General features: G+C 39.2%; 4 protein-coding genes, 1 non-coding gene and 2 pseudogenes across 6 annotated transcripts; 1 reads left to right on the top strand and 6 right to left on the bottom strand.

Annotated features, from left to right (window-relative positions):
- Positions 1 to 42,159: 42,159 nt before the first annotated feature.
- BMP3 (bone morphogenetic protein 3) lies at positions 42,160 to 69,645 on the bottom strand. The gene is made up of 3 exons (XM_068974780.1): positions 69,324 to 69,645; positions 50,276 to 51,189; positions 42,160 to 42,351 (listed from the first exon to the last, which is right to left on the bottom strand). Exons 1-3 carry the CDS (start codon positions 69,643 to 69,645, stop codon positions 42,160 to 42,162), a joined length of 1,428 nt encoding a protein of 475 aa, XP_068830881.1.
- Positions 69,646 to 144,130: 74,485 nt separating this feature from the next.
- On the bottom strand, positions 144,131 to 841,922 carry CFAP299 (cilia and flagella associated protein 299). Of its 2 annotated transcripts, XM_068975708.1 has the most exons (7): positions 841,812 to 841,922; positions 825,839 to 825,969; positions 567,622 to 567,712; positions 528,115 to 528,186; positions 257,664 to 257,806; positions 173,272 to 173,401; positions 144,131 to 144,226 (listed from the first exon to the last, which is right to left on the bottom strand). In XM_068975708.1, the coding sequence occupies exons 1-7, from the start codon at positions 841,920 to 841,922 to the stop codon at positions 144,131 to 144,133; spliced, it is 774 nt and encodes a 257-aa protein (XP_068831809.1). The 2 variants fall into 2 exon arrangements, with proteins under 2 accessions (XP_068831809.1, XP_068831810.1); XM_068975709.1 differs by lacking the exon at positions 528,115 to 528,186.
- Positions 522,733 to 523,419, bottom strand: LOC138082221 (SIN3-HDAC complex-associated factor pseudogene; annotated as a pseudogene).
- Positions 651,656 to 652,454, bottom strand: LOC138082274 (lys-63-specific deubiquitinase BRCC36 pseudogene; annotated as a pseudogene).
- A 50,351-nt stretch (positions 841,923 to 892,273) lies between the features above and the next one.
- Positions 892,274 to 913,096, bottom strand: FGF5 (fibroblast growth factor 5). The gene is made up of 3 exons (XM_068975584.1): positions 912,736 to 913,096; positions 904,840 to 904,943; positions 892,274 to 892,621 (listed from the first exon to the last, which is right to left on the bottom strand). Exons 1-3 carry the CDS (start codon positions 913,094 to 913,096, stop codon positions 892,274 to 892,276), a joined length of 813 nt encoding a protein of 270 aa, XP_068831685.1.
- Positions 913,097 to 977,190: 64,094 nt separating this feature from the next.
- PRDM8 (PR/SET domain 8) lies at positions 977,191 to 983,057 on the bottom strand. The gene is made up of 4 exons (XM_068975627.1): positions 983,022 to 983,057; positions 980,528 to 980,748; positions 979,185 to 979,416; positions 977,191 to 978,791 (listed from the first exon to the last, which is right to left on the bottom strand). Exons 2-4 carry the CDS (start codon positions 980,744 to 980,746, stop codon positions 977,191 to 977,193), a joined length of 2,052 nt encoding a protein of 683 aa, XP_068831728.1. The 5' UTR covers positions 980,747 to 980,748; positions 983,022 to 983,057.
- A 29,315-nt stretch (positions 983,058 to 1,012,372) lies between these two features.
- TRNAR-CCG (transfer RNA arginine (anticodon CCG)) lies at positions 1,012,373 to 1,012,444 on the top strand. Its single transcript has one exon. It is a non-coding gene; the product is annotated as a tRNA-Arg (tRNA).
- Positions 1,012,445 to 1,067,470: the final 55,026 nt, after the last annotated feature.

Below are 1,067,470 nucleotides of genomic sequence, written 5' to 3'. Positions count from 1 at the left end.
TGTTTTTCTCAAATGTTGAAGGCTGTCTTAGTCCCCTCTTCGAAGTCAGAACCATTTTTGTTAAAGGGACATTATCTTCTCTGAAATCTATTGCTCCGTCCTTATCATTCTTGTCTCATTTAAGTCCTAGTAAGGTTTAAAAAATGTCTTGTCCTTGAACAACTAAGTCATTCAAATAGAAAGAAGAACAAGGGTTAATTTTTGAAAATTTCCCTTTCCCAACAATTTCACATAAGCATCATGGCATCTTGAAATTGGGGTTTGCAGGAAACTTGGTAGTCAATAGCAATTCTTGGTTTTCACCTGCATTCAACCTAGAAATAAATTAATATGCTTCTGAAAGTAGTCTGGGGAAAGGCAAATTTGAATATTAGTCCTTGGTACCACTTCCTAACATAAATGAGTTAATTCTTCCTTCCAGGTAATTATATTGTATTGGAGAACTTAGAAAAAATAAACAAAGCAAAAAATATTTTTTATTTTCCTGTGACCAGCTGTGGTACCTCAGAGACTTTGCAAAAGTCTTGTGAGAGGTGGTTGTAACGTGTGGTTAATTGAGGGGTCTTTGGAAAAGTTTTATCTTACATATTAAATACTTTCACAATCAACTTAGAAAACATGCAGAAACTAGATTGTGAAGGCTTTTCCTTCCCCTTACCTGTGGAGGAGAAAAACTTCCAAAAGGTCAAAATGTTGACTCTTTGAGACTCTGAGATATTTTGACCAGTTCTGTGACTGTTGCTATTAATAAACCAAGAGTACAGAATAAACACAGTTAATTTTTAATGAAAATCCCATTGGCAAATATTGAAGCAAACCAAAATCACTGTTGCATTAATAATTTTTTAAAAAGATGTGTGAGTCATGGGACTATTTATAATTTTAGATATTTAAGGCAGGCCAGCTGCTCGAGAAGTAATGCCCAGTAACAAGGACACCCGACATCAAGTCCCTTCCTGTCTCCTCTGTAGTCTTCCAAACGATGGGTAGATTTGTTTCAATAGCGTTGGATGCCAGTGCCTAAGAACTTTGCTAGTAGAATGTTTTTATGTATCAATCATGATTATTCTCTCACCCTCCTTTCCAAATGGATAAGAAGCCGACTTCCCACCTTTCTGATCTAGCAGAGTAAAAATAACGTTATTTCTGCATTAAAAAGTTCCATTAATGAAGCCTCTGCATTATTCAAGCTCCTGGTTATATTTCCATATGCTGATGTTCTATAGGAAAAGCAACCTGTACCCACACTCCACCCATATTTTCAGCATTCAGAGAATCAGTTATCTGCTTTCTGAAGTGTTAAAACAGATGAGTCAGGCCCCACCCAAGAAGGTGCATCCTTAACAAATTATATTTCCACATTTAGAATCTTTTTGCTGAACCAAAGAATTTTTGTTTCCTGGAGTAGTATTTTTAAAGTTGTACATAGATGAAGCATTTTTAATAGGATTGACGTAACCCACTTAATGAATTTCTAAGATTTTTTAAAGAGTTTTATTTGCATTTGGTTTGTAAGCACTGTATGTTTTTCCATGTATATATTTTTCAATTACTCACTTATAAATGTAGGAAATCCATGTATTAGGTTAATATTAGAACTGTACAGTTATATTAGCAATGGTATTCTCAAAGGTGATCAGTAGTTATAATTCAAAAACAACTTACATATATACAAATAAAAACTAACTTAGAGTACTACAAGTTTACTTTGGCTATGACTGGCCATGTCATTATATAATCTCCATATGTGATTTTATTGGGTTTCCTTTAGAGTACTTTATAAAGATGAAGAAATGAGAGACCTTACCATAATACAATCCCAATTCTGTTTTGTAGCTGGATGACCGTGGGAAAATGACTTCACTTTTTTGAGTACTAGCTTTCTCACTTGTAGAAAAAGGCACAGTAAAATAATGCCTACTTTAGGGGACTGTTTTGGGGAGTAAGTTGATAGATAGAGAGTCCTTTACCAATTTCAATGGAATAATCAATGCTGCATAGATGGAAAGTACTGTTACTATCTCTGTTAGAATTAAAGGGGCCTTAATAACTATTTAGTCCTGAACTCTGTGTATCATTGGTATCTGTATGCATAACTGTATCAATACAATGTCAATCTTTTCTTTTTCTTTTAAATCATGAAGTAAAGATGGTTAAGGTTTAGTGCATATGAAGAGTTAATCCTCACCAAAATGAAGTGCTTATTAAGAGCTCACTGCTCACCTAAGTTTCTAAATTTTAACTTTTTATAAATTAGATATATAGGTATTCTTAGAAAATATAGAAAATTATTCCCCTCTATACAGATCCTTCATATTCCTAATCATTAAATCATTCTTTATCTGTCTTTTCTGGGTACAAAGTTGATTTTTCATTCTTGAGCCTCTTCTCTGTGGGGTCAGCTTTTTGCAATGGTAATTTCCTATTTTCTCTAAATATTAAAATATCTGGGGTGAGGAGAATGTTGTGATGAAAAGGAAAATATTTGGAGTAAAATACTATGGGTTTGAATTCCTGCTCTTCCTAGATATGTGTGACCTTGGATAACAAACCATATATTTATTCATTTATAACTTAGGGGTGGTACATGTAAAGTTTTGGAACATTGGGCCAGAATATTATTACTTGTAGGTCATTGATAATAACCATTTGGAAATAAATATATACATATATATCTTTTGGTATAATAATAAACTCTTGTTTTTTATTGCCAAGTATTATGCTAGGAGTATTTACATCATTATTTCATTCACACAAGATTCTAAAATAATTATAAAAACACTGATTATTAACTGCCTTGAAAGCTAAATATTGGCCTCAAATATACCTTTCATTTTCAGTTTAGCTGTGATGGTTTTTCATGGCTTAGTTCCAGTTGCTATAACAATATAACAAATTCACCCACAACTTCTTAGTTGAGCTTCCCTGGTGGCTCAGACAGCAAAGAATCCACCTGCAATGTGGGAGACCTGTGTTCAGTCCCTGGGTTAGGTAGATCCCCTGGGGAAGAGAATGGCCACCTACTCCAGAATTCTGGTCTGGAGAATTCCATGGACAGAGGAGCCTGGCAGGCTACAGTCTATGGGGTCTCAAAGAGTTGGACATGACTGAGTGACTTCCACTCACTCACCTCTTAGTTGCTTGGATTCTTCTTCTAGATTCGGTGGGTCAGGAATTTGGACAGCACGTGACAAAGATGGCTTGTCTCTGCACCACAGTATCTGGGACATCAGGTGGAAAGATTCAAAGACTGGGGCGACTCAGTGGCTGAGAGCTGTAATTACCTGAAGCCTTGTTCACTCATGTGTCTGGAGCCCGAACTGGGACTACTCAAAGACTAGGACTGCTGTCCAGCATGCCTACACACATCCTCCACATGGTTTGAATTCCTCACGTTATGACGTCATTAGAGTAGTCAGACTCCTTTTGTGTGCCTTTGAGAGCAAGAGTTCCAGTCAACAAGGAGAAGCACCACTAAACTTTATGAACCAGCACTGCAGTCACACCTCATCACTTCTGCCATATTCTACGGGTGGAAGCAAAACCAAGATTCTACAAGGTGGAGCCAAAAGCTATGGCAAACAGCTCACAGGGAGTGGGACTGAGCCCTAAGCAGTGAAATGGTAACCTGCATCAGACTAAATTTCAGAATTCTATGGAAGGCTTTGTGCCTCTAATTTTCTCCCTCTTGGAATGCAAGGATCTGTGGGGAGGGAACAGAGGCTACCTGATTTGTGGGGAGGGAACAGAGGCTCCATTTCTTAATGAGAGTTTCAAAGAATTTGCAAGAAAGTTTTAAAACCACCACAACCCACTGTCTGGCCAGAGACTACTTATATTACTACCTTGTGCAAAATAAATTCATTCCCTCGCTCTGTAAAAAGATCATCTCATAATATCAGACTCAAACTCAAGGTCTGGGATCTTGTCATCTAAGTTCCATTCAGGTGTGGATGAAGACACATCAGATGTGATTCCTTGGATATATTCTTTTAGGTCAAAATGCCTGTGACCTAAGTTAACAAGACATCTATTCTCACACTCACAGCACTGAATGGTGAGACAACCAAAGGATAACCACAACAGATCCTTGCATTCCAAGAGGGAGAAAATTAGAGGCACAAAGCCTTCCATAGAATTCTGAAATTTAGTCTGATGCAGGTTACCATTTCACTGCTTAGGGCTCAGTCCCACTCCCTGTGAGCTGTTTGCCATAGCTTTTGGCTCCACCTTGTAGAATCTTGGTTTTGCCCCTGAATTTCCCGCCCCCCACCTTTTTCTTTTTTTTTCTGTAAGATATGGCTAGTATTTGCCACTGAGCAGACTTCTTAGCCTGTTTCCTGACTACATGTTTGATGGTAGAGATGCTTTTTTCAATTTGTCTCTCTTTCTTTACTCCAAGCTGATATATTTTCTTTAAAAACTTGGTGAGTTTCCTATGTGTGAATTCTTGATCCACTCCATTAGGCAAAAGCTACATGCACAAATCTTTTCTGTGAGGACGTTATGGAAAAAATAATGCTTAGAAGTTCTATTTTTTTTTTATTTTTATTTTTTAATTTTAAAATCTTTAATTTTTACATGTGTTCCCAAACATGAACCCCCCTCCCACCTCCCTCCCCATAACATCTCTGTGGGTCATCCCCATGCACCAGCCCCAAGCATGCTGTATCCTGCGTCAGACATAGACTGGCGATTCAATTCTTACATGATAGTATACATGATAGAATGCCATTCTCCAAAATCATCCCACCCTCTCCCTCTCCCTCTGAGTCCAAAAGTCTGTTATACACAGCTGTGTCTATTTTCCTGTCTTGCATACTGTTTATAATAACCAGGACATGGAAACAACCTAGAAGTTCTATTTTTAAGAAATAGAAGATGTGTATAGCACATGCTTAAGATATTTAGAAAGCCTTTTGGCTGTTTGAAAGGCTTGGTAGTCAACCTCAAAGATGCTTTCCAGGGACCTCCCTGGTGATCCAGTGGCTGAGACTCAGTGCTCGCAATGCTGGTGGCCCAGGTTTGATATGTGGTCAGGGAACTAGATCCCACAACCGCAACTAACAGATATCACATGTCACAGGGAAGACTGCATATCTTGTGTGCCACAACTAAGACACAAATGAATAAATAAATATTTAAAAACAACAATAGAAAAAGAAGGATGCCTTTCAATGAATCCAGCTTATGGTGTTCATGCCCTTCTATAATCACCTTCCCTTGATTGTTGACTGAATCTAGTTACGTCCTTCTACAAATAGATAGAATAAAAGTGATGGGAAGTCGCTTCTGAGGTTATGAATGAACCTGCTTCTATCTTGCCTGCCTTCACTTTCTCTCTCATTTGCTTGCTCCGATGGAAGCCAGCTGCCGTGACATGAACTTCTCTATGGAGGAACTCGTGGCAAATAACGAAGGAAACCACTGGCCAACAGCCAATAAGGAAATGAGGCCCCCAGTCCCACAACCTGTGATGAACCGAATCCTGCCAACAATTGCAAGTAGATCCTCCTTTGGTTGAGCCTCCGGATTAAAATATAACCTTAGCCAGTACTTGGTCAAAGCCTACTGAGAGTCCATGAGCCAAAGGAGCCAGATAAGCAACTCCCAGATTTGGGACCTGTAGAAATGGTGAGATAAGAAATGTGTGTGTGGAGTTAAATCACTAGATTGGGAAGGAAAGACAGACATGAAGTAAGAGAGACAAGAACAGAGTGAACATGGGAAGACAAACTGGCAAACCAGAACTCATAAAGACAAATGAGAATCTATGTCTCTTTCAAGGTTGCCAACTTTGGCCACACGGGTGGCTTGTAGGATAAGCTGACACTTTTATACACCTGGCTCAGCACTGGCAGATGCCAAAGGAGCAGTCTGGCTGGAGTTGGAGGAACCACAAGCCTGGCTACTGCCCTTCACCACCAGTGTGAGCCAGTATATCAACAGAAATGTGCACGAGGTGCAACTGTGCTTGGCCTTTGCACTGACCTCCAGAATATAAACATGGCTGCTACTCATGGACATTTGAGGTGTCTCACAGATACAGGCAGATGTCTTTCGTGGCAAAGCCAGACTCAGAATTGCCTAGAGAAGGGGAATCTGGGGAATATATTTCTGGCTTAGCTAAATTAACACTGTACAAAGTCACTCCATTCAAACCTATATATATCATTATTCTTATGTAACTTATTTAGAATCGTTAACTAATGAGATTTGCTTCCTGTCTTTCTACCCATTTTCACTTATCAGCGTACGCAGAGCACAGGCCACATGACCCACCTGAAACCAGCAATATCAATTTGTCTCAGGTGGTTTACAGACAAGCTCTACACTGAGTTCAACCTGGAGCATTTTCAGTTTTGGAAAGCATAAAACCAAAACATTTTTGTTTATTTAGTTGTTATGAATTTAAAATGGTATAATAAAAAAACAAGAAATTTTTTTTTGCTAAGTGTTAACTTCCTCAGGAAAAAAACAGGTGGACATGCATTAAGAAAAAAAGAAGCAGGACTTCCCTGGTGGTCCAGCGGTTAAGAATCCACCTGCCAATGCAGGGGACAAGAGTTTGATCCCTGGTCTGGGAAGATTCCACATGCCACAGGATGACTAAGCCTGTGTACCGAAACTGCTGAAGACCCTGCCTAGAGCCCACGCTCTGCAACAAGAGAAGCTATCAAAATGAGAAGCCCTTACACTGCAGCTAGAGAGTAGATCCCACTCACAGCAACCAGAGAAAGCCCGTGTGCAGCAACAAAGACCCAGTTCAGCCAAAAATAAATGAATAAATGAACTTATCTAAAAAAAAAAAGGAAAAGAAAATAAAAAGCAGAAGAAAATATGATGAGCTCAAGGAAGGCACTGGCAATGTATCAATCCTGGAAACCAAGTAGACCAAACAGGGTAAGAAGAGTGAAAATATTAAGGTGTAACTAGAAATACTTAAAAATTCGATCCATGAATCAAGACCAAAGAAAGTAAAGAAAAGCTAATAAAAATATTCATATGTATATATATGTATATATTCTTGATCAAAGGGATTAAGAGGAACCCTCTTATACTCAGGCATAGTGAATATGAAGAAAAATATTTAAAGTGCTTCTTAATTGATTCATTCAACAGTTATTAAGTACTGTTCCAGGCACTCTACCAGGCACTGAGGGCACAGCAGGAGGACCAAATTCACAGTCTTAATCTATATTCATATTTATTGGATGACCTGGTAAGTGAACAGTGATGATCTCAAGGCAGTGTGATCATAGATATTTTTATCTATTGCTACATTTTATACACTGAACTTCTATTTTATGATCAAGAATGTTTACTTTAAAACGTACACTTGAAACAGAGAGCTAGGCTAGATACTAGAAAAATCACTGAAAAAAAGAAAGGACTGCTGCTGCTGCTGCTAAGTCGCTTCAGTCGTGTCCGACTCTGTGCGACCCCATAGACGGCAGCCTACCAGGCTCCCCCGTCCCTGGGATTCTCCAGGCAAGAACAGTGGAGTGGGTTGCCATTTCCTTCTCCAATGCATGAAAATGAAAAGTGAAAGTGAAGTCTCTCAGTCGTGTCCGACTCTTAGCGACCCCATGGACTGCAGCCCACCAGGCTCCTCCGTCCACTGGATTTTCTAAGCAAGTGTACTGGAGTGGGGTGCCATTGCCTTCTCCGAAAGAAAGAACTGGGGAACATCAAATACAAAGTCTACTCCATCAAATCACTCTAAAGGCAGGGGACTGACATACCTTATCAGGCTTGTCCAGCATTAAGCTTTTACTTAAATCTTTGCCTCAAACTTTTACAGATGCAAGTTAAGGCTTTTGCTTGTTATCAGCAGGTGATTTACTTTACTGGGTGTTTTTAGCTATTTTTAGATAATATCTAGTTATGCGTCTGCCAGACTTTCTGAGTCTTATCCCCCCAACCTTTTAAATCATCCTCAGGCAGAGTATCTTCTGACACCAAATTCTCTCCACTAAGTACATATGCATAAATTACTTAACGAGTTAATGAATCAACTGATTGAAGGATTCTTTCAACACATATTTGTGTGTCTTCTCTGTACCAGACCTGGTGATTACCAGTGGTCAACATAGACCAGACTACTTCCATCATGAAGCATATATTCTAATTGTAAGAGGATGACTGTAAATTGTTAAACAGATGGAAGGCATTACAAAATGTAATTCAACATAAAATCTGGATATTCATAGAAAAAATATAAACTGAAAAGCTGTATCTGCAGCTTATGCCCTTTGGGCTTCCACATACTAATTAGTGAGAGGACATGAAAAGTCTCATCTAGTTTAAAGTTAATCCAATGAAATAATTTCTACAGTCCTTTTAGGGCAGTGGTTCTCAAATTTTGATTGATATCAGCATTTGATGGGGACTCATACAAGTATCATGGCCTAGGCCCCATTCCACCTGAAGGAGTCTGGACCTCTGTGGGATTTATTAGCTCTCCAGGAGGTTTACCTGGCGTCTCAGACAGTGAAGAGTCCACCTGCAATGCAGGAGACCTGGGTTCAATCCCTGGGTTGGGAAGATTCTATGGGGAAGGGAGTGGCTACCCAATCCAGGACTCTTGCCTGGAGAATTCCATGGACAGAGGAGTCTGTTGGGGCTTCAGTCCATGGAGTTGCAAAGAGTCAGACACAATGGAGGGACTTAAAAACAGGGGGTTCTAGGGGATTCCCTGTTGGCTCAGTGGGTAAAGAATCTGCCTGCAATGCAGGAGACACGAGTTTGATCCCTGGGATGGGGACATCCCCTGGAGTAGGAAATGGCAACCCAATCCAGTATTCTTGCCTGAAAAATCCCATAGACAGAGGAGCCTGGTGGGCTCCAATCCAAAGTGTTGTAAAGAGCTGGACAGAGTGACTAAGCCCAACACAAGAAAGAAATTCTGGTAAATTACAGAGTTTGAGAAAACATTTAGTCTCTCTTAAACAAAATGGCTCAGATTCTCATTTAGCCTCTCTTCTAATTATGTCCCTGACCAAGATGGAGAGTGAGACAAGGCTCTAAGTTCAGATACCCACGTGGTTGCCATGTGTTTGACTGATGTTCATGGCAGAAGTCTTTGGCTGGAAAAGCCCGTCATTTGTTCTCTCTAGGCTGAGACAAGGCCCAAGCCTTCCCTCAGTGACTCAGCTTCCTTGTGGTTACTGCTGGCACCGAAGACCTTTAGGGATTGACTGTGGTCCCTTCCAGCTTTACTTGACCTGCTCACTTACAAAGCCACCTACTAAGGTGATGCTCTCTGAAGAGCAACCTAGCAGACCTTCAGAATTATAGGTTTTGTTTTCACAATGCAGAAACCATATGGACCTAGGACAAACTAGCTCAGAGTCTTGGCTTCCCAGGTGTCTCAGTGGTAAAGAATTTGCCTGCCAATTCAGGAGACACGGCTTCTATCCCTGGCTTGGGAAGATCCCCTGGAGTAGGAAATGGCATGCCACTCCCAGTGTTTTTGCCTGGGAAGTCCCATGGACAGAGGAGCCTGGCAAGCTAGAGTCCATGGGGTCGCAAAGAGTCAGTTGCGACTGAGCACACTGCACTTGTACTGCAGGCCACGCTGTGTCCCCAAAGTTACTATGCTGACATTTATTCTAGAACAGCTTGTCTTGAGTCCCAAACATGGGAGGAAGGGTGTCCTCTCCTCCTTCCTTCCTTTCACAGTTCCCTCTGGCTAGAAAAGGGTAGGCTTTTCCCTATTTCTTTTTTTCCCTTGACTTTCCTTACATGCTCAAAATTCTCTGGTCTCTTAACAAGGCCCGATCCTTTATAAGCTAAAGGAGATAGAAGAATTTAGATAATCCTTTTTCAGGATCAAAGCTTGGCTTTTGACTTTCAGAAGCTTAACGTCAGCTGAGACTTTGCTACTCTACTGGAACTCACCCTAATAGGCAGGTGGATGCTTCTAGAAAAGAACCAAGATTTATTCTCAGGAAGGCAAAAACAAAATCATGTTAGTAATTTAAAAGGAGAATTACTTACTCTGCAAAAATAAACAAATACAGTTTTTCATCACAGTGATAAACTCTATTAATACAGTTAAACAGGCTAATGTGACAGACTGAGCCTGAGGAGAGGTGAGAATGGCTTTGAATAACTGGTAAGGAAATGCTTTCCTGAGTAAGTGACATCTGAGATGAGATTTGAATGCTAAAAGGGAAACAACCTTGACACAGTCTAGGAAGAAGTGTTCCATGCAAAAAAAAAAAAAAAAAAAGCAAAAACTGTTGGGGGTATTAATGAATTTGGCATGTTGGGGAAACAGGAAGAAGTCTTGTAAGTTTCCAGAAAACTTCCTATACCACATAAAGTGCTTGGGTTTATCCCAAAAGAAATATGAAGCCACTTGATTTCTTTTTTTCCTTTAGAACAGGAGAGTGACTTGAGCTGATTTATGTTTTCAAAAGATCATACTGGTGACTGTGTTCTGAAGGAGCATAGATAGGGGAGTGAAGGAAGCAGACAGACCAGTCAGCAGGATGTTGAATTATTTAATTCAAGGGAAAACTAATGGGAACTGGTTCAGACTAGAATGTCAGATGGGTCACATAAAAGGAGTGATGGGTAGATTGAGGCTGTGTTTTGGAAAGTAACAGGTGACAAGCTTGGATGGGAAGAATGAGATTAAGAGAAGAAGAAATAAGAACAATTCTTGAGATTTTTCAAGGTTCTAGGTGAGTATATAGTTGTATATAGGTATGTGTATAGGTGTGTACATATGTACCTGTAAGTATATATATATGTGTGTGAGTATGAATAATATAATTTTAAAATAATCCTCTTCTAAGAACAGCGTGTGGTCTCAGTAATTTTTCAGATGAGTTTGCCAGATATTGGTGATTACATTGTTCAAGATTAAAATAAAAGGAAAAGGATTAACATCTTAATCACTTATTGACAGGCAGTGTGCTAAGTACATTATTAATGTCATCTCAGGGCTTCTCTTGTGGCTCAGTGGTAAAGAATCTGCCTGCTAAGGCAGGAGACACAGGTTTGATCCCTGGTCTGGGAAGATCCCACATGCCGCGGAGCAGCTAAGCCCGCATGCCACAGCTACTGAACCTTTGCTCCTCAACAAGGGAAGACACCACACGGAGAAGCCCAAGCACCACAGCTGGTGGGTAGCCCCTGCTCGTCACAGCTAGAGACAAGCCTGAGCAGTAACGAAGACCCAGCAAAGCCAAAAATAGATAAATAAGATTATAAAAATAAGGCAAAAAATAAATGTTATCTCAGTTGAACTTGATGCCTCAATTTTATAAAGCAATTGTTTCTACTACTTAATAGATGAGGAAAATTTACCCCGGAGGGAAAAGAAACTAAGACACTTCAGACATGTATTCAGCCAACATTTTTAAAGGACTTTCGGTGTGCGTTATAGTCATAGTTGAAGGTCAGCATGGATTTTAAAAAACTGGAAAAAACAGTTCTAGATCCTACACATTGTATGGTGTATTTTCTGGGTGCAAAACTAGTTAAGAGACCGTGCCTTTCATGGACTAATTTAAACCAGACATAACAGTAGTGCTCAAAAATATCCTCAAGCATATGTTGCTCCAGGTGTCAGTCAAAATATGTACATCATATAAAAGTAATGTTGTAGCAGTTTTAGATGGTGGAGTATTTTAGCTTTAATCCTTCTTCATGCTAAGTTCAATTTCTGCTACTGTTTTAGCTTTTTTTTTTTTTTTTTTGGAATGAAGCGGAGTTGGGATACCAGCTGCTCTAGAAATCGTCTTCACTTCCTAGACATATCACATCTTTCCTTTGCAAGAGTCTGCATAGCCCTCTATGGAATAGACCCAATCTACAGACCACAGGGAGGCTTTCCTAGCCCTCTGTGGTTAGTTTGCTTTACTTTTTTTCCAACTCAAACTGAATTCTGCTTATTCCTAGCGGGATTGTGCCATCAAATTTATCTTATGGTTTTCACATAAGTCTTACTGGTTTATTTTTGCTTCTAATGACTTGCATTCATGCAAATGAATGCATACTTGCAAGTATGCAAATATGAAGATAAGTGAACAAGGTTATTTTTAGTGGGAAGAAGTATATAGTCAAAATGTTGTTGACTACTCAGGGAAGTTACCTGTAGAATCATGTTATGAACCAATTTATCCTTTATTCCAACTTCTCTCTAGATGGACAGGGTAACCTAAGGATATATGGAAACACATCAGAAATCCATTTAAGCCAAGTGTGAAAATATAGACTAAGAGAAACAATAAGCAATACCGTTTGGGCTCAAAATAATGTGTTGCTATCAAGAGAAAAAATGTAGTTTCTTGTAAACTAGTGCTTGTGTGCATACTAAGTCGTTTCAGTTGTGTTCGACTAGTTGCAACCCCATGGATTGTAGCCCACCAGGCTCCTCTGTCCATGAGATTCTCCAGGCAAGAATACTGGAGTGGGTTGCCATTTCCTACTCTAGGGGATCTTCCTGACACAGGGATTAAACCAGTGTCTCTAACGTCTCCTGCATTGGCAGGTGGGTTCTTTACCACTAGTGCCACCCAAACTAGGGGAATGCCAATATTTTTGGAGTGTGTAGCCTCCCAAGTAAATGGTTTCAGGCCTGGAGTAAAATTCTTATTTGCTTGCTAAATACTGGGTCACCATTCTACTCACACCTTCCTCTTCCACTTGCCAGATTGCATTCTTCTTTTAATTTATTACCTGAATTAGAGCTCACAGCACTTCTACTCTTATTCAAACTCTGGGCATTTATATTTTCAACTTCTACTATGGTAGATTTTTTGTACTTGTTGCAAGCATGTCTGAAAGACAACTCCTCATCTTTCATCCCCCAAATCCTGCTCTTCTCACCAGTTCTCTAACAAGAAGTTCTAAGAGTGCCAAACTTGGCCTCCATGGCATAACAGGCCAACTAACCTATGTGAAGATACAACTATCAATTCAACACTTTGGGCTTAATTCTCTATTTAGGACTTTGGTATTCACTCTGTCTTCATTTTTCACAACTGCTCTCTATCTAATCAAACTTTCACCAGTTTTCTCATTTCCTTTGGCCCATCACTCCTTACAGATGACTCCACCTCCTTTATACTTATTATTTTTACTATTACCTGTGTAACTATAACTCCAAGTTCTGATCTCCATACCAGACCTTACTGCTAAGCTGCAGGCCAACAGGTTTCTGATCGCATCCACCTGAATTTTCTAGTGACCACAAACTCAGTTCAAAACATAATTCCTCATTCTGCATCTCTTGTCTCTGTTCAGGATAACGTCATCTCTTGCTGGGTTTATCTGAGCTCTTTAGAATTGTTCTTCTTGTTTCCACTCTATGTCTCTATCAGTTACCACTTGTACTTCTGCTAGTGTTTATTTATTTATTTTTCCAAAACACAAATTTAATGACAGAAAATTGTCAAATTCATTTCACTTAAAACACTTCATCCAAATTAAAATTGTTATATGTTAAATTAAATTTTGCAGAAAGGGTTTTTAGATTTGTCAAAGAGGTACTTGGTGCACTAAAAAGTAGATTGGAAAAAATAACCAAGTATGCAGTGCAATAAAACTGGAACCAATAATAGAACCAAACAACTATTCAGTAGGAAATTACATTTTTTTTCCAAATGACTCTGAGTTTTAAAGATGACTTTAAAACATTAAGTTTCGAGGTAGAAATTAACTTTTAAAAATGAGCAATGCATTTCAAAAACCTGTGGGATATAGTTAAATAGTACTCAGAGGAAAATGGTTATTCTTACATGAGCTTGCTAAAACACTGTAAGAATTTAAAATAAGTGAACTCCAACTGAGCTTGCCAGGTGGCTCAGTGGTAAAGAATCTACCTGTCAGTGCAGGAGACACAAGAGACACAATTATACTCAGTCATGTCCAGCTCTTTGTGACGCCATGGACTGCAGCCCACCAGACTCCTCTATCCATGGAATTATCCAGGCAAGAAGATTGGAGTGGGTTGCCGTTTCCTTCTTCAGGGGATCTTCCCAGACCAGGGACAGAACCTGTGTTCTGGCATCTCCGGCACTGGGAGGTGGATTCTTTAGCACTGCACCGCCTGGGAAGATATATATATATATATATATATATATATATATATATATATATATGTATGCCAAAAAGATTTTGTTTTGACCTAAAAATCTTTCTCTGTCTTGTAAGTCATGGTACTCTACTACCATGTGGTCAGATGGTTGATTATTTTCCTAAGCCTCCTTTAAATGTCTCCATCATTCTCAAGCTAAGTAATGTGAAGGTGGGTGCAGGGGAACTCTGCCACATCTGTTACCAACCTGAGCTGTTTAGAGGTGAACAATGTTACACATATTACCGTATATAAGATCCTATTTTCTGTATTTTGAACCAAGGATTAAGTTAACTGATGGTTAGCCCTCCAGGGAAGCTGGGGCAATTTGTTTTTATACAAGTGAAGTGGAATGATTTTGAATTTTAAAGAGCTCTAGTGCTTAGAGTATGAACTGCCATTCTGGGTTTTGTTTGCCCTACTTTCAGGCGCATCTGATCTGTGTTTCTATTTGATAGGTCAGGGAAATGCATGGTAATGACTGTTAAAAATTGTGCAGATTTAATAAGTATTCAAAGCATAGAAAAAGATGGCATTTGCAAAATTTGCCACATTCTCTGGGAAAACTGATCAGATAATAATGTGACAAAAGGTACTCCTGAATATCATTTCCTGAAAAAGTTTTAATTGAATATGTGTGATCAAGAGGAATTCCACTGTAGATCCATTTGGCATTTAAATAAAAAGGTGAAACTATTTCTTGATTTTTTTTTTGTTATTATTTTAGAGCAGCAATAGTCTCTCACCAGGCAAATCTAATAGCTCATAATACTTTTTAACGATTCATTTTTATTGGAGTAGAGTTGCTTTACAAAACAAAGTAGAAGTAAAAACATAGACTAGAAAACAAATGTATGGATACTAAGGGGAAAGAGGGGACAGGAGGAATTGGGAGACTGGGACTGAGACATATATGCTATTGAGACTAGGCATAAAATAGATTCAAAAATAAGAACATACTATGTAACACAGGGGACTCTACTTAATGCACTGTGGTGACCTGAATGGAAACTCAGAATGCTTTGGGGGCAGAAATATCTGACCGAGAGATGCACAGACCACTCTTTCTCTTTAAAAACAATAAAGGTAAAGGAGAGAGAGGGCGTAAGAGAGGCAGAGAAAGTAGGAGTCCTTCCGTGTTCAGTCGTGTCTAACTCTTTGTGACCCCATGGACTGTGGCCCGCCAGGCTCCTCTGTCTATGAGATTTCCCAGGGAAGAATGCTGGAGTGCGTTGCCATTTCCTCCCCCTCCAGGGGATCATCCCAACCCAGCGATGGAACACATGTCTCCAGCGTCGCCTACATTGGCAGGCACACTCCGCCACCTGGGAAGCCCTGGGATGAGCATCTGGGATTCACAGAATACTCTTTCTCTTTAAGAACAATCAAAGTAAAGGAGAGAGTTAGGAGGAGGAGAGGAAGTAGGGGTCTAGGAACATTTAAATGCAGCCTCTTTGAAATTCCACTGAAGAGCCTCACAAAAGGATACTTTGCTCACAACAAAGAAAAAGACAAAACCCTTTGATCTTCAGGGTTGTCTAGAATTGTCCCCTTTGGAAGCAAGGGCTGTCCGAGAACTTGTGCACGATGGCCAGTCACACTCTGGGTAACCGTGGAAGCTGGGATGCCCTTCAACAAGCAGTGTTGGCGCTTCAGACTAATAACTGGACTCCATCTAGTGGTCATAATAACACACCGGGCTTTAGCTGCTTCCAGAAAGAGACCTCACACCAAAGCAAATCAACCAGCCCTGTTCGTGAGATTCAACTTGCTGCTGTGGTCAGAGGGGGCTGAAAGGACCAAATAAAACAAAGCAACAACACACGGAATCTCAGGCACTCTGCTACCCTCCTTTTGCAGGTAGGAGCCTGTGTGGCTGAGACCCTGTTGGTCCTATGGTACTTTTCTCACTGGGATGGTTTGTGTAATGTGTTTTATTATCATGTGAAACAAGAGAGGATGGTGGGCGCAGTACTGAGTGAAGCCTCAGGAGCATCATCTCTGCTGTGTGACTTCTGGCAGGTCCTGGGGCTAAACCTCTGAGGGACCAAGTCGGCGTGTCTAAGATGAGAAGGTGAGATGCAAAGGTTTTCACCACTTGTCTATTTAATACCTGCCAGACCCTCTGTCGAGTGCTTTGTGAAACTCAAGGACTTTAAAGTTCAAGAAAGAGATAAATGTTTAAAGGGTAAATATCTAAAATACTTTCTGAAAGTTACTAAATTTCACACCCGAGCATCACAAGAGTTCCTTGGAGATGTCTGAGGGTTAGATAATTACTCATAGGTGTAGGAATGAGGAGGTGACAAGAAGATTAAACTGTCCCTATGTCTGTGACTGTCCACGGCTGTATTCTTGTCTACATCTATTCTTTCTGTATGAACACTTATGTAAATATATACATATAAATATATACACCCATACCTCATAATCAATTTTAAAAATTCACAATCCGCAAAAGACAGATGACCACTCGGGGAAAACCTTGGGAACGGGAGTAACAGATAAAAATTTTATATCTTTAATGTATCAAGAATTCTTACAAATGAATAATTTAAAACAAGATTCCTTAGAGATAAAATGAGCAAAGGACATAAACAGGTCATTCTCAGAAAAGAATTACAGAGAATCAAAGGTCTGTTAAACACATATTTAAGCTTACCAGCAAAGAGATATGTTAAATTAATTTTTAAGCAATGAAATTAGTTTTAATTACTCTTTAATTATGTAATTATCTAAAGTTAATTGTTAGTGACAGTAAATTTTAAAAGTCTTGTCAGAGGAGCAAAGTGATCACTAATACTGAGTGCACCATGATGTCCTTCCATACAGGAGTGATGGGAGTGTGTACTGGCTGACCTATCTAAATAAAGCCTGACTATATGAATCAAAATGGAAAAGATTCCACTTCTAGTATATTTAAAAGAAACAACTGGATGGACAGCTACACAGAAAGGCATTTGTAATAATCTTTGTTGTAGCATTTTGTATAGTAGTAAAGGAAAGAGCAAATAACCAACAATAAGCTACCAACTCTAAATATTTTACTATTTAGGAATGGTTAAGTAATTGGGATAGAGCCACATATTAGACTACTATTGTACTACAATGAAAAAATTTTTATAGATTTACATGTATAACATATTTACAGTTCCCTAAGGAGATTGAGCTTAGAAAAGAATAAATATAGTATGTCACAATTTTACTGTTAGTAATACAATGAATAGTATATGCATGTGAATTACCACAGAAAAATTTTCAGAAAGATATAAATTAAAACTTTGTATTTTAACAAAAGTTTAATGAGAGCTTCCATGGTGGCTCAAACGATGAAGAGTCTGCCTGCAATGCAGGAGAGCGGGGTTTGACCCCTGGGTTGGGAAGATCCCCTGGAGAAGGAAATGGCCACCCACTCCTGGACTCTTGTCAGGAGAATTCCAAGGACAGAGGGTCCTGGCAAGCCCTAGTCCATGGGGTTGCAAAGAGTTGGAGATGACTGAGTGACTAACATTTCATCTCATTTCATTACCACGGAAAAATACCCAGAAAGATAAATTAAAACAGTACTGTAGTTTCTTGGTGATGAAATTACAATTTTCACTTTGTTTTTATATCTTTCTTGGTTGTCTGTATTTCCCATAATCATGATAAATTGCTTTATTATCAGATAAGCCAATTAAGCAACATTTATTGAAGACTGGAATAAAGTTGGAGCAACTGGGGCAAATTTCCACAAAAATCTCTAGCTACATCTTCCACAATGTTTCCTAGTCTGAACGTGTAATTTCCTGCTTTGGTTTATTGCACTATAGAGGTAATAAAGGAACTAACAAAAGAGATGCATCTTTCACAGACAATAAAAGTTCCATTTCACTGTTAAAAAAAAAATTTCCCTTTTCATATCCCTTAGGCATGATAATATGCAAGGAGATAAAAAGGAAACTTGCAAAGACACAAAGGAGGTCTCTGAAGAGAACTGGGTAACAGAGAGTTTGCATGGTCTGGACACATCCCCTTTGTTCGACTTTTTGCGACCCCTTGGAGTGTAGCCTGCCAGGCTCCTCTATCCATGGGGATTCTCCAGGCAAGAATACTGGAGTGGGTTGACATGCCCTCTTCCAGGAGATCTTCTTGACCCAGGGATCAAACCCAGGTCTCTCGCATTGCAGGCAGATTCTTTACTGTCTGAGTCACTAGGGAAGCCTTGAGCTTCTCTAGGGATAGTCTTCTTTAGTCCTTAATATTGTTGTCAGAATTACTCAACTAGATGCTATGAAGATCCCAAATCCTAGCATTACCGTTTCATATCTATGTGATGCTTGGGCAAGTAACTGAATTCCCTAAAATTTCATTTCCCTCATCTGAAGAGCAGGAGTAATATCATCGCCTCTAATTCTCATGCAGGGTGTGGTGGCGACAGCACCTAGCCCTATGCTTGCATAAGTCATGTGTTCCAGAAATGAAAATCAAGCTAGGTACTGTATATTAAAGCGAAGCAAGTATTAACCTCCATTAGACACAAGTTAGGTGACCACATCACTCATCAAACAAACGAGACTGATTTTGAGGGTACAAGGAGGTGCTTCATTAAGCCAATGCAAGATTAATTTGGGAACTGACCAGGGCAAGTTAAGATGGATGGTCATTCTGGTTATAAATTTCTTAATCTGATTTCCTCGAACTGTGCAACATTCACAATCGCTGGTGTTTTATTATCAGCACGACATCTGGATGGTTTCCTTATGGGACGTGGGTTGGGAGAATGCGCTGTTACCCTGAGGACAAGTCTATGCTGCATTCCTATCATTGGCTTACACCTCAGTGTCCCCTCGAAGTGCCGTGTGACTTTACATCCTTGGTGCCTAGCATATTGTACATGTTCAGTAAATGATTATAGAATTTATGACCAGATGCCTTGGAACAATTAGTCTCAGATGCCAGGAAATGGCTCTCGCATTTTCTGGGTGGTTCCTGGCTGTAAGCCCAGCTTTCTAGCAGTTGCATAATTGTACTGTGATGGTCAGCCTGAGGCAGCAACAATCAATTCTTTTGCCTGTTGGGTCCAGAATAGAGGTTGCTGACTGCTGCTCTCTGTATGATGTGCTGGGAATGTTTGAGACGGTAGGACACCACCTGGTCTTCTTGGCATCTTGGCCTGTCCCTTTGCCTTGCCTGCTGAATCACCTGCCCACTAGACTGTGAGCACTTTGAGAGCAAGCACCAGAATGAGCTTGTTTAAGCTTTTATTCCCAGCTTTGACAGAATGCCTGGCACAGTGCTCCGTAAGTAATTGTGGGATGGATACATAAAAATAGCACCAATGAAATAATTATGAAATAAAAGAATCAAAAAATGAAAGAATATTGTAATTTGCTGTCTAAATTTAGAAAATATACTTATCATCTTTGGGTCTCATTTTCAGTATTCATAAAATTGGAATAACAAAATTTCACAGAATGGCATCCTTTTTGTCAGTTGTCATAAGCTGTAAGCACCATTTATAGAGTGAATCTGTCAGTCATAATGGTTATGCTGTTCTAAGTCAGATTTGAATCAGAATTCAGATGGAGTCTATCTACCTTTTGTTAACTTTTAGATCTTTAACATTTACTTAACTTTTCCAAGGCTTGGGTTCTGCTGTTGTAAAGATTAAACTAATTGTTGTTAAAAGAAATTAGTATTGTCCATTGCTTAGCAAATATAATATATTTTTAGCATTAGTATTCGTATTGAAGATCTTGGAATTTTATGACTTTTGTTTCTATTATCTACATAATACCTGTAAAATAAGACTATCATTAACATTCTTATTCACAATTAGAAAACCATGAAGATTTATTGGATTTGGATTACTGGGAATTGAGAATGAATTTATAGATACAATGCATAGAAACCAATAGCATTAATAAGTAAAAGGTGTATAGTATTTTACAGTGCACAAAATATTTCCACAACAAGAAGATTCACAATGCTGGAATAAGCTATAGGCTGTCAGTAGGTTTCTATGCATTACTGTGGATTGCATTTATTCCTTACAATATTATTTTGGAGTTCCCATGAACACTAAAAGCCATGTGTAACTCATTTACCTGGCTGATTTAAGAGGCGTTTGATAGTTTCCAAAAGTTTCCACTCTCTCTTTCCTAGCCAGAAAATCAGAATGCAGGTGCATCAGAGAGATGGGAGGGAGTTTAATGTAGATTTGTTTGGCGGGGGAGAGTATTTGGAAAAGCACTTTGTGTAAACTGTGTGTGGGGGGGTGTGTATGTGTGCATGAACACATAGGCATCTCTGTCTATTCACCACACACGAGAGTTCTTCTGCATCCAGTGAGAGGAAAACTGGGATAAGGAGAAGCGTAACCATTTGTTCTGAGCCACGGAAGGATTCCAAACCAAGTGCTTGCAATTCTTCACTCTCCAGTCTTTATAGGATTTTTGTTTAAATCTACAAGCTTTCTAAGTAAACAAGTCTACGTATTTACGGATTTCTCAATCAGAATTTATGAACACTTCTCAACCTTAATACCAGATGTATCCACGTTATCATCTTGATTACCTTTCATTGCTCAGTTTGTGCTTCAAAAATCTTACTTCAGTTATGAACTTCTCTAAACTGACTTGTAAGCAAGAATGAAAAAATATCCACAAGTTTATGTTTTAGTATGGGAAATAGCTGCTTTTCTGACATAATTATTTTTAAATAATTGTTTTAAGTGCTCATTTTCATTTATCCATTCATCTCTGTAGATGGGATACTGAGTAAAAAAATCCTAGAGCTACCTACACATTTCAAATACGTAACTAAGACTATATTTCACACACATGACCTCATCCTTAGTCTAGAGACATTAGCACCTCCACTCAGTTGACACAGGCTTGTGTACTCTGGAAAGTTAAAAACAATCTTTTAAAAGGGTTTTAGAGGGACACAAGTCCTTCAAAGAGCTTTCCTGGTTACTCAGAGGTAAAGAATCTGCCTGCCAGTGCAGGAGATGTGGGTTCAATATCTGGTCCAGAGAAAGAGCCTCTGGGGAAGACAACATTAATCCTTTCCAGGATACTTACCCAGGAAATCTGGTGGACAGAGGAGCCTGACTGGCTACAATACATGGGGTTGCAAAGAGTCAGACACAACTTAGCAACTGAACAACAACAAAAGTCCTTCAGAAAACAAAAAGCAAGTATATTCTCTCTAGGTTATAGAGATTGACAATTTCCCTTCAGCTTCTCTGGGCAAAGACCCACATCACACAGAGTAGCGACTGGAGAGTTGGAACCTGATTGCTTTTGTCTAGTTTATACCAACTTTCTATTTTAGCCTTGAAAATGGCTACCCTTCTGACATAATTATTTAAAAATATTTATTACTTATTTTAATAGCAATCAATCTATATCTCAAAGGAACAAGGAGGGACAAGAAATTTGGAGAACCGTTTCACCTCTTTGTAAGATATAAGTATGTAATATAATTTCTCTTTCCTGTAACAGTTTACATGGTGGTAATAAATGCTTTTCATTCGTCAAGTCATTCCCTTATAGAAAAATGAATGAACAGAGCTATCATAAAGGAACTGAGGGACTTCTCTGGTCGTCCAGGAGTTTAAGCTTCACCTTCCAGTGGGAAGATCCCCTGGAGAAGGAAATGGCAATCCACTCCAGCACTCTTGCCTGGAAAATCCCATGGACAGAGGAGCCTGATAGGCTACAGTCCGTGGGGTCGCAAAGAGTCTGACACGACTGAGTGACTTCACTCACTCTTCCAGTGCAGAAGGTCAGGTTTAATCCCTGGTCAGGGAACTAAGATCCCGCATGCCTTGCAGCCAAAAAACCCAAAGCATAAAATGGAAGCAATATTATAATATTCAATAAAGACTTGAAAAAATGGTCCACATCAAAAAAAATCTTAAAAAGGAATTCAGGTAACTGTTGATGAAAAACAGCGTGAAATGGTTGAACAGTTTTTAACTTATCTATCATCCCTGTGTGTGTGTGTGTGTGTGTGTGTGTGTGTGTGTGTGTGTGCACATATTCCAAATGTTCAAAAAGAGCTAAAGGCTAATTTCTTGCAAAAGTGGACTGAATGGATTGGAAATAACTGGGGACAAATTTAATGTTATCATACAAGGTTGTTTCGAATCTAGGGAAAGGTGTTGGGTGCTCTCTGTGGGAAGTCACGTAAGGCCTGAAAGAGCAGCACAGCTGGGTCTGGTAATTAACATGTGTATCATAAACAGTAGATGAGGAAAAACTGGATCCAGTGCCAGGAGGAATGATCTGAGGCAGATTTTAGGGTAGGGTGATTAACACGTTAAATAAAGTATGAAAAATAAATCGGGGTTAATAAACTACACTTGTAGTTATTTTTTAATTTTAGTATCCAGGAGGACTCTGCGTCTTTTAGAGCCTGCATATTGACCAAGGATCTCAGGTAAATGTTATATCTTTATATATTTTATATAAATATACGTGAAAAGCCGACTCATTAGAAGACCCTAATGCCGAGAAAGATTGAAGGGGCAGGAGGAGAAGGGGATGACAGAGGATAAGATGGCTGGATGGCATCAACACATCACCAACTCAATGGACGTGAGTTTGAGCAAACTCCGGGTGAAGGACAAGGATGCCTGGCACACTCCAGTCCATGGTGTTGCAAAGAGTCAGCACAATTAAGTGACTGGACAACAACAACAAAAATTATATATATATATATATATAGAAAAGGCAGAGGAACCAGAGATCAAATTGCCAACATCTGCTGAATCATTGAAAAAGCAAGAGAGTTCCAGAAAAACATCTATTTCTGCTTTATTGACTATGCCAAAGCCTTTGACTGTGTGGATCACAATAAACTGTGGAAAATTCTGAAAGAGATGGGAATACCAGACCACCTGACCTGCCTCTTGAGAAACCTGTATGCAGGTCAGGAAGCAACAGTTAGAACTGGAGATGGAACAACAGACTGGTTCCAAATAGGAAAAGGAGTACGTCCAGGCTGTATATTGTCACCCTGCTTATTTAACTTCTATGCAGACTACATCATGAGAAATGCTGGACTGGAAGAAACACAAGCTGGAATCAAGATTGCCGGGAGAAATCTCAATAACCTCAGATATTCAGATGACACCACCCTTATGGCAGAAAGTGAAGAGGAACTAAAAAGCCTCTTGATGAAAGTGAAGGAGGAGAGTGAAAAAGTTGGCTTAAAGCTCAACATTCAGAAAACTAAGATCATGGCATCTGGTCCCATCACTTCATGGGAAGTACATGGGGAAACAGTGGAAACAGTGTCAGATTCTATTTTTTGGGGCTCCAAAATCACTGCAGATGGTGATTGCAGCCATGAAAGTAAAAGACGCTTATTCCTTGGAAGAAAAGTTATGACCAACCTAGATAGCATATTCAAAAGCAGAGACATTACTTTGCCGACTAAGGTCCATCTAGTCAAGGCTATGGTTTTTCCAGTGGTCATGTATGGATGTGAGAGTTGGACTGTGAAGAAGGCTGAGTGCCGAAGAATTGATGCTTTTGAACTGTGGTGTTTGAGAAGACTCTTGAGAGTCCCTTGGACTACAAGGAGATCCAACCAGTCCATTCTGAAGGAGATCAGCCCTGGGATTTCTTTGGAAGGAATGATGCTAAAGCTGAAACTCCAGTACTTTGGCCACCTCATGCGAAGAGTTGACTCATTGGAAAAGACTCTGATGCTGGGAGGGATTGGGGGCAGGAGGAGAAGGGGACGACCGAGGATGAAATGGCTGGATGGCATCACGGACTCGATGGATGTGAGTCTGGGAGAACTCCGGGAGTTGGTGATGGACAGGGAGGCCTGGCATGCTGTGATTCATGGGGTCACAAAGAGTCGGATACGACTGAGCGACTGAACTGAACTGAATACACACACATTTCTATTTTGGGGCTTCCCTGGTGGTGCTAGTGGTAAAGGACCTTGCTGCCAATGAAGGAGATGCAAGAAACTCGGGTTTGATCCCTGGGTTAGGAAGATCCCCTGGAGAAGTAAATGGCAGCCCACTCCAATGTTCTTGCCTGGAGAATCCCATGGACAGAGGAGCCTGGTGGGCCACAGTGCATGGGATCACAGAGAGTCAGGCACGACTGAAGGGACTTAGCACACACGTAGGCATGAACATCTTTCTATTTTATATGTAATATTTTTTCTTTATATCTTTGACAGTGTACCACATCCAGATGAGGGACATAAAATGGAAAACATTTTTCTAAAGATTCAAAGTAAAACTACTTCCGGTTTATCCCTTAGATCATCCCTGTCCAAGAGAACTTTCTGTGACGATGTAATATTCTATGTCTGTGCTGTTCAGTAAGGTAGCCACTAGACAGATGTGGCTATTCGGTACTTGAAATGTGGTTTGTTGGGTAAAGGAACTGAATTTTTAATTTTATTCCATTTTAATATTTGAAAAGATTTTCTTTGATGTGGACCATTTTTAGAAGTCTTTATTGAATTTGTTGCAATATTACTTCTGTTTATGTTTTGGTTTTTTGGCTACAAGGCATGTCAGATCTTAGTTTCCCAACTGGGGATCAAACTCTCACCCCCTGCATTGGATGTGAAGTCTTAACCACTGGTGCTGTGCTGTACTTAGTTGCTCAGTCGTGTCTGACTCTTTGTGACCCCATGGACTACAGCCTGCCAGGCTCCTCTGTCCATGGGGATTCTCCAGGCAAGAATACTGGAGTGGGTTGCCATACCCTCCTTCAGGGGATCTTCCCAACCCAAGGATTGAACCTAGGTCTCCTGCATCGCAGGCCGATTTTTTACCCTCTGAGCCACCAGGGAAGCCCTAACTACTGGACAACAAGGCAAGTCTCTATTCTGTTTTAATTAACTTGAAATTAAATAGCCACATATGGCTAGTGACCACTGTATTTGTGCAGGCTTAGACCCAAGCTCTCCTAACTCTTAGGTCCACTGAAAGAATTTTTCTGATGGTTTAGTATCAGATGCTAGACCTTTAAAACTTGGGCCAAAACTCAAACTTAAGTTGCCTGTCATTCAAACTACTGAGGAGCCTCTTATTTAGGGGTTCCTTCACTTTTAGCCACTACTGTTTATATCAGTTAATTAATAAATTACTACTTCCCTGGTGGCTCAGAGGTTAAAGCGTCTGCCTCCAATGCGGGAGACCCGGGTTCGATCCCTGGGTTGGGACGATCCCCTGGAGAAGGAAATGGCGACCCACTCCAGTATCCTTGCCTGGAGAATCCCATGGACTGAGGAGCCTGGTGGGCTGCAGTCCACGGGGTCACAAAGAGTCAGACACGACTGAGTGACTTTACTTACTTACTTACTCAGGACCTCTTGTAATTGATCATCTAACATTATTCAAATCTTTGGTGGTTCAAAACAGACATTTTCTTTTCATTTCTTGAGTAGGTAGCTTTTTAAGCAAAATAATTATTTTTTATCAGTCATTAATGTCTAAGACTTGACTGTCATTTTCCTAGAAATTCAATAAATGCAAAGAAAATTCTTTCAGTCATTAAATATTGAATGTGTATTTTCAGTCATTCCATTTTACACTTATTTTTTCTTTGTATCCTAATTAATGTTTGTAGACCATCATCTATATGTCCTTGATAGCAATTCTTGGGCTACTGAGCTTTCTCACAGATTCAGATTTATTCCAGAAAGCTGCAAGAGATCTAACAAAGAATAATAGACTCCAATATTTTTTAAGATTTTTAAAAATATAAATAAAATATAACATTTTAATTTAAATCAACATACTCATGTTTGGGTGATTTGACCCTTGTTCTCTCACCATGGGGTCATTTTCTTATGTCAAGGCAGAATGCAGTAGAGGAATCTGCCTTCTACAAGACAGAAATATCTCATCTTTATGATGAGTTCTAGATCTTAATTCTGTAACTAGTTGGAGTGGAATAAAATTTAGAAATAACTCCTATACATAATAGTTTGCATCTGCTAATGCCAAACTCCCAATATGGGTTGGATAAACAAGGGCTTTCTGCATAGCATGGGGCTTCCCAGGTGGCTCAGTGGTGAAAGAATCCACCTACCAATTCAGGACAGGCAGGTTCAACCCCTGGGCCAGGAAGACCTCCTGAAGGAGGAACTGGCAATCCATTCCAGCATTCTTGTCAGGGAAATCTCATGAACAGAGGAGCCTGGTGGGCTAGAGTCTGCAAAGACTTGGACACAACTGAATGCCTGAGCACTCGTGCGCTGTATGGCACAGGGAACTGTATTTAATATCTTGTGATAAACCATAATGGAAAAGGCTATAAAAAAGAGTGTATATCTGTGTATAACTGATGCATTTTGCTGTGCAGCAGAAATTAACACAACACCGTATTGGGTTGGCTAAAACACTTCATGTGGCTTTTTCTGTTACATCTTATGGAAAAACCCAAACGAAGTTTTTTAGCCAACCCAATAAATCAACTATATTTTAATAAAAAGAAAACAAAACCCGAAACCTCCTATACGACTCTGCTAGAGGAAATAACTACTGATGACCTGAGAGGCAATGAGCAACTTCTAAGTGTTTTTAGCCTAACCCATCCACCCTAAACTTCTCTTTGTGATATGTCGTCCCTTGGAAGTGTTACAAAGTGAGCTTCAGATCAAAGGAAATAAAAAGCACAGCCCCACAGGGCTCAGATATCTCTTGGGGCATCTTCCCCTGCCAGGCAGGCCATCCACCTCTACATTATAAAATTACCCAAACGTGACCAACAGCTCCAAGTTTCCCCAACTCGTGTGATTGACACCAGAGTATGGGCTCCAGTTTCCATAGAGTGTTTGTCAATGTGACTGTTTCAACTGCCAACATTTCGATATTGTGTCATTAATTTCTCCCATTTCTAACAAATAAGATGACTTAATGAAATTACATATGCTGGACCCAATTTTAAAAGTCCGTGTTTGTTCATATGTATGTATGTCAGTGTTTATAGTGATGGAAAATCTCCAGAAAGCAGAGCTGAAGTCCTATAAACACCAAAATGTTTCTCTTAAATAAGTCCATTTTGGGAAAAGCTCTGTCACATGGTTCTTGCACATAATTGCCTCACCTCTGAACTGCTGCACTCACATCTGGCCTGAGCCCCTGTGAGCTGGGGGTTGGTTTTGCCTGGAACCTGATGGCAGTCTGCCTGTGTTTTGAGTCTGAAAATGCAGTTGGCTAATATTTTGAGTCAAGAAGTTGAAATATAGCCATATAACTGCCTCCCTGCTTCAGTGACACTGCAGCGGACCTAGCATCTGTGTGTGCATGTGAAACAGAGCGAACATAAGAGATATCGGGTATGGAGCTGGGATGAAGGAAATGTGGGGGAAGGGAAACACCTGCTGCTCCCCAGTCTCACTTTCTCTAGGACTGGATTTCTTACTGCCCTCACAGCAGAGTTTCGGTGCCCCAGGTGAAAAAGCGGACAAAATGAAAACCAAAGTTGTCAAAAACAAGTTGTCACAAACCAAAATTAGTACCCTTAAGTAAGCTCCCTATTCTAACCGTGTAAATTATCAGCAGCCTCCCATTTTTTCATGAGACGGACTTCTCCCTTCCTACAGGCTCCTGCTCAAATACCCAGACAACCTTGAGGCAAATCAAACTTGATTCTTTTCCCCCCACATCGTTCACAGGGTCTGGAGAAAATAGGTATAGTAAACAGGGCAGCAGAACAATTCAAAGCAAATCCCAACAGCTACCTGTCATGATTACTGTATATTGTGTTTGTCCCTTTTAGATCAATAATAAATGCTCTCTATGATTTCAAAAGTGATAGCAGGCAGTTCAGATCAAAATTTATGTTGGAGAAGTCACTTTACCCCATTCCTCACCTTTCTTCAGTGGGGCTTTACTGCTACCCCATTTGCCAAGAGGGTGTCAACTACAGATCGGCACTTGCCAAGGGGATTTGCCATCTGCCTCTGCGAAGATTGAATCCTGTGTTGCTGCAGCTGTTGAACTTCCACATGGCCAGAAGGGAGTTCAGGGTGGAGAGTGAGGCACTCTGTGCTCCAGAGAAACTGGTGGAACAGGTCTTTATATACTTAGATATTTTTAGGAACTGATTTCATGATCCCAATACTTGCATCTCCTCATATCTAGAAAAGTACTAAACCCCTTCATGGTGACATCTGTTCCTCGAGACTAGCAGAAAAAAAAGTCTTGTAAAATAAGTGCTTGATTTCATTTCACACCCCCGTCACCAAAATCACATATATTGACCTACCTCTACTACCTCTAGGTCCACAGAGTCAAAGGTATAGATTTTCTGGTAGTCATGTATGGATCTGAGAGTTGGACCATAAGAAGCCTGAGTGCTAAAGCACGGATGCTTTTAAACTGCGGTGCTGAAGAAAACTCTTTAGAGTCCCTTGGTCAGCAAGGAGATCGAACCAGTCAATCCTAAAGGAAATCAACCCTGAATATTCATTGGAAGGACTGGTGCTGAAACTGAAGCTCCAGTACTTTGGCTACTAGATGTGAACAGCTGACTCATTGGAAAAGACCCTGATTCTGGGAAAGATTGAGGGCAGGGGGAGAATGGGGCGACAGAGGATGAGATGGTTGGATGGCATCACTGACTCAATGGGCGTGAGTTTGAGCAAACTCAAGGAGATAGTGAAGGGCAGGGAAGCCTGCCGTGTCTTGCAGTTCATGGGGTCGCAAAGTGTCGGATGTGACTTAGCAACTGAACAACAACAACAACCACCACTACCTCTTTGGAGCAGTGTCTCAGAGCCATCTGAGGTTCTGTCTCCCTTTTGTACCCAAATGAAACAACTTGCAACTCTCTCACTGTGTATCTGTTTTTAGTCGACAAGGGAACATGATGGAAGACAAGTCCCGGGGGAGGAGTGGCCTCGCCAGGGGAAGAGGAACAAAGATCCCAGTGGTGACGGAGTCAGAACCAGCCATTCACTAATTGCTCCCTAGTTCTCAGTGGGGGCATGTTAAGAGTGAAGATTACAGTCGCTCGTGCTCTTGGCCTCTTCGTTTCTCTGAGCTGAATGGGAGGTAGTGGATGTGTGCTTCATTTTCCCATGTGACAACATGGGAGGGATTGGAGGCGTCTCTGAGTTACACCCTAATTCACGATTCCCACACAGGGAGCAACCAGTCCTTCGCTTTCTCTGTAAAGGAACAGTGTGGGAGCAATGTATTTATTTCCTGTCTCCATCTTTCCTTTTTAAAAGAAGCAACTGATCTGATTGATGATGTGTGCTGTCCAGTCCCATGGACTACAGCACACCAGGCTTCCCTGCCCTTCACTATCTCTCTGAGTTTGCTCAAACTCATGTCCACTGAGTCAGTGATGTCATCCAACCATCTCATCCTCTGCTGCCCCCATCTTCTCCTGCCCTCAATCTTTCTCAGCATCAGAGTCTTTTCCAATAAGTCAGGTCTTCATAGCAGGTGGCCAAAGTACCATAGCTTCAGCATCAGTCCTTTCAATGAATTGAATTCAAGGTTGATTTCCTTTAGGATTGACTGGTTTGATCTCCTTGCTCTCCAAGGGACTCTCAAGAGTCTTCTCCAGCACATTTCAAAAGCATCAGTGGAAACTGAAAGGGCACAATTCAGCCCCTCTCTGACTTTTCCCTTTTCAGAATTATCTATTCAAAACACACATTTTGCCATCTTGCAGGACCTCAGCTCACAGGACAATCTCTATACCACATGGAGATGGGTAGGGAAGTTCAGCTCCAGGGGAAAGGCTGCAGATCTGAACACTGATCAAGTGGTGCCTTTGTTTATCTCCTCCAAATTTTTCAGAACTCGGAGAGAATACATATCTCTGATGGCTTTCTATAAGTTCAGTTCAGTTGCTCAGTTGTGTCTGACTTTTTGCGACCCCATGGACTGTAGCACGGTAGGCCTCCCTGTCCATCACCAACTCCCAGAGTTTACCCAGACTCATGTCCGTTGAGTCGGTGATGCCATCCAACCATCTCATCCTCTGTTGTCCCCTTGTTCTCCTGCCTCCAATCTTTCCAAACATCAGGGTCTTTTCAAATGAGTCAGCTCTTCATATCAGGTGGCCAAAGTATTGGAGTTTCAGCTTCAATATCGGTCCTTCCAGTGAATACCCAGGACTGATCTCCTTTAGGATGGACTGGTTGGATCTCCTTGCAGTCCAAGGGACTCTCAATAGTTTTCTCCAACACTACAGTTCAAAGGTATCAATTCTTCAGCACTCAGCTTTCTTTATAGTCCAAGTCTCACATCCATACATAACTACTGGAAAAATCATAGCCTTCACTAGATGGACCTTTGTTGACAAAATGATGTCTCTGCTTTTTAATATGCTGTCTAGGTTGGTCATAACTTTTCTCCCAAGGAATAAGAGTCTTTTCATGGCTGCAGTCACCATCTGCAGTGATTTTGGAGCCTAGAAAAATAAAGTTTCTCACTGTTTCCACTGTTTCTCCATCTATTTGCCATGAGATGATGGGACTGGATGCCATGATCTTAGTTTTCTGAATGTTGAGCTTTAAGCCAACTTTTTCATGCTCTTCTTTCAGTTTCATCAAGAGGCTCTTCAGTTCTTCTTCACTTTCTGCCATAAGGTGGTGTCATCTGCATATCTGAGGTTATTGACATTTCTCCCGGCAATCTTCATTCCACCTTGTGCTTCTTCCAGCCCAGAATTTCTCATGATGTACTCTGCATTTAAGTTAAATAAGCACGGTGACAATATACAGCCTTGACATACTCCTTTTCCTATTTGGAACCAGTTTCATGTCCAGTTCTAACTGTTGCTTCCTGACCTGCATACAGGTTTCTCAAGAGGCAGGTCAGGTGGTGTGGTTTTCCCATCTCTTTCAGAATTTTCCACAGTTTATTGTGATCCACACAGTCAAAGGCTTTGGCATAGTCAATAAAGCAGAAATAGATGTTTTTCTGGAACTCTCTTGCTTTTTCCATGATCCAGCGGATGTTGGCAATTTGATCTCTGGTTCCTCTGCCTTTTCGAAAACCAGCTTGAACATCAGGAAGTCCGTGGTTCATGTATTGCTGAAGCCTGGCTTGGAGAATTTTGAGCATTACTTTGCTAGCGTGTGAAATGAATGCAATTGTGTGGTAGTTTGAGCATTCTTTGGCATTGCCTTTCTTTGGGACGGGAATGAAAACTGACCTTTTCCAGACATCTGAAGCAGAGTAGAAAAGAAAAGGACAATTAGGGTGAGTCTCCTGTGATTTGAATCTCAGTTCTGACACTAGCATTGCTCTAACCTCAGTTAAACCAGTGATTCTCCCTGATCGGTAAAATGAGGATAATCCCTGAGACTCTCCCTCTCAGGATCAGGTGAAGAATCATTCATGGAAATGTATAAAATGCACTAAATACATCAAAATGCTAACGTTCCAGAACATTTATTTTGTGCTATAGACAATTCTAAGTGTTGCAAATAATCCTCACAACTCTGTAAGATAGACTGTGCATTTCACTCTTGTCTTGCACATGAAGACATGGAAGCACAGAGGGGGTTAATAACTTGCCCCAGGTCACACAGCTAATAAGAGACAGAGTTGGGATTCTAATTCTAGTTTGGCTTCAAGTCTGAGCCCCTAACTCCACTTCTATGCTCTCTAACTAATGACAGATGAATCTAGTTTTAAAGAATTATTTTCCTATTAAAATGAGACAATGAATTTGTGTATGCTCAATTGTGTTCAATTTTTGTGCCCCCATGGACTATAGTCTGCCAGGCTTCTCTGTCCATGGAATTTTCCAGGCAGGAATACTGGAGTGGATTGCCGTTTCCTCCTTCAGGGGATCTTCCCACCTCAGGATTGAACCTGCCTGTGTTTCCTGCATTGGCAAGTGGATTCTTTATCACTGGGTCACCTGGAAAGGTGACAGGCATGAAAGGTGGAGGATTCTCAAAAACACCATCACATGAGGGAAGTGAGAATCTCAGATCGTCTCAGTTGAGGGTGGATTGAGCCATTCTCCTTGTCCTTTCTCACCTGCTGCTCACTCTCCCTTTCATCAATACTTCTGTTGCTTTTCCCTAAGACATGAACAGGACAAAAAATGCCTGTGAGTTGTGGTTTAGTAAGAGTGTTTGGATCATAGAATCTGGTACAGTTGAGAAGGAAAGGCTTTTAAAGATCATTGAAAGAGAAAACTGAGGGCACCAGGAGCTGAAGGAACATATAGTAAAGTGCACAAGCTCAGAGGTTAGCAAGGCCAGGGCTAGAAGATATCGAATACAACTGAAGCAATGAACTGTTGCTATTGTTCAGTTGCTAAGTTGTATTTGACTCTTTGTGACCCCATGGACTGCAGTACACCAGGCTTCCCTCTCCTACACTGTCTCCCGGAGTTTGTTCAAATTCATGAATATTATAACCAAAATTATAAAAAATGAACATTATAACCAAAACTTAAATTAATAAACCCACACCACGAGAATATCCCCTTTTTTTTTGTGAACATACGTGTATGAAGAAAAAACTTGTGGATTCTTAAATTTTGTGTGTTGTGGATCTAAAGGCACAACCCTGGGGCACTGGAGAATTGTGGTTTTCCCCACAGTGGTTTCCCATTGTGGTTTCACCCACAGTGATAATGTTTTAGTATTACTTGCTGATATACACTTTATAATGGGCTTCCCAGTTGGCACTAGTGGTAAATAACTTGCTTGCCAATGCAGGAGACATAAGGGATGTGGGTTTGATCCCTGGGTGGGGAAAATCCCTTGGAGGAGGGCATGGCAACTTACTCCAGTATTCTTGCCTAGAGAATCCCATGGACAGAGGAGCCCAAGGGGCTCCAGTCCATAGGGTTACATAGAGTTGGACATGACTATAGTGACTTACCACATACACATCCTTTTTATATTAGTTATATATACCTAATCCAATTCTGAGACTGTGGAAAATGTAGATATTGATGTTCTGAATCATCAAGTACATCTCCACTAACTAAGGTAGGGTTTTGCACAATGCAAACAATCTTGAGTATAAGCATGACTTGTTTTCACACTTCATAGATACTATATTTTTACAAATTGAAATTTTGTGACAACTGTGTCAAGAAAGACTGTTGGCACCAGTTTTCCAACAGCATCTGTTTACTCTGTGTCTCAGTGCCACCTTTTAGTAATTCTCACAATATTTAAAAAATTTTCATTATTATTGTATTTGTTGTGATGATCTGGGATCAGCCAAGTTTGATATTGTTATTGCAAAAAGATCACACTTCACTGAAGGCTCAGATGATGGTTAGCATTTTTAGCAATAAAGTATCTTTAATTAAGATCTGCATTTTTTTTTTTTAGAAATAATGGTATTGCACACTTAATTTTATTTTTGTTCAGTCCCTAAGTGGTGTCCGACTCTTTGAGACTCCTTGGACTGCAGTGTACAGGCTTCCCTATCCTTCATTATCTCCCGGGGTTTGCTCCAATTTATGTCCATTGATTGAGTCAGTGATGCTATCTAACAGTCCTTTCAGTGAAAATTCAAGGTTGATTTCCTTTAGGATTGACTGGTTTGCTCTCCAAGTCCAAGGGACTCTTAAGAGTATTAATAGACTATGATACAGTGTAAACATAATTTTCAAACAGACTTGAAACCCAAAAACTATGTGACTCACTTTATTGCAATATTTGCTTTATTGTGGTGGTCTAGAAACAGCCCCACAAAATCCCCAAGATGTGCGTGTTCTAACTGATTTACAGGATTATTTGGATTTGTCCTGAGTTCTTCTTCTTAACCCTAACCTCTATCATATCTTCTGATAGCTACAAAGTCCTATCCTAAGAGATATTTCAAGGTAATTCCTCTGACAGGAGAACTGAATCAACGAACTACAACAGCGACTCTTTTGGAAGTCTTCAAGAGTCACAGATTCGATGAAAGTAAAAGAGGACAGTGAAAAAGTTGGCTTAAAGCTCAACATTCAGAAAACAAAGATCATGGCATCCAGTCCCATCTGCTGCTGCTAAGTCACTTCGTTCGTATCTGACTCTGTGTGACCCCATAAATGACAGCCCACCAGGCTCCCCCATCCCTGGGATTCTCCAGGCAAGAATACTGAAATGGGTTGCCATTTCCTTCTCCAATGCATGAAAGTGAAAAGTGAAAGTGAAGTTGCTCAGTCATGTCCGACTCTTAGCGACCCCATGGATTGCAGCCCACCAGGCTCTTCCACCCATGGGATTTTCCAGGCAAGAGTACTGGAGTGGGGTGCCATTGCCTTCTCCATCCAGTCCCATCACTTCATGGCAAATAGATGGGGAAGCAGTGGAAACAGCGGCTAACTTTATTTTGGGGGGGCTCCAAAATCACTGCAGATGATAACTGCAGCCATGAAATTAAGACATTTACTCCTTGGGAGAAAAGTTATGACCAATCTAGACACCATATTAAAAAGCAGAGACGTTACTTTGCCAACAAAGGTCCATCTAGTGAAGGCTATGGTTTTTCCAGTAGTCATGTATGGATGTGAGAGTTGGACTATAAAAAAAGTTGAGTGCTGGAGAATTGATGCTTTTGAAATGTGGTGATGGAGAAGACTCTTGAGAGTCCCTTGGACTGCAAGGAGATCAAACCAACACATCCTAAAGGAAACCAGTCCTGAATATTCATCGGAAGGACTGATGCTGAAGCTGAAACTCCAATACTTTGTCCACCTGATGCGAAAAGCTGACTCATTTGAAAAGACTCTGATGCTGGGAAAGATTGAAAGCAGGAGGAGAAGGGACGACAGAGGATGAGATGGTTGGATGGCATCACCGACTCAATGGGCATGAGTTTGAGTAAATTCCAGGAGTTGGTGATGGACAGGGAGGCCTGGTGCACTGCAGTCCATGAGGTTGCAAACAGTTGGACACGACTGAGCGATTGAACTGACTAAAGAGTCACAGAACTGACCACACTGATGGAATGAAGAGCCAGTTGTGACTCGTCAAGGGCACATGTCATCCTGGTGGTAACAGGCAGTGCTGGGATTCTAACCCAAGGCTTTTTAATCTCAAAGGCATTGCTGTCTCCATGATGTTATGAAAGATTCTAATACCAGTTTTGTCAGTAGTTTGTCATATGGCACCAGGCATACTCGATAACTCAGTATGTCATATTCAAAATTCTTTTGGTTGCCATTTACAGACATGTGCTCAAACACTGCTTAAGGAATAGTGAGCACATTATTGAGTTTGCAGGGAAATCTTATGTCATCCAAGGACAGGAAGTGCAGTGCCTCTCAGACAGGAGCAGAAACTGGAATATCTTGAGGAACAGGGTAGCTAACCTCCTTACTTTGCAAGAAGTAAGATATAACACTGAGCCTTTCATTCTTCTCTTACTGAACTGTCAGGGGCTCATCTTTGTTAGTGTCAAGGAACCTATCACTGTTGGTGGAAGCCGGTTTTCAGAGGATGGCATGGCAAGTAGACACCCAAACAGATGCAAGCCACAGCATGTATACAGTTCCTCATTTGGAAAATGGGGAGACTGGCTTAGATAATAATAGCAGTTGATAATAACTGAGTCTTCATTCTGTTTCAGGTGCTTGGCAACGTAGTATATGTGTGAAAGTGAAAAGTGAAAGTTGCTCAGTCAAGTCCAACTCTTTGTGACCCCGTAGTCTATACAGTCCATGGAATTCTCCAGGCCAGAATACTGGAGTATTCTGGGTATACTGGGCAGCCTTTCCCTTTTCCAGGGGATCTTCCCAACCCAGAAATAGAACCCAGGTCTCCCGCATTGCAAGCAGATTATTTACCAGCTGAGCCACAAGGGAAGCCCAAGAATACTGGAGTGGGTAGCCAATCCCTTCTCCAGGGGATCTTCCTGACCCAGGAATCAAACCAGGATCTCCTGCATTGCAGGCAGATTCTTACCAGCTGAGTTATCAGGGAAGCCCAAAATTTATGTGTTTATCTCATTAAACCTTGTACATTCCTATGAGGCAAGAACTTTATTGCCCCATTTCATAGATGAGATAAGTGAGGCACAGAGAGGTTAAGGAATTTATTCAACGTAATCTTTAAAGGGCCTGGTAGGTCCAAAATGCTATGGTTTTAGTTTCAAAATGCTATGATTCTTAAGTAAACACAGTCTGAATAGATTGATTAAATGAGGGACAATAATAAGAAAGCATATTTTATTTCTTAACCTGAGGTCAGTTTTCTTATAGAGAGAAAGGTATAGCCTAGACAAAATGGTGAAATACATCTCAATGATCAGATGAGTTAAATAGGTGTTTATCATCCTAAAATGTGTACATGAACATGTTAACAATGACAGTTTCTGTCAAAACAGTGATATGGGCGTTCACACAAAGTATCTGCAAGTGGAGTGTGTGGTTAAAGAAGAAATCCCTGAGAGGGAGGGAGAGAGAGAGAAAAGGAAAAATGAAACGATTCAAGCTGAATTTCTGATATTCCCCTTATGGGTATATATATATACATATATATATATGTATATATATATATATACATATATACATATACAGGTATATATGTATGAAATAGATGGGAAAACAGTGGAAACAGTGTCAGACTTTATTTTGGGGGGCTCCAAAATCACTGCAGATGGTGATTGCTGCCATGAAATTAAAAGACACTTATTCCTTGGAAGGAAAGTTATGACCAACCTAGATAGTATATTGAAAAGCAGAGATATTACTTTGCCAACAAAGGTCCGTCTAGTCAAGGCTATGGTTTTTCCAGTGGTCATGTATGGATGTGAGAGTTGGACTGTGAAGAAAGCTGAGCACTGAAGAATTGATGCTTTTGAAGAAGGAGATCCAACCAGTCCATCCTAAAGGCGATCAGTCCTGGGTGTTCATTGGAAGGACTGATGTTAAAGCTGAAACTCCAATACTTTGGCCACCTCATGCGAAGAGTTGACTCAGTGGAAAAAACTCTGATGCTGGGAGGGATTGGGGGCAGGAGAAGGGGACAACAGAGGATGAGATGGCTGGATGGCATCACTGACTCAATGGACATGAGTTTGAGTGAACTCCAGGAGCTGGTGATGGGACAGGGAGTCCTGGCGTGCTGCGATTCATGGGGTCGCAAAGAGTTGGACACCACTGAGCGACTGAACTGTACTGAAACATATATATATATGCTAAGTCCCTTCAGTCGTGTCCAACTGTGCGACCCCATAGACGGCAGCCCACCAGGCTCCCCCGTCCCTGGGATTCTCTAGGCAAGAATACTGGAGTGGGTTGCCATTTCCTTCTCCAATGCATTAAAGTGAAAAGTCAAAGTGAAGTCGCTCAGTTGTGTCCGACTCTTCGCAACCCCATGGACTGCAGCCTACCAGGCTCTTCCATCCATGGGATTTTCCAGGCAAGAGTACTGGAGTGGGGTGCCATTGCCTTCTCCAAGATATAGGCCTGCTGCTGCTGCTGCTGCTGAGTCTCTTCAGTCGTGTCCAACTCTGTGCGACCCCATAGACGACAGCCCACTAGGCTCCTCTGTCCCTGGAATTCTCCAGGCAAGAACACTGGAGTGGGTTGCCATTTCCTCCTAGAGGATGCCAATTGGATATCAGAACCCAAGGCAGGGGGCGCCCAAGAGTAAGGCGGCCAGAAAAAAATACCCAACGTCCAATCAAATTTCAATTTCAGATAAATTAGGAATTGTTAAAAACTAAATATGTTCCATACAATATTTGGGACATATCTATACTACTGACTCGATGGACGTGAGTCTGAGTGAACTCCGGGAGTTGGTGCTGGACAGGGAGGCCGGGCGTGCTGCGATTCATGGGGTCGCAAAGAGACGGACACGACTGAGTGACTGAATTGAACTGAACTGATACTAAAAAAGTATTTGTTTATCTAGTTAAAATTCAAGTTTAACTAGACGCCCTGCATTTTTATTTGCCAGATCCAACAACTCCACTTGGAACACCGCCTCTCCTAAACTACTATATATATATATGTTTCGTGTTATGTTGTTAATAGGTCATGATGCTTCATTCATGATACTGTTTGAAAATGTTCGACTCTGTGCCTAAGTTTTGTTATCTCTTTTCAGATGCGGCAGTTTTTCAACTTTCTCAAGTTTTGAAAATGCAGTCTTTCCCAATGATAAGTAGAAGAGAACGGGGAAGTGTTCAATTAAGCAATTTTATTTCCATACTGTATAGAAAAAAGCTCTCATTACTGGAGGAAAGTGATACAAAGCCAGCAAAGCTTACACATCAGTAGTGAAGCGTCCTTCACAGTTTCACTGCAGTACGCTCCTTTAGTAACTGTACTAGAGAACCAGTTGTCATTCTGCCTCTAGTAACTAGTAAAAAGAACTTTTTCTTACCATCTAAATATGAAAATTATACCATTATAGATAGGAAGGCAACAGTCATTAAATAAATTAAAAGCATCTTTAAAGTTTTTCCATATACATATATAATATATATTTTTAAAATTGCCATCAACTGTACAAGCATTCAGTTCTCAACTAGAACATTTACAGAAACTATTGTGGAAAGCTGAAGGGAAGGCTTGGTTTTTGGGAAAAGGGGATCATTTAAGCACTATAACTACATTAAAATACAATTCCCAAGGGAAAAAAAGATATACAGAGAAGTCAGACTTATCCAAGATATCTTATTTAATCTCGTATTTAATCTTACACATAAGGTGTGCAAAACTATTTTTTGACCTAACCTTGATTCAACCAAGTCGATATCCAGACATTACTTACTTGTTAGCACAGAGAAAAGTAAGACTAAAGTGAATAATGTAATTATATATAAAAAAATCTTTGTAAGCCAGATTGATAATAGCATTATACACATATGATTGCCTATGAAAATAATAAATGGGCAAAAAGGTTTTTTTCTTCTGAAATGTTAAGGTTAAAAAAAATCCTAGCTTAATGAATAAATGATCATCAGTTAATATATAGCTAGGTGAGTGTCAGAATTGATCGGGAATATTATAGTCCTGAGATCTACAGAGTCAAATCTTTCAGTTTAAATTCTACAACCCCAAATCCTGTAAATGGTATATTATTTACACAGGTTACAACAAAATACTTTGATAATACTATATCAGCAGCCCTTGAATTTGAATTCAACAGAACAGTTATTGAAAAAAAAATTATTTTCAACTAACTGTGTGTGTGTGTGTCTCATATGGGGGTGGTAGGGTGGTTGCAAGAGAGAGAGGAAAAGAAAGATGCATGATTGAGAAAATGGCATTATTAATATAAATGCAATTTCTCTTCTCATTAATATCACTTTAAATCAGGAGATTTATAAAAAATTTATACAGTAATTATATAGACATTAGTACCTAACAAATTGTGACATAGTCACTCAATTTTCCAACTATTTCATGTAAAATTTTATTACTTAAAATATCAACTCATTTACTTCAAACTTTGCTTCAACCCCCTAAAAAGTAATTTTCCTTTATTTGGGGGAACCAAACTTTTTCCCATTTATACCATAATATGGCTTCAATGCAGGAGATAATTAAAATGGTTACAAGCTTGCTGAAAAATAACTACTAGTCAAAAGCTATTTTGATTGCTAAAAGTCAACCCAATGACTTTTATTATGTTCTAATTTCGTCATATCAATTGCTTCAAATTTGGAAATAGTATTTAGAGATTTTTTTGGCCATTATAGAATTTAATTTATAACAAGTGAGCATCAATTTAAATTTAAAGGTAACTGACAGACTTCTGGAGAGAAGAAGGCTGAGAAATAAAACTGGGAATTGTTAAGAAATTTTGGTAGATACATCTCTAGAAAAAACTAAATTAAGAATTTCACCCAATCTACCAATGAAATAAAAGTTATATTTATGGAAAGATCATGACCAGGGTAGAGCAGCCACACACAGGGTCACTTGTATTATATAACTGTGTTTTAAATTTTTGATAAAATTTAGTAGAAAATAATTTCATCCCTTATCTCATTTTGAATCTGTATGCTACCAGAACAAAAAATGAACTAGAAGAAACCATAGCAACTCAGGTACCAGAGTTTCACTCATCATTTAGAACAGGTGTTTCTCATTCATGGAGTCAACACACATTCCAAAAGTGTCAAAGAGAGTCTTTTCATGGTACTTTTTTAATGGGTTTCCAATAAGACAGAAATACTATTTAAATGGCAGGGGATGCCATATCGGCAAACACAGAAGAACAAGATGTTTCTGCCTTTGGCTTATGAACAGCCATACTTGCAGGTTTTTAGCTCTATCGTTACCATCCGTTCAAGGAAGATATGTGTGACATAACAACTAGTGTAAACCCAAACTTTTGGTGGCAGAGGGACCTTCCAGCTTAACTAGTCTGCCTCTTTATTTTTACCAGTGAAGACACTTAACACATGTCTTTCACAAAGTAGATGCTCTGCTGCTGCTGCTAAGTCGCTTCAGTCGTGTTCCACTCTGTGCGACCCCATAGACGGCAGCCCACCAGGCTCCCCCGTCCCTGGGATTCTCCAGGCAAGAACACTGGAGTGGGTTGCCATTTCCTTCTCCAATGCATGAAAGTGAAAAGTGAAAGGGAAGTCACTCAGTCATGTCCAACTCTTAGCGACCCCATGGTCTGCAGCCTACCAGGTTCCTCTGTCCATGGGATTTTCCAGGCAAGAGTACTGGAGTGGGGTGCCATTTAACGTTAAATTATGGGCTACCACAGATAACTATAGGCAGAGACAGAACAAACTCCATGCCTTCTGTGTCTTCTGATAACTTCACAGCCTCTGAAATGGCTTAGTTGACTCTAATCAGGTCAGCCTGAACTTAGATACCAATTAACCATAGAGAGAACATCAACAACAATCCATGGTCTGAAAACATTTCTGTCACACACATAAACAGAGCGAGGAAAAGATTTTTGAAACAATTTCTCAAGGGCAAAAGTGTGAGAGGAGATATTTATGACAAATGGAAATAGGGGAAAAAAAATAAGTGTATAGATTCAATTCCCTTTCTTGCTGGATAATTTATAGTAAGCTTTACTAAAGAATAGATTCCCTGTCTGAACCAAAAGCCAAGATCAATGTGAAAAAGTGTCTGGACGTGGACATAGTAGGTGAACAAGGATGTGGACTTGTGATTGTGATTAGATCGGTCACTTAAAGAAATCTCCAATAGTCCATCCACTGAGCCTTGGTATCTATTGATAATTTTATAGGAAGCAAAGGTATATAAAGAGAATTAACTGCATGTTTAAGGTCAATTTAAAGAACAAATAAAAGCACTTGTGGAATAGAGATACAGAAGAATAATTAGATCTGGGTTTTTGAAAACTGGGTTGCTGGTTGCCCTTCTTGTGAGGGCTGTGCAATGAAAACATTGGTATTTCCATATAAATGGCTGAGGAAAGTGGTAACTCTTGCATACCCTCTTGGACCACTCTATCCATTTTGGTAAACTTCTCATAACTGAATGACGCTTGTCTGAACATGAAATGAAAAAAAAACAAGAATCCCAGGCAGACTGAATTATAAAATCATGCTAAGCCAATCTTCCAAAGGAGGGCACACGTCCCTGGGAAATGTGTTCACATCCATACACACTGACACTCAGCACACATCCTCCACTCAGCTAGTCACACAAGGATCTGTAAAGAAGAACACAGGTAAACAATAGTCTCCACAAATTTAAGATAAACATCAAAGCTGACTGAATTATTTAGCACTTGCTAAGTTGCTCAGGAATCTAAGGCAAGAAGCCTGCTTTAAAGTATGAAATTATTCTATTTCTGTGAGCAGAGATCAATGATAAGCTATTGTTTGTTTCCAATCTATTTTCAAAGCCCATTACAAAAATAAATCAGTGTGTTCTCCAACAGTTCTAAAAACAGTTTGCGTGACTGTTTGTCTTGTGTAATTATTATTTTTTTAAAGAAAAAGATTTCCATATTTAATCTTGCTTTGAGTTACATTCAGAAACAAATACAGTCCAGTTCTCCTCGGTGGAAATCATCAGTCTATTTGCTCATTCGCCTTTGACTACTGAAAAATCTTTTGAAATGAAATGCATTGGCAGTGCAAAAAAAGTCCACAAAAATAAACTAACGATTGAGTTAAGCATCCAGATGAGCTCTTCACCAGGTTATCTGCAAGCACAAGACTCTACTGTCATGTTTGGATATACTTTAAGTACCACATTCTTATTTTCATCAAAGAACAGGATGCTGAGTGAGGACATCTTTTCTGGCACACAGCAAGGCTCGGGAATTCCAGGAACGACCCCCACGGCTCTCACTATACTCTGGATGGTAGCATGATTGGATGGCTTCAAAGACTAGGAACGAAAAGGGAGAACACAGGTTACGTAGAATGGCTTTTCCCCTCTCCAGCCCCCACTAAAAAAAAAATATATATATATATGATGGATTTGGTTCAACAAATTAATAAAGCCCTGGCATCATCACACATTCAGCCCAATCTCGAATATCACCATGACCAAAATGGTTGTCATCGACTAAGTACCTATTCAGACTGATTGGTAAAGAATTCGCCTGCGATGCAGGATGAGCTCGATCTCTAGGTCGGGAAGATCCCCTGGAGAAGGGAATGGCACACCACTCCAGTATTCTTGCCTGGAGAATTCCATGGACAGAGGAGCCTGGTGGGCTACAGTTCATGGGGTTGCAAAGAGTCAGACACGACTGAGTGACTAACACTTCCACTTTTTTTCAGGTGCTAGGCATGTTCTGTGTAGTATTTCTAATCCTTACCACATAACCACCATTTCTTACATTTTATAGATAGAGAAATAGACTCAAAAAGCTTAAATGACACATTTAAACTCATACAGACATGGAGAGTGAGAACTTGAATCCGGTTTTCTAAGCAGGAATCATTTAATTAAAAATGATTTAGTCCTCAAACAGGGAATTAGTACACCCTAGGGTGTTTTCAGGGCTTCCTTGGTGGCTCAGACGGTAAAGCGTCTGCCTACAATGCAGGAGACCCGGGTTCGATCCCTGGGTCTGGAAGATCCCCTGGAGAAGGAAATGGCAACCAACTCCAGTACTCTTGCCTGGAAAATCCCATGGACCGAGGAGCCTGGTAGGCTACAGTCCATGGAGTCGCAAAGAGTCGGACATGACTGAGTGACTTCAAGTCAGGTCAGGGTGTTTTCAGACCAGTCAATCCTAAAGAAAATCAGTCCTGAATATTCATTGGAAGGACTGATGCTGAAGCTCCAGTACTTTGGCCACCTGATGTGAAGAACTGACCCACTGGAAGAGACTCTGATGCTGGGAAGATTGAAGGCAGGGACGACAGAGGATGAGATAGTTGGATGGCATCACCAACTCAATGGACATGAGTTTGAGCAGGCTCTAGGAGTTGGTAATGGACAGGGAAGCCTGGCATGCTGCCGTCCATGGGGTCGCAAAGAGTTGGGCACAACTGGGTGACTGAATGAAGGGTGTTTTCGATAACAGTATTGCAAAAGGAACAATTTGATCCTGAGCTAGTCACAAAGAACACTTAACAAGCACCAACTTAATATAGATTTTTGCCACGGCTATAGTGACATTTATACTTTGTTTTGAAAATAACACAAACATGTCAAGTGCATGCTAAGTCAGTTCAGGCTTGTCCAGCTCTTTGGGACCCTATGGACTATAGCTTGCCAGGCTCCTCTGTCCAAAGGATTCTTCATGCAAGATCCTCCTCACCCAGGGATCAAACCCATCCCTCTTTATGTCTCCTGCATTGGCATGCAGGTTCTTTACCACTAGCACCACTTGGGAGGTCCCCACTGTCAAGAGGCATTGATTTATTTAATAGTTACCACCTGGATGAATGGACGGAGAAGGCAATGCAACCCACTCCAGTACTCTTGCCTGGAAAATCCCATGGATGGAGGAGCCTGGGAGGCTGCAGTCCATAGAGTTGCTAAACGACTGAGCAACTTCACTTGATGAATGGATGCTGATTAAGAGGACCACACTGTTGGCCACTGGGGGTCACTGTTGCTCCATGGGTACAGACATTAATGCTGCAGCATTTTTGTCTTCTAAACCTGGGGCGTGTCCTCTAGGAAGAATTCAGGGGGCCTGAGATTATTTTATGGCTGTCAGAAGTTTGACCAAAGAAGTCTGAGTAAAATCTGTTCCCAAGCAATGCCAAGTGGGACCGTTACCATACACGGGAGACGTTTCGTTTTATCTAGAGAGCCCTATCCAGCTCATCTCAGCATTGAAGAACGGTCACTTTTCCAAGCCCAGAATGTTTAGGTATTGCCAGTGTGGTAAGACCTTCTTCCTGAGCAATGCCACACTTTTCAACATCAGTTCTCCCTGATGTCTCTTTTAAGCAGATGAAATCCATTAGAAAGAATTTAGAAACAGGTCTTTGGTAACTTGCCAGAGATCACATGTCAATTCAGGAGTGGGATTTAAGCCAAAATGCTGGCTTTTTAACGTCAAGATTTTGAGCCACGTTTCAGAGGCACCTCAGCCCCCAGTGAACTGGTATTCTAACTTTATACACCTAAAACTCCCAGGATGGGAAACTGAAACATATTGAAAGGTTAAGAGTACACATAAGCCAAAGGAGAAGCAAATGAGTAGAAAGTTGGCACACTGTTAAAAAATAAGATTTTGGTGGGGGAGGTGCAGGAAAAGGGCAAATCTGATTTGTCTCATCTTTCAATTTTAGTGAAAAAAATTATCTGTGCATTAGACTTCAACATGATTGCTAACAGGCACAAATTACCTTAAAGTTAGTATTGATGATGGCCAGCTCCTTTATCTACTCTTTTCCCAGAAGAGTAGTTAACCCACAATTAAGTAACTTTGCAAAGAAAGGTGTTTTCTTCCCTTAAGGATAAGAAGTCTCTGTTGTTCTATTCTGCATCTCCTGTGTCCTGTGGCATCAACACTATGCATGTAATTGACAAACTACAATTGTACTATAGCCATTGTACTAATGGCCACTGTTTGCTATTTCATTAGAATCAGGTGTTTTCTTAAGAAAACTTTTGCACCCATCCACTTTTCTCTATTGATTTATTTTTAAGTTCAGTCATCCAAACAGCATATGATAACACCCCAAAGGATTTTTTCAAAAGCCATAGATTTTCTGACAATATTTTGTTACTGTTAATGTTTTACCGACTCCTATACAATTTAATTTTCATATATTTAAGTAGACAAGGAATTGATTCATAAATCCAGCTGTGCACTGCTTGTCCTCGGTGCTTGGAGCAGAGCAGGCTCTCTAGGCACTGGATAAATACTTGCCGAATAGATGAAATACTTATAAATAATAACATACCCTCCGTTGCACCTATTTCTGTGGAAATAATTCCCATCAACAAAAATAAAAGGTTCTGAGCTAATGACCCAGCACAGATATGGAAAATATTCATGGGTGTTCCCTAGGAAAATTCCTGTCCTTTTTAAAAGCTCTAACTCACAAATGAGCAGTTTCTGGTGGGCTCACTGGAATCCAGCAAGCCCTTGATTGTCGGCTGTGTGTTTTATCAGGAACCTCTCCGTTTTCTAGGGAGTTGTCCCCTTTCTTTCTCACTGTGAAGTCCAGCTGCCATGACCAGGAATAATTAAGCCACACACAAAAGATCCACGTGGTCCTTTGCTCGTGGGGAACATTTGCCAGTCTATCATTGTCATTCGTTTTGGGGTTCCGATTGCGTTTCTCAGGTCTCTCTTCATAGCAGCTTAAGAAACCCAGTGATAACAAATGCAAACCTGTGGTTTTTCTCCCGGTGCACACTCAATTGCTCAGTCCTGTCCGACTCTTTGCAACCCCTTGGACTGTAGTCCAGCAGGCTCCTCTGTCCATGTGATTTTCCAGGCAAAAATACTGGAGTGGGTTGCCATTTCCTCCTCCAGGGGATCCTCCTGACCGGAGGGATTGAACCTATGTCTCCTCTGTCTCTTGCATTAGCAAGCAGATTCTTTACCACTGAGCCACCTGGGAAGCCCTCTTCCTCCCCAGTCTCACTTTTTAATGTGGGTGAAACAGGACATCGGTATCTATCTAGGTTTTTTTTTTTTTCTTTTTTTGCTTAGATAACTCAATACATCAAGATTGAGGATTTTTAGAGTTCATCTTCATGATCAGAGATTGAAATTGGGAACCTCAGGACATTAATTGAGGCTGCATCATTTTGAACTCATTCCATGTGAATTTCTTGTTTAGAGAAGATGCTTGGTTCAAAGTGCTTAGCTTCTTTGCTCCATAATTCTTTGTCTTTGCTGTTCCCAACCTTTGTACCACGTCATGCAAAAATACCTTCACTCCTCCAATCCTTGATTGGTTCCCTTGGACCTCTTGTCAGCAACAATGGCTCAATCATTTTCATTTGAAATCTCTGTTTTCCATCTCTGCTTTGGTGGTGAGGGGAGGCCAAGGCCTAAGACTTGGCTACAGCTATATGGGTATTTTTCATCTCATGGCAAAATGCCAGGGGTCTCTCCCTGGGGGAACAGATTGGCTGTAAGGGCTAGAAATCAGAAAATTCCAAGCTGCCGCGTCTGTGAATGAAATCTGCCGTGCTCCAGTCCTCACCTGCCAAGCTGCGGGTGATGTCCTCGAGTTGAATTCGATTACAAGTGCATTAGCAGGGGAGAGAATGTCATCAGCTCTGAGCCTTCATTCCTGACTCAGGCCATGGGGCTTTGCTCCATGCTCTCCCAGTCCAACCCACATGGGTGTGATAGCCCAGAAACTATCTAATTGGAATCAGGGAAAGGGCAAAGCCTGGAATTTGGGAAAGGCAGAGCACAGCTGTTCTGAATTACAGACAGGTTGTCGACTTTTGCAGATGAAGAGCCCGGCTCTAGAGAGCAGGCTTTCACTAGGGAGGCCAGAAGGAAGGAGGGCCAGCCGAGGAGTCTAGCCTGGGAGAACTTTTCTCTGGGGCAGAATGTATATGTACAGCCTGAAAGGCTTTGGCGCCTCACTTATTCCACATGGATTTGTAGTGATCTGGTCAGAGGCTTTATTTTCCTCTGTGGTTCAAAAACTATATTTTTGTTTAAATAGTTGACTCTGGTTACCATGCTGGACACTGGGCTGATAACAGCAACAGTGATTAATTACCCCTGATGTCACAGCTTCATACCGCTTCAAGCTTCCCATCATTTTGGTGACTGTACCACTTGAGAGACACAAAGCCTGGAAGGCTTACAGAGAATCAGTAGAAAGCTTCAAAAGTTAAGCAGGTCCACACAAGGTGATGAAAGACTGAGATGTCCACGTCACAGCCAGACTTCCACTCGAAACTTGGCAAAAGGAAATCTCCAGCTTGCAGAGAAGACTCCACCCTTATCCCTATTACATGACATCTCCCTGTAGTTTGGATGCCATTCCAAGGTTTGACAAACACTATCATGGGCTTCCCTGCTGGCTCAGATGGTAAAGAATCTGCCTGTAATGCGGGAGACCTGGGTTTGATCCCTGGGTTGCGAAGATCCCCTGGAGGAGGGCATGGCAACTCCAGTATTTTTGCCTGGAGAATCCCATGGACAGAGCAGCCTGGTGGGCTACAGTCCATGGGGTCACATAAAGAGTCAGATAACGACTGAGTGATTAAGCACAGCATGTGTTCAGTTGCTATAATGGATGCTTTCTTGATTCTACCCACCAAAGAGCTTATGAACTATTGGGCTGAAGGGAGAATCCTATTTAAAGCCTTGTGACATTTAAAAAGGGATAAGAAACATTTACAAAACTTATCCTTGTCTTACACCTATTATTCTTTTTTAATATTTTATCTCATGTTATTTATTTGATCGTGCTGCACAGCGTGTGGGATCTTAGTTCCTCAAGGAGGAACTGAACTCACACCCCCTGCATTGAAAGCACAGAGTCTTAACCACTGGATCACCAGGGAAGTCCCACAATTTTTATTCTTTTGATCCCTACGTCTGTGTGTGTGTGTGTTTTTTTCCCCAGTTCCCTACATTGGATTTTCTATTCTCCTCAGTCTCAGCCATGGCCATTAATAATGGCAAAAATTCACTGAGTGCCTACTCAGCACAAGGTGCTCGATGATCTCATTTCCCCATCGTTTTTATAATGCAGATACTGTGATATTTTTATTTACCCTAGTACCTGTTTCAAAGATGAGAACACTAACATATAGAAATTTAGAGGAACTTCCCCACCTCAAAACCACAGCAGGTAAGAAGTGGAGCCAAGTTTTAAGCCAAAAGGATTCAATGACTCAAAGGATGGTTTGCAGACCAACAGCATCAGTAACATCTAGAGGCTTATTAGATACACCGAATCTTGGGCTTTGCCCTTGAAACCACTGGATCAAAATCTACAGATTAAGAAGATCCCCAGGCAATTTGCAGGTACCTTAAGGTTAAGAAATCCAGCTATGATCAAGCATGTACCCTTTAATCATCCTGTTACACTAACATACTTCTTTCCTTAAATTTATCTCTTCTATTCTTAACTTATCCCTCATGCATTTTTTAATTATTATTCTTTAGATCACCGAGGACTATGGTGAGGATCTATGGAAACAACAGCAAGGTTTTGAACAGGAAAAACAAGCAGAGCCATTACAGATGGGAGAGGCAAATTGGGGCAATTATGGAGACCAACCCAGGTCAGCTAACTGACTGAATATGTCCACGTGATCATAGCTTTCTGGGTCCTAAAATCTGGAATCAAGAGGAAAGAGGAAAACTTCCTCAGGCAATCTAGAAAAAAAAAAAATCACAGTTTAGGAGAGAGAGAGGAATTATTTGCAAAACTCAGAGACCCACTTAAAATCAGTCCTCCCAGGTTTAGAGATATTTTGAATCCATTTCTGCCTCTCAGTGCCACAAAGCAATCCACACTGTAGAATAAAGATTCATTACTGCCTGTGATACTTGGCATTTTTGTTGGTGTGTTTTAAATGCTATCCCAGTTTGATCAAGTTTCTATTGATCAATAAAATGTCCTTGATAATCTTTAGACAAGATAAGGCTGTTTATATCATTATAAATGTCTACAATCCCTACTTTGTATTTGGGTTGACAAAACCTGGAATCCACAAGGTCTAGAAAATGTAGCAAGCTTGTTCTTCTGAGAGATCCTAACAGGAAAATGGGATTTCAATAAAGTTCTTGGCCCTGAGGCTGATCTGGCCTTGCTTAGTCGGCCTTCTGCTTTATGTGTGTGTTACCCTTAGCATTCCAGTGACCATAGGCCTGTAACATGAACATGCTCCTTTAAAGACCTATAAGCACAAGTTGGTCACTTTTCGAGACAAAGGGTTTTTCTCCATTAACATACAATAACAGAAGTTGACCCATGTCAAGTTTTGCAAAAAACTAAAACAAAGCAAAACAAAAAAAGCCACTCCTATTTATCCTCTGAATTCTATTGCCAGGATCACTTTTCACTGTACAACAGACTCAAATTGTTATGCGCTAAGAATGGAAGTGTGGCAGTAAGCTTAACTGAAGGCCAGGGGGGCACCAATATGTTTTATTAATTCTAAATTCAGAGTACAGTCACTTGGACTTGCTGTGGAAGACAGAGGTGGGGTTGGGGAGGCTTCTGAGAATATATTTGTCAGGATACTGAGTACTGATAAGCTAAAGGTTCAGTCCCTATCGATTTTAGAAGAGACATGGATTAGCTCTAAATAGTTAAAATGAGTCTTAGAAGTCAACAGAGTCATTGTGCCCTATTCTGACTGCAATTTTGATATTTATCAGGGAAGTAAATGAAATAAGCATCTGGTGGATTTCATGAGGCAAGTTTTCCTAGCCCAACCCTGATCCTAACCCTCGTGACGACAATTCATCTCACAAGAGACTATCAAAAATGCTCTGTATCAGGGCATCACTCCAATTAGTCCTTCCTTTTGCTCTCATGACACTCACTCATTCCCTAAATACCCCCTCAAAGGTCAGCCTCCTACCACTGGGGGCTTCCTTGTTGTGGACAGGCATAAATTCACATGTGATCATGTAGCTGAATACGCACCGTGTTTCGAAGCAGTGCAAAAATCATGTTTTACGCATACACTGTTTTCTCATATCCTCCTTCATACCAATATTGACTTCATATTACTTTAACAACCAGTAAAGAAAAAACAAACATAACCATGTTACCTATTACACTTTAGAATGCAATAAATAAAGGTCCAGATGGATTTTGTAAATGAAAACACACATTCAATTTGGGTCTTTCCAGACTATGGAAACGGGAAGGACAGGACAAAAAACAATGGCTACCTTTGGCATGGGGAACTGGCACGCTCCGGAGCAGTAATAGGCATCGAAGGACTTGGGGGAGATAATCCATTCGCTCCAGCCAATATCTGCGAAGTCCACTCTAAGGTACCGTCTGGCACAATTCCGGGGTTCAATCCATTGCTTTCTTCTTGCCTTCTTCAGGGTCTGTTCATCAAACTGGAGCGTCTGGCTCTTCTGTTGAGGCCCCTTCCTCTGTTTCTTTTTGCTCTTACTCTTGTCAGGGGGCTGAGTCTGAAGAGTCTTGTAAGGCTTCCTCTCCTCCCATACTCTATCCTCCTTGTACTGATATTCTGCCCCAGGAAGCTCATTGTTCTGCAGAGGCAGAAGGACCCCCGTAGAGCGCTTCCTCCTCCTCCGTTCCATAGAAAGGGCAGCCCTACTGTGGCTGTCCAGTTTGGGCACAGCTCCAGTGGGGAAATTCCGGTGTCCTTGTAAGCTTGACACCACACTCTCCGGCTCAGAAATGGCGGCATCATTGGCATACACCAAGATATAAGGCTCAGGACTGGGTGTCATCTTCTTTGGCAGCTGGTGTCCTTTGGTAGTAATGTTAAATCCTATGAGAAACTCCTCATTTTCCTTGGCTTTCCTCAAAAGTTGGGTGATGTCTTTTGACAGCCAGGACACAAAGTCTCCATGAGGTTTCCCTCCATCTACCGAAAGATGACCCAGGAGTTGACTTTGGTTTCCACTGGATTTGAGGATCCACGCAGAGAGGTCAATCTGAATGTGTTTCCTCTGGCTATGATGTGAGCATTCCTGGGACACAGGACAACTTAGGCTTATATTTATCAGCTCTCTGATATAGAAATACAGTGTGGCAGATAAAATATTTTCTGACTTTGTTAAAGAAGTCAGGTTAAAAATATGCAGTTCCTTGTTTTCAAGCATTCCTAGGAAGGAAAAAAAAAAGGAAGTAAACAGGAGTAAACAGGACTCTCTACTTCACATCATATACAAAGATTAACTCAAAATGAATGAATGACCTAAATATAAGCACTAAAATAATAAAATTCTTAGAAAAAAACATAGGAGTAAAATCTTCATGGTTTGGGATTTGACAGTCGGTTCTTACATATGACACTCAAAGTGGAAGTAAAAAAATAAGAGAAAAAATAGATAAATTGATAAAATAGATAGACTGGATAAAAGTCATCAAAATCTCAAATTATGTGCAACAAAAGATGTTATCAAGAAAGTTTGTACAACCTGCAGAATGGAGAAAATATTTTCAAATCATATATAATATATAATAAATCCTAGGATCCAGGATGGGCTTTCCTGATAGGTCAGCTGGTAAAGAATCTGCCTGTATGCAGGAGACCTGGGTTCGATCCCTGGGTTGGGAAGATCCCCTGAAGGAGGGCATGCAACTCACTCCTGTATTCTTGCCTGGAGAATCCTTATGGACAGAGAGGCCTGGCAGGCTACAGTCCATGGGGCTGCAGAGTTGGATGTGACTGAGTGACTAAGCACAGCATAGCACAGGATTCAGAATATAAAAATAACTCTTATACCTCAACAACAAATAGACAAACAAACCAATTTAAAAAGTGACCAAAGGATTCAAACAGACATTTCTCCAAAGAAGACATACCAATAGCCAGCAAGCACAGGAAAAGATGCTCAATATCATTAGTCATCAGAAAAATGTATATCAAAACCTCCATGAGGTACCATTTGACACACATTTGACATTTATAATAATAAACAACAAAATAGTAAGTGTTAGGATGTGGAGAAATTGGAACACTTTCACATTGCTGGTTGGAATGTAAAATGGTTCAGCTGTTGTGGGAAACAGTTTGACAATTTCTCAAAAAGTTCAACATAGAAATGGTATATGACCCCACAATATTCCAGGTAAAAACCCCAAAGAACTGAAAACAGGTTTTCAAATAAGTACATGTACACTCATGTTTATAACAGCACTACTCTCCACAATAGCCAAAAGGCAGAAAACAATCAATGCCCATCAATGGATTAATGGATAAATAAATGTGATATTATCTGCAAGGAAATCCAACCAGTCCATCCTAAAGGAAATCAGTCCAGAATATTCATCGGAAGGACTGATGTTGAAGCTGAAACTCCAATACCTTAGCCACCTGATGTGAAGAGCTGACCCATTTGAAAAGCCCCTGATGCTGGGAAAGATTGAAGGCAGGAGGAGAAGGGAATGACGGAGGATGAGATGGTTGGATGGCATCACTGACTCAATGGGCATGAATTTGAGTAAACTCCAGGAGTTGGTGATGGACAGGCAGGTCTGGTGTGCTGCAGTCCATGGGGTCGCAAAGAGTCGGACACGACTGAAAAACTGAACTGAACTGAACTGTGATATAGTCATACAATGGAATATTATTCAGCCATGAAGAGGAATAAGGGGTTGATACATCATACAGTGTTGATGAACCTTGAAAATATTAACCTTGTGCTAAATGAGAGAAGTCAGACATGTTGTATGATTCAATTTACATGAAATATCCCTAAAAGGTAAATCCAATGAGACAGAATGCAGACTGGTGTTTGCCAGGGGCTGAGGGGAGGGAGTAATGTGGAGAAAGTGCCTGATGGGTAGGGGGTCTTTCTTTGGGATAATAGAAATATTTTAGAACTAGATAAACTTGGTGATTGCCTAACACTGTGAAACTACCAAATGTTCCTGAGCTGTTTACTTAAAAATAGCTATGTTTAAATTATGTAATTTCCACTTCAGCTAAACAAAAGATAACAGGAGTGATTTTAGAAACTGGATAAAGATGAAAGCAAGGATCAGCGATATTTACTAATATTCTCTTTTCTTTACTGAAATGCAAATCATAAACTTAGTGGTATGAGAGCTGAGAGCTCTGACCTTTCTTAATGAGACTACCAAAAACTATTCCTATAAATTTGGTACAGTGTCATAACAGTGTCTTATCTGAAGCAGTGTCTAGCCTCCTGGTTACAAGCATCAGTGGAAGTAAATTCACATTGATTCAAGTTATGGCTCAGCCACTTATTATCTATGTAACTTGGAAAAGTTAGTGTTCTCATTCATTAAATGGAATAATAGTCCTGTCATCAGAATTAAGGGCTTCCTAGGTGGCATGAGTGGTAAAGAACTTGCTTGCCAAAGCAGGAGTCATAAGAGACGTAGGTTCAATCCCTGGGTTGGGAAGATACCCTGGAAGAGGGCATGGCAACCCACTCCAATATCCTTGCCTGGAGAATTCCTTGGACAGAGACGTCTGGTGGGCTACAGTCCATAGGGTTGCAGAAGAGTCACAAGCGACTGAATCAGCTTAGCACGCACTCAATCAGAATTAAGTGAGATGTGTGTAAATCAAATCACAAAGGGTCCAGTAAGTGTTTCTTAAGTATAAATTATTATTATTATTATAAGTGCTGATATGAACCATAAATTGGGGATTATACTTTCTACCTGCCTTACAAAATTAAGGGTGCAGGATGAGAGTGGGTAAGCAAGACCATATAGCTCTATCTTCAGATAATGTATCTGAAAAAAACTGAGTCACGCATTTGAAAGTGTTGTGAAGATAATGCGTTTGTGGAGCTTGTCTGTAGTTTATGGGATTAGGGGTTTCCCTGGTGGTCCAGTGGTTAAGAATCTACCTTGCAATGCAGGGGAGGTGGGTTCATTCCCTTGTCAGGGAACTAAGATCCCACATGCCCTGGAGCAACTAAGCCTGCTCTCTGTTAACTTCTGAGCAGCCTGTGCTCTGGAGCCCTAGCGCTGCAAGGCAAGATCCTACGTGATACAATGAAGATCCTTCGAGCTCAACTAAGACCTGATGCAGCCAAATACATAAATAAATTTTAATACAACAAAAAAACAAAGCTTATGATTTCACATGAATTTAAGAGGGGAATTCCTTCTCTAGAGCTTGATGAAATTATTGAAACTAGGCAACTGTATTTCCAATTTCCCAGATGCAGAAATGAGGAGTAACAGAATGGGTGACTGATTAGCAGGGGCAGAAACTGGTTCCTGCTCTTGAGATTGTCTCACGAGCTAATAGTAAGGCTGACGTTACACTCAAGAATCCCCAGTCCTGGGATGGGGCACCAGAGCTTGAACCCTCTTCCACACACTGGTTTCATATATAGATTTGTTCTGGAAACAAACACGCAATTTTGAAATTATGTTATTGATCAGAAACATATTTCAGTAAAAACAAAACATTTTAGCGAGATTGGAAACTTAAAATGAGTTCACTGAGTCCCCAAGTACAGGGGAAGTTCATTTGGGACACATATTTCACTCCTTTCTAACACTGTGTGAAGGAAAAGGGGGAAACTGCCATTTGTGAAGGTTTGTATAGTCCATGAAAAAGTTGAAAGTTGAAAGTGAAGTTGTTCAGTTGTGTCCAACTCTTTGGGACCCCATGGAGTGTAGCCTACGAGACTCCTCCATCCATGGGATTTTCCAGGCAAGAATACTGGAGTGGGTTGCCATTTCTTTCTTCAGTGACACCAGGATAATATTTTATAGACTTTTATTAGAAAGCCACAGCATCAGCCTTGTTCAGATTCTAGCTCTGATTCATACCAGTTACCAGAGCCTATACTTTTACCCAAATGGAAATTAAAATGGAAGGAAAAGTATGTGGCAATCGGATGGCTGCCAAAGGAACACAATGGAGTGTGGAAATGAACTTCGAGGGATGTGGGTGGTGGTATCTTACTGGGGAAACCAGTCCTGCTTCTTTCCCCTACATTTGGCTTCAAACTATTTCCTTCTTACAAACACTTTGCGTCCTGCTGTTAACCAGTCTCCACCTTGGGTCTAACCTTTGATAAAATCTCATGAGTGTCTTATAATCTACCATGTACCTCTTCTGAAGGCTTTAATTTTAATTGATTGCCTTCCTTTGAAGTCAAAGCCCGATGGCCCAGGCTCAGCTCTACCACAGTGGCTCAGTAGGTAAAGAAACCGCCTGCCAAGGAAGGAGACAATGGTTTGACCCCTGGATCGGGAAGATCTCTTGGAAAAGGAAACGGCAACCCACTCCAGTATTTTTGCTTGAAAAATCCCATGGACAGAGGAGCCTGGTGGGTTACAGTTCATGGGGTCATAAGAGTCAGACACGACTTAGTGATTAATCCACCACCCGCACCACCATGCCCAATAGCTGTTCTCAGGCAAATTATCTAAACTCTTCAAGTCTTAGTTTACTTACCCATAAAGTGAGCCCAATACTATCAGCAGAGTTGCTCTGGGAATTAATTGAAAGAATACAGGTAATGTACACAGCACATAGGACAAAATTCAATGAATGTTAGCTAACTAGAACAGCAATGTCCAAGTAGGCACTTAAGTTTGAATTCAGATGTGCTGTAAGTATAAAACACAGTTTGAAGCCTTAGCACAAAAATGAGTATAAAATATCAAATGAATATTTTATATTGATTATGTGTTGAAATCATATCATTTGAAAACACTGGACTAAATATTGTGATTATTGTGATTTATACCAAGAAATATATATTTGGTCTTTATCTCTCTTTCAGGGCCAGAATTCCTAAAACCTTTGGAATTGTCTAAGTGATGAGAGCCATAAAGTGTCCTTTCTATGCTAATGGAGTGGTTTTGGAGGCCAGATAATTTTGGCTTCCCAGGTAACTCAGTGGTAAAGAATCTGCCTGCCAGTGCAGGTGACAGGGATTCCTGCATTGGGAAGATCCCCTGGAGAAGGAAATGGCAACACACTTTGTATGAAATGCCATGAACAGAGGCTTGGTGGGCTGCAGTCCATGGGGTCCCAAAGAGTTGGATACAACTGAGCAACTGAGCACCCACAAAGAATGGGGGCTGGTTGTCTGGGAACTTAACCCTCTGATTAGGGGTTTGGCATTTGCAGTCTCACTCTTAAGCCCAGATGTCTGGGTGGGGAAAGGAGCTGGAAATTAAATTAGTCACCAATGGCCAATGATTTAATCAGCCACGACTACATAATGAGGCCTCCATACAAATTAAAAAAAAAAAAAATCTAAAACACAAGGTTTGGAGAGCTTGGGGGTTGGTGAATATGTGGAGACTGGGGAAAGTGATGCTCCTGGTGCCAGCAAGGAATCCCCAAGCCTTCCCCTACCTTGCCCTGAGCATCTTTTACCTGGCTGTTCCTGAGTTGTATCCTAAAGTAGGAATGTAATGAGTAACTGCATTTCCTGAGTTATGTGAACCACTCCAGCAAATTAATCAAACCCAAGGAAGAGGTTGTGGGAACCTCCAATCTGTAGCCATAAGCACAGGTAGGTCATAAGCACAGGAAACAATCTGGGTTTGGGACTGGCATCTGAGGTGGAGTACAGTCTTGTAGGACTATTCCCTGTCTCTACGGAATGTGGATGCTCTCTTTAGGTAGATAGTGTCAGAATTCGGTTGAATTCTCAGACACCCTGTTGGTGTTTGAGTATTGCTTGCTGGTGTGGGTGCAGAACATTTAAAATATAACATATTATTGAAACTAATCTCACCCTTTGCTTCTCACGTTTTTAATGAGGCTACTAAAATTTTTAAATTGCATACATGGCTCACATTTGTGGTTCAAAGTAACTTTCTCCTGGACAGTGGAATGACCACCATTTTTGTGGTCATGTGGTCCAAAAGGAAAGAAAAAAGGCATTTTTTTTTTTTCCCCAAACGCAGGGAAGAATTAGGAATTTGCTAAACATGAACATGCAAACCAAAATGCAAGTTGGGCAAGAGATTATTTTCTTGGAAAGCAACACACCTTCCTTTATTAAGGACATATTTCTGTGCTTAGTCGCTCAGTCTTGTCCCATTCTTTGCGACCCCATGGACTGCAGCCTGGCAGGTTCCTCTGTCCAAGGGAATTTCCAGGCAAGAACATTGGAGTGGGTTGCCATTTTCTTCTCCAGGGATCTCCCCAACCCAGAGATCAAACTGTCTCTCCTGCGTTGGCAGGCAGATTCTTTACCACTAAGGCATGCTGCTGCTGCTGCTAAATCGCTTCAGTCATGTCCTACTCTGTGCGACCCCATAGATGGCAGCCCACCAGGCTCCCATCCCTGGGATTCTCCAGGCAAGAACACTGGAGTGGGTTGCAATTTCCTTCTCCAATGCATGAAAGTGAAAAGTGAAAGTGAAGTCGCTCAGTCGTTTCCAACTCTTCGAGACCCCATGGACTGCAGCCCACCAGGCTCCTCCATCCATGGGACTTTCCAGGCAAGAATACTGGAGTGGGTTGCCTTTGCCTTCTCCAGCTAAGGCACCGGGAAGCCGAAATCAACTATACTTCAGTGAAAAAGAAGAAAAGAATGAGGGTAAAAGGGATTGTTGGGGGGGGCGATAAGAGGAGCACACTGTAGTTGTCAGTGGTGCTGGATATCTGCAAGCCTTTGCATAAGCAATATTTCCAATGTTTTAAATGGAGATTTATAAAAAAAAATCCCAAATTAACCTAGTTATTCAAAGTACTTACAGATATCTCAGCTGCCTAAATTCAGAAAAGGAATAGACAGGGACTTCCCTGGTGATCCAATGGTTAAGAATTTGCCTTCCTTTAAAAAAAAAAAGAAAGAACACTCTGCCTTTCAATGCAGGAGACGTGGGTTCGATCCCTGGTAGGGGCACTACCACACGCTGCAGGGAAACTAAAGCTTCATACCGCTAGAGACCTCCTGTGCAATTACAGAAAGTCTGTGTGCCATAACGAAGACTCAGAACAGCCAGAAAAAAAATTTAAAAATAATTAAAAAAAATTTTTTTAATAATAAAAAAAAATTTTTTTTAAAGAAAAGGAATGGCCAATTGACATTTAGCTCTTAACTAATAGCATTATATGACCCCTGGTACTCAAAGCCTTTGCCATTCCCACCCAGGTGAAGGAATACATTACCTCTGCCTGTCCTGGGTTTCCCTCCTTCCCACCTTTTTAAAACAATAAATCTCCACCATTTCACAAACTATTCCTTGCTTTCTTTAACCCATACTTTATTTTTGTCTTCCCTGAATTGAAAGCATTTCATTTCCATACAAGTCAATGTTCTCTTCCCCAAAACAAGTCAACAAATACTTTCCTGCAGGTTGAAATATATGCTAATAATATCTGCTCCATTATTCTCATGTTTTTTTTTTTGATTTTATATTAATTTAACTGTTCTAAAAAGTATCTTTTCCTATACTTAAGAGCAGGAGTTTTTCAATAGTGTTCTCTCTCTTCTTCGTGCAAAGCATAGATTTGTCTGTGAAAAAGATATCTATGTTGGCATATCAGTGAATGGAAAATGCTTTCCTGTTCACTTTTTCCATTCTTCTGAAATATTCTGCTATTCACCTATTTGGAATCAATGAATCCGAAAATGGAGGCATACTTTCTGATTAATAAGAGCAAAATATAATAATAATATTATTAAAACCAATGGCAAGTGTTATCATGTTACAGAACAATGGTTTATGTATTTTCAGGATGCACTTTGTAGTCTTCAGGTACTAGAGAACATTAACTGTGTACCACACAATTCAATCATATCTACAATTGCATGCTTATTCTGTGTGCTCTAACTTTAACTAGTTTATTAAAATAAAAGAAAGCAGCTAGGAAAGTAATCTAGATGTTGCTCTTAAAGTTATTTCTTACATATTTGAGTTACAGAATACCTGCTCTGGAGGAAAGAAAAAAACAAACGAACAAACAAACCACGTTAACCAATGACTTAAGAATTGTTTACAAATACTCGAGGGGCCATAGAGAGATCAGGATTTTTCTTGTCAGTGTCAAAGATGAGAATTAGGTCTAAAGGTGATAGCTAAATGGAGGCAGAATCCAGGTCAAGGTAAATAATGACTGTCTAAGTGTGTAGCCTGATGGTGAGACGCTTCTATGGGGCCAGGCAGACAAAAGAGAGACGACCATAATTCAAGACTTACTGAAGGATCTCTCTATAGTAGGGAAGGTGTGAAAGGTGAACTAGATAACCTCTCAGATCCCCTGCAAGGAACTACAACAGGCTTTAATTTCAGCTCTTTCCAAGGTCCTGTTTTTAGATGTCAAAATATAACTACCAATAGGTGGTGCTGTTTTCTTACTGTTTGCTAAGCACTAGCATAAGCTTGCGGAGAAGGCAATGGCACCCCACTCCAGTACTCTTGCCTGGAAAATCCCACGGACGGAGGAGCCTGGTAGGCTGCAGTCCATGGGGTCGCTAAGAGTCGGGCATGACTGAGCGACTTCTCTTTCACTTTTCACTTTCATGTATTGGAGAAGGAAATGGCAACCCACTCCAGTATTCTTGCCTGGAGAATCCCAGAGACAGAGGAGCCTTGTGGGCTGCCGTCTATGGATGGGGTCGCCGTCTATGGGGTCGCACAGAGTCAGACAAGACTGAAATGACTTAGCAGCAGCAGCAGCAGCAGCATAAGCTTGGCTTTTCCTTGCTGAACATACTTCTCCTATGGTCTGCTTAGTATGTGCCACTGGCATTATAATATTCTGAATTTTCTAGAGTCATCATACCCGTGAATTGGAAAGGGGCTTAGAAGTCAGGTGAGTTTTAGAACCAGCCATACTTTTTTTTTGGACACCTGTTAGGACTTTGCCACTTCTCCCTGAAATGCCTTCATCCAGCCTAGTTCTCCTTAATGATCCAGATTCCATTTTTAAGGCAAAGCAGAGGCAAGCTTTTTACAACCCACTTCTTTCATTTAGACCCTGTCCCTATCACTATTTTCATCATATTGTTATTCCTTCCTAAGACCCTAAGTTCCTTAAAGCATAGTGTTAGTCGCTCGTCCTGTCCGACTCTTTGCGACCCTATGGACTGCAGCCCATCAGGCTCCTCTGTCCAACTCTTAAGTAGTGCTCAGTAAATACTTCTATGAATAAACAGAGTTAGTCCAACGTATTCACTGTAGAGGGCTTCCCCTGAGGCTCAGCAGTAAAGAATCTGCCTGCAGTGTAGGAGATGCAGGAGACTCGGGTTCAATCCCTGGATCGAGAGATCTCCTGGAGGAGGGCATAGCAACCCACTTCAGTATTCTTGCCTGGAAAATCCCATGGACAGAGGAGCCTGGCGGGTTGGACATAACTGAAGCGACTTAGCATGTACGCATACACATTCATTGTAGAAATATGAAAATGAAGGACCATAAAAGTCAGCCAGCCAGTGAGCATTGATTTTGGAGAGGAATCCGGGTCTTCTATTACCTCTATTAAAAAAATGGGGGGTGAGGGGTCTGGTTATCAGATAAAGGCAGAATATCTATTTGTTTTCATCTGAAAAGAAAGCACCTGCTCCTCAAGAACCCCCGGACTCTGCAAAGAAACAGACCTGGGACCAGCCGTACTATTGTGACAGTTCAGTTCCTCTCAGGGAGGAGTCAAGGCGGTGCCTGGGGAGCGGGAAGTGGGAGGTCACCTTCGTGCTGGCCCACACAGAGCGTTTTCAAAGGGAAATAGAAGGCACAACGGAAAGCTTTCTATGTAAAGTCTGATTTTAAAACAAATAGACTAAATGAAATCTTGATGATTAGTTAAGTCCCCAGGAAGCAGCGAAAACATTTTAGTCATACAGAAAATATGTAACTAAGAACAACTCATTTTTTTCCATCCCTTTCTCCAAACAAAGCACAGCTGCTAGAAATGCCGGGGTGCCTAGGACAGGGCCGTATATGCTCATAGTCACGGGCTGAATACTCTCTGCTGATTATGGCGCCAAGGCTACATTTCCTCTATGCCACCTTCAGTTTCCCGGCATCAAGAGATGGAGAGATTCTAAATAGAACACAGTTAGAATGTTGTTTTTCTTGCAGACTTCCAGTCAAATGACTGAGTTTTATGGGATCTCAAAACAACCACCCTCTATGTCCAAAGTAAAACGCGGCCAAAGATGATATAATGTATGTTTTTCTAGAACAGCAAAATGTTCACTAATCAAGTTTATCTACTCTCAGCCTCCACCCAAGGGCATTCCTAGACTGTGAGCTCTCAGAGGGTAGACCCATGTCCAGATAAATCTTTGAACTCCTAGCACTTTGCGTGGTCTGGAGCATTGATATCCTGAAAAATATTTTAAAATATTTAACAATGAATGAGCCACTGTTCAAACTTAGCAGATTCTTGAGTGTTTCCTACTTCACAACAAAGTGAAAAAAAATTTAAGCTCCCAAAGCAAAAAGCCTTCTGGGTGATAAGTATCCTATGGAGTTTCATTTCATCAGGAGAAAAGCATTACTAGAACAGTGTGTAAAGTAGAATGGCTTTGTTCCACATCTTCATGGTAAAATGTCTTAGGGGAAACTCTTAAACTGAAATTTCTTTCAATTATTTTTAAAGCATCTGTTGCCTGGCTGATAGCTTTTCTAATATCTTCTGTTACCTAGTCCCCTGAACACCTAATTCAGCTCAACTGAATTATTTCCCGAGCACCTACTGTGTGGCCACCTATGCCAGGCCATCAAAATATAAGCTTGAAATGAAATATGCTATTTGCCCTCCAGAAACTTGATCCCTGCCCCATCACCCATTTTCTAGCAAACCTATTAGGCCCCAAACTCTGCAGCTGGGAAAGAAGGCTTAGACGTCTTTATTAATTTACTTTTGAACTCCTCCCCAGGGTAAACCTGTCATAAAAACATTAATATACCATCCAAAGTGAAAGAAACTTACCCTTATATAAATTAACAAACCATTTGTCCAGGGAAAGACCCACTAAAACGGCCAGATGAGACCAGAACTCAGAGGTTAATCAATCCTGAATTTCAGACACCGGTTATAAGATCGTCAAAACTCCAAGGATGTTGAGTTTAGAGCAGTGTCTCGGGCATCAGAATCACCCTACTGGCTTGTGAAAACCGAGGCTTCTGTGCCCACCCTCAGAGTGTGATTCAGATGGTTTGGGTGGGCTGGAGGATTTCTAACAAGTTCTCTGGGTGATGTTGATGCTGCTAACTCAGGGATCATACTTGGAGAAAAACTAAGTTCAAGAAATCACTATAAAGAAGTGTACCTCTGCTCCATGCAGCCACCAAGGTCAGGACAGAAACAGTAATTTCTTGAATGGAAATTTGGCATAGATTGTATTACAAGAGGACTATGACCTCTTCATGCTTCCATTGCTATCCAGATATATCCTTTGTGCCACGAACAGCTGCATGGTATTACTGTGTTAGATATGTTTAAGGTTTTGTGGGGAGCGAGAGAAAGACTGTATCTCAAAGTATTAAGACTATCTCATTTACATGGGACTTCCAAATGCATTTTCGCATTCAATTTTTCAACTACATTTCACCATCTTTCTGTGAGACTAGCACCGTAGGTATGACTTAACCCATTTGATAGATGACGAAATTAGGCCTGGAAATACTAGATGACCTTATTAATTAGCAATGCAGCCAAGATTACCATTTAGATCTCTTAATGCTCTTAATCCTAGATTCTCTAGGAACCTCATCTCTTCTTGAAAACCATATATTTTAACCCATACCTAAGTGCAGCAATTATACTCCATCCAGTCTTTAGATTAATTCCATGCAATTAAATTAAAATTTTCTTGGCCGAAAAAGCAAATAAGATCATGTTGGGCCTCAGTAGTTTTAACTTTAAATCAGAGGACTGGGCAGAGACTCTGTCATTACTAAAGCTATTGGATACAATTATTTTATAAAGGGAACATTAAACATTTACTCACTATAATATTTAAAGTCATATTTAATATTTACTCCCTCAGGAAAGTAAGAACATACTGAGGGAAATATAGTAGGATCAGTTAGTCCAAACACTTCATTCATAATGCCCAAGCAAAACCAAGGCATTGCATTACTGTGGTTCTACTGCCAAGAAACAATAGATCGTAAAGGAAGGCAGATCACTGAAGGATTCAATAAAACACGTGGTCAATTGGCTTTATGACTTACATGTGGACGTTTTAGACAAATGAAGAGACTTCTATGCCTTTAATAATATCATCTCTGAAAATGTGTGTTACCAAGAGTGCTTTAGGTAACAATATTCTAGGACACAACCACTACTAACATATTACTGGATGGCTTTATGGATTTATAAGAATATTCCATAGGTGAAGGCTCTTCGGTCACAATGCCATGGTTTACTATGGTCCAAAGTGGATAGTACCTTGGTAAACTTGTGTCACTTGATTAATACTATGTCACTGTGTCCATTAAAAAACTATTTTCATGGGTTAGGAACATAATCATAAAAATTCACTCTGAATTGAAACTTGGCATAGGAAAGTTCAAGTAGAAACTATTTATGCAGCCAAACTTCTTTCCATCATACCACTGAAATAAAGTTATCAAGATACTGATTACTGTGCTGTGCTGTGCTAAATCGCTTCAGTCGTGTCTGAGATTTTGTGTGACCCCATGGATTATAGCCTGACAGGCGCCTGTGCTGGTGGGATTCTCCAGGTAAGAATACTGGAGTGGGCTGCCATGCCTTTCTCCAGGGCATCTTCCAGACCCAAGGACTGAAACTGAGGCTCTCCTGTCTCCTGTTTGGCAGGTGGCTTCCCTGGTAGCTCAGATGGTAAAGCGTCTGCCTACAATGTGGGATACCCAGTTCGATCCCTGGGTTGGGAAGATCCCCTGGAGAAGGAAATGGCAACCCACTCCAGTATTCTTGCCTGGAAAATTCCATGAACTGAGGAGTCTTGTGGGCTGCAGTCCATGGGGTTGCAAAGAGTCAGACACAACTGAGCGACTTCCCTTTCACTTTTCACTTTCATGCATTGGAGAAGGAAATGGCAACCCACTCCAGTGTTCTTGCCTGGAGAATCCCAGGGACTGGGGAGCCTGGTGGGCTGTCATCTATGGGGTCACACAGAGTCGGACATGACTGAAGTGACTTAGCAGCAGCAGCCACGCCATCTGGGAAGCCTAGGATATACAAATTTAATGGATGTGAAAACATTCAAAATTTTAGGAGAAAAGTTCTGATGTTGGGGCAGAAAAATCCTGAATAGCATATACAAAATTGCTCAATAATTTTCATTAGGCTTCTTGATAGGTATGAGTTTTATTATATCTAATAAATACAACAAACAATGGGATTATATAAGGGTTTTGACAGGTATCTATAACCAAGGGATTGATGATGATAAAACATTAACAAAGTGATGAGTATGATCTCTAGTGAGGTTTTCAACAAATAAAGAAGGCTTTCTTTTAAAAGAATAACACCAGATTGATATAAAATAATAAATACTAATCCTATAGAAGAAAATAATGGAGAATTCATAAAAACAGGCAAAATAAAATTTAATTACAGAGGCTCTAAAATTACATTCAGAGAAATTTAAAACATGAAATCAGGAAGATAGTCCAGTTGGCCCTTGTTATTCTCAGAGAACTGGTTGCAGGACCCCTGCAGATACCAAAATCCACAGAGGTTTAAGTCCCTAAAATTAAATGGCACTGTATCTGCATATAATCTTCAACATGCTCCTGTATACTTTAAATCATCTCTAGAGTATTTATTATTCAGCAAAATCAAGTTCTGCTTTTGGGAAATTTCTGAAGTTTTTCCCTGTGAATATTTTCAATCTGTAGTTGGATTCCTGGTACCCAGGGATACGGAGGGCTAACTGTACAATGCCAACTGGACTCAAGTCCAAAAACTAACAGTGTAAGTAAATATCCTGAGTAAACAAATGAGAAATTAGATAGTGTTCAGTCATAATATTCACTTGAATTTTGCGTATCTTCTTTCTTGAGAAATTAGGAAGAATCTGAACCAGTGTTTCCCCAGATAGATGTCTCAGAACCGCAGTTCTCTAAAGTGCTCTCATGAGGAGAAAGTGATCCACTCTTAAGAGAGTACATGAGCATTTTAAAGGCCCTGAAAGGTCCCAAAGTAAACTGATAACTTTTCTCAAACTTACTTGATCATGGAATGCAATTTTATATAACATCTTTCAATAACTTTTAAATACCCTCTTTTACAAAATCTTCTCCTAGAAAATCAGATAAGATGATTAGAAATTTTGAGATGAGCTCAGTATGTTTGAAAACTTGTCTGGCAAATATATCATGATGTCCATTTCTTCTCCATTTAAATAAAGGGTTGGACTTGCTTTCTTTATAGCCTCTTTCAAACATGAAATTGTGTAATTCCAAAACATTTAAGATCAGTTCTGACATTCACGTCTCTAGCTAATTTTTTGGAAAACCTGAACTGGGTCAATCAAATGCTTATAAACTTCTACCACTTAGATAAAATGTCTGTAACCCTTTTAATATATTCTCAATTATGTACATAGTTTTAATGTACAAATATTCCCTGAGTGAATTATCTACTTAGGGGACTTTTTTCATTGACCCTCATGTTCTCCTGGTCTCTCTGAGTGTGTCTAACCATACTAAAGAGATAAATTTAAATTATTTTTAATGTAACAGCCTTTTTCTTTTCCATTAGCATAGATAATCTAGAATTCATGGCGTTATGGATTTTTAAATGTCAGAGATTGTAAAGCTGTCTTGATTGTTACAGTAAAAACTTCATTAAGGGCTATCATGTATTCAAAGTAGAGTGTAATTCAAAGCAGCTGCACATCCAGTTCCCCCTCTCCAGATGTACTATTGTCCTCTGAATAAAAACATCAGATAATCTAAGTATTCTTTAATTTCTAGGGGCCAGAAATTTCTAGGTAACTCTGTTTTAATAATGTTGTAATAGCCCCTTGCCATCAAACCCACCAAAAACGATGCTTCCCCCCTGCCCCAGCCCATGCATTTTACAAAACTGCTCCTATTAGAATGATTGTTCAGCCCTTCACTACATCCTTTCTAAAGCCTTATATTTTAGCCTTGCACTTCAGAAACATGTCACATTGTAATTCTTCATTTTTAAAGATTTTTGGTTACAGTAGGAAAGACTCTCTTCTTTCTCATTGAAGGAAAATATTCACTTTGGGGTCTGACTTTTCTCAACTTTCTTTTCTTTCTGTCTATAAAGTCTGTGTCATTTTTCTTTAAAGGTGACATAAATCCATTGAAATGCAATCTTTGGTAGTTATATGTCATAAATTAAAATAATGATAGTTTCCTAATAAGAACAGCTGTGCATTAATCGCTTTCCCTAAAGAGGTTAAATTTATGATTAAAAAAATAAGATTAAGTGACTATGGAAATGATGAGAAACTAATGAACACAAAGTATGTATCTTCAAGGATCAAGCCAGGAGAAAACCTCATGCAAAATATTCTTCTTTCATTACATAGAAGCCAAGGACAACTTAAACTAAGATGAAAATAAAAGCTGATTTCATGTCCCTCTTGTCTTCCTTCGAGATGGTGTGTTTTTCTAAAGCCGAACTTCTCTGTCATCAATAATTTTGTAAATCACCTTTTACAAAGGGAAAGATAAAACCTATCTTTATATAAACACTTACACACCACAAAAAGACGTATGAGTGCTCCAAACTTACGGTTTTGGCACACCAACTGCATAGCACTGAGGGAGGAGAAAGGGGTTAGCAGAAAGTGTATTTAGGATGAATGCCACCCACCATCAAGTAATGGTTTAAGTAGAAGGTAATCAGAGGGAGACCACAGCAGCTAAATTTCAACCAAAGATATTCTAGGTTTAGAACAATAAATAATTTTAATCAGGTATGTTCCAAGGAGCAAAGAGGGCTCTAAGGCTATAACTCAGCCTGAATAAGCACGGGAAAGTCTGCCGAATCAGCAGCCACTCCATAGACAACAGCACACACCTGACCTTCTACTAAAATCTGTGACATCGTTGGTCCAGAGAAGCCCATATGTTTGTGAAACCTCAACACTGTGAACTGGAAAACATATCTAATTTATTAAAGCAGACAGCATCTTTCAACTACATCAGAACACATGTCACAAGATGATGGGTGTTAGGGAAATGCTGATACGTATAAAGGAGAGAGACACACGAAAGCCTTAGCACCTTCCTGGAGTTCTGCCTTATTAAAGCCAGAACTGCTTTTAATAAGGTCTTTTTAGTGTGTTAGTAACTAAACACTCTTGGAAGGAGTCCAACACGAGCCACCTCTCCAGGAGTTTCCCGTGTAGTAACAGGACACTTCAGCTTCCACAAAAACCAGTGTCTACATTTGATAAATAAGTCATTAAGACAGTCTCTAGGATGCTAAAGGAATTACTTTTCTTATCAGGGTGCATAGCCTTGTATATATGCTTTCAGCTGCAACTCATCATTTCAAGGGAACTTCTGGCCTCCGTATCAGAGTTTATCATTTGATGGTCTAAGACTACAGAGAGGCTGATAAGGGACACTCTGAAATTATAATGCATAGAGTGAGCTGAAGCCAAAGAGTAAACGGGGCCTGAGATATTCAAATCCTTATCCATCTCTCACTCATGGTTCCCTCAGTCTAAAACAAACATACAAAAACACTATAGAATAGGTGTGAATGAAACAAACTCACATGTCATCTCCAAACTTTGTGATTCATACTAAAAATTTGTGATTCCAAAAATACTATTCATCTCTTGGGTGCCTTGGAGACTCCCTAGGAATATTACCAAGAAATGCATATAGAGGTAAGTATGATCAGATTATCTTCACTATTGCCACCTGCCTTGCCCGCCCAACTTCTCTGGTTTCTTCCACACTGTTTTTTCATGGGGCTCTGCCCTTGGAGTTGCACTGAACAGGCCAGTCACTGGTGTGGTCAGCTGTCAGGACGGCCTTCTCAAGTGGCTGACACACTGTGAGCGACCAAGAGCAGGCTTCTCTTTCCTTAGCAGAGGCCACCTCCTTATAGACCATGCTCGTGGTTTTCAGAAGAAAGCGAAATCTGATTCAGCTCAGGCTCCAGCTAAAGACTTCTGTATTAGAAAGCATAATTCACATTTATTGTAAATGTCATCAAGCCTAGGTGCTCTAGAGTGTATTTACACTGTCAGCCTAGGGCTTTCCTTGATGGATGCTTTCGTGGTGTTCCTCTTTTCCAGGAGTCCTACATTTATTTCAAAGCTTTGGGAGATGTCTTTCTAGTGATTCTGACAGAATTGAGAGCATGAGGCATGGCCTCCTAACTTGAAGATTCTTGGCTATTTTTCAACAGTTCACTGAGGACAAGCTTTGCAGTTACATTTCCCTTCATCGTGAACGCAGTGAACAAAAAAGCCGGGTGCATCCTCAAAGCATATAAACCGAGTTAGCGTCCAGGAAACTTTCCCTCGAGCTGTTAGCACAGGGGAGGCAGGCTGTTAGCATAAGTTATTCGCTTCACCACAGGGGCCAGGGGAAACCTTGTTAAGCCATGAATTTCAGTCCACAGTGATCTGTGTGTTGAAAATGGGATGAGCAAATTTTCATCCAAGAGGTGTTTACATCCACCGGCTGCTCCCCTCCGTCCCAACTCCTCCCAGGGTGGGTGGTACAGTCCCCTGTTGCCCAGATGGATTTTAAATAATCGAAACACCCGAGCACCTGGTTTAGTCTGCGTTGTTTGCCACCAAGGGACTATCAAGTAGAAAGTGTCAAATATAAACACAGAGCACGCCAGTTAAGAGAAGGTGGAAGGTCTGGAGAAGCGACTGTCTAAAGGGCTAAGTGGGAAGGCGTCTAATTCAAGTGTGATTTTTCTCTCTGGTGCCCTGGGGTTGGCATAAAACAACATCTGCCTCTAGGTAAACACGGCTATAGCCCTGTCCAAGGGAATTTCCGCTGACCGACTTAAGAAACATCGGCATAGGTTGCCCCAGGGGAGCTCCAGATACCCAGGGCAAGAGGACCCCGCTGGACAGGGTTGGGGGCAGCCCCTTTCCCGGTTTCCTGCGCTTCCTTCTTCCAGCCGACCCGGTTCAGGTCTCAGCGCCCTTCTCTCCCACTTCTCCCTCTCAGTTCGGACTCTAGAATTGGGATGATTCTTAGGTCACGGGTGGAATGCGGGATGTGACGGCACCGAGGGGCTGCGGGGAGGGTGAGCTGCAGGGCGAGGGAGCGTCTCTAGGTAACGCGGGGGGCAGACGAGGAAGCCGTGAGGGTGTCCCGGGAGACCCCTGGGACGGGATCGCGGAAAGGGGGCGCCCCGGCACTCACCTGCGGCTCCGGCTCGAAAGCTGCGAACCGTGTTGCCCTCGCGCAGCGGCTGGGGGCGCAAAGACGGCGAGCCCCGCTCCGAGTTCCCGGGCGTCCGCGCCTCCTCGGCTCGGCCGCCGCTGTACCTGTCGTAGAGCCGCAGCATGTGCTCCGACAGCTGGTCGAGGGGCTGCAGCGGGGATTCGGGGCCGCCACCTGCCGCGCGGTCGGCCGGCACAGCCACGCGGAGCTCCGGGAAGGGCTGCCTGAGTCTCTGTCCCTGCGCCAGGCTCACACACAAGCAGCTCAGCCACAGATGGAGCAGCCCGCGCGCCCCGGCCATCGCGAGGTCCGCTCCGCTGCTGCGTCCTGGGAGGAGGGGGGGAGGTCCCTCCGAGGCGCGGACCGGGTGCCTCCGAGGTCCCTCCGGAGGCAGAGCCGAGGGTGGAAACCCAACTAGCTGGGGCGAGGGCGCCCGGAGCCCGGACGCTGCCCGAGCAGGACCACGATGGGCCCCACTCTTGGCGCCGGCCGATCGCGGGCCGGCAGGTGGGCTCTTCCCCGGCGGCCGCGCGGACCTCACCGGCGTAGGGCGCTGCCGGCGCCGTCTCCCCTCGGACTCCCAGCCAGAGCTGAAGTCGCGGCGTGTGTGGCCGGCGTGTTTTCTGATCTGTCTGTACCCTCCCTCCCCGCTTTATTCTCGGGAACACCCGGCCGAAGCGGGCGCGCGGGACACCAGGACTTAGCGCTGCTTCGGGCGCGGAGCCGCAGCCGGGTGAGCGGAGCGCGGACGGGAGGGCGCTCGCTCGCCTTTTGCAAGGATTGGAGCAGCCGCGTTGCGGCCGGTCCGAGTTTTGAGTGTTTGCGTGTGTGTGTGTGTGTGTGTGTGTGTGTGTACGTGTGCGCGTGTGCGTGTGTGTGGTGTGCAACAGAAGGAGGGGGGAAGAGGTGGAGAGAGAGGGAGAGAGAGACAGACTCGGTTCCCTGGCTGATCTGTACCGTCCGCAGCCAATCTCCCTCTCTCCCTCGCCCTAGAAGGCAGCAGGGACCGCGCTCTACCCCCGAGAGAAGGGAAGGGGGAAGTAGACAGTTAGCCAGCAGGGGGAGGGCGAGAAGAGGAAGTGGAGGTGGGGGTGGTAGAGGGGAGGAAGTGGGGGAAGGAGAAGGTCCAGGAAGAAAGAAAGGGTAGGAGGCACGGGGTATTATTATTAGTTTTTAATCTCTTCAGGAACATTGGCTATGTCCCGGCCAGCAAGAAGGGAGAGGAAAAATAAACTTCTTTGTGGATTCTTTCTCCTCTGATGACAATCAAAATCAAGACGTGAACAGCGAACACCAGCCTCAGTTCCTTTCCTGGGCCTCTGGGGATCAGGTGGCGGACCAGGCACCTGCACCTGTGCCGGGCTGCCAGCTTCCCCAGTCTCCCCGAGAGCTTGCCCATCAAAGCTCCTTCTCTTCTGCATCTTCCCTTTGCATCTCCTCCACTCTCCACCCAGTCCCCCGGTTCCCAGGAAATAAATATGCGCCAAATCGACTCAATCCCGTCTTAAAACAAATGAACAAGCAAGCACCCTGCAAACAACCACCCACCCCCACATTCCCCCTCAAGAGGATTCTCTGCAGGGTTGTGGGTGGTGGTGAAACAGATTTCAGGGAGAGGCTGAAATCCAGAGCGGACTTTCAGAGTATGCCTTAGCTACTCACTGTTCTTTTGATAGCAAGTGTGCTATCCTGAAACAACTTTTGCAATAAAGCCCGTTTTATAGACGAGGAAATTGAGGCAAAGACTCTCCTAGATGGCAGAGCTGAGCTCCTAACTCAGGAAATCTGATTCCTGAGCTCAAGCCTTTAATCATCTCATTATCCCTAATGAAGCTAGCATTTAAAGTGAAGCTTCAGTGTGACAATTCATGTAAATATTCTTAGCAGAGGCTTCCCAGGTGGTGCTAGCTGAAGAGAACCTGGCTGCCAATGCAGGAGACATAAACGACTTGGGTTTGATCCCTGGAATCTGGAAGATCCTCTGGAAGAGGGGACAGCAACCCACTCCAGTATTCTTGTCTGGAGAATCCCATGGAGAATCCCATGGAGCCTGGCAGGCTACAGGCTTGCAGAGAATCATACTTGATTGACTTGAAAGGCTGGCACATTTTTAGCAAAGTGCCTGGCCTGGTGCAGTAAAGACTTCAGTAAATGTCAGTTGCAACTTATCTGTTCCCTCAATGGGAGCAGAGTGGAGTTTATGAAAAAGAATATAGGCTGTAGTATCACAGTGGGCTTCCAAATCTCCATTTCTTCTTTGAAGGTGAATAAGGACACGTCCCTTTCAGAGTTTTGCTTGGATGACAATAGAAGACAGGGGTAAAGTGACTGGCACCCTGGCTAGCTTTCAGTGGAGACTCAATCTCTTTTTATCCCAAATTCATCCCAAATGCAGACGACATTCTCCCCATTCAGTCACTTCTCAACCCACTGTGGTTTGGATTTTGCCCTTGGCCACCCCCGGAACTGTTCTGCAGATAATAACACATACTTTAGGGGTGGTTGTGAGGATTAAGTGAGATCATGTGTGTGATCTTTGCTTGGCATCAAGAACATAATAGCTTTTGTGATTAATAATGAAGACCCAATTGCAAAATTCAATAGGCCCTGGAAATTCTCTCCATTTTTGGTTTTTCCCTATGAATCTTTGGTTCCTTCCCTCAGCTTTTTGCTCTCTCTCTGTTCTGTGAGCTGTCTCCTCTTTCTTGGCCTGCCTTCAGTGTTTCTCACATCTTTATAACCTACCCAGGGGGGATACCTAATGAAGAAAAAAATCTGCTTTGGTGATCTCCTCTGAGCTTTGAATATGTAGTTCTGGGTCTCTCCCAGCTCCAGTTTGCATTGCTGAAATTTCGCCTTCCAGCCTTTTGAAACCATCCCCAAGACTTCCCTTCTTTTAGCTCTGGTGCATAGCTCCATAGGGCTTCCCTGGTGGCTCAGATGGTAAGGAGTCTGCATAGCTCCATTGCTACTTTTGCTGCTTTATACTTGACACAGTTCTTCATTCGTAGAAGCTGTGCTATGACTGCTAGGGTTGACCATATATCTTCAATGCCTATCATTACTTCTTCCTAGATGTACTTTCTCTTCTTCATGCTTCCATTTTCTTATTAGAGTCATAAGTATAAACTAATAGTTCCTGTCAACAGGATTGTTGTTAAAAAAAAAAAAAATCATGTGACAGTCCATGTCAAGAGTTGGTACAGTGCCTGAAAGTGAAGAAAGTGAAGTTGCTCAGTTGGGTCCGACTCTTTGTGACCCCATGGACTGTAGCCTGCCAGGCTCTTCCATCCATGGGATTTTCCAGGCAAGAGTACTGGAGTGGGTTGCAATTTCTTGCCTGCACTATAAGCAGACAATTTACTGTCTGAGCCACCAGGAAAGTGCAGTGCCTAGCACATAAGAAATGTTTTAGAAGAGTCCGCTATAAGCTAAGAGAATTGCTTGTGTGTTTTTCTTTAACACAGAGGCCAGGCCATACCTATTTTTATATTTTAGTGACCAACCATGACATTCAGAATAAATGAGATGACAAGATGTTAAGTGGATAGAATGATCCCTAGCTGGACTCTCACCTGTAATTGCAAGAGTTGATAAAAGAAAAAATGTGAATGGAATCTAGCAAGCTGAAGAACATTTGTAGCAGCCAGCTTGTGAACCAAAAGTGGCTCATTTGCAACTAAACTACTCCCCAGAAGATGGAGCAAGCGATGAAACAGATGAAGTCAGCAGCATCACATTCATCAATAACAAAGAAACGACACATGTCAGACACTCTGAGTACTTCCTGGGGAACTGAATTAAAAGCAAACTGAGGGACTTCCCTAGTGGTCTAGTGGTTAAGACTCTGAACTTTCAATGCAGGGGCCACAGGTTTGATCCCTGGTCAGGGAACTAGATCCCACATGCTTTGTGAAGTGGCCAAGCACACATACATACACACACACACACACACACACACACACACACACACACACACTCCATTTATTTAAAAAAATCAAATTGAATTGGGAGTGGTACTTCCCTCATCACAATACCATGAAATGCCATCTTATCCCTGGTGGTTAAGATGGTAAAGAATCTCCCTGCAATGCGGGAGACCTGGGTTCGATCCCTGGGTTGAAAAGATCCCCTGGAGGAGGGCATGGCAACCCCCTTCAGTATTGTTGCCTACAGAATCCCATGGACAGAGGAGCCTGGCAGGGTCCATGGGGTCACAAAGAGTCAGACACTGCTGAGTGGCACAGCATAGCATCAGAATACCTTGAGATGCCATCTTATGATACTTGAAAACTATAGGCCAATGTTTCTTTTATCAAAGTTCACAGATCTGGATGGATGAAGCTATCACAGAGTGCTGGCATCTTTAGATGCCTTCTCCCAAAGTGAGACAAATAATAGGATTCATGATTCTGGCTGAGCTTCTGGCTTACTTGACGCGTGAAAGATTCGCAGCTATGCAAACAAGGAACTTCCGAGGTGAATACAGTGGTAGTACATGGTTGGGTTTCTTATTGGGTCTGGTCGGCTAAAATTTGTCTTAAATTTTAATAATAGGAATTCCTATTTTTATCTTAGAGAGTAACTGTTATAGTCAACCACTGAATCAGACAGAGGACACTTATCGGTCTCTTTTCCTAAATACAAGGAGAATTGAAGGGAGACATTTCTATAACTTAAAATAACAGCAGAAAGATGGTATGGGGAGGGAGATGGGAGGGGGGTTCAGGATTGGGAACACGTGTACACCTGTGGCAGATTCATGTTGATGTATGGCAAAACCAATACAGTATTGTAAAGTAAAATAAAGTAAAAAAATAATAAGAAAATAAAATAAATCTGAATTTTAACAGTTAAAAAAAATAAAAGCAAACACAAATTTGCAATTTTAGTGGCTTCTGTTGAGTTCAATTCTACTTTTGACCACAAAATCATGTCTGTGTGTAAGTGCGTTGTGTATGTATGTATGTATGTATGTATATATATATATAGAGAGAGAGAGAGTGAGGGAGCAAATGAGTGATCCCAACCCAAGGATCGAACCCAGGTCTTCCACATTTCAGGCAGATTCTTTACTGTCTGAGCCAGCAGGGAAGCCTATACATATGCATGTATACATGTCCTCTTATTAGCTCTCTTAAGCAATATGTACATTTATTTTCTTAAAATGTCCCATTGGCACTTATCATTGAATGCTTACAGAAGGCTGCAGTAGCAGTTGTGGGAAAAACATGTAAAAAGAATGTGTCTTAGGCTTGGCGCATTTTAACCTTCTAGTAAGTGAATCAAGGAAACCCACATGAGATAATCAACAAATATTGGGAGAAGTAGTATTCAACCATAGACTTAATAATTTGCTGTGTCAGTCAAAAGGAGGAAATCAATTGGAAATGGAGTAGCCAGAGAAGATTTCCTGGAAAAGAAGAGGCTTTATTTAGCCTTGAAAAATGAGTAGGACCTTAGACAAGTCAAACATAAAGGACTTGCAATTTAGAAAAGAATATCTGTAACAGATAAGTTGCAAAAAGTAAGAATGAGTTTGCCATGTTAGTAAGGCTGTGTCTGTTGGGACAAAGGTTGATCTGATTTGAAAAGAGCATATATGCTGGAGAATGCAGGAAATAGAAATGGATTGTAGGCTAGAATGCGTTTATGGAGGACCTTGAATGCCAGATCAAGGAGAAAGTAGGGAACTATAGAATGTTTTTGAGAAGAGCAAGCCAATGGTCTAACTCTCTAATGGTCCAAACTCTCTAAAATGGTCTGGAAAGTTTTAATAGCTAATCAATTTCCTGCCTTTGGAAGTAGGTAAACAACTTGGAGAAATTTTAGAACTAACTCAAATGCTGAAAGGTTGATTAAAGATATTTAAAGCTTTATTAATTGTAAACTTACTTGGCTACAAGGATACATATATATAGGTTTGATTCACAGTGGCTTAAACATAGGGGTTTATTTTTCCTCTTGTTGCAAGAAGTCTGCAGTTAAGAAGCTGTTGGTATTTGTTCAGTGACTTGATAATGTCATTACTAATGTTTTTGAGACTCATCTTTTCTCTCTTTTTTGCTGCTTCAGGGTCACCGCATGGCTGCTGCAACTCCAGCCATTGAGCCCTTGCTCAAGGAAGAAAGGAGGAGGAAAGGAAAGCACCAATCATACCTTTTTCCGTTTCATCGAGAGAGGCAAAATCTCTCTCAGAGTCCTGACAGAGATCTATTAAATCTCATTGGTCTAAACCGTTTTTCATGGCCATTCTTGCCTATAAGCATTCAAGATATGAATGAGTGAAAGTGAAAGTGAAGTCACTCAGTTGTATCTGACTCTTTATGACTTCAGGGACTATAGCCTGCCAGGCTCCTCCAGGCAAGAATACTGAAGTGGGTTACCACTTTTTTCTCCAGGGGATCTTCCCAACCCAGGGATGGAACCGGGTCTCCCACACTGCAGGCAGACTCTCTACCATCTGAGCCACCAGGGAAGCCCATATCTGAATGAGGGGGACTGGAAAATTAAGTATGTTTTCTGGCCTGGGAACATTGCCACTTTAAAATGGATCTGAATTCAGATATCAAGGAAGAAGGGAGAATGGAAAATGTAAAGTTACTGACAAGGAATGTTATAAGGACCCTCCCAATGTTGAGAGTCTATGAATCTTCAATCCATTTATTATTTTCTACCCTTTCTGTAAACTTGTTTAGTTTTTCTACACTCTAAAAACAAAAACAAACATCAAAACTCTTTTTCTTATCTATTTCACAAACTATCATCCTATTTCCTTCTTTAATCTCTGAACTTATTTAAAAAGCAGTCTATACCTAATATCTCACTTTTTCATTACCTATAATCACATCGCTTCATTTTATTTCTTATCGTCTGGAATAGAATCTTTGCACTCTACTGACACTGTCCTTGTATTAGGCACTAAACTTCTATCAGCAATCCAATCGCCACCATCCCTAGCTCCCCACCCCCACCCTCTCCCCCTTAAAGTTTCATTCTCATTTATCTTTAAGGGTTTGACACTATTTACCACCCTCTCCTGGAAACTCTCTTGCTTTTTTTTTATCTTATCTATTCTGGTTTCTTCCTATCTCTTTGATTACACATATCTTTGTTTCATTCATTCAACAGATGCTTAGTGTCTGTTGTGTTCCTGATGCTTCATTTGGTATTGATAATAGAGATGAAATGAAATGGTCCCTATGCTCTGGAAACCTAGTCTGCTGGGGAGACAGGAATATTATCACTTAAGAAACCTTAAAATAATTTTGAATGGCTGAATAGAGCAGCAAGTGCTACATAGAGGAGATGACACTTCAGTTGGGATTTGAAGGTTAAATAGGTGGCTTTCCAGGACAATTTTACATAGGATTTTCCAGGCAGAGGAAGTAACAAGAACACAGAGGTAGGAGAAGGCTTTCTTCTGGGACCCTCTTACAACTTCATACCCATCTCTTTCTCCAACTAGTTCCTCACTTAACTCACTTTAGCTATGTACTTTTATTTACTTACCAGAAAGTCCCCCGAATGCCTTTCCTACGCTAAACTTCCCTATAGAATATAAGACTCCATCTTTTATAAGTATTGTTGACATCGTAAATTCTGTGCCTCTGTAATGAAACTGAACCCCCAATCCACCTTCTTATTCTTGATTTCCACATTCTCCCGTGAATGACATCCTTATCCTTCTAGTCATCTAGGTCCCAGCTCTTAGAGTCACACTTGCCTCTCTCTCTTTCTGACCGCCATATCTAATCATTGCTAAGTCACATGAAGCTATCTTTTTTGGTACCTCTGCCATCCTTCCTTTTTATTTTTATTGCCATCTCTTTCATTTAGTTGCTAATTTATTCTGATCTAGAAGAGTCATAGTCTCCCAACTGTATTTGATGTCCTCCTTATTCCAACTGTATTTAATTTCTATTGCTGCATAAGAAATACAAACTCAGAGGCATTCCACAACACCCATTTATTTATGTTACAGTTCTGTAGGTCGATCCAGGTGGGCTCATCTGGGTTTCTGCTCAGGGTCTCAGACTGAAGGTACTGAACGTGTGGTGTTCTTATCTGAAAGTTCTGAGTAAGGATCTTCTTCCAAGCTCATTCATGTGTTGACAGAATCTAGTTCCGTACAGTTGTAGTACTGGAGTCTAATCTTGTTGGCTATTACCAGATTCTGTTATCAGCTCCCAGAAGCCATCTGCCATTTCTATCACGTGGTCCTCTCCATCGCCAAACCAGTACAGGAGAACTTCCTGCATGTTAAATAACTTCTAATCTCTCCAGAAAGAGTCCTTATCCTTCTAAAGGACTTGCTGAGGTCAGGCTCACCAGAGATAACCTTCCTTTTGTAAACTCAATTTTGCCATATAGTATAAGGGAATCACCAAAGGGATATCCCATCATATCCATAGCTTTCTCTTACACTGACAATGGAAATTATACAAATGACTGGGAATCAATTTAGAACTCCGCTTACCATTGTAACCACCTAAACGCTGCTACTAGATTTATTCTCCTACAACTTGGTTCGGTAACAATATTGCATGCGTGTGTATGCTCAGTCCTATTCGACTCTTTGTGCTCCCATGGACTGTAGCCCACCAGGCCCCTCTGTCCATGGAATTCTCCAGGCAAGAGTACTGGAGTGGGTTGCCATTTCCTTCTCCAGGGGATCTTCCCAACCCAGGGATTGAACCCTCACATCTGCATGTGCAGCATTGACAGGAAGATTCTTTACCACTAATCTCCCTCGGAAGCTGGTCAGTAACAGTATAAACTTTCTCAAAAATCTATAAGTAGTTGCCCATTAGGAACTAAATGCAAACAAAACAAAATAAATCCTCAGTTTGGTACTCATAAGCTTTCCACAATTTGTCCTCAACTTAATTTGCTGGTGTGTCTCTGTTCTCTCCCACATAGCCCCTGTGCTCCAGCCATAATAGATGGTTCTTTTCCAGTTTTTTCACTTGCAGCCTTCCTTTGCCTGGTTTGTGCTACTTAGGACCCATCTGAAGATTCTACCTTTTCTGTGCAGTGATTCCTAATCAGTCCAATGGCTTGTAAGCTCTTAATCCTTTAAATCTTCATAGCATTTAGTACCTCTCATAACACTTAAGAGAGTCTGTCATATGCTGCTTTTGTTTACTTTTATAAAGGAATAGCTGCTTCTCTAATAAAAACCAGCTCCCTCAGGGTTGGCAGCAATGGGAGAATATCCACCTGGGGAAGAAGTGGCTGGACTTCTCATCTGACTCGTCATTCCCAGAGATTTTCCATCTGCCCCATATTTCTCTGACTGATTCCTATTTTTACTCCTGCACTGCACTAAGGGATTCTGATACACCCTTCTGTCACGTTCTGGCTAAGCTTGAACACACAACTAATTTAATTTTGATTTTTGACACACAATTGACGCAAGCCTGGAAGTTGCAGACAATAATTGACTAAAGGCAATGGCAACCCACTCCAGTACTCTTGCCTGGCAAATCCCCTGGACAGAGGAGCCTGGTGGGCTGCAGTCCATGGGGTCGCTAGGAGTCAGACACGACTGAGCGACTTCACTTTCACTTTTCACTTTCATGCATTGGACAAAGAAATGGCAACCCACTCCAGTGTTCTTGCCTGGGGAATCCCAGGGATGGGGGAGCCTGGTGGGCTGCCATCTCTGGGGTCGCACAGAGTCAGACATGACTGAAGCAACTTAGCAGCAGCAGTAGCATGGAAATAAACACACAGAGATCAATATACAACTCCATGATCTGACTTACACCACATTTTGATTTTCTGTTTTGGGGATCTTTTTCTTCCTGGCTACTGTCCTACCATCGTTTTAGCTAACAATTGTTTAGCTGAAGTGATGAAATTAAAAGACCTTGCTCCTTGAAAGAAAAGCTATGACAAACTTGGACAGTGTATTAAAAGGCAGAGACATCACTTTGCCAATGAAGTTCCATATAGTCAAAGCTGAGGTTTTCCAGTAGTCATGTACAAATGTGGGAGTTGGCCCATAAAGATGGCTGAGCGATAAAGAATTATGCTTTAGAATTATGGTGCTGGAGAAGATTCTTGAGAGTCCCTTGGACAGCAAGGAGATAAATCCTAAAGAAAATCAACCTTGCACATTCATTGGAAGGATCAATGCCAAAGCTGGAGTTCCAGTACTTTGGTCACCTGATGCAAAGAGCCGGCTTGATGGAAAGACCCCGATGCTGGGAAAGACTGAAGGCAAAAGGAGAATGGGGCAGCAGAGGATGAGGTGCATCACCAACTCAATGGACATGAATTTGAACAAACTTCAGGGGATAGTGAAGGACAGGGAAGCCTGGCATGCTTCAATCCATGGGGTTGCAAAGAGTTGGGTACGACTTAGTGACTGAACAACAACAATATTTACCTGAACATCCACCATGTATCAGAAATCCCTCTAAGAGCTGGAGATGTAGTGGGAATAAACTGATTGCTTACTTTTTTTTTTTTTTTTTAAATTTAGGGTCAAGATAGCAAGACCCAGAGAGACAGAGGCAGGTGCTTCCTCATTTGTTCATAAATATTTATTGAGCATACATTATGAGCTATATGCTGTTCTAAAAGTTGGGGATATAGCCATATAAAAGACCTTTGAAATCTTATCCTCACGGAGTTTTCATTTCAAGAGAAATGGACAATAAAACCAAAGAATTAACAATTTCATAGAAGCACCATGAAGATAATAAAACAATAATACAACAATGCAATAAGCCCCAGAATAGTGCGTATGCGTATATGTGGAAGGGGGTGCTGGGGACGTTGGGGTGTTCCAGAATGGTAAGGTGGTCAGGAGACATCTCTCTGAGGACCCAGCATTTGAACTGAGACCTGAGAGAAGGGAAATTTATTCATAATGATTGAAGGAGAATCTGCTAAAGGGTTTCCAAAGACTGAGGATCTTACATTTTCTTAATGATCTACAGTGAGACTATTCAGTCACTCAGAGGACTTCTCCCAAAGGCTCACTCCTATTTTCTGTCCTAACTAAGAAAATCAGATAAGAATCCAGGCATAGACTTGGCGTTGGAGAGAGATGGAAGTGTCATTACATCGATCTGACATCTTGTTAGATAAAAGGCCTTGAAGGCAGGGAGAGTCGTTCATCGTTTAGCTCCACTGCCTTCCTCTAATTTCCTTACATTTCATCACATGCTTATTATAATATGCTTAATATAATATTTGTGGAACAGAATCCAATTGAATAGTGATAAGCTGAAGGGGTGTTACACCAGATATCTTCAACCAAACACATTTGTTTTCTTGTCTAACTATATAGAATAAAAAATGTTTATCTTCCTATAATGTATAATAATTTGATTTTAGATTTTGCTTATTTCCTTTTTTCCCCTGAATTCATTTCAACTGCTTTTCAACTAAGACAGTCCTTAAAATTTGAATGATATGAAAATTAAAGATGACTAAACCAATATAATAAGGAAAATGAATTAGTCAGATCCTTGAGGGCAGAAACAGTATTTTATATATTTTCACATCACCCATCATCATAGGACCCAAACAAAACCAAAATTAGCATCTTGGGGTATAACTTCTCAAATTTTCCTTTTTCTATGCCTAAGGCATAGAATATATCTCTGTGTTAATTGTATCTTTAGAATCACACAGTATTTTGACTTTTTTCTGCTTAATAAAAAATTAGAGAAGTTATACTCTGAAGGGATTGCACCCTTTTTTAATGCTTACCTATGTTGATTCTGCTTCGTAAAGAACATATCAGAACAACATGCTCACTAAAGTTTTATAACTAATTGACATGCCTGGTCATATTTCTCCTTGTATTTTCAACTCCACCTATACTGATCATTTCAACTGATAATGATGCTTTGAAAATATGCCCTTACATCTCCCCCTCCCTCAAGAAAAAGAAAATAATTTTCTTTATTTTTAAAAATTAAAAAAAAACTTTTGTATTTTTTTCTTTCTTTCTTTTGTTCTTTTTAAGAATTTTACTTGTAACAATGGCTATTCTCCCCTTGGTAGAATGCTTAGTGTCATGCTTGAATGACACCATGAGAAACTTGGCAAGCCCGTCTTGAAGCCCTCCTTCCCGATTGCTCATTCAGTCTTTTGTGGTTTGGCAGTTGGCGTGTCTCCTCGGGTGCCTAGCCCATTGTTTTCCACATGTTGTCTATGGGATTTGCTTGTGGAACTCTACCCGCCATCCTGATCAGTTTCTTCCTGCAGGCAGTTCAGGTGGCATCCTTCTGCTGTAATTTGTGTTTCAATCCTTATAGTCTCTTAAAGACCTTTTTACTTCATATATCTGTCTCTTGGACTTCGCTGTTTCTATACATGGCAGTTTGCTAGTTTTATTCTTTGGGGAAAAGCTGTTACATTAAAACAAATGAACAATCTCTCTTAGAATTCATCTCTCGATTCTCACTCATCCTTTTGGGGACTGGTTCTTAAACTGAGTTTCTAAAAGTATAATACTTACAGTGTTTTGTGCCCTGGAAGTGGTTCCATATGCAATTCAGTGAACATTTCCATTCATATTTTCATAGTGCTCTCCCAGGGAACTATGCCTCTAAGCCTCCAACAGTGAGGATTAGCTGGCAATGCAGAAATACAAGTGGCTGTCTCATTCCTCTTCTGCCTTCAAGCTCACCACCCACCTCTACCTTTTCCCACTCTCTTCTTATTTTATTTTATTTATTTATGTCTGCAGTGGGTCTCCATTGCCGCATGTGAGCTTTCTCTAGTTGTGGAGAGCGGACTTCTCTTTTCATGGAGCATGAGCTCTTGAGCATGGTCTCAATAGTTGTGGGGCATGGGCTTAGTTGCTTTGCAGTATGTGGGATCTTCTTGGACCAAAGATTAAACTCGTGTTCCTTGCATTGGCATGTTCTTAACACTTGGATCATCAGGGAAATCCTCTCACTCTCTTAACTTTACCTCCGTTTGTCCCTCCTCTTTCCCACTGGTCCTACCTGCATGCAGTCCTTGAGAAGGTTGGCAATAGGACTGTGGATTAAAGAAGTTTCTGACCCTCCAGTCCCTGGAGGGAGGTGATCTCATTTTTCACTTCAGCAACCCAGGGATACAGTCATTGGCACGCTGTAACCATCTGCCTTTTCACCCTGCACATAAATTTCTAGGTGTAACTGCTCAGATGATCCATGTAAAAACCTTAACAGGATCAATTAAAGTTGCTTAGGTATGGTGTGGTGATGGTGGTTTAGTCACTAAGTTGTGTCCAATTCTTGTGACACCACAGACTGTAGCATGCCAGGCTCCACTGCCCATGGTAATTCTCAGGCAAGAATACTGGAGTGGGTTGCCATTCCCTTCTCCAGGGTATCTTCCCGACCCAGGGATCAAACCTGTGTTTCCTACATTGCAGGCAGATTTTTTACCACTGAGCCACCAGGGAAGCTCCTTAGTTATGGTGAAGAATATTTTAAAAATAGAGACAGATAGAGGGTATAGATGTGATAAATATCACCACTGGGAACTAAGTTTATTCTCTACTTTCACTTCAGGACTTCCAGGTGTTTTTCTGTTGTTTCTTCCTTGAGGGAAGTCATTTCAAACTGCCCCTGGATATCTGCCCACAGAAAAGCAAACAGCTTTCTTTGACCACAAGTGATTACTACCACCAACTCCTCCACCCTGTTTTTCAATTTTTGAACTCTGGGGTAAATTCTTACCTTATAAAATGAAGATCTAGATAACTCTGGCAAGGAGCCAGCCTCTGCAAACCCGTCTTTTACTAGGCAATGAAGAGTGATTGCACAAACGCTGTATAAATACTTCAGGTATCCACGTCCTCAGTCCTGGTAACTATTGCTGAGCTGTAAACAGAGCAGGAGGGTCTGGCTAGCGCTGGGCAAGCTGAGTAGGATTTGGCTGAACTGGAATTAACACTGAATGGAAACCGACAGATCCTGAGCTCAGCAAGACCAAAGCCTGCTTTTTTTCCATTTTGATTATCCTCCACCTATACTAAGTATGCAACACATTAATTATTGCAACCCATGTTTTGAAGGAAGGGTAAATAATTAAAAAGGGATTCATGATTATCTTTGTAGCTAGTTCAGCATATATTTTTGAATTCTAAGGAGTTGACAAGGAATGCCCTCAAGCAATCTGATGCTGTTCTGTGGCAGCTGTACTTTTTATAAAATAAACTTCTTTATATTGGAGTATAGGCTTCCCTGGTGGCTCAGATGGTAAAGAATCTATCTGCAATGCAGGAGACCTGGTTTTGATCCCTGGGTCGGGAAGATCCCTTGGAGAAAGGAAATGGCTACCCACTCCAGTATTCTTGCCTGGTGAATTCCATGGGCAGTAGAGTCTGGCAGGCTATAATCCATGGGGTCACAAAGAGTCAGACACAACTGAGTGACTAACACACACACACACATATTGGAATATAACCAATTAACAATGCTGTGATAGTTTCAAGGAACAAAAAAGGGACTCAACCATACGTATATATGTATCTGTGTATATGTGTGTGTGCATGCTAAGTTGTTTTGGTTGTGTCCGACTCTTTTCGACCTATGGATGTGGTCCACCAGGCTCCTCTGTCCATGGGATTCTCTAGGCAAGAAGACTTTAGTAGATTGCCATGCCCTCTGCCAGGGGATCTTCCCAACCCAGGGACTGAACCTCTCTCCTGCATTGCAAGGTGATTTCTTTACCACTGAGCCACTAGGGAAGCCCCAAATATTATCCATTTCCCCCCAAACTCCGCTCCTATCCATCCTGCTGTGGCAGCTTTTCTTGCTTTAAAACTCTAGTGCAAATTTCCTCCTACTGTGAAACCCAACCCAAACCAAGAAGTGAATCCTCTCCGGATCAGCACAGTTTAGATTTTTTTTTCCCCCAATAAAGTCTTTCTGGATGACTCCAGGCCATTATTATATCTAATATATAATATGGGAAGCTAACTGACCATACAAAATGAGCATTTGTGTACATTTGCATCTCTATTTAGAATGCAATTTCTGAGGACAAGAATCACGGGCAAGGGCTTTGCCTCCATTAAATACCCTTTAGAAAAGCAGTTGAAATAACATGAATGCCTGCTCAATCGCTCAGTCATGTCAGACTCTTTGAGACCCCGTTGACTATGGCCTGCCAGGCTCCTCTGTCCTTGGGATTTCCAAGGAAATAATTCCGGTTGCCATTTCCTTCTCCGGGTGATCTTCCCAACCCAGGGATCAAAGCCGGGTTTCCTGCATTATGAGCAGATTCTTTACCTCTGAGCCACCAAGGAAGCCCCTAACACTGAGGCACAAATAGTGATATTCTAATTCTGCCCCCTAAGATGACATGAAGCTGAAAAAGAGAAGCTTTCTGTTTTTCAACTCGAGATGGTCTATTATCTCTCAAGCCTCAACAGGGCTGTAAATAGAGGAAGTTCAGGTTGATAGCAGAAAAAAATTTCCTTTTTAAAGAAAAGCAGTACTACTTCTCGTCCAGTGATAAAAAAGATGGGGAGAAAAATGTTATTTTCCCCCATAGTTTTCTCTGTGTGTTCAGCACTTGTACATAATGTAAGTGTAACTGCCTTCTCCAATACTTTTAAATGATGCATATCATAAAAGATGTGTCAATGTTCATACAGTAAACCTCAGCCCCTAGTCCCATTAAACTTAAAGTTTCACTTTCCTTTTGAATCATGTGTAACAGACCATTCAAAATTGCTTTAGGAAATCAGATATAAGTTTCAACAAGGGGCGATGGCAGGCTACAGTCCACAGGGTCGCAAGAGTCGGACACAGCTTAGCGATTAAACAACAACAAAGGGCAATGGACAACCAGGTATTTTTCTAGTGGTTTCAAACTGTTTCATTTCCTCCCATTTCGGTAGAAGGAGGTCTTAAGTGCTGTTGATCTTGGAACTTCTTTGGGAAATGTCTGTCCTGCTAGTTGAAAGAGATCCCACCTGGTGGCAGTGTTTGGATTGTATTTCCAGCCCATGTCAAGAAAGAATTCACTCACTAACAATATTTGGGCGTGGAGAATGGAGCAATAAAGTATTTTCAGGGATCCTGCTGCCTAATACAACCAGATGGGTCCTGATGTCAGAAAATTCTTGACACAAAGATAATTCTTTTCTTTCCATTTCTGCGGTCAAGCCAAAGCACCACCTCGAGGTACATGGGCTGATGTAGTAGGATAAGAGCTTTCTCTCTGGAGACAGTCTCCAGGGTGGCAGGGGGTGAATGGTTCCCTGGGTTGTACACTGTGAGTGATGAGAAGGAAACAAACTTCCTTTTCTTTTGCTTTCAAACTTTTGATTTTGTATTGAGATATAGCTGATTAACAAACAATGTTGTGATAGTTTCAGGTGAACAGCAAAAGGACCCGGCCATACATCTACATGTCTGCATTCTCTCCCAAGACCCCTCCCATCCAGGTTGCCATACAACATTGAGCAGAGTTCCATGTGCTCTACAGTAGGTCCTTGTTGACTCTTCATTTAAAATATAACAGTGGTTGATCCCAACCACCCTAGCTATCCCTTCCCCCCATCCTTCCCTCCGGCAACCGTAAGCTTGTTCAAGTCTGCGAGTCTGTTTCTATTTTGTAAGAAAGTTCATTTGTATCATCTTTTTAGGTTCCACATTTAAGGGATGTCATATGATATTTCTTCTCTATCTGACTTACTTCACTCGGTATGACGCTATCTAGGTCCATCCATGATACTGCAAATGGCATTGTTTCATTTTTCATGGCTGAGTAGTATTCCATTGCATATATGTCCCATATCCTCTGTATCCATTCCTCCTGATGGACATTTAGGCTGCTTCCACTTAGGTTGATACTGTAAACAGTGCTGCAATGATCACTGGGGTGCATGTATCCTTTTGGATCATGTTTCTCTCTGGATGTATGCCCAGGAGTGGGATTGCAGGGTCATATGGTAGCTCTATTTTGGGTTTTTTTAAAGGAAACTCCATACTATTCTTCATAGTGGCTGTACCAGTTTACATTCACACCAACAGTGTAGGAGGGTGGAGAAGGGAACGAACTTTCCATCAGCAGTTCAAAGAGCTTCTTTCCTTAGTTTTTGAAATCTAGCCAGGCTTCAAGAGCTCCCTAATAAAAGGTAGATATCCTTGGGAAGGCTAACACCTTAAGCATTATCAATTGGTATCAGTTAACACCTTGAGGGAAACTTAGGAGAGTTGCCAGAAATTGGTAGAAAAAGAAAGGGGAAATAGAAACAGTCCCTGGGATCAAGTATCAACCCTTTGGGCCAGAATGGGCCCCACTTAATCTCCAGAACAAGTGGATTTCCGTCTTGCATAAGTGGCCTTGGGTAAGTCATTCAGCTAAGCTAGTTTCTGGCTTTTCTGTTATTAGGGGAGAGTAATTATTCTTTATCTCATGAAGGGTGTTGGGAGAATTTATGGTCTATAAAACATTTGAGATTTTCAGTGGGAGGCAGTTCATAAGTACAAAGTGTTATTAGTGGCTTTATTACAGGACTGTAAACATGATCTACGTAGCATCATAATGGTAAGATTTTGTGGAAGTACTTATCTCTAGCTCAGTAGAGAGGTGGACCTGTTTGTATCTCCCTGCCAGGCCATGGTAGAAGTCCTACGAACCACTGATGAATAAAGATGAAGTCCTGATAGGAAGGGGATGTTGTTGACTTTTATTACCTAACACAGGTGTTTTATAGTATTTCTTATCAGAGAGTGATATCCGAATGCGTAGCTAAGCACCATTCAAAGCAGTTTGGATAGATTTTTTTTTTTAATCCCAAGAAAAAGCAGAAGTTTTTATTTTCCATGACTACAGTCAATTATTATCCTCCTGCTCTTCCACTGTGGCCACCCTTGTCTTCGTGCCAGACGAGAAGAACTGCTTCCTGATGTCCCCTGTCTTGGTCCACACAGAAACAGGACAAGAAAAACCAAGGCTCTGACTTACACTGACTTCATTTTCATTTTCCCATAAACTCAGTACATCCAATCATTTTGCCACTAGTGACTGATACTCTGTGTCCATGCTGTGACTCTGAGGTCAGTTAGAGCCTCGTTATTGTGAAAAGCATCTGGTTCATAGTAGCTGTTTAATAAACAGTTGTCAAATTCATGAATAAATGATTTAGAACTCAATACACTTGTCCTCATTCTCATAATCTGCGTTGTTGAGTTCCTTCAGGCAGCATTTTATTTTTTTTCTCTAATCCTTTTATTTTATTTTATTTATTTTTTTAAAATATAAATTTATTTATTTTAATTGCAGCATTTTAATTCACTGTGAGATATTTGCCAGAATAGGCAAACCCACAGAGGGACAAAACAGATTTGTGGTTTCCAGGAGTTGAGGAGAGTGACTGTTTAATGGATATGAGATTCTGTTTGGGGTGATGCAAAAATTCTGCAAGTAGCTAGTGGTGATGATTGCACATTGGTGTGTACCTTTATAATGGTTTACAAGGTAAATTTTGTATTATGTGTACTTTACCATACACCCACACAAGATAGTGCAGTGCTAAGTTAATATAGTCTGACCTGTGATTGGCTAGATAACTTGTGCCAACAATAATTGGAAAGATCCTGCAAATTTGTGTAACACTAATATTTCTTTTCCTCCTGTGATTTGCTGCAGGGAAGATAAACTTTAAGGTAGCATGACCAACTTGTCTTGATTTGTCCAAGTCTGTCCTGGCATAGGATGGAAAAGTCCATGTCCCACTTAATCTATCCTGGGCAAACAAAAACAGCTGGTCACTGGATTAGTCAGGGTTCTTCCGCTCTCAACACTTGCAACTGAGGACTTTCCTGGTGGTCCAGTGGCTAAGACTCCATGTTCCCAGTGCAAGGGGTCCATCCATGTTCGATCCCTGATCAGGGAACTAGATCCCACATGCCGCAACTAAAGATCTCACATGCAGCAACTAAAGATCCCACATGCCGCAACTAAAAGGACACACATGCCAAAGCTAAGACCCAGCACAGCCAAATAAATACATTTCTTTATAGGACCTTCAACTAAATGGATGAGGCCCACCCCCCCTCTGGAAAATAATCTTAAATTCAACTGATTGTAAACGTTGATCACATGCACAAATATCTTCACAGCCATATCTAGACTAGTCTTTGATGAAACCGGCACCATAGCCTAGCCAAATGGATACATAAAATTAGTCATTGTGGTCATATTACTTTAAATGCCTCTTGAAAAATCTGGTGTCTACAGTATTACAGTGTTGAGGAAGCGATGGAATATTTCAAACCAAATGGTTTTAAAATATTTCAAAAACAGTGATCCTACGTGCATGGCAGCAAAGGAGGCACAGACATAAAGAGCAGGCTTTTGGACTCAGTGGGAGAAGGCCAGGGTGGGGTGATTTGAGAGAATAGCACTGAAACATGTACATTGTTATATGTAAAATAGATGACCAGTGCAAGTTTGATGCATGAAGCAGGACATCCAAAACTGGTGCTCTGAGACAACCCAGAGGGACGGGGGTGGGAAGGGAGGTGGGAGTGGGGTTCAAGATGTGAGGGACGCATGTATACCTGTGGCCAATTCATGCTGATGTATGGCAAAAACCATCAGAATATTGTGAAGCAATTATCCTCCGATTAAAATAAATAAATAAAGAAGTCTAGGAAAAAATATGGCTATTGACTGTATGGGATAGGCTACCCACTCCAGTATTCTTGGGCTTTGCTGGTGGCTCAGATGGTAAAGAATCCACCTGCAATGCGGGAAATATGGGTTAGATCCCTGGGTTAGAAAGATCCCCTGGAGGAGGGCATGGCAACTCACTCTGGTATTCTTGCCTGGAGAATCTCTATGGATAGAAGAGCCTGGCAGACTACAGTCCATGGGGTTGCAGAGAGTCGACTGAGCAACTAATAGGACACAAAACATGAAGACGAGCTTTTTTAAAATAATAAAATTGGCATAGAATTGTAAAGAATATTTCAGGGTGATGAAATAGTTTCATTTTCAATTAAAGAATTTCAAATTGACCTGAAATAATATCTAGAAGCACAGAGCAGATGGAAGAGGAGAGTATATTATGTTATGGTGCATGTCATCCCAAGGAAGTAATTGTTCTTCAAATACAAATCCTGCGGTGATGGACCGAGAGGCAGCGGGAGGATGTGTTAAGAAGACATTGGCTGGAGTCAAAGAGTTAAAATCAAATCTTGGTTTCTCTACTAATGAATTTTAGGGGACTTGAAAAATTTTTTCATAAGATTGTTGGAAAGAGTATACAAATACTATGTTCCTATTTCAAGATTTGACTCTGTTGATGGTCAGTATATGGCAACAATAGAAAGTGTAATACAGTGCTTATGGTTTTTCCAGTAGTCATGTATGGATGTGAGAGTTGGACTATGAAGAAAGCTGAGCACCGAAGAATTGATGCTTTTGAACAGCGGTGTTGGAGAAGACTCTTGGGAGTCCCTTAGACAACAAGAAGATCCAACCAGTCCATCCTAAAGGAAATCAGTCCTGAATATTCATTGGAAGGATTGATGCTGAAGCTGAAATGCCAATCCTTTGGCCACCTGATGCAAAGAACTGACTCATTGGAAAAGACCCTGATGCTGGGAAAGATTGAAGTTGGGAGGAGAAGGGGACGACAGAGGATGAGCTGGTTGGATGGCATCACCAACTCAATGGACATGAGTTTGGGTAAACTCTGGAAGTTGGTGATGGACAGGGAGGCCTGGCATGCTGCAGTCCATGGGGTTGCAAAGAGTGGGACACAACTGAGCGACTGAACTGAACTGAACCAAACTGAAGCCTTTAACAGTCGCTGAGCACTTTCAGAAGCTAAGAGCTGTGCTGGTCATTTCGCAGGTATTCTTTGTTTAATCCTCACAATCACCTGATTCTGTACTGATCACTATCATCCCCATTTTACCAGTGAGGTAATCAGGCTTGGAGGGGTTCCAGATTGCCAAGGCCAAACACATAGTAAATGGTGAAAGTAGGATTTGAACCCAGCCACTCAGTTTCAGGACCTATGTTCTTAAACCTTCTGGCACATTGACTATTTGAAAAAAAAAATTAAAGTCCCTACATGAGGCTAAGTTTGAGTAATTTTTATAGTCAGTTATTTCCTAGTCAGTTATTTCTGGATGTCCTCAGGCAAATTATTTAAGCTCTCTACATTTTTAGTACTCTATTAAATAGGAGTAATAATAATTACAGTCAGTCTTCATTATTTGCAGATTCTGTCATTGCAAGTTCACCTACTCGCTAATATTTATTTGTATTCTCAAAATCAATACTTGGCACTTTTGCAGGCATTCATGAACATATGCAGGGTGGTGAAAAAGGTGAATTGCCCACTCTGCACAAGCCCAGCTGAAGCTGAACAACATGTCACCATCTTATTTCAGCTCTCATACTAAAACGATATCCTTTTTACAGTCTAGCTGATGCCATGTATTTCACATTTTTGTTCTTTTTCTTGGTGATTTTGCCTCCAGTATGGCCCCAAGCATAGTGTTCAAGTGTGTCTAGTGTTCCTTAGCACAACGCTGTGATGTGCTTTATGGGAAAAATCCGTGAGTTATATAAACTTCACTCAGGCAGGAGTTATAGCTAAATGCTGGCCATGAGTTCAGTGTTAATAAATCAACAATATATATTAGATAAGGTGTCTTTAAACAGAAACACACGTAAAAAGAAGCTATGTATTGATTGGTTGATGAAAATATTATGACCAGAGGCTCCCAGGAATATAACCCACTATTTCTCCAGGAACAACGGCTCCAAAGCCATTAATGCAGTGTTTGTGGTGACTTTGTAGAGGTCGCTACTGTGAAGAACAAGAATTAACTCTATTTCTCAAGGGTGTTATATGGATTGGATATGATAAAGTGGGCTTTCCAGGTGGCGCTAGAGGTAAAGAACCTGCCTGACAGTGCAGGCAAACTAAGAGACACGGGTTTGATCCCTGGGTTGGGAAGATCCCCTGGAGGAGGGCATGGCAACCCACTCTAGTATTCTTGCCTGGAGAATTCCCATGGACAGAGGAGCCTGGTGGGCTACAGTCCATGAGGTTGCAAAGAGTCAGACATGACTGAAGTGACTGAGCACTATAAGGGAATGTAATGTCCTTGGCACAAAGTAGAAACTCAGTCAATTATAGCTAGATTTTTTTTTCCCCTTTCAAAATCCTATATCACTTCATTCTAGATTATTAAGTGAAAATTTTGAAGTGTTTGTCCAATGCATCATTTCTAAAAATTACCTTTAAAAACATATATTATAACCCACATCTCAAAGAAACAAGGGAAAACATTTTTGGAATGTTACAGCTGGAGGCAAAAACTGTTGCCTGTTAGACCTACTGTGAATCTTCATGTGTGGATACATGGGCGTTATGGAATAATTGTTTCAAAAGACAAATTCTTATGGCCTTAATTTTCTCAGTCATAAATATTAAACATTGATTTAAAAATCAGGAAGCTTCTATAAATGCTCATACAATTGAACAGAATCCTTGGTGGGGGATTTTTTGTGTGTGTGTTTTACTAAGGTCATTAAGTTCTTTTCAGTAGAACAAAGAATGAAATACAGAGAAATATCTGTAAGAACTTTGTAAACATATTGAATAAATGTTACTATTTAAAAATATTTTTATCTTTGTCAGATCATATGGGAGTATTAATCTTGCTCAACTGTTTTTGAGACTTTAAAATTTCTTAATTCCTCTCAAAGAGGATAATTTCTTTACGTTCTATGAATCTCTGCTCAAAAGAAAATGTATTTTTCTCCTGAAAGGAAAACTTCTTAAGTTTTAAATTTACGAGACTGGTTTCAAAATATAACATTTAAATGTCAATACAATGGTTTTAGTTTTCTGATCCTTAGTCAGCTCTTCCTAGTAGGAATGTCATCCACAGTGGGTACAGGTGGCAAATACTTGTTCATCCCTTGAGAGAGTTCAGATTTTACTTTTTTCATGAAGACTCTCCACAGCCAAAGGGGGCTTTACAGTCCAGCCTGGAAGCACTCCCAATACTGTGTTGTCGTGTGACCCACTACTGCTGTTGAGTCTCTAAGTCATGTCAGGCTCTTCTGTGACCCCATGGACTGTAGCCCACCAGGCTCCTCTGTCCACGGAATTCTCCAGCCAAGAGTTCCTGAAGAGTTCTCCAGTCAGGGTTGCCATTTTCTTCTCCAGGGAATCTTCCCGACTCAGGGATCGAACCCATGTCTCCTGCCTCGGCAGGCGGATTCTTTACCACTGAGTCACCTGGGAAGCCCAGTTTCACCATTAGTACCGTATCATTCCTTTTCTGGCAGCCCCCAGTGTAGTGAACTGTGCCTAGCACAAATAGGCTGTCAGTAAAAGCTTGTTGAACAAATAAACGAATGAATGCCACCAACTTCCCAGATTTGTGTGTTTGTGTGTGTGGGGTGTGTGTATTTAGCTACAGTGTGTTTGTTGCTTTTCTTATCCAAGACACATAGCTACTAAGTGGCAGGGCAGAGTTAGGGAGAGAAAAAAGTTCTTCCTGATCCAATGTTCTTTACACTTCATCCTTAATCTTTACCTTCTAATTTTAAATGTGGGATCCTTGAGACCTAGTGTATTCTGACAAGATCTACTGGTCTCTGAAAGGAGCCGAGTTGATAAAGCCATATCCTTAAGCATAAATAAGAGGTCATTCTCAAACGTGTTTTTCTTCCTCCGACACTTACCTTTTTTTGGCGTAATGAAGGATATCTCCACCAACTCTAAAACAAACTTAGCTCTAATGCAACATATGTTAACATTAAGGATCTCACTGATGAATTTAAGATAAGAAACCTAGAAATCTAAGAACCACTCTTGACCCCAGTGCCTGGAGAGCTGTGAGTATTCTGACATATCTTATCAGTTACGAGCAGCTTAAGGAAAACGTACTAATTTCTTGGTTTTCTATCGTCCTTAGAATTACTTAGGTCATTTATATTAGGGAATTATTCTCTATCCTGTGGACTTTCTCAACCAAAAACTTCTCATCATTTTGTAATCTTTCCTTCTTCCACTTTTACTCTCTGTCTTTAATTGTTCCCAAGTTTTGCCAGAGCTTCTGGTAAAGATCTGATTCTTTTAAAAATATTCTCACCGACACCACTTGATTTCACATTTCCTTGTCCCAGGTACTGTTATGCAGTAAACTTCGGACACAGTTTTCCAGTTTTCAAATCCTTGATTCTCCTTCCTGTTTATCTGTTTTGCATACAAGTAGTATCATCTTTCTGCAGTATAAATTGATTCTGCCTTTTTTTTTTTCTGATTAAAAACACATCTAATGGTTGGTCTCTTGTTGTCCAGCTGATTAAGGATAAAAAATCTGGGTAACTTAGGGCATGAACTTAGGGTAGTTCATTATCACTCTTTCATCTCTGTGATCTGGACATGAAGTTTATGTGCTATGCCCACCTCTGTTTCTGTTGTTCAGTCACTAAGTCGTATCCCACTCTTTTTGACCCCATAGACTACAGCCCACCAGGCTCCTCTGACCGTGGGATTTCTCAGCCAAAATACTGGAGTGGGTTGCCATTTCCTTCTCTAATGCCCAACTCTGCTCACAGCTCTATCCCAGGACTCAGCAGGGTGTGTGGCATATAGGAAGGACTCATCATAATTTTTTAAAATATATACATGTTTTATTTGTCTGCACAGGCTGTTAGTTGCAGCACGCAGGATCTTTAGCTACGGCATGTAGAATCTAGTTATTTGTCCAGGGGTGGAACCCAGGACCCTCCATTTGGAGCACAGAGTCTAAGCAAAGTTGCTCATCAAAATTTTTGATTGAACAAATCAATTCAAAAACTGATATTTAAATACCATTTGGCTTGAGTTCAGCCTCTAAATGGAATGTGTGGTTCTGCGACATTTCATATTAACATTCGTGGAAGCACACACAAAGGCATTTGGAGTCTATAGGAGACACAGAAGTATGAATTTCGTTCTTGTTCTTGCTTCCCAGCCCACCTGTATGCATTCAAGTTTCCTTAGCATTTTGCCTTTACATAGTAAATTATCCAGAAACAGCAACGGTTCATGAATGATTGTGTCTAAGTTTGTTATTGTTCAGTCACTAAGTTTTGTAGGTGTTGTTTTTAGCTGCTCTTTTTATTCATATTCAAGTATGGCTTAAAGTGGGAAAGTGATGAAACAATCAGAGTTTGATTATGTGGTTTTTCCCTCTTTCTTCCAGGCCCATTCCTAGTAAGTCTTCAATTTTCCTCTCGTGTCCCCAGTCAGTGGGTAAGGAAGATTAGTGGGAAACCTCTCCAACCAAATATTACATAGATATGACCTTTTCTGCCTCTTCTCTATTTCATCTCTAGTGATACTGCTATTCTGCTCCATATCTGGGTTCTCTAAGGCTGCACTATTTCCAAGTCAGCTTTTACTTTATGGGGAGGGGATATATATCATTTCACATGATAAAGGCAGGAAGATCATCTTGACTATGTAGGGTTCTATTGGGGAAAGTCTTTCCATTCTCAATAGTTGACCATTCCACCCATAAATCTTGGGATGCTTTTCTTGGATTGTGACAAAGGCTGAGCTCAGCCTTTTAATCAGCTCTCTTGGGATGTCCACACTGGTTTTTTCTACTTCTTCCTTTCCCAGCCCCTCCTCCTTTCTTCCTGTCCTCTCTGCCTGTTCTTGCTCTTACCCAACATCTGCCCTTAGCCCAGGGGGCAATTTCCAGCTCTGGGTATTGTCTATTTTTTTTTTTTTCTTCTTATTTTACAATATCTCCTTCAGGGCAATAAACACACATTTGCATTTCAATAGCAACTCCTGGCTATATTTAAAAAATACCACCCACAAATAATTAATATTTTAACACAGGAAACCCTCATTCCTCTTTATGATGTGTCTCCCCTCTGCTTTCAGAAGCAGGGGCAAGGGGCTAAACTTTTCACATATTGCTTGCTTTGAGTGCAAGTGAAACTTAAAATAGTAGTGCTTGACTAATTTTGCTTTTCACACTTTGAACCTGTGATGACTGTTCTTCCATTTATGGTTGTAACTGCTATCTCTCACCTTTTTCCTCAGGGACTTACACACCTTGTTTCCTATAAACCATCCAGCACTTGACTTACAGAGGGAAGCAATGGTGACTCCCTTCTCTCATTCACCCCTTCTGCAGACAATCCCTCTAAACCATCGCAAAGATGATCGAAGACTCTCCAACTTTCTTCTGTACCAATGCTCCCACCCTATTTTCCACTCTACCCCACACCTCTAGATAATGTACAGGTAGGTTGAAAGGGTTGAGATCTGTACAAACGTAGCAGGGGCTTTTCACTTTTTCTAAGGAAGTGATATAAAAATTACTTAATTACATAGAGCATTTGTAAATTCTAGTGCTGTCATTTGAAAGTTACAATAACCCTTTGGGGTAGGAAGGATTCTTAAATTATAACATTATGATTCTTATTATTCTGTACGATAGTATGGAAAAACTGGAACAAATATTTTGGCCAATCCAACATATAAAAGACGCTTGCTCCTAGGAAAAAAAGCTATGACCAACCTAGACAGCGTATTCAAAAGCAGAGACATTACTTTTCCAGCAAAGGTCCATCTAGTCAAAGCAATGGTTTTTCCAATAGTCATATATAGATGTGAGAGTTGGACTATAAAGAAAGCTGAGTGCCAGAAAATTGATGCTTTTGAACTGTGTTGTTGGAGAAGATTCTTGAGAGTCCCTTGGACTGCAAGGAGATCAAATCAGTCCATCCTAAAGCAAATCAGTCCTGAATATTCATTGGAAGGTCTGATGCTGAAGCTGGAACTCCAATCCTTTGGCCACCTGATGCGAAGAACTGACTCACTGGAAAAGATCCTGATGATGGGAAAGACTGAAGGCAAAAGAAAGGGACAATATAGGATGAGATGGTTGGATGGCATCACCGAATCGATGGACATGAGTTTGAGCAAGCTCCAGGAGTTGGTAATGGACAGGGAGGCCTGGTGTGCGGCAGTCCATGGGATTGCAAAGAGTCGGACACGACTGAGCAGCTGAACTGAAATGAACATATATACATCTTCCTAAAGAAGAAGCTACTTTAAAATGGGAAGTTAATTGATCACCATTCTGCCAAAAGCCAAACACATGAAAGAAAAATAAAACAAAGCCACAACACATTAGTCTGCATTTTCTATCCTCTTACAGTTCAGGATCAAGTTCATTTATGTATTTATCTATCCAGCTAACATTTCTTGAATTCCTACTATGAGTGAGGCTGTGTCAACTGCAAGGTTGGGAGGTATTTATATTAGATTATGCGGCTTAAAGTTGTTGTTGTTGTTGTTTAGTCATTCAGTCATGTCCAACTCTTTTGCAATAAATAAATCTCCTCCCACTTCCCCATCCCCTCCGCTCACCCCTTGGTGCTTTGACTCTACTTAAGCACTACAAGGGCTTTCCTGTGGCTCAGCTGGTAAAGAATCCTCTTGCAATGCAGGAGACCTGGGTCTGATCCCTGGCTTGGAAAGATCCCCTGGAGAAGGGAAAGGCTACCCATTCCAGTATTCTGGCCTGGGGAATTCCATGGACTGCATAGTCCATGGGGTCGCAAAGAGTTGGACATGACTGAATCACTTTCAACACTACATAGTTGGTTCTTGCATATTATGCCATCCATCCTTTCCATAGCAGATCCATGAGAACTGGTTTTCTGCAAGCATCAGTTATAACTTCCGTAATTGTTTATTGTAACATTTACTTTTCAAGAATGAATGGATTCTTATTTGTTTCCTTAGATTATCTTGCTTATGTGCCTTTTAGGATTATTACTTTTATATAGATTGTTTTTGGAGGGGGGTGAATAAAAGGTCATGTTTAAATAGTTCTTATCCCTGGTACAAAAAATGCCATATAGATATTACATGTGATAACCTTTCATTAGACATTGAAAATAAGATATATGATTTTAAAAATAGGTATCATTGCTTAATAATATACAAACCAGAAAAGAAAATAGCAAAGGAGTTTATCTTTGATGCAATACTTGAAATAATTTGGGCCTGGGGTAATAGGCAGTTCCATTTATTTGAAAATGTATGGAGGCAGGTAAGGAGCAAAAGGTGCTCCTGCCATTCTAAAGGGTCTTTAGTGCGCAATTAAGGTAATAACCTGGGGCTTCCCAGGTGGTGCTAGTGGTAAACAATCCACCTGCCAATGCAAGGGACTCAGGAAACACAGGTTTGATCCCTGGGTCAGAGAAAATCCCCTGGAGAAGGAAATGACAACCCACTCCAGTATTCTTGCCTGGGAAATCTCATGGATAGAGGACGCTAGTGGGCTACAGTCCATGGGGTCACAAAGAGTCAGACACGATTGAGCAAGGTGATAACTTACTGGTACTAAGAAATAGACAAAAATATTTGTATAGGTACTTATACAAAAATACAGTAGTTACACATTGTAAATTAAGTGCAAGATATTAATGGATGGTGAGACAATTTTCTAGAAATGGGTTAAATTACATCAACAAATATGTTGCACTAATTCTATACCCTTCTTTTCATATGTACCGAGCCATTTTTGAGGTGAAATGGTAATATACTTGTACTGGCCTCATCTGATTTTCAATTAAATTAATTAGTAGCTTAGATAAAATACTGAGTTAACATTTATTGAGAATGTAGTATGTGCTAAAGGACTTTATCTTCATTATTTTATTAAATTATCTTAACCCAATGGAATGCACACTCTTATTGGTCACATTGTAGATGAGGAAACTAAAGCTCCGTGGGATTAAGTTACAGTCCCTGGTTCACACAAGTAAGTAAAAAATGGGGACTGTGCTATGAACACAAGCAATCTGATTTCAAAAATATGAACTCCTAAAATTAACTCATTTTAGTCCAGGTTCTATCCAACACATTTTAAAAGGCCACCCTCCTAAAGCCTATTGATGACAGAGAAAATAAAATTATTTTCTGACCATATTTTCCAAATAAAAATTTAGGATGTGTAGTTTGAGGAAGATTAAGCTGGCTTAAAGTTCAACATTCAGAAAACAAAGATCATGGCATCCAGTCCCATCACATCATGGCAAATAAATGGAGAAACAGTAGAAACAGTGGCAGACTTTATCTTTTGGGGCTCCAAAATCACTCACTGCAGATGGTGATTACAGCCATGAAATTAAAAGATGCTTACTCCTTGGGAGAAAAGTTATGACCAATCTGCTGCTGCTGCTGCTAAGTCTCTTCAGTTGTATCTGACTCTGTGCGACCCCATAGATGGCAGCCCACCAGGCTCCTGTCCCTGGGATTCTCCAGGCAAGAACACTGGAGTGGGTTGCCACAACAAACCTAGACAGCATATTAAAAAACAGAGACATTACTTTGACAACAAAGGTCCATCTATTCAAAGCTATAGTTTTCTCAGTCATCATGTATGGATGTGAGAATTGGACTATAAAGAAAGCTGAGTGCCGAAGAATTGATGCTTTTGAACTATGGTGTTGGAAAAGACTCTTGAGAGTCACTTGGACTGCAAGGAGATCCAACCAGTCCATCCTAAAGGAAATCACTTGTGAATATTCACTGGACTGATGTTGAAGCTGAAACTTCAATACTTTGGCCACCTGATGCGAAGAGCTGACTCATAAAAGACCCTAATGCTGGGAAAGATTGAATGCTGGAGGAGAAGGGGATAACATAGGATGAGACGGTTGGACGGCATCACTGACTCAATGGACATGAGTTTGAGTAAATCCTTGGGAGATTTGATATTGTATACATGTTTTTTAAGTGGCTAACCATAGATCTTATGCAGAAGGTGAATATTTGATATTCTTCCTTTAGAATGAAAGACAAGTTGATATTTTTTTTCAAGGCCTGTTGGTATCCATCTAGTCATTCACTTAGAATGGAATCATTTCATCTTTCACTGACTGGTTGTAATATTCTATCCTTGGTAATTCATGTATTGATTGAATACTTGAGTTACTTGGTAAAGCCCGAAGTCTAAAATAAAATTCTTTGTATTATTTATAATTAACTTTAACATAGGCTTGATGCAACATTATAGTATTTTTTGCCTGTTCAATTGGGAAAAGTTTGCTAGGATTTTCCTTAAATGAAATATTTTAAAATGGTCCCTATTTAGCAACCAAACATAAAATCAAAGCAAGGGAAGAGGAGGGGGAAAGACAGAAATTCTTGGTCCTTTAATTTGTTTATTAAAAAAAAAAACATTTTAAGAAGAACCATTGTCCAGTTCCAGACTCTAATAGAGGTTACAGCTTCCTGAATCACTTCTTTGGAAAATACCAAAAATCCTGTCTCTCTATCTGACAGAAACCCAGCAGCTACATTGGTGAGTACAGAGTGGAAATTTTAGGATGTTGAAAGTCAGGTCTTTACATGAAAGAGAGGAAACAGTAGAAACAGGGCTTGTGTCTGGCCTGTTATCATTCCTGCAGACCCTCACCTCCTGATGCCATGGAGCTTCAAAGGAATCTTCCAAATGTAAATATTAAAAGGATGAATTAGTTCAGCTGACCTAGAAGACAAAGATGTGGTAAGGATAGTATTATGAAAGAGAAGGTGTAATTAACTTCTTATGGCCATGATGCAATCTCTTAGTAAAAACATCCAGACACACATAGGAAGGCTGATATAGCCAGAGGAAAGAAATGGTACATTATTTACATCACAATGCTTCATCCCGTTGGTTTTATATTCCCCATGACAATTGGTGTGTAGAATTTACATTAGGCAGTTTTAAGACAATCCCTGAATGGGGATGGATGCTACGCTTATGGAAAGATAACAAGTGGATATTATAAAGACAACTGAGTTCCTTTAGGTATTCTTCTCTGTGTGGAGAAGGAAATGGCAACCCACTCCAGTCTTCTTGCCTAGAAAATTCCATGGACAGAGAAGCCTGGTAGGCTACAGTCCATGGGGTCACAAAGAGTTGGACATGACTGAGCGACTTCACGTTCACTTTTTCTCTGTGTGTGACATATAATGCTGAGTCATTTGTACCTTTAATGGTTATATTCATAATATTTTCTTCAAAGTGTCAGCTGAATGTGAAGGTTTTGTCATCATCAAAGAATAAAAATGGCAAAAATTAGCATATTAAATATTCTTAGAAAAATTCAGGGTGGATAAGAGAAATAACTGGGGCTCAGCTCTATGCTTAGAGTTGTGTGACCCTCAGAAATTTGCCTGACCTCTCTGTGTCTTGGTTTCTGCATCTGTAAAATGAGGACAATTAATAGTAATGACTTCAGAGGGTTGCTTAATAAATTAAGATTAATGAAGACAACACGAGTGATGTCCTTAGAGCAGGGTGTATAACTGCTAGCTATTTAAATTAACTGCAAAACCATTCCCTACTGAAGAAAGAGTTGGCAGAAGTGCAATCAGGAAAGTGGGGCTGCCCTGGTGGCTCAGTGGTAAAGAACCTGCCTGCCAATGGAGCAGATGCAGGTTTGATCCCTGGATCTGGAAGTTCCCCTGGAGAAGAAAATGACAACCCACTCCAGTATTCTTGCCTGGAAAAGTCTATGGACAGAGGATCCTGGTGAGTTACAGTCCCTGGTGTCGCAAAAGAGTGGAGCACGACTTAGCGACTAAACGGTAGCAACGATCAGGAAAGCATCCCATTGTAACTGAGGTATGTAAGAGGCTTCTTCAGAAGATGAAAACAAGAGCCACAGCCTCGTCAACGTTGTTGCACACCAACTGGTGGCATGCATCAAAGGGAGACTGGAAATGGTCAGGGAAGACACGGAGCAAGGATTTATCAGTGCAGATTAGATCTGGCCAACACCGAGGTGCCCCTGTGGATCCAGACATGATGATGTTTTTCTTGACTTAATCCAAACCCATTTGCACCTATTTCATGCTTGCTTACCAGGCCTCTTCTGAGAGGAGTTTAGTTTCTCCTGTGCCGGGGACCGAATAGACCCAGCCAAACTGAACAGTACAACAGTATAATTTCTTGTTATAATTCTCGCTCTAATTGCATTTGAGGCCATATCAGATTCTGTAAGTTCACTTAGGCAATGCAGTATTGTGTGCACATGTGCGTTCATGTCCAGCACTCTGCCACCCCATGAACTGTAGCCCACCAAACTCCTCTGACCGTGGGGTTCTCCAGGCAAGAATACTGGACTGGGTTGCCATTTCTTCCTCCAGGGAATCTTCTCGACCCAGGGATCGAACCTTTGTCTCTTGCATCTCCTGAATTGACAGGTGGATTCTTTACCACTGAGCCACCTAGGAAGCCCCACTGAGGCTGTAGTGAGTATGTTCTAAAATACATACTGTGGAAAAAGTGTTTTCCAGGGTCCCATGTGACAGTTATCATTACCTCATCAATGTGAGGCAATTTTTTAGACTCTATTCATCTCAAAGAGAAGTGAAATATCTATTAATATGCTCCAAACCATACATTGGATGACACCACTGACTCAATGGATGTGAATCTGAGCAAACTCCAGGAGATGGTAAAGGACAGGGAAGCCTGGTGTGCTGCAGTTTATGGAGTTGCAAAGAGTCAGACATGACTTAGCAACTGAAAAACAACAAACCATGAATGCTCAGGACTAGACCACAGAGGATGGTGATGCCACCAAGATGCTACTTTCTTGGAATACTTACTTCAAGCATCTAACCACTGTGGTGCTAACTGGATTTCCCACTATTTCTCTCCTGCATAGACAGATAGCACCCCTTCTTGGGCTCTTTCACTTATGTATCCCTCATTTCAGAATGTCCAGGATGACCAAGCCAAGTTCCAAAGCACACATGAGTAAGTCTCACTTTGTCCACTTGGGACAGATACCCCTAAAGTTAAAATATTTCACTTGTAGAATCCTCAAACTTTATCTAGCAGTTGAAAAAGTAAACTACAGCCTAGCGATGCCTTTATTTGTGCTACAGAGATTTAAAGCTGGAAGCAAGTCTGGTCCAGATGTTGTCTCACGTAAAGATGAAGAAACTGAGGCCTGGAGATGCTCAGAGCCAGGTCTCAGTTCCTGTTTCTTGTCCCTTCGGCTCCTTCAGTTTTTAACGGTCCTTAGGTAGGTGTGTCACGGCTACTCAGAGAGCTCTGTTGCATGAGCGCGGTTTGCGGCGGGGGGCGGGCTTCTCCAAGGCTGGGTTCTGGTCATTGTAAGGAGGTGGCTCTGCGAGTGACTTTAGACAGCTTTGCTTTGCTTCCCAGATGAGAATCTGACAAAGTCCAGGCACTCTGGAGACTGCTGTGTGTTGACAAATGGCTTGACAAATGGGAGACGTGAAGAGGGTGCTGGTGGGCAGGAGAGGGGCTGATTCTCCCCTTGGGAATAAATACTTCAGACCAAAAGCCAAGGGCTACAGAGTGATTCCTGAGTGTGTGACTTTTTAAAAGCATCATTTGGTTTAACTGGAAGGCTTCTTTTCTTCATGAGTTGTTTTGAATTTCACTTGATACACCATGTCAACGATCAGAGAATTGGTCCTTGTTGTTAAGTTAGAAATTCATTTTAGTGTTAAACAGTGTATCAGGTGGGTTCATTATGGAAATAAAAGGAAGTGCACTTTGTGTATTCTTTACAGCTCTATAATCTATTTTTTTTAAGATATGAAGATCTGAAAGTTTTATACACAAACATTTAGACTTTAACCTTTGTACATGCTTTTGTATTTGTGTCTGACTTTTTGTGACCCCACAGACTGTAGCCCACCAGGCTCCTCTGTCCGTGGGAATCTCCAAGCAAGAGCACTGGAGTGAATTGCTATTTCCAGAAATTTCTGGAAAAATTACTATTTACCAGAAATTTCTCCTCTGTTGAAATCTTTTACTGTAGACTTGACCACTGTGTGACTATTCTTTTGTGTTTGGCTTCTCTACTCCTGGGAGAAGCATCAAGCAACTGAGAAATGCTCCATGTGTTCCATGTCCTTATGCCATCACTTGTTGATGCTGTCTAGACAGTGTGCTCTAGCAGGGGAGAGTGGGATTTGTAATCTCATGTACCAGATTGAAAGCACACGCCTTCCATATATCTACAAGGTGGTCTTGGACAAGTTACAAACCCTCTCTGACCCTCAGTTTCCTCATCTGCTTAACTTTTTGAGAGGTGTGCTGGAGGGGGCTTATACCGGCTCCTAAGAGACCGGACTGTTATAAGAAAACTGAGCACCAAAGAACTGATACTTTTGAACTGTGGTGTTGGAGAAGACTCTTGAGAGTCCCCTGGACAGCAAGGAGATCCAACCAGTCCATCCTAAAGCAAATCAGTTATGAATATTCATTGAAAGGACTGATGCTGAAGCTGAAGCTCCAATACTTTGGCCACCTGATGCAAAGAACTGACTCACTGGAAAATTTTGACCCTGCTGCTGGGAAAGATTGAAGGTGGGAGGAGAAGGGGATGACAATTGGATGGCATCACCGACTCAATGGACATGAGTTTGAGTAAGCTCCAGGAGTTGATGATGGACAAGGAAGCCTGGCATGCTGCAGTCCATGGGATCGCAAGCAAAAAGTCAGACATGACTGAACAACTGAACTGAACTGAATAATAACTGGTCTACATAATTCTTCTAACTCTGTGACAGGAGATGTCACATTAGCAGTTAGAAACTGAAACAGTAGTTGTAGAAATATTTGCACTAAGTAAGTTGGCAAAGACTACAAATCAAGGCCCCTTTTTATTTCAGAAAGGCTTTTTAGCATTCATCGGTACATCTCTGCTTATGTATACAATGATATTATAAAATGAAATAATGAATAGGTTTCATCAATTGTAATGATGCAATATGAATTTTCCTTCACCTGAGCCATCTTCACAGAATACAAGTGTCTGAACATCTTTGATTTTAACATCTCTAGACAAATTCAAATGATAAGAAATTCTTACTTGGAAGCTTACTTTCATATTGTATTATGTGACTCAGCTCTCTACTTTCTGTTTCTCTTTCAGCCTAGCTCAGAAGAGATCAGAAATGTAACTTCTTTTCTCTAATTCTCCTTAGTGTTGAAAGTGTTAGTTGCTCAGTCGTGTTGTGACTCCAGGGCCTATAGCCCACCAGGCTCCTCTGTCTGTGGGATTCTCTCAGCAAGAATACTGGAGTGAGCTGTCATTTCCTTCTGCAAGGGATCTTCCTGACCCAGGGATCGAGCCAGGGTCTCCTGCATTGCAGGTGGATTCTTTACCGTCTGAGCCCCAGGGAAGCCCCTAATTCTTCTTACGTGATATTTAATACAGTGTCCCATGGAGATCATTATAATATTGTGTCACGGTAATGATTTTCAGTGCATGCATAGATAGTTCAAAATCGTCTTTAATGGACTGAGAGGCACTAAGTTTAACATGATAAGAGTTATGTAGCACATATTAAAGATAGGGAAAAAGCTTTCATCAGTGACTTGATACTTGTGCTGATCTGCAAAACATGGTAGGATTTCCCTGGTAGAAGGGCAAACAGAAAGGGTAAGACAAGGAAGGGAGGGAAGTCTTAGTTGTATGAGGAATAGTTTACATAGGTTAGGATGAGACTACCTCTTAAAAAGCAGATGGAGTAGTTTGTAATTCCTTGACTAGGTCAGGGAAGGGCAGTGGTGTATGAAATAGAATTTTAACAAAGATAAATGAGGTCATGTGAAAGATGAAGTGAGGAGGAGAGATTAGACAGTTGTGGAAGAGTGTCAGCTCCATTTCCTTGCCCGCCGAGTGTGAACAGCCGTGTTCTCATCTAGGGGCTATGACGATGATCAGATGAAGCTTTGTCTACAGATGACAGACAGGTACATGGCATAGGGTAGGTATCAAGAGGACCCTTCTCTCTTTTCAAATTCCTCTTCTTAGAGCTGACTTGCAATTCCCCGAATAACAGCACGTTTCAGACAGAACTGGGAGCTGATAACATACAACTGGATGGAAGAGATGCCAGGAATCTGTATAGAAACAGATGTAAATTGTTTTCCTTAAAAAGACTGCAGGCAAGAGAAAGATGTGTGGGAGGCAGACGGGCTATAGAAAAACCCTGCTAGTGTGGAGTCTGACTCTCAGCATTCACATAATTAGCACATCTTGACAGGGTGAGAGCAGCCACCCAGACTCTCCCTTTGAAGGGCCAGAGGTCATTGACAGCTGCTGCCTGGGCCTTTGTTGGGGGGTGGGGGGAGTGTGCTGCTTGAGACCAGCTGGGGGAAACAGATCCCCAGGAAGAGCGGTCACTCAATGATGAGAGCTCCGTTCCTGTTCTTGTAAACAGTGAACACCCTTGAAGGCCCATCTGCACTGTTCCAATACATTCTGCACCTGGGTTTTTGTTTTCTTTGCTGGAAAACAGTGGCCTGGTATGCATCAGGACTTCCCATCTGTCTCACAGAGAGTCATGGAGCTCTTGACGGTGGGTGCGTTTTATCTGAGAATGAGTGACTCGATTCATCCCCACTCCAAAACAACATCTCATCCTGGGCCCAGATCTCAGTATTATGAATATTTCAGTGTCAGGATGGGATCGTAACATGAAATGCAACATTATAGGCCAACACGAGGCTTAGGAGTGATAGACTTCTTGCCTGGTCTTTACATGAAAGTCTCATTCTCCTCAGACTTCAACTTCAGAATTTTTGGCAAACTGCAGTGTCTGCAAAAATACTGTTTCTCTGAAAATTCCCAAACACTTTATATTTGTCATTTGGTGAGGAATACTGAAATGTGTATTTTTATACGCTAAAAAAGCAGGAAACCAAGAGGAAAATACTTGCTAATACCCTTGTTGAAAGTCAGAGAAACAAAAGGGCACTTAATTTAAGAATCCAGAAGCAGCCAAATTCTAGTTCAGTGGACTGAATTCTTTGTCCAATCTCTTTGCAGTTTGCTCCTGTGTTTGTTTGTTTTTTTTTTTTTTTTTGCATATGGAGTGTTATGCCCCTCTCACAGGAAGCACCATTGATTAGGGGGTGCACTTTCACCTTTTCCTTGAAGAAGGGAGAGCCGAAGGGGTTTCTTGTCATCCCTAGAATTTCTGTCTGTTGGTTTATCATCATGTAAATGTGTCTGCATTTCTCATTGGAGGTAGCTGAGCATAGCTGACCCTTATCTAGAGCTAAGAAAAATACAATTTTGAAGAAAACTATGGTCTTCAGTTCAGTTCAGTTCAGTTCAGTTACTCAGTCGTGTCTGACTCTTTGCGACCCCATGAATTGCAGCACGCCAGGCCTCCCTGTCCATCACCATCTCCCAGAGTTCACTCAGACTCACATCCATCGAGTCAGTGATGCCATCCAGCCATCTCATCCTCGGTCGTCCCCTTCTCCTACTGCCCCCAATCCCTCCCAGCATCAGAGTCTTTTCCAATGAGTCAACTCTTCCTGTGAGGTGGCCAAAGTACTGGAGCTCTTGACTGTGGGTGCGTTTTATCTGAGAATGACATCCCAGGGCTGATCTCCTTCAGAATGGACTGGTTGGATCTCCTTGCAGTCCAAGGGACTCTCAAGAGTCTTCTCCAACACCACAGTTCAAAAGCATCAATTCTTCAGCGCTCAGCCTTCTTCACAGTCCAACTCTCACATCCATACATGATCACTGGAAAAACCATAGCCTTGACTAGACGGACCTTAGTCGGCAAAGTAATGTCTCTGCTTTTGAATATGCTATCTAGGTTGGTCATAACTTTCCTTCCAAGGAGTAAGCGTCTTTTAATGTCATGGCTGCAATCACCATCTGCAGTGATTTTGGAGCCCAGAAAAATAAAGTCTGACACTGTTTCCACTGCTTCCCCATCTATTTCCCATGAAGTGATGGGACTGGATGCCATGATCTTCGTTTTCTGAATGTTGAACTTTAAGCCAACTTTTTCACTCTCCACTTTCACTTTCATCAAGAGGCTTTTTAGTTCCTCTTCCCTTTCTGCCATAAGGGTGGTGTCATCTGCATATCTGAGGTTATTAGTAAACAACAAAAAGTTTTGCTAAACTTCACCACTAGGTGGCAGATCCTCTGGATAGGAGTAGGATTTCTGTTCCATCTTCCAAGTTCTGGTGGCCCAAATGGTAAAGGATCTGCCTGCAAAGCAGAAGACCCAGGTTCGATCCACGGGAAAAGAAGATCCCTTGGAGAAAGGAATGGAAACCCACTCCAGTATTCTCGCCTAGAGAATTCCATGGACGGAGGAGCCTGGTGGGCTACTGTCCATAGGGTCACAGAGAGTCAGATGCCACCAAACACTTTAACTTTTTCGGGGTTCTCTTGAACTGTGTTTTCTGTGTGATGTGCAAATCTAGTGGAGCCCCCTCAGCCAAGACACAGTGACTCCAAAGTGCCTTTTTACAGTGAAGGCGTGACATTGACAAACAGTTGAAAACAGGCTTTGACATTGCCTGCCCAAATGCTTAGATGAGCAAATTAATTCCACAAAGATATGGATGACAGAACACCTATGCGTGCGTTTGACAGAATTTGACTTGGTTTGTCTCAGGCCAAACTCTCTGGCAGTGTTGTCTTGACAGTTAGATGAAATAACCCTTGAAAGGTTATCTGGCACATACTAGTTTCTTTATAAATATTTGTTCAAAGAGTGGTTGAATTAATCAACAAGCAAAATAGAAGTAGATCGTTTTCCTAAAATGTCTTGAATTAAATGTGGCCGTGTCCAAAGAGAAAGGAAACTTTAAAACAAAATTTCTTACAAGAAAACAAAGTAGACAAAATCTTTCATGTATAGATACACACACACACACACCCTTCCAAAAAATTTCTGCTAAAAAGTGGCCCACCATCTGGAAATACTATGAGAAAAGAGTGGATCGTCACTCTAGATCCTAGATGAGGGTCTATTGTAAATGGAGGGATCATGGTAATTTACTGTATATGTTTTCCTGTAAGTTGCTAGATTTTTTGAGCATTCTGTAGTTGTGAAAAACAAAGTGTAGGCTGCTCAATATTTTTTGGATTAAAAAAATTGTAGACAATAATATAAATCCATGTCTAAGTATTTTGAACAATTAAATGAGTCCATTCTATGCTTAAGAAGTGTCCCAGATTCACATGGTAAGAAGGTTTCTTTCTATCTTTAACAAGCTATACAAATGGAAAGAGTAAAATATGATGAATATATAGTCTTAAAAAGTTTTTTTCCAAACCCTGTCAGTCATGTTCAACTACTTAGACATTTTTCTAACAAAATCTATTAAAAACAAAATAATTTTCTGCACAATACAGCCCCAACTATCTCAGCGCTGCACTCTGATTCATTTTGTAAAGGCACAACTGAGGTATAACTTTCTATGTATTTCAAAACAAAGTCTCCTAAAACACCTCCCAAATGAGTCAAATTATATCTTTTTTTTTTCAGGATTATTTGTTCCTTTGATGATAAGATTGCTTTTATTTGACTTACTCTTCATTTTCTATACTACTTTCACTACATTTCTCCTTTTAACATTCCTGTAAGTTAAGCTCATTATGAAAATGAAGACTCTTAGACGCCAAGAGGTTATTTATTTTCAGCCACACGGCTATTATTGCTCAGCAAAATCACAATTTGAATCCAGATCTTCTGATTACAAGCTTAGGGCTCACACACTTATCAAGACTTGTAGGTTTCTGTGTGGTTTTAGGAAACTGACTTCAAATATGAATCAAGTGAGTTTTAGCTTTAAAGAGAACTGTTGCTCAAGCCCAATGTCAGTTCCAAATGCAGAGAGACTAAAGGGTCTAATACTAGGTAGGTTGGGACAAGGAGGAAAAAAAAGAAAAATATTTGGAATAAGGCAAAATAGAGAATAAACTAGAGGAGAAAATGAAAGAAGCGAGGGAGAAGAAAAGCTACACATGAGCTTTCAGAGACTTCCTCAGGGTTTGCTCCCTTCCACACCCACAGATCTCCGGACACAGGTAGTTGCTTCTGCCACATACTTCCACAGAACACTGTGCCACTCAATTATTACCATATCAACTTATATTATTGGGCTTCCTGGATGGCTCAGTTGGTAAAGAATCTGTCTACAATGCAGGAGACCCCAGTTCAATTCCTGGGTCGGGAAGATCCGCTGGAGAAGGGATAGGTTACCCACTCCAGTATTCTTGGGCTTCCCTTGTAGGCCAGCTGGTAAAGAATCCAGATGCAATGCAGGAAACCTGGGTTTGATGCCTGGGTTGGGAAGATCCCCTGGAGAAGGGAAAGGCTACCCACTCTAGTATTCTGGCCTGGAGAATTCCATGGACTGTATAGTCTCAGTCAGTCAGTCAGTTCAGTTGCTCAGTCGTGTCCGACTCTTTGCGACCCCATGAATCGCAGCATGCCAGGCATCCCTGTCCATCACCAACTCCCGGAGTTCACTCAGACTCACGTCCATTGAGTCAGTGATACCATCCAGCCATCTCATCCTCAGTCGTCCCCTTCTTCTCCTGCCCCCAATCCCTCCCACTATCAGAGTCTTTTCCAATGAGTCAACTCTTCGCATGAGGTGGTCAAAGTACTGGAGTTTCAGCTTTAGCATCATTCCTTCCAAAGAAATCCCAGGGCTGATCTCCTTCAGAATGGACTGGTTGGACCTCCTTGCAGTCCAAGGGACCCTCAAGAGTCTTCTCCAACACCACAGTTCAAATGCATCAATTCTTCGGCACTCAGCCTTCTTCACAGTCCAACTCTCACATCCATACATGATCACTGGAAAAACCATAGCCTTGACTAGACGGACCTTAGTCGGCAGAGTAATGTCTCTGCTTTTGAATATACTATCTAGGTTGGTCATAACTTTCCTTCCAAGGAGTAAGCGTCTTTTAATGTCATGGCTGCAGTCACCATCTGCAGTGATTTTGGAGCCCCCCAAAAATAAATTCTGACACTGTTTCTACTGTTTCTCCATCTATTTCCCACGGAGTGATGGGACCAGATGCCATAATCTTCGTTTTCTGAATGTTGAGCTTTAAGCCAACTTTTTCACTCTCCTCTTTTACTTTCATCAAGAGGCTTTTTAGTTCCTCTTCACTTTCTGCCATAAGGGTGATGTCATCTGCATATCTGAGGTTACTGATATTTCTCCCGGCAATCTTGATTCCAGCTTGTGTTTCTGTATAGTCTATGGGGTTGCAAGGAGTCCGACACAACTGAGTCATTTTCACTTAAATTATGTTACTTAGTTAACCATTTCTTTGCTATTTAGTAAGCCCCATAGAGGCAGGTGATATGTTTTACACCTTTGAGACTGGTAGATTGTACTCATTCACTAGATGTATCTTGAATGCATTCTTACACAGGTAGTTACTGCTAGTTGATCAGTCATGTCTGACTCTTTGCAATCCCAGCGACTATAGCCCTCCAGGCTTCTCTGTCCATGTAATTCTCCAGGCAAGAATACTGGAGTGGGTAGCCCCTCCCTTCTGCAGGGGATCTTCCCAACCCAGGGATTGAACTCAGGTCTCCCACATTGCAGGCAGATTCTTTACAAACTGAGCCACAAGTGGCAAAGAACCCACCTCCTGCAAATACAGGTTAGATCACTGGGTCAGGAAGATCCCCTGGAGGAGTGCATGGTAATCCATTCCAGTATTTTTGCTTGGAGAATCCCATGGATAGAGTCCCATGGATAGAGAGCCCTGCCAGGCTTCGGCCCATGGGGTCACATAAAGTCGGATGTGACTGAGAGTCTAACACTTTCACTTGGATGCCACTAAATTTTGCCCACATATATTCTATAGAAGCGGGAATGTTCGCTTGAAAGTGGCTCACAGGGCTTCCCTGGTGGCTGAGTGGTAAAGACTCCACCTACCAATGCAAGAGGCAATGGTTCAATCATTGATCCCGGAATATCCCACATGTGCCAGAGCAACTAAGCCCATGTGCCCCAACTATTGAGCCTGTGCTCTGGAGCCCATGAGCCACAACTACTGAGCCCATGTAGTTCAAGTACTGAAACCTACACTCCCTAGAGTCCATGCTCTGGGACCCAAGTGTAGCCCCCGCTCAAGGCAACTAGGGAAAAGCCGGAGCAGCAACCAAGACCCAGTACAGCCAATAAATGAATAGATAAATAAAATTATATATATACATACATATATCAATATGTAAAGAAAGTGGATTGCAAATTGTTGGCTCTTTAAGGAGCTACCATTTGGACTGACTAAATATTTGTCATTGTTCAGAAAATGAAAAGGTTATTGAACATTTTAAAAAACTGAAAGAACAAGTTCTTTATTGAATTTTGGATTATTTTCTGAAAGATTGCTGCTACTTTTTGGTAGAGTTTTCAAATTACATAATTGGCTATGAGTCACGTTATACTCATATTAGAAAGTGAATTTATTCCATAATACTGAATATCATACTTTGGCAGTGGAAAGTTTATTTCTTTTTCTTTACTAATTTGATTAGGAAGCCCCTGTTTCATTCTCTTATAATAATCATGGTGATAATGCTTTTGATCTGTGCCTGAGGTCATTTGTACCTCAAGAGCCTTTATGCATCTTTTCTATGTTGTTTCACTTCCTGAATTTTAAGACTATCTCTATTAAAATGGAAATTAAATAATAGATAAGACTGAGCTCCTAGCAACCATAATTAACAATTTTCCCAAATGGCGGACATATTTCCAAGGACACAGAGTTAAGGCTACAATGCCTATTGACTTTTTCCCATGTGGAAATTATTTTGTGTTGTTAACTTTGAAAAACCTTAGTTTATATTCAGGAAATAAAGAAAACAGCCCCATAATTGGGTACTGAGCTAATAGTTGGGAAGTAGCTAAAGAAGATGAAAGGAAGGTCCCAATCTTATGGAGTTTGAAATAATAATCAAAATGTAAATATGTGAATCCTATGTTAGACTTTACAAAGCACTTCAACACATATATACCATACTTTTGTCATTATTATATGATTGTCATCTTCTTCATTTTGCAGATGAAGAGATCAGTTGCTAAAGTCTCTGGCTCAGCCTGGGTGACAGAGGTGGGACAGACAGATTTTGTTTCTCTTTTTTTACTACTTTACTTTTTTTTTTTAAACCTTTTATTGGCATTTTTTAAGTGCAACATTCATTCTTACAAGATAGAGCACTGATCTTCAGAAGGGGTCGTTTAAGTAGAATTTTATATTATTCCCCTTGATTGGTGTCAGTAAAACTGGATCCTTTCCCTCCAACCCTGATTTTTACATTTATCAATTTTGTGGTGTAAATACTCCCACAGTGGCCAACATGAAGCTGCCAAAACTTTAGCAACTAGCATGAAAAGTCTCTGAAGAGTAGACAGATTTAAAACTAAACTGATCTGTACATCTGTGTCTCTTTTGCTGTCTCACATACAGGGTTATCATTACCATCTTTCTAAATTCCATATATATGTGTTAGTATACTGCATTGGTGTTTTTCTTTCTGGCTTTGGAGAATGGCATTGAAACATGCATAATATCACTATAAGAAATGAATCACCAGTCTAGGTTTGATGCAGGATACAGGATGCTTGGGGCTGGTGCACTGGGATAACCCAGAGGGATGGTATGGGGAGGGAGGTGGGAGGAGGGTTCAGGAGTGGGAACTTATGTACACCCGTGGTGGATTCATGTTGATGTATGGTAAAACCAATACAGTATTGTAAAGTAAAAATAAAAAAAAAAATTAAAAAAAACTAAATTGAATTGATGCAAGCTAGTTGAGATGGGTTTTGAATAAGCAGAGAAGTGAAAAGCTATAGGATAAGTTTTGTCTGATGGAATCTTGGGTGGAGAGTTGGTGTGAGCAAGCCAGTAGTCCAACAGAATCAGATTAGCAATGAATGTGAGAAGGAATTACATGTCTGTATGAGGGTTCTCCAGAGAAACAGACTAGCAGTCTGTCTATTTATTCATCTATCTATTGGCTAAAAAACAGTTATGAAGGCTGAGAGGTCCTGTGACCTGCAGTCACCAGGACAGAGACCCTGGACAGTCCAAGCCCAGGTGAAAACCTGGAGAGCTAAAAATAAGTTTCAATCCAAGTCAGAAGACAAGAGAAAACCCATGTCTCAGCTTGAAAGCAATCATGCAGAGAGAGAGAGAATTCTTCCTTACTCAACCTCTTTGTTCTATTCAGTCCTTCAATGGATAGGATTGACGTCCACCCACATTGGGGAAGGGCAATCTGCTTTTTGTCTACTGATTCTAACGTCAATCTCATCCAAAATCACTCTCTGGGACACACCAGAAATAATGCTTAATCAAATATCTGGGGACTCCATGGCTATTCAGGTAGATACATAAAATTAACCATCATAATATTTTTATTATTGAACTCAGCTCATTGAGTTTAAATACTTTTGGAACAGAGTTAAGATGGATCAGGAAGTTAAGATGACTTCCTGAATATGGGCTAAAGCTGAGAGTTGAAAACATTCTAAGATAAACATTCCCCTATTCTAAAGAGAATTATTAAATTTATCTCCCCTTTTTGCATGGTGAATGAGCTGATCTCTTAACTATCTATCTTTCCTCTATCTCCAGCATATAGCAAAGAAAATTGCCATTTGGAAAGATCAGTTTCTTAAAGAAATGTATCAGAGTGGGAAATACTTTGACCTTTCTCTTCTGAGAGAAAAGCAGGGAATACTTCTTTTTTTTCCAGCCAAAGAAACATATAAGGAGATTGGGTAGGCATGCACCAGATATTGACTGGGCTTAGGTACAGCCATGGTAATGGACCAAAGGACCAGGTATGATCTTAATGCATGTTCCCTCAGGGATAAGGATTAGTGGTTGCTTCCCTCCTGGAGAATTCTGAAAGTGGGAAGCCAGCAGGGTAAGGAAAGAAGGCCACAGGTGGGTAAGCTGCCCATTGGCAGGGGAATGAAGCATGTCATTTCCTGAAGATCAAGGGGCATTTAGGATGGTGGTTAGGTTTGCACTGTCTTGAAAGGAGGCTTCCCTAGGGTGCTGTCTGCTGGGCCATGGCACCCAACAAAAGGAGCTATCTCATCATTTCTAATAACATATATGAGTGTGCCATGCGTGAAGATGTTGAGTCATTAGAGCTAGGATGTAGCTTAGAATATGTATTTTTAAAAGACTTGCCAATTATTGAGCCAAGTTTAAGATCCACTGGATTTTTAGATGACGACCTCTGTGAACATCCCTCCACAACCACATGCCTATTTCATTATTGCCTGTCTACAAGTGTAATAAACAGTCTAGAAATGGTATACATTGAAGCTTTTTAAAAACTGCATATATAACATATAAATAGGAATGCACATACAATTAGAAAGATAACGTTTTACTTCCCTTATGGCTTAAATGAATGCATATTCTCTTACTTATAAACAGAATACTTTTCTTTCGCCTACTTCTGTTATGTTGCTGTAAACTCAGAAACTGATGATCAGCTACTCAGAGAAGATATAATTATCCCCAATTCTACCCTGTTTTAGAAATTAGAGGGATTGAAATCCAATACAATTGATTTGCTTTCTGATATTTTCTTTTTAAGCTTAGGGCAATTTTGATCTCATATTTCAGCATCTTCTATATATTTCAGCCATCTCAGTTAAACTCACACAGAAATCATATTATACGGCTGAAGACAAAACTTAAATGGTACACACACATCATATGCTTTTCTCATGGGAACAACTTTTTGCAGCTAGTGCCTTTTGTTTTAAAGTATAATATTTTCCCCAGTGTTTCATAACATCACTTGCACTATAAAGAGAATGGCAGAGGAGTTTAGGAGAGCAAGCTGTGATAGATGAGAATAAATCCCATCTGACCCGAGTACACATCTGCTCCTGAAGCAGGTTCAGCTCTGACAGGCATTCCCGAGAGCTGAGCTTCACCAGGTGCTTTTGGTTGAATGTAATTCCTAATACTACTTTTTCTTATTACCATTTTGAGATACTGCCCAGGGAAATGGCCAAAACCTGTGCTTTTATGACACATGGCTGGCTTCAGGAATTTATTCATTAGCTTTGATTTCTAATCTATCATTAAGGTCTAGCTCTGAAACGTTACAGGAATTGGGGGAACTTTCCTAGAGGTTGGCCTGTGAACCAGCAAGGGACCTGACATATGACTTTCTGAAATTGTACAAGTCTGGATGCAGGTCACATAAGTGAGCCTCTCAAAACAAACAAACGGAAAACATCAAAATACACCCAGCTCCACATTTCTTCTCTTGGACAGGGGAAGTCATACATGCACAAATAATTCAGAGAATGAGCCCATTCTTCTCATCTTCACACACCACCCTTCTCCTTTTATCTTAATACCAAATTTAAGCCAACTGACACTCTTCTCATATCTCCCACCTCACATTTTTAATTTGAGACCCTATGGATTGTAGCCCTCCAGGCTCCTCCATCCATGGGATTCTCTAGGCATGAACACTGGAGTGGGTTGCCATGTCCTTCTCTAGAATCTGGTGTTATGCTGTCCCAAAGACATCCATATGATAAAAAATTCCACAGACTCCCCAGTTTGGGGGACAGTGAAACATACTCACACCCAAACCACACCCCTTTCAGAATATGCTCATCAGATGTGAATGCTGCAAAATTCTTGAAGCTCACATTTGACAACGAGGCAGAAATTATTTGAATGTGTTCAACTCCTTAATTTCACTATGAGAAAACTTAGCTCTTGGGCTCCTGGAGTTAATTTATCACGTGTATTGTTTCCATCATTCAGGATAATATGATTGACCTGTTGCAAGCATTTGGCTGGACTGACTGGCACTTTAGCCAAATTAGTTTTTCTCTTCCCTATTGGCAAAAACATCATGCAAGGCTCAGAAAGCCGGAGACTGAATAGGATTTCAGAAGCTTTATTATATAAGCCCTGTGTAAGACTGTCCCCAACACAGGGAAGTGGACTAGCCTATTCAAAATATTGCCATCCAGTGTTCAAAGGATATATTACAATTTTAACCTCTCACACACCATGAGACCAAATGGATTACCACCCTACCAAAGATGTACAAAGCTAAGTGCTCTCAAAAGATAAAGTATTACTCTGTATATGGCCTATCTTTGTGCTCAGAAAAGAACATTTGTCGGTCTGAGGCCTTGGGCCCAGAGAACCAGTAACTTACAAACCTAAAGTTTAGGCTATCTTCGGAGATGACTACCATTTCCTGAACTTTCTTGGACATCATTTACTTCAACTTTTGTGAGCGTTAGAGGATATAATATTCAGAAATAGTCTAAAACAGCGCCTGCATAAAATAGGCATTTGCCAAACATTAATGCTTTTTCCTTTGGCCAAGTAAAAACATACAGAAATAATTCTAAGAGAGTGGCATAAAAGTCAGGGCTTCCCTGATAGCTCAGTTGGTAAAGCATCCACCTGTAATGCAGAAGACCCTGGTTTGATTCCTGGTTGGGACTCAATCCGCTAGAGAAGGGATAGGCTACCCACTCCAGTATTCTTGGCCTTCCTTTGTGGCTCAGCTGGTAAAGAATCCGTCTGCAATGAGGGAGACCTGGGTTTGATCCCTGGGTTGGGAAGACCCCCTGGAGAAGGGAAAGGCTACCCACTCCAGTATTCTGGTCTGGAGAATTCCATGGACTTGTATAGATCACAGGGTCACAAACAGTCAGTTTCACGCATCTCATTTATGTATTAGTGACATATCTGGGCAACATTTTAGAAATGAAAAATCATACTAAGTTATACACTTTTAGCTCTTGGGTAACTTTCAGCTACTCCATGAAGATGCTGAGCAAATACATGCAAGTCAACATAATAAACAGAGCAAATAGGACTTTCCTGGTTGTCCAATGGTTACGACTACATCTTCTAATGCAAGGAGTGGAAGGGAGCCAAGATTCCACCTGCCTCATGGCCAAAATAAATAAATAAAGCGAGCTTTTCTCCCACCTCCACGATGAACTCCGTGCCACTTCCGCTGGGTTTAATGCCATCATCACTTTGCCTGTTTCCCAGGCTGGAGATCACTAGGGCATCTTGCCATGTCTTCCTCCCTCATAGCCAATAAGTCTATAAATCACATGAACACTACTTCCCCCATACTTCTCACATCTTTGTTCTTCTTTCTGGAGTTCTATCACTGTCAGATGATTCCGCCATGCCTCCTAAGTGACCCTCTTGTCTCTTATCTCTCCAGCTCCATGTTTCCATTACACCAAACGATCCAGTCACATGCCTATGGAAGCTCAAGAACTAACCAAGCCTCTTCTTTTCTCTCTTCAATCACATGTCATCTAATCTATAAAGTGCCCCTTCTTCCATTTTGTCTTACCTCCATCCTATTGGTAGTTCAGCTTTCTCTGTCTAGTTTTCTCAGGTTTGTCAAAACAATATACAAATGCCTGGGTGCTATGCATGGGAACCTTCATGGTCTGGCTGTCGTTTATCTCTCCCTCATGTCCCACAGGGCACACCCTGCTGCAGACACTTTGCTCCTGCCCTCCTCGTCTACGCAGAGCTCCTTAAATGCTTTGTGTTCTCATTCTAAATCTCTTATTGTAGATGTCTCTCCCTTGGCTGGTTCTTTCCCTCTCCTTCTTCAGGACAAATCTTAGGTATCACCTCATCCAGAAAGCTGTCTTGGTGCGTTCAACTACCAGATAATCTTTCGAAAACGTCTGTCATACTCTATCCCATTTAATATAAATCATCTGATTGTCTGTTCTCACTACTATGTTCTCAGTTCTCAGAAATTCTTAGAAGTTCTCAGGAGCGGGTCAATTCACCACAGGTTGAATCACAGAAAATAAGCCGTGGAAATCCCTTTGGCCTCCTCGTGAATTAAACAAGTATGAAGTGGCTGAGAATTTAAGCTTCTTGAAGGCAAAGCCTTATAATATCAATTTTGGTGTGCCCAATTCTTAGTCTAGTGTCCAGCAGAGCAGGTATTCAGGACACAGTGTCCCCAGTATCAGTGAATGACTTCTCCCTTTATGTCTCCTAAATGTTATTCTCCTAAATCCAGCAGTACTGATTTTCTTGTTTTTTAGAAATATTTTCAAAAAGTCCCCTTTTAGAAGCAGAGTGAATATGAAATGGAGCAGGACCCTATGGTCCTTGCTCCCCATGTCTTCACCCTGCCTTTTGTCTGTGGAAAAAGTTTACCCAAAGAATAAGTTTCATTAGAGAATTGAGAGCATGCAGAAACACAGGAAAACGAAGGAGATTAAGCATTAAGCATAGTCAGGATCTTTTAAGAATCCCAGGGACAGGGAAGCCTGGTGGGTTGCCGTCTATGGAGTCGCACAGAGTCGGACACGACTGAAGTGACTTAGCAGCGCAGCAGCAGCAGCAGCAGCAGCAGCAGCAGCAGCAGCAGCAGCAGCAGCAGCAGCAGCAAGGGCTATGGACAATATTCTGAGCCATATCCTGTCATATCCTTCATAGATACTGAAACCTCCACCAGGTGGAAGAAGTTAACTACATAATGACCAGACTGTAGCCATGACATAAGCTTTCACAGTCCCATGAAATGTCCTCAAGGAAATGGGAACAAACTGACCCCGGAACTGAATATTAACGACTTAAAACAATCAAGGTGATGCTGATAAAGCCAATGACCAATTTCAAGATGACTATCAGAGCTGACTGTGCTGTTTTCCCATGTAACCCCCTCTCTCTGGCTGTAAAAGCCATTGTCCACTTATTAGGGAGGAGGATTTGGTCTTTGGATAGGAGTCTGCCCTTCCCCCTGATGGCTGGCATCCAAAATAAAGCCAACTTTCCTTTGCACCAACCTGGCCTCTATATTGGCTTTCGAGTGACAAGAACTTGGACCCCAATTTCAGTTACAAATATTCTGTAGGAATATTGAAGTTATTTTGTATGTCAAGAAGGTGATTCTCTTTTCTGAAAATACTGAACTACTTTTCTTACCCCTCTGTATGACTCCCACTTCAGGCCATATAATTTGCAAGAAATTTGGTAAAAAAAAAAAATCCCAAAGCTAAGGAGGACATTCTTAACACTTTTATGTGGTTATCATTTCTGGGAAACTATTCCCCTGTCATCCATATGTTTGGCACATTTGTCTCACTCTGTCTGCCTAGGGCTCTGGGCTGACATTGTTTAGAGACAACAACATTGTCATTTTCAAAATATGGAAGAATAAGCAAATCAGAGAATGGAGAAATAAACATTGGAACATCATTAAAGAATCATATCAACTGTAGGGAAATTGTTCAGAGTACAAGAATGCTTATGGTCTAAAGATTATCTACAATGTTAATTGCATTGTGTGTTATAGAGAGACCCAGATGATATTGATGTATCAAAAGATTTTTATTATGACTATCTTCTAAAACCATATTCTGATATTTATTCTCTAGTACTAAGGGTTTAATTCAATAAAATCCATTAAAAAATTTAAAGTGTTCCTTTTAAAGCAGACTGGAGATGTTACACCAGTTCTTTAAACAAGTCATGAGGAAGTTTTATAAATGTGTGCATTTTCTACACATTTTTTTGTTCATTCTTTTTGTTCAACAAAAATTTCCTTGAGTATTCATTTACGATGACCTGAACTCTTTTGGGGTTCAAAGATAAAAGTCAAGATAATCATTCTTGAAAAGCTCTTAGATTTATTAAGGACAAAACAACATTTATGTATTAGGAAGTTTGAAGGAAATAAAACAATATTAAGAGACATGAACAGTGATGAAGGAAGCCCAGAAGAGAGAAATTATTCATTTCTTGCTAGAGAAATTAGAAAAGGCCACTTGGATTTGCTGAACTTAATGTGCCAGTGAATCATTCGGACAGAGAAATTAAGGCAGTTGGTAAAATACATCTGAGTTTTGGGAGACAAGCTGAGGCATAGAAATATTATAGTAAAAATATATGTTCCTGCATCAATGGACTACACGTACCCCTATTGACAATGTGGTATATCAACTTAGATAAAACATCCTTATATAATGCTCATTAAAAAAATAAAAAACAGACTGCATCTTGTCAAATGAACACAATTAATGGAGCAAAATTGGTAGTCCCCAAATTGAATTCTAATTTATAATATTTTCTATTTTATGTTGTCAGATTTCAGACTGAAGAGCAAGCATTTGACTTGACATTTAATATTTCCACCCTCAAACTTCATTATGTGTAGTAAATTTTTTGGCATTTTTTTTAAAGTGGTTGCATTCATTTCAAAGAAACATATGAAAATATCAAGCTTTGGAATCTCAGTCTAATATCAGGGTATTGAGGTTTGTGCCTCAAAATGCTAAGAGTTGAGATGGGATCATCTGTATTTAATTTGGGGTTTAGCCACCTCTTTCCTGGCCCTGAGCCTGTGTCACTCTGCGTTGCCTACTGATGCTCTGCTAAAATTAACAGAACATCGGGATGCATTTTACATTAGGCAAGAGGAAGAATTCTATACTTTTGTGTATTTTTGAATTATTCAGTAATCATAAGGGACAATTAAAAGAAGACATAGTGCTGGAAAAGAATGTGCTGTTGAAGACAACTTTAACCTTATAAATAAATATTTTTTCTTTTTCAATATTTTATTGCAAGAGGTTGTTTCAGCCTTATATCGGTTAATTCTAACAAAACATGTTTATGATGATTCCTTTTTTCTTCATGTGAGGAAACAGGATCAGAAATTAAAATCTGTCATTTACTTAAAATGATTCAGCTAAAAGGTGAATAAACTGAAACAGACACTGATGTAGAGAACAAGCATAGGGACACCAAGGGGGGAAAGGGAAGGTGGGATGAATTGGGAAACTGGGTTTGACACGCATACTCGATTATGTATAAAATAGATTACTGATGAGAATCTACTGTAGAGCACAGGGAACCCTATCCAGTGCTGTGTGGTGACCTAAATGGGAAGGAAATCCATCAAAGAGGGGATGTATGTATACATACAGCCGATTCATTTTGGTGTACAATAGAAACTAACACAACATTGTAAAGAAACTATACTCCAATACAAATTAATTAAAAACAAAGAAAAAAGAATAAACTGGCACACAAGTGCAGGTCTCTTGCGTCCAAGATCATTGCTGTTTATCTCACGCTACAGTTGTTTCTCAATCTTAGAAGCATAGTTTAAGTTATAGAACAAAGCTATTCTTGTTTTTTTTTTGTCTTTTGTCTCTGGGGAGTAAGATCCCTTGGATCAAAGACGTTGACTATATTATTTACTGCTTTAGTCCTGGGGCTTAGAAGATTGCCTGGCACCTAGTAGGTGCTTAGTAAGTAATTGTATGGATTAGTAAAGGAATACACACTTTAACAACGTCATTGCTTAGGTAGTGAATGTTCATATTTCTAGGCACTTCACAGTCTATGACGGTTTCAGATGCAGGCCTTCAGGTTGATGTTATGAGTTGCAGGTGGACTGTTATTAGAGGATAACTGGAAGAGTGCTCACAAACTAGTCCTAAACCCAGATGAGGGGGCTTCATATGGGTCCTAAAGCCGGTATTCCAGATCGTGTTTGGCTGCAGTCAAGGAATTAAGGCAGGTGAGAGCTGCACAGCTAAGATGGGCCCAGAGCAGTTAAAGAACTTATTCAAGTAAATTGCAGGGGGTAGAATATCAGAAAATGAACTCGAATCTTCTAAGCCTAAGGCTGGTGAAGGCTTCTGGGTTGTGTTGGTATCTATGACATGGGAGAAATGAAGAAAGAAGACATGTGGTACCTTATTTGCATTACACGTATGGCTTGGTGGAGTTACAGTCAACAACAACAGTTGCAGAATTTGGCAAATGTGAATTCGGGTGTAGCAATTCCACATCCATAGGCTTTTATCACTTACATTTCCAGGAGATTCTTGAAGGCTTTTATTTGTTTGATTCTACCCTTACCTGCCGCCCAACCATTTGGATCTGATTTTCAAGTTTTCAACTTTCTTTGAACACTTTCAGACCAAGACTGGAATTTCTCATCATTATAATAGTTAACTCTTCTTACAGTGATAATTTGAAAGAAACAATGATGAATTTAAAAATAACTGGCAAGTTACAAACTAAAAATTTGATTTATAAGATCACTTATCTTTTAACTTTGACACCTGATTATAACTTGCATAGTAAGTACATTTTTCCCCATTAGCACATGCCAGCTATGGAATTAATAAACTGCCAAGAGAAAGCAGAAATTATTTTTCAACTTTAAATATTGCTTATTACATAATCATATTAGCAAACACCTACTTATTTGATTTCCTAAAAGAAATAAACACAACGCATTACTGGCTGAATGCTCATATTTTTTTGGAGGAAATATGCCTGAGAAAAGGAAAATTTTCAAATAATGTTCTTTTTTAAGTATGAGCCATTTGAAAATGAAATAAATATTATTTTCCTTCAAAATTGACAGTTGTGATCTTTAAAAACAGATATTATAAAATAAGAATCATTGCTGGCTAGGACTGGGAGGACCAAAAGGAAGATTTGAAAGCTGGTAGTGTTTCCAAAGTGCAAGCACAGAGGAAGTGAAATGTCAGAGAAATCAAGGTGGTTAAGTGAAAAAAAATGAAAGTAAAGCAAAGACTTATTCAAGGTATCAGTTACCAGGGACCAATTCTTATGCATGTTTTCATGGGCTACTGGAGGCTGAAACCCACTAATGAGAAAACATTGTTTGATTTATGTTTATTCGCTGTTCATCATTAACTAATCATTTTCTTATGACTATGACAGTAACTTACAATTTAAAGTCTTCAAGAAGGCTGGTGTTAAATGCTATTACATTGGAGGACTCAATATGTACTAAATAACTTCAGTTGTGTCTGACTCTTTGCAACACTATGGACTGCAGCCCGTCAGGCTCCTCTGTCCTAACAATATAAACAGTCAGTTACCAAATCTAATAGAGCCCGGTGGGCCTTAGGAAGCATCACTACGAACAAAGCTAGTGGAGGTGAGGGAATTCCAGCTGAACTATTTCAAATCCTAAAAGATGATGCTGTGAAAGTGCTTCACTAAATTTGCCAGTAAATTTGGAAAACTCAGCAGTGGCCACAGGACTGGAAAAGGTCAGTTTTCATTCCAGTCCCAAAGAAAGGCAATGACAAATAATGCTCAAACTATTGCACAATTGAGCTCATTTCACATGCTAGCAAAGTTAATGCTCAGAAATTCTCCAAGCTAGGCTTCAATAGTACGTGAACCATGAACTTCCAATTGTTCAAACTGGATTTAGAAAAGGTAGCCAGTCAGTCTACATCGCTCAGTCGTGTCCGACTCTTTGCGACCCCATGGACTGTAGCCTAGCAGGCTCCTCCCTCCATGGCATTCTCCAGGCAAGAGTACTGGAGTGGGTTAAAGGAACCAGAAATCAAATTGCCAACATCTGTTGGATCATCAAAAAAGCAAGAGAGTTCCAGAAAAAACATCTATTTCTACTTTATTGACTATGCCAAAGCCTTTGACAATGTGGATCACAACAAACTGTGGAAAATAGTTCAAGAGATGGGAATACTAGACCACCTGACCTGCCTCCTGAGAAATCTTTATGCAAGTCAAGAAGCAACAGTTAGAACTGGACCTGACTGAGTGACTGAACTGGAGCCTGGAGGAAAAGTCTATTAACTAAAGTCTGATAGAATGGATTGAAAAACATAACTTGTTATCAAGAGCAAACTTGTCAAACTGAAGGAAGATACAAGGTGCTTCATGCACCCGCTGAAACTGCCTCACGATGCCAAGGCATAATCTATACCTGTGGTTTTCAACGTGGGACGGTTTTGCCAACCATGCGATTTTTAGCAATGTCCACAGATTTTTTCTTCTGTTATAATTGTGTGAGGATTGCTACTAGCTAGAGGCCAGAGCTGTTGCTTTACACCCTATAGCTCACAGAATATTCCACCTGCAAGGAAGAAGCATGTAGTCCCCAGAATAAATAATCTTGATGCTAAGAAACCCTGGTCTATACTAATAGGGAGTTGGATAGGAGTCTCTCTGTTCCCTTGTTCTCCCCTCCCAAACCTTTATTTTAAAAATAATTTCATTGGGGACTTCCCTACTGGTCCAGTGGTGCAGACTCCCTGCTTCCAATGCAAGAGACCCAAGTTCAATCCCTGGTCAGGAACTTGATCCTACATGCTGCAACTAAGAATTTGCACACTGCAACTAAAGATCCTGTGTGCTGCAACTAAGACCTGACACAGCCAGACAAATAAATAAACACAAAATTTTTTTTTCCATCATTTGGCTCAATGAAGTATTTCTTGAAACATAAAGAAGAACTGTTGTGGCTGAAAATACACAGGAGTCTTGGAGTTCCATTAGCTCTGCTTTCTATGACCCTTTGAAATGGTCTTATGGCTTTTAAGGCTGCAGGGCTCTGAAGAATATAACTAAAAAGAGTCACTCTGGAGAACAGTATGGAGGTTTATTAAGAATCTAAAAGTAGAGCTACCACATGACCCAGCAATACCACTCCTAGGTATATACCCAGAGAAAACCATACTTTGAAAGGATACATGCACCTCCAGTGTTCACTGCAGCTCTATTTACAATAGTCAGGACATGGAAGCAACCTAAATGTCCATCAATAGAGGAATGGATAAAGAAGATGTGTACATATACACGTTATATTGGTTGGTGGTAATTTAGTTGCCAAGTCATCTCTGATTCTTGAGACCCCATGACTGTAGCCTGCCAGGCTCCTCTGCCCATGTGGTTTCCCAGGCAAGAATACTGGAGTGGGTTGTGTTTCCTCCTCTAGGGATCTTTCTGACCCAGGAATCAGATCCGAGTCTCCTGTGTTACAGGCAGATTCTTTACTGCTGAGCCAACCAGGGAAGCCCATACATCATATTATTCAGGAATAGAAAAGAACAAAAAGAACAAAACAATGCCATTTGCAGCAACATAGATGGGCCTCCAGGTTTTCATACTAAGTGAAGTAGGTTGGACAGAAAAAAGCAAATATCATAGGATATCACTTATATATGGAATCCAAAAAAAAAAAGGTACAAATGAACTTATTTACCAAACAGAAGTAGAGTCATGGATGTAGGAAACAAACTTATGGTTACCAGGGGATAAGCTGGGAGATCGGGACTGACATATATATACACTACTGTATAAATATATAATAGATAACTAATAAGAACTGAGCACAGGGAACTCTACTCAGTACTCTGTATTGGCCTATAAGAGAAATTAATCTTTAAAAAAGTGTGAATACATGTATATGTATAACTGATTCACTTTGTAGCATACCTGAAACTAACACAACATTGTAAATCAATTATATTCCAATAAAAATAAAAAAAAATTAAAAGCATTGCTCTCTGGCATGGGTACTGGAGCATGCCAGGCCTCTCTGTCCAAGGGATTCTCCAAGCAAGGATATTGGAGTTAGCTGCTGTTTCCTTCTCCAGGGGAGCTTCCTGACCAGGGATCAAACCCAAGTTTCTTTATGTCTCCTGCATTGGCAGGCAGGTTCTTTACTACTAGTGCAACCTGGGAAGCCCCACCATTACTTTACCACTCTTAAAATAACTGGACAAGAAGAAGAGAGAATCCTTGCAGTAGTGTGTATATATGCCCCAGGTACAAGACCCTTGGACATATAGGAAGAATCTTGGTAAAAGTGCATACTAGGAGAAACAATTAATTGTCCCAATAATTTTTGGTGCTTTGTTCAATAAGCATAGGAGAAAGTCCTAACAGCCCTGGAGAGCTCCACAATAAAAGTAACTTCTAATGACAGCTGCATACATTCTGCTTTGGTTGAGGAATATATGAGAGTAGAGAATTCAAGCAACATCCAAGTGCAGAGTGAATGGAGACAATGGAAATGTCACCATCTTGTCAAGGTCTAGAAATAACTTACTTCATTGGACAATTAATTTAAGTGGCTAAAATTTTTAAGTATTTACTATGTGACAGGTGTTATTCTAAATGCATATAGCCCTTATATGCTCTTTTGGAATTTGAAAAATGATATTAAAGACAATGTAAAAAATTGTTGTGTCAACTATAAAAAATGTAATGAAGATAAGCTTGCTTTAAAGGACGTTAAAAGCAATTACAAGAAAAAAAGAAATTAAAGCATGCAATAGCCCAGCAATACATTAGATAATGATACTAGAAATAAACAAAAAGAAGGGTGAATTTATTGTGATAAACTTGGGGTTTTTAAATTAGTGAAGAAAAAATGAATTATTTTGAAAAATACAGGGACAAATTAATAGCTATTTGAGAAAAACATTATATTTAATTTTCTGCATCATCCTTTATATCAAAATAAATCACAAATGTACAATGTACATCTAAACAACAATAAAAGTATCAGAAGAAAATTTTAAATGTTATTATCATCTTGGAGTGGGCAAGTCTTCCTGCCATGAAATATGAAAGCTAAGCACAATTGAGATTGACTATTAAAAAATTAAATCCTTTTGCACACCAAATGTTACCACAGAAAACTTTTTAAGAAGTTAGAAAAACATTTGCATTGTGTATTTCAGAAAAAAAATAATTCTTCATATAGCCCAAAGTTTCACAAATAAACTAGAAAATAAAGAACATAAAAATAAAAAGTAGTCAAAAATGCAAAAACACATAAAAGTATTCCATAAATACATAAAAATATGTTTAAACTCACCCATGATTAAAGAAATACAACTTAAAATTACAATGGAAAAAAAAAATTTGCCTTTTAGAGAGGCAAATAATGAAAAGATTGCTAAGATACACTATCCGTGCATCTTACTCTTCATCTACGCTTTAGGGTGATGAATTAGAGTAACATTAGGGGGTGGCAATTTGATATTACCTATCAATGATTAGACACACCTTTTGACTCAGCAGTTATATGTTCAGGAATTTCTCCTACAGGTATATTCACTTCATGACAGAAAAATGCATGAAAAAGGATGTTAACAAAAGTATAGTTTGTGACAACAAATACTTAAATGTCATCAGTACCAGGCTGGTTAAACCCATTATGGCGCACCCATACAATGAAGTAACATGCAGTACTTAGGAAGACTGAGCATGCTCACGTCCATTCGGTCTTTGTGCTGTGTAAACGCCTGGAACAGGCTTCCCTGGTGGCTCAGAGATAAAGAACATGCCAGCCAATGCAGGAGACTAGAGCTCAATCCCCGGGTCAGGAAGACCTCCTGGAGAAGGAAATGGCAGCCCACTCCGGTATTCCTGTCTGGTAAATCCCGTGGGCAGAGGAGCCTGGCAGGCTAGAGTCCATGGGTTGCAAAGAGCTGGACATGAACTTAGCGACTAAACAAGAAGAAGAGCAACAAAATGCCTAGAACAGTAGGTGTTTTAGTTAATATTTATTGAAGTGAGTGGGTGACCCTCATTCTAAGTGTGAAGCAATGAGGAGTGGTCTAGCAATGATCCTAAGTATCAATATTTAGGAAAACACACACGGGTACATATACATGCAACCACAAATGCTTTCCTGGAAAGAGTGACAGGAAAACATCAGCAGTGGTGTCTTCTCTGTGCTGCAGTGGATATAAGAAAACAGGGTCAGATCTGGGTGAGGTGAATGAGGCACCTACACCACAGGTTGAAGGAAGCACCCTGAGATTAAGTATCTCTTTAAATTTTGAGCCCAGGCATCTAGCTCACTTCACCCTGAAAGTGAAAGTATCAGTCCCTTAGTCGTAGTGTCCAGCTCTTTGCGACCCCATGGACAGTAACCCACCAGTCTCCTCCATCCACGGAATTCTCCAGGTAAGAATTCAGTGGAATTCTCCACTGAAGTGGGTAGCCATTCCCTTCTCCAGGGGATTTTCATGACTCAGGGATTGAACCTGGGTCTCCTGTTTTGCACGCAGATTCTTTACCATCTGAGGCCCCAAGGAAGATTTACCCCTGATCTGTGAGGTGACTTGACTTCCAGTTTTCTACTTTTCAGTTTCCTTGCTATAAGAAAATAATTTTGAAATAAAAACATTAAATTAGTTAATAATATTATAATTTAAGACTAGAGATTTTATCTTATAAAGGGACTGAAGCATTATAAAGGGACACTCAAGCACCTTAAGAACGAAATAGAGAATATCTATCATAAATATTGCTACAAAACTGATTCTAAGTTTGAAAGAGAAACTATATTACAATGATAATAGTAAGGGCCCGCAGGTGGTGCTAGTGGTAAAGAACCAACCTGCCAATGTAGGAGACATAAGAGACATGGGTTCGATCCCTGGGTTGGGAAGATCCCCTGGAGAAGGGAATGGGAACCCACTCCAGTATTCTTGCCTGCAGAAACCTATGGACAGAGAAGCCTGGCGGGATACAGTCCATGGGGTCTCAAAGAGTCAGACACGTCTGAAGTAACTTAACAAACAGCATGGTATAGGCTTATACCTTCAGAATGCATACAGAATACATACAAAAGGATGAAAAATGTTGAGAGTAGTAATCAACTGGAGTCTTATTTATCAGACAAATCAATACAGATATAAAGTAGGGTTGATAGTTTACATTTCAGGAAAAAAAATAAAGTTTGGGTGAAAAAAACAGGAAAATGAAGGTTCTTTTCTTTTAGTAAAGATGTAATCCATGCTGACAACCAAATGAAGAGTAGCAAAGGAAGACTTTCAAAATTAAGCAAAAACATTTAGATTTAAAAGGAATAATGAACACTATTTTTAGTAGACAGCTTGGTTATATCTCTGTTAGCCTGTGATGGGCCAAAATATATATATTCATATATAAATATTGATATATACATATACAGAGATACAGATAAAACAAGAACTATAGGTACTTGGTAATACACTAATAAAGTTTAAATATGTATTAAAACAATTCTCAGTTTTTTCAGCCATCTGTGGAGCACTAAACCAAAAAAAAATAAAACTGCTGCTGCTAAGTCACTTCAGTCGTGTCCGATTCTGTGTGACCCCATAGACGGTAGCCCACCAGGCTCCCCCGTCCCTGGGATTCTCCAGGCAAGAACAGTGGAATGGGTTGCCATTTCCTTCTCCAATGCATGAAAGTGAAAAGTGAAAGTGAAGTCGCTCAGTCGTGTCTGACTCTTAGCGACCCCATGGATTGCAGCCCACCAGGCTCCAACAACCATGGGATTTTCACTAAAAAAAAAAAAAAACAACAAACTGATTGTAAGCTAAGTTGCAAATAAAATATCAATAAAATCTCCCAAGTAGGAACTATAAAGGGAAGGTTCTTCAACAACAGTGCAATAAAATGACAAATTGTGTTCACAACCTTAGATACAAATAATTAGGTTTACTATGAAATTTAAAAAGAATCCCATAAAAATTTTAGGCTAAAGGCAAGTACGAATCTACAAGTACGGAGTACTTAGAAAAAAAAAAAAAAGAGAACATGAATACTCAAATTTTTTTGATTGTGGCCAAAGCAGAAGGAAAGATTTTGTGTTAAAAGCATTTATTATTAAAAAAAAAAAAGAAAGAAAAAATGACTAAGAGCAACTCAAAGAGTTTGGATAAAAACAGATCACTTGTAAAATGGCATAAAGAAGAATGTGATGAAGAATAAAAATAAAATTAATCAACATCACAATCAATTAAAAAATAACATGGTAGTCCTTTAAAACCAAATAGCTTATAAATACAATTAACAGAAAAGTTAAAACACAAATTAAAAAAATAGGAATTAGGTATTTGATAACACAAAAACGTACAGAGGAAATAAACTGCAAAGACATTATATACTATTCTATGAAAATATGTTAGGAAATTTCAATGGAGTAGATTACTTCTGAGACAAATTTAACATTCAAGTTGGTTCAAGAAATAAAAAACAGAGGGAGGTGGGAGGGGGGTTCATGTTTGGGAACACACGTAAGAATTAAAGATTTTAAAATTAAAAAAAATAAATAAACAAAAACAACCCAATATCTATTTAAAAAAAAAAAGAAATAAAAAACATTATTTTCTCTTATTTCTCTTATAAGAAATAATCAATTTTTTTCTTCTGAAAAGCTTTGAGCCATGTGGTTTTATTGTTGAGAATTATGTCAAACTTAAAAAAAAGATAATCCAAATTCTACATAAAACTTTTTCTCAAATATGGAAAAGGCCAGCTTTGATTTTTAAAGTCTTTTAAATATAGTTGAAAAAAACTATCCTATATACTTTAAGAGAATGAAAAGAAAAGCCACAAAATAAACAAAGAACACTTAAAACGCAGCAATAAGAAAACAGCCTCATTAAAAAACAGACAAAATATTTGAACAAATATTTCACCAAAGAAGATATACAGATGGAAAATAAGCATATGAAAAGGTGCTCAACATCATACATTATTAGAAAATTGCAAATTAAAGCAACAATGAGATACTATTACATTACTGCATGTAAACACAGTCATGTCTGACTCTTTGCGACCCTATGGACTGTAACTCGCCAGGCTTCTCTGTCCATGAGACTCTCCAGGCAAGAATACTGGAGTGGGTTGGCAAGCACCCCTCCAGGGGATCTTCCTGACCTAAGGATTGAACCTGCATCTCCTGTGTCTCCTGCATTGCAGATGGATTCTTTACCCACTGAGCCATCTGTACCTGCTAGAAAGGCTAAAATCCAAACACTGACAACGCCAAATGCTGACAATGATATAGAACAATAGGCACTGTCATTCAGTGCTGCTGGCACAGTCACTTTGGTAGACAGTTTGAGAGTTTCCTACAAAGCTAAACAAAGTCAATGATCCAGAAATCACAGTCCCAGACATATACTCAAATGGGGTGAAAGCCTATGTCCACACAAAAACCTGCACACGGATATCAATGGCAGCTTTATGTCATAACTGCCAAAACTTGGAAGCTACCAAGATATCCTTCAAGAGGTGAGTGGATAAATAAACTATGGTACAGCCAGACAATGCTCTATTACTCAGCACTGAAAAGAAATGAACTCTCAAGCCATGGAAGAGACATGGAGGAAAATGAGATGCAAATTGCTAAGCAAAATAAGTCAATCTGAAAAGCTATGATCTCAATGATATGATATTCTGGAAAAGGCAAAACTATAGATACAGTAAAAAGATGAGTGGTTGCCAGAGGTTAGATGGGGAGGGGTGAGTTAGGTGAAGCACAGGGACTGTGTTGTTGTTTAGTCATCAAGTCTTGTCTGACTCTTTTGGAACCCCATGGACTGTAGCCCAGACTTCCCTGGTGGCTCAGTGATAAAGAATGCAGGAAACATGGGTTTTATCCCTGGATTAGGAAGATCCCTTGGGGAAGGAAATGGCACTCCAGTATTCTTGGGGGGAAAATTCCATGCACAGAGGAGCCTGGGGGGTTACAGTCTTTAGGGTCACAACAGAGTCGACACAGTGGAGCTACTGAGCATGCACACATGGATTATAATCCACCAGGCTCCTCTGTCCATGGAATTTTCCAGGCAAGAATACTGGAGTGGGTTGCCATTCCCTACTGAGGGATTCAACCCACATTTCCTGCATTGGCAGATGGATTCTTTGCCACTGGGAAAGCCAGGGAAGCCCAGGGAATATTTAAGGCTTGATATTTGGATATTTGCTTTGGTAACTGTTATGATGGATACAAAAACAGTATACATTTGTCAAAACCCACAGAATTGAACAACAGGACAAAGAGTGATCTCTAATATAAACTATGGACTTAGTAATTTTTCAATTTGATTTATTAATTGTAACAAATATAGCACATTAATGTGAGATGTTAATAATAAGGGAAATTGTGTAAGTATGAAGAGAAGAGATGGAAACTATACTTTGTCCTCAATTTTTTGTAAACCTCAAACCAATCCAATAAAATAAATTCTATTAATTAAAATATTACATATAATTCAATATTCAGTGCCCATAAATAAAGAGTTATTGGCAAGGAGGAAAATAAAACTGTATACACAGAAACACTCTCATAAAGAGAGTTGCAAAAATCTCAATAATATATGAGCAAAGCAATTTGGATAGTCTGCTGAAGAAATAATTCAAGAAGCATTTTTACCTGGAAAGCATCTCAAAATTTACATATACATAGCACACTGTATAACAATTTTATTTATAATAATTTCAATTGATGGCAAAACTGCATTTGGAAGGAAATATTGACATCCATTTCTGGTTAAGTCTCAAAGCAATATTAGGAATAGGAGTATATTTCTTCCCATTTAAAATATTCATTAAATCAAGTCAGCATCATATGAATGGTTTTTAACAATGCGTGCTTCTCATTTCAAGAGATTTCATAATAGACGTTTCTTGGGTGTCTTCCAAACTCATGATAATCTCCCTCTCTCTAGAAACAGCCCTTGAGACTCAGGGATGAAGCTCCAGGTAGTAAGTCTACCATCTGACCTTTACCATTGCTGACTGATGTGGCAGACACCCAGCCCTCTGATGGCTGATCAGGCTTCATCTCCTGAGAATCTGAAATTTAGGGTTGACAGACAGAGACTGGGGAGTAGTTGGAGCTCTGCTTTATTTACTGACAGTGTTTGACAGAGAGGCTTCCAGAATTCTCTATTCTTTCCTGAGTTTTGGCTTTCAACTGTTCCTTGGATTCTAGTATACTCCTATTTCCACTTAAATGTGTGAGCTTTGTTTATGTGGCTTCCAAACAACAACAGAAAATCTCAAGTAACTCAGATGCTAATACGTGTTTGATGGTGAAAATGGAGGGATGTTGATCAGTAGACAATTTGTGTGGGAACTTAAACAAACTTACAGAGCTCTCTTTATTTTGGAACTTCTCAGAGTTAATAACATGTCACATTGTAAGTCTTGAGGAGAAATCTGTGGTATGCAATTTCACAGCCTTATTTGACCACAGAATATTTTTTGTTTTGGAAGATACTTTAAAAAGATTGGTGTGCTACAGAACATACTTTGGGAAACAGTTCCCTAGTGGTACTCTCAATAAACCAGCATCTTCATCCTCTTGACTTAATTGGTTCTAGAAAGTCTTGGCCAATTCGTGTCATATCTACAACAATCTTTTGGTAGCTGTAATGAGGAGGAAATTAATTCATAATAGCAGTAGTATCAGCAGCAAAAATAAAAACAGAAGGTGCCTGAGATTCCTTTTTAATCCAAGTTAATGAATTTCTTGAGGAAGCACTTATTCACTATTGTGTCCCTGGAAGAGTATCTGGCTCACAAGAAGCAAAAAAACAAAAAACAAAAAACAAACAACAAGTATGTGTGTGTGTGTGTGTGTGTTAGTCGCTCAGCCATGTCCGACTCTATGCAACCCTATGGACTCTAGCCTCCCAGGCTTCCCTGTCCTTGGAATTCTCCAAGCAAGAATACTGGAGGGGATCTTCCTAATCCGGGGATCAAACCCAGGTCTCCTACATTGTGTCCTTCATAATTAAATAAGCAGAAAGTGAAAGTGAAATTGTGCAGTCATGTCTGACTCTTTGCGACCCCATGGACTGTAGCTTAGTAGGCTCCTCCGTCCATGGAATTTTCCAGGCAAGAGTGCTGGAGTGAGTTGCCATTTCCTTCTCCAAGGGATCTTCCCGACCTAGTGATCGAACCCAGGTCTCTTGCACTTCAGGCAGACGCTTTACCTTCTGAGCCACTAGGGAAGCCCTAAATAAGTAGATATTTTCTTTCAGTTTCCTTGAGATTAAGATAGTTTCTGGCTATTGTTCACTGTTTAAATCATACTATTCTGGGAGATACAATAACATTTGAGGATGCTGGTCAAAGATCAGGTAGTTCTAAGTGATATACTTTCTTCTCTTACAAAAACTGTAGTATAGAATAGGAATGGCACGGAAAGAGTCTTCATCCAGTCACACTGTCACTGCTGCTTTCTCTCCTTTTGTCACCACCAGTAAAAGAGGAAGAATGAATTGCTGCTCCAATGACTGAGTACCTTGGTGGTGGTTTGGTTGCTAAGTCATGTCCTACTCTTGTGACCCCATGGACCGTAGCCTGACAGGCTCCTCTGTCCATGGGATTCTCTAGGCAAGAATACTGGAGTGCGAAGCCATTTCCTTCTCCAGGAGATTTTCCTGACCTAGGAGTCAAACCCGGGTCTCCTGCATTGCAGGCAGATTCTTTATCTGTCTGTGCCTCAGATCTATGAGGGACGATTGAATACTTTAGTATTCCCAGACTTCTCCCTTTATTCTCTCCTACTCGCACTCTGTACTCCATTGAACTGGATGCATTGTTTAGTCAGAACTATGTGCTTTTCTCAAGATTCTCATTCATTCATAAGACTGTCATAGTTGTTGTAATTAAAGTGTGTTAGTTGCTCAGTTGTTTTCGACTCTTTGTGACCCCATGGACTGTAGCCCACCAGGCTTTTCTGGCCATGGAATTTTCCAGGCAAGAATACTGGAGTGAGTAGCCATTCCTGTCTCTGGGGGATTTTCCCAACCTGGGGATCAAACCCAGGTCTCCTGTATTGCAGGCAGATTCTTTACCATCTGAGCCACCAGGGAAGCCCAAAGGAGGATAAATCTGCATAGCCTGACCTTCCTAGATTTTAAATTTTAGTGGTGCTGGGCTCCTGGTTGATGCTGAGTCAAGTTTCCCTTCTCTGGGATTTTGGACTTGGGTAAAAAGAGAAGGGGGGAGGGAAGGAAAGAAAGAGGGAGGAAGAGAGAGAGAAAGAGAGAGTAAGAGGTGTTCACCTGCAGAAACAGAGAGGCTGTTCTGTTGGAAGAGAATATGATGCACAGAGAACGACACAGTATTGGAATAGAGCAGAACTTCTGACAGCGTATGATGATGAGTATTCCTGTGATGCAGACATATTCCTTTCTTTAATCCTAGGAGACAGCTCAGTGTTTTTACAAGAAAGCTTCAGATCAGATAGCCATCACTTGCAACCCATCTTGGACAATGCCTTTAAACTATCACTTGGAGAAAATTATGCTTAACTTGCAAGGCTATTCTGTTCAGCTGAGGGAATCTATAAATAGATTAGAAAAACAGCAAGGAGAAATCATAGATGTTTTGGATTTTGAAGAGACCTTCAAGAGCCAAAGTCTGGAGAGATAAAGTGATTTGGACAATTACCAACATCAGCTTGCCAAACAGTCTGGTTCTTAATGCTCTTTACTCTTTATTGCATTGCTCAATTTCTGGTTTCATTTCCTTTCTGTCGGCTAGTTCATTCTTTGGTCCTGTGTCTTTGGCTCACCATTCTTCTGCTGAGGCTCATATACATTTCACATATTCCCTTTCCTTGGCCCTGCATTTGGCCATTAGCTTCAGGTTAAAAGTACTTTCTTCATGAACTCTGGACTCATGTGTAACAGCTCTCTAATCGCTGTCTCTTCTTTCCTGGGTAAAACTCAGTTCAATGAACTTCAATGGAAGGAGTTTCCAATTCCCAGTAGTTGCATTAGTTTGACCTTAGTACTGTGATCACAGAGCAAGGTAAGATGTGAGAGATAAGCTCAACACAAGGCATGTCATTTAAAACATTTATAGGAGTTGTAGCTCTGTTGATATAAAGTCTATATAAATACGGGCTTCCCACGTGGCTCAATGGTAAAGAATCCACCTACTAATGCAGAAGATGCATGAGATGTGGGTTTCATCCCTGGGTCGAGAAGATCCCCTGGAGGAAGAAATGGCAACCCACTCTAGTGTTCTTGCCTGGAAAATTCCATGAACAGAGGAGCCTGGTGGACTATATGGTCCACGGGGCCACAAAGAGTCAGACACAATTGAGCAACAGAGCACGAATGAAATCTTGCATAGATTCATTGAATATCAATCAGCCTGGGTGGGTGCTGCAAACTTAAATCAGGCTACAAAATCAGGCAACATGACATCTGAATCCAAGGCCAGCTCCATTTAAAAGACATGATATTGGGTCTCTCAGAAGTCTAGTCTTGGCTTTGCACTGGCCCAGAGGTTCTAATCCTGAGAATGTCCTGGGTATTTGTGGTCCACATCCCACATTATGGGCTGAACTGTGCTCACATTCAATATCTAAAATTCTGTTCCTCCCTCCCCCTACCCCGGTACCTCAGAATGTGATTGCACTTTGAGAAACAGCTTTGAAGTGGTAACCATGGTAAAATGATGCCATTGCAGTGGACTCTAATCTAATCTGACTGATGTTCTCACAAGAATAAGAAATTTTGACACATGGAGAGACACCAGGGATGCCTGCACAGAGGAAAGACTGAGTGAAGAAACAGCAAGAAGCATGCCATATGCAAGCCAAGGAGAGAGGTCTCAGAAGAAACCAAACTTTCTGACACCTCGATCCTGGGCTTACAGTCTCTAGAAGTGTCAGAACATAAAATTCTCATTGTTTAAGCCACCCAGTCTGTGGTATTTTGTTATGGCAGCCCCAGCAAACAAATACTCTGTTGAGTATTTACTATCAGTACATTCAGTTCAGTTCAGTTGCTCAGTCATGTCTGACTCTGTGCAACCCTATGAACTGCAGCACGCCAGGCCTCCCTGTCCATCACTAACTCCCGGAGTCCACCCAAAGCCATGTCCATTAAGTTGGTGATGCCATCCAACCATCTCATATTCTGTCGTCCCCTTCTACTGCCTTCAGTCTTTCCCGGTATCGGGGTCTTTTCAAATGAATCAGCTCTTCGCATCAGATGTATTGGAGTTTCAGCTTCAACATCAGTCCTTCCAATGAACACCCAGGACTGATCTCTTTTAGGAGGGACTGGTTGGATCTCCATGCAGTCTGAGGGACTCTCAAGAGTCTTCTCCAACACCACAGTTCGTTCAGTTCATTAAATTCAGTCTCTGCGCTGCGGGCGGGATGCAGATTACGTGCCCTGAGTTCCCGCTAGCATTTCTACCTGCTAACTGGGGGATGCTCAGGTGCATGTGGCTTCTTAGCGCCTGGAGCTTAGGCCCCGAGCACTTCGCTCCTTCTCAGTCGCTCTTCTCGAGTCTTCTGCTGTCTATGTGGGCCTCAAAAGTGGACGAAGGAGAGGAAGAACATGGAATCCATCTCTCTAGCTGGACAACAATTGTACTGGCAGTAACTGTTGAAGATATTGACTAGAGGGGCACAGCAACCCACTCAGTATTCTTGCCTGGAGAATCCCTTGGATAGAGGAGCCTGGTGGGCGGTAGTTTATGGGGTTGCAAAGAGTTGGACACTACTGAAGCTACTAACACACCACACACATTCAATTTAGAAGGTAATGTAAAAATTACTTTTGATGACATAATTAATTTTTGTGTCTTAAATGTTGGGACTAAATATAGAAACAATCTAAATATATGATATTAAATATTAAATATTTGAAATAGCTATACTTAAAAATATTTAAAAGAACTAAAACTTTTAAGAAACACTGGCATATTAGGGATAGATGATCTAATTTGTGTGTGTGTGTGTGTGTGTGTGTGCTTACTTGCTTAGTCGTGTCTGACTCTTCATGATCCCATGGACTGTAACCCACTAGACTCCTCTGTCCATGAAATTTTCCAGGCAAGAATACTAGAGTGGGTTGTCATTTCCTACTCCAGGGGATCTTCTGAACTCAAGGATCAATCTGCATCTTTTGCATTTCCTTCATTGACACATGCAGTCTGGGAAGCCCAGATTATTTAATAGGTAACACCGACTCAATTGACATGAGCAAACTCCAGAAGGTGGATGAGCAAACTCCAGGAGATGGTGAAGGACTGGGAAGCCTGGCATGCTGCAGTCTGCTGCTGCTGCTGCTGCTAAGTCGCTTCAGTCGTGTCCGACTCTGTGCGACCCCACAGACGGCAGTCCGCCAGGCTCCCCCGTCCCTGGGATTCTCCAGGCAAGAACACTGGAGTGGGTTGCCATTTCCTTCTCCAATGCATGAAAGTGAAAAGTCAAAGTGAAGTCGCTCAGACACAGTCTATGGGGTTGCAAAGAGTCGGACATGAACAATAAGAAGTGACTGAACAATAAGAAGCATTATTATTCTAATTTAAAATGTATACAAAACCAGAGAGACTTACATAGAAAACAGGTTTATGGTTACAAAGGGGAAAGGGACAGGCAGAGGGATAAACTATGAGTATGGGGTTAACAAATACAAACTACTATACATAAACTAGATAGTCAACAGTATTTACTAAGTAGCACAGGGAACTGTATTCAATATATCATAATAACCTATAATGGAAAATAATATGAAAAATCTATAACTGAATCACTTTTCTATACACCTGAAACTAACACAATATTGTAAGTCAAATGTACTTCAATTAAAAAAAAAGTCTAAATTATACCCACCTGGGAGGCAGCTCCTAAAAACAAAGGGATTAAGAGAAAATTAATTCTGGATAAAAGTTATTTTTTAAAAAATAAAATACGAAATCTTATAAATTGAAATTGAAATCTTTTAAATTGAAATCTTATAAATTTATGAACTATATTGAAACTTTTATGAGAACGTGAATCATTATAAGTTTAATTTATTAAATTTATGACAGTTACTTAAATCTGTAGGAAAGCTTGTTAGTTGGAAATTTGAAATCATTAGAAACTTGAATGTAATGAAGCTCATAAATAAAATTTAAAATGTTTAAAGGATTTTAGTTAACTACACTACAGAATTCATAAAAATAATTGCTAAAATTTCACCAAATCTATGGATAGAAAAATAATTTGTATACATATTTAAAATATAAGTTGTTTCGTTGTTCTGTCACTCAGCCATGTCCAACTCTTTGCAGCCCCATGGACTGCAGCAGGCCAGGCTCCCCTGTCCTTTATCATCTCTTGGAGTTTGCTCAAACTCATGTCCATCGAGGCGATGATGCCATCCAACCATCTCATCCTCTGTTGCCCTCTTCTCCTCCTGCCCTCAATCTTTTCTAGCATCAGGTTCTTTCCCAATGTATCAGCTCATCGCATTTGGTGGCCAAAGTATTGGAACTTAAGCTTCAGTATTATCCTTCCAATGAATCTTCAGGGTTGATTTCCTTTAGGATTGACTGGTTTGATCTCCTTGAAGTCCATGGGACTTTCAAGAATCTTCTCCTGCACCACAATTCAAAAGCATCAATTCTTCAGCACTCAGCCTTCTTAATGGTCCGACTCTCACATGACTACTGGAAAAACTATAGTTTGAAAAAGTGATATCTTTGCAAAGTGATATCTGTGCTTTTTAATACACTGTCTAGGTTTGTCATAGCTTTTCTTCCAAAGAGCAAGTGTCTTTTAATTTCATGACTGCAGTCACCATCTGCAGTGATTTTGGAGCCCAAGAAAATAAAGCCTGTCGCTGTTTCCATTGTTTCCTCATCTATTTGCCATAAAGTGATGGGACCAGAGGCCATGATCTTCATTTTTCAAACGCTGAGTTTTAAGCCAGATTTTTCACTCTCCTCTTTTACTTTCATCAAGAGGCTCTTTAGTTCCTCTCTGCTTTCTGCCATAAGCATGGTTCATCTGCATATCTGAGGTTAATGATATTTCTACCGGCAATCTTGATTCCAGCTTGTGCTTCATCCAGCCTGGCATTTTGCATGATGTACTCTGCATATAAGTTAAATAAGTAGGGTGACTATAAATATCCTTGATGTACTCCTATCTCAATTTTGAACCACTCTGTTGTTCCATGTCTGGTTCTAACTGTTTCTTCTTAACCTGCATACAGATTTCTCATGAGGCAGGTCAGGTGGTCTGGTATTCCCATCTCTTTAAGAATTTCCCACAGTTTGTGTGATCCACACAGTCAAATGCTTTAGGGCAGTCAGTGAAGCAGAAGTAGATGTTTTGAATTTGTAAATGTAAGAAGTCAAGCATTTATCCTATTTCAAAAACAATCCCAGCTTTACAGAAATGTTGCAAATTCAGAACAAAGATTTTTTTTTCCCCATGAAATATTTATAATTTCCTGACATGATGCCTTTTGACTCCCAAATACTTTAGTATAACTTCCTGCAATCAAGGACATTTTTGAATATAACCACAGCATAACCATCAAAATCAGGACATAAATATTTTTACATTACTACCATCTAATCTTTAGAAATCATTCAATTTTCACCAATTGTCCCCAAATTCCCTTTAGAAGATACGGATAAAACTCAGAATCTTGTGTTGCATTTCTTTCTCTTTTTTTTTTTTTTGTCCCTATCACGTGGCTTGTGGTATTTCAGCTCCTCCACCAAGGATGGAACCTGGATCCTTGGCAATGAAAGCACCACGTGTTAATCACTGAACTACTAGGGAATTTCCCATGTTGAATTTGAATATTATGTCTCTCTAGTCTCACTCAACCTGGGATAATTTCTCAGTCTTCTACTCTGATAATCTTGACACTTTTGAAGATGTCAGGCCAGTCAGTTACCTTGTAGAATGCTCCTGGATTTGGATTTGTCTGTGTTTTCTCTTGATTAAATACTAGCTATGCAACTTTGGCAGGATTTCTACAAAAGGGATGCAGAGTTCTTCTATTGCACCTTAATTAGGTGAGGAACAAACTCAGTTCACCTCTTTACTAGTCACATTCTCTTTGATCATTTACTAAAAGTGGTGTATGCCAAGCTCCCGCATTGTTCCGCCCGTAATAAGTATTTTGTGGGAGATAACCATGTAAATATTCTGTTCCTCATCAAACTTTCCATGTATTCATTTAAGTAGATCTGTATAGACTCATGGTTTCCTGTTTATACCTGCTGTTTTCATTATTTGATGTCCAACCTGTACCACATTTGGCCAGTGAGAACCCTTTTAAGGCGGAGTCTGTGTTCCTTTGATAAGTTTGTTTCATTTTTCTGGACTGTCTTTGCTTTTCGGCACGGAAAGGGATTCCAGACTCTTTAACTCTCCCTGCCTTAGTCCTAGAATCAGTTATTTTTCTACAGATCCCTTCTTCCCTTTGGCAGAAAACAGTGTTGAGGAACTAAGATCTGGGTGCAAGGCGTGCTCACTTACATTGGGTGTTGCTGCTCTGAGGTTGTCTCAGTGGACAGAGTGTTGGAATATGTATGCATACACACAGAGATGTATATTCTGTATCTGTTGTATTTACTGAAAATGAAGAGATCACACCAATACATCCAATTCTTTTTTTAACCATTTATCATTTATTTATTATAATTATTATTATTTTACTTTACAATATTGTATTGATTTTGCCATACATAAACATGAATCCACCATGGGTGTACACGTGTTCCACATCCTGAACCCCTCTCCCACTTCCCGTACCATCCCCCTGGGTCATCCCAGTGCACCAGCCCCAGGCATCCTGTATTCTGCATCGAACCTGGACTGGCGATTCATTTCTTATATGATATTATACATGTTTCAATGCCATTCTCCCAAGTCATCCCACCCTCTCCCTCTCCCACAGAGTTCAAAAGACTGTTCTGTACATCTGTGTCTCTTTTGCTCTCTCGCATACAGGGTTATTTTTACCATATTTCTAAATTCCATATATGTGCGTTAGCATACTGTATTGGTGTTTTTCTTTCTGGCTTACTTCACTCTGTATAATCGGCTCCAGTTTCATCCACCTCATTAGAACTGATTCAAATGTATTCTTTTTAATGGCTGAGTAATACTCCATTGTGTATATGTACCACAGCTTTCTTATCCATTCATCTGCCGATGGACATCTAGGTTGCTTCCATGTCCTGGCTATTATAAACAGTGCTGAGATGAACATTGGGGTACACGTGTCTCTTTCAATTCTGGTTTCCTTGGTGTGTATGCCCAGCAGTGGGATTGCTGGGTCATATGGCAGTTCTATTTCCAGTTTTTTAAGGAATCTCCACACTGTTCTCCATAGTGGCTGTACTAGTTTGCATTCCCACCAACAGTGTAAGAGGGTTCCCTTTTCTCCACATCCTCCTATGGATACCTTATCTTTGACAAAGGAGGCAAGAATATACAATGGAGTAAAGACAATCACTTTAACAAGTGGTGCTGGGAAAACTGGTCAACCACTTGTAAAAGAATGAAACTAGAACATTTTCTAACACTATACACAAGAATAAACTCAAAATTGATTAATGATCTAAGTGTAAGACCAGAAACTATGAAATTCCTAGAGGATAACATAGGGAAAACACTCTCCAACATAAATCACAGCCAGATCCTCTATGACCCACCTCCCAGAACATTGGAAATAAAAGCAAAAATAAACAAATGGGACCTAATTAAAATTAAAAGCTTCTGCACAACAAAGGAAACTATAAGCAAGGTGGAAAGACAGCCTTCCGAATGGGAGAAAATAATAGCAAATGAAGCAACTGACAAACAACTAATCTCAAAAATATACAAGCAACTCCTGCAGCTCAATTCCAGAAAAATAAATGACCCAATCAAAAAATAGAAAGAACTAAATAGACATTTCTCCAAAGAAGACATACAGATGGCTACCAAATACAAGAAAAGATGCTCAACATCACTCATGATCAGAGAAATGCGAATGAAAACCACAATGAGGTACCATTTCACACCAGTCAGAATGGCTGCGATCCAAAAGCCTACAAGCAATAAATACATCCAATTCTAATTTCACACCACTCTACTATTCCACACTGGGATCTGACACCTTGGGCCAGACTATCACTTCCTCCATGAATACATCCTGCTCACTGCATTGGAACTTGGGACACCATACTCTGGGCTCCCCCACCCCAACCCTGACACTGAGCCTTGCTTGGCTCCACCTAATTGCCTTAGAACTGGATTGCTTAGAAAGGGAAGGAAGGCAATGGGAAGGAGACGAAGTAGCATGTGTGCTTAGGCACGTCTGACTCTTTGTGACCACATGGGCTATATAGCCCCCCAGGCTTCTCTGACATGGAATTTTCCAGGCAGGGAGACTGGAGTGAGTTGCCATCTCCTACTCCAGGGATCTTCCTGACCCAGGGATTGAACCCACATTTCCTGCATCTCCTGCATTGGCAAGAGGATTCTTTATCACTGTGCTACCTGGGAAGCCCCAGAAGGGGAGCCAAATATCAATCTAAAATCACAAATGGCCTCTGAATATCTTTTCTGCCCAAAAGTCACCTGCAGGGGCATATGAGGTCCTCATTTCTCTAAAATCTCTGTTTTCCTTTAGATTTCATTTTCTCAGCTTTATTGTCATGAAGTTTATATTGTCTAGGCACATGAACATATTAAACACTTCGATCATTTTACACATCAACTCATAAGATAGTTAAGATTATATTTATTCATGTGTGTGTGTTAGTCACTCAGTTGTGTCTGACTTTTTGTGACCCCATGGATTGTAGCCCGCCAGGCTCCTCTGTCCATGAGATTCTCCAGGTAAGAATACTGGAGTGGGTTGCCATTTCCTTCTCCAATTTACTCATGTAGTGCTAATGAAAACCTTAAAACCTTTTGGACAGTCTTCCAACCTCTTATGTCAGATGGTAAAGAATCTGCCTGCAATGTAGGAGACCTGGGTTTCATCCCTGGGTCAGGAAGATTCCTGGAGAAGGGAATGGCTACCCACCCCAGTATTCTCGCCTGGAAAATTCCATGGACAGAGGAGCCCAGCGGGCTACAGTCCATGAGGACATAGCTGAGTAACTAACAGCAAATTCAATGATTTTAGGAGATAGCACTGCCATGCAGCTTAAGGCTTTGCCTAACTCTGGCCATATGAAGACCTAGAACATTTTTGGACATTTGGAAACGTGGAAAATCTGAGGTACAATATAAGTCACTAATTACTTTATCTTTGAAGAAGCAATAAGATTTTCTCCCATGAATTACTGCAATCAGCTTCAGTGTTTAGGGGGAAAAAATTAGAAAAACCTCAAAGCAGATTAAGACAATATTAGTACCACAGAAAGACAGTCAAGATCATGATTTCCTCTCTAATTTTTTTATCAACTTTTATTATTCTGATTTGCCTTATAGCTACTGGACTCACTTATTATTCTGATTTGCTTCTGGTTATAGGAGTCATTTACCTTTAGCAAACCATTAGGGAGGGAACTATCTACCATGTTTGTAGTTAAGTCTTTCTTCTGGAAACGTGGTCAAAAATGACAGCTTGTGTGTAGAGCTCTGTTCCGATCAGGCTTCTAGTAGAGTTGTCACCAGGTTGAGCCTAAAATACACAATCATATTGTTAGTCAGGTCAGTCCATGCACATAATTCACATTAAATGAATTTTCTTCTTGCTTCAGTGTTGTAGCAAATAGAACTAAGAAAGTTGTATCCATGGAAACATATCCAAGTTTCCCCCCAGATTCTTTTCCCAGGAGTGGTGATAATTCCAATCAGGAGCTCTGAGGCCCTGGTGGTGACATTACTGAAAATATCTAGGATCAAAGCAGTGTCGCAGGTTCATACTTGTCTAGATTCCGCTGAACCCCACGGGTCACTAACTCTGCAGAGTTCCCACGGAAGGGCTCTGCACACACAGGTGATTGCAGGGGAGTAAGTTCAAAAGAACCCTATCTTGATTTCAAGTTTGTTAAATAAAAATGTCTCAGATTTGGAATTGGTTCAGACTCGTGGAACAAACTACATGTCCATGGTGGGTTTCATGAATAGCTCCTTACTCGTTTGATAGCTATTTGATTTACATTTTTCCCCCTTTACATTATAATCCGTGAAAAAAAGATTTGGTCCTTTTACTTTTATACAGATATTTTGCCATACTTATAAGGCCCCCAGAGAGACCCTTTGGGAGAAAGTATTCACTAATGTGGTACTGGTAAGAGAGACGACAGATCCGAAAAGAGCCAGATAGTATCCAATATTAGTCATTGGGCCTTTCCTGTATTTGATGTACCAAAGAATGCATGATGTTACTTGCTCTCTCTCCTTCTCTTGTAAGAAGAGATGATAAGAATTTAGATCAGGGACTAGAGAGAAGCTTTGATATTACCTTTTCCCCCCGGTATTCAATTTCTTGTGCTAGTGAGAAAGAATATATCAGACCCATCTTCTGTTGAAAGAATGAGTAAAATTGTAAAGATTTTGAAATGGGGAAAACAAAAAGAGTGTCTTGAGTGGTTTACCCATCCACGTTTTATACTATGTGTGTGCTATTTTATAACTCATTAAGTTGGAGAAAACTGATAATAATGCAAAATATTCTCTACAAAGATGCAAACTAATTGTGCTCAGTGGCACACCACTGGTTATTGCTTCATCTTGAGACCTGTTTTACATTAATTTGTAAATTAATTTCAATCTTTTTTTCTGTTTATGTGTTCTGAGTTTTGACTTCTTCAGTGAACTGCTTACAACATCTCACTTGTGCATTGCATAATTTATGAATAAACAAAAGTTCTGACACATTCATTTTACATCAGTATGAGAGTCACAATTATATCCTTTTTAGAAACACTATCTTGTCAATATTTTGGAGATTCCAGTTTGATGCACAGAGGATTCACCTGACAGTCGAATAGCTTGAGTAGCTGCAGTGTGTCTCTCTTGGGCGACTTAAACTCTTTATTTCTTGGTTTCCATTGGTAAATCCCTGGTAGCAGCAGAGCTTTACCTTTGTTGATCCTCTGTTTCTTCACATATTTCCCCTTTTACTATGTTTGTATTTTGTTTTTGCTTTTGGAACTTTCACAGTGAGTGAATTATTCCCCCTTGGTGATAACTGTGATTTGGAACTTGATTTTATGGCTTAACCTTTGCGCTTTCTATAAATAGATGCATAGATTACTGAGATTTATTCTTTTTTTTGAGTAAGAAACAACAGAAAATCTGATTTGTTATTATTATTTTTTCTTTATTTGTCTACTTGTCTTCTTCGAAGAAATTAAGAATCTCATGCCCATTAGGAAAGAGGACAACTTTTTTTATATTTTGAGTTGTGGTTATATTTAGACTTGAAGCTACAAGATCCCTATGTGTCTGTGTGTATATATGTTTAGAATTCAGAAAGACCTTTGCATCTTTATGTATGAGTACATAGTATTTTTCTATCTCTGGAGGGTATTAATAAATTAGATTAAGAAATCTCCTAAATTAAAGAAACTCTGTTCTGATTGTCCTGTAGAGCTCTTATGTAAATAAGTTCTTATGTAAGTCAAATATTTATAAAATTCCAGGAAAATGTGGAAATTAAAGTTTTGATACTTTTTTTTTCTGTTTGTTCATGCACCATGAGAAATTTTTTACCCCAACCAGGGATCAAACCTATGTCCCCTGTGTTGGGAGTGCAGAATCTTAACCACTGGACTGCCAGGGAAATCCAGAGTTTGGATAATTTTAATGTGCTTTGATTAAAGAATATTCTCATAGAAATGATTTAAAATTTTAAGGTCATACAATTGAGATAAATATTTGGAAAATCAGAGTAGTGTAATAATTTTTGTTTAACACAAATAGCTTTTCCTCTGATTTATCGATGTTAGGTATAACATAAACATATACTTTATTCTACTGTACTTGTGTTTGCTTTTCTTAAGCTTATTGATGCATACTAATAAAATAAGCTAACACTATTCTGATACAATCTGTAATATAATAAGAAATCCATATTCAACAAAATCATTATTCTGACAACTTTCTTTCACCAGTAATTTTGTTTTTTACTGTCAACTTGAATATAATTACTCAGATCTTTAGGTAACATAAAAACTTAGATAGCTATTAGATTAAATAGCATAAAGAAAATTCATGTGATATCCAGACAGCTTCTAATCATGATAGAATACTGAAAATTTGATGCCTAATTATTAAACTTAACTTTAAGTTTATATACTTTTGCTTATAGCCAATGAAAAGTTCCTATTTTGGGTCATGTTAGTGAACATGTTCATTTTTTCTCGTTAAAAAGATATGTATGTGGCTATACAAAGATGCAAAGAAGGCAATGGCCACCCACTCCAGTACTCTTGCCTGGAGAATCCCATGGGCGGAGGAGCCTGGTGGGCTACAGTCCATGGGGTCCTGAAGAGTCAGACACGACTGAGCGACTTCACTTTCACTTTTCACTTTCATGCACTGGAAAAGAAAATGACAACCCACTCTAGTATTTTTGCCTGAAGAATCCCAGGGATGGAGGAGCCTTGGTGGACTGCCGTCTATGGGGTCACACAGAGTTGGACACGACTGACATGACTTAGCAGCAGCAGCACACAAAGATGCAACATAAACTTCTCTTGTCTGTTAAAATGCCTTTGGAAGAAAGGAATTCTTAGTTATCTACCTCTAATTTTCTCCATGAAATAGAGTTACTTTGGTTGAAAAATCATAATTAATATGAATGGTTGAGAAGACATCATCATAAGCAATGTTGTTATTGTTTAGTCACTGAGTCTTGTCCGACTATTTTGCAATCTTGTGAACTATAGCCCACTAGGCTCCTCTGTCCATGGGATTTCTCAGTCAAGAATACTGGAGTAGGATGCCATTTCATTTTCCAGAGGATTTTCTCTACCCAGGGATTGAATTCGCATCTCCTGCATTGGCAGGTGGATTCTTTACCACTGAGCCAACTGGGAAGCCCCATCACAAGCAACAGGGATAGGCTAATACCACAGTCTCTTTGCTTTGTGTTTCAAAGAGAAGATAGTCTTATCCTAGAGTGGTGTATTTTTTTCAATTAATTCTCATTGGAATATGGCTGCTTTAAAATTCTGTGTTAGTTTCTTGCTGTACAGCAAAGTGAATCAGTCATACATGTACATATGGATACATATATATCCACTCCCTTTTAGATTTCCTTTCCATTTATAGTGGAGGTTTTATAACAGTATATGTAGCAGTATATATCTATATATAGGTATATATATTAATATATTACTAGATAGTAGTAATTATATATATAGTATATAGGGCCTTCTCTGGTAGCTCTGGCTTCCCTTGTGGCTCAGCTGGTAAAGAATCTGCCTGCAATGCGGAAGACATGGGTTCGATCCCTGGGTTGGGAAGATCCCATGGAGAAGGGAAAGGCTACCCACTCCAGTATTCTGGCCTGGAGAATTCCATGAACTATACGGTTCATGGGGTCACAAAGAGTCGGACACGACTGAGCGATTTACACTCACTCACTCGCTCACTCACTGGTAGCTCAGCTGGTAAAGAATCCGCCTACAATGTAGGAAGTCCCGGCTCAGTTCTGGGGTTGGGAAGATCCTCTGGAGGAGGGCACAGCAACCCACTCCAGTATTCTTGCCTGCAGAATCCCCATGGACAGAGGAGCATGGAGGGCTAAGTCCAGGGGGTTGCAAAGACTCAGACACAACTGAGCAACTAAGCACAGCACAGTACAGTAATTATATATATAGTATTGGGCTTCCTGGGTGGTGCTAGTGGTAAAGAACTCACCTGCCAATGCAGGAGGCATGAGGATCCCTGGGTCAGGAAGATCTTCTGGAGAAGGAAATGGCAACCCACTACAGTACTCTTGGCTGGAGAACCCCATGGACAGAGGAGCCTAGAGAGCTACAGTTCATAGGGTCACAAAATGTTGGACAAGACTGAAAGTGATTTAGCACACATATATATAGTATTAATTGTATATATAATTTTATATATAATTTATAGACTTATGTAGCTATCATGTCAGAGAAGGCAATGGCACCCCACTCCAGTATCCTTGCCTGGAAAATCCTATGGGTGGAGGAGCCTGGTAGGCTGCAGTCCGTGGGATCGCGAACAGTCGGACACGACTGAGTGACTTCACTTTCACTTTTCACTTTCATGCACTGGAGAAGGAAATGGCAACCCACTCCGGTGTTCTTGCCTGGAGAATCCCAGGGACAGAGGAGCCTGGTGGGCTGCCGTCTATGGGGTCGAACAGAGTCGGACATGACTGAAGCGACTTAGCAGCAGCTATCATGTATATATTTATAAATATAATTTATACAGTTTCTATATATTTATAACTTGTATATGGTTATATAATTACACTATATACTGATATAATTATATATAATAACTAGATAATATACTGATATAATTATATATAAATAACTAGATAATATACTGATATAATTATATATAAATAACTAGATAATACATATGCAAGAGTAGTGCTTTCCAGGCTTTTTTCCTCTTCTGTTATATCTCAGAACTCCTGTAAAATCTCAAGAATTACTGAGAACCACAAAGAATTTTTATGTGAGTTATAACTGTCAATATTTACTATATTGGAAGTGGAAATTGAGAAAATTTAAAATAGTGATTCATTTGACCATAGCTATGATGAATACATATTGAAATGTTAACAGAAATAACATCTTAGTGTGTATATATATATATATATATATATATATATATATATATATATAAATTATTTTGAGTTCATGGATCTCCTGAGAATTGCTGTGACATGACAAAGGAAAACGAAGGACAAAATTTGGAAGTAAATTTTACTTGCTTTGGTTTATAGTACTTGATTCTGAAAAGAGTAATGGCATGCTAAAATTTCAGTTAAGTTTGCCCTATCTTGATGGGCTTGCTTACTGGTTAATTTCTTTACCTAATATATAAAAGGTATTTTTTTTTAACCATCTGTGTAACTGTCTAGGTAGTAAATATTTCAAGTCTTACAAGAATAATTTTTTTGTGCTTTATGTTGAATTTGTTACATTCTTAATTGTTTAAGAAAAAGAAAAATAAGAAACAAAAGCAAGGAACAAAAATTCCTAATTTATAAAGAGCTAAGGTTCTTTATAGTCATTTAATGTTGTATTGTTTTAAATGTTTAAACAGTTAACTTGGTGTTGTTTTTGCAGTATCCTGATCCTATCTTAATCAAGTGTTCAAATATCCTCTGACATTTTTTAAAATTGATTTTTGCCTTCCTATAATTGAATCCTAAGTAGAGAAAAAATTAAACTTTCCAGGTATATTTTACACCTGAAACTATCTTTGAGATTTCCCACAGGGCGTGGAAAAAAAATCATAAAGATTTATTTTTCCACCTTTGAAGAGAGCTGCCAGAAAGAGCTAAAATTTTCTGTAGAATTCTGTGGGCAGATTTGCTATTAATAAATCAGAAGGGGTGTTCGGCCTTGCTGAGGTAGACTTGTATAGGTATAACGTTATTAACATAAATATTTCAAAAATTTTTGGGGAAGTCCCTGGAGTTATGTCATTGAACTTGCTGTCTTCTAATATGGCTTTACCCTCAGGGAGAACACTGATTCCAATGCTTAGGAATATTACTACCAGATTTTCCTTTATATAGCAGAGTTCTGGTGGTGCTGAGCTTGATGATAGACAATAATAGCATAATGTTATGTGTCATCATTTCAACTATTGGTTTTAAAGATACAATTGTTTAGGTCTTACTGCAGACCTTACTAAGCCACTTGCTTGATGTTCCTGGTACAAACAATTGTATCAGGATTATTTATGTCATATCTCAATATTTTTTCTTTTATAAAATTTTTATTCACATTTCTGAATCAATTATAGCATTCACAAACTCCTTCTGAAATAAATTTAATCATTATCCTTAGACGGTTTATCGTATTTCTTTATTTGGGGTTGGAGAGGAGGCAGGGAATTTGTTTTGAATGCCACAGAGAGAAGTAACCTTTTTTGTTTTCTGCATTATTCTTATTCTGAACTCTCATAAGACTGCTCGCATTTGAAAATTACTAGCAATAAATTGGAGAAGGCAATGGCACCCTACTCTAGTACTCTTGCCTGGAAAATCCCATGAATGGAGGAGCCTGGTGGGCTGCAGTCCATGGGGTCGCTAAGAGTCGGATACGACTGAGTGACTTCACTTTCACTTTCCACTTTCATGCATCGGAGAAGGAAATGGCAACCCACTCCAGTGTTCTTGCCTGGAGAATCCCAGGGACGGCGGAGCCTGGTGGGCTGCCATCTATGGGGTCGCACAGAGTTGGACACAACTGAAGTGACTTAGCAGCAGCAGCAGCAGTAATAAATCACTCACCTATTTTAAGTCCCTCTTATCTACAGATAGTATTGTTTTGCTCTGATGCTTCCCGGAAGTGTCTCTTATAGTTACAGGTGAGAATCTATGTCTTCAACTAAGAAAAGCCTCAAAATATTGTAGAAAAGAACTCTGTACATCAGTTACTGACACTTCAAAGCTGAGCTAACATAGATTAGACGGCTTTCAATCTGCACCACCAATGGACTGAGTCAGGATTTCCAGGTTCTGCTTTGGCCGAAAGAGAGGACGGCATAGGACAGCTAACCAAAGATCCACTGGAGCAGGAATCAGTTATAACTGGGCTGAATGAACCCTTAAGAGAAATTTTGCTGTGGCTATTTGTCTGGAATATTGTTGATATTATTTAATGTTCTATTTTCAGATATCTAAGAATCACCCTATCTCCTTTTCATTAAGTAATATGTAACACATACAATTTAGTAAAGTCTGTTTTTATAAAATGAAGCCAAACATTTTTAAATGATTTTAAAATGATAGCTGATTCCCACTTATTCCTCAGTCGTGTCTGACTCTTTGCAACCCCATGGACTATAGAGTCCATGGAATTCTCCAGGCCAGAATACTGGAGTGGGTAGCTTTTTCCTTCTCCAGGAGATATTCCCGACCCACGGATTGAGCCCGCGTCTCTTTTGTCTCCTGCATAAGCAGGCAGAATTTTTACCACTGGTGAAGTGAAAGTCACTCAGTTGCTTCCAACTCTTTGCCACCCATGGATTATACAGTCCATGGAATTCCCTGGGCCAGAATACTGGAGTGGGTAGCCTTTCCCTTCTCCAGGGATCGAAACCAGGTCTTTCGCATTGCAGGTGGATTCTTTATCAGCTGAGCCATGAAGGAAGCCCATTACCACTAGTGCCAGCTGGGAAACACACTCTATGTAAGTAACTTTAAAATATTTGGGAGACCTAGTGAACAGAGGTGGAGAAGGAAATGGCAACCCACCCCAGTATTCTTGCCTGAAGAATGCTGTGGACAGAGGAGCCTGGTGGGCTGCTGTCCACGGGGTTGCACGGGGTTGCACAGGGTTGGACACGACTGAAGGGACTTAGCATGCATGCATGCACTGGAGAAGGAAATGGCAACCCACTCCAGTGTTCTTGCCTGGAGAATCCCAGGGACGGAGGAGCCTGGTGGGCTGCCATCTATGGGGTCGCAGAGAGTCGGACATGACTGAAGTGACTTAGCAGCAGCAGCAGCAGCAGCAGTGAAGAGTTTACGCAAATTTATAGGTATTTCAGGTGAAATATGGTGGAGAGCATTCCTTGGGCTTGGTTTCCTAGCCTCAGGTCAATAAATAATAGAGGATTTTAAAAATCCAATTTGAGATTTCCTGTGAAAATTTCCAAACCCAATTTAATTTAGTTTTTGTTCAAAATTATATGGATTTAGAGTTTACATGGGCAGCTTAAGGTGTCCAAAATGGTAAAATAAACCTTTTGTTGCATCTATGTAAAAAATCAGACAAATCTAATGAGAGCAGCTTTAACTTATAAGAATAATCTTTCTTTGAAATTATTATGATAAAGAGGAGAGGAGGCTCTCAGGGAAAATTGTAAGAGGCTTTGAGAGTTACACGTCAAATAGTGGCTATCTTGAATGCTCATTTAGATTTTCTCATCTTTGATATTACAACTCTGTAAGTTCTCAAAGTCACATAATGATTTAAATACTTGCATCTGTATAAATGCAAGACAGTTGTACTTGGTAGACTGCAACTAACTTTTGCATTGATTTTAGACCAATTGTGCATCTAGTTGTAAAGTCATTTCAGAATTTCTTATTCCCATTATATGCCTCTGTGGTGAATTTTTCTTGGCGTCAACATTAATAGCTACCAGTTTGTCATTAATCAATGAGTTAAAAGTCTTTGACACATTCAGTTTAGTAAAATACATACACATTCTACCTGAGAATCATGATTCTACTTTCTTTTAAAAATTGTTCGTTAACAGTAGATAACATGAGTGCTAGAAATAATCTCATATATACAGCAACAACAACAAACATTGCAGTTGGCTGAGGAAATGTACCACTTAGAAAACTGAATTCAAATTCACAGCATGTAAGGAATTGCTATTAATAAAAGACTTCTGCCTGAAGTCACTACTAGGTCCTAGGAGAGATGGGACTCCAAGCCAAATATAAATACAAGTAAAACAAGATATTGGGATAAGATCACCTATTAAAAATTACTGAAAAAGAATAATTGACTAAACAAAGTAAAAAGACTCTAACCTTATTCTATAAAACCTGATAAAAATTGTAGATTTTAATGTGTAAAGGAAACCAAAAACTTTGTATAAAAGAAACTATCAGTAAAATATTGCCCAGTCTTAGTATGGGAATCTTTTTGAACATAGTAACAATGGGAAGAAATCAGAATGGGACAATAGTTTGGACTATACAGAAATTTAAAATTTATATGCCAAAAACATTATAAATGTTAAGATAGACATCTAAATTGTAATGCATCTTTAAAATATGACAGCCAAAGGTTTTCTACCTTTTATATATAGAATACTTTAAATTTAATTTTAAAAAACTGCTCAAACTCCATAGAAAGTTGTGTAGAGGGCAATAACTAATACAGGAGAAGAAATATAGTATACTAACATGCATGTGAAAGAAACGTTCACTCCTGACAACAATCTGAAGTGAAAATTAAAGTGACCTCTAATAAAGTTTCTATAAGATTAACAAAGTTTCAAAAGTATGCAAAATAGAGCATGGTTTTTGGCAGTTTTAAACAGTTCAGGTATAACTGTAAATTGATACGGTCTAACTGCAAAGTGATTTGACAATATCTTTCTAAAGTTTTACAATGTATGTATCTTTTGACTAAGCAATTTCCTTTTTAGGAGTCCATCTTAAAGAAAAAAATCAGAAACCTGGTTATAGAGAGTTGTTGTTTAAACCTAGGTAGAAAAACAGAAACCAACCTAAGTGTCCATGAGTGGGAAATTCTTATATAAAAGACCAGTGCTTTATAGAATGGAGTGAAGTGTTAGTTGCTCAGTCGTGTCTGACTCTTTGCACCCTGAGGACTGTAGCCCACCAGGCTCCTCTGTCCATGAAATTTTCCAGGCAAGAATACTGGAGTGGGTAGCCTTTCCCTTCTCCAGGGAATCTTCTCAACCCAGGGATCAAACCTGGATCTCCCGAATTGCAGGCAGATTATTTACCTCTGAGTCAGCAGTGAAGCCCCTATAGGATAGAACGTTATTTACACTGTTTCACGGCTTGATTTTTCCTTTTGATATTGTAAACAGACATCTATCCACACTAACACAACAAATTCAGTACACATAGCTTTAACTCATTTTTAGCTAGGTCTTCCCTGGTGGCTCAGCTGGTAAAGAATCTGTCTGCAATGCGGGAGGTCTAGGTTTGATCCCTTGGTTGGGAAGATCCCATGGAGAAGGGAAAGTCTACCCACTCCAGTATTTTGGCCCAGAGAATTCCATGGACTGCATAGTTCACAGGGTGGCAAAGAGTTGGATATGACTGAGTGACTTTCACTTTCCTTGGTGGGTCAGTGGTAAAGAATCTGCCTACCATTGCAGGAGATGCAAGTTTGATTCTTGTGTTGGGAAGATCCCCTGGGGGAAGAAATGGCAACCCACTCCAGTACTTCTACCTGGGAAATCCCATGGACAGAGGAGCCTGGTGGGTTACAGTCCATGGGTCACAAAACAGTTGGACATGACTTAGTGACTAAACAACAATAACAACAATATTACTTCACTGCTATGATGTATCATAAATTATTTAATTATTGCTGTCAGTCATGGACATAGGGATTATTTCCACTTTTTATCTACTGAAATTAGCTTTTTACTTTTTAACAACTACTACTTTTACTAGTTTTAACAATAACTACTTTTTAACAACCTTCACTTTTCTAAGTTGGTACAACACCAGGAAGCAATATCTGTTTACCCAGCCCAATTCAGTAGCACATTAAACACATTCTCTCATTTAATCATCACAACAACCTTGTGTAAAATAGTTTTTTTTTAATAGATTTAACAGATGAGAAAACGGAGGTAGAGAAGTGGCCCAGAGGAGTTAAGGAATTTACCCTAATCACAAAGCTGATAAAAGTTTAACTCCAACTCATTTTCCCTATTGCCCCTCTTAAACAGCTTTTCTCTGCCTGAGTCCTAGGAGGTGTTCTCCAGCCTTTCCCACTTGTCCTGTTCTTTTCTAGATCATTTGAACTGCTCTTGGGCATTTTGGAGAGTCCTAGGTCCTCAGGTTTCAAGTGGAATTCATTAAAAGGCTTAGGCAGGTTTCTGAATATCCTAAAATATTTTTATGTTACTCTGTGTATGCCAGCACTTGTGCATTTTCTTTTCTGAGCAAATCTATAAAATGTGTCAGAGTTTTAAAATAAGGGGCTAAAATAAGTTGTGTTTCCTAAAAGGTTAAGAGTCTAGTCTCTGGAGCAGCCTCATGTGCTTGTGAGGTAGTGTTCTGGGTTACCAAGTTGGGGGCTGCCATTTATTTCTTTGTCTTATCATGATTTTTTTACTCTTGCTCCAGCTTTTGGAGGCAATATACATTATCAAGGCCACTAATATGTATGCTGAAGCTCTCCCAACTAGCAATAACCATTTAGAGGTTATCAGCATGGGATTTTTCTCCCTTGCCAGGAGGCTTGATCACCGTTCATGCTATCGTGTTCCATGTTCCAACATATTTCAGTATCCCTCAACCTGCTTTGGGATTTCAGTGCCTCAGAAACTGTAGGCATCTAATGGGGTGGCGAATTGTTAAATAGTCATGAGCCTTGACTACTTGTTTAGCTGTTAAGACTGAGAAGAAATCATGCTCTCTTTGAATAAACAGTAATTCCTTAACTGTGGTCTTGACCAACAGAGACTATGCCTGACTCCTGTGTTTCTAGCACCTGCCTCTCTGACATTAGTTATCAGGTCTTTGAAACCATGAAGGAAACAACTATTTTGTACCTATTTAAATCTTTTCATTCAGCTAGGAAAGGAAATATTCCATTCTTTCCCATAGTCCTTGTACTGATTTGTAACACATTTTGTTAAAAAAGTGAGCACGAACTGGGGCTAAAGCAGTCTTCCTCAAATTTCTCCATTCTCACTTCTCTTTTGGTTTTATTTTTGGCTCATTTGAAGAGGCCCTGATGCTGGGAAAGATTGAGGGCAGGAGATGAAGGGGACGACAGAGGATGAGATGGTTGGATGGCATCACTGACTCAATGGACATGGGTTTTGGTGGACTCTGGGAGTTGGTGATGGACAGGGAGGCCTGGAGTGCTGAGGTTCATGGGGTCGCAGAGAACTGGACATGACTGAGCAACTGAACTGAACTGACTTTTGGCATAATGTTTGATTAGGCTGTTCTTCTAATCAGAAGCTTAACACAGCAAATTTTCTTTGTCACGTATGTTTTATTATATACTTTCTTTCCACTGCAGTATAAATATATACTTTTATTTTCACTGAAGATAATAAAACTTGGATGGTGAAGGGTTGTCATTCACACTTTCATTACTAAGCATTGATATATATATATATATACATATAATTTTAAATTACATATTTAATTTTTTTCTTTGTTCCAGCTCACCTTTTCTGTGCCACACCTTGTATATGAGTTCATTCATATATTGGACTTAACAACAATGTACTTATCTCTAGGGGTTGTTTCATAATACTGCATATAAAATTAAAATCAGTTTTCCAGGTCAGAAAGAGGGCATAGCATTTAAGTTTTAAGAGTTTTAATTCATAAAAGCTAATCTCTGTTGTGTAATTTTTAATGTATTCCTCAAGGCCATTGATTTTAGCAGCAGTTTGTTAAGTAAATACTTAATTTCAATGTGGTAGACTTTCAGTTCAGGTATACCAGGTGATTGCCCAAGGGGAGAAAACATTTAAAAGCTTCTGAGTATGTGGGTGTTTTAGGGCTATAATCAACCAAACATTCAGTAATTTGGGCAGCAAAACCAGAAAACTGGCAAGGCCTCAGCTTTACTTAATAACTGCGACTGTGCCACAGTTAAAAAGCAGTACTTACAAGAGGCCTCTGAGGAAAACCCAGAAGCCAAAAAAGTGGTGCTGGTGACTCAGTAAGTGTCCCCTGCCCCATTAATTCAAGGTTGTGTGGAGGTGAGGGAACGCTGCTGGAGACTTGCAAGAAGGAAGTCATGGCTTCTCTTAAGCCTGTTCTGCTCAGTGTGGGTTTTTCTTAAAAATGTCCGATAGGAAATATACCTGAGCCCTGTAAAAAGACAACCTGTAAAATTGAGGACCTTCGCTGGGAGGGTGGAGCTTCAAGACAATAAATGCAAACCATCTGCAGAAAGGATGTAGGAACGTTAGGGGCCCCCATTTTGAGAAGAGAATTTTCCAGCCTATGACAGGCTCCATCTGATTTTAACATAGTCAGTGAATTGGGAGGCAGCATTAGGAGGCAATTAACACCTTTCCTACTAATATAGCAAGTGTTTGGGTGGAGGGTGGCTTGGGAGGAGTGGAGCAGAGGGACAGGAACTGTAAGGAGGTGTTGCGGCAATGCTCCTCTAAATTAAGCAAACAAACAAGTCACTCCCCCGCAAAACAAAAACATATGTTGTCATTGGAAGTAATTTTAAATTTTAAACCTCGTTCACCTAGCTTTTCTTTCGCTTGTAGAAAAACAAAGTAAAATTTGACTTTCTGTTTTTTGTGTTTTTTGGCATCTGTATCAGACAATAATGACTATACATATACTTTTTAAACATAATAAAATACCAAGTACCTAACACCTTGCCCTTGCCCTGGACACCTAGAATCAGCACTCCAAAGCAGGAAAGGACCCCAGGGTTAACTCACCTACCAAGGAGAGAAAAGTACCAGAGTCAATTACTCAGGCCATTTTCAACTCAAAATAGCATTAGCACTACATATGTTTCTAGTCTCTAAGATCCTAAAATATTTTAAAGTTAACCTCAAAAGTTTCCAGGATTATTGTTGGCCTTCCTATTCTTTAGCAAATATTTAATATTCAGTTTATTCATTCCACAGATGTTTACTAAGCACCTACCATACACTAGCACTGGAAATACAATGGCAAATCGACCACAAATGACTTCCGCCCACGTTTCTGTGTATGGTTCATAAGTCTTTGTCACATATGTTTCTTGTGAGCCTCTGGACTGACCTGCCTGACAAAATGATTCTTGGTGAGGCCATGATAGCAAGAATGGGTATCATCAACCTCATTCTATCATGATCCAAGTAAGGAAGGAAAAATAGCTGCAATTTACCAATGGCAGTATCTATTGAGGTCATTGGTATTGTGGTGGGAGTTAATCCAGAAGCCTTTGGTGTGTGGTCTGTACTCTCTAGTTGGTTCACACAATCTCAGAAATGTGTAATTTAGACTACATAAAATTAAGACTATTGACTTATAGCTTGCTTTAGAAGAATGAAGTTTGATTACCTTATGGGCATACGAAAAGGTGTGTGCATGCTAAGCTGCTTCAGTTGTGTCCAACTCTTTGTGACCCCATGGGCTTGCCTCCTCCAGGGGATCTTCCCAACACAAGGACTGAACCTGTGTCTCTTATGTTCCCTGCATAGTGAAACAATGAGTTCAGTCGAGTTCAGTTGCTCAGTCGTGTTTGACTATTTGTGACCCCATGGACTGCACCACAGCACCAGGCCTCCCTGTCCATCACCAACAATTGGAGTTTACTCAAACTCATGACCATTGAGTCAGTGATGCCATCCAGCCATCTCATCCTCTGTCGTCCCCTTCTCTTCCCACTGTCAATCTTTCCCAGCATCAGGGTCTTTTCCAGTGAGTCAGTTCTTCACATTAGGTGGCCAAAGTATTGGATTTTCAGCTTTAGCATCCTTCCTTCCAAAGAACACCCAGGACTGACCTCCTTTAGGATGAACTGGTTGGATCTCCTTGCAGTCCAAGGGACTCACAAGAGTCTTCTCCAACACCACATTTCAAAAGCATCAATTCTTCGGCACTCAGCATTCTTTATAGTCCAACTCTCACATCCATACATGCTAAAAATCATGGTTTTGACTAAATGGACCTTTGTTGGCAAAGTAATGTCTCTGCTTTTTAATATGCTGTCTAGGTTGGTCATAACTTTTCTTCCAAGGAGCAGGTGTCTTTTAATTTCATGGCTGCACTCACCATCTACAGTGATTTTGGAACCTCAAAAAATAGTCTGTCACTGTTTCCATTGTTTCTCCTTCTATTTGCCATGAAGTGATGGGACCAGATGCCATGATCTTAGTTTTCTGAATGCTGAGTTTTAAGCCAACTTTTTCACTCTCCTCTTTCACTTTCATCAAGAGGCCCTTTAGCTTTTCTTCACTCTCTGCCATAAGGGTGGTGTCATCTGCATATTTGAGGTTATTGATATTTTTCCTGGCAATCTTGATTCTAGCTTGTGCTTCATCCAGTCCAGCATTTCTCATGATGTCCTCTGCATATAAGTTAAATAAGCAGGGTGACAATATACAACCTTGACGTACTCCTATCCTGATGTGAAACCAGTCTGTTGTTCCGTGTCCAGTTCTAACTGATGCTTCTTGACCTGCATAAAGATTTCTCAGGAGGCAGGTAAAGTGGTCTGGTATTCCCATTTCTTGAAGAATTTTCCACAGTTCGTTGTGATCCACACAGTCAAAGTCTTTAATAGTCAATAAAGCAGAAGTAGATATTTTTCTAGAAGTCTCTCACATTTTCAATGATCCAACGGATGTTGGCAATTTGATCTCTGGTTCCTCTGCCTTTTCTAAATTCAGCTTGAACATCTGGAAGTTCACAGTTCACATACTGTTGAAGCCTGACTTGGAGAATTTTGAGCATTACTTTGCCAGTGTGTGAGATGAGGGCAATTGTGTGGTACTTTGAGCATTCTTTGGCATTGTCTTTGTTTGGGATTGGAATGAAAACTGACCTTTTCCAGTCCTGTGGCCACTGCTGCGTTTTCCAAATTTGCTGGCACTGAAACAATAGCTAATAAAATATCAGTTTGCTAAAGAGCTTCTATCAAATCAGCTAATCTTTAAGCTCACCAGAAGAGACATTTGAAAATACTCTTGGGCATATATCTGGAAAAACTGTAACTGGAAAAGGTATATGTACCCTAATGTTCATTGCAGCACTATTTACAACAGTTAAGACATGGAAGCAAGTTTAATATCCAGAAGATGTGGTACGTATATCAGTCAGTTCAGTCATGTCCCTCTCTTTGTGACCCCATGGACTGCAGCACACCAGGCCTCCCTGTCCATCATCAACTGTCCAGCTTGCTCAAACTCATGTCCATCAAGTTGGTGATGACATCTAACCATCTCATCCTCTGTTGTTCCCTTCTCCTCCTGCCTTCAGTCTTTCCCAGCATCAGGGTCTTTTTCAATGAGTCAGTTCTTCGCAACAGGTGGCCAAAGTATATATATATTGTATACATATATATACAATATATATGTTGTATATACATATATACAATAGAATATTACTTGGCCATAAAAATAATGAAATATTGACATTTGCAGCAACATGAATGTACCTAGTGATTATAACATTAAGTGAAGTAAGTCAGACAAAGACAAATATATCACTTATATGTGAAATATAAAACAACAAAAAAGACACAAACGTATTTATTTACAAAACAGAAATAGACTCACAGACATATAAAACAAACCTTTGGCTACCAAAGAGGAAAGGTCGGGTGGGGGATAAACTAGGAATTTGGGAGTAACAGATATGCACATATTATATACAAAATAGATAAACAACAAGGACATATTGTATAGCCAAGGGAATTATATTCAGTGTTTTGAAATAACCTGTATAGGAAAAGAATGTGAAAAAGAAAAAACTATATATATTTGTGTGACTGAATCACTTTTTTATATACCCTAAACTAATACAACATTGTAAATCAACCATGCTTCAGTAAAATAATTTTTTTTTTAATGGGGATTCCTGGGCCTTGCCACAGACAGATGCAGTTTGAATCCCTAGGAGGCTGAGGCCTAGGGCTCTCCTGACTGGCTGGTGTGAGGAAAGAGGAAGGGGAAACGCTATCTGGAAGTCGAGGAAATTGCTGCTAAACCAGTCTTCGTGGACTGGATGTAGATGAAGAGCTCTTGTGACAAGAGTTTGCATTCCAGCATAGCTCATTTTTATGTTTGAACAGTTGTGATTTTCCAAGAGAGGAGACTGGATTGGGGAGCTCCTGGTGCATAGCGAAGAGTAGCGATATGTAAAGAGACAAGAAATACATCTGCTAAATCAGTGCAGTCTGCGTTACACTAGACTTCCAAGTTCAGTGACACTTAGGGTGAACCAGAAAGGTTTATGATACAATAGTGTCTTTTATTTCTATTTACTATGTCTAACTTGGGGTGCCTCAGTGGGAAAAGAACTTACCTGCACTGCAGGAAACACAGGAGACATGGGTTTGGTCCCTGTGTTGGAAAGATCGCCTGGAGGAGGAAATGGCACCCAACTCCAGCATTCTTGCCTACAGAATTCCATGGACAGAGGAGCCTGGCAGGTTACAGTCCATGGGGTCTCAAGGAGTCAGACACGAGTGAGCGACTAAGCATACAAACACACACGTCTAATAAAAACCACACATCTTTAAGATCGTTTAACGTATTTTTTTGTTTATTTACTTTTTTTGTTATTAACCATTTTATCAAGCAACTATATTTAAATACACTCTATTAGACATAAAATGAAAAGTGACAGAAAGGAGCCTTGTGACATGCCGTGCTGAGTGCCTTCAGTCGTGTCCAACCTTTTGTGACCCCATAGTTTGTAGCACACATGGCTCCTGTGTCCATGTGATTCTCCAGGCAGGAATATTGCAGTGGATTGCCATTTCCTTCTGCAGAGGATCTTCCTGACCCAGGGACTGAAGCCGTGTCTCTTCAGGCTCCTGCATTGGCAAGTGTGTCCTTTTCCACTAGCACCTCCTGGGAAGACCTAATTTCCTATTTTTCATACAATTGATTTTCTTTTTTTTTTTTTTTGCACACCATTGGAATTTAGCCAGTGGAAAAATAATCTCCTTTCAGGATGGCTTAATCATTTTCATACTCAGAAATTTTGATTATAAGTCTTGACACAAATGGTACAGATTTTTATTGAACTGTGCAGAACAGCAAAAACTCACTAGATTTGGCTTCCACTCTTGGACTTCAAGTTTCTCCCAAAATTTCTCTGCTATTTCTCTCCTTCCTTCACCTTGGTCTCAACCCTGCTTGCACTTAAGACTTACCTGGGAACTTTTAAAAAGAAAAGATGTCCAGGCAGACCTTCCACCCACACCAATTAAGCTACAGTTTTTGCTGATGAGGCCAGGCATCAAACACTATAAAACATTCTGGGTGATTCTAATGTCTGGTCAATGCTGAGAATGACTCTTGCCAAAAGGAGCTCCTCTCCCTTCTCACGCAGCCTCATGCCCTGTGCTTCCACACCTTTCTATGTGAAGTTCCTGCCTACTAGAACACCCTTTCTGCTCTTGTTCTCATGTTTTCATCACATCCATCTTTCAAAATCTGGTTCAGATGCCATTTCTTTCACTAACTTGTTTTTGAATGTCTTGTGAAGTGAAAGTCACTCAGTTGTGTCTGACTCTCTGCAACCCCATGGACTATACAGTGCATGGAATTCTCCAGGCCAGAATATTAGTGGGTAGCCTTTCCCTTTTTCAGGGGATCTTCCCAACCCAGGAATCGAACCCAGGTCTCCCACAATCCAGGGAGATTCTTTACTAGCTGAACCATAAAGGAAGCCCTTTGAATGCTTTAGGTCGAAAGTAATCTCTGCCTCCTTTGTGTTCTTAGAGCATTTTTTTCCCTCTCAGGTCACTTTCCAGCTGGCATTTCTGTGCACATTAAATTTTTGCACCCACCCACCAGTTAACCTGTAAGCTTTTTTAGGGAAAGAAAGCCAACTTTCTGATTCACTTTTTATACCTTACAGTGGCAGTAAACACAGGAAGAGGAGGATGGAAGGAAGCATAAAGAGGTGACAGAATGACTTAAATGACATCCACCCAGCTTATCTTTTTCTCTATTCTTATCCAGCATTAAAACTCTCTCTCTCTTTCTCTTTCCTAAGTGTTGGAGTAAAGTGACATTTCTCAACCACTTTTTCTACATTGATATATTCTTTAAGTTTTTTCTTTTCTTGGATGATCAGATAGTTGCAGTATAGAAAGCATAACTCAGAAACATTCTAACTACAGTGCATCCCCTAGTTCTAGTTCTCTCTGATTGTTATAGTCTCATCTTCTCCAGTCTTTCTCCCTAGTCTATCCTAATTTACACTCTCTAATCTCCTTAAAACATACTTGCATCCTGTTATTTCCCTGCACAAGAGCCTGGGCATATTTCCCTATTTCCCATCAAGTGTGGTCTAAGGTAGCTCATCTCGGCCACTGCCCCTGACTTCAGATGTGGGATAGCTCCTCTCAGCCACCGCCCCAAGTCTGAGGTCAGGGGCGGCGGCCGGGAGGAGCAACCCTAAGTCCAAGGTCAGGGGCAGCGCCGGAGAGGAGCAACCCCATGTCTGACATGAGAGGTGGCGGCCGAGAGGAGCTACCCCACATCCAAGGAGCGGTGGCTGCGCGGGTGCAGGAGGGCTGAGAGGAGCTACTCCATGTTCAAGGTCAAGAGGGGTGACTCTTTCAAGGCAAGGAGCAGCAGCTTCACTTTGCTGGAGCATCCGTGAAGAGATACCCCAAGTCCAAGGTAAGAGACACCTAGGTAAGACAGTAGGTGTTGCGAGAGGGCATCAGAGGGCAGACACACTGAAACCATAATCACAGAAACCGAGTGAGTCTGATCACATGGACCACAACCTTGTCTAACTCAATGAAACTAACCGTGTGGGGCCACCCAAGACAGACGGGTCATGGTGGAGAGGTCTGACAGAATGTGGTCCACTGGAAAATGGAATGGCAAACCACTTCAGTATTCTTGCCTTGAGAACCCTATGAACAGTATGAAAAGGCAAAATGATAGGATACTGAAAGAGGAATTCCCCAGGTCGTTAAGTGCCCGATATGCTACTAGAGATCAGTGGAGAAATAACTCCAGAAAGAATGAAGGGATGGAGCCAAAGCAACAATACCCAGTTGAGGATGTGACTGGTGATAGAAGCAAGGTCTGATGCTGTAAAGAGCAATATTGCAGAGGAACCTGGAATGTTAGGTCCATGAATCAGGGCAAATCAGAAGTGATCAAACAGGAGACGGCAAGAGTGAATGTTGACGTTCTAGGAATCAGTGAACTAAAATGGACTGGAATGGGTGAATTTAACTCAGATGACCATTATATCTACTACTGTGGGCAGGAATCTTAGAAGAAATGGAGTGGCCATTATAGTTAACAAAAGAGCCCAAAATGCAGTATTTGGATAAAATCTTAAAAACAACAGAATGATCTCTGTTCGTTTCCAAGGCTAACCATTCAATATCACGGTAATCCAAGTCTATGCCCCAACCAGTAATGCTGAAGAAGCTGAAGTTGAATGGTTCTATGAAGACATACAAGACCTTTTAGAACTAACATCCCTAAAAGATGTCCTTTTCATTATAGGGGACTGGAATGCAAAAGTAGGAAGTTAAGAAACAGCTGGAGTAACAGGCAAATTTGGTCTTGGAGTACAGAATACAGCAGGGCAAAGGGTAATAGAGTTTTGCCAAGAGAGCACACTGGTCATAGCAAACACCCTCTTTCAACAACACAAGACAAGACTCTACACATGGACAACACCAGATGGTCAACACTAAAATCAGATTCATTATATTCTTTGCAGCCAAATATGGAGAAGCTCTATACAGTCAAAAAAAACAAGACCAGGAGCTGACTGTGGCTCAGATCATGAAATTCTTATTACCAAATTCAGACTTAAATTGAAGAAAGTAGGGAAAACCACTAGACCATTCAGGTATGCCCTAAATCAAATCTCTTATGATAATACAGTGGAAGTGAGAAATAGATTTAAGGGACTAGATCTGATAGACAGAGTGCCTGATGAACTATGGACAGAGGTTCATGACATTATACAGGAGACAGGGATCAAGACCATCCGCATGGAAAAGAAATGAAAAAAGCAAAATGGCTGTCTGAGGAGGCCTTACAAACAGCTGTGAAAAGAAGAGAAGCAAAAAGCAAAGAAGAAAAGGAAAGATATAAACATCTCAATGCAGAATTCCAAAGAATAGCAAGGAGAGATAAGAAAGCCTTTCTCAGCGATCAATGCAAAGAAATCGAGGGAAACAACAGAATGGGAAAGACTAGAGATCTCGTCAAGAAAATTAGAGATACCAGGGGAATATTTCATGCAAAAATGGGCTTGATAAAGGACAGAAATTGTATGCACCTAACAAAAGTGGTGTTGGAGAAGACTCTTGAGAGTCTCTTGGACTGCAAGGAGATCCAACCAGTCCATTCTGAATGAGATCAGCCCTGGGATTTCTTTGAAAGGAATGATGCTAAAGCTGAAACTCCAGTACTTTGGCCACCTCATGTGAAGAGTTGACTCATTGGAAAAGACTCTGATGCTGGGAGGGATTGGGGGTAGGAGGAGAAGGGGACAACGGAGAATGAGATGGCTGGATGGCATCACTGACTTGATGGACATGACTCTGAGTGAACTCCGGGAGTTGGTGATGGACAGGGAGGCCTGGTGTGCTGTGATTCATGGGGTTGCAAAGAGTCAGACATGACTGAGCGACTGAACTGAACTGAACTGAACTGAACAAAAGCAGTCTAGTCAAGGCTATGGTTTTTCCAGTGGTCATATATGGACTGTGAGGAAAGCTGAGCACCGAAGAATTGATGCTTTTGAACTGTGTTGTTGGAGAAGACTCTCGACAGTCCCTTGGACTGCAGGGAGGTCCAACCAGTCCATCCTAAAGATCAGTCCTGGGTGTTCATTGGAAGGACTGATGCTGAAGCTGAAACTCCAATACTTTGGCCACCTCGTGCGAAGAACTGACTTATTGGAAAAGACCCTGATGCTGGGAGGGATTGGGGGCAGGAAGAGAAGGGGACAACAGAGGATGAGATGGCTGGATGGCATCACCAACTCGATGGACATGAGTTTGAGTGAACTCCGGGAGTTGGTGATGGACAGGGAGGCCTGGTGTGCTGCGATTCATGGGGTCGCAAGGAGTCTGACATGACTGAGTAACTGAACTGAATAGAAGCAGAAAATATTAAGGAGAGGTGGCAAGAATACACAGAACTGTGCAAAAAAGATCTTCATGACCAAGAAAATCACAATGGTGTGATCACTCACCCAGAGCCAGACATCTTGGAATGTGAAGTCAAGTGGGCCTTAGAAAGCATCACTACGAACAAAGCTAGCAAAGGTGATGGAATTCCAGTTGAGCTATTTCAAATCCTGAAAGATGATGCTGTGAAAGTGCTCTACTCAATATGCCAACAAATTTGAAAAACTCAGCAGTGGCCACAGGACTGGAAAAGATCAGTTTTCATTCCAGTCCCAAAGAAAGGCAACGCCAAAGAATGCTCAAACTACTGCACAATTGCACTCATCTCACACTCTAGTAAAGTAATCCTCAAAATTCTCCAAGCTAGGCTTCAGCAGTACGTGAACCATGAACTTCCAGATGTTCAAGCTGGTTTTAGAAAAGGCAGAGGAACCAGAGATCGAATTGCCAACATCCACTGGATCATTGAAAAAGCAAGAGAGTTCCATAAAAACATCTATTTCTGCTTTATTGACTATGCCAAAGCCTCTGACTGTGTGGATCACAATAAACTGTGGAAAATTCTGAAAGAAATGGGAGTACAAGACCACCTGACCTGCCTCTTGAGAAACCTATATGCAGGTCAGGAGGGAACAGTTAGAATTGGACATGGAACAACAGACAGGTTCCAAATAGGAAAAGGAGTACGTCAAGGCTGTATATTGTCACCCTGCTTATTTAACTTATATGTAGAATACATCATGAGAAACGCTGCGCTGGAAGAAGCACAAGCTGGAATCCAGATTGCTGTGAGAAATATCAATAACCCCAGATATGCAGATGACACCACCCTTATGGCAGAAAGTGAAGAGGAACTAAAAAACCTCTTGATGAAAGTGAAAGAGGAGAGCGAAAAAGTTGGCTTAAGGCTCAACATTCAGAAAATGAAGATCATGGCGTCTGGTCCCATTCATGGGAAATAGATGGGGAAACAGTGGAAACAGTGTCAGACTTTACTTTTTTTGGCCTCCAAAATCACTGCAGATGGTGATTGCAGCCATGAAATTAAAAGATGCTTACTCCTTGGAAGGAAGTTATGACCAACCTAGATAGTATATTCAAAAGCAGAGACATTACTTTGCCAACAAAGGTCCGTCTAGTCAAGGCTATGGTTTTTCCAGCAGTCATGTGTGGATGTGAGAGTTAGACTATGAAGAAAGCTGAGCGCTGAAGAATTGATGCTTTTGAACTGTGGTGTTGGAGAAGACTCTTGAGAGTCCCTTGGACTGCAAGGAGATCCAACCAGTTCATCCTAAAGGAGGTCAATCCTGGGTGTTCTTTGGAAGGAATGATGCTAAAGCTTAAAATCCAATATTTTTGCCACCTCATGTGAATAGTTGACTCATTGGAAAAGACCCTGATGCTCGGAGGGATTTGGGGCAGGAGAAGGGAATGACAGACAATGAGATGTCTGGATGGCATTACACACTTGATGGACATGAGTTTGGGTAAACTCCGGGAGTTGGTGACGGACAGGGAGGCCTGGTGTGCTGCGATTCATGGGGTCACAAAGAGTTGGACAAGACTGAGCGACTGAACTGAACTAGTCCGAGGTCCTCACCAGTTCTGAACTCAAGGCTTTTCTTGATCTTTTCTTGCTTAATTCCCATTCCACTCATTCTCCAGAGCAATTCAACAGCTAGCTTTAAATATTTAGGTCTTCCTCTCCTTTGTTTACACTCCTCAACCTTATCTTTGCTAATAGGTTCCATTCTTGGTATCATCTCCATCTCTCTGAGTTCAATTCCTAATCATTCTTTCATTTCAATTTAAAGATTATCTCCTCCATTATTCCTTAACCATCTCAAATGCTCTGCCTGCCTTAGATCGAAAGTCATCTCTCGACTGAATCCCAAAGCATTTCTATTGTTTTGTAACATATATCACTTTCCTCCTTAGGTTGCCCTTATATTCTTTCCATGCCTGTTTTCTTAAAAGTCCTGCAAGCACTTAAAGGGCAAGTGTTGAACTCATACACTCATCTTTATGCTCCCTATGGTATCTCATATTTAAGTTTAAGTTTCACCACTAGTTTCTACTAAGAACGAAGTCTGTGACCCTGAGCAAGTCATTTAACCTGTTTGTGTCAATTTGTTAGTAAATCAAAAACATATTCTAACAGTCTGAATTTGAGATGGCTTAAATTACATATTCCTGGGACTGCACAAGAACACTTGGAAGCACATACTAAAATAAAGATTCCTGCATAACTTCAACAAAGCCTAAAATTATGGCCACACTACTAGCTGTTTCCACCAATAAGTTCCTATAATTATTTTTTCTGACTTACTTGGATCAATACAGAGTGGTGTGACTGTGCCCTTTTTGACTGTGACTGCTACCTCAAGCATCAGTGACATAATATACGCCTCACCTTTTTGTTAATATATAGCATTGCATTTGTGTTTGGAGGGAATCATGCATTCAATCATTTATGCCATAAATATTTATTGAGTATCTATTAACCAGACATTTTTCCAGGTGATGGGTTCTGTTCTCACATTAGTAAATAGAAGAGGGGAGGGGGAAGGGAAAAAAAAAGGAGTAATTATGAAAGTTTTTTCCTATTTTAACTATTCTAAACAATCTCTCATTAGTAGATTATGAAACTTTTAGACCACCTATGTTAGGCTAAGACTCAAAGCAAACTCTTTCATGGTTAATGTTTCCTAAAAGCAAAAGGAAAATTCCTTTTTTTTTTTTTTTTCATTTGTGCAGATGATGCAGAGGAGTGAGTACAAAGTTTGTCCACTCAATCCTTCTAAAGATAATACACTGGAAACATTTTGGTGGGTGTGAATCACTCAGACAAGCATTCTTCACTCAGAAATAGAAACTAGCCTTATTTGTTCCAGATGTTATACAGCTGCAGGGAAGTTAAAGCCAGTGGTCCTGTTTTCAATGCAACCAAACTCTTATTGCATTTGGAATTTCTTAACCAATGAACTCATGTTACTTGTTCTAAGACCTGCACAATTTTCTTTTTTCCACTCTTTCCATTTACAAACAACTCTGCTTCAAGGGAACCACACTTCAGAATTAATGAGTCTACATCTGTGTTGTACAAAGGAAACACATCCTGTTTACCACTGTCTCCACCTTTCATTTATCTCAACCTCTTTAATATCAGGCGTAAAATATCTCAAAGAGAGTGCTTGAAGGAAAGGAAGAGGAGAGTTGAGTTGTATGGTTCTTAATATTTTATAGCTCTTTAAAGATGGAATTATGATATGTTCATCTTAGGAAGAATTTCAAGCAGAATTGTTAGGGAGGATATTGAGTATAAAGATGTAACTCAAATTGTTTGTAGTTTAAAAAACTTGACTTATTAGCTTATTTCTTGACTTGCCTGTAGGTCTGTAAGAGCTGCTGTGTTGATGCATGAAATATAAAATGATTATGGCTCTTTGAAGAGGGTAAATAAGTTAAGAAATTAAGTAGGTGATATACATGCTAATTTTATATCGAGTCCATAAAAATGAAAATATATGTGTTCTATTTTTTTTGAGAACACTTGTGTCTGGGACACAGAGTACCAGATCTTGAGATTATTGTTTTTATAAAGAAGACTTTTTCAAATTGTGGTTCATGGACAATCTACAGCAGAATCACACTGGTAGCTCCATGAAAATATGTACTTCGAGGTCCAGTTGAGTTAGAATCTCTGCAAATTGGGCCTGGGGAGCTAGAGAGACTCCAGAGATCAGAAAACAACAACAAAGTCTCATCTTCCAGCTGTGAACAGCAAAGTCTAGAGAAATTAAGTGAATTTCTCAAAACCATGAAACCAGTTAATAATAAAGTAAAGGCCTAGAATTTTGTTTATTAATGCTAAGACCAACATTCTGTTGTTAGTTTTTATCCTTCAAAAAGATTTTAAAAAATTTAAAGGAACATAAGTACCCAAATAGGGGCTTCCTAAGTGTCTCGGTGGTAAAGAATCCACCTGCCAAAGCAGGGGACACAGGAGATTGGAGTTCGATCCCAGGGTCAGGAAGATCCCCTGGAAGAGAAAATGGCAACCCACTACAGTATTTTTGCCTGAAAAATTCCATGGACAGAGGAGCCTGGTGGGCTATAGTCCTTAGAGTTGCAAAGATTGGGTACTACTGAGCAACTGAGCAAGTACCCAAATATCACTGTATGTCTCACTTAACAATTCTTTTATATAATATATTTTATGAAAGTGTTAGTTGCTCAGCTGTGCCCAACTCTTTGCCACTCCATGAACTGCAGCCTGCCAGGGTCCTCTGTCCAAGGAATTCTCCAGGTAAGAATATTGGAGTGGGTAGCCATTCCCTTCTCCAGGGGATCTTCCCAACCCAGGGATTGAACCCAGGTCTTCTGAATTGCAGGCAGATTCTTTTACTATCTGAGACACCAGGAAGACCAATATACTTTATACATGTATAATATAATATACAATAATATACTTCTATCATTAATTATCCAAATCCTTGTTCTCCAAGATTTTGGAAGTACCTTTCCTTCAGACTCACCATGAATCTTTTGAGTTATAATTAAAATCTTCCAGGAAAAAGAGGAACACGTTATGTTTCATGGATTATTGATTAAGTCTTTGAAATTTCATGATTGATTATTGTGGAAATGAGTGCTTATTAATTAAAGCTATTCAAACCATTCAAATAGTAGTTTGGATTCAGTAATGATTCTTCAAAGACATACACAAAAGCTATAATTGATGGCATACATTCTTGGTATATGTATATGGCATAGGTTAAAATGGAGCCTTAAAATAATCTGTGTGATGTCATTCAAAACTGATTCAAAAACTTGTTCCACACATGTTAATAATGCTATTAATCATTTTATATGTTTTCTTATGTATGTAGTTTAGCCTACAAAAAAGGAAAAGACTCTGTAAATGCTATTTATTAAGTTTTCTATAATTTGCCTCAAGTGATAGTGTGCTGACACTCATTTGGAGCTTCCCTGGTGGCTCACTGGTAAAGAATCTTCCTGCAATGTGGGAGACCCGGGTTCAGTCCTTGGGCTGGGAAGATCCCCTGGAGAAGGGAATGGATTCCCACTCCAGTATTCTTGCCTGGAGAATCCTATGGACAGAGGAGCCTGGCAGGTTACAGTCCATGGGGTGGCAAAGAGTCAGACACGACTGAGCAATTTTCATTTTCCCTTTCTGACACCCACTTATGAGTAAAGAGGCACTATCAGAGACAAGATGTGCACCTATACTTCTCTGCTGTTCGCAAGTGAACACCCATAAATGCATTAAAGACAATAGTGCTTTCAGTGTTAGTCACATATAAAAAAGGGATATTAGAATTCTGGGTATGTATGTGAGATGGGAGCCTCTCTTCTGTAAATGACTCATCACCAAATTCAGTGACTAGACTCCACAGAATCAGAGCAAGAAATGGATGTAAAGTCTACTGGTTCTCTGACCTAAGTCTGCTGCCAGACAAAGAGGAGTCTTCTCACATGTGAGTTCCATTTATTTATTTTTTTTCTTAATCTATCTACTTTAAAGCATTTTAATAACAATGTTGAAGACAATGTAATAGAATCACAGACTATTTTGGAATATATTTTCTTATATTAAAAAGTTTCAAAAACAAATTGGGGATGAAATTATATAACTTCACCCTACTCAGCTTTATTCAGTTGATCAGTCTACTTTTGGGTGCCTGTTACCTAACAATCTACAATTTGAGGAACTTAGAAGGCAAATAAACATAGTTCTTATTTTTAATAGCCTAAGATTTTCCATTAGTCAAATAGACAAATTTAATTCCGGGTCCAATGACACTAATGACTCTTAAAAGATGTTTTTAAGTGACCCTCCTTTAGGGTTTAGACCCTTTGCCTTATCAGACAAGATGTAACCCTCACATTATAAAGCGTCCATAGTGAACAATAGAATCTTCCTTGGTGGCTCAGACGGTAAAAGCGTCTGCCTACAATGCGGTCGACCCGGGTTCAATCCCTGTGTCGGGAAGATCCCCTGGAGAAGGAAGTGGCAACCCGCTCCAGTACCCTTGCCTGGAAAAGCCGATGGACGGAGAAGCCTGGTAGGCTACAGTCCATGGAGTCACACAGAGTTGGACACAACTGAGCAACTTCACTTACTCATTCAGTGAACAATAAGAAAAATTTTAAGTCTGCTACTACTAATGTAATGAAAATATTATGATTCAAAACACTTGTTGAACCTGGGAGTTTGAGATATAAATCCTGGTTCTGCCACTTCCCTCAGGTACCTCCCATACCCTATCTAATCTCACTTTTTTGATCTGTAAATGAAGACATGTAATGGTGCCTGTGTCGGGTGGTTCTGAAGACAAAATGAAGCAACACCTTATAGGAGCTTAGCACAGAACTTGATACATTACAGTCATCCCTTAGTAACCTCTGGGGACTGGTTCCATGACCACCTGTAGGTATCAAAATCCTCTCTTGTTAAGTCCCTCATAAAAGTGCAAACACGTGGACTCCCTCTCAGCAGTTTCTGCCTCTAAGGATATGGAGAGCTGAGTATTTAGAGTATGTATTACTCAAATGATTTAAAGTTAATAAAAGGGAGAGTCCAGAGGAATCTTTTTTCATGGTGTTTCAACTGATTTTTATCAAGGTGCACAGATGCTTTGCTTGTAGCCTTAAGTTGTCTACTTGGTGTCCCCTTGAAATAAGCATTTCCCCTCAAATTCTTCCCTGTTGGTTTCTGATAATTTATTAAGTTTTGAAGTTTTTTTCTTTCTTTTTTTAAAATATAAATTTATTTATTTTAATTGGAGGCTAATTACTTTACAATATTGTATTGGTTTTGCCATACATCACGCTTGTTTCCACATAGCTTTTCATTTATAAATTAAAAAAAAAACTTAAGGCCAATTACTTAATAATTTTTGAGTGATAGTAGAGATACAATAAAATATAATGAGATTCATAAATGTAAAAGCAGATGTACCTTAGGGTCCACATTGAGAATTTTTCTGTCTCTTTTGTATTTGAAAAGTAAGCCTTCTGGATTATCGGCAATCACTTGGTAGTTGGGGGTTGAATTCCAAACAGCAATATGACTGTCCCAGTTGTAAAAACTATAAAAATAAATATTTATTAGGAATTAATATGCATAATGAATTAAATGGACAAATATATTCCAGACAGTATTTGGGGCAGGTCAGCTTCAAGATAAATGGATAAGATCACTGTCTATAGAACCATGCAGACCACAGGTGTGATTAAAATTCTTGCAGAAAAGATTAGACTATGACTATTTTGCATGATTTCCTGGTTTGGACACTCAAAGATCTAGGGCCTATTCCAGTATTATATTCCCAGGAAGAAGAAAATTGATGTAATTTAAGGCTATTTCTTCTAGCTAAGACTCTTCAGGTTATTGAATATTCAGGGAATTAAATAAGAGACTGTTTACTGGAAGGAAAAGTAGGCTAAGTCACCTCTTTTCATTCAAAACCAATTAATTCGTTTATTTAAGGCTCCATTTTTTCAATGATACGTTTCCCAGGCAGGAAGAAAACTACTTGTGTTTGAGAGGTGACCATAGGCCAGGCATGATGTGATGTATTCTACAACAACATCCATATGAAACTGCTCTTACTTTGCAGACAAGGCAAAGATATCAGAGGAGTTCAACTAGTATGGTTAACATTCTAAATCTAATATTTCAACCCAGATCTGTGTGTTTCAAAGCATACACACGCTCTTTCTTCCACTCAGCAATGCCTGTTCAACTCTTTCTTTGGATGATCTTCTATGGAAACTTTGTATTTTTTCCATGTCTTATTTTATATCTATTTGTCAATACAAATATAATGCTGTTATGTGTTAGAAGCATCCTCAACATACTTATTTTTACACATCTCATTTCCATTAACACATTTCTAATATTATGTTTGCTTTTAAAATGACAGCTGTAGAGACAAGACATGTATAGCTCACAGCCCAGTATGCCTCTCAAATATTTTTAATATTTATTTTTAATCATTTCCCCCTTATCCTATTTCTGGGTTGTTTGGCCTTCTATGACTGCTCTTCTTCATTTTGAAAGAGTAGATTTCATTGATTAAAATCACCCTGAATTACATTGTTTTCTGAGGCATCAACTTTTTGCTATTACCTGAAAATGCGATATGTTTACCTTCAAATATTTTAATATTCAAAACCTGATTTTATAGATCATATATCTTCAGTGGTGCATATGAGTGAGAACTAGTGTCTCTCTTCGCCTCTTACTTCTTCTATGCTCAAGGCATAATAACATCTGCCCTTTCTGAGGAGTAGAGTTAGAAAAAGTTTTCCAACCACCTCTATCTGTTTTGTCAACCCTTCCCAAGAAAGCAGGAATGACTATCTGATTAACAAATTGAGGGCAGGAGCTGAACATTCATGCTTTCTAGGTCCTCACTTTAGTCAGCTTTTGGCAGGCTCAGTGCCCCATAGGTGGATGATAGGAGAGCTGCCAATAGTACTGGTGGTAAATTCAATCCAGTAGAAAAAAATCACAAGACAATTTGACTTCACACTCAAAATTCAGCTTAATTCATAATAAGGAAGATAAATTGACCTCCATCCTCCTGGGTGTTCAGTTAAGAGACTGACAAACTGGAATAAGGGACATGGGTGTGATTCTCAACCTTATGTGTCTGTGTATTTCTGAGATATATAGATAGAGACAATCTCACTAAAATGCTTGAGTCATAGTTATGCTCTGAGCGGCATGGTTTATATCACACATTCCTATCTTATTGCTCAGACTTCAAATGAAAAGCCTCATTGAAGTTCAGGCAGATTTTTTTGAATATATATTAATATGTATATACACACACTCTTTATGTAAGAAAGTCAATTTGTCTAGCACATGGTACTTTTGATGAAGTGGCTTGGATTTTTTGTCAATACTTTTTGTTCTCCTATTCAGGGAAGGGTAATAAGCTTCATTTCAAATGCCAATTCTAATAGCTAATTATTATTATTATTTAATAATGATAACTAACACATTTAATAAGCATCATGTACTGGGTAATGTTTTGAGACTAAGGAATCTATTAAATCATTAATCTTATTGTCAACCCCATGAAGTAGGCAGAAAGCTATCCCATTTTATACACAGAGCCCAGGTGATCGTGAAGTGTGTCTGTGGATGAAAATGAGGAACTGGATTTAATAACATACTGAAAAGTGGATTTAATGGTTATGAGAAAAATGTCAATGAAATAAGAGTCTAGATTACTCTCAGATTTCTGATTTGAATACCGAAGTGGATAGAATTATTAATGTTTCAGTTCAGTTCAGTTCAGTCACTCAGTTGTGTCCGACTCTTTGCGACCCCATGAATCGCAGCACACCAGGCCTCCCTGTCTATCACCAACTCCTGGAGTTCACTCAGACTCATGTCCATCGAGTCCGTGATGCCATTCAGACATCTCATCCTCGGTCGTCCCCTTCTTCTCCTGCCCCCAGTCCCTCCCAGCATCAAAGTCTTTTCCAATGAGTCAACTCTCTGCATGAGGTGGCCAAAGTACTGGAGTTTCAGCTTTAGCATCATTCCTTCCAAAGAAATCCCAGGGCTGATCTCCTTCAGAATGGACTGGTTGGACCTCCTTGCAGTCCAAGGGACTCACAAGAGTCTTCTCCAACACCACAGTTCAAAAGCATCAGTTCTTCGGTGCTCAGCCTTCTTCACAGTCCAACTCTCACATCCATACATGACTACTGGAAAAACCATAGACTTGACCAGACGGACCTTACTCGGCAGAGTAATGTCTCTGTTTTTGAATATACTATCTATGTTGGTCATAACTTTCCTTCCAAGGAGTAAGCGTCTTTTAATTTCATGGCTGCAGTCACCATCTGCAGTGATTTTGGAGCCCCCCAAAATAAAGTCTGACACTGTTTCCACTGTTTCTCTATCTATTATTAATATTTACTAGGAAATAAAACACAAGGTAGGGAACAGATTGCAGGAAATAGAAGGGATTATTTCAGTTTTAGATGTGTTCAACTTGAAATCCTCAGGAAATATTCAAGAAAATGAAAGCAAAGGTCTTGGTTTGTGCTGTTTACTGCCATATTTCCAATTCCTTTTTGCAGCCCATGCCTGACACATGGTAGATACTAAATGTATATTAACAGAATAAATAGGATGGATAAATTTCTAAATTTAGAGTTTTCTTAGATGGAGAAGGGGCTTCCCCAGTAACTCAGTGGAAAAAATCTGCCTGCAATGCAGGAGATGTGGGTTCTATCTCTGAGATGGGAAAAATCCCCTGGAGGAGGAAATGGCAACCCACTCCAGTATTCTTGCTGGGATAATCCTATGGATGGAGGAGCCTGGCCCGCTACAGTCTGTGGGGTTGCAAAGAGCTGAATGTGACTGAGTGGCTGAGCATGCTTAGATGGAGTATCAGCAGTACCAGCAGTATTTAAATTCCAACAGGTGACTGAGATAGACAAAGGAGAAAATGTGAATAAGAATGAAATCTGGGGGACTTCCCTGGTGGTTCAGTGGTGAAGACTTCACCTTCCAGTGCAGGGGATGAGGGTTTGATCCCAGATTGGGGAACTAAGATCCCATGTGCCTTGCAGACAAAAAACCAAAACATAAAACAGAAGCAATAGTGTAACGTATTCAATAAACATGTTAAAAATGGTTCACATAAAAAAACTTAAATACAATATTTAAAAAAAGAGTGAAACCTGGGGATGTCAATTTTATAGGAAAAGAAGAGGAATCAGTAAAGGAAATTAAAAAATAGTGATCTGAAGCATCAGGAAGAACCAGGAGAGTTATTTTATTGCAAAATCTGAAGAGAGGAGAATATATAAAGAAACAGTACTTTAGGAAAGATTATAGTGCCAAACGCTTTACAATTCAGATAATGTATGAAAAGAGTTCATCCGAAATTTCACTTGGAAGGATATTACAAAAAAACAGTTGCAGGAAAATGGTGGGAGCAAAATTCAGTTATAGAGAATTTAAGAGAAGATGAGAAAAGATCATTGAATAAAAAATTCCTCTATTAATTTAGTTATGAAGGAAACAAGAAAACTAGGACAGCACTGAAAAAGATATAAAGAATTAAAGGTCATTTTTTTTTAGGATGAACTATTCTTGAATTTGTTTCCATGATGTGAAGAGGGAAAAGTAGAGAAAGCAGGATCCTAAAGCGGCAGGAAGTATAAAAAGGCTTTATCATAAAAAAATTATATATGAGATGATATATTTAATATTATATATATATCTTCTATGGAGATTAACTTGATTTTAGTAAGAATCCTGCATACTGTTTATTTCTATTCCTATTATATAGATGAAGGCACTGGAGCTAAGGGGCTTCCCAGGTGGCTCTAGGTGTAAAGAAGATGCTTGCCAATGCAGGAAATGAAAGAGATGTGGGTTTGACCCCTGGATCAGGAAGGTCCCCTGGAGTAGGAAATGGCAACCCACTTCAGTATTCTTGCCTGAAAAATTCCATGGACAGAGGAGCCTGCTGGCCTACAGTCCATGGGGTCACAAAGAGTTGGACACGACTGAGCAACTTCATTTGTTGAAAGCAGAGGCATCACTTTGCCAACAAAGGTCTGTATAATCAGAGACATCACTTTGCCAACAAAGGTTTTTCCAGTAGTCATGTATGGATGTGAGAGTTGGACCATAAAGAAGGCTAAGCACCTAAGAATTTATGCTTTTAACTGTGGTGCTGAAAGAAGACTCTTTTAAGAGTCTGTTGGATAGAAAGGAGATCAAACCAGTCAATCCTATAGGAAATCAATCCTGAATATTCATTAGAAGGACTGATGCTGAAGCCCCAATTCTCTGGCTTCCTGATGGCTCACTGGCTTTCCAATGAGCCAACTCATTGGAAAAGACCCTGATGCTGGGAAAGATTGAGGGCAAGAGGAGAAGAGGGCAGAGGATGAGATGGTTGGATGACATCACTGACTCAATGGACACGAGTTTGAGCAAACTCTAGGTGATAGTGAAGGACAGGGAAGTCTGGTGTGCTGCAGTCCTTGGGTCACAGAGAGTTGGGCACAACCAAGCAACTGAACAACAACAAGCTTTTTGGATTTGGATATCCATTTCTTTTCTCAGATTTTGGAAGTTTTCAGTTATTTCTTTGAGTAAATTTTCTGGTCTTTTATTTCTCTCTTCTCATTCTGGGAATCCTATACTGCTTGTATCGGTTTCTTGAAGGTATCCCATAGCTCATTTAAGCTTTCTTCACTTTTCTTCATTGTTTTCTTTTTGCTCCTCTGACCTAATTATTTCCAGTGACTGGTCTTTAAATTCACCAGTGTTTTATTTTGCTTGCTCTAGTTTGATGTTGAAACACTTTGGTGGGTTTTGTTTAAGTTTGATTATTGCCTTTAGCTCCATGATTTGTTTTGTACTTTTTAATATTTTCTCTTTGTTCAATTTCCCCTTTTGTTCATGCATTGTGTTCCTGACCTCAGTGAGCACCTTTCTGAAAGTTATTTTCAACTCTCTTTCAGGTATATATATTAGATTACTACTTTTCTTTGGAGAAGGAAATGGCAACCCACTCCAGTATTCTTGCCTGGAGAATTCCATGGGCAGAGAAACCTGGTGGGCTACAGTCCATGGGGTCACCAAGAGTCAGACACGACTGAGTGACTAATACTAACACACTTCTACCTTTCTTTAGGGTCAGTATCTGGAGGTTCATTTCATTCCTTTTTTGGGGGAACATTCTTGCCTTATTATTGATTTTCCTTGACTTTATGTGTTGCTGCCTGCATATTAGACAAAGTAGATGCCTCTCCCAGTCTTCATGAACTGACTTTTTACAGGAGAAGGCCACCAACTTGGATAGAGATTCATTGGCCCATTCTAACTTTTTCCCTCCCCAGGAAGAAGCAGGCAGCTGTGGATGTTGTCCCTTGCTCTGTGATGAACAGTGAGTGGGATGTATGATGTCTACCAGCCCAAGATGCTGTAACCATTTCCCTCCAGTTGCATAGAATGTACCTGACCCAACAGAAGTCCAGGACTGGCAAAATGGAAATTAGTTCCCTGGGGAGCCCCACTTAGAAGAGCTGGGAATTTGGGTACAGAAACCAACCCTGCTTCCCCTGGGAGAAGGTGAGAGCTAGAGGGTTTCTTTTTCAATGTATGATGCTAAACTGGCAAAAGGTAATCCAGTAAGAGGGTGTCTCAAATCTCCATTGGCTTTGTTAAGGCTGGTTTTCATTCGACTGGGGGGTACACGGACCTTTCAGTTGTTTCTGGATTTCTTACAAAGGGAATTTGTCTAGGAATAGTTACTTAATCTGTGTATTTGTGGGGGGAAAGAAGAGTCCAGGGCTTTCTACTCTGCTATCTTGTTGATGTCGCCAACCCAAACATTCTTCTTAATCTGCTGTTTATTGATTTCTTTAAAGTGGCCAAGTAATTGTCAATGCAGAATGTGTTAAACTATATTTAAACCTTAATTCCACTCCTTTTAAGCCATCTATATCCAACTCCATATTCTAGATATTATTATAACTCATAATTCTATTTGAATTTTTATTGTCTATTAGTATTCTTGGATAGTTCTTCTACAGTACTGTTTTGCATTTATTGAGGCCTTGGGTACCCCAGATCACCCTTTTGATTCTCATTCATAACAAATAATTTCTTAACTTCTCTCCTTCTTGAGACACTTGCCAATAATCACAACTATCTAGCTCAATAGACCCTCTTGGTATTCATAAGTATCAGCTCTTGGTCAGTTCAAATGTTTGCCTTCTCTGTTCTTGCATATAGTCTTCTGACAATTCTTGCTGAAAACAACAGACTGTACCATAGATGTAATTCTAAATTTCAAATCTGAACCTCCAATTCTAGATCCTACAGAGTAACTTTTTACATATTCTAGTTCTCTTTATCTTTCATTGTGTTATTCATGCATCTTATTCCTCTACTTCCTTCTTTACTATCAGAAAATGACCTTACTTCTTAGTTTATTAGTAAAAAAGGACACTAACTGGGAATATGATCAAGATCCTATCCCTTCACTTGCAAATTTATTCATATTGACAGTGTTCTCTAACCTCCCTTCAGCTCAGAATTAATGCCTCTCTTCTTTTCCAAGATTAAAAAAAAAAAAACACCTCTATTTGTTTTCTGAATTCCATTCCTTATTGTCTTCTTTGTTACTTCAATAGATACTCAACATTTCTCTAATATAATCAAACTCATCTCCCTATACAATTTTTCTCAAAACTAACACACACATATAAATTTCAGCTAAACAAGGAAAAGAAAGACAGACAGAGAGAAAGAAGTAAAAAAAAAAAAAAAAAGGAAAGAAGAGGGATTAAAAAAAAGAGAAAGGAAAAAGGAGAAAAGAGATTTAAAAACTTCCTCAAACTCATATTCTCCTAATGCATTATAATGAAGACTATCTTCTCTATGCCAGCTTACCCCAAACCATGTTCCATCTCAGTTCTCTCACCCGAATTGCTGATCCACATCACCTGCTCAACTGTATTTACTGGGATAAACCACAAGCATCTCAATCTCAGCATAAGTGTTACTTGCTCAGTCATGTCTGACTCTTTGTGACCACATGGACTGTAGCCCACCAGGCTCCTCTGTCCATGGAATTTTCCAGACAAGAATACTGGACTGGGTAGCCATTTCCTTCTCCAGGGGATCTTCCCAACTCAAGGATTGAACCTGGGTCTCCTTCTTTGCAGGCAGATTGTTTATAGTCTGAGCCACCACAGAAGCCCCAATGTCAACATATCAAAAAGTAATTTTTTCTTTCCCATCTTCCAAATCTGTTTATTCTACCCTTGCTACACTGTTTCTATCAACAAGTAGCACTCAATAAATATTCATAAACTAAATTAATGATACAATGCCAATATTTATTTTCATTCATCATTCAATTGATTATATTATTTTCAACTACTACAGAACTAAAACAAGGAAATAGCAAGAAAATTATTTTTAAAAGGTAATTAAGAGAATTCATCTAGAACATTGATCTGGGACTTAAAATCTGATTTCTGAAGTAACTGTTTAAATTTTCTCTATCTAAAATTTAGAGGTTGACCTATATATTGTAAAGGCTCTTCACAATGGAAATAGTCTATTATTATGAAAGCCTCCTTTGATTCAGTGAATTATTGCATGTTATTTTAATTTATGTATAAATGTTCAGATCTAGAAATTAATTGTAGAAAAGTTCAAATGTACTGTATGTAAAGTTGAAGGACATAAAGGGATGATTTGTGTGAAATTGACTAAGGTTTTGGAGTAACAGAGCAAATTACCATTTGCTACCCATGATAAACATCCTAGTAATTGGGCATTTTATTATATAAAAGCATACTTATACACAACTTATATAAATAAGTTAGAATAATGAGTTGAGATAAATATGTGTAAAATTTGTTCATTTAGTGACAATGGGTTCTTATGCATATTTTTGTAAACAATTACTCTTTTGTCATCTATTTTACATGATGTCTCCTAGTATCAGAAAAAAATATTTTTTATTACATCACAGGGAAAAAGGGCTTTGGACCGCCAGGGGGAGTAAAGTTCAAAGCCATTGTCTCCAAAATGCTTTGTCCTAATTTTGTTCAATATCTTCCTTCAAGTGGCATATTTAGGAAAACTATGGAAGCACAATGGACAATGCTGTCAAAGGTTAGAAAATATTGCACATAAAAATACATTTAAGGCAAGCCAACATCTTAAAGGTGAATCCAGAATAAAAATAATGACTATAACAATTGTAGTCTCCACTACCTAAAGCATAGGGAAAAAAATAAGATCATTATCATGTGAACAGGAAATTTGACATCACAGAGAACACATTACTGAAAGAGAACCTATTAGCACCTAAGAGATTTTCCCTATGAGTATAACCAACAGTTTATAATGAATAGCAGGGAGTTTTTATTTAAGTCTCCACTAATAATGGAATCTTTCTGGGTTTTAAAGAGTTGGAAGTGAAGTAAAGTTGCTCAGTCGTGCCTGACTCTTTGTGACCCCATGGACAGTAGCCTGTACCAAGCTCCTCCGTCCATGGGATTTTCCAGGCAAGAGTCCTGGAGTGGGTTGCCGTTTATAGTACCTAATACTTGAATATGCTTATAAAGTTAAACACATTTCATTTGAGAGAAAAATAAAGAATATTTATAAGATAAAATTTTTAGGAAGAGAGATAATCATATTTAAAGGAAATTTGTAAAAACAGAAATAAACTTGAAAACTTACAAAAACAGTTTTTGTGAAATCAAAAGATTTCATTGAAAAATGAAAATTCAGGGGGTTTTATCTGAGTCATGGGGACATTTAGGCATTAAACATTATTGTCTCCTTTTTAATCTCTGTGTAGACAGTCTGTAAGTAGGATGGCTACAGTTCTACTGTCCAAACTAGGATCTTACTGAGAAAAAAAGAAGCTGCTGACAATTGTGCCAAGACAATAAGAGTAAGCTCAGACAATGCCAGGAAAACTGAGGTGTGTGGTCGCCACACCTACAGACCATTTAAACGCTGCTGTTTCAGAGCTGATTTATCCAATGTTTGTCTAAACTGTTTCCAAAGGTTTGCCAGAGATTTGCCAAAACTATGATAAAGATGTTTAAAAAATGCTAAAACATGTTTTCTTATGGTTGATCCTTTTTATTTTATTGCTGTGGAAAAATCATATGAAATTGCAATTGTGGTAAAGAGACATGAAATTTAATCTAGAATAATAAACAGTCTCGTTCTTTTTCTATTTTTCAAATAATATCAAAGCAGTAAAACATTCTATAACAAACTAATTTCCTGAAATATCATATTCCCTGTAAAAATATAGGTTTGATCAGTTATTTTGGTTGGTGGAATCTAAAGTTTAGTGTTTCCAAAAGTTAGTTAACTTGGCTCCTATTCATGGCTATATAATGTATCTCTAACTCAATCAGCTATTTAACGAATGCACATTCCAGTTGGGAAAATATAGATAACTGTTGACCAACCGATTGAAACTATTAAAATAATTGAAAACATTAAGTGTCCTAGTGACAGGTGGTCAGAAGTGTCAGTCATTCAATTCAATTCAACACATCAAAAATAAAAAAGAAGGATTATAATACAGCCTGAGAAATGATACAATAGATATTTGTGTAAGGTATTTTGGGACTGTTCGGTCAAAAAAGAATATGTATCTTGATAAGATATGTTTCTAATGAGATTTTCCTTATGGAAAGAGACAGGGCCAAGCATTCTAGGTAGAAAGGACATTAAAAGTTAGAGAAGAACTGAAAAGTTTGTATGCTGTCATATTTGACTCTTGCAGGCTCCTCTGTCCATGGGATTCTGCCAGCAAAAAATACTAGAATGGGTGGCCTTTTCCTTCTCCAGGGGATCTTCCCAACCCAAGGGTCAAACCTGAGTCTTTCAGGTCTCCTGCATTGGCAGGCAGATTCTTTACCATTAGTGCCACCTGGGGAGCCTGAAAAATGAGTATATATCAATTAGTGTTAACCTTTACAAGAGATTCTCAGTAGTCTCATACTAATGAGGCAGAAAATAAATTGCTGTGGATAGAGAATCAAATATGGACTGGTCTCCCACCAAAATGCAGAGAACTTTGGGTGTGCCTTCTCTTCAGGGAGAGCAAAGGAAGCAAGGAGAACTGGCAAAGTTGGCTCTCCTCTCCCTTGAAGGCATGTGGATAAAAGGGAGCGTTCATTGCCAGGAGGCCACTGAGTCAGAAGATAGATGGGCACCTGTCTGGCATGTTCACTGTGTTACCTGCTCTAAATCCAAAGTGCAATGTCAAGTATATGGACTGGTTATGGAAGGTGTTAAGGGTAAGATGCATGTTATAATATTTGAGATACTTGAATATTTGTGATAAGTCCCCTAGGGTAAAGAATAATGTAACACTTGATCAGAGGAATCCTTCTTATAGAAAGAGATTCAGAGGAAGTATTCCAAATCTGCTTCCATACTCCCATGCTGACCTCCTCAGTGTGGATTCCAGCCTTCTGGCAAGGTGTCTGGAATGTTTCATTGCTACCCACATGTAATAGGAAAGGAGTAGGTGATAATAACATATCTACTCATTACCATATCTCCCCAGTGTAAGGAAAGAGAGTTACACAAAGCCCTTTCTGATTTCTCAAAGGGAGCAAATATTAGAAACATCCTGGAATACCTCTAAGTTCCAAATCACAGAGTGAGAATCTCAAGGTCAAGAAAGAATGGCACTGTTTAGTCCTATAGTAAATTAGGCTATCCAGCCATTCCTCATGAAGAAGCTGAAGAGAAAGTACTTTCCTAAGGCAGAAACCCTAGGGAAGGGTGAATGTATGGGCTGGGTGTCACAGAGACTCCTACCTTAATTTCATTCTCTTTCTGATATTATTATTGAAACAACTGTCAATAATGTTAGTTTGCATTGATGTAGTGCTTTGTCATTTACCAAGAACCTTTATACTGTTGTTCAATGTCCAGAATAATGATGTGTTAGGTAGGGCATTTATTTATAAGTCATTTCAAGATATTGGATATAATTCCTTGTGCCATACTGTAAATCCTTGTTGTTTAATTTATGCATAGTCATTTGTGTCTGTATTAATCCTATATTCTTATTTTGTTCCTTCTTCTCTCCCTCTTTTCTTTGGTAAATATAAGCTTGTTTTCTATGTCTATGACTCTATTTCTGTTTTGTTAAATACATTTGTTTAATGTATTTTGTTTTATTCTTTAGACTTTGCATTTCTCGGTCTAACTTACTCCACTAAGCATAATAACTTCTAGTCCCATTATGTTGCTGAAAATGTCATCATTTCATTCTTTTGGCCAGATGTTCAAACTGGTTTTAGAAAAGGCAGAGGAACCAGAGATCAAACTGCCAACATCTACTGGATCATAGAAAAGGCAAGAGAGTTCCAGAAAAAGATCCATTTCTGCTTTATTGACTTTTTTGACTTTTGATGCCAAAGCCTTTGACTGTGTGGATCACAATGAACTGTGGCAAATTCTGAAAGAGATGGGAATACCAGACCACCTGACCTGCCTCTTGAGAAACCTATATGCAGGTCAGGAAGCAACAGTTAGAACTGGACATGGAACAACAGACTGGTTCCAAATAGGAAAAGGAGTACATCAAGGCTGTATATTGTCACCCTGCTTATTTAACTTCTATGCAGAGTACATCATGAGAAACACTGGGCTGGAAGAAGCACAAGTTGGAATCAAGATTGCCAGGAGAAATATCAATAATCTCAGATATGCAGATGATACCACCCTTATGGCAGAAAGTGAAGAAGAACTAAAAAGCCTCTTGATGAAAGTGAAAAAGGAGAGCGAAAAAGTTAGCTTAAAGCTTAGTTTTTAGAAAACGAAGATCATGGCATCCGGTCCCATCACTTCATGGAAAACAGATGGGGAAACAGTGGAAACAGTGTCAGACTTTATTTTTTGGGGTTCCAAAATCAGTGCAGATGATGACTGCAGCCATGAAAGTAAAAGACGCTTACTCCTTGGAAGGAAAGTTATGACCAACCTAGATAGCATATTCAAAAGCAGAGACATTACTTTGCCAACAAAGGTCCATCTAGTCAAGGCTATGGTTTTTCCAGTGGTCATGTATGGATGTGAAAGTTGGACTGTGAAGAAAGCTTAGCACTGAAGAATTGATGCTTTTGAACTGTGGTGTTGGAGAAGACTCGAGAGTCCCTTGGACTGCAAGGAGATCCAACCAGTCCATCCTAAAGGAAATCAGTCCTGGGTGTTCATTGGAAGGACTGATGCTAATGCTGAAATTCCAATATTTTGTCTACCTCATGCGAAGAGTTGACTCATTGGAAAAGACTCTGATGCTGGGAGGGATTGGGGGCAGGAGAATGGGATGACCGAGGATGAGATGGCTGGATGGCATCACTGACTCGATGGACGTGAGTTTGGATGAACTCCGGGAGTTGGTGATGGATAGGGAGGCCTGGCGTGCTGCAATTCATGGGGTCACAAAGAATTGGACACAACTGAGCGACTGAACTGAACTGAACTGAATAGTCCATTGTATATATATATTGACTCTTCTTTATCCATTCATCTCCTGATGGGCACTTGAGTTGCTCCCAATTCTTGGCCACTGTCAATAGTGCTTCTATGAACACTGGGGTGGAAGTAGCGTTTTTAATTAGTGTTTTCATTATTTTTTTATATCCATACCCATCTGTGGAATTATTAGATCATATGGAAGTTTTATTTTTTGGGGGGGAACCTCCATAATGTTTTTCAGAGTGGCTACATCAATTTACATTCCCACTAACAGTGTACAAGTGGTCCCTTTTCTCTACATTCTCACTAGAATTTGTTATTTATGGACACATTTTATGTTTCTGATGTCACAATTTACATTTGGTATACATAAGAGAAGAATGTGAGAAGGAGACAGAGAAATTTCATATAAATGTAAGAGGAGTAAGACAGTGGCATGAGAACCAAAAGGAACAGATGGTATAAAAAAATAACGAGGACAACCAATCCCTTGTCAAATGCAAGAAAGAAATGAGAAAATGACCCAAATTTGATGGCTATTATTGGTAACTGTTCTCTTAGGGGCTAGTGTGCATTTATCTTAGGCTAAGGAGACTGCATTTTCCAGTAATCATGTCTGGATATGAGCATAAAGAAGGTTTAGCACTGAAGAATGGATGCTTTCAAACTGTGGTGCTGGAGAAGATTCTTGAGAGTCCCTTGGACAGCAAGGAGATCAAACCAGTCAATCCTCAAGGAAATCAACCCTGAATATTCATTAGAAGGACTGATGTTGAAGCTGAAGTTCCAATACTTTGGGCCACCTGATGAGAAGAGCCTACTCATTAGAAAAGATCCTGATGCTGGGGAAGACTGAAGGCAAAAGGAGAAGAGGATGGCAGAGGCTGGGATGGTTAGATGACATCATTGACTCAATGGACATGAGTTTGAGCAAACTCCGGGAGAGAGTGAAGGACAGGGAAGCCTGGTGTACTGAAGTCTATAGGGTCCCAAAGAGTTGGACATGACTTAATGACTGAACAACAACAAGGAGATTGTATAGATAAGTTATCTCTGTTACTTCTAAGGAAATTATAAGATTAAAGTTCTCTTATTTAAAGATAATAAACATTCTTTGGTTTAATATACTCTTTCTATTGGAAGGTCTTGAAAATTCGAATTTTGTGAATATGAAATTATTTGGAACTATTGTAACAGCAACATCACCTTCATTTTTATACTATGCATATTGAGATGTTCTTTAGGTTTACTGATCTTTCTATAAGTAGAAAGATTCAGGCCTGTAATCAACATTGTTTTCCTTCATATCTATGGATATATTTCCAGAATCATAATTTTTTAGTCATGACTATGTGACAAGGTAAGGCACTTTAATAAAGAAATGTCAGTATATTAGGGAGAGGAAATTATGGTGGGTCTTGGGTCCTAGAGACTAGAGAATGAAAGCAAATGTGAAAACTGGATTGTAGGTATGTTGTGAGGAAGACTGGATAGCCTTCAGGCTCAGGCACTATAATTGTGCCTTGAGGTGAAATGGCTCTGAATTTGTTAAAAAAGACATGCAATTTAGAACTATATTTTAGGTGAGTGTTATGATACAACATTTAGGCAACATGAAGCTATGGTGGAGGAACGTAAAACTGGAGAAGAGACTGCCTTCTCTGCTGCTATACCTGGAGGGACACTACCCAGATTAGAAGTGAAATCCCAAGTCACTGAAGTACTCAGGCAGATGCATTAACTGCCTGTTAAAACTCATGGTATGGTACATTTGTCTGGGAAATGGGATCATTTGGCAGTACAAGTAAGATGATCTCAAGAAGGCTGGAGTTTCTGTGCTTGAATCACAATCCTCTAGGAAAGGAAGACACCCAAACTGCTAGGTGGCTTGGTTTCAACAGAAACGACTTATTGAAAGGGGGTTCTGTGCCTAATGAAAATGGTTTTGTGAGTTTGTGTCCTTCAAAAGATAGTAATAAAGACTTAACCACTTTGGAACAGGTAGACTTGAAAGGCAGAATTCAAAATATCTTCTGCGATCTCTATGCTTTGGTGGTATACCCACAATATTGTATGTGGCTTGGCAAAAGGGGCTTTACTAATTGTTTGACCTTAATATAGGGAAAATATTCTGGATTATCTGGATGGGCACAATGCTTTTGTTGTTGCTGTTTTAGTTGCTTACCTGTGTCTAACTCTTCTGGGACCCCATGGACTGTAACTGGTCAGGTTCTTCTGTCCATGGGATTTCCCAGACAAGAATACTGGAGTGGGTTGCCATTTCTTTCTCCAAGGGATATTCCTGACCCTGGGCTTGAACCCATGTCTCCTGCATTGGCTGAGTCACCAGGAAAGCCTGGTAACACTATCATTAAGAGTCCTTAAAAAACAGAAAAGAAAGCCAGAAGTCACAGAAATTCAAAGTATGAGAAGGATTTGGTGCAGTGTTGCTGGCTTTAAGATGGAGGGGCCATGGGGACCTCAGCTGTATAAGTAGATGGAACTGAAATCTGCCAACAATCTAAATGGACTTGGGAGTGTGTTCTTCCCCAGAGCATGAAAAAAGGAATGCAGTTTTACCTTCATGTCAGTCTTGTGAGACCCTGAACTGAGAATCCAGCCATCCCATGCTGACCTATGGATGATGACATGTGTGTTATTCTAAGCTGCTAAATTTGTGGTAATTTGTTACTTGGCATTAAAAAGCTAAGACATCAGGCGTTTGCAAGGGCCTTAGGATTAACTTAAGGAAGTATGTTGAGGAGGAAATAAACATTTTATCACAGTTGGGAGGCTGGGATGGACCTGAGGCTCAGCATTTATTTTGAATGTTAAAAGGAATGTGACCTCATTTTGTACTCCCGATTGGTAAAGCAAGAATATAAGTTATAATTAGAATGTGATCAGGGAGAAATAACAAAAATACCACTGAAACAACAAAGACTAAAGCAATGAGAAGCCACATAGCAGGAAAACAACCTTAGGCAGAAAGGGGAGCCAAACACTTCATAGCCTTTGACTTTTCATTGGGCAGTTTTGTTTTATTTCTGTAGATGCTATGGAAAACTGTCTTAAAAAAAAAAAGTCTGTCTGCTCAACTGTGCCGAGCTAAGCCAGGAAAAGATGTGCTGGCTCTTCTGGGATAGAATGAAAATGGAAGCTGCTATTCTCTGGGGCCCATCATGGTGATGGGAGTAAGAACTGAGGAGAAAAACATGAAGTGGAAAGAATCAGAGCTGCTCATCCAGCTCTCCTTCCTCATCTGACATATCTCCTTTGAAGGCCTTCTTCATTCAAATAATTAGGTTTTCAGTGTTTTATTTTCACAAGTGAAACCATTGCCTTATACTGACTTTGTGCCAGAACTCTTTTCATGACCCTACCTGCTACTCATCTTTTTCCTGCAATGATTCTCCTTCTCTTTCCTTTGCTAATTTTAATACTGAAACAGAAGAAGCAATGTCTTATCATGTTTATGAGTCATGACTGCATGAATATGAGTCATCAGTAAGTGTTACCGCTACCCACCCAGTCACCCAGTCTAGAAATGTGGGTTCCTGCAGGCTTTTCCCACTTCCTCCTCTACATCCTCTCTCATCAAGTCTTATAGATTGTATCTCTTTAACCTCTAACGTCCATCCTCTTCTCTCCAAATGCTGCATCATACATCAGTTCCCACCTGAGTTAATACAATTCCTTCATAACCAGCCTCTCAGGTTTGTCTGCATCCCCTATCATCCTTGAAATCACAGGCATCTTTCAGGATAGCACATCAGATAGGACATCCCTGATAAAAATACTTTTCTGACACCCTTGGCTTTCTAACCACACTCTAGAGTGTAGCACACAAACTCTCCAAAACCTGGAAGCTGCCTCTTTGGCCACCCCACCTACTCCCAACCCCAGATTTCTCTTAAGCTTTTTCCACGATGCATTTCTTTCAACATGCCATTCCGTGCCCTGCCAGTGCCTCTCTCCCATCAGGCATGCTGTTTTCTTTGCCTGGATTGCCCTCTCTGCATTTCTTTTTCTTATCTTGTCAAGTGCTACTCTTTCTCTAAATCTCTTATCACATGATCCCTCCTCCAGTCCCTGCACTGAATAGACACTCTACTTATAAATATTTATTTATTTGGCTGTGCCAGGTCTTTGTTGCAGCATGCAGGATCTTTAGGTGTAGCAGGCAGGATCTTTTTAGATATGGCATGTAAGATCTAGTTCCCTGTTCAGGGATAGAACCCGGGGCCCCTGCATCAGGAGCGTGGAGTCTTAGCCACTGGACCACCTGGGAAATCCTGATACTCTTCTTTAAGGAACATTAAAGTTCTGTCTTGTAACAGTTGATTTACTCTTCTGTCTCTCAGCAGTAAAGAATCTGCCTGCAATGCAAGAGACACAGGTTTGATCCCTGGGTCAGAAAGATCCCCTAGAGGAGATGGCAGCCCACCCCAGTATTCTTGCCTGAAAAATCCCATGGACAGAGAAGCCTGACAGGCTGCAGTCCATAGGGTTGCAAAAGAGTTGGGTATGACTTAGTGACTAAACCACCAAACCATCACCTTCTCAATTAGCCTGTGAGCCCCATAAGGATATTCATGCCTGGAAAATTCCATGGACGGGGAGCCTGGTGGGCTGCAGTCCATGGGATAGCAGAGTCGGGCACGACTGATCATGCATGCAGGCTCATAAGGGTAGGAACCAGGTTTTATTTGACTACTCCCAGAGCTTCTTGCAGCACCTGGGACTTGGTTATTTCCAACAAATGTTTAACTTTTCCCTTTGCTACCATGAGACTGCCGTCAATTTAAAATTGACTTTCTTCTTCAGCATGAGTTTCTCTTTCTCTCTTGGGTCTACTGTTACCTTCTTTCTCCTTTGGTCTTCATCTGCCCTGCTAAGAGCTTTGGGTCAGGACATTATGAGATACTTATACATTAGCACAGAAGAATTGTGTCTTCTTTCATTTGCTGGTGTCATGGATTGACACTGTGGGAGTGTATGCTCTGTCACTTTTAAGATAACACATTTTTGAATTGGAGGCGAGGCTGTTTACTGACACTCCTTCAACTACATCACACACTCAGCACCTCCTTTGTTTGCACAAAGCATAAACTCTCTTGTCGGTATGACTAGAGCACCAGACATTTCCACTGAAAATGGAATGGCAGAGATTTTTATAGTTGGGCAAAACACTGCATTGAAAAACCTGTGGTTTAACGCTTGAGAAGCTGGTAAGATATGTTTTTGGCAAGCATTTGAACTTGATAATAATGACAAAACATAAAAAGGTAAATGAGCAATATTTTGCTTAGTAAAGACAGAATACGAAGATTGAGAGAGAATACACATTGAATGTTACAAAGCCTCCAAGGGAAATGAAAGGGAGGATATGTGAGCTACTGTTTATTTGATTGGCACATACTGAGGGATTTCCTAAGCTTAAAAGTAATGGAAGGAATCCTAAAGGAAAAGATAGACCAATTTAACTTCATAACAATTTAAAATATTTTTATGTCAAGAGAAGTCATAAAAATAGAGGCAGTAAATATGGAAAAATGTGTGCCATAAATATTCTGAAATTATAATACTCTCTTACAACATAATTTAAAAATTTTCAAGGATCCTAACTTTAAAATTTGGAAGAGACCAGGGACTTCCCTGGCCATCTAGTGGGTAGACTTCCACTCCCAATGCAGGGTGCTGCAGGTCTGATCTTTAGTCAGGGAACTAGATGCCACATGCTAAGAGTTCACATGCCACAACAAAGATCATGAGAGCCACAGCTAAGCCCCAGTGCAGCCAAATAAAGCAAATAAATTAATTAAGTAAATATTTAATAAATAAATACACCAGTCCTTTTGAAAAAATGTTGGGTGAGACCAAGGATAGATAGATCACAGAAAATAAAATAATGGCCAGCAAATAATTAAAATGAGCACTGCTAAAAGAAAAAATAAATGTTTTTGACTTTTAAAATGGAGAATAATAAAGAAGTGTGTAATACTACCAACTAGCAAGGGTATCATGAGACAAGCACACACACACTGATAGCTTGTGAGAGTGCAAATTATTACATTTTTGGAACGGGATTTGGCGATGTGCAAAATAAGCTTTGTAAGAATTTATATCACTTGACCCAGCAATTCTACCTCTAGGAACCATAGACAGATACATAAAGTACATAAAGACTCTCTACAGTATTATTTATAACAACGATGGTTTGAAATCAGCCTACGGGGTCCAAATTCCTAGGCTAGGCAGTCAGAGGGCCAAATTCTTACTTAAACTGGGTCTGTGGCTTCCCTGATAGCTCAATTGGTAAAGAATCTGTCTGCAATGCAGGAGAGGGGAAGATCTGCTGGAGAAGGGATAGGCTACTCACTCCTGTATTCTTGGGCTTATCTTGTGGCTCAGCTGGTAAAGAATCTGCCTGCACAGTGTAGGAGGCCCGGATTCAATCTCTGAGTTGGGAAGAGCCCCAGGAGAAGGGAAAGGCTACCCACTCCAGTATTCTGGCCTGGAGAATTCCATAGACTGTATAGGCCATGGGGTCGCGAAGAGTTGGACACGACTGAGAGACTTTCACCTTTCAACTAGCAGTAGCAATGAAAAAGGCAGACTGGGAGGCAGAGCATGGAGAGAGAATAGTGGTTTTTAAACAGCAAATACTGTGATTCTTTTTTGAACTCCAAAATGAGTTTGCTGGGCCACAGCCAGAGTGAAAATCCAGAATGGTATAGAAAAGAGTAGAAAATATCAGAGGACACTTCATTGGGTAAAGTTTTAAAAAATCTTTACCTAGAATATTTATTGAGAGACTCAAGTAATCTCTTGTTCCTCTTTAAAAAAATGTTTAGTGAAAGGTTTCAAACACACCTAATAGAGTGATTAGGTAACAAATCCCCATGTACCCATTATCCAGCATCAATAATTATCTACAAAGAGTCCTTCAGTTTCTTTTTTATATATAAATTTATTTATTTTCATTGGAGGCTAATTACTTTACAATATTGTATTGGTTTTGCCATACATCAACATGAATCCGCCATGGGTGTACACATGTTCCCCATCCTGAACCCCCCTCCCACCTCATTCCTCATACTATCCCTCTGGGTCATCCCAGTGAGCATCCTGTATCATGCATTGAACCTGGACTGGTGATTCATTTCACATATGATATTATGCATGTTTCAATGCCATTCTCCCAAGTCATCCCACCCTCTCCCTCTCCCACGGAGTCCAAAAGACTCTTCTATACATCTGTGTCTCTTTTGCTGTCTCACATAGAGGGTTATCATTACCATCTTTCTAAATTCCATATATATGTGTTAGTATACTGTATTGGTGTTTTTCTTTCTGGCTTACTTCACTCTGTATAATCGGCTCCAGTTTCATCCACCTCATTAGAACTGATTCAAATGTATTCTTTTTAATGGCTGAGTAATACTCATTGTGTATATGTAACACAGCTTTCTTATCCATTCATCTGCTGATGGACATCTAGGTTGTTTCCATGTCCTGGCTATTATAAACAGTGCTGTGATGAACATTGGGGTACATGTCTCTTTCAATTCTGGTTTCCTCGGTTGTGTATGCCCAGCAGTGGGATTGCTGGGTCATAAGGTAGTTCTATTTCCAGTTTTTTAAGGAATCTCCAGACTGTTCTCCATAGTGGCTGTACTAGTTTGCATTCCCATCAACAGTGTAAGAGGGTTCCCTTTTCTCCACACCCTCTCCAGCATTTATTGCTTGTAGACTTTTGGATAGCAGCCATTCTGACCGGTGTGAAACGGTACCTCATTGTGGTTTTGATTTGCATTTCTCTGATAATGAGTGATGTTGAGCATCTTTTCATGTGTTTGGTAGCCATCTGTATGTCTTCTTTGGAGAAATGTCTGTTTAGTTCTTTAGCCCATTTTTGATTGGGTCGTTTATTTTTCTGGAATTGAGCTGCAGGAGTTGCTTGTATATTTTTGAGATTAATTCTTTGTCAGTTGCTTCATTTGCTATTATTTTCTCCCATTCGGAAGGCTGTCTTTTCACCTTGCTTATAGTTTCCTTTGTTGTGCAGAAGCTTTTAATTTTAATTAGGTCCCATTTGTTTATTTTTGCTTTTATTTCCAATATTCTGGGAGGTGGGTCATAGAGGATCCTGCTGTGATTTATGTCAGAGAGCGTTTTGTCTATATTCTCCTCTAGGAGTCTCATAGTTTCTGGTCTTACATTTAGATCTTTAATCCATTTTGAGTTTATTTTTGTGTATGGTGTTAGAAAGTGTTCTAGTTTCATTCTTTTATAAGTGGTTGACCAGTTTTCCCAGCACCACTTGTTAAAGAGATTGTCTTTTCTTCATTGTATATTCTTGTCTCTTTTGTCGAAGATAAGGTGTCCATAGGTGCGTGGATTTATCTCTGGGCTTTCTATTTTGTTTCACTGATATATTTCTGTCTTTGTGCCAGTACCATATTGTCCTGATGACTGTGCTTTGTAGTAGAGCCTGAAGTCAGGCAAGTTGATTCCTCCAGTTCCATTCTTCTTCCTCAAGATTGCTTTGGCTATTCGAGGTTTTTTGTATTTCCCTACAAATTGTGAAATTATTTGTTCTAGCTCTGTGAAAAATACTGTTGGTAGCTTGATAGGGATTGCATTGAATCTATAAATTGCTTTGGGTAGTATACTCATTATCACTATATTGATTCTTCCGATCCATGAACACGGTATATTTCTCCATTTATTAATGTCCTCTCTGATTTCTTTCACCAGAGTTTTATGGTTTTCTATATATAGGTATTTTGTTTCTTTAGGTCGATATATTCCTAAGTATTTTATTCTTTTCGTTGCAATGGTGAATGGAATTGTTTCCTTAATTTCTATTTCTGTTTTCTCATTATTAGCGTACAGGAATGCAAGGGATTTCTCTGTGTTAGCTTTATATCCTGCAACTTTACTGTGTTCATTGATTAAATCTAGTAATTTTCTGGTGGAGTCTTTAGGGTTTTCTATGTAGAGGATTATGTCATCTGCAAACAGTGAGAGTTTTACTTCTTCTTTTCCAATTTGGATTCCTTTTATTTCTTTTTCTGCTCTGATTGCTGTGGCCAAAACTTCCAGAACTATGTTGAACAGTAGCGGTGAAAGTGGGCACCCTTGTCTTGTTCCTGACTTTAGGGGAAATGCTTTCAATTTTTCACCATTGAGGATAATGTTTGCTGTGGGTTTGTCATATATGGCTTTTATTATGTTGAGGTATGTTCCTTCTATTCCTGCTTCCTGGAGAGTTTTTTTTATCATAAATGGATGTTGAATTTTGTCAAAGGCCTTCTCTGCATCTATTGAGATAATCATATGGCTTTTATTTTTCAATTTGTTAATGTGGTGTATTACACTGATTGATTTACAGATATTGAAGAATCCTTGCATCCCTGGGATAAAGCCCACTTGGTCATGGTGTATGATCTTTTTAATGTGTTGTTGGATTCTGATTGCTAGAATTTTGTTAAGGATTTTTGCATCTATGTTCCTCAGTGATATCGGCCTGCAGTTTTCTTTTTTTGTGACGTCTTTGTCACGTTTTGGTATTAGGGTGATGGTGGCCTCATAGAATGAGTTTGGAAGTTTACCTTCCTCTGCAATTTTCTGGAAGAGTTTGAAAAGGATAGGTGTTAGCTCGTCTCTAAATTTTTGGTAGAATTCAGCTGTGAAGCCTTCTGGACCTGGGTTTCTGTTTGCTGGAAGATTTCTGATTATATTTTCAATTTCTGTGCTTGTGATGGATCTGTTAAGAGTTTCTATTTCTTCCTGGTTCAATTTTGGAAAGTTATACTATTCTAAGAAGTTGTCCCTTTCTTCCAAGTTGTCCATTTTATTGGCATGTAATTGCTGATAGTAGTCTCTTATGATCCTTTGTATTTTTGTGTTGTCTGTTGTGATCTCTCCAGTTTCATTTCTAATTTTATTGATTTAATTTTTCTCCCTTTGTTTCTTGATGAGTCTTGCTAGTGGTTTGTCAATTTTACTTATTCTATCAAAAAACCAGCTTTTGACTTTGTTGATTTTTGCTATGGTCTCTTTTGTTTCCTTTGCATTTATTTCTGCCCTAATTTTTAAGATTTATTTCTTTCTACTAACCCTGGGGATCTTCATTTCTTCCTTTTCTATTTGCTTTAGGTGTAGAGTTAGGTTGTTTATTTGACTTTTTTCTTGTTTCTTGAGGTATGCCTGTATTGCTATGAACCTTCCCCTTAGCACTACTTTTACAGTGTCCCATAGGTTTTTGGGTTGTTGTGTTTTCATTTTCATTTGTTTCTATGCATATTTTGATTTCTTTTTTGATTTCTTCTGCGATTTGTTGGTTATTCAGCAGTGTGTTGTTCAGCCTCCATATGCTGGAATTTTTAATAGTTTTTCTCCTGTAATTGAGGTCTAACCTTACTGCAGTGTGGTCAGAAAAGATGCTTGGAATGATTTCAATTTTTTTTGAATTTGCCAAGGGTAGATTTATGGCCCAGGATGTGATCTAACCTGGAGAAGGTTCCATGTGTGCTTGAGAAAAGGGGTGAAATTCATTGTTTTGGGGTGAAATGTCCTATAGATATCAGTTAGGTCTAACTGGTCTATTGTATCATTTAAAGTTTGTGTTTCCTTTTTAATTTTTTGTTTAGTTGATCTATCCATAGGTGTGAGTAGGGTATTAAAGTCTCCCACTATTATTGTGTTATTGTTAATTTCCCCTTTCAAACTTGTTAGCATTTTTCTTAGATATTGTGGTGCTCCTATGTTGGGTGCATATATATTTATAATTGTTATATCTTCTTCTTGGATTGATCCTCTGATCATTATGTAGTGCTTTCTTTGTCTCTTTTCACAGTCTTTGTTTTAAAGTCTATTTTATCTGATATGAGTATTGCTACTCCTGGTTTCTTTTGGTCTCTATTTGTGTGGAATATCTTTTTCCAGCCCTTCATTTTCAGTCTGTATGTGTCCCTTGTTTTGAGGTGGGTCTCTTGTAGACAACATATATCGGGGTCTTGTTTTTGTATCCATTCAGCCAGTCTTTGTCTTTTGGTTGGGGCATTCAATCCATTTACTTTGAAGGTAATTATTGATAAGTATGACCCCATTGCCATTTACTTTATTGTTTGGGGTTCGAGTTTATACACCCTTTTTGTGTTTCGTGCCTAGAGAAGATCCTTTAGCATTTGTTGGAGAGCTGGTTTGGTGGTGCTGAATTCTCCCAGCTTTTCCTTGTCTGTAAAGCTTTTGATTTCTCCTTTATATTTGAATGGGATCCTTGTTGGGTACAGTAATCTGGGCTGTAGGTTATTTTCTTTCATCACTTTAAGTATGTCCTGCCATTCCTTCCTGGCCTGAAGAGTTTCTATTGAAAGAGCAGCTGTTATCCTTATGGGAATCCCTTGCGTGTTATTTGTTGGTTTTCCCTTGCTGCTTTTAATATTTGTTCTTTGTGTTTGATATTTGTTAATTTGATTAATATGTGCCTTGGGGTGTTTCACCTTGAGTTTATTCTGTTGGGGACTCTCTGGGTTTCTTGGACGTGGGTGATTATTTCCTTCCCCATTTTAGAGAAGTTTTCAACTATTATCTCCTCAAGTATTTTCTCATGGTCTTTCTTTTTGTCTTCTGGGACTCCTATGATTCAAATGTTGGGGCATTTAATATTGTCCCAGAGGTCTCTGAGATTGTCCTCATTTCTTTTAATTCCTTTTTTTCCCCTCTCTGATTCATTTATTTCTACCATTCTATCTTCTATCTCACTAATCCTATCTTCTGCCTCAGTTATTCTACTATTTGTTCCTTCCAGAGTGTTTCTGATCTCATTTATTGCATTATTCATTATATATTGACTCCTTTTTATTTCTTCTAGGTCTTTGCTAAACCTTTCTTGCATCTTCTCAATCCTTGTCTCCAGGTTATTTATCTATGATTTCATCTTGTTTTCAATATTTTGTATCATTTTCACTACCATTATTTGGAATTCTTTATCAGGTAGATTCCCTATCTCTTCCTCTTTTGTTTGGTTTGGTGGGGATTTATCCTGTTCCTTTACCTGCTGGGTATTCCTCTGTCTCTTCATCTTGTTTATATTGCTGTATTTGGGGTGGTGTTTCTGTATTCTGGCAGTTTGTGGAGTTCTCTTTATTGTGGAGCTCCCTCACTGTGGGTGGGGTTGTACGGGTGGCTTGTCAAGGTTTCCTGGTTAGGGAAGCTTGCGTCAGTGTTCTGGTAGGTGGAGCTGGATTTCTTCTCTCTGGAGTGCAATGAAGTGTTCATTAATGAGTTATGAGATGTCAGTGGGTTTGGAGTGATTCTGGGCAGCCTGTATATTGAAGCTCAGGGCTATGTTCCTGTGTTGCTGGAGAATTTGCATGGTATGTCTTGCTCTGGAACTTGTTGGCCCTTGGGTGGTGCTTGGTTTTAGTGTAGCTATGGAGGGGTTTGAAGAGCTCCTGTCGATTAATGTTCCCTGGAGTCAGGAGTTCTCTGGTGTTCTCAGGATTTGGAATTAAGTCTCCTGCTTCTGGTTTTTAGTCTTATTTTTACAGTAGCCTCAAGACTTCTCCATCTATACAGCACCATTGATATAACATCTAGGTTAAAGATGAAAAGTTTCTCCTCAGTGAGGGACACCCAGAGTGGTTCACAGAGTTACATGGAGAAGAGAAGAGGGAGAAGGGAGATAGAGGTGACCAGGATGAGATGAAGTGGAATCAAAAGAGGAGAGAGCAAGCTAGCCAGTAATCACTTCATTATGTGCACTCCACAGTCTGGACCACTCAGAAATGTTCACAGAGTTTTACAGAGAAGAGAAGAGGGAGGAAGGAGACAGAGGTGGCCAGGAGGATAAAGGGGGGAATCAAAAGGAGAGAGACAGATCCAGCCACTAATCAGTTTCCTAAGTGTTCTCCACAGCCTGGAATACACAAAAAGATTCAGAGATTTGGGTAGAGAAGAGAAGGGGGAGGGAGGAGATAGAGCCGACCTGGTGGAGAAAAAGGAGAGTCCAAAGGGAGATAGAGCAATCCAGCCAGTAATCTAGCTCCCAAGTAAAAATGGGTACTGAAGATTGGGTTCTTAAAGGTACAAAATTGGTAACAAATACCAAAAATCAAAAATTAAAAATCTAGAGTAGAGGTTGGATTTTCAAAAGTACAATATTAAAGAAAAAAAAAGTCACAAAAATTATAAAATATATACATATATATGAAGTTTGCTTTAAAAAGTAAGGTCTCTTTTTTTTGCAAAGTGATGATAGGTTATGAAAATGAAAATTAAAGGAATCATAGAGGACCTCCTTTCGAAGACAATGGGCTGCTTTTCTGGGTGCCTGGTGTTCTCTGCCAGCATTCAGAAGTTGTTTTGTGGAATTTACTCAACATTCAAATATTCTTTTGTTGAATTTTTGGGTAAAAAAGTGGTCTCCCCATCCTATTCCTCTGCCATCTTAGGACCGCCCCCCATCCTTCTCTCTCACAAACTCACTCTTACCAAACAGATTAGCAAGTTCTGAACTTTATATAATTTTATCTGAAAAAATTTCAGTATGATTTCTGTGACATTGTGATATAATAAGAATTACGGTTTGGTCTTCCAAACCCTTGTAACTTCTTGAGTAGTAGGGGTGAGTGGAGGATGCTCTATTATGCATCTTAAGCCCCGTTCAACCATCTCTAACTGTATGCTAATGAGAAGACTCTTGGTGGGAGCCTAGATAGATTCAGGATGGGGGTTGGTTGCCAGAGGAACCATCCTTGTGATTAGAGGATTAGTACTTTCAGCTGCACCCTCAGACCTCAAGGGAGGGGAGACATGCTAGCTGGAGGTGCCAGAGATTGAGTTGATCACCAGTGGCCAATGATTTAACCATTTATACCTATATATAAGTGGAAACAGTGACATATTTTCTTGGGCTCCAAAATCACTGCAGACAGTGACTGCAGCCATGAAATTAAAAAGCGCTTGCTCCTTGGAAGATAAGACATGACAAATCTAGTCAGTCACTTCACTCACTCAGTCATATCTGACTCTTTGCAACACCATGGACTGCAGCACACCAGGCTTCTCTGTCCATCACCAACTTCTGGAGCTTGCTCAAACTCATGTCCATCGTGTCGGTGATGCCATCCAACCATCTCATCCTCTGTCGTCCCCTTCTCCTTCTGCCTTCAATCTTTCCCAGCATCAGGGTCTTTTCCAGTGATTCAGTTCTTCGCATCAGGTAGCCAAAGTATTGGAGTTTCAGCTTCAGCATCAGTCCTTCCAATGACTATTCAAAACTGATTTCCTTTAGGATAGACTGGTTGGATCTTCTTGCAGTCCAAGGGACTCTCAAGAGTCTTCTCCAACACCAAAGTTCAAAAGCATCAGTTCTTCAGTGCTCAGCTTTCTTTATATGGTCAACTCTCACATCCGTACATAACTACTGGAAAAACCATAGCTTTGATTAGATGGACCTTTGTCGACAAAGCAATGTCTCTGCTTTTTAATATGCTGTCTAGGTTGGTCATAGCCTTTCTTCCAAGGAGCAAGCATCTTTTAATTTCATGGCTGCAGTCACCATCTGCAGTGATTCTGGAGCCCAAGAAGATGAAGTCTGTCACTGTTTCCATTGTTTCTCCATCTATTTGCCATGAAGTTATGGGACCCAATGCCATGATATATATTTGATTTTTGAATGTTGACTTTTAAAATCTGGACAGAGTATTAAAAAGCAGACACATCACTTTGCCAACAAAAGTCCGTCTACTCCAAACTATGGTTTTTCCAGTAGTCATGTATGGATGTGAGAGTTGAACCATAAAGAAGGCTGAACACCAAAGAATTGATGTTTTTGAATTGTGGTGCTGGAGAATACTTTTGAGAGTCACTTGGGCAGCAAGGAGATCAAACCAGTCAATCCTAAAAGAAATTAATGCTGTATATCCACTAGAAGGACTGATGCTGAAGCTGAAGCTCTAACATTTTGGCCACCAGATGCAAAGAGCCTACTCATTGGAAAAGACCCTGATGCTGAGAACGATTGAAGGCAGGAGGAGAAGGGGATGACTGAGGATGAGATGGTTGGATGGCATCACAGACTCAATGGGCATGAGTTTGAGCAAACTCCAGGAAATAGTGAAGGATATGGAAGCCAGTTGTGCTGCAGTCCATGGGGTGGCAAAGAGTCGGACATGACTGAGTGACTGAACAACAACAATATGAAGAACGACTTTCTTGGATAATTTCGTCTTTGCTCAAGATGTATGAGTTACCACTTATATTTTAAAAATTCCACATCCATTTCTCTGTTTACACATCTCAAAGATTCAGAAATACACTGGCACTTTATTTCACTTTTGTTTATTTACCTTTGACTGCATTTGGTTTTCACTGCTGTATGGGGGCTTTCTCTAGTTCTGGTGTGAGGGCTTCCAATTGCAGTCGCTTCTCTAATTATGGAGCACAGGCTCTAGTATGGCAGTCTCAATAGTTTGTGGCTAACAGGCTTAGTTGCCCCCCGGCATGTGAGATCTTAGTTCCTGGACCAGTGATCAAACCAGTGTCCCCTGCATTGGCAGGTGGATTCTTAACCTCTGGACCACCAGGGAAGCCCCTCTAGTGGCACTTTAAATGCAATATATACAATACGGAGTGCTTGATCTTCCCTTTGAATTTCTGTTATCCTGGATTTTCCTTCTTACATTAATTGGTACCTCTGTTGACTGAGACATTCATGTTTTAGACTTAGAATTGTGCTTGACTCTCCCCTCTCTGGACTTAGCCAGTGGTTCAGCAATAAATAATCTGCCTGCAGTGCAGTAGCTTCAGGAGACACAGGTTTGATCCCTGGGTTTGAAAAATTGCCTGGAGGAGGGCATAGCAATCCACTCCAGGATTCTTGCCTGGAGAATCCCATGGACAGAAGAGTCTGCCGGGCTACTGTTCATGGAGTCACAGAGTCGAACACGACTGAAGTTGACTTCACTCGCATGCACTCCCCTCTCCATACAGCCTGTTTCTACTCAGTTCTGCCAGTTTCCCTCTGTAAATATTTCTCCTACTGGTCTCCTTGTCACCCTGCCCCCCTCCACCATCACCCTAATCCAGTTCTTTAGTGTGTTTATTGTCTCCTTGCCTTCTGTCTTATATCTATTTAATCCATCTTCAACATTGCCTGCAGGGTGTTCTCATACTCAAGATTTAACCATGTTGCCTCCCGATGCAAATCCCTTTCAATGACTCACCATCACCTATAGCATAAATTCCAAGCTTCTTAATTTGGGTTTCAAGGCCCTTCATGTCTTATTGCTCCCAGTTTGAGCTTTATGCTGTAGCAACCTTGAATGACAAATAGGTTTTCTTTCCTGTATTATGTTGTTTTTCTGCTTTACAACCTTGTTCATGCCTTTCCCTCAGCCAAAATGCCATTTCCCCATCTTCCATGAATGGAAACGCCTATGCATTCCTTAAAAAGGAGTTTTGTGGGGACCTACTCTATGAAGCCTTGTCTTCCCCACGCCCCCACCCAGTGAATTCATTCGATATTTTCCTCTATAATTAGATATACCTTGGGCATATTTCTATCACTCTATTTCCAAATCACTTTATAATTGTCTATGTCTAACTTTTTATTAGATGATGTGTTCCTTGAGGGAAGGAACTGTATATTATTTCCCTTTTGGAAATCCAAAAGATAGTAAAGGATCTGCCTGCAGTGCAGGAGACCTGGGTCCCATCCCTGAGTCGGGAAGATCCCCTGGAGAAGGGAATGGTACCTACTGCAGTATTCTTGCTTGGAGAATTCCATGGACAGAGGAGCCTGGAGGGTTATAGTCCATAGGGTTGCAAAGAGCTGGACATGATTGAGTGACTAACACTTTCACTTTCACTATATATAGAGAGAGTTGATTTGCTTCACTGTACAGCAGAAATTAATACAACATTGTAAAGTAACCATCTTATTTAAAAATAAGATAAAATCACTTAATACTGCCCAATGTATAGCAGGTTCATAGATAGAATTTAGAAAATAAAATAATAAATGATGTGTCAGAGGATAAACTAAACTGCTCTCCTCAAACCTGGGGATTAAGAATATGAGAATTGGGCTTGGTGCTTGGATTTGTCAGTTAATGTGGGGAAAACGGTGTCATGAAAATTTAGACTGGAATGAGACATGTGTGCAAATTAATAAATGAGAAAATGGTTATTTAATCCATGAGAAATAGGGTAAAAGTCAAATTACGCCAGAAAGAGAAAAACAAATATGATATATTAATGCATATATGTGGAATCTAGAAAAATAGTACAGATGAACCTACCTGCAAAGCAGAAGTAGAGGCACAGACTTGGAGAACAAACATATGGATGCCAAGGAAGGCATGTGGATGAATTGGGAGATTGGGACTGACATAAATCCACTACTGATACTATGTATAAAATAGATAACTAATGAGAATCTACTGTATAGCACAGAGAACTCCATTCGGTGCTCTGTGGTGATAAAGAAGGGATATATATATATATATATATATGTAAAGGCTGAGTGCCAAAGAATTGATGCTTTCAAATTGCAATACTGGAGAAAACTCTTGAGAGTCCCTTGGACCGCAAGGAGATCAAACCACTCAATCCTAAAGGAAATCAACAGTCATTCCAGTATTTATTGGAAGCTGAAGTGCCATATTTTGGCTACCTGATGTGAAGAGCTGACTCATTAGAAAAGATGCTGATGCCGGGAAAAACTGAAGGTACGAGGAGAAGGGGACAAGAGAGAATGAGATGGTTGGGTGGCATCTCTGACTCAATGAACATGAATTTAAGCAAACTCTGGGAAATAGTGAAAGACAGGGAAAACTGTCTTGCTGCAGTCCATGGGGTCACAAAGAGCCAGATATGACTTAACTACTGAACAATAACAACAGTTGATTCACTTTGCTGTACAACAGAAACTAACACAGCATTTTGAAGCAACTAAACTCCAATTTAAAAAAAAGTCAGGGAATTCTATTCTCTTTATTTTTCACTCTGTGTACTATATAGAAAAAGTAGGTGTTGCACGGTAGCTGCAAATCTATTTGCACTGGCCACCCCTCCTTTTTCTTTCTGAGATAGTATGACGGATCCAACCCCCACTGAAAGATGAAGTTCTCTATGTGGTTCTGGATTCCATTCTTTCTTATCTTCTTCAGGACCTTGTTCAAATGATTATTTTGTTTCTCCTCCCTTTAACCTTTGCTATCATTTTCAGCATTCATACATGCTTTTTGAGTCATCCTTTAAGAGAATAGGGCTTCCCTGGTAGCTCATATGGTAAAGAATCTGTCTGCAATGCAGGAGACCTGGGTTCAATCCCTGGGCTGGGACGATCCCCTGGAGAAAGAAATGGTGACTCGCTAGGTATTCTTGCCTGGAAAACCCTGTGGGCAGAGGAGGAGCCTGGTAGGTTGCAGTCCATGGGATTGCAAAGAGTTGGACAAAACTGAGTGACTAACATTTCCATTTTTAAGAGAAAAAAAAGAAGCAATCAATCATACTTTTCCTTGAACTCGCCTCTCTTTTTGTAATGCTCTTTGTAACCAAGATTCTTAGAAAAGCTGTCTCCATATGACTTCCCTATCTCATCCCTTCTTTCCTCTTATTAGACTTCTGCGAACTCTTACCTAACCTCCTCTCACTGAGATCATTATAGATTCTATGTTGTTAAACCCAGTTGATTATTTTAAGTCATCAAAATACTTAATCTCTTGTTAATATGTTGGATAATGTCCTGTTTTTGGAATAGTCTCTTTCCTTGGTTTCCTTGATACTACACTACCCTGAGTTTGCCCTTGCCTTTCTGGCCATTCCTTTTTATTTTTTATTAAATTTTAAAATCTTTAATTCTTACATGTGTTCCCAAACATGAAACCCCCTCCCACCTCCCTCCCCATAACATCTCTGTGGGTGATCCCCATGCACCAGCCCCAATCATGCTGTATCCTGCATCAGACATAGACTGGCGATTCAATTCTTACATGATAGTATACATGATAGAATGCCATTCTCCCAAATCATCCCGCCCTCTCCCTCTCTCTCTGAGTCCAAAAGTCCGTTATACACAGCTGTGTCTTTTTTCCTGTCTTGCATACAGGGTCGTCATTGCCATCTTTCTAAATTCCATATATATGTGTTAGTATACTGTATTGGTGTTTTTCTTTCTGGCTTACTTCACTCTGTATAATCGGTTCCAGTTTCATCCATCTCATCAGAACTGATTCAAATGAATTCTTTTTAACGGCTGAGTAATACTCCATCGTGTATATGTACCAAAGCTTCCTTATCCATTCATCTGCTGATGGACATCTAGGTTGTTTCCATGTCCTGGCTATTATAAACAGTGCTGCGATGAACATTGGGGTACATGTGTCTCTTTCAATTCTGGTTTCCTCGGTGTGTATACCCAGCAGTGGGATTGCTGGGTCATAAGGTAGTTCTATTTGCAATTTTTTAAGGAATCTCCACACTGTTCTCCATAGTGGCTGTACTAGTTTGCATTCCCACCAACAGTGTAGGAGGGTTCCCTTTTCTCCACACCCTCTCCAGCATTTGTTGCTTGCAGATTTTTGGATCGCAGCCATTCTGACTGGTGTGAAGTGGTACCTCATTGTGGTTTTGATTTGCATTTCTCTGATAATGAGTGATGTTGAGCATCTTTTCATGTGTTTGTTAGCCATCCGTATGTCTTCTTTGGAGAAATGTCTATTTAGTTCTTTGGCCCATTTTTTGATTGGGTCGTTTATTTTTCTGGAATTGAGCTGCATAAGTTGCTTGTATATTTTTGAGATTAGTTGTTTGTCAGTTGCTTCATTTGCTATTATTTTCTCCCATTCAGAAGGCTGTCTTTTCACCTTGCTTATAGTTTCCTTTGTTGTGCAGAAGCTTTTAATTTTAATTAGATCCCATTTGTTTATTTTTGCTTTTATTTCCAGAATTCTGGGAGGTGGATCATAGAGGATCCTGCTGTGATTTATGTCTGAGAGTGTTTTGCCTATATTCTCCTCCAGGAGTTTTATAGTTTCTGGTCTTACATTTAGATCTTTAATCCATTTTGAGTTTATTTTTGTGTGCGGTGTTAGAAAGTGATCTAGTTTCATTCTTTTACAGGTGGTTGACCAGTTTTCCCAGCACCACTTGTTAAAGAGATTGTCTTTACTCCATTGTATATTCTTGCCTCCTTTGTCAAAGATAAGGTGTCCATATGTGTGTGGATTTATCTCTGGGCTTTCTATTTTGTTCCATTGATCTATAATTCCCTGGCTGTCCAGTGGTTAGGACTCTGTACTCTCACTGCTGAGGAACTAAAATTCCACAGGCTGCAGGGCAAGGCCAAAAGAAAAAAAAGTATCTATGTAAAAAGTAGACAATAGAGATTTGAAATGATTAGAGAATGCTAACAGGAAATAATCTTTGTCAGTTTCAAAGGCCCAGATTAAATGAAAGATAACTTAGAAGATGAGTGATTTTCTCCAATAATTCTTAGTTGCAACAATATGGGCATGGAGAAATCTGTTAGTCGAGTTTTTCCACAGCTGGAATTTTGCCAGGGAGTAGAGCACAACCACCCCCCCCCCCCCAAAAAAAAAAAAAAAAAAAAAAAAAGAAGCAAAGCTAATGAAGAATTTCCTAGACAGTGATTATAATGAAGAATGAACTTTAAGTTGGAAACAAAGAGAACAGGAAGAGAAAGCACAGTCAATATGATTTAATAAACCTATGTTTGAAAATTTGTTACTTAAAATTTTTAATTATTACATAAGGTTATGAACAGCTTTGCAAAAAAATCATTATTAAAAATTTTGATCATTTCACATAGATTCCTAAATGAAGTCCCTGGGTCAAAATTAATAAACACTTTAGGAGTCTTAGTACATACAGACAAATTAGTTTCTTTGAAGAGTATATATAACCAAAAAAAAAAAAAAAAAAAAAAAAAAGTCAGGTTCACAGAAGGAATTTGTGGGTTTTATAAGGATTAGGTTGGTTGAGTAACTCTTAATAGGAAAATAACATTTTATTGATAAACTGGGTTTAATATAAGTTACTTAAAAAACAGAAAAGTCAGCCACAACCCAGAATAGAAGTTCTTATCCTTACCTTAACTGTTCCTTTCCCAATTCCCCATGTACACCCCTCAAAAGCACTAGAAAGTAAAGCTAGGGTTCTCTGCTTCCTGTTACAGAAAGAAGTCATGGACTTTCAAGGGACTTCTGCACATTATTAATAAGCAACAAAAAGTGCCTGCAGGCTGAGGCATCAGTATTTTGTAGTAAAAGGGCACATATTTTAGTGCAGGTTAGGTCGGAGACACTGCATAGAAAGGAGCTAAAAGGAAGATGCATTATAGGAAGGGAAAGTAGGAGAAGGGGCTAGAATTAGAGACTAAGAGGTCACCCATGTGGCATACTCTCTTGAGACCTAAGGACATCGAGTGAAGACTTAAGTCATGAACACTGGCCTCTTCTGTGGTCCAGGGGGCAGGTTAGGTACACAAACCTACAATTTGTATCATATACTATATGACCCACCACCATTGATTGGCTTAGCGTTGACTCCATTTGGTTTAGCTAGGAAATACTACCTTCATCTTCAGTGGGATCCAGTGTGTATTTAATATAGGAGAGACATGAGTCACATTCAGAATGAGGAGCTAGTAGTCCAGCTCCATATTTGTCTGACAGATACTGACAAATTCTACTTACGAACTGATTTGCCAGGAAGGAATTTTGTCCAGGATTATTTGTCTTGATCTTCAAGTTTGAAAGGGGATGCATAGTGTAGTTAACTTCAGTGAATGATCCTGGGGTAGGGTTGGAGATGGGGAAGTGCATCATATGAGAGTAGTATGTTTCATGGAGGAGGTTATGCAAGTCCAAATTTTTACTAAAACTTAAAAAAAACCAAACAGGTCAGATAATCCTTTAAAGAGAGAAGTTGTGTTTGTGTGGCTGACATTGTGGAGCTAGATGGGGTATCCTAGAAGGCGCATATATACTGCTGCTGCTGCTGCTGCTAAGTCGCTTCAGTCATACTGGTGCATGTCAAATCCCACCTATGCAAATGATCTGGGAGGCATCCTACATTTGACACCTAAGGGACTTAGGTTCACATAAGAAAATTATAGCTCCCTTGATTTTATCTGGAAGACAATCTTTGCAATAGTCTTAGCTAACTTTGGCCTGGAATTAATAGACACTTAATAATTTTTCCTTCAATGAACTTGATGTCCTGATTCTACATGAACCAGATAAATTTGGACCAAAACAATAGAAAACTATGCCCACCTAGGAGTGAAATGATCCAAACATATTGAATCTGTGAGTCACGGATTTGACTCAGAGGGAAAATAGTTTCTCATGTAGCTTGGAAAAAGAGAAAGCTGCTTAAGTTTAAGTAATGGATAATTCAACTTCACCTGAGGACCTCATGCTAATAGTTGAAGATGGAAAACATTGCAACAGCCTCAAACCATAATATAATATTCTGCCTACTTGAATTATAATGTGCTGAGAACTGCAGATGACTGCACTTCTGTCTTAGACATGATTGTGACCAGAGGCTAAATTCTTGAACTTCATGTACCTCATTTGTCCAATAACTTGAATTAGAGGGTTGCATGGTAATTCAACATGGTTATTAAAACATATGAAGGTTAAATACTGATATAATACACTGGATTATAACCTGAACTGTGGAATCTGGAAACCATTCTAAGTAGGAATATTCTGTTTTGTAATTTGCTCCTTGTAGCATGCTTTAGGAACTAATTATTGAGAACTAAAAGTGTATTTACTGAAATAGTAAGAAGAAAGTAAATGCAAGTCCTTAAGATTTTGGGTTCAGTACCAGATTATGAAAACTACAGATCCTCCCTGGCTTTTGCTCACACAATTTACAACCAATAGTTACACAAGCTATTGTGTGTATTTTCCTTTACCCTCCTAATTGACAGGGAGGCTTGTGCTGCTGCTGGACAACTCAGCCATCATCACAGTCTACAGATCTTTTACTTCCTCTTAGTTTCCTTACAGACAGACACTGGAAATAGAACTTTCATGCTCAGAAACCAGTTCCCTAAACCTAGAGCTTACCCTGATTTCAGTTCAGTTCAGTTTAGTCGCTCAGCCGTGTCCAACTCTTTGTGACCCCATGAATCGCAGCACGCCAGGCCTCCCTGTCCATCACCAACTCCCGGAGTTCACTCAGACTCACGTCCATCGAGTCAGTGATGCCATCCAGCCATCTCATCCTATGTCGTCCCCTTCTCCTCCTGCCCCCAATCCCTCCCAGCATCAGAGTCTTTTCCAATGAGTCAACTCTTTGCATGAGGTAGCCAAAGTACTGGAGTTTCAGCTTCAGCATTATTCCCTCCAAAGAAATCCCAGGGCTGATCTCTTTCAGAATGGACTGGTTGGATCTCCTTGCAGCCCAAGGGACTCTCAGGAGTTTTCTCCAACACCACAGTTCAAAAGCATCAATTCTTCAGCGCTCAGTCTTTTTCACAGTTCTTCCCTGGTGGTGCAGAGGTTAAAGCATCTGCCTGCAATGTGGGAGACCTGGGTTCAATCCCTGGGTCGGACATGACTATTGGAAAAACCATAGCCTTGACTAGACAGACCTTTGCTGGCAAAGTAATGTCTCTGCTTTTCAATATGCTATCTAGGTTGGTCATAATTTTTCTTCCAAGAGTTGCTATTGAAGCAACCTAAACACTGCCTGTAAAATTCCATCAGCCTCTCTTCCTTCCCTCCCCTGGTGCTACAGTTGTGAAGCCTGTGCCTGAGCAGGGTAGGAAAGTTTACCTTTAGTGTGGGGAAAACTATGCTATTGAATATTATCTTGTTGTTCAGTTCAGTTCAGTCGTTTAGTCATGTCCAAATCTTTGTGGCACCATGGACTGCAGCACACCATGCTTCTATCCATCACCAACTCCCAGAGCTTGCTCAAACTCATGTCCATCAAGTCAGTGATGCCATCCAACCATCTCATCCTCTGTCGTCCCCTTCTCCTCCTGCCTTTAATCTTTCCCAGCATCAGGGTCTTTCCAGTGAGTCAGTTCTTCACATCAGGTGGCCAAAGTACTGGAGTTTCAGCTTCAGCATCAGTCCTTCCAATGACTATTCAAAACTGATTTACTTTAGGATGGACTGGTTGGATCTTCTTGCAGTCCAAAGGGACTCTCAAGAGTCTTCTTCAGCACCACAGTTCAAAAGCATCTTCAGCACTCAACTTTCTTTATGGTCCAGCTCTCATATCCATACATGACTACTGGAAAAGCCATGGCTTTGACTAGACAGACATTTTTCAGCAAAGTAATTTTGTTGCTGTTTAGTTGCTACATTTTGTCTGACTATTTTGCATCCCCATAGTCTAGCCCACCAGTCTCCTCTGTCCAAGGGATTTCTCAGGCAAGAATACTGGAATGGGCTGCCATCTCTTTCTGCAGGGCATCTGCCTAGCCCAGGGATTGAACCCATGTCTCCTGCATTGGTAGGCAGATTCCTTACCACTGACCCAGCAGGGAAGCCCATACTATGTTAGATATTATATATAAATATTAGAACTTGTAAAAAAGTTTTTTTTTTACATAAACCACTTATTGTAAATAAAAGATAGTTATCAGTTTGCCATTAAAAGTTTACAGGCATGCACACACAAACCCACTATCAAAGTAATAATATTGAACAGATCTGACTTTGATACATAACATTGTTGGGAAAATGCAATAAATGTTTCTAATAGTCTGCAAACTTTTGGAAAATAAATCATTGGTAAATTGAGGTCTACAAGAATATGCTAGATACGATTAGTCATAAATCAAATTCTATCATTTGTTAGCTTTCCCCACCATTTTAAAGTGGGGAGAAAACTGACTTTGTTGTTCATAGCCATGGAAACTAGAAATTTATCTCATAATTAGAGTCAAGGCATGTAGTAACAAAAGAGATATGGCAAAACACTAGTTTTAGATGTGTTGTGAAATCAACTGAGTCATTGTAGGCCTTCTGGAGATAACCTGGTACTACCTAGTTGCTTATGAATGTAACAGAAAACTAAGGCAACACAAGGTACTGATATTTAAGGTGAATAGATCAAAGAAATCATGCTTGATTGGCATCTTCCCATGATAAGAGAGACTTCAAAATTATTTGCAAAGAGCAAAGCTAACGGTACAACATGTGGCACTGAGCAGACATCTTTTTAAATTCTAGTTCTAACTTCATCATTAATCTGGACAGGAAAGTGTACCATTTCTTACTGACAATTTCTGCATCTATACAATAAAGCATCTGGAGTTGGTGATTTCTAAGGTCCCCTGGAATGCTGTAATTTATGTTTTTGTCTAATGATTAATTTAGACCAACTGTGGTGAATGAATTGGTACTCCAGGAAATTGTACAGCACAGAAAATTGTATGCTGTGTTCTGGAAGTTGTCTGTACCACAAAATGAGCAAAAAAACCCATCCATTGTGTTTCTAGAGCCTATTTATGCTGTATGAAATCTTTCCTCAAAGCACAAAAGGCTCAGATTCTTTGGGAAATGTGCCATGGAAAGGAAATGAAAGAATTAGCCTGGCAACTGCTGGTGGTGACTATTGAACAATTTGGAGGCTTGTTTATCTGAAGGTTGGCCAAAATTCTGGTAAAGAATATGGGCTGGAGTTCCCTCAAACACAACATTTTATGCGAGGCTTCCAATACTTGTGTAAGTAATTACACAGAAGAATAGCTTTCCTTGCATTATTATGATATTTCTAATTCCTTTTTCAAGTCTAGAAACCAAAAAGCATTCAAAATCTAAAACAGAGAAAATGTTATTATTTAGTTTTTCTTTTTACCAAAGTAAGATTGACGTTAGGATAGAATCTTGAAGAGTAATACATTTGAAAAGTGACTAAACTCATCCATATTGACCATGGCATTTTTTGTCCAGACTTAGGTCTCCTGACTGAATATATGATCTGTAAAATAGTATGTCGTCTTTCAATAGCCTCCAGGACGTGGTTACTTGGATATGCCACCTTCATCACAAAATACAAGTCTAAAACTTGCTCATCTGCTCCTCTTGGAAGCTGTTTTTCCTTGCCCATTTCTTTCAGTATCACCCTGGCTAGAAATCTTGGAGTCAGCTTTGACTTTTCCCTTTCCATGCCTAATATCATTATATCCAGTTTGTTACCAGGCCTTTCCTCTCAGATAATTTTATCCTTCCAAATGTTGCTCATATTAACCATTTTCTCTGCTGTTCCACATTCATCACTGTTGGGAAACACTGTATTACTTAATTGCCCCCCATGGTCTCTCTATTTCAAGACTTTCTTTTCTTCAATGTACACCATAAATTGGTTCACCCCAGACTTTATTCCTTTGTATTTATCAGTTACCTTTTGAAAAATCAATAATAGTTCCATCTTTGCTACTATTGTTGTTCAGGCACTCGCTTGTGTCTGACTCTTTGCAACTCCAGGGACTGCAGCACACCAGGCTTTCCTGTCCTTCACTGTCTCTTGGAGTTTGCTCAAATTCATATTCCATTTTTACTCTTGCACTAAGTTGTAACTTGGCTACTTGGCTAGACTTTTAGTGTCTTTTATAACTTATTTACTCCTAATTACATAATCCCAGCAACCATTATTTGCTTTTTGTTAGAATTTTCTGGAACCTGCCCTGGCTGAATTGACAAATAAGGAATTTATTAAAGTGTCAGAGGAAGAGTTCCCAGAACTCACACAAGAGATGAAAGTAGTTCATGTTCCCTTCAGCTGGACCGTAGATCTCATAATATCTGGGTTATTGGGCAGAGTCAGTGCTCTGAATCTGCCCAAGCATAGCTTGAAAACTAATGTCAGAAGGATCTACCTGATTTCATGTAACTTAATTACATTTCAGCACAAAGTGCTACATTATTTAAATCAATACAAAAATATCCACCATCCCCAAATCTAAAATCTACAATGTTGTTTAATCAGTAAGTTGTATTCAACTCTTTTGGCATCCTGTGGACTCTAGCCCACCAGGCTCCTTTGTCCATGGGATTTCCCAGGCAAGAATACTGGAGTGGGTTACCATTTCCTTTTCCAGGGGAACTTCCTAGGGATCAAACCATGTCTCCTGCATTGGCAGGTGGATTCTTTATTGCTGAGCCACCAGGGAGGTTCCCAGCTCTAACCTATATGCTAGATATACAAAGAAGTCATTGGAAAAGACTCTGATGCTGGGAGGGATTGGGGCAGGAGGAGAAGGGGATGACAGAGGATGAGATGGCTGGATGGCATCACTGACTTAATGGACGTGAGTCTGAGTGAACTCCGGGAGTTGGTGATGGACAGGGAGGCCTGGCGTGCTGTGATTCATGGGGTGGCAAAGAATTGGACATGACTGAGCGACTGAACTGAACTGAACTGAACTGAAGAACATACGATCCCAGCCAGGAGAAAACATCAGCTAATGACAATAGACTCAGAGCGACAAAGATGATGGGACTAGTTCATAATACAGTCAGTAAATAACCTTCAAATATGCTTTAAAATGTACGTGGAAAAGAGAGGACTTGGGATGTATGAAAATGATCCAAATGAAGTTTTAGAGAAAAAATATAATACTGGAAAGACAAAATAAATTTGATAGGATTAAGAGCAGATTAGACATTTTAGAAAAAAAAAAAAAAACAATACCAGTGAACTTGAAGACATAGTAACAGAAGGTATACAAAAAAACTTAATAGAAATTCAGTGAGCTAACGTATGTGTAATTGGAGTCCTCAAAGGAGAGCAGGAGAGGGAAGGAGGATGCAGAGGGCACAGTAAAGAGGGAAGTCAGAAAAAAATAATTGAAAAAATAGAGTTCTAAATTTTCCAAACTTAGTAAGCTCTATAAGCCTGCAGTAGTAAGAGGCTCAGTGAACTTCAAGTAGAAGACACATTAAAAAAATGCACCAAGGGAGCAATACACCAAAACTTGTGGAAAATATACCAATTGTAGAAAATAAGTGACAAAAAGAGAAATCTTAAAAAACAGAGAAAAAGATACTCTATGCGCAGCTTAAAAAGGGATAAGAATGTTCAAGCTGGTTTCAGAAAAGGCAGAGGAACCAGAGATCAAATTGCCAACATTCGCTGGATCATCAAAAAAGAGTTCCAGAAAAACATCTATTTCTGCTTTATTGACTATGCCAAAGCCTTTGACTCTGTGGATCACAATAAACTGTGGAAAATTCTGAAAGAGGTGGGAATACCAGACCACCTGACCTGCCTCTTGAGAAATCTGTATGCAGGTCAGGAAGCAACAGTTAGAACTGGACATGGAACAACAGACAGGTTCCAAATAGGAAAAGGAGTATGTCAAGGCTGTATATTGTCACCCTGCTTATTTAACTTCTATGCAGAGTACATCATGAGAAACACTGGGCTGGAAGAAGCATAAGCTGGAATCAAGATGGCCAGGAGAAATAGCAATAACCTCAGATATGCAGATGACAGCACCCTTTGGCAGAAAGAAGAAGAACTAAAGAGCTTCTTGATGAAAGTGAAAGAGGAGAGTGAAAAAGTTGGCTTAAAGCTCAACATTCAGAAAATGAAGATCATGGCATCTGGTCCCATCACTTCATGGAAAATAGATGGAGAAACAGTGGAAACAGTGGCAGACTTTATTTTAGAGGGGCTCCAAAATCACTGCAGATGGTGACTGCAGCCATGAAATTAAAAGATGGTTGCTCCTTGGAAGGAAAAAGCAGAAATGTTACTTTGCCAACAAAGGTCTGTCTAGTCAAGGCTATGGTCTTTCCAGTAGTCATGTATGGATATGAGAGTTGGACTATAAAGAAAGCGGAGTGCCAAAGAATTGATGCTTTTGAACTGTGGTGTTGGAGAAGACTCTTGAGGGTCCCTTGGACTGCAAGGAGATCCAACCAGTTCATCCTAAAGGAAATCAGACCTGAATATTCATTGGAAGGACTGATGTTGAAACTGAAACTCCAATACTTTGGCCACCTGATGTAAATAACTGACTCACATGAAACCACTACATTAGTGGTTCACAATGAAAAGGTGATCATTCGCCCCCAGTGACATCTGGCAACGTTTGGAGACAATTTTGGTTGTTAAAACTAGAGGGTTGTTACTGGCATCTAGTGGGTAGAGGACAGGCATATTTCTAAATATCCTACAGTAAACAGAAGAAAAAATTATCTGGTCTTAAATATCAACGGTGCCGAGCTTAACAAACTGAAACTACATACACAATAGAATAGCCAAAATTAAAAAAGACTCATAATACCAATGTTAACAAAGATGTGGAGCAAAAGGAACTCATAAAATGTTGGTAGAAGTGAAAAATACTCCAGAATCTTTGGAAAACTGTTTGGCATTTTCTCAAAATGTTAAACATGAGCTTATTGTATCCAATAATCCACAGAAAGACTTGTTCATTGTCATGGTCATTTTAAGGGCTTTCTGGGTGGTGCTAGTGGTTAAGAACCCACCTGCCAATGCAGGAGACATAAGAGAATCAGGTTTGATACCTGGGTCAGAAAGATTCCCCTGGAGGAGGGCATGGCAACCCACTCCAGTATTCTAGCCTGAAGAATCCCATTGACAGAGAAGCCTGGCGGGCTACAATCTATAGGGGAGCAAAGAGTTGGACATAACTGAAGTGACTTAGTGAACAGTCATTTTATTCCTAGAAACAAACTGCAAAGAACTCAAATATCTGTCAGCTTGTTCATGGATCAACAGATTGTGGCATATGTAATACTCAACAATAGAGAACACCATTGATGCCTGCAACAGCATGGATAAATCTCAAAAGCATTAGTCTAAGTGAAATACATCATACTTCAAACCTTACATGCTGTTTAATTCCATTTTTATGACATTCAGGAAAGAAAAAACATACTGTGATACCAAAAAGCAGATCACTTGAGCTGGAGTGGGAGTAGGAGATTGACTGCAAAGGGGCAAAAGTTGTATTTTAGTGGGTGATGAAAATATTCTATATCTTGACTATGGTGGTATTTGCATAACTGTATATATTTGCTGAAACGCACAGGCTGTACATTTTAAAATTAGAAAGTTTTACTGTCTGTAGCTTGTATCTCAAAATAAGCTGAAAAGGGGGAAATAAAGAAATTGCATGTCAAATGAAGGAAACCCTCCTATAACTGGGCTTCCCCTGTGGCTCAGAGGATAAAGAATCCGCCTGCAATGTGGGAGACCTGGGTTTGATCCCTGGGTTAGGAAGATCCGCTGGAGGAGGGCATGACAACCCACTATAGTATTCTTGTCTGGAGAATTCCCATCGACAGAGGAGCCTGGTGGGCTATAGTCCATGGGGTTGCAGAGTCAGACGCAATTGAGTAAGCACACATCACACCCTTCTATAACTGTGGGTTTCAGAACCACACAGCCTCTGTGAACACTGGGACGCTCCCTGCCCAAGTAAGAAGCTGCCTCAGTTCCACCCCAGTCATAGTTCACACTCCCAGGCTGGATGCTGACCATCCATCTCCCTCTCCATAACAACTGTCCAAATTGAGTCAGGGAGACCTATTCCTTGTTCAGAATCCTAGGTCTGCCGGAGTCTGAGCAATGTGATTTTTAGCTCCAGATTTCAAAGTATATTAAGGCATTTTAAATGAAAGTTAGTAACAAAAACAAATAGCCAGCCCAAGGTGTCCACCACAGCTCACCTTCAAGTAGTCACTGGCAAGTTTGTTCCCTGCTTATACATGTAACTTGTTTTCTTCTTTCTCACTTGGACTCTCTCTGTTGCTATCTCCCAAACTTTCTCTTTTGCTTACTGTCAAGTCCTTCTTCTTGTGTGGACCCTTACTATCTATCCAAGACTAGGTCCAGCCATTCTTTCTGCCAGTACTGCTTCTAGGCCCAGGGAAGCAGGGCTTCCATCAGGGTCCCCATTGTTGGGAGTCCATTTCTAAAAGAATGTCAAAGTACCCTTGCAGTGGTACTTAGTGGTGGAGATCAACTATGGAAGGCAGGGCTATATGGGTGGAGAATCAGAACACACCAAGACCTATGTTTTCCCTGGTCTCCATTTTCCCCCTCAAGGTCCTCTCTGACCCTTCTTTATCCCTGACTCATTCTTTTATTATCTGTCAGAAGACTCAAGGAGCTCCAGGACACATATTTTTGGAGTCTTCCCGGTCTCATTAGCTGGATCCTATAGCATGTGATCACAGGAGATTGTGCTGCTTAGAATAGGGCTGAGGTTGATTTTGAGTGAGTCTCACTTATGTTCTGACACAGGAAGTGCTCAGGACACGAGGTTAACCCCGGTGCATGTGTCAACTTTGTCCATTAGGATTTCATCCCTGCTCAGGTCTATAGCATCCCATGGCCTCCAAAGGTCCCACACACTGAAGAAGGCAGGTTCCAGGGCTGGCCATGTCTATCTTTCCCAAGAGCTTATGACACTATTGCTCAGTGTTGCCAGTTAGTTCTTCTAACTGATGTTATCTTTCGACTCTGACTGATATGGGGACATTGTGTACACCTGGGTCTGCCTTAGGCTGTTTGGTCTAGGACTGTACCTTTTTCTTGCCCTCTGATCACGGGCCCCTCACCTGGTGCCTGGTAAAGACAGGTATGTGGTGATAATCTGATACCCAAGTATTCTCTAACTGCAGCCTAAATGTTAACTTTGCTGTGGAGATAGAATAAGTTCATGGAGAAAAGACACTGCATTTTACATATCATCTGTTGCATTTTCACTGCATCTAGCTCTTACTTTTGTTGTTCAAGTCGCTAATTTGTGTCCAGCTCTCTGAGACCTCCATGGACTTACCATGCCAGGCCTTTCTGTCCCTCACAAAATCTCCCAGAGTTTGCCCAAGTTCATGTCCATTGAATCGGTGATGCTATCCAACCCTCTCATCCTCTGCTGCCCTTTTCTCCATTTGCTTTCAATCTTTCCCAGCAGCAGAATCTTTTCCAGTGAGTTTGCTGGTTGTGTCAGATGGCCAAAGTATTGGAACTTCAGCATCAGTCCTTCCAGTGAGTTTTCAGGGTTGATTTCCTTTAGGACTGACTGATTGGATCTCCTTGCAGTCCAAGGGACTCTCAAGAGTCTTCTCTATCACCACAATTCAAAGGCATCAATTCTTCAGCGCTCAGCCTTCTTTATGGTCCAGCTCTCACATTTGTACTTGGCTACTGGTAAGACTGTAGCTCTTATTAGCACATGATTATTGCTGTTCATTTTTTCTCTGGCAGATTAGCTGTAAGGTCCACAGAATACTCACTCTTCTCAATAAATCAAACATTTCATTCAGGGGGCCAGATGCCTAATATTTTCTCTCTGAAAAAAGAAGCTATTAAATAATGTTGGTTTGCTGCTTTGAGGTCAGCATGCCTTAACTTAAAAAAGTAAAATACACATTTTTTTTATTTGAACAACTCTGGAAAAATTCTGCTTTTGAAATACAGTTGTAAGTCAGTTACAATGTCAGAGACTAAACCATTTTTGCATGGTATAAAAAAGACCAAGTAAATGGACACAGGTTTCTTGAATGTAAAACAAATGTCTCTTCCTTTTGTTATAGATCATTCTCCCTTTCAAGAAATTCTTATTTCATTATGTTGATCCTGACGGAAGCAATTCTGATTTCCTTCCTCTGGTATGTGGTATAATTTTAAAGGTTGCTGTGATGTACTTTGGTATGACATGAAACTTTTCATGAGATTTACAGAATCAGCCAAATCTTACTGTAGCCAGATATTTTCCTAACAACCTAAGCCTGACATCAATTTGGATGATGAATGTACTCAACTTAAATTCCTTTTAGGATACAGACAAATAAGTGGTGGAAAAAAAAAGAAAAATCTACCATTTGGAATAGATACCTGGTTCCAAATCTATCTAACACCTGCCGTAGTTATGAAATTAAACAAACAAACAAAAAAGTTTGGTTCTCTTTCTTCTTTTTAAAAATATTTTAATTAATTAATCTTAATTGGAGGATAATTACTTTAGAATATTGTGATGGTTTTTGCTCACTAGTATATTTGATGTGAAAATTCTTATAAAATCTATTTGTATTTATGTCAGAATAATGTCTCCAAATGTGAATTGGCAGAATAGAATAGGAAGAGTGTGACTGTAGTAGAAAAAAATATTTTATATAAAAGGTGGCTTAAAAAAAAACAAAATCAAATAAAAACAAGCAAAAATTTTGAAATAGTGGGTCAGATGAGAGACAAAGTAACCAGAAAAGGACAAACCATCTATTCTTTGTTATATTTAAACACTCTGAAGTGCTCAATTGTAAATTGTAAATACCTTAGATAAAATACTTAAAACTAAAATGTTAAGTTTGGAATGAGTCAAAAAGCTAAAAGCCAAGGATTAGAAAAAGTTTCTAGGATAAAGTGTTACTGAACATTTATTGAATTATACAAACTGCTTTTATTTTTTTTTTAATTTGGAAGCACTTCTAGTAATTTAACTTGAGAATTAGAGAAAATGGCACAAATCTTGTAGAGAACTCTGAGTTTACATTTCCTAGACTATCCTACTTTTAAAGTAGAAAATGATAACATTGACCCATTTTGATGAAGTCAATAATTTATGTAAAATACATTTTCTATTTGGAGATAAATTTCAAATATAAATTTTGGTGTGCTAATCTGCTAGGCTAAGAGAAATTTTTATAATCAAATATATATTTAGTTATTCTGAACCTTTTCCTTGATTATTTAATTTAGATGTAAATATCAATTTGTGGACTTTTTAAAGCATGAGTCAATTCAAGCAATTTTTATTAAACACACAGTTAATAGTAAGTTGATTGAACTCCATTTATAGTTTTTAAAAAGTCAATTATTTCACTAAATTGAACCATTTAGAAATCTGTTACCATTGCAAGCTTACTTCAGAAAAATACTGAGACTGAATAGAAGAATTTAAAGTATACTTTTCTTTTCTAAGTTTTACATGAGCCATTTGTTTCTTTAAAAATCACATAGATTTTGTTTATTGTTTTGGAATATTGAAATGAACTTGTAAAAGTGAGTAAGAACTTAAAAAATTTGGTAAATTCTCTTTCCACTTGAAGTTTAAGAAACACAAGGCATAACAAAAAAAAGCTTTCTCAGAATGAAAAATTTAGAATGGCAAATCATAGATTGCATATCAAATTTAAATGTTTTTGGGGACTCTAAAATACATATTATCAGTATGTATTCCTTTGGAATTCATTAGACCATTATATAATAGATTCACTTCCTATATCTGCACATTCAGTCACCAAGTTGTGTCCAACTCTTTGCGACCCTATGGACTGCAGCATGCCAGGCCTCCCTGTCTTTTACTATCTTCCAGAATTTGCTCAAATTCATGTCCACTGAGTTGGTGATACCATCCAACTATCTCATCACAAACCTATACAGTATACTGAAAAATAGAGACATTACTCTGCCAACAAAGGTCTCTATAGTCAAAGCTATAGTTTTTCCAGTAGTCATATGGTGGCTCAGATGGTAAAGAGTCTGCCTGCAGTACGAGAGAACCAGGTTCGATCCCTGGATCAGGAAGATCCCCTGGAGAAGGAAATGGCAACCCACTCCAGTATTCTTGTCTGAAAAATCCCATGGGCGGAACAGCCTGGTCAGCTACAGTCTGTGGGGTTGCAAAGAGTTGGACATGACTGAACGACCTCTCTTTCTTTCTTTCTCTTTCTATACGGATGTGAGAGTTGGACCATAAGGAAGGCTGAGTGCCAAAGAATTGACACTTTCAAATTGTGGTGCTGGAGAAGACTCTTGAGAGTCCCTTGGACTGCAAGGAGATCAACCAGTCAATTGGAAAGGAAACCAACTCCGAATATTCATTGGAAGGACTGATGCTGAAGCTGAAGCTCCAATACTTTGGCCACCTGATGCTGAAGCTGAAGCTCCAACACTTTGGCCACCTGATGCGAAGAACTGATTCACTGGAAAAGACCCTGATGCTAGGAAAGATCGAGGGACTTGAGGAAAAGGGGGTGACAGAGGATGAGATATCTGTTTAGGATAGCTAATTATGAATTTATTATTAAGATTATCACTATTAAATTACAATTTTTAATATGGTATCAAAACTGGAAGGAAGCTCAGTCTTGTAACAAATATCCAGATAATTTCTGGAAAATTCTGAAGCCTTTTATACTGCAAGCATGAACTATGCTAGGCATTACCAAAGGTTGGTGCCTACTGAACAAAATACAGTTCAGTTCAGTTCAGTTCAGTTCAGTCACTCAGTCGTGTCCGACTCTTGGCGACCCCTTGAATCGCAGCACACCAGGCCTCCCTGTCCATCACCAACTCCCGGAGTTCACTCAGATTCACGTCCATCGAGTCCGTGATGCCATCCAGCCATCTCATCCTCTGTTGTCCCCCTCTCCTCCTGCCCCCAATCCCTCCCAGCATCAGAGTCTTTTCCAATGAGTCAACTCTTCGCATGAGGTGGCCAAAGTACTGGAGTTTCAGCTTTAGCATCATTCTTTCCAAAGAAATCCCAGGGCTGATCTCTTTCAGAATAGACTGGTTGGATCTCCTTGCATTCCAAGCGACTCTCAAGAGTCTGCTCCAACACCACAGTTCAAAAGCATCAATTCTTCGGCACTCAGCCTTCTTCACAGTCCAACTCACATCTATACATGACCACTGGAAAAACCATAGCCTTGACTAGATGGACCTTTGTTGGCAAAGTAATGTCTCTGCTTTTGAATATGCTGTCTAGGTTGGTCATAACTTTTCTTCCAAGGAGTAAGTGTCTTTTAATTTCATGGCCGCAGTCACCATCTGCAGTGATTTTGGAGCCCCCCAAAATAAAGTCTGACACTGTTTCCACTGTTTCCCCATCTATTTCCCATGAAGTGATGGGACCAGATGCCATGATCTTAGTTTTTTGAATGTTGAGCTTTAAGCCAAGTTTTTCACTCTCCTCTTCCACTTTCATCAAGAGGCTTTTTAGTTCCTCTTCCTTTGTTAGTATTCAATTAGTAAAAAAGCTAAAGGCAAATGGAGAAACTGATTTGGATTTAAATCCAATGAAACACCTCTCTAGATGTATGTTCTAAGTAGGCATTTGGAAAGTTTTGCATTTGGAAAACTGGGGAGAATTGTGAGAATGATCAAACTTGCATATACATTTGGTAGAGTAAAAAGCCTTTACCCTGTTATGAGACTTTCCCAAAGTTTGAGTCATAATGTCAACATCAGAGCATGACTTGTCATCTGAGGGCTCAAATCAGGTGGGACTAAGGCAGAATGTGAGTTCATATATGCGTCTGTGTGCATACATACACGTGAATGTGTGTTTAAAATGCATTTTAAAACCTTTGCATTCAATCCAGAGATATGCTTTTGGTACAGATCATGCACCAGAGTAAAGCGGAGATGAAAGAGGTGAGCATTAGCACCTAAAGATCACTTCAGTGAACTTGCAAACTGCTTTAGCAAATATGTCAATTGACAACTTGAACCATCTTAGCAATATTACCTGAGGTGTAGTACACCGGTGACAACAAGGCAATCTGGCTTGCACAGTTACTTCCAAAGGACATTTTCATCTGGAGATGTAAAGAGAAGCAGCACTTAAAGTAGTATTTTCTCTCTCCCGATTCTAATGTGTAGGAGCAGGTGCATCACCAAAGCAAAGTTTGGAAGAATAAAATCCTGGCATGGGAACGACTCTAGTGTGAATCATTTCTCCACTAATTTTTCCCAAACCTTGTTACTTAAGCAGGTAGGAATGTCATGCTCAACCCATAGTCTCAAAATATGAAACAAAGATATGGGGGAAAAAAACAAAACCTGAACTCAAAAAAGTATTCTTAAAGCTTAAACTCTGTGGGACATCCTATCAGCAAAATAAATCAAGCATACTTTGTATTTCATGGGTGGTTGATTTCACAGTGCTGATGAATGTAACCCACAGGATTCATACACTATCGGCAGTCAGGTCATCATCGTATATGAACATAAAGTGTCTCAACTGCAACACAACAGTTTATTACACACTCATTAACAGTGACTACTGGGGACCACCGAAAAAGTGGAAGAAGGGTTTGTGAGAGTGAGAAATTTCAGTACTGATGAACAAGGCACTGCGGGCTCGCTGAGCAAAGTTTTGAAACCATTTTTGCATTTGCCTGTTAATCTCAAAATGAAAAAGCATGATAAAAAATTGCAGGGATGGGCCCTTTGCCACAGAGTAAAGGGACTGAAAGCCAAAGGTAACTAAAAGAATGGTTTCTCCACAGAAACAAGGCGATGGGGCATGGGCACCCTTAAGCTTTCTGAAAGGTTTCTCCTGGTGGGCTTGATGCTTTCTTGGCAACCGTTCTGGGTGAGGGAGATTCAGAGTGAAAACACTGTCAATATATTTTCTTGAGTCCTAAGAATATTACTGCCATGTCCAGCCAAGTCTTTAGAATTCTAGTCATTTTTAAAGGATAAAGTTTCTGATTAAAAACAATTTTAGGGATTAGAAGGAACAATGGAAATCAACCCAGTGGTGCCAGTTGAGGAGCAGGAATTAGCTGGCAGTCCTTATTTATGGGCAAACTCACTAGTAAGTTTGGTTTAGGAGCTCATGGTGGCTCAGATGGTAGAGAATCTGCCTGCCATGCAGGAGACCTGAGTTCAGTCCATGGGTCAGGAAGAAGGAAAAGGAAATTGCAACCCACTCCAGTATTCTTGCCTGGAAAAATCCCTTGGACAGAGGAGCCTGGTGGGTTACAGTCCATGGGGTTGCAAAAAAGTTGGACAGGATTGAGTGACTAACACTTTTCTTTTTTCCTGGCTTTTTTCACTGAATGACCAGATTCAAATACAGTGACCATGAATTTGATGGGTTGAAATGATCAAATGATTGAAATGATGAAAGTTAGCCAGCTAGTAGTACACAGGTTTGCACTGTAACCAAAAGAGTGTTCTTTTAGATCATACATCATGACCAAGTGGGCTTTATCCCAGGGATGCAAGGATTCTTCAATATCCATAAATCAATCAATGTAATTCACCACATTAACAAATTGAAAAATAAAAGCCATATGATTATCTCAATAGATGCAGAGAAGGCCTTTGACAAAATTCAACATCCATTTATGATAAAAAAAACTCTCCAGGAAGCAGGAATAGAAGGAACATACCTCAACATAATAAAAGCCATATATGACAAACCCACAGCAAACATTATCCTCAATGGTGAAAAATTGAAAGCATTTCGTCTAAAGTCAGGAACAAGACAAGGGTGCCCACTTTCACTGCTACTATTCAACATAGTTCTGGAAGTCTTGGCCACAGCAATCAGAGCAGAAAAAGAAATAAAAGAATCCAAACTGGAAAAGAAGAAGTAAAACTCACTGTTTGCAGATGACATGATCCTCTACATAGAAAACCCTAAAGACTCCACCAGAAAATTACTAGAGCTAATCAATGAATATAGTAACATTGCAGGATATAAAATCAACACACAGAAATCCCTTGCATTCCTATACACTAATAATGAGAAAACAGAAATAGAAATTAAGGAAACAATTCCATTCACCATTGCAACGAAAAGAATAAAATACTTAGGAATATACCTACCTAAAGAAACTAAAGACCTATATATAGAAAATTATAAAACACTGATGAAAGAAATCAAAGAGGACACTAATAGATGGAGAAATATACTGTGTTCATGGATTGGAAGAATCAATATAGTGAAAATGAGTATACTACCCAAAGCAATCTACAGATTCAATGCAATCCCTATCAACCTACCAACAGTATTTTTCACAGAGCTAGAACAAATAATTTCACAATTTGTATGGAAATACAAAAAACCTCAAATAGCCAAAGCAATCTTGAGAAAGAAGAATGGAACTGGAGGAATCAACCTGCCTGACTTCAGGCTCTACTACAAAGCCACAGTCATCAAGACAGTATGGTACTGGCATAAAGACAGAAATATAGATCAATGGAACAAAATAGAAAGCCCAGAGATAAATCCATACACCTATGGACATCTTATCTTCGACAAAGGAGGCAAGAATATACAATGGAGAAAGGATGATCTCTTTAACAAGTGGTGCTGGGAGAACTGTAAAAGAATGAAACTAGATGACTTTCTAACACCATACACAAAAATAAACTCAAAATGGATTAAAGATCTAAACGTAAGATCAAAAACTATAAAACTCCTAGAGGAGAACATAGGCAAAACACTCTCTGACATAAATCACAGCAGGATCCTCTATGACCCACCTCCCAGAATATTGGAAATAAAAGCAAAAATAAACAAATGGGATCTAATTAAAATTAAAAGCTTCTGCACAACAAAGGAAACTATAAGCAAGGTGAAAAGACAGCCTTCTGAATGGGAGGAAATAATAGCAAATGAAGCAACTGACAAACAACTAATCTCAAAAATATACAAGCAACTCATGCAGCTCAAGTCCAGAAAAATAAATGACCCAATCAAAAAATGGGCCAAAGAACTAAACAGACATTTCTCCAAAGAAGACATACAGATGGCTAACAAATGCATGAAAAGATGCTCAACATCACTCATTATCAGAGAAATGCAAATCAAAACCACAATGAGGTACCATTTCACACCAGTCAGAATGGCAGCAATCCAAAAGTCTACAAGCAATAAATGCTGGAGAGGGTGTGGAGAAAAGGGAACCCTCTTACACTGTTGATGGGAATGCAAACTAGTACAGCCACTATGGAGAACAGTATGGAGATTCCTTAAAAAATTGCAAATAGAACTGCCATATGACCCAGCAGTCCCACTGCTGGGTATACACACCGAGGAAACCAGAACTGAAAGAGACACGTGTACCCCAATGTTATTGCAGCACTGTTTATAATAGCCAGGACATAGAAACAACCTAGATATCCATCAGCAGATGAATGGATAAGAAAGCTGTGGTACATATACACAATGGATTATTACTCAGCCATTAAAAAGAATACATTTGAATCAGTTCTAATGAGGTGGATGAAACTGGAGCCGATTATACAGAGTGAAGTAAGCCAGAAAGAAAAACACCAATACAGTATACTAACACATATATATGGAATTTAGAAAGATGGTAATGATAACCCTCTATGCGAGACAGCAAAAGAGACACAGATGTATAGAATGGACTTTTGGACTCTGTGGGAGAGGGAGATGGTGGGATGATTTGGGAGAATGGCACTGAAACATGTATACTATCAGGTAAGAAACGAATCACCAGTCTATGTTCGATATAGGATACAGGATGTTGGGGCTGGTGCACAGGGATGATCCAGAGAGATGATATGAGGTGGAAGGTGGGAGGGGGGTTCAGGATTGGGAACTCATGTACACCCGTGGCTGATTCATGTCAATATATGGCAAAACCAATACAGTATTATAAAGCAAACTAAAGTAAAAATAAAAATTAAAAAAAAAGACTGTTCTTTTAGTTTATTTCCAGTTTTCCTCAGTCTCAAGAAATGGGGACCTTTACAAAGTATACTGAGTGGGAGTACTGTTTCTTTTAAAAATTGTGTTAACTTATAAAATTTGGATCATGTTTTATTACAAACTTGTCTCATGTAGAATTTCATTATCTGACACATACTTTTAAATATCATAAAGTTGGATATTAGATCAATGGCTTCTCATATTGCAAAACCATTTTCTATTTATCTCCCACCATACAATGCTTTTTCCCTCATATATAGCACATGGTTTTTATTGCCTGTAATAAAGGCTTAAGGTACTTATGTTTGCTTCTTATGACACATATCACCTGTTCCCTAAGGGTCAATATCTGTTTTACTGCACATCAAAAGAGTCACTTCTTCTCACTAAGATGTATACATCGATGATTTTTATTATTAGGCTTTTGTCCCAAATTCCAGTGTGTTCTCCCGAGAACTAGATTGAACCATGGATGGCTTTTCTTGGATGAGGTTGACTTAAGGCCTATAAAAAATACACTGAACAACTTGCTTGTCCCTTTTATCTTGGCCTGGTCCATCCAGATATTACCACATCAATTGTGAAGAAAGTCAAACCCCAGGAAAAAGTCCTTCAAGGAAAATGAGGAAAAGAGCATTCCCTTCTCTAGGATATGAAACAGAAAGATGAAATTATCCAACTTAGGGGCTTCCCTGGTGGCTCAGAGGTAAATAAACCACCGCCAATGCAGAAGATGCCAGGGATGTGAATTCAATCCCTGGATCGGGAAGATTTCCTGGAGAAGGAAATGGCAACCCATTCCAATATTCTTGCCTGGAGAAACCCATGGACGGAGGAACCTGGAGGGCTATAGTCCTTGGGGTTGCAAAGGAGTGGGACATGACTTAACAACAATAACAAGGCAATTTAGAGCTTCTGAAATGGTTCCCCATAGAATCTAAGCAAAAGGTCCCCATCTGCCAATCTGACCAGGCCCTAAGGGTGGAATGGGGTAGAGAAAGGCAAGTGTCTTTATGTCTTTACTGCAGCAGGTCTCACTCAGACTTGCTGATATGGACTACACAACTCTAAGAAGATTGAAGCTGTTTCCAGCCTGACTCTGAACCATTTTTTGAGATGCACTGCTTGAATTCAGCACTCCTCAGACCAAACATATTCATTCCTCTAACTGAATTGCTGGATTAAACCGGATAACAATTAGCATCATATTTGACAGAAAGCAATGAAGGCAATAATTTCAAAAACAATACACTTGAAACTGGAAAACTTCCAATTTTACTTTAAATTCATAGGTAATTAACTAACTGTACTGCATGTTTATTTCTCTAAGCAGAATCTAAAATATGAAAGTATTAATACATTGTAAGAATTATGTGACCCTTTGGACTGCAGCCTGCCAGGCTCCTCTGGCCACAGGCTTTTTCAGCCAAGAATACTGGAGTGGGTTGCTATTTTCCTCTCCAGGGGATCTTCCCCATCTAAGGGATCGAACTCATGTCTCTCATGCCTCCTGCATTGGCAGACAAATTCTTTACCCACTGAGACATTGAGGAAGCCCCTTTTAAAATATAAATAAATAAATAACATTACCTCTATTATGTGTATGCCAAGTGAAAACTGATAGATTTTCTACTCAGTATATATGTCTTTGGGCAATTCAGAAAATGTTTCTCTGTGTTCCTGATCAAGGACAAATTTATTTTTCTATGAATCCCAATGTAAGTGCAGGGAATAATAAAAAATCTCTTGAGATAAATGACTCTGAGTTACACCACTGTGAATGCTATAGGTAATCACAATTATTTAATGGGTTTCACTGAATTGATTGACATATTCCTTTAAATGTATATTTCAGGAACTTCCTTACAACAACTTAATGATGCTTTACAATTCTTCAACTTTAGGATGCTGTGCATGCATCATAAATGTGAAAGCATTCAGCTGAAACTGGACTTTGAATTCTGATTTTGGATCTGTTCTCCGGCTGGTGCAGTACAATACTCTCTTGCGGTGGCAGTGGCAGTAGCCACAGCTCCCAGTCAGCCATGTGGTCATGAAGGAAAACAATCATTCTGTGCCCATACAACCATTGTTTTTCTCTTGAAGTATAGGATTCGATAAATTATGTGAGATATTTGACACTCTATTATAAAAGAGGCTCTTTGTTGGATGATTTGCGCAACTGTAGGCTACTGTTGGAGAAGGAAATGGCAACCCACTCCGGTGTTCTTGCCTGGAGAATCCCAGGGATGGGGGAGCCTGGTGGGCTGCCATCTATGGGGTTGCACAGAGTCGGACATGACTGAAGTGACTTAGCAGCAGGCTACTGTTAAGTGTTTTGAGCATGTTTAAGGTAGGCTATGCTAAACCATGATGTTTGGTAGGTTAGGTGTTTTAAATGCATTTTCTATAAGCATGTTAAAGGTAGGCTAGGCTAAACTATGATGTTTGGTAGGTTAGGGGTATTAAATGCATTTTCAATTATGATATTTTCAATTTATTGATTGGTTTATGGTGACATAACCTCATTGTAAGTTGAGCAAGATGTGTGCTCTAAAAAAGACTTTCTAAGAGTAGTTGAAATCATCTTGCATGACAGCATGATAGAATTTTGAAAAAAAGAGCTGTATCAGGATCTATACATATACAGCTATACATATAGGATCTGTACATATCCATTAGGAACTATACACACACATATAGAGCTTGCAAGGTAGCTTGGTTTCCCTTGTGGCTCAGATGGTAGTGTGGTTCTGCTTGCAATGCAGGAGACCTGGGTTTGATCCCTGGGTCGGGAATATCCCCTGGAAGAGGGCATGGCAATCCACTCCAGTATTCTTGCCTGGAGATACCCATGGACAGAGAAGCCTGCTGGGCTACAGTCCTTGGGGTCTCACAGAGTCAGACACAACTGAGCGACTAACACACACAGGTGGCTCAGTGGCAAAGTGTCTGCCTGCCAAATAGGAGAACATGGGCTCGATCCCTAGGTCGGGAAAATTCCCTAGAGAAGTAAATGGCAACACACTCCAGTATATTTATCTGGGAAATCCCATGGACAGAGGAGCCTGGCGGGCTACAGTTCATGGGGTTGCAAAAGAGTCAGAGTCAGACATGACTTAGCAACTAAACACCACCAACAAAAATACCTACCTGTACCTGCTTTGATAGCCTCACCAACTTGATGGACATGAATTTAAGCAAACTCTGGGAGATAGTGGAGGACAGAGGAGCCTGGTGTGCTACAAACCATGGGGCCACAAAAAGTGAGACATGACTTAGCAAATGAAGAGCAACAACAACAATACTGATAATCAATTTTGCTGTTGCTAACTATGTATCTTCATACAAAGTAATACTAGAGAGAAATACATTAGAATAATTGTAATATCTTAGAGTGATAAAATTATAGATGATTTTAATTTTCTCTATACTTTTGTGTGCTATTTGTCATCACTAAAGGTAAGTTATCTTTAGAATTACAACCAAAATACGTTATGATAAAAATAATTTCCTATGAAAAATTTTTTACATTTGATTTCAATCTTTATCTATGTAACTGTGATAGAACTAGAAATCTGCCTTCTGGATGATAAGCAGAGGTAAAATGTCTCCATTTTCCATTCCCTAATTGCTTTGGAATTTAGGTTCCTTGCTGGACCACTCGTTAAAAATCTCTTCTTGGACCATGCAGACAATGATACATAGATATGGAAAACAGCAACACTGAGGGTTTCTTATTCCAGACACATCTGCAAACAGACATGTGATTTGACTTCTGAGGTCAGGGTGTCCTAGTGGGGCAACCGCTGTCAAAACAAAAGATGCTTTGTAATATTCCACACCCTCTTCTAACCAAAAAGGTAGTAACCTTCCAATATCATCTCACCAAAGATTAGGCTTTCCCACTTTCTTTTTGCCAATAAATTCATTAAAAGACTTATCTTCATTGAAAATTTCTAAATATAATAACCTTGTTAGGCTGTAACGCTTTATATGCAGTTATACTAACATACTGAAATAATCTCAGTTTCTTTGAAGCATAATGATATTCATTGATGATTTATTCTACGTATGCACACGTGGCATGCTGCTGCTGCTGCTAAGTCGCTTCAGTCGTATCCGACTCTGTGCGACCCCAAAGACGGCAGCCCACCAGGCTTCTCCATCCCTGGGATTCTCCAGGCAAGAATACTGGAGTGAGTTGCCATTTCCTTCTCCAACACACACGGCATATTTATGTGTAAACATACAGCTCAGACAGTAAAGAATTGCCTGCAATGCAGAAGACCTGGGTTCCATCCTGGGGTCAGGAAGATTCCCAGGAGAAGGGAATGGCTACCCGCTCCAGTATTCTTGCCTGGAGAATCCCATGGACAGAGAAGCCTGGCAGGCTACAGTCCATGGGATCAAAAAAGAGTCAGACACGACTGAGCGACTAATACGTTCACTTTCACTTCACACACGCTTCAATAAACCACTGTCATAATGTCCTATATACAAGCATAGCTCAGAGGAATTTAAAGTTTGATTCCAGACCACCTAAATAAAGTGACTATCACAATAAAGCAAGTCACACAATTTTTTTGATTTCCCAGTGCATATTAAAGTTAGTCAACTGAGCAACTTCACTTTCACTTTTCACTTTCATACATTGGAGAAGGAAATGGCAGCCCACTCCAGTGTTCTTGCCTGGAGAATCCCAGGGACAGGGGAGCCTGGTGGGCTGCCGTCTATGGGGTCGCACAGAGTCGGACACGACTGAAGTGACTTAGCAGTATTCTATTAAGTGTGCAATAGCATTATGTCTTCAAAAACAATGTACACACCTTAATTTAAAAATACTTTTTGCTAAATGCTCATAGCAGCACTATTTATAACAGCCAAAACATGGAAACAATCCAAGTGCTCATCAACAGATGACTGGCTTAAGATGTGGTATATATATTTATACATGATGGGCTATTACTCAATGGACCAATGGAATATTGTTCAATGAACGTGAATTTGAGTAAACTCTGGGAGATAGTGGAGGACAGAGGAACCAGGTATTTTGCAGTCCATGGGGTTGCAAAGAATTGGGCATGACTTAGTGATTGAACGACAACAATATTACTCAATCATTAAAGAGAATGAAATATTTCCATTTGCAGCAACATGGATAGTCCTAGAGAATATTTTACTTATTGAAATAAGTCAGAGAAATACAAATACTATGTGATATAATTTAAATCTATAAGAATGATAAAAATTAATCTACATACAAAACAGAAACAGATTCACATACATAGAAAATAAGCTTACAGTTACCAAAGAGGAGAGGGAGAGGAGAGGAGCAAATTAGGACTATGAGATTAACAGATACAAGCTACTATATGTAAAAAAGATGAGCAATAAGAATTTATTGTATAAAACAGGGAACTATATTTGTTATCTTATAATAGCCTATAATGGAATATAATTAGAAAAAAAATAACTGAATTACTACACTGTACACCTGAAAGTAATGCAACATTGTAAATCAACTATACTTCAATAAAAATAAAGTAATATGATATTCTTAAAAATACTTTTTTTTTTGCCAAAAAATGCAATCATCCATCCAAGCCTTCAGCGAGTCACAATCTTTTTACAATAACATCCAAAACCACTGACCACAGATCACCATAACAAATAAAATAATAATGAAAAAGTTTGACATATTGTGAGAATTATCAAAAATATGACACAGAGACACAAAGTGAGCAAATGCTGTTGGAAAAAATGGTACTAATTGGCTTAGTGGATGGAGTGAAAAGTGTTAGTCACTCAGTCTTGTTTGACTCTTTGTGACCCCATAGACTGTAGCCTGCCAGGCTCTTCTGTCCATGGAATTCTCCAGGCAGGAATACTGAGAATTCATTTCTCCAGGGGATCTTCCCAACCCAAGGATCGAACCCAGGTCTCCTGCACTGTGGTCGAGTCTTTACCATCTGAGCCACCAGGGAAGCCCACTTAATGGATGTAGAGTTGCTATAAACCTTATATTTGTAGAAACAAACAAACAAAAAAACCCTGCAATATCTGTAAAGCACAATAAAATGAGATATGTCTGTATACCATTTTACTCTGGTAAAATAATTTATTCTTGTATTTGAACAGTTATAAAATCTAGTTGAAGGTAAAATGTTGTTTATCAACTTCTTTAAAAATTACTTCTAGCAGTGTGCATTTATAGAAAGTGATGTTCTCTTGAAACTGTTCCTTCTGTGTTGGCAAACCAACCAACTTCTCTTAAAAAAAAGGCTGATGATATACTGTCATCCTTCAGTATCCACATCCTGGAGATAACAAAATCTACTCAAGCTCAAGTCCTTTATATAAGATGTAGTGGAGTTATTTGCATGTAAACTATGCACATTCTCCTGTATATTTTAAATCATCTAGGTTACTTATAGTACTTAATATAATGCAAATGTTGTGTAAATAGTTGTAAATACAATTTAAATACTATGTCAAGAGTTGCCAGAGGATGAAAATTTTAAGTTTGCTTTTTGGAGCTTTCTGGTATTTCTTTTCCTGAATATTTTTGATCCATAGATTTAACTAAATGTGGATTGAAAATATTCAGGAAAAAAAAATCTAGAAAGTTCCCCAAAGCAAAACTTGAATGTTTCATATTCTGGCAACTCTTTGTTGTTGTTCAGTTGCCAAGTCATGTCTGACTATTCATGATCCCATGGACTGCAGCATGCCAGGCTTCCCTGTCCCTCACCATCTCCCAGAATTTACCCAAGTTGATGTCCATTGAATTGGTGATGTCATCCAACCATCTCATCCTCTGTTGGCCTCTTCTCTTTCTGCCTTCATTCTCTCCCAGCATCAGAGTCTTTTTCAATGAGTCAGCTCTTTACATAGCATTTATTTATTAATTTTATAAATGGTATCTACAACTAATTACATTACATTTCTATTTCTTGGTGGTTCAGCTGGTAAAGAATCCTCCTGCAATGAGAGACCTGGATCTGATCCCTGGATTGGGGAGTTCCCCTTGAGAAGGAAATGGCTACCCACTCCCGTATTCTTGCTTGGAGAATTCCATGGACAGAGGAGCTTGGCAGACTACAATCCATGGGGTTGCAAAGAGTTGGACATGACTGAGCCACTTTCACTCACTCACTCACTCACTCAGGCATTATAAGTAACCCAGATGATTTAAGTTATTGAAGGCTTCCCAGGTGGCTCAGTGGTAAAGAATCTGTCTGCCAACACAGGAGATGCAGGAAACATGGGTTTGATCCCTGGGTCGGGATTCCCTGGAGGAAGAAATGGCAACCCACTCCAGTATTCTTGCCTGGAAAATTCCATGGACACAGGAGCGGGGTGGGGGGGGGGGTGAGGGCTACAGTCCATGGGGTCGCAAAGAGTTGGACACAACTTAGCGACTGAACAACAAATGGGTTAAATGTTCTGCAACTTCTTTTCCTTAAGGAAAATGTTCAAACTTTTCGTACAAAGAAATGTAACTTCAGGGCATGTCACACTGAGAAAGAGGGAGGCACTACATTCAGATGAAAAACATCATATTTTATTATTTAAAAGTGCCACTGGAGAAGGCAATGGCAACCCACTCCAGTACTCTTGCCTGGAAAATCCCATGGACGAAGGAGCCTGGTAGGCTGCAGTCCATGGGGTCACTAAGAGTTGGGCACGACTGAGTGACTTCACTTTCACTTTTCACTTTCATGCATTGGAGAAGGAAATGGCAACCCACTCCAGTGTTCTTTCCTGGAGAATCCCAGGGACAGCGGAGCCTGGTGGGCTGCTGTCTATGGGGTCGAACAGAGTCGGACACGACTGAAGCAACTTAGCAAAAGTGCCACTCTTGAATGTTTCACTGTTTTTCAGAAAGGATATATACTATATACATATATATGTGTGTGTATGTATATATGCAATTGTGTGTAGTTTTAGAAATGAAGGGATTAGAGTATGGAGAGAGAGAAAGCAAACATTAGCCTAAGCCAAAAATTAGCTGGCCAACTCAGGAAGAAAGGGGAGAATTCAACTGGCAATCTTTGAGAAGGAAAAATGAAAACAATTCTAAAACTTTAAAAGAAGATTCAATTTAAAGTCTCTTTGTAAACTGTAGGCTTGATAATCCTCTAGTCATATTTAAGCTAAACTATGTATGCATTTATCTGAAAGAAATGAGAGCGATGACAGTGGCTGAGCCAAGAGGATAAAATACTAATAATTACTAAATCTGTAGTCCAGAAACCTGTCATTCTAGACAGTGGAATAAGATGAAAATTCAGATGGTGAACTAATGTCAGTGGGTTTTAAAGTTCTAAGCAGACAAAATGAACTGTCATATCCCCTTGGCAATACCTAAGGATCATGAGCATCTTAGAAGTGACCAAGTGAAGCCAAATAAGCAATTATACTCCAATAGAAAATAAGATAAAAATTAGAAAAAAAATTTTTTTAAGTTTACTATGATGTATAATATGGAAGCAAGTGATTTTTGTCATTTTATTTTTAGAAAGATCCAGAATGTTTAATTAGACTATCTTGTAACATCCAGTGCAACATTATACTGCTTCATCCAAAGGGGAAGAGAATGTCTCCAGTGGATCCTGAGAGCTACTAAAAAATTCAGGATCAGCCCTTTGATAAAGCAATGGATTTCAAAAATTAAAATTGCTTACTATGTATTATGTTCAAGCGTGTGTATGTGCGCATGTTCTAGTTTACGCTACAGATTCTATACCCGGAACTGTTTTATTCTGTACTGGGTATATTTTGTTTATCCCTACACATCCCTCCTCTACCCATTCATGCCCCAAGGAGAGTCCTGCCTTGATAGGCAACTTTGCTATCTGATTTTGCATAATTTCTACCTATGGTGGCGAATTGTGATTTTACTCACTCTATTTCACAGCTGTCCATTTTCCAGTTTTAGAACCAAAATTATTCTAGTGCTTCATATATTTTTCTCCAAGTATAGTTAACATGATAGATACTGAATGAAATTTTACATTTTTATGGACCTTCATAAATTCCTTTAGATTCTATGCTTAATTTACCAACTTATTACTCATTGATACTCAACACTTAATGAAGTGATTAACAATACCTTAATAGATTAAACATACACTATGGGATAGTTTTCATACTAGGTAATTTACATGCAATATCATATTGATCATACCTCTATCATTTGAGGAAGATATTATTTATCAACTTGTATAAGATATAGAAACTAAGGGTCATAAAAGTCAAAATACTTGCCCAAGATGATAGAACCAGAATTAGAAATGAAGGTTGAGTGATCCCAAAGTCCAGCCTCTTTAAATATAAGGTATATAACTTGATAATGTCATTGCTATTTTAATATTTTTGCTATTATATTCATTGTGTAATTATAAGATAGTAAAAGAAAAACATAAAAGAATTGATTTAGAATGCTGTAGGATGGCTGGATGGCATCAGCAATGCAATGAATATGAACTTTGGCAAACTCCAGGAGATGGTGAGGGCAAGGGAGGCCTGGCATGCTACAGTCCATGGGGTCACAAATCATTGGACACAACTGGGCTACTGAATAACAACAACAAAGGATGGGATGATTTAAATGTTTTTCCTTTCCTTTTTGCTCTTTTGTCCTAAAGAACTTTCTTCATTCTCATGTCTCTCTTCCATGATTGACTGCTGTTATCATCTGCTGCTACCAATATGCACATAGAATTTCTTCCCCTTTCATTTTCTGTTTCTCATCAAACTTCTAGAGTTTTCTACTCATGCTATTTCTCTTTCTCCACCTCAAAGTTATTTCAATCTGCTACAATATAGTTTTACCAATACAACCACCACATAACTGAACCTGTTCTTATAAAGGTCACTAATATTCAATTCTAAAGGAAATCAACCTTGAACATTCATGGAAGGACTGTTGCCAAAGCTAAAGGTCCAATATTTTGGCTACCTGAAGCAAAGTGAAAGAAAGTGAAGTCATTCAGTCGTGTCCGACTCTTTGTGACCCCATGGACTGTAGCCTACCAGGCTCCTCAGTCCATGGAATTTTCCAGGCAAGAATACTGGAGTCGGTTGCTATTTCCTTCTCCAGGGGATATTCCCAACCCAGGGATTGAACCCGAGTCTCCCACACTGCAGGCAGGCACTTTACCATCTGAGACACCAGGGAAGCCACCTGAAGCAAATTGCCAACTAATTGGCAAGACCCTGATGGTGGGAAAGACTGAAAGCAAAAGCAGAAGAGGGCAGCGGAGGAAGAGATGATTAAATAGCATCACTGACTCAATGGACATGATTCTGAGGGAATTCCAGGAGACAGTGGAGGACAGAGGAGCCTGGAATGCTAGAGTCCATGGAGCTGCAAACAATCGGACATGACTTAGAGACTGAAGGAAATGGCAGCCCACTCCAGTACTATTGCCTGGAAAATCCCATGGACAGAGGAGCCTGGTAGGCTACAGCACACGGGGTCACAAAGAGTCAGACACTACTGAGCGACTCCACTTTTCCACTTAGAGATTGAAGAACACCAACAATATTCTCCACATTTCCAGACACAATGGACATTTTTTAAACCCTCATCTTAATCAACAGATGTACTTCTTCTTTCTGTTTTCCATAGCTCAGTAATGAGCTATATACATATAACATTGTATAAGTTTAAGGTGTACATTGTGTTGATTGGATACACTTATATATTGCAAAATGATTAGCCCCACATTGTTTAGCTCACACGTGAATCACATCAGATAATTAATACTTTGTCTTTGTGGTAATGACTTTTAACCTCCACTCTCTTAGCAACTTTCAGGTACATGAGAAAGTATTATTCACTATAATCTCTATGCTGTACATTAGATCCACATGGCTTATTCATAGCTAAAAATTTGCACCCTTTGATCAAAATTTCCCTTTACCTGCTCCAGCCCCTGGTAACCATCATTTCGTGTCTATTTCTATGCATTCATCATTTTAAACTTTACATATCAATGATATAAGTCTGTTTGTCTTTATCTGTATGATTTATTTCACTTAGTATAATGCCTCTAGGGTACATTCATGTTGTTGCAAATGGAAGCAATTCCTTCTTCCTCATGTATGAATAATTTTATATATATAGTAATTCTCTCTCTCTATATATATATATAATAACATATTCAACATCTTCTTTATTTGAACAACATTCAGATGTAGATAACTTTTTGATATCCTCTTTTCATTTCCTTTGGATACGCACCCAGAAGTGGGATTTCTGGATGACATTGTCATTCTATTTAGTTTTTAATTTCTTGAGGTGGTTACATACTGTTTTCCATCACTTCTTCACTCCTGAAATACTTTTCTCTCTTGAATTCCATGCTATGATTGTCCTCTGCTTTTCCTCCCATGTCACTGTACCTGCATTCTCAGTTTTCATTACCTGGTCCCTTTCCCAGGATCTAAAATTTGGCATTTATACATTACATCGCTTCTCTTCTTGTCTGTAGTTAGGAATATTCCTTCCCAGAGATTTAAGTACTAATTATCTGTTGAATCACTTTCAAATTTGTTTCTCTAGACTTCTCAGTTCTAGACTTATCTCATAGATAACTCAAACTTAACATGTTGGAAAAGATAAAAATACCCCCCCCCTTTTCTTTCACTGTACATATTATGTGCCAGTCACTTTTATAAGTGCTTTATACACACTAAATCCTCACAGTAACCTTCTTAGGTAGTATTACTATCTTTGTTTTATAAACAAGGATAATAAAATAGAGAATTTGAATAATTTGCCCATGATTATAAAGTAAGCAAGGGGGAGTATCAGGTTTTAACTCAGCTTAGTTCTAGAGATCTCACTGTACTCTACTACTACCCTCTATAAAATCTCTTTCCCTAAACTCACCTTTCCTCACTCTTTATAGGGAAAGTTAGGAAGCACTCTCCTCTTTTACAAATGATCCTATGTTTTACCTACTCAGAAAAGCAATCCTTACTCCTGCTTGCTTGTTCTTAGCATTAGCCATTTTTTTTTTTGAAATTAGTTATTTAAAAATGTAAGTCATGCAATTTACTCATCACTTTTGTCAGATACCATGGATTGTTCCACTCAGTATCCACTGTAATCCCTTTCTGGTGTGCCTTCCTGTACTGCAGAAGTGAGAGAGCTAAAATCTACCTTCCTAAGATAACACTGCAGCTGAGTTTTTCCAGGTGATTCAGTTTCTACCAACTACAAGCTCTCACAGGAGTAATTAATATGAAACTTAAGTGATGCGGGGAGAGAAACAGGACAGAAAGAATAATTTTTCTCAAACAGATTTTGGTAGAAAAGGCATGGTTCTAGAACTGCCAGGTGTGGCAGAAGATTCACTGCAGCTCCTGATCGCTGCACAAGCAGCATGTTTTTGGAGCTGTCAACAGTGGTAGAGGCTTCTTGATCATGTAGTTTCCTGATGGCGGTAGAAGCTGTAACTTTTTATCAGTTCAGTTCTGCAGTGTGACTCAAGTGTAGAAACTCAGTCTGGAGTCTGTTTCTTTTCTCCTCCAAATGATTTTGTGAATTATTTATATTCTTATTAAATCTCTTGTGCTTAAGCCAACTTTAGTAGACTCTACTGTCTGCAACTAAGATGCTTGGTCATTACATCTAGTAAGTTTTGTTTCTGTCTGCCAGAATATAAGTACTTCAAGAGAAGCTAGACCTTTACTGTTGCTTGTTGAATTAAAACTGTCAAATAGAGTTTATCTCATAGCAGGTGTTAACATATAATTATTGAATTTCATTACAAAATTTTATAAAATGTTTAATTTCTTCTGCAGTTATAGAAACTGCTTTGGAATACCATCTGAAAAAAAAAATTTTCCTTGCCAGTCCACCTTCTTCTTTCTTTATGTGTATTATATATTTCATTTCAGTTTGGTCCTAGACTATGCTATAGCAAGGAGACCAAGACTGCTGAATTGTTGTGCAGTCACTCAGTTTTGTCCAATTCTTTGCAATCCCATGGTCTGCAGCATGCCAGGTTTCCCTGTTCTTCACTGTCTTCTGGAATTTGCTCAATCTCATGTCAACTGAGTCAGTGATGCCATCCAACCATCTTGCCCTCTGTCTTCCCCTTCTCCTCCTGCCCTCAATCTTTCCCAGAATCAGGGTCTTTTCCAATGAGTCAGCTCTTTGCATCAGGTGGCAAAGTATTGGAGTTTTTTTTTTTTTTTTAATTTACAGTATTGGAGTTTTGAAGTTTCAGCTTCAGCAACTTCAGATTGCTCAATAGGTATCAGTTACTCACTATTTCTAAAATCTGTCAAACATTCTCTTGCTCTTGCTCATGTTTGGAACATCCTGTCCTTCACTTTTCTGCTACTTGTTTTTTCAAGGAAATTTGAAATTATTTTCTTGCAGAAGCCTTTCCTGTACTTTCACAAATGATTAATTAATTGTACCTTAATCTGTAATACTCTGTAGATATTTCATTGTAGCATGTATAGAATAATAACATTTGAGTCATTGTGTAATAATTACTAGGTGAAATAAAATGTATGGGTGAAGAACATTAAAATGACAAAGTGTGAAAATATGCTAAAACCTCATAAATGTAAATTATCTTTATTATTACATGGAGAAGTAAAGTTATTGCTCAATTTCATTTACTTCTCTTCCAATGTTGGTAGACCCCCAATTTATTCCACTTGTCTTCTTTTTTTGGACTGACTTACATATGACCTTACTTTTGGACGCCCTACGAAGAGGAGCCAGGAAGCCTTTGGTAGCCAAATGTCAATGTGTTTGGCTGACTTGAAGAGTAGAAGGCTCCCTCAGAGTAATTCCTCAGAAAATTAAGAAATAATTCAGTTTGAAGCTAGTTCATTACTGCATACAAACATTATAATACTGTCCTCAAAAAAATTAATACTAACGAAACATTTTTACTTCTTTTCCTTTTAAATGATTTATGATCACTTTCAAAATCGTACTGTACTACAAGTATACCAAAGAGACTAGTCTTCTGGCCATTCTGAGAATTTTCACAGTATTTAATATATTAGATGACTCATATTCAAACAATAAAAATGTTTGCTATTTTCCAATATTTTCACTTTTCTTCTTTAGTGGCTTTTGGCAACACATGTGAGAGAACAGGTATCATATTGTATTTTGAATATTTTATTTTAAATATTTACCACTTGTAATATTAATACATCTCTCCACTGAATTTTATTTTATTTTTGTTAATAAACAAAAATTTACATCAAAAATAAAATTAAAAAAATCAAAGCAGTGATATTTACAATATTAAACATAAGCCAGATGTGGAAACATGCTTTTCCAGATTAAACATTTACTGAGTTGGCATAAAAAGACTTTCTTCCTCATTCACCCAAGTTAAGTTTTGTTTGAATGGATTCTAATTTCTTATTCCTTTACCCTTTTCACCATCTTTCTGTTGCTTTGTTTACCGAATCATGGTTTGTTCTTACCACTGCTTTCCACAGTTCTGCACAGCTGCTTCCCAGATGAGCTAAATAGTTCATTTTCATCTTTATACAAGTGTAAACTATGGGTTAATCCTATATGGCTTTCATAGACACAGTGACTAAAATCTCTTCATGACAGTTCCTATATATATATATATACATATATATATATACATATACATATATATATACATTTTCTGCAAGTATTCAATTAAACTTGACTATAGAAAACCACAAAACATCATTATCTGGTTCTGCATCCTTCAAATCTTATGTATTCTTCGAAAACTAGTGGAGACAAGGCCCTGATTTACAAAGAACATAAAGTATGCATTTGAAAAATTTTAAGAAAGACCTTCCCAGCAAGTTGAGAAAGTTTCAAATATTGTCCCTTCCTACTAAAGGTTGATTAACCAGTTTCTACAGAGTATTTTACCCAATGCCTTTAAAGTGGCTACAATCAACATGAGCTGAAAAACCAAAGCAATAATTTTCTCTCCTTCCCTTTCTTTGCTGCGTTCATTTCTGCACTTTCTTGACAGTACATCACTGATGAAGGACTTAAGCACACAGCATAATTCCCACTTTAAAACCCCAAAGGTCTGACATGCAGACATCTATTCAGGTGGATGATAATCGGTAGAACTATGGGAACTAACAAGAAGGCATGTTGGCATTCCCATTGTTCCCAATGATTTGCCTTTTCATGTTGGACTTTTTTATTGCTTTCCTTATTTGAAGGTAAGAGAGGGAAATGAGAGGTTGAATTCTGGGTTCTGACTAAAGAAGTTAAACCATTTAAAGTGCCATTATTCCATTTCATTAAATTTTGGCTTGGAAGTGCGTGCACATGTTCCTGGATTGTAAGGTGTGTTCATAAATCAGAATGACACAGCTTGAGGGCTTATCTGATTCACAGTCTTAAAAAATGGTTATGTAAAAAATAAGTAAAAATAAAATATAAATGTTGATATAAAGTAAACATGATGAGAGTTACAGGAATAAAAATGTTGGTAAGGGGTTTTTAGACCCATGTCATCAACATGTTAACTTCCCTTCTTTTTGCCTTTACAAATTTATGGGTGATGGAGCATAAATGACAGAATATTAATGTGTTAATAAGTCTTTACAATATTTGTGTGTACATGAGAGTTTGAATATATACATTGTACTGCTGTTTCCATAGCTAAATAATATATAATTGAGCTAATGTGGGACAGTCAGGAAATCAAAAAATTACATTAATCATTCCTGAATTCCAGTGCTCAGGCAAACTGCAATTGGGTTTTCCTTCTCAACTGAGTGTGCTTAGGACTATATGAGAAACTTTGGTATGTTTCTGGATCTTCTTATAAAAATAGACAAAGTTAAAGCATAATTGTATCTGGATTTTGGTTTCATTCTTTGCATTTGTTTATGAATACAAATTGAGAAGCCATCAAAGTAAACTGAATTATTTAGTTCTTTTAAAATGACTGTTTTTACTCCTAAAAGTAGGGGTAGGGAAAATTTAAAAAACAAACAAATAACACACAGATTGTTCCCTTGACAACAAAATCCTTTTATGTCTGTAACACTTGCCTTGTATATTGAGATGCTCCTATGTTGGACGCATACATATGTACAACTGTTATATTGTCTTCTTGGATTGATCTTTGCACCATTATGTAGTGTTTGTCTTTTGTAACAGACTTTAATTTAAAGTCTATTTTGTCTGATATAAATACTTCAGTTCTGGCTTTACTTTCATTTCTTTTGTGTGGAATATCTTTTCCACCCCCTTGCTTTCAGTTTGTATGTGTCTCTAGATCTGAAATGAGTCTCTTATAGGCAGCAAATCTACGGGTCTTGTTTTTGTATTCATTCAGTCTTTGTCTTTTGTTTGGAGTATTTTGTCCATTTACATGTAACGTAATAATGGTTATGTCTGTCCTATGGTCATTTTGTTAATTGTTTTGGATTTGTTTTTGTAGGGTTTTTTTCCTCTTTCTTCTTTTGTTCTCCTCTCTTGTGATGTGATGACTAAATTTAGTATTATGTTTGGGTTCCTTTTTCATATTATCTATTATAGATTTTTGTTTGTGGTTATCATGAGATTTTTGTATAGGAATCTATATTTATTCATGTTTAAGTTGCTGATCTCTTAATTTCAAATGTATTTTGGATATCTTGCATTTGTAGTCTCCTCACCTCACAATTACTGTTTTTGGCTTTATATTCTCCATTTAATTGTTTTGAGTATCCCTTAGCTGCTTATTGTGAATACAAACGATTTTACCTTTTTTGTCTTTTAACCTCCCCATTAGATTTGTCTGTGGAAGATTTCTTACCTTTATTGTACGTTGCCTTTATCCATGAGCTTTTCCATTTTATAATTTCCTTGTTTCAAGTTGTGGCTTTTTCTTCTGCCTGAGAAGATCCTTTAGCATCCGTTGTAAAGCTGGTTTGGTAGTGCGGAATTCTTTTAGCTTTTGCTTATTTGTACAGCTTTTGATTTTATAGCCATCAAATTTAATGAGTACCTAGCTGGGTAGAATATTCTTGGTTGTAGATTTTTCTGTTTTATCACTTTAAGTACATATCATGCCACTTCCTTCTGACCTGCAGAGTTTCTAATGGAAATCAACTGATAGCCTTATGGGAGTTCCTTTGTAGGCTATTTGTTGCTTTTCTCTTGTTATTTTTAATATTCTCTTTACCTTTAATTTTTGCATTTTGATTATAATGCATCATGGTGTATTCCTTTCTGGGTTAATACTGTATGAGCGACTCTCTGTGTTTCTTGTACTTGCATGTTTCCTTCCCCAGGTTAAGGATGTTTTCAGGTCTTATATCTTCAAATATTTTCTCAGGCCCTTTCTCTTTTCTTTTTCTGGGACTTCTGTAATGTGAATATTAGCATGTTTGATATCGTCCTAGAGATTTTTTAAACTGTCCGTGGTCCTTTTCATTGCTTTGTTTTTCTCTGTTTGGTAGCAGTGACTTCCATTACGTTGTCTTCTGGCTCACTGATCTGGTCATGTGCTTCATTTAGTCTACTGTTGATTCCTTGCAGTGTATTTTTCATTTCGGTGATTGTATTCTGTAATTCTATTTGGTGGTTCTTTATATTTTATAATTATTTGTTAAAAACTTCTAATTTCTCATTCTTTGCATCTATTGCCATCACTTTTTTAACATAGTTTTGTAAGTCTTAGCTACAACCACCAAAGAAGAAAAATAAATAATAAAAGGAATCCAAATTGAAAAACAAAAAGTAAAACTGTCACTGTTTGCTATGCAAAACCAGCTTTCCTTCAGGCAGCCCTGATTTCTAGCATTAATGAAGGAGGTAGAGGCATCCTCTGGACCAGCGGTTCTTAAAGTATAGTCCCTGGATTAAGTAGCCTCAGCATTGCTTGAGGATTTGCTAGTAATACAAATTCTCAGGTCCTACTTCAATTTTACTAAGTTAAAAACTCTGAGAGTAGGACCCAGAAATCTTGTTTTAACAAGCACTCTATGTGATTAAGGTGTATGCTAAAGTTTAAAACCCAAGATTAGATCATCTTTATCAGAAAATCCAGTGTTTGGACTGCCATCGAGCAAGTTGACATTTTAGATCCCATAGCTTCTGCTTTCCCTGCTTCTGTCTTTGTTTTCTCCATAGTTTCCTCTAAATCCTATAGACAGCATGACCGTGTAAAAATTTAATCCACATCAGTACTGTTACCTCTATCCTTTTGTGCTTATGCAAGTCATTAGTTGACGTTCTCTTGTGGCTCAGCAGTAAAGAATCCACCTGCCAATGCAGGAGATGCAGCTTTGATCCCTAGGTTGGGAAGATACTCTGGAGAGAGAAATGGCAACCCATGCCTGGGAAATCCCATGGTCAGAGGAGTTTGGTGGGCTATAGTCCATGGGATTGCGAAAGAGTCAGACACAACTTTGTAACTAAACAACAACAAAGTCATTAATCCTCTTCTCATCTGTGAGATTTACACTTAAGCATCCATTCTTAGATATTTAGGTTTTCAGTCATCACTAGATTTATAGTGTTCCCTAAGTTATGAATGTTGAACTTTTGAACAGAATCTACCCAGAATGTATTGATGTGTATGTATTCAAACAGGATTAGATTTTGCTCGCTATTCTAGAGAGCAAGATGTGTTCCCTGAAATGTATTATCTTACTTTTTTGATTCCATGATGGTCACAGCTGTTATCTAAAGGAAGATGATCATAGTGTGTTCCTATTTATTCAATTAGCCCAAATGAAATGGTCACCATATGCCTGAGGCAGGGAACTTTCAGGAGACTGGAGACATTTATTTGATGTCATTACGTTTCTTCTTGCTACATACAACAAAATTAATTTTTCAATAGAAATAATGGGTTTGGCATTTTGTGAGGTGACCTAGGAAATGGATGGATAGTTTCTTTAAGAAAATGGTTCTGAGCTGCAAGTGATAAACAAGTGCAATTTTGGTGCACAGTTTATCTGCATATTGGAAATTGTTTATAATTTCTGATAGCTCTTCAGTATAAATTTTTAAAAGTATTTTTGAAGTTTTTATTGAATTTGTTACAATACTGTTTCTGTTTTATGTTTTGATTTTTTTGGCCATGAGACATGCGGTATTTTACCTCCTGGACCAGGGATTGAACCCACACCCCCTGCACTGAAAGGCAAAGGCTTAAACACTAGACTGCCAAGGAAGTCCTTCTACATATAATTTTAACTCTATTTGATTTATGTTATAACAAATACTGTCTTTGATTCTACTTTAGACAATTTTTTAAAAAGATCTCTGTATATCAAGGTTAACTTGCTACTAATAGTCTTTCTTTTAACCAATGTAGATTTTTGAATAGGAAATAGGCACATATATAAATGTTCATACTAGTTTAGTTACCATAAAATTTTTCCAAGGGAAATAAAACATATTTTTTCACAATAAATAGTTAATCATTTTTCATTAACTAAGGGGTGAGACTCAGCATCACTAACAACAGGACAACTTGACTTAAGTGCCTTCTCATATGATGCAATACATAGTCCTCACCAATAGAGAATTCTTACTGAAAAAATATTTACAGTTAATACAATCAAGCTTTTAGAATTATCTCCCATCCCAGTTTAAAAAAATACAGAAATGAGAGAAACAAATAATACTACAAAGTAACAATCAGACAAGTCGAGAATGTAGGATAACATAAAAGGCAACCGGCCTTATCTCTTTAAAAAAACAATTTCATGACTATATATATATATATATCTTGTTGGAAACTGAGGGAGAAGGTGCTATCTTAGGGTAAAAGAGAGTCAAGATACATAAACAATGGAATTTTTGTACATCATTTGAATGATAGTTCACAAAACTAGTTAGAAAACAGATTTTTAAACAACTAGGAAAATTTGAATATGAGATGGATATTAGCTGATAGTAGGAAATATTTATTAATTTTCTTATATTGATAATAGTAATGCTATAAAGGAGAAAGTTTTCATTCTTAGGAGATGAATAGTGAAAAAATATTTAGGGATTAAATCTGTAAGCTACTTTAAAATGGCACACACGCACATACCAATGTACTAAAAAGAGTTAAAGCATATTTGGAAAAATGTTAACAGTTGTTTAGTTTAGGTTGTGAGTATACTGGCATTTATTGTGCTTTTCTTCCAATGTTTCAAAATTTTTTTAAAAATTTTATAATAAAAGCTGGAAGAGTTACACAATTTGAATATACTTAATATCACTGGAGAGTACACTTAAAATGATTAGAATGGTAAATTTTATGCTATGTATATTTTACCAATATTTTTAAATATTGGAAAAATCTTGTATAAAGAATAATACTGTCATAACCACAGTAATGTTGTCAATGAACTAGAGGTTATCTCAGATCTCTAATTATTCACTTAAGGTTTACCCAGAGACATAATCTTCAGGGAAGTACATTCTAAACAATTAAATATACTACCAGATAATTGTTCTGGGGTTCTGACTTTTTTAAAAAGCAATGAGCCAAAGAGCCTGGATAAAATTCTACCATATAATGATGCAGACAAATATTTCAGTAGAAATTTGATAAGAATTGTTCGAATATATTTGGGTTTTATAGACCAACAGGAGGAGGTCCATCTATCAGATCTCCCTTATCCACACTTGTGCCTTCCATGAGAGATAATACTAAATGTTTAACTTAGGATAGGGAAAAAAAAATTCAAATGAGTTAAGTATTGGAAAATTAAATTTATTTGTAAAAGAATTCCAAGTAAATATTACAAAAATTATGTGAGCCACAGTTCAGAGGATATGAATAGATTCTAAAAGTATCCTGGGATATAACTGAGGTTCAACACGTCAGGGCCAATTTTTCCCTAAAGATTTTTAGGCTGCAGCCACAATTAAAGGCCACTTTTAGTTCTGTCCAGAGCTCTTCCACACACAAAGCTGTGGGACACTGTAATTTTTACTCACACAGACTGAAAATAAAGGCCTGGTTAAGTACAAAGGGTTGTTTTCTGCCAAGCTCAATGAAAGGAGGAAGTGGCAAGGGTGGGTACGGGATGGCTGAAATTCCCGTCTTAACCGTAGATAGCAGGATTGCTTAAAGTTCTGAAAAACAACCTCAAATTAGGTCTTGTCAAGTCAGATACACATCTGCAAAGAAATATATGGCCTGACAATTAGTAGGATATGGATATGAGACCAAAGAGAAAAATATCTTTTCATGACAAAATCCTTAAGTAGAATCATATAGTATTGATTAAGCAAAAAACATGGCATCTGGAGTTTCACAGGTATCTTATTTGGTCCTGGATTGTGAGTACTATTATCTATGTGTAATTTTGGTTAAGCCAATTAATATCACTATGATGCATGTTCTTTGAGGTTAAAATGTAAAAAACATTCCTAACCCATAAGGTTGTTGTAAGGTGTAAGTGAAATGACGTATATAGATCATTTAATACAGAGCGTTATGCATGCTAAGTGCTCAGTTAATTTTTATCAGCAATATAGTAATCTTAGACTCAGCCTAGTCCCAGTGTTTATGAACTGTGGTGTTGGAGAAGACTCTTGAGAGTCCCTTGGACTGCAAGGAGATCCAACCAGTCCATTCTGAAGGAGATCAGCCCTGGGATTTCTTTGGAAGGAATGATGCTAAAGCTGCAACTCCAGTACTTTGGCCACCTCATGCGAAGAGTTGACTCATTGGAAAAGGCTCTGATGCTGGGAGGGATTGGGGGCAGGAGGAGAAGGGGACGACAGAGGATGAGATGGCTGGATGGCGTCACCGACACGATGGACGTGAGTCTGAGTGAACTCCAGGAGTTGGCGATGGACAGGGAGGCCTGGTGTGCTGCAATTCATGGGGTTGCAAAGAGTTGGACACGACTTAGCAACTGAACTGAACTGAACTGAACTGAGTCCCAGTGCTATGGGACAACCTGAGAGAGCCCAAAGACTGAAGTTAAACCCAACCAAAGGGATTGAGCAAAGGAGTCATAACCAGACTAATCCTGTCTGACTCTTTGTGACACAGGCCACAATATTGCAGTGGGTAGCCTTTCTCTTCTCCAGGGGATCTTCTCAACCCTGGGATTGAACCCAGGTCTCCTGCATTGCAGGTGGATTCTTTACCAGCTCAGCCACAAGGAAAGCCCTTGAAAACATTAGGTAGTAATTTAGACTGGAGGTCACGAACTCCAATGTCTAGAAGAATCTCATAGGTGTTATGAATGAGTAACTTAAGGATGACACTGCAGATACCAGTAAGTATGAGTGGTCATGAAGTAAAAGTGAATGTTAGTCGCTTAGCTGTGTCCAGCTTTCTACAACCCCATGGACTATAGCCTGCCAGGCTCCTCTGTCCATGGAATTCTCCAGGCAAGAATACTGGAGTGGGTGACCATTCCCTCTCCAGGGGACCTTCCTGACCCAGGGATCAACCCAGGTCTCCTGCACTGCAGGCAGATTATTTTTATTTATGGTCTAAACCACAGCCAAGTCTCTGTCAATGTGGTGAGAACATACCCCTTCTTAAGTAGCAGCTGCTTTTTGATTCAAGATCAGGGCTGGGATGAGAGCATGCAGGCTCAGTGTGGGAAGACCTTATCAGTTTTTAGAGAATCTGCAACTCAAAAATATTTTATGTGACATTTCCTGTTTCTAGGATATTGACCCAACTTTTAAATATATTGTGCAGGCCCAAATAAAACATGTCTGCAGCCAGATTACTACTAACTGGTCATTTCTGGTCTATGACTTCTTATTAATGTAGCACATCTACCTAACACCAGTACTGGTCCTAACGATCTGGATGGGAGTGAATCTCTGGGCTGGGGACCAGTAGACAGACCAGTGCTATGTGTATGTATGTGTATGTGTGTGTGTATGTATACACATACGTTGTTGTCGTTGAGCTAAGTCATATCTGACTCTTTCTGTGACCCCATAGACTGTAACCAACCAGGTTCCTCTGTCCACCATGGTATTTTAAGGGCAAAAATACTGGAATGAGTTGCCATTTCCTTCTCCAGGGTATCTTCCTGACCCAGGGACTGAACCCACATCTTCTATTGAGCAGGCGAATTCTTTAAATGTGTGTGTGTGTGTGTGTGTGTGTGTGTGTGTGTGTGTGAAAGAGAAAGTGAAATTGTTAGTCATTCAGTGGTGTCCAACTCTTTGTGACCCCATGTACTGTATGTATCCCACCAGGCTCTTCTGTCTATGGGACTCCCCAGGCAAGAATACTGGAGTGGGTAGCCATTTCCTTCTCCAGGGGATCCTCCCAACCCAGGGATTGAACCTAGGCCTCCAGCATTGCCGGCAGATTCTTTACTATCTGACCCACTGGGATGTGTGTGTATACACACACACACACACACATATATATATGTATATATATACATATAATGTGAGCCATAACACAAAGAGGCATGTGTGTCGTTTTGAATTTTCTAGTAGCCATACTGAAAAAGGTAAAAAGAAATAGGTGAAAATAGTTTTAAATATATTTAATTAACCCAATACATCCAGCATATCACTATTTTAACATATAATAAATGTAGATTTATGGTAAGATATTTTATATTTTTATAACATCTTCAAAATCAGGTGTGTATTTTACCCGCGTAGCACATCTTAATTCTGGGTTAGTCAGTGTGATTAAAGTGAAAGTACTCAATACTTGCATATGAATAGTGGTGACCCTCCTGTATAGCACAGGTCTAGAGTATGCTTCTCAAACTTAAACATGCATATTGAAAGGCAGAAAGTGAAATGTGAAAGTGTTAGTTGCTCAGTCACGTGTGTATTCTTTCCAACACTATCGACTATAGCCCTCCAGGCTCCTCTGTCCATAGGATTCACAGGCAAGAAATCTGGAGTGGGTAGCCATTCCCTTCTCCAGGGGATATTCCTGACCCAGGGATGGAAGCTGGGTTTCCTGCATTGCAGGCAGATTCTGTACCATCTGAGCCACCGTGTGGGGGATCATATTAAAAGGCCAGTTCTGCTTTGCTGGTTGGGACAGAGCCTGAGATACTTCACTTCTTCCTGGCTCTCAGGTGGTCACTGCTCCTTGTCCATGGACCACACACTTTCAATATCTAGGAGCTGGGTGTTTGTGGCAGGTCTCCCTCAATCAGTATTTTTACTCCCAAAGCATTTCCTCCCCTTCCAAATTCAGTGAATATTTGTTGAAGAGGCTAAAATGATATTCTAATGGCGAGTCACCATATTCAGATGTGGGAGAATATTAATAATTTCAAAATAAACACTATTTTATAGATCACTTGTGGAAGCACTGAGTCATTTACTCCTTTTGTTTTAAACTTGAGAACTTGCCAACAGGTTACCAGATGCTTTCATGAGAATGAGCTTAAGCACAGGATAAGCACAACTTTATAATTCTAACTTCAGAGATTTGGCAAGTTCAACATTTTAATAAAACAGACAATGGGACTGCAAGGGAAATTTGACAATAATACTTCTCAAAGCTTTAGTATTTAGGGGCATTCCTCGGTCAAGGGTATGAATATTTCATGGACTCTCTAAAAAGAAACACAAAAAAAGAACATTTTAATTTCCTCATGACAATTCTATTTGAGGCATGAGTAGAGCTCGACAGGAGACATTACATCTTTGTTCAACAATACATAAATATGGAAATTTAAATAGCTCAATGTGGGGGGTGGGGGGCAGAATATAACTCAAGGGTTCTACACAGTGCATTGTCTTCAAGACACAAACACTTTTACACCCAGAAGAGAGTTCTGGAAGTGAACAGTGAATTCCTAAGAACTTGTTCTCACTTATCACTGTTTGACTTGTGAACTTTAGCAACTGATTTATCTTCTTTTATCCTCTCTTGGATGTTAAGAATAATGCTTGTTGAGCTTATTTCACAAAGTTGTTGTAGGGCAGTGTAAAAGGAACTTGGTAAACTGTAGCATGGCATTTGCTTATAGGTTGTTCACAGTCATGCCCAGAGGAAAGGACTGAATCGAAAACACATGATCAAGATGACGTCTGAGCTGACAAGATCATCAAGTTTTCAGCCCTTTCTACTGCTGCAGTTCATAATAGTTGCAGCTGTCTGCTGATATTTATGTTTTCCACAGTAAAAGTGCAAGACAGGATTCTAATCACAGAACTACTGTCTCTTCCTACATAGAATAAAATAGCATGTCAAAAGATAAATAGAAAGGAACCTTTGGAAAGTTTTAATTTTTAAGTCTTTGTTTTAGTTCAGAATCAAACTGACCATGGAACTATGGATACCAAAGATATTTTTTCCCTAGTAACAACTGTTTAAGTCATTTACTGGCATGAGATCTCTTGAGTGAAAAAATCTGAAGTCTGGTTCTGATAGATGGTTTAAACTCAATGTGTTAAAAGTTGTAAAGTGCAGTCTTTGTAATATAGCTAATTTTGCTTGAAAGTTCAGAAATTATCTGGCACTGAGGAGGAAAAAAAACCTCAAGATGATAAAACCCTATAATTGAGAAATTTACAAAATATTATGAAAAGACATTAAAGAGGACATAAATAAGTGTAAATAAATAACTGAAAGACCTAATGTCATCAAGATGCCAATCAACAGTACATTTAAGCATAACACGAAAGCAACTGCAATAAAAATTACACCATTTTTTGTGTGTGGACATTACAAGTTGACTAAAATTTATATGGGAGAGTAAAGGGCAAGAATAGACTAGATATTCCTGAAAAAGAAAAACCAGAAAGAAATTGCCTTTTTTATATCAAGAATTATTATGAACATATAACAAATGAGTAAGATTCTATTATTTTAAGTAATGGCCAATAAAACAAAAGAGTGAGCCCAGGAGCAACCTATCACATGCAGAATCAACTTTTGAAACAAACTGTATTGTGTATGTGGGGGAAGAGATAGTGGACTTTTCAATAAATATTGCTAGGACAAATTATTAGTAATACAGAAAACAAAAAGTGGACTCTTCACAAGGCACTGAGCTGAGTTCCCTGTGCTATACAGCAGGTTCCCACTAGCTATCTATTTTACACATGATGACCTTGCTTATTTAACTTATATGCAGAGTATATCATGTGAAATGCTGGGCTGGATGAATTCCAAGCTGGAATCAAGATTGCTGGGAGAAATATCAATAACCTCAGATATGCAGATTATACTAGCCTAGTGGCAGAAAGCAAAGAGGAGCTAAAGAGCCTCTTGATGAGTTTCAAAAGAGGAGAGTGAAAAAGCTGGCATAAAACTCAACATTCAAAAATGAAGATCACAGCATCTGGTCCCATCATGTTATGGCAAATTGATGGGGAAAAAATGGAAACAGTGACAGACTTTATTTTCTGGGGCTCCAAAATCACTGTGGATGGTGACTGTAGCCATGAAAGAAAAAGCTTTTTAAAGTAAGACCTTTGCTTCTTGGAAGAAAAGCTATCACAAATCCAGGCAGCATATTAAAAAGCAAGAGGCATCACTTTGCTGACAAAGGTCCATATAGTCAAAGCTATGGTCTTTCCAATAGACATGTATGGATGTAAGAGTTGGACCATAAAGAAGGCTGAGCACCCAAGGATTGATAGTCTTTGAACAGTTGTTCTAGAGAAGACTCTTAAGAGTCCTTTGGAGAGCAAGGAGGTCCAACCAGTCAATCCTAAAGGAAGTCAACCCTGAATATTCATTGGAAGGACTGATGCTGAAGCTGAAACTCCAATACTTTGGCCACCTGATGTGCAGAGCCAACTGATTGGAAAAGACCCTGATGCTGGTAAAGATTGTAGGCAGGAGAAGAAGGAGAAGACAGAGGGTGAAATGATTGGATGGCATCACCAACTCAATAGACATGAGTTTGAGCAAACTCTGGGAGATAGTGAAGGACAGGGAAGCTTGGCGTGCTGTAGGTCATGGGGTCTCAAACAGTCGGACACGATTTAGTGACTGAACAAAAGGTGTGTACATGTCAATTCCAATCTTCCATTTTCCCTCCTGTTCCATAAGGCCGTTCTCTAGAAGGGCAGTATAGGAGGGTGGGAGGGAGGTCTAAGAGAGAGGGGATATATGTAAACATACAGTTGATTCCTTTTGCTCTACAGCAGAAACTAACGCAGTATTGTGAACCAATTATGCTCCAATTTAAAAAAGTGGACCCTTACCAACTACCATATACAGTACTAAATTCTGGTAGGTTAAAGATATAAGCCTTTGACTGTGTGGATCACAATGAACTGTGGAAAATTCTGCAAGAGATGGGAATACCAGACCACCTGACCTGCCTCTTGAGAAATCTGTATGCAGGTCAGGAAGCAACAGTTAGAATTGCACATGGAACAACAGACTGGTTCCAAATAGGAAAGGAGTACGTCAAGGCTGTATATTGTCACCCTGCTTATTTAATTTCTATGCGGTGTACATCATGAGAAATGCTGGGCTGGAAGAAACACAAGCTGGAATCAAGATTGCCGGGAGAAATATCAATCACCTCAGATACGCAGATGACACCACCCTTATGGTAGAAAGTAAAGGGGAACTAAAAAGCCTCATGAGGAAAATGAAAGAGGAGAGTGAAAAAGTTGGCTTAAAACTCAACATTCAGAAAATGAAGATCATGGGATCTGGCCCCATCACTTCATGGGAAATAGATGGGGAAACAGTGGAAACAGTGTCAGACTTTATTTTTGGGGGCTCCAAAATCACTGCAGATGGTGATTGCAGCCATGAAATTAAAAGACACTTACTCCTTGGAAGGAAAGTTATGACCAACCTAGATAGCATATTCAAAAGCAGAGACATTACTTTGCCAACAAAGGTCCGTCTAGTCAAGGCTATGGTTTTCCCAGCAGTCATGCATGGATGTGGGAGTTGGACTGTGAATAAAACTGAGCACTGAAAAATTGATGCTTTTGAACTGTGGTGTTGGAGAAGACTCTTGAGAGTCCCTTGGAGTGCAAAGAGATCCAACCAGTCCATCCTAAAGGAAATCAGTCCTGAATATTCATTGGAAGCACTGATGCTGAAGCTGAAACTCCAATACTTTGGCATTTCAAAGAACTGACTCATTGGAAAAGAGCCTGATGCTGGGAAAGATTAAAGGCAGGAGGAGAAGGGGACGACAGAGTGTGGGATGGTTGGATGGCTTCACCAATGCGATGGACATGAGTTTTAGTAAGCACCATGTGTTGGTGATGGACAAGAAAGACTGTCATGCTGAAGTCCATGGGGTCACAAAGAATCAGACACAACTGAGTGACTGAACTGAACTGTGATATTCAGAAGGTTCTCAAGTAAGTAGCAGGATAATTGAGTCTTAAATAAAGAAATCTATTCTACTTTCAAAGACAACTCCACTCCAGAAAAGTGATCAAATCACCCACATGGTATGAGAGAAGTCCAAGAATGAACTCTGGTGATTACCATCATGCATGAAACAAACAAGGGGAGGATTCAATGAGGGATTCTGATATAAAATGTTAGAGTATTTGAATAGATTTGAGAAGAAGGAATTAGCATACTGATTAAGCAATGGTAATCAAATGATGTAGAGAAGTTAAATAGGATGAGAACTGAAAACAGCACATAGAAGTTTGAAATTGGCAGTCACTCATAATTTTCGAAGGAGTTGTTTCATTTGAATAATAGTGGCAGAGGGCTAATAACAATGGGTTATCACCTCCATGAGAAGTGAGAATTGAAGATACTTGTTATTTTGAAGAGTTTAGCTGGAAAGTTTAAGAGCGGTAGGTCAACAGTTGGAATTCAAAAAGGATTTCCTTAACATAGAAATAGCTTCAGCATGTCTAGAGGTGAGATAAAGGAGCCAGCTGATAGCATCAGTATGAGAAAGCACGAAAAAAAGAGAACAGTAGATGAAGCATGGCTTCACTAGAAATAGGGGTGAAAGGATTAAAAAAAAAAAACAAGTTGAATAAATTAGCTCTAACCAAGTCAAGGAGTTCTTTTTTTTTCTGCATCTGGGAAAATGTGGTTAGAATAAATGCGTGTATTTCACTTAATAAAAATGAACTTTTTTTTTTTAAGAAAAAAACAATTTTCTTCCTTGGTGTTCCAGTGGTTAAGAATCTGCCTTGCAATGCAGAAAATGTGGGTTCAATTCTTGGTCAGGGAACTAAGATCCCACAAGCTGTGGAGCAGCTAAGTCCATGTGCCACTACCAGTGAGCCCATGTGCCACAACTAGAGTCTGTGGGCTGCAAACAAAAGGGTCACATGACACAGTGACGATTCTATATGTTTCAGCGAAGACTTGATGCAGCCAAATAAATAAATATATTAAAAATAAAAGCAAGTACAAGTACTTGTGGTCGGACATTTTATTTCAGAAATGTCTCCAGAAAACCCTGAGTCACTGTTAGGGCACACATTCCCTCATAGTGCTCGGGAAATCCTAAGCCTTGCTGTGTTGGGGAAATGCAAACAAGTTTGCAGCAGACTGAATGTCTGAGAGGTTGGATGAGGGAAAGAAGGCATGGCAGTGTTCTGAGAGTTAGGGATGGATGTGTTTTGCATGTAGATGGTAAGCCCAGGAGCCAGTAGTGGCCAGAATGGAACTGTGACTGGGAATAATCAGAAGAACACTCTGAGGGGGCTACCTGCTAATGGGGAAGCTGATTTGGGTTGAGAGAGAGCCAGATTAGGCAGTGGTTTCTCTGTTTGGACCCAATGTTCTCTGTGAAATGTGAGGCAAATCATATATGGAGAGGAGTCAGGGTCAGAGTCGAGAACAATGGTTTTGAGAAAGTGATGAAGCTTCAGACTATTTGGGGGCGGTGGGAAGAATGATGAAATTAAGAACTGAGAAAAAACATACAGATGGATGGCTGAGGGCCACAAAGGGCCTGGCTGACTTTGGAGGCCATAAATTATTGATAGCAGCCAACCACACCTTTTTGAAATATCCTAAAATTTCCTTCAACATTTCCCAGGGATCTTGCTGACAAGAGGATGACTGGCTCAATCACCCTGAGGGTTAGCAGGATAGATACCATCAAAGCACAAAAAAGTCATGGGCAGCAGGGATTAGTGCAAGAGGTAAATTAAATGATTTTGCTCTGCATCAAGGTTGGATAGGGAAAGGAGTGTGTCTGTGAAATGGGGATGGGTTAGGAAGTCTAGATGACAGCAAGTAGGATGTCAGAGATGTCAGAGGAAGAGTGTTGTTACAAGTGTCAAAACATAATCTGGATACAGCAGTGAAGAGATAAAGCAGAATGCTGCTGCAACTATTGTGTTCTAGCGTAAGTGAGAGGTGTAGAATAAAAGTTTGGCTCCCGAGCTACTCAGAAGGTGGGAGAAGGATCAGGATCTGTACATGGATTGACTTGGTTGAGTAGATCATATGTTATGGGATGAGGGCATCGGAAGAAAGGGTAGGGGTTAGTAAAAACAACCATGAGTAGAAGAAATATCCAAATAGGCCAGTGGTGAAAATAAAGGAGTGTGAGCGACTCAGAAGCCTGGACTTTGGTTGAAACCAAAAAAAAAAAAAAAGTGGGAGGAAATTGTATTTCCTGGACTGCTCTTGAGGCTTCTAGACAGGCAAAGTCTCAAGTGGTGCAAGATCCTTGTGAGATTAGCAATTTTTAGGTTCTACTTATCATTTAAAAGGAATGCCACTGAGAATTTGCTTATCTCATCTCTGAAGAGTTCCCTTCATTGGCCTGTTAGTGGAAAATATGCATCTATGTTCAGTCCCCATTTTAAAATTTACTTATTTTTTTATTCCAACCACTCTTACTACATTCCTATTATATATACATTGGAGTTCCAGAATATAAATAACCTTTATCTTTACTCTTGAGAAGCTTGTTCTCTTATTGAAGGTGTGAGAAATGTGTTACACTTTACCTCATATCTGTGGGTCTTGGAAGAAGTCGTTTCTTTCCACTAAAGTAGACTTCGAAATCTTCAGTCTTCAGCCTGTGGGCATAGTCAATGTATCCTGACACCTCCTGCCCATGAGAATTTTTGTCACGAATAAAAATCACGGACTAGTAACACAGAAAAACAGAGAATGGAGAGAAAGTGAATGAAAGTCATTTGAGTAAAATTTACATAATAATAAAATCTACAGTTATTGAGTGATACCTGTGTTATAGCTTATTCTAAGGGCTTTATGTTTCATCCTTACAATGAGCCTATAGGTATTATTACTTTCTCCTGACAATGAAGAAATTCATGAAAAGTTAACTGAATATGCATATAATGTTCATTTCCAGCAATTGAGGTCTTCCCTTGTGGCTCAGACAGTAGAGAATCTGCCTGCAGTGGGGGAGAGCCAGATTTGATCCCTGGTTTGGGAAGATTCCATGGACAAAGGCATGGTTACCCACTCCAGTATTCTTGACTGGAGATTTCACAGACAGAGGAGCTTGGAAAGCAACGTCCATGGGATTGCAAAGAGTCGGACATGACTGAGCAACTAATACTAATTAACTTACAGTAATTGTATATAACAATTTCAATAAATAACTTTAGAAGTATTCCTAAGGACAGACATTATTTTAAGTGTTTGTATTATATTATTTTCAGTTTTTATAATACATTTATTAATTTATTTAATACATTAACTGATTCCTAATGACAGACATTATTTTAAGTGTTTGTAATGTCTTTTTCCAATCCTATTGTCTTTTCTTTGTCATCATCTCATTAATTTAAAAACTGAGAAACAAAGAAGTTGAGTTCCTTATACAGCTAGTAAGTTGAAAAACTCAGATTAAACCCAGGCTCATGTGTCTGTCCTTCTGATTAGAAAAGAATCACTACATTCTTTTTCCATTTCAGCACCTATACATTTTCTGTTACAAAAATAGAAATGGGGTCTCTTCTCTTTACTATAACAGTCAAAAATTGAAATCTCTTTACAAAATGAATTCCATAGGTCAAAAATGTACAGAAAGTACATATTTCTCCTTTACCTTAATTCCTTCACAAATATCATTGCATGGCTACAACATGTTAGACATTATTGAATGTGCCATGGATACAGTGATAAACAAAACAGCAAAGGTCTGATCTCTTGGAACTTATGTTGAAGTAAGCAGAAGTAGACAATCGGCATGAAAGGAAAACAATACTTACAGTGAGTGATAAGTGTCATACAGAAAATAAAGAAGATGATAGGCTAGAGAAGTTCATAGTGTTAAAGGCTACTTTAGGAAGAGTGATCAAGAAAGACCTTGAAAAGATCTTTATGCCAAGACTTGAAGGCTGAGAAGAGGTAAGCCATGTAGAGATCTAGAATAGGAGCCTATAAATCAAAGGGAACAGTTGATAGAAAGGCCCTAAAGTGGGAACAGGATAACAGAAATGGAAGAAGTGTAGTCTTTTCTCTGTCAAGCCAAAACACATAGATCTCAAGTTCTATGGTGGGGGTGGGGGATGGGGAGAAAAAAAAAAAAAACCTCTAAATGTAATTGGAAAAGCTCATAATGTATTCACTTCCACATCTAGATCAAAGTGTAGAGCTTCGTGGTGAAGTTCTATATTTGGAGGAATCTGTAAATAAGATTTCCTTTTCCTCTTGAGCAATTACTGGATGGTTGCTTGTTGGGTCTTTGTACAGTCAATTATAGGGAGCGCTCACAGGGGTTACCTTAGATAGCAGAGTTTCCAAAAGGGTGAAGTTAGAAAGTTGAAATAATTCTTTTCTCTGCAACACTTATGAAAATATGTTGTTAACAGCATGCCAACTTAAAAATGGAAGAACAGAGATATAATTTACACTTATTTGTTACTCTGCTGATGTTTTGTCTTTCAGCCTACTCTGGTATGGCATTGGGTGCTGAGAATACTGTGCTAAGAAGAATCCTGAGGCCCTTTCTTAGCACAAGAGGAAGGAATATTGTGCTGGATTAGCGATGTTTCCCTCAGAAATGACTGGATGAACAAACATTCACTACTATTAATGTGGTCAAATTAGACTCAATCCTTAGTCCCTCTCACTACCCCTGCATAACTCTCAGTTAAATTTAGATAGATTTCTCCATGCTTTTAGTCACTTAGCTTTTAGTTTATACAACACAAAATCCAAAAGGTGAGTAACTCAGAAGACTTCCTGAAACTTTCACACTACTAACGCAATAACTAGTGTTATCCCAACTTAAATGAGGCCATGGGTTATTAATATCTCATATGCTGCTTGAAAGGACTTATAATCTTTATTCCATCATGGCTGTTCCTGATGTTAGCAAGTCATGCAGGGACATGGAGATGGAAAAAAGCCCCAGAATAAGTCCTCTACTTTCAAAATGGAACTCTATTAACAATAACAACGAAAAGCTCTTCTGTTTCTCTCTGTTTTTGTCTCTGTCTTTCAAAGTGAGAGATTTTGGAATCAAGATTTCTTGGAGATATATCAATAACCTCAGATATGCAGATGACACCACCCTTATGGCAGACAGTGAAGAAGAACTAAAGGGCCTCTTGATGAAAGTGAAAGAGGAGAGTGAAAAAGTTGGCTGAAAACTCAACATTCAGAAAACTAAGGTCATGGCATCTGGTCCCATCACGCCATGGCAAATAGATGGGGAAACAATGGAAACAGTGACAGACTACTTTCTTGGGCTCCAAAATCACTGCAGATGGTGACTGCAGCCATGAAATTAAAAGTCGCTTGCTCTTTGGTAGAAAAGGTATGACCAACCTAGACAGCATATTCAAAAGCAGAGACGTTACTTTACCAACAAAGGTCTGTCTGGTCAAAGCTATGGTTTTTCCAGTAGTCACGTATGGATGTGAGAATTGGACTATAAAGAAAGCTGAGCACCAAAGAATTGATGCTTTTGAACTGTGGTGTTGAAGAAGACTCTTGAGAGTCCCTTGGACTGCAAGGAAATCCAACCAATCTATCCTAAAGGAGAGCAGTCCTGAATTATCATTGTAAGGACTGATGCTGAAGCTGAAACTCCAATACTTGGCCACCTGATGTGAAGAATGAACTTATTTGAAAAGACTCTAATTCAGGAAAAATTGAAGGCAGGAGGAGAAGGGGATGACAGAGGATGACATGGTTGGATGGCATCACCAACCTGATGGACATGAGTTTGAGTAGGCTCTGGGAGTTGGTGATGGACAGGGAAGCTTGGCCTGCTGCAGTCCATGGGGTCGCAGAGTCAGACACGACTGAGCAACTGAACTGAACTCATTGTTTCCATAGGATTTAGAAAATGTTATAAATAATTGTTTTAAATTTCTCTACTAACCTTTTTGTTTCAACAAATATAATAGCTTTATTGAGGTACAGTTTACATAACATAAAATTCATACCAAAGTTTTAAGTGTAAAATTCAATAGTTTTAAGTATATTTGTAGAGCAGTGTAACACAATCTAGCTTTAGAAAATTTTCATCACCCAGAAAAGATCCCCCGTGCCCATTTGCATTCATCCCTGTTCCCATCCCCAGGTCCCAGGCAACCACTAATCTACTCTGTATCTCTATAGACTTGCCTTGTCTGAATTTTTTCATATAAATGGAATCACACAGTATATGGTTTTATTCACTCTAATAACTTTTTAATCACAGTTAATTTCCCAAAAGACACATGAAAACTATACTTCATATACTGAAGAGCTCTTCTAAATGATGATGTTATATTTATAAAAGAAAAATTTCCAAAATGTTCATTGTCCTTAGATATGGCCCTTTAATCCTTTTTAGAATAAGATGCTTTACTGTTTAAGCCTGAATAAGTCAAGTTATAACCAATGCAAGTATTTCAGGAAATCAAATGATATTCATTTGAATGCATGACTCAGTTCACTTCAGTTCAGTCACTCAGTCATGTCCAACTCTTTGCGACCCCATGGACTGCAGCATGCCAGGCCTCCCTGTCAATCACCAACTCCTGGAGCCCACTCAACCTCATGTCCACTGAGTCAGTGATGCCATCCAACCATCTCATCCTCTGTTGTCCCCTTCTCCTCCTGCCTTCAATCTTTCCGAGCATCAGGGTCTTTTCCAATGAGTCAATTCTTCATAGCAGGTGGCCAAAGTATTGAAGTTTCAGCTTCAGCATCAGTCCTTCCAATGAGTATTCAGGACTGATTTCCTCTAGGATGGATCGGTTGGATCTCCTTGCAGTCCAAGGAACTCCCAAGAGTCTTCAACACCACAGTTCAAAAGCATCAATTCTTCAGCACTCAGCTTTCTTTATAGTCCAACTCTCACATCTATACATGACTACTGGAAAAACCGTAGCTTTGACTCGATGGACCTTTGTTGGCAAAGTCCAAAATTCTACATTTATTTGCAACCTAAACAAAAGATGGATCGTATTACTGGTAAAGAATCTCCCTGCCAATGCAGGAGATGCAAGAGATGCAGCTTCAACCCCTGGGTTGGAAGGATCCCCTGGAGAAGGAAATGGCAACCCACTTCAGTGTTCTTGCTGGGAGACTCCCATGTACAGAGAAGCCTGGTGAGTTACAGACTATGTGTCGCAAAGAGTCAGACATGACAGAACATCTGAGCAAGTAAGGAAGCAAAAGACACGAATTTCTAAGCAACAAAAATGATAGCAATGAAAAACATAAGAAGAAGAGATCGATAAATATTGACACAAGCATTCTTGAAATTGAAGTGGGAGCTCAGATGCTAAAAAGGATGTGGAAACTGAGACTTTACTGAGATGGTCTGTGACCTCAAGTGTGAACCAAAAAACTTATGGAATGCTGAGTTAGGTCCTCATTACATCTCATGTGTTGGGAGAAGATGAATTAAAGCACAATTTAGACCATTAATATATCATTTGGATCTTTGGCTGCTTGTCTTTTTCCCAGAAGTGGATTAAAATACAAATTCATAAAGTTGTTATGGGCTGAGTACATATGTTGCCTGATTTTTCTTGCCAAATACTAATGAGGAGACATAAACCTGATACACTGAAATGGGACTTTTCAACAGTGAAGCCAAAGTCACTTGTAAAAAAGCATATTAAGCAGTATGCTGCTGCATAAAATCTGAACCATCCGTTTCAGGGCATGAAAGCTGTCCGACAAGCTAAGTTCTGGTAATTCCCTTCTGAGACTGTCAGCATGCCCCCTGATAAAGACAAATGAAGAAAGAATCTTTATTTCTTAGAATTTTAAGATCCTGGAATGCTTTTATGAATCATTAGCTTTAGGGAATCATTTTGGTTTGGAAGAGACATGATTTTGCTAAATGAAGTCTCAGTTTTGACAAACAATTGTTTTCTAACATTTTAAAATTTTCGTTATAAATTTCTCTGATATAAATTGTTTTCTGATTTCTTTATGCTGATAATTATTTCAAACTTCTACATCTTTATTCATTTGCAGTTAGATATCTCTTTTCACTGTTCACACAGTTCTCAGGGTTATAGGGGAAGATGGTTCTTTGTCTTTCCCGTTAAAGGCTTATTCTAAGACCAGCAAGCTTTTACTTCCACATTCTGTTGCCCAGGGCAATTTCTGGTGGTTCAGTGGTAAAGAATCTGCCTGCAACACAGGAGACCATGGTTCGATCCCTGGGTTGGGAAGATCCCCTGGACAAGGAAATGCAACCCATTCTTACCTGTGAAATCCATGGACAGAAGAGCCTGGTGGGCTAAAGTCCATGGGGTCACAAGAGCTGGACACGACTGAGTGACTAGACCACCATCACCACATGTTGCCCCAAGCAGGTCACAAAGCAGCTCAGTTTCAAGAGGCAGGCAGACTGACTTCTCTTGATGCTAGCAGTTGCAAAGTATCATTGCAAAGGGACATGGATAAAGGACAAAGTGGAGAATGGTAGCCATTATTTTGCAATTTAAGTATTTATCATATAGAACCTAAGAATTTTGCTTATTTTTTAACAATTAGAGATTTTATTTCTGAGGGGAATTATTGACTTTACTATTTTTACTCTTTTAGATTATAAAAATATCCATATTTTAAAAAGGTTCTTTTTTGCATCACTAATGAGGTTAAGAGTAACTTAGGAATGCCTGATCTCACTGTAGTATCCAAAATGTTCTGGAAATTTTAGTGAATGAAAGTAATATCAGTGCTTTGTGGTGACCTACCTAAATGGAAAGGAAGTCTAAAAAGGAAGCGATGAATGTATATTTAGTTGATTCATTTAGCTGTACAGTAGAAATTAACACAACGTTGTAAAGCACCTATACCTCAGTAAAAATTAATTAAAAAACAATAGCAAGAAAAACCCAAAAACGTATATATTATGCATGCTAAGTTGCGTCAGTCCTGTCCAACCCTTTGCAATCCTATGGACTGCAGCCTGTCAGGCTCCTCTGCCCAAGGGATTCTCCAACCAAGAATACTGGAGAGGGTTGCCATTTACTTTTCCAGGGGATCTTCCTGACTCAGGGAGGGAATCCGAGTCTCTTTACATCTCCTATATTGGCAGGCAGGTTCTTTACCACTAGTGCCACATGGAAACCCCAAAACATGTGCCTCAAGAAATAGCCAAGTTAAAACTAGAGAGGTCCGTTGGAATATATTATAGAAGCTTTAAGTACTGGAAAAAAGAAAAATTATTTTATTTGTATATGAACTGATAAGTTACTTAGAAAATCAGAGACAGTTAACTGAAACCAATACAAAATATCTATACAAAAAATATGGTAATAGCTAGACAGCAAAAACTAACAAAATATTGTAAAGCAATTATACTCCAATTTTTAAAAAATAGCTTGGTCTTGCATTGGCAATAACCTATTAGAATATTTCACATGCAACCTTTATTTGCATTCTGCTTTTTTAAAATTATAACTCCCCTCCAAACATTTTTTATGAAAAACTTTTCTAAAATAACATAAACTAACATAAAAATCATGACGTTACATTGCTGAAGGAAATGTATTATTACAAAAGAAATGTATTAAAAATTTAAGCAAAATACCAGTGGGTTAATTTTGATTCTTTGAAATTTTACCTTAAATATAAAGGTTAACATTCAACTGGTAAAGAATCTGCCTGCAATGCGGGAGATTCCGGTTCAATTTCTGGGGTGGGAAGTTTCCCTGGAGAAGGGAATGGCTGCCCACTCCAGTATTCTTGGGCTTCCCTGGTGACTCAGATGGTAAAGAATCCACCTGCAGTGGGGACACCTGGGTTCAATCCCTGTGTTGGGAAGATCACCTGGAGAAGGGAACGGCTACTCACTCCAGGATTCTTGCCTGGAGAATTCCACGGACAGAGGAGCCTGGCAGGCTCCAGTCCATGAGGTCAGAAAGCGTTCGACATGACTGAGTGACTTTCACTTCATTTCACATTAGCCAAGATAATTTTGAAGAGGAAAAATAAACAGCAGAACTTGCATTATTAGATATAAAGTTGCAATAATTAAATCTTATATCATTGCTACAGTGATGCATAATGAAAAGTAATAACTTCAGAAACACACCCTTACACAAATGTGTATACTGCACATAGTATATTTTCTAAATTTTCTACAATGGGTGTCTATATTTTGTTTTTCTTTTAGTTTTTGGGTTTTTTTTATGGAACATTTTAAAAGTTGTTGTTGAATTTGTTACAGTATTGCATTTGTTTTATGTTTTTGTTTTTTGGCTGCAAGACATGTGAGACTTAGCTCCCTAACCAGGGATTGAACCCACATCCTCTGCATTGGAAGGCAAAGTCTTAACCACTGGACCACCAGGGAAGTCTCATGTCTACACTTGCTTTAACTACATGATTCCATAATTTTCTGTGAAAACATACATCCCTCTGACCTGTGCCTCCTATCTTTCTAGGTCACAGATGCTGGCACCCTCTCAGATCTTTGAGCTGCTGATTCATTGAACCACCATGTTTCATCACTATTTACTATCCTGTTTATATAGTAAGTTCTGTCTTTATCCAGCTAAGAGTCCATGGTGCATTCAGTATCATAATTGTTCACTTGCATACCTTTTCAAATTTCTTGCACACATCCTGTCACACTCATGAAAAAAAATCCAACGTGGTTTCAACCCAACATTCCTTTTATTGTTTTTTCCTAAGCAATGACTGATTTTGGCTTGAGAAAAAGAAAACTAGAATGACTGGACTCAAAAAAACAAATGACTACAAACTCCCTTGTACCTATGTAGCACTTACATAATAATTGTCTATGATAGCTCTTCCTCTCTCCCACACTCTCATTCTTTCTCATATCTTCTGTCCTCAAACTTTCAACAATACCCCCTTTCTCATATTCAAAGATTTTTTTCTCTGAAAGTAGAAGCATGTGGGGAATATCCTCTGCTTGTCACCAAAATTTAAAAAATATATATTTTTCTCTGTGCACTTCCTATTTTATATTGTAGTATTTGAAGTCCTTTCAGGCTGGGCTTCATATCTTTATCTAACTTTTATGCTTAATATGATATCTCAAAGGTATATAACCAGCACAGTTTTGTATTTGAGGTGATTAAACAAAGTCTAGCAATAAAATCTGCCAAAGTTCAATTTACTCAATCATGCTTCACAGAAAGTGTCACCCTGTAACAAAATAATATTAGTGATAAGATCTAACTTCTAAAGAGTATTTAAAAAATAAATAAAGAGTATTTACTATGTGTCTAATCTTCTCTCATTTAATCCTAACAGGAGTCTCACAATGTAGGTAACATTAATAATCCTAATTTATGATAAGAAAACCAAAGCAGGAAGTGCTAGGGCACAGGCTTACATGGTTAACATGTCAGAATTCCAACAGAAAATAATGGCAAATATTTGTTTATTATGCAGGGATTAATGGATGGTATGAAGGGGCACCAGAAGGGATACTGCCTGAAGCCAGGGCTATGAGTACTGATGCTGACACTATTCCTGCCACAAACCTCTCTTCACCCCCAAGTAGCAGAATTTATCACGACCCAAGAAGGAGAGAGAGATGCACAGACTGAAAACATTCTGGAGAAGAGCAGACACTTGATGTCAAGGGGAGAGAGAGAGCTGTAAGTAGGAGGATCAAGGGGATAAACACCTTACTGCTGGAGCCTCATACTGACTATATCTAACTGGGGCCAAGGCCCTGATACCATGCATGTAGTCACCAGCCTTCTTAGGCAGAGAGGAGGGTGCAGAGAAGAATGGAAGAGGCTCTGAAGAAATAAAACCAAGGTATGAGGAATAGTTACTGATAATGCTGGGATCTGTACCCACGCCGTTGACTATATATACCTAACTTGGGCTTCTCAGGTGACTCAGTGATAAAGAATCCATCTGCCAATACAGTGGATGTGGGTTTGATCCCTGGGTTGGGAAGATCCCCTGGAGAAGGAAGAGGCTACCCAGTCCAGTATTCTTGCCTGGAGAATCCCATGGACAGAGGAGCTTGGTAGGTTATAGTCCATGGGGTCACAAAGAGTTGGACATAACTGAGCCGCTAAAGAACAACAACTTGACTATGAAGCCTCTGCTAGGCTTGTGGGGTGGCAGGCGGGGAGGGAGGTTTTGTTTTCAATTCAGATTCCAAAAACAAAGTGATTCTTATCAACAGGGGACTTTTATTTCCTTTCCACCATTAACATTGATGGAACATTCATCTTATAGGCCTAATACAATTGCCTAGGAGAATAAGGGACCATCTGGGAATAAGAGAAAAATGACTACAATGGTGCGTATGGACTCTCTTTAGCAAGCTTATAGGCACTTAGAATTTTGCAGGGTGTTATTGGTTTGGATCAAAGGGCTTCAGCTACCTTAGAAGACTAAGAAACCAGAAATAAGAGAGGCTGACAGTGAGGTCATCCCAGTGGAATAACTGCATCCTGACAATGAGGATATGACAAAGCCAGAACACAGTCTCATCAATTAACAAGACTAATTATGGGTTAAAACCACTTCCTTAGTGAGAAGAAACTATAAATTGATATCTGAACTCACTATATAGTGAGGTTCTATAATTCATTGAATATGAATGTATAATAAATTATTTATCATTCTCATTATAGACTGGATTCTGTCAACTTCAAAAAATCTTTTCATTGCCTCCATATGATCCTAAGTTAGAAAACTCATCTATATTTTTAAATATAGGCTTCTGAATACAGTTAATCACTTAATACTATGCTTTGGAGGAACTCATTCAAATATATTTAATGGGAGATGAGGGTGTTCTGGGTGCTGTCCTAGGTGCTGGAATAATACTGACCAAAGTAAGAACCTGACCTCATGCAGTTCACAGTCTAATGAAGAAGACAGACAACTCCATCCAGAAATCTGGAATGAACTTCTCCTTTATAATCTGTGCATTTCCTTTTATTCTTTGACCTCACCTTCTTGGAGGATTTTGTGGACCTTCTGGAGAAAACAAAGACTTACCCAAGGGTTTAGTAAGTGTCCACCTCTTCCTCCTCAGACCCCAAAGAGAAGTGATGGCACCCCACCCAGCAGTCAGTAAGCAAATGAACAAAAGAAGTCCATGTAGCATTACCTAGAATGTGAAAGGCAGGGTGACCACATGGAAAGTTATAAGGATTAGGTAAAATATAACTATTATAAAAGTAGAAAAGTCCTAAATATTGCTATTCAATGCTGAACACATTTCGGACATATGGGAACGGGAATCGGTAAGAGACCAGTGTATTAAAGGAAAATTTCAAGACATTCACTCATTTTCATATTTAATGAATATTTATTGGGAACCTATAAGCAAATCACTGTTCTAGGCACTGACAGTGAGTCGTAAATAAGATAAGGTCCCTGCTCTCAGTATGCTTTTCAGTAAAGCAAGAAGAATCATAAATATGTAAACAAATGAGAACAATGGAGTGGCTATTAATTGGAAAGAACCTAGGTACTTTAGACAGGGAGGTAGAATCAGGCGTCTCGGAGAAGGAAATGTTTTAATTGAAACTTGACTAATGAGAAAGCCAGGGGAAGATGCTAGGGAATAACATTCCAGGCAGAAGGAATAGCAAATCCAAAGGCCTTCTTACAGGAAATCAACTGGCTTGTCCTAAAAGTAGAAAGGTCATTGTGTCCAGATTATAGTGAGACTAGAGAAGGGGGCAGGGAAAGGAGGACATGAGATACATTTTAGGATTAAGTAGGACCCAAATTCTGTAGACTAAGCAGGCTCTAAGAATAACTTTCAATTTGACTTAAATGCAATAGGAAGTCACTGAGTAGTTTCATGTAAGAGAGTACCATGAATTTTAATTTAAAGATATCACTTAGGAATTTCAAAGCTCTTTCCTAGAAGAAAGTGTGGAGCTGGAGCAGACTATGCTATAATATGAATGGAGGACCGAGCAGAAAAAACAACTGAGACATATAAGACTTTGCCCTAACCTTCAGGACTAGAGGGCTGCTGCAAACCAACCCCAACATGAGCCCAACAGACACAGATTCTATTTAGACATGTTTTAGCTTACCAGGTGGCGCTATCAGTAAAGAACCCGCCTGCCAATGCGGCAGACATAAGAGACGCAGATTTGATCCCTGGTTTGGGAAGATCTCTTGAAGAAGGGAAAGGCAACCCACTCCAGTATTCTTTCCTGCAGAATGCCATGGGCAGAGGAGCCTGGCAGACTATAGTCCATAGGGTGGCAAAAAGTAAAAAAAGCCTCAGCAACTAACACTTTCATTTTTAGTCACGTTTTAGGCAGCAAATTGGCATCTGACTTACATTATGGTTGAAGAAATGGTCATAAGATTGGATTTAGTAAGAATACTCCAGACCCTCAAATCCTATCCACCACCCACTCCTGCAAAGAGTCTTAAGGAAATGAAAACTCAAGGTGAGTTAAGTTCATGATTCCTTGGGGGTTTTGTTGGCAATACCTGGTGTCATAGCCTAAGGACTTAGGCTGAATCACGTGAAAGAGCAACAGTTTTTTAGATGCCCAAGGTGACCCTGAGTCTAAGATCACAGGTGGTTGAAAGGCCTCCTCTTCCCACATCTCATTTAAGCTCATACTCAAGCTTCAGCTATTGGTATTAAAATCCAGTGTTTGTTAAACAATCAGACTGAGTCAAGCACTCTGCAGATTGGGGCATGCACTGTGCTAAACACTTCACATGGATTTCATTTCTCACATGCAAGTGTTTCCATGCACATGCAAACACTTCACATAAACATCTCACCTAGTACTTGCAGTGAACTTACTAAATAAGCACACAGATTGCCTCCTCTTTACTGATTAGAAAACTGTGATTTGAGAGAAGTAATTTCCCCAAGTTACAGCCATATGTGACAGAGCTAGAATTAGAAACCTAATTTGTCTGATTCCTGAGTCTATTTTCATCCCTGTTATGATCAGCCTCCCCTCTACCACCCTGATGGTGAGGAAAGGACAAAGAAATTAGCTAGAGATTTGAAAATGTGATAAGAGGTGCCAACCATTTCCTAGTGTCCAGGATAGAACTGGTTAATAACTTGGCCAAGTTCACCCATACTGTAGGTGGTGGAGACAGGATTAGGATTCAGTAGCCCATGGATATTGCCCAATAACATGCTGCAGCCTCTTCTATGTGTAATTTGTTTTTTCTGTCCAGAGGAAGATTCAGACAAAGTATGGATCTTCTCCCTCATACCAGCCCCAAGGAGAAGGGATGAGTCAGGCTCCAGGATGTGTCTAGCAGAGGGGCTAGGGGCATGCAGTCTCTTTTCCTTGCTGACACACTGAGAAAAACTGGGAACAGATTAGGTAGTTTCCTCTTGGCCTTAGAAAGAGATTCTGGCCTGTTTTCTTGCCAATGCTTTATAAAGATTTATAGAAGAGGGTCTGGGTGAAAAGGAGACAAGAAGTTCTTCTCAGTCTATTTCAAGTATTTTGAGTCACTTAGGACAAAATGTAGTACAGACAAAAAGGCATCCTTCTCATTTAGTTTCACTCATCATCAGATTTGGGACAAAAGCCTCATTTCAAAAGAGGTACCTGTTTGCTTGGATTATTGTCTTAGCATCCAGTTAGCTAAAGTTTTAGTTGTCACACAAGTTTTAGTTGCCTGAGGATCAAATATAATTTTTTGGATTTAGTTTGAAATATAGGTGGCTTGGAGGGTAAAAAGTCTGCCTGCAAAGTGAGAGACCTGGGTTCGATCCCTGAGTTGGGAAGATCCCCTGGAGGAGGGAATGGCACCACTCCAGTATTCTTGCCTAGAGAATCCCAAGGACAGAAGAACCTGGCAGGCTACAGTCTATAGGGTTGCAGAGTTAGACATGACTGAGTGACTTCACTTTCACTTTATAATTGTAACACTACCTTAGATGTAACTTACATTGTGTGCTCAGACACTGTTGTATTCAACTCTTTGGAACCCCATGGACTGTAGCCTGCCAGGCTTCTCTGTTCATGGGATTTTTGAGGCAAGACTACTGGAGTGGGTTGTCATTTCCTTCTCCAGGGGATCTTCCTGACCCAGGGATTGAACCAGCATCTCTTGTGTCTCCTGCACTGGCAGGAGGATTTTTTACCACAGTGCCACCTGGAAAGTCCATAACTTATATTATCCAGCGTAATCTTATTTTAATTACTTCCTTGGTTTCTAAAAACCATGTTTAAGGAGTATATGGTGAAGGGAATTTTTAAGCCTGTGTGGACTGTCTGCTTATCTGGGCAGAACAATACAGTCAGGACTGGGTTGGGACATCAACTTAGGTGGGGGTTGTAAAATGTCCTTTGCTCACGGACCTTTGCGTGGTCACTTTGAGCATTAAGATCTTTAAGACCAGTGCTCTAGAGGTATTTCCTTTTAGATAAAAAGAGTTTGTGGCCTTTATTGACAATGAAACCACAAAAGTGAGGCTAATTGAACAGCTAGGCTTGAATTAATATGCCTACCTCAGTCAAAGGTGATGCACTGATTCCAATGCCATGTGAAAATGAGCACCAGTCAGCAGTTCCACTATTCAGTATGTAAAGTGTTTATTGCTATTGTGTGCTAGGCACATGGATAAATAAGACAACATCTTTGCCCTCAGTCTTCCTATATTCTAATGTATTGTGCAAGGAACTCTATCCAATACTCTGTGGTGACCTGAATGGGAGGAGAACATAAAAAAGAGGAGATATATGTATCTATGGGCTTCCCAGATGGCACTAGTAGTAAAGAACCTGAATGCCAATACAGGAGGCATAAGTGACGTGGGTTTGATCCCTGGGTTGGGAATATCCCCTGGAGGAGGGGGTGGCAACCCACTCCACTATTCTTGCCTGGAGAATCCCAGGACACAGGAGATTCGTGGGCTATAGTCCATAGGGTTGCAAAGAGTCAGACACAACTGAAACAACTTGACGTATTTATCCTTCTTGGAAAGATTTAGTTGTTATGAGTGGCAGTTTGAGACAGTAGAAAGAGTCTAGCCTGAGTAGGAAGGATAACATCAGGGGCTAGTCTCAGTTCTGCCTTTAACCAGCTATATGACCAGAGATAAGCAACTTAAGCTTTTGCAACTCATTTTCCTCACGCATAAAAAAAAAGTGGCAGGAATGTTTAAACATCTGAATCTAAAAATCTAAGAAGTAAACACATTTTTGGGGAGGCTATTTTAGTTTGGTGTTTTCCAAAAATTCTGGAATAACTTGTGTGCTTAATAAATATTAAATAAAAATAAGATCATCTTGATCCTCTTCTTCCTTGCTCATAAGTCCAGAGGATCTTTAAAGAACCTAAAACTCTTATGTATCATGCTAGGGAAAAAAAAATAAAAACAAACTCTGAGAATAAGCATTAGATAAAAAGAACTGCCCTTAATCCTAAACTCTCTGAAATTCAAAACATGCAGGATGTGGTTTAAGGGTAATGTGCAGATACAACATTGTGATCTCAAGATTACAAAAATAATAAATGTGTGTTTATCTTTGTTATCTACCCATTTAAAATACCTTTCCTCTTAACCATGATAATTATGTTCAAACAACCCAGTAGCATTTACCTTTAAGACAAAATAACTTGTCTACTTATATTGACAGCAATTTAAAATATCAAGTCATCCAAGTCCTTTCTGCCTGTATGACTTGTTTAGGCACTTTAAGCCTATGATAACTATTACTGATAGGCACAGCCACAGAAACAGCTGATGCTATACCTTATTAATTGGTGCTTTCCAGGAAGCTCAGTGGTAAAGAATCTGCCTGCAGTGCCAGAGATGCAGGAGACAAGGTTTTAATGCCTGAGTAGGGAAGATCCCCTGGAAGAGGGCATGGCAACCCACTCCAGTATTCTTGCCTGGAGAATCCCACGAACAGAGGAGACTTGAGGGCTACAGTCCAAAAGAGTTGGACACGACTGAAGTGATGGAGCACGCTCTCACATACTTTGTTAATTAATGAAGATTAGAACATAACATATACCATCTAGTTGAAACCACATATTTTGATGATGAGAAACATGAATTTGAATGTGGGTCATTCAAACCCGAAATGTCAAACTCGTGAATTTTTCATAAACAGATACTTATTTACATTAGCAAAGCAGATAGATTAATAGATGAATGCACCGAATTTTCCTGAGTTAAGCACCTAAAAGTGATGTCTTTGCAAGATAGTTTTCACAAAAGTTAACTCATTTGCAGTTCACAACCATCCTGAAAGGCAATTTCATCATCTGTAGAGTGAATGCAATCTGTAGAGTAGGTACAACAATAACACGTTAGATAAATTAAGCTTCAGCATTGACTGGGGTCTTCCTTCCTGGGACTTTGATCATTTCTTGGACATTTCCAGAAACTTCAAGTTCTCAGAAGTAAGGAAGACAAGTAAATTGCTCTAGGTTCACACCACAAACAGAGAGGGGGCTTTTATTACCTTAAAACACATTCAGGGATTTTTAAAAATGGGTATTCCATAGAAAATGTCTTATTTTTCTTTTTCACTTTTTTAAAAAAAATTGGGGTATAGTTGCTTTGGGGGCTTCCCCAGTGGCTCAGTGGTAAAGAATCTCCCTACAATGCAAGAGACACAAGAGACACGGTTCAATCCTTGGGTTAGGAAGATCCCCTGGAGGAAGAAATAACAACCCATTTCAGCATTCTTGCCTGGAAAAAAATCCCATGGACAGAGAAGCTTGGCAGGCCTCAGTCCATGGGGTCGCAGAGTTTGACATGAGTGAGTGACTTAGCACACACACACACACACACAGCTGCTTTACAATGCTGTGTTAGTTTCTGCTGTTTGATGAAGTGAATATGTATACATATAGCCCCGCCCTCTTGGACCTCTTTTTCCCACCCCCACCCCCATCCGACACATCTAGGTCACCACAAAGAAGACATACAGATGGCCAACAGGCATGTGAAAAGATCCCCACTATCACTAATTATTAGAGAAATGCAGATCAAAACTACAATGAGGAATCACTCCACACTGCTCTGAATGGCCATCATCAAAAATATCTGCAAACAATAAATGCTGGAGAAGGTTGGCGGAAAGAGTATAGAGAAAAGGGGACCCTCTTCACTGTTGGTGGGAATGTAAATAGATAGAGCCACCATGGAGAACAACGTGGAGGTTCCTTAAAAAACTGAAAGTAGAGCTATTATATGACCCAGCAATCCCACTCCTGGGCCAATATCCTGGGAAATCCAAGGTGTTTAAAAAACCATTTAGTCCCTTGGGAATTTCTATTTGAGAATGTGAGTTTCCAATGACAGTGACTGAGAAATTGGCTTTTATGAGGCATTTACCTTATTAAAGTGAATTATCTTCTATTTTTAAAATATATCTACAGTATATCCTGGTTTAATACATAGGGAAGAAATCGCTAGAGGGGCTGTTTTCCAGGATGAGGAAACAGCACAATGGCCAGGATGACTTAGGTTGTCTAGAGTTAATCTGTTAGTGAAGACCTGAAGGAGTAGGAGGCAGATTTCCTGATTTTTTTTTAATCCCTTAAAATGTTTATTAGATCACACTGCCTTTTTGTGCTTATAACTGACCTATGAATCCACCACTAAAAAACAGCATTTCCTTTTCTATGTTGTTTAGTTGCTCAGTAGTGTCTGACTCCTTGAGACCCATGGACTGCAGCATGCCAGGCTTCCTTGTCCTTCACTATCTCCTGGAGCTTGTTCAAACTCATGTCCATTGAATCAGTGATGCCATCCGATCCTTCTCATTCTCTGTTTCCCTCTTCTCTTCCTGCCTTCAATCTTTTTTTTTTAATATAAATTTATTTTAATTGGAGGCTAATTACTTTACAATATTGTATTGGTTTTGCCATACATCAACATGAATCTGCCACAGGTATACATATGTTCCCCATCCTGAACTCCCCTCCCACCTCCCTCCCCGTACCATTCCTCTGGGTCGTCTCAGTCTTTCCCAGCATCAGGGTCTTTTCTAATAAGGCGCATCAAATGGCCAAAGTGTTAGAGCTTCAGTTTCAGCATCAGTCCTTCTAATGAGTATTCAGGACTGATTTCCTTTAGGATTGACTGGTTTCCTGTGTATGATGCAAGAAAAACATATGTTAAGCATTTCTGAGGACATTCTTTGCTGTTGCAGACAACAACTTGTCATTTTCTCAGTAAATGCTGACTGACGATGCTGATAATGATGATGAGGATGGGAATGTGATACTGCTGGCCCATCAGCAAATGTACTATAATTACCTACAATAGGCAGAACAGTATGATAAGCATGAGAGGAATATGAAGAAATATAATGAACATCATTTGCACCAAGTAGCTCACAATTCATTTGAAAGAATGTTTATGCATATAAAGAGTCATGCATAATTCAAGGCAGCTCACATGTACCAAATAAACAATATACCAAAGAAAGTCTAAACCTTTGGAAGAATCATATCACTGTGTGCTGGTAATTTCAGGAAAGACTCATTGGAAGAGAGGAATAGAAATAGAATTTTAATGAATCTGTGGATTTGAGACAGGCAGAAATGTCCAGATTTTAGTGCTGAAAATCAATAGATTTTAGTACTAAATCAACAGATAAAATCAACTTATTTCTGCTAGTTTTCTCTAACATTTAGGCAACACATGTGTTAGAAAAATGCAGTGAATCAATAACTTCATTATTACAGAATTTAAAGAATCACAAAAAGGATTTAGATAAAATATTTTTGACCTCTTATTTTAGCTCTTTTTTTCCATTTTGATATCTACTGGTATAACCAATTTCTCCATCTCAGTTTGCCGACTTTTAAAAATAGGATAATTCTTATTATTCACTTCAAGAGAGATCATCTAGCAGGTCACTAAACAACATTTTTAAATAGGACAACTAAAATTATTATATATCCTTAACTCAGGAAAAATAGTAATTCCAGTATAAAAATTACTCTCACACTGTGGTGGTGATGGTGGTTTAGTTGCTAAGTCTTGTCGACTCTTGTGACCCCATGACTACTGCTCACCCGGCCCCTCTGCCCATGGGATTTTCCAGGCAAGCGTGTTGGAGTGGGTTGCCTTTTCCTCCTCCAGGGGGTTTTCCCAACCCAGGGACTGAACCCATGTCACCTGTCTTGCAGGTGGTCTTCTGCACTATAGGTGGATTAGTTTACTGCTGAGCCACCAGGGAAGCCACTCTAACAATAATGATTCTGGAAATGGCTGAAAGCCGAGAATTATATTTTGCAGCACTATACAAAGGGAAAATATTTGAATAAGTAATATTTTAAATAAGTATTTTATTTAAAGTGAGTGACTTCAAAAAATAGTTAAGATTTTAAACAATCAAAAAGACTCATTTTCTAAAAGCTGTATGAAATATTAAAATCTCTTGCCGCTGCTGCTGCTAAGTCACTTCAGTCGTTTCCGACTCTGTGTGACCCTATAGATGGCAGCCCACCAGGCTCCCCCATCCCTGGGATTCTCCAGGCAAGAACACAGGAGTGGGTTACCATTTCCTTCTCCAATGTATGAAAGTGGAAAGTGAAAGGGAAGTCGCTCAGTCATGTCTGACTCTTAGCGACCCCATGGACCGCAGCCCACCAGGCTCCTACATCATCATAATTAGGTTGTAGAACTAGAAAGACATGGACCCTAAGGATGCCCATGTCTTAATCTCTGGAACCAGTGAATAGGTTGCTTTACATGGCAAAGGGACTCTGAATATGTAATTGAGGTTAAGAACCTAGAGAAGGAGAGATTATCCTGGATTATTTGGGTCAACCCAATATATTCATGAGGGTCCTTAAAAAGGGGAAAACGTTTTCCAGCTGTGAACAAGGAGGAGATGTGACTCTTGAAGAAGGGTCAGATATATGCAACACAGTTGCACTGAGCATAGAGGAAGAGGGCCATGGGCCAAAGAAAGTGGGCAAACTCTAGAAGCTAGGTAAGAAAACTAATTCTCTCCATAAATTCTATAGAAAGGAACTCAGCACTGCTGCCTCTTTGACCTTAGCCCGATAAAACCTATGTCAGACTTCTGAACTACAGAACTGTAAAATAGGAAATTGTGTTGTTTTAAGCTTCCTACTTTGTGGTAATTTGTTGCAAATTGCAGAGAAAACAATGTAGCAAGAAGTTTAGCTTATCTGCATTGGAAGGAGTTATTTAAATATTAGCTCCAACCCAGGGTCATTTAGAAAACTCAAATCACAACATTAATTATAGTCAGGCTTAGGCCAGAAGTGCTGAATCAATTTAAGAACTGTCATAGTTAAAGAATTAAGTAAATGGGCCCAGTATCTCAGTAATTGAGAGGCAGAAATTTCTCAGTACTAAATATGTAATCATATCTAACACTGAAAAGCAAAATGGACAAAATTAGCAAGTGATGTTATGCAGTAACATGAAGATAACAGACAAGGGAATTGTCGCTCATTTCCTTCAGGTTGCCTAAAAAGAGTTCTCAGAAAAGTATGTTAAGTCTTAATGGCACCAAAAGAAGAGAGATACTTCATTTAAAAATAATAATAATTAAAGATGGTGTATTTGTTTCCTTTTGCTACTAGGAAAATTATCACAGACTTGGGGACTGAAAGCAACAGTTGTTTATTCTGTTTCAATTCCAAAGGCTGTAAATCCCCAATTAAAGGTGGAGGTATTGTTTCACTTCTGGAGGCTCCAGGAGTAGCATCTGTTATCTCTTTAAATTTCTTGTGGTTGCATTCCTTGGCTTGTGGCTACATCCCTTCATTCTAATCTGTCTCTGTGCTCACATGGCCTTCTTTATGTATGTTTAATCTCTTTCTATCTTTCTTTTATAACATTTGTGATGGCATTTGAAGCCTGCTTGCATAATCCAGGATAATTTTTTTATTTCAAGGATCTACAGAAGTTTCTTTTTCATTTCAATATCTACAAAAATTTTACAATATATGGTAACACTCACAGGTTTCCAGGACTAGGATCTGATAACTTTGGAATCACCATCCAACTCACTGCAATGTATTAATAGAGTGCTGGTAATAATCTGTTTTGTTTTTTTAATCCAGATGCTATACTCAGTCACATTTTGTTTATAGAATAAATTTTACTGAAATCTGCATTGTAACAAAATCCTCAAGTCATTTATATGCACATTAAAATTTGAGAAGCACTATTTAAGAAGTGGTTGAAGGTAACTATTGTGAGAACTTGAAGAATGATTGACTGGCAGTGAAAAAATAAATAAATAAGAAGGAAACATATAGGACTTGAGTCAAGCTTTTATATTTTAAGGGAATAAAGTTTTTGGCTAAAGGAACAAAGGTTTTTGGTTCTGCAGAACACATTTCCAAAATAAGAGGAGGCTGGCAGAGATATTTGGAGTCAGTATGTCACTGAAGTCTCTGACTCATTCTCTGTAAGTTGATGCCCATTGTCTAGAGGTGCAAGTCTCTCCTTTATGTACTAATAACAACCTCCGGACTCATCCAAAATATCCCATAGCCAACATCATACTCAGTGAGAAAAAGCTGAAACCATTTCTTCTAAGATCAGGAACAAGATAAAGATGCCCACTCTCACCACTTTTATTCAATATAGTTTTGGAAGTTATAGCTACAGCAATCAGAGGAAAAAAGAAATAAAAGGAATCTAAATTGGAAAAGAAGAAGTAAAACTGTCACTGTTTGCAGATGACACAGTTGTGTCTGACTCTTTGTGATCCCATGGACTGTAGCCCACCAGGCTCCTCTGCCCATGGAATTCTCCAGGCAAGAATACTGGAGTGAGTAGCCATACCCCTTTCGAAGAGATTTTCCCAAACTATGGATCAAACCTGGGTTTCCCACACTGCAGGCAGATTCTATACATAGAAAATCCTTAAAAAACCATCAGAAAACTACTCAGTTCAGTCACTTAGTCGTGTCCAACACTTTGTGACCCCATGGATTGCACATGCCAGGCTTCTGTGTCCACCACCAACTCCTGGAGCTTACTCAAACTCATGTCCATTGAGTTGGTGATGCCATCCAACCATCTCATCCTCTGTCATCCCCTTCTCCTCCTGCTTTCAATATTTCCCAGTATCAGGGTCTTTTGCAATGAATCAGTTCTTTGCATCAGGTGGCCAAAGTACTGGCGTTTCAGCTTTAGCATCAGTCCTTCCAATGAATAGTCAGGACCAATTTCCTTTAGGATAGACTGGTTGGATCTCCTTGCAGTCCAAGGGACTCTCAAGAGTCTTCTCCAGCACCACAGTTCAAAAGCATCAATTCTTCAGCATTCAGCTTTCTTTATAGTCCAACTCTTACATCCACACATGACTACTGGAAAAACCACAGCTTTGATTAGATGGACTTCTGTTGGCAAAGTAACGTCTCTGCTTTTTAATATGTTGTCTAGATTGGTCATAGCTCTTCTTCCAAGGAGCAAGAGTTTTTTAATTTCATGGCTGCACTCACCATCTGCAGTGACTTCGGAGCCCTCCAAAATAAAGTTTGTTAGTTTCCATTGTTTCTGCATTTATTTGCTATGAAGTGATGGGACCTGATGCCATGATCTTAGTTTTCTGAATGTTGAGTTTTTTTTAAAAATAAATTTATTTATTTTAACTGGAGGTTAATTACTTTACAATATTGTATTGGTTTTGCCATATATCAACATGTATCTGCCACAGGTATACACGTTTTCCCCATCCTGAACCCCCCTCCCTCCTCCCTCCCTGTACCATCCCTCTGGGTCATCCCAGTACACCAGCCCAAAGCATCCAGTATCATGCATTGAACTTGGGCTGGCAACTCGTTTCATATATGATATTATACATGTTTCAATGCCATTCTCCCAAATCATCCCACCCTCTCCCTCTCCCACAGAGTCCAAAAGACTGTTCTATACATCTGTGTCTCTTTTGCTGTCTCGCATACAGGGTTATCGTTTCCATCTTTCTAAATTTCGTATATATGCGTTAGTATACTGTATTGGTGTTTTTCTTTCTGGCTTACTTCACTCTGTATAATAGGCTCCAGTTTCATCCATCTCATTAGAACTGATTCAAATGTATTCTTTTTAATGGCTGAGTAATACTCCATTGTGTATATGTACCACAGCTTTCTTATGAATGTTGAGTTTTAAGCCAGATTTTTCACTCTCCTTTTTGACTTTCATCAAGAGGCTCTTCAGTTCCTCTTCACTTTCTGCCATAAGAGTGGTGTCATCTGCATATCTGAGGTTACTGATATTTCTCCCAGCAATCTTGATTCCAGATTGTGCTTCATCCAGCCCAGCATTCCACATGATGTACCCTGCATAGAAGTTAAATAAGCAGGGTGACAATATACAGACTTGACATACTCCATGGCTGGTTCTAACTGTTCCTTCTTGACCTGCATACAGATTTCTCAGGGGACACATCAGGTGGTGTAGAAGTCCCACCTCTAAGGTTTTCCCACAGTTTGCTGTGATCCAAATAGTAAAAGGCTTTGGCATAGTCAATAAGCAGAAGTAGATGTTTTTCTGGAACTCTCTTGCTTTTTTGATGATCCAGTGTATGTTGGCAATTTGATCTCTGGTTCCTCTGCCTTTTCTAAATCCAGCTTGAACATCTGGAAGTTCTCAGTTCACGTACTGTTGAAGACTCACATGAAAAATTTTGATCATCACTTTGCTAGCACATGTAGAGGTAATCAATAATCAGTAGTTGCAGGATGCAAAATTAATATACAGAAATTGTTGCATTTTTATAATATATGCTAACAACAAACTATCAGAGAAATTAAGGAAATAATCTCATTTACCAGGGCAACAACAACAACAAAATACCTATAAATAAAACCTACCTAAGACTTCCCAGGTAGTACAGTGGTAAAGAATTTGCTTGCCAATGCAGGAGATGCAGGTTTGATCCCTGGCTTGGGGAAGAGTTTTATGGTCTCAGATAATGTTCACAGCAACCCATGAGATGGGGAGGCACTTCACAAATTAGGGGACTATAGCCTTTCCTGCACACCTGGCCCCTGGTCACTTCAGGATGCCTGTAGCTTGCTTGGTATCATTCAGTGTCTTTAATCACTAGTGCAGACTCGAAATACTCACTTGTTCATCCATTCAGAAAATATTGAATGCTAGGTCATGTGAATGAACTGGAGATATATGAGTGCTTTGAGGAAAAACAAAGACAAACCAGAAAACAAAGGAAAAGAATTGAGTATATTGCTTTTTCAGATGTATATACGGTTAGAGAACAGGCTTCCCCAATAGCTGAGAGGGTAAAGAATCTGTCTGTGATGCAGGAGACCCAGGAGACAGGGGTTTGATCCCTGGGTCAGGAAGATCCCCTGGAAGAGGAAAATGGAAGCCCACTCCAATATTCTTGCCTGAAAAATTCCACAGACAGAGGAGCTTGACAGACTACTCACTCACACAGAGTTAGGGAACAGCAAATATTTCCTGACTGAAATGACTAAAACTTTATCACTTTACTCTTCTTACCGATACATTTGCAAATTTATCACTTTCATTTAGTTTCTAATACACCACTGATTTGGGGCATTTTCAGCGGGCTTCCATTTCTCTACTCTGGGCCAAAAATTCATCCCTGAATTTCATTGAAAAGGTTGATGTGGGGTTGTCTTGTGTATCATTGTTGGAGCAATGTTAATGTTAAAGAGATCAAATGTGATTTCACATCTACAAAGGAAATTTTTTTCCTTCATTAGAACAGGTATACTCTGGTAGACAGTTTTCCATACATCCACTGTTCACTTGAAAGTTATTTATTCATGAAAATATCTCCAATAACTAACCAGTCATGCTACTGAGGGAGAATCAGAATAGATGTATGAAATATAGAGAAAAATCCTTAAACATGCTTTTAATAAATAATATCATGTATTTCCTTATTAAGCTTATTACCACTGCCTAGGTTGAGATGGCTGGATGGCATCACTGACTCAATGGACCTGAGTTTGAGTGAACTCCAGGAGTTGGTGATGGACAGGGAGGCCTGGTGTGCTGTGATTCATGGGGTCGCAAAGAGCTGGACACGACTGAGTGGCTGAACTCAACTGAACTGAACTGAGGGGCATCATAATTGTCTCATTCATGTTTTGCCTCTTCTCCTTCCCTCCTGATTTGGTAAAAACTCCTGTCTCACACACTGTGTGGCCCACAGTAGGTCTAGTACATGGTATTTCTCTCTTAACAGAACTGTTGATAATGCTATCAATTATAATGAAGCAGGTACCTGGGCAGGGCCAGATTAGTGTTAGGGAGGTCTCATGGGTTTTTAGTTCCCAAGTAAGCAAGTGTTGATATGAACTATCCATATACAATATATTTTCATGTTCAAGAAGCTGAATATATTTGTCTTCACTACAGCACGCTGAAGTTAAATGGGTAGTACCTCATAAAATAGGTTTATGGGCTTGTAATTTATGCCTTTTATTATCCAAAATATTTGACCCATTTTTGACTACTGCTGCTAAGCTGCTTAAGTCACTGCAGTCGCGTCTGACTCTGTGCGACCCCATAGATGGCAGCCCACCAGGCTCCCCCATCCCTGGGATTCTCCAGGCAAGAACACTGGAGTGGGTTGCCATGTCCTTCTCCAATGCATGAAAGTGAAAAGTGAAAGTGAAGTCGCTCAGTCGTGTCCGACCCTCAGCGACCCCATGGACTGCAGCCTAGCAGGCTCCTCCATCCATGGGATTTTCCAGGCAAGAGTACTGGAGTGGGCTGCCATTGCCTTCTCCTTTTGGTTACTATGTTTGGCCACCTCATGGGAAGAGTTGACTCATTGGAAAAGACTCTGATGCTGGGAGGGATTGGGGGCAGGAGGAGAAGGGGACGACAGAGGATGAAATGGCTGGATGGCATCACTGACTCGATGGACGTGAGTCTGAATGAACTCCGGGAGTTGGTTATGGACAGGGAGGCCTGGTGTGCTGCGATTCATGGGGTCACAAAGAATTGGACATGACTGAGCGACTGAACTGAACTGAACTTTGGTTACTATGCTTAGTAAATACTGCAAAATCTATTTTGCATAATCCCATGTTAATTGAGTAAAGTAAAATGTATGGTCAAGAAAATATAATTACTATAAACTCACAAAAGTTAAATATAATACTCTCCCCCAGCAATGAATATTTCACAATTAGACTCTTTTATAATATTTGGGTTTAGAAGATTAGAAAAGCAAAACAAATCAAGAGTAAAAGAGAAATATCTGATTATTTTTAAGAATAAGTTTTTTTAAAAACTACATATCTCTATATGTTAACAATTGTCAAATTTCTTGAAATTTTGAGACATCTATCATAAATGTAAAGTGAAAAGTTTTACATTAGAATCTTTGATAAAATATTTACTAAATCATTATATTTTTGCAATTAAAAAGAACACATTCTCTAAGTGGTTTTGTGATAACAAACACTGTTACTTCAAGAATGAATTAAAAAGGATTTTATTGTTTACTTAAACAGTCAAGATTAAAATAAATAATGTTAAATCTTTACATTTTAAATTAAAATCAAATTAGGGAAAAATCAGAACTTCATATTTTCTTTAAAATCTATTATTTTTGAAAATTACATGAACTTCTTTTTGTGACTAGCTTCCATAGGTTTTCTTTTTTAATATAATTTTAGAACCAAATTATCAATGATAATTATATCAATTATCTTTGGTGAGTACATGTCTTGCTTGTCTTTTATTTACTAACGTGCCTTCAAGTTAGTTTGGTCAATAATGTGCATGTATCATTTCAGGTAAAGGACATATTCCCCAATGTGATATCATAGAAAATAGTAAAATAAGGTAATTTAGAATTTAAAAATTCCTTTGGGATTTAATTATTACCTCTGAGGGTTGGCACCATGTTGCATATAATATGCATGGTGCCCCCTGGAATTGTGCAGTACATGGCTTGCATGACCACACCTGACAGTCCTAATAGATACATGGGAGGCCAATTCTCAGGGAGACTCAAAGTCCATGAGCATTAAGCAAATATTTTAAAGCATCAGAGAAGTGAAAATCCATTCATATTGCACTCATTGTTTTGATACAGAAAAACAAACCTGACACATGTTTTCTGTGGAAGCTTAGTTTGGAAACAGCTCCTGTAAACTTGCCATGGCCTGGCTTTATTATGAATGGGAATGGTACAGTTCTGACATGCAAAATTATTTGGAACACCATTATGAAGTACCAGTTCCTACTGATCCAAAGGTTTGCATTCTGTAACACAGTAGTGATTGATTTGGGAGTGATAGGAAATGGAGTATTATATTTTTAAATAGTAAACAAAAAGGAACAGAAAATTATTATATGCTAAAATGGTATGTTCTCTATATATAATGTCAGTATTACATATTTGGAAAATTAATGATATAGTTTTTATTATTAAAATGTCTTTATAGTATGAATGCAGATAAAAACCACATACTAATAGTTGCCAAATGCAGTGCCAAAAGATTCTACTTAGAAGCGTGGGAGGGGAATTAGGATTTGCATTTTTTATAAGTACTCCTGAATTCCTATTGCCAGCAGTCTTGTTCTCCGGTTTTGAAAAACACTGCCGTAAACTATATATCATGGTGGCTCTTAGCCCTGGCGACTCTGAGAAGTTTAGAAAAATACAGATACCTCTTTATACGTTTACTCCATGGGGATAGTCCAGACATGCCTTGATTTTAAAAATTCTAAAGGTGATTCTGACTTGCAGCTAGGCTGACAAACATTGGGGTACTATGTTAGCCTTTGCCCTACTTCATTTTGTACTCCATGGCCAAATTTGCCTGTTATTCCAGGTATCTCTTGACTTCCTATTTTTTCATTCTAGTCCCCTGTGATGAAAAATACATCTTTTTTTTTTTTTTTTTTGATGTTAGTTCTAGAAGGTCTTGGAAGTCTTCATAGAACCATTCAACTTCAACTTCTTTGGCATTAGTGGTTGGGGTATAGACTTGGATTACTGTGATATTGAATGGTTTGCCTTGGAAATCAACAGAGATCACTCTGTCATTTTTGAGATTGCACCCAACTACTGCATTTCAGACACTTTTGTTGACTATGAGGGTCACTTCATTTTTCTAAGGGATTCTTGCTCATAGAAGTAGATATAATGGTCATCTGAGTTAAATTCACCCATTCTGATCCATTTTAGTTCACTGATTCCTAAAATGTCAATGTTCACTCTTGCCACCTCCTGTTTGTTATAATTTGGCCTCAGGCCAAACTATAAGCAGGGAACACAGCCCCACCCTTCAACAGAAAATTGGATTAAAGATTTACTGAGCATGGCCCCACCTATCAGAGCAAGACTCAGATTCCCCAAAGGCAGTCATTCCCATCAGGAAGCTTCCACAAGCCTCTTATCTTTATTAATCAGAGGGCATACAGAATGTATACCACAATCACACAAAACTAATCAAACTGATCACATGGACCACAGACTTGTCTAAGTCAGTGAAACTATGAGCCATGCTGCGTAGGGCCACCCAAGACAGACGGGTCATGGTGGAGAGTTGTGACAAAACGTGGTCCACTGGAGAAGGGATGGCAAACCACTTCAGTATTCTTACCTTGAGAGGCTCCCATGATAGCTCAATTGGTAAAGAATTTGCCTGCAATGCAGGAGAACCCAGTTCAATTCCGGGTAGGGAAGATCCAGAAGGGAAAGGCTACCCACTCCAATATTCTGGCCTGGAGAATTCCTGCCAGTATTCCTGTATTCCAGTATTCCTTTCTTGAGAACCCCATGAACAGTAGAGCGGTGTTACATTCATATTGGTATGTAGCCATTGCCATCATCCAGCTCCAGAAATCTTTTCATCTTGCAAAATTTAAACTCTATGCCTATTAACAACTCGCTATTCCCTCCAGCCTCTGGTAATCACCACCATACTTTCTGTCTCTATGGTTTTTTACTACTTTAGGTACCTCATATAAAAGGAATTACATGATATTTGTCTTTGTGATTGAATTATTTCAGTAAGCATGTCTTCAAATTTCATCCAAGTTATAATATGTCAGAATTTCCCTCCTTTTCAAGGATAATAATATTCCATTGTATATATATATATATATGTATGCTAAGTCACTTCAGTCGTGTCTGACTCTGTGCAACCCCATAGACGGCAGCCCACCAGGCTCCCCCATCCCTGGGACTCTCCAGGTAAGAACACTGGAGTGGGTTGCCATTTCCTTCTCCAATGCATGAAAGTGAAAAGTGAAAGTGAAGTCGCTCAGTCCTGTCCAACTCTTAGCGACCCCATGGACTGCAGCCTACCAGGCTCCTCCACCCATGGGATTTTCCAGGCAAGAGAACTGGAGTGGGCTGCCATTGCCTTCTCATATATATATATATATATGTGTATATATATATATATATATATGTATATGTATGTGTATATATATATATGCAATATTTACATATTCATTCATACATCAATGGATACTTGGGTTACATCAACATTTTAACTGTTGTGAAAAATGCTGCTATGATCATGGGTATACAAATATATTTTCTTTGATACTCTACTTGTTCTTTTAGGTATATTTTCAGAAGTGGCATTGCTAGATCATTGGGCTTTCTCGGTGGCACAGTGTTAAAGAATCTGCTTGTCAATGCAGGAGACTCAAGCTCAATCCCTGGGTTGGAAGGTCCCCTGGAGTAGGAAATGGCAACCTACTCCAGTATTCTTGACTCAAAAATTCCACCAACAGTGAAGCCTGGTGAGTTACACTCCATGGAGTCACAAAGAATTGAACATGACTGAGTGACTGAGCACATACGCAGGTGGCAATTCTATTTTTAAAAAACTTAGGAAGTGCCCTATCATTTTCTACAGAAGCTATGCTACTTAATTTCCATCAACAGTGCACATGGTTCCAATTTCACTACATCCTTCTCAGCATTTGTTTTCTGTTTTTTTGTTTTTGATACTATAGTGAAGTGAAATGAAGTCGCCCAGTCATGTCCGACTCCTTGCGACCCCATGGACTGTAGCCTACAAGGCTCCTCTGTCCATGGAATTTTCCAGGCAAGAGTACTGGAGTGGGTTGCCATTTCCTTCTCCAGGGGATCCTCCCCACCCAGGGATCAAACCCTGGTCTCCCGCATTGCAGGCAGACTCTTTACCATCGGAGCCACCAGGGAAGCCCTAATTGTGTGAGGTGATATCTCCCTGCAGATTTGATTTGTATCTGCCTAATGGTTAGCCATGTACGGATGTGAGAGTTGGACTGTGAAGAAGGCTGAGCACCGAAGAATTGATACTTTTGAACTGTGGTGTTGAGAAGACTCTTGAGAGTCCCTTGGACTGCAAGGAGATCCAACCAGTCCATTCTGAAGGAGATCAGCCCTGGGATTTCTTTGGAAGGAATGATGCTAAGCTGAAACTCCAGTACTTTGGCCACCTCATGCGAAGAGTTGACTCATTAGAAAAGACTCTGATGCTGGGAGGGATTGGGGGCAGGAGGAGAAGGGGACGACAGAGGATGAAATGGCTTGATGGCATCACTGACTCGATGGACGTGAGTCTGAATGAACTCCGGGAGTTGGTGATGGACAGGGAGGCCTGGCTTGCTGCGATTCATGGGGTCGCAAAGAGTCGGATACGACTGAACTGAACTGAACTGAAAGGTTAGAATGTTGAGCGTTTTTTAATGTGTTTGTTGGCCATTTTTAATCTTCTTTGGAGAAATGTCTATCCTTTTGTTGATTTTTGAATCTGGTTGTTTTCGTTTTGTTGTTTAGTTTTAGGAGCTCTCTATATATTTTGGATATTAATCCCTTATTAAATACATGAATTGCAAATACTTCCTCTCATTCTGTGGGTCACCTTTTAAATTCTGTTGATAGAATCTTTTGATGAACAAAGTTTTTAAATTTTCATGATACATAATTTTAAATTTTTCATGAAATCTAATTCATCTATGTTTTTCTTTTGTTGCCTGTGTCTTTATGGTCACACCCAAAAAACCACTGCTGCTGGCAGCCCACCAGGCTCCCCCATCCCTGGGATTCACCAGATCTAATGTCACAAAGCTTTTGTCCTGTTTTCATCTGAGAGTTTTAAAGTTTCACTTTTTACCTTTAGGTTTTTAATCTATTTTGAGGTGGTTTTTGTATATGGTGATAGGTAAGGGTCTGCTTTCGTTCTTTTGCGTGTCTAAATCCAGTTTCAACAGTACAATTTACGGAACAGACTATCCTTTTCCCCATTGAATGGTCTTGGCATCCTTGTTGAAAATCATTTGACCTTATAAGTGAAGCTTATTTCTGGGCTCTTTATGCCATTCTATTGAACTATATGACTGTTTTTGTACTATTATGTTTTGATTACTAGAGTTTTGTAGCAAGTTTTGAAATCAGAGTTTTCCTCTGATTTCAAGAGCTTTGGTCTTTTTCAAGATTGTTTTGGCTATGTGAGGTTCCTTGTGATTCCATATGAATTTTAGGATGGATTTTTCTATTTCTTTAAAAACTTCATTGGAATTTTTATGAGGGATGCATAATACCTGTAGATCACTCTGAGTAGTATGGGCATTTTAACAATATTAATTCTTCTAATCCATGAAGATGGAATGTGCTTCCACTTACTTATGGCTAATTTCTTTTAGCAATGTTTTACAGTTTTCAGTGTAGTTTTTTTTTTTTTTTTACTTTCTTAAGTTTATGTCTGAGTATTTTATTCTTTGTGATGCTATTATAAATGAAACTGTTTTCTTAGCTTCCTTTTCAGATTGTTTGATATTAGCATATAGAAATGTGCTTTGAATCTTGTCTTTTTCTAAAATAATTTGTTAGTTCAAGAGTTTTTTAATGAAATCTTTAGGGTTCTCTACATATAAGATATTATCTGTGAACAGACATAATTTTATTTCCTATTTTCCAATATGGGTGCCTTTTATTTCTTATTATTGTTCTCAGTTGAATTTCCAGTACTGAACAAGGGTGGTGAGAGAGGGCAATGTTACTTTTTTCCAGTTATTAGAGGAAAAGCTTTCCATTTTTCACCTTGACTGTGATGTTCATATATGGGTTTTTATACATGGATTTTAGCATGTTGATGCTGTTTCTATACATTCTTGGTTTCTTAAATCTTTTTATAATGAATGAACGTTGAATTTTGTCAAATGCTTTTTCTGCAATGACTGAAATAATCATGTAGCTTTTCCCCTCTCCATTCTGTTAACATGGTGTATTATATTAATCAATTTTCATATGTTAAACTATCCTTGCATTTGATAGTCCCAGTTTTTCATGATGTATAATTCTTTTACTATGCTGCTGAATTCAGTTAGATGGGATTTTGTGAAGATTTTATCATCAGTGTCTATGATTACCCTTACTGAGATTTTTATTTCTTCATATGGCTTCAGATTACTGGCTAGCATCTTTTCATTTTAACTTGCAGGATGCCTAAGCATTTCTTGCAGGCAGATCTAGTGGTAATGAACTTCCTCAGCTTTGTTTATCTGGGAGTGTCTTAATTTTGCATTAGTGTTCATAATGTGGCTCCAAATGAATATCAAATGAGTCACGATATGACATATCAATGAAAGCTTCATGGAAATGAAAATAAAAGTGATTTTACTCCTGACATTTTATTATTAAACATGCAGAGAAGGTGAAAGAATTACACAGTGAACCCTCATATACTTGGTGCCTAGATCCTATAATTAACATTTTTGAAAGTGATTCTATTCAAATATTAATTCTATAACTTCGCAGGGTAACCTTGGGCAAGTTGCTTAACCTCTTTGAACTTCAGTTGCCTTATCTAGAAAAGGGGAATAATGATAGTACTTACTTTATGCATTACTGCAAGTTTAAATGTTATGATCTATGCATAATAGATCAGGCACAAAAGAGATATATGAAGTTAGTGAAAGCTATAGTAACTAATATTTGTTGAATACATGAATGAATGAATAAACAAAGGCATAATAAATTTCCTGAGTCTTCTAAAGGAACTTTAATATCTATATTTCAGCTGCTAGATGTACAAAAGTGGTATATCTATTTAAGAATAAGCATTAGGAAAAATATGAAAATGGAAAGGGTTTTTTGAATTTTTTAATAGCTGAAATAATGTACATATATAAGCATTGTACCAGCCCAGGTGGTACAAATAATAAATAAATTTATTATTTAAATTGTTCTTGTTACATGCAATGAAAGAAGGTGTCCTTGGATTTCTTTCATAAAAACAATAAAAGGGCAATATGAAGGAATTGCTACAGTTTCTGATTTATTAATATGTAGCAGCGACTGACTACTGGCTATACTGAGTTTCAATTGTCTGTAGGAGCGAAAGGAGAGGTATATGGGAAGCAGGAAATAGAAGGGCCTTGGAACAATCTTGCCAACACAAACTAAGACTAAGCCTCTTTCTCTCTCCAGGTTTCATTCTTATCCCTGTGGAGTCCAAGGGCATGTGTTTAGGGTTAGGGTAAGGGAGGAGGTGCTAAGTAGGTCCAGGTGGAATTTTTTAAGGCAAACTGGCTTTTCTCCAGCTTCAGGTTTTGCTCACATACTTTCTACAGCTGCATTGCTGCTTAAACCACAGCTGGTGTGTTCTCTCTTGTCCAAGAATGGTTTGGACTATTCCTAAGATTGATGTAAGTGATTTTAAAGACCATCAGACAGATGCACTTCGTTAATGAGAAAAAAATGAGAGAAAACCAAATGATTTCAACTTGCTAGAATCTCTAAATTTTAAAGATAGTACACAATTGTTTACTCATTTTTCTTACAGAAAATTACTGTACCATTGATGAATAATGAAATAAGATGAGCACAGGATAGGCTGTACAATATTCTAGAAAGAGCATTTTGTATTAGAGGTTCAAAGTCTAGTTTCCATGCTCTATCTCTCTCATGTGGCCCTCGGTAATGATATCAATAAATATATCTTTGGATTCAATAATTTTCTATTCTTATGCCCTCTCATAAAGCTTACCCAGTTCAAAAATATTGTAAGTGAATTGAATCTTAGGCTTTGGAAGCCACACAGTTGCAAAAATCAGCTTTCCTTTATTTCTCCTGTCATGAATCCATATTAATTAAAAGCATTGAGTGTATTGAATATTTCAAATACCAAGCAGGCTCCTTAAAGATGTTAATTATTGTATTTGAATATATTTGAAATGTTTCTTTTATAACATCATGAGTGTTACTACATATATTCCTATTGATTCATCACCAACTTAAATCATATTTTCTGAATTATTTAGAAAAATATTTCAAACTTGAATTCATAGAAGAAAAAAAAGGCCTTTGTTGTCAATTCCAAGAAACCCAGTTCTGAAAAGTTTTCAAATGTTAGCGAAGGCTTTTCAGGTTACTTGAAGGCACCTGCTTGATCAGACCTTCAACAAAGTATTTTCATTGGCAAATATGTAATTTATGAATAAATAAGGAGTTGGAGCCCGAGAAAGTGGAATAATAAGCTCCATGCCTTCCAGTCTTTGTGCAGATGCTTGCATGCAATTTCTACCAAACTTTTGCAAAACTAATTTCAGCAAGTCCGAGTGCTTGGGATACAAGGGGATGACTGCACACAGAGGCCTTTTCACACATTGCTCTCCACAGTCAGCGGTGCTTTTCTGTTAGTTCTCTTGGCAGTTCAGCAGGCCCTCAGGAGGGTCCTTGGTAAACTTCTTTCAGGCGAGTGTGTGTGTGTGTGTGTGTGTGTGTGTGTACTGAGTCTGCGGATGGCTACCCATCCACCCCCTGGTCCAAATGCCCCCCCTTGGATGAACAATCCTGCACTGTGAGTGTTCTGCAGGTGTCTCTGGGTGTCAGCTGGCCTCTGTTTATTATTGGTGTGCTGTGTACAGGGGAGGCCTAGCGAGCCATCAGTAACAACTCTCGGTAAATGGGTCAAGGAAATGAAAATAAAGCCTGTGCAGCAGGGACGTTTAGGGCCTGGGGTTTTGCTGGCCAGCTTTGCCCGAGTTCCTCTTTAGGTGCTACTTTAAAATCGCTACTTGTTTGACTTGGATGAGACTTCACATGGCAAGGCCGTGTGAGATATGTGAAGGGGGGAACTGGCTGAGAGCAGGTGTGCTGCGTTTCCAATTTAGCTTTTACCAGAACACATCCTCTGCTTGGTTCTGAGGCAGTTCTCTTCTTCAGAAGTTTGTTTGTGTACTTTGGTTTCCAAAAGTGAGGGAGGGGGGCTACTATTAAAGGAGCTGAGAACCGTTCACATGATTTTGAACTATTCTGTTTGTCAAATCTATTATTACTCACAGTTGAATAAAAAGAAATAAACATCTTTTAAAAATGGGAAATCCTTTGCTCCTCAATTTACATTTTTAGAGACCAAAAGAACAAGAATGGTGCCTCTTATCAAGGTTGCTTGGTGATGAATTTCCAAATATACCTTCATACAAGGTTACTGGGAAGGTTACTGGTTTCCTTACTAGGCTCACTCAAAGTAAAGCATATCAGGTTTAATATCTTAATTGCAATATTCAAAAAACATTTTTCTGCTGAAGGAATTGCCAATTTGTAGAAATTACTTAGCATCCTTGTTTTATGATAATTCAGCTCTGTGATCATCTTTGCTATCTTTCCCCATGACTGAAAAAAAAAAGTGTTAGTCGCTCAGTTGTGTCTGACTCTTTGTGACCCCATAGACTGTAGCCTGACTGGCTCTTCTGTCCCTGTAGTTTTCCAAGTAAGAATACTGGAGTGGGTAGCCCTTCCTCTTAACTACTCTAATAATACTGTGGACACTAGTCATTACATTTAAAGGCATGTGGTCAAGCGAGGCTCCCTCAGTGGTTCAGTGGTAAAGAATCTGCCTGCAGTGGAGAAGACGCTGGTTCAATCTCTGGGTCAAAGGAGGAAATGGCAACCCACTCCAGTATTCTTGCCTGGAGAATTCCATGGACAGAGCCTGGCGGGCTACAGTCCTTGTGGTTGCAAAGAGTCGGACATGACTGAGCAACTAACACTTAGTTATATCTTTATTATCTCCATGGTATTTATCTCTTGATCTGATTCTGTTCTCACTAACCTCTAGCTTTGATTCCTGAGGTCAGAGCTTTTGCGGTTTTCTTCTTGTATGCCCTGGGTCTGGAACAGCCCTTCCTACAGTAGAATTTCAATAAATATTTGTTCAATGACTGAATGAATCCATCACTACCTCGTCCCTAGTCTTCTTAGAAAGGGTGTGTGTGTGTGTCTAACTCTTTGTGACCCCATGGACTGTAACCCACCAGGATCCTCTGTCCATGGGATTCTCCAGGCAAGAATACTGGAGTGGGTTGCCATTTCTTTCTCCAGAGGAACTTCCCAACCCAGGGCTCAAACCTATGTCTTTTGCGTTGCAGGTGGATTTTGTACTGTCTGAGCCACCAGGAAGGCCCAAGATATGTGAATAAATAACCCTAATATTTGTGTATGCTAAGTCGCTTCAGTCATGTCCAACTGTTTGAGACCCTACGGACAGCAGCCTGCAGGCTCTTCTGTCCACGGGATGCTCCAGGCAAGAATACTGGAGTGGGTTGCCATTTTCTCCTCCAGGGGATCTTCCCAACCCAGGGATGGAACCATGCCTCTTTTGTCTCCAGTACTGGCAGGCTGTTCTCCACTTCGGAAGCCCAAATAACCCTAATATATCACCATAAATCTTTGATGTTATGGTATAAGATGTTACAGTGATTGTTTACTTGTTATATTTCTTATAATGTAAATTTACTAAGGTATAAATCCACATGCTATTAAATGAGTGTTTAGAAGTCAAGGAAATCATCATTTGTTTCAAGCTTTATTATATTACTAATATTTCTTCTGGCTACTCTGATACAGCCATTTTCATGTGTAATTCTCCCATCACTTGTAAAATTTTTGGAGGCAAAAAAGAAATAAAGGAAAAATAGGAAGGAAAGAAAGAAAGGAGGCAGGGTGGGAGGGAGAGAAGAAGAAAGGAAGATAGGAAGGGAGGAAGAAAGAAAGAAAGAAAAGTTATTTCCGAAAATTTTCAGCGGTTCTCAAGAAGTTTACCTAGTTAGTCTTTGAATTGGGAAAACTCGTCAGGCTTTGACTGTCCATGAGAATGGGGCCTTTTTAAAGGGCTCTAAAATAGTAGGAGCCTGGTGTTGACAACTCTGTTGTATTTGTTTTTGTGAGTTTTATATTAAGACTCTCACAGTACTTACTCAAGCTAAAAGCTGTTTTGGATTTTATGAGTTGGGATGTTTCCCGATGGATTTTTTCAGTTTAGGTAAATAGAAATGATTAAGGTCAGTGTTCATAGAGATCGTTCCTGTAGCCTGGAAATAAATACTTCTGTGGCTCTCTTACTTACTCTTGTTGAGACCGTAAGTTACAGCAATTTCCTCCTCTACACCAATTAGCTGTTTTTTATTTTTATTTTTATTTGTTTAGACATCAAGTTAATTTTGACCACTTCCCTGGATTTTCTGACCTGAAAGCTTGTTTCTTGTGGATTTGCTTGGCTCATTAGTGCAGCTTTTGTGTGAAGTCATTCTCTTGATCATCTCCAAAATCTACCAGGTGACTTGATCTCTCCTGTTCAGCTAACACACTTTTAATAATGCTAACCATAAGTCTTAGGTCTCCTGTACTCCCTGATGAAGCTTGAATTTAGTCAGCGTTTTTATACCTAGGCTGTTATAAAAAACCTCCTGTGACGTCTGAAGTCCACAGACAGTTCGTTTTCACTCGCTGAAATTTCTGTTGCCTACTTGAAGTCCTTATAAATCCCACACAGCTTCTTCTCCTAATTGAAGACTGACTGCTCACATTATCATTTTCAACTTTCTGTTGCCATGCACGAAATCAATTTTATATACAATGACTTCCCAATATACCCAAGTCAAAGAAAATCATATTCTTTCAGTTCTTGTATTGCAGGTATCCATCAAGTCTGCTAAGCAGCCATTTGTCCCACTACGAGTTACATGTATATAATTTACAAACCTTATTTGTAACACTTTGAAGTATTTTTGTTCCCCTTGTGGGCCATTTCCTGTTGAGTTTACCTCCCCTTCAGTGAACTTCAGTAATTTAAGATGTTTCTTTTCTTTTATTTTTTAAAAAGATTTTTAATGAGTTTTATTTAATTCAATTGAATCATACCATAATGACTTAATAATCAAAAATACTAAAGTCTGCTTAAAAAGATAGCATTTCAAAGTAGGCAATATGAAGCCTGGGGGAGGAGGAGAAGCAGAGAAGGGTTGGTTCACCAGTCATCATTTGTCTGGACAGTATATAATCTTTTTTAATTTGGTGGAAAAGGTTTTTATTGGGCTTTCTTGGTGGCTCAGACAATAAAGAATCTGCCTGTAATGCAAGAAACCTGAGTTCGACCCATGAGTCAGGAAGATCTCCCGGAGGCGGGCATGGCAAACCCCTCCAGTATTCTGATGACAATAGCATCACATTTTAATGTGAAACATTGTTTTCTAATTCTTTGCATCGAAACTGTTACCAAGACTCTCCGAATCTCTATTCTAATACCTTTCTTTGATTTGCTTTTTCCAATTTCAGCAAATTATTATATATCTAGATTCCTTTTTTTTTTTCGTGGGTGAAGGTGGCTTGATGCAACTTTTCCTTTTATATCCTTGAAAGAATGTAAGAGAATCTAATATGTTAAACAGAAGAGCGGAGAAGCATTTACAGTTGAACTTTAATATTCTATTACCTGCTAAAATGTTGTCAGAGCAATTGAACCAAATATAGGAGACATAAGTATTAACACATATTAAATAATTTAGTATATGAAAAAGGAGTGTTTCAAAATACTGGTGAAAGAATAGTTTATTCAAAAAAAAAGCTATTGGAAAAAAATTGACCAACTAAGAAAAGTTTAAAAAATCACTTTCCAAGGTGACACTAGTGTTAAAGAACCTGCCTCCCAATGCAGGAGACATGAGAGGTGTGCTGGACCCCTGGGTCAGGAAGATCCCTGGAAGCGGGGCGTAGCAACCCACCCTAGTATTACTGCTTGGAGAATCCCGGGGACAGAGGAGCCTGGCAGGCTACAGTCCATAGGGTCGCAAAGAGTTAGATATGACTGAAGGGACTTAGCATGGATGCAAAAATTATTAAAATATAAAAGGGAAACTATGTGAATCTGAGTGAACTCCAGGAGTTGGTGATGGACAGGGAGGCCTGGCGTGCTGCGATTCATGGGGTCGCAAAGAGTCGGACACGACTGAGCAACTGAACTGAACTGAACTGAAAAAAGCACTAGAAGAAAATAATAGATTTAGAAGAAGGTTGGGATGATGATGATGAACATACCAAACTTTCCACCAAAGCCATAAATTTTAAAAAATGATTAAATGATAAAATTATTTTTATAAAACCTTGATTTAAAAACACAAAATTAAGAGGCAAAGAAAAGCTGGGAACAAATATTTAGACCTACCCAAAAACTGCTTTTGAAGAAGAAATAATTCTAATTGCATACCATGGTATCAGGTATGTTCTAAATGTGAATCATTGATGGGCCCTTTCTCTCATAAAGTTTTAAATCTAGTGAAATTAAAGTTATTTTATTTTATTAACAAATATCTACATGGGTTAATATACAGGTAGAATCCATAATAAAATTTGTGAAGAAAAGTTGCATGATGGTATAAAACAATAAGCCAATCTAATTTGTATTTTGCAGTCAAGAAGACCACATTAAGGTAGTTGGGTTTGTAATGCAATTTTAGTATACTAAAATTTATATTTCAATATTTTCATACTAATATTATTAAGCAATTAATTTTAATTTATTCATATATAAGTACTTACAAAATATATGCTGTGAAAGTGTTAGTCGATCAGTCATGTATGACCCTTTGTGACCCCATGGACTGTAGCCCATCGGGCTCCTATGTCCATGGGATTCTCCATGGAGTGGGCAGCCATTCCCTTCTCCAGGGGATCTTCCTGAGCCAGGGATAGAAGCCAGGTGTCCTGTATTGCAGGCAGATTGTTTACCATCTGAGCCACCAGGGAAGCCGCTAAAAAATACATAAACTGTGAATATTTACATGTAAATGATATTATTATAATTTACTTATCAGTCTGTATATTAATATATTATGTTTTATAGCCCATGTATTTTCACCCCCATGAATGAATTCACATTAATACAATTCATAAGAATTATATATATTTATGTAAACACATAAACTCCAGTTTATTAAGTTTTACTGAGTATATATAACTGACATGAAGGCCAAAATATTTGTGTTCACTGACAGCTGAGAAAAAAATCTCCTTGTGAAAACAAATTGAAACCAGAAAGTTTTTGATTTGCATTGTGTCAGGGAAAAAATGTGATGGTACTAAAAGATACTTATTTTCAAACTGATATAGTCCCATTATGCAATTTTCTATATTTGAAGGATGCATGGCACCCCACTCCAGTATTCTTGCCTGGAGAATCCCAGAGGAGCCTAGTGGGCTGCCGTCTATGGGGTCGCACAGAGTCGGACACGACTGAAGCGATTTAGCAGCAGCAGCAGCAGCAGCATTTCACTTTACTGCTGAATGTACACTGATAAATTTTTTCTTATTTTTTCCATACTTAATGTAGATTCTACATTCTATTTTATCTTTCTTATAATTTACATATTGGTTCTAAATTTGGAAGAATCTTATTTACAACCATTCACAAATCATTCAGTTCAGTTCAGTTCAGTTCAGTCATTCAGTCGTGTCCGACTCTGCGATCCCATGAATTGCAGCACGCCAGGCCTCCTTGTCCATCATCAACTCCCGGAGTTCACTCAAACTCATGTCCATCGAGTCGGTGATGACATCCAGCCCATCTCATCCTCTGTCGTCCCCTTCTGCTCCTGCCCCCAATCCCTCCCAGCATCAGAGTCTTTTCCAATGAGTCAACTCTTCACATGAGGTGGCCAAAGTATTGGAGTTTCAGCTTTAGCATCATTCCTTCCAGTGAACACCCAGGACTGATCTCCTTTAGAATGGACTGGTTGGATCTCCTTGCAGTCCAAGGGACTTTCAAGAGTCTTCTCCAACACCACAGTAAAAAAGCATCAATTCTTCGGCGCTCAGCCTTCTTCACAGTCCATCTGTCATGTCCATACATGACCACTGGAAAAACCTTGTTGTCCAAGTAATGTCTCTGCTTTTCAATATGCTGTCTAGGTTGGTCATAATTTTCCTTCCAAGGAGTAAACGTCTTTTAATTTCATGGCTGTGATCATCATTGATACTGATTTTGGAGCCCCCAAAAATAAAGTCTGACACTGTTTCCACTGTTTCCCCATCTATTTCCCATGAAGTGATGGGACCAGATGCCATGATCTTCGTTTTCTAAATGTTGAGCTTTAAGCCAACGTTTTCACTCTCCTCTTTCACTTTCATCAAGAGGCTTTTTAGTTCCTCTTCACTTTCTGCCATAAGGGTGGTGTAATCTGCATATCTGAAAGTGAAGTGAAGTCGCTCAGTCATGTCCAACTCTTTGCGACCCGTGGACTGTAGCCCACCAAGCTCCTCTGTCCATGGGATTCTCCAGGCAAGAATACTGGAGTGGGTTGCCATTTCCTTCTCCAGGGGATCTTCCAATCCTAGGAATCAAACCCAAGTCGCCCACATTGCAGGCAGACGCTTTAACCTCTGCACCACCAGGGAAGCTGTTGATATTTCTCCCAGCAATTTTGCTTCCAGCTTGTGTTTCTTCCAGCCCAGCGTTTCTCATGATGTACTCTGCATATAAGTTAAATAAGCAGGGTGACAATATACAGCCTGGACGTACTCCTTTTACTATTTGGAACCAGTCTGTTGTTCCATGTCCAGTTCTGTTGCTTCCTGACCTGCATATAGGTTTCTCAAGAAACAGATCAGGTGGTCTGGTATTCCCACCTCTTTCATGATTTTCCACAGTTTATTGTGATCCACACAGTCAAAGGCTTTGGCATAGTCAATAAAGCAGAAATAGATGTTTTTCTGGAACTCTCTTGCTTTATCCATGATCCAGCAGATGTTGGCAATTTGATCTCTGGTTCTTCTGTCTTTTCTAAACCAGCTTGAACATCTAGAAGTTCACGATTCACATATTGTTGAAGCCTGGCGTGGAGAATTTTGAGCATTACTTTACTAGCCTGTGAGATGAATGCAATTGTGCAGTCGTTTGAGCATTCTTTGGCATTGCCTTTCTTTGGAATTGGAATGAAAACGGACCTTTTCCAGTCCTGTGGCCACTGCTGAGTTTTCCAAATTTGCTGGCATATTGAGTGCAGCACTTTCACAGCATCATCTTTCAGGATTTGAAATAGCTCCACTGGAATTCCATCACCTCCACTAGCTTTGTTCATAGTGATGCTTTCTAAGGCCCACCTGACTTCACATTCCAGGATGTCTATCTCTAGGTGAGTGATCACACCATCGTGATTATCTTGGTCGTGAAGATCTTTTTTGAATGGTTCTTCTGTGTATTCTTGCCACCTCTTCTTAATATCTTCTGCTTCTGTTAGGTCCATACCATTTCTCTCCTTTATCGAGCCCATCTTTGCATGAAATGTTCCCTTGGTGTCTCTAATTTACTTGAAGAGATCTCTAGTCTTTCCCATTCTGTTCTTTTCCTCTATTTCTTTGCATTGATGACTGAGGATGCCTTTCTTATCTCTCCTTGCGATTCTTTGGAATTCTGCATTGAGATGCTTATATCTTTCCTTTTCTCCCTTGCTTTTCATTTCTCTTCTTTTCATAGCTATTTGTTAGGCCTCTCCAGACAGCCATTTTGCTTTTTTTGCATTTCTTTTCCATGGGGATGGTCTTGATCCCTGTCTCCTGTACAGTGTCACAAACCTCAGTCCATAGTTCATCAGGCACTCCATCTATCAGATCAGGTCCCTTAAATCTATTTCTCACTTCCATTGCATAATGATAAGGGATTTGATTTAGGTCATGCCTGAATGGTCTAGTGGTTTTCCCTACTTCAATTTAAGTCTGCATTTGGCAATAAGGTGTTCACTATCTGAGCCACAGTCAGCTCCTGGTCTTGTTTTTGTTGACTATATAAAGCTTCTCCATCTTTGGCTGCAAAGAATATAATCAATCTGATTTCGGTGTTGACCATCCTGTGGTGATGTTTTGCATGTGTTTTCTATGAATTATTATCCTAAAGAAAGTGTCTTTTTAAAAAATCTTCTTCTGTAATTCTGACATACCCTACTAATTCATTGACTTTATAGGTGGTTTGTAGAAACTGTCTGTCAGGAGCTTTGCGATTATGTATGCATGTATGTATAATGATTTATTTAATACAAAATGTTTTTCATCGATAGGATTTTTTTTTAAGTAGGAAAATATTTCTTCTTTTAATGTGACAAATATTGTACAGCTATTTCATTGGTGAAAAATATTCACTGCAGTTTTCCATCCCCACTCCCAATTCAATTCCTATTCAGAGTGAAACATTGTTAAAAATTTGATGAGAAGAGCAGAAGGGATAAATTGGGAGATTTGGATTGACATATACACACTACTATATAAAAATAGATAACTTATAAGGACCTACTGTACAGCACAGGGAACTCAATACTCTGTGATGGCCTCTATGTGAAAAGAATCTAAAAAGAGTGGATATATGTATGACCGAGGATGAGATGGCTGGATGGCATCACGGACTCAATGGACGTGAGTCTGAGTGAACTCCGGGAGATGGTGATGGACAGGGAGGCCTGGCGTGCTGCGATTCATGGTGTTGCAAAGAGTCAGACACGACTGAGCGACTGAACTGAACTGAACTGATTCAAGTTGCTGTACACCTGAAATCAACTCAACATTGTAAATCAACTCTAACAAAAACTTTTTAAAAATTGATGTATACCATTGATGCTTTTGAACTGTGGTTTTGGAGAAGACTCTTGAGAGTATCTTGGACTGCAAGGAGATCAACCCAGTCAATTCTAAAGGAAATCAACCCTGAATTTAATTGGAAGGGCTGCTACTGAAGCTGAAGCTTCAATACTGTGGCCACCTGATCAGAAGAGCTGAATCATTAGAAAAGACCCTGATGCTGGGAAAGACTGAAGGCAGGAGGAGAAGGGGATGACAGACGATGAGATAGCTGGATGGCATCACCAACTCAATGGACATAAGTTTCAGCAAGTTCCAGGAGATGGTAAAGGACAGGGAAGCCTGGCATGCTGCAGTCCATGGGGTCGCAAACAGTAGGACATGACTGAGCAACTGAACATTCTAACCCTTTACCTATGCATTCACGTTTAAACATATGTACTGTAAACAATGTTCAAACACAATTGTGATCATGATTAACACACTGCTTTGCTACATACTATATTTTGTTTTTATGATTGACTTAGAGAACATTTTAGGGCTCCACAGTGTGCTTATAACAAATTGATCGATACAGTACCTATTTTAATAAATGTGTTACTAATTGTTTATTTTGATTAGCAATTTTTGCTACCTTATTGTTGCTGTCATCTTATTAATTTTTAACAAATACCTCATCATTCAATATCTGTTTATTTTGATGTATTCCTCTTTTTTGAGTGTATTCACATTTATTATTTCAATCTTCTTACATATTAATTATAATTAGAACAGAAATGGTCTGTAGTTATTGACTTCTTGAGACCTGACTCTGAAAAATATTTTCAATATTGGGGATTTCTTTTATTCTTTGTTCTGTGAGCAAAGTCCCCTACAGAACCCGAGAGGGAAACGAGTTTGAGAAATACAGAATTCCTAGTCTCTAGCACGCAATAGGGTATGTTACAAAGGGGTCAGAACAGAGTTGAGAGGAAACCTGCCACATTTGACACGTCATAGTTTATTTCTTCTGCATTTTCTTAGTCCTATCCTTCTAGAATCCCTGTTAGACAAGTAGTGGAAATCATAACTATACCTTTTGTGCTTTGGCTTTTCTTTCATATTTTCCACCTCTAGGTCTTCTGGTGTTAAATTTTAGAGACGACTTTAGTTTGATCTTCCAACTCATTAATTCAATCTTCAAAATATATCTATTTTGTGCTTCAACTCATATATATCAAGCTGCATTATTTAGATGATCACATATATCAATCACAGTTTCAATCAATCTGGCTAGATTAGGTAGAAAATTTTTAATAGATTAAATTCAGTTCAGTTCAGTTCAGTCACTCAGTCGTGTCTGACTCTTTGTGACCCCATGAATCGGAGCACGCCAGGCCTCCCTGTCCATCACCAACTCCTGAGTTCACTCAAACTCGTGTCCATCGAGTCAGTGATGACATCCAACCATCTCATCCTCTGTCGTCCCCTTCTCCTCCTGCTCCCAATCCCTCCTAGCATCAGAGTCTTTTCCAATGAGTCAACTCTTCACATGAGGTGGCCAAAGTACTGGAGTTTCAGCTTTAGCATCATTCCTTCCAAAGAAATCCCAGGGCTGATCTCCTTTAGAATGAACTGGTTGGATCTCCTTGCAGTCCAAGGGTTAGATTAAATTAGATGTTTACAAAATCATCTGAAGATCAGGAGGAGCAGTCTGTAATTGGGAAGTGCTGGAACAACTTCCAGAACATGATGGAACTGGCCAGCCTGGGGACTGCTAAAGCCAGAGGGTAGACACTTGGAACTTGGCGAGAGCTGCCTCAGAAAAGCCAAGTGCATCCCTGACTGTACTTGCCAGCAGACACAACAAGACCAACTCAAGTGTGGCCTCCACCCTGGCATGTTCTCCTCTGCCCTCCAAACCTCACACACAACATTCTCCTTTTGAGAAGTGAGCAAAAAGTCCCCCACAGAACCCGAGAGGGAAAGGAGTTTGAGAAATACAGACTTCCTAGTCTCTAGCACACACTAGGGTATGGTACAAAGGGGTTAGAACAGAGTTGAGAGGAAACCTGCCACATTTGACACTTTATAGTTTTACTTCTGAGGCTTCCTTGGTGGGCCCAGATGGTAAAGAATCTGTCTGCAATGCGGGAGACTGAGTTAGACCCCTGGGTCAGAAAGATCCCCTGGAGAAGGAAGTAGCAACCCACTCCAGTATTTTTAATTTCAGGCTTCCCAGTCGGCTCTAGTGGTAAAGAATACACTTGCCAATGTAGGAAATGCAAGAGATTAGAGTTCGATCCTTGGGTCAGGAAGATCCCCTGGAGTAGGAAATGGCAACCCTCTTCAGTATTCTTGCCCAGAAAATTCCACGGACAGAGGAGCTTGGTAGGCTACAGTCCATGGGGCAGCAAAGAGTTGGACACGACTGAGCACACACACATTTTTAATTTTATGGGTTTATTTCTCTTTCTTAGGAGCTTAATTTTATTTTATAGATGCAATATCTTCTCAACTCTAAGTACATTAAATGCCAATTTTAAAGTTTGGTTTTCATCAAATGTGTGGCAAGTTTGGTTTATTTGTTCATATTTGTACTTGATCATTCCAATTTGCCTTTGGGCAAGGTAGGTGCTGATTGCATGGGTGAACTTACTTCTGACTTGTGCATGTGCACGTGTGTTTGTGTGTGTGCATGTGCACAGAATATGTATAATTTGAGATATATGAGTGGCGTGTTTTTAGAGTCTATATGTCTTGGAGCACTATCCTGATACCTAGGTCAGAATTTTCCATGCAGACTTTACCCTAGGAGCAAATCTTAGTTCTTAGTTGTTTTTTTTTTTTTTTTTTTTTTCCCCTCCCTCAACTGTCACTATGGCTTTGCCCTGCTTATTTTTCTAGTGTCAGTATTCACTAGGGACTTCCTTTCAGCCGAACTCTTTAATTTGTTAAAAAGAAAGTGAAGATGTTTTAATCTTTGTTTAACATGAATAGTTGAAGGCAAAAAGAACTAATTTTGCTAAATACTCCAAGGAAGTATTTTAAATCATGTTTATAGAGCTTAAACTATTTGGAGACATTAACAGGACTCCCAAATTACAAAGAATCTTAGAAAAAAATCATATGAACACAAAACTCACTGGGGAGTTGATTTCTTGCATACTTTTCCATGGAATGTATGTTCTGGTTCAAATATTCCCCCTTTGTTGAAATTATCTAAAGGCCTTCAAAAATGTCTCTCTATGGGTTTACTAATGACATGATGACACTCCTGTCCATCTGGGTTTGATACCAAATGCCAACATCAAGTACATTTCCAGAACATAAAGTGAGCACGTGCTTTTAACAAGTTTGGGGGTTGCTGAGGAACATGTGTGGATGTCTCAACAACATTTTAAAAGGGAAAAAACCATCATTAGCTCACTTGTTTAAGAGAAGTGATGAAGTGTAATTGAATTCAACTTGTTCAAACACACTTTACAAAGCTTTGGGCAGCAGAAGTCTGCTTCTAAGAGTTTTGGGATAGAGAAATGATAGAAGACAGAAAAAGAAGAATTATTTTGCTAAACAAAACTTTCCAGTTCTCTGGAGGGCTGGCTAACCTATAAGCAGTCACAGCAGACTGGAATATGTAAAATAAGGGTCCCTGACTTTTAAAGACATAATTAATTAGGAAAGAGAAAATAAACAAGATCAAATGCAGTCTATTCTTACCTAGTAATAACAATAACTTCAGACAAATGGGCTACATTGATTTTACAATAAGTTGAGGATTTTTCAAATACTCCTTCAAATTTTCTTTTTATTCTGGGTAAGAAATTATACCAAATTTTTGGCTACATCAAGTTTGGCTTCATATCTATGCTTATACTTCAGACAGTGATTTTTGTCAGAGTGATGATGTTATTTTAATTTGTTTATTGGTTAGTCTTATAAACCCATTATGGCTACTCCATATGCCCCCTCCCTACTCAACAGATGTTTAAATGAACTCCAGTTTTCTAAACTTCTGAATTCTATGTCAATAAAATCAGTCTTGATTCATATAAATTGTCTCATTTGGTACAGATTTAATTGATGAGCCATTTATATGTTTTATTGACAAATCAAGATTTATTGTTTGAAAAAGACACCTACTTCCAAAAAATGTATTGGGATAAAAAAAGATGTCCTTCCTATAAACACAGAGAACTACTTTGGCCATTTCTTGCTATCCTATACACAATGCTCTTTGATTTTCAAAAAAAAAGAATCCTTTGGAAAGTTTAATATAGCTTTAAGAATAAACCTCTAAACTCCAGAAAAATTCCTTTGTTCATGGAAACCTGCCTTTCATAAATCTAGCTGTTGAGTGACAGAAAATTGCTTCTCAGTTTATGATGTCAAAGACTTGATATAATGATTTTTGTCATCTATTTAATGTAAACTTTGGAAATATAAACTTTTTCCACTTGTGTTAAGTGGAATTTCATCATGTAGATTTTCACATGGATATCAACATTTGTGCATACAGGTCAAGTAAACATTTATATAGATCCTACAATTTAATATGTGATGATAGGTTTTCGCATTTGTCTTGTATAATGAAGTGTTAAGATTAAAATATTTTAAAATTTTAAAACAACAGTTTTCTCCTCTAATTTAATATATTCTGAAAGTTAAGAGAACAATAGAATATAAAATAACACTTCACATGGATTGTCAATAATCTCTTAAAGAAATGTCTGCCGACTTTAATGAGTAGCTTATAAATAAACAAGTTAGTGATACTGTTAGACCCAAATGTGAAATATGAAACCAATATACATTGTAATGATTAGTAAAAACAATCATATTTTAGTCAGTCTTTAGAATAAGGTGATCTGAAAGTTATTTCTGTAAATAATGATTGACCAAAGTGATTCCTCCATAGCCATTCCAATACTAGGTGAATGTTTCATCTATTTGAAAATAATGGAATAACTATTTCTGCTAATTTGACCATATTGGTTCTTTGCACTGGATTGCAAGATCCAGATCAGATTGGAAAGCTCTAAAGGGGTATCAAGCTCTTCGTAGGGCCATGAAAATAGTGGGTGACTCAGTAAGTTGAAATTGAAAGTGTTAGTCACTCAACTGTGTCCATCTCTTGCAACTTCATGGACTGTAGCCCGCCAGGCTCCTCTGTCCATGGAATTCTGCAGGCAAGATTACTGGAGTGGATTGTCATTTTCTTCTCCAGGTGGTCTTCCCAACCTAGGGATCAAATCTGGATCTCCCACATTGCAGGTGGATGCTTTACCATCTGAGTCACCAGTGGAAGAAATGGAAGCTACTTTTCATGACAAATTTTAGTGCTTCCACCACTTTTAGAGCCTCCTTCAGTTTAAGTGCCATCTCATCCGAGACACTTTCCTTGCTCAATTCCAAAGGAGGTGACTCTTTTCTGTAATATATAATCTCCCAACATACAAATTTCTATCAAAACATTTGTCACCTGTATATCAATAACCTTAGACATGCAGATGACACCACGCTTATGGCAGAAAGTGAAGAGGAGCTAAAAAGCCTCTTGATGAAAGTGAAAGAGGAGAGCGAAAAAGTTGGCCTAAAGCTCAACATTCAGAAAACGAAGATCATGGCATCCAGTCCCATCATTTCATGGGAAATAGATGGGGAAACAGTGGAAACAGTGTCAGACTTTATTTTTTTGGGCTCCAGAATCACTGCAGATGGTGACTGCAGCCATGAAATTAAAAGACGTTTACTCCTTGGAAGGAAAGTTATGACCAACCTAGATAGCATATTCAAAAGCAGAGACATTACTTTGCCGACTAAGGTCTGTCTAGTCAAGGCTATGGTTTTTCCTGTGGTCATGTATGGATGTGAGAGTTGGACTGTGAAGAAGGCTGAGCACCGAAGAATTGATGCTTTTGAACTATGGTGTTGGAGAAGACTCTTGAGAGTCCCTTGGACTGCAAGGAGATCCAACCAGTCCATTCTGAAGGAGATCAGCCCTGGGTGTTCTTTGGAAGGAATGATGCTAAAGCTGAAACTCCAGTACTGTGGCCACCTCCTGAGAAGAGTTGACTCATTGGAAAAAAACTCTGACGCTGGGAGGGATTGGGGGCAGGAGGAGAAGGGGACGGCAGAGGGTGAGATGACTGGATGGCATCACGGACTCGATGGACGTGAGTCTGAGTGAACTCCGGGAGATGGTGATGAACAGGGAGGCCTGGCGTGCTGTGATTCATGGGGTCGCAAAGAGTCAGACACGACTGAGCGACTGAACTGAACTGAACTGACCTTAATAGTGTCAATACATCCAACCACAAGAGGCAATCTTGTGGGATGTAGGGACTATGTGTGCAGAGAAGCTTATGGTACCTAACAGGTGGTCAATAAATGTTGAAGCAAAAAAAAAAAAACAAAAAACCAAGGCAATCAGAAAACAGTTCCTTCCAGCTATGACTCAGTGGTTGACTCATCTTACTGGGTACATGATAGACACATATTAGTCACTATTTTTACAAGCTTAATTTTTGGAAATTTGGAATGTAAAAAGAGACTTTATCTCCCACTGTTGAAACTATGTGGCTGCTACTGTAATCCCCTTTCATATAACCTTTTTGTTTTTCAGCCACTTCATATATTGCATTTTCATGGATTTATTACTTCCCGTGTGTGTGTGTGTGCATGCAAGTTGCTTCAGTCGTGTCTGACTCTGTGCGACACTATGATCATAGCCTTCCCAGCTCCTCCATCCAAGAAATTCTCTAGGCAAGTATCCTAGAGTGGGTTGTCATGCCCCCTTCCAGGGGATCTTCCATGACTCAGGGATCGAATCCAGGATCTCTTATGTCTCCTGAATTCTCAGGTGTGTTCTTTACTGCTAACATGACCTGCAAAGCTCATTACCTCCCATAATCCTGCCTTATTCTAAGCTTTCTTTTTTAAGCTCTTTTTTTTTTTTTTTTAATGATTCCCGTTTTTCCAAATTTCTGTCTTTGTGTTTTGTTCTGCTTTTACACCTACTCTCCTTTATATCAATTTTCTGGCTCTGGGTCTTCAGTTTACACCAAAATTAACTTCTCACGTCTAAAATGCCAAATGCCCTATCTTCAATCTTAGAAGCCATTTATATCCAGCTCTCCAGTAATACAGCGTCTCAACTCACTGCCTTTTCAACTATCCCAGGATTGACAGATCGCTTCTCTTAATGACCACAGATTTATGAGTCAGCCAGCTGTGGCAAAGGGGATAGCCTGTAGCTGCAAAACTAACCAGGCCATAAGGAGATCAAATCCATGGCCTTAGTCATGGTCTTTGAAGAAATAAATATTAACAAGTTGGTGCAACAGTCACTAACACATCTGTTATTTTAACTTATACAGCTAATTTGGATTACATGTTTTCAAGCATGCAAACATTTTCATCTACATTTTCCATGATAAACAAATTATTATCATAGCTGAACACTATATATAATTAAGTCATGTGTTAAAGAATAGCTTCACTATGACAGCAATATAATTATATGTAATTACTATATTTGTTTGGGGGAATATATCATACTTTTGCAATTGATGTTAGATACAGATGTTTCTGGCTATTCAGGTGACATGTCTCACTAAAAAGGTATTTAAATGTACAATTTGCATATTTTAAATATTTAATTTGTTGTTATATCATTCAGTCACTCAGTTGTGTCCTATTCTTTGCGACCTCATGGACTGTAGCATGCCAGGCTTCCCTGTCCTTCACTATCTCCCAGAGTTTGCTCAATGGACTCTTGTCCACTGAGTCAGTGATGCCAGCCAACCATCTCATCCTCTGTCACCCCCTTCGCCTCCTGCTCTCAATCTTTTCCAGCATCAGCGTCTTTTCTAATGAGTCAGCTCTTTGCATCAGGTGGCTAACATATTGGAGTTTCAGCTTCAGCATCAGTCCTTCCAATGAATATCCAGGGTTGATTTCCTTTAGGATTGATTGGTTGGATCTCCTTGCAGTCCAAGGAAGTTTCAGGAGTCTAACAATATCTTGACAAAAGATGATTGCCATCTAAGTGAATTGGTTTTATGGCAGATTTTTCAATAAATTTACAGAATCTTATTATTCAAAACATTCAGAGGTGATTAGGACCAATTAATATTAATCACATCCTACAGTGTTAAAACCTTTGACTGTGTGGATCACAATAAACTGTGGAAAATTCTGAAAGAGATGGGAATACCAGACCACCTGACCTGCCTCTTGAGAAACCTGTATGCAGGGCAGGAAGCAACAGTTAGAACTGGACGTGGAACAACAGACAGGAAAAGGAGTAAGTCAAGGCTGTATACTGTCACCCTGCTTATTTAACTTTTATGCAGAGTACATCATGAGAAACGCTGGGCTGGAAGAAGCACAAGCTGGAAGCAAGATTGCCGGGAGGAATATCAATAAACTCAGATACGCAGATGACACCACCCTTATGGCAGAAAGTTAAGAGGAACTAAAAAGCCTCTTGATGAAAGTGAAAGAGGAGAGTGAAAATGTTGGCTTAAAGCTCAACATTCAGAAAACGAAGATCATGGCATCTGGTCCCATCACTTCATGGGAAATAGATGGGGAAACAGTGGCAGACTTCATTTTTGGGGGCTCCAAAATCAGTGCAGATGGTGACTGCAGCCATGAAATTAAAAGATGCTTACTCCTTGGAAGGAAAGTTATGACCAACCTAGATAGCATATTGAAAAGCAGAGACATTACTTTGCCAACAAAGGTCCGTCTAGTCAAGGCTATGGTTTTTCCTGTGGTCATGTATGGATGTAAGAGTTGGACTGTGAAGAAAGCTGAGTGCCGAAGAATTGATGGTTTTGAACTGTGGTGTTGGAGAAGACTCTTGAGAGTCCCTTGGACTACAAGGAGATCCAACCAATCCATTCTAAAGGAGATCAGCCCTGGGTGTTCTTTGGAAGGAATGATGCTAAAGCTGAAACTCCAGTGCTTTGGCCACCTCATGCAAAGAGTTGACTCATTGGAAAAGACTCTGATGCTGGAAGGGATTGAGGGCAGGAGGAGAAGGGGATGACATGGGATGAGATGGATGGATGGCATCACCGACTCGATAGATGTAAGTCTGAGTGAACTCTGGGAGTTGATGATGGACAGGGAGGCCTGGTGTGCTGCAATTCATGAGTTTGCAAAGAGTCGGACACGACTGAGTGACTGAACTGAACTGAACATCATTAATATTGCTCTCAGGGTATAAAAATGTGTGGGAATCAGATTTCAGCCTTAGAAAGTTTACAGTCCTTCTGTGGAACTGAGGTATATACATGCACAAAGGCGAAAATTGAAGACAAGATATGAATTTTGTGAGGATACCATTCAACCCGCTATAGATGGCTAACTAGTGCTCGCAGTGGTAAAGGGCTCTGATTAAATTTCTTCAAGGACTTTGTAAGTCACAAGTGAGTTACTAGATATTGAGATCTGTCTAAAAACTGGGCAAGTTCAAAAAATAATTTGAACATGGATTGCCAGATAATATACTTCTAGAAGAAAGATTAGCCAGAGGATCTCTAGTGTGTGTGCTCCAATAAACAACAACATCAATAAAACAGCTCTGAATTTATGAGTGCTTAGGATATGCCAGGCAGTCTACAAGTGTTTGACATGTTCATTAGTATTTGAAAATTTCACCAAGACCCTAAAATGTGGATGAAATTATTAGAGCCACTTAGATGAAGATATTGCATCTTAAACTTGTTACACCACTGGCCCCCAGTCATACAACTGGTGAGTAATGTGACTGGACTTGAAACCTGGACAATCTAAATTCACTAGGCCCTGTGCATTTCCAAGTACAATACTGATGTTAGGAAGGCATACACCAAGAAGAGGAGTTTAAGGACAGCTTTGGAAATTTGTGAAAGCCAGGTATAGGAATCTGATCTCTAATCTGTAAGGAATGGGGTCACTGAAGTTTTATAGAGGATGTGTTACATGATAGAAACATGGAAATGGGGAGATTGCACCAATGGTTAGTGTCCAGAAGAATGAGGGATCTTTTTTTTTTTTTTAATTGGAGATTGGAGTATAATTGTTTTACAATGCTATGTTAGTTTCTACTGTACAATAAAATGAATCAGCTATATGTGCATATATGTATATATATATTCAGTTCAGTCGCTCAGTCATGTCCAACTCTTTGTTACCCCATGAATCACAGCATGCCAGGCCTCCCTGTCCATCACCAACTCCTGGACCTTACCTAAACTCATGTCCATCGAGTCAGTGATGCCATCCAACCATCTCATCCTCTGTTGACCCCTTCTCCCACCTTCAACCTTTCTAGTGTCAGGGCCTTTTCCAGTGAGTCTGTTCTTCACATCAGGTGGCCAAAGTATTGGAGTTTCAGCTTCAGCATCAGCCCTTCCAATGAATATGCAGGACTGATCCCCTCCCTCTTGAGCCTCGCTCTCATGGTCATCACAGAGCACTGAGATGAGCTCCCTGCACTATATATTATAGCAGGTTCCCACTAGCTATCTATGTTACACATAGTAGTGAATACATGTCAATCCTAATCTCCCAATTTTTCCCACCCTTCCCTTTACCCTCTGGGCCCATATGTCTGTTCTCTATGCCTGTCTGTATCTCTGTTCCTGTCCTGCAAATAGACTCTTCCGTACCATTCCACATATATGTTAATCTATGATATTTGTTTTTCTCTTTCTTTCTTATGAGGATCTTGTTGCAATCTGTTAAGCAGACATTTGCATGAAGAATCTTTGCAGTCAATAATATCTTGCAGTCAAGAATCGGTAACTTCTTGAATCAGGACAGAGGTAATTATGATTCATTTCAAACATACTCTTGGAGGGAATCATCCTGGCTGTGCAGAGATCCCTCTTTCCCGTCTCTCTTTCTCTTTCATAGAACATAAAGAGTCTCTGTATGCAGTTAAGAAAACGTACGAGACACTATCATAAAATAATGGCGTGGTTTACTCTGTGGACAATTTTACTTCCTTAAAAGTTGTACTTTTTGTCACCTAGATGGAAATAATGCAGTCCTCCCATTCCCACCGAAAGGATTTAGCTGTAATACACTACCAACAAAATCATGAGTGATCCCTTCCCATATAATTACAGGGTGTGCCAAGGTACAGATGTCTCGGTGCAAAGCAAGGGTAGCCTGCAATTAGCCAGAAGAATTCTGCAGCAAATGTGGTTAGAGGCAAAAGGTTTACTCTAAATTTGACAGCTTGAGCTATAGTTAAAAATAGTTTGTTGGGTTATTTTTTTTTCTTTTGGTCTTTGTCAGGACATTTTTGCTTCATCTGAGCGTTTTCTGCAATATATTGAGTGTTACAGCCATGGATGCCATATGTAAAAGCTGTTTTTGCTTTGGATTGGTTCCCCCCCATCCCCCACTCAAAATGGTCTGAATAATCCATTATGAAAATATCTCTGCATTTTCCCTGCATCTGGAAGGTATGCGTATGAATTTATAATGCTTATGTGAGGCATAAGTCAGTGGCTAATCCATCTGATTGTAAATCATGGGACTATGTACCATGACCACATTAAAACTTAACCACAAATAAAAAGGGAGAATAAGTTCTAACCTATAATTGTGGCTCTTAGAATCAAGGCTCTCGCAAGCCTCTAGTCCTAAATGTGTCACATGTAAGAGATGCTTATCATATAAGTTAATGTCTAACATGTGCAATGCATGAAGTGGCAGGTTAGCAGCATTTGAGATGCTTATTTTATGGAAAGACAGGAAAGGATCACTACATACTCGATGCAAAAGCATTAGCGCTGACTGCATAACGTATACTGAAATCAAAGATCTTTACTTCACAAAACTCAATAAATTTCCTGCATGTCAGAATCAGCAATGTATTTTAGAACACTGTGGAGTATACATTTGAATTCAATATTAAGTTGAACTTCTTTCTTTTTTTTTTTTTCATGAGATTAAGGTGCTTTTCTGTAGGAAAATAATTTAAAATACAGGCTGACAAACATATCACCATGTTTGGTATTTCAGGTTAAACTAATGCTTCCACCGTTAGGCATGCAAATACCTTCACAAAGGTCATCCAGGGTAGCAGCATATTAGGATCTATGAGTGCCAAATTCCTTCTTCAAATAGAATTCTGATTGGTAACCATTGAATATGGTTTTGTCATAATGGTGAACATATGGATCCTAGGAAATTTTAATGGCCAAATTAGTTGGTTTGACTCAATACTTCAGCATTTCAGTATCAAAATGAAAATACTGGAATGCAGTCTTATGAACTTTTCAAAATTTACATACAGAAAACTTTAATAGATGCATACAGTTTTTTAAAGTTCCATATTATAGAACAAAGTGCCAATTTCCCCCTTTGTTTTCTTTGCTCCTGACTGACAGTGTTTAAATTCCTTGCAATCCACGGGCAGTTTCTCTTCCTGGGTTTTCGTTTTTGACATCTGCATGAAAATTTTTGAAATAGGATAATCCCTACCAATGAGGTTCCCCCTACTACATCGCACCCTCAACCCTGACTTTTAATTGTGATGCAGTGAAATGGGATATATTTTCATTTTAATCCAAGATGTATCATTACTGAACTGAGGCTCCCTGGTATGTAAGCTTTGAAACATCTGAAAAAAATCTCATTAGTGAATTCCTTAGTATTTTCACATTATATTTGATTCAGTATCTTACTGCCATAGGAAGTTCTTCAAGGACATTTTCACAACGCCAGACCCTGATACAGGGTCTGCTACAAAGAAAATGTTCAATAAATACCTAATAGATTGAAGTTAAGTGACATGGTTTTAGAAAGCAAGCAAAGAGTCTTTTTCTGATAATATAAACAGAGGCATAAGATGAAGAATTATGAATTAATTTCAACAGGACTTGATGCTAAATAATATCATGGGCAGTGTGCTAACCAACGACTGTGTGCTAATGACTGACACATAGAATGTATTCAATAAATAGTCATTTTCAATCGTTAAATCAATCAGCATGATTTGACTTGCCTCATTTTTAAGAATACACAGACAGAAGTGAGTGCACAACCTCCTGGAGTTGCTATTTGGTGTTTTACTGTTCTGGCATTTAAGACTTCCTTCATATATCTGATTTATGATTATTTTACATGTTATTAATTACTACAGTTCTCCCCAAGAATGTTATGTAATTCTTGAGTGCAGAGATTATTATATTTGTCTGTATTCTCATAGCTTTTAGCACATTACTATCCACTGAATAGGTATTCAAAGATTATTTCCTAAAGGTAATTCTGCTTTACTTTAAAATCATTTATTTTATGAATTAAAGATATTTAGTCCTTGCTTTCACGAAGTATTATAATTCAATGGAAAGACCTTATTTATATCACTTTTGCTCTGAAGGTTTGTGGTTTTTTTTTTTTTTCTTTTTTAAAATGTGTGGTGACCAAAATTGCACTCTGGTAAGAGAGTTACAAGGAGCATAGTGAAGACATGTAAATGTAATTTTTCTGTCTCTTAATATCTTCTATAATGGATCCCACTCTTAAGATGTCTTTAATATATACAACCTACATATTATACCCTGAAATTTCTATTTGTGCTCTCAAAATGAAAAATTTTAATAATGCCAATGAAAAGTTTAGCTGTTCTGTATTTTAGTTACTTGTCTCTATAAAACGGAAATGATCATAATGGGATGACTGGAAAGATTAAGTGATAAGATAATAAATTCTCAAACAAGGCAGCTCTCATTTCTTTACATCATATTTTCTGTGAGTTTGACTGTTCTCAGTTTTTCAAGGTTATCTGGAATATAATAATACTCTAAAATAGTATTGTTCCTTGAAAATGTCTAGAGACCAATTATATAAATAAAGGAGATAAGGAGCATGTGTAATAATAGCAAATCAATAGAAATATTGTTGAAACAGGGGAGAAGAAAGAAATTAATAAATAGTTAAATGTTTAAATTTATGTAGTATCTTAATGAAAATTTCACAAACCACAACGGAAGTCTATAACTATATGGATAAGAACAAAGTAATCTTTCTTAAGTTCAGTCATATTTGCTAATATACTGACAATATATATGCCTCCATTAGGCTCACAAATTGATTAGCAACGTCACTTAAAGGTATTTTTCCTAATATTTGTAATGAGTCTGCTGTTAGATATACAGGTAAAAAGCAGATCAGCAAACTCTCATTTATCTAGCCAAGCTATGAGTACTCTAGTTAATTGAATATTTTGGTTATAAGAGTGTTATTGCCTCACAATTTATACATAAATGATCAATGTTCAAGAGATTATAGCTGACACTCATAAAATTAAAGAACATGCTAAGCACTACTCTAAAGGCTTTACATTTATTAACTCCACTAACCTTCAGTTTTACAGAACGGAAAAGTAAAGCACAGAGAGTTTAAGTAACTTGTCCAAAGACTCACTACTGGTAAGTGTTAGAGACAGGATTTACACCAAAGACAGACTTCAGAATCACTGCTCTTAACCCATACATTATGTTGCACGGAGTCAAGCATAAAATACTTAGGGTAAGAAGACAGTCAACCAATACATTAAAAAAAAATGTTTTATTGGAATATAGTTGCTTTACACTGCTGTGTCAGTTTCTGCTGTACAGAGGAGATGTATGTATACATAAAGTGAATAAGCCATATGTATACGTATATTGAAAAGCAGAGACATTACTTTGCCGACTAAGGTCCGTCTAGTCAAGGCTATGGTTTTTCCAGTGGTCGTTTATGGATGTGAGAGTTGGACTGTGAAGAAAGCTGAGCACCAAAGAATTGATGCTTTTGAACTATGGTGTTGGAGAAGACTCTTGAGAGTCCCTTGGACTGCAAGGAGATCCAACCAGTCCATTCTAAAGGAGATCAGTCCTGGATGTTCTTTGGAAGGACTGATGATAAAGCTGAAACTCCAGTACTTTGGCCACCTTTTCCATTGGAAAAGACCTTGATGCTGGGAGGGATTGGGGGCAGGAGGAGAAGGGGACGACAGAGGATGAGATGGCTGGATGGCATCACCGATTTGATGGACGTGAGTCTGAGTGAGCTCCGGGAGTTGGTGATGGACAGGGAGGCCTGGCGTGCTGCAATTCATGGGGTTGCAAAGAGTCGGACATGACTGAGTGACTGAACTGTACTGAACTGATACATATATACCCTCTTTTTTGAATTTCCTTCCCATTTAGGTCCCACAGAGCACTGAGTGTATAGAGTTCCCTGTGTCACATGGTAAGCTCTCATTAGTTATCAATGTATACCTGTGTGTGTGCTAAGTAACTCAGTCGTGTCCGACTGCGACTCCATGGACTGCAGCCCGCCAGGCTCCTCTCTCCATGGGATAATACCAGCCAGAATACTGGAGTAGGGTGCCATTTACTCCTCCAGGGGATCCTCCTGACCCAGGGATTGAACTCCCATCTTCTGTGACTTCTTCACTGACATGTGAATTCTTTACCACCCAGCCACCTGGGAATTCCCAGTATATACATAGTAAGTAGTGTATATACGTCAGTCCCAACCTCCCAATCCATCCCACCCCTGCTTTTCCCCCATAAGTATCCATATATTTGTTTTCTACATTTGTGGCTCTATTTCTGCTTTGCAAATAAGATCATCTATATCATTTTTCTTGATTCCACATATATGGGTCAATATACCATATATTTTTTTTCCTTTTGCTGACTTACTTCACTCTGTACAACAGTCTCTCGATCCATCCATGTCTCTGAAAATGACACAATTTCATTCTTTTTTCAGTGCAGTTCAGCCACTCAATTGTGTCCAACTCTTTGTGACCCCGGACTGCAGCACGCCAGGTTTCCCTGTCCATCACCAACTCCTGGAGCTTGTCCAAACTCATGTCCATCAAGTCGATGATTCCATCCAACCATCTCATCCTCTGTCGTCCCTTTCTCCTCCTGCTTTCAATCTTTCCCAGCATCAGGGTCTTTTCCAAAGAGTTGGCTCTTTGCATCAAGTGGCCAAAGTATTGGAGTTTCAGCTTCAGCTTCAGTGCTTCCAATGAATATTCAGGATGGATTTCCTTTAGGATTGACTGGTTGGATCTCCTTGCGGTCTAAGGGACTCTCAAGAGTCTTCTCTCACACCACAGTTCAAAAGCATCAGTTCTTTGGTGCTCAGCTTTCTTCACAGTCCAACTCTCACATCCATACATGACCACAGGAAAAACCATAGCCTTGACTAGATGGACCTTTGTTGACAAAGTAATGTCTCTGCTTTTTAATATGCTCTCTAGGTTGGTCATAATTTTTCTTCCAAGGAGTAAGCGTCTTTTAATTTCATGGCTGCAGTCGCCATCTACACTGATTTTGGAGCCCAGAAAAATAAAGTCTGACACTGTTTCCACTGTTTCCCCATCTATTTACCATGAAATGATGGGACCAGATGCCATGATCTTCGTTTTCTGAATGTTGAGCCTTAAGCCAACTTTTTCACTCTCCTCTTTCACTTTCATCAAGAGGCTTTTTATTTCCTCTTCACTTTCTGCCATAAGGGTGGTGTCATCTGCATATCTGAGGTTATTGATATTTCTTCCAGCAATCTTGATTCCTGCTTGTGCTTCCTCCAGCCCAGAGTTTCTCATTATGTACTCTGCATATGTTAAATAAGCAGGGTGACAATATACAGCTTTAACATACTCCTTTTCCTATTTGGAACCAGTCTGTTGTTCCATGTCCAGTTCTAACTGTTGCTTCCTGACCTGCATATAGGTTTCTCAAGAGGCAGGTCAGGTGGTCTGGTATTCCCATCTGTTTCAGAATTTTCCACCGTTTATTGTGATCCACATAGTCAAAGGCTTTGGCATAGTCAATAAAGCAGAAATAGATGTTTTTCTGCAACTCTCTTGCTTTTTCCATGATCCAGTGGATGTTGGCAATTTGATCTCTGGTTCCTCTGCCTTTTCGAAAACCAGCTTGAACATCTGGAAGTTCACGATTCACGTATTGCTGAAGCCTGGCTTGGAGAATTTTGAGCATTACTTTACTAACATGTGAGGTGAATGCAATTGTGTGGTAGTTTGAGCATTCTTTGGCATTGCCTTTCTTTGGGATTGGAATGAAAACTGACCTTTTCCAGTCCTGTGGCCACTGCTGAGTTTTCCAAATTTGCTGGCATATTAAATGCAGCAATTTCACAGCATCATCGTTCAGGATTTGAAATAGCTCAACTGGAATTCCATCGCCTCCACTAGCTTTGTCCGTAGCATTACTTCCTAAGGCCCACTTGACTTCACATTCCAGGATGTCTATCTCTAGGTGAGTGATCACACCATCGTGATTATCTTGGTCATGAAGATCTTTTTTGTATAGTTCTTCTGTGTATTCTTGCCACCTCTTCTTAATATCTTCTGCTTCTTTTAGGTCCATACCATTTCTGTCCTTTATTGAGCCCATCTTTGCATGAAATGTTCCCTTGGTATCTCTAATTTCCTTGAAGAGATCTCTAGTCTTTCCCATTCTGTTGTTTTCTTCTATTTCTTTGCATTGATCACTGAGGAAGGGTTTCTTATCTCTTCTCGCTATTCTTTGGAACCTTGCATTCAGATGCTTATATCTTTCCTTTTCTCCTTTGCTTTTCACTTCTCTTCATTTCACAGCTATTTGTAAGGCCTCCCCAGATAGCCATTTTGCTTTTTTGCATTTCTTTTTCTTGGGGATGGTCTTGATCCCTTTCTCCTGTACAGTGTCATGAGCCTCCATCCATAGTTCATCAGGCACTCCGTCTATCAGCTCTAGTCCCTCAAGTCTATTTCTCACTTCCACTGTATACATGTACCACACGATAAATTAAGAAAAATCTGCAGAGTAAGCTCAAGCTCATATCCATTGAATTGGTGATGCCATCCAACCATCTCATCCTGTCATCCCCTTCTCCTCTTCCCTTTAATTTTTCCCAGCATCAGGGTCTTTTCCAATGAGTTGACTCTTCACATGAGGTGGGCAAAGTATTGGAGCTTCCACTTGGGCATCAGGCCTTCCAATGAATATTCAAGATTTATTTCCTTTAGGGTTGACTGATTTGATCTCCTTGCATGTATTAGAGAACCCATAATTCTGTTATTCTTATAAAATGAAATATGATAGAATGAGAATAAGAAATGGAAAATAAACAATACCACAGTCATATATACCACAACTCAAAGCACTCACCCACTTCTAAAAACACATTTCTTGAGCAAAGCCAGGCCTCAAAACAGATACACTTGTGTTTTAGAACCTCTGTTCCATTGCATTCAAAATTCATTTAAAATTAGTTATTTACTCCCTCTTTCCATTTCTACATCCTAGCATCTAGTGTTCACTTGTTAAATAAACAAGGTGTTGGAGATAAAAATGTTTTCAAATTCTTTAATTAATATGATGAATAAAACAATCTTGTTTTGAAAAGTCTTAGGCTAATTCCTTTTGAATATTTAAATCATTTTGAAAAATACAGTGCTTTGTTCTTTAGGTTAATTTGTGACTTCCTGCTTCAGCAAAAAGAAGGCTTCATAGAGAGACACAACATGTTTCTCTGACATCAAAAAGTGCTTGCAAAACATTGTTGTGCTGAATTAGTTGAAAATGAATCAGAAACATAAGGATTGCATTTCTACTGAATGTCACAGGAGCTTGAATGTGAGAACACAAAGAGTGCTTTGGGAAGAATGGTTTTGAGATTTTACTTAATCCATTCTTGTGAGAGTTAGGGGCATCTTTTTATGCACAAAGTTTTGCCTGTTTCAATTTGGTGGACAACTAACTTGCTTGTCCTTCTCCCCAGTTGATGCTATAACTCTACAGAACTTGAGAAGAATCTGAAAACAACCCACCAGTGATAGGTGGAGCATGACTGATACCGCTTCATGATTTCTCTGTTAACTTGGAAAAGGCAAGATTCTGACTTAATAATTCACAAAACTGATTTGGAACATATGCTTTAAAATGCAGCCTTTATTCTCTTGTATGTATGTAAATTTGATGAACAGCCTGTCAACTTCTTGTCAATCACTTTCTTAGGTAATGACCGACAGTGCAGTTTTTTCCTCTTTATTTGAATTTCACTCAATAGAAGACTTGATTAAACTTTTTAAAGTCATAAAAGATGCCCCACTTTATTGATTAAAAAATTGGTACACTTCAACATTTGTATTGGTATTCATGAGTTTTATTTCATAAACTTTTGTGGGGGAGGAATAACTATCATAGGTTAAAAAGTCTCAAAACCATTTTTTCAAAAAGTAATCATTTAATAGCATAAAGAAAGTGCTTTTTAAATCTCAAAATTCATTGTCTTTATTGTTGCATAAGACATGTGTCCTACAATTACATGGTCAGAAAATAAACAAGCTGGATATCATTAGATCCCTTGTTGATTTTAGTCACTAAATCATGTCAGACTCTGCGACCCCATGGGTTTTAACCTGCCAGACTTCACTGTCCATGGGATTTCCCAGGCAAGAATACTGGAGTGGGTAGCCATTTCCCTCTCTAGGGGATCTTCCTGACCCAAGGATCAAACCCATGTCTCCTGCACTGGCAGGTGAATTCTTTACCACTGAGCCACCAGAGAAGTCTTGTTAGATCCCTACTTTTAGATAAACATTATGGGAAGAGCTAGCTCAGAATCTCCCTTTGAGTCAAGAGCTAAATACACCCAAAATATTGGGTGACAAAGTTTTCAGTTAGACCTAAGAGTTGTACATGGATATATGTAGATTTTCCAAAATTCAAATTGCCTACACAAACTGGGTTATGGAAAGAATAAATGTAGAAAACCTATCTGAACAAACGTTTCAAAATACTGATTATGTAGGGATATAAAGAAAAGAAACTCCAAGTGTGGTTAACTTAACCTTTGACTAGTTGTCTAACAATACTGTCTCAAACCTATAGCCACCAAATAAAATAACATTTTCATGATTAAATCAATGACATTATGCTTAAAATTCATAACCACTATAATGACAGCATCAAATACCAGCACTACAATTTACCCAGAATTTCTAGATTTCTAATGCACTTCTACCTTCTCTAAATGTTGTTTAATTCACAGTCACTAGGATGCATTTTTGTACTCACTCATCTAGTGATAGTTTAGGAATTTAACCCAATAGAATACTAAATCCCACTGCAACTCAGTCAGAAAACTCAACTTTTGTATGGAATGAAATCAACCCAGATATAATTTTGCTGTATAGTTCTACCAGGCTCATATGAGCATGCTCTGTTTGCTTCACTTGTGTCTGATTCTTGGAGACTGAGTGGATTGTAGCCCACCAGGCTTCTCTGTCCATCAGACTTTCCAGGCAAGAATACTGGAGTGGGTTGTCATTTCCTCCTCCAAGAGATCTGCCTGACCCAGGGATGGAACCCACATCTCCTGAGTCTGCTGCATGTAGGTGGATTCTTTACCACTGAGCCACTGAGGAAGTCCATGGTTCTGCCAGTTGCCTACAAAAGCTTTAGTAAGTCAGTAGAGTGAAACGGAGATCATAGTCTCATTTTTTTTTGTTGTTACTGAAGAACCAACTCAGTGCCACTGAGGCTCCATTTTTTAATTTAATTTCAAATAAATATTAATTTTAATATTCACAAGTAGTAGATGGCCACATTAGAAAATTATTGCCTGATAAAAATTTAAAGCCACATACATAAAAATACATATAGTAATCTGATAACTACACCATGGAAATTTTCAGATAAAATTTATTGTGACTTCAAGTAATGAGTTTCAAAAGATTTGGTGTGCTTTCTGTTTAGTAGCTCTTGGTCAAAGTTATTTCTATTTGATAATCCTGCTCTTTAATGCCATCTGCCATTCTTTTAAGAACATGTGGATAATCAAGATTTTATGCATTTTAAACATATATCTATCAATATTTCATTCTGAGGGGGAATATGGTCTCAATTTCCTTTTTTGGTGAGCTTCTATAGCTTATATGGATCATTTATGCAGGCAACAATATGACTTAACTCTGAAATTCCTAGTCACTGGCAATTACCCCCAGACTTATTTTCTTTCTAAAGTCAGCTTGCATGTATTTAAGGGTTTGCAAAGGTGCAGTAAAGCATGTATTATTTTAGTTTGTTTTCATCAATAACATATTCATTCCCTGATTTCAAAGTTAGGTTCTAATATGAGTGGAGGGTTTATTTTTAACTTATCAAAGCATGTACTATATCTCAGTAATTGCTGTAACTACTAAGACATTTTAAAGCCTCGCTATGTGCAAGAATGGAACTAAATATTTTCTGTGGATTATCTCACTTAATCTTCACTACTGCTCTTAAAAGTAGGTATCATTATCTCCATGGATATCCCCATGACTAAGAATCAACGAGGTTAAATATTTGTCCAAGTTCACACAGTTAGGAGACAATAGAGCTAGGAATCAAATCCAGCCTGTCTGACATTTAAAGTTGGCGTATTTAAACAGTTTTTTTTTTCCTCCTAAATTCTTCATGTATAACGGAAATTTTATCTTTTATATTCATGAAACAAAAGGAGACTTGCTAAGTAACATATTTCCTTTCTCTAAAATAATAGCAAAAATTGCAACATCAGAAAATTCAACTACAGACTTTGTTCATTTTTTTAGGCAGTTAAGACCTAGTCATTGAAAATTTAAGAGGTTTGTTTCCTCTCCCTGCCCTCCGAGGGAGGAGGCATGTATGTTTGGCATTATACAATTAGAAATTGCAAAGCCTCACTTACATAATTCATGGTTTAAGATGTATTCAAATATAAGTGTTCCACTAGAATTTTAGCATGAGAACCATTTCTGCTATTTAGGCTTTTAGGTGAAACATTACTAATCTCATGCATGCTCAGTCTCTCAGTCCTGTCCGACTCTGCAGCCCCATGGACTGTAGCCTGCCAGACTCCTCTGTCCATGGAATTTTCCAGGCAAGAATACTGGAGTGGGTTGCCATTTCCTTTGCTAATCTCATTGCCATTACTAATTTCATCCTTAATTAAATGTTCTTTGCTCATATCTGATGGTTGTGATAGCTCTAACAAGGAAATCTAGTTTATCATGAGTATGGAACCTGGTGGGCTGCAGTCCATAGGGTCACAAACGGTCAGACATGACTAAAGCAACTTAGCATGCACACACTCATGTGCTGATGGTGGTTCAAGATGAGTTCCACTGTCTATGAAAAAGAAAATCATATTGTGACAATTAAGACAAATCTGTGTGCAAAGTGGTGGTGTGAACTAGAAAACAGTGGAGAACACTCTTTGGCCACAGGTAAATTCATATTTCAAGGAAATCTGTGCATCTAATGGAAACTGGTGGTTTTCAAACTCTTAAATAGCTTCAATAAAAATAACACTTGATCTTATTTTATGCAATAAAGAACAGGAATCTGCATGGAAATGCAAAAAAAAAAATGGATATGTGGGGAGAGTATATAGTGATATAGACTCCGAATTATTTGTTGGATAATCCTGAGCAAGTCTCCTACTGATTTATACTAAGGAAATAAAATACTAGTATATTAGTACCTGGGCTTCCCCAGTGGCTCAGTGGTAAAGAATCCACCTGCAATGCAGGAGCTGCAGGAGACTCGGGTTCAATACCAGAGTCAGGAAGATCACCTGTAGGAGAGCATCCAACCCACTCCAGTATTCTTGCCTGGTAAATCCCATGGACAAAGGAGCCTGGTAGGCTGCAGTTGCAAGGAGTCAGATATGATTGAAGTGACTTAGCATGCATGCGTGCATGATAGCACCTGGGCTTCTCATGTGGCGTTAGTGGTAAAGAATCCACCTGCCAATGCAGGAAATGCAAGAGCCACAGTTTTGATCTCTGGGTCTGGAAGGTCCCCTGGAATAGGAAATTACAACCTGCTCCAGTATTCTTGCCTGGAAAATCCCATGGAGAGAGGAACCTGGTGGACTACAATCTATGGGGCCACAAAGAGTCAGACACGGACACGGCTGAGTGACTAAAAATATTAGTGCCTACCTTTACCTAGTCATGACAAGTTGAATATGTAAGGGTAGAAGGCACAATTTCAGTTTTTTAAAAGCAAGTTAACTTTTAAGTGAGTGGTCTATAATCAGTAAAATAATTGAAGAGCTAACATATAGAGAAAGTTAATGCAATTTTAAAATATGTGAACAGGTGAATAGATTTTCATTCTTGATAAGGAGGATTTAGTTGAAATGTATTAAATTCTAGACTTGAAATCAGGAACTGGTCCCAGGTCTGCTTACTAGGTGTTATTTTCTTGGGCAAATCTCTGTCTCTCTCTCTCTTTTTTTAATTGGAGTATAATTTCTTTATAATGTTGTGTTAGTTTCTGCTATACAACAAAGTGAATCAGCTATATGTACAAATATATCCCCTCCTTTTTGAGCCTCCCTCCCACCCACCCCTCGTCCCACCCCTCTAGGTCATCACAGAGCAATGTCTCTTATTCAGAGCTTCTATTTTCTCATCTCTAGGGCAGTGATAAACATCAGCCATGTAAAGAATAAACTCATGTCCAAGAGCTTAAATACAGTACACACTTAGCAACGTTTGGTTTTTCATTTGCAGATGGTGTAAGTAATTGAGTGTTGATTTATAAGGATGTTTAGGACAGAATGATTTAGCAGAATTTTAACAAACTCGTCATCTAATAATTCTATATCAGGTAACTTTCTATCAGTACTAACTTCTACCGAAGTTAATGAGACGATTTAAAGGAAGCGTAGATTAGATTCTAACTGGAATCAACTGTCCTTTCCTAAAATTCATTCTGCTTTCCTCCTAACCACCCCCTGCAGCCCCACCCTAAGCATACTAAGAAATCAGTTTGGCATTTAAATCACTCCAACATAGGAGCAAGATACTTCTCAGTTTTCAGGATTTGGATGGTAAGAATAGCTTCAGTGACATCTCTAAGATCTGACAGATTGAAGCACCTTTTTTCCTGCCCAACACAAGTTAGAAGAGGACAGTTGTATATTTCAATCAGATAATAGCTATTCACCTATACTTCCTAGAATCTGAGATTGTCTCTTAGTCAGAATCCCTCAGGGTTTAAGTGTACACACATGTAAAATCTCCAGATGGAAAACTAACCTCACGCTATATGTTAATCATTACTCAAGAACTGTATTTCAGCAACTCTCCAGTGACTTGGCGGTATTCCAAGGAGAGCAGATATAGGAGATGAAGAAAGTATTAGATGTTTATGTTAAGTTAACCACATTTAATTTGAAGACTTATCCATTCCAATGAAAACCAAAGCTTTGAAAATTCAAGAACATATTGTCTAACCCTAAACCACTTTTAATAAACAAGGACTTTCCAGTTACCACAGCAAATCATGTTTCAGAGACCTACCATGTGTCTTCCAGTTCTGTATAGAATAACTTTGTTCTTCCTTTTGCTTCCACTGCCCAGTCCCATGCCTCCATAGAAGCTGACCAGCACAAGTTGTGCAGTCAATGTGGTTAGTAGCCAGAAGAAAGACTTTTCAACCAAGTTTATGCATAATTCTAATAAGAAACCACTTACTAAGTACTTAAGATGCACTAACAGTGAGCTTATCATTATACACACACACACACACACCAAAACCAGTAGAGAGAATTATATCAAACATATATTTATACATGTAATGTGTCAATGCATGCATGCATGCTAAGTCACTTCAGTAGAGTCCAACTCTTTGAGACCCTGTGGACTACAGCCCACCAGGCTACCCTGTCCATGGGCTTCTCCAGGCAAGAATACTGGAGTGGGTTGCCATGCCCCCTGCTCCCCACCAGGGGATCTTAATGACCCAGGGATTGAACCCACATCTCTTACATCTCCTGTGTTGGCAGGCAGGTTCTTTACCACCAACACCACCTGGGAAGCCCAACATATGTCAATAATTTAATTTAATAAAATAAGCAGATAAGGTGTGTACTAGTTTTTAATCCTTAAGTATAGATGAGGAAACTGAAGACTTGACAGCTAAAGTTAGATACCCAAGTCCCTGAACAGCTAGTTTAGCTAGTTATTGGTACAACAAAATGCATTTCAGCCTGCCTCCCAATTCTCTAATCTTTTATTTGTCAGCATCATTGATGGGCTTCCCTGGCGGCTCAGATGGTAAAGAATCTGCCTACAGTGCGGGAGACCCAGGCTGAATCTCCAGGTTAGGAAGATGCCCTGGAGAAGGGAATGGAAACCCACACCACTATTCTTGCCTGGAGAACTCCATGGACAGAGGAACCTGGTGGGCTACAGTCTAAGGGATTGCAAAGAGACAGACATGACTGACTAACACTTTCACTTTCTTCACTTTTCATTAATGGCTTAGAGTGTCAGGCATCATGCTCAAGTACTGAAAAGACAACTGGATTGTTGTCCTTCAGCATCCACAGGGTAATTGGTTTCAGGACCCCCTCAGACACCAAACTCCCTGGGTGCTCAAGTCCCTAATATAGAATGTCACTGTACAATGGGCCCTCCACATTCATGGGCTCTGCATCCATGGGTTTCAGACCAAGTCCTTTGCCTTCAAAGGGTTCACAGTTGACTTGGGGAAATTCTACATAGTCTTATAATTTTTCCATGTTTGATTAGAACTTGGAACAGTAAGTTTTGAAGTGTATCCCTACATTACGAGCACCAACTTCCCCTAGAGACTAGTTAGACATTCAAAATCCCAGGCTGCATTTCAGATCCACTGAAACAGAAGCTCAGGAATCTATACTGCAACAAGTCCTCTAGGTTGTTGCAGTGCACACTGAAGTTTGAGGGCCTAAACACACAGGGATTACAAAGAAACACACAGGAGAGAAAAGGTTGGTACAGCCAGTATGGAGAACAGATGGCATTTCCTTTAAAACTAAAAAATAAGAGTTATAATCATATGATCCAGAAATCCCACTCTTTGGCATCAAATATCCAGACAAAACTATGATTCAAAGGATACAGGTACCCCAATGTTCATAGAAACACTATTTTCACAATAGCTAAGATATATAAACAACATAAATGTCCCATTAATGGATGAATGAATGAAAAAGATGTGGTGTGTATATATATGTGTATACACACACACACACACACACACACACACAAATGGAATATTACTCAGTCATAAAAAGAGAACAAAGCAATGCCATTCTCAGCAACATGAATGGACCTAGAGATTATCATACTAGCTGAAGCAAGTCAGATAGAGAGTCAAATACCATATGGTATCACTTATATGTGAAATCTAAAATGTGGCACAAATGAACTTATCTATGAAACAGAAGCAGACTCACAGATGTAGAGACCAGACTTGTGGTTGTCAGGATAGGAGGTAGGGAAGGGATGGACTGGGAGTTTGGGATCATCAGATGCAAACTGTTGCACCTAGGATGGATTAACAACAATGTCCTACTGTATGGCACAGGGAACTATATTCAATATCTGGTGGTAAAATATTATGGAAAAGAATATGAAAAAGGATGTGTATCTGAAGTACAGCAGAAATTAACACAATATTTTAAATCAGCTATACTTCAATAAAATAAATTTTAAAAAAGAAACCCACAGGTTAACTAAGATTTGGGAGAAGGCTTCCTGGAGGAACTAACACTGGAGTTGTGGGGAGGATTTATAAATGTTTTTTCCAGGCAGAATGGACAACATTAACACAAGCAGAGAGGGAAGAACGTCACTGGTGGAAATTGAAAGTAAGAGACAGGGGATGAGAATGGATAAAGTGGAATTAATTAGAGTCTGTGTGTATGCCTTAAATATTGCAGGTCTTGTCTCATATGCTGCTTGATATAAGGGCTGAGGCAAATAACTTAAGGGACCCACTGTGAAAAGGACCTGGAATTGATGTAAAATTTGGGTTTCTTTTTGGCTACTGTTAGTTTTCTAGCGCTTCCTCAGGATGTTCTTAGACAGTGTGAGGGAGACACTTTGCTGTCCAGTGATGGCAGAGAAGGCGAGAACTGTAAGAAGGGAGTCCTGAGACTCAGGTGCTTCCAGATAGTTGTAGCTCAGGAACCCAGCTAGGCTGGATACACAAAAGCAAAGGCGACTGAGATGGAGTAAACAGAGGGAGGAAGAGGGGTGGAAGGACAGTAAAAAATTATTTTAACTAAAGTTCGAGTTAGCTTTCTTCTAAATAAAACATATATACACATACACACAACAATAACAAAACACAGCATGGGGGAAAACCAAACCAATGTGGAGGCGGGAACCTCCGGGGTGGATGATGGCTGAAGCAGAAGGATCAACTATAGAAGTGCACCAAAGGAAAAAAGCCAAAGTCTTCAGAAAATAAAGAATCTGTCAAAGAAGAGAAAAGCAAAGATACTCCAATTCCTGAAAGAGCTCCGAAACATAACAAGAATCACAAAAGAGAATATTACTAGAGTACCTTGGTTACTTGGTGGCTCAGTGCTAAAGAATCATCGTGACAATGGAGGAGACACAGGTTTGATCCCTGGGTTGGGAAGATCCCCTGGAGAAGGAAATGGCAACCCACTCCAGTATTCTGGCCTGGGAAATCCCATGGACAGAGGAGACTGGTGGGCTATAGACTATAGGGTCCAAAGAGTTGGACATGGCTGAAGTGACACCACACACATATGGATAGATCATAGAACAGAAAACAGGAAATAGTACTTTATCAGCAGAATTATTAATAACCTCAGATATGCATATGAAACCACCCTTATGGCAGAAAGCAAAGGGTAACTAAAGAGCCTTTCGATGAAGGCGAAACAAGGGAGTGAAAAAACTGACTTAAGATTCAACATTCAAAAAACAAAAATCATGGCATCTGGTCCCAACACTTCATGATGAGGAAACAATGGAAACAGTGAGAGACTATATTCTTGGGCTCCAAAATCACTGCAGATGGTGACTGCAGTCATGAAATTAAAAGATGCTTGCTCCTTGGAAGAAAAGCTACGAAAAATCTAGATAGTGTATTAAAAAGCAGAGACATTACTTTGCCAACAAAGGTCCATCTAGTCAAACCTCTGGTTTTTCCAGCAGTCATGTATGGATGTGAGAGTTGGACCATAAGGAAGGCTGAATGCTGGAGAATTGATGCTTTTCAGCTGTGGTGTTGGAGAATACTCTTGATAGTCCCTTGGACAGCAAGGAGATCCAACTAGTCAATTCTAAAGCAAATCAGTCCTGAATATTCACTAGAAGAACTGATGCTGAAACTTCAATACTTTGGACACCTGATGCAAGGAGCCAACCCATTGGGAAAGATCCTGATGGTGGGGAAAATTGAAGGCAGGAGGAGAAGGGTGTGACAAAGGATGAGATGGTTGGTTGGCATCATGGAACCAATGGACATGAGTTTGAGCAAGCTCTGGGAGATAGTGAAAGACAGGGAAGTCTGATGTGCTGTAGTCCATGGGGTCACAAAGAGTCAGACATGTCTGAGTGACTGAACAATAGCAACAACTTCATCGTTATCTATGAAACTACTGATAATGAGAGGGTTAAGCATGAGCTCTGCACACTCATTTATTCCTTTCTGTTGCTCTCCAGAAATTTGTTATTTTCGAGTTGGGGAGTATTATTTTATAATCATCAAACCCATTTCATAGGGACAACCTCTGAATATATTACCTGCCCATTTTATTGATTATGTCAGAAGGACACGATTCTTAACAAAAATGGTATAAACATCTTGAGCAGTGAGGTAATATTCATTTTAAAGGTAAAATGAATATTTGTTTTTTTGATGTGGAGCTCCATGAACTGTTTGTATACTTTGGAGATTAATCCTCTGTTTGCAAATATTTCTTCCCATTCTGAGGGTTGTCTTTCTGCCTTTTTAATGGTTTCCTTTACTGTGCACAAGTGCTCCATGTTGACCTGGGGGAAGTGGGATGAGGGGAGGGTGGGAGGTAGGTCCAAGAAGGAGAGGATATGTGTATGCATGTGGCTGATTTACTTCATTGTACAGCAGAAACTAACATAACATCCTAAAGCAGTTACATTCCAAAAAATTTTTTTTTAAATTTAATAAGTGAATATTTTGTATCAATTACTGGGGAATCTGAGTGACAGAATGTGGCCAACTTCGATAATGGGTAGCACTGTAGCAACCAAAAAAACACTTTCCCACTCTGGGGCCTCCAGTGGCTGAGGCACAGCTACATTTAGCATTCCCTCATTTTAAGCATTCCAAAATATTTTCGTGATTGTCTTGATAGGATTCCAGTAAAAAACAGCTGTCAAAATGTATCATATATTTGCAAACCTCCTACACAGCACTGTTACTATAACTGGTTGAGGTTTGCTTTTTTTTTTTTTTTACTCTAAAAAGATTGTGGAAAGCATAATTTAGATTTGGTCAAACTTTTATTAATGTTCATTGGAGGACTATAGCCCATAATTAGACCAGTTTTTAAGTATTTCATATTTGAAAAGTAAGCAAGCATATAGGTGGCAGTTTTTCTCTACAGCTTCATCAATCTGAAAGTCAACAACTCTTGGACTGTAGTATGTACACAGTACTGCAAATCACCACTTTTTAATCTGATGTATCTGCCCCATCAAAGAGCCAAAGTAATTTGGTCAGCAGTGTTTTCATTGGTTTTAATATCTCCTCCACGTCCTTTCCACTCCAAACTATGACTTAATTGCACTAGCATTATCCATTTAAAGCCATAACATTAAAATAGTCTGGAGGACTGCAGTTCTTTCTGCAGAAACCATAGTCCACTCACTAAACAGAGGGTTATTTTCACCAGCCACACATCTATCACGAGTGTCTTAGAATTTAGGTTAACTAGTTTACTGTTAAATCAGAGCCAAAGACAATAGCAATTCCAAATTGCAAGTGTTCTAGAAAGCATGTGGAGGTCCTCACTGACACCAAAAGAAAAAATAAAAAGACTTACGAGGTTTTCATTATTATTATTATTATGTTCTGCTTGGCCCTGAACATTGTGTTTTATTACCTGACTCGAGAAGGGTACCTCAAAAATATTATTTTAGTGCTCTGAGTTACTTTAACTATGTTTTGAAGCTAGGCACTTTCCTACATTGATCAAACCAATTATAGACTCCGTCAGTTTAAAAAAAAAGTTGCACTGTGAAAAATATTGGCTCCAGTAATCACTAGGAAAAATATCTATTCATATGGCTTCCACTTTAAAAAAAAAGTGTTGTGAACAATCACTCAATTGTGTCTGACTCTTTGCAATCCAATAGACTGTAGCCCATCAGGTTCCTCTGTCCATGGGATTATCCCCCCAAGAATACTGGAGTGCATAGCCATTCACTTCTCCAGGAGATCATGACCCAGGTATTGAACCTAGGTCTCCTGCATTGCAGGCAGATTCTTTACCATCTGACCCACCATAATCACTGGCAAAATATCTATTCATATGGCTTCCATAGGCAACTCTGTATACGTCAAAGGTCAGAATTTCTATCCTGACATTTTATGCTCCATGCCCTCTAAGGAATCTTACTATTATTGCTATGTCATCATTATCCAAAAGAAGTGTGTTTATATAAGATTCCATAATTTCATATTTTCATTTTACTAAATAAATGTTTGGGGCATTTAATGCATGAGCCCAGCAGAGACTTATCAAGGTACTTAGACTATGGACTGAAATTTTAACTATGGAAACAGAAAGAAAATGTTGTCCTAGAGATGACCTGCAAGAAAAATTACAGACATAATGCCATTAGCTCAAGGACAGAGGTAAGTGGATTACCATTGGTATATGTGGAAAGTAGGGTGCCATATACAGAAAGTATAACCATATGTTTTGTCATAAAATAAGAACCCAGGTGGCACAGTGGAAAAGAATATGCCTGCCAATGCAGGAGACACAAGAAATGCTGGTTCTATTCCTGGGTGGGGAAGATTCCCCTGGAGGAGGAAATGGCAACCCACTCTAGTATTCTTGCCTGGAAAATCCCATGAACAGAGAGCCTGATGGCCTACAGTACTTAGTGTTGCAAAGAGTTGGACACTATTGAGCACAAAACACACAGAAAATAAGAATCTTTAAATAAATACTAAATAAATGAAGATAAGAGAATGATGAAGTGCCAAAACCACAATGATGAGAAAAACACTTAAAGAGTTTTCTTTTTGTCATCCAGTTCAGTTCAGTTCAGTCACTCAGTCATGTCCAACTCTTTGAAACCCTATGAATTGCAGCACGCCAGACCTCCCTGTCCATTACCAACTCCCGGAGTCCACCCAAACCCAAGTCCATTAAGTTGGTAATGCCATCCAACCATCTCATTCTCTGTTGTCCCCTTCTCCTCCTGCCCTCAATCTTTCCCAGCATCGGGGTCTTTTCAAATGAGTCAACTCCTTGCATCAGGTGGCCAAAGTATTGGAGTTTCAGCTTCAACATCAGTCCTTCCAATGAACACCCAGGACTGATCTCCTTTAGGATGGACTGGTTGGATCTCCTTGCAGTCCAAGGGACTCTCAAGAGTCTTCTCCAACACCACAGTTCAAAAGCATCAATTCTTCAGCACTCAGCTTTCTTTATAGTCCAACTCTCACATCCATATATGACCAATGGAAAAACCATAGCCTTGACTATATGGATCTTTGTTGGCAAAGTAACGTCTCTGCCTTTTAAAATGCTGTCTAGGTTGGTCATAACTTTCCTTCCAAGGAGTAAGCGTCTTTTAATGTCATGGCTGCAGTCACCATCTGCAGTGATTTTGGAGCCCAAGAAAATAAAGTCAGCCACTGTTTCCACTGTTTCCCCATCTATTTAACATGAAATTATGGGACAGGATGCCATGATCTTAGTTTTCTGAATGTTGAGTTTTAAGTCAACATTTTCACTCTCCTCTTTCACTTTCATCTTGAGGCTTTTTAGTTCTTCTTCACTTTTTGCCGTAAGGGTGGTTTCATCTGCATATTTGAGGTTATTGATATTTCTCCCAAACATCTTGATTCCAGCTTGTGATTCATCCAGCCCAGCATTTTGCATGATGTACTATGCAAAGAAGTTAAATGGGCAGGGTGACAATACACAGCCTTGATGTACTTCTTTCCCGATTTGGAACCAGTCTGTTGTTCCATGTCCAGTTCTCACTGTTGCTTCCTGACCTGCATACAGGTTTCTCAGGAGGCAGGTCAGGTGGTCTCATACTCCCGTCTCTTAAACAATTTTCCACAGTTTGTTGTGATCCACACAAAGACTATGGCGTAGTCAATAAAGCAGAAGTAGATGTTTTCCTGGAACTCTTGCATTTTCAATGATCTAGCAGATGTTGCCAATTTGATCTCTAGTCCCTCTGCCTTTTCTAAATCCAGCTTGAACATCTGGAATTTCATGGTTCATGTACTGTTGAAGCCTGGCTTGGAGAATTTGGGGCATTACTTTGCTAGCCTGTGAGATGAGTGCAATTATGCAGTAGTTTGAACGTTCTTTGGCATTGCCTTTCTTTGGGATTGGAATGAAAACTGACCTTTTCCAGTCCTGTGGCCACTGCTGAGTTTTCCAAAATTTGCTGGCATATTAAGTATCAATACTATTTTCCTCTATTTCTTTGCATTGATGACTGAGGATGCCTTTCTTATCTCTCCTTGCTATTCTTTGGAACTCTGCATTCAGATGCTTATATCTTTCCTTTTCTCCTTTGCTTTTTGCTTCTCTTCTTTTCACAGCTATTTGTTAGGCCTCCCCAGACAGCCATTTTGCTTTTTTGCATTTCTTTTCCATGGGGATGGTCTTGATCCCTGTCTCCTGTACAATGTCACGAACCTCCGTCCATAGTTCATCAGGCACTCTATCTATCAGATCTAGTCCCTTAAATCTATTTCTCACTTCCACTGTATAATCATAAGGGATTTGATTTAGGTCATACCTGAATGGTCTAGTGGTTTTCCCTACTTTCTTCAATTTAAGTCTGAATTTGTCAATAAGGAGTTCATGATCTGAGCCACAGTCAGCTCCTGGTCTTGTTTTTGTTGACTGTATAGAGCTTCTCCATCTTTGGCTGCAAAGAATATAATCAATCTGATTTCGGTGTTGACCATCTGGTGATGTCCATGTGTAGAGTCTTCTCTTGTTTTGTTGGAAGAGGGTGTTTGCTATGACCAGTGAATTTTCTTGGCAAAACTCTATTAGTCTTTGCCCTGCTTCATTCCGCATTCCAAGGCCAAATTTGCCTGTTACATCAGGTGTTTCTTGACTTCCTACTTTTGCATTCCAGTCCCCTATAATGAAAAGGACATCTTTTTTGGGTGTTAGTTCTAAATGGTCTTGTAGGTCCTCATAGAACCGTCCAACTTCAGCTTCTTCAGTGTTACTGGTTGGGGCATAGGCTTGCATTACTGTGATATTGAGTAGTTTGTCTTGGAGATGAACAGAGATCATTCTGTCATTTTTGATATTGCATCCAAGTACTGCATTTTGGACTCTTTTGTTTACTATGATGGCTACTCCATTTCTTCTGAGGGATTCCTGCCCATAGTAGTAGATATAATGGTCATCTGAGTTAAACTCATCCATTCCAGTCCATTTTAGTTTGCTGATTCCTTAAATGTTGATGTTGACTCTTGCTATCTCCTGTTTGAGCACTTCCAATTTGCCTTGATTCATGGATCTACCCTTCCAGGTTACTATGTAATATTGCTCTTTACAGCATCGGACTTTATTTCTATTACCAGTCATATCCACCAATGGGTGCTGTTTTTGCTTTATCTCTGTCTCATTATTCTTTTTGGAGTTACTTCTCCACTGATCTCCCAAAGCATACTATGTTGCCACCTACCAACCTGGGGAGTTCCTCTTTCAGTGTCCTATCATTTTGCCTTTTCATACTGTTCATGGTGGCTGCGTGGGCGCCAGAGGGCCTAGAGGAGCTATTCCACATTCAAGGTCGGGAGGGGCAGCGGTGAGGAGATACCCCTCATCAAGGTAAGGAGCAGCAGCTGCGCTTTGCTGGAGCAGCCATGAAGAGATACTCCACGTTCAAGGTAAGAGAAACCCAAGTAAGATGGTAGGTGTTGCAAGAGGGCAGACACACTGAAACCATAATCACAGAAAACTAGTCAATCTAATCACACTAGGACCACAGCCTTGTCTAACTCAATGAAACTAAGCCATGCCCTGTGGGGCCACCCAAGATGGGTGGGCATGGTGGAGAAGTCTGACACAATGTGGTCCACTGGAGAAGGGAATGGCAAACCACTTCAGTATTCTTGCCTTGAGAACCCCATGAACATTATAAAAAGGCAAAATGATAGGATTCTGAAAGAGGAACTCCCCAGGTCAGTAGGTGCCCAATATGCTACTGGAGATCAGTGGAGAATGAAAGAATCCAGAAAGAATGAAGGGATGGAGCCAAAGCAAAAACAATACCCAGTTGTGGATGTGACTGGGGATAGAAGCAAGGTCCGATGCTGTAAAGAGCAATATTGCATAGGAAACTGGAATGTAGGTCCATGAATCAAGGCAAATTGGAAGTGCTCAAACAGGAGACGGCAAGAGTGAATGTTGACATTCTAGGAATCAGCAAAGTAAAATGGACTGGAATGGGTGAATTTAACCAAAAGCTTGGTAGGCTGCAGTCCATGGGGTCACTAAGACTCGGACGTGACTGGGCGACTTCACTTTCACTTTTCACTTTCATGCATTGGAGAAGGAAAGGGCAACCCACTCCAGTGTTCTTGCCTGGAGACTCCCAGGGACCGGGGAGCCTAGTGGGCTGCCGTCTATGGGGTCGCACAGAGTCGGACACGACTGAAGTGCCTTAGCAGCAGCAGTGCTCTGATGGATAAGGAAAAGAGGCTTATGGAAGCTTCCTAATAGGAGAGACTGACTGAGAGGAAACTGGGTCTTATTCTGATGGGCGGGGCCATGCTCAGTAAATCTTTAATCCAATTTTCTGTGGATGGCTGGGGCTGTGTTCCCTCTCTGTTATTTTACCTGAGGCAAAACTATGGTGGAGGCAATGAACGTAATGGGGACCTCCTTCAAAAGGTCCTATGCATACACTGCCACACTCAGTGCCCCCAACCCTGGCAGCAGGCCACCGTCGACCCACGCCTCCACTGGAGACTCCTGGACACTCATGGGCAAGTCTGGATCAGTCTCTTTTGGGGTCACTGTTCCTTTCTTCTGGGTCCTGGTGTGCACAAGGTTCTGTTTGTGCCCTCCAAGAGTCTGTTTCCCCAGTCATGTGTAAGTTCTGGTGGCTCTATGGTAGGGTTAAAGGTGACCTCCTCCAAGAGGGCTTAAGCTATACCCAGGTCTGCTGCACCCAGAGCCCTGTCCCTGCAGAAGGCCACTGCTGACCTGTACCTTTGCAGGAGACACTCAAACACAATTCTAGCTCAGTCTCTGTGGGGTCTCTGGGTCCTGGTGCACACAAGGTATGTTTGAGCCCTCTGGGCATCTCTGGCGGGTAAGGGATTTGATTCTAAACGTGATTTTACCCCTCCTACCATCTTGCTGGGGCTTCTCCTTTGCCCTTGGATGTGGGGTATCTTTTTTTGGTGGGATCCAACATTCTCCAGTCGATGGTTTTTCAGCAGTGACTTGTAATTTTGGAGTTCTCACAAGAGAAGATGTGCTCTGGATGGGGCTAATTTTTCACTTTACTTATAAATCACTTATTTCCAAGTAAGCTATTTGCTAATTAAAGGTGTAGGGATCTGGGCTCCTAATTCTCTTGTTCTGTGGAACTTCTTTGCCTATTTCTGCCTGGCTCTATGCTCTGAAGGCTAACCCTGAGAAGTGCACTCAAGGCTCCCCAAACGGGCTTGTTTCTGATTGGGTTTAGCCAATGGAGACACCAGGGTAGTTGTTCCAAATGCTTTAACATACATGAAATCTTTTGAAATAGACTTTTGCAAGGATATGCTGTCTTAAGCCTTCTGATACATGTTTCAATATTAAAATGATAGAGATAGACATTAAGTTTTATATTATATATTCTTACATTCACTTATGAAGGCAAATGAGTTGCTGGATACATGATAAGTAATAAAAGATAACTTCTACTGAGACAGTTAACCAGAAAGCACTGCATTGTGATTAAGAGAGTAGGTCCTGGAAAAAAAGACTAGCTAAGTCCCCAGTCATGTCCCATCACTGAACAGCTATTGACTTTGGACAAATTATTTATTTCAAGTCTTAGTTTTCTCATATTTAAAACAGAGGTAATGACATACTCTGTGTGGTTAGCCAGTCCCCAACAGTCCCTGCCTCCTGTATTCACATCCTTATTTAGCCCGTCCCTACACTAAACAGGGATAACTTCTGTAAGCAACAGGATGATATGTAAGTGACAGAGTGCCACTTCTAGTACTCAATCATGAAAGACAGTGAAGCTTCTGCCTCTATAGGATCACTTATTTTTCTGTCTTCAAAGTGGATCCTCCAGCCCCAGTCAAGTCTTCAGATATTTGCAATCCCAAAAGATATTTCAACTGAAAGCTCTTGTTAAGACTATGAGTCAGACCAAGATCAAATAAGCTGATCCCTGTAAGCTCCTGACTTACTGAAACAATGAATGTTAAGCTTTGGTGTAATTTATTATGCCACAATAGGTAAAATAAAATACCTGCCTAATAGATTGTAAGGATCACATGATATAATTGTGTGACGCCAACAGAACAAGAACAGTATCTAGAATATAATGAACACACAGAAATGTTACGTTCCTGAGCACCAGTGTGCATTTTTCCTATCCTCTATCCTAGTTTATATATATATATTCTCATGTAAACCTCATCTGGTTAGCATTCTTTATACTTCAGGGGTCAGAAGACCCAACTTAGACTGGCTTAAACTCAACCCTCCCACTCCCCTTGTGCAATAAGGAATTTTGCAGTTCAAGTAACTAAAAGTAAAAGGCAAGCTTCTTTCACAAACTGCTGGATTAGGGGGCTTAAACAATTTCTGCCTGGTCTAACTCCATGCTTAGGCTCCACCTTCCTCCCGTGTTATTTTAGTTCTCAAGTTCTTCCCCCTCCCCGAGATGGCTCATAGCAGTTTCAGACTCACATTCTTCTAGATTCCAGTCTAGTGGCAAAGAAAATGTCCCTCTCTCCCTAAAATCCTAGAAAAATTCTCTCTGTATCTCTGTTGTTCTCACTGGACAATGTAAATGTCTCTGACCCAATGATAAATTGAAATTGAAATTGAAGTTGCTCAGTCGTGTCCGACTCTTTGCAACCCCGTGGACTGTAGCCCACCAGGCTCCTCCGTCCATGGGATTCTCCAGGCAAGAATACTGGAGTGGTTTGCCATTTCCTTCTCCAGGGGATCTTCCCAACCCTGGGATAGAACCCAGGTCTCCCGCATTGCAGGCAGACACTTTAAACTCTGAGCTACCAGCAAAGCCCAATCATAGAGCCAGGTTAAATCACATGCTTTCTGTTATGAACACAGGTTAAAAGTGGGAAAGGGGTGGCTTACCAGAGGAAAACTGAGATACTAAGGACTCATGATTAGAAGAAGGGTGAAATGAATACTGGGCAAAAAGAATAGATCTCTCCCCTGACTCAACGATTATATGACCTAGTTGGTATGATTATCACATTCCACAGAGGACACTAAAGCACAGTGCTTGAGTGGCTTGCTTAGAATTGCATAGGTACACCTGGAAGGGCCAGTCAGATTCCAGACTTCACGTGCTACACCATGTCATTATATTACCTCTCTAAGTGATGCTATGAATTCTTATTTGCTGTGGCTTAGTGATTTGGGCTAATTTAGACACTACATCTGTTCCACTTCCTCTTTTGAAATTATGTGCCTGTCCTGTATAACCAGCCCAATTACTTCAACTGTCCTATCTACCCAACTACGAAACCTCAGTGTTTGCATCGTGGGCTGGGCCAAAGAAAATCAATGTATAGTATGTTAACTTAAGCTGTCCTTACAGTTACTGGATGAACAACAAAAGTCTCAGTCATTTCCCCTTCAAGTCTTGCAAATGATCTTATTCTTGTTTCCAACAGACTAGATCAAGGGTGGTGACAGGCAAGTTCTTGTTGGCTATCCTTTCTGTACTTTATGGAATGTAGCCCTTGAAGATTAAATTTCTGAAATAATCTACTATTGTAGAATATTATACAGAGATATAGGTGCTTACCTATTCCTCACCAAATTGGTGCATAAAGCACACTCTGTACACTCTGTAGAGGTGGTTTGTGATTTCCTATTGCACTTCAGCTAAGAAGTCTTGTACAGTGCCTACAGCACAAATTTGAAAGAAGAATTTTTCTTTCTGGCCAAATTGTGCAGCTTGCAGGATTTTAGCTCCCTGACTGGGGATGAACTCAGGTCCAGAACAATTGAAGCATGAGCCTTTTTTTTTTTCCCAATGGGGGAGGCTTGATTGATTTAATCATTGATCATCTGCTTGAACTCATATCAAATCTCTGCCCTTTCATTCCTCAAGGTTAGGCTTGCTCCAAGCCCCAAGCCTCTTGGTTGGTCTTTCTGGTGCCCAGCTCCCATCCTGAGTCAGTTCATCTCTTAGCATAAACTGAAGGGTGATCCAAGGAGCTCATGAATATATAAGACACTCCTATTACTCAGGAAATTTCAAGGATTTAGAAGCTTCCTTCCAGGAACCAGAAAGATTCTTATACAGCAGTGATGCATACAAATAGTGTATCTTTGAAATGATGATGTATTAATGTTAGACAAAGGATGTACAGAAATTTTAAAACACAACGTTTTATGTTTATATTCTTGGTATAAGTTAACCTAGGAAGTGAAAGCCTGAGTCTTAATAGTCGGACTGCCAGGGAGTTCCCAGAAGAAACAAAAAACATGATCCTGAGTCACTATTAAAAATTGCAACTTTGGAATCTAGAACTGTTGCTTTGACTTTTTAAGTGTTTCTGAGGAAATACCTGGGACTTAGGTGTAGTAAAACAATTCCGCAGATACGCCTTTTAAAATGTGAATAGCAAGCTCATTTTGTTCAACTCAAAGAGCTAAAAGCTATTTTTAGCTATTTCTTTCTTTTTATGATTTTGGCTTTTTATTACAGAAAGGCTCTAAAAATACAAATATGGTAGTACATTTCCTGTATTCATCGACAGCTTCAAAAATTATCAACGTGGAAAATCTTGTTTACCCATTTAGTTACACCTCCACTGAATTATATTAAAGGAAATAATAAATATCATATTGTTATCTGTGTTCAGTTTGGTACATATCTCTAAGAGTTAAGGGCTTTTAAAAATATGTTCATTAAAGAGGGAGGGGCTATATGATATATATAGCTGATACACATTGTCGTATGGCAGAAACCAACACAATATTGTAAAGCAATTATCCTCCAATTAAAAATAAATTTAAACAAAAAATAGGATTATCACACCTACACTTCCCCAGCTGTTTCACAAATGTCTTTTCTGAGTTTATCGAAATAGGATACGTGCAAATCTCCAACAACGCATAAGGTTAATATGCATTTCAAGATAATTTCTCCTCCTCCGCTCCCTCTTCTTCCTCCCCCTCCCCCTCGCATTCCTCTCCCTCTTTTCCTTCTTCTTCCTTCTCTTCATCCTCCTCTTTCTACCGTTCTACAGTAAGTCCCCTACATACTAACCTTCAAGTTGCAAACTTTCAAAGATGCAAACCTGTGTCTTCCTGTCCCATCACTTAAGTTAGTTCATGTGTCTGGCATACATTGTCACGTGCGTGCATCCTCTACAAGTGGTTGTGCTTTTGTGTACTTTACTGGGTAGTACAGTAGTACAGGGTCTTCATTTCAAGCCCAAGATGTCCAGAAACAAGTGTAAAAGCAGCAGTGACAGGTATTATTAACCTGTTGGTACAGTACTATATGTGTACTGAGGCTAATTTTGTTGGACTTTTGAGCCAGTTGGACTTCTGAACAGGCTCCTGGAACAGAACTCATTCATGTGTAGGGAACTCACTGTGCCCTTCTCTCACTCCCCCGTGCCCCTCTCCTCCCCTCTCCCCATCTCCTCCCCGCCTCCTCCTCCTCTTCCTACATTTCTCCTCTCCCCCTCCACTCTTCTCCTTCTCCTCTTTCTTCTTGACCTTCTGGATTGGGCTGTCTTTCAACCTGGTGATGGGGCTTCCCCAGTGGCTCAGCAGTAAAGAATCTGCCTACAATGTGGGAGCCGCAGTAGACATGAGTTCAATCCCTGGGTCAGGAAGATCCCCTGGAGGAGGGCATGGCAACCCACTCCAGTATTCTTGCCTGGAGAATCCCATGGATATAGGAGCCTGGCAGGCTACGGTCCATAGGGTTGCAAAGAATTGGACATAACTAAAATGACTTAGCAAGCACAGCATGGCTGACCTGATGACATTTAATATCATCCTGTGGCTTTTGTAGTTATATATTTAGAACTTTGATCAGATTCTTCAAGTTTCCATAGTTCAAGTTAATAGGTGTCAGTCTTACTGTAGCTTCATTGAGGGAAATGCAGTTTGTTTTTTTTTTTTTTCCTTTCTATCTCTGGCTATTTTTACAGTTTTCTCCAGCTTTAAATTTTCAGAAGATATATGAAAATGTAGAAAGTATAGCTTCTTTTCACTCATCCTCTTTAGGATTACTAAAGCTTTATTAACTTATGACTTGATATCTTTAGTTTATAATATATTTTTTAAACTAGTATCTCTTCAAATTGTGTTTCCACCTCATTCTCTCTCTCCTCTGTATTAGAGCCCATATGACAGGCATTTAGGCTTTTCACTGGGACCCATGTCTGTTACCCTTCCTTGTATGTCTTCCATCTTTTTTTTTATTGCTTTAGTCTAGTTGTTATCTGCTTGCATCCCCAATGGCTCAACAATAAAGAATCCACCTGCAGTGCAGGACATTCAGGACACATGGGTTGAATCCCTGGTTTGGGTTGGAAAGATCCCCAGAGGAGGAAATGACAATGCACTCTAGCATTCTTGCCTAGAAAATCCCATGGATAGCGGAGCCTGGCAGGCTACAGTCAATGGGGTCACAAAGAGTCAGACATGACTTAGCGACTGAATACACAAGCATATCTATTGTGCTCTTGCTTTCTTTATATTTTTTAACACCAGAAATATTTTGTATTAGGGTATAGCCAATTAATAATGTTGTGACAGTTTCAGGTGAATGGTGAAGGGACTCAGCCATACATATACATGGATCTATTCTCTCCCAAATCCCCTACTTTCATTAATGGTATTTTTCACTTTTAAAAATTTTAATTTGTGCCTTATTATGGTTCTGTGGTGAGTTACCAATACTGTCATTTATTTTCTTGTATATGTTGCTCAGTTATTGTAACTGGTAACAGTTATTGTAACTGGTATCAGTTATTGTAACTGGTAACTTCACTATCTTGACACTTTCAGGTTCCCTTTTTATTATGTATTTGTTTTCCTTTTGCTTTTCACTTGTGCTGTCTCCTGATATTTCTGGTAGTTATTAACTACATGTCAGGCACTGATTATGGAAAGTTGTAGAAGTTCTGGATAAAGTTGTATTCTTTCAGAGAAGATTAATTACTCTTCAGTTTGTTAAGAAGAGTTGGTTTATTTTATTTTATTTTTTTTTTAAATTTTAAAATCTTTAATTCTTACATGTGTTCCCAAACATGAACCCCCCTCCCACCTCCCTCCCCATAACATCTCAGTTGGTTTAAATCAAGGACTTCGATCCATTCAAGGACTGAGAGGAAGCAAAGTTGGGTGTTGCGTTTTGTGGAGTCTATTTTGAATTTGGTTTTAGTCACAGTATAGCTTTTCAGAGGTCTCAACTGAAAGACGTGTTTTCCAGCACTCTTTGACGCTGTGATATTCCCTTTCTATTACATCACTGTCACTGTTGTTGTTCAGTTGCTAAGTCATATTCGACTCTTTGGTACCACATGCAGTGTAGCCTGCCAGGTTCCTCTGTCCATGGGATTGCCCAGGCAAGAATACTGCAGTGGGTTGCCATTTTCTTCTTCATGGGATCTTCCTGGATCAGCGATTCAACCCAATGAGCAGCCCTAAAATCCAGGATTTTTCCTTCTAGTTCTATGAAAGAAACATAAAGACATGTCTGATTTACAAGCTAGGTAGTCTGATAAATCCTTTCAGCTCTGCCATTGACCTCCAGAAGCAGCCACAGACATTATGTAACCCAATGAGCATGGTGTGCACAACAGACCAGATCTGGCTCTCGGGTAGCAGTTTATTGACCCCTACTTTAGGTTATTGCTTTCTGCTTCACCTTAGTGCTGTGTCTGAAATTTGACTAATATCCTATGGGGAAAACTGGCAGAAAGAGTTGAGTCACCTAAATTTCTTTCTGAAATGTGACGCTCTCAAATGCTGGCCACCTTGGTAATTCATTGATTAACTTTAACACATTTTATTTATTTATCCAATTTCTTTTATCCTGCCTTTATAATAATATTCAATAAAAGGGATGGCTTGATACAGATTACTCCATAATAGCCAGAAACAGACATTGCATCTACGTATCCTTCTTCTTTTTGATTATGAAACTGTCTTCCATACAACCCTGGTCTTGTTTGAGAGCTTCCATGATTTCTAGCATGTCAGGATATTCAAGGTTTATCTCCTGTGTTTGGAGGAGGGCAAGTGCTACAAAGTTAACAGGCTGGCTTCACTTGAAAAATAAAGACATGAAGTAAGAGATAAGAAATACTTCTTTAATTGGAGGGAAGGGGGAGGGAAGCAGGGAGTGATTCAGATAAAGTGAACAGCAAATCAAAAGCTTTGAAATGGGAGTTTGTGTGGAATGTTTTAGAAACATAAGAAAGCCAACATAGCTAAAGCTGAAGAAAAAGGACAGTGTGGGGTGTGAGGCAGTAGGAGGAGAATATGTTAAAGAGTAGAGCCATGCATATGGTATGAGGCCTAGAATTCACTAAGCGTTCACTAAGCATTCCTCAGTCTTCTATAGGTATATAATATAATAAAAATACTAACACTGTTAAGAATTGAATGTAGAAAGGGGAAAGAATAAAGTTAATCTAAAAAAATGTATAGACAATCTTCTCATTCTTATAATGCTATGAATTGGATATTAATATTTCCACTTTATAGATGAAGAATGCTTTGATGTTCTGAAATGTCAACTAAACTATTCAAGATCATACAACTATTTTTAATAATAAGAGAAAGAACTAAGAATCAAACGTCAGTGTTTTACATCTATCTGTATGACTTGTATTTCTCTACATGCTATCCTGGGAAATTTGGGAGGAAATAAGATCAGCAGACAGACAACTTTGCCTGCTCTGAATGAAAAGTCAAAGCAAGCACATGAGTGACTTGACAGAAGGTGAGGCTAAACAATCAAATGTCCTAGTCAAAGAAAAGAGAAAATAACGTAGGTGGGGGAGCTGGAGTAAGAATGAAAGTGAAAGTGAAAGTTGTTCAGTCATGTTCGACTCTTTATGACCCTGTGGACTATACAATCCATGGAATTCTCTAGGTCAGAATACTGGACTGGGTAGCCTTTCCCTTCTCCAGGGGATCTTCCCAACCCAGGGATCGAACCCAGGTCTCTCAGGGAATGCATAATTTCAGCTTCCTTTATGGAATTAAGCAAATATTACATCTGAACACATAAAAAGTTATTTGATATTCAAAGAGGAGAAACATTTGTTATGGCTCCCTCCAAAAGGTAAGTGAAAGTGAAGTCGCTCAGTCGTGTCCAACTCTTTGCGACCCCATGGACTGTAGCCCACCAGGCTCCTCCCTCCATGGGATTCTCCAGGCAACAACACTGGAGTGGGTTGCCATTTCCCTCTCTAATGCATGAAAGTGGAAAGTGAAAAGTGAAAGTGAAGTCGCTCAGTCATGTCCGACTCTTTGTGACCCTGTGGACTGCAGCCCACCAGTCTCCTCCCTCCATGGGATTCTCCAGGCAACAACACTGGAGTGGGTTGCCATTTCCTTCTCCAGGGGATCTTCCTGACCCAGGGATCGAACCCTGGTCTCCTGCATTCCAGGCAGACACTTTAACCTCTGAGCCATTTCTCTATTAATATAAGATGAGTGAACAGAATACGAGGAGAATTAATCCTCCTTGTTGTGTGTGTGGCTAGGATAACACCTGAAATTTGCATAGATGGAACCACACTTCAAGAAGCAATAATGATCAAAGTGGAGTATGTATAAAAAAGCATGGCCATGGTGATGGGGCAAAAAGCTGTCAGTAAGGAAACACTTAAGAAAATGAGAATGTTTAGACTGAAAGAGATTTTAGGAGTAAATAGTGAAGCGACTTAGCAGCAGTAGTAGTGAATTAGTTGTTCTATTGAAAGGGTTATAAACAGATCAAGTGACTAGACTTCTTCTATTTTGTTTCAGAATTTATATATGTATGTATGTGTATATATAAATATATATAAAACCCAGTTTTTCAATTACTCAATCTGCTTGAAAAATGTAATCAGCTACCTCTGAAGTGATTTTTAATATTTTGAGGGTGCTGACGTTTTTGGGAATTAAGACATGAAAACTAACACAGGAATCAAAAAATGTGGATGTAACTTCAAGGTGTTATCTGATCCCTAAAGCTCAATTAGACACTCCTATGGTATCTGTGGGGCTTTCCTGGTGGCTCAGACAGTAATGAATCTGCCTGCATGCTGGAGACTTGGGTTCAATCCCTGGATGAGCAAGATTCCCTGGAGAAGGGAATGGCAACCCACTCCAGTGTTCTGGCCTGGAGAATTCCATGGGCAGAGGAGCCTGGCGAGCTAGAGTCCATGGGATCACAAAGACCAGGACACAGCTGAGTGACTAACACACACACACACACACACACATACACACACACACACACACACACACACAGAGTATCTGTGATCCCCAGTTGAGAACCTGGGAGAGACTGAGATTTCTCTGTTCTAGAAACATTTAAGTAGAGGTTGAGCAACCTCTATGGCCTGAGATTATAGTTGTTGTTGTTCAGTCACTCAGTTGTGTCTGACTCTGCGACGCCATAGACTGCAGCATGCCAGGCTTTTCTGTCCTTCACCATCTCCCAGAGTTTGCTCAAACATTGTAGCGAAGCACACTTTGATGAGCTTTTGGCTATGGTCCTAAAATAAGCGTGAAAATTGCCAAATTAGCATGATATATCTGTATGTTCCCTCTCTTGATCACCTGTACAAGGGTATCCTTGTATCCTAAACAGTTATAAAAGCCTCATTACCTTGAAGCATTTCATGCATTGCACCTTTTAAATTATTTCCATGGTGTTAGAGTTGGCAAGAGAATACTTTGAACCTGGTGGCAACGATCTCCATCCAGAAGAGAAAAAAAAAAAAGAAAAAGAAAAAGAGATGCACCCCAAGCCAGAACCATGATCTACTCTGCAAGACAATTTCTTTTATAAAATGCCAATATCCTCAAATGGCATCAAATTGTCATATTTATTTTGTTGACTCAGTTGGTTCCTAAATTGCAATTCAAATCACTTACTGGAATATTTCAACGTGTTAAAAATAATATCGAAGCAAACAAAGACTCATGCCTTTCTCACTTCATATAACCATTTTGTTTATGAATTTACATCCCACACAAACTTGTTTTATTTGGATAGCCAGTTTTTCAAAAATATTCTCCAAAATTCTCACAACTTTTGTACAAACATATTTGCACTGATTTCTTTTTCTTCACTTTTAGTGTTCTGGTGCTTCTTTTAGTTAATTTTCAAATTATTTCTTATTTTGCAATGTAGTCTCAGGCAAAGAATGCTTGGTTGGAATTTGGAAGAATGTGTTTTCTTTTCATTCCCCAAATTTATTAACCAGATGATCTAAAAATATATCAACTAAACAGAGCCAAATCACAGAAAGATAAACACAATATGTGAAAGATGGAAGAGGTGTAGTGGATAAAATGAATGAATGAACAATTATATAAAATTCAATATCCATTATTTGTATGATTAAATGTTAAATCATTTATTATTTATAATTATTAAGATAATGTATGACCATTGAGGAAGACCTGGATATGGAGATATTTATAAGTAAAACACATTTTAAAATCTGTAACTCTAGCACCCTGAGATGCTAAAACTATGATATAATAGTTTCTAGTCTTCTTTTATGCTTACAAATATATATCTCCATATTACATATTCATTTTGATTAGAAGCATATTTATACATAGGCTTATTGCTCAGCTTTCCACTAAGCAATATTCTCATGCAGTTGTTCTGAAAATGAAGTTTTTAATAGCTACATCATATATAGTTTACCAAATGAAGACAGCCTTTTAATGAGCCCTTTCTTTGGACATTTAGTTTTATTCAATTTTTAAAATAAGTATGATGGTGATGAATCAGCTTCCCAGGTGGTGTTAGTGGTAAAGAACCTGCCTGCCAATGAAGGAGACTTTAAGAGTTGGGAAGATCTGCTGGAGTAAGAAATGGGAACCCACTCCAGTATTCTCGCCTGCAGAATCCCTTTGACAGAGGAGCCTGGCAGGCTATGGTCCACAGGGTCACAAATAGTTGGACATGACTGAAGTGACTTAGTATGCACACACATGATGAATATCTTTGTCCATAAATATTTAGAAACAGCAAATAGATAAAAGAATGTGAATGTTCTAAGCTATTTGATGTATGCCACCAAAGTATCTGCCAGAAAGTTTGCCTATTTTTCAAACTAATTCTAGCAGGCCACCATTACCCTGATACCAAAACCATAAAAGACACTACAGGTGAAAAATTACAGGTCAATATCTTTGATGAATACAGATGTAAAAATCCTCAAGAACATATTAGCAAACTGAATTTAGCAATATATAAAAAGTATCATACACCATGATCAAATGGGATTTATTCTAGGGATGTAGAGATGGTTGATTATCTGCAGTCAATTACTGTGATATGCCACATTAACCAAAAAAAGAATGAAAGTCATATGATCACCTCATTAGACACAGAAATAGCATTTGATAAAACTCCATATCCATTCATGATAAGAACCCTCATCAAAGTTGGTATAGAGGGAACACAACTCAATAAAATAAAGGCCATTTATGATATCTAATAGAGAAAAGAAAGCATTTCTTTTAAAATCAGAGACAAGGATGCCCATTCTTGCCACTTTTATCTAACATAGTACTGGAAGTCCTAATCACAGCAATCAGACAAGAAAAAGAATATGCAATGGAGAAAAGATAGTCTCTTCAATGAGTGGTGCTGGGAAAACTGGCCAGCTACATGTAACAGAATGACTGCCACATTTTTTCTCACTATATATAAAAGTAAACTCAAAATTGATAAAGGCCTAAATATTAGACCGAAAACCATAAAATTCTTAGGAAAGAACATAGGCAGAATACTCTTAGAAATAAATGATAGCAATATTTTTTGATCCATCTCATAAGACAATAGGAACAAAAACAAAAATAAACAAATGGGATCTAATCAAACTTAAAAGCTTTTGCACTGCAAAGGAAACTGTCACTAAAGTGAAAAGACAACCTACTGCGTGGGGGAAAATATTCACAAGTGATATGACTAATAAGGGGATAATGTCCAAAATATATAAATGGTTCATACAAATCAATAAAAAAAATCAAATTAAAGGATTGGCAGAAGATATAAATAGACATTTTTCCAAAGAAGACATACAGATAGATGGCCAACAGGCACATGAAAAGATGTTCAAAATCACTAATCATCAGGAAAATGCAAATCAAATCCAAAATAAGATAGTACTGCTGCTGCTGCTAAGTCGCTTCAGTCGTGTCTGACTCTGTGTGACGCCATAGATGGTAGTCCACCAAAGCTCCCCCGTCCCTGGGATTCTCCAGGCAAGAACACTGGAGTGAGTTGCCATTTCCTTCTCCAATGCATGAAAGTGAAAAGTGAAAGTGAAAGTGAAGTCGCTCAGTCGTGTCCGACTCTTTGCGACCCCATGGACTGCAGCCTATCAGGCTCCTCCGCCCATGGGATTTTCACTTCACATCTGTTAAAATAGCTATCATCAAAAAGACCACAAATAAAAAATGTTGGTAAAGATATGGAGCAAAGAGGACCCAAGTACACTTCTGGTGGGAATGTTATTGGGGCAGCCACTATGGAAACAGTAGGGACTTTCCTCAAAAAACTAAAAAATAGAACTAACCAGGAATACATGAAATAACAATGAAACTGTTAGTTGCTCAGCTGTGTCCGACTCTTTGCAGTCCAATGGACGGTAGCTTACCAGGCTACATTGTCCATGAAATTCTTCAGGATAGGATACTGGAGTGGGTAGCCATTCCCTTATCCAGGGGATCTTCCCCACCCAGGGATAGAATCCCAGTCTCTCACTTTGTAGGCAGATTCTTTACTATCTGAGCCACCAGGGATAGTATGGTCCAGCAATTCCACTCCTGGGTGCATATTTGAGGAAACTGAAAACATTAATTTGAAAAGACATGCACCTCAATGTTCATGGTAGCATTATTTATAATTTTAAAAAAAGTGAAAATTAGCCATTTGCAACAACATGGATGGACCTGAAGGGTAATGGGACTTCCCAGGTGGCACTAGTGGTGAAGGATTTGCTTGCCAATGCATGAGCCATAAGAGATGTGGGTTCAATCTCTGGGTTGCGAGTATCCCCTGGAGAAGAAAATGGCAACCCACTAGTATTCTTCCCTGGAGAATCCCATGGACAGAGGAGCCTGGCAGGCTATGGTCCCTAGAGTCACAAAGAGTCAGACACAAACGAAGTGACTTGCACACATGCACGCAGGGTAATAAGCCTAGTAAAATAAATTAGAGAAAGACAAATACTGTTTTCACTTATATGTGAAGTCTAAAAAATAAGACAAATGAATGAATATAACAAAATAACAAAAATAGAAATGGATCACAAATATAAAGAATATTTGTGACTTGCTGTGAACCAAATGCATTTTCTTTTTCCACGGGACTACCCAAGAGCATGTGTGTTGGAGAGGGGCAGACATATGCCCCTAACTCCACCACCATCCCCTGTGCCCTGTGCAGTGTGAGTACTGCCACACGACTTTCAGGCTGCTTAGTATCCAGCTTGTTCCCCTCTGCCAGTCATAATGCACAGTACTGCTAGGTAGTGTCCTCTTTGAGGCTGGGAAACAGCCAGGGTTTGGTTATTGGAAATGATCATTCTGCAGACTGACTCACCACATCAGGTGACTCTGGATAAGGGGAAATCTTTAGAGTGGTAAACTCAAAGATTGCAGTTAAGTCAGGCAGCAAAGGCAAAAATCAGCATAATTAAAAGCCTCAGGAAGTGAGAAGAGAATACTGCCTCCCAGCCTCAACTGCTGATGTGTTATTGGAGACAAGATTTTTAACAGTGCTATTTCCCAGTAAACTTTGGTTAAAATACAAGTAGACAAGGAGAAAGGTAACTCAGGAAATATTGCTATATTGCTGGTATAGTATCTATATCAATATATGTATACACACAGAGCCATAGAGAACTTGTAGAGTTGTTTAGATCATTTGGGGTGTTCTTTGCTGAATAAAGTTCTTAAGAAAGTTAAAATAAATAAATAAATAAATAAAGAATAAAATAATGTTCATCAGTGGGGAGAGAAAAATGGAGAGGGACAATATAGGTGTAAAGAATTAAGAAGCACAAACTAGTAAATACAAAATAAATAAGCTATAAGGATATATTGTATAACACAGGGAATACAGCCAATATCTTATAATAACTTAAAATGGAATATACTCTATAAAAATATTGAATTACTATGTTGTACACTGAAATTAATACAAGTTATAAATCAACTATACTTCAATAAAAATCTTTGTCCAAAGAAGTATTTTTGCAAAAGAAAAAAGAGAAAATAGACTTTAACTATAATACTTATAAATCTATGTATTTATTGTATGTATGTAGAAAAAGTGTGAAAGGATTTATGCCACTTGCAATTTTAATACTTCTCATGTTTTAAAGTGTGGTGCTAGGTAAGACTCTTGAAGAGAGTCCCCTGGACTGCAAGGAGAGCAAACCCATCAATCCTAAAGAAAATCAACCCTGAATATCCATTGGAAAGACTGATACTGAAGCTGAAGTTCCAATACTTTGACCACTTGATGCAAAGATCTGACTCATTGGAAAAGATCCTGATGCTGGGAAATATTGAGGGAAGGAGGAGAAGGAGACAGCAGAGGAAAAGATGGTTGGATGGTATCACCAACACAATGGATATTAGTTTGAGCAAACTCTGGGAGATAGTGAAGGACAGGGAATCCTGGTGTGCTGCGCTGTAGTCCATGGGGGTCACAAACAGTGGGACACGTCCTAGAGACTGAACCACAGCAATCTACCAAGGAAAAAATAAAATTGGGATCACCATATTTTGCTGAGTGAAAGAGAAAATAAACTGCCGACATCCAGATGGACTTTTCCCTTGCCAGTGAGGGACACATTGGGCCACTGGTTACTATAACAATCATGGATTCAAGTCTTACCTGGTATTGGCTAAGAGCACCAACTCAGGTCTCTCAATTCAGAAAACTTAAGCAGAAAATATCTTCTGTCTGGTTTGTCACACCCTACTCACTTTCCTACTTACTAGAATTCCATGTATCTCTGCTCCATACTATTCTGAATTTGTTTCATATTCTAACAGTATGCCAGGCCACAATTCTTAAATAATATTTAAATGATACTTGATTATATCCCATATATGAGAGCTATGCTGATTCTGTGGTTATATCACTAAAATCATAATAATGATAGTTATAAACAATTCATATTAGGAAAATGTACTTTCTCAAATGGTTTAGAGAAATATTAATCTAATTGTATGTGAGATTTAGTTTAATGACTTATGTAGAGTCACTGTTTTATCCAGCCTAGGGAATGAGTTCCCTGAAATGGAGCATCATCTGAATAAAAGCTAAATGAAATTAACAGCACTTATTCCCCCAAACAATTATGCTCCATGTCTTTATATGTCAGTCATATCCTCTTTTCTTCACATCCTCTGAAGCAATCGGAGGCTTGCACCACAATTTTTCTGGCAACTTTTGACATTTTTGTCACTAGTCTCCATTGATGCTTATAATGTCCTTTGTAAAGAAAAACTTTCCACTAATATCTTAATGACTGCTGATTGCCATTATCTGTTTATTTGGTTATCTTAAACGTGTTTCCCTGCCTGCCACATCTGTAAAACGTTAGATTTTCATATCCTATATGATTTGCCTGCCTTTGATTAGCCAGAAATGATAGGTCAAGACCTGTCAAAATAACCCGAATTACTGGCCCACAACACTAAGGACAGCAATTACAAAAATGTGGCAGTCATAACTAACAGTCCTCTAATCATTTTTTTCTTTTTTCTACAATAATAAAAATGTCAGCTGAATCCGTCTTTATTCATCAAAGACTAAATTTCTTAGAGTCCCTTGCAGCTAGGAATGGCCATTTGACTAGGCTTTCTGAAAAAACTGGGATGTGAGAGGAAGCAACTTCTAGTCATTCTCTTAAATAGCAGAATGTGGTCCACTGGAGAAGAGAATGGCAAACCACTTCAGTATTCTTGACTTGAGAACCCCATGAACAGTATGAAAAGGTAAAATGATAGGATACTGAACGAGGAACTCCCCAGGTCAGTAGGTGCCCAATATGCTACTGGAGATCAGTGGAGAAATAACTCCAGAAAGAATGAAGGGATGGAGCCAAAGCAAAAACAATACCCAGCTGTGGATGTGACTGGTGATAGAAGCAAGGTCCGATGCTATAAGACCAATATTGCATAGGAACCTGGAATGTCAGGTCCATAAATCAAGGCAAATTGGAAGTGGTGAAACAAGAGATGGCAAGAGTGAATGTCAACATTCTAGGAATCAGTGAACTAAAATGGACTGGAATGGGTGAATTTAACTCAGATGACCATTATATCTACTACTGTGGGCAGGAATCCCTCAGAAGAAATGGAGTAGCCATCATGGTCAACAAAAGAGTCCGAAATGCAGTACTTGGATGCAATCTCAAAAACGACAGAATGATCTCTGTTCATTTCCAAGGCAAACCATTCAATATCACCATAATCCAAGTCTATGCCCCAACCAGTAATGCTCAAGAAGCTGAAGTTGAATGGTTCTATGAAGACCTACAAGACCTTGTACAACTAACACCCAAAAAAGATGTCCTTTTCATTATAGGGGACTGGAATGCAAAAGTAGGAAGTCAAGAAACACCTGGAGTAACAGGCAAATTTGCCCTTGGAATGCGGAATGAAGCAGGGCAAAGACTAACAGAGTTTTGCCAAGAAAATTCACTGGTCATAGAAAACACCCTCTTCCAACAACACAAGAGAAGACTCTACACATGGACATCATCAGATTGTCAACACCGAAATCAGATTGATTATATTCTTTGCAGCCAAAGATGGAGAAGCTCTATACAGTCAACAAAAACAAGACCAGGAGATGACTGTGGCTCAGATCATGAACTCATTATTGCCAAATTCAGACTTAAATTGAAGAAAGTAGGGAAAACCACTAGACCATTCATATGGTCTAAATGACCATAAATCAATTAGGATATGACCTAAATCAAATCCCTTATGATTATACAGTGGAAGTGAGAAATAGATTTAAGGGCCTATCTCTGATAGATAGAGTGCCTGATGAACTATGGAATGAGGTTCGTGACATTGTACAGGAGACAGGGATCAAGACCATCCCCATGGAAAAGAAATGCAAAAAAGCAAAATGGCTGTCTGGGGAGGCCTAACAAATAGCTGTGAAAAGAAGAGAAGTGGAAAGAAAAGGAGAAAAGGAAAGATATAAGCATCTGAATGCAGAGTTCCAAAGAATAGCAAGAAGAGATAAGAAAGCCTTCTTCAGCGATCAATGCAAAGAAATAGAGGAAAAGAACAGAATGGGAAAGACTAGAGATCTCTTCAAGGAAATTAGAGATACCAAGGGAACGTTTCATGCAAAGATGGGCTCGATAAAGGACAGAAATGGTATGGACCTAACAGAAGCAGAAGATATTAAGAAGAGGTGGCAAGAATACACAGAAGAACCGTTCAAAAAAGATCTTCACGACCCAGATAATCACAATGGTTGATCAGTCATCTAGAGCCAGACATCCTGGAATGTGAAGTCAAGTGGGCCTTAGAAAGCATCACTATGAACAAAGCTAGTGGAGGTGATGGAATTCCAGTGGAGCTATTTCAAATCCTGAAAGATGATGCTGTGAAAGTGCTGCACGTAATATGCCAGCAAATTTGGAAAACTCAGCAGTGGCCACAGGACTGGAAAAGGTCCGTTTTCATTCCAATCCCAAAGAAAGGCAGTGCCAAGAATGCACAAACTACTGCACAATTGCACTCATCTCATACGTTAGCAAAGTAATGCTCAAAATCATCCATGCCAGGCTTCAGCAATATGTGAACCGTGAACTTCCTGATGTTCAAGCTGGTTTTAGAAAAGGCAGAGGAACCAGAGATCAAATTGCCAACATCCACTGGATCATGGAAAAAGCAAGAGAGTTGCAGAAAAACATCTATTTCTCCTTTATTGACTATGCCAAAGCCTTTGACTGTGTGGATCACAATAAACTGTAGGAAATTCTGAAAGAGATGGGAATACCAGACCACCTGACCTGCCTCTTGAGAAATCTGTGTACAGGTCAGGAAGCAACAGTCAGAACTGGACATGGAACAACAGACTGGTTCCAAATAGAAAAAGGAGTGCATCAAGGCTGTATATTGTCACCCTGCTTATTTAACTTATATGCAGAGTACATCAGGATAAACACTGGACTGAAAGAAACACAAGCTGGAATCAAGATTGCCAGGAGAAATATCAGTCACCTTAGATATGCAGATGACACCACCCTTATGGTAGAAAGTGAAGAGGAACTGAAAGGCCTCCTGATGAAAGTGAAAGAGGAGAGTGAAAAAGTTGGCTTAAAGCTCAACATTCAGAAAACAAAGATCATGGCATCTGGTCCCATCACTTCAGGGATATATATGGGGAAACAAGGTCCGTCTAGTCAAGGCTATGGTTTTTCCAGTGGTCATGTATGGATGTGAGAGTTGGACTGTGAAGAAGGCTGAGCACTGAAGAATTGATGTTTTTGAAATGTGGTGTTGGAGAAGACTCTTGAGAGTCCCTTGGACTGCAAGGAGATCAGCCCTGAGATTTCTTTGGAAGGAATGATGCTAAAGCTGAAGCTCCAGTACTTTGGCCACCTCATGCGAAGAGCTGACTCATTGGAAAAGACTCTGATGCTGGGAGTGATTGGGGGCAGGAGGAAGAGGGCACGACAGAGGATGAGATGGCTGGATGGCATCATAGACTCGATGGACGTGATTTTGAGTGAACTCTGGGATATGGTGATGGACAGGGAGGCCTGGCATGCTGTGATTCATGGGGTCACAGAGAGTCTGACATGACTGAGCAACTGAACTGAACTGAGCAACAACATTGAAGGAACATGGTCTCTACCAATCAGACCTGGATGCTTACCGTCAGCCTAGATGCTCTAGTGAGATTTTTTAAAATATGTTATAATTTACCAGTTATTATTACTCAAATAAGCTTCTAACTAATAATACAAACTGAAAAGATGTACACAATGTACCAAAATGCTTTTAATTGGTTGAGATCATGTAATAGATTATATTCAATTGAACTGATTGAGTAGGATAACAAATTTAGTTATATTAACTCCATCATCCAGTATTGCAATTAATGTTTATATGTGTAAAATGTTTCTGTATCAAATACATATATTTCTTAGCAAATATGGATTTATCTCTTTACTGGTGGGAGGTAAATAAATTTGACCTGTGCTTGATACTTTGAAAAAGCATATACATCAATTCTGGCTTGAACATATTAAGTTACTGAGAGAGTCAATTCTTCATCCCTAATTCCAGGAAGAATGAAGGAATGGAGCCAAAGCAAAAACAACATACAGTTCTGGATAGGACTGGTGATAGAAGCAAGGTCCAATGCTGTAAAGAGCAACACTGCATAGGAACCTGGAATGTTAGGTCCATAAATCAAGGCAAATTGGAAGTGGTCAAACAGGAGATGGCAAGAGTGAACATCGACATTCTAGGAATCAGCGAACTAAGGTGGATTGGAATGGGTGAATTTAACTCAGATGACCATTATATCTACTACTGTGGGGAGGAATCCCTTCGAAGAAATGGAGTAGCCATCACAGTCAACAAAAGAGTCCGAAATGCAGTACTTGGATGCAATCTCAAAAACGACAGAATGATCTCTATTTGTTTCCAAGGCAAACCATTCAGTATCACAGTAATCCAAGTCTATGCCCTGACCAGTAACCCTGAAGAAGCTGAAGTTGAACTGTTCTATGAAGACCTACAAGACCTTCTAGAACTAACACCCAAAAAAGATGTCCTATTCATTATAGGGAATTGGAATGCAAAAGTAGAAAGTCAAGAAACACCTGGAGTAACAGGCAAATTTGGCCTTGGAGTAAAGAATGAAGCAGGGCAAAGGCTAATAGAGTTCTGCCAAGAGAACACACTGGTCATAGCAAACACCCTCTTCCAACAAAACAAGAGAAGACTCCACACATGGACATCACCAGATGGTCAACACCAAAATCAGATTGATTATATTCTTTGCAGCCAAAGATGGAGAAGCTCTATACAGTCAGCAATTCTTAGGTAGATGATAAGAAGTCTGGGGTCGCCAAGGAGGAGAAAGGGGTCTGGGGTTCTCAAGGAGGAGAAAAGGACAAACTATTTTTTCTACATTCCTTAGTCTTAGTCACATAAAACATTTTTTTTTACTTTAAATCCAGAGCTATGAGTATACAACAAAACAACTCAGCTTGACCTCTGTAGCAAGGATTATATAACAACAGTGTATCCTGCTTGAGGACATATTTCTCCTTATTGAGAAACTTCTGCCCAATCCTATCATCTTAAAAAGTATATTGTAGGAGTTAGTCTGGTAAGATCTTTCTATTGTTAGTTCTAATCCTGTCATCTTAAAATGTAAATTGTGGGAATGGGTCTGGTAAGAACTTTACAACCTCGAAACATTCTTTTGATTTACTATAATAACCAATTGAAAAAGTATATAGCTCCCCTGCTAAGACTAGTGAAGGGGGCACTCTCTGCCTTCTGATGTCTATGTTAGAAGCTTTTTCTGTCCTTTTTTGCTGTAATAAAACTTCTACCACACAAGAGCCCTGACTGGTCAAGCCTGGTCCCTGATCCTGAAGCTAAATTTTCTTCGAAGATCACAAATCTGACATGGTTCACTGTAAGCTATCATTACAAAATATGCCTCAAAAATAACTCTAGAAGATGGCAGTATAATCTAACATTAAAAGAAGGAGCTCCAGAGCAAAAGAGGACTGTGTTTAAATTATGGCTATTTTAAGAGATCAGTTGTCTCACACATTTCAACCAAACTAGAGGACCTCTACAGAGGAGCCAAAGAGAAAGGAGTTATCTCAGAAAGATTTGTAAATATGACTTTTGTCTAAATGGAGTCAATGTCATGCAAATCCATGGAAGGCCCTAAAGTCCTTGAAAAAGTTCTAGTAATACAAACATTTCAAGCTTGGTGTAAAGGACAGTGATGTGCTTAGTCGCTCAGCTGTGTCTGACTCTTTGAGACCCCATGGACTGTGGCCCACCTGGCCCCTCTGTCCATGGAATTCTCCAGGCAAGAATACTGGAGTGGGCTGCCATTCCCTTCTCCAAAGGACAGAAGAAGTACAAAATGAAAGGAGGCTGTGGGATCACCACCCTCCCGTAACGGAAATTCTACTGCGAATAAACAGGTGGATTAACCACTCATCTGCAAACTTCTTTTCATAAAAAGAATGACTTAGACAATGAAACATAGAGCCAGGAGAGTGGAATGAAGACCACAGAGAATTATTCACACCCTTTAACAAAGTAGTCAAGAAACTCCAGATTACAGAACTGCTTTGGACCAGTGACCCAGTTTGACCTTCCATTTCTCTTCTTTCGAGCCAGAATGTTTACAACTATCACCTGATACATTTGTCTCATCAGACACATTGGGAATGTTGTGAACACACTACTTTTCTATTCACTTTAACAAGTCCACGGAGGGAGGGCAGTATGTCCTAGTTGTATTTATGGATTATAGTAGAAACCTCATCTGTACCTTCATTAAGATGATTTGGATGATGAAATGTTTGTACTTTAAGCTAAGGAGAGTGCCAAAGAATTGATGCTTTTGAAACATGGTGTTGGAGAAGACTCTTGAGAGTCCCTTGGACTGCAAGGAGATCAAACCAGTCCATCCTAAAGGAAATCAGTCCTGAATATTCTTTGGAAGGACTGATGCTGAAGCTGAAACTCCAATACTTTGGCCACCAGATGCAAAGCACTGACTCAGTGGAAAAGACCCTGATGCTGGGAAAGATTTGAGGGAAGGAGAAGAAGGGGATGACAGAGGATGAGATGGTTGGATGGCATTACCAACTTGATTGACATGGGTTTGAGCAAGCTCTGGGACTTGGTGATGGACAGGTAAACCTGGTGTGCTGCAGTTCATGGGGTTGCAAAGAGTCAGACACAATTGAGCAACTGAACTGAACTGAACAACAAATGAGCTTGGAGGAGGTCCTCAGGCTTCAGGTAAGAACCAGGCTTGGTAAGACCCTGAACGGTAGACTAAGATGGGCATGTACTTATGACCTATAAGACTGTGAGATAATAAATGGAAATTTAGCTGCTAAGTTCATGGTAATGTGTTGCACAGCAATATAAATCTAATACAAAAGTGAAAGCGTTAGTTGCTCAGTGGTGTCTGATTCTACTAATAAATTTTGTCACCCTCAGTAAAATTCTATAACAGACTCACTAAGCCTCAGTTAGTGAATCAGTAAAATAGGATAGTAATACCTCTTTTATAATATCTCATACTATAAATGTATCAAATGAAATAACTCTTATTAAGCCGAAGTGACATGTCAGGTATCTGGTAAGCAATTAACAATAGGTACACATCATTATGGGGCTTCCGAGATGGTGTTAGTAGTAAAGAATCCGCCTGCCAATGCAGGTTTGATCCCTGGGTCAGGGAGATCCCCTGGAGAAGGGCATGATCAACCCACTCCAGTTTTCTTGCCTGGAGAATCCCATGGACAGAAAAGCCTGGCAGGATACAGTCCATAAGGTTGTAAAGAGTTGGACATGACTGTAGTGACAGAGCAGGCACGCATACATTATTTCAAGAAAATCACAAAAAAAATACTTAATTTTTTTTTCTTGTAACCAACTATATTGACCTCTTTCAAAGGCTTAACGTAAGGTTACCTAATCTGCTCTGCTTACCTACTAAATCTCTACCTTTGGAAAGCATTGCTGTACATCATAGATCAAATTCAAATGTCTCTATCTGCCAAAAGCTTTACTTGAATCCTCTCAGCATTAATCAGTCCATCCTCTGAGCAACCACAGCATTTTTTATTTGTAGTTCTATTCAAGGCATACTTCATTCTATCCTATATCTGGCTATTTGCATGTCTATATTCCCCTTAAATGGGAAGATGTTTGCAATCAGTTTTATTCTTCTTGGTATCTCTGTCTTGGACCCTTGGACCCAGAATCTAACAAAGCCATCTAGTACAGAGTAGATACTTAAATTATGTATTGAAATAAAATGAATCAACAGAAGGAAATTCTATATGATGTATTCAGTTAAAAAAACACTTTGAATTTAACATAACAAAAATGGTGGTTTTCTATATACTTGTAATGGTTAAAAGTTGGACCTACTTAGGCAAAGCAAATAAAATAGATCTGTGAATAATAAACTTATTTTCATGTTTCAAATATGAATCTACCTTTAACACTGCTACTAGTAACTTCAAGCTAGTTTTTATATAGAATGGAACATCCAGATATTTTATAAAATCAAATTATTTTTTTAGTAGATATGATAAAATATCATCTGGATTGACTGAATTTTTTATATTTCCACTGATTTTATTCTTGTAAGAGATTGTACAACCCCTTAACTTTAGCCGTTTAAGCCATTTATACTTAAAACAGTGAAAGAAAGTGAAAGTGAAGTCGCTCAGTCGTGTCCGACTCTTTGTGACCCCATGGACTGTAGCCGACCAGGCTCCTCCCTCCATGGGATTCTCCAGGCAAGAGTACTGGAATGGGTTGCCATTTCCTTCTCCAGGGGATCTTCCCGACCCAGGGATCAAATCCTGGTCTCCTGCATTCCAGGCAGACACTTTAACCTCTGAGCAACCAGGGAAGTCCATTTAAAAAGTGAAAGTGAAAGTGAAGTGTGTCTGTTTACTTAAGACAGTAAACAGACACAAATCGCTGTTAGGTGATACCTTCCTACTTCTCAGGGGTATTAAAGATGTGTTTTCAGCTTCTGGTAATGTGTGCGGAAATCTCTATGCTTCTAAAAAGCTGCGATTTAGAATGTTAGGTAGCATTTTTAGTTTTGTTACTGATGATTCAGCTTTCTTGAAGGGAAAAAAATGGATTCCATTTATGTTGATGGTACTCTGGACTGCACTTACTAAAAATCTCTGACTTGCCAAACTGAAAGTACTAAATATATTTTTCATGTCCAAGGCAAACAAACTGTGTACAATCAGAAATATTGCATTCTACTTGAAGTTATGGCACAAGTCTTAAAATATCAATGCTAATATTAATTTATTGGACTAAAGATATATAGAGAGTAATTAAAAGGAAATGATAACTAACTAGTGAAACAAAAGAGAGATTCTATTTTGATACAAAGAGTTGTGTTTGATAAACGGTAAATGGAAAAATCAATTTGAGTTCTTCAAAAGAATGAAAGGCATCCAATAATAAAGCAATAATTCCGGGGATGAAAGTCATAACAGGATACAATTCAATACTGAAAATAATACTAAGCCTGTTATTGCCCTTATTACATCACTTAGGGATTATAAAACTGCAACAGGATTCATAGTTGCTTAAAAGTAACTCAGCTTCTCTAAACCTCAGTTTCTTCATCCATAAAGCAGAGCTAATACTGCCTCACGAAAGTGAAAGTGAAATTGAAGTCCTCAGTCATGTTGGACTCTTCGCGACCACATGGACTGTAGCCTACCAGGCTCCGCGATCCATGGGATTTTCCAGGCAAGAGTACTGGAGTGGGCTGCCTTTTCCTTCTCCAGGGGATCTTCCCAACACAGGAATCAAAGCTGAGTCTCCCACCTTGCAGGCAGACACTTTATTGATTGAGCCACCAGGGAAGCCCTAAAAGGTAAAATCGAAAATCTACTCTTTTAAAATATCCACATACACACAATTTTTAAAAAGATGACTCTCCGTTTAAGATTCTTTTCTTTTTTTTTATAGATTTATTAAACAATTTTTTTTTTTTTACTTTACATATTGTATTGGTTTTGCCATACATTAACTCAAGGAGTTACATAAGAATGAGGCAATGGTTTTACAGGAATTTGCAAAGCAAAATTTGATGAGATCTGAAATAATTTCAGTTGTTGTTCAGTCACTAAGTCGTGTCCGACTATTTGTGACCACATGGACTGTAGCACGCCAGGTTCCTCTGTCTCCAGCAGTTGCTCAAATTCATGTCCTTTGAGTTGGTGATGCTATCTAGCTCATTCTCTGCTGCCCCCTTTTCCTTTTGCTGTCAATCTTTCCCAGCATCAGGGTCTTTTCCAAAATAAGTCAGTTCAGTTCAGTTGCTCAGTCGTGTCCGACTCTTTGCAACCCCATGAACCGCAGTACTCCAGGCCTCCCTGTCCATCACCAACTCCCAGAGTCCACCCAAACCCATGTCCATTCAGTCGGTCATGCCATCCAGCCATCTCATCCTCTGTTGTCCCCTTCTCCTCCTATCCTCAATCTTTCCCAACATCAGGGTCTTTTCAAATGAGTCGGCTCTTCACGTGGCCAAAGGATTGGAGTTTCAGCTTCAACATCAGTCCTTCCAATGAACACCCAGGACTGATCTCCTTTAGGATGAACTGGTTGGATCTCCTTGCAGTCCAAGGGACTCTCAAGAGTCTTCTCCAACACCACAGTTCAAAAGCATCCATTCCTCGGTGCTCAGCTTTCTTCACAGTCCAACTCTCACATCATACATGACCACTGGAAAAACCATAGCCTTGACTAGATGGACCTTTGTTGACAAAGTAATGTCTCTGCTTTTTAATATGCTCTCTAGGTTGGTCATAACTTTCCTTCCAAGGAGTAAGCGTCTTTTAATGTCATGGCTGCAGTCACCATCTGCACTGATTTTGGAGCCCTCCAAAATAAAGTCAGCCACTCCTTCCACTGTTTCCCCATCTATTTGCCCTGAAGTGATGGGACCAGATGCCATGATCTTCGTTTTCTGAATGTTGAGCTTTAAGCCAACTTTTTCACTCCTCTTTCACTTTCATCAAGAGGCCCTTTAGTTCTTCTTCACTTTCTGCCATAAGGGTGGTGTCATCTGCATATCTGAGATTATTGATATTTCTCCCGACAATCTTGATTCCAGCTTGTGCTTCTTCCAGCCAAGCGTTTCTCATGATGTACTCTGCATATAAGTTAAATAAGCAGGGTGACAATATACAGCCTGGACGTACACCTTTTCCCACTTGGAACCATTCTGTTGTGCCATGTCCAGTTCTAACTGTTGCTTCCTGCCCTGCATACAGGTTTCTCAAGAGGCAGATCTAGTGGTCTGGTATTCCCATCTCTTTCAGAATTTTCCACAGTTTGTTGTGATCCACACTGTCAAAGGCTTTGGCATAGTCAATAAAACAGAAATAGATGCTTTTCTGGAACTCTCTTGCTTTTTTGATGATCCAGCAGATGTTGGCATTTTGATCTCTGGTTCCTCTGCCTTTTCTAAAACCAGCTTGAACATCAGGGAGTTCACGGTTCGTGTATTGCTGAAGCCTGGCTTGGAGAATTTTGAGCATTACTTTACTAGCATGTGAGATGAGTGCAACTGTGCAGTAGTTTGAGCATTTTTTGGCATCGCCTTCCTTTGGGATTGGAATGAAAATGGACATTTTCTAGTCCTGTGGCCACTGCTTAGTTTTCCAAATTTGCTGACATATTGAGTGCAGCACTTTCACAGCATCATCTTTTAAGGGATTAAGAGGTGCAAACTACTATGTATAAGATAAATAACCTAAGCAAAGGGAATATAATCTCTTTAATAACCAACCATTAAAATAAATGTAAATGAAGTATAGTCCATAACAATTCTGAATCACTATGTCATATACCTTAAATTAATATAATATTGTAAATTGAACTATGCTTTAGTTTTAAAAAGTAAAACATTTAAAGCACAATAGTCAGAACTCTTTTGAATAGCTGAAAGCAATGAATCTTGAGATGCGTAATGAGTTAATCCTGGATAAATGAAAATAAACTGTCACTTGGACACACTGTAGGGAAAAGTATAAAACACCAAGAACAAAGAGAAAAGATTCAAAACAACTTACAGAAAAATCTAAATCATCTACCAAAGAAAAGCAATTATTTTGAAAAGTTAAAACGTCCACAATAGTCAGAAATGTTAACAACAATGGAGATCAAAAGACAATGAGAAAATGGCTATAACTTTTACAAGGAAAATATGTTACACTAGAATTCTGAGCTTTATTTAGGTAGAAGATTCTACTTATACAGATGTATACTATATATACAGGAAATAATTTGATCATTTTTAAGTGTGTAAGATAACTAAATTTCATCCTCTCTACACAGCTGAAACAGGAAATCACTGGCAATGGCCAAATACTATCAACAGTTTTGTGTGATTTATGTTGTAATTGCAGCTAATAAACACTTTGACATTTCTATATGGCTCTCAGACATGAATGCATACACACAAAAACACACAAAGTTAAATCAGACAGGAGTACCATTTCTCCTTTACAGAGGGTGAGATTGAGGTTCTAAAAGACTTTGTGACTTCTTTAGGCATTTTGACTGCAATTGTTTTGCTCTCTTTATTGTACCACACAAATTGAAACCAAGCAAGAACCAAACAACAACAACAACAAAAAGTCTATCATGAATTTCTAATTTTGTGAGTTCCAGATAATATGCTAGAAATGACATTCTGTATTTGAGTCTAATTATCTGAAATTTACTTAAGTTTGGAGTCGAGTGGGCCTTAGGAAACATCACTGTGAACAAACCTAGTGGAGGTAAGGGAATTCCAGTGAGCTATTTCAAATCCTGAAAGATGATGCTGTGAAAGTGCTGCACTCAATATGCCAGCAAATTTGGAAAACTAAGCAGTGGCCACAGGACTAGAAAAGGTTAGTTTTCATTCCAATCCCAAAGAAAGGCGATGCCAAAGAATGCTCAAACTACCGCACAATTGCACTCATCTCACATGCTAGTAAAGTAATGCTCAAAATTCTCCAAGCCAGGCTTCAGCAATACATGAACCGTGAACTCCCTGATGTTCAAGCTGGTTTTAGAAAAGGCAGAGGAACCAGAGATCAAATCACCAACATCCGCTGGATCATCAAAAAAGCAAGAGAGTTCCAGAAAAGCATCTATTTCTGTTTTATTGACTATGCCAAAGCCTTTGACAGTGTGGATCACAACAAACTGTGGAAAATTCTGAAAGAGATGGGAATACCAGACCACTAGATCTGCCTCTTGAGAAACCTGTATGCAGGGCAGGAAGCAACAGTTAGAACTGGACATGGCACAACAGAATGGTTCCAAGTGGGAAAAGGTGTACGTCCAGGCTGTATATTGTCACCCTGCTTATTTAACTTATATGCAGAGTACATCATGAGAAACGCTTGGCTGGAAGAAGCACAAGCTGGAATCAAGATTGTCGGGAGAAATATCAATAATCTCAGATATGCAGATGACACCACCCTTATGGCAGAAAGTGAAGAAGAACTAAAGGGCCTCTTGATGAAAGTGAAAGAGGAGTGAAAAAGTTGGCTTAAAGCTCAACATTCAGAAAACTAAGATTGTGGCATCCGGTCCCATCACTTCAGGGCAAATAGATGGGGAAACAGTGGAAGGAGTGGCTGACTTTATTTTGGGGGGGCTCCAAAATCAGTGCAGATGGTGACTGCAGCCATGAAATTAAAAGACGCTTACTCCTTGGAAGGAAAGTTGTGACCAACCTAGAGAGCATATTAAAAAGCAGAGACATTACTTTGTCAACAAAGGTCCATCTAGTCAAGGCTATGGTTTTTCCAGTGGTCATGTATGATGTGAGAGTTGGACTGTGAAGAAAGCTGAGCACCGAGGAATGGATGCTTTTGAACTGTGGTGTTGGAGAAGACTCTTGAGAGTCCCTTGGACTGCAAGGAGATCCAACCAGTTCATCCTAAAGGAAATCAGTCCTGGGTGTTCATTGGAAGGACTGATGTTGAAGCTGAAACTCCAATATTTTGGCCACCTAATGCGAAGAGCTGACTCATTTGAAAAGACCCTGATGTTGGGAAAGATAGAGGATAGGAGGAGAAGGGGACGACAGAGGATGAGATGGCTGGATGACATCATTGACTGAATGGACATGGGTTTGGGTGAACTCCAGGAGTTGGTGATGGACAGGGAGGCCTAGCATGTTGCAGTTCATGGAGTTGCAAAGAGTCAGACAGGACTGAGGGACTGAACTCAGCTGAATTCCTTACCCCTCTCTTGTGCCTTCTGTATAGTATTTTTTTCAAATTCTGTTTCACTGCCATTTTCTCTATTCTGTCCTTCTGGAACTTATAGTAGATTTGTGCTCAACTTCTCATTTTGTCATGTGTGTGATAATCACTCTATTGATTATAAGGTTTTATATCTCTGTACAGCATTCTAGATAATTTTTAAATTTTATCTTCTGAATTACTGATTTTCTCTTCCATTTCTTTAAAGCTATTTTATCTGTCCCTTGAGGTTTTCACCTCCTTTAATTGCAGTATTGTTACTATGTTTTAGAAGCTCATGTTAGTTCTTTTAAAATTTAACATTTTGTATAGTGTCTTATTCTTTCTGACGACCCACTTGTTTTATTTGTTCAGTTCAGTTCAGTTCAGTCACTCAGTGGAGTCCAACTTTTTGTGACCCCATGAATCACAGCATGCTAGGCCTCCCTGTCCATCACCAACTCCCAGAGTTCACTCAGACTCATGTCCAATGAGTCAGTGATGCCATCCAGCCATCTTATCCTCTGTCGTCCCCTTCTCCTCCTGCCCCCAATGCCTCCCAGCATCAGAGTCTTTTCCAATGAGTCAACTCTTCGCATGAGGTGGCCAAAGTACTGGAGCTTCAGCTTTAGCATCAGTCCTTCCAAAGATCACCCAGGACTGATCTCCTTTAGAACAAACTGGTTGGATCTCCTTGGAGTCCAAGGGACTCTCAAGAGTCTTCTCCAGCACCACAGTTCAAAAGCATCAATTCTTCGGTGCTCAGCCTTCTTCACAGTCCAACTCTCATATCCACACATGACTACTGTAAAAACCATAGCCATGACTAGACGGACCTGTGTTGGCAAAATAATGTCTCTGCTTTTGAATATGCTATCTAGGTTGGTCATAACTTTTCTTCCAAGAAGTAAGCGTCTTTTAATTTCATGGCTGCAGTCGCCATCTGCAGTGATTTTGGAGCCCCCAAAAATAAAGTCTGAGACTGTTTCCACTGTTTCCCCATCTATTTCCCATGAAGTGATGGGACTGGATGCCACAATCTTAGTTTTCTGAATGTTGAGCTTTAAGCCAACATTTTCACTCTCCTCTTTCACTTTCATCAAGAGGCCCTTTAGTTCTTCTTCACTTTCTGCCATAAGGGTGGTGTCATCTGCATATCTGAGGTTATTGATATTTCTCCTGACAATCTTGATTCCAGTTTGTGCTTCTTCCAGCCCAGTGTTTCTCATGATGTACTCTGCATATAAATTAAATAAGCAGGGTGACAATGTACAGCCTTGATGTATTCTTTTTCCTATTTGAAACCAGTCTGTTGTTCCATGTCTAGTTGTAACTGGTGCTTCCTGACCTGCATATAGGTGAAAAATATATTTAAGTGACGAGATCAGAATACATAGAGTGCCTGATGAACTATGGAGGGAGGTTTGTGACATTGTGCAGGAGACAGGGATCAAGACCATCCCCATGGAAAAGAAATGCAGAAAAGCAAAATGGCTGTCTGGGGAGGCCTTACAACTGGCTGTGAAAAGAAGAGAAGGAAAAGCAAAGGAGAAAAGGAAAGATATAAGCATCTGAATACAGAGTTCCAAAGAATAGCAAGGAGAGATAAGAAAGCCGTTTTCAGTGATCAGTGCAAAGAAATAGAGGAAAACAAAAGAATGGGAAAGACTAGATATCTCTTCAAGGAAATTAGAGATACCAAGGGAATACTTCATGCAAAGATGGGGTCAATAAAGGATAGAAATTGTATGGACCTAACAGAAGCAGAAGATATTAAGAAGAGGTGGCAAGAATACACAGAAAAACTGGACAAAGAAGATCTTCATGACCAAGATAATCACGATGGTGTGATCACTCACCTAGAGTCAGACATCCTGCAATGTGAAGTCAAGTGGGCCTTAGAAAGCATCACTACAAACAAAGCTAGTGGAGGTGATGGAACTCCAGTTCAGCTATTTCAAATCCGGAAAGGTGATGCTGTGAAAGTGCTGCACTCAATATGTCAGCAAATTTGGAAAACTAAGCAGTGGCACAGGACTAGAAAAGGTTAGTTTTCATTCCAATCCCAAAGGAAGGCAATGCCAAAGAATGCTCACTACCGCACAATTGCACTCATCTCACATGCTAGTAAAGTAATGCTCAAAATTCTCCAAGCCAGGCTTCAACAATACATGGAGCATGAATTTCCAGATGTTCAAGCTGGTTTTAGAAAAGGCAGAGGAACCAGATATCTAATTGCCAATATCCGCTGGATCATGGAAAAAGCAAGAGAGTTCCAGAAAAACATCTATTTCTGCTTTATTGACTATGCCAAAGCCTTTGACTGTGTGGATCACAATTTTATTTGTTAAATCTGTTCATTAAAAAACACTAATTTTAAACTCTCAATCTAACTATCTTACATTCTTGCAACTCTATTTCTTTATTACATTTATGTTTACCAATTAATTATAGTGAATTTTCTTGATATGTTTTACAAAGTATAAGGCTTCCTGAACCACATGGATGGTATAAATTTTGACCTCAACATGAGCTGGGTCCACATTCAGCAAATATTTCTCAAATTGTCATTTTTCCCCCTTCCCATGGATCTTTGCATCAGATTGCCAACATACTGGATCTTCAGCTTCATCACTGATGGCAGGTGGAGAAGTAGGCAGCAGAGAATGAGATGGCTGGGCAGCATTACTGACCCAATGGACATGAGTTTGAACAAACTCTGGGAGATACTGAAGGAAAGGGAAGCCTGGTGTGCTGTAGTCCATGGGGTCACAGAGGTTGGACATGACTTAGTGACTGAACAACAATATCCAGAATCTTGGGAAAAAAACAGGTAGCCTTCCTGTGCCATTAGGCAAGAAGATTGAATTACTTCTAATTCAATATTTCACCCAGTAGACATGTCACAGATTGGTTTCTCTGAAATACAGACTGAAAAAGAGTTTAGTCCTCAAGTCATTTGTTAGGAATGCTCTTGGGATTAACATCTCTGGAAGGAAAGGAAGGAAATAAGATTGGGCCATGGAGAAGTTGAGCTGTGATGCAGTTATGTTAAATGCCTCTCCTGACCTTGCATGTGGCTTTGGAGTTGGAATGGCCCTTTATAGGTGTTTCTTCACTGAAGAAACAGGGTCAGGCCCTTATACCCATGTTGCTTAGTCACTGGGAGCCCCGTGCTTTGGTGAAATAGCTCTCTTTAGTTGAGACAGTTTCCAAAGGGGGCATAGCAAAGGTCTCTCTGTCAGGCATTCCTAACAACTGGAATAATAAATCTTTTATTAAAAGGGGATCTAGAATAGCATAGAAGTATATCATTCTCCATCGTACAGACATCAAGGGCCCCAGTTCCCCTCTTCCAGTGGATTCAAGACTTCATCTCCTATTCCTATATGAGCATTAAATTTATGCTGTAATTTACTGACATCAAAATTACAAACTCCCTTCCCACAGCATTCTATCCCCGACACCAGGACCAGGTGCATTAATAGTTCATGAGCTTCTAGTTCCTGTTTATAATTACTGGAGTCATCCAAACCGAGATATTTTTGGAAGTCCACTTACACTTGGACGGCAGGACTGTCCTAGGCAGAAAGGGAAACATATTATTTATTTCAAGTATCTTTCTTTCTTGTGATTTTTATTCATGAGAGGAATTTTTAGTTTTTCTATTTCATCCTCAGCATTTCTATGTATATGTGGGAAGCTTTTCATGTTATCTTAATCAACTTGCAAGAAAAGAAATGTAGGTTTTCAACTTCTAAACTTAACCTGAATTGATCAGAATTGCATCAAATATAATATATGCAACATACTGTTATGTTTTATACCAAGTTAAAATCCAGCACCATTTATAGAACAATTAACCACTTACCTATTGATTTAAAATGATACTTTATTATATTTGAATCCCAAACACACATAAACATGCATAAAATATTCATATTTCTGTTCTTGTATTTTCTATTCCTCCCTATTAATCTGCTTATCTATTTCTGTACCAATATCACATTATTAGATATTGTAGATTTGTGGGTTTTTTTTTTTTTTTTTTACTATGTAAGATCCTCTATGGCCTCCTAACATAGGCTATTACCTAAAAGAAATACTAAAATCATCTTTAAAACTGCATAGAATTCCACTGGAAATTGGATTGGAGCTTATTATATTATTTTGAACCTCCATATTTTTGGTAAGCTATCTAATTATTATTTACTTGTCTAATTATTTTATATTTATTATTAAGTTTTGTCCCTTATAGAGCTGATCATTGTAGATATAGACAAAATCCTTTTTTTTTTTCTGTATATAATGGATAGTCATCTACTTCAGTAAATATCCATTTTAATATTTATACCTTGGGTATTTGAATCTAAGGTGAAGCTTTCTCTTTATTCCCCCTTCCATACAAATACATCAATTTTTCAGTTTCGAACAGTGTAGCACATCATGACCATGCTGATAATAGCCACAGGAAGTAATGCATGGTTGTGGTTTCTTTAGTAGTCTAATTCTAAGCAAAATTCCACTGTGGTTTAGTTTACAGGAGAGTCCTCCTATATTTTCCTTTGTATAAAAACAAAGACCACCATAATGACCACCCAGAAGGAAAGGACTTGTTGCTAAGAGGATATGGAGAGAGAAGAAAAAACATTTGCTTAAACATATGCTCTTGTTTATATTATACTCTTAGGCAAATTTAAATTGAGATTTTATAATAAAATGCAGTTTCTATTTGATATATTTCTAAAACATCTGCTATGAGAGACAGTTCTACTAATCAAAATGCACTCATCCAGGATCAGAAGAACTTTCAAATGACAATCTTCCAATAACTGAATTACTATCAAAATGAGTATGGGGACAGGAAAAAAATTAATTATATGTGTAACAGTTCCCTCTCCCCCACCACCAAAAAGTAATTTGTTCATCACAGATTACCCATTCCTCCTGAAGTCTCGGTATTCTAGTTATCCTGAACGTTTCTCAGTTCTCCCAAGACACCATGATATCTCTTGGTTCTGGGGCATTTCACATTTTACTTTCCTTCCTGCATGTCTCTTCCCCCATCCATCATGTCTGTCCACCAATCAGGTATTAGCTTAGATGCCTCGTTGCCCACGGAGGGCTTCTCTGGTGAACTCTTTGGGGAGGTCTCTGCCATTCTCTCTCATTTTAACCTGTACTTCTATTCACACTTTTTTATTTTGTTTCTTACATTTTTTTGTTTCCCTAAAAAATGTTGAATTTTGAGGAGATGGGGAATTCTTATTTAGAATTTTTATCTTCAACAGCTAACAAGGAGCTTGTGTGTGCTCATTGCGACCTGCAGTTCTTGTGTCTCCTGCATTGACAGATGGGCCTTTACCACTGAGCTACCTCAGAAGCCCTCAACAAGGAGCTTGGAAACCTGTAAATGCTTATTAAATAATGGTAAAATAAGTGAAAGTATATTATGTGATTTTTTTTAAAAAGAGCAATGTGGTAGTTTTGTCCTTCCCTGGTGGCTCAGATGGTAAAGAATCTGCCTACAGTGGGGAGACTCATGTTTGATCCCTGTATCTGGAAGATGCCCTGGAGAAGGAACTGGCAACCCACTCCAGTATTCTTGCCTGGAGAATCCCATGGACAGAGGAGCCTAGCAGGCTAGAGTCCACAGGGTCGCAAAGAGTCAGACATGACTGAGCAACTCACACACATTATGTGTGTTTGTTTTTTTTTTTAAAGAGCAGTGTGGTAGTTTTGTACTAGCTCAGTCTAGCTAAGTTGAAATTGTGTCTCAGAATCCCCTTCCCTGGATAGTTCTGGGTTAAAGGAGGGCTAAAGAGAAATTTGCACAAGGTTTAGAAATTACCTAGTGGTTATTGGGCTTTGAATGTCAGTGAGGTTAGATATGTTGGACATAGTTACTAGGGGTGGTGGGTCCTAGTTTGTTCTATCTCTCTTTAGTCTATATCCAGCTCATCTTCCTCCCAGACACTTAATTACTCATCATCTTCTTTCTCCACTGTGTAAGACCTAAGGCCCCATTATTGTAAGGTCCCATTATTCCATGATGCCCATTGTAGTTTGCTGTTCTGATTGAAGCCCTAATTGATACAAAGAGTAATAAGCACTACTGTCTCTTTGAGGTTATTTCATACTTTGCTAAAAATGCTAGAGATCAAAATTCAGGTTAGTGATTTCCAAGGAGATTTTCACTGCAGAAATAAAAATGGAACCAATGTGGAAATTTAAAAAGACAGTCTAGCTTTATGAAAAGTTTATGAAAATCATAAAGCCAACTAAATCAGGGTAAGCTAAATAATTTTTCTCTGGCTTTGGACATGCTTTCCAGACTTGTCAAGGGGCTGTTTACAGTTGTGGACAAACTTACCCATAACATAATCCCAAATAAAAAGTTGCTGTGATGAATCTAGACAGTTTTTTAATATATATAATGAAAAAAAAACTTGAGAGTAGGTCCATATTGAGGTGAATAATATTATGGAAATTCAGAAATAAATATGGGATAAAGTTACTGAATTAATTTTGTGAGTAAATTCAGTGTAAAAGTTGTGTACATCATCATTATTTCTATTTTTGTTAAATCCCTGTAACACGGACATCAAATAATTCCAGTTGTCTATGTTTATGGAAAGTTTGTCCTATACTCCAGCAACAGAACTACAATAAAACAGTTCCAAGAAGAAATGAAATAATGGTGGTGTCAAAATTGCCATGGATACACAATAGTCAATATTATTAACTTGATATCTTTATCCTAATGTCTTCACATAGGTGAGAACAGTGGTTGAAAGGAGAAAAATTAAATGACAAAACCAAACAAATGAAACAAGAGACAATCTTGCCCACGTTTTTCCTTCTATGATTTTTAACTACAATTATAATCATAACTGGGCTTCCCAGGTGATGCTAGTGGTAAGGAACCCTGTCTGCCAAAGCAAGAGACTTAAGAGCCGTGGGTTTGATTCCTGGGTCAGAAAGATCTCCTGAAAGAGGGCATGACAAGCCACTCCAGTATTCTTGCCTGGAGAATCCCATGGACAGGAGAGCCGGGCAGGCTATATAGTCCATAGGATCACAAAGAGTTGGACATGACTGAAGCGACTTAGCATGCATGCATGACCATAACTACCTTCTACTCAAAATGAGGACAAATGAAGTTCAGAGAATCACCATGGCATTCAAGTTTTTCTCTTTAATCAGATCTCACACTACCACACTAAATCTTGTTTCTCATATTCTTATCTGACACACATTTGGCCATGTAAGAACTGTCAAAATTCTACACTAATTGTTGAACTGTAACTATCTGGAGAGTCAGGTCTACATACTGACCAACTTTACCTCCTCCTTCAGCACCTAACATAGTGCCTAGCACATAAGAGGCATTTGAAAAGATTTATGAAATGAAAGTTATTTGAACTGCACTGAAAAAAAAAATTAGAAGTTTCAGGCATGAATATGACAAAAACCAAGTTTTATGTCTCTTTTGTAGTTGTGATTTTTATTTTTTATAAAAATATAAATATGTTTTTCAAAATAACTTGAGTGAGCTTCAACATTTCTTTTTCAAAGTTAATTTTAAGCATAAGAACCCAGGATCATGCAAAAAATATGAATAATGCTTTCCTGCTTTGGTAATATTTAGAAGATGATAGGCATTTGGGGGGGGGGGGTCCAGTACAATTTACCCTTAATTTATCCATATCTGAGAAAGTTTGCATCTGCTTTCTGGCCATCTTTGACATAAAATTCTCCGGTTTGCTAGCCTTAGAAAATAAATATACCATCTGTAATATGACTGACATATTTTTTTTTGCAATCAAATTAATACAAAATTTGAAAGGGAAATATTGTTATGTTTGTATTGCTAAATTTAGGTCCACAGAATTAAGTCATTTAAAGTAATTAGCCTCCAATTAAAATAAATAAATTTAAATTTTAAAAAAGAAGTCATTTAGAAACAATTATCCTTTATTGTTTATGTAATGAATGTGTTAGGAAACGTAAGTCCATGAGGAAACATCAGTTTAATTCAACTTACATTGGGAATATGAACAAAACAAAAACAAAAACTGACTTTGTTAAAAAGTAGGAAATACTTTTTAACAATGAAGAATGTCTACATTAACTTGCTAATACATAATACTGAACTAGTAATATGAATAATAGCATCTTAGCACTGTTAAGAAACTATTGAAGCTTTCAGGATTAAACACATTAGGAAAACACTGTAAAAGAATAAAAGGTTGCCATAAATAAGTTAGCAATAAGTAAATATTTTGAATAAATAAATATAAATTAAAATAACAAAAATTCTTACAAAAAACTTCCTGGAACACTGATATCCTCATTAGTGAGAAATTCAATTGTTTGTAGTCATGAGAAATACAATTTTAAAATACAATTTTTACTTTTTACTGAATTTTGAATGTGAAATAGTTCACTGATTAATAATATATTTAAAAAACTGAGTTTTAAGTAGTTATCAAATAACTGATATTTTTTCTAATTATAATATTGCTTTCTCTTTTTTAAAAAATTCTGTCTAATGTCTTATATGTGTGTGTGTGTGTGTTTAGTTGCTCAGTCGTGTCCAACTCTTTGCGAGCCCATGGACTATAGTCTGCCAGGCTCCTCTGTCCATGGAAATTTTCAGGTAAGGATATTGGAGAGGGTTTCCATTTCCTCTCCCAGGGAATCTTCCTGACCCAGGGATGGAACCCTTGAAAACAATACTAGAGTGGATGGCCATTTCCTTCTCCAGGGAATCTTTGCAACCCAGGGACTGAACCCATGTCTCTAACATCTTCTGCATTGCAGGCAGATTTTTTACCATTGAGCCACCTAAAAACTCTGAGCAAACTCTGGAAGATAGTGAAGGACAGGGAAGCTTGGAGGGTTCTAGTCCATGGGGTCACAAGAATTGGACACAACTTAGTGACTGAAAAACAACAACAACAAATGTCTTATATAAAATGGTGAAAGAGATTATAAAAACTGATGTATCATAAGACAAGAAAAAGCATACAATGATGATTATGAGAAAAGAAAAACAGTATTGATTTCTAGGTGTGGTTTGAGTAATCATTGTCATTATTTTAAAGTTGATTAGAACTCAAAACATGGTGTGTGAATTCTTGAGGCGTTATCACTATTAGCTGCCTGCGGGCATGCTAAGTTGCTTCATTCGTGACCAAGTCTTTGCCACCCCATGGACTGTAGCCTTGCAGGCTCCTCTGTCCAAGGGATTCTCCAGGCAAGAATACTAGAGTGGGTTGCCATTACTTCCTCCAGGGAATCTTCCCCACCCAGGGATCGAACCCATGTCTTCTGTTTCCTGCATTGCAGGCAGATTCTTTATGCTGAGCCATTGGGAAAGCCCAATACTAGCTGCATGTACCCACAAATATTAAATACATTATTTTGTAAATATCTAATACATTTTAGGACATCATGAATCCTACGTAAGGATAGCAATATCCATTCCCTTGCATCATCTACTGTTTGCCACACTTCTTTCTTTTGAAATATTCTTGAACTTGATCAATCTAGATACTCTATACACAGCAGAGGCCAGCAAACATCTCTTGTAAATTGGCAGATAAGTATTTTAGGTTTTGCGGGCCATAGAGTTCTGTGGCAGCTACTCATCTCTGCCATCATAGCAGAAAGCAGCCATAAAAGTATTTCAAAGACAAATGACTATGACCATTTCAATAAATTTTTGAAAATATTGAACAAACATAGAGCCAATAAAACTTTGTTTATGGACATTGAAATTTGAATGTCACAATTTTCATGTGTCATAAAATATTACCCTTTTTTTTTTTGATGTTTCTTAAAAATAATTTTAAAGACGTAAAAACCATTCTTAGCTCCTGAGTATAGAGAAACAAGTGATGGACTGGATTTGGCCTGTGGGCCATAGTCTGCCAAGTCCTGTCACAAACTACGGAGGAGTCTGTCAACTGAGTTTGCTTGTGGGATAAAAATCTTAAGCTCCCTGATGGTGGTTGAATGAAGAAAAATAATCACCCATTTTTATCCTTAGTGAATAAACCATAATATTCTTTATATAAAGAAAAATAGATGTAGTGACACTGTGCAAAGGCAACTGGCCAAATATTTGAACCATATTTTCTTTAGACAAAGAAAAAAATTAAAACCTTGGGGCACAGAAAATAAAAAGTAAAATTAGTGAAGCCACACAGATGAATCTAATATATTTGATTTTCTAGTTGGAGAACTATTACAATTGATTCACAATAGGCATAGTATTTTCTGTGTTAAAACTACCTAAACTGCAAAGCAGTGATACATGGGCCCCTTTGAAAATGAGGTGAGCTGGGACCTGGGATCCTTCACTGCAATGCTCGCACCTGGACAAAAGTCTCCTCCAGCAACAAAATACAAAGACACTATAAGGCACTAAAAATAATTGCATGCATGTGCAGTTGGGGCAAATTATGAAAAACAAGATACAAAAAGACCAAAAACCCAACTGCCACTTCTGAGGTGTTGTAGGCAAAAGCAGCGTCCTGCCATGATCCCTGCACACAGCACCACCCAGAGGGTGGGCAGACCACTCAGGCCACCCTTCCTGCCTGACCCCTGGCCCCATCCCTACCCTCACCCCACTTAATGGACCAACTCACCCTCCCTCGGGGCACTAGCACGGACACCTGTTATTTGTTTCATTCCCTAATGTTTCATTCCCTAATTCCCTAGCATGAGTCCCAATAAAGCCTTCCCTGGATTTTTGGCCTGGCTTCTTACCGATTTCTATGGATTAAGGAATCCAACAGCCCTGGTCTTTAACGAAAAGATAAAATAATTGATGGACAACAAGCAGTCTGATGGAGGACATGTTTTTCCCTTCATTCCACAAACTTGGGTAACTGGTGTTGTCTTTAATGTGGAAAGACTGGAGTCCTCACAATACAGCTCTCTGATATCTCTAATGAGAGAGGCCACAAGCAGCACAGGAAAGCCTCCCTAAAACTGACACTAGCCCTTTGTTAACAGAAGCACCAGAGGAAAGAAACGAGTCTGCCTGAGCCAGAATTTTTTGTTTATTCATGTAAGAATACAAAAATACTTGCTAGTAAAATGAACCAAATGGATGTTTCTGCTGGCCATGGAGTTCTAATGAAAACCACTGCTCATTGTACAAGAATTAGAAAGGGAGCCTTTGAGATACTCAAACACTGACAATGATCTGTCTAGGATTTATCATTAATTGGGTTATGCTGAGTTTCCACTTCTCATTTAGCTCAACTTCTACTTTCATTAACCACTTATCACCCTGAGGAGCAAAGGGTGACCTTAGTAATTGAGTGGCTGAATTTTCTACACAATCATCTAAGTATTTGTTCTTCATGATTTATGATCCTTTCATTTCATTCTCAAAATACTCTGTCACAATATATATTGAGAAAACATTGAAGAATAGTTGCAAAATCACTCAAATGAAATGGAAAGAGGTACTAAATTTTAACATCTTACATTTTTAGCATTTTTACGTGTTTAGCATATTTCACCAAGGATATTTGTTTAGTTGTTTCTTTTCTTTTGTTAGCTCTGACTCCAGAGGAGGCAGTTTTGTATTTAGCCTAACCCCTATGAGCTTCTGTGGTGGCTCAGAAGTAAAGAATCTGCCTGCAATGCAGGAGACCTAGGAAACCGGGGTTTGATCCCTGGAGGAGGAAATGGCAACCCACTCCAGTGTGCTTGCCAGGAAAATCTCATGGACAGGGTATCCTAGTGAGCTGCAGTCCAGGGGGTCACAAAGAGTTGGACACAACTGAGTGTGCATATAACAACACAACTGTTGGTTCTACTCACTTCTTTCAAAAAGCAGACCAAATGTTACAGTTTGATTCTTCCCATAAAACAATCAGGCAACAATAGTAGAGCAATGACACCACTGCTCACTTACCTAACTCTTCAGTCTGGGCTCTATCTCAAGTAGTTACTGAAAGTGAAAGTGTTAGTCATTTATTCATGTCCAGCTCTTCGCAACCTCATCGTGGGTAGCCCACCAGGCTCCTCTGTCCATGGAATTCTCTAGGCAAAAATAATGGTGTGAATAGCTGTTCCCTTCTCCAGAGAATCTTCCTGATCCAGGGACTGAACCCATGTCTCCTGCATTGCAGGCAGATTTTTTACTGCTTGAGGCAGGCACCAGGGAAATCTCAACCCAAAAAAAGATGTCCTTTTCATTATAGGGGACTGGAATGCAAAAGTAGGAAGTCAAGAAACACCTGGAGTAACAGGCAAATTTGGCCTTGGAATGCAGAATGAAGTTGGACAAAGACTAATACAGTTTTGCCAAGAAAATGCACTGGTCATAGCAAACACCCTCTTCCAACAACACAAGAGAAGACTCTACACATGGACATCACCAGATGGTTACCACCAAAATCAGATTGATTATAGTCTTTGCAGCCAAAGATGGAGAAGCTCTATACAGTCAGCAAAAATAAGACTGGGAGCTGACTGTGGCTCAGATCATGAACTCTTTATTGCCAAATTCAGACTCAAATTGAGAAAGTAGGGAAAACCACTAGACCATTCAGGTATGACCTAAATCAAATCCCTTATGATTACACAGTGGAAGTGAGAAATAGATTTAAGGGCTTAGATCTGATAGATAGAGTGCCTGATGAACTGTGGAATGAGGTTCATGACATTGAACAGGAGACAGGGAACAAGACCATCCCCATGGAAAAGAAATGCAAAAAAGCAAAATGGCTGTCTGGGGAGGCCTTACAAACAGCTGTGAAAAGAAGAGAGGCAAAAAGCAAAGGAGAAAAGGAAAGATATAAGCATCTGAAAGCAGAGTTCCAAAGAATTAGCAAGAGAGATAAGAAAGCCTTCTTCAGCGATCAATGCAAAGAAATAGAGAAAAAGAACAGAATAGGAAAGACTAGAGATCTCTTCAAGGAAATTAGAGATACCAAGGGAACATTTCATGCAAAGATGGGGTCACTAAAGGATAGAAATGGTATGGACCTAACAGAAGCACAAGATATTAAGAAGAGGTGGCAAGTATACATAGAAGAACTGTACAAAAAAGATCTTCATGGCCCGGATAATCACGATGGTGTGATCACTCATTTAGAGCCAGACATCCTGGAATGTGAAGTCAAGTGGGCCTTAGAAAGCATCACTATGAACAAACCTAGTGAAGGTAAGGGAATTCCAGTGGAGCTATTTCAAATCCTGAAAGATGATGCTGTGAAAGTGCTGCACTCAATATGTCAGCGAATTTGGAAAACTCAGCAGTGGCCACAGGACTAGAAAAGGTCCATTTTCATTCCAATCCCAAAGAAAGGCAATGCCAAAGAATGCTCAAACTACCACACAATTGCACTCATCTCACACGCTAGTAAAGTAATGCTCAAATATCTCCAAGCCAGGCTTCAACAACATGGAACCGTGAACTTCCTGATGTTCAAGCTGGTCTTAGAAAAGGCAGAGGAACCAGAGATCAAATTGCCAACATCTGCTGGATCATGGAAAAAGCAAGAGAGCTCCAGAAAAACATCTATTTCTGCTTCATTGACTATGCCAAAGCCTTTGACTGTGTGGATCACAATAAACTGTTGGAAATTCTGAAAGAGATGGGAATACCAGACTACCTGACCTGCCTCTTGAGAAATCTGTGTGCAGGTCAGGAAGCAACAGTTAGAACTGGACATGGAACAACAGACTGGTTCCAAATAGGAAAAGGAGTACGTCAAGGCTGTATATTGTCACCCTGCTTATTTAACTTATATGCAGAGTACATCATAAGAAACGCTGGACTGGAAGAAGCACAAGCTGGAATCAAGATCGGTGGGAGAAATATCAATAACCTCAGATATGCAGATGATACCACTCTTATGGCAGAAAGTGAAGAGGAACTAAAAAACCTCTTGATGAAAGTGTAAGAGGAGAGTGAAAAAGTTGGCTTAAAGCTCAACATTCAGAAAACAAAGATCATGGCATCCAGTCCCATCACTTCATGGGAAATAGATGGGGAAACAGTGGAAACAGTGTCAGACTTTATTTTTTTGGGCCCCAAAATCACTGCAGATTGTGACTGCAGCCATGAAATTAAAAGATGCTTACTCCTTGGAAGAAAAGTTATGACCAACCTAGATAGCATATTCAAAAGCAGAGACATTACCTTGTCGACTCTGGTCCGTCTAGTCAAGGCTATGATTTTTCCAGTAGTCATGTATGGATGTGAGAGTTGGACTGTGAAGAAGGCTGAGTGCCAAAGAATTGACGCTTTTGAACTGTGGTGTTGGAGAAGAGTCTTGAGAGTCCCTTGGACTGCAAGGAGATCCAACCAGTCCATTCTGAAGAAGATCAACCTTGGGATTTCTTTTGAAGGAATGATGCTAAAGCTGAAGCTCCAGTACTTTGGCCACCTCATGCGAAGAGTTGACTCATTGGAAAAGACTCTGATGCTGGGAGGGATTGGGGGCAGGAGGAGAAGGGGACGACTGAGTATGAGACGGCAAATGGCATCACTGACTCGATGGACATGAGTCTGAGTAAACTCCAGGATATGGTGATGGACAGGGAGGCCTGGCATGCTGCGATTCATGGGGTCACAAAGAGTCAGACATGACTGAGCGACTGAACTGAACTGACCTAGAATACCTTAGACTGCCTGGACCTCTAAGACTAAGATTCTTATAACCTCTTGTCTATATGACTTAAAAATGAAAAGCTGGTTCCACACAGAAGGTAGGTAAAAGGAAAGAGAATTTCTGCCACTCTTATAACACCTTTGGCAATCTGCATACATACAGCTTTTCTTGAACATACCAGAGAGTTGAATTCCACAACAGGAAACCTAAGGAAAGGCAGGTATCTCCACAGACAGAATACATACTCTTGCTTACCTACAGTGGAGTAGAGCTAAGTGAACATCTAGAATTCAGCTGAAATTTTTAACAAATTGCTGAATGCTGACTGTGAAATAGCTGGATAATACAGATGATGAGAATCATAAGCACAAGAGAAATCCACGCAAACACTTGGGCTCTTCTTACAAAAATGACTAACGAGTGATAAGAAAGTACATATGAGGTGCAGGCCTAGAGAAGTTGCAAAGCAACCACTTTCAGAAAAGGCATTACACCCAATCACATCATTCCTCTTACTTCCTTGAGTGGAGTGGTTGGGAAGCCTGAAAATTGTGGTGAAATGGGAACAAACACTATCACCGTAGGAACATCTTGAAAACTCATTGTAACTAGATGAAGAAAACTAAGAAAAACTCCACTCTGCCTCTGGGGCAGGAGGGAGTTGGAGGATACATATATAGTCCAGACCTGAATCTGGCATTAGAAGGTATCAGAAGCAGAAGGCAATAAAGCAGAAGTAGATGTTTTTCTGGAACTCTCTTCCTTTTTTAATTATCCAACGGATGTTGGCAATTTGATCTCTGGTTTCTCTGCCTTTTCTAAATCCAACTTGAACATCTGGAAGTTCATGGTTCACGTACTGTTTACCTGGCTTGGAGAATTTTGAGCATTACTTTGCTAGTGTGTGAGATGAGTGCAATTGTGAAGTAGTCTGAACATTCTTTGGCATTGCCTTTCTTTGGGATTAGAATGAAAACTAACATTTTCCAGTCCTGTGGCCATTAGAAGATATTAGATCTGATAGAGTGCCTGAAGAACTATGGACAGAGGTTTGTGACACTGTACAGGAAACAGGGATCAAGAACATCCCCAAGAAAAAGAAATGTGAAAAGACAAAATGATTGTCTGAGGAGGTGGTACAAATAGCTGTGAAAAGAAGAGAAGCAAAAGGCAAAAGAGAAAAAGAAAGATATACCCAATTTAAATGCAGAATTCTAAAGAATAGCAAGGAGAGATAAGAAAGCCTTCCTTTAGCGATCAATGCAAAGAAATAGAGGAAAACAACAGAATTGGAAAGATTAGAGATCTCTTCAAGAAAATTAGAAACACCACGGGAACATTTCATGCAAAGATGGGCACAATAAAGGACAAAAATGGTATGGACCTAACAGAAGCAGAAGATATTAAGAAGAGGTGACAAGAATATACTGAAGAACTGTACAAAAAAGATCTTCACAACCCAGATAACCATGATGGTGTGATCACTCACCTAGAGCCAGACAGCCTGGAATGTGAAGTCAAGTGAGCCTTAGGAAGCATCACTACGAACAAAGTTTGTGAAGGTGATTGAATTCTGGTTGAGCTACTTTAAATCCTAAAAGATAATGCTCTGAAAGTGCTGCAGTCAATATGCCAGCCAATTTGGAAAACTCAGCAGTGGCCACAGGACTGGAAAAGGTCCATTTTCATTCCAATCCCAAAGAAAGTCAATGCCAAAGAATGTTCAAACTACTACACAATTGCACTCATCTCACAAGCTAGCAAAGTAATGTTAAAAATTCTCCAAGCCAGGCTTCAAGAGTCTGTGAACTGTGAACTTCCAGATGTTCAAGCTGGATTTAGAAAAGGCAGAGGAACCAGGGATCAAATTGCCAACACCCGATGGATCACCGAAAAAGCAAGAGAGTTCCAGAAAAACATCTACTTCTGCTTTACTGACCATGCCAAAGCCTTTGACTGTGTGGATCACAATAAACTATGGAAAACTCTTCAAGAGTTGGGAATACCAGGCCATCTTACCTGCTTCCAGAGAAATCTGTATGCAGGTCACGAAGCAACAGTTAGAACTGGACATGGAACAACAGACTGGTTCCAAATCAGGAAAGGAGTATGTCAAGGCTGTATATTGTCACCCTGCTTATTGAACTTATATACAGAGTATGTCATGTGACATGCCAGACTGGATGAAGTACAAGCTGGAATCAAGATTGCTGGAAGAAATATCAATAACCTCAGATATGCAGATGACACCACTCTTATGGCAGAAAGCAAAGAAGAACTAAAGAACCTCTTGATGAAAGTGAAAGAGGAGAGTGAAAAAGTTTGCTTAAAACAACATTCAAAAAACGAAGATCATGGCATCTGGTCCCATCACTTCATGGCAAATAAATGGGGAAACAGTGGATACAGTGAGAGACTTTATTAATTGGGGCTCCAAAATCTGCAACCATGAAACTAAAAGACACTTGCTCCTTGGAAGAAAAGCTCTGACCAACCTAGACAGCATATTAAAAGCAGAGACATTACTTTGTCAACAAAAGTCTGTCTAGTCAAAGCTATGGTTTTTCCAGTAGTCATGTATGGATGTGAGAGTTGGACTATAAAGAAAGCTGAACACCGAAGAATTGATGCTTTTGAACTATGGTGTTGGAGAAAACTCTTGAGAGTCCCTTAGACTGCAAGGAGATCCAACCAGTTGATCCCAAATGAAATCAGTCCTGAATACCCTTTGGAAGGACTGATGCTGAAGCTGAAACTCCAATACTTTGGCCACTTGATGTGAAGAACTGACTCTTTGGAAAAGACCCCGATGCTGGGAAAGATTCAAGGCAGGAGGAGAAGAGGAGGACAGAGGATGAGATGGTTGGATGGCATCACCAACTCAATGGACATGAGTTTGAGCATGCTCCAGGAGTTGGTGATGGACAGAGAAGCCTTGCGTGCTGCAGTCCATGGGGGTCACAGAGTCAGACATGATTGAGCAACTGAACTGAACTGAACTAAATCCAGGGTTGGGACAGGATCACTAAGAATGCCCTATGTCAACACCCACTGACAAAATGCTTACCTAAGCCTAGGTCTAAAGAAAAATGCCTCTTTCCCTCACCCCCAGCAAGATGGCAAGCATTGCCTATAGTCATAGTCTTACCCTTGGGAGAGTGACAGGAAGTTATAGGAAGACCAGCTAAGGCACTGTTGAAAGGGAAGCCCTAAAGTTCAGGATGGAGCAACCTACAATAGATATATTAGAACAGAAAAAAAAAAAAAAAAGGCAAGGAGAAAGAAGAAGAATATAAAAATCCCTAAGCATTAATCTCAGAGAGAGACAGAAAAGCAATAAAAAATAAATGAAGAAAAATACCATGATGGGAATAAAAATGATAAAAGCAATAGAGAGAACCTTAGAGAAACATTTTGATTTTTGATAATAATAATAATGTCATCTGTTGATACTGGCTTTGAGAGAGAGATAAAGCATAATCAGTTGGAAGAATGAACACTACTTCAGATTATACAGACTTTAAAAAGGTCATAAAAGAATTTTACAAAGATTATGCAAGAAAATTGGAGAATCTGAGAAGATTTAAAATTCCTAAAAAAAGCATTACCCACTACATTGAAATAAGCAGAAACAATTTCATTGAATCCATAAATAAAAATCTTTCTTACAACAAAACTCTGCCTCACAGTTTAATTAATAAGTTTCACTATTCATTTGAGGAAGAAACAATGTCAAGTTCATAAATACTTATTCTGAATACTTAAAAAAGAAAATATATCCAAACTTGTTTCATGGGGCTAAGATAATCTTGATGCCAAAATATGGAGAAAAAAAAAACATTATAGGCAGAGAAAATTACAAGCTGATCTCATTGATGTATATAGCTACAAATATTTATGTTCAAAATATTGACAAATGAATTGTAGTCATATATAACAGAATATGTCATTATCTGGTTAGGCTTATTGATACTAGAAAATCAGTTTAGATAACTCAACACATTAAGCAGAATAAAATGGGGAAAATAAAATTATTCTCTCAGATAATATATAGAACAAAACATCCATAAATCTGTGATTTTAAAAGTCGCAGCAAAATTAAGATTAGAGGGGACTAGTCTCAATATGATAAAGAAAATCAACAACAACAAAAATCTAAGCAAACCTCATATTTAGTGGTAAGTCTTTCCCTCTGAAATCAGGGAAAGAATATAGATGTCTACTGTGAGCACTTCTATTCAAATTGTGGTAGAAAGCCTCCCCGATGAGATTTCTAAAAAAGGAAAACAGAAAAAAAGAGCAACATCTATGAGTTTTAGAAGAAAAATAATAGCTTATTTATATAATACTGTGTATATAGAAAATGCAAATGATCTTTTTTAGAGTAAATAAGTGAGTTCAACCATTTGGCTTGATAGAAAGTTCATATTTAAAAAAACCAACCATATTTGTATTCAACAGCCACATGGAGTAAAGAAAAGGACATTTTCAAGTTACCATTTATAATGTGGACATCAAACACTTAGAAATAAATATAATAAAATTTTTGTAAATGTTATCTTGAAAAAGTAAGTACTTTTGAATAGAAGGAAATATCATACCCATAAACTGAAATGGTCATGCTTTACAGGCTCTGAATTTTCTCAAAATTGTTTTACAAGTCAATAAAATTCAGAATTCATCCAATTTTTTGTGCAAATTGACAAAATGTCTGTAAAACAGTTATGGATGTGTAAAGGTCAAATAGCTCCCCTCTAAGTGGTTGGTAAACTTAAATATGAAAGGCAAAACAACACAACAGAGTATCTGCATGTTATCAGGACAGGGAAACATTTCTGAAACATGGCAGGAAAAAGATGCTAACCATAAGAAAGAGACTAATGAATAGGAGTCCATTTATCTGGGGACCTTCCATTTATCCAAGAGACCATTAGTGAATGCAAATGTAATCTACATAGCACAGATGATATGTGCAACCCATGTGTATCAGCTTCTCTAGCTGAGTGCCAAAAACCCAGTGAACTAAAAGAACAGAAACATATTCTCTCCCAGTTCTGGATGACTATGGTCTGAAATCAGCATCGGTGGGTCAAAATCAAACTGTCAGCTGACCCTGGAGGAGGGAGAATCAGGTTCTTGCTTTTTCGGGCTTCTGAGGTCACATCAAGGAGGCTCTAACACCTTGTCACCTTATCTTCTAGGTCTGTGCCAAGTGCCCCTCTGCCTTCCTCTTAAAACGATACACAAGACTGCATTCACTGTCCACCCAGATCATTCGGGAAAATCTCTTTATCCCAGCATCCTTAATTTAATCATATTCACAAAATTTTTATCATACAAGCTTAGGGATTCCTGCCTACTACAAAATGTAACCCACAGACGACTCAAATCAAAACAAGATAAAGAACTCTGACAAATCAACAATAGAAAGACAACTCAATAAAATCTGAAACACACAACTTCACAAAAGAAGATATCCAAATGGCCAATGAAGATTTTTTAAAAATAGTCAACTCTATTAGACTTTGCAGGGAAATGCAACTCACTGCTGCTGCTGCTGCTGCTCAGTCGCTTCAGTCCTGTCCGACTCTGTGCGACTCCATAGACGGCAGCCCACCAGGCTCCGCCGTCCCTGGGATTCTCCAGGCAAGAACTAGAATAGCTAAAACAGAGACTGACAGATCTCAAACTTTGCTGAGACTCTTGAGCAACTGTAAGCCTCACACATTCCTGATGGGAGTATAAAGTGTTAAAACTATTACGGAGAACTGCTAATATATTTCTCCTACATGAGACATGAGACTTAGATTTCCCCGGTGGCTTGGATGGTAAAGCATCTGCCTGCAACGCGGGAGACCTGGGTTCGATCCCTGGGTTGGGAAGATCTCCTGGAGAAGGAAATGGTAACCCACTGCAGTATTCTTGCCTGGAAAATCCCATGGATGGAGGAACCTGGTAGGCTACAGTCCATGGGGTCGCAAAGAGTCGGACATGACTGAGCGACATTTACTTTACTTTACATGAGACATTAACAACAGATTCAATGTCTGTTGAGAACCTGCTTTCTGGTTCACTGATTGCTGTCCTCACATGGTAGAAGGGAGAAAGGAGTTCTCTGGGTCTCTTAGATAAGGGCACTAATCTCTTTGATGAGGTCTCTGTCCTCAGGACCTAATCGCCTCCCAAAGGCCCTACCCAACCTTCAAATACCATCACATTGAGGGTTAGGTTTCAACATATGAACTGAGAGGGGAATGAGCATTCAGTCTATAACAGACATATTAAATTAATACATAGGAAAAATAACAGTAATTACACTGTAAATACAATCTTTCCTTTTCAGTACGGATATAATTGCAAACAATAGAAATGCAGGCTGAACTTAAACCAATCTGATTATGTTTTACAAAAATAGAACTCCATTCCATTTCAAAAGAAGATTTCACATTTATCAAAAAGAATATAACTTAAATTAGGATGCTTGCACACCTTTACAATTTTTTATTTCTTTGTTTATAACATTAATTTTTAAAAACTTAAACATAATAAAAAATGGACTTTTCCCCTTTTAAACTAAGTATACCTAACTCTTTTTCAATTAAAATTTTTATTCCATAGTGATAGCAAAGAGGTAAAACTACAGGGAAACATATTAGTGCATACACATTTGGAAATAATTTTGGAAGACAGCCTATGTATGTGCTTATAACTAAAACAATTTTTGATACAGAAGGTTTCTTTGAATTGAATATTAATGCAGAGGGTTTGGAATGTTTCAACATTTCTTCTGTATAAATTATAGCTAAGGACATTATACTTAGTTTGCTTCCTGAAAAGTTAACCTGACTCATACATATATTATTATACTTAGTATATTAAGTATTTGTTGAAAATGCCCTTAGCCCTAAAATTCAAACCTGTTATCATGTGATGATATGTACATGAACTTAAGAATATGTATTCTCTCTACCATGAAGCTTTCCCAAATTTCCTTGGCAGGAATTAATTGTTCTACTCTCTTTGTACTGTAATTTACTCAAAAATCTCATAGAAACTAGAATTGTATTTGCCCCAAATTCACATGTTGAAGTCCTAACCCCCAGAATGTGATTGGATTTGGAAATTGGGCTTTTAAAGAGGAAACTGAGGTAAAATGAGGGATTGGCGTCTTTAAAAAGAGAGGCAATTGTGACATAGAAATACACAGAAGGATGATCACTGAAGACACAAGAAGAAGGCCATCTACAAGCCAAGCTCAAAAGGGGCCTTGGAAGAAATCAACCCTGCTGACACCTTGATCTTGAACTTCTAGCTTCCAGACTGTGAAAAAAGGCATTTGTATTGTTTGAAGCCAGCCAGTGTATGGTCCTTTGTGCTGGCAGCCTTTGCAAACTAATAGAGTACATAATTGTACTCTTTAGCTAGAGATAATTGTACATGGGAATATTTCAGACATCCGAGAGCCGAGATAGCATCCTTTCCTTTTTGTTCCACTTCCTCTTTCTGTCTTCCCTTTGTCTTCGTATGCTTCCTTCCCTTCTTCTTCTGCTCCCCTCGCAGTCCATGTTGGTCAGTTAAGCTTTTAATAAATGGTGAGCTGCGACTCTATTATTCAGTAAAGGCAGAGTAGAAAAAACTCACGGACCATTTTAGAAAACAATAAAAGTAATAACAGTAATCTGAAATTTTCAATGAATACATTTTAAAAGATAAAGATAATATCTTTTTTTTTTTAATATAATTTTTTTTTAATTTTAAAATCTTTAATTCTTACATGTGTTCCCAAACATGAACCCCCCTCCCACCTCCCTCCCCATAACATCTCTGTGGGTCATCCCCATGCACCAGCCCCAAGCATGCTGTATCCTGCATCAGACATAGACTGGCGATTCAATTCTTACATGATAGTATACATGATAGAATGCCATTCTCCAAAATCATCCCACCCTCTCCCTCTCCCTCTGAGTCCAAAAGTCTGTTATACACCGCTGTGTCTTTTTTCTTGTCTTGCATACAGGGTCGTCATTGCTATCTTTCTAAATTCCATATATATGTGTTAGTATACTGTATTGGTGTTTTTCTTTCTGGCTTACTTCACTCTGTATAATCGGCTCCAGTTTCATCCATCTCATCAGAACTGATTCAAATGAATTCTTTTTAATGGCTGAGTAATACTCCATTGTGTACATGTACCAAAGCTTTCTTATCCATTCATCTGCTGATGGACATCTAGGTTGTTTCCATGTCCTGGCTATTATAAACAGTGCTGTGATGAATATTGGGGTACATGCGTCTCTTTCAATTCTGGTTTCCTCGGTGTGAATGCCCAGCAGTGGGATTGCTGGGTCATAAGGTAGTTCTATTTGCAATTTTTTAAGGAATCTCCACACTGTTCTCCATAGTGGCTGTACTAGTTTGCATTTCCACCAACAGTGTAGGAGGGTTCCCTTTTCTCCACACCCTCTCCAGCATTTATTGCTTGCAGATTTTTGGATAAACAAAGCTCCTCATTCCCTTCAACTTTCACTGCCCTGCAGGCATGCTACTTGATAGCCTTCCTGTTTGGAAACTGATTATGCTGACTGGAACCCATGCTTTCCTTTTCCTCCTTCCTCCTTTATAAATCCTCTGTCATAAACTGACTAGAAAAGGTGAACCAAACTCCTGAAACTCTGAACATGACATTCACTTGCAACATTCTGTATGACTTTGTCTTTCTTTAAGCAGAGCCTCACATAATCCAAAGCACGTTTTGTTTCTGATGTCTTCACAACATGATCAAACCATGATATTGCAAAAGTAACTCACACAGGAGCTAAGGCTTTCAACACAACTTAAACACAAAGTCTGTCCTGTAAATAATACTAATTACTCTAAGCCCATAAGATAAAGAAAAAATATAATTAATGACCACTGTGTTTTCCCATCTGATAGACAGGTGTAGTTTCATTGGTTTTGAAAGACTATGGCTGAGTTTCAAGACCATAAAGCCACAGGTGGAGTCCTATTATATAAGATTTATGGTTCTTATGGATGGATTTCATTGTGATCATTCATGTAATGATCTTGATAACAGCGTTATTCCACATGTAAACTCAGCAGTTATATGAAGTATATAGAATGTTACAAAGTCTAACAGTAACTTGAGAACTAAGAGTAGAAGCCTCTTCCCACTTAAGTATGCAAATCACCAACAATGATCTAGATATGTCAAGTATATTATGAATACTTTAAAGTGACACTCTCTAATTTTTAAAAATATTATCACTTTCAAATGTAATTCTATACGGGTGTCAGAGAGATTTTCATTATAATTCTGTTTTATACAGTCTAAATGATTTATCATACATTTGAATGATAGTATTAGAAATTTTACATTAGAAAAATTAAGTACTGAAATGTGCCATATTTTAAAATATATTTTATAGCATAAATGATCATTTTAAATGAGAGATTATCTTCTTAAGTTTTACCGTAGTAATTGCTAAGATTTACTAATTGCTTACCAAGTTAAATAAGCAGAGCGACAATATACAGCCTTGACATACTCCCTTCCCAGGGTGGAAACAGTTCACTGTTACATGTCCAGTTCTAACTGTGGCTTCTTGACTTGCAAACATTTCTCAGGAGGCAGGTAAGGTGGTCTCATATTCCCATGTCCTTCAGAATTTTTCACAGTTTGTTGTGGTCCACACAGTCAAGGGCTTTAACATAGTCTATGAAGCAGAAGTAGATGTTTTCCTGGAATTTCTTTGCTTTCTCTGTGATCCAGTGGATGTTGGAAATTTGACCTCTGGTTCCTCTGCCTTTTCTAAATCCAGCTCATACATCTGCAAGTTCTTGGTTCAGATACTGTTGAAGCCTAGCTTGAAGGATTTTGAGCAAGTTCAGTTCAGCTCAGTTCAGTTCAGTCGCTCAGTCGTGTCCGACTCTTTGCGACCCCATGAATCGCAGCACACCAGGCCTCCCTGTCCATCACCAACTCCTGGAGTTCACTCAGACTCATGTCCATCGAGTCAGTGATGCCATCCATCCATCTCATCTCGGTCGTCCCCTTCTCCTCCTACCCCCAATCCCTCCCAGCATCAAAGTCTTTTCCAATGAGTCAACTCTTCGCATGAGGTGGCCAAAGTACTGGAGTTTCAGCTTTAGCATCATTCCTTCCAAAGAAATCCCAGGGTTGATCTCCTTCAGAATGGACTGGTTGGATCTCTGTTAATATTTTCTACTAAATGTGGACCTAAAAACAACCTATAGCCCAGCAATTCTAGTGATATTTCATAAATTGTCTATCAATTCAGCTGACTGTATAGAGCTTCTCCATCTTTGGCTGCAAAGAATATAATCAATCTGCTTTTGGTGTTGACCATCTGGTGATGTCAATGTGTAGAGGCATGTCTTCTGTTGTTGGAAGAGAGGCATGTCTTCTGTTGTTTGCTATGACAGTGCGCTCTCTTGGAAAAACTCTATTAGCCTTTGCCCTGCTTCATTTTGTACTCCAAGGCCAAACTTGCCTCTTACTCCAGGTATCTCTTGACTTCCTACTTTGCATTCCAATCCCTATGATGAACAGGACATCTTTTTTTTTTTTTTTCAGTATTAGTTCTAGAAGATCTTGTAGGTCATCACAGAACTGTTCAGCTTCTTTGGTATTAATGGGTGGGCCATAGACTTGGGTTACTGTGATATTGAATGGTTTGCCTTGGAAACGATGTGTATACACACATATATGTATAGGTACATACGTGCATATTTCCCATAGTAATGTTTGCACAAGTCCCTCAGAATTATTTGTTATAGCCCAAACCAGAGACAACTCAAATGCTTGGTGTTTCCTCTATCTTCCTAATAATCCCAACCTTTCTCTTCCAAAGCTCTGCTCAGTTTTAAATTATATTTCATAAGAACTATGTCATCTATCATATACATCACATCAAACTCACTGAAATGAAGGAACCCCCTTATTCATATCAGAAAGCATTTTAATTAATTAGGTAAAATTTGTGTCAGAGTGGAATAGGCACACATGTACAGAGAAACAAAATCATCACTAGTTGGTTAATACTGCCTCTTCCTATCCCAAGACAAACTACATGGCTGAAACCTGTGGAAATATGGAAAGCACCACTACAAGAATGAAACAATTAGACACGGAAAAAGGGAAAGAGAAAGAACATGATAGATATCAATCTTTGCTTGTGATTTTTAAGAAATCCAGACAAGTGCCTGTTAAATCCCAGCAACTCTACTCAATGGGATAAATCATTTCATTGATGTGATACGTGTGTACCTACTAACTGCTGGGTACTAAAGGACAGCTCCCTTAAACCACTGATAATCCCACTGAGCAGATTAGGAAGCCTGCTCCTGACAACTGCATAGCTCTGAAAGCATGCCACTGTGCTCAAGGTTAAGTTCCAACAGTCTCGGCACCCTTGTTTTTTTAAGTGACTGCTCCTTGTCAAAGTAATTTGATTAGTACTGAAACTAGGCTGTTCGTAACTATTGCCTTGCTTGAGGGAAACAGGTCTGGATGCTTGGGGTAGGTATTGTCCGTAGACATGCTGATGTCATGGCATCTGGAGTGGAAACAGAAAATGGACTCATATCATCTGTAGGCCAGCTGGGCTCTAAATACAAGGTTGCCACTTGGTTGCTCATGGATGCATTTCATTAGGGCTTTCTAGTTCCACTATGCTCTTCCTTTAAAAAATTAAAGAAAGCTTGGACCCAGGAATATTTATTGTTTGTACATGTAACCATTACTGTTCTTTTTTTCCCCACTTTTGCAAAATGGGGAATTCTAGCTATATTGGAAATTAGAAATATTAGCTATATTGATCAGAGAAGGCAACGGCACCCCACTCCAGTACTCTTGCCTGGGAAATCCCATGGATGGAGGAGCCTGGTAGGCTATAGTCCATAGGGTCGAGAAGAGTTGGACCCGACTTCACTTTCACTTTCACTTTTCACTTTCCACTTTCATGAACTGGAGAAGAAAATGGGAACTCACTCCAGTGTTCTTGCCTGGAGAATCCCAGGGATGGAGGAGGCTGGTGGGCTGCCGCCTATGGGGTTGCACAGTCAGACACAACTGACACGACTTAGCAGCAGCAGCAGCACCAGCAGCTATATTAACAATCTAAAAGTTCATTAATTTTAATATTGCTTTGTTCTTTTGAAGCAATAAACAATGAGACCACCGAGTGAGTCTGAATTCTTTGTGATTATAATTATTATGTAGAAACATGTTCAGTGTGAAGGCTGTTGAATGTGCTAACTTAGGAGGAGCACATACCTTTAACAGAGACATTAATATTTGTTTTCCATAGCGTGTGTGCTCAGTTGCTCAGTCATGTCTGAGCAACTGGACTGTACCTTGTGACCCCATGGACTGTACCTTGCCAGGCTCCTCTGGCCATGGGATTTCCTAGACAAGAATACTGGAGTGGGTTGCTTTTTCATTCTCCAGGGAATCTTCCTGAGCCAGGAGTTGAACCCATGGCTTTCTGTGTCAGCAGGGGCATTCTTTACCACTGAGCCACACAGCATTTAGCAATTTTCTAAGTGCTTTCATTTGGAGCCTATGCCAGATTCAATTAATCTGCACACCAATATTATTCACAGATAAAACATTCCAACTTAAAGATGGTTCCAACATAAAAAGGTTTCTTCAAAAATAAGAGATGTTGAGCAGCAAACCTAGCTGGAACTCAAGATTCTGGTCAAAATACCTTTTTCTCTGGTCTCAACTTTTATTTTTACTATATATTAATACTTTTAATGTGCTAAATTGCATTCTTTAGACTTTATTTATATAAACAACTCATCAGGATATAATAAATATCACCTTAGATTCACACAATCATCCAATTCATTAATTGCATATGTTCTGTGTTATTTTTGGTTCTTCTTATTCTAACAGGCAAGTTTGACCTTGAAGTACAAAATGAAGTAGGGCAAAGGCTAACAGAGTTTTGCCAAGAGAACATATTCATCACAGCAAACACCCTCTTCCAAAAAATACAAGAGAAGATTCTACACATGGACATCACCAGAAGGTCAATACTGAAAACAGATTGATTATATTTGTTGCAGCTGAAGAAAGAGAGCTCTATACAGTCAGCAAAAACAAGACCAGGAGCTGACTATGGCTCAGATAATGAACTCCTTATTTCAAAATTCAGATTTAAATTGAAGAAAGTAGGGAAAACCAATAGACCATTTAGGTATGGCCTAAATCAAATCTCTTATGATCATATAGTGGAAGTGACACATAGATTCAAGGAATTAGATCTGATAGATAGAGTGCCTGAGGAATTATGAACAGACATGCCTAACACTGTACCGGAGTCCCTGATCAAAATTATCCCCAAGAAGAAATTCAAAAAGGTAAAGTGATTGTCTGAGGAGGCCTTAAAAATAGCTGAGTAAAGAAGAGAAGCTAAAGGCAAAGGAGAAAAGGAAAGATATATTCATCTGAATGCAGAGTTCCAAAGAATAACAAAAGAGATAAAGTCTTCCTAAGTGGTCAGTGCAAAGAAATAGAGGAAAACAACAGAATGGGAAAGACTGGAGATCTCTTCAAGAAAATTAGAATTACCAAAGGAACATTTCATGCAAAGATGGGCACAATAAAGGACAGAAACGGCATGGACCTAACAAAAGCAGAAGATATTAAGAAGATACATAGAAGAACTATACAAAATGATCTTAATGATCCAGATAACCACAGTGGTGTGATCACTCACCTAGAGCCAGACATCCTGGAATGTGAAGTCAAGTGGGCCTTAGAAAGCATCACTACGAACAAAGCTAGTGGAGGTGATGGAATTCCAGTTGAGCTATTTCAAATCGTGAAAAATGATTCTGTGAAAGTGTTGTACTCAATATGCCAGCAAATTTGGAAAACTTAGCAGTGGCTACAGGACTAGAAAAGGTCAGTTTTTGTTTCAATCCCAAAGAAAGGCAATGCCAAAGAATGTTCAAACTACTTCACAATTGCACTCATCTCACAAGCTAGCAAAGTAATGCTCAAAATTCTCCAAGTCAGGCTTCAAGAGTACATGAGCCAAGAACTTCCAGATGTTCAAGCTGGATTTAGAAAAGGCAGAGGAACCAGAGATCAAATTGCAGACATTCATTGGATCATGGAAAAAGCAAGACAGTTCCAGAAAAGCATCTACTTCTGCTTTACTGACTATGCCAAAGCCTTGACTGTGTGGCTCACAACAAACTCTGGAAAACTCTTCAAGAGATGGGAATACCAGACCACCTTATCTGCCTCCTGAGAAACCTGTACACAGGTCAAGAAGAAACAATTAGAACTGGACATGGAACAATGGACTGCTTCCAAATTGGGAAAGGAGTACATCAAGGCTATATATTGTCACCTTGCTTATTTAACTTATATGCAGAGAACATCATGTGAAATGCCAGACTGGATGAAGCACAAGCTGTAATCAAGATTGTGGGAAAAAATATCAATAAGTTCATGATGGACAGGGAAGCCTGGTGTGATATAGTCCATGGGGTCACAAAGAGTCAGGCACAACTGAGTGACTGAACAACAAATTCTATCTGAGAGCTCTTCCACTCAAAAATGACAACTCTAGTCCCTAGACCTGGAAAGGAATTTTTTTTAATCTCATCTGCTTATGTTCTAATATTTCACACATTTAATAATTGTTTATTTGAGGTATTTCTGCCAATTGTTTCAATCAGTTTACTTCTGAGTCCACCTTAGAATTTGGTGTCTGGAATTGATGTGATAATTTTTATTGCCTTTGCTTAAAACAGAATTTGACTGCATTTAGTAAGATTAATATCACTATCAAGCTAGTATTTACATTTATTGAAAACTTAGAAATGTTGAGCAAGTTCATTTGTACATTTCTTAGTCACATACTCTTTATATATTAAATCTTAAAGTTTCTTCCATACCAGGAATATTCTGGAACTTTACTTAGTAAAATGTTAAGAAACATTTTTGCCATAAAACACATGTATAAACAACCACTATATATTGCTTGGAGCAAATCAATTTATATTCCTACTGGATTTACTATTTCTAACTCCTCTTTATATTTAGAAATACTTTACAAATACATGGACTCTATAAATGGAAATTTGTCTAGTAAGTCAAACTACTACAGTTCATTTTTGACATTATTACATTTCTATTATAACAATGGAGGCTAGATTAGTTAAACTACAAAACAGAAACAATCAAACACCCCACTCATCCAGGCAAAAGCTATAAATCTATAAAATAAAGAGCATCAAATTATATCTGTAAAGATTTCCACATTCTCTCTGACACACACCAGTGGTGGCCTCTCCTTTTTCCCTACATCTTTCTCTGCTTTGCCATATCTGTAGACTCAAAGCCAACCATCTTCCACCTCCTTCAGATAAACTTAAAATTGTCCTGTAAATAGAGATTTTTTCCGAAAACCAAATTAAATAGAAAGCAGAAAGAAGAAGCAGAGAACATTGAATTTCCTTTAGGCTCCCTGCCTAATTCTTCTTGGGCTCAGAGCCCAATTTCCACTGAGCCCATTCTGGTTTCTTTAAAGCCACAGATACAAAAGCCAGTACTTATTATCATGATCGCTCAATCTTACCCAGCTTGTCATATTCTGACGACCACTTCCTAGTCTCCAGTTTGCTTTTCTAATGGTCTTATTTGTGCAGACACACTCTGAATGGGCTTGATTAGGTTACTTATCCCAGGATAAATGAAAAATGCATTACAAATAAGACTATATACTATCTTTTATATTTTCACTATCCACTTGAATAGATGTCTATAAAATCAGCTGTCTGTTCCAATACCAGATTATTTTCACTATAGCATTAATTGTTGTTTGACTATGAATGTAATTTTAATCATTAGCTACTCAAGAGTGATGAGACACCAAGGAACTGACCCATCTCTGCTCCTGAAAGAAGTCTTGTCAACCTGATTGATATCAACCTCTAAATTTAATGAATAACAAAAATTTTGCATTGGAAAAGCTGAATAGATTCTAGTAAAACCAAGTGCAAAAATGTTACTTCCTGTAGGATAATAGTATATATTTCCAAATTAAATATTTTCACATGTTAAGTCAGCTTACTTCTCAAATCACTAATTTTAATAGACTCTTATTAAACCCTATTCTGTGTCCAACTCTTTATATGTGGTATCTAATAATATTTTTAAAACTACTACTTATTAATAACTTCTTATGTCAAGGAACTATATTAGAAACAGCATGATTTCTTTCTTTTAATCCTTAGAATATCCTCTAAAGTAGAAGGTGCCCTTGACTGATGAGTAAACTGTAGGATATTAAATTATTTGCCTAGGTACAAAAACCTAATAAGTGGTTGAACAAAGACTCAGGCAGAGATCCTTTTTATTTTCTGTGATATTCCCAATTTTTTACTTGCAGAAATGCTACAGGTCCTAAATTGATTGTAGCTTGGGTTTTTACACCATGACTAGACTACCTCAACTCAGATAGGATTGAAAGCCAGAATATTCTAGGAAATTGTTCTAGAATTTGAATTCCTTGGGAAATTTCTTAGCTCAAGACACACATCAGGCAAATGAAAACTTACAGGACAAGTCCCTACTGAGACATGTTCTAAGTACTCATCAAAACCACCAAATTTTCAGAAACAGAAAAGCCATGGGGGAGCCTAAGGAAAGGATCCTGGAATAGGAAAAGGATCTTCAGCACAGACTATGGAAATCTGAATATAGTAGGACTTTAGTCCATAATGATGAATCAATATTGGCTCATTAATTCTGATGTGTTTCACACTGATGTAAGGCATTAGTAGTACTGTAAACTGAATATGTGAAATCTGGGAACTCTATTATCTTCACAAATTTTCTGTAAATCTAAATCTATTCTAAAATAACAATTTTATAAACAAGTAAAAAATGCTACTCTATGATTCATTTTTACTAAAGGAGACAGAAACATAATTCTCAAACTGAATACAATCTTTTTAGGGAAGACTTACTAGAAACATGGACTTCCCTGATAGCTCAGTTGGTAAAAAATCCACCTACAATGCAGGAGACTTCGGTTCAATTCCTGGGTATGGAAGATCTGCTGGAGAAGGGATAGGCTACCCACTCCAGTATTCTTGGACTCCCCTGGTGGCTCAGGTGATAAACAATCCGCCTGCAATGTGGGAGACCTGGGTTCAATCCCTGGGTTGGGAAGGGAAAGGAAAATTCGACCCCTGGAGAAGGGAAAGGCCACTCACTCCAGTATTCTGGCCTGGAGAATTCCATGGACTGTATAGCCCACAGGGTCACAAAGAGTTGGACACAACTGAGCAGCTTTCACTTTCACTACTAGAAACATATAAAGGCAATTTTGTTTGGTATAGCATATCCATGTATAATTCAAGCTGCAACTTAATTAATTAAGGTTTGGTTCATACTCTGTTTGGATCTGCTCGTCATTTTAGTGATATCATTTTTTTTAATTGAAAAAAATTTTTTTTACTTTACAATACAGTATTGGTTTTGCCTATATCACTAGTTTCATACTTACTGTCAAGCATAGCCTTTCACTGACTCCTTAACTCCACTCATTCTGTTTCCTCGTGTGCAAAGTGGGTATAACAATGGATAACTCACAGGATTGCAGGTGGGATGAAATGAGATAACGGTATCAAGACTAGTTGAAGATCTTTATATAGGTTAGCTCTTAAAATACAAAGTTACCCTATTCAAACATTATTTTTCTTGAGTATAGGGCGTCAAGTTTTGCTTCCCTGCCTGTAACTGTCTGAAAACTTTCAGAGGACCAGATTAGAAATATCCCTTTAAGGTTTGACTGCAAGATTGGCTAAGGTACATGGCCTTTGGATGAATCACCAAACATGAGTATTGACATGTTACAGCGCAGTGATGTGCAGTCACCATTTCCGAATGTTTGCTTCCCCGCTGCTTAGAGATCATGTCCTTCCCTCTGACTGAATACCCGCCTACACTGTGAAGTTGGCTTAGCCACTTTGTATGTTTATGATCTTCATTTCAAAGTCAGTTTCTATCTGTCCTTTTCAATTATTATTACTATTGTCATTTGGTTTTGTCCTGGTTGAAACCAATAATACACTGGAAATTCTATTTGGTAGGGCAAGCCTTAGTTCAGGATGTTTTTATTCATCTATCAGAAACATTTCCTTATCCTTAAGAAATATTCAGTGCCACATGCAAGGTGACCAACCCAACTTCTCAAACAGTGGAGTAGTATTTTGCATAATTTCTAAAAGTGATCTGTATCTGAGATGATTTGGATTCTTTCTAATCATGAAACTCACTTTCTCAAGTTGAGGAGAAATTTGAGGCTCATCATTATTATAATAGGTGGTCAAATTCTTAACAAATCAATGTACTTCCTATCAACCATGTAAATGATTCTTGAAGAATAATTTATATGCTGGGTAGATCTTGTGTGTTAATAGGAATAAAGTGAACAGCCTTACAAAAGGAAAACAAACAAACAAAAACACAAAAGATAAGAAAGGAGGTGTTCATAGGCAGGGAAGCAGGATTATTTGTCAAAAATGGTGCTTTAGCAGGCAAAATGTGATGGCTGACCTGCATTAGTAAAATTTGTAAATCAGGTTTTTCAAAGGTGAAAATGAGTCCCTGAATAACTATTTTCCACTATTTTACTGTTGTTTCTGGGGCTTCCCAGGTGGCTCAGTGAAAAAGAATCTGCCTGCCAATGCAGGAGATGCAGGAGAGGTGAGCTCAGTCCCTGGGCTGGGATGATCCCCTGGAAAAGGAAATGGCAACCCAGTCCAGTACTCTTGCCTCAAAAATTCCATGGACAGAAGAGCCGTAGCAAAGAGTCAGACATGACTGAGCACACACACATTCCCTGAACATCTCTGAGCTGACTGGTCAGGTTTGGAGGAGGGCTAAAACAGAGACAGAGAACACAGAAGGGACTGCAGTAAGGACCTAAATGAGGCACAGTGTCTCTGGATTTTTTCTAGGACATCTGGATGATGAAAAGACAGCAATAGCACTTCTGATAAGGTCATTATATTGCTGTCTTTAAAATGAGATAGATGTCTCTATTGTGAAGAAACTGCCATCTTATTTTCCTACCCTTTTCTTCTTTTACAGAAAATCATGAAAATTTAGTTCTAGCTTGAATCACATATATAATGTTATCATATACCTTTAAGAGATAAATTAAATAATATAATTTACAGTTTGTAGCAAAGTACAAAGATATTATCTTTATGGAAAACTCACATCTGTAAAGAGTTGAAAACAGATTGGACTAAATTTCCCAAGGAAGAACTTGGGTCCATATTTACAATCTGGCAATAATCATATTTACTATAAGTGACGAAAAAGACCACTTGTGTTATACTTGTAGGCATGAAAAAACTTTAGATACATTTGCTTTTATGGCTTCTGACATGTGGCAAATTAAGTCATATTTTATAGATTTCAGTTCTACTCATTCTCAAATACCACTGTGCAGCTGAACAGTCTCTTATAAATATTCCTATGTAGACTAAGCCAGAAACTAGTTCATGAAAACCAAGTGTGGACCCAAAATTCAATTTAACATTACTTTATATTTATAATCATTTATACACATATATTAATGGCTATCATCAGATATATCCCTTATTTTATCAGAGGTCAAAAGTTAACCATGGGATCAGATAAACCTGTGTTTGGGTGTATGTGTGTGTGCATAGAAAATGGTATAAAGAAATATATTGTCTAAAGACTCAGGTTTTGTTACGATGTTTAAAGTTTGTCTTCCTTTTTTGTCTTTTCTAGCAACAAATTAACATGTGTATAAGTCATAGTTCTACAAATATTTTTTGTTGAATATTTCTGTGCTGGTTTAAAATTGCTCCTTTAGCATTTACATTCCAGGTTACAGGATTAGCATAGAAAATTCAACAAATTATGTACTAAAAGTGACCACTGATAACATGGAGTAAAGCCTAGCTTAGGACCACACATGACAGTACATTAACTTTTTGAAATCAAGTGTATTTCATGAATTTAAAAGCACATTTCACAGTAATCTTTATGATTTTTAGGGCAAGGATTTAGATCTCCTTTATAAAGAAGAAATAAGAATTGCCTTATCTATCTAGACATATTGTTTTAAAAACTAATATTTATTAACTCCTTGCATAATCGATATCTCAGTAAGTGTGAGGGAAACAGTTTGATTTAGCTTTATTGGCAACATGTCCTCCGAGATCCAACTCTTAACTGCTGATGAAAAAAACATGTAAATCTATCTTGTCTGAAAATGTTACCAGCTATCTAAACTTAAAACAAGAAACCAATGACTTCAACCCACCCTCTTCCTAGAAATAAAAATAATATCCAATTTTTTGCCATTGAGTTATTATCTGCCAGTTTATCTCAAAGAAACCCTAATATTTTAATGATCTTTAACAAAATAAGTTCAAAAGTTTCTTGAGTCTTGCTATGAATGAAACATATCATTATATAACTGATATATATTGTGTGTGTGAACACATTCAATGGTATGTATAGATAATATATACTCATAATTTTTAATGAAATATAAAATAAATATTAAATTTGACAATAAACTACACAATTACTTTGAGTCAATGACAGAAACAGTTAAATGCAATGAAGTCAACTGATGTCACACTTTAGAAAGTTTTTTACATAAATTTTTTACATAAAATCTAATTTTTTTCATAAACAGTACTACTGTCTACATACATACCTAAATCACCTTTTCACACATGAAAGATCAAGATAAGTTGCCAAAGGGAGTCACATTTTCTGAAAGATACACCACTGCCTGTTTCTGAGTTGAATTTGTCTTGAGCTTTTAAATGTAGGACACTAAAGTGGTCTACATGTCTAACTGAATTAAGACCAATATTTTTTGGCTTCCCTGGACATCCACAGTTGGTCTCCTACATCTCACTCATATCTAAAGTCATACAGTCTTGAATGAAGCTGTGGAGTATGTATATACAATGGAATATTACTCAGCCACAAAAAGAATGAGTAATGCCATTTTTGGCAACAAAGATGGACCCAGAGATTATCATATTAAGTGAAATAAGTCAGAGAGAGAAAGACATGATATGACATCACTTATATATGGAAACTAAAAAATGATATGAATGACCTTATTTACAAAATAGAGTCACAGACATAGAAAACAAACTAATGGTGACCAAATGGGAAAGTAGGGGGAGGGATAAACTAGAAGTTTGCACTTAACATATATATACTCCTATATATAAAATAGATAAACTGCAAGGACCTACTGTACAACAAAGGGAACCATACCCAGTGTCTTATAATAACCTATAATGGAAAATAATCTGAAAATATATACATACATATATGTATAACTGAAGTGCTCTGCTGTACACTGGAAACTAGCACAGCACTGTAAATTAACTACTCTTCAAAAAATGCAAAAAATATCAAGTTGTATATTTTCTGAAATTATCCCACTTGTAGAAAATCTTTTCAGATCCTGACATCTTCAGCCTGATGAAGAGTTCTCCCCTTACCATCTACCAAAATAGCCCATCATTCTCTGACCCTTCAGTTTTCTTCATAGCACTTAACAGAGGTTGATATTATTCTTTCTTTTTGTCTGTGTCAGTTTATCATCAGTCTATGACAGATATGCTGATTGGCCTCTATCCACCAATATAATTTCACCTCCTTGAGGACAGGGAATTTGTTTTACCTCCTGCTACATCCTAGGACTATAATGACACCTAGCACTTTACAGGAACTCAGTACTTATTTCCTGAATGAGGAAATGAATAAATAAATTTAATAATTTTTATTAGAAGAATGCCTTATTTTTCCTATAAGGATGCTGTACACTTTTTATTTTATACCCTTTTTCATGCCCTATGTTAAGCTGAGAGTGTATTAGCTGGCATAAGTTTAAAGAGTAATTTAGTAGTTCATTAAAAGTTTATTTGCATGCTTTTACAAGTATTAATTTATATTTAATAGCCATTCATAGATTTTCAGTTATTGTTTAGGCTGGTACATTTATATAGACTCCAAAATTATTACATGCATAATATATTATGGTCTCAAAATTTTAGCCATACAGATAGATGATAAGCAACCATAATCACATTATGGGTGGCAGGGCCTTTAAACATAATCCATATCAAACACCTCATAACACTTATAATTAATCAAGAGTTAGAATTAACTCTTTAGAATAATGCTAAAATTGTCATAGCTCTACATGATAAAAAATTTATACAGAAATTCTTTCTTCTTCCTTCCATTCTTCAAAACATTCATTGAGAGTCTATTATATAACAGACTCTTTTCTAACATAAAGAATACAGAAAAGAATGAGCCCAAGGTCTAAATAGAAAATATTAATGCAATGTGATAATTACTCAGTGTGGAGACCCAGGAAAGGGTGTCAGAAAACACATGCTTGAAGGCAAATTTGTGGGGAAAAAAGAGAATAATTACCATTAGAGACAATTGCTACTCTGCTTCTAAAAGGTGAATCAGAACAGTAATAATTAAACATTGTGTGCATGTTTACTAAGTCACTTCAGTCATGTCCAACTTTTTGTGACCCTATGGATGGGATTCTCCAGGCAAAAATACTGGAGTGGGTTGCCATGCCCTCCTCCAGGGGGTCTTCCCAACCCAGGGATCGAAACCACATCTCTTATGTCTCCTGCAGCGGCTGGTGGGTCCTGTACCCTTAGTGCTACCTGGGAAGCCCAATTAAACATTATAGTATTGCAAAATAAATTCTCTCCAGTCGCTGTTTCTTGTCTTTACTGGCTAAAAACTCATATGCATTTCTTAACTAATCCTCTTATGTGTTCTCACTGTGTTCTGTATTTCCAGGCAAAAGGGCAGACAATATCTCAATTATTAATAAAAAGTTAAGTAGCCCTCCAGGCTCCTCTGTCCGTGGGACTTTCCAGGCAAGAATACTGGAGTGGGTTGCTATTTCCTTCCCCAGGGGATCTTCCTAACCCAGGGATTGAACCTGCCCATCTTCTGCATTAGTAGGCGGATTCTTTACCACCGAACCACGTGGGAAGCCCAAAAAGCTAAGGAAGCAAGGTTAATGTGTAATTGAAGGGTAGGCAGCAGGTCATTCTATGCATCTGGAAAGAGCAAGCAGAACTCATAGTTCAAGGTGTGTGATTCTTTAAGCAAACTCCCAGAGTATCTATGACTTTTCTCCAAGTAAACAGCAAGATTTATGAAGGAAAACCATGAAACTGAGCCATTTCTTTCAAATATTCCACCCTTTCTGGCACACTTCCAATCAGATTGGTCGTTTTCCTGCTTTGAGTATCTACAACTCAAAACACACAATATTTTTCTTTTTTAATGCAGGGAAATCTTTGCCCAAAATTTTAAAGGAGAAAACATTTATAACAAAGAAAAGTTTATGGAAGCTTTCAGAAATGAAGCAATTAGGGGTTATAGCATAGCAAACACATGAGAAGCTGACAATAAAAATTATGAACGATAGAAATAAGTTAGCAAAGAACCACACTGAGGCTTGATGGTAAAGTTAAAAGTCAGCAATTTTTCAGAGTTCTATACCTAGAAAATGAACTGGTCATAATCTTGACATTATGAGGAAAAGCATGAAAAGTTGATGAAAATCAACTCTGCCAAAGTCTTCATAGTTTTAGGCCAATGAATTTAAGAATACAAGGTCACTCCCTACTAGATCATGATGAAATCAAGGAACTTTTTCCTTTCCATTGGTAAACTGGGCTTGCCGAGGCAGTGCTAAATGAGTGAAGGGTGAGGGCGAACAGATGGAGTGGGTACTGGGGTAACAGCCAGTGATAACGGGATTAAGTAAAAACAAAACATGTTAAGAACCAACTGCACCTGCACCCATTAAAGCTTGGTAATGGCCACTGGGCCCTGACAGAAACCAGAACGTTTGACTCCTTGTAATTTGAAAGTTATTTTACAAGCCATTATTCTGCATTTCCTCAGGCATGCCTTTCTTTTTATTGTCAGTGGAGGTTTCAAGGAAAACTGCCCACAGGGCATTTTTAAAATGCAAAAGATCTGGTTGTTTTACTGTGCCTGTTTTGTTTACCCATGTAGTCTAACTGAACGTTCATTTTGATAGGAAAAACAACATTGTACCTGTTTTAGTATGTGGTGTGATTGACATACTGAAGCTTTGAAAAGTTAAAAAAAATAAATCAGGCAACTACTACCCTCACAAAGGTTTTACTTTTTATTTTCCAAGAAGAGAAGTGTCATCTTTAAACACACACACAGAGAACAGAGGCACAGAGAATTAGGTTATGTGTTTGTGAGTCAGAGGATCTCTCAAATCATTACAATAGAAAGTCAACAATAGATACAAAGCATAAAAGTAACACAGAGGAAGTATATGCCTAAGTTTACCATCTCAGGAAATCTCACGGTAAGACTGGAAAACAAGTGGACATGGAAGGCAGACAGGAAGAAGAAAGGCAGGTAAAAAGGAGGGAAGAAATGAAACGACTCAGTGTATATGGTAATTTCTAAAGCTGTTTAGTCCTTTGGCAGTGTAATTAGCCTAAAGGCAGCCAGTGCTCTGCATGGAGGTGTGACAGCTGTAAGGAACAGTGTATTGGTTATCCACTGCCCAAATGACTCCTAAAATCTAGCAGCTTAAAACAACAAACGTTTATTATTTCACAGTTTCTGTGAGCCAAGAATCTGGTCCTGGGTGCCTCTATCTCAGGGTGTCTCATGAGGTTGTAGTCAAGCTGTTGGGCAGGGCTACAGTCATCTCAAGGCTTGACTCGGAATAGAGGATTCATTCCCAAGCTCATTCAAGTGTTTTTCTCCCCAGGCCTGCTCATAACATGTCAGCTTGCTTCTCTCAGAACGAGTGATCTAAGAGAGTGCTCAAGAAGGAAGCCACAGTCTTTTTATAACCCAACCCCAAGACTGACATACCATAAATTCTGCTGTATTATCTGTTAAAAGTGAATCACAAAATCCAACTCACGCAAGGGAAGAAGATGGCATCAGTGCCTGAATATCAGAAGATGATTTGAAGCTGCCTGCTGATGAGACTGCCAGCCACAAACACATATGAATTTCCTTCCAGGTGTGCTTAAGGTGGCAATGCTGAGGCTGAGGGGTCAGCAACCAAAAAGAGCCCTGACCTGGCATTGTGTGTGTGGAAGTCAGTCAGTCATGTCCAACTCTTTGCATCCCCATAAACTGTGGCCTACAAGGCTCTTCGGTCCATGGAATTCTCCAGGCCAGGATACTGGAGTGGGTAGCCATTCCCTTCTCCAGGGGATCTTCCTAATCCAGAGATTAAGCCCAGGTCTCCTTCATTGCAGGCAGATTCTTTACTGTCTGAGCCACCAGGGGAGCCCGCCTGGAATTGGTATAAACCAAAGCTCTCATACTGTTCTGCCTATGAGACCAAACTGGTGCCCTCACTTCCACAGACGACTATTACATCTGTGAAAGCTTCATGGCAGCTCCAAGAGTACTGATACTTACTAGGATAAAGATACAGCTTACCTTCCATTCTTTTGTATAATTTCAACCTCACCACTGAAGAAGGACATTCAAGAACAGCAACCTACAATCTTCTTTTTCATCTATCTAAGAAACTTTGTCTTGGTTAGTCAAACTCAATTTTCCTGATTTCAGCAAACAGGAGTTGATCTCTTTTGGTTGAATGTGGGTTGGGGGAGCAAAAGTATCTTTTAAAAACTGCGTATACCATTGGTGCAAAGGTGATAAAAGATACTGATCAGGTAGGCGAGAAAGATGGGTTTTATCTCTCACACTAAAAAGCTTAGATTTATTCTGTGGTCAATGTGTGACTTCTGAAGGGATCGTGTTTTCTAGAGGGCACACTGTCAATAACGTAGAAAGAAGAATGGGTTTGAGGGCTATGTTTCAAGGATGATTATTTCTTCAAGTCCTCATTTTGGAGCTGGCACAGAAACTAAGACAAGGAAAGAAAAGACACAGAGAGAATGGAATTGACAGACTGTTTCAAAGCAAAATGCATGACATAATGATTGTGTGAATGCAGAGTGTTTGGAAGGAGGAAGGAATTCAGTTTCCCTCCTACTTCACTTGATGAGATCAGTTGGGAAGACAGAAGGAAATGTATGTTTGAATGAAATTATAATAGGAAAAGATAAGTACAGAATATGGTTCTGAATAGTTTCATAAGTCAGAGGTCAAGAGCAAATGAAAGAATTATCATAAATGTTGCTATTGGAAAAAGAGTATTGTTTTTTAACAATAATCCATGGTAACATTTTCAGTCTACTGTTTTTTTGCTTTTCCACAATATATTTTAGTTTATTACTCCATTGTCATTGGAATATGTGGAAGGTGCTAAGCCAAAGTTTTTCAGACTCTAAACTAAAGAAAAAAGCTCTAAGATTATAAGAAATAATATTTCACAAGTTTGGAAAAATAAGAGGATAAAAAAAGAATATCACTACTGTATAATAAATCATATCAGTTTTAAGATTACTAACTGAGGTTTGAATATGGAAATAATAAGATAACTTCCTTTCCAAAACCAACTGAAACTTTGTTATTGCTATTAATTCTTAAACTGTAATATGTTCTGACATTCATGGTTTTAGACATAGAAAGTGTTCTTTTGTGATTCATTAAATGCATGATTGACTTGAGTTTTTCCTAGAATGCCAATTAATGGTTGCAAAAAGAAATTCTATTTACAAATTCATTAATATTGCTATCACTTTAAAATAGGATGAGAAATTTCCTAACATATTTTTCCAGTAAGTTCATACTTGTTTTCTAGACCATTCTCTGAAATATATTCTGCTCATCAATGGATGCCTAGGAAGTCAGTAATCAAGACCTAAAGATCTGTCCCAAATCTAATAACAGAATAAAGGGAAATATTTTAAAATGATCTTCTGCGACTGGGTGATAATGATAATAATAATTCTAGTTTACGATAATAATGACAATTATTACATAACATTTATTGAGTTCTTATTAAGTAACTGGAGCTATGTAGTGCTTTTTATGTGTGTTGCTGCTGCTGCTGCTAAGTCTATTCAGTCGTGTCTGACTCTTTGCGACCCCAAAGATGGCAGCCCACCAGGCTCCCCCATCCCTGGGATTCTCCAGGCAAGAACACTGGCATAGGTTGCCATTGCCTTCTCCAATGCATGAAAGTGAAAGGTGAAAGTGAAGTCTCTCAGCCGTGTCTGACTCTTAGCGACCCCATGGACTGCAGCCCACCAGGCTCCTCCTTCCATGGGATTTTCCGGGCAAGAGTACTGGAGTGGGGTGCCATTGCCTTTTCTTTATGTGCGTTACCCTTCTTTAAGTTTCTTAACATTTCTATGAGGTACTATTATTAGCCTTATTTTTAAAATGAGGACACCAAGGGCTGTTCTTCTATCGGACAATAAGTGGTGGAACAAAGGTCTGAATCCAGGTAGTCTAACTCAAGAGACCATTACACTTCCCCTCCTCTACATAATTTTCTAGGCATTTGTTGTCCTTAAAACAATAATACATGATAGCATATGTAAGTTAAAAAATTCATATTCTATATTCTTTATCCTTTAGGGTAGTAAACTAAAGTACAGCCTAGTTAAATAATTTTCTGAAAATATTGTAGCTATTTTAAAATACTATAGTAGTAAAATAGTAAATAAAATATTCTGGAAGAAAAATAAAAATATGTAGACACCTTCATTAAATGACCTGGAATGCTGAACTATGGAATACCTTACTAGTGAGCTGAAATAAAAATATTTTTTCTAGAAAGGATACATAGAGGTTCTTTCACATTGAAAGTAAATATTTTCCTTAAAAAAATGTTATCTTGGAATATATAGCACATTGCCCTAACTTAAGATGATTTATTTTCTATTTATTTTTTAGTTTAGTTTTGCTGGAAGCCTAGGGGATGGTGTGTAGAAAAAAGAAACCTCTAGATTTTCTCTGAAGTAAATTTCTGAACTGAAAGAAAAACAATACAATCATGAAAAGTATTCCTAGATAAGAACAATTCAATTGATAAACACATATCTGTATCCAACTGATTATATAATATCTCAAGGGTGCTGTGGTAATGCTGTCAAGACACAGCTTGTATCTTTGAAATATCAGATTTAATTTAAATCAATTTCAAGCTAACTACTTTAGTCTACCATTAGTGAGTAATATAGTCAGCCCCCACAATGTTTAAGTTAGTGAAGAAATGGAAAATCAGGGAAAGAACATATGCTAGTTTTGATCTGCATGAACTGAAGTGCCAAAAGCATTACAAAGATTTCAGCCCCAGTGAAGTGTGTGGGGAAAAAAAAGTATCTTCTTGATACATTTTATTTTTTCTTTACTTTTAACCCTCATTATTTGATAATTATTTATTCAACTTTGAACACAGGTTGTGTAAACATATTTGTCTTATTTTTAAGTATATTTAAAGCAAGTATGGTATAAAATGAATGTAGTTGGAGGCTTTATAAGAGACATTTTCTTTTCTCTTCTAAGTTAAATTTAACAGGTATTAGTGATCACCTAATGGAACAGCTTTCTAAAATGGCCAAAGGAAACCTACCCAAACACTTGAAAATTATAGACAGCTTCAGCATATAAACTGTAATGTTATTAATTTAAACATGCCATACAGGAAGAGTCCAAGCTTCTGGATAAATTTGGCAGATTGAACACACCCATCTACCTCTGCTCCTCTGGAAAGCCTAAGAAGTAACAGTAAAGGGATAAAAATCATACAAACTCACAAGGGCAAAGAGAATTATGAAGTGAGGGACAGAGAGACTATACTTTGTCCCTCACTTAGTCTAGTGAGATCTATACTTCTGTATCTTTGGGAAAAAGTCAGTCACAGGGCTAGAGACCTTCCAAATTGACTTTTTCAGTGCATTCTTTTAAATATAAATAAACCAAAGATCTCTAGGCATTGGAGGAGAGTTTCTAACATAAAACAAAGATGATAAAAAAAGACAAACTGAAAAGGAGATTCTGAGGTAATATAGTCCCTTAATGCTAAGGAATAAAGTATAATAAAACCCCTCAAATTATATAAAATTAGTATTCCCAAAGGGTTCAAAGGGTGTAGTTCATCCATAATATAAAAAGAGAAACATTCAGAGAAAAAAATATTTTGGGAATTAGAAAAAAATGGAAATAAACTAAACAGTAGGAAATATTAAGAAGTAATTGGATGTAGTGCTATATCAAGGAAGGGACAAAGGTAATGGTCCTATAAGCAAGAAAGGGGTGTGAGGTATATAGAAAAATTAAAAAGAATAAAACCAACTAAAAGTAGTCAGCTTTTTATCATTAGCAGGAGCCAACAATTCTAAGCCACATCAGTGATAAAATAGTCTTATCCACAACAAGTGTGTGTCTATCTAACTTCTAAATAGTTGTTGCAGTTGCTGTTATGTCTATGAAGAAATGAACTCAGGAAACAAAGATATGGACAGTACCAAAATTTCTGGAATATTTTGAAATGATATTTTTTGTTTCAGTGGTGATTTACATATTATCATTTCTTATTTTGTATAATTTTGTGTCCCCTCACTTTTTTGCCTTATGCAATTAGCTGGTAGTTTGTCTATTTTGCTACTTTTCATAACACCAAGATTTTGAGTTATTTGTTAGGTAGGCTTTTTCCATTGTCTACCTTATTGATCTTTACTTTTATATTTAGTAACTTCTCCTTTGGTTTGTGGTTGTTTATATAGATTTTTCGGGGGGAGCGGATGTAGGTATTTAATCCATTTATTTATTTTTATATTTTAATAGGTACTATTGATGTACACTAAAATATGCATATATTTTAAATGCACTATTTATATTTTACCTGCTTAAAATCTGTAAAAACATCCTGACAATAAGGATAATGAACATACAACCCACAAAAGTTTTCTTGTTGCTGCCATAACCTTCCTCCTACGTCTCTCCAATCTCTCATCAGGAGACAATCATACTGCTTTCTTACACTATAAATTAATTTGCATTTTTAGAATTTTGTATAAACGGAATCATCTATGGACTCTATTTATCTGGCTTCTTTGACTCTGCAAAATCATTTTGGATTTCATTCTCATAGTAATACATATCAGCAATTCATTCCTTTTTTTGAGAGGTAGTATTCCTACTTGTATTTGTATGGGTAGGCTACTGTATTTTTATCCTTTAGCCTGCTAAAAGATACCAGAGATCAAAGTGCCAATATCTACTGGGTCATAGAATAAGCAAAAGGATTCCAGAAAAACATCTACTTTTGCTTCATTGACTCTGCTAATGTCTTTGACTGTGTGGATCAAAACAAACTGGAAAATTCTTAAAGAGATGTGAATACCAGACCACCTTACCTCCCTCCTGAGAAACCTGTATGCAGGTCAAGAAGAAACAGTTAGAACTGGACATGGAACAATGGACTGGTTTCAAATTGGGAAAGGGGTACGTCAAGGCTGTATAGTGTCACTCTGCTTATGTAACTTATATGCGGAGTACATCATGCAAAATGCCAGGCTGGATGAAGCACAAGCTGAAATCAAGATAGTCGGGAGAAGTATAATTAACCTCAGATATGCAAATGAAACCACCCTTATGGCAGAAAGTGAAGAAGAACTAAAGAGCCTCTTGATGAAAGTGAAAGAGGAAAGTGAAAAAGCTGACTTAAACCTCAACATTCAAAAAATGAAGATCATGGCATCTGGTCCCATCACTTCATGGCAAACAGATGGGGAAACAATGGATACAGTGACAGACTTTATTTTCTTGGGCTCCAAGATCACTGCAGATGGTGTCTGCAGCCATGAAATTAGAATATGCTTGCTCCTTGAAAGAAAAGCTATCACCAACCTGGAGAGCATATTAAAAAGCAGAGACATTACTTTACCGACAAAGATCCATTTCCAGTAGTCATGTATGGATGTGAGAATTGGACCATAACGAAAACTAAGTGCAGAAGAATTGATGCTTTTGAACTGTGGTATTGGAGAAGTCTCCTGAGAATCCCTTGGACGGCAAGGAGATCAAACTAGTCAATCCTAAAGGAAATCAGTCCTGAATATTCACTGGAAGGACTGATGCTGAAGCTGAAATGCCAATACTTTGGCCACCTGATGTGAAGAACTGACTCATTGGAAAAGGCCCTGATGCTGGGAAAGATTGAAGGCGGGAGGAGAAGGGGATGATGGAGGATGAGATGGTTAGATGGCATCACCAACTCGATGGACATGAGTTTGAGCAGGCTCCAGGAGTTGGTGATGGGCAGGAAAGCCTGGCATGCTGCCGTCCGTGGGTTCTCAGAGCTGGACACGACTGAGAGACTGAACTGAACTGAGCCTGTTAATGGACATTTAGGTCATTTCCAGTTTGGGGCTGTTATGAATCATGTTCCAATGACCACTCATGTATAAGTCTTTGTATGAGGATATCTTTTTGATACCTAACTAGGGCAATTACTAACTCATATAGTAGGTGAATGTTTAGTCATTAAGAAACTGTCAAAAGAGTTCTCCAAAGTGACTGTGCCATTTTACATTCCCACTAACACAATATGAGAGTTCCACATCCTTCCTAACAGATGGCATGATCAATCTTGTTTATTTTAGACATATTAATAGGTGTGAAGTAGTATCTCATTATGATTTTAATTTTCATTTCTCAGTGAGATTAGCAACACTAAATGTCTTTTCAAGTGTTTATTTGCCATTTCTGTATTGTTTTTGGCAAGGTATCTGTTCAAGTTATTTGCCTGATTTGATTACTGCATTGTTTGTTGTCATTAAATTTTGAGAGTTATTTATATATTCTTGATAGAGATCTTTAATCACATAAATGTTTTAAAAGTATTTTCCCAGTCTATGGCTTATCTTCTCACTCTACTAAGAGCATCGTTTGAAGAATGACATTCTACATTTTTATAAAGTACAATTTATCCATTTTCCTTTTATGGATTATGCTTCTTCATATGTTAGAAGACCCACAATTTGTCATTATTTTTCCTTTAAACAGTTTATTATCTATTAAATATATTTAAGTAAGTAAATGAAAGACTCAGTCATGACCGACTCTCCACGACCCCATGGAATATAAAGTCCATGGAATTCTCCAGGCCAGAATACTGGAGTGGGTAGCCATTCCCTTCTCCAGGGGATCTTCCCAACCCAGCGATGAAACCCAGGTCTCCTACATTGCAGGCAGATTCTTTACCAGCTGAGCCACCAGAGAAGCCCATTAAATATACTTAAATATATCTTAAAATATATTTACCAACATACTTATCATTTCTGGTGTCCTTTGTTCCTTTGTGAAGATCCAGGGTTCTGTCTGGTGTAATTCTCCTTCTGCTAAATCCTTTAAAATTTCTTTTAGTACTGGTCTAGTGGTGATTATTTCAGCTTTCCTATGTTTGAAAAGGTCTTTATTTTGCTAGTTTCTTAAATAATAATTTTGTTGGGTGAAAAAAATTCTAGGTTGACAGTTTTTTCTTCCAGCTGCTTAAGGACATTTCTACACTGTCTTCCCCCTTGCATTGTTTCCTAACAGAAATATGCTGTCTCCCTTATCTTTCTCTGGATATAATGTATCTTTTCTCTCCTCCCCTTCTTTCTGCTACTGTTAACATTTTTTTCTCTATCACTCAGTTTAAGGATTTTGATTTTGATGTGCCTTGGTGTAATTTTCTTTATCCTTCTTATACTTGGGGTTCATTGTGTTTTTCGGATCTGTGGGTTTATAGATTTCATATAATTTATTTTATATGTTTTCATCTATTTCTTTAGCTGTTGCATGAAGAAGGTAAATCTGGTCCCCATTACTCCACAATAGTCAGATATGAAAATACTTTAACTATTTGTTAACCATCTGGGGTTGATATCTCATTCATCTGCCTCTCCTACTTCTCTACTTAGCCACTAAGATAGCAACAGTAAAAGTCTTAATTCGGTAAGTTTCAGATTTTCTTCTGATTATTGTTTAAATGCATGCTATTGGTCTTGATATGTAGTATTTTTATTATTACTTTTTGCACATTCTGTTCAGTTTATTTTCCCCCTTTTTCCTGAAAGTTGTTTAATGGAAGATTTTCTTTTTAACTTAGAGATGAAAAAATCTTTCAGTATTTATTTTATGAATAATTGATAATTTTATTGCTTTATGACTGAAGAATAATTTTGTAATATTTTTACATCAAGACACTGATGTTTTATTTGTAGCTTAAGATATAATTGATTTTTTAAATACAAATACATCTGTAAGAATTATCTTATTTTTTGTTCTTATTTTCAATACTTTTAAAACCTTCTCTCTGACTTCCATTAAATCCCCTCAAGTCCTTCTATCATCAATTTTTTAGTCTTGACAACTGCTACAATATTTTATACAGAGACACTGCTCCTATATGTTTCCATTGATGAAAACAACCATTTTAAACACATTTCTTATTGAAGAGATTATTTCCTCTCCACTTGTATATTTTTAGGTTTAATTTTTTTTAATTTAATAGAGTATAGCTGATATACAATGTTGTTTTGGTTTCAGACCAACTTTATATTCTTCAGTTCACCAAAAATTTGAGTATAATGTAGGAATAATAGATACCCAGTTGAAGACTTAGTCCTTGTGCCAGAAGCAGCTTGGTAATCTGCCTTGCTTTTCTTTTCTTTCTCCTTGAGTGTTTTTAGAACCACTCATAGCTTTTGTTCCCTATTTTTCAGTGCAGTGTCCCAAATACTTACTAATGCCACATAGTGTACAGCCAAATTATTGTACAGCCTATGTAGAAAAACTATATTGATGATCACCATAACAAGATTGGGTATTATTCACCTCTTCATGTTCTCTCTTACCTTTCCTTGAGTTACAAAGACTCTGGCTTCAACAAATAGTAGGGCACTGCTATCACCAAATGTAAATAAACTTAAAGGAGAATTTACAGAAAATGGTTGATACTGGAGAATTAACACACAATTATAATTGTAAAATAGAAATGGTCAAAAATTATGGTGATTAATAACAAGAAAGTATTTGTGAAATGGGGAAAGTCAAATATTTCAACTAGCAAACAGTCACATGTAATATTTTATAAAAATAAAATTTCCTGATTAACAGAATAAAATAAGAATTAAACAAGCTGTATCCCAGTTTTTATTTGTACAATATGGTGATAAAAAATATCAGTTTTATGAGGTTGATGAGATCAGAACTAATGAATACAAAGACTTTCTTGATACATAGCAGGCACTGGAATATGGTAGCACTTGTTGTCATTATTATTAGTGTATTCTTTATAAAGTTAGACATTTTTTTAAAACAATGATCCTGAGACATAAATAACTTACAGGCCTTTCCAGGGTACATTTTGAAGGAATTTAGATGTTTTGTCTACTAGTTGTTGGAAAGAAAAACTAGTAGTCATATGTGATTTCTGCTGTCCTGAGTTTATTTCCAGTAACACAAAGTGGTCACAACAAAGCATTCAAACATGACTTTGTATATCTCAAATGTCATGGGAGAAGCTGGAACTACACAGAAGAAAATCACTGCCAGACGTTCTGGTTCTCTTCTCATTTAAAAACAGCCAACTCAACTCATCCTTCAGTTTTCTGCTTTAACATACTCACTTCCTTAGTGAAGCCATTCCCTTTAGGCTAGACTCCTCGAAGTGGTCCTATGCCCTAACCTAAAATTTTCCTATCATAATATTCATCACAATTTTTTCATAGTTTTTTTAGTTGTATATCTTCTCAATATATTGAAAACTCCATGAAAAGAAGAGATATGTCTGTCTTATTCATTGTTATTGCCCCAGCACATGCAAACTGCATAGCACAGTGTTGATAACTCATTATTTATCAAATAAATGATTGAGTACATGAATAAATTCCCGAACAGATGTGCAAGGAAATCAAACCAGTCAATCCTAAATGAAATCAACCCTGAAATTCATTGGAAGGACTGATGCTGAAGCTGAAGTTCCAATACTTTTGCCATCTGGTGTGAAGAATCGATTCATTGGAAAAGAGTCTGATGCTGGGAAAGATTGAAGGCAAAAGGAGAAAGGGATGGCAGAGGATGACATGGTTAGATATCATCACCAACTTAATGGATATGAATTTGAGCAAACTCTGGGAGACAGTGAAGGACAGGGAAGCGTGGCATGCTGCAGTCCATGGCGTCACAGTGAGACGGACACAGCTTAGTGAATGAGCAACAGATGTGCAAATTTCAACGTACAGCCAGAGACAACTCTAGAATCTGGATCTGAAGCAGACATAGAGAATATGCCAGCACATCCCTCCAAAGGTCTAGATACAATGAACACATTTTATCTGCATCCTCAAGTAACTTCTCTACTATTGATAATGACGGTAGACCTTCAGAGACCTTCAGGATTGGCACTGCTTTAGAACCAGCTAAGTATCTTTAATCCATAGCTATGAATTGAATGTATACATACTCAAATTTAGCTAAACTAGATTATAGGAAACTAGCTATGTACCAGGCTAAGAGCTATGTGCTTTATCGTGTCATTTTACTTTACTCAGTGGCATAAACTATCAGGGGGTAGGATGATCATTTCTATTATAAATAAGAAAAGCGGCCACAAAATGTATCATAACTGAAGAAAAGTCACGTAGCTTGGTAATAGAAGAACCAGGACGTATATGCAAGATGTAAATTTACATATTGGGAGTGAATGCTTGAAGGTAAGACATAATGAAGTGATTACATTCAAATTGTCTTTGCATGAGTATAAGCAGGTCTGCACATGTCATCAATGCACTCAATTAAAGCTCAAATTACTTAGTTATAGCATATATTACAAGTCAGGCTTATCCTTACTGATACTCACTTGCTGTCAGACATTAGATATGTTAGCGTTCTATGCTTCCTTTTTCTTCTCTGCAAAGTAAACTACTATGCCCCTTGTTTCTTTCACAGGGCCACTAAAAGGAACAAATAAGACACCTGTACAGAAGCCACATTGTGTGAATATAGCACTTTAAAGATTTAAAGGGATTATTAACATAGCTATCATGTTGACATTTTTACTCCATTTTACCAAACAAAGTCTGTTCTCTGCCTTATTTCCACTTGGAGTTTTATAGATTTACAGGTTACAACCTATAAGAACCTATAAGTTCTTTCAGTCTTATGAAATTTATGCCATTAATAGTAAGTTTACAAATAGAATTATTTTCAGTTTCTGACATAATGAAAGTGAAATCAGGGTCCAAGAAAAATAACAATTGCTTGTACTAAAGGTTTTCTATATCTTAGGTACACTGAAATGGGTACAAACTCAAAGGTTGATGGAAACAACATTGGATGTGACTTTTAATCACAGCTCTAAATTCATGTGTGTTGCAATCCTTGCCAATAAAATGGGGATAATAAACTCTAAACTTCTTAAAATCATTATATTCTATTAAATTGTACATAGCGATATTATAAAGAGTGTATGGGGTACTCACATGGTCAGTATTTAAGGAAGACATGCATTCAAGAGAAAAATGCGTATTTTATATTTAAAATGAATTTTTATTTTTTTTAGACAAGTGCTTTTGAAATATATACATACCATAGCAAAACATCTATCTAATGGGAAGCTGCTATATAACCCAGGGAGCCCAGCTGGTGCTTTGTGATGTTCTAGAAGAACAGAATTTCGAGTGGGTGAGAGGGAGGCTCAAGAGAAGACATTATGTATATATATAACTATATATATATAATTATATACATATATAAAAAAAGTATTTACACAGTGTTTTACAGCAGAGATCAACACAACATTGTAAAGCAATTATCCTCCAATTAAAAAAAAAACACAAATGTTTATTTCTGAATAGCACTTACCCATAATGTTAACCGATGAGAAATGAAATATATTTCTTTGACAACACTTTGTCGGCTCATTTAGTCTTTTAGAAGTACAATATTTATGATGACCCTCAGGAAATTAAAAGGTACGCTATTTCCAAATCATAAACAAAAATAATTTATGCCATCACAAACACAAAACAAACCTTTTGTGGGAAATATTTCTTGATCTGTTATTACCAACAGCAAGCAGACCTAAGTATTGCCAGGATTTGCAAGGGAGATCAAAATGTATCTGAAGTAAGCCAACTTGTAATTTTTTTCTCCTCTCAAAGGTTGGGTCATACATCAAGCAGTAAAACTTTTTGTGTTTCTTTTACCGTGTTCCACCCAAATCACACAGCCAAGTTTCAATACCATTATGCTGATCCAGTGAACTTCAAATACCTATCTCCTAATTTGGATTGATCGGAACATCTTCAAAACATCTGCCCAACTTGGTACACTGCCCAGGAAGTCAAATAACTTTGAGAAGAGAAAACAAGATTTATTGTTTAAGACAAGGAACTACCTGGAAAATTATGAAGTTTTAGTAAGACTATCAGTATTCTTAACTTTGCCAAAAGTCAGCCATGTGGAATGCAGTAAGAACTCTAGGCAGCTTTAAAATAAACTCTTTGATGAAATGCAATTATGAAACATTGTCAGCTGTCAGGATTGATATTTTTCCTTCCAATAATTTAAGAAGTCATCAGTGTCGGAAGTATGATTAGGAGATTTCCAAAACTCGCTCAGTTTTCCTACATGATATGGTCTGAAGGTAATGGGAAGGCCAACTCTTTCTCAGAGCTCTATCTCCCTTCCAAGATGGAAAGAAACACTTACAATTTGAATTTCTAAAAAGGTCTTGTAAGAATTTCCAAAGGGAAGGGACATAGAGCAAGGTAAGGGTGTAATATAGGGAGACAAACGAGGTTACTGCCAAGGAGCATTGAAAGGGAGCATTTTCCTTGAAGTCACCATTACTTGAATCCTATCATCAGTGTGTCAGACTTAGAGATTTGATCTAGGAGCAGTCTGGAAACCCACTTGCATCTCAGAAACTGACTCACAGGAACCAAAGCTCATAGACAGTTAACTGCTAAAACTAGATGCCATTTTAAGGTTGAAGTTAAGAATTATAATTGTCTGAGTATCCAGATACTTGAACCTTTCCTCAGTGCACTCTTTCCAGTCAGTCATATCCCAGCAGAAGTCAGATTATAATCAGATATTTGCTTTGAAGGACAGAATCTGAATAGAGATTTTTTATGCTGCAATTTGCATGCTTAAATTCATCACATGGGATGATTATTTTAAAATGAGTTAGTCCTTTTAGGAAGCAACTCTTTCAAGTACTTCTGGAGCCTCTCTCTTCCCTTCTATCCTTCTATAACTCATGTTGCTGTTAATTCACTAAGTTGTCTGACTCTATGACTGTAACCCACCAGGCTCTTCTGTCCATGGGATTTCCCAGGCAAGAATACTGGAGTGGTTGCCATTTCCTTCTCCACCTATAATCCATTCTTCATATAAAAACATCCTCTAGGAGCAATATCCCCTGAGTCACTAATAAACATAAACGTTAAAATCAACTTCTCAGGTAACTTATATCTCAAGAGGTGGGAGAGACAGCATTAAATCACAGACAACCTAAGGAGGAGGATAAAAATCAACAAGAAATAAGGAGGAAGAGACAAAAAGGACTGAAGATGTATTCTACTACTTCATACATTTAATAGGGCTTGCTTGCAGCTTGCTTCTGTTTGGGTATGAGCAGATGCCTCTGCAGTTTAAGCACCTGTCAAAATGAGTTCAAACTTGGAAGTTAAATGCCTCTTTGAAGTATGGGCAGTTCAGTTCAGTCACTCAGTTGTGTCCGACTCTTTGCAACTCCATGGACTGCAGCACTCCAGGCCTCCCTGTCCATCACAAACTTCCAGAGCTTGCTCAGACTCCTGTCCATTGAGTCAGTGATGTCATCCAACCATTCATCTTCTGTTGTCCCCTTCTCCTTCTGCCTTCAATCTGTCCCAGTACCAGGGTCTTTTCCAGTGAGTCTTTTCTTTGCATCATGTGGCCCAAGTATTGGAATTTCAGCTTCAGCATCAGTCCTTCCAAGGAATATTCAGGACTGATTTCCTTTAGGATTGACTGGTTTGATTGCTTGCAGTCCAACAGACTCTCAAGAGTCTTCTCCAACACCATAGTTCAAAAGCATCAATCCTTCAGCGTTCACTTTCTTTATGCTCCAACTCTCACATCCATACATGACTACTAGAAAAATCATAGCTCTGACTAGATGGACCTTTTTCAGCAAAGTAATGTCTCTGCTTTTAATATGCTGTCTAGGTTGGTCCTAGCTTTTCTTCGAAGAAGCAAGCATCTTTGAATTTCATTGCTGCAATCGCCATCTGCAGTAATTTTGAAACCGAAGAAAATAAAGCCTGTCACTTTTTCCAATGTTTCCCTATCTATTTGCCATGAAGTGATGTGACGATGCCATGGTCTTCATTTTTTGAATGTTGAATTTTAAGCCAGCTTTTTCACTCTCCTCTTTCACTCTTATCAAGAGTGAAAATAGTCACAAAGTCCACTTACTTGACTATTTTAGTAGACAAATTTATCCAATTTTTATTCTGAAAGTCATTATTATTTAATGCAAACTTAAATTTATAAATTAAACAAGCTTGGTTGCATAGCATGGTAGTTAAGACCATAGCTATAAGATGATCTGGCTTGAGTCTCAGCTCACTCAGTTCCTAGTTGTGTGACCTTCTCAAACATGGAGATAATAAAAGTACCTAACTCACAAAGTCACAGGAAGGATTGCACCAGAGCATGTAAAGTCTTGGCAGAGTGCCTGGCACCCATAAGCGCTCTGTAAGTTCTGGCTGCTACTGATGTTACCATCATTGCTATTGGTGATGCTTGTGCCAGATTCTCCTGATAACCTGAAAATCTTCCTACATTCTAGAAAACGATTTATTATTCTATGGAATAAAAACAACCTATTTCAGACCATCATCATCTCTTGCTTGGCCTCTTGCCTTAACATCTGAGAGTTCTCTTCTCAAAATTATACTCAGCTGCCTCCTGCACAGCTGGATAAGCAAGTTTTCTGACTTCAGCTTTTCAGTGGCCTCCCTACAGGGGTTCAAACCCATTAACTGAGTCCTTGTAGCCAAGCTTTTGCCATTCAACTCTTCCTTTTATAATACTTTGTGGCCCATTAACACCATCCACATTTAGTCCTTTATACATCGTGCTGTCTCTCACCTCTGTGCCTCTGCCCCAGTCTCTCTGCTGTTCTGAAACACACTCTCATGGCCCATCCATTGGGTTAACTCCTGCATATTCTGGAACAGTCAGTGTTCACATCCTCACCCTAGTTTCCCAACTCAACGGTTGGCTCACCACTATCCCCCAGAACCCAGAACAGTGCTTGGCACATTACTGACTGTCAAAGAATGAAGAGATGGAAAAAACAGCCCTCTGATAGGGTACTCTAGACAGAGAGCTGAGAAAATGAAGGCATACAAAAGCTTCTGTTTGCAGGTTCAAAGTACAACATTGGTCAGCGTGTACAAAACAATCTTCATGTATATGAACAAGACAGAATATTTAGCGCCATTTTGTTAAATCTATAGGTTAACATATTATCTTTGGACAAACTATTCACTGACTTGTTGAATTAATCACGTTATTATGGAAGGACAAATTATTCCAAATCATTTGTATATCTGATTTTTTAAATGCTTTTGGATCTAAAATTTAAAAAAAGAATGAAATAATTCCATTTGCAATAACATGGATGGATCTAGAGAGAGTCATATTGAGTGAAGTTAAGTCAGAGAAAGACAAATGTCATATGATATTGCTTATATGTGGAGTCTAAAAATATGGTACAAATGAACCTATTTACAAAACAGAAATAGAGTCACAGATGTAGAAAACAAACTTATGGTTGCCAAGGGGGAAAGAAAGGGGGGAGGTATAAAATGTGAGATTGGGATTGATATATACACACTACTATGGAATAAGGCTTCCCTGGTGGCTCAGATGGTAAAGAATCAGCCTGCAATGAAGGAGACATGGATTTGATCCCTGGATTGGGAAGATCTCCTGGAGAAGTGAATGGCAACCCACTCCAGTATTCTGGTCTGGATTCTGGTCTGGAGAATTCTATGGACAGAGGAACCTGGCAGGCTACAGTCCATTGGGTCGCAAAGAGTTGGACATGACTGAGCAACTTTCACTATGTAATAAAATAGGTAACTAATAAGAACTTACTGTATAGCACAGGGAACTCTACTCAATACTCTGTAGTGATCTACATGGAAATAGGATGTAAAAAAGAGTGGCTATAATGCATATGTATAACTGATTCACTTTGCTGTATAACAGAAACTAATATAACAGTGCAAATCAGTTATATCCCAGTAAATATTAATTTAAAAGTAAATAAATTTTTAAAAGAATAAGAAAAATTTTTAAGAGCTTTGGATATAATCATTTGGTTGACTTGAAAGTTTACAGTTTACTCATTTTAGTGAAGAATATAATTAAAAATAGTTAAGTATGGATTATATAATTAGTCATTACTGACTTACACATTGAATTTGTTCAAGTCAAAACAAGGTTTCTTTCTTTCTTTTTTTTCATACAGACAGCAGTACAAGCTCAAGCTAGTAGCAAAGAAATGAAGATTGCCATTTTTAGCTGGTCTTCTTCATACTTTCATATTATCATTTATCACTTAGATTCTGGACTTAGTACTTATCTGAAGTTTTTGTTGATATGTAAGTTTAAATTACTCTAATCTACTCTGTCCTGGCTGTACTGGCTTTGCAATGTTAACAGTGGTACAGATGGAGGGTTTTCTTTTTCTCAGCATGCTAAATAGTCATGATTCAGACAGTACGTATGGAGCAGATGTTAGGAGATAATTGTTCTCAGAGCAGTATGGTTATTGAGAAGTAACCAAATGCCTTATATGAAGGGGGCATTTCAGAGACTCGTACCCTCACTTTCAAGCAGTGTGGCTACAGTCAAAGCCACTGCTTCAGCGTGTGTAAACGCACCAGTTTAACCCAATTAAGCTTCTGAGAACTTTTTTGAACGACAAGTTAAACTTATTGCCTCTTCATTACTAACATGAAAATTTAATGTTAGTAAAATTAACATTACAAAGGATACTCCATTTTAGAAATGCAAGCAAAAAATGAAACTTTAAACACTGGGATAATAACCACAATTGTACATTTTAATCTGCTTTAAGAGAACAGAATCAATTCCTAGAACTTGTGTTCTACAATGCCTGGTTAAAGAAATCTCCCTTAAGCCTACTAAGAGGGTCTAACCTTGGAGTAACCTCATCTTGGTGAAAGATAGTAACTCATTTCTCTAGCATAATTAGAAAATACGTCACTCTGGATGAGAACATCTCCAAGAAGACTACATATTTCCACTTTTCAGGTCCATATTTAATTTTTTTTAAAAAAGCAATAGCGAACAATAGTGTAAGGAAGTATGGTGTAAAGGGAAGACTTTCAATCTCGGTTTTAGTTAGGTGAGAACTAAGACCCTGGCCCTGCTACTCACAAGCTATGTGGCCTCAGACAAGTCATTAGCATCCTTTATCTCAATTTCATTATCTGTAGATAAACATAAGGTTCAGTCAGTCAGTTCAGTCACTCAGTCGTGTCCGACTCTGCGACTCCATGAATCACACCACACCAGGCCTCCCTGTCCATCACCAACTCCTGGAGTTTACTCAAACTCACGTTCGTCAAGTCCGTGATGCCATCCAGCCATCTCATCCTCTGTTGTCCCCTTCTCCTCCTGCCCCCAATCCCTCCCAGCATCAGAGTCTTTTCCAATGAGTCAACTCTTCGCATGAGGTGGCCAAAGTACTGGAGCTTCAGCTTTAGCATCAGTCTTTCCAGTGAACACCCAGGGCTGATCTCCTTTAGAATGGACTGGTTGGATCTCCTTGCAGTCCAAGGGATTCTCAAGAGTCTTCAACACCACAGTTCAAAAGCATCAATTCTTCGGCACTCACCTTTCTTCACAGTCCAACTCTCACATCCATACATGACCACAGGAAAAACCATAGCCTTGACTAGATGGACTTTTGTTGGCAAAGTAATGCCTCTGCTTTTTAATATGCTATCTAGGTTGGTCATAACTTTCCTTCCAAGGAGTAAGTGTCTTTTAATTTCATGGCAGCAATCACCATCTGCAGTGATTTTGGAGCCCCCAAAAATAAAGTCTCACACTGTTTCCACTGTTGCCCCATCTATTTCCCATGAAGTGATGGGACCAGATGCCATGATCTTAGTTTTCTAAATGTTCTAAGGTGCTTCTGAGGGTTAGTCTCAAGCACATAAAAGGAACCCAATAATTAGATAGTATTATTGTTCATTCTATCATTATCTGCAGGCACTAATGGAATTTTAGAGCAAACAAACAAACAAAAACCCTAAAAGACAATAGAAAGAGAGGTACAGAGGTTTGAAATTCAAACACTGTCAAGGGCAAAGCAAGTGCTTGTGCAAGGAGGACAAAAGGTAGAGCAAGGGAATCCTGATAGAAACAGGGAACGTATACAAGCTTCATTAAGACTTTAGATTCAAATCTAAACATCATGAATAAAGAAAGTCTCACTTCAGTTCTTCAAGGGCTTCTCAGATGGCTCAGTGGTAAAGAATCTGCCTGCCAGTGCAGGAAATGCAGATTTGATCCCTGGGTGGGGATGATCCCCTGGAGGAGGAAACGGCAACCCACTGTAGTATTCTTGCCTGGAGAATTCCATGGACAGAGGATCCTGGCAGGCTCCATGGGTTTGCAGTGTCAGACATGACTGAAGAGCTGAACATGCAATCATTTCTTCAAAGTAGAGACAAGGTCATCAATATATAATGATTGATATCCCAACATAATTAATTTAACAATAAGAAAGCCAATGCTCAGAGAGATGGTACCTGACTTAATCACCCAGAAGCTTATTGCCCCAGCTGGAATTAGAACTTGCTTCTCTAGTAAGTTTCTTGAGCTTCTTTTCTTTCAGTCCCATGTTCGTCTCTTTCTGACATCCCTAAGAATCAAATTTCCTTTTCTGTTTTATGGATGCTGCTCTCAAAGGAAAACTATTTTCTTCAATCATCCTGGCCAGTGAGAAACCTTCACCTACTTCCACACCGGGCCTAGTAATGAAGTTCAGATAAAATGCCCTCCCAGCTCACATTCCTCGGATTTTTTGACATTGAGATAGCTGGTTACGGAGTTTTCTTCCCTCTTCAAGCCCCAATATTTAACCCATAAAAATTTGTTCAGCTACTCTACTATCACCACAGCCTTATATAATTCAATCTTGATTTACCTTTCTCAGTATTCTGAAATCAATTTCTCCAGCTGGCATTCAGATAAATTTGATAGTTTCCTAATAGCCATTGATTATTATTGCTTATCAGAGACAGAATGAGAAGTCAATCAGTTGTACACTACTTACTATATATGCATAGCTGTCAATACACAGGTATAAGTATGCAAGTTCTAGTATGCTTTAGATGACTAACTGTGATTTATGTTATCATTCACTATGTGCTTAATAATTGTCATGCGTGCATGCGTGTTTAGTCACTCAGTCATGCCTAGATCTTTGCAACCTTATGGACTATATGTAGCCCGCCAGGCTCCTCTGTCCATGGGATTCTGAAGGCAAGAATACTGGAGTGGGTTGCCACACAGGGGATCTTCTTGACCCAGGGATCAAACCCAGGTCTCCTGCATTGCAAGCAGATTCTTTACCATCTGAGCCACCAGGGAAGTCAAATAACTGTCACAAAGACTTTAAAATTAAAATAATTTTAAAGAAAATGAGAGTCTCTATTATCAAATGGCCCAAGCTTCCTCCCTTTCTCCCTCAGATATGCCCTGAGCTCCTAAAAAGGTTGAAGCATTGTTCTAGAAAAAAACCAAGATTGTTTTTCACGTTGCCATCAACCTGAGAGAAATCTGGATCAGTGTGTAAGTGCTGACTTAGCAAAATATGCTTCCTGTTCATCCCTATTCCTGATGACTCAGAGGAGCCAAACTGTGTTTGTGTTGCATTTTACCTGGCTTATAGATGACGGAACACTGTGGACCTTTGCTGAATCAGACTGTCCAGCATCTGAACCACTAGGGCGTAAGTGAAGCACTGATCCACTCAGATTGAAGAAGAAATTTAAACTTGGGAAGAAACGTCCTCAGTAATATTTCTTAATCATAGGGTTAGTGATTTATATCAAAATATGAATGTGGATAGCAGCAATATATAACAGTGCTTCTGACAATCTTGATGTTTAAGCCAGATTATTTATATGTATTATAGGTTTATACTTGTTTGCAACCTTGGCAAAATTTTCTTTTGTCTTATACTTTACAACAACATCATTTGCTTTCATTTACCCATACAACAGAGAGGCTGTAGTTCAAAATGTCTTTCAAAGGAGCCACATCCTTTAACAAACGTAAAACATGTGGAAGAATCAAACAGCTAAACTAAAAAAAAAAATGTATTTTTCAAGCTACTGACTGATATTGAAATGTAAAAAACATTCGGTTATAAGAATATATTTGCCTTCATTAAAACATTTACTGGGTTCATTTTGGTTGAATATACTGTTTCTAGCTATTGGAAAAAAACAGCAAAAGTGTTAATAGCTATAGTATTTATAATAGTAAAACCAGAGCTGACATTTATTTTGTGTGACTTATACAGGTTTAAGACTGATATTCTACAGATCAGAGGTCAAATTAACCATACCCTGATTCCCTCTTTAAATATATTTTTTTCTTTACACTTGAAAACAATGCTTATAGTCATCTATTCTAATATTTTATGTTGTGTTTTTGGTTATTAATACCTAAAAGTTCAAATTCAAGAGCATGTTCTTATGATGTATCAGCCATACATGTTATTTGCTCTTAACTACCTTTTTACTTGGATAGTTTTTGTGTGCAAGTGATCACAGATAGAGTTTATAATATAGTATAACAACTTTTAAAATTGCCTAAATTGCCTCCCTCCACTGAAAAAGCTATTTGGACAGGCCCATATGTAGTTTGTTCAGTATGTTAAAAATACTAACATCAGAGACAATTTTCTCATAAATATTTTACACTAATTTAAAATAGAATCTTAGCAAACCTTGTAAGAAAAATACCAACTGACAGTCTTTCTCAATTGAACATCTCTTCAAAGAGAATCGGAGAAGGCAATGGCACCCCACTCCAGTACTCTTGCCTGGAAAATCCCATGGACAGAGAAGCCTGGTAGGCTGTAGTCCATAGGGTCACTAAGAGTTGCGCACGACTGAGCAACTTCACTTTCACTTTTCACTTTCATGCATTGGAGAAGGCAATGGCAACCCACTCCAGTGTTCTTGCCTGGAGAATCCCAGGGACGGGGGAGCCTGGTGGACTGCCATCTATGGAGTCACACAGAGTCGGACACGACTGAAGTGACTTAGCAGCAGCAGCAGCACAAAGAGAATAATTGCAACTGTAAAGTATACATTGACTCTAACAAAGAAAATGGAAAATATCATGTGGCATGTTGGACTCAATTTTAGTTACATTCAGTAAAGTAAAAAAATTTTTGAATATATTCACATAAAGAGCAAAAAGCCAAAAAAAAAAAAAAAAAGCGTTTCCTACTAGGACTGGACTCTTATCTAGGTGGTCTGCAAAGACAACAAAAACGTAAAAGCCCACTAAAAAAAAGTCTCAGAATGTTATGAAAACCAGAGAATATAGTGAATAATACTGTAACAACTTTGTATAGTGACTGATGGTAACTGGTCTCATTGAAGTGATCATTTCATAATGTACAAAAATGCTGACTCTCTATGGTACCACTGAAACTAATATAATATGTTAATTATAGCTCAATAAAAAGTATAAAATCATAAAGCATAATTTGATTAGTCCTTTTTTTTTTTTAATTCCATAGCTCAGATGGTAAGAAATCTGCCTGCAATGCAGGAGACCCAGGTTCAATACCTGGGTCAGGAAGATGCCCTGGAGAAGGGAATGGCAACCCACTTCAGTATTCTTGCCTGGAGAATTCCATGGACAGAGTCTTGTGGGCTAGAGTCTGTGTGAATGCCAAGAGTCCAACATCTATGACTGAGTCACTAAACTAAACTCACTCACTCTTTTTTTTATCTCGCCAGCTCAAGAGGGGAACTGATTAAAATCTAGCAGGAAAACATTGTGCAAACATCAGATGATCAAGCCGTGAAAATCTTACCAAATGAAACAATTTAACTGAAAAACTTGCCCAGTGTTGAGTTTGCTGGTGAGCAGCTGCCACTCAGTTATGCATTCCCATTTGCTATTGAAACTGGGTCCAGATTCATTTATTTGAAACCAACAATCCCAAGCTCAAACTACCTCTCCCTCATGGATGAAAATAAATGAAAACTCCTGGTTTGTGTACCCTGGAACTTCGGATAGTCCCTCATCAGATGCCTGAAATTTTCCTTGCTCCAAATTTTCCTCTTTCAAAGACCACTTAATCTAATTCATCACAGCTAGAGTAGTTGAGACACATGGTCTAATGTACAATGATACTTTCTGGAACCAGAAGAAATTGCTCCTTTACTCCAATTTTGCTTGCTGCACAGATAGCTGTAATTTAGCAACTGACTCATTGAATGAAGTTTTAAAATATTCAAAGGTGGAAATAATGGGATTACTGTCCAGAAAAAAGACAGAAATAAAGTTGAATAAAACATCTGGAAATCTAGAATTTACTTTCAATGTCTAGAACCAGAAGAGTGGGGATTAAGAAGCATTGTGAAATAAATAAATACTTGGCAAGATGAGTTATAGTAATGGTGAGGTTGTGAATACCCTAGAAATTATAAAATTTTAATATGCAAAATAAATGATAATTATGGCATGGTCTAAAGTATAAGACAACTTAAACATCAAAGTACATTATTGATAATTATAAAGGTTATGGAGAGAAAGATATGATGAAGTTGTGTTGGTTGAGAGACTGATAAAATGACTGATTAACCAATGTAGCTAAAAGAAGAAAACAAGTTACATAAAAATGAGACTGAAGAGACCTAATTAAATTTAAAAGCTTTTGCACAATGAAGGAAAGTAAGCAAGGTGAAAAGGCAGTCTTCAGAATAGGAGAAAATAATAGCAAACGAAACAACTGACAAAGAATTAATTTCCAAAATATACACACAGCAGCTCATGCAGCTCAATACCAGAAAAACGAACAACCCAATCAAAAAGTGAGCCAAAGAATTAAACAGACATTTATCCAAAGAACATTTATCCAAAGACATTATCCATAAGATGGCTAATAAACATATGAAAAGATGCTTAACATACTCATTATTAGAGAAATGTAAATCAAAACCACAACGAGGTACCACTCACTGGTCAGAATGGCTGTCATCTAAAAGTCTACAAACAATAAATGCTGGAGAGCGTGTAGAGAAAAGGGAACTCTTTTACAGCGTTGGTGAGAATGCAAACTGGTACAGCCATTATGTGGAGATTCCTTTAAAAACTGGAAATAGAACTGCCATATGACCCAGCAATCCCACTGCTGGGCATACACACTGAGGAAACCAGAACTGAAAAAGACACGTGTACCCCATGCTTATTGCAGCACTGTTTACAATACCTAGGATATGGAAGCAACCTAGATGTCCATCAGCAGATGAATGGATAAGGAAGTTGTGGTACATATACACAATGGAATATTACTCAGCTATAAAAAGAATGCATTTGAATCAGTTCTAATGAGGTGGATGAAATGAACCTATTATACGAAGTGAAGAAAGTCAGAAAGAGCAATACCAATACAGTATATTAATGCATATATATGGAATTTAGAAAGATGGTAATGACAATCCTGTATGCAAGGCAGCAAAAGAGACACAGATGTAAAGAACAGACTTTTGGACCATGTGGGAGAAGGGGAGGGTGGGATGACTTGAGAGAATAGCACTGAAACATATATATTACTATATGTAAAATAGATGACCAGTGCAAGTTCGATGCATAAAGTAGGGCACTCAAAGTCAGTGCTCTGGGACAACCCAGAGGGATAGAGTGGGGAAGGAGGTGGGAAGAGGGTTTGGGATGGGGGGACACATGTGCACCCGTGGCTGATTCATGTCAATACATGGCAAAAAACCACCATGTTATTGTAAAGTAATTATCCTCTAATTAAAATAAATAATGTAAAAAAATGAGATTAGAGACACAATACGCTGGAGAGAAAAAAAACTGGAGGCTGCTAGGGCAAGGGTAGCATAATTAATGAGAATGTAGGAAAGATGAAAATACTGGAGTTTCTTGCTTTATAAATTTGACAATGCTGGATATGAAGCAGTTTTGAATGACACATGTAGCAACCTTAAAATGGGCAACTGCCATGGTGTAGCAGAAACACATCTGTAGCTTCTTTCAGGCTCTTCCTAAAAGAGCCAGTAAGGACAAGAAACTGTATGATCAGAACACTAAGACTGTTATTATGTAAATGTTGAAGTTACTAAAACTAATGGGTAAAAGAAAAAAGGGTGAGTTTGCTATTAATATACTCAAGGAGAATAAATTAATTCATTCTTTCAAATAACCATGTAACATTTATTGAGTCCCTTCTACTTTTCATTGACTCTGAATCAAGTATAAGAAATAACATAACTTTTTAGCTTAGAGATAAAGGTGGGGACCAAATTTATATGGAAGTAACATGGATATGAAAAGAAACTCAAAAGAATTTATTTCTTTCATCAATAATAAACCAACCTTAAAATAAATGTTAAAGAGTCTTCTCTAAATGGAAAAAAAAATAAAAATATATGGGAAAGGAAAGTCTCACAGAAAAGGCAAATATATAATAAGGACTAATGATCAAACAAGAAAGGAAGCCAGCATAAAGATTAAAAGACAAAAAATTATAAAAGCAACTATAACTATAATAAACAGTTAAGGTATAACCACAAAGATATAAAATAAAACATCAAAATCACAAAAAGTAGAGGAAGGGAGTAAAAACTCATATCTTATAGAGTATGTAGAGTATGAAATTAAATGACTGTAAGTCTGCAACAAGTAGATATAATTATAGATCAACATAGATGAATCTCATGCTAACCACAAATCAAAAACCCACCATGGATATAAAACTAAAAAAAAAGGAACACAAGCATGCTAACAAAATTCATCAAGTAATAAGAATAAAAAAAGGAAGAACTACAGAACAACCAGAAAAAAAGTAATAAAATGGTAAGTAAATACCTCACGGGTTTCCTTAAGGATCAACTGGTTTGCTCTCCTGCCTGTCCATATGAGTCTCAAGAGCCTTCTTTAGCTTCACAATTTGAATGTATCAGTTCTTCGGTGCTCAGCCTTCTTTATGGTCCAACTCTCACATCTGTACATGACTACTGGAAAAACCACAGCTTTGACTGTACAAACTTTCGTTGGCAAAATGATGTCCTTAAGGAAATCAACCTTGAATATCTATTGGAAGGACTGATGCTGAAGTTGAAGCTCCACTACTTTGACCACCTGATGTGAAAAACTGACTCCTTGGAAAAGACCCTGATGCTAGGAGAGATTGAGGTCAGGAGAAGAGGACAACAGAGGATGAGATGGTTGGGTGGCATCACTGACTCAATGGACACAAGATTAAGCAAAGTTTGAGAGACAGTAAAGGATGGGGAAGCCTGGCATGCTGCAGTCCAAGGGGTCTCAAAGAGTCAGATATGACCAAGTGACTGAAAATCAGTAACATCTACAAAGAACCTATTTCCAAATAAGGTTATTTTCACAAATGCAAGACCTGAAACCATAAAACTCTTAGAAGAGAACATAGACTGAACACTCTGAAAAAAATCATAGCAATACTTTTTTAGGTCCTAATGCAAGAAACAAAAGCAAAAATAAACAAAGGGGACCTAATCAACCTTAAAAGCTTTTGCATAGCAAAAGAAAACATCAACAGGATGAAAAGACAGTCTATGAAATAAGAGAAAGTACTTGCAAATGATGAGACTGACAAATGCATTGTTCCCTATCATCAAAATCAACCGCAAATGCTCATCTATTAATGCTGATCTTTAATAAGATTTTACATATTTCATGTTTGAAAATGAGTTTTTACAAAGACAGGTATTGCCAAATACTGATATCAATATACAAAAATATGATTTTAATTGAGCATATTCATTCCTTGGAAGGCATTTGTCAGTTAATTTTCTCTGGATAAATTTCTTAATCTACTGCAAAGACGCTTACTCCTTGGAAGGAAAGTTATGACCAACCTAGATAGCATATTCAAAAGCAGAGACATTACTTTGCCAACAAAGGTCCATCTAGTCAAGGCTATAGTTTTTCCAGTGGTCATGTATGCATGTGAGAGTTGGACTGTAAAGAAAGCTGAGCGCCAAAGAACTGATGCTTTTGAACTGTGGTGTTGGAGAAGACTCTTGAGAGTCCCTTGGACTGCAAGGAGATTCAACCAGTCCATTCTAAAGGAGATTGGTCCTGGGTGTTCTTTGGAGGGAATGATGCTAAAGCTGAAACTCCAGTACTTTGGCCACCTCATGAGAAGAGTTGACTCATTGGAAAAGACTCTGATGCTGGGAGGGATTGGGGGCAGGAAGAGAAGGGGACGACAGAGCATGAGATGGCTGGATGGCATCACCGACTCGATGGATGTGAGTTTGAGTGAACTCCGGGAGTTGGTGATGGACAGGGAGGCCTGGCGTGCTGTGATTCATGGGGTCACAAAGAGTCGGACACGACTGAGAGAATGAAACGAACTGTAGTCAAAGATGATTTAAATAACTCAACATCAGAAAATGGCTTTCCTTGCTTAACTAACAAATGAATGACTCAAACTTTCTATGGTTGCATCTTCATTTTCATTTGTATTTTTGAGAAGGAATTCTTCTATGATGCAATATTAAATTTTAGTTTTCTAATTTTTATGAATGCTATTTTCTTGTTAATTGGGAATACTATTGGTGAGTGCTCAGTTTGGTGATGTTGACATATTTTATTATTTTTGCAAAATCACGGTGCCACTGCTTTGCCAATCATGTGGTATGACCATACATGTTGCACTTGAAAGACTATAGAATTATAACTGTGTCACTGTGATTGGAAGTGCACTGAACAGCAATGCAAAGAGATGAGAGCATAACATACAGTCTCTGTGGTTGCTACTCTGTTTTGACATTAGAGTGTATGAATAGTCACTGGTGGATACATAAACAGATAAACATAAATAAAACTAATAAACTTTATTTTATAGTACTGAAATTTGAATATAATTTTCAGGTCAGGAAATATTCTTCTTTTGATATTTTTTAACCATTTCTAAGTGTAAAAACCACTCAGCTTAAAGACTCAGCAAGGACAGGCCGTATTTGGTTCACAGACCATAATTTCCCAGTCCTTGTTGGACAGCATAGATGTTTCATGCTCAAAGGCAAAACAGAGTGGGTTCTTCATCGGGAACTTCATGTATCCCTATAGAATTTAAGTTGAATACTGATAGCACAATATTCATTTCAGAAACATAATTTCATATAAGACTTGATGTAAGATGCATGATAAAAGTCAAACACTGAAATATTACTTGATGCACTCCTTAGACAGTGTTTCTTAACATGGAGCAAACACTAAGAGGTGGTGCTTATTATAAATGTATATTCATGTTCCTTTAATTTGTATCATTAGAAATCTACATGTTTCTTTAGCTATGAAGTTAGTTTCTATGTATATTAAATTTCAAGAACAACCTCCTAGATAAAGAGATATATTGGTAGGTATTATAAGAGATTAAATCAATGTTTCATGTTCATGATTGAAACCAGAGAAGTTTATGTGAGTATCTAATTATCTACAAAAGTGTTCTCAAAACTGACTGTAGCATAAGCCCATTTGGTACATCTCTCTCTAATGAATTGTTATGAGAGCAAAGGGAAAATAGAAAACTCAGTCTTACATGCATGCTAAGCACACACACATGGTATACACACAGAAACATACACATTGACACGCAATCTTGTCCAGCAGTAGGAAGCAATTCAATGTATCTAGAAAATTTTTATAAATTTCTCCTTACAGAATTTTATAAAATTTTATCCTTATTATTCAGGCTATAATTCCATATAGGACTTCATTTATGATTATCAGGAATTTGCATATTGGGAGGGCATTAGGAGAGAAAAGACTAATAATTCCAAATCTGAACTGAATTCATGTTTTCCCCAGAAAACTTTTCTTTTGGGCAAAATCTTTATTCCTTAAAACTCTGAAGCTTGTGCTAACTAGTGTGACCAAGACTTAATGTAAATAATTTTTCATTTAATCCTTAGACAATACAGGGATTCTGGAATATTCTCATTTGTCTTAACTAAAAGTTTTAACATTTTAAGATAGGTTCACACAAATCCAACTCCCAAATATAAGAAAAATAAATAATATTTTCTTAAAATATAACACAGACTACACAGTAACAAAGGCCAATAAAGATGACAATTTTTAAAATAATGCATCTGGGCATACCTGCTACTTGCTAAGAGCTTATATTTAAAGTCAAAACTGTAAGAGAATTATAATCTGAATTTTGAAAATTCCATAGTAGCCTTTTAAATGTAATACACACATTAATATAATGTGGAGACTTAAACACATTTGAGAAATCTGCACTCAACATTAAAAAGCAAGGACTTTTATTTATTGCATAAACAATACTGAGGCAATAGCAAAAATTTTTTAATGAAAAAATATATAAAATCCCACTACTTTAACAAATGAATATTATTATCCATTTCTCAAGTCAAAATGCACTCATTCTTCTCACATAGTGGGGATACAAGTTTGTTTCCTTGAGAAACCAAGAATTTTCTACATTGCCTCATCATAGTTAAGACTCATTTATAGTAATGGAACAGGTCTTCCACAAGCCTCTTACGCTTATCCCTCAGAGGGCAGACAGAATGGAAATGACAAACACAGAAAACTAAGCAAACTGATCACTTGGATCACAGCCTTGTCTAACTCAGTGAAACTATGAGCCATGCTGTGTAGGGCCACCCAAGACAGACAAGTCTTGGTGGAGAGTTCTGACAAAACATGGTCCACTAGAGAAGGGAACGGCAAGCCACTTCAGTATTCTTGCCTTGAAAACTCCATGTACAGTATGAAAAGGCAAAAAGATAAGACACTGAAAGATGACAGGAGCAGAAGATATCAAGAAGAGGTGGTAAGAATACACAGAAGAGCTATATGAAAAAGATCTTCACAACCCGGATAATCATGATGGTGTGCTCACTCACCTAGAGCCAGACATCTTGGAATGTAAATTCAAGTGGGCCTTAGGAAGCATCACTACGAACAAAGCCTGTGGAGGTGATGGTATTCCAGCTGAGCTATTTCAAGTCCTAAAAGATGATGCTGTGAAAGTGCTACACTCAATATGCCAGCAAATCTGGAAAACTCAGCAGTGGCCACAGGACTGGAAAAGGTCAGTTTTCATTCCAATCCCAAAGAAAGGCAATTCCAAAGAATGCTCAAACTACCGCACAATTGCACTCATCTCACATGCTAGCAATGTAATGCTCAAAATTCTCCAAGCCAGGCTTCAGCAATACATGAACCATGAACTTCCAGATGTATAAGCTGGCTTTAAAAGAGACAGAGGAACCAGAGATCAAATTGCCAACATCTGCTGGATCATCAAAAAAGCAAGAGAGTTCCAAAAAAACAACTACTCCTGCTTTATTGACTATGCCAAAGCCTTTGACTGTGTGGATCACAATAAACTGTGGAAAATTCTGAAAGAGATGAAAATACCAGACTACCTGACCTGCCTCTTGAGAAATCTGAATGCAGGTCAGGAAGCAACAGTTAGAACTGGTCATGGAGCAACAGACTGATTCCAAATCGGGAAAGAGTACGTCGAAGCTATATATTGTCACCCTGCTTATTGAACTTATATGGAGAATACATCATGAGAAATGCTAGGCTGGATGAAGCACAAGCTGGAATCAAGATTGCCAGGAGAAATATCAATAACCTCAGATATGCAGATGACACCACTCTTATAGCAGAAAGTGAAGAGGAACTAAAAAGCCTCTTGATGAAAGTGAAAGAGGAGAGTGAAAAAGTTGGCTTATGGTTCAACATTCAGAAAACTAAGATCATGGCATCTGGTCCCATCACTTCATGGGAAATAGATGGGGAAACAGTGGAAACAGTAGCTGAGTTTATTTTTCTGGGCTCCAAAATCACTGCAGATGGTGACTGCAGTCATGAAATAAAAAGATGCTTACTCCTTGGAAGGAAAGTTATGACCAACCTAGACAGCATATTAAAAAGCAGAGACATTACTTTGTCAACAAAGGTTTGTACAGTCAAGGCTATTGTTTTTCCAGTGGTCATGTATACATGTGAGAGTTGGACTATAAAGAAAGCTGAGCACTGAAGAATTGATGCTTCTGAACTGTGGTGTTGTAGAAGACTCTTGAGAGTCTGTTGGACTGCAAGGAGATCCAACCAGTTCATCCTAAAGGAAATCAGTCCTGAATGTTCATTGGAAGGACGGATGTTGAAGCTAAAACACCAATATTTGGCCACCTGATGCAAAGAGCTGACTGATTTGAGAAGTCCCTGGTGCTGGGAAAGATTGAAGGAGGGAGGAGAAGGGGACGACAGAGGATAAGATGGTTGGATGGCATCACTGACTCAATGGACATGAGTTTGAGTTAACTCCAAGAGTTGGTGATAGACAGGGAGCCTTGGCATGCTGCAACCCATGGGGTCACAAAGAGTCAGATATGACTGAGCAATTGAACTGAACTGAAGTCAGTAGGTGTCCAATATGCTACTGGAGAAGAGTTGGAGAAATAGCTCCAGAAGAAATGAAGAGGCTGTGCCAAAGCAAAAATAATGCCCAGTTGTGGATGTGACTGGTGATGGAAGTACACTCCAATGCTGTAAAGAACAATACTGCATAGGAACCTGGAATGTTAGGACCATGAATCAAGGTAAATTGGAAATGGTCAAACAGGAGATGGTGAGAGTGAACATCGATATTTTAGGAACCAGTGAACTAAAATGGACTGGAATGGGCAAATTCAATTCAGATGACCATTACATCTAGTACTGTGGACAAGAATCTCTTAGAAAAAATGGAGTAGCCCTCAATGTCAACAAAACAGTCTGAAATGCAATACTTGGGTGCAGTTTCAAAAATGACAATGATCACTATTCGTTTCTAAGACAAACCATTCAATATCACAGTAATCAAGTTTATGCTCCAAACATTAATGCAGAAGAAGCTGAATTTGGACTGTTCTATGATGACCTACAGCTTCTGGAACTAACACCAAAGAAAGATGTCTTTTTCATCATAGGGAACAGGAATGCAAAAGTAGGATGTCAAGAGATACCTGGAGTAGCAGGCAAGTTTGGCCTTGGAGTACAAAATGAAGCAGGGCATAGGCTAACGGAGTTTGGCCAAGAGAACACACTGGTCATAGCAAACACCCTCTTCCAACAACAAAAGAAATGACTCTACACATGGACATCACCAGATAGTCAATACTGTAAACAGATTGATTATATTCTTTGTAGCCAAAGATGGAAAAGCTCTAAACAGTCAGCAAAAACAAGACCAGGAGCTGACTTAGCTCAGATAATGAACTACTTATGGCAAAATTCAGACTTAAATTGAAGAAAGTAGGGAAAACCACTAAACCATTTGGGTAGGACCTAAATCAAATCCCTTTTGATCACAGTGGAAGTGACAAATAGATTCAAGGGATTAGATCTGATAGACAGAGTGCCTGAAGAACTATGGACAAAGGTCTGTAACACTGTACAGGCGGCAGTGATCAAAACCATCCCCAAGAAAAAGAAATGTGAAAAGACAAAATGGTTGTCTGAGGAGGCCTCACAAATAGCTGAGAAAAGAAGAGAAGCAAATGGCAAAAGAGAAAAGGAAAGATATACATATCTGAATGCAGACTTCCAAAGAATAGCAAGAAGAGATAAGAAAGCCTTCCTCAGTGATCAGTGCAAAGAAATAGAGGAAAGCAGTGGAATGGGAAAGACTAGATATCTCTTCAAGAAAATTAGAGATACCAAGGGAACATTTCATGAAAGATGGGCTCAATATAGGACAGAAATGGTATGGACCTAAAAGAAGCAGAAGATATTAAGAAGAGGTGGCAAGAATACACAGAAGAACTGTACAAAAAAGATCTTCAAGACCAAGATAATCACAATGGTGTGGTCACTCACCTAGAGCCAGACATCCTGGAATGTGAAGTCAAGTGGGCCTTAGAAAGCATCACTATGAACAAAGCTAGTGGAGGTGATGGAATTCCAGTTGAGCTATTTCAAATCTTGGAAGATGATGTTGTGAAAGTGTTGCACTCAATGTGCCAGCAAATTCAAAAAACTTGACAGTGGCCACAGGACTGGAAAAGGTCAGTTTTCATTCCAATCCCAAAGAAAGGCAATGCCAAAGAATGCTCAAACTGCCACACAATTTCAGTCATCTCACACGCTAGAAAAGTAATGCTCAAAATTCTCCAAGCCAGGCTTCAACAGTATGTGAACTGAGGACTTCCCGATGTCCAAGCTTGATTTAGAAAAGGCAGAAGAAACAGAGATCAAGTTGCCAACATCCTCTGGATCATCGAAAAAGCAAGATAACTCCAGGAGAAACATCTACTTGTGCTTCATTGACTAGGCCAAAGCCTTTGACTGTGGATCACAGTCAACTACGGAAAATTCTTAAAGAGATGGGAATACCAGACCCCCTGACCTGCATCCTGAGAAACCTGTATGCAGGTCAAGAAGCAACAGTTAGAACTGGACATGGAACTACAGACTAGTTCCAAATTGGGACAGAAGTATGTCAAGGTTGTATACTGTCACCTGGCTTATTTAACTTAAACGCAGAGTACATCATGCAAAATGCCAGTATGGATGAAGCACAGGCTAGTATCAGGATTTCCAGGAGAAATATCAATAACCTCAGATATGCAGATGACAGCAACCATATGGCAGAAAGCCAAGAGGAAATAAACAGCCTCTTGATGAAAGTAAAAGAGAAGAGTGAAAAAGCTGGTTTAAAACTCAGCATTCAAAAAACAAATATCATGGCATCCTATTTCATCACATCATGGCAAAGAGATGGGGAAACAATAGAAACAGTGACAGACTTTATTTTCTTGGGCTTGAAAGTCACTGCAAATGGTGACTGCAGCCGTGAAATTAAAAGACACTTGCTCCTTGGAAGAAAAGGTATGATGAACCTAGACAACATACTAAAAAGCAGAGATATTACTTTGCTGAAAAACGTATGTATAGTCAAAGCTATGGTTTTTACAGTAGTCATGTATGGATGTGAGAACTGGATCAAAAAGTTGAGTGCCAAAGAATTGATGCTGTTGAACTTTGGGGCTAGAGAAGACTCATAAGAGTCCCTTGGACTGCAAGGAGATCAAACCAGTCAATCCTACAGGAAATTGATCCTGAATATTCATTGGAAAGATTGATGCTGAAGCTGAATCTCCAGTACTTTGGACACCTGATGCAAAGAACTGAATCACTGGAAAAGACCCTGATGCTGGGAAAGATTGAAGGCAGGAGGAGAAGGGGAAAAGAGAGGATGAGATGGTTGGATGGCATCACCGACTCGATGGACAAGAGTTTGAGCAGGCTCCGGGAGTTGGTGATGAACAGGGAAGCCTGGAGTGCTGCATTCCATGGTGTAGCAAAGAGCTCGACATGACTGAGCAACTGAACTGAATTGGTAGCAATAGTATTGAGTAGGTGAATTCTAAAATTATTCAGCAGTTTTTGAATGTTGGATAATGAGGTTAATTGTTAAAAATGTATTCAAGCAAGAGCCAACTGAAGGGAAACCAGCCATGTGTTACTAATCTTTAAATGGAGATTAGGGTTAGGTAGGAGATAACTTTCCATATTAGGTGAATATACCAGTAACTTTTGTCAGAACACTTACTAAGCAGTTAGTACGGCACTGACTATAAGTTGTTCCATACCTCTTTTCCTCTTCTCCTAGGCATACAGGTAGATTACATTCTTATCTTTCCTTACAATTAGGTTTGGCCACATGACAGAGTTTTGGATAATAGAACATTAGCACAATCTATGCGCTCCACTTCTATATCAGCAAATCAGGCTTCAGAGAAGCCAACTTCCATGATCTTTCTCATGTTTCCATTGGAAGGAGACAACTATACAACCTTGGAAACCATGTCTTGAATATGACAGAGACTTCCATTAAGCTGGGTTTCTGAATGACTGAGTGGATTGAAACATTTCTTGCTTTCCACTAAGCTGGAATAGCTCAGCACTGCTTTGTGAGCAAGAAATAAACTAGTTGTTCAAACAGTTATAAATGTTGTGGCAGCTACTATTACCCTATTATGATGTAATTGGGGATATAGGCAAAGAGGAAGTTGCGTGTTCTCCCTTTCTTCTTTCCAAGACAAAACTGCTAGCACTCTTGTCTGTACCACCTCTGATTTCACTGTCATTACCATTTCTAGTTTCTATTTGAGCCTGTAGTCGAGTCTAAAGCCAACGACTCTATGATCTCCTAGCTATACAAAAACTGGGTGAGGCTTATCCAATTTCTATCATCACATCTAAAATGGTAAAATAATCATTTAGTCCTGTAGTCTTAGTTCTTCTTAACTGACAACTCCAATAATATAAAACCATGTATATCAACGTTCTCTAAAACAGAATGTATCAGAACTGACTGAAACCTCCAAAAGTTCTTGGTACATCTGCAGATATAGTTCTATCTAGGCCAGGCTGCTATTACATGAGATTGTTTTAGCAACTGGAAGATCCCCTGGAGAAGGAAATGGCAATCCACTCCAGCACTCTTGCCTGGGAAATCCCATGAATGGAGAAGCCTGATAGGCTACAGTCCATGGGGTAGCAAAGAGTCGGACACGACTGAGCGACTTCACTTTATCCATTTTATTAAAATTAAAGGCTTGAAGAAAGGCATGCTGCTCCTGCAGTTTCAGGAATGTCTGATCTTTTGCCGACAATAACAGACGTCATGGTCTGTAGCCCACCAGGCTCCTCTGTCCTTGGAATTCTCCTGGCAAGAATACTGGAGTGGATTGCCATTTCCTTCTCTAGGGGATCTTCCCAACTCAGGAATTGAACCCAGGTCTCCTGCATGGTTGGTGGATTCTTTACCATCTGAGCCACCAGGGAAGCCTGCCAACAATAACACTGCCATGTAATCATGCCTATTATCTGCTATATCTATCAGGAACCTAATCATAAAATATAACTGTATGGCATTATGCATTATTCTTAGAAATGAACAAAATATGAGATTCCTTAACTGCAACTTGCATCATCTCAATATGCAACTAACCTCAACTAGATCTTCAGTTTAACTTTGCATTCCTGAAATTCAGCTGACAACCTATCTTATTTCTTATGATAGCCCTTCCAGAACTTTTCTACTCTTCTGAAGTATCCTCCTCCAACCCTGTATTTCTCATTTTCAGCAGTTAAGTTCCTGAGAAGATGCAGGCCATTATAATGAGTTCACTCAAATTCTTCACCTTTCACCTATCTACATACATCTTCAGCTATTTGTTCCTCCTTACTTCCCAAAGCAGATGAGTAACTTTATAGCATCTCTTTGAAGCCTTATCACACACAGCCTCCTAGATGCAAGATACACACCCCCATCTTACGTCCCTACTGTTTATTTTCATCTCCTCCAGCTTTTCTCTATCAAGCTTTCTTATTTTCCCAGGCTATACAATATTAGTTTTCGAATCTAAAGCAAAATTCTCTACACCCATGAGGACAAAAGAAAAGTTAAAGAGAAACCTCCCTCAGGGACTTTCAATATTATCCCCACCCTTCTCCTTCTTTTTGATAACAAACTTTTAAAAGGAGAACTGACATTTTCTCCTTCTTTTCCTTTCCAGCCACTGGCTTTTTAATTTGCTTTAGTCTAGATTTATGAAGAAGTGTGCAGGATATTGTCAGCTGAAGATGGACTAAAGATAGACATCAAAATAGAAGAGTAGAGGTAAGAGAAAATGACAACGTGTTTGGAGGGAAATATATGTATCTTCTTGGGCGGTTGGAGGGAAAGAAAGGAAAAAGGGCTGGAAAAGTAGAATATAATAGATGGCTGTTGTTGTTTAGTTGCTAAGTTGTGTTTGACTCTTTGTGACTCCATGGACTGTAGCCTGCCAGGAGTCTCTGTTCATGGAATTTCCCAGGCAAGAATACTGGAGTCAGTTTCCATTTCCTTCTCCAGGTAGAGAATTCAGAATATCAGTATTTGTGTAGTATATTCAGTGGTTTCATTAGAGCTTTTATTTTTAAGCAAAGCAATATTTCACAACCTCTAAAGCCACCAAAATATTAAAATACACTTTAAATTCTAGAAAATGGGTAAGACAGGGACCCCAGCTACCCTTCTTAGTCCCATATTCTCATCTTTTTCTACATCCTATCACTTATTTCTCTATATTCCTCTGCCTATAGAACAGTTCTAATAATCTACATACTTATCACATGATAACCATTCACAGCTTTCTTTACCACTATCATAACTGACATTTTCATATATTATATTTCACTTAATATATGAAACATAGTGAAAAGAAATCTAAATGTGTAAATAAGCCATTAATATAGGATATACTGGTTAAAAATGAGGAAAAGTAACTGTTTAACATCACTTACAATATTTCTTATGGACTGTTTAAGACATTCTTTCACAAGGTTGTTCAAACTATAATGGGGAATTATTGAACCAATAATTTAGCCTTCGAAACAAATTTGATCTTTTAGAAATATATGTAATTGTCAATATTTCCTCTAATTTTCCTCATGAAAGTGTGAAAATATTAGTCACCCAGTTCTGTCCTTCTTTCTGAGACCCCATGGACTGTAAACCACCAGGCTTCTCTGTTCATGCAAATCTCCAGGAAAGAATACTGGAGTGGGTAGCCACGCCCTTCTCCAGGGGATCTTCCCAACCCAGGGATTGAACCCTGGTCTCCTGCATTGCAGGCAGATTTTTTCCCATCTGAGCCACCAGGGAAACTCAAGTTTTCTCATGGAGTTATCATATATGATAGCTTTAAGGTGCCTATTGTGGCAAAGTCCATAGGCTGACCTGATATGTGCATAACTACCAATATGCATTAATTCACTGATTTTTGACTTATTGATTTTTCTCTATGTTCTGGACACTGCATCATATGCTTTACATTGATTAAGTTAATTTTTAAAAGAATAAAGAAGAATAAAGGTAGCCCAGAGAAGTCAAGGGTTTTAGCTAAAGTGGAACAGACAGGATCTGCCCAGTCAGATGAGTACCTGGGCCACACTTCTTTCATCACATAATTGCACCAAAGGTTGCCACCTTTCCCAAGACCCAGTGGAAATGGTTGGTGCAGACAATAGAGGCAAGGAGCATTTTCTCCAGAAATATCACAGTTTCAGGGAACGTAACCTGAGAAAAGAGATGTTCGGTTTTCTCACAGTAATAAGCAGATGTGTGCATCCATTTACCTGGTTTTCAGATTAGATATTGCTCTGTAATAACTGAGCAGAAATTTGAGTATTTTTCTGTATGGAAGTGAAAGATCAAGATTATTCATGTACTGTTGATTGAAGTGAAAGTCACTCAGTCATGTCCAACTCTTTGTGACCCCCATGGACTATACAGTCCATGGACTTCTCCAGGCCAGAATACTGGAGTAAGTAGCCTTTCCCTTCTCCAGGCGATTCTCCCCACCCAGGGATCGAACTCAGGTCTCCCACATAGCAGGTGGATTCTTTACTCGCTGAGCCAGTCTTTCAGAAATTGACATCTCCTCGAGGTCGTAGAGTGTTAGTTACAGACAGCAGATCAGTAGATCCAAGTCCAAACAAAGACCAGTCTTTGGTCAGAAAGATTTCAGTTTAATGAATAAGAAAACTACAGATGTTAATTGAAGTTAACCTGAAGAAGGACCTATTAACTTCTTTATTAGCAGACAAATGCTATGTTTGTGTTAAGAGGCAGGGGTAGATTCCCCTCCAGTCCCACTACGACAGGACAGGTCATGGAGGGTGAAATAGACTTAAGCAGGAAAAAGACAGCTGAGTATATGTCGAGCTGGAGGTTGATCTAACTGTGAAAGATGGCATTAGCACAGTTTATTTCCATAACATCTTTCCAGAAAGTTAAGCAGTTTTTCTTCCATTATGTCAATTTTTCCAAGGCTAGTCTCGAAATGCTCTATGAATCAGAAGACAGACTCAACTGGAATAATTTCCAGTTTATCTGATGAGGCTTATTTGTTATATGATATAGGATTTTAAACCCCACTAGAAATTAACTAGGGTGAAATACTTAATATAGGAAAACTTCATTGAGACATCATATGTTTATTTTTTAAAAATCAAAGTGCAAAATATTGGCAGATTCATTTATTTCTTACTTAGCAGATGCTGTAAGGCAAAATGGCCAGGAAAAAATATTCAATAAAATTCCAGAATTTACCCAAATAGCAATGACTTTCAAAGGGACACATAACTTTAAAAGGGACCCTAGTCATAAGGTCTTATCTGAGTACAGTTTTCTAGAATGACCTAATATCAATCACAGACATGCAGTTTAGCCTTCACCGATGCCAATATTTTAGACATTTGGTAAGATATTTATCTCCATTCCACTAAAAAAACAGCTTAGTGCAGTATATTAAAGCAGAGAAGTAATTTACTTCTGCAGAATTTCCAAGACAAATTTTCTGTGCCATACGTTTTCTTAATTGTTAAATGTCTCTTTAACAGAAGGGGAAAATGGAGTAAACTAAATATGGATTCATGAAACTTATGTAAAAAGAGTTTCTGAAAAATGAATATTTATAAACATTGAATTACATCCTCTACACTACATTAAGCTAAGGAAAATACAAAGTATGTAAAGAGAACTTCCTAAATTTGTGATTAACTTGAGTAATGGAAAAGGGCTAAGAAGATTCTTGAAAGGCTATTGTAAAAATAAATCTATTTATGCATCTCCTCAAGCATCACTATAGAGTTTTTCCACTCTGCCTCATTCTCCCACCTGTTTGGAAAGATATGCCCTGGCAGTGTGTCTAGAACCTAATATCATTCCTAACCACATACAAATTGAATTCCAGCCTCATAGCATCAAATCTCTGGGGAATCATATCTGGCCATATACAAAGAACACAAACTGTTCCTTAACAAGATGGCAGGTATTTGGCACTTGGTATGGATTTTGTTTAAACAAGCTGATTAGCAGTATCACGTTGGCAAGTTCATTGTTTATAATCATTCTATTTCATTTGCCTATAAAAAGTAGAAGCACACATTCTGTTTTATAAGCCTGGTATGAATCAGTAGGAATTTTTCCCCCCCTCTGGAGTAAATACTGCATAGCTAAAACAAGGGGGAAAACAGATAATTTAAGTACAAGGGAATTTAAAGCCCACCAACATTGCCATAAGGAAAAGGTTTCTGCTAACAATTACCCCGTTAACCACATTTAAACTCTGGTGGAAAAAAAAAAAAATAGACACACCAGTAAATCTCTCTGTATTTTCTGCGTAAAACCAGTGTAGATAAATGGACTCTCATCTAGGATTATTACTTTTTTATGTAAATATATTTCTTCTTTTTTGGAATTGAGATATAGTTGTTTACAATGTAAAGTTTCTGCTGTACAATGAAGTGAATCAGCTATATGTATACATACACATATATGTATATATATCCCAGTCCTTCCTCTAGGACTTCCCTCCGACCCCCGCATCCCATGCATCTAGATTAGGTTTAATACTTTTAAATATCATTTTCAATCCTTATAGCCAAAGGGGTCTTAGCACTTTTTCAAGAGAACCAACAAATTTAGGTATTTTTAAAAAAACAAGTAAGTTCATTAAACTTGTTTGGTGACTGGGATTTGATAATTGAATATCAGGATTTAGACATTTTTAATACAAATATAATTTCCATTTTCACAGGGGCCAAGGTATGAGAAGGATGGCATCACTGACTCGATGGACATGAGTTTGAACAAGCTCCAGGAGTTGGTGATGGACAGGGAAGCCTGGAGTGCTGCAGTCCATGGGGTCACCAAGAGCTGGACATGACTGAGCAACTGAACTGAGCTGAAGGTACGAGAAATCTATTTTCTGTATCCCCTTACTCATTTAATATCTTTCTTTCTAACCCAAGCCAAAGATTCTTAAATCATATCCTCAACTATTTGATGCTTTTGATTTTTCCATTTAAAAATTTTTATTGAAGTACAGTCGATTTATGGTATCATGTTTGTTTCAGGTGTACAGTAAAGTGATCCACATATATAAATACATATATACACTTCTCTTACATTCTCTTCCAGTATAGATTATTACTTTTATTTTTCCATTTTTTTTCTCTTTATCGTAATCTCTACTATTGTTTTTAGGATCACTGCCCATTATCCCTTTCGTTCCAAGTATGGGAAGCAAAATCATAAGGTACCTAGAGATGACTTTGGTAACAGGCAGTCCTGGTTCAAGGTCACACACTCCAGCTTAGCCTCTTAGACTTCAGGATTCCTCGTCTGGTACCCATCTTGCTTGCTTCTGAGGGTCCAGTGAGATAATCCATGTAAATGCTTAGAACAGTGGCTGACTCAGAATAAACATCTTTTCCGTTAGTAAATAGTTAATATTAGTTTTTAATCTTGATTTTTTTAAGCATTTTCCTTTCCTTTCCCTCCTCTGGTTATATACAAACTCAGCCTACAAATATATTAAAGCTATTCTTTCATTTAAAATATGTAAAACTTTTACTTTTAAAAACTTTATTAAAAAATTCTCCCTCTCTCTGGCTACTGTCATACCTATTTTTCTCTCATCTATAACTTTTTGAAAGAATGTGCTATATATTCTATCACCACATCCTCATTTTATTTATTCCCGAATACACTAGTTTCTGTTTAGTTCCCAAACCCTAGCACGTTTTTGAAGGCTACCTTAGCCTACTTACATTCTTCTATCTAGAGCCCTTGCTAGAATTGCAGGCTCATCTTCTGGTAGTACTTCATTACCTGGAAATCTGACTGACATCTCAGACTCAGTAAGCCTAAATTAAAACATAATCTTAATTTTCAAGTATACTTTGCCTCTTCTATTGCCCATTCCAATTAGCAGCACCATTACCACCCATTTTATAATATTGAAATAATATTACATTAAGTACAAACTACAACAGCATTTATTTCTGCTTTATTGACTATGTCAAAGCCTTTGACTGTGTGGATCACAATAAACTGTGGAAAATTCTGAAAGAGATGGGAATACCAGACCACCTAACCTGCCTCTTGAGAAACCTGTATGCAGGTCAGGAAGCAACAGTTAGATGGAACAACAGACTGATGCCAAATAGGAAAAGGAGTACGTCAAGGCTGTATATTGTCACCCTGCTTATTTAACTTCTGTGCAGAGTACATCATGAGAAATGCTGGGCTGGATAAATCACAAGCTGGAATCAAGATTGCCAAGAGAAATATCAATAACCTCGGATATGCAGATGACACCACCCTTATGGCAGAAAGGGAAAAACTAAAGAGCCCCTTGATGAAAGTGAAAGAGGAGAGCGAAAAAGTTGGCTTAAAGCTCAACATTCAGAAAACTAAGATCACAGCATCTGGTCCCATCACTTCATGGTAGATAGATGGGGAAACAGTGGAAACAGTGGCTGACTTTATTTTCTTGGGCTCCAAAATCACTGCAGATAGTGACTGCAGCCATGAAATTAAAAGACACTTACTTCTTGGAAGAAAAGTTATGACTCACCTAGACAGTATACTAAAAAGCAGAGACATTTGTCAACAAAGGTCCGTCTAGTCAAGGCTATGGCTTTTCCAGTGGTCATGTATGGATGTGAGAGTTGGACTGTGAAGAAAGCTGAGCACCGAAGAATTGATGCTTTTGAACTGTGGTGTTGGAGAAGACTCTTGAGAGTCCCTTGGACTGCAAGGAGATCCAACCAGTCCGTTCTAAAGGAGATCAGTCCTGGGTGTTCATTGAAAGGACTGATGTTGAAGCTGAAACTCCAATATTTTGGCCACCTGATGCAAAGAGCTGACTCATTTCAAGATTGAAGGCAGGAGGAGAAGGGGACGACAGAGAATAAGATGGTTAGATGCCATCACTGACTCGATGGACATGAGTTTGGATAAACTCTGGGAGTTGTGATGGACAGGGAGGCCTTGCGTGCTGCACTTCATGGGGTGGACCCGACTGAGTGACTGAACTAAACTGAACAATAGCAGTAACTAGAACTATTTAAATTTTTACTGCATTCCAAGTATAGTTCTAAGAATTTACAAACATTAACTCACTAGTGGTCAAAAAAATCCTAGGAAGTAATAACTATCCATATCTGATAAAAAGAAGCCTGAGTGACTTGCCCAGGTCACACAGCCTAGTAAGTAGTAAAACCAGTGATCTGCCTTGCGATCTGTACATTTAACCAAACTTTACTTTTTTGACCTCAACTTGGAAGCCAAGAAGATGAAAATCACATGTAACTTCTCAATTTCCTCTTCACCTCCTTTATTGTGTTAGGATTCCATACTCTTGCACATTTTAGCTCCTATATATCTTACAAAGAGATCTCTTCAGATTCTCATTTTATCTCATCTATATGGTTACTACATTCTTTGCCTCTAGTCCTTTCCAATCCCCCCACCCTAATCCTGCCAAAAGGATCTGTCTAATATTAAATTCTGATGAGTTACTTCCCTGTTTCAATGGTCCCAATTAACTTTGAGTATAAAAACTAAGTTTCAATATCAGAAACTGCTGACCTCTTCAGTGCCAAGTCTTGTCACTTTCATGCACATGTGTAACTGGGGAGTTCCAAACTGCATATAGATTGTGTCCAGAGCTGAAGTTCAGCTATGTGTGATAACCTAGCAGTCTATTAAGCAGAGGCCTGGGAGATTTTAAACATAAGGACAAAAATAAATAAATTCAAAAAACCAAAAACTAGACAAAAAGGAAAAAAGGGACAGGAGATTAGGAGTCCAGGTAAGTGTGAAAGATAACACAATGAGTTAATTTTGGACATACTGAGGTGGAGGCACCAGTAGCAAATCCACATGGCAATGTTCAACAAATGAACATGCATTAGTAACAAAGCCCTTGGTTATCAGAGGTAAGGAGCTCTTCCAAATAGATCACAATGACTATTTCTTCAACTGTTTCTTCTGGAACTTGACTGCCTATAATAACTGAAGACAAAAATATAAATAATACCTATGTGACAAGAATTTTCTGTCCCCTGATGGCTCAGACAGTAAAAAATCTGCCTGCAATGCAGACCTGGGTTCTATCCCTGGGTCAGGAGATGCCCTGGAGAAGTAAATGGCAACCCACTCCAGCATTCTTGCCTGGGGAATCCCAAGGACAGAGGAGCCTGGTGGGCTATAGTCCCCAGGGTTCAAAGAGTCGGACACGCCTGAGGGACTAACACACACGTGACAAAAATTGTCAGTGTCATAGCTGAATGTAGGAAGATTGAGGAATCGTGGGAGACTGAGCCAATTGTGGCTCCAATATTTGGCCACCTGATGTGAAGAAAAGATCCTGATGCTGCAAAAGATTGAGGACAGGAGGATAGGGGGAAACAGAGGATGAGATGGTAGGATTAACTCAATGGACATGACTTTGAGCAAACTCTGGGAGATAATGAAAGACAAGGGAAGCAGGCATGCTGCAGTCCATGGGGTTGCAAAGAGTCAGACACGACCTAGTGACTGAACAACAATTGAAGAAGCTGTAAAATAACAGCCAACAGCATCTTGGGATCCTCTGATAAAGCCTAAGTCACAGGAGAGAAAGTCACCTTCCCGTTATCCATTTTGCCACAGATTGCTGCCCATCTTGGGCACTATGGGGATTCCAAGTGTTTCTGGCACTGCCTGGTGGAATAGTAAGTGTGGTTCCTGCATCTGGAAGCAGTGTGGCCATTGGTTGGGAATTGTTGGGTCTGGAAAAGCAGCCACAGATAACATGGTATCTGTTGAAACAGCAATGAAGTGCTATAGAGTGAAATGTTGGCAGGCCACCCACAGCCCAGCAGGAGCCTGCCCAGAACAACAGAGCAAATGCAGAACCTGTTTGGAAGAAGTCTGTCATAAACACGTTAGAGATGATATTGACTAATCTTAGTCACCACTAGGTTGCCAGGTGGCGAGGTATATCAGTTATACCCCCCTGGTGTCAGGGAGCCTAAGGCACTTACTGTAAAGAAGAAAGAAGTTGCAAAATTTAAATATCACTGTCAAATGACTTCTGAGGTGCCAGTGAGCTTACAGGGACTCAGGAAATTCAAACTGTGCCAGCAGTATTAACGACTTCATAATTTTCCAAATAAACCTGACCTGCTTACTGTTCGTTCCAACTCTACTTTTATTCAAATCTTTATAAGAGCACTAGTCCTTATATTGGGTTGGCCAAAACGTTCGTTCAAATATCTCCATAACATCTTACAGTCATTTTCCATAATACTTTGTGTAAAAAACTTTTTATTTTCTATTGGGGTATAACTGATTAACAATATTGTGATATTTCAGGTGAACAGCGAAAGGACTCAACCATACATACACATGAATCCATTCTGCCCCAGACTCCCCTCCCATCCAGGCTGCCACATAATATTGAACAGAGTTCCATGTGTAATACAGTAGGTCCTCAAGGATTATCCATTTTAAATACAGCGGTATGTACTTAACATCAGTATGTTTCAAGGGTACTGAACTTCACTTCATCTTTTCCACTGACACAACAGACTATAATTCAAATTGCTTCTCTTCACAAAAGGTCACGTGTGATTTGTGTCTGGTCACCTGCTCCCACCCTCTTCTCATACTACTCTTCCCAGCACTTGCCGTTCAAGCACATTGGCCTTTCTTACTTCTTCATGCACGTTAAGCTCATTTATGCCTCCAGGTCTATGCACTTACTCTTCCTTCTGCCTAGAACACTTTCATCAGTCCCTCCCTCTGCTTTTCTAGACATTCAGCCCTCCTGTCTGGAGAAGGAAATGACAACCCACTCCAGTATTCTTGCCTGGAGAATCCCAGGGACAGAGGAGCCTGATGGGCTGCCATCTATGGGGTCGCACAGAGTCGGACACGACTGAGGCGACTTAGCAGCAGCAACAGCAGCAGCAGCCCACCCCTCAAATGCCACTGTCTCAGAGAAGCCTTCCATAACCACCCATTGTAAGTTTTTATCATACCTTGTTTTTATTCCCTTTTGCATTTATCCCATAAAATGATCAAGCTTATTTTTATTTATGTGTTTAGGGCCTGTCTCCTCAAAATAGAACATAAATTATACAGAAAGAGGGGCTTTGTCGTATCTCCTCCTCTACATCTTTTTTAAAAACATAATTTTTGAACATTGATTTATATATTTTTTGCTGTTCTGGTTCTACATTGCTGTGCAGGCTTTTCTCTAGTTGTGGCAAGTGGGAGCTACTCTAGAGTTGTGGTGCGTGGCTTCTCCTTGCAGTGGTTTCTCTTGTTGTGCAGCACAGGCTCTTGGGTATATGGGCTTCAGTAGCTGAGCATGTGGGCTCAGTAGTTGCGGCTCCCAGGCTCTAGAGCACAGGCTCAGGAGCTGTGGCACGTGGGCTTAGTTGCTCTGCAGCATGGGGGGATTTTCCTGGAGCAGGGATTGAACCAGTGAGTCGTGCATTGGCAGGCAGATTCTTTACCACTGAATCACCAGGGAAGCCTTCTATGCTAAATCTTCAGTGTCCATATCCTTACTCACTGTTCTAGATCCTTATTCAGCATTCTGTACCTTTACTATCTAGGACTCAGTAGACAGTAATTGTTAAAGACAGAAACACTTTTGAGACCAGGTGATGAAGTTTTTGGATTCACTGTACTTTTACAGATCTTGTGCTGCTTTCTTTATTTGCCTGTCTCTTATCTTAGTATTTGATTATCATTTGTCACTTATGACTGATGTCAGGAGGTCCTCCTTTGCACGGGGCAGGAAGTCCACAGATTTATAAATCCATTTCCTTCTCTTTCTTACATGTCCACTGAACAAATGACTCAATAAACAAACAAATAACATTGAAATTAGTAACTTTAAGACATAGTGAATCAAATTGTTCTTCTATAATTTTAAATATTACACATATATGAGGCTTTGATTTGTCTATGTCCAAGTTTTTATAGCGTTTAAGATGATAATGATGTGGTTTATATCAGTCAATTTCTGATACAGTCAACTCTAGCCTATTAAAAGGGGATCATTTGAGGATTTGGTGGTGGGGAGTAATACAAATAAAATTTATGCAGACGCTCATTTCCATTTGGGCCAGATTTTCATTTTAAAAAGAATATGCAGATGGATAGAACACAGGTTGGGCTTCTCAGGTGACATTAGTGGTAAAGAAACTGCCTGCCAATGCAGGATATATAAGAGATCTGGGTTTGATCCCTGGATCAGGAAGATACCTTGGAGGAGAGCATAGCAACCCACTCCAGTATTCTTGCCTGGAGAACACCATGACAGAGGAGCCTGGTGGGCTGCAGTCCAGATGAGCTGGACATGACTAAAGTGACTTAGCATGCACTCACAGAATACAGGTTGCTCCATCTGGGTAGTGATGGTATCTGCCAAGAATGGCAGTTGGACCTCAAGACATGTGAGGAAGCTGCCCCTGGAATAAAGTAAGTGGGAAAAATCTAGAAGTTTAAAAAACAAACAAACAAAAACCAAGAAGTTTCTAGCAATCCATATATTATCACTAGACTTAATTGGCAAGATCTGCTAATAAAATCAGTTTTCTAATATATCTAAGATTATCCAGAGTAGTCCACACTATTAATTAACAACACATCAAATATTTCCCCACATGAATGACGAGGTGTGAATGTACTATAGAAATATTTTCCTGTACCCAAATAAGAAAACCATGTGCACATTCGTATGTACTTGGTTCTCATCACATCTAAACGAAAACTTAGTTTGCCTAATGATGCTACTATGAGACATTTCCAAATACTAAAGAGTGTATAGTATTTGTTAGTAAACCTTAAATATCCAGTAACCATTAGAAAAATTTCAGCTCCCCAAACCTGGCCCCTGTGTCTAAAAAAAGGTCAAGTTATGGAGACTCATTGAAGCTATGCAAATGAAGTTTTTGTTTCTGCTTTGGACTCTAAAACTTATCATACATTTGTTATGCACAATTAAATCACAGTAGTTTTTCTTTATGTTATTTTTAAAAGTGTCAAATTCAAGACAGGTCCAAAACAAACACTTACAACTAAATACATGGTATAGATAATCTGAGATTTCTTTAAAATAGTAAACAAGTTTTCTACCCACAATTAACATTTATAAATAATAAATAAATGATTTCTAATGAAAGCTGAAACTTTTTAAAGGGCTACTGCCAAGTTAGAATTCAAGATATCAATTGAACATCAATTATCCTGACAAATAATCATTAAATTCACAAACACTATGTATATATTGGCAACTCTTTTGCACACCAGTTATTGCAAATTACAATGAAATTCAAATATTCAGAGTATTTGACAAGTCATCTGCTTTAAAGCTATGTTGGTAGATAAACAAAATTGAGAGAGGCATATAGATACATACAGTTCTTTTCTAGTGAGAAAACATCACCACATATAAAACTAGTGGAGATCACCATCTTGCCTTGCAAAATAAGAATAAGAAACACAGGCCCTTCCACTCTCAGGTGGTATGAGTGCTGAGCTTCTTGCTTTTCATTAGAATCTGCAGGAAAAGAGCTGAAGAACGCCTGTCTTGTGAGACATATGTATTGACCTCAAAGGGTGAAATGCAGGGCACTATTTATTCAGGTGAAAAAATACAAAGCTTTGCATGTTGTTCAGCAGTGATCAAACAAAGAAGATTCCAAAGAATGTACTCCATGTGTGACTTTCAGAACTCAACTGTTGTATTTCCAATATTAAGTGGTGAGGCAGAAACACCACAATTGTTAGGGCAGTGACAATTTTATTCATAACAAACTTTAAAATAGAAGTTTTAAAAATCATTTTTATGTATTAATAGTTAAGTACTAGCACTAGCTTCCATTATGATTAAATGCAGCTGTTTTTGATAGCTACTAATAGCTGTGTTTGATAGCACTAATCTGCTGAGATGAATGAATAATTTTTACAAATTATTTTTGTTGTAGCATTTCTAATGATGGAATCCAGTCCTCTATGTTTTCTACGTAGCCTTTACTTTGGATGATTAAAAATGCTCACCGTATTCTATCATGTAAAGCTTCTCAGGATGTCATCATCAAATTATTTATCGAAGCACCCGTTTCATACTTGCTAGGTGACAAGTATAAGATGCAAACTCCGATCTCAAAGAATTTACAGTTGTGATTTCCTCCTCTCCCCAGGGATGAAACCTTTCCCTGTGTATTTTTTAAGCTTTTTGCAATAGCAAGCTGTTAATTTTATCTTCCATGGCTCTCAGTTTTCTTACTGACATGAGTTTATTAAGACAGGTCACTTATAAGCTCCCTTTAGGTATGAAACTTCTGAGATTCTACAGTAACTAATTTCAAGAGTTCTGAGGCTGAGGACATCATGGGTGGCGGAGCTGGAGTTTGAGATAAGAATGTGAAATATCGAGGTTTAATAAATAGAGCAGAGGGAGGAGCACATTCCAGGGAAATGGAACTGGGCGAGCACAGATTAGAGGAGAGCTGACCAAATAGTTTCAGAAGTCTGGTGATGGGTCACCCTTGCTTGAGTGGAGACACACTGGACGGTAGCAGAAGAAAAAGTGGACTGGTAAGTTGGGCCAGATGGCATAATGACTTGATTCTCCAACTTGAGTTTCAGGATTTATTTTAGAGGCAAGAGTGTTTTCTAAGGAGAAGGGGTAACGTTTGCAAAGTATGTTTTGTAGAGATTGATGAAACTGATAGGTGTGGGTGTTTCAGAGGTGATAAGTTCAATTAGAAAGTTCTAGAGAAATAGGAACATGTCTGTAAGGCAGATAACTCAGGAGATTTCTGCTGTAAGTATAAAGGGAAAAACAATAATGTTATACCATGCACATGGTCTACAAATCACTACACTGGAGGGTGGATATCAGTTTTACATGCATCTTTGGAGGAAATTTAGTCCATGCTTTCATTTTGCAGGACAGATGCTTCACATCACAGTAGAAAGCTAGGCTCAGGAAAGTTCATATCCTGATAAAGTGCCAAAGATATGATCAATACTTATATTCTTTGGAAATCTTTTTTTCTCAGAATTAAGAATAGCATCTAAGTGCTGCCACTGCACAATAAATGCTATCATTGTGCAATAGCAATGAAAACCCATGAAATAGTGAGAACTGGGGCAGCATTTCTTTTTTTATTGGGGTACAGTTGCTTTACAATGTTGTGTTAGTTTCTTCTGTACAGCAAAGTGAATCAGCTATATGTTTAAATATATCCCCTCTTTTTTGAATTTCCTTCCCATTTAGGTCACCACAGAACATAGAATTTCTTGTGCTATATAGTAGGTTCTCATTAGTTATCTCTTTTACACATAGTATCAATAGTGTATATATACATATATATGTATGTATGTGTATATATATGTATGTGTACATATAGAGAGACACATATATATGTGTGTGTATATATACATACATACACATATATATGTCCGTCCCAACCTCCCAATTTATCTCACCATCCCCCTTTTCCTCCTGGGGGGCAGCATTTCTGTACCCAGTAGGGTAATAAACATTTTTCTTCACAAGCCTTTGTATGATCATAATGAACCAAAATATCACTCATCTCTAATGATGATTTTAGTAGAATAATATATGTAACAGGGCTTCCCAGGTGGCACTAGTGGTAAAGAATTTGGCTGTCAGTGCAGGAGATGCAAGAGATGCAGGTTTGATCCTAGGTCGGGAAGATTCCCCTGGAATAGGAAATGGCAACCCGCACCAGTATTCTTGCCTGGAAAATCCAAAGCACAGAGGAGCCTGGCAAGCTATAGTCCATGGAATCGCAAAGAGTCAGACACAACTGAGCAACTGAGCACACAATACATGTAATGAAAATTAGAGGATTCTTATAACAGAATCTCAAAAAAGGAGCAAACAAGAAGAAAATATAAAAATGTTAGAGAGGCATATGAGCAACTGGAGGGCAGAAGGTTGTGAAACATGGCTTTCACTAGACAGGTCAACAACCTAAAAAGTTCTCTTAGGGGTTAGCATTCAAACGAAATTTTCATCAAAGTTCTCATGGGTTTATTTAATCCTCAGTACATAGGTTATATCTACGTATTGGTTGGTTAGTACAAATTTGCAATTAAATCTTGAAAATGGTTCTTAGCATGTTACCTCTGGGGCCCTTTTTTCTAACTTAGTTCCCACAAGAAGATGAAAAATATTAAGAACCTGAATCACTCAGTATTTCTTGTGCCAGATACACTATGTAGATCCCATGGCAGGCATATGTAATGAGGGAGTCAATTGCTGCCTCAGTTCTCATTTGGCCTTTCCCAGTGTCCAATATGTTTCTCTCAGATGAACTGGTCCACCGGGAGCTTCAAAAAGTCAGGGTGTATGAAGAGAAGGAACAGAAAAAATTTCAGCGTTATGACAGTTTTCTGCAAGCTTTATGTTTTTACAAAGTTACGTTAATTGATTTCCATGGTTTAAATTAACCAGAGCATAGTCACCTTAATTAATCAAAACCCCCCCTTGCTATCAACTCACACACATGCTACCATTCCACTGCAGAGTAACATATTCCTGCATTGTCCTACATATGGTCCAAATTAGCACCTGCATACTTCAGTTATTAAATGAAAAACAGCCCTTTACTTGACCTAGAGAGTTCTTGTATACAAGAGCCTATCCAACAGCATTATGTCTTCCCTTATCAGATGTGTGTGGTATGACATAATGAACGTAACACTTCAGTGCAATTGGCAAGATTTCAATTCCCAAGCACGGGGTCACATTTCCCTGCTCATTGTTTTGAAAGCAGACGTTATGCATCGGGTAGTTAATGGTGACGCTCTGGAGTTTTCCCCTCAGAGATCTCAAACCATATCTAAGAGACTAGTAACCTAAATTTAATAACATTCTGAAAATTCATTTGCTGAACAAGAGCTTCTTAAGATAAGTGATGAAAACTCCAGAGAAATCTTAGGTGAAGGTGTGAGGCCAGCCTCAAAGTCTCTTTTATCTGAAAATTTTAAAGGATGACAGAACTGCATAGAGTGTTCAATTCTGGTTTTATGAATAAGTCTCCTATTTCTGTTGCCTTCAGAAAGCAACATTAAAAACAAATATTAAATCATTTCTAATATACTTTAATTTGTGTACAATGGGCTAGAGTCCCTGGGGTCACAATGAGTTGGACACAACTTACTGAATGAACCACCATCACACAAATAATACATATCAACCTCATCACACCTTTTATATGAACTTTAGTATTTTACCATTTCTACCCAATAAAATTTTTTTCTGAGGCTTTACTGGGACAAACATATACACATATGTCTGAAGAGGATAGGCTTCAGTGAAAGAGAAACAGGCTTTTGAGATTGTAAACAGACAGGATAGAATCTATAAAAAGATATTCTTTTACTCAGAAAAAGAAAAGTGTGAAGATGATAGTAGTAAGAGTTTTTAATGATGTAAAAGACTAGTAGTCCTGGCTAATTGTGGCCAAACCTTATCACTGTGTGAAGAACAAGAAAAAAATGAAATTCATTTGGAACAGAAAGGTTCATATTTTAGATAATATTAATGACTTACTTATTCTAAAGAATTAAACCAGCATATAATAGAAAGGTTTTTAAAAGGATATGTCAGGATAAATGACAGAAATAAAGCAAAGAAAAATGTCTTGATGCTCTGAAAACAACCAGTAATGTTCACTCAGACCTGAAAACTCACATTCTGATTAATCAGGTGTGGAACAGAAAAGATATAATTAATCTGGCAAAGGTTCAGAAATGGACAGCTGCAATGAGCAAGGATGGTATATACCTCTCATACAAGACTATATTGGGAACACCTGAGACACCAGTTTAGAAAGTGAAAGATATGACCAAAGTCTATAAAATCCTAAAACTTACATAAATGAACTTCTCTCCCAATATTAAGACTAGAACTAATGTGCACTCCTAGACACTCAAAGAAAGATATTCTAAAATACAGAAAAGAAAATGTACTAGATTTCCATATAACACAAAAGCTCTTTACATAAATAATTATTGAGCATCTGCTATGGATAAGGCACTGTATAAACAGTGGAGCAGTAGTGATAGCTGCTAAGTCATGTCTGACTCTGTGATCTCATGGACCGTAGCCTGCCAGGCTCCTCTGTCCATGGAATCTTCCAGGCAAGAATACTGGAGTGGACTGCCATTCCCTTCTCCATAGGATCTTCCTGACCCAGAGATAGAATCGGGGTCTCCTGCATTACAGGAAGATTCTTTACCGTTGAGCTACAGGGAAGATATGTATTGAATTTTGTGCTATTCTTATTTTTCAAAACTAAACTTATTTAGAAATTCAAAAATAGTTATTTTAGGCAGTTAAGTGGTAAACAAATGGAACTCTAACTTTAAAAGTTAAGCTAAAAATAAAAATATGTTCAAGAGATATTTCATTACATTCAATGTAGATAGATCCATATTAGGTTACTTAAAAGAAAGTAGAGATTTTCCAAGCATACCTGTAGTTTTTATGTTATAAAATGAACATCAGTATCTTCTATTAAACATCTTTTGGTAATGATACAAAAGAAAATGTTTGCTCCAATAAGGGGAACTTCTCCAGGATTTTTGACTTTGTGAAAATTTAAACATCAGGCCCTAGGTTTTGTCACTAAGAAGCATAAGGACTTATAGAATTAAATGATATAATTATTAATGTAATGGTAAGAAAAGCATATTGGGAGACCCCTTGAGATATTTTCACCTTTGTGAATCTATAAATAATAGTTTACAGAGGCTTCATATCTATACTGTATTCTTTCCCCCACCATCACATCAGGAATTTTTTCTTATATTATCTTTGAGATAGATGTGTTATACTAGAGAAGGAGAAATAATTTGATAAAATCTGTGGACCAGATTTTTCTTAATGGGCTGAATGAGAGTTAATTCACAACCTGTAAGTCAACAGCACTCATGGAATGTTGAAGGATAAATGGATACAACATGAGGAGTGTTCTCTGGCAGAGGACCTCAGCCTCCGCTCTTGGTACCAACCTGTTCAACCTTTTTATCAACAATGGGGATGATGACAGGGATGTTTTATCCACTGGCAGCCTTTAAGAGCTAGGAGAAAGAGATGGGATGACAGAAACACTGGAAGGATTTCAATGGGGCAGAATTGGTGGAGTGAAACTTTAAAAACGAAATCTAAGTGATAGGTGTAAAATGCTGCCTTGATGGGAAAGATTCGGGGGAAGAAACAATGAAAATAAGACCTTTGAGAAAGAGACTTCATCTTCTAAGTTTCAGTTCCCTCATTTACATGAGGGAGGCAACAATAAGTTTATTACAAAGAATAAATGTGCATGCATATGGAATGCAAAGTTTCCCACTCAAGTTTTAGCTACTGTTCTTCTTATTCAAAAGAATATAAAATAAACCACTAAACAGAATCACATTTTCCCACCCCAAATGTAACATGAAACCTTATCTGATGATAATAAGTACACATTAGAACAAGGGTTTGATTTAGACTAGACTGGACTCTTAAAAACTAAAAGTGAATTTGAATTAGCTATAAGACTATTTTTAGTGGGGGGAAAAAATACAAAATAAGACTGTGATACTGTCCAGGGAAAAGGAAGGCAGATTCCACAGGACAAATTTGAAGGCAGCAGTTGGAGGAAAACAAAATTAACCATTTTTGTAAATCTCACTGAAAACAGCCTGTTCAACAGGGAATTTCTCTCCTTTCTGTTTCACAGGTATTCCAATATCACCTTGTACCCTTTCTCTTCACCAGCTCCTGAAGCTGTGAGTTTCCAAAGCCTTCCCCAAAGTTCTGGAGACATCTGATGGTCTAACATTCTCCAGGTTCTTGAATCCCCAAGGGTTGCCTTTGCATCAGGCTACATGAACGCAGGCATGAAAGACAGCCCTCTGTCAGATTGCTATTGTTGTTGTTTAGTCACTAAGTCTCATCTGACCCTTTTGCAACCCCATGGACTGTAGCACACCAGGCTCCTCTCTCTATGGGATTTCCCAGGCACCAAAATGTTTCTCATACAAAAGCATTCATGAGCTTGGGGGACTTTACTGAGTATTTGATAAGTACATGTTCAATCGTGTCTGCCTCTTTGCAACCCCACGGACTGTAGCTCTGCCAGGTTCCTCTGTCCATGGAATTTTCCAAGCAACAATACTGAAGTGGGTTGCCGTTTCCTTCTCCAGGGGATCTTCCTGACCCAGGGATCAAACCTTTGGCTCTTGTGCCTCCAGCATTGCAGGCAGATTCTTTACCACTAAGTCACTGGGGAAACAGAATTACCAGCCAGCATCACAATAAGCATCTTACACATCTTGCCATCTGTAAAATTGCCTTTGGCTAGTGTATGCTATGTTACCTCCTCTTTCTAATTGCATCCTGTTTCTATGCTTTCCTCTTCCCTTTCAACACTTCAGGAATAGCTCTTTTTCTCTGTTTCTATATCTCTAGGTCCCCAGGCAACCAAAGAAGTGGGTAGTCCTAATTCTAGTGAGGATACTTTTATTTACCTCCTTTCCTTGACTGACCTCTCATACTTGTTTGCCTCTGGTGCTAAACCTCTTGTGATTTTTCTTGTTTATGCAACTTACTCCTTTCTGCACACCTGGGTACAACTTGTCTTTCATCTTTTGTTAAACTTCCACCTCATCAATCTCCTGATTGATGGAACATTAACAAACATGACCATGAACAGAATTCACAAGAGAGATTCCCCTCTGCCAGAGGAAGAGATACACATAATATACATTTGATAGACAGAAAGACTGTTTTTCATAACCATCATATTAGCTAGGAGTAGGCAGGGAAAGGAATTAAAACACTATCTTGCAGAGTTTCTAAAGATTTTACTTTTCATACAAATCTGAGTTAGAGCACATCTTAGACATAATCAATTTCAATGATCTCACTATGAGAGAAAAGAAACTGAGGCCCAGATGGATTAAATAGCTTCCTGATGACCGCAAAGCTAGTGAGAAGTTAGAACCAAAATCTCACAACTTCTCAACTGCTATTCCAAGGTTGTTTCCATTATATAATATTGTCTTCTTTGTATTCTAATGGTTTGTGTATTATTAATACCCAAAAATATTCAAGTCCTTTGACACTAAAAATTGATGGACTACTAATTATTTTTATTCTTCTGGATATTTGTGTAACTAAGTGTCCCTGGTAGCTCAGCTGGTAAAGAATACACCTGCAATGTGAGAGACTCTGGTTTGATCCCTGGGTTGGGATGATCCCCTGGAGAAGGGAAAGGCTACCCATTCTAGTATTCTGGCCTGGAGGGGTCGCAAAGAGTTGGGCAAATGAGTGACTTCATTTTCAAGCAAAGGGAAGACAAGAAATTTGGCTGACAGCTAAAATTCATCTGAAATCTCAAAGTATCCCAAATAGTTAAAGTAACCTTGAAATAGAACAAAGTTGGAGGTCTCACATCTCCTGATTTCAAAACTTACTACAAAGTAATCAAGCAGTGTGTTACCAGCATAATGAGACGTATGTTGACAAACAGAAGAGAATATTGAGCCTTGAAATAAACCCTCAAATGTATGCTCAAATGATTTTCAACAAGGGTGCCAAGAGCATCCAATGGAGAAAGAATAATCTTTTCAATAGTTTTTTCCTTTTTTCTTTGAGAAAACTGGATATCCACATACAGAAAAAAGAAGTTAGACCCTTACCTTCAAGCACAGTCAAAAAATGAACTCAAAATGGATCAGAGACCTAAACAAAGATATAAAACTATAGAACTCTTACAAGAAACAAAAGGGGAAAGCTTCATGCTACTGGTTTTGGCAATGATTTCTTACATATGACACCAAACTCATAGACAAAAAATGAAATGTAGATAAATTGGATTTTATCAAAATTGCAATTTTCATGCACCAAAGGACACTATCAACAGAGTGAAAAAGCAATCCATAAAGTGGAAAGTATTTTCAAATCATATATCTGATAAAGGATTAATATCTAGAATGTATAAAAGAGCTTCTATAACTCAACAACAACAAAAACAAATAAACAACTCTATTAACAAATAAGGCAAAGGACTTGAATACACACTTTTCCAAGGAAGACATAAAAATGGCCAATGGGCACATGAAAAGGTGCTCAACATCCTTAGTTATGAGGGCAATGAAATCAAAACCTCAAGGTTATACCACTTCACACTTACTGAAAACAAGGGCTGTTACCAAAAAAAAAAAAAAAAGAAGAAGAAGAAGAAAATAAGGAGTATTGGCAAGGATGTGGAGAAATGAGAGCACTGCTTGTGGAAATTTAAAATTGTACAGTATAGGCACAATGAAAAAAAGTAGAGCAGTTCCTTCAAAAGTTAAATATAGAATTGTCATATGATCAAGCAATTCCACTTCTGGGTATACATCCAAGATAACTGAAAGCAAGGACTTGAACAGATATGTGTACACTCATATTCAAAGAAGCATATTCACAACAGCCAAAACATGGAAGCAACCCACATGCACATTGATGGATGAAGGATAAATAAGATGTTCGTATATACATACAATGAAAAACTATACAATTTTAAAAAAGAATGAAATTTAGAACCTGGGTGAACCTTAAGGATACTATGCTAAAGGAAACAAATAGTACAAAAGGACAAATATTGTGTGATTTTACTGACATGAAGTATCTAGCGTAGTCAAATTCATAGAGGCAGAATGTAGAAGGGTGGTTCCCCAGGGCAGGGGCTAGTTATTGTGAAATGGAAAGTTTTGATTTAACAGGTAGAAAGTTTCTGTCTGGAAAACTGAAAAAGTCCCAGAGATGGATGGTGCTAATAGCTATACAGTAACATGAATATACTTAATGCAATTAAACTGTACAGTCAAAAAATAGCAAATTTTAGGTTGTTTTACCATAATATAAAATCTTGGTCAATAATCAGACTCATACTTCAGTAATCCTTAATAAAAACCATTTATTCATCCAAAATATTTAAATATTCAAATTCTAAAAACTAAAAGATGTAGGGATACTGAGAAAATATAAACTATTTCTTAAGAAATTATAGAAGAGAAAAATCATCCTGTAAATAAGTGAATTCCAGTGTATAAAATGATGAGAAGTGACAGAATTGACCCAATCCAGGAACAGTAAGACTATATTTGTAGGGGTGAGATTACAGCTCTATATGGGAAGAAAATTTGGAATAGATAGCCACATGAAATTATGATTTAAGTATGAATAATAAAAACAGTATCTGGCTCAGACGGTAAAGCGTCTGTCTACAATGCGGGTGACCCGGATTCGATCCCTGGGTTGGGAAGATCCGCTGGAGAAGGAAATGACAATCCACTCCAGTACCATTGCCTGGAAAATCCCATGGACAGAGGAGCCTGGCAGGCTACAGTCCATAGGGTTGCAAAAAGTCGGACACAACTGAGTGACTTCACTTACTTAATAAGAACAGTTCTGTCTGTCTGTAGTGCAGAGTAATTGAAGGACAAAAAAAAAAAATAAAGGTAGATGAGCTGATCTGGGAGAGTCTTGAATGCCAGACTATGGAAATAGACGGCAACGCAGAAGAAATGTGTAATCACTCTTCATTCCCTTGGGAATTCGAATGTTAGGGCGTCTGCTTCAGCTGTCCAAAATAACCGGATGGAACCACCGCAGTTTGACAGATAATACAATGCTTGTTGAGTCTGACTACTGCAACTTCTCGCTTAGCTCTTCCTAGAGAGTCTAGAATTACGTAACTTGGTTATTTTCCGGCTCCTATTAATAGACTATGAGAAGTTAAAATAGAAAGGGGTTGGCATTGATATAGAATGACACACTTGATAAGCCTTGATGAATACTGTGGGAGATAACCTGAGAAGGAAGATAGTATCTATAGGATGATGTCTGTGTTCCCAGACTATTCAAGTACTAGTGGGGAAACATGGGGCTGGGATCAGGTGGAAGACGGGAAAATGAAAAATGATAAGTCTTACTTAGATAAGCCGAGTTTAAAGTATTTGTAGAACAGCTTAGTAGAGATTTCCAATAGCATTTTGATGATATGGTTCTGGAGTTCAGAGGAGAGAATCGAGAAGATCTGAGAGCCTTAAGCATAAGGTGAACACTTGGGGCGGTAGTTGAAGAAGTACCCAGGGTAGAGTAAACTTAATTAAGAAAGGAATAGACAACACAAATAAGATTCAGATAAAGTTAAGAGGCTAGCAGAGGCATGAGATGCTGCTATGAAAAAGTACCAGGTCTGGGAGTAGGAGGAAGACTTTGAAAAAAGCAAAAAACTTAAATGACTAATACCTTCAAATGTGACAAAGAGAATTCAATCAAGTCTTTAGAAGTAGCAACAGATTTAGCCATGGTAAACAAGTCTAACCCAAGATATCTCATAATTTGGAGACATACAAATAATCTATTTTAAAAAAATATTTCAATAATACACATCAGGTGGCTATTATCAATATTTGGAAAATATTTATTAAATGTTGATAATAAATCAAAGTCATTTGCCATTTCAAAACTCATAATAATGGATATCAAAACATTTTTACACTTTAAATGTTCACTTTCCTTCCAAGGAATTCTTTGGCATTTGGAATCTTCATGAAACAGGATTACCATAGATAAAAGTTACATGTTTACAGTGTTAGTTTAAATAGTAGAAGCTGACCCCAAATACAATCAATATTTTTCTTTTTGTTTGGAGATTTTTATGAAAAAAATCTGAAGCTATTTTATGAACAATAAATGACAAGGCAAGGTAATAATTATTATGCTCCGAGCCCGTATCTCCGAACCGACCGAGAGAGCAAGTCCACCACAGTAATGCAAAAACAAGAAGGGAGTTTATCTCTAGCGCGCTAGGGCTCAAGTCTCATCCCACACAAGGGAGTCCGACAAGAGCCCCGAACAAAGGAGTATGGCGGCTTATATACAGGCAGTTTTTTGTCTCAGTTACAGGAATAGCTGGCGTTACATGATTGGCCAGGCAGGATGAGCGCATATCCTGTCTCTTTCTGGTAAACATGACTCAGGTCCTAGAGACCATCGTTTGGTCCCTAACAATAATAAGGTATATTCAGAGAGCTAACATTTTCAAAACATTAAAAATTTCAATAAATTAAAAAAGAAATAAAGTCAGAAAGACAAATACCATATAATATACTTTACATGTGGAATCTAAAATTCATGTTGATGTATGGCAAAACCAATACAATATTGTAAAGCAATTACTCTCCAATTAAAACAAATAAATTTATAATAAAATAAAAAAAAATTTTAATGACACAAATGAACTTATCTATGAAACAGAAATAGACTCACAGACATAGAGAACAGAACTGTGGTTGCCAACAGGGCAATGGGTAGAGGAGGGATATATTAGAAGTTTGGGGTTAGCAGATGCAAAATATACATAGAATGGATAAACAATGAGATCTTACTGTACAACACAGAAATACAATCAATATTTTGTGATAAACCATAATGGAAAAGAATATGAAAATAATGTAGCTATATGTATACTTGACTCATTTTGCTGTATAGCAGAAATTAACACATCATCATAAATCAACAATTGTTGAAGTTGTTCAGTCACTCGGTCGTGTTCAACTCTTTGCAACTCCACGGACTGCAGCACGCCAGCCTTCTTTGTCCTTCACCATTCCCGGAGCTTGCTCAAACTCATGTCCATTGAGTCAGTGATGCCACCCAACCATCTCATCCTCTGTCATCCCCTTCTCCTCCTGCCTTCAATCTTTCCCAGCATCGGGGTCTTTTCTAATGAGTCAGTTCTTGTCATCAGATGACTAAAGTATCAGAGCTTCAGTTTTATCATCAGTCCTTCCAATGAATATTCAGAATTGATTTCCTTTAGGATTGAATGGTTTGATCTCCTTGCAGTCCAAGGGACTCACAACAGTCTTCTCCAACAGCACAGTTCAAAAGCATCAATTATTCTACGCTCAACCTTCTTTATGGCCTAACTGTCACATCCATACATGATTATAGGAAAAACCATAGCTTTGACTAGACAGACCTTTGTTGGCAAAGTAATGTCTCTGCTTTTTAATATGCTGTCTAGGTTTGTCATAGCAAGTGTCTTTTAATTTCATGGCTGCAATTATCATCTCCAGTGATTTTGGAGCCCATTATCCCTACTATAGTTTGGTCTCAAGCCAAACTACAGGGAGGGAACACAGATGCACCCATCAGCAGAAAATTGGATTAAAGATTTACTGAGTATGGCCCTGCCTGCCAGAGCAAGACCTAGTTTCCCCATGCCAGTCTCTCCCATCACAAAGCTTTCACAAGCCTCTTATCCTCATCCATCAGAGGGCAGACAGAATGAAAATCAAAATCACAGAGAACTAACCAAACTGATCCCATGGATCACAGCCTGGCCTAACTCAATGAAACCATGAGCCATGCCATGTAGGGCCACCCAAGATGGACGGATCATGGTGGAGAGTTCTGATAAAACGTGGTCCATTGGAGAACAGAATGGCAAACCACTTCAGCATTCTTGCCTTGAGAACCCCATGAACAGTATAAATCAACTACCATAAAATGATTTTTTTAAATGATTTAAAAATAGAACAAATGTATAGCTAGCCAAACTCAAGAATTGAATTAAAAAGTGAAAACTAATGAAAAGTCACAAAGTTTTCACTTTGTCCTAATAATGAAAAATATATGGCAGGGAGCATATTAATTATTTCACATGGCATTGACAAAGCCAGCAATTACCTTTGACAACCATAAGTAGTATTAATAATTTTAAGGGACAATTATAAAGAAAACTAACTAGATTTTCTTTGGAAACTTTGAAAAGGAAAAATTTCTCTAGCTTTTGTCAGAAGTTGCTAAGAATTTTCAAAGTGAACATGAAGTAACTTAAAATATATCTCAAAGATTCCATAACAATAATAGTCCATTTTGCATGGTATCAAAATGCAGCATTAATCATTCTGCCTTAAAAATGTTCAATGCAAACTGAAAGAAGATAAAGTCAGACTTTCCTTTTAATTGGAGCTGAGCATTGGTCTATGCATATTCAGAATGATGCTATACAATTTATTGCAGCTGCTTATCCTGAACAGATGAGAGGAAATCATCAAAGCAACTTCCAACCACCTGACTTCCACCTTCAAATAGAAGTAAGTGGTAGAGAGCAGGGAGATGGTTTACATGTCAATAAAGGGAAGAGGGTGACAAAATGTAAATTTCTTTGTGATATGTGTGATATTCATAAAATGCAGTTGGCAGCTTTCCAACTTTCTTTGGGGGGAGGGGCACATTTATACATTCAATAGTTAAAATCGACATAATTGCAATTTCAATTTCACTTTGAGGATATTGTTGGGCTTCTTTTGTGCCTGATCAACTGAACAGCTGTGTCTTCAAGTTGAAGTGTCTGCTCACTGTTTCAAACATTTTAAGAAAATAAAATGAAGATCATATTTGGGACTATTATTAAAAGGGAAAAAAAATATTCTCATGGCCTTGGACGATGAGGGGACTGCTTTATTATTTGCTCTTCGAGAACAACACATGCAAAGCATTTGTGAAGCCAACACAGCTGCAGCACCCACTTAGCATACCAATTCTGTCTACCCAGGATCCTTCTTAGCTTTTATATAGATTCAAATTTAAAGACACATGAAATATATTTCCTGCAATGACTCCAGAATATTTGTTTTTAAAATCAATATTTCAATGATATTATATCAGGCATCTATGGAAGAAAGCTAATCCTTGGTAGTTTCCAGGGTCACCTTTACTTCATGGTAACTCCTTTCTATCCATCATGCTAGAGAGACTGCTTAGCAAATAATTAATTGCTGGAAATGATAAATAGACATTGATACTTTGTCCATAATTTAATGGAGAAAACCTATTCAAATTAATCAGATTATTTGGTAACTTTCACTATCTTCCATTAATTCTGCATAACACCAACTCCAACCACATTATTTTTATAAATAAAATAAGCTAATACTGATAATTAGGTGGTATCACCCTAGAATTCACCCTTACTGTCTTTTACAAAAAATATTCCCTTTGGTAGGGGGTGTGGTTTAACTAAGGAGAACAGGAAACAGAAGCCTTGTAATATTTTTACCTATATAAATGGAATTATCTATTAATCTTTAAAAACATTAATTAAGAATAATGAATATAAAGTTGCAAAACTTAATAAATTAGTGCAATATAGATGGTATATATGTGGACATATTTCCATTGACATTTTCCCAGGCGGTACAGTGGTAAAGAATCCACCTGCCAATGCAGGAGATACAAGAGATGCAGGTTTGACCCCTAGGTCAGGAAGATCCCCTAGAATAGGAAATGGGAATCCTCTCCAGTATTCTTGCTTGGAAAATTCCATAGACAGTGGAGCCTGGCAGGCTACAGTCCCTGGAGTTGTAAGGAGTCAGGTATGACTGAGCATACACACACACTCTTTCATTCACTTACACCAGAATATTTCATGGTAAGGTTAATCAGATCTAAATGCTGAGTGACCAATAAGCTGAAAAATGAAAGAGACCAAGAACTGTAAACACATTATTTAGTACAGAGTGTACAGGTATGTGTGTTTGCTCAGCTCTGTCTGACTGCTTGCAATTTCCTACTCCAAGGGATCTTCCCTACCCAAGGACTGAACTCACATCTCCAGTGTCTCCTGAATTGGCAGATGGATTCTTTCCTACTGCACTACTTGGGAAGCCCCAGTATAGACTTTAACAAGACCTAATAAAATCTATGAAGTCTCTGCTGCTAAGTCGCTTCAGTCGTGTCCGACTCTGTGCGACCCCATAGATGGCAGCCCACCAGGCTCCCCTGTCCCTGGGATTCTCCAGGCAAGAACACTGGAGAGGGTTGCCATTTCCTTCTCCAACACATGAAAGTGAAAAGTGAAAGTGAAGTTGCTCAATCGTGTCTGACTCTTAGTGACCCCATGGACTGCAGCCCACCAGGCTCCTCCATCCATAGGATTTTCCAGGCAAGAGTACTGGAGTGGGGTGCCATTGCCTTCTCTGATGAGGTCTCTGAAGCAATGCAGAGTTTATGAAATCTCCAGGAGCCATCTGCACTGACCAACAAATACAACCTAAATACCTGCCATCTAACTTTATGTCTTCTTTCTCTTGCCCCTCTACTCTGAGAGCATAATGAATCACTAAATATGCTTCATCTTCCTTGAACATGAGCAGTTAGGAAGATACACAGGAACCCAATAGTGTATTGTTATTGTTGATTCTATTAATCAGATTTCAGAAGATGTTCATCATTCCTCAGTACCCCAATATTCATGGAGATTTATCATCAGATAGCCACAATCTGAAGAAAATCTTATAACTGAAATATAGTAACTGCAATGAGTGAGCATCTGAAAAAAAATCAGCTTAATATTTGCCTATTGCATTTATATATGAAAATGAATTTTCCTTAAATAACATGCTGTGTATACCTATATCTACATAACAGACATTACTGGTATACAGGTAGACTGGACATAGACTTCATGACAGCGAATGATTTCATAAAACACACATGAAATGTCCAGCAAGAAAAGAACACTACATTGTTGTCTAATTTATCGAGAAAAAAAGTCTTAGTCTGGGGAAAAAAACTCAATATTGGAGTATAACAATTCAAGTGATAAACTGAATAATTTTAGTGAAAGTGAAAATCATTTTAATATAAAAGTGAAGTGTTTCTTGATACCACATCATGAATATCCATCTTGTATTATAAAAATATTATATAATTAAGTAATCACTTTTAAAATAATTTCTAATTTTCCCTTTGCTCTCAGGATATCAGCTCTTACACTTATCTTGCCTGTGCTAATCTCACAAGTACTTCTCTAGGAGAATTGGGAAACCAAATAGTGAAATTTATTATACATTATATTTAAGTTAGATGGACAGGATTTAATGAATAGCCCTTTTTATTTTATCAAAATGCTTAATTTTATCCATCCCTTCCTAAATAGCCTATATTCCATAAATATCCTAACTGTATGCCTGCCTTTGTTAACCTTTTAAAAATATGCACAGTAGGCAAAAATAAAGCACAGAAGTATTTTACATTTGTGCCTTTTTTATTACTAAGAGACAAATATATACATGTACATATGTATTATTTTACTATTCTGGATGTATGTTTAAACATACATTAAATATATATTTTTAAAGGATACACTAGAGATGAAATACAGAATTTTTTAAAATAAACATGTATCATCCCACCCCCGGCCCCCATTTATACCTAACAGTTCCTAAAACAGTGCTTTTAAAATCTGATTCACTGAAATTTGGATTCACTGCCCACTTGCTCTTGATGTCTGTCAGAACACAAAAAAGATAAACTTACTTAGATGCAAGTAGAAATAAGGACAATATAGTGTGCGAACATGATGGAGAAAGGGGGGAAAAAAGAGAGGGGGAATACCTGGCACGTAGAACACATTAAGAAGTATTGACTATCACTGTTTTTAGATATTTTTTGTGATTTTAAAAATTATTAAAATATATTTAAACAGCCTATGCATAATGTATACAAAAAGGATAATAGTAACAACAACCTGGGCAACTACCACCAATTTAAACATTCTCAGTACATTTGTTGCCCCTGTTTACTCGCTTTGATTACACTCCCTTTTCTCTCCCCCAGAGGTAACTACTAACCTAAAATTCATGTTTTTCATTTTTTACTTCTCTTTATAGCTTTGCCAACTATATAAATACGTATTTTCTAAGATATTGTTCATAAAATATTTGTATGTGGTGAAACTTCACCGCACGCAGAGAATCAACTTGATGAAATATTTTTGGCATTGTTGAAGCTCTACATCCATTAACAACAGTATTTCATCATCTAAAATGTCCAGCATCACTTCTAATGGGAAACATTTATTGGCAACCATACAGTCAGCTTCAAGTTCTCATCAAATGAAAATTTTGTTGTGACAATCACAGCCTAATTTGTCTTGAGTGTTTTGAGAGACAATCATACCACCGATTTTTATCTCTAAGCATAAGAGTAGCTTTTCATTTTCCTAGGAATTCTCTCTTCTGTTCAATTTTCAAAATCACCCAAATACACTAATTTTGAGTAGAGTGTGTACTAGTTTCTGATTGTAAGAGAAAGGAACCTTGCAACTTAAGTGAATCCTCAAATTCATAAATATATGGACTGTTTACATAGGCTTTGACTTTGTCCTGAATGAAACTGAATAATATCAATATGTAGTGGATTAATATTTGAAAATTTATCTGAGTGCTTTTTCATTTTATGTGCCCATTTACAGCCTCATACCACACACTTACACATGCATGTGCCATAAACAAAATACCAAAGCAAAGGACAAGAGGAGAAAACTGGAGAAGAAAATGGCAGGCCACTTTAGTGTTCTTGCCTTGAGAACCCCATGAACAGTATGAAAAGGCAAAAAGATAAGACACCAGAAGATGAGCCCCCCAGGTTGGGAGGTGTCAAATATGCTATTGGGGGAGAGTACAGAGCAATTACGAATAGCTTCTGAAAGGATGAAGCAGCTAGGCCAAAGCAGAAATGATGCTAAGTTATGGATGTGCCTGGTGATGAAAGCAAAATCTGATATTATAAAGAACAGTACTGCATTGGAACCTGGAATGTTGGGTCCATGAATCAAAGTAAATTGGACATGGCTAAGCAGGAGATGTTAAGAGTGAACGTCGACATCTTAGGAATCAGCGAACTGAAATAGATGGAAATGGGCAAATTTAATTCAGATGACCAGTATATCTACTAATGTGGGCAAGAATCCCATTGAAGAAATGGAGTAGCCCTCATAGTCAAGAAAAGAGTCAGAAATGCAGTACTTGGGTGCAGTCTGAAAAATGAAGAATGATCTCTGTTTCCAAGGCAAACCATTCAAAATCACAGTAATCCAAGTCTATGCCCCAACCACTGATGCTGAAGAAGCTGAAACTGACTGGTTCTACAAAGACCTATAAAACCTTCTAGAACTAACACCAGTAAAAAAAAACGTCTTTTTCATTGTAGGGAATTGGAATGCAAAAGTAGGAAAGTCAAATGACAAAAGACATCATATAAATTCGCAGGAAATGGACAACTCATAAAAATGCAAATTGTCGATAAATGTAAAACAATCAATATCAAATAAATAATTTTTAAGCAGAAAACTCCAAAGTATTAAAAAATAACAGAAATAATAATGAAATACTGATGATTCCTGGGATGGCAAATTTTAAAGAAGGTAGGCATTTAAGTTGGATAGCCTTTTCACACTATGAATCAAAAGCCTTAAGATGCTTACTGCCTACATCCTTGTACTGCCCTCTAGGAGATGGGGCCAAATATTTAAGTCTCAGGCAGCTCACCTTCATAGTTACATTAGGGGTGATAAGAACAGTGTAAATGCCAACCACAAATGACTAGCTAAATAAAATATGAAAACACCAATACAATAACCTTTATGTAACCCATTAAGATCCCATAATTTAAAAAATGATTTATAATATTAAAATATGCTAAAGGGATATGCTAAGAACTTAAGTTTTAAAAATGAAGTATAAATATAAATTTTACAAGAAAACAGTAAAAAATATAAGTAAGTTATATAGTTTTATGTATGCATAAAAGATATATCCTATAAAATATTTTGGGGGGATGGTAGGATAAAAATTTTTTGTTTGTTTTACTGATGTTTCTAAAAAGTTTTTCATTAAGTATTAATTTAAAATTGTTATTTTAAAAATAAATACACTAATACACAAAAATTACCGCTCTCAATTTATAAATACTATGAAGTATGCAAATCTTGCAAATATTAACCTTTCCAATATATTTTAAATGATTCTACATGGGAAATGTATCCATATTTCTTATACCATAAGTATTATATAAGGCATTTCTGTACGGTGAAGCTATTTTGTCATTATTTTACTATTTACAAGCTAACCTCTTAACTGAAAGCCAGAACAGTACTGAGAAAAAAAAACATACAATTGTACCTCTTTCCTTTATTAATCATGAATAAAACTGAGAGTTCATTTCACAAGGAATATATTCTTCAGTCATTTATGGATGGCAAGTACTTAGTGCCTAAACATATATGAAACCGAACCATATGACAACAATTAGGAACATTTCAAAAACATTTAAAATCCAATTTTAGTTGTCTTTTAATAATGCAACCACTTGAGCAAACATTTTATCTTTCTATACAATAAAACTGTACTTTTATTTTACCTCTCATTTTATTTAGAAATAATGATCGGTTTTGATAGAAAGATTTTTTTAATTAATTTTTTCATTTTAGTCAAATGACTCCAAGATGCTTACTTCGTGGTGAACTTTCTGAATATAAGGGAAAAGGACAAATAAAGTAGAAGGATATGAAAATATCTTCAATTCCATGAATTTCAAATTTATTTTTAAACATCAACTGTAATTGCCTTAAAATTAAGGGAAATTGTTTGATTAAAGTCTTGTTTCCCATTGCACCATATGAATATCACTGTCTCTGCCTCTGGTCTATTCTCCCTTCAAACTATGACCAACAAGCAGATCTGAAATATGTATCCATCAAGTTAAAATGAAGCATCATCTCCTCTATAAAGAAGCTTTCCTATAGGCAGAATTAGTCACAGCTTCACAGGTTCTTCTAGAATACTTTATATGCATCTAAACAGATGTTCCATAAATTGTGTCATTCTCAGACTTAGGCAACATCATTGGTCCAGAAAAGCCACTTTACTTGAAAGGACCACTGCCGCCTTTAGGCAGCTCTCTCCCTCCCCAAACTCCAGGACCAATAGCTTCTGGTAGCAGTCGTGGTTTAGTCGCTAAGTCGTGTCTGACTCTTGCGACTCCATGGACTGTAGCCCTCCAGGCTCCTCTGTCTATGGGATTTCTCAGGCAAGAATACTGGAGCGGTTTGCCATTTCTTTCTCCAGGGGATCTTTCCGACCCAGGGAGCGAACCTGTGTCTCCTCCATTGGCAGGCAGATTCTTTAACACTGAACCACCAGGGAAGCCAACCAAGAGCTTCTACCCTTCTCTATAAATACTCTCTGTTTCTCTTAATACCATCCTTTGCTGAGTTTCCTCTCTCAGAAATTACCTCTCCCTCTATTTGCCTGAAAATTTTAAGGCTGAGGTTAAACCTACTTCCTATGTGAAGTCTCCCCTATCCTCTTACTGAAAATGAAGCTTACTGATTCCCTTTGTGTCAATTTGATAGCATCCTGTTCTTCCTCTGTTGCTAGGAAGCTCAAGCAGCATCTGAATCACTTTTCTATACTCTAAAATAGAGTATTTGAGACACATTTTGATAAAGAAATACTTTTTTGATGAAAACTTACATAAATCTCCCAACCTGTTAAATTGTGTTTTAAAATCTCTTGCTTCTGTTTGCATTTATGATCTTTACATTTTCTCTCTTTTTTTTTTTTTTTTGGTAGTTAATGAAAATAATGAGGCTACTCTGAGAGCATTTGAAACAAGAATCACAGTAACATTTATTTTCATGTCTATCACCTGTACTTTTTCCCTTACTTTTAAATTTTCTTTAGGTTGTACAGTATAAAAAGACATTATGACTCACACAATTAAATTGAAAATGGTAATAGATTTTTAGTACTTTTTCAATTTTGATATCTTTCAAAAATATTGCCCTAGAAGCATTAAAGAGGGGTAAAAGGAAATATCAGAGTTGAGTTATGGTAGACATCCTCTTCACTCACACAGTTAGACTGGTAAGTAGTCTATACATAAAAAATAAAAAATTAAAAAAAAACCCACTTAAGGAGAGGATTATAAAAGGATGCATGCATGTGTGTTCAGTGGCTTAGCTGTGTCCCACTCTGTGAACCCATAGACTACAGCCCACCAGGCCTATTTGTCCACAGAATTTTCCAGGCAAGAATACTGGAGTGAGTTGCCATTTCCTCCTCCAAGGGATTTTCCATACCTAGGGATCGAATCTGCAGCTCCTGCAATGGCAGGCAGATGCTTTACCACTGAGCCGCCTGGGAAGCCCTTTCTAGAAAATGTTACAATTTAATTTTTATGTGAAACACACAAAGGTTCACATAGTTGCCATTTTAAAACTATGGATAAGGTGTTTTCTAAGTAAGCAGCTGCTCCTCAGAGCTTCTTACATTCCTTTTTTCTCCAAAAAGGAGAAAATATATCTCCATATATTATGTATCATGTATGAAGTCTAGTGTCTTTAAGACATAGCTAGAATTAAAAATACTTTACAAGCAACTTGCACATGAAAGTCATCTAGATTTTGATGATTCTTTTTCCAATAATTCATCATTTTTTTCTATACCTAATTTAGCTATGATTGTAACCAAAGCTTTCCAAAGCATTTAACTAACTTTTCTTAGAAACAACATTTCTTTTTGCTCCCAAATTTCATCTCTTTTCATACCATTTAATTAGATGAACAATTAAATATAAATTTAATGTATTAGTAAACAAGAGAACAACTAGCACAGACAGGTTTGGAAACAAAAATAAATTGCTCTTGACTGGGTGGCATGCAGCACAGCCAGAGGGAGCAGGAGGGCATGGGGCTTCTACCAAGTTTATTGCTAATTTTGAACATCCGTACTATACTACTGGCGTTTCCCTGGGGCTCAGATGGTAAAGAATTTTCCTGTAATGCAGTAGACCCAGGTTTGATCCCTGGGTCAGGAAGATCCCCTGGGGAAGGGAATGGCTACCCACTCCAGTATTCTTGCCTGGAAGATTCCATGGACAGAGGATCCTGGTTACCTACAGTCTATGGGGTCGCAGAGTTGGACACAACTAAGCAACTAACACTTTCACTTTCACTCTCCTACCATGGACTTTCAGAGGAAATGAATAATTTCATAGTTTAGGGACTCATGAAATATAGATTTAGAGGCTTATTATTGCATTAATTACTTAACAATATCTGGAATTCTGGATAGAAATATAAAATACAGACAAAAAATAAAATACACATGAAATCTTTCTATAATACCATTTTGGTGCTTGCCATTAAAACACTGATATGCGGAGAAGGCAATGGCACCCCACTCCAGTACTCTTGCCTGGAAAATCCCATGGACAGAGGAGACTGGCAGGCTGCAGTCCATGGGGTCGCTAGAGTCAGACATGACTGAAGTGACTAAGCAGCAGCAACATATATACACATGTATATATATTTATGTATATTTATAAATTATGTGATGCACATCTGTACACATAATGGCTTATGAAATATGCATAGTCACCTTTGCAATCTGCGGTTCTGAATGTGGTAAAATTGTTACTTCCACAATTTTATATAAGGGAACATGCACAGAAATAAGCTTTTCTTTGGTTTTTTTTTTTTCGATTTCTATTTTATTTTATTTTTTTTTTACTCTTTTTTTTATTTAATTTTAAAATCTTTAATTCTTACATGTGTTCCCAAACATGAACCCCCCTCCCACCTCCCTCCCCATAACATCTCTGTGGGTCATCCCCATGCACCAGCCCCAAGCATGCTGTATCCTGCGTCAGACATAGACTGGCAATTCAATTCTTACATGATAGTATACATGATAGAATGCCATTCTCCCAAATCATCCCACCCTCTCCCTCTCCCTCTGAGTCCAAAAGTCCATTATACACCGCTGTGTCTTTTTTCCTGTCTTGCATACAGGGTCGTCATTGCTATCTTTCTAAATTCCATATATATGTGTTAGTATACTGTATTGGTGTTTTTCTTTCTGGCTTACTTCACTCTGTATAATCGGCTCCAGTTTCATCCATCTCATCAGAACTGATTCAAATGAATTCTTTTTAATGGCTGAGTAATACTCCATTGTGTACATGTACCAAAGCTTTCTTATCCATTCATCTGCTGATGGACATCTAGGTTGTTTCCATGTCCTGGCTATTATAAACATTGCTGCGATGAACATACTGACTTCAGGCTCTACTACAAAGCCACAGTCATCAAAACAGTATGGTACTGGCACAAAGACAGACACATAGATCAATGGAACAAAATAGAAAGCCCAGAGATAAATCCACACACGTATGGACACCTTATCTTTGACAAGGGAGGCAAGAGTATACAATGGAGTAAAGACAATCTCTTTAACAAGTGGTGCTGGGAAAACTGGTCAACCACTTGTAAAAGAATGAAACGAGATCACTTTCTAACACCGCACACAAAAATAAACTCAAAATGGATTAAAGATCTAAATGTAAGACCAGAAACTATAAAATTCCTAGAGGAGAACATAGGCAAAACACTCTCAGACATAAATCACAGCAGGATCCTCTATGATCCACCTCCCAGAATTCTGGAAATAAAAGCAAAAATAAACAAATGGGATCTAATTAAAATTAAAAGCTTCTGCACAACAAAGGAAAATATACATGAGGTGAAAAGACAGCCTTCTGAATGGGAGAAAATAATAGCAAATGAAGCAACTGACAAACAACTAATCTCAAAAATATACAAGCAACTTATGTAGCTCAATTCCAGAAAAATAAACGACCCAATCAAAAAATGGGCCAAAGAACTAAATAGACATTTCTCCAAAGAAGACATACGGATGGCTAACAAACACATGAAAAGATGCTCAACATCACTCATTATCAGAGAAATGCAAATCAAAACCACAATGAGGTACCACTTCACACCAGTCAGAATGGCTGCGATCCAAAAATCTGCAAGCAATAAATGCTGGAGAGGGTGTGGAGAAAAGGGAACCCTCCTACACTGTTGGTGGGAAGCTTTTCTTTGTAACATGACCAGTGCAAAGATGAAGTCATCCATTTGATGAAACAGTTATCATTATGAGCCAACTTCACCATGATGGTGGTAGATGTTCAGTAGCTCAGTTGTGTCCAACTCTTTGCAACCCCATGGACTGCAGATATATAGAACAGTCTTTTGGACTCTGTGGGAGAGGGAGAGGGTGGGATGATTTGGGAGAATGGCATTGAAACATGTATAATATCATATATGAAACAAATCACCAGTCCAGGTTCAATGAATGATACTGGATGCTTGGGGCTGGGTGCACTGGGATGACGCAGAGGGATGGTATGGGGAGGGAGGTGGGAGGGGGGTTCAGGATGGGGAACGCATGTATACCCATAGCAGATTCATGTTGATGTATGGAAAAACCAATACAATATTATAAAGTAATTAACCTCCAATTAAAATAAATAAATTTATGTTAAAAAACAGACAAACAAAATCACAGTGTCAGATTGGAAAATTACTATAAAACTGAAACATCTGTTAACCCATTCTGCACTTATGTTACTTTATAAGCACTATTTGCTGTTGTTTAGTTGCTAAGTAGTGTCCAACTCTTTTGCAAACCCATGGACTGTAGCCCTCCAGGATCCTCTGTCCATGGGATTTCTCAGGCAAGAATACTGGAGAGGGTTGCCATTTCTTTCCCCAGGGGAGCTTCCTGACCCAGGGATAGAACCCGCTTCTCCGGCATCTCTTGCATTGCAGATGGATTCTCTACTGCTGAACCCCCAGAGAATTATGCTATTAGCATAGTTAAGTGTGGCTTATAGTTTAAAAGGGGCAGAAAGAGGGAAAGGGAAGAGAGGGTGCAGAGGAAGGGAGGAAAGGGGAGGTGGAAAGAAGAACAAACCAACACCAAGGATTCCCACATTATCTGGAGCCTATGTCTGAATGGAGACAGTGACTTTCACCAGTCAAAATGCATGGTTTTCATGGACAAATGAACTAAAAAGGCATTTTTCCAAAGATGTTAAAAAGTAAGTGAAAATATGTTCAACATAACTAATCATCAGGGAAATGTAAGTCAAAATCACATGAGATAGTACATGACACTTGTTAGGATAACTAATATCATTATGTGGGGATGACTAAAATCATCATCACTGTTGGTAAAGATGTGGAGTAAAGGCGCCCTTGCACACTGTTGGTGGTAATGAAAATGGGGCAACCATTATTTTTCCTCAAAAAATTAAATAGAACCACCATATGATCCAGCAATCTCACTTCTGAGTGTTTATCCAAAGGAATTTAAATTAGGATCTTGAAGAGGCACCTGAATTTCCATGTTCACTGCAGCATAACTCACAATAGCCAAGATATGAAAACAACCCAAATGTCCATCAATGGATGAATGGATAGAGAAAGCATAATACCTATGTACACGTGAGTATATATGTATATCTCATATATGTGTATATATAATATGGAATACTATTACATATAGTATATAGCCATATAAAGGAAGGAAAATATTCCAGCTGGGACAAAATAGATGGACCTGGATTTCATTATGTAAGTGAAAGAAAGTTAGTTGCACAGTCATGTCTGATTCTTTGCGATCTGTAGCCTGCCCAGCTCCTCTGTTCATGGAATTTTCCAGGCAAGAGCATTGGAGTGGCTTGCCATTTCCTTCTCCAGGGGATCTTCCTGAATCAGGGATTGAACCCAGGTCTCTTGCATTGCAGGCAGATTCTTTACTAGCTGAGCTATTAGGGAAGCCCAAGTGAAATAAACCAGATCCTTATAGTTCATGAGCTTCCCTGGTGGCTCAGCTAGTAAAGAATCCGTCTGCAGTGCAGGAGACCTGATTTTGATTCCTGGGTTGGGCAGATCCTCTGGAGAAGAGAAAGGCTACCCACTCCAGTATTACGGCCCAGAGAATTCCATGGACTGTATAAACCATGGGGTCGCAAAGAGTCGGACACAACTGAGCGACTTTCACTTTACAGTGCGTGATTTTCCAGAAATGAATATACGAAAAGTGTGACACATACCTTGTTTTCTGATAAAACTTTCAAAATGATTTGGATGACTTTTTTTCTAACCTTTCAAAACACTCAAAAATAAAAGCGGTTCACACAGGAGATAACTGATTAAATGTTGAAATTATAAATGTGAAACTGGGAATAAGGGTCCTTTGGGAATAAATTACAGCACTGGTACTCTAGACAGTAGATCTATTATAATTAGTAAGTCACCAGCAATCATCAATTTCAATTGGATACAGAAGCCCAGCCCTGGGGTGGTACTACTCAGTGACAGGAAAGACATGGTGGAAGAATTTCCAGGCTGACCAAATATCATGCATATCTGGGTGAAGCACATCTGCTCCTTTCTTTTAAAAAAAACAAATATTCCATGGGATGAAGGAATGCCGAGGCTAACCCCTCCAATACAGATGCAGAACACATGCATCTATGGCAACTCAAAGCAAGAGCACAGACACTGGAGGCACTGTTGTGGTTTGGCGGTTGAAATAGTCCATTCTCATCAACTTGTGGCTCAAAGACGGGACCATGTTTAGCGATGGATGTTGACGTTTCAGGGAGTGTGTGTTAAAAGCTCAGTCCTAAAAGCTGAAGAGTGCAAACAACCACAAGTTGGGAGATCATGCTAAATTTCAAATATTTCAGACTGAAAGTCATTCAACCACAGTAAAAACAAGGATTCTAAACGAAAATTCTTTGCAGATAATGTCTACCAAGCACTTTCCTCATTTTTACTTGCTATTTATTGTTTGTGAGAAAAGGCACAACCAGTACTTAACCTTCTGAGTCATGAAGGCCTTGAAAAATAGGCCAAGTAATAGAAAGCACCTCACACAATAGAAGCCAAATGTCCCTTCCCCACCTCAAAGTTAATCTGAGTGATGGGAAGATATTTCAAGTACCCAAAGAGCTATTAGTTCTCCCTTTTTTCCTAGTTATTTTACATTTCCTAAGTTAGATGACTTGCAACTGACTGATAAGGGTGACCTAAAATATTTATTAATTCAAATTCTGAAAATAACTCTAATTTAAATCAGCTATAATACTAGGCAGTTACTTGCATCACATAAAGTCAAACCTCCTGCTCTCAATGTCATCTAATTGAATAACTGACATTTCATCTAATCTTTCAATACAAAATAAAGTCAGATTACTTCTACAATATGGACCTTCCCTGGTGGTTCAGACGGTAAAGAATCTACCTGCAGTTCGGGAGACCTGAGTTTGACCCCTGGGTTGGGAAGATCTGGGAAAGGAAAAGGCTACCTGCTCTAATATTCTTGCCTGGAGAATCCCATCGACAGAGGAGCCTGGTAGGCTACAGTCCATGGGGTCACAAATAACTGGACACAACTGAGCAATTAAGCACAGAACAGCATCTCTACAATTTAGAAGGGAATTTTCCCTGGCATTATGATTTTAGACTAGCATTGGCCACAGATGTCTTCGGGTTGTGGAAGCGGAAGAGAATTTTTCATTTTCTAGATGGAGACATAAGTTGTATTTTGCCCAAGAAAGGGAGCTAATAAAAGCGGGGACTCAGTTGGTGTTGATCTTCCCAATTGCATAGCTCCAGCCACTCTGAACAAGTGTGGCAACAGAAGATTCACTGTCACCAAATAGCCTAGACATAGGGGAAAGAATAAGCACTAATTATAGCCAATAATCAATTTGTGTCATCCTCTTAGTCTCCTGTGTTTCCAAAGTCATCCACTGAACTCTTACTGGACAAGTGTGATTTTATTGGAACACCTAAGAACACATCAGAGGAGAGAATATTCCTGACCCCATCACCACTCATGCCGTTCATGTTATGTTTGCTCTCACACTCTCTCCCTTTGATTACTTGATAAGTATTTGACGCCCCACTCTACTCTCCTTTTGGTGTGTGTGCATATCTTATTTGCATACATTTTTAAGGGTGAACCCGTGTGTTAGGTAGAATGCTGTGCTGTACTGTGCTTAGTTGCTCAGTCCTGTCTGACTCTTTGCAACCCCTTGGACTATAGCCTGCCAGGCTCCTCTGTCCCTGGGATTCTTCAGGCAAGAATACTGGTGTGAGTAGCCTTTTCTGCCTCCAGGGGACCTTCTCAACCCCAGGATCAAACCCAGGTCTCCCTCATTGCAGGCATATTCTTTACCAGCTGAGCTACCAGCAAAGCCCGTTAGGTATAACAGTGGCCTCCAAAGATATTCACATTCTAATCCCTAGAACTTGCCAAGTTGGCAAGGGGGAGTTAAAGGCTAGAGATGGAACTGTTTGCTAATCAGTTGATTTTGAGATGGGAAGATTATCCTGGATTATCTGGATGAGTGTAATGTATCCATAATCAAAAAGAGAGGCAGGGATGGGTGCAATGTATTCATAATCAAAAAGAGAGGCAGAAAAGGGGAAACACAAGAGATGGCAGAATGAGAAAGATGCATCCCATCACTGGTAGGCAGACCACAAACCAAGGAATGTAGGCGGTCACCTTAAGCTGGAAATGGCAAGGAAACAAATTCTACCCTTGAGGCCCCAGCAGGACTGAAGTCCTATCTTACCCCAGTGGTACCTGTTTCAGGCACCTGACCTCCAGAACCTTAGAACAATGAATTTGTGTTGTTTTAAGTCACCAGCTTTGTGGTAATTGGTTACAGCAGCAACAAGAAATGAACACAGTCTAAGGAAACAGAAAAAATCAAAGGGAATAAAAGATGCTAAAGACTGGACTTTCTGAAGGCTCAGCTGGGAGAGAATCCACTTCTAAGATCACTCTTCTGGCTTCTGGAGGGATAAGATGAAATACTTCATAACCTGGCCGCACTTCTTTGCTAGCTGTTGAAGTATGTCTCCACAATTGGATAAAGGATAGCCATGTCTCTGGTTCCCCCTCTCTTGCCTTTGTGTGTTAACAGTTATAAGGACTCTAAGCATTTATAAGGCCCCTCAACATCTGTTGAGACGGCTAACATTGGAGAACAGCGACGGGAAAGATGGCGAGTTCAGCTTGAGCAATGTCAGGTTTCAAGTTTTGATCTAATGAAGAATATCTGTACCTAAAGTAGGTACTCTGAAACAGAGGCAAGAAGCTTGAACTGGAAGACATAACTAGGGTGAGACTTCTGTGGGAGTGTGTCATGTCATAGAAGCTCAGTTAATAAAGTCTTCCAAGAAGGAAAACTCGACTCAAAGTGATAAACACTGATGAAAGGTCAGTGAGAGTGGGGGTGAAAAATACTTCTGCAACTAATATCCTTTTTTCTTTCTTTGCTCACATTTTGCTATGAATTAGGCATTTAAAAAATTATTTCATTTCATAACAAAGCATGAGAAATATTTATTCATGAAGTTAGGCAACAGGCCCAGAGTCACACATAAGCCTGTTTACAGGGGCAGCAAGTTGCCTCTGGCATAAAATTCTTCTATGTAGCTCGCAAAGTACACCCGAGGAGCACAAGCTGTCATTCTGCTCATCTAAATTAGGCTTCATAGAATACATAGATACCTACTATTATCTCCTTCAACCCAACTACCAATTGATATGTCATTCCATGGGGATACAGGAAGAAAATAGTAGTATGAAAAATATAGACTTCCCTGGAAGCTCAGTGGTAAAGAATTCACGTTCAATGCAGGACACATGGGTTCAGTCCCCAGGGATCAAGGAGAATCCCCTGGATAAGGAAATGGTAACCCACTCCAGTATTCTTGCCTGAGAAATTCCATGGCCAGAGAAATCTGGTGGGCTACAGTCCATGGGGTCGCAAAAGAGATGGACATGATTTAGTGACTAAACCACAACAAATGAAAAATATGAAAAAGTTGATATAGATACTTTTCATCATGTATACCTGTGGCAGATTCATTTTGATGTATGGTGAAACCAATACAATATTGTAAAGTAATTAACCTCCAATTAAAATAAATAAATTTATATTAAAAAAATGATCCACGTCAGAAAAAAAAAACCTTAAAAAAAGAACATAAAATGGAATTAAGTCTGTTAACAATTTTTAAGATATTGTGTTATGTAAAGGTGATATTGAATAATTCAGAATCTCTGGATCTGTTTGCTCTTTAATTTTTTTTTAATATTTGGCCACACCAGAAGGCATGTGGGATCTTAGTTGCTAGACCAGGGACCAAACCCATGCCCCCTATGTTGGGGCACAGAATCGTAACCACTGACTGCCAGGGAAGTTTCTTTAACTTTTAATTTTAAAAAAGTATACTCATTATCATCTGTGAAACAATGAAAAGATCTATAAAAATAAAGCTACTAATGTCTCCATCATGCCTCCATTCTCACTCTACAAAAGGCAGTTAACGCTAATATGTCACTATATATCCATTTTAATTGCTTTTTATATTAATAATATGATATACAAAAATGCACACAAGATACTTGCTTCCTTTTTATAAAATCTGGGATCATAATAACTACATTACCCATAACTGGAACTTTTCTCACCTGACAAAGATACATTGGAAATCCCTCCAGTCAAGTAGCTGTGGAACTAACAAATTCATTTTCTAATAACTACACAGTAGTCTCCAGTGTGGATGTACCATAATGCATTCAACTGCTTTCCCACTGAGGGACATTAGAGCTATTGATGCTTTATCTGATAATTCACATGACACAAAAACCCATATCTCATACAGATACTAAAACATCATATAATGCTATCAACTGTCTTTTAAAAAGGTGTATTACATTGCAAAACAAAATTGTTCTCTTTTTACCATTAAATCTCTTATACAATAATATCTTTCTGATTATTGATGAGAGTTACACAAAAAAACTCACTCTTAGTAACTTCTTTGATTCTTTTTATTCTGAAACAAAGAAAATAGAGGCAGTAAGTACAGAACTTTCACATATTCCCTCAATCATATCCATCTACACTGGACTCCCAAACTCTGCTTTCCATTGTCACATAGGATAAGTCATCCATCTTCCCATCCAAAAGCCAACTCCCTAACTTGTACGCTGGATGCTGTTGCCCCTCGTCTACTCAAAGACATTGCTCTAGAATTCCTCCCTTTACTTAATCATAACTTTCCTTTCTCTGGTGGATTTTCTCATCAATAAACAAATATCCTACAGTTTCATCCACTCCGAAACAGACAAGCTAAAGACTTCACAAACCCTCTATAGGCCCTGGCTTATTTCTATACTCTTCATTATAGCATAATCATCTAATAAGTGGCTGAGTCTTTTATACTCATTCCCTCTTTTTTTAATTTAAACTGGACACTCCCCACTCACCTACTGTCCTAAAGTCACCAACAATGTTCATCTTACCAAATCCAAATGACCATTTATTTATCTTACTCTTACTTTACAGCAGGCTTCCCTCATGGCTCAGTTGGAAAAGAATCCACCCGCAGTGCAGGAGACCTGAGTTCGATCCCTGGGTTGGGAAGATCCCCTGGAGAAGGGAAAGGCTACCCACTCCAGTATTCTGGCCTAGAGAATTCCATGGACTGTGTAGTCCATGAGGTTGAAAAGAGTCGGACACGACTGAGTGACTTTCACTTCACTTCTCTACTTTACCAGCAGCATTTGGCCCAGTAGATCACTCTGTTTTTGTTTAACAATTGTTAAACAATTCCTTTGCTTCTATTCCATTTTAGCATCTATCTGGATTTTCCTATTTTGTTCAAGCGTCCTTCGCTGTTTCTCTAACACTAAATGTAAGCTCCATGAGGGAAAAGTCTTTATTTCCGTCTGTTTTATTAACCACTACATATCCAAGCACTTAAAGTAGTGTCTTGCGTGTAGTAGACAACGCAGTTGATCTATGATGTGTTTGTAAAACTATTGACTTTTCACTGAAGTATCAAGGTAGACAGTGGTAATTTTGGTACAGTGGACCTGAAGAGTTCCTATTAATTTATAAAATGCCAAAACAGAATTAATTATATCCTCTCATAAGCCAAATTTTCTCCTGACTTTTCTAGTTCAATTAATAATGCCAGCATTCATTTCCCCAGCCAACTATATTATTCAGGACAGTGCTTAAATCCAAATTCTGCCTGTTTCCCACTCCTCTGAGGTTTTCTGTTTACCATATCCCTTCCAACTGGATCCTATAACCTCTATCTTTCCATAGTTTAAATTACTCTTCACACTCCTAACAGATTAATCTTTCCTAAACAGAAGATTTAGAATGATAATTTGCCATTTAAAATTTTTTTAACTTCCTAAAAGCCTCAGATTAACTACAAACGTCTCAGACTAGTCTTTAAGACCCTATTAAATGCAGAACCATTCCCCTCTGATAACTTCATTTAGTTATCACTTAGTTACCCCTAAATATCCATGATTCCTGAAGCAGGCACCTACCATTGATTTTGCAGGTTCCTTGCACACCCAAATGACAACTTCATTAAGTACTGACAAACTGTACTCTGCTTAATTTCAGCTTACATAGATTCTTCCCATCCCATTTGCTTAACTCATATGACAACCTTTCCTGTTCAGCTTCATGATTTGTGAATGTCCCCCACTCTGTGGCCATATCCATGTGATGCCCTCTCTCCTTTTCCTTGTTACACTTATCTGCACTTTCGTATGACATGTAAGCTGTGGATAGGTTATTTATTCATGATTAAATTGTTTAGCACCTAGCACAACACATACTAAAGAGTATATACTTAATTTTTGTGTGTGTATGTGTGAATGTGTGTGTGTGAGTGTGTGTGTGTGTGTGAGTTCCTCAGTCATGTCCCACTATTTGTGACCCATGGACTGTAATCCATGAGGCTCCTCTGTCCATGGGATTTTCCAGGCAAGAATACTGGAGTGGGTCGCCATTCCCTTCTCCAGGGTACCTTCCCAACCTAGGGACTGAACCTGCATCTCCTGCATTGACAAGTGGATTCTTACCATCTGAATCACCAAGGAAGTCCACCAGTTCAGTTCAGTTCAGTTGCTCAGTCGTGTCCGACTCTTTGCGACCCCATGAATCACAGCACGCCAGGCCTCCCTGTCCATCACCAACTCCCGGAGTTCACTCAGACTCACGCCCATCGAGTCAGTGATGCCATCCAGCCATCTCATCCTCGGTCGTCCCCTTCTCCTCCTGCCCCCAATCCCTCCCAGCATCAGAGTCTTCTTCAATGAGTCAACTCTTCGCATGAGGTGGCCAAAGTACTGGAGTTTCAGCTTTAGCATCATTCCTTCCAAAGAAATCCCAGTGTTGATCTCCTTCAGAATGGACTGGTTGGATCTCCTTGCAGTCCAAGGGACTCTCAAGAGTCTTCTCCAACACCACAGTTCAAAAGCATCAATTCTTTAGCGCTCAGCCTTCTTCACAGTCCAACTCTCACATCCATACATGACTACTGGAAAAACCATAGCCTTACTTAATTTAAAAAGTAATTAAACTATGGTGTTAAAAAGGATCAAATGTTGTGAAATCTCCAGATAAATACCAGTGTGATATTGAGTTTAAAAGAGAAAATGTTAATGTAGCTAAATATGCTATCAGGGCTCCCCTGATAGCTCAGTTGGTAAAGAATCTGCCTGTAATGCAGGAGACCCCAGTTTGATTCCAGAGTTGGGAAGATCTGCTGGAAAGGGATAGGTTACCCACTCCAATATTCTTGGGCTTCCCTTGTGGCTCAGCTGGTAAAAAATCTGCCTACAATGCAGGAAACCTGGGTTCAATCCTTGGGTTGGGAAGGTCCCCTGGAGAAGGGAAAGGTTACTCACTCCAGTATTCTGGCCAAGAGAATTCCATGGACTATACTCCATGGGGTTGGAAAGAGTCAGACACGATCGAGTGACTTTCACTTCACTCATACTAAGATGAATATATTAACTTTGCAGAAATGTCTTTTAAGTTTTGTATATATTTTTACATCTGTACAGATACAATGATCTAGTCTTTAAAATGCTTGGATGAGCATAAAATAAGTCTTGCAAAGTAGCACACTGTGTAATAAAATTTTTCAAACTCACATAATTCATCTGGAATCATATTTAGCAGATATTAATATTTTCTATCTATAGTGACAGAAATATGCAGAAAATTTAATTAATGAACAGAGCATATTTATTTATACATCACATTAATACTTGCATGGAAATGTAAAATATTTTCATTTGGATTTTGCTGAGCAAAGGATGGATGATATTCTCTAATAATAACCTGTAGAAACCTATATGTCCATCGGCAGATGAATGGATAAGAAAGCTATGGTGCATATATACAATGGAATATTACTCAGCTATTAAAAATAATGCACTTGAATCAGCTCTAATAAGATGGATGAAACTGGAGCCTATTGTACAGAGTGAAGGAAGTCAGAAAGAAAAACACAAATACAGTATATTAACACATATATATGGAATTTAGAAAGATGGTGTCCTTACATGCGAGACAGCAAAAAGAGACACAGATGTAAAGAACAGACTTTTGGACTCTGTGGGAGAAGGTGAGGGTGGGATGATTTGAGGGAATAACAATGAAACATGTATATTACCATATGTGAAATAGATCGCCAGTCCAGGTTTGATGCATGAGACAGGGTGCTTCAGGGGCACTGCACTGGGATTACCCTGAGGGATGGGATGGGGAGGGAGGTGGGAGGGGGGTTCAGGATGGGGGACATATGTATACGCATGGCTGATTCATGTCAATGTATGGCAAAAACCACTACAATATTGTAATTAGTAAAGTAATTGTAAAATAATTGTAATTATTAAAATAATTAGCCTCCAGTTAAAATAAATAAACTTTTAAAAAAGAAAAGAAAAAAGGCAATTGGTAAAAACAAAAAATAATAACCTGCAGAGGTTGTCAGTTTCTATACACAGGGGGCCACTCATTAATCTTGAGTAACCCTCTGAGATGCAGAATGTAAGTAATGTGCACACAGGAGGAAAATAATAATTCACCAGAAAATAGACATAGAGAAAAAACAGATGACATTTAAACAAATGCAATGAGTATTATAGGTGATATCTAATGTCACTGCTGGAGTTCACTTCGGAGGAATTATACAATTCCCAGGACTAATCCTGAAACATGACTACATGTGTTTCCTAGCACTCCATGGAGGAAAATGTATGAAGACAAATTTGGGGCTGCTGCTTAACTAACCACTGGTGACGGGAATCCTCTGAGTATTGCTCGGTTTTCATAGGTTAATCAGTATTAAGCTCAGAACTTGAGACAGGATTACTGTGCCCAAGGGATGTATACCTGAACGAAACAGGTGGCTAATTAAGAGGAAACAAGGGCAAACCTCTTAGGGGAGGCAAGCAATACTGTGGGTCAGAATACCTGGTCTCAGTCTACTCTTCCAGCTCTCATCTCCTGCCAGCCCAGGTACACGTGTGCATGCACACGCACACACACACACACACACACACACACACACACACATACACACCCTCTGGCATTCCAGCAGATATAAAGACTCAACGTTTTCCTCGCTGCTAAAAATCAGAGTATACCTCCCAGCAGCCACATAGTGCCCTGGACTCAGAAGAGCCCCATGCTTGGTTCCTTTATTTTTTACTGTAAAATAGCCATAACATAAAATTTACCATCTTAATCATTTTTAAGTGCACAGGGGCATTAAGTCTATTTACACTGTTGTGCAACTGTCACCAACATCCTCTGCCAGAACTTTTTCATCACCCCAAACTAAAAGTCCTTAAAAAAATACTATCTCCTTCTCCCCTCCCTCCACCCCTATAGCCCCTCGCCTATTTTCTGTCTCTTTGAATTTGACTGCTTTGGCTACCCCACATACATGAAGTCATACAATATTTGTTCTTTGCCCATACTGAGTGTAATATTTCACTGTCACTGCCTTGAAATTCTTAGAAATTTTAGAAAAAGAGCCCCTCCATTTTCACTTTGCACTGGTCCTCTGACAAATTATGTAGCTGATCCTACTGTGAATGGCACCTCTGCCTTCTTCACACCAAAAACACATCTCTATGTCCTTCAATGAGATGAATAACAGATGAAATGGTCCACTACCCTCCTCAGAGTATTTGTATTTTGCTCACTGATGGCACTGTGTGCATTGTATTGTGATACTTTCTGTTTAAGTCTGTCTTCCCTGATAGAGGAAACGTCTATGTCTTACTTACCCTTGTATCCTTTGTGCTTGGTGTAGCTCCTGAATTGTGTTTCCCTCCCCAAAAATGCATATGCAGAAGCTCCCATCCCAACTGTGATAATATTTAGAGATGAGGCCCTTGGGAGGTAATCAGGTTTAGATGAAGTCAGGGGAGGGGGTTACAACACTCATGATAAGATTACTCTCCTTAGGAGAAGAGAAACCAAAGAACTTGTTCTTTCTGCTGTGTGAAGACACATTGAGAAGCTGGCCATCTGGAAGTCAGGAAGAGAGTCCTCACCAGAAACTGACCATATCAGGACCCTGACCTAAGAATTCCAGGCTCCAGAAAGTATGAGGAAATACATTTCTGTTGTTTCCGTCACCTACTCCAAGACATTTTGTTACGGTGGCCTGAGCGGATTAAGACAATCTGAAAAAGAATGAGTGCTCTAATATGTTCACCAAATATAAGAATCGCTGCTTGCTCCCTTAGGGAATCACACCTGGCATTTTTGCAGTACTTTAGATTCAATGATAACTTGTGGGGAAACAACAGAACACTGGGAAATGTGATAGCTTTGCTGATCCAGAAACTCTAGTCAGGGACTTGATCTAGTTACTGAAGACTGTGATCTGGCGCTTACAGTCCCAGGAAAATGTGGCCCAAGACTCCACTTGTTAGTCGTCTAATAGGCTTGTCCTAGTGCTTCTGATGTGGGAAGTCTCTAGCTCCTTTTCTTTGGAATGAGAAATCAGGATCAGGCTACCTTACTTGTTTATATCTCTCATGTCCACCCTGTATGCTCATCTGGGGACCCATGACTAGACCTAACAAGAATGGCTAAACCTGCTTCAAAACGTATAGAATCACAAGCACCCATATCAATAAAGTGCACAATAATATTTAAACATTGAAGGAAATGTCCTCAAATCGGAGCTCTTTGTCATAACTCCTTGCCATATCTCAATAAGGAAACTGAATAAAAGTTCTCCAAGTAGGGAATTAGAGTGGCGCTGTGAAGAGTCTATGACAGAGATTGAGGTCATTTGTTTCTTGCCAGCCATGCTCTCATTCATTGTGTAACTCTGGAAATAAGGCTGTCTGAGCCTCAGTTTCCTCATCTGTCAACACAAGATGGTTTGGTAAGGTGAATCACCCTGAACTCTGAACACTGCAGAAGTCACCAGTTTACCTCCCATGTAAATGCTAAGTTCACATAGAAAGCTAAAAAAGAATTGTCTTTATTGCTAGAAATCAACCATAATACTATAAATTAAATATTTTGAGAGACAACTATGTGTGACAAAAGAAATCAGAACAAAAGCGTCAGAACATTGTACCGATGCTTTAATAATCATTTAAATAATATTAATTTAACAGTGGCTTCTCCAGTGAAAACTGGGAGGTAAGGCTCCATGACCTTTGGATGAACTGCTGCTTAGACATGTTCTTTTTTTAAAGGACATGATAGAGATTAGAGACTTTTGTTAATTACTCTTTCTGCCATTCTTTAAAGTCATCTAATAGGCTTGTTCTAGTGTTTCTTTTAGTTCCTTTTCCATGGAATGAAGCTACCTTACATGTTTATATCTTTCATGACAACCTTATATTCTTATTTGGGGACCTATGACAAGTAAACGAGCCTGGTTGGTGAGGAGCTTTACATAAAATGAAATGCTATAGTGCTGGGAATTCTTCTTTTAATTTTAACTTTAAACTCGATCTTTCGGTTGCTTGACTGACCACCTTATTATTACCTGTACTGAGAAAGGTCCCATCAATACTGAATGTCTTAGGTCCACAGACCAAAGACAAATGCTGCCATTGTGTAGCATGGTATAACCTGTCAAGGAAATGCACAGGCATTGACAACCATTTCTTTCCAAAGTAAGGGAGTTTCACAAGAATGAAAGTGCATGTCTATCACTTCCCCTTCTTACTGTACATTATATCATACCTATTATACCTTGCTGACAATGATTTTTTTTCTCATTTTCCTTCTATTTTGTTAGGATACAATTTAGAGAATATTATCCATACCTTTTATATAGCCTTTCCATACTAACATTTTATCTTCATTAAACGTAATACAATAGGTTTCAGATTCTTGATCTTTAAAAAATGAACAAAAGTAATTAATGAAAGGCTCAGGCTTTATGACATTCATGGATGGCCATAATCTTTATTTTTGACTGGAGATTCAAAATAAAGTTTCAAACTATTTTTTGATAGGTACATTGAACAACACTTTTTTTTTCTATTTTTCTATTTATTTATTTATATTTTACTTTCTTTTATTTTACAATACTGTATTGGTTTTGCCATACATCAACATGAATCAACACTTCTTATAAAAGTATTTCAATTTCCTCTTCATTAGCATACCCTCATACCTTAGTTTTGTATACCAGGAATTGGTGAACTTTTTCTGTAAAAGGCCAGATAATATGTACTTTATATTTGGGGGGTATTACAGTCTGTTATAATTAATATACTGTCAAATAGCACAAAAGCAGCCATAAGCAATATGATATTGAATGAACACAGATGTAAGCCAATAAAATTCCACTTACTAAAATGCACAGTAGGCTGGATTTGGCTCACAGGCCATAGTCAGCCCACTCCTGCTTGATACCCTTCTGTATATGGACTTCCCTGGTGGCTCAGACGGTAAAGCGTCTTGCCTACAATGTGGGAAAACTGAGTTCAATCCCTGGGTCGGGAAGATCTCCTGGAGAAGGAAATGGTAACCCACTCCAGTTGTGCAAATCCTAAACATAGGAATGCAAGATATGTTCATTTAGAACAAGCTTGTCCATCAGCTATGTCACTTTGGGCATGCCTCTTAGCCTTTCTGAGCTTCTTCATTTGTAATGCGAAGTTGTCTGGTCCAGGTGAATGTTATCAAACCCTAACATTTTAATAGTCACTTGAGCATCCCCTTCACAACTTGTGGACAAATGCTAAGAAGCTAAATGCTACAACTTGTGAATGTTTTTTTTTAAGTCCTCTTTGCAAATTATTTTATTTTTTATTGCTTTTCTTTGAAAAGTAAACTTTCAGAATCACTCAAAATTTTTCTAAGTGATTATAAATGTTCATCCATAGCTAAACTTTTAATACTGAAAAGGAAGGGTTTGAGAATGTGGCATCTGATACCACTTGAGTAGCCAAGGTTAAGGCTGCTGTTTTGTCCTACCAGGCAGAGGCCCTCTTTTTCCCTCTCTAATTCCTGTCTGTACCCCTGAAGAAGAGAGTGAGCTTTCAGGGGAAGGATGGGCTGTTATTCTCTAAACCCTCTGAAGAATATTAGTGGCCGTAATACATGACAACTGAGGTCATATCCAAAAGTTTTGTCATTTAGGTAATAATACAGTACTCCTATTAACTAGCTGAAATGCTGATAAGATTTGCTTTTCACAGTACATTTACTTTGGGTTTTAGAGAATTTATGCAAAGTTTCTTCCAGGAAACATAATTTATAATGCTATCAGAATGTAAAACAATCCAATTATTAGTGGGCCATATTTAACAAAAGATCTAAGATCTCCAAATGCTCTGCAGTTGCTAAGGTAGTAAAGTTAAATAAGTGAGAGCCCATGGTTGTTAGAATGCTGTTATTGACAGATGAATGCCTGTTGCTACTTTCAATACTAGCATGGGTCATAAAAATCCACTTCCTAGCAAATTACTGCTGTATTACCTGAGGGGAATCAGAGAGCAGTTGTGAGAATGAAAATAAGCATGAAAAACAATGAAATAATCTGCTTTTTTATCTTCACATTTTTTTATTAATTTCAAATCTAAAAATAAGTTACAGATAAAGAGTACACAGCAGTCATTAATATACACTAAGCTTGAGGGCAATTTTGTTTTGCAGAATTTATCTTAGCTTTTCATAAAATGTTGCATTTTAATAAAAAATAAAAAATTAAACCTACCTTCCTCAGTGATCAGTGAAAAGAAATAGAGGAAAATAATAGAATGGGAAAGACTAGACATCTCTTCAAGAAAATTAGGTATACCAAAGGATCATTTCTTGCAAAGATGGGCTCAATAAAGGACAGAAATAGTATGGACCTAACAGAAGCAGAAGATATTAAAAAGAGGTGGCAAGAATACACAGAAGAACTATACAAAACAGATCTTCTCGACCCAGATAATCAGGATGCTGTGATCACTCACCTAGAGCTAGATATCCTGGAATGTGAAGTCAAGTGGGCCTTAGGAAGCATCGCTACGAACAAAGCTACTGGAGGTGATGGAATTCCAGTTGAGCTATTTCAAATCCTAAAAGATGATGCTGTGAAAGTGCCACACTCAATACGCCAGCAAGTTTGGAAAACTCAGCAATGGCCACAGGACTGGAAAAGGTCAGTTTTCATCCCAATCCCAGAGAAAAGCAATGCCGAAGAATGCTCAAACTACCACACAATTGTACTCATCTCACACACTAGTAATGTAATGCTCAAAATTCTCCAAGACAGGCTTCAACAATACATGAACTGTGAACTTCCAGATGTTCAAGCTGGTTTTAGAAAAGGCAGAGGAACCAGAGATCAAATTGCCAACATCTGCTGAATTATCGAAAAAGCAAGAGAGTTCCAGAAAAACATCTATTTCTGCTTTATTGACTATGCCAAAGCCTTTGACTGTGTGCACCACAAACTGTGGAACATTCTGAAAAAGATGGGCTACCAGACTACCTGACCTGCCTCTTGAGAAATCTGTATGCAGGGCAGGAAGCAACAGTTAGAACTGGACATGGAACAACAGACCGGTTCCAAATAGGAAAAGGAGTCTGTCAAGGCTGTATATTGTCACCCTGCTTATTTAACTTATATGCAGAGTACATAATGAGAAACGCCGGGCTGGAAGAAGCACAAGCTGGAATCAAGATTTCCAGGAGAAATATCAAGAACCTCAGATATGCAGATAACACCACCATTATGGCAGAGAGTGAAGAAGAACTAAAGAGCCTCTTGATGAAAGTGAAAGAGGAGAGTGGAAAAAGCTGGCTTAAAGTTCAACACTCAGAAAACTAAGATCATGGCATCTGGTCCCATCACTCCGTGGGAAATAGATGGGGAAACAGTGAAACAGTGGCAGACTATTTCTTTGGGCTCCAAAATCACTGCAGATGGTGACTGCAGCCATGAAATTAAAAGACGCTTACTCCTTGGTAGGAAAGTTATGATCAACCTAGATAGCATATTACAAAGCAGAGACATTACTTTGCCAACAAAGGTCTGTTTAGTCAAGGCTATAGTTTTTCCAGTTGTCAGGTATGATTGTGAGACCTAGACTATAAAGAAAGTTGAGTGCCAAAGAATTGATGCTTTTGAACTGTGGTGTTGGAGAAGACTTTTGAGAGTCCCTTGGACTGCAAGGAGATAGAACCAGTCCATCTTAAAGGAGATCAGTCCTGAGTGTTCATTGGAAGGACTGATGTTTAAGCTGAAACTCCAATACTTTGGCCACCTGATGCGAAGAACTGACTCCTTGGAAAAGACCCTGATGCTGGCAAAGATTGAAGGTGGGAGGAGAAGGGGACAACAGATGAGATGGTTGAATGGCATCACCAAGTCAATGGACATGAGTTTGGGTAATCTCCGGGAGTTGCTGTTGGACAGGAAGGCTGGCATGCTTCAGTCCATGGGGCCACAAAGAGTTGGGCACAACTCAGTGACTGAACTGAACCAAACTGAACTGAGTATTATTTAGTCTAAATGTTATCAAGTAAAGTGGGCTTCCCTCACAGCTCAGCTGGTAGAGAATCGGCCTGCAGTGCAGGAGATCCTGGTTTGATTCCTGGGTCAGGAAAATTCTCTGGAGAAGGGAAAGGCTACTCACTCCATTATTCTGGCCTGGAGAATTCCATGGGACATGTCTGAGTGACTTTCACTTCACTTCAGTCAAGTGAAGTAAGAGTGCAAGTGACTGTTAGTTATAGGACAACTGTTTGTTATAGAATGGCTGTTTGCAGTAGGGGGGAAAAAAAGAAAAAAAAGTAGATTCTAGATCTTTAATTTATGGTAGGCATAGTCCATTCCAGATTCGGTATTCTATAGGGGTTGCTTTCTTTCATGAAGCACATTTTATGTTGAGAAAAGGTGCATATGACAGTCACTATTTCAGCTGTTTTCATCTAAGTTTCATGTATACTAAACTCAAGATGAGCTAAAATGTTACAAATGAAAAATATCTATAAACACGAATGACATTAATTTCCTACTTTATAATTCTAAGAATTACAGAATTTTATAAAGCTGGATTACTGTAAGGATTACTCTAAGGTAGCAAAGAGTTGGACATGACTGAGCAACTGAACTGAACTCTAACGATGACTATATTAAGAAAGTTCAATTTTTGTACAATTAATCATTTCATATATTAAATTCCTTTGGGAGATAGCATAATATGAAATGATTTGCAATGGTCTCAGTGGAATACATAAGATTTATTGTATTTCACTATTCACATTTTAATCATTTCAGGTTAGACAGTGGGTTTCCTACATCTTTTACATTTTAACAATTCAAGTTTAAATGGTCTTCACTAAATGGGACTCTTAGTCAATTGTAACTTTAATACAACTACAATTAAATGATACTAGGTGTTGAGAAGATGCCTTGGAGAAGGAAATGGCAACCCACTCCAGTACTCTTGCCCGGAAAATCCCACGGACAGAGGAGAATGGTAGGCTACAGTCCATGGGGTCACAAAAGGTCAGACATGACTGAGCAACTTCACTTTCACTTTCACTTTCAGGTGTTCATAATGGTGTCTCCAAAAACTAAAAAAAGAGTACCCTAAATGCTTTTAGAAGCTTAGAAAATTCAAATTAGTAGGTCCAATGTGCCTGTGCTTTTAGATACAATTGAATAATTCAGTTATAGTAGCCTACCAAAAAAAGCATGTTTTGTCACACATATTCAACCTATATGCTCTAGGACGAGGGTCCCCAACACCTAGACTGGTACCAGTCCATGGCATGTTAGGAATCAGGCCACATGATGGGAGGTGAGTAGTGGGCAACTGAAGCTTCATCTGTATTTACAGCCACTCCCCGCTGTTCACATTACCACCTGAGCTCCTCTCTTGTCAAGTCAGTGGCAGCATAAGAAATGTAATATGCTTGAATCATCTCAAAGCCATCCCACTGTCCTGAATCCCTAGAAAAATTGTCCTCCATGAAACCAGTCCATGGTTCCAAAAAGGTTTGGGATGGCTGTTTTAAGATCACACCACTTTACGATCACTAATCAAGGTAGAATGCTTAAACAACTAAGTGAAAATGTTAGAAAATAATAGCTAACATTCAGTCCAGTTCAGTTCAGTTGCTCAGTCATGTCTGACTCTGCAACCCCATGAACCTCAGCACTCCAGGCCTCCCTGTCCATCACCAACTCCTGGAGTTCACCCAAACTCATGTCCATTGAGTTGGTGATGCCATCCAACCATCTCATCCTCTGTCGTCCCCTTCTCCTCCTGCTCTCAATCTTTCCTGGCATCAGGGTCTTTTCAAATGAGCCAGCTCTTCGCATCATTAACAGTGTTTATAAAAGAGCATGCACACTCTTTTAAATGTGCTATTATATTTGTTATATCATATATATAATGAAACCAACAATCTGAGGAACATATTCCCTTCTCTAATTTACAGATGATGGCGCTGAGGACCATAGAGATCATCCTGCCTAAGAAGCTGGTAGCAGAGCTGACTTGAAGTGAACTTGATTTAGCTCTCACCCCTTCGCCTCTACTCTTCATTATTCTATGCTGTCTCAAAAGTTTTTCTCTCAGCAGCAAGAGTTTATACTCAGCTTTTTGTTTTAATAGTTCCATAGTTTCCCATTCTGTGCATTATTAGAAATGTTTAAAGAGATAAACATTAAACCATGAAGAAAAACCTGTAGTTAAGACTAATTACTTTCAGGAAATATTGCTTCTCATATATTAATGAAGTTGGTATTCATGTACAAAATTTGGTCTCTGAGCAAAGTATATAATCAGTATATATCAGTACATTTCAAAATAGATTATTCTCCTATGAAATTCAGAAGCAAGCAAAGGAACAAGATTTTATTTTTTAATGGCCAGTGTAGTTATAATCTTAATTAGACTCAGAATTCAAGAAAGAATCTACATTCCTGATAGTATCCTGTCATATGTTAAATCCTAAAACCATGACATAATCTAATAAAATGTGTCCTAAGAACAAAAGAGTAAACCAAGTAATAAAACCTATCAAAATCAACAATTTAATTTTTAAATTTTAATCTTAAAAGTTAAGTAGAAATGTTAGATTTTAAGAGGATTCTACTACCATAATGTATATGATTTACAAGTTTTGAGATTTTAAGAAAAAATGAGTGATAACATAAACATTTATTTTTTTTCAAAATGGCATTTTAGAGATGAAAAACAACCATGTTTAATGCAGGTTCTTCAGCAAATTTTTATGGTTTAATTGTTATATCAATTATATCAATAAGTCACTCATATAAAATTTTTCATTCTTCATATTGTGAGTTTTCAACACAATGTGGGTGCTTATTAAAATTATATTACTCAAACAAAAGACAATTTTTAAGCTCTTTTCTTTTACAAATCAGGTAAATAGGTTTAAAATTTTTTCCATTAGTGCTATTTTAGGAAATATTTAATTTCTGTTTACTTGATAATAAATTTTCTCTAGTTCAATTATCACTGTGTTGAATATATACAAAGACACTTGCAAAAACACACCTCCTCACCATAAAATGATTTTACTTCTCACTTATACATATGAAAAGTAGTAAGTATATATATTCTCATAAGTATGTATATGTTAATTAGTCTGCTCCATATAAGTCTTTATTCTTGTTCTTTGTTTTCTTCATAGTATTGTAGTTATCACTATATTTTCTTCATTTATTTACTTGCTTATTGTCCACCTCCCCCATGGAGCATTAATTTCCATGATATCCAGGGACTTGTCAAACTTCATCACCAGCATCTAACATTTGCTAGGCACATAACAAATGATGAATAAATATAGATTTACTGACTGAATGAATGAATAATGGATTAACTAATATAGGGAAAATAGGAAATAAACAATTAAGTATTAATAATAACCAGGCATATTGGGCCCTTCTGAAAACAAATTCATAGTTATAAAAATAATTTTGATACAAGAAAATAATTTTTGTTAAAAAATGTTCATACCATAATGAAATAAATCAATAAGATGAACTACAACACGAAACCTCAGCGAAAATGGTCTGAATAGCTCTAATTCTCTAAAATGCTTTTATTGTTAACATGATAAAAGTAATCATAATCCATGATGATATGAATCAAAAAGAAAAAATTTGAAAAAACTTTATGTAACTTGCTTTGAAAACAGTATGTTTATACAGTCAGAACTATGTTAGAACATTGCAAGAGACAAAGCGAAGTGCTTTCTCAATCTTAAAATGAAAAACATTCAAATACTTGAACATCTGAGGTACCAGGATTATAATATACCAAAAAGTATAAAGATAAGGATGTTTACTTAATGGAAAATTATTAAAAGGGAAGAAATGCATATGGCCAGGAATCCCACCATATATTTTTTTCTTTTTTAATGTTTAATTTTATCACCTACTAATTTCCAGCCTTAGTCCTTAATTTATAATCTGTGCTTCATACTTATATCAGCATCTACTTCAAGTGTCTGTGTTAAATCTAATGACATTTATATAATTTATCAGTCAATAAATATATGTGAATACAATTAATAAGACATATTATATAATACTATCTCAACAAATAATTCATATAAAATCAATTATAAAATAACAATAGAGCTTACTATTCCTACCTACTAATCTGGTAAAATTCAACAATCACTAAATCAACACTTTTACTGGACTTTTTATTAAAGTACCTTTGTATCTTTTATTAAAGTCAATAAGATAATTCTAGTGACTATACCAGTTTAATGTTATTTAATAATTAATTTATACAGCACTATTTTCTAATACAGGAAGAAACTATTTTATGAATAGCCTTGCAATTAATCATACTTCCTCTTTGCTTTCTGTTTCTAATATTTTAACAGTCTAAATAGAATCTTTGTGTCATTAAGCAGATTTGGTGACAGTCTAGTCTCAATTTAAACCTAATTAATTTCTAAAATATACTGTCCTAAAGTAATATGTTAACATGACTCTTAAGTATATTTGAGTAAAAATATAAATTACAAGTCTACCTATTCTTGGCATTTATTTCATAGAAAATCTACCATGAAATAAGTAATATCATTTAAATAATTACAAAAACATTATGCAGTTATGGCCAATATATTACTTAATAAATAGATCATTAATTTCTATCTTTAGTAACAGCATATAATGAATAAATATTTTAAATGTCATATTGTAAATATTTAAATGTATATGCTGAAAACTTTATCATCATAACCTTATCCTTCTTTGAATGAGCCCCATGACCCTAAAGAAATGCATTTTCCAGGCCATGGGCTATTTCAATCTTTTGACATGTTTATCCAAGTAGAAGAAAAATTGAAGATCTTCAAGTTAGAAAATCAAAATATAGGACTATTTCTGTTTCCAAAATATAAAGTGAATTAATATTTTCAAATACTATACCAAGGAAACTTCTTTATAAATTATAATTTTTACGAAACTATGAAAGGTATATTTATAAACAAACCCTTAACAGAAAATAAGAATCCTGATATTGATTTATAGTTGTGATGTAGTTTGCCTGTATATAATATACTTTAGCAAAACTATTAATAGTATATCTACAGCCACATTATTAAAATACTCTCAAAATTTCAACATACGACATCACCTAGTTTCGTGTTTTGTTTTTTTTTCCTAAGAAATTGGGTAATTTGGAACGTGTTTAGAGTCAAGACTATGATCACTAGCTATCACTGAACTATACCTACTGAAATGGCAGATATCAGAGCTTTTGCTATTAAAAAGTGGAGAAGGAAATGGCAACCCACTCCAGTACTCTTACCTAGAGAATCCTGTGGATGGAGGAGCCTGGTGGGCTGCTGTTCATAGGGTCACACAGAGTCAACACAACTGAAGTGACTTAGCATGCATGCATGCATTGGAGAAGGAAATGGCAACCCACTCCAGTATTCTTGCCTGGAGAATGCCAGGGACAGAGGAGCCTGGTGGGCTGCTGTCTATGGGATCACACAGAGTTGGACACTGGACACGACTGAAGCGACTTAGCAGCAGCAGCTATTTAAAAAGTAAGCTTTAACTTCCCTGGTGGTCCAGTGGTTAAGGATCCACCTGCCAATGCAGGGAACACGAATTCAATCCTTGGTCCAGGATGATCCCACAAATGGTGGAGGGTGGCAATTAAGCCCATGCATCACAACCACTGAGCCCACACTTCAGAGCCTGTGGTCCACAACAAGGGAAGCCACAGTGAGAAGCCTGTACACAGCCATGAAGCACAGCTCTCTCTTGCCCTTGCCACAACTAGAGAAAGTTTGCGTGCAACAATGAAGACCCAGTGCAGCCAAACCAATACAGTATACCAACACATATATATGGAATTTAGAAAGATGGTAATGACAACCCTGTATGCGAGACAGCAAAAGAGACACCGATGTAAAGAACAGACTTTTGGACTCTGTGGGAGAGGGTGAGGGTGGGATGATTTGGGAGAATGGCATTGAAACATGTATACTATCATGTAAGAAACAAATCGTTAGTCTAGGCTCGATACAGGATACAGGATGCTTGGGGCTGGTGCACTGAGATGACCCAGAGAGATGATATGGGCAGGGTTGTGGGAGGGGGATTCAGGGATGGGAATTCATGTACACCTGTGGTGAATTCATGTCAATGTATGACAAAACCAATACAGTATTTTAAAGTAAAAAAATTAAAAATAATAATAAATAAAAAAATAATTGTAAATTAAAAAATAAAAATTTTAAAAGTGTATGTCTTTCACGTGCCTTGAAATGAACTAAATATGATTAATAAACAATATGAACATTACAGTTGCCACTAAGTATTTTCTAAGTCACACAATAGCTCCAATTTTATTTAAATACTCCAGGCAAGGTGTTCTACATACCTGTGTTATTTAGTCTTCATCACAAACCAATCCTCAAAAGCAGAAATTATTTTTCTCTTTTTATGCACTAGGAAAGTAACATTTACGGATGATAAGTAGCTAAAAATCTCATGCAAGAAAGTGGTTGGGCCAGAATTTGAACCCAGCTCTACTCTGCTGTATAGCCAGTCCTCCAACTTCCTACAGGGCACATATTTAAGGAGAAAAAAGAGACAGGAGAGGCTATCACTCAGTCAGTGTAGAGTTGATTAAACATGACCTCAAAGAACTAATTAAATCAAGTGATGAGAAGGATGACAGGAATGAGAAGTTCAGTATGAATTTATCGACATGGCATCAGGAATCAAGCCATTACCCTGAAGCAAGAGTAATAGTCTAAATTCACTTCATCGTAGATCAAACACAAAATACAAAAGAAATAGCTATTAAAGACATTTCAAAACTGTTTTATGAACATCTTTGGAGAAAGTCACAATGACTATCAATTAGAAAGCCCTTTCAGACATTCTTTGTTATCTCTGAGAGGAGAAACACATCTCCTTCATCACCACGACATCCCAGGGACTCTGCTGCTGCTAAGTCACTTCAGTCATGTCTGACTCTGTGTGACCCCATGGACAGCAGCCCACCAGGCTCCCCCATCCTTGGGATTCTCCAGGCAAGAACACTGGAGTGGGTTGCCAGTTCCTTCTCCAATGCATGAAAGTGAGAAGTCAAAGTGAAGTCACTCAGTCGTGTCCAACTCTTCACGACCCCATGGACTGCCCCCTACCAGGCTCCTCCGTCCATGGGATTTTCCAGGCAAGAGTACTGGAGTAGGTTGCCATTGCCTTCTCCGAGTGACTCTGCAGTCACCCCCTTTTCAACAAATTGTTCTTTTTATTCCTCTCTGGAGTCTACCACAAGTAAACCATCCACAAGTAAAGTTATACACTGTATTATTTCTCTTATCAAAGATCATGAGTAGTGGCAAACGTTCAACTCCAAAGATTCTTGTCTATAAATTCACTGGACAGCCTTGACCAGTGGAATATATGCCTACAGGTGTTGAGACTAGTGTGTATTTTTTTATAGAATTTTTTGGTATAATTTTCCATAAATGTAAAGTGTGAAGATATATAGGAGGGGACGACAGAGGATGAGAATGTTGAATGGCATCACCGACTCACTGGACATGAGTCTGAGCAAGCTCCAGAAGTTGATGATGGACAGGGAAGCCTGGCATGCTGCAGTCCTTGGGGCCGCAAAGAATCAGACACTACTGAACAACTGAACTGAACTGATAGCATTCAAGCTAAAAACAATAACAATGACAAAATACTTGTATTTTACATCACATACTTTAAAATTGTTTCCACAACTCTATGTTATCTCATTCTTACAATGCTTCTGATTGTTGATGGTATTTTCATGACCATCAGTTCAGTTCAGTTGCTCAATCATGTCCAACTCTTTGTAACTCCATGGACTGCAGCATGCCAGGCTTCCCTGTCCATCACCAACCATCACAACTATATCAATAGGTTTATATGGAAATTGGAAAATGATAATTTTAAAGATCATTTAGTCATCTTTATAGCAGAAAATGGACTGCTAACAGCATCATGACAAATTTTTTCAACCTCAGCTTATTCCATTGCAATAGAGAAAGAAATATTACAAAACCAGTGCATTAGACATAATCATCCTGTAATATATGCCTAAACATAAACTGCATATATAGGCAGATATTTTGCATCAGCAAATCAAATGAATTGTCACAGCCAGTGATAGGAGCTTAGAGAGTGAGAGGTTTAACAGGTGCATACTGAAGACTTGTTTGCACTGTTTAGACATGAAAGAAAATATACTGCATTTCAGTCCTTCAACAGTGTTAAGTATCTGTTGAATATCTAACTATATTCTAGATACATAATATTTGTAAGGCATCTAGTTAGGTGGCTGGCACATCAAACAAAATATTTTCTTCTTTCTTTCTTTTATGATTGGAGAGGATAATAAAGGATAAGGAAATGAGTTATTAGATGTTTTCCAACCCTAAATGTATTCAGAAAATGCCACAGGTCTCAAAAGCAGTAAGGTCAACTATCAAAAAAATATAAGGCAGTAGAAAGTCACTCTAAAGAGAAGGGCCTGCAGTGCTCTCAGAAAGGCCTCCACCTTGTGCAGGCCATGGCCACCTTGTGGCATTTCAACTCAAAGAGTTTTGATAAGGGATCCATCTCTAACACCTCATCTAACCATCTCATCTTCTGCCGCCCTCTTCACCTTCTGCCTCTAATCTTTCCAGCAGAGACGAGATGGTTAGATAACATAAAACTCAATAGACAAGAACTTGAGCAAACTCCAGGAAATGGTGGAGGACAGGGAAGCCTAGAGTGCTGCAGTTCATGGGGACACAAAGAGTCAGACACGACTTAGTGACTGAACAACAACCTTCCCTAACATAGCATGATGAAGTGTGAACTGGAGTATGGATCTTTTCAGATTATTTTAAGTCAGTTTAGTCACTCAGTCATGTCCGACTATTTGCAACCCCGTGGACTGTAGCATGCTAGGCCTCCCTGCCCATCACCAATTCCCAGAGTTTGCTCAAACTCATGTCCATCATGCCAGTGATGCCATCCAACCATCACATCCTCTGTCGTCCCCTTCTCTTCCTGCATTCAATCTTGCCCAGCACCAGGGTTTTTTTTTCAATGAGTCAGTTCTTTGCATCAGGTGGCCCAAAGTATTGGAGCTTCAACTTCAGCGTCAGTCTTTCCAATGAACATTGAGGACTGATTTCCTTTAGGATGGTCTGGTTGGCTCTCCTTGCAGTCCAAGGGACTCTCAAGAGTCTTCTCCAACATCACAGTTCAAAAGCATCGATTCTTCAGTGCTCAGCCTTCTTTATGGTCCAGCGCTCACATCCATACATGACTACTGGAATAACCATAGTTTTGACTAGATGGACCTTCGTCGGCAAAATAATGTCTCTGCTTTTTAATATGTTGTCTAGGTTTGTCAGAGCTTTTCTCCCAAGAAGCAAGCATCTTTTAATTTCATCACTGCAGTTACCATCTGCAGTGATTTCGGATTATTAATTTTGGTGGTAAACTGATTCTTACTGGATTTTAATGAAGTATAGGTAATTCTTTTCATATCTAGTTTCTATTTTCACATATTCAGACAAGTAAGTCAATTACCTCCTAATAAAATAAAATATTCAACAACTCAATGTAGAACCTGAGTTTTGAATTACTGAAAAACTGAAAGATAACCAAAGATCACTTTATTAAACATGATATCCTGATTTATAAGAAATATAGATTTGGTCATTCAGATGACAAAATCTTATATACATTTGCTCTTCCTCGACAGTTCCTGGCTCATGGCTTCCCAAACACATGAAATTTTCTGAGCCAATAGAAGAATGGGAACAATTTTTATGATAGTATTTGTTCTCCTATCCTGAGTGCCTGAAAGGGCTTCAGAGCTGCAAAGGTGACATGGGTGTTTTGTTATTTTCAACAAACCCCCTTCCATAACAATTGAGCTTATACTATGGAAGGTTACTTTTGGAAAATACTAAGGATGAGGGCTGGTGCCCAGGAGAAACAACCATGTGATTATAGAGGGTTGAAAATTTCAGTTCAACCCTATGATTTCCAGGGAGGAGAGAGGAGCTAGAGGTTGTATCAATCACCAGTGGATAAAGATGGACAGGGAGGCCTGGCGTGCTGCGATTCATGGGGTCGCAAAGAGTCGGACACGACTGAGCGACTGAACTGAACTGAACTGAAAGATATAATCAATTATGCCCAGGTAATGAAGGAGATGTGAGAGTTGGACCATAAAGAAGGCTGAAAAGTGAAAGTGAACTTGCTCAGTCATGTCCGACTCTTTGTGACCCCATGGACCCTAGCCTACCAGGCTCCTCCCTCCATGGGATTCTCCAGGCAAGAGTACTGGAGTGGGTTGCCATTTCCTTCTCCAGGGATCTTCCCAACCCAGGGATTGAACCCGGGTCTCCCGCATTCCAGGCAGACCCTTTAACCTCTGAGCCACCAAGAAGACTGAGAGCTGAAGAATTGATGGTTTTGAACTGTGGTGTTGGAGAAGACTCTTGAGAGTCCCTTGGACTGCAAGGACATCAAACCAGTCAATCTTAGTGGAAATCAGTACTGAATATCATTGGAATGATGCTGAAGGTGAAGCTCCAATACTTTGGCCACTTGATGCAAACAACTGACTCCTTGGAGAAGACCCTGATGCTAGGCAAGATTGAAGGCAGTAGAAGAAAGGGGTGACAGAGGATGAGATTGTCGGATGGCATCGTTGACTTAACGGACATGAGTTTGAGCAAACTCAAGAAGACAGTGAAGGACGGGGAAGCCTGGCATGCTGCAGTCCATGGGGTTGCAAAGAGTCAGACACAACTGAAGACCTGAACAAAAATAACCAATGAAGTTTCCATAAAACCCAAAAGGCAGGGGTTCAGAGACCCAGGCTGGTGAACGAGGACACTTCCAGGTACCACCATACCAGACACGAAACTTCACAAGGAAGGAAGCTGTTTTTCCTGAGACTCTCCCTATACATCCCTTCAACTGGCTACTGATCTATATTCTTTAATATCCTTTCCAATAAATCAGCACTCTAGTAAATAAAAAGGCTTTTCTGAATTCTGTGAGCCATTCCAGTAAATTAACTGAACCCAAGGAAGGGGTCATGGGGAACCAGGAGGGAGGGGGGTTCAGGATGGGAACACGTGTATACCTGTGGTAGATACATGTTGATGTATGGGAAAACCAATACAATATTGTAAAGTAATTAACCTCCAATTAAAATAAATTTATATTAAAAAATAAATAAATAAATAAAGTCAGTGGGACTTGTGATTGGCATCTGAAGTGGAGAATGGTCTTATGTCACTGATTGAGCCCTTTACCTGGGTAATGTGATACTATCTCCAAAGACAGTGTCAGAAATAATTCAGATTATACACACACACACACACACACACACAAATATACATACACATTGAAACTGAGTCCAGAAAGCCAAAAGAGTAATCAATATTACATGTATAGATGTCACACTTCCTCCATGTTTTAATACTTCTGGGTATGCATTTCATAGGTATTTTAAATAAAAATTTTATTTTTATTTCATTTCTATTAGAATATAGTTATTTTAAGTAACAGCTGTCCTGTTTATAACATAGTAAACCCTACTCTAACTACACCGAATAAAAATCCACTTGTCATTAACTATCTCACCTTCAATTCTGAACTAAGAAAAATTTATATAATGTATTTTTTAGCTTATTAGTAATAAAAATCATGGAAATAATCAGAGCTTAAGTGACTAATTTGGCTGCAAGACCCTTCAGAAAAAACTCCTTTCCTGATTTATATGATTTTGTCTTGTGCTTATATGATTTCGGTTTGAGTTTCCATTTTATCTTCTAAGATTTCATTGATCTTTACTTCATATTATTTCACCTCTAAATCATTTTTATATAGCTCTAATTTTTTCCTAAAACAGTAGAGGTCCTTAACATCTTTGTATCCATGGCATAACTCTGAATATAAGAATACTTGGTCACAAACTTGAAAGACTTAGATTTAATTACTATCAAATTATTATTTGCTTGGTTGTCCTTCAGTCCTATGCCTCTGTTTAAGAAAATCTGTTTACTCTCTTTACTTACATGTACATGAGATGAAAAATTTTACATACTGTAGATAATACTTTTTTCTTCAAAAATAACTTGACTTTATACAATACCTCCTACACCTTAATTCCAAAAGTATACCTGGCTTGACCTCTTATTTTTCCTTCAAAGAGCTGAAAGAGTAAAAGCTTATCCTTTTTATACCTGACCTTCATTAATAGTCAATGAGATGCTTATAGGTTATAAGGGATTAGTAACCCTTCATTGATGGAAAAGGTGATGGCACCCCACTCCAGTACTCTTGCCTGGAAAATCCCAAGGATGGAGGAGCCTGGTAGGCTGCAGTCCATGGGGTCGCAAAGAGTTGGACACGACTGAGCGACTTCACTTTCACTTTTCACTTTCATGCATTGGAGAAGAAAATGGCAACCCACTCCAGTGCTCTTGCCTGGAGAATCTCAGGGACGGGGGAGCCTGATGGGCTGCCGTCTATGGGGTCACACAGAGTCAGACACTACTGAGGCGACTTAGCAGCAGCAACTCTTCATTGTAATTTTACATGCTTAGGGGCAGCCAGAAGGCTTTGCTGGGTTCACAGAAAAGAGCCACTTTGGTCTGATTCCAGTCTTGGTACCCAAAGTAAACTGTTCACAGTTAACTTGGGAAGTCACACAAATAAAATTTACATGAAAATAGAATACAATACAACATAATACAAAACAATGTGACATTTGTTATAACTTTATGTGAGGTAAACTCTTAGACATCTGAAGCTGAATTGAGCAATCAAAGGAAATAGCTACTCTTTCCTGGAGAAGTGAAGTGAAAGTTGCTCAGTCGTGTCCCGCTCTTTGTGACCCCACGGACTATACAGTCCATGGAATTTTCCAGGCCAGAATACTGGAGTGGATAGCCTTTCCTTTCTCCAGGGGATCTTCCCAACCCAGGAATCGAACCCAGGTCTCCTGCATTGCAGGAGGATTGTTTACCAGCTGAGCCACAAGGGAAGCCCTTTCCTGGAGAAGGTTAGTAACTAAGCGGTGAATAACTAAGGCTAATTACCAGCTCCCAAGCTCCTGAAGGAATGGTATTGCTCTAGTTTAAAGGAGACCATGAGGGCCCAGATTTCCACACAGCTAAATGCCATTCCCACAAGCAACAATGTGATTCTTTAATAATGTCTTAAAATTCTTGCAGAAGTTGTGGAGTTAAATACAGAAGACAGAAATTACTCCTAAGCGATCACTGCTGGAAGTACCAAGATGCATGCCAACCTAGGGTGAATCAGTGGTGTCAGTTTTCTTTTCCCAGGTAGACACACTGGAGCTGGGTATTTAAATATTCTGAAAGCTTTACTTTGTAAAGAAGTTTGGCTTCAGTAATCCACAATACTTTATTATAAATAGTTGAAAATATTAGAAAAAAGTAAACACACTGCTATTTACTTTGTACTTATATAAGTTTGCTTCCATATCAGTATTTACCTAGCCAGTGAACAATGTTTGACCAGTAAACAGCCAACAGTTTCTAAATTCTGCACTCTGTTTGTAGTTCCCTAAGCTCAAATCAGGATTTCTAAAGACTAGTACACTAATTTCTTCATATTAGTAAATATTAGTACTTTCAGTTCTCAGTAGTAGCCAAAATCTATTGACTACACAGAAAGAAGGAAAGAGTTAATGCAATAAAATGAAGATTTTCAAATAACTAAAGTTTGTTATTAAGATAAAAATGATGTTCTAGTACTCTTCACCAGTGAGGCTATCCATAATAAAATGATGTTTAAAATATAATTAGTTAATAAACATTTAAATATATCAGTGAAGAAATGGGAAATGAATCTATAATCAAATATAGCTCACAAAGCTTTGGTGTAAGTGCAACCAAAGGTGTCTTATTTATGTTGACATTAAAATCATGTCTTTCTCTTCTGATCAAAACACATTTCAAACATGTCAACTTCAAACAACATTTTAATAACAGTGATGTTCAATTTTTTTTTTTAATTTCTGGTAAGTGGGACTAATATATCTACTTTTTTTGAGGCAGGGGATAACCAAAAATTTTATTATCTAGTTTTGACATCAAGCTATATTAATGCTGAAATCCCATTAACTGGCATTCAAAGCAGCATTTTTTTGTTACTGAAGTATAGGTGAGTTACAGTATTATCTGGTGTACAGCATAATGATTCAGTATTTGTATAGATTATATTCCATTAAAAATTATTACAAAATAATGACCATAAATCCTGTGCTATACAATATATCCTTGTTGCTAATCTATTTCATAGATAGTAGTTTGTATCTCTTAATTGTATATCCCTAATTTTCCCCTAATTCATTTAAAGACTTGTAACCATATATTGTCACCCTCCTTATTTAACTTATATGCAGAGTTCATCATGAGAAACGCTGGACTGGAAGAAACACAAGCTGGAATCAAGATTGCCAGGAGAAATACCAATAACCTCAGATATGCAGATGACACCACTCTTACGGCAGAAAGTGAAGAGGAACTAAAAAGCCTCTTGATGAAAGTGAAAGAGGGGAGTGAAAAAGTTGGCTTAAAGCTCCACATTCAGAAAACGAAGATCATGGCATCCAGTCCCATCACTTCATGGGAAATAGATGGGGAAACAGTGGAAACAGTGTCAGACTTTATTTTTGGGGGCTCCAAAATCACTGCAGATGATGACTGCAGCCATGAAATTCAAAGACGCTTACTCCTTGGAAGAAAAGTTATGACCAACCCAGACAGTATATTCAAAAGCAGAGACATTACTTTGCCAACTAAGGTCCGTCTAGTCAAGGCTATGGTTTTTCCTGTGGTCATGTATGGATGTGAGAGCTGGACTGTGAAGAAGGCTGAGCACCGAAGAATTGATGCTTTTGAACTGTGGTGCTGGAGAAGACTTGAGAGTCCCTTGGACTGCAAGGAGATCCAACCAGTCCATTCTGAAGATCAGCCCTGGGATTTCTTTGGAAGGAATGATGCTAAAGCTGAAACTCCAGTACTCTGACCACCTCATGCGAAGAGTTGACTCACTGGAAAAGACTCTGATGCTGGGAGGGATTGGGGGCAGAAGGAGAAGGGGATGACAGAGGATGAGATGGCTGGCTGGCATCACTGACTCGATGGAGGTGAGTCTGAGTGAACTCCGGAAGTTGGTGATGGACAGGGAGGCCTGGCGTGCTGCGATTCATGGGGTCGCAAAGAGTTGGACACGACTGACCGATTGAACTGAACTGAACTGAACTGAACTGAACCACATTTAAAAAGAGCCACATTGCCAGACATTGTCAGAATTTATTTTTCCAAGTTAAAAAAAAGCATTTTCCCATATCACCTAACTTCTGTCTCAAACAAACTACATGAATTTTGCCTGCTAACTTTTCAGGAGTGCAGCCAGACTTCCAAGAACATAGTAACTTATGCTTTTCCAGAAAAGATCTGGCTCCAGTTTCTCCACATCACCCACATCCAATCAGTGCCAACTTCTCCAATGAGATATCTGTGATATCTGTGATATCAAGAGCCCCTTTTCAGTAGAACTGCCTTTAATTTAGAGTCAGTGCCTCATGACTGCTATGGACTATCTGTCATCTCTATTAAATATAGAGCTGCTGGATGGCACCACATGGTTATTAGTCATATAAACACACCTCTTAAGACCCTTTCTATCAGGAACACTCTTTCTATATGTTTTGAATCACCCCTTGAGACTTGAAATATGCAAAGATAGCAGCAAATTTTAATCAAAACCCTTCTCATTAACATAGGATGAATATAACTTCAGTCCAAACTGACATTAACAATCTGTTGGGGTGAACTTAACTTGTAAATGGATAATTTGTTATATATACAGAGAGAAAAAAATGGAAAAGATAACAAATGTACTTAACAAATAGGACAAGGGCCCATGAACAATAGCATCAATTAACAAAACCCAACTCCATACTAACTGGAAGGCAGTAATAATAACTTAAAATAATTAGAGAAAATGAGTCAAATATGTGCCTGCCTGCTTTTCTGGCAAAGATACAGGGAAAAGCATGGCCAACAGTGTTCAGAGTTATAAACTGAAGACAGATTCTTGTCTTTCCCATCACTTTTGTCTCAGTCAACAATGTTCTGAACAAGCATTAGTCCTTGCAGGTGTAGATGGATTGTAAAATGCCATCAGTTTCAGAAGAGCACCATCATATGTACAAAAGAAAATGATGTTGAACTGAAAGTGGTTCTCAGAGTTTAAATGCCTAAGCTCCAGTTTCTGATTAAATAATTCAGCATTCTACAAAAGCAACATAGGGGTTTCTCATGGAGGTCACGTGTGGACTGCATTTTGCAAAATACTGCTACATGGATGTATATCAGTAAAACACTAAAGCCAACTGAAACGGGGCAGAGGACAAGTGCTTCTGTTTGTCCTGACTGACATTATGGATGTGACCAAGTTCTGGAGAGAGAATGGAGGAAGTAATGTAATTTGGGATTATAATGAACTAAATTTAAGGAACTGAGTTACTTAAATTTATTTGCAACACCATAGGGGTTCCATCAGATTTAGAGTTAAATGATTCAGGCAATGACAGCAAAAATATGTAAAATAATGTGTTAATTATCCTTAGAAAATGAGAGGTTCCAGAAAAGACATGATGCCAGTGACTTCATAGCTCTGTAGATTTTACCCATTTCTATGGATCTCCCTAAAATGAATTTTCTACTACTTCTTTCTCTGACAAACACACTCGACAACATTTACATTATATAGGTGATTTGTCATTCTTCTGACTTTTCCCCACTCACTTAACATAAAATTTTGCTGTTGTTTAGTCACTAAGTCATATTCAACTCTTTTGTGACCCTATGGACTGTAAACCACCAGCTTCTCTGTCCATGGGATTACCTAGGCAAAAATACTGGAGTGGGTTGCCATTTCATTCTCCAAGGGATTTTCCCAAGCCAAGGATCGAACTTGCATCTCCTGCATTGGCAGGCAGATTCTTTACCCTGAGGGAATATTCTGAGTTAACATCCCAATTCTGTTCCTTACCAGTCTTGAAGAAAAATGTGTGCCTTATGCCCTATGCCTTAGCCTAGGAAACAAGCAATATGGTTTTGGGGGGAACAAGTAATGTACCTCACGTACAGTTGTGAGCATTAAATGTGAAAGAGCCTAATAACATATCTAGTACATTACTGTTACTTTCCTTTCCCTCCTTGGCTGTTATTTTTTCCGTTCTCACTATCATACTTAATTCTTTTAGGTTGGTGCTTCTTATATTCTAAAGTTAAATAGAGCAGAAAAACAAGCTTCTTAAGAACTACATATTAAATGGAAGACTTGTGAGAGTCCAAAGTGCAATGTTAGGGTTTGGGGTGTTCAGAGGTATTTCACACTTAATTGAGAGGATTGCTCAACTTCTGTTTAAGTGAAAATAGTATCACAAAACTTTAAATTAAACCATAGAAAGTTATTTGGTATAAGGATGATCTGAGTACAGAAATGGGAATAATTGAACTCTCACAAATTTTTTATATAAAAAAATTTCACAAAACATTTTTTTGGAAGTACTACCCATGACAATCAGAGAAGAAAAGAAATAAAAATAATCCAAAAGGGGGAAAAAAGAAGTAAAACTCTCAGTATTTGCAGATGACATGATAGTATACCTAGAAAGGGGCTTCTGGGGTGGTGCTAATGGTAAAGAACCTGCCTGCCAATGCAGGAGACTTAAGAGATGCTGTTTTAATCCTTGGGTTGGGAAGATCCTCTGGAGGAGGGCATGGCAGCCCACTACAGTATTCTTGTCTGGAGAATCCCATGGACAGGGGAGCTGGCAGGCTACAGTCCACAGAGTCACAAAGAGTCAAACACTACTGAAGTGACTTAGCACACACACACACACACAAACACAGCTACAGAGAAAATCCTAAGGAGAGCATCGAAAAACTACTAAAGTTCATTGATAAATTCCTGAAATTGGCAGAATACAAAATTAATACAAAGAAATCTGTTGCACTTCTATAAATTAACAATGAAAGATCAGAAAGAGAAATTAAGGAAACAATACCATATTTTATCCCATCAAAAACAATAAAATATCTAGGAATAAACATACCTAAAGGAGGCAAAAGACCTGTACTCTGGAAACTATAAGATATTGACCACAGAAATTGATGATGAAATGAACAGATGAAGAGATATTCCATATTCTTGGATTAGATTAATATTGACTGTACTATTCAAGGCAAGCCATAAATTGAATGAAATCCCTATCCAATTATCAATGGAATTTTTTTTTGCAGATTTAAAACAAAAAAAAAAATTCTTAAAATTTGTACACAAAACAAAAGACCCTGAATAGCCAAAGCTATCTTGAGTAAAAAAAAAATGGAGCTGGAGGAGTCAGATGCCTCAACTTAAAACAATACTATAAAGCTACAGTAGTCAAAACAGTATGGTCCTGGCACAAAAACAGAATTGTAGATAAATGGAACAGGATTGAAAGCCCAGAAATAAGCCCCCACACCTATGGTAAATTAATGTATGACAAAGGAGGCAAGAATATACAACAGAGAAAAGACAGTCTCCTCAATAAGTGGTTCTGGAAAACTGGAGCTACATGTAAAGAATGAAATTACAATATTTTCTATCACCACACACACAAAAAAGCTCAAAGTAGATTGCAGCTCTAGTGTAAGACTGAACACTATAAAACTCTTAGAGGAAAACATAGGCAGAAGACTTTTTGACATAGATTGCAACAAGATCTTTTTTGATCCACCTCCTAGAGCAATAAAAAAAAGACACAAATAAACAATGGGACATATTTAAATTTAAAAGCTCTTGCACAGCAAAGGAAATCATTAACAAAACAAAAAGATAACCCACAGAATGGGAGAAAATATTTTCAAATCATACAATTGACAAGGCTTAAAATTTGCATGAAAACACAAAAGACACCGAATAGCCTAAATATATGAACAACCTAAATATACAAATGACTTATGCAGCTCAATTTAAAAAATAAACAACCCAATCAAAAAATGGGCAGAAGACATAAACAGACATTTCTCCAGAAAGATGGCCAAAAGCCACATGAAAAGATGCTCAACACTGCTAATTATTCAGTTCAGTTCAGTTCAGTTCAGTTCAGTCGCTCAGTCGTGTCTGACTGTTTGTGACCCCATGAATTACAGCACACCAGTCCTCCCTGTCCATCACCAACTCCCGGAGTTCACTCAAACTCACGTCCATCGAGTTGTTGATATGATCCAGCCATCTCACCCTCTGTCATCCCCTTCTCCTCCTGCCCCCAATCCCTCCCAGCATGAGTCTTTTCCAATGAGTCAACTCTTTGCATGAGGTGGCCAAAATATTGGAGATTCAGCTGCAGCATCAGTCCTTCCAAAGAACATCCAGGACTAATCTCTTTTAGAATGGACTGGCTGGATCTCCTTGTAGTCCAAGGGATTCTCAAGAGTCCTCCCCAACACCACAGTTCAAAAGCATCAATTCTTCAGCACTCAGCCTTCTTCACAGTCCATTTCTCACATCCATACATGACCACAGGAAAAACCATAGCATGACTAGACGGACCTTTGTTGACCAAGTAATGTCTGTGCTTTTGAATATGCTATATAGGTTGGTCATAACTTTTCTTCCAAGGAGTAAGCATCTTTTAATTTCGTGGCTGCAATCACCATCTTCAGTGATTTTGGAGCCCAGAAAAATAAAGCCTGACACTGTTTCCACTGTTTCCCCATTATTTCCCATGAAGTGATGGGACTGGATGCCATGATCTTCGTTTTCTGACTGTTGAGCTTTAAGCCAACTTTTTCACTCTCCACTTTCACTTCCATCAAGAGGCTTTTTAGTTCCTCTTCACTTTCTTCCATAAGAGTGGTGTCATCTGCATATCTGAGGTTATTGATATTTCTCCTGGCAATCTGGATTCCAGCTTGTGCTTCTTCCAGTCGAGCATTTCTCATGATGTACTCTGCATAGATGTACTCTGCTTACTCCTTGAAAGAAAAGTGATGACCAACCTAGATAGTATATTCAAAAGCAGAGACATTACTTTGCCGACTAAGGTCCGTCTAGTCAAGGCTATGGTTTTTCCTGTGGCCACATATGGATGTGAGAGTTGGACTGTGAAGAAGGCTGAGCATCGAAGAATTGATGCTTTTGAACTATGGTGTTGGAGAAGACTCTTGAGAGTCCCTTGGACTGCAAGGAGATCCAACCAGTCCATTCTGAAGGAGATCAGCCCTGGGATTTCTTTGGAAGGAATGATGCTAAAGCTGAAACTCCAGTACTTTGGCCACCTCATGCGAAGAGTTGACTCACTGGAAAAGACTCTGATGCTTGGAGGGATTGGGGGCAGGAGGAGAAGGGGGACGACCGAGGATGAGATGGCTGGATGGCATCATGGACTCGATGGAGGTGAGTCTGAGTGAACTCCGGGAGTTGGTGATGAACAGGGAGGCCTGGCGTGCTGCGATTCATGGGGTCGCAAAGAGTCGGACACGACTGAGCGACTGAACTGAACTGAACTCTGCATAGTAGTTAAATAAACAGGGTGACAATATACAGCCTTGACATACTCCTTTCGCTATTTGGAACCAGTCTGTTGTTCCATGTCCAGTTCTAACTGTTGCTTCCTGACCTGCATATAGGTTTCTCAAGAGGCAGGTCAGGTGGTCTGGTATCCCCATCTCTTTTAGAATTTTCCACAGTTTATTGTGATCCACACAGTCAAAGGCTTTGGCATAGTCAAAGCAGAAGTAGATGTTTTCCTGGAATTTCTTGTTTTTTTGACGATCCAATGGATGTTGGCAATTTGATCTCTGGTTCCTCTGCCTTTTCTAAAACCAGCTTGAACATCTGGAAGTTCATGGTTCATGTATTGCTGAAGCCAAGCTTGGAGAATTTTGAGCATTACTTTACTAGCGTGTGAGATAAGTGCAATTGTATGGTAGTTTGAGCATTCTTTGGCATTGCTTTCTTTGAGATTGAATGAAAACTGACCTTTTCCAGTCCTGTGGCCACTGCTGAGTTTTCCAAATTTCCTGGCATATTGAGTACAGCACTTTCACAGCATCATCTTTCAGGATTTGAAATAGCTCCACTGGAATTCCATCACCTCCACTAGCTTTGTTCATAGTGATGTTTTCTAAGGCCCACTTGACTTCTCATTCCAGGATGTCTGGCTCTAGGTGAGTGATCACACCATTGTGATTATCTTGGTCATGAAGATCTTTTTGGTACAGTTCTTCTGTGTCTTCTTGCCACCTCTTCTTAGTATCATCTGCTTCTGTTAGGTCCATACCATTGAGACATCACTGACACTGGTCAGAATGGCCATCATCAAAATGTCTATAAAAAGTAAATGCTGGAGAGGGTATGGGGAAAAAGGAACCCTCCTACAGTGTTGGTGGGAACGTCAATTGATGAAACCACTATGAAGAGCAGTATGGAGTTTCTTTAAAAAACTAAAATATGCTTGGGGCTGGTGCACTGAGATGACCCAGAGGGATGGTACAGGGAGGGAGGAGGGAGGGGGTTTCAGGATGGGGAACATGTGTACACCTGTGGCAGATTCATGTTAATGTATGGCCAAAAGCAATACAATATTGTAAAGTAATTAACCTCCAATTAAAATAAATAAGTTTATATTTTTTAAAAAAATTAAAAAAAAAACTAAAATAAAGCTACTGTATGATCCAGCAATCCCACTCTTGGGCACATATCCAGAGAAAACCACAATTCGAAAGATACACACACCCTGATGTTCACTGCAGCACTATTTTCAATAGCCAAGACATGAAAGCAACCAACAAATGAATGGAAGAAATTGACAGATGACTAGATAAAGAAGATACGGTTCATATATACAAGGAAATATTACTCAGTCATAAAAATGAATGTCATTTGCAGCAATATGGACATACCTAGAGAATGTCATACTAATTGAATTAAATCAGACAGAAAAAGACTAATATATGATATCACTTATATGTGAAATCTTAAGAAATTATATAAATGAATTTATTTAAAAAGAGAAATTGACTCACAAATACAGAAAACATACTTATGGTTACCAAAAGGCAAAGAGGGGAGGGATAAATTCAGTATTTGGGATTAACACATACACACTACTCTAAATAAATAGATAATCAACAAGATATACTAAAGAGCACAATATTCTGTAATAACCTATATGGGAAAAACTCTGAAAAAGAATAGATGTAAGTATATATATAACTGAATAATTTTGTTGTACACCTGAAAATAATACAATGTTGCAAATCCACTATATTTCAATATAAAATAAAAAATTTATAAAGAAACAAACAATAAACCACATAATATTAAATAATAATGATACATTTTTAGCCTTACATATGGTTTAGGGTGGCTTTCTGTAAATAAGGATGAGAGTGAAAGTGTTAGTCATTCATTCATGTCCGACTGTTTGAGACCCCATGAACTGTAGCCCACCAGGCTCCTCTGTCCATGGGATTTCCCAGGCTAGAATACTGGAGTGGGTAACCATTCCCTTCTCCAGGGGATCTTCCCAATCCAGGGAAAGAATGTAGGTTTCCTGCATTGCAGGCAGGATCTTTACCATCTAAGCCATATTAGTTGATAAAGCTTGAAATAGATACTTTAGGATTTTTTTTTTCTCATCAGACTCTAACATAGTCTTTATCAGAGAAATCAAATTTATATTGTTCTTTTGAGATAAATCCTTTAGTTTAGTAACAAGCAAGTCAATCCATCCTTTTCACTAAATTTTAGGCTCTATGCTTTAGTTTGCTGTGTTGTTTTTATCCTTAGGTGAAATAAGAGAAAGGACAACACAGGGTGAGAAACAAAGGTATAGAAACGAAGAATTATATTATTTCCTTTGGGCTCTGAAAAAAAAATACCATGTTTGTGGCAAACAAAATAGAACAATTCTAGTAGATAACTGTATTCATGTACTCTTCACTGTATCACTAATCTAAAAATAACTGGCCCATACTTTCTCCTTGAGGGATAACAATGACAACAAAAACCCATTAGAGCATGGCCATTATCAGAGATTTGTCAAGTTCACACAATATGCATTCACTCATCTATAGCTCAGTTTTAGGACACTGACCCAAATGTTTTCCCTCACACACAAGTGTATTTCAAGAATTCTCTGCCTGGGACAGCATATGAAGTACATGTTACGGGCAGTAATGACAACATTCAGTTTTTCTCATTGCTTAGGTCAACACCTATCATAGGGGTGGTAGCACTACAAGTAATGCATTTCAGCCTCCCAGCTTTCCTTTCATCCTTTAGTAAATGGGGAGTTAAGAGACGAAGTTCTCAGAACTTTCAAGAGAACTCAAGAGGGTTTGCTCAATGGAGTTCAAATATCAAGCTAAGAGCAAGTGGCCGTTTTGACTTGAACCCTGTTTCCTACTAATGTCTCAACCCAGGTGTGACCTGCATTTGATAAAACATTAACTTTGTTCTCTGTGTAAATAAAATGGTGGCTCTCCAGGTGCACCTGCTGTATGGTATTACAGGCACACAGAAAGTTATCAGAGGGTAACGTACAAAAAATAAACAGAACAAGTATGCTAAGGGGCACATTTAGATTGCCGTTGTAGATTATGTATACAGTTAAATCTTTCTGTCGAAGTTTAACACAGTTACTGAATATAACGTATAGTCCACATGGAAGCTAATTTCTTCAAGGCTCCTCAATTTATGGGGAATATTTTTAAAACTATCTTAGGTGAGAAAGTTTTAGGTTCTCTAAACAATTACATAACTGGAAGGTATTGAAACGTACTGTGGAGAAAAGGGGAAAAAGTGTTAGTAACAATCTGGAATAAGCTATGCCTCCTTTTAATATCTTCTGTGACATGACAGAATGATATAGAGTACTGGGCACATTTATTACTGACAGGTGTAATTTCACCCCTACTTGAGGGGCCATGACTTTAAAAGGAGATGAAAGCTTCCAGCTGATGCATGAGGGACGAAAAGTCTGACAGGAATAACATGACTGTCTCAAAGGAATTGAGTCATGTGGTCCTGCGGTTTACCATTTGGCCATGAAGTTACAAAGATTTACAGTGTGCTCTGCAGGGGTTTGGAACCCGTTTATTTGCATTTTCTCCTGGAGAACTGATAGACCAACTTAGCAAACCTACACACAGTGAGACTAGCTCACCCTGCAGCTGATAATGACATAATGGTTATAGGCCACCCGGAGCAATTGAACTATGACTGATGAGACCCTCCTGCCAGCAAGTGTCTGGGTTAATCACAAGATTTAAGATGTAAAAAGCCTTTATAATTATCAATGAACATGAACCATAGCTTTCCATTTAGGAAGGATCTTATTTCCCTTTTGTAGATTATATAATATTGACAAGAAGGTCCCAAAGGACTTTGTAGCATAAGGTCCATTCTGATAGAAGATCTTTAAATTATATTGGTTAATTAAGCCAACATACATTCTGTACTCTTATCATTAAGGAACTGGGCATAGCAACAATGAGTTTAAGAAAAATATTTAAAACATGAAGCAGAGAATATGTGAGTGCAAATTACTATAATATAAGGAAGAATGTAATGAGTATCACAGGAAAGACATGGGAGAGAATGGGAGAGAAAAAGCAAGTGGCTATTTCTCTTTAGATATAATAATAGCACGTGTTTTGTTAGAATTTACTCTTTGGGGGGAAATAATTGCAAACCATACACCTGATAAGAAATTCATATCCAAATTATATGAGGAGCTTATGCAATTCAACAGCAAAAAAGAAATAATCTGGCTTTAAAAATGGGCAAATGATCTGAAAAGACATTTTTACAAAGCAAACTTACAAATGACCAACAATTATCTGAAAAGGTGCTCAACATCACTGATCACTGGAAAATGCAAATCCAAACCACAATGAGATATCACCTCACACTTGTTAAAGAATGGCTATAATCAAAACATTAAGAGATAAGCAATGAAGAGAATATGGAGAAAAAGGAACACTTGTACATTGTTGATGGGAATGTAAATGGGTACAGCCATTGCAAAAAATAGTACAGAGGTTCCTTAAAACTAAGATCCAATTTCCAGCTATATAGCCCGAAGAAATGATATCTGGACCTCAAAGAGATAACACACACACACATATATATATATATATATAATATATATATATATATATATATAATTCAGCTATAAAATTATAATTATGAAATAGTATGAAGGTGAAGCTACTATCTGTAACAATATTGATGAACCTTAGGGACATTACACTAAATGAAATAAGCCAGACACAGAAAAACAAGTTCCTTATGATTTAACTTTTATGTGGAATCTTAATTAAAATAGTCAAACTCAAAGAAGAAAAGAGTAGAATGGTGGTTGCTTGGGGCTGTGGAGGGGTAGGTAACAGGGAGACATTAGTCGAAGGGTATAAGAATAGTTATAAGATGAACAGATTCTGAGGATCTAATGTACAGCATGGTAACTGTAGTTAATAATACTATACGTATTCTTGAAATTTTCTATGGGAATAGATCTGTGCTCTCACCAAGAAAAAAGTGTGTGAAATGATGAACATGTTAATTAGCTTGATTCTGATAATGATTTCATAATATTTACATATATAAAATCATCATATTGTACATTTAAATAGATAAGATTTTTATGTGTCAATTATATCTCAGTAAAGTTGGGAAAAAATTGCTCTCTGTTTCTTTTTTTTTATTTTCTAATAAGACTAAATTTATTCAATACCCTAGTAAAAGTTTTGATTACAAGTATCCAACAGTATAAAAAGTACAAAACAGATTTGTAGATTTCTAATATATTAATACAAAGTGCATGACTACATACAGTACATCCTACAGGCAAAGAGAGGTGGAAGGGGGAAAGAAGACTGTGGTTGAGGTCTAGTAATAAATAAATAAATACAGAAGTAGAGATGATCCATATTATAGTATATTCTACCACCAATACTGCAGCCAAAATGTACAAAAAAAAAATTTTTCAAAATAACCCAGGAGGAAGATGATAATGGCTGGGGTTCTCGTAATACAGCTCAAAGTCTGCGGGAGCACTGACCCAACTCACTGCGTAGTCTGTGCATATGGTGGCTTGTAGTTTTTCCCAAAGGAAGAAATATAAAACTTTAAGTTTTGAGTAAGAACTATAAAACTATAGGGTGCCCATAAAAAGTGGCTCACTCTTTTGTTATGTATACTATCCAATCTTTAAAATCCAGTTTTAAAAATAAGTACTGAGTCATGTTTTACCAGGGCGGCAAATGATGCTTCCTCATTATGAAAACAGGTGACATATTTTCCCTGTACTTTTAGAAAAGAGGCAATAGATAGTACTTCGGTTTGGGTTCAAGTAAAAGGCTTTTAATGAAGGTTTTAGAATGGAAGAGCTCCACATTTAGGATGTATCATCTAACACCTCAATGTTCAGAAAGCCTGACTAAAAGAAGGCAAACCAAAACCAACCCACTCAGCATTAACACACACCTCTTTTCTTTTAGTAGAATTTTACTTTAATATAGAATGAAGAAAAAAAAAAAAATCCCAAAACCCTAACAGGTTAAAACAAGTCAAACAACCATTCTACACAGATAAAACCTTCACAAAGGTCAACAGAAGTAATCCAGAGCTAAAACTGAATTGTGCAGATTTTCAGTGAAGTCACCAGTCACGTAACACAAACAAATTATTTACATACTTACAAGCCCTCTAAGAAACGTGCCCCAAGAAGCATTAACCTTTGTTTTTCTCGTGTGCCATCCTAAAGAGTTGCACATTGTTATTTTTCAGATAATCTAACATTTTTAATAGAGAATGTTCTCTACCAACTGGTAATGCTTTGGTACTATTCATATAGGATTGCTTATCCTAAAGACTGGACATTTCCCCAAGAGGAACTTTAATTCTGCTTTAAGTTTTGATTCTGCTTTTTAAGTTCCATATAAATTAAAATCTGTATCAAATATCAGTATGGAGGGAGGTGACACAGATGCAACCTATACAGTCAAGTTACCTCTGCATATTTAGAAATTACTCCTTCAAGATATTCGCACCAGAGAGCTGTCTGTCCTGCTTAATATTCAGTAGTACAGGTTTGAATCACCAGAACCTCGGCAAGACCTTAAGATTTCAGTTATTAACAACTACCTCTCGGGGCAAGTCCATGTTTACTGAGTTATGACAAATTTATTATAATGAAGGAAAACAAGTGTAGCCAGCCATCTTAAAAATTGCCCCAACCAGTGCTTCTCAAAATAGAAAGACTAAAACTTACATACGTTTATCATACAACAAATCCCATCTCTGTCCCCTGAAAATTCCCCTAATTTCATTCGCTAGAAGGGGATTTTTAAAAAAGACTTAAAGAGCACTTTACAGCAGCATTCAGCTTTCCTATGAAATACTCAGTATCTTAAATATTGTGTACACTTCTTTTTTATCTCTTAGTAAGCTTCACTGGCTTCAGAGTTTGTGGAACTGGAGGAAAAATAACCCATTCAAAACTATTCTACAAATCCATCTTTTGGCAGAATCGCAGGTATCCAAATTAAAAATAGGAGGGTCATTTTGTTGCTTTGTTTTCCAAAATTTAAATCGTTTTTGCTCCCCTCCTACATAAAGCTTAGCCACCACTCCTGAGTGGAGATAGGCAGAGGCTCTGGCCCCTGCTCCTCCGGCTTCTCAGCAGCTGCTTTCTTATTGCTGCAGCAAGGATTGAATAGATGTGTGTCGATGAGGACTTCCCCAAAACGGCCCTTATAGATAATGCCACAGCATATTTTCTGTCTTTTCCAGTATGTGAGATCTAAAAAGGGAAACACTGGCGTTCTGTTGGAGCCAGAAGCCATCTCTGTATCTGAGCCATCATCTGACTGGTTACTGTAACAGGGAGACTGAGCTGGACAGGCACTTGAGGTTGTACTGTGAGCATCAGAATTGTGGCGTTTAAATTCCTTCTGCAGTTTACTGATCTGGTTACTTTTTATCCTGTTTCCAGATAGAGTTTTCACTTTCTTTGGTCTCAGTGTAGTCTTTAGAGTGGGTCCTGCCCTTGCATCTACCACATGATTCCAGGTTTTTGGTTTTTTTTATCCTGCTGGCAATTTCTTCCATCTTTTCACAAGCAGGACACAGGCATTACAGATATCTCCTGAGCGAGTCTCATGTAACCCAAAACAGCTCTGGAAATCCTTTTCATAGCGTTTACTGTCAGTGAATCGAGAACTGGAGGATTTAGCTCTGCAAATACAGCAGCCCTCTATACTTTGGTACATCTTTGGCTTGTGAAAACCAAACATCTTTTCTTCTGGGCAATAGCCTTCCAAAAGCAGCCGTTCCACGCACAATAATGTTCCCAAGGGGCGAAGTGCACGCCAAGTCAACCCCCCCTTCAAATCGCTCCCTTCTCCTCAACTGCCTTGTCTAGTAAGATTGTCTCCTGCAGTTCTCTCTGTTTCTTAAATGTGCAACTTTTTACTACTTCAGCACTATGTACAGTCAAGGTGGATTGAGAGGTTCAGGTGAGTCTAGGGTATTCACAACTTTGAAACCAGTGTAATGGTCTTCTGCAAACAGAGAGAAGACTCATTTCCCTCTGCACCTTGTTGATGTTATTTATTATTATTAGAACTTCTGTTAAAGAAGTTGTTAATATGATCAGAAAGGGGACCTGATAAGAGGAACTGAAATATCTTTAAATAATAAATTACAACTTCATAAAATATAGATTAAATAAATATGTAATTTAACTGGAACTCTCTTGATTTTTCCATGATCCAGCAGTTGCTGGCAATTTGATCTCTGGTTCCTCTGCCTTTTCTAAAACCAGTTTGAACACCTGGAAGTTCACGGTTCACGTATTGCTGGAGCCTGGCTTGGAGAATTTTGAGCATTACTTTACTAGCATGTGAGATGAGTGCAATTGTGTGGTAGTTTGAGCATTCTTTGGCATTGCCTTTCTTTGGGATTGGAATGAAAACTGACCTTTTCCAGTCCTGGGGCCACTGCTGAGTTTTCCAAACTTGCTGGCATATTGAGTGCAGCACTTTCACAGCATCATCTTTCAGGATTTGAAATAACGCAACTGGAATTCCATCACCTCCACTAGCTTTGTTCGTAGTGATGCTTTCTAAAGCCCACTTGACTTCACATGCCAGGATGTCTGGCTCTAGATGAGTGATCACATCATCGTGGTTATCCACGTCGTGAAGATCTTTTTTGTACAGTTCTTCTGTGTATTCTTGCCACCTCTTCTTACTATCTTCTGCTTCTGTTAGGTCCATATGATTTCTGTCCTTTATCGAGCTCATCTTTGCATGAAATGTTCCCTTGGTATCTCTAACTTTCTTGAAGAGATCTCTAGTGGAAAAGTTGGCTTAAAGCTCAACATTCAGAAAACGAAGATCATGGCATCCGGTTATCCTAACTGAAGTTAACTGGAAACCTATAGATATTAATGAATATTATTCTGCCTTGAAGTTTTAACAAACTTTCAGTGGGTAAAATATTCAGTTCAGTTCAGTTCAGTCACTCAGTTGTGTCCAACTCTTTGCGACCCCGTGAATCGCAGCACGCCAGGCATCCCTGTCCATCACCAACTCCCAGAGTTCACTCAGACTCACCTCCATCGAGTTGGTGATACCATCCAGCCATCTCATCCTCGGTCGTCCCCTTCTCCTCCTGCCCCCAATCCCTCCCAGCATCAGAGTCTTTTCCAATGAGTCAACTCTTCGCATGACATGGCCAAAGTACTGGAGTTTCAGCTTTAGCATCATTCCTTCCAAAGAAATCCCAGGGTTGATCTCCTTCAGAATGGACTGGTTGGATCTCCTTGCAGTCCAAGGGACTCTCAAGAGTCTTCTCCAACACCACAGTTCAAAAGCATCAATTCTTCAGCACTCAGCCTTCTTCACAGTCCATTTCTCACATCCATACATGACCACTGGAAAAACCATAGCCTTGACTAGACGGATCTTAGTTGGCAAAGTAATGTCTCTGCTTTTGAATATACTGTCTGGGTTGGTCATAACTTTTCTTCCAAGGAGTAAGTGTCTTTGAATTTCATGGCTGCAATCACGATCTGCAGTGATTTTGGAGCCCAAAAAAATAAAGTCTGACACTGTTTTCACTGTTTCCCCATCTATTTCCCATGAAGTGATGAGACTGGATGCCATGATCTTCGTTTTCTGAATGCTGAGCTTTAAGCCAACTTTTTCACTTTCCACTTTCACTTTCATCAAGAGGCTTTTTAGTTCCTCTTCACTTTCTGCCCTAAGGGTGGTGTCATCTGCATATCTGAGGTTATTGATATTTCTCCCGGCAATCTTGATCCCAGCTTGTGTTTCTTCCAGTCCAGCGTTTCTCACAATTCAAAGGCGATAACTATGAAAACTCATTTGATTTGTTCAAACATCATTTAGAATTTTTTACTTCTTTTCACTCTATTATTTTGAGGGTCATTTATGAACTATTCAAACAAAATCATTATTTTTATAGACAAAAATCCACTAGTTGGTATAGATATATGGTCACCAAAAAATCATAGAAGGTAGCATACAAACAGGTTACTATCTAGACAGGCTAGCTATTGGTGAAAAGCTACCAAAATATACTATTACACATAAAATAGAAACTGTAAAAAATTCCATTAATGCCATATAAACTAAAAGTAGGGAAATTTTTAAATATTCAAAGCACTATCAAAAAATCGTTGGAGAATTCCTTGATATTTACCCCCAAGGAGTTGAATGATTATGCTTACAGAAAAACCTGCACATAGATGCTTAGACCAGCTTTATTGTTAATTATTAAACCTTGGAAGAAACCAAAATGAATAGATAAATGAACCCTGGAATAACATTCAATGCCAAAAAGAATGAGTGACCAAGTCATGAAAAGATACAGAAGAAATTTAAAGACATATTGCTGAGTGAAAAAAAAAAAAAAATCCAACCTGAAAAAGGCTACATACTGTACAATACCAACTGTATGACATTCTGAAAGAGGTGAAACTATGGAGGCAAATTCATGTTGATGTATGGCAAAACCAATACAATATTATAAAGTATTTAACCTCCAATTAAAATAAATAAATTTATATTTAAAAAATAAATAAATAAAACCACAACAGTAACAACAACAACAAAAAAAGATCAGTAGTTGTCAGAAGTTTGGGGGCCAGGCAGTGGAGAGTGATGAAAAGGCAGAGCACAAAGGATTTTCAGGGCATATGGGTACATGTCATTTTACATTTGTCCAAACCCACAGAATGCACATTACCAAGAGTCAACTATAATGTAAAGTATGGACACTGGGTGATCATGATGTGTCAATGTAGGTTCATCAGTTGTAATAAACTGATGAACCTACATCCCTCATTCCATTGATGTTGATAATAGGGAAGACTATGTGTGTGTGGAGAAAGCAGACATATGGGAAAAAATTAACGACTATGAATATTATTCAGATTTCACTGCAAAGCTTTGCTAGTATACATAATTATACACAAGGCAAAAGTCTTATTGATTTACAAAGTCACATTATTTAACAAAATGTAAGCTTTTTTCCCCCTCCAAACAATCTTAAGTTTCTGAATATAGTAAGGTGCTCAAATAGAAAACAGTATAGTTATACAAAAAATTCCTTGGAAACTTTTCTGAGAAACTCATCCCTACATTTCTTTGTACTGAATTATCATTTCTAATTAAAAGTCTCACACACTTTGCGAACTTAAAAATCTGAAATAAATTTAAATGTACTCAATGCTCTGTGCTGACTTAAATGGAAAGGAAATCCAAAAAAGAGGGGATATATTTATACATATAGGGGCTTCCCAGATGGCACAGTGGTAAAGGATCTTCCCGCTAATGCAAGAGACTCAGGAGATGCAGGTTCAGTCCCTGTGTCGGGGAAGATTCAATGGAGTAGGAAATGGCAACCCCTTCCAATATTCTTGCCTGGAAAATTCCATGGACAGAGGAGCCTGGTGGGCTATCGTCCTTGGGGTCGCAAAGAGTGGGACATGACTGAGCAACTGAGTACTCATTCATATATACATATAGCTGATTCCCTTTCCTATAACAGCAGAAACCAACACAACACTGTTTAAAGCAACTACAGTCCAGTAAAAACTAAAATAAACTGACTCAATGGATATGGTTTTGGGTGGACTCAGGGAGTTGGTGATGGACAGGGAGGCCTGGCGTGCTGCAGTTCATGGGCTCCAGAGCTGGACATGACTGAGCGACTGAACTGAACTGAACTTTCATCATTGGCTCCATCTGAACCTCTCTCTCTCTCCATACATACCCACAAGTTTATAGACACAAACACATACACCCACTCTCTTAGCTTTACTCAGTTGTATATTAAAATTGTAAGCCATTTCTGACCATTGACATGATGTTTCTGTGTGTGTGTTAGTCGCTCAGTCATATCCGACTCTGCAACCCCATGAACTGTAGCCCACCAGGCTTCTCTGTCCATGGAATTCTCCAGGCAAGAATACTGGGTGGTTGCCATTTCCTTCTCCAGGGGATCTTCTCAACCCAGTAACTGAACCCATTGCAGGCAGATGCTTTACCATCTGAGATACTAGTGTGCTGTTTCTATCTCTGTATTATTCTGCGTTAAACCTCCTGGCTTCATCCCATCAGGTAACATCTGCTTTCTATCAATGCCAAGAAAGACAGGCTCTTTAAATAGACTTTCTTTAAAAAATAAGTAAAAAGAAAAATCCAGGAGTTGTCTGGATCTTTAAAAAGTAGAAATCTAGGTTCTTTTACTACATCTGAAATAGGTTTTTCTATATGAAAGCTCTCCTTTACCTCCAGAAAATTGTGGAAAATACCAACATCTGTGTATTGCAATAAAAGCACTACTTGTAACTGCCATTCATCAAGTCAGTGAGTAATTCGGAAAACAGTAGCAATAGACCTTGGAGTGCAGTATACGTAGGATGAAGCCAAAATGTTTTCCTAACTTGTAAAGGAAACTCTGCTATGAGCACTACTTTCTGCCAGTTTCTTCTTAAAGGTATGAGCAGCATCAGCCTCCTGTTGATTTAACTCCAATAATTGAGAGGAAATCCAAATGAGGCATGTTCCATAGGTTAACAATTCACCCTATTAGAGTAAAATTTGAAGCCCACTCTCCGTTATTACCGGAATCAGCCATCAGTCAGGCATACTGATAAGTGAAATGAACAAAAATATGCAACCTGTTAATAATTAAATGTATCATTTATTTTCCTTTCGAGAACCCACTTTTAAATGTTGGCAAAAACACACACAGCCTAAAAATGAAAGTGAAACAGAAAAAGCAAGAAGCTGATAAATTGAATAATTTACTTCTTACTGTTTTATGTTTAGCAACACTTGTGAGTGGTATTGAATTTAAGACAGTTCATTTAAGTGCGAATGTCTCTACGTAGTATAATTATATAAATACCTTCTCTGACCCAGGGATTGAACCCAGGTCTCCTGCCTTGTGGGCAGATTCTTTACCATTTGAGCCATGGGGGAAGACCAGGTATAACAGACATAGAAAAATATTAAGATGAAGAGTTATATAATTATGATATACTAGATTCAAAAAGAAATTTCAGCTAGGAAGTGTTTTATAAATGTCTCTACTATATTGCACTCTATCTAAAATTAAAATAAGCAAAACCACCTCAGAGAACCTTCATGCTATTAAATTACATAAGCTTCAAGTCCAGTGCAATTTCCAAACAGCCTTTCTATGATGGATTCATGATTGGAATTATATTCCTATTTTCCTAGCATTAATAGTAGAAAGCAGGTATTCATCTTTACAGTGATACCTTTCCTAGTTCTCTCGGTATCACTGAAATGGAAAAACAAGTCCTACAAACAATCCTTCTTACTCTAGACCTTCTAACACTCTCAGCTTTCACTCTGCAGTCAGAAACTAAGCTACAGTCAGCTCCTCTGGTTTTCGGGAAAATGACCCAATGTTTCCCAATTCTAAAGTAAGAAAATACTGAGATTCATATACCTGTGAGATTTTTTCTTTCTTACCATTGACTTTTCACCTTGTTATTGTTCAGTCATTCAGTCGTGTCTTACTCTGTGACCCAATGTACTGCAGCACTCTAGGTTTCCCTGTCCTTCACTCTCTCCCAGAGCTTGCTCAAACTCATGTCCATTGAGTCGATGATGCCATCCAACAATCTCATCCTCTGTTGCCCCCTTCTCCTCCTGCTCTCAATTTTTCCCAGCATCAGAGTCTTTTCAAATGAGTCGGCTCTTTGCATCAGGTGGCCAAAATATTGGAGAATTAGCTTCAACATCCGTCCTTCCAATGAATATTCAGGATTGATTTCTTTTAGGATTGACTGCTTTGATCTCCTTGCTGTCCAAGGGACTCAAGAGTCTTCTCTGGAGCACAATTCGAGAGCATCAGTTCTTTGGTATTCAGCCTTCTTTATGGTCCAACTGTCACATCCATACATACTGGAGAAACCATAGCTTTGACTATACTGACCTTTGTCAGCAAAGCGATGTTTCTGCTTTTATATACGCTGTCTATTTTTGTCATAGCTTTTCTTCCAAGCAGCAAGTGTCTTTTAATTTCATGGTTGCAGTCACTGTCTGCAGTGGTTTTCACTGATTTCCCCCATATTTACAGCTCTGACTCCTGGCATCACCCTGCTCATTTCCTTCCTCTTCTCCCTCCCTCCCTCCCTTCCTTTCTCTCTATTTCTCTCTCTCTGTGTCCATTTCTCTCTATCTCTCTGTGTCTCTCTAATTCTCTCCTCCCCACGTTTTTGGTTTTAACAAATGCTGAACACCTAAACATCCTTATTTAGAGAATACACTGAAAAGACAGAGATGGTCTCATTCCTTATGGTGCTTCTTGCCTCTGGTCTATCGAAGGAGACAGATATTGAAAGAAAATGCAGGTGTGATGAAGAAGTTCAGGGTATGACAAGACCATACAATAAGAATATTTAACATTCTATTTTTTATATTCCTCCTAAGGAAGTAACAGTCAAGTTTGTCTCTGAAAGATATAAAAATTACACAACACAAAAAGTATATAAACTCAAAAATATAAAGCATAATAGAAAACTGTTAAATAAAAGCAATCATAATCTTGTTTGAAAGGTCCATCTTCTTCTTCACTTAGGTAAAGAAAACTGTCCCCAAGAGACTAGCCTTCACTACTTCTTTTGCTCCCTGTCTACCTCTTTTCCTCCCTTCCCTCTTTCTGTAAATATTTTCTGAATGCATACTATTTTCCAAACACAAGAAATAACAATCATTATCAAAATTATCTACAAACTGTTATCACAATTTAAATCCATACATACCCTGCTATGAATTTATTTTACAGAAACTCTCGGGTAAGCTAAGGATATTTATTAGTTTTATAACAGAAAAAGGTAAAAAAAAAAAAAAGAAATACTATGCAGTTTTTAAAAAAGATTGAGGCAAATCTATATGACTTAACTTCACAAACGAATTTAGATTTATTGCCACATGGAAACAGTAAGCTGCAGAAAAGCATATACAACATAATCCCATTAGAGTATATATGGAAAATTATTTCTAAATCGATATCGATAATTCCTTTTACTAATGTATTTATACCTCTTCACGGGTCTACAACTATGTACCTGTTGCTATAGTAATAGCCATGTATCTTTGTACATCCATGGAATGTTTCTGGAAAGATTTACAAGATACTGTTAGTTTCAGAAGGAGCAGTGAGATTCGAAAATGGGACTTTAACTTTTAATCTATACCTATTCTTGGGAGCTTCACTGACTCTTCTGTCAACAAGTGGCGAGGCCTCCCTAAGAAAGGTAATTTGATTCCCATCGGCCTAAGAGGACTTTCATGGACTGGCCAGAGCTCACCATCGCTGGAGACAGGAATGTTGACCATCAAACACACAAAGCAAAGCAGCATGACTAGCTTTTAGTTCTCAACATAACATACTAAATTTTGACAAGTGTCATTAAAAATAATAGCGAACAATAGGTGAATCTGGGTAAATGGTATACAGATATTGTATTATTCTTGTGTCTTTTCAATAGTTTAAAATTATTTCTAAAGGAAAAGATTCAAAAACAAACAAACAAAAAAACAACAGCTGGCACAATGAAATGTTAGAGAGTAGGTGACAAAACAGACTGGTTTTGGTTTTCTGTAAAAACAAGTGTCCTCTTTTCATTTCATTTGTAGGTTATGTTTAGAGCCAGAATGAAATACCACAAGCAAAAAGCTCATTTTGAAAGCACATTCCTGACATTTGTCTCCATTTCTTTTGTTTAAAAGGTGATGTAGGGAGTCAGTGGACTTCGCAGGTGGTGCAGTGGTAAAGAATCCACCTGCCAAAGCAGGAGACACAAAAGAAGTGGGTTTGATCCCTGAGTCGGGAAGATCCCCTGGAGGAGGAAATGGCAACCTGCTCCAGTATTTTTGCCTGGAAAATTCCATGGACAGAGGAACCTGGGGGGCTACAGTTTATGAGGTCACAGAGTTGGACATGACTAGCGCATACAGCACAGTAAATCAGTAGGAGGATTTTTTTAATGCTATTTCCTCTTGGTGATACAATCTCTTTCAGTCTTCCAGTCTGTATCTAGAGTTAGATGTACAAGTATAACTTTTTTTATGTTTAAGGAAAGATGATTATTATGAAAACACAGTAGAAAAATCATTTTGATATTTTTCTTCTCCCATTAGGCCAATTTCTACCTTTGGAAAATAAAGTCAAAGACATGCTTAGTAAGCATTTGGTTGAAAAGTAAATGCTGTTCCAAAGAAAATGTATTTGCACAGAAATATCTCTCCAAGAGAAATCATCTAACTCCTATTTTTAAAAATACAAATAACTTATCTTAACATGACCTCAAGTAGAATACAAATAACAATTTCTCTTTTAATTGAGGTATGAATTTTTTATAACTGAGTCACGAAAGATGGAGCTGTAAAATTTTTTCTCTGTAACTGAACTTACCTTGTGATCCTTCATTTCAACTGGTGGCAAAATATGTGATCTTGCCAGTGCAAAATAAACTCAATTCCTTTCTTCCTAGTTTAAACACACTTTCTCTGAGGAAAATATTCCAATGGCTCGGAATTCTCTTCATCATCAACCTCTTTTTGATCTTCTTAAGATTAAATTTCTCCTTCTAGTATCACACTGACCTCAGAGGACAGGTGTCCAATCCAAGTTCACTGACATCTACCCATTCTGCCTTCCTGATGCAGTATATAATTCGTGTGTGTGTGTGTGCATTGCTCAGTCATGTCTGACTCTGTGACCCTATGGACTGTAGCCTGCCAGCCTCCACTGTCCATGACAAGAATACTGGAGTGGGTAGCCATTTCCTTCTAGAGGAGATTTTCCTGACCCAGGGATTGAACTCGGGTCTCCCTCATTGCAGATGGATCCTTTTCCATCTGAGCCACATAATTCATACTTTCAGCTTTTGATGGTGGTCCCTGTGTTTACCTTGAAACATGAGTGTCCCTCTCTGCTTCCTAGTTGCTAGTCATGGGCACACACCACCAACATTTCACAGTGCAGACGGAATATGGGGGTTATCCAGATAAGCAAGAAGCAGTAGAACACACAGCATGCCCAGCCCTCAGTGCTCATCATCCACTGCTCAAATCCACGCGCACATGGCCAACGTTCCAGCAGAGAGGAAACTGGCATCAATAACACCCCATGAGTGTGTAAGGCTAAGGGCCAAGGAAATCTATGTGATCTGTATCAGTAAAACTTTCTTGTCAGGGGAGAGGCCCTGTTTGAAAGGGGTTGCCTTTGGACCCCAGTGACTGTTCTTCTATTGAACTAACTCACACCTGCTGAGCCAGCTTCGTGCTAAGCAACCAAGGTAAGAAAAGAAGTTAGCCACCAGGCTGCTGAATTCCCTGGTGGCTCAGTGGTAAAGAATCTGCCTGCCAATGCACAAGATGCTGGTTTGATCCCTGGGTCAGGAAGATCCTCTGGAGGAAGAAATGGCAACCCACTCCAGTATTCTTGATGAGGAAATCCCACGGACAGACAGAAGCCTGGCAGGAGGGCTACAATCTGTCGGGTCTCAAAGAATAGGACATGACTGAGCAACTGAGCACACACACACAACCCAAACCTAATGATTACTTTTTATATTTAAATTTTATACTGGAATGACCTGACAAAAAGCAAAGAACTGATATTTTGTCTTTTTACCTAGTAGTTTCAATAATTTTTCATTTAATTATCTTGAAATTTGAAAAAAAATGACATCATTGTCTGCTATTAGTCCTTTGAATTCTTCCTTCATAGCTCAGTTGGTAAAGAATCTGCCTGCAATGCAGGAGACCCCGGTTAGATTCATGGGACAGGAAGATCCACTGGAGAAGAGATAGGCTACCCACCCTGGTATTCTTGGGCTTCCCTTGTGACTCAGCTGGTAAAGAATCCACCTGCAATGTGGGAGACCCGGGTTTGATCCCTGGGTTGGGAAGATGCCCTGGTGAAGCGAAAGGCTACCCATTTCAGTATTCTGGCCTGGATAATTTCATGGACTGTATAGGCCGTGGATCGCAAAGAGTCGGACACGACTGAGTAAACTTCACTTTCACTTTCCATGTTTATATGTACAAATGTATTTTATTTTGTTAGGTTATTTTTTAGGCTAGATCATTTAGGATATTGATCATCTTACACAACTGCAGTGAATGCCTATGATCTTGCCAAGTAGTCCAGCTTTAACAGGCATGCATCTAGGGTTTCATTTCTGTATTCTCTTCTTCTACACTTACTTAGAACCTCTTAATTTTTAAGAAAACTGCTTTGTTCTACCTCTTACTCCTCCCTATAGAATTGGACAAGTTGGTAATCCTTGTTTCTCTCAACTGGGTAGAGCTAATAAAGCTGTAAGTGTGAACTGGTATAGTGATCCTGCTGTTGATTAGTTGCTAAGTTGTATCTGACTCATATGGGACCCCATGGACTATAGCCTACCAAGTTCCTCTGCCCATGGAATTTCCCAGGCAAGAAGTAGGAGTGGGTTGTTATTTCCTTCTCCAGGGGATCTTCCTGACCCAGGGATTGAACTATGACTCCTGCACTGACAGGCAGATTATTTCCCACTGAAGCACCAGAGTGATCCTAGATAAATTAAATTCTACACTGTAGAGCAAAACATTCCCTTTTAGGCTAGTTGTTCCAAAACCTATCCTAGGAAAAGTAGTAGCAATGGCAAGTGCAGGTGCTTTAAGCCTAAGCATCCATTCAATAGAGATTTATTTATCTGTTTGAAGAAAACATCTTTTTCCATCTGACCTTAGGATATTCTCTCAATAAAATCTAAATTTAGGTGAAGAACAGAGAAAATATATATATATATATATATATATATATATATATATATATATATTGTGTCCTCAAACTCCAGTGGTATTTATTATTTATTTATTCATACACTTACATTTCAAAATGCACAAAATATTGCATATTTTCTATCAAGGAAAGTTTATAAAATAAAAAATGTTAATTATCTTAGTCAGATAAACTCAAAATGTAGGCAAAAGTTGAGTTATTGTTTCCTGGTGACTCAGCAGTAAGGAACCTGCCTGCCAAGCAGGAGGTGAGGGTTCCAGCCCTGGGTCAGGAAGTTCCCCTGAAGAAGGAAATGGCCACTCACTCCAGTATTTTTGTCTGGGAAATCCTACAGACATAAGAGCCTGGTGTTACGGTCAACAGGGTTGCAAAGAGTTGGGTACAACTTAGTGACTTAAAACAATAACAAAGGACAAATTTCCCTGTATCACAGATAGAGAAAGCAAATGTATGGATACCAAGAGGGAAAAGGGGCGTGGAAGGAGGTGGGATTGAGACTGACATATATATACTATTGATACTATGTATAAAATAGATAGCTAATGAGAACATACTATAGACCACAAGGAACTCTATTTAATGCCCTGTGGTGACCCGAATGGGAGGAAGTCCAAAACGGAGGGGACATATGCATATGTATGGGTGATTAAAAGACTCCTACTCCTTGGAAGAAAAGTTATGACCAACCTAGATAGCATATTCAAAAGCAGAGACATTACTTTGCCAACAAAGGTCCGTCTAGTCAAGGCTATGGTTTTTCCAGTGGTCATGTATGGATGTGAGAGTTGGACTGTGAAGAAAGCTAGGCTCCGAAGAATTGATGCTTTTGAACTGTGGTGTTGGAGAAGACTCTTGAGAGTCCCTTGGACTGCAAAGAGATCCAACCAGTCCATCCTAAAGGAGATCAGTCCTGGGTGTTCATCGGAAGGACTGATGCTGAAACTGAAACTCCAATACTTTGGCCACCTCACGCAAAGAGCTGACTCATTGGAAAAGACTCTGATGCTGGGAGGGATTGGGTGCAAGAGGAGAAGGGGACGACAGAGGATGAAACAGTTGAATGGCATCACCAACTCGATGGACATGAGTCTGCATGAACTCCAGGAGTTGGTGATGGACAGGGAGGCCTGGTGTGCTGTGATTCATGGGGTCACAAAGAGTCAGATATGACTGAACAGCTGAACTGAACTGAACTGATGGGTGATTAATTGTACCATACAGTAGAAACTTACACAATATTGTAAAGCAACTATGTTGCTGTTCAGTCACCAAGTTGTGTCCAACTCTTTACAACCCCATGGACTGCAGCACACCAAGTCTCTCTGTCCCTCACCATCTCCTGAAGTTTTCCCAAGTTCATGTCCATTGCATTGGTGATACCAGACATCTCATCTTCTGACACCCTCTTCTCCTTCTGCCTTCAATCTTTCCCCTCATCAGGGACTTTTCCAATGTGTTTGCATCACATGACCAAAATACTGGAGTTTCAGCTTCAGCATCAGTCCTTCCAATGAGCATTCAGGGTTTATCTCCCTTAAGATTGACTGATTTGATCTCCTTACTGTCCACGGGACTCTCAGGAGTCTTCTCCAGCACCACAGTTCAAAGGCATCAATTCTTCAGCACTCTACCTGCTCTACAGTCCAGCTCTCACAACTGTACATGACCACTGGGAAGACCAAAGCCTTGGCTATACGGGCCTTTGTCAGCAGAGTAATGTCTCTGCTCTTCACCACACTGTCTAGGTTCATCATAGCTTTTCTGCCAAGAGGCAAACATCTTCTGATTTCATGGCTGCGTTCACAATCTGCAATGATCTTGGAGCCCAAGAAGAGGAAATCTGTCACTACTTCCACCCTTTCTCCTTCTATTTGCCATGAAGCAATGGAACTGGATGCCATGGTCTTAGTTTTTTTTAATATTTATTTTTAAACCAGGTCTTTTACTCTCCTCCTTCACCTTCATCAAGAGATTCTTTAGTTCCTCTTCGTTTTCTACCAATAGAGTGGTATCCACATATCTGAGGTTATTGATGTTTCCCCTGCCTATCTTGATTCCAGCTTGTAACTCATCCAGTCCATCATTTCTCATGATATGCTCAGTGTATAGATTCAACAAATAGGGTGACAGCAGACAGCCCTGTCATACTCCTTTCTCACTCTTGAACTGGTTCTAACTGTTGCTTCCTGAACCGCATACAGGTTTCTCCGGACAGGTAAGATGTTCCGGTATTACCATTTTGTTAAGAGATTTCCACAGTTTATTATGATCCACACAGTCGAAGGCTTTGGTGCAATCAATGAAACAGAAATAGATGTTTTTCTGAAATTCCCTAGCTTTCTCTATGATCCAGTGAATGTTACCAATTTGATCTCTGGTTCCCCTTCTTTCTCTAAATCCAACTTGGACACCTGGAAGGTTTTGATTCACACAATGCTGACGTCTAGCATGCAAGATTTTAAGCATGACCTTACCGCATGGGAGATAAGTGCAACACTCCCATGGTTAGCACATAGTATAGCAACTACACTCCAATAAAAATTAATTTTATATATTAAACAAACAATGCTGCATGATGAAACAGTGAGATTAAAAGTTTAACATCCTCATTTTACCTTGTTAGGTATCTAATATAGCTATAATAAACTGTTAATTCTGAGTCTCAATTTCAGAAGTGTTAGTTGCTCAGTCATGTCCAACTCTTTGCGACCCCGTGGACTGAAGCCCACCAGGCTCCTCTGTCCACGGAATTCTCCAGGCAAGAATATTGGAGTGGGTAGCCATTCCCTTATCCAGGGCATCTTCTTGACCCAAGCATCGAACCTGAGTTTCCTGCACTGCAAGTGGATTCTTTACCATCAGAACCACCAGGGAAGCCCACTAAAAGTAGCTGAAACTTCTTAATTTTTCCTAGCGGTTCCTTTCTTCAACCCTCTGAGATCACTACTTTATATAATACTCTTCTTGTGAATCTTAGTAATAACTAATATTTACTGAGCAATCACTAAGAACATTACTTACTCTATCTCATTCAAAGAGTTCCATAATTGAATGACTAAGAGCCAGTTTTCACCTTGAATCCATAGCTGAGAAAACTGATGTACAGAAAAGGCATTTCATTTTCCCAAAGAGCCCAAACAAGTAAATATCATAGCTTAATTATAAATCTAAAACTTCGATTAAGACACCTACTATTTTTTACCAGAGAGTTAAGTCTAAATCCGTTTATTAAAAAACTTCTTCCTTATATTTTGGACACTCAGAACCATTTCTTTAGGAGCCATCCATTCCCATGGAATTACACCTTAATTTTTCAACACTGAAAAGAAAATAAATGACTACAGTATTTAATAGCTGCCATAAGTGGTGCCAGTGGTAAGGAACCCGCCTGCCAATCCAGGAGACGCAGGTTCGATCCCTGGGTCGGGAAGATCCCCTGGAGGAGGGCATAGCAACACACGCCAGTATTCTTGCCTGGAGAATCTCATGGACAGAGGAGCCTATTGGGCTACAGTCCACAGGGTCAGGAAGAGTTGAACATGATGGAAGTGACTTAGCACACATACACACGAAACCTACAGTACAGACCTGATAAAACATTCTTAATTTTTCTACTTTTTACAGCTATAAAAGACTTTAAGACAAAAGCTTATTATTTGTTTCAAACTTTATAACAGTATAAGGAGTCCAATCTGTATTATCATACATTTGCATTTGGAAAATAAATTTCACCATCAAAGGAGAAAATCGACTTAAACAGAAGCTGATTAAATACTTGAAAATAATTCAAGTCACTATACCATTGAAGTGATTCCAAAAAGTGACATGGATGTAATATAAGATCCTGAACTACATCACAACTCCAGGATTTAGCAAAAGGGTAAGAGGGGAGTTCATTCATATAGAGGAAGAGAAAATTTTCTTTGGACAAGTTATATCAGATAATATATTTGTTTAAGGAAAAATAAACAGGTGGGAAAAAGTTCTGCATGCCTAACATGGAAGGAAAGCATAGTTGTGCCTAATATATTGCAGAAACTGTTTCAGTACAGCTCATTCTTTCAAAAATACTGCCTCCATACAGTGGCCAAGGTCAGTTTGAATTTAGGTAATCTGCTATACATAAGTGCAGATCATATATGTTAAACTGATCTCAGAGGTCTTCTGACATCCTACCTTTTGAAAATATTTTTCCTGTTTATTATTCATGGATTACTAATTTTTCCCTTTGCGATCTTGAGCTGTCTATTCTGTTTTGTATCCCAATTTCAAGTATATAACATCCCAGTTTCCTACTGATAATCAGCCACCTTTATCCCTTCACTGCTAAATGCACATATTATGATTTGGTCACATGCCTTATAAAAATACTACTGCAAATATTTCAGGAATAAATGATCCCTTGTAACCGAGACACAAGTTTCAGACCTCAAATATTTCCTGGGAGTGTAATAGTAGTAGCCTGCTCCTAAGATCAGGAGCAGCAATATCTCATTTTACATGGCATTCATAACAGTCATGAGGTACAGTTTAGAGAGTTTTGAGTCTGTATTCACGGTTACTAGGGGTCCTTAAATTCAATGCCTCTGCAATTTTGAAGTCACAGTTTGTGGACTAGAGAAAAAAGAACAGAACTGGCTATGAAGGCATTTATTTTCTAGACCCTGCTGGCCAGAAACTATATGGTTTAACCTCTAAAAGACTCAGTGTTCTTATTTCTCATTACAAACTCTGCATGACAGTATAGAAGAAAAGGTGGTTCACAGGATATGAATACTAAGCATGTGGATGTAAAGAGTCAAATACTGTCACTGCTAGAAAGAACTTAGAAAAGTGCCTTGTAACAACTTACAGAGGTGTCTTAAAGAAGCAATGAGCCCAAAAGACTGTTCTATACATCTGTGTCTCTTTTGGTGTCTCACATACAGGGTTATCATTACCATCTTTCTAAATTCCATATATATGTGTTAGTATACTGTATTGGTATTTTTCTTTCTGGCTTACTTCACTCTGTATAATAGGCTCCAGGTTCATCCACCTCATTGGAACTGATTCAAATGTATTCTTTTTAATGGCAGTATAGAACAGTCTTTTGGACTCTGTGGGAGAGGGTGAGGGTGGGATGATTTGGGAGAATGGCATTGAAACATGTATAATATCATATATGAAACTAATAGCCAGTCCAGGTTCGATGCATGATACTGGATGCTTGGGGCTCATGCACTGAGATGACCCAGAGGGATGGTATGGGGAGGGAGGAGGGAGGGGGGTTCAGGATGGGGAACACGTGTATACCTGTGGCGGATTCATGTTGCTGCATGGCAAAACCAATACAATATTATAAAGTAATTAACCTCCAATTAAAATAAAAATAAATAAAAAAAAGAAGCAATGAAATCACAGGCAACGATTGGAGAACAAATTATGCAAAAAATGAAGAAAATTATAGAGTTGTGGGCTTAACAGCAATGTAAGTTGCAGACCTCTAGATCAGATAGACAGTGTGATGGCAGGGAGCCATAATTCATATTATACTCCTCATAGCATCTAAAACAGCACATTGCATAAAACAGGCACTTCATAAATGTTGCAACTGAAATGTCTTCATGCTAAGGGACTTTTTCTTTTTGCATTTGGCTGAATAAAAGTTACTCTGCACAATTTTTACTTTCACATTTCTGGAGGTGGCTGGTGGCCAACTGTGACATTTGAGCACATTTCATACCATCTTTTGGATATTCCTTTTGGCAGAAGTGAAATAAATTGACACTGGAAGTGATTTACACTCTCAAGAATGTGGGTGAGATTTCAGCATTAGGTGACATAAAGTGAGAATTCAAAGAAAGATGGCTTCTCTCATGAGAAGCTGAGAGAAAGGTTCTAGGAAGAGGAGAACCTTCCTAGAAGAGCCAAGGGAATATAACCGGGATGACAATAAGTTACATACAGTTGAATAGCTTTGTCAGCTAGAAGAGGAAGGTTTCTAGTGTATCAGTCAAAGATTTCAAGATATGACCTTACAGTATCCAACAATCCCTATTAATGCCTTACTTATCAAACCTAAAAGTGTTGAATGTCTGGATGTATGAGGCATAGCTAACATGTTGGATTCATTATTTAGAATCCCAGAATATCCTGATAGTTTGAGACAAATAACTCAAAAAACATGAAAAGCTCATAAAATGCTCAAGAAAAAAAATACAAATCATTGCTTTTGTATGCCAACTAGTTAACTCCATTAGGACAGAATGAAGCATTTGGCTTAATAACAATTCATATTTTAAAATATGACATTCTAGCTTACTGTAACATTGAACTAAGTTTATATTCTGACTTGACTGTGGCATAAGCCAACATGACCATGGGATGCACTACTGAAGGTGATATCCATATAGTCAGAATCTACGGAGTACACGCTACCCTATGTTAGTACACTGTCCTCCACATTAGCACCCAGCGGAGTCCTGAATGAAGATTCAGGTGACATGCTGGAGTGTCCCTGGACTCTGTCTTCAGGTTTCTTCTCAATCTATGCTCACTTCTCTAGTAACAGCAATCTCATAACTGAGCATTTGCACACTAAACACTCCCAGAACTTTAACTTCAATGTAGACCTCTACTTGGAAATCCAAATTTTTATATCTGTGCCTGCCTGACATCTTTGCTAGGATATATTGATATAACAGGCATCTCATTGGAACCTGACCTCTACTTCATACTGTATTTGAAAAAGTAAATGCAGGCAAAATACACATCTAAGGTAAACATTAAACAATAAAACTACTATAAGATAACATAGGAGTATATAGTTATGATCTTGGGATAGCATAGATATGTAAAACAGGATACAACTAAAGCTCTGGTCATAAAGGAAGAAATTAATGAATTGAACTATTACATCAAAATTGGGAGCTTTCATTGAGAGAAAAAGTCAAGGTATAGAGTGGGAAAAGATACTTCTATACACTCAATCAATTGTGAAAAGGCCAAAATTACAATAGACAAATGGAAGAATCTTAAACAGACACTTCTCAAAAAGGCTATCCAAATGACTAATGAACATACAGAAGACCTCATCAATAATCAGAGAAATGTGAATTTAAATCACAGTGAGATAACATCACACACTTATGAGAATTTCTAAGATCAAAATTTTAAATAAATGAATGTTAATGAGACTGGGGCCATGACTCCTATGCATGATTGCTGGGAATGTACATTGTCTCAATTGTTTTACAAAGTGTTTGGCATTATCTACTAAAGCTAAACACGTGTGCATGCTAAGTCACTTCAGTTGTGTCTGACCCTATGCAGTCCTATGGACTATAGCCTGCCAGGCTTCTCTGTCCATGGGATTCTCCAGGCAAGAATACTGGAGTGGGTTGCCATGCCCTTCTCCAAGGGATCTTTTCAACCCAGGAATCAAATCCACATCTCTTATGTTTCCTGCATAGTCAGGCAGGTTCTTTACCACTAGTGCCACCTGAGAAGCTCAAATTAAACATATTATATATAACTTATAACCTGACAATTTTATTTATAAGTATATATCCAATAAAAATAGAAAGCTTATGCATATATGTACACAAAGACATGTACTAGGATATTCACAGCACCTTTGTAGCAGCCCCAAACTGTAACCAATCCACTGTGCATAACAGTAAAACAAAAATAAATCGCATTATCATACAGTGGAAAAACCATATAAATGAATTAGTATATACTACAACTACACACAACAACATGGATGACTCCTGTATACAAAACTGTGAGACATTCAGACAATCCGGCTCTTAATTTTATAAAATACGTCAAAAATGACAAAACTGTTCAATGGTGTTAGAAATTAGAATATGATTATATTTGGGGGTATGAGAGTAGTGAATAAATGGGCACAGAGGGGTTTATTTGATATCTGTAACATTATTTTTCTTACTCTGGGTACTGATCAAATTATGGTAATTAATGGAGCTGCACATTTACAACTTGTGTACCTTTATGTGTAGGTTATAGTTCAGTCTTAGTAAGCTTGTAAAGTGAAGTGAAAGTTGCTCAGTCACGTCCAACTTGTGGCAACCTCATGGACTACACAGTCCATAGAATTCTCCGGGCCAGAATACTGGAGTGGGTAGCTGTTCCTGTCTCCAGGGGATCTTTCCAACTCAGGGCTCAAACCCAGGTCTCCCACATTGCAGGCAGATTCTTTACCAGCTGAGCCACAAGGAAGCCCAAGAATACTGGAGTGGGTAACCTATCCTTTCTCCAGGGGATCTTCCCGACCCACGAATCGAACTGGGGTCTCCTGCATTGCAGGTGGATTCTTTATTATGAGGCAATCCTAATAAGCTTGTAAAGGGATACTGAAAATTAGGGAGTACCAAGAAAAAAAATCGGTCAAACCACTGAGTGTTTAAGTAAAGAGTGATTGAAGGAAATAAGACATTTAACTTAAAACGGCCAGAAGACATAAAAGAAAAAACCGGAATCCATCTTCAAAAACTAGAGTGGCAGTTGCGTTATTTTATGTTGTTCCAGAAGACAAGTAACTGAGGTGGGAGATTTTTCCCAGCTCTGTTAGATCTGAAATATATTAATACACGACAGCCTACAGAGAACTGAGCTACCTACTAATGCAAGTATTTAAACCATTCTGTTAAAGGAGCTGGAAATGTAGATCCATATTGGAAAGGGGGCTGAATAAGATGCACTCTGCTTTTCTGAGATTCTATGATTCATGATAACTGGTGTCAAATGTATCTGTCTTTCTCTTCTCCCTCCCTCCCTTCTCCTTGCCTTCCTTCCACAGAGTCTCTATCCCTCAGACTCCAAATAGACAGCAACAGAAAATCAGCTCTTTTGTTTTCCTAAATCTGTTTCCTCCTAGTGAGTCACACACAGCCTCGTAACTGTGATGGGAACCCTCATCAAGGGCCAGATATGGAGCGCTACATAGTTCATATCCGGCCAACTTCCCCCAAACGAGAAAATACTATGGAACTATCATCTCATTGACACCTCGTCACTTAGGTCTTCAGAACAATAGCATTTTGTTGAATTTTATATACATTTCAGCACATTAGTTCTCAAATAATTGAGATGTCATTTTATTTTATTACCTTTAAGCTGGTAGAAAGCATTTAATTAAAAAGTCAACTTAGTTCTAGCCTATCAAATAGCATCTATTACAAAGCAACAACATATATACCAAGTGTTGAACAAGCCCCTGCAACATAATTCCCAAAGAGTTTCTGCATCATTTTTTACATATATTTCCTATATTCCTAGAATTCTCTAAAATATGGGAAAATCTTCTTTATAATAGATTACATTAATAAATGAACAGCACCTTTTCTTGTATAATTTATAAATTATACACAAGAGCTTCCCTGGTTGCTCAGACGGTAAAGCGTCTGCCTACAATGCGGGAGATCTGGGTTCAATCCCTGGATTGGGAAGATCCCCTGGAGAAGGAAATGGCAACCCACTCCAGTACTCTTGCCTGGAAAATCCCATGGATGGAGGGGCTTAGTAGGCTATAGTCCATGTAGTCACAAAGAGTCAGACACAACTGTGGGACTTCACTTTCATGAGATCACATTCTTCCCAGGTGGAACTAGTGGCAAAGAATTCACCTACCAGTGCAGGAGATATAAGAGACACAGGTTTGGTCCCTGGATCAAGAAGATCACCTGGAGTAGGAAATGGCAATCCGCTCCAGCATTCTTGCCTAGAAAATGCCATGGACAGAGGAGCCTGGCGGGTTACAGTCCATGGGGCCACAAAGTGTTGGACACGACTGAGCAACTGAACATACATACACAAGAGCATACTATGCTCCTATCAAATGATTCCTGGTAGTAAGGATACAAAGGCAAAATTCTGTTTAAAAAATAAAGCTCTGTAAATATCAAGGATTAAAATATACCTATTATATTAATAACAATAAAAGAGAATCAGATATAATTGGACCTACTCAAAAAGGAAGAAAGGAAGAATGGCTGGCAGGAAGGAGTATGCAGAGAACTGAATCTAAGAAGAAAACCCGTTTTATTAGCTGAACACTGGAGAAGCTCAGAGCTCAGAGATTCCAATTACATAAGTATCAAACAATGAGAAGTGACCTATAAATAAGAAAGCCAATCAAAATATGCTCCACCTGCATGAACAGAATTATCAGTAGCTAGACAATTATGCCCCTCAAAAACCCAGACAAAGAACTCAAGAATAATATCTAAAGAAAGTGCACAAAATCCCTGGGGAGAATCAGAACAAGCACTTGGTGCCCCAGAACTAAGTCTTCCACAATTAAGAGACCTTCTGCCTAATGGTAGGCTCCCTGACCAGTCATAGGTTGATGCAAAACCCACTAGAGCTCACAGTCAGCATTTGGATTGGCTCTTCCTTAAATATGAATGAAGAACCAAGGATTACTAAAAGTTTGGGGAAAAAAAAAGTCTTGCAACATGATAGACAAAAATAAATACAAAATGATTCACCCCAGAGGACATAGAAGTAATTTAGGCAAGAGAGAAAACAAGCAAAACAAAATAAAAACCTCCAGTCTCCTCAGGAATCACATAAGAACACAATACTATGATGAAAGAATATCAGTTAAATCAGTGACTCATCTGTTCAGCCTGTTGATCTCAAATGATAAAACTAACTGCCGGGGTCCAGCCCCGGTGGATCCAGGGTAATTTGAAGCGGGGACAGAGTCAGCGTCCTAGGAATTAATTGCTTAATTAAAGATATACAGGGAGATTAGAAAGAAATAGTGTAGTAGGAAAATTAGTGGAGAAAAAGAGGCTGAATAACTTGGTTTACGCAGGATACCAATAAAGCTTCGAGACAAGAAGCTTGCACCATCTACGTAGGCCACCGGCACCCACTTGAATATCGGAGGGTGCCCCACCTTGGGCTCCCTCTCACATGGAACTTAGATGCCAGGGAAAAATTAGCAGGCTTGGCGAGCACCCATGCTCCAGATGGGAATTCAGCCAGAAAAACGGAGAACAAGAAAGAATGACACAGGGGAATCAGTCTTTCCAGAAACTGATCTGATATCCTTATTTTTAGGTTTGCTTATATACCCTTTGTTACACATAGAGACAAATGGAAATTTTAAAGTCACACGGGGGTCAGCAGTCCTGACCTTTATCAAAATCAGGTGCTTCATATAAAAGTATACATAAAGGTCTTAGGGGTTTTACATCATTTTCTGGCCATGAGGCCTGCTGACATTTTATGATCCTTTCTTTCTGATAACCAAAAAACTTATTTTCCAGGGGTGATTTTTCTTAAACCAGGCACCACCCTCCGAAGGTACCAGATAAAGTTGCATTCCTATAGGGTGAGGGTGTAGTGGGTTACAACTAAGAAAGGAATTTACTTAGCCTAAGGTTAACATGATTAATCTAAAGGTTAATACTTATTTATCCTATATGTTAGTTATATATTCATTAAAATGTATAAGGGCAGGGGATTTAGCAGCAAACATTGGCCCAATAAATGAAAAAAACCCTTCACCAATATAATTACTAATCAACCCACTATACTAATAATTTCTAACTTCCTAAAAGAATCTGCCTTTAGTAAGCCTAAAACATCTCATGCCTCTCACGGGTGGGAGGCTGTAAACAATCACATGTGGCTGGACGAACCTGTACAGGCAGGCTAGATAACCTTCAGAGGAGTTCGTAAGTTGAAACACTCTTGTCACACCCAGGAATTTTTATTAACTGGAGCTGTAGGTTAACTCCTTCTCCGAGAGAGGTGATGGGGGAGAGCCCCACATAAAGTCAGAGGTGTAGCTGAGAGCATAAGACAGTAAAGTAGGCACTCTGGTTTTGGGGGTAGATGCTCGGGAACAGGGGGTTTCCTGAGGCTCAATCCCGCCTTTGCGTATGCCGAAGCCTATTTCCTCATGACCTTTGCCATGGGCGGAGTTCATCACGCTGGCTCCCAGCATGTAACAGTAAACCAAAAAGAGGCATAAAGTAATCGAATTTAATACATTAATCTTAGACCCTGGGACCAGCTTCAGTTCAGTTCAGTTCAGTTGCTCAATCATGTCCGACTCTGCGATCCCATGAATCACAGCATGCCAGGCCTCCCTGTCCATCACCAACTCCCGGAGTTCACTCAAACTCATGTCCATTGAGTTGGTGATGCCATCCAGCCATCTCATTCTCTGTCGTCCCCTTCTCCTCCTGCCCCCAATCCCTCACAGCGTCAATCTTTTCCAATGAGTCAACTCTTTGCATGAGGTGGCCAAAGTACTGGAGTTTCAGCTTTAGCATCAGTCCTTCCAATGAACACCCAGGACTGATTTCCTTTAGAATGGACTTGTTGGATCTCCTTGCAGTCCAAGGGACTCTCAAGAGTCTTCTCCAACACCACAGTTCAAAAGCATCAATTCTTCGGTGCTCAGCTTTCTTCACAGTCCAACTCTCACATCCATACATGATGACAGGAAAAACCATAGGCTTGACTAGATGGACCTCAAAGTAATGTCTCTGCTTTTGAATATGCTACTTAGGTTGGTCATAACTTTTCTTCCAAGGAGTAAGCTCTTTCAATTTCATGGCTGCAATCACCATCTGCAGTGATTTTGGAGCCCAGAAAAATAAAATCTGACACTGTTTCCCCATCTATTTCCCATGAAGTGATGGGACCGGATGCCATGACCTTTGTTTTCTGAATGTTGAGCTTTAAGCCAACTTTTTCACTCTCCTCTTTCACTTTCATCAAAAGGCTCTTTAGTTCCTCTTCACTTTCTGCTATAAGAGTGATGTTATCTGCATATCTGAGATTATTGATATTTCTCCCGGCAATCTTGATTCCAGCTTGTGCTTCATCCAGCCCAGCGTTTCTCATGATGTACTCTGCATATAAGTTAAATAAGCAGGGTGACAATATCCAGCCTTGACATACTCCTTTTCCTATTTGGAACCAGTCTGTTGTTCCATGTCCAGTTCTAACTGCTGCTTCCTGACCTGCATACAGATTTCTCAAGAGGCAGGTATTCCCATCTCTTTCAGAATTGTCCACAGTTTATTGTGATCCATACAGTCAAAGGCTTTGGCATAGTCAATAAAGCAGAAATAGATGTTTTTCTGGAGCTCTCTTGCTTTTTCCATGATCCAGTGGATGTTGGCAATTTGATCTCTGGTTCCTCTGTCTTTTCTAAAACCAAGTTGAACATCTGGAAGTTCATGGTTCACGTGTTGCTGAAGGCTGGCTTGGAGAATTTTGAGCATTACTTTACTAGCATGTGAGATGAGTGCAATTGTGCAGTAGTTTGAGCATTCTTTGGCATTGCCTTTCTTTGGGATTGGAATGAAACTGACCTTTTCCAGTCCTGTGGCCACTGCTGAGTTTTCCAAATTTGCTTTCATATTGGAAGCTGGAAAATTCCTGGATATTTGGAAATTAGATAATAACTTTTAGATAACCCATGGTTACAAAGAAATCCAAAGGAAAATCAGAAAGTAATTTTTACTGCATATCAAATGAATTTTTGAAAATTAAAACATGACCTATCAAAATACCTGCTGGAGATAAACCAGTGCTTAGAGCATAATTTATGGCACTAATATATATATATATGATAAAAGAAAAAAAAATCTTCACATCAATAACCTACACTCTCATCTTAAGAAGAAAAACACTCACACACAAAGTAAACCCAAAGTACACAGGAGAAACAAAATCATAAAGGGCAGACATCAAAGGCATAAACAGTACAAAATTAATAAGAAAATCAATGAAGCAAATAACTAGTTCTATATGAAGACCAATAATATTGATAAATTTCAGGCTAGACAGCTCAGGAAAACAGAGAAGACAGAAATCAACAGTATCAGAAATGAGAGTGGCTATCACTCCAGATCTTACAAACGATAAAATGATCAAGGAGTATTATGAATCAGCTTATGCTAATAAATTTGACAAATTACAAGTGCCAACAATAAGTGAGCAGTCAATAGAAGACAATTATCTTAAATATAACTGTAATCTAAAAACAGTCAAAGCCTCTATCTATATGAAGAGGAACAAGGCTACATTAAAAAAAAAAAATGACAGATAAACTGACCCTTTCGAGAGTTTTCCTCCAACACTCAAGAATTAAAGTTGAGTAAGAATGTATTTTATTTGAGCCCCGCCCCCCCACCACAATCCATGCCAAAGGAAGCAGGTATTTTTGCTATCTTGGATTTAATGAAGACATTGGTTCAGATCACGTCCCACTCCTTGAAACTTAAATATAAAGACCAGCACTGGTCAGACCTGTAAAGGGTCCAAAGAAGAGCACCAGACGACACTGCACTGCTTTCCTCATCTAAAGAAACATAACTTTGTCACGTGTGTACAGCTATAACCCTTCCCTGCTCCAGAGAAAGTGAGAAAAAAGAAGAGCACTTAATTCACCACATACTGGAGTTAAGGAGGAAAACAGAAATTAGCATGATTGCTAAATTTGTTTGTGATCAAAGTCTTGTTGAGAGCCTATCTACTATTCTCTTAAAGTGCTAAATTATATTCAGTTGAAAAATCAAAAGAAAAAAATGCTTTAAATATGATATCATTTTCTTCTGATAGCACAAACATTAGATTGTAACTTTCAAATTCACCATCACTTTTTTCAAATTAGGTTGAGCAAAAAATGTTAATAAATTTTAAAGAGTAATCTTTGTTGTATCTCTTTTATCGTTTTGAAGAAGCTCTATTATTTAATAAACTACATACAGTCAACCTCTTTCCTGACAGCTGATTCTCAGTAGAAACTTCTTTATGAGATCTGTTAATTTCAGAAAGTGAAACTATCTGTTCACAGATAGTTCCCATTGTTTTGTATCACTCATGTTATGAAAATCATCCTGTTTGTTAATTTTAACAAGTTTTTCCTCAAAATTTATGGATTTGAAGAAAGAACTATTATTATATGTTGTATCAATTGTCAAATAGCCTCATGAATATACTTGGCTTCCATTGCACATGTCCAAATACAAAACAATATGTAAACATTTTCTCAGTTATAACAGATTTATAATTTCATTCAGTTCAGTTCAGTTGCTCAATCATGTCTGACTCTGCGACCCCATGGACTGAGTCACACCAGGCTTCCCTGTCCATCACCAACTCCCAGAGCTTGCTCAAACTCATGTCCATCAGTCATTGATGCCAACCCACCATCTAATCCTCTGTTATGTTAATAATTTCATTAACATAAATGTTTGTTAATAATTTCATTAACATAAATATTTATGTTAATAATTTCATTAAAAGTCTATGTTAATTTCATTAACAGAAAACATTAAAAAAATAAAAGCTCTTAGGTATATCATCACAATTGGCGCATCCATTAAGTTTACATTTTGCTACACATTTTACATTGCATATCTCAAAAAAATTTGTAGCAATTTACCTTTGAATTGCTGTGTGACAAATTAAGTTCACAGAATTGAATTTAGAGGAAGTAATAGCTTTATTGAAGTTCCTGTGGTGGCTCATATGGTAAAGAATCTGCTTGCAATGCAGGAGACCCACGTTCAATCCCTGGGTGGGAAGATCTCCTGGAGAAGGAAATGGCTATTCACTCCAGTATCCTTGCCTGGAGAATTCCATGGGCAGAGAGCCTGGGGGGCTACAGTACATGGGGTCACAAAGAGTTGGACAGAGTATGAATCCATAGATTCCGACTCTGAAAATGCTTTTGGAAGTCTCTTCTGGATGAAACTGGAAATAATCTATGCCCACAGAAGGATTCTGCTAAGTGATTACCCTGTCTGTATCAGAGATAAACTACTAATTTTAAGATTGTAGATTTCTTTTCTGGGAGCCAAGAATTGAACTCTAAGCAAAATGGAGGTTTTGTTGGATGCTCTTTCAATATCTCCCAGATTCAAAGGCAGGACTGAATGTTCAAAACACAACAGTAATCCATAGGCAACTCCAAGAACTCAGCATTTGGAGTTAGACTGTCTCTTTTAGCTTCAGTGTCTGCTAGCCTGTGTATCTTCTTGAATATTACTTCATACCAGAATAAATCTTACTGACCCAACATGAATAAATCATCTGGGATAGACAGGAAAAAGCAGGACCCCTGTGGCCTCTGAGGGCCCTTTTCTGGATCTGGGCTCCCTTCCCAGAGGAAAAAGAACTGTTGTGAGCTGCCCCCCAAAGTTTGTCCTTTATGTTTGACCTCTTGGCTGCATTTTTTGTTTATTTCCCTATAAAAATTTTACTAGCATAATAATTTAATTTTTTTCTAAAAATATCACAATCTCTTGCTTATATTTATAACTATTAAATATTTTAAGCATAAAAAATTGCAAAGAGATAAACATGATGTTTATTAATATAACTACCATAACTAATACCCCTTAGCCAACATCCAGTTAAGCTTAAATCTACATTCACCCATACTGGCATCATAAATTTTAAAGAAATAAAGCATTACATAAAGCCTGCTCTCTAATTCTATTATTCTTCCCTCTTTCCAACCATCTCTTACCTTGCACAATTTCCAAGATTTGTGTACATTGCCGCCATGTAGCTAAATTAGAACATGAGTGTATCCATTAAAAAAAATCAGTTATTTTGTATGTTTTTAAAATTTATGTAAATGTTTGTAATAATGGTATTTCTTGATAAATTGCTGCTGTTGCACTTTCACTTGATAATTTATTGTTGTCCAAATAGAGTTCCAAGCACTTTGCTTATGTTGAAATTTGAAATTGAAATTGAAGTTGTTCACTCGTGTCTGACTCTTTGCGACCCCGTGGACTGTAGCCCACCAGGCTCCTCCGTCCATGGGATTCTCCAGGCAAGAATACTGGAGTGGGTTGCCATTTCCTTCTCCAGGGGATCTTCCCAACCCTGGGATCGAACCCAGGTCTCCCACATTGCAGGCAGATGCTTTAACCTCTGAGCTACCAGCTTATGTTAGTTTCTTTAATTCTCACACCCATTCTACTAACCTGATACTGTTATTAGTTCAATAGGCAGATAAGGAAACTAAGACATAGAAAGGAACAGAGCTTGTTAGTGACTGAGGGAAGGTCACCTTGCACATCTCACTCTGAAACATACCTTTTTTCTTTTAACTTAATGTGATTTTTTTTTAAGGATTTATCTAAACATTTAATCAAATTTTGTTTGATTTTCCCAAACTCATCAATCATATAACTCTTTAGGAAAGCATCAACCATGTAAAGCAATTGTTACAATATGACACGTGCAATCATTTATTCTATATGTCATTGATGATTTAGTTTTTTATTCATCTGGCATGTAATATGATACTACACACTGAAAACTGGCAACAAATTGCATCATTATTGTGTTTCAACTTGCTTACAAGATAGGTAGTTGTCACTATTGTCTCTTCATTTCCAAAATATGAGTTTAAAATGATTTAATTGTTTTTGGAGTCTGTCACAGTCCCACACAATGCCCAGCATCAATTATCTGGTTACATACACATTCCTGTGTTTTTTTTTTTTATTAAATTTATGTATTTTAATTGGAGGCTAATTACTTTACAATATTGTATTGGTTTTGCCATACATCAACATGAATCCACTCCCAATCCTGAACCCCCTCCCACCTCCCTCCCCATACCATCCCTCTGGGTCATCCCATTGCACCAGCCCCAAGCATCCTGTATCCTGCATCGAACCCAGACTGGCGATTCATTTCTTATATGATATTATACATGTTTCAATGCCATTCTCCCAAATCATCCCACCCTCTAATGAGGTGGATGAAACTGGAGCCGATTATACAGAGTGAAGTAAGACAGAAAGAAAAACACCAATACAGTATACTAACGCATATATATGGAATTTAGCAAGATGGTAATGATAACCCTGTATGCGAGACAGCAAAAGAGACACAGATGTATAGAACAGTCTTTTTAACATGATGTTTTTAAAAGATTCCATGTTGATATACAGAATACACTTAGTTTTTCACACTGATGCTGTACAGTATCCCATTCCATAAAGAGACCACAAGTTTATTCTCAGGTTTAAGAACATTTAGGTCATTTTGCTATTCTGAGCAATGGTTTAATGCACTGTGAGTAATTATCTTCATATATATATGAAGTAATTATCTTCATATATATATACTAATATATATGAAGATTATTGACAATTTCTCTTAGATATATATATCTACTAGTTTAAAGCTTGTACTCATCTTTATTTTTGCCAGATATTGCCAAATTTCTCTCTGAAGTACATGTAACAAACCCTTGGTAGCTAAGGGATTGTGGACTTGGAAATTCACATAATCTTTCACATCAAGGCACTTGCTATTAGAATATTGGTGTTCCCCAACGCCCCCCCGCCCCGACCTTTTTTTTTTTTTTTAACCATTTTTAACTCTATTTTCATTTGTGGAGAGAAGTGATGCAATCTTAGGATATTCAGACCTCTGTTACTGTCTAAACAATCCTACTGCATTTCACCATTAGACAAAGAACCAAGGTAACTTGTTCGCATAGAATATCGGGGCTATAATAATAGCTCCATAATACGGCAAAGAGATTCATTTTCAAATTTTGGTGATTCTGTATAAACTTTACTCTTTTTCATATTCCACAACCAGAAGTATCCAAAAAATGTTGTACTAGATCTGAAAATGGGTAGTGTTTATTAAGTAATAAACTGTATCTTCATTCTTTATGATGACTTTTTTTCTTATACTCACATATCTGTCTTTTGTGCATACCCTCAAACATGGTGCTGGTTGCCCATTCTTTTTTTAAATTTTGTTTGTTTGTTTTTTTGTTTTTTAAAATTTATTTATTTATTTATTTATTTTTACTTTACAATATTGTATTGGTTTTGCCATACATCCACATGTAAGTCAAGTCACTGGCTTGATTATGTCAATTCAAACAAAATAGTACCTGTTCTATATGGGAATAGGTTCTAGTGCAAATAAGATTTAAATGGGAAAGTTTATAACATACACAACATTTCTGGACCTCAAAACCATGTTTGGACTTCCGATTATTTGTAAGTGAAGAGACTTACGCAGTATAATACATGAAAAGAGGATATTAGACTGAGCAACTGAGAACACACAAAGATATAATTAAGTTTTCATATAAAAATAATTGATGAATTTAACTATTTAAAAAATATTTTTGCCTATATAAGATTACAGTATTGAAAAGGGGCATTCTTTTCTTTCAAATATGGCTGAAACTAAAAACTTTTGCATCTTCAGAACATGTTGGTGGGGTGCCTCCTAGATTCCTTTCCATAGGCTGGTACATTCAACTACAGATGCTGCATGTGATAATGGCTAATGGTTCACACCTGCATTCCCTTCGAAAAGGACTGCCCTTAGGTGACTTGAGCCACTTTCCCTCTCCCCCAACCCCTGTGACAGCTGAGGATTAATGGATGGAGACAGGAGAGGGGACAGACAGTATACATATAAGCACATTCCTCTTATCTCAAGCAGAACAGATATACAATTCATGCTCCCGAGATCCCTGCCTGATCAGACCGAGGCCAGATTTCCAATGAAACCACATTTCTGCCTTCTTTTTCCTCTATACAATCATGCATCCCTCATTCCCTTAATAGGTTTCACATGAGAGACCTTTCTCACTAAATCACATACGCCAAAATCTGCATCTTAGACTCTGCTTCTACAGCAGGGGTCCTCAGCCTTCAGGATCTAATGCCTGATGATCTGAGGTAAAGCTGATGTATAACGGGGCTGATGTAATAATAATAAAAAAAATAAAGTGCACAAAACTGTAATGTGCTTTAATCATCCTGAAACCATCCACCCCACTACAACCTTGGTCCATGGAATATTTGTCCTTGGTGCCAAAAACGTTGGGAACTGTTGTCTGGAGGACATGAACTAACACAACACATATTATTTCACTTCAGTTCAGTCACTCAGTAGTGTCCGACTGCAACCTCATGGACTGCAGCACGCCAGGCTTCCCTGTTCATCACCAACTCCTGGAGCCTACTCAAACTCATGTCCATTGCAACGGTGATGCCATCCAAACATCTCATTCTCTATCGTCCCCTTCTCCTCCTGCCTTCATTCTTTTCCAGCATCAGGGTCTTTTCTAATGAGCCGGTTCTTTGTATCAAGTGGTCAAAGTATTGGAGCTTCAGCATCAGTCCTTCCAATGAACACTCAGGACTGATCTCCTTTAGAATGGACTGGTTGGATCTCCTTGAAATCCAAGGGACTCTCAAGAGTCTTCTCCAACACCACAGTTCAAAAGCATCAATTCTTCAGTGCTTAGCTTTCTTTATAGTCCAACTCTCACATCCATACATGACTACTGGAAAAACCATAGCTTTGACTAGATGGACCTTTGTTGGCAAAGTAATGCCTCTGCTTTTGAATATGCTGTCCAGGTTAGTCATAGCATTTCTTCCAAGGAGCAAGCGTCCTTTAAATTCATGCCTTCAGTCACCATCTGAAGTGATTTGGGAGTCCAGAAAAAAGTCTGTCACTGTTTCCAGTGTTTCCCCATCTATTTCCCATGAAGTAATGGGACCAGATGCCATGATCTTAGTTTTCTGAATGCTGAGTTTTAAGCCAACTTTTTCACACTCCTCTTTCACTTTCATCAAGAGGCTCTTTAGTTCTCTTTCTGCCATAAGGGTGGTGTCATCTGTGTATCTGAGGTTACTGATATTTCTCCTGGCAATCTTGATTCCAGCTTGCACTTCTTCCAGCCTGGGATTTCGCATGATGTACTCTGCATATAAGTTAAAAAAGCAGGGTGACAACATACAGTCTTGACTTACTCCTTTCTTGATTTGGAACCAGTCTGTTGTTCCATGTCTAGTTCTAACTGTTGCTTCCTGACCTGCATACAGATTTCTCAGGAGACAGGTCAGGTGGTCTGGTATTCCCATCTCTTTAATAATTTTCCAGTTTGTTGTGATCCACCTGGCTTCCCAGATAGCACTAATGTTAAAGAACTTGCCTGTCAATGTAGGAGACACAAGAGACGTGGGTTCAATCCCTGCGTCAGGAAGATTCCCCTGGAGTAGGAAATGGCAATCTTGCTCCCAGTATTCTTCTCTGTCCCATGGACAGAGAAGCCTGACGGGCTATAGTCCATGGGACCACAGATTCGGACATGAGTATTGAGGGCACGCACACACACACACACACACACACACACACACACACACACACACAAAACATATACTAAAGATTAGAACACATTATAATTTTATTCTAGAAGTATCTTAGTTATATGAAAATTATGATCCCCATAGGGTGGGTGGATAAACTCAGATTGTAAAGTTGAAGAACTTAGTGTATAAGAAGTAGGAAATCCAAGACTCAAACTCAGATGAATATGGCTCCCTAATCTCTACTCTTTAGAATTTCTCACTGCCTCTGTATCACACTTTTATCCAGGAAATAAAAAATTAAAGATCTATTTGACTATACATTTTTTTATTGACATGGAAGTTGATGTGCATTCTGTTTTCCAAACATTGATGTAATTTGTTTAAGATGAAGGTAAGACTGTATGAGTCATATAATTTCCATAGGGTTTATTAGTGGACAAGCATGGATTCAATTAAAAAGGAAATAAACATCTGTATAATACCTTCATTTTCCTGAAAGGGAACATTTTATAGAAGCTGGAAAACAGCAAGGAGGGAAAAGATCATGTCAGCACAATGTTACTGGTCATATACAACGCAATCTTATGTTTCATAGAGATTTCAACACAGGAAATGGGTATATTAGGAACTGCCTAATTCATAGGTTTTCCTGAGCCACATACAGTAGTTTCTTTGAATGACTCTGAAGGAAAATCTGTAAGTAGTGCTTTTATACCAGCTTCAATAATGCATATTTCAAAGCCCAAATGGGTCAGCCATGTAACTGTTTACACAGTCAACATTCAGTGGGAAAATAAGTGTCAACAGGTTCCACTTTCCCAACCCAGAACAGAGTGTGACCCTCCATTTCAATCCTCACCAGTCTCTGATTAGGAAAGGACTATTTTATTGTTGTTTTAGTGGAATCAATAAATGCTGGAGTCTTTGTTTACTATCATCTCAAAAAATAACAACTCCTGTCACCCACCCCCACCCTGCCATGTCACTACTTAAAAGAGTTACATAATCCTATTACATTAGAAACCCTGCAGGGACAGCCTGTCCTTTTTGTCTTTGGAAAATAGCAAATATTATGCAAGCAGCAAAGTGGTTTGCACACAGCAGAAAACTAATGAAATGGACTGTGGTTTCTTATAACATTAAAAAATCTATAATATAAAGGCTTTTAGAAAATATTCTGACTGCTATAATATCTTGCCAATGACCAACAATCTTTAGATTTCTAATAAAATCTGCAAGTATGTATGGTCTCAAGGAACGCTCTCTACAATATTTTCTAAAGAAAGATTCAAAATTATTCAATACTTATCTTAGAAACTTAACAAAAGTTTTCATTCTTTCTACAATTTCTATATTATTTATAATTTTAGCTCTAGGAATGTTATAATTTATCACAGAAATCACATTATTTGCTAAATTGTCATCATGTATCATGCAGTGTAGACTTCCCTGGTGGCTCAGACGGTCAAGTGTCTGCCTACAATGCAGAAGACCCCGGTTCAATACCTGGATCGGGAAGATCTCCTGGAGAAGGAAATGGCAACCCACTTCAGTACTGTTACCTGGAAAATCCCATGGACGGAGAGGTCTGGTAGGCTACACAGTCCATGGGGTCCCAAAGAGTTGGACACGACTGAGTGACTTCACTTCACTTTATCATGCAGTGTGCCAAATGTTTAACCTATATTTTCTTTTCAGTACTCAGTCAATATTAAGATGCGTGCTAAGTCACTCCAGTTGCATCCGACTCTGTGCGACCCTATGGACTGAAGCCCACCAGGCTCCACTGTCCATGAGATTCCCCAGGCAACAATACTGGAGTTTTGGATTGCCATTTCCTTTTCCAGGGGATCTTCCCAACCCAGGGATCAAGCCTGAGTCTCCTGCATTGACAGGAGGGGTGTTTACCACTAGCGCCACCTGGGAGGCCCCGGTATTAAGATGAGGGTACTCTTAATAGTCCTTTTGCAAATGTTAATACTAGGTAAGTGGTAAGTTGGGAACTTTAGACCTCTAAAGCCAGGATCACACTCCTCTTCCCATTAATAAAATTATCATCAGCTGCTTATATATGCATGAATAGTATTCAAAACTCCCTCTCACCATTTCCTTATCAAAACAAAGTTATCTCCTGAATTACTCAAATCCATCTTTTTCTCACTATTCATTTTGTCATTTCTTTATTCCAGTCTTTTATTATCTATCTGTAATGCTACAATGACCTCCACGTTCTATCCCTACAGACATATACTTATCTTATGTACTGCCCCTGCTGTACCCTTAAAGTACACATCTGATCACACAGACCATTTGTGACTAGATTCTTTCAGGGATACCCATCACCTTCAGGACATTATCCACACTACTGAGCACAGCACAATGGAGTCCTCAGACCTCTTTGGCTTTCCTGCCATCTCCCGCACATTTATTTGAGACATATACACAAGGTAGAATTGACCAGGTTTGGTCACCAACTGGATGTGATACCTGGGGAATGGAAGAAGAACAGAAATTTGGTTTAGTAGCAATGGCATCCCACTCCAGTACTCTTGCCTGGAAAATCCCATGGACGGAGGAGCCTGGTAGGCTGCAGTCCATGGGGTTGCTAAGAGTCGGACAGGACTGAGCGACTTCTTTCTCACTTTTCACTTTAATGCATTGGAGAAGGAAATGGCAACCCACTCCAGTATTCTTCCCTGGAGAATCCCAGGGATGGGGGAGCCTAGTGGGCTCCCATCTATGGGGTCACACAGAGTCGGACATGACTGAAGTGACTTAGCAGTAGCAGTAGCAGTAGCAGATTAAATGAAGTATTTTGAGGTATAGCAAAATGTGGAGATAAACATTGGAATAGAGTCCAAGAATTCTTCTTCTCCAGCTCTCTGCTTAACACCTAAACAATGTCTTTCATCAAAGATGTATATCCAAAATCAGATCCATGATGTCTGTACCCCATTCACAATCTTAGAGTGTCCCATGTCCCAAAGAGCAGTAGCACCTTCTATCCAACTGTGAAGGCCAATATCCATGGCCACTCCCTCTCAGTCCCCTCGTTAGCAATATCCTGTTACCAATTTCTGCCCAGTTTACCTTCTAAATAACTCTCAAATCTTCTTCATCTTCCCTGTCATCTTCCTGGTCCAGGCTACCATCTCATCTTCTCTTATTGGCTCTTGAAATGCATTTATCGTATTGCAAAAATTAAAGCAACTGCTTTATGCTTTCTATCATTTATTTTCTATATTGAAAGCACACTGATCTTTTTTGTCTGAAAATCTGATCATATCATTTCTCAACCCACTTAAACGCAACCAGAACTTGTTGTGGTTTTCATTCATATCAATAGCACTTATCACACTTGCAATTTTGCTTTATCTGTATGTTTACTGAATCATACACTTTATTTTTCAAGCAACTCTAAACTCCTTAAGGCACTTGCCATCCACTGTCTCCTCAGAAGCTGATACAAGGCCTTCTGCAGAACCAGTTGTCACCATTCAATAAATAATTGAATAAATTAATAAATAGATAGGAAGCAAACAGAGGTAAGCCTCTTTTTAGATAGCAAGAAGCATAGTGAGTTCATGGGTTTGGGTGATTCACCAAGGGGAAATGTATATAGTGAAAAAGATGGAGCTCAAATGGATACATACAGTAGTCAGTCCAAGAAAGAAAGAGACTGAGGTCAAAAATCAGAAGACAGTTGGGAAACCACACAATAATCATGTCATAGATATCAAGATAGGAGAGAAAAAAGATTTATCAACTACATAAATACCTCAAAGCAATTTAGGAAGACCTTATCATCTCAGCATAATCCATTTTACCTCTTCACTCTGTTGTTTATCTAGTCTTTTCTTTACTGTGGTTGTTGTTTAGTTGCTAACTCATGTTCAACTCTTTGCAACTCATGGACTGTAGCCCACCAGGCTCCTCTGTCCATGGGATTTCCCAGGCAAGAATACTGGAGTGTGTTGCCCTTTCCTTCTCCAGGGGATCTTCCCAACCCAGGGACTGAATCCATGTCTCCTGCATTGCAAGTGGATTCTTTACTGCTGAGCCACTAGGGAAGCCCAGTATTTTCTTTGTAAAATCATCAAATCTTGACCTCAAGTATTTTTATTAGTCTCTATCATGGACATGAAATGCTCTCAAGATGTTACACCTTCATTCAAGCATCCTCTGTAAAAAGTCAACCATTTGATTATGATATTTCCGGAAATTGCAAAGAATAAAATAAAATACCTTTAATCTCATTCTCATTGAAATATTTAATTATTTAATATTTCCACTGATTTTTCTGAGAAAATGCATTTTGCTGTATCTCATATGTTCACTAATCAATCCTAAAGGAAATCAATCCTGAATATTCATTAGAAGGACCGATGCTGAAACTCCAATAATTTGACCACCTAATGTGAAGAGCCAGCTCATTAGAAAAGACCCTGTTGCTGGGAAAGATTGAGTGCAGGAGGAGAAGGGGACTACAGAGTATGAGATGGTTGGATGGCATCATCGACTCAATGGACATGAGTTTGAGCAAGCTCCAGGAGATGGTAAAGGACAGGGAAGCCTGGCATGCTACAGTTCATGGGGTCACAAAGGGTCAAACACAGCTGAGCAACTGAACAACAACAACAACAACAACATATGTTTACACAATGTGTTCAGCTTTCTGAGAACTTTTTATGTCCACCAGCATCACTATGATTTGCTTCTGACCTGAGTTTCGGGACATCTAGAACCAGAGCTGTTTAATGTGCTTTCTAAGCGCTTGTTATACTCTTAATAAATGCCTCATTGTGGGGAGTGTTAAACACTTCATAGATGGAGCAATCAGAAAATTACACCTTCTCAGGAAACAATAAATCTGCTTACAAATGAGAAAAAAATGGCTAGCTATTTTAGTCTTCAAAGAAGTTTTAAATCTGAAATTTATGAGGCATGAGGTAGAAATGTTTTCTTATATGAATAGCTCACCTTTAAAATATAATTAAATACTCTGTTACTAGGAAAAAATACTCATGATACCTGTCATTTGAAGTACTACAAAATTATTTCAAACATTTTTGTACATGAATTACACATAAGGCTCAATGTTTTGTCTAAAGAAAATGAAGCATCATAGTAATTTAAAATTGAGTATTTTGGAAAAGATGTAAAATAATGTGGGCTTATGCATACATACCTATATATATGTATATATATATATACTTATACATGGTATTTGTATATGTTTATATATATATATATATACATATTCAGATACTATACATACATAGTATTTTGCAAGCATTATATACAACATTCAGAGGTAACTATGAAATAATACTAAGTCTTGAATTCAACTGAGTTACCTCTGGCTTATCACATTTCTTTTAAAAGGGACTTATAGAAATAATATCAATATCTAAAACATCTGAACCACTAAAAGCTTTAAAGGAAGTACATTTTCAAGAAATTTTAGTCTTTAAATAGCAGCTCTATGTACTTTTAATTTTCGTAAAACCCTATTCTCTTCCAGGGCATAGCCCAAGACTACATCCCCAGGCAGCAGCTTTGTGGGGATTGTATAAATGTGTATAATAAGCAAATAACCCTATAACTTACACATTGAAAGTATTAGGTGGGGGCTCCTGGGGATGGGGGACTGAGAGGAGGCCTGCTTTTCTAAATTCCAGGCTCTATAGCAGTGTCAACTCAAAGCATAAAAATTAAAAAAAAAAAAAAAAACTAATAAATCACATTTGCAATTAGTTGACCAGAGGAAGAAACAGGACACTCAGAAAAAGATCCAATTACACTAAATAGCATTTCAAACTTGGGATCACCAAACTTAAAAACATACTCAGAAGTTATGAGTGTGGGAAAGTAAATCCCATCTTCTTCTAATTTCCCAGCTACATTTAAAGAAAATTACCTGGGTAAATTGCTACAAAATTAGAGCTTCAAACCTTATTAGGCCATGCAGGTCAACTATGCCAGTTCTAAAACTATATCATAATTTTTTTACTATTTACTTTCAATAAGATGGAACAAAAAGAGTAGCAAATGTGCCCCTGAGATGAAGTTCTCCATATATTTTGTATCTATGCATTATGCAGAGAAATCTCAATGCTCAGGAAATAGTCATTTCCCTTGGAGAGTTCAGACCTCATAAAATTCACATATAATTTCTGCTGACAGCAAATTAATATAGATTCAAATCTCATGAATATTGTATATTTTATAGGATTACTTTTTTAAAGCATATCCATTTAGTAAATGGCTTTTAAGTAAGCTTATGATCCTAATATTGATAATTAGATCTTTCTAAAACATACTGTATTCTGTTGTAAATAGTTTGCTCTAAAACAATTTGGAGTCTTCATTAAGACAAGACTAGATACAAAGTTAAGCCTTAAATGCTGCCCTTGATACAATGACATGCATTCTGCTGATTATAATAGTATCACAAAGTCAAAGGTCCAAATAAATGACCACATGTTATTTTCAGAGTCAGCAGCAAGTCTAAAAAAAATGCTAGTTTCCAAATCAATGACAGCCTACCAAACATTAAATGACTCAAAAAAGTTAAATTTAGGATGTTTTTCTAAGGGGGAGAAAAAAAAAAACACAAAAAACACCCTATACTGATGTAATTAAAGGTCATTTAGAAGCAATGTCAAAAAAATAGATAAACTCCCAGAAGAGTTATCTCATTTTCCCAAATCCAAATTCACCAGTCTACCTAGTAGATAAACCTATAGATTCCTTTATCCCTCCCATGAGTGGCCTCTTCCCCTCTCAAAGGCAAGCCCTTTCCTTGCGTTCTGAATCCCATTCCTCCAGCAAAGTTCCCCTCCGTCCTCTACAGCATCAACACTCTCTCTATGGGTCATTCCCATTGATGTAAACTTGGTTAATAAACACTTTGGCCACCTGATGGGAAGAGCCGTCTTGTTGGAAAAGACCCTGATGCTGGGAACTATTGAAGGCCAAAGGACAAGGGGACAACAGAGGATGAGATGGTTGGATGGCATCACTGACTCGATGGACATGAGTTTGAGCAATCTCTGGCACATGGTTAAGGACGGGGAAGCCTGGCGTGCTACAATCCATGGGGCCGCAAAGAGTCGGGTACAACTTAGTGACTGAACAACAACAACAATGACCCATCTTCAGTTCAGCTCAGTTCAATTCAGTCACTCAGTCGTGTCCGATCCTTTGCGACCCCATGAATCGCAGCACACCAGGCCTCCTTGTCCATCACCAACTCCTAGAGTTCACGCAGACTCATGTCCATCGAGTCGGTGATGCCATCCAGCCATCTCATCCTCTGTTGTCCCCTTCTCCTCCTGCCCCCAATCCCTCCCAGCATCAGAGTCTTTTCCAATGAGTCAACTCTTTGCATGAGGTGGCCAAAGTACTGGAGTTTCAGCTTCAGCATCATTCCTTTCAAAGAACACCCGGGGCTGATCTCCTTTAGAATGGACTGGTTGGATCTCCTTACAGTCCAAAGGACTCTCAAAGAGTCTTCTCCAACATCACAGTTCAAAAGCATCAATTCTTCAGAGCTCAGCTTTCTTCATAGTCCAACTCTCACATCCATACATGACTACTGGAAAAACCATAGCCTTGACTAGACGGACCTTAGTTGGCAAAGTAATGTCTCTGCTTTTAAAGCATAATAAAACAAATTTCCTGGACTCTTGATCCTGTACCAGTTATCAATCAATATCTAAGTGATACTTCACTACAGAAATCCTCAAAAACAGTTGATCTTCCTTATCTTCACCCATACACCTTTTTCTTTACCTACTCCAAGGAGACACTTAACCACAGTCTTCCACTGAAACTGCCCTTGCCAGCACAATCCATGATATTTACCTACCCAAAAACAACAGCAAACTTTATCTGTTGAATTGATTGGATTTTTCATGGATTGAATTCTGTCCCCCTCAAAAGATATGTTGAGATCTTAACCTCTAGTACCTGTCAGGACAACCTTATTTGGAAATAGGTTTTTTGTAGACATAATGAAATTAATATGAAGTCCTATTCAGGGTAGGGGGGTGCTAATCCCATATGACTGGTGCCTCTATGAGAACAGAAGACCCAAACACAGGTACACAAGGAGAAATGTCCTGTGATGACAGTAGCAGAGATCAAAGTGATTCTCTACAGACCAAAGTATACCAATGATTGCCAGCAACACCAGAAGCTGAGAAAGGAATGGAACAGATTCTTCCCTAGACCCTTCAGAATGTTTCTGCTGACACTGTGATTTCAGACTTCTGGCCTTCAGAACTGTGAGAGAACAAATTTCTGTTGTTTTAAGCCGCTTGGGTTATGGTAATTTCCTATGGCAGCACTGGAAAATTGATACATCCTCTTATGTAGCCTCTCAGCAGCAATTGCCTTGCTGAGCATTATTTCCTTGGAGGTTTTTTTTTTTTTCCACAGCATGGCTCTCACCTGATTTTTCTCCTACGTGCTATTTCTGTTTCCTTAGCTACTTCTTTGACACATTTCAGATCTCTATACTTCGGAGTGTCTTAAAAATCTGTCATAGAACCTCACTCTTTTTACCCATACTCTCTTCCTGGTTAACTTTTGCAAGTTCATGATTTTACATACCATTTAGATGTTGTAAAGAATCTGCCAGCAATGCAGGAGACCTGGGTTGGATCCCTGCATTGGGAAGATCCCCTGGAGAAGGAAATGGCAACCCACTCCAGTATTTTAGCCTGGGAAATCTCATGAACAGAGGAGGCTGGCAGGTCACAGTCCATGGGGTCTCAAAGAGTCAGACACGACTGAGTGACTAATACTAGATGTTGATAACTTTCAGGTTTATATGCTAGCCAAGACTTCTCTCAATTTCCAAACCAATATATGTAAATGACCAATCCACTTCTCCACTTGGGCATCTAATAGGCATCACAAAATTAATGTAGAAAAATAGAACTATTTCATTATTGATTTCTGAAATAAGTTCTCCAGTCACACAAAATGCCACCATCATCCCCGCCTGTTCAAATGATAAACCTAGAAGGCATCCTGATTTCCTCTTTCTTTAAGATTTCACATCCAAACCATCACTGAGTCCTGTCTGCTTTGCCTCTAAAACATAGACACGATTCAGTTGAGATGAACTTCCCTCCATCTCAACTACAACCATGCCGTTTTAAGAGTTTCTTCTTTTGCTGATTGACTATAAGAGCTCCCTAACTTTTCTGCTTGCTTCTGCTTGACTTCCCCATATTATCCTACTGCACACAGCAGTGGTGAAGTCAGTCTAAAGTGGAAGCCAGATCATGTCACTTCTCTACTTAAGATCATCCATCCATCGACTTCTTATCACAGTAATAAAAAAATAAATATAAACATTAAAAAAGAATAAAGCAAAAATTCCTTATAACCTGTATGGTCCAGTTTCTGACCTTCTCTCTGACCTCATCTGTCTTTATAATTTCCTTCAATAACTGCCTTCCAGTCATTTCAGTTTTCTTATCATCTCTTTATTATGCCATGATTGCTGTTATCTCGGGAGATTTTAATGCATGTTCCTTCTTAATGAGATATATTGCACCCTCTCAAGTATTTATCTCTTTGGGATGTCTCACTCTTCACATTCCAGGACTATCTTACTCATTTCATTCCAGTCTCAACAGTTGTAACCTCCTTAAAGTGATTTTCCTGTACACAAGTAGCTAAAGCATCCAACCACTGTCTATTCAATCTCTATATCTGATATTCTAATTCTGTGCTCTTCATAGCACCCATCCAAAGTTGAAATTAACTATTCCATTTTTGTTTTGCTCACCTATTCTCTATCATGAGAATAGAAATGCTTTAAGGTCACAGATTCTTCAGTGTCCCAGTGTCCCAGAGACTAAAACAGTTCCAGGCTTGAGCAGGTGCATAAGAAGCATGAGATTGGAAAATAGATCAGAGTTGGGCAAGAAAATGATAACAGGTGTTATCATTTAAGAGGCTGTTATAGTAATATATTTAAGATGTGATGGGGGTTTGAATCTAGATAAATGCTATTTGAGATGGTAAAAATTGATGTAATTTGACATATCTAAAAGAACTTAGTAGTTCATTCAGGAGAAGGCAATGGCACCCCACTCAGTACTCTTGGCTGGAAACTCCCACGGATGGAGGAGCCTGGTAGGCTGCAGTCCATGGGGTCGCGAAGAGTCAGACACGACTGAGCGAATTCACTTTCACTTTTCACTTTCATGCATTGGAGAAGGAAATGGTAATCCACTCCAGCATGCTTGCCTGGAGAATCCCAAGGACGGAGGAGCCTGCCAGGCTGCCATCTATGGGGTCACACAGAGTTGGACACGACTGAAGTGACTTAGCAGCAGCAGCAGCAGTAGCTCATTCAACATGGGTGAGAGAGAATTAAGAGTTTATTATAACTGACATACTTCTGATTGAGTAAATGAGTGAATGATGCTGTTATTCATTGTTAAAGGAAATACCAGTGGAATAGAAAGGTTAAAAAGGCATTTTTGAGAGGCATTAGACCATTTCAGAACAAAACATGAGCCTCGGGTCTCTAAAGCTGTTTGTGTTTTTTGGTGCCACTGCCTAACCATGGGCCATTTTTCTACCCTGAGAAACCTGACTTCTATCCTTACTATGAATAGAATTTGTTCTTGTCAAGTATTTTTTGGGGAGGGGGGTTCAGGATGGGGAACTCATGTACATCTGTGGCTGATTCATGTCAATGGATGGCAAAACCAATACAGTATTATAAAGTAAAAATAAATATTAAAAAAAAAATTAAGTGAATAAAAATAAACTGAATGTTCCCAAACACAACAGATCCTTTTCCAGACCTTATCCTGCTTGACCACTGATGATCATTTGCTTTTTCTTTAAGGTTCTTACCATGGATTACTATGACACCACATTTTTCTACCTGTCTTCCTCCTTTCTAGCTGCTCTTTCCAAAAAGGGCAGATAAATTCCAACTTTTCTGTTGTGATTTATAAAGTCCTCCAAGTCTAGTGTCCACCCATATTTCCAACCTCACCTCTTTTGAATTTCACTCAGCCCATTTCCACCAAGAAACTTTCCCTGATTTCAAGTCCAGGATCATTCTATACAATTACCTAACCAAAGATGATATTTTTTCTTTCTGAGGTACATTGAGGATTTTATCTGCATGTGACATCTTCAAGCGACACGATAGAAAAATACAATTTTTTTAATTGAGAAAACTTTGGTAAAAATAGACACTCTTATAACATATTTTTCTGTTGCTCTAAAATTTGCATCCTGCTACTTCTGATTCCTTTCCTGTAAGTCACTCATTACAGTTTCAGCATAAATATTTGTCTATTTTTACATACAGAAGACTGTTATTACCAGTATTATATTAGCAAAGCATGAAAGTAAACATTCCAAATAATATTAGCAATTTTAAATATCTAATTTAGCACAAGTTTTAATAAAGCAAGAGCATATCCCCCTTGGATAACTCAAAATCATCTCTCTCCATTATGTGGTTTCTAGCATACCTCCCAGAGTAGGACTATACGGAAGACTCTATCTTCTAGAGACAGAATGAAATCAGGTACACAGTGGGAAAATCTTCAAGGTGAGTGTATAAAATGACTCGGAGAAGTGTACTAAGAGATGGGGCTGAAAAGAAGCAAGAAGTTTCAATATAGCAGTAGCACAAAGTTGGAGATGACAACCATATATAGGCATTTTCTGCCACATATAGGCATTTTCTCCACAGCAAATATGCAGAATGACACTAATATTTTTCACCATGTAGCTATTTCTACAGATATAAACTGACATAATTTTCCCACATATATTCCTATAATATATTCCAATAATAAAGAGCTCTGTTATATCCCTCATGAATTACCTTTCAGAGGCAGTATTTAAAATTAAATTATCAACTAACTAGACATTATATACTAATGTGCCTTTAAGGTATACGTTTTTAATCTCTGAATGAAATGCACTCACGCTCACTTTTCCACTGCGATTGTCTTCTTCTCTCGCTGCCAGAGCCTTCAGAAAATTATCGTGTAGGTCTTTACCAGCACTTGTTAGTGTCCTAGAAAAAAAGCCCATCTCCAGTTATATTAGCTAAACAAATATATTGAAAATATTCTTGGTACAAAAAAGCAACCTTTTTATTTCAAGTGATAATTCCTTCAACACGAAAACTACATATAAACAGTATACACAATTCACAATCATTATAAATCATATGTAATTATAATAAACTATCAGATTCTTAAATTTAATTTCATACAGTTATAGAGTCTTTATTTTAAAATAATTGGAATCAAGATTATAAATAATATCAATACTCATTCCAGATACAGTTAATTGCACTTACATGTCCATTTTATTCTTTTTATCATGTCATTGAATTTCAAACTATGTATTCTCCTCACTACCCACAATAATTTAAAATGGACTGTAATTTAAGCACAATTTATTTAATATAATAAACATAAAATATCAGCCACTTAGCCCAATTCAGTTACAGGAATAGGACACTATTTTAGCTCTATGAGTGGAGATACTCAAGGCAAGACAGGAAACTAGGTTATCCTTGTCAGATAAAAGAAAGTATTAAGAATTCAAGAGAGAAATGACTTTCTCTGGAAATAAATTTTAAAGGAAATTTATCACAATGATCTTGATCAAGCAACACCAAACCACAAAATAAACAGTGAGTTCAAAAGTGATTACAAAATAATCATCCTTTCTTTATTTGGCAATATTCTATATATTCAACAAACATTTCTACTGTGTGTCTACTATGAACCAGGAACTATACAAAGGACAAGTTAATGAGATATGATTCCTGCTCTCAAGTTGCCTGTGGTCTCATAGAAGTCAGTAGATACAGAAACATTATAATATCATACTGTGTGATAAGTATAATAATAGAGATATGGATGGATTTTGAGTTCACAAGAGAAATATCCTAGGTATTTGAAGAAAAGTCAACTTAAGCTTTAAAGCTATCATTGAACTAAACATTAAAAGATGAGACAGCATTAGCCAGTTTGAGGGTAGGGGTATTGGAAGAGGGAAAGAGTTATGAGTAATTACAAAGGAATTCAAGAATAGAGATGAAAATCTGCCAAGTACCCTTGAAAATGGAAGTTAGTCGCTCAGTCATGCCTGACTCTTTGTGACCCTATGGACCGCAGCCTCCCAGGCTCCTCTGTCCACAGAATTCTCCAGGCAAGAATACTGGAGTGGGTTACCATTTCCTTCTCCAGGGGATCTTCCCAACCCAGGGATCGAGCCCAGATCTCCCACATTGCAGGTAGACTCTTTACTGTCTGAGCCACCAGGAAAGCATTGAGTAATTATTAAAAAATTAATTGGGTAATCATTACCCTTGGGTAATTATAAAAAAAAGATCAGAGAGTAAGTACAGGAAGTAAGGGAGAAACCATATAAAATTAACAAAAGCTAACATTTTTATAGACATACTATTGTAAATATTTAGTAAAAGTCACTCAGCTACTTAGAGCAGATCTATTTTCAAACCCAGGATGTGTGGTTCTAAAACTCATTCTCATAACCAACAGGCTGTGCTGCCTTTCCAGGAAGCCCTTGTATGCTACATTAAGAAACCTGAACCTTGTCTTCTAGATGTTGAACCACAACGGTCATACGCAAGGGAATAAGATGGTCAATGTTGTATTTTAGTTATAGCATCCAGTGGTTGTGATAAACATAACCTGGAGGAGAAGCACACTGGAAATATTAATTAGAGAGCTTTGGTAAGAGATAATGAAGACGTGACTTAAAGCAGCGGTGGCAAGAATAAGAGGTAGATTTGGGAAATATTAATAGGGAAATAGACCCGGGATTTCTTTTTCTAAAAAGTTAAAGAGAGATTATTACCAGGTTTCTTTAAATCAATATGGGCATATACAGCATGCAACCTAATGATTATTTTGTTGAACAATACATGCAACTTATTAAACTAATCATAACTTGCCAGCTTCTTCTTTACTAGTTTTATATGCCTCGGCTTATAGTATCAATGGACTCCCCAGGTGATGCTAGTGGTAAAGAACTCACCAGTGTAGGATATGTAAGAGAAGTAGGTTCGATCCCTGGGTTGGGAAAATCCCGTGGAGGAGAGCCTGGCAATCCACTCCAATATTCTTGCCTGGAGAATCTCGTGAATAAAGGAGGCTGGTGGGCTATAGTGCATGGGGTCACAGTCAGACATGACTGAAGTGACTTAGGATGCACACACGCATAGTATCAATATCAACTAATAATCAAAACACCTGTGTGTGTGCATGCTCAGTCACTCAGTCATGTCTAATACTTTGCAACTGTACCGACGCACTGTACCCCACCAGGCTTCTCTGTCCACGGAATTTCCCAGGCAAGAATACTGCAGTGGGTTGCCGTTTTCTATTCCAGGGGATCTTCCCAACCCAGTGATCAAATCAATGTCTCCTAAATCTCCTGCATTAGCAGGTAAATTCTTTACCCCTGGGCCACCAGACATCTAACTATACATAAAAATAACTACTAATCGGTACTAATGGAGAGAATCATGTGTTTGAGAAATTTCTCAATCTGTTGCTCTGTTTAAAAGTAAGTCTTCCATATTATAATACACCTATGTATTTCTGACATTAAATCTCCAAAATATTCAATTTATTTTGTCAGAAGCTTGCCCAGAGAGAAATATTGCTTCAATGCTCACAAAATAATCTTCTCTTCACCTCATCGCTTTCTACCTAATTTCCTACTAATGATAGGGAATATTTAAAACCACAATGAGTTAGAAATTATCTGTGAAGTCTCAACAGAGAATTAGTTCTACAAGTGCTTCAGTCAGGACTGGTTAGCTTATACTATGGTAACAAATACCCCAAATCTCTGTGGTTGAAAATTACAAATGATTATTTCTCAAAAAGCTGTGCATCCACAGCAGGTTGATTGTGGCTCTTCACCTTGGAGTGATGTACTGGGAGGCTCCTGAAAATAACCTCTATTTGAAACATCTTTGTTACTGTGCGGAAGAAACACCATCACTTGCTAGCTCTTAGAACATCGGCTTGTAAGAGACTCATGTCACTTCCACTCCATTTTATTGGAGAAAGCAAGTGCCATGCCTGAAATCAACAGAATGGAAAAGGATAATCCTGCCTAAGGAAAAGTAGTAAATATTTGTAAACAGTATCACATGTACCCATTGCCTTCAACAGCATAACCAAAGATAGCTCAGTAAACAAGAGCAATAAAGAAAACAATTTCTGAGCAAAATTTAAAGGTACAGAAAATGTGTTCATGTAGTTGATTGCATTTTAACCAAATAAAGACACTTTTGGACAGTGTGATCACTAAACTTAGCTCCACAGCAGAATATCTTTCCGCAGACCCACAGAACACCTAAAAACTATGGTTGAAGAAACGAGATAGACTTCGGTGTGTGTTCTTCTGTGATAGCTATAGACACTTGTTGGTTTTCCCTTCCTGACAACCCTTTGCATTTTTTTTGAAAACAGTACCCTAATTTTTATTTGGAGGGCTTCCCAGGTGTCACTAGTGGTAAAAAAAAAAAATCTGCCTGGCAATGTTGGAGATGTTAAGAGACGTGGGTTTGATCCCTGGATCAAGAAGATCCCCTGGAGAAGGGAGTGGCACTCTACTGAGTATTTTTTCCTGGAAAATTCCATGAGCAGAGGAGCCTGGCGGGCTACTGTCCATGGGTCACAAAGAGTCAAGACATGACTGAGCAGCTGAGCACACACACATTTTTTATTTGGAAAATGGTCCTGCTCACATTCTTTGCTCTGGTGACACAGTCAATGGTACCCACTCACTCACAACTCTTACCTCAGCTGGTAAATACGCCTCAGACTTACCCAATGTCATGTCACCTCATGGGAATGCATATCATAAAGAGAGAGATCCAAGGTTGTGAAGAAACTGGAGTTGTATTAAGCTGAATTAAGCTGTCCTTAATTCCTACTAGACAGCCTCATCATTCAACTTTTTCCTCAAATCTACAATAATCAGTGTCCCTCCAGTAAACCCCCTTTTTGATTTAGTCCATTGGAATTGGTTTCTATTGTTCACAAACAAAATCTATAATTGATACGATGGTTATACAGTTAAGATACTGCAGAGCAACAAATATTGTTTGATCCCACTTGTACAAGATACCTAGAATAGTCAAGTTAATAGAATCAGAAAGTGCAATAGTAGATGACAGGGGTCAAGGGGTCAGAGGGGAAGGAGGGGGAATGGGGAGTTAGTGTTTAATGGGGACAGAGTTTCAGTTTAGCAAGGTGAAAAATTTGGGAAATGATGATTGGTGAGAGCTACACAGCAACAGGAATGTACATAGTGCCACTGAACCACACAGTTAAATATAGTCAAAATAGTATGTTTCATATCATGTGAATTTTACCACAATAAAATAAATTTTTTTTAATTACTTTAGGGGGCAGTCCAAAGATGGTAGAGGAATAGGATGGGGAGACCACTTTCTCCCAATTCATCAAGAGATCATTTGAATGCAGACAAACTTCCACAAAACAACTTCTGAACACTGGCAGAGGACACCAGGCACCCAGAAAGGCAGCCCATCCTCTTCAAAAGGAAGTAGGACAAAATGTAAAAGACAAAAAGAGAGACAGGAGAGTTAGGGACAGAGACCCATGCTGGGGACGGAGTCGTGAAGGAGGAGAAGTTTCCAAACAGCAGGACACCCTTTCACTGGCAGGTCTGTGGGGAGTTTTGGAATCTCAGAGGGCAACATAACCGGGAGGGGAAAAAAAAAATCACAGCAGTCCTAAAGATTTCGGCATAGTAAGTCTACTCCCCACTTTTCCTATCCCCCAAAACACCTTATTTTGTTGTAAATCCTTAGAACATTACAGATAAAGTCCAATCAGATTACCAATCTCGACTCTAAACATCCAAAGTAACCATCATTATCATTTGCACACAGCCTTCAGTTATTTTCAGTTGTTTATGCATATACTTATGTACCCATAAAAGTATATATGGTATCAATATCATTTTGTGAATTGTTGATTTTATTACATATTTTGAAACTTACTGTTTTACTGAATTTTTATTGTTCCTAGGAATAGATGTTTATGCAAGTGTCAAGGAAGATCAAATTTATTCCCAGATTTATCAGACATGAAAAACCTCTGGAATATAAGACTAAATAAAAAGAGTCTATAATTGGTTTCAGTCACTGTCACTTTTGGGGTTTTCAATTATTTTTTTCTTATCATCTTTTTTAATATAAATTTATTTATTTTAATTGGGGGTTAATTACTTCACAGTACTGTATTGGTTCTAAAGTGTTAGCATCTCAGTCATGTCCAACTCTTTGTGACCCCATGGACTATAGCCCTCCAGGCTCTTTTGTTCATGGAGTTCTCCAGGCAAGAATACTGGGGTGGTCTGATTGCTGTGGCCAAAACTTCCAAAACTATGTTGAATAGTAATGGTGAAAGTGGCCACCTTGTCTTGTCCCTGACTTTAGAGGAAATGCTTTCAATTTCTCACCATTGAGGATAATGTTTGCTGTGGGTTTGTCATATATAGCTTTTATTATGTTGAGGTATGTTCCTTCTATTCTTGCTTTCTGGAGAGTTTTTATCATAAATGGATATTGAATTTCGTCGAAGACTTTCTCTGCATCTATTGAGGTAATCATATGGCTTTTTTTTTTTTTTTTGATGCCATCCAACCATCTCATCCTTTGTCATACCCTTCTCCTCCAATCATATGGCTTTTATTTTTCAATTTGTTAATGTGGTGTATTACATTTATTGATTTGTGGATATTGAAGAATCCTTGCATCCCTGGGATAAAGCCCACTTGGTCATGGTGTATGATCTTTTTAATGTGTTGTTGGATTCTGGTTGCTGGAATTTTGTTAAGGATTTTTGCATCTATGTTCATCAGTGATATTGGCCTATAGTTTTTTTGATGGCATCTTTGTCAGGTTTTGGTATTAGGGTGATGGTGGCCTCATAGAATGAGTTTGGAAGTTTACCTTCCTCTGCAATTTTCTGGAAGAGTTTGAGTAGGATAGATGTTAGCTCTTCTCTAAATTCTTGGTAGAATTCAGCTGTGAAGCCATCTGGACCTGGGCTTTTGTTTGCTGAAAGATTTCTGATTACAGTTTCAATTTCCATGCTTGTGATGGGTCTGTTAAGATTTTCTATTTCTTCCTGGTTCAGTTTTGGAAAGTTGTACTTTTCTAAGAAATAAAAGGAATCCAAATTGGAAAAGAAGAAGTAAAACTCTCACTGTTTGCAGATGACATGATCCTCTACATAGAAAACCCTAACGACTCCACCAGGAAATTACTAGAGCTAATCAATGAATATGGTAAAGTTGCAGGATATAAAATCAACACATAGAAATCCCTTGCATCCCTATACACTAAAAATGAGAAGATAGAAAGAGAAATTAAGGAAACAATTCCATTCACCATTGCAATGAAAAGAATAAAATACTTAGGAAAATATCTACCTAAAGAAACTAAAGACCTATATATAGAAAACTATAAACACTTGTGAAAGAAGTCAAAGAGGACACTAATAGATGGAGAAATATACCATGTTCATGGATCAGAAGAATCAATATAGTGAAAATGAGTATACTACCCAAATCAATTTATAGATTCAATGCAATCCCTATCAAGCTACCAATGGTATTTTTCACAGAGCTAGAACAAATAATTTCACAATTTGTATGGAAATAGAAAAAACCTCGAATAGCCAAAGCAATCTTGAGAAAGAAGAATGGAACTGGAGGAATCAACTTGCCTGACTTCAGGCTCTACTACAAAGTCACAGTCATCAAGACAGTATGGTACTGGCACAAAGACAGAAATATAGATCAATGGAACAAAATAGATAGCCCAGAGATAAATCCACACACCTATGGACACCTTATCTTTGACAAAGGAGGCAAGAATATACAATGGATTAAAGACAATCTCTTTAACAAGTGGTGCTGGGAAAACTGGTCAACCACTTGTAAAAGAATGAAACTAGAACACTTTTGAACACCATACACAAAAATAAACTCAAAATGAATTAAAGATCTAAACATAAGACCAGAAACTATAAAAACTCCTAGAGGAGAACATAGGCAAAACACTCTCCAACATAAATCACATCAGGATCCTCTATGACCCACCTCCCAGAATATTGGAAATAAAAGCAAGAACAAACAAATGGGACCTAATTAAAATTAAAAGCTTCTGCAGAACAAAGGAAACTATAAGCAAGGTGAAAAGACAGCCTTCAGAATGGGAGAAAATAATACCAAATGAAACAACTGACAAACAACTAATCTCAAAAATATACAAGCAACTCCTGCAGTTCAATTCCAGAAAAATAAATGACCCAATCAAAATATGGGCCAAAGAACTAAACAGACATTTCTCCAAAGAAGACATACAGATGGCTGACAGACACATGAAAAGATGCTCAACATCACTCATTATCAGAGAAATGCAAATCAAAACCACAATGAGGTACCATTTCATGCCAGTCAGAATGGCTGCTATTCAAAAGTCTACAAGCAATAAATCCTGGGGAGGGTGTGGAGAAAAGGGAACCCTCTTACACTGTTGGTGGGAATGCAAACTAGTACAGCCACTATGGAGAACAGAGTGGAGATTCCTTAAAAAACTGGAAAAAGAACTGCCTTATGACTCAGCAATCCCACTGCTGGGCATACACACTGAGGAAACCAGAATTGAAAGAGACACATGTACCCCAATGTTCATCGCAGCACTGTTTATAATAGCCAGGACATGGAAGCAACCTAGATGTCCATCAGCAGATGAATGGATAAGAGCCATGGTACATATACACAATGGAGTATTACTCAGCCCTTAAAAAGAATACATTTGAATCAGTTCTAATGAGGTGGATGAACCTGGAGCCTATTATACAGAGTGAAGTAAGCCAGAAAGAAAAACACCAATACAGTATACTAATGCGTATATATGGAATTCAGAAAGATGGTAACGATAACCTTGTATGCGAGACAGCAAAAGAGACACAAATGTATAGAACAGTCTTTTGGACATGTGGGAGAGGGTGGGATGATTTGGGAGAGTGGCATTGAAACATGTATAATATAATATGAAACGAATCACCAGTCCAGGTTCAATGCATGATACTGGATGCTTGGGGCTGGTGCACTGAGATGACCCAGAGGGATGGTACAGGGAGGGAGGAGGGAGGGGGGTTCAGGATGGGGAACACGTGTATGACTGTGGAGGATTCATATTGATGTATGGCAAAACCAATACAATATTGTAAAGAAATTAATCTCCAATTAAAATAAATAAATTTATATTTAAAAAAAAAAGAATACTGGGGTGGGTACCCGTTTCCTTCTCCAGGGGATCTTCCTGACACTAGTCTCCTGCATTGCAGGTAGATTCTTTACCATCTGAGCCACCAGGGAACCCCTATTTCTAACTAAACTTAATTGAAACTGATACTTTCACCATATGAAACGCTCACTCTTTCAACAAAGATGTTGTTGTGGGATTGGCTTGATGATCAAATTAGACTTTAACCTAATCTGTAATATACTGAAGATATCCCAGGAGACTGCACAATTTATCTAATTATAATGAATTGCTTTTTAAATAGTTAAAATGTTAAGTATTTAAAATGGAAACATGAGATAATGGAAATCAAACTGAAATATAAGACAGGACATCAGTCTTTAATTCTTATTCACTTACCAACTGATTAGTCCAAGTCAAGTTTTTCTGAACCTGGGTTTCATAATGAGTTGAATAATCTCTAAGTAGCCTAGCAGCTGTGTGTGTTAGTTGCTCAGTTGTATACAACTCTTTGCAACCCCTTGGACTGTAGCCCATGAGATTCCTCTGTCCATGAGATTCTCCAGGCAAGAATACTAGAGTGGGTGGCCATTCCCTTCTCCAGGGGATCTTCCCAACCCAAGGATCAAACCCTGGTCTCCTACATTGCAGGCAGATTCTTTACTGTCTGAGCCACCAGGGAAGCCTTAAACTTTTAATTTAAAATGATCATACTCCATCATCAAGCACAAAACATCATTTATTTATAATCAGTTTAAGAAATATGATGCCACACTGACAATACATTAAGACAATATTGTTCCTTTTTAATATTATTCAAGTCTTATATACACAGACTTACATCATTTCTTATAACCTCTATGAGGAAGATAATAGTATTTTTGTTATATAAACTAGGAGCAGAGAGGATACAGTCTAAAAGCCCTAAGCTATTTGCAGCAGAGTAAAAAAAAAAGTTATATAAATAATGAATTATTATAACATGCTACATCTGAGAACCTGAAACTTCTCAGCAAGAAGAAATACTGGGAAAGAAAGGTAATACAGAGTGTGTGGTAAGGAATTCTTAAATCTTTAACATGATTTACTCTTACTTAACTGGATTTATTTAACAGTCAGTGACCTGAGAAATCTTGCTTAAATAAATATTACAAAAGGAGTCACTTCCTTAAGAGGTGAAGTATTTCTCTTACAAAATCTGAGGGTTATAAGTTTTAAAAAGGCAAATACTTCATCTATGTTGTTTACACTCCACCACACTTTCAAAATGGGGTAAAAGTCATGTGTATGAGTTAATTTTTACCGACCTTATTTAATCATTAGCTAAATGTATTTATATAATTCTACATGAATGACTCTAAATATATTCTTAATCCTCAAAAATTAAGCTACTGGTTTTATTATTTAATTATGTTGTTTAAATAACCCACATTCACATTTCATATTTCTAGAATTTATATTCAACTCATTAGTACTTGTTTGAAAATGTGTTTTAATTTAACCTCTCTGTACCTCAGTTTGTTTAAAAGGATGTTTTTGTATATTCGATTTGGAAACATTAAGTGGAGAGTAAAGTAAAAAGTAGTAAATGGGTAAAATATTTATTATAAAAACTCTATAATATTATCTTCGTTAGACACAAGCACACTAATTTATGAAAGAGCAGTTTTTCATGTGTGATAAGTTTACTGAGAAAACGATTTGTAAGTATGTATATTTGTACGGTCTCAAATAATATAACTTCAATTGATTTTTTAAAGGGCAAAATAGAAAAAAAGTTGTTTGCAAACTTAATAAAACTATATAATTTCAATTAAAACAATGTGTGAATTTTTAGATAATTCATTTGAGTGTTTCAGTATGAAATGTTTTTATAGTACTTTAACATAGTCTTTTACTTTGTCAGCAAGAGATGATTCTGTACTTTTCCAGGAAAACATGATACATTTTGCTTTAGTCCTTTGCATAAATTAGGAGAAGAAAAATCTTACTTTCCCCCAAATGAAGTGTTTTATAACTATCTTTTAATTGATAAACCCTCACTTTCCTTTCCTCAGTGTATCATTGTATATCTGCAAGGGATCTTCCCCACCCAGGGGTCGAACCTACATCTCCTGCATTACAGGCAGATTCTTTACCATCTGAGTCACCAGGGAAGCCCAATAGTCAGCTCAGGCTGCCATAACAAAATATTACGGTATCTACCATACCATAAACTGGGTGGCTTCAATAACAAAAATTTATCAAGTTCTGTACGTCAGAAGTCTGAAGCTGGGGTACTAGCATGTTCTGTACCTGGGGAGAGCTTCCTTTAGCCTGCACCTGGCTGCCTTCTCATTGGGTTCCCCCACAGCAGAGAGAGAACAAGAGCAAATTCTCTGGTGTCTCTCCTTATGTGAACACTAAACCAATCACAAATCCTCTCCCATCAGAATCTCCTCTAAACCTAATTACCTCTCAAAGGTCAATGCCTTTCAACCAATTGTTCAAGCAATTCAACATATGAATTGGTAGGGTCAGAGTCCGGTGGATGGGGTACACAATTCTATTTATAGCATGTTTTTTCTCTCTTCAGAATTCATGTCCCACCTTTTTCCTTGCAATATTCTGTCTTGCTTGCCTTATCACTTCTTTGGTACAACTTGGAGCTATTTCAGATTTTCTTTTATCCTATGGAGAAAGTTAGCAAGTTTTACCTCTTGAAATATGCTAGATTAAGTTAGAGCACACAGTTATTTGTTCCTCTCCAGCTATCTTTAGCAAGGTGCAAGCAATTTCAAGACAGGTAACCACAAAAAATTTTTTAAAAGCCCAAATGACAGACCATAGGAATTTGCCTCAAATAGCCTAGAGAAAAACTTTCTGTTTCTTGTCTTGAATGTGAATTTAAGCAATAATATACTCTCCAGTGTTCTTGCCTGGAGAATCCCAGGGACGGGGGAACCTCATGGGCTGCCATCTATGGGGTCACACAGAGTCGGACACAACTGAAGCGACTTAGCAGCAGTAGCAGCAGCAGCATACTCATTATAGGATATGTGTGAAATATAACTAATGAACATAAAAACAGCATAAACTTAAATACACAGTTAATCAATTATTTCAAAGCCAATCCCTGTAACTTATCACTGAGTCAAGAAACAGACCAGTGACAACACTCTAGAACTCCGATTATTCCTTCCTGCTCACAACTCCATCTCCCATCACCACCATCACCAAAGGTAACCACGTTCTCACTCTTATGAAATCCGCTCCCTTGCTTTTGGCTTATATGTCTTCAACTTTCATGATCACCATTTCCCTTTATCACATAAGTATCACTGTATCCCCTAAACAATACAGTTTAATTTGCCTGTTTTTGAAGTTTCTAGAAATGGTGTCATGAACTATGTGTTTTTCAAATTTTGTTTCTTTTCACTAATATGTTTGCATGTTCCACACATCCTGATGCATGTGGTTGACTCTCATTTTCACTGAATTCTTTTATATGGAAATACAACTCTTTATTTATCATTTTTATTAACATAGACCTCAAAGTTGTTTCTCATTTGGGTCTATTATAAACCAGAATTTCCTGTACATGTGTCCTGAGCAGAAATTTCTCTAAGAAATGTAGCTAGCAGTGGAATACCTGTGTTGTAGGATATTTGTAACTTTAACTTTACAAAACAATGCCAACTGCTTTCCAAAACAGTTGAACCAACTGACACTACTATCACCAGAAAAGGAGGGTTCTTTCTGATCCACATGAACAGGAGAGTTCCTTTTGATCCACATCACTCCCAAAATATATTTTAGGAGTTTTTTAATTTTTATTTTAATTGGAGGCTAATTACTTTACAATATTGCATTGGTTTTGCCATACATTGACATGAATCCGCCACAGGTGTACATGTGTTAACCCCCCTCCCACCTCTCTCCCCATCCCATCCCTCTGGGTCATCCCAGTGCACCAGCCCCGAACATCCTGTATCATACATCGAACCTGGACTGGCGATTCATTTCACATATGATAATATACATGTTTCAATGCCATTCTCCCAAATCATCCCACCCTTGCCCTCTCCCACAGAGTCTAAAAGACTGTTCTATACATCTGTGTCTCTTTTGCTGTCTCACATACAGGGTTATTGTTACCATCTTTCTAAATTCCATATATATGTGTTATTATACTGGAGTTGTTAATATCAAGTAATTTGGTGTGTTTGTACTGTCTTGTCATGCCTTTAATTTGCTTTCCCATGATTACTTTTATGCTTCGTATGTACATACTTTTATGTCTGATCTACATGTCTTCTAAATAACAGAACGAATACCAGAAAATGTATAGAAGGGGGAAAAAACCAACCAGTGAACAATTTCAAGTCCTTTCCTTTGAGTATAAATTCAATAGGAGAGTCTACCTTTAATACTAACAGATAATTTTCTGAAGATTCAAATGGAAAAAAACAGTGGAGCTAAATCCGATGTGTGGTTTTTGAGTCTCCTGTATTTTCTTGTAATCTATTCTTGGTGGCTTTTCTTTCTTTCTTTTCTTAAAATGTAATTGAAACAATGTTCCTTAGGAGTCAGGTCAGTCAGGATTACATTTAGAGAGATTTATGAATGCAGGACTTCTACACTACATACTATGATTTCCATAGAATTTCCAGGAGATCATCAATTTATATTCTAATAACTTTCAGAAAGGGAGTAGAATACTTGAGGAATGAGGCTCATTTATTGGTAAGAAGGAATGAGAATCAAATTTCCGTTAGGAAGATGAATGGCACCACCTTCCCACCCTTTTCTGTGTGAAAGAGTTTTTAAGTTATCAAACGTATAGCAAAGCTCTCAGCATCTCTGGGAAAATCTCTAACTGTCAGAAGCACACAGACGAAAGACGAGAAGTGCTAACATGCATGCCAGACAGCTGTTTCTTTTCATTTTCTATTTTGAGGGAAACCCAAGTGGGAGTCCTGAAATCTGTGGTATCTTACACCAAACTCCACACCCCCTGGAGGAAAGCTTGTGCTTTTCTTTGAGGGGACAAAATGGTTTGGCTTCTGTGTGAGAAAGTGTCAATGAACTCTTCACTTCTTGGTACCTTTGGCAAATTTAGCGAGTCAGTTCTTAAATATGGTAGGTTAAGATGTTCTCACACTTTGAGGGAAGAAAAAAGACAACTTAGGAAATAAAAGTTTTTAGTTTCTGAATGTGTTTGCTTTTATTCTATAAACATTAAAATATAACATCGCTTTCACTCTCCTCTGAGAGGCAGCTAAATCTTTTATCTGGTTTGAAATATATGCCCTGATCTCCTGGTTATATTTATACAAGCCAATGAGAAAACAGAAAGCAAGTAAAATAACCCCGTGTTTGATATACTAGCCTCTAAACTCTCTATCTTCAGGCATGCGTCTTGCTGCTTTACATTATAAAAATATTATTTACATTTACAATAGAACACTGAGGTCGGTCATGCACACGAGGCTTTAGAAAGTGGAAGGTCTTGAGGCTCAACATCTTGATGCTATTTATACCTAGTCTCTATGTGTGTGTCTCTTGTTAATAATGTTTAAAAAATTCTATATAAGGAGGAAGAGAATCTGATATGATGAAATTCCAGGGGGCAACTACTCACCAGAGAAAAGCAGTCTAAGCAGAAAAGCCACGCTGCATTTCTCAACAACCATAAGAGGCAGGTAGAGACTTTCAAGCACTCAAGCATCAAGACAGTGGGTACTTAAAGCACAGGAGTAAACAGATGAGGGGGATACAGTAGGAGGGGGGATACAGAAGGAGAGGGGTATCCATGTGGGACCTCGGGGAGAAAGGAGGCTGTTAGGAAGCCTTGGTTCCTGTTGTCCCCTATATGAACCTCTGTGTTACCCTTTCAATAAGAATTGCAGCACTGGGATGTAATTCTGACCTTTAGTGACAAAGAAGAGTTTAGAAAAGATGGGACAGCATTAGAATGGGGAAGGAGGAGAGAGAGACAGAGAGAGTCAGAGAGAGAAATAAGTATCCTAAACTGCTATGCTAAGGAAGATTCAGCAAAGCTCTAAGTCCTTGAACCAAGGTTAGCGAATAAAGAGTTATGGCTCCCAGAAATGGATCCACCCTTAATATTCCTGCCACACTCAGTCATTGGGGGAAAGCAGCCTATGGCAGGTGTGGCATGGGTGCAAATGGACGACAGGTCTCAAAGGGCATCTGACGGGGCCCTCAGTGAATTACATTCCTCATACAAAGTGCATTGTTCTTATGATCAGTCTCCTTCCATCCAAAAGCAAAAATCATGAAGTTCAAAAACACCAACATAATACATCATTTTATTGTTGTTTAGTCACTAAGTTGTGTCCGACTCTTTGTGACCTCATGGACTGTAACCTGCTAGGTTCCTCTGTCCATGGGGTTTCCCAGGCAAGAATAGTGGAGTGGGTTGTCATTTTTTTCTCCAAGGGATCTTCCTGATGCAGGGATTGAACCTGTGTCTCTTGTATTGGCAGGTAGGTTCTTTATCACTGAACCACCAGGGATAGAGCTAATAACTCATTCAGTTTATCATAAATAGAGTCCCAAATAAAACTGCCAATATTATCAACAATATGCTTTGAAAATACTTTAGGGTGCAAATGCAAATCTTTTTTTTTCCCCCGTTGAAGTTATATCCCACTAGGGACGCATGACCAGATAACTGTGTTTTAAAGTCACCACACTTGGAAACTTCCCTGATGGTCCAGTGGCTAAGACTCCACACTTCCACTGCAGAGGGTGCAAGTTGGATCCGTGGTTAAAGAATTAGCATCCTGCATGATATGCAGCATGAATAAGAAATTTTAAAATTAACAAAAAAATAAAGTCAGCACACTTGAAAAAGATACCTTCTTTGTCACTGTGATCCCAGTCATGTATAAAATTAGGTTAAGTTATTAATTTTACTTAATTTTTGTTATATTAAATTTTTCCTTATGATTATAGAGAATATTCTTAGAATCCTAAAGTCAAATCTACAATGTAGAGATTTTAAAGAAGCCTAGCTTGCATCTTCCTTAGTTTTTTCTATCCTGTTCTATTCCCTCCCTTCTATATAGATCCTCAATTTAAACAAAATGATTGACTTGATATTGCTTTTTTAATTGCTATTTTTCAAAGATAAGCATATCTATCTATTATCTTGCTAGCTTTATATTTATTTTGTAAATAGTAGCATCTTATACCCATTTATCTCAGCTTTTCTTTTTCACTTACATTACAGACAGAAAATTATGACATAGTAGTAATAAGAGACATTGTCCCTCCTTTCTTAGTTGCACAGTACTCTACTGTATGGATATGTTACAGTACAGTCACTCGGCTACTGATGGTCATTTGGGTTGTTCCCTCTTATTTACTAAGACAAATACTGCTTTAATGTGTAGCTTTGGGCATTGGTCATTCATATTTTTGCCAGTATATTTTTAGGATAAATTCCTAGGTGTAGAATTCCTGGTTAAAGGATACATGAGTATTTTATTCTGTTAAATATTATCAAACTCTCCTTCAATGGGTTGGGCCATTTGGTAGTCCTTTCTGTCATTTATAAGAATATCATTTACAAGTTTCTGCATACTCTCATCAACAAAGTAGGTTCCAAAGCTTTTAGGTTTTTGCTGATTTGATAGGTGAGAAACTAACTCGGTACATTTTTTGTGTTTATCTTATCATAAACAAAAGTGAACATATTTTCATATGCTTGCATTTCCTCATTTGATGAAGGATCAAAACAGGAAGAGACAGCTGGTAGAGTCAAGTTATGTTTTGACATCTAAATTTTGAATCTCTTCATCTGTCTCTCCCTATGCTCCAATCAAGATGTGTGGTTTTCCAAATACACTAATCATAAAGTATCTGTCTCGACCACTGTTTTTTCAAAATAGCAAAATAGCATCTTCTATCCTACATAATCATATGCTTTGTGCTCATGCCATCCCTCTCAACAGGAGTAGTCCTTTTTTCTCCACTTCCTTGAACCTGATGATTCTGAACAATGGAATACAGGGAAGTAACACTGTACCAGTTCTAAACCCAGACTGTAATTGAACTGGCATCTTCTCCCTGTCTCTCTTGGAACATACTGTCTTAGAAGCCAACTGCTGTGTAAGCCAACTACACTTAAGACATCCATGCTGTGCAAAGTCCAAGTCACATGGAGAAAACCTGAAACAGGAGCTGCCACTTGAGAAGGAGACAGTCAGACACTGGTAGATAGAGTACTGAGGCATAAGCATATCGGTGAAGAGGCCATGTTGGAAGTGGACCCTCTAACTCCAGCCGCCGCAGAGTCTATTGAGCAAAGACCAGATTTCCAGACAAGCCCTTCCTGAAGTCCTGACTCACAAAACTGTGAGCAAAACAAAGCAGATATTTAAAGCTGTGGTGTGCTTTGCATAAAAAGAGATAATCATAATACATATTTACTTAGAAGATGTGGAATGAAATTTCTTTCCTATGGAAAAATATAAACCTTTATGTTTATGCTCCAGATAAATGATTCTTACATTCAGGGAATGGAAAGTCACATTTTATTTTCATTTACTTTTCATTTCATAAATTTGTCTACCATTCATAACTGGCTATTCATTCACACATGCTCTAAGAATAAAGCTACCAGATGTAGTAATAAACTCTTGTTCGAAATGTATTTAAATTTTTGTAAAGTCAGTTTTCATGTTAGCAAAATATTTCCCTTTTTCTATAATTATTTTTCTCTGTAGAGCTTCCTTTGTAATATTCTAGACCATACAAATACTTAGGAGACATATTAGAAGACTTTAAAGTCTAGATAATACAATAAACCACTCACTTCCAATAAAAAGCACTATGGCCCATGCTGTTCTGGTTGGGACTTTCACCTGGCTGGCTCAGAGTTGGTGGCATAATTATATATTTTATGAAAACATTTAACAGGTCAGGGCCAGAGAAAAGATATTTTTGTTTTTTTATTTCCATTTGTAGGCACTGTCTACTTCATTGAAAGCAGAGTCTATTTGATCTAACCTACTTGCTGTCATGGCTTACGGACGGAAGCCCACCAGACTCCTTTGTCCACGTGATTTTCCTGGCAAGAATTCTGGAGTGGGTGGCCATTTTCTCCTCCAGGAGATCTTCCTGACCCAGGGATTAAACTCACTCTCTTGCATTGCAGGAGGATATTTTACCATTCAGTCATCAGGGGAGTCCAGAATCTATCTATATTTCCCCAATTATAAAAGTAATCAATTGTGGTAATGTGTATTAACCAGTACCATAGTCCAATTTAAACAAGCAATATTTTAATACCTTTTATTAACTAAAGTCTCATGTGTGTGTGCTCAGTTACTTCAGTCATGTCCAGCTCCTTGTAACCGTATTGACTGTAGCCTGCCAGACTCCTCTGACCATGGGATTTTCCAGGCAAGAATACTGGAGTGGGTTTACATACCTTGCTCCAGGAAATCTTCCCAACCCAGGGATAGAACCCATGTCTCCTGCACCTCCTGCATTGCAGGCAGAGTCTTTACCCACTGAGCCACCTGGGAAGCACATCACTTATTTGTTAGGTTGCCCCAATAAGGAAAACAAATAGGAGTCTATTATTTGAACAGCTATTTGTATCTAAATACTTCCTAGACAGGCAAATAATTGTATTATGTTTTTAAGTAAATTAAACAGTTACAGTTTCTATAAAAACATTAATAGATTACAAACAAATTGATATACAACTTAAAAGGCAAATCTTTTATACACAAAAATTCAAGTATTAGTCATGTGAAGAAGTCTTAGGGTTAGTATTAGGGTAATGGTACACATAAATTTCCATGTATAAAACTGAAATCTATTCCAAGGGAAAAAAAAAATCTAACACAAGATATTATTTATAGTACATTTAGCTGATACCTGGACTAAAAATATATGTGAATTAGAAATAACAACATATATGTTGTCAGAATAAACATTGGCCTATCTATCATGTATTTTATTTTTAAATTAAAGATATTTTTTAAATGTGCTATCCTTTACAATAAGTAATTGGATTAGGAAGTCATTTTTTAAAGCATAGATTATTAGCCATCTTGATATTTCTGGCATGTTGTCAGCTGAAAAATCTACTATAAAAATTTCATTGCCACTGACATAATCTAATGTACAGGAAATGTCTTTGTAAGGATCTTAATATCACATATTTTATTGTTTAATAAAACGAACAAGTAATTGTAAAATCTACACTCAGTATATGATATTTGAAACTCCACAGAGTAAATGATTTAAAAAATATTATTATTGCTCACATACTTCAATTGAACAGTTTCCATGGTTATGGGAGTTTTGGCTTACACTGGGAAGTCAACACCTGACCAAATATTGGCACAAATGTTTCAAACAGTTAACAGAGCTACCAGTGGCATGTCTCATGTCACTTACCCAGCACTAACTATATATATACACTTACATATATATATATATATATATATATATGTTTCTTTATCAGCTTTCTGCTAAGTTTGTAAAATGCACCACTTCCAGAAAGGGGAAAAATTATGACTGAGAAGCTTTCCTTATATGGTTATAACATAGACCAGTATATGTGAAGAGGTAATTTTTCTCCTTTAGATTTCATACTTAGAACATGTGTCTGTGTGTGTATCTGTGTGTGTGTATCTGTATGTGTGTGTGTGTGTTTGTGTATGTTGAGTGATACTTTTAAAGGTTTAGAAAATAGCCTGTTACATACATTGCTATACCCTGAATCGTATGGGACATTAAGTTAAGAACTATATTAATTTCAGGATAAGAATGGTAGGGATTAAGAGAGGAGGGATCAGGGTCAAACTCTAACTTTATTTCAAGGTGAATAATTAATAATAATAAATAATTAATAATAGTAAATAATTAAAAAACCTATTTAGAAGCCACTTAAGATGATGATAATACCCAAGAAAAAATCTAAAGATATTTAAGCATTAAATTGAGACACAGCTAAGAAAAAGCAAAATTGGCCTATATCAGATCAGCCAAACCTGTGCAGATAAAAGTGTCCTTAAATGTAAGAAAGAAAGAGTTGGATATGGTGACATAAGGTTCAGATGATTCATCTAAAATATAAAGGTGTACATGCAGTTAACATCAATCAATAAATATTAATGTTGGTTAACTGCTTATTAGACACAATTGTCACATCTTATTTATAATTTTATATGCAATATATGTCTAAGATAATATTTAGCTCAATAAATGATTATTGAACACACAAAATCTACTTTGAAGGATTACTGTTATAGTGTGCAAAACTTTGTTGTTGTTGTTTAGTTGCTAAATCACGTCCAGCTTTTTGTGACTGCATGAACTGCAGCATGCCAAGCTTCCCTGTCCTTCACTATTTCCCAGAGTTTGATCAAATTCATGTCTATGAATTTGGGACATGAGTTGGGATAAATCCCCAAATTTATCTTATAAATACTCTTAGTAAGTTAAAACAAAAAATTATTATAATTCAGAATTTAATATGAACAATTAAATAAATCTATATGAGAGTTCAGTTACTCTTTTAGGCAGCAAATCACAAAGCAACAGGAAAATACTACAAGAATTTCAACAAATACAAGAGTTTTTGGTCACCCTGCTGACAATCTACACTGTAAAATAGTATATTAAAGACACTGAAAAGTCTCATAGTAATCCTTCTAACTTGCCCTAAACTGTGTTTCCAAAATTTATTTGACCATAGAATTAGTTTTATCATTTCACAGAACATCTATTAATATATGTGTAACAAGTATATACATAAACATACAAAACAATTTTTTGGAAATGTTGTAAACATTTCAATAGTTTAATCTGGTAATGTCCTTCCCTCTCACTCTTTCAGTTCAGTTCAGTCGCTCAGTTGTGTCCGACTCTTTGCGACCCCACGGACTGCAGCAAGCCAGGCTTTCCTGTCCATCACCAACTCCTGCAGCTTGCTCAAACTCATGTCCATCAAGTCAGTGATGTCATCCAACCATCTCATCCTCTGTTGTCCCCTTCTCCTGCCTTCTATCTTTCCCAGCATCAGGGTCTTTTCCAATGAGTCAGTTCTTCCCATCAGGTGGCCAAAGAATTGGAATTCCAGCTTCAGCATCAGTCCCTCCAGTGAAAATTCAGACTGATTTCCTTTAGGATGGAGTGGTTTGATCTCCTTGTAGTCCAAGGGACTCTCAGAGTCTTCTCCAACACCACAGTTCAAAAGCATCAATTCTTCAGTACTCAGCTTTCTTTATAGTCCAACTCTCACATCCATACATGACTACTGGAAAAACCATAGCTTTAACTAAACGGACCTTTGTCGGCAAAGTAATGTCTCTGCTTTTTAATATGCTGTCTAGGTTGCTCCAAGGAGCAAGCATCTTTTAATTTCATGGCTGCAATCACCTTTACCCCCATGGAAAATGTGAAAGTCACTCATGTCCAGCTCTTTGCAACCCACGGACTGTAGCCTGCCAGGCTCCTCTGTCCATGGAATTCTCCAGGCAAGAATACTGGAGTGGGTTCTTCTCTAAGGGATCTTCCCCACCCAGGGATCGAACTCAGGTCTCCTGTGTTGCAGGCAGATTCTTTACCATCTGAGTCACGAGGAAGACCATCACTCTTCACGGTCTTGCTAAGCCTCCATCTATAATATATCTAGAATCCATTCAACTTCCTCTACTTTGCCTCTACTTATCCTAAATCTAATACATCATCATCATTTAGTCTAATATCATATTTTAAAAAGGGCTCTTAGCTGGCATCTCTCAGTTTATCTCCAGTTTTCCTCACTGAAGCCACAGTACCCTAAAAATATATGTGTCTGCATGTGTATATGTGTATGTGAGTTGCTTGCTTGCTTAAACCCTTCTAATTAATTGTTTCCTATAGAATTTAGAATAAAATATAAAGGTCACAAACCTGTTCTAAATGCTTTGCAAGCATCTTCTTGCCACTCTCTTCCTCACTACTCTGGTCGTGCTGGTCAGTGTATAGCTCTTGAAACTTCTGATGCTTTTTCCCACCTGAGATCTCCCCACAGGATATTTGCTGAAAATACCACCTAGAATTTTTTTTGTTTAATTCCTGCTTATCTATAATATATCAGCTTAAATGTCACATCCTCAGAGAGCCCTTCCTGATCTCCTTTCTAATTTAGGCAATTACACAGCTTCAATGAAAGATAATTATAGCACTTGAAAATACAGCAGATTAAAACTAAAGTTTTATTATATATAAGATAGTAATACCAGGGGGAGAATGAGTTAAGCAAGCCATCACATCCTGATCAGAGTTTTAATTCATAAACAACAGACAGAAGAGATTGGTAGGGCCACAGTTCCCTTTATGGGGAAAAGACAAAACAGGCTGCAGTCATATACAAACTGAATTTCTTATAATCTTAGAGTTTCCGTGATTAAGTATGTAGCTGGATATTTCTAGATCCTCGCTCTCATGACTTTTTCTTATTTTTCTTGTGAATATGCCTTCTAACCTTGATTTGCTTGTGAATCGTTGGCCAGTGGCTCAGTAGTGGCCTTGTACTATGATAAACTAGTTAGAATTCCAACGACATTATTTAAGGTTTCCCATAAATTCACATAGAATTCTTCTCTTTTTTTGGTACCTATAACATTTATTTTTGTGTTTAATTGTGAAATGTCTGTTATCCTCACTGGGCTGAATCTGATGAGACCATGAACCTTGTCTGTCTTACTTAACTCTGCATACCCAATGCGTAGCACAGTGCTTCCACAAATGTCTGTGAACTGAATCAGTTACTTTGATAAGAACTAGAAGAAATGTGATTATATATGCTTCCTTTAAAAAGTTACACACGAGGTACAATGAGTGTCAAATAAGCCTGTAGAAAAGGCATATAGTACTACATCAAAAATACCCTAAGTTTCTCTTAACTAATACAAAATGTTAAGAAGAAAAATACCCATAATATACATATGTAAATGTACATATTTAACACATTTATAACTTTGATTTAGCTAACCCAACTGTCTCTTTGAAGAATGTTTAATCCTTACAATGGTCAAAACTACCAACCACAATGAAGTAACATGGAAACAAGGAATTCAAATAAACTTAACCATGTTTATCTGGAATACACATAAACAGAGAAATTGTATTTCTGCAATGTCTAAGGAAAGTTATAAAAAACAGCATGTATATTATTTCTCACAATTATCTTTCCTGTCATATGAAACATTTATTTTCTGTTCATATTATGTTTAAATCACATAAAACAACATCTCCATCATGTTTCTTGGAAAATACAAAATACATTACTAAATATCTCGGAGAAAGCAAATTTCTTTCTCAAAACAAGGTTTTCATTTGACCAGGACACAGAAATCAGAGCAAGAACTGAATCATCTGGTTCTCTGACCCTTCTCTGTGGTTAGCAGGTTTGATAATTATCAAGAATAAAAATCCTCATCAAAGAAACATGTGAGAGTTTTGCAAGAGTTGAAAAAAGTCTATTAGCTCCCTACTAGTCACTACAAAATTTCTTATACGGCATAAAAAAAAAAATATTTGGGCCATTTGTGGGACATTAAGAACTCTTCATTATTTGTAAGTTTCAAGTATATGTTATTTATTTTACATCATGGAAATAAAAGCTACATAGAGAAAATATACACTTCATCATTCTTATTTGAACCGGTGGTTTTCAGCTTGCTATCCATGGGTAAGGGTGTGCTGGATATTCTGATGTATGATCACCAGCTCTATCTTTCTCTGTTCCACATAAACAGACTTTGTTTTGGTTTCTGGCTAAAGTTGCTCATTATAAAGAGTTGTTTTCCTTTAAATCTCTTTGTGCCATCAAAATAGTCATAAAAGTCTATATTTACAACTGCAGTTTACAAGTTAATTGGCCTATTTTTTATTTCCTGTCCTTGTTTGGGATATTGGAAATATATAGTCCTGCAACATACTATTTGCTGAACCTGCTTACAACTTCTCCATCTCCTTATATGGTACAGTAGGTATTTATGTTTCAAAGTATAATTATTTTATTGATATTCATGTTTAAATAAATAGTTAAAACATACTTTCAACTATTTATGCCTGGCTTCTCTATTTATTAAAAGACAATTCAGGAAAATGTGAACTCCTAGAAAGTCACTGTATCTCTCAAGGTTCTTAATTGCGAATAACAGAATCCACTCTAGCAAGGAAATCAAATTTATCAAAGGATATTAGGGAGATCATATAACTTTGAAAAAGGTCAGAAATCCAGAAAAAGAAGCTACTGGAAAATACTCAATTACACTGAATTGGTAGCTTTAGCAAAAACACTATGGCCTCTGCACTTAACCAAGACATTGTGCTTGTATAGACTGTATAGCTCATATCAAAAATAGTAAGACTAGATTCCAGAAGCTTCTCCACTGCAGGACCCCAAAACTAGATGCTTTACTCACCAAAAAAAATTATCCCCAATGCACTTGATTACCTCATCTTAGACACCTGCAAGCACAGATCTCTTGCAAATCAAGAGATTTGTAAGTTGAAGTCACATGTCCGTGCTCTAGAAGCAAGAGAGGTTAAGATACTGATCCTGACTTCTACTTTGAGGAAGGATTCTCTATTTTTTGTTAATTCTATATTTGTTTATTTGGTACCAAATAATCACAGAGATAAATTCACAGCCAAACTTGTTTACATCTCCCTTGCATTCCAGTTTCTGCAGGGATATGAAAGTGATATAACAAACCCTCCAGCCAATCAAGACTCCATTCTCCCAACCATCTCTTTTACTTACTTCACACATATCAAGCCAACATTCCTCTTGTACTAAATCATGCAGAGCCAGGTACCAAAGAACTAAAGACTGTACCCATTGCCCAGAGCATTCTGAGATTATTCAATCTAGCCAGTCTTTAGTGGTTTTCCTTGCCTGCCTTTCCCACAGAAACATGATAAAGGCTCTCAGGCATGCTCTCCCCTTCACTCCTGCTTCTGCAACCTGACAAAACTGGGTGCTTTCCATCTGGCCCTCCGTGACATGGCAGGTTCCTTCTCTTAGAAAATATAAGTAATAAATTCTTCTTTCAAAGGCAGATGCCCCCTTGTCTGCCACCTTACCATACCTAATTAAAACAAAATCCAAGATACAAATCTTAGACCATAAGTCCAAGGCATATAATCTGAGGAACTATCCAAATATAGAACAGGTGTTTCAAAGATGTTGTAAGGCCACAAATATGATAAACAGCCAGTACATCTACTGAGTAAATGAGATCATTAACAGAAAATTTTCCTGTTAATTAAATTTAGTGAGAGAAATTGTAGACAAATTTCAGTTTAGGATACTTTTCTGGAAAACCACCAATATGCCCTTTAAACATGTCCTTGATCTGAAGATGTCTTTAGAGTTGTGAGGCAATTAAAAACCTACTAAGAAAGTCACAGTGCAGAAATGTATTGTTTATACAAAACATGTTAAAGTACCTTAATCTAACAGTTGTAGATGATGTAGCCCTCTTTTATTAGATTTTAATGAAATAGTATTTATCTAATGTATCTTAGAGTAGCATAATTACAACACCTTTAAATGATACATGTATACCATGACTCAGAGTTATCTAGTAGGATAATTCTGCAGATTAGTTTATGTAAAAAAAAAAAAAAACAAAAAAAAACTAGAGTTATTAAATCAGAGGATCTAAGAGTTCCTAACCAGTGTAGGAATCCACTTAGTGACATCCTTGAAAGGCATTAATTTGATTAATTTGGATTCTGCAGCAAGATTAAATGGCAGGAAATTTCTATAGGCTATTATCCTATAGTTGAGCAGTTCTAAGAACTAGAAAATGGTTCGTGAGACAGCTGAAATTTTCCTGTGTGTAATTACCACCCAATGCTTCTATTTTATTTTCCAAATCTCCACTGTCATGTCCAACAATCAGTTATATTTTCAACCTTGAGTATAGCTTTTCTGTGACCACCGTAAAAGTCACCTCTTTATGCTTAATATCACCAGTTCCTTAATAACTTCAATACACATGGTTCTAGAGCTCTCATTAGCTTGATGACCCTCCTCTGAATAATCTCCAATTTTAATTATTTTCTACAAAATAAAGTTCTCACAACTCAGAACTATACTCTGTAAGAACTTAACTAAGGGTACAATGACCAAACATTTGTGTTCGACACTTGTAATCACGTACATCATGCTGTTGACACATGCTGATTTTAACAAACCTTAAAGTCACTTTTAACTAACTGCCCAAGGTATTCAGTCATACCCACTATAGCACAAGGCTAAAGGAATGACTATCAAGTTAGAACAGGAAAAGAACTTGTTAAAATGTCTATTGCTAAGAATCAAGGTTCTCTTCTAGTGTTAATATCTCCCCTTTGCTAAGTGTCCACCAATCAGTTGTGTATTATATATTCCAACATAGGATTGGGATTGATATGATAGTCCTCAGTCTATAGTCTCTGAAACTCAACTCTTCCCCTTTGGAAAAATGAAGAAGGATCCCCTCTCAGGTCTCTCATTCTTAGAGGTAACTTTGAAAACAAAATGGCCATTCTATTCTACACCTAACACGTGAGCTGCAGAGGCTAAAAATAATGAGACTTAGTAAATACGCTTCATTCTTAACTTTTTATATTTTTATGATGTGTACTTTGCTGTACCCAGGTTGAAGATGATTCCTCTCAAATAAATAGGCAGACTCACAACCTGGCTAAACTCTGAATCTTTCTCCTCTGTCACATACCTCTGTCCCATCGTCTCATCCAGAACTGGCACAGATGGGATGAAAGTTCTCTTTTAATCCTTATTGCTTTTACTGTTCAGAAATCAAGTTAAAAAACCCTGTTTAATCTAGAATTTTTAAAAGATTTCTTGATATTCTTAAAAATTCTTTCGTTATTCCTATCATCCAAAGGTTTCAATTCATTCCCAAGTTTTTTAAAAAAGGAAAAAGATTAAATTAAAAATAAAAATATTCATCAATTAAAAATACTGATCAATATAAGTCTATTTCTCCATTGCTGACCCTGTAATAGACTTATGGACATGGGGAAGGGGGAGGAGAGGGTAAGATGTATGAAAAAAGTAACATGGAAACTTACATTACCATATGTAAAATAGATAGCCAACGGGAATTTGCTGTATGGCTCAGGAAACTCAAACAGGGGCTCTGTATCAATCTAGAGGGATGGGATAGGGAGGGAGATGGGAGGAAGGTTCAAAAGGGAGGAGATATATGTATATCTATGGCTTATTCATGTTGAGGTTTGACAGAAAACAACAAATTCTGTAAAGAAATTATCCTTCAATAAAAAAATAAATTAAAAAAATATTGATGACTAAGGAATTCCATTTACTTTCTTTAAATTGGCAGATGCCATTCATAAATTTCCTAGTGTGACTCTTAAAATATCTTTTGTCCTATAAATGTTTTAAAATAAAATGTCTTTATTTTAGTAACATGAGCCCATGATTTACTTTCTGAAACAAAAATTTTTATATTCCAGACATAAAACTATAAATTAAAATTTTTATTTTTTTATATTCAACTAATTACTACTATTGAACTAGATAAGGCCCAAGATAGAGTAATGCATGCTAAGCCACATATCACCAAATCAAAACTTAACTATGCTTCCATGCTTGACTCTCTCAGAAAAGGAAGAACTTAGTTAACCACTCAACACACGTCTACTCAGCACAAGTGACCTGACCTGCCTCTAATACTTTGCTCCACCAAATGGCAAGCTGGGCTTCCCTGGTGGCTCAGCAGTAAAGAACCCAATCAGCCTGCAATGCAGGAGATATGGGTTTGATTTCTGGGTCAGGAAGATTCCCTGGAGAAGGAAACAGCAATCCACTTCATGGAGAATTCCATGGACAGAGGAGCCTAGCGGGCTATAGTCCACGGGGTCACAAAAGAGTCAGACATGACTAACAAATAAACAATGACAAAAGGAAAGTGACCTTGCTTTTACCAATCAGCAGATGTCCAGTATAAATTCTTTGTTCTTGCTCACTTGGGTCTATAAAATCCCCTCAGCTTGTATAACTCTTTGAAACTCCCTTGTATTGATATTTTCTAGACTAGATCCTTCATGATTCACTAAATAAAAGCCAACTAAATCAGTAAATTGTCTGTGGAAAATTTTCTTTTAATACCACAATAAATCATATCATTTCTATAGATAAACAGAACAAAAGCAAACTTGTTAAAGAAAATCATCAAAATCTTAAGACATGATTTTTTATTTCTAATTGTTAAGAATAATTGTGCATTGTACTTAAGCATATTTAACTACTAAGACCAGGCCAGCATATATTGCCGATGGAATTACCTCCTATAAAAATGTCATAAAACTTATCTGAACCTTTTAAACCTTCACAAAAGTATATTAGAAAAACATTGCTTTCTGTTTTCTCTTTAGTTTGTGGATAATGTGCTTTTAAGGAAAGATCCCTAAAAAAATTTTGTTGGGTTTTTTTTCAATGTAATAAAATAAAATAATTTATCAAAGGTTTGAAAATGAGGAGTAACCAAAAGTAAAAAAAAATTAAATCCTCTTTAATCTCCGCACCCAGAAGTGATCACATTTACTATTTGCGGCATGAATTTTAAATATATAACATTCAGATATTAGTATCTTTTGCTTTACCCATGGCAGAGGTTGATAATAAATCTTAATATTCTTTCCTACTGAGGATATTATTTGCCCTGCAATTCTTCTGAGCACAGTACTGGATCTAATCAACAGTTATATGTATTCCCATTATTTGTATATAATGTATAATATATCTTCCCTCATATCTCAGTAGGTAAAGAAGCTGCCTCCAATGTAGGAGACCCTGGTTCAATTCCTGGGTCGGGAAGATCCCCTGGAGAAGGAAATGGCAATGCACTCCAGTATTATTGCCTAGAGAATCCCATGGACAGAGGAGCCTGGCAGGATTCAGTCCATAGCATTGCAAGAGTTGGACACAGCTTAGCAACTAAACCATCACAATTTGTATATAATATTATGCAATATATTTGTTTATATTTCTTATATTTATAATTTTTATATTTCTTATATTTGTTACTTAAGAAATTATTAACATATTCCCAGGTCATATAACAGATTTTTTACACTATCACTTTAAAGAGCACCTTAGGATTCAATTGTATGTAGCATCCACATTTTACTCTGGAAAGTTTCCTAGGTTTTGTCTTATAAATAACTTTATGAAGAATGACATTGGAGTATGTATGCATATGATGTAGAATTCATACATATTAAAAAACTTTCTGGCATATTAAAAAAGTTTCTGAGATATATCACTTAGTTATTGTTAGAAAGGGTTTTTTTTAATTGGAATATAATGGCTTTATGACATGTTATTTTCTGCAGTACAGCAAAGATAATCTCCATTTGCATAGATACATCCCCTCTTTTTTTGGATTCCCTTCCCAGTTACAACACCAAAGAACACAAAATATTTTGTCTTTGGTTTCAAACATTGGAAGACAGTGAGAAATGACTGGGTCTTACATATTTAGTCCATGGAATCGAGCCCCAATCCTTTTTTAAAGTTCCTCTGAGGGCGGAAACCCAGTAGCTTTGTTTTGCCAACAGTTATGCTCTTCTATAATTAAAATTGCAAAAGGCACCCACCCTGAAAGGAAAAAAGTATTTAGCGGCCAAAATTTCCTTTCTAGCTAGAGGAGTCTAAAATAAGGTTTAAAGAAGGGACTGCAACATTCCAGGAAAAGAATTTATAAATAGGAATCCTAGCATTCCACACCTGTGCATACTAATAAATGGTAACAACATTCATTCAAGTTTGTAAAGACTAAAAGGTAGACAGATTTAGGAACCCATGCTTGAATACAGTGTTTTTATCTTTTGTGTTTGGCCAGGTAACAACTGACAGCTTCAATTACCCAGCTACTATTATGCAAATGAAACTGAAGCCAGAATTCATGCACCTGTGCTTGCCTCTGGATTTAATATTTCTAATGAGCTCTTAAATCCTGTTCTACAGACAAGCACATGAGATTGCTCAACTCAGATTACAGTAGAGCAGGTGAAAAGCTTTTCAAATGGAGACAATACTTTCAAGGAATTCAATAAGGCAGAGTATACACAAGGTTTAGACATTGTCAGATGGAAAGTAGACGCAACAGGAGTATAATAAATTATTAAGAACTCTGTTAGTATTGAGATGCTTGGGCCAAGTGACATTAAAATAAGGAGAAAAAAACATAAAGAACAATACTTAGCTATCCACTAGGTTTCTCATTGTAGGAGATCCTTTGTACTTGCTTAGCAGCTTTTGTACAGCTGCATCAGATCTGTGGTCTGTCTAGCTCTGGGGAGTTTTCTTTCTGCTTTATAACAATGTGCTCAACTTAAACTTTACTTGCAAAATTCTTTACTGTGTTATTCAAATAACATATGGCTTTCTGAATATCAGTGAAATAGCAGCAACAATAATAGCATATGTGCACTGTTGCTCAGTCATGTCTGACTCTTTGCAACTCCATGAACTTTAGCCCAGCAGGCTCCTCTGTCCATGGAATTCTCCAGGCTAGAATACTAGAGTGATAGCCATTCCCTTCTCCAGGGACTCTTCCCAATCCAGGATTGAACCAGTGTCTCCTGCATTGCAGGAGGATTCTTCACCATCTGAGCCACCAGGGAAGCCCAATGATAATAGCAGTTAACATGTAATTAGCTTTTACCTTGTGCAAGATATAGATTATAGGATTTCATGGGATTTACATAATTTGCCAATATTATGTCATTTAATCCTTACAAAAAAACTAATGAGAAAATAACTATTGACCTTACTTTACAAATGAGGGAACTGAGCCTTAGCCAACCTACAATGATTAAGAGACAGAGCAGGAGACAATTCTAACTCAAACTACAGAGAAAAGGGCAAGATAAATATGGCTTTCCAACCTTTTCCAGAATGTTGCAGAGAAATGAACAAAAAAGACAAGGAGTTTATAATGAACTAATTACTATTTTTTTTTTAATATCATGTACCCTTCTGACAAACCCTTCCCAACATTTGGCAATAAAATATCCAGAAAAGCAACAAATGTTTCCATGTGCTAATTTCTCTTGTTTAAAAAGTAGAAGTATTAAACTGTGATAAGATAGACCCCAAGTATGCAGATGTCCAAGAGATTAAATATTCAGCTGAGATTTTAAGATGCCTCCAGTTTAAGTAGGAAAAAGAGGAGAAGGTAATATAGCATAACACAATGTCATCTTCATCTTTGTACCTTAAAAAAATCTTTCCAAGAGTCTCATCACCTGTGCTTGCTTATTACATTTTAATGGTCAGAAATGGGTCACATGGCCACATCTAGTTGAAAGGGAGGCTGAGAAAGCGAGTATAGTTAGTTGGGCACATTTCCATCTTGAAACAAATCAGAGATCTATGTTTAATGAAGAAAAGAATGGATATTCAATAGGTCACTATCAGTTGCTGTTAAGAGAATAAAATATAGCCTGTTTTTCTTTTCTGTAGATTTTGAAAGATAATAAAAGACTATAGTTTAGTATCATAATGAAATTTTTAATTCTAAATTGGAAAATTATATAAGCTGCAAATAGAGTAACATTTTTAAGTAAGTCTTTGAACCACAAACTGAAATAACAAAAAACTAGCAAAATTAGCAAGCACTTGATTTCACAATTTAAGAAATATTTAAAATTGTATTCTGAACATTAAAAAGCAGTGTTTAAACTGAAATATAAAGGTAATAAAACTATAATTTGAAAAGATATATGTTCCCTATATTTATAGCTGGCTTCTCAGCCCCACCCATCAGCAGAAAATTGGATTAAAGATTTACTACTGAGCAGGCTATGCCTACCAGAGCAAGACCTAGCTTTCGCCACAGCCAATCCCTCCCATCAGGAAGCTTCCACAAGCCTTTAATCCTCATCCATCAGAGGACAGACAGAACAAAAAACACAAACACAGAAAACTAACCATACTGATCACATGGATCACAGCCCTGTCTAACTCAATGAAACTATAAGCCATGCAGTAGGGCCACCCAAGATGGAAGGGTCATGGTGGAGAGTCCTGATAAAACGTGGTCCACTGGAGAAGGGAATGGCAAACCACTTCAGCATTCTTGCCTTGAGAACCCCATGAACAGTATCAAAAGGCAAAAAGATATGACACTGAAAGGTGAACTCCCCAGGTTGGCAGGTGTCCAAATTGCTACTGGAGATGGGTGGAGAAATAACTTCAGAAGGAATGAAGAGGCTGAACCAAAGTGGAAACAACACCCAGTTGTGGATGTGTCTGGTGGTGAAAGTAAAGTTCAGTGCTACAAAGAACAGCATTGCATAGGAATTTGGAATGTTAGGTCCATGAATCAAGGTAAATTGGATGTAGTCAAACAGGAGATGGCAAGAGTGAACATCGACATATTAGGAATCAGTGAAATAAAATGGACTGGAATGGGCAAATTGAATTCAGATGAACATTATCTCTACTACTGTGGGCAAGAATCCATTAGAAGAAATGGAGCAGCCCTCATAGTCAACAAAAGAGCCCAAAATGCAGTACTTGGGTGCCATTTCAAACATGACAGAATGTTCATTTCATTCTGTTCATTTCCAAGACAAACCATTCAGTATCACAGTAATATAAGTTTATGCTCCAAACACAAAGAGGCTGAAGTTGAATGGTTCTATGAAGACCTACAAGACTTTCTAGAACTAACATCAAAAAAAGATGTCCTTTTCATCATAGGGGACTGGAATGCAAAAGTATGAAGTCAAGAGACACCTGGAGTAACAGGCAAGTTTGGCCTTGGAATACAAAATGAAGCAGGGAAAAGGCTAACAGAGTTTTGCCAAGAGAACGTGCTGATGATAGCAAATACCCACTTCCAACAACACAATGGATGACTCTACACATGGACATTATCAGGTGATCAATACTGAAATCAGATTGATTATATTGTTTGTAGCTAAAGATGGAAAAACTCTATACAGTAAGCAAAAACAAGACTTGGAGTTCAGATCATGAACTACTTATTGAAAAATTCAGACTGAAACTAAAGAGAGTAGGGAAAACCACAAGGGCATTCATGCATGACCTAAATCGAATTCCATACAATTATACAGCGGAAGTGACAAATAGATTCAAGGGTTTAGGTCTTATAGACAGAGTACTGAAAAACCATGGACAGAGGTTCATAACACTATACAGGAGGCAGTGATCAAAACCATCCCCAAGGGGAAAAAAAAATGCAAAAAGGCAAAATGGTTTGTCTGAGAAGGCCTTACAAATAGCTGAGAAAAGAAGAGAAGTGAAAAGGAAAGATATATCCATCTGAGCAGAGTTCCAAAGAATAGCAAGGAGAGATAAGAAAGTTTCCCTAAGTGATCAATGCAAAGAAACAGAGGAAAACAATAGGATGGGAAAGACTGGAAATCTCTTCAAGTAAGTTAGAGATACCAAGGGAACATTTCTTGCAAAGATGGGAACAATAGACAGAAATGGTATGGACCTAACAGAAGCAGAAGATATAAAGACGAGATGGCAAAACACACAGAAAATAAAAGTGAAAATCATTCAGTCGTGTCCAACTCTTTGCAAATCCATGGACTGCAGCCTGCCAAGTTCTTCTGTCCATGGAATTCTTCAGGCTAGAATACTGGAGTGGGTAGCCTTTCACTTCTTCAGGGGATCTTCCCAACCTAGGGATTGAACCCAGGTCTCCCACACTGCAGGTGAATTCTTTACCATTTGAGTCACCAGGGAAACCCAAGAATACTGGAGTAGGTAACCTATCCTTTCTCCAGTGGATCTTCCCAATCTAGAACTATATTAAAAAGATCTTAATGACTCAGATAACCACGATGTTGTGATCACTCACCTAGAGACAGATATCCTAGAGTGCGAAGTCAAGATCACTATGAACAAAGCTGATGGAGGTGATGGATTTCTAGCTGAGCTATTTCAAATCCTAAAAGATGATGGTGTTAAAAGTGCTGCACTCAATATGCCAGCAAATTTGGAAAACTCACCATTGGCCACAGGACTGGATTTCATTCCAATCCCAAAGAAAGGCAATGCCAAAAAATGTTCAAACTATTGCACAATTGCATTCATTCCTCATGCTAGCAAAGTAATGCTCAAAATTCTCCAAGGTAGGCTTCAACAGTACATGAACCTAGAACTTCCAGATGTTCAAGCTGGATTTAGAAAAGGCAGAGGAACCAGAGATCAAATTGCCAACATCCACTGGACCATTGAAAAAGCAAGAGAATTCTAGAAAAAAATCTTCTTCTGCTTTATTGACTGTGCCAGAGCCTTTGACTGTGTGGATCATAACAAATTATGGAAAATTCTTAAGTAGATGGGAAAACCAGACCACCTGACCTGCCTCCAAGAAATCTGTATGGAGGTCAAGAAGCAAGGGTTAGGACATGGAAAAACAGACTATTTTTTAGGAAAGGAATACATCAAGACTATATACTGTCATCCTGCTTATTTAACTTCTATGGAGAGTACATCATGAGAAATGCTGGGCTGGATGAAGCATAAGCTGGAATCAAGATTGCTGGGAGAAATATCAATAATCTCAGATATGCAGATGACACCACCCTTATGGCAGAAAGTGAAGAAGAATTAAAGAGCCTCTTGATGAAAGTGAAAGAGGAGAGTGAAAAAGTTGGCTTAAAGCTCAACATTCAGAAAATGAAGATCATGGCATCCAGTCCCATCACTTCATGGCAAATAGATGGGGAAACTTTAGTGAAAACAGTGGCAGACTATTTTGGGGGGCTCCAAAATCACTGCAGATGGTGACTGCAGCCATGAAATTAAAAGACACTTGGTCCTTGGAAGAAAAGCTATGACAAGCCTAGACAGTGTATTAAAAAGCAGAGACATTACTTTGCCAAGATGGTCCATATAGTCCATATAGCCAAAGCTATGGTTTTACCAATAGTCATGTATGGATGTGAGAGCTGGACCATAAAGAAGGCTGAGTGAACTGTGGTGTTCATGGAAATTCTTGAGAGTCCCTTGGACTGCAGGAGATCAAACCAGTCAATCCTAAAGGAAATCAACTCTGAATATTCCTTGGAGGAACTGATGCTGAAGCTGAAGCTCCAATACTTTGGCAAAGAACTGAACCATTGGAAAAGACCCTGATGCTGGGGAAGAGTGAAGGCAGAAGGAGAAGGGAATGACAGAGGATGAGATGGCTGGATACCATCACCAACTCAATGGGCATGGTTTGTGCAAGCTCTGGGAGATGGGGAAGGACAGGGAAGCCTGGTGTGGGGTTGCAAAAAGTCAGACACGACTGAGGGACTCAACAACAACAGATGGCCCTGATGGTAAAGAAGCCGCCTGCCAACGCAGGAGATGTAAGAGACACGGGTCCAGTTCCTGAGTCAGGAAGGTCTCCTGGAGGAGGGTGTGGCAACCCACTCTAGTATTCTTGCCTGTAAAATCCCATGGACAGAGAAGCCTAATGAGCTACAGTCCATAGCGTCACAAAGAGTCAGACATGACTGAAGCAACTAAGCGTGCACATGTCCATAGCAGCACTATTTACAACAGCTGTGACATGGAAGCAATCTCAGTGTCTGTCAACAGATGAATGTAATATTATTCAGCCATCAGAAATGATGAAATAATTCTTTTTGCAGCAACATTTTTAGATCTAGAGATTATCATTCTAAGTGAAGTGCATCAGAAAGAGAAAGACAAATATCATTATGACATATTTTATAGGCAGAACCTAAGATATGATATCAAATGAACTTATTTATGAACCAAAAACAGATACAAAGAATAGACTTGTGGTTTCCAAGTGGGAGGCAGATAGGGGAGGAAGGAATGGGATTAATTTTGGGATTAGCAAAGGCAAATTATTATATACAGGCTGGATAAACAGCAAGGTCCTACTGTATAGAACAAGCAACTATATTCAATATCTTGAGACAAATCATAAAGGAAAAGAATATGAAAGGAATATACAACTATGCATATCTGAGTCACTTTACTGTACAGAAGAAATTAACATTTTATATCAACTGTGCATAAAATTTTTAATGATGAAAAGAAATTCAAAGGTAAAAAATCTTAAATCATGATTTCTTTCTTTCACTCACATTCACATCTAATACTTTAACATTTAAATAATTACGATTGGAAAAGGAAATGGTAACCCACTACAGTATCACTGCCTGGGATATACAGTGGACAGAGGAGCCTGGTGGGTTTACAGCCCATAGAGTTGCAAGGAATCAGACAGGAATGATTGAGCATGCACATCAGGAAATCTTTTGGAAGGTGCCTTCAAAATATATCTGGAACCTGGCCATGGTTTCCTGCTTCCACTCTCTTACCATCATGATCAAGCTATCCTCATCTCTTTCGTAGATTATGAAACTAGACTTTTAATTGGTCTTCCCACTTCCTCCTTTGCCTCTTAACACAGCAGCCAGTCATACTCCTAAAATGTAAATCATTTTTGTCTCTGCTTTTAACCATCTAAAAGATTCCAATATTTTCCCAAAACAAAACTTCAAGTTTGTACATTGATTTACAAGGTCCCATGTGATCTTTGCCATCACCCAGCCCCACATCACAGATCTTGAATGTCATTTCCTACCGGCTCTATTACTTATCCCCTCTAGCCACTCCTGGAAGCACAAGTCTGCCTCAAGCTCTCTGCACATGATTTCACTCTGCCTGGAACACTTTCTTCTCCAAAATTGCTTGGCTTTCCCCTCACTTTCTTTGTTTTTTTTTTTTTTTTCCTATATTTATTTCGATTTATTTGGCTGTGCCGTTGGAATATTGATTAGGCATTGGCAGAGACACTACGGAAAAAGACAGTCCAGCCCCTCTCCTCCAGCATTCTGTATCCCACCTCTTCTGCTTTCTTTTTCTTCCCTACATTTATCATCCTTGTAACTTACAATGCTGTCTTCCTTGTTTATTGGCTCTCTTCCCTGCACAGAGTAACCTCTACCAAAGCAAGGACTTTACTTTCTGTTAACTGGTTAATCCTTGCGCCTGAACACCTTTGGCACATAGAAGATAATAAGTACTTGTTGAATCTCTTGATGAACATTATTATTTAATATAAAGAAGAAAAGACTTAGATTTCAGAAAAAAATCTAGATTACAGCTTAATTAAATTACTTTCTTTTTGCATACGATTTCTGCAAATGATATTCTCCAGAAAACATAATCTTAGTAGCAGGGTTAAAGTATCTTAAAATTTTTTTCATTGACTCTTTTAAGAAGTAGTTATATCTTACAAATAAAATCTCTACTGTTTCTAAAAGAAATCACCAATATTGACATGATCTATTCTGCTATTTCCATTTCAAATTTTGAAACACCATCATCATAGTTGCAGATATACTTTCAAATATATCTGTGATGTCATTGCAATCACACTCCAAAGCAAACATCTGGAAGTCAAAACCCCTTGTGTATTTCACATAAATATCCTCACCACACTGGTGAACGTGTGACCTGCTTTGCTAACTCACATGCATTTTAAAAACCAGTATTTACAGTCTGTAAGGAAAATATTTTGTCTTGGTGATTTAATACATTTCTCCCCTCAGGTCACATTTCTTTTTCCCTCACTATTCAAATACTGCTCTCCAAACAAGACATTAGGTGTTTAAAAATTTTGTACTATATCAAAGAAAGGGAAGGGCTTCCTAGGTGGAACTAGTGGCAAAAAACTTGCTTGCCAGTGCAGGAGACATAAGAGACACAGGTTCGACCCCTGGATCAGAAAGATCCCCTGGAGGAGGACACGGCAACCCACTCCAGTATTCATGCCTAGAGAATCTCACGAACAGAAGAGTCTGGTGGGACACTGTCCATAGGGTCACAAAGAGTCAGACATGACTGTAGTGACTTAGCACACACGCAAAGAAAGGGAAATCTGGTATCTTCTAATGCAGTTAACTTATATGTAATTCATTGTCCTTCCTTTGCATTCACAGGTCCCCTCACCTTATTGGGTTTTTCTTACAACCTACCCTGTTTATCAACAAAAGGAAGGCACTGTACCTAATCAGGGAATAAGCAGGTACAGGCGAGCAAAGAGTCCTTACCTCTCTCCACACACAGAGAAAAGGAAAACAAAAACTCAACACAGTAGTTCCAAAATAGCTCTTTAAAATGTTTCTCTACAAAAATTCAAGATAAAAAATGTGTTCATGTGAAACACATGACTATATTCCAGCAATAATTAAAACACAGTGGGATGATTCAAAGGGCCAACTAATTTTACTGTAAATGGATGAAACTATAACCACAGATTGAGAGAAAATAAACAACACAACACAGAGATACAAAAGCATTGAGTATTTTATGAAAATTCAACTAGAAAATGAAAAGAAATTCATGTAACATGACACCATATATTCTAAAAATGAACCAGGGAAAGTTTCTTAAACTATTTAAATGACTAAACTGAGACCCAAAACACAAGTCACACCTGTTCCAAGAAAGGAATCGGAAGTGCTCCGACTAGCAGAAAACACAGCACACGCGAAGGGCTGGATGTCAGAGAGTATGTGGTGGTTTGGTCGCTCAGTCACGTCTGACTCTTGCGACCCCATGGGTTGTAGCCCGCCAGGTTCTTCTGTCTATGGGATTTCCCAGGCAAGAGTACTGAAGTGGGTCACCATTGTCTTCTCCAGGGGATATTCCCGACCCAGGGACTGAACCCAGGTCTCCTGCACTGCAGGCAGATTCTTTACGGACTAAGCCACCAGGGAAGCCCCATAGGAGAATATGGCAGGGGCAGAGGTGCCAGGCACAGGGGCTTTAAGAATTCAGCAAGAGGAGACTGCTAGGTCAGAGAGGCTAGAAATCACTGAACTGTTTCACTGAGTTTGAGAAAGATTGTTCTGGCTACATGCAGAGAGAGTGAAATGGAGATATTCTAGAGGGAGATATAGCAGCTGTGGGAGTAATCCAAACAGGTCATTTCATGGCCTGAAATAAGATAGTGGGTGAATAGAAGTGAATGTGTTTGGTATCAGGAAGGCAGTAGAGGTGTCAGGATTTAGGGATTGTTTGGGTAGACACAGAAAGGAGAAAAGGTGATCGGAATAAGAAAGAGATGTTGGGATGCTGAAATTTAAATACTGAAATGAAAGCTGGAGAGAATGAGTTTCATTTTGAATACACTGTCTTTAAAATCACTGTGGAATATTGAAGTCCAAAATCCAGGAAGAGCCCTTTTCTTTTCTCATCCAGTCCATGAATAAAGCCTATTGGCTCTAACTTCAAAAATGTACCTATTAATCCTTCCAATTAAAATAAATAAATTTAAATTTTAAAAAATGTACCTATTAGAATCTGATCTGAGCACTTCTCACCATTTGCTCTGCTTTTATCCTAGTCCAAGACACCACCATCTCGCTCTGGGATTATTGCAACAGTCTCCTAATTGGCCTCCGCGTCCCTTTAAAATTGATTTTCAGTATAGCAGCCAGAGTGATCCTTTTAAACTTAAGTCAGATTGTGTCATTGCTTGGCTCAAACCCTCCAAAGACCTCCCATCTCACACAGAATAAAATCCAAAGGCATAGCATAGCCTCCAAGGTCATGTCCCTCCCAACTCCTGCATCTCTGATCACGTCTCTAACTCCCTCCCCCCATCCACACCATTCTCCTTGCCATTTCTCAAACAAGTCAAGCATGCTCCCACCTCAAGCCTCTTTCTGCCTGGAACACTGCACTCACATATCCACAGAGCTCACTGCTGTACTCAGTCACGTAATTGGGAAGTCATCCCTGATGACAGAGAAGGCAATGGCACCCCACTCCAGTACTCTCACCTGGAAAATCCCATGGACAGAGGAGCCTGGTAGGCTGCAGTCCATGGGATCGCTAACAGTCGGGCACGACTGAGCGACTTCACTTTCACTTTTCACTTTCATGCATTGGAGAAGGAAATGACAACCCACTCCAGTTTTCTTGCCTGGAGAATTCAGGGACAGAAGAGCCTAGTGGGCTGCCATCTATGGGGTCACACAGAGTCGGACACGACTGAAGTGACTTAGCAGCAGCAGCAGCAGCAGCATCCCTGATAGACCCATTGTGAGACTATTGAAAATACCACCCCCACCCTTTTCTGTTTAAACATTCTTATTTGTCTTCATGACACAGTGTTCACCACTACCTGGTATTATATTATTCCCTGACAGATAGCCCCTTTCTTTCTCACAAGCCAACAGTTAGGAAGCTTTAATGAATCTAGTACCTAAATTGTCTCTTGCTTCTGTCTCTTCTCCTCAGTCTCCTGTGCCACTGCATTCACTCATCCACTCGTTCAAAAAACATTCTTAGGATTTCTCTGGTGGTCCAAGGGCTAAAACTCCGAGTTCCCAATGCAGGGGGGCTGGATTCGATTCCTGGTCAGGGAACTGGGTCCCACATGCCTCACCCAACAGTTTGCATGCAACTAAAGATCCCATGCAACTAAGCATAGGGCTTCCCAGGTGACACGAGTGGTAAAGAACCCACCTGCCAATGCAGGGCTTGATTCCTGGGTTGGGAAGATACCCTGGAGAAGGGCTTGGCAACCCACTCCAGTATTCTTGCCTGGAGAATCCCATGGACACAGGAGCCTGGTGGGCTACGGTCCAGGGGGTCACAAAAAGCCAGACATAACTGAAGTAATTTAGCACAGCATACAAAGATACCACAACTAAGACTGGGTGCAGCCAAATTAATAAATTTAAAGACAAAAAAAAAAAAACTTCTTGAGCTTCTTGATTAAAGAAAAATCATTAGCTATCTGTTACATGCCAGATATAATACTTTGTTGTTGTTCAGTTGCTCAGTCATGTCCGGCTCTTTGCCACCCCATGGACTGCAGAATGCCAGACTTCCCTTTGCTTCACCATCACCCAGAGCTTGCTCAAATTCACATCATTGAGTCAGCGATGTCATCCAACCGTCTCATCTGTCGTTCCCTTCTCCTCCTGCCTTCAATCTTTCCCAGCATCAGGGTTTCTAACAAGTTGGCTCTTCGCATCAGGTGGCCAAAGTATTGGAGTTTCAGCTTCAACATCAGTCCTTCCAATGAATATTCAGGACTGATTTCCTTTAGGATGGACTGGTTGGATCTCCTTGCAGTCCAAGGGACTCTCAAGAGTGTTCTCCAATGCCACAGTTCAAAAGTATCAATTCTTCGGCACTCAGCCTTCCTTATGGTACAACTCTCACATCCATACATGACTACCAGAAAAACCATAGCTTTGACTAGATGGACCTTTGTTGGCAAAGCAGTGTCTCTGCTTTTCTATGCTGTCTAGGTCTGTGAATGCCAAGAGAAATGAATCGATGAACACACAGTTTAGTGATGAAAACAGGACTGCCAATAATGATCATACAATGTGGGACACTGGGATTAAAAACAACATTGCCCAAGAGATTGTAAAGTCACATTTTTGGTTGTGGGGTTGGCAGTGACTTGTGACCGGGGTCTGGAAGACGGTGAGAACAGCAAAGAATATGCTGAAGGGAAAACAAAGGGCAAGTTCAAAGGCCAGGTGTGGAAGGTGAGAAACAACATCTCATGTTTCTGCAACTACAAATAACTGGGTCTGGCTAGAGTAGAGGTTAGAGGGGAGTGAAGTGGCAGGAACAACAGAATTTAGTAACCATCAGCTGAAGACAGGAAAGATTTTTTTTCTGAAAGAGGAACATTGTTAAGAATAGTAGGTTGACAGCTCCCTCGCGCCTTCTGTTCTGTGAAGACAAAGTGAGAGACAGTCTTCTGTGAACCAGGAAGCAAGTTTTCATCAGACACAGATCGGCAGTCTTAATTTTGGAGTTTTCATCCTCCAGAACTGTGAAAAATAAATATCTGTTGTTAATAAGTCATTCAATCGATGGTATTTTTGTTATGGCAGCCTGAAGAGAGTAAGATAGGGACCTAGCCACCTCTCCATGCTGTCCACGGCAAATGGGGGCACGGAGACAGACGGACACAGGAGTTTCCATGATCCATGACTCTAAAGACAAAGGGCTAGGAGGAGATACAGGAAAGGACTGCCTTTTTCTTTTCAAACCAAATGGTATAATCATGTTGTAGGTAAAGATGCAGTAAGTGGGATGAGGTTGCAAATACAGGGGAGTGGGTCTAATGGGCACAAAAGAAGACTAGAGGAATTCTAAGGATTGGCATTACATTCAAATATGGAAGGGATCCCAGTAAGATAGAGTTTCCCTGGTGTCTCAGATGGTAAAGAATCTGCCATCAGAGGACCCAGGTTCAATCCCTGGGTCAGGAAGATCTCCTGGAGAAGGGGATGGCAGCCCACTCCAATATTCTTGCCTGGAGAATCCCATGGACAGAGGAACCTGGCAGACTACAGTCCATAGGGTTGCAAAGAGTCAGACATGACTGAGCAACTACAACTACTACTCCAGTAAGATGGAAACTATCAAGCAGCTCCTTCTGGTTTGTTTGTTTTTTTTGTTTGTTTTTTTTGCCACAGCATGAGACACCTGGGATCTTAGTTAACAGACCAAGGATGGAACCCATGACCCCTGCAGTGGAAGTACAGAGTCCTAACCACTGGACCACTGGGGAAATCCCAATCAAGCAGTTTCTGATGTATCCCCTTCCGTTTATTTATAGAAATGTGTGTGTGCCTCCCCAGTCATGTCTGACTCTCTGTGACCCCATGGACTGTAGCTTGCCAGGCCACTCTTTTCACAGGATCTTAGTGGAAGTGCAGAGTCCTAACCACTAGACCATTGGGGAACTCCTTATCCAGCAGCTTCTGATGTATCCCCTTCTGGAAATTTATGAGAAAAACACGCAACCACAGGAGAAACCAGGAATCTTAATCAATAATCTACCAGATTGTAAGAATTGTCCATTAACCAAAAGATAGATGGGGCTCTGAATCAGTAACAGGAGACGGAAGTTGTGGGGTGATAGCCACCCCTCAGCTGCTTGCAAACCTAATGGAGAGCTTATGAGATTTGTCGGCCAGGAAAACAGCAAGCATTCCATTCTTCAAGGTCTGAGATGGCTAAGCTCTTTAACTGCCCTTCTCCAACAATTATTTTCTTACTGTAACAACGCCATAGAGTATCTCTTTTTTTCAGGCATACACATAGGGTTGGAAAAAGCAATCATAAGAAGCCATGAAGATTTAATAAACTCTGAAACAGAGAGGGCTCACCAGGGTATGAAAAGGAGACAAATGGAAGTGCAGAGGTGAGCATGGTCAGGCAGTTCCAGTGAAAGGGAGAGCAGACCAGTCCTGCTGGGGCAGCGTGTACAAGGGGGAAGAGGAATCATTTGGTGAAAGATGGGGAAAGACTTGATCTTTTTTTTTTTTTAGGATTTTTTTATGTAAACCATTTTTAATTTTTATTCAATTTGTTTTAATACTGCTTCTGTTTTGTGTTTTGGTTTCTTGGCCTCAAGGCATGTGGGATCTTAGTTCCCTGACCAGGGATTGAACCCAGTCCTTTCATTGGAAGGCAAAGTCGCAACCACTAGACCACTGGGGAAGTCCCAGGAAAGGTCTTATTACAGAGGGACCTTCACTTTCTGATTTGGCTTTGCACACTGTTCTCCAAACAACGGAAAGTCATGGAGGGCTTTTGTAAAAGCTGGGTAAATGAAAAAAGTGGCATTTTAGGAATACTAATAAGGCCCTATGTCCTTTAGCTTTGTCATTGCCAACACCCACCTAAGGCAAATATTGTGAAAGTAAAAGTTGCTCACTCGTGTCCGACTCTTTGCGACCCCATGGACTATACAGTCAATGGAATTCTCCAGGCCAGAATACCAGAGTGGGTAGCTTTTCTCTTCTCCAGGAGATCTTCCAAATACAGGGACCTAGAAAAACACCAATACAGTATGCTAACACATATATATATGGGATTTAGAAAGATGGTAATGATAACCCTGTATGCGAGACAGCAAAAGAGACACAGATGTATAGAATGGGCTTTTGGACTCTGAGGGAGAGGGAGAGAGAGAGAGTGGGATGATTTGGGAGAATGGCATTGAAACATGTATACTATCATGTAAGAAAGGAATCACCAGTCTATGTTCGATACAGGATACAGGATGCTTGGGGCTGGTGCACAGGGATGACCCAGAGAGATGATATGGAGTGGGGGGTGGGAGGGGGGTTCAGGATTGAGAACTCATGTACACCCATGGCGGATTCCATGTCAATGTATGGCAAAACCAATACAGTATTGTAAAGTAAAATAAAGTAAAAATTAAAAAAAAAAATACAGGGATCGAACACAGGTCTCCCTCATTGTACATGGATTATTAACCAGCTGAGCCACCAGAGAAGTCCAAGAATACTAGAGAGGGACGCCTATCCCTTCTCCAGGAGATCTTCCCAACCCAGGAATCAACCCAAGGTCTCCTGCATTGCAGGTGGATTCACGTAAGGAAGATGCAATAAACAGAAAAGGGTCACAGATAAATTCTTTAAAAACCCTCCAAGTCTCTTCCTACACTCAGTTAGTTCAGTTGCTCAGTCATGTCTGACTCTTTATGACCCCATGGATTGCAGCACACCAGGCTTCCCTGTCCATCACTAACTCCCGGAGTTTACCCAAACTCAGGTCCATTGAGTCAGTGATCCCATCTAACCATCTCATCCTCTGTCGTCCCCTTCTCCTCCAGCCCTCAATATTTGCCAGCATCAGGGTCTTCTCAAATGAGTCAGTTTTTCACATTAGGTGGACAAAGTATTGGAGTTTCACCTTGAACATCAGTGCCTCCAATGAATATTCAGGACTGATCTCCTTTAGGATGGACTGGTTGGATCTCCTTACAGCCCAAGGGACTCTCAAGAGTCTTCTCCAACACCACAGTTCAAAAGCATCAATACTTCAGCTCTCAGCTTTCTTTATTGTCCAACTCTCACATCCATACATGATTATTGGAAAAACCATAGCCTTGACTAGACGGACTTTTGTTGGCAAAGTAACATCTCTGCTTTTTAATATGCTGTCTAGGTTGGTCATAACTTTTCTTCCAAGGAGTAAGTGTCTTTTAATTTCATGGCTGCAGTCACCATCAGCAGTGATTTTGGAGCCCCCCAAAATAAAGTCTCTCACTGTTTCCACTGTTTTCCCATCTATTTGCCATGAAGTGATGGGACCAAATGCCATGATCTTCGTTTTCTGAATGTTGAGCTTTAAGCCAACTTTTTCACTCTCCTCTTTCACTTTCATCAAGAGGCTCTTTAGTTCTTCTTCAATTTCTGCCATAAGGGTGATATCATCTGCATATCTGAGATTATTGATATTTCTCTCAGAAATCTTGATTCCAGCTTGTGCTTCTTCCAGCCCAGCGTTTCTCTTGATGTATTCCGCATATAAGATAAATAACCAGGGTGACAATATACAGCCCTGACATACTCCTTTTCCTATTTGGAACCAATCTGTTGTTCCATGTCCAATTCCAATTGTTGCTTCCTGAACTGCACACAGATTTCTCAAGAGGCAGGTCAGGTGGTCTGGTATTCTGATCTCTTGAAGAATTTTCCACAGTTTGTGGTGATCCACTCATGGCAACATGGGGAAACAGTGGCTGACTTTATTTTTCTGGGCTCCAAAATCACTGCAGATGGTGAGTGCAGCCATAAAATTAAAAGATGCTTACTCCTTGGAAGGAAAGTTATGACCAACCTAGATAGCATATTAAAAAGCAGAGATGTCACTTTGCCAACAAAGGTCCGTCTAGTCAAGGTTATGGTTTTTCCAGTGGTCATGTATGGATGTGAGAGTTGGACTAAAAAGAAATTTGAGTGCAGAAGAATTGATGCTTTTGAACTGTGGTGTTGGAGAAGACTCTTGAGAGTCCCTTGGACTGCAAGGAGATCCAACCAGTCTATTCTAAAGGAGATCAGTCCTGGGTGTTCATTGGAAGGACTGATGTTGAAGCTGAAACTCCAATACTTTGGCCACCTGATATGAAGAGCTGACTCATTGGAAAAGACCCTGATGCTGGGAAAGATTGAGGGCTGGAGGAGAAGAGGACAACAGAGGATGAGATGGTTGGATGGCATCACTGACTCGATGGACATGGGTTTGGGTAGACTCCGGGAGTTAGTGATGGAGAGGGAGGTCTGATGTGCTGCGGTTCATGGGGTCACAAAGAGTTGGAAACGACTGAGTGACTAAACTGAACTCAACTGAACACAGTCAAAGGCTTTGGCATAGTCAATAAAGCAGAAGTAGATATTTTTCTGGAACTGTCTTGCTTTTTCAATAATCCAGCGGCTGTTGGCAATTTGATCTCTGGTTCCTCTGCCTTTTCTAACACCAGCTTGAACATCTGGAAGTTCATGATTCACGTATTGTTGAAAGGCTTCCCTTGTGGCTCAGCTGGTAAAGAATCCACCTGTACTGCAGGGGACCTGGGTTGGGAAAATCCCCTGGAGAAGGAAAAGGCTACCCACTCTAATATTCTGTCCTGGAGAATTCCATAGACTGTATAGTCCATGAGGTCACAAAGAGTCAGACACAACTGAGCAACTTCCTATACTAATCTGTCATGAAAACTGCTTCCAATCTGAGTAGGATAACATTTTTTATGGAAACAAATGTTAGTGGTTAATATTAAAAAATACTTACAAGGAAGTTTCCAGTGATTTCATGATGAGCAAGCTTGAGGTGAGATTGAGGAACACAATTCTTGAAGATGATGATGAATTTATATCAACAGCAAATGGTGGTGGTAGTTTCGCTACTAAGTCATATCCGACTGCAGCACCATGGACTGTAACCCACCAGGCTCCTTTGTCCCTGGGATTTCCCAGGCAAGATTACTGGAGTGGGTTGCCATTTCCTTCTCTAGGGGATCTTCCTGACCCAGGTATTGAACTTGTAACTCCCGTGTCTCTTGCACTGCAGGCGGATTCTTTACTGCTGAGCCAGCATGCAAGTCTCAAATAGCAAATAACAATTGCTAATATTACCTGAATATTCTTAGTATGAACTAGGCATTCTATTAAGCACTGTGAGCTTTAGCTCTTTGTACCTCACAATAAGAAGAGGTAGGTACTGAATGAGGAAAATGTAGCTTGAAAAGTTTAAGTATCTGCCCCAATAACACACAACTGGTATCTTGCTCTCATACAGTATGCTTTAGAAAGAGATGGAAAAAGTTCAAAGCAATTGTAACATCTCAGAATAAAGGCCTTGTATATGTGTTTGTTCAAGAACTAGATATTAGGTTCTTAGGATGTGCACAGAGATAGCTAGGCTGGAAACTATTAATATAACAGTGATATAAGACATGATACAATAGAACAGCTAAGTAAATCCGTTCCACTTGCCTATTTGTCTATTTATTTACATTTGTTTGTTAGTTTTAATTAGAATCATAGTGTCTACTGTACAAACTACAGAATAACCTTATTTACTAAAGTAACAGGTTGCCAAGAGAACTCATTTTTTTACTATAAATTGATCTATTTTAATTGGAGGTTAATTTCTTTACAACATCAACATGAATCCGCCACAGATATACATGTGTTCCCCATCCTGAACCCCCCTCCCTCCAAAAATGGCAATATCTCATTCAATTTTAAAGCTATAAATTGCAATTGTAGGATTATATGAATACAAAAAAAAATTGTACTCATTATTAAAAAATCATTAGAATATTTAGAAGGTTTTATTTCTGTTTTAATTGGAAAGACAGAATGATATTGAAGAGATGACATACAGATTTTTCAATTTAAATTTTCTCTTCAATAAAAATACATTCTGAAGAAGGGAATGGCTACTCACTCCAGTACTCTTGCCTGGTAAATCCCATAGACAAAGGAGCAGGCAAGCTACACTCCACAGGATTGCAAAGAGTCAGACATGACTAGGCAACTAATATACACACACGCAAATATACCTTGGCATAAGTAGTAGAAGCTACAGTACTAGTCTCTAGAGATTTATGATTTTGATTTAGTATGTGTTAGGAGAATTTGCATGAAAGACCTTTTTAAGTGGGTAGTAGAAAGATTTGCGGAGAAGGCAATGGCACCCCACTCCAGTACTCTTGCCTGGAAAATCCCATGGACGGAGGAACCTGGTAGGCTGCAGTCCATGGGGCCGCTAAGAGTCAGACACGACTGAGCGACTTCACTTTCCCTTTTCACTTTCAGGCATTGGAGAAGGAAATGGCAACCCACTCCAGTGTTCTTGCCTAGCGAATCCCAGGGATGGGGAAGCCTGGTGGGCTGCTGTCTATGGGCTCGCACAGAGTCGGACACAACTAAAGCAAGTAAGCAGCAGCAGCAGCAGAAAAATTTGGAGCCCTGAAGGAAAGGAGAATTATTTTTCACTTTGAACTTCTGTTTATTTTATATAATGAATTTTCTGTTTCTTATGCCAAAATGTACTTTTTCAAGCTATTTTCCAAGTGAATATATTTTCTTAATTTCTTGATTATAACTACTGAGTAGTTCATCTCAGTTGAACTTTTCAAAGTATTTAACTGCAGCTTATCTAGTTTATTCCAGCTGCTGTAACAAAATACCACAGACTGGGTAGGTTATAAACAACAGAAATTCATTTCTCTCAGTTCTGGAGGCTGGAAGTCCAAGATTAAGGCAATAGCATAATCTCATTCCCTGGTGAGGGTTGACTTTCCTGGCTCATAGTCAGCACTTTCTCTCTCTGTCCTCACATGGTGGAAAAGACCAGAGACCTCTCTGGATCATCTTTATATAAGGCACTAACCATTCACGAGGGCTTCATTCTCATAACCTAAGCACCTCCCAAAGGCCTCACCTCCTAATATCATCATCTTTGGAGGTTAGGACTTCCAACATATGAATGGCGAGGTTGGGTGGGTCAGTGGGGGGTGTGAAGGGGCAGAGGTAAAATATTCAAACCATAGTAGATCCCAAGCCAAGGACCCTGCTGAGCTACACTCGGACTCCTGATCCACATAAACTGTGAGATACATAACTGGTAAGTAGTACATGTATGTACAGTTCTCATTCTGGAATCAGTTGATATTAAAAAACCAAAGTATCCATATCTCCTATATGATTCCAATTTCCTGAATTATCTCTCCAATCAATCATGCATCTACTAAGACAAAACAATTTAAATGCCTATTATGTGCCAGACGTAGTGCTTCATGCAGAGGCTAAAGAGTGAGCAAGACCAGACACAGTCTCTGCCTTCATCAAATGTATTGCCTAGTGGGAGAGAGAGAAAGATTATTCAACTAACCATAAACTCATTTATAATATTGAGACCACTATAAATTCCAAGAGGAAGAACTTGTTATACAGAGCGTATATATTTATAGAGGTCAGAAAGTTTCCATGAGGAAGTGATCTGGGTGAAGGATAAGGTGTAAAACCTTTCTAGGCAAAGAAAGAAAATGCATACAGAAATACTGTGACAGGGAAAACAAAGGATTTGAAAGAAGCCAAAAAGACCCTGGAAATTTGGCTAAGAATCCCTGATGGTTCAGATGGTAAAAAATATGCCTGCAATGCAGGAGACTGGGGTTTGATCCCTGGTTTGTGAAGACTCCTCGGAGAAGGGAGAGGCTACGCACTCTAGTATTCCTGCCTGGAGAACGCCATGGACAGAGGAGCCTGGCAGTCTGTAGTTCATGGGGTTGCAAAGAGTTGGACACAACTGAACAGCTAACACTTTGCTAAGGAGTTTAATCACATCAAGAACTCTTGAAAGACTGCAAAAAGATTTAAGCAAAAGGAAGCCATGAACATATTTGCATTCCAAAGAGATCATATGGGCTACGTGGTTGAGAGTGGACTGGAGAAGGCCAGAGTGGATGTGGTGGTGTTTTAGTCACTAAGTCACGTCCAACTCTTGCAACCCCATGGACGGTAGCCTGCCAGGCTGTCCATGGGATTCTCTAGGCAAGAATACTGGAGTGGGTTGCGTTTCCTCCTTCAGGAGAATCTTCCTGATCCTGGGGTCAAATCTTGCATTGCAGGTGAGTTCTTTACCACTGAGCTACCAGGGAAGCAGATACAGACAAACATTAATGAAGATACTGCAACAGTCTAGGTAAATGATGATGATAAACAGTGAAGAGAAGACAGATGGAAGCTGGTGGATATAAATGTTAAGATGAAATTCACAGATGTTGGTGATGGACTGATTCTCTAGTTACACCCTAAGATGACCCCCAATGAGTCGTGCTCTTGAATAAGCCCCTCTCCTTGAGCACAGGTGGAACCTGTCACTTCCTTCTAACTAACAGAATGTGGCAAAGGTAGTGGGATTTTACTCTCCTGATAACCTTATGCCATAGAAGACTCTGTCTTAACAAACTGGAGAGAGAGAGTCTTTTACTGGCCCTGGAGAAGCAAATGCCAGACACCGTGAACTGCTTCTTGAGGCAGTCATATGGCAGGGACCTGTGGGCAGTCTCTAGGACAGCCTCCAAACAACAGCCAGCAAACAGCCAGGGCCCTCGCTCATACAGCCACAGTGAAAGGAACTTCACCAACAATCAAAAGGAGCTTGAGGTAAAATTTAACCTCTTCTCAAATGAGATGAAAGCCCTACTGAGGCTTTGACTGCAGCCTTGTGAGACCCTCAGCAGAGGAGTCAGTAAAGCTGTGTGCAGACTCCTCCTGACTCACAGAAACTGTAACAAAATAAGCCTGTTCCAGTTTTAAGCTGCAAAATTTGTGGTAATTTGTCACATATCAATAGAAAACAAATACATCTAGAAAAAGAAGATATGATATCTAGGCTAGGTTTGCGTAGCTAGAGGGTGTGGTGCTTTTCCTTGAGTGAACAAGGACTGGGAAACACCCAGGTTTAAAGACAAGAGTTCCACAATTAGTTTCACTTTGGGCATTTTGAATTTGAAGTTTTTTGAAATACTCAAGAGGCATGGCAAGATATTTGTATATATGGGGCTAAAATAAGCCTTTGGCTAGATCAATGGTGATTTTGCCCCTCAGGAATATTTGACGATGTCTAGAAACACTTTTGATTGCTACAAATGGAGGTTACTACTGGCATGTAGTGGGGGAAATACCAAGAATTCTGCCAAATACCCTAAAATCCACAGGACGGATGATCCATGTCTCAAAAAGCAAAAGACAAACACAAAAATTATCAATAATGATAAGATTGAGAAACTCTGGGCTAGCTGTATAAATGTATACATAGGCGTGTATATTATGTATGAGTCAATGGGCATGATATTGGATTATCTAGAATAAAGGTATAAAGTGAAAAGTTGAGACAACTTAGAATTGAGGCTTCAGTAAGATCAACATTTTATGGCTGGAAAGAGAAAGATTAACCTGCAAAGGAAACAAAGATGGAGTTGCAAGGAAAGTAGAAGAAAGAGTACTGTGTAAAATAGATGTTTGAGTTCCCTAGAGCCTGTTACACAGAGTGAAGTAAGTCAGAAAGAGAAAAATAAATATCACATAATAATGTGTATATATATATGGGATCTAGAAAAATGGTACTGATGAACCTATTTGCAGGGAAGGAATGGAGAGGCAGATGTAGAGAGTGGACTTGTGGACCCAGTTGGGGAGGGAGAGAGTGGGATGAATGGAGAAAGTAGCATCAACACGGATACACTACCATGAATAAATGGATAGCTGGTGAGAAGTTGCTGTATATCACAGGGAGCCCAGCCTGGCACTCTGTGATGACTTAGAGGGGTAGGATGGGGCAGGGAGGAAAAGGAGGTTAAGGGGAAAGGCTAATGTGTCATTATGGCTGATTCGTGGTGTTGTACAGCAGAAACCAACACAACATCATAAAAATGAAAAAATAAAAATAAATAAAAGAAGTTTGAGTTCTTCCATAATTTGTCCTAGGTATTTTGCCTTCTAAGCTGTACTCTCAATGATCTCATCCACTATTGAGTTTCAAGAGAAGTGAGTGTTCCAGGGTTAATTCCAAGGCTTGGCTCCTGTAAAACTCAGTGGTATATGCTTTGATTCCCATTACTCTGTTCTCAGATATCAGTGGATTAGTATTAAAAAAATCATCCACGTCAATTCCCATTCTTAACTAAGATGCCTGGCCAATAAAAACATTCACCCAGTAATGAACACATTATAGAATTTCATCAGAATGAGTAAGTTTATGTTCAATCATAGTGTCCCTGGTCTTAGAAATTTAAGTCAAATCTTCTGTCTTTCCTTGTACAATATGAATCCAAAATATTTCATATGTTCTCAAGTAAGTATCTACATATTACTCTTCTTTCATGTCTTAGAGAGTGTTCAAACATGATCTTCTAGGCATAGATATAAAGAGTCTCCTGGAGGTCAAGAGAAATCCTTGAATTTTAGCACTCTCAATGACTCAATGTTCTTGTCATGAATAAATGTGTTAAAAGTTGCTCAACATCACTCAAACTTAACTAAGTACAGTTGACCCTTAAACAACATGAGGATTAAGGACACCAACCTCCCAGTGTTATTGAAAAATCAAGGTTTAAATTTATAGTCAGCCCTCCAGCCTTCATTATCAGGAGTTCTCCATCCACAGATTCAACAACTGCAGGTCTTATAATACTGCAGTACATATTTTTTTTTTAATCCACATATAAGTGGACCCACACAGTTCAAACCAATGTGGTTCAAGGGTCAACTGTACAGGTAAAAATATAATGAGGTACCATTTTTCATTTGGGAATTTGAAAAGATAAAAAAGAAGTTTCATAATAATAGCCTGTGATAGCTGAGTACAGTAGATCTCATAGCCCACTTTCAGTAATGTAAATTGGTAAAACTGTTTTGGAGGACTATTTGGAAATATCTATTGAAATTTAAAATATACATAGGTTAGTACAAGGATCCACTTCTCAGAATTTAATATATAAATATTATAAAACAAAGCAAAGGTTTAATATAAGGTTAATATAAGGATATTAGCAGCAGCATTTTTAAATTTATTTTTGTTGAAGTAGAGTTGATTTATAACATATTAGTTTCTAGTGTACAGCAAAGGGATTCATATATATGAAAGGTATGTATATGCTTTATCACAGGGTACTGAATATAGCTCCCTGTGTTATACAGTGGGACCTTTTTTGTTTATCTATTTTATATATAATAGTTTGCATCTGCTATTCCCCAAATCCTAATCCATCCCTCCTCCAACTCCTACCCTTTGGCAAGGACAAGTCTGTTCTCCATGTCTGTGAATTTGTTTCTGTTTGTTTCTGATTCATAAATAAGTTCATTTGTATCATATTATGGACTCCACATGTAAGTGATATCATATATTTGTCTTTCTCTTTCTGACTTACTTCACTTAGTATGATAACCTCTAGGTCTATACATGTTGCTGAAAATGGCATTTTTTTCATTGTTTTTGATGGCTGAGTAATATTGCACTGTGTATATGTACCACATATTCTTTATCTGTTCATCGGTTGATAGACATTTAGGTTGCTTCCATGTCTTGGCTATTATGAATAGTACTGCTGTGAACATATGGGTGCAGGTATCTTTTCAAATTATAATTTTGCCCACATATATGCACAAGAGTGGAACTGCTGGATCATATGGTAACTCTATTTCTAGTTTTTAAGGAAGCTCCATACTGTTTTTATACTGGCTGCACCAATTTACATTCCCACCAACAAGTGTAGGAGGCACCCTTTTCTCCACACCATCTTTATCATTTATATGTAGACTTTTTAATGATGGCCATCCTGACAAGGGTGAGATGATACCCCATTGTAGTTTGGATTTGCATTTCTCTAATAATTAGCAATGTTGAGCATTTTTTCATGTGTCTTTGTCCATTATATGTCTTCTGTGGAGAAATATATATTTAGGTCTTCTGCTCATTTCTTGATTGGGTTGTTTTGGCTTTTGATATTGAGCTGTATAAACTATTTATGTATTTTGAAAATTAAACCCTTGTCAGTCCTATTGTTTGCAAATATTTTCTCTTAGTCTGTAGACTGTCTTTTCCTTTTGTTTATGGTTTCCTTTCCTGTGCAAGCACTGTAGCATTTTGATAAAAGTAAATAATTAGGAAAAATCTACGTGTCCAGAATAGGAACTTGGTTAAATAAACTATAGGACATCCATATATTAAAGTAATGATGTAAACCTATATCCACAAAGTGAAGTGATATCCAAAATTCATTGATAGATGCCAGGGGCCAAAGGGTGGAGAGGTGGGGAGGGGGAATAGGGAGTTAATGTTTAATGGAGACAGCATTTAGAAAGGTGAAAAATTTGAGAAATGGGTGATGGTGAGAGCTGCAATGTGAATGCACTTAAGGCCAACCAGATAAATATGGTTAAAACAGTATGTTGTATATTATGTGACTTTTACCACAATAAAAAACATATAAAAAATAAATTGGTAAATGATGAAAAAGGCCACAATATCTTATATTATTCCATTTACATGTAGAAAGTACATGCATGTGTAAATACATAAAACCTATAAGCACCTTCTATTAAAAAATGTGTGAAAGAATGACTACCATAATATTTTCAGTAGCTTACTCCAAGGAGTGAATTAAGGATAGAGACAGACTTCCGCTTTTTATTTCAGTTTTATTTTTTAACTTTTAAAATAAATATATATTATTTTATAATAAAAATATCTAGAAAAACCATAATGCAAAAATTTTCCATAAAAAATGGCAACCTGAAAAACTCCAGTAAATCATGCTAGTCTCAAAAAATTATTAATTATATTTTCTCCACATATATGTATATATCTAACATTCTCCTCAAACATAGATTTAATAATAAAATAAAGTACCCAATATGAATGATATATGGAAAATTTAATGCGCTTTTTAAATACATACCTTTAGCACTTGAATGCTGCTGAAGGACAAACTAGAAAAAAGCCAGGATAAAGACAAGAGATTAGAAAAGTGCAATATGATTTTTCTTTTAAATACAGGGATGTTTATTCAGGAAATCAGTCCTGAATATTCATTTTCAGGACTGATACTGAGCTGAAGTTCCAATACTCTGGCCACCTGACGTGAACAACTGACTCTGGAAAAGACCCCGATGCTAGGAAAGATTGAAGGCAAGATGAGAAGGAGACGTCAGAGAATGAGATGGTCAGATGCCATCACCGACTCAATGGACATGAGTTTGAGCAAGCTCCATGAGTTGGTGATAACAGGGAAGCCTGGCATGCTGCAGTCCATAGGGTCGCAGAGAGTCGGACATGACTGAGCATCTAAACTAAACTGAATTTATGGGGTAGTTTAGAGAGGAGTATCCTAAGGGCCTGAAATATGTTGACAGAATGTGAAAAAATAAAGAAAGGAGATCGGAGCAGTGGCAAAGTAGACTGGAAATAGAGAAGTGGCATTGAAGATGGATAGGAGAAAAGAATGTTCTGGATTTATTTTTTAAGTAAAAGCAGTAGATGTAGGCAATTGACCAGAAACTGGGAACGAGACTGTGAGAGGAGTTCAAGGTGCCTCCCAGTTCCGTGGAAGGTGAGAGTGAACCCAAATAACATAGTGAATATTGAAGAATCTATTTTAAGCAGGACATAGATTCATCTTTCATTACATTGGTGCAAAAGTAATTGTGGTTTTGCATTGTCAAACTTTGCCATTTAATATTAGAATGCATTTTCAAATAAATGTGGTTATGTTATACATCATTTTAATATGCATGTCTCGCTTTATGTTTTTTTTTTTGCTAATGACTTATTACTTGCTGCTTATTTTATATTTATTTTAGACTACAGAAATGAAGTTAGACAAAAGAGCTAATTTGAGCGATTTTTTTTTAGTTCAAAATGGGTCATAAAGCAGCAGAGACAAAGTGCAACATCAACAACGCGCAACATCAACAACGCATTTGGCCCAGGAACTGCTGATGAACAGTACAGTGCAGTGGTGGTTCAAGAAGTTTTGCAAAGGAGATGAGAGCCTTGAAGGTAAGGAGTGCAGTAGCCAGCCATCAAAAGTTGACAACGACCAACCAAGAGCAATTATCAAAGATTACTGTCTTACAACTATGCAAGAAGTTGCCAAAGAACTCAACATTGACCCATTCTATGGTAGTTTGACATTTAAAGCAAATTGGAAAGGAAAAACTTGATAAGGGGTACCTCATGAGCTGACCAAAAATCAAAAAATACCATCATTTTGAAGTGTCATTCTCTCCTATAATATGCAATCCATTTCTCAAATGGATTGTGACATGCGACAAAGGGTGGATTTTATACAATCTGCGATGACTAGCTCAGTGATTAGACAGAGAAGAAGCTCCAAAGCCCTTCCAAAGCCAACCTTGCACCAAAAAATGGTCATGGTCACTGTTTGGTGGTCTGCTGCCCATATGATCCACTACAACTTTCTGAATCCCAGAAAAACCATTACATCAGAGAAGCATGCTCAGCAAATCAGTGAAATGCGCTGAAACAGATTTGTCCAAGAGCATACTGTGATAAAAATCAGAATTGTGCTTGAGATTCAAAATTTTGAGTATTTAGAAATAATCTCCCTTTAATGCCTTTGACTGTGTGGATCACAATAAACTGTGGAAAATTTTTCAAGAGACTAGAATACCAGACCACCTGACCTGTCTCTTGAGAAGCCTGTATGCAGGTCAGGAAGCAATAGTTAGAACTGGACATGGAACAACAGACTGGTTCCAAATAGGAAAAGGAGTACATCAAGGCTGTATATTGTCACCCTACTTATTTAACTTATATGCAGAGTACATCATGAGAAACGCTGGGCTGGAAGAAACACGAGCTGGAATCAAGATTGCCGGGGGAAATATCAATAACCTCAGATATGCAGATGATACCACTCTTATGGCAGAAAGTGAAGAGGAACTCAAAAGCCTATTGATGAAAGTGAAAGAGGAGAGTGAAAGAGGCTGGCTTAAAGTGCAACATTCAGAAAATTAAGATCATGGCATCTGGTTCCATCACTTCATGGCAAATAGATGGGGAAACAGTGGCTATTTTTTTGGTCTCCAAAATCATTGCAGATGGTGACTGCAGCAATGAAATTAAAAGATGCTTGCTCCTTGGAAGGAAAGTTATGACCAACCTAGACAGCATATTACAAAGCAGAGACATTATTTTGCCAACAAAGATCCGTTTCGTCAAGGGTATGGTTTTTCCAGTAGTCATGTATGGATGTCAGAGTTGGACTGTAAAGAAAGCAGAGCACCGAAGAATTGATGCTTTGGAACTGTGGTGTTGGAGAAGACTCTTGCGAGTTCCTTGGACAGAAAGGAGATCCAACCAGTCCATCCTAAAGGAGATGAGTCCTGAGTGTTCATTGGAAGGACTGATGTTGAAGCCGAAACTCCAATACTTTGGCCACCTGATGCGCAGAGCTGACTCATTTGAAAAGACCCTAATGCAGGGAAAGATTGAGGGCAGGAGGAGAAGGGGACGACAGAGGATTAGATGGTTGGATGACATCACTATCTCAATGGACGTGAGTTTGAGTAAACTCCGGGAGTTGGTGATGGACAAGGAGGCCTGGTCTGCTGCCATCCGTGGGGTCACAAAGAGTCGGACATGACTGAGCAACTGAACTGAACTGAACTGAATTTACTGTATCATTTATTAGTTGTATTTACCTTTTATTTCAGGAAAATTTCTAAAGTGGTAAAATAATTCTTTAATATTTTACTTAAGTAAATTACCATTTCAGAAAATGGCACAAAACAAGACACTTTATACACAGTAAAATAAAACTATTCTCTAACATTTGTCAAAGCCAAAGACTGCATGCCATAAAATTCAAGTATGAAAACATTAGCTTCATATAACAGAAATAGAAACCACTGCAATTTAAATCAAGGAATAAAATATTCAAGTGAACATCAATTTTGCATTAGTCATATAAGAATCGGAATAAAATTTATCTCCTATTGCGCCTAGGGAAACTCTGCACCAGATCTGTTGTCATTTGGTGAAAGTTTCACTTCTTACTTAGACAACATATACAAGAACTGTTTTTCGTCAGTTTAATCCTCCAGGAATGAACCCCAAATAACCATGACTTTGTTTTAATATTTAACTTTTTTGTACTATTTTTATGTTTTCAAGTGACCCTAAGATTTCTTTTATCTATCTATTTGGTGTCATTGCTTAAATGGCAAAAGCTTTCTCTATTTCTTTTCTTACATAATTCCTTTTTTCTATTACTTCATTTTTTAAAGGTTTTATTTGTTATTCAGTTTGTAAAGCTTACTTTCCATTTACCATTTATTACAAAATATTGGCTCTATCCCCCATGGTATACATCCTCGAGCCTGTCTTACACCCGTGGTTTATAGCTCCCATTCCCAACTCCTGTATTGCTCTATTGCCCCTCCCCACTCACTGGTAAACACTAGTTTGTTCCTATCTCTGTGAGTCTGCTACTCCTTTTTTCATTGACCGATAAAAAACCTCAGTTGGTGGCCCATTATTCATGAGCATATTCACATTTATGGCATGTGTTTTCATAGACATCACAGACCTAATTCCAAATATCTTTACTTTTTCTTCATTTTCTTTTTTGTTTCCAAATTATATTTGCATACTCTGAAAGTGAAAGTCTCGCAATTGCGTCTGACTCTTTGCACCCCCATGGACTGTAGCACATCCAACTCCTCTGTCCATGGTATTCTTCAGGCAAGAATACTGGAGTGGGTTGCCACGCCTTCTCCAGGGGATCTTCCCAACCCAAGGATCAAACCTGGGTCTCCTGCATTGTAAGAAGGTTCTTTGCTGTCTGAGCCACCAGGAAAGCTCCACTTACTCACTCTAAGATACCTTAAATTATTTACAGAGTAAGCTATACCGTAATTTATAATGTTTAAAAGTGTTCTTAAATGTACATAACTATAGCTGTAGTTTTAATTTTTAAGCAGCTCAATTCCAGAAAAATAAACGACCCAATCAAAAAATGGGCCAAAGAACTAAATAGACATTTCTCCAAAGAAGACATACGGATGGCTAACAAACACATGAAAAGATGCTCAACATCACTCATTATTAGAGAAATGCAAATCAAAACCACAATGAGGTACCACTTCACACCAGTCAGAATGGCTGCGATCCAAAAATCTGCAAGCAATAAATGCTGGAGAGGGTGTGGAGAAAAGGGAACCCTCCTACACTGTTGGTGGGAATGCAAACTAGTACAGCCACTATGGAGAACAGTGTGGAGATTCCTTAAAAAATTGCAAATAGAACTACCTTATGACCCAGCAATCCCACTGCTGGGCATACACACTGAGGAAACCAGAATTGAAAGAGACACATGTACCCCAATGTTCATCGCAGCACTGTTTATAATAGCCAGGACATGGAAACAACCTAGATGTCCATCAGCAGATGAATGGATAAGAAAGCAGTGGTACATATACACAATGGAGTATTACTCAGCCGTTAAAAAGAATTCATTTGAATCAGTTCTGATGAGATGGATGAAACTGGAGCTGATTATACAGAGTAAAGTAAGCCAGAAAGAAAAACACCAATACAGTATACTAACACATATATATGGAATTTAGAAAGATGGCAATGATGACCCTGTATGCAAGACAGGAAAATAGACACAGCTGTGTATAACGGACTTTTGGACTCAGAGGGAGAGGGAGAGGGTGGGATGATTTTGGAGAATGGCATTCTATCATGTATACTATCATGTAAGAATTGAATCGCCAGTCTACGTCTGACGCAGGATACAGCATGCTTGGGGCTGGTGCATGGGGATGACCCACAGAGATGTTATGGGGAGGGAGGTGGGAGGGGGGTTCATGTTTGGGAACACATGTAAGAATTAAAGATTTTAAATTAAAAAAAAAATAAAACATGTGTAATTCTACTGTCTTTAAAGTCACCTTTCTAAAACTATATATGACGAGTGTTTTCTGGTAGTACAACTACTTATGCCTGAGTATATATGGACCACGAAGGTGTCATGTTCTCACATACAAGGCTGACCTCAGTACCTTGAACGTGCACACTAGTGGGGTATGATTTGGTAAAAGTGTATTACAGCTGAGCTACTGCTTGCAGGGACTATTTAATGATGATCCATGGGCAACTTTTTTCCCACCTTTATTGTGATATAATTGACACATAACATATAACATAACACAGTTAACACTGTGTATGTTCAAAAGGTACAAGCTGCTCATCTGATACACTTATATATTGCAAAATGATTACCACTGCCTCATAAACTACCACCACCATCACATGATATAATTACCATTTCCTTTTTGTGAGGATTACATTTCAGATCTACTCTCTTAGCAACTTGCAAGCATATAATACAGTACTGTTAACTATGTGAGAGTTGGACTATAAAGAAAGCTGAGCATGGAAGAATTGATGCTTTGGAACTGTGGTGTTGAAGAAGACTCTTGAGAGTCCATTGGACTGCAAGGAGGTCCAATCAGTCCATCCTAAAAGAAATCAATCCTGAATATTCATTGGAAGAACTGATCCTGAAGTTGGAAACCCCAATACTTTGGCCACCTGATGCAAAGAGCTGACTCGTTTGAAAAGACCCTGATGCTGGGAAAGATTGGGAAAGATTGAAGGTGGGAGGAGAAGGGGACAATGGAAGATAAGATGATTGGATAGCATCACTAACTCAATGCGCATGAGTCTCAGTAAACTCTGGGAATTGGTGATGGACAGGGAGGCCTGGCATGCTGTAGTCCATGGGGTTGCAAAGGGTTGGATATGACTGAGTGGCTGAACTGAACTGAACTATTAACTATAGACATCATACTGTATACTAGATGCTCCAAATTCATTCATCTTCTGGGAAGATGATGAATTTCTAACTGGGAATTTCTCCCCTTTGAACCAACATTCTCCCTATCCCTAAACTCTCAAGCCCTGGTAACCACCATTCTGCTCTCTGTCTCCACGAGTTTAACTTTTTTAAATTCCACATATAAGTGTTATCATACATATATTTATTTTTCACGGCTGACCTTTCACTTAGCATAATATCCTCAAGGTCTGTCTATGCTGTCCCAAATAGCAGAATTTTTTCCTTCTTTCTCATGGTTGGATAATATCCCATTATATATGTATCTATGTGTGTTGAAAAGCAGAGACATTACTCTGTTGACAAAGGTCTGTATAGTCAAGGCTATGGTACTTCCAGTGGTCATGCACAGTTGTGAGAGCAGGACCGTAAAGAAGGCAGAGAACCAAAGAACTGATACCTCCTAAATGCGGAGCTGGAGAAGACTCCTGAAAGTCTCTTGGACAACAAGGAAATCAAACCAGTCAATCTTAAGGGAAATCAACCCTGAATAATCACTGGAGGGACTCATGCTTAAGGTGAAGTGATTTGATGGTCATCTGATGCGAATAGCCAACTCATTGGAAAAGTCCCTGGTGCTGGCAAAGATTGAGGGCAGAGGGAAAAGAGGATGTCAGAGGATGAGATGGCTGGATGGCATCATTGATGCAATTGACATGAAATGGGCAAACTTCAGGAGATGGTGAGGGACAGGGAGGCCTGACATGCTGCGGTCCATGGGGTCACAGAGTCGGACATGACTTGGCAACTGAACAACGAGAGAAATATATATATATATATCTCACCACTTCTTCATCCATTCATCCTTGATGGACACTTGGGTTGTTTCCATATCTTCGCTATTGTGAATAAGCTGGAATAAATATGGAAGTATAGCTACTTTGCCAGGATCCTGTTTTCATTTCCTCTGGCTGTATACCCAGAAGCGGGATTTCTGAATCATATGATACTTCTATTTTTAATTTTTTGAGAAACTTATATACTGTTTTCCACAAATCCATCAAGTTACATTCTAATCAACAGTGCACAAAGGTTCTCTTTGTTCCATATCCTTCCCAACATTTGTTATTCCTTGCCTTTTGAATAAGACTCTCTCTAACAGGTCCTAAGCAGCATCACACTGTGGTTTTAATTTCTATTTCCCTGATGTTAGTGATGCTGAGCATTTTCTCATACACCTTTTAGCTACCTGTATGTTGTTTTTAGAAAAATGTCTATTCAGATCCTCTGCCCAAGTTTTATTCAGATTGTTTTTGTTCTGAGTTGTATGAGCTATCCTTTTATTATATATATGGATTGCAAATAATTTCTTGTATTCCATAGATTTCATAGGTTACTTTTCCATTGTTTTTGTTAAAAAATCATTATTTCGTTTGAGTTGGGAGATACCTTCCTACTCTTAAAAAAAACTAGGCTGTCATATGAAAATAAAGATACATTTCAGAACACAGTAAATTTACTGATACTTCATGTGTACTAGATAATGCTCTAAATTATTGAATAACAATGCTTGAAAAGGATCATTACTACTTATCCTCATTTTATATTTTAAGAAGCTGAGGTTATATAATTATCCCAGTTCAGTTCAGTTCAGCTTCTCAGTCAGGTCTGACTGTTTGCAACCCCATGGACCACAGTACAACAGGCCTCCCTGTCCATCACCAACTCCCAGAATTCACTCAAACCCATGTCCATTGAGTTAGTGATGCAAATCAACTATATCATCCTCTGTCGTCACCGTCTCCTCCTGCCCTCAATCTTTCCCAGAATCAGGGTCTTCTCAAATCAGTCAGCTCTTCCTTTCAGGTGGCCAAAGTATTGGAGTTTCAGCTTCAACATCAGTCCTTCCAATGAACACTCAGGACTCATCTCCTTTAGGATGGACTGATTGGATCTCCTTTCTGTCCAAGGAACTCTCAAGAGTCTTCTCCAACACCACAGTTCAAAAGCATCAATTCTTCGGTGCTCTGCTTTCTTCACAGTCCAACTCTCACATCCATACATGACCAGTGGAAAAACCGTAGACTTGACCAGCTAGTCCATCTAGACCTTTGTTGGCAAAGTAATGTCTCTGCTTTTTAAGATGCTGTCTAGGTTGGTCATAACTTTCCCACCAAGGAGTAAGCATCTTTCAATTTCATGGCTGCAATCACCATCTGCAGTGATTTTGGAGCCCCAAAAACAAAGTCTGTCAGTTTCCACTGTTTCCCCATCTATTTGCCATGAAGTGATGGGACCAAATGCCATGATCTTAGTTTTCTGAATGTTGAGCTTTAAGCCAATGTTTTCACTCTCCTCTTTCACTTTCATCAAGAGGCTTTTTAGTTCTTCTTCACTTTCTGCCATAAGGGTGGTATCATCTGCATATCTGAGGTGATTGATATTTCTCCCGACAATCTTGATTCCAGCTTGTGCTTCTTCCAGCCCAGCCCAGCGTTTCTCATGATGTACTCTGCATATAAGTTAAATAAGCAGGGTGACAATAAACAGACTTGACGTACTCCTTTCCCAATTTGGAACCAGTCTGTTGTTTCATGTCCAGTTCTAACTGTTGCTTCCTGACCTGCATACAGGTTTCTCAGGATGTAGGTCAGGTGGTCTGGTATTCCGATCTTTTGAAGAATTTTCCACAGTTTATTGTGATAGATTCAGTCAAAGGCATTGGCATAGTCAATAAAGCAGAAATAGATGTTTTTTTCTGGAATTCTGTTGCTTTTTCAATGATCCAGCGGATGCTGGTAATTTGATCTCTGGTTCCTCTGCCTTTTCTAAAACCAGCTTAAAGTGAGTGAAGCCGCTCAGTCGTGCCCGACTCTTTGCGACCCCATGGATAGTAGCCCACACCAAGCTCCTCCATCCATGGGATTTTCAAGGCAAGAGTACTGGAGTGGGTTGCCATTTCCTTCTCCAGGGAATCTTCCCAACCCACGGATCGAACCCAGGTCGCCTGCATTGTAGACAGACGCTTTACCATCTGAGCCACCAGGGAAGTAAAACCAGCTCGAACATCTGGAAGTTCACGGTTTACGTATTGCTGAAGCCTGGCTTGGAAAATTTTGAGCATTACTTTACTAGCGTGTGAGATGAGTGCGATTGTGCAGTAGTTTGAGCATTCTTTGGCATTGCCTTTCTTTGGAATTGGAATGAAAACGGACCTTTTCCAGTCCTGTGGCCACTGCTGAGTTTTCCAAATTTCCTGGCATATTGAGTGCAGCACTTTCACAGCATCATCTGCCAGGATTTGAAATAGCTCAACTGGAATTCCCTCACCTCCACTAGCTTTGTTCATAGTGATACTTTCTAAGGCCCACTTGACTTTGCATTCCAGGATGTCTGGCTCTAGGTGAGTGATCACACCATTGTGATTATCTGGGTCATGAAGATATTTTTTGTACAGTTCTTCTGTGTATTCTTGCCACCTCTTCTTAATATCTTCTGCTTCTGTTAGGTCCATATGATTTCTGTCCTTTATTGAGCCCATCTTTGCATGAAATGTTCCCTTGGTATCTCTGATTTTCTTGAAGAGATCTCTAGTCTTTCCCATTGTATTGTTTTCCTCTACTTCTTTGCATTGACCCCTGAGAAAGGCTTTCTTATCTCTCCTTGCTATTCTTTGGTACTCTACATTCAAATGGCTATATTTTTCTTTTCTCCTTTGCTTTTTGCTTCACTTCTTTTCACAGCTATTTTTAAGGCTTCCTCAGAAAGACATTTTGCTTTTTTGCATTTCTTTTTCTTGAGGATGGTCTTGATCCCTGGAGCCTGTACAATGTCAGGAACTTCTGTCCATAGTTCATCAGGCACTCTATCAGATCTAATCCCTTAAATCTATTCCTCACTTCCACTGTATAATCATACGGGATTTGGTTTAGGTCATACCTGAATGGTCTAGTCGTTTTCCCTACCTTTCTTCAATTTTAGTCTGATTGGCAATAAGGAGTTCATGATCTGAGACACAGTCAGCTCCTGGCCTTGTTTTTGCTGATTGTACAGAGCTTCTCCATCTTTGGCTGCAAAGAATATAATCAATTTGATTTCTGTATTGACCATCTGGTGATGTCTATATATAAAGTCTTCTCTTGTGTTGTTGGAAGAGGGTGTTTGCTATGACCAGTACATTCTCTTGGCAGAACTCTATGAGCCTTTGCCCTGCTTCATTCTGTATTCCAAGGCCAAATTTGCCTGTTACTCCAGGTGTTTCTTGACTTCTTACTTTTGCATTCCAGTCCCCTATAATGAAAAGGACATCTTTTTTGGGTGTTAGTTCTAAAAAGTCCTGTAGGTCTTCATGGAACCATTCAACTTCAGCTTCTTCAGTGTTACTGGTCAGGACATAGACTTGGATTACCATGATATTGAATGGTTTGCCTCGGAAACAAACAGAGATCATTCTGTTGTTTTTGAGATTGCATCCAAGTACTGCATTTTGGACTCTTTCGTTGACCATGATGGCTATTCCATTTCTTCTAAGGGATTTCTTCTAGGGACATCTTTCAGTGTCCTATCTTTTTGCCTTTTCATACTGTTCATGGGGTTCTCGAGGCAAGAATACTGAAGTGGTTTGCCATTCCCTTCTCCAGTGGACCACATTTTGTGAGAACTCTCCACCATGACCCTTCCGTCTTGGGTGGCCCTACATGGCATGGATTAGTTTCATTGAATTAGACAAGGCTGTGGTTCATGTGTTCAGACTGGCTAGGTTTTTGTGATTGTCCCAGTTACACAGCTAATAAGTACTAAAGCTGGGTATTTTAACATAAACACTTACCATATGATAATACCTGCTTATAGCGAGAAAACACATGTCCCCTAAAGAATGCATTACTATTTTTTAATTAACTTTGATTGGGAGTATAGTTTGATTTACAATGTTGTGTTAATTTCTGCTGTATAGCAAAGTGAATCAGTAATACATATATTGATACATAGGTCCACTCTTTTTTGTTTTGTTTTGTTTTTATAGCTTAATTTATTTTTTAATATAAATTTATTTAATTGGAGGTTAATTACTTTAAAATATTGTATTGGTTTTGCCATACATCAATATGAATCCGCCACAGATATACACGTGTTCCCCATCCTGAACCCCCCTCCCTCCTCTCTCCCCATACCATCCCTCTGGGTTGTCTCAGTGCACCAGCCCCAAGTGAGTTCCCTTTGTTACACAGCAGTTTCTTGTTAGTTATCGATTTTATGTAGTGTATATGTCAACCCCAATCTCCCTCACTTTCTTTTTGGCACTTATTTCCTTCGTTTTCAAATTCCTACATTCTAATGCACAGATTCTTTTTCAATTTGGTCTCTTCTGTGCTTGATGCTTCCTACTGCACTTTTTTTTTGTTCACTGAATTCTTCAGCTCCAGAATTACTGTTTGGTTCTTTTTTAGGATTTCTATCTCTGTATTAAATTTCTCATTGTGTTCATGGTTTCAGTGAATTGTCTTTGTGTGTTTTATCATAGTTCATGGAGTTCTCTTAAAGTACTTAAAATTCTTAATTGGATAAATCATAGCTCTCCACGTCTTTGGCTTTATTTACTGGGAGATTACAGGGCTTCCTGGGTGGCTCAGTGGTAAAAAATCTGCCTGACGGTGCAGGAGACGCTGGAGACGCGGGTTTGATGCCTGAGACGGGAAGATAACCCTGGAGAAGGAAATGGCAACCCACTCCAGTATTCTTGCCGGGAAAACCCTATGGACACAGGAGCCTGGTGGGCTACAGTCCATGGGGCTACAGTCCATGGGGCTGCAAAGAGTTGGACATGACTGAGCCCACACACACTGATCATCATGATCTTTCCTAATGTTTCCTTGATTTTTCATGTTCCTTGTAGTTCTGTATTGCTGTCTTCACCTCTGTGTTAGCAGTCGCCTCTTCCAATCTTTATTGACTGACTTTAGTGTAGTTATACCTTCCATCAGTCCTATTAGAGATTCTGAGGCTTTCTCAGATCCTGTATGAATATACCTGCTCTATACTTCTTGTTCCCATTGTGGCATAAAAGCTTGTATGTCTTCTCTCAGTCCTGCAGAGCACCAGGCTGGCTACTGACAGCCTCTTTGTTTTTCTTAAGGAAGCCATACCATGGGACCTTTTAGTGGTTTCCCTCTGGCCCACAGACCCTGACCTGTTTTTTCTGCATGCTTACTAGCTTTCTGCTTTCTGGAGTGACCACAACAAGCCAGCAGTAGAGCAGGGGGAGCCGGACAAGCATGCAGGTACTGGGGGTGCCCATGGGCCAGCTGAGGGAATTCACACATGAGGCTCCCCCAGTGGCTCACGGGCCAGCTTCCTAATGCAGCCCACTAGGCAGTCATCAGAAACTACATTTCTTTAACACCCTCTCAGAATCATATCGGCCTCTTTCCCGATATCCTTCCACCCCCCATAGTGCTGTCCACTCATGAAGCACTCAGTTTAGGACTCTGGATGCTGGGAGAGGGGCTTCCCAGGTGGCCCTAGTGGTAAAGAGCCCACTTGCCAACATAGGAGACATAAGAGACATAGATTTGATCCCTGGGTTGAGGAGATCCCCTGGAAGAGGGTGTGGCGAGCCACTCCAGTATTCTTGCCTGGAGAATCCCATGGACAGAGGAGCCTGGCAGGCTAGAGTCCATGAGGTCTCAAACAGTTGGACACGACTGAAGCTACAGCATACATGCACGCACACAGGCTGGGAGAGAGAAATGAGTCTCTTTGGCAAAATTCCCCACTGCTGGACAAGTCTCACACTCACTCACCAGGTCTCCCTTCTCCCACAGGAGAAATCTCGGGCCAGATGGGTCTCATTTAGGCCGAAGCTGTGCCTCCCAGGGGAGGGGTGATGTGGGCAAAGTCAAGCTCTTCTTCTCACCCACTGCAATTCATCCAAACTCATTTTTTATTTTTTTTTTCCTCCAGCAGAGTGCTACAACTTCTTCTCTGGAAACCTGAACTTCCACAAAGGCTCTCTTGTTCCTCTGTGGGTAACTGCCTTGAGTTGGCGTTTTCCAGGTGCTCTGGCCTGCCGCGAGAGGGCTGGAACTGGTTCACAGGCTATAGCAGGGTCCACAGCTGGTACTGAGTCTGTCAGCCTATTACCTGATACACAGGTGGGCGAGACTCTTTCGGGTCCCTGGCAGATGGTACTGGATCCCACAACTCCCACAGGGGCAGTTTTATTTGTGGATGAATCAATGCCAAATTTCTGTTGTTAGGCTGTTGTTGTTTGGTCCTAAGTCATATACGACTTTGCAGCACCATGGACTGTAGCCCGCCAGGCTCCTCTGTCCATGGGGATTTCCCAGGACAGAATACTGGAGTAGGTTGCCATTTCCTCCTCCAGGGGTTCATCCCGACCCAGGGATCAAACCCACATCTCCTATGTCTCCGGCATTGCAAGTGGACTCTTTACTACTGAGCCATCAGGGAAGCGTGTATGTTGTTAATGGGAGGGGATAAAAATGAGGAATTTGCTTTGATGCTGACATCACTACCTTCTTGGGAAATATTTTGACTGTTCCATATTAAAGGTGAGCTTTCCTGGTGGTTTAGATGGTGAAGAATCCACCTGCAATGCAGGAGACTTAAGGGACTCAGGTGTGATCCCTGGGTTGGAAAGATCCCACGGAAAAGGGAATGGCAACCCACTCCAGCATTCTTTCCTAGAGGATCCCATGGACAGAGGAGCCTGTCAGATCATATTCCATGGGGTCGCAAAGAGTCAGACACAACTGAGCAACTAACAATTTCACTTTTCATATTAAAGGTAAGGAGGAAATTTTAAGGAGAAAAAAAAAAACCTTAAACAATAAGTAGATTATTGGGGCATATCAGCGTGAAATATAGCCCTCCCTCCTGTGTCAGAGGAGGTTATCACAGAAAGAATGTTGACAGAGAACAGAGCCAAGTGTACTAACTCTAAAGTATGCCACTAAATTCACCCCACCTAGCTGGTAAAAGTCAATATTTTGGTGCTCAGAGGAGATAAAATTAGTTAGGGAATGCCCCTCCCAGAACAATGTTTTAGATAGGAGGCTTATTTCTCTCAGGTTGTGTCACATGATACAATTAAACATGTGAGGTACTCAAAACAGAGTGAACACGTAGAACATTAAATAAAGAGCTTTAAGAGTCAACATGTGCTCTTTCATACTGTCTTCAATAATGTGTTGGCAGCTCTCCAGTGACACCCCAAACTAATGGTTGCCTCAAATGGAGATATGGAGGCAGGCAAGAGGCAGGCAAGCCTATATCTCATTTTGTCCTCCATCCCAACACTCACTAACTATAGTTCTTACACTATATGAATCATAAAACTCAAAATGAGGCTCCAAGCATAGCCTAACTTATAGACAACCTGTGCATGTTAAGCCAGCATGCCTCACACAGTCCTGCAATCTTTCTACCCAAGGTGTAAGCTTCATCAATCACCTTCTCTCTCTTGAATTCATGTCTCCATACAGTTCTGTAATTCCTTTCATCTGATGGAACACTGGTTTTCCTACCTCTTAAAACAGAGTGGTTCCAAAAAAAGTATTCACAAAGAAGGAAAAGACGTGTATCCTGAACACTTTCACTGCATCTTTTCTCTATGCGCTTGCCCTGATTCAAACCAGGCTCTCCCATATGGAACTCACAAGAAAAATCCATTCATTTTCTCATATTGCATTTTATGTTAGAGTCAAGATGATTAGCTATCATTGTCCTAGAGCCTCAATGATACCGCTAGATCTTTTTGACGACATAATTCCCTGAGAACCTTTATCTTTAAAGGCTCATGGAGCATCCCAGCTTTCTACTGCCTAAATTACCTCATTACTATTTACCTATAAATCTTTTAGTCATTCCCCCACATTCGCTAAAGGCTTTGCACTTCTCTCAGCATTATTTCCTGTACACAAACTGCTAATATCAACATGCGCATCTTCAAAGTTCAAAAGTACAATCTTAACCTCTCAGTTCCTCCGCTTCCTCCTCTTTGGTGAATCTCACGTCCACTCCACTTTCCATCCAGCTCTATTGTCTGCACCCTGGGTCATGTCATCACCTGTAACTGGTTCACTGCCAAACTCTGAAACTCAAACAACTGCAGCTGTCTATAATTCTAGCTCTATCACTCAACTTTTCCCTCCTTGCACCAGGACTTAGATCTCAGTAACAAATCCAATCTTTTTTTTTTAAATAATCCTTAAATCCTCCCCTCAAATACTGAAGAATTGTGGTTTAACCAGCTATAAAGTATCTTACTGTTGTTGGTGTTTAGTTGCTAAGTCATGTCTGACTCTTTGTAACCCTATGGACTGTGGCCCTCGAGACTCTTTTGTCCATGGGATTTCCCATTCCAGGAATATTGGAATGGGTTGCCATTTCCTCCTCCAAGGGATCTTCCCCACCCAGGGATCAAAATTGTGTCTCCTGCACTGGCAGGTGGATTCTTTATCGCTGAGCCCCAACAGGGAAGCCCAGGTACCAATTTCTAATGCTTCTACTTTCTGCTTATCAAATACACTCATCATATCTCCATTCTATGTCCTCTTATATTCAACTCCATAGTGCAGTGTATCAGTTGCTGTTACTATGTCCTCAACTCCCTTGCTTGTCCCTATAATATATCCACACAGTTTAAGTGGAATGTCTGCCTTCTAAATCTGAAAAGCTGTATTTTGCTAGAGAAAATAAGAAGTGCATGTCAGTGTCACTAAAGCTCTGTGACCTCCACTCACTGTTATCTAGGTTACTTCCAGGTATCACTAGTGAATGCTGTCCTCATGCAGCCATTTCAAAAAAAAAAAAAAAAAAAGGTCTCCACTCATTTCAAAGCTCTGGCCACATCCTTGTTCACTATAAAATAATAACCTTAGCATTATAAAACAACAGAGAATCCCCTCCATTTTCTCCCAAATAGGTACAAATAGCTACATCAATATGCATGTTTTCTGTCTTCTCACCTATTACAGAGGGAGAGGGATTTGGCTACCCAGTAAGGGCAATTTTTTACTTATTCCAGAAATTTCAATATGTAATTATTGAACTTTGAAGCAATGATGCTTTATCTTCATTAGTTTTTATTTTTTTCTTAAAAAAGGACACAAAATTATAGTCCTTTTTAACAACTAAAGGAGGTGGATGAAACTAAGTGGAAGGAGTGAGAAAGTAAGGAAAGATTCAGTAGGTATACAAAAATGTGGTTAGGAATGACAAGGGGATATAGAACTTAGTCTTTAATGGGATTCAATTGCAACATCAAGGGACTAGAGGGCTTTAAACAATTATTTTAATTTGATAGTGGCTTGCCAGTGAAAGCCTATTTTGATGCCGATAATTCTCTTCCAATTGACTTAAAGAATTAAAAACTTTTAAAACTCTGGTCTTTTTCTTCCCCATCATATGCTATTACAGACACTTAAAGTTTATTGTCATTATCGACTACCTCTTAGTTTAATTGTAAAACTGGCTTAAGTGTTATTAAATTCCTGAAAGATTAATAACATGATCAAAGAGCAAAGCCCATTCCTTTAAGTGCAATTCTCAAACTTTCTTTCAAATTGCTGTCCGAAAAGTTCATGGCCTACTGATGAGCCTTCAAGCTCTTCTCCTCTGTAATATGATGTATATTTCTTAATTGATGTTAGGCTGAAATCACAAGTCATCTCTCTGAAGACAGAAATTTGTAACATAACATGGAAAGTATATTTGTAAGGGGCTCCAGAATAATTATTCTTACCCTTTCAATAGTCTGAAGAAATTAATGGGAATACCATTCACCATGACAAGAAATTCAATTACTTTATGGTACTCTCCCCTCCCCTGGAGGAGGGCATGACAACCCACTCCAGTATTCTGGCGTGGAGAATTCCCATGGACAGAGGAATCTGGTGGTCTACAGGCCACGGAGTCACACGGAGTATGACACGACAAAGCAACTAAGCAGAGCAAAGCACTCTCCCCTCCACAACCTCAGACATGCAGATACCACTCTAATGGCAGAAATCAAAGAGAAACTAAAGAGCCTCTTGAAGAGGATGAGAGAGAAGAGTGAAAAAGCTGGCTTAAAGCTCAAAATTTAAAACCTAAGAGCATGGCATCTGGTCCCATTACTTCATGGAAAACAGACGGGGTAAAAGTGGACACAGTGACAGATTTTATTTTACTGGGTGGATGGTGACTGCAGCCACAAAATTAAAAGACGCTTGTTCCTTGAAAGAAAAGCTATGACAAATCTAGGCAGTGTATTAAAAAGAAGAAACATCACTTTGCTGACAAAGGTTCATATAGTCAAAGCTATGTTTTTTCCAATAGTCATGTATGGTTGTGAAAACTGAACCATAAGAAGCCTGAGTGCTGAAGAATTGAGGCTTTCAAACTGTGGTGCTGGAGAAGAGTCTTGAGAGACCCCTGGACAGCAAGGAGATCAAATCAAACAATCCTAAAAGAAATCAACCCTGAACATTCATTGGAAGGACTGGTGCAGAAGCTGAAGCTCCAATACTTTGGCCACCTGACACAAAGAGCTGACTCATTGGAAAAGACCTTGATGCTGGGAAAGACTGAAGGCAGGAGGAAACGGGGACGGCAGAGGACAAGATGGTTGGATGGCATCGTCAACTCAATGGACGTGAGTCTGAGCAAGTTCTGGGAGATGGTGAAAGACACAGAAGCCTGGCGTGCTGCCGTCCATGGGGTCTCAAAGAGTCGCACATGACTGAGCAACTGAACAACAACAGTTTTCCTCTCCACATCATCTCTTTCCCTCCTTCATATTTAAACACATATGGGTTAAGGTTTCTCAGCTACTATCTCACATGGGATAATTTAATTATTTCTTGTCATGTATTCTAATAAATATAGATACTAGTGATTGGCTATTTCTCAAATAAGAATTTTATTATTCCCATTGTAGCTTGGATGACTTGAAAAATAATGCCATTTACTAAAATAAAGTAATATATTTTTAAAATTTAGAAAACTATCATTGCTACTCATTCACTCATTTAACAAATATCTATTAGGTGCCTACTGCATAGTAAACATTATACTACATTCAGGGTGACATTTCCAGAAGCCAAGAGTTTACCCGAGGATGAAATTGACTAATGAAGGTATAGTTTTCAAAAGATCTTTCCTCTTCTGAAAAATGACACAAACTACTAAGCACTGTAGAAATGAAAACCTTAACATGTTACTGTGTTAGGGGGAAAAGTAAGCTTGCATTTTTGAATGTTCTGAATAAAACATACTAGAAAGGAGCAATACTTTTTTTATTTTAAAGAACATGGCAAATATTTGGAGGAATGTCTCATAAAGAAGCATTGCTAAGCATGACAAAGCAGAGGAACTGATGCTTCCTAGGACTAGCTACCATTATATGTGACTCACAGTCTGATAAGTTCCAGAAAATTTTAGACTATAAAAGTACATCACAAACAAATTCTCTGTATAAGTAGCATGCTTTATCAGTGAAAGCACAACATTTTTGAAAATAGAAGACAGTGTCATGAATTATTATGCTGGGACAACAGACAAAACCTGAGATTATCCTGACAAAGTCAGAAGTGAAAGTGGTCTCCTTATTATCAAGGGACCAAAGAGTGAATGTATAGTTCTTCTACACATTTTTATTCAAATGAAAAATACACACCAAGGAAACCAGAATTGAAAGAGACACATGTACCTCAATATTCATCGCAGCACTGTTTATAATAGCCAGGACATGGAAGCAACCTAGATGTCCATCAGAAGATGAATGGATAAAGCTGTGGTACATATACACAATGGAATATTATTCAGCCATTAAAAAGAATACATTTGAATCAATTCTAATGAGGTGGATGAAACTGGAGCTGATTACACAGAGTGAAGTAAGCCAGAAAGAAAAATACCAATACAGTATATTAACGCATATATATGGAATTTAGAAAGATGGTAACGATAACCCTGTATGTGAGACAGCAAAAGAGACACAAATGTATAGAACAGTCTTTTGGACTCTGTGGTAGAGGAAGAGGGTGGGATGATTTGGGAGAATGGCATTGAAACTTGTATAATATCATATGTGAAACGAATCGCCAGTCCAGGTTTGATGCAGGATACAGGATGCATGTGTATACCCATGGCAGATCCATGTTGAAGTATGGCAAAACCAATACAATATTGGAAAGTAATTAGCCTCCAATTAAAATAAATAAATTTAAATTAAAAAAATTTTGAACCCAGCTTAGGTTACAATTGGAAATATTCTTGAGCTACTATTATGCATTCAACTGAATTACTTTAAAAACATGCTATTATATAATTTATTTTAATCATTATCATCAATCATTTATGTAGAGATAGAAAAAGTGAATTCTAAAATGGTCAAATGTGGGACTAGATGTAATTGAAATTAATCCTATAGAGGCAAGTACAAAGCATTGTTTTTCTCAATATTAACACCACTTAATCATCCGATACATCTAAACTTTCTTGGTCTTGATATCCAGAGATTATGTTTGCACAAAGGCTCCAATGTAATTTCTCTGCAGCTGAATAATGAGGAGTTAGTTAACATATTAGTTGAGAATTGAAAATGGATTAAAGGTGATTATCAGAAGGTTACATTACAGCTGCTTGAAATTACTTATTTATCAAGTGATTTAAATATTATTGCCCAACTACTTCCCCCTAAAATGGCTTTTGTTGTGAGTTTATTTGCTGAGTACTCTTCAAAGGAGCTGTGGAAATACCCAGGCCTGACTATCCCAGAGAAGGTCAATGAAACACTCTGAGAGAGGAAAACTGATTAAAACCTATTTGTATTGCTAGGGCTTTGGTTTCACTTGCAGCTGTGTTAGCATCTTTTGTGCATTCCCTTAAGGCTCTTAGTCCTAGGAATAATGTAGTTGCCGTTGGTGCATATGTGTATTTTAAAACAGAGTTAAAAATGCAGAAGCTGTGCTTGAACAGGTTTTTTAGATTTCTCTATTCATTATCCATTTTTATTTAAACTCACAAAAATTCAAATTTTATTTAAAAACAAAAAGTCTGTTGAAGCAAATAAGCCAAAAAAGAAACCAGAAATAGGACCATTTCTATATTTTATATTCACCATGCATTTATTTAGCATCTACCATAGGAAATATAACAGGTAAACAAGACCCACATCTGTGTTCTTATGTATCCCCTTCTCAAAAAGTTATGAAAATACACAAGAAAATTTTAAGTAGTAGCTTAGGAGCAGTTACAGAAATAAATAGTACTCTAAGTAAGTAAATGAAAAACAGTGACTCTCAATAAAGACTGCTTATGTCTCTAGAGTCTTGTTTTTACTTTTCCATGACATTTATTTTCACTAAATATGAGGACCAAGGCTACCTACTTTTCTTTATAGTCAGCTTCACCCCCAAAGTTGTCAGCCACCTCTCCAACTACTCATACCCACTAATACAAATCAAAATGCACAATTCAAACTTCACTACTCCAGTGCAAAGGCACAGATTTTTTTTTTTTTTTCTGTCAGAGGAAAGAAGCCACAGGTAAGCCTACCAGTACGTCACACCTTAGTGTGTATTTACAAATAGGTGTGGTTCCAGGTGCTGACCAGGTTTTTAAAAAAAAAGAGTTTCGAACTGGTGGGAATGGGCAAGAGGGTAAGAAGTTATTTTAACACTTTGTGATAAGGCGGACACAAGGAAAGCACTAGAGAAATGGACTTCAGAAAACCAGTGTGGGCACCTAAAAGGCATTATGTTTATAAAAGTAGCTAAAAAGAGTGTATTGAGTACTGGAAAAGAGACAAGGGTACAGAAAGAGAGGCTGTTGTTCAGTTGCTAAAGTTGTGTCCAACTCTTTGCAAACCCCATGGACTGCAGCATGCTAGGCCTCCCTGTCTCTCACCATCTCCTGGAGTTTGCCCAAGTTCAAGGGAGAAAGCATACGACAAAAAAACAAACTTCAACTGCTTCATTATTTTTCCCAGGCTAGGCCAGTGAAGGTGTTTTTGAAAAGTCTGATTTCTCTTCTCTCATACCTAGGGAAAGGCAGCAGGAGTAACAACAATGGTTTAGGAGAAAGCCCAATATAGGCACATGAAAATTTTTCATACATATTTTATGCATATCTATATATATATAAACACACACACTCATATATACACACGCACAACATTTATTAATGTGTGTGTCTATTATATAGACAGTCACGTGTGTGTGTAAATATACATATACATATATATAAGACTTCCCTGTAGCTCAGATGGTAAAGAATCTGCCTGCAATGTAGAGACCTGGGTTCAACCTCTGGGTTCAGAGATCCCCTGGAGAAGAGAATGGCAACCCACTCCTGCATTCTTGCCTGGAGAATCCCATGGACAGAGAAACCTGGAGGGCTACAGTCTGTGGGGTTGCAGTGTCAGCACAACTGAGGGACCAACTCTACACTATGTGTGTGTGTATATATATATATATACACACACAGAATATATACATTCTGTAATCCTTGCAGAAACCCGATGAACTAGGTACTTTTTTAACTGGTTTCACAGATGAGGAAACTGAGGCACAAAGAGGCTAAATAATTTCCCTGTAGTCAGAGTCACGCCTCCAGCAAGGATTGTTGTTGTTCAGTCTCTCAGTCGTGCCCAACTCTTTATGACCCCATGGATTGCAGCACACCAGGGTTCCTTGTCCTTCCCAGCAAGGATGAGAGCTCGGATTTTAACTTACACAATCTGTCCCTGGTGTTTGGACTTTTGACTCCTCTGATATCTGATTTTGGGACTGGTACAGTTGAGGGAAAGGTACAGTTACTTACAATCTGTTAGCATTTAAGTCAAAATTGAATTTTCAAATTTGTACTTTATAAACTATAGCTTCAAATGCTCCTTGATTGAATTTAATAAAAATTTTAATTACATGGAATGTTCTTTATTTAAATGGGCAACTTTTTAAGTAAAAATAAGAACTACAAACCAACCAGTTTTGCACTGTTTTTTCACTAGCTGGCTTTCAGAGTGAATTTAAACAGTGGAACTGTGATATACGAATGGACATATGGCCTCACTTGTGTGCTTTCTACCTTATGTATCTTTCCAGCATTGTTCTGGAGAGCTAAATATTTTTTATTGTATTTAGCTTAAAAAAACCTGCAATGACTTTGAAGCTATATGTTAAAGATTCACAGCATCTGGTTCCTATTTACAGTCTTTCACTTTTCCAAGATATGTTAATAAGTAACATAATTTAAAAAATTAGATTTTTACTGTTAAGATTATTAATAAAAAATCCTCCCTGGTATAGCCAGACATGACCATATCTAAAAATTATATGGAGTAAAAAATATTTCTAAAAATATTTTAAAGAATGTAACAATAGATGTAGGAAACAGGTACCAAAGGGCAAAAAATCTTGAAACAAACAAACAATACTAATCACTACAAAGTAGAAGTAAAAGTAGGCAAGTTCTTTTCTTGAATTCTGTACAGAATTTATCAGTAAATTTCCAAATAATAAAATTTAAAATACCATTTATTGAATGGTTATTAAGTACGAGGCATTGCTCTAAGAGGGCTTTCCTAGAAGCTCAGATGGTAAAGACGCCTGTTCATTCCTTGAGTCAGGAAGATCCCCTGAAGAAGACAGGGGAGCCTGGTAGGCTGCAGTCCATGGGGTCGCGAAGAGTCGGACACAACTGAGCGACTTCACTTTCACTTTTCATTTTCATGTATTGGAGAAGGCAATGGCAACCCACTCCAGTGTTCTTGCCTGGAGAATCCCAGGGACGGTGGAACCTGGTGGGCTGCCGTCTATGGGGTCGCACAGAGTCGGACATGACTGAAGTGACTTAGCAGCAGCAGCAGCAGCATAGTAATCTTGGACTTCCTGGTGGCTCAGACAGAAAAGAATCTGCCTACAATGTAGGAGACCTGGGTTTGATCCCTGGGTTGGGAAGATCCCCTGGAGAAGAGAATGGCTCCCCATTCCAGTATTCTTGCCTGGGAAATCCCACAGACAGAAGGGCTTGGTGTGCTATCGTCCATGGAGTTGCAATACTTACTCCTAATAATAACTCGAGCAGGTAACTATTATTATTTCCATATTTTCAAATGAGAATATTGAGACAAGAAGAAGTTAAGCAACTTACACAAGGACCCACAGCTGGGTACAGCTGGGCATTTCAATCCAGGCAGCGTAACCTCTTGAGCATAACTGGGGCTCTTAGCCTATAGAACCCCTACTAAATGGCTATAGTTGTCTTGTTGGGCAGCTCACACATATAATATGTAGCCTATTCACTAAAAGCCATGAGGACTGCATCCTCATCTGGACCTAAAAGATGTGTCACTATACTGAGCACTGCCATTCAGAGCTGTATTCCACACATGCTACATAAGCATGTTGCTCTGTAAGTTAAATACAATTTTCTCAGGGCTTCCCAGGTGGCTTAGTGGTAAAGAATCTGCCTGCCACTGCAGGAGACTCGGGTTCAATCCCTGGATCAGGAAGATGCCCTGGAGAAGGAAATGGCAACACACTCCGATATTCTTGCCTAGAGAATCCCATGGACAGAGGAGCCTGGCAGACTATGATCGATCAGGTTGCAAGAGTCTAATATGACTTAGCAACTAAACTACAACAATTTTCTCTAGCAAGACATAACTCTTCCTAGTATGCTCCTAAGTAACTTCAGTCATATCCGACTCTGTGCGGCCCCATAGACGGCAGCCCATCAGGCTCCGCCGTCCCTGGGATTCTCCAGGCAAGAACACTGGAGTGGGTTGCCATTTCCTTCTCCAATGCATGAAAGTGAAGAGTGAAAAAGTGAAGTCACTCAGTCGTGTCCAACTCTTAGCGAACCCATGGACTGCAGCCTACCAGTCTCCTCCATCCATGGGATTTTCCAGGCAAGAGTACTGGAGTGGGGTGCCATTGCCTTCCATCACTTTCTCCCACTTTCTTCAAATCAGTAGATATCAAGGTAGTCAATCAGGGATATGACTGATGGGGAAATATGTGCTCTATTTTACATTTTAAAAAACTCCCAAGGTACTAGTATATACTGCATACAATGTGCCCCTGCCTTCACGGCCAAGCAGAACTGACCTTTTTCTTATTTTCCTCTTCTGTGGTTGTACTTAACCCTCATTTTAATCTGATTTCACATATACAAAAGTGTTTGAAGTTACAGATGAACAGTTTCATTGTCTGAGGTCCTGAAAAAACTGAAACAGGGCAGGAGGGATGCTCTCCAAAAAAAAAATATATATATATGTGTGTGTGTGCATGTGTGTGTGTATATATATATATATATATATATATATATATATATATATATAGTAAATGTTAATAATTAAAACTGTCAATGATTAAAACTTTATAATTTTGAAAAATCAACTTCCAGGCCTCTATGAGTCTCTCAGTTTTTCATATGAAATCTTAGCATCGGTGTCGTGAGCCTTACTATTATCCTAAAAGAAAATAGCATTAAGGCAATTCCTGAGTTAATACAACTTGAAAGAGAAGAGGACCTGTTATTTTACGCTTGGTTTGACTACAGTTATTGGACGGATTATTAAGATACCTAAAGACTCTCTTTAGTCAATCGTTAGGTCATGTGATGGGCCTGGGGTCAGTAGCTTTATAAATGCTACATATGGTTTGTCTGAAGATTTTGGTCTTTAATAAATTCAAGGCAAAAAAATTCACCCTAAGCACTGTTCAATGACCTATTTCATTATCACTAACTACTGACTAACAAAAAAACAGATATGAAAACATCAGTCATATTCACTATAGTGGAAAAATATGAATAAGTAGTTCTGAACACTTCAATGTATTACAATTAAATTAAACCAAAATTTTATTCCCTCACAGAAAATTTTAGCCAAATTAAAATATGCAATCATTTTACCAATTCAGGAAAAGTCATTTACAAAATAGCAGTGACTATAGCTATAATGCATTCAGACATAAATTCTCAAATGCTATGGGCATCTCCCATATTTCATGTCAATAGTAATAATTACCAACATCAATAGAATGCTTCTATGTGCCCGAAGTTCAAAACTTTTTTTTTAAACTTCATATATGTACTACCCTCGCTCATTCATGAAGTAGGTAGGTATGTTTACTACAGTTAGGGAGAAGCACAAAGAGATTGCCCAAGATAATATACAGATAAGTGAAGGGGGACTTGAACTCAGTTCTGTAACCACACCCATCTCCCTTCCACCTTCAACTTCCCATTGTTCCTAACCTCAGATATCCACTAATCTGTCCTCCATTTCTAAAATCTTGTTATTTAAAAGAAAGTGAAAGTGAGAGTAAAGTCATTCAGTCGTGTCCGACTCTTTGCAACCCCATGGACTGTAGCCTACCAGGCTCCTCTGTCTATGGGATTTTCCAGGCAATAATACTGGAGTGGATTGCCATTTCCTTCTCCAGGGGATCTTCCTGACCCAGGGATCGAACCCGGGTCTCCCACATTGTAGACAGATGCTTTACCATCTGAGCCACCAGGGAAATCCTGTTATTTAAAAACTGCTGTATAATTTGGAGGGTATTAAAGACCTAGATAGCATATTCAAAAGCAGAGACATTACTTTGCCGACTAAGGTCCATCTAGTCAAGGCTCTGGTTTTTCCTGTGGTCATGTATGGATGTGAGAGTTGGACCGTGAAGAAGGCAGAGCGCCGAAGAATTGATGCTTTTGAACTGTGGTGCTGGAGAAGACTCTTGAGAGTCCCTTGGACTGCAAGGAGATCCAACCAGTCCATTCTGAAGGAGATCAGCCCTGGGATTTCTTTGGAAGGAATGATGCTAAAGCTGAAACTCCAGTACTTTGGCCACCTCATGAGAAGAGTTGACTCATTGGAAAAGACTCTGATGCTGGGAGGGATTGGGGGCAGGAGGAGAAGGGGACAACAGAGGATGATTTGGCTGGATGGCATCACTGACTTGATGGACATGAGTCTGAGTGAACTCCGGGAGATGGTGATGGACAGGGAGGCCTGGTGTGCCGTGATTCATGGGGTCACAAAGAGTCGGACACGACTGAGTGACTGAACTGAACTGAACTGAAAAAGCAAGAGAGTTTCAGAAAAACATCTATTTCTGATTTATTAACTATGCTAAAGCCTTTGACCGTGTGGATCACAATTAACTGTGGAAAATTCTGAAAGAGATGGGAATACCAGACCACCTGACTGGCCTCTTGAGAAACCTATATGCAGGTCAGTCAGCAACAGTTAGAACTGGACATGGAACAACAGACTGATTCCAAAAAAGAAAAGGAGTACGTCAAGGCTGTATATTGTCACCCTGCTTATTTAACTTATATGCAGAGTACATCATGAGAAACACTGGGCTGGAAGAAGCACAAGCTGGAATCAAGATTGCCAGGAGAAATATCAGTCACCTCAGATATGCAGATGACACCACCCTTATGGCAGAAAGTGAAGAGGAACTAAAAAGCCTCCTGATGAAAGTGAAAGAGGAGAGTGAAAAAGTTGCCTTAAAGCTCAACATTCAGAAACAAAGATCATGGCATCTGGTCCCATCACTTCATGGGAAATAGATGGGGAATTGGTGGAAACAGTGTCAGACTTTATTTTTCTGTGCTCCAAAATCACTGCAGATGGTGACTGCAGCCATGAAATTAAAAGACACTTACTCCTTAGAAGGAAAGTTATGACCAACACAGATAGCATATTCAGAAGCAGAGACGTTACTTTGCCAACAAAGATCTGTCTAGTCAAGGTTGTTTTTCGAGTAGTCATGTATGGATGTGAGAGTTGGACTGTGAAGAAAGCTGAGCTCCGAAGAATTGATGCCTTTGAACTGTGGTGTTGGAGAAGACTCTTGAGAGTCCCTTGGACTGCAAGGAGATCCAACCAGTCCATTCTGAAGGAGATCATTCCTGGGTGTTCTTTGGAAGGAATGATACTAAAGCTGAAACTCCAGTACTTTGGCCACCTCATACAAAGAGTTGACTCACTGGAAAAGACTCTGATGCTGGGAGGGATTGGGGGCAGGAGGAGAAGGGGACGACGGAAGATGAGGTGGCTGGATGGCATCACCGACTCGATGGACATGAGTTTGGGTGAACTCCAGGAGTTGGTGATGGACAGGGAGGCCTGGCGTGCTGCAATTCATGGGGTCGCAAAGAGTCAGACACGACTGAGTGACTGAACTGAACTGAACTGACTGATGCTGAATGAGGGCTTCCCTGGTAGGTCAGCTGGTAAAGAATCTGCCTTCAATGCAGGAGACCCCTATTCGATTCCTGGGTCCGGAAGATCCCCTGGAGGAGAGCATTGTAACCCACTCCAAAATTCTTGCCTGGAGAATCCACATGGAAAGGAGCCTAATGGGCTACAGTCTACCCCATGTTGCAAAGAGTCAGACCACTGAGCGACTAAGCACAGAACATGCTGAGTGAAATAAGTCAGACAGAGAAAAACACAATCTGTATGATGTCACTTATAAGTAGAATCTAAAGGAAACAAAAACTATCTGGAAGTCTGCTCCTTTTTTTTTTTAATAGTCACTATAACTGAAAACAAAAATCAAGCAGACTAGATCAAAAAAGGAGCAGACTTACAGATAGAAAGAATAAGCCATTGGTTACCAGTGGGGAGAGTGAACGCAGAGCAGCAATATAGGGGCTGGGGATTAAGAGGGTCAAACTATTATAGCCAATATTTTATAATAACTATAAATGAAATATAACCTTAAGATTTTTGAATCATATATTATACAATTGTAACATATAATATTGTACATGAACTGGACTTCAATTTTAACTTACAACTCTTTATTTTGCAATAATTACAGATTAACAGAAGGTGCCAGAATAGTAAGGGAGTCCCAGTTTCCCCCAGTGGTAAGATCTTACACATTTTAATAGTCCAACTTCAAAACCAACATACTGACAATGGTACAGTACTGCTGACTAGACTGATAGACCTTATTTGATTTCACCAGATTTTACACACTCATTTGTGGGGTTTTTTGTGTAGCTCTATATAGTTTTTGGTAAAGCATCTGCCTACAATGTGGGAGACCTGGGTTCGATCCCTGGGTAGGGAAGATCCCCTGGAGAAGGAAATGGCAACCCACTCCAGTACTCCTGCATGGAGAATCCCATGGATGGAGGAGCCTGGTGGGCTAAAGTCCATGGGGTCGCAAAGAGTCGGACACGACTGAGCAACTTCACCTCCACATAGTTTTAGCGCAGATATACATTCATGTAATCAGCACCACAATCAAGAAATAGAACTGTTCCATCAGCACAAAGGAACTGCTTGTGTTGTTACCCTTTATAATCACCCATATCTCATACCCCCTCCAGTCCCTATCCCTGGCAACCATTAATCTGTTCTTCATTTCTATAATTTTTTTCATTTCAAGCATTTAGAATGTTATACAAATGTGGTCATACAGTAGGTGACTTGTTGAGACTTTTTTCATTCATCATAATACACTTGAGGTCCATCCAAGTTGTGTGTATCAATATTCTGTTTCTTTACGTTGCAGCGTAGTATCCCATGGTGTGCATGGTTGGTTTAACTGCACATTCAACTGCAGGACATCTGGGTTGTTTCATTTGGGACTATTACAAATGAAAGTGCTAATAACATCTGTATAGAAGTTTTTGTGCCAAAAATAGGCTTTCATTTCTTTGGGATAGATGTCCAGAAAAACAGTTGCTGGGTAATAAAGTACATGTATGTTTAACTTTCAATCGCTGGGTCAGGAAAATCCCCTGGAGAAGGGAATGGCAACCCACTGCAGTATTCCTGCCTGGAGAATCCCTATGGACAGAGGAGCCTGGCAGGCTACAGTCCATGGGGTCCAAAGAGTCAGACATGACTGAGCAGCTAACGCTTTCACTTTCATGTTTAAGTTTATTAGAAGTTCCCAAACTCTTTTTTTCAGAGTGGCTTACCATTTTACATTCCATTCAGCAAAGTATGAGATCTCCAATTTGTATGCTCAACAGCATCTGCTATTTTCACTATTTTAAAAAAAATCTGGCCACACCCTGAGGCATGTGGGATTTTAGTTCCCCAACTAGGGATCAAACCCATGCCCCCGGCACTGAAAGGCAGAGTCTCAACCACTGAACTGCCAGGAAGTCCCCATTTTCATTGTTATTTTCTTTAGCCATTCTGATAAGTACATAGTCATAATTCCTTGTGGTTTGAATTTGCATCCCCTGATTACTAATAAGATTCAGCATTTTCTCCTCTGCTTGCTTGCCATCAACATTCCCTCTTCAGTGCTATGTCTATTCATGTCTTCCGCTCATTTTCTAACTGTATTATTTTTTCCTCTTGACTTTATACAATATATTCCGGATTCAATGCGATAAATGGTTTGCAAGTGATTTCTGTCAATAACATCTTCCTCTTAAATTGTTTGCAGAGCAGAAGTTTTTCCTTTTGATAAAGTCCAGTGTATCAACTTTTTCCTTTTAGGACTGTGCTTTTGGAGTGAAGGCCAAGAGCTTGTTGCCTAGCCCAAGATCCTAAAGATTTTTCTATGATTTTTTTTTTCCCTAAAGGTTTTACAGTTTTACATCTTACACCCAACATCATGATACATTTTCAAATTTGTATATTGTATACAGTTTAGGTCAAAGTTCCTTTTCTTTGCCAACTGCACCAACATGATTTGTTGAAAAGACTGTCCTTCCTCCGTTGAATTCCTTCTGTACCTTTGTCAAAATCGGTTGGGCTGTCTTGATCACTGCAGCTTTATAGTAAATCTTGAAGTCAGGTAGAGTGAGTCCCCCCATTTTTTCTTCTTCAAAACGGATTTAGCCTAATTAATTTTATTCCTGGATATTTTCATCCTTCCCCGTTCTGTCTCCTGCTTTATTCTAGAGAAGAAAGTTCCTGCAGAAGCTCTTCCTTTTCTCATTGCAGCTCCTGCACACGCTGTTGGTTTTGCTCCAGTCTGTCTTCCAACCACTCACTGCAGTAGAGGTCTGCTGACCGCTGACATCTGACTGCACAGATTCTTGTTAAATACTGAGCCATTATGGATCTTGGTTACTGAGTCCAGATGTGTAAGGCTGTGGGTCCTCCTATACCCATCTTGTTCTTCTTGGCACAGGATCTTGGGCAGCTCAACTGCTTACTTAAGGCATACTTTCCCAATGGTTACGTGAAGTACAATATGAATTGGGATTTCGATTCTCTCATAGTCTGAGCTCTTTTGGGCCTGTATGGATTGAAAGCCAGTATAGAGTACCCAGAGTGGTCTGTATTTTTATCTTCAATGAAGCAGGAAAATATAAGTCCTACAAAGCCTTGATCCATCATCTGGTACATGGCTTGTGTACAGACATCAACATGTGAAGGCCAAACAGTTATATGGGGATGGGAGTGATACCAACTTACAACTCTCATGGGGCGATCCGTCAGTTCAGCCAACCTCTCTGCCTCTGTTGAGGCCGCAGACAGCTGCTCTGGAGAAATTTCTACGCGATCCTCCTTCCTCTTATCTGAACGTTGCAGGATGATGACAGAATGAATGTGAACAGTTCTGACGGTGTCAGCCTCCCCAATGCACAGCCCCAATCACCTCTTCCTTCTCCGTGCTCACAGTGTGGTTGAGACACACGAGGAAGGCGTCCGACTCCAGATGGACCGCTTGCACCGCCTGCACCATCATCTTGGCCCTGGACTTCAATCTCTAAAAATGTTCTAGAAATGGAACCAAGGTATGTAACCTTTGGTGACTGGCTGTTTTTCACTCAGCATAATTACCTAGATATTCACCCAATTTGCTATCTGAATCAGGTCCTTTCTTTTTATTTCTGAGTAGTACTCCATGGTTGGAGAAGGCAATGTCACTCCACTCCAGTACTCTTGCCTGGAAAATCCCATGGACGGAGGAGCCTGGTAGGGTGCAATCCATGGGGTCGCTAAAAGTCGGAAGCGACTGAGCAACTTCACTTTCACTTTTCACTTTCATGCATTGGAGAAGGAAATGGCAACCCACTCCAGTGTTCTTGCCTGGAGGATCCCAGGGACGGGGGAGCCTGGTGGGCTTCCGTCTACAGGGTCACACAGAGTCGGACATGACTGAAGCGACTTAGCTGCAGCAGCAGCAGCAGTACTCGATGGTATATACACATGATAGTTTGTTTAATCACTTATCTACTGAAGAGCACTGGGGCTTATTTCAATTTTGGGCTACTCCAAGGAATGCTGCTATGAACTTTACAGGAGTTTACGTGACTATAAGTTTTCACTTCTCTAGGATAAATGCCTAGGAGGACAATTAATGGGTCATATGGAAATTGCATGTTTAGTTTTATAACAAACTGCCAATTTGTTTTCCAAAGAGGCTGCAGCATTTTACATTCCCACCTGTAACAGATCAGTTTCTCCACATCCTCTCAAGGACTTGGTATTGTTACTATTTTTTTTCATTTTTTCCCTTCTGATAGATGTGCAGGAATGCCTCATTGAGGTTTTAATTTGTGCTTCTTTGATGTTGAACATGTTTCCATGTGCTTATTTGCCATCTGTATTTCCTTTTCACTGAAATGCCTCTTCATGTCCTTTTTCCATTTTCTGTTTTTTTTTTTTTACTGTTGTGTTTCCAGAGTTCTTAATATACTCTATATTTTAGCCTTTTGTTGGATAAATAGCCTGCAAATATTTTCCCCCAATCTGCAGTTTTTTTCATCCATTTCACATGGACTTTCGCATGGCAAAACTTAAAATTTTGATGAAATCCAATTTATTCAGTTTTCTTCTTATGGATCATGCTATTTGTATCACATCTAAGAACATCTGAATAGCTCTAGGGGCTGAATATTTTCTAAACTGTTTTGCTAAAAGTTGTATATTTTTATATTTTGTATTTAATTCTATGATATAGTTTGAGTTAGTTTTTACACAAGGTGTGAGATTTAAGTTTAGATGCTCCCCTTCTGCTTCTCTTATTTCTCCTTCTCCCTCTCCTCCTCATCCTCCTTCTTCTTTTATCTATGGATTTCCAATCATTCCAACACCAGTTGTTGAAAAGGCTATTCTTACTTTAAGCTGACTTAAAACTCAACGTTCAAAAAACTAAAATCATGGCATGCTGTCCCATCACTTCATGGCAAATAGATGGGGGGAAAGTGGAAACAGTGACAGATTTTATATTCTTAGGCTGCAAAATCACTGCAGACAGTAACTGCAGCCATGAAATTGAAAGATGCTGGCTTCTTGGAAGAAAAGCTATGACAAACCTAGATGGTGTACTGAAAAGCAAACACATTACTTTGCCAACAAACATCCATATAGTCAAAGGTATGGTTTTTCTAGTAGTCATGTACTGATATGAGAGTTGGACCATAAAGAAGGTTGAGAACCAAAGATGCTTTCAAATTGTGGTGCTGGTGAAGACTCTTGAGAGTCCCTTGGACAGCAGAGAGATCAAACTAGTCAATTTGCAAACCAGTCAATCCTAAAGGAGATCAACCCTGAATATTCATTGGATGGACTAGTGCTGAAGCTGAAGCTCCAATACTTTGGCTGCCTGATGTGAAGAGCCAATTTACTGGAAGAGATCCTGGTGCTGGGAAAGATTGAAGGCAGGAGAAGAAGAGGGTGACAGAGGATAAGATGGTTGAATGGCATCACTGACTCAGTGGACATGAATTTGAGCAAACTCCAAGACATAGAGATAGACAGGGAAGCCTGGCGCTGCAGTTCATGGGGTTGCAAAGAGTTGGACACGACTTAGAGACTGAACAACAATCCTTACTTCACTAAACTTTTTTGAATTTTTCTTAAAAAATCAGTTGAGCAAATCTGTGTGCGTCTTCTTCTGGGTTCTTTATTCTGACTAGTGTATCCCTCTACCAATAGCACACCGTCTTTATTGCTGAATCTGCACAGTAAACACTATGGGGTAGAATGTAGTAAACAGTATCAGGTAGAGTGATTCCTCCAACTTTATTTCTTTGTAATTTTTATTGGAATATAGATGCTTTACAATGCTGTGTTAGTTTCTGCTGTCATACATATACATGTATCCTTTCTCTTATTGATTTTTTTTCCCATTTAGGTCACCACAGAGAATTGAGTAGAGTTCCCTGTACTATATAGTAGGTTCTCATTAGTTATCTATTTTAAACATAGTATCAGTAGTGTATAAACATCAGTCCCTCTTACTTTATTGTTCTTTGTCAAGATTACTTCAGCTATTCTACTTCGGTGCCTTACATACAAATTTTAGAATATGCTTTTTTACCTCTACAAAAAAAAAAAAAAAAACCTTGATGAAACTTTACATGAATTTCATTCTACTTGTAGATCAGGTAGGAGGGAAATGACATTTTTATTATGCTGAGCTCCCAATCCACGAACCCAGCAGTACCTTTTCATTTATTTAGATCTTTGATTTCTTTCATAAGCATATTAAAAAATTTCCAGCATACATGCTTTGTTGCTGCTGCTGCTGCTGCTAAGTCACTTCAGTCGTGTCCGACTCTGTGCGACCCCATAGATGGCAGCCCACCAGGCTCCCCCGTCCCTGGGATTCTCCAGGCAAGAACACTGGAGTGGGCTGCCATTTCCTTCTCCAATGCGTGAAAGTGAAGTCACTCGTTAAATGGATCCTATTTCTAACCTAAGAATTTTATCATAAAATGATGTTGAATTTTATTCTAATGTTCTCTCTGTGTCAATTGATATGATCATATGATTTTTCTTCTTTAAGTTGTTGATAGGGTGAAGTACACTGGATGATTCTGAAAACTGAACAAGCCTTGCATACCTGGAATAAATTCCACTAATTCTCTTTGTACATTGTTGAATTCAGTTTGTTCATATTTTGCTGACAAATTTTGAGTCTGAATTTATCTGAGATACCTTTCTTCATGTTGTCTTATTTGCATTATTATCTTTTTCTGGCTTTACTGTCAGGATAATACTGGCCTCCTAAAATGAGTTGGGAAGTATTCCCATCTCATTTATTTTATAAAAGAGACTTTAAAATAGCTGTTAATTCTTTTTGAAGGCTTGCTAGAAATCTCTCCTGAAATTATCTGGATCTGGTGATATTTTTTCAGTAGTTTTTTATTATGAATTCAACTTTCCTAATTGTTAAAGGGCTATTGAAATTATTTTCTTCATCTTGATTAAAATTTGATAGTTTGTGGTTTTCAAGGAATTGGCTACTTTCTTCTATATCATCCAATATATTAAAGTTGTTCAGATTATTCATTTATTAATTTTTAATGGCTGAAGAATTTGAAGTAATATCTATTTCTGATATTGTCTGTTTCATTCTTATCTCTTTTATTTTTTGTATTATTAGAAGTTTGTTACTTTTATGGATTTTTTGTTTCCGTTCATTTGCTCTATTGTTTTCCTACTTTACTATGTCACTGTTTCTACAATAATCTTTAATATTTCCTTCCTTTTGCTTTGGATTTCTTTGTTTTGGGTTATCTGGCTCTTTTTTTCTACTTTCTGAGATAAGAACTCAGATTATTTAAGGCCTTACCACATTTCCAATGGAAGCTGTCAATTATAAACAATTTATAAATTATAAATTTCCCTCCACATGACACTTCAATTTATTTTAATATTGTATTTTCATTTTCATTCAGTTCTATAAATTTTTTTCTCTTTCCTTTTAGCCTTTCTCTTTGATCCATGGATTATTTAGAAGTGTATAATTTAATTTCCACATGTTTAGAGATATTTCTGTCATCTTTCTGTTACTGATTTCTAGTTTCATTACATGATGGTCAGAGAACAGTCTATGTGTGAATTCAATTCTTTTAAATTTGCTGAGGTTTGTTTTATGACCCAGGAATTATTCTATTTATCTGAATGTCCCATAGGCAGTTGTTCTTTATTTGTTGAGTGGAGTGTTCTATATATGTCAATTAGATATTGGTTTCAATACATAAATCTTTCTTACACTTGCTGACTTTATCTAGTAGTTCTGTTACCAAGGGGATGGTGTTGAAGACACCCACTATAATTGCAGATCAGTCTAATTCTTGTTTCAGGTTTTGCTTCTTAAATTTTGAAGCTTTATTGTTTGGTGTATAAATATTTAGGATCATTTTGTCTTTTTCATAAATTCATCCTTTTATCAATGCTCTTTGCTCCTAGTAATTTTATTTGCCCTGGTATTTGCCAGATATTAGTATGTCACTCTTGAGTTTTTAATTAGTATTTTCATGTATACTTTTTTCAGTCCTTTATTTTCAACCTAACTATATCCTTGAATTTGAGGTGAATCTCTTGCAAAGAACATCTGGTTGTATTTTTTTTTAATTCATTCTGCCAATCTGTGTTTTGATTGGTATATTTTGAGTGGTATCACTGAGCTGTTAATGCTCTAGAAATTAAGGCTTCCATTTTATTATTTTTCTGTTTCTTTCTCCTGAAATTCATTCTTTTGTTTCTCTTTTCCTGCTTTCCTGTGGGTTAACTGAATATATTTTAGGCTTCCAACTTGATTGATTTACAGTGTTTTTGACTCTATCTCTTTGCATAGTTTTCATAATATTACTCAGAGAATTACAGTAGACACATGTGACATAGTAATTTACTGGTATCAACCTTTTTACCACTTCCATTTAACTGTGAACATCTCTCTTCAAGTCCCTTTACTTTCCTCACCTGTAAATATCATTGTCTTGTGTACCAGATGATTACATCTGATCATATATTTTGTTACAATCATCAAAACAAGATTTATAAAGCTCAACAGGAAAAGGACAGTCCATTGTATGTAACCATACCTCTGATCTTTTCATTGTTTCTTTCCTTCCTACTTCCTGAACCTCGAAGAAATTTTCTTTTATCATTCCCCTTTCGGATATTCCCTAAGGCTTCTCTCATTCTAATACTCTGTGAATTCAAAACCTTTCCAAAGAAACTGAGTTTAAAATAGGCAGTCAAAGAGATAAACATTTTAAAATATAGGAGTCAGAGATGATCTAGGGCTGACGTTCTTACTGGAAGGACCATACCATGAAGCTAGAGGAAAGCATGTATCTGTGAAGGAGGTTATTTTATATCCTCCAAATACATCTTGAACAATACTAAGCTGGAAGAAATTTACCACTCCAATAAACCATCCTTAGAAAGGTCTTTCATTCAAACAAGGTATCTATAATGTGCCAAGAAATGTGCAAGGTGGTGGCGATGAAGACATAAGCAACAAATGGTCCCTGTCCTAATCCGTGGATGGCTTAGACAGGAAGACCTAGCAGCAGAGCCTGAGACAGGGATTCGGATACTTCTGTACCATGAAGGGAATTCTCAGAGGAGAAGAGCAGTGAGGGAAGGAGAATAAGTTAGAGGATAAACCAAAGCAAGACTGTGGGCTCAGCTAAAGTTTACTTTAGACTTTAGCTGATCCTAAGGGAGACCACAAGGAGCTGTGCAACATACAAGGCATGGCAGAGCAGTTTCACCTTAAGGCAGAGGGCCTTCTGCATCTCTGGAGCAGCACAATTCTCTGGAGAAGGCTAGTACTCAGAGTATCTAGGAGATGAGTACGCTGGTTGATAAAACAGAACTGACTACCAAGAGCATCTGCTACAACTGTCTGAGAAAGTAGATGATAATCAAGCTATAGTGTAACTTGGTATGATAGTTCAGACAGGTACAAAAAAAGTATAAGGACAAAGAGGAGAATAAATTCTGTTTGGAGCAGCAGGAGAAGGATTCCCACATAATTTATGAGACCAAGTAGAAAATGAAATGTGGAGCATGTTGTTCAAAATTATTACAGACCTTTAAACCAAGCAAGCAGCCCTTCTTCTTTCCCAGCCCCTATTTGGCCATGTGCATGTGGGATCTTAGTTCCCCAACCAGGGATTGAACCTGGGCCCCCTGCAGTGGTAGTGTGGAGTCTTCACCACTGGACCACGGGGGAGGTCCCCGAGGGGCCCTTCTAAATGTAGGACTCTGCAACTATGCAGGTCACTCCCCAGGGAGCTGGCTCTGGAGGTGAGGAATCTGTGAAAATGAGGAACAACAGAATCTTGAAGGAGATGAGATATAAGTTCCAACCATAATTTTTAAACGTAGTTTCTAGAACCAGGACAAAGGGCGATCAGGGAATAAGTTTTGTGATAAATTCATGATTTTTTCTAGATAGTGTCATCATTACTCATCTCAATGAAACAAATATTCAGCCTTCAAAATATATGGCTATTTTTTGTTGCTGATTTGTTAATACTAACATCTATAATAGTCAATTCTATGTGCAGAAATAATAATGATATATCCCTAATGTGTAATGTTCTTCAAGTTATTTATGACCTGATAAATTTTGTTGCTAATTACTACTTTTTTTTCAGAAATAGGCAACTTTATAAGATCAAAATATAGAGTTCTAATATTCACACTTAAAGGTCAAGATTGAAGGTCTGACTAAGGAAAATTGCTATGAGTGTATATAACAATATATTTTTGACTACAAGCCACATTCACACATGAAAATAACAAGGATTTTTTTAATTTATTCAACTTTCATTTCAAGTAAGACCTACTTCATGTAAAAGCAAATACAGCTTAAAACTTTGTTTCCTCAGTATGCAGTCCTATTGTCAATAAATGCTCACATTTAATTCCACCTCCTCTACCCAAGCTTTTTCTAAAATGCTTTCACATAAATTCAAGATTGAACAATATATTTCAGCATGCTATAAACTAATAAAAATAAAGGGTGCCATGCTATTACTTTTTATAAGGTGTTTAAAACAAAAATTACACAATTTCACACATTTAGACTATATGAGCAAATGTGGTTAACATTTAATTTATATCAGCCATAGTTAGGTATCTAATTCCAACCACACTATATCCTGTGGTTTAAACATCTTCCTTCATTCCCTTCATTAGTCACCAAGATCATCATGGAAGCATCTGGGGTCAAGATGTTATTTTCAGGATTGATATTCAAGAGAGGCTAAACTTCTAGAGTCGACCTCTGGCTCTAGAAGTTTTGTGATTCTCAGTTTAAAAAGTACTCTCCACTGTTTCCCATATTTCTCTGTTGGCAGCTTGTCATTTGGCTTGTTCTGGTGTCTGGAGAGCTGTGTTCCAGAGAAAATCTATAAACATTGAGGGGAGGAGGCAATCCTCCATGAACTTGGAAGTTAATCAATGTTGGATCCGGAAGCCTGGAAATCTCTGAGTGTGGTGTTTTCATTTGTTCTTCAGCACAGCAGATAGAAACTGATTTACCCATAGTGCTTTTGAATATATAAATGAAAACTATCTGGATTCTCTTCTTGTATAGATCTCAAATGTTGTGAAGGTGAGGGTAATCACTATTCTACACTTGTAAAAGTTATTTTTTGCCAATCAGGGCTGTATAAAATACTCCACATGCCAGTTATATGGCCCCTGAAATGTAGCTACCTAAGCAGTTCTCCACTGTCATCAAATGATTGTGGGTTATCTATTGAGTTAAGGATATGTTCAAGCTGAAACATACCCTTTCAATTTGTTTGAAAAAAGAAATATTTGAAGTAGGTATGGAGCTCTATCCATATATTCAGTTGTGAGGGGAAAACAAACAAAAAAAAAACCTTTATTTTTATCTAGCAATTTAATCTCTGAACTCACCCAAGCTCTGGGGTTTTTGCTTAGGATTGAGTCTACACACCAAGGGTCTAACAGAGTAATAAAATATAGGCAGTGGGGTTTGGGGGTGGTCGGTCCATGGCGACATCTGTCCATGCTCACACCTTCTGAATCTTACCTCATCTGTGGTCTGATCCTCGGAAGTTAGTCTAGTCAGGTTACAATTCTGTCAGACCTAATTCTCATCCATAAGACCTTGTCCAGTAACTCTCTTGCGTATTTTCATGATCCTCTTGGGTGTGCCTGAAGATTTTCAGTCACTGCAGAGCATGGTGGTCCATGAGAAAGTTATGGGTCAACTTCAGGCCAGGCTGCTTAGAGGTATTATGCAGCCATCTCTGCTCCTGGGAGTAGACCCCTCTCACCATGCTAGATAGACTCTGCCATAGGGTAAGGAGGTCTAGGTCTGTTTTGCTCTGGGATCTCAACTGAGATCTCTACTGATCTTCACCTGGGGCTCAACTACTAGAGAGAGGTAGTCAGTGAGAGAGTTAATTCTTAGGTAGGTTGATAAGAACTTCTGAGTCCCCAATGAGGAGGAGGAGGAGGAGGAGGGAGAGGAGAAGAGGGAGGGGGAGGGGGAGGGGGAGGAGGCGGGGGAGGGGGAGGGGGAGGGGGAGGGGAAGAAAGGATTCCTGGGCTTTCAAGGAGGAGACAGGGACAAAAGTTTTTTTACATAACTTTGCTTTACTTACATAAGAGGTTTTTTTCCTTAAACTATGAGTTGTTATGACAACAGTCTTTAAGACTAACTCTCTTAAGCCCAGAGCTAATGATTACACAACAAAACAACTCCTCTTGCTCAAGGGTATGTTTTTCCTTAAGCTCTGTTCAGTTCACTTCAATCACTCTTTTCTGTACTAATGATTATATAACAACAATGTATCTTGCTCAAGGACGTGTTTCTCCTTCTTAACAAGAACCTTCTGACTAATCTTGTTATCTTAAGACACAGTCACAGTTAAGACTCCCAAGCTGGAATCAAGATTGGAGAAATATCAATAACCTCAGATATGCAGTTGATACCACCCTTATGGCAGAAAGTGAAGAGGAACTAAAAAGCCTCTTGATGAAAGTGAAAGAGGAGAGGGAAAAAGTTGCCTTAAAGCTCAACGTTCAGAAAACTAAGATCATGGCATCTGGTCTCATCACTTCATGGGAAATAGATGGGGAAACAGTGGAAACAGTGTCAGACTTTATTTTTCTGGGCTTCAAAATCACTGCAGATGGTGACTGCAGCCATGAAATTAAAAGACGCTTACTCCTTGGAAGGAAAGTTATGACCAACCTAGATAGCATATTCAAAAGCACAGACATTACTTTGCCAGCAAAGGTCCGTCTAGTCAAGGCTATGGTTTTTCCAGTGGTCATGTATGGATGTGAGAGTTGGACTGTGAAGAAAGGTGAGTGCCGAAGAATTGATGCTTTTGAACTGTGGTGTTGGAGAAGACTCTTGAGAGTCCCTTGGACTTCAAGGAGATCCAACCAGTCCATCCTAAAAGAAATCAGTCCTGGGTGTTCATTGGAAGGACTGATGCTGAAGCTGAAACTCCAATACTTTGGCCACCTGATGTGAAGAGCTGACTCATTAGAAAATACCCTGATGCTGGGAGGGATTAGGGGCAGGAGAAGGGGACAACAGAGGATGAGATGGCTGGATGGCATCACTGACTTGATGGACATGAGTTTGGGTAAACTCCGGGAGTTGGTGATGGACAGGGAGGCCTGGCGTGCTGCGATTCATGGGGTCTCAAAGAGTCAGACATGACTGAGCAATTGAACTTAACTGATGCTGTAGAAATGTGTCTATGTCAGAAGCCTTCTCAGTTTCTTTTTCAGTGTATAAAACTGTCACACAGGAACCCTAAGTGATCAAGTCTGGTCCCTGACCTTGAAGCTAAATCTTTGAAGATCACAAATCTGACATATTTCACCATAAGCTATTTTCTCTGGGATCCCCAAGACTGAATCAAAACCATTATCAACTCTCTTTTGAATTTCTCCTCATCCCCATCCCTACACACTCTTGAACCAAAACATTCTCTTGCTTTTCCCTTGACCCTCAGAATTTTTCTGAGTATTCTCTTCTCTGGAGAAATGAACAAAGACTTCCCTAGCATACTGAGTAGCTGATGGACCAAGATCCACCAAAAATCTGCAGAAGAAGAGGGAACATACTTTAAAACACTATCAGCTACAAATGGTTTCATAGAATGTTTATAGATTGATTGTCCAACTTGATTCACAATTATTTAAGTGTATTTCTAATGAAGAATTCTTGAGTCTGAAATAATTCTTAAAATTAATATATTGATTGATTTGCGGATATTGAAGAATCTTTGCATCCCTGGGAAAAGCCCACTTGGTCATGATGTATGATCTTTTTAATATGTTGTTAGATTCTGTTTGCTAGAATTTTGTGAAGGATTTTTCCATCTATATTCATCAGTGATATTGGCTGGTAGTTTTCTCTTTTTTTGTGGCATCTAAGTCAGGTTTTGGTATTAAGGTGATGGTGGCCTCATAGAATGAGTTTGGAAGTTTACCTTCCTCTGCAACTTTCTGGAAGAGTTTGAGTAGGATAGTTGTTAGTTCTTCTCTAAATTTTTGGTAGAATTCAGCAGTGAAGCCATTTGGTCCTGGGCTTTTGTTTGTTGGAAGATTTCTGATTACAGTTTCAATTTCCATGCTTGTGATGGGTCTGTTAAGATTTTCTATTTCTTCCTGGTTCAATTTTGGAAAGTTGTACTTTTCTAAGAATTTGTCCATTTCTTCCAAGTTTTCCATTTTATTTGCATATAGTTGCTGATAATAGTCTCTTATGATCCTTTGTATTTCTGTGTTGTCTGTTGTGATCTCTCCAATTTCATTTCTAATTTTGTTGATTTGATTTTTCTCCCTTTGTTTCTTGATGAGTCTGGCTAATGGCTTGTCAATTTTATTTATCTTCTCAAAGAACCAGCTTTTGATTTTGTTGATTTTTGCTACGGTCTCTTTTATTTCTTTTGCATTTATTTCTGCTCTAATTTTTAAGACCAAAGAACTAAACAGACATTTCTCCAAAGAAGACATACAGATGGCTAAGAAACACATGAAAAGATGCTCAACATCACTCATTATCAGAGAAATGCAAATCAAAACCACAGTGAGGTACCATTTCACGCCAGTCAGAATGGCTGCTATCCAAAAGTCTACAAGCAATAAATGCTGGAGAGGGTGTGGAGAAAAGGGAACCCTCTTACACTGTTGGTGGGAATGCAAACTAGCACAGCCACTATGGAGAACAGAGTGGAGATTCCTTAAAAAACTGGAAATAGAACTGCCATATGACCCAGCAATCGCATTGCTGGGCATACACACTGAGAAAACCAGAATCAAAAGAGACACGTGTACCCCAATGTTCATCACAGCACTGATTATAATAGCCAGGACATGGAAGCAACCTAGATGTCCATCAGCAGATGAATGGATAAGAAAGCTGTGGTACATATACACAATGAGTATTACTCAGCCATTAAAAGGAATACATTTGAATCAGTTCTAATGAGGTGAATGAAACTGGATCCTATTATACAGAGTGAAGTAAGCCAGAGAGAAAAACACCAATACAATATACTAACACATATATATGAAATTTAGAAAGAAGATAACAATAACCCTGATTGCGAAGCAGCAAAAGAGACACAGATATATTTAACAGTCTTTTTGACTCTGTGGGAGAGGGTGAGGGTGGGATGATATGGGAGAATGGCATTGAAACGTGGTATATTATCATATGTGAAATGAATCGCCAGTCCATGTTTGATACATGATACAGGGTCCTCGGGGCTGGTGCACTGGGATGACCCAGAGGGATGGAATGGGGAGGGAGGTGGGAGGGGGGGTTCAGGATGGGGAACACATGTACCCCCATGGCAGATTCATGTCAATGTATGGCAAAACCAATACAATATTGCAAAGTAAAAAAATAAAAATAAAAAAATAAAACAGAAAACTAACTTATTAAGTTTTAAAAATAATTTTTTTCAAGATGCACATGTCACATTCTTGTTCTTTGTAAGCCAAAATAATTTGAATAAAGATTGCTAACTTTTAATCATAAAAAATTAATATAACTTGCATATAATATCTTTTTAAAACAACTACACTTAGGTTAATTTTTTCATGTGTATCATAGAACTAGTTAGAATAAAAGTGTGAAATGACATTTCCTGTATCTAACATAATCTACAAATGATAGCTCTACTTATATATATTTTTCAGATAGCCAAAATGACTATAAGCATTTATAAATAAAATTTATTTTAACAATTTTATGACTATCTTCTAAAGTATGTATTTTTACTCAAATAAGGAATAAGGCTAGACATGAAGACACCTTCTAATTGCTTTTTCTATATCATCATTTTGTTGCTTCAAAATTCCTAAAATCTTGATAGTTTTTTATAAAGTTTAATCTCTGAAAAATGCATATGGTGCTGACTGCAGGACTGACATTCTTATTCCAGACCAGCAACATTCCTACAAATTCATGCAATGTGTGGTGGTCTATTTGAAGACATAATGAGGCTTTTAAAATATCTGAAAATGTGAAACAACTGGACTTCATTAAAATGATATTCTGTTGTATTTGGTTTCAGAAATAAAATGAAAATTAATTTTTACTTTGTTTTAAACTTTACCAGAAGTATAGTCAACATTTGGTTTTCATCATTACACCTAAGTTCTAAATGAAGTCAGTTAGTTCTTAAGGAAGTATATAAGAAGTTAGATTCATCTAAAGCAACTTGACCTCTTTCCTCCAAAGAGAAGCAAGATGTTAAAATACAGTTCATACACATCGAAGGACACCCTAAATAAAATGAAAATATAACCCATAGAATGGGAGAAAATATTTGCAAAGGAACTCACAAAGGATTAATCTCCAAGGTATACAAACAGCTCATGCAGGTCTTCAGGTTGGGCTTCCCACGTAGCTCAGTCAGTAAAGCATCTGCCTCCAATGCAGGAGACCTGGGTTCAATTCCTGAGTTGGGAAGTTTCCCTGGAGAAGTAGATGGCAACCCACTCCAGTAATCTTGCCTGGAGAATCCCATGGACAGAGGAGCCTGTCAGGCTATAGTTCATGGGATTCCAAGAGTCAGACATGCCTTAGCACTATCTTTCTTTCTGTCATGCAGGTTTATATCAAAAAAACAAACAACCCAATTAAAAAATGGCAGAGAATCTAAATATACTAGACATTTCTCCAAAGAAAACACATAGATGGCCAAGAGACACATGAAAAGATGCTCAACATCACTAATCATAAGAGAAATGCAAATCAAAATTACAATATCAATATCAACTCACACCAGTCAGAATGGCCATCATCAAAATGTCTGCAAACAATAAATGCTAGAAAAGGTATGGAGAAAACGGAACCCTCCTACACTGTTGGTGGCAATGCAAATTGATAAAAACCCACTATGGAGAACAGAATGGAGGTTCTTTAAGAAAAAACTGGTCAACCACTTGTAAAAGAATGAAACTAGAATACTTTCTAACACCATTCACAAAAATAAACTCAAAATGTATTAAAGATCTAAACGTAAGACCAGAAACTATGAAACTCCTAGAGGATAACTTAGGCAAAACACTCTCTGACATAAATCACAGCAGGATCCTCTATGACCCACCTCCCAGAATATTGGAAATAAAAGCAAAAATAAACAAATGGGACCTAATTAAAATTAAAAGCTTCTGCACAACAAAGGAAACTATAAGCAAGGTGAAAAGACAGCCTTCAGAAAGGGAGAAAAGAATAGCAAATGAAGCAATGGACAAAGAATTAATCTCAAAAATATACAAGCAATTCCTGCAGCTTAATTCCAGAAAAATAAATGACCCAATCAAAAAATGGGCCAACACACTAAATAGGCATTTCTCCAAAGAAGACATACAGATGGCTAACAAACACATGAAAAGATGCTCAACATCACTCATTATCAGAGAAATGCAAATCAAAACCACAGTGAGGTACCATTTCACGCCAGTCAGAATGGCTGCTATCCAAAAGTCTACAAGCAGTAAATGCTGGAGAGGGTGTGGAGAAAAGGGAACCCTCTTACACTGTTGGTGGGAATGCAAACTAGCACAGCCACTATGGAGAACAGAGTGGAGATTCCTTAAAAAACTGGAAATAGAACTGCCATATGACCCAGCAATCCCATGATGTCCTAGATGTCCATCAGCAGATGAATGGATAAGAAAGCTGTGGTACATATACACAATGGAGTATTACTCAGCCATTAAAAAGAATACATTTGAATCAGTTCTAATGAGGTGGATGAAACTGGAGCTTATTATATAGAGTGAAGTAAGCCAGAAATAAAAACACCAATACAGTATACTAATGCATATATATGGAATTTAGAAAGATGGTAATGATAACCCTGTATGGGAGACAGCAAAAGAGACACAGATGTATTTCAGTCTTTTGGACTCTGTGGGAGAGGGAGAGGGTGGGATGATTTGGGAGAATGGCATTGAAACATGTAAAATATCATATGTGAAATGAATCGCCAGTCCAGTTTCGATGCATGATACAGGATGCTCGGGGATGGAGCACTGGGATGACCCAGAGGGATGGTATGGGGAAGGAGGTGGGAGAGGGGTTCAGGATGGGGAACACATATATACTGGTAGTGGATTCATGTTGATATATGGCAAAACCAATATAATATTGTAAAGTAAAAATAATAATAATAGTAAATAATAAAAAATAAAAAGCTGAGCACCAAAGAATTGATGCTTTTGAACTGTGGTGTTGGAGAAGACTCTTGAGAGTCCCTTGAACTGCAAGGAGATCAAACCAGTCCATCCTAAAGGAAATCAGCCCTGAATATTCATTGGAAGGACTGATGCTGAAGCTGAAGCTTCAATACTTTGGCCACCTGATGTGAAAAACTGACTCACTGAAAAAGACCCTGATGCTGGGAAAGATTGAAGGCAGGAGGAGAAGAGGTTGAGATGGTTGGATGGCATCACTGACTCAATGGATGTGAGTTTGAGCAAGCTCCGGGAATTGGTGATGGACAGGGAAGCCTGGCGTGCTGGAGTCCATCGGGCTGCAAAGAGTTGGACATGACTGAGTGACTGAACTGAAGATAAAATGATAATTATTGTGTCACATATATTAAAGGCCTATATAGTCAAAGCTATGGTTTTTTGACTAGCTATGTACAGATGTAAGAAATGGACCATAAAGAAGGCTGAGCATGGAAGAACTGATGCTTTCAAACTGTGTTGCTGGAGAAGATTCTTGAGAGTCCCTTGGACTGCAAGGAGATCAAACCAGTTAATCCCAAAGGAAATCAGTTTTGAATATTCATTGGAAGGGCTGATACTGAAGTTCCAATACTTGGGCCACCTGATGCAAACAGACAACTCATTAGAAAAAACCCTGATGCTGGGAAAGATTGAATGCAGGAGAAGGGAGTTACAGAGGATTAGGTGGTTCGATGGCATTATCGACTCAATGGACATAGTCTGAGCAAACTTCAGGAGATAGTGAAGGACAGGGAAGCCTGGCATGCTGCAGTCCATGGTGTCGCAAAAAGTCAGACATGACTGAGTGACTGAACAACAACAAATTGTGTCACAAAGGTAAGCACAAAATATCTCATGAAATTTTTAAAAAGTGAAATGTCACATTTAAGTATCTTCTCATTGAGAATTTTTAAAAGTGAGACTTTATTTAAAAAGCCATATTTTTAAGATGACAGAAAGTAAAAAGGTTTAATATAGTCAATGGAAAAGCTATATAAAGCTCACTAGTTCAAGAAATCATGAAAGAATAAAACTTATCCTGTATACCACATGGTGCTAATCAATAAATCTGAATACAATTTTTTCTAAAGTGAGAAATAATAACAGGAGAAGGCTTGGATGCAGAAAGTACAAATAAGTATCTCAAGTATTGTTTTGTTGTAAAGATAAATAGAGAGATGAGGTGATATTTAGAGTGAAATATGGACTAAAGATAGAGATTTATGAGATGAGAAACATTACATTAAAATTTTCCACTGACATGGTTGACCGAATAGTGAGAAAAAGAGTTTATGTTGAAAGAAGAGAGGGTGGCTGGAGTGATGTCCTTAAGATGGCAAGGGGGGATGGGCTCCAGTATATAAGTGAAAATATTAGCTTTTGATTGAAGCATAATCAGTTAATTAATTTCTATAAAAGAAGGAAGATCAAAGTCTAAGGGTACATACAATGTAGATGGTGAGTTGCTGCAATGGTAGTAGCTTTTACATTTTTTATTTATTGTTTCTGTATCTCAGGAAGATGAGAAGAAGGATTATCAGCTGAGAGTGAAGATAATGAGAGTGAGGGTATGATGTTTTGAAAAGATGGAAGAAGGTATTAAAAAGTCATTGAGGAGTGTGGGAAAGCAAATGGATTAGGAAAATGTAATAGGGCTACTGGAAGCACTAATAAGGCACTAATAATGCACTAATAATGGGTTGATTGTGAACTTAGGAGTGATTTTCAACATAGCATTTTTTTCTAGACATGTTCAGCTCCACAGGTACAGGCACAGAGTAAGTAGAAAATCAGCTTTTATCAAATTTTGGATTCTATCATGTAAATATGGAAGAGTGAGAAAGGGTCACAGGAGTAAGCAGTTGGGTCTGAAAAAGAGTGGTTAATGGATCACTAACCACTCTTGATGGATCATGGCATTTGAATGGATAACTGGCAATTGAAAACATGCGTGAGAATGTGAGAAAATGAGTAGGTAGTGAAAAGACATAAAATAAGGGAATTGTAAGGTCCTGATGGGTTTGAAGAATCTTTGAAATTGGTGTCATTGTGAAAGTGAATTGTAGAGATAAAAGGTGGTCGGAGAATGGTCTCCTTGAAACTGAGATGAGAGATAGGTTGACTTTACCAACAATGATAAGGTCAAGATTATGGTACTGGGACTGAGAAACTAAAGCAGACTGGAAGATGACATAAATAGAAGATAGCAGGCCAAGAAACTGCTAAACTAGGGTAGTAAAAGATACTGAAATCACCTAGAAGTGTTTTATAGGAACTAATATAGACCACAACCTTCTATCTGTACGAACTGACGATTATCAAAGTGTAGATGATATTCAGCTACTGTCTGTTGAATTAACAGCTAAAATGAAACTTTCTTATAAAAGAAACCTTAAAATTAAATGATAATATAGTCTTATCTCTCCCTGGTTTTTATGGTGTGTCTTCTCTCTTTCTCTGGCCACCTCCTCCAACACACACATTATGTGTGTATATACATCAGAGTATTATTTTTCCAGTAAGTTTATTTTACATAATCAATGTTGTGCTGTGCTTATTTGCTCAATTGTGTCCAACTCTTTGCGACTTCATGGACAGAGAATCTGGTGGACTACTGTCCATGGGGATTCTCCAGGCAAGAATACTGGAGTGGGTCACTATGCGCTCCTCCAGGTTATCTTCCCAACCCAGGGATCAAATCCAGGTCTCCCGCATTGCAGGCAGATTCTTCACCTTCTGAGCGACCAGGGAAGCCCTGCATAATCAATAGAACTGATTAAAATTGAGAAGATGAAGGGAATCTGAAGACAAGACATACTTGATACAGGACCAGGGTCATTACAAGATTTATACAACTAAGTTCTTATTGCAAAAGTTTCTTCTTTATTTTATTGCCTTAGACAGAAAATAAAAGAAACAATTGCTTTTATTAGACCATCCATTTCATAGAAATGGTTGTAATCAGAAAAAAGTTATATCTTTCTACCATATGATAGAAAAATAATTGTTATACTGAACTATATCACAGAAAAATATTGTTACATAGCACTTCTCTGTGAAGCAAGTTATTGCATGTATGGGTCAACTTATTTGGATATTAATATTAAATAGGCATAAATGTGGAAATTTTCAGAATATAAATAAATGAGTAGAAAAAAATCAAATTCATACTAACTGCTTTCCCCTAGAGAAATAACACCTTTCACAGTATAATCTAAGTATAGATTTTTTTTAATTTTGTTTTTTCCTAGGGTGCAGCAGACATGACATAATTTTGAGGTCTCAATTATGTATTATTCTTGTCTACCAGATGAGACCAACTTTAAAAATGTATCTAGATAGTATAATTAAAGTTATTTTGGGTCGGACTAATTATAGTGTACAGTATAAAGAAAAAACTGACACAAAAGTGTCATCTGTCTTTATATGGAAATCAGTTGTAATTTATTGTTTTTGAATCAAGGAAATATAACAAATCTCCAATAAGTGAAGCTTCTGGAATCTAAGAGTCCATCACAAAAGTTCCTAAGGCTTGGAGCTTGGCACCCATAATGTATTTCTGCTGTAAAAGCATCAGAGAGAAGCTTGCAGAGAAGAAGATCCCAACAGCCAACAGCAAGCACCCAGACCAGGTAGGAGGCCAATGTGGTGATTTTCTGCAGAGGAAGCGACACGATTGGACCAGAACAGTGGCAGTGAAAGCTGGCACATGTCAATCAATTTAAAATCTCTTTTTGAACTGGGATCAACTTGATTTGGTGATAGATTAGATTTTAATTAAAAGTGAATCTTCCAAAAGAATACTTGTGAAAGATCCAAGAAAGTAATGCCTCCAAAGTTAGTATTATAAAATTAATGCAACTCTCTGAAAGTACTACGTAGGAAATTGCCTCAATTCTCTTTAGAGGATACAGTTCTAAAGACTCTCAAACACATTGACAGTATTCTCAAATAAGTATAATCAGGATCTACCTGTAAACAAAGTGAGAAAACCATGTGATACTCCAAAAAATGTCCCTCTATCACACTGTCCAAGGCTTGTTAATCTTAAATCTCACTATAAGCAATGCCTTCAGGAATCTGTGGCAACACAATGACCTGAGCTGATATGGACAAGTTCTTTCCCCAACTATCCACATACAAACAAATATTTGTTTCCTGTGAACACAAAGTAATAAACATCTGTGAAAGAGTGTGAGCAGATATAAGATATAGGAGAACCAAAATCTCTAGAACTGGAGATAATAGGACAATCTGGTATTGAGTTTTAAACGACTAAGAGATGAATTCCTTGAAATAAATTCAGATCTCCATTAAAATGTAAATAACTCTAGAAAGTACTGCAGGTTTATAATCTAAAAATGGAAAATATTGTTAGGTAGACTTCAGTTCATAGAACTAGACTAATTATCATGGGCCACACATGATCAACTTTTCTTTTTTTATATTGAACTTCCATGAACTGAACAACCAACTCTAGAATTATAACACTGACAATACTTCACACCAATCCATGCATTAATCCATATGTTATTTTCTTACATACTATTGTTTCTGAGATACCTATCAGATAATTGAGAGTTGAAGTTCATGAGACAGAAAAAGAATAGCTATTTGAGATTAAGAATAGGAGAACAACTTTTGGGAAATAACACAGCAGAGGAAAGACAATTTTTGTCTATTTCACAATTCAGTCAAGGGCTTCCTGAGTACTTTATTTCTATTTCTTAAATTTTATATTGGAGTATAGCTGATTAACAATGTTGTGTTAGTTTCAGGTGTACAGCAAAGTGATTCAGTTACACATATGCTGAGTACTTTATATCAAGATATTAGTCAGTGCATGGACATTAATTCAAGTGACAGAGAAATTAAATCTCATTACCCCAGTTCTCTTTTCCTACAAAACCATGAACAGATATTAAAACAAAGGTGGTGGTAAGAATTTCATTCAAAGTATTTCAAAGAAATAGCAAACTCAATCTTGCAAATATTTATTTTTTCATTTATTTTGTGGCCAGCAAAATTGTTAATAAGGATAGCTTCTGTCTCCAAAAGAGCTGTAGCTTGAATGTGCAGGATGATATATAATTTTTTTTAGGTGACAATAACTAAGAAACTGACTGCTTAATATTAAGTCAGTTACTGTTCTAAGAAATAAATATCTATGGCCCTTACAACAACTTGATGAAGGAGGTACTATCATTAGCTTATATGAGATCACACAGGTACAATCAGGGGAAACAGGATACGACTCCAGGCAGTCTGTGTCCAGAGCCATGGTCTGAGCATCAATACAATGACACCTCTTGTGAGTAAGATATGATAAGAACATAATAAAGTCTTGCAAAAAGTTCTGCAAAAACCCACGGTGTAGGAGACTTGCAGAGGTATCATATTTCATTGGACTTTGAATGATACATAAGAGATGCTGGCCAGGAACAAAATGTGGAGGAAAGAGGACAATCCAGGTAAAGAAATAGTGTAAAACAAATGATAAAGTCTTAAATGTACATTGAAGTTTAGGAAGCAACCAAGTAGATCAGGGCAGAAGGGGAAGGGGCAAAGAGGATGAGATGGTTGGATGGCATTGCCGACACAATGGACATGAGTTTGAGCAGACTCTGAGAGATAGTGAAGGACAGGGAAGCCTGGCCTGAAGCAATCCATGAGGCCACAGAGTCGGACACGACATAGCAACTGAACAACAAAGTAGATCAGAGGGAGTGCTAGAAATCAGATGAAAGTTAACTTGAGGCCAGGATATGAGGGACTTCAAGTACTAGGCTAAAGGATTTTACCCTTATTCTGTAGATGATGAGATATCACTGTAGGATTTTAGTATTGCTACTATGAGAATGATGTTCAGCAAATTCAGTTTTAGAGAGCATGCAAGAATCTTGCTTGCTCTTCTACCTCTTCACAGCATCATTTACAGCACTGCCTCCAAATGCCTCCTCAACAATCAGTTTCTCCAGGAAGCTTTCTTCAACTACCTTTTCCCAACAGGTCAGATTCTCCCTTTTATTTTTCTAAATTATTTCTTTATTGCCATAGCTCCCCTGAGCTTTATTCTAACACCTACCACAGCTTGTAATTATGCTTCATGGGTGATTCAGGCTCATGAGCTAAGGGGTTTGTATGCATGTAAAATGTGAGCTCTCAGAAGTTGAAGCCATAGGAGTAAACGAGATGGACAAAGGAAAACATGCCAAAAGGAGGACGAAACACGCCTAACTAGGAAGGGTAGACCCTGTTGCTGGGAAAGATTGAGGGCAGGAGAATAAGAGGGTGACAGAGAATCATCTGGTGGATGGTTGGATGGCATCACCAAATCAATGGACATGAGAGTGAGCAAGCTCCGGGAGACAGTGAAGGACAGGGAAGCCTGGCATGCTGCAGTCACTGGGGACGCAAAAAGTTGGACAAAACTTAGTGACTCAACAACAACAACAACGTTAGATTAAAGAAGCAGATTCAGGGGAAACAACCCAAAAAAGATCCTTGGAGACAGAAGATAAACTCAGAGAGAGGTGTGACACTGTAGGCGGAAGCTAAGATATTATCAAGGAAGTGCTGGTCTCAGTGACAAATGCTATAAAGAGACTGGGTAAGATGTAGACAAAAACAGTAGTGAACTTAGCTTTTTCCAGAAGAACTCATAAAAAAGTGGAAGGAAATCATATTCATATTTAAGGACTGAGAAGTAAAAGCAGTGAACACAGACTATCTCTTAAATAAATTCCATGCTAAAGATAACTATAGTTGAGAGTAAGCTTATTCAGACATTAAAGGAGAACAATCTCAGTTCATATTTTCATGTAATGTCTCGTGTTTTCTGTGATAAGTCAACTTAATAATTCCAATCATGGAGAGAAGATGGTCTTTCAAAATCCTACAGAAAGATCTTTGGATCTCACATTTTCTCTCACATGCCCTTCAGTTGGTTAATGACACTTCTCTGTCCCTCTCTACTTTTGTCCATTTCCCCACCCAAGCTTATGTTACCCCAAGGATTTTATTAATTGTGCACCAGAGTGAATTCTCAGTAAATGAAGAATCTTAGTCAGAATCTCTTATCTGCCAGTTTCTATCTGGAAAAAAAAACCACCTGAGTAAAGGAAAATTGCTGTTTTAATTTACTGGATAAGCGGGTATGTGTTACAAGACTTAACACATCGAATTTGACTCATTCATCTAAGAATTTCATAATATAAAAATATGGGGAGAGACATTATATCATAGTCTTTTATAAGATCAGCCATCTTGATCAAAAATAATTAAAATGGATCATACAAAATGAAAGTATTTCAAATTATTTGCCATGAGGTAAAATGTTAGACAGTTCAGCAGAACTGAGCAGAACCAAAACTGAATGATAACCTTAGCAAAATGATCAAAATAATTAAAATTCATCCTAAAAAATGAAAAAATATTTTCCAAACTACTAAACTTCGTATGCTTCATTTTCTCTATTATGTCATAAAGAAGAAAAGAGAACACTACACCACAGTCATCTGTGAACACTGTGGAAATTTTATTCTGTGTTCAGAAATGTTGAGACAAATCCAAACTGTTCAGGAAACTCTTAGAAACTTATCCAAAGTTATATGAATAATTTTTAATTTTAAAATTAATTTTAACAAATAAATTGCAGTTTATATATTTTCATATAAATATATATTAATAGCACATTATTTTAATTACAAAAGAAAGCACCTCCTGAGAAAAATTTAGTCAAATATTAAGTATAGCACACTAATTTCCTTCTTAGTATTTTTGTTCGCATTTAAAATTTAAATTTCAATAGCAAATAACTCAATATTGTAAATACGAATGTTGAAGAGTGGTGATAAGGTAAGCTAGACTTATGAGGGCTTATGAATTACAAGTTATCTTACAAATTATCAGAAAGGTTGACTGTTAATGCACTGATCTGTATTTGCTGTGACCACACATTTTACAAGCTTTAGTGGTCTTTTTTAAAAAACCTTCATTTTAGAATGATCAGACTTAGATAGCTATCGCTTTAGTTCTATGTGTACATTTTACATAATTAAATAAGATTGCCTTCCATTTGGTTATTCCAGCAATTCTGAGTACTTAGAAGATCCAGGAAATCTAAAGTGCCACAATGAGCACGTAGGCGGTCTGATGGAGGGAAATTTAAAAAAAAAAAAATGTTTTAAAAAAAGAACTAAAATCACTTCCTGTGGTTAACATTTTAGAACCTGGTCCAGAACAGTCTGTACCAATATTGTGGGTTTGTTGGTATCTTATTTATGAGCATCAGAAACAGACTTGCCCTGGTGCCATCCTTTGAGTAGGATGTATGTGTAAGACAGATGGAACTTGAATTTCTATCAGATGTAATTAAAGACTTACTGAATATACTGCCAAATACCACAAATATTAAAACATTTTAGAATAAATTTACTATTGCTTTGACAGCAGTTTCAACAAAATAGCTGGCTATTTCAACAAATGAGAAGATGGAGTATACTGAAACAGAATTATTGCAATTTAAAATGTGGTAGTTTGGCATAATTTTATTCATATTCTGTAATCTACACAGGTCTAAATTTAAGGATTTTACTATAATAAAATACTTCAGGCTCTTATATGAGGAAAAGTTAGGGAACAGCTTTTCAACAAGTTCTCCCAAAGAGAAATGAATAATCAGAAGAGAACAAACTCAAAGACTGAAAACTGAACAAGACCACTTTCTATGCATATAAGAAGGCCGCGCAAAGAAGAATGCTGATTAAGGGACCACTTTCTCTTGGTTTCCCACCATATTCTTCTGGGAACCTCTTTTCAATAATGCCAAAAGCATCAGAGACGTTAGTTAGGAGAGCAGTATGGAATGATCAATGGGTTGATTAACTAGAAGTCACTGCTGATGCTCACAAGGGCGATTTTGGTTGAGATGGGAGTTCTGTTCTGATTGCAATCATCTGAGGACTAAATGGAAGTTTAGGTAAGATGCCTCCCAACCAAAGAAACACAAAATGTGACTATTTCAAAATGCAAATACATTGGCTTATCATTAAAACAGCAACAACAACAAAATGAACTCAATAAAGTAAGTAGGTTTCTAAATTCCTTAGAGCTAGGCTGGCTATTTATGGCTATTTTATATAAATAAAATGTTAGATGTAAAATGGTAAAGTTTAGTTGGAAGTTATGAGACATTTTGCCATCATACTTCAGAGTATGGGCTTTAATCAGAGAAATATTGATTTTATTATTAATCTTAGGAGAAAAGCTCCTCAAGAGGAGATAGATGAAATAACCTACATGTGCATCGATGGGTAAAAAAAATGGAATATATATATGTATACACTAAAACATGAAATCTTGCCATTCCATAAAAATAGGAAATCTTGCCATTTTTGACTACACACATGGACTCTGAGGGCATTATGCTAAGTGAAATATATCAGACAGAGAAAGACAAGTATCATATGATCTTATTTATATGTGTAATTTAAAAAACGACACCATCTCAGAGATACAGAGACCAGATTGGTGGTTGCCAGAGGCAGGGTATGAGGAGTGGGTGAAATAGCTAAAGGGAGTTAAAAGATAAAAATGTTCAGTTTTAAAACAAGTAAGACACAGGAATGTAATGTACATCATGGTGAATATAATTAATAATATTAAAATAAATATTTGAAAGCTACTGATATGGTAAATCTGAAAAGGTCTTATCACCAAAAAATTTGTAACTATGTACGGTGATGAATGTTAACTAGATTTATTGTGGTTATCATTTCACAATATATGCAAATATCACATCATTTGTTGTGATGAAACTAATACAATGTTATATGTCAATTATACCTCAATCGAAAAAGGGAGAAGATATAACTAAAATGACCAAAATAACTCCTGCACCTAAACTGTACCCACATACACCCATCCACTAAAATTAATTACACAAAAAATATTGAAAATAGATAAATTCTCTTCTTAACTAGCAGTGATTTTCCACTTAGATGAATATTTTTTTAAAAAAGCCTACACACATTATTAATAAGAAACACACCTTATCAGTATATATCAACATATATTAAAATACCAAGAAGAGGTAAAAATTAAAGGGATGAAAAAAGTCCATGGGTAAATGTTAGTGGTATGTACAATAATGTAGAAATGTTAATGTCAGAAACATTACATTCAAGGTTAAAACATTACATTGTAAAAATAATATCTATTAGTGTTCTAGGAAGCAAATTCAACTTTGAAGCATATTATCATTATTATATTAAGCATATTATCATTATTATAATGCAAGAAAAGAATAATGTAAAATACAAAATGTAATAAATCCTAAACTAAACATGGTATTAAATATAGCCATATTACAATACTGACATTAAAAATGATGTTACATGAAATCACTATCTTGAAGAGTTAGTTGTACTCGCATGTTCAGTGAAGCATTATTCACCTCATCCAAGGTATAAAAACAACCTAAGCATCCTTCAACAAATGAATCAATAAAGAAAATGTGGTTTACATATACAATGGAATATTATAGTCTTTAAAGAAAAATCCTGGCATTTGCAACAACATGGATCAACCTGGAAGGAATGGTGCTAAGTGAAATAACCCAGACAAAGGAAGACAAATACAGTTGTCCCCAGTACCCACGAGATATTGGTTCCCAAACCCCCCACAGACACACAAAATTCAAGGATGTCCTTCCATAAAAGTGTTGTATTTGCATGTAGCTTATGCACATCTTCTTATAAGTCTTCTTTAGGTCACTTATAGTGCCTAATACAATGTAAATACTATGTAAATAATTGTAAATTAAACAAATACTATGTAAGTAGTTGTTAGTGTAAGGCAAATTCAAGTTTTTTGGAGCTTACTAGAATTTTCTTTTTCAAATACCTGCTATCTGTGGCTGGCTGAATTCATAGATGCAAAACCGACAGATTAGGAGGGCAGACTACTACTGCATGGTCTCACTTATATGTACAATCTTTTTAAAAAAAAAAGTAGAACTCATAGAAACAGAGTGGAAACGGTGGTTGCCAGGGGCTTGGTTCAGGAAGAAATAGAAGCTGATTAAAGGGTAAAAACCTTCAATTATAAGATAAATGTATAACAGGGGACGACAGTTGATAATATTATATTGCATAATTAAAATTTGCTAAGAGAGTAGTACTTAACGCGTTCTCACCAAAACAAATAAATTAAAAAGGTAAATATGTGAGGTGATAGATGTGCTAATTAATTGTGGGAATTCATATGTATACCGAATCTTCATGTTGTATGCATTAAATATGTGAAATTTTTATCAAAAATATACTTATGAATAAATAAATGTTACCCAAAAAAATCCAATGATTTTGGATACTGCCCATAATATATACTCTTAGGTTAAAAAGTAAGTTTCGAAATGGAATGTATAGCATGATCCAAATTTTAAATAGTATATAAAATATAGATTCACGTATATCTATAGAGATAGATAGCCTTCCCTCATAGCTCAGTCAGTAAAGGATGTGCCCGCAATGCAGAAGACCTGGGTTCAATTCCTGGATCGGGAAGATCCCCTGGAGAAGGAAATGGCAACCCTCCAGAATTCTTGCCTGGAGAATCCCATAGACTATAGCCTGGGATGGCAAGAGTTGGACATGACTTAGCGACTAAACACCATACAGATAGATAAAGAAGTATATCAATATACCAAAGCCAGTTGACAGAATTACAGGCAATTTTTTATCACTTTTTGCTAATTTTTTGAAATGTTCTATACTGAATATATATCATTTTTATAGAAATTTACTTTTAGAATAACAAACATGGACTTTATCTTATTTAGTTCTCTATTCCTTACTTTTTAAACTAACACGTTTCTGTTTAAGAGTCTTATTTATCAAAACTACATAAGGAAATCTCCATCCAAAAAAAAAAAAAAATGACAACAAGCTACTGGTTACCAGTGGAAAGGTGGGGAGGGCAAGTATGGAAAAGGGGAAGTGAGAGGTGCTAATACTAGGGTGTACGATAAGCTCAGGGATATACTATATACACAAAAAATATAGCCAGTTTTTGGTAATAACTATAAACAGAAAGTAAACTCTAAAATTTTATAAAAATAAAATATTTTAAAAAGTAAAAAAAAAGAAATGGCCAAAGTCACTTGTAAATTAACAAAAATTGCTTTAAGAAAACTTAAACCAAAAATTTGATACGAATCATATAATTACTTTGGTAGAAATTAAAGAAAATATTCTTCCAAATAAAGCGAAACCAACTACAATTTTTTTTACCCATCCTAAAAATCTCATAATGACCAAGAATTGGCAGCTCAATGTGTCTGTGATGTTTATATGATTTCCTAAAATGTTATTTTAAATATAATAGGTAAAATTTGTTCTTGCTGCAGATCCTTTTTTGCAAGGAAAGTAAGCTGTATAAGGATACATTTCAAGAAGGAAATCAGAGTTTCAGCCAAATTAAATAGCTTTTCCTTCTCTTTCCTCATGCTACTTTCATTGTAAAACATAGCTATTACTGAATTTCCACTCTGCGGATGAACACCAAATCCATAAATCTAGCCTAGCTTTATATGCATTAACAAAACAAAATAAAATTTAGCATTTAAATTGTTATGATTTTCTTTTAAAACATAAGGTAAAAGAGATACACATCCATCTTTAGATTATAATTGAAAAAATGATGGACTTAGAGTCAGATACACTGGAATTAAGGTCCTTAACTATCACAGATGATCATTTTCATTTTTCTGAGTCTACCACATATAATGGGCTTTCCTGGTGGCTCAGTGGTAAAGAATCAGCCTGCCAAGCAGGAGACTCAGGTTCGATCCCTGGGTTAGGAAGATCCCCTGGAGAAGAAAATGGCAACCCACTCCAGTATTCTTGCCTGGGAAGTCCCATGATCAGAAGAGCCTGTAGGCTACAGTCCATGAGGTCACAAAGAGTCAAACAACACTGAGCGACTGAGCATGCACAATGACATATATTAACATATTCATTTATTCCACAAATATTGACTATGTGTATAATATTCTAATCACTAAAACATAGAGGAGGTTTACAGCAATGGGAAAGAGGGAGAGCAAGCCAGGCTAGGTCTCAGCAGTCTTGGTTTCAGCTCAGTGGAGTGAAAGATAATACCAAATGCCTGAAAAACTCAAGATAATTATAAATTGCAATTTTTGAAAAATGCTGTGAAAGAAATAAACAAAACTGACATAGGGTTAAGTAGCAGAGGATGGCTTCATTAACTCAAGGGATCAAGGAAGACTGCTTAACATAACTGCCATTTGGGACCAGACCAGAAGGATAAGGTGTTACAGGTGTACCCAACTACCATAAAACTAGAGACAGGTTTATACATACTTCAGAGCTGGTTGAAACTATTTAAATTAGCAACTAGCATTATGTTATACCAAGCTGTATTTCTTCCTAACTCCTTTACACATACTTCCAAGTCCCTTCACTTTATCCTACACAAGAGTTCTCTGCCTTTGACCTTCTATTGGTCACAGTTGCTTTCCCTGCCCCCACTAAAGAACTAGTTTATCATGAGCCACTTTATACTTATTTACTTTTTACAAACATCTCTGTTGTTAATTCTTCGTGACACTGGATTGTGAAAAATATTAACCTATGAAATCTGGTGATAATGAAAGAAAAGCAGTTTTTCAGAGATACTATATATAGATATGGGCTGTGTGATATTGTGTCCATTTTAGATGCTCAGTCATATCCGGCTCTTTGAGACCCCATGGACTGTAGCCTACCAGTCTTCTCTGTCCATGGAATTCTCCAGACAAAAATACGAGAGTGGGTTACCATGCCTGCCTCCAGGGGATATTCCCTGACCCAGAGATTGAACCCAGGTCTCCTACATTGCAGGCAGATTCTTCACCATCTGAGCCACCAGGGAAGCCCCCCTATTGCGTCAACCTAACTACAATAAAACATTTCCTTAAACAGAGAAAAAAATGGCTATATTACTCTTATGTCCTGTTCACAAATGTTAAGTATGGTATTTGTATGTGTATTACATGTGTTGTCCTGTATAACATTTTCCAGATGAGTTCATTTTTAAAGCCTGAGCAAAACTCATTATTGTTTAAGTGCTTTTATCAAATGGAATTCAGAATTCTAAGTTTAATTTGCTATACCTCTATTTTTATGAACATGTTAAACTTACAAAAAATCTGGTGTCCAGCCTATATTAATTCTATTTTTAAACCATGAAATTATCCTTAGAATTTTTTTTAAGATCTTGCTCATTAAAACAATCATTACATAAAACATGTGGTCTTTCCTGAAAAGCATATTACAATTATTTTCATTACAGTTAAATAATTTTTATCTGTAACAATGATACTCATATTAGACAAAATTAAATATATTAAACAAAGTATTTTGTGTCAGAGTATTTTTACTCTTGCCAAATATTGTTAAGTGCTAAATTGAACTTTTTGCTAGGAGAATGACAAGCTACTCAGACACTGTTAAAATGAAAATTTGCCTTTCATAAAATGGAGAAACAAACAAGATTAATTAACCAAGAAAAACATCCTCTTCATAGAAATACTAGAGAAAATTATATTTATATAGTAAATATTTATGGATTAACTTGCCTTTAAAAAGGCAGTAATCCCTTCTGTAGAACATTTTACTGAATTATTGGATGTTATTATGGTTTAAATCTTATACATAATGACTTTAATGCACGGAATTTCAAACTATGAGATTACAAAACAAATGTGTTTTATTTTTCTGAAGTACTGATTTAAACAACAACAACAAAACTCCAGAAAAGTTTTGGTAACTGTGAAGAATGTAAATTGGGAATTCTCAGAATATATAAATTATATCATTTCTAGAAGAAGAAAATTAGGATAAGGAGCCACTCAGTTCAGCATTTATATATCTAAAAGCAGAGACATTGCTTTGCCAACTAAGGTCCGTCTAGTCAAGGCTATGGTTTTTCCAGTGGTCATGTATGGATGTGACAGTTGGACTGTGAAGAAGGCTTAGCACTGAAGAATTGATGCTTTTGAACTCTTGAGAGTCCCTTGGACTGCAAGGAGATCCAACCAGTCCATTCTGAAGGAGATCAGCCCTGGGATTTCTTTGGAAGGAATGATGCTAAAGCTGAAACTTCAGTACTTTGGCCACCTCATGCAAAGAGTTGACTCATTGGAAAAGACTGATGCTGGGAGGGATTGGGGGCAGGAGAAGAAGGGGATGACAGAGGATGAGACAGCTGGATGGCATCACTGACTCGATGGACGTGAGTCTGAGTGAACTCCGGGAGTTGGTGATGGACAGGGAGGCTTGGCGTGCTGTGATTCATGAGGTCACATAGAGTCAAACACGACTGAGTGACTGAACTGAACTGAACTGAACCTCTGTTTTATCCAGAGATGGTACTAGTGAATGACACAGAAGAGGTTTCTGCACCCACAGATCTTATACTCTACAGGATGGACACTGATAAAGCAGAAAGAAAGTAGATGGTGGCTTGTGAAATCAAAGTCAGGAAGCTCTGTAAAGGAGACAATATAGGCAGGCTGAAACACAGAAACACCAAGTGCCAAAGAAGCTCATTTTAGAAGAGACGGAATCGGGAGGCAAAGATAAGGATTCAGAAACCCTCAGGTAATAGAGCCTTGAGAGGTTATACCTAAGGCAGAAAGATATCAATACATTTGCCATGTAAGAAGAGACCCTTACAGCTCAGTACAGAAACCCCTGACTTTACTGTTTCACAAAGGGAGAGTAAATACAGAACAGAAGAGTTTTCGCACCCACAGATCTTATACTCTGTAGGATGGACACTGATAAAGTAGAACAAAAGTAGATGGTGACTTGTGAAATCAAAATGTCAGGAAACAATAGAATGCACATTACTTTTTTAAAAGAACAAAATCATCATAGTTGACAAAGATCATTGTTGATAAAGTAATTTTTAGATTAAATGTACTTTTATTGCTAAAATAATATACTAAGTAATAGTCTGAAAATACTAAATTGATGATTTTGTATGCCTTTGGTGATAGGAGTTCTGTACATCTTTCCAAAGCATTTGACATAACTGAAATAATGCTACACATAGAGCAGCACCTAGAAATGGAGAGAAAAGAGGCCAAGCTATATAATGTGCCCAAATATACTTGGGACTTGACATTCAAGAAGAAAGTTCTGCTTAGTAGAATGATATAATCTATAGGAGACAGTAAGGGTCTAGAAAATATAAAGTCAAGTTGTAAATAAATAGGACTAAAAATGCTTGAAGCAGTTGGCAGGTCACACCAGCTGGTCATCACAGGTAATTAAGCTAAGGGGATGCTGATTCCTGCTAACCAGACCTCTGAGAAATTGATGTAAAACCAGACAGCTAATCTGCACTGAGAATTTTAACTAGTAAGTTTGCAAGTTATTACCCTGTTTCCTCAGAACAGAAAATTCTACAAAGAGAGCAAATTTAAAATCAGAAGGTGCCTTCAATGGCCATAGACACCAACAAGAGCAGAGAGCTGAATAGTCTTAATGGTGAATAAAAAATAAAGTTATAATTAGCAGACTGATAGATCATAACTCCAGGATATATTTGCCAAGTAGTCTGACAACTTTCAATGCTATAGTAGAGTCATCAAAGGAACTTGTTTCAAACTTTTTACACAGAGGGGGGAAGGTGGGGGGAATGGATAGTCAGGGAGCTTGGGATGGGCATTATATATATTTATATACATTGCTGTATTTAAAATGGACAACCAACAAGGACCTACTGCATAGCAGAGGGAACTCTGCTCAATGTTATGTGGCAGCCTGGATGGGAGAGGAGTTTGGGAGAGAATGGGCACATGTATATGATGGTTGAGTCACTCTGCTATGGACCTGAAACTATCACAACATTGTTCACTGGCTATACTACAATATAAAACAGAAAGTTTTTTTAAAAAAGTAAAGAAAGAACAACAGACATTAACCACTAACAGTAAGGTATTATACTCAGTACTCTAGGATACCTTATATTTGCATGTGGTGTCTTTCTGCATATGATTTTATATATATATATATATATATATATATATATATATATATATATATATATATATTTGAATCCAAGACAGAATAAAATTTTATAAACTCAAAAAAAACTTTTTAGTAATTTGAACATTCAAGTGTCCTAATTATTTGTGATAAAAGAAAAAATTTTAACTAAAGATTAAAAGTTGATTTAAATAATTAACAACAAAAGCAAGAGTCCAGGTCTTTGATTCAGAAAAGTATGTGTTTGGGACAAAAGAAAGAAAAAAGGAGGAAAGTTCTGTTTTGTTTTTTATTGGGGTATAGTTGCTTTACTGCTGTATTAGTTTCTACTGTACAGCAAAGTGAATCAGCTATATATATACTTTTTTTTTTTTGCTCAGGCACTTCAGTCACCCAACCCTTTGCAACCATAGCCCACCAGGCTCCTCTGTCCATGGGATTTTCCTGGCAAGAACACTGGGGTGGGTTGCCATTCCCTCCTCCAGGGGATCTTCCCAACCCAGGGATCAAACCCCCATCTCCTGAGTCACCTGCATTGTAGGTGGATTCTTTACCATTGGGCTTCCCTGGTGGCTCAGAGGTTAAAGCGTCTGCTTGCTATGCAGGAGACCTGGGTTCGATCCCTGGGTCAGGAAGATCCCCTGGAGAAGGAAATGGCAACCCACTCCAGTATTCTTGCCTGGAGAATCCCATGGACGGAGGAGCCTGGTGGGCTACAGTCCATGAGATCGCAAAGAGCTGGACCCGACTGAGCAAGTAACTTAACTTTCTTTCACTTTACCATTGAGCCACCAGGAAAGCCCATATGTATATATATCCCCTGTTTTGGACTTCATTCCCATTTAGGTCACCACAGAGCATTAAGTAGAGCTCCCTGCGCTATACACCAGGTTCTTATTAGTTACCTATTTTATTTATACATATCAGTGTATACACATCAGTCCCAATCTCCCAAGTCACCCCACCCTCCTTCCCCCTCTACATCTGTGTCTCTATTTCTGTCTTGCAAACAGGTTCATCTATACCATTTTTATCAGTTCCACATATAGGCATTAATATAGGATATTTGTTTTTCTCTTTTTGGATTTAGGGAGTTCCCTTTAAAAGCTAAAAATAGAATTATCATATGACTGAGTAATCCCACTACTAGACAAACACCCTGAAAAAAAAAATATTAAAAAAAAACACATGCACCTGAATGTTCACTGAAGTACTATTTATGATAGCCAGGTCATGGAAGCAACCTAAATGTCCATTGACAGATGAATGGATAAAGATGTAGTACATATATACAATGGAATATTACACAGCCATAAAAAGAAACAAAATTGGGTCATTTGCAGAGATGTGGATGGACCTAGGAACTGTCATACAGAGTGAGGAAGGCAAGTTTTAAGAATACAACTTTTAAAATCTTTTTAATATTTGATGTAGACAATTTGGAACTGACTACCACAGAAAGCTCCTAAGGACCTTTTTATATTTTCATTCGGGATTTTAAAAACTGATCCCATACTTCATCTAGTTATCAGTTTAGTTCAGTCACTCAGTCGTGTCTGACTCTTTGCGACCCCATGAATCACAGCACGCCAGGCCTCCCCGTCCATCACCAACTTCCGGAGTTCACTCAGACTCACGTCCATCGAGTCAGTGATGCCATCCAGCTGTCTCATCCTCTGTCGTCCCCTTCTCCTCCTGCCCTCAATCCCTCCCAGCATCAGAGTCTTTTCCAATGAGTCAACTCTTCGCATGAGGTGGCCAAAGTACTGGAGTTTCAGCTTTAGCATCATTCCTCCCAAAGAAATCCCAGGGCTGATCTCCTTCAGAATGGACTGGTTGGATTTCCTTGCAGTCCAAGGGATTCTCAAGAGTCTACTCCAACACCACAGTTCAAAAGCATCAGTTGGTCGGCACTCAGCCTTCTTCACAGTCCAACTCTCACATCCATACATGACCACTGGAAAAACCATAGCCTTGACTAGATGGACCTTAGTCGGCAAAGTAATGTTTCTGCTTTTGAATATGCTATCTAGGTTGGTCATAACTTTTCTTCCAAGGAGTAAGCATCTTTTAACTTCATGGCTGCAATCACCATCTGCAGTGATTTTGGAGCCCCCAAAAATAAAGTCTGGCACTGTTTCCACTGTTTCCCCATCTATTTCCCATGAAGTGATGGGACTGGATGCCATGATCTTCGTTTTCTGAATGTTGAGCTTTAAGCCAACTTTTTCACTCACCTCCTTCACTTTCATCAAGAGGCTTTTTAGTCCCTCTTCGCTTTCTGCCATAAGGGTAGTGTCATCTGCATATCTGAGGTGATTGATATTTCTCCCAGCAATCTTGATTCCAGCTTGTGCTTCTTCCAGTCCAGCGTTTCTTATGATGTACTCTGCATATAAGTTAAATAAGCAGGGTGACAATATACAGCCTTGACGTACTCCTTTTCCTATTTGGAACCAGTCTGTTGTCCCATGTCCAGTTCTAACTGTTGCTTCCTGACCTTCATACAGATTTTTCAAGAGGCAGGTCAGGTGGCCTGGTATTCCCATCTCTTGAAGAATTTTCCACAGTTTATTGTGATCCACACAGTCAAAGACTTTGGCATAGTCAATAAAGCAGAAGCAGATGTTTTTCTGGAACTCTCTTGCTTTTTCCATGATCCAGCGGATGTTGGAATGTTGGCAATTTGATCTCTGGTTCCTCTGCCTTTTCTAAAACCAGCTTGAACATCAGGAAGTTCACAGTTCATGTATTGCTGAAGCCTGGCTTGGAGAATTTTGAGCATTACTTTACTAGCATGTGAGATGAGTGCAAGTATGCGGTAGTTTGAGCATTCTTTGGCATTGCCTTTCTTTGGCAATGGAATGAAAACTGACCTTTTCCAGTCCTGTGGCCACTGCTGAGTTTTCCAAATTTGCTGGCATGTTGAGTGCAGCACTTTCAAGTACAATTTAATATTGCTTATACACGCATTTCAAAAGACTACAGAGAAATGCAATATATAATGAAGACAAAATTGAGAATGAGGCAAACATTTTTAAAAATACTTTTATCCATAGAAAAAAGAAATCATCAATGTAATGCATATAAAACATAAGTAAAATGAAAGAGAATGCTAAAATTGCTCCTGGTTTTCTTTAATTTTGGAGAAGGAAATGGCAATCCACTCCAGTACTATTGCCTGGAAAATCCCATGGACAGAGGAGCCTGGTAGGCTACAGTCTGTGGGGTTGCAAAGAGTCAGACACGACTGAGCAACTACACTTTCACACTTTTCTTAAATGTATTCTCTACTGCCTTGTTCCTTATTGTTTTACTAACTTCAACAATTGCTGGACCACCCTGATGGTCCAGTGTTTAAAAATCTGCCTGCCAGTGCAGGGGACAATGGTTCAACATTTGGTTTGGTTAGATTCCATGTGCTTCAGGGCCATTAAACCCATGGGCCACAACTACTGAGCCCATGTTCAAAAGCCCATGCTCTTCAACAAGAGAAGCCCCCACAGTGAGAAGCCACCACAATGAGAAGCCTGCACGCGGCAACTAGAGAGTAGCCCACACACAGCAATGAAGACCCAGTGCAGTGAAAAATAATTAAATAAATAAAATTGAAAAAATAATTCCTCAAATGCATATGTTACTCTGGGCCTGCATGCCAAGACATTTTATTAAGTTCATGTGCTAAAACTTTCTCATTCCTTGGATGACTTAACAAGAGATTTCTTAGGAGTATTATAATCTTGAATGGTATTTTGATCTACCCAAAAGGAACACTTTGGAGTAATATTATTATGAAACCAATGATAGAAATATCATCTAGACAAAAGTGACAGTCCATGAGACTTCACTCTGAATTTCTTCTCATCCTCTAATAAATGTTTCTTTACGATCAGAGTAAAGAGAAGAGGCAGTTAGAGCCAGTATGATGTTACTGCAAGGAGTAGTATGTATTTTCTTATTGATATAGTACACATTTCTGGTAAAAGAATTTCAAGCATCATAAACTCTTTGCTTGAATTCTATATTCCCAGATAGAGTTGCCACCTGTGAGGTTATAGGGCCATTATACAAGATTGTCTGACTCTTCTACTTCTTTTATTACTATCCAGTTTTAGACAGTAATCCTTTCTCATATAATCACTGAAAACATGTGTGTTCCCATATTTTCAAATAATGTCACATATACCAGAACACAAAAGATTCTGTCTTTCCGCTTCTTGAAATAGGATTTCTAAATTAAACGTCTGATACTGAGCATTAACCAGATACTAGGTCTTAAACAGGCCTCCCTGGTGACTCAGTAGTAAAGAATCCACCTGCCAAGTAGGAGACGTGGGTTTGGTCCCTCGGTTGGGAAGGTCCCCTGGAGAAGGAAATGGCAATCCACTCCATGTTCTCACTTAGAAAATCCCATAAAGAGAGGAGCCTTGGTGGGCTACAGTCCATGGGGTTGCAAAAGAGTCGAACATGACTTAGTGACTAAACATCAGCAACAACAGGTCTGAAACAAACCAGACATACTGGAAAATTTTTAGATGGACAGAATAAATGGGAGGACGGGGGATACATGGTAGCACTGCTATCATCATATGTTAACTGATAACAGTAAGTATATACTTGTTCAATTATATTTTCTATTTTCAGCTTAGAAGTAGGAACACCTGTATTTAAGTCCCAGTTCTGACACTAATTAGCATGAAATTTTTAAACAACTCATTTTTAAGCCCTCAGCATCAGGCATGGTGTCCTCATTCTGTTAAATAAGTAAGTAAAGACTAGGTCTCCAAGTTTCCTTCTAGTTTTAAAATTTTATCCATATTGAGTTGCTATGGTCTATAATCGAAATTCTCTATAAAGAAAATAAAATTCATATTAACAAAATTATTTCATATGTAACTTTGCAAAGCCAGTAAAAGAGATGAATTTACTGCTTCAATAGTCTTTTTAAATGCCCTAAGCTGAGTGCAGTCTCTGCAATGAGCTTCAATTTTGTCAATTTTTAAAAAATCAATACTTCACCAATACTTATAGATCTTTTTTAAACAATTTTACTTAATTTTGCCTGTGCACAGGCTTTCTCTAGTTGCAGTGAGCGGGGGCTATTATTCAGTTGTGATGCCCAGATTTCTCGCTGCAATGGCTTCTTCAGTTGTCAGGCATGAGCTCTAGGGTGCAGCTTCGGTAGTTGCGGCTTGTGGGCTCAGTGGCTGTGGTACGCAGGCACCCAGGGATCAAACCAGTGTCCCCTGCGCTGCAAGGCAGACTCTTAACCATTGGACTACCAGGGAAACCTGCATATAGGTCTTAAAACGTTACTTGCTATGAGTTTTGAGGGATTTAAGTGGTAGTAATTAGCACATTATTTTGTTTTGTGGCATATGGAGACTTTTTTTGAAACAACCAGGTATGAACTTCACAAGAGCATCTTCATTTCAATGAAGTACTGGCATCCTTGTCTAGACTATATGTCTTTACAGGTCAGACCTAAAATCCTCAGAATATCTGTTGGCTGCCTCTACTCACATTAAGCTTTTTCAGCAAAGCACTGCCTCTTCTTGGAAGTATCTATGACTATGCTTTTCCATCTGCCACACATGACGAAGTCAGTCTTTGAACATGCCATTTCTGCTTTCATGGCTTAAAGAGACCAACAGTCTAAACATATGTCTTTGGGGCATTCTGACATTTTTCCAGAGATAATGATTGACTTTCTGGCCACTGATTGATCTTTAACAGTAACACTTAGTTAGATAAATCTATAAGCTAAGTTATTAATATAGAATGATTTAAAAAAAAGATTTCATGGACAAATGCATATTATATTGCATTCTTTATAAATTGAATTGAACTATGAATAATGTGAACAAATTCAATACCAGAACTTCAGAGGTTTTTGTACATATAGTGTAATTGGAAATTTATTTTGGTTGGAATATAGTATCTTAAAAATGCAATTATCTGAAACAATCCACCCAATAAGCAACTAGCAGCTTCTCTACAATATCAACTTAGACACTTTCAGTCTTGGAGTACTATACAGTCAATAAAGAAGCATGAGAATAATACCTGAACAAAGAATACACAGTTTAAAATTTTGTATTAATTTGTTTTTAAGGAAAATGCCCTAGTGCATGAGGAAAAGAATATATCAACTAGGTATTTCCCAGGTTCACATTAAATTGTTACAGCTGGGTATAACCATTTTTAAAAAATCTGGATATGACTATTAGCAGATACTTGGCCAGCATAAGTCAGAACACATGTTTCAGCTTTATGGCAATAGGCTGTGAGCTTTTTGTCACTTGGTTCTCTTAAGGCTTCCCAAAATGTGTAAATGTTCCAGGTGTCCACTTAATTTAGTTGGTACCAATACTATAAAGATTTTTCAAGATGTAGTCTCAGTGTACTGAACTAAACAAGTTTATTGGACAAAAGTAATGTAGCTCTGTAGTAATGTAGTAATGTTTCAGTAATTTCACATGACCACTTAACATTAAAAATCTAGTTTTAATTTTTTATTTAATCAATTTGTTTACAATTCTACTTTTCCAAAAAGACCAGTTTTCATACTAAACAATTCATTACTCTATCAGTTGGTGGTAAACATTTGTACTTTTGACCAGATATGTGTTCTAGTCTTACCTAATAGTTGTAAAAAAACAATGAATGTTAGAAGCATTTATTTAAAGTCTAATTTTTAAAAGTTGGTATTATTTTTTTTTCTAACTAAGCACTTCTCAAATTTACTTGACTATGAAATTCTTATATCCCATAAAGATAGTAACTTCATGCAGAGAGTACTTTAAAAGGCTTGGGACAGGAAAGATACCTCCAAGTTTTCTTTGGATATTTCATCTCTAATTCTTAAATAATTTTTCACATTTTTCAAATCTATATTTTTTCACCTAGAGCCCCTACATCTCATTCCTTTTTTTTAAAGAGAGGCTACTAATAAACTGGCAACCTTAACTTCCACTTTTACATAATTCAACTCAATGCAGTAAATATTCACCAAGATACTATGCTTGCGATTATAAAATTGTTATATCACCCCTTACTTTTCACTTTGGTAGACTAAATTGACCAAAATCCTACTATTTTTTCCCTTATATATCACAATTTATACACATGTGATTATTCTTCTGGAACCATACTTTTCAAAAATATCTACAATCATTTTGAATTGCAATAATTGACACTAGGCATATCAGTCTAGTGAATGTAGCATACTCCAGGAATCAGGAATCACTTTAAACATCATCGAGACCTGGCTGGTATTACTGCTGCACATTCCTTTTTTAAGGTGGGCTTCTTTGAAAATTTTATGTGAAATCAATATATCAGCACCCTCTTCTCCCACTCCTACCCTCCAACGTATACCTCTTTTGTCAGGGTTCTCCACTACAGCCATGTCTTTATAACCAAGAATTTTAAATTTCAAAGAAAAAAAGATAGTCAATTAAATCATAAATACATGAAGACAGGGAGTGAAAGTTCCTTCCATCTAAGGAACATGCGAGGAATAGAATCAATTTATATCCAACTACTGCATTCAGAAAGAAAATGGTTTCATTAGGTGCACATATTTATTGGTGCTTAAAAATTGTCAGTCTCTTTTTTGACACTGAATTTCCAGCAATTTTTTTAAACTTCTTATCTTTCAAAAATACATAAAAGATTTTTTATTTGGCCAGCTGCTTACTAAAAATATTTGTACTGATAATAATCCATTAACTACTCTAACAATTAGAGGACTATGCTCATAGAATAAAAAACATTCTTAAATTTTTATTTATATGCATTGTTATTCCAGATATGTATGATAAGGTAATAAACAAAGGCTAGCAAACACAAAGAAAACTTCATTAGCACAAAATAAAATCCTGTGGGGTAACTAGAATGGAATCAAAGTCAGGAAGAAACATTAGTGATAAACATTTTGAACTGCTATGGAATAGCTTTTTTGAGCTTTTAAATGGGAAAGAGTGGACATATCTGCTTTGGCATTTAGTTACCACTGGATACATTTTAAAAAGTGGCATCCAATATACCATGTGTGGTATATATAACAATTATATTTGAATTTTAACAATTCAAATTATGGTGAAATTATTAGATATAAACTTGAAAAATACATAAGGACTGTAGAGCTTTTCAAAAATTTTAGGACTAAATGAGCAATATGTTTGAAGAGCACTGATTTAGGAAAGAGGGAGAGTAAACAAATGCCCTAGGGGAAAATGTAGAAGGATTGTGGAGCAGTAAGGGGATTTATGCAGGTTAGTTCTCATGAATTCAAAAAAAGGAGGGGTGGGATGAACTGGGAGATTGGGATTGACATATATACACTACTATGTACAAAAGAGATAACTAATGAGAACCTACTATATAACGCAGAGAACTCTACTCAGTGCTCTGTGGTGACCTAAATGGGAAGGAAATCCAAAAAAGAGGGGATATATGATACATCTAGCTGATTTACTTCACTGTACAGCAGAAACTAATACAACATTGTAAAGCAGCTATCCTCCAATACAATTTTTTTTTTTAATGAGACCAGTCACTTTTGCAGGATTTTCTCCAGCTATATTCAGGTCTGCAAGTGCAGGTGTGGAGAAAGAGGAGAGTTGGATTTAACCAGCATTGGAGGCTTGCCAGGCAACAATAATAAAGCAAAAAATAGAAGCAAATGAGTTGACAGTGTCTGCAAGGGAGTGATTATAATGATGGACCATGGAATCAAAACTAAGTTGGGAGGGAAATGGGAGAATAGAGACTTTAGGGATACTTTTAAAAGGTGTAAGAACAATGAGCTATAGAGCTCATGAGAGTCTAGAGCGAGAACTGTGGAAAGTTCAGTGGTAGTGCTGAGAAAATAAGGTGCTTGACATTGTGATCGCGGATGGATTGCTGATATTAGTAATGCAAGATCTTGAGTCTGATGGTGGGATGAGATGCACAAAGTTGTTGTCAGAGAAGCTCATTGGAGGAGAAGAGAGCCAGGATCTGAGTGGCCAGACTGGAAGGTTTATCTCCATGCTCACTGAACCTGTGAGAGTATGATGGGCATGAGGATTATTGAATTATTTAAACAACAGGTCATCTGACTGAGGTGACTCTAATGTCTTGGAGGCCTACATAACCAAATAAATCAAAATCTAAGCCATAAATTGCTCATGGTTACAAAATCAAAACCTAAGGACAACCAATCAGGAACAGTCAGGGAGGCCGTAAGGTGTCATCAACCAACAATGTCCTTGCTTTGCTTCTGCCTTTTCTCTATAAAGTCCCTCTCTGAACTCCTGTTGACAGAGCTCTCCTAACCACTTTCAGTTTGGTTCTGCATGATTAAAACCATTTTTGCTCAAATAATGAACTCTTGAAATTTTTCATAAACTTCAGTTTATCTTTTAATAATTTGAAAAGACAGACAAATCCAGGAGCTTAAACTCAAGTCTGTAGAGAACATCAAGAAGCAGGGATGGTAGACTGTATCGTCTGAAGACATGATATCCAAAGCTGGGAGACTGGAGGAGACAAAAATTGCCTAGGACTCTGTCCTTGGTCCTTTTTACTCTATCACTCTCCCTGGAGGGTCACAATTAGACCCACTAAATTGGCTTTAAACATCAAATATTCCTTGATGATTCTTACTTATTTTTTTAATGTACAGCTCGTAGCCTGACTTTAGCTTGAGATCAAAATTCACATATCAAGAGATGACCTAAGAGGTTCACATGGATGACAGAAGCTATCTCAATTTTGAAGTGTCCAAAAACCACTGATATTTCCTTCCTGTCCCCAGAACAACCCTCTGCTTTCACACGTTTCCTCATCTCAGTAAATGACACCAAAATTTACCTAGTTTCTCAGGCCAAAAATAATATTTACTTAGCCATTAAAAGGAACAAATTAGAGTCAGCTGTAGTAAGGCAGATGAATCTAGAGCCTGTCATACAGAGTCAAGTAAGTCAGAAAGAAGAACAAATATCATTTATTAATGTATATGTATATATATAGAAACTAGTTGCAAAGAGTCAGCTACAACTAAGAACACAGGCATGGAATCTAGAAAGATGATACTGATGAGCCTAGATGCAAGAAAGAAATGAAGACACAGATGTAGAGAATGGTCTCATGGACACAGCAGGGGAAGGACAGAGTGGGATGAATTGGGAAAGTACCATCAACATATATACACATATATACATATGTAAAATAGAGAGCTAGTAGAAAGCTGTTGTATAGCACATGGAGCCCAGCCTGGTGCTCAGTGATGACTTAGAAGGGTGGGATGTGGGAAAACAGGGATGGGAGGGAGAATCAAGAGGGAGGAGATATGATATATCTATAGATTTATGACTGATTTGAGTTGTTGTATAGCAGAAACTAACACAACATTGTAAAGCAATTATCCTCCAGTTAAAAAATTAAAAAAAAAAAAACAATAACTTAGACATCCAAGTTGATTCTTCTCTTTTACTCTGCATATCAAATCTATCAGTATATCCTGACCCTCTAATTGAAAAAAACCAAAGGATTCTTAACTGGGTCCTGCTCCACCATCTCCCCAGAAAAAGCGCTAATCTTTTCTTGCATGGGCTACTGCAGTACCTGTTAACTGGTTCATGCCTACTTCTGTTTTCCCCTATACTCTGGCCTTTACACAACAGTCAGTGTGAAGAGTCAATTCTTCCAATTTATGAGCACAGAACTTCTTTCCATTTATTTGCCATCTTCCTCAATTTCTTTCATCAGAGTATTAAATTTTTTGGCATACAGGTTTTTAACCTTCTTGGTGAACTTTATCCCTAGATATTTTTTTCTCCTGATGCAGTAGTAAATGGCATTTCTCTCTTAATTTCTCTTTCTGATAGTTCAAAGTTAGCGTATAAAAACACAAGAGATATTTATAAATTGAACTTGTAAATTGATTTTGTGTTTAAACATTACTGAATTTTTTCAATAATTCTAACTAATTTTTGATGGACTTGTTCAGTTCACTTCAGTTGCTCAGTGGTGTCCAACATTTTGCGACCCCATGAATTGCAGCACCCCAGGCCTCCCTGTCCATCACCACCTTCCGGAGTTCACTCAAACTCATGTCCATCAAGTCAGTGATGCCATCAAGCCATCTCATCCTGGGTTGTCCCCTTCTCCTCCTGCCCTCAATCCCTCCCAGGATCAGAGTCTTTTCCAATGAGTCAGCTCTTCACATGAGGTGGCCAAAGTACTGGAGTTTCAGCTTTAGTATCATTCCTTCTAAAGAATACCCAGGACTGATCTCCTTTAGGATGGACTAGTTGGATCTCCTTGCAGTCCAAGGGACTCTCAAGAGTCTTCTCCAACATCACAGTTCGAAAGCATCAACTCTTCAGGCGCTCAGCTTTCTTCACAGTCCAACTCTCACATCCATACATGACCACAGGAAAAACCATAGCCTTGACTAGGCGGACCTTTGTTGGCAAAGTAATGTCTCTGCTTTTGAATATGCTACTGAGGTTGGTCATAACTTTCCTTCCAAGGAGAAAGTGTCTTTTAATTTCATGGCTGCAATCACCATCTGCAGGGATTTTGGAGCCCCCCCAAAAATAAAGTCTGACACTGATTCTACTGTTTCCCCATCTATTTCCCATGAAGTGATGGGACCAGATGCCATGATCTTAGTTTTCTGAATGTTGAGCTTTAAGCCAACTTTTTCACTCTCCTCCTTCACTTTCATCAAGAGGCTTTTCAGTTCCTCTTCACTTTCTGCCATAAGGGTGGTGTCATCTGCATATCTGAGGTGACTGATATTTCTCCCGGCAATCTTGATTCCAGCTTGTGCTTCTTCCAGCCCAGCATTTCTCATGAGGTACTCTGCATAGAAGTTAAATAAGCAGGGTGACAATATACAGCCTTGATGTACTCCTTTTCCTTTTTGGAACCAGTCTGTTTTTTCATGTCCAGTTCTAACTGTTGCTTGACTTGTTAGGTTTTCTATATATAAATTACTTCATTTGCAGACAGTGATAGTTTTACTTGTTCCTTTCCTAATTCAGTTCAGTTTCAGTTCAGTCGCTCAGTCGTGTCCAACTCTGCAACCCCATGGACTGCAGCACGCCAGGCCTCCCTGTCCATCACCAACTCCCAGAGTTTACTCAAACTCATGTCCATTGAGTCCATGATGCCATCCAACCATTTCATCCTCTGTTGTCCCCTTCTCCTCTTGCCTTCAATCTTTCCCAGCATCAGGGTCTTTTCAATGAGTCACTTCTTCACATCAGGTGGCCAAATTATTGGAGTTTCAGCTTCAGCATCAGTCCTTCCAATGAGCATTCAGGACTGATTTCCTTCAGGGACTGTTAGATCTCCTTGCAGTCCAAGTGACTCTCAAGAGTCTTCTCCGACACCACAGTTCAAAAGCATCAACTCTTCGGTGCTGGGCTTTCTTTATAGTCCAACTCTCACATCCATACATGACTACTGGAAAAATCATAGCTTTGATTAGACAGACCTTTGTTGGCAAAGTAATGTCTCTGCTTTTTAATACACTGTCTAGGTTGGTCATAGCTTTTCTTCCAAGGAGCAAGTGTCTTTTAATTTCATGGGCTGCAGTCACCATCTGCAGTGATTTTGGAGCCCTCCAAAATAAAGTCTGACACTGTTTCCACTGTTTCCCCATCTATTTCCCATGAAGTGATGGGACCAGATGCCATGATCTTCGTTTTCTGAATGTTGAGCTTTAAGCCAACCTTTTAACTCTCCTCTTTCACCTTCATTAAGAGACTCTTTAGTTCCTCTTCGTTTTCTGCCATAAGGGTGGTATCACCTGCATATCTGAGGTTATTGTTATTTCTCCTGTCAAACTAGTGGAGGTACTTTCCAATTCAAATGCCCTTTTTTATTTTTCTTGCCTAACTTCTATGGCTAGGATTTTCAATACTATGTTGAAGAGAAGTAGTGAGAGTGGGCATCCTTATCTTATACCTCATCATGAGAAAAGTTTTCAACTTTTACCGTGAGTATGATAACTGTGGGTTTGTCATATATTACCTTTATTATGTTGAGGTATATTCCCTCTGTATTCACATTGTTGAAGGTTTTTTATTATTATTACTGGATGCTGGATTTTCTCAAAAGTTTCTCCTGCATCAATTGGTATTATCATATGATTTTTATCCTTCATTTTATTAACATGACATATCACAGTAATTTATCTGCAGATGTTCAACAATCCTTGCATCCCTGGAACAAATCCCACTTGATCATGGCATATGATCTTTTCAATATATCATTAAATTTGGTTTATTCACATTTTAGTGATAATACATCATTAAATTTGGTTTAGTAACATTTTGGCTGGCCTATAATTTTGTCTTTGTGTGCTTTGTTGGCCTTCTAAAGTGAATTTGGAAATTTGGAAGCATTCTCTCCTCTTCATCTTTTTAGAAGAGTTTGAGAATCTTAAAAGTCTTTGAACGTTTGGTAGAATTCAACAGTAAAGCCACCTGGTCCTGGACTTTCATTTGGGGGTAGATTTTTGATCACTGTTTCAATCACTATGCTAATAATTAGTCTATTTGGACTTTAATTCTTCATGATTAAGTCTTGGAAGATTGTATGTTCCTAGGAATTTATCCATTTCTTCTATTTGTCCAATTGGTTCGTGTATAATTATTCATGGTAGTCTATTATAATACTTTGTATCTTTTGCACACATTGGTGGGAAATGATGCTTGGAATAATTTCCAGATGGTTGGAAAAGATGCTTGAAATGATTTCAATCTTCTTAAATTGATTGAGACTTGCGGAGCTTAACATATGAGCCTTCCTGGAGAATGTTCTGTGTACCTTTGAGAGGAATGTATTCTCCTTTTGGGGGATGGAATGTTCTTTATATGTCTATTAAATTTGTCTTGTCCAATGTGAAACTGAAGGCCAATGGCTCCTTATTAACTTCCTGTTTGTATGATATATCCATTAACATAACTAGGGTGTTAAAGTTCTCTATTACTATACTGCTGTCAGTTTCCCCCTTTAGGTCTACTAATACTTGCTTAATATATTTAGGTGCTCCTATGTTGGGTGAATCAGTTCAGTTAAGTTGCTCAGTCATGTCTAATTCTTTGTGATTCCAGACTGTAGCACATCAGGCTTCCCTGTCCATTACCAACTCCCGGGGCCTGTTCAAATTCATATCCATTGAATTGGTGATGTGATCCAACGATCTCATCCTCTGTCGTCCCCTTCTCCTCTTGCCTTCAATCTTTCCCAGCATCAAGGCCTTTTCCAATGAGTCATTTCTTCACATCAGGTGGCCAAAGTACTGGAGTTTCAGCTTCAGGATCAGTCCTTCCAGTGAATACTCAGGACTGATTTCCTTCAGGATGGACTGGCTGGATTTCCTTGCAGTCCAAGGAACTCTCAAGAGTCTTCTCCAACACCACAGTTCAAAAGCATCGATTCTTTGATGCTCAGCTTTCTTTATAGTCCATCTCTCACATCCATACATGACTACTGCAAAAACCATAGCTTTAACTATACAGACCTTTGTCAGCAAAGTAATGTCTCTGTGTTTAAATATGCTGTCTAGGTTGGTCATAGCTTTTCTTCCTAGGAGCAAGTGTCTGAATTCTGTGGCTGCAGTCACCATCTGCAGTGATTTAGGAGACCAAAAAAATTAAGTCTCTCACTGTTTCCACTGTTTCCCCATCTATTTGCCATGAAGTGATGGGACCAGATGCCATGATCTTAGTTTTCTGAATGTTGAGTTTTAAGCCAACTTTTTCAAACTCTTCTTTTAAGAGGCTCTTTAGTTCTTCTTCACTTTCTGCCATAAGGGTGGTATCATCTGCATATCTGAAGTCCCAGCTAACCTGATTCCACCTTGTGCTTCACCCAGCTCGGCATTTCTCATGATGTGCTCTGCATATAAGATAAATAAGCAGAGTGACAATATATAGCCTTGACATACTCCATTCCCAATTTGGAACCAGTCTTTTGTTTCATATCCAGTTCTAACTGTTGCTTCTTGACCTGCATACAGATTTCTCAGGAGGCAGGTAAGGTGATCTGGTATTCCCAACTCTTGAAGAATTTTCCACAGTTTGTTGTGATCCACACAGTCAAAGGCTTTGACGTAGTCAATAAAGCAAAGTAGATGTTTTTTGGAACTCTCTTGCTTTTTCAATGATCCAACAGATGTTGGCAATTTGATCTCTGGTTCTTCTGCCTTTTCTAAATCCAGCTTGAACATCTGGAATTTCGCGGTTCACATACTACTGACGCCTGGCTTGGAGAATTTTGAGCATTACTTTGCTAGCATGTGAGATAAGTGCACTTGTGCGGTAGTTAAAGGATTCTTTAGCATTGGCTCTCTTTGGAATTGGAATGAAAACTGACCTTTTCCAGTCCGATAGCCACTCTTGAGTTCTCAAAATTTGCTGGCATATTGAGTGCAGCTCTTTCACAACATTATCTTTTAGGATTTGAAATAGCTCATCTGGAATTCCATCACCTCCACTAGTTTTGTTCATAGTGATGCTTCCTAAGGACCACTTGACTTCACATTCCAGGATGTCTGGCTCTAGATGGGTGAACACACCATCATGGTTATCTGGCTCATGAAAATCATTTTTGTAGAGTTCTTCTGTGTATTCTTGCCAATTCTTAATATCTTCTGCTTCTGTTAGTTCCATACCATTTCTGTCCTTTATTGTGCCCATCTTTGCATGAAATGTTCCCTTGGTATCTCTAATTTTCTTGAAGACATCTCTAGTCTTTCCCATTCCATTTTTTTCTTCCATTTCTTTGCATTGATCACTGAGGAAGGCTTTCCTATCTTTCCTTGCTATTTTTTGGAACTCTGCATTCAGATGGGTATATCTTTCCTTTTCTCCTTTGCCTTTAGCTCCTCTTCTTTTCTCAGCTATTTGTTAGGCCTCCTTAGACAATCATTTTGCCTTTTTGTATTTCTTTTTCTTGGGGATGGTCTTGATCACTGCCTCCTGTACAATGTCATGAACCTCCATCCATAGTTCTTCAGGTACTCTGTCTATCAGATCTAAACCCTTTAATCTATTTGTCACTTCCACTGTATAATCATAAGGGATTTGATTTAGCTCATACCTGAATGGTCTAGTGGTTTTCCCTACTTTCTCAGTTTCCAAGGGAAACCATTCAATATCACAGTAATCCAAGTCTATGCCTCAACCAGTAATGCTGAAAAAGCTGAAGTTGAATGGTTCTATGAAGACCAACAAGACCTTCTAGAACTAACACCCAAAAAAGATGTCCTTTTTTGTCAGAGGGGACTAGCATGCTAAAGTAGGAAGTCAAGAGATATCTGGAGTAACAGGAAAATTTGGCCTAGGAGTACAGAATGAAGCAGGGCAAAGGCTAATAGAGTTTTGCCAAGAGAACACACTGGTCATAGCAAACACCATCTTCCAACAACACAAAAGATGACTCTACACATGGACATCACCAGATGGTCAATACTGAAATCAGACTGATTATATTCTTTGTAGCCAAAGATGGGGAGGCTCTATACAGTAAGCAAAAACAAAACTGGGAGCTGACTGTGGCTGATCACGTTGGGTGAATAAATATTTCCAAATGTTATATCTTCTTGTTGGACTGACCCCTCAATCATTATGTAATGATCATCTTTATCTTTTATTACCATTTTTGTTTTAAATGGCGACCCACTCCAGTATTCTTTCCTGGAAAATCCCATGGGTGGAGGAGTTTGACAGGCTGCAGTCCATGGGGTCACAAAGAGTCGGATGCGACTGAGTGACTTCACTTTCACTTTGTTTTAAAGTCTATTTTTCCTGATGTAAATATAGCTACCTTAGCCTTCTTTGTTCTCTACCTATATGAAACATCTTTTTTCCATCATTTTACTTTCAGTCTGACTGTGTGCTTACATCTGAAGTGAGTGTCTTATAGGCAGCAAATACAGGGTCTTGTTTTTTATCCATTTGGTCCCTTCATTTGATTGGAGAATTACAGCCCATTTACATTTCTCTTAATTGTTTTCTGGCTGTTTAGTAGTTCCTCTCTGTTTCTTCTTCTCTTGTTCTCCACCCTTATGGTTTGATGATTTTGTTTAGTGTTATGCTTAGAACTCATTCTCATTATTTCTTGGTATGTACTGTCCAGTTTTCATTTGTATTTATCAAGAGGTTCATACTTAATAGCCTATGTGTGTATGTATTCATATACATGTATGTGTTTGTGTGTGTGTATGAGTGTGTGAGTACCAGTCTATTTTAAGTTCTTGGCAATTTAAGTTTGAACACATTCTAAATTGTATATTTTTACTCTTTTCCCACATTTTACATTTATGATATCACATATTATAGTTTTTTATTCTATATAACTATTATAGTTGCAGTTATTTTTTATTACTTTCAACCTTTGTACTAGCTCTATAAGTAATCAATTCCCTACCTTTACTACATATTTACCTTTACCAGTGAGATATTCATAAACATAAGTTTTCTTGATACAAATTCAGTTCAGTTCAGTCGCTCAGTCATGTCCGACTCTTTGCGACCCCATGAATCGCAGCACGCCAGGCTTCCCTGTCCATCACCAACTCCCAGAATTCACTCAGACTCACATCCATGGAGTCCGTGATGCCATCCAGCCATCTCATCCTCTGTCATCCCCTTCTCCTCCTGCCCCCAATCCCTCCCAGCATCAGAGTCTTTTCCAATGAGTCAACTCTTCGCATGAGGTGGCCAAAGTACTGGAGTTTCAGCTTTAGCATCATTCCTTCCAAAGAAATCCCAGGGTTGATCTCCTTCAGAATGGAATGGTTGGATCTCCTTGCAGTCCAAGGGACTCTCAAAAGTCTTTTCCAACACCACAGTTCAAACGCATCAATTCTTTGGCGCTCAGCCTTCTTCACAGTCCAACAGTCACATCCATACATGACCACTGGAAAAACCATAGCCTTGACTAGATGGACATTAGTCGGCAAAGTAATGTCTCTGCTTTTGAATATACTATCTAGGTTGGTCATAACTTTTATTCCAAGGAGTAAGCATCTTTTAATTTCATGGCTGCAGTCACCATCTGCAGTGATTCTGGAGCCCAAAAAAATAAAGTCTGACAATGATTCTACTGTTTCCCCATCTATTTCCCATGAAGGGATGGAACCGGATGCCATGATCTTCATTTTCTGAATGTGGAGCTTTAAGGCAACTTTTTCACTCTCCTCTTTCACTTTCATCAAGAGGCTTTTTAGTTCCTCTTCACTTTCTGACATAAGGGTGGTATCATCTGCATATCTGAGGTGATTGATATTTCTCCCGGCAATCTTGATTCCAGCTTGTATTTCTTCCAGTCCAGCGTTTCTCATGATGTACTCTGCATAGAAGTTAAATAAGCAGGGTGACAATATACAGCCTTGACGTACTCCTTTTCCTATTTGGAACCGGTCTGTTGTTCCATGTCCAGTTCTAACTGTTGATTCCTGACCTGCATACAGATTTCTCAAGAGGCAGATTAGGTGGTCTGGTATTCCCATCTCTTGAAGAATTTTCCACAGTTTATTGTGATGCACACAGTAAAGGCTTTGGCATAGTCAATAAAGCAGAAATAGATGTTTTTCTGGAACTCTCTTGCTTTTTCCATGATCCAGCAGATGTTGGCAATTTGATCTCTGGTTCCTCTGTCTTTTCTAAAACCAGCTTGAACATCAGGGAGTTCACGGTTCACGTATTGCTGAAGCCTGGCTTGGAGAATTTTGAGCATTACTTTATTAGCATGTGAGATGCGTGCAATTGTGCGGTAGTTTGAGCATTCTTTTTCATTGCCTTTCTTTGGAATTGGAATGAAAACGGACCTTTTCCAGTCCTGCGGCCACTGCTGAGTTTTCCAAACTTGCTGGCATATTGAGTGCAGCACTTTCACAGCATCATCTTTCAGGATTTGAAACAGCTCAACTGGAATTCCATCACCTCCACTAGCTTTGTTCATAGTGATGCTTTCTAAGGCCCACCTGACTTCACATTCCAAGATGTCTGGCTCTAGATTAGTAATCACATTATCATGATTATCTGGGTCATGACGATCTTTTTTGTATAGTTCTTCTGTGTATTCTTGCCACCTCTTTTTAATATCTTCTGCTTCTGTTAGGTCCAGACCATTTCTGTCCTTTATTGAGCCCATCTTTGCATGAAATGTTCCCATGGTATCTCTAATTTTCTTGAAGAGATCTCTAGTCTTTCTCATTCTGTTGTTTTCCTCTATTTCTTTGCATTGATCGCTGAAGAAGGCTTTCTTATCTCTTCTTGCTATTCTTTGGAACTCTGCATTCAGATGCTTATATCTTTCCTTTCCTCCTTGGCTTTTTGCCTCTCTTCTTTTCACAGCTATTTGTAAGGCCTCCCCAGACAGCCATTTTGCTTTTTGGCATTTCTTTTCCATGGGGATGGTTTTGATCCCTGTCTCCTGTACAATGTCACGTACCTCATTCCATAGTTCATCAGGCACTCTATCTATTAGATCTAGACCCTTAAATCTATTTCTCACTTCAAAGCTAAGCGCGGGCGGCTGCGAGCCGGCTCACTAAGCGCGGGCGGCTGCGAGCCGGCTCACTAAGCGCGGGCGGCTGCGAGCCGGCTCACTAAGCGTGGGCGAGAGGAGCTACCCCACGTCCGAGGTCAGGGGCAGTGGCCTAGAGTGCCAGGCTTCGACGGCGCAGGAACGGCCGAGAAGAGCTACCCCGCAACCGAGGATAGAGGCGGCAGCCGAGAGGAGCTACCCTGCGTCCGAGGTCAGTGGCGGCGTCCGAGGTCAGGGGCGGCGGCCGGGAGGAGACACCCCGAGTCCGAGGGCAGGGCGGCGGTCGGGAGGAGCTACCCTGCGTCTGAGGCCAGTTGCGGCGTCCGAGGTCAGGGGCAGTGGCCGGGAGGAGACACCCCAAGTCCGAGATCAGGGGCGGCCAGGAGAAGCCACAAGCCACTTCGCGCCCAAGGCCAGGGGCGGTGACCTTGAGGAGCCACCCCGAGCCCGAGGCCAGGGGCGGAAGCTGGGAGGAGCCACCCATGCCCGAGGCCAGGACCGGCGGCAGCGGGGAGCAACCCGAGGAGCGGTGGTTGCGCAGGCACAGGAGGGCCTAGAGGAGCTATCCCACGTTGAAGGTCAGGAATGGCGGCGGTAAGGAGATACCCCTCGTCCAAGGTAAGGAGCAGCGGCTGTGCTTTGCTGGAGCACCCGTGAAGAGATACCCCACGCCAAGGTAAGACAAACCCAAGTAAGGTGGTGAGTGTTGCAAGAGGGCATCAGAGGGCAGACACAATGAAACCATACTCACAGAAAACTAGTCAATCTAATCACACTAGGACCACAGCCTTGTCTAACTCAATGAAACCAAGCCATGCCTGCGGGGCAACCCAAAATGGGCCGGTCATGGTGGTGAGGGCTGACAGAATGTGGTCCATTGGAGAAGGGAATGGCAAGCCACTTCAGTATTCTTGCCTTGAGAACTCCATTAACAGTATGAAAAGGCAAAATGATAGGATACTGAAAGAGGAACTCCCCAGGTCAGTAGGTGCCCAATATGCTACTGGAGATCAGTGGAGAAATAACTCCAGAAAGAATGAAGGGATGGAGCCAAAGCAAAAACAATACCCAGTTGTGGATGTGACTGGTGATAGAAGCAAGATCTGATGCTGTAAAGAGCAGTATTGCATAGGAACCTGGGATGTCAGGTCCATGAATCAAGGCAAATTGGAAGTGGTCAAACGAGATGGCAAGGGTGAACATCGACATTCTAGGAATCAGCGAACTAAAATGGACTGGAATGGGTGAATTTAACTCACATGACCATTATATCTACTACTGTGGGCAAGGATCCCTCAGAAGAAATGGAGCAGCCATCATGGTCAACAAAAGAGTCCGAAATGCAGTACTTGGATGCAATCTCAAAAATGACAGAATGATCTCTGTTCGTCTCCAAGGCAAACCATTCAATATCACAGTAATCCAAGTCTATGCCCCAACCAGTAACGCTGAAGAAACTGAAGTTGAACGGTTTTATGAAGACCTACAAGATCTTTTAGAACTAACACCCAAAAAAGATGTCCTTTTCATTATAGGGGACTGGAATGCAAAAGTAGGAAGTCAAGAAACAACTGGAGTAACAGGCAAATTTAGCCTTGGAATGAGGAATGAAGCAGGGCAAAGGCTAATAGAGTTTTGCCAAGAAAACGCACTGGTCATAGCAAACACCCTCTTCCAACAACACAAGAGAAGACTCTACACATGGACATCACCAGATGGTCAACACCGAAATCAGACTGATTATATTCTTTGCAGCCAAAGATGGAGAAGCTCTATACAGTCAACAAAAACAAGACCAGGAGCTGACTGTGGCTCAGATCATGAACTCCTTATTGCCAAATTCAGACTTAAATTGAAGAAAGTAGGGAAAACCGCTAAACCATTCAGGTATGACCTAAATCAAATCCCTTATGATACTAATTAGTGTCCTTATTTTTTACCTTAAGGAAGTCCCTTTAACATTTCTTGAAAGGCCAGTTTAGTGGTAATGAATACCTTTACTTTTTGCTTGTCTGGAAAACTATCTCCCTTCAATTCTGAATGATAATCTGACAAGGCAGATTATTCTTGTTTGAAAGATTTTCCTTTCAGCTCTTTGAATATATCACATCACTCCTTTCTGGGTTACAAAGTTTCTGCTGAAAATCTAAGAGATTCTTTTGTATATAACAAGTGTGGGGTGTTTTTTTTTTTTCTTACTCTTTTAAGATTCACACTTGAACTGTGACATTTTAATCATAATGCATCTTGGTGTAAATCTTTCTGGGTTCCTCTTATTTGGAACTCTCTGGGCTTTCTGGATCTGGACTGTATTTCCTTCCCATGGTAGGGAAATTTTCAGCCATTATTTTCTTCAAATAAGTTTTCTGCCCCCTTTCTCTCTTTCTTCTGGAATTCCTCTAATGGAAATGTTGTTCTGCTTCATGTTGTCTCATAGGTCCCTTAAGATACCTTCACTTTTAAACACTTTTTTTGCTATTCTGTTTGGATGAGTTCCACTGGCCAGCCTTCCAGATCCCTGATCCTTTCTGCTAGTTCATCTGGTCTTCTGATGAACACCTCTAGCATATTTTTCAGCACAGTTATTATATTCTGTAATTCAACTTCAACTTCCATTTGTTACTTTCCTACATTTTCTCTTTGTTGAAGGTCTCATCTTTATGACCATTACTTTGAACTCTTTATCAGCTAAATTAATTATCTGCATTTCATTAAGGATTTTTCCCCTGGGATTTTACCTTATTGTTTCATTTGGAACATATTCCTCCGTTTCCTCACTTGTTTGACTCTCCATGTTTGCTTCTATATACTGGGGGGTTGGGGAGGATGACTCCTTCCCTCAGTTTTGAAAGAGTGGCCTTGTGTAAGAAATGAACCTTATCATTCAACCTTGCCCTAGTTCTTAGTCTTCTCTTGAACCTTTGTGATTGTTTAAGCAGCCTGATTTATTCTTGATAGGTCCTAGTTATTGAGGGTGTGCCAAGACTTGTTGGCATTCCAGACAGAGAGATCTCAGAACCTAGTTTCAGGCTAATAAGCCAGATCCTCAGGCAGCAGCTTTTAAAGCAGATACACACATACTGTCTTGTGGAACCTCAAAGATAAACCCTGCTGGCCTCCTGAGCATGTGATCTGGATGTGTCTTCTTGAAGAAAGGTACAAAAATCAGGGGTCCAAGCAGGTGTATCAACTCCTTTCTGGGAGTACTGGCAAGCTGTAGCAAGGCCAAAGTGTTAGTCACTCAGTCATCTCCAACTCTTTGTGACTCTATGGACTGTAGCCCACCAAGCTCCTCTGTCCATGGAATTCTCCAGGCAAGAATACTGGAGTGGGTTGCCATTTCCTTCTCCAGCAAGGCCTTAGGAGAGTGGAAAGATGGTTCCTCCAGCCCACATAACCTCAGAGAAACTCAGTAGCCTTTAGATATGTGGAAAACCTGAAGCCTATTGCTCTCTGGCTGAAGCTTCAGTAGGCCTTTTTCACAGGATGGCTGGGGATGTGTTTAAGCCTACTGTCTGTGCAAAGCCCGACAAGAACTGTCTCTCTGATTGTTTTCAGTTCTGCAGGGACCAAAAGTGTACAACCTGATGCCACCAGAAGCAGGTGCTCAACAAGACTTCTCTGAGTGAATTGTGTACCCCACATACTTTAACTGAACAAGAAGAGAGTGGGGTGAGTGTGCACCTGCTGACTTTAGCGGGTCTGTGAGCAAGCATGAAGCTGGGGCACACCCACCAGCTTTTGTGGGACTGCAGGAGAGTCTGCGACCAGGTCACACCCACTGTTGCTAGCAAGATAGACAAAGAACATAGAAATGGCACCCACTGTCACTTCTGTTCCCAGAGAGAGTGCCAATAGGTTCCTGCCCCTCCAACAGATGTTTTAAGATTAGCAAATGAATCTCCTTCACATATGGTCTATGTGCTTTTCAAACTGCTGTTTTAATGCTGGGTTTCAGAGTAAGTGACTCTATGTGTGAGTCCTTTAGGAGTGAAATCTCTGTGCCCTATACCCCAATGGGCCTCTTGAATATGTCCTGTTTATTTTCAAAGCCATACCTTTTGGGGGCTCCTCTTATCGTGCAGGTTCCAAGGGTTGGGGTGCTTGATATTGAGCATGAACACCTGGCTCTTCAGAAAGAAACTCTGTGTTTGTAAGACTTCCTCCTGATTGTGGAAGGGTGGAATTTTGTGAGACCACATCCCTGCTTTTCCTACTGCCTTGATGTAGCCCTTTTATCCTTTGTTGGAGAGGACCATTAAGCTAGTTTTAAGGTCTTCTTTAGAAGGAATTGTTCAAAACATAGATGTAGATTTGGTATGTCTGTGGGAGGGGATAAGTCTTCAGGATTTTCCTAAACTGCCATCTTGAACTGGCCCTCAGAAAATGGTTTTAAAGTCAATTTGACTATATATATTCTTCATCCCACCTTACCATATCAAAGAAGAAAAGTGAATTTGCTTCAGATTGTTTGTTTTTTATAGACGAAGAGGGAATTATTTAATACCTTGTTAACCTTAAGTGTTCAGAAACTGACTTTAAATTAATTGCCCCATCTAGGAAATTTCTAGATACAAAACATTTTTCTATTTACAATCACTTTCTTATTTCCATTTTTTAAATAGGGAGTATTATTTATCAAGTCAGTAACCTCACTTCTCAGCTTTTTGAAAAGATTTATAATTCAGTAAATTAAAATGTATATATAATAAAATAATACTTATCAGATAAATTAGGTACTCAAACATTATTGTTCAAATAAACACATTTTTCCTACTCTCAGTACTCAGCATGTTCCTTTGCTTAATGAAAATAGTGATAATATAAAATTGGAGAAACTCGAGACAGCCACAATGTGATGAAAAGTTAAATGTTTTTCCAGCTATAGTGAGACATAACTGAATACTAACATTGTGTAAGTTTAAGGTATATAACATGTTGATTTAATATACTTGATATTGCAAAATGATTACCACTACAGTGTTAGCTAACACCTGCATTATATCATATATTTCCACTATTGAGAACATTTAAGATATACTCTCATAGCAACTTGCTAGTATGCAATACAGTATCACAAATGTAATTACTATACTGTACCTGAGATCCCCATAACTTGTTCATTAAATTTCAACTTTGATTTCAAAATATTAATTTAATTAAATTTATATTTTAAATTTATTCATTAAATTAACTTCCATTTTAAAATCATTTAACTTTGAATGGTCAAAATATATTTTAAGTAGTAAAAAGAATGATTTATAATAAAATCTTTTAATACTAGAAAATTTCTAACAGCAAAAAAATTTGGGTTCTAACATAGTTTATAACCAACCTTGTTTTAGTAGTTCACTGACTGAAACAAAATTTCTAATTTTTTTGAACAAGCGGGGCCCTTTCCATTTTACTCCAAAAGGGCACAAAATACATAAATAAAAGAGATATTCCATGAGAAACAGTTCACTTCCCTAAAGAAATAGCACCTTAGATTCTTTTTTAAAGATGGGATGATTTAAACCTATCAGAAATTATAAATTTAAAGTTAAACCTTATATCCCTTTCTGAAGGATTAATGATATTGCCTTTAGACTCATTTTATGGAATATGTTTTTATTTTTGGTTTTGGGAATTCACACATCTCTACCTTCTGCCTAGAATATTCTTTACCCAGAGCCTTACCTGGCTAGCCCCTACTCAGCTGTCAGGGCTGAACTTGACTGTATCTCCCTCTTTGCTCAGGCTTCCCTGACAGCACAGCATTTTGATTAGAGGGGCCTCCTGTGGATTCTGCAATTCTCTTCTTATTTATTCTTTTTGTAACCATCTATTTGCTTGTCTCTAACTCCTAAACAATGTTAAGTTCCTTGTGGGCAGGAACTGATTATCTTCTTCAGGAATGAAAGTATAGTTCTTTTTCAAGAATCAATTAATCACCTCAGTCGCACTCATGTAGTTGAATATAACCACAGTACCTGCTATTTCCTAAGAAATCTAGAGGTCAATGCATTCTACGTACTATTCATTCATCAGGCTCTAAAAGCAATGTCATATACTTTGATGAAAAGATTAATTATGCATCAATTTTTTCATGAAAAGTAGCATCTAAAAACTTAAACTAACACTCCAAAGTTGTATTGTTATAGATTTCTTTTGCATTAATATCTTGTACCTGAAACCTAAGAAGCCTCAAAGAAATATTATCCCCCTCCTCTCTTGCTATCTATTTTGCTAAATAACCAACACATTTTAAGCCTATGATCCCTATTTTCCAAGAGATGCAAATGGGGAGAAATATCTTAAGTCCATATAAAGCAAAAAAGTTACATGAAAACAACGCCCCCAATTCCCTTTTTAAAGTTCAACAGTATTTACAAGACATAATCAATTCCAGTTTAGGATTTAAGAAAATATCTGTGTAACATTCTAAAATGAGTGAAATTCAACAAACTGATTTATATTAAATTCCAAGCTTAGGACTCCTAAGTCAACATTCTAACAGTGCTAGCTAGTGAAAGTGCAGGGACAGTGCGGCTTGCCATGGCTGAAGGCAAACCGAAAGCTGTGAGGGATGGCTGCAGGGTCATGTGCTGCCAAGGCCTCAATGTAAACACAGGTGTGTGGGAAGGAGCGCAAGGTCTCTCCCATCTAGCAGCTAAAGAAACACTGGCAGTCACGCTGTGGAGTCTGAATGCTAAATTTTGAAAATAGATCATTTTTGTGAAACTGCTACATCTTAATTCGCATGTTAATACATCCTCAACTTAAAGGGGTCATGAAGAACACTTGAACCTCATATCATTGTTTTACACTGAAAAATTTGAGATGGAAAGCAGATCTTTTTTTACCCCTGCTGAGCATCTCCCTGCTGAGTAAAGAAGTTTGAAGTTATTACCACCTCATTTGCTGGCATTTAGCAAGGATTCTTTTTATGGTTGCATGGAATTAATGCCACAAGAGGATTTTTCCTGCCAATGTCTGTTAAATGGCATGGCAGTGCTTTACAAAAATATATTAGGACTATGGCATAGAAGACTAATAAATGTATCAATAACATTTGTTAATAGGTTTGGGTTTGTGGGGATTTTTTATTTTTTAGGGTTCTGTTTTTTTGAATTTGTTTTGGGTTTTATTTTGGGGTCTTATTTGGAGGGATTGGTTTAGTTTTCCCATATATCTGTCTGTTGTTAGCAAAAATAATACAAAAATAGTGTACAATAACCTTTAGGGTAGCAAATGGTAATAAATATAGGATTTAAAGGCAGACAGTCTCAGTTCATATTTTAGTTGAACAACCCACTACTGTGAGGCTTGAGCAGATTATGTAAATTCTCAAGTCTCAGGGCTTCCTTTGCAAACTGGAGTAATTGTGATATCTCCCAGCAGAGGGTAATTTTCTGCATTATACACTACATTTCTTAATAATGTCAAATAGCTATTAATGTCATTAGTATCACTATTTAATAATGTCTACTTACTTCATATAGAAGTATAGAAGTAACTCCATTTCATATTGTTTTCAAATTGTTTGACTATATGAAATGATTGACTATAAATACAAATAAATTTGTAATTAACTTCTCTGCTAAAATATATTCTCTCTCCCCTATCCTATTTTGTCAGTTTTGAGCATTTCTCTTGAGTCAGTTTTCTGCTGGGTGAAAGATGACATTTTGCTTGACTGTTGAAATGCATCCCAAGATTTCATTAATAATATGTCATGCTATCATTCCTAATTCACAATATAACTGACAAATGTTAAGGTCAACAAAATATTCTCGTGAAATTGAGAAAACTGCCATATCTGCACCTGAATATGAAGAAAATAAAAACAAATACGAGCCATTAAATGACATCAAGTGACTCAGTAATAATATGTATAACAACAATTATATTTGTCTAAGGGAGTGAACTCCAGGAGTTGGTGATGGACATGGAGGCCTGGTGTGCTGTGATTCATGGGGTCGCAAAGAGTCGGACACGACTGAGTGACTGAACTGAACTGAAGGTACTTAAAAATATCAATTTCCATTTGAGGTGATATATACATGAAATGAATACCATGTTCTTAATGACAAAATGAATTTCATTTATTAAAACATTGTCCTAAATTTTGTTCTAGAACCCAATACATTCAGGCATGACAAGTGAAAGAGAGAGAAAAAGGCAGTTGGAAAATCCGTTCATTCATTGTTTACTCATTTATTTAACAAATGGTATCTATGTGATCAAAATTTCATATACATCAGCTTCAACTTGTGCATAGCTTTGTAATTTACCAAGCATTTTTATATAGGTTTTCTTATTTGATCTTCATAATCTATTCAAGAGATGAAGGGAACTGAACATATGGCATGTCCAAAGTGACAGAGGCTTATGGTTGGTTTTTCTAAATACTGGCTAGGGCTCTTTTCACTACATGGTACTGGAAAATCATTTTTCATTATGCAGAGGAGAGGCTAAGCCTGAGAAATCTTATGACCACAGAAAGAACACAGAGGAATTCTTTCAATATGGAGACTTTCCTGGTATTCCTAGCATTCTTAAGTAGTTATTTTACTAAATCAAGTGATATACCTAGGTATTTTCCTTCTTTCTCTCTTCCATTTTTTACTAAGGCAAAAGAAAAAGTAAGTGTAAAGGAAGTTATAATTGGGGATATATCTTGAGAGTCCCTTGGACTGGATGGAGATTAAACCAGTCAATCCTAAAGGAAATCAACCCTGAATATTCATTGGAAGGACTGATGCTAAAGCTGGAGCTTCAGTAATTTGGCCACCTGATGTGAAGAACTGACTCATTGGAAAAGACCCTGATGCTGGGAATGATTGAGGGCAGGAAGAGAAGGGGACAACAGAGGATAAGATGGTTAGATACCATCAATGACTCAATGGGCATTTGAACAAACTCTGGGAGATAGGGAAGGACAGGGAAGCCTGGCATACTGCAGTTCATGGGGTCACAAAGAGTCAGAAATGACTTAGGAACAAATAAAATTGGATGAATTTTAAAAAATAGAACCACAGAAAAAAATGAAAAGAAATACATATTACACAAAAAGTCTTAAGTAATTGATGGGACTGAGTATCAAATTTGGCCCTGAGTATCTTATCAACCAAACTAAAAATGAACACATGAAAAATTATATAATTCTCATTAGTAGAAACAAACAGGGGCATTTATTTCTTGTGGATAAATAAGTCATTTTTCCAGTCATTAAACATTTTAAATAGTTGCTTGTTTATTTATTTGGCTGCAATGGGTGTTAGTTTCCGCCCGCAGGATCTTCAGGCTTTGTTGTGACATACTAGATCTTCAATCTTTGGCTGCAGTATGCAAACTCTTAGTTGTGGTATGTGGGATCTAGTTCCCTGACCAGGGATCAAACCCGGGCCACCTGCATTGGGAATGCAGAGTCTTAGCCACGGGACCACCAGGGAAGTCCCTCTGTCATTAAAATTTAAAGGAAATTTCTCTCCTCCTTTCTTCAACTGGAGATCCACAGATAATATATTAAATAATGTCCTTTCCTAACAGCCTAACCCAGCATCCTCCTATGTATTGCTATTGTTAATACTGTTATTATTAATATTAAATGAATAACAATGCATAATTTTTATGTTTTCACATAAATACCTTAATTAAGTACTGATATTATCCCCACTTAATGGATGAGAAAACATTTATATAAATGAGAAAACTTAGTAGCTTGCCCGAGGCCACATAAATAGTAAATTTTCATGCATTTTATCATTAAGACTTCTGCACATCTTGTTACTCCAAATCCCATGTTCTACAAAAAGACACCACCTCATTGGCAGTCAGTTCTGTGGTCACAGCCTAAAAGCCTGGTTCTCAAAGCCAGCAAGCATCCATCACCTGGAGGGCTTGTGAAAACCACAAATCACAGGACCTGAGCTCCATCAGAGATCATGCTTTAGTAGACCTGAAATGTGTTATATTTCTAACAAGTTTCCACATGATGTTGATGTTGCTGTTCAGAGATTACAGATTGAGAACTACTAGCCTATAATACGAAAGCTTCCAAATATATATCACACTTAATAGGGTATTTTGTTGAATGCTTTTTATTAGTCACCCAAATTTATTTGGTAATATAGGTCCAGTCACTGAGATAAAGACTAATCAAAGAGGATCCAGGTGGTATCTAGAAATAACACCACTTTCTTCCCCCCCCCCCAATTAGGATATTTTTCTATTATGGTAAAATAAACATAACACAAATATGCTATTTTAACAATATTTAAGAGCACAATTTAGTGGCATTAATTATTCACAATTTTCTGTACCATTATCACTATTTCTAAAACTTTCCATTATCCCAAACAGAAACTCTGTACCCATCAAATGATAACTTTCCATTACCCCTCTCTCCAGCTCCTGATGAAAATTAATCTACTATCTCTCTCTCTATGTATTTCCTACAATATTGTCCTTTCGTGCCTAGCTTGCTCTAAGGCATACTGTATTAATAATATGTATGAGAACTTCATTCCTTATAAAGGCTGGATATTATTCTACTGTAATTTACATCCTTTTCTAAACCACATTTGCCAATGAGTTTTCTAAAGCTAACGAACCAATGTTCACTTTAGTTCTCACTATGTTCTTTTATTTAAGATATCTATAGTGGCCACATTTCTTTTGTTCAATCTCATTTCATAGTGAAAAATTTGGATTACATATAAGGACAAAAAACAAACAAACCACATGTAACACAACATCTATGTGGTACCAACTTTTTCTTTCTGTAAGTTGACTCTCATCCCCACTTGCATCATCGCACTTAACATTAAAATCTACATTCTTTAGTCTCTACTACTATTCCTGTGTTGGAGAGCACATGAAAGGAAAATATTCTCCCACATTTAACAAGAGGGATGCAGGTGTAAAGGTGCAGGTTTAGATGCCTGCCAAACTGAGACAAGGCAAAAAATTGAGGGCTTTTCTGGGAAGAGATTCAGGAGGCAGACGATTTTATGAGAAAAGTAGAAGAGTGAAAGTGGGAGAGCGAGAGGCGCATTAGTCTGGAGAGGAAACCAAAAGCAAAATGAAGATCAGAAAAAAGGAGAACAATGAAAGAAAAAGGTCTACATTTTAGGAAGTGGTTAAGACAGAGGTGCCACTGAGGCATTGACCTAGAATGGCTTCAGCAGCTCTGCTCCAATCAACTGTCAATATCCTCAAATCTGGCTGGGGTTGGCTAGAGGAGAGACAGGGGCCCTGACTGATAGCATCTGCCAGCATACATGGTATAAAGGCATGAATACAACCACCTTGGCCAATTTCAGGCTACCAACTGATGACATATCTGGGAAGAGAAGTGCCCAGTGGTCTTGCTAGTTCGTGAAACTAGTTCCAACACATCCCTGTCTCAAATCCACACATGAAAACACAACCTAAGAGAAAATCAGTGGACCTGGTATTCAAATACAGCTTCAGGACAACAGCTTTGCAGGCTTCTCCACAGCCCATTGCTAGAATTTTGACCCAAAAATCTTCCTTGTAAAAGATGGAGAACCATCTCTTCTCTGTAACGGAGGGACAGGCATGGGATTACCTTCCTTCAAGTTTCTAAACAAAACCTTAGCAGGCAGATATTTCCTCCATTGGTGCTGATACACATATCTAGCTGCTCTCATTGTACAGATATCCTGCAGTGCAAAGGTCCGAGGTTCTCTGCAGCAAAAGATGGAGAAGCTCTATACAGTCAACAAAAACAAGACCAAGAGCTGACTGTGGCTCAGATCATGAACTCCTTACCAAATTCAGACTGAAATTGAAGAAAACAGGGAAAACCACTAGACCATTCAGGTATGACCTCAATCAAATCCCTTATGATTATACAGTGGAAGTGAGAAATAGATTTAAGGGCCTAGATCTGATAGATAGAGTGCCTGATGAACTATGGAATGAGGTTCGTGACATTGTACAGGAGACAGGGATCAAGACCATCCCCATGGAAAAGAAATGCAAAAAAGCAAAATGGCTATCTGGGGAAGCCTTACAAATAGCTGTGAAAAGAAGAGAAGTGAAAAGCCAAGGAGGAAAGGAAAGATATAAGCATCTGAATGCAGAGTTCCAAAGAATAGCAAGAAGAGATAAGAAAGCCTTCTTCAGCGATCAATGCAAAGAAATAGAGGAAAACAACAGAATGAGAAAGACTAGAGATCTCTTCAAGAAAATTAGAGATACCAAGGGAACATGTCATGCAAAGATGAGCTCGACAAAGGACTGAAATGGTATCGACCTAACAGAAGCAGAAGATATTAAGAAGAGGTGGCAAGAATACACAGAAGAACTGTACAAAAAGGATCTTCATGACCCAGATAATCACGATGGTGTGATCACTCATCTAGAGCCAGACATCCTGCAACGTGAAGTCAAGTAGGCCTTAGAAAGCATCACTATGAACAAAGCTAGTGGAGGTGATGGAATTCCAGTTGAGCTGTTTCAAATCCTGAAAGATGATGCTGTGAAAGTGCTGCACTCAATATGAGAGCAAATTTGGAAAACTCAGCAGTGGCCACAGGACTGGAAAAGGTCCGTTTTCATTCCAATCCCAAAGAAAAGTGATGCCAAAGAATGCTCAAACTACCATACAAGTGCATTCATCTCACAGGCTAGTAAAGTAATGCTCAAAATTCTCCAAGCCAGGCTTCAGCAATACATGAACCGTGAACTCCCTGATATTCAAGCTGGTTTTAAAAAAGGCAGAGGAACCAGAGATCAAATTGCCAACATCCGCTGGATCATGGAGAAAGCAAGAGAGTTCCAGAAAAACATCTATTTCTGCTTTATTGACTATGCCAAAGTCTTTGACTGTGTGGATCACAATAAACTGTGGAAAATTCTGAAAGAGATGGGAATACCAGGCCACCTGACCTGCCTCTTGAAAAATCTGTATGCAGGTCAGGAAGCAACAGTTAGAACTGGACATGGAACAACAGACTGGTTCCAAATAGGAAAAGAAGTATGTCAAGGCTGTACATTGTCACCCTGCTTATTTAACTTATGTACATCATAAGAAACGCTGGACTGGAAGAAGCACAAGTTGGAATCAAGATTGCCCAGAGAAATAGCAATAACCTCAGATATGCAGATGACACCACCCTTATGGCAGAAAGTGAAGAGGAACTAAAAAGCCTCTTGATGAAAGTGAAAGAGGAGAGTGAAAAAGTTGGCTTAAAGCTCAATATTCAGAAAACGAAGATCATGGCATCCGGTCCCATCACTCCGTGGGAAATAGATGGGGAAACAGTGGAAACAGTGTCAGACTTTATTTTGGGGGGCTCCAAAATCACTGCAGATGGTGACTGCAGCCATGAAATTAAAAGACGCTTACTCCTTGGAAGGAAAGTTATGACCTACCTCGATAGCATATTCAAAAGCAGAGACATTACTTTGCTGACTAAGGTCCATCTAGTCAAGGCTATGGTTTTTCCAGTAGTCATGTATGGATGTGAGAGTTGGACCGTGAAGAAGGCAGAGCGCCGAAGAATTGATGCTTTTGAACTGTGGTGCTGGAGAAGACTCTTGAGAGTCCCTTGGACTGCAAGGAGATCCAACCAATCCATTCTGAAGGAGATCAACCTGGGGATTTCTTTGGAAGGAATGATGCTAAAGCTGAAACTCCAGTACTTTGGCCACCTCATGAGAAGAGTTGACTCATTGGAAAAGACTCTGATGCTGGGAGGGATTGGGGGCAGGAGGAGAAGGGGATGACAGAGGATGAGATGGCCGGATGGCATCACTGACTCGATGGATGTGGACTCCGGGAGTTGATGATGGACAGGGAGGCCTGGCGTGCTGCGATTCATGGGGTCACAAAGAGTCGGACATGACTGAGCAACTGAACTGAACTGAATGCAAGACTGCAGCAGCCTGGCGTGAAAAAGCATTTGATGGGGTGGTAATGATGACCTGCAGTCAGCTTCAGGGGTGAAAACAGAATTCAAGAGCTGAGGGATGAGAAATATTGTCTTTAGCTGACTCTGTGATTTGGAGTGGGCTGGTAAAGGGGATAAGCCTCTCTACCACAGTTAGCCTCAAGGGAATGAGAAGGAAAACAATTGCCCAGGAGCAGAAGGCCTCCATGAGGAGACTTCCCAGATAAGAATCCACCTTATAATGGAGGGAATGAAGGGTCAATCTCTGGTCAGGGAACTAAGATCCCACATGCCGTGGGTCAACTAAGCCCATGCCTCCACAGCTATTGAGCCTACACACCTCAACTAGAGAGACGCTCACTCACCACAACTAAGACCTGACACAGCCAACAATAAAAATAAATTTAAAAAAAGAAGAAGGCCCCCATAACCACTTACCATAGCTCCGGTGCTCATCAACACTTCATAAACAGGACCATACCTCCAAACTGAAACTTCAGGTTAAACATTTTGAAATATGGCTCTAAATACTTGGTACCTATTTTTTATTTTTACACATATTTATTTTAAAAATACTCTGAAAGAAATTGTTGCATGTTTCCTTGCTTCAGACATTGATAAGCAATTCACAATTTTTAAAACCTGCAATTACTTGGTTCCTTTTGTTTGAAAGAACAGAACAATGAATATCTTGGTGGTATTCCACAACCTACACTTGTCATCCCTTTCGCAGAAAGGGTCTAGAAATATATGAGCTCAAAAGGGCACTAATTTATACTTTGTGCCATCTTTTAAAATATTTAAGTCAATGACATTTGGGTCTGCAATTTTTGTTGTTGTCATTCAGTCACTCAGTAGTGTCTGACTCTCTGCAACCTCCTAGACTGCAGCGTACCAGGCTTCCCTGTCCTTTACCATCTCCCAGAGTTTGCTCAAACTCTTGTCCACTAAGCCAGTGATGCCATCCAACCATCTCGTCTTCTGTTGCCTCTTTCTCCTCCTACCTTCAATCTTTCCCAGCATCAGGGTCTTTTCTGATGAGTTGGCTCTTCTCATCAGATGGGCAAAGTGTTGGCGCTTCAGCTTCAGCATCAGTCCTTCTAATGAATATTCACGATGTCACAAAAAAATAGATTTTTTTCCTTTGATTATTAGCTCATAGTTAGATAATCATCCAGTCTCATCACTTCATGGAAAATAGATGGGGAAAAAAATGGAAAGAGTGACAAGCTTTATTTTCTTGGGTTCCAAAATCACTGAAAATTGTGACTGCAGCCCTGAAATTAAAAGATGCTTGCTTCTTGGAAGAAAAGCTGTGACAAACCTAGACAGCATATTAAAAAGCAGAGACATCACTTGGTCGACAAAGGTCCATATATGCAAAGCTATAGTTTTTTCAGTAGTCATTTATGAATGTGAGAGTTGGACCATAAAGAAAGCTGAGCTCCGAAGAATTGATGCTTTCGGACTGTGGTGCTGGAGAAGCCTCTTGAGAGTCCCTTGGATGGCAAGGAGATCAAACCAATCAATCCTAAAGGAAATCAACCCTGAAGATTCATTGGAAGGACTGATGCTGAAGCTGAAGCTTGAACACTTTAGCCACCTGATGTAAAGAGCCAACTCATTGGAAAAGGCCTTGATGCTGGGAAAGATTGAGGGCAGGGGGAGAAGGGAGAGGATGAGATGGTTGGATGGCATCATTGACTCATTGGACATGAGTTCAACCAAACTCTGGGAGATAGTGAAGGACAGAGAAGCCTGGAGTGCTGCAGTCCATGGGGTTGTCAGAATCAAACACAACTGAGTGACTGAACAACAACATAGTTAACTTACTAGAAAATTATTTGAGCTTTTTAAGGTACCCTGAGTTATTTTCAGGTATCTTCACTGAAATTAAAAAACTGCAGCGGGGGCCCTCAAAACCTGTAGATTCTGTGCTTCTCTCAACCTGTGAGAGGATCTGTGTTTTCCCAGAAATTACAGCTACTGAATGAAAGAGAAGTTTACATTTGCCTGCATGTGAAATACAGCTTGAGTTGCCAGGCTGCACTCCTCAGGGCTGTGAATGTTAATCAATCAAAGTGTTTATTCATTAGGCACTCCTTTTTTGTTTTCTTTGGGACTGCATGTCTCAGAAGCCTTGCTCAAGTAGGTCCAAGAAAAGAACAGTCTACAGAGGGTTAACACATAAAGGAAAAACTCAAAAATGTATGGGAAGGCTGCTATTTGTTAGTTTGTGTGTTGGTTTGGTTTGTTTTTTCATTCTGTGTCACTCCATTGCTTCCCTTGGTTTCCTTCTCTTTCACTCTCCCAAGGGAGGGAGAGGAATCTATTTTAATTTCCTCATAACAACAGTTTTTAGAGTGTGGAAGAGATGGAAGGGTGGTGATGTATATAGAAAATTGAAGCATTTGGTTCCCAGGCTCCAGTCCTGAAGAATGATCTCAAGTTGCTCCCAGGATCTGTGGGGCAAATCCCAAAAAATCCCAAAAAGGGATCTTTGCCTCTGAGACTCTCTCTCTCACTTTTTTCCTAACACAGCAATCTTCATCCCTCCCCGTCTCTCCTTTTACAGGGAATTATGACCTCCTAACGTCACCACTCTCCTCCTGTCAGCTTAGTCAGTACCTCTCACATTTTTGTTACCTAAATTAGAGTATTCTATAAAATAGAAATGTCAAATTCTATCTTTATCTATTCTTGACTTCTGCCTGCTAGAAAATAAGGTCCAGTACATCCAATGGGAAAAACTCTGGTACTGGGAAAGACTGAGGGCAGGAGAAGGGGGCGACAGATGATGAGATGGTTGGGTAGTATCATCAACTCAATGGACATGAGTTTGAACAAACTCCGGGAAGTAGTGAAGCACAGAGGAACCTGGAGGGCTACAGTCCATGGGGCTGCAAAGAATCAGACATGACTTAGCAACTAAACAACAACATACAATGCATGGTATTTAATAAAATAACCCAGATCATTAAGTCACACACACACCCAAGAACTGTAATTTTTGTTGCACTACCAATTGTAAATAAAATTTGATCAATACCTGAAAACAACTTCATCATGGTAAAATAATTTTCAAAGGAATCATTGACATAATTTATCATTTTAATGCCATTCTTAATAAAAGAGCGGCTTCCCTGGTGGCTCAGACAATAAAGGATCTGCCTGCAATTCAAGAGACCAGGGTTCAATTATTGGGTTGGGAAGATCTCCTGGAGAAGGAAATGGCAATTCACTCCAGTGAAATTGGAGTGAAAATTCTTGCCTGGGAAATCCCATGGACAGAGGAGCCTGACAGGCTACAGTCTAGGGGGTCAAAGCATATCCAGCACAACTAAGTGACTACCACTCTCAAACTTAAAAAAAAAAATTAGGCTCATCATAGAAGAGAAAAGTCAGATTTATCTTTCAGAATAGAAAATTAAATGACTGAAAAAGTAAAAGACACAGAAGTATTCCCTGCAGCTTACAGGATCATTATTTTTCTATTAATAATAGTCCAGGTACATTTTTTAACTTGAAGCTCACTAGAAGATGTCAAAATATTATGACAAGGTAGGAGAAAACATAAAATCTCTGAAACTCACAGTTTTATGTCATTTGGTACAACTCACAGAAAGCTCAACCCATTTCAAATTTATTTTTAAATGAATTATTTCAGTACAACTATATCTGCAAATGGCAAAAGCAAAAAGTGTGCTTAAAAGGAAAGGTTACAAAAATAATGGAAGTAAAACAAAAACCAAAAGTTTGCTAGTTTGCAGTTTATTTTTTAAACCTTTGAAGTTCGGGATCCTGGACGATACATCTCATCTGTAAAGCTCTGACATGTTCAGAGCAAAGTTTTAAATATTGACAAACACTCATTGTTTTTAAAGTTCTGCATCACACACTATTGGGTGTACTTTTTAGCACTGCAACATTTTGAGTGGCTGTGAATGTCACCTTCTTCACTTCTTTGGTAAAAATCATCATTTTCTTAAAAGAGTAAACTACATAGAAAATACAGTACATAGTTTCTTATGTCTTAAACAGCCACATTCAGTTCCCTTTAGCTTAAGTACCAGTAATGTAAGTAAGTGAAACAGTAAGCAGTTGGCAGCACAGTAATGTTAAGGTTCTAGCAAACGTCTACATCTTAGGGAGTTATAAGTTTTAACATTGGATCCAGGCTTAAACTTGGCATAGAAGTTCTTTACTAGAATGTGCAATATTTTTCCTTTGACTTTACAAAATAGAGTCAAAATTAGTTTGCTTGTTATTTAGCTAAAGGTGGCCAAAAATAACATGATCTTGGCTAGAATTTAGATACTTTTCAGTTCAGTTCAGCTCAGTCGCTCAGTTGTGTCCGACTCCTTGCAACCCATGGACTACAGCACACCAGGCTTCCCTGTCCATTACCAAATCCCAGAACTTGCTCAATTGCATGTCCATCAAGTCGGTGATACCATCCAACCATCTCATCCTCCATTGTTCCCTTCTCCTCTTGCCCTCAGTCTTTCCCAGAATCAGGGGCTTTTCCAATGAATCACTTCTTTCACATCAGGTGGCCAAAGTATTGGAGTTTCAGCTTCAGCATCAGTCCTTCCAGTGAATATTCAGGACTGATTTCCTTTAGGATGGACTGATTGGATCTTCCCACAATCCAAGGGACTCTCAAGAGTCTTCTCCAACACCACAGTTCAAAAGCATCGATTCTTCAGCTCTCAACTTTCTTTAGAGTCCAACTCTCACATGCAAAAACCATAGTTTTGACCCACTGGTTTTTAATATTCTGTCTGTGTTGGTCATAGCATTCCTTCCAAGGAGCAAGTGTCTTTTAATTTTGTGGCTGCAGTCATCATCTGCAGTGATTTTGGAGACCAAAAAAATAAAGTCTCTCACTGTTTCCATTGTTTCCCTATCTATTTGCCATGAAGTGATGGGATTGGATGCCATGATCTTAGTTTTCTGAATGTTGAGTTTTAAACTAGCCTTTTAACTCTCCTCTTTCACTTTCATCAAGAAGCTCTTCAGTTCCTCTTCACTTTCTGCCATAAGGGTGGTGTCATCTGTGTATCTGAGGTTATTGATATTTCTCCTGACTATCTTGATTCCAGCTTGTGCTTCATCCAGCCCAGCATTTCTCATGATGTACTCTGCATATAAGTTAAATAAGCAGGGTGTCAATATACAGCCTTGACATATTCCTTTCCCAATTTGGAACCAGTCTATTCTTCCGTGTCCGGGTCTAACTGTTGCTTCTTAACCTGCATAGAGATTTCTCAGGAGGTAGGTAAGTCAGTCTGGTTTTCCCATCTCTCTCAGAATTTTGCAGTTTGTTGTGATCCACACAGTCAAAGGCTTTGGAGTAATCAATAAAGCAGAAGTAGGTGTTTTTCTGGAACTCTCTTACATTTTTTGACTATACAACAGATATTGGCAATTTGATCTCTGGTTCCTCTGCCTCTTCTAAATCCAGCTTGAACATCTGGAAGTTCAAGGTTCACATACTGTTGAAGCCCGGCATGGAGAATTTTGAGCATTACTTTGCTAGCATGTGAGATGAGTGCAATTGGGTGGTGTTTGAACATTCGTTGGCATTGCCCTTTTTTGGGATTGAAATGAAAACTGACCTTTTCCAGTCCTGTGGCCACTGCTGAGTTTTTCAAATTTGCTGGCTTATTGAGTGCAGCACTTTCACAGCATCATCTTTCAGGATTTGAAATAGCTCAACTAGAATTCCATCACCTCCACTAGCTTTATTCATAGTGATGCTTCCTAAGGACCACTTGACTTCCAGGATGTCTGGCTCTAGGTGAGTGATCACACCATTGTGATTATCTTGGTCATGAAGATCTTTTTTGTATAGTTCTTCTGTGTATTCTTGCCACCTCTTCTTAATATCTTCTGCTTCTGTTAAGTCGATACCATTTCGGTCCTTTGTTGAGCTCATCCTTGCATGATATGTTCCCTTGGTATCTCTAATTTTCTTGAAGACATCTCTAGTCTTTCCCATTCTATTGTTTTCCTCTATTTCTTTGCATTGATCACTGAGGAAGGCTTTCTTATCTCTCCTTGTGCTTCTTTGGAACTCTTCATTCAGATACCTATATCTTTCCTTTTCTCCTTTGCCTTTCGCTTCTCCTTTTTTCTCAGCTGTTTGTAAAGTCTCCTCAGACAACCATTTTGCTTTTTTGCATTTCCTTTTCTTGGGTATGGTCTTGATACTTTTGTGCATCTCTAATTTTAAATCAGTCTTAATTTTAAAATGACATTTTTAGAGACATTTGTGGATAATGGAGAAGAGGTCTGACTGGCAGAGCTTTAATATTTGTTCATGTGAACCTATGACCAGCGCATTCTCTTCACAAAACTCTGTTAGCCTTTGACTTACTTTGTTTTGCTTTCCAAGACCAAATTTGCCTGTTACTCCGGGTATCTCTTGACTTCCTACTTTTGCATTCCAGTCCCCTATAAAGAAAAGGACATCTTTTTTGGGTGTCAGTTCTAGAAGGTTTTGTGGCTCTCCATAGAACCATTCAACTTCAGCTTCTTCAGCATTATTGGTTGGGGCACAGCCATGAATTACTGTGATATTGAATGGTTTGCCTTGGAAATGAACAGAGATCATTCTATCGTTTTTGAGACTGCATCCAAATACCGCATTTCGGACTCTTTTGTTGACTATGATGGCTACTTCATTTCTTCTAGGGGATTCTTGCCCACAGTAATAGATATAATGGTCATCTGAGCTAAATTCACCCATTCCAGTCCATTTTAGTTCCCTGATTCACAATATGTTGATGTTCACTCTTGCCATTTCTCATTTGACCACTTCCAGTTTGCCTTGATGCATGGACCGAACATACCAGGTTCCCATGCAATATTACTCTTTACAGCATCTTTACTTCCATCACCAGTCACATCCACAACAGGGCGTTGTTTTTGCTTTGGCTCCATCTCTTCATTCTTTCTGGAATAATTCCTCCACTAATCTTCCGTAGCATATAGGGCACCTACCAACCTGGAGAGTTCATCTTTCAGTGTCCTATCTCTTTGCCTTTTCATACTGTTCATGGGGTTGTCAAGGCAAGAATACTGAAGTGGTTTTCCATTCCCTTCTCCAGTGGACCACATTTTGTCAGGACACTCCACCATGACCTGTCCATCTGTGTGGCCCTTTGGTGACCTTTATTTTGGGGGGCTCCAAAATCACTGCAGATGGTAACTGCAGCAGTGAAATTAAAAGACACTTGCTCCTTGGAAGAAAAGTTATGACCAACCTAGACAGCATATTAAAAAGCAGAGACATTACTTTGCTGACAAAGGTCCTTCTAGTCAGAGCTCTGGTTTTTCCAGTAGTCATGTATGGATGTAAGAGTTGGACTATAAGGAAAGCATAGCACCAAAGAATTGATGCTTTTGAACTGTAGTGCTGGAGGAGACTCTTGAGAGTCCCTCGGACTGCAAGGAGATTAGACCAGTCAATCCTAAAGGATATCAACCCTGAATATTCATTGGAAGGATTGATGATTAAACTGAAGCTCTGATACTCTGGCCATCTGATGTGAAGAACTGGCTCATTGAAAAAGACCCTGATGCTGGGGAAGATTAGAAGAAAATGAGAAGAGGGTGACAGAAGATGAGATGGTTGGATGGCATCATATTTATGTCTTTATCTCTTTAAGGTCATTTCCTTTTGTTCATGAAATTCTTCAGAACAGTTCTGATCATACCTCATGTTCTCTCTTCATGTAGTTTTATAGTATTCATTCCTATGATCGTGTTTCTAAAATACCCATTTGCTACACAGGATTTTCAGGAGTTTTACTTTTCTTCTGAATGTTTAGTCTTATGTTTCTTTTCCTCTATTATGTAAAAGTTTTAATAAGCCTCATGTTTGAAAAAAAGTTTTAATATTTAGTCATTTTATTCTGACTTACCATTACTGGAAGATAAATTTTGAATTTTTTTTTCCTGTCCTATTCACTATGGGGGGGGAGCAGGCAGTTTCTTCTCTCAGATCCACAACTTTGAAACAATCTGAAGGGCAAAAACTCCTCTCTACTTGTGGTTTTGCTCACTTGGTCCTATTCTGTTGTCCTGAGGAGTCATCTTCTTCTGCTATCACTACCTCAGTCTCCAATAGTCTAGACTAAAGTGGTATGATAAAGAAAAAAAACTAACATTTCCAATACGTGCTGTTATTATGACTTCGATATTCATTAAAAGGAATATTAGGGGGAAGAAGCAGCTTCTCCGGGTGATAGGCTGATGAGAGGACTTTAGGACATTTGAGTTGAAGCGTTTATGGGTAATCAGTTGAATAAACAGATCTGAAACTGGGAAGAGGCTTGAGCTGTTGTAAATTGGGAAAGCATTGGTGGGGAGAGATCACTTAGAGTCTATAAACGGAGAAGAAAGCAAATCAGTACTGCCAGCATGAACAGATAAAGTGATGGTGGGAGGGCAAGAGCAGAGAGATAAAAAGAAAAGCAAAACTATGTGTGACACGGGAACCTGTTATGGTCGGGGTAGGGGAGTAACAACAGTGTGAAATTCAGCAGAGAAGTCAAGGAACATAATATAGAGTGTTGCTGTTCTTTTATTTCAAGAACTATAAAGTCCTGCTGACCTTAGTGAAATCATCTTAGTGAAGCAATGGAGACAGAAGTCTAGTCGTAGTGGGTTGAGTAGGAGGGTACATAGATAAGTCCCAAAAAGGTTGCTCATAAAAAAGAAATAGAGTAGGAATTCAACGAGTTTAAAGGTTGAGAAGACTTTATTGACTTCCATTTGTATTTCATAGGAACAGAACTGACTCTAAATTGAAGAGGAAAAAAATATCAGTAGAAAGGATGATGTTGAAAATACAATAAAGAAAATACAATTTATTTTCTCACTGAAGAAACTTGTTTTGAATACCCACTATGTGTCATGTACCATGTTTCATGTTGGAAATACAAGGGTGGGTTAAATTAGCATGGCTGCTGCCCTGTTAAGAATCCCAGGTGGACCAAAGGCTCTAAGAAGATAAATGAGATGGATATCCAAGTGGAATTATTAACCTCAAAAACAAAGAGAATCAATTGTTTCATAGAATGAGGGTAAAGTGGACATGATGAAGGCAGGCATGTTTGTAGATGGAGGGAAGGGGGAATAGGAGGTGAATAGAAGCTTAAAAAATTCCGATTTATCAAGGTCTTTCATATTTCTGTAACACAGGATACAAATCATATACCCAACTGAGCATGTTCATAAAACTTTTAAAAAAATAGTTATTGAGGGAAGTGAGGAAAAGAAGTAATATTACACCCAGAGTGATCACTGAACAAAACTGACAATCCAGCCAAAGTTGAAGGTGGTAGATTTTGGTACTAATCCATACAGTGGTATGAATTTCTCCAGTACCACTCAGTGGCAGACCAAACATGGGGAAGCAAAAAAAAAGCAGAGGTCTGGATGTCTGGATCTATCTTAGGTTATGATAATATGAACTGCTATAACAGATTAATTTAGAAATGTCAATAATTTAACACAAAAGAAGCTTATTTCTCATTCATTTAAAATTATCTGGAATAGAAGTAGGGATTTATTCATGAAGTCTTTAGGAAGTTGAGATAGCAAGGCCCATCTGTCTTTAACATGCAGCTTCCAAGAACATCTCGAGCGTTGTCATCCAATCAGCAGATGGGACTGGGAGAAAGGAGAAGGGTCACGCCAGAGGTTCATACAAAATTGGCACACATCATTTCTACTCACTGCCTGTTGGTTAGACCTCAGACATACGCCAAAACCTAACAGGAGGCCTGAGTGCTAGAAAGACAGAAAAACAGGTTTTTGATTAAGAACTTAACCAAGTTTCTGACATAGGGTATAAGTTTAAATAAGTTAGGATGGATGGATAGATACATAGATAGATAGATTAGATAAAAGAAATACAGAGAAGAAACTAAAGATGAAGGCAGGAACAAAGGAAAAGGAGGGAAGAAGGAAGAGAAGGGGAAGGAAAGAGGGAAAGACAGAGACAGACTAAGAGGTTGAGAACCCAAGCAAAGGAAGATGTAAGTAGTAATTCTTTAAAAATGAAGTGATACTAGAAGGGGAAGGAGAGATGAAGCAGTTAAGGAACTGGAGATTAGGATTTCTGAGTAAGAGAGAGAAAGCCAGAAATAGCAGAGACTGTGACTAGAACTAAAGAGAGTAGAATTTTGGAGTCCAAAGGTAGAGAATGAGAGGTTCCAGAATGTAGCCACTTGTCAAGCTATCATAAGAACTGTGAACTTTCAAGAGTTGTGTGAACCACAGGAAGTAACAATAAAAAAATGAAAGCACTTGGAATGACAAATAAAATTTTGACCTAGTTGCCAAAGTACTTGACAAACACAAGAGATGTCACAGATAAACATGTCACAGAAGGATGGAGATGGATGTCAGGAATAAGTTTCAAAGTAGAAGGAAGATTTTTATTGGAAGATGCAGGAAATGGTCTAGAAAACCAATAGAGAATGACAAGCCCAGCTAAACATGCAATGTATACATGATCTCTATGGCAGATAGTTGCCAGAAAAATCATCTCCTCAGCAGGGGGGGCCTAGCTTCAGTCAGGGCAAAGGTGTTATATGAAGCATATTATGAAAAATGAGTATTACTGTAGAACATAGTTAAAGAAATCAGAAAGGCATTTGAAAATGATCTATGGGGCAGGGAAGAACCAGCAAAAGAGGATTGTCTCAGAAGAAAAGCTATGACTAAAAAACCTTGAATTTGAGTTTTTTGCCTAGAACTCAAGGGCAAAAGTAAGCATTAGGGTACTTTATAGCAGAGGTCTGTTAGGAACCAGACCACACAGCAGGAGGTGAGCAGCAGGTGTACAAATGAAGCTTTATCTGTATTTACAGCCATTCCCATCACTCACATTACCACCTGAGCTCAGCCGCCTGTCAGATCAGCAGTAGCATTAGATTCTCATAGGACCACGAACCCTACTGGAAAGTGTACATGTAAGGGATCTAGACTCTGTATCCTTCTGAGAATCAACCTGAAACCACTCCCCAACCCTGTCCATGGAAAAGCTGCCTTCCATGAAACCAGCCCCTAGTGTCAAAAAGGTAGGGGACTGCTGCTATATGAGATTCTTACACATAAATTTGTTCCAGTGCCTCCTGGAGGTGAGAGAAGGATGACATTTGTTGCCTCTAGCCACACTGGCCCTGGAAGCTGAAGGCTGTCCCTGTGTTACACCTGGTGTGGCTGGGACCCTCCATTCTTAGGGACCAGGCTCCCTGGGCCCACAGTGCAAGGTACTGCTCTAAGGTGGGAATGGATTCCTCCCTACTCAGAAGATCTGACAACCTCTCTCCTGCTGAATCAGGAAGAAAAACTGTTCTGTTCCTCTCCTTACCTTCAAAGATTAGGTTCTCTCTACCATTCAGAACAAGCAGAATCTCTAAGAAAATAAATGAGGGGAGAAAATGCAACGGACAAAAAAATAGTATCTCAATAATTAACATATATTGCTGCATTTATAATAAATGGAGTCTTAACAGTACTCTAGGCACCCAAAGGATATATTAAAAGCAAGAATATTTCCTGCTATTCTGCCAGTCCATCCAACCCAAAGGGATTTCAGTGGATAAACATCTATGACTGCATTTAATTTTGCAGAAGTGTGAAAACTCAAAAGAATATGTTTTTAAATACCATAAACTGTGTAGCCTCGTCTCCAAACTAGGGAAATTACCGAAAACAACTTTCCAGCATGCCCCAATAATGATTCCAGGTTTCAGAGATGCTCTTGCTGTTGCTGCTGCTAAGTCGCTTCAGTCGTGTCCGACTCTGTGCGACCCATTAGCCGGCAGCCCACCAGGCTCCTCTGTTTGGACATACACAAATAACAAAGACAGTTACTCAATTTCCCATGTGATTTATTGGTGGTGGGGCGGGGGAGAAATCCTGGCTCTGGATCATCAAATGGTGTGACCCTTGCCTTTCAATTGAGTGGTTGACTGAATAATTTATTTCTACTCTGCTTACTTCAAAGTTGTATTTGAAGTGGCTACATTTTGGTGTAGTGCAAACTACTTATGCAATGTAACTCTTCCATTTTTACTTACTCTCAGTTCAGTTCAGTTCAGTCGCTCAGTCGTTCCCGACTCTGTGACCCCATGAATTGCAGCACGCCAGGCCTCCCTGTCCATCACCAGCTCCCGGAGTTCACACAATCTCATGTCCATCGAGTCAGTGATGCCATCCAGCCATCTCATCCTCTGTCATCCCCTTCTCCTCCTGCCCCCAATCCCTCCCAGCATCAGAGTCTTTTCCAATGAATCAACTCTTTGCATGAGGTGGCCAAAGAACCGGAGTTTCGGCTCACAGCCTCATAACATAAGAAGAGCACTGCTGCTGCTGCTGCTAAGTTGCTTCAGTCATGTCCAGCTCTGTGCGACCCCATAGACAGCAGCCTACCAGGCTCCCCCATCCCTGGGATTCTCCAGGCAAGAACACTGGAGTGGATTGCCATTTCCTTCTCTTACCACTACCTATTTGCAGATGAAAATATTTTTATAAAGTTATTGGAATGATTGATTACTGCCGCCTTCCCAAAATACCTTCCAATCTTGGTATCCAGATTGGATACCATATTCCCTTTGGTCTCTTCCTGGCTAACCCTTCTCAGTCTCTGCTAGTAAGTTCTTCCTCATGGTATGAACTTCTATATGTTAAGAGTATTACACTGCTCATTCCCTGTAACTCTTCTTTAGCTTATCCATTCAAGTGACTTTAAATATTACTATACTTGAACAGTTCACAAATCAGTATCTCCAGCCCAGACCCCTCCAATGAACTCAAAATGTTTACTCAATTGCCCTCATCATCTCCACTTGGATTTCTACATGGCGTCTCTAATTTGACATGCCTGAAACACAAACTCTGTGGATTCCAACCTTCCAAAAATCCTCTTCCCAAGACTTTCTCGGTAGTCCAGTGGCTAAGACTCCATGCTCCCAAAGCAGGGGGCCTGGGTCAGGGCACTAGATACAACATGCCACAATGAAAAACTGGCATAGTCAAATTTTTAAAATGATAATAAATAAGTATTTTTTTAAGTCCTCCTCCAAACCCCATACCAAGCAGCACCTTCCTATCTCCTTGATCTGCTTTATTTTTTCAAAGTACTTATGACCATCTATCATACTATGCATATTTTTGGTTTCTGTTTATTGCTTGTCTTTCCCAATGAAAACATAAGTTCTGTGAATACAAAAATTTTTGTATGTTTTGATCACTGATTTTTTTTTTTTTTTGGCTGCACTCTGTGACTTATGGAGACCTTGGTTCCCTGACCAAGAATTGAACCCATGCTCTCAGCAGTGAAAGCTTGGAATCCTAACCACTGGACCACCAGGGAATTCCCTTGATCACTGTACTGATCACTACTTGGTGCTTAGAGTAATGATAGATAAATAGTAGATGCTCAATCAATACCAGATAATGAATGAATAAAGGATAATTCACTGATATGTGAATCACTGCATACTGTACACTGGTGACTGTCAAATTTTATATCTGAAAACAGTAATGTAAGAAATTTAAAGACATTTCAAGGAGGTGCTTCATTTCCTTGGGTTCTGTGTGAGAAAAGGGCTTCCATGGTGGCTCAGTGGTAAAGAATATGCCTGCCAATGCAGGACACACTGTATCGAGGAAGATCCTATGGAGAAGGAAGTGGCAACCTACTCCAGTAGTCTTGCCTGAGAAATCCCATGGAGAGAGGAGGCTGGAGGGCTACAGCCCATAGTGTCACCAAAGAGTTAGACACGACTCAGCAACTGAACAACAAATATAATAGAAAATGAAATAGGCCAGTCAGTGTGTGTGTATATATATATATATACATATATTTTATTTTTTTACTTAATTTTACTTTATAATACTGTATTGGTTTTGCCATACATTGACATGAATCCACCACGGGTGTACATGCGATCCCAAACTTTTTTTCCTGCTTTCTAGGAATTTTCTTCAACTTTACTGGTCCTACATTTTAAATCTTTTATTTTGCTTATTTTTTTTCACTCTCACTACATTTATTCAACATAGTATTGGAAGTCCTAGTCACAACAATCAGAGAAGAAAAAGAAATGAAAGGAATCAAAATTGGAAAGGAAGACGTAAAACTGTCGCTGTTTATATTTTAGAAAATCTTTCTTGTTCACCATGTTGCTTTTGGATAGCACTGTATCCTTATTTTTAAGAATAATGAATAGAGTATTAATAGTGAAAGTGTGTATGAGTGTGTGGTGGGAGGATTCACTAAAATCCCCAAATAATTTGAATAAGTATCTGTTTCATTTGTGATCATGTGTCCATCTATGGGCATTTTTAAAAATATGTTTACCTTAATTTTTCTTTCTTATGTTTCAAGTTTTCCTCAAATATCTGTTGACCCCAGTTATCTCTTCACTTTAGGAATGAGGCAATTAAAACCTAACTATGCAGGAATGTGCACATGGGTGCTGGTGGAACATTTCAGTGGGGAGGTGGTCCTCACGCTGGAGAACTCCTACCTCCCAGAATGCTAAGGTCTTCGATCCGGGCACCAACTCCCACACCAACTGTCCACATGCAATTCAGACAGTCACTTATTTCTAAAAAGAAGAACCCTCCGATTTTTGCCTAAGTGGGTTGATGCTCATTGTTGGGTATTTTGTCAACCCTGTGAAATATAACATTATTGTGACCGTCTATGAAGTTAAAGTGAAAATGTTAGTCGCTCAGTCGTGTCTGACTCTTTGCAACCCCTGGACTGTAGCCTGCCAGGCTCCTCTGTCCATGGAGTTCTCCAGGCAAGCATACTGGTCAGTTGCCATGCCCTCCTCCAGGGGATCTTCCCAATCCAGGGATCAAACTCAGGTCTCCTGCACTACAGGCAGATTCTTTACTGTCTGAGACACCAAGGAAGCCTTTCCATGTATAGATATAAATGGTCTTGTTTTTCAACTCACTCTTCACTCCTGTTCTTCATCAGAACTGGCATTCTAGAATCTTGAGGATATCCAGGATTCAGTAAAATAAAAATCTACTCCTCAGGTCCCAGGTCCTTCTATCCTGCTCCTGATAGCTCTCCCCAAATTGCTGTCTACCAGAAAATCATTGAAAACTGTCAGCCACTGATGGTCACCTATTACCTTCATTGTGATGTGTTTATACATTTAATCCCTTTGGAATGTCTGAAATAATAAAGGACACAGTATCATGTGATTGTGTGTCACTGTGAACAAAATAACTTCTCCAAACCAAGTATCTTCTCTTATTTAAAGCTACTCTTAAGCTATACTGAACAATAACAACAAACCTAAAATGCTAGGGAAACAGCTAGATTGGTTTAAGAAAAAAAGAACATCAGCCTTGTGGGAGATTATTTTTAAGGAATAGGTACATGTGAATTTTTAAAAATTATTCTTTAGAAAGGCACTTCTAAAGCTTGCTGAACATTTAGATAATAAAGCTTGTTGTTCACTTGCTCAGTTGTCTCTGACTCTTTGCAAGTCCATGGACTGCAGCACACCAGGCTTCCTTCTCCTTCACTATCTCCCGGAATTTGCTCAAACTCATGTCCATTGAGTCGGTGATGCTATCTAACCATCTTCTCCTCTGTCACCTCCTTCTCCTTTTGCCCTCAATTTTCCCAGCATCAGGGTCTTTTCCAATGAGTTGGCTCTTTGCATCTTTACTCATCCAAAGTGAAGTGAAAGCCACTCAGTCGTGTCTGACTCTTTGCGATCCCATGGACTATACAGTCCATGGAATTCTCCAGGCCAGAATATTGGAGTGGGTAGCCTTTCCCTTCTCCAGGGCATCTTCCCAACCTAGGGATTGAACCCATGTCTCTCGCATTGCAGGCAGATTCTTCACCAGCTGAGCCACACAAGGGAAGCCCAAGGATGCTGGAGTGGGTAGTCTGTTCCTTCTCCAGAGGATCTTCCTGACCTAGGAATCGAACCGGGGTCTCCTGCATTGCAGGTGGATTCTTTACCCTTATTCAGCCAGAATCCTTACTAATTAAGATGTATAGGACAGAATACATACACATTAAAATTTGGGAACAAATGATTTAAAGGGATGATATATGACAATACACTCTTAGTATGACAGTATTCTCGAAGGAGTTTAAATGCCTCTGCCTGAATGCTCACAGAAAACTCTATTCTGTATTAAAAACTGGAATGTTTGTGATACTCAGGATTCATTAGATAAAAGCATGATCTCTCCTAATAGTTTTTATGATTTTGAAACCTTTTCTTAAATATAAATAAATAAAAGGGATTGAGTTCTCCCTGCTTACTCTAGTCCTGTAGAATAATGGGTAAGTGCAAGCTACTATCAATCACATGAAACTCGATAAGACTGCAGTTTCTATGGGACTCCATGCAGGGATTATGTTGACTCTTTGAGTCAGGCATTTTAATAACTTGTGCCAATTTTAGTTTCTCCTCTGCTCTCAATCCCTATGCAAACACCAGGGGCCACTTTAATGTAAACATTCTAAGGACCAAAGGCATCATCATGGCCATCTGTTTTTACCACCATTTCTCATGGTGTCTCTGACTTCAACTAATAATGCAAACATCATTTTCAAATTAATCATCAACAGAGTCATGTGAATTGTTTTAAGTTAAATTAATGTCTCTGAAGATGACTAATGGAAAACATCAATGTAGACAGATGTTTTCATTTGGGGAAATGTGTTATATCCCTTCAAACAAATCCCATAATCTACCCCCAAAACTCCTACTGCTTAACAAGTAATCAAGTAAAATACAGTAATTTAATTACCTTATTTTTCAAACTTATTGTTGTACCACATTTGTTCTCTTTTAGCTTGGTTTGATGGCCCTTTTAATGTTCACAATATTAACAATAATAACTTTAGCTCCAAAAGGCATTAAATTTCCGTCATCTAAAATAAACCATCAGATGTATTTTACAATAGTCTTTACCCAAACAGCAGCATGTTAAACATAAACTCAGCTAGTTCCACACAGGATACCCAGAGCCTTCACAAACCAAGAGACCAGCAATTCTCAGAAGAAATTCTAAAAGTAATTTTATCCACTTCCCTTTCCCAGCAATGACAGTAGCCAGAAAAACTAATTTGGATTTGCGTGTCCTGTAGTTTATTCTGTTGGGTGTTCCTCTGTATCAAGGGAAACAAGTGGGAAATGAAACAAATAGCTGAGGGCCTGTTTGCCCCAACAGGATAACTGACTAAAAGATACCCAAAGAGCCAGGCATGCCAAGACTGCATTGCTCCTTTAAAGAAGGAAAGGACTCCATTCACAACATACAGCTTACTACACGCACCAGTGATGATGTGGGATGCTCCCAGCCAAGGGGTAGACTTCTCTGTCTCAAATCCCCACCAAACATCTACTATCGGGGTCACCTCTCTCTCTCTCTTTTTTTTTAATAATTTTATTTATCTATGGGTGTACTAGGTCTTTGTTGCTGTGCAGGCTTTTCTCTAGTTGAGGCAAGAGGGGGTTTCTCATTATGATGTCTTGTTGCAGAGCACAAGCTTTAGGGCTTCAGAAGTTGCAAGCTGTGAGCTCAGCAGTAGCGGTTCCTGGGCTCAGGAGCACAGGCTCAATAATTGTGGCACATAGGTTTAGATGCTCCTGGGCATGTGAGATCTTCCCAGATAGGGATCGAGCCCATGTCTCCTGCGCTGACTCGAGGATTCTTTACCACTGAGCCTCCAGGAAAGCCTGGGGTCATGTCTCTTTAGAGTGAAGATCTTCTACGGCCTTCTTTGTTGTTGTTTATTCACTAAGTCGTGTCTGACTCTTTTGCAACCCCATGGACTGTAGGAGCCTGCCAGGCTCCTCTATCCATGGGATTTCCTAGGCAAGAATACTAGAGTGGGTTGTCGTTTCCTTCTCCAGGGGATCTTCCCTACCCAAGGACAGAACACATATCTCTAGCATTTCCTCCATTGGCAAGTAGGTTCTTTACTACTGAGCCACCAAGGAAGCCCCTATGACCTTCTAGAAGTTTCCTTTACATTTCTTCCAATGGTTTTATATTTCTACCCTCAGCAACCGTGCTTGTGCCCAGGAGGCACAAGTCAACGGTAACATCCCTAGCACTTTTCTGAGTGTTGACTGCAGGACCTGAGTGTTTACTGGTGTGCCATCAGTTTCCTGGGAACAATTTTCCAGGTAACAGGATCAGGCTTTAGATATGATGGGATCTAGTCTTTCACTGAGTAATTACCAGATCAAAATAGTTTTAAATGAGGCTCCATCTTCTCAACAGCATAGTTTGTTAGAGTAATGGGTGTAAGTGAGGAGGAAACTAAATTAATCTAAGTGATCAACCACTGGAAGTTTCCATCCTTTAACAGTATAATGCTTTATAACTATTCTCAAAGAGGAAAGGAAATAAATGGATTATATTGTCAAAAGATTTAAAGCAAACACTAAATCAAGCATTTTAAAAAGGTTTAAATGGAAGCAGTTTATCTATAGATAACTAACTATATTAATTATATGCCAGACAGGACTATGTTTCCTTTATCATTACAGAATAACATGAAAATCATTTCTACACTGAAAAATATTAACTTAAATTTTTAAAAAATAAGCCCTTACAATGTCCCAACTGCACTGCTGGACCCCCATTCTGGGATGAATTGTATTCCCCCAAAACGCATAAGCAAAAGTCCCAAGGCCCAGTAACCCAGAGAGTGACTACATTTGGAGACAGGGCCTTTAAAGATAATTAAAGTCAAATATGTTGTACAGTTCAGTTCAGTCACTCACTGCTGTCTGACTCTTTGCAGTTCCATGGACTGCAGCATGCAGGGCTTCCCTGTCCATCACCAACTCCCAGAGCTTACTCAAAACTCATGTCCATTGAATCAGTGATGCCATCCAACCATCTCATCCTCTGACATCCCCTTCTCCTCCTGCCTTCAATTTTTACCAGCATCAGGGTCTTTTCCAATGAGTCAGTTCTTTGCATCAGGTGGCCAAAGAATTGGAGTTTCAGCTTCAACATCAGTCCTTCCAATGAATATTCAGGACTCATTTTCTTTAAGATGGAAACTGGTTGTATCTCCTTGCTGTCCAAGGGAGTCTGAAGAGTCTTCTCCAACACCACAGTTCAAAAGCATCAATTCTTCGGTGCTCAGCTTTATACTCCAACTCTCACATTCATACATGACTACTGGAAAAACCATAGCTTTCACTAGACGGACCTTTGTTGGCAAAGTAATGACTCTGCTTTTTAATATGCTATCTAGGTTGGTCATAACTTTTCTTCCAAGGAGCAAGTGTCTTTTAATTTCATGGATGCAGTCACCATCTGCAGTGATTTTGGAGCCCCAAAAAATAAAGTCTCCACTGTTTCCACTGTTTCCCCATCTATTTGCCATGAAGTGATGAGACCAGATGCCATGATCTTAGTTTTCTGACTGTTGAGTTTTAAGCCAACTTTTTCACTATCCTCTTTCACTTTCATCAAGAGGCTCGTTAGTTTGTCTTCACTTTCTGACCATAAGGGTGGTGTTATCTGCATATCTGAAGTTATTGATATTTCTCCTGGCAATCTTGATTCCAGCTTGTGCTTCCTCCAGTCCAGCATTTCACATGATGTACTCTGCATATAAGTTAAATAAGCAGGGTGACATCATACAGCCTTGACGTACTCCTTTCCCATTGTACGGGTAGACCCTATTCCTATCTGACTGGTATTCTTATAACCAAAGGAAATTTAGACACACACAAAAAATACCAAGGATGCTTGCACACTGCAAGAAAGCAGCCACCCATAAGCCAGAAGGACAGAAGTTTCAGAAGAAACCAACCCTGCCAACATTCTGATCTTGGACTTCCATCCTCTCGAACCATGAGAAAATTAATTTCTGTTATTCGAGACAGCCATCCAGTCTGCGGTACTTTGTAATGGCAGCCTGAGCAAACTAATGCAGTACCCTCTCACTCACAGACACTGGGCTTCCCAGGTGGCGCTAGTGGTAATGAACCTGCCTGCCAATGCAGGAGATATTAAAGACACAAATCTGATCCCTGGTGGGGAAGATCCCTGGAGGAGGGCACGGCAACCCACTCCAGTATTTACTGCCTGGAGAATCCCATGGACAGAGGAGCCTGGCAGGCTATAGTTCACAGGATCACAAAGAGTCAGTTATGACTGAAGTGACTTAGCTCACATGCGTGCACTAGATACTACCTGAGCAAGATGGTGGACTTGGAGGGCGCTAGCTGCTGGGTTGGGTACAGCTTGGGCGACTGTTGCCAGGTTAAGCTGCTCAGGGCATTATAGAAATGCTTTATGTGACTGAGAAGATAATTACTTTTAAAAAGAGAGAGAGAGAAGAGAAAAACTATTAAAAATCAACACAGCCTTTTCAGCTTCCCAAGAACAATTGTCTTCCCTAAGCTACTTTAGATTCACCTCATGTGCTTTCAGTCTGATGAAAATTATCCAACTCATTTAGCACAATCTTTTAAACCACTGCCATCTCCAAAGCTGCTGTTTTTTTTCAGCCCTTATAATTTCACCAGTTACTGACTCACTAGTCTCCTCTGCTGAATTATAAAGAAGTGACTAACAGCCTTTTTTTATGACACATATTAAAATAAAATTGACTCTGAGAGCAACTATGAGACTTAGAGAAGAAAGTATTACATTTTCTTTGCATTTTATGATTGTAATATAAAATACAAAATATTAGGGAAGATTTAAAATATTGACTATGAATGCACTTTCCAAAAAAAAGATGTTTTTACTTTTAATAAGAAATGTGACATTTCTTCTGTGGACAAAATGCTTTAGTATATGGTTTTATGTTCAAAATGGCTATACACAAATCCTTATCAAAACTTTTTAAGGATGATCTCCTTAAATTTTTCATAGTGATATTAATAACACATTTTGTTCACACAAAGTAGGCAGTATCAAATGAATATATGTTGCTTGTATTTCAATTGCTTTCTTGTAAAATTACCAGAATTGAGATAATTGTTTAAATTCTATGTCACAGGAGCAATCAGTCCTTTAAAACAGTTTTAGCTTCCTTCTTTTCTTGTGTGACAAATTTAACAGTGATGCCACCCCACTCCAGTACTCTTGCCTGGAAAATTCCATGGTTGGAGGAGCCTGGTAGGCTGCAGTCCATGGGGTTGCGAAGAGTTGGACACCACTGAGCGACTTCCCTTTCACTTTTCACTTTCATGCACTGGAGAAGGAAATGGCAACCCACTCCAGTGTTCTTGCCTGGAGAATCCCAGGGACGGGGGAGCCTGGTGGGCTGCCGTCTCTGGGGTCACATAGAGTCGGACATGACTGAAGCGACTTAGCAGCAGCAGCAGTCTTGCAATAATGCTGATTTTAAAATTTCAAGTATTTAAAAATATTAAAGATTTTCCTCAAGCCTACACCATTGTTCTGCTCATCTTAAAGTTTCAAGATTCAAATTTCTCTATTAACTTTATTAGTACCTGCTAAAATACTTTAATTAAGCTCCTTGGAAGCTGAAAAAATATAAGTGAAGTGCACTGTTCTGAAAGCCAACAACAACGCCTCTGAAAAATAGGCAAAGAAACCAGCCCCTCCACTTCCTTACATTCTTTCATATCTCGTCCTCTCCCTCTCTCTCCATTCCTCCTTCTCTCACGCACACACATAATTTATCAATAATTGTATAAACTCTTGCCTAACTCTCCTTGGGTCATCAATGTACTTCAGTATGAAATTATGTTCTGAACATATTTCTTTGAATAAAGATGAAAATGGTATTTTATCAGCTTGGATTTAATTATCACTTTATATATATATAATTATCCTCATTTTTTAGTACCCATCACAAGTTTTGTAACATATTTTAATACAATTATAGATCTATGGACAAACACTGACATATGTGAATATTTCTAATGTTAATTAAATAAAGTATTTCTGAATTCTAGGGTATAAAGAGAACTTTTGATGTAAATCTCAGATGCTTTCTTGTAACCTCATATAATCTGCGTCACCCAGATATTTTGGGGAGTGATTCTTTAGTATATTATTGGTTTCAAGTATTCCTTTACCACTTTATTCTCAGATGTTTGATACAGAGCTTCATTGGAATAAAGAATATTCTTCCAAGCCTTTGACTTCAGGGATTCCAAGCAGTAATATATCGGTAAGTATACGACTTCTGTGAAATCATCCATGTGTAATGAAAATTTTTTGATGTACTGATCTTCTGGATTCATATTGTCTCTCTCATATTTGATATGAAATGTCAACACATGTACTAGCACATTATCTGAAAAGACAACTTTTTTATTCTCTTTCCCTTTTTGGTATCAAATACAGTCTGGATAAGTTTTTATACAGGCTGGTAAAATTAAAGGTTTGCAGTGTGGTGGCATATCTCTTTTTCTGGTGTCAGGAATTAACTCTGAAACTAGTTTCTTGGGCTTTGATTTGACACTGTTATAAGCAGTCTAAAAATAATAGTTTCATTTTTTTTAATTTTGTGCTAATATATTGTACTTTGCTCCACTGCTCAACTGCATATCTCTTCTAGGCAAGTAAGACATTTAGGCAGAGGAAGGCAGAAATTACTAGGGGACAAAAAACCTCTCTGAATTAATGACAAGATAGTCTACCTTATGAATAAGTAACTTCCTCGCTTTGAGAAAGAAGTTAACCTTTTGGTGAAAAATTAATATCCATAAAATAGTGAATTCAATTAATCCAGAGAGATGTTATGGGGAGGGAGGTGGGAGGGGGGTTCATGTTTGGGAACGCATGTACACCCGTGGTGGATTCATGCCAATGTATGGCAAAACCAATACAGTATTGTAAAGTAAAATAAAGTAAAAATAAAAATTAAAAAAACTAAAGTACTGAAGGAGCCTGTGGGACTCTCTAACTTCAGAATAAATTTGTCAGTGTTTTTTTAGATGTTGGCATTCTTAGAAATTACACAAAACAAAATGGATTGAGATCTGATAATGAAAAATGTGGTTAGCAAAGCAGAAAATATTGATGAATTATCCAGTTTTTCAAACCCAGTGCTCTGTGACAACCCAGAGGGGTGGAATGGGGCGGGAGGTGGGAGCAAGGTTCAAGAGGGAGGGGACATATGTCAACCTATGGCTGATTCATGTTGATGATGGCAGAAACTAACACAATATTGCAAAGCAATTATCCTCCAAATAAAAATATTATTCTGTTTCATTGTAATCCTGGAAAATTCAAAAATATAATCATAATATCAATTAAAATAATCACTGTAAATGTTTTTAAAAATACATTTTTAAATCCAGTAAGATACACAATAATCTTCGATAACTTTACCGAGTTGTTTTCAGTTATTTGCGTTTAAAAGTAAACATTTTATACAACTACATGAATAAAATTATGGGGACTTTCCTGGTGACCAATGGCTAAGACAGAGCTCCCAGTGCAGGCGGCCCAGGTTCCATCCCTGGTCAGGGAACTAGATCCCACAGGCCATAACTAAAGATCCCTCATGCCACAACTAAGACCCAGTGCAGCCAATGAAAAAATAATTTAAAAAAAAAACCTAACTATACACTTAAAAATGGTTCAGAGGTTGATTTTTTTTTAATTATGAAATTCCATCAAGAATTAGGCTTGGCAAAGTGTTAATATTAACAAATCATTGAAACAATATAACAAATTTTTAATATCAACAGAAAATAAGGAAAACAAGAATGAAGACAGAGGCATCTAACAAAGTAATTCTGCTTTATTTGTGAATACTAATAATAGGTGAGTGACAAAAATAAAATTAAGCATGAAACAAGTTCATTGGGAAAATTCATGGCAAACTAAATCTTAAGAAAAAAATGAATATTTTACTCATACCTACAAAGTAAGAACTTTATTGATAAACATCAGGACTTGCATAATAATCAGATTATGGTAGGAAAGTGAGTGGGAGAGTCTCCATGTCATCATGCAAACTTTGACTGAAAAATCGAAACAAACCTGAATAATTTACCCCATCGGGATATATGACCACCTGCAAAACAACTTTATAATTTGTAGACTGTACCAGAGGAATATGTGAATCTTCTTGTCCGACTTAAATGTCCAAAAAGTCTATTAAGCTGCCTTGCTTGATGGTTTTCACTGAGTTCTATCCGGGGGAGACAGAAGATTAGATTACATCACATACGCTATGTTCCTGTCTCAGGATCAGTAACCCTCTCATCACTGTTTTGTATGCAAAACCTAGAACACCAAAACTCTCATGCAGAAATATTGACATTTAGAAAGTCTGACAACTTTCTATGTGGGATATGTCATAATTTCATTAGAATAATAAAATAATTTCAACTTGAATTCTAAGAATTACTTGAGGCTAACAATAAAGTACGTTAAATGCTAAAATTGAGTCCAGAGATATGTATTTCTCTATTATGTTCAATGTTACTAACACTTAAACACAACTGAAAAAGAAAAAGCCCTAACAATAGACCCAGGGCTTCCCTGGTAGTTCAACTGGTAAAGAATCTGTCTTTAATGCAGGAGACCTTGGGTTGGGAAGATCCATGGGTTGGGAAGATGCCCTGGAGAAGGGAACAGCTACCCACTCCAGTATTCTGGCTTAGACAGCACAGCACACAACTATAAACCCAATAACCAAAAAGACGTGCTACTGTACTTTAAGTACTGAGGAGTATAAAAGACAATTTAAATAAGTTAATAAATCATAGTCTTGTGTGGGATGACAACATAATATAGTTGCCATGTTCATTTATCTATTTATCTATCATCTATTAAGCACAACATAAATTAAAATACCTAGAAGATGTTGAAATTAAACATAAGACTTATACATTTCAATTGGAAAAATAAGGAGGACAGTCTAGAAATTTCTAAAAAAAAAAGTCACATAATTAAAATAGCTTCTTTTTTTTTTCCTTTTTATTATTATTTTTTTTAATTTTAAAATCTTTAATTCTTACATGTGTTCCCAAACATGAACCCCCCTCCCACCTCCCTCCCCATAACATTTCTGTGGGTCATCCCCATGCACCAGCCCCAAGCATGCTGTATCCTGAGTCAGACATAGACTGGCGATTCAATTCTTACATGATAGTATACATGATAGAATGCCATTCTCCCAAATCATCCCACCCTCTCCCTCTCCCTCTGAGTCCAAAAGTCCATTATACACAGCTGTGTCTTTTTTCCTGTCTTGCATACAGGGTCGTCATTGCCATCTTTCTAAATTCCATATATATGTGTTAGTATACTGTATTGGTGTTTTTCTTTCTGGCTTACTTCACTCTGTATAATCGGCTCGTTTCATCCATCTCATCAGAACTGATTCAAATGAATTCTTTTTAATGGCTGAGTAATACTCCATTGTGTATATGTACCAAAGCTTTCTTATCCATTCATCTGCTGATGGACATCTAGGTTGTTTCCATGTCCTGGCTATTATAAACAGTGCTGCGATGAACATTGGGGTACATATGTCTCTTTCAATTCTGGTTTCCTCGGTGTGTATGCCCAGCAGTGGGATTGCTGGGTCATAAGGTAGTTCTATTTGCAATTTTTTAAGGAATCTCCACACTGTTCTCCATAGTGGCTGTACTAGTTTGCATTCCCACCAACAGTGTAGGAGGGTTCTCTTTTCTCCACACCCTCTTCAGCATTTATTGCTTGCAGATTTTTGGATCGCAGCCATTCTGACTGGTGTGAAGTGGTACCTCATTGTGGTTTTGATTTGCATTTCTCTAATAATGAGTGATGTTGAGCATCTTTTCATGTGTTTGTTAGCCATCCATATGTCTTCTTTGGAGAAATGTCTATTTAGTTCTTTGGCCCATTTTTTGATTGGGTCGTTTATTTTTCTGGAATTGAGCTGCATAAGTTGCTTGTATATTTTTGAGATTAGTTGTTTGTCAGTTGCTTCATTTGCTATTATTTTCTCCCATTCAGAAGGCTGTCTTTTCACCTTGCTTATATTTTCCTTTGTTGTGCAGAAGCTTTTAATTTTAATTAGATCCCATTTGTTTATTTTTGCTTTTATTTCCACAATTCTGGGAGGTGGATCATAGAGGATCCTGCTGTGATTTATGTCTGAGAGTGTTTTAACAGACAACACAGAAATACAAAGGATCATAAGAGACTACTATCAGCAATTGTATGCCAATAAAATGGACAACGTGGAAGAAATGGACAAATTCTTAGAAAAGTACAATTTTCCAAAACTGAACCAGGAAGAAATAGAAAATCTTAACAGACCCATCACAAGCACGGAAATTGAAACTGTAATCAGAAATCTTCCAGCAAACAAAAGCCCAGGTCCAGACGGCTTCACAGCTGAATTCTACCAAAAATTTCGAGAAGAGCTAACACCTATCCTACGCAAACTCTTCCAGAAAATTGCAGAGGAAGGGAAACTTCCAAACTCATTCTATGAGGCCACCATCACCCTAATACCAAAACCTGACAAAGATGTCACAAAAAAAGAAAACTACAGGCCAATATCACTGATGAACATAGATGCAAAAATCCTCAACAAAATTCTAGCAATCAGAATCCAACAACACATTAAAAAGATCACACACCATGACCAAGTGGGCTTTATCCCAGGGATGCAAGGATTCTTCAATATCCGCAAATCAATCAGTGTAATTCACCACATTAACAATTTGAAAAATAAAAACCATATGATTATCTCAATAGATGCAGAGAAGGCCTTTGACAAAATTCAACATCCATTTATGATAAAAACTCTCCAGAAAGCAGGAATAGAAGGAACATACCTCAATATAATAATAGCTATATATGACAAACCCACAGCAAACATTATCCTCAATGGTGAAAAATTGAAAGCATTTCCCCTAAAGTCAGGAAGAAGACAAGGGTGTCCACTTTCACTGCTACTATTCAACATAGTTCTGGAAGTTTTGGCCACAGCAATCAGAGCAGAAAAAGAAATAAAAGGAATCCAAATTGGAAAAGAAGAAGTAAAACTCTCACTGTTTGCAGATGACATGATCCTCTACATGGAAAACCCTAAAGACTCCACCAGAAAATTACTAGAGCCCATCAATGAATATAGTAAAGTTGCAGGATATAAAATCAACACACAGGAATCCCTTGCATTCCTAAAATAGCTTCTTAATGAATTTAAAAAATCAACAAACAGGAATGGAACAGAAGTAAAAAAAAAAAAAAGCCTATTCATATAAGAATTTGTTTTAATTCTTAAATGACAAAGGTAACATTTAAAATCAATGGAGATGTATGGCAAAACCAATACAATATTGTAAAGTAACAAAATAAATAAATAAGTAATAAAATCAATGGAGAAAGTAAAAGAGTAATGAATAAATTATCTTAGAAAAACTAGATACCTTTTGGAGAACTCTCTACCTTAACTCTTACAAATGGATGAAGCATGTCTCACAAATACACACACACAAAACCATAAATTTGTAGAAGAAAAAAATAAAATTAAATTTATATTGTCAAGAGTTAGGATGACCTTTGGAAGAGAGACAATGAAGGAATAAGTAACAGGGCTCTTTCTTGCTATTCCTCAGACACAAGAAGCCCACCATGGACTCAAGGTCTTGCATTTCCTTTTGGCTTTTCCTAGACCTTTTCCATACATGCGTGCCAAGTTACTTCAGTCATGCTTTGCAACCCCATGGACTGGTACCTACCAGCCTCCTCTGTCCATGGAATTCTCCAGGCAAGAAGACAGGAGTGGGCTGCTGTGCCCTCCTCCAGGGGATCTTCCCAACCCAGGGATCAAACCTGCATCCCTTTAGTCTCCTCCATTAGCAGGCGGGTTCTTTATCACTAGCACCACCTAGGAAGCCCAGGCCTTTTCCATCAACCCTCAAACAGGGCCCAAATAACCTCAAGGTTTGCTCACTTATTTCAGATGGTTATTCAAATGCTACTTCCTCAGTAAAATCTTTGTTCTCAAACTGTAACCTACCTTAATCTTCCTATTTCTCTATTCCTTTACCTTGCATTATTTTCCCATTTAGTACTTGCCCCATCTAAAACATTACACATCATTTAATTTATCTCATTTATTATCTGACTTCACCTTAAGCTTCCTCTGCTAGCTTTATGAAAACAAAGGGTGCTTTTTCTGTATTTTCCCCTTCTCAGTGCCTATAGGACTGCTTGGAGTATATGAAGTACTGAAAACATATTTGATAAATGGAGGAAAGAATGAATAAAGAAGCGAAGGGGTGATTTCCCTGGTGGTCCAGTGGTTTAGAATCCACCTGTCAATTCCAGGGGTCACAGGTTCAATCCTGATCTGGGATGCCACATGCTATGAGGCAGCTAAGCCTGTGAGCTGCAACTGCTGAGCCCACAAGCACAAGTATTGAGCTCGAGTGCCCTAGAAGCCATATTCTGTAACAAGAAAAGCCACCACAATGAAATGCCCGTGCACCATAACTCGAGAGTAGCCCCCACTCACAACTAGAGAAAGACCACACGCAGCAACAAAGACCCAAGGCAACTAAAAATAAAATAATTTTTTTTAAGTCAAAGGAATAAGAAGAAACTCTGAGAAAATGGTATAATTAAGTCAGAATGGGTAAAATGGCAATAGAGCTATAAGCTGTAAGCTGTAAAAGCTCAAGTTAGAGAAGTAGGAAAAGTGCACATTAGAACAAAAATTAGAAAGTCACAAATGACTTTGGCAAAAGCAGTTGGGAGGCAATTCTCCATGGATCTCTCATGTCTATACTTGTTGCTAAAAGGAATACTAATGTAATAATGTGCATGCTCAGTAGTATCCAACTCTTTGCATCCCCTGGAGGGGGTTGCCATTTCCTCCTCCAAGGGATCTTCCCCACCCAGGGATGAATCCTGCATCTCCTGTGTCTCCTGCAGTGGCAGGCAGAGTCTTTTACCACTGAGCCAGTTGGGAAGCCCATTACTACCCACTGGTTACTGCACCCAGCTAAAAGTCTCTCCTCCCTGGATGACATATGATGTTTTCCCTTAACTAATCATGGTTTAGCAGCCTACAAACTACAACAAGTTTATCTGTCCCCATACACTCAATACTCAAAGCTTATAAAGAAAGTGCATAAGGCAAACTAAGCTGCCCCCACTGAGCAGAGAGGGACTGGTAAACTTACAGCAGCCGCTGGGCCACGGCAATGATCAAATCCTACTAGGCAGGAGTTACAAATATTCCATGAGCCAACAATAGATTCGTCTCAACTGGAAGGCCCTGATTCTGCTTCCCTGGGAAGAAATGTCCATTTTCTTCCACAGCCTGTCACTCTATCCCCAAGAAGGAGCTTTCTTATCTTTTGTCCTCCCTTGCTATGAATCCAGTAGGCCTTACAAGATTGCCCTCCTTGAAGACTGAAGTGTTTCTGTAGCCTGCTCCTGGCTGGTCCAGATTTGGCAGCTGAGGAATTTCCTAAAGGGTTGAACAATTACAGGCTTTTGCAGTCTATGTTGTTGTTCTGTAGCCATACAATTCCCTCAAAACCATAGCAAGCTTCCAGGCAATTTGTTTTGGATTAGTTCCATATGTAAGTAACTATAGCCAAAGATTTAATCTGAATGTAGTCTTTAAGCCTGAAGATGCTTGTATTTTCCTTACCCCTTCTCTGGATGGAAGCTATATCCAGGCTATCTACACATTTTGTTAGGGTGGAAAAGCAATACTTTTAAAATTTGATTGTGCCTCTGGTCTGGCTCCCAAATCTGGCAGGGCATTGAGCTTATCTCCTACTAAGGCAGTGGCTTTGAAGCTACCAGTTATAATTGCTTGGGTTTGGAATACAGAAGTTGACTTTTTCAACCCTCAAAGGCCTCAAATTATAGGACTCTCAGTGAAATAATTTTGCTAACCTGGCACAAAGAGCTTTTCTTAAGAGAACTGTATTCCTTTCCACCTCTGATCACAGACTGGTTAACTCTAGCTTGAGTTCATCTCTGTCATAGAAATTTGCTGGAGGAGCAAGCAGCTGCCAACACACATGAAAACTCTGCAGCTTTGCAATGATTTCCCCAAATGTTATGTACGGTCTCTGTCAACATTTCATGTACCTTCTAAAATACTGAAAGCAGCAACTATATCAAAGCTTATCAAGGATCAACTAGCATTTCACACTCCAGTATCTGTGGTTCTGCTTCCCAAACGTTAAACATATTAACACAGAGCTAGGTTATGCCACTTTTATACACCCCTCTCTGGTAATACCAAATTCTTTCTTAGTTAGGATGTAAGTTTGAAATGCATGACTGAGATTCAAATACAGAAAGAAAATAGAGGTTTACTCCTTTCACACTACAGTCTAGAAATGGTAGATTTTATGGGGGACCCAGGCTCTTTCTGGGCTTCCCTGGTGGCTCAGATGATAAAGACTCTGCCTGCAATATGGGAGACGTGGGTTTGATCCCTGAGTTGGGAAAATCCCATGGAGAAGGGAACAGCTACCCACTCTAGTATTCTGGCCTGGAGAATTCCGTGGACAGAGGAGCCTGGCAGGCTACAGTCCAGGGAGTCACAAACAGTCGTACACAATTGAGCATTAGATGGCATGCAGGCTCTTTCTATCATGTAGCTCTGTCATCTCTAAGATACTGATCTTATCCACGTGATACAAGATAACCCATCACCACAAACACTTCTCAAAGCAGCGCAACAGGGAAAAGTTAGCCAAGGGACAACTCTTCCTCCCTTCAAGGCAAGTCTGAAGGTTGCATACATCACATCCAAAGGAGCTTAGCAAATGCCATCCTTACTCTGTAGTCACACACCCTGCTACAAAACAAGAGTCCTTTCATTATAGAAAAGAGGATCATGGATATCAGGAAGCAAAACACAGTCTTAGTGACAACCTTAAAACAAGTGACATTGTTTGGATCTAACACGTTAGTGTATTATGAAACAGAATTAAAACAGTAAGAACTAAGGGGACTACCCTGGTGATCCAGTGGTTAAGAATCCACAGCCAAATAAATTTTTAAAAATATTTTTTAATTAAAAAAATACAAACACAAATCCAACCATATCCTATTAAAAAAACAAAAAAGAACTAAGTTGACTAGAACATTATTTTAAGAACAACTGCTCACCTAATGATATTTATAGACTATTTTATAAGGTACAACATCCAAATATAAACTGTGGCATAAATAAATGTAAATTGACAGCTCCTCTTTTGCATTAAATTGTTGTTGTTATTCAGGCAATCAGTTATGTCCGACTCTTTGTGACACCATGGACTGTGGCATGCCAGGCCTGTCTTTCACCATCGCCCAGAGCTTGCTCAAACTCATGTCCATTGAGTCAGTGATACCATCCAACCATCTCATCCTCTGTCGTCCCCTTCTCCTGCCTTCAATCTTTCCCAGCATCAGGGACTTTTCTAATGAGTTGCCTCTTCACATCAGGTGGCCAAATTATTGGAGCTTCAGTCTCAGCATTAGTCCCTCCAATGAATATTCAGGATTGATTTCCTTTAGGATAGACTGTTTTGACCTCCTTGCCATCCAAGGGACTCTCAAGAGTCTTCTCCAACACCACAGCTCAAAAGCATCACTTCTTTGGCACTCATCCTTCAAATTCCAACTCTCATGTCCATATATGACTACTGGAAAAACCATAGCTTTCACTATATGGACCTTTGTTGGCAAAGTTGCTTTTTAATACACTGTCTAGGTTTGTCATTGTTTTTCTTCAAAACAGCAAACATCTTTTAAATTTCATAGCTGCAGTCAACATCCTCAGTAATTTTGGAGACCAAGAAAATAAAGTCTGTCACTGTTTTCATTTTTCCCTCATCCATTTGACATGAAGGGATAGAGGCAGATGTCATGATTTTTTTTTTTGAATGTTGAGTTTTAAGTCAGCTTTTTCACTCTCTTCTTTTACCTTCATCAAGAGGCTCTTTATTTCCTCTTTGCTTTCTGCCATAAGGGTGGTGTCATCTGCATATCTGAGATTATTGATATTTCTCCCAGCAATCTTGATTCCAGCTTGTGCTTCTTCCAGCCCAGCGTTTCTCATGATGTACTCTGCATAGAAGTTAAATAAGCAGGGTGACAATATACAGCCTTGATGTACTCCTTTCCCAGTTTGGAACCAGTCCATTGTTCCATGTACGGTTTTAACTGTTGCTTCTTGACCTTCATACAGGTTTCCCAAGAGGCAGGTAAGATGGTCTGGTATTCCCATCTCTTTAAGAATCCACAGTTTGTTGTTATCCACACAAAGGCTGTAGCATAGTCAATGAAGCAGAAGTAGATGTTTTTCTGGAATTCTCTTGCTGTTTCTAACTGATACATAATCAACATTTGATAAATAATTGCAGCATGGAAAGAATGAATGAAGTGACCAGTTAACAAATATTTTTTGAGTCCTTGCTATGAGACCATAACCGTGTTGGACACCTAAGACATATTTTAAAATGTACGACATGTGAAAGAGATTGGCAGTGTCTTACTTGATAATATTGACAACATGAAGCACTATACCCATCTAATATAGATATAAAACATTAATAATATACAAATAATAAATATAAAAAAGAAATTTTCAACACTATTCCCAATGATTGTACAAAAAATAAAACTTTCCCAAATTAATTTTTTCCTAAAATAAATTAAAAATTTCAAATAAAATACCTCTTTTTAATTTATGCTGAGAAGGTTATGCTAAGAGCAAATGAATTAATTGATATTTATTCACATAAATTTTATATTACACCAAACTGGTATATTCATATTATACCAAATCTTATACTTAGATTTTAGTTAAAAAAAAAAAAATGGCTCAGATAGTACAGAATCTGCCTACAATCAAGAAGACCCAGGTTTCATTCCTGGATCAGGAAGATCCCCTAGAAAAAGGAAAGGCTGCCCACTCTAATATTTCTGTCTGGACAATTCCATGGACAGAAGAGCCTGGTGGGCTACAACAGTTCATGGGGTCACAAAGAGTCAGACACGACTGAGCAACTAACACACACATACAAAACTGCACATTTAGCATGAAATTCTGACATGTAATTATTTGCTTAAAATTGGAATGGTCTTCAAGTAAATTAAAATCAATAACAAATAAGGGAACTATTTTTTCATAAACATCAAAGCTATATGTGCTTTTATATTAAAAATAAAATACTTCATCTGTAGTTTTGAGAAACTGAGAAAAGAATGATCTCTGTTCGTCTCCAAGGCAAACCATTCAATATCACTTGAAGCAATACTTTCATTGAAGTATTCTTCTCACTTTTCCACAGATGTTTCTCTTTTCTATTCTTCTGATCCTTCTTGTTGTTGTTCAGTTGCTAAGTTGAGTCCATCTCTTGGCAACCCCATGGAGTGCAGTATGCCAAGCTACCCTGTCCTTCACTGTCTCCTGGAATTAGTTCAAACTCATGTCCATTGAGTCAGTGATGCCATACAAACACATCATGCTTTGTTGCTTCCCTTCTCTTCCTACACTCAAATTTCCCATCATCAGGGTCTTTTCCAATGAGTTGGCTCTTCCCATCAGGTGGCCAAAGTACTGGAGCTTCAGCTTCAGCATCAGTCCCTCCAATGAATATTCAGGGTTGATTTCCTTTAGGATTGACTGGTTTTATCTCCCTGAAGTCCAGGGGATTCTCAAGAGTCTTCTCCAACACCACAATTTGAAAGAAAATTCTTTGGTGCTCTGTCCTCTTTATGGTCCCACTCTTCCAACCATACATGACAACTAGAAAAACCATACCTTTGACTATAGGGACCTTTGTCAGCAAAATGATGTCTCCACCTTTTATACACTGTCTGGGTTTGTCATAGCTTTCCTTTCAAGGAGCAAATGTCTTTTAATTTCATGGTTGCAGCCACTGTCAGCAGTGATTTTGGAACCCAAGAAAATCTGTCACTGTTTCCAATTTTTCCCTTTATACCTTCCATGAAGTAATGGGACTGGATGCCATGATCTTAGTTTTTTGAATGCTGAGTTTTAAGCCAGTTTTTTCACTCTCCTCTTTTACCCCCATCAAGAGGCTTAATAGTTTCTCTTTGCTTTCTGCCATTAGGATGGTATCATCTGCATATCTGAGGTTGTTGTTATTTCTCCCAGCAAATCTTGATGCTAGCTTGTGATTCATCCAGGTTGGCATTTTTCATGATGTGTTCTGCAAAATAAGCAGGGTGATAATATACACGTCCTTCTTGACATACTCCTTTCCCAGTTAAAAACCAATCTGTTGTTCCATGTCTGGTTCTAACTGTTGCTTCTTGACCTGCATACAAGTCTCTCAGGAGACAGGTAAGGTGATTGTGTATTCCAATCTCTTTAAAATTTTCCACTGTTTACTATGGATACACACAGTCAAAGGCATTAGTGTAGTCAATGAAGCAGATGTTTTTCTGGAATTTCTTTGCTTTTTCTATGATCCAAGGAATGTTGGCAATTTGATCTCTGGTTCTTCTGCCTTTTCTAAATTCAGCTTGTACATCTGGAATTTCTCAGTTCATGTACTGCTGAAGTCTAGATTGAAGGATTTTGTGCATTACCTTGCTAGTATGTGAAATGAGTGCAATCGTAACATCGTTAGAACATTCTTTAGCATTGCTCTTCTTTGAGATTGGAATGAAAACTGACCTTTTCCAGTCCTGTGGCCACTGCTGAGTTTTCCAGATTTTCTGGCATACTGAGTGCAGCACTTTAACAGCACCATCGTTTAGGACCTAAAATAGCTCAGCTGGAATTCCATCACCTCCACCAGCTTTGTTCATAGCAATACTTCCTAAGTCCCCCTTGACTTCACACTCCAGTATGTCTGGCTCTAGGTGAATGACCACACCATCATGGTTATCTGGGTCATGAAGATCTTTTTTGTACAGTTCTTCTGTGTATTCTTGCCATCTCTTAACCTCTTCTGCTTTTGTCAGGTCCTTGTCGTTTCTGTCCTTTATCGTGCCCATCTTTGCATGAAGTGTTCCCTTGGTATCTTCAATTTTCTTGAAGAGAGCTCTAGTCTTTCCCATTCTATTGCTTTTCTCTATTTCTTTTCATTGTTCACTTTATGAACGCTTTCTTATCTCTCCTTACTATTCTTTGGAACTCTTCATTCAAATGGGTATATCTTTCCCTTTCTCCTTTGCCTTCTCTTCTTTTCTCAACTATCTGTAAAGCCTCCTCAGACAAGCATGTTACCTTCTTGCATTTCTTTTTCTTAGGGATGGTTTTGGTCACCACCTCCTATACAATGTTATGAACCTCCATCTGTAGTTCTTCAGGCACTCTGTCTACCAGATCTAATACCCTGTAGCATTTAGCTATCACCACAGATCATTTTTAGGAATGCATTGCTATAGATCACAGCATACTGTATCATAGATACAGTATTTAGAAAGCTGTCTACACATTAAGGGAAATGACTTATTCATATACACATATAAAATGCAGGTTTTAGTCATTCAGGTACATGACACATCCAGATTGTTTCTTCCACAAGATAATGTCTTAACAGAAATCATACATGTTTAGTCTTTTATAACTCTTTTTTACTCCACAGTTTACATACTTGGGAATGAAAAGATGAAGAGAAAAAAAATTAAGGACAATAAGCACAGGAAAACAACTGCTCAATACCTGCCCTGAAACACCAAAAACATATTTTTTAAGTCTCCTGATAAGGGTAAATTTTTGTTCTGTGATAATGGACAATTAATTAGTGCTCTATCAGGCATATAAGGTGAGTAAAAGCTGAGAAATATTTGTCATTAAAAAGCAAACACTAGTGAAAATATTCTGGAAAAGATGGCAATCTAGGCCAATTTATTCCCCTCTATACAATGCCTGATTCCCATTAATGTGAACAAAAGTATACAAAAAAGTAGGATGCATGCCGTATAAGAACTGTAACCCTTGTTCCAAAAACTACAAAGACTTTCTTTTAGGAAAAGAATGTGTGCATGCTAAGTCGCTTCAGTCGAGTCTGACTCTTTGTGACCCTTAAGGACTGTAGCCCACCAGGCCCCTCTGTCTACATAATTTTCCAGGCAAGAATACTGGAGTGGGTTGCCATGCCCTCTTCCAGGGAATCTGCCTGACTCAGGGATCAAACCCGTGTCTTTTTACGTCTCCTCCATTGGCAGGCAGGTTATTTACCACTAGCAACACCTGGGAAGCCCCAGAAAGAGCATAGAAAAGAGAAATGAAAGAAAAAGCGATGTGCTTATTACCAATATTTTACCATTATAAAATAGTTTCCATCTTTATTTGTTTTTAGATTTTTCTATCTATAAGTGAAATTTCGATATTTGGTCCTTATTCAATAAATATTTATTTTCATGAATGAGGCACTGTCCTTGGCCTTGATATTCAGAATATGTCCCTATCCTCATAGAGCTTACAATTTACTGCCATGAAGAACGTAAATGAGTCTGTGAATACAGCACAGTATCACCTCAGGTACTAAGGAGGGTAATCCAGAGCCATGATGTGGGCAGCAGCTGGGACACTCACTACAGGAACCAGCCACTTCCCAAACAGAACTTCTGCAGCCACATATCAGTGGCATTCAATGACTGCTGAGCCACCAGCAGCAGAATTCAAATTGAATGGTTAGCAGGCAGGGCCCCTGAAGATGAAGAGGCTTCTCTATGATATCCAGGCAGCTTATACCTCAGACAGACGAGACACAGATTTACCTCGTGACCAAATGACTGACAATCCAGAGAGCCAGGAATAGAAAACTAGCCTTAACTCAGCGGCTTCTCCAAGTTTATTACGAACAATGAAGGAGGAGTTGGAGGGATGCGGGGGACTAGGACAAAGGAAGACAGGGATGGATGGAAGGAAGCAGGGTGGATAGTAGGGTGCCTGAAGAACTAGATATGATGAGGGAAGAAGGAAGGGGGGAACCCTGCAGAGACGTGGCTCCTCTGCACTGGAGCCACTCATTCCAAGGAGGACTTACTGCAGGCCAGATCCCACTCTTGGTACAGAACAAAACGTGAAATTTCCTGGCCATGGAGCTCACGTTCTAGAAAAGGGAGAAGCTAGAAAAAGGTACAGGAGAAGTGAAATATATAGTACATCAGACAGGGACAGATGTGATGAAGAAAAACAAGGAACATAAAGAAACAAGAACATTTTTTTAAAAAATGTAAGAGAGAACAGTTATGGGGGGAAGGGGTATACAATTTTTTAAACAGATTGGTCAGGGAGAGTCTCACAAGGTGAGTTTATCTGGGAGATGAGAGATCCAGCACAAGGCCCTAAGGCTGAACCATATATGATATACTGGAGCAATAGCAAGGAGGCTAGAATGGCTGGACTTGGGAAAATGAGGAGTAATGAGATGAAAAAAGACAGTGGTTGGAGATGTGTTAGTAGAGAAAGAGAAGTGAACGGTAACTTAGATTTTTGGCTAGAGTTACCATTTACTAAAATGGAAAAGCCTGCAGGACAAGCTGATCTGGAAGAGACAATCAGGACTTTGTGGGTATCAGACTATACAGGAAGACATACAGAATAAACATTCCATGGTGAATCTGGAGATCAGGGGAGAAGTCCAAGTTGGAGATTAATGAGTAGGCAGTTGTCAGAGAAGAGAGTGTATTTAAAGCCATGCTAATACATACACCCATCAGGGAGGGAAAAAGAACAAGAAGAAGTTCAAGGACAATCCTGGAGCACTTCAACATTAAGAAATCAAGGAGATAAGGAGAAACGAGCAAAGGAAATAGAGAATAAACAGCCAGAGAAGAAAACCTGGGGAAATCCCAAAGCTAAGTGAAGAAAGTGTTGCAAGATAGAGAAAAAGATCCTTTGTGTTGATGCTGCCGTAAGTCAAGCAAGGTGAGAACTGAGAATTGGCCAATGGATTTGTTGGTCTTGTTTGTCTTCTCTCCTGCAGTGATGTGACCATCATTATTGCACAAAGTCTTTTCTTAGTCATTAGTAAATTCTTAGGGCTTCCCTAGTGGCTCAGCAGACAAGAATCCTGCAAATGAAGGAGATGTGGGTTCAGTCCCTGGGTCAGGAAGATCCCCTGGAGAAAGAAATGACAGCCTGTTCTAGAATTGTTGCCTGGAAAAAAATCCCATGGACATAGGGGCCTTGTAGACTACGGTTCATGGGGTCACAAAGAGCCAGACACATCTTAGCAACTAAAACGACAATAGTAAATTCTGAGTGACTAGAACAGTGTCTGGTACATAATTCATGTTAAATAAATGCATATTAATAAACAAATAGATCTTTGTTATGAATATAAATAGAGCAATGCAAAATAAAATTTTAAATGGTTTATGATGGTAAACTGTTCATAAACATTGTTAGAAAAAAGTAGGACTTTGCTGTAAAATATCAGTTTCTAGATGACACTACTTCACAAAATTTAGATAGGTAACAGTATCTAGAAACGAAAAACTTGGAAATAAAACAACAATTTGCATCCCTAATTCTGCTTTAGTATTCAGATTATTTATTTTACCTAAATCTTGCACATTTACAAACATTGCCATTTTATATAATGTTTTGCAATGACATATTACATTGCAAATTACATCTCTTAATTGACAGATGCTGAAGAACTCCACTAGAATCACATTAATTATATAACATTTTACAGCCTGCTTGAAACTGAGCAGAACCTGTGGGGCCATCCCAAGTTTAAAGAAAAAAAGGCCTTTTTGTGTCCCCACTTTCATTTGTAGGGCAAAGGCGTCAGCCACCTAAACTTACTTCCCTGAGTTTCAAAGATCAGGTGCAAACCGTTACTAATCAGGAAAGTGAAGGAATGCAGAGACAAAGGAAAAGCTGTCAAACAATGTGATGGTTTAGTCACTAAGTCATATTTGACTCTTGCGACCCCTTGGACTGTAGCCTGCCAGGCTCCTCTGTCCATGGGATTTCCCAGGCAAGAATACTGACTGGAGTAGGTAGCCATTCCCTTCTCCAGGGGATCTTCCCAACCCAGGGATCAAATTCCAGTCTTCGACATTGCAGGCAGATTCTTTAACTTTACCAACTAAGCCACCAGGGAAGTCAAACAATAACGCAGGGATAAAATCTTAGCTCCTTCTCAAGAGATATACCTAACTATCTGAGTTCTCCTGCAGGAAGTAAGGACCCCACCCAGGTGGAGAATGGTAACTTCAGGCTGAGCACAAGATCCCTGGGGCACTGCCTTGTTACCTTACCACCAACCAATCAGAAGAAAGCCATATACCCTGCAGTTCTCACCCCAAATTCTGCCTTTAAAATTAAACCTCTTTTCTGAAAACTGTCAGGTAGTTTGGCGGTTTTTTAGCATCAGTTGCCTTTTCACTTTGCTTTGCCCTCATATTAAACTGCTCTCAGTTCCAAATTCCAACATTTCAGTCTGTTTGGCCTCACTGTGTGTCGGGCGCACAAACTTGGATTTAGCAACATGCTCACACTCTTAAAATCGAATTTTAGACTCACGCTACCATTACCAATGGGAGTCTAAACTCTCTGAATGTGGCACAATACTTTCCATGAGGCAGAGTTTATAGTTCAAAATGACATAAAATTTCAGCACTATAGCCACTGAATTAAATTAACAAGTGAAGAATGTTGATGGCATAGTCAGAGTGCAACAGTAACATGTCATTAAATGAAGTTAGAGCAGAACATTTCTACCGAGTTCCTACCTAGATATACAAGATTAGATATCTGTATATTGTGTAAGTTACCAATAATATGCATGCTTATGCTCAGTCGCTTCAGTCGTGTATGACTCTGAGACCCCATGGACTGCCAACTAGGTTCCTCCATACATGGTATTCTCCAGGCCAAGAATACTGAAGTGGGCCGCCATGCCCTCCTCCAGGGGATCTTCCCAAGCTACCAATAATATAATTGTCATATTATCAAAGATACAAATTCAACATATATTTTTCCAATCAATTGTTAGATAAAAGAGTACTTAAGTCTTTCGATTAAATGTGTCCTATTGTTTCAGCAGGGGATTCCCAGATGGCTCAACTGTAAAGAACCTTCCTGCCAATGCAGGAGATGTGGGTTCAATCCCCGGGTTGGGAAGATCCCCTGGATAAGGAAATGGCAACCCAGTCCAGTATTCTTGCCTGGGAAATCCCATGGATAGAGGAGCCTGGCATGCTACAGTCCATAAGGTCACAAAAATTTGGATTCGACTTAGTGATTCAGTCAGTTCAGTCGCTCAGTGGTGTCCGACTCTTTGTGACCCCATAGACTGCAGCACACCAGGCTTCCCTGTCCATCATCAAACTCCCAGAGCCTGCTCAAACTCATGTTCATCTCATTGGTGATGCCATCCAACCATCTCATTCTCTGTTGTCCCCTTCTCCTCCTGCATGGAGAAAGGAATGGCAAACCACTTCAGTATCTTAAAATCAAATTTTAGACTCATGCTACCATTGCCAATCGGAGTCTAAACTCTCTGAATGTGGCACAATACTTTCCATGAGGCAGAGTTTACAGTTCAAAATGACATAAAATTTCAGCACTATAGCCACTGAAATAAATTAACAAGTGAAGAATGTTGATGGCATAGTCAGAGTGCAACAGTAACATGTCATTAAGTGAAGTTAGAGCAGAACATTTCTACCGAGTTCCTACCTAGATTTTATCCTGAGATATACAAGATTAGATATCTGTATATCATGTAAGTATATCTGTATATCGTGTAATGGGATTCTTAAGAATCCCATGAACAGTATGAAAAGACTTAGTGACTAAACAACAATTTTTTCAGCAAGTCTAATGGAGAGTCATCTTATTCAGATAAATAACTCTAGAGCAATTAGTTAGTCCCAGCTGATGACTGATTTTATAATATTAGTTGAATATTGGGTGAGATGCAAACAAATCTACCAGAATTTTCCTAGGCAATTTGCCAGAGAGAATTCTTGTCAAGAAAAATAGTGCTGTGATTTCAACTTTGAACTATGAACTGTACTTTGTGTGAACATGTCAAATACACATCCCACAAATAACCTCATGCTCTTTTTGAAAAATCTTGCCAAATGCGATGAATATGATTTAGTGGAAAAAAATGTTGAAGGCCAAGAAAAATACACACATTGTGTATAGAGTGTCAATAATTCCGGAAATATTAGTTTACCTCTATTTATGATTTCACTTTAAAAGAATGCAGTGTTGTTTCTGCTGAAATATTTTTACCATAATTAGTTCATTTTTCTCCCAAGGAAACATTTTCTTCACATGTTACTACACTTGTACATTATTTTCTTAGAGTAAATTAATTCAGCTTTTTAAAATATGATGCTATTGAAGTCAGGGTTTCTGATTTTGCACCCCCAGCCATTCCTCATTCCCATGAGGAATTTTTAAATTATTAAAATTATACCCTGTGACCTAAATTCTGCCCATATCACTTTACAGAATACAGATAAAAAATTGTCCCTCCGTGTTTTCAATATAAAGTATACTTTTAATAACAAGATATTAGATGGATACAAATAGTGGAAGAATGAAAACAGAAATTTTGGAGAATCAAGAATCAAACTAGAAATAAAAGGATAGTCACGAATGGGAAGTGCTGTAATACAGGGGCTTCCCTGGTGGCTCAGTGGAAAAGAATCCTACAGTCCATGGGGTCGCAGAGAGTTGGACACAACTTAGGGACTAAACAACAACAAACGGTTGTAATACAGAGCCAAGGAACAGCATCAAAATGGGTGTCTAAAGTAACAGGAGCAAGTTGGGCTGCTCAATAAACTGCAAAAAGTGCATCCCTTAATTTCTATTGATTTTTCGTGGGGGAGAGGGAATACAGTTTCTTCAATGTCTAGCAATGTGTAGCATATTAACCTTACTAATTATCTTCTGAGAAATGTAAACTTCAAATGAAGAGCTATTCTGTAAAATCACCTGATGATTCTTCTTATTATTTCATGATACATAATAAGATATTTAATATGTGGCAGATAGTAGACATTAAATAGCCATTTGTGAATTAATATAAATGGACAAAGAAAAACACATCAGGAAAATAAACCACAATGAAAAATAAAATTTGCATCTGCTATTAAATATAAAAACATAAAGAATATGACTTCCTCTGCCCTTTTATATAAGTTCTAAGCATTATGTGAAGTCGCTCAGTCGTGTCCGACTCTTTGCGACCCCATGGACTGTAGCCTACCAGGCTCCTCCCTCCATGGGATTCTCCAGGCAAGAGTATTGGAGCGGGTTGCCATTTCCTTCTCCAGGGGATCTTCCCGACCCAGGGATCGAGCCCTGGTCTCCTGCATTCCAGGCAGACACTTTAACCTCTGAGCCACCAGGGAAAGCATTATAGGTAGTTGAAATAAAAATGAAATTTCCTAAATGCCTTCACCAATATATTGCAATGTACCTTTATTTCTTGTTTAGATACATAAATTGCTGTTTAATGAAGTACCTTGATTTGAGAAATAAAAAACTACACTCACTAGTGGTGACAACTACATCCTACAGAACATTTGATCTTAATCTTACAAGGGTCACATGACTCTTTGAGGATTGAATATTAAAACAATGAGCCCTTTCTACAGAAATGTGCACATCGTATACAAAATATCATACTCAATTTGAGGCCATTCATTGAAACCTGCAAAGGCCCATAAGATCCAAATTAAGAAAATGTCCTAAAGAGGAGATGACAATAAAGCTACAGATTTCTTATTACCTCTTTAAAAAGCCAAAAAAGATTAATTATATCAGTGCATCATATAACATCCCACATATTACAGGAAACAAATTACTTTGAATTCATATTCCCCAAGCTAAAATTAGTTTTAATAGGCATTACTAGACTAAATTTTGTTAACTGGTGATAGGCAAAGTAAAATAAAATGAAATATGTTGGAGAGAAATTATGTAGTTAAATAAATTTGGATTGTTTAATTATGTAGAGCTTCCCTTGGTGGCTCAGTGGTAAAGAATTCACCTGCCAATGCAGGAGATGGAGGTTCAGTCCCTGGGTCAGGAAAATCCCCTGGAGAATGAAATGGCAACCCACCTCAATATTCTTGCCTAGAGAATACCATGAATAGAGGAACCTGGCAGACTACAGTCCATGGAGTTGCAAAAGAGTCAGACATGACTGAGCAATTAAACAACAATTATTAATATGGAGAATTATATAATTAAATGTTAGATTAGACAAGTTTAAGCAGGAATTTGTTCACTACACAACTTTTAGAGTTGCTACCATATAAATACACAAAAGGGGGATAAGTTATGTACCTTTTTTTTTTTTTTACCATGAAGTCCAATTTTCCTCAAAACACTTGTTACCTGTTGCTGGAAATTACTTATGATGGCTGTGGCAGAGCTAAAATGCACAAGATCCATGTTTGATCCTTGGGTCAGGAAGATCCCCTGGATCTTGAAGGCTTGGAACCTTCAAAACTTCTTTTTCAACAATAAAACAATCAGACAGAACATCAGCAAGAATATAGAAGAACTTGACATCATCAACCAAAAGAACCTCAACATTTATAGAACAATTAACCCCAAAACAGCATAATACACATTTTTTTCAAGTGCATGAGAAATATACATCATGATAGACCATATTATGGGCCGTAAAACAAGTCTCAAAATCTTAAATAATTCAAATCACATTCAGTGTGTTCTCCGAAAGAAAAATAACTAGAAATGAACATGAAAGATAACAGGAAAATCTACAAACACTTAGGAACTAAATAACACACTTCAAAGGTAAAGAATCTGCCTACAATGCAGGAGACCCAGGTTCGATGCCTGGGACAGGAAGATCCCCTAGAGAAGGAAATGGCAACCCACTCCAGTATTCTTGCTTGGAGAATTCCATGGACAGAGGAGTCTGACAGGCTACAGTCCATGCAGTCCGTGGGGTCACAACTGAGTGACTAACACTTTCACTTTCAAATAATAAATAGAAGAAAAAGAAAAGTTCAAGAAAAATTTAAAGATACATTGAACAGAACAAAAACGCATCAATCAATGGGCAACTGCTAACAGTGTTGAGACAAAAAAAATTACAGCATGAACTTAATGCCGTAGAAAAGGGGGAAATTCTCAAATCAATAATTTAAGCTCTCACCTCAAGAACCTCAATAAAGTAGAGCAAAATAAACTCTGAGCAAGCAGAAGGATGAAAAAAGTAAAGAGAAGAAACTAATGAAATTGAAACAGCACAGAGAAGCCAAAATTGGCCCACACAAATAATACCCATCTGATATCTGTCAGAAGTGAAAAAGCAATTCAATGTAAAAAAAAAAAAAAAGAAAATCACCTCATAAATAAACAATGCTGGACAATTAAACATTCATAAGCCAGAAAATGAAACTCAAACTAAGTCTCACTCTTTATACAAAAATCAGCTCAAAATGGACCACAAATGAAAATATAAAACACAAAATTATGAAACTTTTAGAAGGAAAAAAAAAAAAGAAAATCTTGAAAATCAAGGTTTGGGCTGAATGTTCTTCAGTTCAGTTCAGTTCAGTCACTCAGTCGTGTTCGACTCTGCAACCCCATGAATCGCAGCATGCCAGGCCTCCCTGTCCATCACCAACTCCCAGAGTTCACAGAAACTCACATCCATCAAGTTGGTGATGCCATCCAGCCATCTCATCCTCTGTCGTCCCCTTCTCTTTCTGCCCCCAATCCCTCCCAGCATCACAGTCTTTTCCAATGAGTCAACTCTTCGCATGAGCTAGCCAAAGTATTGGAGTTTCAGCTTTAGCATCAGTCCTTCCAATGAACACCCAGGGCTGATCTCCTTTAGAATGAACTGGTTGGATCTCCTTTAGAATGAACTGGTTGGATCTCCTTGCAGTCCAAGGGACTCTCAGAATGTTCTTAGACAACACCAAAAGGACAAAATGATCAATTGAAATGTCAAAGTTAAAAACCTTTGTTCTATAAAAGATCATTGATAAATGTGAAAAGACAAGTTGTAGTCCATAAGAAAACACTTATAAACCACACAAAGGACTAGTCTCTAAAAATACATAAAGAACAGTTAAACACAACAGTTAAAGAAAAAAAAAAGAAGTGCAACTAGAACATGGGCAAAAGACATGAAGAGACATGTCAACAAAGAAGATACACAGGTGGCAAGTAAGTACAGGAAAAGATGTCCAGCATCAGTAGCCAGTAGGAATGCCTTAAAACCACAAGGAGATATCACTCGACAGTTGCAAGAATGCTAAGACAAAAACCAGTAGCAACCCCACAAGCTGGCAAGGGTTGCAGAGACTCTGGATCACTCATACTTTGCTGCTGATACAGACACTCTAAAAAGTTTAGCATATTCCTAAAATAACTGAAATGTGATTATCATATAACCCAGCAATTGCACTTCTGGGCATATATCCCAGAGAAATAAAAAAATCACATTCACAAAAAAAGAACCTATACACCTATGTATATAACAGCCTTATTTCATAACAGCAAAAACAACTCAGATATCTTTCAATGGGTGAATGATTAAACAAACTGTGATACAATCCATACGATGAATAACTACCAAGCAATAAAAAGGAATGAACTTTTGATACACACAATGACCTCAGTGTAGATCCAGGAAATTATGCTGAGTGGGAAAAAAAATAAAAAAGCCAACCCAGGTTACATAGTGTACCACTCCATTTAATGTAACATTCCTGAAAGGACAAAATTATAGAAATGAAGAACACATTTGCAGTTGTCAAGGGTTATAAGGAAGGAGTGGTGGTGAGTGAGAGTGACTATGGCTATACGAGGGCATATACCAGAAGAAGATCCTTGTAGTGAGGAAAATGTTCTCTATCTTGACTGCATCAATGTCAATATCAAGGCCACAGTGTGTTATAGTTCTGTAGAATGTTACCATTGAGGGGGGAATGGCTAAAGGATACATGGGATCTCTATTATTTCTTACAACTACAAATCTACAAATATCTCAAAATAAAATTTTATATTCAAAAACATTTACATAAAGATTAAGAAATATGCTACCAGTATTGATTATCAACAGAAAATTAAGAGATGATTGTGGAAATTAATACATGAACCTTAGATTGTTTTTGTTCAGCTCCATCACCTGTCTTGGTTTTATCTGGGTTATATCTCTGAATACTTTCTCAACCAACCTCTTCTGCCAAAGGCCCCCACCAATTCTGTGCTTCTAGCTGACTGTATTCCACGTCTGCTTCCAACAATGCTATGGTGGCCCAGAAAAAAAGCCAGATATTTATGAGTTTCTTAAGTATTTGCTGACCTTTTTCTTCTACTTGTTGTTCAGTTACTCAGTCCTGTGCGAGTCTTTGTGACACCATGGACTGCCACACATCAGGCTTCCTGGTCCTTCACTATCTCTAGGAATTTGCTCAAATTCATGTCCATTGAGTTCGTGAAAAGTGAAAGTGAAAATGTTAGTTGCTCAGTAGTGTCCAACTGCCCTCCAGGTTCCTCTGTCCATTGGATTTTCCAGGCAACAATCCTGGAGTGGGTTGCCATCTCCTTTTCCAGCGGATCTTCCTCACCCAGAGATGGAATTCGGGTCTGTCACATTGCAGATGGATTCTTTCCCATCTAAGCCACCAGGGAAGCCCCTGGAAATATCATCCAAACATCTCATGCTCTGTTACCCTCTTCTGTTCCTGCCCTCAATCTCTGCCAGCATCAAGATCTTTTCCAGTGAGTTGGCTCTTCACATCACGTAGCCAAAATATTGGAGCTTCAGCTTCAGCATCAGTCTTTCCAATGAATATTTACAGTTGATTTCCTTTAGGATGGACTGGTTTGATCTCCTTGCTGTCCAAGGAACTCTCAAGAGTCTTCTCCAACACCATAGTTCAAAAGCCTCAATTCTTCAGCACCCAGCCTTCTTTATCGTCCAACTCTCACATCCATACATGACTACTAGAAAAGCCATAGCTTTGACCATACAGTCCTTTTTGGACCTTTTTTGGTAAAGAGATGTCTCTGCTTTATAATACACTGTCTAGGTTTGTCACAGCTTTTCTTCCAAGGAGAAAGTATTTTTTTTTATTTTATGGCTGCAGTCACCATCCACGATGATTTTGGAGTCCAAGAAAAGAAAATCTGTCACTGTCTCCATGTTCTTCTACTGCACGGGTACTATATCTTTTTTTAAAGCCAGTGAATCACAAATACATACCTATCAGAATGAACATACCATGAAAGGCCAGCTACATGTTTAGTAAACAGCTCTTGGTGAAGATGGTGAGAGAATTTCTAAAGCTTGCCAACTCGTAAACATTCCTGAGGCTTCCCAGATGGCACCAGTGGAAAGAACACATCTGCCAATGCCAGAGACAAAAGAGACACGGGTTTGATCCCTGGATCTGGAAGATCCCCAGGAGGAGGGCATGGCAATCCACTCCAGTATTCTTGCCTGGAGAATCCCATGGAAAGAGGAGCCAGGCAGGCTACAGTCCATAGGGTCACAAAGAGTCCTACATGACTGAAGCAACTTAGCACCCATGCACGCAAACATTCCTGCCATGTTCTATTTCAAACTACTAATAAACTGGAAGAAAGATGGAGAATGGCCTCTTTTGAGTAAGAATATGATATCAAGGATTGAAAAACAAATACTAAAATGCCTAAGATTTTGACCTTCAACTTTAAAAGCTGCAATGGAACTAGAAGATATGTGTGAACTGAAATAAACTTATGTGATGTTAAATTAATGAAACAAGCCATCAGATTGAAGTGGTGCTAATGCCTGTGTAAGCAAAACAAAATATCAGCCTGTGAATGCCTCAAGGTTATGAGATCAAAAGTGTACACCCGTGGCAGATTCATGTTGCTGTATGGCAAAACAAATACAATATTGTAAAGTAATTAGCCTCCAATTAAAATAAATAAATTTCTATTAAAAAATGCTAAGGACAACCAATCACAAACAGCCAACAGGGCTTTACGTTATTTGTTGTTGTTGCTCTGTCGCTAAGTTGTATCCAACTCTGAGACCCCATGGACTGCAGCACACTAGGCTCCTCGGTCCTTCACTATTTCCCCAGAGTTTGCTCAAATTCATGTCCTTTGAGCTGGTGATGCTATCTAACCATCTCATCCTCTGCCGCCCCCTTCTCCTCTTGCCTTCAATCTTTAAGCTATCGTCAGTCAGCAGGTTCCTTTCTTTGCTTCTGCATCCTCTAGGTAAGGCTTTACCCTGGCTCCTGTCCAAGGAGTACTCCTAACAACTTCTGGTTTGCCACTGCCCAGTTCAAATCAACTTTTGTTCAAATAAACTTTTTAAACATTTTACTATGCCTCAGTTCATCTTTTAAGAGTGGTCACTCAAAATTGGTCACATTTTTTCCCCTGAATATCTCTTGCTTAGTAGGCTCTAATGATCAAAGGCAAGTGAGGGCTGAAAGTGTCCTCTTCTACAACTCAGGACTAGAATACGTGGAAAACAAAGTTAGCTTCACAATGAATTCTGCCATGTGTATAAGCATTTATGGCAAAGGGACACAAACCCAGGTCTGTAAGCAAGATGAAGTCCTCATGGGTCACTAGGCTCCAACAAGAGCCTCATATGAAAGATTCAGAGACAAACACAGCTTTCTGCAATCAGGATGAGCTGATCTAAGTGTCTGGCTGAATCACACAATGGCCCATCCTTTAAGTTTTGGGATACAAGACTAAAGGGAAGTCTATGTATCTGTACCAATCCCAACGGATTAAACTGAGGGAAGCTCCTAGTTCTTCTACCACAGCCATGCAAAAGTGGTGGTGCTTAATTCACATATATTAAAAATCCACATTTAATCAATGAAAGTGTTTGTCTAAAATCATTTATGGTAGTTAATAGAATCTCTTGCAGATTTAGATAATTCTCTGAAATGCTAACTTCTCTTAATCTGTGGATTCCTGATTAGGTCATTTCAAATGTTAACAGATGTGGTTTAAAAATAAGTTACACATATATATCACACTTGCTATTCATATGTTTTTAAAAGTAACTTATAGACAATATAACAAAAACTGCCTTTAGGATCTGTTGCAATATTTTACTTCAGGAAAATGCTATATTTTTTTAAAACATAGCATTTAAATATGCTTATTTAAATGCCATATGTGAATAAACGTGCAGAATATACATGCATGCTACTGCTGCTAAGTTGCTTCAGTCGTGTCCTACTCTGTGCGACCCCATAGACAGCAGCCCACCAGGCTCTTCTGTCCCTGGGATTCTCCAGGCAAGAACACTGGAGTGGGCTGCCATTTCCTTCTCTAAGTTCATTTTCTTTTAAGGAAAAGTTGGAAAGACTGAACTAGCCTCAAAGACTGGAAACAGCATTTCGCTTCCTTTGATTCTCACATTAAATAATATTCAACCTATTTAACTATCTAGTGGATTTTTTACATTTTTTTGAGAAAATGTATTTGAAAATGTATTAAGTATTGTACTACAAACGATAATAGCTAATATTTCAGTTCAGTTCAGTTCAGTTCAGTCGCTCAGTCGACTCTTTGCAACCCCATGAACCACAGCACACCAGGCCTCCTTGTCCATCACGAACTCCCGGAGTTTACCCAAACTCATGTCCATTGAGTAGGTGATGCCATCCAACCATCTCATCCTCTGTTGTCCCCTTCTCCTGCCCTCAATCTTTCCCAATATCAGGGTCTTTTCAAAAAGTCAGCTCTTTGCATGAGGTGGCCAAGATATTAGAGTTTCAGCTTCAACATCAGTCCTTCCAATGAACACCCAGGACTGATCTCCTCTAGGATGGACTGGTTGGATCTCCTTGCAGTTCAAGGAACTCTCAAGAGTCTTCTCCAACACCACAGTTCAAAAGCATCAGTTCTTCAGTGCTCAGCTTTGTTTATAGGCCAACTCTCACATCCATACATGACCACTGGAAAAACCATAGCCTTGACTAGATGGAACTTTGTTGACAAAGTAATGTCTCTGCTTTTTAATATGCTGTCTAGGTTGGTCATAACTTTTCTTCCAAGGAGTAAGCGACTTTCAATTTCATGGCTGCAGTCACCATCTGCAGTGATTTTGGAGACCAAAAAAATAAAGTCAGTGACTGTTTCCACTATTTCCCCATCTATTTCCCATGAAGTGATGGGAACGGATGCCATGATCTTAGTTTTCTGAAAGTTGAGCTTTAAGCCAACTTTTTCACTCTCCTCTTTCACTTTCATCAAGAGGCTCTTTAGTTCTTCTTCATTTTCTGCCATAAGGGTGGTGTCATTTGCATATCTCAGGTTATTGATATATCTTCCAGCAATCTTGATTCCAGCTTGTGCTTCTTCCAGTCCAGCGTTTCTCATGATGTACTCTACATAGAAGTTAAATAAGCAGGGTGACAATATACAGCCTTGACATACTCCTTTTCCTATTTGGAACCAGTCTGTTGTTCCATGTCCAGTTCTAACTGTTGCTTCTTGACCTGCATACAGAAAGAGGCAAGTCAAGGTGGCCTGGTATTCCCATCTCTTTCAGAATTTTCCACAGTTTATTGTGATCCACACAGTCAAAGGTTTTAGCATAGTCTATAAAGCAGAAATAGATGTTTTTCTGGAACTCTCTTGCTTTTCTGATGATCCAGCAGATGTTGACAACTTGATCTCTGGTTCCTCTGCCTTTTCTAAAACCAGCTTGAACATCTGGAAGTTCACAATTCACGTATTGCTGAAGACTGGCTTGGAGAATTTTGAGCATTACTTTACTAGCCTGTGAGATGACTGCAATTGTGCAGTAGTTTGAGTATTCTTTGGCATTTCCTTTCTTTGGAACTGGAACGAAAATTGACCTTAGCCAGTCCTGTGGCCACCGCTGAGTTGTCAGGTCTCCTGACAGGAGGAGACCTAACACTGAGTTTTCCAAATTTGCTGGCATATTGAGTGCAGCACTTTCACAGCATCATTTTTCAGGATTTGAAATAGCTCAACTGGAATTCCATCACCTACACTAGCTTTGTTCATAGTGATACTTCCTAAAGCCCACTTGACTTCACATTCCAGGATGTCTGACTTTACATGAGTGATCACACCATTGTGATTATCTGGGTCATGAAGATCTTTTTTGTTCAGTTCTTCTGTGTATTCTTGTCACCTCTTCTTAATATCTTCTGCTTCTGTTAGGTACATACCATTTCTGTCCTTTATTGCGCCTATCTTTGCACGAAATGTTCCCTTGGTATCTCTAATTTTCTTGAAGAGATCTCTGCTGCTGCTGCTACTAAGTCACTTCAGTCGTGTCTGACTCTGTGCGACCCCAGAGACGGCAGCCCACCAGGCTCCCCCGTCCCTGGGATTCTCCAGGCAAGAACATTGGAGTGGGTTGCCATTTCCTTCTCCAATGCATGAAAGTGAAAAGTGAAAGTGAAGTCGCTCAGTCGTGCCCAACTCTAGCGACCCCATGGACTGCAGCCCACCAGGCTCCTCTGTCCATGGGATTTTCCAGGCAAAAGTACTGGAGTGGGGTGCCTATTCCTGTTCTATTCTATAGGTGCCTTTCCTATTCTGTTGTTTTCCTCTATTTCTTTTCACTGATCACTGAGGAAGGCTTTCTTATCTCTCCTTGCTATTCTTTGGAACTCTGCATTCAAATGGGTATATCTTTCCTTTTCTCCTTTGCTTTTCGCTTCTCTTCTTTTCTCAGCTATTTGCAAGGCCTCCTCAGACAGCCATTTTGCTTTTTTGCATTTATTTTTCTTGGGGATGGTCTTGATCCCTGTCTCCTGTACCATGTTACGAACCTCTGTCCATAGTTCATCAGGTACTCTATCAGATCTAATCCCTTAAATCTATTCCTCACTTCCACTGTATAGTCATATGGGATTTGATTTAGATCATACCTGAATGGTCTAATGGTTTTCCCCACTTTCTTCAGTTTCAGTCTGAATTTGGCAATAAGGAGTTCGTGATCAGAGCCACAGTCAGCTAATACTTACTGAATGCTTAACTAGTGCCAGGCATTGGGCTAAATACATGATACAATTAACATCTCTAGATCAACCCTCTTAGTAGGTATTACCATTGCCCCTATTTTATATATATGAAAACTGAGGCGTAGAGCTTTTTTTCAATAATACTTCCTCCATGGATCAGCTTTGCTCAAGTAGTTGTCCCAATTCTTTTCAACCTCATGGACTGTAGCCCACCAGGCTCCACTGTCCATGGAATTTTCCAGGCAAGAATACTGGAGTGGGTTGTCACACTCTTTTCCCAGGGATCTTCCCTGTCCAGGAATCAAACCCACGTCTCCTGCATTGGCAGACAGATTCTCTACCACTGCACCACCTGGGAAGCCCAGGTGGAAAAGTGGTGAACTCAAGGTTCTAACTAAGATATTCTAGTCTCTAACATCTGTTCTTAGCCATTACCCAATGTTTCTATCCTAAATAAGCACTCTAGTCCCTCCCCATGGAGATTCTGATTCTGTAGGCCTAAGGGACCCAAGAATCTACATAAGCAAGAAGTCCTCATGTAAGCAGATAGGGTAGGGAGATCCCTGGAAAAAGAGAACCAGGCATGGCTTTCTCGACTTAAGAGAAGCTATTTTGGGTTTAAGCCGTTTTGTGATCTAAGCCTGGCAAAAGTGCCTGTCCTTCAACAGAGCTCAGTAGTTAAGGATCTTTAGGGAAGGGAGGGAAGGCAGGGACAAAGGAAAAGCAGTCAAGAAACAACTTAGGGGTGGGATTGGGGAGGGAGTTTCAAGAAGGAGCAAACATATGTATACCTATGGCTGATTCATGATTCAAGTTGATGTTTGGAAGAAACCAACAAAATTCTGTAATGCAAGTATCCTTCAACTAAAAAATAAATAAATTTAAATTTAAAAAATAAACAATTGTTGTTGTTCAGTCTCTAAGTTGTTTCTGGCTCTTTGCAACCCCGTGGACTGTAGCACACCTGGCTTCCCTGTCCTTCCCTATCTTCCAGCACTGTCTCAAACTCACGTCCTTTGAGTCAGTAATGCCATCCAACCATCTCATCCTTTGTCATTTCCTTCTCCTTCCTCCCTCAATCTTTCTTTCCCAGCATGACGGTCTTTTCCAATGAGGTGGCTCCTCCCATCAGGTGGCCAAAGTATTGGAGCTTCAGTTTCAGCATCAGTCCTTTCAGTGAATCTTCAGGGTTGATTTCCTTTAGGATTGACTGGTTTGATCTCCTTGCAGTCCAAGGGACTCTTGAGATCACCACAGTTCAAAAGCATCAATTCTTCAGTGCACAGCCTTCTTTATGGTTCAACTCTCGCATCCACACATGACTACTACTGGAAAAAACATTGTTCAATGAAACAGATTCTGAGTTCCTCCTCAAGGAATATACATAACAACCTGATACATATCTTTGAATTCTGCAGGAACTAAAGGCCCTCACCCAAGTAGGAGAATGGATGATGATATTTACCTTTCTTGACTTTAATTAACTTTATCAATAAAGGCCTGCTTAGTCAAAGCTATGTCTTTTCCAGTAGTCATGTATAGATGTGAGAGTTGGACTGTAAAGAAAGCTGAGCACTGAAGAATTGATGCTTTTGAACTGTGGTGTTGAAGAAGACTCTTCAGAGTCCCTTGGACTGCAAGGAGATCCAACCAGTCCATCCTAAAGGAAATCAGTGCTGAATATTCATTGGAAGAATTGATGCTGAAGCTGAAACTCCAATACTTTGGCCACCTGATGCAAAGAATGGAGTCACTGGAAAAGATCCTGATGCTGGGAATGATTGAAGGCAGGAAGAGAAGGGGATGACAGAGGATGAGATGGTTGGATGGCATCACTGACTCAACTGGCATGAGTTTGAGCAAGCTCTGAGAGTTAGTGATGGACAGGGAAGCCTGGTGTGCTGAAGTCCATGGGGTCGCAAAGAGTCAGACATGATTGAGAGACTGAACTGAACAGGACTCTGTCAACCCTTGCCCCACTTCTATACTGAATTCTCCTATGCTCAAGCCTCTTCATGAATATGCATGATCTTCAGTTTAAAACGTCCCTAATTTTGCTGTTCAAGGACACATTACTTTCAAAAATTTCCATACTATTTCAGGTAATGGACATTTGGGCTTCCCCGGTGGTTCATACGGTGAAGAGTCTGCCTACAATGCAGGAGACTCGGTTTGATCTCTGGGGCAGGAAACCCCGCCTGGAGAAGCAATCCACTCCATTATTCTTGCATGGAGAAACCCATGGACAGAGGAGCCTGGTGGGCTACAGTCCATGGGGTCGCAAAGAGTCAGCCACGACTGAGCAACTAACACTTTCACTTTCACTTTCTCTAGATCTTTGGCTTGGTTGTGCCTTTTGCCTTGACACCCACCAAGAGGTGAACCCAGTTGTCGGATAATACACTGACAAGATTCTTATGAACAAGTAAGTTTGGGAAATCTCACACTATGTTATGCCAAATCAATGAAAATTCTAATGTACATATAACCTAAATTCTAACATATATGTAACCTTATTTCTAGCATATGTTCACAGAAATTCCTATATTTTAATTTTTTATGTACTATTTTAGTTTGAGGATGAAAAACAACAGTTTTCCATCTGCATGTATCCCCCACCTTTTAAGATGTACTCCATATTAGAGAACTCCACATCCCAAAGAAAATATCCAGAGCCTTCCAGAAAACAGCAAAACACGATGTATTGATCATATTAAAATATAGAGTGAAAAAATAAAGGCTAATAAAAACAACTTTTTTCCTCTCATAATCCTCTTTAAAAATAACTGAAATAATCTCCGTTAAATAAACATTGAATCTGTTCAGGTTAAAGAGTGGGGAAATAGTCGATATGATAAACTTCAGTCTAGTGTTTTTTCAAAAAGTCCAAAAACAAAATTAAAACTAACAGCCGTAGGAACACTGTGAAACTGTCTTTGGTTGTTCAGGGGAGGAATTATCATTTTCCCTCCCCCTGTCTAGGTTCTCAGGTGAGATCACCTATAATAAAAGGCAGATTAACAGGAGAAAACAAACAGAAGCTTAATACTATGCACACCTCTTATGAGAGATGTCCAAGAAAACTGAGTACCCAGGAAATGGCCCAAGCATCATCTTAAATACGATCTCCAGCTAAACAGATGGGAGATAAGGAGCCAGTCATGGGAGATTATCAGTCAAAGCACAATAAGCAAGGTTAAGGTTGTTATACAAGGCCTCCTTGGTGGCTAAGTCGGTAAAGAATCCACCTCTGATGCAGGAGATGTCGGTTCAACCCCTGGGTCAGGAAGATCCCCTGGAGAAGGAAATGGCAACACACCCCAGTATTCTTGATTGGGAAATCCCATGGACAGAGGAGCCTGGAAGGCTACAGTTTATGGGGTCACAAAAGTCGAACACAACTTAGCAACTAAACCACCACCAAGGTTGTTATGCAGATTTAAGTTACAGCCTTCTCTACTGATAATGAGTTTCTAGAGATTTGGATATCCTCCTCTTCCCGTTAGAGCTGGGAAACATCCTTAAAAATGGAGATCTCCCTTATGAATGTAAACATTTCTTGCTGCTGCCATTTAGTCACTCAGTTGTGTCTCACTCTTTGCAAACCCATTGACTGTAGCCCACCAGGCTCCACTGTCTATGGGATTTCCCAGGCAAGAATACTGGAGAGGGTTGCCATTCCCTTCTCCAGGGGATCTTCCTGACCTAGGAATCTAACTCATATCTCTTATGTCACCAGCACTGGAAGGCAGATTCTTTACCACTCAGTCATGTCCAGCTCTTTGCAACCCCATGGATTGCAGCACACCAGGCTTCCCTGTCCATTACCAACTCCTGGAGCTTACTCAAACTCATGTCCATTGAGTAGGTGATGCCATCCAACTATCTCATCCTCTGTTGTCCCCTTCTCCTCCCGCCTTCAATCTTTCCCAGCATCAGTGAGCCAGTTCAGGTGGCCAAAGTACTGGTGTTTCAGCTTCAGTATCAGTCCTTCCAGTGAATATTCAGGACTGATTTCCATTACGATGGACTGGTTGGATCTCCCTGCAGTCCAAGGGACTCTGAAGAGTCTTCTCCAACACCACAGTTCAAAAGCCTCAATTCTTCAGTGCTCAACTATCTTTATAGTCCAACTCTCACTTTCATAATGACCACTGGAAAAACCATAGCTTTGACTAGATGGACCTTTGTTGGCAAAGTAATGTCTGTGCTTCTTAATATGCTGCCTAAGTTGGTCATAACTTTTCTTCCAAAGAGCAAGCATCTTTTAATTTCATGGCTGCACTCACCATCTGCAGTGATTTTGAAGCCCCCAAAAATAAAGTTCCTCACTGTTTCCATCATTTCTCCATCTATTTGCCATGAAGTGATAGGACTGCATGCCATGATCTTAGTTTTCTGAATGTTGTGTTTTACGCCAACTTTTTCACTCTCCTCTTTCACTTTCATCCAGAGGCTCTTTGGTTCTTCTTTGCTTTCTGCCATAACGGTACTGTCATCTGCATATCTGAGATTATTGATATTTCTCCCAGCAATGTTGATTCCAGCTTGTGCTTCATCCAGCCCGGCATTTCTCATGTTGTACTCTCCATATAAGTTAAATAAGCAGGGTGACAATATACATCCTTGACGTACTCCTTTTCCTATTTGGAACCAGTCTGTTGTTCCATATCCAGTTCTAACTGTTGCTTCTTGACTTGCATACAGATTTCTCAGGAGGCAGCTCAGGTGGTCAGATATTCCCATCTTTGGAAGAATTTTCCACAGTTTATTATGATCCATACAGTCAAAGGCTTTGACATAGTCAATAAAGCAGAACTTCCAGGTGTTCAAGCTGGATTTAAAAAAGGCAGAGAAACCAGAGATCAAATTGCCAACATCCACTGGATCACCGAAAAAGCAAGAGAGTTCCAGAAAAACATTATTTCTGCTCTGTTGACTATGCCAAGGCCTTTGACTGTGGATCACAATAAACTGTGGAAAATTCTTCAAAAGATGGGAATACCAGACCACCTGATCAGCTTCTTGAGAAACTTGTACGCAGGTTAGAAAGCAACAGCTAGAACTGGACATGGAACAACAGACCGGTTCCAAATAGGAAAAGGAGTACATCAAGGCTGTGTATTATCACCCTGCTTATTTAAGTTATATGCAGAGTACGTCATGAGAAATGCTTGGCTGGAATCAAGATTGCTGGGAGAAATATCAATAACCTCAGATATGCAGATGACACCACACTTATGGCAGAAAGTGAAGAAGAACTAAAGAGCCTCTTGACGAAAGAGAAAGAGGAGACTAAAAAGTTGGCTTAAAGCTCAACATTCAGAAAACAAAGATCATGGCATCTGGCCCCTTCACTTCATGGGAAATAGATGGGGAAACAGTGGAAACAGTGGCTGATTTATTTTTCTGGGCTCCAAAATCACAGCAGATGGTGACTGCAGCCATGAAATTAAAAGACGCTTACTCCTTGGAAGGAAAGTCATGACCAACCAAGATAGCATATTGAAAAGCAGAGACATTACTTTGCCAACAAAGGTCCTTCTAGTCAAGGCTATGGTTTTTCCAGTGGTCATGTATGGATATGAGAGTTGGCCTATAAAGAAAGCTGAGCACCGAAGAATTAATGCTTTTGAACTGTGGTGTTGGAGAAAACTCTTGAGAGTCCCTTGGACTGCAAGGAGATCCAACCAGTCCATCCTAAAGGAAATCAGTTTTGGGTGTTCATTGGAAGGACTAATACTGAAGCTGAAACTCCAATACTTTGATCACCTGATGCAAAAAGCTGAATCATTTGAAAAGACCCTGATGCTGGGAAAGATTGAGGACAGGAGGAGAAGGGGACGACAGAGGATGAGATGGTTGGATGGCATCACCAACTCAATAGACATGGGTTTGGGTAGGCTCCGGGAGTTCGTGATGGACAGGGAGGCCTGACATGTTGCAGTTCATGGGGTGGCAAAGAGTTGTACACGACTGAGCGACTGAACTGAAGTGAACCAAGATGTTTCTCTGGAACTCTCTTGCTTTTTCGATGATCAAAGAGATGTTGGCATTTTGATCTCTGGTTCTGCCTTTTCTAAATCCAGCTTGAATATCTCGAGGTTCATGGTTCATGTACTGGTGAATCCTGGCTTGGAGAATTTTGAGCATTATTCTGCTAGCACGTGAGATGAGTGCAACTGTGTGGTAGTTTGAACATTCTTTGGGATTGCTCTTCTTTAGGATTGGAATGGAAACTGACCTTTATCAGTCTGTGCTACTGCTGAATTTTCCAAATTTGGTAGCATACTGAGTACAGCATTTTAACAAAATCATCTTTTAGGATTTGAAATAACTGGAATTCCATCACCTCCACTAGCTTTGTTCATAGTGATGCTTCCTAAGGTCCACTTGACTTTGCATTCCAGGATGCCTGGCTCTAGGGGAGTGATCACACCATTGTGGTTTTCTGGGTCATGAAGATTGAAGATCTCTTTTGTACAGTTCTTCTGTGTATTCTTGCCACCTCTTCTTAATATCTTCTGCTTATGTTAGGTCCATATTATTTCTGTCCTTTATTGTGCCTATCTTTGCATGAAATGTTTCCTTGGGATCTCTAATGTTCTTGAAGAGATCTCTAGTTTTTCCCATTCTATTCTTTCCCTCTATTTTTTTGCATTGATCACTGAGGAAGGCTTTCTTATCTCTCTTTGTTATCTTTGGAATTCCTCATTCAAATGGGTATATCTTTCCTTTCTCCTTTGCCTTTCACTTCTTTTCTTTTCTCAGCTATTTGTAAAGCCTCCACAGACAATCATTTTGCCTTTTTGCATTTCTTTTTCTTGATCACTGCCTCTTGTACAATATCACAACCTCCATCCAAAGTTCTTCAGGCACTCCATCAGATCTAAACCCTTGAATCTATTTGTCACTTCCACTGTTTCATTGTAAGGGATTTGATTTAGCTCAGACCTGAATGGTCTAGTGGTCTTCCCTACTTTCTTGAATTTAAGTCTGAATTTGGCAATAAGGAGTTCATTATCTGAGCCACAGTCAGCTCCTGATCTCGTTTTTGCTGATGGTATAGAACTTCCCCATCTTTGGCTGCAAAGAATACAATCAATCTGACTATCTGGTGATGTCCACGTGTAGAGTCTTCTCTTGTGTTGTTGGAAGAGGGTGTTTGCTATGACCAGTGCGTTCTCTTGGCAGAACTCTTTTAGCCTTTGCCCTACTTTGTTTTGTACTCAAAGGCCAAATTTGCCTGTTACTCCAGGTATCTCTTGACTTGTACTTTTGCATTCTAGTCCCCTATAAAGAAAAGGACATCTTTTTTGGGTGTTAGTTCTAGAAGGTCTTGTAGGTCTTCAAAAACCATTCAACTTCAGCTTTTTCATCATTACTGGTTGAGGCATAGCCTTGGATTACTGTGATATTGAATGGCTTGCCTTGGAAATCAACAGAAATCATTCTGTCGTTTTTGAGATTGCATCCAAGTACTGCATTTTGGACTCTTTTGTTGACTATGATGACTACTCCATTTCTTCTAGGGGATTCTTGCCCACAGTAGTAGATATAATGGTCATCTGAGTTAAATTCGCCCATTCCAGTCCATTTTAGTTTACTGATTCCTAATATGTCGATGTTCACTCTTGCCATCTCCTGTTTGACCACTTCCAGTTTGCCTTGATTCATGGACCAAACATTCAAGGTTCCTATGCAGTATTGCTCTTTATAGCATCAGACTTTACTTCTATCACCAGTCACAACCACAACTGGGCATTGTTTTTACTTTGGCTCTGTCTCTTCATTCTTTCTGGAGTTATTTCTCCACTGATCTCCAGCAGCATATTGGGCACCTACTGATCTGGGGAGTTCATCTTTTAGTGTCCTATCTTTTTGCCTTTTAATGCCATTCATGGGGTTCTCAAGGCAAGAATACTGAAGTGGTTTGCCATTCCCTTCTCCAGTGGACCACATTTTGTCAGAATTTTCCACCATGACCTGTCCATGTTGGGTGGCCCCACACGGCTTGGCTTAGTTTCACTGAGTTAGACAAGGCTGTGGTCCCTGTGACCACCACCACCTTGAAAGCCCAAATGTCTCCTACTTCTATTCAGTTTTTGAAACTTCTCTGTATCTGCTGCTTCTTAAAAAAGACCAGGCAAAGAGGATTCTTATGCCAAAAAGAGGCATATTTCAGGATGGCAAAACATGTTCCCCTTCACTTCAGAGATCAATTTTACTAACTATATAATATTATCAAATTTTTAATACTCGTAGACTTAATGATCTCTTTCTGCATATTGAGATAAAATCCAACTTCATCTATAATTTTAAACATACACACACACTCAATTGAAATATTTCTAGTGAGCACAGCTTTCATCAAGCACTTTTACCAATCTTTTTCACTTTAACCTAGGAGTCTGCTATTTTTACATAAGACTATAATCATTCCCCAGTGTAAAATCACTCCCCAGGCCATTCAGTGGCTTAATTGGCAACACCGCCCTTTTACTAACAACTCCAGGATAAACGGAATGTTTTTAAACAGTGAATATGTAACAAGGCAGCATGTGATTAAAATTCAATACATTATCTCTCTCGAATTTTATTGCTGCAGGTGCAGAAAACAACTGTTCAGAGGCTTGCGAAGGGCAAGGTTCCCTTTCATTGAAAACAATTCTATTTATACACCTGTTTTATAAAGATTCTAAGTGAAAAGACCTAGGAACAGATAACAGAACCAAGAAAACAACACTAAACACTTTCTCACACAAGCCTGAATCAGTTCTCTCCAAGGAAAAGAAGGGGTGAGAATAATCCTTGATCTAGCGAAGGTTTTTCCAGAACTATGTAAGTGTATCCTCAGACATTTAAGTGTAGTAGTTAATGTGTTCAGAGAAAGCAATGACACCCCACTCCAGTACTTTTGCCTGGAAAATCCCATGGACAGAGGAGCCTGGTGGGCTGCAGTCCATGGGTCGCTAACAGTCGGACACGACTGAGCAACTTCACTTTCACTTTTCACTTTCATGCATTGGAGAAGGAAATGGCAACCCACTCCAGTGTTCTTGCCTGAAGAATCCCAGGGACGGCGGAACCTGGTGGGCTGCCATCTATGGGGTCGCACAGAGTCGGACACAACTGAAGTGACTTAGCAGCAGCAGCAGCAGTTAATGTGTTAGATTATAATTGGAAAATACTTTTTATCATTCTCCATTGGCAAAATAGTTTCCAGGAGTAAGAGCTAATTTTCTCTGTGCCATCTGTTATACAGTTATCCTTTTCAATGCAACAGGCATGTATTAAGCAACTACTATTCACTCAACATCTATTTACTGATAGCCTATCATACGTCCTCAATGTAAAATGTAAAAAAAAATCATGTGAGAAATTATAAGTTAGGCCTTGAGAGAGGTAAACATGACTAATATTAATAAACAGAACAGTCTCCAGGAACAGATGGTACCATATCTTCCAATAATTAAGGACAAATGCTGATTCTTGGCTGGGCTGCCCCTAGAGTGTATCAGGTCCCTATATCTATATAACCCAGTTGGTTAAATAATTCACTTCAAAAATTCACAAGTCTATACAATGTCTAGTGATTGATGACAACTGAGGAAAATGGGTAGAAAACAAGCACTTCTTTTTTTCTTTTTTGGTTCAATGAGTGCATGTGAATCTGGGTGTCCCGAAAACTGAGTTTCTCTGCCAGGTTTACAATTAACTTCTCTATCCAAAACTTTAGTCTTTTTCTTGTCCTGCCCTCTGTTCCTCTTAGGATTGAGAAATACCAAAGAAAGAGGGGGACTGAAACCAAGTGGGCCCCTGTGGGGCCTTCCCGAGTACAAAAGCCTTTCTTTGTCCTCTGCTGTTCATAGGGCTTCCCTAGTAGAAAAAAGGGTTTCCCTGGTGGAAAAAAGCTTTAGTCTCCTAGGCCTTCCTTGAGTTCCAAAGAACAGACTGTCACCCCAAATGTTGCCTTTAAATACCCTTCCCTGACAGCCATCAGGGAGTTCAGGCCTTTTGAGCCCAAGCTACCGGTTCCTGTTTGGTGTCTGCAATAAATGCTATACTTTCCTTCACTACCACCCAATAGTGTCAGCAGACTGGCTTTACTGTGTGGTAGGCAAGTGAACTCAAGTTCACTCCAATAACACATGTGACAACACCTCTTAATGTTTAGGTACCATCTCTTCTTGAACAGGTCCTGGAACTATCTCTTCAGGTTCTTGATTAATTTCCTATCCCCTTTGGCAAGAAAAAGGTAAAAATGCTATTATTACTCATATCACCATGACTCTTTGGAACTTGTTTATATGGAAACAATATTTGCCTCTGTACTTTTCCAGTACCAGTTCTTTCACACTAATTGAATCATTCCTAGGGAAGTTTCTTCATCCCTGGTGCCACTCATGAATGCTGGCATCCAGTGACATTCAAAAGATGACACTTGCTTTACAAAAGCAAGTCTTACCCAGAGCATGCAAATATGAATAATAATTCTTTTTCTGGTCATGATAAATTTATCTTCGGAACTTTATAACACAGAGCAAACATCTTCCAATAGTGTCTCTTCTTGAAGTCTTCTGGATATAATTACTGAATTCATCGAATGTGAACTCTTTTGAAACTGTAACCCCACCTCCCACATACTGACAATAGAGCGCTGCTTAAAAGAAGAACCATGGGCAGTGAGAGAAGAGTCCCACTGGAACAAGGAATGTCCTTCTCTTCCAAGATGGCTTAAGATTGACTAGGAGAACATGCATCTACATAGATCCGAGACAAAACAGGATACCAATCAAGAGGGCCCACTGCTGTTGAGAGCAATGATTTCTAAAGTTCTCAGAGGGCAGGAACTTGGCCACTTAGGAGGACCACCTGCACAGAGGTGGGTGGCCTTCCTGGATGCCAGCAGAGGTGGGGGCCAGGGGTGCTGCTGAGAGTAGGATGCATAACCTCAAGGTAGCACCACAGTTGGAACACAATGACAATACCCACACCCAAGTGGTTCAAGCACAAGGCTCTTTCAGTCTCCCAGAATCCTGCATTTGTTCATTGACGGGCATGAGTGGGTTACCAATAATTAGTATGTCAGCACCATTCCTGTCTCTCAGTCCTGCCCAATCAGAGAAAGAAATGCTACACCAGTCAGAAGAGGGATCTGCCCAGCAGACTGCCCCCCCTGGAACTCTTGACCAACCCCAAAACTCAAGTCCCAGAGCTCTCAGGACATCTAATTGGCTTCCACCCTCAAGGAAGAGAGTTGGAGAACCCCCCTAGCGGAAGACACAGGGACTGCAGCTCACACAGTCCAGAACTTGCCAGGGGTTGCTCCAGAACCCACCACTGTCTTAGCAGATCCCAGGAACCAGAGGAGGACCCCCAAACATTTGAGGAAAGGACTCCTGGTCACCAAATTTAGCTGGGTAGCCTATATTTTTATTTGCTAAATCTGGCAATCCTAACTATATCCAATTTTATTCATTCTAGGGATCACCCATAGTCTCTCTATTAAACTATGATTTTTCCATGATTAATTTTGGCTAATTTTTGTTATCTAGGATGTTTTTTGATAGTCTGAATATTTTTCATTGAAAACAATGTTTCATTGAAATACTGAAAACAAGCCCCTCAAAAATCAGTTTTTAAATGTTCAGAGCTCCTTTTCTCCTTTCCATTCATTTATCAAGCAAACATTTGTTAAGAGACTATTCTTGCCTGGCACTGTGCTCTCTTCTTTTTCCATTGTTTTATTGTGGTCTTTTTTACCCCCAGTTTTATTGATATATAACTGACACACAGCACTGTATAAGTTCAAGGTGTATAGTATAACATCTTAAATTACATGTATCATGAAACGAATATCACAATAATTTAACATCCATTATCTCATAAAGATGTCAAAAAAAGAAAAAGAACAAAATGCTTTCCTCTATTGTGATGAGAACTCTTTATGACTTACTCCCTTAGCAGCGTTTAGTATATGAAATACAACACGACAGTGTTAGCTATCATGTGTTAGGCATCATGTGTCTATTACATCACCAATACTTATTTATAACTGGAAGTTTGTACCTTTTGATCACTTTCCTCCAATTACCCATCCCCCTTCCACCCAACTCTGGTAACTACAAATCTAATCTCTTATACAATGGGCTCAGATTTATTTTTCTTCTTTTAGATTTGAGATATAAATGAGACTATGCAGTATTTGTGTTTCTGTTTGACTTTATTTCACTTTAACATAATGTCCTCTAGGTATACCCATGTCATCACAAAAGGCAGGCTCGCCTTCTTAATGGCTAAACCATACTTCATTTTACCAATATACACCACTTTCCTTTATCCATTTATATGTTGATGAGCACTTAAGTTGTTTCCATGTCTTGACTATTATAAATAACGCTGCAATGGACAGCAACAGGTAAGTCTTCAATATAATGTTATCATTTCCTGTGGATATAGTCCCAGATATATGGAATATATGGAATTGCTGGATCATAATAGGTCTATTTTTAATTTTCTTCAGGAATCCTCCATACTGTTTTCCAAAGGGACTGTACCAGTTTACAATCTCACCAACAGTTCATAGAGGTCCTCCTTTTCTTCATCTTCTCATAAACTTTTGCTATCTCTTACGTTTTTGATGACAGCCATTCTAACTGGCAAGAGTTGATAGCTTATTGCAGTATTTACTTGCATTTCCCTAATAGTGATACTGTGGAGAAGGCAATCCACTCCAGTACTCTTGCCTGGAAAATCCCATGGACGGAGGAGCCTGGTAGGCTGCAGTCCATGGGGTCACTAAGAGTCGGACACGACTGAGCAACTTCACTTTCACTTTTCACGTTCATGCATTGGAGAAGGAAATGGCAACCCACTCCAGTGTTCTTGCCTGGAGAATCTCAGGGACAGAGGAGCCTAGTGGGCTTCCATCTATGGGGTCACACAGAGTCAGACACGACTGAAGTGACTTAGCAGCAGCAGCAATAGTGGTACTGAGCTGACCTTTTCATTTATCTGTTAACCATTCATAAAGCTTCCTTGGAAAAAGTCTATTCAGGTCCTTTGCCCATTTTTTTATTGATTTTTTTTTTTTTTTTTTTTTTGCTATCGAGGTGTATGAGTTTTTTATATAGTTTGGCTATCAAATTTATAATTTACAAATATATTTGCAAATACTTTTTCCCATCCTGTAGGCATCTTTTTATTTTGTTGACTGCTTCTTTTGCTATGTGGAAGTTTCTAGTTTGATGTGTTGTTGTTTAGTCATTAAGTCATCTCTGCTTCTTTGGTGACCCCATGGACTAAAGCCCACTAGGCCCCTCTGTCCACAGGATTTCTCAGGCAAGCATACTAGCGTGGGTTGCCACTTTCTTTTCCTAGATTTTTCTTGTTTAGTTTTTACTTTATTGTACTTTAGATTACATATTTAAAAAAAAATCATTGCAAAGATTTAGGAAGACTTTTTCCTATATATTCTTCTAGGAGTTTTATGGTTACAGGTCTTATATTTAAGTCTTTAATACATTTTAGTTTCTTTTTGTGATGGTATGATATAGGAGTCCAGTTTCATTCTTTTACATGTGAATTTCCAATTTTCCCAGCACTATTTATTGAAGAGACTGTTGTCTCCATTGAGTATTCTAAGTTCCCTTGTAAAAAATTAGCTGACCAGAAAGAATACTTATTAAAATAATATTTTCAAGAAGGGCACATAGGTAAGAATGTATTAATAGATGGTCAAAATGTTTGATGGTATATATATATATATGTCTGTGTGTGTGTGTGTGTACACACAGTAAAAGTATCCAAACAGAAGAATATATGTTCTCTACAAGAAAATGTACAAATAAGTGTAAGGCTGATTTTATATACATCTTCACGTATATGAAATTTATACCGATCATCTACTGATTGTTGTTGTTGCTCAGTAGCTAAGCCATGTCCGACTCTTTGTGACCCCATGGACTGTAGCCTGCCAGGCTCCTCTGTCCATGGGGTTCTCTCAGAAAGAATACTGGAGTGGGTTGCCATTTCCTTCTCCAGGGAATCTTCCCAGACTACCTAGTAATACTTTGTCCTATTTAATTACTCACATGGCCAGAGCAGGGTGTTGACTGCCTAAAGACTATATCTTATCATTGAATCCCTGGTGCTCAGTCCTGGTACAAGGTACTTACTCAATAAAAAATAGTTGAATAAATAACTGAGTTAGTTAATTCCATTTAAGAAAAAATAAACAAACAAAAAACGGGATGGGGAAAAGTAAAAAGCTGAGAAAGCGCAAGGCCCTGCAAGTAACCTCATTTGTAAGAAACCTGGATTCTGCATAAGAAAGTCCCGGGAGATGCAGTTAGAAATGAAGTTCATTACCATGAAGTAGAGGGCTAAGCTGAAGATTCTCTTCTTAATTTGGGTAGCACTGGAAAAAGCAATGCTTTCAGATTAGTAAAGGGGAAAACTATTTCCTCAGCTCCAGAGGACTGTTTTCCATCAGGTCTGAAATACCAACAACTTTATAGGGCACTGAATTATGGTGGGTAGTTACGAGTCCAAATTTAGTGGACTGAGAGTGACATCTCAGAATCACTGCATTCTCTGTTTCCTTAAGCTTTGGCCAGCTTCAAGCAAGGAATCATTCTTTCACTCTTTTACTATATAGGGAACAAATCACCTGTTCTTTCATCATTGTGCACCAGCCTTTGGGACCGTTAAATTCATATCACTGTATTTTATCTCATTAAGATGGGGGAAGAAAACAACTTTGCCATTCACTTCTCTAAGTCTTACTGATGAATGGTCTCTTATGGTATGGACTCTTGCTGACAACAATAATCTCTAAAATTAATTCATATATAGAATTTAGTTCCTCAAAAGCCTTTCACATACAGTAACACTCTTTGAAATGCCAGGATAAAGTAAGATGATAAAGAAGACCAATGAGAACAGTAGGGTTTTTGTTATTGTTGTTTTGTTTTATTTTTGTGTAAAAGGTGCCTTTGAGCACTGGATAAAAACCACTGACTCACCCACTGCAAGATCTGCACAGAATATCATGGAGTTCCCAGGCCCTTGAAAGTCCATTCATAAAAAAATACATACATACATACACAAATTAAGTCAAAAATATGTAAAGTCCATTCGTGGAGTCCCCTCTCCAAAGAGTTTGGGGAACCGAGGTTTAAAACTTGATTTGGTCTAAAATTATTTCCCCTACTTATCTTTCTTATCTAAACATTTTTTTTTTTTATTAAATTTTAAAATCTTTAATTCTTACATGTGTTCCCAAACATGAAACCCCCTCCCACCTCCCTCCCCATAACATCTCTGTGGGTGATCCCCATGCACCAGCCCCAATCATGCTGTATCCTGCGTCAGACATAGACTGGCGATTCAATTCTTACATGATAGTATACATGATAGAATGCCATTCTCCCAAATCATCCCGCCCTCTCCCTCTCTCTCTGAGTCCAAAAGTCCGTTATACACCGCTGTGTCTTTTTTCCTGTCTTGCATACAGGGTCGTCATTGCCATCTTTCTAAATTCCATATATATGTGTTAGTATACTGTATTGGTGTTTTTCTTTCTGGCTTACTTCACTCTGTATAATCGGCTCCAGTTTCATCCATCTCATCAGAACTGATTCAAATGAATTCTTTTTAACGGCTGAGTAATACTCCATCGTGTATATGTACCAAAGCTTCCTTATCCATTCATCTGCTGATGGACATCTAGGTTGTTTCCATGTCCTGGCTATTATAAACAGTGCTGCGATGAACATTGGGGTACATGTGTCTCTTTCAATTCTGGTTTCCTCGGTGTGTATACCCAGCAGTGGGATTGCTGGGTCATAAGGTAGTTCTATTTGCAATTTTTTAAGGAATCTCCACACTGTTCTCCATAGTGGCTGTACTAGTTTGCATTCCCACCAACAGTGTAGGAGGGTTCCCTTTTCTCCACACCCTCTCCAGCATTTGTTGCTTGCAGATTTTTGGATCGCTGCCATTCTGACTGGTGTGAAGTGGTACCTCATTGTGGTTTTGATTTGCATTTCTCTGATAATGAGTGATGTTGAGCATCTTTTCATGTGTTTGTTAGCCATCCGTATGTCTTCTTTGGAGAAATGTCTATTTAGTTCTTTGGCCCATTTTTTGATTGGGTCGTTTATTTTTCTGGAATTGAGCTGCATAAGTTGCTTGTATATTTTTGAGATTAGTTGTTTGTCAGTTGCTTCATTTGCTATTATTTTCTCCCATTCAGAAGGCTGTCTTTTCACCTTGCTTATAGTTTCCTTTGTTGTGCAGAAGCTTTTAATTTTAATTAGATCCCATTTGTTTATTTTTGCTTTTATTTCCAGAATTCTGGGAGGTGGATCATAGAGGATCCTGCTGTGATTTATGTCTGAGAGTGTTTTGCCTATATTCTCCTCTAGGAGTTTTATAGTTTCTGGTCTTACATTTAGATCTTTAATCCATTTTGAGTTTATTTTTGTGTGCGGTGTTAGAAAGTGATCTAGTTTCATTCTTTTACAAGTGGTTGACCAGTTTTCCCAGCACCACTTGTTAAAGAGATTGTCTTTACTCCATTGTATATTCTTGCCTCCTTTGTCAAAGATAAGGTGTCCATATGTGTGTGGATTTATCTCTAGGCTTTCTATTTTGTTCCATTGATCTATATGTCTGTCTTTGTGCAAGGTGAAAAGACAGCCTTCTGAATGGGAGAAAATAATAGCAAATGAAGCAACTGACAAACAACTAATCTCAAAAATATACAAGCAACTCATGCAGCTCAATTCCAGAAAAATAAACGACCCAATCAAAAAATGGGCCAAAGAACTAAATAGACATTTCTCCAAAGAAGACATACAGATGGCTAACAAACACATGAAAAGATGCTCAACATCACTCATTATCAGAGAAATGCAAATCAAAACCACAATGAGGTACCACTTCACACCAGTCAGAATGGCAGCGATCCAAAAATCTGCAAGCAATAAATGCTGGAGAGGGTGTGGAGAAAAGGGAACCCTCCTACACTGTTGGTGGGAATCCAAACTAGTACAGCCACTATGGAGAACAGTGTGGAGAGTCCTTAAAAAATTGCAAATAGAACTACCTTATGACCCAGCAATCCCACTGCTGGGCATACACACTGAGGAAACCAGAATTGAAAGAGACGCATGTACCCCAATGTTCATCGCAGCACTGTTTATAATAGCCAGGACATGGAAACAACCTAGATGTCCATCAGCAGATGAATGGATAAGAAAGCTTTGGTACATGTACACAATGGAGTATTACTCAGCCATTAAAAAGAATTCATTTGAATCAGTTCTGATGAGATGGATGAAACTGGAGCCGATTATACAGAGTGAAGTAAGCCAGAAAGAAAAACACCAATACAGTATACTAACACATATATATGGAATTTAGAAAGATAGCAATGACGACCCTGTATGCAAGACAGGAAAAAAGACACAGCGGTGTATAACGGACTTTTGGACTCAGAGGGAGAGGGAGAGGGTGGGATGATTTGGGAGAATGGCATTCTATCATGTATACTATCACGTAAGAATTGAATCGCCAGTCTATGTCTGACGCAGGATACAGCATGCTTGGGGCTGGTGCATGGGGATGACCCACAGAGATGTTATGGGGAGGGAGGTGGGAGGGGGGTTCATGTTTGGGAACACATGTAAGAATTAAAGATTTTAAAATTAAATAAAAATATATATATATATATAATTTTGGTTATTTATTCCACAAATGCCTACAAAGGACTGTGCAAGGGATTATGAGGAAAGCAGAGGGACTGAAACATAGTCTATGTCCTCAAGGAGATTATAATCAAACAGGAGCACTAAAAGCCTTCATAAGTCATGATCATAAACTTGAATGTGACTTGAGAAAATGTGACATGAGAAAAATACAGATAATATGATGAGAAGACTCTTGAGAGTCCCTTGGACTACAAGGAGATCCAACCAGTCCATCCTAAAGCAGATCGGTCCTGGGTGTTCACTGGAAGGACTGATGCTGAAGCCAAAACTCCAATACTTTGGCCACCTCATGCAAAGAGTTGACTCATTGGAAAAGACCCTGATGCTGAGAGGGATTGGGGGCAGGAGGAGAAGGGGACAACAGAGGATGAGATGGCTGGATGGCATCACTGACTCGATGGACTTGAGTTTGGGTGAACTCCGGGACTTGGTGATGGACAGGGAGGCTTGGCATGCTGCGATTCATGGGGTCGTAAAGAGTCGGACACGACTGAGCAACTGAACTGAATGAGCTCCCAGAAGAAAAGGAGAATTGGGCTATCAAGGTGTATCACAAAAGGCTTCATGAAGCATTTCAGCTGGGTTTTGAATAACAGATATGACTGTACAGTATATGAGGAAATTAAGAAAGAGGTCTTCTCAGAAGAACAAGTGCCTGGCAGGAAGCAGCCCCAATATATAGTTTTTCGACAAATGAACAAAGGGCTGGGAAAAGGCAAAGAAGCAATCAGTGGAAACCCTATGTGAGCCACAAAGAGCAGCTTATTTTAGTGAAAGTAAGTATGAAATAAATATGAACAATACTTATAAAGTAAATATGAAATATCAAATTGCCAACATCTGTTGGATCATTAAAAAAAAGCAAGAGAATTCATGAAAAACATCTGCTTCTGTTTCATTGACTACACTAACACCTGTGACCATGTAGATCACAACAAACTGGAAAGTTCTTACACCTGTGGCGGATTCATGTTGATGTATGGCAAAACCAATACAATATTGTAAAGTAATTAACCTCCAATTAAAATAAATAAATTTATATTTTAAAAAAAGAGAGAGATGGGAATACCAGACCACATTTCCTGCCTCCTGAGAAACCTGTAACCAGGTCAAGAAGCAACACTCAGAACTGGACATGGAACAACAGACTGGTTCCAATTTGGGAAAGGACTACATCAAGGTTGTATACTGTCACCCTGCTTATTTAACTTCTATGCAGAGTAAATCATGTGAAATGCTGGGTTGGATGATGCATAAGCCGGAATCAAGATTGCCAGGGAAGTATCAATAAACTCAGATATGCAGATGACAGCACACTTATGGCAGAAAGCAAAGAGGAAATAAAGACGCTCTTGATGAAGGTGAAAGAGGAGAGTGAAAAACTTGGCTTAAAACTCAACATTCAAAAAATGAAGATCATGGCATCTGTTCCCAACACTTCATGGCAAATAGATGGGGAAACAATGGAAACAGTGAGAGACTTTATTCTCATGGTTTCCAAAATCACTGAGGATGGTGACTGAAGCCATGAAATTCAAAGACGCTTGCTCCTTGGAAGAAAAGCTATGACAAACAAAGAAAGCACATTAAGAAGCAAAGACACTATTTTGCCAACAGAGCTCCATATAGTCAAGGCTGTGATTTTCCCAGCAGTCATGTAGGGATGTGAGAGGTGGACCATAAAAAAGACTGAGCACTGAAGAATTGATGCTTTCAAACTCGGTGTTGGGAAAGACTCTTGAGAGTCTCTTGGACTGCAAGATCAAACCAGTCAATCCTTAAGAAAGTCAACCCTGAATATTCATTGGAAGGACGGATGCTAAAGCTGAAGCTCCAATACTTTGGCCAGCTAATGTGAAGAGCCAACTCATTGGAAAAGACCCTGATGCTAGGAAAGATTGAAGACAGGAGAAGGGGATGAAAGATGATGAGATGGTTGGATGGCATCACCAACTCAATGTACATGAGTTTGAGCAAACTCTGGGAGAAGGTAAAGGACAGGAAGCCTGGCATGCTGCAGTCCATGGGGTTGCAAAGAGTCAGACATGACTGAGCAACTTAACAACAAAAACATGAAGATGAGTTGTGAGGAATCAGATAGAAAAGTAGGTTAGAACAATGAGCGAGGGAAAGCTGTCAGAGGGTTTTAAGCTAGGGAGAAGCAAAACCAGAGCTGCGTTTTAATGAGAACAGAGCAGAATATAAGATCTAAGGGCAGAGAGGATGGCTGGGAGGCATAGAATCATGAGACATGTCATAACCACCCTCTTGTCAAAACCTCCCTAATACATGGCAAGGCATCACCCAGCATCTTGGGTGCAAAGCCCTGAAAACACTCTTTAATGTAATGAAACAGAAAAGATAATTGGATTTCAAATTGCCACCCAATTGTGAAATTAAGCCTTCTATAACAGGAAAAATGACCTAGTATTGCCAAAACAGAAACAAAACATGCTGAGTACCACCTCAAGGAAAGAGCCGGCAGCACATCAGAGCATTTGCATCTGACCTCACATCCAGGATGGGGCTATTCTACTGCTGATGAGCTGCTGGGATACCACTCCTGTCACAGTGCCTTTCTTTTCTGAGTGTCAGTGTTATGGGCCTTTACCAAGCCCCCAAGCTTCAACACCTATACACAGAAGATCATTTAAACTCATTTTAAGTCAGTAATTATAATAAAATGATGTAATTTATAAAATCATTTATTCAGTTCAGTCACTCAGTCGTGTCCAACTCTTTGTGACCCCTTGGACTGCAGCACGCCAGGCTTCCCTGTCCATCACCAACTCCTGGAGCCTGCTGAAATTCATGTCCATAGAGTCAGTGATGCCATCCAACTATCTCATACTCTGTCATCTCCTTCTCCTCCTGTCTTCAATCTTTCCCAGCATCAAGGTCTTTTCCAATATTTTATATTTATAAAATAACTCCATGTATTATCGCACCATGTATGGATGTGAGATTTGGACCATAAAGAAAGCTGAGCACTGAAGAATTGATGCTTTCAAACTGTGGTGCTTGAGAAGATGATTGAGAGTCCCTTGGACAGCAAGGAGATCAAACTGGTCAATCCTAAAGGAAATCAACCTTGGATAATCATTGGAATGACTGATGCTGAAACTGAAGCTCCAATATTTTGGCCACCCACAAAGAGCTAATTCATTGGAAAAGACCCTGATACTGGGAAAGATTGAGGGCAGGAGGAGAAGGGGGTGACAGAGGATGAGATGGTTGCATGGCATCACCGACTCAATGGACATGTTAAGTGTAAATGAAGTCCTTCAATTGTGTCTGACTCTTTGCAGTCGCATGGACTGCAGTCTGCCAGGCTTCTCTGTCCATGGGATTCTCCAGGCAAGAATACTAGAGTGGGTTGCCATTTCCTTTTCCAGGGGAACATCCTGACCCAGGGATAGAACCTGAGTCTCCCTCTTTATGGGCCGACTCTACCATCTGAGCCACCAGGGCAGCCCCAATGGACATGAGTTTGAGCTAACTCCAGGAGACAGTGAAAGACAGGGAAGCCTGGCATGCTGCAGTCCATGGGGTCACAAGGAGCAACCGAACAACAACAATTATCTAATTTGCTCATTAAAATAGAATTTTATAAGAATTGTGCTTATTTTACTGACAGGTGAGATGAAGTTCATGTAAATGTCACAGAAAAACTTGCTATATTTCTTTTCTTTCTGATGCACAGAAAGGTGTGAATTTATAATTTCAGACAGATAAGTAGTCCAGCTATTTATACCAAATATGCTGAGATACAGAATATATCTGCTTTTAACAAATTTCAGACAAATATGTCTGAAATTATAAATGTTCAAAAGCAGGATAGTAGGTCTTTTGTCAAAAGCTAACAAAAATAAAACAATATAGAAACTAAAATAATAAAATATGTATGAGGTAAATAATAATTAGAACACAGTGTTGACAATTTCATCCTGTAACAAAATCAAAATTTTGATGGTAAAATCAAAGAAACCATCAAAAACACATCCCATAATTAAGATGTTTGTGGAATCACTCCAGATGGTGACTGCAGCCATGAAATTGAAAGACGCTTGCTCCTTGAAAGAAAAGCTATGACCAACCTAGACAGTATATTGAAAAGCAGAGACATTAGTTTACCGACAAAGGTCCATCTAGTCAAAGCTATGGTTTTTCCAGTAGTCATGTATGGATATGAGAGTTGGACTATAAAGAAAGCTGAGCATGGAAGAATCAATGCTTTTGAACTGTGATGTTGCAGAAGACTCTTGAGAGTCCCTCGGACTGCAAGGAGATCCAACCAGTCCATCTTAAAGGAAATCAGTCCTGAATGTTCATTGGAAGGACTGATGCTGAAGCTGAAACTCCAATACTTTGGCCACCTGATGCAAAGAACTGACTCATTAGAAAATATCTTGATGCTGGAAAAGATTGAAGGTGGGAGGAGAAGGGGACAACAGAGGATGAGATGGTTGGATGGCATCACTGACTCTATGGACATGAGTTTGAGTAAGCTCCAGAAGTTAGTGATGGACAGGGAAGTCTTTTGTGCTGCAGTCCACAGGGTCTCAAAGAGCTGGACACAACTGAGCAACTGAACTTGACTAGACATAGCTTTTTAGTAACCCTGGCAATATGGGTAGCAACTGCTTTTCCAGCATTGATACTAATGATAATTTTGCATGCTTTCAGTAATTTTTCAAAAAAAGAATATTTTTCAAAAAGCCAACAGAGAGAGAAATGAGAAGGTAAGTCATGACTTTCAGTATTTCCAAAAGACACATCTGATAAAGGACAGTTTTCCAAAATATACAGAGAACTTTTAAAACTAAACAAGAAAACAAGCAACCTGATTTTTAAAATGGACCTAAGACCTTAACAGATACCTCACCCCAAATGAAGAATATGTATAATCAAAATAAACATGCCAAGAAAGATGCAATTCCTCTAAGGTACCCCAAGGATAGTTTCATGTGGATGTTAGGGGTAGAAAGAGACCAGAAAGAGAAGACGGAACCTATTAGGATATCACATACATCTTTCAAAGAATGGGGCAGGGAGGGTTCCATGCCCCTTGACAATACTTCTGCAACAGCACTCCACCCACATCTGTTCTGTCTTTTGGTGCTGCACATGAGATTTCAGTGGCAAAAAGATTCTGCTGAAGGAAAAGCAGAAACCTTTGAAAACCACCAACCTAATTGCTGTGCTTCATTTTCTTCCTCAAACTTGATGAAAAACTACTTCAGAACTATGTAAAAATCCTTTGATTATTAAGGATAAAGTTTTGAACTGGTTTCTATTTAAAAATTAGATTTGGAATAATATTTTTCTCTAGCTGCATTTCCCAGCCATATCCCACTGCACCACAACTGCCCACCCATTTCCTGCATGCTCATGACACTCCAAGACAACAACTGAGTCTCCTTTTCAAAGATTCTCATGCTTCTTAAGAGGGCAATGGACGCTAGACTTTGCTCTCTCAGCCAGAAGTAACTGGATCTGGGTCCCTCACAATTATGGCAGTTGTGACTCACGACTTTTATGAGTTTCTGATGGCTTGAATGGAGAGACATTTAAGGCTGCATCTGTCACTTTAAGACATAAATCCAGAGTAATAGTGGAGCAGGTTTGTAGCTAAAGACTGAAAAGAATGACAGAGACAGGCACACAAAAGCAGAAGTGAGGAACCATGAGACGCTGGAGAGACAGAAAAAGTCAGCTTCATTCCTGACTTCGCAGTTCCTGGGCTCTGGCCTTATAAGACTGAGCCACCAAACAGGCTTCTGTCCTTTTCATACAAAATTCTAAGGCACCTGTTCTCCATGGTTCCCCCAATTTCTTGGCCCCTTCCAGGCTCTTCTTGCTTTTCTTTCACTCTTGTAGAGTGAGTTTCAGCCTCAGAAATCTGCATGTTACAAATAGGGTTTTGCTAAAGGAAATAATTTTACTTACATGCAGAGTACATCATGAGAAATGCTGGGCTGGAAGAAGCACAAGAATCAGGATTGCCGGGAGAAATATCAATAACCTCAGATAGGCAGATGACACCACTCTTATGGTAGAAAATGAAGAGGAACTAAAACACCTCTTGATGAAAGTGAAAGAGGAGAGTGAAAAAGTTGGCTTAAAGCTCAAAATTCAGAAAACTAAGATCATGGTATCTGGTCCCATCACTTCATGGGAAATAGATGGGGAAACAGTGGAAACAGTGTCAGACTTTATTTTGGGGGGGCTCCAAAATCACTGCAGATGGTGATTGCAGCCATGAAATTAAAAGACGCTTACTCCTTGGAAGGAAGTTATGACCAACCTAGATAGTATATTCAAAAGCAGAGACATTACTTTGCCCACAAAGGTCCATCTAGTCAAGGCTATGGTTTTTCCAGTGGTCATGTATGGATGTGAGAGTTGGACTGTGAAGAAAGCTGAGTGCTGAAGAATTGATGCTTTTGAACTGTGGTTTTGGAGAAGACTCCTGAGAGTCCCTTGGACTGCAAGGAGATCGAACCAGTCCATCCTAAAGGAGATTAGTCCTGGGTGTTCATTGGAAGGACTGATGTTGAAGCTGAAACTCCAATACTTTGGCTACCTCATGCAAAGAGTTGACTCATTGGAAAAGACCCTGATGCTGGGAGGGATTGGGAGCAGGAGGAAAAGGGGACGACAGAGGATGAGATGGCTTGATGGCATCACCAACTCGATGGACATGAGTTTGGGTAAACTCCGGGAGTTGGTGATGGACAGGGAGGCCTGGCATGCTGTGGTTCATGGGGTCGCAAAGAGTCAGACACGACTGAGTGACTGAACTGAACTGAAAGGAAATAAGCTACCTCTGTAGGTGTGAGGACCTGCCGCTATAGCTCTATCTCCAGCTCCTGAATCCCATCTTGGGAGGCATCACAGGTGAATTCATTCATACACAGCCTTGTTATCTTCCCTCACCCCTGGTCTCTTCTCAGGAAGTCTGCTGAGTGCACAATCATCTAAGGGTGAGACCTCAAAGCTGCAGCCAGCACCACAGTGAATACCTAAGTAATGACACCAATGTCTGGGACCTGCTCTCCAATTCCACTCCTCCCATTCTCTCTTAAACCCATTCCAGTCAGACTTGTTCCACTATTATTGATGTCATCACACAGGCATCTTTGGGATAAAAACCACCATATTTTCAGCCTTTTAAACTCTGCTAATAAATCTTAGTGATAAGCTGAGAAACTTCTAGGGGTCTATTTAAGTAGCTTTTGATTGACATTTAGATCTATTTATAAAACTAAATACCTTCATACATACTAAAGTACATCATAAACTCAATATATACAATTTCCTTTTTAAACACTTTGTCTTATTAAGAAAAAACTTTCTAAAATGCGTAAGTATTTTTTATATATTTAGTAAATTAAACACAAAAAAGGGAAATCTTAAGCTTTCTTAAATATCCTGAAAGTGAAAGTGGCTCGGTCGTGTCCAACTCTCTGTAACCCCATGGACATATACAATCCATGGAACTGCCCAGGCCAGAATACTGGAGTGACTAACCTTTCCCTTCTCCAGAGGATCTTCCCAACCCAGGGATCGAACCCAAGTCTTCCACATTGCAGGTGGATTCTTTACCATCTGAGCCACAAAAGGAAGCCCAAGAATCCTGGAGTGGGTCACCTATCCCTTCTCCAGAGGATCTTCCAGAAGATCGAATGGGGATCTCCTGCATTGCAGGTGGATTCTTTACCAACTGAGCTATCAGGGAAGCCCTTAAATGTCCAAATGCAACATATAAATTTAGAAACTTTTATATAAAAAACAACAAGCTAAAACAGCTTACTCAGTTACACATTTTAACTTGAAGCTACTAGGATATCATTTTAAAAGCCCGAGATCTGCTCATTTTAAGCAAATACAATACTAATTATGAAGACTCTTCCTTAACACATAGATATCAGTGCTCTAAAATTTTGAGTCTTAAATGCTTTTACACTGTTTTAAATCTTCTTGAGGTTTAAAAAATGCATACCTGTTAAGGAAAACAATCACCATCCCAATTAACTGAGACTACTTTAACCAGAGATTTGATTTTAAAAAGTGAGTAGCCAGCTTGGTGGGTGGGTAGGTATGTGTATGTGGGTGTGTGTGGGTGGGTGTCAAGGTACAGTTTCCTGATGTTTATAATCCAGCAAATAATAGGGAGATAATCTACCTGGTGCTGCATCCCCCCATATCCTCAGTGGGCATAAGCCACTGGAAAGAATGTCCCTCCTCCCTGTCCTGCACATTGTCTGTGCCCACATGTCTTGTTGTTATCCTATTTAATACAGATCCTTTAGCTCTCTCACCCTATGGCAAGCTCCACGGCTCTACACTTGCCTCATGAGAATGAAACTCTCCCTCCTCTGTGCTTCTGGAATATGTTGTTTATACTTCTCTTATACCAGTTAGCACATTCTGCTTTAGGAAATATATCTAGCTGAATTTACGTGTTAATCTCTCTCAACTGTAAGTTCCTTAACGAAACAAAAGGAGCTTTTTCATGCTTAACTTTTACCCTAAAATGTGTCATACAAAATATGTCCCTTTAAGTCACAGCTTGGAATAAACAAATATTAATTTGAATTGTAAAGGTTTTATGATTAATGTTTAATAAGCAAAAAAAAAAAGAACTCTAGGTTGATTCAGGCTAATAATTAGAAACAAAGTACAGAAAACTTGGGACATCTGAAATGACAATTATAAGATTTTACACAGGCAAATGGCCTCCAAAAGAACAGGCAGCACAGTATGAAGTCAAAAGTGTGGTCACATGATTGCCTGAGCATGAATCCTTACTCCTCCATTTTCTAGCTGAGTGACAAGGGTCTTCAGTTAACCTCTCTGTGACTGTGGTCTACATAGTACGCACCCAGTTTCTCATTCCATAAAAGGAGCCTAATCAAAGCCCCACTCAACAGGATGAGTATAAGGATTTGATGAGATAATACTGGCAGGGCATTCAGAGGAACACTTATACAGAAAGAAACCACTACATTGATACCTTAGATGATGCCTTCAGTGACGCTGACAATGAAAGCGCAATTTTTCTTATTTAGTTGCTAAGTCACGATCGACTCTTTTACAAGCCCACAGACTGCAGCCTGCCAGGCTCCTCTGTCTGTGGAATTCTGCAGGCAAGAATACTGGAGTGAGTTGCCATTTCCTTCTCCAGGGGATCTTACCTGACAAAGGGACAGAACCCACGTCTCCTACATTAGCGGGGAGACTCTTTACCACTGAGCCACCTGGGAAGCCCTGAGTGGCCAATAAATGTTACCTGTTTCTTTCTCTTTACCATGAAGTAAAAGAAGTCTAAATTACAGAATACAAAAGAGACATTAGGCAAAGAGAAATTTTATTCCAGAAAATAACATTCAAGTGCTCTTAACATTATTTGGCTGATAAGCTTCCCAAGAATCATAGAAACGAAACAATAACAAAACAGGGTAGAAGAATTCATACTCCTACTACCCTAACAAATTAAGAGCTCCCAATACCTAGCTCCAGTGCCTTTAAAGTTTTTAATTGAACAAATTAATGAGAAAGGTATTATTTTTCTAAAAAACAAGATAAATTCTGTAGTATGTTCACTGCAAATTTTTAATTTAGAAAATTGATTGTTTATATCTGGTTGGATGTTCCCAGAAGTAATTTTTTACTAGAAATACAAAAAGTCAGATTAACTCTATACAAACTTTAGGCTGTGATAAATTTTAAATGAAGCATGGATGGAGGACAGTGAAGAGTCAGTGAATCAAACATCAAACACATACTATTTTATTCATTTAAATTTACTCTAAAATAGTTACATTATCATTTTGTGTTTAACTTAATTGTGGAAGTTTGCAATATGCCGTGCCTCTTTTGTCTTCAGGAAATGTAGATGCTCAAACTTCAAAGTTTACTTGAATTGTAAAGGCTTTATGATTCATGGGCCCACTATTCAGTTGTCCTAATTGTGGATCAAATGGCCAAAGGAAATAACCATCTTCGGTTACATACAGTGCTGCTTTAGTGAAGGGGAGCAACTTAATTATGACACGTATCACAACACATCACCAAATTCAACTTCAAATCGAAGTCTTGGTCATTATTTATTGAACACATATTTCCTTATATTCTCCTAATGAAGGTTATTACTTTTGTACCCATATTCTATTCTTAATATTAACAAAAGTTGCCATTATCAATGGAAAATACTTCTACGTGAGTATAACCTCTCCTTAGAACAATGAGACAAACAAGAAGTCCTAAAAAGAGTCCTATTAATACTTTTCTTGCCAACTTGTTGAAGGCCGTTAAGCTAATTCTTTTAAGTCTCAGTTTCCTTATCTGTGGAAGAAGAAACATGCCACCTCCCTACGACTGAGATAACTTTAGTACAATGCCTGACCTTCCATATCACAGTAGCTAGCATAATTTCCTAAATTATCACTGAGAAAGCTCTCAGAAGAAAGAACATATATAGTTCTTTCTACACATAGTTCTACACTAATACCTGTGGGGTTAGGAAGAGATCAGAGACACTCAGGGGAACATCAGGTAGCCCTTTGATCTCTGACTTTTCTGAGAACTAGCCTCTGTCCTTGGATAGATAGTTATTCCTAACTGACTGTCTTTCAGGTAACTCCAAGAGTAGAAACAACGAGCGTAGAATCTCAAAGTTGGAAGAGTTTCAAAACGAGAAACAGTAACTCACTGCACTGAGGTGGAAGATACTTAAACGTTCCTAGGCAGATGGCTATCCATCCCTAGTTTTAAAGATCTCTAAGGATTGAATTTCCCTGTATTCCTTGGTTACCTGTTTCAATGTTTAATCCCTTCTTCATAGTTATGTCCATCTTTATGACCAACTGAACTTTTTCTCTTGCTACAATTTAAAACTATTTCCTTTTATTTGCTCTCCTGTGGAAGTAAAGAACATCTGTTCTGCGTCTTCTATATAATAACCTTTCAAATACTTGAAGACAGTTAAATCACCCCTTAGTCTTCCCTTCTCCAAGTTAAACAGTCCTGATCCCACTGAGCCCTCTCGTAGGAGCTGGTCCCCATTCCTTACATCACTTTTGCTGATCTTCGCTGGACCTTCTCCAGAGTCTCCATATACTTTGCCAAATGCAAAGACCAAAATCGAACACAGCAATAATGCCAAATAAAGCAGAAGGATTACTTTTCACTTCTGTATCCCTCTCTTGATAAAACATTCCAAGTGGTGTGCTTGCCCTTTTTTCCAAAAATATATTGCTCTTGCTAATCCTCCTTGCTTTGTAATCATGTATGCTATCATCTTGTGGTACCTTTCTCCAAGGCTCAGATCAGATTTCAGGTGCTTCAAATAATTCCTCCCTGTCAGTAAGGACCAAATTTAGAAGCACACAGCTTCAGAACATTTTTCTACCTTCTATAAAAGCTAAAATAGAAAAGCTGTGAAAACAAAATCAAAATTCATACAATCCATGAAATAACCATCAACGTTTACCTCTTGATGACATTTAAGAAATATGTTTTCTTCACATGTACATAGAAATCCATTTTCTCCTAATTTAAGATGATATAACCTGACAAATTTTACAGAAGTAACTTGTAAACATGTAATAATTGAAAAGTTAAAAGTTACAGAAGAATTTGTCAATGAATTTGTGAAAATGGTGACTTGACATACATTTTATATCTTTGAGTTTCACAATTTTAATCTAGACTCTACTTCTTAATGATACACGTTCAACATTTTCTGACCCCTGTATTGCTTTAAATGTTTGAATGCATTTACCAAGGGATACGTTTCTAAGGGTATTAGAATTGCCAACAACTATTTTTTTATTTTGAACTATTATAAATAAATATGTTTGGAACCAGTTAAATTTCTCATAATTTTTTTCTTTTTCTATTTACCTTTATGAAGATACCAAACTATGTACAAATTCTCCCATCATAAACGTGTTAAGCTAGAATAGTTCCCTAACACATATATTTATCAGTTGTTTATGTTTTAAACCATCACTTGACTACCTCAATGCTTGTATGTGTGGTTAGTCACTCAGTTGTGTCTGACTCAGCAACCAAAAGGACTATTGCCCACCAGGCTCCTCTGTCCATGGGATACTCAAGGCAAAAATACTGGAGTGGGTAGCCATTCCCTTCTCCAGGGGATCTTCCTGACCCAGGGATCGAACCCAGGTCTCCTGACTTGCAAGTGGATTATTTACCATCTGAGCCACCAGGAAAGTCCATTTTATTGCTTAGGAATGCTAAAACTGAAAGATGTAAAAAGAAAAATGTTACAATGATTTGAAGAAAAAAGTGGAAGACAGACTATGCTTTCCTTTTAGAAATTATTTTTTTTAATAGGGAATTTTCTTCCCAATTTTTCCCATAATTTCAGAGCTTCTTATGGGTATTTGTCATTCTTAACCAATCCCTCAAATGACAGAACACATTCTAAGGAAGGTATGGAAGAGAGGTCAATATGCATCTCTGTTCTATGTATAACAATGCAAATCTATCACCCGCTCTGTGACCCTCCCTAACCTCACATCAAAGTTAATTTCAGACTCTATCAAAAGACACCTTACACTAAAGGAGAAGACAAACTGCCAACTAGAAGACGCTACTGGAATTATATAAAGCTGAAAGTGCAAGTGAAGTCGCTCAGTCGTGTCCAACTCTTTGCAACCCCATGGACGGTAACCTACCAGGCTCAGCGGTCCATGGGATTTTCCAGGCAAGAATACTGGAGTGGGCTGCCGTTTCCTTCTCCAGGGGATCTTCCCAACCCAGGGATCGAACCCAGGTCTCCTGCATTGCAGACAGACGCTTTACCGTCTGAGCCACAGCTCCTGTCACACATATATATATATAAAGCTGAAGCAGGTATAAATAACGTATTCCTACAAGAAAATAAGAAAAGCACAGAAGAGAAACCTATATGGCCAATAAACATACAAAGGCACTTTCGATTCAATTTCTTTAGTGATTAGGGAGCACAAATCAAAACTACAATGAGAAGTCCTAGAGCCTATTATACAGAGTGAAGTAAGCCAGAAGAAAAACACCAATACAGTATACTAACACATATATATGGAATTTAGAAAGATGGTAATGATAACCCTGTATGCGAGACAGCAAAAGAGACACAGATGTATAGAATGGACTTTTGGACTCTGTGGGAGAGGGAGCGGGTGGGATGATTTGGGAGAATGGCATTGAAACATGTATACTATCATGTAAGAAAAGAATCGCCAGTCTATGTTGGATACAGAATGCTTGAGGCTGGTGCACGGGGAAGATCCAAAGAGATGATATGGGGTGGGAGGTGGGAGGGGGGTTCAGGATTGGGAACTCATGTACACCTGTAGTGGATTCATGTCAATGTATGGCAAAACCAATACAGTATTGCAAAGCAAAATAAAGTAAAAATTAAAATTAAAAAAAAATTTGAATGACAAAAATAAATTCTGACCATATAAGTATTGGATGGGATGGAGAGCCAAAACATATACTATTAATTGGTAGTGTCAAGGCAAATTGGTTCAACTACTTTGGAAATAAACATCCACATACTCTATAACAGATACATTCCAGTAAATGGCATATTGCTCAGGAGAAAGATCCATTAGGAGATACATTCATAGCAGCTCTGTTCACAATAGCAAGACCCATAAGTAACCCAAACCCCTATCAACAAAGACTCAGTGCTGATACCATCAATAGAATGTTATACAGAAGAGAAAAAATAAACAAAATATAACAACATGCAACAGTATGCATTATTCTTAGTAATAAGATACTATGTGAAAAAGTAAATCCCAAAAGCATACATTTAGCAACAGCATCTTTTATAAAATCAAAACAATTAAAATGAAAACTCTACTTTTTAGGAACACACATGTAAAACTATATTAAAAGGAGAGCAAGAGGATAGTGATTGAAGAACTCAGGGTGTAGGCTAAATTGTGAATATGAAAATGCCTCAAATTATTACAAAAATGGGCTCAATATTTCATGCCTCACCCTACATCTATGCCCCTTGCAATATAATTTCACACCTTCTTCCAACAAGAGGCAGAGTCTTTTTCTCCATCTCTTGAATCCAGAATGGTCTCGTGACTCATTTTAGTGAAAAGGATAGTACAGAAATGATAGTCTGCTGTTTCCAAGCCTGCCTCTCTCTCCATTAGATCCCTGCCTCAGCCAGAAGAATGCACCCAGGACCCATGCTTCTGACATTTTGGGATCGGTTGTACAAGATCCATTAAATAAGCTGAGTGCTGAATATACTGACATCCCTGCATCTCTCTAAAATTATTCCTTTTGGGTCCTGGCTGTGATTTAACCATTTTTACTTTTCAGTTAAAACATGGCGTATTCTCTCTCTGGTTCCCATAAGAATATGAAAGTAAAATCTCTGAGGGAGGAATGAAAAGGGAAGGGGACAGGGCACAGCCTTTGAAAGAATGACATAGGCCGGGAACATAACATAAAGTGATTAGAACCAAATGGGTCCAAGATGTCAGATGAGCTGACTTCCACTAGACCTTGAATTTCAGTATATACTTATCATAACACATCAGTTTGTTGTGTAGATCACAACAAACTGTGGAAAATTATTAGAGATGGGAATACCAGACCACATTACCTGCCTCCTGAGAAACCTGTATACAGGACAAGAAGCAATAGTTAGAACTGGATGCGGAACAATGGCCTGGTACAAAATTGGGAAAGCAGTATGTTAAGGCTTTATACTGTCACCCTGCTTATTTAACTTATATGCAGAGTACATACGTGAAATGTTGGGCTGGATGAATCACAAGCTGGAGAAATTTGCAGGAGAATATCAGCAAGCTCAGATATGCAGCTAATACCACTCTAATGGCAGAAATCTAAGAGGAACTAAAGAGCCTCTTGATGAAGGTGAAAGAGAAGAGTGAAAAAGCTGGCTTAAAACTCAACATTCAAAAAACTAAGATCATGGCATCTGGTCCCGTCACTTCATGGCAAATAGATGGGGAAACAATAGAAACAGTGACAGGTTTCATTTTCCAAAATCACTACGGATGGTGACTGAAGCCATGAAATTAAAAGACAGTTGCTTCTTGGAAGAAAATCTATGACCAACCTAGACAGCACATTAAAAAGCAGAGACATCACTTTGCCAACAAAGGTACATATAGTCAAAGCTATGGTTTTTCCAGTAGTCATGTATGAATATGAGAGCTGGACCATAAAAGCACAGAACAACTGATGCTTTCAAACTGTGTTGCTGGAATAGATTCTTAAGAATCCCTTGGACAGCGGGAAGATCAAACCAGTCAATCCTAAAGGAAATAAATCTTGATTATTCGCTAGGACTGATGCTGAAGCTGAAGTTCCAACACTTTGGTCATCTGATGCAAAGAGCCAACTCATTGCAAAAGACCCCAATAATGGGAAAGACTGAAGGCAAAAGGAGAAAGGGGCAACAAAGAACGAGATGGTTGACGGCATCACTGACTCAATGGACATGAGTTTAAGCAAACTCCAGCAGACAGTGAAGGTCAGAGAAGCTTGGAGTGCTACAGTCCATGGGGTCACAAAGGGTCAGACAGGACTTAATGACTGAACAACAACAACACATCAGCAAACTAAACGACACACTCAAAGGTCCCCTGACAGTTCTGAGGCTGACCATCAAAGACCAAAAAGGGGGCAGTGACCCAATTCATGGAGATCTCTGCCCCTTCCACACAACAGTTGGCATAATCCTCCCATTCATTAGCCTATGAAACTAGTCCATAAAAAACGAACTATGCCAGATTTCTGCACCACTTTCACCTTCTGAGATGGCCCACACTCTGTCTGTAGAGTATGTTTCTCTAAATAAATCCACTTCTTACCTATTAAAAAAAAAGGACACGGCATATCCTGATGGGTAGGTACAATAAAAATATCACTCATAGTTCTGTAGTTTTTGATCAACTAATTAAAAAAGCATATGAGTTGATATTAATAATTACTGTCAAGGCTAAATAACTATATCCAGGATATAATTAATACTTTTTCAGGAGTTGGAAAAGGACTTAAAAAATAATCATAATATACTCTTCAGAAAGTCACAAAGGAAATTCTGAGACATGCTACAATGTGAATGAACCCTGGAGGACATTATGTTGAATGAAACAAGTCAGTCATAAAATAGACAATATTGTGTGATTCCATTTATATGAGATATCTTAGAGTAGTCAAATTCACAGAGACAGAAAGTAAAATGGTGGTTGCCAGGACTGGAGGAGGGGGAGAAAGAGTGAATTTTGTTTGACAAGTATATAGTTGCAGTTCTGCAAGACCAAAAAGTTCTGAAGGCTGGTTGTACAATAATGTGAATATACTTTATTGAACTGTACACTTTAAAATGGTTAAGATGGAAAATTTTATGTAATGTGTATTTATACAACAGATGCAAATTTTATCTTATGTATATTTATATATTATATATGTTATATATATAGTTGCTACTTGACAACTGACTTGTTAATTATTGCCACTGACTTGCAATCTAACTTAGAAGCAATTTGCCTAAGTACTTAGTTGCATACAGAAGTAAAGTTTTAAAAGATATATGTAGGTATAGGTTTTGTAATAGGAATTTTTTTTAACAATGTGGGTTCAAGTACATGGGTTAAGTTGCTGAACTATGTTGCAAAGCTACGGGTGTCATATCTAGGACTTCACTGTCCATACTAGATAAACATTAGTGTCACAGATTGGATGACAAACCATTTTACTGTTGTTCTTTAGTCTCTGAATCACATCTGACTCTTTGGCGACCCAATGGACTGTAACCCACCAGACTCTTCTGTCCATGGGATTTTCCAGGTAAGAATACTGGAGTGGGTTGCTATTTCCCTCTCCAGGGGATTTTCCTGACCCAGGGATTGAATCCATGTCTCCTGCACTGCAGGTGGATTCCTGACCACTGAGCCAACTGGGAAGCCCATTTTACTGTTACCTTGTCCAAAACACATCCAACACCTGGCGCTCTCAACTCCTGAATCACAATGTCATTTATTCAACTAGTAGCTGAGAATCTGCTATTCATCAGGACTATAGTTGACTTTGGTGAAACAGTAACAAGCAAAAGAAAGACACTTGCTCATACAGAGCTTACATGTGGCTGAGGAAAAATACTGCATATCAATTCAGTTCAGTTCAGTTGCTCAGTCGTGTCCGACTCTTTGTGACCCCATGAACTGCAGCACACCATGTCTCCCTGTCTATCACCAACTCCCGGAGTCCACCCAAACTCATGTCCATTGAATCGGTAATGCCATCCAACTATCTAAGCCTCTGCCATCCCCTTCTCCTACTGCCCTCAATCTTTCTCAGCATCAGGGTCTTCTCAAATCAGTCAGCTCTTCGCATCAGCTGGCCAAACTATTGGAATTTCAGCTTCAATATCAGTCCTACCAATGAACACCCAGGACTGATCTCCTTTAGGATGGACTGGTTGGATCTCCTTGCAGTCCAAGGGACACTCAAGAGTCTTCTCCAACACCACAGTTCAAAAGCATCCATTCTTCGGTGTTCAGCTTTCTTTATACTCCAACGCTCACATCCATATATGACTACTGGAAAAACCATAGCCTTGATTAGACGGACCTTTGTTGACAAAGCAATGTCTCTGCTTTTGAATATGCTGTCTAGGTTGGTCATAACTTTCCTTCCAAGGAGTAAGCATCTTTTAATTTCATGGCTTCACTCACCATCTGCAGTGATTTTGGGGCCCAGAAAAATAAAGTCAGCCACTGTTTCCACTGTTTCTCCATCTATTTGCCATGAAGTGATGGGACCGGATGCCATGATCTTAGTTTTCTGAAAGTTGAGCTTTAAGCCAACTTTTTCACTCTCCTCTTTCACTTTCATCAAGAGACTCTCTAGTTTTTCTTCACTTTCTGCCATAAGGGTGGTGTCATCTCCATATCTGAGGTGATTGATATTTCTCCCAGCAATCTTGATTCCAGCCCAGTGTTTCTCATGATGTACTCTGCATATAAGTTCAATAAGCAGGGTGACAATATACAGCCTTGACGTACTCCTTTTCCTATTTGGAACCAGTCTGTTTTTCCATATCCAGTTCTAAGTGTTGCTTCCTGACCTGCATACAGGTTTCTCAAGAGGCAGGTCAGGTGGTCTGATATTCCCATCTCTTGAAGAATTTTCTACAGTTTGTTGTGATCCATACAGTAAAAGGCTTTGGCATAGTCAATAAAGCAGAAATAGATGTTTTCTGGAACTCTCTTGCTTTTTCCATGATCCAACGGATGTTGACAATTTGATCTCTGGTTTCTCTGCCTTTTCTGAAACCAGCTTGAACATCTAGAAGTTCATGGTTCATGTATTGCTGAAGCCTGGCTTGGAGAATTTTGAGCATTACTTTACTAACATGTGAGATGAGTGCAATTGTGCAGTAGTTTGAGCATTCTTTGGCATTGCCTTTCTTTGGGATTGGAATGAAAACTGACCTTTTCCAGACCTGTGGCCACTGCTGAGTTTTCCAAATTTGTTGACACATTGAGTGCAGCACTTTCACAGCATCATCTTTCAGGATTTAAAATAGCTCAACTGGAATTCTATCACCTTCACTAGCTTTGTTTGTAGTGATGCTTCCTAAGGCCCACTTGACTTCACATTCTGGGATTTCTGGCTCTAGGTGAGTGATCACACTATCATGATTATCTGGGTTGTGAAGATCTTTTTTGCACAATTCTTCTGTGTATTCTTGCCACCTCTTCTTAATATCTTCTGCTTCTTTTAGGTCATACCATTTCTGTCCTTTATTGAGCCCATCTTTGCATGAAATGTTCCCTTGGTGTCTCTAATTTTCTTGAAGAGATCTCTAGTCTTTCCCATTCTATTGTTTTCCTCTATTTCTTTGCATTGATCCCTGAGGAAGGCTTTCTTATCTCTCTTGCTATTCTTTGGAACTCTGCATTCAAATGGGTATATATTTCCTTTTCTCCTGTGCTTTTCACTTCTCTTCTTTTCACAGCTATTTGTAAGGCCTCCTCAGACAGCCATTTTGATTTTTAGCATTTTTTGCATCCAGCGGTGCAGGGGCGGCGGCTGGGCAGCTGCAGGAGCGGCGGCTGGGGAGCACAGAGGCAGGAAGCAGCTACCCCACTTCCAAGGTCAGGAGCCCCAGCTGCACTTTGCTGGAGCAGCCTTGAAGAACTACCCCACGTCCAAGGTAAGAGACACCCAAGTAAGGCAGTAGGCACCGAGAGAGGGCATCAGAAGGCGGACAGACTGAAACTACAATCACAGACAACTAGCCAATCTGATCACAGGGCCTACAGCCTTGTCTAACTCAACGAAACTAAGCCATGCCATGTGGGGGGCACCCAAGATAGAGGGGTCATGGTATAGAGGTCTGACAGAATGTGGTCCACTGGAAAAGGGAATGGCAAACCACTTCAGTATTCTTTCCTCGAGAACCCCATGAACAGTATGAAAAGGAAAAAAGAAAGGACACTGAAAAATGAATTCCCCAGATTGGTAGGTGCCCAATATGCTACTGGAGATCAGTGGAGAAATAACTCCAGAAAGGATGAAGGGATGGAGCCAAAGCAAAAACAACACCCAGTTGTGTATAGGACTGGTGATAGAGCAAGGTCTGATGTTGTAAAGAGCAATATTGCATAGGAACCTGGAATGTTCAGTCCATGAATCAAGGCAAATTGGAAGTGGTCAAACAGGAAATGGCAAGAGTGAACGTCAACATTCTAGGAATCAGCGAACTAAAATAGACTGGAATGGGTGAATTTAACTCAGATGACCATTATATCTACTACTGCGTGCAGAAATCCCTTGGGAGAAATGGAGTAGCCATCATAGTCAACAAGAGTCCAAAATGCAGTACTTGGATGCAATCTCAAAAATGACAGAACGATCTCTGTTCATTTCCAAGGCAAACCATTCAATATCATGATAATCCAAGTCTATGCCCCAAACAGTAACGCTAAAGAAGCTGAAGTTGAATGGTTTTTGAAGACCTACAAGACCTTTTAGAACTAACACCCAAAAAAGATTTCCTTTTCTTTATAGGGGACTGGAATGCAAAAGTAGGAAGCCAAGAAACACCTGGAGTAACAGGCAAATTTGGCCTTGGAGTACAGAATGAAGCAGGGCAAAGGCTCATAGAGTTTTGCCAAGAGAACGCACTGGTCATAGCAAACACCATCCTCCAACAACACAAGAGAAGACTCTACACATGTACATCACCAGATGGCCAACACCAAAATCAGACTGATTATATTCTTTGCAGCCAAAGATGGAGAAGCTCTATACAGTCAGCAAAAACAAAACCAGGAGCTGACTGTGGCTCAGATCATGAACTCCTTATTGCAAAATTCAGACTTAAATTGAAGAGAGTGGGGAAACCCACTAGACCATTCAGGTATGACCTAAATCAAATCCCTTATGATTATACAGGGGAAGTGAGAAATAGATTTAAGGGACTAGATCTGATAGACAGAGTGCCTGATGAACTATGGACAGAGGTTCATGACATTGTACAGGAGGCAGAGATCAAGACCATCCCCAGGAAAAGAAATGCAAAAAAAAAAAAAAGGGAAAGAAAGAAAAACTGCATTTATCAATCAACACAAACAAAACCTATGAAGTTTCTGACCTCAGAGAAGAATAAAACAGCAGTGTTGAAGTGAGCGACTGCATGGCTAAAGTCTGGGTGCCTCTATAGAGATAAGGAGGTATGGACGGTGATCTGAATGACAAAAGGAAACCAACCACATAATGATCAATTGGGCAGAAGAGTTTTCCAAACAAAAAGAAGGCCAGTGCAGACTCTACATCTGGAACAAGCTTCATGTTCACAAAAGAAACAAATCAGAACTACCAGTTAGTATTTAAGTAAAAGAGGAAAAGGATTCAAAAGAGCAGAATCATTTTAAGCCTGTGCATAACAGCCTTGGACTCCACAAACAAATGACGGCCTTGAATCTAGCCCCTTTTGCTTAAAGATTATAAACTTATTACACGTAGAAACAATCCCTCTTACAAGGAAATATTTTGTTGCACCTAAGTAAACAAATTTTATTTATTGCTGTGGAGTTTTCCAAAATTATTTAGGTTTAGAATATTTTTAAATCAGAGGAGGAAAAAAAATTTAAAGGAGTCCAAATTTATTCTTAGGCTGAGAAAGTCTGTTATCGCCGTCCAAATCCAGGTGCAAAAACATTATTGCTAATGTTACAAATTCACTACTTAGAGAGAAAAGCTACCCAAACACACCTGCACCTTTTCAGAACTGACTTAATATTGTGTTAAAGTAAACATATTAAGGACATGAAGGTTTAGTCATCAAAAAGCTCTATTGCCCAATGTGTTACTTAAAGTGAATGAGACAAGTTACTTGGATTCTGATAAAGATAAACCTGCATTTCGTGACTTCCTTTCCCAATTCAATATTATCAAGTGGTACTGGTGCTTATGATTTCACTCTAATATTACCTCAGTCATAACACATACAGATTGAGAATACAGAGAACAATGTATGAGGAAGGGGCTGTGTTCTGAAGATATGGCATTTAATGACACATTTCATTATATGAGGTAAGAGAGTGTAGAATCCAGAGTGTAAGAATCCAGGGTCTAACACCAGACTGCTTGAGCTTTCCCCCACATCTGCCTCTTAATGGCTGTTTAAACTTGTTTGTAAACTCTATGTACTGAGTTTTTCCACTGTAAAATGGAGGTAATTATACTTATATCCACAAAGACAGTTGTGAACATTAACTAAGTTAAAACACATAAAATGCTCTACAGTGCTTGGCAGATATCAGCAAATGATACTTAAAATACGACTAATTATTATTATTGTGTTATACACAAAATATACACAGATCACTGTACTGGCAAATGATTCACTGCCATGAAAGTTTGTTTCAAAATACATATGTATGTGTGTGGGGGCACACGTGTGTGTGCACACACATGTGCACACACATGCTAACTCACCTCAGTTGTGTCCAATTCTGTGCAGCCCTACAGACTGAAGCCTGCCAGGCTCCTCTGTCCATGGGAAAAATACTGGAATGGGTTGCCATGCCCTCCTCCATGGGATCTTCCAGAGCCAGAGATCAAATTCACGTCTCTTATGCCTCCTGCATTGACAGGTGGGTTACCACCAGTGCCAACTGGGAAGCCCATATATGTATACATCATTGATCTAGGATATATGGATATTTCTACATATAGATGTAAATAAAAAGACGATATATAAACTAAATCAAGTACAAAATGTTAAAGTCATAATATTAACCTAACAATTACAGAAATTAAATTTTAGTGTTAAAACCCCAGTAGTTTTACAATAATTTGTTTCAAGGATGTGCCATACAATCATTTAATGTTATAACAAAAACAACAAAAACCCCTCTGGTTTGAAAGAAAATTTGTGTGTTTTAGGACGTATAAGTTGTGTCAAGTCAAGAAATCAGTTCACATCTGGAAATTGTTTCAACATTTGAATTTTAAAAGATCACTTTTAATCATCTTGATTGGAATAATTCTACTAGCAAGATTCTGTACACTTGAAAGAACTTAATGCTTATTACTCATCTATAAAATGAATACTGTTGTTAATAAAATTCACAGTATAAAATTTTTTAATTATCTGAATATTATGCATGAAATGTTCATATATATATGTATATATATATAAACATATTTTATTTTCTCAATGGATGTTTACAATTACCCTTGAAAATGTGTTTGAGGCAAACAGGGGTGTTTATGATGTAATGAACTGACTCCATAAGAAACTGGAAGAAACCCTGTTTGCCCCTCTTCTGACACCCCTCCTTATTATGCACTGATTACTAGAAGTGCACATCTCTAAGTAGATCAAAGGACCCTTGTAGTGGGGTTCTGCCATCCTTCTCCTAGATCAAACTATCCTTCTCTTTGATGGTTAAAAGGAATTTTCCCATCAAATAAAAACTAAAACAAATAAGAAAAATAATTCTTCAGCTAAGCAAATTAGTTAATCAAATATGCTGAAGGACTTGAGAGCAATATATATAGCATTGTGGAAAATATCTATTGCCTTGTTTACTTATTTTCCATGAGTCCTTGCTAGGCTCCTCTCTAATGAAAAAAAATTTAATGTTTTCCTACTTTATCCTTCATTTCCAATCACATTCCTCTTTCTCCTTATATACCTACCCTAGGAAACACCATGGAATGGAAAGAAGAGCAAAATCAACTAAACTCTGTGTTTTTGACATCCTTAAATGAAAGAGATTTAGGCATGACACAGCTTTGCTTTCTGAAACAAATACCTTAGTAGTTTCTTTTTTAAGTTTTACTGAAATATAGTTGATTTACAGTGTTGTTTCTGGAGAGTTTACCATAATGGATGTTGAATTTTGTCAAAAGCTTTCTCTATATCTACTGAGATGTTCATGTGGTTTCTGCTCTTTAGTTTGTTAATGGGGTATATCATACTGATTGATTTGTGGATACTGAAAAATCCCTGCATCTCTGAGGACAAAGAAGTGCCAAGAAGAATCCTAACAAACAAGCCTTGTGAAGTTTCTCCAGTTTACTGTAATTATCTCATGCTCCTTAACCTATCATATTCCTTGAAACTGTCCAATCTTCATCAAACCGAGTACAAACTACTTAGGTCTGTTTCTTTAGTTTTTTATTTCCTCTTGAAGGCTCCTTAGAGTAAATACATTTGTATCCTTTTCTCTTGTTAATGTGCTTGCCAGTTTAATTTTCAAACCCATTCAGGGACTCTAAGATGATCAAGAAAAATTTTCTCCCCCTGTAGCTCTTAACACCAGGAATATCTACACTTCTTATCAATAGTTTCGTTGTTCCAAGTGGATATAATGAATTATGTAATGTAAATATTTTCCTCTTTGAATCACCTTCCCAAATCTGGCATACATTTTGGGCACTAACCTCAACCTCAGCTTCATTGCATTTCTTCCACCTTTACTTTATTGTCTACCTTTTAAAGTCTTGTTGCTATGAGATATTCCTATTTCTCTTGCAAGCCACCTAATATTCTTTGGTAGGGGTGAAAATTCAGATGTTGACAGATAGAAAGAGGGGGCTCCCAAGGTGGCTCAGTGATAAAGAACCCACCTCCAGTGCAGAGATGCAGGAGCCGTGGGTTTGATCCCGGAGTCAGGAAGATTCCCATGGAGGAAGAAATGGCAACCCATTCTGTATTCTTGCCTGGGAAATCCCATGACAGAGAAGCCCGGAGAGCTACAGTCCATAGGGTCACAAAAAGTCAGACATGACTGAGTGACAGGATGAGCATAAGCTAGAAAGAAGAAAGAATGGAAAGAGGAAGGGATGGGAGGAAAGAAAATGTTTTGAAGGCTGTTTCATAGACATATGATTGGGCAGCATAGTATTAGATGATAAAGAAAGTTGAGATTGAACAATCATGTGATCATGTAATAAACTAAGTCAATCTGAAGAAAAATTGGATCAGGACTTTATTTTGAGGGGCTCCAAAATCACTGCAGATGGTGACTGCAGCCATGAAATTAAAAGACGCTTACTCCTTGGAAGGAAAGTTATGACCAACCTAGATAGCATATTCAAAAGCAGAGACATTACTTTGCCAACAAAGGTCCGTCTAGTCAAGGCTATGGTTTTTCCTGTGGTCATGTATGGATGTGAGAGTTGGACTGTGAAGAAAGGTGAGTGCTGAAGAATTGATGCTTTTGAACTGTGGTGTTGGAGAAGACTCTTGAGAGTCCCTTGGACTGCAAGGAGATCCAACCAGTCCATCCTAAAGGAGATCAGTCCTGGGTGTTCTTTGGAAGGAATGATGCTAAAGCTGAAACTCCAGTACTTTGTCCACCTCATGCGAAGAGCTAACTCATTGAAAAAGACTCTGATGCTGGGAGGGATTGGGGCAGGAGGAAAAGGGGACGACAGAGGATGAAATGGGTGGATGGCATCACCGACTCGATGGACGTGAGTTTGAGTGAACTCCGGGAGTTGGTGATGGACAGGGAGGCCTGGCATGCTGCAATTCACGGGTTCGCAAAGAGTCGGACATGACTGAGCAACTGAACTGACTGAACTGAAGAAGAGTGAAAAATATATGAAGGTAGGAACAAATCTGAACAAAGGACTCAACAGAAATCCAGTGTTAATTGTCTTTTAGAATTGTTCACAAGTAGTCTTTTGTAGATATTGTAAAATATAATGCTTATAGTTTGCTAAAATGGTATTACCAGCATTTAAAAAAGGAATCTTTGTATGTGGAATGGATCTCTAAAAGAACAATAGTAAGACTTTTTGGTATTTTGGTATTGGTTTAACCACACAGTTATTTAAAAAACAAACATGGAACTAAAAGCCCAGGAAAGATATCAGGACTGGAGATCTGGCTTAGGAAACTGGAAATGTTAAGTGTTTGAGATATGAAAACAGTGGAATATAAAGAGTGGGGAAAAAAAGAGAACTGTTCTTTGGGAGAGATCCAAGTTAGTGAGAAAGGAGAAGATAACAGCAAAGCTAGTAGACAATAGCAAACACAGAAGAAAATGGAAGGTTAAAGGTAATAAAAGTCAAAGGTAGACTGGCGATTCAATTCTTACATGATAGTATACATGTCTCAATGCCATTCTCCCAAATCATCCCACCCTCTCCCTCTCCCTCTGAGTCCAAAAGTCTGCTATATACATCTGTGTCTTTTTTGATGTCTTGCATACAGGGTCATCATTGCCATCTTTCTAAATTCCATATATATGTGTTAGTATACTGTATTGGTGTTTTTCTTTCTGGCTCACTTCACTCTGTATAATCGGCTCCAGTTTCATCCATCTCATCAGAACTGATTCAAATGTATTCTTTTTAATGGCTGAGTAATACTCCATTGTGTATATGTACCACAGCTTTCTTATCGATTCATCTGCTGATGGACATGACCCAGAGAGATGTTATGGGGAGGGAGGTGGGAGGGGGGTTCATGTTTGGGAATGCATGTACACCCGTGGTGGATTCATGTCAATGTATGGCAAAACCAATACAGTATTGTAAAGTAAATTAAAAATAAAAATAAAAAAAGTCAAAGGTAGGGAACATTTGAAGAAATGGATAATTCCAAATTGCTATTAAAGGCATCTGAAGAAGTCAAGCAAGTAAGGTGAATCTGAGAAGACATCCTTGAATTTGCCTATAAAGGGACTATCCCAAGGAGATCCAACCAGTCCATCTTAAAGGAGATCAGTCCTGAGTGTTCATTGGAAGGACAGATGCTGAAGCTGAAACTCCAATACTCTGGCCACCTGATGAGAAGAACTGACTTATTTGAGAAGACCCTGATGCTGGGAAAGATTGAAGGCAGGAGGAGAAGGGGCTGACAAAGGATGAGATGGTTGGATGGCATCACTAACTCGATGGACATGAATTTGAGTAAACTCCAGGAGTTGGCAATGGACAGGGAGGCCTGGTGTGCTGCAGTTCATGGGGTCACAAAGAGCCAGACACGACTGAGTGACTGAACTGAACTCAAAGTATAGTAATGCAGATACATTTGCTGATAGCCAGACAGGTATAGATAGACATGACGTTCCTAAAAAGATCAACACCCTCTATAATTACTTGCTTGTAGGAGAGAGAGAGGGGGAGGGAAAGATTAGTGAAAGGAAAAAACAGTGAAAGAGAGGCAGAGAGAAGGAGAGAAAAGGAGGAAAAATTGAGAGTGTAATCTCAGTGATGTTATAATATCCAGCTAGTTAATACTGAGCATTTATCAATATCATAATTTGCAGACTCAGATAAGGAGCTTAATCCAGGGCTTTGATCAACAAGCTCAGAGTGGCCGCTTAGGACCCTCACATGGAGAAAATCATGCAGTTGGTGTATTGAACATGTCATCCCCTTAGGGCAAAACAGATAGCTCCAACAACAAAGGTACTACTCAATTTGTATCACAATAAGAAATCAAAGCTGATTATTTGAGGTTGAAGGAAGTCATCACAGTAGGAAGTCAGGATGTCTTCCCCAATATCCATACCTGATCCAGTGATCAGACTAGGAACCTGCTGACTGAAGAAGTTACCCTGTCCTAGAGGAATGGACCTGTAACCCAATATCAAGTATCTATTGCAATGAGTCCCTCTGTTCTTTGCCAAAGGGATCTTCAACCATTTACTTATGTTAACAGACACTAAAGAAAGGAGAATACCCAGACAGCTGATAGACTACTGGGTGCAGGGTCACAGCTGAGGTTGGTATCTGGAGATCCAAAGCATCTTCATGATCCCACTATTAGAGTGAAGGCATATGGGGAGGAGATAACAGATGGAGTCCTGGCCATTTGACCAAAGGATCCGTTTACAACAGGTCCACTGTGTTTACTGATCTACCCAGGGATCATTGATCCAAACATCTAATTCAGATTGTCATACTTAGCAACTGGCACAATCCCCACACTGGATCCTGGAAAATGACTGTAGACTACCACAAGCTCATTCAAGTCATAGTATTGATTGCATTTGTTGTGCTAGTTGCTAGAACAAATTATGACTTCAGATACATGGCATATAGCTATTGATTTGGTGAGTGAGTCCTTTTCTATGCCAATTGGGAAATGAGGTCAAAATCAATGAATTCACAATAAACAACAATACTCATTCACAGTTTTGCCTCAGGGCTATAGTAACTATCCCCTTTCACAATGGAATCTGGGCCAACTGGACATTCCACAGAACATAACGTTGATTAATTCCACCAGTGACACCACATTGATTGAAAGAATGAAAAGAGGTGGCCATCACATACCTTTTATAAAACACATGCACTCCGAAAGACAGAGTAAATCCTAAAAACTGTGGGTATCTGCCACTTCATAGCTTTTCAAGATAAAGACTTCCTCAGTGTAGTAGTGTCCTAGGGCTACTGCAACAAGCCATTGCAAACTGGGTGGCTTAAAACAACAGAAATTGATTACCTTTATTTGCCCAGAAGCTAAAATCCAAACATCAAGATGTATCAGCAGGATCATGCTTACTCTGGAAACTTTAAGGGAATCTTTCCTTGCCTTTCATAGTTTTTGGTGGCTTACTGGAAATCTTTGCCATTCCTTGGTTTGTAATCACTTGAATCCTTAATTGTCACGTGGCATTTTCCCTGGGTATCTGTCTTCACATGAAAGTGAAAGTCTCTAAGTCGTGTCCGACTCTTTCTGATCCTATGGACTAGACACTCCATGGAATTCTCCAGGCCAGAATACTGGAGTGGGTAGCCTTTCCCTTCTATAGGGGATCTTCCCAACCCAGACATCAAACCCAGGTCTCCCACGCTGCAGGCAGATTCTTTACAAGCTGAGCCACGAAGGAACCCCAAGAATACTGGAGTGGGTAGCCTATCCCATCTCCAGTGGATCTTCCCAACCTAGGAATCAAACCAGGCTCTCCCCCATTGCAGACAGATTCTTTACCAACTGAGCTATCAGGGAAGCCCATATAGTCAAAGCTTTAATTTTTCCAGTAGTAATGTGCTGATGTAAGAGTTGGACCATCAAGAAGGCTGAGTGCTGAAGAATTAATGCTTTTGAATTGTGGTGCTGGAGAAGACCTGAGAGTCACTTGGACAGCAAAGAGGTCAAACCAGTCAATCCTGAAGGAAATCAACCCTGAATATTCATCAGAAGGACTAACACTGAAGCTTAAATTCCAATACTTTGTCCACCTGATGCGAAGAGCTGACTCATTGGAAAAGACCCTGATGCTGGGAAAGATTGAAGGCAAGAGGAGAAGGGGGTGGCAGAGGATAAAATGGTTAGATAGCATCACCAACTCAATGGACATGAATCTGAGAAAACTCTGGGAGATAATGAAGGACAGAAGGGCCTGGCATGCTGCAGTCTATGGGGTCACAAACAGTCAGACTCAAGAGAGTGACTGAACAACAACAACTGGTTATATCTGCAATGATTTTATTCACAAATAAAGTCACATGCTGCAGTACTGGTGGTACTGGGGATTAGGATTTCAACAAACCTTTGCTGGAGAATGCAGTTCAAGCCATAAAATCTAGGAATGTCTGTAAATTACAGTGACAAAGAAAAATTTTCCCAAGAGGCAGAAGTTTCAGTGACACATCTGATCATCTACTTTGTTCCTGGTGTTTATTTGTTTTTTGATTGCCCAGCATGAGGGATCCTAGATCCTTGAGCAGGGATCAAACCCACACCCCTTGCAGTGGAAGCATGGAGTCTCAACCACAGGGCTGCCAGAGAAGTCCCTGATCATCCCTATACATCTCTGTGTAGAACGATAAGGAAAAACAAATGTCCAAAACTTAGAAAAGACTCATAGGCAATGGTGAATGGGCTAACTGGCTGGGCAGGAAACTGGGAAGAAAAACAGTGGAAACTAAGAATATCTGAGGCGGTGTCACATGGATGGATACAGGGTAATGAGTACAAGTGTGAAGATTTTTATAACACCCATCAAAAATGATGCACTACACAACCAAACAGACAAAAGGGCTCAGCCAGTTGATGTCACTCAGCCTTGTCAGGAGTCTTCTCAACACCAGCATAATAGACACATCAACAAAGTACAACAGATCAAGGACCCAACAGCAGACTCCCACTCACGAAGGCGGATCTAGCTACTCTACTTCTCCAGGTCCAATTTCCAGCAAAAGAGACCAGTGTTGAGTCTCTGGGAGGGCATTAGTCCTCGAGGAGAACAATGAAATCTTGTTGACAGTTGGACTATGCTGGCCCCTTTTTGTCCCTGAAGGGACAAAAATTTATTCCCATGGGAACACCTACCTATTCCAGATATGAATGTGCTTTTTGCTGCCTACCTGACCTTAGTTGGCACCACTATCTGGGTGCCTACAAAATGCCTAATCCACAGGCATGAAATCCAATACAACACAGCACCCCAACCAGGAAACCCACTGTACAACCAAAAAAAGGTGTGGAAGGAGCTCATAATCATGGGATCCTCTGGCCAAATCACTTAGTGCCCCATCAGAAGCTGTCGGCCTAAAACTGTTTGGAAGAGTCCACAGGAGGCACAGCTGAATCTCCAGCTTAGAAGCAATACTGTTCTAGGATAGGGCGCCGTCTTTGAGAATACTCTTACCAGGACAAACAGCAAGTGTGTCACTGAACCACAAACTCTGACTTCCATGTGAGCACTCTTAAGTTTCTTGTGCCCACATCCCAGCAAACAAGATGGAGAGACACTGTCTTGTGAAGAGTTACTCTTGCTGATCGGCAAGAGAGATGGGACTGCTGTTACAGAATGGGGGTAGAGAAAAACAAGCAACAAACTTGAGTGGTCCACTCAAGTACCTCTTCAGTTCAGTTCAGTTCAGTCGCTCAGTCGTGTCTCACTCTTTGTGACCCCATGAATTGCAGCACGCCAGGCTTCCCTGTCCATCACCAACTCCCAGAGTTCACTCAGACTCACGTCCATCGAGTCAGTAATGCCACCCAGCCATCTCATCCTCTGTCATCCCCTTCTCCTCCTGCCCCCAATCCCTCCCAGCATCAGAATCTTTTCCAATGAGTCAGCTCTTTTCATGAGGTGGCCAAAGTACTGGAGCTTCAGCTTTAGCATCATTCCTTCCAAAGAAATCCCAGGGCTGATCTCCTTCAGAATGGACTGGTTGGATCTCCTTGCAGTCCAAGGGACTCTCAAGAGTCTTCTCCAACACCACAGTTCAAAAGCATCAATTCTTCAACGCTCAGCCTTCTTCACAGTCCAACTCTCACATCCATACATGACCACAGGAAAAACCATAGCCTTGACTAGATGGACCTTAGTCGGCAAAGTAATGTCTCTGCTTTTGAATATGCTGTCTAGGTTGGTCATCACTTTTCTTCCAAGGAGTAAGCATCTTTTAATTTCATGGCTGCAATCACCATCTGCAGTGATTTGGAGCACAGAAAAATAAAGTCTGACACTGTTTCCACTGTTTCCCCATCTATTTCCCATGAAGTGATGGGACACGATGCCATGATCTTCGTTTTCTGAATGTTGAGCTTTAAGCCAACTTTTTCACTCTCCACTTTCACTTTCATCAAGGGGCTTTTTAGTTCCTCTTCACTTTCTGCCATAAGGGTTGTGTCATCTGCATATCTGAGGTGATTGATATTTCTCCCGGCAATCCTGATTCCAGCTTGTGTTTCTTCCAGCCCAGCATTTCTCATGATGTACTCTGCATAGAAGTTAAATAAGCAGAGTGACAATATACAGCCTTGACGTACTCCTTTTCCTATTTGGAACCAGTCTGTTGTTCCATTTTCCAGTTCTAACTGTTGCTTCCTGACCTGCATACAGACTTCTCAAGAGGCAGGTCAGGTGGTCTGGTATTCCCATCTCTTTCAGAATTTTCCACAGTTGATTGTGATCCACACAGTCAAAGGCTTTGGCATAGTCAATAAAGCAGAAATAGATGTTTTTCTAGAACTCTCTTGCTTTTTCCATGATCCAGCGGATGTTGGCAATTTGATCTCTTGTTCCTCTGCCTTTTCTAAAACCAGCTTGAACATCAGAGAGTTCATGGTTCATGTATTGCTGATGCCTGGCTTGGAGTATTTTGAGCAATACTTTACTACCTTGGTACTTCCTAATAGCCATGAAATTAAAAGATGCTTACTCCTTGGAAGAAAAGTGATGACCAACCTAGATAGCATATTCAAAAGCAGAGACATTACTTTGCCGACTAAGGTCCATCTAGTCAAGGCTAAGGTTTTTCCTGTGGTCATGTATGGATGTGAGAGTTAGACTGTGAAGAAGGCTGAGCGTCGAAGAATTGATGCTTTTGAACTGTGGTGTTGGAGAAGACTCTTGAGAGTCCCTTGGACTGCAAGGAGATCCAACCAGTCCATTCTGAAGGAGATCAGCCCTGGGATTTCTTTGGAAGGAATGATGCTAAAGCTGAAACTCCAATACTTTGGCCACCTCATGAAAAGAGCTGACTCATTGGAAAAGATTCTGATGCTGGGAGGGATTGGGGGAAGGAGGAGAAGGGGATGACAGAGGATGAGATGGCTGGATGGCATCACTGACTCGATGGACGTGAGTCTGAGTGAACTCTGGGAGTTGGTGATGGACAGGGAAGCCTGGCGTGCTGCGATTCATGCGGTCGCAAAGAGTCGGACACGACTGAGCGACTGAACTGAACAGAACTGAATAGAATTTTAAATGAGGATGAGAAAGTCAGCAACTTCAGCATGAGCACAGTAGGATTACCATGGCCTCCATCATCTTATGGTTAAGACTAACAGAGGTGACAGCTGAAGACAGAGGATACAGGATGAACAGTAGAAGAATGAGATGATGAGAACCACCTCTGGCCCCCAAACCAACAGCAGTAATGGGGACTGTAGTTCATCCCACTAACTCTCCTCTTTTAAATGACCTCTCTGGGAGAAAGGCCCTTGGTGCGGTGGAAGAGCTGCTCCTTGCTAGTATAAAAGGGATCCATACGTCACATGGGGTGAACCGTAGCAGGCATGGGGACATGGCACTCAGATAGCCCTTGGAAAAAAGCCTCACTGCCTGGCTGTGGGAAGATGCTGAAATGACAGCCTCTAGCTGTTAACCCTTCCAGGATCTGCCTCAGTTTCAAGCTGAGATCACACTTGGAGGACAACCCTCAGGCAATGACTAGACACAAAAGAGGTACTAAGGGCCTGAACCCTTCACCCAAACTTCAACAAAGAGCCTTTACTCTGGGGCTTTCTGAGGTGCTGGGAGAGTCTTTGTAACTTTGGTATCAAGAGTCTGACCCTCCAGTACTCTTGCCTGGAGAATCCCTTGGACAGAGGAACCTGGTGGGCTACAGTCCATGAAGTCATGGAAACAGACACAACTGAGCGACTGACACACACACAAAATTGAGGAGATACTTGATGGTGCAAGGGTCCACTTTATCTACTGTCCCATCTCCTGCAGGAAGCAGGATGGGGCAGGCAGCACCTGGGAGACAGGATGGCTCACCCCCCTCCCCCATCCCTTCTGGAAGTCTTGGGGCCTCAATGCCTGCAACAGCTGGCCTTGGGCAAATAAAAGACTAAGTTGTTTACTGGCAAAGAAAAAAAAAAAAAAAGAGTCTGACCCTGGGTCTTCCCAGGTGGTCCAGTGGCTGGGACTCTGCACTCCCAGTGCCGGAGGCCCCGGGTTGATGCCTGGTCAGGGAACTCAATCCCACATGTTGCACTAGTTTGTATGCCACAACTAAAAACATCCTGAGTGCTGCAACCAGGAGTGAAGATACCACATGTGGTGATGAAGACCCAGAACAGCCAAATAAATACATAAATATTTAAAAAAGAAGAAGAAGAAGAAGAAGATTCTGACCCTGCTTAGTCCTGTTTCCTCACTTTTCCTTTCACAGGTGTTACTTCCCCAGCAAACCTCTCTTCTGACCCCCCACTGTCTGCTTCCTGGAGAAGCTAATCTCAGACAAGCCACAACTCTAGATTTCTTGCTTGAGCGCTATTAAATGCACAAGAATGACTTTAAAAGCATAAACTACTTGAAACAAAGTGAAAAGGTGAAACCATTTTATAGAAATCAGATGTTAACTAGCAGAAAACATTAAACTTACAGAAATTCATTTAATTCACCAGCATGTGGTATTCCCTTTTGATCATAAAGTGAATCATAAAACAAATTTTGACCTTGTATCTCATTTCATCTTCAGAAAAAGTATGCTATCAATTAATAGATATTTCCAACTCCTATTTTTAAAAACAAATTGAGGGAAAATACTCCACTTAGAAATAGTGGACAGATGATAAGCTGACAATTGGTTGGAATAAGAAAGGTTGAGGACTTGTCCAACGTTTTAAATTTAGTCCCCGATGTACTTGAGGATAAAAGAATATAGGGCCTTCTCCAAAATCACTATGCATACGTGCATGCTCAGTCATGTCCAACTCTTTGCAACCCCATGGACTGTAGCCCACCAGGCTCCTCTACCCGTGGGATTTGCAGGCAAGAATACTGGAGTGGGTTGCCATTTCCTCCTCCAGGGATCTTCCTGACCCAGGGATCGAACCCAGGTCTCCGGCATCTTCTGCACTGACAGGTAAATTCTTCACCACTGAGCTACCTGGGAAGCCCCAATTACCACAGATACTCTCTCTATTTCAGCAAAAAAGATCACAGGGATCCCTATATATTTGGCATCTGAGATGCCTATCAAGCTCCCTTTATAGGAATTCCCAAAGGCGCACCACAAAGTCTCTCAAGAAGATGGCAACAGCCAAGTAGTACAATTCTCAGTTCCTCCAGGGCTACTATTTATGCCCTCTGTGTTTCAGATTCTGCATGTCAGTAAAAATAAGGTCATTATCTCAGAAGCAGTTTAAAGAAGAGCTAATTCATCTCCTAAAAACATAAACTGGCCCAAAGCTAAGAGGCTGATGATCTTACAAGCTCATCCAGGAGAGTGTTCAAGCTGAGATATAAGTACTCAGATATCACTACTAACTAGACCCAATAATCCAACATTCAACCTGTGTGCAAATAGTCAACATCTTTCTCTCTATCACCCATGGAAATCAACTGAACTTCTCACTACAGATAGAGATTCTCCAGGACTTATGAGGGGAGCTACCTCAGTAAACACCAGCTAAATTAATCCCATCGTTTCTTTCCAACCTTTACAAAAAGTCTCTGCCTTGCAGCTACCCAGCTGGCATGAATCTCAGTGGATGGGGGATGAGAGATGATGTTTATGTGATAATGAAGCAGAGAGGGCTTTGAAGCAAAGGCTGAGGGAGCTAGGGGAATGCAGAGCCCACTCACCACCACTGCCGCCACCACCACCAATCCAGTAAATGTGGAAATGAGTGACCTCTAGCTGGTACAAGTTGGGATAGGGGGATGTCTTAGCAAGGGACTAGGCACAAATTAAGACAAAGAGGTAAAGAGGATGATTTGTGAAGAAGGCGAGTTTATCATGAATTGAGGCAAACTGAATGTGTGTCCATCTTCATACCCTTGTTTTCCTGATTGACTCCTGCTGCTGCTGCTGCTGCTGCTAAGTCACTTCAGTCGTGTCTGACTCTGTGAGACCCCACAGACGGCAGCCCACCAGGCTCCCCCATCCCTGGGATTCTCCAGGCAAGAACACTGGAGTGGGTTGCCATTTCCTTCTCCAATGCATGAAAGTGAAAAGTGAAAGTGAAGTCAGTCATGTCCTACTCTTCGCAACCCCATGGACTGCAGCCTACCAGGCTCCTCCATCCATGGGATTTTTCAGGCAAGAACACTGGAGTGGGGTGCCATTGCCTTCTCCGCATTGACTCCTCCTTGCCCTTTAAAAGTAAATTCAGCTGACATGCCTTAAGAAGAGCCTTCCCTGTTCACATTCAAATCTTGACTTAGTACTACTTCAGGGTGTTGCTGTGAGACCTATGATAGCATCTGTTATCTTCTGTTGTAACTGCCTTCCTAAATTGAGATAATTCACAAGCCATAATATTCAAACTTCCAAGTTACACAATTCAATGGTTCTTAATACAGTTACAAAGCTGTACAGTCATCACCAATATCTAATTCCAGAACATCCTATCACCCAACAAAGACAGCCCATACCCACTGGCAATCATTCTTCTTTCACTCTTCTTTCTAGCCCTTGACAAAGACAACCACAAATCTACTTTTGTCCTTATGGATCTACCAATTGTGAACACTTTAAATAAACCAGACTATATAATTTATAAACTTTTTACCTGCCTCCTTTGCTAAATCTAAATCTTTACTAAATCAAAGTTTATTCATGTCATAGCAGAGCAGAATATTTCACTTCTTTTCAAGACTGAATAATATTCCATTGTTATCTATGTATACCACATTTTTATCCATTTATCAGTTGACGGACATTTGGATTGCTTCCCTTTTTTTTTTTTTTCTTCTTTCCCTCTTCTGTCCATTCCATGCAGCATGTGGGATCTTAGTTCCCTGACCAGGGTTTGAACCCATACCTCCTGCAGTGAAAGCTCAGAGTTTTAACCACTAAACCACCAGGGAATTCCCGGAGTTTCTGCCCTTTTCTGGCTGCTATGAATAATCCTGCTATGAACATTGGTGTATAAGTTTTTCAGTGGACCTAAGTGTTCAGTTCCCTTGGATATACACTTAGGAGTGGGATTACTGGGTCATATGGTAACTATTTGAAGAACCACCAAACTATTTCCCATTGTATACTCCCACCAGCAACATCACTCTTTTCTTTATCCAGCCCTCAATTTTCTGGAAGGCAGGGACTAATAAGTCTTCTATAATAGCCCCTGCACCTAGCATAACACCTAGTGCAGCACGGTTGTCTATGAGTATTTGTGAAGTGAACAACTAAGGAATCTGTTTCAACCTTGTGCTTTCTTCCAGCAAAATACTCTCTCCCAATATCTTTAACCAGCCACTTTTATCTGTGAAACTATTCTAGGAAAGTGACATACTCTTAGGTGCCAGCAGTTCTTGAAATGAGTGCTCTATGATTGCTAGAGAATAGGGTTGTGATCTGCATAGGGCTGCTTGCCCACACATTAGAGAAGCTAACTAAGATAATTCTCATAGTAGAATCACGTGTTTTCAAGTTGGTACCAGTTGGTGGGCAGGCATATGTTCACACATATTTTCAAAGTGATCCTCAGCAAAATAGGTACAGGACATGTTTGGTGTCCAGACTCTGCTGGCCCTGCTGCCAATAACACTACAATGGACCTGGGCAGAGAAGAGAACAAAGTAACTCCCACACGGGGCAAGAGGAAACTTGTGGGGCCCATCCCATATGTGGGTAGCCTTTCCTTTCTCCAGGGGATCTTCCCAACCCAGGGATCGAACCTAGGTCTCCCACATTGCAGGTGGATTCTTTACCAGCTAAGCCACAAAGGAAGCCCAAGAGTACTGGAGTGAGTAGCCTATACATTCTCTAGCAGATCTTCCTGACCCAGGAATCGAATGGGGGTCTCCTACATTGCAGGCAGATTCTTTACCAGCTGAGCTATCACAGAAGCCCCAAATGAGTGTGGAAGCAGATTCATTCTCAGAGTCTCCAGAAAAGAACTCAGTCTAGCCAACACCAGGATTTCAACTTTGTGATAGAGAGTGCAGAGAATCCAGCCAAGCCACTGTACTCGGATTTCTGACCTATAGGATGATGAATAAATACATTTGTGTAGTGTTCAGCCACTCAGTTTGTAGCAATGTGTTATGACAGCAACAGAAGACTAATATATTACTGAATGTCAGCATATTAAATTCCAATATTCTATGGTTCTCAAGTACGAGAACCACTACTTTAATGGAAAGATCCATTAAAATTGCACGTTTCCAGAATGGATTCACAGTCCACTACCAAATGTTATTTTTATAGCAAATCCATGGGAGACATCTACTCATAGTTATTGGGTATTTTTTTAAATGTTAACTAAGAATAATGCGGGCTTCCCTGGTGGCTCAGTGGTAAAAGCTTTGCCTGCCAATGCAAGACATGTGGGTTCGATCCCTGGGTCAGGAAGATACAGCATTCTTTTTTTAAATTAATTTGTTTTTTAATTGAAGCATAATTGCTTTACAGAATTCTGTTGTTTTCTGTCAAACATCAACAAGAATTAGCCATAGGTAGGGAACCTATGGACAGGGGAGCCTGGCGGGCTACGTCTATGGAGTCAGAAAGAGTCAGGCACAACTTAATGACTAAACAACAACAACAGCAAGAATAATATACCAATTTCTAAGTAATTATCTTCTCCAACATTTACAACTTTAGCATTAACTTTTAAAAAGAAAATAGATAATTACTTGTAAAATCTTTTTCAAATTGTCTTACTTGTTTAATCACTTTAGATGTACGTCTCTTTCCTAATACATTTAATGTATTTTATTAAATTCACATTTCATATAACCAGGTATGAGTCACATTAACAAAAGCCAGTGATTGTTAATAGAATCCAGTGAATCAGTGTTTACAAAAACATGAGAATGTAAATGAAGCCAAAGATTTACAGCCCTCAAAAGTGCAAAGGCAAAAATCACTCATAGTTTTGGTGTAAAGCCAATTATATAGAATTGTGTTTTAACAGGACTTTATTGGTATGATGACCATATTTCAGTATCGATATTTTCTAAATTAGTAGCTCACAGTTGCTTGTGGCTTTCTTGCAACCATACCACAGTTCCTCCAATCCCTGATCTGCACAACACATGCTTAGAATATTCCAAGTTCTACTGGTTCCAACCAGTGCTTCTAAACTACCACAATGCCAACAAAACTGGATTTTTTTCACAGACTCTACAATGTAATATAAAATCATTTTGGAGCGTGGACACTTACTTTTTCTGAGTTCTTTCAGCCAACCTTGCAATCTCTATAGCTGCCTTCCTTGCTTCAAAATCTTCTCTTTTCACCACCTCTCCAGTACCTCGGTAGCCTAGCTCCACCAACTGGCGGGCCAGACCTTCATCCTGAAAAGAAGATCGATTGTTAGGTTTGTGGATGAATGAGACATTTTATCAAAGTATACTGAATAACTGTTTCAAATGAAAAAGCAAATGTGTTATAAATATGAGACAAGATATCTTAGACATGAAAAGTTAGGATTCTTTCCAACAATAATTTTATAAACATCTAATTTGTCATCCCTTTCCCAGAGATGTAAGATGGGGAAAAAAATAATAATAACATCACACACTAAATTTTCTCTAAGGGATTGGAAGACAAAAGTCTGTTATGTTTTCAATCAATTTATGAGAAGAGCTGTAGATAATTAATAAAGTATCCTTAAAACAATAAAACTGAGAGACAATAGTATTTATACAAGACAATAGTATTTATACAAGAAAGGCTATATAAAAAGCAATTGCACAAAAAAGAAAACTGGGTTGCTTTCAGAAAGTTCAATGCTTCAGAGAGTTACTTCCTTGAAGTCAATTAACTGATGACACAGGGCATTATAACTTCAAATACAAAGCAAAGAGCAGATGAATTTCCTATTTGAGTAGAAGGATATTGTTTCCATATAATGTCAGTACCAATAAAAACAGAGAAGTAGAAACCCAAGATGACCACAAAAAGCTTCAAACTGAAAATATATATATATATATATTTCCCTACAATTCTCTGGACCTTTTATATTTCAGTTATTTTAAAAATTGTCACACACATTTCTGTTACTTGCATAGCGTATTCAAAAGAGAACAGCATCTCCCTATTGAAGAGGTGATATTTTACCAGAAGTTACAAAGGCTTAAGTATTACTTGCATGTGCGTGCACACTAAGTCGCTTCAGTTGCGTCCGACTCTGTGTGACCCTATTGACACTAGCCCACCAGGCTCCTCTGTCCATGGAATTTTTCCAGCAAGAATACTGGAGTGGTTGTCATGCCCTCCTCTAGGGGATCTTCTGGAGCCAGGGACCAAACCCATGTCTCACATTTCCTGTATTAACAGGCGGGTTCTTTACCACTAGGGCCACCTAGGAAACCCCTAAGTATTACATAACAGTATGTATAATAACATTTTACATTATCCCTTATATTACCATCTTAATTAAACAGAAAATGTCTGTAATATTGTGAAAATAGCATTTATTTTATTGTTACAGACCCTCACTCAGTACATCACTGCTGAATGCAAGAACTGTCTCAGTTCAGTTCAGTTCAGTCACTCAGCTGTGTCTGACTCTTTGTGACCCCATGAACCGCAGCATGCCAGCCCTCTCTGTCCACCATCAACTCCCGGAGTCCACCCAAACCCATGTCCATTGAGTCAGTGATGTCATCCAACCATCTCATCCTCTGCTGTCCCCTTCTCCTGCCCTCAATCTTTCCAGCATCAGGGTCTTTTCAAATGAGTCAGCTCTTTGCATTAGGCGGCCAAAGTACTGGAGTTTCAGCTTCAGCATCAGTCCTACCAATGAACACCCAGGACTGATCTCCTTTAGGATGGACTGGTTGGATCTCCTTGCAATCCAAGGGACTCTCAAAAGTCTTCTCCAACACCACAGTTCAAAAGCATCCATTCTTCTGCGCTCAGCTTTCTTTATAGTCCAACTCTCACATCCATACATGACTACTGGAAAAACCATAGCCTTGACTAGAAGGACCTTTGTTGACAAAGTAATGTCTCTGCTTTTTAATATGCTGTCTAGGTTGGTCATAACTTTCCTTCCAAGGAGTAAGTCTCTTTTAATTTCATGGCTGCAATCACCATCTGCAGTGATTTTGGAGCCCCAAAAAATAAAGTCAGCCACTGTTTCCACTGTTTCCCTATCTATTTGCCATGAAGTGATGGGACCAGATGCCATGATCTTAGTTTCCTGAATATTGAGTTGTAAGCCAGCTTTTTCACTCTCCTCTTTCACTTTCATCAAGAGGCTCTTTAGTTCTTCTTCACTTTCTGTCTAGCAGAATTAAAATGAGAAAACTTAATTCATGGTTAATAATCTATTCAACCCACAGTGGCTATTTTAAAGTTCAAACTACTCATACAAAATTCAGATACTGTCAATGTGGAAAACTTGACTACTTTGCTTTGCTAAACACTAAAAGCAAATACTGAAACCTGTGTAGCAATATGAGTACATTTGCCAAGTGAAGACAATGCAAAGCAGCAGGGCTTGCCAGGGCTCTTTCTTGACTTGTTCCCCTGCTCACTATACTCTCTATCCCAGGTTATGGTCCTCTGAACCACAAAACTGAGCAAATGCCTCCACCTAGTGGAGTGAACATTTAATAGAAAAGGGATGCAAGATTTTGAGTTTGATTTACAAAAAATGAGATGACTTGAGTATAAATTTTCTTAAATACATTACTAAAAGTGAGCTCAGGGGAAGAATTCATAGCTGAGCTCTGTGAGACTGTGGGGTTCTTCTAGCAGCAAAATATAAGTTGCCTGTGGTCAACAGAGCATTTTATATAATAAAGACCATTAAAAAGTGGTTGTATCAACTAGCTCTTCCTTTTCTTATACCTCTTTCTGCTCTATACCACAGTGTGCTATGGAACTAACCAGCCAGGTATAAGGAACCATGGTTCATCACACATAACTCATCAGTAATTGAATGAAACCCAACCCAACTACACTATTAACTTTGCATATGGAGTGAATTATCGTTGTGTACCCTACCAGAGCCACACTGAAGCATCTGGATAGTTCTATGCTCATTGACACTAATATGTTGTTGTTCAGTCACTAAATCATATCTGACTCTTTATGACCCCAAGGACTGCAGCATGCCAGGCTTCTCTGTCCTTCACTATCTCCTGGAGCTTACTCAAACCCATGTCCATTGAGTCAGTGATGCCATCCAACCATCTCCTTGATCATCTCCTTCTCCTGCCTTAAATCTTGCCCAGCATCAGGGTCTTTTCCAATGAGCCAGCTGTTCGCATCAGGTGGCCAGAGTACTGGAGCTTCAGCTTCAACATCAATCGTTCCAATGAATATTCAGTGTTGATTTCCTTTAGGACTGACTGGTTCCATCTCCTTGCAGTCCAAAGGACTCTCAAGAGTCTTCTCCAGCACCGCAGTTCAAAGGCATCAATTCTTTGGTGCTCAGCCTTCTTTGTATTGTAACAAATGACAAGATCAAGTAGAAAGTTGAAGTTGTTTCCCCACTTAACCATAACCATGCTCTAACTGGTGGAGTCACAAGTCATCTCTCTACTTTAAATGGTTAATCATCTTTAAATAATTTATCTTTAAAGGAACAGAAATAAAGTAGTTTTATTCAGTCACATATTCATTCATTCATTTGCATTTCTGGTGATTTTCATTCTTTTGTGTAGATCCAAGTTTCTTACAGACACACGATTTTTCTTCTACCTCAAAAACTGTAACAATTCTTGTAGGAAAGGCCTACTAAGGGATTTCCCTGGTGGTCCAGTGCTCCCATTGCAGGGAGCCCAGGTTCGATCCCTGGTCAGGAAACTAGATCCCACATGCTGCAACTTAGGTGTTCACATACCACAACTTGTTGAGTTCACATGTCCTTGTGTTGCAGTTAAGACCTGGCACAGCCAAATAAATAAAATAAATATTTTTTTAACAGGCTTGCTAGATGAATGGATAAGAAAGCTGTGGTACGTATACACAATGGAGTATTACTCAGCCATCAAAAAGAATACATTTGAATCAGTTCTAACGAGGTGGATGAAACTGGAGCCGATCATACAGAGTGAAGTAAGCCAGAAAGAAAAACACCAATACAGTATACTAAAGCATATATATGGAATTTAGAAAGATGGTAATGATAACCCTGTATGCAAGAAACCAAAAGAGATACAGATGTATAGAACAGTCTTTTGGACTCTGTGAGAGAGGGAGACGGGGGGATGATTTGGGAGAATGGCATTGAAACATGTATAATATCATATAAGAAATGAATCGCCAGTCCAGGTTCGATGCAGGAAACAGGATGCTTGGGACTGATACACTGCGATGACCCAAAGGGATGGTGTGGGTTGGGGGGAGGTGGGAAGGGGGTTCAGGATGGGGAGCACCTGTACACCCATGGTGGATTCATGTTGATGTATGGCAAATCCAATACAATATTGTAAAGTAATTAGCCTCCAATTAAAATAAATAAATTTAAATTAAAAAAATAACAACAGGCCTGCGAACAACAAGTTATCTTGGCTTTTTTTTTTTTTACTACAAAAGAAAATATTTATTTCACCTGAATTTTTTCTTCAAGTTTTACTAAGATATAATTGACATACAGTACTATATAAGTTCAAAGTGTACAGTATAATGATTTGATTTATATACATCATGAAATGATTACTGCAGTAAGTTTAGTTCACATCTATCTCATACAGATACCAAATTAAAGAAATAGAAAAATGCATACATCTTTTCCCTTGGGATGAGATCTCTTAGGATTTACTCTCAACAACTTTCAAAAATGACATAAAGCAGCATTAATTATATTTGTCAGGTTATACATTATATCCCTAGTACTTATTCATCTTATAATTGCAAGTCTGTACCTTTGCACTGCCTTCATTTAATTCCCCCTCCCTCCACCCTCCTCAGTGTCTGGTAACCACAAATCTGATCTCTTTTTCTAAGAGTATGTTTGTTTGTTTGTTTGTTTTAAAGTACATTGACCTACAACACTGTTAATTCCAGTTACACAGCAAGGAGATTTCATATTCCTATCAAATAATAACCATAATATCTAATTAACAAATATCTCACCATATAAAGATATTACATAGTTATTGACTATTCCCCACACTGTACATTTCATACCCATGACTCACACACTTCTGTGCACCTGGAAGTCTTTATCTCTTAATATCCCTCATGTATTTCTCTCCTCCCTCTAATTCATTCCCATTTGGCAATCACCTGTTTGTTCTCTGCATCTATCACTCTTCTTATGTTTTGTTAAATATAGCTGTTCATTTTTTTCTCTAGATTCTACATATAAGTGAGATCATGGAGTATTTGTCTTTGTCTGTCTATTTATTTCATTTAGCATAATGCCCTCTAGGCCCCTCCATGTTGGCAGAAATGGCAGGATTTCATTCTTTTTATGGCTGAGTAATATTCTATTGTAACCACATCTTCTTTATTCATTCATCTGTTAATGGCACTTAGGTGTTTCCATATCTTGGCTAATATAAATAATAATGCAATGAACACAGGGGTGCCTGTGTCTTTTTCAATTAATATTTTCATTTTCTTTGGAGTAGAATTGCTGGATCATATGGTAGCTCTAGTTTTAAATTCTTGAGTCTCCATACTCTCTCCCACAGTGACTGCAGCAATTTATATGCTCTTCAACTGTGCATGAAGTTTCCCTTTTCTCAACATCCTCATCAATATTTGTTATTTGTTGTCTTTGATAACAGCCATTCTGAAATTTGTGAGGTGTTACCTTGTGGTTTTGATTTGCATTTCCCTGATGACTAGCCAGGCTTCAGCAATACGTGAACCGTGAACTTCCAGATGTTCAAGCTGGTTTTAGAAAAGGCAGAGGAACAAGAGATCAAATTGCCAACATCCACTGGATCAATGAAAAAGCAAGAGAGTTCCAGAAAAAACATCTATTTCTGCTTTATTGACTATGCCAAAGCCTTTGACTACGTGGATCACAATAAACTGTGGAAAATTCTGAAAGAGATGGGAATACCAGACCAACTGACCTGCCTCTTGAGAAACCTGTAGGCAGGTCAGGAAGCAACACTTAGAACTGGACATGGAACAACAGACTGGTTCCAAATAGGAAAAGGAATACATCAAGGCGGTATATTGTCACCCTGCTTATTTAACTTCTATGCAGAGTACATCATGAGAAATGCTGGACTGGAAGAAGCACAAGCTGGAATCAAGATTGCCAGGAGAAATATCAATAACCTCAGATATGCAGATGACACCACCCTTATGTCAGAAAGTGAAGAGGAACTAAAAAGCCTCTTGATGAAAGTGAAAGAAGAGAGCAAAAGAGTTGGCTTAAAGCTCAACATTCAGAAAACAAAGATCATGGCTTCTGGTCCCATCACTTCATGGGAAATATATGGGGAAACAGTAGAAACAGTGTCAGACTTTATTTTGAGGGGCTCCAAAATCACTGCAGATGGTGACTGCAGCCATGAAATTAAAAGACGCATACTCCTTGGAAGGAAACTTATGACCAACCTAGATAGCATGTTAAAAAGCAGAGACATTACTTTGTCAACAAAGGTCCATCTAGTCAAGGCTATGGTTTTTCCAGTAGTCATGTATGGATGTGAGAGTTGGACTATAAAGAAAGCTGAGCACAGAAGAATTGATGAGCTTTTAAATTGTGGTGTTGTAGAAGACTCTTGAGAGTCTTTTGGACTGCAAGGAGATCTAACCAGTCCATCCTAAAGGATATCAGTCCTGAATAATTCACTGGAAGGAACGATCCTGAAGCTGAAACTCCAATACTTTGGCCACCTGATGTGGAGAGCTGACTCATTTGAAAAGACCCTGATGCTGGGAAAGATTGAGGGCAGGAGGAGAAGGGGACAACAGAGGATGAGATGGTTGGATGGCATCACCAATTCAATGGACGTGAGTTTGGGTAAACTCCGGGAGTTGGTGATAGACAGGGAAGCCTGGCATGCTGTGGTTCATGGGGTTGCAAAGAGTCGGACACGACTGAACAACTGAACTGAACTGAATTGAACTGATGACTAGTGATACTGAGCAACCTTTCATACATCTGCTGGCCATTTGTGTGTCTTTTGTGGAAAAAATATCTATTCTGATTGTCTCATTTCTTTAATCATCTTGTTTGGGTTTTTCTGATGTAGAATTGTATGACTTCTTTGTATATTTTAGGTATTAACCCCTTCTCAAGTGTATCATCTGCAAATATCTTCTCCTATTTACTAAGTGGCCTTTTGTTTTGTTGATAGTTTCTTTTGCTATGCAAAAGCCTTTTAATGTGATGTAGTACCATTTCTCTACCATTTTTGTTTTTGTTTTCCTTGCCTGGGCAGATATATCCAGAAATGTATTTCCCAGACCAGCGTAAAAGAATGTACAGGCTATGCTTTCTTCTAGAAGTTTCATAGTTTCAAGTCTTGCATTTAAGTCTTTAATCCATTTTGAATTTATTTTTGTACGTAGTATATGAAAGTACTCCAGTTTGACCTTTTTGCACACAGTTGTCCAGTTTTCCCAAAAACATTTATTGAAGAGGCTGTCTTTTCCCATTGTATATTCCTGTCTCCTTTGTCATAGACTAATTGCCCAATAGAGTATGAGTTCATTTCTGGACTCACTCTTCTATTCTATTGATCTGTCTCTGCTTTTGTGCCAATACTATATTATTTTGATTACCATAGCCTTGCAGTATAATTTTAAATCCAGTTCTTTCTATATTAAGATTGCTTTAGATATTTGATGTCTCCTCTGTTTCCATAAAAATTTTAGAATTTGTACTAGTTCTATGAAAAATCCCACTTGTATTTTACTTTTTTATTTTTATTTTTTTACTTTACAATACTGTATTGGTTTTGCCATACATCAACATGAATCCACCACAGGTGTACATAAGTTCCCACTCCTGAACTGCTCCCACCTTCCTCCCCATACCATCCCTCTGGGTTATCCCAGTGCACCAACCCCAAGCATCCTGTATCCTGCATCGAACCTAGACTGGCGATTCATTTCTTATATGATATTATACATGTTTCGATGCCATTCTCCCAAATCATCCCACCCTCTCCCTCTCCCACAGAGTCAAAAAGTCTGTTCTGTACATCTGTATCTCTTTTGCTGTCTTGCATACAGGGTTATCGTTACCATCTTTCTAAATTCCATATATATGCGTTAGTATACTGTATTGGTGTTTTTCTTTCTGGCTTACTTCACTCTGTATAATCGGCTCCAGTTTCATCTACCGCATTAGAACTGATTCAAATGTATTCTTTTTGATGGCTGAGTAATACTCCATTGTGTATACGTACCACAGCTTTCTTATCCATTCATCTGCTGATGGACATCTAGATTGCTTCCATGTCCTGGCTATAAACAGTGCTGCGATGAACATTGGGGTACACGTGTCTCTTTCAATTCTAGTTTCCTTGGTGTGTATGCCCAGTAGTGGGATTGCTGGGTCATAAGGCAGTTCTATTTCCAGTTTTTTAAGGAATCTCCACACTGTTCTCCATAATGGCTGTACTAGTTTGCATTCCTACTAACAGTGTAAGAGGGTTCCCTTTTCTCCACACCCTCTCCAGCATTTATTGCTTGTAGACTTTTGGATCGCAGCCATTCTGACTGGTGTGAAATGGTACCTCATTGTGGTCTTGATTTGCATTTCTCTGATAATGAATGATGTTGATCATCTTTTCATATGTTTGTTAGCCATCTGTATGTCTTCTTTGGAGAAGTGTCTGTTTAGTTCTTTGGCCCATTTTTTGATTGGGTCATTTATTTTTCCAGAATTGAGCTGCATGAGTTGCTTGTATATTTTTGAGATTAGTTGTTTGTCAGTTGCTTCATTTGCTATTACTTTCTCCCATTCCGAAGGCTTTTAATAAGGACTGCATTGAATCTGTAGATTGTCTTGGGTAGTAGAGTCATTTTAACAATATTAATTCCTCCAGTCATGAGCACTGTATATCTTTCCATCTGTTTGTGTTGTCTTTAGTTTCCTTCATCAGTGTCTTATGGTTTTCCAAGTACAGGTAATCTATCTCCTTAGTTAAATTCATTCTTAAGTATTCTGTTCTGTTTGATGCAGTTACAAACAGGATTGTTTTTTTTCCATTTCCTTTTCAGATAGTTCACTGTTAGCATATGGGAAAGCAGCAGGTTTCTGCATGTTAATTTTGTATACTGCAACTTTACTAAATCACATGATGAGTTCTTGTAATTTTTTGATGGTGTCTGAGGATTTATTGGGCTTCCTTGGCAGCTCAAATGATAAAGAATCCACCTGCAATGCTTCTTTGGTGGCTCAAACAGTAAAGTATCTGCCCGTAATGCAAAAGACCTAGGTTCAGTGCCTGGGTTGGGAAGATCCCCTGGAGAAGGAAATGGCAACCCACTCCAGTACTCTTGCCTACAGAATTCCATGCACAGAGGAGCCTGGAAAGCTACAGTCCATGGGGTCGCAAAGAGTTGGGACACTACTGAGTGACTAACACTTAGGATTTATTATGTATAGTATCATATCACCTGCAAAGAGCGGTGGTTTTACTTCTTCCTCTCCAATTTATATTCTTTTTATTTCTTTTTCTTCTCTAATCACTATGACTAGGATTTGCAATACTATGTTGAACAAAAGTGGCAAGTGTGGGCATCCTTCTCTTATTCTTGACCTTAGATAAAATGCTTTCAACTTTTTACTGTTAAGTATGATGACAGCTGTGGGTTTGTCATATATAGCCTTTATTGTTTTGATATATGTTTCCTTTATACCCACTTTGTTGAGAGTCTTTATCAGAAATGGATACTGAATACTGTCAAAAGCTTTTGACTACATCTATTAAAATGATCATATCATTTTCATTCAGCAATTTTTTAATAACATCATATTAATAAATTGAATGAAATTTGATTAGTGAATATTAAGCCACTTTGATTGATTAGTGAATATTGAGCCATCCTTGTATCTCTAGAATAAATCCCATTTGACCATGGTGTATGATCCTTTTAATGTTTTATTGAATTCAGTTTGCTAACATTTTGTTGAGGATTTTTGAGGATATTGGTCTATAATTTTCTTTTCTGTGTGTGATCTCTTTGTCCAGTTTTGGTATCTGGATGATGTTGGCTTTGCAGAATGAGTTTGGAAGCATTACTTCTGCTTTAATTTTTTGAAGTGTCAAAAGGGACAGGAGTTAACTCTTCTCCAAATGCTTGGTAGAATTCACCTGAGAAGCTTTCTGCTCCTGGACTTTGTTTGCTGAGAGTTAGTTTATTACTGATTCAATTTCATTAGTGGTAATTGGTCTGTTCATATTTTCTATTTCTTCCTGGTTCAGACGTGAGAGAGTGTACATTTCTAGGAATCTGTCCATTTCTACAGGGTTGTCCATTTTATTGTCATACAGTTGTTCAGAGTAGTCTCAAACAGTCCTTTGTATTTCTGCAGCATCAATTATAACATTTCCTTTTTTACTTTTGATTTTATTTGTTTGGGCCTTCTCTCTTTTTTATTTGATAAGACTGGGTAAAAGTTTATCAACTGTATTTATCTTTCAAAGGAATAACTTAAGTTCACTGATCTTTTCTGTTGTTTTTCTAGTCTCTATTCACGACTTTTTTGCTCTGATCTTTATGGTTTCTTTGTTTCTTCTCAGTTCAGGTTTTGTCTGTTTGTCTTTTTCTAGTTCCTTTAGGTGCAAGTCTAGGTTGCTTATTTGAGATTTTTCTTGTTTCCTAAAAAGCTTCTTTCATTATCCACTTCCCTCTTAGAACTGCTTTTGCTTTCATCCCCTAGATTTTGGATTGTTGGTCTTCTCTTTTATCTTTTTCAGGAACTTGTTGTTTTCTCTTTGATATCTTCAGTTATTTCACTTGATTTTTGAAAGACATTTTTGCTGGATTAGTGTTACAGATTGACTTTTTAACCTTTCAGCACTTTAGAGAATGTTATCCCATTATACCATGGCTTGTATTATTTCTGATGAGAATTGCAGTCTTTCCTGTCTGAGTCCATCTTTGCATTCCTATGATAAACCATACTATTTAAGAGTAGTATTTAGTAGTCTCTGATCTATTATTTCTTATTATATTCCTAGATTCATTTCTCACTCAGTAAGCAAAATTAGTCTTTAGCTTTCCATTTTGTGCTATCATTTTCTAGATTGATGTCAGGGCTACACAAATCCTATAAATGATTTAAGAAAACTACATGCTTTTCTTTTTATTAATTTTTAATTATGTAAGTTAGACTTTAATTCATTCTCCTTGCAAAAAGTAAAATGTGGCAGATACAGTGAATCTGTATTTTGTCAACTTAGCTAAGCTAAGTTAGAGCTTTGTTTCCGTAACTTTCCTTCCTTAGTTAGTTACAGGTTAGGTTGGACCACAAGAGACATTTGCAATAGATGTGGATGATAGAAGAAGAGCAACCATATTGTTCTAGTTCGTACAGGATCTTCTCCTTTACCTCCTCCAACTCCTGGGTCAGGTGTATGAGTACGTTTATCTCTGTGACTAAAGATATTAGCTTCTTCTGCAGATCTCCTCCTACCATCAAAGTTGGAAGTGTAGAAAAGGTGACAGCCTGATCCAAGTTTCAGTGTGTCCCTATGAATTCTAGTGCACTTTTACAGGTCCATTTCCCCTTGTTTCCCCCACTTCTCATGTAGCTTTACTTCCTGGCTATCTGTCCTAATGACTTCAGGTTCCAGACACTAAAGAAACAGCCTTTCATCAACCATTTAAACAGTTCTCATAATGGTGTAGGGGAAAATCTCCATAAAAAAGTAAACATACATGACACACACATATTTGCATCTGTGTGTATGTGTGTGTGCGTGTGCATGTTCTGCTCCTCTTAGTGAACCCTGAATGAGTCACAGTTGGCTACTGGCAAGGATTCCAGAGGAATGGAAATTTAAAGGACAGATTGACTGGTTCCAGGTTACCTAGAATTGGTTCTCTGACCTTATTAAAGGTATTACAAGCCCTCTTTACAGTAAAAAAGATTATGCTGTAGTCAGTGAAGTGCAGAGGCCAAGTTTTAATTTATCAACTTTACAGACTTGCAATGAAGTCAGGGCTTTGGGTAACCAAGTGTTTTTTGCCAGAGTATAATTTAGTGGCAATAAGAAAGATAATGGCATTGGTTGCTTCCAAGTGTGCTGAACGCTATGGGAAAAGAAAATGAAAAGCCCAAGTCTTCGGCATTAGCCAGCCACTTGGTAGCAGGTTAGTTACACATGACTACCTCCATCATGAAAGGGGAAAACATTTGATATAGTTTCATGATATTTAAAAGCTTTTTTCCAAGAGAAGAAAATAGTCCATAGGCCATTAGATAGCGGAGCAGACTTATGACTATAGCCAGAAGAGGCAAACCCCTTACTACCAAATGTATCTGTTCCTATCAGATTGAATTGTTGACCTTTCCAAAGCTGAAGGGGCCAATGTGGTCAATTTGCCACCAAGTGGTTGGTTGGTTCCCTTGAGAAATGGTGCTATATTGTAGGTATTCAACTTGGTTGCTGATAGTCAAATGCCTGTCGTTTGAGTTGGATGTTCAGCTACATCAGCCTTTGCAAGAGGGCACCCATGCTACTGGGCCCATGTGTAGCCTCCGTCTTCCTCCATGTCCACATTATGTCAGCACTAAAGTGGCCAGTGAAAGAAGTTGGCTGACAACAAATGGCTTAACTAATATCAAATTTAACAGTAAATGTCTTTACCTTTCCCCCAAACATAGTCATCATTTTCCATTTTGGAGACCTTTGAAATTATGATTAATATAACACAAAGTATTAATTTCTCACTCCTAATCAATGTCAATAAGTTTCATTGCTAACTCACATGAAAAACTCTGCCTTAAAAAAATTGAAACCTTTCTTAACAATATTAAGCTTAAGCTTGGTAATTGTGCACATGTGCTACAAAGATAATTATATCCTATTGGGATATTTATTGTCTATACTTCATTATTATTTATTTAGATATTCAAAAATTTAGATTCAAACATTGTTTGACACCACTACTTTTTGCCCCTCATTTATTTCAGTGACTTCCATTGCAAGGCATAAAACTGAACCTTCATGATTTAAATTTTATATTATCTGTATAAAATATTAAAAGCTTGATTTTGAAGTTAGAAGATATGTTGGAAATACCACCTGGCTTTTTTTTAACACATAATTCCAGAAAGATCAAATTTTCTGCGCAAGGTCACACAATTTGTTCATGGAAAAGATAGGACTAAAGTGGGATGTTTCTACTTCCTGAAAATTATGTTCCTGGACTTCCCTGGTGGCACAGTGGGTAAGAATCCACCTGCCAATGCAGGGGACACAGATTCAATCCCTGGCTGGGAAGATTCCACCTGCCTCAGAGCAACTAACCCCATGGGCCACAACTACTGAGCCCGTGCTCTAGAGCCCTCCAGCTGAAACTACTGAGCCCACATGCCACAACTAGTGAAGGCTGGAAGCTCTAGGGAAGCAGGTCAGGTGGTCTGGTATTCCCATCTCCTTAAGAATTTTCCACAGTTTGTTGTGATCCACACAGTCAAAGGCTTTGGCATAGTCAATAAAGTAGAAGTAGATGTTTTTCTGGAACTCTCTTGCTTTTTCCATGATCCGACGGATGTTGGCATTTTGATCTCTTGTTCCTCTGCCTTTTCTAAAACCAGCTTGAACATCTGGAAGTTCACGATTCATGTACTATTGAAGCCTGGCTTGGAGAATTTTGAGCATTACTTTGCTAGCATTGAGATGAGAGCAACTGTGCAGTAGTTTGAACAATGGACTGGTTCCAAACTGGGAAAGGAGTATGACAAGGCTGTATATTGTCACCCTGCTTATTTAACTTATATGCAGAGTACATCATGCAAAATGCTGGGCTGGATGAAGCACAAGCTGGAATCAAGATTGCCAGGAAAAATATCAATAACCTCAGATATGCAAATGACACCACCTTTATGGTAGAAAGTGAGGAAGAACTGAAGAGCCTCTTGATGAAAGTGAAAGAGGAGAGTGAAAAATTTGGCTTACAACTCAACATTTGAAAAACTAAGATCATGGCATCTGGTCCATCACTTCATGGCAAATAGATGGGGAAACAGTGAGAGACTTTATTTTGGGGGGCTCCAAGATCACTTCAGCCATGAAATTAAAAGCCGCTTGCTCCTTGGAAGAAAAGTTATGACCAACCTAGACAGCATATTAAAAAGCAGAGATATTACTTTGCCAATAAAGGTCTGTCTAGTCAAAGCTATGGTTTTTCTAGTAGTCATGTATGGATGTGGGAGTTGGACTATAAAGAAAGCTGAGCGCCGAACAATTGATGCTTTTGAACTGTGGTGTTGGAGAAGACTCGAGAGTCTCTTCCAACCAGTCCATTCTAAAGGAGATCATCCTGGGTGTTCTTTGGAAGGAATGATGCTAAAGCTGAAGCTTCAATACTTTGGCCACCTAATGAGAAGAACTGACTCATTGGAAAAGACCCTGATGCTGAGAAAGACTAAAGGCAGAAGGAGAAGGAGATGACAGAGGTTGAGATAGTTGGATGGCATCACCGACTCCATGGACATGAGTTTGAGCAAGCTCCAGGAGTTGGTGATAAACAGGGAAGCCTGGCGTGCTGCAGTCCATGGGGTCGCAGAAAGTCGGACATGACTGAGCGACTGAACTGAACTGAAGCTCCAGGGACCGCAAGCCACAACCACTGAGGGCCTGTGAGGCAACCACTGAAGCCCTCACACCTGAAGCCTGTACTCCCACAACAAGTAAAGCCACGGCAATAAGCAGCCCAGAACAGCAATGAGAAGCCCAAGAACCACAACTAGAGAAAGCTAGAGTGCAGCAACAAAGACCCAGTGCAGCCAAGGATAAACAAATAAATGAAAGCATTGTGTACATGTCAAATATATTGTATTAAAAAAATTATGTTCCTATGTAGCACATGACTGCGTTTTGGAGAAGCACTTTTCAGACCTTGGAATCCCCACTGAAGAAATCTGACTTTTAATACGCTCATTTTGGACTCCAAATCCAAAAATTTCAATCCACTAAAAGACAGAATTACTGTTGTGGTGAATATTTGTGGAGCTCACTGCAAGATACACATCCTTCTCAGACTCAGATGTGGAGTGGACTCACATAGCAGTGCCTGCTCTCTCTGGCCTAAATATGGGGCAACTTGGGGTTCTGGGGTCTGGCTCCACAACAGCAGAATTTCCAAGTCAGTGTCCATTTAGTCGGCCTGGTCTGGGGACTATATCAGGGCTACGGGGACGTTCAGTTCATATCCTGCTTCTCAGGACCCGCAGCCCATTATTCCCCGCCCCCTCCCCCACCCCTCATCCTGATTCTCCTCCAGGAGGCCAAGCGCTTTATCCTCTGCCCTCCTCCCAGCCCCCGACTTGCTCCCCATCCATCCCCAACACCTTTAAGAAGCCAGAGGAGGACTGTAGCCAATCCCAATTACGTCCGATTTTGCTGTGTTGCAGGCTTTTTTTTTTTTAACTGTCAACAATAGTTGTGCTCCATCAACTCGGTAAACAGGAGTCAGCTTATGCCTGCACTTACAGGGAGCTGTAACGTGTACCTGTAATTAAAGCGCTTTCGGAACCAACTAGCTGGGGGTCACAGTTCAGGGAACCAAATGCCTAGTAAAACACCAGATACACCTGGCAGGATACTGCCTTCTGTTCTTTGGTACAAACTGGCAAAAAGAAACAGGGCGTCAGACCTGAACTGCAGCCCCCGGAAGGGTCTCCGGGGGTCTCCGAATCCAGCCCCGCAGCTCGCAAAGGCAGGACTTTGGAAGCGGAGCGGCCAGGAGGCGGCGAGGTCGGCGCTGGGCAGACAACCGAGGTTCCGCGGCGCGTGTGGTGCGCGTGCGCACGGGCACGGGTCTGCGCAGCGTCACGGATACAAGGGGCCGGGATGCCGCGCAGACCCAGGTAGTGGGGGCGGGGGGCGCGGTGGGGTAGGGACACCGACACGGCGGCGCTCCACCGCCGTGGCTTTGGAGCCGCGGTCGGAAAACTGCCGCGCGTGCAGTCCCCAAGCTTCACCGCCAGGGGGCAAACACCCCACGACCCCGGGGCTCAGGATCGTGCGCGGACCCAGGGAACGCAAAGGCGGTGGCCACCCTACTGGGCGGCCGCCCTTACCTCCAGGTAGTACAAGTCCAGGGTGGTGATCTGCGAGTCCAGGAAATCTTCGTAGGTGTTGAACTGCGTGACTATATTGTCCACGGTGGTCAACGCTTCGTCCTGATCCATCGCGGTTGCCTTGGCCGAAGCGTCCTTAGCTACGGAGGCCCGGGGGCAGGGTCAGAAGATTCCACCCACTTCGTCCCTTCCAATCAGTTAGAAACCGGTGCTGACTTTGGGGCGTTAATCCCACCCCCTTGTCTGGTTAGGGTTTCAGGTTCCCGCCTCACTCCTAGGAACGCCGTCTCAAATTACCCTCCCCAAGTTCAGGCCTGACGACTTCAGTAGACTCGCACTTCGACAAAAATGAGTAGCCTTGGAAGAGGGGCCATTGCAATCCAAAATTTAAAAGGCTGAAACTTCTCCCAGGATATGTAGACAAAATACTACAGATCAGAGCTTCTAGGCTCATTCTAAAACAATTCTGTGAAGGACCAAATTATTTTGCAGTGTCTCAAAACAGAAATTTCTGGAAATGGACTTGTGAATAAATCCATTAACAAAAGAAACATTAATAACATTTTCAAATTATTGTTGTTATTTAGTTGCTAAGTCAGTCCGACTCTTTTTCGAGACCCCATGGACTGTAGCTTTGCCAGGCTCTTCTGTCCATGGGATTTCTGGGGCAAGAATACTGGAATGGAGTGCCATTCCCTTCGCCAGGGCATCGTCCCGACCCAGGGATCGAACCCACGTCTCTTACATCTCCTGTATTGGCAGGAGGATTCTTTACCACTGGGCCACGTATTTTTAAGTTATTGCTAATATTTGGATATGAGAAAGAATTTATAAATTTCCCAAAGGAAACTAACTGAAGGAAAATATCTTTGAAGACTTCTTTGGGCCCCAGGCGCTTGTTTTAACTTTTTTTTTTTTTTTTTTAACCTTTTAAGTTTCCGTAAGCACACAAAGACCTTGGCCTGTCAAAGCTGCCTTCTTTTAAAGGGTAAAATATCTGTGGAAATTTAGAAAGCAAAGGTTTTTACTAAAGAGTTTTCCTTTAGAACAGAGTTTTACATTTTGAAAACATGGATTTAAAGTAATCCAGCCTGGCAGCTGGCAAAATTTTTCAGAATCCATTTTTGGATTTTAATGTTCTACAAATCATCCTTAGGAATTAACACATAGTACAACACTTGAGCCTGTGGTAGTTGCTCTCTATGTACTTACTGAGTTGATTTTAAAGCTTTCCACAGAAGTGCAAAAAAAAATTTTAATGAAAACATCTGTTAAGATACTTCACCTTGAGTTAGCTTTCTTACTTTAAAAAGGCCCTCTCAAAATTAGAATGTCATGAATGTTCTGGTTTTAAGTGATGGAAACAATAATCTCTAGGATATCAGTAACTTGTCTTTTAATTACTTGCTACATTTTAAGAGGCACTTTGGACATTATTTTTAAATACAATGTAATCTTGATTTAGCAGAACAGAATGGAGAAAGAAACCCTGGACACTCATAACAATGACATTAATAGTAATAATACCAGTTATTGGGTGTACCCTGCATGCTAGGCACTGTCCCAAGTACCAGCAATGGATTACATCTTTAACTAGTATCTGTGGTAAAATTAACAACCACCAACACTTTGACATCATCTAATGCCTAAAAAGATGTGAAAATTCAAATAGCTCAAGACTGAGGAAAAAATCCATGTGGCTTAAGACATTCTACCTGATAAGAGACAGCGGTCTCCATATTCTGGATTATCTAGAGAGTTCTGTAAATGTCTCCTCATTATTCTGAATGAACTGAGTACAAGGAAAGGCTTAGAAAATATATATTTGATTTAGTATGATAATATTTATTAAAACTTTGTCATGTGCCAGCCCTGTTCTAAATGCATGCTTTATATGCATTATCTTGTTTAATCACAACTACAAATATACCAGGAAGGTAGCACTAGCGTTATTCGTAATACGGAAACAGAATGAATCTAAGTGGATTGGCCAAAATGTTAAAAATAGCAAAACAACTCACTACTTGTGCTTTCCCAGAAAGAGAAAGGTGAATCGAGGTTTAAAGGGTTACATGGAATTAACTATCAAAGTTGGGGTTTTGTAGTTATTAGAAATACATATATATGTCAAATTGTGAAAGGGAACATGGATCAGCACAAATAAAGAAGCAAAAGGGGTGGCATATTCCAAGATGTGGAGGCAAAGAAAGATTGGGTTCTGTGTAGGAAAAAGCTGCACATTGATTTGACAGTTGTGAGAAGCCCAGGAAGGAGCACAGAAGAAAGGAATCTGACTAAGGAGGCAAATTGGTAGGAAGGCTTTGAATGCTTGAATGAAGGGTTTGCAGAGGTAATAATCTTAGAGTAAGACAGGGTACGAAGAAAACGACTGATGATCACATACAAAAAACCACGTCACTGTTGAAGCCTCCAGAGTGCTTATATTATCATATTAGCTTTGAAGTCCTCCTCCTTCATGATCTCATCCATTCTGAGAAACCATAAAGAATCTAGGGAAACTGTGTGTCTGTCTGTCTGTGTGTATGTGTGTACACGGGCATGCGTGGGCATGCTCAGTTGCTCAGTAGTGTCCAACTCTTTGTGACCCCGTAGACTGTAGCCCAGCAGGCTCCTCTGTCCATGGGATTTTTTTAGGCAAGAATACTAGAAAGGGTTGCCATTTCCTCCTATAGGGGATCTTCCCAACCCAGCAAATCAAACCCACATCTCTTGTGTCTCCTGCACTGCAGGTGGAATCTTTGGGTTCATTCAACCATAGTAATTTGATTACAAGGACCTATATGTTAGTAAAATCTGAGATTATTGTTTGCCTGTTTATTCTTCTATTAGGATCCATTGTGACTATGCATTTTCAGTGGAAACCTCATTAAATGTACCATTTGGCCATCAGCTTTTTGATAAAGGAATCCCTAAAAATGTCTAAATTTAAAAAATCATGAAAATGCTTCAAGTCAATGAATCTAGTGATGTGTCCAACTGAGAACGCTGAGGATGATTGTCAACAAATTAGTTTCTTTATACATCAGTTCAGTACAGTCGCTCAGTCGTGTCTGACTCTTTGCGACCCCATGAATTGCGGCACTCCAGGCCTTCCTGTGCATCACCAACTCGCAGAGTTCACTCAAACTCATGTCCATCAAGTCAGTGATGCCATCCAGGCATCTCATCCTCTGTCGTCCCCTTCTCCCCCTGCCCCCAATCCCTCCCAGCATCAGAGTCTTTTCCAATGAGTCAACCCTTCTCATGAGGTGGCCAAAGTTATACATAGTGAAAGAAAAAAATATCAATTCAGCCTTAGTTCTCAAGAAAAGCTTGAATGATGGTAGGCCTAATTCAATTGTATTTTTCTTAACCTTCAGTTTAAGTTTAAAAGCACTTTCAGACCTGTGCCTGAGAAACTAAGGAGCTTTGGCAGATCTCTATTTCCTCTTTTAAAGTCTCTGTTATGATCAGTTATTTTGGGTAACATGCATTCCTACTTATAGTCCAGGATTTTTAAAGATGGAAATCTGAATTCATCACCCAATCCTGGTGCTAAATCATTCTTTGCAAGAGGACCAGCAAGGATTACCTATATTCACAACAATACTCCAAAAGATGAAAGAAACATGTGCTATGTAAGAATAACAAAATATATACCATATTTAGCTTAGTTTTGTTGCTGTTAGTCTCTAAGTCATGTCCAACTCTTTTACAACCACATGGACTATGGCCCTCCAGGCTCCTCTGTCCATGGGATTTCCCAGGACATGAATGAATACTGGAGTGGGTTGCCATTTCCTCGACCAGGAATCGAACCCACATCTCCTGCATTGGCAGATGAGTTCTTTACCACTGAGCTACCAGGGAAGCTCTTAGCCCAGTTTAGTGAATTTTTAAAATGACACAATATAAAAATAAAAGTCATAGGAATGTTGGCAAAAATCTAAGCATCATTATCTCTTTGAAATAAAAAGGCTTTGGTATTATACTTACCAAAGTATAAATGGAAGTGTATGAAAAAATTTCCAGTTAAGCTTTGTGCTTTTCTATTTCCAAATATTCAGCAATATACCATGGTACCTGGGAAAATGACTAGAAAACATAGTTTAGGTAAGTTGACATGATAGAAACGAGATGCCTTGTTTATTATGCTAATAAGATGCTAAACGCTCTGAGTAAAAACTTGAGCTTCTATTAAACTGCTCTTAATACATTACCATATTGTAAGAAAGAAAATCATAATGCTAACTCTAAAAGGATAAGAGACTTGTGTCTCATGTTGCCCTATTGCTTATGAAGTTCCTGTGGGTTGCAGATGAGGACTAGTGCTTAATCATCAGCCAAGGAGAGCTCTTTTGCACTTTGTAATAAAAACAACACTGAATTTATTTAAGTTATTTCTTGTGATGAGATCACTGGACTTCCACATCATCTCAGTTATTCTAAAGTGCTGGAGTTCTGGTTCCCCAGCTTCTAGCTCATACAGACATGATATGTCCATGTGTCATAATTCCAGTTTTCTCCTGGCCTCTGACAATGTAAAGGGAAGGATCCAGAAGACCAGAGGTAACTGCTACCAGGAATGGGGCTGACAGGTGACAGAAGCTAATAGAAGTTTGGAAGTTACTGTGCTATGGGATTTTTGTTGTTGTTCAGCTGCTAAGTGATGTCCTACTCTTTGCGACCCCATAGACTTAAGCCTTCACCATCTCTCTTCTGGGATAGATGGTGGATATGGTAGCTGCAACCATCTTCTCAGAACTGGGCTCTCATCGACTCTCTAAGGTTTTCCTAGCAATTTCACTGAAAATTCCTTCAACCTCTTTGCCTACATGGATATCAGGCTCTCCCCTAATGCACCACTCCCGCTGAGGGGCCAAACGCTCTCAGAAGGCATTGCAGGTGAACAGATGGCCACCACGACCAGTGCAGAGCTGCCAGTTTCAGATGGTTGCTCGGCGCCTCCCCCGATCTTACTATGTTTTCCCCTTCAAATCACTCTTATTTTCTGCAGTGACTTTTCCTCCTTTGGCTTCTCTCTTTAACCCTATATCCTCCTGTCTCAAAGCAGATCATCTTAACTCCTACTTCACAAGGGAAGTAAAAGGCATCAGATTAGATATCCTATGAGATTATTCACATATCAGTTCTTCAACTTCTTCCCTTTGGTTTCAAAAGAAGAGATTCACCACCTCTTAGACCTTCATTCTACCCTGGCTCTCTCCTGCCTTCTCAGGATTTCTTATTTTGACTATCCCTTCTCACTCCTAAATCATTATCTCTCTTCCTCTCTCTTTCCTTTTCTCTCTCCCCCACTTCTTTCCTCATTTTTAGAACAAGCAAATGAACTCTAAAATAAGCCTTCCACTCCACAGTTCACTTCAGCTATAAGCTCTCTCATCTCTCACAGCAAAGCTTCTTGAAAGAGTTAGCAACCGTCCCTGTTCCCATGTTCTAACCATACATTTTCTGCTCAGCCCTTCCCAATCTAGTGTTATGCACTGGTCCACTGAAACTATCTTTATCACAGGCAATGATGATATCCTAGGCTTTTTTTTTTTTTTTTTTTTGGCTGAGTGGCATGTGGGATCTTAGTTCCCCAACCAGGGATCAAACCCATGCCCCGTGCATCGAGAGCTCAAAGTATTAACCACTGAACCTCCAGGGAAGGCCTCCTAGGCAATTTTTTCTGTTCTCAGACTATGTCACTCTCAGGGGCATATGACTCTGTGACCACTCTCGTCTCTTCAAAACTCTCCTTCAGTTGCCATCACATCATTTTTGCCCTGTGACCAGTTGTTTGGTGGGTCCACTAGATGGCTGATTTTCCACTAGCTGTCTTTCCTGTCTTCTTTGCAGGCTCCTCCTCCCCCTAACTAGCTTTAAAAAGTTCAATGGTCTTGGAGTTCTCTTCTAGGCCTTTTCCTGCCTCTGTACGTTCTGAGACTATAGTTAGTCCCCTATGTACAAACAAGTTCCACTCTGAGAACACAATCATCAGTCCAATTTGTTCATAAGTCCAACAAAGTTAGCCTAGGTGCCCAACTAACACAGTTGGCTACATGGTGCTGTACTGTAATGGGTTTATAATACTTGTCACACAAATAATACATAAAAAACAAACAGAAATGAAACATTTTTAATCTTACAGTACAGTACCTTGAAAAGTACAGTAGCACAGTACAACAGCTGGCGTGCAGGTGGCTGGCATCAAGTGAACAGGCAACAAGAGTTACTGATGGAGGAGGGAGAGGAGGCGGGAGATGGTAGAGCTGAAGGACTGTCAGCAACAGGAGACAGAGGACGAGCTGCAATTTCACTCATGCCTGACGGTGATGGAACACACATTCACATCTTCGAAAGTTCACAGCCCGAAGGTTCGTATGTAGGGGACTTGCTGTATATCTATATCCATAACTTATATCCTACATGTATATGATTCTCAGGTTTATATAACTAGCCAGATCACTCTCCTGAGCTCCAGCCCACAAGTCCAACTGCCCGCAAGACATCACCAGATGAAAATGAGTATGAAATTGAATTTTTTCTCGTCCATCCTCCCTAAACTTGCTGCTCCATACGTGTTTCCTCCTTCAGAATACATCTTTCTCTCTTCTCTCCATGGTTCATGGAAGAAACCTGGAAGACAGTCGTGACCCTTGACTCTCCTTTACCCCTGAAATACATGACCTGTTATTTCATTCTCCCAAATATATCACTCAAAGGCTTTGATTTCTTTCCAACCTCATTGCTTTTGCGTTCTTGTCTAAGCCAGAAACTGACATCTAGACTCCAAAGATAGCCTCTTTTCTGGTTTCCTTAGATCCCTTTGGCACCCTCTCCATTCCACTCTTCACAACTGAGTAAGAGGGTTTATTTAAACACAGTGATCTGATTTCATCACACTTCTCTGAAAACCTCCATTGGCTTTCCACTGCCTTTGGATTAAATTTTCTTTCTTTTCTTTTTTATTTTTTAAACATGGCTAACAAGGCCCTCCATATTCCTTCATCAGACATTTTTACCGTCTCACACATTACATGTAGAAGAGACGGATTCCAGAAACCACTAGGATAAAGTGTATAGAGGCTCAACTGAGCACTTTTTATCCTCAAATAAGATTCAAAAGATTTTCATTTTAGATCAAAATAAGAAATACAGTGATGTGGTTGGTTTTTAATGAAAGCTTGCAAGTACTTAATAAACTCTAATAATTAGGTACTGATTTGAAGGTAAAAAAAAATTCAGATGAAATTTCTGGAGAAAATAAGAAGTGACATCTTTAAAACTCTAGAGACAAGGTGGAAACAAGCTACTTTTCTGAGGAGTATATTTAGCACCTCTAAAATACTCACTGACCTCTATGGAATTCCTCAGAGGAGAAACTTAATCTATTTTATTTTTTTTTTTCTTAATAAATAATCAGAATTTATTTTTTGTTTTGTTTTTTTTTTTTTGCACTAATGGATTTTATTTTTATTTTATTTTTTTTTAATTTTAAAATCTTTAATCCTTACATGTGTTCCCAAACATGAACCCCCCTCCCACCTCCCTCCCCACAACATCTCAGCGAGCCATCCCCATGCACCAACCCCAAGCATGCTGTATCCTGAGTCAGACATAGACTGGCAATTCAATTCCCACACGACAGTATACATGATAGAATGCCATTCTCCAAAATCATCCCACCCTCTCCCTCTCCCTCTGAGTACAAAAGTCCGTTATACACAGCTGTGTCTTTTTTCCTGTCTTGCATACAGGGTCGTCATTGCCATCTTTCTAAATTCCATATATATGTGTTAGTATACTGTATTGGTGTTTTTCTTTCTGGCTTACTTCACTCTGTATAATCGGCTCCAGTTTCATCCATCTCAACAGAACTGATTCAAATGTATTCTTTTTAATGGCTGAGTAATACTCCATTGTGTATATGTACCACAGCTTGCTTATCCATTCATCTGCTGATGGACATCTAGGTTGTTTCCATGTCCTGGCTATTATAAACAGTGCTGCGATGAACATTGGGGTACATGTGTCTCTTTCAATTCTGGTTTCCTCGGTGTGTATGCCCAGCAGTGGGATTGCTGGGTCATAAGGTAGTTCTATTTGCAATTTTTTAAGGAATCTCCACACTGTTCTCCATAGTGGCTGTACTAGTTTGCATTCCCACCAACAGTGTAGGAGGGTTCCCTTTTCTCCACACCCTCTCCAGCATTTATTGCTTGCAGATTTTTGGATCGCAGCCATTCTGACTGGTGTGAAGTGGTACCTCATTGTGGTTTTGATTTGCATTTCTCTGATAATGAGTGATGTTGAGCATCTTTTCATGTGTTTGTTAGCCATCTGTATGTCTTCTTTGGAGAAATGTCTATTTAGTTCTTTGGCCCATTTTTTGATTGGGTCGTTTATTTTTCTGGAATTGAGCTGCATAAGTTGCTTGTATATTTTTGAGATTAGTTGTTTGTCAGTTGCTTCATTTGCTATTATTTTCTCCCATTCAGAAGGCTGTCTTTTCACCTTGCTTATAGTTTCCTTTGTTGTGCAGAAGCTTTTAATTTTAATTAGATCCCATTTGTTTATTTTTGCTTTTATTTCCAGAATTCTGGGAGGTGGATCATAGAGGATCCTGCTGTGATGTATGTCTGAGAGCGTTTTGCCTATGTTCTCCTCTAGGAGTTTTATAGTTTCTGGTCTTACATTTAGATCTTTAATCCATTTTGAGTTTATTTTTGTGTGCGGTGTTAGAAAGTGATCTAGTTTCATTCTTTTACAAGTGGTTGACCAGTTTTCCCAGCACCACTTGTTAAAGAGATTGTCTTTACTCCATTGTATATTCTTGCCTCCTTTGTCAAAGATAAGGTGTCCATATGTGTGTGGATTTATCTCTGGGCATTCTATTTTGTTCCATTGATCTATATGTCTGTCTTTATGCCAGTACCATACTGTTTTGATGACTGTGGCTTTGTAGTATAGCCTGAAGTCAGGCAAGTTGATTCCTCCAGTTCCATTCTTCTTTCTCAAGATTGCTTTGGCAATTCGAGGTTTTTTGTATTTCCATACAAATCTTGAAATTATTTGTTCTAGTTCTGTGAAAAATATGGCTGGTAGCTTGATAGGGATTGCATTGAATTTGTAAATTGCTTTGGGTAGTATACTCATTTTCACTATATTGATTCTTCCAATCCATGAGCATGGTATATTTCTCCATCTATTAGTGTCCTCTTTGATTTCTTTCATCAGTGTTTTATAGTTTTCTATATATAGGTCTTTAGTTTCTTTGGGTAGATATATTCCTAAGTATTTTATTCTTTTCATTGCAATGGTGAATGGAATTGTTTCCTTAATTTCTTTTTCTACTTTCTCATTATTAGTGTATAGGAATGCAAGGGATTTCTGTGTGTTGATTTTATATCCTGCAACTTTACTATATTCATTGATGAGCTCTAGTAATTTTCTGGTGGAGTCTTTAGGGTTTTCCATGTAGAGGATCATGTCGTCTGCAAACAGTGAGAGTTTTACTTCTTCTTTTCCAATTTGGATTCCTTTGATTTCTTTTTCTGCTCTGATTGCTGTGGCCAAAACTTCCAGAACTATGTTGAATAGTAGCGGTGAAAGTGGACACCCTTGTCTTGTTCCTGACTTTAGGGGAAATGCTTTAAATCAGCATCTTCTTTCTAGCCTCTGAATACAATGTCAGAGCTCATCAGGTAGCAAAGTGTTTTTGCAGCCATGGTAATAATACAACAACCCCACTCACAGCTAAGCAAACACAAAAAGAGGACCTAGCCTTCATTAGTCTTCATTAAATGATCCAGAAGAAGCATTTAAGGAAGGGATGCCAACTCCATTAAGAGCTAATTTACTCATTGAACTTGGCTCTAATTCTCCAGCATATCCAACATTCTCTAAGTATGGATAAATTTATACAATAATTACAATAAGTCCATCTTTGCCACTGACAGTTATCAAAGCAAGAAACTTCATCACTCAGCAATAATTTAACACAACTGGATCAGGCACGGTGTGTGCGTACACGCTTAGTCACTCACTTGTGCCCACCTCTCTGTGACCCTATGGACTGTAACCCTGCAGGCTCTTCTGTCTATGGGATTTTCCAGGCAAGAAAACTAGGGTGAGTTGCCATTTCCTTGTCCGAGGATCTTCCCAAGTCAGGGATTGAACCTACGTCTCCTGCATTGGCAGGTGGATTTTTTTTTTTTTTTTTTTTTTTTTTTTTTACCACTAGGTTCACTTGGGAAGCCCAAAAAGGCTCTGAAAGTGCCACAAAAAATAAAACCTGGTCCTTCACATCTTCAAGCATATCATAATTTAGGCAAGGGGGATAGAGGTCCTGAACTGGTAAGTGGTTGAGGGAAGGAAAAGAAGGAGATAAATTAAGCAGATTTGGGAAATACATCTTTAAATAAATGAGGACAATTCAATTTTATAGGAGCTAAATGATAAAAAATATTTACAGTATACAGAGTGGGATATAGGTGGAAAAAAAACTGGTCCTGTGTGTGAACAACAGACTTAATAGAAAGAATGCAAGAATTTGTTTTAAGAAATCAGATAATAATTTTGTCTTCTCTAAAAGAACTGGATGGTCTGTGAGATCACATCTAGATTGAAAATTGTGTGATATAACATAGCATATATGTTTATTAAGTGTTTGGATTTAACCTAAAGAAAGTCTCTGAGAAGAAAGGGAAAGAGTAGAATTGTTCCCGGATGCCATAAGAAAACACATATTGTACTAAGTTATTTTATAACCATAAATCTCAGTATGCTTGGCAAGATTTTTTGTCAGTGTCAAAAAATGTGTATTTCCCATCTTTTCTTTTATTCATAATTGTCTCTTTCCTTCTCCTTTTTCCACCTGCCTCCACCACCACTACCCACCCAATACATCCACCCAATTATTAATTTTTAAATATAAAAACAGATTAGATGAATATTATTTTTAGGATAATTCAGACAGATAAACCTAACCCTTGCCAAATAATATGAACACGAAACATACTAATACCATAGCATGTACTTATGAAGAAAAATGAAAAGCTTATATAAATAGACGCTGTCACCATTGGTCAAAATGATCTGGTCAACTTTAGCCAAAGGCACACAAAAATATTAATGTCAATAACCAAGAGAGAACATTTCTAGCAACTATAGTGTTTCAGTAGTGTGCACATTAAATGTAAAGTTATTTTAATGAACATGACACAAATGTGTTCTTGTAGAACCATGTTAATGGATCCTCAGCTGCCGCCTTTTCCCTCTGGACCCATAAACCTTTTTATTTCTCAGATTCTTTTTACCTTTCTTCTAAAACTCCCCCTTTTCCATGTCCATTCAGAATATCTACTAACATATGCAATTACTGGCTCATGTTTTCTTGTTCAAAATTTTTGCTAGTCTCAAAATTTCAAATTTCTTTAAAAACCGTTTCCTCCCAGCATACCTCAGTGTTAATGTCTCTGATTTGCATTCTAGAACATTGAGACCGAGGCGGTGATGGCAGCAACAGATCTGAAATGGCTGAGTCTGTGATAAAGTTTTATCACAAAAAATGTGGCTCTGTATGCATGCTTACCAAATGCATTAATAATGGTAACTTAGGCCTCTGTTTATGATACTGTGTGTAATGCACTGTGCTTCCTAATTTTTCCCCTTTCCACTTACTATTTAGTTTATGAGTCAATTATTAGATTTTGAGGGTTTTTGTAAAGGGCTGATCATAAACATTGATTGCAAAGTACTCTGAGAGCCTTTCATGATAACCACTCTGGGTTTTTTTATGTTATGTTCTTTCATAATGTTTCCCAGTAGATTACATATTCCAGAAAGGGTATACGTGTAGATTCCTGAATTTTTTTTTTAATGTAGTTTAAGAATATTGTTTCTTACTTTAATTTAAAAAATCTAGTATTTGCCTTAAAGTATGACTGGAATAGCAGCTACCAAGAACATGTGACTATTGGCAAACATTCTGATTGCCCTAAATTACTCAACATTTCCAAATAATTATTAATACGCAGGAGGAAATCTAATTGTTAATTTAAAATGAACTAAAAATAGGCTAAGTAATTTTTAAATTAAAACTTCTACTGATTTCTAGAAGTTTGGCCTGCATAATTATTCAAGAGTGAAGAATTATATTATTTTTATGAAATACTGGCACATTCTCTATTATAGGCTTATATAATTTATTGATCATATAATATATATGATTATGTAACTGATTTGTTTCTCCACATGCTAATAAATCCTAATTAATAGGTTTTGGATACTAAGAGAAAAAAAGTAATTAAACCTGTTGTTGGTAAAGATTCCACCTGCAATGAAGGAGACCCCAGTTCGATTCCTGGGTCAGGAAGATCCCCTGGAGAAGGGATAGGCTACCTATTCCAGTATTCTTGGGCTTCCCTTGTGGCTCAGCTGGTAAGGAATCTGCCTGCAATGAAGGAGACCTGGGCTTGATCCCTGGGTTGGGAAGATCCCCTGGAGAAGGGAAAGGCTACCCCCCAATCTTCTGACCTGGAAAATACATCAGACATGACTGAGCGACTTTCACTTGTCAAACCTATTGTTGGGTCAAGAAAAAAATAAGGCCATTTTCCTGCTAAGCCAACATTTAAGAGTTACAGTGTTTGTTTAGGTTCTAAAAAAGTCAAGGCTCAATTATGTTTATTTAGTTGGGAACCATGGTCAAATCCTATAACTCCTTTCTATCTTACTTTATTGAGAGACACTGATAATGAATTATAGCTTCAAGTCATAGTTCAACAATGAAGTTAATTAAGAGAAATGAGCTACATAAAACAGAGACCATGTTTTCCTCCTTTAAAAAAAAAAATTTATTTCTTTGACTGAGCCAGGTCTTAGTTGCAGCCTGTGGGATCCAGTTCCCTGACCAGGGATTGAACCCCAGTCCCCTGCATTGGGAGCTCGGAGTCTTAGCCACGGGACCACCAGGGAAGTCCCTCTTTCTTCATTTTTTAAGTCAAGAGCTCTTTAATCCATAAGCTCTGCACCCAAGACATCAAGTAATGTCTTCTTCTTCATTTATTTACTTATTTCCATGTGCCAGGTCTTAATTGCAGCATGTGGAATCTGGTTCCCTGATCAGGGATTGATCCCGGGCCCCAGGCCCCGAGAGCACAAGGTCCTAGCCACTGGGCAACCAAAGACGTCCTGAAGCTGGTTTGTAATCACTCCTCAAGGGTCTTGGTCAAGAACCAGTTGCCCTAATCTATACACTGTGCTCTGGTCTTCCAGGTGGCACTAGTGGTAAAGAACCCGCCTGCCAATGCAGGAGGGGTAAGAGATTCTGGTTCAGTCCCTGGGTCGGAAAGATCCCCTGGAGGAGGGCATGGCAGCCCACACCACTATTCTTGCCTGGAAAATCCCATGGGCAGAGGAGCCTGGCAGGCAACAGTCGACGAGGTCGCAAAGAGTCTGACACAACTGAAGCGACTTAGCATGCATACGCTGTGTTCCACCCAGTTTCTGACCTTTCTATTCCTGATTTTTTTTTATTCCTCCATTTACAATCTAACTTTGCCTTTTCACCACATGTTACCCTACTTTCCCAGTTATGACGCTGGGCATTGCTTCTGGTCTGGAGATGGATGTTTCTTCTATGTTGCTTCATCTTTCCGCGATTAATGCATTTATTCCAGCTTCCTGTGGGTGGCGCTCCTGCCTGAGTCTCCCCAACCGGAAAGCAATATCTAAGGGTTACTTCTACGTCTGCCAATGGTGCCCTGTAGAAACAGCTTCACCCACAGGTGAAAGCTGAAATACGGTGTGGTTTGAAGGGCATCAGGCCTGCCAGCCAAAACCTCCTCTGGCAGCCTACCTGAAATTCCAGCCAAGGATCATTAGTGTTGCTCCTTCAAATAACTTTGTTGTTTTGACTCAATTCTTCTTGCCCCGCTCCTACCTTTTCCTATTGGAATAATCGTTTCCCTACATGATTATTGAGAACTCAAGGTTTCGTAAATTTCAGCAGTTGTATTATAGCAGAACAGATGGCGCTTGGTAAGCAAGATTTTTATGTTTTTTGTAATCCTTTCATTCTACTTTCTACTAAATACTAAGTACTACTAAATACTTTAGTATTTAGTATGGGGGGAAAAAAAGGTGTTAAAAATAAGTTTGCCTAAGGACAAGAGATTGTATGCACATAGAGGGAGAGAGGCCCACAGGTGACAGTAACAAAGTGACAGAAACTGTAACAGGTTGAGAAAAATCCAAGCAAGCAGGGACCATGAGGGAACATTCCTCACCAGAGGATTCTACTTCCTAAAACCGAGGAAGTTCTGAGTTTTCCTTTCAAGTGAAGTGAAGCGAAAGTCACTCAGTCATGTCCAACTCTTTGTAACCCCGTGGACTATATAGTCCTTGGAATTCTCCAAGCCAGAATACTGAAGTGGGTAGCCTTTCCCTTCTCTAGGGGATCTTCCCAACCCAGGGATCCAACCCAGGTCTCCTGCATTGCAGGCGGATTCTGTACCACCTGAGCCACAAAGGAAGCCCTGTGGAGGTTATTTTCCTTATAATGCCTTCTGAGCAGAAGTCAATTTCAACATTATGAATCTTTTTGTTGCCTGGAACAAAGAACACATTAATTAGTAAATGGATCATTAAAGATACATTTAATTCATTGATTAAGCTACCAAGAGCAGCACAGCACTTCCTGGAACAAATGGAGACCTAGTCACGTTCACCCAGGGTAGGAAAGGATGAGGAATCGAAGGAGTGAGCTTGGTCCAGGAGAGGTAGCCTCTTTGGTAGGGAATTGAGAGCAGCCAGCATCTCCTGCATTGGCAGGTGGGTTCTTTACTAGTGCCACCTGGGAAGTCAGTGATAAACAGGGATTCCCTAGTGGCTTGGTTGGTAAAGAATCCACTTGCAATGCAGGAGACCCAGGTTTGATCCCTGGGTAGGGAAGATCCCCTAGAGAAGGAAATAGCAACCCAGTCTAGTATTCTTGCCTGGAGAATCCCATGGACAGAGGAGCCTGGTGGGCTACAGTCTGTGGAGTTGCAAAGAGTTGGGCACAACTGAGAATCTGAGCATATAGTGATAAACATGTGGGAATAGAGTGTGATGGGGTGTTGAGAAGAAGTCACCAGCGTGACTGAGAGGTGTATATAAATGCAGAGCAGAGGAAATCAAAGGATCTTTTTCTAAAAAGCTTTTTAAAAATGTAAAAAAAAAATGCTTTTATTGAAAATTGTAGCACACCTAAAGAAAAATACCCAGAATGATTTATATCAAAGTGAATACCCATATTATGCCCTCCTAGGACAAGAAATATTTCCAGTATCCTCCCAAATCCTTTTTCTCCTTCTACTTGATATTTCTTCTCCCTACTCCTAAAATGTTACAGTTCTTGTTTTTGCACCAATGATTCCCACCCCCCAAAGGGAGGTCTTAACCAAGTTTACCATTGTGCCCAGGGTTTAGAGTTAAATTGTTCTGAAAATGTGTGCTCCTTGTAGAAGAGAGGGTGTAACCATGGAAACATACTCATAGCAGAATGTCTTCTAAAGAGTGGTGAATATCTACTCTCAGGCCCAGCCCCACTGTTTCCATGGCTTGGAGCCCAGTTCTCCCCTCTCCTCTCATCCCTGATGCACACGTAGAGGGTTAGTCAGGGTCTACAGCTGGCGTGACCACCCTTCAGGCAGAGTCCGCACACCTGCAGTGTGGAAGCTCAGTTAACGGAGAATTCTGGAATCCCAGTATCCAAAGCCCAGTCAGTCCAAGAGGAAAGGACTCACACCTGGGTGGACTTGTTCTGTTGGCCACTTAAGTCTGGGGAAGAACAGGGCCAGAAAAGTAGGCTCCACGGAAAAATACAGGGCCCAGGCTTCAGTTTTCTCCTTCCCACTTCCCGCCATGAGGAAGTCGACTGATGGTGAGCAGAGCTAACACGACAAAGGGCAGTCTATAAAGTGGCCCTTAACACATACTGGGACTGCAACTGAGAACACTTGCCAGTCACGACTGGGACACTGCCACATTGGTCCTCACTGCATTTGGTCTTTTTTTTTTTTTTTTTTCTTGAAAAAGGGAAGAAGAATAAAGAAGCAGATGGGCTTTAATCCAGCAGTTTTTCAAGACTAACAAAATATCTTGTCATTTCTCCCTATTCAGAGTAGAGGGAATTTCCAGCCATTTAAAATTGTGACACCACACCATAAGTTGCCCAGTGTCACATTTCCATTGCTGACTTTATTGTGGGCTGTGCACGCACACACAATTTTCATTTAAAGTGACTTTCAAAACTGAATTTAAGGCATGTACAAAACACCACTTAAAAATAGAGAACTTCTCTATGAATGAGAACGTATTGTACTAAGTGTACAAATATGGGTAAAATTTCTGAGTTCCCTAGAACCGAGGTCCAAGTGTGTTAACCTCTGCTCTCTGGATCATAGGAGAATAATCAGCTTTACAGCTTAAAAAACATGTTTCATTTTACAGCTGAGGAAACTGAAATCTTATGAGTTTAGACATCTAGACGATACTTTGTGCATTCACAGTACATGCTTATAAATACTTGTCGGATGACGGAAATATCACCCAAAGGCAGAGATAGTGACAGAGCCGGTGTTAGAAGCCAGAAGGACTCCCACCTCCTGGTCAGTTGTTTTGGCTCTGTTTCATCCTCACATTTTCCCTAGCCGGAGTCAGCAATGCAATGAAACATAATTGTAGTCACGAAGATCCAAAATTCAATAAGAAAAAAAAAAATGCACTCCCAATCACAGAAATGCAATTTTGTAAAAAGCTCAGCTGGTAAAGAATCTGCCTGCAACTCGGGAGACCCTGGTTGGATTCCTGGGTGGGGAAGATCCCCTGGAGAGGAGATAAGCTACCCACTCCAGTATTCTTGCCTGGAGAATCCCATGGACAGAGGAGCCTGGCAGGCTACAGTCTATCAGGTCACAAAGAGTGGGCCATGACTGAGCGACTAAGCTCAATAGGTAAAGGAAACATAATGCCAATCATTTCAGAGGTATAACAGAATGTCTGTGCCTGATGCTTCATGGGCACAAGGCCGTGACAGAAAGGAAGCTACTCTAATGTTCTGCTGAAATAAGGTTAGAAGTGTTTTAGTTTCTTTAGCCAAGATGTACCCCGTCCCCCTCCAAAAAAGTACTGAAGTATTTCCAATCTACCTAAAACCCGTTCTTCTAAAGGTTTGCTAGACAAAAGTCTGGCCTACAATAGCTTTCTAGATACCTTAGCAAATGGCCAGTACTGATTTTATTTCATAGTACTAAATATTTTATCTAAACACAATAGTTACTTGAGACAGAGAACTGGTTTCAATGAGTCCTTTATTAACAGTCTACTGTTTTTAAAAATACTGCAATTACAGATCTGCTAAAAGCATGGAGTTATTCCCTACCAAACCAACGTTCCAAATGTAATTCCATCTGCCTGATACTTTGACATTTTAGGTCTGGAAAAGCACAGGGTGAAAGATGGCAAAGAGCGGGGAAATTTTAGTTCAGAAGTGCAACAGCTCACTTAGAGCTTTAGCTTAGAGTCAAAACCACTGTGACTAATACATTTTTCAGATTTATTAAGTAGAAAGGCTCAGAGGCAAGAGAAAGGCAAGAAACAAACAGAATTGGCTCTTGCACCAGCTCTTCAGGATTCTGGTGCTGTGCCCTAGGATTATTTTCATAGCTGGGCAAGAATGATAGGTTGTAAATGTATAACTCATTGGCAGGACAATACTTTCTGAAAATAGTATTTTCTGCTGAGATATCAACAAAAAAGATGGATGTAAGGGTTACACCAACTGTTTCTCTGGATATGGTGCACCTGTTAAAAAAAAAAAAAAAAGTCTAAAGAATTTGTTCTCCTATTTCACATCCCTTGACCTTTACAACCATTAACTTCACAATGCTAAAAAGCTCGTGACATACCAAAGTTTAAATGAATCCATATTTTTGAAGTACATTGGATGTTTTTCCATACAAACCAAAGTTCTCTTCAAAAATGTTTCCTTATTTTGCACAGGTATAACTGGAAAACCCATGTTGAAGGGGCTGGATACTTACATTAAAAGTCTGTGACTGCTGCCTCAGAAATAATGCTGTTTTGGTCACAGCTTTGTTGAGATATAATTCACATACCATACAATTCACAAATTTAGAGTGTATGACTCAATGGTTTCTAGTATATTCAAAGAGTTGTGCCACCAATTAACACAATTCGTTTTACATTTTCTCACTCCCCGAAGATACCCTGTACCCTTTAGTTATCATCTCCAGCCAGTCAGATTCCCACCCCCAGTTCTAGGCAACCACTGATTTATTTTCTGTCTCTATAGATTTGCCTATTCTGAACAATTCATGTAAATGGAATCTCAAAATTCACGCTATTTTGTGATTGACTCCCTCTCTTAGCATCTAGTTCATCTATGTTATAGCATGTATCTCTGCTTCATACTTATTTTTGAGAATAACATCCCGTTTTATGGCTAGATCACATTTTGTTTACCCATTCATTAGCTAATGGACATTTGGGTTGTTTCTACGCTTTGGCTATTATGAATAATACTGCTGTGAAAATGAATGCGTCTGTCTTTGTATGAATGTGTTTTCATTTCCTTTTAATATATACCTGGAATCAGAATTATTGGATCATATAGTAACTCCATGCTTAACTTTTTAAGGAACTGCCACTCTTTCCAAAGTTTCCAAAGTGGCTGCACCATTTTACATTCCCATCCAACAACAACTAAGAAATCATTGCTAAATCCAGGTCATGAAGACTTACCCCTATTTTTTTTAAGAATTGTATAGTTTTATATTTTCTACTAAACACATTTCCAGTTAATTTTCACATGGAGTATTCAGTAGTAGTCCAACTTTTCTTTTTAAGGTGGATGGATATTCAGTTGTCCTACTGACATTTGTCGAAAAGACACTTCTTTCCTCATTGAGTGGTCTTGGCATCTTTATTGAAATCGTTTGACCATAGATATATTGGATCTTTTTCTATGGAATCTATATGTCTATCCTATGCCAATACTATGCTGTCTTAGTAACTGCTGCTTTGTAGTAGTAAGCTTTGAAATTAGGTGTAATTCTCCAATTTTTCTTCTTCAAAATTGTTTTGGTGATTTGGGGTACTTTAAATTTCTCTATACATTTTAGGATCAGCATGTCAATTTCTACAAAAAAGCCAACTGGGAATCTGCTAGGGACTGTCGAATCTATAGATCAGTATGGAAAATATTGCCATCGTATCAATAAAATGAAGATCGTGTTAGTCATTCAGTCATGTCTGACTCTTTGCAACCCTATGGACTGTAGCCCGCATTGTATTCTTTTGATGTTATTTATAATCAAAGTGTTTCAGATTCTGTTTTTAGATTGTTCACTTCGAGAGTCTAGAATATATACTCTTATATGTACATGCAGTATATATATTTTTATGTGTTTATCTTATATGCCACAACCCAGCTGATTTTGTCCATTTCTTCTAATGGAAGGTTTAGTTGACTCCTTATTATTTTCTATATACAATACATATTATCTCAAATAGAGAAGTTTTACTTCTTAGTAATGCTTTTAAAATAATCATTTACTGCATTTTGACCTTAAATGAAATCACTGAATGTAATAAGTCCAGATGTAAGAATTTATACATAGATTTTTCTGTTTTATCAAATCTATTTTCACTAATGGACTTCCCAGGTGGCACAGTGGTAAACACTCTGCCTGTCAAAGCAGGAGACATGGGTTCAGTCCCTGGTCTAGAAGATCCCCTGGAGTAGGAAATGGCAACCAAGTCCAGTATTCTTGCCTGGGGAATCTCAGGGACAGAGGAATCTGGTGGGCTAAGTCCACAGGGTTGCAAAGAGTTAGACACGATTGAGGGACTGAGCATGCACGCATGCACTTTTCACTAATATGTGATTCTCTGATAAAATATTTCTTCTCTTTTTGTTTTCTGTTCTTTAATATATGCTTGGACAATTGTTTCCTTTGACTGCTTTACTTCCCCACAGTAAAACTGTCACCTTTCTGCAAAAAACTAAAAATGTTATTACCATTTATGCCAAAAGAATTAGGCTAAACAATCCCAAGGCCAGTAGTATGTGATTCAGTAAAATAAGACAGATTTCTTTTTTTTTCAAATAAATAAGTTTTATTTCAATATTTGATAGAATGAAATGAAAATTCATTTTAATTACATGTCATTATCATTATAATTATTTTATCATGTATTTAAGAGACATAAAAACACAGAATGCTTATAATAAAATTTACTTCACAATGATAGAGACTCAGAAAGATCACCTTAGAATTGCTTTCTAATTTTTGCTAGTATTCTATTAGAAAAAATCATCTGAAGTTCACATAAATCCTTTCCTGTAACCTTCCCCCACTTCTTACTCCCTTGGCTTACTGTGGAGACTAGACCCTTAAGAGTAGTCTTATATATTAAAACTCAGTCACTTGCCCCAAAACCTTGGTTGTCTCCAACCTGGATGGTCTCCAAAATGTAAATATTCAGGACAAATTTCTTTAGAATAGGGTTTACATGGCAATCAGAAGTACAGAAGAGCCGGGCTTCCCTGGTAGCTCAGTGGTAAAGAATCTGTCTACCAATGCAGGAGACCCAGGTTCGATCCCTGACCTGGGAAGATCCCACATGCCCCAGAGCAACTAAGCCTGTGCACTACAACTAATGATCCTGTGCTCTAGAGCCCAGGTCCCATGGCACAGCTACTGAAGCCTGCGTGGCCTAAAGCCCATGATCTGCAACAAGAAAAGCCAGGGCAATGAGAAGCCCTTGAATGGTTAATTAGAGAGTAGCCCCCACTTGCTGCAGCCAGCGAAAAGCCCTCACAGCAATGAAGACCCAGCCCAGCCAAAAACATACACATAAATAAATACTAATCTCTTAAAAAAAAATACAGAAGAGCAATGTCCCATCACTATGGCAGTAAGTTTGTAGTAATATAAATGGGAGAATAGAGCATCAGTCCACAAAAGGCCAATTAAAGTTTTGATGTATGTGCCCCTGCCTCATCACAAAACATAGCTGCCACTTACGGCTAATTTTTCCTCTACCTACAAAACCGCTCCTTCAATCACTTTGTAACACACTGAATTAAAAAACAAACAAACAAACAAAAACTACCACCAGAATTTGGCACAAGACTGATAGCAAAGCAATAAAAAAATTAGTCAAGAATTCTATAACTGATTCTGGGAACACTGTGAGGCTTTCAACATGTCTCTCTGTCTCTGTCCAAAATGCATCTATCATCCCCATATGGCTGTCTTCATAGAATTATGTTTCTGAGGCACTCACTAAGGAGCTCAGCTGAGGGGTTAGTATGTTACCAAAGAGGGCACTGAGTTTAGGGGCAACTTCCTGACCCCAGGAGGTGGACTTACCCCACAACCAAGGCATATTCTAAGGAATATGGCCATGATGTTGCTCTGAGAAAATACCTCTTAAGGAGTTTTATCTGGAAGTTCGGAGAGTGACACACAGAGAAAGATCCTGATTTAAGATGAGCTTGAAATCCCTCATCAGAAGGAAACAGGTTAATCTGTGATAGAACTTCACCTCTGTTCTGAGATGTTTTCGCATTATGTGTGTCTATAAATGAAATATATATAATCACAGGGATGGTTTAAGTAATTAGTCTCCTAGTCTGGCTGGTTATATTTCATAATTTTGACCGTTGCCACTCAGACATTTTTTTAAGACCAAGCTTTAATGATTATAAATACAGTTATCGAACATATATTAAAGTTTGGCAGAGTTGACAGCCTAAGTTATCATTAATTCATAACAAAACAAACCGCAAGAATGCTTACTTACAAGTAACTTATCCGAACATGCCCCCATAAACTGTATTTAAATACTGTTGATTTTAATCTCAGTGAAAACACTGGCACATCCCTGTTAGTAAAGAGGTAGGAAAATCAGTCTAGCATTGGCTCCAGAGCCTTAGCTATTTACCAGGATAATCTGAATTTTAAGCTCGGATCTACCCTTTTGTGGCTGTCATATTGGGTAAATCACAAAATCGCTTCTTTGTAAACTGAAAGTAATAGAACCACTTAGCTTATGAATTATCATAAAAGATGAAATGAGAAAATACACATCAAAAAATTAGCACAATGTTTGGTACATGATAAGTTCTCAAACAGACTTTGAATTATATTTCTTTCTTAATGTACTTATCTGAAAATCTTAGCTAATAATTTGTCTTATACTCACATTTATTTTAATGAGCATTGAGAGCTAACAAGAATATCCTATAATTTCCTCTTATATACACTGATACTTTCTACTATTAATATTACTGAAACACTTTAAATTTACAAGATAAATAACATATATATATGTACCACATATGCTGTATAAAAGCATATATATTTACATATAAAGTACATATATGCTATATACAATGTGTATGCATGGGCTTCCCTGGTGACTCAGATGGTAAAGCATCTGCCTGCAATGTGGGAGACTCAGGTTCAATCCCTGGGTCAGGAAGATCCCCTGGATAAGGGAATGGCAACCCACTCCAGTGTTCTTGCCTGGAGAATTCCATGGACAGAGGAGCCTGGCGGGCTATAGTCCAGTCCAGGTCACAAAGAGTCGGACACAACTGAATGACTAACACTTTTATACATAATTTTCCAACTTTTCTACCTTAGCATTCACTTTATTATCTCCCTTACTTCCAGGAAGACAGTATTCCCTAGATGGAGGACTAGCAAATAGCAAACCACAGCCTGCATTGAACCATATGACTACATTTATTCAACAGCTGCTATTATATTATGTCCAAGATGCACCTTTTCCAGAGACACTGGGCACACAATAGATAGATAAGACAAGCCTATTTCAAATATTTATCACCTAGAGATCTTAGTTGGAGAAGGCAATGGCACCCCACTCCAGTACTCTTGCCTGGAAAATCCCATGGATGGAGGAGCCTGGTAGGCTGCACTCCATAGGGTTGCAAGGAGTCAGACACAACTGAGCGATTTCACTTTCACTTTTCACTTTCATGCATTGGAAAAGGAAATGGTAACCCACTCCAGCATTCTTGCCTGGAGAATCCCAGGGACAGGGAAGCCTGGTGGGCTGCCATCTCTGGGGTCGCACAGAGTGGGACACGACTGAAACGACACAGCAGCAGAGATCTTAGTATTGTATGTGGAAATAGTAGGAGTTCAAAATGTGTCTACTGAACAAAAACTACATCTCATACTTGGTGAAAGACAGGGAGAAATGATAAGGTAGATTTAAAAACTCAATAGTACAAAAAAATAGTCCCCTTAAATATGCTAGAAACCAGTATAAAAATATTTACTCTGTTTTGATACATATTGTTGATAATAATATATTGGTACAATAGTACCTTATGTAATTTATAAAGATATAAAATTTGGGGGTTGGGTTCAAATACTCTTTTATTAATAGGGTTGATTTTAAAACGTAAGGCAAGGGGTGGGGCTGGAATGATTGGACTCATCTACCTGTACATCTACCTGTATCTACCTATTTATCCACCCTTTTGTTTTTCAGCTTGAAATTTCTCTCACCTGAAACTTTGTTTATATCCAGATATGATGGAAGAGAAAGCAGGAGGTATGATTGATCATCAGTGGATATAAAATGGATTAGGGAAAGTCTCTTAGCATCTAATTCCCCAATTCTCATAGGTACTATGCAAATTATGCCATCAAAGTAACTCTACTTGTCAAACTCTTAATATGTATCAGAAACATTTCACAGCTCATAGTTGGAGAACACGATATACAGTTTACATCATTTTTGCTAAATTAAAGCAATCACCTTCTTCTAAGTCCTCAATAAGATTTGTGGAGGTTTTGGATTGTTATTTTTTTCATCTGTTTTGATATTAAAAAAAAAAACTATAGTTGCCTTTGTGGATGAACTCAGTACGCTAATTCATTCACCTGCAGTCCTTTTTGCTACTAATTTTCTACTATAGGTTGTCCCCTATATAGCTGACCTTCCTTTATAAACATGAAAGATGAATATGTAATACATATTATATATAATGTATGTGTTATAAATATATATGAAATTGAAAAGGATGAGATAAAAATGTAATTCACGGGATTTCCCCAGTGATTCAGTGGTTAAGAGCCTGCCTTTCGATGCAGGGGCATAGGGTCAATCCCTTGTTGGGAAACTAAGTTCTCACATGGCTAGAGTATGGATAAAACATTTTTTAATGTAATTCATAACATTTTAAACAATTTTGGTTATTGACAATTAGTACATAATTTTTCTGTAATATATTTTAATTGAGAGCAAAGTGATTGAGGGTCTGTTTCTAACCTTTTGTGGTACAGCAATTCAAAGCTATGCGTCTAAAGTCATCATGTTTCAATACATGATTTTAAATAGCTGTTGTAACTAAAAAGTATTCTTCATAAGCTTCCTAGACCCATATGGAAGAGGGGCAACTAGGCACTGCTTATTGAATCACAGTAGCTTTTTTCAATCTCATCTGCCAGTTAGGTAAAAGAGTTTTGTTGATATCCAGCACATTCATCTCTATCTTCTGTGATAACAGTCTATCATACTAGTTAGAAAGTGCTGTGCATCTTAACTAGGAGAGGTCTCATTTCCTCCAGTTCATACTTCCTGGTTCAGCCTTTCGTCTTGGCCCATGTGCCTGCCTTCAAGACCATGCTTTGGTTAAAGAGAAGGGAATGGTTTTGCTAATAAGGCTGCAAACGTGCTTGTGTGTGTGTGTGTGTGTGCATGTGCACATGTGCAGACACATATATATATCCATACCGACATATGTATTTTGAAGCTTGTCAAAAGTACATGAATGAAAACTGGCATTTATCAATTGACCTATGATGGAAAAAATTAAAGGTCACATGAACTTTGGGATTTTCCTGTTGGTATGGTGGCTAAGACTCTGCACTCCCAACACTGAGGACCCAGATTCCATCCCTGGTCAGGGAATTAGATCCCGTGTGCTACGTGCCCTTTTTACAACTATGCCCTGTGTGAAGGGAAAGTAGTAAGACTCGTGGAAAAAGCTTGGTCCCAGAGAAAGAAAATCTGCACCGGAGTGCCGGGTTCACCACTAGCAAGATCTACAGTGAGATCATATATAACTTGAGTGCCGCATATATAACCATCATATATAACCATCATATATAACCACACATGCCGCAACAAAGACTGAAGATCCCACATGCTGACATTAAGACCCGTTGCAGCCAAATAAATAAATGTTTACATGAACATCTTAAGTGAATTTTGCAGAGTTAATAATACTTGGAGATATGTTAGAATGAAAAGGGGAGGGGAGGGTGAGAGAGCGAGTGAGAGATGGGAAAAGAATTATTTTCTGCTACTGAAGAAATAAGATTTACAATATTAACATGTAAGAAGGATAGAGTATGTGAACAATAAAGATAGAGGTCATGTCTATCTCCTGCCTCAGTACTCCATTTAGAATCTGATCCTTGTATGGTTTCCAAATATATCAGTTGAAACCAAGCATAATGAATGGACCATGATAATTATATGATACGCTTCATATGGTACCTCTCAGAATAGTATACTATCTGGAACATCATTTATGAGAGGACAGGAATGTCCAAGCCTTTCTCAGCTTATAAGTTGGCTTCATAAACAAAAAGAATCATGAAATGAAATTTAAGCAGATCTAATAGTAGCTTGTTTTAAAAAGGCAGCCAGAGAAGCTTCTTACTTTCTAGAATCAATTCCATTCCATTTTACAAAAACTTGATAGTACAGGTACCTGAATGGATTGCTGATTTTACAGTTGAAGGAGGTAAAATGAACACTCTCAGTTCACAGTGTGAACTTAATTTCAGCAGTTTCTGTATTTCCCTTAGAGCATTCATCTTAATGGGCTTCCCAGGTGGCACTAGGGTAAAGAACCTGCCTACAATGCAAGAGATGTATAAGAGACTCGGGTTCAATCCCTGGGACAGGAAGATCCCCTAGAGGAGGGCACAGCAACCCACTCTAGTGGGTTCTTCGTGCCTGAAAAATCCCATGGACAAAGGAGCCTGGTGGGCTACTGTCTGTTGGATCACGAAGAATCGGACATGACTAAAGCAACTTAGCATGCATCCATGCATCCATCTTATTTATCCAAAGGGGAAAGTTTTGCTTTAATAAAAAGTCAAAGGAGTAAGACTCAAGGCTAGAGATCTGTGATGCCTCAAACCATGTTGTCTCTGAACAGACAAATGTGCAGTTGTCCACTTTGCATGAAACTAAAGAAGCTAATCTCAGTTGTGTCTGACTCTTCATGACTCTTTGGACTGTAGCCCGCCAGGCTCCTCTGTCCATGGGATTTCCCAGGCAAGAATACTGGAGTGGGTTGCCATTTTTTTCTCCAGGGGATCTTCCCAACCCAGGGATCAAACCAGTATCTCTTGTGTCTCCCGCATTGCAGGCAGATTCTTCACCCACTGAGCCATCAGGGAAGCCGCAGTATGAGTAAAGATTTTATTTTAGAGCTGAAGGAAGCCTACTGAGTAGTACAGATCAGGACACAGGTGCAGAGCACTCAAGTTATACATGATCTCACTGTAGATCTTGCTAGTGGTGAACCCGGCACTCCTGTGCAGATTTTCTTTCTCTGAGACCAAGCTTTTTCCACGAGTCTTACTACTTTCCCTTCACACAGGGCATAGTTGTAAAAAAGGCAGTGGGCTCAATTCAAGGCACACAATTCTACTTGTGCATGTGCCCAGCAGTCTGCAAAGGCTGCTAACTAGAACAGTGGCAATGGCCTTGCACTCTAGCATGTGTGATGCTCATACACAGTTGCTTCAGTTGTGTCCAACTGTTTGCAACCCTATGGACTCTAGCCTGCTGGGCTCCCCTGTCCATGAAATTTTCCAGGCAAGAATGCAGGAATGGGTTGCCATTTCCCACTCCTAGACCATCTCCTAACTGTGACAGGAGCTCTGATAACTCAGCTAACTGGTAGCTGTTATCATGCAGTACTTAAGTTATGCTGTAAAGAAATATCAGTAACTTTTTCTTATGGTATCCTAAGTTCCAAACTTCGAGTCTCTACAACAGATATTCTTAACCCAGGCCACCACATTACAGGCATCTGAGCAAGCCTTAAAAATGTGAAAGCCTAGTGCCCACCTCAAGGAAAATGAAATTGCTAGGATGTAGCCCAAAATGGTTGGTGGTATTTTTCAAAGGGACCCAAGTGACTCAAATGTGCAGCCAGGGTTGAGAATCACCTGGAACTTTCTCCTGCTCTAACTTTGAAAGTATCATTATGAAAGACTCCCCTGGAGGTAACACACCAGAGTCACAGCTCATATCTTAGGTCAGTGTACTATATACATTTTTGTGTCTTTCTTTAGGAAAATTGTTCTAAGACTGTTCTCAAATGTTCCTGTTCAGCAGGATCCCCTGAAGGACTTGCTAAAACACAGATCTGGGCCCTTGCCCAGGGTTCTACTTCTGTTAGGTCTGAAACTAGAGAATTCGTATTTCACCGGAGATGCTATTGCTGCTGGTCTGGGGGACACACTGAAAGAATTACTGCTCCAGGGCCTTCCCTGGTGGTACAGTGGATGGGAATTTGCCTACTAATATAGGGGACACAGGTTCGATCCCTGGTCTGGAAAAATCCCACATGCCTCAAAACAACTAAGCCTGTACTCCACAGCTATTGAAACCGATACTCCTAGAGCCTGTGCTTAGCAACAAAAGAAGTCATCTCAATGAGAAGCCCACACACTGCAATGAACAGTAGCCCCCTGCCTCGTCTCAACTAGAGAAAAGCCTGCCTGAGCAGCAACGAAGACCCAGAACAACCAGTAATATATATATAAATAAATAACAAACAACAAGTGAAATTAAGTTTTAAAAGGAAAAAAAAAAGAAGAACTACTACTCTGAGCAGTTGATAAAGCTCACCAGTTTCTTTCTTCCTTACTGATCTTTCCCCATGAAAGGCAAGATTCTTTGACAACTAACTGCCAAGGCCCCTTCTGATCAGTACCTAACTTCTATCAAATGTGCTTCCCTCTCCATAGCTTTAGAGAGGTTCTAGCACATTTCATCAGCTAGACTCTGCCATTTACTTTCAGTTCTTAAAGAGCAGCCTTCTTTCCCTCAAAACTCGTCAAATAACTTTGAACAGAGTAACCTTCTAAAGACGTGATCTTTTTCCATAAAGGCAGCACAGCTGTAGTTACACCACACTGTCTCTTGAGGCCAGCTAGATTTTGCTTCTTTTTGCAATACAAATAAGTGGGCAGAAATACCCTTCATTTTCCTTTTTCTAAATACATTAATAAAAGAAACCTGTTGTTCATTAATAGGAAACTGATATTCAAAGGCTGGGGAGCATCAGGGTAAACCTCACATTAGGAAGATATGAGGATAATTTAAAATGTAGACTAAAAAAGGAAATAACATTTATTGAGTGTCTACTAGGAGCCAAAGTATTACACATTTTTAATTCACAAGATGGCAATCTGTGTTTTAGCAAGTGCTCCAGGTAATTTTTATGCAGACAAACGTTTGAAAATCATTAATCTAAAGAAATAAATATTTAACTGCTGGTATTTCAGAAGAAGAAAAAAGGCGTTTTAACAGGTCTAGTGAGGTGTCCCCCAAGAGAAACACCTAATGAGAAAACAGGATAGCTGGGAACTTGGGGAGATTATTTGTAGAGGGAGGGGGACAGGAAGTAGCAATGTATAGAACAAAAACAGAAGTCACCTGTTTCAAGCAATCTATGTGTGTGCCCTATTGTGGGGTGCTCACAAAATAAGCTAGAGGACCCTTTCTGGAGGCGTGGAAGAGGGATGCTTTATTTTATTTTCTTTAATTATTCAGTTCACTTCAGTTCATTTCCGTTGCTTAGTCGTGTCCGACTCTTTGTGACCCCATGAATCACAGCATGTCAGGTCTCCCTGTCCATCACCAACTCCTGGAGTTCACCCAAACTCATGTCCATCGAGTCGGTGATACCATGCAGCCACCTCATCCTCTGTCGTCCCCTTCTCCTCCTACCCTCAATCCCTCCCAGCATCAGAGTCTTTTCCAATGAGTCAACTCTTCGCATGAAGTGGCCAAAGTACTGGAGTTTCAGTTTTAGCATCATTCCTTCCAAAGAACACCCAGGGCGGGTTGATTTACAATGTTATGTTAACTTCTGCTGTACAGCAAAGTGATTCAGATATATATTGGGCTGGCCAGAAAGTTCATGTGAGTTTTCCCATATCTTACTGAAAAATCCAAATGAACTTCAACTTTTTTTGCCTACCCTGTGTATGTGGGTGTATATGCATATATACCTCAGTTCAGTTCAGTTCAGTCACTCAGTCATGTCTGACTCTTTGTGACCCCATGGGCTGCAGCACACCAGGCTTCCCTGTCCATCACCAACTCCTGGAGAAAACTCAAACTCATGTCCATTGAGTCAGTGATGCCATCCAACCATCTCATCCTCTGTTGTCACCTTCTCCTCCTGCCTTCAATCTTTCCCAGCATCAGGGTCTTTTCCAGTAAGTAAGCTCTTCACATCAGGTGGCCAAAGTATCGAAATTTCAGCTTCAGCATCAGTAGTTCCAATGAATATCCAGGATTGACTTCCTTTAGGATTGACTGGTTTGATCTCCTTGCTGTCCAAGAGACTTTCAAGACTCTTCTCCAACACCATAGTTCAAAAGCATCAATTCTTTGGCTCTCAGCTCTCTTTATGGTCCAACTCTCACATATATATTCTTTTTTAGATTATTATATTCTTTTTCAGATTATTTCCATTATAAGTTATTACAAGATATTAAGTATCGTCCCCTTTGCTATAGAGTAGGACTTTATTCTTTATCCATTCTATATATAACAATTTGCATCTGCTAACCTCAAACTCCCAATCCTTCCCTCCCCCACTCCACTCCCCCTTGGCAGCCACAAGTCTTTTGGAAGTACAGTGTTTTAGAGAAAGCCTGACTTGGTGGCCCCACACAGCATGGCTTAGTTTCATTGAGTTAGACAAGGCTGTGGTCCGTGTGATTAGACTGACTAGTTTTCTGTGATTATGGTTTCAGTGTGTCTGCCCTCTGATGCTCTCTTGCAACACCTACTGTCTTACTTGGGTTTTTCTTACCTTGGGGTATCTCTTCAGGTCTGCTCCAGCAAAGCACACCCGCTGCTCCTTACCTTGGACGAGGGATATCTCCTCACCGCTGCCCCGCCTGACCTTGAATGTGGAGTAGCTCCTCTCGGCCTTCCTGTGCCCATGCAGCCTATGCCAGCAAATTTGGAAAACTCATCAGTGGCCACAGGACTGGAAAAGGTCCATTTTCATTCCAATCCCAAAGAAAGGCAATGCCAAAGAATGCTCAAAGTGAAAGTGAAGTCGCTCAGTCATGTCTGACTCTTTGCAACCTGGTAGGCTACAGTCCATGGGATTTTCCAGGCAAGAATACCAGAGTGGGTTGCCATTTCCTTCTCCAGGGGATCTTCCCCACCCAGGGATTGAACCCAGGTCTCCCGCATTGTAGGCAGAAGCTTTACTGTCTGAGCTACCAGGGAAGCCCCAAGAATGCTCAAACTACAACACAACTGCACTCATCTCACATGCTAGTAAAGTAATGTTCAAAATTCTCCAAGCCAGGCTTCAGCAATACATGAACCATGAACTTCCCGATGTTCAATCTGGTTTTAGGAAAGGCTGAGGAACCAGAGATCAAATTGCCAACATCTGCTGGATCATTGAAAAAGCAAGAGAGTTCCAGAAAAACATCTATTTCTGCTTTATTGACTATGCCAAAGCCTTTGACTGTGTGGATCACAATAAACTGTGGAAAATTCTGAAAGAGATGGGCATATCAGACCACCTAACCTGCCTCTTGAGAAATCTGTATGCAGGTCAGGAATCAACAGTTAGAACTGGACATGGAACAACAGAGTGGTTCCAAATAGGAAAAGGAGTACGTCAAGGCTGTATATTGTCACCCTGCTTATTTAACTTCTATGCAGAGTACATCATGAGAAACGCTGGGCTGGAAGAAGCACAAGCTGGAATCAAGATTGCCGGGAGAAATAACAATCACCTCAGATATGGAGATGACACCACCCTTATGGCAGAAAGTGAAGAGGGACTAAAAAGCCTCTTGATGAAAGTGAAAGTGGAGAGTGAAAAAGTTGGCTTAAAGCTCAACATTCAGAAAACGAAGATCATGGCATCTGGTCCCTCACTTCATGGGAAATAGACGGGGAAACAGTGGAAATAGTGTCAGACTTTATTTTTTGGGGCTCCAAAATCACTGCAGATGGTGACTGCAGCCATTAAATTAAAAGACACTCCTTGGAAGCAAAGTTATGACCAACCTAGATAGCATATTAAAAGGCAGAGACATTAGTTTGCCAACAAAGGTCTGTCTAGTCAAGGCTATGGTCATGTATGGATGTGAGAGTTGGACTGTGGAGAAAGCTGAGCGCCGAAGAATTGATGCTTTTGAACTGTGGTGCTGGAGAAGACTCTTGAGTGTCCCTTGGATTGCAAAGAGATCTAACCAGTCCATTCTGAAGGAGATCAGCCCTGAGATTTCTTTAGAAGGAATGATACTAAAGCTGAAACTCCAGTACTTTGGCCACCTCATGAGAAGAGCTGACTCATTGGAAAAAACTCTGATGTTGGGAGGGATTGGGGGCAGGAGGAGAAGGGGATGACAGAGGATGAGATGGCTGGATGATATCACCGACTCGATGGACATGAGTTTGAGTGAACTCCGGGAGTTAGTGATGGACAGGGAGGCCTGGCGTAGCAATTCATGGGGTCGCAAAGAGTCAGACAAGACTGAGGGACTGAATTGAACTGAGGCAAGAAATCGGGCTTGTAGGGAGGGATGGAGAGTACAAACCAAGGGATGGAGGGAAAACGCTGCCTGAGTCAGACAGATTCAGACTTAATTCTGAAAGTCACTTCCCTAGCTGGTGATCTCAGGGAATTACTTAATCTAACTCAGGTTTTTTCCTTATCTATAAAAGGGGATTATCATACCTACCTCAGAAAATTGTTGAGAGGATTAAAAGAGATAATGACATGCTTGGCACCCAGTAGGAATTCAATTGTCCAAAGGCAGCTGGCAGACACAGCACTCCCTCCGGCATAATGGAAGGAGTCCTACCTTTTTTCTTGAGTTGAAGCTTTTCTCGATGGGTTTCTGCTTTTCATTATCTGCTTTGTCTTTTGTGAATAGAAATAACCAAAGAGAAAGAGTGTCTACTTCCCCTGCAAGTAGCTGGGAGTTAGTTAGGTATCAGCTAGTTCTCTCCTCCTGCTCCCAGTCTTTCCAGTCTTTCCCTATAGTGGGGGCAGGGGAGGAGAAGGAGGGATGAAATGGGGGGTAGGGAGGGGTGGGGTGCTGCCACAGGCGTGTCTGTGTAACTCTTCTAACACTCAGCCAGCTCTGTTGGTAGACTCAGCCTTAATTAGTCATTTACCAAGCATAACTCAGCAAATCTGTGTTTCAAGTAGAACTACTATCCTATACAGAACTTAATTTCTCTCTTTCCCATTTTGCCTCAAGAAGGTAAAATGGACTCTTCAGGACAGAGGAGGATTAGATCTTATTTTTTCTTCAACCTGCCTGATTTGGATTGGGGAATTTTTAAAGTAAATACTTATGATGCATAGATGAATTCTGCATGCCAGCTATCTGTCAAGTGTAGCAAGTCCTCAGCCAGCTACTGCATTAGGTTTTGGTTTAAAGCCACTCTAAATGATTTATTGTTTTTAAATTATTTACGTGGTATTATCCCTTTCCTGCAAAATGCAAAAGTACTGTCAGGAACAACACAGCAGCAAGGTTATGAATGGAGCTACAAGTAAATCAGCGTAATTAGAAGCCTCAAGTTCTGAATACTGACAAGTTCTCCAGCAGCCACCACTTCACTGATGATAAAATTTGCATGATTTCCTGACATTATACTCACCACATATTTTCACTGCACACTCACTATAATTACTTAGGGCATGATCTCACACTCATGGCAAGCAGAACTCTCACTGAACCCAGCCGTGACTATTACAGATGCTTAGAAATGAAGCGAATGGAATTAAGGGAAGAGTTCCCTACATAGCTTTAGGGATCTGTGATGTATCAACTGAATTTTGACAACTAACAAAAAGGGAAATATTCTCAACGACTCCTCAGCTACAATCAGGTCACACTTTAATGAGACAAAGGTATCACAAAAACAGGATGCAGGTCCTAAGTTTTATGACAATTGATTCCTACCATTTGTTTTTGGTTCTTTGATATAAAACTTAAAAAATTAAAGATGACATTAATCCCTGCTATCTAGGTGTAATTACAGAAAGAAAAATGGTGTGTCATTCACCAAAAATCAGAATGGACAAGTTAAAAAAAGGATCCGATACCCTAAAAGATCAGTGGGCATCTCCAGATATACAAGGTGATGTACATGTCATTCAATATCTGAAATCCTTATCCAATCACTCATTTTTGTTACTTCTCATTTTGTTACGTCTCTTCTATATACTGGTACATGGGCTCACAAACTTCTAATGTGCAGAGTCAGGAAGTCAAATTTACATCTGACCATTTGCTCTTCTTTTCTAAGCCCTAGACACCCCAACCCATCCCCTATAACTCTCAATAGAGGGAAGCATTTAGGTTTTGAATGATGTAATATGTAACAGAATTTCAAGGATGAACACACTGTTTAAGCTAAAACTTGGGGAAGACAGGGGCAAAAAACAAACCTGATTTGACTCTCAACTTTGCCTTGTGATCCTGGAAGATTTAATCCCTCAGCCTCAGTTTCATCAACCCGAAAAGGGGGAAATTACACACCCCATACGGTGATTATGAGGGCTAAAGAGATAGGGTGAAAGCCCTGAGCACTGTAGCTGGACTGTAAGAAGTAATGGTCAATTATGAAGAAAAAGACAGAGCTAATTATCCAGAAAGGGCCTTATTTCATAGGTGTTTTAGTGAATCCACATAGAATGGAAAGCCTTACTATGGAAAGTTAGATTTTGAGTTGAGAGAATACTAGACAGTGTTAGGACCTAACTGAAGCCAGGACAGGCTCTAAGGGGCAGGCTAGGCCTGAGGTTTAGTCTCTAGGAAAGCTGAGGCACTGGGAACTCCCGCAGGCAGTGTAGCTCGACCAATCAGAAAAAATCCCCTTAGCGCCCCCCGCCCCCGCCCGCGCCAAACCTGAGCCAATCCGGATAGGGATGCGAGGTTAAAGGTCCTGCGAACGCGTGTGGTTTAACCAATCAGCAATGCTATTACAGGAACAAAGAACCGTCTGTATAAAAGTAGATGTGATTCAGAGCTCGGGGCTCTCGGCGAGACTCCACTGCGCTGGATGAGACTTGAGCCCTAGTTAGCAATAAACCCCTTCATGCTTTTGCATTGCTGTGGATGTCTTATTCTCTCAGTTTTGGGGACTCGGACTCTGGGCATAACAGACGGCAAGAAAAGGAGCCTTATTTTCTAGAATTTAATAACACTTCATCAGATGTTAAAAGAGAGAATTTTAGGAAAAGAGTCACCTTTCCCCCACTATGTAAAGCAACTTGGTGGCATAGCAATAAAAGCTACTTAATTGAGACAAGCATATATTTTCCTGAGTCCAAGCTCCCTTTGCTCACTGCCTGACAGGTCAATTAATTGAGCTAACTGAGATGGCACACTAATATCTCAAAATAATCATCTTATCAGGGTCTGGATGCCAGGTTCTTTTACAGAACAGAGAGTGGGGGGAGGTGAGGAGGTAAAATTTTTAAAAGGCCATTTATCTTTCAAATATCTCCTTGAATGGCTAGCTTTGGGGAGAGAATGTGTTAATTTTTTCCTTCCTGTAACCGTCCACAGGTGGACAGGATCCTGAACAAAGACATGGTGGTTTAACCTTTAGGCAGAGGTTTCAGAGCTTCCCAAGGCAGGTCATTATGTGCAAACAGTATCCTTTTAGTGAACAAAAGCAACAGGGAGAAATGTTAAAGTAAAAGCAACAGATCCAATATGGAGTCAGCTGCTCCCAGTAACAATATCTCATTGGAAATTATCAATCCAAATCATACTACTCCCAAACCTAGAGATGTATACTGATAAATCTCTGATGTGGTGAAATTCATGTCGTATCCCCAGATCTTGGTCTGGCTGTGATCAAACTTACAACAATGGTTACTGGATTTATGTCCTCTAAAACTGTTACAATGCAGATACCTCTGCTTTGTGTGACTATGTTGGGGCTGTGGGGGGTGTGGGGGGAGTTGCTTTTGTAATGGAAAGATATATGAACTTGTAATAACATATATGCAATCTTTAGAAAAGTGGAATAAAAATCCATTGTAAATAGTTTGGGTAATTACCCTAAAAGATTACATCAAGCTCTGCGGTAGGTTTACTCATCTTTAATTATATCCATTTTTAGACCAGTAGTAACTTATGAGATTTCTGGAATGTGTTTAGTAATCCACTGAGGAGACTGACTCAGAGTCATGGAAGAAAGATTTTCAGTGTGTCCAATTGCCGTGACTGTTGACTTTTATCACTTGTTACCCACACTTTCACATGAATAGAGAATGCATCAAAAGTACATAGTTCAATTAGCACAATAGTAAGCATGAAGCTATTATGTAGATGAGACATATTTTTTATTGGATGACATGAGTGGTCATAATTTCTGCTAAAAATATGTGTCATTTTTCCTAAAGTGCCCTTTCCTTTGCCCTCTACTGTATTTTGAAGACAAAACAGACTATCTTTTGTAGAATTCAGCCATCCACTCATTTTGTTGTTGTTGATAACAATAGTGTTCTCATTTCTCCCACTCAAGATATGTGGGAAATGAATCTTAGCTCTCTCAGAGAAAAGATCACACGCTGTCTGAATGAATACCTCACTATTTGAACGTGTGGCTTATCACCGAAATATTGAAGCACGTCTTAAGGTCAGTTCCTTTGAGGGCTATTACTATGGTTTTCCATTTCAGTGAGATTTTCAAAAACTGACTAAGATTATAAGTAATATAGCAGCTGGTCAATCACCATGTTTACAGCTAGTGAGTTTTATGTGATTATAAAAGCTTAAATTTGGATAGTGCCTTAGAAGCAATTTAAGAGGCAACTTTCTACATCTTACTATAAATATTTCTCTTTGTCTTGTTTTTTGTCACATTTGTATTTAAAACAGTCATATTTTTCTCCCTCTTTCTTTTAATTTGGAAATAATTCACTATAAGAAAGAAAAATAAGTCTTAAAAGAGAATTGGGTTTCTATATCAGTAGATTGATAGAAGCTGTATTAGGAAGTGTGATTTATTTTGAGAAAGTCAAGTTGAAAACAAGATTTAAATATAGTGAAGTCACTCAGTCATGCCCAGTACTGGAGTGGAGAGCCTTTCTTCTCCAGGGGATCCCAACCCAGGGATTGAACCCAGGTCTCCTGGACTGCAGGCAGATTCTTTACCAGCTGAGCCACAAGGGAAGCCCAAGAATACTGGAGTAGGTAGCCTATCCCTTCTCCAGGGGATCTTCCTGACCCAGGAATCAAACCGGGGTCTCCTGAATTGCAGGCAGATTCTTTACCAACTGAGCTATCAGGGAAACCCCTTAAATCTAGTAGGAGAGTTTAAAGTTTTGGTTACCTCTGAATTGAAATAATTCATCAACTCCTTCTACCCTACACTGGAATGTTGTTAAAAGACCTTGGAGAGCTGGCTTGTACCAGCAAAGAAAGTAAGGAAATCGTTGGCAATTTGTTTCATTCATTCAATTAACTGTATCAATTAAACTAACCATGTCTTATACATATTCTCTCCCCTTCTTCCCCCATAGTCTGTAATTATTATTAAGTAGATTATTCCTGAGTGTACCCATGTTCTATATGTTCTTACAGAAGACTTTGCCTTACTCCTCTTCTCCCACTAGAGCCTTCCTAAAGAAAGCTTACAGAGGTCTGTGAAGTTCTGGTGGAAGAATAGTGTTCTCCACAATATCATTTACAGCCTGAACAGTGCTTCAGCCTTAAATGCAGCCAATTGGGAAATTGGGCTGAAAGGGAAACAGAGAAAACCCAGCTGTGATGGTTAATTTTACATGTCAACTTAGGGATCACAGATGACTGGTTAAAAAATTATTTCTAAAAATGTGTTTGTTAGCATGTTTCCAGGCAAGATTAATGTTTGAATGGGCAGACTGAGTAAAGAAGATCACCTTCTCCGGTGTAGGTGGCATCATTCAATCCACCAAGGGCCCATAGAGTAGCAAGAGATGGAGGGTAAATTCCCTCTCTCTCTTTGAGACGGGTCATCTATCCTTCCCTGCCCTCATACATCAGTGCTCCTGATTTTAGACCTTTGGACTTAGATTGAATTGAACCATTGGCTTTCCTGTTTCTCCAAATTGCAGATAACAGATCCTGAGACTTCTCAGCCTCCATAATCACATGAACCAATTCCTATATAAACAGACAGATCCTATTGGTTCTGTTTCTCTAGAGCAGGGGTCCCCAACCCTCTGGACCATGGACCATGAGATGCAACCAACATGAAGTTATGGAGTAGACTGGACATAAGCAACACACTTCAAGTGTCACTGTATCCCATCACCCCCAGATAGGATTGTCTGGTTGCAGGAAAACGAGCTCAGGGCTCCCACTGATTCTGCATTATGGTGAGTTGTACAATTATTTCATTAATATCACAATGTAATAATAATAGAAATGAAGTGTATAATAAATGTAATGAGCTTGAATCATCCTGAAATCATCCTCCGCCTCCATCCATAGAAAAAATGTTTTCCACTAAACCAGTACCTTATGCCAAAAAGGTTGGGGACCACTGTTCTATAGAACTAAGACACCAGCTCACATTGCTGGGAAACTTTATGAATCATCAAGTTAAGCCCCATTTAAAGGTCCAGGCCCTTCCAGTTAATTCATGACAGGGCTAAGATCAGGGCACAGACTCACATCTCCCAGTTGCCACTCTTCCTGTTACAAGCAGTACACCCAGTGGGTCCCCAATTAGAGAATGTATGCAGCAAGTGGAACAATTAACAGAAGTCTTCTTTAGTCATTTTTACAGATTTGCACACAGTACATGTTGGATGGCTTCTCTTGTGGCTCAGATGGTAAAGAGTCCACCTGCAATGTAGGAGACCCAGGTTCAATCCATGGGTCACAAAGATCCCCTGGAGCAGGGCATGGCAATCCATTCCAGTATTCTTGCCTAGAGAATCCCATGGACAGAGAAGCCTGGTGGGCTAAAGTCTATGGGGTCCCATAGAGTCAGACAAGATTGAGCAACTAACACACACACACATGTTCAATAAATATTATCTGATAATAAAATACATGGCTTCTTAACCATAATAAAATGATAGTTTATGTATCAATCTACTTTATACTTTTATTTGAGGCTGAACTGTGTGATTTGAAACTGATATTATTTAATAATAATAATGGGTATTTGACCTACAAATGAAATAAAGCATGACTCAAACTCTCAACTTAATTTATTGAATCCATTGATACAGCATTTAAAATTTCAATCTGTACGGCATTGTCAATGAAGGACTTTGGAGTGAAGTTATCTAAATCATATCGTCATGTCTTTTTCCAACACAAGTATCACCACAAAGAGACAAAGCATTTCAAAGATGATCAGATTAAAGATAATTGGTAATGTTTAAAAATGAGAGTTAATATCAGAAAATACAAGACAGAAGCTTGCCTGGCACAGTAGAAAATACATTATGATTTATGCCTAAGGCTTCAATCTTTTGCTTCATCTATAAAATTTTTGATATATATTTGTTATATATATATATGTATATCTCCATATAGTTGTATATATTTATATTTGCACAAATATATGGATATACTTGGGGCTTCCCTGGTGGCTCAGTTCAGTTCAGTTCAGTTCAGTTCAGTCGCTCAGTCATGTCCGACTCTTTGCGACCCCATGAATCGCAGCATGCCAGGCCTCCCTGTCCATCACCATCTCCCGGAGTTCACTCAGACTCACGTCCATCGAGTCAGTGATGCCATCCAGCCATCTCATCCTCTGTCATTCCCTTCTCCTCCTGCCCCCAATCTCTCCCAGCATCAGAGTCTTTTCCAATGAGTCAGCTTTTCTCATTAGGTGGCCAAAGTACTGGAGCTTCAGCTTTAGCATCATTCCTTCCAAAGAAATCCCAGAGCTGATCCCTGGTGGCTCAACACAGTTTATATACCTTAAATGTTTAAGAAATATATAAATATGTCATTTTACCTTAAAAAAGTCTTAAGTTTGCTTATAATTAAGTTTCCAGGGTGAGTAACAGAGACAGGTCCATAGAAAAAATGTGAGACAATACTTATATCATAAAAGAGAGCTGAGAGGAACTGCCCTGCTGGTCCAGTGATTGATTCTGAGCTCCCAGCACAAGGGGCCTGGGTTCCATCCCTGATCAGGGAACTAGATCCCACATACCACGACCAAGACGTGGTGGAGCCAAAGAAATAAAAATAAATATTAAATAAACTTTTTTAAAAGGAGAGGGAAAAAAAAAACAAAAAGGCTGAGAGGAGAAAGGAGAGCCCAGGGCTGTGTGATAGAGTGGCTGCTGGAAGAGATGTGGCTTCTGAGTTTTCATCAAGTGGTTTGTACTAGTTTGCTGGGGCTGCCATCACTGAAGCCTACAGACTGGATGACTTAAACAGAAATTTGTTTCCTCATAGTTCATGATTGAGGTTCAGGCCCACTCGGTTTCCGGCAAAGGCCCTCCTGGCTTCAGCGGATTGCCCGCTCTGTCCTTTCTCCTCTGTGTGCGCATGCGCATGCATCTGTAAGGGGTGGGGAGAGCTCTCTGCCGCCTGTTCCTCTTCTTATTAGGGCATCAGTCTTATCAGATCTATCAGAGTGGGGCCGCACTCTTATACATTTGTTTAAACTTAATTATCTTTTTAAAGGCCCTATTTTTAAATACATTGGGGAGCTAGAACTTCCAACATATGGATGTGGGGGAGACACAATTCCGTCCATAAGATGTTTGAGGGGGGTGCTCTGAATCAGGTGGAAATTTATGAATCCAGATATAGACAGGTGTAGCTTGCTGACCTCATGAGAAGTGTGCAGTATATATTCTGCGCATCGATGCAATTTGGTTCATCTGAAATACAGTATATTTCTCCCGGATGCAATTACATATAAGCAAACACAAATTCACCTTTTGTTCAAGTTGTTCCTTTTTGTATCAATCCAATTGGAACAAATTAGCTTTTTTCAAAAGAAGACTGGCAACAAAATGGATGGTATGTGTTCATTCAATCAGTAAATACTGAGTGACTCCTATGTGCCAGGTACATTGCCTGATGCCTGAGATACCACAGTGAATAAACCCAACAGGGTGGCTTCTTCCTTCAAGGAGCTTCCATTCTCCTGGGAGGAGACAAACTATTTACAATCCCCTTGGGAATCCAGTAAACACAAGAAGGACGTAGCATCATTGAGGAGTGTGTAACATGTGCTTAAGGAAACTAAAGAGGAGATGATGGGGGCGCTCAGGAAGAGGTTTTAAACAGCGCCATCACAGAGGACAGCCCTCAGGAGAAAGAGAATGCAACCGGTGAAGAACTGAAGGGAAGGCATTCCCGGCCATTGTGGAGTAGAGAGAGTGAGGCTGGCAGAGGGTGGAGATGTGATAGAAGAGTGAAGAAGGGACCAGGTTCATTCTAGTGGGTGGAGAAGCTACTCAAGAGTTCTAAGCAGCTCAGTGACAAGATTTCAGTTTTTAAAATTTTACTCTGACTTCTCTGTCAAATCCATTCTTATGAGAAGAAGAGAGACCTGTTGAGAGGCTGTAGGGGTAAATGAAATGAAAAGTGAGGGTGGCTTGGACTGAGGTATAGAGTAGAGAGAGGGCTGGTAGGAACCAGGATTTATTTTGAAAGTTTGGGCAAAAGGAGTTACTGGTAGATTGATGAGGGTTAGGATGAGGATTATGAAGGAAAGAGGAGGCACAAGAATAATTCCTAGATTTTTGGCTCACAACACTAAATATATCATCATGCTGTTTATTAAACTGTGCAAGCCTGGAAGCTTAACCGGTTCAGGAACAAGAGTTAAGTTGTTTTGGGCATACTAAGGTTGAAATTCCTGTTAGACATCCAAGGAGCAATGTCAAGGAGGCTGTTGACTGTGTGAACCTGGCACTCTGGGAGAGATTGAGGCTGGAGATCTAAATTGGAGAGTCATCAGCATACAGATGGTTTTTTAAAGCAGAGATGAGATTACAACAGGGAGTGAGTTTGAGAGAGAAAGAGAGAGTAGAAATGAGCCAAAACCTGAGCCCTGAGGATCTGCAAGCTTTAGAAGTCAGGTGCAAGAGAAGTTAGCCAAAGAGATGAGGAAGAAGGAGCCACTGAGCTAGCAAAGCTACCAGGAGGATGTGGCACTTCAGAAAATAACTAAAAAATATATTTCATGAAGGAGGGAGTAACAAACTTTCTAAGCGACTTTCAGAAATGTTGGTGATAAATCACAAAATGATCACACTCCTTGTATAATTTTAGGGAAACACAGTCCATGTGCTTCAGCATAAAACATACAAACAAGCAGACTGACAGCTAGTATCTTGGTGGAGTGAAAGGTTGATGCCTTAAGATCCCATTTTGAATAAATAGTAATTCAGAGTTTGTATAGCCACCGAAACTTCTGAATTTGGCATTGTTTATGAGTGTAAAGGTTTTTATGACCATGAGAATGTTGAACTGTGATCCCCCAAATGTGGAAAGACAAATTTCTAGATCTCTTCATGTTCTTCTGTAAGTTATTTTTGTAATCCAAGGTACTTCTTGCTGTTTATTGACCATAATACCTTCTCCAAAAGGTCCATATAGTCAAAGCTATGGTTTTTCCAGTAGTCATGTACAGATGTGAGAGTTGGACCATAAAGAAGGCTGAGCGCTGAAGAATTGAGGCTTTTGAACTGCGGGGCTGGAGAAGACTCTTGAGAGTTCCTTGGGCTACAAGGAGATCAAATCAGTCAATTCTAAAGGAAATCAACCCTGAATATTCACTGGAAGGGCTGATGATGCAGCTGAATCTCCAAAACTTTGGCCACTTAATGCAAGAGCTGACTCATTGGAAAAGACCCTGATGATGAGAAAGACTGAAGGCAGGAGGAGAAAGGAACAACAGAGGATGAGATGGTTGGATGGCATCACTGACTCAACGGACATGAGTTTGAGCACACTCTGGGGGATAGTGAAGGACAGGGAAGCCTGCTGTGCTGCAGTCCACGGGGTCAGAAAGAGTCAGACACGACTTAGCGACTGAACAATGACAACCTTTTCCTGAAGAATGTAATTATCTGGAAATAATCTTCAGCTGAGAGTAGTACACAAGTTTATTGGGGAGTCCTCTTGAGAGTAACATCCATAAGTATAGTTTCCAAACCTCATAAATAAAAACACAGAGTGCCCATGCAATATTTGAATATACTAAAACATTATTTGTTTATACCTGGAATTTTAATTGAACTGAATGTGTTGTATTTTATCTACATTATTCCCTGTAAGGAGGTGAAGAAGACAGATTCTCTGTATGATTACAATGAAGGTTTCAGATGATCCTGGGGGCACTTTGAAGCTAGTATGGTCCTCCGTTTTTATTACAAATTCTGGCAAGAGGGCTAGGCTATTGAATCTCTGAAACAGCAAATCACTGTCCTCATGGTGTCCCTGGGAGTGGGTATAACCTTGGATGGGACAGTTCCCTAAGGGCCAAAGGGCACATTTCCAGCAGTTGGGGAATGAATGTCATAGCACTGAAGAAGGAATCTGCGTAGAACACTTCAGGGTCCAAGGTTCAAATGCAAACAATTTATTAACTGTTCATTTCCCTTTAGGTGTTTTAGCTGTATATCTAAATAGGTTGTGCTGGGCTCCGTCTCTGCAGTCACGTCCCACTCTGTTGGACCCCATGAACTGTAGCCCGCCAGGCTCCTCTGTTCATGGGATTCTCCAGCCAAGAATACTGGAGTGGGTTGCCATACCCTTATCCAGGGAATCTTTCCAACCCAGGGATGGAATGTGGGTCTCCTGAATTACAGGCAAATTCATTATCATCTGAACCACCAGGGAAGCCCCAAGGAGACAAGAACCCTTTCCCATTTGGATGCCTGCCTTTGGGAAATTCTGAGAGTTTCCTTCCTAAAATGAAGATGACATTCTACGTTACCTCAACAGTGAAATGGAAAAGGAAATAGCACCTCACTCCGGTAGTGTTGCCTGGGACATCCCATGGACAGAAGAGCCTGGTAGGCTACAGTCTATGGGGTTGCACAGAGTTAGACACGATTGAGCACACACACACCCACACACTCAACAGTGAAAGCCCTGTTGAGAAGTCCATGAGGCTTCTATTTTTCTCTGAATCCGCAACCTCACCTCTTATGAATGCTTCCTTCCATTAACCCTTGAGTGAGTCACACTGATGCTGGATGATAATCCTCTGGTGGACTTGCTCCGTCTCCCAGAATGAGTGTTGACATGAAGAATTCTGCAGATCCCCTACAGCCAGACCAATGATCCCAAATGTTAACCACATTGGATCCTGCCTGCACTTTCTGCCTCTGGCTCCACACCCACCTTTCCGCCCACAGCACGAAGCCATGAGCGCCGAGTCAGACACTAGCAGGGTGGTCCTCTGAGCACACCCTGGGGGCAAGAGACATGAAATATTTATTGACTGCAGGCCAGCGTTACAGGAACGCTGGCTGGAAGCACTGCAGAGGTGCCTCTGTAATATTCAAGGTAGACGCAGCAACACTTGCCAACCCCCTCACATGTCTTGGAGGAGGTTGCTTTGCTCTAATCCTCGCAGCCCCCAAAGAAGCAGCTGTTTTCAGAAGGAGCTGATATAATCCTTTAAGACCAATGGTGGGAGGTAGTGTGTGTGTGTGTGATGTGGGTGTATGTGTGTGTTTTACATGCTAAATGGTTAACAATTGTCCAGCTTCCTGCAGACAGCTAGGAAAGAGCTGAAAAGTTACGGCAGACTCGGGGCTACTTTCCCCTTTCAATTTTTTAACCCACACACGTTCTATCCTGTGGACGTCTACATCATGAGAAATATATCAGATGCTGAGAAGCACAAGTCAGTTTTTCCCTTTCTAAGCAATACTGAAATTAGATGGCCATTGACCTTCCAATCTCAGCTATCAGGTCAGTGTCGTGACAGATAGAATTAGAGGTCTCCATAGAAAAATGCGGAACTTCCCAGGTTGTGCCAGTCCTAAAGAACCCACCTGCCAAAGCAGGAGACAAAAGAGATGCCAGTTTGATCCGTGTGTCAGAAAGATCCCCTGGAGAAGGGCATGGCAACCTGCTCCAGTATTCTTGCCTGGAATGTTCTATGGACAGAGAAGCCTGGCAGGCTACAGTCCATAAGGTCACCAAGAGTCGAACGTGACTGAAGCAACTTAACATGCATGTAGAAAAATATACCTCCCGTTTCCCATGCTCTATTGGGTTCCTGATTATCTTTCAATGATGTGTTGTTTAGTTGCTGAGTCGTGTCTGACTCTTTCGCGACTGCCGTGGGCTGTAGTGACCCCATGAGCTGTAGCCCCCTGGTCTCCTCTGTCCATGGGATTCTCCAGGCAAGAATACTGGGGTGGGTTGTCACACTCTCCTCCAGAGAATCTTCCCGACCCAGGGATGGGGACCCGTGTCTCCGGCGCCTTCTACACTGGCAGGTGGTTCTTTACAGCTGTGCCACCTGGGAACCCCCGCCCTTAGGTGGTAGTGAGATCTTGTGGTTTGTGTCTGTGCCAGCGCCAGGCTCTGTGTCTTTTGCTCATTTGTCCTCCTGCTGTCCAGATGGTAAAGGCTGAGGATCTCAGACAACACAATTACTAAAGTGAAAACAAACTCTTTCTCAGACTTGACCCCGTTTTAGAACCCAGTGACATAACAAAAGTGGCAGCAGAAATGGGCATGGCTTTCCTCCTAATCATCATTTAGAGGAACTGCCGGTCTCAGAGGAGATTTATAGGAGTCATCGGCATGACTGCCGTTCTTTCATTACCTAAACAGAAAACATGTTTTCACCCCTTTGTAATGCATCTCGTATGAAAAAAAAGAGAGAAGAGAAAGAGAGAGAATAAATAGAGAACATGCAATTTTCAACTGCTTTTCTCTTCTAGAATTTAAACACGTTCTGTCTCATTTTCTATTAAGATGGTGACTGTTAGGGAAGTCTTGGTATCGCCGCTTCCAGTATACTGAATAGTATACTTCCCCTTGCTCTCAGAGGACTTTCGTGGAGAAGAATGGAGAACAACTAGCAAACTTTAAAAAAATGTAAATATGTAACATGTCTCAAAGCATGGAGACGGGTTATGGAATGCACACCTCCCCCAAAGAGAGCCTGATGGTCAACGAAGGAGCTGTGGACGCCGAGCCATAATTGCACTCCAGAGAGTAAAAGACACTGTGTTGCCTCCTCAGCAGAAACTCACCTCCCTGTAGGAAAATCTGATAAATTTCCCAGTTTCCCACAGAGGGGATGACAGAGAATTTAATGAGAAACACATTGGAACTGGACCTGTCACTGTGTGATTATGCATTCACTAATCTCTCTGTAGGGTACAGAAAAAGGCGGTCTTCACTGAGAGAGTTTATCTGGGAAAAGGAGGGGGGGCGGGCAAGGGAAGCATCGAGAAACAAATTACCAAAAAGTAATGTCTTCACTCTCCCACTGATACCTACTGACATCCCACTGGACTGCTGGTTTGGCCTGCAAACTTCCCCCCCGCCCCCACGCCCCCTACCAAAAAAAAGGGATTTGCACTGTCACCTATTTTTATGATTGGGGATGAAATTGAACTTTCATACGGTAGCTAAATTTATTGATACTTCAGTGCAGCTTGTGAGTGCCTGATATTTTTAGTCTGAGCTTGGGATTTGTGTTTGAGAAATCCAAGTACAGTGAGAGAGGCAGCTGGTGTTCTGACTCTTGTTGTTAGAGCCATTTCATAGCTTGCAGGAATTTCTCTTAGCCATCATCATCATCTTCTTCATCAAATAAATCTTATTCAGCACCTTTATCCATTCTATAAGCATTTTGGAGCACCCAACATATTCAAGGAACCTATAATTATGTAGCCAGTGCCTTGAATAAGTAGAATGTCCAATAGCCTCTACAAAGTGTAAAAGTCAGGGGAACACATTATTCAACATTGCTATCACCTAAGAATATTTCTTATGTTCTTTTTATCAGCCTGAATTTGGGTTGGGCAGCATGCAAGCAGAGCAGCTATATTCTCTGCATAAGTTCAAAATCTATGAATACATTTATTCACCTCCGCCTGGAACATACTGAATGAGTATTGAGCAAATGAAGAAACATTTCACCAGTTGAGTGCCTCAGCTAAGTAGGATCTCAGAAAATACTAAATTAATTGGATAATAAGGGAAAGGTGATGGAAAGTTATGTCATGAGCTATACCTATTTGAAGGACTGGTATCAAGATGAGATCATTCATATTCATGAATTTCTAGAAGGTTTCATGAAGAAGGTGGCATTTTGGTCAAAACAGAGATATTCAAAAATTACATATTTAATTAAGATCTTGAGGTATTTATTATGAACAATGTTGCTACTCTGACCATTCCTGACCAATTTTGCAAAATTCCTCACAAAATAGTAAGCCGGGGATTGATCCCTATATTTAAAATCTCTTAATCCAATGGCATACTCAATTTTTTTCTTAATGTAAGCCAAAGCCTTTAAAAAATAACAGCATATTACTTCTTTAATGATCCCTTCCACATGGCTGTCCAGTTTCATCTGGACAGACTTTTAGTTCCACCTGAAGAGGACCATGTCTTCTTTTTGGTACCTCAACAGTTTAAGCCTCACATATTCATTGATGACAAAGCTGGAAATGGCATTTGAGTTTCTATGGTGGAATAAGGCTGGAGAGTGACTTTGGATAAATAAATGTGTCAGTCAGGAAAAAGAAGATTTGAAATAAAAGTATGTAAGGGCTATTGATTTCTATTTTTTATTACATAAAATTGCTTAAATATTCACGGATGATTTGTAGTGCCATTGTCTGGTGGTATATCTGAACTTTGTATGTGATTCTTGGATGAAAAAAAATGCCTCTACTGACTCAGGCTGGGTTCTCCTCCCTCTTCTCCCAGGGAATGAGATAGAGCAGGCAATGCTTTTCTTCCACTAATGCCTAATCATATGATAATCCTATTTCAGTACAATTGGACTGACTTCTAGAAGAAAAATAGAGGAGTCATGTTCATTTGCCTGAAAGTTTCTTTCTTTGAAAAGGTGTAAAAAGATGATTGATTTTAAAAAAACAGATTTTATGTAATCAAAATTTAGATGTAGCAATGAAATAAATCTTAGAGAAGGTGTAGAATTCTTTGGACAGGATATTTCTGTTGGCTTGCCATTGCTGCAGTGTCCGCAATATTGTTTTTATTTTAAACATTAACTGTACAAGAAATTTTCTGCAGCTGTAAACACAGTGCCAGAATTCAAGATTTTAGTTAGTGCAGTATTTTCATTTTGTTATTGAAAATGTGAGAAGTTATGGCTAAATGCCTCTTTCCTTGCATTCTTGCATCTTAAAGCTTCTATTTACCTCTACTGATGTTCCAAATAAAGATTATCAAAACTAATTAAACATAATTAATAAAACTGAAATGTTAGTCTGAAGGTGTTTGTTGTCTCTCTTCTGAACAAGTTTCCTAAATTGTAATGTAAAATTCATTGACATTTTTAGGTGAACACAATCACAATTAAATAACTTTATTGAATATTCAGTAGGTCTAGTTATTTCAAAATCACCAAAAACTACATAAGCAAGGACCCTTTTTCTTACTGTTTTTGTCTTTGCTTTATGTTTTGCTATTTCCTTGTGGCTTAGAATGTAAAATTGATTTGTTTAAAGTTTTGTTCTGAATAAATATTTATCTTTTGTATTGCTAAAAAAAAAAAGTGCTAGGTATTAGTAAGGAATTATACATATTTCCTCTACATGAGTCCTTTCAATTAATTAATTTGAGTAACTTTATGCTTCAGTGAGATTTAATTAAATATAATTGTTTATGGCCAGTAAACTAAAGAGAAGTGTAATTTAAATCTTTTTTAGCTTTGCTTTAAATTTTGAAATTAATGAGTCTTGACTTGCATAATGTATATTCTACTAAAGCTATTCTACTTTAACTTCCATATGCTAATCAAATCAAATAAGGATTACAAGATAAGGTAGTATTTTTTAGTTTAATATAAACTACCAGCAATATTTGCCCAATGCAACGTATGTATTAACTTTATTTTCAGCCGTCATTAATACTCCCTTTTCCTTGCCCATTTGGGGACACATGTCTACTGCTCTCCTGTTCTGCAGTTTTATTTTTCATGTGCACTAAAAACTTGATATACAGTGTATAATTTTAAACAATATACCAGAATAAACTAGAGGACTATTTTTAGCTTTTACCATGTATGTAAGATGATATAATTAGATAAGAGTTGGGCACACCTTTGTTAGCAAAATTTCATTGTTTCATTTAATTAGTTAAAACTTTTGCAGAATTTTATTTTTTTTAAGTCATGCATTAAATGCAAACAACGTTTAATCGGATTATTGGTTCTATAATAAAAACACCATACTAGATATACATATGATGTTTTAGTTGATGGATGGATTTTATATATATTATATATAATATGTATGTGTATAGTTTCTATTGAAACATAGCAATCTGCTTAAATGGTAGTAAGTTCAATTTTGTTGAGTTTCCACTTTTCATTCGTGACTCAAAATAAACTATACTGTGCTTCTAAAAAAAAGTTTAGCAATATCTTTTAAAAGAAAAGAAATGTGCTTAAATACAAATCACAAACTTTCTGTGCACGATTTTTGCTCTTCCTGTGGGATGTACTTTTAAACATTAGCTTTACCATTTTTATTGCCACCTTTCTAAAGAAAATACTTCTATCTCATAGAACTCCATAAAAATGATTACCCAAGAAAATAAATTATGTAAATTCTTTTCAGTTAAATTTTCTGTTTTATACCGAATTTTCAGTATTTGCATTGACATTTAAGTGCCATTTTCAACTCATCAGATTAAGTTTCCCATGTCACATAGCCAACTATTTAAAAATATACATCAGAAATTTTCCTTATAAAAGGGCAGATCTATTCACTGAGGTGGTTACCTTTAGGATAATCAAAGAGTGTTTGAGTAATAAGAATATTTTAGATAATGGGACTTGACATGGATAACTGCTACATGATTCATCTCCTTCGGTTCTCCGTGTTTTTCCACTAAGTGGGTTGCTCCCTGTGGATCTATACAGTGGAGACAGCAGAAGGTCATAGAAGAGGTATTTTAAGCACTCTGGTTTCATAGTCTATGCTTGATGGACAGAATAAAATGTATTCCTCCAGCTTTAAAAAATGAGGGCAGGGGGTAGATAAAATGAGAAGTGAAGGCAAGGCAGAATTAGCTACCAATAAACACTGCAAACTCAGTGCACTTGCACCTCTAATCATTTTCCTTACCTCGACTTTTAATTCCACCAAAAAGTCCTTATATTTCCTCCTTACTGCTAACCCATTATAGCCAGCCACCACAGAGACAGGATTCCATATAAAATCATGAATTTACACACACTCACACACACACACAAACACAAGCTGAGCCTTTGGTGCTGTTGAAGAGAATTTAAACATTTCAAGATGTAAAATTAAACTTACATGATCTGAGGTATGGTAGAAAAATAATCATAATAAAAATTAAAAGTGCAATGAATGAGAACAATGAAAAAGAAATCCACATGTTAAAAATGGTCTATAAACATATTTATAATTCATAAACTGCATTAAAATGGTTGTTTCATATCTTATCAATTAGAAATAATAAAAGTAAGAAAATATGCTCAATGCAGAGGTACTTAAAAAAAAAAAAGCTAATAAAATACTTTTATCTCCATCAAAATATTCTTTGGAAACCAAAAATAAAAATGTATCCTGTATGTTTTCTTCAGGTTGATCTGTAAAAGTCAGAAAAATACATAGTCCTCACCGTTGAACTTTCCGAAGAAGAATCCCTGTATGCACCAAGCATAAAGCAAAAGGCTTTATGTCGTCGTGAACTCCCTATATTGGTACAAAGAATTCCAGTTCACTTACTATCAGAAAACATTTTTGTTTCAGTCAAACTGAAACAAATGACCTGACTTCAATACAGTGCAGTACATAGCTGAAGCTGTGTCCAAGAAGTTGTCTTCAGAGCACTAAAGACAGCTACAGAAACTCCTGAGGAGACTCCATGGTTTCTTACAAAACCAAAGTCTTAACCAAAGCGAAACTTGAGTCTGTATTTCACCGTGTTAGGACTTCTCCGAGGTGCGGAAAGGGGAACCTTTGGCTTGACGGGATTAGGTGGTTTTTTCTTTTCGGGAACAGTAACTGTGAAAGAAAGTTCCGGCTGCTCCGATTGCTTGAATCTTGGCAGAAAGTGGGTAGAGACGTGCTGAGGTTTAACCCGGGGGCTGCAGCCCCGTTTAGCCTTCCCTCTCTTGTTCAGGGCCACGTACCACTCCCGCCCCGTCTTTTCAGTTCTGTGTATCGCGGAGGCATAGGTATTATAGCTGTTTTCTTGAAATCGCTCCCTGAACTTGCAGTCATCTGTAAATTTGGCCTAGAGGAAAAAAAAAAAAGAAGAGGAGGAGGAAATTCAAGCAGTGATAATATTTTCAGCATAATATAAAGAAGTCTTGGACTATAAGAAAAACAAGAATTCCACTGGCCCCTGCGCTCCGACTCCATTCTCTTTATAAAGACACATTTGCCTCTTTTAAAGTTGCTTTAAAATTACTATTTTCATTTCTATATTCCTACTTCATTCATCTTTGTAATGCTTGTTGTTTACTATGAATTACACAATTGTGAAATAATATCAGTGTATATTAAAATAACAGGAATTTAATATATTTAAATTCTGTTACTCTTTTTAACATACTTTGAAAATTTTAGTTAAAAATTTGACTTTTAACGTAAGATTTTTTCCCCCTCCTAAACCATCAAGAAAGTAAATAGTACTATATTACTAAGAAACAATTGCCTGGTAAAACATGAATTCATTCAGAGAAATGGGGTCATGTTATCCTTTGAAACAAGAATAAGTTTTCAGTCTCATCAGTGTGCTTCCTGGTGCTGAGAAAGGGGTAGCATATGGCCCTATTAATATTGCATGTGTTAGAGTTCTTTAGGAAAAAAATTCATCCTCACACAGTGATACCGGAGAGTCTATTTGATGCCAGGAAGAAAAAAATTACCTTTTGGAGTTAATAGCAACACTTCAGGCAGATATCACTCTCTTTCCCTCTATACACACACACACACCCACACACACCCACACACACACACACACACACACACACGCACGCACACATCTGCCCTTGAAAATGCTCACAGGACAGTGGAATAAGCAAAGAAGTAGACATTCATCACGGTGCAATTTGATAAATGGAATTATGACAGTGGTATGCAGAGGGTACAAGACATCCAAAAGGATAGAGGTGGCAGCAAAGAGGGCAGGAAGGTCTTCCTAGAAAAGGTGACTTTTGAGCTGAGTCTCAAAGTACAATGAGATAATAGTGATCAGGTGACATGAGAGGTTTTTCAGGGAACAGGAATGGTGTGTTCACAGGTCATCAGGAAGCTACTATAAGCTGTTCAATGTGACTTTCACTTAGGATGCATAGAGAAAGGACCAAGGGATCAAGATGACAAAGTAGGCCAGTACAAGCTCTGAAAAGGCTCAGTGTGCTGTACTGAGGAAGTTGAATGAACACAGCATAGGGGAAGAGCGCAAGATGGTGCCAAATAGACCTGCAATCAAATGCTAGTTCTGCCAATTGAGTTCTTAGCTTTAGGCTCCTATTCACAATACGTGCAGCCATAAGGCTATTGTGAGAATCAAAACATTTTTCTAGGAAAAGGATCTGGAGTTTAGCTTTTATCAAATACAAGAGTCCATAACTCCCAAAGAAGTAGAATTCCCTATCCTGGACTAGGTTTCACAATTTCAGGGAGGACCATTTGTACAAATGTCCTGGGCTTTGGAATACCAAGTATCTTGACCCATATATATGAACTGCCACTGCTGCTAAGTCGCTTCAGTTATGTCCGACTCTGTGCGACCCTGTAGACAGCAGCCCACCAGGCTCCCCCATCCCTGGGATTCTCTAGGCAAGAATACTGGAGTGGGTTGCCATTTCCTTCTCCAGTGCATGAAAGTGAAAAGTCAAAGTGAAGTCACTCAGTTGTGTCCGACTCTTAGTGACCCCATGGACTGCAGCCCACCAGGCTCCTCTGTCCATGGGATTTTCCAGGCAAGAGTACTGGAGTGGGGTGCCGTTGCCTTCTCTCTAAATACCAACTCTAGTATTCTAGCCTGGGAAATCCCATGGACAGAGGAGACCGGCAGGCTACAGTCCATGGGGCTGAAAAAAGAGTTGGACATGAATTAGTGACTGAACAACTATATATATATACAATATATATTTGCTTATATATATAATTCTTTATATATCATAGAGTTTGCTTCAGTTCAGTTCAGTTCAGTCACTCAGTCCGACTCTTTGCAACTCCACGGACTGCAGTACACCAGGCTTCCCTGTTTATCACCAACCCCCAGAGCTTGCTCAGACTCATGTCCATTGAGTTGGTGATGCCATCCAACCATCTCATCCTCTGTCATCTTTTTTCCTCCTGCCTTCAATCTTTCCCAGTATCAGGGTCTTTTCAAATAAGTCAGTTCTTTGCATCAGGTGGCCAAAGTACTGGAGTTTCAGCCTCAGCATCAGTCCTTCCAATGAATATTAAGGACTGATTTCCTTTAGGATGGACTGGTTGGATCTCCTTGCAGTACAAGGGACTCTCAAGAGTCTTCTCCAACACCACAGTTCAAAAGCATCAGTTCTTTGGTGCTCAGCTTTCTTTATAGTCCAACTCTCACATCCATACATGACTACTGGAAAAACCATAGCTTTGACTAGATGAACCTTTGTTGGCAAAATAATGTCTCTGCTTTTTAATATGCTCTGCTTCAGTTCCATACTGGAACTGAAAGTCCTCTAGTTTCCTTGCTTTTCTAATAATATCAAGCTTTCTTCTGCAGTACAGATCTCAACCCTGTAATCTGGAAGTCTGAACACTGCAAAACAATCTACATATACCTACTGTTGATGGTCACATAGAATTTTTGAGTTTTGAAGGGTACTGACAATATCAGAAGACAACCAATCTCAGAGTATTTCCAATAGCACATTTATCTTACACATGACAGTCTACCTAAGTTATTTACATTCGAGTGTAGAGTGTAGTTCAATCAAAAAGCTCTTTATTTGAGGGCTATGAAACTATGTATCTCAGAATCTGTCTACTGGCGATTCCTTTGACTGGTTTTTTAGCAGGCTATAATCTAGTGTTTTAAAGAACCATTGTCTATGGCTTTCTCTCATCACATCCTAACCTACTGGCCCATACCTAGGACAAGGGTGCTATGCTGGCATTCCTTTAGAAGAGGACACACTTATTGTTCTCATTGGCTTTCAATTAAAAAGGCTTTCTTACAAACCAAACATAGATTTGTCACCTTAGCTCTTAAAAGGACGTCAATGCTCTCTCATTCAATTAGATAATCTCAAAGTTTTATTGTAAAATAAAAACTATAGTCATGTGGTAAAAGGAGAAGAGGGCAGCAGAGGATGAGATGGTTGGATAGTGTCACCAACTCAATGGACATGAACTTGGGCAAACGCCAGGAGACAGTGAGAGATAGGGAGGCCTAGTGTGCTGCAGTCCATGGGGTGGAAAAGAGTCAGATACAACTTAGCAACTGAACAACAGCAATAGTTTTCTGGAATATTTTCTGCTACATAAATGGACAAGCATTTTAGAAAGGTGTGGAAGATTTCATTAAAAAAGAGTAGCACGTATATTCACCCTGCTCAGATTTTTTTCTTAAAATATGTCTGAATAACATTTCTAATGTATAGTACATTATACTTTGACTTGACTTCTACCCATTTCACACACACACACAAAAATAATTTTCCTGAAATAAAGATAGCAGTGATTACTTAATTCAATTTTTAAAAAGTGTACTGTATAATTTAACCTTTTTCCCCTAACAGTGTCAAAGAAAATAAAGAAGAAACCTGTCTTTTTTTTTTAATTAATGTGGCCAACAGACACACATGCATATACACACCCACACAATGTATTAACCTATAGCAATTTCTATAATGAAAATCTAATGATACTGCCCTCTAAAATTATTGCATCTAAAAACTTTCTCCCTCTCCCCCTCCTCCGCTCAAGATTCATGTTCTTTCTTAAGAGAAGCCTTTGCCAGGATGACTGTTCAAGCTCCAGGTTTTTCAAGGGCCACTTAATTGTCACATGGGGTATAGAGACAGAATTCTGAGGACCCACACACTACCTGTAGGCCTTTAGCCAGTCCAAACTTCACACTGAAACAGAAGCAACGGCAGTTAGACTGTTTTGGCTTTCTTAACTGACTTCTAACTTAATGTTTTGTCTGAAAAATTCTTCTAGCTACAATGGAACAGAATAATTTGAAATGAACATTTCAGTGAGTTTTTTTCATCAGGAGATCTAGTTTCTTCTGGAGAAACTGACTGTTCCTGTCAATATTCCTGGTCTTTTTCAGACAAGATGGTAACTCCAAGCAGTGCATGAAAGTGAAAGTGAAGTCGCTCAGCCGTGTCCGACTCTTTGTGACCCCAGTGGACTGTAGTCCACCAGGCTCCTCCATCCATGGGATTCTCCAGGCAAGAATACTGGTTCGATCCCGACCCAGGGATCGTTTTGCAAGCAGATGCTTTAACCTCTGAGCCACCAGGGAAGCAATACATGGCTATCCTTAATGTTACCCATTAAACATCTCTATAGCAGAGTCATCAAGCAGCAGAATTATTTAAATGTACATTTGCCATTATACAATTTTAGATAATAAATCTTCCAGGCTAAGTTTAACCTTTGAAATTCTTTTGGAATTATAAACACTCTTTTAGCAAAACATATACTTTTAAAATAATAGAGCTGTGGTGTTCTGTGATGACCTCAAGGGATGGGATGTGGGGGTGGGAGGGAGTCTCAGGAGGGAGGAGAGTCATGTATACTTATCGCTGACTCATGTTATTTTACAGCAGAAACCAACACAACATTGTAAAGCAATTATCCTCCAGTTAAAAACTTAAAAAATAAATAAAAGAACTGGATTATTTCCCTAGAAAAAGTGAAGTCAACATAAAGACTTTATCTACAGTTCAGGTGTGAAGTAGAGAGGTGAATCAGATTTCAAATAAGCTACTGAGAATGGACATCACCTTCATCTTCCCACCATCAGTCACTACAACAAAACCAATCATTAACATGTTCATAAAGAACCCCTATCTTTGTTTCTAATTCATTATTTTCTGAATTTATTCAATAGATGTTTATTGACTATGTATCACATCCCAGACACTGTTGGTTGCCATTTTTATGAAGAAAGACAATTTAGATATGGTTCTGTCTGTGCTCTTTGTTGACTTAAATTATCTGTGTTTTTCTCTTTAATTTCTCCTTGATTTTGCAAGTGTAAAAATAAGTTGCAGTCAACAAGCCAAAACTGCAAAATTAAAAATGAAATGTTTAAATTGGCTGATTTCTACATAATTTTAAATCATCTTAATTGACAGAACAAATAAAAACTAAGTTACACTATTTTTGCTTGAAACTAGAGGTGGGGCAACACAGTGCTGTTAAATAAAACAAGAATTTTGGGCTTAGGAGAACACTTTGCCTTGATTCTACTCATCTCCTCACAGGGAGAGGGCACACAGTGGATATTTAAAAGAAAAATCAAATTCAGTTCAAAGAAAGTAATATTCCAGAAAAGAACAAGTCTGCTTAATTGAAACCTGAAGGTCAGTTAAACCAGAGAATTCTTTCTGAAACAATATTTTTAAAAAACCTTCTAAAACCTGTTAATATAGTTTTGTTTCTTAGTCAACATGCTCTAAGATGATTGAGAATCTTATAGCAAGTGAGCTGAGGGCATGTTAATAGGGTCCCAATTCTCATTATGTGCAACTATCAAAGTAAATACATGATGTATGAAAGAAATGTATAAAGAGGATTAAATTCAGGCTAATAGCCCTAGAGTATAAAGCCCTGGAGTCTGCAGGGTATTTAATCAATTTTAATTCTTTATTTCACTTTTTATTTGATTTGCTTCTTGCAAAACTTTATAAAGTTAAGTAATAAATACAAATAATTAAAATGTTATCAAAGGCTATATAATATTATTAAATAATTAAACTACTCTTGTAGGCTGTAATCAACGCAATTATAGACCAAATTGTGCTCTAAACAACACTTTCTTGCTGCCTGCATCCCTGCTTCTGGTTCCTCTGTGTTCTTTCAGTGTGTTTTGGTTCCCAGTACTACTCATGCCAATGGGACTGCCCAGGTCAGGTGCCCTAAGCCCAGGCTGTTTTGTACAGTTGTGCAGGATGTTCCCAGCACAAAAGTACCAACCTTTGGTAGTGAGTGAAAGCCGAAAGCCAGACCCTGCTCCAACTGCTCCCAAGCAGAGAACTCCAGAACAGGGCAGCACGCACCCTGAGGGTTGCCTCCTACTCTTTACAAGCATTGTATGGGTCAGTTGTAGGCAAGCCATGCTATCCCCAGAGCTTGGCCATATTTCCTGCTTAGCAATCGCTATCTGGCCATTCTGTGTCTCAAAACTTCAGACTGAGCAACCAAGGGAATATATGTGAGTGCTCAGGCATGAGTTCTCAGCCCCTTAGTCATGTCTGACTCTTTGTAACCCAATGGACCGCCAGGCTTCTCTGTCCACGGGATTTCCCAGGCAAGAATACTGGAGTGGGTTGCCATCCCCTTCTCCAGGGGAATCTTCCTGACCTAAGGATCGAACCCAGGTCTCCTGCATTGAATCAGATTCTTTACCATCTGAGTCACCTTGCTCAAAAGAGCTGGGCTATTGAGATCTACCATGTGCCAGGGGTTTTACATATATTATTTCATTGTCACATAATTCCACAACTATTTGGATGCTATTATCTGATTTTCCAGCCAGAAAAATAAAGAAAATAGTTTCTCTAAATCCCCACATTTACCAAATGCCAAGGTAAGCCTAAGACTTAAATCTCATCTGCTGAATCCTACATTCAAGCTCTTTCGGTAACAAATCCAAGGGCATCTCCTAGGCTTCTGTACATTACTACCTTGCCCTAAAGTTGCTCCATGTTAAAATACTGGTCAAAACAAGTGCCACTCCCCAAACCACCGGAAACATAGAACACCGTCTCTCACTTTAGGCTGAAATGAATCTCTGAAGCTACAAGGCAATTCATTACATGAAATTTTTCTCAATAAAACAGAGCTTCAGTGTTGGGAAGATCCCCTAGAGGAAGGCATGGCAACCTACTCCAGTATTCTTGCCTGGAGAATCCCCATGGACAGAGGAGCCTGGCAGGCTACAGTTCATGGGATCCCAAAGAGTTGGACACAATTGAGCACAGCACAGCCAGATAAACATAGTGTGAAATTAAGGGACAACTGACATTTACTGCAAAGGTAGAATCCTGAACCCTTTTTCTTTTTTAGCCTGAGTTACTAGGTACTCAATTGTACTGTGTAAATTGAAAAGTTCTTAGAAAATGGGGGTGCTTCCCAGGTGGCGCTACTGGTAAAGAACCTGCCTGCCAATGTAGGAAACATAACAGACAAGGGTTTGATCCCTGGGTTGGGAAGATACCCTGGAGAAAGGCATGGCAACCCACTCCAGTATTGTCGCCTGGAGAATCCCACGGACAGAAGAGGGGGCGGGCTACAGTCCATACGGTCGCAAAGAGTCGCACATGACTAAAGTGACTTAGCACAGCACAACACAGAGGATAAGGGAAGTTTCTATTCAATTCCTTTACAGAGGCCAATAAATTATTTTTTAATGATGATGATAAGCATCACTCAAACCTTCATTTCTCCTTTCAATAAACACGCCCAGCTCTGGGGCTGCGGACTCCTCCTCACTCTGCCCCCAGCTCAGGAAGTCCAGTCCAGACTCTCATCCTTGGCAAGCCAGCTGGCACCCTCTGAAACCAAGAAAGGAGGCTTTTCTAGTCCTTGCTCAGGGCTGATCAAGCATACATTCCATGCCTATTTCGTAAACTCTGCAATTAGCTTTCCTTCCAAGCATGATCCCCTAAAACCCTGAGAAACAAAAATAATTCTACCACATGCTTCTTTCTGTATGTTTAAAATAAGCTAAAATGTTTTCCCCCAATAACCAATGGGTGATCACGTATAGTTTATGAAAAGACTGACAAAGTCATGATAACCACTTTTTCCAAGATTTAGATTTTTAAGGGAAAAAAACCCACGATGCACGAGAAGGATCTTAAAAAAATTATGAGATTATGACCATTGGAAATCTTTGCTTTCAAATTAAGTTCCTTGGGAAAAGGAAAACCCAGGACATAAAAGGCTACTGTACGCAAGACGAGTTGGGACCTAAAGGAAAAAAAAAAAAAAAAGGCCAATAATGAATGTGATTTGAGGCTGGTCTAAATATCCGAGGGGGTCACAGCTGCCTGACCCCAAAATCAGAAAGAGGAGAGAGGAGATACAGGATCATGAAACAGCTGCATGAGAGCAAATTCAGGAAGATCTGTTCTAACATTAAATGCTGAATACTTTCCAGGAACTATTCTAAATGTTTTATATGTATTATCTCATTTAAAATGCTCCACTATCACCCTGTATTGTTAATTTAATTTTCTTCCTTTTACAGCTGATAAAGCCAAGGAATAGAAAGATTGAGTAAAACAACACAGTTTAAGAATGACACAATTTAACTACCTCTCTTACATTCAGACCCATCTCAGATAAATCCAGAAAGGCACTGTATATGAGACTCTGGATAAAGACAACCAGCCTGAGAAGAGAGCAAGAACAGAGTGAGGAGGGACCATGAACAGACAGGCAGGCAGACAGAGAGACCGAAAGAGAAGGGTGCTCAGCCTCACCTAGTACCTAGTACCTGGGAATAAGTGGAGAAAGGACAGAGGCCACAGTGAAGGTTCTGACTAACCCTCAAGGCTCTTGGGGAAATAATTACCTCGTGCTTCTCTCAGTGATTCTCAAGGCATCTTGAGAAGAAGACGAGACACCTTCTTCCTTGTAACGGATGCTGAAAAAAACCTGCACACTAGGGATCTGACTGCATTGTCTATTTAGGGTCTTCCAGTTAAAGGTCTCAGGCAGAGCTGCGTGGAGATTAATATGAGGGTGTTGGTTGACTGAGTGCACAGAGCAGAGCACACTGAGATGGCTGAAGGGCAGATAAAACTTCTTTTATGGAATTAACAAACTTAGCAAACAAAGGAAGTCAGCATAAATGTTGCCTAAATCTGAGCTCTCTGGGCTGATAATACTGTTCACCATCTTCGTGTCCACTGACCATGAAGCATTTTCTAAAAGAAGATTTTCTGTGAATGAAGCAGATCTTTCTCTTCTGGAAGTATATCCTAAAAGAGGTTCCTGATGCAGCTCCTCATCACACTGAATAACCAACATTTACAAAACAGTGTGATAAGTTTCATGGTGCACACATCTCTTCCTTTCTAGACTTCAAAATCAAGTACAGGAGACACAGAAGCAGATGAGGGGAAAAGATCCTCCCAAAGAGCTTGGAATGAGAGAGAGAGAAAGAGAGAGAAGAAAGCAAAAATAGTCTAAGGATGAACCACAGTATTCACTCGTTAAAATGTAGCATAAAAATATTATTGAAACATGCAACTATTAATTTCCATAAAATAATAGCTGAAAATAGTGTAAATAGTTTCAAATGAAACAAAATATCTTCTTTCAAGCTAACTTTTCCCTACCAAGCATTATAGCATTTAAATGGAGAGAGAATTTTTAAAGCATATTATTCTGGTTCAAGTTTTTGTTAACTGTGGTAACTTAGGAAAATATTTAACATCTCTGAGACTGTTGCCTCACCTAACCAGGTAATGAGAGAATGTGAGTATAAGAACTTTGAAAGAAATATACAGATATTTTATCTCTACCTAGTAACTAACTTTTAATAGTCTGATTGTTACTATATAAAACAAGAAAAATCTACTATAATCCATGAATATTTCTCAACATACTATGGGTTTACTTTCCCCAGAATTACATGAATACTTTACATTTATAGTTCACACTTACTTTGTAAATAGAACCCCAAAGTTACTCTTCATTAATTTAAAATTTTTCCAGTTTTATTGAGATACAATTGACATACAACACTGTGTAAGTTTAAGATATACAACATGACGATTTTATATAGCTATTTTTTGGAAATGATTATAAAGTTACTCTTTAAATGCCTCTGCACAATTATTCATTTAAAGCAATTCACTAATTATACATTTAATCCTGAAAGTGTTAGGCATTTTAGCCTTTTTAGTGGTGATGAAACTTTGTAAGTCAAACTAAATCAAATAATTATATTTAAAGTTATAAGAACAATTTTTCAACATGTTTAATTACTAACTAAAAAGAAGAAGGAAATCATCTGGCGTACAACTAATAAACATTAGGGCTAATACTATATCTAAATTCAACTTCCTCAAAAATAAGTCACTTTATAATTTAATTAGGTTTCTATCGAGAGAAAAAGTGCTAGTAAAACCTCAAATAAGAGACAGTGGGCTTGGACAATTGGTTTTAAAAAATTCACATAATCATAGGGCTTAATTTTTTATCTACAATTCAGCTCAAAGTCATCAGAATGACTTTTATATCAAAGAGCTTCAATGAGTGACAAGAGCAAGGCTTGCTTTGTACTGTTTAAAAGTCATTATTCCATGAAATAACTTTTAGCCTGCCAAGATGAGAAAGAATAACAGATGCTGTTTTTGCATTATCTGCATTATTTCGGCCAGCCTTCCTTAGACATTTGGGTCAAGTTTCTGGAAATTTGTTACTTGCATTTGACAGAGGAATCATGTATCCTAACCTCTCAGTTTGACCTTTCTAATTGGCATCCATTTGTAATACTTTGCTTGCTGCTACAATTATCCTTAAGCTGGTCCAAGGTAGTCTATTTTTTGCATGTGCTAAGGCTTGAATCAGAATATTTTAAAAATTAAGATTTTCACCCAAAATAACCAAACCAATAACAGAAATTTTTTTCAGAATGGCATATTATTGTAATGCTTAGAGTTTGAAAGTGTTTCAATCTTTAATGACCAAAGTAGATAGAAGAAAAGTTATTCAGTGCAGAAGCAATTGATGATTGTTTTCCATCCTGTATGTGGATTTTTAGAAGTCAAACATCTTTTTAAAAATAAAATGGCATGTCCTGCTTTCCATAGCAAAACTTTGTCCCTTAAAATAGGTTATAAACCAGAGCAATTATCTTATGAATATTATAATTTGCTAGAATAAAATAATCAGCTCAGAAAATGAGATAAGTAAATCTAGCAATGGATAAGTAACTCTTGCAATGGATGATCGAAGAGGTTAACAAAGATTTAATAAACTGAGATTATAGTAGTTTATTGTATTTAAATTTGAATTATCTAATAATAGATAATATTTATTGAGCACTTACATTATACCTTCTATTGTTCTAAAAAGCTTTGTATATATTATCTCATTTAATCCCCAAATAACTGTAGAAATAGCTTCAGTTTTATGATCTCCTCCAAAAGATATTAACAAGCCACCTTTAGATGCTAGAGAAAGGAAAACATAAAGTCTTTTTTTTTTTTTAAGTCTTAAACATTAAAACAAGTTAAATTCTCTTTCAATTTTTTAAAAGTTTGTAAAGCAGAAATCATAATTAGTAAGTTTCAACTGACTGCACTCGATTAATACTTCCTATATACTTTGAAAACTGGAAAAGTCATATTTCTCCAATTTAATAAAAATTAAAGTGAATAAGAATTAAAGGAGTAGCTTTAAAGAAGAACTGCTTTTTAAAATGATTTAGTGTGACAAAACTTAGTACAGCACAGACAAAGCATATATAACTTTTTAAGGGCTGTGCATACACACTAATACTAATGAAAGAATCTCTCAATGGGAAAGTTAAGCTAAATGTATTTTACTATCTTTAAAACACTTTAGTGTTTCCCAAGTAATGAGCATTTTCAGAACAAAGCATAGAAATCTATAATTTATAAATTGATTACAAACTGTGTAACTAGTCCAAAAAAAGTGTTTAAGAGTGCAGAATCAGTCTTCGTAGCTTTAAGAAGTAATTGTTTTTGATACAACAAAAACTACAAGATGAAAATGTCTCAAATGAAATTTCTCTATTAAAGGTCAAAATCATCTCGTTATTGGTTTCTTCCCACCATACTTATTAAAATAAATATGTGTTTTATTACTTAGACTCCATTTTTGACATAATAAGTAGCTTTTAAAATTAAGAACATGATCTACTGATTACACAATCACCATCAGTATGTAAATTTAATTTATAATATAGTATTTCCATAATATTTCTCCTTACTTGGACCACTATTAAGACATAAATAATGACAATCACTTAGAGAATACTTTTTTCAAATAAACTTATCCTTAAACCTTTTTGTGGATTCTATATTATCTTTTCAAATAAATAAAATATTTAAATTATTACTTATAAAAACACATGCAATTCTCTCGGTTTAATGGATACATAATCTTATAAAAATGAAAAACATAAAGTTCTCTGGGCACATTGTCTTATCTATCAATTTGGAAAATCACTCATTCCATTTTATACATGTAAAATCTCTGTAACACCTTTAACAAATATAAAGTGGTTCTACTTACACTTGCATGGAGTTTTCCTTTTTTTGACATCGCTAAAAATTTGTTGCTGAAAACTCCTCGTATTCCTACAATCCCCTGAGACACAGCAAATATTTCCAAAATACCTAGGATGACAGAAATCCCAAAATAAAACACAGACTCCTCTATATATCATTGTGAAGATTTAAATTTCTACAGAGACTCTTTCCATTCTTTATTACAGTGATTTTTTTTTAAAGTATTTGACATCCTTCTTTATTGTGACATTTATTATGTAAAAGGAAAAAAAGGTTTGGGACTCAAGTATTCATTTAAAATGATAAATTTCAAGGTTCAAAATTTAGTTGTGCTTCATTAGTATTCATTTTTTCCTAAAAGTGATGTCACTATTAGTAATCAGTGTTTGGCAGAAGAATCTTTTCAAATTCTAAGGAAATAGAAAAGAGTTTTTAAAATGTCTTACAAAATAATTCTCATGCATTGTTGCTCTGTCAAAGATAAGACAGTACATTGAACATTAAAGCACATATAACTGCACTCAAGATTAATATAAATCATTGGAAGCCTTGAAAACAATATTCAATTAAATAAAAAATCCCTCTTCTCAAATGACCATAATTATAAAAGTACAAATCAATATATATCATACCCTATCATTTAGTGGTTGCTTATTTCAAGATTACACATAACAAGACACTGAAAGCACCATAGATAATTTGGGGTTGTTAGCTCAATGAAGTGTTTGATGGATTATGGTTTGAGACATATTGCGTTTTGAATGACTCTCCTGGAAAAAATTTCATGAGGTATTTTATTATGTTATCATTTATATTTGGTATTTCATAGTGAGAATTACTAAGTCTATGTCCCTCTGTCTCCTATAGTAATTTGAAAGTTCACATCCACTGGGTCAAAAGAGTTGCGCACCACAGTTCATAGAGTATTTTTAAGAAGCTGAAACTCATAGTCTGTATATAATTGGAATTCCTGCCTGTTTACCATAAACTCATATGTAATGCTAAATGAACAAGAGAAAAGCATAGGGCTTTTTGTTAACTTCCTACATCAAATTGCAAAAAAAAAAAAAAGATAAAATAGTATTATTTATTAAAGCTATAAAGGGACCTGCCCTGGAAGAAAGGAAGGAAGCAAGTGGGAGTGGAAGGGTAAAGGAAAAAAATATCAGTATTTCAATCTGTAGTATTTTAAGCATATATTCTAATTAGAATATTTCAATAGGACTCTGTTGAATAGGGAAGTTCACCAGATTTTCTTAACAGAATAATCTCCTCCTACAGTATTTGAAGTACATATAAAATTATTCAATATACAAGAAGCAGTGTATTATGGATACACATGTATAAAATACATACAAACACATTTATGAGTATCTTTATAGAGCACTTAAATGTTGCATAATGTGATCTAATACCTATAATTGTAGCAAATCCTGCCGCTTATTTATTCAACTTCATTTTTAAAAAATACTTGAACAGAAAGTTCATAGGGAAACTACTGTTCTTGTGAATAAGTGTTCTTAGCCTGGAGTAAATAAAACACATCTCAAGAAAACTACCGCTACCACTTTATTAGTGGGTGTTTCTTTAAAATGAACTTCCCCAAATCTAAAAACTGTTAGAAAGGAACTACTTTTGCTTTCAGGAAAAAAAAAAAAAAAACTCCTAAAAAAAAAAAGAAAAAAAAAAAACACTGTGTCTTAGGAATTCTTTTCTTCAAAACGTTTTCAAAATTCAATTTATAATAGATTTTATGATACAGACTAATTGTGATGCATATCCAAAGACTTAGAAGCATTATCAATTTATCAAATAGTAACAAAGCACGCAAAATGCTTTGTAAAGATAAATTTACTACACAATGTAGTATGATAATAATATTATTAATAAAGCATGATTAGAATATCTGATGCAAAGTTAAATTTCTATCAAAATTACAGGGTAATATTGAAAATAGCATTAATGATTTTGCATATTTCGGAGATGGTGAATACAATTGAGAATACTATGTAGACATCTGTTAAAAAATGAGACAGGGAGAACCCAAGAAACCATATATGTGTAGAATGATAGATACAAAACAGACAATGTGGAGTTGGTAGAAAAGACTTGATTGTATGTTTCCCTCAATTAACTCCTGGCTCTGCGTTGGTAAAGGTTTTCTGTATTATTGTCTGGAAAATCACCTGGTTTTGTAAATGCAAATCTATTGTGTATTAGTTGGGGAAAAAATTTCTCATTAATTCTATGTGTTTGCAGGTTAACATTTAAGAGGTCAAGACAAAAGGGCTCTATAAATCTTTGTTTAATGGGAAACTGTTTTGTTTACACAACTGGCTTCTGACAACATATTCTATTTTTAAGAAAGACCCATTTTGACTCAACTCATTTCCCAATTGCATGTATATGTTAATAAAATTTGCATTATAATAAATTTTAAATATGGGGAAGATGAAACGATATGTGTGAAAGTGTTATTTTATTACATACTACTACATGGCTTCTTTTCTTGTAAGTTCCAGTACAAAAAAAATGATATATTGCCTGAGAATAAAAGGATTTTATAATTTTAAGAAAATTATATCTAATTGAAACCTTCAAAATGAAGGAAAGAAACATTAAGTTAACTTTGGTATGATGTTCTAAATTTTAATGTAATTACAGTGTACTATTGGGAACACTGTCAAGACTATAGTTTTAAAGTCATTTCAACAGTAATTTCACAATGTCTTTTTTCATAGAATATTGGAGTAGATTCTTCAAGCCCCACAATTCAATCTCTTTCCCCTCACCTGCCTGAAAAGATCACAGGCTTATTGATTTTCATGCCAAATCTCAACTCATTAAAGAATTCTAAGTATTTTAAACCTATGTGCACTAAATCACATGCATATAAATTTCAGAAAGCATTTCTCTAAAATTTTTTTTTTCAGCTTTAGTAATTTCTGCTTAAGAGTCAGCAATAATACATTTGATAGGAATTTACAATTCCCATGGAAGCCTAAATGGTAGCCCAAAGAAAAACTGGAAGGCCAAGGGTCTCAGATTACAGTCAGTGAACATTTGTAAATTGGATTGTTTCTTTGACCATCTCACTACCTCTCTTCCTTTTCAGGATACTCCATGTGTACACATGTATGAATGTATGTCTTAGTAATCTCCTGCTATTTTGGTCCTGCTGGGGGAATGGGAAAGGGAGAGAGATCAGTATAAATTAATTCACATTAAAGTACAAATGACAATGTGTTATCTTTCCTAAGGTGCTCATATTTAAGAGGATCAAAAGTAAAAAGCAGTGTTAAACTGAAGGAATTATTCTCTCTTGGTGGAATTCTGGGATTGACATCTAGGTTAAAGGATGCAGGGATTCAGAGTCTCACACTGCTTAATCCATTGCCAAGCATTAGGTGTTCATTACAAAGTAAACATTCCCATAAGAAAATCTCTATCTAGATTTGTTCACTTAGTCCCCTCTAGAATTTTTAATACAATAAGACTCTTAGCAATGATGATTGATACAGTTATGTAGACGTCTCCCTTTTTTCTATTTTATCTGTGAATAAGATACACAAATATTCCATGTATTCAGAAGATTTCAACAGCCCATCTGAAAACTCCCAAAGATAAATCATTTAAAACTGATGTTTCTCTACTTGGCTTCACACAGCAACAAATATGACAAGTCATTATGAAATCCGAGTCTTGAAATCTGAGCTTAGCAGTCTTCATTAAGTTAGCAAATTTGCCACTTGAGTTTTTCCGTATAGATTCTGGTTTATTTGGGCTTCGGGGGCTATATAAAGGTTGACTCTGCATTAACATCAAGGTTGACAGTAGATTCAGATTTTTTTAAGCTAGCCAAAATGCATGACTGTAATCTCCATATTTTTATGTGAACAGTCAGTCTTTGTGTAGCTATAGCCTTAAGCTTTTGCTCCCTGAACTGACAGTTACTTGATTGCCTCTTCTTCAGTGGCCCAAGATAAGCCAACAGAAGAATTGTATTGAAACTAAACTTGAAAATGTAGAGATTAAAGGAAAGTTTTTTTTTTATTCAGTAGTGGAATTCTGTCATCTATCTTGTCTTGCCCATCTTCATCCTTCCTTAGCATTTCCTTGTGATAAGAGTTTATGTGCAATGAGCTTGATTCTTGTCTTTAAAACTTGGGATAACTCTTGTATGAGAAGCTAAGACTACATTAAGTGGTATACCTTAACTAAACAAATTATGTTTCAAAATCTATGGGAAATGTACTTTTGATAACAAAACAAAAAATATTCAGGGTTTGCAAAATTTTTAATGTCAAATGATAGTCATGAAACATACACGCATATATATTTCTCTCTTCTGACAAACATTACAGAAAATTATGGAGTTTAGAAGAACCTGTTAGAATGCAGTTTCATGGCAGAGTTTTGACTCTTTACAGAAGTAACAAGTTGTGTCACAATAATGTATGTTTTCCATTACTGCTAACTCATAGACAGTAAACTTAGATGATGAGGTAAAACTGATGTATCCTCCATGGTTCTCATGGTCCAAGCTCTCTCAGCATATCTTAAGAGATCTGGGCAAATGTTTCCTCATCTACTCCAACCAATAGTCCATAAACAACTCCTGTGTTTACATATGTACCAGGAAACCGTCATGTGCTATTTTCAAAGAGGTCTATGACCAACTGCAATTAGCAGATCTTGTTTCTCTTTCACAGCTACTTAAAGACAGAGATTCATTTTAAACTTTCAAATTACATGCTATCCTTTTAAACATGACATATTTCATAAATTCTTCATGGATCAATGGTAGCAAAATCTTATGATACAGTGTATGACATTGCAGACATCACAAAGCTGAAAATCACCATGATTTAAACAAATTATACTTTCCTCTGTGAGAAAAACCTGTAGAAGGCAAAGGAAGAAGAAATCCCAACTAACCCAATATCAAGTAACCAGAATATCAAGCTTGCTGAGCTAGATATCCTGTGTTGGGTACATGAACAAATGCATGAGTGAATAAGTGAACTGATCGAAAGCCAAGCAAAAGATACAGACTAAACTCTGAAAGGCTGTTATAAACTGGAATGAATTAGGAAAGCGTTAGTTAAATTAAGAAAGTTTTATTTAGGCACTTTTATTTAGTTTTGCTTAAGAAACAAAGCAGCATTTTGTGTCTGTTCTTTGTTAGATATCTTTCAAAGTGGATTTTAAAATAAAATGTACCTTGGAAATCAATACCAGCCAATGTCTTCTTTAGCTGAATGTATTCTCTGTTGATCTGTTCTCATTTTCCTTTCTATGCTTTTCTATAACTTCCCCTCCAAAAGGCCTAAGCTGCAAAAAATCTTTGTCTCTTGTGATTTCTTCCGAGACGAGAAGGTAAATACCGTGGGAATGAGTCTGGTTTTCAGAGATCCCTAGCACACCAAAACCCACTCCAACACCTCCTTTCACCCATCCTTGGATCCAACCTGCGGCTCCTTGCAGGTTAGCTTTGAATCTTCCCTTGGCAACACAGAAGTCATTCTCTGTTGAGGCTGAGTTTGGGGATAAACTACAGGAAGAATGGGTTTCCCTGGTGGCTGAGTGGTAAAGAATCCATCTGCCAGTGCAGGAGATATGGGTTCGACCCCTGGGTTGGGAAGATCCCTTGGAGAAGGAAATGGCAACCCACTCCAGTATTCTTGTTTAGGAAATCTCATGGACAGAGGAGCCTGGTGGGCTACAGTCCATGGCGTCTCAAAAGAGTCAGACACAACTTAGCTACTGAACAACAGGAAGAACAGAATAGAAACAGTGTTCCTGTAAGAGAAAGGGGGAAAGATTATACCACAAGTGGGGAAATGAGCTCTGATGTCTGGTGGAAGGAGAGCTGGGTGGGACAAAATGAGGACAGATGGAAATAACACTTGCTTAGACATAACATTTGCTTACCCTGAAATCTCCGGAAATTCCCCTTCACCCTAATTGACCTTGCCTTTTATCACCAAATATGGCGAGAAGTTTAACGAGTGCAATGAACCTTAAAACACAGAAGTAGGCCCCTCGGACTTTCCTGGTGATGCAGTGGATAAGTGTCCACTTCCCAAAGCAGGGGACAGAGGATCAATCCCTGGTCCGGGAAGATTGCATATCCCCCTGAGCAACTAAGCCCTGCGCCTCAACTACCGCGCCCACACACTGCGACTAGTGAAGTCTGCACTCTGCAACAAGAGAAACCGCTGCAATCAGAAGCCCATGCACCACAAGAAAGGGTAGCCCGGGCTCCTGAAAGTACAGAAAGACTGCCACTGCAAGGAAGACCCAGTCAAAAAGAAATACATTCTTTAAAAAAAAAAACAAAAACAGTCCCCTCTGAAGAGCGTGTGGGAGGCCCTGGTATTCGCTCGGGCTGACGCGGAAGGCCCTCTCTGGGGTTCGGTGCTCCAAGCCACCTCACCACGGGCAGCACAGCAAGCTGAAGGCAGAGGCGGTAGGAGCAGTCAGGGACAAGGGGCAGGCGTGGACCCGCTCGCGTTCCACTTCCCGCCTCCTGAACTCCCGAGAGAGAGCTTGCCAGCCGGCCACCCCACGGATGTGCGCATCTCCAACCCCCTTTGGGGGTTGGAGCTGCCAGCCTCGAAGTGGCGCCCCGGTTCCTCTGGAGCTTGGTTAAGAAGAAATCTGTAGGGTCATTGGCTTGAGGCAGAGAAAGTTAAGTACACCTGGGAACCACCAGGCTGACACTCCGGGCCGGATGACTGTGCGCTGTCTCCTGGCCTCGTTTCCGCTCTCCTTGGGTCCCTGAGGCTGGGGCCGTGCGTCTATCTGTTGGACCAGCCCCGGCTGGAAGAGCCATCTGGCCCTACCGAGGAAAACGTCCGCAGAGATGTCCCCAGTCCCACACATCTTTCCTCTCTGTTGCCTTGGAGAGACAGTGAGAGGAATCAGGAACCGCAGTGATGGTTTGGAAACTCGGAGTGGAAGGGAGGAGACAATGAAGGAGGGAAAGAAAGAGAGCTAAACTAAGAAGGAAATTTTTAAACTTGGCTTAAATTAAAAAACCCACAAAAATTTCACCTGTACCGAACTGAACTGCCTCTAAATGTTCTCTAAAATACAGAACCTTCCTTTAATTGTCCTTGGGGACAAAAGGCCGGCCACTCTTCCTCACAAGGTCTGGTCATGGTCTTAAGATACTAAACGTTGCTAAACCCAACTCCGGAATTAATAATTCGAATGTCCATCACGTCTCCCTCTCGAAACGTGTCCAGTTTTCTAGATCACTGTCTTCTTCCAATGAGGGAACGTCTGGTCTCCCGTCTGATATACCTATATATCCCATATGTATATGATGTGCAAATATGTACGTACCTACAAGAGACATATACAGATACACACACACATATACGCACACACATTATGTAGCAATTTGGGGTTTGTGGTAGCGGTTGTGAGAGGGGAGTATGTGAGATTTGGTTATTTTTAAAAGAACTGTTCAGTTATGGGCAGGTAAAGGGGTACACTTTGCTGCCCAGTGAAAAATGCTAGTCTGGTAAACAGAAGCAGAAGGTAAACAGAAACTAAACAAGGAGAAAGATTTTTGGTTTTGCTCCGGGCACAGGTTGGAGCTCCTCTTTGGGACCAGGGCAAGCTGGAAACAAGGTGCCTGTCTGCACCAGCCTCGGAGTAGCCTGTACCTCAGGAATCGCCATTGCCCATCCCCACGAGACCGGTAAGTGTGCGCGTGCCCCGCAGACGCACCTCCAACCCAACCCTCCCGGCTGTTTCGAGGGCCGGCTGGATCCCAGTGGCCCAAGCTCCGGAAGGTGCGCTTACAGCCCGGGGAATAACCGGCGGTCCCTCTCGGTGCTCCCGCCACCCGCTCAGGACAGGTTCTGGAGGAGAGCAAGCAACTTACTTAACATATTGGCTTCGTGGGAGCCATTGACTTTGCCATCCGGGTAGATCTGCAGATGGAAACCGATGCCCACTCTGCAGTAGAGGCTGCCGGTCCGGCGCCCCGAGGGGCTCCACTGGAAGCTGCTCTGCTCCAAGCCGCTTCCTGGGCCGCCCCGAGAAGCCGCGGAGGAGAAGGAGGCAGCGGAAGAAGAGGAAGACGCGGTGCTACTGCTGCTCCGGCGGCTGCTGGCGCCTCCCGGGTTCCTCTCGGCGGCAGCCGGTCCGGGCTGCCCTTTGGGTGCGAGGCGCTTCTCCCCTTGAGCCCAGGCGCTGAGGATCAGGTGGCTAAGGAAGAGGAGGAGGAGGAAGGACAAGCTCATGCTTCCAGCCGCGGGGGTCCTAAGTGCATCTTGCAGGGTTGGTTCTGGGCTCCGTAGCCCCCGCGCGGCTGCGTGCCTCTGGCGCTGCCCCCCTCGCCGCACCGGGTGGACATAGCCTCGGGGAAGAGAGAGAGGGAGAGAGGGGGAGAGAGAGAGAGAGGGAGGCCACCCGAACGGATCTCGGCGCTGGCACTGGGATATTTATAACGCCAGTGATCTCACTGCTCCGTGCACGCCTGCGAAGCTTCCCCTCACCCGCCGCTTTGTGTACTCTCCGGCCGGTGCGGGGAGGGGCGGGGGTGTGGAGGAGGGAGGAGATGGGAGAGGGCGAATGGGAGGGGAAGCCGGGCGGAGGGAAGCTGCACCCCGACGCCCGGCGCGCGCGCACCCGGGCCACGCACCCCAGCTGTTCTCACGCGCCGCACGGCCACCTCCATTCGAGCCAACGCGGCGCCGAGTTCAGCCCAGCGCGAGCCCCCGGACTCCTCCAGGGGGCAGCCCCTGGGATGGGGGCTTGAAATGCCGAGTGAGTGAGTTCTCATCCTCTCGCACCTCCGCAGAACGCTGGCGTCCCAGCAACGCGCCCTCGCCTACCCAGGATCCAGTCTCCAAGTTCACTTCCCCGGTGCCCAGCCGACCCGACTGTCACCACCCCCGCCCCTGGGGTGCCTCGGGGACTGCATCCCGAGGGGGATTCATCCCGGCGTGGGGGAACCCCCGCCCGTGCTCCAAGTGTTGGCCAAAACCAAACAAGGATTCGCAGCCCAACTTGGGAAGGCTTTGGTGTGGCGCGCTGGGTAGAAGGCTGTGGCTACTGATTTACTAAAGAGCTGAAGAGTGGATTTATTCAGTGTTTAGAGAGCCACCTTAAGCTATTAACCCCAGGGCTCGAGCTGCTTTCCTGCTGGGAAACTCTTGGTAGCGCTAAACATCCTGCCGCCGAATCGGTTTTTCCTTCTGGCAGCTCCGGGTCTGCGCTCCGAGTAAGCGCACACACACACGGTGCTCGGAGCCGGGCGAGAGAGGCAGGGTCCGGGCACCACCGACACATGTGACCGACTGTCCAGTTGTCCTCTCTCGCGCCAGGATCCCCGTGGCAGGAAGGATTAGCTCACGGCTCGCTTCAGCTTACTCAGAGCTGCCACTGACTGAAGGGCCGACCCCACTGAATGATTAATGATGCGCGCTCTGGATTTCAGGAAACCTGAGAACCGAGAATTCCCGTGTAGGCCGATGCCCCTACTGTCATTTATCTGAGAAGTATACCTGGCTTACATTCTTGAAATATTTCCGTCTGGAAACATATTTGAAGCTTTAAACTACATTCTAGTACATTATTCACTGTTCAGTTTAATGAAAAGGCTCTGATTTGGCCCGATAAGGTCCAAGATGGATGGGAAGAACTTGCTTCCTCTATTATTGAGTCCCACTGAAGGAGTCCTATCTCAATAATTAGAAGCCTATAAAGCACTTGTTTGTTTTTCAGGATTGGTAATCTTCCGTGGCGGGAATACTTAACATCAAGGCAGCTGTAAACAGAAAGTCACCTGGACAACTTAGTGAAGCCACTGGGTGGAGGGAGAGAGGGGAAAGAAAGGGTGCATCACTCGCAGATGTGTATGGCCTGGGCACAATGCTTCTGACACACTGTATAAGATGCTAAGTCACTTCAGTGCTAAGTTACTTCAGTCGTGTCCAATTCTTTGTGACGCCATGGACTGTAGCCTGCCAGGCTCCTCTGTCCATGGGATTCTCCAGGCAAGAACACTGGAGTGGGTTGCCATGCCCTCCTCCAGGGGATCTTCCTAACCCAGAGATCAAACCGAGGTCTCCCACATTGCAGGCAGATTCTTTACTGTCCGAGCCATCAGGGAAGCCCTATGTAGGATGCCATCCTGGGCTGAAGACCCCTTCTCTTCCTGCTGTGCTTGGCTCAAGCTCTAGGCTTCCGGCTTAACTACCACAGGTAAGCAGACCCTTGCAAGGCAATCCTGAAAGTGGAGATTGAGGACAGGTGGTCCCTCACAACAATCTCCTTGACTGACATTACCTCTCTTCAGGCTGAATGAGTAAGGAATGCTGAGTCTGGGCACTGTGCCTTCTGCAGGTGATGGCCTTGGGTCTGTGACAAAGCTGTCAGGGTTTAAGGCCCATGCCATCGGTAAGTTCCCCTGCCTGTCATATCGTATACCACCTATGCCTCAAGTGACAAAGATTTTCCAAAGCAAATCCAGTTGCTTGTGTCACCCCCTCCTCTTCCCTGGGGGTCTGCTGAAAGAGCGGGAAAAGTGACTGACCTTGAAGACACTATCAGCCTCCTTTCCAAGCCCCAGGGCCAAAGAGACTCTGAGGCTGAGCCTCTCTCGCTGAAATTCCTCCTTTTCTTTTCCTCTGTTTTTCAGATTCTCCAACCCCACCCCCAGTGAAACATCCATTCTTGTATCCCTTTCATCTCCTGCAAGATTCCAGCTAGGGATTAAACTTTTGTCTAGGGATGACTCAGGAAGGCCAAGACACCTGCACAGGTTTTAGCTCAACTCCACCTGGAGGGTGAGGAGGTGCCCCCCCCCCCCATCTGCTCTGAGGTCTGAGAGTGAAACTTCAGGAAAAGCAGAGCATTTGCTAAGTGGAGTAGTGACCAGTGGAGAGGAGCGGTTTGAGTCTGGCAAACCAGATCTCAGATTCCCTCTCAGCTCTCCTGGATGCTGGGTGTTTTGTTGTTTTTTTTTAAGTTGCACTTAAAACTGAATGAGTATGGTGTACAGGAGCATATAGAGTGGGTACCACTGAACTTTTAAAAATCTAGAAGAGGGCTGAACATGTATTGGGTCGTTAAAAGAAAAAAGAACAAACTGAACAGTGAAAGAAGACAGGGCTGCGCCTGTCCTCTGCTCTGAACAGCCAAGCCCCCCTCCATCCCTCCGCAGCTCCGTAGAGAAAGGGACCAGTCGCCCCTTGCTTCCGACTGCACCCGCCCTGGCCCACGCCCTCCCTGCCTAACCCGGGGCCACAACAGATCAGCTGAGCCTGTGTCCACCACACATCTGAGGTTGAAAAAACTCTCATTTCACAATCTTGGCTACCTGGTCTCTACTCCTACCAGCTCCACTCAAACGAGAGTGCAATCCTGTACCGCTTTTTTTTTCATCAAAAGCCCCCTGACTGGGGACGATCCCTTAGTCCATTCACAGGCCAGTGAGCCTGTTCAAGGTCGCCAGGGCTTAGGTGGAGGCACCCTCGGCCAGTGCGCCATGCTGTTTTTAATTCCTGCACTCTCCCAGCCCCAGAAGCGAGGTCGGAGAGAAGGTGTATGCTCTTGGCTGCCTGCAGAGAGAAAGCAAACGGTCCTCCAAGGCTAGCTTCCACTCATCGCCCCCTGGAAGGGTCACCAAAAAACTAACCAACAGGTTATTGGGCCCCACCAATCATCCAAGCATCAGCTGTGTCCCCAATTCTTGGGGTTTACCTTCCTCAGTTCCTCAACCCCTCAGCCTCAGGTTCGGTAGCCCTATCTCCTTAGACTTACCTTTCCTAGCCCTAGCACCTTAGTTTCTTTCCACTCCTCCCCCAGTTCTGTGTGAGAACTGCGTGGATTTCCCTTAGGCTTTTTTGTAGCTGTACCTATGATCCAGTCTCTACGGATGGGAGTCAGTTGAAAAGCAAGTTATAATGACTTGTATCCTTAGATTGGTACTCAAAAATCTAGGAAGAAAGAGATAAGGATGAAGAGGTCAGCGCCCAAGTTGAGGGATAAGCTTACTATTTACAATCTTCCTCTGGCTGGAAACAGAGGTCAGAGGTCTCTGAGACCAGAGGTGAGGCCAAAACCTGGTCCATCCTGTCTATAGTGCTTCATGCTGGGTTGGAGGAAGGACCAGAGGTAGATGATGAGACTGAATGAACAACCCTGGACAGTGTACACCAGTTTCCCAGGAGGCTCTCCAACCCAAGAACTAGGCTGCCTGGAGAGCCGCTGGACCTCACACAGGCTTCTGTTCAGAACCAGTCAGTCTCTACACATCTCTGCTGCTGGAGGTCATAAGTCACTTCAGTTGTGTCTGACTCTCTGCAACCCTATGGACTGTAGCCTGCTAGGTTCCTCTGTCCATGGGATTCTCCAGGAAAGAATATTGGAGTGGATTGCCATTTCCTCCTCCAAGAGATCTTCCCAAGGAGGGATGGAACCTGGGTCTCTTATGCCTCCTGCCTTGGCTGGCTGGTTCTTTATCACGAGCGCCACCTTGATATAGGATTTTTACAGTGCAAGGCAAAGGCTGGTTTTCTTGGCTTGATTCATGCAGACAAAAGTCCAAAGGATCTCAGAAATTTTTTCCTTGAGGGCTGCAGTCTGGCTCTCCCTCTCCATTCCTGCTGCCCTTCCACACACTCAGAAGCTGTATCCAGACAGCAGCACCACATTTTTTTTTTTTTTTCGCTAACAGAGTCCCTGCTGACCCCACAGCGACTTCTAGCTCCACAGGATTTTTGATGCAGGCACAGTTGCATTGTGGGAGGAGTCGGGCATTGACCCCATTGGAGCCGTCAGTCCATGTTCCTGCCAGGACCCTCAGTTTCCTCCAGGCCTGGCTTCTCAGCAGCCAAGTTGGCAGCAACTATAAGAACAAATAGCCTGTGGCTAAAGGAGCCCTGAGCAGGCTGAGAAGGGTGGGAAGGGCTGGCTGTGTGGCAAGGAAGCAGAGAGGAGGGGCGCACAGACAGGATGCTGACAGAGTGATTAGGAACTCTGCGGGTCCGGAGGTTAGATCTCCTCCTCTTTCTCCAGGGCCTACTACTCCTCTCTGAAGAGGCAGCTGCTTTGAAATGGTCACAGGCATCAGGTCTCCTCCGTATCTGTGAAGTCAGAAAGCAAAGCAGCCTTTACTAGTAGAAGGAGACCTTTTGTGAATTGACTGCATGAAATCAGTTACTTTTTCTCATAAAACTCATTTCTGGTGCTTTCCAACTAACTCTGTGACTAGTTTAACTTTAGCTTCTGGTGCATCCATGCTCTGAGTCCCAAAGCACTATAGGTCCCCCAGTTACCTTGGCACATGGTATCCAATTGCAGAAAATACATTCTCTTCTTAAAGTACTAGGAGCCCCTTATTCTGTCCAGGGCCATCCATGGAAGATGGAAGACACAGTTCTTTGTGCTGGTGGCACATGAGTGCAAAAGTTGTGATTTGATTTTTTTTAACTGTTTTATATTGGAGTATAGCCACTAAACAGTGTTATAATAGGACTTCCCTGGTGGTACAGTGGATAGGAGTCCTCCTGCCGATGCAGGGGACATGGGTTCGATCCCTGGTACAGGAAGATTCCACATGCAGCCACTAAGCTGGTGTGCCACAACTACTGAGCCTGCACACCTAGAGCCTGTGATTGGCAACAAGAGAAACACTGCAATGAGATGCCCACAAGCAAGAGCAGCCCTCATTCACTGCAACTAGAGAAATCTCATGTGCAGCAGCAAAGACCCAGCACAACCAGAAAGCAAAAACAAAAAGCGATGTTGAGATAGTTTTAGGTGGACAGCAAAGGGATTCAGCCATGTATATACATGTATCCATCCTCCTCAAACTCCCTTCTCATCCAGCCTGTCACGTAACATTGACTAGAGTTCTCTGTGCTATACAGTAGGTCCTTGTTTGTCATCCACTTTAAATACAGCATTGTGTACAATTTGGGCTTCCCTGGTGGCTCAGATGGTGTACATTTCAATCCTAAACTCCCTAACAAAAGTCATGATTTGAGATAATGCCACCGTCCCCTGCTCCAGACAGAACCCACTTTGCTCTTAGTGATTGCTTTTGTTCCTGGCACAGTTCAGTCAGTTCAGTTCAGTTGTTCAGTTGTGTCCAATGCTTTGCAACCCCATGGACTGCAGCATGCCAGACCTCTCTGACCATCACCACCTCCAGGAGCTTGCTCAAACTCATGTCCATCAAGTCGGTGATGCCATCCAACCATCTCATCCTCTGTTGGCCCCTTCTCCTCCTGCCTTCAATCTTTCCCAGCATCAGGGTCTTTTCATATAAGTCAGTTCTTTGCATCAGGTGGCCAAAGTATTGGAGTTTCATGTTCAGCATCAGTCCTTCCAATGAATATTCAAGACTGATTTCCTTTACGATGGACTGGTTGGATCTCCTTACAGTCCAAGGGACTCTCAAGAGTCTTCTCCAACTCCACAGTTTAAAAGCATCAATTCTTCAGCACTCAGCTGGTGCTGCTAAGTCCCTTCAATCGTGTCCGACTCTGTCTGACCCCATAGACAGCAGCCCACCAGGCTCCCCCATCCCTGGGATTCTCCAGGCAAGAACACTGGAGTGGCTTGACATTTCCTTCTCCAATGCATGAAAGTGAAAAGTGAAAGGGAAGTCGTTCAGTCATGTCCGACTCTTCACGACCCCATGGACTGCAGCCTACCAGGCTCCTCCATCCATGGGATTTTCCAGGCAAGAGTTTGGAGTGGGGTGCCATCGCCTTCTCAGCTAGTAATGTCTAGAGAAGTCATTCTCAACATAGGTGGAGAGGTATGGTACTTCCAGACTTAATTCTCCGTAAGAAGTGGCTTGGGTGGCAAAGAAGATGAGGAATCAAAGACTTTTCTCATCTATGAGAGAAAAAGAGGGCCAGTTAGAGTTGCTGGTATTGGAATAGCTTTAGCATTCTGGATGTTTGGTTGGTATCCAGAGAGACAGACCATAAGGAAATGGGCTCTCATTCAAGAAAAATCAGGAGGTGGTGGGAAGGAGAGAAAGGAAGCACAGTGTCTCTTCTAGGACATCCCTCTTATGCCAGATGAGACAGGAGGAAGAAAACAGAAGTGAGATCAAGCCTGGTACCAGTGATAAACAGATAGGAAGCTGCTGAAACACAGGGCACATGGCCTATCCTTTCACCAACCCAGTCAAAGGCCGTTTGTTCAGAAAGTAATTTGATCAAAGCTGATTTTTCATACTAAGTCTGAGAGCTAGTCCACACATACTGTTTCCCAATCCCCATAATAAGATGCTTATATTTCTTCAGTGTTAAAGAGGTAAGGGGACCACAATTGAAGATGCAACTGTTAAAAGGAAGTACACAACATTTGAAAGATATCAACAATAGCAAGTGGATGCTTCATGTCAGTTTAGTTTTTCCCCAAGAAAAGTTAGGCATAACATTCTAGAGGAATACTCCTTGCATACTTTTTGTAAAATCAAGAATTTTCTGAGAAGTCCAAAAACTTTTCAGCTTACCCAAAAGTGGTTTGGAAAAAAAAAAAAAAATCCCATTCCTATGACCTCTAGAATTGTTTGTGAACTGCCCTTTTTACTTCTTTTAATCTTTCTTTTTTTTTAACACTGCAAAATAGCTAGCTAAAAAATCTTGGACTATTCTTTTGGCAATCACAATACAAAGGTGTTCAACAACTGCAGTATATAAGTTATTTATTATTCTGTTTTCATGATACATTACTTATCCCTTTAATAATTATATAAAACTGAAATAAAATATGATCTTTACTATGTAATACTAAATACTAAGAAAATCAAAATGAAAAGCATAAAACTTTTAAACTTGGCTAGGGAGTTGGGAGAGAGGAATATAAAGACCTACAAAATCAAAAATTGTGCAAGAATTTTTTTTAATTGATTATTTCTTTGGCTTTGCTGGGTCTTCGTTTCGGCATGTGGGATCTTCAATCTTTGTTGCACTGTATGGGATCTAGTTCCACAACAAGGGGTAGGGGAGCTCAGAGACTTAGCCACTGGGTCACCAGTGAAACCCCTATATAAGAGTTTTTAAGTCATATATGATGAATAAAAATTATATTGTCTACTGGAAAAAGAATACATTTTCCACTTCTATAAATTAATTAAAATAAAGACATTCCTGATGGCAAAAATAATAGTAATAATAATAATCACAGTATGTAACAGCTAGAACTAACCACATACCTCCCCCCTCAACTCCCAGAGGCATGCTCAGTCTTTCAGTTGTGTCCAACTGTTTGCAACCCAGGCTCCCCGTCCATGGAATTTTCCAGGCAAGGATACTGGAGTGGGTAGTCATTCCCTTCTCCAGGGGATCTTTCTGACACAGTGATCGAAATGGATCTTCTGCTGTAATGAGGGTCACCCCCAAACATATTGTGATTTGAATATTGCTTAGCTATTTCTTTTTATTTAGGTGTATATAGGCCTCTCAAACAAATTATACCTCTCTCAAAGACAGTCTCCTTCAGCATACACTGATTTGTAATCTCCCAAGAGTACAATGATACACATTTTAAAAGAAGAACCTTATGACGGATAGTTTCAAAAGATGCCTTAACCATCATTTCAATCTCTTCCCCAAAGAACTGAGAACTTTAGCGTTTAAAACTACATTGTAATGCTGGGTGACTTATAGTCTGTCATTTCCTCCATCCAGGGGACAAAGAATTTGAGAGGTTGTGAGTTGCAGAAAGCGTATGAGTTTTCATTGTTTGCATTGCCGTAGCTCTTAATTACAGTAATCATTTTCACAAATGGGCTTTGTTTTCTACTCTGACTCCTTGGCTTTTGGCAGGCTGCACCGGGCAAACACCTGTTGTCTGGTTATACAGAGAAACACCTGTCAGTAGAGTCACTAAGTGCTAACACAGAGACTGTCATCTGGGTCTTGGGAACCTTTGGTATTGTCAGAAAAAAGGAAAGAGCACCTGCTTAGGGCCTAGGAGAGTTGAATGATGGCTTATTGACTTCTGACAGAGGATGTCGTTGAATCCCTTCCCCTTTCTCTACCTACTCCCCAGAAACGCAGCCTGGGGCCACAACATCTGTTAGTGAGTGAATGAATGTGGCCAGATTCGAGGAAAATTCCTTTCCAACGGAGACTAGTTTAACAGCTATGAGTGCTCTGCAGCATCAAACTGTAAATGGCTTTTATGGATGAATATCCAGGGAGTGGAGGATGGAAAGCAAGAAGAAAAAAGAGGATAGAGAGAAATGTTGAGAGAGCAAAAAAAAGTAGGACAAAGAAAGTTTTTCCATATGTAACCTCCTTGAAAAAAATAACCATTTGGAGCACATTCATGGTACTGCATTGCATTTGTGTAGAGATAGGTATAAAGAGAGATTGTGTAGAGATTGAGCTTAATAGACTTCACTGGAAAAAGTCAGTGTCAGTCCTGCGCTTATTAATTATTTGAGCTTCCCTGGTAGCTCAGATGGTAAAGAGTCTGCCTATAGTGCAGGAGATACGGGTTCAATACTTGGGTCTGGAAAATCCCCTGGAGAAGGGAATGGCAACCTACTCCAGTATTCTTGCCTAGAGAATTCCAAGGAGAGAGGAGCCTGATAGCTACAGTCCATAGGGTTGCAGAGTTGGACATGACTGAGTGACTGATACACTCATTAATTATTCTTCGACAGTTTAGTTTAGATATGGTTATGTCCACACACAAAGAAAGAAGAGAATGAAATGACACAAAGGTTTGGGTAAGAAAGAGGAGATAAGCCTACGTTTTTCAAAGACGGATTTTAACACCAATATTTATTTTTAGTTTTGCTAACCTTTTGCTCCACATCTTTAAGATATATAGAAATACATGCTAGCTCAGAGAAATGTCTTGATCCTTCCTCACCTGGTGGAAGATCGCCCAGAGATCTGGGAAGCATAAAAATGGGGCCATCGAGCCTTTTCATTTGCATCCTTTTCCAGTCGGAACTCTTTTCCACTATATTCTGTGGAAGGAGATGTCGGCCTTAAATTCTTCTTGCAGACAGATTTTGCTTCTCTCTTCTGTCCCACTATCTCTCACAAATACATTCTCCTTTCCCTGCATTATAACTTTTCCTAGTCTTGGCATTAGATACAAAGAGGAAACGGGGGTGGATGAATAAAATTGTAGGTAAGGAAAGCAGACAGGAGAAATCATTACTAATCTTGGATTCACTCTAGATTTTCCTCTTTCCTGCACTCACTATATGCAGTCCATCAGGACCTCCTTTTGGCTTTATCTTCCAAATATATGCGGAAGCCACCCACTACTTACCATCTCAGTTGCAACCACCCAGGTGTAAGCCATCACCATCTCCCCAAAGACCCTGCCTTTAATTTTTCCACCCTTTCAATTTATTTTCAATGCAGGGTAGTAATCTCTTTAAAAACAAAAGTCAGTGTTTGCCACTCCTCTCCTTACAACTTCAATCACCTCTCATTTCATGCCTAAAAGAAAAGCTAAACTCCTCCCAGTGGACTTCCAGCTCCTAACTGAACCCCAGACTCACATCGTTCAAGTTACACTTGCTGCCTAGAAGTTCTCAAAGCTTAGCAACAGCACCTTCACCTTAGGACATTCACCAAGGTCATTTCCTCTGTAACTACTATCCAATATATTTGTCTAACTCTGTCCCCTCCTCTGGAATCAAGATTACAGGGAGAAATATCACTAACCTCAGGTATGCAGATGACACCAGCCTTATGGCAGAAAGCAAAGAAGAACTAAAGAGCCTCTTGATGAAAGTGAAAAAGGAGAGTGAAAAAGTTGGCTTAAAACTCAACATTCAGAAAACTAGGATCATGGCATCTGTTCCCAACACTTCATGGCAAATAGATGGGGAAACAATGGAAACAGTGAGAGACTTTATTTTGGGGGGCTCCCAAATCACTGCAGATGGTGACTGCAACCATGAAATTAAAAGACACTTGCTCCTTGGAAGAAAAGCTATGACCAACCTAAACAGTATATTCAAAAGCAGAGACATTAGTTTGCCAACAAAGGTCTGTCTAGTCAAGGCTATGGTTTTTCCAGTAGTCATGTATGGATGTGAGAGTTGGACTATAAAGAAAGCTGAGCACTGAAGAACTGATGCTTTTGAAGTGTGGTGTTGGAGAAGACTCTTGGGAGTCCCTTGGACTGCAAGGAGATCCAACCAGTCCATCCTAAAGGAAATCAGTCCTGAATATTCATTGGAAGGACTGATGCTGAAGCTGAAGCTCCAATACTTTGGCCACCTGATGTGAAGAACTGACTCACTGGAAAAGACCCTGATGCTGGGAATGATTGAAGGCAGGAGGAGAAGGGGACGACAGAGGATGAGATGGTTGGATGGCATCACTGGCTCAATAGACATGAGTTTGAGCAAGTGCTGGGAGTTGGTGATGGACAGGGAGGCCTGGCATGCTGCAATCCATGGGGTCACAAAGAGTCGGACACGACTGAGTGAGTGAACTGACTGACTGAACTGTCCACTCCTTCAAGGTTTTGCTCATATGTTTTCTTCTCTAACATTACCTGACCATCCTCTACAAAATTACACTCTTCATATTCCATAATATTCGCACTGCTTTTCTTTTTTTTTCACAGCAGGTATTTGTTTAACAAACAGTTATGTGGCTCTTACTCTCAGCCAGGCATTCTTGCCAGGTAGTAATTCATTTCATGCACATAACAGTCTTACGGAGTAGGTGTCATTGTCTTGTCAACTTTATAGTCATAAGAAAACTGGGGCACAGAGACGGTAACTAACTTACCCAAGTCACACGGCTAGGAAGTGGTAGAGCTGAGGTTCAGACTCAGTCTGATTCTAGGAACAACACCCTTACAACTGTGCTTGACATGCTTATCACTTTCTAATACACGATACGATCTATTTCTGTGTTGTGTTTATTGTTTTCTTGCTTCACCCTGCAAGACTGTCAGCTCCACAGTGGTAAGGATCTTCTGTTTACAAATATTTATCATCCACCTAGAATGATGTTTGACACATATTGTGGGTGCCCAATAAATATTTGTTGAACGAATAAATAAACTTAATGACTGACAGTCTGCTCCCCAGCCTGAGATACTTTATTCTGGGCTCATTACTAAAACATCCACTTCTCAGTTTATCCTCCAGGGGCTTCAGGGAGAGTAGAACAAGGAGAAACAGCATTCTAGTTCAGATGCTTTATTTCACTGTATAGTTTTTGAATGAGAAAAACAGCCTCAGAGATGCTGCTATTGTTTCCCTCTGATTTTTCCAGTTTTTCCTTTATGACTCCACCTACCCCTCTCCACCCTAGACATGAGAGGAGAGAAGGAAGGAAAGAAATAAGGGTTCATTCTTGGTTTTACACACACGTGCTAAACACCAGATAGCCTTTTGTTGTTATTGTTCAGTTGCTCAGTTGTGTCGGACTCTTTGCGACCCCATGGACTGCAGCACACCAGGCTTCCCTGCCTCTCACTATCTCCTGGAATTTGCTCAAACTCATGTCCATTGAGTCAGCACCAGTCTTACCAATGGGGAAGTAAGGTTTAGGCTTTAAACCTTACCTTCTCAAAGAATTTTGTAGTGATGACAATGAAAAGACAGAGAAATCAGGAGCCAGAAAGTGGGGATGGACTATGTGACAGTGTGACAGCAATGCACCTGTCTCTGTGTGTGTGTGTGTGTGTGTGTGTGTGTGTGTGTGAACATTGCACAGTGTGTGGGATCTTACTTCCCTGACCAGGGATGAAACCCAGGTTCACACCAGTGAAAGTCCAAGTCTTAACCATTGGACCACCAGGGAATTCCTGTTGGCTCTCTGTGGTACAAAGAACAAAACATACTGGATGCTTGGGGCTGGTGCACTGGGACGACCCAGAGGGATGGTACAGGAAGGGAGGAGGGAGGGGAGTTCAGGATGGGGAACACAGTGTATACCTGTGGCAGATGCATGTTGATGTATGGCAAAACCAATACAATATTGTAAAGTAATTAGCCTCCAGTTAAAATAAATAAATTTATATTTTAAAAAAGAACAAAACAAAGCAAACCACATACATCCGGATTTTTTAAAATTCTAGCACAGCAGAGTGGAAGCCTGCAGTGCTTCAAAACTCAGCTCATTTTGTAAACACAGTAGGAGCAGTGGCGAGAAAGATCTCTCACGAGAACAAATATACTCTAATTCCAACTCCAGAGCTCACCTCCACATGTAAACACACACACACAAGATAAATAGTGTGATGAGTCAAACCTTAGAGCCTCGTTTTCACTCTCTGTAAAAATAGAGGTAATAATTCCTGTTTAGGTGCCCTTTGTTTTGAGAAGTAAATAAAAACACAGGTGTGACTGTCAATGTAAAATTAGTATGCAAACTTAATTTATAGTTCAAATTATATCATTATAAAAATTAGAATTGTTTATGTTAAATTTGTCAAAATAATGCATCTCCTTAACATACAAGAAAATCTAACAATGTATGAAATAAAGATATTTTAATCAACTCATCCTGCCTTTGGAAAAATGCAGATAGTAAAATAAATCAATTTAATACACTTGGGTGTCATAATTTGTGACAGAAGAGCTGGGTCCAGCAGCTTTTTACAAGGCTGGATTATGATTCCCTGTTGGTATTTCAGCAGCTGAAAGACAATTGTAGTGAACATTTGTGACTCAAGAGATGAATGAGATTTATCAGCCTTATTCTAAGGAAAGCTAAAGGAAAGGAAGATAAGGTAAAGAAGCCCAACCTGAGGACTTCCCTGGCTGTCCAGGGGTTAGGACACTGTGCGTCCAGTGTAGGTGGCGCTGCTTTGACCCCCGATCCGGGAACTAAAATCCCTCATGCCATGCAGCATGGCCAAAAATAAACAAACCAGAAGCCCAATCTGTATTGGCCACTGTCTTCTTCAAATAGTGATCCTAATACTACTAACCCTTCTAAGGCAGCAAGAGTTACTGGTGTGTCATCTTTTCTGACTCTAAGGCTTTTAGCAGGTACAGCAGTTTGCAGGATTGGAGAATTTGTTCAGATAACCTGTCCATCTTTAAAGGAAAGGGGGTTAGCTTCAGATTTCCACATGGGAACACCTTGGTAGCAGACACTTTGACACCACAGAAAGCTGCTGCTGCTGCTGCTAAGTCGCTTCAGTCGTGTCCGACTCTGTGCGACCCCATAGATGGCAGCCCACAAGGCTCCCCCGTCCCTGGGGTCCTCTAGGCAAGAACACTGGAGTGGGTTGCCATTTCCTTCTCCAATGCATGAAAGTGAAAAGTGAAAGTGAAGTCGCTCAGTCGTGTCCGACTCTTAGCGACTCCATTGACTGCAGCCCACCAGGCTCCTCCATCCATGGGATTTTCAGGCAAGAGTACTAGAGTGGGGTGCCATTGCCTTTTCCCCACAGAAAGCTACTAGTCTTCAACTCAAATAATAATCTCCCATAGATGGAGTTGAATAATCTCCCAGTGACTGAGGGCTCAGAAGAGATCACTTGGAACAAACTCTTTTTTCACCTCATCTTCTCTGTGAGTAAAACTGAGACACAAACTAGTCAGCTTTAAGAGTTTTCCTTATATACTAATTTCTTTTGATTAATTTTCAAAGCTTTTTTTTTTTTTAGGGCTTTCCCAGGCAGTCCAATAGTTAAGCTTGTGCTTCTAAGGCAAGGGGCACAGATTTCAACACTGGTTGGGAAACTAAGATTATAAATGTCTCTGTGGCATGGCCAAAAAAAAAAAAAAGAAATATTCTACAAAAAAAAAAAAAAGGTCTTAAAAAAAAAAGTATTTTAGGGTCTTTTACTGCATTAAGCTTCACCTATAATGTGTTTTGATTTGTTTGGAAAGAGATAAGCAACAGGATTGCAGGTGTACTATAACAAGGCAATGATTTTTTTAAAACAATATCTATTTGTTTAGGCTGGGCCAGGTCTTAGTTGTAGCATGTGGGATCTAGTTCCCTGACCAGGAATCAAACCCGGGGCCCCTTGCATTGAGAACATGGAATCTTACCCACTGTACTACCAGGGAAGACCCAGACTAAAGATTTTAAAGGGCAGTGCATTTCTTACAATGCATTGTAAGAAAAAAAAAATCATAAAAGAATTGTCTATTTCAGTGGTAAAGACCACTCTTAGTTTATTACCAAGGTAAAGCATTTCGAAACATTTGAAACTGTCATTAAAAATATTACCTTGGAGGGACTTTGCTGGTGGCCCAGTGATTAAGAATTCACCTTCCAATGCAGGAGACAAGAGTTCAATCCCTGGTTGGGAAACTAAGAACCTACATGCCGTGGAGCAACAAAGCCCCAGGTGCTGCAACTGGAGAGCATGGGAACTCTTAGACCCCCTGCTCCGCAATAACTGAAGCCCCCATGCCACAAATAAGTAAAAGCTCCAGGGCCGCAACAAAGAGCCCACAAGCTGCCATGAAGACCCAGTGCTGTCAAAATATATGTGTGTGTGTATATATATATATAACCTTTCCATTGATTAATAAAACTCTTGCACCCTCCATTGCAATTGTTTCCCACCCAATCTGTTGCTACTGAAAGGAGGATTATTAAGGAAGCAAAATCTGGGGGACACTTTGGTTACTGCTTTTTAAAGGGACTCACAGAAAACTACCTTCTGTTTAAATGCAGGGAACCAGTACGTACAATACTGAGATTTTAATATGAATTGACAATCGACACACATCTAAACATCAGTCTTAAGGGCTGCTTGGATGAATTAAACAGCATTACTCCTCTCCACAAACGCACCTGATCTTGGCACATAAAACACACATTCAGTCTTCTGCAGAGGCACAACGCTCCGAGCTCTGCAACCTGGAGCAAGTTTCTGAACCTCTCTAGGCCTCACTCTCCTCATTGGTGAATCGGTACCAGCAATAACCTCTGCCGCCAAGTGCTGTTTTGATTATTGGTATAAAAGCTAAGGAGCTAAGGCTCATAAACAAGGCAGCACTACCCTTTCCTGGCGCGTTGGTTGCCTCAATACCGTTAATCATCAAAATACAATCTTTCTGCTCCTCACATATTTCAGGTGAAATCATTTTGGAGGCTATAGGGCTTTACATTCTGATGCAAATCAACAAATGCATCTAAATGGAACTTCCTTTTCTAAGTCAGATTCTTCAATTTTGTGGAAAGAAAAGAAAATGTTCTTTATCCTGATGAGTAAAAATTGCAATAGATTTCCTTTGTCATAAACACCAGAGACAGTGTCATCAGATGATGCACAGAGAAGTGCCAGGTCCAAGTTAACAACAGTAGTACACAAGTTTTGTGGGCTATGGAATAATGGTCGCTCACATCTCCCCATTACTGGAGTGGTGACATTCAGGCACCTATATCATGGGTTCTACCAGCGCGGGGAGCATATCTCTTCTAGATAACAGAGACACCTGTCACGTCATGCCAGAATAAAGCTTTCAAATGCCACTCCATTTGTTACATCTGTATGTCACAAGAAATATTTTTCTTGCGGGAATTTTCCCAGCCTGTCTACATATTAGAGGCAGATTAAAGAGTCCTTCTTGGGCTAGAAACATAAAACATTCAAATAAACTCAAGTGCAAACAGTCCATTCTCCAGGGGAGGATTCGAATTTCCAGGAAGCACACACAATCCCGTGCACATTTCTGTGTTACTTGCTGTTTCTTAATATGAAGGTCAAGGAATAACTGGACAACAGTAGTCAGTGCTGTACCCTTGCTTTATTTTGGTTCTCTTTCTTTGAAAACTTTATATGTAGTAAAATTTCATTCCTTTTGGTGTAGTGATCTCAGTTTTACAAAAGCATAGCATAGTAATCATCATCACAGTCAAGACCTGCATTTAGTTGTAATTGGCTCTAAGATATATGTGAGAGTGGAAGTCACTCAGTCGTGTCTGAGTCTTTGCAACCCCATGGACTATAGAGTCCATGGAATTCTCCAGGCCAGAATACTGGAGTGGGTAGCCTTTCCCTTCTCCAGGGGAAGTTCCCAACCCAGGGATCGAACTCAGGTCTCCTGCATTGCAGGCAAATTCTTTACCAGCTGAGCCACAAGGGAAGCCCAAGATATAGGTAATGCAATATAAATGATAACGTGTAACAGATTCAGTCCTTTAAATGGAACATACGGAGAACGGGGGTGGGGGGCGGATATTAGAAGAAAGGTACATGTGCTTCTGATTTATAAAATAAGCCCTCTGCTTTCTACAATTTTCCTTAACTAATTTCTTCTCTTTTGTTCTCTTTTAAGAAAAGATGCTTAAAAACTGTTTTGTCTCAAGCGTGTTCCCTAATTCATCTCCTACTTGAATCTAAATTAGGTCCTCCCATGAGGGCCTGTGTTTTCAAAGTACCCGGTTCTTTATAAAGGATTCTTACTTAGCACAATTGCATCTATACCGCTTTTTCTTACATGACTTTTCATGAGATAATTAGCCAAAGTCCATCTCCTACACTGCGTAAGTGGAGAGTGTGATTGGGTCTCTCTTCCTGTCCTATAATCTGTACCATTTTTTAAATTCCACATATATGTTAGTATACAATATTTGTTTTTCTCTTTCTTATATCACTTTGCATGACAGACTGTAAGTCCATCTACAACTCTACAAATGACCCAATTTTACTCTTTTTATGGCTGAATAATATTCCACTATATACACACCACATCTTCTTTATCCATTCATCTCTCAATGGACACTTAGGTTGTTTCCATGTCCTGGGTGTTGTAAATAGTGCTGCAATGAATGTTTGGGTACATGTGTCTTTTTGAATTATGGTTTTCTCAGGGTATATGCTTAGTAGTAGGATTGCTGGATCATATGGTAGTTCTATTTTTAGTTTTTTAAGGAACCTCTGTACTGCTCTCCTTAATGGCTATATCAGTAGGGGAAAGAAGAGGATGGGATGAGTTGGGAGATTAGAATTGACACATATACACACTCATGTATAAAATAAATAGCTAGTGGGAACCTGCTGTAAGCACAGGAAGCTCAGCTTGGTGCCCTTTGATGATCTAGAGGGGTGGGGTGAGGGGGCAGAGGGAGATCCAAGAAGGAGGGGATATATGTATACATAAAGCTGATTCACTCCATTGTACAGCAGAAACTAACACAACATTATAAAGCAATTACACTGCAATTAAAAAAAAAGTTTGTAAGCAGGGGAGGTAGTGTGGTTGGTCTTGCTAATCTCTCCAAAAATGAATTTCAACAATATTTTTAGCCACTAGGATAAAATAAGTCTAATATTATTAAATTTTTAACTCTACCAATTTTCCTCTAAAGGTCAGGTTAAAACCTATGTGAAAGTAAAGATCAGTGTGTATAGCTGAACATAAGCAGTGGGGTTTCTAAAGCACATAAACAAAGTTAAATATGGAGACTTCCTCGTATCAACTTTTCCCAACCAATAAGTGTCATGAGATCAGACCTGCCACCAGTCTCTCTTCTCCAATCAGTTATACTTTTTAGTAGCTTTCACTGGACAATCAGCTCTAAGCCAGGCTGGGCCACAAAGGTTGATCTAGGTTCAAACACTGGCAGGAAAGGCAACAGTTCATGCATGCGTGCATGCTAAGTGGTTTCAGTCATATCCAACTCTTTGCAACCCTATGGACTGTAGCCTGCCAGGCTCCTTTGTCCATGGGATTCTCCAGGAAAGAGTACTAGAGTGGGTTGCCATGCCCTCCTCCAAGGGATCTTTCTGACCCAGGCTCATGTATCCCGTATTGGCAGGTGGTTTCTTTAACCACTAGTGCCACCTGGAAAGCCCAGAAAGACAACCGAGATGCTAACAAAGATTTCTTTCACTTCATCTTACTACAGAACCAGCAGACATATAGAGTAAGGTTTATGTACTGAAAGATTTTACAAGGGAATGTACGTGACCGACCATTGCTCCTTAGTTCCTCACTCTACTGTGTGCAAAGAGCTGTGCTGGTTTATTCAACCCTTTAATAACAGATCAGGTAAGAGGAGACAAAAGCTATAAGCCTTTTATACTTTTAGGCTCTAAGGGAACAGGGCATTACCAGCAGCCAATATCCTATCAGTGAGGAATGCTTGCTACTCCACAATTAGATGTCCTCAAGTTCTCTTTCTCATGTCTCCTTTGGATCTACAACAGCCTGGACATCTCTACCATGAACTCCATCCCAGAGGAAACTACCTATTTTGGTCCCTAGTTGAATCCACATGATGCCTGTGACTGAGAATGTACTCAAGAGATACTTGTTGCCTAAGTGAAGAGAGGAGTGAAGGGCTTCTGGTTCTGGCTCTGCCATCAGTCAACTCCATGCTTGACCATTACTTTCTCCATATTATCAGGCTTTTCTCAAATGGTAAAATCTGCAAAAGCAATTAGGTTAGATAATCACTAAGAGTTTTTTTTAAAAAAGAGAGAGAGACGTTACAAACTCACAAGATCAAACAAGAAAAAGTCACTTGTCTCTACCTTATCTCAGTCTTTACAGACCAATAAATGGCACAAGACCAGACCTGCCACCAGTCTATGATATCACAGCTTGTTTCAAATAAACCACATTAAATAATGGAAAGAGTATATCTTAGTCCTGGTGATGCTGATTGTTAGTATATGGCTTTGCAAATTCCGTAAACTGCATGGGTCACTCGTTTCTTATATACAATCTTAGGAGAATTAGGATAGTTCTGACTTTTGTTTAATCACCACCTAGATTAATCACAAACTAGATTATTCTAGTTTCTTAAAAATATTTTTGCTTAAAGTTAGAAAATTTTTGAAGTGGTGTCATTTAAATGCCTAATTTCCAATGATTTTCTTTAAGCTTGTCAAGCTAACCAAGTCCCCTAAACCTTATAAAGGTGATAAATATTGTAGGAAAGAGTTCTTTCTGAAAAAGACAACAGAGAGTAGATATAAAACTAGGAGAAACAAAGCACGGTGGAAAACCGATACCCCAGGAGATGGGGATCACCATAATTGCAGAAGGATTAGGATAAGGAAACATGATCCCAGCATCCCTGCCATGAGAAGAGGAAGAAGACTCTAACTCACAAGAGTGGATTAACATCATTTCTCTTCCATACCCTTCCCCTTTTGTTCTCTTTGAAACTACAGTTTTGATTTAAACAGAATGATTTTAGTTCTCCCAGACCCAAGCACCTTTCATTATTGCAAGAATTTCTTTTAGCATTTGGCAAAGTGCCAAAGATCCATGATTCCTCCAGATTTTAACCACATTTCCAACACTGTGCATCCAATAAGATATGACACATGGACATAATGGGTTCCTAGAGATGTTTTTTTAAAAAATAAAACTTACTTTGCTACAATAGCAAACCTCTCTTAGACTGACAAGATGAGATAGAATCAAAATATCTTTTATTATATTCGTTCACATTGTTTTTAATAATACTACTTGGCATCAGATGAAATAAAGGCATAAAAAAGAGAACATGCCCTTATTCAGAGCAATCAGATTGAGGAAAAAATTAGGAGTGATCCTGGGGCCAAAAACTCAAGAGGGACCAAATACTCTCTGAAAAGAAACTAGACCTGTAGGCAGTCACCTGTGATTCATTTGAGGAAGAAAAAAATGTGAGGTGTTTTAAACAAAATTTCTGTTCAGTGAATTTTCTTAAGATCTCAGACTTTAAAAAACAAGCAAAACAGTAAGATAGGAGAAGGAGCACAGAACAATGATAAATGTAAATGAGTGGCAGAAAGAAAAATCGTTGAAAGGATGAAGAGCAAAATGGATCAAGACAATGGAAAGGCTATACTTTTGGGGCGATGACACTAATTAATTTTTAACCTTCTAATGGATATCTTCAATGAATCTCCCAATGACTCCTAAATGTTATGTATCCTAAATGTTAATATCATTCAATATCTTTATCTTAGATTTACTCAGAGTCTGAGACAAGGATTGGGTGTAGATATCGTTTATTTAGAAAATGATACAGCAGAAAAGCAGAAAGAGGAAGTTGAGGGGATGAAGCCAGACCTAAGGAAAAGGCAAGAAAAAAAACGAGGGATAGATTATTGAACTGATTACCATCATCAGTAACTGGGGCTCAGACTCGCTGGAGACATACTGGGCACCATGTAGAACCTGCCTCAAAACTATCTTATAGAAGAATGGGGAAGTTGGAGCCATTATCCATTGATTCCTTCTTCCTCCCATTTCCAGGTAGCATCAGCATGGCTTAGGGGAAAGCCCTGGAGCAGAAAAGCAGAGATGTACAACATTTCCCATCTGAGATGGGACCCTGGAGATACACAGGGAACTGCTTATTATAGCAACGCTGAAATACTTGGGAAAAGGAGAGATGGTACAGACCACTACACTATTAATGTTTTCACTTCAAATGGCTCCTCTTCGTCAGTGCTCAGTGCTCAATCCCTTCAGTAGTGTCCAACTCTTAGCGACCCCATGAACCGGATCCCACCAGGCTCCTCTGTCCATGGGGCTTTCCAAGCAAGAATACTGGAGTGTGTTGCTATTTCCTCCTCCAGGGGATCTTTGCAATCCAGGAATCAAACCTGCATCCCTATGTCTGCTGCACTGCAGGCAGATGCTTGACCGCTGAGCAACCGGGGAAGCCCCTGTTCCTCTTCATACATATTCAGTTTTTCCATTAATACAATCAACCTCTACCAAGCCAGAATGCTCTGAGTGATCATATCCTTTCCCATCCACCATATCTAATATTGAAGCTTCTTCCTTTCACACTTTTTTCTAACTGTGGTAAAACACGCATAAAACGAAACTGAACCATCTTAACCATTTTAAAAGAATGTTAGTTCAAGCACCATTAAATGCTGCCGCATAGTTGTGAAGCAGACTTCTGGAACTTTTCATCTTGCAAAACTGAGCATTTATACCCATTAAACAACAGCTCCCCTATTCTCTTTGCCTTTTATCCTTTGGGTGAGGAAACAGGTCACACTGGCACCCAAGATCTATCAACTAGGAATTCTTGCTACTTCACAATTAAATGTTCCCAAGTTCCTTTTCTTATGTCATCATCAGATATATAGCAGTTTGTTCAAACAAACAAGATGAAGGTCATTTTTTTGTGTGTAAATGAATATAACTTTTCATTGAAATATCATGAAAGAAAATTAGAAAATTATCAAAACGGTGTGAGGAGAGCAAATCACTTATGATTCTTAACACTCAGCCATACTCACAGTCATTTTGATCTGTTTATTTTCTTTTTCAGGGGCTTCCCAGGTGGTGCTAGTGGTCAAGAATCTGTCTGCCAATGCAGGAGACACAGGAGATGTAGGTTCAATCCCTGGGTCAGGAAGCTCCCCTGGAGTAGAAAATGGCAACTCATTCCAATATTCTTGCTTGGAAAATTCCATGGGCAGAGGAGCCTGGTGGGCTACAGTCTATGGGGTCACAAAGATATGGATATAACTGAGCACAAGCACACTTTCTTTTTCTAAATTTCTTTTAACAAGTATATGTATTTTTTACATAACTTTTTTTTTCGTTTTGCTTTCCCATCTTCTTTATTTTTTTAATTTACTTATTTTAAAAAATATTTATTTTTATTTATTTGACTGTGCCAGGTCTTAGTTGCAGCATGGAAGGTCTTTAGTTGCTGCATGTGGGATCTTTTAATAGTTCCCTGACCAGGGATTAAACCCTGGCTGCCTGCATTGGGAGTGTGGAGTCTTAGCCCCTGAATCACCAGAAAAGTCCCTTGTTTTAATTGTACTACATGTGCAGTTTAGTTCCTTTTCAAATTTTAACATGATGAACACAGTCGATCTGAAAATGGAGAATGATAAAGCCCTACATTTAGCCTTAAAAAAGTCATTTGCTCAAGTGCAAGATAGATGTGGCAGAGACTCTTACATTGCTTGCATTAAAACATTCACAAACACAACACAGGGGAAAGACCTTGGGACTCTTGTGTTGTACTGTTTAGTCACTCACTCGTGTCTGACTCTTTGTGACCCCATGAACTGCAGCAAGCCACACTTCTCTGTCCTTCACCAACTCCCGGAGCTTGCTCAAACTCATGTTCATGGAGTCGGTGATGCCATCCAACCATCTCTGTTGTCCCCTTCCCCTTCTGCCTTCAATCTTTCCCAGCAGCAGGGTCTTTTCCAACAAGTCAGCTCTTCACATCTGGTGGCCAAAGCATTGGCGCTCAGCTTCAGCATCAATCCCTCCAACCATCCAATGAATATTCAGGATTGATTTCCTATATGATTGACTCAATTTTAAATTTGGATTGAAATTGTGAATACATCCAAGTAAATGTCAAAAAAATTATTAACTCCAGAAAAGGTGTAATCCTTTCAATTCTATTTTCCATGATAAACATCCTCAGATCATTCAATCAAATAATAATATTCTCAGATTTTTTTTTCCATATTGGCTGTGATTCTATGGCTGTATTTTAAAATAATGTTCCCAATTCCTTTGGGATTGTTAGTTTGCCACAATCTCAGTGTAAATTTCCATTGAATCAAGGCTTCTCAAAATCAATTGCAATATTGAGATTTAAGAAACTACAGATAACTATTTAGAAAGCAGAACATATTTCAAAATAGAGCCAGAGAATCACAGCCAATATAGTACAAAAGAGCTGAAAATATTATTATTTGATTGAGTGACCTGAGGATGTTTATCACAGAAAACAGAATTGGAAGAATTACACCTTTTTTGGAAGTTATAACTTTCTGACCTTTACCTTGATGTCTTAATTTCAACCCAAATTTAAAATTGAGTACTTAAAAAAAAAAAAGATTTTATTGCCATAATTTTATTAGAGTTGAACAATTAACAGGATCCTTAATGATGAGTGTATGAAAACCAAGAGTCCTTTAGGTAGAAATGTATTACTGTGACTGGGAAAATTAGTGTATAATTTCCACACAGGAAGAAATCCTAGAAGCAACTTCAATTTCATGTACATTTAAGATCAGCACAGAGTTAGATTCACTTTTTAAAATATGTTTTATGTTTTTAGATATTCAGTTCAGTTCAGTCACTCAGTCGTGTCCGACTCTTTGCGACCCCATGAATCGCAGCACGCCAGGCCTCCCTGTCCATCACCAGCTCCCGGAGTTCACTCAAACTCACGTCCATCGAGTCGATGATGCCATCCAGCCATCTCATCCTCTGTCGTCCCCTTCTCCTCCTGCCTCCAATCCCTCCCATCATCAGAGTCTTTTCCAAAGAGTCAACTCTTCACATGAGGTGGCCAAAGTACTGGAGTTTCAGCTTTAGCATCATTTCATTCCTTCCAAAGAACACCCAGGACTGATCTCTTTTAGGATGGACTGGTTGGATCTCCTTGCAGTCCAAGGGACTCTCAAGAGTCTGCTCCAACACCACAGTTCAAAAGCATCAGTTCTTCAGCGCTCAGCTTTCTTCACAGTCCAATTCTCATAACCATACATGACTACTGGAAAAACCATAGCTTTGACTAGACAGACCTTTGTTGGCAAAGTAATGTCTCTGCTTTTGAATATGCTATCTAGGTTGGTCATCACTTTTCTTCCAAGGAGTGTCTTTTAATTTCATGGCTGCAGTCACCATCTGCAGTGATTTTGGAGCCCCCCAAAATAAAGTCTGACACTGTTTCCACGGTTTTCCCATCTATTTGCCATGAAGTGATGGGATCAGATGCCATGATCTTTGTTTTCTGACTGTTGAGCTTTAAGCCAACTTTTTCGCTCTCCTCTTTCACTTTCATCAAGAGGCTTTTTAGTTCCTCTTCACTTTCTGCCATAAGGGTGGTGTCATCTTCATATCTGAAGTTATTGATATTTCTCCCGGCAATCTTGATTCCAGCTTGTGCTTCCTCCAGCCCTGCGTTTCTCATGATGTACTCTGCATATAAGCTAAATAAGCAGGGTGACAATATACAGCCTTGGCATACTCCTTTTCTTTTTTGGAACCAGTCTGTTGTTTCATGTCCAGTTCTAACTGTTGCTTCTTGGCCTGCATATAGGTTTCTCAGGAGGCAGGTCAGGTGGTCTGGTATTCCTATCTCTTTCAGAATTTTCCACAGTTTATTGTGATCCACACAGTCAAAGGCTTTGGCATAGCCACTAAAGCAGAAATAGATGTTTTTCTGGAACTCTCTTGCTTTTTCCATGATCCAGTGGATATTGGCAATTTGATCTCTTTTTAGATATTAGATAATTTAATTTAAAAAAGAATACAAGCCTATTCAAATATAAAAGACCCATATTTTCTTTTTTCAGTTGATCAATGTTGGTTTGTAGTATATTCTTCCATGCCTTTTTCCATGCTATTTCAAACACATATCCCCAAATATATGTGTTTGGGTTGTTTTTCTGATTGTTTTAAGAAATAAGATCTTATAGTGTACATGGTTGTGCTTCCTTCACATAAAAATGTGCCGAGGGCAGCTGTCTTAGGCTAGATCAATACATATGAATCTAATGCACCCTCTTAAATAATCACTCTATATTCCATAGGATCAAAAGAATAAATATATATTCTTTTGTGGTTATTTCAGTTGTTCCCAGTATTTTCTTAACTATAATGACTTACAATGCAAAACGTCCAGATGTACCTTTGATTTTATTTCTGTGGGATAGCTGGGTCAAAGGTTTTGAGCAATTTTTATTTGAATGTATATTACCAGATTACTGATCAAAAAGCTATATATCTCTCCACAGACCCCGCAGCACAAAACTCTCAATTCTTCACTTTTACAAGTCACAGATATTCTAGATTTTACATTTACACCTTTGATTGCTTTGAAAGGTTTGCTAATGAGATTGGACTATTTTGTATCAATTGTTCTAGAACATCGTGTAAGTGAAATTAGCTTTTGGCTTGATGTAATTTTTCTAAAATGAGAGCATTTCCTAAAGGAAATAGACTGCCATTTTAAGAGATCAGTTTCTGGAAGCTGTACTTTGGAAATAACCTGCTTATAATAATCCTCACATGTATATAATAGTTTATTGCTTACATAACATGTTCATATCACTTTATTTCTATTGATCTTTGGATCTCCATTAATCTGTTATTCTATAGATAAGCAAGTTTTTAAGAAATCTTGTTTTCTGAAAATTTGTTAATCTCTAACATACTCACTTATTTTCTTTCTGTCTCTCTCATCCCCAGTTTTCAGTTTGGCACTTTGGAAAAAAACAGACTATCACAGTGTGAATCCCGTCACACAGAAGTATGCGGTATAACCATCAACATCCTAATTCTGTATCTTTTACAGATCGTATACCAACTTAATATTCAGCTTAAAATCTAAAAGCTTAATTCACACTTACCTGTAAACATAATTAAAGTGAAAGTCGCTCAGTCTTGTCCAACTCTTTGTGACCCCATGGACTATACAGTCCACGGAATTCTCCAGGCCAGAATACTAGAGTGGGTCGTCTTTCCCTTCTCCAGGGGATCTTCCCAACCCAAGGATTGCACCCAGGTCTCCTGCATTGCAGGCAGATTCTTTATCAGCTGAGCCACAAGGGAAGTAAACATAATAGGGCTCTTTGATTTTGACTTTTCTCTATACCCTAGCCAATGTCAATAATGCTGAAACCAGACTTTGGCAAAATATCCCTCCCTTTGTCTCCCTATAGCTAAATTTTGATACGAGAATCAAAGAAGAAGACTTTAAAAACAAGCTTAATGGAGGAGTTTGAGTTAATAGTTGGATATTATGTTGATTGGTAGAGGTTGCCGTTCTTAGAAAGTTGGCAGGGGTGGGGGGCGGATGGTGGCGGCGGGGAGATTTCTAGAACAGTAAGCACCACAGACCTCAGAGCTTGGTGGTTAAATGTCTTGGCAACAATGAGAGTGAGTGCACTGTCTCAAGGACAGACGACATAATATTTCCCAGACGTCACTGCTTGGTTGTGTCACTGTCCAACAGCAGCCACTGATTGGAAAATAAATATTCTTCCTCCCTTGCAGGAGCATAGCCAGCACTGAAGGCGGTAGGGGAGATGTTGGCAAGGTACCAGCACAGGTGGCAGCAGCAGGTGTGATAGGCGAGAGATGACAAGGGCACCGAGTGTGCTGTTGGCAAGCTGTCGGGAACCAGAGCTCAGGAACTGCTGATCGCAGAGACAGTGGCACGGGGATAGAGAGCCGGGCAGAACAGACTGTCATAGCAGGATGGCAGGTACCTCCTGAACAAACAGGAAATGGGATGAGAGTGGAAGTACTGGCCTGCAGCCCCAAACTGGCTTGAGGGGATCACAGCAGGAAGAGAGAGAGGCCGGCGGTACCCCAGCAGACGCGTGAGTCGCCCAGAGCTCCCACGCCAGAAGGCAGTCCACAAGCAGCAGCCACAAAGCGAGAAGAAGACAAAGAGAAAGGGACTTTAGTCATAACAGTTTTTCATCAATCATTGATGCTTTGCTTTTTTTCTACTCAAGGAATCCCAATCTGAGAGGCACATCTGGGCATCCCCAAGTGCTCTAAGAACCCAGAGTTCTTAGACTGAGCCTCAGAGATTAAGCATCTTGTTACAGCCCCAGTTCTATCTGCTCTGTAGCTGTGTTGAGACCAGATATCAAGATGGCTAATTACAAATGATTACAAAACACTTCTCTCATACAATTCAATTGAGTAAATAGTCACAGATGCCAGAACATTGCATTAAAAGTCCTATAAAATAAGGAGTCACTGAGGACCGCTATTAGGCCGCATTTGGATTATGCCTTGTCACTACATAACTATATGGTAAGATGACATTTTAATTCACTGTGATAGAATTGCATCAATGTTTCATCATGTTTGTTTTAACAAATTGTCTCACGTGAAAGGATGTTCCTCCAGGATTCCAAAGTGTCAATCCTGCTGAGGAGAGCGTTGTGCTACAAATTAGAGTTTAATTTAAGTACTGTACAATATATTATGTTTTCTGATACACTTCATAATAATTTTTAATTGGTGGTTTTTAAAATGTTTTTAAATGGGCTTCCCTTGTGGTTCAGCTGATAAAGAATCTGCCTGCAATGCAGGAGATCTGGGTTCGACCCTGGGTTGGAGAAAGGAAAGGCTACCTATTCCAGTATTCTGGCCTGGAGAATTCCATGGGCTGTATAGTCCATGGGGTTGCAAAGAGTTGGACACAACTGAGTGACCTTCACTTTCACTTCACTTTTTAAAATGTCAACCTATAGGTATAAGATAGGTTTATTCTTTTGAACTGTGGTGCTGGAGAAGACTCTTGAGAGTCCCTTGGACAGTAAGGAGATCAAACCAGCCAATCCTAAAGGAAATTAATCCTGAATATTCATTGGAAGGACTGATGCTGAAGCTGAAATTCCAATACTTTAGCCACATGATGAGAAAAGCCAACTCACTAGAAAAGACCCTGAAGCTGAAGACAGGAAGAGAAGAGGATGTCAGAGGATGACATGGTTGGATGGCATTACTGACTCAATGGACATGAGTTTGAGCAAGCTCTGGGAGATGGTGAAGGACAGGGAAGCCTGGCGTGCTGCAGTCCATGGGGTTGCGAAGTTGGACATGACTGAGCAACTGAACAAGAGCAAGATTCATTCAAAAGTTTTTTCTTAGTGTTTATTTTGTATCAGGTGCTGTTCTAGGTGCTTGAAATGTTATACTAAATAACAACAGAAAACAACTGAGACCTTTATTGAACTTTCATCACAGTGAAGGGAGGATAATGATGGCTGCGATCCAAAAATCTGCAAGCAATAAATGCTGGAGAGGGTGTGGAGAAAAGGGAACCCTCCTACACTGTTGGTGGGAATGCAAACTAGTACAGCCACTATGGAGAACAGTGTGGAGATTCCTTAAAAATTTGCAAATAGAACTACCTTATGACCCAGCAATCCCACTGCTGGGCATACACACCGAGGAAACCGGAATTGAAAGAGACACATGTACCCCAATGTTCATCACAGCACTGTTTATAATAGCCAGGACATGGAAACAACCTAGATGTCCATCAGCAGATGAATGGATAAGAAAGCTGTGGTACATATACACAATGGAGTATTACTCAGCCATTAAAAAGAATTCATTTGAATCAGTTCTGATGAGATGGATGAAACTGGAGCCGATTATACAGAGTGAAGTAAGCCAGAAAGAAAAACACCAATACAGTATACTAACACATATATATGGAATTTAGAAAGATGGCAATGATGACCCTGTATGCAAGACAGGAAAAAAGACACAGCGGTGTATAATGGACTTTTGGACTCAGAGGGAGAGGGAGAGGGTGGGATGATTTGGGAGAGTGGCATTCTATCATGTATACTATCATGTAAGAATTGAATCGCCAGTCTATGTCTGATGCAGGATACAGCATGCTTGGGGCTGGTGCATGGGGATGACCCACTGAGATGTTATGGGGAGGGAGGTGGGAGGGGGGTTCATGTTTGGGAACACATGTAAGAATTAAAGATTTTAAAATTAAAAAATAAAATAAAATAAAATAAAAAGGAAAAAAATAAAATAATAAAATAAAATATATTAGTTGATATAGTTTTCATATCAAAGAGTTTTGTAGATACTCTTTGCCGGATTAGTTCAGTGGCCCCCTTTTTCTAGTTTCTAAGATTTTTAGTAATAAATGGATGCTGAATTTTAGTGAATGCCTTTATCTGCATATATTGAGAGGACTATGATTCCTCTCTTCCTTTTTTTAAATTGAAGTATAGTTGATTTACAATATTGTACTAATTTCAGGTATACAGAAAAGTGATTCAGTTATATATATTTCAGATTATATTTCATTATAGATTATTCAAAAAATAAAAAATAAACCACTAAAATCTTAATCATTGTAAACAAGATAGAGATATATGTTTGAAGGATAGAATGTTGCTTTTTTAATCTAGAGTATTCAAGAACAATTTTGACAAATGGCCATTGCAGAGAGATGAAGCAAACTGTGCAGATATGGAGGAAAAAATATTCTGAAAAAGACATGCTTGACTCAATTCAGATAGATCGAGGAGGCCAATGTGATAGAAACAGAGAGACAATGAGTTATAGGAGAACAGGTAAAAGAGGAAAGTGAAAGTTACTCAGTCCTGTCCAACTCTTTGTGACCCCATGGACTATAGCCCACCAAGCCCCTCAGCCCATGGAATTCTCCAGGCAAGAATACTGGAGTGGGTTGCCATGCCCTCCTCCAGGGGATCTTCCTGACCCAGGGATCAAACCCAGGTCTCCAGCTTTGCACGTGGATTCTTTACCATTCAAATCTAGGAAGCCTTCAGTTAAAGAGGAAAGGGATGCTTATTATGTGTGACCCTATAGATGATGGGAAGGATTGTGAGTTTTATTCTGAGAAATAAGGGAAACTGTTGAAGGTTTCTGAGCAAAATTACATGACTTGACTTAGTTTTCCGAAGAGTCACTCTGGCTCTTGGGGGGACGATAGACTGTCGGGGACACAAAGGTCAAAGTTGGAAGTTCTGTTAGAAGGCTATTGAAGTCATCTAGTGCTGAGATGATGTGGCTGAACTGTGGTATTTGCAGTGAGAGAAACGGAAGTGGTTGGAGGCTGGATGCATTGTGAAGATAGAGCAGCAGGAGCTGATGGAGATGGACAGAATGTATGGAGCACAACAGAAGCATTGTAAATGTACTTCTCTCTTTCATCTCTCTGAGTATAAGAGCATTAGGAAGTTGGGGACTTCTCTGGTGGTCCAGGGGCTAAGACTCTATGTTCCCAATGCACAGGGCCCCAGATTCAATCCCTGGTCAGGGAACTAGACCCTACATGCTGCAACTAAGACCAGGTAAGGCCAAACAAATCGGCATGGCCAAATAAATAAATTAAAAAAGAAAAAAAATCTTTATCAAGCTGACCTGAAATATACAACTGGCTGAAAGGGAAACTAATAGTAAGAATTTACTAGAAAATGAAGAGAAAGGGTAAATTAACATTTACTTATGACATGGAGAATAGAATTGAGAAGCAGGGTTGGTTAGGAATAGCTCTGTAAAATGGGCTACTGTTGTGATAGGCCAGGGTTCCTCAACCTCAGAAACGTTTCTTTTTTTGGGGGGAGACTGTCCTGTGCATTATGTTAATAAGATGTTTAACAGCATCCCTAGTTTCTACATAGCAGCACCTCACCCGAAGTGTGGTGTTCCTAAAAAATCTCCGGATACTGTCAAATATCTCCTGGAGGGAAAAGCCGTTGTTAGTTGAGAACCACTGTGGTAGAAAATTTCATATATTTCCTTTAGTCTTGTTTAATATGGGCTTCCCTGGTGGCTCAGATGATAAAGAATCCACCTGCAATGAGGGAAACCTGGGTTCAATCCCTGGGTTGGGACAATCCTCTGGAGAGGGGAATGGCAACCCCCTCCAGTATCCTAGCCTGGAGAATCCCCGTAGACAGAGGACCCTGGCAGGCTACAGTCCATGGGGTCGCAAAGAGTAGGACATGACTGAGCGACTAAGCACAGCACCGTATATGAAGAACTTATTAATATATGATAGAATCTTTCAAAGGATGGAGAAAATATACTTTTCACCTAGAGTAGCTAAGCCATAAAAAAGAATATAATCTGAATAGAGGGGGAAATGTACAATTGGGCAAAATCTCCCTCACTTTATTTAAAGCAATAAAAATATGTTTCCCACTTTTGGTCCAATTATCATCCTCCATAAGTAAATGTACCCAGAACAGTGCACGTGTGTGTGCTAAGTCGTTTCAGTCATGTCTGACTCTTTGCAACTCTCTGAACTGTAGCCCATCAGGTTCCTCTGTCCATGGGATTCTCCAGGCAAGAATACTGGAGTGGGTTGCCATGCCCTCCTCCAGGGGATCTTCCCAACCTAAGGCCTGAACCTCCATCTCTTACTTTTCCTGCATTGGCAAGTGGGTTCTTTACCACTAGTGCCACCTGGGAAGCCCACCCAGAACAGTACTTAACATACTAAAAGCAAAAACATATAGTAGAAAGTCCTCCAGAAGTAAATAATTTATCAATTATTTAATAGTACTTCAACTATTTAAAGACAGTTATCATGTCTTATCTGGTTTCTTTTGAGTTAATCATTCCTAATTCCATCAACCAATTTTACATGCTGGTAAATTTTGCTGTGAATCATTTTTATGGGGCCATGCAAGCTAAAATATGAGGCTTCTTTTTCTCTATAAGCAAGAGAATATATCCTCAGGGTTTCTTAACACACTTAACAGACATTTCTTTTAAGACATTGACAATATCCACAATTCTGTTTCTTTCATGAATATATAACTGTCTTATAATATGCCTTACTGGCCTCTTACAAAACTAGGGGCATTCACTTCTACATTGCTAGTGGCAAGCCAAGATCCACTATTGTTGTTGTTTAGTTGCTAAGTTGTGTCCAACTCTTGCGACCCAAGGGACTACAGCCTACCAAGCTCCTCTGTCCATGGAATTCTGCAGGAAAGAATACTGGAGTGGGTTGCCAATCCCTTCTCCAGGGGATCTTCTCAATCCAGGGATTGAACCTTCATCTCCTGCATTGGCAGGCGGATTTTTTACCATCTGAGTTATCAGGGAAACCCAAGATCCACTATAATGACTCACAATATTCAAGCAGTATGGGAGATCACTGGAACTGCCTAAAAGTGGGGACAACAGCCTCTAGTCTACGCTACAAGATAATGGTCAGTGTGACTTTTACTTGGTGACTTAAATAACTGATGTTTCTTTTTTTTAACAGTAGCCATATCTTTTTACCTGTATTCTGAAACCGCAACTTGGTAGTCAGTTCAATTCAGTCACTCAGTCATGTCTGACTCTTTGCGACCCCATGGACTGCAGCACGCCAGGCTTCCCTGTCCATCACCAACTCCCAGGGCTTGCTCAAACTCTTATCAGTGATGCCAGTATGAAAAGGCAACATGGTAACTACTACCTAAAAGGATAAGAAGTAAGTTGAGACTTTTCTCTGGCAGTGCAGGGGCTAAGAATCTGCCTTCCATTGCAGGGGAGGCAGGTTCGATCCCTCATCAGGGAACTTAGATCCCACATGCCACCAGGTAATTAAGCCTGGAGACACAACTAAAGAGAGGCCCGCACGCCACAATGTAGACCCAATGCAGCCAAAAATAAAATACAGAAAGAAAAGAAGTAAGTAAGGATTGAAAGAATTCCAGTAGAAGTTATAGGGAATTGCCAAAGGAAGAAAGGGGAGAATATGCTAAGAAAAAAAGTTAATAGCCACAGAAAGGGAGAGGCAGAGAAACAGCTGGAGAGTAGCCAAAAAGTACAGGATAGGAATCTAGGCTTTTCCCTTCTCCTTTTTGGGAACTGGCAACCCCTAGTCACCTATACCAACTGGAAGGAAGGAGTGGTGAGGGGAGGGTATGGAAGGACCTGAGGGTGGAGAAACGGAACACTTGAGAAAGGAAAAGGAAGGAAAGTGAAACCATGGAGAGAGGAAGTGTGAAGGTTCAAAGGTATTCCAAGAATTAGAAAGTCCCTGCTAAAGGAATGGAAAGTGAGCAGAAGGAAGAGAAATCTGAATTTAAAATAGAAATCAGTCATCAGAATAAAATGTAAAGAAGGCAGCAAGCAGTAAGACCTTTGTTAGAACTTACCGAAGAATAGAAAACTTAGATCCTCTATCAAATTATTACAAATTATAGGGGCATATTTATACATCATATAATTATAAATATTATGTTATATATACACATAATTTCCATGAGAGTTAACTGGATGCTATAGTCAGAATTAGAATGCATTCTGGATTCTACTAACTATGCTGTTATGTGAACAGGGAATGTTGGTTCACTTGACCAACAGTGAAAGCTGAATGGTTTTTCAAATTCTCTTCAGATATTGCTATGGTAAGAAAGAATAGTTTACAGCAACTGTAATTTCAAGAATGAATATATGTAATTTAAATTCTGGAAGGAGAAAATGTATGAAATATTTTCAAGGAAATTGAGGCTTGGGTCTAGTTTTGTGATATGTTTGTACTCATGTTTTCTAACAGTGAAATACTGAGTTCTGCTCAGCACCAGTGTGTGCTTAGCAACTAAGTTGTATACTAGTCTTTGTGACCCCATAGACTGGGGTGCCCAGCACCTCTGTCCATGTGATTTTCCAAGCAAGAATACTGAGATAGGTTGCTATTTTCATCTCAAAGGGGTCTTCCTGACCCAGGAATTGAACTCTCATCTCCTGTGTATCCTGCATTGGCAGGTGGGTTCTTTATCACTGAGCCACTTGGGAAGCCCACTAGAGACCACCACCACCACCACACACACACACACACACACCCTGGCCTGATTATGTACACTCTACATTTGAGCTGGAAAATAACCACAGGGCAAGTTTAAAATGTATTTCTTTTAAAGTTATTCTATTGTGCTTTTTAGACTGTTACTAACTGTAACAGGCAATCAACCCAACTGACTTGAGTTTTATTTGTTTGCCATGAAGACCTGATAGTCTTTCTATTAGAACTTCTCTTTAGCAGAGGGAGAAGAAGGCTATTGTATCATTTCCGAGGAAGTTCTTGTAAAAGTTGAAAGTTGTTAAGAGTTCTTATAACAAGGGAAAAAATATTTTTTATTTCTTTTTTAAAAAATCTATATAAGAATGTTCACTAAGTCTGTTGTGGTAATCATTGCATAATATATGTTGGTCAAGTCATTATGCTGTACCTCTTAAATTTATACAGTGCTATATGTTAATTATATCTTAATAAAATGAGAAAGAAAAATAAAATTGTTTAAAATTACATAAAACAAAATTTTATTTATTAATTTTAAGCCTAAAAAATACATATGTGGATCATTTCCAGGGTCACTATGATGATTAAGTGAGAAAGTGTAAATGAAATGCTTTGGTAAGTATAAAATGATAAAGAAATACAAACTCTATTATTATCCATATCTCTTCTAAAATAAAAGTCATTGCAAATGTGCATTACTGATGACTCCACTAAATGAAAACATTACATGATAAAATACATATGAAGAAATATAATTCAGTTTCTACTTGTTTAGAAAATTTTGAAGTTTGGAAGATACAAATACTTAAAAGAGAAAACCAAGTCATGTGGACCAAAGTTGGAAGAGGCAAAGTATTTACTATTGTTACTCTTACAAGGAAACAGTTGCCTTTCCAACATGGATATTTATGTTGGATTTACTCATGAAGAAAAAATTTGGTAGAAATGCATTGTATTTGCAAGACACATTTCAGAAGGAACAAGAAAAATAGACGAACAGCAGTTTTGTAATGTGGACTGTTAATAATAAATGATTTTGTAAAGTTGGGGAGGTTTAGTAAAGAGACACAGTGCCTGAATCTAATATAACATTGAAAATTGTAAATCTACTATACTTCAATAAGCTTTTTTTAGAAAAAGAAAAAAATAGGTGGAAAAATAAAATAAAATTTAAGCCAGATCAAGTCAGTGAAGGTAAGAAAGGCCTTCACTAAGGGGAAGCAATAGCAGGTTATTATAATAACCCAGGCTTGATATCATCTTTGCATGGGCCAGGCAGTGTGGTAGTGGCAAAGATGATGAAATGTATATCATATTGTGATACATTTTGATGTGGAGCCAACAGGATTCATTGATACTTTGCATGAAGAATAGGAGAAAAATAGACAAATGAAGGATAACTCCAAGGCTTTTAGAATGAGAAATTTAGAATATGAAATTGTATATATTTTATGAAGAATAATCATATTTCCCAGAGTCAAAACTAATTTAGTGGGAAGAGAAGCCTTGTCTTATATTGCTGTGAATCTCTCTACTATGTGAGTTAAAAGAGAAGTGGACTTTCTTATCTGCATTCAGTCCATTCTGATAGCATGACACCTAGAGATTCTGAAACACTCGTGTGAGAGACCAAGATTATATGAAGTTGTATTGACATGATGAACTTTCCACAAGTGTCCTGGGGATATCTGAACTTTCAGAACTGTTGTGGTACACCAAGGATAAATGTTTAAGTTTGGATGCCTGTTTTCACTTCTAGAATATGACAATGACAATTCAATCAACTCAGATTTTCAGAGGTATAACGTTCCTCTAACTTTCAATATTCATCTTCTATGCCTGGCAAAAAATGAGCATTCCTTAAATGTTTGTTGACTAAATCACAGACTCCCTATACTATCATTGGTTGGAGATATTCATTATAACAATATCAAGACTAATAGTGGGGTATCTAATAGTTGGTCAGTTTTAAGCATCAATGTTCTTAGGAAAAATGGGACAAAGTAATTAATATGTAGCTTAAAAGTGTGTTGTATTTTATATTTTAATCCACACCAGTGGTGCATTCTTTACAGCTTTGGCTTCAGATTTCTCTGACAAGCAGCCTTCACTTCAGTTCAGTTCAGTCTCTCCGTTGTTTCCAGCTCTTTGGGAGCCCATGGACTGCAGCACACCAGGCCTCCCTGTCCATCACCAGCTCCTGGGGCTTACTCAAACTCATGTCTATTAAGCTGGTGATGCCATCCAACCAACTCATCCTCTGTCATCCCCTTCTCCTCCCACCTTCAATCTCTCCCAGCATCAGGATCTTTCCCAATGAGTCAGTTCTTCATATCAGGTGGCCAGAGTGTTGGAGTTTCAGCTTCAGCATCAGTCTTTCCAATGAATGTTCAGGATTGGTTTCCTTTAGGATTGACTGGTTTGATCTCCTTGCTGTCCAAGGGACTCTCAAGAATCTTCTTCAACACCACAGTTCAAAAGCATCAATTCTTCAGCACTTAGCTTTCTTCATAGTCCAACTCTCACATCCATACATGGCTACTGGAAAAACCATAGCTTTGACTAGAATTTCAATTGAGAGAAACCTAAAGTTCAGATCAAAGGTTTTAGCTGCTTCTGAATATTTTTCGAGGATAAGCCCCAGCTTCACTCACGTTTGATGTTAAATAGACTAATTCATATTGTATGCAGTTTATTTGGAGCACTGAGCAACAAAATAATCCATTATAGTTTAACACTTTTAAAATAGTAATTACCCTGTTTAACAAGAATGATATTTTATTATGTTTTATACAAATTAAATACTAACATCATGTTCCCTAACTTAATAATGAGTGACTATCAAAAATTTGAGCAAAATCATAATAATGACATACTAAAATTTTCCTCATTAAGGCCAATAGAAGATATAGATGCTCAATATTCCTTCAATTCAACATTTTCAAGATCCTAGCTTATGCAATAAGCCAGAAAAATAAATGAGGGATATATCTTTGAAAGGAAGAAACAAAACTGTCATCACTGAATAATGATATGATTACTGATGGAAAAATCATCTAAGAGGGTCACCTGACAACCTATTAGAATTAATATTTAGAATTAATCCTTTTAGGTAGACAGGGACCAGATCAGTCTTCAAAAATTAGTTTTCTTTTACACAAGCAATCACGAGAAATGGTGAAAGAATAAAAAATTTAATTCACAATATCAATAACTGTAGCATGACTGTGAATAAACCTGGTAAGACCAGTTGTTTTAGGAAAATGCATTAACTGAAGAACACATTATGACCTAAAAATTTTAGATACATATATTCACTGACAAGAAGACTACATAAGGTCTTGCCCCAGAAATAACATGTGAATTCAGCTTAACTCTCACTTTCAATAGGATTTTTCAGTAACCTTCACAAGCTAATTCTAAAATTAATGTGAGGGACTCCCCTGATGATGCAGTGGCTAAGACTCCATGCTCCCAATACAGGGAGCCTGGGCTCGATCCCTAGTCAGGGAACTAGCTTCCACATGCCACCACTAAGACCTGGCACAGCCAAATAAATAAATAAATTTCTTTAAACGAAAAAAAGGAAGACATGGTGTCTGTTTTCCTACACACCACAATGAAGACCCAGAGCAGTCAAATAAATAGATAAATATTTAAGAACAACAAAAAAGCTAATATGAAAGAGTAAATCAAGAAAATAGCGAAGGTAACTTTGTTATTAATTTTGCCATTTTAAGGAAGAAAAAAGGGCTTGATATGCCAGATAGCAAACTGTGTACTACTTTAAAAAATGTGGTGTTGTACAAGTATCCATCAATAATGATAAACTAATCGTGAAGTGCCCAGAAATAATTCTGTGAAAGTTAGGAGATTTACATTATCATGAGAATAACATTTTAAATCAATAAGATGTTAACTACACATCAAAGGGTATAAAGAACATTCACCATCCATTTGGGAAAAAGAGTGAAATGAGATTTGTGCCTCACACACAAACCTAATCCTCATGAAATTTGAAGACAACAATTATAGCAATAAAACTATATGAGAATTAGATGAAAATATAAGATATAAGAGAGCCGGATGAACTATAAGTTTGGCGAGCAGAGATGGTCTTTTTCAATGTTATTTATTCTTGGCTGTGCTCTCTCTTCGTTGCTGTGTGAGGATTTCTCTAGCTGTGGCGAGCAGGGACTACTCTCTAACTGCAGTGTGTGGGCTTCTCCTTGCGCTGGCTTCTGCTGTCGTGGAGCACAGGCTCTAAGGCCCCGGGCCTCAGTAGTTGTGGCGCACAGGCTTGGCTGCCCTGTGACATGTGGAATCCTCCTGGACCAGGGACTGAACCTGTGTCCCCTGCACTGGCAAGTGAACTCTTAACCACTCTTAACTCCAGGACCACCAAGGAAATCCTGGAGTGATCTTCTTAACCAAGATACCAAAATTAAAGCTACAAGAGAAAGAATTGGTCAATGGACAGCATAAAAATTAAAAATTTTTTACAACAGAGAAATGATAAAGTGAAAAGTCAAGAAATGAACTGGAAAAACATATTTGCATAAATATAACTAGGCTTCCCTGGTGGCTCAGACGGTAATGAATCTGCCCACCATGCAGGAGACATGGGTTCAATTCCTGGGTGGGGATGATCCCCTGGAGAAGGGAATGGCTACACATCCCAATATTTTTCTTTAGAGAATTCCATGGACAGAGGAGACTGGTAGGCCACCCTCCATGAAGTCACAAAGAGTCGGACATGACTGAGCAACTAACACTTTCACTTTCACGTAGGAAGCACTTAGTATTCAAAATACATAAAATCCCCTAGAGATTAAAAAGAAAAAGCAAATGATGAAGTAGAAAAATGGGCAAAAAATATGAATAAGAAATGCACAAAAGAGGAAATACTAATGCTCACTAAAGGAATGGATAGAGGGTGAATGCAAATAGTACTAATAACTAGGCAAATGCAATTTCAGACACGAGATACCATAGAAATGACGAAAAAATTTAAAGATAGGTAGTGAATGTTGGCGTCAGTGTGAGAAGCCTGCTCTTCTCTAGTTGTTGCTAGTTGAGAGGGCATTGGTGAGACCCTGAGAGAAGAGCCACTTGGCAGTATCAATTAATGTGTTCAATGTTTCTTCCCTATGACCTAGCAATTCTCTTCATAGAATCCAGTGGAGAGGAATGCTTGATCACATATAGGAGGACACACACACACACACACACACACACACACACACTCACACACACACACATACTGTTTCTAAGAGAAGAAAGGAAATGAACTGGACTTCTCTAGGAAAACGGGGAATTCAGCTATAGTCATTCTCAAAGACTTTTTGCTGTAGATCCAAAGAATGAGAGAGATTTATAGGAACCAGCTTGTAAATAATTCCAAAACTTATTATTGAATCAAAATCAAGTACATAAATGACAGAACAATTTGTTGCATCTTATATTTATCTTTAAAACGTATACATAAAGCAAAATATAGGTATATATTCTATTAATAGGTGTTTGAAACATTTAAATGTAACTCTTTATTACAAGACCTACATCAGAAAAGAATACATACAAAGTGGCATACCTTTGGGAAGGTTTGGATTATAGCTAGGTTCTGTAATATTTCAGTATTTTACATGGAGAAATTATTCATGTATCAAAATAAATTAACAAAATACTATCAAAATTAAGTAGTACATGTAGAATGATTTTAACTTTTTTTCAGATATCAAATATTTTCTTCAATAAGATCTTTTCAATATCGGTAAAAATTATGCTAAAGGGATCTTTGTTGTTAAAGGAATCATTTACATAAATGAGTGTTTAGTGAATGATACAGAGACAATCTTTTGGAAGGTAAGAATAAATCTCTCTACACTATTTCCCTTTAAATGCCTCCATTTCATAGAGAAATGAGATACTGCACTGCATTATTTCTGAGTTTAAAAACCATTGATCTGGGGTAAATTTTAATAACTGAAAATGTTTTAAGATCAATATAGTTATGGAGAGGACATTTATTGAACTGGGAGGCCAGAAAATTATAACTTTATACCAGATGGTTTAGTGGAAAATACACAAGATTGTATATACACAAAGATATGTTTGTGAAGTTTCCTTTTACGCACAAGTAGCGGTACTAGTAATGTAATAGCAGTTAGTCTGATTTTTTCACACTAATGTTATTGTTCAGCCGCTAAGTCACGTCTGACTCTTGGCAACCCCACAGACTGTATTCCGCCAGGCTCCTCTGTCCGGGATTTCCTAGGCTAGAATACTGGAGTGAGTTGCCATTTCTTTCTTCAGGGATCTTCCCAGAACAGAGATCAAACCCGAGTCTCATTCAGTGGTAGGCAGATTCTTTACCACTGAGCCTCCAGGGAAATCACACTAATACAGCACTGTAAAATCCATGAAAACTTTATGAAATAGTCACACGTATCCTAGATACTAATGTTCAAATAGAGATATTTAAATAATCAAAAATTAATATAGACAGATATCTAAGATCATTTAAAATGTCACACTAGAAAATATGCTTGAAACATAAGAACATATCAGTCTCAGAAAGATTTCAAGGGAAAAAATGTTTGAAATATAGACATTTTTTTCTGGGAGAAGTCAAAAATTCCAATATGGAAAACAAAGGCATGTAAAAAAGATTCAGTGGCAGGAATCACAGCTAAATTTTTCCATTTTTAAGGGAAATAAGTTGAAAAAGTGACCTCTAGTGGACTCTTAGCTTCATGTATAAAGCTGACTCCATTAAAAAAAAAAAAAAAAAAAAAGGTTTTGTTATGAATATAAATTGCTGAGGACATAGATCTGGATAACATATTTTAAAAACACATTTAGTAGCATAATGTATTTATTTTGATGGTTTGAAAAATTTGAAAATCATTATTTCAAAAGGAGTTCACAAATTCTCCTGATATAATCTAATATATTTAAAATAAACTTTTAAAAGTATGTTTCACACATGGAATAGTTTTTATTGACCAAAATGCATTTCTAGTTAGGCAGGACAGATACAGTTTAGATCCATGAGAAATGAGGGACAGGCTCTCATCAGCACTTGTTTCTGTGGACCCAGTGCTTCACATCTTTCACCTCCCACTTTACCAGCCAACAGCATGCAGACAAACCTGACCCACAGCACATGCTGGTTTCTAATAAGGCTGATCCATAAAAAAGAATGAAATAATGCCACCAGCAGCAACGTGGACAGGCCTAGATAGCGATTATCACACTAAGTGAAGCAAGTCAGAAAGAAAACAACAAACACGATATCACTAATATGTGGAATTTAAAATATGACACAAATGAATTTATCTATGAAACAGACACAGACTCACAGACACAGAGAATAGACTGGTAGTTGCCGGGGGAGAGGGATGTAGGGGATGGATGGAGCTACAGTTTGGGATTAGCAGATGAAAACTAGTACTAGGATGGGTAAGCAACAATGTCCTACTGTATAGCACAGGGAACTATACTTAATATCCTATGATCAACCATAATGGAAAAAATATGAAAAATAATTATATGTATAACTGAATCACTTTGCTGTACAGCAGAAATTAACACAACGTTGTAAATCAACTGTACACCAAGGAAAAAACATAGAGTGGATCCTCTGCAGGGCCCTAGACGCTCCAATGAGTAAGTGCCACAAACCATCACCAGTTGTTTCCTGACTTCAGGATCTTGAAGGAAATTTCTTAAAAAGCACAAATTGGAAACAAGATGTTGATTTACAGTAGGGTGGTAAAACAGTAAAAGAGGTCCCCACCAAGTTAAAGATGAGATTTCTCTTTTAAAATCACTCTAAATAAAAATACCTCTAAAGGTATTACTATTAAAAGAAAGAAGAAAATAATTTTTTTTCAAAGAGCAAAAATAGTTTAGATGAAATTTCTCAAATATAAAAGGAAATATGTTCAGAAACCATATTTCCAAGTAAACACAGGTATCTTGTACCAGCTCCAAAGAGCACTGAAAATTCTCTGAATGATCATTTTACTTTCTAACTCAGAAAAATGATAATTTTTTACTAGAGTTAAAATTAATTAAGAATTAAGTTCTGTTAAGTTATAAATCAGTAATCATCTTGAGGTGAGGAGATTTTCAGAAGGAAAACTTTACAGGTCTTTTTCAACTAATATAGTTTTATGAGGAAAATAAGATTTCAGTAATGGGAAAATCTCTTCTAGCAGCCATTCCGAGAAATTTTAATATGAAATGAGTGTGTAAGCATAGTATTACTTTCATCTACTGTCCATGTTTTGTTTTTTCTTCTTAGTCAATTCCCTTAGATTGAAAACTGCAGAACCACCAGTTTTTCATCCTTCTTGATTTAAATTTTTCTAGCATCCAGGTAATTTAGGAGGAAAAAAAAAAGAGTCCTGAAACACTATTTAAAGAGATAGATAAGATAATTCTTTTCCAAGGTTAAACATCAGGGATTTGAAAGTGTTCTAGAATCATCTTTTAGGGTTCTTATAGGATAGTTTGCTAATCAAATTCATGCTTTTATTCTTTTTTTTAAATACAGACTTCCTAGGGACCACTTGACAATTTGTCTCACCAGCCTGTTCAAGTGCTCAGAACCTACCTTACATGCTTAAGAAGCCAGTTTATCAGGACCTCCCATGCTGCTCGCTCTAAACTTGAGTGAGCAAACAGGTCTGGCCGGTGTGCCCTAAAGGCCAGCATTCCTGGGCTCCACCAGACCACCAGGGAAGGGAGCGCTCTGGAGTGGTGAGCTTCCAAAGGAGACTTGAGGAAGTGGATTTTTACCAAAGATGTTGAAGGGAGATAAGAAACCTACTCTGTCCAGTGGAGGAGTCCACAGTTCAGACTCCAACTTTATTTGTCTTAGTTTCCCACCTACAATTCTCAAGAAATGATCTGTATGCCAGAAAATCTCATATTAAAAAATGCTTTTTAATCCCAGTAAGCTCATATTTTGTGAAGCCTTTGTTTCTCAGATTAAGACGCTATTAGAACTATTAGTACTATTAGTACTTTTGCCTGGAAAATCCCATGGACAGAGGAGCCTGGAAGGCTGCAGTCCATGAGGGTCACTAAGAGTCAGACACGACTGAGTGACTTCACTTTGACTTTTCACTTTCATGCATTGGAGAAAGAAATGGCAACCCACTCCAGTATTCTTGCCTAGAGAATCCCAGGGATGGGGGAGCCTGGTGGGCTGCCGTCTATGGGGTCGCACAGAGTTGGACACGACTGAAGTGACTTCGCAGCAGCAGCAGCAGAACCTTAAAGTAGTAACTGATGGGTATCTGTGAATTTTATTTTTTTTTTAACTTAAAGTAGATTGTCTACATTAGGCATCCTCCTCTGTATTATCCAGGACCTTGCTCATTGTCATGTGCACTACAAGCTGCAATTTGGAAAACTTACTGTGTGAAATCCTGTCAATTCTTGGTTCTTGAAGACCAGTGATCTCTCCCAAACACTGGTGACTGTGGCATATTTAGTGTGTAAGAGGCCACCGAGGCCGAAGATTTTTAAAAATTATTGTACAAATTCTTACGTTAAACTATCTAAGCTCTGCTGTAGGGAAAAAAAAATGCTTTTTAATATGCTGTCCAGGTTTGTCATAGCTTCCCAGTTTCCCATAGTTTCCCATCCTCTTCTTTGTACAGAGTACCAAGGATTCTTCCCGTCATTCACAAAAAAGGAGAAAGCCGTTTCTGAAGCTGAGAAACCCCTAGGAAATAGAAATCTCATGAAGACACAGAAAATGGAGTTATGAAAATAATCATTGTTATGCTCCTAGTGCCTACTACGTGGCTTGGACTTCCAAACTTCATCTCCAGTCTTTACAACATTATGTGGTTTCCAATGTTCAGTTTACAGGGAAGAAAACTGAGGTTCAGAAAAGTTAGGCGGCTTACCAACAATACACACTGCACAGGACACTTCCAAGAGTAGTAACTCTTGGAACAATGCCATGGTCTTTCTGTCTCCAACATCTTTTTCCGGAGTAAGAAAACCTAGAAAAGCAAGGAAGGGCAGTGGTCATTCCTTAAGTCATCAGTAATTCCAACATCTGAATGTTGTTGTTCAGTCGCTAAGTTGCATCTGACTCTTTGCAACCGCATAGACTGCAGCACACCAGACTTCTCTGTCCTCCACTGTCTCCCAGAGTTTGCTCAAATTCATGTCTACTAAGTCGGTGATGCTAGTTAGCCATTTCATACTCTGCCACCCACTTCTCCTTTTGCCTTCAATCTTTCCCAGCTTCAGGGTCTTTTTCAGAGTCAGCTCTTCCCATCAAGTGGTCAAAGTATTGTAACATCAGCTTCAGTATCAGTCCTTCCAATGAATATTCAGGGTTAATTTCCTTTCAGATTGACTGCTTTCATCTCCTTGTCATGCAGGGGACTCTCAAGAGTCTTCTCCAGCACCACAATTCAAAAGCATCAGTTTTTCAGCACTCAGCCTTCTTTATGGTCCAGCTTTCACATGACTACTGGAAAAACCATACCTTTGACTGTACAGACCTTTGTCAGCAAAGTAATGTATCTGCTTTTTAATATGCTGTCTAGGTTTGTCATAGTTTTCCTTCCAAAGAGTCTTTGAATTTCATGGCCAGAGTCAGCATCCGCAGTTGATTTTGGAGCCCAAGAAAATGAAATCTGTCATCACTTCCACATTTTCCCCTTCAATTTGCCATGAAGTGATGGGACCAGATGTCATGATCTTAGGTTTTTGAATGCTGAGTTTCAAGCCAGCTTTTTTTACTCTGCTCTTTCACCTTCATCAAGAGGCTCTTTAGTTCCTCTTCATTTTCTGCCATTAGAGAGGTATCATCTACATATCTGAGGTTGATATTTCTCCCAGTAATCTTGATTCTAGCTGTGAGTCATCCAGCCTGGCATTTTGCATGATGTGCTCTGCATAGAAGTTAAATAAGCAGGGTGATGATATACAGCCCTATCATACTCCTTTCCCAGTTTTGAACCAGTCAGTTGTTCCATGTCCAGTTCTAACTGCTGCTTCTTGATTTGCATACAGGTTTCTCACAAGACAGTTAAGGCAATCCGATAATTGCATCTTTTTAAGAGTTTTCCAGTTTGTTTTGATCCACACAGTCAAAGGCTTTGATGTAGTCAATGAAGCAGAAGTAGATATTTTTCTGGAATTCCCTTGCTGTTTCCATGATCCAACGAATGTTGGCAATTTGATCTCTGGTTCCTCTGCCTTTTCTAAACCCAGTATGTATATCTGGAAGTTCTTAGTTCACATACTGTTGAAGCCTTGCTTGAAGAATTTTGAGCATTACTTTGCTAGCATGTGAAATGAATACAGTTGCACAGTAGTTTGAACATTATTTGACATGGCCTTTCTTTGGGATTGGAATGAAAACTGACCTTTTTCAGTCTTGTGGCCCCTGCTGAGTTTTCCAAACTTGTTGGCATATTGAATGCAGCACTTTAACAGCATCATCTTTTAGGATTTTAAATAGCTCAGCTGGAATTCCATCACCTCCACTAGCTTTGTTTGTAGTGATGCTTCCTAAGGCCCACTTGCCTTCCCCTCCAGGTTGTCTGGCTCTAGGTGAGTGACCACACCATCATGGTTATCCAGGTCATTAAGACCTTTTTTTGTATAGTTCTTCCATGGAATCTTGCCACCTCTTCATAATCTCTTCTGCTTCTCTTAGGTCCTAACTGTTTCCATCTTTTATTGTGTCCATCCTTGCATGAAATGTTTCCTGGATACCTCCAATTTCCTTGAAGAGATCTCTAGCCTTTCCCAGTTTATTTTTTTCCCCTCTATTTCTTTGCATTGTTCATTTAAGAAGGCCTTCTTATTTATTCCCCCTTACTATTCTCTGGAACTCTGCATTCAGTTGAGTATATCCTCCGTTTTCTCCTTTGCCTTTTGCTTCTCTTCTTTCCTCAGCAATTTGTAAAGCCTCCTCAGGCAACCACTTGGCTTCTTGCATTTCTTTTTCTTTGGGATGGATTTGGTCAATGCCTCCTGTACAGTGTTATGAACCTCCATCCATTGTTCTTCAGATACTCTGTCTACCAGATGTAATCAGACAGAGTTATAAAAGACAGCAGATACAAGCCCCAGATGAAGCCTCCACCTCTAAGGTAGAGAAAGCTGTTTAGGCAGCTTGTGTAGCCTGTCAATTAAGATGCTTTTCAGAGTACAGCAACAAGAGGACAAACAACTGTTCTGACTTGAGGTACTGAAAAAGGAACAAAGACTTTGAATCTCTCAGGCATTTGTTTGACTAGAGTACTCTAGGCGGCTTGCCAAATGAATGTTTGGTTGAATATTGGTTGAATATAAATAAGCTTATTATTATGCATATGTGTAAATGTATATAATAGAATTGAAGGTTAATATAACATTTTATACCTAGGCAGACCAGTATTTTACCAGAAAGGACCACTGTCAATTTTGCCTGTATTTCCAGGACATGTTTCTATCTTAACACTCAGAATTCTAAGTGTAAGCAATGTTTCCAAATGATTTCATTATCTTAAAACTGCTTTTCATTAGAAGCCATAGAAAATGCCTGGAATTTCACATATATGACTTCAGAAATTTCTTTTCATTTATTATGACAAAAATCTTTGACTTTTTAAATTCAGTTTCCCTGGAATGTGTATCAAATGAAAGTGCATTTGGATAATAAAAAGAAAAAAAATCAAGGCAGTCAAAACAAAGTTACATTACAAAGTTCCCATTCCATGAGTCTGTACTTAGGATGCCTTCTTTAGATGAAATGGAATGTTTTAATAATAGATTACTAGCTGTTGTACTTAGTTGCTCAGTCGTGTCCGACTCTTTGAGACCCCATGGACTGTAGCCCACCAGGCTCCTCTGTCCACGGGGATCTTCCAGGGAAGTGGAGAATAGGTTACCATCCTCCAGGGGATCTTCCCAACCCAGGGATCGAACCCAGGTCTCCCACATTGCAGGCAGATTCTTTACCCTCTGAGCCACCAATAAAATCTGGATTGCTAGAGAGGGAATCATTATTACACAATATTTTAATAATAGATTACTAGAGAGGGAATCATATTATTATTACACTGTTCTAGTACAATGCAGAGGAAAATGCTATCTTAAAGAGAACAATAATGGTAATTAGTTGACAGATGTATCTGTTCAAGGAAAAGATATATTAAATTATGTTGAAATTTAAGTCATAGATCAATCTGAGTTTCTCCTCAAACCTATAGAAATTGCTTCCCTAATGACATGTGCCATGACCTTTAATTTGTCCTTGTCATGTACAACTGTTGTTTCAAGCATGCGGTACCCCTCTCTCATATTCTATTGCTGAAACTACCTTCCTAATTGAGAAATTTGACACTACATAATAGACTGGTGACATTGACAATGAAAGTGATGTGAAGCAGCCATATAATCTGATAGAATAAATGGTATTTCACATTGTTAACTGAAATTTTTTACCTCTGAAACTTGGGGAATCTGATTATCTGTGTAGAAAAAACAATAGAGGAGAAAGTTGCATATTCTAAGAAGGCACATAGTTTCTAGCTGCATATTTGAGGCTGAGAACATTATTTTTCTTCGGTGTTGCTTGCTTGAAAATAGAATGGGCAACAAATACCACAAGATGCACCTAATAATCAATTATTTAAAAAGTTTCTAGGAAGAAAAAAATGAGACCCTAGATGTCTTCTCTGTTCTCTTCAACTGTCAGAAGCAACTTTCTGAGCCTTTATTAGAATAACTTTACTCTGGAAAATTAGCCATTTCTCTCTCTCTCTCTCCCTCTTTTTTTTTTCCCTTTCTTTCCTCTTTTCAGGGGGTGAGGGTAGGACAGAAAAAGGGAGAAATAAGGGAACTTACTGGGGCTTCCCTGGTGTCTCAGATGGTGAAGAATCTGCCCACAATGCAGGAGACCTGGGTTCAGTCCGTGGGTTAGGAAGATCCCCTGGAGAAGGGGATGGCAACCCACTCTAGTATTCTTGCCTGGAAAATTCCATGGACAGAGATGTCTGGTGGGCTAAAGCCCACGGGGATCACAAAAAATTGGACACGACTGAGTGCCTACTGAGAGGGAGAGAAGGGAAGTACTAGAAATAATATATTTAGCATTTCTGGCTGCCTTGTCTCTGGATGAAGCCTCAAACAAAAGTTTGCTATCAACCACTCCTATGTCTTCTATTTTCTTAAAGCTCATATAAATGCAATTTCTCATAGATATTTAAAAGTTGAATGATTATAGCAAACTCTGTATCTGCAGTATTTCACAACACCTACTAAGTTAGCATGCTTCCTTATTTCCCATAGAGATACCGACATTTGCACAGTAAGTCCATCCCACTTGAAAGAGAAAGACTTTCTACATTAATGCTGTACAGCAAGAAATCATATCCAACAATTTGAGCCAAAACAATTTGATAACTTAAGCTCCCTGAATTACATCATCTGAAACAGGACTTTTTCAGAGAGCATACATATAGAAGGGTTAACCAGTTAAGGACTGTGACATTCTTGGGACATACCAAGGAATATTAAAAGAGAAGTATCTTTAAACTCTCCTTGCCTTCCCTGGCCTATGGTAAGAAAGTCTTCGTGCTTATTAAAGGTCAACAATGGTAAATCAGTTACTAGCAACTTCCTAAAACTTTAGGACAGGAAACGATAAAGGATGCTATATCCAAATAGAAGCTCCAAGGATAACTTAGCTGGATAGACTGTAATTCCTGAAGTTAAAATTAGCCAGGTCACCTTACTCTTACGGAAAAAACCCTGGGGAACCTGGCAACCAAATAAATAGATAGGAACTTCCTTCCCACTAATAAGCTTCTTTCAGTTCTGTGCTGAAACATTACTCCAAAGACATGTACTTACTAACTCACTAACACTGCTTTCTAAACCAAGTTTGGGCACTGTCCTAATTATTACAAAGATCCTGAGCTTAATAACTATAAATATGTATTATAGAGATATAACCTCAACATATTAGAATTGAAAGTGTCTTATAAGTCATGTCATTCAACCTTACTTTTTTTTTAGATGAGGACACAGTTCAGAGCTGTGACTTGCCCAAGCTCAGTCAGCTATATTCACACTGGTTGCTTACTATATATTACTGATGTTTTGTGGGTGGTAAATGTTTTTCATATTTAGCTGTAAATGCTTTTGTCACTTTTGCTAAATATCTTTGATAAAAATAAAATCCAGCTTTACCACTCAGCATTTAGTATATGGATATGAGACATAAGAGACCGGGGTTCAATCCCTGGGTCAGGAAAATTCCCTGGAGGAGGGCACAGCAACCCACTCCAGTATTCTTGCTTGGAGAATCCCATGGACAGAGGAGCCTGGTGGGCTACAGTCCATAGGGTCACAAACAGTCAGACAGGACTGAAGCGACTTAGCACATAAAGTGAGTGAAGTCACTCAGTTGTGTCGGACTCTTTGCGACCCCATGGACTGTAGCCTACCAGGCTCCTCAGTCCGTGGAATTTTCCAGGCAAGAGTACTGGAGTGGGTTGCCATTTCCTTCTCCAGGGGATCCTCCCAACCCAGGGATTGAAGCCAGGTCTCCCGCATTGCAGGCAGACGCTTTACCGTCTGAGCCACCAGGGAAGCACATAAGTAGCAACTAAATAAAAGTAAAAAGTATATAAAAGTCAGAAGTGATATTGCAGCTATATTTGGAAGACATCCTTTCATTAACAAAGCAGAATTATTTATGATTCAAAAACATTTGAAAACATTTCTTGTACTAACAATTTTGTGGTTAAAAATCTAAATTACAAGCCAGTGATTCTGCTTATTTTCCACTAGGTGGCAATATATCTTTTTATTTATAGTTTCTTTACAGTTTGAATGTGTTTTCCAGGGTATGATGAAAATACTTCTTGGAGTAGTTTTCCTTCTTAGTTGGCCTAACTGAAATGAAGACTTAAAGAAATCCTAAGAGAGATAAGAAATTTGGGATGTACTAGGATAGGGGACAGGATTGGCTAATAAAACCCAGAAATAAAATGAATAAATTTTGCTTCACATAGGCTCTAATTAAAATTTAGATTAAATTTATATGACCACACTAAAAATTTGGTAGTGATTTATTGTTACAGTGAAATCAGGTTTGTTATTTATTATTAGTAGCAAAAAGTACAACATTTTCTTAGTCCTGCTTAAAACATCATCTTCAAGATGAGGTCATAGTATTCTCAACTATAATACTTATTTCCATAGCCTATCTCCAATCAAGACTTTGAAAAGAAACACACATTAAATCACACGGACACAGTGGTAAAGGGTCCACCTGCCAAGGCAGGAGACACAAGAGACGCAGGTTAAACGCCCAGGTCAGGAAGGTCTGGGTAGGAAATGGCAACCCACTCCAGTACTCTTGCCTGGAGCATTCCATGGACAGAGGAGCCTGGCGGGCTACAGTCCATGGCATTTCAAGAGCTGGACACAACTGAGCGACTAACACATGCACACCAGAGACAAGTTGGTTCTGAATGAATAATAAGGCAAATCCTATTTTCTTTAATTTAAAAAAATGTTATTTATTTGCTTTTGGCTGTACTGGGTCTTTGTTGTTGCATAAGGGCTTTCTCTAGTTGCAGTGCATGGGATTCTCATTGCTGTGGCTTCTCTTTTGCAAAGCACAGGCTCAGGCTCTATGGCGTCTTTTCAGTAGTTATGGCGCACAGGCTTAGTTGCCCCATGGCATGTGGAATCTTCCTGAACCAGGGATCGAACCTGCACTGGCAGGTGGATTCTTTACCACTGGACCACTGGGGGAGTCCAACATTTTCTTTCTTTCTTTTTTTGATTTTACTTTATATTACTTTACAATACTGTATTGGTTTTGCCATACATCAACATGAATCCACCATGGGTGTACACGTGTTCCCAATCCTGAACCCCCCTCCCACCTCCCTCCCCATACCATCTCTCTGGGTCATCCCAGTGCACCAGCCCAAGAATTTTCAGTAAACTGTTTGACTTTATATTATATATATATATATATATATACACACACACACACACACACATATATATATTAGCTTTCGAGGGCTATCATAACTAAATACCATAAACTGGAGGAAATTTATTTTCTCACAGATCTGGAAGTTAGAGGTCCAAGGTCAAGATGTTGGCAGGGTTGGTCTCTTCTGAGGCTTCCTTCCGTGACTCACAGAAAGCAGTCTTCTGTGTCCTCACATGGTTGAATCCCTGTGTTGTGTATGTCTAAATCTCTTTATACAAGACCTCTAGTCATGGTGGATTAGAATCCACCCCTCAGATCCTATTTCAATTACCTCTTTAAAGTCTCTATCTGAAAATACAGGCACATTCTGAGATACTAAGGGTTAGGAATTCAACATACGAATTTCACGGGGGAATGACAATGCAGACCACAACAACTAGTAAATGTACACACAGGATGCTCCATTTTCTAAACTGTGGTGTGGTAGAACCAAAAATCCTAGATTGGAGGTCCGAGTTCTAGAGCTAAGGAAGGATCTTAGAGATAATCTATTTCACTGATTCTTCACTTTCGCCAGACAAAAGAACTTTCAAAGCACACCAACGCCTGGTCCCAGACCCAGACATTCTGATGAATTAATTTGGGGTGGCACCAGTCATGAGCATTTTAAAAAACTTTCCAATTGTTTCTGAGACCTGAGTAGAGAATCACTAATTTAAAATGCTTATTTATAATATTTATTTGGCTGTATTGGGTCCTCGTTGTGGCATTCCAGCTCTAGTTCTCTGATCAGGGATGGAACCCAGACCCCCTACATTGGGAACGTGGAGTCATAATCACTGGGCCACCGGGGAAGTCCCAGGAATCACTGACTTTAGACAAATATTTCCCAAAAGTGATTAGAGAATCACCCAATAGGTTTATGAACATGCAAATTCCTATACATGGGCCATTGCTGCCTTCATTCTGAATCTCCAGAAATGGAGCCAAGTCCATTTATCAAGTGCCCTAGGAATTATTATGAACCCCAAAGTCTGAGAAGCTCTGACCTAATTTTCACCCTCTCATCTTACAGGTCAAAGGGCCGAGGCTCCGTGAAGTTAGTTCATCCAAGGTCACCCAGCTAGAGAAAGGCAGAACCAGAAGGAGATTAGATGTTAGATCTCTTGAAACCTAATCTAGTTTTTTTAGCCAGATTCTCTGTGCTGGTAAAGCACTGTGTGGACGTTACAACGATCTTGCAGCTCTGGTCCCAGTCCTAAACTGCATCTACCCTTGAATTCAGGCATGTCCTGACAAATCTGGAAGCCCCGTAGGATAATTACAGTGATATTTCCATTAAAAAGGCATTCCAGGAGCCTGTATTGTGTTCAGGGACAATGGGTAGCATCAGAACTGATGGGTTATTGTGAATTCAGCCTTCTACCCTGCTGCCAGGCCCAGCTGGCCTCACCACCTCAGATGTAGGCCTGAGTCCTGGGTGGCAAATTCAGGGAGGTAAGGCCAGTGGAGGAGACTGTTGCCCTGGCACCAGCAGCAGCAGCAGGAGTTGGTGGCTTAGAATTAACTCGCCATCAGAAAGCAGCAGTCTCTTTTCACTCATCGGCTGGCAGAGGAGCAGCAGTTGTTGATGGGTGAGCTGGAACAGCAGCAGCTCAAGAGATTTTCAATTCTGTTGCTACAACCCATCCAAAATCCATGGGCAAAGAGAGCTCTTAGGAGCTTGGTGTCAGGCTGTGAGTTGGTGGAGGCTGTGGACACATATATACAAATAAGTTGCGAAATCATTTTAGACAACCTAATGTATCAGAATCCAAAAAATAAGCATCAAATCCCGCTAAAGGTGATGATCCATGTATATTAAATTTTTTTCCATAAAGATATAGCTTGAAGGTTTTGTTTAACAGAGGCTTTCTTATGCATTTAGGGGCTTCCCAGGTGGCCCTAGTGGTAAATAGCCTGCCTGCCAATGCAGGAGATGTAAGAGATGTGGGTTCAATCCCTGGATCGGGAAGATCCCCTGGAGGAGGGCATGGCAACCCACTCCAATATTCTTGCCTCGAAAATCCCATGGACAGAGGAGCCCCGTGGGCTACAGTTCATAGAGTTGCACAGAGTTGGACGCGACTGAAGAGACTTAGCATGCGCTCTTATGCATTGATATTCTGTTGCTGTTCAGAATAACCAGCCTTGAATGAGAAAAGAACAACGAAATGTCAACATGTTGTGAAACACCAGAAACGAGGCGGGAAATGGATCTGAAACCAAGACAGACGTCACTGAAGAGTTTTTTAATTGAGTGTATAATTCAGTTTAGCCTCAGTATTTCAGTACGGTTCAGTTGCTCAGTCGTGTCTGACTCTGCGACCCCATGGACTGCAGCACGCCAGGCCTCCCTGTCCATCACCAACTCCCAGAGCAAACTCAAACTCATGTCCATTGAGTCGGTGATGCCATCCAACCAACTCATCCTCTATTGTCCCCTTCTCCTCCTGCCTTCAATCTTTCCCAGCATCAGGGTCTTTTCAAATGAGTCAGTTCTTTGCATCAGGTGGCCAAAGTATTGGAGTTTCAGCTTCAGCATCAGTCCTTCCAATGAATATTCAGGACTGATTTCCTTTAGGATGGCCTGGTTGGATCTCCTTGTGGCCCAAGGGACTCTCAAGGGTCTTCTCCAACACCACAATTCAAAAGCATCAATTCTTCGGTGCTCAGCTTTCTTTATAGTCCAACTCTCACATTCATACATGACCACTGGAAAAACCATAGCTTTAACTAGACGGACCTTTGTTAGCAAAGTAATGTCTCTGCTTTTGAATATGCTGTCTAGGTTGGTCATAACTTTCCTTCCAAGGAGTAAGTGTCTTTTAATTTCATGGCTGCAATCACCATCTGCAATGATTTTGGAGCCCAGAAAAATAAAGTCTGACACTGTTTCCACTGTTTCCCCGTCTATTTGCCATGAAGTAATGGGACCAGATGCCATGATCTTCGTTTTCTGAATGTTGAGTTTTAAGCCAAGCTTTCACTCTCCTCTTTCACTTTCATCAAAAAGCTCTTCTTTACTTTCTGCCATAAGGGTGGTGTCATTTCCATATCTGAGGTTATTGATATTTCTCCCTGAAATCTTGATTCCAGCTTGTGCTTCATCCAGCCCAGCATTTCTCATGATGTACTCTACATATAAGTTAAATAAGCAGGATGACAATATACAGCCTTGACGTACTCCTTTCCCTATTTGGAACCAGTCTGTTGTTCCATGTCCAGTTCTAACTGTTGCTTCCTGACCTGCATACAGATTTCTTAAGAAGCAGGTCAGATGGTCTGGTATTCCCATCTCACAAAATGTGGTCCACTTGAGAAGGGAGTGGCAAACCACTTCAGTATTCTTGCCTTGAGAACCCCATGAACAGTATTTCAGAGACATAGCAATTTTCTAGACTGAGGACACATCTGTTTAATTCAAGTTTCTATAGGACTGGTTGCTGTTCTAACCCTGCAGTGTGTTTCTCAAAGTGTGGATTCAGAACCACCTGCTCTAGAATTACCTAATGATTATTTAAAATACAAGAGTCTCATGTTTGTTGTTGTTGTTCAGTCACTAAGTCAGGTTCAACGCTCTGCAACTCCATGGGCTGCAGCAGGTGAGGTCCCTCTGTTCTCCACTATCTCCCGGAGTTTGCTCAAATTCGTGTCCATTGAGTCGATGATGCTATCTAAACATCTCATCCTCTGCAGCCCCTTCTCATGAAATCTACCCAATTTCTAGAGGTGAGTTTGAGAATCTGCATTTTTCACAGCTACCTAGGTGATTTAATGAGATCACTCCTGCTAGGGTCTCTGTAATGTCTGAAGTTATTACAGAAGTTGTTACCTGAGGTCCCCTTTTTCTCAGTTTCCTTACATGATTTTTCCAGTTGACCATGCTCCTGGGTCCCTGAGTTCAGTTCAGTTCAGTTCAGTTTCTCAGTCGTGTCCGACGCTTTGTGACCCTGTGGAATGCAGCATACCAGGCATCCCTGTCCATCACCAACTCTGGGCGCCTACTCAAACTCATCATGTCCATCAGGTCAGTGATGCCATCCAACCATCTCATCCTCTGTCATCCCCTTTTCCTTCCGCCTTCAATCTTTCTCAGAATCAGGGTCTTTTCCAATGAGTTTGTTCTTCACATCAGGTGGCCAAAGTATCGGTCCCTGAGTAGGCTGTCATAAATAGTTGATATGACAAAGACTCTGAAACTGTACTTACTAAAATTTAAATTTTTTCTTCTGCAGTGTGTTCAAAGAAAAGCCACCATCCCTTAAAAGAGAGAGACTTGTGCTATCTGCGGTCCCAAGTCCCTGTTTTTGAGCTGTTATAAAATTGGCTTAATACCAAAGAGATGTATTTTGACTGTTGGAAAGATTTAAGAAATTCAGATGTGAGCTTCTGGCAATCATGTAACTTGATGAAACTTGTCTTATACCATGTCATTCCCTTTACTATGCATGGAGTTAGATGCTTGAAAGGTAGGTTTTCTAAATATCTCCCTGGTTTTTAAGTTTAGGCATGTTTGGAGGCTTAATAAACACTTTCAAGTGCAGTCTCAAAATCAAAGATCTCTGATTTGAAAGCAGTTTCAGGCATTACCACCCCCAGAAGGGGAGTACCTCTACATACCAATGCCTCATCTTTCCTTAGATTGTTCCAAAATTAGAAATTAAGACCCAAAATGCAAATGGGGTAAAAGAAAATGCTTTCAAATAAATTCAAACTTTTTTGTCTTCCTACAGATTCATACTGGTGGGAATTTTCTATACCATCTTTTTGCTGGAGGGGAAAGGACTAAGGGAGATCTGACAAAGTCAAATGGCAGAAGCAACTGAGGATGAAGCATTCTGAGATGGAATTCAGAGAGCATATTATATGTCCATAAAGATAAACTTCATGGCATTCACTATTGACTCCTATCCAGCCCTGCTAAAGTAAACGGTTTAACTTACACTTTCTCCAAAATATTTTAATGTACAAGTCTAAGTGACTCCTCTCTCTAGGAGAGACTCTGCAGGGATATGCCTTTCCTTTTCTTTTCTCCACCTTCATTTGGCTCCTACACTGGAACCTCTGAACCTAGAGGAGCCTATGGATACTTGGATTTTTCTAACTGTGATTTGCATCGTTTTGAGGGCTGGGTGTCGCTGTTTGGCTATGTTTTCCTTTTTCAAAGACCCAGTAAAATCTGGCCAGAGGGAAAAACAGATCTTAATTCAATTGTTTTGGAGGGAAAAAGTCATCAAATGCTTCTTTTTTTTTTAAGTTTCACATGTCACCAAAAAATTACTAAACACAGAAAAAGCTACTTTGAGTTCTACAAGCAATGGTGTAACACAGGCACACCCAATTGAGATGAATCCCTGAAGAAAAGTATAATCACGCTACATTTTTCCAGATTCCAACCCCCACAGCTGATGTGCTCTGGGATGTTGCTCAAGCGTGGGACTGTTTTCCGGATTTCTCCCCTAAAACCCACATCCCTGCCTTTCTTCAGAAAAAAAAAAAAAAAAAAAAGCAAAAACAAAAAATGATGGGGACAAAAGAAATTTGGAATCAATGGCTAAAGATCTGAAAAGAAGTGAAGGGCCAAAGATCTGATAGAGTTAGTCTCTCTTCTCTTGTGGTTTTTCCCCTTCCAAATCTCATTCCTATTCTTGGTTTACAAAGGCTCTTAATATTTCCTTGAAAAATTTACTCCTTGGAGAATTTGAGAAAGAGAAGATAGCATAGGCATCCATCCTTCAAGTCTCCATTTTAACAGAGGGGAAATGCACAATTAAATAATGCATTCTAGCTTAAAATACATTTTAAAACACTGAAAAACATAAGCTGGAGTCAGTTGTTGTTCAATTGCTAAGTCACGTCTGACCCTCTGCGACCCCATGGACTGCAGCACTTCAGGCTTCTCTGTCTTTCACAAGTTCCCAGAGTTTGCTCAGACTCATGTCCACTGAGTTGGTGATGCCAACCAACCATCTCATTCTCTGTCATCCCCTTCTCCTCTTGTCTTCAATCTTTCTCGGCATCGGGGTCTCATATCCAGTGAGTCGGCTCTTTTTATTAGGTGGCCAAAGTATTGGAGCTTCAGCTTCAGCATCAGTCCAAAACATGAGCTGGAGTCAGAGTTTCCCTCCAAGATATTGACTCATGGATTAGTATCATTCATGGATCTCCATGATCTGCAGACCCAGAGTTGTCTTCATTAAGCACTAAGACATCTTTCTAAGCAAGATGCCATTTGTTACGTGGTACTCAGGAAGAGAAATGGGCTACTGTTCTGCATTTGGCTCATCTTTTCTACAGCAAGGGAAATGATAACTAGCCCTCCTCTTACAGCCGTTTTCACTCTTGGTGTTTTGTTTACACGTAACTTTTAAGTACTGGGAACATATTATATTTGCCATTTAAGATTATTCTGACTAAGACAATTAAAACTACATACCTCTGGATGGATCTGTAAGCTTGCTTGATTTTACTTCTTGAATATTTTTTCAGTGACCCTTCTGTAAGTTTAGGACATAAGGAAGAAGCATTGAGTAGTTAAATACACATCCACAAAATCAAACCAGCTGTTACTCCCACCTCTGCTCAAAAATGAGCAAAGATCATTAAAGAAAGTCAAGGCCACAAAAGACTTCTTATAGAGAAAGGCACCTGAGGATTTCTTATAAAAGTTCCTGACCATCTGAGGAAGATAAGTTGAGGCTAAAAGTACATTTCTTTCACCAACTGGGAAGTCTATCACGTGTGATAGTATGAAAAGCTTCTACATGAATGATTTTATTTGCTTTTCAAGACACATCTATATGATAAGCTCCCAGGTAGAATTATTCACAAGCTCAAGTAAAGTAAAGTGAGATGCATAGATGGAAAGGCCACAGAATTCCAAGCAAGCTTTCTGACTTAGGAGGCACCAGTCTTTCCATTACTTTATGGTATTGAATCTCAGCTTTCTGTTCCTAGATGAAAGTCGTAACAACCACACAGTTTTAAAACTTGATGGAGTGGAATCCTTACTAGGCTTCCTCCTGGGTAGGTTGTGAGAATTATACGGAGTCAACATGTGAAAAGTACTTAGAATAGTGCCTACCAGTTCTGTGTCTACATGTGTACTAGAATGGATATGTACATTTGTATATATAATACACATGTGTGTACATAATATATACATATATAAGTGTAAATATGTTATGTGTGCAAACATGCACACACATACATGCTAGTACATACACACAACAGATGCACATGTGCGTGCTAAGTCGCTTTAGTCGTGTCTGACTCTTTGCGATCCTGTGAACTGTAGCCCTCCAGGCTCCTCTGTCCATGGGATTCTTCAGGCAAGAATACTGAAGTGGGTTGCCATTCCCTCCTTCAGGGGGTCTTCCAGACCCAGGGATTGAACCTGAATCTTATGTCTCCTGCATTGGTAGGTGGGTTCTTTACCGCTAGTGCCACCTGGGAATCCCTGAAAAGGCATATGTAAATAACAATTATAACCAGATTAGCTATTCAAGTAGAATAGCTTAGCAGATCTCTAACCCTCAATTCAGTTCAGCTCAGTTGCTCAGTAGTGTCCAAATCTTTATGACCCCAAGGACTGCAGCATGCCAGGCCTTCCTGTCCATCACCAACTCCTGGAGTTTACTCAAACACATGTCCATTGAGTCAGTGATGCCATCCAACCATCTCATCCTCAGTTGTCCCCTTCTCCTCCCTCCTTCAATCTTTCCAGCATCAGAGTCTCTTCAAATGAGTCAGTTCTTCACATCAGGTGGCCGAAGTATTGGAGTTTCAGCTTTAGCATCAATCCTTCCAATGAACACCCAGGAGTGATCTCCTTTACGATGGACTGGTTGGATTTCCTTACAGTCCAAGGGGCTCTTAAGAGTCTTCTCCAACACCACAGTTCAAAAGCATCAGTTCTTCGGCGCTCAGCCTTCTTCACAGTCCAACTCTCACATCCATACATGACTACTGGAAAAACCATAGCTTTGACTAGACGGACCTTTGTTGGCCTAGAGAGATTAAAAAAATAAAAATTTAGAATAACTTTCTCTTTAGTTTCTTCATCCTCTTGCCCTGGAGAATAGCTATGTTTCCAAAAAGTTTTAGGTCCAATTTAAAGTTTAAAAAAAAGTAAAATTTGCCTTAGGAATAGGATCTGTGAAGCCGAGAGGCTGAGAACACCCCTTCTGCCCACCTAGGCTGGTCACAGTCAACAGGCATTCAGGCCCACTGGCCTAATAGGGATGTCTCTGCCTCAGTATTCAGGCTCCTGGCCCGCCTATCAGCCAAAACACATTTAGAAGAGGAAAAGGAGGTAGCCCAGCTTCTCACTCTATTCCAAGTTCAGCTTCTGGGCAGGCTTAATTTTCTCCATCCCTTGGAGGTACTTTCCAAGGAAAGACAGCATTTCCAAGCAAAGACACAAGCACATCACTTTAAGGACAGAAGAACGTCAGACCGTCAGATCGACTGCTTCCTCTCCTAGGAGGAATTTTTCAGGAGGCGACACACATGGGTGTTTGTTCGTATATGGGGGCAGAGGGAGTGTCTGTTTCGGGGGGACTGGCATTTGCTCATCTCTTTGCTGAGCAAGGTAGAGTGTGCAGTAGTCCTGAAAGTCTCAATCAAATAGACAGAGCAGTCTCCCCTTGGGCTGGGGCAAGCACCTTAGGCGTCGGTTGCCTGAATGGTTGAGAATCATCCGGCGGGGGGAGGTTTCCTAATAAAACTCTAGGAATGATCTCAAATCTCCGGAAGTACTTAGAAGACTGAAAAGAGTGTGAAAGTGATGGAAGGGTGGAGGGAAGGGGAAACGGGAGATTCAAAGAATGAGCGAAACTGATTCCAGCACACGGGACTGGGCGAGGGCGAGGGGCGTGGGGAGGAAGGAAAATCTAAAAGTCCGGGGCGGCTCCTTGGCCGTCGCGCTTGCCTGCGGTCCCTCGCTGGGTCCTTGGTGGTCCCCTTATGTGCCCTGTCTCCGCACTGCCGAGCGCTGAAGGCATCGGACTCAGACGCGTGTGCCTTGCCAAGCGCACCTGGCCCGGCACTCCAATCGTGGACTCTTCCACTTGAGCCAGCTGCCCCGGCCCGGTTGGTGGAGCGGAGTCCGGGCCGATAGTGCGTGGAGAAAGAGAGGAGAAACCCCTGACTCACGGGGCGAGGCCGCTTTCGGGGCCCTCGGAATCTGGGAGGAGAGGTTGCTCTTCCCGGTCGTTTTCTGGGTACGGGTGGTCCCGGGTGTTCCAGGTTTCGGCGCTGGGGTGATGCTAAGAGACAAGCTGCAGGGAGGGTAAACTTAATAGAAGACGAGAAGCGGGTGCTACACAGCGGTTCAGAAGTGGGTGTGAGGGGGAAATGCGCAACCCTGTTGTACCCACTCCCTCCATCCTCACCGCCGCGCCCGGCGGCGGAGACACGTCTATGTTGGCTGGCGCGCCGGTGTGACGGCTACACTGGTACCCTGGGCCTCAGAGAGCCGCAGAGCGTAGAAGTGGGCCCAGGACCCAGGCCCAGGATCCTGGGAACTATCGCAGGTGGGTCCGGTTTCAGTTTCGGCTCCCCAGTGCCTGAGAACTGGTGCAGAGATGCGGGTGCATTCTTTCCCCAGCCCTCCTGTTCCCGCATGCCGGTGAGCTTCAGCTACACCCTGTAAGCTCATCTTGGGAAATAGACGCGTTCCCCTCCTACTCACGAACGCCAGAAGACGAAAGGGGTTCGCGATCCACGCAGAGAGCGCGCTCGGAGATTCCAGACACTAGGAGCCGGGTCATTTCCAAGCAATCTGCCCTTGACTGGGGACACAGCAAATGCTAGTGCGGCAGCCGCTTGAGTTGCCTTTTCCCCAGTCCGTAGGACCTAGCAGGCACTCGGAGCGCAGGCCGCCTGCCTGGACTTCAGGGCACCAGCCTGCTCCAAGCCTGCATGACCCTATGACCTTGTTTCCCCCGCAGCTGTGTGCAGACATTTACGCCTATGGCCTCAGCCATCAACCTCAGCTAGCTTGGCAGATGGGTGGGATTATGGAATTTTAGAAACTCTCATCCGAGAAAGTTGATACATCCAAACGCTTGAAAATGCAACATTAAAACATTTCTCAGTTTGCCTTGGCTGAAGGCAAAACTAGCTTTGGGCACCCTTCCCCTACTGCTTCCCGCCCCCAAAAAACGTCTCCTAGGCAGATTGGTCAGCAAAACTGCCCAGCTCTAAAGTGTCTGCCACTCACACAGCTACCTGATCGCCTGGGCATTAGCTCAGTCAAGGTTCAGTTTTCTTCCTGATTGTTTACACTAATTACCATACAAAAGAAAACACAAGAGCTCAAAAAGTGTCTACACGTATCCTTTAAAAAAAAAAAAAGATTCTAGACTATGCTGCTGCTACTGCTGCTAAGTCGCTTCAGTCGTGTCAGACTCTCTGCAGCCCCATAGACGGCAGCCTTAGACTATGGAGAAGTCCTTTTCAAGAAGCAGTATTTACTTACTGTTTCTTTAGACTTAAGTTTATCTTTGACTACCCAACAGGTAATCTAGCCACCATAGTGAAAGGAAGATACTGGAAGGATGGGATAGAAATGAAGGAGCATTCAAGGTTTGTGTTTGTTATTGGGTTTTTGTTTTTAAAGTTAGGCCCCAGGCAACCTTGATTGGTTGACTTGGTGGTTGGTTGGCTGTTTTTAAGAAACTTTTGCTCTAGGGATCCATTAGTGTTCTAGGCATGGATAATTTGGTCAGCCTCTTGAGCGTTGTGATTTAAGGATCTTTGAGGTCCACCTTCTATTTGTTCCCAAATATCTTTCTGATTTCTTGCCATCAAATTTGCTCCAAACCAATCTTGCTTTTTTCTCTAGAAAGTCTTCTTTAGATTTAATTGGAGCCTGATTAGCTCGTCAGAAAAAAACAACTTCCCAGTGCTAGAAGTACTTTAAAAATAGCAGAACCTGTGTCACTCATTGCACAGATAAGAAAAGCAAAATGCAGATAAGCTGATGATACCAACAATAATGATGCAAGTTCTACTAATCATGCAGAGCAGAAACAGAACAGGAATTTTGGACTGTTCTCGTCACATCTTGCTGGGGATTAGTGTTTCAGATAATCAGACTCTTGCTTAGCAAAACTGAGAGCAGGTCTCAGAGAAATGCAACGCAAAAAGTACTTGGGTAATCTTAAGAAGTCAACCTGTTTTTTCACCCATCTCAGTGGTCACACTATGGATCCATCTCTGCCCTACCCCTGGTCTCTGTTTACCTAATTGTAACTGGCCATGTAGTCCCCTTAAGATAATGAAGTCTTTAAAATCCTTTTAGGGAAGGCCACTGAAGGCCTGCAATAAGATCTTGTACAAGTCTCACATTTCAGAACTTTTCACAAATACTCTCCTTCTGACACAGGGGAGGGTTGGCAAAGAAGTGAAGGAATTAAAAATGGGAAGGAACACCTCCTGCGATACATAAACCAGTGTAGTATTGGTTACTAGAGCACCTGTAGTATGACTACTTTGAAGATGCCCATGGATTAAGTGCATGCTACCCTGAGACCTAAAGGATCATTTGGTTTTGATCTACTGCTTTCTACGTACCACATACACTTACATACGTACACTATTTAAGAACTATCATCAGCATATGAAGAGTACAGAGGGACTTTGCATAAGAGGAAGGGCAGGGAGAAGAGGAAATTTATTAGGTCTGTATTGTAATACTTCAGGGCTAGTTTTTTCCAGAGCCTGTGCAGCTGTTCAGAACTTTAGAGGGCCCTGCAATACATAGACTACCATGGTCATTTCACCTTAATTACTGGAGAAACTCTCCCAAGGGTCTCTTAATGACTAATGACAGAAAGCCAAAGGGTTCTAGAGCACAAGATAACCTTCCATGCAAGCATCACTAGTAAGAACCAAAAGTGGGCTTTTCACCTGTTGTCCCTGATCCAGGTCTGAAAATCGTTTGTCTTTGGCCACTTGTGAAGATGCTACTTACCCTGCTGCTGAAAAGAATGTTGACATCCCAGACACTGGTTAGCTTCATGGCAGGCATCTTAGTTTAAATGATTTGTGCTGTGATCAAGAAGTGCAACACTTTCCAGATAAAGATTTCCCAAGTAATAATCACCTTGTCTTCTCACTTTTAGGCTCAAAATTGGCTTAGAGTAAATAATACAAGTGGGGCAGGGTTTATCATTTCTCTTTTGCAGTTTCTTCTTTGCAGGGGCTCAATGAAAATATATGGTATCTACTCAAAGTATAATCCCATGGACAGAGGAACCATAGGGTTGCAAAGAGTCATACACTACTAAGCAACTGAACATGCACTCAAAAGTGTAGCGTTTAGCTACAAAAAACATTTTAAAACACTTTCCCAATAATTGCTTTGAGGAAAATAGTCATTTATTGTCAAAGCATCCAACATACCCGGATAATCTATAAAGTTTAATAAATCTTTCCAGGGATAAAAGAAACACATAACTATTCAGACTCCATTTCACTGGCACAAAATTACACTTTGTATTAAAAGGAAATACATATTTACATAATGATGACATTCTTCATTGAAGTCCATAATCATTTCATGATACATGCACTTCCCCCTGGAAACTTAAACTCAATGGTTACCTCCTTTTTATTTGTTTTGCTTATTTTTGTAAGAACACAAACTGTAATCAAGAAATGCAGGAAGCATCTCACCCTCCTCCTTTATATCCAAAATAAATTTTGCCCTTACATATAATTATTACATCTAAACCGTAAGTGCTTAATAATTTAAGTAGAAACGTATGACAAATGCATCAATATGTTGCAATATACGACATTTTTAAAAATGTACCTTTGTTTTTGGGAAAGTGAAAATGCGTGCATTCAAAAGAAAACCCTTCAAACAACCCACCCGATCAAAAATCCACCATCCTGTCTCGTGTGTGTGTGTGTGTCTGTGTGTGTGTGTGTGTGTGTGTGGTGTAGGTCACAGGTAAACATCTGGATGTAAGGGTTGGGGGAGACCACGTGTGTGTGCCTGTGTGTGCGCGACTGTCTCCGGGTGTGATGTTTTCGGTCACAAGGAGGTGGTGGGTGTTCTCGCGTGTTTGTTCCTGCAGGTGGTTTGACCGTGCGTGCGCGCGCGCGCGCGCGGAAAGCGGAGGTCCTTTCCGTGTCAATTATGCGAGGTCATGTGCCTGGAGAGGTGGTGGCGCTCCCTGAAAGACTCGTTGCAAATGGGGCACTTGAGTTTCTCCTCCCGCCTCCGCTTCACCAAGGGCTCCATAGCGTACTCCTTTTTGTGATGCGACCTCATGTGGTACACTAGGTCGGAGGTCATGCGGAAGGAGGCATTGCATTTGGCGCACCAGTTCTGCGCGGGCAGACACAGTGAGGTGAACGAGGGCGGCAGCAGCGTGAGCGCCGACGGCAGCTGCAACTGCAGGGGCCCCGCCGCCGCCGCCGCTGCGGCCGCCGCGGCGGCGGAGCTCTTGGGCCAGAAGGCGGTGGCATAGAGGAACGGGCTCTGCTTGGGCAGCCCGCCGCCGCCGCCGCCGTTCGGCAGGGCCCCGCAACCTCCGTTCAGCTCCGCCGCTCCCTGGAGCTTCACGGCCAGCGGGTCGGTGGCGGCGGGGTACAGTCTGGTGGGGCCCACCCCGTCGCCGGGGTGGCACGGCTCGAGAGCGCCTAGCTTCTGGCCCAGCACCAGCGGGGACAGCTGCGAGAAGGAGCGCGCCGGCTGCGAGAAGGCGCTCTTGCGCTCGTCCGCCGCTGCGCCCTGGCCCCCGCCCGCCCCTCCCGCGCCGCCCCCAGCGCCCCCGCCGCCCCCCGAGCCGCCGCCGCCCGCGCCGCCCAGCTGCGGCACCGAGGTGAAGGCGCTGCCCCGCGCCGGGCTGCCGCCCTCCAGCCGGCCTGGCAGCGCGCCCCCGGGCCGCGGGGCCAGCAGCTTCTCGGTGCCGGCCGGGGACGCGGCCACGGGCGTGGAGGAGGAGCCGCCACCGCCGCCCGCGTCCTGCTCCTCGGCGGCCGCGCCCCCGCCGTCGGCGGCCGCCTCCTCCGGCCCCCCGGCCGCCCGGGCCGCCTTCTTCACCTCCACGAAGGCGCTGCGCTTCGCCTCTCCCGTCTCGGGACTGGGCGGCGCGAAGAGGCGGCCGTTCTCCTCCAGGCTGAAGTAGCTGCCCGAGTTGCGGTACTGCTGCGGCGTGCACACCAGGTCCTCCTTGGAGGCGGGCAGGGCCCGCTCGGCGAAGCGGCCCCGGCCCCCCACCAGCCCCGCGCCGCCGCCCTCGGTCGCCTCCTCCGGGAACTTCCTCTTCCCTTTGCCCACGCCCGCGGCGGTGCCGTCGGGACTCAGCTCCGCCTCCTGGTGGCCGCTGCCGCCGCCGAGGCTACGCACCGGGGAACAGCTGCTGGCGCCCCCGGAGTTCTCCAGCTCCCGCGCCAGGTTGTGAAAGTCCGTGGACGGCTTCGCGCCGCTGCCGCCACCAGCCGCCGGCGGGTTACCGCTCTCGGGGGAGGGGGCCGGGTAGTGGTGGACCGGACCGGCTTTGCAGAACTTTGGGCCGGGACCCAAGGGTGCCTCCTGCGACTGCTGTTGGTCCTTGCCACCGCCGCCGCCTCCGTGATCCTTGGTACCCACGCCGCCGCCTTGCTCCTCTCGGGGGCTCAGATCAGCGCCGTGAAGTCTCTTGGGGCAGCGGAAGCGCAGATGCGCTACATAGGGGAACTCAAACTGGAAACGTTGGCTGCACTCCAGGCATGTGTAAGGGGACGACCCTGCTTAGTGAGCAGACAGCGCACACACACACACACACACACACACACACGCAACCCACATGATTACTCAGCATCGTCTCTAGGCCAGTTTGCCATCACCCCCTCCACAAATCCACTTTCACCTCTCAGGGTCTGAGTGCCTGAAAACAAGAACATCGGACAAGACCCGGTCTAACTTTCCCTTCAGATTTGAGAGTGCAGAAAGTAAGCCAAGCGTGTCCCGATTCATCCTCACCTAGCTGTCCCAGCTTCACCCCAGACTATATCTCAGAAGCTCTACGAGGCACCCCAAGGGAGGGAAGGCTCGCCCAGGCGCCAGAGTGACCCCGCCGCTCCTCTCCCTCCTCCCCGCCGCTAGCTAAGGGCCCGGACGCAGGTCTTGAGCCAACCTACCATTCATTTTGCTGTGGGATCTAGAGGGGCAGAGCAAGAGTAACTCGGTCAGTTCTTTCCCGTACCAAACTAGTAACTCCTCATCTTTGGCAATCCTGCGGAGAGAGCGGTAAAACAGCTGTCCGTTTTTTATATAGGCTTCAAGGTTCTGCTCTTCTTTATCTCTGGCTGATTGGACCAGACGCAGCCACATGAGACCTTCCGAGGAACCATTCGCCGCTGAGGTGTCTACCTACAGTTTAGAGAAAAGAAAGAATACAAGAAGGAAGGGAATGAGGGAGGGAGACTCTTGCGAGGGAATGAAGCCAAAGGAGCCAGGGCCATTTCAGCTGTTATTATTTCTCTAAGAATTATTATCTGAGATCAAGCTTCCAAAAACTTGACCCGACTTAATACCCATCCTCATGTTTGCAGCCAGCAGGCAAGATAACATCCTTGGCAAGCTGCATTAATTATACAGATTGTGTGTATGTGTGTGTGTGTTTTAGCCAAAGGGGCAGTGGGGTCTTAGTTGCCAGACCAGGAATCAAACCTGTGCCCCTGTTTTGGAAGGGCAGAGCCTTAACCAGTGGACCACCAGAACAGTCCTGTCTTTTTATATATTGGATGAATATCAAATTAGCAAATTTTTTTTTACAATTCAAATTAGTGCTAAGCTCTTGAGAACTGATTTCTGAATTATCCCACATTGCAAAAGTATGTGGAATTTTGTCTGTTTTAGAAGTGAAAAGCAAACTTAGATTTTAGAAATTATTTTGTGACTTTTGCTGATCTTCCTTATTTTGGCTTAAACAACTAATGGTTCTTTGTAAAGAAAGAATAGAAGTGACAGGACTTTTCACACTCTAACATATGGCTGGAATGATGTTTAATTGTCAAAACACCAACACTTTTATTTAAATACAAACTCTAGACACTAGCTAACTTAAAGAGTAATATTTCAGGGAACAGAAAGCTTCTGGGGTTGGGAGGCGAATGCACCTAATATTTACAGAAAAGTACTTATAGGAAGTACTTAGTCTACAAATAGCCTCAATCCTGGTGAAATTTCCCACAGAGTTAAGGAAGTGGTGTTCATCTCCAGGAAAGCCCAGAATCCAGGCATTGATTTAGACACATCTGGCATTCAAAATCTTAATTTTGTCACTTATTTCCGAAAATCAGTTGACAATACTCTGGAGTTTAATTTTCCTTTTCTAATTTCTGGTGTGTAAAATAGAATTGCATGTATCACTGCATTTTCTACATGTAGAACCAGTCTCAGCTTGTTATTAGAATGATTCTTAGTCTGTTTTTAAGAGGATATTACCCTCATATCCTACAGAACATCAACCAAGACTTACCCGGAAGATATAAGGGACCGTTCTCTTGTCTGTGGACTTGAGAGCTATGAAAGCTATGCTGTCGTACAGGGAAGTATGGCTCAGGACGCAGGGACCAAATATAGCATTCTCAGGGATGTCGCAGGTGGTGTAAACGCTGGTAAAAATATCTGTCAGACACTGCTGGACAGCCTTGGCATCTCCCTCCCAGATGCCTCGCTGGATGCCCGAATCCTCCATCACTGGAGACAGATACACAGGACAATTGAAGCGAATTTACATTCCTCTTTTTGCCTCTCTGAATCCAGGCAGAATGTTCTAACAACTAGACAGATTTTTCTTGAATTTGCTTGTTTTTTGCATCGATCTTATTTCAAAAATAAAGCCGATGGCAGATTAAATCTGGCATATGACAAAGATGCCAAAGAAGAGTACTTTCTTTCCCTTTAAAAATGTAAAGAGAATTGGGGGAGCTCAGACTGGACTGACTGCTAGAAAGAAAGACTAGCAGGGCTAGGAAAGAGGAAATGTTTTCTGACTTACCTTAGGGGAGGATGAGACAGGATGGGGGGGCGGGGGAGATAAGTGGAGAACAAAAGGATTTTTTTTGCTAGCCTATAGACTTTCTAGACGGAAAGAAACTTCTAACCTTTGGGGGAAAGCTCCTCTCTTTTACTCTTGTGTTTTGAGTTGGGTGTCCAGGAGCTGGCTTTATCTTATTTTTCTTCCAAAGAGGGGAGCAGCAATAGTGAGCAGGCAGAGACAGCGGAGCATGGCGAATGGATTTCAAGTGGAGTGTCAGGGCCACTGATTCCGTGTCAGCTAACCTTTCTCTGCAGCCTACAAGAGGGGACGTGTGTCTGCTCATTACCATAATCCAACACTGTCCCTCGGAGGCTTTAATTAAAAGCAGCAAGCAGAGGTAATTATTTTCTTCTCGACATGCTTATTTATGGATGAGGGTGAATCCCAGTTACCTTGTTATACAAGGGGGTGGGTAGATTCGCATGTGCCTCATGAAGTGAGCAGGTACAGAGCAGGACTGAAGTGTCCCCTGTCTGAAATACTGCGTGTGTAATGACTGGTGAATGTTCGCTCCCCCAGATCGGACCTTGGCTGGGCAAGAGGGAGCAGCCCCGCTTGAGTAGACCTCAGTAGACTCTCCAGCTGTTTAATCTGCAGCAATTCAGAAAGTAATGCCCTGGTGGCGGGCTCTCTTATTATTAAGCTGTCATAAAGACACATTTTGCTTCCTTTGCCATTGGACCCCCCCCCCAAGACTTATCATCATAAAACAAACAAAACATATGTAAAATTTAAAGCAGCTTTGAACTAACTGCATTGTTCACTTTTGCTGACTGATTAGAAGATTCCTCCAAGTTGATTTTCCCCCAATAATGTTGCCATTGGCAGATATTTAAGTATATTTTGTACAGTTTAAGTAGCAGGAAAGGGAAACCCAATTCTTTTCCTAAGAAGCTGTTTTTTTTCTGGAACAATATTGGTAATGTGCATTTTTATCTTAATGTCTATTAACCAGTTAATCTTGCAAATGTCATTAGAAGGTAGTTGCTTTCCCCGTCCTTTTCCAGCTAACAGAGCAGGAAACTTTGGTCAGCCTCTTTTCCATTCATTCTACTATCTCCTCCAAATATCAAGTATGGGCTGTATCTGCCAGAGAGGTATCAGAGAAAATATCCGTAAAGTAGAAACTCCCTTTATTATTCTACAGCATTTGCCCCTGGGCATTTTACCCCAGCCAAGGTAGCCTTTCCGATCTCCAACTGCACATTTAAATACATTTAAAAAAATCTCTCAGCATCTCTCAGAACCTCCTTTTCAACGGAATTCTATTCTCTCTTTTTCAATTTCCTCAATTCAGTGTTTTATACCCCAATTTTTCTCTTCCTTTTAAAAGTCTCTTTCACACAAACGGCTCATTGTGCCGAGAGGTCGCCCCGTCACTTCGGGCAACAGCAGGGACGCAGTCATTGAAATGCAGTCCTACCTAACAATACGGTGAAAAGCTCCTCGCTACGCCGCGCTAATAGGGGTTCGCGTCGCCGCGGCGGCCGCCACGAGCCTCGCGCCGCTCACAATAAGCGCTGGGCGAGAGCCTGGGCTCTGCCGCCCGCGCGCGGTCGTCGCCGCCGCCCAGCCTTTCGCAGCTCTGCATCCTCCGCTAGGCCCGGGTTCCCAGCCGCCCGGAGCATCCTCCCATAGCCGGCCCGGCTCGCCGAAACCCGTCGCTGCTGCCGGCCGCTCGCCCTCCCCCGTAGGCAGGCATTGTCTGGCTGCCGCGCGCGCCCCAGTCGCTGGCTTTTTCTTGGGCAAAGTGCTCTCCACCCGCCCCTCCCTTTGTATAACCCTGTTGGCAGTAGCGAGCCCCTCCACAATTATTTCCTCCCCCCCTTCTGGATAATGAGAAGACGGAGGACAGAATTCTCCCCTCTCCGCACCAAATCTGTCTTCCTCCTCCCGCCTCCCCCACCCCCATCAAGGCAAAGAGACTTACCAGGAATAAGGTCAGGATCAAACCGCCCCAATAAGGCCACCTGGAACCGGGAGATGCAGACGAGTGTTTCTTTTGCCTATTCTATCAGTGTATTTCCATGTCGAGAGGTGTTGGTGTTGCTGTCAAGTAGGCTCTGCCTAAAGGGAGGAGAGATGGAGAGACGCAGAGAGAGAAACCAGGGAGAGTAGGGAGAGGAGAGAGAAGAGAGTTGTACAGATGGGCCCGATGCAGTGACTGACTGGCACGCAGACACACACTTTTTGTTTGCTGCACATAATCTGCCCAATGACGCGTGACAGCCCACGTCCCCTCCCTTTAACTCTTTGCTGGGCTGGGCGCTCCCTCCGGCGGCGCCGCCTGCCTGGAAGCGGTCTTGCCGGCCTGCCCGCGCCCTGCGCAGCCCCTGAGCACTTTCCCCATGTGGCAACGCCTCACGGAGCTCGACACGGCTCAACTCCTCCGAAAGCCTGGGCCCTCTGGGACTGGTTGGGGGCGGTGATCAGCTTGGGGGTCGGAAAGGGAAGTACCAAAAAGACCTGGAGAGGACCTTTTCCCGTTTCTCTTGGCACCTGAAGAAACCGTGGCAGACGGCTGTCCACTCAGAGCGCGCAAGGACCCCGCGCGCATTTCCCCCTAGTCTGAGTTCTCTGGAGGGGAAAGGGGGGCCTCCAGCCGCAGCTGATACGCGCAGCTAGTTGCCTAGAAGGGTGACAAACCCTCACCAGCGTTCTCCAGGAGCGCTCACACTACCAAGCCCCTAGTTAGGAGCAAGACTCAAAAAGGATGCGCTTTGGTGAAAACTTGGCTCAGTCCTCCCTTGAACTCGGTGATGGGTAAGGGGGATGGAGCAGAGACGCCGCCAGACCTCCGAAGGGGATTTATAGGGGTCTTTTGGTCCCAGTACACAAGTAACGGGCGGGAGAAGGGGTGAGGAGGAAACGGGTGGGAAAGAAAAATCCAGATTGTGAGACGCAAGCTCTTCCTGCGCTTCCGCCCTCAGCCTGGCGCGTCCGCCTAGTCCCCAAGGGGGTCCCCTGCCAGCGAGCCGGTATTCTAAGCCCCCCGGGGGTGGGGAAGGTGAATTAAAAGTAAAAATTATTACCGAGATGGGCTCCGGAGAGCTTTTCACGTCCAGCAGGTGGTGGAAGAGTGGATGGAGTGGCCGAGGCCGTCTCGGGAGCCTCGTTTGCCCCTTTAGTGCAGCATCTGATGCTAATGACTGGAAGTCTTTAACACCCTGCAAGTTGACTCCTTCTGCAGGATTCCGCCACACATTTTCGTTGGGGGATCTCGGGGTTCCTTTTCGACATTCAACTCTCTGCTCCTAAGGGAACAAAGACCTTTTGAGTGGTATAGACAGTCCTACTCCTTCAGCCCCACCCACACCACCACTACATTGAAGAGGGCAATCCGTTAGCTTTAGGATAAATCGGACGAGTAGCCAGTTAAAGTGGCCAGGACTTGAGGAGACAGCCTAGTTTGTATCCTGTGTTCAAACAAGGTAAGTGGATTGGGGGTTGGCGAAGAGCAGCTTAAAAGGAAAAGGTGTGTGCTTTGATACTCTGAGACCTCCCTTCGGAACCCAGTGAAGCAACCAGGCACGAAGCATCTTTACCCCTGGCTCCCACAGTACTAGGAGGCCTGGAAAGAATTCTGCATAGGAGAAATTAAAAAGTAGTGCGAGGAATTTCCCACTGAGTTTTCCTGTCACCCCCGCTCCTCCCCTCTCTTTTCATCCAGCCCTGGCCAGCCGCCGCGCTCCCCCCCTCCCTCTCCGCCCCCTACACATAAATTCGGAATCCTTCAGATCAGACAGGGCCCATTGCCTAAGCTGGGACTTGGAGAAAGAGATGTTGCAAAATCTCCATATACTAGGAAGTAAAGGGAGAATTCGCCCTTAATTTTCAACTTTTCAAAGAAACCTCAAACTGCAGTTGCCTTCCATCTGAACGTATCTTTTTTCTTATACTTATCCATACTTTAAAATAGTTTGGCTAAGGGCAACTCATGTAATGACCAAGGCTTAATGCTGAGAGTTTTCATATGTGTCTATATAAAAATCTGCAAAGTTATTTATTAAACCATTTGGCTTATAACTGGATGCTCCATTTCACACACACACACACACACACACACACACACACACACACACACACACAAGCATCCCTCATCATTTGTTTAAAGAAAGGGTGATGGGATTAGAAATGTCAAAAGAATTATCTCAAACATCTGAAAAATAACTTGCAGTGTTGAAGAATTCACTTAAGTGAATTCAGAGAAGGAAGAAGGTGTAAACAACAGCAAATTAAGATAAAGAAGTAGCCATAATAGGGTTGTGGCCCAAGAAACAACAGCAAAAATGTGTGTGTGGGGCAGGGGGAGGTGGCAAGGGATGGGGAATGGGGGTGGGGGAGTGCAGTGTTTTCAAACTTAATTCCTAAACTGTAGAACAAAACACTCCTCAGGGCCTTCTTTTACTGTTTTTGTTTGTTTTTTAAGAAAATAGGAAGTTTGCTTTTCCCAGGAAAAGTCATCTGTCCATGCAAACCACTTAAAAAAAGATCTTTTTACATATTGTAAGTATAAAAAGATCTACCCCAAAATATAAGCATTCTGGAAAACCTTAGAATCTAAATGGCAGAAAGCATTTTTCTTTTCCCTGGCCTTTCCTTTCTTAAATATAAAGGGCATTTGGACTATGTCTTCTTTGAGGTACTGAAACCTCCAATCTGTATAAAATAATAAATATTTTTGGCACTGAAATTGGGGGTGAGGGAGCTTGGCTTTCCAAATGTCAAGCTAGAAAATAACTAAGATTCTATACATCAGAGAGAGATGTATTGAGAATCAGCCATCTGATTCCCTCAGTCTCACTTATCTTGCCCCCTACTGATTTTAGATAAAAGTCCCCAAATTAAAAAAAATTTCCTACATTTTATGAATCCCACCAACTCTTTGTCTTATGTATTAAATGAATCATGCAACAACAACAAACCCCACAAATATAGGTAAGAGTAAGTTTGAAATTCCTACTTTGAGGGTTTTCTAATATTTTAAGTACAACATATTTTGCTAGGTAGTATAAGTGACCTAAGTGAAAACTGTTAATTGGAGGTAAAGAAAATCTACAACTTACTTTAATTTCTCTAGAAATCTATGGGCTAAAATGGAGCATAAACCACTTTGAAATCATCATGAATTATTACTTACTGGAATTCACTGATACTAAATGAAGGGTCGAAGCATTTATTCAGCCTCAAACAGTACTATAAAAATATATCTCGGTCAATTCTTTTTATCTAATTCACATGGAACAATGGGTTTATGCATATATTTAGAGCTCTCTTCCTTGGGATTTTATTTCCAATTAAATGATTAGAGGGCTGACAATAAGAGTGAGGGTATTTGCCTTGCCCCACTTTAACAAGGCTTCTTGGAGTTATGGCAGAAAATACATGTGTAGACAACTGCAGTATTGTTTTGGAAGAGAAGGCTGGAGAGAGGTTGATGAATGATTCCTGAGGTGGTGCCTTTTATGACCTAAGTGAGAGGGTGGAGAAAGGGTAAGAAAGGAAATCTGATACTTGAGAGTGTTACAATGGAAATGTCCTTTTTCCTCCCAGGGTAGAGAAAGAGGGCCTCAAATATGTCAACTTGTGTGATAGGAGGCAGGTACAGTCTCCAAGAATAACTCACTCAGAAGGATTATTACTTTATAAGAATGAAACACATTATTTTTCTTTCTCTCTCCCTTTCCAAGTCCTGGCTCATCCCCCTCCAATCATATCTCCAAATCACTACACCAGCAAAGACTTAGTTTGAAATATATAGGTATATAATATTATATATTTTCACACTGGAAGACAAGATGATGCCAAAGAAGCAGATAGATGGTGGAGACTTTTTCCTAAACTTATTAGTTTCCTACAGGGAGGTATCTGGAAGGAGCTATGGGGAGATTGGGGGAGACAGATTATGGAACTTCATGGAGGGGTACTGCACTGCCCTAGCCTTACCAAGGAGGATAAAGAACTTTCTAAGGGATAAGTTAGAGGCAAGAAGAGGCAATTGGCTGAACTGGATAAAGGTTTACAGGAATGGGGAGGGGGCACTTTGCTTTATATAAATATTCATGGCAAAATCAGTCTGGGTCTGTTCCTCACCAAGGGTTACAGCAGATTCAATAGGTTATAAATGAATTAATGTTTCCTAGGCTCATTCTAGGACAGCCAGAGACTCAAAGGATGGATAATTTTGTAGCCTGTGAAGAGGGACTCCAGGCTTCCAACTGCAGGGATCATTACTCCTCACTCACATTTTTCTCTCTTCGGCTCTTCCTCTTTCTCAATAGATGGTAACTGTTCTTAATCCTGTTGCTACAACTGCAATCATCATTATAGCTATAAAATCTTCTCTCTGAGGGATCTCAGGTTCCATTTGCCCTTCCTTCTGTTGGAGTTCAGCTTAGAGCTGGATAGCCTTTGTGCAATTCAGTTTCTCTCCTGGATCTAAGCTGTAGTCAGATGGTTTAAGGGCTTCTGAAACTGACTTCCGGCAGAGCAAGGAAACTGTGGTGATCCTGAAGGCAACCACTATATGAATTGAATGCCTCATGCTCACCTGTGTGAATGTAACCTGTGAACCAGATCTACTATCCAGTATCCTGGCCCCCTGCATTCTCCCAGATTTTATACCCCTCCCAGGTGACTAGATATCTAGCAAGGAATATTCTGTCTAATCCTCAGGTTATAAAGTCCTCCCCAGAGTCATACATACAGTCCTTGAATATACCTTAGTAGATGGAGTAGGGTTGTTGTTTACCCGCTAAGTAGTGTCAGACTCTTTTGTGACTCCATGGACTGTAGCCATTCACCAGATTCCTCTGTCCATGGGATTTTCCAGGCAAGAATACTATAGTGGGTGGCCATGTCCTTCTCCAAGGTGGAGTAGGGTAGGAGGAAGGAAATGTAGACAGAGCCATAGTCAGCCCCTCCTTATCTTCAGGGTCAGGGTTTCCAGACAGATAGGGGACCAAGGGATGTCCAGCAGTCTCAGATGGAGGGAGCATCAGATTTTGAGAAGACTGACTCAAGGCCTTAGGAAGGCTACCAAGTTGAGAGGCTCTAAATAAAATTTCTTTACACAGCCAAGACAAGGGAATTATCCCAATACTCAGCACCTGACTTCTACCTCTTTTCCCCTTTATTTTAGGCTTCCCAGGTCGTGCAGTGGGTAAAGAATCCACCTTACCAATGTAGGAGCCTCAAGAGACAAGACTCCAGTTTGACCCCTAGTTTAAAAGAGAGATACTTACTGAAATAGTGGGTTCATACTAGGCAGATTTGACTCCCTGGCACCTGATCACAGCTAACCTTTGAGCAGCATATAGCATTCCTCTCCTGGGAAGGGGGTCTTGTCAGAATGCATGCACACCCAGGACTTTCTAGCTCAGAATCTGTCCATGGCATACTTTCCTGAAGCCTGAGGAGACTTCTGATTTTCTCTAACAAAAACGGAGGCAAAAAAGAACACGAATGAAAAGGATAGGGGCAATAGATATCCATCATTCACCACAACAGGGCCGACTCACATTACTTTGTTAGAGCCTTGGAAGTAGTTTAATTTTTTCACAGACTATGTCCTCATACACAAACTGCTTCCCTGGTCATCTTGCAAATTGGATTGTTTGAGTGAAAATTATCTTTCATGATTTCAATTCAAATGAGTTGCATGTATTTCATAATTTAATCTGGGGGTATTAATCTAGCACCACAGGAGGAATGTCTCCCAAAACAGCATATGGAAGGCCTAGAGCATTTTCATCAGCACGAAAAAACGATCAGTAGGCCTCAAACAATAGTAGTATCATCACCACTATAAGCAATATTGTATATACATTACAAAGTGGCAAAAATGATAGGACTGAAACTTGTATTTGTTCTCTTGTACTAATACTTTCTTACTGAAAAGCCAACTTCCACATTGATTTGCTAGTCTTCTGGTGATGTAACATAAAGGTAACCCAGATATAACTCATAATGTACTCTAAAGTTTTAAAGAAAACCCATACTTTAAAAATAAATAATATCCAGAATTATGAAAAAAAAATCCACAAATTCCTAATAAGAATAAATACACTGAATTTAAAGACCTGAATGTTGAGTTTCCTGAAGACGTAGAATCCAATTATGTCTGAACAATTTTATACCTGATTAGACATGGTCATGTATGTGTGTGTGTCTGTGTGTCTGTGTGTGTGTGTGAGAGCGAGGGGAAAGAAGGAGAGATTTTTCTTGGCTGCATGTCTACAAAGTAGTCTCTTCTTGTTGCATGTTTTCATGTAAGATGGTTTTGAGAAAATATGTGACATCATATAGGAAAGCAATTGCTCCCAGAGAAGCAAAACAATAGAGTTCTGAAGAATATGTTTTATATATATCATTCTAGTAACAAGTATCTAGTGTATGTAATCAGGCCTCACAGTGTTATCTACATTCTAGAGTCAGTTTACCTGAGGTACTAGGAAGTTTCCAAGGAGCTTCTGAACTTGTGAAAATGTCCTGGGGAAAGTCAGTGCTCTGAGAATGCAGCCAGTTCCATTTCTTATCTGGGGGACTGAATTAGTTTTTCAATCTCTAAAGCCACTCACAGCTAGGTTAGGCCGGACATTTGGGCCTCCAGGCAAGGCAGGGAAATGTTTGCTAGCCTAAGACAATTCTTGATTATCTGGATTCTCCGCAGCAGTCTGCAGGTCTCACAGTAAAGGGGGACAGAGCTACGAGTGCAGAGAAAGCCAAATGACAGAGATGAACTTGGTGGGCTAAGGAGGTCTCCTCACGATGGACCCAAAGAGAGCATTACCCGGACAGTACCACAGAGGGCAGACAACACTCCCATTACATTTGGAGTGACATGGCAGAACCAGACAAGCTTTCAGAAGCGCTAGCAAGCCGGCCACATTGAGCAGGAAGAAGCCACGCAGCGCTCCCAGTGCGGGGACAGACACGCCCCGGCCTAAGGTGGGAGGAAGTGCAGTTAAGCCCCCTCCCCTGCAAGTGTTCTGCGTTCTCCAGTCTCTTACCGCCTCCCTGGAATTAGCGCCAACTCTGGCCTCCTGCTAAACGGCTAATTTCCCTGTGGAAAGGCTTCTGGAGCGCTGGGCTTTTGGGTACCGCAGCTCCCCCCACCACGCCCCTCTGGGCGGTCCTCACACGGCGCCCCTATCCCCTTTTCCCAGGGCCCGCGGTCTGTGTTCAGATCTTTCACTAGCTGAGCTGCCCGTGGCCTCTCCCAGCCTTGGATTTTCTCCTCGGGCGAACTAAGGCTGGCCAGAGCTGCCTCCGGGGTCGCGGTGAGGACTCTGAGGAAACCAGGGCGAGCGCGCTTTGGAAAGCCAGTTGCTGAGCAGATGGTAAGGGATTACTTCCAAGAGCCGGAGTTAGTTTCATTTCAGCCTTGGCCGTCCCAGAGAGGTCTCAATGCCTTCATAAAGGAAAGTTCTTTTCAGACATCTAGAGAACTGACCCGAGAAGGACCACCAACAACTCAAGTTTAGGCCACGACTCCATCAGAGCAACTATTTCTGTTCGAATCCTGGCCCCTGACGCGTGGCAGGAATTTAACCGGTCCGTGCTTCAGGCCTTCTGTGAACCAAGGGTAATAAAGACAGCTCTTTTTATGAAGTTATTGTGAGGGCTGAGTTGATATTTAGCAAGCTCAGAGAACAATGCCTAACACACATTAAACACCTATTTCAGTGTTGGCTACTCTTACTGATAGTAACACTGCCTCGGCTTCCTTTTCAGAAAATTTAAGAATTGTACTATGCCCCCGCTTTCAAAGCCACTCAGTGAAGGCTGAGGATTTTTCGATGTTTCTAACAGGAAGGCAGTCCTGGAGGATACAGTAAGAAGGTATGAGGGATGTGTCCAGGTGTTCAGGGATCCCTAAGGGCCCAAACACAGACTTTACGATAGAACGAGCGGTTTTTCCGGCCGGGATCCTGGGAGATTGGACTTCTATCCCTCATTCCGGCTGTGAGTCTTTTCTTTAGACCTGGCAACGGCGCACGTTGGAAACGCGGGCAAGTCCGGGCACGCGACCCCGTGGGCTGATGAGCCTGGGAACGCAGCGCTGACCGACTCAAGTGCCCTGGCCAGAATGCCAGAGCCGGGCGGGGCAGAGGAACCTGAAGCCCCGGCCGCCGGCCACGACCGGGACTCAGGGCCTGGGAGCAGCGAGGCCCTTTCTCTTCCACAAAGGGCTGAGGCGCAACCGTGGGGCTCAGGAGCAGGTGGCCCTGAGACCGGGCGGGCATTCCTGGACCTCCCCTACACAAGCCAGCGTTCGTAGCAGCCTGACCTGCACAACAGCCCGGCCTCAGCCACGTGGTCGCACCCTGGCCCCGCCCCCGACGTCCACACGCAGTCTGCGCGGGGCCTTGTGGGCCGTACAGCGCCCCCTAGTCCCAGGCCAGGGCTTGGGGCAAAGCTTCGTTGCCCCCTGTCCCTGCTGCTTTCCGGCCTCTGCAGTCGCCATGCCTTTGCCCCAGGCCTACAGTCTCATGAACCCTCTGCCTGGGCAGGGACAGGTAACAGAGGTCAGTGTGGGCTCTTTCTTCTGAAGGGTCCTGGAACCATTGGACCAAAATTTGGGATCCTAAACACTTAGATTTGAACCCCGAGTCTGCAGTCTGCTACCTTTCGTGTGCCTTTGAGCACACACTTAACCTCTCTGAGGTCTAATTTCCTCGTTTGGAAAATAGCAGAAACACCATTGGTCTCTTAGAGTCCCTATGAATATTGTAAAAGCAAGCCTGGGTTCAGAACCCAGCTGGCCCAGTTGCTTGGGTTAGCTTCTCTGTTCTCCTGTTTCCTGTGAAGGAAGGGGATCTGTGAACTAGGGTTGATAATCCTTAACTCACAGGGTTGTAAGAATTAGAGGTGCTAAGCCTGTTGGGGGCATTTAGTCTAGCACATGGTAAGAGCCTAAACAGTTAATTATTTAAAGCATCTCAGTGTCTGCCACTTTGAAATGCTGGGTAAATACAGTTTTTTAATCTTAGTTCTCCTAATCTTTTCATCCTCTTCAGAGAGAAGTGATGTAAAGGTGCATGTGGCCATGTTGGGTGGTAGTTCACACCACTGGGAAGAGGCAGCTGGTGGCAGTAAATCAGGTGACACTTCTGAAAGCTACATGCCTTTCCTTCTGGCTCTTCCTCTTCAGTTTCTAGGGACAAGGTAAAAGAATAGGAAGGGCAGGGAAAAGGAACTTAGAACATGGAAGATGCTCAACAAATGTGTCTTGAGTAGAGAATGGCATTTCAAATATTGAGACAAAGGGTCTGTTGGGAATGGAATAGGAGACCCAGAATTGGGGTTGGCCTCCATCTCTCTGCACCTGGCTGCCAGTAGGCATGTTAAGAGCATTTCTGTGTGACATTCTGTTTTTGGCTTCTGGGAGGGGAAGATACAGGGGTGAAATATCTTGGGGGTGAATGAGACCTTTAATGGAGGGATGGGATCTATATATTCTCCAAAGCTTGAAAATCCAATTTAGAGTCCAGGAGCTTACATTCATAGGCATCCCTTAGTCATCTTTAAAGCTCAGACCCTTTCAGTGGATGAAAGCACAAGTATATCACCATATGCTTTATCACTTGCCTCATTCTCTCAACACCAGGGTCCTCTGATTTTTCAGATGGGATCACTGATATGCTCTTTTGTTCTCCATAGATAATAGGATAATGGAGGATGATGCTGTACCAGGAACTAACAATCCATCTGCGGAAACATGGCCCCAAACAGCATTTAAGACCATACCCTTCTGCTTTATTCTTAAGGGCACAAAATACTGATGCAGCAACAGCAATCTAAGGTATTTCATAAACTTCTGGCTCTTCCTCTGCTCTCCTCTAAGACCTTGACTAAAAAGCACTGGAATAGAAAGGAGAATGAAATGAAATAAAACCATATCCTCAGTGTTTTACTGCTCCCCCCTCACCACCCCCCCCCACACACACACCATTCCAGGGCAAAGGCAACAACTGGTGAGAAGGAGCTGCAACTTAGAAAAGATTTATTTTTCCTGGCCATAAATCTCATCCCCTTGTTCCTCTGCCCAACGAAGCATGCTAAAGTCCTTTTCCATAAAGTATTCAGTATTAGAGCCACAAAGCTCCCCCAATCAGTAGCCATCTGCTTCTACCATAACTGCTGCTCCCGAAGCAGGGAGAGCAGCAGCAGAGAAAGGGCACCACTGTTAGGCTGCTGGACAAATGAGGAGACTGAATAGCTTTGGTTTGCCTTGTGTATCTGTATCTATAGAGACAGGAGAAGAAAGGCCGCATTATATTGATACAACAATTGTAAAACAAAACACGGAAGAGGCATCTAAAGGGCAATATCGCATGCATCAGGGGTCTCCAGATAAAAGGGGAACTAACAGATTTATAGAAACCTTTAATTGGTTTTCAATTGAAAGCTAAAGAGGCTGGGGCGAAGCTGTGAAGAGTGGCAAAGTGCCCCCCTTCAGCCGTCTGGGAGGCGTGATCGATTTCGTGGAGGGCGAAATGAAGAACCCGGAACCTTCCCGGCGCCTGGGAGAGGGCAGGGAACAGCTCCACGTGAGGAGCTTTACTCTGGGGCCACGGAGTGACTGATTTGATCTTAATAACAGAATCTCTCAATCTTTCTCTCTCTCCTTCCCTAGCTTCTTCCCTTCCTCCCATCCTCTTTCAGACGGGTAGGCAAATGGAGAGGGAAGGAAAGGATGCAAGAGTAAATCTAAGTCTCCATCTCCGAAAGAAATAGACCCCAACCTGAAAGCACCAAATTCTGCCGCTAGAAAGGAGGCAGAAACAGGGAGTCCCGCCCCCACCCTATCCCAGTCTTGTTCTCTCTCCCTCTCTAGATCCAAACAGGAAAAGCTAAACTTCACTGGAGACTGTGTACTCGGGAGAAGTCTTTGCTCGCGCCCACTGGGCAGGTTTCCGAGCGGGTCTCTCCTATCTGCAGGCACCGCGCGCCTTCACTTAACCCCTTCCTGTCCGACCGGCGCCATCGCCACCCCCGCCCCGCAACCGCCTCCGCGGACGGTGCCCACCCACACAGCAGTCCCAGACGTCCGTCCGTCGGCCCCTGAGGCTAATTTATTGGCCCGACCCTCCATTATCTTTTTCGATTTCCTAATTAATCAAAGATAAAAAGCAATGGTGCAAATTACGATTATGAGGGAACTAGAAGACGGTTTTGAATAAAACGGGAGACGGGAAACGTGATTGATTGAACGACAGGAGGGTGGAGAGGGAAATCTCAAGTGTGAGGAACAGGCCTCAGGGGATGAAACCTTGACCCCCTCCGTCTAGCGAGCTGACCTGCTCTGCCTGCCCTAGCGCCGTTGCCACGGGTTAGATCCAAAGAAGGTCACTTGTGTCCGAAGGCTTCGGAGGAAAGAGAACTGGATTTCCTCTGGGCTCCAACCTCCCTGGGCGCCTGCCGCCTAGCTCACTGGACCTTCCCCACACCGGCCCACTCCGCAACCGTCCCTACAGGAATTTCAGGGCTCCTGGCCGGCGATCCCACTCTATGGCAAGAGCACCTCCGGACCTACATAAACCCCCATTATTGCGATGCTGTGTTGCGTCGCCAGTCTCTCACGGTTTTCTGTCTGTCTTTGGGTATTCCTCTGGCGAAGCCAGGCCAACTCTTCGTGAAATTGCAGGAAAACAAGTCTACTAGGTCAGAGATTGCATTTGCTGGTGCAAGGGATTAATAGAGTCCCTGTCTGATGCTGCCTTGCAGAATTACGTTCGGGATTAAAAGGCAGACACGGCACGGGCACACATTTTGCATTTTCTGGTGGTTGTGATTAATATTTCCGAGGGGATTTGTACCGGGAGCTTACGGGACGCACTCTCCGGAGTCTAATGCCAGACGATCGCGCGCAGGGACCGGCAGGGGGCTTGTGGGCAAGCGCGAAACCCCTGGGGGAATTAGAGGGGATGCCAGGCGCTGAGACCTATTAGCGCCTTCCCCCCTCTACCCTGATACCAGCACAATTTCTACGGAAGACCGCAGGGAGGACTGTCCGGGGAGGCGGACTTAAAAGTCTTATCGGGCTTTTTATACGGGAAAATGCCCTTGAAGGGTCCTGACTCTAGGGTGGGAGAAAAGGGCTCAGTGCCAGGCCGTTGAACTTCATACATCCGTCCCGTAAAGAGAATTCCGTAGTCCGTGTTCAGGGGAAGCACTGCTCCTAAACGCATCACTCCCCTCCCCAAGTGAGTCAACGGACCCAGGTCAGGAAGAGAGTGATCTCAACCCTTTCGAACCGCCATTCTCAGAGCTGCTTTCGGGGGGCCCACCAGGATGCACCTGCGGAGGGGAGGTAGCGCCTAGGCACTAAATACACCCCCCCTTCCCATCTTCCCAGGAGGCGGACAAACCCTGACCGCGCGGGTGAAGGGACCGGGAAAGGAGAGGAAAGGTCCAGGATGCGCAGGCGGGGAGAAGGAAGGGAACCTGGCAAGCGAGAAGGGGAAAAAAGACAGGCAAATAGGAAGCGAGAGAGAAGAGCGGAGAAAAGTGAGGAAGCGGGTGGTCGCAATTGGTGGGCATTACCGCTCTCCGGCAGAAGGGGGCACCTCTCGGGCCGGGACAGCCTTCCACAGGGCCGGGGCGGGACGTCCGGGCGGAACCCGCCCTCGGGCAGGGGGTCTGGGGTGCTGGGCGCCCCCTCCTGGCGGCCGCGCGGCGCTCACCTCGGCGGTCCCGCGGGTACTGGGGTCCCGCGCCGGCTCGGCCCGCGGCGCCGGGGACCTGGAGGTGGTGCGGGGGAGCGAAGTCACGAGACGGAGGCGGTGTGAGGGTGCCAGGGCGGCGGGCCGGCTCCCTCCCCTCCCGCGCTCTACCCCGCGCGCTCCTCACCTGGGGCCTGGTGGGCTCCTTCCCCGCGGGCACAGCACCGGCGCGCCCCTCGGCGGCCCGGCTCCTACCCCAAGCCGAGCCAGCGTAGGAACCCGCCCTCCTTGCCGAGCAGTCGCGGTCTCCGCCGCCGCAGCAGCTGGGAGGGAGGGAGCGACCGGCGGCTGCTGCCGAGCGGCGTCTGGGGGCCGCGAGCCGAGCGCTAGGAGCCGCCATCTGGAGCCTCGGCTGCGGGCGGGGGTGCGGGTGCCAGGGAAGGGGCCGGGCGACTGGGCCCGGGGCGCGCGAGGGGCTGGGGTCCGAGCGGCGTGGGAGCGGAGGCCTGGGGGTGTGACGGGGAATGTGCGGGAGGGGGAGCAGAGGCCTGCCCCCTTTCGAGCCCCCCTTGAATCCCGGGGCAGGCCCGACCCGGAGGTCTAGCGAAAGAGCGAGACACCCGCGTGGCAGTCCCTCCCCCTCGCGGGGTGGAGAGCTGACGGGGGGAGGGCGGTGTGGGGACCAAAACACTCTTACACGCTCACACACCCGCTGCCCATCAGGGGTGGTTTTCTCATTTCCCTTTCCTCCCACCTTGTCCATCCCACTCCAGGAAACAGTCCCCTCCACACGGCGTGGATTTTTGGACACCTCCACATCACTCCAGAGAACTTTTTCAGCCAGAACGTGGGACAGACACTGACAGGATACCATCCTTGGGGATAAATACCATCTAGTTTCCGGTGGGCGGTGGAAAAGGAAGGGGGTGGTGGGGTGGGGGGAGCGCATTCTTGCACTTTTAGCGTAGGGTGGAGGGGGGCGCGGAGGATAGGGAATGTCATTTCTCCCCCCTCTTTTTTTTTTTTTTTTTTGTATTTCAGCTTTAATGTTTTTATATCTTTAACTAAAATATCCTCTGTCCTAAATTTGGATGGGGGCGGGGAGAAGAAACTCAAGGAAGAAGAAAGGCGACGAATGCGGGAGAGAGCCAACGAACTCCAGCCCTCCAGCTTCCGGGCTGTCTCTGAGGGAGATGCCCTCAGCCATAGGTTTTAGCTCAGTGCAGGGGAAACTGATTGGGTGTATGGGTGGTGGCGGGAAGTCCGGATTAAAAAAAAAGAAGAAGCCATGCTCACTCCCACCCCAAGGCATTAAAAGACACTCCCTCCCCCAGCTGTCTCGTGTCCGGCAGAATGGCATTATGTAAAAGATCTGGCATGTCACCCAGTGGCACATCTGGTAGGTGTAGATGACATTCATTAGCACAGGGCTTCTACTCCGCAGCATGCCAAAGCCCTGACAGAGATGCCCGCTGCCAATCATTCATTCGCTGCCAATCCCAGAGCGAGGCCGGGCGGGATGGCTCCCTTCCACCCTGGCACAAGGACTGGAGGAAACAATGTGCTGAGATACGAAGAGATGAAAGCGGGGCTGAGGATGCAAGGCACCCAACAGATGTATCCCGTGAGGAGATAACGGGGTGAAGAGTCATTTAGCAACAAAGCATATGCAGGGTCTCAGGAGGGAGGCTTGGGCAGTGGTCTGCCTGCCTAGGGATGCGCTGAGGGAGGGCAGGGGAAGCCCTTCAAAACCTCAAAGTTGGAGCTGCTCCTCTAAAAATACACAAAGATCAACCCCCTCCCACATGACCTGTAAGACCACTCTCTCCTACCCTCTCTCTTTCTCTCTCCCCCCAGCACTGCCCCACCCTGTCTGTACCTCTGTGTCCCTCTCTAGCTCTGAAAAGATGCACTTCTCTGCCCTCTTCAGGCTTTCTGGTCACCGATATAAGGGACACCTTCCTGTTTTTAATGTTCCACCGAAGTCTTTGCCTTGTAATTTGAGGAGGAAGGGAGTCTGTCAGGCTACCTTTACTGCATTGGAAAAAGTAAAGTGTGTTTGGGGACTAAGTGTTGCATATATTAACAACTTAAGTGAAAAAAAGGAAAATGCCTTGTTTCAATTTCTAGCCTTTCAAAGGGCATAGGGATGAACAAGGGAAAGCAAGGGAATTTTTAAAGCAGCAAAGAATGGATAAATGCAAAATGCAGGATGGAAGTTTCCTCTGAGGGTTTTTTTTTTTCTTCTTAGGCTGGGTTGTGGTTACCTATGTGGACAGCATATTGTTGTTGTTTTTTTATGTCAGGCACATATTTTATAGGTATTCTTTTGGTCCATTCCATATTTAATAAAACAACAACAAAACTCAGAGGCTTTAGGGCTTGTGGAACTCAGTATTTGAGTATAACAGCTTGTTATTGAATATATGTATACATATTATATATAAAATTATAATCTTTTTAGTGTAAATATGTACTATGAAATATTTGGGTCATTCTTATACTGGCTCGTGATCACAAGATGACTGCCATAATTCCAGGCATCACACCATTAAGAAAGGGAAGGGCAAAGAAAAGTAGTTCTTTCCTTTTATGTGAAGGAAATACTTTTGGTTTTTATTTATTCCCTGGCCACAGATACTTGCAAAGTCTGGGAGAACCAACCTTTAAAATGCAAAAAGATAAGAGATAAGGATGTGAGTTGCAACCAAAGGTGTCAGGCAAAAAGCTCAGGGCAGAGAAGACTTAATGCTAGCATCAGGCAAGAGCAGATTATCACACATTATTTTAAATAAAAGTCTTTTGTTCTCATTATTGTCATTAAAACTTATCAGCCAGGGATACCGTACTTGAATTTAGCAACTTCTTTGTGAGTTTCATCAAATTCTATTTCAAAATAAAGTCTCAAGCTTACTCAACATGTTTATAAGATGGAGACATAAACTCTGACTTATATCTGAATAAAATTAGTTTTGGGGGGAAAAATATAAATAGAACTAAGTTGTTTACAAACCTAAATGAAGCAAGGAAAATGACTCCTGTTAGAAGGACCAGAGTTTTAATCCCAACTCTGTTAACTCACTAGATGTGTGACTTTGGATATTTTTCTGGTTTAAGTCTATATCCTTATCTATAGCTATGGCTTCCCTTGTGGCTCAATTGGTAAAGAATCTGCTTGCAATGCAGGAGACCTGGGTTCGATTCCTGAGTCAGGGAGATCCCCTGGAGGAGGAAATGGCAACCCATTTCAGTATTCTTGCCTGGAGAGTCCCATGGACAGAGGAGCTTGGCAGGCTGTAATCCATGGGGTCGCAAAGAGTCGGACACAACTAAGCGACTAAACCACCACCATCACTTTATCTGTAAATTGGTTAATAATGTGTTAACCTTGCAGGGTTATGGTAAGATTTAGAAATACTGACAGGTTTTAAAATGTACTAATTGTTAGGGACCCAGTAGGAATCAGAATTCAGCCAAGTGGATCAAACGAAGAGATTACTTAAAAAGAGGTGGGCACAGCTGTGGGAACAAATGAGAAAATGAAACGCACAGAAATAGCACCGCAAGAAGCTCTTAGGAGAGGAATTAGAGTTTCTATAGCCCAGTAAGGACTGGAACCTTGGAGACGAGCTCAGGAGTACAAGCTACTGCCAGAGAGGCCATGGCATAGCAAGGAGAGAGAAGGGATGCAACACCCTAGTCTTTCTCATCTCACATCTTTCAATTTCATGTTAATATCTTCTGTTGGCCCAACCCAACTGGGAACTAGTTGGCAACGTACTGGAACATGATGCTGGATCTACATGGGTCAACTTTTGAGGACCTCAAGTCAGGCTTAGAAGGCTGGAGAATGGATCTTGGGGAGAATAATCAGCAAGTAGCTATTATTATTCATCAAAAAGTTTGAGAACTCTCTGCAAACCTCTTTGAAGCACAATTCCAACTGGAAGTAAAAACTTAACAGGCTTTAAGTAAACCTAACCATCCAAGTTTTTAAGAGTCATCTCTCAGAGCCCTTTGGCTGCAAGTTCCTACTAGCACTGATTTCCAGAGGTCTTGGCAGGCTGTGTAAGCCAAGACCTGGAAGAATTTTAGAGTACACCCTATTGACTTCCTTTGGGCATCCCTAGGTCTCTCATCATTTTGTGGTTTCCTGTGTCGGCCTCAGTCTTGCTAGACCTGGTTAGTCACTTGCTGACTGTTGCTTTCAAGAAAGTCAGCCAAGATTCAGCAAAAAGTGACTACTTCATAACAAATCAACCTCGCAGCAACGGCAAATTCTACTAACACATTTTCTTGAGTTCAGAGTCTGTGTGGACTTCAGATTGAAGTAACTTTTCCTCTTCCTGATTTTGCCAGCCCTATCCTCTCCTCCTATACCTGAACTAATCCATAGGTGAAATGATGAAAAACAGTGGTAAAGAAACATGTTTTTTCTAATTTTATATAAAATTATAACTAATATCAGAATCTTGAGTGTTCACACTACATATTAGTACAATAAAAAGCCACATTTTTGAATTTCCTAGGCACTGAGTTAAAAAATTTGTGAGACCTGATACAAAATTAAAAGTCACTCTTTAAATGGAGAGAAACATTACAGGAAAATAGAATATGAAGAGTGAAATGCAAAGATGAATAATTTGGAAGTACTATATACAACTAAACAATTAATCAAAATGAATACTCAAAAGTGTTTAAATGCAAACATAGAGATCAATAGAACAGAATAGAGAGCCCAGAAATAAACTAACACACTGTCGATTAATTTATGACAAAGGCAAGAATATACAATGGAGAAAAAAACAAGTCTTTTCAGCAAACAATGTTGGAAACACTGAACAGCTACATGTAAATTAATGAAATTAGAACACTCCCTCACAGCATATATAAAAGTAAATTCAAAATGGTTTGAAGACCTAAATATAAGACATGATATCATAAAACTTCTAGAAAAGGACATGGGCAAAACACTTTCTGACGTAAATTGTAGTAGTATTTTCTTAGATCAGTTTCCCAAGGCAAAAGAAATAAAAGCCAATGAGACCTAATCAAACTTAAAAGCTTTTGTACAGCAAAGGAAATCATCAACAGAACAAAAAGGCAACCTATGAAGTGGGAGAAAATATTTGCAAATTATGAGACCAATAAGGGATTCATATCCAAAAATATACAAATAGCTCATACAACTCAATCAGTATGTATGCTAACAATGAATAATTAGATACCAAATATTTTCTGTGTTACTAAAGCTCCTGATAAAAGAGGGAAATACCTGTGAATAAGTCTAACTAAATTGTGTAGGATCTATATGCTGAAAACTAAAAAGTGCTGACTAAAGAAATTAAAGAACATTTAAATGATGGAAAGATTTATCTCATTCATGGTTTGCAATACTCAATGTAGGAAATAAATAATAAAAAAGAGATACAAATGCAGCTTTTATTTTAGATTTTTTGGCAAAGGTGCAAAAATAATTAAATGGAAAAATGAATAGACTTTTCAATAGATGTTATTGCAACAATTGGACATCCATATTCCAAAGCAGAAGAAAATAATAAAATCTCACACTTATTACATCAATATTAATACACAATAAATATATCATAGATCTAAATCTTATAGAACTTTTAGAAAAAAACAGAAATAAGTCTTTATGACTTGGGTTTAGGCAAACTTTATGACTTGGGGATATCAAGAGCATGACTGAAAAAAGGCAAAAATATAACTTGGACTTAATAAAAATTTAAAACTTCTTCTCTGTGAAAGCCTCTGTTAAGGGAATGTATAAACAAACTCAGGCCAGGAGAACACATTTGTAAATCATATATCTAACAAAAAACTTGTATCCAAAATGGAAAAAGAACCCTTAAAACTCAACCATAAGAAAATTAAGAGCTCAATTAAAATATGGGTAAAGGGTTTAAACAGATACTCACCCATCAAATGAAGACATGAAATGATGTTCAACATCTTTAGATACTGCAGATATGAAAATTAAAACTACAGTGATTTTCAATACTTGAATAGTTTAAAAGAATATTGCTAATACCAAGTATAAGTGTATTAGTCTGCTTGGGCTGCTGTTATCAGAATATCCTAGGCCTGGTGGCTTAGACAACAGGAATTTCTCATAGTTCTGGGGACTGAAAATTCAAAATCAGGATCCCGACATGGCTGGGTTCTGAGGAAAACCCTTTTCCTGTTTTGCAAATACTACTTTCTTGCTATATTCCCATATAGTAGAAGGGGAGATCATTTTTATTCAGTCTCTTCTGATGTGGGCACTAATCCCATTCATCTTGGGTGGCCCCACAGGGCATGGCTTAGTTTGAGTTATACAGGGCTGTGGTCCTAGTGTGATTAGATTGACTATAGTTTTCTGTGATTATGGTTTCAGTGTGTCTGCCCTCTGATGCCCTCTGCAACACCTACTGTCTTACTTGTATTTCTCTTACCTTGGATCTGGGGTATCTCTTCACAGGTGCTCCAGCAAAGCACAGCTGCTGCTCCTTACCTTGGACAAGGGGTATCTCCTCACCGCCGCCCCTCCTGGCCTTGAACGTGGAGTAGCTACTCTAGGTCCTCCTGTGCCCATGCAGCCACCACTCCTTGGACCTGGGGTTGCTCGTCCCGGCCACTGCCCCTGGCCTCGGGCATGGGGTAGCTCCTCCAGGCCGCCGCCCCTGCCACCCTACTTATTTAACTTATATACAGAGTATATCATGAGAAACACTGGGCTGGAAGAAGCACAAGCTGGAATCAAGATTGCCGGGAGAAATATCAATAACCTCAGATATGCAGATGACACCACCCTTATGGCAGAAAGTGAAGAGGAACTAAAAAGCCTCTGGATAAAAGTGAAAGAGGAGAGTGAAAAAGTTGGCTTAAAGCTCAACATTCAGAAAACGAAGATCATGGCATCTGGTCCCATCACTGCATGGCAAATAGATGGGGAAATAGTGGAAACAGTGTCAGACTTTACTTTTTGGGCTCCAAAATCACTGCAGATGGTGACTGCAGCCATGAAATTAAAAGATGCTTACTCCTTGGAAGAAAAGTTATGAGCAACCTAAATAGCATATTCAAAAGCAGAGACATTACTTTGTCAACAAAGGTCTGTGTAGTCAAGGCTATGGTTTTTCCGGTGGTCATGTATGGAAGTGAGAGTTGGACTGTGAAGAAAAGTGAGCGCCAAAAAATTGATGCATTTGAACTGTGGTGTTGGAGAAGACTCTTGAAAGTCCCTTGGACTACAGGGAGATCCAACCAGTCCATTCTGAAGGAGATCAGTCCTGGGTGTTTTTTGGAAGGAATGATGCTAAAGCTGAAACTCCAGTAGTTTGGCCACCTCATCCGAAGAGTTGACTCATTGGAAAAGACTTTGATGCTGGGAGGGATTGGGGGCAGGAGGAGAAGGGGACGACAGAGGATGAGATGGCTGGATGGCATCACTGACTCGATGGATGTGAGTCTGAGTGAACTCCAGGAGTTGGTGATGGACAGGGAGGCCTGGCATGCTGCAATTCGTGGGGTCACAAAGAGTCATACATGACTGAGTGACTGAACTGAACTGAACTGAATCCTATTCATAAGGGCTCTACTCTCATGACCTAGGGCTTTTCTGGTGGCTCAGTGGTAGGGAATCTGCCTGCCAATGCAGGAGACACAGGAGACATGATTTTGATCCCTATGTCAGAAGGAGCTCTGGAGGAGGAAATGGCAACCCACTTCACTGTTCTTGCCTGGGAAATCCCATGGACAGAGGAGCCTGACTGGCTACAGTCCACAGGGCCACAAAGAATCAGATAGGACTGAGCAATTGCACACACAGGCTCATGACCTGATTACTTCCCAAAGTCTCTCCCTCCAAACACCTTCACACTGGGGATTACAGCTTCAGCATATGAATTTTGGAAGGAACACAGACATTTAGTCCTTAGCAACTAACAAAGATTCAGAGGAAATAGAACTCTAAAATACTGTGGGAATGTGAAATCATCCTGTCATTCTGAAAAGTTTGATAGTTTTTTTAAAAATAGAATTAAACACATACTTATGTGACCCCGAAATCTCATTGTTTTAGTGTTTATCCTAAAGAAATGAAACTGATATTCACAAAATCTTATTCACTAACATTGATAACAGCTGTAATCACAATATGGAAAAACAAACAAACAAACAAAATGTCTTTCAGTGGGTGAGTGAATAAACCACTTTCATACATACATGCAATGGAAAGTACTCAGAGAAAAAGGAATGAACTCTTGATATATAGAAAAACTTGGATGATACCCAAAGGCATTACACTGAGTGAAAAAAACTAATCTGAAAGTGTTGTTGTTGTTTAGTCACTAAGTCGAGTCCCACTCTTGTGACCCCTTGGACTGTAGTCCACCAGGCTCCACTGTCCATGGGATTTCCCAGGCAACAATAGTGGGGTGGCTTGCCATTTTCTTTTCCAGGAAATGTTTCTGACCCAGCGATCGAACCCAAGTCTCCTATTTTGGCAGGAGATTCTTCACCACTGATCCACCAGAAAAGCCCCCTACAAGGTTATATAAACTGTTGTTTTTATTTATGTTACATTCTCCAAAAGACAGAACTATAGTCCTGAGAAGTGGAGTGTTGCTGTAAAATATAACAAAAGATGTGGAAATGGCTATCCTATCCTTATCAATACTTCAGGGATTTGAGATATTTAGAGGCTGATCTCGGGGAAAAATATGACCATGAGATGGTAGTTCCACAAACAGGATTTATTTGGGTAACACTTTGATGGATTTGCGTGTTAGGTGGAATCTCTCACAGCAGGAAATTGTCCAGAGGGACAATTGTCCCTCTGGTGGTAATAGTTTTACCACCAAGAAAGATAGCAAGACAAGGGAATTCTGAGAGAAAGGTGTGAGAGGTGATTTTGCTCGTTAGCCCAACAAGGAGTCTCTGTGTTTTGAAGGATAGCAGGAGTTTAAGCTCTTGCGTTTGTCTTAACTATCGCTAGCAGATGTTGTGTGCAGGTTTATGGGGGATGCAAAGCAGATGGACTTTACATGGCTAAAAATCCATTTGTTTGGGTTGTGTTTAAAACAACTGGGGGTGTGAAAATTTGAGTTTGACACTGATGAAGTTGATGGTAGAGACTTGAAGTAAATATCCTAGAGGCCAATAGACAGAGGCTAACTCTGATTCATTTATATAACAATAGAGTAATGGGTAGTGGCTGGCAGAAATTTGAGCAGAAAGAGTTTGTCTTGAAAAGGCTGTTGGGAGGAACATGAATGTTAAAGGCAATTCTAGTAAGGATGCAGAAGGGAAAGAGGAACACATTATTGGAAGATGAAGGAATTTTAAGTATAGCTGGAAAACTTGTTATAGTGGCAGAAAACTTGGCTTCATTGTGTTCTACAATTGTGGAGAGCAGAAATTGTAAATGATGAAATTGGATATGTTGCTGAAGAGATTTCCAAGCAAAGTATTAAAGAGGCAACCTGTTTTTCTTTTGTTTTTTGTTTTTTGCTTAGTAAAATGCAAGAGGAAAGAGATAAATTGAAGAAGGAATTGTTAAGCAAAAAAAGAAGCAGTGCTTGATGATTTGGGAGGTTATTGGCCTATCTATATTTCAAAGGATGTTAATACTAGGAGAGTGACTAGGGAAGTGTGTTCTGGAGAGAAGGCCAAGGGTATATATAGCTGGATAACCTTTGCTGGATCAATTAGGCATGTGATTCATGAATCCACTTAATTGTCTTAGGAGAAGGCAGGAATAGAGATAGAGTTATTCTGGAAATATTTCTGGGGGATTCTTTTGTCTAATGCTACGGACCCTTGTGACATATAAGGGAGACCCACAAGGTTTTTGAGAATGTTATATCAGCAGAAACACTGCCTGCTTAGGCTGAAAGGGGTAGCAGCAGGACAAAATGAGAAAGCTGTTGGCCTTCCAATTTACTCAAGCAGGACACTGCTACTGCAAACATATGCTACCCTTCAAGAAAAAGTAATAATGACTCCAAGGATGCAGCCACTGCAGCTTGTACAGAGACCTATGGAGTCTCAGAGACAGAGCATTAAAACACAGAGTATTACTCATAGACCTTGAAGCTTAATGGAACTTTCCTTTATGTATTTCTAACTTACCTGAAACTGGTGACCCCTATATTCCTTCCAATTTCTCCCTTTTGGAATAGGAATATCTATCCTGTCTATATCTAATATCTATGCCTATCACACCATTGTATTTTGGAAGCAAGTAACTTGTTTCCTTGTTTTAGATGTCCACAAAAAGAAACTTTTGTTCCAGGATGGATCAGGCTCAGACTCTAACCCATACCTGACATAAATGATAAGATTTGGGACTTTTGAGCTGATGATAATATTGATGAAATTTTAGATTTAAGAGTTGATGAGTTAAGATTTTGGAGGATATTGGGATAATGAGAATATACTTTACACATGAGACAGTTGTGAACTTTGGGGGACTAGACAGTGGACTTTGGTAGATTGAATGGCATCATCCTCCAAAGATATTTTGTTCTTGTTCAGTCACTCAGTTGTGTCTGACTCTTTGTGACCCCATGAACAGCAGCACACCAGGCTTCCCTGTCCAAAGATATGGTGGCCATATTCTAATCCCTAGAATCTGAGAATGTGATCTTATTTGGAAAAATAGTCTTTGCAGATGTAACTGTTAGGATTTTAAGATTAGCTTACCTGTGCTGTGCTTAAGTTGCTCAGTTGTGTCCAACTCTGCGACCCCATGGACAGTAGCCCATCAGGCTGCTCTGTCCATGGGGATTCTCCAGGCAAGAATATTAAAGTGAGTTGCCATGCCCTTCTCCAGGGGAACTTCTTAACCCAGGGATTGAACCCAGGTCTCCTGCATTGCAGGCAGATTCTTTATCATCTGAGTCACCAGAGAAACCACGGACTCTAAACCCAATGACAAGTGTCCTTATAAGAGACACACAGAAGAAAGACACAGAGGAAGATGAGAAGGCTATGGGAAAATGGAGACAGAGATTGGAGTTATACAGTCATAAGCTAAGGAATGCCTGAAACCATTGAAAGTTGGAAAAGTCAAGAAATTTTTCTTTCTTAGAGACTTACACCTTGACTTTGGACTTCTGGCCTCATCCAGAACTATGAAAGAATTATTTTCTATTGTTTTTAAGTCACAGAGTTTGTCATTAATTTGTTATGAAAACTCTAGGAAACAAATATACACACCTTGTAACGTTTTTGGATTTAGAGCTCTGTTAAGAGAGAGTCACATTAGCATTATAAGAGAGCCTTCATATGGTTTTAATTTCTTTGTATAAGTTTGGGAGCCAGAGATTTTTGGTTCTGGAGATGATTTGTTGTTTAGTTGCTAAGTCGTGTTCAACTCTTTGTGACCCCATGGATGGTTGCTGCCAGGCTCCTTTGTCCATGTGATTTTCTAGGCAAGAATATTGGATTGGGTTGCCATTTCCTTTTTCTGGGGATCTTCCTGACCCAGGGATTGTATCTGCTCCTCCCATGTCTCCTGCATTAGCATGTGGGTTCTTTACTACTGACCCCCCAGGAAAGCCCCTTTTGGGATGATTGGGACAAAGACAATACAATACGTTTATACAGACATCTTTACAGGTCTTTTGCACAGACTTCTATGCAGAGCAAACTTTTAGGAAAAGCTTAGGTTTCTGTATCACCTATATTTTTTGTCTTATTTGGAAATATGCAATTCCTCTGGGAAAGTATATTGTTTTTAATTTGTGGTGGTATTACTGCTAGAATGGGATGTAATTCCAACACATAGTTAAGACATAAGGACAAGAGGACCACCTTTCTGAGCTGGTTTTCTCATCTCTGAAATGGGAAAGCACTAATATCCAATGTGCAGAATTGCTTATTTTTTTTCTTATGGGAAAGAATATGAATATGCTTTTAAAGGTGTAAAGTACTACTTGTGATGGTTAATTTTGGCCATGGGGTGCTTAGGCGGAATACTATTTCTGAGTGCATCTGAAGATGCTTCTGGGTGAGATTAGCGTTTGAATTGGTGGGCTCAGTAAAGTAGATTGTTTTCCTGGATGGGGGTGGACAGCATCTGGTCTGCTGAGGTCCTGGATAGGACAAAAAGCAGAGGGCGAGAAGATTCATCCCCTTCTTGCTTGCCTGCTTCTGCTGGGAAATTGGTTTATTTTCCTGCTCTTGGACTAGAATGTATACCATTGGCTTCTCTGGTTCTCAGGCCTTCAGATTAAGATTGGAATTACCACTGGCTTCCCTAGGTCTTCAGTTTGCTGATGGCAGATTGTGGAATTTATCAGCCTCATAATTATGTAAATCAATTCCTTATAATAAATCTATCTATCTGTTTATCTTGGTTCTAGTCCTGTGTGGGTTCTGTTTCTCTGGAGAACACTGACAAGAACATACACACAAATCTACTTTAAAACTATTAATATTATTGGATGATTTTAAGTCAAACCATTATAACTTTTAAGCTTTACCTTGTATGGTTTTCTTTTGTTTTTCCTCTCACTCCTTACTCCATTAAGTTCATTCATTCAATCAGGATATATCAACCAGTCAAGTATACTAACTTTTTATCAATTTGTCCAAATTTAGATGACTTGTCTATCTCAGATCATTTTCAGACTAAGAATTTTATTTCTATTTTTTGAGACTGTTAAAATCATAAACTGTTTTTAGAAAATTGTGAATAAGTGGTTTTCTCCTAGGATTAATATATTCACCAAGTTATTCCCATTTGGCTGTCACTTACCTGTTATATACTAGAGCTATTCAGCTATTTTGATGTTTTTCTTATTGGTAAAGGTTGGTCTTTTTGGTCCCTGGACCCAATATTCACCCACCAGCAGGATATAACATTGGATTCCACAGGTAAAGGGCTCAATCCAAGACCACCCTACACTTCAGATGCCAGTCACAAGTCCCTGTGACTTCTGAAAGAGACGGGAATACCAGACCACCTGACCTGCCTCTTGAGAAATCTGTGTGCAGGTCAGGAAGGAATAGTTAGAACTGGACATGGAACAACAGACTGGTTCCAAATAGGGAAAAGAGTACAAGGAAAAAGAGTCAAGGCTGTATATGGTCACCCTGCTTATTTAACTTATATGCTGAGTACATCATGAGAAACACTGGGTTGGATGAAGCACAAGCTAGAAACAAGATTGCCGGGAGAAATATCAATAACCTCAGATATGCAGATGACACTGCCCTTATGGAAGAAAGCGAAGAAGAACTAAAGAGCCAACATTACTTTGCCAACAAAGGTCCGTCTAGTTTTTCTAGACTATAGGCTATAGTTTTTCTAGTAGTCATGTATGGATGTGAGAGTTGGACTATAAAGAAAGCTGAGCAGCAAAGAATTGATGCTTTTGAACTGTGGTGTTGGAGAAGACTCTTGAGAGTCCCTTGGACTGCAAGGAGATCCAACCAGTCCATCCTTAAGGAGATCAGTCCTGAGTGTTCTTTGGAAGGACTGATGCTGAAGCTGAAACTCCAATACTTTGGCCCCCTGATGCGAAGAGCTGACTCGTTTGAAAAAACCCTGATGCTGGGAAAGATTGAAGGTGAGAGGAGAAGGGGACAACAGAGGATGAGATGGTTGGATGGTATCACCGACTCAATGGACATGGGTTTCGGTGGACTCCGGGAGTTGGTGATGGACAGGGAGGCCTGGTGTGCTGCAGTCCATGAGGCTGCAAAGAGTCGGACATGACTGAACTACTGAAATGAACTGAACTGAATTTGCTAGAACAGCTTACAAAATTCAGAGAAACATTTTACTTGCTAGATTACCATTTTATTACAAAGAATATTAAAAGACACAAAACAACAACCAGATGAAGAGACAGATAGCGCAAGTTTCCAAACAAAGGGGCTTCTACCCTCCTGGAGCTTGGGGCCTGGAACAGTAGCATGTGGAAGCATTCTGGCTCCCCAGCCTTGGAAGCTCTCCAAACTTTCTTTGGGTTTTTAGAGAGGCTTCATTACCTAAGTATGATTGATTAACTCACTGTCCATTGGTGATTGACTCAATCTCTAGCCCTTTTCCCATCTCTGGAAATCAGGGGGGTGGCACTGAAAGTTCCAACCCTCTATTCATGGTTGATTACTCTGGCCAAAAGTCACTTTCATGAACATAAATTCACTTGTGGGGGGAGAGGCTTGTTATGAATAACAAGACACCTATTTCACCTTTCATGGCTCCGAAGCATTTTCAGGAACTAGGGACAAGAGATGAAATATTATTTAATATAGCAAAAGAATCTCCTATTGCTATTATCGCTCAGAAAATTTAAAGGAATTTGGGAGCTGGGAGCTAGTAACTGTGAATGAAGACCAAATATACATGAGAAATATATTTTGGTCATCTGAATGACCAAATATACGTATTCCTTATAAATCACAAAGTTGCAGTTGGCTATAGAATTTTTGTTTGAATTCTCTTTTTGAGAGAGCCAAATATTCAATTATACTGATTTTAACTTTAGAGTCTTCTTATGTCTCAGAACAAAAACCAAAAAAGCCTCGGTCAAAAATCTAAATAAATATTGCAAAATCATTCCTAGAATTTGAGTTTTTCTGTTTTAACCTGGATTTTAGATGTCCCTGACTGTAGCCTTCATGTTAATTAACTTCAATCAAATGCAGACTGATTTTAGAAAGAAATGTCAGGAAGAATAAGATAAGAAAAATACGTGAACTTTCACTCTTCATGTTGCAGCCTTTAACTCCAAAAAAAAAAAAAAAAAAAGTTAAAAGGCTATCTAAATTTTATTCATGCAAAACAATTACTTCCCATATCTGATTCATTACCATGTAGCCATGTTAACTCATGGTAGATTCATTTCCTTTATTTGCTTTCTCTGAAGGCATTTTTTTTCACTTCACTGTTTACTGCTTGTCCAATATTTTGTTTTTTCTACTATTCTTTGTTCAAACTGCAAAAATCTGAAATAAAAATATAATATAGAAGTATAGGCATCAGCTAACATTTTCTATGGCATATGGTGCTTCAGATGCCATATGTACCAGTGTTTAGTGATTCTGGCAAAGAGGCATAGAATGGTGAAATCCAACTGCCAGGATTGCTGAAAACAAATATGTAAATGCTCCAGGGCTTTTGTTATTCATAACATACCTCTAACACAGCACATACAATATGCTGTTCATTCTGTAACTAGTATAACTAATAAACCACATTTTCCTCTCTTATTTTTTAAGGCTTCTCCAAGTTTGTGTGGTCTTCTGCCTCTAACCTTGAATCTCACTACTGAACTCTGCATTTCAGGAAGTTCATATTAATGAAAGAGGCCTAAGGGAATACAGTGTTCCCTTTCCAAGGGCATTTATTTATTTTTCAAATTAAAATCCAAAGTCTTCTACAGGCCTCTTCTATGAAACAAAGAAAACACTGGGCATGTTCTCTAGACAGCAGGAGTTAGGGGAAAGCAGTTAACACCAGGAAAGGCAAATTTGGGCAGAAGAACAGAAGTGACTTTATTAGGAGGCTAGTCAGTGGTTTTCCCAACAGTGAAGTTCTATAGGAAGTCACAAGAGAGGAGACTACAGATATAATTGCTTTGAAAAAGGGAAATGATAATTTTAAGAACTTTTAAGCCCATATAAAATGATCACAGTTTAGAGAAAAAAAGTTGACCTTGTTTGTTTTGTTGTTGTTATTTTTCTGCTGGTTTGGGTATAGCTAATGGGAAGCATACCTAATCTCCTCTTTTCTGTTTCATAGGCAGGAAATCCGCACAAAGTGGACAGAACTGTAGACCAGCAGCTAGAATACTTAGAGGTCATTACTTTCCATTTGTCCTCAGACAAGCTGTTTAACCTCTTTGAGCCTGTTTCCATATGTATGATGAGGATAATATCTTCTCTGGGGATATTACTATGAGGATAATATGATATAATCTTTGTGGAAGTGCACTTATCTAGCATTATTATTATTAAAAAGAAAGCATCTGTAGATTTGTTGATAGTTTAGAGACTTAAGGAGGCTTGTACTACTTCTGAGTATTTTTCTGTACGCACATAAACCTAGAAGGAATATTGGAAATGGAAAGTTGTGAAACGTGCCCGTAACACTGTCAGCAATGAAAGTGTCTCCTGCTGGATTTAATTCTTTTAGGCTAAAATCAAGTGAAACTGACATTTTATAGGTCAAAAATGGTCTACTGTAAGAAATTTTACTTGTTTCTCTTTATCTCTTCCCCAGAATTCCCATGATCTCTCTCTCACTCTCACTCTCTCTCTCACACACACACACTCATACCCCTTCCTTTCAAGCAGTAACTGGTAACTAGAAGAACAGTCTGCTTTCCATTTCTGTTTCATAGCCTCTTCCCTTTCTGTTTAATATCGTCCCAAATTAATCCCCAGATTATTTTGTTTGTAAGCAAGTGTGTACGTTAGTCACTCAGTCGTGACTAAATGACTAACCATGGGCTTGGTGGTCTAGTGGTTAAGATTCGGTGCTCTCACCGCCACAGCCCGGGTTCGATTCCCGGTCAGGGAAGCCTTTCTTCTTCCTCTCCGCCTGCCACCTGCCGATGTCCTCGCCGGCGACCCTCCCACCCTTTGGGCTTCCCTGGTGGCTCAGAGGTTAAAGCGTCTGCCTCCGATGCAGGAGACCTGGGTTCGATCCCTGGGTTGGGAAGATCCCCTGGAGAAGGAAATGTCAACCCCCTCCAGTATTCTTGCCTGGAGAATCCCATGGACGGAGAAGCCTAGTAGGTTACCGTCCACGGGGTTGCAAAGAGTCGGACACGACTGAGCGACTTCACCTTCACCTTCAATCCCTCTATCATTGGGGCCCAGTTACTGGGGAAATAATATCAATTCTGGGACCATTAACAGTTAAATTTTTTTATCCTGAGACAGAGATGTCTAGCTTAGGAAAGCATCCTCAAATGTAGCAGAAACTGTGACATACTGTTATCCTAGTTTTATTATTGACCTAGCGTTTGTTAGATATATCTGCTCTACTAGAGAAGCCCTTCAATAAGAAAAAAATAATAGTGGTGATGAAAGCTCAAAATAGCTTGCCTCTGATCATTAGAAGGAACCAATGTAACACAGACATACTCCAGAGAATAGTACCAACAACCATGAATCAAAATTCTCAGGTGAGACTAGGTCACAGGGCTAGCTTAGCATTTTGGATGAAGAAGTTCAGACTACCCTCCTGAACTTCCAATGAATACATTTTGAAAAATTCAGAAAGGACAGAGAAAAGTGCTTTGTTACAAAGCAGGGCTCCCAAGAACAGTAGACATGCCAAGCCAGGGCAGATGCATCAATCAATCAATTAACAGCTCAGTATCTTAGAAGTAGATTTTATAAGAGACACTAGGGATAGAATATAAATATGATACAGTCTCAACCATTAAGGAGGTTATATTCTAGTAGGAGAAAAAGAAGAGGAAAACCAAAAAAACCATGAGAGCCTCACAGCCATGGTATGAAGTAGGATGGTCTGTTGTGTTCAGGCTGGTCAGAGCAGGCTTCACTGCTCTGGAGGATTATGAGATTGATCAGGAGGAGGATTATCTGAGATTGCTCTTGGTGAGGGAGAAAACTCCTGAGCGTCCCTTGGACAGCAGGGAGATCAAACCAGCCAATTTTAAAGGAAATCAATCCTGAATATTCATTGGAAGGACTTATGCTAAAGCTGAAGCTCCAATACTTTGGCCACATGATGTGAAGAGCTGATTCATTGGAAAAGACCTTGATGCTGCAAAAGATTGAGGGCAGGAGAAGAAGGGTATGACAGAGGATGAGATAGTTAGATAGCATCACAGACTTAGTGGAGATGAATCTGAGCAAATTCTGGGAGACAGTGAAGGCCAGGAAAGCCTGGTGTGCTGCAGTCTATGGGGTCACACAGAGTCGGATATGACTTTGCAACTGAACAACAACATACAAGGAGAGAAGACATCATAGGCAAAATGAACAGCACATAGTAGCATTTAGAAGGCCAAGAGGATCATACTGGAAAAAGCAAGAAATACAAAATTGAGACTTACGGAAAAAATGGGTTACAGAAAAGATAAACTAGGGCGATGAAGGAAAAAGTGGAGATTCGGGAACTTGAAAATACAGTGCGTGTGCTAAGTCCCTTCAGTCATGTCCAACTCTTTGTGACTCTATGTCCTGTAGCTGGCCAGGCTCCTCTGTCCATGGGATTTTCCTGGCAAGAATGCTGGAGTGGGTAGCCATTTTCACCTCCAGGAGATCCTCCCAGCCTAGGGATGGAACCCCTGTCTCCTGTGTCTCTTGCATTGGCACTTTACCACTCCACCACCAGGGAATGCATACATTGGCTTAAAATTGGCATAAGATGGGCACACTTCCAAATGATGACAGGTGGTCAGTATGTCTATAATTCTGGATTTTCGCATCTTCTTGTCTTTCATTCCCCTTTTCCCCCACCCCTCACTTTGCTAGATATCTCTGTAGCTAGTCTACATGGCACTGTGGCATGGTTAAACAGCTGGGGCTTTGAGAGAGGAACTGGTGTTAATCACAGACTGTTGTACATGACTTCAGGAGTTACACCAAAGACATTTCTTGGATGCCCCCAAAGCTGCTGGTCATGCTCTTACTCCAGCCTGATTTTGCCCGTTCTTGAAGTGACCAAAAGGAGTAAATCTGCTGGTGAATTCTAGTCAAGGAAAAATTGGAAAAAGAAGGGTATTGGTAATATTTCTTTAGATGCAGAGAGAGAAATGAATTGAGTAAACCTTTTGTCATCTATAGAAACAATAGAACTTATTAATAGTCTTATACTTTAAAACAGTCTCTGTTTACACAATGTTTATGCCTATTCTCATGGATCACCTAAGACATACTGAGTTGATGCTGGAAAGTGCATTCAAAATAGAGATAAGTGCTGTAGTGAGGAGGTAGAGCTCAGCTTTATTCCATAAACATGATGTATTTCCTAAGTAAATAATTGTTTATCATTATAAAAATTATTATCATAATAGCTCATGTACAAATGTTGCCATTAAAGAATTAAGAAAATATCTCTATAACATCCATGTTATATATTTTATAGAATATTTATACATGTATTTGCACATATGTGCACATGCACACATACCCACATGGACACGTGCACACACACACACACACACACTGAACATACTTTAGAAAAGAGCCAAACCCCTTTATCACAAATTTTCCAACAGAATAAACAATCTTGAATATAATGCAGAGCTTGCCAAGTCCTGTCAGAAAGCTCTTGTGGCTCAACGCAATTCTCGGATGGCAAAGAACCACTAAAATAACCCCTTCACTCAGACTCTTGTGATTCCCTGCAGGGAGCTTTCATTGCAGTTGTCAGTGTGAAAAAGCAATCAATTTTAGTATATAGATACAGGAAGTGAAGGCTTTTGAGTATATGTGTGTGTGTGTGCTTCTGTGTGTGTGTGCTCCCTTGAATATATATGTATATAGAGGGACAGTTAAGGTCTTTGTTCTAATAAAACATATATGATTAATTGGGAGAAATGGTCTGTTAGGATTTTGGTGTCTTCTTTTTCACTCTAATAGAGTTCAAAACAATTTTTATTAGAGCTAATAAAGATTTCTGTATATAAGGAAGATTTCTGTAATATAACTTATTTCTGTATAGGTTATATTAATGCATTTTTAGTGTACATTCCATAGGATTAAATAGTCATACTTCCCTTGTGGCTCAGCTGGTAAAGAATCTGCCTGCAATGTGGGAGACCTGGGTTTGATCTCTGAGTTGGGAAGATCCCCTAGAGAAGGAAAAGGTTACCCACTTCAGTATTCTGGCCTGGAGAATTCCATGGACTGTATAGTCATGGGGTTGCAAAAGAGTTGGACAGGAAAGAGCAACTTTCAAATGATAGGATATAATTTATTAGGAGATTATGAAGTAAATTAAGAGAGTTGTGACCAGCATTTTACAAAGTGAAGTGGAACAGAACAGCAAACTATGAGAAACTATATTTCGTGTATGGTAAGTGTGAGTATTATTTTGTGAAACGTTTGTCTGAGTATGTGTATGTGTGTATTAGACCATAATTTCCACTTACAATGTGGACTTTTTTAAAGTAACATTTTAAAAATGTTAAAATTTTCTGAGATATTAGTTGGCCTTGGCTGACATAACAAAATACCCTCAACTGGGTGGTTTAAACAACATGAGTTAATTTTCCTACAGTGCTAGAGGCTGGAAGTCAGAGATCAGAGTGCTGGCATTGTTGAATCCTGATAAGAACTCTCTCTGGCTTGCAGACAGCTGCCTTCTTCACATGGTGAGGAAAGAGAATAAGCTTTTTGGTATCTTTTTAGAAGAGCACTAATTCTATCATGAGAGCTCATTTTCATGACCTTATATAAACCTGATTACTTCCCAAGGCCTCTTCTCCAAAAGCCATCATATTGGGATTAAGGCTTCAGCACAAAAAAATTTGGAAGGACACGATGCTTTCGAATTGTGGTGCTGAAGACTCCTCACAGTCCACTGGACAGAAAGAAGATTGAACCAGTCAATTCTAAAGGAAATCAACCCTGAATATTCATTTGAAGTACTGTTGCTGAAGCTCCAATTCTTTGGCCATCTGATGTGAAGAGCTGACTCATTGGAAAAGACCCCATTGCTGGGAAAGATTGAGGGCAGGAGAAGGTGACAGAGGATGAGATGATTAGATAGCATCACTGACTCAATGGACATGATTTTGATCAAACTCTGGGAGATAGGAGAGGACAGAGGAGCCTGGTGTGCTGCAGTCCATGGGGTAGCAGAGTCAGACACGACTTAGCAACTGAACGACAACAACAAAATTCAGTCCACAGCACTAACATAGAGTTTATACCTTAAATCTTCAGTTTACAGTGTTCTCAAACTGGAGACAGTGAACTCAAAGGGAAGTATTGGATGTATTTTATCTTTATACCCTCCACAGCCCCAGGAGTGTCATACACTTACTGGAAGATCACAAAATAGTTATCAAACTAATGCTGAGAGCTCCAGATGCTTGCATATAAAAGGATAATAAAAATAATAATTTGCATGGATATAGTAGTCACTACTTTTCAGAGTGCTTTCCATCAGTCATCTCAGTGATAATTCAGAACTATTTTTTTGGAAGGAAGCATGGAGAATGTTGCATTAGTAAGTTTAATTATTTCTTAAGCTTGCTCCACATTACAGTGGTACACAAATAAGACATTATTTAAGTAGACCCTAATATTTGTGTTAGGGAAGGACCCAGGTTTTATGGGGGCTGGGGCTTGCAGAATTTTGGAGAATTTCATTAAGAGCAAGGATACAAAATGATGGGTAGAAAGCTAAGTGCAACAATGAATATTTATTTAAAAGGAAAAAATAAATTGCAAAACTTAAAATTTGACAAATACATAGTTTCCAAATGTGTACTAATAAAATATTGAAACAAAATGGGTGTTTGTAGATTAACCTGTATCCTGTAATTTTGCTTACCTTACTTATTATAATAGAGCTAGTATTTTTTATTTTTGTAGATTCCTTAGGATTTTCTACATATACCAAGTATCTTTTTTGAAAAAAAAAATTTTTTTTCCCAACATGAGTGACTTTTAAATTATTGTTATTATTTTGCCTTGTTTCACTGGCTAGGATTTTCAGGAAAATATTGAATAAATGTGCTGAGAGTGCCATATTCTAAATAATTTGCTTTATTCCAAAATTACAGGTAAAATAACCAGTTATTCACCACTGAGTATTCTACTGGTGATTTTTTTTTTTTGCAGATTATCTTTTAGGTTGAAGAAATTCATTTCTATCTATAGTTTGTGGAGAGTTCCATCAGAAATGGAACTTAGCCATTTGTTTTTTGCATTTATTGAATTTATCATTTCAGCAATTTGATTATTGTGTGTCTTGGCATGTTTTTTCTTCAAGTTTCTCCTGTTTGGGGTTCATTGAGTTAGATTGTGAGTTTAGTATTTTAATCAAATTTGGAAAGTTTTCATCCATTATTTTTTCGAATGCTGTGTTCAGTCTCTACCTCATTTTCAGCATTTTCTTCCCTTTTGTCTTTGATTTGGAAAGTTAGTATTGCTATGTCTGATATTTTCTTCTCCAATGGCTAATTTGCTGTTGATCCCATTTCATGTCTTTTTCCCCTTACAGATACAGTGTTTCACCTCTCTAGATGTATAATTTTTTATATAACTTCCATATATTTCCTCACGATGGTCATGATTTTATGTTCTTAAATATACAGAGTTTATTTATATTAACTGTTTTAATATTCCTGTCTGCTAATTTCATGTATGGAATTTTTCTGTGCATTTCTATTCTATAGTTTGATTTTTCTTCTGGTTATGAGTGATATTTTATTGTTTATGTTCATGTCTTGCAATCTTTTATTAGATACCTGGCATTGTGAATTTAGGTTGTTTGTTGATGGATTTTGATTATCTTTTAATGTTAGATTTTGTTCAGATCTGCAGTTAATCAATTATACTTTTTCAAGATTTAACCTTTGCTTTTTGGCATAGAGAACTCTTTAGTCTGAGATTAATTTAACTCTACTACCAAGGTGATGCCCTTCTCAGAATTCTACCCAATGACCATATATTATGAGGTCTTTCCACTCTGACTGATGTGAAAACGAACTATTTCCAGGCTTGTGTGAGCTCCAGAATCGTTTTGTCTATTCCTCTTTGGTATTTTCCCCCTGATCTCACATATTTTTTTCTTAGACATGTACTGACCAATACTCAGCTAAAGACTCAGTGGGATTCATCTGCTAAGCTACAAAGCTCTTTCTATACAGAGCTCCCTCTTTTTCATTACTTTGCTCTACAGTTTATAGCTGCCTTGAATGCTATCTCTGTCTTCTCAACTAGGCAATACTGATGATCTTTATTTGAGTTCTTCTTACTTGTTCCATGGACTGGAAACTGTCTCCTAGTAGTAAGCTGATGAAAATACAGGGCTCACCTTGTTTGTTTCTGATCTCTCAGGGATCCCACAGTTCTGTGCTGCTTGTTGTCCCATGTCTGAAAACTGTTTGTTCATATATCTGTCCATGTGTTTAGCTGTTAAAATTGGCAGAGTCGATCTGGTCTCTGTTGTTTCATCTAGTAAGAATTTGAAATCTACAGTATTATATTTAACATATTCATAGTATTCCATTTTAGCAATACATAAATTAACTAGTTACCTGTTGTTGGATATTTACTTTTTTCAATCATAAAATTATTATGCATAAATATTATGAAAATTATTATGCATACACATTTCTGCCTTTGTTTAAATTATTTTAGGTGAAATTTCTGGGTCAAAGGATATAAAAACAAAGACTTTTGTGAAAATTGTATAACTCTTACTTATTTCATTTAAAATAAGTGCTGAGATTCCTTAGAAACTAAGTAACAGTCTTCTTCAATATTCAGATTTTAAATAAACTTATATATAATACAAAGGAATGCACTAGGCCACCATAGAACCTTGTTGCCCAAAGAAGGTAAGTCAAATCATGTGAAAGCTAAATGAGCCTATAACTGAGCCCAGGGTTAGTAGAATGCATAGGTACAGATGTTGCTGGAGCAGGGTGAAGCTTCACTATAAGGACAGAATCTGTCTCTGAGGGAGTAGTAGGTGACACGTTCCCACTGGAATATCATTGGCTACAGGTCCCCATGAAGAAGCAGGAAGGAAGTGAGCCAACAACACTGCAGTTCATTCTTCCCAAAGCAACCAATAAGCCATTCCGTTTCCTGGGCCAGATAACATTGTGTAAAAAACACCAGCAGTTACACTGATTAAGGCCTCTCAATATAGAATAAAGTAAAGGAGGGAGTAGGAAATGTTTCTCATAAACAATGAGTTAATAGTTATCAGTAACTTACTATCTGGGGAAGGCAATGGCAACCCACTCCAGTGTTCTTGCCTGGAGAATCCCAAGGATGGAGGAGCCTGGTGGGCTGCCATCTATGGGGTCGCACAGAGTCAAACATGACTGAAGCGACTTAGCAGCTTAGCAGTAACTTACTATACACCAAGTAACATGTTTCACTAAATCCTCATCTTTAACCCTAAGCATCAGGTACCATTTTATAGGGTAAGCTGAAGGTCTGTATGAGGAGGACCTAAACTTTAAGTAGAGTTCACAGTATTTCTCAGAGTGTGGTTTTGCAGGCCACTTGAATCAGAACTTATGTAGCTTTTTAAACTGTAGTAGGGGTACAACTTCCAAAATGTGTGGGAAAATTAAACTTTTATAAAAGATTTTCATATAACTGGATTTAATTTCTGCTGAGAGCTATTGTTCCTGGTGATGATAGAAGAATTAATCTACTGACATTGGAATTCATGGATTATCCTGTCATTCTACCTTTTAGTTTACTCAGGGTTCTGTTCCACCTCCTTTTCCTGAAACTGTACCTGCCGGGAGCCAGCATGAGGAACCCCGCCCGTGGCAAAGGTCATGAGGAAGGAGGCTCAGCATACGCAAAGGTTGGATCGAACCTCAGGGGTCCCCCTGGAACTTCTCTAGCATCTACCCCCAAAAGCCAGAGTCTGCCTGCTTTACTGTGTTATGCTTTCCACCTACTCTTCTGACATTAACAGGAGGCTGTCCCTCCACCACCTTTTCCTGGAAAAAGTTAATTTAGAGCTTTTAGATAATAAATCTCCTGGGCAAAATAAGAGTGTTTCAATCCAAAAACCCCTCTGATGGCTTTCTAACCTGCCTGCCAGACTCTTACAGCTGTGCATGTGATTGTTTGCGGCCTCCCAACTGCCAGAGGCACAGGAAGCTTAAAACATCCTAGGAATGTAGGGGCTTCTGAGGAGTCAAAATCATTAGAATAGGACTGATTAAGGGTTTCATTTGTTGAGCCAATGCTTGCTGCCAAGTTTTCATATCTCTTATTTGTTGATATAGTTGGTATGTAGAAAAAACAGGTAGTAGCCCTGGTATTAGCAGCATTAGATCTTTGAGTTAAGTACTTTCTTTGTTATAACCCACTGCACCTCTGTTCTACAGGAATGTAACTTTATTTAGTACTTTGAGGGTGATGCAGATTAAAGAAAAAGACTTCAAGAGAAAAAGAGTTTTCTGGTTGATAGATCTTTATCTAGGAAAAGAGCATAAAAATGTTAACAGGACCCCTGGCCAGAAGATGATATAAAACCACCTGGGACCTTTTGTATATGGGAAGGTATGAAAGAGGAAAGCCTGGTCTCAATAAGGGTCAGGACTGCAGCCCCTGCATAACTCTGCATATTCCATTATTTCTTTATGTATAACTTGGGGTATATAAGCTGCTTTTAAAAATAAAGTTGTGGGTCTGGCACTGATGCTTGGCTCCCCCATGTCGTTCTTTTCTCCCTTTTCTGGCTGAATTCCCATCTGGAGCGTGGAGGCTCACCATGTATACCTATTTGCCCTGGCTTCTCAGACCCACGTGAGAGGGAGCCCAAGGCGGGCACCCTCCGCTATTCCAGCAGGCGCCAGTGGCCTACGTAGACGGTGCAAGTTCCTTGTCTTGGAACTTTGTTGGTTTTCCATGTAAACCAAGTTATTCAGCCTCTTTTCTCCACTAATTTTCCTACTCCACTATTCTTTCCTAATCTCTCTTTATATTTCTAAATAAATAAGTTTTTCCTTGCCGACTCCATCACTGCTTCGAATTCCCTGGATCCACTGGGGCTGGACCCCAGCATGTACCTAAATTCCAAACTTATTTAATGGTTTCAGAGCATCAGAGGTTTGGACTAAGTTGTCCTCCCAGCTCCTTGATCTTTACTGACCAGGAATTTCACATTCACACCTAATTCTGTTCTCCAGCTTAAGGCTCCTTTGCCTCTAGTTGGGTAAGCTACATCTTTTCTTGGATTCAGGTTGGGTGGGAAAATGGGATGTTATCTGATTCTTCCTCAAATCTATTGCCTATGGTATGGGTCACATATTTTGACGTTCACCATAAACCTTTTTCCTCCTTTCAAAGTTGTAGGCTCTATGGAATTAAAAGTTGACTCTAAAATTTTCTTTTGAAAGTTTGCTTTGAAAAGTAATTTCTAATAATAAGACATTTGTTTTTATTATTTTTTTTTGTCCTGAAGTCATGCAGCTTCTGACTGAATAAGAGAAGAGCAAAAAGAAAATTTAGTAATCAGATGAAAAACAGGGAGATAAACCTCAGTTCTTATCTAAAAACATTAGTCTATTTTGTGAAAATACAGAAGAATATTTTGAATCAAAACCTCTGGCCCTGGTGCCTGGGAATCAACATTGTAGCTGGTTCCTCAGTTTGGACACTGATCTCAGATGGATTCCAGAGGATTTTGAGGAGACTGGAGATGATCTAGTAGTGTCATCTGCCATGACAACTTGGCTGCTCAGACTAGACATAAAATTTGGGTTTGTTAGAATGCATGTGGTAGAAAATCAAGGTGCCTTCCATAAAGTATTTTGTTTTTTACCCTTATTTCTGTAATTTTTCCTGGAGCTTTACTTTCTTCCTCTGTATATTCAGTCTCATTTACCCAAGATTCCACCTCATCCTTCTCTTAAATGTGGGTAGGGGGTGTGAATGGGGTGGAAAAATGAATAGTTATTGGACATCTATGATGTTCCTGAAACTTTATATGGTCTCAGTTAATCTGCCTAACATCCAGTTAATTCTCAGAAAGGTTAAGTAAATTGCTCAAGATTGCACAGGTAGCAGGTGGCAGATCTGGGATTAAAATATGAGCCCATCTGGTATCAAAACTGGGCTTTAATTACTTTACTTTGCTGTTCTCCTTGACAGAGGTGTTAGTGATTCCCCTGATTCCCTCATCATCAACATCTCTCCTACTTCCCAGCCACATGGAAGGCCTAATCCTCACTTTTTCTTTTTCCTGTACTAATTATCAGACTAATCTGTAAAAGAAATTTTATATGATGAATAGATTCAGAAGATTGGATCCAGTAGACAGAGTGCCTGAAGAATTATGGACAGAGGTTCATAACACTGTACAGGAGGTAGTGACCAAAACCATCCCCAAGAAAAAGAAATGCAAGAAGGCAAAGTGGTTGCCTTGAGGAGGCTTTACAAATAGCTGAGGAAGGAAGAAAAGTGAAAGGCAAGGGAGAAAGGGAAAGATATATCCAACTGAATGCAGAGTTCCAGAGAATAGCAAGGAGAGATAAGAAAGCTTTCTTGAGTGAACAATGTAAATAAATAAAGGAAAACAATAGAATGCAAAAGTCTAGAGATCTCTTCAAGAAATTTGGAGATATCAAGGGAACATTCCATGCAAGGTTGGGCACAGTAAAGGGCAGAAGCAGTAAAGATCTATCTAACAGAAGCAGAAAAGATTAAGAAGAAGTGGCAAGAATTCACAGAAGAACTGTCCAAGAAAAGGTCTTAATGACTTGGAGAACCACGATGGTGTGATCACTCACATAGAGCCAGACATCCTAGAGTGTCAAGTGGGCCTTAGGAAGCATTATTACGAATGAAGCTAGTGGAGGCGATGGAGTTCCAGCTGAGCTATTTCAAATCCTAAAATATGATGCTGTTAAAGTGCTGCACTCAAATTTGGAACTTAGCAGCGGCCACAGGAATGGAAAAAGTCAGTTTTCATTCCAATCCCAAAGAAAGGCAATGCCAAAGAATGTTCAAACTACCATACAATTATGCTCATTTCACATACTAGCAAGATTGCACTCAAAATCCTTCAAACTAGGCTTCAACAGGACATGAACCAATAACTTCCAGATGCACAAGCAGGTTTAGAAGAAGCAATTCTTTGGATCATAAAGTAAGGGAATTCCACAGAAAACATCTATTTCTGCTTCATTGAGTGCACTAAAGCCTTTGACTGTGTGGATCATAACAAACTGTGGAAAATTCTTAAAAGAGATGAGAGTACCAAACCTTATCTGTCTCCTGAGAAACCTATAGACAGGTCAAGAAGCAACAGTTAGAACCAGACATGAAACAATTGACTGGTCAAAATTGGAAAAGGTGTACTACAAGGCTGTATACTGTCACCCTGCTTATCTAACTGATATGCAGACTACATCATGCAAAATGCTGAGCTGTATGAAGCACAAGCAGGAATCAAGGTTGCCGGGAGAAATATCAATAACCTCAGATATGCACATGATATTACCCTAATGGAGAAAGGGAAGAGGAACTAAAGAGCCTCTATGAGGGTGAAAGAGGAGAGTGAAAAAGCTGGCTTAAAACTCAGTATTCAGAAAACGAAGATCATGGCATCTGGTCCCATCACTTCATAGCAGATAGAAGGGGGAAAGTGAAAACAGTGACAGATTTTATATTCTTGGGCTCCAGAATCACTGTGGATGGTGACTGAAGCCATGAAATTAAGATGCTCTTTCCTTGGAAGAAACGCTATGACAAATCTAGACAGCATATTAAAAAGCAAAGACATCACTTTAGTGTCAAAGGTCCATATAGTCAAAGCTACGGTTTTTCCCAGTAGTTGTGTGCAGATGTGAGAGCTGGACCATAAAGAAGGCTGAGCATTGAAGAATAGATGATTTCAAAAGGTGGTGCTGAAGAAGACTCTTGAGAGTCCCTTGGGCAGCAAGGCGATCAAACCAGTCAATTCAAAAGGAAATCGGTACTGAATATTCATTGGAAGGACTGTTGCTGAAGCTGAAGCTCCAATACCTTGGCCACTTGATGTGAAGAGCTGACTCCTTGGAAAAAAACCCTGATGCTGGGAAAGATTAAGGGCAAGAGGAGAAGGGAGTGACAGAGGATGAAATAGTTGGATGGTATCATCAACTCAATGGAGATAAGTTTGAACAAGCTTCAAGAGATAGTGAAGAACAAGGAAGTCTGGCATGCTGCAGCCCATGGGGTCTCTAAGAGTCAGACACTATTGAGCAACTGAACAACAATTTCCTTTTCTGTTTTAGATTTCCAATAATAGTGCCTTTGTTTATATGACAATTTTGTTTTTAATATAAATTTATTTATTTTAATTGGAGGCTAATTACTCCACAATATTGCATTGGCTTTGCCTTACATCTACATGAATCTGCCATGGGTGCACACGTGTTCTCCATCCTGAACCCCCCTCCCACCTCTCTCCCCATACCATCCCTCTGGGTCATCCCAGTGCACCAGCCCTGAGCATCCTGTATCATGCATTGAACCTGAACTGACAATTCATTTCACATATGATATTATACATGTTTCAATGCCTATATGACAATTTATAAAGTGCTCTGTAAAACTGTGATTTGAGTCATCTTAATTAAACCTGATGTGGGTTTGAAGCTCCCATTAACACTTGTGTGGACTGTTAAACTCTGAGATCCCCACAGTTCTCTTCTTTTGACTTCTGTGTTAGGATCCATTTCACAGAGTTTTATAAAACACAGTACTTCTTCATCTGAATGAACTACTTCAGTTCTAAGGTGTCTAAAGTTTCCCTTTGTGTTATCTTTCTTAATGACATTTAGATTCAGAGTGGTTGAATTACGAATTGTCAAGAGAAGACACAGGACATGTATAGGAGAAGTGAGGGGACAAATTTCCAGAGAGAAGGAGAAGGTACAGGGTCAGTTGTTAAATGCCTTTTGTCCTGACGGCTCTTTCAGGTCCCCTGAAGCCCAGGATCCTCTAATGTACAGCCTCTACTGAGACCTCTTTCCTGGTCTCAGGTAAATCTGAGTGTCTGCATTCAAGGGCTCTCCAGCCTGTGTAGCCTGTTGTGCTTAGGATCTTGTCTTTTTTTGCCTTTACATCCCTGGAAAGTGTAAGTGATGCACTCCAGGGTATTATATTATTATAATATCATTATATTTAAATATATATATATCAAAAGCATTTCCCCCTTAATAAATAAAGGAAAGTGAGAATTCATTTATTCTTTGAAGACATTAAATCTATAAACTGGGAGTGCTGTTAACATGAAACTCTTCCTCTGGAGCCCCACTTAAGTGGACAGCATAGATTGTGCTGTGGCAGTATTCAAACTTGGCAATAAAAATGATCTCAGTCTCTTGGTTTTAGACAACCCCATGTTATATTACTGTTTGGGCTTCCTTGTTGGCCCAGATGGTAAAGAATCAGCCTGCAGTGCTGGAGACACAGGTTCAATCTCTGCATCAGGGAGATTCCCTGGAGAAGGGAATGGCAACCCCCTATAGTATTCTTGCCTGGAGAATTCCACGGACAGAGGAGCCTGGCAGACTACAGTCCATGGGATTGCACAGAGTTGGACATGACTGAAGCAACTTAGCACAGCACACACATTCAGACAGCCCACATTTCAGCTTTCTGTGACTCCTCTTCTCCTATCCTACTTGAAATCTATCTGGATTCGAGAGGACTTATGTGTCCTTATGGTCATGGGATAAGAGATTGTGTTCTCCCTGGGTTCTGGGCAATACCCTTCATCCCTCCTCATTGTAGATAGATACCCTTATGGAATAACCTGCAGAAGTCTGTCTGAAGCTAGGGATACTTTTCTGGTCTCTTGCTGTGTTCAAGGCACCATGATCTTCCACGTGTAGAAGTGGCTCTATATGAATGCTTGGTGGTATTGCTGGTCCTCAGCAGTGTCAGCAATGATGTCCCCTCATTTCTCATCTCACCCTAGCAGATCTTCTGGCTTTCGACTCATTTACATCATAGCAGAATTTCTAAATATCTGACAAGCTTCACAGAGGAAGACTCAGAAGGTTCTCTTCCTTGCCCCTGTTTTTGTGCCTAAGTGTCGCATCACAGTTTCTCATTTGTATCAGATATCTGTTGAGGTCCTTTATTGGGCGGGAACCTGGTGGTCCGGAGTCGACAATAAGAAAGTAAAGGAGAGAGAAAGAGGCTGATATTCCTTGGTTTATGCAGAAAACCAATAAAGTCCATAACACGGGGCTTGCTCTGTTCACGAAGGCCTCAGGCACCCTCTCAATGGAGTGCAAGCGCAGAGCACCTTCTCGAGAGGGCCTTAGAAGCCCCGGGCAGGAAAGTGAACCCAGAGGGCCTCTGTGCTCCAAAGAAATATCCTGAGAGAGAGAGAGAGAGAGAGAAAGCAAGCCATGGGGACCAAAGCTCTGATGGAGCAAAGGTGTTTTAATCAACATGGTGTGGGCATATATGCTGTCTTACAGGTAGTTATTCTCAGCAAAGATTAAGATTAAAATTCCAGACTTAAAAACATAGGCGAGCCATATTAAAGAGAGAGAGAGTTGTAAACAATCACTTTTACCGTATGGTTCATAAGAAGGAAGAGGGTACTTATCACCATTTTGAAAACTAACAAAGGAAATGCCTAGATTAGGAATTAATAAGGAACAGAGGATTCCTGACAGATCCAAAACAGCACACAGGAAGCCTCCTGTTAAATGCTTCCTGACAGATATCCTGTATTGATGATGGATATCTTAGGTAATGATGTACCAGAATCCCAAATGAAAAAGGGAAGAAACTTTTTACTTACTGTTCTGTTTACTTGTATTAATATATCTTAATATGCATTCCTCCCCAGAAGCAGCGCTAGACACAAATATTTGCGCACACACATTTGGGAGAGGATCTGCAGAAACAGTGCTCAGTTAAGTTCTGTCTCTCAGTCACGTCCGACTCTGTGGCCCCATGGACTGCAACACACCAGGCTTCCCTGTCCATCACCAACTCCCGGAGCTTGCTCAAACTCACATCTGTTGAGTTGGTGATGCCATCCAACCATCTCATCCTCTGTCATCCCCTTCTCCTCCTGCCTTCAGTCTTTCCCAGGCCAGCATCAGGGTCTTTTCCAATGAGTCAGTTCTTTGCATCAGGTGGCCAAAGTATTGAAGCTTCAGCTTCAACATCAGTCCTTACAATGAATATTCAGGACTGATTTCCTTTAGGATTGACTGATTTGATCTCCTTGCATTCCAAGGGACTCTCAAGAGTCTTCTCCAACACCACAGTTAAAAAAGCATCAGTTCTTCGGTACTCAGCTTTCTGTATGGTCAAACTCTCACATCCATACATGACTACTGGGAAAACCATAGCTTTGGTTAGATGGACATTTGCTGACAAAGTAATGTCTCTGCTTTTTAATATGCTGTCTAGGTTTGTCATAACTTTTCTTCCAAGGACAAGCATCTTTTAATTTCATGGCTGCAATCACCATCTATAGTGATTTTGGAACCTAAGAAAATAAAGTCTGTCATTGTTCCCATTGTTTCCCCATCTAGTTGCCACGAAGTGATGGGACCCAATGCCATGATCTTTGTGGTTTTTTTTTTTAACCATTTATCATTTATTTATTTATTAGTATTTTTTTTTACTTTACAATATTGTATTGGTTTTGCCATACATCAACACGAATCCACCATGGGTGTACATGTCTTCCCCATCCTGAACCCCTCTCCCACCTCCCTCTCCATACCATCCCTCTGGGTCATCCCAGTGCAAGCCAGCTTTTTCACTCTCCTCTTTCACTTTCATCAAGAGGCTCTTTAGTTCTTCTTCACTTTCTGCTATAGGGGTGATGTCATCTGCATATCTGAGGTTATTAATATTTCTCCATGAAATCTTGATTCCAGCCTGTGCTTCATCCAGTCTGGCATTTCACATGATGTATTCTGCATATAAGTTAAATAAGTAAGATGACAATATACAGCTTTGATGCACTCCTTTCCCAATTTTGAATCAGTCAATTGTTTCATGTCTGGTTCTGTTGCTTCTTGACCTGCGTATAGGTTTCTCAGGAGACAGGTAAGGTCTGGAACTCCCATCTCTTTAAGAATTTTCCACAATTTTTTGTGATTCTCCACAGTCAAAGGCTTTAGCATAGTCAGTGAAGCTGAAGTAGACATTTTTCTGGAATTCTCTTGCTTTTTCTATGATCCAAGAGATGCTGGAAACACTGCTAGGAGAGTAAGAAATCAAGACCAAGAAGAAAAGACAGCCAATATAAAGTGCATTACCAAGCCACTTAAAATATGATTTGAAACAGAGTAGAACATAAGCCTCAAAGGTAACAGGAGTTGGGTTATTCTTAGGTGACATTCATTTTCAAGAATCCTGTCTGCTGTGTGTGGGGCAAAAGCAAGCTTTGATGGTTAGAGAAAGCCATCAGATAAGGAGATGAAGGTGCTGTAATTTGAAGTCAGACTTCAAATGTAAGATGAAGTCTTACATCTTACAGATGCTAAGAACTCACAGAATTCCAGCTGAGTATTTGAAAAATAGGAGGTCCAGTGGTCATGTATTTACTTCTTTCTTTACAAATAATGTTTCTATTGTATCAGTATTATCTCAGTCTTTGTATCCAACATCCCTGTAAACATTGCATATTTCACTTTTATTAGTGTAAAATTTCTGTAGGTAGTTATAAGCCACTCTGGGAAAGTATATGGGGGAATCACAGTTGTATATACTTGTAGTGTAAAGATCCTTCCTCAAGGAGATTGAATTCCCTTCTGATTATTGGCCTCTGGGTCTAAGAACTGGCCAAGATCTTGAAACTAAGTAAAGAATCATGACATTTAATTGTAGTAACTGACACCAAACTTCTGCTAACTCACTCTTGACCTTTTTTGGTTATACAGGTGAAGCAATGCCCACATTGTCTTGGCACTCTAAGTTCTACTAGCTATTTTCATATGGCCTTTGTGGGCAAGAATCCCTCATTGTCACCCCAACTTTGCTGCCTGTGTCCATCTTTCTTCAGGGAGTTAAGTGCTATCACTTGGTCTCTCCTATCTTGGAATTCTATCTTCTCCATTGCAAGTAGAGAACTCAGTAACTTAAAGAGGATTGCCATTCTACTCAATGACGCCTGTGACTTCCTTCTTGCATTAACAAGGGGAATGTCCTTTGGACCCTCTTACACCGTCCTTATGGCAGAAAGTGAAGAGGAACTAAAAAGCATGTTGATGACAGTGAAAGAGGAGAGTGAAACAGTTGGCTTAAAGCTCAGCATTCAGAAAACTAAGATCATGGCATCTGGTCCTATCACTTCATGGCAGATAGTTGGGGAAACAGTGGCTGGCTTTATTTTTGGGGGGCTCCAAAATCACTGCAGATGGTGATTGCAGCCATGAAATTAAAAGACGCTTACTTCTTGGAAGGAAAGTTATGACCAACCTAGATAGCATATTCAAAAGCAGAGACATTGCTTTGCCAACAAAGGTCCGTCTAGTCAAGGCTATGGTTTTTCCAGTAGTCATGTATGGATGTGAGAGTTGGACTGTGAAAAAAGCTGAGTGCTGAAGAATTGATGCTTTTGAAGTGTGGTGTTGGGGAAGACTCTTGAGAGTCCCTTGGACTGCAAGGAGATCCAACCAGTGCATCCTAAAGGAGATCAGTCTTGGGTATTCATTGGAGGGACTGATGCTGAAGCTGAAACTCCAATACTTTGGCCACCTCATGCAAAGAGTTGACTCATTGGAAAAGACTCTGATGCTGGGAGGGATTAGGGGCAGGAGGAGAAAGGGATGACAGAGGATGAGATGGCTGGATGGCATCACCGACTTGATGGACATGAGTTTGAGTGAACTCCGGGAGTTGATGATGGACAGGGAGGCCTGGTGTGCTGTGATTCATGGGTTCTCAAAGAGTCGGACAGGACTGAGCGACTGAACTGAACTGAACTGAGCTGAAAGAACAGAGAAGCCTGGTGTGCTGCCGTACATGGATGGGGTCTCGAAGAGTTGGACATGACTTGGTGACTGGACAACAATGACAAAGGAACACAGCTAATGATCTCTGGTCATATATAAAATAATTTATTGTAACATGTCCATTTCTCTGAGTCTTTTGCCTCCATCATAACTACTCTGCCAAGGCAATTCTATTTCATTTACTCTAGGCCACTATCATCTGTCATCCCCACATTCAAAGACCTGTCTCAGGAACATGCTGCAATGGGCTCAAAGCATCTTTGTTCCCAGTGTCCAGAGTCATGAGAGAGTTTTTGTAGATCAAACTCAAAACTCAAAACTGCTTTATATTTGCTTTATATCCTATACGCTCAGATTCATTCTTGCGCTCATTTTCTTGGTTTCCTTGGTAACAAATTATTCAGGTTCTGTGGCTTTTTTGGTAAATAACCTCTTTCTTTCTAACAGAGACTACTTCCCTAATTTAGGCTGGACTGAGAGTTGTTCCTCATTATTCTTCTAAAAGAGTGATTCTGGGAGTGTGGTGTCCAGACCATCAGCATTAGCATCACCTGGGAGTTTGTTAGCAGTGCCAACTCCCAAGCCCCATCCTAGACCTACTGATTCAGAGTCTCTGGGGGGTGGTAACTTAATAATCTGTGATGTAACAAGTATTCCGGGTGATACTGATAAATGTTGAAAAATGAGGACCATTCATCTAGAAGCTGGGCTTCCCTGGTGGCTCAGATAATAAAGAATCTGCCTGCAATGCAGGAGACCTGAGTTCAATCCCTGGGTTGGGAAGATTGCCAGGAGGAGGGCATGGCAATCCACCCCAGTATTCTTTCCTGAAGAATCCCATGGACACAGGAGCCTGGAGGGATACAGTCCACGGGGTGGCAAAGAGTGGGACGTGACTGAACAACTAAGCACAGCACATCCAGAAGCCATGACCAGCAGTGGGGCAGATCTTGAGGAAGGCAGACATCCTCTGTGGGTCATTTGCCTTAGGTGAGGACCTCTCATCGTTTCCAGGCAATGAGAGGCTGTGATCCTCTACCAAGGAGGAGACAGTTGCTTTGGCTACGAATTTTTAGACGATTTAGTGGGTGAAGATTCTTATGTGTATAAACCCAGATGTTCTTGTTCCAGATTTTAGATTTCCTTCCTCCCCATTAGGGCCATGAATTTAGCATAGAGACTTGCCAGGGGATTGTAAATTCAGCTTTTATTTGTAATGGTTACTTTCTTAGTAAGACACAACCTCATTTTCAGCTCAGTCTGTTTTCTGGCTGTGGATGAGGAGTCTCTTTGAATACTGCCATAACAGGCTGGTGGCTTTCACACTGTGTTTTGAGTTGATAGCTCCCTCATATGACTTTGTGATCTTCTTTCTTTGTCACTTTCTTTGTCACAACAGTGTCTCCATGGGTATTATCATTATCACTGTCCGTTTTGCCTCTCAAAACTCAGAGATGTATAAGCCAGTGCTCCTCTTCTACATGAATCCCATCCCAAGTCACCATAGCTAAGCCTCTAATTGTGTTGTTACAGTACTATTGGAGTTACCATCATCTCATTTCTGTCTTGGCTTGAATTCCTCTAGAAGAGTATTCTGGACATGAACTTGGGCAAAATCTAGGATATGGCAAGGGACAGGGAGGCCTGGCATGCTGCAGTCCATGGGGTCACAAAGAGTCAGACATGACTTGGTGACTGAACAACAAAAACGCAAGAGTATTCCAAGACAAACGTTCAACTTCATGCAGATTTGTTTGTTTGTTGTTTAGTTGCTAAGTCGTGTCCAACTCTTTTGCGACCCTATGGACTGTAGCTTGTCAGGCTCTTCTGTCCACGGGATTTCCCAGACAAGAATACTGGAGTGAGTTGCCATTTCCTTCTCCAGGGGATCTTCTCAACCCAGGAACTGAACCTATGTCTCCAGAATACTGGAGTGAGTTGCCGTTTCCTTCTCCAGGGGATCTTCTCAACCCAGGAACTGAACCTATGTCTTCTTCATTGGCTGGTGGATTCTTTACCATTGAGCCACCTGGGATGCCTTCATCCAGATTTAGCAACTCCCATTTCTGCCCCAAATTGTGGCACATGATCTAATTGAACTGATGATGACTATTTTTCTCTACTAGAATGGGAAACAATTATAGAGGAGGGGAATAGAAGTAGATACTGAATTAGCCAAACAGTAATGTTTGCCCCAGAATGTATGTAAAAAACATTACATACAAACATACACTCACACATGTCTGAAAATGCATATGTATTTTGTTCTAACTTCATTCATATAACAATCACATCTTTCAAAGTGTAGAATGAGGAGCAGACTGATGGTATAAAAGGTGGTAGAAATTACAGAAACTGGTATATCCGTCTATATTTAGAAGAAGGGCTGCAGAGAGTGAATGTGCTCTATAATACTAGCAATGATTTGTGGGGTTGGAGAAGTTCCATATAGACTTCTTTCTTCACATACAAGAATTTTTGAACAGGCAAGGGTTTAGAATACAAAGTCTTTGCACAATAGATCACTGAGAAGCTGCTAAATCACAAACTAAATAAATAATGGAATGCACAAAACTATGAGAAAAGAGAGGTGCACATAAAGATTGCTCAACAGTAATCACTGACCAGAAATGAGTCTGAATTTTTAAAGTCTGTAGACCTGGCTGCTTAGGCTAAATCAAAGACATATTCATGTCCTTTTTTAGGAGACAGGTGAGGTTTACCTGCCCAGTTGCCTTTCATGTAATGAGAGTTCTTAGTGCTTTGCAAACCTTTATTTTAAAAAAGTGAGATAACACAACATAATATTTAAAATGGTGTTAAGTTAGAAAAATCAATTTGAAACTTGACTCTAAACAGGAAAACTTTTTCCATATCTTTCTCTAAAATTAAGTAACAGTATTAACACTCTTTCCTACAACAACATAAATGTATGTACCTCTAATGCATAGAATTTTATTTCTGACAGCCTTCGCCGCTAAAAGAAATCATACCTCCTTTGACAGTGGCTGTTTCAACGTCTTCAAGCAGTAAAAACTCAGGATTAGAAACAGCAGGTCTAAAACATATAGCTTTTGTTAGAGAGTAAAATGTTTTTAGGAACATCATGGGATGATGACTAAAAGGATAAAGAAACTAATGAAATTCAATTTATGAAAATCTGAGTTTCAACACACAATATAAATGACTATTAATTAACCATAAATTGAATGTGTGAAAGCCCATGAATTCATAATGACATGCCAAAAAGTTATAACTATGAAAAACCTGAAAACAAAAAGATGATGAGAATATAGTAGAATAAGACTTTTAAAAATATTTTAATAAGTAGAGAAAAACTTTGTTCATTTTATTATACATATGAATTTTCACAAAATATAGCTGTTCGTTTCTCTCTAAGTAAATAGAGAAGAGTGGATACAGAGAACAGTAATTAAAACAAATAACCAGTCCTGGTGGTTACCCATCGTACTGACATACAACCAGTAGGCAAACACGTTAACAAAGTAGAAAGAAGCTTCATCTGTGTATATGGAGATGACAGAGAAGCCAAAGGTTCTACAAAGGAGATTTACCTTCACATAATTAACTCTTTAGCTGAGTCATGAGATTCTTAGATGGCTCTGTTAATTATGGTGAAACAGCTAAGATATTAATAAATTTCCAGCCGTCGTAGGTAGCCTTCTAGGATGACCCTTGTCTCCTGGCATTCATATCCTCATGTGACCCGCTTCCTTTGAGTGAGGGCCTTACCAGTTTCCTCACATCTAATGAAGAGAACATGCAAGAGTGATGCAATATCACTTCTTAGATTAGGTTTTGAAAAGACTGATTTACATCATTATTGTCCCTTTCTGGCTTTATTGGTTTGTTTTCTCTAATGAGGCTAGCTGCCTTAGTTGCGAGTTTCCCTATGGAGAAGCCCAGGTACCAGGAAACTGCAGGTAACTTCTTGTTAACAGCCAGTGAAAAACTGAGACTCAGTCTTACAGCCAGAAGAAACTGAATTCTACCAACAGAAAAATGAATGGGCATCGGAACTCATTCAGTTGAGCCTTGTATTGACTGTACCCTTGATGATGGCCATTGAGAGACCCTGAGCCACAGGACCACTGAACCATGCCCAGATTCCTGATCCTCAGGAACTGTGATAATAAATGGTGGTGTTGAAAGCCACTAAGCTTTTGGATAATTTGTTATGTGGTAACATTATTGATACACCAACAATGATAATGCCAGAGAAATGAAGCTTCTTTGCATTCTTGTTCCATGTCCCAACCAGGAATCTTGGTAGATAATTCAGAGTTTGCTACTTGGACTAGAGACACCAGTTTTTCATTCTGTTGAGATTTCTACTAGGAATATATGTTTGCTAACCTCACTACAAACTGTATTTAGGAATAAGCAGAATAGGAATTAGGATAAAAATAGAATAATAAAGAAAAAATATGTAAAAATTTAAAATACCAGAAAATAATTAGCTGGTTTTAGTGTATGGTGGTGAAAGTCACTCATTTGTGTCCGACTCTTTGCTACCCAATGGAGCATACAGTCCATGGAATTCTCCAGGCCAGAATACTGGAGTGGGTAGACTTTTCATTCTCCCAGGGATCTTCCTAACCCAGGGTTCAAACCCAGGTCTTCTGCATGGCAGGTGGATTCTTTACCATCTGAGCCACAATTCAAATCACTGTTACTTTGTGCAATGCATTAATAGATTCTAATATAACTTGGGCATTAAGAGGTTCTATTAGAATACATTGTAATACAGTAATATTAAGATTCTAATGATGGAATTTCTGAATTATCTTTTAATGGTCATTATTAAAACTATATAACATTAACTATTGGTCAATAATCAATGATGAGTTTCTTGACTATTTGATATATTATTGAACTGGTTACTGCTAGGTGACTAAAACCCAATCCTACTGGAGATCCTCTGCAAAATCATGTAAAATACACATAAACTTTTCTTTCTAAAATATTGATACAGGAAGCCTAAACTCTTATCCAGTGACTCTCTCCATTTGGTTGAGCATTATCCTTGGAAATCCTTGCATTTCTGGCTACCCAGGAATTCTAATTCAAATGAAAGAACTCAGAATAACTTATTCTTGAGTTACTAGTGGCCAGTAATTACTTTGTAATCTCCCATGTTATACTCACTCTATCAAATATTTTCTTTTTGTCTCAGAAACTAGAAGTAGACAATGGTAAGGGTTATAGGAGATTTGTCTGTCATGTCTGATGGTTCAGAAATGACAGATTCAGAAAAACTTTTTCTAAATCAGTTGGGGTTGGGTATTTTTCCTTTCCCCCATTCCTAAATTTTCATTCCATGTGGAAAGCATTTAATTAGTGCAACATTCATGCCCTCTGCCTACGCTCTTACTCCTCCCTTAGAGAGGAAAGAGTGACTTATCTGATAGTTGAGTTCGGAAGGAGAAACTAGGCAAACAAAATTTATTCCTCTCAACTCCCATTTCTCTTGGGATCTAGCTGTAAAGGAAAAAAAAAAAAAAAAACCAAACACATATACAGTTTGACCCTTCCTGGAGTAAGTTTTTGGAGAAGGCAATGGTACCCCACTCCAGTACTCTTGCCTGGAAAATTCCACGGATGGAGGAACCTGGTAGGCTGCAGTCCATGGGATTGCAAAGAGTCGGACACGACTGAGCGACTTCTTTCAGTTTTCTCTTTCATGCACTGGAGAAGGAAATGGCAACCCACTCCAGTGTTCTTGCCTGGAGAATCCCAGGGATGGCGGAGCCTGGTGGGCTGCCGTCTCTGGGGTCGTACAGGGTCGGACATGACTGAAGCAACTTAGCAGCAGCAGCAGGAGTAAGTTTTACAGGGGTAGATTTCTCCACTCAGGGATGCCTGTAGGGGTAAATTATTCCCTGAAATTAATTGAGTAAATACAAAGAAAGGCCCTGGCCTGTAAGCCAGTCTAAGTGATTAAAGTCATATTTTTATTCCTATCTGCTTGATTCCCATTTATAATTTTTAACTTTAAAAAAATTTATTTTATGCTTATTTTGGCTAGGCTGGGTCTTAGTTGCTTTGCCTGAGCTTTCTCTAGTGGTAGCGAGTGGTGGCTACTCTGCAATTGCAGAGTGTGGGTTTCTCACTGCAGTGGCCTCTTTTCTTGCAGAACACGGGCTCTAGGCATTTTCTTTCCAAAATATTAGTTGTGGTTTCCAGGCTCTAGAGCACGGGCTCAGTATTTGTGGTGTATGGGCTCAGCTGCTTCACAGCATGTGGAATCTGCCCAGATCTGGGCTCGAAACTGTGTCCCTTGCACTGACAGGTGGATTATTGTGCACTGCACCACAGAGGAAGTCCCTGTTTTTCTCTAATTAGTCCAAGAAGTGGTTATGAAAAGAAGGGTATTATATGTTATTTTCACCCCAACATTGTCCTACCTTCAAATCATAGAAACAGTTTGAAATTTCCTAAAACATCTTCCTTTTTGTATATAGTTACTTACAAATGATGACAACTGCCATGTTATGTAACTTCCTGTTGTGAATGTAGTTCCTCTTCCACAAATCTTACGTCTACAGTTAGATTTGCATTTTTAATAAAATCAGGCATCTATTTCACAACTTTGTTAGACCTGTGATGTACTTTTTAGTCATTCTTCTATAATTTAACTTCCTCACAAAATCCATTGTTTTGGACATTCTTAATAGATAAAAAGTATTTTTCTTTTATTTGTTAATAACATTCATACCAGCCATCGTTAACATTGCCTATTGTTACTATGACAAATTGCCTTTTTATTCAGGTATTAAAAATTTTTAATTTTTGATGGAATTAAAATCTATTTTACCTAACTATTTGATGACACGTGTGTTAATAAATCTGATATACAGATCCTGTGCTAATTTGGGTTCCCTTAAAGCTGAGACTGAGATAAGGATGGTGCTAGTTTCTTTGACTAGGGATGGTGAGAGGTCCTGGCTAGAAGCTAGGAAAATGAGGCAGGGAAGGAGAGAAAGTCCACAGAGGGCATCAGTATTCCCAAGCTAGTTGCTGCTCTGTGCCACTGGAACTCATTTCTGCTGAGGATCCTCTGGAGGAACCACATAGAACGCAGTCAGAGTTTTCCCTCCAGAGGATGGGAGACCAAGGGGCCAGGTCATCTGCCTAGTGATTCTCCTCCTCAGCTAATTGAGGGTTGTCCTTGGCAGGAAAGTTATGACCAACCTACATAGCATATTCAAAAGCAGAGATATTACTTTGCCAACAAAGGCCCATCTAGTCAAGGCTATGGTTTTTCCAGTAGTCATGTATGGGTGTGAGAGTCGGACTGTGAAGAAAGCTGAGCGCTGAAGAACTGATGCTTTTGGACTGTGGTGTTGGAGAAGACTCTTGAGAGTCCCTTGGACTGCAAGGAGATCCAACCAGTCCATGGGTGTTCAGGAGATCAGTCCTGGGTGTTCTTTGGAAGGACTGATGCTAAAGTAAAAACTCCAGTACTTTGGCCACCTCATGCGAAGAGTTGACTCATTGGAAAAGACTGATTCTGGGAGGGAATAGGAGCAGGAGGAAAAGGGGACAACAGAGGATGAGATGGCTGGATGGCATCACCGACTCAATGGACGCAAGTTTGAGTGAACTCTTGGACAGGGAGGCGTGGCGTGCTGCAATTCATGGGGTTGCAGAGTTGGACACGACTGAGCGACTGAACTGAACTGAACTGAACTGAACTTGGGAGGATTAACTCACTGCCAGCTTCTGGGCTGCCCCTTGTGCAGGCAGAATGAAGAAAGGTGGAGTAATACAGCGAGGCCTTGAGGGGGCTGCGGATCCTTGTAGCCGACACAGAATCTGTCCAGCACAGCTTCAGCTGACGCTCAGGATGAACTGAGAGCAAGTGGCACAGGGCTCTGCTTTACATATTACCCAGAACATATTCAAAATAGAGCAATCATTTGCTAAACTCATCCCATCAACCTTAACTGTTGACCTAGTATGGCTAAGCAAGTGTTTGCTTTTTTCTCACCAAATTCAAATGAAGTTGCTTTGAGTTCTTCCAAATCCCAGAGGGGTCAGATATATCTTTATCTATCGGTCTCCATTGATCCAGTCAAGATTTCTTTTATGCTGCACTGACTTTGAGTCAATGATGTGCATTATTGAAGTAGCAATTGCGTATTGATATTAACACAAGTTATAATTCATCAAATTGGTCCTTGTAGGGAAACTGCTGCTTCTCTTTACTCTTGATATGTGTATCTCTGGTACCAAAGTTGGAATTGTCTTGTGATCTCAAGATGATGATTATCCTGTTGAGATTTACTTTACAATAGTGAAATCAGGGTTTCATAGATTACAAAGTACGTTCTGTTTTGAATGGTTCGATTGACAGGGAAAGAAACTTGAATTTGGAAGGGAACTGAATTTGAAGGCTTAGGTTATTGAATGCTGGGTGCTGAAGACAACACCTCTCTTGGAAGCCAGCCAGCATCTGGATAGGATGAGAACTTAAGCTCTGGTAAATTTTTTTTTTCTTCAAAATTCATAGTCCAGATCCTCTAGAGTCCATTCCTTTCTGTGTAGTTTTGTTTGTTGTTGCTGCCTTTGGCATTAAATAAAATCTTGTTGAAATGTTTTCATCCATTTTCTCTCATGCTCATGGATATGATGTAAAAGATTTGATGTTCACAACTGTCCCTCAGTGTTCAGGGATAATAGCATCCATATCTTACCTCTTGGTTTAGGAGTAAGGGACTCTCCAGTCTACACAGGGGAGACTTACCCTTCTTTGTTTTTTGATAAAAATGTAGTAGTTTCCCACTGGGTCTGACTATGAATAGTTAAGGATGTCTTTAATTATTGTTTCACCCTTTATAGCAGTTGATTTAATTCATTTGTTTTCTAAATAACATTGACTCAAAACCATCTCTTGCACTGAAATAGCAATTATAGGTTTTAATTCTTCTTCATACATTGTTTTAGTTTATTCAAGCACTTTATATCAGGAATTAGTTTAGAGGCTGATCTTACTAGCAGCTTTATAAATGATGTGGAAAAGAAAGCGTTCACGATGAAATTCCTAATTTTGCCAGTAACATTAAGCTCTTCTCATTAAAATTTCAAGTTGATGGGGATAAACTGTAGGAAGACCTCATTAAGCTGTGCTACTGGACAGAAAATTGACATATGAATCTCACAGAGAATAAGATTAAGATAATGAACCAATATGTTTGTGCTCAGTTGCTTCAGTCGTATCTGACTCTTTGCAACCCCACAGACCATAGCCCACCAAGCTCTTCTGTCCTTGGGATTATCCCAGCAAGAATACTGGAGCGGGTTGCCATGCCCTCTTCCAGGGGATCTCCCTGACCCAGGGATCCAACCCACATTTCCTGTGTTGCAGACGAGTTCTTTACCTGCTGAACTATGTGTTTAGGAAGCAAATAATCCAAACTACACTTGCAGAGTAATGGCCTTGTGCCTAACATTACAACTCAGGGGTTATTGTAGACTCTTCTCTGAATACTGTGTTGAATCTATTAAAGGCAGATGAAGTTCTGACAGTCACAAGGAATGGAAAGGAAACAAAATATAACACAGTATCCTCTTTTTCAGAAAGTTATGGTGCAAATGTGCTTGTTCTTAATATTTATAGATCGGATCACAATATGCAAGAATATAATGAAAAAGGAAGCACTAAAGGTAAGACCCCAGAAGCAACCAAGAGGAATGGCAATGCTGGGACTTCCCTGGTGGCTCAGTGTTAAAGAACCGGCCTGCAACGGAGGAGATGCAGCAGGAGCCACCTGGAGAAGGAAATGGCTAACCACTCCATTATTCTTGCCTGGGAAATCCCATGGACAGAAGAGCGAGGCTGGCTACAGTCCACGGGGGTCACAGAAGAGTAGGACTTAGAGGCTAAACAAGAACAAGCCACATAAATGTAGACTAGAAAGATACAAACTCCAGTATAGAATGGCAAAGTTTGAAAGGAGAGCCAAAACCTTCAAAATCCTTAAGGGTTCTCTTTTGTTTATGAAAACTAGGGAACTCTCTTAGAAGAGGCAAAACAAAGACAACCAAAGGAATTTTTAATTGATAGATTCAGCGGAGAGTGAATTTATGAAACTTTTTTTGTAGAGAGATTAGAATTTCCAAAAACAATTTAATACACTCTTGTGATTATGCACTTGAGTTAAAGGCGGGAAATAGGATTGTGGATTTATTTGTAGTGTTTAAACTGAATATTCTTGTTATTTATCCCTTGGTGTCCATCAGAGACAAAGAAAGAAAAAAAAAAAAAACACCAGCAGCTTCTCAGGACTAGTAGTTTCTAGAGTTGAGAAGTTAAAAATGGAGATTTATAATTAGTACATGAATTTCTCAAACATCTGTCATATCGTATTGTTTAGTTACTATTGAGACAAGGCAGGGAGCATCTAACAGATTCCATCTTTGTAAAACAGAAACATTTCTCAACATTTTTCTTTCTTAAGTGAGTCAATGAATTCTCATCTGGTGAAGACTATCCAATATCAGAGAAATCCCTGTTGAAACAATCTAGAAACACACACAAATTTTTTTTTTTTTATGATTGGAAGTTATATATCTGAAGTAACTGGACCACAATTTTAATTGTTCCAGTAGTGTTGATATTCAATAGCTAATTAAGAGTAGCCTGGGGTAGAATCAGTTGACTACAGCATGACTGGCCCTTGGTGTTACTCAAAAACCACTTTAGAAAGGTTAATTTGACAGCTATCCATGGACACAGTTTACTTCTAAGGAAATTATACTTTTGCTGGCTACAGTCTCTCCTCATTTATCTAAAGATTGTAAAGGATGAACAGGAGTAAAAACTATAAGACAGAGGTCAACAAACATTTTTTGAGAAAGTCCAGATAATAAACTTCTCAGGCTTTTGGGACCATATGGTCCCTGCTTCAGTCCTTTAGCTCTGCCTTTGTAGTACAAAGACAACCCTAGATGTACATGAACAAACAGGTAAGGCTATTTCCTTCAATAAAACATTATTACAAAAAACAGGAACCAGGCCTAATTTGACTTGAAGGTCAGCTGACATCCAAAATAAGGAGGAGCTGATGTTAGCGAGACATACTTTATGCAAGTAAAGGCATTTAATTAAAACATATGTTTTACAAAAATCCTCTTTAGCTTAACTTATGTATATAGCTGGCCTTTACTTTGAAGAACTGGGCTGCTCTTCCCAAGGTTTTCTGTTGAAAAGGGTATGGGCTTTGCAGATAGAGAAACTGGGCTCAGGCCCTGCTCTGCCACTTGCTACTTGTGTGATCTTGAGTAAAGGGCTTAACTTCTCTAAGTTGTGGTTTGACCTTTATGAAATAAGATAATAATAATCTCATTAGATGCAAGAATTAGATAATACCAATGAAAAAAATTTTGTAAAAAGTCCCCTACCCATACTTAAATTTATAAATGTCACTGATTCTAGGTTGTTGGTTAATAAGTGTCATTTTTCTCTCTGTATTTTTACAGGCTAATTAGCTTCATGTATTGGGTTGGCCAAGAAGTTCGATTGGGTTTTTTCTGCAGATGTTACTGGACAACCTGAATAGACTTTTTGGTCAACTTGTACTTCCCTTAGATGAGAAGTGGGTTAATCCAAGGAGCATCGGGCAATATAATTTACTTCACTAAAAGAATTAAAGTGTCCACTAATCATAAGATTTTAAGAAGTGTGCTTTTAAGGAAAAAGGAAGCCTTAGTTTTTGTAAAAAGAAAAATTAAGAAAAGTTGTAGTAGTTGATATAAATGATAACACAAATTTCAGAAGACATTAGAAGGCAAGATATTAGAAAAAATAAAATAAGCAGGATATGAAAGATAAATCAAGGGGCAAACCAAAATAAGGCCAACAGTGGTAGTTTAGGGGGGGAAAGTATTAAAAAGGCAAAGTTAATGAAAGTAGTCTAGCTCAAGGTAAGTGTTGGAGTCTACAGTCAAAGCACTGAACAGGGGGTTTGCAGCTCTGGGTTTATCTGTCCCCTTTACCAGTGTGATTGTGATGGTGGTTTTTGCCTTCTATATTTGTTTTAATTATTACACTGGAGACCTTCCCATTAGTACCTGTGTTTACTGACAGGCATCCAAAAATAATGACCAGAGAAGCATTTCAAATAATAGCCCACAATTCTATTGGTTCTGCATTTCTAATCAGAGAAAGCTTCCTTGAGGAAAATGACGCGCATGTGCCCTGACTACAAAATGAGTTAAGATAAATGAAGATTAAACAACAGGCTTGTTAATCAGGATTTGGGATAGACTTAAATTTTCACAGTCCATTTTCTCGCTCTCACTTTCTCGCGCTCTCAAGCCTGGATTCCTGCTTATACATTCTCACAACACACATCCACACCCACGCACGCCTGTCATACTTTCTCTACCCAGATGGATAAAATGGACTGAAGTTGGGTGCACCAATGTGTCTTTTATAATCAGTATTCACTGTCTCAGAGTCAGACAAATGAGGAGAAAATAAAAAGCATACTTTTTTATTTTTTGAAAGCATAGAGAAATGACATTCCTGTTTTACTTCTTGTTATGGCTTAATCTAACCTATCTAGGTACCATGTTCATATTAAGTGGATATTCAGTTCCACCATCTGGCAAACAGAAGGTTAAAAGTAAGACTGTTTATGGGGGAACACACAATTCAAGAGGGTTTTATTTTCATCTCAGAAAAGAAGTATTTGAAATATATCTCCTCATTCCCAAATAGATATTTCAGTCATTGGATTATATGTAGTCTTGGCTATACCAGAAAAAAATATGAAAGCAGGCTGAAGAATTGTATCCTTTGTTATCTTGGAGTTGTAGAGGATTTGGAAGTTTGGGCTTAATGGCAAAGGAAGAACAAGGAAGAAGAATGGGAGTGGTATGATATGTGAGAGAAAGGAAATTCATTGCTTTGATGAGAAATACTTAGAAAATTCTAGGAAACACTATTTAAGGGTTCCCACAGATGAAAATATTCTCAGAAAAAAATGTAAGGTCAAAATATTAATGACATTTTCATTTTTCTGCTGAGTTTAAGAATGAAGAAGAATGTATTTTGGATACTTCCTAAATATCCAGAGGGAAAATACACGTTCTGGTGGTAGTACCATCTCCCTTTGTTTCCTTTTCAGCAATGTAGTTATTATTCTATACTGAGAAACAGAACTTAATAGGGCTTTCTTGCAGGCCTCCATCCCCCATCTTAATCAGATAAATCATTTTTATATTCTTCTTTTACAGACCTTCTTTATTTTCTTGATTGTAAGCGTAGACTTAAGCCCCTTTCAGTCAAAGGAAAACGATTCCTTGGACTATGTTTTTGGTATATGTTCTCCCAAAAGGATTGAAATAGTCCGTCTAAATAATTTTATTTCTATTCTAGTTGATAGAGGAAGCCAGAGACATTAATATTATAGATTTTCCTTAGAACTCTCCTCTCTACAGGTTAATTATGGCTGATGCCACCAAACAAAAGTGGATAGCACATGTATATACTCTGAATTTTAAATTCGTTTTTATAATAGGTTCTCCTCTTACCTCTATCACCTCAACTCAATCCTAGAACAGTAGTTTCCAAACATAAAAAGTCCATTATTTTAGGCAATAACTAAAGACATGAATACTACAAGGAAGGGCCTGAGTTGGGTCAAATCTCATCTCTAGATTTTGTTGCTGTTGTTCAGTCGCCAAGTCATGTCTGACTCTTCGTGACCCCACGGACTGCAGCATGCCAGGCTTCCTTGTCCTTCACCATGCTTTTAGGGAATTGTAGATACCTGAAGTAATAAAAAACATGCACTTAAATCAGCTTTGCAGAGCAGCTTGTCAAAGTCTGTTTGCTTAAGAATACCCTGTTTTTGCTCTTTTTTAAATGCATTACAGAAGAAACACTCCACGGTGGTAACATATGATAAAAGTGACACTGATTTGGAATGTAAATATATGCAGGGTGTTTTAAACCGACAGCATTTTGTATATAAAAATACTTTAAAAATATATACTATATTTGAAACTCAATTGACAGAGACTAAAACAAAGACAGTCATTATATTACAGTTTTTAAAATGTGCATTGGAAGAGGATATTCACTCAAGGATATTAAAATTTTTTTTTAACTGACACAAAGGGTAATTTCACATGGTTCAACCTAAAATATAGGGCTTCCTCAAAGGAACAATATCTCCTCTAAAAAAGGGATGCTTTTAAAAACAGTAACTCTTTGTTATATTTTGAGTGGTAACATCTTAAGTTTCATAATTATGTGTGTATGTGTGTCTGTCTGTGTTAGTCTCTCAGTCATGTCAGACTCTTTGTGACTCTTTGTGGCCCCGTGGACTGTCCATGGGATTCTCCAGGCAAGAATACTGAAGTGAGTAGCCATTCCCTTCTCCAGGGGATCTTCCCGACCCAGGAATCGAACCCCAGTCTCCTGCATTGCAGGCAGATTCTTTACCATTTGAGCCACCAGGGAAGCCACCCTGTGAAAATGAAATGTGAAAATGTACCAAACCTCAACAAATTGGTGCTGACAGGATGTCCCTAGTGGTCCAGTGGTTAAGAATCCACCTGGCAATGCAGGGGCCACAGGTTCAACCCCTCGTCTGGGAAGATGCTACAAGGCAACTAAGTCCATGAGCCACAACTACCGAAGCCAGTACCCCAGAGCCCACGGTCAGCAGCAAGAGAAGCCGTCACAATGCGACACCCATGCACTTCAGCTGGAGAGTAGCCTCTGCCTGCCGCAACTAGAGAAAGCCAGTTCACAGCAACAAAGACCCAGTGCAGCCAATAAATAAATAAATAAATATTTTTAAAAGTTAACTCTAAAAAAAAATTGGTGCTGACAAAACAATGACTATTGTTCAAGACTAAAAATGCGAGGGACATTGGTCTACACTAGTGCTCTAAATTCACGTGGATTCTAAATGTTCCCATCTGGTTTCCAGAAAATAACACTGGGAAACTACACGAACAAATATTTACCTGATAAATTGCAAGTTTATCAGGTGGTGGCTTCTCTTGTTGCTGAGCAGGGGATCTAGAGTAGAGACGTCAGTAGTTGTGGCACATGGGCTTAATTGCCGGTGGCATGAGGAATCTTCCCAGACTAGGGATTCAATCCTGTGTCCCTTGCATTGGCTGCTGCTGCTGCTAAGTCACTTTAGTTTGTGTCCGACTCTGTGCAACCCCAAAGACAGCAGCCCTCCAGGCTCCCCTGTCCCTGGGATTCTCCAGGCAAGAACACTGGAGTGGGTGCCATTTCCTTCTCCAATGCATGAAAGTGAAAAGTGAAAGTGAAGTCGCTTGCATTGGCAGCAGATTCTTAACCACTGGACCACCAAGGAAGTCCTGTCAGCACCAGTTTGATGAGTTTTGGTACATTTTCACACCTGTGTATCCACCACAACAATCAAAATGTAAGATATTTTCTTCATCCCACCTTATGCCCCTTTATAGGCAACACTTCCCACAACCCTAAGCAGCCAATGACCTGATCTCTGTCACTATAGATTAATTTTCCTTTCATAGAACTTTTAAAAGAAGAAATATATAGTATGTACATTTGGTTCCTGGCTTCAGCCTGCATAATGTTTTAGAGATTCATGCATGTTGGTGTGACTATCAGTCGTTCATTTCTGTTTATTGCTGTGTTATCGCATATCATTACATGAATTCATCACAGTCTTGTCTATCCATTCACCTGTTGATGGACATATGAGCCGTTATCAGTTTTTGTCTCTTATGAATAAAAATGAATACTGGTGTATAAGACTGTGTTTTCACATCTCTTGGGCAAACATCTAGAATGGAATTTCTGGGTCATATAATAAATATACATTTAACTGTATAATAAATTGCCAAATTGTTTTTCAAAATGGTAATACCTTGATTTTTTTTGTAATAATTTTTTTTCCTTTATTTTAAATTACAACACTGTATTGGTTTTGCCATACATTGACATGAATCAGCCACGGGTGTACATGCATTCCCAAACATGAACCCCCCACCCACCTCCCTCCCCATAACGTCTCTCTGGGTCATCACCGTGCACCAGCCCCAAGCATGCTGTATCCTGGATCGGACATAGACTGGCGATTCGATTCTTACTTGATAGCATACATGTTACAATGCCATTCTCCCAAATCATCCCACCCTCTCCCTCTCCCTCTGAGTCCAAAAGTCCGTTATACACATCTGTGTCTTTTTTGCTGTCTTGCATACAGGGTCGTCATTGCCATCTTTCTAAATTCCATATATATGTGTTAGTTTACTGTATTGGTGTTTTTCTTTCTGGCTTACTTCACTCTGTATAATTGGCTCCAGTTTCATCCATCTCATTAGAACTGATTCAAATGTATTCTTTTTAACAGCTGAGTAATACTCCATTGTGTATATGTACCAAAGCTTTCTTATTCATTCATCTGCTGATGGACATCTAGGTTGTTTTCATGTCCTGGCTATTATAAACAGTGCTGCAATGAACATTGGGGTACATGTGTCTCTTTCAATTCTGGTTTCCTCAGTGTGTATGCCCAGCAGTGGGATTGCTGGGTCATAAGGTAGTTCTATTTGCAATTTTTTAAGGAATCTCCGCACTGTTCTCCAAAGTGGCTGTACTAGTTTGCATTCCCACCAACAGTGTAGGAGGGTTCCCTTTTCTCCACACCCTCTCCAGCATTTATTGCTTGCAGATTTTTGGATCGCAGCCATTCTGACTGGTGTGAAGTGGTACCTCATTGTGGTCTTGATTTGCATTTCTCTAATAATGAGTGATGTTGAGCATCTTTTCATGTGTTTGTTAGCCATCCATATGTCTTCTTTGGAGAAATGTCTATCTAGTTCTTTGGCCCATTTTTTGATTGGGTCGTTTATTTTTCTGGAATTGAGCTGCATAAGTTGCTTGTATATTTTTGAGATTAGTTGTTTGTCAGTTGCTTCATTTACTATTATTTTCTCCCATTCAGAAGGCTGTCTTTTCACCTTGCGTATATTTTCCTTTGTTGTGCAGAAGCTTTTAATTTTAATTAGATCCCATTTGTTTATTTTTGCTTTTGTTTCCAGTATTCTGGGAGGTGGATCATAGAGGATCCTGCTGTGATTTATGTCGGACAGTGTTTAGCCTATATTCTCCTCTAGGAGTTTTATAGTTTCTTGTCTTACATTTAGATCTTTAATCCATTTTGAGTTTATTTTTGTGTGCGGTGTTAGAAAGTGATCTAGTTTCATTCTTTTACAAGTGGTTGACCAGTTTTCCCAGCACCACTTGTTAAAGAGATTGTCTTTACTCCATTGTATATTCTTGCCTCCTTTGTCAAAGATAAGGTGTCCATATGTGTGTGGATTTATCTCTGGGCTTTCTATTTTGTTCCATTGATCTATATTTCTGTCTTTGTGCCAGTACCATACTGTCTTGATGACTGTGGCTTTGCAATAGAGCCTGAAGTCAGGCAAGTTGATTCCTCCAGTTCCATTCTTCTTTCTCAAGATTGCTTTGGCTATTTCGAGGTTTTTTGTATTTCCATCGAAATCTTGAAATTATTTGTTCTAGTTCTGTGAAAAATATAGCTGGTAGCTTAATAGGGATTTCTTTGAATTTGTAAATTGCTTTGGGTAGTATACTCATTTTCACTATATTGATTCTTCCAATCCATGAACATGGTATATTTCTCCATCTATTAGTGTCCTCTTTGATTTCTTTCACCAGTGTTTTATAGTTTTCTATGTATAGGTCTTTAGTTTCTTTAGGTAGATATATTCCTAAGTATTTTATTCTTTTCGTTGCAATGGTGAATGGAATTGTTTCCTTAATTTCTTTTTCTACTTTCTCATTATTAGTGTATAGGAATGCAAGGGATTTCTGTGTGTTGATTTTATATCCTGCAACTTTACTATATTCATTGATGAGCTCTAGTAATTTTCTTGTGGAGTCTTTAGGGTTTTCTATGTAGAGGATCATGTCATCTGCAAACAGTGAAAGTTTTACTTCTTCTTTTCCAATTTGGATTCCTTTTATTTCTTTTTCTGCTCTGATTGCTGTGGCCAAAACTTCTAAAACTATGTTGAATAATAGTGGTGAAAGTGGGCACCCTTGTCTTGTTCCTGACTTTAGGGGAAATGCTTTCAATTTTTCACCATTGAGGATAATGTTTGCTGTGGGTTTGTCATATATAGCTTTTATTATGTTGAGGTATGTTCCTTCTATTCCTGCTTTCTGGAGAGTTTTTATCATAAATGGATGTTGAATTTTGTCAAAGGCCTTCTCCACATCTATTGAGATAATCATATGGGTTTTATTTTTCAATTTGTTAATGTGGTGAATTACATTGATTGATTCGCGGATATTGAAGAATCCTTGCATCCCTGGGATAAAGCCCACTTGGCTATGGTGTATGATCTTTTTAATGTGTTGTTGGATTCTGATTGCTAGAATTTTGTTGAGGATTTTTGCATCTATGTTCATCAGTGATATTGGCCTGTAGTTTTCTTTTTTTGTAGTATCTTTGTCAGGTTTTGGTATTCGGGTGATGGTGGCCTCATAGAATGAGTTTGGAAGTTTACCTTCCTCTGCAATTTTCTGGAAGAGTTTGAGGAGGATAGGTGTTAGCTCTTCTCGAAATTTTTGGTAGAATTCAGCTGTGAAGCCGTCTGGACCTGGGCTTTTGTTTGCTGGAAGATTTCTGATTACAGTTTCAATTTCCGTGCTTGTGATGGGTCTGTTAAGATTTTCTATTTCTTCCTGGTTCAGTTTTGGAAAATTGTACTTTTCTAAGAATTTGTCCATTTCTTCCACATTGTCCATTTTATTGGCATACAACTGCTGATAGTAGTCTCTTATGATCCTTTGTATTTCTGTGTTGTCCCTTGTGATCTCTCCATTTTCATTTCTAATTTTATTGATTTGATTTTTCTCTCTTTGCTTCTTGATGAGTCTGGCTAATGGTTTGTCAATTTTATTTATCCTTTCAAAGAACCAGCTTTTGGCTTTGTTGATTTTTGCTATGGTCTCTTTTGTTTCTTTTGCATTTATTTCTGCCCTAATTTTTAAGATTTCTTTCCTTCTACTAACTCTGGGGTTCTCCAATTCTTCCTTTTCTAGTTGCTTTAGTTGTAGAGTTAGGTTATTTATTTGACTTTTTTCTTGTTTCTTGAGGTATGCCTGTATTGCTATGAACTTTCCTCTTAGCACTGCTTTTATAGTGTCCCACAGGTTTTGGGTTGTTGTGTTTTCATTTTCATTAGTTTCTGTGCATATTTTGATTTCTTTTTTGATTTCTTCTGTGATTTGTTGGTTATTCAGAAGTGTGTTGTTCAACCTCCATATGTTGGAATTTTTAATAGTTTTTCTCCTGTAATTGAGATCTAATCTTAATGTATTATGGTCAGAAAAGATGCTTGGAATGATTTCGATTTTTTTGAATTTATCAAGTTTAGATTTATGGCCCAGGATGTGATCTATCCTGGAGAATGTTCCATGAGCACTTGAGAAAAAGGTGAAATTCGTTGTTTTGGGGTGAAATGTCCTATAGATATCAATTAGGTCTAACTGGTCTAATGTATCATTTAAAGTTTGCGTTTCTTTGTTGATTTTCTGTTGAGTTGATCTGTCCATAGGTGTGAGTGGGGTATTAAAGTCTCCCACTATTATTGTGTTATTGTTGATTTCCCCTTTCATACTTGTTAGCATTTGTCTTACATATTGCGGTGCTCCTATATTGGGTGCATATATATTTATAATTGTTATATCTTCTTCTTGGATTGATCCTTTGATCATTATGTAGTGGCCTTCTTTGTCTCTTTTCACAGCCTTTGTTTTAAAGTCTATTTTATCGGAAATGAGTATTGCCACTCCTGCTTTCTTTTGGTCTCTATTTGCATGGTATATCTTTTTCCAGCCCTTCACTTTCAGTCTGTATGTGTCCCTTGTTTTGAGGTGGGTCTCTTGTAAGCAGCATATAGAGGGGTCTTGTTTTTGTATCCATTCAGCCAGTCTTTGTCTTTTGGTTGGGGCATTCAACCCATTTACGTTTAAGGTAATTATTGATAAGTATGATCCCGTTACCATTTACTTTATTGTTTTGGGTTCGGGTTTATACACCCTTTTTGTGTTTCCTGTCTAGAGAATATCTTTTAGAATTTGTTGGAGAGCTGGTTTGGTGGTGCTGAATTCTCTCAGCTTTTGCTTGTCTGTAAAGCTTGTGATTTCTCCTTCATATTTGAATGAGATCCTTGCTGGGTACAGTAATCTGGGCTGTAGGTTATTTTCTTTCATCACTTTAAGTATGTCTTGCCATTCCCTCCTGGCCTGAAGAGTTTCTATTGAAAGATTAGCTGTTATCCTTATGGGAATCCCCTTGTGTGTTATTTGTTGTTTTTCCCTTGCTGCTTTTAATATTTGTTCTTTGTGTTTGATCTTTGTTAATTTGATTAATATGTGTCTTGGGGTGTTTCACCTTGGGTTTATCCTATTTGGAGCTCTCTGTGTTTCTTGGACTTGGGTGATTATTTCCTTCCCCATTTTAGGGAAGTTTTCAACTATTATCTCCTCAAGGATTTTCTCATGGTCTTTCTTTCTGTCTTCTTCTTCTGGGACTCCTATAATTCGAATGTTGGAGTATTTCATATCGTCCTGGAGGTTTCTGAGATTGTCCTCATTTTTTTAAATTTGTTTTTCTTGTTTCCTCTCTGATTCATTTATTTCTGCCATTCTATCTTCTATTTCACTAATCCTATCTTCTGCCTCCGTTATTCTGCTATTTGTTGCTTCCAGAGTGTTTCTGATCTCATTTATTGCGTTATTCATTATATATTGACTCTTTTTTATTTCTTCTAGGTCCTTGTTAAACCTTTCTTGCATCTTCTCAATCCTTGTCTCTAGGCTATTTATCTGTGATTCCATTTTGATTTCAAGATTTTGGATCATTTTCACGATCAATATTCAGAATTCTTTCTCAGGTAGATTCCCTACCTCTTCCTCTTTTGTTTGGTTTGGTGGGCAACCCTCCTGTTCCTTTACCTGCTGAGTATTCCTCTGTCTCTTCATCTTGATTATATTGCTGCGTTTGGGGTGGCCTTTTTATATTCTGGTAATTTGTGGAGTTCTCTTTATTATGGAGCTTCCTCACTGTGGGTGGGGTTGTATCAGTGGCTTGTCTAGGTTTCCTGGTTAGGGAGGCTTGTGTTGGAGTTCTGGTGGGTGGAGCTGGGTTTCTTCTCTCTGGAGTGCAGTGGAGTGACCAGTAATGGATTATGAGACATCAAAGGTTTTGGAATAATTTTGAGCTGCCTGTATATTGAAGCTCAGGGGAGTGTTCCTGTGTTGCTGGAGAATTTGTGTGGTATGTCTTGTTCTGGAACTTCTTAGTCCTTGGGTGGAGCTTGGTTTCACTGTAGGTATGGAGGGATTTGATGAGCTCCTATTGCTTAATGTTCCCTGAATTCAGGAGTTCTCTGATGTTTTCAGGCTTTGGACTTAAGCCTCCTGCTTCTGGTTTTCAGTTTTATTTTTACAGTAGCCTCTAGACTTCTTCATCTATATAGCACCGATGATAAAACATCTAGGTTAAAGATGAAAAGTTTCTCCACATTGAGGGACACCCAGAGAAGTTCACTGTTTTTGAAGACAATGGTCTACTTTTCTGGTTGCCTGATGTCCTCTGCCAGCCTACAGAAGTTGTTTTGTGGAGTTTGCTCAGTGTTGAAATGTTCTTTTGAGGAATTTGTGAGGGAGAAAGTGGTCTTCATGTCCTATTCCTCCGCCATCTTAGGACCGCCCCCCCAATACCTTGATTTTTGTTTCATATTCTTGGTATTAACTTTCTTGTTACTGCTGTAACAAATTACCATAAATTTAGTGATTTAAAATGGCACATATTTATGATTTTACAGTCCTGGATGCCAGAAGTACAAAATGAGTATTTGTGGTAAAGTCAAGTTGTTGGAGGGGCTGATTTCTTACAGTCTCTGAGGGGAGAATCCATTTCCTTGCCCATCTCGGCTTCACGTGGTTGCCTACATGCCTTGACTCATGATAACTGTCTTGCTTCTGCCTGTCTATCCCCTAATGTCTCTTTGATCGCCTCTTGTTGATCAGACGCTAAGTCAGGTCCAATTCTCTGCGACCCCATAGATTGTAGCTCTCCAGGCTCCTCTGTGCATGGGATTTCCCAGGCAAGAATATTGGCGTGGGCTGCCATTTCCTTCTCCAAGGGATCTTCCCGATGCAGGGATCGAACCCGGGTCTCCTGCATTGACAGAGAAATTCTTTACTACTGAACCACCAGGGAAAGGCTTTGATCTCCTGCCTCCTTCTTATAAGGACCCCTATTGTTACACCAGATTTACCTCAATAGTCCATGATTCTCTCAAGATCCTTGATTTAATCAAGCATACAAAGTTCCTACTGACATGTAGAGTAGTAATCACAGATCCTGGAAATTAGGACCTACACCCCTTGGTGGGCCATTATTCAGCCTACAATATCCTCTAATCTTCTTATCGAGTAATTTCAACTCAAATTACTCATTCACCCAAAACTTTAAGATGCATGCAATTTTTTTGCATATATTTCCTACGTTAACTACTAGTAATTGGTGGTTACCATTTGCCAAATATGGCAGTATTGAGTTGGCAAAAATGTAGGAAGATGTAGTTCTTTTTTTTTTTTTTTTGTCACTTAAAGGCTATTGGACATGAATTTGAGCCAACTCAGGGAGATAGAGAAGGGCAGGGAAGCCTGGCTTCCTGCAGTTCATGGGATCACAAAGAGCTCAATACAATTTAGTGACTTAACAACAAAGGCTATGAGAGTCTAAATAGCTGATGGGAAGATGTTTGAGAGGGACCTGCGGGAGCACTAGTGGTCAGAAAGGGCCTGCTTATTTCCTTTCTTTGGAGTCTAAATCTCAGAGGGAGGTAAAAAGAAAGTTCAGTCAAGTGTGTGGGGATCTCGGAACAGATGGGCCTGTGGTATTACTCCATAGGGTGCAGTCACCAAACTGCAAAGTATGGAGAAGCCCACAATCCATCCTTGTGCCTGAGTGGTAGGTGACCATGCTGAAGATGTCTGAGTGATGAGTCCAAGGACAGCCTCTCAGAGTCCCATGCACCCAAGTGGGAGAGGCAAGCATTACATGTAGATGAGTCATTCCAAAGGAGAATTAGGGTTTATTTCACTAATGACTAGACGCTATGATGGGACAGACTTGGCTTCCAAGTAGGACAGGCATCAAGTGACAAAGCAGTAATCAAAGCAGAATGAACAAGACACTCAGCATTGGCTAGTGAGGACAGTGGGCAGCATATTTCTTAGGCATTCCTGACCTGGAAATTATACTGGAAACATAATATGAGCTTTATAGAACTTAGATTATCTCTGTGTGTGTGTGTGCATGAACACGCGCACGTGTGTGTGTGTGTGTGTGTGTGTGTGTTAGTTGCTCAGTTGTGTCCAACTCTTTGGGACTTCATGGGCTGTAGCTGCCAGGCTCCTCTGTCCTTGGGATTTCCCAGGCTAGAATACTGAAGTAGGAAACCATTCCTTTCTCCAGGGGATCTTCCCCATCCAGGGATTGAAACCAGGTCTCCTGCATTGCAGGCTGATTCTTTACCATCTGAGCCACCAGGGGGCCTGGGTTTAGTCCTTGGTCAGGGAACTAGATCCCACATGCTGCAACTAAGGGAGCCAAATAAATAAATAAATAGTATATATGTATATATATTTTAAGATGTGTGTGTGAAAGTCAATGGAAAGTCCTACTTACATGTGAAAAACCATTGTTTTCATTTTGTAAAAACTGATTTTTGTCTCAAAACCAACTTTCTTAACTGCAGTTCACTTCCTTTTCTATAATATCATATACATTGTCTTCCATTTCATGAATTCTTTCCTGCCCCAGCTACTGTAAGATGACAGCATCAGATGACAGTGAAAAGGAAATCATTCAGGTTCTTCAACCTTCAAGTCATATGAAGCAAGGTAATATTAGATGTCTGTTAATAAAAGCTTGAAAGTGTGTCACTGGGCTGAGAATGTTTTCTGAAGTTTATAATTTTTTTCAATTTAATGTGAGATATTTTATAGGGGAGGGTTGAGTAGGAGAAGCTGATCTAACTGCATTTTCTGTTGGTTGTAATCATGTTTGTCACTCACCTGCCTGAACTGCTATGGAGCCTGATTATAGAAGCCTCTTGTTAAGTGGGGGAAAGTCTTCTCTGCCTCTTAGCAAATCATTGTAAACATGTCAACACATTATGGAATGTGGTAAACTTGGATATGTGAACACCTGATGAGGAAATATTTTTGATCGGAACTTTTATGTTCATTCAGTAGGCAGGGCTAGATATCTGCTTTATTTACTTTCAGGTATCTGAGACAGTTATACACACATGCTGGAATTTGAGGTCAGCTTCCTGTGAAATGAATACAGACACATTAAATGCATGGGCTTTGAAGTCTCCCTCACCCCTCCTAGTATTTTTAAGTGGGGGGTCCTGCCTCTAGGATGGTGCCTAGATATTCTAAAATAAAGACACGAAATCCAGTACAAAATGTGGTTAGATTTTTTTTTTTCCCGGGTGTTTGTAGCACATTTGTACAAGTTGTGAAAAGACTTGTTTTCCTGAATTTTCATTAGCACATTCTTAGTGAGATAGTAACATTCAATATCCACTGACAAATATACTGGGCATCTCTAGTAAGAGTTTTTCTAATTATTGGATTTGTAGAGATCAAGGTGTTGGCAGAAATTCTAAATGCTGATAATTTACAGAATCCAACTATTACTGTGATGACCCTAATATTTCAACTAATATGAAAACCACAGCTACACTTTTTTTTTTAGGATTTCTTATATTCCAGGACTTGTTCACAGTGCTTTCTATATGTTACCTTATTAGTCACAACAACCCTATGAGACAGTTACTACTATTATCCCTATTTAAAAGATGAGGAAACTGAGGCACTGAGAGGTTAACTACTTTGCTCTAGGTTTCATACCTGGTGAGTGGCAAAACTGTAATGTGAATGGAATCAGTCAAGCTCTATAACCAGTATTCTTAACCACCCTGTTAATTGTATCCCACTTTCTTTATTCTTAATTTCATTTTTAAGACATTTTTAGAGCAGCAAAAATTTTTGTTTTTATTTTGTGTTCACAGCAAAATTGAAAGTACAGAGATTTTCCGTATACCTCTGCCCCAACATGTCTATAACCTCCTCTATCAATATCCCTCACCAGATAGTACATCTGTTACCAATTGATGAAGCTATATTGACACATCATAATCACCCAAAGTCCATAGCTTACATTAGGGTTCATTCTTGCTGTTGTATATTATATGGGTTTGGACAAATATGTAATAACATGTGTCCATAACAATCATATTATTCAGACTGTTTTCACGGTGCTAAAGATTGTATTCATGCCTTCACCGTCAACCCCTAGCCACTGATTGTTTTGACTGTCTTCATACTTTTGTCTTTTCCAGAATGTCTTATAATCGGAATTATACAGTATGTAGCCTTTTCAGATGGGCTTCTTTCACTTAGTAATATGCATTGAATGTTCCTACATGTCTTTTTAGGGCCTGATAACTCATTTCCTTTTTAGCACTGAATAACAGTCCATTGTCTGAATGTACTACACTCTATTTACTCATTAATCTATTGACAGACAACTTCGTCACTTCCAAGTTTTAGCAGTTATGAATAGAGCTTCTATAAACATCCATGTGCAGGTTTTAGTGTGAACATAGTTTCAAGTCCTTGGGGTAAATATCAAGAAACACTATTAATTTTGTGAGAAATCACAAAACTGTCTTCTAAAGTGTCTGTACTAGTTTGCTTTCCCATCAGTGATGAGTTCTTGTTGCTCCACTTTGTTACCAGTATTTGGCTTTGTCAGTTTTCCAGATTTTGGCCAATCTAGTAAATGTAGTAGATTGGGAGTATCTCATTTTAATTTATATTCCCCTGACTATATATATATATGTATGTATATATATGGAACATCTTTTTGTATCTTTATTTGCCATCTGTATATCTTCTTTGGTGAAGTGTCTATTAAGATCTTTGGCCCATTTTTAAAAATTGGGTTGTTTTCTTATCATTGAATTTTAAGGGTTCTTTATAAGTTTTTGGATAACAATCTTATTCTGTAGTTTATCTTCTCATTCCCTTGACATTGCCTTTTACAGACAGAAGTTTTTTATTTTAATAAAGTCCAACTTATTAATTATTTCTTTCATGGATCATGCCTTTGGTATTGAATTTAAAAAGTTATTATCCCATCTAGGGTTGTCTAGATTCTCTCCCATATTATATTCCAGGATTTTTATAGTTCTGTACTTTACATTTAGGTTTGTGATCTACTTTGAGTTAATTTTGTAAATGGTGTATGTTGTGCCTCGATTCACTTTTTTTCATGTGAATGGCCAGTTGTTTCAGACTATCTTTACTCCATTACATTCCCTTTTCTCTTTTGTCAAAGATCAGTTCACTCTATTAATATGGATCTATTTTGGGGCTTGCTATTCGGTTCCATTGATCTATTTGTCCAGTCTTTAACAAGTACCACCATCTTAACTACTGTAGCTTTATACTAAGTCTTTTTTCCCTCAGTGCTTTATGAAAGGGGGAAATTTGACCTTGATGAAGGTTAGAATATGAAACTAATATTACACTCCTCCTTTTTTCCTGCAAGATTTCTAAGTCTTCTTCTTGAAGGGACTTTAGAACACTGTGGATATCTAATGAGAAAACTGTCCTGAGGTTTACCAACATAAAACTCACTGTTTTGAGGCTACTCAAAGTAGTTTTTTCACCAATATCTTCCCATGGGTGGGGAACTTAGATTCTGAGTCTCACTCAATGGCTGGGCCAATGATGCTCCCAGAATTCCACAAAGTTTTAACTGGATTAAACATAGAGTTAAACTCTCCAGTTTTCAGGAACATCTTGGTGATAATCTCATCTTCACCTGATGCTGAGAACAGATGCTATGTAGAAATTATATGTGCTCAAGAGAGCTTTCTGAATTTTTCTTCTCAACACTTAAAATACTATTTACTTGTTTATTTCTTTATCTAGATTTTAAACCCTCTGAAGTTCAGTTCAGTTCAGTTGCTCAGTCGTATCTGACTCTTTGTGACCCCATGAATTGCAGCACACCAGGCCTCCCTGTCCATCACCAACTCCTGGAGTTCACTTAAACTCATGCCCATCAAGTCAGTGATGCCACCCAGCCATCTCATCCTCTGTCCTCCCCTTCTCCTCCTGCCCCTCTGATCCCTCCCAGCATCAGTCTTTTCCAATGACTCAGCTCTTCGCATGAGGTGGCCAAAGTACTGGAGTTTCAACTTTAGCATCAGTCCTTCCAATGAACACCCAGGACTGATCTCCTTTAGAATGGACTGGTTGGATCTCCTTGCAGTCCAAGGGACTCTCAAGAGTCTTATCCAACACCACAGTTCAAAAGCATCAATTCTTCGGCAGTCAGCCTTCTTCACAGTCCAACTCTCACATCCATGCATGACTACTGGAAAAACCATAGCCTTGACTAGGTGGACCTTTGTTGGCAAAATAATGTCTCTGCTTTTCAATATGCTATTTAGGTTGCTCATAACTTTCCTTCCAAGGAGTAAGCATCTTTTAATTTCATGGCTTCAATCACCATCTGCAGTGATTTTGGAGCCCAGAGAAATAAAATCTGACACTGTTTCTACTGTTTCCCCATCTATTTGCCATGAGGTGATGGGACCAGATGCCATGATCTTCGTTTTCTGAATGTTGAGCTTTAAGCCAACTTTTTCCCTCTCCTCTTTTACTTTCATCAAGAGGCTTTTTAGTTCCTCTTCACTTTCTGCCATAAGGGTGGTGTCATCTGCATATCTGAGGTTATTGATATTTCTCCTGGCAATCTTGATTCCAGCTGTGCTTCAGTTTGAAGTAGTATATTTTTGTTATTGTATATCTAATACCTAGTCATACTAGTTGTCTAAAATGAAGGCCTGTATCAGGTAAGATTCCTTCAGTTGTTAATAACTAAAAATCCAACTCAGGCTTAAGGAAAACTGAAACACACCTCCCCCCACCAGCCAAACTCTTTTCACATTACTAGTTTATAAAGAACAATCAATACATATGCAAGATAATTTTAAGTTGGTTTCTTAAATTCAAAATTAATTTTAATAACCATGCACTTTAATTTCTCCATGCAACATTTGTTGTGTTTATTTATTTATCATGCCACACAGCTTATGGGAATTTTAGTTCTATGACCAGGAATTGAATATGGGCCCTGGGAAGTGAAAGCACAGAGTCCTAACCACTGGACCACCTGGTAATTCCCTGTTTATTGTTTTTGGCATCATATTTTACATCTTTACATTTTGTATATTCTTTAACTGCTTACGATAATTTTACTACTTTTGTATTTTGACATTCCTGCTTCGTAAATAAGTGGTTCATTTACTACCTTTACTGTTTATCTTTATCGATAAAGGGTTTTCCTTTTGTATATTTCAAATTTTTGTTGTGGTCTTTTCTTTGCCACTTAGAGAAGTCCCTTTAATATTTCTTGTGAAGCTGGCTTAGTAGTGCTGAATTCTTTTTAGCTTCTGCTTATTTATAAAACTGTCTCTCCTTCAGACTTGAATGATAGCCTTACCAGGTGAAGTAATTTTGATTGTAGGTTTCTCCTTCTTTTTTTTAAAAACCAAAATTATTTATTAATTTCTGGCTGCGCTGAGTCTTTGTTGCGGCACATGGGTTTTCTCTACTTGTGGTGAGCAGGGGTGACTCTCTAGTTGTGGTGTGTAGTCTTCTCATTGCTGTGGCTTCTCTTGTGGAGCATAGACTCTAGAGCATGCAGGCTCAGTAGTTGCAGCTCACGGGCTCTGGAGCCTGGGCTCAGTAGTTATGGCACACTAACTTAGTTGCCCTGTAACATGTGGAATCTTCCCTGACCAGAGGTTGAACCTGTGTACCCTGCACTGGAGAAGTCGTAGTTTTTTTCCTTTTATCATTTCAAATATATCATGCCATTCCCTCTGGTCTGCAAAGTTTCTGCTGAAAGCTTATGTTCATGTTCATGAACTCATGTTCATGTTACTATAACTCCCTTGTATGTAACTAGTTGCTTTTCTCCTTTTGTTTTTAAGATTTTCTTTTTATCTTTGGACTTCCTTGGTGCCTCAGCAGTAAAGAATCTGCCTACAATGCAGGAGATGTGGGCAGTGCAGGAGATGCGGGTATGATTCCTGGGTCTGGAAGATCCCCTAGAGAACAAAAATGGCATTTTTTTTGCCATTTCAATTACACTGTATCCTAGTGTGTTTCTCTTTGGATTTATTTTGTTTGGGACTGTGTTCTTCTGGACCTGGATATTTACTTTCTTAGGTTAGGGAAGTTTTCAGTATTAATATTATTTCTTTAAATAAATTCTTTGCTCCTTTTTCTCTTTCTTCTCCTTCTGGATTTCCTATAATGTAATTGTTAGTATGCTTGATTTTATTCCAGAGGCCTCCTAACAACCATGCACTTTAATTTCTCCATGCAACATTTATTGTGTTTATTTATTTATCATGCCACACAGCTTATAGGAATTTTAGATCTATGACCAGGAATTGAATATGGGCCCTCTTCATTTTTAAAATTCTTTTTCCTTTTAGCTTAGATGATTTCTACTACTCTATTTTCCAGTTTACGGATCTGTTCCTTTTTATCATCTAATCCACTTTTGATTGATACTGTTGTCTTTTTTATAATTTCAATTATTGTATTCTTTAAATCTCTTCGGTTTTTCTTTATATTTCCTAACTTTCTGCTAAATGCTTCTCACAAGGTTATTGAGCATCTTTACTATCTTTACCTTGAAGTCGTTATGAGGTAGGTTGTTCTTCCTCTGGGGTTTTACCTTGTTACTTCATTTGGAACACAGTTCTTCATCTCATTTTGCTTAATTCTCTGTTTTTATTTCAATATATTAGTTAGGTCTATTACATTTCCTAGTCTTGAAGAAGTGGCCTTATATATGTGATTTTCAATGGGGCCTAGCAGCACATCCTGGTCTAGTCACCAGAGCTATATGCTCTAGAGATATGCTTTATGTGGGCTGTGTGGGCCCTTGCGTTGTGGCAAGGCCACACTGGGTACATTGGTAGGTATATAGGTATGACTTTCTCTTGACCTGTTTTTTTTTCAGGCTTTGCCTCGTGCAGAGGCTGCCAGCCCACTGGTGGGTGGGTGGGACTGAGTCCCCATATGCCTGGCTGCTTGGTATTGGGGCTTTTGTTAGTGGTACCAACCACCTGTTGGGTATGGAAGCCCCTGGTGCTGATAGGCTAGAGAGAGGATTCCAAAATTGTGTTTGTTGGCACGAGTATCCTCATGGTAGAGCAAGCTCCCCAAAATGTGTGCTGCCAGCCTCTATGCCCCTAGAAGGAATTCCTATTGCTTCTTGCCTTGCTGGAAGGCTCTCCAAGATCAACAACTGGATCTGATCCAGGGTTCCAAATTACCTCCTCTGTGCTGGGTCTCAGAGTGTGTAAGATTTTGTGTGTGCATTTTAAAAGCAGCATCTCTTTTCCTGTAGCTCTCTACCTCCTTCCATAAGCAAAGCCCTGCTGGCTGTCAATGACATTCATTCTGGGTCCTCATCTTACTGGTGTAGGACCCCTGAGTTGGGGAGTCTAACATGGGACTTGGACCCCCTACTCCTTGAGGAGAACCTCTGCAATTGACTGTCCTCTTATGTGGTTCACATTCCAGGGCCATGGGTCTTAAATATATCCTACAACCTCCCATTTCACCCATCTTGTTTTTGTTGCTTCTTTATATCTTTAGTTCTGAAAAATCTTCTCTATTGGTCTTTGGGTTGTTCTTATTGATAAATGGGCTTCCCTGATAACTCAAGTTTTTAATTATGGTGTGCCTGTAGGACATGGTTAGTTCAAGGTCTTCCTACTCAGCCATCTTGGCCACTCCCCCCCTTTGCTTTTTATTTTTGATGGTTCTATTGATATATTCTCTAGACCAGAGAGTCTTTGTTCAGCCATGTTCAGTCTGCTACTAAGCTCATCAAAGGCACTTTTCATTTCTGCTGCAGTGTTTTTATCTCTAGAATTTTTTTTCCCCTTTAGGATTTCATCTCTCTGTTTACATTGATTGTCTGTTCTGGTATGCTGACTATTTTATCTATTAGAGTTCTTAGCATGCAAATCATAGTTGTTTTAAATTCTCAGTCTGATAATTCCAATATGCCTGTCATGTCTGGTTCTGGTGGTTGGTCTGTCTTTTCAAAAAAACAGAGTTCTCTGGCATATTTAAAAATGGTTCCTTTTCCCCTCTCCTTTCCAGAAGCACAAAAAATTTTTCCCTGATATGTATTGGCTTCCCTGGTAACTCAGCTGGTAAAGAATCCCTCTGCAATGGAGGAGACCCCAATTCAACTCCTAGGTTTGGAAGATCCCCTGGAGAAGGGAACAGCTACCCACTCTAGTATTCTGGACTGGAGAATTCCGTGGACAGAGGAACGTAGCAGGCTACAGTCCATGGGGTCACAAAGAGATGAACATGACTGAGCCACTTTCACTTTTTCTTTCGTGGGAACCTGGTCAGCTCCCATAGGTAACTCCCATCAATATTTGGGGACCTCTCCCTAAGACTCCCTCTGGAGTTTTAGCTGCCCTCACTGAGCCTCCAGAAAATTTGTCAATTCAGCTCAGGTTTTCCTACTCCAGCACTTGTTACCAAGGTGGTTTCTACTTGTGAGTCTGCTCTCGTTAAGCCATGAATTCCTATATCCACCTGTTTCTCCACTTTGGGAGCCAGTGTGGAGAATCCCGCCCATGGCAAAGGTCGTGAGGAAGAGGCCTGACAAGCAAAGGTGAGATTAGGCCTCGAGGGGCCCCCCTTCTCGAGCATCTACCCCAAAACCAGAATCTGTCTGTTTTATTATTTCATGACTTTCACCAACTCCTCTGACATTAACAGGGGGCTATCCCCGACCACCTTTCTCTGGAGAAAATCAACTTAAGGCTCTAGCTAATAAGTCTCCTGGACAGGAGAGGAATATTTCAAATCAAACCCCCTCTGTTAGCATTCTAGCTTGCTTGGCAGGTTTATCCAGACTCTTTCAGCTACGCATATGATTGTTCACAGCCTCCCAACTGTGAGAGGCACGGGAAGCCTAAAAATATAGAGCCTTTCGAAGAGTTAAAAACTATTTGAGTAGTGCTGGTGTAGGATTTCACTGTTGAGCCAATGCTTGCTGCTAAGTTCCCATATCTCTTATCCACTGTGCACCTGGGAGTGCATTAGTTAACATAGTTGGAATGTAAGAAAAACAAGTATAGCCTTGAAATTAACCACATCAGACCTTTGAGCTAATTGGTTCCTTCTTTCTTGTAACTCACTGCACCTTTGCTCCATGAGAAATGTAACTCTGTTTAGCATTTTCTGAGGCTGACATAGATTAGAAATATAAAGAAAAAACATTTCAAGGGAAAATAAGTTTTCTGGTTGAGCAGCCTTTATCAAAAGAGGGTCATAAAATGTCCACAGGCCTCCAAGGCCAAAAGATAACATACACAATATTGTTTATGAGAAAGGTATGCAGAAAAAAATCCTGGTTTCAATAAAGACAAAACAGATGTAATGTTTGGGCTGACTCTGTATGACTTTGCATCTTTCATTTCCCTCTATGTACAAGTCAAGGTATAAAAGTCCCTTTTGAAAATAAAGTGACGGACCAGGATCAGTTCCACAAAAGCCTGGTTCCCCCGTGTTTCTCTTTCTTTCTTTCTCTCTTTCCTCTATTTTCTTATCTGCAACATTTTTTCTTTATCTCTCTCTCTAAATCATTCTCTTCGCTGATGCTGTTTCTCCTGAGGGTTCCCCTGGATCCTGCGGGGGCTGGACCCCGGCAAAGAAGAGTTGTTGATTTTTCAGTCTGTTCAATGTTTTACTTGTTAGAACACAGTGACATCTTCTAAGCTCCTTATATATGGACCTAGACACCAGAAGTCTAGTCTTTATTTTTGTTTTCCACTTTTCACTAATGTTCCCTCATTTTCTTTCATATTCTGTTTCTTTTTTTTTTTTTCTACATTGTCATCATCCACTTTCTTCCTTTTTACTGGCTCTGCTTTCTTCTCATCTTCCCCTTTTCTTTCTTTCTTCTTTTTCTTCACCCCACTTCTTCTGTTAAAGGTTACATTTTCCAAAGTATTCTCCATGTGTACAGTGTATCACTAAACAAATGTAAACATTGGTACCAAAGGTTTAAATTAGAAATTTTAAAGAATAGGTTAAAATTGTGAGTTCTAACATTGGGAGATGCAGAGGAGGATGTGTTTTACCATTTGGGTTGAGACTCCATTCATTTGAGGCCTTGAATTTCCATAGGTATCCACTTTTCTGGTCTTCTCTGATGGCTCAGCAGGTAAAGAATCTGCCTGCAATGCAGGAGACACAAAAGACACTGGTTCAGTCTCTGGGTTGGGAGGATTCCCTGGAGAAGGAAATGGCAACCCACTCCAGTATTCTTGCCTGGGAAATTCCATGGACAGAGGAGCCTGGTGAGCTACAGTCCAAAGGATTATAAAGAGTTGGACACAACTGAGTGACTGAGCACACACACACAATCAATTTTTTAGTCACAAATGGCTTTTTTCTTCCCTGTTTTTTCCCCCGTCCAGGGAATTATGAGGAAAAAAAGCAAATGATAAGGGAGGATATAGAAGTGATTCATTAACCATCAGTTCAGTTCAGTTCAGTTGCTCAGTGGTGTCTGACTCTTTGCGACCCCATGAATCACAGCACGCCAGGCCTCCCTGTCCATCACTAACTCCCGGAGTTCACTCAGACTCATGCCCATCGAGTCTGTGATGCCATCCAGCCATCTCATCCTCGGTTGTCCCCTTCTCCTCCTGCCCCCAATCCCTCCCAGCATCAGAGTCTTTTCCAATGAGTCAACTCTTCACATGAGGTGGCCAAAGTATTGGAGTTTCAGCTTCAGCATCATTCCTTCCAAAGAAATCCTAGGGCTGATCTTCAGAATGGACTGGTTGGATCTCCTTGGAGTCCAAGGGACTCTCAAGAGTCTTCTCCAACACCACCACAGTTCAAAAGCATCAATTCTTCAGCGCTCAGCCTTCTTCACAATCCAACTCTCACATCCATACATGACTACTGGAAAAACCATAGGCTTGACTAGACAGACCTTAGTCGGCACAGTAATGTCTCTGCTTTTGAATATACTATCTAGGTTGGTCATAACTTTCCTTCCAAGGAGTAAGCGTCTTTTAATTTCATGGCTGCAGTCACCATCTACAGTGAGTTTGGAGCCCCCAAAAATAAAGTCTGACACTGTTTCTACTGTTTCTCCATCTATTTTCCATGAAGTGATGGGACTGGTTGCCATGATCTTCGTTTTCTGAATGTTGAGCTTTAAGCCAACTTTTTCACTCTCCACTTTCACTTTCATCAAGAAGCTTTTTAGTTCCTCTTCACTTTCTGCCGTAAGGGTGGTGTCATCTGCATATCTGAGGTGATTGGTATTTCTCCTGGCAATCTTGATTCCAGCTTGAGCTTCTTCCAGTCCAGTGTTTCTCATGATGTACTCTGCAAATAATTTAAATAAGCAAGTGTGGTTTAAAATATGAAATAGACTGGGAGTGGGGAATGGTTCAGTGAGAAGCAACCCAGGGAAAATCTCCCATGAGAGAAAAGAAAAGTACTTGAAAAACAGGTGTCCTTTGGGAAAGTTGTAAAAGTAAGGTATTTAATAGACAGGATACCTGGAGGCTTGAATAATAGCTCTCTTGTTCATGCTTAAAGTTTCTTTGTTAGTGATTCTCTTCTCTATTTCAATGGAAAATCCCATGGATGGAGGAGTCTGGTGGGCTGCAGTCCATGGGGTCTCTAAGAGTTGGACACGACTGAGCGACTTCACTTTGACTTTTCACTTTCATGCATTGGAGAAGGAAATGGCAACCCCCTCCAGTGTTCTTGCCTGGAGAATCCCAGGGACGGGGAAGCCTGGTGGGCTGCTGTCTATGGGGTTGCACAGAGTTGGACATGACTGAAGTGACTTAGCAGCAGTAGCAGTAGTTCCTATTTCAAGACACAGAAATAAACTGTAAGAAATAAGTAGGTGATATTCATCTAGAATATCTTACTTTGACTTACCTTCAAGTTTATTGATCTTCTGTTTACCTTATCTAATATGCTCATAAACCCCTATATTAAGTTTCTAATTTTGATTATTGTATTTTTATTTTCTAAAATGTATTTTAGTTCAGTTCAGTTCAGTCGCTCAGTCGTGTCAGACTCTTTGCGACCCCATGAATTGCAGCACGCCAGGCCTCCCTGTCCATCACCATCTCCCGGAGTTCTCTCAGACTCACGTCCATTGAGTCCGTGATGCCATCCAGCCATCTCATCCTCGGTCGTCCCCTTCTCCTCCTGCCCCCAATCCCTCCCAGCATCAGAGTCTTTTCCAATGAGTCACCTCTTCGCATGATGTGGCCAAAGTACTGGAGATTCAGCTTTAGCATCATTCCTTCCAAAGAAATCCCAGGGTTGATCTTCAGAATGGACTGGTTGGATCTCCTTGCAGTCCAAGGGACTCTCAAGAGTCTTATCCAACACCACAGTTCAAAAGCATCAATTCTTCAGTGCTCAGCCTTCTTCACAGTCCAATTTTATTTAAAAATAAATTTTAGTTCTCTGTCAATAATCTTTTATTTCCTTGAGCATATAAGGCATAGTTACTTTTAAATTATTGCTGACATCTATATAGCTCTCTTTTTAATTTCTCATGTTTTTCTTGTTTTTAATCAGGTTTTTATCTTGTTTTCTCTTACACTGCTTTAATTTGGATCGCATGTCTGACATTGTATATGAAACATTGTCAAGATAATTTGAGCCCTAAGAGATGGTATCTTTTGCCAAGAGATTTTATATTGACTTCTTGGATTTAAGGACGTTTTTCTATGGTTTTAATTCATTTGGGGGTTAAGATAATTTGAAGCTGAACTGCAAAAAGACCTATTTTTTTCTTCAGCCATCAGTGACATTGCTCTAGTATTCTGAAAACAATCTTCAATCCTTGCTCCGTCACCTGCTCCAAATCTTCTGGCTATCGATTTTCCAGAGCTGAAAATTTCAAATTACAGTGGTGGTATTCACAATTCTCTTAATTATGGCTCCTATTTAACTTCCAGTCTTACCTTCCACTGTTCTTCAAAGTGTCCTTCCATTTTGTGAAATAATTTGTTTTGCGCTGAAGGCATGCACCCTTTCACTTTCTCATTTCTGAGCTAGAATTCTGCCTGAAAAGCTTTCTCTGTTATCCAAAGTCTCATCCTTTTCAACCACTAGGACTTCTCCAAATTTCTTCTTATTTATGAAGCCCCTTTTTACAACCAAGCTCATGTCATTGTCTGCCTCCTATAGGTGTTGTCCACACCTTTTATTTAGCAAATATAATGCGCTGTGCTGTGCTTAGTCACTTAGTCGCTCAGTCGTGTCTGACTCTTTGTGACCCCATGGACTGTAGCCCACCAGGCTCCTCAGTCCATGGGATGCTCCAGGCAAGAATACTGGAATGGGTTACCATATCCTCCTCCAGGGGATCTTCCCAACCCAGGGATCAAACCCAGGTTTCCTTCATTGCAGGCAGATTCTTTACCATCTGAGTCACCAGGGAAGCCCTGATTGTGTTATTAGGGCAATAGTGATTAATTTTTCCAGCTAAGTGCTGGTTTCATGATAGCAATGCTTTGACTCTCCCATTTCGTTATTTCTGCAGCATCTGAAGTGTCATGTGTATATGTTACGCATATAATAGGTGCTCAAGCTATTTTAATTCTTGGAGGTTTTTATAAAATCCTGTGGAGACATTCATTTTGGCTATACTGTATAGCCTGAGTCAACCTTTCTAAGATATGAGTCATGTGGGGATTCCTTCTGAAAGGACCCTTATGGACCCTGAAACCATCTTCCTGGGTAGCGTAGTGGTAAAGATCCGCCTGCC

This window comes from Capricornis sumatraensis, chromosome 7 (genome assembly GCF_032405125.1).
Source record: "Capricornis sumatraensis isolate serow.1 chromosome 7, serow.2, whole genome shotgun sequence".
Classification (NCBI taxonomy): domain Eukaryota; kingdom Metazoa; phylum Chordata; class Mammalia; order Artiodactyla; family Bovidae; genus Capricornis; species Capricornis sumatraensis.
The sequence above is the reverse complement of the archived record's forward strand: the minus strand, read 5'-3'. Positions and strand labels throughout refer to the sequence as shown.

Bases quoted from the DNA above. Each gene is read 5' to 3' on its own strand.
- CFAP299 (XM_068975708.1), bottom strand. From the start codon at position 841,922: ATGGATCAGGACGAAGCGTTGACCACCGTGGACAATATAGTCACGCAG. The intron at 257,807-528,114 runs GTTTCCTTTACA...CTGTGTTACTAG, and splicing joins AAAGTAGTGCTCATAGCAGA to TCCGTGATTTTTATTCGTGA. The intron at 173,402-257,663 runs GTAAAGTGTAAC...TTATTTTTATAG, and splicing joins CCAAGACCCACAGATATGAG to TTTTTACAACTGGGACAGTC.
- FGF5 (XM_068975584.1), bottom strand. From the start codon at position 913,096: ATGAGCTTGTCCTTCCTCCTCCTCCTCTTCCTTAGCCACCTGATCCTC. The intron at 904,944-912,735 runs GTAAGTTGCTTG...CTGTCATCCTAG, and splicing joins CCACGAAGCCAATATGTTAA to GTATTTTGGAAATATTTGCT. The intron at 892,622-904,839 runs GTAAGTAGAACC...TTTTTCCTCTAG, and splicing joins AAGGAAAACTCCATGCAAGT to GCCAAATTTACAGATGACTG.
- PRDM8 (XM_068975627.1), bottom strand. From the start codon at position 980,746: ATGGAGGATTCGGGCATCCAGCGAGGCATCTGGGAGGGAGATGCCAAG. The intron at 979,417-980,527 runs GTAAGTCTTGGT...TCTAAACTGTAG, and splicing joins CGGTCCCTTATATCTTCCGG to GTAGACACCTCAGCGGCGAA. The intron at 978,792-979,184 runs GTAGGTTGGCTC...CTCACTAAGCAG, and splicing joins ATCCCACAGCAAAATGAATG to GGTCGTCCCCTTACACATGC.
- BMP3 (XM_068974780.1), bottom strand. From the start codon at position 69,645: ATGGCCGGGGCGCGCGGGCTGCTCCATCTGTGGCTGAGCTGCTTGTGT. The intron at 51,190-69,323 runs GTGAGTGCCGGG...TTTCCTTCCTAG, and splicing joins CTTTCGAGCCGGAGCCGCAG to GAATGCTTGAAAACAAGGAA. The intron at 42,352-50,275 runs GTAGCCATTGTT...TTTCGTTCCTAG, and splicing joins GCCAGTTCCCCATGCCAAAG to TCTTTGAAGCCATCCAATCA.